The following is a 1153433-nucleotide window of genomic DNA, read 5'->3' on the forward strand; positions in this document are numbered from 1 at the left end:
AAAACCACAGCAGAAAAAAACAATATCTGGACTGATTCCAAGTTAGTTTTTTTGTTTTAAATAATATGAAGTGACTGCTTCTCTTTCAAGCCTCCTTCTTATATTCTTTCTCAATACCTGGCTTATACACCTCGCTCAAACCAGAAGAAAATCACACCACAGACTTCAACAATTCCAACCATGCAATTTCACAATAACACTTTGAGAAGTCAAACCAGATTCTTAAGATTTGATCTCCAGTGGTGGCTGCTATACATTTGGTATACAGCATTGTATCGAAGAAACACTGGACTTTGTCAGGACTCAAATTCCACCTCATATACTTCCTAACTCTGTGATGCTGGAAAGTAAGCTGAATTGTGACATTTGGAACTCATTTAAACAGGTTAGGCTTATAGGACATACAGTAAATTCCAGAAAATGGTTACTTTCTTTTGGGTACTTTGCCTTCAATTCTGATAGTGGCCACCAGGTGGCAGTTATTTCAATTAAGCTAATTAAGATCTAGTCTAAACAATTCAAGAGGGATATTTTAATATAAAATCATATTTTCACATTTGAAAACATTTTAATAAAAATCTAATTTTTTTTTCAAAATGACACTATGGATTACTTAACTAATCCTTATAAAAGAGAGAATACTATGGAAATATTCCTTGAAACTATACTTAAAAGAAATAAAATGGTGTAATATGCTTCTGTTCTTTACCTGTAGCCAATGTTTTTTTAATCGCTAATCAAATCAGACTGAATTTACCCTATTCTGCTCCAAGGAACACTCCAACTTACTCTCAGCCATGGCATTTTTAGCCTGAGCAGTACTGACTTTTTTGAAGATTAAGTAAATACAATTTTAATAGTTCAGGCAGATATGATTTGTGGGAATGTCTCAGAGCATCCTGCTGCTGCCTGTTCCTCTCTTTTGCTAGCCACTTCCAATCTTAGAACTTGGCTTGTTTTGACTACTCAGTCATCCTTTAATGAGTAGCTTATTCTAATTACTCTTGGTCAGTGTCTTATCTCTGTCTAGTTTCCTGGACTGTTTTTACTCTGGTTTAAGCTGCTGGTCTTCCATTTACAATCACAGCAGGAAAACCTCCTTTGAATTTGTCTGCCTCAAAAACTGAGCTAAAACCCAAAGGACAGCATGACATTTAGGTACCAAAGAGTTAGATCTGTGATTATTTCTAGCCAATCAGAAAAAAGACTAGCCAAAGCTGCTGAGAGAGGTTACTAGTTCATCTTTTCTTTACCTTAAAGTTGGACTAAATCTCTCACTCTTCTCTGAACTTTCTATTAAATAGCTAACATTAAGTGGATTTATTGAACTAAATTTTGCATTTTCCAACCCCCTTTCTGTTTCCCGCAAAACTTTTCAGCCTGATCTTCTTAGGCCTTTTCTTAAAGGGGCTATACTTTCTGCATACCGAACATTTTAAGCATACTGAACATAACTTAACAGGAATTTTTTTTTTGAGTGTTTCCTCATCACTCTACTAAAGTTCTTTTGGATAGTTTACCATAGAAGGGGAAAGGTTGCTGACCCTGGGGTGCTGAAGGGGTCAGATGGCCTGATGGGTGCAAGCTCTGAAAGGTCCTATTGAATGGAAAGTCTTCAAGTTAAGTCACCCAGAGGAGCTGACTTATTTGAGCACCAGCCTAGCTAAGGCTGCAGAGACTCAATACTAGGACATTGGGCAGTAAATACGAATATTTTTCTTCTCCTGTTATCCATGAAGACCTTGTAATAAAGTAAAGAAAGGTTCTGCACACACTGGAGGGAATACACCATAATCATTGACTACTAAAAAGTAGGTCACCAGTCTGCTATGGTTTTATTGAGCTAGTTAACCTGTTCTTTTTTCACTGATCAACGCACAGAAAGAAATATTTGTTAAAAATCTACAGTGTCCAAAGCACTGTGCATGGGAAATACTAAATGACCCTATCCTCCAGGAGCTCATCTTGATGGTGCGAGTGCATGCAGTCAAATACAGGAGATCTTCATTTGATACAGCATGTTTGTGTCTGTAGTAGTCTGTGCATGGATTAGGTGGAGATAGATTACTTGCAGAGAACACAAAATTGAAGAGATACATGAAGGACTCAAATTTAAATTACCCCATCAAAGTCTCAGTGTTATAAACACAATCCTCACTGGAAATTACAAATAGAAAAATGTTCACCATGGAAAACACCAACAAGACAGAGAGCTGGGATGGTTAAAACTCCCCACAAGTATTTTCGGTCAAAGAATTAATTTCTAAATTATGCTTCTATTTCAATTTCTAGCCTTAAAGACAACTATTGATTATTTAAGTAAATAAAGTCTTCAGTCAAATGATTATAATAATTCAAAGCATTTACCAGACTTAATTTCCTAGTATAAAATTTAAGATGTGAAAAATCAAGCTGATTTGTGAAATTCAGACAGTTTATTAAAAAAAAAAACAACCCACAACCTAGCCCATGACCAGATTTATGAAAATTCTGTGTTCAGATACTGATCCCACCACTGATTAGCTGCATGGCCTTGAACAGTCACTTCTTTGAACCTCATATATATGGTATAATTATATGTGTGTGTGTATGTATATATAGTACACATATTGGTGTATATGTATAAATGTATATATAAGGGATATGTATAAAGGGTATTTGTATGATATATTTAAAAGGTACTTATGTGATATATAAGGTATATAAACATAAAAGATATATGTAATTTTATGTATAAAATACACATAAATGATATGCATATCATATGTGGTATGCAAATATATAGGACATAAATATATTAAAGTATATAATATATTAAAAGTATAAGTATATAAACATATAAAAGATATATATGGTATGTATGGTATAGAAAAGATATATATGATATATGAAAAGATATATATATGATATATAAGGTATGTTTATGGTGTATATAAAAGATATATGGCATATATGTTATATATAGGCATATAAACACAAAAGGTATATATATGGGGTGTATATAAATGTATAAAAGATATGTATAAATAGTATCTATATGTGGCATATATGGCATATAAATATAGAAACATATATGGTATGTAAATAATGTATATAAATATATAAAAGGTATATGTATAAAAGGTATATAGGGTATCTGATATATAACATATAAATATATAAAAGGTATATATGATTTATATTAAAATATTATAATATATATTAAAGGCATATAAATATGTAAAAGTTATATTTAGCATATAAGTATATATAAGATATATAAAAGGTATGTATATATAAATGGTATATGTAGAATCTATATGTGGTTTATATGGTATACAAATATGGAAAAGTATATATGTGGTATATATACATGTCATATATTTATATATAAATATATATATGTCATATGTAGATAAGGTATATTTTAGAAATGGTATAAAATGTATATATGATTTCTACAAAAGATACATATGTCATATAAAAAGTATATATGGTATATAAATATGTAAAAGGTACATATATATGTGTGTGTGTGTGTATATATATATATTTGTAAAATGGCTTCTCTCCTTAGTGTTAAAGTAAGGATCAAAAGAGAAAAATAAATGTGAAGGCATGTTGTTGGCTGCCATGTAAAGGTAAGTCTTTCTTCCTCTCACTAGCACGTCTTGGGCAGATCCTTTTGCCTTACTGTGAGCCTAGGCAGAGAGCAGGCTGGGGGCCTGAAGAGGCTCATTTTTCCTCCCTTTTCTAGGGAGCTGGGAATGCCTGGTGTAGGGAACTCCTGGAGGAAACTCCCTTCACAGAGAGTCAAAGTGCCTCGCTGGGGATAAAACACGGGATGCGGGTCAGAGGTAGATGGGGGCTCAGACGTTCCAAGCTAAAAAGGGGCCTCCGAGGCCACATAGCCCAAATCCCCAATTCTTCAGGTCAGGGGAGGGAATCAGCTTTTACACTGCACCTACCCCAAGCACTTTTCACCAAAAGTACCTCATTTTGTCTTTACCACAAGCCTGCGGGTTAACTGCTGTGACTCCCCTCCTTTTACAGTTGAGAACACTGAGTTTAAGTGATTTGCCGGGTTACACAACTAGTATGTGTCTGAGATTAGATCTGAGTCGACTCCAAATCCAACACCCTATTTTCTGTATGACCTTCACTGCCTCCAAGGCGAAGGGGACACGGAGGCCCTACAGAGGCTAAGGGACTTGCGCGTCCCCCACAGCTACAAAGTGTGTGAGATAGGATTTGAACCGTGGTCTTAGGAGCTCTGAAGCTGGATTTATTCTATCCCTTGGGTTCCACTGCCTCTCTGTGGAGTTCACGGGACAACACAAAGGCCTCCTCTTCCAGGCTGCGTTTTCTTCTGTGCGGAGCTAAGACCGGACTTTCTCTTTTATCCTTCCTTGGGCCTAATTTCAGATCCGAGGCTCTGGCAGCTCAGGAGATGCGGTAGACGGCTCGGCCTATGTTCCCCTGCCGCATTGCGTCTTAACGCTTTGGAAAATGAATCTTAGTCACTTATAAGGTTTAATAGATTTATGGGTTCTGTAGGTTGTCAAAATAATGGGTGTTTCCCAGCATTTGCAAACAGAACGCTACGTGTGGAGAGAGAGCGGGCCCCTTCTAGAACATTCCGAGCAGGCCAGGCTGGGGTGGGGGGAGGGAGGGCGGGGCGGGGGCGGAGGATCCAGATTTATGAACATCTTTCCTCGCAATGCCCGTAGTTTATCTTTGAAGACTCCCCACCCCCTTTCCCAGAGGGCCCCATTGACTGTCACAAACAATATCTGTTATTTCAGAGCCCTGCGAGGCTTTGCATTAGGACACATAGAAAGACTTGTCAAATACAGATGAAGAGCCTTTTGGCAAAAATAGTGCTCTTAAAATGTTTACCTTCTCATACCTAATGGTTTTAGATCATATCTCATTAGCCTAGGAGGCCATTATAGAAAGCACAATTAAGATCTCCTTGACATTTTCTAGGAGTTCCAATTCAGCTTTGCTAATGGATAAAGCCGAGCTGCATTTTTGAACTATACAATGCTGGAAATACTATTTAAAATAATGCAGGCTACCCAGGGTGAACTTGCAGTAATTACACAGAATGTCAACAGCTTCTTCAGCTGGGTCCTGGGCTGATTATTGCTCTCTCTTAAGCCCTTCTGGGTCTTTTTTTTTGTGGGGGGGAGTACCCTTCTGATAGTGGGTGTCTAACTCAGAGAGCTCCTTTCTCCATACAGAACACTGGGATCCAGAAAGAGCCCTCCCTACCTTGGGTCAGAGAGCTCCTTTCTCCACACAGAACACTGGGATCCAGAAAGAGCCCTCCCTACCTTGGGTCAGAGAGCTCCTTTCTCCATACAGAACACTGGGATCCAGAAAGAGCCCTCCCTACCTTGGGTCAGAGAGCTCCTTTCTCCATACACGACACTGGTATCCAGAAAGAGTCCTCCCTACCTTGGGTCAGAGAGATTCTTTCTCCATACAGAACACAGAGCCCTCCCTTCCTTGGGTCAGAGATTTTCTTTCTCCACACACAACACTGAGATCCAGAAAGAGCCCTCCTTTTCTTGGGTCAGAGAGCTTCTTTCTCTAAACAGAACATGAAACCCTCCCTACCTTGAATCAGAGAACTTCTTTCTCCCTTCTTTGGGTATACCAGCTGGTAGAGTGGGGAGGAAGATCCCATACTCTATTACAGACTATTTTATACATTATTATAGAAAGGAAAATAGCTTGTCCTTGATCCCGAAGCTTTGCCAGGTAAAACTGCGGAGCATAATTTTTCCCATATCTAGATGTTAGATTGTGAGTGCCCCCATTAGAATGTAAACTAGACAAGAACAGAGATTATGGGCTTTTTTTGCATCCTTGGATCTTAAGGCCTAGGACATATTAAAGAGCATGACAAATGCTTATTGACTGATTGGCTATGCTGCTTTCTTATGTCATAGGAACTGCCATTAATATAATACATAAAGGTTCAATAAAATGCTTCTTTCAAAAGATAGGAAGTAGAAGTGCCTTCTTTTCTCCCAGATGAGGAAACTAGTGATCCAGAGATGTTAGCTAATTGACCCATAGTTACACAGCTAGTTAAAGATTATAGCGGATAAAATATAAACTCCCCAAAGGCAGAGTGCCTCATTTTTTCCCCTCAGTAATATGTAAAAAATTTTTAATTCCTATTTTTTAAATTTTGAGGACTAAATACTCTCTTTTCTCCTCTCCTTGAGGAGACAAACAATTGTATGTAGATTATACATTTGCTATCTGGCAAAACATATTTAGATATTAGTTATGTTGCAAAAGAAAATAACACAAAGAAAATAAAAGAAAAATTTAAAAATATATGCTTTGTTCTGTAGTTAGACCCTACCAATTCTTTCTCTGGAGGCAGATATCATTTTTCATCATAAGTGCTTTGGAATTGTTTTAGATTTTTGTATCTTTAGATTTTGTATCATTGTATTGATCAGAATAGCCAACTCATTCACAGTTAAATCACACAATAGTGTTACTGTGTACAATGAACTTCTGGTTCTGTTCATTTTGTTTTGCATCAGTTCATGTAAGTCTTCTCAGGGTTTTTTCTAAAATCATACTGCACAATAGTATTCCATCACAATCATGTGCCACCACTTATTTAGCTACTCCTTAATTGATGGGTATCCCTTCAACGTCCAATTTTTTGCCACTACAAAAAGTTTCTGTGAATATTTTTGTTCATATAGGTCCATTTCCTTTTGCTTTGATCTCCTTAGAGGATAGTTAAAAATTGCTGTACAGAATGGTTGGATCAGTTCACAAACTTCAATGGTACATTAATGTTTCAATTTTTCTATATCCCTTCAAAGTTTTGTCAGAAGATACTTCATTTTTGTATTTTGTATTCCTATCACATATGTGTGATACATAGTAGGAATATTTATTTATATAATTTATGTAATACTTATTATTGGTTGATTGATGAATCTATTCTCATATCCAAATCACGTGTATCTAATCAGCAAGTTTTAGGTCATCTTTCCACCCCTGGGAATTTCAGGGAAGGACCATTGGAGAGTCTTGTAGTTTATTTTTTCCTTCTTTCTTTCCTAATGCCCCCCAATCCCAAACTCCACACCAACTATAATAAAGTTGACCTCTAAATCAATCAATAAAGATTTATTAAGTATCTTGTGCAGCTAGGTGGCACGGTGGATAAAGTACCAAGATGGGAATCCAAAAGACTCATCTTCCTAAGTTCAAATCTGGCCTTAGACATTTCCAAGCTGTGTAACCCTGGGCAAGTCACTTTACCCTGTTTGCCTCAGTTTCCTCATCTATAAAAAAATTTGCTAGAGAAGGAAATGGCAAACCACTCTAGTATCTCTGTCAGGAAAACCCCCAAAGTGGTCACAAAACAGTTGGACACTACTGAAACAATTGAACAACAACAATGAATTTTATTTTTATTTATTTATTTGCTTGTTTGTTACATTAATGCACCCAGTTTACCCCCTCCCCCTCTCCTTTCTGCCCTTTAGAGAAGGCATCATTTGACCAAAAAAAAGTTTATATAAAACTGTGTCTCACTTATTTCTATAATAAACCAGTAAGGTTCTTTCTCTGGAGGTGAACACACAGAAATCATTCTTCAAGCAATATTTCTGTTGCTGTGTATAATGTTCTCTTGGTTCTACTTGTTTCACTCTTTATAATTTAGTGTAGGTCTTTCCAGTTTTTCCAAAAATAACCCCTTCATCATTTCTTATGAAAGCACCTACTCTGTGCCAGGTGCTATATCAGGTGGTAGCAATACAAATACAAAAGTGGGACAGTCCTTGCCTTCAAGGATGTGTCATGCTCTGATTTGCATTAGATGAGTGAGCTGAATCTTAATTATGGATAGGTTTTAAATAGGGAACATTATGATGCTTTCCACTCACTCAACTCAAAGGCATGTGAACAGGATTAATGCAATAATTGGCTTCATCCTTTGAGGGAGAGAAAATAGATTCTTTGTCATTTTTGTCATTGGCGCAAGTTCATTTACTTTGCTTCTGACAGTCCTTTACAATTAGTAGCACAAGTATTAATATCTCTGTTTTACACATTAGAAAACTGAGGCTTAGATGAAGTATCTTTCTAAGGACCACATAGTCCCCTCATGGCATAAAGAGTTAATGTACTGTCTGAAGGGGCAAATTATCTGGATTACTGACTTTGAATGAAGGCAGCTTACAACAGCATTCTGATACTTTAGCACTGTCTGATCCCAGATAGTCAGGAAAAGGAAATTCTTCCTGTGTGTATATTAATTAAGCAATTGAGACAATGAATTAAAAATTGCCAGCTCAAGGGGGCTCCTAATTACATGATAGATGTTGTCTCTTAAGCAGTAGTCTGGTGGTCTCAGAATGACTGTATTTCTCTACTTGGAGAAACATATCCATCTGGACACTGGCTGACTCAGCGTTATCATCTATCATCCTTGTGGAACTGGGGAGGAATGAGCGTGGAAGAGCAAAAATGAGTTGCTGCTCAGGGCCCTGGCCTTCAGGAGGTGCTAAATTAGGCCAAAGGAAGTGCCAAACCATAGATCAAAGAGCTGCCCCCTTGCATGGTGCCCAAGTAACTCAGAGCCATGGGAATAAATCTGTCAATAATACTACTGTCGTTCTTATTTTCAGAAGGGAGGAATAATACCAGAATTACATGGATCAGATATTCTCTTTACAATATCTATCATTTTTCTGACTTACTTGACCGGTTAAAGAACAGGTTTGGTCCTGTCACTAGATTTATTCAAGGTTAACTGTGAAAGGATTTTTAAGCCTCCTTGTTCATCTGAATGTGCTCCACCTACCTGCCCTTCACTGAGATTGAACAAAATTTATCGTATGCCCTTTTTTGGTTGTTTTATTTCTGATTACAAATCCCTTTGGATTTGTGTGAGGTAAGCTCCAGGTTTTTTTTTTTTCTGATTCTCTTTGCCACTGAGTTATATTTTTCTGACATGCTTCATATAAATACTTCACTGTGAGTCATTTGTTATAAAAGGTTCATAAATTTTAATAATTGTGTTGGCTTGAGAAACTATTAATAACTTTCCCCTAATATTTCCAAAGGGGTCATCTTTGTATTGGGAGGAAATGGAATCTGTGATTATTTTATTTTACTTTATTTTGCTTCATTCTTTGGTAGTAAAATCTTTTTCCTCTCCTCTTTAATTTTTACTCATTTCCTGCTGCCACTGGTTTGGCTGAACTCTAGGTCTTTGGACTTTGAGAACCAATTTCTCTTCTATGGCTTTATATCATTTCTCTTAATATAAAGATAATGACAGAGTCAAAAATCAGAGACAGTAAATTGAAAACCTAGTTCTAATATAAACCAGGAAAAAGTAAAGCACTGCCTTTGATCCACACACTTGACCACATAAGATGAATATGATTTCAGGCACTAGGGGAGAATGTGATAAATTATGGCCCTGGTGCCATGAAAGAATCAATTATTTTGGGGGCAGCTGGGTAGCTCAGTGGATTGAGAGCCAGGCCTAGAGACAGGAGGTCCTAGGTCCAAATCTGGCCTCAGACACTTCCCAGCTGTGTGATCCTGGGCAAGTCACTTAACCCCCATTCTAGCCCTTACCACTCTTCTGCCTTAGAGCCAATACACAGTATTGACTCCAAGACGGAAGGTAAGAGTTAAAAAAAAAAAGAACCAATTATTTCAAAGAAGTATGTTCCTCCCTCCAAAAAAGTACTCTCTATCATTTGGACCCTAAAAGAACCATACAAAAGTTAGCCAGGAATAAACAGGTCAACGACTCATGAGAAGATAAGAGGTAAGGCTGGAGAAAACAGAACTAATTTCATTGGACTATAAAGAAGTAGAACTTGGGAGCTGCCAAGACCAATTTTTTGTTGCTTACTATTTTTCCTATCTTTGTAGTCCTCTCCAAAACTTAGAATTCTCTGTCCTGATTAGTAAGAGTAGATGACAGGAAGATATAAGGACTAATGTTTAAATGGATCAAACAAGGACATGTAGAGGGGGCAGAGGAGTACATACATGTAAAAGTGATTTCCTTCTCCTTTAACCACCTGAAAATTTCTCTTATCTTTGTTGCAAGCTCTGAGGGGTGGGGTGGAACCAGATCACATATGCCACTTTTGGCTCTAAATCAGTTATTATTTTTTTGGTACCAGGTCTGTGATTTCATCAATGCAGTGAACCCTTAACTTTCCCTTCCACCAATGAAAATGGACAACAGTTCTACAACTTAGACCCAAAGAAAGTTGGCTGGGGAACTGAGAAATTAAATAACTTGCTCATGATGACATCACAAAGATGTGTCAGATGTCAGAGTTGGGTCTGGGTCTTTCTGACTCTGGGGCTGGCTCTCTATCCATTGGGTCTTTGTTATCTCATTGCTTCTTTATGCATGATCAGCAATATATTCATAATTAGGTCCATCTGCATCCATCATGGATTATATCTCCATTCAAAGGAAAGATAATTCAACAATCTGTTGGGTGGAAAATTTTGATGAAGATTGGGAAAGATTAGATTAAATTAGCCAACCCCTCAAGATGTTGAACCTCCATAACAGAGATTTCCTGAGAGAGTGCCTTGGGAACAGTTTGTTCTAATATAGCTGCACACATCCTTTGTACTCACACTTACTGCTTAGGTGGAGCAACTCATCTGTCTTCATTTAAGCAGGTCCCTTGTTAGAACAAAAGAGATTTGCTATTGTGTTGACAAATAATGAAAAACTAGGGATGATGATAAATCAAAGGTACAATTAAGAGTGTGATCCAGAGAAGGTCTGCCCTCCTGAAGCATACACCAAGTACTAGGCACATCTTTATACCAAAACAATGGTCAACAACTAAGGAACTAGGTGAAGCAAGTATTTTATTTTATTCTTTATAGATGGAACCAATGGTGCCTATTTTCCTGTGTGGAGAAATGCTCTAAGAATGAACTCTTGTGATGACTTTGGAGAGGGAAAAAGAAATAGACACACACTTAGTTGGAATTTTTACAGCTATTATGAAATATGAAGAGGGTGATATGTAGGTCATTGTTTTATGTTTCTTGTTTTTATCTATAGCAGACTGAGTCCAATTTTTAAAGGGTATAATGAGATTATTTGTGTTTGAGTTTTTGTCATTACTGTATTTCTTGGCCTTTTTTGTTCAGTATGGGATCATCCAAATGTACCTTTGTTTGACTTTGCTTTTTTTTTTTTGTCATCAATCAACTGGAAAATATTTATTCAGCTCCTATTGCAGTATTCAGCACTGTTGGGGAATTAAATGAATACGTGATATAGTACTTCTCTACTTCAAACCACAACACAGTCAGAAAGACAAATCTCATAAACATGAAACAATAATTCATATTTATGTAACACTTCAAGGCTTACAAAAAGCTTTACTTATGACAAATCTTTGAGGTTAGTACTACAAGTACTGTCATTCCAGTTTACAAATGAGTAAATAGAGATTTATTGAGGTAAAGTGACTTGTCTAGGGCCACCTAACAAGAAAATGCTGAAGATAAGATCTGGAGTCCAGCACTCTTTGTTCTACATAACAACGAAGGGTTAAATACTCAATTTGTTGAATATATTAAGGCAGTTACCAAATCTTATTGTTTCTTCACAGTTTTATATACTCTTCTCTCTGCTGTTCTGGACTCATTGAAACCAAATTTAGGCTCACTTCTCTCCTGAACTATTGCAAGATAGTCTCCTTACTTCTAGTTTCTCTTCTCTCTAAACTATCTTCTATACAGCTGCCAAGGTGACACATTCCTAAGAAAAATTTGACCATGTTGCTTCTCTTCAGTCAAGTCAAGAAGCATTTATCTTTAAGTACCTACTCTGTAATAAGCACTGTGGATTCAAAGAAAGACCTAAAAAAATAGTTCTCACTCTCAGTGAGCTTACATTCTAAAGACGAAGTCAACAGTTAAGCAATTATGTTCAAACAAGATACATACAAAATAAACTAGAGAGTATTCTTAGATGGAAGGAATTAACATAAAAACAAGATAGGGAGGCGGCAGCTATAGGCTCAGAAGATTGAGAACCAGAATTAGAGATGGAAGGTCTTAGATTCAATTTTGACCTCAGATCCTTTCCAGCGGTGGAACCCTGGATAAGTCACTTAATCCCAATTGTGTAGCCCTGACAGTTCTTTTATCTTGAAACTAATATACAATGTTATTTCTAAGATGGAAGGCAAGGGTTTAAAAAAAGGTGGAAGGGTTGGGGGATAGGGAAAGGATACCTGTGGAAGGTGAGATTTTAGCTAAGGTTTAAAAGAAGCCAGGGAAGAGACAGAAGACAAAGGTGAGGAAAGATAATTTCAGGCATGTGGGACAACCAATTAAAAAAAAAAGTTCAATCAGAAGATGGAGTGTTTTCTTTGAGGAACAACCAAAGCCACTGGATTTTAGAGTATGGAGAGTGGGTTTTAGAGATGGGGAATGGGGGGGGGGGTGTTAGGTGTTAGATGACTAGAAAGGTGGCAGATTTGGATGCCAACAAGTTTTTTTTTTTATTTGATCCTAGAAGCAAGTTGGCAAGAAAGATAACATCAGATCTATGCTTTGAGATTAATTTGACAGCTGAGTGGAGGAGGAACTAGAATGGGGGGGGGGCTAAATTTGACAGAGAAAAATTCCATCTCTAGCCTCAGTGACTTTGCCTATTTGAGCCCTCTGTCTAAAATTCACTTCCTCCTTACCACTTCTCCTAGAATCTCTTGCACTTTTCAAAAGCATTATTTGCATGTCACCTCACCTGAGAGGCTTTTATTGATTTTCAAGTCTTTAGTAATCTTTTTAACATTACTTTGTGTTCTTGTGGCTTAGTCATTTTTCGGTTGTGTCTAACTATTTTGGATTTTCTTGGTAAGGATATTGTAGTGGTTTGCCATTCTTTTCTTTAGCTCATTTTACAGATAAGGAACTGATCCAGACAGGGTTAAGTGGCTTGCCTGCAGGTCACCCAGCTAATAAGTGTCTGAGATGAGATTTGAACTCATAAAGATGAACCTTCCTGATTCCAAGCCCAGTGCTGGATCTACTGTGCCACCTAGCTGCTCTAGTTATTGCATTACATTTTAATTTACTTATCTGTATTATCTATCAATCAATCTATCTATTATCTATCTATCTATCTGTCTGTCTATCTATCTATCTATCTATCTATCTATCTATCTATGTCTGTTTGTCTGTCTGCCTGTCTATGTATATAGTCTCCCTTCATGGTATATATTTTATTATTTCACAGGACCATAGATACAGAGTTTAAAAAGTACCTTAGAGGTCACTGAGTACAACCTATCATATTAAAAATGAGTAAACTGAGTTACAGAGAAATTAAATGCCTTGCCTAGTGTTATGCAATTAAAAAGCTTTAGTAAGAGTATTTAAACCTTTCTTCCTGACGTCAAGTCTAACTTTCTACCCGTGACTCCACACTGCTTCCATATCAGAAAAGCCTTATATTGGAATAGATTTCTCTGTGTATGTCTCTCTAGATACCATCTAGAAAACTAGGTGTTTTCAGTTGTTTTCATCTCTCCCTATCACTGAACACTCTCCCTCATCTCTTAACTTTCCTGTCTTCCTAGATAGCTAAGCTAAAATCCTACCTTCTATAAACATTCCCTGATACCTCTTAATTCTAGTACCTTTCCTTTATTGGTTATCTCTAATTTAGCCTATCTCTCACTATCTATGTATATATACACACACATATGTTTATAAATGTATATGTATATCTGGTTTCCATATAATAGTTTGCATGTTGTTTCCCCAGATTGCACTGTAAGATCCTTGAGAACAGGGAGTATAACTTTTACCTTTCTTTGTAACTCTAGTGCTTGGCAAAAAGTTTGACACAAAGCAAGTGCTTAATAAATGCTTGTTTCCTGACTTTATCCTCTAGCTTTACTTAAAATACCCTACTGTCTTTTTGATCATCTCATTTTCAGAATTCCAAAGAATGAACCTGTCTCTACTCAACCCATTGTTTTGCCAAAGATAGGCTCTTATAGACAAAGTACCCATCTAAAAGGTTCTCTCTTCCATGTTGGATCTGGGGAAATGAGAATGTCTCTACACAGAAAAAGGCCCAAAGACTACCAAGTTTGGCTTCTGTCCCTTGTACCCCACATAATAGCAGAAAAAACTGAAAGGAACATCAAAGCCCATTTGAAGAAGTCATATTCTTTCCTCTATAAAAGGAAAGTCCAAAGCTCCATCTTTGGGCTTCTAAGAACTTTAAGATCCTACATCTTATCTCTAAGCCCTTATACTGGCAGGAAACATCATCCTGCTAAGAGAATTTGCATTTATTAAGCATCTGATTTGTGCCAAGAACTGTGCTAAGTGCTTCACAAGTATTGTCTCATTTATCAATATTATGTCAAAGTCAGACCCCTGCCACCTTATAGCCCTTGCAAACTTGAAGGAACATGCCCCAATTGGACGTGCTCAGAAAACAATTCTTTAGTGTTTTGAGACCAACAACAATTTACCTATATCCAAAATTTCATCTCCATGAAAGTAGTCTCCAATATCTAAGTTTTGCACATGGTTTGTTCTTTGTTTTGTCTCATTTTGGTTGATGGGGCTGTCAACTTACCTCAAAAGACACTCATTTAGCAAGTTTGCTGTTAAGTTGTGGAGAAGACAAATAAGCACCCACAATCCCTGATTCATCCATCTATGATCAACATTACTAATGGACTGCCAAGACTACCTTATATTTATTGCCTGTAAACAGTCACACCCAACTGGGTATAATTATGAGTAGATGACCCTTGGTTAGTGACATATATTTCCTCACACCTGTGTCCCAGCTTTCTCATAGTATTATCTCCATGTGAACACAAGGTTCATGACTAAATCCTGATTCCCTACTCTTTTTACTATAGATATTTCTGCTACACTATGAAAAATTGTGTTCTTCTTGCATACTTTCATTTCATTTTATTCCTTATATTCCCAAGGAATATCTCTGCATATGGCTTTCTGGTAGGTACAATACTTACAATAATAATGCAGGATGGAGGAGTAATGCTAAAAAGAAAAAGTTGAAAAAAAAACAGTATTATGTGCTGTCTCTGTGACCCGAGTGGAGCCCACAAGGACTGCTAGGGATTCTTACTGGTGAAGATGAGGAACAGTTACTTAGAAGGCACCAGGGAAAATCTGTACAGAAGGCCAAAGGCAGGAAAGAGAATGTTGCTTTTGAGAAAATGACAAGTAAACCAGTCTGGCTAGATTTTGGAATGTGTAAAGGAGAATAATTTGAAGGAAGCAACTGCTTCTAACCACTGATGCTTCTTTTTATGATGTTGGAGGTATGCATAGTCACAAAATGTCAAATGGAAATGAGAAATAAGTTAGCTACTACTCAGGAACATCATGGGTAGAATGGAACAATACACAAAATGGACAAAGAAGCTTTTGTTGGTACTTTGTTGTTACAACTATCGCTCAGGCCACACATTTATAATTGCTACTGATTACAAGTCTCTTGTGGGACTCTTATCTAAGGTTGAGTCTACATCATTAATGATGACATCATGGATGCAACACCGGAATTTTTTGCTCAGTATTCATTATGATGAGCTTGTCAAGAAGCCCACGAAGCAAAACAAAAGCTGATGCCCTGAGCAGTCTGCTGACACAGACCCTGCATTGTGTCCTACAAAATCCAAAGGAAGATTTGATATTGAGAGACCATCAGTCTGATCCAATTGAGTGATTAGCTGTAAGCTATCCTAAAGTGACTCATGTCTAGATGGGGATGGGATGGAGGAGAGTTATTAAAGAAACTGCCTGCAGAATTCAAGTCATTTACAAGCTGTCCAATTGAATCCTTCTCCCATGAACACTCTCTTTAATAGGAAAACTGTGTTGTAATTCCATACTGACACAGAATCTCAGAAATAGAAAGAACCTTAGAAACCATCGTATTGAATCTTGACCAAAAAGGGGCATCTCCTCTACAAATCCCTGAGTAGTGCTCATGTATTCTTTACTTGAAGATCTTCTGTGAGAGGGAAACCATTTTACTTTAGATGGGTCTAATTATTAGGAAATGCTAGATTCTAGCCTGCAATGGTCACACATCAACTTCAACTCTTGCTCTTCTACCTGCTGGAGCTAAGGAGAACATGACTGATCCCTTTCCCAGAGGAGACCCTCCTCAAATTGTAGAATACACCCATCATATTTTTTCTCTCCATCCCTTCAATCTCTCTTCTCCTTCATGACTAGTTATTTGCATACTCATCAAATGATTCTCATATAGTAAGGTCTCCAGTTCTTTTACCACCCTTTAGAAGAACTCCAGCTTTTCAGAAACCTTCATAAAATATGAATCCTAGATTTTAATACATGATTCCAGTTATAAACTGATCAAGGGAGAACTCAGGAGCACTATTGACTCCATCATTCTGAGCAATATCCTTTGCAATCCAGTCTAAGATCTCAAGAGTCATTTTGATTCTCATGTCACATTATGGAATCATAGTGAACTATGAGTCTATTAATAGAACCAGATATATTTCATAAAATTTCAGTCTACCCATACATTTCCCAACTTTTAAACTATGAAGTAGATTTTTGATAACATAATCAAATAAAGTTTATGCCTTTAAAATTTCTTCTTACCCTATTCAGCTCATCATTCTGATGTATCAAGAACTTTTTATATCCTGAATCCTTTATTCAATATGTCATTAGTTCTCAACCTACCTCAATATTTTCTTATTTCACCTATATCTTGATCTTGCTTGCAAGCATCTTATGATTAATAAACATTATACAGTTGGGCCCTATATCCACAAGGGAGATTATCCAAGATCTACTGTGGATGGATGAAATCACAGCTATAAGCCACCTTCTGTTAACTGCAGGTAAATGAATCAATGGAAATAGATATGGGGGCACAACAGCACTATCGCACCATTACTCTTATGCTTTGGGTCCATTGCTACAACAAATGTGTGCTTTTTTAAGCAAAATCCTTTGATAATGATACAACAAATGCAGTCAATTGAGAACACTAATGGCAGACCTAAGGAAAGTTTCCTGTGGGAGCTGTTGGAGACAAAGAGAGATGAGTCACTGGGATGATGAACTTCAACCTGTAACTTCTTGATGAGTAGTTTGAAACTTATAAACCATTTTTAAAATTTTCTGGAATTTTCCAAATTTTCCATTTTTTTCCCTTTTTCCCCCTGAGGTTATGGAAACAGAATCAGTAAATATTGAATCAGCAGATAAGACACAACTGTAATATATTCTATGCTACTTCTACCACATTTATCTTATCTACTAGTTCAGTTACTGAGTCAAAAAAAGAAAGAAAATTAGACATGATTTGTTCTTGATGAAGTCACTCTGAATTTTAATGGTAACCACTTTACTTCCTAATGCCCATAAGTGATCTCTTTACTAATATACATGTGGATTTACCCCTAGGATTTGAAGTCAAGATTAGTTACCTAAAGTACAAGAATTCCTTCCATTATGTGAAAATCGGGATATTTGCCATTCTCCTAAGACACCTCTCCCTTTGCCATGAGCATAGTTCATTCACAAGTCATATATCAACTCTTTCATTTTTGGATGTCGTTTATCCAGATGTAAAGACTTGAATCCAATGGGGAGAGCTAATTATTCTTTTATTATTCCTTCTTGCCTTAGTTTTTGAATATTCTCATTTTTGTTTGATGCTGACCAGTTCGAGCATCATTGTGGCAAGATGGAGAAAAAAAGAAAGAGAGGAATAGACCTTACTTTTTCTATTATCTATAATTATCATATTCCCATCCACAATAAAGAGCAATCCTCTACCTTCTTTTTTTTTTTTTAAACCCTTACCTTCCATCTTGGAATCAATACTGTGTATTGGCTCCAAGGCAGAAGATTGGTAAGGACTAGGCAATGGGGGTCAAGTGACTTGCCCAGGGTCACACAGCTGGGAAGTGTCTGAGGTCAGATTTGAACCTAGGACCTCCTGTCTCTAGGCCTGGTTCTCAATCCACTGAGCTATCCACCTGCCCCCCCTCTACCTTCTTTGATGTTTCTTTTGTCTAAAACTCAGCTTTTACAAGCCCTTTTTGTTTTCATTAGTATTTCTTTCCAGTCTCATCCCATTTTAAAATTTTTAAATGGCAATTTATGATTATTGTAGTTACAGAAATATACCATGCTTTTTAACTCACTCTCTCTTACACCCCTTGCTTCTATCTTCTAAACATGTCTTTTAAATATCCAATTAGATTGATGAGTTTCTTAATGAATTTATCATTAATATTCCATTCTTGAGAGAATGGAATCCAATTTTGGCCAATTCTTCTGCAATTTAACTTCACTGTATCTTACCCATAATTTCTCAAGCTTTTTGAAATCTATTCTGCCTAAACCTAATGCATGTGGGAGCCCATGCCCAGTTCTGCTCTCTTCCAACATAAATTCTAAGATGGCGTAGTTCCCATTATTTCTGCTTCACGAAGCAGTTTGTCCCTATTGGTCAGAATCAGGTCCAGAGAAGCAATTTCTCTCATTGCTTCCTCCATCTTTTTAAAGAAAGAAATTATCATTAAAATAAGTAAGAAATTTATCTGCTCTTTCTGCTTTTGGCAGGGAGAGAACTCCAGAATATGTCCAAATAGCTGACATCTTGCATTACTCTGATATCATGCCTCTGTGCCAGATTCATAATCTATTTCCCAAATTTCTTGTTTAATTCTATGCCTTATCAAGGGAATCTCAATGGAGGGTTCTTTTCATGACAATAGTCCTTTGGCTTAACTTTTATTAAATGTTGAACTTTCAAAAACTCCTCACCATGCTACTCACTATAGTTTCTGAATTTCTTTAAATACACCTTCTTAATATATAAATCTACTCCACAGCTTCTTTTAATAATTGTGTTTCTTTCAAATAATGCAAAATCATCATATAATATCCCACCCCATATATTATGCTATATTTTTATCCTGGGTTCTATTCTAACAAATCTCAGTGGTTCCTGATATTGAATTTTCTTTCTCGCATAAAGAACTTTCACCTGATGCGTTACATATGTTTTGTGCATTTGTGTATAGATAACTGAGGTCATAAGTTTAATTCTGGATAACTTCTTTAAATTTTTTTTTGAATTTTTTCCCTAGATTACCTGTTGGTACAGTTTTCAATAATTGTTTTCTGACATTTTGTGACATATGTTCTCTCCCTCCCTCTCTCTCCTCCTCCTTCCATAACATAGCAGTTAATAAGACATAAATTATACATGTGTTATTATATAATACACATTTCTTTGTTCATCAAGTTGTGAATGAAGACATATATCACACTCATAAGAGGAAAAATGCATAAAGCAAATAAAGAGAAGAATGGCATGCTTCAAACTGCATTCAGCCTTCATCACTTTCTGCTATGGTGCTATGGTGGAACTTATCCTGAGTTCTTTGGAATTGTCTTATACTCTTGTGTTGCTAATAATAAAATCATTCACAGTTGATAATAATATGATATTGTTATTACTGTCTCCAAAGTTCTCCTGGTTCTGCTCACTTTGCTTTGCACCATTTCATCTGGTTAACTTCTTGAATATGGTTTCCTTGGCTTGTTTGACCTCTCCACTGATATTCCTTTTGTGGTTTTTGTGGTCTGGGTTTAGAAGATGCATGTGATCAATTTACTCTACATTCCTCTTTTATGAGCAGTTTAAATCTCTTTTGATCACATTTATAAGCCTTCAGGCAACTGTATTTTTATTACATGTACTCCATTCCTGACCAAGATTTCACTACTCCAATGTAGCCAGAAAGTGGTCATCTCACGATTTTGCTAAGCAATATGCTCTACATCTAGGAATTGTTCATCTGAAAGACTAAGAAATTATATCTGGTGATCTAACACTAATTAGTATATAGCCAAGACAATATAAGAATGAGTCAAATGTGACACTATTTGGTAGAAAGTGCTTTGGGCATCAACTTTTCTATGTGGAAAGTCACTAAAAATATCATCAATTGCATTCTTTTCAATATGGAATTTATTAGATTAAATCTAAATGGATTTTTTTGTCATATTAGAAATGCTGGCAATAGCAATGAGAAAAAATGGAAGGAATCAGAATGGGCAAAGAGGTAATAAAACTATCTCTTTTGCAGATGATAAACAGATATGATTCTAAAAATTCAACTAAATTAGTTGGAACTATTAATAATTTTGTCAAAGAAGCAGGATATAAAATAAATCCACATAAATCAGAAGCATTTCTATGTTATCACCAACAATGTTCTGCAAGATGAGATAGTAAGAGACAATCCATTTAAAATAAGTGTTAAATTTTATTGGTTGGACTGGAATATTTAATTTGGTGGTCACCAAGAATTTAATTTCTAAATCCCAAATGAATTACTAAAGTAAAATGGAATTTAAGGTAGTTTATTTTTACAATAGAGGAAGATTTAAGGAATGAGAGAGAGAGAGAGAGAGAGAGAGAGAGAGAGAGAGAGAGAGAGAGAGAGAGAGAGAGAGAATATTCCGGCTTCCTCTGAGCCAGGTAGAAATTCTAAGGCCCTAATCAGGGAAAAGAGTGTTAAGACCATGGGCCCTTCTTGGAGGTTTACACCTCCAGAAAGGCAGGGTCACTAAGTCAGCCTTTCACTAACCAACAGTGACCATCTAAAAGGAAATCAGTCTGAAGTCTCCTGCATGAGCTCCTCCAGGGGTCCAGTTCCACAGCCAAGTCCAACTGTCCTTCTTCTAGTTTCTCCTCCAAGTGACTCTTCTTCACTCTATCCCGAATCCCGAATCTTGAATGTCTTTGAATGATGATTCTGGCCTCTGTGGTCCTCTTTTTTAAGATCTTTTTCTCTGTGTCACCTCCCCTAAATTTCAGGTCTACCAATCACAGCAGACACTCCTCTCCAGGACTGCCCACTCTTTAGTTCACACGTTCTTTGGTTAGATTACCTTTTTTGGTTACATCACACCTTTTTGTAGATTAAAATGGGTAGATCTATTTCAAATACTGAGTTACCACCTTTTGGGGAATTAAAATAAAAAATAGATTGGGGATTACAATTCAATCTTTCCAATAAAGGAAGAGCTAAGTACCTTCATTGTTACAATCAGGGGATACAATTTAAGCTTCAAAATAAAGGAAGAGCTAAGTATTTTCATTGTTACAATCAGGAGATAGCTAAATCCAATCTTCACAATCCCCCCTGATGATCATTTGGAGACTAATCTCCCCATTGATCATTTAACAGAATCATCTTGTAGTCCTAAAACCTTCTAACTACAGATGTATACAATATTTCACTTTCTAAGAGGAAATTACTATAGAGATAAATAGAAAAGAGAGAAAGCAAAACCAATGTTTTGCTAGGCACATTGACAAAAAGCCTAATTAGGGGGCAGTCCCCTTTGGCATAAAAAGTGTACATTTACAATAAATGTTCAATCCCCTTTTGCTCAATCGATTGCACCCAAAAGTTCATTCTTGATCTTCTTGATGCAGTGTAGGTTTCTGCAAGCATCTTTTTTCAAAGAGTTCATTCTTCTGGACTCAAGGATTTAGCAAAATTCTTTTCCTGAAATTCTTCTCAAACAAAATTTTAAATCTTGGATTTAAAAAAAAAACATAAGATGATCCCCCCGAAGAGAGTATTTATCAACACCTGGATCATCTATGGGTATATGAGTCAGTTATCAAAAGAAAAAAATAAAAACCATAAAAGAAAATTAGAGGGAAAAATTTAAGCTTTTAGAGAAATAAAAAGTCAAATCAGAATGAAAATATATATATATACATATATATATATATAAAATTTCTGAATTAAAAAAGAATAAATTCATAACAGGCTCTTGTTATTAGGGTCCAATTGAAGTAAATTTCTGTAGGGGGAAAATTGTAGTAATGCTGTATTTAGCCATAATAAGTGAGGGCTACAAGAAGTTGTTATCTTAAGACAAAAATAAAACAACTAGATTTTTGTGTAAAAAAAAGTGTCATTTCCTCAGTCATTTCTCAGGGATAGGGGAGCCAGACTAGCCAATTTTTAGGTACTTTCATAGAAAGTATTTTACAAGGAGTGTAGTTCAAGGAGTCCTGCATCTTAACATATGTCAAGCGCTGCAACCTCAAGTCTCATATTAGGTTCAATTCCTTTCATATTGGCATAGAAGTTCATCAGCCCCACATGGATTAGTTTACTTTTGACCTGTGTGCTCTTTTGGGACTTTTCAGGTTAAATCTATGCTTCTATGGCACTATGTAGATAAAATCTGTGCTCCTTTTTTGATTCCTAGAATCAGACACAATCATAAATCACAGACCCATAACATTTACCCGTAAGTGGAAGGGTTCCATAGTCTAAAGCTTTTGGGGTATGCATTTTTATGCTAAGAAAATGGATATCTTAGCTTTTTGCAAAATAAAAAATAGTTAAAAGAAAATCTTTGCAATACAATTACATGTGCTCCAAATAAAAAAAAATGAGAGAAAGAAAAAAATATTGTATGGCTCAAATAAAGTGCAACAAAATAGTATGGATCCATCAATAAGGAAGTCTTATCATAATCAATAGTTAAATACTATCAATATAGTCAATTACTCATTATCAACAAAAGGTATAATCAGTCACAGAGGTACTGTATTCACAATTACATTTCTTCTTCTTTTTTACTATTTGGAGGAGAGACAAAACTGAAAAGGGTTAATTAATATCTACAAAAACAATACAATCTAAGTGGCACCGCCTTCTGCCCCATGAGGAGGGGTAGTAGCACCCTAAGTATTTTTTGGACAAGATCCATTTTTTATATATTGTTTGGTATTTTATTGTTTATGTTCTTTTGTGTCCGTTTGAGCACTGTGGTTTTCACAATTTCTAATTCTATAATTTTTATTTCTAAAATTTTGATTCCTATAGTCATTGTGAATACTTATATCACTCCTAAAGTTATGATTTCTATGATCATTATTATAATAATTTCTATAATTATTATTTCTAAAGTTGTTATTATTTCTTTTTTTTTCTGTAGCCAGTTCTTACAGACCATAATTACATGACCTCTTTTTTTTCCAGAGTAAAAGCGTGTTATTGGTTTATCTCTGGATTCCTGCAAAGGGAGTATGGTCTCTCCCTGATTTTTCAGTTTTGTTTTTTTTTTTTTAACATTTCAATTTCTTTCGGTAAGTCTTCTACTGATTTACTGTTTTCCTCAAGTCTTTTTGTATGGCCCTTATAAAGGAAGACTGCAACTCTCCCCAGTTCTTCAAGGTCCATACAGTCCCAGTTTGGTCAGATAGTTTGAAAGTATTCTTTTACCACTGAAAAACAATTCTTATTAAATTGTCTACAGATCTGTTTAATGTCTCTTTTTCTGGATAGATCAAAGTCCATATATATATGTTCCACACATCAATAAGTCTATCCATAAACTGAGATGGAGTCTCATCTATTTCTTGTTTGGTGCTTTTGAATTTAGACCATGAATATGGTCTATCAGAGCACGCTCTCATGGCTGTGAATAATGTTTCTCTGGCCTGGTTTAGTTTTGTATAATCTGGTGTGATAGAGGCTGGTACTAGAGAAAAAATGCCATACTGAAGAGGATATGAAATTGATCACCTTGATGGGGGAGAGGTCCCAGGAAATTATTTTCCAGAGGAGAGAAGACTCTGGCTAGAGAGCAGTGAGGGTCTCTCCATCTTGAGATGTCAAAGAGAGAAGGTGGATAAAGACTTTCTCCTGAGGGTTACCCATTTTTCCTGCTGGTGACTGGAAATCTTTCCCCCCAATACTTCACAATTGAAGGGATTTTCTGAAGAGAAACCTGAGCAGACTTTACCTCAGCTCCTGTTGCCCAGGGGTGAGTTAACCTGATTTTCTCTCAGGGGACTAAGGCTGCCAAGGCCTCAATTTCCCCCCAAACTCAAGGAGGGAGGAAAAGGGTTTAGATAGAGACAGGGACCCCCTTTTCCCAGTTTACTTTTCCCATTCTTTCCTGCCCATTATTCCATTTGTATTATCTGATTGAGTTAACATTAAAAGTTATCTGTTCCCCAAGCTGAGAGTGAGTGAATGGACCAAGTGAGACCTTTTGGTCTCGAGGAGTGGAGGGGGGACAAGAGGGACAAGAGTGAATTGGGGAGAGCAGCTTTAGCTAAGGAGGGAAGGCAGAAGGGAGAAAAATCTTCAAAACCCTCTCCTCTCTCTAAGCCAGCCTGTTACATCTGCTGTCTCCCCTGAAACCCACTTTGTGCAGAAGGGGGTTCTCTCATTTCTTTCCCTCTCTCCATACCTCAGGGTCCAAGCCTCCCCTCTAGACTACATCCCTTCATCCTTTCCCTCTTTTTTTTTAAAACACTGGTTCAACATTGGGGTTCCAATGTGGATTTCCGGTTAGTCAATAATTTCCTCCCTTACCTCGCTTCTGATTAGACAAAAAGATGACTTTATTTTTCTCTCTGTGAGAAATTTTTCTAATAAATTTTCGACATCTGTCCAAGTGGGGTCAAAAGTTTTGAATATATTCTCCAATCTTTTTATAATTAATATTAGATCTTCCTCAAACTAGGGAAGGTCTTCCTTAAATTTATTTAAATCCTCATGACTGAAAGGTGTATGTTGTCTTATAGATACCAAGTTCCCATTTTTATTGAAAGTTGGAATTTCACTTAAAGGGAATAAACTTCTATCTGAATTTTCTCGTGTTTCTATCTCTAGGTTTCTTGCTCCATTTTCAATGGGGTAGGTAAGAGAAGGGGAAGGGGTGGGCAAGCTGAGGGGGAAAGGTTGTGGGTCCATAGTGCTAGAAGGATGAGAGGTAGGAGCGGTATGGGAAATGAATTGGGCAGGGTGGGAAGGAGGGGAAAAGGAACAAGGGGCAGGGACTGGGGGGAGACTGCGGAGGCGGCAGGGCAAGAGGAATGGGCAAAGTGTGAGGTTAGGGTGGAGGGGGTGGAGCAGACAGCATGGGTGGGGGGGGAGTGGATTGGGTAGTAGGGGAAGGAGTAAGTTGGGTATGGAAGGGGATGGTTTTTTAACTAGGAGCTATATTGTCTAGAGCAGGGTGGGACAGAGATTCTGATAATGAAGAAATATGGAGAGATAATTTACTCCTATTCTGTGATGTTATTGAGTCCTTTTTAATGCTTTTCATAAAAGCTATGAGCTCCCCCAAACTTTCCTCTATAAACTCAATTCAAGCTTTTAGTTCCTAATTTTGTTTAGTAGAAGGAATGTTTGGTTGGTTTAATCGGGAAATGAGTTTTTCAAGGGGAGATTGACATAATTCTCCTATCTGATTCTCAACTTATGTGTGGTATTTTCCAGTTTTCTCTTAGAGAAAAATAGGTACAATATTACAGCTCCAACAATTAAAATCTCAATCAGGAGTAGTACAGAGTATAGCCATTTCCATACATTCTCTGGGAATATGAAATAGACAAAGAACAAACTTTGTCCAATTTTGGTCTTTTTTGTTTAGATTCCATGATTATTTTTTAATTTTAATTTTATTTCATCAATTTAGAACATTATTCTTTGGTTAAAAGAATCATATTCTTTCCCTCCCTCCCATCCAACTACCCTTTCCATAGCCAATGCTCAATTCCACTGGGTATCACATGTGACCTTGATCAGAACCTATTTCCATGTTCTTAATGTCTGCACTAGGATGATCATTTAGAGTCTGTATCCTTAATCATATCCCCCTCGATCCATGTAATCAAGCAGTTGTTTTACTTTGGTGTCACTACACAGTATATCAGTCTTTGTGTATAATGTTCTCCTGCTTCTGCTCCTTTTGCTCTGCATCAATTCCTGGAGGTCATTCCAGTTCACATGGAATTCCTCCAGTATATTATTCCTTTGAGCTCAATATTATTTCATCACCAACATATATCACAATTTGTTCAGCCATTCCCCAATTGAAGGTCATCCCCTCATTTTCCAATTTTTTACCATCACAAAGAACACAGCTATGAATATTCTTGTACATGTCTTTTTCCTTATTATCTCTTTGGGGTACAAACGCAGCAGGGCTATGGCTGGATCAAAGGGCAGACAGTCTTTTAGCACCCTTTGAGCATACTTCCAAATTGCCCTCCAGAATGGTTGGATCAATTCACAACTCCACCAGCAATGAATTAATGTCCCTACTTTGCCGCATCCCCTCCAGCATTCATTACTTTCCTTTGCTATCATGTTGGCCAATCTGCTAGGTGTGAGGTGATACCTCAGAGTAGTTTTGACTTGCATCTCTCTGACTATAAGAGATTTAGAACACTTTTTCATGTGCATATTAATAGTTTTGATTTCCTTAACTGAAAATTGCCTTTTCAGGACCCCTGCCCATTTTTCAATTGGAGAATGCCTTGTTTTTTTTTGTACAACTGGTTTAACTCTTTATAGATTTGAGTAATTAGACTTTTGTCAGAGGTTTTTGTTATGAAAATTGTTACCCAAGTTGTTGATTCCCTTCCAATTTTGGATACATTGGTTTTGTTTGTACAAAAACTTTTAAATTTAATGTCATCAAAAATATTTACTTTACATTTTTTAAATTTTTTTCTAACTCTTGCTTGGTCTTAAAATCTTTCCTTTCCCAAATATCTGGCATATGTTCACCTTATTTACTTATAGTTTCCTTCTTTATATTTAAGTCAATCACCAATTCTGAGTTTATCTTGGTGTAGGGTGTGAGATGTTGATCCAACCCCAATCTCCCCCATACTGACTTCCAATTTTCCCAACAGTTTTTATTAAATAGTGAACTTTTGTCCGAAAAGCAGGGATTTTGGGGTTTATAATAGACTGTTGCTGAGGTCACTTACCCAAAGTCTATTCCACTGATTCTCCTTTCTGTCTCTTAGCCAGTTCCATATTGTTTTGATGACCACTGCTTTATAGTATAGTTTGAGATCTGGGACTGCAAGACTACCTTCCTTCACATTTTTTCCATTATTTCCCTGGATATCCTTGATCTTTTGTTCTTCCAAATGAACTTTGTTATGGTTTTTTCTAATTCAGTAAAAAAGTTTTTTGGGAGTTCGATGGGTATGGCACTAAATAAGTAAATAAGTTTGGGTAGGATGGTCATTTTTATTATGTTAACTCATTCTACCCATGAGCAGTTGATGTTTTTCCAATTGTTTAGATCTAGTTTTAATTCTGTGGAGAATGTTTTGTAGTTGTGTTTATATAGTTCCTGTGTTTATGTCAGCAGATAGATTCCTAAGAATTTTCTAGAGTGATTTTAAATGGAATTTCTCTTTCTAATTCTTGCTGCTGAACTGGGTTGGAGATATATAGAAATGCTGATGACTTATGTAGGTTTATTTTGTATCCTGCAACTTTGCTAAAGTTGTTGATTATTTCGACTAGGTTTTTAATTGATTCTCTAGGATTCTTTAAGTAGACCATCATATCATCTGCAAAGAGTGATAGCTTGGTCTCCTCATTATCTATTTTAATACCTTCAATTTTTTTCCTTCTCTAATTGCTATAGCAAGTGCTTCTAGCACAACGTTAAATAATAGAGGTGATAATGGGCATCCTCATTTCACTCCTGATGTTACTGGAAAAGCATCTAGTTTTCCCCTTTGCAGATGATGTTTGCTGATGGTATTAGATATTATACTGTTTATTATTTTTAGGAAAAACACTTCTATTCCTATACTTTCTAGTGTTTTCAGTAGGAATGAGTGCTGTATTTTGTCAAAGGCCTTTTCTGCGTCTATTGAGATAATCATGTGATTTTTGTTGGTTTGCTTGTTGATATGGGTTAATCATGTGAATGGTTTTCCTAATATTGAATTATCCTTGCAATCCTGGTATAAATCCTACCTGATCATAATGAATAACCCTTGTGATCACTTGCTGGAGTCTTTTTGCTAGTATCCTATTTAAGATTTTTGCATCTATGTTCACCAAGGAGATTTGTCTGTAGTTTAGTTTCTCTGTTTTTGATCTACCTGGCTTTGGAATCAATACCATATTTGTGTCACAAAAGGAATTTCTTAGAACTCCTGCTTTGTTAATTATGTGAAACAATTTGTATAATATTGGGATTAGTTGTTCTTTGAATGTTTGATAGAATTCACTTGTGAATACATCAGGCCCTGGTGATTTTTTCTTAGGGAGTTCTTTGATAGCTTATTCAATTTCTTTTTCTGATGTGGGATTATTTGAGAATTATTTTTCTTCTTCTATTAATGTAGACAATTTATATTTTTGTAAATATTCATCCATATCACCTTGATTGGCATATCTATTGCCATATAATTGGGCAAAATAGTTTTTAATGATTGTCTTAATTTCCTCTTTATTAAAGTTGAAGTCTTCCTTTTCATCTATGATACTGTTTGCTTGGCTTTCTTCTTTCCTTTTTTTATTAGATTGACCAGTACTTTGACCATTTTGTTTGTTCGTTTTTTTTCAAAATACCATCTTTTAATCTTATTTATTAATTCAATAGTTCTTTCACTCTCAATTTTATTAATTTCTTGCTTAAATTTTAGGATCTCTAATTTTGTTTTCATCTGGGTTTTTAAAATTTTGTTCACTTTCAAGTTTTTTGACTTGTATGTCCAATTCATTGACCTCTACCCTCCCTAATTTGTTAATATATGAACTCAAGGATACAAATTTCCCCCTGAGTACTGCTTTGGCTGTATCCCATAGGTTTTGAAAGGATGTCTCATCATTGCCATTTTCTTCAATGAAATTATTAATTGTTTCTATGATTTTTTAAACTAACCATTTTTGTAGAATCATATTATTTAATTCCCAATTAATTTTTGAATTGATTCTCCGTGTACCCTTACTGATTATTATTTTTATTGCATTATGATATGAAAAGGTTGCATTTATTATTTCTGCTTTTCTGCATTTGTTTGTCTTTTTTTTTTTGCCCTAATACTTGGTCAGTCTTTGTGAATGTACCATGTGCTGCTGAAAAGAAGGTGTATTACTTCTTGTCCCTATGTATTTTGTCCTTATATCTATTAACTCTGATGTTCCTAAGATTTCATTCAAATCTCTTACCTCTTTCTTATTTATTTTTTTTTATTTGATTTATCTAGATATAATAGTGGTAGGTTTAGGCCTCCCACTAGTATAGTTTTACTATCTATTTCCTCCTTCAACTCCACTAGTTTCTCCTTTAGAAACTTGGATGATATCCCATTTGGTGCATACATGTTTATTACTGATAGTTCCTCATTGTTTATAATGCCTTTTATCAGGATGTAGTTAACTTCCCTATCCCTTTTAATCAGATCGATTTTTACTTTTACTTTGCCAGATATCATGATTGTGAATCCTGCCTTCTTCCTATCAGTTGACGACCAATAGATTTTACTCCAACCTTTAATTCTAACCTTGTGAGTGTCTACCTGCCTCATGTGTGTTTCTTGTAGACAACATATGGCAGGATTTTGATTACTAATCCACTCTGCTATTTGTTTTCATTTTATAGGTGAGTTCATCTAATTCACATTTGAAGTTATGATTTCCACTTGTGTATTCCCCAGCTTTTTGATATTCTCTCCTAGTTCTGTCCTTTCTTCTTTTGCTATATCCTTTTAAACCAATAGTTTGCTTTTAATCAGTCCCCTGAACCACACCCATAATATGCTTCCCTTTCTTCCCCCTCCATTTTTGTTCCCTTCTTATTTTTTTAGGGTCTGTTAAGTTCCCTACCCCTTCTCTTTCCCTCCCTTTTCCTACCCCACCCTTAGTTTTCCCTTCTCAGTGTCCCTGTAGGGTAAGATAGAATTCAATACTCCAATGGATCTAGATGCTCTTCCCTCTCAGAATTGATTTTGCTGAGAGTAAGTTTTAGGTATTACCTATAAGCACTCCCTTCCCCTGCTTCTTATAATAGTATTCTTCCCCTCTCCTTCCCATGTGCCTCTTTGTGTGGTACAGATTATCCTTTTTATCATATTTATTCAAATGTCTCTTGGTGCCATCTTTGATTCCCCCTCTTTTTTATTTCTTTTTTTTTGCATATCATCTTATACAACTTATTATCCCAATCTGTTTCTGAGAATGATTCTTCTAATTACAAGAATAAAGAATATAATTTTTGAGTTACAAATAACATTTTCCCCATATATTGATATATACAATTTAATCTATTCAAAGCCCTTAAAAAAGAAAGTTTGAATAAAAAAAATTTTCCACTTTCTTTTTTATTTACCTTTTCATGTTTCTCTTGATTTTTATGTTTGGATATCAAACTTTCCACTTAGTTCTGGTCTTTTATTTACAAATACTTGGAAATCTATTTTGTTGAATGCCCATACTTTCCCCTGGAAGTATATAGTCAGTTTTGATGGGTAGGTGATCCTTGGTTGAAGACCCAATTCTTGTGCCTTTCTAAATATCATATTCCAAGCCTTGTGGTCCTTTAGTGTGGACGCTGCCAGAATTTGTATAATCCTCATCAGTGCTCCTTGATATCTGAATTGTCCTTTTTGGCTTCTTGTAAAATTTTATCCTTAGCTTGGAAGCTCTGGAATTTGGCAGTTACATTCCTGGGAGTTGCCTTTTGAGGATTTAGTGTAGAGAGTGTTCTATGAACTCTTTCAATGTCTATTTTCCCCCCTTGTTCAAGAACATCAGGACAGTTTTCTTGGATCATTTCTTGTAGTATGATGTCAAAATTTCTGTTTATTTCTGGGTTTTCAGGTAGACCAATGTTTCTGAAATTGTCTCTTCAAGATCTGTTTTCCTGATCCATCATCTTGTCAGTGAGATATTTTATGTTTTCTTCTATTTTGTTGGTCTTTTGACTGCTTTATTAATTCTTACTGTTTTGCAAGATCATTGGTTTCCAGTTTTCTAATTCTGATCCTTAAGGCCTGGTTTTCTGCTATAATCTTTTGGTTTTCTGCTTTAATCTTTTGGTTTTCTGCTATAATTTTTGGATTTTCCTTTTTGGTTTGGTCTATCTTGCTTTTCGTGGCTTCCAACTATTTCTCCAATTGGGAGTTCTTGTCCTTTAAACTGTTATTTTCTTTTTGAACTATTCCCCACTTTTCTTGCCAAAAGGCTTCCATCTTTTTGGTAAGCGCCAATTTAAATTCTTCAAGAGCTTGTGATCAATTTCCATTTTTTGGAAGGTTTTGGTGCATTTACTTGGATTTTCCTCTTCTGCTATTTCCTCTGTATTCTGGATTTTTCCTTCATAAAAATTACCCAGGGTCAGTGCCTTCTTATTTTTCTTGGTGTTGGGAAGTTGTTCCTTGGCACTGTTTACCATGGCTATGGTCATTTCCCCTGCCCTTTCTAGTAAAAAATCTGAGTGAGGAGGGCAGGCTCTCTGTGTATGGAGCTAAGGAGTAAGGATTTTGCCTGAGGCCACCTCTCAAGTCTCTTCAGCTTCTGCTGTTTGCTGCCATTCTCTGTGCTATCTCCCTGCAGTCACCCATGGCCTGCACTCTTCAGTTTGCTGGGGTTTCAGGTTTATCAGCTCCTAGGGGTAGGTCTTTGGTGGTCTTAGTCATATGCCAAGCATCTAGGTTCCCCTCACTTGCTCTGGAGGTGCCCCTGGCTCACTCACTGATTCTAGGGCATGCTGATTATGAGTGGGCTCCATAGGTGGGGTGGGGAAGGTAGATCAGCTCCCATTTTGGTTAAAGTTTTTTCACCCTCTTCTGGTGTGGAAATGCCCCAATACCATGTACCTTCAATGCTGCGCCCTACTGTAGAGTTCCTTTGTTCATATGAATTTGGGTGTTTTGGGCTTTTTGAGGTATTTTTATCAGTAGATGGGAAGGAGAGGAAGAGTCCTACATCTAGACTGCCTCCATGTTTACCCAGAAATCCTCCAATTTTGGTCATTTTATTAAAAATCCAGTTGTTAAGTTGTGTGCTGGCTGTAACAATATTTTTTTAGGTGTTTGGGTGTGGTCCTTTTGAAAGTTTCAATCCAAGGCTAAAACTTTATACAATCACTCTCTCTAGCAGTGCTCCTTTCTCCAGGTTTTTCTCATAGCTAGTTAAGAACACTCTAGTCAGTATTGTCAGTGAGGATCAACTAATTGGGTTGCTTTGTTCCCTAAGGCAAGAGAGATTTAGAAACAGATCCCCGAGCTAGTACCTTAGGGCCCTGTTGCTTAGATTAAAACAGCTGTGTTTTATCTAATTCATGGGGAAAAAAAAGAAAATTTGAACTTACCTCTATAGCTTATCAAAATAAGCTGACTTGAGGATAGTCACACTAAAGAGAAAGTTTAGGAAAGTTAAGAAGATTGAGGGTATTTTTGTCACAACTGACGTGGTCAGCCAAATAATTTGTTAAATTTTATTTCTGGTTGGACTTAATATTTAATTTGGTGGTCACCAGGGATTTAATTTCTAAATCCCAAATGAATTACTTAAGTAAAATGGAATTTAAGGTAGTTTGTTTTTTGAATAGAGGAATATTTAAAGAATAAGAGAGAGAAAAAACTCCAGCTTCCTCTGAGCCAGGTAGAAATTCTAAGGCCCTAATCAGGGAAAAGAGGCTCAAGACAATGGGCCTTTCTCAGAGGTGTACACCTCCAGAAAGGCAGGGTCACTAAGTCAGCCTTTCACTCACCAACAGTGACTGTCTAAAAGGAAAGCAGTGTGAGGTCTTCTGCATGAGCTCCTCCAGGGGTCCAGTTCCACAGTCAAGTCCAAGTGTCCTTCTTCCAGTTTCTCCTCCAAGTGACTCTTCTTCACTCTATCCCGAATCCCGAATCTCGAATGTCTTCAAATGATGATTCTGGCCTCTGTGGTCCTCTTTTTAAAAGATCTTTTTCTCTGTGTTACCTCCCCTAAATTTCATGTCTACCAATCACAACAGACGCTGTAAAGATAATTTTAGCATTGTGATCTAAACTATTTTTAATTATGGGTCACCATGGGATATCCCAAATAATAAAATACCCAAGTCAACTGGAAATTATGGTGATAATTAATATAGAGAGAAGGAATTAAGGAGAAGAGAGAGGGAGAGGAAAGAGTTAATTTAAACTGCTCTGGCTCAGGCTGAGCCAGACAGGAGTTAAAGGTCTTGGCCAAGGGGCGTCCACTGATAGCCAAGGGAAAGGGAAGTCAGTCTCATCACGAGACTGTCTCAAGGAAGCTGTCTGAGGGAGCTCCTCCATGCTGAGTTCCAGGATTGAACTGGCACCCAAGCCTGCTCACAGGAAGTCACCAACCAGATCATCCTCTCCAGGGAAAGAGTGAGAAGAGAGGAAGTGATGTGCCCTTTATAGATGGTTTTACATCACTTTCTTGCTTCTTCTCTGTAACAGTGGTAGCTTAGTTTGACTTAGGACAGCCCAGTTGTCTGTCAGCTATTTCTGCACATGTCTATCAAAGGCCAACCTCCTAGATACTTAATCCTTAAGTATGGGTGCAGACATTCCTGACCTTGTTAGAGTAAGTAGGGTGGAGCAATGTAAAGTTCACATGATATTCCTAATTCTGTTAGACCAAGTATCTCCACTGTTACAATCAGGAGGTAGCTAAATCAAATCTTCACATACCCCTCTGATGATCACTGGGAGACTAGTCTCCCCAGTAATCATTTAACATAACCATCTGTAGTCCTAAAGTCCTTCTAACTACAGATGTATACAATATTCAATTTTTGAGAGGAAATTACAATAGTTAAGGAGGAATAGAGAAGAGAGAAAGCAAAACCAATGTTTTGCTAGGTGAATTGACAAAAAGTCAAATTAGGGGCAGTCCCCTTTGGCATAACAGTGTACATTTGTAATTAATTTTCAATCAAACTTCAGTTTAATCAATGACACTCAAAGTTCATTCTTTTTTTGTTTGTTTTTAAAACATTATTTTATTTGGTTATTTTCATACATTGTTCAATGGAAACAGATCATTTTCTTTTCCTCCTCCCCAACCCCCCCCCCCCCCCCGCCACCCCTTCCCTAGCCGACTGCAAGATTTGTCTGGGTATCACATGTGTCCTTGCTCTGAATCCATTTCCTTGTTGTTGGTATTTGCATTAAGGCACTCATTTAGCATCTCTCCTTGATCATGTCCCCTCAACCTCTGTAGTCAAGCAGTTGCTTTTCCTCAGTGTTTTACTCTCTCATTTTGTCTTCTGCTTGAGGATAGTTTTTTTTTTTTTCTGGTAGATCTCTGCAGGTTGTTCAGGGACATTGTAAAGCCATTACTGGAGAAGTCCATTACATTCTCTTGTACCACAATGTACCAGTCTCTGTGTACAATGTTCTCCTGGTTCTGCTCCTTTCGCTCTGCATCACTTCCTGGAGGTTGTTCCAGTCTCCATGGAATTCCTCCACTTTATTATTCCTTTTACCACAATAGTATTCTATTTGTTCCTTAACTAGCTGGTTTTGGAGAATCATATTGTTTAATTTCCAATTAATTTTTGATTTATCTATCCATATACCCTTGCTAATTATTATTTTTTTGCATTGTGGTCTGAGAAGGTTGCATTTATTATTTCTGCCCTTTTGCACTTGTTTGCAATGATTTTGTGCCCTAGTTCATGGTCAATTTTTGTGAATGTACCATGTACTGCTGAAAAGAAGGTGCATTCCTTTTTGTCCCTATTTGTTTTTCTCCATATGACTACTATCTTTAATTTTTCTAAGATTTCATTTGCTTCTCTTACCTCTTTCTTATTTATTTTTTTGATTTGATTTATCTAGTTCGGATAGGGGAAGGTTCAGATCTCCCACTAGTATAGTTTTTCTATCTATTTCATCCTTGAGCTCCTCTAGTTTCTCCTTTAAAAATTTGGATGCTCTGCCATTTGGTGCATACATATTGAATACCGATATTTCCTCGTTGTCTATACTGCCTTTTATCAGGATATAATTATCTTCCCCATCTCTTTTAACTAGATTTATTTTTACTTTAGCTTTATCCGATATCATAATTGCTACTCCTGCCTTCTTTTTATCATTTGATGCCCAATAGGTTTAGCTCCATCCTCTTACTTTCACCCTTTGTGTATCTACCTTCCTCATGTGTGTTTCTTGTAGACAGCATATGGTAGGGTTTGGGATTCTAATCCACTCTGCTATTCGCTTGTGTTTTATGGGTGAGTTCATTCCATTCACAGAGTTATGATTACTAGCTGTGTATTTCCCAGCATTTTGATTTCTACTCCTGGTCCTACCTTTTCTTCTTTCACTATTTCCTTCTATATCAATGTTTGTTTATAGTCAGTCCCCCCCATCCCCCCATTATTTTACTTCCCTTTCCACCCCCATTCTTATTCCCTCCCTTATTTTCTCCTGTAGTCTTTTTAACCCCACCCCCTCTCTCCCTCCCTTGTACTGCTTCCCTCCCCACCAGTCCATTTTTTACCCTTCTACTCCCCTATAGGGCGCAAATCTATTCTCTTCCCCAATGGATTGGGTTATTCTTCCCTCTTTGGGTCAGTTTCAAAGTACATAAGAGTTGAGTATTTCCTGTCTCCAACCTCTTTACCCTTCCAGTGTATTGATGTTCTCCCCCCTCCTGCCATGAGATTCTTTGACACATATAAATTTACCCCCATTTGTTTCTTTTCCCATTTCTTTTAGTCATAACCTATTTTCTTTTTTATCTCTAGTCATGTATATATATATACGTAAACATGTATATGTATTTATATGCATATATCTATATACCTATTTATGTCTTGTCCTTTCATCCTATACAGTTTGTCACTGTTCCCTCTGAGCGTAATTCTTCTAGCTGCTCAGGTGATAGCAACAGTTTTTATGAGTTACCAATCACCTCTTTTCTTATAGGGATACATATCATTTTAACTTATTGAGTCTCTTTAAAATTTGTTGTTGTTTTGTTTGTTTGTTTGTTTTCCCACTCTTTTTAAATTACATTTTGATGATTCTCCTGAGTTCTGTGGTTGGACATCAAATTTTCTGTTCAGGTCTGGTCTTTTATTTATGAATGCTTGGAACTCTTCCATTGTGTTGAATGACCATACTTTCTCCTGTAAGAATATAGTCAGTTTTGATGGATATTTTATTCTTGGTTGTAGACATAGTTCCGTTGCTTTCTGGAATATCATATTCCATGCCTTTCGGTCCTTCAGGCAGCTTGTAATATCTTTTCTTTCATCTGATTGTTTTTGAATTTGGCTATAACATTTCTTGGTGTTGTCAGTTGGGGATTAAATACAGGGGGTGATCTGTAGATTCTTTCAATCTCCACTTTACCCTCTTGTTCTAGGATCTTGGGACAGTTTTCCTGGATAATTTCCTCTAGTATTATGTCCAGGCTTTTTCTTTTGTCGTGGTCTTCTGGTAGTCCGATTATTCTTAAATTGTCTCTTCTTGAACGATTTTCTAAATCTTCTGTTTTGTGAATGAGATGCTTTACATTTTCCTCAATTTTTTTCATTCTTTTTGTTTTGTTTTATAGTGTCCTGCTGCCTTGTGAGGTCACTTGATTCTAGTTGTTTTATTCTGGTTCTTAAAGATTGGATTTCGTCTTTGGCTTTTTGGTCGTCTTTTTCCTTCTGGTCTGATTTTCTTTGAAGATCATCTTTTATCCTCTTTACCTCATCTTTCATCTCCTTTGCCTCATTTTCCAGCTGGTTGATTTTGGCTTTCAAGACACTATTTTCTCATTTTAGTTCAAGTGCCTCTGTTTCCAGATGACTTATCTTAATTTTTAAGTTCTTTTCCCAATTGTCTTCAGCCTCTCTTAGTTGTGTTTTGAGTTCTTCCATAAGCTGTATCCATTTCGCTGGGGTTTCTGGTTTATCGTTTGCTGATCTTTCCCCCTCTGTTCCATTTGCTGAGTAGTAGCTGTCTATTGTAGTTTCTTTCTTCTTTTTCTGTTGTTTGCTCACATTCACCCCTTCTTTACTCCCTGTATTTGTTTGTGCTCTTGCTCCCCTCATTTTTTTGTTTTTTGGGGACTTCTATCAGTCTCCCCTCTTGGAGCTTTAACAGAAGATCTCTTGGTGTAGTCTCTGGGGGAGGGTTGTTGGGGGTTTGAGCTTCCCTGTCCTCTGGAGGCTTTTGATTGCCTTAAAGTCCAGCAGTCAATAAGGATGGGTGGGGAGCCCGGGCTTCCCTGCATTCTGGAGACTTTTGATGGGATTGGGTTCAGCTTAGTTGGGCTGGGTGTGCTTTGAGTCCTAAACTTCCTGGACGGCTGGAGCAAATATGGAGGATCTCCAAAGCTCTGGCCAGGCTGCCAGGTCTATGCTCCTTCTAGGCTGCCATCCTGACTCAGCCTCTATGTTTCTGTTTTTTCAGAAGACCCTGCTCTCTAAAGGGGGAGGGGTCATGGCCTCCCTGGGCTCTGAGGGCTTCTGATGGGATTAGGTTCAGCCAGTTCTTTCAGAAGGGGGGAGGGGTCATGGCCATCCTGGGCTCTGAGGGCTCCTGATGGGATTAGGTTCAGCTGGTTTGGACCGAATGAGCCCTGAAGCAAAAAACCTCCTCCTCCACAATCTGTGTTGAATGCCCGGAGACAGGCCCAGGTTGCTTTCAAGGTAAGCCCTTCTCTGACCCTGTTTCTGTTATTTCAGAAGCTCTGAGGGCACCTGATGGGATTAGGTTCAGCTCGTGTGGGCTGAATGATCCCCAAACTAAAAAACAACAACAACAACCTCCTCCTCCACAATCTGTGTTGAATGCCCAGAGACTGGCCCAGGTTACTTTCAAGGTAAGCTCTTCTGAGCAACCCCTTTGCAGGCCCTGTGGTTTCTGTCCTTTCAGTAGCTCAAAGGGCTCCTGATGGGATTGGGTTCAGCTGGTGCTCTAAAGCTGGGACCTCCCTTGAGACTCAGATGGAAGGACCCAGCCAGGCAGCTACAGGCTTCCCCCTTCTCTCTATGTTTCCCTACCATCTGTGTTGGGTGCCCTGGAGACTGGCTCAGGTTGCTTTCAAGGTGAGTCCTCCAAAACAGCCAGCCCTGAGGCCCTTTTGCAGGCCCTGAGGTTCCCGCTGCTGCTGTGGGCTCAGCACTCTGGGTTGGGGGGATGGGTCCTGGGACCTTCCTTCTGCCTACCCCTTAGATCCGAGTGATCTAGGGTTCTGGCTTTTGGAGGGCCTTACCTTTTGATCCAGGTCTGGGAGGAGGGTTCCCCTGGTCTGTCCTGTTGTTCAGCTTGAATTTCGGTGTCCTAGGAGCACTCAGTTTATGATCTGTAAGGAGGGGTTTCCAAGGTCTGAACTTTTGCTGCTGCTAAGCCGTCATCTTGACCAGAAGTCTCAAAGTTCATTCTTGATCTTCTTGATGTAGTGTAGGTTTTCTGGCATCTTTCTGCAACAGTTCATTTTCTGGATTTAGGAGTAAGCAAGCTTCTTTCCTTGAAGATCTTTCTCAAATAAAATTTCAAAATCTTGGATTTTTATTAAAATACAATTGCCCCCCACCCCTGAAGTGGGTGTTAAAAACCACCCAGTTCACAGCTATGCAGGTGCTCTGTGCTTCTTTAACACTGTACAGTGGCTCTTTTGTCTATTCCCTCCTTCTGGAATTAGACAGAATCATGAAGCAAAGTCCTACAATTCTTTTAAATAATCTACGGCATCATTTTTATAGTCTAAAGCTGTTGTGTATGCATTAATATTAGAAGAAATATGTTTTAAACTTATATTCCTGAAAAATAAAAAAAATTAAAGAAAATCTCAATACTGTTGACATGTGCTTCAAATACAAAAATGAGCAAAAAATAAAACTCAGACACTATATTGCACATGCAAGGAAAAACAGTAATAAAACAGTTTTAAAAATAAAAAATATGTACCTTACTATCAATAACACACTGTTTCAGATATGTGTGAATACAAATGATTTTCAGAATAAAACAGTAACACAGTAGATAATGCTTATTCAAAGAAGTACCAAAGTTCCTAAAATTCACAATAGCCCAATTAATTATAATAGCAAACAAAGCCACTATTATATTTCACGTAAGTTGCTGTATGACATAAAAATACCTATTAACTGTACTAGCAGGGAATCAGGAACTAAAGTTTTGACAGGTAATTGAGAGACAGGGAACAGATAAAGAAGAATACCACTTCTCTATCCCCCCAGGCAGAGCTGTCTGGAAAATGGAGTTAGATATGACCAGAGTTGAAGGAGAAGAGAAAATCCCCTTCAATCTCTTTCTTTATTAGTTGATTGTATCTATGATCCTCTTTTAGTGTATTTAAAATGTCTGAGTTCTCAGTAAGTTGAAAATATCTATTTATTAGATAAGGGGTTGGGTCTAATAAATTAGGAAAGAGGAAACAGGAAGTCCCTGAACTATTGTTCCTCCTATAGATTTCTTCAGGGTTTTGAGGCTCGTCTAGGGCTGTAATAATAAAAATCATATCTCTAATAATAAAATATTTTATTTTATGAGGTTTATTAAGGATCATTAGAAATCAGTGAATAAAGAAGATACAAAATAAAAACCACATGCCCATGGCTGATTAGCCCATTTAAAATTCCCGCACTTAGCTTACCACTATACTTGCTACATCATTGCAAAGGAAGAGAGTGTAGGAGGTGTTACTGCCAGTTAAATACCAATTGTGATCTCGCCAATGTGGAGACTCAGGAGAGATTATAGGGAATTCTGGGTAATACCAAGGACTTCTGGGGAATGAAGTCTAGTGTTCAAAATCTCCATTTTTATAGGACTAAGTCCCAGACAATCTTAGTATCTTTGTAGGTTCAAGATGATGGTATTTTTTGGCTCAGAGATGTAGCTTTGAAGAATAGGCAATTACCTTCCGTGAAGGGAAACAAGTCTCTATCCAACCTCTGTAATACAGATGAATAGTCTGGATCTTTTTCTGCTCAACAAGTGATTTGTAGCTAAGTAGGCTCAGTGAGGATTTTGCTCCTTCCCTCTTCAATTCAAAAAGGGAAAAACCAACAATTTCTCACTGTTCCACTCCTTTTCTTAGCTGGATGTTCCATTCCCATCCCCCATCGGCAGCCAGAGTTCTATCTCATTTTTTCATGAGATAACCTTGTAAATCTAGTCTTTGCATTTACTTCAGCATTTCTCTCTTCCACAGAACTGATGGATATTTGTCACAATTTTTACACATGTAGCAAATCTTTCAACCTTGGTAAATATATTTTTAAACAAAGTAAAACTTATTTGGATCTAGAAAACCACCAAGAAATCTAAATTGTTCTGATGGAAGTAAATTAAACTGAAGAGTTAAATTATTATGCATGCACAGAAGCTCTTTTTGACTTATTGCTTTATATGAACTTTTTAGCTTTAAGACAACATTCTTTATTATATATATCATCCATCCAGAAATCACTAGTTATCTAAAATTATTTCCAAAGACCCCTTAAAATTACAATTTAAATTCTGAGTTCATTAAATTTTCCAAAGTTTGTATATTGCTTTTGATAAAGTCCATCCATCATCATCTATGTGACAATTCACAAAGGCAACATGTGATTTCTGAATGGATCTAATGATAAGGGTTTGGTTAAGATGTTCATGGTGTGGAAGAGAGAATTTAAGAAAGCATGAAAAAAAGACAGAAGCAGAACTCAGAACCCCTGAGTTGATTTAGTGAAACCAGAAGAAGGAAGGAGGGAGGAGAGGAAAAGGGAGTAAGAGGGAGGAAGGGAGATATAGAGGGAGGAGGGAAAGACCAAAGAAAGAAGATAACTGCCTGATCTGTAAATTATCAATTACCAATCAATATAGTCCATTATTATTATTTATTACAATGGGCTTATACAACATTTTGTTCTTCAGCAAAGGTAAAGGTACAAATTAAAAGATCAATATAGGTAAAATATAGTAGCTTAAAATGATTCAGTATTACAGAAGGTATCGACTAGATTAATACAGATAAACTTAAAAAAAATTTAAACCTTAAAGCAATCAGTAAAAATACAATAACATAAACAAATGAGAAGGTGAAGGCAGGCAGTGCAGTCAAAATCCTTTTTGTACCATTCCCAATAGACTTGTTCTATATTATAGAAAGAGAATAAACTCAAAATACTTAGCAATAAACTTCCACATCTCTTTTAAAGTTTCCTTCCACTCCCCCAGTATTTATCATCCATTTACATCTCTTTTGTCAGAGCTCTGAAGTTGATCATAATGAGGGAGAATTCTGTACTGAATATAGAATCAGGGATCTGGAATTAGAGGTATTGTAGAGATTAGGCAGGCCCAAATGCCAAAAGTGTATAGGAAGATGAATCTCCTCTCTGAATCTCAGGATTATTTAAACTAAATGCAAGGATCCTTGTTCCCAGGAATAGTAGTGAGAAAAAGACACTCCAAAACTTTGAGCTGCTGGAGTAATACACAGCTCTTTCATAGAGTGAGCCATGCTTTATAAAGGAAGGGAGACCCAAACTGAAGGTAGACTTTTTTTAATGTTTTTTTTTTGTTTTTGTTTTTTACTATAGGGTTTTTAAGTGCTATTCTTCTGTGCTCTCTTCACTAATGGCAAAACTTTGAGGGACAACAATAGTGTATTTGCATATGAAGGAATGGAATTTTGGGGCCAGAGAAAGAAAAAACAGGTTTATTTCCCAAAACTGCCTTTAAATCCACTGATTTGGACTCCCTGTCCTCCCTGTGAAAAACCTTGAATAACAACTTTCTAAACTAGGAATCCAGGATCAGCTTTAAAAAAAATCTGCTCATAAATTAGAAGGTGGTTCTTTTCTCCATGCTGAAAAATGGCTATGGTGGCCTAGAAACACACATGTGGAATGTGTAAAGGAATTGGGACAGATTTTTATATGTCACCCTCTGTGGAAAAAAATAGCTGGGATTGGCAGGCTTTTGTGGTGGATCTGGTCTCAGCAAGAGGAAGCTCCAAGCTGGGTGGAGAGTGGTGAGGAATGCTGGCTCAAGCAGATGGACAGGAGAAACAACAGGCAGCAGTAGGTGGCAGGGCTGGGCAAGAGCACAGGCTCACCCCACCACTGGACCCTCATGGTGGGTGGCGAGTGGACAAACTTACTATCTTTACTGTAAGGCTATCTGCTCAAAAATTTTTGAGAATTTGTAGTTCCTTCATGGTTGCCAAAAGCATAAAGATGAAAATTAATATTCAATATTCCAAGTATTATTTTACTGTTATTTACTAAAAATTGACTTAGCGCAAAAAGGGAAACTTAAACACCAGTCACCTAGCTCCATGCTGCTACCACCAGCCAGTGCTTCCACCAAAAAAAGCATGAACCAAGTGAGAAACCATGCTCAAAACAGAAACTGAATACAAAATTAACCCAGGATGCATGACAGGAAAAGGGAAAAGGGCATTGTGGGAAATGCAGTCTCTGGGGTTCAAGATTCTAAATGAATACATTTGATTTCTAGAACCATTTAAAAGGGAAGAATATCCTGATTATGATAGACTCTTCAGAAGGTCTAAAAATGCTCTTAAGGATATTTCAGGTATATTCTGAAGCAATCATAGCAATGATCCAATATTGTTTATAGGACAGGTATATTAATCTCAGGTGAATTTAAGTAATTTGTATAAAAGAACGTTGTCCAAGTCAATAGTTAATATCTCAAGGAAGTGGCCAGACTGGAATGATGATACAAAGGATGCCATGTGTAAACCTTAAAATTTCTTAGACTTATAAATGTTGGAAATTTCACCATTGGGAAATTTCATACTTGAAAAATTTCCTACTGATAGTCTATTGGAATGTGAACCCCCTTGGCATGGGAGGGTCCTTCTCCTCCCTACTTAAGATTACTTTAGGACAGAAACCTTTTGCAGAACAATGGAAAGGGCTTTGACCTATGCTTAAGCATAGAACAGGAAGTTCTTTGAGTCATGATTGATTTTAGAATTGATGCAATAGAGATACTTGGAATGACAGAACCAGGTCTTGGAACTTACAATCTCCACCCTACTCAGTCCTAACAGGATTTAGGAAGGGCTGCAGCATAGATCAAAATTTAATTATTTGAGAATATGACCTTCAACAGACATGTGCAAAGGGGCAGACCTCTGGGTGGTCCTGGGTTAAGCTAGAGGCACCATTGGCACAGGGAAGACATGGACAGTGATTGGTAGATGTGAGAACTGAGGGGAGGGAACTGAGATGGTTTCCTTAAAGATAGAGGGGTCTGAGGACTAAGGGGTGGTTGGAGAGGTTTTGCTCTGAGAGGTTGTGCTCTGAGAAGTTTTGCTCTGAAGGAGGCTGGAGGTGGAGGCCACTGAGACTGTTTCTCCATTTTGGTCAAGTGAGTGATAGGGACTGATCTCTTTTCTTTGCCTCAGCTATCTAAGGGCTTGGGCCTTTTGGCTCAGCCTAAACAGAGGGGGTATTTAAGCCCTATTCCCTTCTCCCCCCCCCCCAATACCTTTCTTCCTCCTGTTTGTAATTAAACTCCATGAAAGGTTGACTGCTGACTTGAGTTTTCATTTAGGAATTACATAGCTGAATTCCTTGGCGACCTTAAATTAATATATATCAGTCTTTTAAAGTGATTTCCTTGTCACACATGAAACATATTTTTTTAAGATATTGGCCAAAAATTTTGGCAGATTTTTCATTACTCAAAGAATCATTTAATAGCTCCTAGAATCAGAAGAGTCTCTACATAGGGCATCAATGCAGGCCATTGTGAAGCAACATAATTCATGAAAAGAGTATTAGATCTTGATATATTGATCTCCTTATTCCAATACTTACTGGCTATTAAATAATAGGCAAATTAATTTGATTTCTTTGAGACCTTATTTTCATAATCTGTAAAATGGCCATAATAATACCCTTCCTACTTTACTGGATTGTTGGGGAAAAGGATTTGAAAATCTTAAAGCACTTTATAAATGTGAGTTATTAGTATTTGAGGCAATTTCTACCCAAATCATACTCATCTACAGCATTTGGTAACTAACTACCTCTTGACCCAATCCATTTGGTTTTTTGAAAGCTCCAATTATTAAGAAGTTTTAAAAAAATAACGTAGTTAAGCTGAAACTTGCCTCTCCAGAACTTCTACTCACTGCTCTGATGCTTGCCTTATAATGAACACATCTAATCTTTTTTTCCACATGACAACACTTCAAATATTTGAATAAAATCTACTATCTTATAGCCTCACAACCACTATGACAGCCTACCAAATCTCTCTTTCTGGTTACTACTTCCAGTATAATGTAAGCTTCTTGAAGACAGAAACTATCTCATTTTTGTATCTGTAGCCTCAGTACTTGTCACAATGTAGATACCTAATAAATGCTTTTGATTAATTAATTGATCAGGCATATAACTTCCTTTATGAGATTCCTTGGAAGAATGAGAAGGTAAAGGGCAGGGATAGAGGTATATGCCTCTGTAAACGAAGCTCTCAAGCCATTGGTATGGGATTCTCTCCTCATGCAAGAGATTGTGTAGTTGGAGGAGTTTGGGAGTAGGCAGAGTTGGTGGGAGAGAGAAACGAAGGCTTCAGTGCCTATAAGAATTTTCAGGCTCTTCAGCACTTGCAGTTTTTAGCTTCAAGATACCAACCCCATCTCAGTTGCTGAAGGAAGACTTTGGGAAGAAGCTGACATAAGGAGGGGCTAGCAGCCTCTTTGAGGGCACTATCCCTAGCTTGTAATACTAGAGACATTGGGGAATTTCCTCTTGGGTGAGATCTAGGAATCTCTCTGTTGAGCTAATTTATCTCACACCCAACAGGGAGAGAGTCTTCCCTCTGTATCATCTGGCATATCTTCTATGCATTATTTCTCTGATTTCTGCTTTGGTATTGAATTAGAAATGTTTCTTGGCTACCTGCTCATTGTGGAACTGGTATTTGGTGGGAAAGAGGTCAAGCCTTTGATAGAAAATGTAGAGTCCCTAATAATGAAATAGCAAACAGAGGTTAGATTGAACCTGAACATTTTATCCCCTGGACTAACAATATTTTAGAGAGCAGATCAACAAAATTCTAGCCTGATACTCCCTTTCTGAGGAGAACGGAGTAGTCAAGCCTCTTGCTCCAACCTCCTGCTTCTCCTCCTGGTAGGAATTCAAGCCACTCTTTGAGAAGTGTAGGAGAGGAATAGGGTAGAAATGTCTATTTGGGTTCCCTTTGAGCTACACAACGTTCCCAGGCATTATATAGGAGATGGCCCAAGCCATACATGTAATTCCTGCTATAGGGGAAGGTAAAGTTGATGGATCCCTTAGCCTTAGGAGTTTTGAACTCTACCAGACCTTAATCTGAACTTGGGTATCAACACTGGTAACAATATAGCGAGTCCTTTGGCAATAAGATGCCATGAAGCTACATAAGGAATGGAAGGGAGAAACCTAAGTTAGTGAGGAAAATCAATATTGAAGTATGTTACTTTTCATGAGACATTTCTTTAACCTTGGGTTTAGAAAGTCAGTAAGCTTCCAAGTTAGTCATTTACTCCCAGATGTCAAGGCTTCTCCCTGGTTTGGCCTTTATTGGAGAAAGGGTGAAGACCTGGTCCTTGTTTATCTTTAAACATGAACTCTCTTGGGCAATGAAGTCAATCAACTCTAACCACCATGTACAAGGCAGTCACCATTTTATATTACAATGGGACTAATGGCATAATGTGTTGATGCTTTCTGGGTCTGTTGGCATCTTTAGGACACTCTCCTTCCTGTGATGAAATAATGAGGAAGTTGTTGAGATCTCTGCGTCTGCTTTCTGCATGTCTAATTTCCAATCAGAGATATCCTAAGGAGGCACTGAGTGATGATACCACAAGGGGAATATATTGACTTACACCACAGGAAGTTGCTCTTTTTTGTCTCTCTCTCCTGGGCTCCACTCTGCTCTCATTCTTTGAGTTCTCTTTAGGCTGTGGAGGGAATCCACTGACTAGTTACATTTTTTTGAGTGATCTTTTAATGAACAAATTTTTTAAATTAAGGGTTTTTACAGCCTCCTGGGAATTTCATTTGTTACCTTGGAAAAGCTTCCTAAGTCATTTATCAGTGAGACCAGACTAGGGAGTGAGTATGGCTTTTGCATTTCCATCCCGAGTGATAAAAGACACTAAGGCTGAATAAAAACCAATGAGAGGAATTGCCTACATGATTTTTAAGTTTCCTTCCAGTCCTAAACTCTTAGGATTCTGAAATTGTACATAGCATTATTTTTTGCTAAATGGCTAGGGGAAATTGCAAGTGACTCCATCTGGGAACCTTCAGAGGGATTAAATGCTGATTATAGAAAATGGAAATGAGAAGGCTCCAACACATAGACCTGCAAATCTTCTCACTTGGACTTTTTTTGGGGGACTTTGTTTACATTAATCATTCACCTCAAGGATTTCTTAAAGAGTATTTATTCCCAAAATAGAGATGTGGAAGTCAGCCTTTTTACCACAGGGGCAAGAATTCCATCCCCCTGAAACTTTCCCAAAGGAGAAAATCTAATCAATGTCACCATTGTTAGAATCACACAAGTGAACCAGCTATACAGTGGAATTTTTCTCTCTGCTTCCCTCCCCCCTCTTCATGTTTTCATTTATTTTGTAACCTAAGGAAAAATTTCCATGAGGAAACAGAGTTTAAGTCGAAGTTACTGAGTGATGTATGGAAGATCTCAACCATAAGAGCCGCTTTTAGAACTTAAAACAGAATAAACCACTGTTATGTCCAAGAGACATCTATGTAAGGAGAATGCTCAATGTTTTTCTTTGCGTAGAAACTTCCAAGGTTGACTGCCCTGAAAGAGCTATCTCACAAGATCCTCAGTGTTCTCCAGTCTGACATCACCCTGGAAATAGCTCCATTTTCATAGTATTGCCAGTCGGGGAATACTCAACCCTCTGAAATGGTACCCTTTCATTACTGTGTGGGGCTAACCTGCTTTGTTGTGCCTGGTAATAGTTAAGATTTTTGATGACTGTTGTTATATATATGTTATAGACATACATGGAATGTACTAGAGAAGAAGGCCACTATCCAGGTCATATTGGAAAAGTCAGGTGATTAAACTAAAAGAAATCATCTAAGACAAAATGCAGCTTTGATTTGAACTTCCTAGATAATTACTTAAAATCTCTACTTATTCATGAGAATGGTTGAGGAGCTGTTGGACCTTATTTCTCCTTTGCCCTACTGAACCTTTACAGAAGGTTGGTTTCTGTGAAAAAATATTTGCTTTTTCCTTTTCCCTTTATATTTTACTTTGGAAATTACAATCATGTAAACGTTTCCACATCACACTGTTTGATATAACAGAATCAGGAAGAATAATATTTTACCTGGCGGCTTTTGACTTTTGACAGATGATGTTTTCTATTTATTTTCTTCCAGAGTGAACTATTTTAAAGCTTACTTGAGAGTAATTGGTGTAAAATCACAGGAATCTTGTTTTGCATATGGATAGCTAGATGCATGTGATATATTAAGTTCAACTTTAAGTTAACATCTATAGCTGATCTGGAGGGCAATTGAAAAGTTTTGTTATTATCTACTCAGCCTATTGACCTCAAAATGGGGCCAACTCCTACTTCCTAAGGTGACTAGCTATATCTTTTACAAAGAAAGGGTTTTTCCTCTTCTCTATTGATATACAAAATTACCCAAGATTCCTTGCTCAGCTTTCAGTCATATTGGAGCATACAACTTCTTTTTCTCTTAACTCAAATATATGTGATCTAAGTATGAGAATTAGAAGTTGGTCCTAATCTCCAAATTTGTAGATTTCCCCTGTATCAAAAACTTAAAACTAAAGGATTTGCTATGTAGCTAAGCTTGCTGTCCTGTCAAGGACTAGATTTTTGTATTTGATTTTTTAGGCTGCACCTGTGATTTCTTAGGTATAGGGAATTCCCACAGGAGGAAACTCTTCCACTTCAGATTGCCATTTGCTATGCTATGTTTATTAAAAATCTTAGAGCAAGGGCTTTTAACTTAGTGTCCATGATCTTTAAAAAATAACTTTTTTTTTTGCTGTATTCTGATATATTGGGTTTCTTTTTTTTTCATAGGACCAGGGTTCAAAACAGGCAACAAAGCTGTCTCTGGTATTGGTTGGTACCTTCCTCTGACTTATTTTCCTAGTTATCCCAGGACATTAAAAAGTACCACTCACATGGAGTTAGGGCCTCTTCTTGTGGATTTTTGAAGACCATGAAGTGATCATATGTTGCCAGGTTAATGGATTTTAATTAGAGATGAGGAACCTGTGTCCAGAGATGCTAAGTACCCTTGGGCCCTTGTTGTATATTCTAGCTATGTTAGGGCAAAATAAACTTCCATTTTTAACTGTTCAATGACTTCCGAGAGTCTCACTTCCTCCCAACATTGAACTTGAACTAATGGGTCACTGTCTTTAAGTTTCTCTTCAATACTTCTATAATACAATGCCTTTTGTTTATCTAAACTCATTAAACTATTTTAAAAACATCTGAGAGGGGAATCTAGAGATGATATAAGACTTGGAGAAGGCTGTGTGACTCACACAGAATAGATGAAGAATAGATTTGCCTGGAGATTTTGAAAGGTTAAGTGATTTGCCTGTGTTAGAGGCTGGATCAGAACTCTCTTCTTCCTGATTCCTCACTATATTGTGGTGCTTTTCCTAAAAGGATGCTAAGACACCAAGTTTGATTTGATTGTGGCATTGTAAAAATGGAGATTTGAACCCCAGACTTCAATCCCCAGAAGTCCTTGGCAGTTCCCAGAATTCCCTATAATCTCACCTGAATCCCCACCTGGGCTGAGAACAAAATTTGTATTTAAACTGGCTGTACAGCTGACTTGGGCTCTCTGCTTCCACTTCTAAGCACATGTGTCTCTCAAGATGTAGAGTAAGTGGCTGTGAATGGGTTATTCATCCCTAGACATGTGCTTTTCTTATTTTGTATTTTCTTATTTCCTTGATTTCTAATAATCTTTAATAAATCTCTAAAAATATAATACTTTTAGTAGAGAAACTAATTTAACTGTTACAGCACTGAGTTAATGATCTCATAGCCTGAGGCATATTTGGGACAATTGTGTCCCTTTAGGCATCTTCTATCTCTTTGAAGAGAACCTTCCTTCAACTGAGGTGTCATAGGAGAATTCATTTTTATATTAGAATTCATTTTGTCTTCAAGGACACACCCAGCTCAGAAACAAATAAGATTCAGTCTCTCCATATTCAAAGATGCACCATCTATCAACTACTCCCTTCACTGTCATTCCATAAAAGTACTATTCTTCTGTAATGCTGTAATTATTAATCATGGAATGCTATGATCTCAGAAGAATCAAAATTGCAGCTCACCCAAAATGAAATCGACCTAACAAAACACATTACCGATATTACTTGTGCAAAGTAGCCTTAATGACATTAGGAGGTTCAAATCTGACCTCAGATACTTCCCAGATGTGTGACCCTGGGCAAAGCACTTGATCCCCATTGCCTAACCCTTACAACTCTTCTGCCTTAGAACCAATACACAGTATTTATTCTAAGATGGAAGGTAAGGGTTTAAAAAATTAAAAAAGACATTAGGAGTTTCTTCTGCTGGAGGAGGGTCTCTAGACTATATGTTTCTATGGGATATATATTGTAAAAATTCTCATCTTTTTTTTAATATCAATTCTAAGACAGAAGAGTAGCAAAGGCTAAACAATTAGGGTTTAAAGATATGGCCAGGGCCACTGAGTTACTTGCCCAGGACCTATTCTTCCCCTGTTGAAGAAAGACCCACATCAGGCATAAAGAATATAACATTTAGCACAGGTAAGTACTTAATAAATATTTATGATTGATTGAATAAATATCAGATTTAAATAAGAATCAAAGGCAGGTCAAAATAAGTAAACTCATATTGGGAACAAGAATTGATTCTTAAAAAGTCCAATTTAAAAAACATCAATTGATATTCAATAAGGAAGATCATGATTATCTGATGAAAGTCACACAGAGCAAGATTCCTCTTTATCTTATTCAATTTTAAAAATTTGCTATTCCTTCTTTTATTCAATTTAAATGGCTGCGCCTTCATTTAAAGGGTTTCTACTAAGTGAGAGTACAAAGAAAAGCAATAGCAACTAGTAAGGATTTGGCATGGGACCAAGAATATGCTAAAATGCTGCCCAGAGGACTTTCATTGTGTATCTCTCTCTTTAACATATTCATCTATCTTGTCTCCTTAGCATGGATGCTCCAGGAAAGCTGAGGATCATAGTTTTTCATATGTTTATAAAGACACCACCCACGTGGTAGGGACCAAAAGAGTATTCACAAATGTTATGCCCCTGGTGGATAAGAACATTATTTTGAAAAAGATGATTTTGTTTAAAGTGAAATTATATTTCCCTGTTGGGTTCTTTTTAGTAGAAAGAACTGTTCCAGATTAAGACTACCAACACTGAAGATGTTTAAGTTAATATGTCAGTTTTGGCTTGAGCTGAAATAAGCAGTAGATATTGTGCAACAATTAAAATTTCTAGCAGACTTTATTCAAAAAGGGGGGAAGAATCAATAACTTTCAAATAGGAAAAATACAAAGAAACATAAGAAGAAAGACTCACAGAAAACATATCAAGATAGATAGGGTGTCTTAACCCTGGAACACTAGCTGAAATAAAGCATGGATTATCTAAAACAGTTGTGTCAAACGAATAGAAATGGAACCACTAAGCCTTATATGAGGTATCTGTGAGCCACATAATTATTCAGTTTAAAAATGTAATTTTGTGCATGTATTTTTATAAATTTTGTTAAATATTTCCCAATTATTTTTAATCTGGAGGGCCAAACATTTGACAACTCTAAAGGCATAATCTCAAACTCATTTCTACAGCTAAATGCCTCCATCTTGCTCCATATATACTTTTAAGTTAAGTTGGCTCCAGTATTACATTTGTAGCTGAATTTTTTTGCACTGAATTTGCACTGAAGGTTCATGCCTGGAATGTTCAACTTTGTTGTAGTCTCAGAAAAAATATATTACCAAATCAAAATAATTTTATATTGATGAGGTAAAATTTTAGTGCTATAACTATGGCAAATGCTTCAATATATTTACTTTTATTATAAAGCAAGAGTGATGCCAACTTTAGCGGATTCTTTGCAATTATTTGTATATGAAATAAAAGAAAGAAAAAAAAAACTATGTGCCAAGCACTGTGCTATCAGGAAGTAAATAGAAAAGGGTAATGTTCTCTACTCTGAAAGCACTCATTCTATTCAGTCGAGAGTCAGATTGAAAGACCTAGAAACCCTAAAAACATTGCAGTGGGATAGATGGCAATGATCCTTATGATGTATCAGCAAATCATATGACAGCTCTCAGTGGTTCACAAGGTATTGCAAAATGGCAGATGTCAACATCGGAGTTCCTCCACTATACCAGAAAGCTTGTTATCAATAATTACTACTTTTCAAAATAGCCTTATTTACTCAGAAAAGCAGGGTACCTGAAAAATCTCTGTCTACCATGATTGAGTGGTAGACAGGAGTGGGCTTGAGGGTGACATGGAAATTCTAAGTTTCCTCCATAGGAGTAGAGATAAGGATGAACTCAGGATATATTCATGAAAGGAGAAGGAGGAAGGAGACATTGGCAGGACAGTTAGATGAGAAGGGCACCTAGTAAAAGTCATTTCATCTGGGCCTCTGATATTCCAAAGGGTAGGAAAAAGAAGAAAGGGAAGGCCCAGTGATTGAGTAACTCAGGCCTGCTGATCTAAGATTATTTAATGTAACCTAACTCCCAACCAAGACGGTTAGGGAAGGGGTAGTCCTGTATTGCAAACTGTCTAAAGAACATGATTTGGAGATAGACAGACTTTAGAAGGCAGATGTTTAGAAAAGTTGATATTTCAATTTGTCCCTTATTCCCTAGAGATTTTGTGGAATTTTCCTTTGGAGAAGATCTCTTTATTGGTTGAATTGAAATCTTTTCTTCCTATCTAAGAATGCATCCAAAACTGTGTATTTTCTGATACGTGCAAAAATATAGAACTTCTTCATTTTCTATCCTCTTGGGTAAATAGGTTTGCTCATTCTTTGTTATTATGATGATTGTGTAACTAGCATTTGGTAGGAAGGAGTCAAGGTTCCTGGTGTACATTTGGGTTACTCTCATTCTCTTTTAAAGGATTGCCACCAACATGGCTAACAGCTGTTTTTCTTTTAAACCTAAAAATAATGCCCCCCCCCCGCCAGTAACATTTCAATATATCATTCTAGACTATTATTCCTCTTTCATAGAAGAGAAAAAATGATCTAATAACTCCTTTTCTGTTCCCTTCAAGGCAGGAATCATTATTTTCCCTTGGAGACAGTGGGGCGAGATTCCAGAGACATCTAGTGAGGCTTCCCCTAGAGCCACTTCTTCATAATAACAACCTAAAACAGTAATCTTTATTCACAGGATCACAGCATCTCAGAGTTGAAAAGTACCTCAGAGGTCATCAGCTTACCATCATTCATAAAACAAACATTTATGGAGCTTTTGCTATACAGGGCAGCATGGGAGGTGCTGAGAGTAGGGGTAATATTACCCTAGATACAATGCAAAAAATTATAGGACATAGAATATATCCTCAAGCAATTTTCATTCAAGTAATTTACAAATTTATATTTTAAAAAGTAAGATCTGCATAATAATCAAAAAATACTAACATAAATTTGAGAATGGGGGTTACAGAAAGGAAGATACAATTATTCCTCTTTTCTTTATGTTTTTCTTTAACTGGGACATGGTAGAAACAATACACTGAGTTTTCATCCCCTAGATGATATTTTTGGCATTGTATGAAATAAGTGATAAAAATGTTTGTAGAATTGAATTGGTATAGTCCTTATTGCTCTTATAAAAATACATCACTGCCAAGTGAATATGAGAAGGTTATTTAGAGACAGAAGATAAAACAACTAGGTCCCAGAATGACCTCATATAACTGTACATGTGAACAAAAGTTTCAGTATTCTGTCTAAGGTCCTCGAAGACTGTCCACTTGCAAAATGCCTCCAAAATTTCACAAGTTCCTCTGGAAAAACTCTATTTGAAATATTTGAAACCATAACTTTGATATTGCACCCAAAGAAATTACAAACACAAAAAATTAAGAATTTTTAGGCACTGTGTGAAGTACTTTGCAAATACTATCTCACTTGATCCTCACAAGAAACTGGAGGAGAGTGCTACTATTGTTGCCCTTTTTACAAATGAGGAAATTGTGTCACGCACATTAAAAGACTTGCCCAGGGCAATTATATGACTGTTTTTAAAGGGCCTAAAAGCTATAATTCTTAATACTTCACTTATCATCAATATTCACTTCAATTTGCTAAGCCTTTGTTCTCAAGTGAGGCATAAAATGATGAGACATTTGCTTGTCAAAGATATTTGCCATTGAGGGGATACTGTCTAGAGTCCAAATGTTAGAGGGAAAGATTTTCCAAATGCCTTTGGGTATGACATTGCTTTGACTGCTTCAGTCCCAGAGCATTGAAGGGGCTCCTCACAGACAGACATCATCACTCAAAAGAGTTTAACATAATTACTGAACCAGTGGTGGCATATGCTTGCAGTGGAGTGCTATTATGTCATAAAAGATGACAAACAAGAGAAACAAAAACCCTGGAAAGGCATATGAAGTGATGCAAAGTGAAGTGAACAAAACCAGGAGAACATTGTACACAGTAACAATATTGTATGACGATCAACTATGAGTTTTATCAACAATGCAAGGATCCAGGACAACTCCAGAGACTCATAACAACAACAACAAAAGCACATCTACAGCCACAGAAAGAATAGGTGGAGTTCAAAAGCAAATTTAAATATATCATTCTTTACTTTATTTCCTCCATGAATTGTTCTCTAGTGAAAGCAGCGTCTTCTTTTCCAACATGATGAACATGGAAATATGTATTATATGAATGGATGTACAACCTATATCATATTACCTGCCTTCTTGGACAGCAAAGAGGGAGGGAAAGAACATGGATTGCAAAATATCAGAAAGTGAATATTGAAAAAGTGTACTAAGGTAATCTGAGAAAAAGTCAAAATTATTATAAAGAAAATGAAAAGAGTTCAATTTACCATTCATATGGGGAAAGCCACATGGATGACTAATGCCTGTAATTCATCCCATGTTATTAAAATAAAATGAGTACTATATAAAATTCATTTCATACATTACTCTTAAAGAGACACTACAAATCAACAAAGAGCTGGTGCCAGAATTGAAAAGGAGGAGGAAAGTGGCCTAGATTGGTTTTTAGAAATTTCCCTGAAACAACAGGCTACTTTTTTTAGTGCTGATATTCTTCCAACAAATCTTCCAAGCAAATCACGGACTCCTACAGTTTAAAGAACTGAAGGTGAGATACCTCAAAGAGTAGTAGTGAAATATTTGGAGAAAATGAGCTGTTGCAACCCATTTGAAATTATGAAATCTACAAGACAAGTAATGTTGTTGTAAGGCCAAAGACAACCAACAGAAAAACCTTGTATTCTGTTAGTGTCTATGTATTGTTAAGAGAACTAGAAAAGAACCCCTCGCATGATAAGATTACCTCTTGTGGGAGATTTATTTATAAAAAAGGACAAGAGACTTTAAGGATAAGAAGGCATAGATAGGAGGCAATCATGGAAGGAAATACTTCTATGGGTCATGTCACAAATCTATTAGAATTAGAAACTACTTTAATTAGAGAAGGCTAAACAAATTGTAGTATATGATGGTTCTAGAATATTATTGTGCTTTAAGAAATGATGAATATGATGATTTCAGAAAGAGCTGGAAAGACCAATATGAATGGATGCAGAGTGAAATAAGCAGAACCAGGAGAACATTGTACACAGTAACAGCAACATTGTGGGATGATCAACTTTGAAAGGCTTAGCTACTCTCAACAATACAAAGATCTGGGACAATTTAGAGGAACTTATGACAAAGAATATTATCCATCTCCAGAAAAAGAAGTTAGAGTCAGAATGCATAAAAAGCATACTTTTTCACTTTAGTTTATCTGTGGTTTTATTTGGAGATTTGATTTTACATGAATTTTCTCTTATAACAATGAATAATATATTTTGCATGTTAAAACACATGTAACCTAGATCAAATTGCTTAGTACTCTGGGAAGGGAGGGGGGAAGAAGACAATTTGGATTTTATAACTTTAGGAAACATATGTGGGAAATTGTTATTATTGCATGTAATTGGTCAAATAACATATCTTTTTTAAAAAAGGGAATGAGACACTACCACCTTATAGTATTCAGAATAAGGCAGATGATACATTAAATTGGATACCTTGAGTAATTTCTAATCATATGAGCATATGAATTAGGAATTAAATCAGTAACAAGACAATGGGAAAAATATAAACAAATGCAAGTGTCCAGATGGTCTTTGTTGTATAAATGTATTATTAATTCCATGCATGGTGAAAATATGCTTTAATGATGCTGAATTCTTTTAACAGAATCAGTCAAGGAAAATGAATGCCCATAGTAAAGCTTATAATATCTTAATTTGAATGCAGCCTTTCATATGTAGTTTGTGGTTATTTCAATCAGTCAATTTTAATTGTTTTAGTGTGAAAGTTATCCTATGGACTACAAATAAGTCTATAAATAAACAATCAGGATCAAGGAGATTTTCCAGAGGGAAAAGTAGATAGCAGGTCTTGTTTCAGTCATAAACAGGGAGAGATAATCAGCTGTTTATTTTACTTTTTTCTCCTAAATGTTTTTGAGCTCAGGATTGAGGTGTTATAGCACAGAATGACTTATAAATGTATCCTAAGAGATGAATTTCCATACTTTGAAAACACTGTATCTTAATTTCAACGTGTTAGTCCATTTTGCTTTAGTAAGTAAAAAAGTGGCACATAATAATATTCATGGTACCTCAAATAGTATAGAAAATAATGAGAATATATATGGAAGAAAAATGGTTAGAAATAATTTCCTTTGAGAAAGATCAGAAGGCTTTAATGCTTTGGAGTCTCCAAGATAAATAAGATAAATAGTATGACAATAGCAGGAGAAAAAGAGATTTATCAACAGGAAGGAAGGGATGAAGGAAAGAAGGGAAGGAAAAAGGAAAAAGAAAAGAATATAGAAAAAAGGAAATGAAAGAGGAAGGAAGGAGAAAGGAAGAATGAAAAAGGAAAGGAGAGAAGGAGGGAGGGAAAGATGAGAAGGAAGGAGGGAAAAACGAATGCCATTCTAGGTTGCAATAAGAGCGGCAAAATATCCAGGTAAGCAAAACATATTATTACAGTTAGGTATTATCTAGAGTACTAGTTAGTTATTGTTGTTGTTGATTTGTCCAATATACTTTAGGAAAGACTCAATCTAAAGTAAATGGTAAAGAATATGGAAAACAGAGTAGTGAGAAGATTAGAGAACCTACCATATAAAGACTCACTGGACCCATTGTTGCTGTCTTCAAGTAAAAGATCACCTTGTGGAAGAAGTGTTTCATTTGTTCTGTTAGGACCCAAAGGTCAGAATGAAAAGTGATGTATGAAAGCTGCAAGGAGACATGATGCAAAGAGGTATGTCCCAACAATTAGCAAGCAAAATTGCCTCAGGAGGTAGTAAGTTAGTGAGTTAGGAGCACTAGACATCTTCAAACAGAGGCCATTCTCTTATAGGATCAGCCTCATGTTACAGTATTTGACTGAATGTCAGAAAGATAGGTTTAAAAAGCCAGCTCACACTTAGAAGCTGTGTGATGATGGGAAAATCACTTAACCTCAGTTGGTTTCTCACACTAAATCAATTGAAATTGACTGATTGAAATGACTATGTACTACATATTGAATTCTGCAGTCAAATTAAGATGTTATAAGCTCTATTATAGCCATTCATCTTTCTTTCTTGATCCTTTTAAAAGAAAACAGCCTCAGTAAGGCATAATTTTGCCATGGGGTCAATAATACATTGATATATCTAGGAGATAAATAGTGGCAACATAACTCACAGGATTGTTATGAAAGTAAAGTGAAACTATATTTTCAAAGAGCTTTGCAAACATGAAAGCCCTTTTAAAATGTCAGCTGTCCTAATTGTTGAATAGTTTCTTCATCAGATATTGGTGGGGCTAGATATCCTTTGAGATTACTCCCCAATTTTTAGACTCAACTAAATTTTGTGATTTCTATGTGGATAGCTGTTATTCAAGGATGGAAGCTTAGTTAAGACTTTGTTAATATTTAGACAGTGCAAATAATAAGTGCACAAAGCTGGAAGGAATTGTGGGATGAAATTAAAAGAATGAAAATCTAGCCTCTTGATAGTGAGGTCTATTTCAACTATGAAGGAGTGTCCCAGAGGAAGCCATGAAAGGTCCTCCTGAGACATTTACTACAGAAGTTTCTGGCATATTCCTAATACAGGATGTGAAAAGGGAATGTATGGGGGCTGACTTAATCTTCATCTCCAAAATTTCATACCAACACAAGTTTTTCATTATTCTGTTTAAATTCAGTCAGATAAATTACAATGTGAAACTGTTTTTCATTAACCAGGAAAGAGCTAGTTCTAAGTGAAGTGTTATTTGAAGACAATAGGTAGATGATCTCGTTATTTTTTAAAATTCAGTTTTGTTAAAAGTAAAATTCAATAAAACATTTTATTTTTGTGTATGGGTCGTGGGAGAGAGGCCTTATGCTGTGCCACATTTTATTGAAATTTTCAAATTCCGTTTGTAGAATCATTGAATTTTAGACTTGTAAGGGAACTCAAGAATCACCCTTTTCTAAATTACAAATCCTATTCAAAACATCTGTGACAAGTGGTCATCCATGGAAAGACCTCCAGTAGAGGAAACTGCTAATCTCCTGAGGCAGTGAATTCTAATACTGGACAGCTCTAATTACTTTAGTTTCTTCTACACAAAGGGTGGCATCCAAAACTTGACACAGAACTCTACGGGTGGCCCAAATAGAGGTGAATGCCCTCGGCTTATCATTTCCTTTATTTTGGACACTAAAATATAGTCTAAAACTATATTAGCTCACTTTACTAACTCATCCAGCTTGGAGTTGTCCATGGTGTAAAGATTAAAATTAATATACAACAACTAGAGCATTATGTTTTATAAAGTGTTATTAATAATAACTAAAGCAAAGAACTGCCTGAATTCAGCCAGGTCACAGGTCAAAGAGAGAGCAGGAGAGGAGTTACAGCCCACTTAAATACCATCACACAAATTTCTAACTGTACATGGCCATGAGGTCTTTTCCATATTATAACATGCTAAACCTTGCTAAATATAATCACATGCTAAACATGAGAAATATTTCTACTATCTTATAAGTTTGCAGTTTATTTTTTAAAAACCCAAGTAAAGGATTTTCTGTTTATCCTTATAAAATATAGCACTATAACCATCATCTCCATTGTTCTAGTCTTGTAAGATTCTTTTAAAAAATCCTTATGCTGATATCTAGTCTATTTAATTTCTAATCATACAGAAATTTGATTAGTGTCCCATCTCTGGTGATTATGCCTTCTAGGACATTGATAAAAATGTTAAATAAAACATAAAGAAGGCTGGAAGCGTTAATTTCTGGCATATCAACAGTTCATTTTAAATTCAGCATTTTATCTTTCTTGTCTCTCATCAATTGTTGCCTATTTATAAACATGCACACACAGTGTTTAAAGAACAAATACATTTAGAATAAGATGAATCCTAATGGTGGTTGATAATGTAAGGGCTCTTTTCTTCCAGGGCACTCTGGGAATAGAATACTATGTATACAGATTCTGTTTAGTTACATTGACTCTATTAGAACTTGAGAAATCACAGAGCATGCCAAGGGAGGGAGGTGAGAAGAATATGTATTATGTTTGGAGTTAGAGAAAAAGCTTTTGATCAGTCAAGCTGTGATTTTTCTCTTCAGGACCACGAACAGATAGAGTATGCCAGATAAACTGCTGACATCTGTGGGGACACTGAATACCAAGACCAAGATTCCAATCATCAAGGAGTGGGTGGGTAAAGAAGAAATAAAAACAAGAAGGACTGAGGCAAGTTTGGCCATGTGGGCAAGCCCTCTCTGCATGTGTGGTTAATAGGCCTCTTTCCTAGGAAAACACACAGTATGTTTGAGAGAAATGAAGTGTAAAGATAAAATGGGAATGGTATGATGAAGGCTAAGCCCAGTTTTAGCTTATACGGATGACATCATGGGCAATAACAGAAGAAAGGGTATAACTGTTTACAATACATAAGAAGTTTGCCAGAGAACCTGCAGAAAGAGTCAACAAAAGAAAGCCATAAAAAAATAGGAGTGGAAAGGAAATATGATAAAATTTTACATGGAGAACAGGCCAGGGAGGATTCTTGATGTACCCTTTGGAGAAGAAATGAGAAATGAAAAATAGGCCTGGGGGATTTAAAAGTTATCATTTACCATGCAGGGTAGGTGGTCCAGGGGATAGAATGTTGGGTCTAGAGTCAGGACAATTCATCTTCCTAAATTCAAATCCGGCCTTAGAAATTTACTAGTTGTATGACCCTGGACAAGTCACTTAACTCTATTTGCCTTTGTTTCCTCATCTATAAAATGAGCTGTAGAAAAAAAAATAGCAAGCCATTCCAGGATCTTTGCCTCAAAAATTCCAAAGGGAGTCACATAGAGTTGGACAGGACTGAAAAAGAATATTAGTTACACAGCATTCGGTTTTATCAGTTTTCCACCATGGAATCTGCTGATGATCTTTTGTTTCTCACTTCTTAATGCTTTGTATTAATATAAGGCATAAAGCAAAAATAATTGTATATGATAGTGATAGTGATATTTCGATTTCAGGACAGTATAAAAAGTTCTTGGTTTATAATAGCCCTTTGGGGTAATTATTGCAAATATTATCTTTATTTTACAAGTGAAGAAATTAAGGGTCAGAATGTGAACTCAAACACTGGTCTTTTGGAATGTATTATGTGCTTAATAAATGCTAGCTGACTAATGGACAGATACTTTTCATTAGGTACATTGCCTCTACTTGTGATTATGTCTTTTTCCATCATGATATCTCTCCCCAATGGAAGCATATCTTAAGTCTATGCATCCTCAAACTTGACCAGTTGTCTTGCAAATGTATGCTGCTTTGTTTTTTTCACAGGGCCACTAGAATGAGTCACTGTTGATCCATCAGAGGTATTGAAAACTAGCTCAAAGAATATATTCTAATGGAAATCTTTCAGTAACATTATCTTTATTATGAAAGCTAAAATGTGAATATTTACATATCCAAAAGTGAGGTTGCCAGAAGCAGATCTAAAATGAGACTCAAAATGTAATTTGCATGTACTGAATAGGTAGGTCAAAGGATAAATTATAGAAACATGAATGATGTTGATAATGATGATAGAACATAAAATTTGAGGACATAGCTAAAGAACTACTCACAGTAAAATCTATATATGTAATAAAATACATTAACCAAATAGAAAAGGAGATGCTTATTAAATTGATTGTTCATTTAAAAATTGAGAAGCACAATTCAAAAACCCAAAATAAGCACAAAAGAGGATAGCTTAAGAATTAGAGACATACATGAATAGGAAACAAAGATTCTAGGCCTGAATAAAGTAAAAGTTTGTTCTTTGAAAAGACTAACAAAATTGATAAATCTTTAGTCAATCCATCTAAAAAAGAACCATAAGTTATGAACAATTTTCTAATCTACTATTAATAACTATTCATAAAAGAACATTCCAAATAATTAATAGTAAGAGAAATGCAAATCAAAGGAAACCTGACATTTCTCTTTACACTCAAATCAGGAAAAGCTAACAAAGGATGGAAATTACCAGTTAGGAGGATTCTAGTAAGATAGGTAAACTAATATGTTATTGTTGAAACTGAAAATTAGTTATGTAATTAGTTAGTAATCTTTATGGTTAGGAATTTGTAACAATAATGCAAATAAAATGAAAAAATGCTTATACCCTTTCACCCAAAGATTCCACACATAGTCCAAAGAAGTCAACAGTTAAAGGTTACATTTACATTGTAATAATTATATTATCGCTTTTTTTGGGTGTGATAGCAAAGCATTAGAATCAAAATAGATACCCATCAATTGGAAAATGGCCAAATAAATTGTAATGCCTGAATATAATGGAATATCATTGTACTATAAGAAATACAAAGGATGAGTGCAAGGAATCATGGAAAGATTTACATGAACTGATACAAAGTAAAACAAACTGCAGACACAAAGTGAAACTGAACCAGTAATACATAAGTACTACAACAATGTACATGGAAAAAATAATAGCAAAACAATTGAAACAATGTTTAAATTATAATAATCAAGGTTGGTCCCAAAAAAGAATATGAGAAGATACCTTCCTTGATGGCTTTGTAGAGGTAGATGTGCATGGATGTGGAAAAATGATTGTAATGCCAGATTGTTTTTTTGTATTGATTGACCTTCTTAACATTTTCCCCTTGTTTTAAAAAATTCTTTGTTACAAAGGATGTACTTTGAAAGAATAGTAGAAAGAGAAACAAGAGGAAATGTAGGTGATTTAAAAATAAAATATATCAACAAAAATTTAATTAAAAAGAATGAAACTGTTGTTACTTAAGGGTGAATGATTCTTTTTTTATTTAGTAATTAGACCATTAAATACTTTTATTTTTTATTTTTTTCCCATTTGAATTAGTTTATTTAGTCAATTTAGAAAATTATTCCTTGCTTACAATAATCACATTATTTCCCTCCCTCCCCTCCACCCACTCTTCCCACAACCAACATGCAATTTCATTGGGTATTACTTGTGTCCTTGATCAGAAAGGGGTGAATGATTCTTAAACATTAAAAATACAAATATTTTCATAATTATACATGATCTGATTTGAAGTATTTGTGTGTAGGATGGTTGTTAAGCAGGATACTATATTCAGCTTTCTTTGTCCTTTTCCTACTTTTAGTAAGTCTAGTCCAATATTATTCTTTTTATCCTGTAAAATGTAATACCCGTGAGGTCAAGAACTGCTTCATTTTTGTCTTTATATCCTCAGTGCCTCCTAAAGTACTTGGTACATAGACTGCACTGATTAAATTAAATTGTTGAATTGATTTAATATTGCTTCAAAGAGTTGTATTTAAAGACACCAAATAAAAGGGGCATTTAAAAAAGAGATATTTTATTTCCTAATAACATGAAATAACAGTTTTCCACGTGTGTTTCTGAAGTTATAAAATCCTTCCCTTCCCTCCCTCTTCCCAGAGCTGGTAAGCATTTTGATCTTGACTATACATCAATTTTCATGTAAAACATTTCCATATTGCTCACTGTTTGGAGAAAATACTCATATAAAGCCAAAACCTCCAAATAAAAACACAAATAAACTAAAGTGAAAAACAGAATGCTTTGGTCTGCATTCTGAGTTTAACAGTTAACAGTTCTTTTTGTCATAAGTCCTTAAGAGTTGTTCTGGATCATTGTTTTGCTGAAAGTAGACAAGTCTTTCATAGTTGATCATCCTACAATAGTGCTATTTTTGTGCATGATGTTGTACTGGTTCTGTTTATTTCATTCTGCATCAATTCATGTAGGTTTTTCCAGCTTTTTCTGAAATCATCCTGTTCATAATTTTTACAACACAATATTCCACGATCACCATATGCCAGAATTTGTTCAACCCCAATTGATGGACATCTGCTCAATTTCCAATTCTTTGGCACCACAAAAACAAAGCTGCTACACATATTTTTGTACAAGTAGGACTTCTTCCTACCCCCCTTTTTGAGATAAAGACATAGTAATGGTACTACTGACCCAAAGGGTATGCACAGTTTTACAGACTTTGGGCTCTATATTACCCTTAAAAAGTACATTTTGCCAATAATAATTGCCAAAGAGCTTTCGGTTATTCTGTCTTGGTTCACCACAAGAAATGAGAAAGAACAATTCAGCACTGCTGCTGTGATAAATTAACCTTTGTTATCCCGAATGGATTTATTTTAATAAAGTTTATATTTCTAAAATGTATAGCTTTATGAAATAATTTTCTGAATTTAAGAAGTAAAATGATACAATAGCTTTTATAGTGCCAATGGCTTACCTATTATTTGTGATTGAACTGCAAGAGTTTGAGAATATTCCTTTGGGGCAAGAAAGATATCTGTCTAAAACTGGTCTCCGACTGGAGTTTTCCTGTCAATTTAATTTATAGTATCATAGATTTACACGTGGAAGAATCCTTAGAGTCTACTTTTTCCAACACTCTCATTTATTTATTTATTTATTTTAAGCCTGGAAAAGTGACTCAACCAGTGTCACACAGATAGGAAGTGACAGAAGCAGGATTTGAATCTAGGTCTTCTGACTCCAAGCCTCTTTTCTCTTGCACATTTATTAAGTATTTATATGCAAAAGATTGTGCCATATGTTTGTGATACAAGTGCAAAAATGAAACAATTTTAACCCTCCAGGAAGTTACATTCTAAAGGAATTTGAGGGAATAATTTGAACAGAGAATTTGTATATCTGGGGAGATAAGGATAGGCTTAACAGATAATGTTTAAGCTATGCTTTGAAGGAAGCTAGAATATATCTTCCATATATCATCAATTGATTTTTTTTTTTTTGCCTGACTGATACAACTCCTCTTTGTGCATTTATTGCCATAATTAAAAATTATGGGAAACCCTAGGAGAAACTGTGGCCACTTTGTTTCAGGAACTAGAGACTCTGAAATAGACTTCACAAGGAGAGGTCAAAGTAACACCAATTAAGAAGCCAATTCATCTGATGGGCAGTCAGTCACCTGGATTAAATTAAGTCCATTTTCTTGGACATTTGGAGCCTGGACTCAGGATAATCAGACTCTTCTGAAATCCCTTGATGAGTCTCCATTTCTGTGAATTACCACAAAAAACTTAGATCTTGAGGCTTTGAGTTCATAAATGCAGTTTTGCATAAGAATGCACATTACTACTAGGGAGGTCTATTTGTTCTGATGATCAGTGAATAAAATAATTCCCTCACCCACAATGCTGCAGGTGTAGAGTGTATGAGCAACCTCTATAACCATCCATGCAACTGATAATAGGTCTCTAGTGAAAGGACATTTTTGAAACTCTCTTTTCTCATGATTTCTTTCTAGTGAAAAAGCTGTTGCCAAAATGAGTCAATTGCTTTGTGGGGTTTTCAGAAACTGCTGACCCATCCCTGGTGCTTTCACTTAACACATACCATCAATGCACCAGAGGGCCGACTTGTTCTCCGAGTTCAAACTCTGTGGCTGCTGGGGGAGGAGGAGCATTGCCCAGAAGACACAGCTCAATTAGGAGAGCCAAGAATCCGGAGGACCCCCCCCCCCGACTTTCTGTGTACCTCTCTGAAGGAAAGAGATACCTCAGTTTCTCAAGGGCAAGGGAACACCTCAGTTTCTCATATCAACAAGACTTCTCTGGGGTTTGTTATATGCCAAGAACTGTGCTGCAAACAGGGGTGATACAAACACAAACCAAATGAAACACTTCCTGCCCTCCCAAGGTTTACATTTAATTTGGGGAAACCATATGTGCATGTGCGCTATTACAATAATACAATGGATACAGAGAGTTCATCTAAAAAAGGTGAAGGTTTTATTTTTTTGTGGGGCTTTTCTGAGTGGAAGGAAGAACAAGCATCTGGAGGGATCACAAGAAGTCTCATGCTTGAGCTGAGTTGTAAAGGTTATTAGGGAATCTACGAGGCAGAGGTATATACATTTGAAATAAAAATATAGCTAATAATATATTTTCATTCATCAGACTGGTAAAGTTGACAAGGATTATGACAAAGGGTGTAGGAAAACAGGTATGAAAGTATGGTGAAAAAGATTTCACTGTCAGTGAAGTGTTTTGAGTTCTTGACAAAAATATGAAATAGTGAAATTCACAAAGGGATGCATTCCTGTATTATGCCTCATAAGCAGAACTAGCCAATGAACTCACCTAATCTGAAATTGACTAAATGGTATCTATGTACCCAAAGACAGCTAGAAGTTTGCTTTAAGACATTAAAAACTTCAAATCAATTCAATAAACACCCACTTTGCACCTGTTGTATATAAACTAGATCCTGTGGAAACAAAGACAAAAATAGGACCAGTCTCTGCCCTCAATGAACTTATTGCTTACTACTTTAATTTTTTTAATGTCAAACTATTAGATTGACAATTGTGGACTTTGCAAATTAAATAAATGAATAATAATAACAATGAAAAACCCATTCTCCAGTTTGCACTAAATAATTGCTTGTTGATTAAATTTTAGAAACAGTATGATAATTTTATTAACAAAAATGATTTATAAATTCTTTGAGGGCTTAGCCTTGGCGTACTCTTTTGTAGTCTTCACAGTGCCTAGCACAGACCTAGATACTCAACAGACAGTATAAACACTTATTGAATTGAATTGAAAGAAACTTTCAATTCAAAAAAAGGGCTTCTGAGCATTTCATTTTTTCAGAAGCTCTGTTCCAAACTTTCCTTTCAAGGTGAGCAGGCACCATCTTAAAATTAATTTTTCCTATATAATCCTAAATTATGGAACTAGAAGGACATTTGCCCTCATTTAATCCAACTCTCTCATTTTACAGATAGGAAATAAAGGTTTCCAAGAGATGAAATTAAACTAAGTAAGTCCTATATCCATGGTGAAAACTATGGAAATCAGAGAATATTCACCAACCCTCATATACATGTGTTCTCTTTATCCACTCCTATCCTTTGGCTTTGGCACTCCACTTCCCCACCACCACCACCACCACAAAAAAAAAAAAAACAAAACAAAAAACTTTCTTTAAGGGAAAGTGCAAGCAGAAGAGGCTGCTGCTGGGGACAGAACACTGCTGCAGGTGGACTAATGGTACTTTCGGATGGATCCCAGCTTTCATGTTGGCCTTGGATAACTGAAATCCAAGAAAGCAAAATCAAAGATAAAGGAGGCTTTACAGTATTTGGCTTGCCCCATAGGAGCCAGGTAGCAGATGGCAAGAGAATTTAGAATCACAGGATCATATAGTCTTTAATGCTGAGGTTCCATTTGAAGGTGCAGAGAAAGGAATGCTAAAGATAAATGGACTCTGGAAAAATGACTATGAAGATTTTTTTCATGGCCTTTATTTCATAAAGAAAGAAAGCATACCTTAGAAGATGGCTAACTTTGCAGTGACTCTAGGAGGACTTGATTAACCCCATCTGATTGTGATACCATTTTTTTCACTATCTCTTCCCCACTCACAGATTGAATGGAGATTACTGTATATTATTCTGAAGTCTGCTGATGTTTGCTTTGCCACTGTTTGCATGAAAGGTAATTTTATGAATGTATGTGTACTTCCCCAGATGAAGTGTGTACTTTATGATCAGCTCTTCCTCGTTCATAATTATGAGGGGATCACAAATATAGCTAATTCTCTTTTTATATATCAGTTGGTTTTGAATAAGAATTCAGATGATCCAAAGAACATTCAGAAAGAAAACAACAGAGGAGGGAATTTCTGAATAACTAAACAGCAGACAATGAAAAATTGAGTACCACTCTCATGCCATTTCCCCCAAAGACTTAGCTATATAATAGTGACAGTAGACAGACTTTTGTTTGTTAGAATATGAGAGACAGATAGAAATTGAGACAGAGAGAAATAATAACTAGACAAATAGATAAAAGAAAGACATAGAGTGAAAGAAAAGTTAGAGATAGGCAGAGAGAAAGAGAGAGAGATATGATAACAACAAAGTCTATGAGAGTGAGAAAGAAAAAGGTGAGGGAGGTACAGAAAAAGAAAGAAAGGCAGGGTAAATAGACAAATTGATAAATAGAAAAAGGAGAGAGACAGAGAGAGAGTGACAGACAGACAGAAACAGAAAGAGGGAGAATATCAAGAACTTACTCTGAACCACCATTATGGAACTCAAGGCTCTAAAAGATACATCTCTCAGTGCTGAATGCTATATTTGTCTGCAACAGAGGCAGAGAATATTTATTTGCCAGCATCTAATAAAGTAAAAAGTCTGAGCTGTGTGAAAAGGCCCTGGGGCAAGGCCAAGAACAGCTAATTCCTGTTAAGGCCTTGTTATAGTCATTGCATGTAACTGGGTGACTTCTTTAATTTATGATATTGACACTGTACTCTTTTGTCTTGATTTCTCCTAGGTTCATATGCATTTCTAATCTAGGAAAGCTGGGGTTTTTTATTCACTGTTAACCTGAATAACCAGGTATATAAAAGTGAAATTCAGGAAACATTTCCAATAAGGAAGACACTGAAGGACCTTTTGTAATAACTAACTGAATTTTTTCCCCTCAAAAACTCAATTTTCCAGAAACAAATTTTTTCCCATTGCAATTAAAGATAACTTTGCTAGAGTAGAAAATTGCTTTGGCTGCTGATGTGTGAAAATAAGATCCCTTTATTAGTGGAATTACTTGCTATGGTTTCTTCAATGAAAAGATTTACTGTGTTCTAGATAGTACTTGAAGAACTCATTCACTAAATAAATGCTAGCACTGCTTGCACTTCAAATTACTTTTATTTTGTACTTCCTTGTCTATTGGTGTTGCTCATTCCTGACCTAAATTGTAGGCCCCCCAAGGCCAGACACTTTTAATTTTTTTTCTTGGTGGGCCCAGTTCTTCTTTTTTTAAAAATAGATTTTAACTTTTTTCCCCCAGGTACATGTGATACAATTTTTAATATTAATTTTTCTTCCATTTTTCAATCCATGTTTTCTCCCTTCCTCCTTCACCTCTCCCCTCCCCAAGAAGACAGGTATTATGATATAGGTGGTACATATATTATAATATGATACATATTTCCATGTTCATATGTTGTGAAATAAGACATATATCACTTACACTAGAGAAAAATTCATGGAGGAAATAAATTGAAAAATGGTCTATTTCAATCCGCATTTTGACTATTTGTTCCTTTGTAGTGGTGGATATCCTTTTTCATCACGAGTCCCTTGGGGTTGTCCTAGATCTTTGCCTTGTTGACAATAGTTAAGTCCTTCACAGTTGATCATATACATTATTGTTGATATTGTGTACAATATTCTACTTGTTCTGCTCTCTTCACTTTGTATCACTACATATAAGTATAGTTTTTGTGTAATCATCTTGTCATTTCTTGTGGCACGTCTCCAGTTGGTGGCAGTTTGAGCTGACTGGGGGGAGGGGACTTTGTCTCTGACTGGAAGTCCGTTTTTTTCCCTGGAGGTTTGAAGCTGGCTGAAAGGACCCTTGGGGGGGGGGGGGGCTGACTTGGTTTTTGAACTCTGTTTCTCTGACTCTGAGCAGTTGAAGTTGACACTGAGAAGAGAAACTTGGCTTTTGGGACTTAGTCTCTGTCTTTCTGGCTCTGAGCAGTGGAAGCTACTTTCTGGCTCTGAGCAGTGGAAGCTAACCAGGGGAGAAGCTTTTGAGTTGGTGGTCTATTTGAGAGTTGAGCTGGCCAGGAGAAGACTTAGAGACTTTGAACTTTGTTTCTTTCTGGGGTTAAGCTGAGAGACCTGGCTGATTTGTGGAGAAGAAAGAAGATTTTGAACTGTTGTTGTCCTCCATCTCCCTAACTGTCTCAGAGTCACAGTTTGTGACTAGAATACTTCCTCAAACCTTGCTAAAATTATCCCCGTAGTCTAGGGAAATCCTCATCCCTCTTACCTCAGTTTCCCATCCTGTTATCCCAATAAACCCCCTGACTGAGAAAGCAACTGGATTGTCTTTATAGTTCACTCAGGAGGGAGGGAAGAAGCAAAGGCTTCAAGAAGATTTGGGAGGTGAGGGAGGCAAAAGGAAGAGGTTGGTTAAAGGAGGGAGGAAGGGAGGGAGGGAGGGAGGAAGGGGGTTAGGAAATAGATTGATCCATCAGCAATCAGTAGGGATCAATAGGCAAACCCCAGAGTAAACGCCAGGGCATTCCTTTATAAGTAGTTCCCCTGTGTACAAGTATCCCTGTGTGGTGGCATCCCTCAGCATTTCTCTATTCTACCTCCATTATCAATAAGCAGCCTCAGGTTCTTGTAGCAGTCCTCTCTAGTCACAGCCAGCCAGAGAACAGCAGTCATTATAAGAGTAATAGTTTCTTTCAGCTTACTTCTTTTATTTCACACAATAGTTTTCTATTATAAGTAACACCATAACGTGTTTATACATTCCCAATTAAAAGACATCTCTTCATTTCCCAGTTTTTTGACAAAAAAAAAAGCTGTTATAAATATTTTTGTACAGGCAGGTTCTTTGTCCCTATTTTTGTTCTCTTTGGAATATAGAGTAGTTGTATTGCTGGATCAGAGGATGTGCTGTTTTATGGCCTTTTAAGTCTGTTTCACGATTGCTCTTCAAAATGGTTGTATCAGTTCACAGCTCCACCAACAGTGTATTAGTTCCCTGATTTTTTTCCATATCTCCTCCAACATTTATCATTTTCTTTTTTCGTCATGTTAGCTAGTGTGGTGGGTTTGAAGTGGGTACCTGATTCTTAGGACGGTATATGATGAACATAATAAATGCTTAAATAGTAGAATTGTTAGACTCAACACATTTGACTCAAATGTTTTATGCCAGAGGCTTCCTTTTATCAACAAACTGAAACTTAGGGAAGTGTGACATTTATTCCCAAATCGCTCATTCAGTTGACCTTGTGGGAAATGTACAATGCTTCTTTGTGATTGATGTTTTCTTTTCTATTGTTGCTTTCCTTATTCACAGTGGGGCTTTATCTTTGATCTGTTGAGTTTCATCTTGGGATCACAGATACATAGTTGGAATGGACTTCACTTTATAGATGAGGAAAATGAGGTGAGGTAACTTTCAGAAGGCTCACACAGTTAAGAAAACATCAGACACTAGATTGGAATGTAAGTCTTTTAACTATGGAGCCAGTGCCCTCTCTGCTATAATTTCACTTTTGTGTGTGTGCTTCTTTCTGTTTTCCTTCACAAACTCACAGGTTATTATGTAACATCTCAAAAACATTGAAACAATGAATAAATAAAGCCTCTTTTATAGGCAATATGGATGGGAATGAAATGAGCAAACACAACATTGGAGGGTCTAGTGTTTATATCATAAAACCATTTGAAAAGTGTGAGTGGGTAACTTGGAGAAAGAATGATTGGAAGGGGGATGGAATATGATAACTTTCTTCAAGTATTTAAAAGAATTAGACAGCATGGTGGATAGAGTACTTGCCTTAGTGTTGGAAAGTCCTAAATTCAAATCATACCTCAGCATAAATTAATTTTATTATTACTCTTGGAAGAAAAAAGCCATTGTTATTCATGAAGAGTTCACAAAACCTATTTCTAAAGAATTTAAAAGTCTTTCAAAGGACAGTACTATTTATTGTATTTCTTTATGCAAGCATAGAACAAACCTTTCTAGGAATCAAAGTAAGAGACACAATCTTGTGAAGTTGAAATGGACAAAAAAAATTATCATCAACATAAACATGTGAGTTGTTTCAAGATGCAACATTCACAAAATCAACATTACTTTCCAGTTGTTGACTTTCATTTTATTTTAATTTCTGCTGAAAATACCAATATTCCTTTAGTGATACTATATATCTATAGGTCTCTGAACAATTAAAGTATCACATCACTCAAAGGGCTGTGAGGAGGCTCATAATGAGCATAACTGGGTTGTATATTACCATCAACAACAAATTGTGCAGAAGTGGCATTTGGTATAGTTTCAAAGAAATGTATGACTGGAAAGGAGAAAGACCAGTTAGTTGGTAAAGTCAAAGGATAACAGATAGATGGCATCTGTGCTCCACTGGGACCTACTTAATGTGAAGAGATCTAGAAAAAGGCTCCCTTCATGTGGGGCTGACCCTCATAAAAGATATATAGGAGATCATGGATAAGAGAAATAGCATGACATAATAGATAAAGGGCCAGTCTTGAAATTTGAAAGGCATGGGTTCAAATTTTGCATCTGAAATGTACTGGTTTTGTGAAAAATAAGTCACTTAAGTTCTCTGTGTTCCAGGCAGCTCTCTAAGACTCTATGCTGCAAATATTCTGCCAAATGAATCAGTGGAGGGAGTCTTCATAATAGGCATATACCATGCTAATAAAAAATCACAGGACTAGCCCCAATCCCCAAAAAGAAGTGGATAAGTAAGAATTTCATGGGATGGACATGCAAGGAAGCATTGTGATCTGTAATTTGGGAGAAAATGTCCACCTTCATAAGATAAAAGATCCAGTGAAGAAAAGATTCCTTTCCTTTATTTCCTCAGCTGTAAAACACATGAAGGGGAATGTCATCAGCAGAAATTTGAACTGTGTGGAAAAGAAAGAAATTACAAGAAAATGCATGCAAAGGACAGAAGCTGGAGATGGGTCATCTGTCAGTCAAATGAAGATTCCATTTGGAATGTAACTGGGAAAAGCAGTTTGGAGCCAAGCCAACTGCTTGACTGTTTTTCTAGGAGTTGGTCTTTGGGCTTTCTGGCTGACTGAAGGAAGAAGCTGGTTTTATCTCTGGGACTTGGAATAATCAAGTTGGAGGTGACCTGGCTGATTTGAAGGCAGAATAAGGACAATAGTCCATATCTCTCTCTGACTTGCTCTGTTTCATGCTAGTGACTGAATTGCCATTTCTCTCAATATCCTCCAACCTAAGACTCATTGTAGATAATAGGGATATCCCACCCCTCTTACCTTATCCTCCACCCTTTTCCTGTCTTCCCCAAATAAACCCCTTCTTTGATAAAGAAGATTAAGAACTATTTCATTGAAACCTCACAGTTCACACTGAGTGACTTGAAGGAGGCTGAAGAAGGCAGGGAGGAGAGGCTGAAAGAGGGAGGTACAAAAGGGAGGAGATTAGGCAAAAAGATGATAAATACCTGATCCATTAGTTATCTAGAATCTACCAAATATACCCTCCAATATCATCTAATACAATTGCTATCAATTAGAATAGCTCTTGTCTTGTAAGCATGCTCTGGTTCATTTATTCACTTGAGTAATAGAATTTGTGGAATATAAGGTTGAATAGTAGTAGTAGTCTCTCAGTAACCAAGGATGACGATTGTCTTTGTGTGCTTTCATCTGTGATGTAGATGAGTGTGCACAAAAACACTTGTGCTTGAAGGAGATTTAAGTGGAAAAGTCGATGCACAGAGACAGTCCCACTCTCTCGGCGTTGGAAGCCTGGGTCCAGTGGCACGAAAAATCGTTACACCTGGAGACTTCCTCAGCTGCATTGGATGGCCATGTTGTCTTTTGTGCTCCAACACGCCCTAAGCACTCCACAGTGCTTTGCTGCGTCGCCCTCTCAGCCAATGAACCTTCTTATTGGTTTCTTCCATCTGTTCAGCTGAAGCAGTCTTCACATGCTGGGTGAGCAAAGCCCTGGTTCACCAGGGGTCTACGACCTAATGGCTACTCTCACAAGGTTTAGCCGGCCTGTCGAAGCTGTTGCCCGGGGTGTGGCCCTGCTGCATGCTAGCAGCTACTGGGAGCCACAAGTGAAAGCTGGGTGTCAGGTGAGGGTTGGAGGTTGGAGAGCTGCCCTAGGAGGGCACGACAAGCCCTCTATACCAGAGATACTACCCCTCCCTGAGCACCCCATACACCCCAGGTTGAATAAGTATGTTTGCATTTAATTCTATTTAGTTGCCAACTTGTGTGATGTAAAGAGTTCTAGTCTAGATAATAGACTTAAGATTTAGAGCTGAGAAAGATATTAAAAGTTATCTAATCTAATCCTTTCATTTTCAGATGAGGAAACTGAGGCTTAGAGAGATCAAGTAACTTGCACATGTTTACAGAACTCTTAAGGGCAAGAGGCAGGATTTGTACCTATGTCTTCTTGACTCTACACTCACACTAATTAGGTATTCTGAGCATCGGAATATCTCAATTTGCATTGTGTCTCTAGTAATTCTAATTTGTCTCTAATAATGTTTCTAATAATAATAATAATCTCTAGTTATGGGACCTGAGGCAAATCACTTCTCTTTTAGTCTGATTTGTCTAATAACACCTGTACCAGAACTTTCTGGAAATTCTTCTGAACCTCCTTTTGAGTCAGGATGATTTCAGTCATATTTGTATCTTAAGTGAGTAGGACATTGCTTTGCAGAGTAATTATTTAATTAATTCGTGTTCACTGATTGACTGTAAGCAAAGTGTTTGTGTTTCTTTAAGAGCCTTTGCTCTTTGGCAGAACTTGCTTAACAGACTTTAGAAACAGGCAAAATTCATCTTCTCTCATCCTTCTCAGTCCATTATCCTCTCTTCTCTTCACTCATCTGGTGGTTTTACTTTTGACACTTCTTGTCTATAACTTCCACTCAATCCTATCAATTCTGCTTCCTTTCGTATTTCTCACATCTGTCCTACTCATTCCAGACGGGTATTTATTGTGGTATCTCATTAGGTCTTCTCACTTCTCACTTAAACTTTCTCTGCCCTGGTCAGACCGCATCAGGAGTACTGAGTTCAGGGAGTCATGGTTTTAAAAGGATGTTGATAACCTGGAGCTAATTCAAAGAATTACAATAATGGTGCAAAGCCATAATGGAGAAAGACCTGGAAATGTGGAGGCTGGAGAAATCTCAGGAGAGGGTTGAAGTGAGAGATGTGATAGTCACTATCCAGAAGAGGAATTTGACTTGGTTTATTTGGCTTCAAATCCCAGTGAGCAGATTCAGGTGAAAGATACAGAGGCAAACATAAACTAGATGTTAGGGAAAAAATTCCTAAGATATAAATAATTGATAGAGAATAATGGTTTTCCCCTCCAGTGCATATTTTCATTTTAATATGACAAAATATTCCATATTGGGGGGTAGGGTTGATTTCAGTCCTTTTACTTTATGACTGCACCATGCTGCCTGCCCTTTGGGCCATCATTCTCATCTCCCCACCTCTACAACCTTTGACCCCATCGCTGTATCTAATGATAGGTGAACTTTGGTCTTATCTTGCCTGGAACCAAGCTCCCAAGTAATCTCTACATCATGTCTTAGCCCGATTAGTGTTACCTTCTCTCCTCTCCTCTTATTTCTAGTTCTCCTTTTGTGCTATCTTTCCCTCTTAAAAAATAACCTCCTTAGGGACAAGAACAATTCTGTTTGTTTTTATTATTTCTAGCATTTAGCACAGTACCTAGCACACAGAAGGTGCTTAATAAGTACTGCATGTACACATGTATGTTTGGTATATTGATCTATCTATCCATCTCTCTCTGTGTGTCTTTCTGTGTCTCTCTCTTTCTCTCCAGAGGAGCCTGAGACCTAGAATCATGCAGTCTTTGTAATCATAAGACCTATGATCTAGGTCTGCTATTTCTTTTCACATCAGTTTAATGGTTTTTTTCATTCTTTATGGCATCTTGTAGAAGTTTTCTTTTCTTTTGCCTGCCACTGCCTTTAGATGTTAAAGGATATTTTTCAATGGATAAAATAAAATTTTCACCCAGTGACAGCAACCTTAAGTCAAAAGAATGAAGTCTCATTGCAGAATTTCAGGAATTACAAGGAAAGAGAAAGACTAGGCAATTTGGTGGGGGACGACAATCTTTTTGTGACCCTGAAATCAATCAACCTATGACTATGTCATTCTTTCTCCTTGCATTTAATCCCTTTTATCCTAACATTTCCAAATAAAGGCACATAAATTCAAATTTTCACCTCCATTTTATAAGAGAATCTAGAAAGGTTATAATTAAAGTTATTGATTAGTCAGTGGAAGAATGTGGAAAAAAATTAAAGATTTAAAAATCTTAATCTTGTCTTCAATGCTAAGCTTCAACTTTGTTTTACTTTAAGGCTTTCCTTTATCCTTGAAATGAAAGTGAGTTTTCCCTCTTCAAAATTTTCCAAAGGCCTTATTTAAATTAATCTTCGTATGACTTGGATGTACTTTTGGGGTACTTGTCCTTTCCCATAAACTTTAGACTTCTAGAATGAAGGATATTGCTTTTTATTTTTTTATTTTTTGTACACTTAAAACTCTCTAGAGTTCCTTACACAGAGAAGATTCTAAATATATGTTTATTGAACTGAGTGCTGTCAAAAATGCTAAACTTTTAGTATTTAAAAAGTAAATTTTGCTGCAAAATCTCTCTTCCCCTCCAGTCCTTTATTATGTGTAACTCTCTTTATATTTCCTTATGATCCATTTTGGTCCAGAAGGCTAAGAACAGATTTCTCTTCTTAGTGGCAAATCTTTTTTCATTATTGGAATGAAAATGCCTTAATGGCATACTTTGTCAACAACCAATGGAGGCTACTTGTCACTCCTATATACATTTAAATAGAACATGCCATATATATGAGTTGTTTCTCCAAGAGACAGATGGGAAAGAGATGGTTTCTCATATTCATGGCAGATGAATCTCTCATTAATGATCCTTTCACAAGACATACTAAGGCGGGGTTATACTGAATGTTCTTCAGTGACTCTCTGTAACTGATAAGAAGCTTTGCCAAAGACAGATTATAAAAGCCTATGGTAAGTCTTATAGAGGTAGTTAACCTTGAAACTCACCTGTATGTAAAGATTACACAGCAATTTATGGTTAACTTAGATTTATAGGGCTTTACAAATACATAGATTCCACTATTTGCATTTGTATCTACTTTGGCGGTTTATGACGGGTTTATGCCCAGTGATATTCTATACCTACACAGAAAGCCAAATGATTAAATACTGGGAAAAGACATCAAAAGTGTTTCCATTGACACTCAACAGTTTTATAGGGAAAAAGAGACCCTCCCATATCTCATTATAGATCCCTTAGCAGGAACTTAGGAGATATACTTCTTTAGGGGAGAAAGAACTTAGAAAAATATATTCTTTTTTATAAGATTATTTTATTTGATTCCCTTTATGGAATTTACTCATAAATATTTTCTCATTCCCTTAGTGACTGTTGCATCAGAGGAGCCTTTTCGAAGATATACAACTTTGATCCTTCTTGCAAAACATAAACATTGATTTACATGTTTAGTTTACTTCTGCTATATGGATATATTCATTTCTATATACTAAAGAATAGACTCGATTATAATACTCAAGAAGCTCCAGTGGCTCCCAATTTCCTTTAGATGAAAATGAAACTTTGATTTGACATTTGAAGCCCCTAATGACCTAGTTCCATTTTACCTATATTACAAACATTTTGCTAGAAAAATACACAAGATAAATGAGACTAAGACAATATGCAATCATCTCCCCAGTATCACAGTGAAGTATAGATAGGTCAGTGATTTTCCTGTTTAGGAAGACATTGACATGTACTTCTAATATAAAAATTTGAGGATGAGAAGAGGTGGGAAATTAAAAAAAATTATCTTTGTAACGTACAAGTTTGACCGTATCATCCTTCCCTTCTTCAGCCAGCTCCCAAACTCAACCTCAATAAACTTTTATCTAATGTCTCCATGTTACTCCAGGGTTAAACGTAAAATCCTGTTTGGTTTCTAAAGCCTTTCATAATCTGTTCCAGCCTTACACATTACTCCCTTCTACATACTCTATGGTCCAGTGATACTGGCCTCCTTATTGTTCCTTGCCCAAGACACTCCCAACTCTGTTCATTTTCACAGATTGTCAGCCATGCTTGGAATGCTCTCCCTCCTTGTCTCTTGCTTTTTCTGGCTTTCTTCAAGTCTCAGATAAAATTGCATTTTCTTTAAGAGGCTTTTCTTAGTCCCTCTTAATGTTAAAGTCTTCCCTCTGAGATGACCTCTAATGACCCAGGATATATTTTATTTGTATACAGTTGCTCACCTTTTACCTCTTGTGTTAGAATGTAAGCTTCTTGAGGGCAGGAAAGAGGTTTTGCCTTTTTCCCCTCCTCAGAAGTTAGCATATTCACTACAGTAGGTACTTAATAATACTTGTTAACTTGATTAGACTTGATCATGTTATCAAATCTGATTTTCATAAATACTTTTGAAGACATATGCTTGTATTGACTTCAGATGCAGGAAAACATTCTTATCAGCCTAGAAGAGGAGGCCATGGAGTAAATATAAAAATGCTTGTTTCTTTTAACCTCCATCTATCTTTTGCGATTCTAATCCCACTGCATTTTACACAAAAGACAGGAAATAAAAATGTGGGAAGAAATGGTAATACTAGTTAGTTGGGAGGGGAAGTCATTAGTTTTTTTCTTCTGTTGGTTTGTTCCAACCTATTCAATTTGAGGGGAAGGACAGTGCAAGGTCTCAAAGCTCTATCCCTTTGGGCAACATTTAGGGGAATTAACTGTTGATACTGTTCTAAGTCACTTCCCTGTTTTGGGGAAAACCCCAACATTTCTAAAAGGAGGATTAAAAACGTTTCTCTTCTAAGGCTCCACCTAGTCAGCAGGAGTCACAAGCCATGATGTAAATTAAGTGACGAGAATATAACTAAACTCAGAACATAGTGATTCTGTATGCAAAGCAATCTTCTGGATGATATATGTTCTACTTCACTAACGAATGGTTTCATGGAAGTAGTTTCTAAAATGGAGAGCTTGTATATGACATCAGTGAACAACTTGAGTCTTTCCAAAAATGACTTTTTAATCTAAAAGATAAGAATTTACAATTATAGAAATTCCAATGGATACTTGCTTTTGTGAGATTAAAATTAGAATTACAGAATCAAAGAATTTTAGACAAAGTATTCCACTGACCATCTCTCCCAACCTATAGATTAAAAAAAATTCCCCTTACTACATTCCTGATGTATAGATCTCTATTCAGAAAGACCCAAGTTCAAATCCACCCTCAGACACTTCCTTGCTATGTGACCCTGGGCAAGACACTTAACTTTGGTCTCACTTTTCTCATTTGTATAATGAGGATAATAATAGTTTCTATCCTATCTGCCAAGGTTGTGAGGATTAAATGAGATAATATTTGTAAAGTGTTTTGTAAACTTTAAAGGTCTATATAAGTACTATTTAATATTATCATTATCATTCCCTTTTGCCTTTGTTTGAAATCTTCCTATTCTCTGTTCCTTCTTGGAGTTGTCATCAGTTCATCTAGACAGACTCTAGGTTGATGATTCCCATGATTGCAAATTTAAAACCTTGTCTCTTTCTTCTTAGACCATGTCACCAAGTGTGTAATGGACACTTCAAAGTGGATGTCCTATTGCTATCTCAAGGACAATGTGTCCAAAGCTGAAGTCATTCGTTTCTCTCTCAACCCAGCCCTCTTTTGAACTTTTCCATTTCTGTTTGTGGCATCATCTTTTGCCACAGGTTCCAGGTTTGTAACATCAATGTTATCCTTGACTCCTCCCTTTCCCTTATACCACATATCAATTTAATGACCACATCTTATTGTTTCTACTTCTACAACATATTTCATATTAACCTCTTTTCCTTTACACAGTCACTGTGTAAAGGCCCTCATCACAGCTCATTTAGTTTATTGCAATAGCTTCTAATTGATCTTCCTGTTTCGAATCTCCCTTCTCCAATTTATCCTTTATACAGATGCTGCATAGATTTTTTCTAAATTGATAACCTGACCATATCACTTCCCTACTTAGTAAACTCAGCTCCCTTTTACCGCTAGGATGAAATGTAAACTTTCAGGTTTGGAATTTTAAGCACTTGCCCATATACTTTCAACCTACCATTCCAGCATGAATACTCACCTCTCTCTTCCACGTACATTTTGTATCAGCCATACTAGTCTTCTTGTTCCTCTTCTTCCACCTCCACATTGTGTCTGTATGCCTTTGTACTAGCTATCCCCCATTCCCAGAATATATTCTCCCCTTACATTTTGTCTTTCAGATTGCTGAGTTTCTGTAAGGCTCAGTGTAAGGACTGTCTTTTATATGAGACCTTTCCTGATCTTCCATGCTGCTAGTGACTTTGCCCCATATTACTTTGCATCGATTTTATATATACTTGTGTATCTACATGTCTACCTTATAACCCAAGCTAGACTAAAAGATACTTGAAGGCAGAGACTGTTTTGGCTTTTTTCCTTTATTTCTTCAGTTATGAGAACAATTTCTGGTAAATAGTAGGCATTCAATAAATGTTTGTTGATTGATCAACTGGTATAATGAAGGGGATTCAGTCCTTCCTAAGGGAGTTTATTACATTGTGAACAACTCTTTGTATTAAGAAGCATTTTCCTTATATAAAGCTGAAATTTGCCCTATTTCAACTTTAGCCTATTATTCCTAGTTTTACTCTTTGGGAGTATGGGGTGTATGGGGTGCTCAGGGAGGGGTAGTATCTCTGGTATGGAGGGCTTGTTGTGCCCTCCTAGGGCAGCTCTCCAGCCTCTGACCCCCACCTGACACCCAGCTCTCACTTGTGGCTCCCAGTAGCTGCTAGCATGCAGCAGTGGCCACACCCCGGGCAACAGCTTCGACAGGCCGGCTAAACCTTGTGAGAGTAGCCATCGGGTCGTCGACCCCTGGTGAACCAGGGCTTTGCTCACCCAGCATGTGAAGACTGCTTCAGCCGAACAGATGGAAGAAACCAATAAGAAGGTTCAACAGCTGAGAGGGCGACGCAGCAAAGCACTGTGGAGTGCTTAGGGCGTGTTGGAGCACAAAAGACAACATGGCCATCCAATGCAGCTGAGGAAGTCTCCAGGTGTAACGATTTTTCGTGCCACTGGACCCAGGCTTCCAACGCCGAGAGAGTGGGACTGTCTCTGTGCATCAACTTTTCCACTTAAATCTCCTTCAAGCACAAGTATCTTTGTGCACACTCATCTATGCACCATGGATGAAAATACACAAAGACAGTTGTCATCCTCGATTACCGAGAGACTACTACTACTCTTTGGGACCAAGAGAAATATGTCTAATCTCTTCACCTGGGAAAATAGCAATCATGTCCTTATTGTGTCTTCTCTTGTCCAGGATAAACAACCCTTGTTCTTTCAACCAAGCCTCATACAACAAGATCTTCAGTCTTTTTATCCTAATTGCCTTCCACTGGGTAGAAGTAGTTTGACCAGGGTAGAGAACAGTGGCATTTCCATTGCCTTCTGCTTGGCTCAATGCTGCATTAGTTTTATTTGGATTTCATATCAGTTAGTTTTGTCATATTGATTTTATAGTCTAATAACCTAACATCTCCTCTGCCCTCCCCCTTCTCCCCATCTCAAAAAATTGCTGTCTAAAAGTATCAGATGACTCTGATTGATTTATAAAAACAATCAGACCAAAGATCTCACTAATAAAAAGATACTTAAATTGATTTTTGTCCTTTCTATTATTTCTATCTCTTCTTACCTTCCTCCTATTTTGAAGGTCTTTCAACAATTCACTTAAAAAGGCCCATTTCTGATCAAAGGTAGATCAAAAAGTAAATTGAAAAAAATTTTACTTAATCCTTTAAAGAATGGGAAATAACAAGTGCAAAAGAGCTGAAATAATAAATGCAATCTTCTCAGACCACAATGCAATGAAAATAATAATTAGTAAGGGTGCATGGAGAGGCAAATAAAAAATTAATTGGAAATTAAACAATATGATTCTCCAAAATTGTTAGTCAAAGAACAAATCATAGAAACGATTAATAATTTCATTGAAGAAAATGACAATGATGAGACATTCTTTCAAAACCTATGAGATGCAGCCAAAGCAGTACTCAAGGGGAAATTCATATCCTTGAGTTCATATATTAACAAATTAGAGAGGGCAGAGGTCAATGAATTGGGCATGCAAATTAAAAAACTAGAAAGTGAGCAAATTAAAAATACTCAGATGAAGACTAAATTAGAGGTTCTAAAAATCAAAGGGAAAATTAATAAAATTGAAAGTCAATGACCTATTAATTTAATAAATAAGACTAGAAGCTGGTAATTTGAAAATACAAATAAAGTAGACAAAGTACTCGTCAATCTAATTAAAGAAAGGAAAGAAGAAAACCACATTGACAGTATCCAAGATGAAAAGGGAGACTACACCTCTACTGAAGAGGAAATTAAGGCAATCATTATAAACTATTATGCCCAATTATACAGCAATAAATTTGGCAATCTAGGTAATATGGATGACTATTTAAACAATATAAATTACCTAGATTAACAGAGGAAGAAATAGAATACCTAAACAATCCCATATCTGAAAAAGAAATTGGACAAGCCATCAAAGAACTCACTAAGAAAAAATCCCCAGGACCAAACATTCAAAGAACAACTAATCCCAATATTATACAAACTATTTGACAGAATAAGCAAAGAAGGAGCTCTACCAAATTCCTTTTATGACATAAATATGGTACTGATTCCAAAACCAGGCAGGTAAAAAACAGAGAAAGAAAACTATAGACCAATCTCCTTATTAAACATAGATGAAAACATCTTAAATAGGATACTAGCAAAAAAGATTCCATCAAGTGATCAGAAAGGTTATTCATTATGACCAGGTAGGATTTATACCAGGAATGCAAGAATGGTTCAATATTAGGAAAACCATCTACATAATTGACCATATTAACAAGCAAACCTGCAAAAATCACATGATTCTGCCAAAATACAACACTCATTACCATTAAAAACACTAGAAAGTATGGGAATAGAAGGGCCTTTCCTAAAAAATAATAAACAGTATATAGCTAAAACCATCAGCAAACATCATCTGCAATGGGGATAAACTAGAAGCCTTCTCAATAAGATCAGGACTGAAACAAGGATGCCCATTATCACCTCTATCATTTAACATTGTACTAGAAACACTAGCTATAGCAATTATAAAAATAAAAGAAATTAAAGGTATTAAAATAGGTAATGAGCAGACCAAGCTGTCACTCTTTGTGGATGAAATGATGGTCTGCATAAAGAATCCTAGAGAATCAACCAAAAAGCTAGTCAAAATAATCAATAACTTTAGCAAAGTTGCAGGATACAAAATAAACCCACATAAGCCATCAGCATTTCTATGTATTTCCAACACATCTCAGCAGCAAGAAAGAGAAAGAGAAATTCCATTTAAATTCACCCTAGACAAGGTAAAATACTTAGAAATCTATCCACTGAGACAAGCACACAAACTATATGAACACAACTACAAAACATTCTCCACACAATTAAAACTAGGTCTAAACAATTGGAAAAACATTGATTGCTCATGTGTAGGTTGAACTAACATAATAAAAATGACAATGCTACCCAAATTAATTTATTTATTTAGTGCCATACCCATTGAACTACCAAAAAACTTTTTTACTGAATTAGAAAAAACCATAACAAAGTTCATTTGGAAAAACAAAAGATCAAGGATATCCAGAGAAATAATAAAAATAAAATGCAAAGGAAGGTGGCTTTGCAGTACCAGATCTCAAACTACACCATAAAGCAGTGGTCATCAAAACAATATGGTACTGGCTGAGACAGAAAGGAGGATCAGTGTAATAGACTTGGGGTAAGTCACCTCAGCAAGACTGTCTATGATAAGCCCAGAGATCCCAGCTTTTGGGACCCAAATCCACTATTTGATAAAAACTGCTGGGAAAATTGGAAGACAATATGTGAGAGATTAGGTTTGGAAAAACATCTCACACCCTACACCAAGATAAACTCAGAATGGGTGAATGACTTGAATATAAAGAAGGAAACTATAAGTAAATTAGGTGAACACAGAATAGTAAACATGTCAGAACTTTGGGAAAGGAAAGATTTTAAAACCAAGCAAGAGCTAGAAAAAATGGCAAAATGTAAAATAAATAATTTTTATTACATCAAGTTAAACAGTTTTTGTACAAACAAAACCAATGCAAACAAAATTAGAAGGGAAACAACAAATTAGGAAACAATCTTCATAACAAAACTTCTGACAAAGGTCTAATTACTCAAATTTATAAAGACCTAAATCAATTGTACAAAAATTCAAGCCATTGTTCAATTGATACGTGGGCAAGGGACATGAATAGGCAATTTTCAGTTAAAGAAATCAAAAATATTAACAAGCACATGAAGAAGTGTTCTAAATCTCTTACAATGAGATGCAAATCAAAACAACTCTGAGGTATCACCTCACACCTAGCAGATTGGCCAACATGATAGCAAAGGAAAGTAATGAATGCTGGAGGGGATGCGGCAAAGTAGGGACATTAATTCATTGCTGGTGGAGTTGTGAATTGATCCAACCATTCTGGAGGGCAATTTGGAACTATGCCCAAAGAGTGCTGAAAGACTGTCTGCCCTTTGATCCAGCCATAGCACTGTTGGGTTTGTACCACAAAAAGATAATAAGGAAAAAGACCTGTATAAAAATATTCATAGTTGTGTTCTTTGTGGTGACAAAAAATTGGAAAATGAGGGGATGCCCTTCAATTGGGGAATGGCTGAACAAATTGTGGTGATGGAATACTATTGTGGTCAACGGAATAATAAAGTGGAGGAATTCCATGGGGACTGGAACAACCTCCAGGAATTGATGCAGAGTGAGAGGACCAGGAGAACATTGTACACAGACACACTGTGGTACAATCAAATGTAATGGACTTCTCCATTAGTGGCAATGCAGTGATCCTGAACAACCCAGAGGGATCTATGAGAAAGAAGACTATCCACAATCAGAGGAAACACTGTGGGAGTAGAAACACTAAAGAAAAACAACTGCTTGACTACATGGGTCGAGGGAATATGATTGGGGATGTAGACTCTAAATGAACATCCCAGTGCAAACATCAACATCATGGAAATAGGTTCTGATCAAGGATACGTGTAATACCCAGTGGAATTGTGCGTTGGCTATGGGAAGGGTAGGGGGAGGGGAGGGAGGGAAAGAATATGATTCTTGTAACCCAGGAATAATGTTCTAAATTGACTAAATTAAAGAAAAAAAAAAGAATGGGGAAGAGTTAAACCTCTAGCTGGCACTTTTCTATTGCCTGAATAGTTTTGTGCATTTATGAGGTTGATGATGTCCAGCTATGCTCTAATTTAACCTTAATATATGAACCTTAATATATATGACCTTAGTATATGAACCTTAATATAACCTTAATATATGAAACTGAAAAAAATATTAATTCAAGTGATTATTTACTTTTCATAATGATTTTTATCTCATAAAAGAATTAATCATAGCAAGAGTACGGGGCTTGGTGTCCTTTTAGTTTCTTTTCAGCTCTATATCCATGATTCTAAGATACTTTTAAGAAGTTAATTTGTTTGGTGTATTTAGAGCATTATTTAACACTCCCCCCCCACACACACCTAATGTAAGTCATACCCATATTGTCATGAGCAATTCATTGTATAAACTGAGGTGTTTCTATATAATTTATTGGCTATATTTTTATTATAATAGACATTTAATGTTGAATCAAAGAGAGATATTTTGGAAAATTTCCTGATTGCTCTTGATGCTTTGAAATCAATTGTTCAGTTTTCTTTTTCATGTCCAACTCTTCATGACCCCATTTGGGGTTTTCTTGGCAAAGATACTAGAGTGGTTTGCCATTTCCTTCCCAAGCTAATTTTATAGATGAGGAACTAAGGCAAGTGGTTAAGTGGATCACCCAGCTAGAATGTCTGAAGCCAAACTTGAACTTAGGCAGTTGGGTCTTCCTGACTCCAGGCCTACCTCTCTCTCCATTGAGCCACTTAATTACTCCTTAAAATCAACACTCAATAACTATTCAAAAGGAGATTTAATCTCACCAATGTGGTTATTTTTTTCTATAGATGATAACTTTTTCATACCTCTCTACTATGTGCAAAATTTGTCTATGTTGTTTCATTGGGGGCCCACCTGACTATGAATTCCAAAATAGTTGTGGAGCTGCATTGATACAGGGAGTTTCTTTAATGGGAGTTCATTTTAGCCAAGAATTCACAGATCCAGACAAAATGTTAGTAACAGAAAACATTAAACATTAAATATTGGGGTCTAAATATCTTTATAGGAATCTGTAATAGAGTACCATAAAATGACACAAACACACAAAGTTCCATTAATCACTAAATCAATAGGCATCTGTTGAGTGCCTACTATGTTCCCGGAACGGTGCTAGGTACCAAGGACAGAAAGACTAAAATGAAACAAGTATCTGTCCTAAAGGAATTTATAGACTATTTGGGAAAATAACTTGCATACATACATATATACATACACACACATATATATATAGATATAGATAGATAGATAGATGGAGAATATTAATAAAATAAATAGAAGGTAATTTGGGTGAGGGGGGTAAGGGACAAGGGAGAAATCAGGAAAAGCACAACCAACAATGTCAAATGAGTGAAGAGAATATAACTGAACTTAGATCAGAGCAACTGCCATATGCAAAGCAATCTTCTTGATCAAATTAGGTTCTGCTCTAACAAAAGGTTCTACACTAACTGATGAATAAAAGCAGGGCACCCCACTTGTTTGTTATAGATGTTCCATTTGAAAATGAATAGGGGTTGCAGCTAGGCAGCTCAAAGGACAGTCAGACCTAGAGACAGGAAATCCTTGGTTCAAATATGAACTCAGACATTTCCTATCTATGTGAGCCAGGGCAACTCACTTGACTCTAAATCCCTAACCCTTACTGCTATTCTGTCTTGTAACCAATACTTAGTATTAATTTATTTTTTTAAACCCTTCAATACTTTGTATTAGTTCCAAGGCAGAAGAGGGGGTAAGGCTAGGCAATGAGGGTCAAGTAACTTGCCCAAGGTCACACAGCTTGGAAGTGTCTGAGGACAGATTCAAACCTAGGATCTTTCCTCTTTAGGACTGGTTCTCAATCCACTGAGCCACCAAGCATCCCCTCTTAGTATTAATTCTAAAACTGATTATGTGAATTGGTGGATTTCTTCAGGTTAGAGTTTTCTGGATATACATCTTAATAGTTTTATGGATTTCAAGGATAACAACAACAACAACAAAAAAAAAACCCAAACCCATGGCTCATTAAGCCTACAGCTAATGTAAAAGGTCTGGTCTGTGAATTAATCTCAGAGTATAATAGAATCGTGAGAAAATAACTGGGAATCTCATGAGTGCTCAAAGTGAACAAGATTGTTTTGAGGAGTCGTTCATTAAGAGCATGGAAATGCCAATTGTCCTATAGTTTCTCCTCAGAATTTAGATCAAGTGTGTGTTAGGTTAGATGTCTTTATATTATTGATATGGCAAGATGAAGAAACAAGTATTGGGCAAATTAGACTTCAGCAAGAAAACAGAAATGGGACATTATCTCCCAAGTCATTCTTTCAGCACTTCAGGTACTTTCCTTCTATTAGTAACCCTTAGAGTTCCTCTCATTTAGTTGATAAAGATATTGGCTGCCCAGGGGTTTATGGAAAATTACTCATCATAAATGGATTTTGTTATTTTTCTAAGGATATATTAATTGATATTAAAATACTGAGCCTTACTAAAGAAAAAAAGGACATAAAAAGTTGCTGATGCAAAGAAAAATTGTTTTCAGAAACAGACATTAGGTCAAGAGTACATGTTGTGTAGGTGTTCATTGGAGGAGAACTTGTTCTAAACAGGAAGTGATGAAAGCTATGCTTATTGCACCACTGGGAGATAAAAATATTAAATCCAGATAGAACCCTGAGAAAGAACAAGTGGTTTATTGTGTTGAAGGGAATGGTAGTATCATTGGTGGGAGAACAATTCACTATATGGTAAGAAAACCACCAATAGCCATTTGGGACAAAAGTCATTTTCTAAGAAGCTTGACTTTTTTCTAACCCTATATCCGACATATTTTTCTGGCTTGATAAAATTCCAGTTTATTCAAATCAAAAGCATGTACTTATTTCTGTAGTTTAACCATTTCAGACTGTCATCTTACAGATCTTACTCAATAGGAAATAATAAGTAGCAATGATTAAATTGATAATAGCTTACATTTATTTAGTGGTTTGATATTTACAAAGCATTTCCTTATAACAACCTTATGAGATATGAATAATAAATATGGCAAGAAACACCTACCACACTCATATACCTACATCCACACACCTATTTATATTGAAGAAACTGAATTTCTGAGAGTTCAAATTATGCTCAGGGCCATGCAGCTAGTAAATGAAAATGTCTAAGACATAATTCAAACTTCAGTTTCTTGATTCTAAGTATCAGTACTCTATGTCGTGCTGCCTCTTGCCGAAGAGCTGGAACTGTATCAAATTCACAAGGTAAAAAAGGATAATCCAAGGAAGCTGGGTAAATATTAATCTCATCTATTACTGAAATATCCAGATCAAAATATCACACTTCTCAGACCTGGAAATGACCTCAGAGATCATGTAGTCCATTCATGCCTGAACAGGAAAACCATTAAACAATCACCCTTTCCTATCCTACCTCCTGTAATGATGAGGAACTCATTGCTCCTAAGGTTGCCCATTCAACTTTTGAAGAGCACTAATTATTGGGAATTCTTCCTACCATATTAAAATATGCAAATAGACTCATGACCTTAGTGATAATTGATGATCCCTCCTATAGTACAAGGCACAACTATTCTTTTCCATCTCTTCCTATATGTTCATCAGAATGGAATCCATTTAGCATTATAGGGCAATTTCTTACTTTTTTCTGGATATTGTGCATAAGCCAGGGAAATATGTAGTTTGTTCACTGGTTATCCTTTGCTCTTATCTCATGACCAATTCATTTTTTTGCTTATACACTCTAATGACATCCTTTATTCAAGGGGAGTTTCCATGCTCAGCAGTTCCCCATTCCAATGAAACCACAGATGCAGTCTCAATCCCTTATCTGTTTTCATAATTCTTTATTTGACAGTTAGTCAATAAACTGATTCTCCCTCATCCTCTTTCATAGTTCCTTATTTTTTTATATGCTATAGATTACTCAGTCACCAAGCATTTATTAAGTGCTAGAAAAAGGTGGGCTTTTATTTTAGGAAGATGTTTCAGGTTATCACAGAAATTTTGCAATTTTCCAAGAGTATTTTAAACTGCTCTTCTCCCTTTGTTTAGTTCTGGGCACAACTTGAAACCATGTGCACACCTATCTAAGATTATATGTATATAATATAGGTATATTTAAGTTGTCTCGGTTGGCTCAGAAGCTAACTATCCTGTGAAGCCTTCCCTGATTGCCCAAGTTATATGTGATATCTTTTTTTAAAAATATATCTAAAGGGGCATGTGCATACTCTGCATAACTGCCTGCTCAATTTTGAGGGGACTGGTTAAATATATTGAACATGGCCTGAGTTGGGACATCCGAAGGCAAGCAGAATAGTTCAGTAGAAAATATGGTCCCTTCAAATTTCAAGCTTTGAGTTCCTCATCTAATTTGGATCCCTCACTTATTCTTACTGAATCATATTACTCGAGAGTCTGAAATGGTTTCAGTGGTTATTTGAAACAGCAGTACTAGAAATTCCTTCTAAAATATTTTTGACAAGCAATCCTCAAGCTTCTACTTTGAAGATCTGCAGTAATGACAACCCATTACATAATGAATTAGAACATTACACCTGCCCTGTGACCTCAGAAAGCCACTTAATCTCTTGGGGATGTAGCTGTCTCACCTACTGAATACTGACCTCAAGTTTCGGATAAGGAACATTCTTTGTAAACTATAAAGTGTAACAGAGATGTGAGAGATTATTCTTGCCTTATTTGCTTTTATGATCTATTTGTCTAGATGACCTGTCTATATGATAGACTGTCCTAACGAACTGGTGAAAGACAGGGACTTTGTAGTCCCAGGAACTCAATGAATGCTTGTTGATTTGAAGAACTCCTTTTCTGAAGATGAATCTCAGTAGGTAAAGCCCATCATTTTTCACCAATATGGTCTAGTCAATGCCACAGCAAAAATGAAAATGAACAGTTAGAGTCCACTCAGTTGAACCAATAATTTTTTGGTTTCCTGTTAAGGGTGATGACTTGACCCTTGCGTTGATGGAAACTTTTCTAATCATTTAAAAGTAGCTTAATTAGAAGACTTCAAAGGAAGAAGAAACTACTACTTTTTCCTCTGCAGTTTTATAGTACTGTTCAATAAGAGTTGACATTTATATAAGCCTTACAAAAATCAAACTTAATAACAATGATCTCTGGTTAAACATGTCAGCTTCTTTGTATGTTATTGTTACAAGAAAACTGTCACCCAGTGGGTGATTGAAACTTTGAGGTTCACTTGCAGAACTCAAAAAAGTTTTTGGATTTCTGACAGCCGAGAAGTAGCCCATTGGCCAGTCTTACCTGATATGTTGACTTTCTTTTGACTGGAAGAATCTTCTCTCAAACTACAGTTGACATAAACCCATCTTTAATTCATCTGAACCATTTTTACAATCTGGGTTCAATAGCAAGTGATTAAAATTAGGTGGCAAAAATCAGCAATTGAGGAGGCCAAGTTCTGGTTTACACTTTCTATTAATTTATACCTGTGTGTCTGGTTTGCTTTGTGTGAAATGGGGATAATATGTGAAAATATACAGCAATAAGAACAATATTAATGTACAACTTTAAGGTTTTCAAAGAGCTCTAAATATGTTACCTCTTTTAGTTCTCACAATAAACCTGTGAAGTATGTGCTATTATTAACCCCCAGAGAGGATGAGGGAGATTAAGTGATTTGCCCAGTGGTATACAACAGTGTGAGAAGCAAGATTTGAATTTAGCTCATCCTCTAGCATTTTATAAGCTATTAACTAGAGTGTCTTCTCAATGGTGCCGAGTAATTCCATTATTCTTATGTAGGAAGCAGCAATGTATTCTGAGAAGCACAAAAGATTTCTGACACATAAAAGCATATATCAACTGAGTCAACTTACTGCCACTGCCACCACTCTTAATCACCACCTCCTCTCATGCCTCAGTGGAGACAGCCTTGGATATTGAGCTAAAGAGCTCTGGGAAGAGCAGTGCCCCATTGAACAATCATCCTGCTCCCAGTCTGACTCCCATTTCCATCATTGCTCAGGAACAACCACTTTGGGGAAAGGATCTGCCATTCTCAGGAACACAAGATCCATCACTAACTATCAGTATCACCACCACCACCAATGTCAATCCCTTTGGCATCAAATGTCATTCATTAGTAAGCCCAAAATTCTTGGGAGTAGCAATGCATCTCAGATTACTGGGGACAAGAGAAAGCATAAATAGGAAAAGTCAAACTATTCCCAATATCTGTCCTAAGACTCAGAAGGAAATAGCCCAAGACACCAAACCCAAGAGTCCAGGTAAGAGTAGCACTACCCAAACAATTGACCTATTTCTTAAAGACGTTTTCATCAAGAATCAACTATTGTAGAGATGAATCTGACAAATACTCCTGTGGGTGCTTTAGATCCTTCATCCTCAGTAGCCAGAGCTACTGAAGGTCCAAAAAAGGAAGTTCCTGCTACCAAAATCCTTTTCACTATTGTTCAACAGCAGAAATAGAATATTATTTTTATTAATGGATATAAAATTAACATAAATAATAAATTATATAAATGTATAAGTTTAATATCACATAAATACATAATAATCAATAAAATTTAATAAAATAGGATATCATTTTATTAAAGAAAATGTGCCACCATCTGCTTTGTTGCTATACCTTAAAAATCACTGGGGACTTCCATCTGACTTTCAGATGAAAATTTCCTGTAGGTGTGTCTCCCCCATAAGAATGTGCACTCCTTGAGAACTGAAATTGCCTTACTTTTGTTTGCTTCCTTGGTGCTTACTGGAGCACTTTTCTCATAGTAAGCACTTAATGCTTTTTCATTCATTCATTCATTATTCTATAATTAAATTCAGATTCAATACATGTAGTATTATTAATAGTATTTCTTCTTCTTCTTCTTCTCTGTCATTGTCTCCTCTAATCTCTCATGTCCCTATTGTTTATGTTATTCTTAAGAACTAGGCAGCTATGTGGCATGGTGGATAGAGCACTGGACTTGGAATTGGGAAGACTTCATGAGTTCAAATCTGGCTTCAGACATTTACTAGCTGTGTGGTCCTAGTTGCTTAATCCTGTTTGGCTCAGTTTCCTCATCTGTAAAATAATCTGGAGATGAAATTGAAAACCACTCCAATATCTTGCTAAGAAGGCTCCAAATGGAGTCACAAAGAGTTGGGCATGATTAAAATAACTGAACATACTCTGTATGATGTTATAATTATTTCTACATGTTAATTATCTTCTCTTCCTAGATGTAAGGAAGCTCCTTGAGGGCAGATATTGTAATTTCTTTCTGTTTACCTTCCCAGAGCTTAGCCTGGTCCCTTATGGAGTAGGCACAATGTATTTTATTCAAATGAAAAAAGTGGAATTGAAAATTTTGAAACTTTCTACAGTAATTAGTATACTATTTAGATAACATAAGTTTTAATGACCATATTTTGCATATCCCTGTAGATTCTCCTTCCTAGGCATATGGAGAGACCAGGTTTGACATTAAAAATCCCATTTATAATCAGTACATTAAAACAGCTTTTGGATCCATTTATAGAACCGTGTGAAGATGGACTTTTTTCATCACTTAGTACTTCTCAACTACTTTTTTTAGTTCCATTATCATGGAAACTTTAAAAGGACATTAGGATCTTCTGGGCATTTTTCATTCTGAAATAAATGTGTAGCTCATTTCCTGGGGCAAATCCTGCATTTGTTTTTGTTTTTTCAATTACTATACACAAATGGTCCAGGGTTTCATACAAAGGTTTAATTAGAATAGTTAATAACTATGCTTTCCAGAGTGTCTGAGTCATCCACAGTAATAATTAGGGAGTTTTGTTCCATACAAAATGCTTTATTTAACCTTCATGCCTTCATTCAGATAATTATACAAATGCATACATTTAAAGGGTTAAATTCTATTTCAGTTCACAGCTCAATTCATAGGAAAGTTGAATACAGAAAAGCAATGCACCAACAGAATATGTCTGAGACACCATTAAAAACGATAACACTTGTTCATTTAAATCTCTGAGAATAGACTGGAATCATCCTCTGACAGAATTTCATTAGGAGGGTCTCCCTTTACATTATCATAGGGCAAAATCACCATTTTACAGTAAAAGGAAAAAAAAAAGCTCTGAGTATATTTACAATACATACACTATACATAAATACAAGAACAACACTTACATAATATTAATAAACTTATAACAGGTGTTGTCTAAACACTACATCGTATATAAATGCAGAGGAAACTATTGGGAAATTAGATCTTTAGATGAGCTTTGAAGAAATAAATTTCTTTGCAATGAAAAACCCTCTGAACAGAAAACAAAAGAAGATTTGAAGAATTAATATATTTGTTTTCTAGTCTCACAGGGGAGTTTTATCTTTTGAAGTAAGGGGCCATCTTTCTATGGGCTTTGAGAAGAAGACTTCTTTCCCCTACATCCCAGCAAAGTGAATCAGGTGCTGTGTATCTAGTCTATTCCTTGTTCAGAGGCTCCAATCCTAGGTTGAAATTTTCCAAACTATGGGGTGGTTTGCTTTCTTTCTTTCTTTTTTTAAAACACAAAAAGATCTTATGACCCAATTACCATATATACTAATGTAATGAGCTAATTGTTAGGGCTTGGGGGAAATGCTTGCTTGATTTGGCCAATGATCATGTTTTTCTTTATTCTCTTGTTTCTTCAAATACCATTGAGAGAATTATTCAAAAAGTATGACTTCTGAATTCATCCCTCCCCCTACCCCACACACACAGAGCAGTGTCTAGACTATTACTAATTATAACTAAGTTGTCTTTAAGTGGCAGGTGGGTATCTTAAAGGTGGTCTTGTCTGATCTCTTCACGACACGGAAAGTTTGGAGTAGGCTTTTGGCTATGGACAAACATGAGTTTGCTGCTGTTGTTTTTTTTCCCCTAAATGGACATGTTATAATACATATAATTGCATGATCCAATGTAGTTAACACAATGTTTTTCAAGTTGGTTTTGTAAATATTTCTCTCACTTCTTTCAGTAAGTTGTTGCTTTGTGATGTAATGTAATGTATTACACACAGATGTTGGAAAAAGAAATACAAAGGATTTCCTTCTAATCACCTTCACTTTAGATGGTGATTTTTTTTTAAGTTTTAAATGTGAAAAACTATAAACAAACAAGTCATAAGAAAGAGCCTTGAATATAGGCACCAGTGCCCCAGTTCAATAGTGCCTATGTAATGCATTACTGTTTAAGAAATTGTATGAACATCATTACAAATAGAAGAGTATACAAATTCTGCTATGGAAACCAGATCATTCAAGGTCAGGATGCAAAAATGTCCTCTATGTTTTAGGAAATCTCTTTTGGAACACACAAAAAGAAGGAATGAAAGATCTTGTATTCTCACATTCATAAAATCCTCCTTCATAGATTAATGGGCATTACTGTTACCTAGATTTAATGTGTGCCTCTTGCCACAAAAACAGTTCTTGAAGAGTCCTAGTCTGGTCATTGGTAAAGGCAACCAATCTGTTCGTGTAGGACATCGCTCATTTTAGAGCCTCACATCAAGTGCAAAGTCTGTTGTTTCATACACATTTAAACAAACATCTGGCGATGAAAACCAAAATGAGAAATTCCTGATACGATTCTTTTTGTAACTCATCATTTTTCAGCTCACTTAGGTTTGTGGTTTTGGTGTTTTAAGAAATTATTGCTTGTGAAACCTAATTAATGGAGAATGATGACCACCTATGGTAGTCTGTACTCAGAATGTTGCCTTTCTACATATTAAGGAGTTGGTTTCTGCAGGTCTTTCTCTGCCTCTGTCTCTGTCTCTTGTCTCTCTTCTACCACCCCCAAGTGTAACAGGGAGAAAGACCATAATTTAGGAAACTCAATTACAGAAAGAGAAAGAGAAATGTTCACCTTAAGATGATTTTAAAGTCCATTAGTACATCAATGAATCAACACTGTCAGAATTTCATAAGTTGGGAGATGGGGTGGGGAAAGAAAAATAGATTTTGTTTGTCTTGATTTCATATACAAAATTCAACTGCATCATGATTGTTAGCATAAAGAATAATTCATGTTCAAAACTATTTAAAAGTGTAAGAGACTTTGTTGTAAAATGGAAATGATGAAAAAAAACGATCGTTTTTGAATTCATGTTCATTATACATATGTGACAGTAATTCTTGGGGAGCTGTGATATTAATCATTGTGAGGTGAACACTTAGAAGAATCAACTCCATCTTTGAAAAAAACAACAATGTAAATTGATATTGGAAGCCATCTGAATGAAAAGTGAAGAAGAGAATTCAAGCAAATTGTTGGATTGTGCAGGACCAAACACCAATAGAAAGAAAAGTAAATATCTTATTTTGGCTTGAATAATTGAACTAATGTCATCAATTTTTTGTCTGTGGAGACACAAGTTAATCAAAACAAAGCCAAATATTCTGATCAAAGAGGTAAATGTTAGTGATGTCCCTGGATTTTATGCCACATATTTAGAGATATATGAATGACTTGCAGTATATGTTGACCAGACATCCAGACAACTGACTATATTTTTCACTTTTCATTCAATATGGCTTCACATTTTATAGAAATAACTATATCCAGATGATTTTTTTAAAAAAAAGATTAAGAATTTTGAGAAGAAAACGCAAGATCCTTTCCCCATCAGGACTTTCTTTTGGTGTCCACTGCTCCAGTTCTTTACCTCCTCAGACTCTGGGAAGAGCTAAATATTTGACCTGGGTTTACTTAAATCTTGATTTGCTGCAAATAAATGGAAAAGTGCTTAACCCCTATTCGCACTTCATCAACTTCTCTTATCAAGTCTCAGAGCTTCTTCAGGTCCAATGGACATAATTTTACCTGGCAACAACATTATTTTGCCAGCACTTTTATTGTGAAGCAGAGGTGCTAACAGGGCTCACATTGTCCAAACCACATCATGTTCTAATTCCAACCATGCTTCTAGCTTTAACAGTGGACTATTTGGGAATGGGAAAATGGGAATAATAATGCAAGTAAATATGGTAATGTTCAGACTGCTCAGCAAACCTTGGCTGAGTGATGGGTTGACATCCTTAAATGTTACAAGGACTCCACTAGTCTTCCTATAGAAAGGATGAAGATTTTCTTTGCTCAGAGATACAGTTGAAATGGGAAAACAACAGGTGAAGTCAGAAAAAGAAACAAGAAACAAAAATGTTTACATTTAATAATGGGTCCTAGCAGCTGAAGTGGCTAGAAAAGCATGTTTATTTCTAGTTGCTATCATGGGTCTTCCTCTCAGAGAATATTGTGTATGATTCACTGGAAATCCTTTATGAGCTCCGGGTCAGAAAACACAAACCAACCGTTATAGCAAGCTGTGATTTGGCATTACCACTGTATATCGTGGGCTTTCTAGATGAAATCTGCATTCTCCCTTTGCATGAATAACACCATTTTACTTAAGGTAAATGACACACAAGAGTTGGGACAGTAAAGGATAAAATAAGAGATTGGGTGGTAGGGGAGTGGAAGGCGTTGGATAGATTTATTGAAATTTATCTTTTTCAATTATTTGGGGGGAAATAAGTGCTAGTCTAATGAAGCAGCATTATTATTGCTGTGTGAAAAGCATAGAACATTCCATCAGTAATCATGTACGTATATGGACAGGCACTTTCAGGTTTTCATTCGTTTTTGAAAATGAGAATTAGCTTATCTCTGACACCAGCAAATGGGGATTCTCACTGATACTACCACCACATAGCTACTGGTCACATGCAGCTCTACCTAACAACAAAAATTCCCTTTGGAATTACCCAAGAGTGACCACCTGTTGGAACTGTGGAATCTTTTGTCCAAGGACCATTTTGGCAGAGGGAGTGAGCTAACTGAGAAAATAAAACAATTGTCTACTTCTTTTTTTCTCTCGAGCACATTTTAAACACTAGAATACTCCCTTGCAGCTGTTTTCCCCTATTCAGACAAAGGCATTTTGAGTTTGGAATCAGTTTCCAGGGACTTCAAATGACTTCATTGTATCCAAAGCTGTCCTAGACAAACCAAAACAAGTGGCCACTCTGGGTTGTACATGCTCAGCATGTTCTGACAAAGTGGAACAATTGAGACCCTATAGTAATATGGCTAGTTGTGTGGAAGATTTACAAGGCATATCTCAACAGTGTGTTTGTGTGTGTGTGTGTGCGTGCGTGCGTGCGTGCATGTGCGTATGTGTTTGTGTGATGAAAACTAGAAGCTTCCCCCTCATTCCCCTACTTCATAAACTATTTACAACCTGTGTAAAACTGTGAGTTTGAAAATACTTTTCCACTATCACATATATTACAGAATATTCAGACTGTTACAAGTACAGTAAAATACCTTCATTCTATTTTTAAAAGATGCAGTATCCTTAGATTTAATTTTCTTACTAAAAATTGAATTTCTATGGAAATTGTTCAGTATTAACATATTTAAAGTACCAATGGGCATGGGCTGCTAAACCTACACATTTGTTCTATAATGAAACTGTGAAAATAGAGCCGTTTTCATTTGTTATGTACATTTTTAAGATATAAAATACAGGCAAAGTCTTCATATTCAGCAATCAAAGCTGATTTCCTAGTAAGGTAAATAATTTCTTTTTCCAGACAGCATGGGATATTACAAAATCTTCCTTTAAAAATCTTTTTTCTTGGTTGACTATCCTGTAAGAATATGTATCCATGAACATATGGATATGCCGCTGGCGGCATGTATAGAAAAGTATATTCATGTGCATTTGTTAGGGGTGCTTACAGAGAGAGGCAGGCATGGCAATACTGATAAGAGAATGAGGAGATGTAGCTCACTGACCTCTTCATACGTCAAAATAAACAAATCATTGGAAGGGGATGTTGGGTTTTTTTTTTTTTTCAAATTGTACTCACTAACCCCCATGAAACCAAGGGAGCTTTTTCAAAAATTTCCACTAATGATTTAGTAAGAAAGTATACTTTACATGCTAAATTTACAAGAACTATTATGGAGGTAAATGCTGAGACTGGACCATGAGAAATGAGCATTAGCTTTTTAACACCCATTAATAATCCATAATTGACTCGGTTTTAGTGCTTTGCCATCAGAATTTAACCCTCCCTACGATATGAATGCTGGTATTCTTAACACTGGTCAACTTTGCCACCTCTTATTTTAACTGGTTGGAAAGCCGCCTTAAACACCAATATTTGTAGCCACATCTCTAAGCAGCTGAAACCATGATTAATAGGAGTACACAATACAATCGAAGGCCTCTACTTACCAGATTTATTCAATTGCACCTTTGGTAAGCATAATAAATAAAGTACAGAATAAGGAGTACTGCATCTTTCTCCCTGTCAAAATTGTCCTTGTAATGAGTTGATTTCAAAGTGCAGAATAGCTTTGATTTATAAAAGAAATGGCAATTCAAAGGTTTTTTTTAATTCTTCTATTCAAAAACAGAACACTAAGTTATTGTGTGAGTGTGTTTTTCTCCCCAAAAGCTATTGACTCTTAGACTTTTTCAACCACTTGAAATGATCTTGCTAATCATCTGGAAGCTGGCACTTGTAAACATTGTGGCATTTCATAAGTTCTTTTGCAGACAATCATCTTCCTATCTACCTCTTACTTAAACTTGAAAGTGAGTAAAAAAGTGCCCTTGTTAAAAAAAATGGTGTGGTTTACCTTATTGTTATTCAACTGCTTTTGAAAACAACATTCTATAATGTTTCCTAAAACTGATGCCAGCCATGGCTGCCTGAGCTTTAGGGTGTATGCCTTTCAAGATTTCCATCTTAACAGCCTTCAGGGAAATTGTAGCAAGTTACAAGGAGGATCCAAGGTTTATGTGGGACTGAAGAGGGATGAAAACAGAACAAGAAAAAACATTTTCCCAAATAAGAGAGTCTATTAAAATGTAAAAGCCTGGACTCTAACCCTGACACTACTCTACTTCCCAGTGAAATTCTGTAGCTCTACAGGCAGGCAAAGGGATGGAGAATCAGATATTCTGCATCGATCTTGGATTTAAAAGCAATTAAAGAAAGAGTGGGGAAGGCCACTTGCATCCATGTACATACACACACAGCTTCAAATTTAAAGTAAAGATGACCATGAAATTCCCTAGGGCTCCACCTTTTCCTCTGTTACTCACTAGGTACTGTGCTTATAACAGAGGTAGGCAATGAATGCTGAGAGAAAACAGAGGCCTTTCCAATTCTGAAAAGCAACCTGTGTTTTTGTTGTTATTTTTTTTGGGAGGGGGGGAATTCTTCTATTCAAAATCACTCTGCTTTTCATTTTTCTGGCAACAAAGTGCCTGTAGTGAATTTAGGAAACTCATTAAGGTTAAATACGTTGCTATGCACCTGGTTTGCCCAAAAGAAATTCCAGTTTCTAGGTTTTCATCTAAATATTTATTATTATTAAAGTGACTCATTTCTACATTTGTGCTTGATTTCATTTTGTTTACACTACTGGATGCATTGATATGTATAAAGGGAGAAGAGTGAACAGTGACGAGCCTTAGTTTTCAGCTCCATGTTGGGTTTGGCTTTCCCTTTTGGGGGTGAGGGCATAGTCTCCCTCATTCCCACTTTCCAATTTTATAAAGAGAATAAAAGTCATTTAGATCTGTGCTAAGTCAATCTAATCTAGCTATATATCTCAAAGGCCTCCTAAATACTGGGCTTATTGCTGGTAGGTATCCTCCACGCAGGACTACCTAGAACACTGAAGAATGCTCCTTGGGGATGATAAACAGATGGACCCTTCTGTGAAGAACAGCCATCAAGAAGTCAGCTGACATTTTGAGCCTTGGGAGTATGGGCCAGTGGCAGCCAGGGAGGTGTGAATGCATGTTTCATTATCCTCTGCTCTCTTGGTTGGTAGCTCGCCATCGAAATTGAGAATCGTTTCCTATTAAGAATAGACACAGACTTGGAGAGGTTGGGCAGGGAAGGGAGCTGCATTCAGCAATGGACAGAAAAACCTTCTAGGAGGGAACACCCAGTGCAAGGCTGCAGCCCTAGTCTGAGGTGGTTTGGAGTTGCTCAATTTTTCTGCTGAAAAATTGGCAGACAATGTAGAGCATAGATTTATACTAAGTTTTTAACCTGAAAACTGTTACACTATTATTTGAATGTTATTTCAAATACTTTTAATACTATCGGAGACAAATCTCACTTGTTTCATTCAATGTCCCTAGTTCCTGCTTCAACAGTCACTTTTCAGAACAAGATTATAGAGATTTAAAGATAATCCTAAACAAGGCTACTTCAGTAACCAAAGTTATTTCAGACTGTTCAAACACTTCAAAATGAGCTAGGAGCATTGTGAGGTTAATTTGTGCCTTTCCCGAATCCAAGTTTTCATAATTAAAGTATATTGCAAAGGTCTTTCTGGAGACCCTTTATAGCTGAGCTATAAAAAACTTGAACAAGTAAAAATAACTCACCAAACTCCTTTTACTCTGTTGAGATGGGGGAGGAAAACCCCAGTTCAGTTCTTAGTGAAAGAGAGGAATTTATTTTTTAAAAGGATGTTTGTTGATGACATATTGCTTTATTTATCATAGACTTGATTCATTACAGATAAGCTCACACTTTTTTTTTTTGGAGGGGTGAGGAGAGGGAAAGGAGAAGTAATAATTTTTTTTCCTTATCCTTGATGCAGGAAGTCTGGATGGAGCATACCTGCAAAAATCCCGCCAGACACCACTGAGCCGAAATATAATTTAAAAACCCAAACCTGTAGAGCAGAGTCCAGGGACTATTCTCTGATTCTCTGCTTCCCAAGAGTAGAAACTAGCACCATTTCAGTCTTTCCTCTGGGAGCATCCTCTTTGCACTCATTTATTTCAAGGAGAGCTGACCTGTTAAGGTAGGGGCTTCTTCTCCTCTGGACCTGCCTTGGCTTTCCAGCCACCAAAGGAATTCTAAAATGTGAAAAAGGGAGCCCAATCTTGAACTGAGCAGGACAGTAAACCACAGAAAGATTACCTCGACATTGTAAAAGAACCAAGACATCGAAAAAAGCTGGGTTTTTTAAAAAACAATTCCTTTAGTAAGTATGAAAATTGGTAATGTGAGTCCTCAGTGAAGTTATTGTAGGAAAGTCCTTTTATTCATTATTGCTTTTCTCCTCAAGAGGCGCATTATTTCCTTCTCCGCTTTGTCTGATTTTTCATGTTCACTGACTTTGCTTGGACAGCCACACCTCTTACCTTGGTGCCAGTGTGTCTAAGAAAGTTTCTTTTCCTGATTCCTTGTAATCAAATACTAGGGCTGCGAGCGATGATGCCTAGGTGACAGAAAACTTCACTTTGGAACGGGCCAGTCGTTTTTTGTTTTTGTTTTGGAAAGAAAGAAAGGCTCTTCCTAGACAACACCCCCAAACCATTTCTATACTAGTCCCTGTCAGAGCAGACCCTTGGACTGGACCTCGAGCGAAACATGGTTTGTCCCCTTTTGTTTGAGCAGACGGACAACACAGAATCAGAATGAAACAAAGAACGAACAACAACAACCAAATGAAAGATTAAATGTCGGTGTCCTTAAGGGCATGGCAAAATGACAGATTGTGTGTGATCTCTAAGTGCCACCATCACTACTGCAAAAGTCTGCTGGAGTGCCCCTTGATTTCCAGGGAATGGAACCTCTCCAATAGATTCTTCTCTATTTTCATGCAGCTTGCCGGTAACCGAAATTGGGCATGGTTCCTACATGACTGAGATGGTAGTCCAAAAAAAGGGGGTGGGGAGGATTGGGAATAATAATAATCCAAGTTAAAAAGGTCTTGCTCTTGCCATCAATTTGTGGTAACTGATTTTTAAAAGATCAATAAGAAAATGTCTGACAGCTGAGAAAATGTATAAGCTACAAACATCTTGAAACAGTAGAGGACACAGCTTGGAAAACAATGCCTGTCTCTTCAAGCATCTGAGTCACTCATCTCCCCGGCGGCCAGCATGAGAACGCTGCCTGTGTAGCCATGATGGGGTTACCTTCAGAGAGAGAGGAGAAAAGTACCATTCGTTTTCCTGCTCTGGTTTCAGACATCGTGGGATGATGATGCCCTTTTGTGTTAACACTGTGATGGGGATTCAGCCCTGCTGAATGGGGTGCAGCTAAGAGACCCAGCTCTTACGCTCCGCTGGACAAGTCGCATTCCTCAGACTAGCATGTGCCTCCGACGGTGCAGTGCCAAGTGATCTGATCGGGAAAAACTACGATCACAGTCTGCGCATTTGAATGGCTTCACTCCCGTGTGTTTGCGGTAATGCCTTGTCAGTTCATCCGAACGAGCAAACTTCCAGGTACAGCCTTCCCAGGTGCATTTGTATGGTTTTTCTCCTGGGGAAAACAAACAAACAACACATATCTTTGGTGCTCAATTATTGTTAAATAATCATTCAACCAGCCATGCAAGAGTGGACAATTTACTGCCATCGGTCATTTCTTCTCCATTTCCTAGGCTAGGGGGCAACATCAACATTTAAACTAGTGGCACACAGCCATATTTTTAAACATTCTGGAAATAGGAAACATACTGTACTGAGTCAAGTGCTAGAACCTGCCCAGATCAGAAGGGTATTTCTATCCAAAATGAGCTTCAACCACTTGTAGAGGAGGTGGCCGGAAAACAAATAAACAAACAAAACAACATGCTTAGGTCCTAAATAGACTTTAAAGGATAAAAAATGAAGTAAAAATAAAATTTCAGAAGGATGAAAAATTAAGCATACCTCAAGTACCTACCATCCTAAATAATAATAATAGCTTGCACTCATTTGCTTGACACGGTAATTTTACAGTTTACAAAACACTGTCTTCAAAGCAAACCTTGGAAGTCTGGTAGGCCAGATTTAGCATTTAAATTTTTTCAGATGATGAAAACTGCTACTCAAAGAGTTTAAGTTTAAGGCCTTGGTCTGTAGAACTGAGTCACACACCTAGGACAAAAACTCAGATCTTTCCAACTCCAATTTCTATATTCTTTACCACTATAGAGGTGTAACCAAGTGGAGCAGTGAATAGAATGCTGTGCCTGGAGTCAGGATGACCCACATTCAAATTTGACCTCAGATACTTATTAGCCATGTGATCCTGGGCAATTCACTTCACCTCTGTTTGCCTCAGTTGTCTCATATGCAAAATGGTGGTAATAATAGCACCTATCTCCCAGGGTTGTTGTAAGGAGCAAATGATGTAATATTTGTACAGTGCTTGATACATTGTAAGAAATATACAAATATCAGCTATTGTTGTTGTTATAATATCAAATTGCTGTCAGAAAAAATAAAATCCTCTTTATTAATGACACCTTCCCTACAAAGATTCTTTGATGCTCCCATGTTAGTAATGACTCCTTCCCTTCCCCAGTGCCCATACACTTGGTTTTGCACTTCTTGGCTGCAAATCTGTAATCTTGTGTATTATAATTTACCCGTTTTGAAGATTTATCCTCCAAACTAGACTGTAGGTTAAATGGGGATGGAGACCAGGTCTTAAAGCCTAGCACAGTGCTTTGGACATAGTGGGCATTTGATAAATATTTACTGAATGAATTAATGAAAGAATGAATGGGAACAGAGTTAGAGATGATGACAAATAGATTATGATCTACCTCTACCCACTGACACAAATGGTAAAAGAGAAGAAGACTCTGAGAATTGCTGAAATGGGCACTCTGCCACCCATGTTGGTCAGGGCTGATGGCCTATTTTATTCAGTGGTTTCATTAGCCACTTGGGCCAGGCCACAACCTTTCTCCCACTGCAGGGGAGAGAGGGGGGAATATGCACTCACCCGGATAACTGGCACCAAGAGTAATCTACATGTCAGATATGATGAGGACATGTACAACAACACGAAATTACATTTAGTCAAGATCATGACTATCTCTTCACTCTTTCATTATCCCACAACCCCTTCTTAAAATATATATACTGTCATATTACCGTATCAGAGAGTTATAGAGGTACTTATCAACATTTAGCAAGCTCTAGGTATGTGATATATTTTCTAGTCAAAATCTCCCAGAGTATAGAACCACTGCCATTTGGACTTATTATTTCTCATTGAAAAAATGGAGAGACAGATAAAAATGAGAGTTGTACCCCTTTCCTTCACACATACACCCCTAAATGGAGCTGGCCATAGGAAATGAGGCACCACCTGAGAATTTCCTGTGGTAATAACAACAAGAATATATGACTTCATTGCTTACAAATTGTTTTTCTCACAATAATTCTTTGAGGTAGATGGTGATAAGTTAGATTTTGGTGCTCTGTTCCTAAGATATACAATGTTTTGATAGTTCAAGAATATTTCAGAACAATAAAAAAGATCAACCTGATCTACAAGGTTATTGCATATCTGAAAAAAAGCAAACAGGTTCAGGAAAAGGTAAATCTCCCTTTTTAGGCATCAGATTAAAAGGCACCTTTTGGGTACTGTGTTTGGCTCCCCCCCCCTCTGCCCTGGAATGCTCACAGTGCAGGAAAAAAAAAAAAACCAATACAACAGTGATCTTAAAACGCAATCCATGAATTAGGACAAGCCTTGAGAAACTTTCTTAATCAGGGTCAAGTCCCTTAAGTCATTGTATGATTTTGAAGAAGTAATTTGACCTCCTACTTCAGTCAACTTGCAAGGACAGTAAAATATGCAAAAGCTTTGTCAGGAAACAGATCTGCTTTCCAGAGTCCAAGTAAGCTCCCAGGGGAATGGGACAAAAGCTGACCCAGGTGTGTTGTTTGCCTGGTTGTCATTCAAAGAGGAAGTACTGTCCCCATCCAACCCCAGGCTTCTTGTTTTGCTCTCCTCCTTTTGACTTCGAGTATCAAGATCTTGAAACATTAATAACAAAATGTCTGACAGCTGACATGCCGTCCAGACCTTGTGCTGCAGAAGTATGAGAATGAAGGGATTATGCTTTTTCCACCCACCCGTGGCTAAATGGCATCCTACTAAACTGGGAAACTTCTAAACATCAGACATCAGAGGCACGCATGCTGTGCCTCCATCAGACCACTGGAGTATATGACAAACCAAACTGTCTTATATCATTTAGTGAGTCTTCCTTATCTAGAGAAGGCTACCAGTTGCTACCAGGGAAGGGTAAAAACTTTTTTAAAATGGAAGTATTAGATCCTAAGTTATGGAATGAATGAATGAATGAATGAATGAAGAGAATTGATGGGCTACTGACAATAATAAAGTTAAATTCTGATATAACTGTGTGATGACTACACACTGAAGGAAGGTTCAGGTTAACTGGATGAAAATATCAGGTTCTAACAGTCACCTTATGTCATCAGTGCTGATGCCAAAAAGGCATGCCACAGGCCAGACATGGGCAAGTTAATGATCATTCAGCAACTGAGTAATTAGTGGACAACCACATAATAGTAACAGAAATTTCTGTAATAGTTCAAGGTTTTCAAAGCACTTTGCATATATTATCTCATTTGGTCCTTACAATAACACTGTGGAGTAGGTACTTTAAGTGTCGTTACCTTAAGTTTATAAATGAGGCAGCTGAGTGATTTGCCCAAGATCAAACAGTTGAAGTCCAAATTTAATACTCTATCTACTGCCCCACCCATGATTCTCAATCATAGTTTTCAATGCCAAGCTCTACACCTCCCTTAGTAGGAGGTGCTATAAGAACCAGAAGTTGGGTCACACCATTTTGTGGGTTATCTTGACCTAGATCCTATCCCCGCTCATCTTTTCTTGTATTTGCCTCCATAGGTTAATTCCCTAGCTCTTATCTCTGGTCCTCCAACTCTCTGTCTATAGACATGCTCAGGTCTCCACTACATCACCTTCCCTTGATTATCACTATCCCCTCAAGCTATTGTCTTATATCTACTCTGCTTTTCAATGCCAAACTTCTAGTCAGAGTTGTTCAAACTCGTTGGCTTTGCTTCCTCCACACCCACTCACTTCTCAAACCCTTGGAATCTGGCTTTCACTCCATCACTCTACTGAAACACTGCTCTCTCCAAGGTTACCAAAGATCTCTTAACTACTTTTAATCCTTTTTTAATTCATCATACTTCTCACTTGGGCTGTTGACAATCAATTTCCATCTCTTGATGATTCTTTCTTCCCTTGGCATCTGGGACATTGTTTTCTCTTGGTTCTCTGTTTATTTGCCTGATTGTTTTTTGTCTCCTGTGCTGGATAAAAATCATCCATCCATTAAGTGTTGCTAGCCCCCCAAGACTGTTTTGAGTTCAATTCTGTTTCCTTTCTATACTTTCAGTGATCTCAATCAACAAGCAAGTTATTTTATGAGGAGATAGAGACACAAAGACAATAATTAAATAGTTTCTGTCTCAAAGAACTTACATTCTACCAGAAGAAGCAGTGTTTCTGCAGACATGTATATACATGGCACTGTAGGGAAGGGCATTAGTAAATAGGGGGATATAGGATGGTTACATATAGAACATGGTGCCTTCAGTCCTAAAGGAAATATGGGATTATCAGAGGTGGATGTGAGGAGGGAGTGCTTTCCAGGAATGGATGATGGTCAATATATAGCAGTCCAGCCCATATGTATAATTAAGAGGCAAGGATTGTGTGTGGGCACATGGCCATTCTGCGCATGGCAATGAACTCTGTTCCCAGCTGGGCTAAGGTTAGGGCGCGAAACCTTGCTTCCCTTTGTCTTACTCACCTGAGGATAAAACCCACCCTTCACCTTGTCTTAATTTGCTATTATCCAATGGCAATACACTATGTAACTCATCAATATGTATTAAGACACTATGTAACTCATCAATATGTACTGAGAACATTTGCGTATAAAAAGGGAGACGCAGCCATCTCGATCCTTCTCTTGGACAATCTCACAGGATTGCTTAACACTGTCTTTCCACCTTTCTCTTTCCTCTCTATCTCTACCTGAAACCTGGCCTTTGGCCAGGTGTCTCTTTCTTTTCCAATGCTAATACCTAGTACTCTCTAATTCCTCCTATTATTCTCTATTCATTCTCCTAGCTGAGCTATATCATCCTCCGACCAGTGAAGTGTTAAATTGGGATCTTTGGACGGGAAATAGCCTTTCAGAGACATCCACTGATCAGGCTTGGCTGCGGCTCTATGATATTAATAAGACCTGATCTCTAACTCATTTCTGACATCTCGAACTCGGCTCCAACATGCCCTTTGCGGTATCCAAAACTTCTATCCTTTTTCTATCTTCCTACCTTGTGGCTTCTTGTGGGTTCGGGAAGCCACACAATACAAAGAACAAAGACAGGAGATGAGAGTTTTACCTTGTGTGGAACAGAAGTAGGGCCAGTTTGGCAAGACTTGATGTATAGGAAAAGGAATAATGTATAATGAAACTAGAAATGTACACTAGGGTCATATGAATAGTTTTAAATGAGAAACAGAGGAGTTTACAATATATTTTGAGGTAGTTAGGTTGCATGGTAAATTGAGTGCCATTCTTGGAGTTAGGGAGACCTGAGTTAAAATCCTGCAATAGTTGTGTGACCCTGAGCAAGTCATTTAATCTTTTTTGGCCTCTATTTCTTCATCTGCAAGATGAAGATAATAATAGTTCATGTAAAGTGCTTGGCAAATCTTGAAACAATATATATGTTTTAGCTATATTTTATCCCATAGACATTTCCCAGTAGTTCAGCTGTTTTTTGCATGTGACTCCTTAAGCTATATATCTATTACTAATCCTTCTTAATGAGCAACGAGGTGTTTTAGTGGATATAGTGTCAGGCCTAGCTCTAGCCTCAGACACTTATTAGCTGCATGACTCTGGACAAATCACTTGACTCTGTTTGCCTCAGTTTCTTCTTCTGTAAAATGAGCAAGAAGAAGGAAATGGCAAAACCACTTCAGGATCTCTGCCAAGAAAATTCCAGTTGGGGTGATGAAGAGTTGGACACAATGGGGAAATGACAAAGCAAATTCTTTTTCAACCCTATACCTTCATAATCAATTGTCTGTTGGATATCTCTAATTTCTTCTCATTGGTGTGTCAAGTTATATATATATCCCCAAGAGAATTCATCTTCCATGCTTACTTTAGTCTATCTTTCAAATTTCTCTATTTCTGCTGGGAGCAGAATGCAAGGTTAGTAACATGAGGTTATAAATTCCTTCTCTTCTGTAAACTTCTATTTTCCTTCTATCAATCGACATAAGCCCCTTTCAGATAATTATTGCTGTTGTCTGTCATCTACTGACTTCCAGGTCATTCTCCCCACTTTTTTTTTCAAAGGTTTAGGTTGAAAAAAGATAATCTAACTTCTATGCACACCACAAACACCATCTCCAACATGCCTATCAACTCTTCATCCAGCCTCCATATCCAACCTTTGAGGATAGAAAAATCTGATTCCTTCAAAGTAGCTCAAACCATTATTAATTAGCTTTTAATTGTTATGAACATTTTCCTTATGTTGGATAAAAATTTCCTGCCCTGTAATTTTCACCCGTTCACCTTAGTCTGGCAATATAGGGCTAAGGAGAAAAAGACTAAACTGTCTTCTACAAGACAGTCCTTCATATATTTGAAGATAGCTTTTCTTCTGGCAACATGTACCTATTTCCTTCACATGGTTGTGAATTAACATCTTTATTCTACTTCTGAGCCTCTGGAAATATTCCAGCTTGTCAATATGCCTTTGAAAATGTGCAACATGACATTGTGAAAAAAGAACTCTTAACTCAGAGCTGGCAATACCTAGGTTCAGGTGCTGCCTCTGATACTTGCTAGCCTATATGGTTAGGGATGAATCATTTAACTTCTTGGTGGTCTGAGACAACTGTCTGACACTAATAAGAAACAGTTAGGTGGCACAGTGAACAGAAAGCTGGGCCTGGAGTCAGGAAGACCTGAGTTCAAATTTGACCTCAGAAAGTTACCAGCAAAATAATAGATCTTTAATAAATGCTTCTTGATATGATTTGGAGTAAAATCTTCTAAAACTATTATTTTTAATACTCATTATCAAACATAAGATTAATAAAAAAGAGATAAAACATGGGATGTTTTCCTTGCAACACATTTTGAGAAACACTGCCCTATAGGTAGCCCAATTAAGAAACATACACTTTTTCAGTCTCAGTGAGCTAGTTCTGTATTATCAATTATAGAAATTTGTAGGATATTTTTCTACAACAATTCCAAAAAATCTGGACCAAAAAATCAATTGTACAAGTATAGGATGGAGGTTAGATGAAAGCTGAAGAAGATACATGGCTAAAAACAATATACAAAAGATCTAGTTCTACTTGGCTGTACATAAATATGAATGACCACTGTGATAAAGCAGGCAAAAAATAAATTCTATCTCATTTTGGTGATTAAAACTTTTTTTTTCAGATTACATATTGGTACAACTTTTAATAATTCTTTTCTGACATTTTGTGACCCACATTTTCTGCCTCCCTCTTACTTCTCCTCCTTCCCCAAGATGGCAAATAACATGATTTGAGTTAAAATATATATAATACATATTTCCACATTTATCATGCTGTGAAAGAAGATATATCACTTTCACTAGAGAAAATTCATGGAGGAAATAAATGAACAGTGGCACGCTTCAGTCAGAATTCGGTCTTCATCAGTTCCTTCTAAATCAGTGAATAGCAATTTTTTCATGAGTCCCTTATTCTGCAATGGTATTATTTCTGCGTAGAGCAAGCTCCAGCAGGACTTTCAAGGATAGTGACAAAGCATCCAATTATTACCTTCCTGATGGACTATTTATGTCCATTGTTGAAGGTCTGGCCTCACTAAGGTCAGATTCTCATCACCACACTGTCTGCACGGTGCACCAACAGTAATTCCTGGGTTTCATCACACTGGACTAATTTTAATACTTCAAGAAAGATATATAATGTCATTGTTGTGCACGCTTGTTCCACCAATTCAAGTCCCAACCCCTACATGACTAGTAACTAGTCTGTAAGAACTATGGCCAAACCCCACCCAAAACCAAACCAAGCCCAAATAAGGCAAAACCCTATTGATCCTAGAAGTAATTGAAATAGATGTAGTCTCTTCATTCCCCTTTATTTACAGAGGTGGGTGCTATGGGTTTGGAATACTGCATATACTCTCTGACTAAGGTAATAAATTGCCTGGTTGTACTTAAATCCTTTCCTTCCTTTCTTCCTTCGTTCCTTCCTTTGTTCCTTCCCCTCCCTCCATTCCTTCCTTTCTCCCTCCCCCTGCCCTTGCTATTATAATGAATTACTCACTGGTACTCAGGGGAGGTGAAAGGGATATATTGGGATGTATTCAGAAATTAAGGTGATTTAAAAACAAAGAATATTAATGAAGTTTAGTAGTAGTAGTAGTAATAACAAGAAATAGGAAAAGTATAACATAATTAGGATTCACTTATATCTTACCTCTTCAGAGAGAGGTGATACTTCCATGAGGAAAAATAAAAAAAAAAACTGGGTACTTGGAAGGACTAGGGATTTAATATAAGTATTGAAGGAAAAGTGGTAAAAGACGTAAGTATGATGTAGCAGGTAAAAAGTTAATTCCATCTCTGGCCACATTATAGGCAGTATAAGTTCCAAGAATCTGGAGGTGATAGTCCTACTGTACTCTGTCCTCATCAGACAGCATTTGGAGTTCTGGGATCAGTTCTGGCACTGTTACAATAAGGATGTTGATAAACTGGAGGGTATCCAGCAGAGGGCTAATAGGACGGTGAGGAGTTTTGAGTACATGACATGAGAATCAGCTGAAGCAACTAGGCACATTTAGTCTAGAGAAAAGAAGACTCAGTGGGGATGTGATCACCGTGTTCAAATATTTTGAAGGTATTCATAAAAAGGAGGGGGCAGATTTATACCACTTACTACCAGAAGGCCAAACCAGACCAAAAGATTGAAGTTGAAAACAGGATTGCCACCAGGAAAAATTTCCTACTGGTGATACAAAAATCAGAAAACTTTCCATAAGAAGGGAATAGTGGCTAGAATGTTAGCCTTGGAATCAAGAAGATCTGGGCTGAAATCTCACTTTAGACCCTTGCAAGTTGTGTGACCATGGGCAAGTTATTTAACCTGCTTGTGCTCCCATTTTCATGTATTAAATGGAAGAGTTGGTCTTGATAATTTCTAGGTTCCTTTCAGTTCAAAATCTATTATTGAACTTTGGAGTACTTCATGCAGAACTCAGAAGATTACTTGTTGGGGATGTTAGAATAGAGATTATTTCTTTAAATGAATTGAACTGTAAGGCCACTGAGGTCCTTTGCAACTCTCAAATTCTTTGATTTTATGATTCCATAAAGTAAACTATAAATGAATGGTGCTTATTGTCCACATTCTCACATACAACTACAGGACCACTCATTTCATCCAGCAGTTCATATACCTTGGGAAAGCATTGCAGATGGACATTAAGTTAAGCCTGGAACTGAATAGGAAGAAGCCATCAAGCTGGGTGACATTAGGGAAATTCTATTCCATAGTACTTTCAATGAAATTAAGCTTATTGGTGCTAGAGAAGGCCGTCTTTTTAATGTCAATATTTTCCCAGACACATCATTAAGTTGAAAATTTTAGAATATCATAATCTCAGGACAATCCAAACCATGTGACACAAAGGAGAATAAAGACACATAGTCATTCAATGCATGTTGCCAACTATGACTTGTATGATGTGAATGTCATACATTAAAATATCAAGGGCACAAAACTGTGGTGGGTTTGACATAATAACAAAAGTTAGGGATAAGATATGGGCAGACCCAATTTCTTACTAATATCCATTAAACATGAAAAGAATCAGGGGAAAACCTCTACTGTGCAGGGAGAAACCTCTAAGGATTTTTTTTTATGGGAAAACATGGCTAAGAATTAAATTGATGACAGGATGTATACTGGTTACTTTCTATACCACTAGAGTTGTGTATTTTCATCAAACGAGTGCTACAGATCTACTGAATTAAGTTAAAGTAAGGTGACTCTCAGTTCTACCTGGAATTGGAGGTAGTATATTTTTCTGATTGGAATTTGATCTAATGATCTAATGAAATCCTGACTGCAGCTCTAAACCAATAGTGGGAAACATATCTTTCTTGGACAAGGTGGATTTTCAAAAAGAAACCTGTGTTTGTTACTATAGCTTTCTTTTATGCTTTTTAATTTTAGGCTAAAATTTGTATTTGTGACCTGAACAACTTAATCATATGGAGTTCAATATCATAAACAACTATGATTAGGGCAATAATTTTAATTTATCTCATGAAGCTAATATGAATAAAAACATGCGTATAAAGTAGTTTATATGAGATAAAGATCCATATCTGAAGGTAATCAGCGAAGAGAGATAATGAAGAACAGCCGGTATTTCAACCAAAAAAGAAAAGTACGTCAGAAAACAGTAACCTAAATTTAATTTAACTGAGTCAGTGGTAGGTGGATTTTCCACGAATTTTTTCCTATGGAAAGAGCTGGCTGGACAGTAAAAGTCATCAGATGTCTCATCAGGGACTGTGCTTCTCATGTCTGCAGCTGTTATGTGTTGGGCTGAACAATGGAGATATTAAACACCATTTCCATTCAGTTTTGAAGGGGGAGTTGTAGACTATCTCCCCAATGCATTTAAAGTAGCTTTTAAAATGATGTATTTTTCTTTAAAGTACAGCTTTTAGGAAATGTGCACATTACAAACAAAAGCCAGAATATTCCTCCTTTCTTTCTCCCTCCCCACCTCGCACAAATGTATATATGAAGCTATAGCTGTACATATTTGTCAAATCTTGGATTACAAGTAATATTTTTAAAAATAAATTAAAACCATACCACTATCAGAAGATTATACCATTTAAAAAAATACTGTAAAGTACGGGGAATGATAAAGTAAGTTTCCTTACCAACATTTCTAGAGATTTAAAGACAAGAAATTTAATTTAGTCACTAGTAAATCTTTTAAGAATAGTCAGCAGATTATTAATTATGTGATTAAAAAAAGTAATTTGGGGTCTGAAGATGGGATTGACATATACATATATTTCATATTTTATCAATATTTGGATTCTTGGGTGTTGTTGCTATTTTTCTTTAGAAGTATAATTTTACTGATTATAGCAAACCCTTAGTTTTGGAGGCTTGCTGTTATTGTTCTGTCATTTCAGGCATGTCTGACTCTTTGTGATCTCATTTTAGGTTTTCCAGGCAAAGATGTAATGGAATGATTTGCCATTTCCTTCTCCATCCCATTTTACAGATGAGGAAACTCTGGCAAATAGGGTTCAGTAACTTGCCAAAGATCATAGAACTAGTATCTGAGGCTGGATTTGAACTCAGGAAGAAGAGCCTTACTCCAGGCCCTGAACTCTATCCACTGTTCCACCTTGCTGCCACCTCCACCAATATAGTTCAATTCAAGACAGCAAGTTTTTACTAAACACTGCCAAAAGTATGCTGAATGTGAAACACAGTGTTGGAGAGTGAGCCAGGGCTCTGACATGTTAAATGACTCCCTTGCCAGTAATTGAATGGTTAGTATGTGAGAGAAACAGGACTTGAACATAGATCATGAGCTCAAGGCCAGTTCCATATCTACTAGATCAGTGATGGTGAACCTATGGCACGGATGCCAAAGATGGCATACATAGAGCTTCTCTGTGGGCACTTGGCCACCCTCTCCCCATCTTTCACCCCCCAGAGTTGGTTACTAGAAAAGCAGAGGGACTTGGGTGGACCTTCTCCCTTCCCCCTCTCCTCCTTGCCTGAGGACATTTTTTCATCCCCCACCCCTCTGCCTAGCAACCCAATGGGAGCACATAGGGGTTAAGGTTGGTGGCTCACAGGTGGCGGAGTTGGAGGGGAGTGGAGTGCTCAGGCCACTCCCCTACCCTTCTTCATCTGAGCTGAGGACATTTCTCACTGGACCTGCCCCTTTGCCCAACAGCTCAATAGGAATGCTTCCTCCCTCCTCTGTGTGGGGTTGGGGTATGGCATGTGGTCTCTGGTGTGAGGCCAGCACAGCACTTGGTCTGGGGAGTGGGGTGGGGATGGGTCCAGGCACTCCATCTCTAAAAGGTTTACCATCACCAGCCTAGATCATGCATCCTCTCTAGGTTTGTAATTTTGAAAATGAGAACCTTCCTGTCTTGTATTAAATGCATACCTAATTTTTAAAAAATGCTGCACAATTTAATAAAACTAGTCACTCCATGACTTCTATTCTGTAGCAAGACTACACTGAAAAAGGACATCTTAACAGGAAAACGAGCTTCTAAATGTAACAGTAAGAACCTTAACATTTCTGAATTTAAGATTCCTTTAAAGGCTTGCAGGAGAAAACATTAAAAAACGAGAATTATTTTTTCAGACGATCCAGACTTTTTTTTGGTCTTGTATTGTAGGGGTCATACTACTTCAATATCTGTGTGTGTATATATACACATGTATCATTTAAATGCAATTCCAACAAACCATGCCCTGGGAAAATGATAACTGAAGTCAGGTTTTTACTTAAAATAGTTAATAAGCAAACAGATTTATCACCAGAGTGACCGTCTTTCAATCTTGGTTAAAGAAAAGGATTAAGAGCCAGTAAATGTACTTCTATGACATTTACCGAGCAGAAGGTATAATAAAGTCTAAAGAAAACATCAGGTATTGAATGGATTTCCAAAATCTAGCAAGCAAAAATAACTTTTTCAGGTGCCTCCTATTTCAGCATCTGAAATGCTGAAAGGCAAATTTGTACAGAGCCTAATGACAGGTGCCCTTTCATATTAAAATAATGTATGGAGCAAGGCACAGAAGAGGAATGTGAAGCTGGAAAAAATCCTTGTGCTAAACAAAACACTCTCTTTCTCACCAGACCTCTTTTTATTGTGCTCTCAAGCAAATGAAAAGGAGCGCCTTTGGCAACAGGAAATGCAGGCATTTTCTGGGTTCAGAAGGACATTTCTGAAATGCACAGTTGTCCCTGTTTAACTTTCATAAAGTTACAGAGCCCTGGACACTGATAAATGAGCTTCATTACTTTTGAGGTTTGAGGTATTTGCTGTGACAATCTATTTTACCTGAGTAATGGTATCTGCATATGAGAAAAAACCTGTGTGGAGATTTTTATCTGATCTCTTACTTTCTGTTATATTAATAACAAGATTTTTTTTCCTGTGCCACAGAAGCATAAAAAGGTAGACAGTTAAGAATGGATTTCCTACTTCTTATAATTATCAGGAGGCCAAAAGGCAATTTTGCCTTGTTAAGGCCATGTCAAGAGAGTTATTGAATTGACCTTTTTGATTCACCTTAACAGTACATTCCCATAAATGATGAGGTAATTTGGTGAAATAAACTATTTGACATTGAGATGTATCCCATTTTTGAGGATAGGCCAACCAAAGAACCAGCGTAATCAAATCAGAGAATGCTCGATTTAAAAGAGGCCTTCCAGATCACCCAGGCCAAGTCCTTATCTTTACAGTTAAGTGTACTGAGGCTCAGAGCTATTAAGTGACCTGTTAAAAGAAGACATTTGAATGGAAATTTTGTATGGAAATTTTTTTAAAGTATGATTTTCAAGGTACAGTATTTAGACTCATTTTTCCCAGTTTTATATTTGAAAGTACTGTGACATTAGGAATGTTTCTGTTGAAAATCAACCAAGAAAGTAACATTTCCATTTTATGATGTGGAAAAAAGACATGCACTTCTGTTCTAACCTTTCTATAACTCTATAATTGTAATAGATTGTTTTCTCTTAACTGTAACCATGGAAGATCTTATTTAAAGTTGGTGCCATTTAAAATTCTCATCTGAAAACAAATATTTCATTTTGGGTTTATTTGCTTTTTTTCAAGTGAATTTTAAAAATGAAATGATTGAACTTTTTTTCCTATTTAAGTGAATATGAATTATCCCATGATCTAAAGAAAACATTTACTTGATAACTCTCCTTTAGTTCTGAGTTATAAAGATTTGTAGCTGACTTTTTTATATTACCTCCTGCTTTAAATTATAAATGGATCTTCATTTTATCTGTATGCACAAGAAAGATTATAATACCTTTGTTCAAACATAGAAAAGCTCTTCACTACCTCTCATGATTTGAGTAGCGCACCCAACAGGTAATACAGTAATATATTCACATTAGTAACTTTGAATTGGTTTTCTAACAGTCTTAGGTCTAAGTAACAATCATACTCAAAGAATAAAAGAACAACCATGTTAAAGAGAATGCTACTTTGTTTCTATCTCCTTTAAAAATGGATTTTTGAGTTAGATAGGAAAAACAAAGCCACAAACAAAGTTATAAGGAAGGACTGTTAATGATTTCGCATGAAAGATTTTTTTTAACCTTTCCACTGTCATAGAAGATTTATGAGCTGACCCAAAAGCTTTACTAAACTAAATTTAGTCATTCATTTATTTGACTCCGGTAATAATTACTCAACTTTTATAAGACTGATCTCTTTTATATAGTGGCTAAATATTTTAAAAATATTATTTTTTTCAAAAATAATTACCCACTCTGATAAGTATTTCTATAAAACTGACTTTCCTGGTACCTCCAAGAAAGAATTAATAATAAAAGATGTTAGAAATGGCCATAAAAAGTGCTTCATTCCATAAGAAGTTGATACCACTGCCGCCACGGTGAGGATGGTCTGTTCTTTGGATTGTTTTACTAGCATAGTAAAATTCAAGTAATTTGAAGTATCTGGAGGAAAAGGACAGACTGACTTTATTGTCTGTATGACAAAATCTTCATAGGTATATACAACCCTACATGTCATACATATCACCTAGTATAATCCAAATGATGCTCATCAAGTGTTAAATGGTAGAAATTCTAAGGAAAACTTTCTTAATGATGAGTATGATATATGATTAACACCGTATTTCCTGAAACGTGAATGGATAATTCTCAGTTGCTTAAAATAGTTTGTTGTCTTAAGCATTTGCATTTTCACTCTGGAATTTTTCTTTTACTACTGGTTTACATTTTCGTTTCCTAAAGAAAGTAAATTTCAGTTCTGGTCTGAACGAGCATAAATTCTAAGGGGACAGATCCTGACTGTGTGGTTTAAAAATCAATGCTGATTGAATATAGTCATGTCATATTTATTCTAAATTATACACACTCTTGCCTAGAGCACCTTGCTATTAATGGTTCACATTTGTGAAATTGTTGGCCCAGGCTTAAGGGTGTAGTCGGTGGTTGTGGGACAGACCTTTTTTCCTTATGCAATGTAAATTAGCTCTCACAGAGATCAAATCCATTACCTTGGCATCACTAGCAGCATGCTCTCTCTACTCAACTGGTCCAGACATGAGTTTTGATACACATACAGAAACTGTCACTTAGTTAACTATGGACATGTGAAATGCTGCTGCTTCTTTTCGGTGGAAGTCAAGCTTTTACCAAGTTTATGCATCTGGAACAGAGTTTCTTGTGGTTCAGTCATTTTTCAATCATGTCTGACTCTTAGTGACTTCATTTGAGGTTTTCTTTCCAGATATACTGGAGTGGTTCACCATTACATTCTCCACCTCATTCTATAGTTGCGGAAACTGAGGCAAATAGAGTTAAGTGACTTGCCTAAGGTCACTCAGATAGGGTTGAGATCAGATTTGAATTCAGAAAGATCCTGACTTCAAGCCCAGTGCTCTATCCACTTTGTCACCTAGGTGCCCTGGAACATAACCAAGAATGCATGAATGAAGAAAAATGGCCTTTGAGTGATGGTATGGGACAGTCATGGAGGTACTCTTAGGATCTCATTTGGAAAATTATATAGAAATAATGTAGTAGAATAAAAATGGTGGAACCCATTGACAATAATGAAGAGTGACAAAAAATGGAATGAAATAGAAGAAATAAAAATAGGCAGAAAAGTTAATAGGGAGCTAGATATTTGAGAAACATAATATGCTCGAAAAACCTAAAACTTACAAATGATAGTGTAATGGGGAAGTTATTATAGACCTTGAGGTCACTACTATATTAAAGCATTTTGCAGGTGTTATGATGATTTTGCTGCAATAAGAATAGTTAAACATGATCATGATGTTTGGTGCCCTCTGTTTAAAAAAGCAGGGTAGAATATAGTACATTTCAAACAATCTATCAACAAGCATTTACTAGTATGCCAGGCATTATGCTAAGTTCTGGGGATACATAGAGAAGACAAAGACAATCTCTCATGTCACAGAGCTTACATTCTAGTTGGGAGAGAAATATAGATACATCAAGAAAAAATGCTTTTACCTGTATCTAAATACATATATAGAATGAAAGGAAAAAAAATTGAGGGTAAAGAAGTAGTAACTAAGGGATTAGGAAAGTTCTCATTTAGGAAGTACTCTTAAGGCTTAGAAAAGGACAGAGATTCTAAGAAATACAGCTGAGAAAGCTGTGCATTCCGTGTATGGGAGACAAGTCAGTATAAAGACATGAAAGCAGGAAATAGAGTGCCATTTATGAAGAACAACTAGAAGGTCAGATGGCTGGAATGCACTTTGTATGAAGGGAAGGAAAATGCGTATTAAGACAAGAAAAGTAATCTGAGACTGGGTCATGATGGGCTTTAAAAGCCAAACTAGAGTTTTCATATTAGATTTTGAGAATAAAACAGAAAGAAAGAAATATTTTTAAAAATGCAACTGGGCTCTGAGTTATCTGATAGTTTCATGGATGACAGTCAGGCAAACTCACATTACTTATAGCACTTTGTGATCATAAAGCTTTTCTTATACTAACTATTTCAAAGTATGCAGTACAAGTATTATTGATTATTATCCCAATTTTATAGATAAAGGATCCAAAGCTCAGAGATATGATGGGATTTATGTGTGTTTAAGCTAGTTTCTGAGCTAGGACTGAAAACTAGATCCTTGAGTTTTATTTCAATACCCCACACTCTACTTTCAAGGTCAGCTCACTCTTTAACAATATCTATTACGTTTGATAATTACCCTTCTACAGTTTTGAAAGGACGAACAGTAAAAAAATTTATTGGTCCAGTTTTCAATTAAGGAAATCTCATGAATATCAGACAGCCCTGGTTAAACTTGCTTAAAGAAGCTCGTGTGAATTTACCATAGTTTCTTGATAAGATCGAGGTGACTATTCATACTATGGGATGATTATATATTTTTTATGTTAATAAAAAATTTCACCATAAGTTTTCTTAAGTTATATGACCTAAATTGTTTCCTTCCCTTCTTCCTCTCCTGCTCCTGGAGCTGATAAGCAATTCAGTTTGGGTTATACATGTATTATCATGCAAAACTAATTTCCATATTTTTGGTAAGCGAATTGATTTAATATCATTAAAGATGTGATATATTCATATTGCCCCAATACTATTTTTGTATTTTACTTCTTGTCATTTATTTACTTATTGTTAAACTGCAATGATGTCTGAGGATTCAAAATGTATCTTGATGTCATATGCTTTCAACCAACCACAAGAGGTCGTTGCTTCACTGTTTTTCTAATCTTATCTTCAGCATTCTGGAATCTCTTGTTCTTGTACACCATCTAGTGGGTTTACCAGCTACTGAAGGCTGAATGTGCTTTCTTCAAAAAGCTATTATTAAAACAAATAATTATGGTAACACACAGTCTTACCAATAGAGCATATTTCTTACCATAAGTACTCCTAAAAGTTTTTTTCTTTAAAATATCAGGCAATTATGTAATCCATAGTTCAATTGTTAAAATGAGGAAAACTGGAAGCATGTACTAAAAAGAGGAAATAGTTTAATGTTCTAAATTACTTTTTCTCTTAAAAAGGGGACACATACACAAATTAGACTAGAAAAATTATTAATGAGCCAGTTTCCCAAAATATACATGGTATTTCCCATGGGAATCATGAATAGGTAATAGAGTAAAAACAATATGGCCAAATTATGGCATTATTAGCTATATTCCAAATCTATAAAACATAATAAGAAATGCAGTCTCTTTCTAATTTTTTTGTTAGTTCAAAATTTTTTAGCAAAAAATCCATTTTTACAAAGCTTCCTTTTCACATTCCTACCAACACATCTGATTCACTGTAAAATTGAAAGACTGCCCAAACAAACAGGAGGCTGATGTGGTTCTGATAATATCCAATGAGATCATGTGTCAAAATGGCAAACTGTTTAAAAAATATGATTTTTTAAAAAGAAAGACTCCTATTAAAACATGCTCACCTTACTTTGCAAGCATGACTTTCATAATTCATTTCAATATAATCTGAAACTAGGCCATTAATTATTCTTATTCAAGCATTAGTAATTTGTTCAAACTGCCTGAAGGTCTAAGAAGATATTTACTAAATGTGATATAAACCAGCACTTATACCAATAAATAGCTAATGATGTCATTGATAACTAGAACATTTGAACTTTGTAGGGATTTAAAAAAATTAATTTCAATCATAAAGAAGTGAAATTGAATGACTGTTATGTTTTGAATCTTTGTATTTAATTCTAGAAGTCCTCATATGTTCCCTAAGGGCAAGTCATATCAAACTAATTTTAGTTTCATTCTTGATAAGGCCACTGGAGTAAGAGGTCAGAGGAATGCACACTATGAGTATGTATTCATTATATTTTTGCTTTTGTTTAGTCATTTTTCAGGCATGTCTGAATCTTCATAACCTCTTTTGGGGTTTTCTTTGGCAAAGATCCTGGAGTAGCTTGTCATTTCCTTCTCCAGCTCTTTTTATAGATGAAGAAACAGAGGCAAACGGAGTTAGATGATTTGACCAGGGTCACCTGGCTAGTTAGTGTTTGAAGCTGGATTTGAACTCATGAAGAGGAGTCTTCCTGCCAAGCCTCATGCTCAATCTCACTGTGCTACTTCTATACTCTCTCTCTCTCTCTTTTGCTAAGGAATTTGGCAAAGCCTCATATCTTTTTACAAAAGAAAGATACATGATAGTGCAAAAAGATATAATTGGGTAAAGTTGTCACCAATTGATAATTCTACCTAATGGATATAGTAGACTACACAAATCAAGGACCTGGGTTCAAGGTCTATCTTTGTCTATACTAATTAGTGAACTTTCTATTTTTATTTCACTTGGTCTCTGCTTTTATTAGTATGAGAAACTCTTGTTGATAAAACTCTAAAAATATACATTAGTAATTGCTTTGCAACTTATTCTGAAAATGTTGTTTGAGTTACTTGAGAGGATAAAGGAGTTCTCTGGGGTCATATTGCCAGTAGGTGTCAGAAATGTAATTTGATTTGAGGTTTCCTAACTCTGGAGACCAAGACTTCTAGTGTTAACTGTATAATGCCTCTAAATCTTTCTATTAAATTTCTTTAATCCTCAGTTTTCTCGTTTGGAATTTAACCTAGCAGAAATTACATTTGCGAGTTGAAGTCTTACAGTTGGAATGGAGCATCTTGACTTGCAATTGTCAGGTCCAGGGACTTGATAGGGGGAAGATATTGAGTGTGTGATTACTAAAGTGGTTAAAATAGTGTCCAAGGCTTTCAGCTCTAGGTGAAAGTAAGTCATTAGAGTCACTGCCATTGCTCTCTGGAAGAAGGGTAGGTTCCATTATTTCCTTATTCATCCTATAATGCATAGACAAATCACTTTGTGGAAGTGAGGTGGAAAGAGGTGATTTGAGAGTAGGTAAGGTCTTGTGGAAGGAATGAGTACCCTCCCCTCCCTTTCTTTTTCACATTTAGGCTAACAGGCACCAAAGCCTGATACAACCAAGACTAAATACAAAGTAAACTGGAGGAAATAATATAATATATAGACACGTAAGCTCCTTGTAGGGATGCATTGTTTCATTTTTGTTCCTGTATCCTCCATGCCTGGCACAGTGCCAGACACATACTAAGTGCTTATTCAATATTGACTTGTAGATTGATTACATTATATTATCTTTTCAGATTGATTTCTATTGGTTCCTTTTAGGTCCTTTATGTCCCAGATAAATTAGCATATTTGTTTTTCTTGCATATGACATTCCAGCTCCCAACTTGTTGTAGTCTGTCCTTTATTCCTAGAATCCCTCTTCATTTATTTTTCACACTATACCTAGCTTCCTTCAAAACCCAGTTCACCTGCCACCTTTCCTGATACTACCAAAGTTCCTTTTTATCTTTGTATCCTCAGTTACTTAGTATTTGTTAAATTAAATTAAATATTCCCTATTTTTCATGGTAGTGAGCATCAAATCAGATAATATGTATAATTGATAAATGTGAGGCATTATTGTTATTAATGTTAATACTTATGAAGGTGCCTTGTAGATTGTTGCTGAGGTTGGCCCTGGACACTGTTTAAAGTAAATTTCTCTCTCTCCTGTCACTCTCAGGATGTCACCTGCAAGCCAAATACCAGCCAGTAGGTTGAGATAAACAGGCCACGAGAAAAAGGGAAGTTAAGAACCAACAAGAGAGGAAGTAGTGAGGTTGAGAATATGAGGAAGCAAAGTGATTCCCCAGGCACTTGCCCCCCTGGGTGGCCCAGGCAAATTGAGAAGCTGTGTTTGGTTCCTGAGATGTGATGTGTGATAGTGGCTGGAGAAAAAAACTTTAAAAGTTGAGGCAAGGAGGAAGTGGGGGTCTTTTGCATGCCTGTGGAGGAGCTGATAGACCCATGGTGGAGTATAGCAAGGAGCCCCACAATGACAGCAACAGATTAGCCAGCTATGTTCCTACTTTGCTGTCTCCTTCCTACTACTAACTGCTTTTGATTTAATAAAGCTATTAAGCTACAATCAGTCTCATAATTTTTAATTCTTACAATATTTTCCTAAATAATATTTTTATTAACAGTTTGGATAAAGATATAAAAAAGTATGATTATCAAATCTGTTGATGATACAAACATGGTAGGGGTAAGTAATATGCTGGATGAAAAAAATATAATTCATGACAATTTTTATAAGTTAGATTCATAGGCCCAAACTACTGAGGACTTCAACAAAATCTTTTCTCATGAATGAGCTTAATTGGTATTAAGTTCTATACTAAGTGTACATATGGAAAAAAAGATAAAATATGGAAATTTTTCTCTGTAGAAAGTATGAATTAATTGAATTGTGTAACTTGTCTTTGCTGGAGCATTCTCTTTGTTACACGTTTCTTATTCTGCATTCCCAGTGACATTTGTTTAAGCTGACATTATCTTTCTTAGATTATAAAAGATTCTAGGGCTGTGGGGGAGAGGGGGAAGCTGTTTGTTTTCTCTGAATATTATATACTTTGTATATATTGGAACTTAATAAATAGCATTTGAGTGTCTTTTCATTCTATTCCAATTCTGGGACAATAACTAAAGAGGCACTGCTATCTTTTGACTTCAAAACCAATAATGTGGATTTAATTAATCAACAACTTCAGAACATAATCTCTTCATTATCATATGCCTAAGTACACCTTCAGTGGATCTTAGGTTTGGAACTAGTTCGAAGTCATTCAGTACAATCCCTATGTTGAAATAGGAAGCAACTGAGACCCTCAAATGCTAACTGATGTGTCCAAGGTGACAGAGGTAGTATAGGTAAAGTTAGGATTCAAATCCAGGTCCTCTAACTCAAATTCAGCACTCTTTTTGTTACATCACATGAATGCTAAATAGAAGGGTTGGGTTGGGGGAGATAGAGGAAGGATAAAGTGAATGAGAGACCTTAGTACTCAGTTTAACAGGGACTAAGTAAACACAGAGATAAAGAAAAAGGATCTAAAACATAAAAAAGCAAGAAAAAAAGAAGAGGGGGTGGAAGAAAAACAATGGCAGTAAAGCAGAGTTCTGGAAAAATATGAAGGAAAATTATAGAAGCCTTTGTGACTGTTGCCAATTCATTATATTCACAAAGTATCATGTTCTTAGGCTATAAAATGAGATTACTTATTCCTGTCCATCTGTTTGGCAGGGCTGTAGTGAAGGTTTCATGTGAAGAAATTTTAAAACCAGTAACAATAATAATTTCATAAATTATTAGTAGTTATATATTTACATATATGTTTACATATTAAATAACATTAATGGTATTTTTTTAAGTTGGGAGAAAAAAGGTGATTCAATGGGGAAGATGCTTAAACATAATTAATTTTCAAAATGTGTTAATTAATGTTGATAATATCATCATAAATATCATAAAGATTACTTGGCCAAAAAAAGAAACTTGTATCATTTCTTGAGTTAGTTCTAAAAGTTTTTAAGAAATGCTTCCCTAATTCCAATTCTGCTTTAAAATTGAAGCATTTTTTTCAACATAGAGGAAGTGATTAAAACAGATTTAACTGCATCATTAGTGTGAGTATGTTTCATCATTGCTCACAAGCTTTAGTCTCAGATTCTTCCAAGCCTGTCCTTGCTTATGCTAACTCCAAAAACAACCTCCTATGTGTGCAAGTCCATTGGGTTCTGACCTGTGTGCGTCCTCCGATGGGCCTTCAAGTGAGAACTCTTTGTATACACTTTGTTGCATCCCTCAAAATCACATCTGTGGATACGCCGTTTCCTGGAGTCCGGAGATTCAGACCGTCTCTGGCGTCTTGTGCTCTCAATACTGAAGGGTGAAATTGAACTGTAACACAGAAGTGAAGAAGTGAAAAATTGTGAAGAATCATCACAAGGTTTTAACGCAAAAAGCTCAAGTTGAGGTCTGTATTCCTTTAATTTTCAAGGTCAATGGATTAGACAATCTTCCATTATTGATTTTAAAGACATGTTATCTGGCTTACTTTTTTTAACCCTTATTTTCCATCTTAAAATCAACATTTTATATTGGTTCCAAGGTAGAATAGCAGTGAGGACTAGGCAATGGAGCTTTAAGTGACTTGCCCAGGGCCATATTGCTAGGAAGTATCTGAAGTCAAATTTGAACCCAACACCTTCTGTCACTAGGCCTGGCTCTGTATCCACTTAAACATCTAGCTGCCCTGAGAACTACTTTTAAAAGAGAAATTCTCCAGAGGGGAAAGTCACATACTAGAAATACTGATTACTTACCAGCAGTAGAGAGTCAGTGTGGTATAGAGAAAAGCACACAGACTACCAGATAATTAGTCCTACATTCAAATTCCATCTTTGATTTTTTTATCTATGTAATCTTGGTCAAATTACATAACCTCAATGGGCCTCAGTTTCCTTAATTGAAAAATTAAGGAGTTGGATTTGATGGCTAGACATATGACCTAATATGTTCTAATATCTGTTCAATCTTTTATAATCAGAGACATGATCAAACCTGTCCCTCAACAAACTAGGTGGAGTCCAATCCAAATTAGAATGTAATTGAGAAATACTTAACAAAATAAATTGAAATACAATAAAACATGGATAAGATCATATTTTAAAACTAAGTCAATAAATGTCCTGCAAGGATCCTTAGGTACAGATTAGTGGTCCCTATTTCTATTTAAGTTTCAAACCACTTTTCTATATTAACTTAATAAAATTAGCAGAGTGAACTGGATATATATTAATTAGGGTGATAAAAAACCTTTGGGGTATTTGATTTACATATTTATATTTTTGATCACTTTAAATGTTTTCAGAAAACTTTCCAGCTTGAGACATGCTAGAAAAGATAACAACATGGCTACATTTAATAGAAAGCATGCAGATGTGAGAGGTCAAGTTAGCAAGCTTTTATTAAGAGTTCTGATGAGAATATAAAGAAAGAGGAGAACAATCCCTGTCCCAAGAAGCTCACTTTTTAGCTGGAAGGTAACATGCTTATAATTTTGTACATAAAAGGACTGTGCAGGGAAAACTGGAGGTAAAGGCAACATAGCAAACAGTTTAAATACAAATTTCAAAGCAAGTTAAATCAGTCCATAGGAAACTATCTTGGTACATTAATATTGTGGTTCATGACAAGCTCTTTTCATATTAAAAGAAACCCAAATACTTGATATTTAACTTTTCAAGTTAGTGATGAGGAGTACAGCACATTTTTTCTAAAGATTAGGTGTACTATCTTTGGGGCAAAAGGAAAAGCTAAAACTATAAAATACAAGCCTGAAATGCTAAAATGAAGGCTTTTTAATTTTAATGCATCAGAAGAAAAACAGGATTAGGTTGTAATGCCAGATAATTGATTAACATGTACTCTTCTAAATCCTTGGCTGATCTTATTGGGAGGTGCCTCTCTCTCTCTCTCTCTCTCTCTCTCTCTCTCTCTCTCTCTCTCTCTCTCTCTCTCTCTCTCTCTCTCAATATGATTGTATCTTAAAAGAGTTGAAAAAAGAACTGACATTCCATAAATTCAGAACTACTAGACTGTTGGGAAAACTGACAGAATAGTTGTTATGGAGAAGAATTATTTGATCTATGATTTAGGAGCAGCTATGTAGTTGTTTTAAAAAGAAGGGCAATGAAAACTCAGCATTTACCTTGAGGATTTGGGAGTTTGGGAGTGGTATTTTATCCTCTGGTCAAATTGTAGTTAGTCAGACTTTGTTCTTAAGGGCCCTCTCAGTAATATCACATTATATATAATCTCTCTCTCTCTCTCTCTCTCTCTCTCTCTCTCTCTCTCTCTCTCTCTCTCTCTCTCTCTCTCACACACACACACACAAAACACACACACACACACATATATATATATACACACAGATATATACACCATTTGATAAGATTTTAATGATTCTATTTTTCTTTGGGAAATGGAAATAAGAAAGAAGAAGCTAATTTTCTGTATTAGAAGGAAGTAAAGGAAAAACAAAGCCATGTATTTAACTTGTCTTTGATCAGTTCATGTCAGGACTTGTAAAATGAAGGGATCGTGGCATGGCCAATGGGTGTCCAACAATTTAAAGTGGGTATTAAGCAACTTAAATTGCTCCACAACAGATTTAGCTGTTGATGGCTATTGTAAGGACTAACTCAATAGTACAATTTACCTGCTCCATCTAGTACTGCTTCAGGCTTCCCTGATGACACTTTCTGGCATTGGAATGTAAGAGAGTCAGTCAATAAATGTTTATTAAGTGCAAATGTGTACCAGGCACTATACAAGTACTTGGGAAGGCAAAATACAATTCCTGCTTTCAAGAAGCTCAGTCTTATGTGGGAAGAAAACATGCAACTAACTATGTACCTGTCTACCTGTGTATAAATACGTATATGTATATACATGCACTCACATGTATATATACACAAACATAGGAGAAGTCACTATAATTGAGTAGACTATACACATAAACCAAATGGAAACACAGGAACAAGCGATTTAGAACTGGAGTGTACATTTTGTTCGAAATATTCATTTTACAGATACAAAAACTGAGTCCCAAAGTAAATATGTGAATTTGTCTGATGACATACAAGAAATAGGAAGAGTCCTATATAATACTCAAGTCTTCTGGCTATGAATCCAGCTCTCTTTCTACTGCACCACAATGTAATATTCAATGTAAACACAAAAACAAAACTGCCCATCTTCAGTTAACTCAACTGAGGCAATACTACATGTATATAAGTAAGTAAATACAAATTGCTATAAAGTAATTTTAAAAGGGAAAGATGACTGTCTGGTAGGGTACAGAAAGTTCTAAGTAGTAATTGGCACCTGAACTGTGCTCTAGAGGAAGAGAGAGTTTAGGAAGTGGAGTACATTCAAGAGTACAGAGTAAAAAAGAGTACATTCAAGACATGAACAAACCGAAATATTCAAGTTTTCCTTGGCATTTCTATAGTGTAGTATAATGTCATTTATTTACTCATTTAACTATCGTGAATTATGCATCAAATATAATAAAAACTAGTGTATTATTTTTGTCCTCAGCTTTGAAGAAAAGTGGCTCATATGCTCTGGTGATAACAGAAATGAAAGTTATTTTGTCTCAGTTTTGCAACCTTAAAAGTGGAGAAAATGATAACATTTTACTTCTTCTTCAATGCTGATTATGTGACTATAGAGATATTTTACATAATGCTTTCAGGTTCTCAGTTGATGAAATCATAATTGAAATGGAAATAACTTGCTCCTTTCAAATAGGTATTTCAATCACACAATTTTAGTTACTGTCTAAAACAAAAGAAAAATTCTAAGAAAAATCATCAAACTCTAGAGTGTTACAGTTTTCCAAAATGTTGGTTAAATTTAGTTAATGCTGAGTTCTAAACTGATGTACAAAACATTTCTATACATTACCACATAGACATTTAAATTGACCTATAATAAAGCATTTGTGTGTGCATGTATACATATTATTAGAATTTAGTACATCTCTACTTGCAGTCCATTTTTGATAGTTATTTTCCCGTGTCTGTGCAAAATGAGAAAAAATTGAAACCAAAAACAGGTAGCAAGAAAATAGTCCCACAAAACTAACAGAATGATTCAGTTTATCAATTATTTAACTATATGGCAAGAATAGAAACAATTCCTTTTAGCAAGAGGATGTCTTGAAGACTATTTCACCAATAGTTTGGCATCTACGTAATGTTAGAGGAAGACGAGGAATGGATGAACTTCATTTTATGTATAAATTATTTCAACTGTTGTTTTTTTTTAATTTGGAAGAACTATATGAATCCATTCAATGCATCTGAGATTGTATATATGTGTATATATGTGTAAACACATGTTCACAAATATAGATGAATATACTCCCTCCAATGATGAGATCACAACCCTTACATACACAACCAATACAATTCCTATAAGTGACATAAAATATTATATTATTATATGTAACAAATATTTATTACATAAAATAGTTTCCAATAAAAAGTTACATACTTCACCTTCAGTTTAAAAAACCTGCACTTACTTAGTGGTAGTACAAGCTCCCCAAATCCCAATTTTAAATGCAAGAAAAATCCTATAAGGTTATTTTTTGAAATTAAATTAAATTAAATTTTAAAATTTAAATGAAAAAGTTCAGCATTTTCAGCAGTGAGAATTGTTCAATTGTTAGCTATGTTGAAGGCTGATGAGAAAAAGAAGACAGTGGAGGCCAGGGGACCAATTAGGAGGCTATTATTGAAGAGTGATAATGAAGGTCTTACTTAAATATGCAAATACTTTCCTGATTCTGTTAATGGCTGAACCAGTGTTTCCATCACTCAGGTTACAATGTAGGAGCTTTTTACTAACCCCTCTCTATACAGTAAGTCACTAAATCCCATTCAATCTATTTTCACAACATTTCTCCCATCTGCCCTCTTTTCTCTACCCACATCACAACCACTCCAATTTGGATGTCATCACCCTCTTGACTGTATTACTGCAATAGCTTCTTAACTGGCCCATTGACCTGCAACTTCTCTCCTTCTAATGTATCCCTCCCCAGAGCTGCTAAACTGATATTCCTAAAGCATTTCATCTAACCACAGCACTCATCTTACCATGAAACTTCTAAGGCTCTTGATTTCTCTTCAAATGATTAAAGCTTCTTTGTGAATATTACAAAAGTCTGTTGCCATCCTAAGTTGAATGCAAATTACTTCCCCCTCACACAGTTTACATTCTGGCCTGGATTAACCTGGTGCTGATCCCTTGAACAAATAATCCCATTTCTAATTTCTTTCCTTTGCACAGATTGTAGCACATGCCTGGAATGCTTTCCTTCTGGACTTTTGAAAACCTTAGCTCCCATCAACTCTCAGCTCAAATACTGTTTCAATAAAATGCCTTTCCTGATTTCCTCAATTGTTGGTGGCCTCTACCCAGATTAGTTTGGGGCAGCTAAGTGCCACAGTGGATAGAGTATGGGGTTTGAAGTTAGGAAAATTCACTTTCCCTGGTTCAAATCTGGCCTTAGACACTTACTAGCTGTGTGACCCTGGGCAAGTCACTTCATCCTGTTTATCTCTGTTTCCTCATCTGTAAAAGGAACTGGAGAAGGAAATGGCAAGGCCCTTTAGTATCTTTGTCAAGAAAACTCCAAATGGAGTCATGAAGAGCCAGATGTGACTGAAACAACGGAATAACAAAAATTGAGCATACATTTCCTATTCGTTCATCGGCATACCTGTGGTATCTTTCTAGGAGAGTGTAAGGTTGTTGAGGACAGGGATCTGTTCATTTTGACCTTTGTATTATCAGCATCTTCACTGGTACCTGGCATTGTTGAATTGAATTGAATGAAAATAAATGACTTTTTCTTTTTGACTTCAGAAGAATTTATGTTGATCTGGAAATAGTGTATGGCAAGTTTTCTTTAAAATACTCTGAAAGGTCACTGAGTTCTGATCTGCATTAGAGTGTCTCTTAAGATTAAGGACTATCTTGCTGTTTGCTAAAGAGAGAGTAAGCATTTAACAAATGCTTTTTCATTCATTCATCCATCTATACATCTGTCCATCCATCTATTCATCTATCTATCCATCTATCCATCCTTTTGTCATTCTTAAAAATTAGCTATGAAATATGAAATAACATCTCATCCTGGAACTCCAGGCATTTGTATATTTCAAAAGTATAATAACCACAGGTCCACTCCCTCATGAAGGAGGTTGTGCCATTTATGAATGAACGCCTGAGGGAGACTCTTAAGCACTGAGTTGTAATAATCAGATTTAGAGAGAACAAATGAGTGAATCATGACTTCAGTTGCACAAAAGTCGCAATTGGACAGAAGAGTTATATTAGAATTAAATCCAGAGAGGCTGGGAAAGTCACATCCAGGAGCTGAGCTGTTTAAGAAGAAATGTACTATGATGCTACCATGAAAGAAATTAGGGTTAACAGTAATCAGCTGCTAACAAAGATCATTTGTCATGTGGAGGAGAGTGACCTCAATGTGACAGGATGCCCTTCACTAAAATTGGAATTTTTATAGGAGGAGAAAAAGTCAAGGCATTATTGTCACACAGGAGAGCAGAAAGAGACATCCCCCAAACTAAGAACAGGAACCAAACAGCAAGAGCAAGAGAATTGCAGGGCCTGACATTTTCTCCATTCTTAGTAACTCACATATGTCTATATACTAAGAAGCACATGCTTTCACAGTGATGATAGGGTTGTGCTTCAGGTCAAGATAATTGGGACTGAAGACAAAGCCATTTAACATGGTTATTTTTCATTCCAGACAAATAATACAACTGACAAAAAATAACTTTAGTCATAACTCTTCTTGTATAAAACAATTAGCTGTACATTAAAATATTTTTAGATGTGACATATAGGAATAAGACAATTTATCTCTTTCCTTACAAAAGTTAAAGGAAAATTTCTTGGGAAGCAATAAGTGCTTAAAACTATGTTCTAGTTCAGGGATGGCAAACCTATGGCATGGGTGCCAAAGATGGCACATAGAGAGCTCTGTGGGCACTCTGCCACTTACCCCTACCAATCCCCCAGTTCTTTACTAGAAAGGCAGGGGGACTTGGCCAGGGCTGTTCCCCTCCACTTTTCCACTATGCCTTAAGACATTTTTTCACATCACCTCCCCTCTGCCCAGCAGCCCAATAGGAATGCACAGGGGTAAGGTAAGTGGCTCACAGGTGGCAGAGCTCAGGCCACTCCCTTCCCCCTCTTTACCTGTGCTGAGGTCATTTCTCACATGACCCACCCCTCTGCCCAGAAGTCCAATCTGGGCACTTTTTTCCTTCCCTTGTGTGGAATAAAGAGGGAGAAGGGAGGGCACAGCACTTGGTCTGGAGGGTGAGGCAGGATGGGGCCTGGCACTCCATCTCTAAAAGGTTCACCATTACTGCTCTAGTTAATGCTTTATTTGAAAACATATTCATGTTCTTGTCTCTCCCATTAAAATAGCAGCTCCTTGAGGCATAAGAATTACTTTATCTATTGTAGTTGTCACTTCAGAACCTAATCCTGTGCATGTCCCATAGGAGGCACTTAATAAAGGCTTATAGATTGACTCGATTAACATTAAATACTGATATCTTATTAGAAAGTTCTTTCTAGAACTGAATAGAATGTTTGGAGTTATGAGCTAGGCTACCAAGTCCTATAATCCATTGTCTCATTGAATAAAAAACAAAATCAAAACCTCCCAAACAGACTAAAGACTTTATTTGGGCTACGGTAAGATAAACAATGGAATTTTCAAAGTTTAAGGAACATGTTTTCCAACCTTTTTCAACCTTATTGAAAAAAAAAACCCAGCTAAACTTTTATCAGATGACAAAACATTACTTTTAAACCCTGAAGACCCAATTCATTTATTGCATATGTAAAAATTGTCAAATGCTTCAAACTTTTAATAATATTTTAGGAATTTCATGGGAGCAATGTAATGTAATAGAAAGAGCACTGAGTTAGGAATGTATAGAAATGTCTTATGGCTCTGGTAACAGCTTTGGGCAGAATCATACTTATTTGAAAAACAAAGGAGTAAGGGGGCAGCTAGGTGGCTCAGTGAATAGGGAGCCAGACCTGGATATGGAAGATCTTGGGTTCAAATGTGATCTCAGACACTTCCTGGCTGTCTGACCTGAGGCAAGTTACTTAACCCTAATTGCATAGCTCTTACCATTCTTCTAAAGAAAAAGTATTGATTCTAACACAGAAGGTAAGGGTTTAAAAAAAAACCCCAAAGGATTTGGACTATATGATTCTAGGGCCACAGGATTTTGGCTCTAGAGATAAAAGGGCATTCATAAGCTATTGAGTCAAACCCCCTCATTTGCTGAATGGGATAACTGAGGCCCACTGAGATCAAGTGACTTTGCTCAAGGTCACACAGGCAGGAAATGTCAGAGGTAGGACTTGACTCCACATCCTTTGAATACAGAACATGTTCCTCTGGACCACATTTCCAGCACTGACATTCCATGAATTCTAAAAATAGCCTCATAGAAATGCAAATCTGAACTAGCTTCCATACTAATAAACCAAGCCTTTACAATGAAATAAAACATACATTAAACAAAATATAAACTTAGTTTAGTTTTAAATGAATGTTCATTTGTGTTGGTACACATGCTTTTTTTTTACACGTTAAATCACTTCTACTGATTGGAATTTTTATGATTTGGCTTGGCTAGCTTTTTACTCAACCACCAGGTGGCTCTCCTGTTTTCTCAGATAAAAAGTAATATCTGTATTAGGTAACTGTCAAAAGCAGGGCAGCCTAGCCATGCATCAAATTCTTCTATCAAACATACTTTTTTCCTTCTCTAGGGAACTTAGCTGAGAGGATGCAGAGAGAATGTAGTTTAGGCATACCAATGCTATAATCCCCAATATCCACATTCCTTGAAAGAGAATGGCTTAATAATAATAAAGTGGGCCATTTTAAAGTGTTTTTTTTTCCTGCACCCAAAAGGAAAACAGATGATTTAATGGACTAGAAGTTTAGAAATTGTAGTTTCCTACTTTTACTTAATGAGTGCCCAAAACCTTACATTGTTTAATTTTCTTATTTGCATTTACATTCATTGAAAATTGTTTCTAAAGGAGCATTAATCATAAAAGACACAAAAAATTGGTCTTTGGTAGTCAGTGCAGGGATATTCCAGAGTAAAAATTTTCTCCATGAATAGATCATGCCCATTGACCTCTCTCTATTTTAATAGATGAGAAACCTTAGAGGGACCTGAGTTAACTGATTTGTTCTGGCTAACAAATGAGTAAATGTAGCAGGCAGGGTTGGAGCCCAGATATATTCCTGACTTTAAGCAGAGAACTATATAAATCTTGCTATTTTGCCTCTAATCATGATCATAAAGATTATACTTAGAGTAATATCAAACAGCACAATTCTAAAATATATTTCAACCCTAATTTTTTCTTTGACTTCTTTCCAAACATCCCCCAAATAAAACAATATATGTAGTTAAGACAATAGACACATTTTGTTTCTTTAAAACAAAGAACTTTAAAAATTGAATGTCAGTTTGCCTTCCCTATTGAGCCATGTGTAGGGTAAATGTTTAACAAATATATAGTGTTCTAGACAGACATGAGATAGCAAGGCTTTATTTAAACTGAATAACTATCACTAAGTACATCACAATATGATTTTTCATTTTCATTTCTTAAAAAACAAACTAAACTTTTTTCAAGTACCAATATTTGTTTGTTTATTTGTTTATGAGACATTCTTTCTGTAAGATCAAACACTGAATTGAGCATTAGAATTAAAGGATTATCAAAGCAGAAAAATCTACATTAGCCATGATTGGGTCTATTAGCAAACTTTTATATTGAATTTAGACTAGGAGTGGAGTGAGAGTATTATTTGCCAACAGCAACGAAGATACCTACCTCTGTGGATCAAATATGATGCATCTATTAAAATTGCACTCCACATATATGAGTGCATTCTTTTTGTTGTTGTTGTGGTTGTAGTTGTTGTTCATCCTTCATTTTTTTGAATTAATTTATTTAGTCAATTTAGAACATTATTCCTTGTTTAAAAGAATCACATTATTTCCCTCCCTCCCCTCCACCCACCCATCCCACAGCCGAGCACAATTTCATTGGGTATTACATGTGATCTTGATCAAAACCTATTTCCATGTTGTTGATGTTCACACTAGGATGCTCATTTAGAGTCTACGTCCCCAATCATATCAACCTCAACCCATGTGATCAAGCAGTTGTTTTTCTTCTGTATTTCTACTCCGACAGTTCTTTCTCTGGATGTGGATAGTGTTCTTTCTCACAAATCCCTCAGAATTGTCCTGGGTCATTGAATTGCTGCTAGTAGAGAAGTCCATTACTTTCGATTGTGCCACAGTGTAACAGTCTTTGTGTACAATGTTCTCCTGGTTCTGCTCCTTTCACTCTGCATCACTTCCTGGAGGTTGTTCCAGTCTCCATGGAATTCCTCCACTTTATTATTCCTTTTACCACAATAGTATTCCATCACCAACATATACCACATTTTGTTCAGCCATTCCTCAATCGAAGGCATCCCCTCATTTTCCAATGTTTTGCCACCACAAAGAGAACAGCTATGAATATTCTTGTACATGTTTTTTTTTTTCTCCTTATTATCTCTTTGTGGTACAAACCCAACAGTGCTATGGCTGAATCAAAGGGCAGACAGTCTTTTATCGCCCTATGGGCATAGTTCCAAATTGCCCTCCAGAATGGTTGGATCAGTTCACAACTCCACCAGCAATAGATTAATGTCCCAACTTTGCCACACCCCCTCCAACATTCATTACTTTCCATTGCTGTCATGTTAGCCAATATGCTATTCTAGTGCATTCTTCAGAGTCTTGTCACCACTGAAGATATTCATAATAGTTAGTGGACAAAAGAACTGATGGATTAGTGATGGCTTTTGACTTTCATATATGCATATTCAATAGAAAATATGCACTTGAATTTCCTGATGGATTATGTTGTACTGCCAGAACAACCCTATATTCATTCATTTGGCTAAGACTGACTGAGTGTCAGGCACTGTGCTTAGCATTGTGGGTAAAATTAGGATAGTCCTATCTTTGAAGAAGTTGGAAATTATGTAAGGCAGCTAAGACATCTACACAAATGTGCATAGTACAAAGTGGAATGTAGGATCATGAGAAGGTAACAAATGAAATATTGTGGGACTCAGAAGAGTTTTTACATTCGTCTGAGGAGAAGGGAGGTCCAAGAAGTCCAAGGCAAAGTGCGTATTTAATACTCAGCTTTGAAAGGCAGGCAGTGTATGCACAGTGGATTTGAGGTTAGGAGTGCTATTGCTGCTAGGCATGATAGAAAGGTGGGAATGCACATGGCATTTTCAGGGAAAGGCAAATGCACAAGTTGCAAGGTTATATAATGTAGGATATAAGATAGGGACAAAGTAAGGTACCTCTGGAGAAATATACTGGAACCAGAATGTGCAGAGGTTTGGGTCCCAGACTGACAATGAAGTTCTTTAATAGGCAAAAGAGGAGTCACTGAAGCTTTTCAGCAGAGAAGTGGCAGGATCTGTTCATAGAATCAGAGATTTCAAGTTGGAAGGGATGCCACTTATTGTAAAGCAGAACTTGGTTCAAGATGGATTCTTCTCAGAAAGTCCAAAGTATCTTATTTCTGAAAAACCCAAAGAATCCAAACGATCAAATCCCCAAATACCAAAAGAATAAGATAACTAGAAGATACATTGTGGCGTTATCCACTAAGAGGGGCAACGTCACAAGTATCCAATTTACTCACTGTTTCAAGTACAAGAAATGTAGAAAATACTCTGAATGCACAAGCCTAATGAAATGCTCCCTCTAAATTCAATTACATAATCAACTTAGAAGTGACAGTCAAAAATATGCCTCCATCTATTCTATGCTGATCATTAGCAAGGACAATTTTACAGTAGAGGTTTATATTATTGAAGCGCCCCGAATGATATCAGTTAGCTTTGTTGTACTTAAGACTAACACAAATTATTGAAACACTTTCATGATTGGTAGAGGGAAATATAAATAACAAGACCAAGTAGAACCTATTGGTAGATCTCTCCTTGACTTTTTGGGGGAGGAGTTTGGGGGTGGGGGTGGATAGGATTGAAATGAAATGTCTATCTTCAATCACCAGCAGACTGATTTTTTTCTCCTGCTGTGAAGAAGCAGATTGTAGGTCACCTTGAGGGACTTTGTATTTAAATTTAGAAAAATTATGCAGCTGAAGATGAAGCATCTGCCTGCCTCTCCTCTTTTATACCAGCACCAGTCCTCAAAGTTTGCTTACTTTGCCTTTGGGGAACATGATGGAAAGTAGCTATAATAAAATCATAAGGCTGTCTCAAACTGTCTCAAGTGAGAAAAATGAGACCCAAAGAGGCTAAGTAATTTGCCTGAAACCTATAGTTCCTAAGGGCAGAAAATAAGATGAGAACTCAAGGGTCTTGACCCTGACCTAGTACTCTTTAAAAACAATACTATATTGCTACTCTTTGTTCTTATGCCATTACGGTTCCCTAATAGTCTGTCTTTTCCTTAGAATACTTCTTTATAACAAAGGAAAATAATAAAGCAAAACTACAGGAAACAGAAATTGTGTTTGACAATATCTGCAGTATTCTTTGTGTGAAGTCTATGACATTTTACTGGGGGGAGAAAAGTGAGGCTCATCAGTGTAAGGCAGTATAATATGGTTGAAAGAAAACTTGTTGGTGAGAGCATCTTGGTTCAAATCCTGGTTCTAACACTTATACTTGGTTCTAACACTTTGAGTCTCAGTTTCCCTCTCTTTAAAATAAGAGGAATGGCCTAGAATTTTTGTTGTTGTTCAATTATTTCAGTCATGTCTGACTCTTTGTGATCCCATATAGGGTTTTCTTGGAAAAGATACTGTAATATTTTGCTATTTCCTATTCCAGATGAGTGAAGGCAAAGAGGGTTAAGTGACTTGCCCAGGATCATTCCAATAGTGTCTGAGGCCAAATTGGAAATTAGGAAGATTAGTCTTCCTGATTCCAGGCATGGCATTCTATCCACTGTGTTACCTAGAAACCTCATGGATTAAAATGGAGAGTTGCATTTACCATTTTGTGAAGCCCCTTGGGGCTCTCAATGATGGTACAAAGAATCCACATGAAAAATTCCTCAATAGTGTATTCAGTAGTAAATAATTATAATATTAATAATATGTTAAGTTCTCCTTTGGGTTCACAACATATTGTTTTTAATTGAAGGATTAAAGGAACAAAAAATGGTGAGAAGCACTGGATTAGATGATTCCTAATGTTTTTTTAAGTGAGTTCTAAATCTATAACATTTTGATCATCTGTCTCCTGAAATAAAATCCAATATACTTTCTTTTTTTTAAAGCCATTATATTTGTTTTAGAATAAAAAAAGTATATCTAAGGCAGAAGAGCAGTAAGAGTTAGGGAATAAGGATTAAGTGACATGGCATCATCACAGAGCTAGGAAGTATTTGAATCCAGATTTGAACCCAGCATTTCCCATCTCTATACCTGGCTCTCAATCCACTGAGCAACCTAGTGGTTCCCATCCAATATGCTCTCTAATATAATACATATTGCTTCTCATTAACAAACAAAAACCAATCTATTTGTTATCTTAAAATGGAGTATTGGATCATGTATACCTGAACTAAAATTTTGAAACTGTGCCATAATATGATGATCTTTGTGATATTTTAAGCTACTATCAATAATTGTCTTAGAGAAGAGATATAATAAATGTAATAACTACATTAGTGTACAATCAGAATCAGGATAACTGGGTCTGATTCCTGGCTCTGACAGCTATTAGTTTTATGATCCTGGGCAAGCAACTTCAATTCCCTGAGCCTCAGTTTTCACATCTGGAAAATGGGGATACTATTATTTGTATCACTTACTTCACTGGGTTGTTGTGAGGAAAGGACTCTTACCCTTATAGAATTATTTAGAGTTAAGTAACTGGTCCTACAATTTCATTAGCGTAGAGGGCTCCTTTTGAGAAACTTATTTTACCAATGCAAATGAGCACTTGGCAACCTAGCTTCTTAGAGAATCAACTGTGGCACTAGAGTGAGCCATTATTAAAATGGCATCATATTCAATCATTTCCTAACTCTTTGTTTCCCCATTTGGTGTTTTCTTGACAAAGTTACTGGAGTGGTTTGTAACTTTCTTTCTCAAGATCATTTTACAGATGAGGAAACTGAGGCAAATGAGCTCAAGTGACTTGCCCAGGGTCACAGAGCTAGTATATGTCTGAGGTTAGACTTGAATTCAGGAAGACGAGTATTCCTAACTCCAAACCTGGCACTCTATTTACAAGTGACTGGCATCTCACATTGGTCCATTACTGGCAGTAATTCTCAACAGAATTCTGCGCCAGTCACTGCTCAATATTAATAACTGGCTAATCATGCTATTCCATGACTCTTTATACTTTACATTGTATCTTGATACATATTACCTCATTTGATCCTCAAATTGATCCTCTGAATAAGCATGTTAGTGTGAGATGTTGGGCACTGGAAGGTAAGTTATTGTTTTCCCTATTTCATAGATGAGGAAATGGGCTCTGGGAGGCTAATTACTAAAAGATATTCAGTGGTGAAGTTGGGGATTGAGTTGGGATCTTCCAGTTCCTAGATGACTGCTCTTTCTAATGAGAACTCCAGGGGACAGTATCCAATTCCTCTGCTCAGTTCATCAATCAGAATAGTATATTGGCACCAATATGATACCTTGCTTTTTTCTGAGAAATTCACCAAGTTTCTAATATTAATAATACTGATAGGGCCAAGTATGTAAGATTTCATGAATGCAGTGGAGGAGTTCAATAAATGTCCGCTGGATTTAACAGAATTTCTATTACACAAAAAATTTAAGTCTTAAAAGGGCTCCCTTCCTTAGTTAGACAAATGAAATTGAACTGAGAGTAAAACAGGTTTATTTTAGGAAAAAATATTTTCACAGATAAGGAGTAAGCAGGTTAGAAAAGAAAGCTCATAAAATAAACAGACCTTAATGGAAATGGAATTTCATTAAATATAGTCCAAGCCATCATTTTAAAGGCCAGGTACCTTGTAGAGAAAATGAAACCCAAAATATTTCTTTTGCTTATGCAGTCAATTAACATTTATTGAGTTCTTTCAGGTCACTCTACAAGGCTTCCTGAGTTAGCAACTTACACTCTTGATGACCCAGCTTATTGCATTCCTGATTAGTTATATGCCCATGACTTAACTTTTCAGGGCATAAAAGAGACTAACTGAATTCTTAATTAGACTGGTACTCGGTAATTGTTTCAAACATCTCTAACTGCAATTTTACTTATATAGAAAGGCTTAACTTTTTTAAAGAGGTTCACAATCTTAATTCTTTTGCTATCCTTGTTTTTCTTAACACGTCAGATGGCCCACACCTTTTCACTCATCCAAGTGACATGGCTTTTTTGGAAATTTCCTTTTATTTCACTGGGTGGACTCTGCAATAATGCAGCCAAAATTAGCTCCTGGAGAAGACTTTTCTAGAACAGTCTTTAACTTTAAGGAGCTTATAATCTATTTCAAAAGACATGCCATTCAAACAAATAATTAGGGAAATAGGTGGTGCAATGGATACTAGATCTGGAATCAGGAGAACCTGGGTTCAAATCTAACCTTATACAATTCCTAGCTATGTGACCCTGAGCAGGTCACATAACTTCTCTGTTCCTCAGTTCTCCTTATCTGTAAAATGGGAATTCTAATAACACCCATCTCTCAGGGTTATAGTGAGAATAAATGAGATAATGTTAGTCAAAAAGCACTTTGTAAAACTTCAAATACTATAACTATTCAAACTACAATTATTATCCCAAAGATAAATAAATGATATAAGGAAGCACATTTTAAACTTGTACATATTTAAATAAAATGAATAACTTAAACTTAAATAAAATTTAAAAATAGTACATCCTCTTAAAAAAAAAAACCTTTACTGCCTGTCTTAGAATCAATACTGTGTATTGGTTCCAAGGTCCTAACAGTTAGGCAATGGGGCTTAAGTGACTTGCCCAGGGTCACACAGTTAGGAAGTGTCTAAGACCAGATTTGAACCTAGGACCTCCCATCTCTAGGCTTGGTTCTCAATCCACTGAGCTACCCAGTTGCCCCCCAAATAGTACATTCTTAAATAAAAATGACAATAGCTGCTAGTTTTTTTCATATTTAGATGTTTCCCTTTGGTTCTGGCTTTTCTTAAAAAATAATTTCTGATTTAATATCAGAATAAACATTTTTTAAAAGCCTAAAATATATTGCTAATATAGATTTGATGCAGTAATAATAGTTATCAGCTCTGTGCCACTGTGACAGAATAATCAAACTGTAGTTGAATATTTCATAAACTCATAAATATTCCATAAATTATAGCTGTAGAATATTTGATAAAAATATAGAAGTTAAAAAGAGAGAGAAAGTCACTCTGGGAGAGGGTGTTCTGGGAAAGGTTGGAAGTGGGACTTTAATTGGGGGCATTGGCATTCCAAGAAACATAAACTGACTAAACGAAGACAAGGATGTGGAAATTAGCTATGGTAATCCAGAGAATAGCGAATACAGCAAACTGTTCAGAGGATTCCAGATAGGGAAGAAGAGGAAACAATGTGATATTACATATCATTATCACAATGGGGAATCTTGAATATAACAATAAAGAAATTGTGACTAATTTTTATACGTTGATCTTACACTTCACACAGACATGGAGTGAGGGGAGTGATCGTCCCACTGTACTCAGACAGGGATAGTGTTCAGTTGTTTTTCAGTTGTATCTGACTCTTCATCAGCACATTTGGAGTTTTCTTGGCAAAGAAAGAGGTAGCTTGTCTTTTCCCTCTCCACCTCATCTGAGAGATGAGGAAACTGAGGCAAACTGGGTTAAGTGACTTGCCCAGGGTCACCTGGATAGCCAGATTTGACCTTAGGTCCTCCTGACACCACACCCAGTGCTCTATCTGTTGTAGTAACTAGTTGCTCTAGGTGACAATCTAGAGTATCATAATCACTTCTGGACACTACATTTTTAGGAAAGTTCATGAAAAACTATTTTGGGTCCAAAGGAGAATCATCAGGAGGGTGGTGGGTTTGAGATCATGCCAAGTTAAATCAAAAAGCATTTATTAAATCCCTCCCCAATCTCAGGTTCTGTGATGCTCTGCTGTTTTTTCTATGTCTCTTTTAGAATGTTTCCCCCAGCATACACATGGCTGTCTTTGGCTATCTGGTAAAGTTAGACTGGTCTAAGCTTCCATTTAAGGTTCTCTTTTCTGCCTTAGGAGATCAATTATAACTTAAGAGATCAATTATAACTTAAATCTTTTTTATGGAAAATGACAAAATAATTTGCAATAGTTTATTTGACCAGCATTATTTATCAAGAATATTGTCCTTACAAAGCCCAGAGTTTGTGTGAATTACCTTTCCCCTTCTTAGAGCAGTTATAATCAATACATTAAATATTTGATTACCCTAGCTGACATTATAAAATAATGGCCAGCTGTCCCACTCTTGGGATCATTTAGAGATTTTTATGCTGGAAATTCAACATTTTATTGTAGTTCAAATGTGTGTATATTTCCCCCCCTAAAATACATATGAGATTATCCATAAGACATCTCAGAATTATTACAGGTCTTCATGTTGTCAAGAGGCTTCTATATACACATGTTTTAAAAGAACAAACACAATTGCATGTCTCAAGTATGTAATTTCATATATGTCATGAACCATTAACACTCAATGGCATACAAATGCTATATATTATAGGTTGTAATGGAAGGAATATTGGATTTTGGAAGAGAGAACTTAGGTCTGAATCATAGCTCTGTCATTTAATATATTTTGGAACGTGGGCAAGTCACTTGACTTCTCTAGACCTCATTTTCTGCATTTGTAATATTTGGAATTTGGGCTAGATGATAACTACGATGCACCCTTCTGGCAGTGAATCTATGATCACAGATATTATCATCATTGAATGAGTGAGCATATGTAAAGTACTTTGTAAACCTTAAAGCACTATCAAAATGCTATCTATTATTAATATTTATAGAGTGTCTATATTTCACTATTTATCCTAGGAGAGAAACGATGTGGCTACTTGTTTGATTTGAGGTTCTTTTTATTCCATGAATGAAAATGAATTATTTCTCTTCAATAAATCACTTATCTCACTGCTATGGTTTTTCTCTGCAGGTAGACACCAGAACTCATCTCCACCTCCTCATGCTGTGTGATTTTTATTCATATCTTTTCATAAATCTTTCAAAGAAGATCTACCCAGTATACTATAGAACTTTCTTTCCTTCTCTTTCTCTTTCTCTATCTTTCTTTCCTTCCTTCTTTCCCTTACCTTCCATCCTAGAATCAATACTGTTTATTTGTTCCAAGACAGAAGAATGGTAAAGGGCTAGGCAATGGGGTTAAGTGACTTGATCACATAGCTAGGAAGTGTCTGAGGCCATATTTGAACCCAGGACCTCCTGACTCTAGGTCAGGCTGTCAATCCACTGAGCCACCTCAGCTGCCCTCTACTAAAGAACTTTCACTGGTTCATTAAAATTTTAAATTCGATACAAACATTTTTTTTAAACCCTCACCTTCCTTCTTAGAATCAATACTGTGTATAGGTTCCAAGGCAGAAGAGTGGTAAGGGCTAGGCAATGGGGGTCAAGTGACTTGCCCAGGGTCACACAGCTGGGAAGTGTCTGAGACCAGCCTTTCTATACAAACTTCTCATAATAAAATACCTGTATCAATAGCCTACTTCAATAACACAATTTGGTGTGGAGGCAAATTTCCAAGGCTATACCAATAGAGTCCTCCTATCTGGCCAATTGAATTCACATAAGCAAAACCTCAGCATCAGAGTAAAACAAACTGGTGCCCAGTAAACAAACAAAAAAAAATGCTATATGATTGATTTCTGAGCTCTCCCTCTTGGCATTTTTTTTTAATCGATGCAGTACCATTTATATTCTTTGTTGCTTATTTTTCTTTGAATAATTTCAAGGCATAATATAAGATCTATGAAGAATACTTTCTGAGGCTATGCTTAAAAAACTTGTCATTGTGAAACTCAAATGCATTTTATTCAGCATGAGGAAGGCAGGCATTCTGTTCTTTTGGGGGCTTTATATGTTGGTCTTTTAAGTCTAGACTAGGTATCCCTGTATCTGTGGGGGAAACGTTCTAGTACCTACTGTGGATGGCTGAAACCATGACTATAAATGAATACCTGCTGTTAACTGCAGGTAACTGAATCAGGCGATGACCAAATCAGAGGATATACAGGCACAACTGCACTACCAGCACCACTACCCTTGCACAAAGGAGCTAATAATACAGTAAATACGGGCTTTCTTAAACAAAGACACTCTGAGAGCATTACACTGAATGGATCAGAGAAAACACTAGAGGCAGACTGGGGAAAAGTTTCCAATGGGAGCATGGATATGGGGACAAAGGGAGATGAGCCACATATGAGGCTGGCAGACTAGGTAGTTTGAAACTTATAAACTGCTTATTTATTTTCTGGGATTTCCACATTTTCCAATTTTTACTCCACCCCCAATCTCCCCTAATCTTTAATTATGGGTAAAGAATCAATGGGTACTGAATAAGCAAATATGGGGGAGAGGGCACAAATGTAATTGTCATTTCTTTTAAGTCCAGCTAGTTGTTGTGGTGGATACAGTGCTGTGCCTAGAATCAGGAAAACTCAACTTCCAGAGTTCAAACCTCGCCTCAGATCCTTACTAGCTGTGTGAACTTGGGCAAGTCACTTATCCCCATTTACCTTAGTTTCCTCATATGCAAAATGAGCTGGAGGAACAAATGGCAAACCATTTCAGAATCACAGCAAAGAGAACCCCAGAAGGAGTCACAAAGAAGTGGACATGACTGAATAAAGACTAAACAATAACAATCTTTCTTCTTTTCCCTCTACTTCTCTGCTTATTGAATTCCTATCTACCCTATAATACCAAGCACCTTCCTGAGGCTTTCCCTAAGCTCCCATAGGGAGGTTTTTTCCTTACATCTCAGTTACCATTATGGTTTAGATCTCTCTGGTATCAGTAATTGTCATTTATATCAAAAGAGTCTGCAAGGTTCAGGCTTTTCATTAGACATCATCTCATTTAATAATAATAGCTAGTAAATATAAATAACATTGGCTTACTTCTTAAGTATAGTGCTTTAAAAGCAACAAGTATTTTTTTACAAATATTTTACAAATATTCCATTTTATTTTCATAACAGCTCTGGGAAATAGATGCTGTTATTGTGTCCATTTTACTGAGGAGAAACTTGAAACATGGAGGGTTTAAGACACTTTCCCAGGGTCACCCATCTAGGAAGTATCTGAGAAATGGATTTGAACTCAGTTCCAGCACTCTATCCACAAAACCATTTAGTTCGCTGCCTCAAAATCATGCCTCTCCATGCCCAGCCCTTAGCATGTAAAATCAGTGCTTAATAAAAGTAGCTGAATATCTGGATGATGCCACAAACTTAGAGGGATTCTATTTAGGTTCCATCCATTATATTCATTTCCTGTTTCACCTGCTTAAAAGAATAGATGTATTAGGACAGCTGAAGAGTATAGTAGCTAAAGGGTGAGGTCTAGAGTTAGGAAGATGGGAGTGCAAATTCAGCTTAAACACTACCCTGTGTGACCCTGGGCAACTCGTTTAATTCAGTTTGCTTCAGTTTCCTCATCTTTAAAATGAGCTGGAGAAGGAAATGGCAAACAATTTCAGTATATTTGCCAAGAAAATGCCAAATGGGGTCCCCAAAAGTCAGATATGACTGAAAAACTGAACAATAGCATCTTTTTATGCATGTTTATACAATTATACATTATAAGACCATGAGGCAAGTTGTTTAAGGTGATACTTGTTAAGATACAGTATTCCTTTAATTCTTCTTGATTCCCAGAGATTTTGATGCAATATTCAATGTATAAAGTGGTATAAACCTGGATTCACAAGACATGGCTCTAATTCTATATGTATCACTAAATAGTTTTGTGAGCACAATTCAATCACAACCTCTCTGCCCCCCGCCCCCCCCCCTCCCCTTTTCCCCTTGTTCCAGAAAAGAAGATGGTTCAGTCAGAAATGATCCCTGAGATCTTTACCAACCTTAAAATACTACGGTTTTTACATCATGGAAACTTAGCTTCTACCTAGTAAAACTACTGCATGAGAACCTCTGGGGATTAAGTAAGTGTCAAAAAGTCAACTACTATGAGCCAGCAGTAAGAGCCATTCCAACTTAGCTTTTCTTTTTCCTCTTATAATTGGGCAATGCAAATTATGTCTATTGATACATCTTGCATTTTGAATCTTTCTTCCTATGCCCATGTGTCTAATAAACATATCAAAACACATGACAGAATGTTATTTTCCCTAAAAACATTGCTTTTCCACTGCAGACTACTCAGGTAAGTCGCTTGTACAATTTTGATGAGTATTAATTATTTTTTCCTTATTGCTTCTCTTAGGTTCTCAGAAGATTATTATATCAGTCCTGCAGATTTTGGGTATTAAGGTGCACAACTGACAACCATTTCCCATGATTCTGATGGAGCTGAAAACTGTCGCAGTTTATCACATTTTCACAATATGAAATATATCTTTATCACTGGAGCAAAAGCAGTTTAAAGCCCATAAAGAAACTGATTCATTAATCATGCATTAATTAAATGCCTACTGAGTGCCTGACATTGCATTAGGGAATGTGGGGATATATGAAAGAAATTGATTTAATTTCTTTCTCTTAGGAGCTTTTAGCGCAGTTAAAGAAACAAGGGATATAAACTTCATGAAAAAAAAATGTAACCCCCCCCCCCCCGATTCTGAAGCTAACTAAAAGCAAACATGTGATAGTATGGGAAATATTGATAAGAAGCAGCATTTTTATATGACCATGGAGTTACAAATGGAATGTATACACAAACACATACATGCCATTTGAGCATCACAGAAACTTCATGATGGAGGGTAGTACAAGTATTATTTCACACGTGAATAAACTAAATTCAGGACTGCAAATAACACAGATAAGTAGTGAACCCTGGAATCAAGTCTCCTGACTCCTTCCCATTACCTGCACTACTTTCCATGTGCATAAAATCAGTGCGATCAAGGAAAATTATAGCAAGGTAAAGATCACCTTAGGAAGGTTTCCTGGAGGAGATGAATATGGAAACAGTACTTTAAATTAGAAGATTTGATTTGGCAAAAAGGAAAGGTAAACTAATTAGCCAGTGGACGTACCAGGAAGGAAATAATGAGAACAAAGAAATCCCCAAACCAGACATTTTTAATTGTAAAATGACAAAGGGCAAAGATGAAGAATATACCCTTAGTAATTTTTCAATGGAATGTTCCTGTCTTTAGGAATTCTGAATTACCTGCATTCTCATGTTTAGAACCTACCTCTAGAGCCACCTGTAGCTCCCCAACCTTTATGAACACTTCAAAATATCTTCAGTTATTTCAAGTTACACCTAAACATTTGCAAAATATTTTCCAAAAAAAATTAATTTTAATTTGCTCAATTTTTTAAAAGTTCATACTCTGAAGAAACAAATGAACAATGCAAGAAACTATGAGGTTAAGCATATTTCTTGCTGGAGATCAGAAATCATCAGGTACATAAATACTCTACTTGAATGCTTTTTATAAAGTTCAATGCATATCTGTAAAGCACATTGCTGGAGACTCTTCTGCACTAATCCCTCATTCTGATGGTCTGAATAGTTCTGGGATTTACATGTGGGTAATATAAAATGAGCCAAGAACTTATTAAATCATCCCATCACTATAGCAAAATTATCTGAAGTTGGCACTTTCTTGGACAAATGAGTTTGGTTATTTTTTTCACATAACACACTATCTAATGTAATTCACAAGTGTAAGGTATGAGCTTTTTACCACAGGCCCAGTGATCTACCTTCTGGGGTGTGTGTAAATGTATTTTTGCTGGCAAATCAAACCTAAGAGTGATATGTATGGGAGGGCAAGTATTGTCAGCTACCTGTTTGCAGATGGACTGGTGATCTGTAAGAGTGCCAAGCTATTATGGGACATAGCCCATATACGTATTATAGACTCCGTGAACATGTTTGCATGTTCTCAATGTGTGAAGAGGTAATATAATTAGTAGGTGTTTATAAGGAGAGATACAGAGGAAGTTTTGAGAGTTTGTGTTGGACTCAATCTTAACACTGCTAAAAATGTTACTTAGAAATAACCATCATATGCTTTCAGCTTCTGATTATATTTTGATTTCTTAAGCATGTTTAATTCTTAAATTGTTTTTCAAAACAATTATTTATATTCTTTCTGCCAAGTGCATTTTTTTATTATTAGGAAGTAATTATTTGGCAGAGAGAGTAGGGTAGGTGGTGGTAAAAGAAGGGAATTGGGACTCAAAAAAAATCCTCGAAGAATCCCGAGAAAAGCTGTCCTCATCATTTAACACATTTTTGCTCTAACATATGGTGAAAGTGCAAAAGTCCCTGAAGCATATTGGTGTGTGGGTGGTCTTTTAGGAAAGTACATAGAGAAAGCAGAACAGTGTGATGTGATAGACACTGAAAATTATGTAGGAAAATTATCAGTAAGGAAGCTAATAAGATTTATACATTCATGAAGGATGCCCGAAAATTCCATGATTGGGGACAAAGTATAGAGTGCAAAATAGGACAGAATCTCAGTGGCATTTTCACTGATCTCATTTTTTATCTTCATCACAACTGATAGTGTCTTCCATTTATGTTTGTCTCTAAGGAGATATATAAGGATTTTTATTTAAAGGTTTGAACTGAAGTTCAACTAGAAAAAATTGCCTTGTGACAGAGAGTATATTCTACTAAGACATAAAGAGAGATGAATACTGTCCTTATATCTGGGAAGAACCAGAATGATGGAAAGCTTCTTGGTGTCAAATGGCTAGGATCAATCCCCCTAGTATCAAAAATATATAGGCAAATTGGTGTGATTACTGCTTACTATTGGCACTTTAGTCTGCCTGAGGCAAGGCTAATAGGATCCACTAGATTTTTAGAAAGACCGAATTGCCATCTGTCAGGAAGTATCAAGGACCAGTTAAGGGTATACATCCATTAGATCCCTTCTTTTCTCTCATTCTACCACCAGAAATTCTTACAGGCCTAACTGTCTTTTTTTCTAAAAATCATTTTATTTATTATCAAGTTAATAATCATAAAAAAATTTCCTTACTCTTAAGATTCTAAACCACAGATGTCTTCACTCTGTACTTCAAAAAGTTCTACAGTAAGCTATTTGAGATGTTTATACAACCCCCAGAACAACATAATAAAAGAGAGTACATTTTCCATGACTGAAGGTTTCTGAAGGGATCTTAACGTTGGAAGAAGGGTCAATTAAATTAAATTAAAATTTTAAGTGAATAACTTAGGAATCATCATCGACTTATTCTTTTCCATCACCATAACTCATTGGTAATCAGTTGCAAAATCCTTGAGATTCCAATGTTACAGCATCTTTTGCACCCAAATTTCTTCCTTCAACTATCCTGGATTAAGCCCTCATCATATCTCAAGTCCTCTACTGGATTAGCATCCTAAGTGATTTCCCTGTTTACAGTTTCTCTGTCTGGTGGGTCTTTCCAACAGCTGCCAAAATAATCTCTTTAGGGCTTAGATCTGACCATGAACAGCTCAAAGACCTTCAGGAGCTCTCTATTCCCTCTAGGATTGAATACAAAACTGCTTAGCTTGACCTTTAATGCTTTCCAAATTTGGCTCCAACCTACTTTTCTAGACCTTTTCTCTCAATATTTCTTTTTTGTCCAAATCAAATTGGATTACTAGCCATTCTCAAAATCTCAAATTTTATCACTTTCTTGTTGTGGTTATTTGTTGTTCAGTTCTTTTAAGTCCTATTCCATGACTTTGTGACTCCATTTGTGGTAATCTTGGTAAAGATACTGGAGTGGTTTGCCATTTCCTTTTCTAGATCATTTTACAGATGAGGAAACTGAGGCAAACAGGGTTTAACAATTTATTCTTGGTCATATAGTCAGTGTTTGAAGGTAGATTTTAACTTAGGAAGATGATTCTCCCTGACTCTAAGCTTGGCACTCTAAAGACTTGCCACCTATATATTTGCAAGTGTCTGGAATTTCTTTCTTCTTCCTCATCAAATTCTTATAGTATTCTCATCTTCTTTCAGACTTTAACTCAAAGATCACCTCTCCCAGGAAGACTTCCTTAATACTAATTCTATTCCTTTTCAAATTACCTTCTGTATCTATACATTCAACAGATTTAGAGCTGGAAGGGAAGGACTTTAGAAGTCATAGAAGTCAACTTGCTTTGCAAATGAAAAAAACAAAAACAAAACTGAGTCCCAGGGAAATTGAGAGATTTACTCAAGGTCAAATAGTTTGTTCCTCAACATTTATCAAGTCATCATGAGAATTCTCTTCACTACACCAGGGATGTCCACTCAAATAGAAACAGGTCACCAATCTATACCTAAGGATCCTTGAGGGCTGCAAATGGACTTCATTATAAAATGTTTTATACAATTTTATTTATTATTATATACACATATTATTATATATACATATATTATTATGTAGACATATTTATTACATTTTCATTTATTTTGTTAAATATTTCCTAATTATATATTAATTTGATTTAGGGCACACCAGGAGTGTTGAGGCTGCATAAGGTCTGCAGGCCACATCTCTTCAGGTCCCTTACAAACTCATATTTTTTATTCATCTGCATCCATGCTTTAGATCTCTAATAGAAGGCAGATGTGATCTCATTTGTTTCTTTATATTAACTATGCCTAGCACTGTGCCTTCCATACAGTATGTGCTTAATTAACATTTACTTAATTCAATCTTTTGTCATGTGTAGTTGAGGCTCATCTCTTCTTTTTTTATTGTCATCGTTGAACAGCAGAACTCAGTAAATTAGTGAAATATAAAATACAAGTAAAAGATAATCAGTAAATATAGGGAAGATCCATTAATGCTAATCATTTTACTATAATTTTTATTGGAATATTACCAAATTTTCATTTGGGAAAGCAAGGTTACACAGGCTAACTTTTAGCCTCTGGAATTGCTTACCTGTCATGGTACAGTTAATAAAACTCTGTATCTTCAGGGAGCAATGCAAGATTTTGGTTTTTAACATGTTATATACTTTTTATGGCAGAACTAGGTGACCAATTTATGAAAGTATTTAGCTTATATTGTCAATTAAAATTGGTGGTTTTTTCTTTTAAAATTTAATGTTACTGAGAATTCAATTAATTTTTTTTTGTTAAGTGTCTATTATGTGCCAGATTCTGGTGTTAAAAAAAACAGAAATGATATAGTCCCCGTCTTCAGAGATCACGTGTGTATGTGTATATATTGGTGTATATATTGCATGTATATATATTCTACTAAATATATACCTGTACATTACTATTAAAGGGAATGTTACTAATTTTATAAACATAAAATATAAACAGGAAAAATGAGCTTATATATATATTTTAAATCGTGAAAGAGAATTGAAACTCCTTTCATTTATTTTAACTTAATCAATAAAGAACTTGGAGTCCCCTGCCTTTCACACTTAGTTGTTAACACTTAGTAAGAACCTTTTACTAGAAAAGGAAGTTCATACCCTAAAGACCACAAGCACTGCCACCTCCCAATCCCCGCAATGCTAGGCAAATTGGGAGACTGTGATTGATTCCTGAGATGGGATGAGGAAAATTGATGGGTGGAGAAAAAAATAAGTGGGAGCCTCTGGGACCCTGTGTGTCCTTTTTTGCATTCTTTTGCCTCATGGGCATGAGCTCTGGTGAGATTCTTGGGAGTCTTTTGGCTCCTCAGAGGATTGAGCTCTTGGACAGCTCAGCATTTTAGGCTTGGTCTTTGGTTGCTGAAACACCTGGCTGGAGACATTCTCATGGGCTGGTGAAATTTGCATTCAGATTCGCATTTGAGGTCAGGAGGCACTTGGACCCGGACATGGGTTATTTTTAGTTAGGCAATATTTTCTACCTCCTTCCTACATTAGCTTCTCTTACTATCACTATTTTGCTATATTAAAGCCACTAAAGCTACTCACAGTCTCATGACTTAATATTTAATTATTATAAACAGTGACCACAACTTAAAAAATTCTTATATTTGTCAAACCCAGTTTAATTATTACAAAATATAGCACAGTAGTTTTTGATCTGTTTTGTGTCATGAACCTCTCCAGCAGTGTGAAGAATATTTTTAAATATTTGAAAGAAATGTTACATTTTTGTAAAGGTTACTGATAATAAAAATTTGATTCCCCCCCATCCCAAGTTCACACACCCTTCCCCCTCCACTTAAATTTATCCACTGATCTCAGATAAAGAATCACTGATCCAGAATATCTGAATTTCAGTCCTTATTTAAGGCACATATAAGCATGTTTCTATATACTTATCTCCCTCACAAATGCTCATATATGCATACATATATCACACACATCCACAAGTTACTGAAAATGTACCAAATAGATAATTTATACTTTGTATGTGTATATATGTATTATATACATGTACATGTCTAAATGCATGTGTTTGTATATAAGTATCTCTATATCTATTCTTCTGTCTGTCTGTCTGTCCATCTATCTATCTATCTATCTATCTATCTATCTATCTATCTATCTATCTATCTATCTATCTATCTGTCCGTCAGTCTGTCTGTCTCTCTCTCTCTCTCTTTCTTTCTTTGTCTGTCCGTCAGTCTGTCCATCTCTCTCTCTATCTGTCTGTCTGTCTATCTATCTATCTATCTATCTATCTATCTGTCTGTCTGTCTGTCTGTCTGTCTGTCAGTCTGTCCGTCTATCTATCTATCTATCTATCTATCTATCTATCTATCTATCTATCTATCTATCTATCTATCTATCTATCTTCCCTTTCATTCCACTAAAGTCATAATGCCACGGGGGTGATACTGGTTGCCTGAAAGCTAAACATTGGCATGTCCCACGAAGGTGTAAAGGCTTAAAATGTGAACCCAGTGATAAATTATACTTTCTTTTTAATTGAGTTACAGCCTAACTAACCCTATCAAACATTTGAACATTTATTATATTATTAATTTTGGGGGGAGGGTCATGAATACTCTTTGCTAATAAATGGAGCAATTTTGTCCTGAATTGGTAGAATTTAGGGCTTTTCCCAACTATTCTATTGCTTCAAAGCTTGGAACATTTAAGTATCCAAATTAGCAAATGAGGAAATTCTAGCCATATCTCTTTCCCTCTGCTACTAAGTCAAATGTTTATCTACCCAGAGTTTTCTCAACTGCTGGGATTGTTAGCTAGTAAATAAGAATCTTCTGTTAACAAGATGAGCTGAGTGAGAAGTCTGAATGGACCAAGTGAGTATTGCTATGGTCTCCAGTAAAACTGTAAAAAACTCAGCCTCATAGGAGCCGGTTGAGTTATTTATTTAGCCACTGATCTCTAGCCTGGATGATGCCCAGTGTTGAATCTCCACCAATTCAAAGTCAATTGTGCCTCCAGAAAAGGCAAAGCTTCAGTCTGGGAGAGCTATGAAGGAATTCTTCAACATCCTGAACTTGGATGTGAAAGCAACTACTCTACACTGCAATGCAAGTAGTATCCTTCCATATAGCGGACTTCTAAGTATACTGTAGTCTATCTTTTTGGTACTTATTTTTTCACAAAACATGTGAATAACCTATTTGGTGCTTTCCTCTGAATACATATACACAGATGTGTGTGTGTACAGATATTGGTACAGATATGTATGTATACACCCAAAGCTAGCACAGCTTAAGATAGCATTAAGAGTTTTGGGACAACCTGTATATTTATCTTCCTAATGAATACATAAGAAATTTGGAAGTGAGTACTTCCTACTTTGAATATCAGAAAGCTAAAAAAGAACTAAAGAAAGAAGGTTGTCTTGCTTCTGATCTAAAGATATACGTATATACAGAGACATACACATGTGACATGATGTAGTGGACTTAAATTTGCTATGTGAGTAGGGGCAAGTCTTTTAACCTCTCTATGTCCCATTTGCTAATCTGAAGTGGAAGCTTCTCACACCTAAGAAATTAAGTTCAGACACTTTGTATCCCCAGAAAGTCTCTATATATGTATCTTTAGCATGCCACACGTTGCCTGGCATGTCTCACTTACTCTTCTGTATAAGAACCCTGGCTAAGCTTTGTAAATAATGAAACAGAAGGAGCATTAGTTAATGTTAATTAACTAATTAAGTTTATTAACTAATTAATTAAATAATTAAGTTATTAACTAATTAAAGTTAGCAGAACTTGATTTTTGGCTTCTGGTTCTGACACTTCTTAGTAGCATATACCTTGGAGAAATTAATTAACCTTTTTTCCCTTCACTTACTTTATCTGTTAAAAGGACATAACATGGGGATAGCTAGGTGGCTCAGTGGACTGGGAGTAAGGACTTGAGATGGGAGGTCTTGGTTTCAAATGTGACCTCAAATACTTCCTGTGTGACCTTGGGCAAGTCACTTACCCTGCACTGACTAGCCTCTACTACTTTTCTGCTTTGGAACCAAAACACAGTATTCATTCTAAGATGGCAGGTAAGGGTGTTTTTTTTTTTTTTAAGGATAATAATAGCTTATGACTTACCTCACTGGGGTATTGAGGAAAGAGATTTGCAAACCCTAAATGTAGCTTATAAATTACTATCATTATCACCATCGTCATCATTATTGTCCTTATCAAAGCTGAATCACCCAGATATTGATAAACAGAGTTAAAAATTGTTTCTAATGTTAAGACAACAGAATTTATTGTATTTCTGAAAGCCTCTCTTTAACTATCTGTATTTATCACAAATTAGTTATCTGGTCCATTGAAACTATTTGAATCCTGCTTTGCTTTCTAATAGACAATTCTTCTGAAATGAGTCATAAGTCATCTAGCCAATATTCTCCTGTGCAAGCCTGGGAGAAGGATAAAGGAGGACTGTTTTTATGATCCTGAAAGATTCTGTAATAGTTAAGTACAGTTTTGCCTCAAGATGCTCTCTACATGAACATCTGAAAGCATACTGAAAGCACTTCGGAATGTTAAAAAAAAAAGGATATGATCTCTAATTCAAGGTGAATCAAAATTCTTTCAAAAGGTATCTCAATGAACCACACACATATGTGTTCCCATTATAAGTGTCTCTCTTCTTTGAGCACTGCCCTTTCTTTCTTTCTTTCTTTCTTTCTTTCTTTCTTTCTTTCTTTCTTTCTTTCTTTCTTTCTTTCTTTCTTTCTTTCTTTCTTTCTTTCTTTCTTTCTTTCTTTCTTTCTTTCTTTCTTTCTTTCTTTCTTTCTTTCTTTCTTTCTTTCTTTCTTTCTTTCTTTCTTTCGAGGGGGGTAGCAGGAACCTTCTCCAAGAAGCAGACTGTCATGTGTTTTGATATCTGCACACTTCAGGAGTGCCGATAATCTTTTTTGTAAGTACACTACATTCAATGTCCTGCTGTGTAACTGAGATAAAACAAGAGTTACAGATTGGCATCCAGGAGAGACACAGAATGCCTAGAAGGGACTGTGAGAGGTCGTGTAGTGTGTTCCAAAATCTCAAGGCAGGATCACACTTCACCTATTCCAGACAGCATAAATATAGTCCAGTGTTTGGAGTATGTTTTTAAAGCTCTTGAAGAGAAGACTCTATATCCACCTTTGCTAATTCTCACTAAGGTCTGACCCTACAAAACTTTCCCTTCATTTTAAGTCAGAACTCAAGTTTGATTATTTCCTTGCCTCATTTTTTTGGTAAAGACATGGGGAATTGAATTGAATTTAGTAAACATTTAATGTTTACTGTGCAGAACTACACGAACTATTTATAGAAAATCCAATGAAATATGCTTGTACTGCTGGTCTGCATAATGGGTACCTGAATAAAGTGTTAGGAACCAAATGTTATTGATGTGGGTTGACAGTGGGCAGTGAGGGGTAGGAATAGGAATGCGCCCCTCATATTCTGAAATCTTGCATTTCTCACTAGTTAGCAGTGGTTAAACATCAACTGCAAAACCTGTAGTTTCAACATTTAGTCAAGCATGAATTTACAGACTGACCAATTACCCACTCTGTGTATTGGATCTGTATTATCCTATACTGACACCTAATCTATTTTAATAACTATTCATATTGTTCTTAGAACTGAAAGACATAATTAATTACATATAGTGGTCCTCCAAGGAACCGCATCCGCCTACCCCATGTTCTCATTCCAGAGGGGCAGTTAGACCTCTCCCACTTTAACAAATGATGATAAGGTAGGCAATGGGAAAAACATGGAAACTGGGCACTGGGGCCTCTGTGATTCCAGAAGAATCCCTCAATCTTGTGCATGATCCTTATTCCCTATCACAACAAACCCCAAAACATATATCCAAATGAGTTTAGAATGGGAGATGTCAAGTTACCAGACCCCAACAAATATGCCAACCCTGATGCACAGGGTGTGGAAGCTGCTAATCTTCAGTGGAAGCTGCAGTGGAGCTATGATTCCATACTCCATCCATCAGCCCCAAAGAGTCTACTCTACTAACCCCTGGGCTTATCCATCATTCCTAAGGCTACCTGATTATCCCCCAGGCGATTCCACAAGCTATTAGGCTATTATACCACAAATATACCATTTCTCCTCCAAATAATTCTTTTTCCTTCTGATTGAACGGAGTTTGAGTCTCCCATTCTTGGGGCAAGACTCTGCTACAAATTTATGCATGTCTCTTCCACATTATTAATATGCATATGAACAGAGCACACAAACACATGTTAGTTAGGCTAGGCAGTATAAAATAATGCATGGAAAACTTGTCTTGGTGTCAAGAAGGACTAGGTCCATCTCTTTTCTTTTACATGTAGCAACTATGTGACTACAGGGAAGTCACTTAAATTCTCAAGAATCTAAGCAACAATTTAAAACAATATATAAATGAGGAGTCACTGTATCAATGGTATTAGTGGAGGAAAGTTTTAGAATTACCCAAAGGAAAAAAGCTCCATCCCTTAAATACCCTTATCAATAATAACCTCTCTGAATAGCTATAATTTTGTGAATGTACATATCAAATATTTCACAATCAACATTAATTCAAGGTGTGTACTTTAGGTAAGAAAAGGGTGCTATTGAAGACTTAGTAGAACATGCAATTGAGATTGTTTTTAACTTTCTGATAGTAGTATTGGGCAAGGGATAACTGATTGAGAACACAAATATCCATTAGACATGAAAAGAAAGCAACGGAGGCCCTCAGGGACCTTAGGCAAAAACTTTGATGCAAAGTTACAGTAAGACCTGGAGAAGAGTCATATAGGATGGGTAGACATGGACAGACTATATCACTGAAGGGAATATCCATAATGTGGAGGTCTTCCAAATAATGGGATGCAAAGTTCTTCCAAAGTAATGGGCTGAATTTAACTCTCTAAAAATCCAGCTAATTACATGTGACCAACTCTGTGTAGCATTTATGAGATAGTTAAGAAAGCATGAGGCTCCACTCAGTGACCATGGGATAGATAAAATCTCTGTGTAGGCTAATGAGCACAAGAAAGGATGAAATTTATGGCATTGGTTTCATTAATGAAATTAACCAGTGAAAGTGTCCCCAACAGGTACTTAATGTATTTCATGTCATATTCTACTATAAACCTATAGCTGTATATTCTACTACAAAAAACAATAATTTCTCTTAAGATACATAAATTTTACTTTATAAAATCAAAATTATAAGAATGAAATGAGCAAGCAGCTAATGTTAGCCATTGCACTGCAAAAAATAAATGTTCTCTAGGACTATAACCTTCCAAATCCAAGCCAGGTGAAAATTAGTAACAGCACAGTTTCCACTTTATATTCTGCCATGAAAAGGTAGTGCCATGATTTATATGCCACTCAGTGCTATTATCCTGATAGTTACTGAATTTAAAAGCCCAGTACAACATGTCAAAGAAAGATCATATCTCATTTAAATCAAAATGGCCTGAAAAAAACATTAGTGGTCATATAATAATTGATGTTATCTTTTACATTTCAAGGATAGTAATATCCCATTAAATAGATAGAATATGGTCTCTACATTAGACAGAAGAATGTTACAGAAGGTCTGATACCTTTAAAATGAGTAGTTGATAAAGAATTAAGCATCCTAATGATATTGCACATGGAGTAGAACTGTTAATGAAGATCTTCAGACATAACTGCAAATGGGAAAACTTTGCGCTCTCACAATTGAGAACATTTCCAGTGTGTAGATGTATATTCAAATCATTAATAATGGTGCTGTATTCAATTATTTTTCAATTTCAATATAAGCAAATTTGTAGTGGAAAAATATTGAAGAGATCAAGGCAACAGAAACAGACACTCTTATTCTAAACCAAAAATTATTGAAGTAAAATAAAAACTGGTGATAACTTATATTTGAGGATTATAATTATATTAATTAATGCCAAAACTTGGCCACCAAATCATAGCATGATGCACCATGTGGTAATGTAGGCAGGCAGGATGCTCAAAGACCCAAAGTAGAAACTAAGAAAGTTAGTAATATCTTTGCAAAAGCTTAGTTGTCTATTAATATCCAGGAATCATAGTAAGGCATAATAGAAAGCTGCCTCCTAGTCAGGAAGATATAGGTTCAAATCATACCTAAGACACATATTTCCTGGGTGACCCTAGTCAAGTTACTTAACCTTAGAAGGTGGTCCAGGAAAAGTTTCCAAGATTGTGAGTTAGAGAAGAATTGCTGATTTGCATTAGGAGAGGGCATTTTGCTGCTGGGAATTCCTGAAATAACAGGTTCAGACTGCCTTCATTGCTCTCCAAATATATTCTTGGTAAAGAATATTTAAAACAGGTCCAATTAAATGTTGTGTGTGTGTATGTGTGTGTGTGTGTTCTGTGAGAGAGAGATAAATGATAGTCTTAGGATCTAAAGACTTGAGTTGTAATCTTAGCCTTAGCTTCTTTTCTATAAAACGGGTTTAACAACATTAATTATTTTTTTAATTAATTTTTAATCATTGGAACTTATTTGCCAGAAGTATAGGCAACTCTAGGTAATCTGTCTATAGATTATTCTTGGGATATGACTCTTATTAGTTGTGTGATTCAAGGAAAATCACTTGATTTCTAAGGCTCAGTTTTCTTACCTTTAAAATGGAGATGGTGGTACCTTTTTAATAGGGTGGCTAGGAAAAAAGTACTTTTCAAAAAACTTAAAATGTTATACAAGTGTGATTTACTAATATTTCTGATAACTGCTCTTAGTATTAATGTCATTATCAATAATTCTTTCTTTTAATTAATATTATTATAATGGTTAAGCATAGTGCTGGATAAAATTAGACTTGTAATTTCATCAGGATAATGAAGTCCCTCTAACTTCTAATTTTAGAGAGATGGAAACCTGAAGCATTACAACATTATAAGGATTATATTAGAAATTAAGTGTTGTTATATCAGTTTAGAGATAAGTGAAGACACTGGCTTGAGAAAGAATTGGAGTTTGAAACAGAGTTGAGACAGAGTGTCAATTTCAAATGTTGACAGTGGGGTGGGGGGTTAATGGTTTTTCTGTTAGTTTCTGGCAGTTACAATCTTGCAATGCTGAGAAGAGGTGACATCTTTTTTCTCTTTCACTGTCTGAGGTAGAAGAAAAGGAGGGAAAAGCCTAAAAGGGATAAGTGATTTTTCTTTTTTCAACTTTGGAAACACTAGTGACTCTCTATTGCTATTACATAAATTGTTTTTACCTCTGAGAAGACCAAAGAAAGACCTGGTCTTTGGTTTGGACTCTGAGTCTGTTAAGGCTCAGAGTCCTAACTTGGTTCTTGCTGAGGCTCAGCCAGCTGGCCTTTGTTATCTTTATAATTTGGAGACAAAGTTAAGAATTATATACTTTGTATAAGGATAATAGTGTTTAGTTTATTGTATTAAGAATGAAAATTTGTGTTATTTATATCAGGAAGGATCTGAGTAACCTGTGGAAATAGGAGAAGTAGTTCCTTACAGAATCAGGGAGTTTTATTTGGGTGGAGTTAGAATTCCTTAGAGTTAGAAATTCTTTCTTTTTTATCCTTATATTCTCAATAAATAGTTTATTTTTACATGACAAGTCTCCTTAGCATCCTTGTACATGGCCCTGAAGAGAAGTTCACTCATCAGTTTCACTTCACTGATAAAAACTGAAGATACTTTGTAAGCACAGCAAGCAGAGTATCAAATCAGTTTGTAATCAATAATCAATTCATTGCTTATTATTTTTACAACATTAAATGACTTAACTAGGGTCAAAGAGTCAGTATGTGTGAGAAGCAGAACTTGAAATTCCCTGAATCCAGTACCAACTGTCCATATACTATGCCATGCTGTTTCTAATTTTTGATTTTTAAAAAAACACTACTACTAGTCCCTACTTGATTCTCCTTGATAACAAATTGCCTTCCTCAATGTTAAATTTGGTGTGTGTTCTAGGAATAAGAAATAAATATCCTGTTACAGAATGACTAAAAAGCTGAACAAAAATGGCTTTCAGACCATTTTTTTTCCTCATGGATCACTTCCCTAATTACAATCAAGAGTTAGCTGGTTATTTCACATTGGTTCAACTTATTCACCACCAGTTTCAAAGACCTCCAAAAGAACAACCAGAGAAGAGAAGAAGAAGAAAAAAAGAAATAACATTAAGACTTAAGAGACTACATCTCCCTCAGTGGCCAATTATGCCTGTAGGTTCTTTTACAGTAAAATATCATTAATTAAATTTGGGGAATCCGAATTTTAATAACATGAACTTACCTAGGTTGAAATTTACCTTTGGCTAGACCTAAAAGAAAATGTTTGGGAAGAAATTAATTGAATGTAGCTATTTAGCCTCTCAGGTTTTCAGAGTGCTTCATTATTGTGCTTCTAAAGGATTTTTCCATTAAAAAAGTCTTGCAAATTTTAAGGATGACAACTTTTTAAAATTATAGGAACAGGTCTTCCTGTTGACTTTTTATATATCACTTCAAAACTAGTACTGAAAAACTGTTAAAATCTTCTTAGACCTACCACCATCTTGAAAATGGTTATGACAAAAGTAAAAACCTGAATACAGAACAAGGTAAGAGTGAGTGTCTTTTAGCTAGTCTAGGTATTATAATGATTAAAGCAACATTAATGCAAAATTATAATCATAATGTTTAGGTGTGAGCATAAATTAAAAGCTAATCAAAACCATCTTCATTTTGCATTCACTTTTTTGGTCATGAAATTTAAACATGAGGTACTAAGAACATTTACTTTCTAAACCAGGGGAATTCTTCTTTAGTTCAATATTTCAAATTTAACTTACAACCTAGAGCTGAATAGGAAAAGAAAGATATTTTTGTTTGTTTTTTATATTTTACACATTGATATAATTTAATAATAATTTTCTGGCATTTTTGTAATCCTTGTTTTCTCCCTCTCCCATCTAAGATGGCAGGTAATATGATATGTGTTACAGATATGTTGTCATATAATACATATTTTCATATTCATCAAATTATGATATGATTTAGTCCATTTCTAATCACAGCTCATTTTTTTTTTCACAGAAAATGTCCTCATTTCCAGTGGGCTGCCCTACAATAAATTTCTTTTCCTCTGAAGATTCCAAATGAATATGATACTTCATGAGTTTGCCATACAATTATAATTTAAAAATAACATCAACTTAAGTTTTAAATTTCCTGAATAATGAAGGAAACATTAAATTTTATATACATCGCTTCATATATAGCATTGGAGTAAAACTATAATGTAAGAAGTAAGTAGTTTGTAAAAGGCAGAGTTCAGGTGAATTGCTCACAGTTATTGAAGAAAATCCAAGGCAGGAGATAGGTGCTCAGGAAAGTATTTTTTTTATAAATGGACAATGTCTAGATCACCTATCCCTTCTTGACCTTGCTGTGGAAGAAGGCCTTGTGTAGCTCTATGAAACTATGAGCTATGCTGTGCAGTGTTTGTTACCCAAGACCAAGAGGTCATAGTAGAGAAATTAGACAAAGAGTGATCCACTGGAGAAGGAAATGGCAAACTACTCCAGTATCTTTGATTATTTCATACTATTTATTGGAAAAATAAATATTGAAAGTGAACTACAGTCACATAAAGAGAAAGCCGGACTCATTAGAAAATACCCTAATGTTGGGAAAGATTGATGAGTTAGGGAGAAAAGGATGGGAAAGGATGAGAAGGACAAAAAGCGCAATGGAAGCAATGAACAAGAGCTTGGATAGGTTTCAGGAGTTAGATAGAAGGGTGTAAGATTTAAATTAGTGTCCAATACTGCCAGTATTATTTTTATAATGTGTATTATCTGACAAAATAGAACCATGTGACTAAGTTTTTCTACCTGCTCAAAAATGCCCACTTCAGACAGGATGGAAAGAGATCAAGAAACCAGGCCACACCCAATTTATATCCTATCTACATCAGCACATTTTGACAGAAAGGGATTAGGGTGCTAGGAATCATAGTTTTGCTGGGGATCATAGTTTTTAGGGTAACAGATTCTAATTACAAAAGGGCCTGGTATGCTCTATTTTTAAAGATAAGGAAATTGAGACCTAGGGATGTTTAATACCTTGCCAAAAATCACACAAGGCAAAATGGGAGATCTATTTTGTTATATCTGTCGACATAATGTCAACTCACCTTTCAAGGCCAGTTCCTATCTCAATAAACCCTTCCTGATCCAGTCTCTTTCTCCTATGAGTAGTCCTTGAATAAGAAACAAAGGATCATTTAATTACATGCTATTCTGTATAAATCTGCCAAGGTTCTCCACAAAGCTGACAAAGTAGATAATCCTTCCCTTTATATTTTCTAATGTGAAGGAGAGTAGAAATAAAACTAATTGGTCCATGGCAAAAACAGATGGAGTTATATTGTCAGAACTCCCAGTTCCTGAGTCACCATCCCTTACTAGATATACAACACTTTTGTTTTGGGTAGGAAATCCCAGGATTTCCTGCTAGCTCCCTCTAGGAATGGTTGAGAAGAAAATAATGAACTCTTGGGTCTGAGTTCATGAATATTCATGGGCTAAAAGGAACACATGCTGGTCATTTGACATATTTGATTTTATGGATTTCTTTTATAAGATTAAGATACTATATAAGGCATATTTCATCTCTAACCTATATAAAAATTTAGCAGAAGTGGGATGAGAAACACAAAGCTACCAGAATGAAAGCTAGAGTTGCATTCTGAGAGCCTTGTTGTCTTCTTGTTCATTTTCATCTTTTTGTCATGATTTTTCCCCTCCCTGGAATATACTCTGCTAACACTATTTTTTTTTCACACTTTATGGTCTATCTCACTAAGAGTGTACTTTTCTATCCTGATGATGGTTCTCTAATTGTTTCAAGTTAGCTGTTTTTTGTCTTCTAATTCCTTGTTATCACAGGATCATGTCTAATGCCCACTTTGGATTCCACAGAGTCCTCAGTCCAGCAGAGCAGTCATGGGGCAACATGATGTAGGAAGAGAACACTCAACTGGGAATGAGAAGGACTTGGCTTTATTTTTAGCTTTTCAGCTAATTTGCTCCAATACCTTCAACACATTGCTTATTTTCTCTGGACCTTGATTTTCTGATCCACAAAGTGAAGGCTTTAGAATAGAAAAACTGAAGTTTCATGCACCTGTAAAGCGATATAGCTCTAACAAAGATTGTCTGATTGATAAAAATAGCCATAGGAATAGTTTGATTGGACTGAAACCCTGATGATTTTAAGAAATGATTAAGAAATAAAACAGAAAACAAAATCCTTTGTCTCTCAGCTTGTCTTTATTAAGTTGTCTTTCTAAATTATCTAATGACAACAGGGTTAATGCATTTATTTCCTGTTTAGGTGAGAGCTTGTGATATGTCTTAATCCTGTCAAACCAGCACCTAAGTCAGTCAGGCTCCAAACCCTACTTCAATCCATCAGTAAGCATTTATAAAGGATCTCCCATGTGTATTGTTTTATTTCCAGAGTGGTGCTGATATCTTTGACAGTGCCTGTGTCAATGAAAAGTCATAAGATCACTGTCAAAGTCATTGATATATGAGAAGCAAAATAGTGATGAGAGGAGCTTGTCCAAAGGGCAATGAGTGTGGGGAGAAAAATTGACCAGCCTAAACTCCCCTCTGGCTAGTCAATCCTTTTTATTGGCATAATTAGCAAGAAATAGGAAAGGATTTATTAATCAAACCCTCTTCATTCAGCCATTATAAGCTATAAGGGGCAGAGAAGGCAAAGGAGAATAGACATTTTGGCTTGATAATTAAATTAAGGATCAAGTGGATCAAAGAGAAGATAGCTCAGAAAAAAAGTCAGATAGAGGGAAGAATTTGAATCCTAATCTTTTATACTGATATCTGGTTTGTGTCAAGGAAAGGAGAAGAACAAAGCTATAAAGTGTTATTTCCAGGATTCATAGTGGACTTTACAGTAGAAGAAAATTGAACAGTGTCATATAATACCGTCTAGGCCTTATATATACACAGTTGCAGTCCTCTGACAACACCAACATTTTCAAATATACTGTGTCATTGATTTTTACACCATTCCTATGGCATGGGAAATGGGAAACTCAGGCACAGGGGGCCTGAATTGATCAATATTGTAGCATTGGCCAGTGAGAGAGTTGTGACTAAAACCCATGTCTTCTGAATTTAGGTTGGTTTGAGTTCTACCATTTTTCTACATTTCCATTCTTAATTAACATTCATAAACCTCAGAAGGTAACAAAAAATATAGCAAAAACAACAGTAAGAACAAACACTGAGGTGAGTGTATACTTTGTACTAGACATTTAGCTACGATTTGGGGATATAAAAAGAAAGGCAAAACCAAGAAATTCAAAGAGCTTACAGTTCCTGTAATTTTCAAATTTTGCCTTCTCTGCCACATAATTGATGTGTTTAAAGGATCCTCCTCATCCTCTAATTGGCAGACAACTTTATCATGCTTTAAAAATCATATAGTTTTATTACTTTTTATAAAAAATTATTAAAATAGAAGTCAGAGCCATTATAACAGATTCTGAAACTATATAGACTAGAAGTATATTTATCTAGGTATTTGGTGCCAATCAAGGATATGTGTGTATGAGAGAGAGAGAGAGAGAGATGGTGATGGGGGATGAGGCGTGGTACAATCATCTGTAGTTTATTTTACTTTTTTAACCCCTTATCTCTTCTGACTTAGAATTTATTTTATTTATTTATTTATTTATTTTAAACCCTTACCTTCCGTCTTAGAGTCAATACTGTGTATTGGCTCCAAGGCAGAAGAGTGGTAAGGGCTAGGCAATGGGGGTCAAGTGACTTGCCCAGGGTCACACAGCTAGGAAGTGGCTGAGGTCAGATTTGAACCTAGGACCTCCCGTCTCTAGGCCTGGTTCTCAATCCACTGAGCTACCCAGTTGCCCCCTTAGAATTTATTAAGTATTGTTTCTAAAGCAGAAGAGAAGTAAGAATTAGGGTTAAGTGACTTGCACAAGGTCTAAAGCTAAGAAGTGTTTGAGCCCAGAGTTGAACCCAGGACCTCCTTTCTGTAGGGCTACCTATTTATCTACTGAGCTAGTTACCTATTTGCCCGTTCACCCTGATTTTAAGATATGCTAAAGATAGTGAAGACAAGTGTAGTTTGAACAACTAGCCTGTAGCTTATCAATATTCTTCTTAAACTACTTAACCCAAAACTGACCATTGAGAACTATACTTTCAATTTGTCCAAAGACTGCTTTTTGGCTGCCATAAAATACTACTGACTCATAATAAACTTGAACCTTTGACTCTTTTTTAAAAAAGAATAACTGTCTAATAATGTCTCTATCGTCTTGTACTGTGAAGTTGATTTTCTCTACCCAAAAGAAAGATGTTAAATTTAACCCTACAAAATTTCATTTTATTAGATTTAGCACAATGACTAAAACTGCCAGGATAACTTGGGAATTATGGTTTTATCTTTGTGTAACCTGAAAGCATTATGAATCATTGACCAAAAATGTTAACCAGCACAGAGCCAAGCAGATTCCTGAGGGATGCCCCATGGAACTTACATGGTGCAATTAATAAGTACCCCCAAATACTATGAAATACTCTTATCAAATATTTTGAGAATACCAAAATCAAGTATACTAATATTCCTCTCATAAGCAGTCTTATCAAGAAAGAAAAGAAAAAGAAGGAAAGGAAGAAAGGAAGTAAGGAAGTAGGGAAGGAAGGAAGGAAAGAAGGAAAGAAGGAAGGCAGGCAGGAAGGAAGGTTCTTTGTAATCACCAATTTCCTTTCTGTATGTTCACCAATCATACCTTTACTGATTTTTCCTAGAATGTTCCCAGGAATTAAAGCCAAACTCACTGGACTATCATTTACAAATTTGGTTTTCTTATCTTTTTGTAAAATTGGGCCATATGTCCTTCTCCAACTTTGTGATGCCTCTGTTTCCCACAATCTTTATATAATATAATACTGATACTGACTCATCAATTGTATATGGCAATTCTTTCAGTACCTAAGGCTATTAATTTCATCTGAGTAAAGAATTCAGCTGAGCATCTCACAATCTCCTATATTTTCTTTGATCCTCTTTTTTCTCTCAATAAAACTTTAAGATATTCCTTTTTTGTCCTAATCTTTTTTTTAACCAGCGTCAGTTCATCCCAAGCTCTAGAACTTCCTAACAATTTTTTATAGGCTCCTGATACTTATATTTATCCAAGTTACACACTCTGTCATTCACCTGTCTTTTGTACCATTGTTTTTTTAAATGTAAAATTTTTGGTGAGTTCCCTGTGCATCCACACACACACACACACACACACACACACACACACACACACACACACACACATATTCAGACAAATCCTATTTTCCCCTTCTCAGTGGAATTGATTCCCATTTTTTCATTCTTATCTCTCAATCTTTCTGGACTAACTTCCCCTAAAGACTTTCAGTTTGTGGGAATTTAGATATATTTCCTCTGAACTTTTAAAATATACTTTCCCTAAATTTTAGGTGCCTATACTTCCTCGACTTTACCATAAGCTCTAAGATGGAATGATTACTTCTACTTAAGGTTCTCATCATTTCTACCTCTGAACAATTCTTCCTTGTTAAAGTCAGAACCAGAACAGAATTTCCTCATTAGTTCCTTACCTTTTTTAAAGATGAAATTATCACTAAGTTGGATCACGAAATTAATAGCTGCTTTACATGAGAGAGAGAGAGAGAGAGAGAGAGAGAGAGAGAGAGAGAGAGAGAGAGAGAGAGAAGAGAGAGTTCCCACAGATGTACAAATAATTAAAGTTTGATGCCATTACTATATCATACCTTAGTACTAAGTTTGTGGTTTGTTCTCTGAATTTCTCATTTGTTTCCCCTTTTTGTTTTATTAGCAGGTATTTTTTGTCAATGACAAAATACAGTGACCTCCATCTAAGTATTCTCTGTCATGCTTCCCTTCTTTGGTTTCTGGATCTCTTCACAAGTTTACTCCTCTATCTGAATCCTCACCTCCAATATTCTTTTCTCTCTTCAGATTTTATGCCTATATGAAGGGAATAATGGCTAATCAAATTTAGTAGTAGCATCATAATGTAACTTCCTACCTACTTCCAGACGGACTCGAGTGCAAATTGACAAGTATTTATTTTTGATATAGCCAATGTGCTTTGCCCAACTATAAATGTTTGTAATAGCATTTGTTTTTCTTGAATGTTTTTTTTTTAGGAGTGAAAGGTGAGAGGAAAAGAATACAGACTTGAATGTAAATTGAAATTGAATAAAAAGACAAAAAATGTAAATAATTAAAATGAAAATAAAAGAAATCCTTGACCCCAAAACAACAACAAATTTGAATCACACAAATTTCCTTAGCATCATGGAACTTGCTGTTTGGGGGAAAATTATTCTGTTTATGCACTACTTAAATGAGCAGGGGAAATCATTGAAATAATAATTCCAAACATGTCAACCCGTACTCCTCATTGCCACATTGTGTTATTTATCCATGGTGTGTTTCCATTGAGAAGATATACTTGTTTCTGATTAGCTGTTTTCCTGGGGCCCCTCTTATTGCCTAGGAAACTTAAAGTATTGCTCTTGGCTAGCAGCATTAGGGAATGTGGCACAATGAAAACGCTCTTGGATTCCTAGAGTTTGGGAAGGAGGACCAATTATGAATATAAAGCTTGTTAGGGAAGTTCCAGCTTAAGGAGCAGGAAAGTGCATATTCATATTATCTGCTTAATTAGCCTCTGGCTGGATAGGTGTCAACAGTTCTAGTAAATATTTCATTAAATGTTCAAGCAATAACAGAGCCTACTGGCCACAGTGAGAGGAGAAAACCCAGACAGGTCAACAAAATGTTACAGAGAATAGAACTATATTACTCGAGGAGGCTGTGAGAAAAGACAGTTACCGCCGCCTTTATGGGTCAGAATGACTATGGTCCTACCTAGAGGCATTGTGCCAAATACCTGGTAATCTAAACTCCGTTTGTCTCTATTCCATGAGTGACTTTGCAGAGTTTTAGCCTACACAGCCAAAATAGTGTTTTCAAGTTTCACCTCAAGGTGGCAGCAACTTTCTTTTAGTCTCAACATGGTTGCCTTCTGGCTTTCAGGTCTTTGTTCCTTTCCCTCTACATAATTCCCTACTTCCTTTTCTCTCCCCCAAATAAATACTTCATTGCCCTGTGCAGTTTGGGGGAGATTACTGTAAGGCACATTCACTCTAAGAAATCAGTCCATTCCTGCAGTTAAGCTACAGGGTTCTTCAAGGAGTACAAAATAATTGAGGTCTAAAGTGAAAAATAATAGAAAGGTATTTTCTTTCCTTCTTCACATTTGTCAACTGAAAGGCTAAGAAAAACAGTATTTCTTTTTATTTTACAGACCTCCAATGGGGGAAAGGGCAAAGAACACAAGAAAACACAGGGATGGAGAAATAAATGGAATTGGAAAGGAGATGCCTATTTTCGAGAGCATTCATTGGAGTGTCTGAAATCAACCCAGAATGAACTAGGTGCATTTATGAAGCTCTTGCAAATATATCACACAACAGGGGAGATTTGATGAGCTGACAAACAGAATATACAGATTTCATTTACCTTGTTTGTTTCACCATAGTTTAAAGGGTTTACATTTGAATATTTCCTTTTTTACCTGGATTCAGTATGCAATCAGTTAAATTTGGTATAATGACCTTTGCACAAACATAGGCTCATAGAATCATAGATTTGAGCCAGAAATGTCAGTTAGTCCTTCATTTTGTAGTTGAGGAAACTGAGGCTCAGATAGGTTAAGTGTCTTGCCCAAGGTAACAAGGCTAGTTAAGTGTCAGAGGTAAAATTTGAAGCTAGGTCTTCCTGATTCCAAACCATGCATTTTGTCCACGATTTCATGATGCACATGATTTTCTAACAGGATCCTAGAACATTTTAACTAAACTCCCATATAATATCAATGTGTAAAATGTTAATTTTTTTACTTAACATTTTAATAACATGTTATTTAATTTAATTTAATAACATTTTAATAAAATGTTAAGTATTTTCTCCCCCAGGTAATAATTGGCTTATAGTTACTGTACTCCTTTCAGTGTGCACATCAGTATCATTCCTATGAAAATAACTGCTGAGAAGGGAGTGAGATATAACAACTTGCTGGATTTTGAATCAGAGAAACTTGGGTTCAAGTCTTGCCTCTATTAATGACGTGTGACCATGAACAAATAATAACCTCTCAATGCCCTACTCAGCTTTCTAGGACTTTAAATTATAGATGAGTTGCTAATATGCACTGGTAGAGAAAATTTGAATGCCAGGAATTTCCCTATACCAATGAAATCATAGATCTGGACCAAAGAAAAGGGAACTAACTACTCATGTCACATTATTTCACCTAAGTTATTCTGAAAAAAAAAATTAGAGACAGTCTTCTTGTCAAGTAATTAAGATTTATTAAGTGTCTGTTATATACTGGGCACTCTACTAATCCTGAGAATTTTTAGAAGGAGTATATAAGTCCCTGCTACTGAGTTCACTGTGTGACTGGAAGAGACAACATGCAAATATGTAGGTTTAGACAGTATCTATCTATCTATCTATCTATCTATCTATCTATCTATCTATCTATCTATCTATCTATCTATCTATCTACTGATCAATCTATCGATTTATCTATCTGTTTATGTCAATGTAAAAGGAGTTTATTTTAGACCCTAGAAAAAGAGGGAGGCACTGGAGTTTATTGACTAGGGATGTTACATGGTCAGAGTATACATGAGGTCTTTGGTCACTATCTGAAGGATTGTTTAGAATAGAGAAACACAGTAAGGAAAGAAGGAAGGCCAATTGAGAGGCTATCTAATAGTCCAGGGTAAAGGTTATAAGCCTGTAGTCTTCTATGATACTAGCAGGCTAAGAAATATCAGCTCTCTTTTTAACACATGATCTCCTTAATCTTTGAACTGGCCCTCAATAAAAGATTAAGTTCATGTAAGTCTATGTTGCATCATCATCTGTCATATTAGATGTAAACTCTTGGAAAGAAATGCTAAGACTTTTGACATGTTTTTCATCCCAAGTGCTAGCTTCTTTGTGCTTCTTGTGAGTTGATATTTTTTATTTTCTGTTTACAGAGGGAGAAAATAAAGCTCAGGAAGCTAAATTATCTTCACCCTTGAACACTACAAAAATAAGTGACTGAGCCATTTCTACAATTCAAGTTTTTCTTCTTTCAAGTTCTGTGTTCTTCATAGAATACATAGTTGTTTCTCTGTATATTAATTCTGTATACTCTGTAAATTCACTGTATATCTGTATATTAAACAATCTTTATAAAAACTGTGCATTTAGCTCCATATTTTTTCTTTCTTGTCTTATGTTCATAGGTATATGGATTTAGAGTAAGAAGGGATCTTAGGATCATCTAGGTCAACTTTACAGATTAAGAAACAGGTTCAGAGAGGCTAAAAGACTTGTTCCAACTCTTACATCTTTAAGATAAGACTCCAAATATTATCTGCCCACTACATGGAAAGCACTCTGTTCAGTGCTACTAACACAAGACAAAAGGGACAGTTCTCATCTTCAAGACTCCTCGGTAAAAGCCAAGGCAGATGAATGTTTTGGTATTCAAAACAAACAAAAATTATCCAAGCCAGGAGTTTTAAAGAAGGTTAGGTCCTGTAGTTATTGAAATTATTTGCAAAGATGTGTCTTTTAAATATCATAACTTAGGATTCAGAGGAATCTATTTACATTAGTTCCTAAAGTCAGAGTATTTAAATCATGTAAATTATCCCCAGAAACTATGGTTAAATAAAAGCCCAGAATCTTGTAGTTCTGGAAATACTGTTGCCTACAGCTTTCAATTCTAATGCACAAAATCAAGGCACTGGCAGAAGGGGGGTATTCTGAAGGCTAAACTATGAATTGAGATATAGGCCATGTCTAAAAATACATAACTCATTTGCATTGTGTCTTGGTTCATTAACTCTAAATTTTTGATATCGAAGGTAACAAGTGTGGTTGGGTGAAGAATTCTTAAGCAAACGAAGGATGGAAGTGATGATAAAACATAAAACAGGCAATTTTCCACATTCCAAGGAGATCAAAGACATAAACGAAGGTCTAGTAGATACTGAAATATTCACAATAGCACTTTTGTAGAGGCAAAAGAACTGAAAAAAATGTATGCCTACTGGTTCGGGAATGCTATCAAATGGGTGGTATATCAATGTAATAAAAGAATAAAGAAATAACAGTAATAGCTGAGAAACATCATGGCATAGTAGAAAGAGTGCTACATTTCTTGTCAGAGGTTTCAAGTTCAAATCAGGTTCTTCTACTTACTACATTTATGTCTTTGGACTAGTCATTTAAGTTCTCTGAGCTCTAGTTCCACATCTAGAAAATGAGGAAATTGGACTAGATGACCTCTATGGTCCCTTCATGCTCTAATTTTATGATCTATGACCGTTTACAGTCATTTCTAGAAATATTCCCTTCCCTGCTCTAAATTGGACTCTCCATTCTGAAAAAGAACATGGTTTAAAATATCCACTATAGTGACCTTATCTAATGACATATGCAGTATTCTGCTGAGGAGGGAGATGTATCTCAATGTATTTTTTGAGAATCACAATTGAATTTTTTTATTCATTTATTATTTAGCATCCAGTTGTGTCTATTTTTGTGTTGAGTTTTCTTTACATTTTGCTTACTTTATTTTTATATTATTTTATACACATATTCTGATGTTGCTCAGCATTCCGATTTATCATAAAACTCTTAAGATTTAAAGCTGGTAGGGGCCTTCCAAGCCATCTAGTATAACCTCATAATTTTATAAATGTGAAAACTGAGTGCCAAAGAATTTATGTGACTAGATGTGGCCACATGGACACTGTATCACAGAGCCAGGTCTTTTGACTCCAAATGTCATATTTTTTCACTACACCACATATCAATTCTATAGATATGGGCAACATTAAGACAAATGCATAGCTTATGCTGTGGAGATAAGATGCTGCTTCTAGAGTGAGTGTTTCCTTCATCCAGACTATGTTTCTTTCTTTGTCCCTTTTGCTTTCTTAGCTAAAAATTCTTGGACAACTTCCTGGGCTTCAGTCTAACTTTCTTTGGAGGTAGAGTCAGCTTCAGATGGTTGAGCAACATATAGGCTGCAAGGCTCCATTCAGCCATTGAAGAACTATATTTGTTATAGCATTCCTAGAGGAAACGTCAACCCTCAACTGGTCTTTCAGACATTGCAGTTTATCCATCTTTTGGCACAATTCAACCTGCGCTTGTAGGATATCTTAATTAGAATAATGCCTATGAGTCAGCTGCCTGTGGTCCTAGCTAATAAATGAGTCAGGAAAGGAAAAATCTGAGTGGAATTCTGCCAATATCCAAGTAGAATATTTGAATGCAACAAGTATCACAGCAATGAAATGTAAGTGATATATTGAATAAATAATCAAATTAAATTTAAATGTGTTATTTTACCTTTATCTAAGCAATAAAGATCTCATATGTTCTGTTGGCTGTAATCTGTCCACATCCCCGTAAAATATAAGGGCAACTGAATTCATTTTTGACTTTGAGTCCTTAGCACTTAGCACAGTACCAGACATATAATTAGTGATTAATAAATATGTGTTGAATTGAATTGAATTATGTGATTATGTTGGATGGTCACATATATAGTGGTCACATTACATAACAGGCAATTAATCAATTTTTGTTGGTAGACTGAATTAACGAAGTGAACTTAACGAAGTGGTCATAAGAATGTAGAGACAGTAATCTTTCCAAGAAGCACAAAATAAAAAAATTTCCCCTAACTGAGCTGTATCAATCAATTGCCAATGGCAGTTATTTGATGAATGATGTGCTTGAAACAAAAATATTGTTGATCATAGGGTGACTTTCATTTAAGTTACTTACAATTTAAAGAATCCTATACATATGAGATACAATTTTTACATGTCTTCATTTCTCTTTTAAGACTGGTTAACAAATATTAGAATTTTTTGAAGTTACAAGAATTTTCTTAGGGAATGCTGTTGATGTATTTGTTAAATGCATTAATTAGACATTTTTCAATTTTGAGGAAATTAATTAGGATCCCTGTAAAAATCTGACAGGCAATAGAAATAAGGTAGTGAAGAGACAGCTTATTTTTTTGCCGGTTAGTTTGCTGCATGTGAACATACACAGTTCTTTTCTATCAGCTAGATGGCTCTACAGACAACATCAATTAAATATAAAAACAAATTATGTGATTATGTGACTAAACAATTTAGTGCAATGATCATTCTGCTAGAAAAACTTTTTAAGTGATGATTCCAGATAGAATTCCTACTCTTCTTGAAGCTATATTAAGATCTTATATATTCCTAATCTTAGTTACATCCTTTTAAAATTGTAAAAACTCTGTAGTACAGAATTCATGTCTCACCAATATTTCTTGGGAGCAAACTCTATCACATCATTTGGAAACTACTATGAAGGCTGATAAAGGAGATGGCATCTAGTGGAGTACATAAAAGAAGATCTTGTCGAAATTAAGATGATACAATGTTAATTATGACATATTATAAAGCTATATTTGCATATTAAAACCTATGTCTTGTATATTATCAAAAAGAACTCACTAGATTTGAAAAAGAGCTTTCTAAATTTCTAACATGGTCTGGTAGTTGTTTGGAAGAATGGAAGTAGACATATTTAACGAGTCCAAAAAATTGTCTTACTTTTCTCAAATCCCATTACAATATCACAATTTTTTTCAGATCTCAAAAAATAGTCAAGTTCACTGGGGGAAAAATGAATTGTTATTGTGTGATTTAAAGTAATATTCCAGGTTGCAGCATGGAGGTTTTCCCAGGATGTGTAATGAATTTCCCAGGGTATATTATGAATTCCCAGGTAAATGATCTCTATCTGCGTTAAAAAAAATGGAAAATAGAAGGGTAGGAGAAAAGCTTTAACTATAAGAAATGCATCAAACCACATAATTCCTCAAAAGATACCATTTTGAATATACAACCAATGCTTTTCTGTAATTCTAAATTTCTATTGCACAATATAGACATTTAATTTCATATTTATAGATCATAGTACTATAGTTTTAATAAAAAAAAGTGATACAGATATCAACCAAAAATAAAGAAAAGGTTGGTATACCTTGCATTTTAACACATGAAACTTGTAAAAAAGAAATAGTTTTTTAAAGCAGTAGCTTAGCAGAAATAAAGTACAATTAATAGAGAAACTTTTCACAGAAGTGTTGACCTTTATGTCTCAGCATGATTTTATCATTGCACATCTGTAACAATTAAGCAATTCATTGCAGAAAATCATTCTATTTGTATCATTAAAAAAATCTGTTATTATGATTAAAGTGATATCACCAAGTAACTGCCTGTCCCTAGTATGAATGGAAACTGCTGACCATCTCTGTTTAGAACAGAGTGATGAAGGGGAAAATAGTATAAGGCAAAATGCAAATACCTCTGAAATAATTTATATCATTAATAATATTTAACTCTAATGATGATTCCTGATGAGAAGGTGGGTGGCACTGTGGCTCCAAGTAAGGGACAGAGAGAGAGAGAGAGAGAGAGAGAGAGAGAGAGAGAGAGAGAGAGAGAGAAACTGTTCACTTAACAAAAAGCTAGATTTAGGATGAAAGCTAGAGTAATTAGGAAGCCAACATCAGATGGTAATTAAAACATAAGAAGATGGTTGAACTTAGGACATAAGAGGATGTAGCTCTAAGAAGCATTCTTTTTATTAGGACTCACTGTGTATATACAATAGAGTCCAATTGGCTTATGGTGACACTCGCTATAGATTCTCTGAGTCGCCAGTTCTCAAGCATTGGAAAAAAACATTTTTACAAACATATCCAAGATGATAAATGATCTCTTGGTATTTCTTTTCATTTGGCAACTGAACACTTCAATGTGAATATGCACATATGGATGTTTCCCACCTGATGGTCCCATTATTTTCTGATGCCTCTTTAGAAAAGCAAGTAATAGAGCAAGGCTTTGCACATTAAAAAAACACTAAGAAATCAGGGGCAACTAGGTGGCTCAGTGGATAGAGTGCCAGGACTAGAGATGGGAGGTCCTGGGTTCAAATCTAACCTCAGACACTTCTTAGTTGGATGATCCTGGGCATATCCCTTAAACTGCTCTGCCTAGCTCTTTTGACTCTTCTGCCTTGGGACCAATACACAGTATTGAGTATAAGATGGAAGGTAAAGATTTTAAAAAATAAAACAAAACTAAGAAATCAATTTATGCAAAGAAACCATAAGTTGTTTATTGTTGGATGAGAGGCAGTATGATTTAGTGAGTAGACTGAGAGCCAGCCTCAGTGTTAATAAGACCCCAGTTCAAATTCTACCTCCAATGTAGAGCATCAAAAATGCAGTGCTCCATGAGCGAAACAGAAATGTAGTAACTAAAAAGAAATGACACATGCAAATTAAGAGATATCTCTATCTTAAAATGTTTTTGGGACTTCTGCTCAATCTTTACTAGTGCCTTCTGGGCTCATATTGATCTGATCAATCACAGCAGGAAACACTGTATATTGACCCTGACATTGTGATATCTGTCACTTTGATTCTCTTCAAAGATGATAACCAGCCAACCAAACAAAGCAAGAGGCTCAGGAAATCAAAAATCTAGGGCTGAAAGGTAACCAAGAGGCCATTTAATTTAGTCTCCTCCCTTCATCCCTCCATCCCTTCACTTGCCAGTTTATAGACTAAGGTCTAGAAAGATTTAGTGACATCACAGATGTAGCAACCAATGGAAATAGAGTCTGAAACCAAGCCCTTGGACTCAATAGCCAGTGCTTTTTATTGGTTGTGTGACCCAGAGTAAGTTACTTAACTTTAGTGTCTTAAGCAATTCTCCAAAGTGTATGTTGTAGAATAGTTGCCCATCTTCATTGAATTCCCTTATTCCCAATGAAATCTCAAGTCCAGACTTCCCAAACCCTCTAACAAATAACCCGACTATTGGAGACTGGTGTGACCATTAAAGTCCTACTTAGCCATAAATAATTCTATTCTCTTTTTACTCTGTGTCTGGTGGAGAAACAATAACAGTAACAGCATTATCAATAGCAGAAGCAGAAGCAACAACAATGTTGCTGCAGAATTTTCCAAATAAAAGTTTTTTTTTTATTTTTAAAAATAAATCACATATTCATGTTGCATTATTATAAACAAAACTATCTGGTTTCAAGCCCCTTCTCTGACATATACTGGCCACATGACCCTTGGAAAGTGCCCTGGATAATTTATAAGCTGCAAAACAAGCACTGATCTGCACTGGAAGTGAAAGTTTTGTCCCACGACTTCTCTAAACAAAGAAATCACAGTTTCAATAATTTTTTTTAAATGGATAGCATGGAGCTTATTATGTTTTTCATCAAAAATTGGAAATGTTTGCATTTTAAAGACCTAGCCTGGGTTTGTCGGTCTTAGTTTTCAGAATAATTTACCATTCCAGCATTGGCTATATTAAAAATAAATATTCTTCAGGCTACACTTGAGTCCATCTGGAGGTGGGTAGGGTGTTTCATTATGATTATAGCCCAGATTTCGATACTGTTTAACTGGCTAGTCATTCTTCCCTTCATGTGGGGATAAAACCTGAAGAGAGAGAATGGGAGGTGAGGATTCAGATAGAGAAGTCAGAAACCAAAGAAGGAAAGCATGGCAGAGAATATGCAGTGGAAGCCATTTTGTCATTGACATATACTACTTACCTTTAATGTTTCTACAGAGGTAGAATTAAGGACTAAGCAGGATTATGCAGAAGGACACTTGTAGCTTTCTAAAACTAACACATTATCTATATATCTGGTTATAAAGACTTCATGAGATGCTACATGGGACTAACTTCTGACATCCACAACCACCAGTACATATTTTAAGTCTCTGTCTGTAGTATTATCCGGAAATATGGAAAGAACCTGTGATTTCATTGGTATGAGAAGCTCCCAAGTAAGAAATCTTTTTTCAACTAATTCAGAGAGGCACGTTTTCTGCAACTTACAGTCATGTACAATTGTTTAGAGTTCTAAGAAATTAAGTGACTTTCTCAGGGTCACATATCAGAGGTGGCACTTGAACCTAGGTCTTCTTGAATTTAAGGCTAGCTCTCTATTATGCCACACTTTCTCTCAAGAGTATTATTTCTTTTAGAAAAGAAAAAATATGAATATATCTTCCCAGAGGATTGTATAGTTTTAAAAAAACATGCCGTGCTTTGCAAAAATGTTCCTTGAAATATATATGTGGCCAATACATAAAATCTAAAAATATTTTCTCAAAAAGTACAAATATACATTCAGCTGTGAAATGCAGAGACAGAACTTGGCAGCCATGGGAAGAGACAATATACTATTTTATTGATGAAGGCCCATATCATCCTCTCCTACATTGTCACAAATAAGTCTGAAAGAGACCTCAGTCATAGACCACATGATGGTAAAGAAACACTTGGAAAGCAGACAGTGATAGTACAGGTATCATTTAATAGCACAGTATTTGTCTTCAGAATCCTCACTTTATTCTTGGGAGATTCTTGATGTCTTTGTTGAATTTTAAAGGATCCCATGGTTTGGGTCTCTGGAAGGCCAGTACAGAATTTCCTTATTCATCCTCTTTCCCCACATATAAACACCTGTGTCCCCAGGCTTCCTGCTTCCTAAAATGTGGCAACTATTGTTGGATGAACTATTGGGCATTATTTGGTAAAAGAACTAGGAAGAGAGCATAAATATAAGTGAGCTAAGGTCTCTAATTCTGTAACATCTTAATCTACAAAAGGATTAAAGCCTATTTTCATTTTCCCCTTTTTCTCGAGACTTTCTTATAATTACATAACTGATCAGAAATCTTCTGTACTTTAGATTCCTTTTTGCCATTTTCTGTTGAATACAATAGGGAATGAATCTGAAAAGCAGAACTTATTGGTCACTAAAAGTGAAAAAAATTAATCAAAGTAATTAATGATTTCTTATATGTGTGGAGGGCAGCTAGGTGGTACAGCAAATAAAGTGGTGGGCCTAAAGTCAGGAATCTAATCTTCCTAAATTCAATCTGGTCTCCAACACTTACTAGCTGTGCAACCTGAGCAAGTCATTTAACTCTGTTTGACTCAGTTTCCTCATCTATAAAATATGATGAAGAAGGAAATGGCAGATCACTGCAGTGTCTTTGCCAAGAAAACCCCAAAAGGGGTCATTAAGAGTCAGACAGAACTGGAAAACACCTGAAAAACAACAGAATACATTTGTAAATAGAGCTTTAAAAAACAGATTTGCTAAGTCATTAATACTCATTGTCTAATGTTTTGTGACTTAGGAAGAGAAAAATTTATAGTGAGCCCCTCTAAATTACATAAGGGGAAACTGAGGCAGAGAGCACTGGAATTGCTGATCTGTGTTATACACTATGCCAGGGGAAGACCCTGTATCTTCTGATTTTACACTATCATTCCTCATTTGTTTTCTCACATAAAGTTTCAATTTGCTACATGTAATGAAGTAAATTTGATGTCATTTACTTATGCGTGTTTCAAAAAGGAGTACAAATATAGTTCAGTCAAAGGATGGTTCCATATTTTGGTGTAGCCATTCTTCTCCCCCTCTCCCCAGTTCTCTAATCACTCTCATCAGAAACCCCACAAAGATCCATGTTTAACAAGGGCAGTGTAATCTTGTAAGTCAGGCAACTGTGACTCGTGTCCCAGCTCTTACACACAGTGGAAGCAAGCTGCTAGCAAACAGTGCTTCATTTTCCCCTCAGTGAAAAAAAATAGAATTGTAATACTTAACTACATTACAGAGCTATTGTGAAGATTAATTAGATTTAAGTGGAAAGGGGAAGGGGCCTGGTGGTGGAGAGAAGCCCCACCTGAATTGATTAGAATCTATTAAAAATCAAAATGTCATTATTTTGTCTTTTTAAAAAAATTTTGACAAAAGTACTAAGTTAATTTGTATTCTTGGAAAATGAAATGAAAAGATTTTATGTTTTCTCATGCCTTCAAAACCCTACAGCTTCTTTATCAAAATAATTCTTAGGTACAATATGGCCATTGGGTGAGTACATGTGTAAATTGTCATCATTTCTCAATCATGGACTATGGATGATTTCTCTAATTCTCTAGTACTTTATTTTGTTTGAAGGTTACTTTTTTTGCCAATGAAGTAGTTAGTTAAAGGCCTTAGGCTAAGCAGTAATTTGCCTTAATATTTCCCATGAAGATTTTTAAGTGGCACACTTTCTATTTAGGGTTATATATGTGAGGACCACAGAATTGATTGTTATTTTTGGCCAAATTCCTTTTAAAGTCTGGTTTCTTGTGACTTGGCACAAATTCCTGTGTTAATAATGGAGCTGCATCACATTCAACAGTATGATGACCCTCAAAACCGTACAATGACCAGTTTTAGAGTTAGCCTCTAGTTTATCACCTACAAGTTGTCTGTCTCTATGCAACCATCCCATGTAGAATAAAGAAACTAAAAAGTAAGCAACAATTAATGAGGACACAGAGTACATAAAGGCAGTAGGACATCCCTGATTGGGTGGGGAAGCATATTATGAGGAAGAGTCCTTCCTACCAGGAAGTGTTACCTGGAAGCACTTGGTATAAAACTGGATTAAAAGAATAACATAAAATAACTTTTTTGATTGTGGCCTCTCACCAGCGAGAAGCCACAAGGTATGAAAGATAGAGAAAGGATAGAAGTTTAGGATTCTGCGAGGGGTGTGGCGGAGCCAAGTTACAGATATGAGATGGCAGAAATGAGTCAGAAACCAGGCCGTATTGATTACAAAGGAGCCACAGCAGAACTCTGATCAGTGGACCTCTCAAAAGGCTAATTCCGTCCACTGATCCAAATTTAATGCCACACAGGTTGGAGACATGATAGTGAAAAGAAAGTGCCTGGCCAAAGGCCAGGTCCCAGGTGAGAGAGATAGAGAAGGAAAGGAATTAAAGAGGGAGCTTGGCCAAGCTCCAGCAAGGACAGACATCCCTGAGAGCTAAGATTCAAGAGAGGGCAGAGACTGCTGTGGCTCTCCTTTTAATCTCTTTGATATGCAAATATACACAATACATAGGGATGATTATCATTGGTTAACGACAAGGTATAGGTGTGGTTTATCTTAGCCAGATGAACACAAAGAAACCTGTTTTCCCGCCTAAACTGGGGGAAGCTGGGATCAAGGGTCAGAGGCTTTCCTAGGCAAGACTAAGCATGCTCTCTTCTAAGCCACTCTGTACATTCTAACTGTTTCCCTTGTCCATAGATAGGGGTGGACTGCTACACTGATCTTCCTGGGTTTTAGTCAAATGTTGGAAACATCTTGAGGGTTTCTGGTGCATCTGATTTGTTCTTATTTTATTTTACTTTATTTTTTTTAGCAGAGAGGAAAGAGTGTTAGAAATAAGAGAAAAAGGATCTAGTTTTGAATCTTGGTTCTGTTACTGCCTGTGTGACCTTACTTAAGGTCTCTTGGCCTCATTTTCCCCAACTGTGAAATGAATATTTAGGAGACCTTGAAGGTCTTTTCCAGCTCTATATCTATGGTGCTATAAACTCTTAGTAAATCATCTAACTATTAAAATCATATCACTTCATGCTTTTTTTTTTCCTGCTAGCATTCATTCTGATTTGGCCTATCTTTTCTAGGATCTATGAGAAGCAGGAAGCTTTTTAGTACATTTAATTTCTCATCCTTTATTGCCAGAGACGAGACCCTCATTTAAAAGGGGGAGAAAAAGTGAAACCAAATTAAAACCACAGGTGTTTTAAAGTGGGCTTTAAATAAGAGAGAATAGATGGCCCACAATTCATTAAAACTCCTACTCCTCCATAATCATTTATTAAAGGTAAATCATTTTATAATAGAAAAATATTTTATCATAACTCTTTACAAGGACCAAATATAGACTCTCCTTTGAAGCCAGGGTGTACCTTTGCACTTGGGGGCAGCTTAGTTTCTTCCAAGATCCCTTATTAACATTCTTTTCCTCACAATACTTCTCAATGACTGCTGCAGCTGAGTTGCTCAGCACAGATTTTCTGCACAGTATGGGGGGAGGGGGTGTTAATTATGCAGAAAGATGGAGACAGGCCAGACAGCCCCTCTGGTGAACTGTCTCATGCAAGTACAGCCCACTTCCTGCTGTTTTGCAGCTACAAGGATCACCTGTTGGTCTTGGCATCCACCCAGACTGGGGCCTAACGGAAATGACAGAATCAGCTAGAAATGAAACCCAACTCACATCCCAGCTCCCCAAATGGGGGAAGGAGAAAAACAGATGATGGCAATGCAATCTAGCTGTCTCACCCAGAAGGGAGGGACAAAAATGGAATGTAAAAACACAACCAGAAACATTTACAAAAGTTGTCCAGAATGTTGGCAGCTTTAATTTGTTTCTCTGCTTTGGGGTCTGTTTTTCCTCAGACTTAACAAAGATGTCCCATAGTTTTTGGCTTGGAGTTTCCATACTAAATGCTGAATACCTTTGGAGAGGTCAGGTTTGCCTTTCCTTTTGTACTCCTTTTCTAAGGTGATAGATTCACTCTGCCTAAGTAAAGAGATTGCAAGAAAAAGCCAAGCCTTCCTGAGAATGATCATACTTCTCTGATAACCCCTTTGTAAGACTACCATGTGATGATCCCCAAACAGGCAAGCCTTTCCATTAACTCAACCTGCAACTTTAAATTTCCCTGTTTTATTGTCTCTTTCCTCTCCAACCCCAAGGGACAAAAGAAACCACATTCCAATTCATTACATTTATCTCTTAGTAAAGCTTAATGATAAGAATGCTCTGAGTAATAATTATCTGACACCAAATATTGTGTATGGGATTGACTACTGGGAGACCCCAGGTTTTTCAAAGGAGATCTCACATTGGTTATCATCTGTGCCAATGGAGGACAACAATATTCATAATGGCATTTGTATATTTTGACAGAATTCCATTGACCTAAAGTTTAAATATTGTGAATGAATGACTTTGCAAATGAATGGTATTTCACAAATGATATTATAAATGAATGGCATAATGTCCTTAAAGAGCCGAGAAGAGGTCCAGTATTTCTAATAGTTTAAAATTAAAAATAAAAGAGAAATGGATAATAATAATTAAGAGGAGACTCTTCCCCTCCCCCAAGCAAGGGCAGAGAGCCTTGGAATATATTTCTTCAGAGAAAACCCTACATGAATAATTGATGTCTATTTCAATCTCCCAATAAGAACTGGTTCCTCAACTGGGTATGTAGATAGGGAAGTGTGTGTGTGTGTGTGTGTGTGTGTGTGTGTGTGTGTGTGTGTGTGTGTGTGTGTGAGAGAGAGAGAGAGAGAGAGAGAGAGAGAGAGAGAGAGAGAGAGAGAGAGAGAGAGAGGAAGGAGGGAGGACTTTAAATTGTGACTCTTTACCATCACCTACTTTTTATTTTTATATGTAGCTAGCTCCCTGTGTTTTGAGCAGTTAGGTAGGTAGCAAAGTATAAAGCCCAGTTGGAGTAACCACCACCTAATCTGCATGCAATGCATTATTCATGATCTCCTGATTCCTGCACCTGCATCAAGGCAGGAAGCTTGCAAGGAATGTTCATCATTCTTTTTGCCTCATGCAGGCTCAGTTACTGCTAAGCCACTTTGTTCTGTAACTAAGGGTTTCAGGTCTTACAGTAACCACTGGATGTGGAAAGGAAAAAAAAATCTCACAGGACTGAGGAAAAGGGCAATCTCTGTTGTTGTTTAATATTTATTGAGAGCCTACAATGTGCTGCTCTGAGACAAACAAATTATGTCAGATGGTAATGCTCATATCTTGCTAATTTACATTACACGGCAGAAAAAGGAAATAGAAGTTAGACCATAAAGACCATGTATATCATCTGTTCTATTTATATTCTTTTACTCATTGGAACCAGACAGCATGTTTATAATTTTGCCCAACATGGAGCTTAATTTAGCTTCCTTGCTAAGCATGTGGGAACTCCAGAAAACCCTATTAAATACACACACATGTGCCCATGTGCACACACACACCCTCATGAACATGGGCATAAGAACAATAAAAATCCAACTGCCTCCAAATTTGAATTATTTTGTGGTAGCAGATGACCACTTTGACTGCTTTAGACCACCTAAAGGCTCCCTGGGGATAGTATAATCTAAGTATGCACTACAAATTGGCACACATTTGTGAACAGCAGAAAGGAGGGATATAGGGACAATGTTCTCCAAACCTTGTAAAGGCACTTCAGAGACCCCTATACTACTATGGAAGTCTTGAGTGAGGAAAGAAAAGCATTGCTAGCTGGTTCTAAAAAAATGTAGGCTAGAGTGATAACCCCTGTTACTGCCAATGCATCCACCAAGGAATAAAAAGGCTCTTTAGGCTCTGTAACCCTTCTAGAAGCAAGTTATTCTGTGATAAATTACCCAAAGGATTCCCAGGTAGAGTAGAGGTAGAAACCTGAGTTCTTAGCCAATCCCATCAAATCCTTAAGATGGGCTGCTACTAAAGCTCCCTCAAATTTCTTGTTTCTAAAATGAAAACTCAAGGACTTGGTGTCTTTATGTTCATAAGGTACCCTAGTTGGGTAAACTAAGGATGTAGTGAGGAGGAACTCCTCTTAGTGATGTAGGCTCCCTCAGTTATCAAAGTTCAAAAAAATGTCACTTTGATGCTAATTGTGTAATATTCACTTATTACTTGTTACTTGAGTATGCTAGAGCCAAGGGAGTAGATGAAGAATCTTAAAAGCTATCTAAACACCAATTAGTAGAATGCAAGAACTGGAAAAGATATAGAAGAGAAGGTACTGGCACTAGAATAAAATAGGACCATAGAGTTGCTTATAAGAAATGCTAGCAAAATGATATACATAGCTCTTTAATTCATCTTCCCTAAATCTCTTCCCTTAATTGGTATTCTTATGCAAAATGGCCAAAATAAAAGTATTTTCTGCTTTAAAAAATCATTTTTTTCATATGTATGCAGCCATGCAAAACAGATTTCCATATTAGCAGTATTGGGAAGCTAAAACAACAACAGAAAAATGAAGTAATATTTATAAAAAAGTATTATTTCGTCTATATTTAGATTCCATCAGTTCTTTATCTGAAGAGAATTACATTTTTCATCACAAATCCTTCAGAATTATCTTGGATCATTGCATTGCTTAGATTAGGAGGTCATTCACAGTTTATTATCATACAATATTACTGTTGCTATATATGATGTTCTAGTTCTGTTCACTTCACTTTGTATCAGTTTACATAAATCTTTACTGATTTTTTCTGAAACCATCCTGCTCTCCATTTCTTAAAGCATAATAGTATTCTATCACAATCAAAAACTACAATTTGTTAAAGCCATTAGCCAATTGATGGGCATCCCCTCATGCCAATTCTTTGCTACTATAAAAGAGCTTTTATGATTATTTTTGGCATAAGTCATTTTCCTTTTAAAAATATCTCTCTGGGATACAGATCTAATAGGGATATTGCTGGATCAAAGAGAATGCAAAGTTATATAGTCCTTTGGACATAATTCCAAATTGTTCTCCAGAATGGTTGGGTGAGTTCACAACACTACCAACAATGCATTGGTGCATTTTTTTTCCCAAAACCCCTCCAAAATTTGTCAGTTTCCTTTTCTGTCATGTTAGCCAATCTGACTGATGGGTGTGAGGTAGTACCTTGGAATTGTTTTAATTTGAATTTCTCTAATCTATAGAGATTTTGAGCCTTTTCCATATTATTATAGATAACTTAGATTTCTTCTTCTGAAAACTGACTGTTCATATCCTTTGAACTTTTATCAACTGAGGAATTATTTCATTCTCATAAATTTGACTCAATTCTCTATATATTTGAGAAATGAAGCCTTTATCAGACACATAATATAAATTTCCCTCATTTCACCCCCCCCCAATTTTCTGCTTCCCTTTAAATTTTGGCAGCATTCGTTTTGTTAGTCCAGAAAATAAAATTTTAATTTAATGTAATCAAAAGTATTCATTTTGCTTCCTACTTTTGTTTTTTAGCCATATCTGACTTTTGTGATCCCACTTGTGGTTTTCTTGGCAGAGATACTTGAATAGTTTGTCATTTCCTTTTCCAAATCATTTTACAGTTAAGAAACAGGAAAACAGGGTCAAGTGACTTGCACAGAGTCACACAGCCTGTCAAGGTCTTGAAGCCAAAACTGAACACAGCATATTAATCATCTTGACTTCAGGACCAGAGCTCTATCCATTGTGCCATCTATTTGTTTAGTGCCATCTAGTGGCCTTACTTCTATAATATCACTTTTTTGGTCATAATTTTTTCCTCTACCTACAGATCTTATTCCATACTCCTCTAATTTGCTTATGATATTTCTCTTTATGTCTAAATCATGTACCCATTTTGATTTTATCTTTGCCTGTGGTGTTAGTTGTTGATCTATACCTAATTAATACAAAACTTTCCAGTTTTCCCTGCAATTTTTGTCAAATAGTGATCTTCTATTCCCCAAACAGAGATCTGTGCACTTTCCAAACACCAGATTACTAAGGTCATTTACTACTGTGTGCCTAATCTATTTACACTTGTCCATCACTCTGTTTCTTGGCCACTACCAGATTTTTTTTTTTTAATGATTACCGTTTTGTAATGAAGTTTGAGATCTGGAAATGCTAAAGTCACCTTCTTCTACATTTTTCCCCACTGATTTCCCTGTTATTCTTGACTGTTCTTCCACGTGAATTTTGTTATTTTTTCTAGTTTTAAAATTGTTATTTTGGAATTATTGTTATGGTGGTGAATATGTAAAGTAATTTAGTTAGGTCTGTCATTTTTATCATATTGCCTAGGTCTATCAAGGTGTAATTACTGTTTCTCTAAATGTTTAGATCTGGATTGATTTTCATGAAAAATGCTTCATAATTGTGTTTATATAGTTCCTGGGTTTGTCTTGGCAGGTAAATTCCCAAGTATTTTAAATGATCTGCATTTATTTTACATGTAATTTTTCTTTCTATCTCTTCCTGCTGGACTTGGTTGGTAAAATACTTTAATACCATATAATTTACCAATAATTTAAATAAGTTTATTCTATAATTTTGCCAATATTATTGTTTCAAGTAGTTTTTCTGTTGATTCTCTACTGTTCTCTAAGTATACTGTCACATTATCTGCAGAGGGACAGTTTTGTTTCTTCACTACCCATTTTTATTCCTTCAATTTCTTTCCTTGTCTTATTGCTAATAGCTAGCATTTCTATTAAAACACTGCATTAATAGTGGTGATAATGCATAACCTTGTTTCACCCTTGATCTTATTTTGAAGGCTTCTAGCTCATCTCCATTACAGATAATACCTGCTGATCATTTTAGATAGATATTATTATCTTTTTAAGGAAAGCTTTATTTATTCCTACAGTTTGGATGTTTTTTTTTTTAAATATACTGTGTTATATTTTTTGAAAAATATTTTCTGTAGCTATTGAGATAACTATCTGATTTTTGTTATTTTTGTTAGTTTTCCTATCTGAAGCAGCTCTATATTCAATGTATAAATCTCACCTATTCATTGTACATAATCCTTTACATATAGCTGCAATCTCCTTCCTAGCGGTTTAAAATTTTTGCAATGATTTTTATTAGGGAAATTGTGCTAATGTTTTAATTCTCTGTTTTTGCTCTTTCTGGTTTAGCTATTAGCACCATATTTGTGTGATAAAACTTTGTTAGAACTCCTTTGCCTATTTTTCCCAAATAGTTTATAAAATATTAGGATAAATAATTTTAAAATATTTGGTTGAATCCACCTCTGAATCTATGTGGATGTTTTTTTTTCTTAGGGAGCTCATTTATGGCTTGTTCAGTTTTTTTTAATACAGTAAATATACTATTTCCTCTTTTGCTAATCTAGGTAATTCATATTTTTCTAAATATTTATCATTTTGATTAAATTGTCAGTTTGACATATAATTGGACAAATATCACTTAATTGTTTTAATTTCATCTTTATTTATTCTGAATTCACACTTTTCATTTTTGATACTAGAAACTTAGGTCTCTTTTTTCTTAATCAATTAACCAGTGGTTTACTGTTTGTTTTTTAAATAAAACCAGGTATTAACTTTTTTATTAGCTCAATGTTAGGGATTTTTCTTTTTAATTTTATTAATATTTCCTTTCATTTTAAGGATTTCCAATTTGGTATTTAATTGGGGATTCAAAATTTGTCTTTTTTTTTAGTTCTTTTAACTTATATACCTAATTTATTCATCTGCTACCTCTATTTTATTGATATAACCATTTATAAATTTAAAATTTTTCCTAAGTATTGTTTCTGCTATATCTCATAAATTTTGGTATCTTGTCTTATTGTTGTCTTTTTTCTTTAATGAAATTGATTGTTCATATGAATTGTTCTTTGACAGATTCATTCTTCAGAATTAGATTATTTAGTTCCCAATTAATTTTTAAACTGTGTTTCCATGGTCCTCTGTTGAATGTTATTTTTATTGTAGGACAGTTGAAAAGAATGCATTTAATATTTCTGCTTTTCTGCATTTAGTTGTGATGTTCTCCTGTCATGATACATTGTCAGTTTCTGTGAAGTTACTGTGTAAATCTGTGGAAAAGGAATACTTCTTTTTATTCTCATTCAATTTTCTCCAGATGTCTATCATATGCAACATTTCTAAAGTTCCATTCACCTCCTTAATTTTTCTTGTTTAATTTTTTGTTAGATTTACCTAGTTCTAAGGAGGAAAAGTTGAAGTCCTCCACTAGTACAGTTTTACTGACTATTTCCTTCAATAATTCATTTAAATTTTCCTTTAAGAATTTGGATGCTATAGCATTTGGTTCATGTATGTTTAGTATTTATATTACTCCATTGTCTATGATACCTTTTAGCAACATGTAGTTTCCATGATTATATATCTTAATTAGGTCTACTTCTGTCTTTAATTTGTCTGAGATTGTGATTACTGGCTTTTTAAGTTCAGATGGAGCATAACAGATTTTGTTCTAGCCTCTGTGTGCGTGTCTGTTTCAAGCATGTTGCTTATAAACAACATATTGTTGGATTCTTGTTTCTTATCCATTCTGCTATCCATTTCCATTTTATGTATGAGTTCATTTCATTCACATTCACAGCTATGATTACTATGTATATCCTTCCATCATTTTTTTCTGTTTATTCTTAACTCTTTTTACCCCTTCCTTCCTCAAAAGTCTGTTTTACTTCTGACTACTGCCCGAACTCTCATATCTCAACTTCTCCAGTATTTGTTATCTTCCTCTCCTCCTTTTCCCCAATATATCAAGACAGATTTCCCCCCTAAGAGTTCATCAATGGCTTCTTTAATTTCTTTTTCTAAGTTAGGATTACTTATTGATCTATTTTCTTATTGCTTTTTCATATTCAGTTTTATATTGACTAATGACTACATATGATAATATGAAAAATATTATCCTTAGATTCTAAATTTTGAGTAGAGCTAGAGCAAGGATGTCAACCAAAAAGAAGATCATTCTGGTGGTTTTTTGACTTGGCTTTTCCCCTTCTGAGAATCTAATCTTTAAAGCATATATTCATAATATTTTCAGCTGATTCTTCAGATTTAAAATATTATCTTTAAAAATGGGTTTTTATAGATGCTAGATAGAACTTGTAATACTGCAGAAAAAAACAGGCATTAATAGCAGGAACTTCATGTATTTTTGTAGGGAGGCAGAATAGAGTAACAGACATCTCTAGAAACTATGGGAACTCTCTACATAGCATCATGTAAATTTTCCTGATGTATTTTCTAGAAGTTATAACCCAGGTTTGGGCAAAAAAGTTAAATGAAATTTCTGTACTTTACACACACTAATGTAGGGTGTGTAATCTTTTAGACAGTCTCTGTTGCAGTGTATTTTTATTCTCTCTAAAAAAAATTTAGACTGAAGCAAACTCTGGACTTGGAATCAGCAGATTTCAGTTAAAATTCCAGCTTTTCAACTTAGCATGTATGGCCATAGAAAAGTCACTTCATATCTCTGAAGCTCAGTCTACCTATGTGTAAAATAGGAACAATCATAGTTATGCTACATATCCTAATAGGATGTTGTCAAGTAAATACTTTATAAGCATCAAAGTGCTATATAAATGTTAGTAGTTGTAGTAGCAAGATTAAAATTAACTTGCTTGCAAAATTATTAAGGGATTTGCTTTAGCTTTTTAAAAAAATGTTCTTTACCATATTAGAATTAAAATTGTGTTTTGGTTCCAAGGCATAAAAGCAGTAAGGGTTAAGTGACTTGTTCAGAGTCACACAATTGAGAAGTGTCTAGAGCCAAATTTGAACCCAGGACCTCCCATCTCTAGGTCTGTTCTCAATCCACTGAGCCACTTGGCTGCACTTGCCTTACCTTTTTAAAGATAACGCTCCTTCCCATATCTTTTATAGAACCACAAAATCTTGGAATACAAGGAACCTTAGAAGACATCTAGTCCAACCTACATAGGAATAAGATTTCCTTTTATTCCATCCTTTACAAAAATGTTCATTTGATAGTAACTCTATTGCATCTAACTTTTTATCCCTGATAACTGGCCTTCTTTTAGGTGTTAAAATCCTTGAGAATGTCAGTCAGTCTATCAAAAAACACTTATTAAGGACCAGGCACCACGCTAAGCACTGGAAATACAAAGGGATATATAAGATAGTCTCAGTTCCCAAGGAACTCACACTCTAATGGGGAAGACAGTATAAAAACAAGAATGTATGAACAAGATTTGTACATGGCAAATTTGAACTAGGCAACAGAGCGTTGGCATTAGAGTTAAGTGGGCTTAGGGAAGAAGGCTTTCCATATAAGTTAGGGTATTAGCTAGAACCAGAAGATAATAAAGAATGAATGTCATGATGTAGAGATGAGGAGGGAGAGCATTCTAGGTATGGGGGACAGTCACTGAAATGACCAGAGCTGGGAGATGGAGTATCTTGTTTGAGGAACAGCAAGGAGGCCAGTATCACTGTATTGGAGTAAGGGTGGGAGGGGTAGGAGCTTTCGGGATGTAAGGTATAAAAAGACTGTAAAGATGGAGCAACTAGGTGTCTTAGATAGAGAGCCAGGCCTAGATTTGGGAGGACTTGGGTTCAAATCTCGCCTTAGACACTTCCTGGGTATGTGACTCTGGCCAAGTCATTTAAGCCCCATTATCTAGCCCTTATTACTCTTCTACTTTGAAAATGATGCTTAGAATTGATTCTAAGACAAGGCAAAATAAAAAAAAATTAAACTTTAAAATGTTAAAAGAAAAAAAACCAGAAAGGTTTTGGGGGATTGGTTATAAATGAACCACAAAAGGAATAGAGTTCATACTTAATTCTGAAGGTGACAGGGAGCCACTGGATTTATTTAGTAGGGGTTTGGGTGCCAGGGTCAGACCTGTGTTTTAAGAGGATCACTTGACATAACAGGTGAGTAAAGAGAAAGCTCTGTACATTTTGTGCCTCCACTTTATCTCTTCTCATTATCTTTGAAACCTTTGGTAAACTGACTTGTGACCTCATCATTTAACTCAAACAGACCTCTCAAAAGTTAGTAAGATCTCAGCAGCCAAATATAAATGACTGGTTTCAATCATCATTCTTCTGAATGTTCTTGGCTTTGACACTGGAGATAACTTTCTTTTCAGTATTCTGCTCTCTGGGTTCCGCTTATATGTTGGGCTGCTCTTCCTCAGTCGCCTTTGCTGGATCTTTATCTGTGTCACACTCACTAACTATGGGTATCTCCAAAAGCTCCATCCTTCATCCTCTTCTTTTTAAAATGCTTCTCTCTTTGTAACAACCGATTCAGAAGGGCAATGGCTAGGCAAACACAGTTAGTGACTTGCAGTCCACATTTGAACCCAGGTCCTCCCAACTTCAAACTTGGTTCTCTATCAACTGTGCTCCCTAACTGCCCCTTTAACCCCTTCTTTTTGCTAGTTTACAGTATCTCCTTTGGCCATTTCACTGGCCCCTATGGGTTGAATTATCAGCTCTCTGCAGATGACTCTTGAATCAAAATACCCCGCCTAGTCTCTCTCCTCAATTATAGTCCCATTTCATCAACCTCCTTTTAGATATTTCAAATTGAATCCCATTGACAATTAAACCTAGCATGTCTAAAACTAAGATCATTATGTTTTCCCCAAAACTTACCCCTCTCTGGAACTTGTTTATTACTACTGAGGTCACTAGCGTCTTCCTAGTTTGTAGTGTTTTTTTGGGGGGGGTTCCCAATTTTAATGTTGCCCTCACTTTCCTACTTGTATTCAGCTCACATATCTAGATTATGGCCAAATCTTATTGTTTTTACCTTCACAATATCTCTAATACCTTTTCCTCACTAACACTTTGCCTCCTAGTTCAGATTCTCATCATCAATTGGCTAGAAAACTGTAATTGCCCATTAACAGGTTTCTTTCCTCTCAGTCTCTCCTCACTCCACTCAGCTTCCAAAGTGATTTCTCTAAAACAATGATGTCAAATCTATAGCATGGGTACCAAAGATGACACACAGAGCACTCTCTGCAGGCATGTCACTGCTCTCCCCTCTACCGATCCCCCCAGGGTTCATTTCTAGAAAGGAAGAAGGACTCAGGCAAAGATGCTCCCCTCTCCTCTACACTATGCCTGATGACATTTTTCTCATTCCCTTCCCCTCTGTGCAGTAGCCCAATGGGAGTGCACAGGGGGTAAGGTGGGCAGCTCACAGGTGGCAGAGTTGGAGGGGAGCAGAGCACTCAGGCCAATCTACTCTTTTTCTCTACACTTGCTGAAGACCTGGCTCCCCGCCCAGCAGCCCAATGGGAGTGCACATTCTCCCTCTCCTGTGTGGGGTAAGTTGTGGGGACACCCCTGGCAACTGGTGGGGGTAGGAGCATGGCACACAGTCTCTGGGGAGGCAAGTACAGCACTCAGTCTGAGGGTGAGGTGGGATGGGACAGGGCCTAGCACTCTGTCCTGTCTCTAAAAGGTTCACCATCACTAATCTAAAGCATAAATCTGATCATGTCAATCTCTTCCCCTTGGATCATATATAAAACTTCTTTGTCATTTTAAGTGCTTTGTGTTGATACAATCATTCTGTAAGGCAATTTGGAATTATGCTCAAAGAGCTTTAAAAATCTGTCTGCCTTTTGATTCAGGCATACCACTGCTGGGTTTATACCTCAAAGAGATCATAAGGAAAAAGACTCGCACAAAAATATTTATAGCCTTGCTCTTTGTGGTGGCAAAACATTGGAAAATGAGGGAGTGTCCTTTGATTGGGGAATGGTTGAACAAACTGTGGGTATCTGTTGGTGCTGGAATATTATTGTGCTAAAAGGAATGATGAACTGGAGGAATTCCATGTGAACTGGAAAGAACTCCAGGAATTGATAAGGAGTGAAAGCAGCAGAACCAGGAGAACATTGTACAAAGAAACTGATACACTGTGGTACAATCTAATGTAATGGACTTCTCTACTGGCAGCAATGAAATGATCCAGGACAATTCTGAGGGACTTATGACAAAGAACACTATCCACATTCAGAGAAAGAACTGTGGGAGTAGAAACACGGAAGAAAAACAGCTGCTTGATCACATGGGTTGATGAGGATACGACTGAAGATGTAGACTCTAAATCATTACTCTAGTACAAATATTAGTAATATGGAAATAGGTCTTGATGAATGACACATGTAAAACCCAGTGGAATTGGGGGTGCGGAGGGCAGGGAAAGAACATAAATCATGTAACCATGGAAAAATATTCTATATTAATTGATTAAATAAACTTAAATAAAGTACTTTGTGACCTAGCCTCTTTTTGCCTTTCTAGCACTTTATTATTCTCTGCTTATTCAACAGTTCAACCATTCTACCCATTTGCCTATTTTGCAAAGATGTTACCCTATCTCTTTTTTCTTCCTATATTTCTTTTTCTTTCTATATTTTTCTCCAAATTCTGTGCTACTGTATTGGCAGACTCTTCTCATCTTCACATCTTCACCACCTCTTCCAAGAATCCTTATAGGATATAAACATCTCTACCATCCTGGTGTTTTCCTTCCAGATCCTTACCATCCTGCCAATCTCCTCTTAGTTTATCTGGATTCCTTTAAAATTCAGCTCAGATACCATCTTTTGCTAAAGGCCTTTCCCAATTTTTTATAGCTACTTAGTTTCCGCCCCTCTGAGACTACCTTCCAACTGCTCTGCATAAATTTTATAGGTAACTAATAATGCATATTGTTTCCCCATTAGACTGTAAATTCATTAAGGATAGGCCTTTTTATTCCTAGAGTTTAGTCTAGTGCTTAGAATACCAAAGAAGTTTAATGAATGTTTACTGACTGATTCTACAGATGGTCATCCAGACTCTGTTGTAAAATCTTATAATGAAGAACTTCCTTGCTTCTGATGCTATCCATTCCCCTTTTGGATAGCTCTAACGGTTAGGAACAGTTTCCTTATACAGAGGCAAAATCTGCCTCTTTGTAAACTGGATGGACTCATTCTTAGTTCTCCTGGAATGAACCAAAATGAACTGAATTCCAAGTACATGATTAAACCAGTCAAATCTACCAGACCATCTCTAGCCTAAATCACATCTTCTCTAAAATAAATATACTAAGTGCTTCCAAGAATTCTGATAGGGTATAATTTCATGTTTCCTCAAAACATCTCTACCAGCCTGGTTTCCCCCTTCGGGATCCTCACCATCCTGCCAATGATGTATCTATTTCCTAGTCTCCAAAACTTAACAAAGTACTCTGTATGTGGTCTGATCAGAACTGAGGCTCTCAGTATAATATTCTTTGTTCTGGGAATAATACTTTAAATAGGATGACATTTAATAATAGGAATCTATATATAAAAGTCTACAATTTGATCAATAAATTAACTTCAAAAGTAAAGAACATGTTAAGTATGGGTACTATAAGATTTAAATTAATGTCCAAAACTTCAAGTGTTATATTTTGTAAAGTTTATTAAGTTTATAATCACTGGAAGTAAAGGAATAAAAAATTAAGTATCTAACAAAATAACGTGACCAAGCTCTCCTTGCCTGTTTAAAAGCCCTGCTCCAGCAGCTTGTGATCCAGGAGAAGAGAGCGAGAGGCAGGGCTACATCAAATGTATATCCTCCTTATGTCAGCACATAATGTAAGCAGGAAAGTGGGGTGCTGGGAATAGTTCAAGGGTATAGAAATTAGTTACACAGTACAAAACAGTTTCTGTGAAAACATCCTGGAGGTCTTATGTGCCTGTAAGCTAAATAAATATCAACAGTATGGATATCACAATCAGAAAAAAATTTTATTTACATTTGCTGATATTAGTATTTTGATAGGATATTCTAATAAAATAAATAGGCATGTGAGTTCAGCATCCAAAATAATAAAGTTAGCTAATCCATTTTCTCAGAAGATTTATTTTATCTGAGCAAAGCTTCTTTAAGAGAAATATAGGGGCAGCTGGGTGTCTCAATTGATTGAGAACCATGCCTAGAGACAGGAAATCTTGAGTTCACATCTGACTTCAGACAGTCTAGCTGTGTGACCCTTGGCAAGTCACTTAACCCCCATTGCCTAGTGTTTAAGGCTTTTGGGAGCAGCTATGTGGTACAGTGGACTAAAAGCCAAAGCTAAAGATGGAGGATCCTGGTTTTAAATCTGGCTTTATACATTTTAAAGACATATGTCTTTGTGCAAATTACTTAACCTTCATTTCCTAGCCCTTACTACTCTTCTTCCTTGGAACCAATATACAGTACCAATTCTAAGACTGAAGGTAAGAGTTAAAAAAAAGAGAGAGGTATAGTGTCTATATTAAAGTTGGTAATGGCTCCTCACTCTTCTGCCTTTGGTAGACAATATCTAGAATGTTGTGTTTATTCAGGTCTTCTCCTCATATTTTGGGAAGAACATAAACAGACTGAAGTTCTTTCCAAGAGAAAGTCCTCAGGATAGTTGAAGAAATGGAGAAAACGCTGTATGAAGATATGTTGAAGACTCTAGAGAACCTTAGAGTGGAGGAGAGCAGCTTCAGATATGGAAGACACCCTGCAATTTAGAGTTTTCATTGCTTTCTTCCCACTTTTTTATATTAACCAGGTTTTATTACTTTTATCTTGAAATTCTGTTCTAGTAGAAGAAACGTATGGGGTAAATATTTAGAATGAAAAATGAACTAATGTATTTCCTCTGATGATTTCTTCCAAATAAGCTCAGTTGGCATTTTTCATCTAATATTAAAATGTCTGATTAGCCCTGTAATTCCATAATCTCATTTCTATTCAACCAAAGTCTTCATTGGTCTTTCCTTAAGTTCTTTTCATCAGGCATGTCACCATATTTCCCCATAATGTTCCAGCATCATTAATCCGTAGCACTGAAATAAATAGATTTAAAACATTTAATTGTGACAAAAACTGCACAGTCATTCATTCACAAAAGTCTTCTCTTTATCATGTATGGTAAAAAAAAAGCACAGGAAGTAAGAGTGGCTTTTTGGCATCAAGTAAATTCTTGATGCTATTCCTTCACAATGCAACAGATTGTTTTTCTTTCTCATGAGATGTGATCATCAAATCAGGGTCACTTGTGAATGACAATTATTCCCCAATTTGATTGGCACTGTAGAAGTAATTTTCCCTTCCTTAGATCACTTTTTTCTATTTCATTTAAAGGCTCGATTATCTGTGGAATTTATCTGGCAACTGCTCAAAAAAAAATCAAGAAATGGATCTTCCTAGCTAACATCTTAGTATATAGTTCAGTGGAGATATGGGAGTCAGATAATGGGAAGTCATTAATGACTTCATGGTTCTTAAAAAAATAACTCATTGCCCTAATAAAGTACTACATGGGACATGATGTTGAAAGAATTCCTTGGCATTACTTTAATATTTTATACTATAGCATAGTCCAAAAAGCCACAATAGCTATGTCTATATCAAGCCAGCAAATTACATGATCTTATTTCCAATTGCAAATGTAGTCATTGGTTCAATGATCACTTGACAAAACATGCATACATTGTCTTATCTGGCTCTGCCCTCAGATAGAAACTAGGTTGGTAGAATAAACTCCATGGTGTTGATGTAATCTACCCCTGCATCGGGATGGTAGAAAAATCACAGCTGATGTAGGAAGGCAGGGCACCAAGACATTCTGATGAGTCGGTGAGGTCAGAGATAAGAGTCAGTGTCAGAGGCAAAGTCAGAGATGCAGAGCAGCAAGAAAAGCAGTTAGTGGGAATGAAGGTCTGAGTTTCTCACAATAAGGTTCAAGTTAAACAGTGAGTCAATTCAGTTTATTGCACTCAAAGATCATCAAGGTGTGTATTTGAGTTTTAAGGATGGCCATGCAAGGCTGGGCAGAAAACTCTAGCTTCACCCTCCAGTAGTCTTTCTGCTAAAATGCATTCCTTAATTTCCATGTAATCTATAGGGGAGATGATGATGCACAAATAAATAGTATAGCCTCTTCCTCATGCCAAAATGTTTCTTTCACTGAGCAAGCTGTGGGACTTATTAGTAAAATTTTACCTTTCCACAGTCATTGTCTGATTGTCTGATGAAGAGAGTTTAGGGTGGATTGTATAGGGAGTTGTTAAAAAAGTGCTGATAATTATATTAACATTTAAATTCTGTCCCAAACTAACAAAAAAGTGAATTTCAGTCATTCAAATAGACCAAGAGGCTAAAAATTATTAATAAAAAGGAGATGTCAAAGTTATCATTTATTACGAAAAGGGATTAAACTGAAGGTATGACTTCGGGAAGACAGGCATGCTAATACCATGCTAGTAGAGTTGTGAATTGGCCTAAATACTAAAACACATTTTGGGAAGTATATGAGGAAAATCACTAGATTGTTCATACCCTCTGCTGCAAAAGTCCTTTTAGTGAGTACGTACCTCAAGGGAGTCAATGACTGGTAGAGAGACGCTATGTATACCAAAATATTCTTAGGGGCACTTTTTGTGGCTAAAGCAAAAGAAAAAATTCCATAGAAAGAGAGTATCTATAAACTGTGGTGCATGAACATAACATTTTATGCAATGAAATGATGAAGATAAGGAATTAGAAGATCCATGTCATTAAGTCTAAGTTTCTGGTAGATATAGAATATATAACAGGAAAAGTTTCCCTTACTACTAATCTCGGTCTTGTTTAATGATTGCTTTACTCTGCTTATTTTTTTCTGGACCTGTGATTTCACTGGCATAAAGATCTTCAGGTGAAGAATTTACACTACTAATGCCAACTGGTGCCTTCTCTGAAATGTACAAGTCTTAGAGAGTTTACAGAGAGCACAGTGGGGATTAGTGACTTGCCCAACCAGAGTCAAACAATGCATGTGTCAAAGGAAAGACTTAACCCCAAGTCTTCAGGATTCAAAGGCTCTGTCCAAAATCCCATGCTACCTCTTTTACTTTTAGTAGCTGGTAATTAGCAAAGAGATTATATCTTTTTCCATATTGTGCCTTTTCTCCTCAGACATGGAGATCTTTTTATATCAGGGACCAACCTTGTTTCTTTCTGGGAGTCCCAAAGAATAGGTACAGAATCACTACTGTCATCATTATAATGATTATCCCTAGCCAAAGACAGAAGTAAAAATGGTCCCTATGTATTGGGTGCATTCTCTCTGGATAAATATAGCAGAACAAAGAACCTGCTAATTAAACAGAATGAGAAGCCCTAAATAGAATATGGCCTGTGCCATCAGAAAAGCCAACTTCATTGAAATCACAGATCCAGTAAAGTTTTGATGCTGAAATATAATAATACTGACATAATCATCACAATAATAACAAGAGATACAGTGTAATAGAGTGCATAAAACACTACTAGTCTTGGAATTGGAAAGAGAGAGATTCAGATCTTGCCTCTGATCTATACTAGTTATTTAAAGAAAGGCAAATAATTCAATCAGCTTCTCAGTACACCTGACATCTCTCTAAGACTAAAAATAACAGATAAATGGCTGAACCCTCATGGACGTGATGGGGGATGTGCGAAGCAAGAGCTCCTTATTCTAATGGTATCACACATGCAGACCACCACCCCTGCCCCTGCCCTTGGTCCTGCCCCAAATCAGAAGCATGTGAAAGAGAACAAGGAGAAATGATGATAAATTCTTGATGATATAAAGAAAAAACTAGGTCACAATGATCTCCTAATGCAGAATAAAATGGAAAAAAATGGGTAATTATGCAGGAAATTTACAGACCTGTAAACAACACAGAAAACATTTTTCCTGAGACATCCAAATAATTGCCTCAATTCTCCACTTGACTTTGTATGTGTGAAATATTTTACAATGCATGTGGTATAGTAAACTATGTATCTTCCACTGACAAAAATAATCTGATTTTATACTGGCTCTGATTAGCCTGAATTGAGGTGAAGGTAGTCTTGTGAATTGGCAAGCATCCTTGATTGGTAGTGCTTCTGTGAGTTCCCCTAGCACTGAGTTTTATTTGCTGAGCTGCACAGAGAGAGAACAGGCATTTGAGGAATTGCTTCAGATGCTTTTGCTGTCTCTGGCAGCATTAATTTTGCATTGCCTCATTTAGGCTAAAAAATGAGACAAAGCAAAAGTATGTAATATGGGCATTTTGTCACCTCAAATTGGATCTATTACAGTTTAGCATCCTCTCAAGAAGGTGTTACTAAGTATCCTTCAGGTCTCTAGCCTGCATCATTTTCCTTTCAGCAGGACACAATTTACCAACGTGGACATGATGAAAATGGTGCAAACTAGTCTTGCATATGGATTAGCCATCTTTAATGTGAGAATGAGGCGCATACTTCATTTATAACGAAATTATAGGTTCCAGATAAACCACAATCTGATAACTATTTGTAACCATTACCTCTAATAGTTTTGGAAAGTATATTTAACCCCAATAAAGGAAGTTAAAAAAAAGCCATGAAAGCTTTTGCATGCCATACAGCTTTAAGCAGATTCAAAACAAGTCAAGGGGGAATACTATCCAGAGGGCTAATTCCATCTTGTAGATTGCCTATCCCTATAAGCATTCTGACCCTAAACAAATCCCAGGACATCATGGTAGCTGCCAATTCTTTCATTAGGCAAGAAGCTGGGAACATACCAAGTCAAGAAGTTAGAAATAAACCTATATAGTTATGCAAAGGAGATATGTTACAGAACTTAGTATTTGAATCTGATAGCTGCTAAGTTTAGCCCATTTCTACAAAGGTGTTCCCTACCCAATGAAGGAACATGGAATCAAGAGAAAGAGGTCATGTGGTTTCACACCAGTTAAGCCATTGGAACATGGCCATTCATTAAGTACCCATGTGTGCTATATAAAAGAGCATTAACACCAGTTTTGCAAACAATTTTCAATGATCAGCTAAGTCCAGCAAATTTAATTTCTTCTACAACATGTGCATGAGTTATACTCATCCATACTTAGCTATGCTCCCAACTCTCCCTTGAAGCCACCTATATCGAATTTTACAGACTATGGATATACGTGAACTTTGAATTATTCAATCTCCAGCAAACACTGAGCTGCTCCGAGTATGCAGTCAACAAGTCCCTGCCCTTATATTCTATCCAGGGAGCCAACATGTATATGAAAAGAAAATTTAAAATGAGGTGAATTTTTGTGGGAGAAGTCAATTGAAACTGGGGCAAACAGAGAAGTATTTATGTAGAGGTCGTTACGTGAGCTGAGCTTTGAAGAAATTTAGGAATTATAAGAACTAGAAGTGAGGAGTTAGTGCATTCTAGGGAATGGAAATGGGCATATGGTCAGTAATGGAGTGTCACAAGAGGAGCTGCAAGAAAGCCAGTTTGGCTACATCTTAGAAAACATGCAGGGCAATATATGCCAAGGTTCAAAAGATAGCTTAGAACAAAGTTGTGAAGGGCTTTAAAAGTCCAACAGGGAAGTTTATTTTTCAAGTTTGAGGTAATAGATTGCCACTGGAATTTATTGAGCAAGAGAACGACAAAGTCGGACATACACTTAAAAGAAAAGAACTTTGGGAGTGGTGTGGAGGATGGATTTGAGAGGAGACACTAGGGGCAGGGAGAAGAATGAAGGGCATATTTCAGTGGTCTAAACAATGAAGAATATTTTAAGCACTTACTCTGCTAAACAAAGAAAAAGTAAAAAACAGAAAGCACTACCTTCACCTAAGGAAATTATATTCTAATTGGGGAGAGAACATATATACAAGATAAATACAAAGTAGATGAATGGTGACCTTAGAAGGGATGTCATAAGCACTTCTGGACAGGGAAAGACTTCCTGAATAAGTTAGTCCATTAAGTCTTAAAGAAGACTCTGGATCTTAAAAGTCATAAACCTAGAAAAGTACTCCATGGATGGGGGATAGTAAGGACAAAAGTGCAGAGATGAATATGCACCAAGTAGGTCATTTGCACCAAGTAAGTCAATAATCCTGAATTGTTAAGTACAAGAAAAAAGTAGTAAGATTGGAAAGGAAGAAAGGGAAAGGGATCCTTCAATACCCTACAAATGAGTTTATATTTGATTCTGGAAGTTTATCAGAGTTTACTGAAGAAATTCTTCTTCTTTTTTTTTTTTAAGCCCATACCTTCTGTCTAAGAATTGTTACGAAGTATGAGTTCTAAGGCAGAAGAATGGTAAGAACCAGGCAACTCAGGTTAAGCGACTTGGCTAGAGTCTCTAAGCTATAGAGTGTCTGAGGTCAAATCACTATTAATTAGAGAAATGGAAAATAAAATAACTCTAAGGTACCATCTCACACCTATCAGATTGGCTAATGTGACAGAAAAGGAAAACAATAAATGGTGGTGGTGATGTGGAAAAATTGGAAAACTAATACACTATTGTTGCAGTTGTGAATTGATACAACTTTTCTGGAAAGCAATCTAGAACTGTGCCCCCAAACCCACAAAACTGTGCATATCTCTTGACCCCTATGTTGGTATCCCAAAGGGATAAGATAAGGAAAAAAAGGACCTTGTAATACAATATTTATAGCAGCTATCTTTTGTGGTAGCAAAGAACTGGGAACTGAGAGCATTTCCATCAATTGGGAAATGGCAGAACAAATTGGCATAAGATTATAGTAGAATACTATTGTGCCATAAGAAATGACAAGCAAGATGACCACACACACAGACACAGACACACGCGCACACGCACATACACACACACACACACACACACACACACACACACACACACACACACACACCAAAAAACTGGGAAGACTTATATGAAGAGATTCAAATGAACTGAGCAGAACCAGAAAAATGTTGTACACAGTAACAGCAATAAAATATGATGATCAATTGTGAATAACTTAACTATTATCAGCAATGCAAGAATCCAGGATAACTCTAAGGGACTCATGACAAAAAAGGCTGTGTAGTTTAAAAGGAACTAATGAAGTCTGAATGCAGATTGAAGTATGCCATTCTTCATTTTATTTCCTTCATGAATTTTTCTCTAACGTAAGTGATATGTCTTCTTTCACAACGTGAGGAACACAGAAATAGGTACTGTATAATAACACATGTACAACCTACATCATATTACTTGCCATCTTGGGAAGGAGAAGGGGTTGGAGGGAGGGAGAGAACATGGATTGCAAAATATCAGAAAAAAGAACTGAAGGTTGTACTGACATATAATATGGAAAGAAAAATTAAATCAGATTACTGAATATATTGTTTCCTTTTAATTAATTGGTCTTATAAAAGTAATTGTTTTTAATGCAGAAAAATCTGTCTCCTCTCATATTCTGGGTCCAGGCCTAAGATGAGGAAATGTTTCTGGTTCTGGCTTGTTGGAAAATTGGCAGGCACCGCTTATTAAATTAATATTCTCAGAAGAGTAAACCTTTCCTGTCTCAATCATTTCAACTTTCACCTGCCACATGCCTCCATGTGCCTACCCTGGGTCCTGTCACTTAGAGTTAAATAAACATGATCCTGGAACTTAAAAATTTTACAATCTAAAGCAGATTTACATAGAAATGCAGTAGGACACATTCTGAATTGTAAATAGATTAATATTTCATATGAGCAATAGGATGTACAACAATTCAGTACAATGATGTATTATCAATTTTAGTTGCCTATAATTTTTCTATAATTCTAAAATATTATTGACCTAAAAAAGGCCCCGTGATAGAAAAAAAATCAAAGTTTTAGAATTGAATGGAATCTTAGAAGTCATGTAGATCAACCCTTTCTTTTTACAGATAAGGCAAGTGGGACCCAGAAAGGTTCAGTAACTTTCCAAGGTCACAAAGGTATCAGAATTGAGATTTGAACTCCAGTCCTCTGTCTCCAAATGAAGCAGTCTTTCTACCTTATCTGTAGTCTATTTGATAGGGATTTTGTGATAATTAAAATGAACTTGTGAAGTGACAAAGCTGAATGCCTATATAATATATAATAATAATATAATAAAATAATATATACACATATGTGCATGTATAAATGTGTATACAATTTGTAACGTTTGAAAAAGATACATTTTTACCTATGTTAATTCAAATAAATTTATTTGGGGATATTATAAGATAGTTTCATTTATGTTCTTTCACAGCCTGCCACAATATGAGTATATGCTGCATAATAGTGTTATCTAGAAGTCACTTTATTAATCTCCACATCTGAAAATTAGGCCATCTTTTTAACATTCAGCAAATTCCTGTTGAGTCTATTCTCCCTCAATCATCACTAACTCGTACTTATATTGCAAATATAAATGGATAGAAGGCTATAAAATAAAATTAACCACATTTTAAATCCACCAATTGAGGAATAACCTTTTAAATAATGGAGGCAAACTGGACTTATGAAATGTGATTAGAGCACTTTGCTTAAATTTGCAACCTCTGATTAAATACAGATGTTATGCAAAATAGGTTGGGCTCTACCACTGCTCAAAGATGATTTAGTGTTATTGTTGGGTTTGAAGCAAGATAGAGGTCTCAAAGATCTCTTGTACAATCCTGAAGAAGGAAAAAGCAACATAACAAAATAAAAAACAATCACATCAACACATATCCAATGAGTTCCTCAATGGGGCCGGGAACTGCACTGGGCATCATGGATTACTCTTTTAAGTAATCAAAGATATGCTATGACCTTAAAAACAGAAATGATCAAATTAACAAAAGCCTAAATTGTATTTTCCCAGCATGCCCTCCATCCTCTTCTTGAAGATCCAGTATTCAAGAGGAATGAGGTACAAGTAGTAAATAAAATATTAAGATTACATTTAATAATGGGGTTGGCCCAGATGATCTCTTGGGTCCATTGTAGCTATATAGTCTATGAATTTTCTCTTCCTTCATTAATTATTCAAGGTTTGAGAGAGGTAAAAGTGCTCTGTAAACTGTAAAGTTCTACCAAAATAATGGCACTGTTGTTATTAACACTTTTGATCACAGTTCCAACAGTTTACAGAGCATAGCTCCATTCCTTGCTCTCCAGTAAGTGAGACTGACAACTAGCAAGAATCACATCTCTTAGCATCAGTGTTGACAGGTTAACTGTTGAGAAATTGTAATAAAGACCTTATTAAAATAGTGAAACCATTAATTTGCACATACCTAGAAATGAGTTATGGGGAAAAATATCTAAAAGCACAATCTGGAAAGAGACAGCCAGAGTGGAAGCTAGTTAAATAGCTGGACAGATTCATGTCTTTACAGCTCTAACTGACTGAGTTCTATAAGAATCCTAAAGCCACAAAGGAGAAGCACTTATGTCTGGAAGCTTAACCAATTATCATGGAAATTAAATGTGGAAAGAAAGACCCAAATTATCTATCCTCCAGGTAGGAAATGTTGGAGAACGGAACTAGATGTCATAATGATTCTGACCTTTTGAATATTTGGGGGTCTTTGTAGATGGTAATAAATACATTTCCAAATTTGGTATTGATTGTAGATTAGAGAAAAGACATGGGCATAGCAGTCAAGTAGGAAGATAGTGTCTAGAATAGACAAGGGAACTAATTTTTCTCAGATATCATCTAGTTTAACTTGTAGCTACAAGCTAGTCAAACTGGTTAAGACTGAAACATTTAGTAGGTCTAATTTACTGTTTCAATGCAGGGACCTGGAAATATCAATCCTGCTGTAGGCACACTGCTTCTAGAATCTGTGGGGGAATTGGAGGAATCCAAAATTCTATAATTCATCTGGATTACACAGAGCTTTAGGAGCAGAATCAAACTGTAGCCATGGGGCAGTGTGGTCTAGTGGAAAGAATGCTAGATAGGGAGTCAAGAAAAACTTGGACACAGACCTCAAATTCCAAGATTCATGAACTATGTGCTGAAAGGTGTGAAAGATAATTTTCATTCCCTCAGTCTATTTTAAGTTAATCAATCAAAAACTTAAAGCATTCCTATTTAATACTTAGTAAGTCACTAACAAAGGAAATTCATGCCCTAAAAGGCTACAAGCACTGCAAACTGAAAGGCTGCAATTGATTCCTGAGATATGAAGAGGAGAGATGATAGGTGGAGAAAACTGCAATAAGTGGGAGCCTGAGAGAGATAGTTTTCATTCTGGCTCATTCATTGCTTGGCAGATTCTTGGGTTTGATCATGCTGAAGGTTCTTGGTGATCTTTTCAATGTCTTTAACTCTTCAGATTTTGACTTCCTGATCCAGACTTTGGATTCTGGTGAGATTCAAATTTGGATTCACATTTGTGGGGTGGAGACACTAGAATTAGGTCTTAGGGTATTTTTAGCTGTCATATTTTCTGCCACCTTCCTATAGTTCCCATTTTAATATCTCTACCTTGCTGTGAATAAAGCCACTAACAGTTTACTGACTCATGGTTTAACTTTAACTTTTCTAAATGGTGACCACAACAATTCTTTTTTAACCATTATTATTTTTGTCAAACCAAATATTTAATAATTACATAGGCAAGCTACTTTTTCTCTGAAACTTAAGTTTTCCTATCTGTAAAGTGGGGATAACACTAGAGACTATCAGAGAGTTGTTTTTAGAATCAAACAAATGGTTTCAAGCTTTTAAAGTGTTCTTATAAATGTCAGCTACAATTTTTTTAAAATAGTAGTGCGGTTTGTAATAGGCGAGGTAAATTGCACACTTTATATAATTTAAGAAAATTAAATATGTGCTGTGTTACTTTCTATGAATTGTTTGCAGAAATGCCAATTGATTTGTCCAGACATCTATAAATACTAGAATGTTATGTTTTAATAATTTCAATTTAAAGGTATTCAATTTTTTCCACAAATATATGATTTTTTTTTGTCCAGCTGTAATCCATGAGCCTGTTTTTTTCATCTTCTAAATCAAAAAAATTACTATTTAGTTTTTCTCTTACTACTTCTTTGTTATCTTTTAAAATTAACAAGGGACTAATTTTCCTTAACTGCAAAGGGCTTGTGCTTCTAAAATGATACATAAAAAGGTGTATCTATTACTGCAGTATAGTTTATTCTCTGGCTAAATTTTTGCTTATGTGTATATGCAAATATAAAACTTGGAGTTCACAATTCCAAGTCACTTCAAGTTTAATTACTTGAATGTGACTGTATTCAGAAGGTGACTCAAATATATATAAATATATAACCTTTGCATCACCTTCTGAATACTTATATCTATATAAAACATCAAGACATTATATTCAGTAGTATTTCTGTCACTCCCTTTTCAACATATCTCTTCCAAAATACTTTGTTTTACCCTAGATACAAAAGATTCATTTGACTGTCATTTCCTTTATCTATTGCCTTTTTTTACTAATTTTTCTAATGTAAAGTTCTGTATCTTTTGTTCTTCATTTCTTATTTCACTGCCTTGTCTTATGAGATGACTTTTGCCTCCACTACTCTACAAAAAATGAAATTAAGATGATCATGGTTAGCTGTCGTGATCTTGGGGATTGCACAATTTGGACAGATGGGTAGGATAGCATGAAGGGAGGAGAGACTCTCACACTGGCAGGATTATTACAATCTAGCTTTATTTCACCATGTTACTCTATTAACAATCTTTAGGCTACTGATTCCACCTAAGCTAGAAGCAGACCCTATTTTATTTCTCCTACTATGGGAACTAAGCTTAACGCATAATTGGAATCAGTCAATAAACATAATTTTGACTAGAGCCTGGCCTCTGGACCAAAGGAGCAGATTTCTCTGTGCCTTCCATATCTTTCTTAAGGTTATGCTGTTATTTTCTCTGCACCTGTGTCCTCTTTGTGAACTAACAGGATAGAGGAGGGAGAGTTTGGGGGGGCTTATCCTTTGATCCCCACAGTCCTCCACAGGTGGCCTTTTAAGTCCATGGTCTTTATTCTATCTTTATCATCAACTCTGCAGATTCGGACCCTGTGGATCACTTCTTGAAATTCTTTTTTCCCCTTCATTTCCACTATAGTACATAATTTTCTTCTTTTCTCTGATGTTGAGTCATCTTCCTTCTCTAGCCTTATTTGTGGTCTTTTTGAGCTTCATTATGTGCCACTTTGACTCACTATTTTTATATATAACATAATATAATAGGCAACAAAATATATTTGATTTGTTATAAATATGTAATCTAATAAACATGTTTATCTAAGAGAAACAAGTTGTTACATTAATCTGAAAATCAAAGTCCCATTATTTTCCCCTTCCCTCTCCACTGTCCCCCCAAGAAAGCAAGGGATATGTATGATATAGGTTATCATATAATGCACATTCATCATGCTGTGAAATGATACATATTGTTAATACTGGATAAAAATTCATGAAGTAAACAAAGTGAAGAGTGGTATGCTTCAATCTGCACTCGGCTGTGGCAATATATAGGCTTTTTCATCATGAGTCCCTCAGATTTGTCCTGGATCCTTGCCTTGTTGGTAGCAGTTGTCATTCACAGTTGATTACTGTATATTATTTTGTTACTGTGTACAATGGAGTCCTAGTTATTCTTACGTCACTTGGCATCACTACCTATAAGTCTTCTAACTTCATTTATGTACATTTTATTTTGTAAGTTGGTCTATTCAGTATCTGCTCACATTGATATCTACAGCATTGGCACCAAGTTCTAGTCTCACACTTCCAGGCACTTTGTAGGCATTTTCATTCATTGGGTCTGCTACCACCTCAAACTCGATATGTCTAAAATTGAACAATCAGTATATATCTACCCTCATCCTCTCAGAACTATCTTTTTTAAACTTCTTACTTTTGATAACAGTATCACTGGTGATCAAAACTTTGGGTTCTTCTCTGATTTGTGTCTCTTTCATATCAAAACACTGTTTTGTTGAGGTTTTGTTTTTTTTTTGTTAGAAAGTTTCACTTATACTTTTTAAGAGATAGCGATTGAAATTGCAATACTTCCCAGTTATTTGGAATGTGAGTTAACGCTTACCTCTTTCCCAATTGTGCCCATATTATCCAGCTCTAGATAGAACAGGAAGTCTTGGAATAGGGGGCAGCAATAGGTCATGTGACTGGAATAAAGGGTATAATTCTGTCAATAAAAGGGTATAATTTAAAATTCTGTAAGTGCCAGGTATTCAGCAAACATCTCTGGATATAGATGGAACATTTTTGCTTCTAATCCTCAGTGGAAGGTAATAAACAGGCAATCATATAAATAAAGAAGAAATTAATTTTTGTTGAATTCTTTCATGTGATGTTACTATCCTGGAAGTAGAGGTACGGCTTTATAGATAAGCCCCATAAAAACTTTTAGCCTTTTTTGTCCCTTGTGTCTAAGCCAAAGTTTATTATTCTTGCTGAAACTGACCCCCTAGGAGACCAGGTAAAATTTTGTTCTTTCAACCTCCAGTTGGACAATATTGTTTTCTGTTCTTTTTGAAGAGGATCATTGAAATCACAGGGTGATATCTTGACTAGTGTGTGAACTTGATTTGAGTAAGGCACAAAGTCATCAGTCTCACTCTCTCTTCCAGTGGCAAGACAAATGTCAGAATAACTAATGATGGCCCAGGATGCAGATCAAGGGATCTTAGATATCTTCTTGGGAAGGAGCACAGATAAATCTCCTAGGACTTAATCTTCATGTTTTTGACCAGATGGGCCAGACTGATGAAAGGAAAGCACTCCATTTCTTCAAATTTTCCTGCCTGATCCCTCAGCTGCAGCCTGGTCTTGCCCATGGTCCCAACTTTGACTTGTTCCCAATTGCAGAAACCATTTGGTTTCTGACTCCCACTTCCCCCTTCCCTAATACTGCAGTACTGGCTTCATGCAAGATTTGGAATATAGGAGTTTTTAGGAAAATTCCGTTAAAGGCTTCACAAAAGTCTATATGCTTTCTAATTCTCAATAAATGCTTCTATTTCTAGATTTCTCTCTTAAGGAAAGGTGCATGCCTTTTATGAGGTGAGTTTCAGACTATTCTACTGGTGAAATACTGCAGTTACCAGTATTTTGCTGTCTGTTAAATGAATTCGTCCCCCCCAAAATACTCATAACACCATTCCTTTTTTCCATTATTATTGCCACCACCTTACTTTAAATCCTTGACACCTTTGTGTCTAGATTATTGGAACATTCGCCTAGCCATTCTGCCAAACTCTAGTCTTGCTGCCACATCTAATCCATCCTGCACATAGGTCTGGCAGGTTAATTTTCTTAAAATAAAGCTTTTAACATATCATGTCCTCCTTTGAAACCTTAAATGGTTTCCCACTGCTTAAAAATAAAGTCTGGCATTCAAGTGGGCATAGGAAGAATGTGGCATCCATATTATTTCTGATGACTGGTGTATAAGAAGTGCCATAAACAATAATATTCAGGAAGCATATGAAAGGAAAAGGAGATGGGCTAGACAAACAGACCAATGTATAACACATATATTACTTTGTTCTATGCTAAAAATGAAAGATGGAAAGGGCAAGGCTTCTTAACCTTGATCTGTTTCAGAGAGACTAAGAAATTGAATGGTAAAGATTTTTTTGTTAACTGTATTTCAATATAATTGATTTTCATTTTAATCCCATGTATTTTATTTTATGTACTTAAAAACATGCTTCTGAAAATGTGTCTGTAGGTTGTACCACAATGCCAAAGATATCCATAACACAAAAAAAGGTTAAGGACACTTGATCTGTGCACAGGTACAACCTAGATCAAATTCACTGTTGTATTGGAAAAGGTGAAGGGAGGGAAGAAGGCAGAAGTTTCAGTATTTAAAATGAATGTAAAAATTGTTTTTTCATGTAACTAGGAAATAATAAAATATAATATTAAAAATGAAAACCATAAGAACATTAAAAAGGAAACACAGTCTAGAGAAAGCATGAAACAACTGTTCTTTGGAGGATTTATAGGAGTATTAATGGAGTAACTACCTGCAAGTATACTGTTAGAGATCCATCAAAGCAATGAAGAATGATAATGGCAAACTATAGAAAAAGAAACCTGTTAAAGTTACCAACAGATAAACTGCTGCCCTTAAAGACATAATAGCAAAGGGAAGTAGCTAGCGCATCTTCTCTAGGATAAATTCTCATCTCCAATGGCAAGGGGCTGAACTGGTCAAAGCACTGGTTTGATAACCTACCTTCTAGAGTCCTACCACTTCATACCCAGATTGCTTAGTTTCCCCCCAGGAACTAGGACAGTGCCTGGTCTAGGTCTTCATGAATTTACCTGTGTAATGTCTCTAGAGTTGTCCTATCCAAGTATGGGCATTAATCAGTTGCTCGTCTATCTAATACAACTCTGTCTATGTCTCCAATCCTGCCCCCTTCATCTCCACATGGAATCTGATTGTTATTATTTTTTGTTTTTGTTTTTGGTTAGTTAAAGCACACCCGATAAACATTTTTCCCTTGTATGACCCTGGTACATATAAATTTCATGGATCCTGACCTATAGATCTACCTTCGCTAATTAGTCCCTGATTGTTTAAACACCTGATTAAATTAACTAAATCTATGATTATTTAAGTAAGAGAGATCTGGGAAAGGAAAAGTTGAGGACCATGGAAAAAGTACTATCAACAAAAATTGAACTTTTTCCCCCCAGGTCTAGCATCCTCATCCAATGAACCCTTCAGTACCTTACTTTCTACTTCTTAGGACTGCTAAAATTCATCATTATGTTCATATCATGGCAAATTCATATATCCAAGGGTGACTGGTAGCTGGGTAAAAATGAATCAGTAATGGTGCTGCACCATGCAAGGGGAAATGATGAAGATACACTGATTTTTAACCTGATGACAGCAACAAGATCATATTCCCCTTTTTCCTCTTATCTGCCTTCTATCTCTTTAATATCATGCTATTTATGTTCGATTCCTCTTGTCTATCTTTGATTTTTGTTGTGGTTGAGAATGTCTCAATTTTCTATCTTAAATTTCAAATTAGTAACTCACTAGAGATGGCATATACATGACAATTTATTACATTTAATTTTCTTATGAAGTATGAAATATCCACCTCTACTTTCTGCTATTTAAAAATCCAATAAACTCATAACAGAGAAAATCAATTCTTTCTTATCCTTTTCATAATAACTAATATGTATACATTTTTCCAAAATGCAAACCACAAGTCCAAAGTGTCACTCTCCCCCCATAATTAACCCCTTTTCCATTTCTAAAAGATTTCCTGAAATTCTAAGTCCAAACCACTAATAATTTTTTTAAAGGATGAATTTTCCTTGTGGAATGATGATTTAAGTGCATCAAAGGCTGTACATGATAGCTTCATCATTTTATCAAAATTATACTTTCATGTCTTCTTTGATATGGAATTTTCAAGGGATATTTTCTTAAAGGAGAGATACTACTCTCCTTGGGGATGGTAGCTCTGTCTCTATCAGAACATATATATGCATATACATACTTTCATATATATGGCATATATTTATAATGTACACATCTTTTTTAAACTTAGTCATTTCATCCTTCTGTTATATTGACAATATAATTTTTTATGGCTTTGAAGCTGATATACTAAGATGTTTTATGCAGAAGCCATATAATTAAACATCTATGCAAAGAAACAAAATTATATTTAGTGAGGCCTGGAAATATTATTAAACTTTCCTTGGACTCAATCCATATTTGTCCCACGATTATAATAAGATATTCAAAAGGACTATAATATTCATCTCCCATTTTGTAAACTCAAAACATTTCAGCTTCATTCATTCATTCATTAATCCACATTCACTTACAACTATGTGTTTAAAATGTTATTAATTGGCTTTGTTTTTTACAGGTAATCCTTGGATTAGGTTTGATATCTTGCAGAATCTTTTTGTTTTCTCATTGTCCTTTTCTTTGGAAGCACTGCTATCTCCCTTTTACAGATAGAGGAATTGAGGTAATATGACTAGTTAATACAGTGAGCCATAGCACAATTAGAATTCAAATATGAGTATACTTGCTTTCTGCATAATGGTTTTTTTTCCTGCTAAGTCATATCCCTCCCCCCGCCCAAGTTCATTCCTGCCTTCACAAGCCATAAAAATGAACACATTATACAAATCAGAATTTTTTCTTTTTTAATGTAAAAAATGCAATCTCAATAAAATGGTTTACGACAAAAATAGCTTAATTCTATTAGAAAATATTTTAACAATTTGACCCTCATCCTTCTCAATCTTTTAAAAATACTTCCCCCTTTAGATTCCTTTAAGTTATTAGAGCATTTGAATAATGACACAAATACAACTCTAGTATATTTTTATGAACTTTAGTGGAAGTCTGTGTTTTTTAAAACCAAAAATCCTGGAATTTTTGAGAAAATGGAGTAAAATTATCTTTGAAATTTTAAGTTATGCAAATGAAAATTTTCATGTGTGTGCAAAAACTGGCATTTATTTTTGCATTGCTACAATCTAATGAGTAAAGCTGAAATGAAAACATTTTCTTTAATTGTCAATAATTAAGTAACCACATTTCAAGATGGTTTTATACAGCTTCATGCTAGCACCCTTTTTATTTTTCTGACATACCAAGATCTTCATCCACTTCAAAACATCTATGGAGATAAAAAGTCTGTAGTCTTACTTTGTCTTTTTGGTAACATTCTTCTTTTGCAAAAAAAAAAGGAAGCACCTCTATGTAACTCAAGAACTTAATTTTTAGAGCTAGAGAATCATGAAGACCAATTAGATCAATCGTTTTCAAATGATGTGAAGAATTTTTTGTCATTTTTGTTTAGTTATTTCAGTCATATCTGACTTTGAGATTCTGGTTGGGGTTTTCCTGGCAAAGAAAATAGACTGGTTTGTGATTTCCTTCTGGATCTCCTTTTACAGATGAAGAAACTGAGGCAAACAGATTTAAGCAACTTGCCTGGGATCACACAGCTAGTAAGTGTCTGAGGCCAGAATCGAACTCAGGAAGATGAACCTTTTTGACCCTGGACCTGCCATTCTATCCACTGTACCATCTGGCTGCATATTTTATAGAAAACCTTTTGCAAGCATAGATTATTCTTAAAACCTATGCTTTTGCATAAAATAGTCTCATCTTTCTTCCTGTGCCTCATTCCCCTTAGCCCCGGCTAGAAAGGTCAGGGAGAAAAGGTAGAGAATTTAGATTTTAGATTTTTTGAAAATTAGTATTATGGTTTGAGATAGGAATTATATATCTACACTATCTTTCTAACTTCTCTATTTTATGTCAAGACAAATAGTTTAAGAACCATAACCACCTTTATTATCCATTTCAAACATCTAATAAACATGGGAGCTTTGAGTGCTTTTTTAGTAGAACATTTTTGATCATCATTTTGGGGGGAGTTATTTTTGACGTTTCAACCTAAAGTTCTTTCTGTGTTTTATAGGATTTCCTCAATAAAACAAGTGTATTGCTAAATCTTATCTAGTATCCTTCAGTTTATAAAGGGAAAATCCAAAAGCGATTATTTGATTAATCAGATTGCAATATCACTAACCACTTAGAGACCATATCACTTACTCTGAATAAGGTGAAAACACAACGCTGGGAGTATTGCACCACACTAGCAATAACAACTAGTCATGTTATAGAATAAGATTTATAAAGTGCTTATTTCACAAAAAAAGAAGAAGTAACTCGTTTTTTCCATAATTTGATTTAAATATCTATTATTATGCAATTGAATTAGTGATTAGGCCACTGTCACAAAACTAATATCAGATTTATGGTTTAGACTTTGGATTTCTGATTTCAAGTCCATATAGTTTTTCCCACTATATTGGGAATTGTAGTTGCACACATGCATGGCACTGAAAAGACTTTATTTATAACAGATACAAGGTAGCTGTTTCTTTGAGATTCTAAACTTTATTTTGAAACATCTGGATCTCTTGATTATGTATGGCATGATAATATAGTTATATATGTGTGCATTTTCATACATGTAACATGTATGTAAACACATACATGTGATTACAACTATGTGTGTGCAATCTTATGATATCAATGACTTGGGAACTCCCAGGAAGTAAATCCTTTTTTAAAATGAAGATCAGCAATTATTTTGCAACCAATAGTCTTAGGTCTGTAGCTAATCAGAGGTTTAATGACTAGCCCAGGACCACACAAACAACTAGAAAATGTTAAGAGGTTAAATTTTAACCTATACCTTCCTGATTCCAGGCAGTCTATCTCCTCCACCACACCCCTCTGTATTGGATATTAGAAAAATATGAATACTCCTCACAAATTGAAATTATAATTTTGTAATTTCATTTTTCCTCTTCAATTTTTTGTAGCCTCTTTCTGTTCAAGCTATGTACTTCAACCATGTAACGTGTTTTTAATATACTGAAAAGTTATTTTTCAATCATCCCTTTTCCTCCTTATTCATACTAAATGGATCTGATGCACTTAAATTTTCCTCAGAAGACTATTTTCAATCATTTAATTGTTCATTTGGACTTCTGGCTCCTTTTCAGTTTCTCATATTCTTCTACGTGATTTAGAGTCACAAACTAAACATTGTGTGTTTATAAAGAAGTGAAAAATTGTGTATGAAATCACGAGGGTAATTTTCTGTGAAGTTTGGAAATATCTGTCACTTTTAAATTAATTTTCACAATGCAGCAGGTTACTTAATTGGTAAGTAATCCATTATCATATAAAGAAATAGATCAAGTCAACAAGCATTAATTACCCACTTATTGGTTCCTAGCACTATGCTAATAATGTGCTATTCCATCCTTTACATGAAGAGAAAGTCTAAAAAGAACAGGTGTGGCCACATGCCTATAACCAGCAACCCACATGCCTAGGTGATAATTCTTCTTTTCCTTTTGCCAGTAAACCCAGGACTTAATTCCTTGCCATTGTATTTTTAAAATAATGTTGATTGCTTTCATGTTGTCTCTATCTGGTCTTGACCACGGGAGAGGATATGTATGTGCTATTTCCTTTTTTCCTTATAAAAGAAAACATATAAACATCCACATACTTTTTAAAGATAAGGGTTGGTTCCCTCCACCCCCATTGTTATGGCTTTTCTATTTGGCACTAAAATCTATACAGAGATATTATAATAATATGTGAAAGAGTAAAACTGAAAAGTTACGGAGATCTTACTAAAGATTGCTTTTTTAGTCAATCCTTGCCTAAATAATCAGTAAGCCTATTCCTATTTGAGCTGGATATGTTCTAGCCCTGTAGCTGGCAGATTTGGTCAGGTAAGGCATATTGCATGGTATAAATACTTGGTATACAGGGAGTACTTCATAGATTCTTTTCATTTATTCCTTCATTGATTCATTTATAGTCTTGTCTCAGGCTTTATGCTATAGCATTTGTTTTTCTAAACAAATGGTGTAGAAATCCTGGGACTGACTCAGGTACATTTTTCCAGCCACGTCCTTCTATATCAACTTGGTTGGAACCATCTCATACCAGCCTCGCTAGCCATGCACACAGAGAAATAGTCTTTTCTTCCTAAGTGAAAGACTCCTTCCTATGCAGTCTTAAAAGCTGTCACACTTTGGATTACAAGCTTTATGTTCCAAAGTCATGTTTTATCTCTCCATCTCAGAGAAAGCTCAGGGTTCAGCCCAAGGGAGCACTATTTCTTCCTTTCTCTTGTCTTTGACACCCCTTACTCACATAAGCAGTCAGTTGTCTCTGCTCTGGTTAGTGAAGGAAATTCTTCTACTTACTTTTTTGGACTAGTAATTGGTTCACCCTCCTTTTCTGGAGCCATAGGACTGCTGAGATCTAACCTTTTCTCTAGACTCATTATACTGTTCCCAACATAACTTATCCTAAAATGGATTTCTGCTCTAGTTTTGATCTTTGTTCCTCAGTGGTAACAAGGCTGAGATAATATCTACCTCCTGGGACCAATACATCCTGATCCAGTTCCTGAACCTCCCCAAACTTTGAAAGCTCATTCTTCATTCATTAGAAGAGTTTTTTTTTCTATAAAACTTTATTTTACTTCAATTTTTTTCAATTAAATTTTGATTTTTCCTCCCCACCTCATAGGTTTTTAATGTGAAACAAATACATCATTAACCACAGAGTACTGACCCCCTCTAAGGTCAAAGCTTGCAAAATGACCAAATTTGAGGTTTTTAATTTTTTTTTCAGTATTAATAAAAGGTTTACATTGAGCTATCTATTTCATTCATTCTCTTTGGTGATCCACTATAGGCAGCTGTGAGATAACTAGTCAGGGATAGGGCAATCTTTGAACATTTTTAGATCCTTGTATAAGTTATCCAATCAGTAAAACGTGAAGATACTATATAAAAACATACAATATAAGAATTTTGAGTATGTTGAAAAAATTCTCTGAAAAAACAGAAAAACAACTATTAGCACACAAAGACAAAAGAATCACTTCTACAACTCTGTATTACCTCTGGTGCCTCCCAAGATGATCAGTGTACATTGTCAATTCTCAATAGAAAAGTAAAATAAATTTAGAAGAAAACTAATATATTCACTCAGTTCTTCTTTATTCAAAGACACTATGAAAGCTCCTTGGCCTGGAGTTATGATTTATTAAAGGAGGGAGTTACTTGGTGAGGAACCTATCCTTACCAATGTGTACCTGTAATTTATATAGTCTTTTTGAAAGTTGTCTTGATACTAAGAGATTAAGTAACTCACCAAGGGTCACTCAAACAATATGTGACAGAGGCAATATTTGGATCTAGGTCTTCCTGGCTCTTGACTTCAAGCCTAGCACTCTACTCCTCTGTGGTGGTGCTTCTAAGCTCCTTCAGGTTATGACTATTTTTCTGTATCTTTGAACTGCCCTTAGTGCCTAGCAAAATATCAGACACATGGTAAGTACTGGATGAATATTTATTCAACTGGAATGTAAAGTAATATAATAGGCATCAAACTGAGGAATACACATTTAAAAAAAAGGCAGTTTCTGCCTTCAAGAAGCTTCAAGTCTAGAGGAGAGGATAAGATATATACATATGAATACCTTTGATGCAAGGTTGAGATTGATAACTGCAAAGGCAAGTCCAGATCAAGTACAGAGTGAAATTTATCCCATACTCTCACTGAAAGTGATTAGACAGGAGACTTTGGATTGCAAAATTGTTGTTGTAATCAGTCCCACTGATTGCTTAATCACTGGCATGTGATTCCCCCATCTCTCTGAGTGTAAAAGTAATGTCTGACTCTTCAGTCTCTAGCATTCCTTTATCTACAATTCCTCACCAATTTCCACACATCCTTCTTTTGAAGGGTCTTTAATCCATCTGTCCCCACTTTATTCACACTACTATCATTTGTAGTCCTGCACACAGACCCTTGATAACTGCAATGTTTTAAGGACTTTCTGTCTGGCAAGCAGACCACTGGTCCTTTAAAATCAGAGAGCAGGGCTGGCAGGGCTGCAAAGGGAATCCCATTCACTTCCATGGATGCCTTGACCTTGTTAACTAAACACTCTTATCCATTTACCTTTTTGGGTTCTGATCCTTGGTCAGTTCCTTTTTGGTGCCAACCAACTCACTCTTGCCCAGTTTTGTGTAGATGGTTACCCTGCTTACCTGCCCTGATCTCTCCTACAGCTTATTCTCTCACTTGTTCCTTTTGCTTATGGTCTCTCTCTGTGTCTCTCTCTGCTTTGGCAAGATTCTCAAGCACAAGTCCTGCATTGGCTGGCTCTCCCCTATCCCCCTGGCCCCCACACCACCTCCTTTGTTCCTCACCTGTCAGTCTGGTGCACCTGGCTCATCCCTGGACCTGTGCAAGGTTGCTGCTGCCCTCTACTGCCATCATTGACACTTTTTGGTTCTTAGCTCCCGTACACAGCTTTTCTGTCTGAGAGCTCTTGCTCATCTAAAATTAGTTCCCTCTTTAATCTCTACATATTAAAGTTAAACTACTTTAAAACTCTATCTGAAAAACATTAAAGCCCACAGTAAAAAAAAAATACTTAGCCTAGTGTTGAACATTCTTTCTGAATTGCCTTGTACCTATTGATCACACTTTTAGTTCTAGTTTTATATGATACTATATCAAAGCAACAATTATTTATGGGTCATCAGCTTGGTACAAGGTTTTAGAAGCTAAAGAAGATCCAAAAAAAGGAAAGGGCAAAGTTCTTAAGTGAGCTTTAAATCTAATTGAATAACCAAAAATAATACAATTATTTACATGTCAGTCCAAAAGAGATATGTAAGTAGGTAGATAGATCAATGATGACAGTCACAGAGTGACAGATAAATGGATGGATGGATGAATAGATACACAGATAGAAACATAGATACACAGATAGCGGCAGATGAATGGACATATGGATGGATAGATAATGATGGGTGGATAGATAGAAAGATAGATATAGACAGAGGGATGAAGATAGATAGATAGATAGATAGATAGATAGATAGATAGATAAACCGATAAAAAAATTATATGTTTGCCTAATGGCAGCCAGTGTGCTAAGCACTGGGGACACATATAAAAGCTAACAAGACAACCCCTGCCTTCAAGGCACTTACATTCCAATGTGAAAGAACAACATATAAAAGGAAGTCCAAAATGGGGAAGGGAGGGAGGAGGGGAAGAGAGCTCAGAGCATGATAGCCTGGTTCTAGACCAAATAAGGCAAAAGGCTCTCTTCTCAAAGCAAGGTGGGAGAATCCAGGAGTAGAGTTCATATTTCCATTGGATTGGAAGGGAATAAACATTTATATGGTCTATGAAGTCAGGAATTGCACTAAATACTTTTTACAAATATTATGTCATTTTATCTTCCATTTCTTCAAATATTATCTTGTTTGAAGTAGAGAAAAAGGCTAAGATAGATGACCTCTGAAGTATCTTTTAACTGAGCTCCTATGATGGATAAAAGGAGTGATTAAAAGGAGTTATTACAGGAATATTGAAGGACATGAAGAAATGGATGGAGGTGAGGAAAATCTATATTGGGGTGAGGTGGAGTGAGTAGTGAAAAGTTTGCTTAGAATGGCAGGAATGTAGAAACAGTCTGCAAATTTATTTGGTACTATACATGGATGTTGGAAAGCTGATTGTACTTACTCCTCAAAATATTAACCATTGGTCCTAACTTTAAATCTTTATTTGGTACCCCCGAAAGCAAACTATCACCTTTTTCCTATACAGTTCCAAATCACCCTTTCCAGGATCATTCTTGTCTCTGACATGAGTCCTTCGTTGACCTCTGAAATCCAGACTGATGGTCACTGAGTTCCCAGATATTTTTTGTGTATCTCTCAGTTCAGCCCTAATCACAAGTTTGTCTTTTTTTTTGCTTCTCACTCATTTTGCATGTACACACATGCTCAGGCTCACACCTGTGTGTTCCTTTGATTGAGTGTTGCCTCTCAATTATATTATGAACCACAGGAGAACATTGTCAATGTCTTCAATTTCTTTTGTTATCCTAACCAATCCTTATAGAAAAGCTTATTAAATGTAAAATAAACATCTACAAATATGTACAAATTTAAGAAGTATAAAACCTTTTTACTCGCAGGCAGTGATAGTACATTGTTCCACCTGGTCTGGTAAATGGTCATAACTCTCCATAATACTAAACTTTCAGCAAAGGCAAATGAAATCTAAAAATAGGTGAAAAATCAATATAAACTAAATTTCATATCATTTAGTGTCTAATCTATAATAATAAAAAATGGAAATTTGATTTATTATAGGCTCACACAACACTGGATAAATAAAATTAATAATACATTTTTGATGACTAGATAGATTTGAATTGTAACATTAATATAAGGGATAAGTTGTATGTAATCTATATTTCCTGTGAGGGTACAACCAATCCCAATTAACCAGGAGGAATGCTACATATATAACCCAGCAGAATGTAGAACCTAGTTGTGTCTTGGAGTTGTAAAGGAAGATAGCTGCTATAAACAATGTGAGAGAAACACTAAATAAAACTCAATATAAAAAGTAGAGAATGGATATCTTTTAACTTTTTCTATAAGTTCATCCTAATTTATAGGAAAACATAAATGACTCATTGCTTACTTTCTGATCTCATAAATTTTAATGCAATCATTTTATTCCACCTTTGTAATCCTGGACTTTTTAAGCTACCACAATACCTTTCAAGTGCTGTTAAATTGGAAATGAAAGACAAAAATGAAAGTAATCCAAATATAAGTACAGTATTTTAGATCATTTTCAGGATATAAAATGATTAGATTTTGAACTTAATAGTTATGGATGCAAAGTATTTGTGACTACAGCTGTTGATTTCAGGCTCTTACATTTTCAAAACTGCTCTTGAATTTTTGTTGAAATGTTCTTCTTTGCTTATTAAATAAACAATACACTAAGTCAGAATGGTAAAGTTCTAAAAATCCAGTGGGATGAAAAATGAATGAATACTTTAAATCCACAATGTAAGTTATCTAATCCAAAACGAAAATGGAAATGTCCTTTAGTAAAAACCCTTAAACTTCTAGTTATTCCTCTACCAAATCATTTTTCTTGATTACTCAGGACTCTCTGAAATTATTCTCTGATATGAGTTCCCTGGGACTCCTCTTAAAGCTTTCACAAAGTCTTTTTGATCTCCCAAAGAATAAATTTGATATATGGCATGTAAATAACCCATTGAACATAAAATACATATGTTATAATGAAAAAAGGTGGTAAAATTGATAATATCATGGTGACCTTTTCCTCTCTCTTTTTCTCTTTCCAAAGAATCTGCCAGAGAATTAAATGTATTTCTTTTATCAAGCATTTATTAAACACCTACTATATGTCACATATTTGGCAGAAGCTTAGGATACAAGGTCAAAGAATTAATTAATCCTTACACACAAGCAGCTTAATTCTAATGGTATCCTGCCTTTTCATATTAATTTATTCTTTAATTAAAATATACTGCAATTCTTTTGTTGGCTTTCTTTTCATAAAGAAAGATTTATGTACCTTATTTACTTCAGACAAAAGAAAATATTTCTTATAGCACTATGATTGTCCATACATGTGCAAAATGAACTGAGAAAATTATATATAATTATAACTGTTATATATAACTTATAATGAAAGACATCACTGGTATTGGAAAAATATATGACATTTTTTTGCCTTAATTATTTGAATAATAGCCTCAAGTTTTACCTTTTTTTTTTTTAAGTCACACTTGATTGTAAGCTCCATGAAAGGCATAGATGATGCCTGAGCTAAACCTGAAGGAAGAATATTTTGCTCACAGTGGGCACTTAAATGTTTGTTCAAACAAAAAATTAATACAGTATGGATTTGACTATGGATAAAAATGGGGAAACGTGTTGTTTCACTTGGTCCTATTGTTTACTAGAAGGCAATCAATGCTAATTTGAGTTTACAAGCTGAACATAACCATGTTTAGCCATATTTGTGTGTTTCTTTGCTTGCTCAGCTGAAATGAATCTTTTTTTTTTCAGCTCCATTTTCCCCTATTCTAGGCAAAAGAAAACAAACATTTGTGAGAGTATAGGCCCTGGAGAGGAGTTTACATAGTGTGACTTAGAAATCAAGAGCTCAATAAATGTGATTACCATACCTCTTACTATTGATTTCTTTTTCATATAACCATTAAACAGTGAGCTAAATGAATTTAGTGAGTCTAGGGAGAAAAGTTCATAAAGCTATCAGAACCTTCTAGAAAACATGTCTACAAAAATGTAAACACATAGATAATATGATAGAACAAACATGAAACAATTAGTTCAATTTAACTAACTCCATAAAAGCAAGAAACTTTTCATCTAAATATAAACCTCTTAATTGTTAAAGTTATAAATTTGAAGTTGGACTTAAATATGCCCAGTCAAGCAAGTATTTTACTTAAATTAAGAAAGAATGCATTTTTTTTCAAAGAAAAGGTTATATTTTGACTAGATATATTAAGTGACTTTTTTTTAGCAACACAAATCAATCAGGAAAGCCATGATAATTTTAACTAGGAATTTTTATTTAAATGTCAATTATTTGTTTAATTTTTGCAAACAAAGAAAACTGTTGTCTGCTATCTAGGCTGATCAGATTTTGAAATAGGGGAAATGAGAGCTATTAATACAATGTTATGCAAATCAAGCTTAAAAAAGTCTGACTGAAGTTTTAGTGAAGTTTAAAGCCATGAAAGCGTAAAACTGGACTAAGACCTTTGGGACAACCTGAAGAGCTCTCTTTAAAGTTTCTAAAATTATGTCATTTGATCTGTAGAAGAACCTACCTAACTATGTCATTGACTCAACATTAAGAGCAAGACGGGTCCTCAGAGGTCACTGACTAACTCACTCATTTTACAGATGAAGAATCTCAGGCAGAGAGATATTAAATGACCCATTTGTGCTCATACAATTAATAAATGTAAGAAGTGTGTCCTGGTGGCTCCAAGTCCACTGGTTTATCCCCCACATACCTGTATACAATACTTATATGTTATCCCCATTTTACACATGAAGACACTAAAACTAAGAGAGTTTAAAAAGATAAACACCATCAAATGTGGCATAAGCAGAATTCAAATCCTGGACCTCTTCTAAATTTAGTAGACTTTCCCATATAAAATAGTAGCTTTCAAATGTCTGTGATTTCATGATGTATGAGCCAAATTACATTTATTTGTATCTACTGTTCAAGTCAAGCATTTATTATGAGATCACTATCTGTAAGACACTATGTAAGAGAAAATTTAAAATCTCAATCTTTAAGCAGCTTATATTGTACTTGGAAAATGCAAGATGTTTGGTATTATAGATAAGTAATAACTGCTAGCATTTTTATAGCATTTAAAAGTTTTCAAAAGCTCTTGGAATGGATTCTCTCATTTCAGCCTCATCACTATCTATGGCAAGTATTCTAGGAACTATTGTTTAGTTGTGTTTCAATCGTATCCAGCTTTCCAGGACCACATTTGGGGTTTTCTTGCCAAAGAGACTGGAGTGATTTAGCATTTCCTTCTCTAGCTCATTTCATAGAGGAGGAAACTGAGGCAAACTGGGTTAAGTGACTTAACAGAATTTGAACTCAGTCTTCCTGACTCCATCCACTGTGCTACTTAGCTGTCCCATCCAAACTATTATCTTCATTTTACAGATGAGGAAGCTAAGGCTTTGCAAGGTTAAATCACTCGTCTCTGGTCACCCAGATAAAAGTTTTCAAATTCAGAATATGAACCCAGATCTTTACTCCAAGTCCAAATGCTCTATCCATTTTAAGGTAATTTACAGAGAGTAAAGAACATTAACTAGGAATGTCAGAAAGCCATGAAATAAAATAAAAGGTATGAGTCATAGTCAAGGATGATGTATATTTCTGGCCAAGGGGAAAAGGTGAATTAGAAGTATGGAGAAAACTGGAAGAAAGTGTGGGAGAGATTAGGTTTGGATCAACACCTCACACCCCACACCAAGATAAACTCAGAATGGGTGAATGACCTGAACATAAAGAAGGAAACTATAAGTAAATTAGGTGAACACAGAATAGTATACATGTCAGACCTTTGGGAAGGGAAAGACTTTAAAAACAAGCAACACTTAGAAAGAGTCACAAAATGTAAAATCAATAATTTTGACTACATCAAATTAAAAAGCTTTTGTACAAACAAAACCAATATAACTAAAATTAGAAGGGAGGCAATATACTGGGAAACAATCTTCATAAAAAACTCTGACAAAGGTCTAATTACTCAAATTTATAGAGTTAAACCAGTTGTACAAAAAAATCAAACTGTTCTCCAATTGAAAAATGGGCAAGGGACATGAATAGGCAGTTTTCAGATAAAGAAATCAAAACTATTAATAAACACATGAAAAAATGTTCTAAATCTCTTATAATCAGAGAGATGCAAATCAAAACAACTCTGAGGTATCACCTCACACCTAGCACATTGGCCAACATGACAGCAAAGGAAAGTAATGAATGCTGGAGGGGATGTGGCAAAGTAGGGACACTAATTCATTGCTGGTGGAGTTGTGAATTGATCCAGCCATTCTGGAGGGCAATTTGGAACTATGCCCAAAGGACGATAAAAGACTGTCTGCCCTTTGATCCAGCCATAGCACTGCTGGGTCTGTACCCCAAAGAGATAATAAGGAAAAAGACTTGTACAAGAATATTCATAGCTGTGCTCTTTGTGGTGGCCAAAAATTGGAAAATGAGGGGATGCCCTTCAATTGGGGAATGGCTGAACAAATTGTGGTATATGTTGGTGATGGAATACTATTGTGCTCAAAGGAATAATAAAATGGAGGAATTCCATGGAGCCTGGAACAACCTCCAGGAAGTGATGCAGAGTGAAAGGAGCAGAACCAGGAGAACATTGAGACTGAGACACTGTGGTTCAATCGAACGTAATGGACTTCTCCATTAGTGGTGGTGTAATGTCCCTGAACAATCTGCAGGGATCTAGGAGAAAAAACACTATCCTCAAGCAGAGGATAAACTGTGGGAGTAAAAACACCAAGGAAAAGCAATTGTTTTACTACAGGGGTGAGGGGATATGACTGAGGAGAAACACTAAATGAGCACCCTAATGCAAATAGGAACAACAAAGAAATGGGTTCAGAGCAAGGACACATGTGATACCCAGTGGAATCGCATGTTGGCTATGGGAGGGGTGGTGGGAGGAGGGGGGAGGAAAAGAAAATGATCTCTGTTTCCAATGAAAATAACCAAATAAAACAATGTTTAAAAAAAGTATGGAGATAGGAGATGAAAAGCTGTATTTTAGCAACAGCTTAGGATTCAGTCTGATGGTTACAATAAACACATGGAGAAGAATTTTGTGAAATAAGGCTAGAAAGTTAGATTAAAGGTAGACTTTGGACAGCCTTAAACACTAGAAAAAGGAATCTCTATTTAATCCATGCAGATAAAGTCTTACATTTTTTATTTTCATTTGATATATGTGGGCACATAGATTTAAATGACATTTAAGTAAGCAGAAAGATAATAAAAACACAGGTAAGTAATGGTACAATGGTGATATCTTATGGTTGATAAGAAGAGTGTCTGTCATTTGACTGATAACAGAAGAGGCCATGTACTAGTGAACTGAGTTAATTTCAATCTCTGATCATGGGTAATCTCACTGATGGCATTAATAAATGAAACCACAATGAACGATGAGGAGAACTTATAGTAAAACATGTTAAGAGGTTTATGTTATCACACATATCTATATTATCCACATATCACAAATGTATGAACTAAATAGCTATTTGGGATATATCTTTTAAGAATGTATGCTGAGAAATATAAATTAGATGAATAGACAAAGCAATGATAACTAAAAGCTGAAACGAGAAAAAAATTAGCAATAATTTTTGAGACATAGTCAATTACAGTCTGTATACTTTAAATCAGAAAACTACCGTTATTCAAAATTTTGCAATCATGTGTTTTAAAATGCATTTGGAATATTTTTATTCCAAATTCCAAAAATAAAAAAGACAATATCTAAAATGTTTTTATATGTCATCTAAAAGTAGCAGAGAATTATACATAGTACTCACCACAAATGTAGTATGCACATTCTCTTCCTGTTATAATTTAGCAATCCTACAACGGTCAATAGCTTCTTTTTTATAAATTTAATGTTTATTTACTTTTGTCCACATAATCATTAGAAAGCAATACATTTGGTTTTGAATTGGGCAGGATGGTTCCAAAATATTAATTTTATACCAAAGAACAAGCCAATTCATTTAAATTAGTTCACAAAATAAAGTTAATTCTTGGTTATATAGCATTAGAGGTAGCTAGGGAGTGCAATGTGCCAGGAGTCAGGAAGGGAAAAGTTCAAATCAGGCGTTAGGCACTTAGCTTTGTGACTCTGGACAAGTCATTTAACTTCTATTTGTTTCTGTTTCCTTCACTATCAAACGGGGACAATAACAGCACCAGTCATGAGGACTGTTCTAAGGAGCAAATGAGTTAATATTTATATAATGCTTAGTGAATGGTGGTTTAGCAAAATGCTTATTTTTTTCCCTTTTCTTTCTTCCTTGTTCCCTGCCTCTCCTTCCAACCTATTAGACTTCCTACAAGAAGGCATCAGAGAAGGTGGTGATTTGCTGTCAAAAACCCATTGCATATGTAGTTTATATATAGTAACTTTTACTCATAGTAAGTGCTTGTTAAATGAGCATGACTGATGTATTTTGGAAATCACTTCATCCGAATCCCTATTACTCTCAAGGAAATGTTTTATCTGCAAATCTCTTTATATTCGCACTTAATTAAATAAATACCTTTGGACATAGTAGATGCTTTGGAAATGTTTACAAATTGAGCTGGACTGAATAGGGCATCCTTCTCTAAAATAGGATTTTTCTTATTTTAAAATGGGGGCAAACACATCATCCACCTCATTTCCCCAAACCTTTTGATGGGAGGACAGGATCTATGTCTTAGAACACTGTAAGTGTGTGTGGGAGCACTTCATCCTTCACCTTGTTGTAAATATTATGAGAGGCTGAGATACTGAAAATGTTCTGCTTTATTCTAAGCTCTGAAATGTTGCTGAGAGGCATTACTGGTGGCTGACAGAGCCAGCTCCAGTTGTTAGACCTCTATCTCCATCTGTCAGTCACTGAGCCAACATCATTTATTGAGCTCTGCCAGCATGAACAGAAACATATCAGGTGTTTGTCTCTCCATAGGCAATATGGTTAATGACATTCATTTAGCAAGAATGCCAATGCCGTACCTGCTGATTATTTTTTAACCCTTACAGTAGCATTAGTCTTGCTTCTAAAGATAAAATCAAGAAACACATCTTCAGACAGCATTCCCATTGATAATCGAATGGGAAGATTTCCCTTTCTCGTGTTAAGGAATAAAACAAAGCATCAGGGAGGTCAAAGCACAAATTCATCCGAAGCTTGACAAAGTCACTGTGCTGGAAGTGAACTGAGATTTTACCACTGTCCCTTCCAACTGCCATCTCAACCCCTTCGAGATAGAAAAAGCTGGAGATTAGAGACCAGAGCAAATCATTTCCAAATTCATTGATTGAAAAGGCTTAATGTTAACATGATATGGCTGTGTTTCAATGTGTCATGCATTTCATATCATCATCATAGTTACTCTCAGAAAACAACACTAAGAAAAATCCATTTCAATTGAGGAAAAACTCAATTATGATTTGAAGTCAGCAACCGCCCGGATAATTTTAAAAGAAAATCAGAAATATATTTTGCCAAACGCAATTTTCCCTGAAAACTTTACAATCATAAGTAGTTAGAAGGCAATCTGGTTTATTTTACTTTTATTTCCTTGTACTAAAATCAACAAAAACTTTTGTTTTAAAATCTGTTAATTGACTCTGAATGCATTATTGTTTTTATACGGTCTAATAAGCAAAAGGAAGTGAAGAAATGTAAGATGAACAGAATCATACAGCAAGAGAAGAGTGACGACAGGGTAAGGTGAAATTCTACAAGAAGAGTGACGACAGGGTAAGGTGAAATTCTACAATCCTAAATTTAACTTACTTGAAGGAGTTGCCTTGACCTAAATGATTAATAAGAGAGGGCTTCCCTGACATGGATGGCACAGCTGCATTTTCCAAGAGACCTAAATTTCAATTCTCTTGGTCAAATAATCTTTAAAAAGAAAAAAATACAACAAAAACAATTTCAGTATTTCTCAGGGTTTTACTGCCATCTCTTCTCTTTTTGTGAATAATGGTTAATTAACTCTTTATGTTGCTTCTTGCTGTAGGGCTTCCCAGTGACAGACTGATATGCACTTTACTAATGGCTTTGTGAAAAGTTTTGTGCATAATGAATATGGCATTTTTTAAGGTCCACATGCACATGCACACACACACACATACAATTTTTTGTTACAATGAAACCATTAATGGATGAATGTCACAATTATGAACATATGTGCAGACAAGCTCATGACTTTCCTTTTTCATTTTGCAGGTATTTACTCAAAAACTAACAGGGTGTCTTAAAAATAATGGCTCACTTTTGGGGATTAACCAATCATGCTCTGCCTTACAATGAGCAGATTATATTTCATTTTCACAAGAAATAGCACTGTTTGAAAGGGAATCAAACACAAAGAATGGGCAGCCAGTTGGTACAGTGGATACAGCACCCAGACTGAAGTCAGGTAGATTTATCTTAAACACTTTCTAGCTAGGTGACCCTGGGTAAGTCACTTAATCCTGTTTGCCTCAGTTTTTTTCATTGGTAAACTGAGTTCAAGAAGGAAACTGCAAACTATTCCAGTATCTTTGCTGAGAAAACATCAAATGGGATCACAAAGTGTCAGACACAACGGAAGCAACTTAATAACAACAACAACGCAACAAATTTTACAAACTGAAAACAAAAGGAGGTGAGGATGAAGGAAATCTTGATATTTATAGTCATAGAAATAAAAATTTATAAGATCCCAGGTTTTAGAGCTGGAGGAATATCTGAATCTTCTAGTATGAGCCTCCTAATTTTGTAGGTGAGAAAACGAGATAGAGGTGATGTGACTTGTCTAAAATTATAAAGGAAGTTAATGGCTGAACCAGATTTAGAACTCAGGACTCCTCATTCTCAGTGCAGGTTTCTTATCTCTGAACCATATTGTGTTTTTTTTTGTGTGTGTATTTTTTTTTAAATCATGGATGTGGTTTCCTTGCTATTGGTATTCCTAGGGAGAAAATGCCATCTACCAATGCATATCAGGGCCTTTTCTGGAATTTATAATTTTAGAGTCACTGGAGCATTGAAAAATTAAGTGACCTGGCCAGTAACAACAATATTGTAGGATGATCAGCTCTAGATATCTTAGCTATTCTAATCAACACAATGATTCAAAACAATTCCAAAGGACTTAAAATGAAAAATGTGATCCACCTTTGGAGAAAGAACTGATGGAGTCTGAATGCAGATTGAAACAATATTATTTGCACTTTTTTTCTTGCTTTTTTTTTTGCAATGTGGCAAATATGGAAATGTATTTTGCATGATTTCAAATGTATAATTAATATCACATTTCCTGCCTTCATCATAGGTAGGAGAAAGGCAGTAGGGAGAGAGATAACTTAGAATTCAAATTTAAAAAAATCTTAAAAATAAACAATAAATTTATTTAAAACAATAAAAATACCTAACTGGTATAAGTAAGGTACATTTTCAATTAATCTTACTATGGTATATATTTTTTTCAGTCTTCTCAGCTTCCTGGTCACCATCCCTTGATTATGCTTCAATTTGCCTATGTCTCTTCTAAAATGTGGCACACAGTATTGGCATGACACTACATATAAAGTCTGGTCATGCAGAGTACAAAAAAAGTGATTACCACACTTGCTCCAGATTGAATTTTTTTCTCAAATCTAGTCTTAACATATGATTAGTTTTTTTTTCTATTCACATGCCATTTGACTATGAAATAGTATGAAAAACCACAGGGTAAGGCAGAGGTAACTAGCAATAGTCATGGTACAAATTTATATATATACAAATTGTATATGCCTGGCTATTTGATTAATCATGTTCTCTAATTAAAAATGCCATCTACTATTCCAGGGAAGACAATTTACAAAACTATTTGATTCAGAAAAAAAATATATATATATATAAATATGCACACTGGTTGTCAGAGGACACAACTCTAGATATATGCAGTCAATATCAGTAAAAGGTCATGAAGACTCAGTGAGCATGAATAGTAACCTAAGCTTATGCAGAGCTTGAAAAAAAGAAAACAAAAGAAATTCACTTTCCTTTACAGCCTTTTACAGCTTTTTAATTTCCAAAGCACTTTCTCATGTAATTTCGTCTTTACAACAATACTAACATCCACCTTGTTATGCTTGAGATAACTCTTAAAACAGACCAGGAAAACATTCAGAAAACTTTGCAAAAAAACCCCAAAAAACAAAAACAGACTCCATCAGAACTGAAGACAAGGGGATGGGAGATTTAGTAAAAGCATATTTGTAGATTGTATTGCTCAGAGAATTCTTTTTGATTTATTTTTTAGCCATCCTGATACATAGCTACCACCACTGAAACAAACAAATTAACTTGTCTTTTCTTTTTCACAGTCTTTTCCTGGAATACAGAGCTACAGAAACATGTGGCACCCCCAAGCCTGGGCAACCTCTTTGTGCACCAGCTGATTGTGGTTTCCATTATCCACTGAACACCTTGACAATTCTTACTTCATCCTGAGAAGTGATACTTACTCTTGTACTGCTCTGGCTATGGAAAGGGCTGTAGATCCAGTTTCATTAACGCTATCTAAGGTCACATTTGGCAGGTCATCATCATCACTGTCACTTTTAATTTGTCTGGGAGATAGGCCTCTGGGGTCCATTTGTGCTAGAAAAAAAGGAGGGGGACATAGAAGGGAATGAAGTTAGTATGCTGAAATGAATTTTTCCTCAGGTCAACATCAAGCACAAACTTCTCTTCCAAGCTGCTGAAAAGAACAATTATCCACGAATCACAGGAACTAGTAAAAGCCAGGAGTGCACACTGTGTCCTGCCTGGGAACATACTTTATACTTTTCTCTCTTACTCCCCCAACTTGATAAAGCTTATATCCATTGCAGGGCATTATTATAGGTTAGAACCATTAAAAACCACTCTACTCCCAAGCCAATTATTTTGTGGTTTATTACTAAGATAGAATTCAACGTTTCTTGCTTCTTCTCTCTGTTGCCAGCTTTTGAGTCATTTCACTGCTTGTTAGCACCTGCCCTGGAACACAGACAGGGGAAGGGAGAGAAGGGAGAAGTTCAAACCTGGCCATTTTGCTACTTGTTTTCTGTTCCAATGATAGGTTTGAAGAGGGACAAAACAGAAACTATTATACTTTTAGATATTCAATATACATAAATTTTTCTATTTTCCCATTGGCACTGAAAATTGAAAGTTGAATAATAAAAACATACAAGAATCAAATATGTAAAACAGGTGTTCATATAAGTTGGAAAAAAGTCCCTCACTGGGTAAACGATTACTTTGGGACTGAGAGTTATCAATCCAGTTTGCTTGATGGCTTTGGACATACATGGTCTTATCAGACCATGCCAACTCCTTGAAAGTTATATGACATGTTGTATAGCAAGCCAAGTAGCCTCAAATGACCTGATTAATCAACTTCATCATTCTTCCAAAGACCTCTTCAAGGCTGTGCAGAATAGCTTTTATTTTATCAGCTCCTCACCATCTCCTCTTCTTCCCCTCCACCACTGCAACCCCTCTCAAGTACGATGCTCAGCTTCTCACTTCTGATACTGCCACCATTGTGGAACAGGTAATTCATTTCCTTATGCCTGGTCGATTGCAAGAGTCTACTAGTTGGTATGCCTACCACAACTCTCTCTCTACTCCAGCCTGTCCTCCACTCAGCTAAAAAAGTGACTCAGCACAGGCTTGACCATGTCTCTCTTTGCCTCTCTCTTTTTCTCCTTCTCCATCTCCTTTCTCCTCCCTTTTTCTCACTCTCCTATGGCCCTCTGCTACTTCCAGGTTCAAATATAAAATCCTTGGTCATTAAAAGCCCTCATAAACTATCTCTCCTACTTTTCTAGTTTTCTTCCACTTTGTATTCCTCCATGCTCACTTCAAACCTGTGACATTGGCATCTTTGCTGTTCCTTGAACAAGACATCCCATCTTTCAGCCCTAGGCATTTTTTCTGGCTGTATCCTATCCCAGAAATATTTTCCCTCTTCATCTCCTTCTAGATTTCCCGAATTCCTTCAAACTCTGGCCAATGTCCCACCATCTACAAGAAACCTTGCCTAATCTCCGTCTTCTAGTGGCTTTTCTTTGATAATTATTTCCTATTTATCTTGTTTGCATATAGTTGCTTATATATTGTCTCTTCCACACAATGGACCTCTTCAAGGGGAAGTACTGTCTTTTGCTTTTCTTTGTATCCCAAGAATTTAGCACATGGAACATAGTAGGTGCTTAGTACATGCTTATTGATTGGTTGACTGGTAAAAACATTGTAGTATAATGAACCAATAAACAGAAAAGCTGGTTTCTTGTCCCGGATTTGTCATCAAGTTTGATGTCACTGAACTTCACCTTTGTGAAAAATGGCTTTCTTATCTATGAAATAAGGGGATTTCAATAATTGTCCTGTGTCTTCTAATTATGAAATTCTAAGATTCTGGGGTAGGTGGGGGATACAAACATCTTGAGGTATATCAATAACCTGTAGATACAAGGACCAAAGGATGTACTAATTACTAAAAATCATGGTGCCCAAAGCAAGCATGTTCTTTTCAGCGAGATGTCTTATCCTGACATTTCTAGAATTTAACTTTCCTACTTTAAAATTAAATTTAATGACTGCCATTTTACCTATCTGATACTTGGAAAAGGTATATGCAATTAAGCATTACTTTTTTATTCAGCCACCTTTAAAACTCTTTAGGAGAGAAGTTTTCTTAACTTGGTATTTTATAGCTATTATAAAACTTCAAAAAAAGCTTTCCTTTGAGTCAATTTCTAAAAAAGAAGCTTGTTTTAAAAAGTACCTTTAGAGAGTAACATTTTTGCATACTTCTAATCATATGGGCATAAGTCATTTATACAAGTATTTCTCAAGCAAAATTGTGTTATTCTCATATGCAATTATATCGAGGGGAAAGGGTCAAGGTAATCTATACCAATCAATGGACAAGTATGGTAAGCTACACTACGGGATACTGGAAATAAACAAGTACCAAGAATGAAACTACTCACACCGAGTTTACATTCTAGTTAGGAAAACAAGTACATATAAAAACATATACAACAAGAAGTTAATAAGTACAAAATAATTACTGCATTTTCTCACACTTAAATAGTTCCTTCAAACTTAAAAAAAATGTTCTGTATGTGTTATCTCCTTTGAAGCTTACAAACAAGTCCATGAGGTAGGTATTATTATTATTATGCCCATTTTACAGATGAAGTGATTAAAGTTGAGAGAGATTAAATGATTAGCCCAGGGTCATATAGCCAGTGTTTGAGACAGGATTCAAGCTTTTGGTCTTCTTGATTCCAGGTCTGACACTCATACTGTTATGGGCATGGAAAGGATACCCTTTGGGGTTCGGGAAGGAGGCCTTTTGCAAGCATGCAATGACTCCAAAACTTAGCTTGAAAACAAAAAGAGATTTATTAATTTAGAAAGTAATGTTGAGAGTGGCCAGGAGGATAGCAAGGTAGAACAGCAAGATGGGGAGCAGTTCCCTGGGAGGACAGCATGAAAGGAAAGGCTATTCCCCCCAATGACATCGGTTCTGGGGATTTTATACCTTCTTCACAACAGTTAGTCACTCAGGCATGAGGTGGGGTGATCATACTGGGGTCTGCCTGGGGACATAAAGATTCCTTAGTTTTAGGGGACAAACAGATGTCCAATAGGATCGAGGTGTGGTCTGACGGTGCATCTTTCTGACCATCTAGAGGATGATCAAAGGAAGATAGTCATCTCAGGACTCTAGGTGGGGGCATTGGGTGTTTTTAGTCTCAGAGTCAGGAAAAAACAACAAGGGAGTTCCCTTGAAAATAGTTCACGTGGGTTTCTGGGGTACAGTGCCCCCGTCAATACAATATGCTTGCTGCTTAAAATTGCTAATAGAAGATAGTTTGGGATGGAGGGTACCAGTAGTTAAAGAGACTAGAGATGCATCTGAAAGGAAAAAAAAAAAGGAACTTCATGTGGCACAGGCAGTGTTGGAGTAGAATCATGGAAATGGAAGGGGTAAGTGTAGAAGTAACCATTTCAAAGACATGAAGGAGATGCAATGTCATGTTAGAAAAAGAAAAAAGGCCAGTTTGATACATATCATCTATGCTGCTTAAAATTACTAAACTCATAAGGCTTCTTAGCCCATAATTTACCAAACCTATCTTGCTAATTCTCTACCCTCCAAACTTCACACAGTAAAAATCCACTGCCAAAATGTCACCTCTAGACTGAGAATACCCTCATGGACTTTCTTTAGTCAGGAAAATGTGAGAGTGGGTGTGGGCGGGCATAGACAATTTGAACCACTGAATCACTCTCCCCAACCACTCCTCACCCATCCCAAAACATAGAGCAGAAATAGTAAATTTCCAACGTAAATATGTATTTATTAGTCTCTGAAGTGTCTTTTTCAAGGATGTGCATCCATACAAGTCTGTAGTTTATTCTGTTCTCTTATTTTAAGGTGTGTGTAATTGAACTTTAAAGCATGAGATTCTAAGAGTTATAGACATATTAAATTGGCTTTGTGTAGGATCAACTTTCATGTGAGAGTTTAAGTAATACTGAATCAAAATCTCTGAATTCTTGAAAAAGTATTATGTGGAGAATTGAGAATGGCTTTATGTTGATAGTGACCTTCACATCACAGGTGCTCAATAAACATTTATTGAATTGGAAATACTGAGTGCCATACTTTTTTTTACCATAAATAAAATATCTGTTTATAAGGCATTAGTGACGTGGCACAAACATAGAATGTTTACATCCAGTCATATCCATATAGCAAGTATTCAAAATTCTGTACATTCTCCAAAGATTCATAGTTTATCTATGTAAATTTTTTCAATTTTGTTCCATATGCTTTTATACAAATACAAAAGTTGAGAATGAAATATTCTGGAGCTGTCCAACAGTCATGCTCTTTGCCCCTTTCATTATGAAAATATATCAGATTAGAACCACGCTTGTCATTGAAGTTCTATTCTGATAGCTGATCATAATTCTGAAATGTCAATGGTTTGATTCTCTAATATAAGGCCACTGGAGCAAGGTCTCTAGCAGGTCCTACCAAATAGGGATGCCATATAGTCTGAATGTTTATCACTTAAGGATCAGTCTAGCTAAGTTTAGGAAGGATCACTATCAGATGAAGTTAGAAAACTGCACAAAACCATCTACTAACCTTTGAATGAGTTGCTAGCTGTGTTGATAAGGGAAATACTCATAAATATGAAATTATATACCCCTGAAGTAGAACGGAACAAAAGGCATTTAGACATTAGAGGAGCCCTGATTCCAGAAAGGGTCTAGCTTACAGTAAAAATCATGGTCACAGATATATTCACAAATGCCAAATATATGATAAGCAAATATAATAAATAATAAAATAATTCAAGGTTACAAATTCTACCTAATAGATATAACTAAGGCAAGATAAACTAGGAATATTAATGGGCTTGTATTGCTAGAAAGCTCTAACATCAGAAAAGGAGTAAGTTATAAACTACCAGGAAGGAGGGGAAGAGATAAGAAATTAGGGAAGTATCACAAAACTCTCAATGAGGTATGTGGTGCTATAATAAAGACTGGCTTTAATAACTTGTACAGCTGCTGGTAATCTTTCTTTTTGTCAAAAACAGCAGTTGCTAGATTGTTTACTTGCTAATGACAATTTAATTTTTTTAAAGTCCAGAAATTTAAAAAAAATTAACCAACATTTATTGACTGTTATTGTCTAATCACTTTGCTAAAGCACTGGAGATTCAAAGATAAAAATGGGGATCTCTGGTCCCAGGGAGAATGCAGCGTTTTGTAGGGAACAACATTTAGGAAATACGTATATTAAGAAATTACAAACCTCTACAAGCTAAAAATCTGTGGAAAGTTAAAATTTAGTTGCACCCCTTTGCACCCACTCTATTTTTTATTTTAAAACTCAATTTGGATTTAGGACTGAAGTTCTAAATCTCCCAGAAACTTGTTGGGCCCTCCTTTTTTCTGTATAGAACTTTTGTCTTTGTTAGAGATAATGTTATTATGGTTGAACCCAAGTGGGCACTTGACTAGAAGCAATGAGGAAAGGCCATGATGGGAAGAGTGCCTGTGTACTAGGTAGACACCTGATGGGGAGGAAGAGGGCATCTTGGTATTTGGAAGCCTCATTCTTTCCTGGGAGGAAGCCTTTTGGGTTCCAATGAGGAACTTCTTAGGATGTCCTGTGGAGAGCCTAGAGGATGATGTCAGAAAGAGCATATATTGGATTGCATGATGGAAGTTGGGTTCTCTGTGCTGTCTGTGCTTCTCACAGTACTTCAAGTTCTATGGAGTCTGTTACTGACCTGGAGGGAGTCCTTGGCTAACTAAATTGTAGTGAATAGCCTTTTAAAAATAAATTAGTATTTTAAAATTTTAAAAGTACAGCCCCCAGATAATTTCTATGGCCACAAATCAGTTTCCAAACTAATGTTTAGCCCCACTGATCAAGCTTTCCAATCTTTCCATTCTATGGCCCACAGTGGAGGAAGGTGGGAAGTCACAACCTAGAAGACCTCTGAGTGCACATTTTCCCATATATTATTTTAGAAAAATATCACAGTCCTTGTAATAGCGAGAGAGGGACTTAAAAGATGGAGGGACCAGAAAGTAGCTGTTTTTGAGGACTGAGTTCTGTGACACCTTCCTCTTCCTCCACTAAGCAGGACAGTTTTAATGGAGTCAGTCAGTCCAGACCAGAGGGTAAGTCTACCACTTACAGCTTTCTTCTTTTGATGAATTGAAAATCCACCTCCTATTACATAGACTCTGAATCAGTACTGTTATAATTCAATTATCTAATTTATTTTGAAAGGAAGGGTAGAGTGTAGAGGGAAAGGAGATCCCTGCTATCTCTTTCCTATGGCAACTTTTGAGGATTTGATCAAAAACTCTCTTCAAGGAATATAACTCTGATTTCCCCTAAGGGAAAATATAGTCCAAGGGTTGTCTTCAGTTGGGCAAGAAACTTTGTTCAATTCAGTTCAGGCAAAAGGGTTTGAGAAGAGTATCTCTCTTATCCAGCTCTCTCAGAGTTTTAGATAAGAAGACTAGAAATCTTTCTCTGACTCAAACAGTTTTTTTGAATCTTCATGGAACTCTCCCATCCCCAGCAACTCCTGAAAGTTCCATTTGCCCCTCCAGAAACATTTTCTTCAAATTTCAGGTTTCCCTTGCCTTTGGCCAATTCCTTGTTCACATCCTTAACCTTCTCATAAGACTTTTTAAAAGAAGGTCCAACATGGAATGTGTAATGCAAAAATTTCTCTCATATTAATAGTCTTAATATCAGAAGAATTATGGGTGACCAAAAGAGCAATGGAAAGAAGCAAGATGGATACATAAGCAGACAGAAGCATGTTACTAGTGATGACTTACCTAAGGGGATAGCTTGTAATGAGAAAAGTTGATTTCTTGAAACTAATTCTAGTCAAGAAGAAACAAAGAACTGGTTGCAAAAATCAGAAGTGAAGAGAATCTTGATAAGAAGTGACTAGTCTACTTAGAATATGTGATAGAGGTGAGAGAAAATTAGGTAAAACCTGACATCCAGCTTAGAATTTTGGGAGAGCAGATTTCAAAGGCTTTGGAGAAATAAAATAAGATTCCAAGGTTTGAATTTCAATACAGGGAGTTGGCCAGGGGTGCATAGAAATACCAAAAGAATATTCTAAAAACACATTAAAAAACAACAATTCCATTGAGAATGGGGAGAGATAGAGCAACAGATGGAGACAGTGACAGAGAGATAGAGTCCATGCACTTTAAGGCAAAATTGTGTGTTTAATAAAGGAGTCTCATTAATCAACCTACTTATATTTTTAAAAGACATGGTCTTCCAATGGAAATAAAGGCAGGTGTATAGAATAAATAAAGGAGTAAAACATTCCTATAAAACTAGTGTCAAGATCACTAGAATCCAGAATAAGGAAAGGTTAGTAATGAATTCTAAGTGCTTTCTTTATTATTTAGATTTAGGGAAAGAGGAATATCACAAAGATAATAGGACCTGCTATCTAAGATGGATGGGATGATATTAATGGAGAAAAAGTGAAACTTTTCAGTTCTTATTTGACTTCTATTTTCTTTGCCATGAAGACTGATCATTGGACAGAAAGGACAGAAAAAATTAATTAATGGGGAGGCAAAACCCAAAGAAATGATGATGAGATGAAGTTTACCTCAATGAGTACAAATCAGGATGCCCAGACGAACTATATATCAGGTACTAAAAATGGAAAGATCTAAATGCTGATTCCAGAATAACTCTTTTTCTCCCTAAAGCTCAATAAGGCTGCTTAAATCTATCCTCTTCTCTCAGCTTATACTGTCACCATCTGAGTTCATAGTACTATTATGATAATCTCCTAATTCTGTTTCTCATCTCTCTCCTCTCCAATCCACCCACCACACAAATTTCCAGTTGATATTCTGAAAGCACAGATCTATGCCACACCACTCTTTAAGAAGATTCAAGGGCTCCCTAGTACCTTTAGGACAGAATATAAAAAAAAAAAAACCAAGTTTGGCACAGTCTGATTCCAATTTACTTTTCCAGATTGATTTCATATTACTCCTTAAATCTTGTGCATTTTAGCCAAACTGACTGATCAGCTGTTCTGTATCCATGACATTCTATTTTCTACTTGTATGTCTTTCCTAGTATGCTGTCCTCATGCCTAGATTGTTCTTCCCCACTTTCCTCTTTCGGAATCCCTTGTTATCAAGGCTTTGCTCAAGTGTTACTTTCCACAGACACTCCTTCCTGATCCCCTAACTGCCTCAATTGTAAACTGATTATTACTTAATCAATGCTTTTTGTATTTTGTATTAAACCCCGCCAGAACCTCACTTCCTCAAAATTTCCTAATTTCTATCAATTGTACCCCTAATATCCTTGCCACCAACCTTACATCTACAATAATTACTGACTCTCTCACCCTCTATATACCCAATCAGTTGCCAAATTTTATCCTTTTTCAAAATCTCCACAACACATCTTAAATCTATTCTCTTCTCTTTATTCCCACAGCTACCACTCTACTTTAGACCCTCATTACCTCCTGCCTAAAAATACTGCAAGAGCATTCTAATGGGCCTGTCTGTTCCAAGTCTTTCTTTTTTTTCTGATCTATTGTCCATAAAGCTTCCAGAGATGCTGCTTATGTATGTAGGACCATAATAGACCATGTCTATCTATACCCTCTTCTATGTTCACCTATGAAGTTTTGTTACCTTTAGAATCAAGTATAAATTCTTCGGTTTGGCAGTAAAAGCTGTTCAAAAAGCTGGCTAGAGTCCAACTTTTCATACCAAGTACCCACTCCTGCCATTCGTGAATTCCACAATCAAGGCAAACTAGCTTTCTTGGTCCTGCTGACACAGGATGATTCGTCTTTTTATTTCTGTACCTTTGCATGTTCTGGCTCTGATTCCTGGAATGCATTCCCTCCCTCCTCACTTCTACATCTATGTACTGCATCAAAGCTCAACTCCAAGTACCACTTCCTACACGAGAGTAGACCTGATCTATCCCTCCTGGGCTGCTACTGTCTAACCCTCAAAACTACCTTATTTTCATTTCATATATATTTTGTTTATCCTTATACTTACTGTATATATTCTATATTCCTTATGGAACATAAGCCCCCAAATAACAAATGTTGGAGGAGATGTAGAAAAATGAGGACACTAATACACCCTTTGTGGAGCTGTGAACTGATCCAACCATTCTGGAGAGCAATCTGGAATCATACCCAGAAAGCTATAGAACTATTTATACCCTTAGACCCAGCAAGTACATTGCTGGATCTGTTTCTGAAGGAGATCAGGCAAAAAGGAAAATAACTCATATGTTCTAAAATATTTATAGCAGTTTTCTTTGTGGTGGCAAAGATTTGGAAACTGAGGGAATGCCCATCAATTGGGGAATGACAGAACAAATTGTGTTATATGATTGTGATGGAATGTGCCATGAGAAGCAATGAGCAGAGTGATTTAAAGCAAACAAACAAACAACTCAGAAAGAAATACAAGAGATAATGAACAGTGAAAGGAGTAGAACCAGGAGAACATTATATAGAGCTAAAGAATTAATATTAGAAAATTAAACTGTAAATGCTACCTTTGGAAAGTGAAACAAAAGGTGAAATATTAAAGACAATTTATATGTGCATGTTGATCTCCTGGATGTTATCGTCTGTGATGCTGGAAGAGTGAGGAGGGGCTGAGAAACTGATGGACAGAATTTATTATGTAGATATCAAGAAAAGCAAAGTAACCATATAAAAGATTTGTGTTTGCATTTATGTACAATCTTTTTCTTTGCATATGGAAATGCTTTTTTTAAAAATTTGGAATAAAAAAGAATGTAAGTACCTTGAGGGTAGGGATTTTTACAATTTTCTTTGTATTCTCAGCACCTAGCAGAGTGCTGGGTCAAGTAGGTGCTCAAAATTTTTTTTCTCATTTTTTTAATCCTTTCCTTCTGTTTTAGAATCAAGTATTGGCTCCAAGGCAGAAGAGTGGTAGGGAGCATTTGGATTAAGTAATTTGTCCAGGGTCACAAAATTAGGAAATGTCTGAGGCCATAATTGAATTCAAGTCCTTCCAACTGCAAGTCTGGCATGCTATCCACTGTGTTATCTAGCTGTTCCTTTACAAATTCTTGATTGACTCACTGACTGATGTCAAGAAAAGGAATCCTGTTTAGGAATATATAGGATGATGTTCTCTGAGATCTTTTCAGAATCTGTGAATTTCTTTTCTCTATACAGTAAATCTCTAAGTAGTTAAACAAAAAGTCATGTATCATCACAGAAGATATCTGGCATCCAATTAATGTGATAGTTGTTATACTGGCAATTTTTAGACCATATATGTTTATTTATTAAAAAAAAACCTTAAAGTATGCTATGTATGTATTTTTAATTAACTTTTTTTGTTACACTGGAATCAAGCTTTTCTAATGCTGCAATAAATACTGTGCATCACATCTATTACCAATATACCACAGATCTCTTCTCATCGAGAAAAATTTGGAACGACTTTTTTAAATGGGCATAATGGACACAAATACATTCCTAGTACTTGCATAATTAACTCTTCCTTTTTTAACTTTAAAAACAGAGCTGAGATAGCACTTCCGGTTCCGGTCAAGATGGCGGCTTAGAAGCTGTGAAAGTTCAGACCTCAGAAACCCTTCCTTACCGATCGCAAACTGAGTACTCCTAGGACACCTAAATTCAAGCTGAACAACAGGACAGACCTGGGGAACCCTCCTCCCGGACCTGGATCAAAAGGTACGGCCCTCCAAAAGCCAAAACCCTAGATCATTCAGATCTAAAGAACAGGCAGAAGGAAGGTCCCAGGACCCATACCCCCCAACCCACAATGCTGAGCCTACGGCAGCAGCGGGAACTTCAGGCTGGCAAAAGGGCCCCAGGGCTGGCTATTTTGAAGGACTCACCTTGAAAGCAACCTGAGCCAGTCTCCAGGATGCCCAACACAGAAGGCAGGGAAACATAGAGAGAAGGGGGAAGCCTGTAGCCCCCGGCTGGGTCCTTCCAACTGAGTCTCAAGGTAGGTCCCAGCTTTAGGGCACCAGCTGAACCTAATCCCATCAGGAGCCCTCAGAGCTACTGAAAGGAGAGAAACCTTAGGGCCAGCAAAGGGATTGCTCCAAAGAGCTTACCTTGAAAGTAACCTGGGCAAGTCTCTGGGCACTCAACACAGATTGTGGAGGAGGAGGTTTTTTGCTTTAGGGCTCATTCAGTCCAAACCAGTTGAACATAATCCCATCAGGAGCCCTCAGAGGCCAGAGAGGCCATGACCCCTCCCCCCTTAGAAAGCAGAGTCTTCTGAAAGAACCAGCTGAACCTAATCCCATCAAGAGCCAGGGAGGCCATGACCCCTCCCCCCTTAGAGAGCAGAGTCTTCTGAAAGAACCAGCTGAATCTAATCCCATCAAAACTCTCCAGAAGGCAGGGAAGCCCAGGCTCCCCACCCATCCTCATTGACTGCTGGACTTTAAGCCAATCAAAAGCCTCCAGAGGACAGGGAAGCTCAAAAACCCAACAACCCTCCCCCAGAGACTACACCAAGAGATCTTCTGTTAAAGCTCCAAGAGGAGAGACTGATAGAAGTCCCCAAAAAACAAAAAAAATGAGGGGAGCAAGAGCACAAACAAATACAGGGAGTAAAGAAGGGGTGAATGTGAGTAAACAACAGAAAAAGAAGAAAGAAACAACAATAGACAGCTACTACTCAGCAAATAGAACAGAGGGGGAGAGATCAACAAATGATAAACCAGAAATCCCAGCGAATTGGATACAGGCTGTGGAAGAACTCAAAATACAACTAAGAGAGGCTGAAGACAATTGGGAAAAGAAATTAAAAATTAAGATAAGTCATCTGGAAACAGAGGCACTTGAACTAAAACAAGAAAATAGTGTCTTCAAAGCCAAAATCAACCAGCCAGAAAATGAGGCAAAGGAGATGAAAGATGAGGCAAAGGAGATGAAAGATGAGGGAAGGAGGATGAAAGACGATCTTCAAAGAAAATCAGACCAGAACGAAAAAGAGGACCAAAAAGCCAGAGATGAAATCCAATCTTTAAGAACCAGAATACAACAACTAGAATCAAGTGACCTCACAAGGCAGCAGGACACTATAAAACAAAACAAAAAGAATGAAAAAACTGAGGAAAATGTAAAGCATCTCATTCACAAAACAGAGGATTTAGAAAATCGTTCAAGAAGAGACAATTTAAGAATAATTGGACTACCAGAAGACCACGACAAAAGAAAAAAGGCTGGACATAATACTAGAGGAAGGAAATTATCCAGGAAAACTGTCCCAAGATCCTAGAACAAGAGGGGAAAGTGGAGATTGAAAGAATCCACAGATCACCCCCTGTATTGAATCCCCAACTGACAACACCAAGAAATGTTATAGCCAAACTCAAAAACAATCAGATGAAAGAAAAGATATTACAAGCTGCCAAGAAGAAGACATTCAGATACCATGGAAACACGGTGAGGTTAACACAGGATCTGACTGCATCCACACTGAAGGACCAAAAGGCATGGAATATGATATTCTGGAAAGCAAGGGAACTAGGTCTACAACCAAGAATAAAATACCCATCAAAACTGACTATATTCTTACAGGGGAAAGTATGGTCATTCAACACAACAGAAGAGTTCCAAGCATTCATAAATAAAAGACCAGACCTGAACAGAAAATTTGATGTCCAACCACAGAACTCAAGAGAATCATCAAAAGTTAATTAAAAAAGAGAGGGGGGGAAACAAACAAACAAAACAACAACAAAAAAATTGTAAGAGACTCAATAAGTTAAAATGCTATGTATCCCTATAAGAAAAGAGGTCATTGGTAACTCTTAAAAACTGTTGCTATCACCTGAGCAGCTAGAAGAATTACACTCAGAGGGAACAGTGACAAACTGTATAGGATGAAAGGACAAGACATAAATAGGTATATAGATATATGCATGCATAAATACATATACATGTGTATGTATATATATATATATACACATGACTAAAGCTAAAAAAGAAAAGAGGTTATGACAAAGAAATGGGAAAAGAAACAAATAGGGGTAAATTTATATTTCACAAAGAAGCTCATGGCGGGAGGGGGGAGAACATCGATACACTGGAAGTGTAAAGAGGTTGGAGATAGGAAATACGTAATGGACTTCTCCAGTAATGGCTTTACAATGTCCCTGAACAACCTGCAGAGATCTATGAGAAAAAAAAAAAACACAACTATCCTCAAGCAGAGGACAAACTGAGGAGTAAAAACACCAAGGAAAAGCAACTGCTTGACTACAGAGGTTGAAGGGACATGACTGAGGAGAGAAGCTAAATGAGCGCCCTAATGAAAATACCAACAACAAGGAAATGGGTTCAGAGCAAGGACACATGTGATACCCAGACAAATCGCGTGTGGGCTAGGGAAGGGGTGGGGTGGGTGTTGGGAGGGAGGAAAAGAAAATTATCTGTTTCCAATGAACAATGTATGAAAATGACAAAATAAAATAATGTTTTAAAAAAAACAGAGCTGAAGGAATTTTCAAGTTTGGACCCAGGAAATCCTATCATTTAAGATACAAAACATTTTGTTTTGTAAAAAAAATTTAAGATGACAAAACAAAAAAAATTTTTGGTGACATGTTTTATGTTAACAATATTCAGTTCTTGACTTCCTTATTGAGGAAAGTATTCATGATACACTCTTGTCAAACCTCAATGATCTCTAAAGTTCTTGGTTCCTCTCTCCCATTTACTAAAGAATGATTGATCCAGAAGCAACCAGGAAAAAAATCATTGGAATCTCCTAAAATGTCTTATTTTCTTTAGCTGGAAGAGACAATTTGTGAGTAAGAGATGATCTGCCATTGACTGAAAGGTGCCTAATTCTTGTATTTTTTTCTTTATATTTCACCTTTGAATTGGGGAGATGTGGGCACTCCATTTCCTGATATCATATATTTACAGGTGTTGGTCAAGACTGCCAGCCTCACACCTACAGAGGCATCAGTTCTCATTAAAAACACCAACACTGGTAGCTGCATCCAAACACTCTTTCCCAGATCTTTCCCTCTCTCCTGGCTCCCTGATTTTGCTTTTGATTCTGAGTAAACTGATGGTGCTTTAGCCAAAAGGGGGTACACTGTCAATATTGACTGTTGATAAAATAGCATAGCTTAAAGGAACATTTTCTGGAGAAACTAAAGGAAAATTAAAATAGAAGCAGCATGCAAAGGAAAAGCTTGGGGAGAACAAGGTTCTAAGTTACAGAGATTCTAATGCTAACTGATGTGAAATTTGTGCTACAGGTATTTCACTAGCAGAGCCCTGAAGCAGCACTGTGGCACATTGCTCCATCTGGAGTGTACATCCTTTCCTTATAAATATCCTGAATTTGGAATCAAGAAACCTGGTTTAAATTCCCAAAGTGACTCTTACTAGTGTGTGACCTTGAGCAAATTCTTTGCCTCCTCTGATTCCCTCACTCCCTCTTCCATACTATGAAGATCACTATTCTAGTACCATCTAACTTAAAGCACTGTTGTTGTTCTACTATGTTCACCTGCTATCCAGATATCAGGTTGGTATTACAATTTAAGGGAATTAATATTCCTCACGTAAATAGCATTCATTCATTCATTCATTCATTCATTCATTCATTCATTCATTCATTCGTTTGTTTGTTTAAACCCTAACCTTTCCTCAAAGAGGAACATAAGGACTAGATAATGGGGATTAAGTGACTTGCCTGTGGTCACATAGCAGTGTCAGATCAGAACTGAACCCAGGACCTCCTGTCTTTAGACCTGGCCCTGAATCCGCTGAGGCTCCTAGCTGCCAATTTAAATAGCATTTAGACCAGATGGTAGGCACTTTATTGGCACTTCCCTCTCTTAATGTGATTTGTCTAGAACTCATCTCTTTTTATTATTATTATTATTATTATTATTATTATCATCATCATCATCATCATTTTGGTGGTGGTGTTCTCTTTAGCACATAAGGTAACACTTTACCTTTTATAGTTTTCAAATTTGAGCTTACTTCAAAGTTTCCACCAACTTCTATTTTTCTATGAGATACTCCTTGCTGGTTTCTGCCTGTTCTTAATTACAAAGAGGATAACTAACAGGTTAGACCTGCATCATTTCCTCCTTAGAGTCAGGTGTTACCTTTAGCTAAGGTTAAGAACTCCAATTACTTCCATTGGCTATTCAAAGTAGGGGGCATTTTCTCAGCCACCCTATTAAATTTTTAACCTTGCCATTTTTCCAAAGTTTAAAAGTAAGCAAATTTGAATTTGGTAAGAAGGCAAATATTTTATAGCACATTCTCAGCCCAGAGAAACAAAATAAAGATGAGAGACAACGGGCAAGGGGAGCAGAATGAGTGCCGACAGGCTCTCCTTGCTCCCCACTTCAGTTGGTGACAAGCTGACTGCCTCTTGCTGATTCTCTAATTGTCTGCTCTGTCAAGGACAAAGCACATTCCACTTTGAGAAGCCTCTTTTGGCAGGATGGCTGCTGTTTCAAGGCAGGGAAAAAAATAGCAGTGGGGGTGGGATAGGATGAAGGAAAGTAAGACAGATTGTGCAGAGGGAGAGAAAAGTCAAGATGTGGCAAAGAAAGTGTTTGGGAGTAGCTCTAGGTGTTGGTAGTTTTAATCAAAAAATAATTCCAGTATAGGTGGAATAATTTGACATATAGGTTGCATATAAGCTGATAGGACCTCAATATACCTGCAACTATGTGGGAAGAGAAAAGTTAAGAGAGTGTGTGTGTCAGAGAGAGAGAGGGAGAGAGGAGAGAGAGAAATATAATATATATATTAAATTTAATTGTTTGAGGAGGGAAAATTTCCATATGTATACAGATATGTAAGTATAAATAACATGTTTTTGTATCTGAATATTTTTAAAAATAAATTTTATAATACTTTTCATTTTAACATTGGCTAAATTTCACCCTGTATCTTTCACCCCCCCACCCCCAGATAAAAAAGGCTTTATTAAAAGCTTCTTGATTGATTCTAAAGTCTCTTCTAGCTCTAATGTGTGATCCTTTGACTCAAAAGCTAGAGTTTTGTCCATCTGCTATCATATTTCTCAGAAATTGCCCTGTAGGCAGTATTAGATCCTGTGTTCCCAAAGAGACAAAGGATCTTTAAGAAGATTACAAAGAGCTAGATTTCAACTAAATATTAGAAAATAACTTTCTTATACTAGAGAAATTTAACAATGGAATTGACTACCTCATGAAATGGTGAGAATCCTGTGACTGGAAGCGTTCACTTAGAGGCTGGATGTTCATTTATGAATGGCACATACCTATCTATATCTATATCTATGTATATATGTATACATGGAATGCTAGGTGGCACAGTGGATAAAAATGTTGAGCCTGGGGCAAGGAAGATCTGAGTTCAAATGCAGTCTCGGACACTTCCTAACTATATGACTGGGCAAGTCACTTAATCCTGTTAGCCCCAGTTCCATATCTGTAAAATGAGCTAGAAAAGGAAATAGCAAACCATTCCAATACCCTTGCCAAGAAAATCCCAAATGGTATGACAAAGAGTTGGGACATTACTGAAAATGTCTGAACAGCAATATATATATACACACACATACACATACACACATATGGAAATTTCCTCAAATAAGTATGTAGCAAAAAAGACAAAATGAAAGAAAATCATAGAATCTTAAGAACTGGAAGGGAAATTAAAGGCTGTTTGGGTCAAATTCTCAATCACTAGAGGAATTTCTTTAGTAATGACCTTTGCAAATGAGCAATAAGGCAGTCAGTTCTATTGTTGAATCACTCTAAATGTAAAGATGTTTTATCTGATATTTACTTGAAATTCACTTCTTTGTCATCTACTCAAAGGTCTTTGGTCTCTTTGGTGACAGAGGAACTAGCCCTGTGCACAGGGCAGTAGTTCCTGAAAAGGAATGTGGCATATGGATAGAATTCTGGTTTGGTGGACAGAAGATCACAGATTAGAGATGTAAAAGGCTCCAGAGTCAAACAAGAAGCATTTAATAAAGAACTTTATTTTAAACCTCTGGGAGAGGGAAGGGAAAAGACCAAGTGTAAAATTTAGGCAAAATGAAAAAATAATATTAATACAGTTTATGTTAAAAATGCTCAAAGACACAGAAACTTCACATTTGAGTTATATGAGATGAATTCTAAGGCTCCTATTAACTCTAGGCAAATGGTGAAATGTTGGATAGAATGCTGGTCAAGAAGGCTGTAGTTTAAATCCAGGCATATATTAACTGACTCTGTGAGTTTGACAAGTTACCTAACCTCCATTTGTCTCAACTATAAAATAGGGGTAATAATAACACCTACATCACAGACTTGTTATAAGATTTCAATGAGATAATAATTGTAAAAACACTTAGGAACTATGTAAATGCTTATTTCCCTTCTATCAAAATGATGATCCTTTAAGGAAAATGTCTATTTCCAAGATTTTTGCAATGAGGAGGTTAGTGACAGACGTAAGTACAGAGAATGAATTCCTTATACTTAAATCTTTATTGTTCTATGAAATCTCAGACAGTGGAACTTTTTATAATGGGAATAAATTAGAACAATATCTTGCCTTTCCTTTGTATATAGATTCACAGGTTTCAAAGGATGTTCATGCACTCTAGCTAAATGACACGCAAAGGATTTTCTTCTTAAGGAGTAACATTTTAAAGATTATAACACACTATCAATTCTCTCATATGCCTTATTGCTTAGAAAGGCAATGAAGTAATTAAGTCTTTAAAAATATAGTTGAAAAATTAATATGTTTGTTGAGATTATAATAATAGCTATTAGCTTTTCATTTCCATAAAGAACCATAAATACAACCACTTTCCTCATTTGTGGGAAAGAAAGTCTGCAAATTTACCATTGTCTGGTATTCACTAAAAGAGAGTCTGTAAGTACAAAGGGCCTTTGTGTTAAAACAAGATCAAAAAATTTTCTATTAATAAATAACTGTGCAAATACATGATGCTGAGATTTTCATCTAGCTTCACTGTCCTCAACAAATCTAATCAAACTCTTCACATTATGCTAGTGGTAGCCCCTGAAATTCAGTGATTTTCCATCTGAACACCACACTATCAAATCATTTTTCCCATTCATTTTCTACTCTTTTTCACTTCATTTTCTAGGAATTCTGAACATACTTTAGCCAAAGAATAAAACCAACCAGCACAGCTCTGTGCAGAGGTGCACTTCTCTCCTGGCAATCTTTTCAGCTCCAATGTATCCCTTGCAGTTCTGTAACCACTTTAAAGCAAAGATGGTTTCTACTGCTTAGGTACAAAGTTGTTTGTATAGGGAGAAGAATGAGATCACCAAATTCATTTTCATTGGGAAAGCAGGACAATGGGGAGAATAGGAGAGTAAAGGCACTACTTTTTTTCATCTGATGGATTCTGACTAGTATTCCTATGCCTCTCCCCTCCTATCACATCTTCCCAACAGCATCACCCCTACCTAGAAAGTGGGCTGAATCATTTTTCCCACTAGATACATTCTGAGTTTTTAAAAGGGCATTTTAAACATTTTAGATGAAAGATGAAACCAGGTTTAGGTAAATGTACTATTCAAAAATGAGAGGAAAAAAATGACACAGTAGCTCCAACTCAGTAACATCCCTTCTTTAAATAGATGTTATATGTGGTTAGCTTACATGTAAATGATCCACTAGAATCTGGTTTTGGTGGTCTGAAAATTAAAATGTAAAATAAGATGTTTTTATTCTGAAATACTGTGACACAGTTGCATATTTCATCACAGAATAACTCTCAGACTGGCATTCTCATCCAGTCTAACTCATACATGGAAAAAAAATCCCCTCTACAACATACCTGACAAGTGGCCATCCAGCCTTTATTTTGGCATCCTATTACTTCCCAAGGCAGCTATTTCCATTCAATATTACTTCTCTTATCACTCTCCCAACCTTATTCTCAAAAGAGCCAAATCATAGGAAATGCATACAATTCTAAATATAAACAATTACCTGATGAATCTTATACCTGGTAGGTAGTTTGTTGCTAGCAAATTGAATTTAATCTATAAATTTTCAAAGCTGCATGAGATGCAGTGCAGGGTGGGGCTACATCTGCACAGAAAGTTGCCTTCCTTGGGTCCATTTCAGCTCTATGCTCAGATTCAAATTCTTCTTCCATGTATGGATGTGTAGGGTTCTGGCATCCTTTCCATGGCAGACTGGGGAAGGAAAGCAGAGCCTAAAGAAAAAAGCAAGCTAGAGCATGCGGTCATAGGACCATAGATTTGGACATAGAAGGAACCTAACAAGTCAAAAATTCTCATGCCACCAAAGAAGTACATAAATATTCATTTATGTCTCCCTTGAGGATTGGGTGGAAGGTCTGTTTTCTGACTTAATCCTAAGAAGGGATTAGTTTACCCAAACTTTCCATCTCAAACTTCAATGATTTCATTGAATTTAAGAATTTCCTCATCATAAGGATTAAATCTATCAACAACATCACATTGTTATTTCCAGAGTGAAATGTATTCAACCGAAGCTTCTCATCCACTTCATTATTGCATTCCATCATTTCACTGTACAATTCTTTTATGTCAAATTCAGTATATACTATATGGCTTATGAGAGTGATGATTCTGTACCTTCCGCAAAATCTCAGAAGTTGGCAGAGACCTAAAAGACAATCCAGCCTAAGCCATATTTGAACAAGGATCTCTTCTACAACAGAGTGGATGGGTGGTCATAATCATAACTGACATTCATATAACATGTTAAAGTTTTCAATTTGTTTCATATCCATAATCACATTTTGAACTTCATAAATGCCATGTGATATAAGTGTTGCAGTTCTTTTTACTACATCCAGTCTACAGATTAAGAAAAAGAAATGTAATTTGCTCATGTTCACATGGCAAGTAAGTGTGGAAGGTAACACTTGAACATGCATCCTCTCGACCCAGGAAGTAGACGAGTGGAATTTTGGATAGCTCAAATTGCTTGGAAATTGTTCTTAATAATCTAAATCTATCTCTAAGCAAATATATCTTTGTGGGGATCAATAGATACATAAATAGAAACAGAATTCTGCCTTCCTACTCCAAGCAGGATAAATTACTCATTTATAATTAACACATACCATTTTTTCCCTGAAAACTTTTATTCTTATGTTTCATTGAAAATACAAGTAGGCACCTCATAGATTATATGTCCTCTTGTGCCAATGCACGAGGTCTAAGTGGTCTAAGATGCCTTTTCTGGTCTCATGGGAAGGATTTTTCCTTTTGTTTTTTGTGTGAATACTGTGCAGGGTTTTGTTTAGTCAGAATCTTCTCTTAGCCAACTGACTCAGACATGTTCGTGTGCTTAGGAAAGGAGCTCATGCAGCAGACAGGTGGGGCTGTCTAGAAATGACTTACAGGAAAGAGGACAGAGAAACCATTTGGGCTGGAATTCAACTGAGTTGCACATTCATACCCAGGTAGCACAAATGCTTAATATCTGTGATAGAAAGAACTTCTATAAATTGAACTTAAAAATGAAGAGGACGGATGTTATTACCTCCTGTGACTACTCATTCTTGACTACCTTCAAACTAAAGATTGTACACATTACATATAAATGTCTGTGTTTACACTAGTTGGACCATTCCTGAGAAAGAAAATAAGAGTCTCTATTCAGGAAAAAGACCAGGGCGTTTCCCAGTCAAATATCTGGTGGTTGTGGAGCTGGAAAGGTCAGATGACCAGCTGGGAGGTTAAATGTGAAAATGGCATGGTGCTTCCCTTTGAGTAACATCCACTAAAAATTTTTAATGAATCCATTCTACTTTTAGTCAATGGCATTTATGTTTGATATCACCATTTTGTTATATTCTGTGCATAACACTATATTATATAGGTTCCTGGGTGATGAAATAAAGAGAGTGCCAGACCTAAAGTCAGGAGCATCTGATTTCAAAGCTCTATGACCTGGGCAAGTCACTTAAACTCTGTTTGCCTCCATTTCCCCATGTGTAAAATGAGGATAAGAAAAGCTCCTGTCTCTTGGGTGGATCAAATGAGATAATAACTGTAAAGTGTTTAGCGTGGTAAGCCTTATGTAAAAGTTAGTGATGAAAATAAGGATGATGGTGATGATGATGACTTGATCATGATCAAGTGGAGACATTTTAGTGCCATGGAAAGGGGATTGAATTTGGAGCTTTAGATATCAAGTTCAATTTCTAGATTTGCTCCTTACTCCTCCTTAGGTCATTTAATGTCTCTGGGTATCAATTTCCTGGTTTTTCAAATAAAGATATTGGACTAAATGGCTTTCCTTCAAGCTATCTATGATCCTACAATTTTATGTTTTTTCACCTTTTGCTTAATAACTACTATATTTTAGCTTTATCTTACTTTATCTAACTCTCTCCAGACCAACCAACAATATGGGATATAAAGATCAATTTAAATATATCCTGGAATTCCTGTTCACAAGAGTAGGAAAGTTTTTCAAGTTTGCCCATTATACCACCGAATGAATACAGGGATGAGTTACAAATAATAGAGTATTATTTATCTCAAACCACATTTATTTCTGATCCATCCTTTTCTACTCAAACCAATTTGTCACTAAGACATGGCAATTGTTTTGTCATAATTCCTCTAACATCATCTTATCTTCCTTTTTGAAGAGTAAAGAATAGAGGTAAGATCTAGTTAACTGCTTTTGACTTGTTTTACTTGCTTTTGACAAACTAGATTTTGAGCTTGGAAAAAAAGCACTTAAATCTCTCCATGTTTCTATTTATTTACCCATAAAACTGAATAAGCATGCCCTTCTTAATTCATGTATTGTTACAAGGCTAAGTTAAAAGTTATAAAAGGCCTTTTCAAAAGTAAAATGAATTATACTTTTATAGATGATTACAGGTCAAATGAATTTGATCTTAATTGTGAGCAGCTGGAAGAAAAGCATATTACAATGATTTATTGTTGGAAAAAAACTCATAAGGATTAAATCTATCAACAACATCATTGTTATTTCCAAAGTGATATGTATTCATCTGAAGCTCCTCATCTACTTCATTACTGCATTCCATCATTTCACTACATAATTCTTTAATGTCAAATTCAGTATATGCTATACGATTTATAAGAGCAATAATTTTGTACCTTTCATACAATCTCAGGGGCTGGCAGGGACCTCAAAGCCCATCTAGTTTAAGCCACATTAGAACAAGAATCTCTTCCTATAACACATCTGTGGAGTGGTCATAATTCTAATTTACATGTATTTTACTGTTGTTCAGTAATGTCCAACTTCTTATAATCCTATTTGGGGTTTTCTTGCCAAAGATACTGGAATGATTTGTCATTTCCTTCTCCAGCTTATTTTACAGATGAGGAAACAGAGTCAAATAGGATTAAGTGACTTGTCCAGGGTCACAAAGATAATGTACATATTTGAGACTAAATTTGAAATCAGGTGTTCTTGACTATAAGCCTAGAACTCTACCCATTGTACCACCTAGCTGTCCACCCTTTATACATATTTGGTCTAAGCAAGGTGTTTTTTTCCATCTTTATTCCCTTCAGTGACACATCTATAGTACCTTTCCTATAAGCAAATACAGGGCTGTGATGCTAGTATTGTTGTGGAGGTGAAGAGGTGCACCCTTGAGGTTCGGGAATAATACCTTTTGCAAGAATGCAAGACTCTGAAACTTAGCTTAAAAATAAAACAAGAAATTTATTAATTTAGAGAGTAATATTGAGAATGGCCAGGCTGGTAGTACAGGTGGAACAGAAAGATGGAAGGCTGCTCCTTGGGAGGACAGCATGGATGGAAAAGCTGTCCCCCAGACGACATCAGTTCTGGGGATTTTATACTTTTTACAGCAGGTCATGGTGTGGACATGACTCTAGAGTGGTAAACCCTCAGGCATTCAGTCAGGGGTTTGATTATCTGACTGAGGTCTGAAGGAGACAGAGGGATTACCCTCATAAAGGATTTTTTAGTTTTAGGGAACAGACAAATGTCTGAGATACAGCCTGATAGAATTGGGGTGTAGCCTGGAGGTGCATCTCTCTGTCTACCTTAAATCTAAAGGATGAGCAAAGGAGGACAATCATGTCAAGGTCCTATAGGGGTCATTAGATGTTTTAGGCTAGGAGTCATGAGGATGTAAGAGAGCAAAGGAATTTCTCTGATAATAGTTTGTCTGAGCTTCTGGGGGTACAATGCCCATGTCAGTATGACATCCTTAATGGAGAAAATTATTACAACAATTGTTGCAAATCTACCATTTTCCTTCTGTTTGTAGTCCTCTCATGCCATTGGAATGATGTTGCTCATTTGGTTATCTTTGACAAGCTTTCTTTAAGTTATTTTACTGTCCACTGCATCATGAGATATTACCTATAATTGACCAGCATTGTTCCAGAAACGATTTTTAAAACTTACAATTTAACCTGGTGTTGACTTTGGTAGGTCCCCTTCCCCTTTAGACAACTAAATCTGAGGTTTGTTGACCAACATGCTTTCTGGATTCTACAGGTCTCCTTGTAGCAGTGATTTTATATTAGTTAAACTTTTAAAAGAAATTATTATAGCTAGAGTTTGTCATTTTATTCTCTATTTCCCATTTTTGATTATCAGTTACTTATTTAAACAATTTAGGGTTCAGCTGTTCCAATTGTACACTTTGTTTTCCTCATTATTGTTTTTTAGAGTTAATAGGTGAAAATCTTAAAAGACTGTAGTGTTCCCCAATTTGGCTAAATAATAACAATGAAAGTACATTAGGTTTAACAGAGAAATGTTTGTTTTAATGAAATTTAAGGCAATTAAAATAATTTTATAATTGCCCAAAGGCAATATAAGGTTCATTCTCCCACTCTTTCTAAATTGTGGACCCAACTCATGGTCCATTTTTAATGTCTATCATATGTGGCATATATATGTATATGTATACATACAAATAAATTAATTTTAATGTTTCTAAGAAGGTAGTAAAATGAGGACTTAATGACTTAATAATACCTGAGTACATTTTGTATTCATTTACCATGATGAGGTTCTTTTGTGTGTATGTAGGAGAAAGGGACAATAAGAAAAGCAACACTGAGTTGAATAAAAAGCTAAGGAATCATCCAACTAAGAAGATTAAATATGCCATCCTGTCACAATAATTTAGAATAAAAACTTCCAACTTTACATTCCACCAAGAATGATCCATCAGTGGATTATGTAAGTGTCAACTAAAGTCATCTACATATGAATTAGGGACACCCACAATGAAGGTATTGATTAGCATTAGCATTAGCAATATGCAGACTTTTGTACTCAATATTCAACAATGGACCAAACAGTTCATAATTAACTGAAAGATGTAGAGAAGATAAGATTACATTGTGCTTATTGTTGGATGATTACTAAAAAGCATTTGTTTCAGTAGAACAAAACTCCATCTTAAAGCTCTTTACAATAGGGTGATTCTTATTCATATGTCAAAATCATCATTCACTATTCCTTGGAAGATCATTAATAACACTATTCAAGGACCCTCAAATACCAAACATCAGTCAGGATGTAACAAAGGACAATGTATGCTGGCCAAAAGTATTTGCCAGAGTGATAGAAAAGATCCAGTACAGAGTTCAAATCTAATGAGGGAATCCCATGATAAAGTGAGGTCCTCTAGATGTTCCTACTTTTGCTAAATCATTTTGGTCATGCCTGACTCTTTGTGATCTTGTTTGGGGTTTCTTGGTAAAGAAAATGGAGTGGTTTGCCATTTCCTTCTCCAGCCCATTTTACAGATGAAGAACTGAGGAAAACAGGGTTAAATGTCTTGTTTGAAATCATACAACTAGAAAACATTTGAGGCTAAACTTGAATTCATGGAAGAAGTCATTGTATTGCAAATCCCACAATAAGGCAGAGTTTCTAATTAAGACCTGAAATTCTTTAAAGAAATTTGGCTTATCTATCAAAATAGCAGCACAAAGCATGTCTATTACTCAGATTACCACAGGCATCTAGATGGATACCCTTATTTACACACACACACACACACATACACACACACACACACACACACACCCCTTGTTTAGTCCTAAGATTCTGCCAATGTTGCTATGTGGAAATTTTACTCTTGGTCAAAGAATCAATAACCATGTATTAAGTGTGAAAATCTCTGTGCTTGGTGCTATTGATAGAATGACAAAAGTGGAAAGGTCTTTGCTTTCAAGGAGCTTACTAGAACCAATTACAAATAAATAAGGAACAAATTATGTATCGACCATTTACTGTTTGATAAACCGATACTAAGATTTCTGGATATTGAACAAACTTTAATAATTTTATAATTATATGCCCATATAAATGAGCAGGTGAGAGGTACAGTGAATAGAGCATCAGACCTGATGTCTATTCAAATATTAGTTATTTGACCCTGTACAACTCACTTTGCCTCTGTTTGTCTCAGTTTCCTCCTCTGAAAAATGGAGGTAATAAAAAGCACCTACTTCCCAGGGTTGTTGTGAGGATCAAATAAGATAATTATAAAGTGTTTAGCATCTTGCTTGGCCCTTACAAAGCTTTGTTTACATGTTAGCAATTATTCACAAGAATATGTAAAAATGAGAAGAAAAATAAGTGGCTTAAAGAAGATGGCCGAGTCAAAAAGGGAATGTCGTAAATGGAAATGAAATCAGTGAACTGAGAGCCAGACTCAGAGATAGAAGTCCTGGGTTCAAATATAGCCTTAGACACTTACTAGCTGTGGGGACTCTGGAAAAGTCACTTAGCTCCCATTTGACTAGCCCTAATTGCTCTTTTTCCTTGGAACCAAAACACATTATTGATTCTAGGAGAGAAGGTAAGGGTTGAAAAAAATCAGTTTATTTTGGTGCCATAGAGTTAGACTCTCATATCAGGAAAATATGGTCATGATTTGGGGCTGAAGGCTGGGGGAAGAATTTTTCTCAATTTACTATAGAAATTTTCTCATCTTACCACTGAGTTAGCCACTGTATTTCTTTTTCCTAAAAACTTCACTGAGTGTAAAGCAGCAAATTATATCAAAGGTAATTTTCTCTTCGGAATTCATTGTATGCTACTGTCATTGTAGACAAAGCCATTATCATGAAAACAGAACATCTTCCATATAACCAAGAGATTTAAAAAATCTTAATGAAATGATAGTATATTTGTATAATTCTCAATATTTATTGAATTAATCTAGAAAAGTTTTAAATAAAAATAGTAATAATAAATGCTATTTTAAAAAGTAATATTTATGTTTTTCATAAAAACTACCCTTACTAGAATAAGAATGAATATATGGCCCAGTTGATCTCTCATGGAATACGGAGTTAGCTTCAGAATCATGACATACACTGATCTCTAACTAACATTATTTGTAAGTTACTTTAAGTTGATCTGTGATTCAATGCGGAGCATCCTTTTTTGACCTTATATTTCATCTTCTTGTATTTCATAGCTAACAATGGCATTCCTGACTAAAGAATTACTTCTATTTGTAAAGCTATAGCAACCATGCTCTGAAATTTCCTAAACAGGCTCAGTTTCCAGAAAAGGTGAAGTTTTAATGAGGTCTTATAAAAGGATGGGTCACATAAGGGCTAGTAAGAAGACATTCTCTGGAGGCAGCTAGTTGGCTAGATTACTGGGACTGGAGTCAGGAAGACATGAGGTCGAATTAGATCTCAGACACTAGCTATGCAATCTGGAGCAAGTCACTTAACCTTGGTTTGTTTTAATCCACTCAACAGGGAGCTAGCAAACCACTCCAGTATCTTTGCCAAGAAAAAACTATGGACAGTATTGGCAATATTGGTCTACAGGGTCACAAAGAATCAGATATGATTAAAGGACCCAAAGACAACAAAAGAATATATTTGCCTGGAGTCTTATAAATCCAAACTAAAAGGCTTCAAACTGAAAAGTACAAGTAAGAAAGAAAACTGTGTGTGTGCTTATACACACATATATCAAGTTAGATACTACAGAGAATAGTCTAAATGTAGGAAGAAGAATAGCAGGGCACACACCTAGAATTTCATAAGGGGGAAAAACAAAGAAAAGATTCAGTAATAAAAGTCATTGTTTCAAAGTCTATTTGTAAATTCACCAAGTTATTGCTGACAAGAAACATAAACTAGATTTTCACATGAGAAAACAAAAACAAAAACTGAGGTTTAACTCATAGATATCAATGAGACTTGGTGAGATGATATTCTTGAATGGAAGATGGTTCTGGAAGTATATCCATCCTTTTCAAAATGGACATAATAGATAAAAGTGCAGAGAAGTGAGAGCTACTGTATATTAGAATAGAATTGTGAGGAAATCCAGGAACCAGAAGGAGGAAGCATAGTATAGAATAACTAAGTGAAGAACAAAAATGGCAGAAATAAAGGAGATATTGTCATCTACATTTACTAAAATATATCTGTACATAAAGATGAAACATATCAGGAATCTGGGAAAGAGAACACAAAGATGGAAGATAGTGCTTAGACAGAAATAATGAAACAACTAATACTTTTGATGAAAGAGTCAGGATCCAAAGAAAATTTGACATACTAGAATACTGGTTTGAAGCTAATAAAATGAAATTTAATAGAGATAAGTACAAAGTATTACATTTGAATTAAAAATAACTTCTCAAGCATAAAGTAGGGGATGCATAGCTAGACAAGTACTGAAAAGGATTTGGAAGTTTTAACAGACTGAGAATACAGACTGAGGATACTATTGCAATGAATAAATTGAATTGAATTTTGAACTTGAAATTGAATTGAACTAATTGAATCTTAGGCTGCATGAAGAAACATAGTTCCTATCCAAGGAATGTTAAGAGTTTTGTTGGATTATTCCCTGCTAAGGTCATATCTAGAGTTCATTTCTAGGCACCACATTTTTAGTAAGGATGGTGACAAGATAGAGAATATGGTCTAAGTAGAATCAAATAAAGAGTGGCTGTCGGAAATGGGATGTTTAAGTTAATTTTAAAAGATGCATTTGTGAGGGCAAATGTGAGAAGAGGAGGGTGATAGTTGCCTTTAAGCATCAGGACTGCTATGCATAGCATGAGGGATTAGACTTGTTCTTTCTGGCCTCAACTGGTAGAATTTAAATGCAATAGGTAGAAGCTGCCAAACAGAAAAACTGGGATTGATAAAAATGAAATGTTTCCAAACAATGAGAGCCAGTCCCAAGGTTGAATGGGCCACTCTTGGATACAGTGGTTTCTCCTTCTTTGGAGGTCTTCAAGAAAAGGCTTGGTATGAAGCCGAGGGAGATTTTTGTTTAGGTATAGATAGATTTGTACTAGATAGCCTGTGGGACCTCTTCCTCCTGAGAAACTCTATGAATATCTTTAGCCATTTTAGTTGATTTTTGGTTGGAAAATGTAGTCTCTCAAAAACAACTAACTTCCAAATTCTTTGAGGGGAAAGGCAGGAATCTCACTTCAATTATAATTACATCTTGATAGAATCAAGAATTTCTGCCTATATAAATATTTGTTGAATGAACTGAAGAGTAAATAAACTTTTTAAGGATCTTATTTTTTCCTCCTTTGAGCTCATTCATATAACACCTTATTCTTCTCTTTTCTCCAAATTATTCAAATAGTCAGCTTAGTTCTATGCTTTGTGTTCACTGGCTGTATATGAGAATTATTTGAAGGAATTGTAGATGTTTAGTGGTAAGAAAATAAGGCTCCAGAAGAAATATGTAACCTATCCTCAAGTTTTTAAGACGCTATCATAAAGTATAGGGATAGAACTTGTTCATCATCAGGGAAAGAGAAGTAGCAACAAAGAAGTTGTAAAGGAATAGGTGTAAGCTTGATTTTAGAAAAACACAAAACAAAACCCCAAATTTTGGAACAATGAATAGTTCTCCAAAAGCAGAACAAACTCCTTGTGGGGGTTTTGGGAGTCTAGATGGCCATTGCTTCAGTATACTATAGAAGGAATTCTTGGTCAGGTATGAGTTGGAACAGATGGCAATTGAGACCCTTTCGAATTCTATGATTCTGATTATAAACACAGCCTTGCTTTCCAGCTTAATGGATTAACTGTCGAGTATTACCATTAGTGAATAAACCAGCTGTACAACAGATCTAGGAATTCAGGGAGCACAGCAGAGACAAATTAAAGATAGAAATCTACATTTCCTTCTTAATTCAGAAGATCTGGAAATGATTCAAACAAGGCTATTTTGGATATGGTATTGCATTCAGCTTTGCTTAATACACCTTTATGATTGGGGAGCTGTGGTGGGAAACCAAATCTTTGTTTTATGGATATAACAAATGGGTCCACTGTGGTAAATATGTCATTTATTCTTTCTCACAAAGAGATATTCATTGCACAGTACAAATAAAGTCAAATTTCCCATCTACTTAAGGTTTGTTAGCTGAAATTTATGCTTTTAAAATGCACCACAAATACCAAAAAACTGATCTGTACCTTTATCAGCTTTTAAATCAAAACAGCTTGCTATCTGGTAAGGACAGCAGAACTGGTCGATTTATTTCATAAAACTTTATGTACAAAGCGACAGTATCCATGAACTTAATGGAGAGAATATAGAGTCTGGAGGGGTAATTTTTATTACAATTTATAGTGGGATTACCCATACTCCACAGTTTTCAAATTTTATTGAGATTTTATGAGAGCATGATGCTGACGCAGTTAACGGCAGTAGGTAGAGCAGGTATAATTCTGGCTCATCATAAATGGGAAATGGAATTGACGTAACTATTATATAACAAATCCAACAGTCTATTAATTGCTAGGGCCCAATCAGAGCCATTATTTATCATAGTTTCACAGGTAAAATATTTCACCTAAGAGTCAAAGAATAAATAAAAGCTGACTGTAATTTTCTTGCAGCGATATCTTTTCATTAAGACGGTTTGAAAGCCATAAAAATATTCCTCGCCCTCAGGAATTCAACTCCTGAAACTATTAAGACCTAAATCATATCAAGCATCCATAATATACTACCAGACATTAGATTTAAATATTAAACACTATGAAATAAAGCAAACTTGGGGCGACAACAGAAGCAGAATATATTCAAGAACACGAAGAAACAACATATGGCTCAAGAACTATAAAACAGAAATAGGTTTTTTGATGGTGCTGTTGCCACTCAAGGAGTCTGGGAATGGATTTTCTCAGGTTATGGTCTCTGATAGATAGTCCTTTTCTTATCCTCCATATCTCTCCTTGGTTGCAGGTCACTGACAGCAATACTCTTCAGTCCAGGGACCTTGAGTGCAAATAAAACCTACTTTATTAGAGGTGTGAGAATTTATAAGGGAATACACTATATAAATTTAAACAGTTACAGATAAATAGAGTAATTACAGACTCCAACTTCATCCAGCTTTGGTGATAGGTGCCCCTTAGAGAAGACTTCATTGTGGAAGACTCTAGCTAGTCACCCAATACCTGCCAATTTCTTCTCACTGTGCCTACCTGAGTTCTCCGTATTCTCTTCCTAACTTCATTCTGCTTCTACAGAGTTTTTCCTATGCCCTTGGCCATCCAAGGGAGGTGAGAAACAGTTGAAGAACAACATCTCAGTTAGGTTTCCTTAAGTTTCCAACTTTAACAAAATTCTCCCTTCCATTTAATTCAATTTAGTAAACATTTAATTATGCATCTACCAAGTACAAACACTTTATTGGAAGATATGAAGCCAACAATGAGGATAAAGTATTTGTCTTCAAATAACTTATATTCTCTAATATTGGCCATTTAAGCTCCCTTATAATCTACCAATAAGCTATTTTTTTTCAATCTCATTACAAATTACAACTCTTCATGGTCTCTAGCTTCTTGCTGACTAACAACTGAACTTCTAAAGATATAATCATCTCACAAGCACAAATAAACAGATTTCAACATATCATTCCAATGAAAGAGATGCCTATGGCAACATATAAAATGGAAGGGAGGTTGGGGTTGGAGAGAGAAAATACCCTTCTCCTCCTCCCCCCATCCCCTCGGGTTCAAGTTTGAAACAGTCCATTATAGACATGGAAGAGCTAAATATAAAATATGATATAATATAGTGAGGATATGTAGAGTAGTATCTAAAAGGCTAGTTTTGAAATCAGGAAGACGTAACTCAAACACATACTAGCTAATCTATATGACCACAGGCATGGGTAAAACTTCACAGTGTCCAATGTTTCCCTCTGAGACTATTAAAGTTTCCAGTCAGTTGTCAGTCTGCATTATTAGTGGAAGTTTCCACAAAGGCAATCCTTTACATGAATGATATACAGGTCCAGAAAATAATAATAATACACTGATTAAGCCCTCTTTTGTCATAGGGCACTCTTGTACCCAGATGATGATTTTAGAGCAGAGATAAGCCATGCTGAAGAAGACCACTCCATTCTTATATTCTCCAGGCTAAACATTCTTTATTTCTTTTTGTTTTATTCAAATAGGGTGGTTTTGATCCCCTTCTCATCCTGCATGCCTCTTCTGGACATACTTGATTTCATCATTGCCCCCCTTCCTTGATTACTATCTAACCAGCACAGAGAAGAACAAGACCATCACCTCCCTTTCATATTCATGACATGGGTGCTAATGCAGTATGACCCTCTGTACAAAAAGAGAAGAGATACTATATCTAAGTTGTAAATCTATACATATACACATATGTATATGTATATATTCATGGGTGTATATAAATGTATAGAAATCTTTATGGATATATGTATAGATGCATGTATAGGTATATGTTTATTTATATAAATATGAACATATTTGTACAGAGAGAGGGTGGGGAGAGAGAGAGAGAGAGAGAGAGAGAGAGAGAGAGAGAGAGAGAGAGAGAGAGAGAGAGAGAGAGAAGGAGAGGGAGAGAGAGAGAGAGAGAAAGAGAGAACCATAAAAATAATCTGATCCAAGCCTCTTATTTAACAGATGAAAAAACCTGAAGGCTTGGGGCTTGCCCAAGGTCACATAGGCATAAACATCACTGATCATATTTGAACTCCAAATGGTCTTTAATACCATATATGAGAACCCAACTATTATGATAACTACAATTAGCAGCTGAGTAATTATTTTTAATGATCTCGCTATTATTTATTAGGAGACAAACTCTAACAACTATTAGTTTGATATTATGTCTGTTCTCCAAAGAGCCCAAAGCAGTTTATATTAGTTAATCAAATAAAATTGAATCAAATTACTCATTAACCCAAGACAATTGGTAGAGAGAGTTGAATAAAATACCTAAGATCAGAAAAATAATTTTGTAGTAGATGGAGGGCATTTTTGAAAAATCCACTTAAAAGAGCCACTCCCAATGAACATTTCAAAATAACAATGACAATGATTCTGAGAGAATAATTATTAAATCACATGTGCTCCCCCCTCTTTTTTTGCCTTTGCCAAATCCTAGAGTAGAAGTAAGCAGTTCAGTCACCAAATGTTTATAAAATTCCTAAAGGTCTTGTGTAATAGTGTACACTTAAATACTATACCAAAGACATAACAGGAATAGACATTTTAACATAAAAACCAATAATTTCTCTGTAGTAACTTATATAGTTATAGTGAAATGAGAAACATTATATTCTTTCAAGGCAACATTCAAACAAAAAGAAAAACAAACTCTGCTGTTTTTAAAAAAGTACTCATTAATGAGAAGAACTTGCCTGTATTTCAAAACCAGGGTTTAAGACTAAATATCTTAAATATTGGTACAAAAACTTTGTGTATGTAGTATAAATACAAATAGGTAAAGATATGTTAGGAAATAATGTTAGTGAATATTACCCGATTTTCACATTATTTAAACATAATAAGTTAAGGCTTTTTACTGAAAGAGTCCTCTGGATCTATAAAAATTAAAAGAGTATTCTGGTCTCTTTACGAAACAATTCCACAGCAGGATGAAAACACAATTACTTTTTTCAAGTCTAGCTTTAGCTAATTGATGGAGTTGTTATTTATTTATGCTTCCCCTACCCACCATTATTTCATCTCACTTTCCTCTTCCCATCCCCTTCTCATTCTCTAGTTTTATTCACAAAATGCCAAAACAACTGGGCGGCTCAGTAGGCAAAAACAATCCATGGAGTTAGAACTTCTACTTTTCATAGGTAAACAATAAGCTGCTTGGAAAGGTTTTTAACTTCAGCTGTGTTTCTCAGCACTGTCTCTCTTTGTGGCTAGTTCCTGCCACAAGTTTTCCTCTTGTTTCCTTCTGAGAGCCAATCTAATTTTTGCCAGAGGAAGCAGAGGGACTGACAGATTGCAGACATTTCAGATAAACAGTAAAGAGGACAGAAGAAACCAATTCTTTGGTGGGGCATGTTCAGCCTTGATGAGTCTTGTGCATTCACAAAAGGAAAAAATAAGAGACTAAGTTTCTAGTGGAAAAATTCTAAGCTGGGATATATTAAGGAAAATAAAAGGACATGGAGATTAAAACAACTGAAAAATATCTTTAATGAACTAAATTTAATTCAATTAATCAAAAATCATGTACTGATTTCCTACCATGTACAAATACAAACTTATTTACTAGAAATTCAAAGATATGAAATGCGTGCCCCAATGGCTCAAGGCACTCTTACTGTCTTCTTTTGGTAAGTTTCATTGGTTTAGTAAATTTTAGGGACTGTGATTTCATTGGTAAAGGGAACTCAAAGATGACCCAACTCTACCAATTCAGGTGTTCAACTTCCCTGAAACTTATAATTTTAGATTTCTGTAACACTGGGAGATTGAAACTTGTCCAGGGTCACATCATTGTGACATACACATGTCAAAGTCAGGACCTGAACACAGATTTTGTGTTTATGAATTGGCTCTTTATCCTCTCTGCCATATAGTCTCTCCACAGAATCCCCAAGTGATAAACTAAAATTTAATGAAACATTCTTGATCTAGCAATTCTTATAATAAAAGATAATGAATGGATAAAAAAAAGAGTATTAAACAATGTGTGTCAAGCACTGAGCCAGGCACAAGATATAAAACAAAGTCAACATGTGGTCTCAAAGAGCTTATATTCTACAAGAATAGAGATAACTCACATAGGAGAGAAAAGACAAGGGAGGGGAGATATTTTAGCTTAGAAAGTTATTTTGGGGGAGGTGTAGACAGGTGGCTCAGAGGATTGAGAAATGAGTCTAGAGAAGGGAGGTCCTAGGTTCATATCTGGCCTCAGACATTTCCCTGCTGTGTGACAATGGGACAGTCACTTAATTTAACCCCCATTTCCTAGCCCTTACCACTCTTCTGCCTTGGAACCAATACACTGTATTGATTTTAAGAGGGAAGGTTAGAATTTAAAAAAAAGTTACTGGGACATCAAATGGGACTCTAGAGTAGGATGGGCATATTCTTTCCAGGAATAATGAAAGAATTGATTTGATTATGGTTTCTGAACTGGAAAGGGGTAGGGGGTGATTAGTGGATGTCAAAGGTTGATTTGGACAGAGAAATTTGAGGAATGAAGTGCTAGGTGCCTGGAGCAGGTTTATATGAACTTGGGAAACTAGGAGAAGGAATCAGGAGAAACAAACAACCCTGTTGTCCCCATACCCCACCCCTCAAATCTCTTAAACTTTAAACCTTCAAATGGCTACTCGACCAAATGGTAATCATTTTCAAGCTGATGAAACAAAAAATTCAAAACTAAAAAGAACTCAAATCTAAATTATTCTGTTCATCAGAATACTGTCATCACTAAATTGCCTTGTTTAGTGCTTGAAAAAATATAATCTGTATTCCATAACAATAATCAGAAAGTTAAATATACCCAAAGCAAAGTTTACTAACTAATTCCACAAGCAGAATAATTGACCTTACACTAGGTCAGCTGGACTGTACTATTCTGGTGGTGTGGACAGATGACACCAGCATTCCAGACTTGTTGCTGGATGGCAAACTAAATGAGGTCACTCCTCTGTAAGATGGGGAGAAGAAACACTTCAAGGACAAGCTAACAATCTGAAGCAGCTACAAAACAATAGTGGTCACGGTGGAAAGAACCTGTTAGGAAGAAGTGATCTAAGATGAGATGTTTCCAGGAGAGCAAAAAGTCATGGTGGTTATAGATTATGCAGCCAGGGCTCCTGAGTCTTGCAGACTCTGTAGTACTCGCTACACTACTGGGCTTGTAGGATGACCATATTTTTGCTCCACAAACATAAATTATACAGATGCTAAAAATACATGTGTGGTTTGTTCTTGTGGGCTGCTGAAAAAAGCAATAGCCTGAAGGAGGGAAATGGGGTGTGCTTATTTCAACCATGCCCAAGGCTACATCTCATTCAATGTAGGAATGGCTGCTATGAAAAATATGGCATATTTCTGAAACCAAATAAGAGGGCAGCGCTGTTTTAGAAAGAGGTGAGTACCAGGGGCATACCCAGCAGCTCCTAGTGCCATGCCCTGCATTTAAGCTTCACAATAGGTTTTAATTATTTTCATTCTAATATTTTAAATTCTCCAAATTTCCACATATGCCATATTCCTGTGCAAGACCAAAAATTCCTTTCAAAACCAAATTTATTATTTGGGATTTCTATATTCTCTTGTGGTCTTTTCTCACAGATTTCATTTACTGATGATAAAGCCCAGAAACTCAGTAAAAATCTTTCCACTTGACAACTCACAAGGCTGCTACCAACACCCTATATTGGCTGTCATGTCTCAAAGGCACATTTTGTTAGAAAAAGAAAAAAAAAACCCACAAACTATTTGCTGGAATAAGGACTTCCAAGAGATAGTCGGCTGAGTATTTCCCAAGTGTCTTAGTCTTTGCCTCATAAGACTACCTATAAGCATCTGACATAGATATTATGAAACTTTGGTAACTTTTGGACATCTTCAAAGTGCATCTTTTCTAAATGGTTGGCTTCTTTTGCTCTCCTGTTATTCTGATCACCAATATTTCTCTCCCATTATTAAAGCACAATATATCAAAACAGTTTCTACTGCATTTAGATCCAAATTAATACAAAAGAAAGGGTTTGGTGTCAGGTAAACAGAGTAACACATATAAGCTTTCTTTAGTTCCCCTTCTTTAGAGCTTCTCTCTTCCAGAATTTTACCATCTTACTTATACCATCACTGAGTTATAGAGAAATGCAGGCATTATCCTAACCTAGAAATTCTTTTAACTATTAGGAGGAAGACTATCCAGCCTTCCAAGAAGTATCTCATTCTAGTTTTATAGATACAGCCAGATCATCAGAACTTATGCTGAATTTATTCTCAGGAAATACGAAGTCAAATTAGGCAAATAAGACAGCATTTGACCTAAGTATCTCTATTACTTAACTTGAAAGCTGCAATCTTGACCATTAATAAACTACAATATTATCTTTATTTGCCTACTATGGAAATGAATTATGATGAAGCAAAGGGGAAGGGTTTTGATAATCAACTGATTTACCTTTGACCAGGTACTATACCATCCAGTGAAAGATGAATAATGAAATCTAGAGAGTTACTAAGATTTTACATTCTGGGAGCAGTTAGGTGCCATAGTATGCTGGGCCAGAAGTTAGGAAGACTCAGTTAAAATCTTGCCAAGACACTAATTAGCTGTGTGAGCCTGGTAGAGTCATTTAACTCTGCTTGCCTCAGTTTCCTCATCTGTAAAATGAGCTGGAAAAGGAAATGGCGAACTATTCTAGTATATCTGCCAGGAAAACCACAAATGAGGTCATGAAGAGCCAGACACAACTGAGATAACTGAATAAATGTGTATTCATTCTTTTGCTCCTTTCAAGTAATCAGTTTCTTTTTGCAACAGCCAATCAAGTGATCAAATGATGAAAACTTCATAAAATTTTGAATTTTGTGCATTAGTAGAAAACATTGGTGGTTAGAAAGTATTTAATTAACTGAAAAATGAATTTTACAACTGTCCTCAGATCTAATAGTTGTATATTACTAAGAAAAAATATTTCTTCATCTTAACCTGCAGCCATAATACATGTTCTATTCTTTGCTTAGAATTTGACAACACCATAATTGCCACTTAGCTAATTAAATTAAGTTAAATTAAATCCAGCAAATATTAAATTACCTACTCTGTGCAGAGAGAGGTACAGGTTGAAGAAAGAGACACAAAGTTTAAGTAAGAAATAGTTTTTGCTCTTATGGAGTTTGGAAGGGAGATTTTTGATGAGAAATAATGCATTTTCATGACAGGGAGGTGCAAAGAAAAATGTTATGTAAGTTTTGAGGGAGAAAAAGCTATTATTTACTGGGCAGATCATGGAAGGCATAATGGAGTAGGTAGCATAGAAGCCAAGCTTTGCATGCTGGTTGGGAATTTAAAAAGTGCATTAGAAAGGAGAATACTTTAAGAATAAGGAACGTTAGTGAAAAATAAAAAGCAAAAAGAGTAGGGAAATGAAAAATAAGTTTTTAAAAGACAAAGAGTAGTTTAATTTGGCTCAAACATATTAATAACAATATAATGCCAGATGGGGGTAGGAAGGGGATTTTATATGAGCCATGGCTAAAAAAAGTGAGACAGAAAACAACAGAGGTCCTTAAATGCTAAGATGAAGCTCAATATAGGAGGCAATAAGTAATCACTGAAGATTTTTGAGCATCATCATCATCATCAAATGACAAGATCTACACCCAAGGAGGCTGATACGGTCCAACAGTGCTATAAGAAGAAATGAACTACAAGAGGGAGAAAGAGGAGACTTATACACCAATGCTCACTATAAAAAATCTGAATATAAATTTAGAACTGAAAGCCACATAGTCTAACACAGAATATTCAAATGGCTCTGGCGATTACCCCCAATAATATAGATTATAATCACCATGTCTATTTATTCCATGAGATATTTGTCCATGTCCTCCTAGAAGTCTGTCACGGGGGTCAATTCAATGTCTAGAGTCACTCAAAGAAGTTGACCTGACTATTCACACAGCAAAGGAAAAGTGGATAAAGAAAATTTATTATTCAGATTAAAATGTGAAACTGGGTGGAGAGCCTCCACGGACTGCTCAATTTGGATGTGCAACTGGGATAGACAATATAGACTGACACTATTTAGTTAGTCCAGCATTGAAGAAAGGAGACTAGCAGGATGGAATTGGGAAATTGGAAAACTTTTAAAATAAATAATATATTATGTAGAACCAATTCCACATCTAGTCAACATTCAGACTTGCTATTCTTACCATCTTATTGCCTGAGTTAGTATGACAGGATTTACGCTCACAAGTTATAGTGTAGCTAATTTCTAAAATTATACTGTAGTTAATTTCTAAAATGGTAGCTAGTGAATCTATAGTGATTTCAGCTAAATATTCTTGCATATGAGGCTATAGTACCAAATTTCAATATCTGAATATACCTATATAATGTTAACTTTAATGTTAGAATGGTGAATATCCACAAACACACATGCTTTGGGAGCCATACAGCTCTCACCTAAGCATGTCAAAATCTACTGTTTTCTGATTTTTCTTGTTGATTTCAATGTGTTGTCAAATTAGCAGATTAAGGCTACCAGATAGAGACTCTACTGTTTCATATAAAAAGAACTTTAAAAGGATTGTATATAACACACAGTAGTTAATTAATGCTAACTGATGGATTGAACTTGAAATTTATAGATTCTTTATATTTATATAAAAAATCTGGATGTATTAGAACAACCAAGTCATTCAATCCATTCAAGAAAGAAACTCATGAAATATCCAATTCCGTCATCGCTACCTCAAGAATGACAAAAGGGATGAAGAAGTAAAGCCAAATTCCAGAGGTACTTATACCAATTAGCCTCCTAGAGTGTCTTCTCCTACAACTCAACTTCATCATTCAAGTTTCACTGACTCTCTTTAAATTATATTACCCCTATACACTCCTCCTTCTCTCTATCCACTTAACCATTCCTGTATAAATATCTTTCATTCCCTTCAGTACCAGTAGGTCATCTAAGAGAAACCCCTGCATATTCAGCTGATCTCTACCACCAATGTTCATAGCTGTAATCATCTGTATGTCCTAATTCTTTTGCATTCTAATTTCTCCATACACCTTTAGCTTTTCTGACCTGAATTTTGCTGCTAAACCTGTTAAAGTAATGCTCTACTCCTTAGAAATCTGACCCAGCTTTCCCATTGGAGATGTTTTGGCTTTTTTTAGTTAAATTCCCCTCTCTCCCTTTTACTCAAGTTTCTTCCTTATTTCCCAATTCTTTTCAGTTTAGGGGATGGAAAGCTTTAAATCCAAAAGAGGTGCTTGACTCTATTCAATAGCTTCATGAATAAAAAGCAAATGCTATCATAGAGACAAAAAAAGAAAATACAGGATGTTGAAGTTACTCATATATGTTCACATACACTGAAAATTTAGAAAACTTTGAGACAAAGACTATAAAAATGACATTTGGCCATTGGTTTTAAACATTATGTAGAAATTTTTTTTCTTAAATGATGGCAGATAAGTGGTGTCAGTGTTCTTCCTTTTCCCTTTAATAGTAAATTATTTTATTTGAAAACTTAATAAAATTGCATAAAAGACCACCACCATCACAAGAATCTTCCTTACTATTCAGCTGTAAGTCACAAAAGTGGCATTTCTATTAAATAACAGTATATAAAATGGCAGTTAATTGTATTTACATGGTTAAGTTATTTATAAAATGCTGTAAAGGCAATCAATAAATACTCATTGACTAATCTACTCCATGCCATGCATTGTACAGACAATGCTAATACAATGAAACAATGTCTAATTGAGCTTACCAACGAGCTTAGAGTCGAATGAGTTAAATAAGTGATAAAGAGTTAGTTACATACAGAATAAAGAGAATAAATGCAAACAAGCTTATGAGTTAGCTTAGAAATGATGGCACTAGAAGTTGGGGAGGTGATTTAAGAAAGGGTTCATGGTAGTGCTACATCTTGAAAAAAGAAAATCTTCAGGTACAAGCTGGATTCTTTTCAGTTATGGGGGATGGCCAGTATGAATATGAAAGGATAAGCAATAGAATATCTTGTTTAAGGACAAGAAAAATGGGCAATTTGCCTTAATTGCAATATGGAGGAAGAGGACTAATGTACAATTAGTTTGGAAAGATAAGTTGAGGCTAGGTCGTAAAAGTATTCAAAAGCTAAACAGATGAGTTTATATTTTATCCTAGAAATAATAGGAAGTCAAAAGAGCCAGGTGGCTCAGTGATTAAAAGCCTAGATGAGAGGTCTTAGGTTTAAATCTGACTTCATACACTTTCTAGCTGTATGACCCTGGGCAAGTCATTTAAACCCATTGCCCAGCCCTTACCACTCTTCTGGCTTGGAACCAATATTTAGAATTGATCATAAGTTGGAAAATGAATTTTCTTTTAATTTTTAAGATACAAGTAGAGATTTTGGCCTCTTTTTTCAAGAGATTGAGGAAAACAAGGAGATGACATCAAGAGGTATGGGTGAGGGGATAACAACTAATGGACTCAATTTTCTCAACAAATTAAAACTTAGGTCCCTAATTGTGAGAGACCTGAGGAGATGAAATGAATTACTTTTCCTTGGTGAGTGAACAAAGGAATCAACTAGGGAGGAATCAAAAGATGATACTTATAATGTTGAAGTCAGTGTTTAAGCAAAGAAATTTTTCTAAAAAATAGAAATAAATCTGTGAATTAGTTTTTAAAAGAATGGACATCTGTCATCACTAGAAATGTATTCGTATATTCAATATTAAAACTGATTTGCACATTGCAATCAGAGGTATAAGCTGTATAAAAATAGCTTGGCTGTAGTGAAATGAATTAAAAAGATAACTTGATCCCTTTTTTTTTTCTCTTTACCTCTATACTACTGACACAACAGTGGTGGTTATTGGCCAATGGCAATAGTAGCACAAGAAGTTAATTCATCAAACTTAGTGGTGAAAGTGGCTTTTGTAGGTTAAAGCCCTCATGGTTTTTTCAATCCAGAGATTTTTCTAGTGAAATTGTAATGGTGAAATTGGGACATTTTCTTATATGTTTATAGATTGTTTCCCCTGATAAAATGGAAACTCCTTGAAGAAAGTATTTTTTTTCCTCTTTCCATTCTCAGTGCCTAGCATAGCACCTGCCACTTAGAAGACAAATAAGTGTTTGTTGAACAATTGATTACTTGGTTTAATATACTAGGAAGGAATTGCCAATATCCTGGCAGTTCAGTATTTGTTATTCAATCATTTACTTTTGTGATCTCTTTGATCCTCTTTGGGGTTTTCTTGGCAAAGATACTAGAGTGGTTCGTCATTTCCTCCCATAACTCATTTTATAGATGAGGAAACTGAGGTAAACAGAATTAAGTGACTTACTCATAGTCACATAGCTCAGAAGTGGCTGAGTCTGGATTTGAACTTAGAGCTTATTGATTACAACCCTAGTATTCTTCCCATTGGGCCATCTGACTGCCATTCAAAGGCATACTAAAGGATTTTATATCTCCATATACTTAGATGTGTTTGGGCAAAGATAAGATAATGAAAATGGTTTTGGTCGATTTTTCCTGAAAGATGGCTTGTATGATTTCACTCACAGATTCCAGTCAAAAAAAAAAAAAGAGAGAGAAGGAAGAAAATCATTAGATCATTATGTATAGCTACCTGGAAGAAAAAAAAATAAAAATAGAAAATTACTGTGGGACTAAGAAAGGATAAAGAGTCAAAGGAAAACTTCAAGAACTGCTGAATAATTACCAAAGTCTTAATTAAGCAACTAGGGCTCATCAGGGTATTACTATGTAGTCAACTGTCTTCCTTACCCCTTATTCCTAAAGGATTCTAAGACTGCATCTTAAAATGTTCCCACACAACTGAGGCATCACCTCATTTACAGAAAAGAGGTGGCGGAAGGAGCGAGCCAAAACTATGTGTTATTTTTACAGCCAAATGTTCAACTGTTGGATGTGTTATTTCACTGACATGTTAACAACCTGCAAGTGACTCAAAGTTGAGCAACTGCTATAACTACCAAAGCCCACACATTACTGGCTGGTGGCAGTTTACCTGTCATTAAAAAAAAAATAAGGCTGAACAACTAGAAGAAATACTGATTTAGAACTAAAAATTTTCATGATGACTAATTTCAATAAAAAGCACTTATATCCATAACCAAACCAACCATAAATTATCCATCCCTTGCTTACAAAGGTAAGCCATCACAGCATATATTAATCATGTCTTATGTCCTATAACGTAAATGTTTAAATGTTAGTAAAAAGTGGCACTTCATTATTTTCAGCTAAATTTGGAATTCATGCATGTTGGGGGGGGGAGGTGGTTGTATTTTACTATCCATCATGGTCCCAAGTAGAACATTTAAGCTTTGGGGACAAAAACCCACTATTTGACAAAAACTGCTGGGAAAACTGGAAAACAGTATGGGAGAGATTAGGTTTAGATCAACATCTAACACCCTACACCAAGATAAATCCAAGTAGAACATTTACTGATCTAGATCCAGTCTTTTCTTATTTAAATTATTTTGGAATAGAACCTTGTATGGAAGCAAAGGGTTAAAGGTCTTGGGTTGACTTTCCTGCAATTAATTTAAAAACTAGCCTTAGATGTAAAATAAAACTTGACCTCATTTCTTTCTCTTACCTTTGACATGGCTTCTCCCATCCTCCAGCAACGGCACTACTATAGTGTTATTCATGTTTCCAGGTGACCTCACAGCTGTATAGACAACAGGCACCGACTGCACCACCACTGGGATGCGGTGAACATGACTCAGTTTGTTAGACTGTAAATTCATGGGGCTCGAAGGTGGTACTGGATGGATAATGTGCAAAAACTGCTGACCACCCACACCAGATGCAGAGGCCACAAGAGGCCCTGGAGTTAATACTGTTGGCGCAGATGATGCTGAAGATACTGACGTGATAACGGTTGGGGATGAGGCTGGACGACTAGAGGACGATGATGAAGAAGTTGAAGTAGAGGAAGGAGAGGAGGCAGAGGCTGTCATGGAAACGGGGGAGGATGAAACTGCTGTAGGGGACGTCCTGGCTTTGTTTATTGACAAGTCCACTGGCTCAGTTTGTGTTTGGAAGTGATCTGTGGATAATGAGTCCTCCGGGGGCTCCGTTTTCATGTTATTTAACAAGAGGGGAACGGCTTCCATATCCGGGTAGTTGTGGACGTTTGGAGACTGTGGGAGGAAAAATGGAATATTAATTTCTCTTTTTTTGCCTGTAACTTTTCATAGGTATGTGATCAGAATATGTAAATATTTACCTTCTTTCATATTTCAATGAGAAATCTAGTATTTTATAAAGCCTGTAAGCAAAGCTCGGAATATTGCATAATCTCCTCAAAAATAACAAGAGGAAGCTATATTTCAATTAAAATTCATATATAAATACTTACCTTATTATAAACAAGGTTTTCTTGGTCCTCTCAACTCACATATCAGCAGATGGACCAAAAACTAGAAACTGAAGATATAGCAGAAAGAACTCACTAAGATGTTTCTATTTTACATTCTGCAAGATACTGCCAGGATATAAGTTACTCCCTGGAAATAAATAAGGCAATTAGGGAAGTGCAATAACTCTTTCAAGCCCCATGAGTACTACTGAATGCTAGGGAAATGTAAATTACTAAATACCCTGAAAGGTGTCTAAATTAATTCTAGATTACACTTACTCACAAAGAAGCATGACAGGGCTAAACTCAGAAATAAAGATTGTCACAAAATATTATTACAAATCGTTAGAAATTAACACAACATTGAAAATATGATTATTTACTGGAGAAAAAAGTATAAGAGCCTCCAATTAAGTCCTACTATGATGGGTAATTGTGATATAAATGTTACCCTGGGTTCTCTTGCATTATACCAGGGTTCTGGCAGTTTTTATTAAACTGAAAAGACTTCTAATACAAACCCAATAAGAGACTGTTAAATCTTTTACTTGAGGACCAAACTGGTTACATTCACAGGTGATCTTTACCAGATATGGTTGCAAGGTAATGAATGTTTTGGCCACAGCAACTCCTAAAGACCATGGAGTAAGTCAAAGAGCTGTGATCTGCATTGGTGAAGAGAGAAACTATGCAAATGGAACCAGGGATTCTGGACATGAAGAGATAAGAGAATATAAGTAATTAGTTTTTCTATTTGTGAGAAATAAGACTGTTGTTCCAATTCTGAAGGGTAGAGGAGGTGAGTTATTCTTAAAGTGTTTGGTAATCCATGAATATGTTCCTATTAGTTTAGCCATAAAAGAAAAGAAAACTATCTTGATTTCTCATTTTTTTAATTGTTGTAGTTTTTCAAGAATGAACGAATTCATTTTCTTTGTAAAACTAAAGCAAGTACTAGTATATGTATATATTGTATATGATTGCTCTACCTCTACAGAATGTAAGCTCTATGAGGGCAAGACTTTGTTTTTGACTATGTATCCCCAATGCCTAGCACAGATCCCTATATGTAATAGCAGTTCATAAATATATTGATTAAATGTTAGTCTCTTAATATATCTCCTAAAGTCCAAGGCCATCCAGCACACATAAATTCAATTTAAATCTACTTTAAAATTTAGCCAGACTGAATTGTCCAGGGCTAAGTAAATGATTTATAAATTGACTGTTTCCAGAACATTACCACATAGGTGGGCCAAATACTTTGTTGTAAAAGACTAGACAAGGTCATACCTTGTGTGTGTGTGTGTATTTGGCTTCTGACATATTCCATTAAATGAAGAACAACACCTTCAGTCTTCATTATGAGAGCAGAGCAACAATGTTCAAAATGAAATTAAGTTGGTTCATTTCATGTTTTGTTTTGAATAAGAAGTACTTTGATTTTGCTATTTCTCCAAAGCTGGGATGCCCTTTTAGTGATGAAATACATTTCCTTAAAATAGTCTATCTATAATTTTAAAAAGGAAAAAGAAAACAATGAAGTTGACAATGATAACAATCACCTAAAATGAAAATTTGTTGGTGGTTTGTTGGGTTTTATTATTTTTATATTTTATATTATTTTATATTATTTTTAATTTTTATTATTTTTCTTCCAAACTGGCATCATCACTTCAGCAATTTTGTATATACGAGGTGAAATCAAAATGTATTATCTAAAATATCGGAAGAAACAGTATAAATAATAAAGTTTCTAGTTTTATTCTTCAAATATAGAAAATTAATTGTTTTATAATTGTTTTTAAGACACAAGAAAAACATCTAAGAAAAACAAATAATACATGAAAGAAGTAACATTTTTTCTTTTACAAATAATTAATCCAGTGTTTGCAATCAAAATAGTATTTCTGTTTTTGCAATTTATTGGGTCCCACTTGATCTCTCTAGTTCCTCTCATCTGCTTCTTTCAAATTTACCCTGCATTTCCTTTTGTAAATATTTTGAATACATTTATTTGTATATGCTTCTTCTACTTCTATTGAAGGTAAGCTCCATGAAGGCAAGAACTGTTTTTGTCTTTATATCTCCAAAGCCTAGTGCAGTTCCTGATATATAATAGCAATTAATAAATATATTAATAGATCTAAAAATTCCTTTTTCACAGGTTATGAATTTCAACTTATCCAAGAAAAATCTTTAGAGAGTTTGATTAAATGTGCTTACCACCTTTTTCAGATTTCTAAATTACATTACTCACTTGAAGATAGTTTGTTTCGACTTTATATCTCTGATTCTCTCTTTTTTAATATTTCCTCAGCAATGGACATAACTTGAAAAAACACAACAAAGGATTTTCCACCAGATTTTTTCTTTGCTTCCCCATATTTACCTCCCTAGCACCCCAAAGCCATATTTTTACATTGTTTTGCAAACAAATGAGGAAAGTTTGCTTCTTCATTAGATCAACAGAGTCACACAGGAGTGTTGGGGAACTGGAAATTGCCTTAATAGACCACAACCATGCAAGGTTGAGAAAAGGTAGCAATTACCAAGTTTGTGTTTATTTAGACAAACTCTGTGTCTGTGTACCAAATTTGATGGAGATATATAAGTGGATTATATACCTTAGGGAACCCCATTCCTGTCCCCATTGAGTAAGATAACCTTTTGGAAATAGCATCAAGAACCTTGCTGATGGACATTTTTTCTTCCTTATACAGTTTTACAGCAAGAAAGTGCATGTGTCCATTTCACAAGCCTTTTTGAAATCTTAGAGAACTAGGTTGCTTTTGTGTGGACTCAGGACCAAAGATAGAAAACAATTATATACATGAGGAAGGATGAATATAACCTTTGGACTAAAAAAAAAAAAAGTGCCTCACTTGGAATCATGAGCAGATTATGCATGGATCTCTAAACACAAACATAAAAAAGACACATGCTGGTTCTTTTTTCAAACAGGGTTGAAATGTGGCCAGAATGTTCAAGAATAACATTTCTACAGAAAACAGGGACAAAGGTCTTATTATATTATCTTTCTTGTTGACACAGAGGATATAGTATTATATCTTGGCAGCCCATACTAATCTCTTACATTGTGATAATATGGCCAGTAAAATCTACTAAATTCTAATTTTGAGCAAAAAATACACATTTATACATCTTATATCATGATATAAAAAGTAACTTAAGAACATTTATAGCAGATCCTTAGTCATTTAAATTAAAAAGTAAAAAAAAAACTAGCTATTTTTATTAAACTCCTCCTTTTACTTCTTTTGAGTGGAAAGCATACCACACATAATAATTTATAGTGTCCTTAATACTTATTCTACTTATGCAGCTATAACAGATAAAGAATGCAAAAGAAAGAAATCAAGGTATAGGACAAATAACACATACATTATAGAATAGTAAGTGATTAGAAGAGCACATTGAAGCCTTATGAATCATACCTATTAGAGACAAAATGAGAGAAGAGTCTAGAGCATCATCAAAAGAACTGAGTCTCTAAAAAGGGAGCTAAAATTTTTAAAGAAATGAAGAAAGTGGAATGGATTAAAGAAAACACAGAACTGCTTGTTTATGAAATTCATGCTCTAAATAAGTCATATTCTCCAAACCTCAGTTATACAACAACTGGGAAAGGAATGAATAGTAAGCAGCTTTCATACAAGGAATAGTTTGATCTCATAATCCAATATATTTTCACAGTCTCATAGATTTAGAACTAGAGTTCATGTGCAATACCACTTACTTTTTTACGATGTCTGCACTGCCCATACTTCAAGTGTTTAAACAGTAGAGTGATGTGTTGGAAGGAACATTAGCTTTGGAGTCAAAAGACTTGAGTTTCACATTTTAGTCTTTTGACACTTAACTACCTGATCTTGGTCGAGTACCTTAACTATTCTGAGCTCCATTTACCTCAACTATAAAATGATATCAATAATATTGTACCACCAACTTTAATAGGTGGTTGTAAGAAACCTCAATGCTGAAATGATCATATATTTTTAAAGGAATACTAGATTATTATTTATTATTACCTACAAATAATAAACTGAATATAGTACTACTTTAGTAGCAATGACAGTGGTAAGAATTGGAGCCAAATGGAATAAGCACAATTAGGCTCACTTTGCAATAAATTACACAGTAAAATAATCTTAAAAGAACCAGTAAAGCTTGAAGATTTTATGAGATAACCATACAAAGGAATTCTATACATGTTAGAAATCTACCTCTTTCCAGGGCTGTGGGGACCCTAAGTGGAAGAGAAGGGGCAAAACAAAGCCTGATAATATATAATACCAAGGAAACCTAAATATAATTTAAAATATAGATATATTTTTACTAGGAATACTTTTTCCATAGCTCTTAAGTTTTGAAAGCAAATTTAAATCAAATTGAAAGAGCTACTTGAAAAAATATTTAACTTATTCTAACCAAAAGGTAAACTTTATAATAATACTGCATCTCAATTGCAACATATATTAAATCTTCTTTTTCGCAGTGATTGATTTTTAATTTAATGTTATTGTATTTCAGGGAAACAGATATAGCCCTTTTCTTACAAAGGGAATTATTTTTGAAGTCATTAAAGAATTCAGTATTAGTGTTTATTGAAGAATTATCATTTGCTTATAATATTATTTTTATTATTTTATATACACATTTACTCTGTTGATTATGAAATGTTTTAACCCATCTATTAACATGATCAATCATTTATCACATCTCCATGAGCAGATGGCATTTTGTTGTCCCTTTCCCCACCAAAAAAAGAAAAAGAAAAAAGAAAAATCATACTTTTGGTGTCTGGTGTCATTTTTTTTGAACTGGTAACTCACATAGACAATACATAAACTTTTTGAAGTCAGGTTCTCTTTCGTTTTTTCTTCTATACAGATGAGCTACCAAAATGACTTGGAAAAGGAGGAGCTTAATAAATGTTTGATAATTGAAGTTAAATTGAATTCTTAACCTTTAGAGAATTGTGACACTTTCATTGTATGCTTTGTAATTTGTTTCTAAAAGTTCTGTACATGAGGAATTTATAACTCAAATGAACTGATATTTCTTTTGTTTTGATAATTTCTCTAGACTTTGACAACAGCCTGGATGTGATCAGAGGCTCTTGCAGAGTACAAAATTAGGCTTGGGAATTAATGTTCCAAATAATTGTCTTCTAAAATGCTTTGGTTTAGAATTGCAAAGACCTGAGTTCTAACTTAAACTTTGCCACTTTCTGAACTTGTAGTTGTTAGTCATGATGAGCACATTTACTTATTTTTTACATATGAGTACTTAAATGAATCTGTGATCTCATCAATCTGGGCACTATTATCAATAATGCAATCCATTAATGCCTATCCTTCTTATACAACAATAATCCATATCTTTTTCTAATCTTGTCACAGGAAATCCATCCAAAAGTGATGAAGGCATCCACCTCTTTCTTTTAAAAAACATGAAGACACCAATGGAATAGCAATTGGTTATTCCAACGGTTATTCCTTATTCTTGACACATAATCAACTCATCATCTTTTCCATTCATACATCCCTTTATGCTACTTTTCTTGAACTGTTCCTTACTTGAAACATGCTAATTCCACTGCCACCTAGGAAGTCCTCATTTTTAATACTCTGAAACTTCAAGAGTTACATGACTAGTACTCAAACACCAAGTATGGAAAGTGGAGCTATTAAAAAGGAGGCCCTTTACTTTGCATAGAAAGTTAGAATCTTTAATGACTCCATGAGGATAAGGACAATTTTTCCCCCTGTGTTTGTATCCTTAGTGTCTGTCCCATAGGTTCTCAATAAATCCTGGTAGGTAATGCTATAAACAAGAGTATTGGACTTGGAATTAGCAAAACTTCCTAAATTAAATCCTCACTCAGACCCTTGCTACCTCAGTTTTCTCACCTATAAAATAAGGCAATTGAACCATATGGCCTCAACTATGTTGTTGCTTTATAGTCTTTTCCAGCTTTAAATTTGGGGTCTTATGATACTGTGATGAACTGAACTTAGCAGTTTTTCAAAGGCAATCTGGCTCTCTTTCTTCCTTAAGTTCAGTTTGCTCTGTGTGTGTGTGTGTGTGTGTGTGTGTGTGTGTGTGTGTGTGTGTATCTTCTGACTATAAAAAGCAGTTGAAAAGAAAACCTATATAGTTTGCATTCATATATCTGCAAATGAGTACTTATATACACTAATCACATACACATATGTTTACATATTTATATATGTAGAAATCCATATACTAAAAGACCAGTTATATATGGGTTTCCCATTCAACTGTATATTACAGTCTAGATAATCATTATATTTCAGTGATTTATACAATATGATATTTTAAGCTCCTCAAAATTTATAAAAAAGTACTTAAATTTAAACTCTGGTTTATATGCATTTCATGATAATGACAAACTACTTGAGTGAACAAATGTCTCAATAATTAATGTCATACCTTGCATTAATGATCACAGGATCACGAAACAAGATTATGTTTGTGGTGATCTAATTCATGGTACATTAATGAATTTTCAAAATAGGTATTTTGTATTTTAAAGATATTTTAAGAGCAAACATATTTTAAGGTGGTCTTACTCTAACCAATCAAATAGTTTTTATAGAGAATGGAAATACATCTTACCTCCTATTCATCATTTAATCATTTGTGAGATGGTAAAGATATAAGCTACTTTGGAATTTCACTTGCAAATGCCTGCCTTATTAATACTCTCGTTGAAGCTGACTACAAGGTGTATTAATATTATTTTCACAAAAATATTAAAGGAGGTATACAAGGCAAAAGTTAAGCAAGGTCTCTCAGCAACATTTCTTGTTACTAGGTCATTAGATTTTGTCCGTGATTGACTATCTTTTCATTCTCCAACTGTTATGAGAATTGGCCTCTCAACTTCTGAAAATTTTGTCACTTCCACCATGAACTTCTTTTATACACATTTGATAGTCTTCTGCTTAAACAGCTCTGTGTGTGTGCATGTATATTTTGTGTGTTTCCAAGTCTCCTAGAACAGGAGATCTTAACCCTAAATATGTTTTATGAACTCCTTTGGCAAGATAGTGAATTTTTTGAACCAATTCTCAGAATAATATTTTTAAATGCAGAGAAAAATAAACATAGGATAATCAAAGAAGCCAAGTAGATTGAAATATAGTTATCTAAACATTTTTTTTTAAAGTTCATGGTCCCTGGTCAAAAACTTTTCCTCTAGGAAGACACCTGGGACTGATGTGAGATTCCAAAAGTGGTGGCTCTATTGTTCATGATGGTCAATGTTTTTGGGTGGGGGCAAAAATTTTAGCAGCCCTTTCCATATTTTGCTTGCTAGACATAAAGTGCCCTCACTATCACTTCCCTCAGTTGTGTGGAGTATTATAGATCATCCTGTTTTGGTATCCAAAGAATTTTACAAACAAGTATATATTTCAAACTGGTGCTTTCTCTCTCCCATATTTCTTTTTGGCAAGTAAGCTGAGTGTCTTGACTTAAAATAGTTTTTAAGTTCTTTAGATCTTGTTCTATCTCCTGTTGTGTACTTGCTGGCCACATTACGGCAGGATGAGAAAGTGCTAGATGTAACTGTATTTTTCTTTGTTTTATGAATTGCTATGACTACATAACTTATTATCAAGACAAAAACAGTGCTTAGGTAAACTAGTCCTTAGAAAGCAAACATAAACTGTTACTAGGACTGTCCTTGAAGTCATTCTAACATGGCAGAACTTTCAAAGTTAATTAGTTCTTGTAGTATAGCTTTGAAGAAATCAAGTCACTTCTATGCCTTGATGGGGCATTGTGGAGGTCATCTGAAAAAGCATGAAGCCTATAATGTTTTCTTAATGAATTATATAGTTTAAATGTTACAGATGTAAAATATTTGTGGTTTTACATTATACATTTTTAAATTGAGAACAGTAGTTCTCATTTTAGTAGTTAGACATATGTTTACCTCTCAGGGTCATTAAGATCAATTAAGTATATGAAAATAGCCTCAATCCTCTAAAGCTTTACATTAATAAAGCTTATTAAAAAGGAAGACATTAATAAAGTCATGTACACATATTTTGACATTCTAAAGCACGGAATCCAAGTCCATTTATTCAACAAGGTTTCCTTAAACTTCTATCATCAAGAATACTTTTAGTAACAAAGAGATACAACAGTAAAAAGATTCCATGCACACAAGGACTTTGTGTGTGTGTAGTTGCAATAAAATTCCATGCAAATTTTTATATTTTCCCCATAGGGATAGCTTTATAAATACTTAAAAGCAGAGTTCACATACATTGTAGCAGAATTGGATGCCTTCAAAGACTTGACTCATTTAAAACTATCTCAGGGGCTAGTTCTTCCACACTCACTGTTGTTAGGTAGACTTGGTGATTTACTATGGATTATGATACTATGCCCGTTTTTCAAGGAATGCTACTCTTTCAAACAACAAGTAAAATCATCTACAAAATTATTCTCAGGTAATAAGTAATTGAAGTTTCCAATTCATGTTTACGAGAGGAAAGAAAGTTGAGTAAGAATTAATCTAAGTGTTTTCATTAAAACTTCTTTACGGGGGCAGCTGGGTAGCTCAGTGGATTGAGAGCTAGCCCTAGAGACGGGAGGTCCTAGGTTCAAATCTGGCCTCAGACACTTCCCAGCTGTGTGACCCTGGGCAAGTCACTTGACCCCCATTGCCTAGCCCTTACCACTCTTCTGCCTTGGAGCCAATACACAGTATTGACTCCAAGACGGAAGGTAAGGGTTTAAAAAAATAAATAAATAAAAATAAAATAAAAAAAACTTCTTTACAAAAATTTATTTAAAAGCCTAAAAAACAATAACAAATTGCTTTTGGATCAATCACTGCTATGACCCACTGTTTATGGTTTTGAAACTAAACAACTCCACTGAGTAATTTCCATATGTGGCTTCTATTTTTTTGGAATGCAAAAAGAAACTATTGAAGGTCACAGTTCAGACTCACCTGTAACTAAACTCTTAAAATTGAAGATTTTGATGTCATATAGATTAAATCATACCATCTACATGTTTTGTCATTGTAAAGCATGTAGAAGATATATTCTGGAAATGACTAATGGAAGAGAGTAGAAGCTATATTTTGGAAAAGTTACAGAAAACCAATTTTAATTTACATCATTCAAAATCATATAATGGATTTTTTGTTAAGAACAAAAAATTCACTGTGTAAACCTAAATGATTTTTGTGACTAATTGTTGTAATATTTCACTAGAATATCAACATCTTCTTTCATTTAGGAAAATACTGAGGACATTGAGGAAAGTATCTTCACTTTTATCAGCAGTATATAGAGTGGTCTCACAGTTTTACAAACATTTCTCCTACTCTCTCTGTAATAAAGGAGATAAATTTGAAGATAATAAAAGTATGACTCATTTTAGAGCTGAGAGTTTGACTGGGACACATCTCACCATAGTTATAACATTTTGAAGCTTGAGTATGACCTTGCCAGTTGGTATGCTGATATACTGTAACTACAATATTCTAGAGGAAGTTTGCCAATGTGCAAACTTGGTAATAAACTTTTATAAAGTATGTGACATTGTATGAGTCATTAATGTGATGCTGTAGTTTTTTTAAAGCATTATACATTAAAATATAAATAGTAGGTTTGTGGCAAGTGGAATAATTTTCCTCTTGACTCATTATTTAGTGTCCCTTTAGAGTATTACCTTCAGCTTGGGGTCCCACAGCTAAAACTTGATATGGATGTTATTTTTAGGTCTTGGAAAGTATAAAAATAGTTTTCAAAAACAGCAAAGAAGAAAAGGAATAGGCTTCTCATTTCTTATAGTATTTTTGTAGCATTTGTTTAGTACAAATGTCACTGTGATCAAGGTAGTTCTCTTTTTATATCATGCTACCTTAGCTCAATAGTTAAATTTCCTAAGAGCAAAAATTCTAGGTATAGTGGGGGGGGGCAGAGTGCCCAATGACATTAAATACTTGTTGATTTGTTTTATATTAGTTTATGTTTCTTAGAAGGAAATTAATAAAAATAACTGCTATTTATGAACCTATTTCACTTCTATAAACATTTATTAAAGTCTTTTGATATGCAAGAAACCATGCTAAGTCCTTGGGATAGAAAGGCTAAAACAAAATGGTTCCTTCTCAAGGCAACTTCCATTGAGTATGTGCAGAAGAAAATCCAACCAAAGTACCACAAAATAATTTAGGAAAGACAGAGTGCTAATAATTGGGAGAATTGTGGGAGTGTGAGGATCTTATAGAGAGAAGTAACTTGCTTGTGCCTTAAAAGAATCTAGGAATTTAACAAGGGGAAAGTGAGTAGGGAGTGTGCTCCAGACATGGAAAGCCAGTTGAGCAATAGCATGGAGGTGGGAAATTGAGTGTCACATACAGGTAATAGCCAGCAGGAGTGTCTGACCAGCACAGAAAATGGAAGCAGGTAATTGATACAAAATAGAATTGGAAAGATTGGTAGAAGGCAGACATTTAAAGCCCTCTGGAGAAGTCTAAAGCTTGTATTTCATTAAAAATTGTTGTGATAGGATGACAGGTAATATAGATCTCATCAGAATCTATGTTTTAGGAATATTAGTTTACAGCTATATAAGGCTAGGTTTTAATAGGGAGAGAATGAAGGCAGAGAGAACAATTTGCAATGTTTGGAAACAGTTCAAGTAAAAATTGTTTTGACAATGTAAAGAACACTGGTTTTAGAATAAGAGGGTCTGGATTCAAATTCTGACTGTATTAGTACCTTGTGACCATGGGCAGGTGACAACCTTTTTGGTCCTTAACTTACTCATCTATAAAATCAAGACTTTATACTATCTGGGATGAAGAAGATGGGAATGAGCATTTAATAGTTATCTCCTTTATGCCAGACACTGTGCCAAGTATCTTATAAATATTATAATCTCATTTGATCATCACAACTATGTGAAATAATTGTGATTACTGGACTTTGTAATTGTGGATGTTAAGGCAAACAGAGATAAACCAACTTGGTCAGGCTCACTGAGCTAGAAAGTCCCTTCTGCCTCAAAATATATGATTCTATTACTTAATTAAAGATCAAAAAGGTGAGTGGAGGGCATAGGAGAAATGAAATGTCAAGTCTAAGAAATGAAATTTGGGGTTTAAGGAGATGGAAGAATCAAGGATAACTCCACAATTATAAACATAGATGAATAGAAGAATGGTGAAATACATAGAAATTGGAAGGTTTAGAGGTGGATGGGATTTTGGGGAAAATATATTGAGCTCTGCTTTGGAGGCATTGAATTGAGATGTTTTAAAGATCTTCAGACATAGACATCCAAGAGATAATGAAGTTTCTTGAGTGAAACTCAAGAGGGAAAAATTAGGTCTAGGTATGTTGAAATAGGAGTTGCAAATAGACCCTTATTATTAAAAAGATGAATCACATGCAGTGGTCATATGTAGTTGAATTTTAAGTCAAAGAAATTATAATCAAATAAAATATAGTCATTGATGTCAGCCTAATGAAAATATGGAGTGTGAGGAGGAACCTGAAAAAGAACTGTCAGATAGGTAGGATGTTCTAGAGAACAAATCAAAGAAATTTGTTATGTTGCAATGAAGGACCAGCAGAGAGTAAATAACAGGAGGCAACAATGAATTGAGGGCCCAGGGACAAGAAGTCCTGGGTTCAAATCTGGGTTCACATACTTCCTAGCTTGTGACCCTTGGCAAGTCAATTAACCCCAGTCCCTGGCCCTTCCTGCTCTTCTGTTTGGGAACGAATACATAGTATTGATTCTAAGATGGAAGGTAAGGGTTTAAAAACAAAAAAAGAAATAAAAAAGAGTAAATATCATCAATTTGTAGTGAAGTGAATTAGCATGGTTGTGTAATGTTCTTGAGGAGCAATTGGTAGTCTCTAGCTTCAGAATTTTTTCACTATTTTAGGGTTAGAGAAATGGTCTCTAGAACTGGTAAAGCAACTGGACCTGGTCACAAACCCACCAAGTTTTGCTTCTGGAATTTGAACCTGAGTCTCTTGATTCCAAGGTCTTATATCTTCCTAATATACCACAAATTTTGAAGACTGATGAGTGTGATTATGTGATTTGATTAAAAATAATTTATTTAAATTGAACAAAACTGTATCTATGCTAACTCCTGGGAGATAACCTTAAATTCAGCCAGTAAGTCAATAATATATAGCTCATTGAAATACTCAAATTGAACTTTCATGTATAGGATTTCATTTGGTCCTTACGATGAATCTCCATAGTAAAGCACACAAGGTGAGTGTTATTACCACTGATTTATAAGTGAGGAGATTAAGATTTGGAGAAATTAAATGATTTGTCCCAAACCTCATAACTAGTAAGAAATGGAGCTGGACCTCAAACCCAGTTCTTCTGAGAACTAGCCCAGAGCATTTTTGATGATAGCATGCTGATGCTTGCCCGAATTGGAATGCTTTTAAAACATTAGAATAAGGAGATTATGGACATTCCAATTTGAAGGAAGGTAGACCAGGCTGCTGAGATTCATGGGCCTGGATAATGTTTTGTGTATAACAAGTGCTCTAAAAATGCTGATTGAATTGCATTGTACTCTCCAAGTTCTTTCTGGCTAGAGATTTCCATATAACCCAGCAAATCATTTTATTGGGTCAGGTTGCTGGGGCTTTTTTTTCCCCTCCAGTGCATAGTCAAGAGCCTTTGTTTAATACAAGATATTTGATTTTCTGGAAATGAATAATTAATCAACCATCTCTCAGAATTCAGTACTTGCAATGAATGAGTTCTCTCAATTTTTGGATTGAATTATCCAGGCTCTCTGTTTTTCCCTTTTGGATAAAAATGTTATTAAAAGATACTAATCCTATGCAGACTATACCTGCTTTGTAGTTACTGAAATGAACATGGGATGAGCTGGTATAGTGAGAACATTAGAATGGAACTCCTTTTTACAACACGAGGAATACAGAAATAAGTACTGTATGATAAAATATGTACAACATATCACATTACCTGCTGTCTTGGGGAGAAGGGAGAGATGGGAAAAATGGGAAGAACATGAGTCAAAAAATTTCAAAAAATGACTATTAAAAATGGTATCAGCATATACTCTGGAAAAATAAAACAATTAAAGTCTTCAAAAAATATAAGTCCTTATATGAGAACACAAGGTCCTTGTGTTATTAGAGGAATTCTGTAGTATCTGAGAAATCATAACAATAACATATCTATAGAACTGCAGGATGTTTAAAGAATTTGTTTCATAATAACCTTAAGAGACAGACCCTAAAATGCTGCAGATGATAAGCCAGAAGCTCAGAGTAGGTAAAAGGATTTTTTTGAATATCACAGAGCTTGAAAATGTCAGAATTAGGACTAGAACTCAGGCTTCCTGACCCCAGGTCCTTTACTCTTTCTACTCTATCTGAAAAGGCCCAACAATGACTAGTGGAAATACAATTTACTCTATAGATGCAGGAGTCATTACTGTGAACAACAACAACACCACCACCAAATAGCACAGCAGACTAATAAGGTAGAATCAAGAACTGAACCAGGATAAGATTAGAGGGCAATGAACAATTCAAGGGAAAAGAAAAAAGAACATTTCAATTAGAGCAGAATACAGTCTGACTGGGTATTATGTGGAGAAAAAAGAAGACAGGAGTACAGAGTTATAGCTATAGAGTTGAAAGGGACCTTAGAAGCCATGTAGTTCAACCATTTCATGTTCCAAATGAGGAAACTGAGGCTCATCAATGATAAATAAATTTTAATGGTCAGTAAGTCTCAAATGCAGAATTTGAAACCAGGTTTTGCAGGTTGCAAGTCCAGTACTATCCAATTTGCTAACTGCCTATAAAGGATTTGTTGTCTTTAAAAAGTTTAGTTTGTTAAAATTCTCTTAAAATGTAGAAATCAGAAGATACAATTATCTACTTGTAGAGTGATCAATGCAGAGTACAATGAAGCCATTACCTTCCCAGTTCAGGACATTTTAAACTTTTAGGGTGATGGCTGTGGGAAGTCCTCTAAATCATGCCATGGACAAGTTTGGAATAAACCTTGGAGACATTTTCCACAGGTTCAATGATTTAATTCTATTTATTAGCTCAATACAATGCAAAAGAGTGCTAGAATTTTTATAGGGACCAGTGACACAAAGATTAAAAAGTGTCTCTGACCTCAAAGATCTTATGATCACTTAATTGTAAATGATGCAAAGAGTATAGACAGCAAAGGCAATGAATTGAATGACTTTATAATTGGAAAGATGGCATATAAATACATGAGAGAATAAATAATGAGTTTTCTGTTAAGTCAAGTGTTCCCAATCCTGAAGTTGAGAAGTAGATTTTTAAAAACTCAATCAACAGAACAAGCAATCCAGAAGTATTTATTAGGTGGCTACTAGATACTTAGGTACTGCGTTGGGGACTGGGGATATAGTGAACAAAATAAATCTCCAGGAACTGAGATTCTAATAGGATGACAGCATGAAATATAGATATGTTTTTTAAAAATGCATAAAATAGATATAAAGTAATATTAGGAGGGGTAGGGTAGAAGATACCAGCACAGTTAACATTTGTTGTGTCATGTTTTTATTGAATTAGCATATATTAAGGAAATGTTTGGCACTCTATTGAAAACTAAAGGGCCCACCCCTCCTCAGAATAGTGTATTTCAAATAATTAAAGGAAATGGTAAATTTTATTAGTTGTTAAAAAATAAAGATTTAAGTTATTTCCATCCAAAATTTGCAACCCTCCCTGAAATCTATCTAGAGTCCTCATTATATGGGGGAGGATTGGGGTGGAGAAGATTCCATGGATCCCAGAATAAGAACTTCTGCACCAGCAGCCTGAGAGAATAGAAAAGACCTTAAGCTTGGTTGAATCTCAAAATCAAGGATTCCAAGAGATAGTAAGGAGAAAGAGCACCCCAGATACATGAGCCAGTCAATATGAAGACATGGAGATGGAAACAGAGTGTCATGTGTCAGGAATAGCAAGAAGGAATATATGGATGGGGAGGGAGATTGGAACCTGGTTCTTTGGAGTTCTGAATACCAAAGAGAAGAACTTACATTTAATACTAAAGGTAAAAGGGCGCCACTGAAGTTTACTGAATTAGAGAGTGCAACACTCAGAACTGTGCTTTTGAATGGAGGATAGAATAGAATGGGGTAGAGACTTCAGGCAAGGAAATTAGGTATGAGTCTATTTTATTACTTCCGGTCTTAAGGGTCTGAATAGCAGTGGTGATAGTGTTAGAGGAGGAAAGGGACAGATGTGAAATACATATAGAAAAATTAGAAGACTTGGCAAGTGATTAATTATGCGGGGCTAGTGTGATGAGTCAAGGATGACAACTAATGTTTTTCTGAATCTAGGTTCCTGGATGGACGGAGTCACTCAGTAGAAAACTAGAAGTTCATAAATGGGTTGGATTTAGGAGGAGAAATTGATTCTCTTTCAAATATGCTGAGTTTAAGATGCTAACTAGATACCTAATACAAAATATCCAATAGGCAGTTTGTGATCTAGGGATATGGGAGGGTTCTCAGGGGAGAGAAATCATCTTCATAGAGTTGATAATTGATCCCATAGGGGCCAATGAAGTTGATAATTGAGAGAGCATAGAGAAAAATATTAGAGGGTCTATGAAAGTTTGTTGAGATATAGCTATAGTTCAGATTTGAAGTGAGCTATAGATGATAAGTCAGGAAAAGAGATTGAAAGGGAGCAGTCAAATAGAGCAAGGAGAACCAAGAGAGAATTCCTGTCCCCAAAACCCAGAGAGGTGACAGTAGTTAATAGTGTTAAAAATGGCAGAGAATGGAGAGATGGGATCTGAAAAAAAATGATGGAATTTATATAATTTATAACTTTGGAAGATATTTTAGCCAAATGATTAGTAGAGAAACTGAATTGCCAATGTTATAGAAGGAAGTGGATGGAGATATGTAAGTGCCAAATGTAGGCTACTTTTACTTCAAGGAGTTTTATTGAGAAAGGGAGGATAGATCTAGGACAACAGGTATGGCTGGAGACAGTGAGAGATTTGAAAGAATGGGAGATACATGGTATGTTTCTTAGCAGCAGAGGCCCCAGTATTCAGAGAGGAGAGTAAAGGTTAGCAAAAGAGAGGCAGAATAAGGGGAGTCTGAGAGGATGTGGCAAAGAAGATGGTCAGGAAAGCAAGAATATTCCCACTTCCCCAGTGGCCCTACTGAGTCATAAAAGAGATGAATATGAGACATGAAACCAGTATCAGAAAGGACAGCTAAGCAAATATGCAATGTCTACATGGTGGAACCAGGTTTCAAGTTCAAAAGTTAATAAGATTGAAGGAGCATATGAAGAAATCTGGGTCTAAAATGAAGAAAATTGTGTTAATTATAGAGCAAGATGTCCAGAAGGCACAATAGAAGGGTTAGTAAAATTGATATAGGGCACGCTAGGGCTGAAATTGAGAGGAATGCGGATGAGTGAACAGGTAGCAGAGTTGAGAAGGGTCATAGATAACTCTTAGACAACTGGGAAGTCACTGGAAGAGTCACTGTCCTGGAGTTGGTTAACTATTGAGCAAAGAACTCAAGTAGTATTAGTTGAGAGAAGCTTTGCTAACAAAGGCAGGTAAGTCATGTTTGAGGTTATATATTCTGCTTCACTGTCACCACAGTCATGATTTTAGTTCCATTTTGGACAATCTCTTTGAGAAGCTGCAGCTTGGTCCATTTCTTGGTGTTCCACCTTATACAGAGTCCTTATGTATCTCTCGATCTCTATTTCTGTCTCAATTCTGCCTGGGTGCAGAAGAGTGGCCTGTCTCACAGACATTTATCCCAATTAAATTTCATCTGGTTTGATTTAGCCTATTGTTCAAACTCTGAAAGTCCTATTCAATTTAGCAATTCAATTTGACAAACATTTATTAAATACCTTATACAAATGCACTTTGATGAGAGCAGAGGGAATACAAAGTTAATGAGACAGAGTTCATGCTCAGAAGGGCTGGTTATGTCATGCAATGTATTAGTTACACCTCCAAGCTTTATTTTTTTTTCTCAAATTAGGTTCAGATGCCATCTATTACTCCTTTAAGTTGTTAGTAAAAATACTGAATAGTGCTGGCTGAGAGCATTCAAGAATTAAATATGGACTAATACCTTGTAATAATTTTTCTATTATTTTTAAACTGTTATTTAAACCTTTTTTATTATTTCATTTTTCACATATTTATGTCCTCTTTTTCCATATAGGTTATAAATTCATTGAAGACAAGGAACAAGGCTTGAAGGCTTCTTTGTTTTATTCATCATGTCTAACCGTATTTGCCACAAAATTAACTCCATAAATATTTGTTTATTTGATTTGATATAATTACATATCATAATATGAGATATAATTTAATTTAACTCATATTTGTTTAAATCACTCATACTGAGAAACTAAAACCAAAATGAAATAGTCTGTAACCTTAAAGATCTTGCAAGGAGAGATGCAACATGTACAGAGATAAGTAAATACAAAGTGTATAAATTAATAAATGCTGCATAAAATAAAGAGAAGGATTTCATTTGGGATTAAAGTAGTTAAGAAAGGCTTTATGGAAGAAATAATATTTGAGTGAGAACTTGAAGAAGAATAGAGATCAGTAAGTAGAGAAAAAGGAAAATAAGAGGATCAGGGGATCTTAGAGGTCACCTAGTTCCAATACCTCAGTTGTAGAGGAAGAAACTGAAGCCCAAAGAATGTGTAAGATTTATCATTTGTAATGATTTGTAAATGGCATTTGTAAGGTATCAAGTGGCAGAAAAGGAAACCGAACTCAAAAGCAATTGACTCAAAGCTCAGCACTATTTTTATTGGACCAAATGGTAAAAGAAGTAGAATTAACAAAAAACATCAAATTGATTATTGGGATATAACAAAATACCCATTCTAACAGGAAAAAAGAGATTTGGGGCAATATATTAAGAGGTATGACTATTAATGGGTTATAAAAATGACTTAAAGAAGATTGTGGAAATCTTTGAATGCCAGACTAAGAAGTTTAACTTTGATCTCACTGGCAGTAGGAATCCAGTATTTTGTTTTTTTAAGCAGGAGAGTAGTGAAGGAAAATAGCATCAAGACAAATTTTAATTTAGTGTATTATTGAATGTATCTATCTTTGTATAGAATAGTAAAGATATATTATTGCATAATCTTTGTGGAATGTGATGAGATACGGCAGTAGGTAGCGATATGAGCCTAACATATACTATGAAGGTTGAGTCTATACCGTGGCGATTTACTAAACATAGGAGATAAAGATGAAATGAAGTCAACAATGCCTCCAAGATTTCTAGCTTGAAAAAATGGGGAAAAATTTGAGGTACCATTGAAAAATTTCAAAGTAGAGAAAGGAAACCAGTTTGAAGAGATTATAGTGGGTTTAGTTGGGGATACATTAGGTTCAAATGAAAAAAGTCTGGTAGGTGACTGAAAATACAAGGCTGGCAAAGGGCATTAGAACTGTGAACACTCTTTGATCCAACAATACCACTGCTAGGTCTTTATATGAAGGAAATAAAAAATAAAAGGCTTAAAGATCTGTTTGTACAAAAATATTTATTGCAGCTCTTTTTTGTGTTGATAGAGGACTGGAAGTTGAAGGGTTGTTCATCAGTTGGGGATCGGTTGAACGAGATATGTTATATGATTTTTATGGAATACTACTGTGCTTTCAGAAATGAGAAATAAGTTGATTTTGGGGGGAAAATGGACTTATGTGAATTGATGCAAAGTGAAGTTAGCAGAACCAGAAAAAAAAAACAAAAAAACATTGTGCACAGTGATAGCAGTGACAGCCATTTTTTATGAACTGTGAATGACCTAATTATTCTCAGTAATACAATGATCCGAGACAATTCCAGAGACTCATAAAGAAAAATGCCATCTGCTCTCTGGGAAATAACTGATAACATCTGAATGCAGAATGAAACATATTATGTTTCACCTTCTTTCTTCTTTTTTTGTTCAAGATCTCTTTCACAAAATGACTAATATGTAAAAATGTTCTACATGACTGCATATGTAAAATCTATATCATCTTGCCATCTCAAAGAGGAGATAGGAGTGGGAGGGAGTAAGTGAGGAAGTGTAGGAAGGAAGGAAAGAATTTGGAACTCAAAATTTTAAAGAAAATGAATGTTGAAAATTGTTTTTACATGTAACTGAGGAAAAATAAAATATAAAAACCTCAAATACAGAGTTAAATCTCAAGAGGGAAATTAATGATAAGAGTATAGTGTTTAAAATAATAAACAGGATTAAAATAAAATTTTAAAAAGTAAACAAGAAAACTATTATTCATTATTAAATGACAGAATCAATTAATTTTTCTCAAAAGGAGCCAATAGTGATGAAGAAGATCATGTCACTGTCATAAGAACTCATTTAATTAATCATTAAAATTCTCTTAAAGAACATGAGAATTTTTTTGAAAAAGTTCTTAAAAGTGTATATGCTTGAACCATGCTCACCAACATGCTTACATCTATTACCTATACTAATTGATGTGATAAAGTCTGCACAAGTTTTCCAAATGTTCCATTAGATAGGAATAATTTTAATCTGATTCCATTATGTTTACATTCTATTACACACTGATATAAGGCTATTTCCAACTTTTCTCATGAATGAAAAGGAGCTTAGCTACTGATACACTGCAAATATAATTATGGATAAGTAGCCTAAGACAGAGGCACAGTACTATCTTCCCTGACAAAGTTTCTTACTCTGAGGAAGTTATTGCACTGATGTTGCTAATTTTTACAAAAATTGTCCGAGGGCTAAAAGCTCTTGAAGTCTTTGTTTGAACTTGAATGGGAATAATCTACAGGCAAGTTAGTAGAAATGGAATATATTTGAAAGTGCCACCTATAAGCAGTGGCCCATCTTTCTGGCCCAATTCCCAACTCAAAGAGTCTGTTAGTATAAGTTATTTGGATGCTGGTCACTATGATGCCTTAATACCTTTCCTTATGGTATTCCCTTTAACTAAAATGAGCTCCACTTCACTCCTTACCTGATTTTACAATCTTGCTCATCATCTAATATTTAGCTCAAAATTCCAACTTTCCTCTAATAGCTTCCATGATTTTGTGAATCAAGTCAAAAGTGCTTCCACCTTCTCTGAACTCTACTCAGTATTACTTCTCCTGCACTTATCATATTTCAGTATCTGAGTACATGTCTTATCTCCTGTACGAGATTATAGATTCCTGTAGGGCAGAGAGACTGTCACCTAAATCTCAGTATCCTCCATTGCACCTTGCACAGGTGATCAATAAATGTTTCTTGAATGAAGGAATGAATCAATCAATAAGTGAATCTGTGCTTGAGCAAGGCAGAAGTCATACACTCCCTGAAGCCCAGTAAATCTTCTGGGAAATACTGCTCTGGCTTCTTTTTCCAAAAGGGGTACATAAATAGATAAACTTAAGAGAAAGCAAAAATGAGTGAAAGAGAATTAAAATAAATAAACAGAAAAAAGACCAGGACTGTACACCAGAGATAAACAAAAGTTTAAAGTTTTAGATTGTTCTTTTTGTAGGAGAAAATTGGTTATAAAGTTAAAATAATTATTAGTATTCCAGAATAGTGATCCTCATTACCACAAAGACTATTATCTCCTAAAACCCTCAAAACCTTCCACATTTGGGAAATAGTGAGATGCCAATGGGGTCACTTAACAAATCAATCAACTAAATTTTACACAGTATCTACTATATGGAAAGTTCATAGGATCATAGACCTATAGTTATAAAGGACCTCGGTGTCTATTTAGTCCAAACACTTCATTTTAAAAATGAAAAATATACCGAGGTTCTTGGAGATTAAGTGACCTGACCAAGATACAGAGTACTAGATACTGTGGGAGATATAAAAAACAACCCAAAGATACTGAAAATAGTTTTATATTGCCCTCAAGGAGTTTATTATCTAACTGAGAATACAAACAAGATACAAATACAGGAGAGATCAAGTCAAGTTGCCAAAGGGCAGCTAGGAGGTTCTGGATAGAGAGCCAGGTCTAGAGACAGGAGGTCCTGGGCCCAAATGTGGCCTCAGACACTTCCCAGCTTTGTCCCTGGACAAGTCACTGAACCTCAACCTCCCAGTCCCCATCACTTTTCTGCCTTGGAACCAATGCCCAGTATTTATTCCAAGATGGGAGATAAGGGTTTTTTGTTTTTTAAGTGCATACAATGTGCCACACTCAGTGCTGAATACTGAATATATGAAAAAAAACCTTGAACATCCACAAACCCTTAGCTGTATACAAGTCATGTAGAGTGATGTAAGGTATTCTGTGTAAGGAAGGCATCAGCAGTTTAGTGGGAATGGAAGGAATGACTGGGAAAGATCTCCTTGAGTAGCTGAGATTTGAGTTGTATTGAAGGAAGTCAGGAAAACTAAGGGCATTCCAGTCAATTGCAGAGGGAAGCCATTAAGATAAAAGAGGACAAGTGAAGGCTTCTTTTGGAAGATGGGATTTTAGCTGAGATTTGAAGGAAGTCAGGAGACAGGGAGGCCAAGGATGAAACCTGAGAAAAAGTCATTTGATTTGGCCATTAAGAGGCCACTGGTGAATTTGATGAGGGAAGCTGAAGGAAGGGGTCAGAAGCCAGATGTAGAAGCTTTGGAAAGACAGTGAGAAAAGATTTAGGAGTACTTAATATAGACAGCTTTCTCAGGCACATTAGCCATGATGGGGAAGAAAAATAGAGGACAGTATTCCACACTACCAGGGAAGGTAGAATGAAGTGCAGGTTAAAAAAATAACCATGTAGACAAGTGTGCCATCTGGGGTTAGTACCACGGGAAAGCCAGTTACTTCTTAGCTAACCCTCACCTTAGAAATATAAGTGGTGCCACTCATTTCTAACTGTTTCTTTTACAACCCTGTGTGCAATTCTCCCAAGCCAGTGACTCCATCATGCCTGTCCCTTGAGACCAAACCAGACTTGTCTGAGGGACATGACTGAGGGGAGAGTCCTGATTTTTACCAAATCTCCCTGTACACATTTCTTTATTCATAGCTCAGGCATTACCTAGTGTTAATGTTCCATATTCACATGGTTTAATTTTTTCTGCTATTCGTAGTCTTCTAAAGTTATTAATTACTAAAAATAAAAATTCCCTCTTATTTGGTTCAGCCTCCTAGGTTCATACCTTGGTCCTTTAAAAAAAAATCTCTGCATCAATCCTTGCCATTCACTGATTCTCCCTTTTGCAAATGAGGAAATACATAGATCAAAAGGTAGTTAGGATTTATCTTATTTTTTATTTAAAGCAAGCTAGCTTTGATGCTCACTTAAAGAGCAAGTAAACAACTTTAAAGAATAGACCACTCTGGACTTAGCCATCTGCTATCTTGGATAGAAAGGGAGTGAGTAAGAGGAGACAGTACCATACAGTCTGATGCCTACTCTTCTAGATGGAAAGACAGAAACCACCAGTAGCATAGACACCCACTGATCAGTCTCTAAATTCCTTGTTTTGGCTACCGAAAGCAAAGGCAGCTTGTAGCACTATGGCCTGGGACAAGAATCCTACAAGCTGCTGTACCTGGGGCTCCAGCACAGTACCAGGGGAGGTAGCAATGGTCTTAATGCTCAACTCAACTCACCAGTCTTTAGACTGACATCACAAAGAGTTATAATTCTCTCTCTCCCTCCCTTTCTTTCTCTCTCCCTCTCTTCCTCCCTCTCTCTCTCCCTCCTTCTTTTCTCCCTCCCTCTCCCACCTTCTCTCTCTTTTTCTCCCCCACTCTACCCCCCCCGCCCCATATAGGTTCACTCCCACCACAGGAAGAAACAATTGGGAACTTTTTCCTTCTCTGCCAGCAGAAGAAAATCAGTGTCTTCCAAACCTTCCTACAAACAACACAGGACTTCGTGCTATGGTGTACCAGGGATTTCATTGGTATAGAAACTTGATTTCTTGGCACAAATCACATCCATCTTACATTTTCTTACATACTTTCTTCTCCTATGCAATTCTTTTTTTGTTTAATGTCCTTACCTTCATACTTAGAATCCATTCCAAGTATTGGTTCCAAGGCAGAAGCAAAGTAAGGGCGAGGAAATTGGGGTTAAGTGACCCATCCAGGGTCACATATTTAGGAAGTATCTAAGGCCACACCTGAACCCAGGACCTTCTGTCTCCAAGCCTGACTCTCTATCCACTGAACCACCTAGCTGCCCCTATCCCATGCAGTTTTGTCCAGGCTAGCTTTATCCATCAATCCTTCATAGAGAACGTTCAAAACATATTGGAAACATTCCTTTGTTCTTTCAGCATCTTGGGGTGGAGGATAAGTATTATTAACAATTGTTGCTAAAAGTAGGGAAGTGTATGAGGATATAGTGTTTTGTCCTGGTCCAAGGAAGCTTCATGAAAGATGTAGGACTCGAGATGGATTTTGAAGGGGAGAGAGGATTTGATTGTGGAGAGAGAAGAGGGTAACCTTTCTTGGTTATCTCAACAGCTCCAAGGATTACATTTTCTTTTTTTTTTTAATTTTATAATATTTTATTTGATCATTTCCATGCATTATTCATTAAAGACAAAGATCATTTTCTTTTCCTCCCCCCCATCCCCCGTATCCAATGCATGATTCCACTGGGTATCACATGTGTTCTTGATTCGAAACCATTGCCATGTTGTTAATATTTGCATTAGGGTGTTCATTTAGAGTCTCTCCTCTGTCATGTCGCCTCAACCGCTGTAGTCAGGCAGTTGCTTTTCCTCGGTATTTCTACTCCCACAGGTTGTCCTCTGCTTATGAAGAGTGTTTTTTCTCCTAGATCCCTGCAGATTTTTCAGGGATATTACACTGCCACTAATGGAGAAGTCCATTACGTTCGATTATATCACAGTGTATTAGTCTCTGTGTACAATGTTCTCCTGGTTCTGCTCCTCTCACTCTGCATCACTTCCTGGAGGTCGTTCCAGTCTCCATGGAATTCCTCCACTTTATTATTCCTTTTTGCACACTGGTATTCCATCACCAACATATACCACAATTTGTTCAGCCATTCCCCAATTGATGGGCATCCCCTTGTTTTCCAATTTTTGGCCAACACAAAGAGCGCAGCTATGAATATTCTTGTACAAGTCTTTTTGTCCATTATCTCTTTGGGGTACAGACCCAGCAGTGCTATGGCTGGATCAAAGGGTAGACATTCTTTTATCGCCCTTTGGGCATAGTTCCAAATTGCCCTCCAGAATGGGTGGATCAGTTAACAACTCCACCAGCAATGAATTAATGTTCCTACTTTGCCACATCCCCTCCAGCACTCATTACTTTCCTTTGCTATCATGTTAGCCAATCTGCTAGGTGTGAGGTGATACCTCAGAGTTGTTTTGATTTGCATCTCTCTGATTATAAGAGATTTAGAACACTCCTTAATGTGCTTATTAATAGTTTTGATTTCTTTATCTGAAAACTGCCTATCCATGTCCCTTGCCCATTTATCAATGGGAGAATGGCTTCATTTTTTGTACAATTGATTTAGTTCTATAAATTTGAGTAATTAAACCTTTGTCAGAGGTTTTTATGAAGATTTTTTCCCAATTTGTTGTTTTCTTTCTGATTTTAGTTACATTGGTTTTATTTGTACAAAAGCTTTTTAATTTGATGTAGTCAAAATTATTTATTTTACATTTTGTGATTCTTTCTATGTCTTGTTTTGTTTTAAAGTCTTTTCCCTCCCAAAGGTCTGACATGTATACTATTCTGTGTTTACCCAATTTATTTATGGTTTCCTTCTGTATGTTTAAGTCATTCACCCATTTTGAATTTATCTTGGTGTAGGGTGTGAGGTGTTGATCAATTCCTAATCTCTCCCACACTGTCTTCCAATTCTCCTAGCAGTTTATATCAAATAGTGGATTTTTGTCCCCAAAGCTGGGATCTTTGGGTTTATCATATATGTCTTGCTGAGGTCTCTTGCCCCCAGTCTATTCCACTGATCCTCCTTTCTGTCTCTTAGCCAGTACCAAATTGTTTTGATGACTGCTGCTTTGTAATATAGTTTGAGGTCTGGGACTGCAAGGCCCCCATCATATGTGTTTTTTTTTTTCATTATTTCCCTAGATATCCTTGATCTTTTGTTATTCCAAATGAATTTTGTTATGTTTTTTTTCTAAATCAGTAAAGAAATTTTTTGGGAGTTCCATGGGTATGGCACTAAATAGATAAATAAGTCTGGGTAGGATGGTTATTTTTATTATATTGGCTCGTCCTATCCATGAGCAGTTAATGTTTTTCCAATTGCTCAAGTCTAGTTTTAGTTGTGTGGAGAGTGTTTTGTAGTGGTGTTCATATAGTTCCTGTGTTTGTCTCGGGAGATAGATTCCTAGGTATTTTATTTTGTCTAAGGTGATTCTGAATCGGATTTCTCTTTCTAGTTTTTGCTGCTTAGCTGTGTTGGAGATATATAGAAAAGCTGATGACTTAGGTGGGTTTATTTTGTATCCTGCAACTTTGCTAAAGTTGTTGATTATTTCGAATACCTTTTTGGTTGAATCTCTAGGATTCTTTAAGTAGACCATCATGTCATCTGCAAAGAGTGATAACTTGGTCTCCTCCTTGCCTATTTTGATGCCTTCAATTTCTTTTTCTTCTCTAATCACTACTGCTAGTGTTTCTAGTACAATGTCAAATAGTAGAGGTGATAATGGGCATCCTTGTTTCACTCCTGATCTTATTGGGAATGCATCTAGTTTACCCCATTGCAGATGATATTAGCTGATGGTTTTAGAAATATACTGTTTATTATTTTTAGGAATGACCCTTCTATTCCTATGCTTTCTAGTGTTTTTAATAGGAATAGGTGTTGTATTTTATCAAAGGCTTTTTCTGCATCTATTGAGATAATCATGTGGTTCTTGTTGGTTTGCTTGTTGATGTGGTCAATTATGTGGATGGTTTTCCTAATATTGAACCAGCCCTGCATCCCTGGTATAAATCCTACTTGATCATGGTGGATGACCCTTCTGATCACTTGCTGGAGTCTTTTTGCTAGTATCCTATTTAAGATTTTTGCATTAGGGAGATTGGTCTATAGTTTTCTTTCTCGGTTTTTGACCTGCCTGGTTTTGGAATCAGTACCATGTTTGTGTCATAAAAGGAGTTTGGTAGAACTCCCTCTTTGCCTATTATGTGAAATAGTTGGTATAGTATTGGGATTAACTGTTCTCTGAATGTTTGATAGAATTCACTGGTGAATCCATCAGGCCCTGGGGATTTTTTCTTAGGAAGTTCTTTGATGGCCTGTTGGATTTTATTTTCTGATATGGTATTATTTAAGAATTCTTTTTCTTCTTCTGTTAGTCTAGGCAGTTTGTATTTTTGTATATATTCATCCATATCACCTAAATTGGTGTATTTATTGCCATATAATTGGGCAAAGTAATTTTTAGTGATTGCCTTAATTTCCTCTTCATCAGAGGTGATGTCCCCCTTTTCATCTTTAATGCTGTTAATTTGCTTTTCTTCCTTCCTTTTTTAATTAGATTGACCAGTACTTTGTCTATTTTGTTTGTTTTTTCAAAGTACAGCTTCTTGTCTTATTTATTAAATCAATAGTTCCATCACTTTCGATTTTATTAATTTCTCCCTTAATTTTTAGGATTTCTAGTTTGGTTTTCTGCTGGGGGGTTTTAATTTGGTCGCTTTCGAGTTTTTTTTTAATTTGCATTGCCAATTGATTGATCTCTGCTCTCCCTAGTTTGTTAATATATGCACTCAAGGATATGAATTTACCTCTGATTACCGCTTTGGCTGCATCCCAAAAGGTTGAAAGGATGTCTCGCCATTGTCATTTTCCTCGATGAAGTTATTAATTGTTTCTATGATTTCTTCTCTAACTAAACGATTTTGGAGTATCATATTGTTTAATTTCCAATTAGTTTTTGATTTGGTTTTCCATGTACCATTACTGATCATTATTTTTATTGTCTTGTGGTCTGAAAAGGCTGCATTTATTATTTCTGCTTTTCTGCATTTATGTGCCATGTTTCTGTGACCTAATGTATGGTCAATCTTTGTGAATGTGCCATGTGGTGCTGAGAAGAAGGTGTATTCCTTTTTATCCCTATTTATTTTTCTCCATATGTCTATTAATTCTAATTTTTCTAAGATTTTGTTCACTTCTTTTACCTCTTTCTTATTTATTTTTTGATTTGATTTATCTAAATTTGATAATGGTTGGTTCAAGTCTCCCACTAATATGGTTTTACTGTCTATTTCTTCCTTCAATTCTCCTAGTTTCTCCATTAGAAATTTGGGTGCTATATTATTTGGTGCATACATGTTGATTAGTGATATTTCCTCATTATCTAAAGTCCCTTTTAACAAAATATAATTACCTTCCCTATCCCTTTTGATCAGGTCTATTTTTGCTTTGGCTTTATCAGATATCATGATTGCCACTCCTGCCTTCTTTCTGTCAGTTGAGGCCCAGAAGGTCTTACTCCATCCTTTAATTCTGACCTTGTGGGTGTCTACCCGCCTCATGTGTGTTTCTTGAAGACAACATATGGTAGGGTTTTGGATTCTAATCCATTCTGCTATTTGTCTACGTTTTATGGGTGAGTTCATCCCATTCACGTTCAAAGTTATGACTGCCACTGGTGGACTCCCTGGCATTTTGATATCCTTCCCTAATTCTAACCTTTCTTCTTCAGCTCTACCTTTTAGTCGAGTGATTTACTTTAAATCAGTCGCCCTTGTACTTCCCTTTCTACCCCCCTCCCTTCTTATTCCCTCCCTTATTTTCCCCTGTAGTCTTTTTAAAAATCGCCCCCCCACCCTCTCCCTGCCTTGTACTGCTTCCCTCCCCACCAGTCTGTTTTTTATCCTTCTACTCCCCTATAGGGCGCAAATCTATTCTCTTCCCCAATGGATTGGATTGTTCTTCCCTCTTTGGGTCAGTTTCAAAGTACATAAGAGTTGAGTATTTCCAATCTCCAACCTCTTTACCCTTCCAGTGTATCGATGTTCTCCCCCTTCCCGCCATGAGCTTCTTTGTGACATATAAATTTACCCCCATTTGTTTCTTTTCCCATTTCTTTTAGTCATAACCTCTTTTCTTTTTTAGCTTTAGTCATGTGTATGTATATATATACATACACATGTATATGTGTTTATGCATGCATATATCTATATACCTATTTATGTCTTGTCCTTTCATCCTATACAGTTTGTCACTGTTCCCTCTGAGTATAGTTCTTCTAGCTGCTCAGGTGATAGCAACAGTTTTTAAGACTTTCCAATGACCTCTTTTCTTATAGGGATACATATCATTTTAACTTATTGAGTCTCTTAAAACTTTGTTGTTGTTGTTGTTGTTGTTGTTGTTGTTGTTGTTGTTTCCCCTCTTTTTTAATTACCTTTTGATGATTCTCTTGAGTTCTGTGGTTGGACTTCAAATTTTCTGTTCAGGTCTGGCCTTTTATTTATGAATGCTTGGAACTCTTCTGTTGTGTTAAATGACCATACTTTCCCCTGTAGGAATATAATCAGTTTTGATGGGTATTTTATTCTTGGCTGTAGACCTAGTTCCCTTGCTTTCCAGAATATCATATCCCATGCCTTTTGGTCCTTCAGTGTGGATGCAGCCAGATCCTGTTAACCTCACCGTGTTTCCATGGTATCTGAATGGCTTCTTCTTGGCAGCTTGTAATATCTTTTCTTTCATCTGATTGTTTTTGAATTTGGCTATAACATTTCTTGGTGTTGTCATTTGGGGATTCAATACAGGGGGTGATCTGTGGATTCTTTCAATCTCCACTTTCCCCTCTTGTTCTAGGATCTCGGGACAGTTTTCCTGGATAATTTCCTCTAGTATTATGTCCAGCCTTTTTCTTTTGTTGTGGTCTTCTGGTAGTCCAATTATTCTTAAATTGTCTCTTCTTGAATGATTTTCTAAATCATCTGTTTTGTGAATGAGATGCTTCACATTTTCCTCAATTTTTTCATTCTTTTTGTTTTGTTTTATAGTGTCCTGCTGCCTTGTGAGGTCACTTGATTCTAGTTGTTTTACTCTGGTTCTTAAAGATTGGATTTCATCTCTAGCTTTTTGGTCGTCTTTTTCCTTCTGGTCTGATTTTCTTTGGAGATTGTCTTTCATATTCTTTACCTCATCTTTCATCTCCTTTGCCTCATCTTTCATCTCCTTTTCCTCATTTTCCAGCTGGATGATTTTGGCTTTCAGGACACTATTTTCTTGTTTTAGTTCAAGTGCCTCTGTTTCCAGATGACTTATCTTAATTTTTAAGTTCTTTTCCTAATTGTCTTCAGCCTCTCTTAGTTGTGTTTTGAGTTCTTCCACAGCCTGTATCCAATTCTCTGGGATTTATGGTTTATCCTTTGCTGATCTTTCCCCCTCTGTTCCCTCTGCTGAGTAGTAGCTGTCTATTGTAATTTCTTTCTTCTGTTTCTGTTGTTTGTATAAATTCACCCCTTCTTTACTCCCCGTATTTGTCTGTGCTCTTGTTCCTCTTGTTTTTTTTTTTTTGTTTTTTGGGGACTTCTATTGGTCTCCCCTCTTGGAGCTTTAACAGAAGATCTCTTGGTGTAATCTCTGGGGGAGGGTTGTTGGGATTTTGAGCTTTCCTGTCCTCTGGTTGGCTTAAAGTCCAGCAGTCAATGAGGATGGATGGGGAGCCTGGGCTTCCCTGAGTTCTGGAGACTTTTGATGGGATTGAGTTCAGCTTGGTTGGGCTGGGTTTACTCTGAGTTTTAAACTTCCTGGACAGCTGGAGCAAATATGGAGGATCTCCAAAGCTCTGTACAGGCTGCCAGGTCTATATTCCTTCTAGGCTGTCATCTTGACTTCACCTCTAGGTTTCTGTTTTTTTCAGAAGACCCTGCTCTCTAAGGGGGGAGGGGTCTTGGCTTGCCTGGGCTCTGAGGGCTCCTGATGGGATTAGGTTCACCTGGTTTGGGCCAAATGAGCCCTGAAGCAAAAAATCTCCTCCTCCACAATCTGTGTTGAATGCCTGGAGACTGGCCCGGGTTGTTTTCAAAGTAAGCCCTTCACCGACCCTGAGGTTTTTTTTTCTTTCAGATGCTCTGAGGGCTCCTGATGGGATTAGGTTCAGGTGGTGTGGGCCAAATGATCCTGGAGCCAAAAAAAGGAAGAAAAAAAAACACAACCTCCTCCTCGACAGTCTATGTTGAATGCCCGGAGACTGGCCCGGGTTACTTTCAAGGTAAGCTCTTTGGAGCAATCCCTTTGCCAGCCCTGAGTTTTTTATCCTTTCAGTAGCTCTGAGGGCTCCTGATGGGATTGGGTTCAGCTGGTGCCCTAAAGCTGGGACCTCCCTTGAGACTCAGATGGAAGGACCCAGCCAGGGGGCTACAGGCTTCCCCCTTCTCTCTATGTTTCCCTGCCTTCTGTGTTGGGTGTCCCGGAGACTGGCTCAGGTTGCTTTCAAGGTGAGTCCCAGAGCCCTGAGGTTCCTGCTGCTGCCCTGGGCTCAGCACTCTGGGTTGGGGGGGATGGGTCCTGGGACCTTCCTTCTGCCTACCCCTTAGATCAGAGTGATCTAGGGTTCTGGCTTTTGGGGTGTGGTATCTTTTGATCCAGGTCCAGGAGGAGGGTTCCCCAGGTCTATCCTGTTGTTCAGCTAATATTTCGGTGTCCTAGGAGCACTCTATTTGCGATCGGTAAGGAAGGGTTTCCGAGGTCTGAACTTTCACTGCTTCTATGCCGCCATCTTGACCGGAAGGCCTCTAAAGTTTTAGTTTAAACAGTTTAAACAGATTATCTTTTTCCTCACCTAAGTATTCTCATAACTGGAGAGTATCTGAAAATGATGTAGGGAAGAGAGCCCTCTCTATCCCCACCTCTGTTCTGACTGCTAGAGTCCTGCTTTGAATTACAAGTTACTAACTTGTCTTAAAGCAGGCTTCACAGAAAGGAATGTAAAATAGACTTTGATGAAAGAATTAAATAAACATGGCCATTTAATAGATTCAAATTCCAAGCTCATTTATGCATTGCTATGCAACAAGTATGACAAACAGTTGGTGTTTTATCTCATATTGTTTACTTATGAATATATTCAAAAGTAAGTTTATTGATTACAATGTTATTATATAAATCATTTTTTCACAAGGAAAAAATGTAAACATTTATGCTCAGCCCTATGCTTCACTTGCATCACTTATTTCCATCTGGTTAATTAAAAAAAAAACTAAATAGCTGAATCTCAATCAATTTGTTGCTTAATATGCATTCAAAAGGACAATTCAAATAGTTCTTCCATAAAACCATATTTGCCCCTACAATAGCTGCAGGGTATGTGTGCTATGTGTTATGTGTGCATGTGTGATCTACATTTGGTATATTTATCAGCATTAACAATAGGTACAACAGAATACCTAGAGGATGAAGATGAGATAATTGCAAACATACTACCAGTATCTAACATTCTATTTGAAAAAGAGGTGAATTAACTTTTTTTATTTCTGTTTTCTATTATCCTGTTTCCCTATTCTCAATCACCAGGTCTTCAATGGCAGCTGCATGCCCTTGTTAGCTTCTTCTGCACCTTCATCCCTATTCTATTAATCCTCTTTCCAAGCACACTCCAACCTAGTTGTAATTCCATTCTATTGTGCCTTATCATGCAAAACTTGCTTCCATGTTGATCATTGTTGTATATAATCCCCAATTCATAAAATAAAACCATAAATATAAACCAACGTGAAAGATAGTATGCTTTGATCTGCATTTGACTCAACAGCTTTCTCTGGAGGTGGAGGGTATCCTTTGTTAGAAGTCCTTCAGAACTGTTACAGATCATTCTATGGCTGAGAGTAGCTAAGTCTTTCATAGATAATCATCATACAATATTACTGTTACTTTGTACAATGCTCTCCTGGTTATGCTTAATTTACCATGCATCAGTTCATGTAGACTTGTCATGCTTATTATTTCTTATACCATTATTGTATCCCATCACCAACATATCCCACAATTTGTTCAACCACTCCCCAAATAATGGATATCATCTAAATTTCCAAGAACTGCTATAAATATTTTTGTACAAGTAACTCCCAACTTTCCCACTCCACTTGACCCAACGTATCAAAATATACCTTAAATTTTAACCTCTCACACCATCATCTCTGTCACAACAATGATAATGGTGATGATGATGAAAATAATAAGCTAGAATTTATATAGTTCCTACTATAAATAAGACACTAGACTAACTGCTTTATAAATATCTAATTTGATCCTCACAATGACTCTGCAAGGTAAGTGCTATTATCACCCCCATTTTATAGTTGAGGAAATTGAGGCACAAAAATCTTACATTATTGGCCCAAGGTCACAGATCTAGTAAGTTTTTCTGGCAGATATTTACTCAGATCTTCCTAACTCCAGGTCTAATGCTCTGTTCACTATGCAATATGTAATATAGCTTCTTCTAAGGCTGATTTAATTCAATGAGAGTTAATTAATTGCCTTTTATGTTTAATGCACTGAACTTTTAATTTAATTCTCCATTCACAATCTCCTATCCCACCACTTCTCTTTTTTTATTGATATTAAACCTTGGTTTCACCTTTTTTGGGGACCATTAGTCCTTCAATACCTTAATTTCTCCCAGTTCATCTCCAAATTCTGTCTTCACTTGACTACACACCTAGCTCTGATCCTACTATCCACCATTTTAATGATTACTATCTTACACTTTATATATATATTTGTATGTATATATATATATATATACACACACATATAAGTTCCTTTATCCACTCTCTATTCAAATTCCCTACTCACTCCTCTACTTGGCCTTCTGGGTATCACTTAAAAATCCACAAAATTGAGCTGATTCCATGGACTATAAATTTATGATGCTCATAAATTTATGCTTCTTAACAGGGACTATTCAGATTCCTGCTACTTTACTAACTCACTTCCCATAACTGGTCTAAAACTTCTCTTCTTTCAAATCCCCTATGACACCATTAACCTATATACTGATAGCATATGACAGCCTCTTACTTCCCTGAGAATCTTTAGGATGTTTTATAAGAATTAGTTCGACCTCTTACACTCCTAAACACTTGCTGGCTCGATCACCTACTAGTCCTTTTATCCATAGGAAGCAGCATCTCCACTTTTTTCCTAAGGATAATCTATTTTTGTGGGTTGATCATATCCTGAATGCTCTCCCAGTTCCTCTGGAGCCTTATATCAGCAATCATCCCTTCTTCATATTCAGGTTTTCTTTTTGTACTGACACCTATTTATTTGCCTACATGTGTAGTTCTACCTAACTCTAAATCATCTTGCCTTGTCCAATTATGGCCCTGTCTTTTCTCTCCCTCTTTTTGAAATTAGTTACCTATACTTAATGACTCCACTTTATCTCCAACTCTTGTCAGGCCTTTAGAACCTGTTTTCCTTTCCAAATACTCTGCTAAATCTGATTTTTTGGTGGTTATCCAAATTGATCATTACATTTAATGAAATTCTCTTCATCCTTTAATTCTCTGTAGCCCTAAGCTCTATTAAATGTGTCGTCTGGAATACTTAATTCAATTCCATATTTTTGAAGGTTTTCGTCCCTTAGTTTCCAAGACAACAAATGAATCTGGTTCTCTAAATTATCATAGCTAGTCCTTTCTCTTTGAAGGTTCCTCATCTACTTCTTGTCCTCTCAGTGGCATGCATTCCAAGATTCTATACTAGGTTTAATCCTCTTTTTTTCTTTAATTTTTTAGCTTGGGAATTTCCATTGCTTCTCATGGCTTTAACTCTCTATTTCAAGCATATGATATTCAAATCTATACCTTCAGTTCCAATTCTTCTTTCAATCTCCAAGGTCACATCTCTAATTTCCTATGACCACAACCTAGAGATACCATTAATACATCCAAAGCAATACTTTCAACATCAAGCACATGATTGCCCCCTAGTGCCCCCCCCCAAAACCCGTTGTATTTCTGATTTTACCATTTCTGTCACGGACAGCATCATTCAATACTTCTAAAATTACTTCTAGTACTTAATTTTAGTACAGTGTACAGAACATTAATTATGGAGTTTGAAGAATAGGTTCAAGTTCTGCTACTAAATCATACTCTGTGTCAACCTTGGTAAATCACCCAATGTCTCAGTGACTCCAGGCAACTCTCTTACATAATTTATTGACAGGCTTTCAGGTAGTGAAGGGATATTTCTGATTTTATGATCATACAGGTATAGCAAGTGGGAGGAAAAAGGGGTGAAGTGAAAATGAAAAGAAAGGGGGGAGAGACAGAGAAGACCCATGCACCCAATCTCTTGTGTCTTGTTTTTCACTCTTTCCCCTAATCTCTCATGTCCACTTAGCTAAGAACAGTTAATTCTACCATCTTTCACAATTGTCATCTCTTTTTTCTACTCTTATTAGCCTAGCATCTGTAGGTTTATTCCAATAGCTTCTTCCTTCATGCCTACACATATGCTATTGAAAGTAGCTGGAGAAAATAACACAAGCATACTGACTGGATCCACTACAAATTTATGCTATGTTACCACAAGTAGACCTGATTGCTGCTAGGCAATCTTACTATATCTCCCTTATCACCTCACTATCCCATTCTCCACAATGACTCTTAAAAACCTTTTCAATCCTCCCCAAACCTTTCATGACTCCTCCTACTGCCATTCTCTCAGCTGAGATCTTTGCCTAATATTTTACAGAAAAAAAATGGAAGGTTATTTACCATGAACTTTCTCTTCTTTCCTCGTCATCTCCTATCATTCATATGTTTTCTGCCACTATCATCTCCTTCAACTCTGTCTTGCATGATGAGGTAGCCTTATGCCTTACCAAAGAAAAGTTTTCTACTTGTTGAAATGATTGCATTCCATCTTTCAATAGAATTCCCCCCCCCCCTTCTTGTAATCCCTACTCTCTCATTTATTTTTAATCTCTCCCTCTCTACTGGCTCAATTTTCTACCCATCCTTAAAAAAAGCTTCGCTTGATCCTTCTATACCTGCTAAATATTGTTCTATTTCCCCTCAGCACTTTGTAGCTAAACTTTTTGAAAAGGTCATCTACAATAGGTCCCTTTACTTTTTCTCCTCTCTCTCTTTTTTTAACCCCTTATAATCTGTTTGACCATATCATTCCATCAAACGTGTTCTCTCTAAATTTACTAATGATATTTATTGCCAAATTGAAATTCAATGGCTGAAAAGGCCAATTCTCATTCTCCTAGACTTCTCTGCAGCCTCTGACATTGTTTATCACTGTTCCTTGCTTGATACTTTTTTCTAAGTCATCACTCTCTCCTGGTTTTCCTCCTACCTATCTGATCACTCCTATATCTTTGTTGGATCCAACAATATATATCCAACACCAACAGAATTCTATTCTGGGTTCTCTTGTTCCTCTATCCCACTACACTGGGCAATCTCATAAGCTCCCAAGTATTGAATTACTATCTCTATGATGATGATTCTTAAATCTACCTCTTCTGCCCCATTCTCTCTGCTGACCTCCAATCTCACCTCTTCAAATGCCTTTCAGGTATCTTTAAAATGACTATCCAGGAGATGTTTTCAACTAAATATGTCCTATATAGAACTCATTTCTTTCCCTCCAGATCTCCCTCCTCTTTTGCCTTTGCTATTACTGTGGAGGGCAGTGCCATCCTTTCAGTTCCTCAAGCTATCAACCTAGGAATCATCCTGGATTCCTTGTTATCTCTGACCCTGCTCCCCATCATATCCAAGCAGTTGCCAAAGTCTGTTGATTTCATTTTGGTAACTTCTCTTGTTTTAAAATGAGTCCTCTAAGATTTAAATCCATAACTCTTTTGATAGCATCACACTAGTGTGTTAGGAGTGGAGGAGGAAAGAGAGCGATGCTCCCCAATCCCTCTTCCCCAGCCAGTCAGGATTTTCAGCAAAACATTACCTCACTACTGTTAACATCTAACTTAGTCTTTTTAAAATTATTTAGTTCTAAGAAAGGACACTGATTAAAAATAAAATATAACAACATTAAAATATTGTAGTATAATTTGGATTCTTTGGTGAACAAAGCAAAGGTGAATATCTCGGAGGTGGTCCCATGCTGAGTAGAGCCTAATTTCTATGGTGATTAGATATTTGGGTTCAGAACATTATGGGTATAAAATTGTCCAATATATCCATATGAGAATAGTAGATAATTTTACTTGCATTAGAAATATTTTATTTCTCTGAAAAGAAATGCCTATTTTTCAAGATTGGCCTTGCCTGTATAGTGGTGGATAAATATATCTTATAAATATATCTTGCTTCCAACCCAGTGAAAATGATGATTTTTATTCTTTACCCTACGTGTTTAAGAGAGAACTCTTAAGAAGAAATGCTATAAAAGTATAAATTTACACAATGGACAAGAAGCCAGAAAAGAAGATAATAAACAATAAATAAGTATTCTTTCAAAAGGAATAGATGACAGAATGAAGGGAAACTATTGGTAATGACCCAAATTGCCCAGACCTGTCTTGGCAAGACTAGGAATTGATTAAATTTGTATTAAAGACATACTATGTGCCAGGCACCGTGTTAAATGTTTAGATATAAAGACAAAAACTATCCTTGCCCTCAAGGAGCTTACATTTTAATAAGGGAGGCAAAACATACAAGCTATATATAATAAAGGTACAAAATAACTTTAGTGGGGAAGCTAGACAGACCAGGAAGAACTGTTGCAGATGGTGGGGCTTAAGCTTAGTTTTGAAGGGATCCTGGGATTCTAAGTCATGGAAAAGGAACCTAAGAAGGGATAACATCCCAAGCATAAGGACAGCCAGTGCAAAAGAATGGAGATGGGAGATGGAATATTTTATGTGAGAAAGTAAGTGAGCCTTAATACCTTCATAGAGCAGATGAAGGGGAATAATGAGCAACAATATCATTAAAATAAGCAGGTGCCAATTGTGAAGAAATGTAAAAAAAAATCTATAAATGCAACACAAAGGTATTAATACTCATACCTCCATTTTCTTAGAAAGTTTCATTTTTATTTCTTCTTTGTTAGACACTCCTCACTGAACAACTTTCCAGAGCTTTAGTCTTTCCATTAGTCCAAATTTATCAGTGATTGTTCTCAGTAATCAGAACAGGTGACTAGAAACATTTTGGGGAAGCAAGAGGAAGAAAGAAAAAAATGGATGTAGTGGCTGTGGGGGAAGAACTCCCTTTTATATGTTGATATCTTTAACTTAAAAGATCATCATGAGAATAGAAGAGACTGAAGTGTACATTTGGATAGCAATTTTAAAATGTCATATTTAAATATGTAAATATTTAGAGCACAAATAATACTTTCCTTTGCCATGTAATATAATCACTGAGAATTCTACCTCTTTCCTGAATAAAAATACTGTATTCAAGCTGCTTTGGGTAAAGGGACCACTTAGAGTCTATTCACATTCCCACACCATATGGATGAGTACAGCCCCCAAAACAATAGCAAACAAAGGAAAGATGGGGGAAAGAACTATGTACTTTATTCTCTATAATTATTTTCAGAGAAAGATTAATTCTCCAATTAAATCTCATAAGGCAGCAAAACATTTTAATAAAAATAAATTGAGTTCAGTATTAATGATGTTGATGAGATCTTGTTATTTTATCTATTGTTCTTCACTAAATTAATGATCTAAGTCTATTATCAAGGCATTTATAGGTGAAATAAACCAGGTAAACATCTCTGTGTTCAACTAATTTCACAAATAGGAAGGATCTAATGATTAGAATTAGAATTTTCTTTTGTTGTTCTTTTGGTATTAAAATTATATGAATAAACTATTCGAACATCATTTCACTTGCGGATCATTTAAAATATATTCATTAACCAAGGCTCAAATGATAGGAGAGTCATGAATATCTCACAAACATTTTGAAATGAAAGACTCATTGATATCTTTTTCTTAGCCCACAATCTTAGGACAGATCATTTATGGTTGCTTTCATACTCTTCCAAGAAATGTTTGATGGCAAGGCAAGTTCTCCTACTGTCTCTTCTTCTTCTTCTCTCTCTCTCTGTCTCTTTGTCTCTCTCTCTCTTTCATTACATTATAGATGTTAAACAAATGCTTGATGGCTGCAACATGTATGACTATACCCCCAAAAGAAGGAATCATCTTTTTTTCTGCTAAAATATCTGAACTGCTAAAGGGACAGTAAAATTAGAAGAAGAAGAAAAATAGTTCTTGAGTGTATAATTTTAGGTCATAAAAGCATAGCTTATTATATATGTGGAAGAGATTTTTGAGATTATTCCATTGCATTTCACAAATTCAACAAAACTTTGGTCAATATCTAGTATCTATAAGGCAGTAAGAAATAGCAGAGCATTGGCCTCCAACTGAGGGAAATGTGGGGTTAAATCCCACCTCTGATAAATCCAGGCAAGTCACTGAAGCTCTCAATGCTCTATGCAGCCCTCTAAAACAAGAAGATGCATAAAGGTAGCTCATCAGCAAGAGGAGAAGGAATTTCTTCCTGCACCAATGAAATTATAGGTCCAATCCTTATTCATTTTTATGAAGCAGTCTTCTAGGCAAGGGGCATGCAAAATTAAAAACAAAACAAAACAAAAGTGTCCACTCTTTTCCAGTAGTGTAGATTGTTTTGAGGAGAGAGGGAAATAAGGGAGGAGGTACCATTCAGTCAATAAGTAAAAAAGCATAGATTTAATGATGACTCTACTACATTCTATATTTAAAGCAAATGTTTATATCTTAGGGCATATCCTTCATAACTGGTGTGCCAAATAATTTTTTGCCTCTCTAATTTATTCATTGCCTCTCCAATTTGGACTGAAGGTAAAAGGGATGATTTTGATGACTATCCTTAGCCAATTTCCCTGTGAAACTATTTCCTTCCTCATCCTTACACTTAACTACTGCCCATCCATAAACACATTTTCCTGAGAAACTGCTTTGGTAGCACAGAGATACCCTGGAGATATATATATACTTCTTGAGTCCAGGGATATGGGGGGGAGGGGGAGGGGATAAAATCCAAAGGATGACAGAAAGAAGGAAGAAGTGGTAGAACTATTTTTGTTGCTAACACAACCTAACTTCTGTTTTGGAAAAAAAAAAAGTCATCCATTACATCATTATAGATACTAAAATCTTAGTGTTCAGTTAACATGTTAGTAAAAATTGGTTGACATTTGAAAGATACCTAAGGAGATGCCTGTCAAAGGATTGGAAAAGGCACGGTAAAAGTGGACTACTTGCCAAGGAATTCAGAAGTCAGGACCACAAAGAGTGACAGATGAAATTCTTTATCAGTATTTAAAAAGGCAAGAATGAGATAATACAAACTTCTAAGAGTGGGAGAGAGAATAAAGGGGGAAGCCTTTATCTGTCACTGGCAATGAGTAGAGAAAATAGTGAAATTATCACTTTTGATGGTGGAAAAATTATTGATACCATCCCATGATATATTTGAAAGAAATCTTTCTGCGTTAGAAATCTGTGTCTGGGAAGAAGACTTATTTTAAAAAGAGAACTGTTTAGCGTATTTTTTTTATTTTTAGTAGCTTCTATACTTCCAAATGCCTGATTTGTTCCTTCATTCACTCACTGAACAAATATTCACTTTTGTTCAGTCAATTGTGTCCTATTCTTCATGACCCCATTTGGGTTTTCCTTGGCAAAGAGACAAGGGTGTTTTGCCATTTCCTTCTCCAGCTCATTTTGCAGATAAGAAGATTGAAACAAATTGGGTTAAGTGACTTGCCCAGGGTCACTCTGCTAGTAAATTTCTGAAGGCAGAATTGAATTCATGAAAAGGAGTCTTCCTGACTGCAGGCCTTCCATACTTGATCCAGTGTCTTACCTAGGTGCCCTAAATATTCCATTACTGCCTATTATATATACAAAGCACTATGCTAGGTGTCATGGAAGGCATGTATAAGACACAATATTTAAAACCAGACATCATGAATAGGGTATGTATGCAAATGGATATGAGAGTCAGGAAGAAGGTGTGTGTATGTGTGTGTGTGTGTATACTTATATGTGAGACACCAGGAAAAGTAAAAAGGGAGTAGGAGAGTGGGAATAGGGGAACTAAAAGGGAAGATGTGAATTTTCCCTTCCCATGGACACTAATCATATATATATATATAGAGAGAGAGAGAGTTGACTTCTCTGTTTGATATTTAGACCACTAGGTCTCAAATACTATTCACTCTAGGATGTATGAATCATTCAGCAGAAGCCAATCTGTGTTTCCTATTATCTTTTCTTGTAATAGCCCTGGATCTTTCCAAGATATCATCTCATATCTCTCTTAGTGTTCATAGCCAAACTTCTTGAAAAGCTTTCACTTACTTCTACACCCATGGCAACAGTCAATTGAAACTGCTCACACAATTGAAAACATTCTCTTTAATGTTCCCAAAGGTCTTTTAAACTGGCAAATCTGAGGGACTTACCTCAATCCTCATACTTCTTGACCTTTCTGAGGCATTTTATACAGTTGACTATCTACCCTTCTTGGGCATTTTCTCTTCTCTGAATTTTTAATGACCCTCATCTGTTGCTTCTCCTCCTGGCAACTATTCCTTCTTAATACTCTGTCCATAGTTCACCTTTAAGCTGTGGGTATACTTTGGGTGTGCTGAAGCCAGCTCTTTAAAGAAAGTTTTTAAATGTTCAAAGCATTTTCACCTTGAAAATCGGTATATTCTGGAATTCAGCTTGTGAGGTTTTAAAAAGAACTTTCAAGGTCTAAATTTTTCATTTTATGGTTGGATAAACCAAGACTCTTAGGCAAAATCATGACAACAATTAAATCAAATTAATAGAGGTTTTTTAATTTTACAATAAACCTATTTTGTACATAGCAAATCAACAAGGTAGTGGGAAGGGAGGGGGACATGACATTGAGAAAATATATTGTCCTTGTTTTCATACAGCTTATAGATCTACTGGGAGAAAAGGAAGATGGTAAAAATGGTAGTAAAATAAATAGTACTCTATTGGTTCACCAGAGAAATGCAAAAAAGTGAGTGCTATGGCAGGTCCATGGGAGGAGACTTACAACATGAGTGCAACAGTGGTGATCAATTGGAGGAATTGGACATTGAATTGGTCTTTAAGGATCAGTAAGTACTTAGGAGGTGAAGCAAAAGAGGGAGCACTTTTAATTCATAGAAAACAGAGTGAACAAAGACACAGAGCTGAAAAGGGGACAGACCAAAATCAGAGGTCAGGCGTACCTGATTTCACTGGAACATGAAGGGCAAAGAAGGCAAAGATATGAATGGAAAATTATATTTCCTATCAGCTTTGAATTGCTGGCCAAGGAATTTGAACTTTCCACAAAATGTAACAGAAATGCAACAAAGGTTTTTGAAGAATACAAGAAAAACACAACAAAATGGACACTGGCTTAGTAATTAAAGGATCTGGATTCATATCCTGCATCTGCTATTGCTGCTGATGTGAACTTGAACCAATCACTTAGCTAATGAAAAAAATCTTAATTTTTTTATTTGGGAAATTAGGGCTTTGGACTAGATGGATTCTTAGGTCCATTCTACTTCTAAGTCTATGAGTAAGAATGATTATTCTAATGAAAAGTCTCTCCCAATTTTACAGAACATAGTATTTAATCTTTTCATTTTAAAGAATTTTTCTGAGTGGTTGCGAACTCACAAGTGACATATTACATTCATAACCTTCTATAAATATCCCCACACATGACCTACAACTTTGCCTTCAGATTTTTTTCTGCATGGTAATAGGGGGTTACAGCCTGGGCTAACTCTTCCTCAAGGCTGCTTGAACAGAACCATGGAACATATCTCATTATTCTTTTGTATTCCCCATGGAGCCTAGAACAGTGCCAGGCACATATCAATATATTTCATAAAGTTTGCCATGATAATGCATGAATGAATCACTCAGGTTACATTCTTTTCCTGCTCATGTTAACAGGAAAACTAAATGAATGATAAAAGAGTAGAACAGAATTCAGAAAAGCATCATAGCATGCAGGGAGAGTTAGTACAGGAAGGCAGAAAGTGGGCCAGCCAGCAGCGAAGTGGGACAGGAGGTGAAAGAATGCTTCAGGGAAGATGAACGTTTGTGAGAGGAAACATGGCTGATAGCCAAGGTTCAGGCCAATCAGGCCGCACTCACAATGGCAGGGGGATGGTCTCGGTTGGATAAACCATCTCAGCTGCCTTAGCAAGAACTAATCCTGGCAGGGACTGTGATTTATAGGCAGTAGGCAGTGTATCCAAAAAAAAAAAAAAAGCTTCAAAAAATTCTAAAATTTTAAGGGTCAGACATTAGACTTATATGATGATATCTGCAAGAAGTAAAGAATGTTAACAGGGTGGCACAAACCTTTGAACTTTTGTATTAAAAATGAGAATAGCTTGCCAGGAGAAGTAAATAATGACAGACTTTCTACAAAAGCACAGTTTGCCAACAGTGACCCTTACTATTATGAACAAAGAGGTAGTGTTAAATGCCAACTGCGATACGGTATTTCCATGGACTTAACATGCTCACTTACAATTTGGGACTAAACAAAGAGACGAGAGCAAGGCATGTCTGATAACCAAAGGTTTCATTGTAAAATTATAATGGAATTACAAGATTCCCATTATGCCAAATAATGGTGTTACCCTGGGCATATACTCAGTCTCAGGTAAAATTACTAGCTGCCAGAGCACAACTAGCTGGGCACACCAGTTTTACTACAGGCAGCTTAGGACAGTGAAAAGAGCACTGATTGTGGATTCAAAGGGCATGAGCTTTAAATAATACCTCTGTCACTTACCTCCTGTGTGACCACAGGGAAGTCATTGAAGTGTGCCAGGTATAGGTTTCCCTATCTATAAAATGGGGAGGTAGGACTTGAATGACCTCTGGGGCCCCTTCTGGTTCTCAATCTATGATCCTATAGCTAGCTGTAGGAGTAAAGGCAACAGAAACAGAATCCAACGATTTCAATAAGTAGTTACTAAGTAAAAAACAAAAAGTTATTGAGCACCTACTCTATGCTAAGTGCCAATGGGCACTTTGTATCTCTCTGATGCATTTATTCCACTTGAACTCATTTATTCATTCTCTCTTCTAGTAAAAATTAAGAGCCTACTATGTGCCTGACACTGTTAAATGCTGGTGATACAAAGTTAAAGAGAGTTCTTGTCTTCCAAGAATTTATAATCTAATGGAGGAGACAATATAGAAATAAATATGTACAAAGCAGCCAATGTGAAGGATAAATAGGTGCTAATTAAAAGGAGAAGAGCATTGGAATTAAGAAGCATTAGGAAAGGCTTCCTATAGCAGGTGGAATTTTAGTAGGGCTTAAAGGATGCCAAGGAAGTCAGTAGTCAAGTAGAGGAAGAACATTGTAGGAATGATTGACAATTGGAAAAAAAAAAAAAAAACCTTGGTGCTGAGAGACAGAGTGCCTTATCCTTTTCAATTGCTTTTAGTCCCTTTGAGGTTAGAAACTATTTTATGCACCATTATTTCATCAGTATGTAGCATTGGGTCTTGTACATAGTGAGCACTTGATAAATGTTTTTTGCACTAAATAACAATAGCTAACATATATGTTAAGATTTCTAAAGTACATCACACATTTTATCCTAATGACAATCTTGTGAGGTACTCTACAGATGAGAAAACTGAGACATGCAGGTTGAGTGACCCTTGCACAGGGTCAAGTAGCTAGTAAGTGTCTGAGGCTGAACTTGAACTCAGGTCTTTCTAGTTGATTCAGGGTACCAACTAAACAATAGTACTTGTTTTCAAGGAATTTGGCTATCCATTGTTTTGCTCCAATCATTTTGTGAGACATTAATAGTATCATGGCAGTGTTTTGAGCATACATAAATATTTAACATGATTCAGTTAAATAAATCTTACAAATATTTTTATATTAGAACCTACCAGTTGCCAGCTCTAAATCCTATGTAAGAAGTACTTTGGATATAAAAAAGGGCAACAAAGAATTTCCATTTTCAAGGATTTTATGATCTGCCTAATAGGATAAAGGGACAAGGGTAGGGATGGCTAATGAGTTATTTGGGTCTTGGAAAGAGGGTGATGGAAAATCACAGGGACTTTTATGGACATCATAGCCCAAATGTACTTTCTGCTTATCACCTATGTGCCCTTAGGCAAGTAAATTTCTCTGCATCTCTGTTTCCTAAGCTGTAAAAGAAGAGGCTGAATTAGAAAATCTCTGAATTCTCTTTCTGCTTTTATTCTATTCCTGAAAAAATGTGGTGCTGTCTTTATAGAGCCTGAAAAGGAAGGTGGGAAGAAACCAATATTTTGTTAGCAGATTTTTTAAGGGGCATGAATTTCTGGTCCTATTCTAGGCTCCCTAATAAACATTCAGAGAAGAAGTAACTTAGTAGGCTTAGGTAGTTTAGAGAATATTCAAAGTAGCTTTAATTAACATGAAGCCAGTCATAGAGTTCTGTCTACCTATTTAGTCTTTTTTTTTCAGATGCTCAAGAGATTTGGAAACAGTAAGTGATAAATTCTGACTGAAGCTTCATAAAAAGAAAAGGTAAAACAAAACTAAACAACCTGAACATCAAAATAAAACACATTTTTAAATACAGTTGAGCTCATTTAGTGATTTTGAATACTTATTGGTATTACTACTTCTTAATTTGCAAACTTCTTCATGGGGCAACTACAGTACACTCTGACAATAACATGAAGATGCAGGCTACTTATACTATTATGCAAGTTCACTCGAAGGCTGGTACCTGACTATTTTTAATATCCTCAAAATTACTCTAAGACTTTTGGTAACTTCAGCAGTGCCAGAAGTGCAAAAGCAGATAGACCTAGGAGAGGAAAACCTCTCCTAGGTCTATCTGATCTACTACTCATTTATAATATCAATCAAATTCCCTAAAATTAATTTATGATTCATTATCATTTTTTCCAATCACCCAGAGGGTAATACATAGCAGACAGATTAAAAGTCCACATTATTGAATGTAAAGATAAATGAATTTCAGTGATTCACTGAAGAAAAGTTAATTTTCAATCCCAAGGTAACAACCTAAAACAAAACAAGTCAAATCACTAATGGTCCTCGTGGCCTGTGGCCACAAACAGAACCTTTGCATTCCTATTCATTACTCTCATCACCCTCTTCTGGATCTCTTTTTTGCCTCAATTTTCTCTTCTCTTTGCCTTTTACATTCTTTGAAATCTCTTCTTTTTCTACCCAGTTCATTAATCCACTATTCTTTCTTGTTTTGTTTTGTTTTGTTTTGTTTTGTTTTGGGGGGGGCACACTCACTATGCCCCTGTCCTTTTCCTGTGATCAAATTCCATGTTCTTTCACTCTGCTATAATTTTTCTTTTCTTTAAATGTATACATTTCCTTCATATTGTAGTTATTGATACCATTCAATGGAATAGATTTTTGATATTTAAGCAATCTGTTTTGGTGTCATTGACTTATCCTTTCTACATTACTGCCTGCCCTGAACTTTCCAATTCTATTTTTCTGCTTTTTTCCCAATATGCTGTTCTTTTCTGATATTTTCTGCTCTCCTTTCCACTATTTCTCCAATATGTTTACCTCTGTCTTATTGGTTAGAGAAGCAATATCACCTGTAGATACTAGATAGTTTGTGTATTTACAGAGTAGAGTGGATAGAGCCCTGGGATTGTAGTCCAAATGACCTGACTTTGGCCACAGACATTAGAAGCTTTATAGCCCTGAGAAAATCACCTAACTTCTGTATTTCTCAGTTTATTCCACTGTAAAATGGCAATAATAATAGCATTTACCTCCCTGTGTTATTGTGAGAATAAGAAAATATTTGCAAAACAAAAAAATATACATATATATCACCTGTAGGAAAAAAGATGGCCTCAGAACCAGAAAAAGTCTATACTGGATTTGCAGCCCAGGAGAAGTCGTTTAATCTCTCAGTGCTTCAGGAACTTCTGTAAACTCTAATGTTAAGAAAATTCCAACATATACCAAAGTCAGTCAAGTACCCAAGCAAATACATCTGCATTGTTAAAATGTCACTATAATTTAGCTTTCATAATTAACATCTGAGTTTCCAAATGTGAACAAAGCTAAAGTTAGCCTAATAGATCTGTGCATTTCTACTCATTTTTATATCACCAATTGAAACGAACTTTTTTCTTACTGTTTAGCAGCTTAATATTAGGTAAAAAGGAACACAGGGACCAGTCATCTTGAATAATAATTATTCTATCTCTTCTGAAAGTTAAAGAAGGAAATTATATCTATGTCTATCTATATCTCTATATTCATATCTGTATCTATATGTAAAGAGGCATTGGAATAAGCAAGCCCAACAATCAGGACTACTCTTATCTTTCATTTGCTCCTTCAGAAATGTGATTTCATTGGTGTGGGAATTAGCAGTTTGAAAACTCCTTTCATCAATATATAATCACAATGTAATTTAGAATCTTAGTTTTAGGGACTGTTTTACCATTGGTCAACTGATGAGTACATGCTAGATGTAGGTTCTTATCCCACATCTTTAGGATTTCAAAGCTGGTCTTCTATCCACTATTCTGTGAATAGTGGTGCTTTATTATACCAACAGAGTTCTTTTCTACTCTTCATTTTCATTAGCATAGTAATGCCTCCCAAGGAGAATAATACTCTAATATCTTTGGCTATTAGTATTAGAATAAAGTGGTGTGGAAGAGGCAAGGGAAAGAATAAACCTTGGTCTTATAACATAAAATACCATTGTGACCAGAGATGTATGTCTTATTCTCATTTGAAAAAAACTCTCTTATCCTTCCTACTTCACGTATGAGGTGAAAAACTGAGTTAACTCTAAAATAAATATGAGAACACATCATTATTTGAATATTTTTCTTTTTATCATCAGTATTTCTATTTTTCCTCAATATAGAGTTAATTTTCAATTAGCTATGCTAATGAAGTGGATTCACAGTTCAGCTAATATCAATCTACAGATAAAATAAAATGTGTTTATAATTGACTTTGAAATGTATTATATGATTTTGGAAGATTTACCATCATAACTGTATTTTTCTTAGCTCATACTGAAATTCACTTCTTTTTCCTAAGACCTAGGTAAAACTTATGGCAAGAAATATATATCCTGGATGATAGATGAAAACTGATATACCACTACAGATAAACCACAAAGTCTATAACTGACATGTAGATAAGCAAGGAGTTGACTGGGTACTTGCATATAATTGTTACTGAAAACCATATGTGGTTAATTCAAAACTTTGACTCACCGGTAATTTTACGGGCTTATGAAGAGAATTAAAAAAAAAACAATAAGAAAGCAGTGACTTTAAAAAAGAACTCGGTCAATGTATATTTTTTTTAGATATTACAAAATTAAAGAATTTGAGAACTGGAATGTACCTAAGAAGCTGTCTGATCCAATCTTCTCCACACAAAAGTAGTTTTGTCATAATATATCTGACAAATGGTCATTTAGCCTCTGCTTAAAGAGCACTAAGGAGAGGAAACTCACCATCTTTTAAGGTAGCCCATTCCATTTTTGGATAGCTCTAAATGTTAGAATTTATTTTTCCTGATATCAAGTCAAAGTTTACCTCTTTGCAACTTCTCTTCATTGTTCCTAATGCCAAGAATATATTCAATATCTGGGGATATTTAAAATTTTTATTGTTGTTCAGTCATTTCAGTTAAATCCAGCTCTTCATGAACTCCTCTGGGACTTTTTGGCAAAGATACTAGAGTGGTTTGCATTTCTTTCTCCACCTCATTTTACAGATGAGAGACTAAGGGAAACAGAGTTAAGTAACTTGTCCAAGGTCACTTAGCTAGTAAGTGTATGAAACTAGATTTTAAACTTAAGAAAATGAGACTTCCCCACTTCAGATCTAGCAGTCTATCCCGTGTGCCACCTAAGCTTGAGATGATTAGCCATTGGGAGAAAAATCCCCTAAATTCACAGACTTGTTAACTCTGATATTGAGTCTGGTCCTTGGTGCTTAAGAACGGGGTTAAGTCATGATCCATATCTTGGTCATTTACCTGGGTCAGTATCAAGCATGAACAGTGGAATAATGAGGAGTATTCCAGTACATATACATAGAGCTGAATTTGTTTCATCATTCTGAATTCTATGAATTGTGGCTTTTCTGATTTTTAAAGTTCCAACTGTGCCTCTTAAATTAATTCTGCTGTTAAATCTTCGAATGAGTGGTTAAGAACTGAATGTAATTTGTCTGTGCCATGGCATATATGTAGAACTAAGTTAAGTAATACATATGATGCTTACTATTACTTGAACTTAGGTAAAATGACAGAGATGGTATGTTACAAAATAATCTATTCCCTACACTGTACAATCATATAAGACCATATATTTCAGTAGACTTCTTGGAAAAGACTGACAGATTGACAATTCAGACATAAATACATCAACCAGAATATAATATTAAAATAATATAACTGGTTCAGATATGTTATGGATGGACAGCTTATGAACTGAAAGTTGGACTATACAACTTGAATATCAATGTGATTGAACTCAAATAAACTCAACATTTATTGGGTACTTATTATGCATCAGGCTTGGGGAAATATAGGTCATTATCCCTGATTTCAAAGACATCAATCTAACTTGAAGTATCCATGATTAGAGTTCATATAAGCTCCACATTTGTTATTGATGGTGAAGAGCACTCTTATGAAACCAACTGAAATTTGGCAAATAGAGTCATTCTCTTGTATTACAATGGAGCACAATGGGAAAAGCTTACATGAACTCAACGTGTAAATAGAAATTTGTTAAATAAATAATGATTTTCTGAATTTTCTTGTGTGGTTTATATTCAATATCTTTAACATTAGAAAGGAGGTCTATGGATACCATAAAGTTTTCTTTTTGTTCTACTATTTAGAGTTTTAACATTTTGCTGAATTTGGAAGTAATTGGTACTTAGCACAATGCTTGGCACACTACAGACACCAAATAAATGTTGACAATGGGATTTCTTTCTATTGTGGGAACAAAGTTGAATTTTCATGGTGTTCAGGAACACAAGTTTTGTTATAAATGTGCTGCTAAGTTCTACCATGATTTCATGGAATACTAAGTGACAGAAAACAAAAACAAAAGTAAAAAAAATGTCATGTGAAATGGTACAAGGCACAAATGAACTACAGCTCATGGTGTGTGGTATCTGCCTGTATCTTTCTTAATTTTCTCAAAGCAGAAAATGAGCACATACACATATACAGACACAGCTATACATATGTTCATATGTATATATGTATCTAAATATTCTACTGTCCTTTGGGTTCTGAACTTTATTGAATAACCACCAATAATATAGCATGATAAGGTATGTATCATTGGCAAATCTTCTGTATGGCTATAGCCCTCAATTCAAAATTTTTGGTTTATTGGAACCTGACAATCATACATTTAGAGTTGGAAGGTAGCTTATCAGTTATTAGGTCCAATGTCTTCATCTTCCAGATAAGTGAAATGAGGCTGAGAAAGGTTATTAAATGAATTTTCTGTCTGTTTAGCTTTCAATTAAGTAACAGCCTAAACATTGCTCTGCCATTAGCATCAAAAGAATTCTGAATAAATTTGATAAATTTCTACTGGGCCACAGATAACCTTGTAGGTTTTTTGGAAAGGGAGTGAAGAAGGCAATGCTGACTGGAAAACAAGCGTTGGTTCACATTCCATCCATTCCAACACCTACATAGGGGATCCCCAAGTATACTTAGGACTGGACATTATAAATCCATATTAAAATAATGGTAAGATAGTGTGATTGAGAGAAATGGGTTAATTTAGTTCCCCCCTCATCTGTCAGTATCACCCTCTAATACATTAGGAAGGAAGGAAGGGAGGGGGGAAAGGGAGGGAGGGAGGGAGGGAGGGAGGGAGGGAGGGAGGAAGGAAGGAAGGAAGGAAGGAAGGAAGGAAGGAAGGAAGGAAGGAAGGAAGGAAGGAAGGAAGGAAGGAAGGAAGGAAGGAAGGAAGGAAGGAAGGAAGGAAGGAAGGAAGGAAGGAAGGAAGGAAGGAAGGAAGGAAGGAAGGAAGGAAGGAAGGAAGGAAGGAAGGAAGGAAGGGAGGGAGGGAGGGAGGGAGGGAGGGAGGGAGGGAGGAAGGAAGGAAGGAAGGAAGGAAGGAAGGAAGGAAGGAAGGAAGGAAGGAAGGAAGGAAGGAAGGAAGGAAGGAAGGGATACAGCAATAGCTACTATATAAAGCAGGGGCAGAAGAGGAGAGGGAGGAGAGTGAGACAAGCAAAAGTTGGAGATGTGTACAATAAAGCATATAAAAATTTAACCTCTTTCTGGGATGCAGCAATTCCATCTAAAAAAACAGTACTTACATTAAATTCATGATTAAAAATGTGAAAATAAATAGTCTAAGACAAAAAGTTGATTTAGGGTTAGGGTTTAGATTTGATTTAGAATTTAGTTTAAGGGAATTAAAAGTATTGATAACAAGGGCTTGGCAATTCCTTGGTCACTGAATAGGCACTAAAATCTAAGAAATACACAGGGTATTTCAGGTCTGCTTGGTCACTTAGGAAAGAGAAAGCAGCTACTTAAAGAGCATCCAGAAATCATTATAAACAGTAGATCAAATAAAAGAAAGATGATCTATCAAACATTTAGTCAGTTAAAAAATTTATTAAGTACTTATTGTGTGCAAGGAAGGCACTATGCTAAAACTTCGAATAGCAAAACTAGTCTCCTGAAACCTAAACATGTCATAGCAGCCTTTTTTCGGTGTTTTAGGAGACACACGTTGTTTGATCTGAAGCATGTCCATATGAATGAGTCATATTATAACGGAGTTTCACTGAATGATATTTATAATTTGAGCAAATTATGTAGCCTTCTAGCATTAAGGATACAAAGAGGTTGTAATTTAAAGCAGACTAACATTACTGAAGGCACAGGTATAAATGTGCTCCTTCATTCATGTGCTGTCCTTTCTACACAAAAATAATGACAATGACCCAATTTAAATTTGCTTTTCTGGAAGGTAATAGTGCTCTACTAAGGTATCTACATATATAAAATATCTTTATGAAATCGTAGGACTGTTTCCAAGTCTCTGTTCATATGATAATACCCATCTCCTTTATTTTTTTAAAATTGGCTTGGAAAAGAACAATAAAAGGGAGGTGGCTAAGGAGGTAGATACTGGAGGATGATGAAGATGATGATTATGATAGAAGAGGAGGAGGAAGGCATTTGTATTTGTACTGTTGCTTAGTATCATTTGTATTATCCCTTTATACTTTATATAACATGCTTTCATAGTCATTATCTCATTTTATATAATAACAGAATGCTTGTGCTTTAAGCCTCCTTTGTAATAATCTAATATGGTCCTTTCACTTTATAATGAGGAAAATTAAGCTATAAGAGAAGTAACTTGCTTAGGATCACAGAGAATAAAAGCAATGAATCTTTGATTTAAGCCCAGGACTTTTGATTCCTATTCCAATGCTCTTAGATCCTCACTATAAGCTAAAGAAGGACATATATTCATACTCCCATTTTACAGGGGTATTACAGATGCTGAAATTTTGTCAAAAGTTGAAGTAATTCTCCCAGGGTAACAAAGATATTAACTTATAGAAACAAGACTCAAATCTTGGTCTTGTAACTAAATACAGTGTTCAAATGGCTCTCATGGCACAAGTTTATCTATCTTTTGCATTCCTTACTCATTTTCATATCACCCACCACTTCTTTATGCTCAAAATTAAATCTGGAATAGCAGTCTCTATCATTATTCCTTCTACCCTGAGAGGGATGAACTTTTCAGCAAGGCAAATCAAGAATGATCAATTGTTCTGCTTTCATGTTCTAACAACAATAATCGAATTATATCACCCCTTAGAGTAATTCTAAATGCTTCATGAGCCCTAAGTCATTGACCTTCATGCAACCCTGTGGAGTCAGTGGCAAGACCTATTTAGTTCACTTTTATTGTAGTCATCTCTCCATTGTTCTTCTATTTGTAGGTAGTGATTGAATCTGTTATAGAAATAGAGATATTCTGGAAGATACTTTAATATAACCACCTGATTAAATTATGTAATCTTCCACAAACATTCCTTAAGCAAATAATTGTGTGCCCTAGATATTAGAGTAATTTACAGACCACCTTCTTAATATTCACATTGCAAGGAAAAGGGTTCCCTTCTGAACACTGAGGAATTCCAACAACTTCACCTATTTAACAAATGCCTAGTGTGTGCAGAGTTCTTTGTTAAATAAATGAGATATAAATAGTGCTCATAAAACTTATGATTAAAAGAGAGTGACCTGTATGCAAAAAAATAATCATCACTGATGCTAAATAAAATTTGTATAGCATTTACTATGTACTGGGGACTCTAATTGTTTTACAAATAACATCTCATTTGAACCTCTCAACTATTCTGGGAGACAGGAGATAATTTGATCCCTATTTTACAGATGCAGAAACTAAGGTAAACAAACAAGACAAGTGACTTGCCCAAAGTCACATAACTAGGAAGTGTCAAATGCCATTTTCAAATTCAGGCCCTCAGATCCTAGAACTAATTCTCTATCCATTGTGCCACCCATGTTCCCTAGATAATCATAAAGCATTAAATATATTAGAGATAAATAACAAATTTAAAAAGCCATTATCATCAGAACGAATCTAGGAAGTTTCATTGAGGATGTTTAATATGAACTAAAAAAAATGCAAAAGAATTTAACAGAGGAAGAGAGGGAAGGAAGATATCTGAACAAATCAGAATAAGGGTTCTTGAACGGTGAAAGGGAATAGAAAAGGAAATCAGCACAAACCAATCTAAAAGACATTATCATAAAAATTCACCTCTGAGTCTTAATATCCTTCATTCCTCCAGAATACAAGTGGATTCCCTTCTTACCTTAATGCCTCTTTTTTTTTTGTCTCCATGACCATAAATGCACAAATCGTATTCAGATGTATTCAAGTGATGATGGAATAAAATCAAGCAGTCTATTAAATTTTCTTCCATTCCTTCACCCCCTTGTGTTTTAAACCAAAAGAATGGTTATGATTTAGCTGAATTACAAGAATTTAAAAAAATCTGAAGATTAACATCAATGTGAAAATGTGAATATCAACATACAAAAAAAGGAGAAGGAAGTCAGCATTACAACTTATAAACTGAATGCTTCATTCAAAAAAATTAAGACTGTTCATTGGTAAGATAATAATTTGTACCATATTTCTTCAATCTTCATCTCTATATTGAGAGATTACAGTAGCTATTTGTAAATCAACAGGACAGCTTTACCTTGGAATAATACCCAAGTACATATTATATTTAATGGATTTCTGAATGAAAAGGATATGTGTAATATGGTCCTCTTCTAACTGATTTCTTCTAAGCTACTTTTCTATTTCCTGTGCCTTTGTTTTTTTCTTTTTCATTATTTTTTTCTGAAGGAACTGACTCAAGGTTCATAACCACATTTGATATAGTAGAAGTTGAGATACCAAGACAGAGTAGGAACATGAAAAGAAGGTGATGGAAAACAATGTTAAAAAAGGGGTTTTATAGGAATAAAGTCACAGATAAATTTAAATTTCCAGAAGTAACAATATATAGTTATGTTACTGAGGGACTATTTCCCATAGCATTGAGAAAGTCTATCTTTAGCCTTGCTGCCCTCTAATATGAAGAGAGTTAGTCCTGCATGTATTATTCATTGTCGGTGACCTAATTTTAGAAGACCTAGTTTTCATCCATGTCTGACCAGACACACTAAGATGTATTTCAAAATTTAATCTACACACATGGGTAACAACACCGCCTACCTTCACCCTGGCTTGCTGATTTAGTGGGAAATGTTTCATGCTTAAATTTTTAAATTCCCTTCAACATGAATCACATACCTAGATCCTTGAATAGGAATCACAGAACCAACATGTCAGTCTCCCTCTGCACCCAGCACAGTAGTCAACTGCTTGTTTTTTCACCTAGTTAATGTCTTTCTAGTCCCTGCACTTCTTTCATTGGCTACCTATTGCCATTGGTTATTTCATTACATTTCCACAAGGAGTATTCTGGGGAAATAAGAGATACATCTGAATTCAGTTTGGTAACTGCTATCAGCATACATTAAAAAATGGTTTTCTGGAATAGGAAAAATCTGTGAATTTCAAATCTATAAATTGGCAAAGCCATCCTGGTCTCTCATGACCCCAAACTGACTAGAACTGGTTTAATTCAGGCAGTAGAAAGAGGTCGGCATGAACAGCATTAAGAAAGGCTCACTGGGGGCAGCTGGGTAGTTCAGTGTATTGAGAGCCAGGTCTAGAGATGGGAGGTCCTAGATTCAAATCTGGCCTCTGACACTTCCCAGCTGTGTGACCCTGGGCAAGTCACTTGACCCCCATTACCTAGCCCTTACCACTCTTCTGCCTTGGAGCCAATACACAGTATTGATTCCAAGACAGAAGGTAAGGGTTTAAAAAAGAAAAAAAGGCTCACTGAATGAGGTGATTCTGTATTTGAGGTAGTGGTATATAGATACCAGTTTCTGAAATATCTACTCATTCATGGAAAAGTGGCAAGGTTCCCATCAGTTAGAAACATGATATGTTAATATATTCATTCTAGTGATCTTTTTTATCTTATTGACATGACTCTTTCTAAAAACAGCTTATTCTCAACTCTTTGTTGTCATCCCAAATATTTTTCATGAATTAACCTGATTAGTACCCTTGTCCTAAGGTACTGCTCAACCACTTGATAAATGATAAATCTTTCTCTAACTCTTGGTAACTAAATCACTATCCCTTTGTTCTTTTGATCACTCTACACCATTTCCAATTCTGATACCTACCTCCTTCTCTCACACTGCCAACAACTATTATTCACTGCCAGAGAAGCTTTTGGCTACCAATCTTCATCTAGTACCCACCCATGATATAACAAATTGTAGCTCTCAACAACTACAAATCTTTGGTGGTGTGTGTGTCAACCTTTTAATTTTGGTTGTTAATGATGAGAATATGCAAATCAAGTAAAAAAATACTGTGAAAGTTAAGAAATAAATTTATTGTTTCCCCAAAACAGTGTGCTCACACCATTACTTATTACCTTCATCATTTTCTTATCTCCTTTCCTCAGTCTGACTCATATTTACTCTATTTGAGGGCCCTCCTCAGGTCTTATTTCCTCCCCTACTTCCCTATCCTACAATGATCTTACTATTCTGTCTTGTTTGTTGATGATCCTCCAGGTAGATAGGTGGTACAGTGGACAGAGAACTGGATCTTTAACTCCAAGAAGACTTTGGATATTTACTGGGAGGCTTTGGGCAAGTTACTTAGTCTCTGTTGGTATTGCTCAGTTTCCTCAGCTATAAAATAAGAATAATAAAAGTCCTTATCTAATAGAGTTAATGTGAGGCTTAAGTGAGTTAATTAATATCTATAAAGTGCTTAGAACAGACCTTGGCACTTTGTACATCCTTCTTTGTTTCCTTCCTTTGTTCCTTCCAATTTGCATCCCCCACAAAGCCTAGATTCTGTGTTAAGATTTTTTGTTGTTTAGGCATATCAGACATGTCCAACTCTTTGGGACCTCATTTGAGGTTTCCTTGGCAAAGATAGTAGAGTGGTTTGCCATTTTCTTCTCCAACTCATTTTACTGCTTGAAGTGATTTGTCCAGCATCAAATAGTGACTGAAGTCTCATTTGAACTCAGAAACATGAATCTTTATGATTTCAAACCTGGCACTCAAACTGCTGTGTCGCATAGCAGCCATGTGTTTGTTTGGTTGCTGTCCTTCACAGCTAAGAGGACTAAAATGTCATCACTATGTTGGGTTCAATGTACAATGAGTCCAACTCTGACTGATTGGACTGAGGCTCTATAACAAATTAGATACAAATAACCTTTATGAACATTTGGTTGAGTGAGCCCCCCATGCAATTGAGTTAGTTACTAATGAACTAGATGACCTTTAAGGTCTCATCCATAAATAATCTATCATTCTATATATAACCTTATTATGTGATACTGAACTAGCCCAAATATCTTAATTCTTCCCACTTCCGATCTCTAAATCCTACCTTTTATCCCATCATGTTTCCTACTTACTAAATAAGATGAAATGTCTCTTCCATTAACTTGCTCTTTAATAACTTCCTTTCAACTTTGAAATCATCACATTTAGACTTTAATCTCTGCCTTTCTTTATCATTTTTCTTCCCCACATAGTCCATCATTTGTACTTTTTTAAATCAAAGACCAATTTAAGCCTATCTTCAAAATATTTTATTTCATAAACCTGGGCATTTGACCATTTTGTGAAACAAATATTATATATTCACTATCTATGTAAAAAAATGAAAATTCACCTTAGCTAATGGCTTTCCTTCATATTTATTCATATTCATATTCATTTAGGGATAATGTAGATTTGTCTTCTGCTTTACTATTCATTACATGTATTTGAAGGAAGGTTACTGAAAGTCACCTTAAGGCAATGCTCCCCCTACTTACCTCTGCTCTCTCACCAAGACTAAGCTGTATGGTTTTGCCAGCCACATTCTATTTTCAGATATCAATATTCTATCATCAGTAATGGTCAAAGACCTATATTTTATTCCTTTCTTAAATCCCCAAACAAGTGAAAAAACACAAGATCATTCTTCAGAGACTTTTCTTTCAGAGTTTAATTTGTACGTTTACATGTTTATTAGGAGGAAGTCTAATTAAGAGGTTTAGGAGTAGAACATATAATCAGGAGTTCTATTCTCAACCACTTTATTACCGCAGCATATGGCCTTAATACTGATATGGCATCTACATGATGCCAAACAAACATTTGAGGGGAGGGAGGGTACAGAGTAAAATAACAACACAGTGGTAAAATAATTTAATGGTAGAACAAGTGAATGGCCAAAGTGATTATGCCTTCTGATTTTAACCTCTGATGAAAATAAGTGATTTTATACTCTGACCACTTGATAATGGCCCATTAGGGCAGCCAAATCAATGTGGCCAGATTTCCTCTTTCCCTTGCTCTCTCGTTAAAGGGATGGCTTTAACAAGGGGTCAGAGCCATCATTTTAGTGGATTTAATAATAAAGGAGAAACAATAGAGAACATAATCAGACATGTAAAAGCAATGATCATCACCTATAATAAAGACTGGGAAATCGCTTCTTGACAAAGAAGCTCCACACAAATAAGACTTGAATTTCCATCATTTTACATTTAAGCTGTTTTTCAAAGGATAATAATTTTCAAAGTCATTTTCTAATTTTATTTTTCAACATAATTTTCTCTCTTAAATATTAACAGCAGAAATTGCCTGTACCTTATACATGATATTCATTTAAATACAATACTTAGAGGTAGGAGGATGCTGATTATTGATTAAGTCTTCAGTATTACTATAATAAAAGCACTTGGTAAACAAAAGTTCTGGTTTTTCAGTTATCTCCAAATTTATCATCATACATTTATTTTACTAATGTAGATCACTGTCTAATACATAGAACACAGAAGCAATCAGTGTAATTGTTTGCTCGAATAACCAATAGATGGATTAACTAGTTTTGTGTTCTTTGTGATGTTTAATATATTCAAAGGTTATAAGCAGAATAAAAATACTAATGGAGAATAAAAGATAGAACTCTCATCAAAGAAGAGAAGTGTACAAAATAATAAAACAATGGTATGTATTGTTAGTGAAAAGTTTGATAAAGAATTTAATATAATTCAACAATGGCTTCAAAAGCTCTAAGATGAAGGGTTTAAATTAGAGATGTTTCAGGAAATTGCCATTGGAATAGTAAGCATATGGCTCAATTCAATAAAAAGGCACTGACGCAAATAATTCATTAAATATGCAAATGAATCCAAGAAAACATTGTTAGGCAAGGAAGGGCAGAGAAGCAAAGGCTACTGTGGCAATATGTAAAGGCAAGGTTGAGAACAATTTATTGCGAAGAATTTTGATGAGGTCAAATGTAGTTGGGGGTTTCTTTTATGCTGTGAACTACTTATTAAAGAAGTAGCAGCAGCATATTTTTATTACAGAGTTTTACTATGATGATTTCAGATAAGGTATTTATGGATTGTCTGCATCTCTGACCTTGGCATTACTTTATGGACACCAGATATATTGTCTTTTATGGGGAAAACAGACAGTTCTATAAAGATAAATCATTTAGATTATCAAAAAAAAGAAAGCTAGAAAAATTCATTCCTGTGCAAAACATTTCAGACCTGTTCAATACACATTTACAATTATGCCCTGCAATGAATTAGAACAGACCCCAAATCAATTAGCCAATCTCCCAATAAACTTCACATCCATAGAAAATAAATGATACCATACTCTTTCTGCCAGGATCCTCTGCATGGCATGTTTAGTGATTTGGAAGAAATTAACGGTTGACACACGAACTTAGTCTGAAAAACAACTTGCCCAATTGGGCCTCTTTATTTATATAGCACAGTGGCTGATACTCAAAGATTAATAAACCCTGAAAGTCACAAGTGACTAGACTGGTGGAAATGACACACCCTATAGTTTAAAAAATACTGATAAATACATTGCTCTTATGTATAAATAAGACCTCAGAGATCTAACATGGCATAAAGGTCAGTGTTGATTCCCTTCAACCTCTTGTCCATTGGCAACAGTTCACCACCATGTACAATATCTTTATGTCTTCCCAAATACCATCTTTAGGAAGCTTTGTGTAGAGAAAATGAAATAAGAATCTGCCAAATTGGGATGGAAAACTGACAACTCAATATTTGGAAATTGTGAATAGCAGGGTGTTTTTGAAAGGACAAATCATTCCCCTTTCTGCCAGCAAAAAAAAAAAAAAGGTGTCTGCTCCATTCCTCAAGAAGGAAGCTGTTTCCAAATTGTGCAAGAACTAACATATTTCCTCTCAACTTTAAGGTGATTTCCATACATAGAGGATGAATTATATCCTAACTATAATTTCAGTGACTACACTATCCTAAGTCTCATCTACATGATCTTCAGAGATACCAATAGCATTAGAATGATGTTGACAAATATGTGTTGAACTATTTAGTCCCATAGCCAGTTTTCCAAAGTCATTATGGCTTAACCTAAGTGAAAAAAAAAAAACAGTGGATTTATTGCATTAAACTTTGAAGTATTCTGTTGCATTGCTCTCCTTAAAAATATTCCTTATTATGAACAAGAAATTCTAATAGTAATAACAGCCATCACTTGAATAAGACTTTAAAGTTTAAAAAGCACATTGCCCTACCCCAAAACAATGCTAAACCCTGAGCCTAACAGTGACTTGTCCACAGTTATAATTTAATATACCTTTAGGGAATTTATTTGAAAAGGGGAATTCTTATATGCAGAAGCCTTCACACCTGGCACAGAGTAAAATAGGACATCATAGAGACCAGGTGGCAAAATGATTTGGTCTGCCTCAAGACACATCCCAATAAATGGATGGAGGAGCCTATGAATAAGCTTGAAGCTGTTTGCTTCAGATAATAAATTGAGTGTTTGGTACATCTTTACCTGGGCTTGGAGTCAATTATCTGGGGAACAGATAATTATTATATGTAGTACAGTATCTACTTTTCATAGTATTTTAGCTGTCACAAATAACATCATCATAAAATACTAATAGTTCCCCTGGCATTTTCTCTTGACCTTCAGATATCAAATGGTGTTAATGGATGTCTCTGATAAAGCTGCAACCAGTTAATGGGTCATAACAGTTCCGCTGACTTTGTACCAGGTCTGTGGAAACCAAGCACTCCATATAAATTCAATTAAAGCACCTGGTATTTTACCTCCTTTCCAAGTGAAAAGGAATGGTGTCTATGTATTGAATATCCACCAAAGGTCAAAAGACTGAAATAAAAAGTTGTTGTTGTTTACTGTCCTTCTCAGTGGATGTAAAGTCAACTTATCTCTCATGCAAGATTCTATTAGACTTTTGTGGAAAAAGTTCTTGTTGTCATATAGGTAAAGGAGAGAGCTGAAGTCATTATACAGATCAGTCAGACCAAAATCTCTATGTTTCATTAGAAAAATCAGTTGTTTGTTTTTTTTTAAACACAAAGTCAGTATCAATTTATAGGGTTCGAGTTAATTAAAACTCACTCCATCTTCCCCTTATTATATTCCATAAAGACAGAAAGAATATTCTAATAGTTAACATTTATATTTGCATCCCTGAGAAATATTCAATAAATGCTCTCCTTTCATTCATATAGTGCCTTAGGATTTACAAAATGGTTTACTGATTGTAATCCTAAGAATATAGAAAAATATTATCACTTTTGAACAGACAAGAAGCAAATGTTGTTATTAAATCTTGATGCTAAAATCAATGTTTCCTGATATAATCTAGAATTGGTAATTAATAAAAATCTTATGATGATGATGGCAATGACACTGTACTTACTAGAAGAAAGTAACTATAGTGCCAGAAAAACACAAAGGTTTTATTTAAAGATGAAAATACTGATATGTGATGCTCCAATGATGCCTACAACATAAACAAGTTAATCGGTCACAAATATATAAAACAAACACAAAGGATGTCATTTTGAATATAGTCAATAAGAACCATCCAACTAACTGCATGTGGATAACCAAGTGACAAGAGGATGGGAGTAGCAACTTCTCAAGTAGAATGGAAGAATCATGGATTTAGAATAGAAAGGAAACTCAAGAGTCCTTTCTTTTTATAAATGAGGAAACTGAGGATCCAAGAGGCTGAATAAATTATACATTGTAACAAAGGAGGTGAGTGACAGAGCAGGAATGTGAACCCAGATCCTCTCACTCCAAATCAAGCATTCTTTCTACCACACCATCCTGGCAATGCTTAAGTTTAAAACAAAAACAAAAACAAAAGAAAAGAAAACAATCCCCAAACACTTTTGGTACTTTTTCTGTATTTGTGACTTATTCTCTTAAGCAAAAAGTTAATATATGGGAAAGGTCACATTACATCCTGTGTTGTTCATTCTTTAATATGCTTTGGATGTTGTGAACTCTAAGCTCTTATTGACTGAGATCATCCTTTATGCCTTCTTGGTATTCCCTTGTAGTGATAATCATGGAGTAGTAAATACTTGTTGATTACAAAATCTTAATATTATTAATAGAAAATGAAAAATAATCTATGGTTATAGATTATATCTGTAATTCAATATACCACTCTCTAATCTCATCTGGGTCAACTTCTGATGACTTTGTGAAATGGAGGTGTCTCTGGTCTCTTAAAGGTTATGCTAAAAAAAACCATAAGCTCCATAAATGACTACTGAAATGAAAAAGCTTCAAGAACAGTTTTAATTGTAGGTTGTATTTCTTTCTCTGAGGATCAGCCAAACTAAGAGTTCAAGAAGATTACAACCAGAAGACCAATGACTAGAATCCCAACTTGGGGGGGGGGGGCTTTGCTATCTAATTAAAACCAATTTCTAAAGTGGGGAAGGAATTTGGCACTGGCATAAAATACCAATATCTATGAGTTTGTTTGATATATGGAAGTGTTTTGAATCATGATGGCCCACAAAGATTACCTGTTTGGGATCAGAATTTCTGAAAATTTTCATTTATAAATGGGTGCAGATACAAGAATTCATTGAATGAGATGGATCTTTCAAAGCTCCATTTTGTTTTTGTCAAGTGTATTTTTAAGATTTTTTTTTTTACTTTTTGGCTAATGATTACAATTTTGTTTAAAGAATCTACTGAAAACCAAACTCAGAGTATGCTACACAGATGAATGATGCAGTTTTCTTTCTTGAACTCACATCCCTCTGAAGATCTCGACTCACATACACTCCAGTTGATGTCTCGCCAGTACCTCCAATTCAACATATCCAAAATAAAATTTGCTACTTTGCCACCAAAATCAACTATATCTAACTTTCCCCTTTATGTCAACAGTATCAGTTTAATCAGTCCTGTTAAAAACTTTGGCAATGCTTTTCACTCTTCCCTCTTCCTCACTTTTGACAAGTTAATAAGACATAATGATTTGAACTCTGACATGTCTAATATGTTCCTTCCTTTCTATTTCTAGTCCCACTTACATTCTCCTGATACAGACAAACTCTCATCTGAAGAGGGCTATACTTTCTGGAAAGGGGAAAGGGAAAAATACATTCCATGTGTCATGCAAAGTTCAAGGTGCATCTTACTAACATTATTTCATTTGATATTCCCAACAATTGCGAGGTAGGAACTACTTTCATTATTACCATTTTAGAGTTGAGGAAACTGCAGGGAACAGAGGTTATGTGATTTGCCCACAGACACAAAGCTAGAAAGTGTCTTGAGGCAGATTTGAACAGAGGTCTTCTTTACTTCAGATTCAATGCTAGTTAATGGTATTCCTACCTCTATTCTTTGTAACATTCAATAGATCTCTTAGATAGCAGTTTAATCTTTTGTGTACTGAGATATAATCAGGTTACTTCTTTACTCAAAACTCTAGACTTGAAGAATTCTTCCTGCCTGCAAAATAATTTCATAAGTACTTAACCTAGAATGATTTAGAATCTTCTTAGTGTACACTCTTATCTCACACTACTCTTTTCTATATGTGTTATTACAGTCTAGTCTAATTGGATCAATTAATTTTCCTTATACATATTCAATATTATTCTAGCTCAGTATCTTTGTTTATACTTTTCCTTCTTTTAATTTTTTCCCTTTTGAAATTCCACATATGCTTTAAGATCAAGCCCAAATGGATGATTCTCTTGATCTTTAGAGAGAAAATGATTTCATTTATGATGTCACTGAATAATATAATTTCCTGACCCCTCAAAGAATTGTATCTGATGATTGTTCTATTCTGCACAATAACCAATATATTTAATATACATATTTTTAACAAAATGCATGTCTCTTACTAGATTTTAAGTTTCGTGTCAAACCACAATGATATGGTTGATTCATTTAAAAAATAACAAAAAAACAAGTTTAAATTTGAGTTGACATAGTGAGCTATAGATTGATGAGCTTCATTTGGATTTGCTTAACACATTGGGAGGGTTATTATTTAGACATAACTATTTTATGGAAGAGGGAATGAGTGAAGAGTAAGAATTGACAATGTCCTAATACTTAAAAAACATATTGACATTGTCACTGGGAAGAATTTTTTTAAAAATAGGTCATGAAGGCCAAAATGATTAATGAAAATAATGGTTACTAGAACAGTCACTTTGATTTAGAGGGAACATGAATAAAATTGCCTTTGATAGCTTAAGTGAAATTTTAATTATTAATTTATGAATAGATTTTTATTAATATGATTAAAATCAGTCTACTGAGAAATTAAAACAATAAGTATAGATGATTCATGTTAAAATATAAGACAAAAAATAATTTGATGAAATGAAATATTTTCCCAAATATTAATCAGTTGTGTTTATTATCAAGGTATTCATGAATTAAAGCTATTAAATATAATTTTCTAAAAAATTCTCTAATGGCCCTGGTCTTTGATTTTTTTTAATGTAGGATCTTTTTCAATTCTGATACAAAGGAAGTAGCTGTTGTGGAATAGCTAACTCTACCTGTATCTCAATTTATTTTTAATCTATTCATATAATGGGATATAATATAGGTCTTCTGATAGAATCTATGGTGATAATGAGCAAGGATGATAATAATAATAATAATAATAGAAGATAAATATGTAACATTATATACTTAGTCTAGTTTTTTAAACATTTTTAAAATGCTGAGGACAATTATAAGGTGTAATCCACTTAAAGAATGCCCCTAAGTGAAAAACCTCAATTTATAAAATTAATTCATCTTCATTTTTCCTTATAAATGATTAGGAGCTTTCAAAATAGTCACTGAATTAAATTAAATGGAGCTTTCAAAATAGTCACTGAATTGAATTAAATAGAATATAATTTTGGATTATTCTTCACTTGGCACTTGTTCTAGAACTTGTCATGAAAGTGAATCAAGCAAGTTTATATTTGTAAATATTTAACTAAACCAAAATAATTTTCATTTTAAAGTCCAGTGCTATATATCCTATACAAATTAGCTGCCTTTAGCTTTGTCAAGCTGTAAAGAAATACCAAATTGATTGATAACTTTGGGATTTATGATTGTATAGAAATACCAGTAAAAATATATTACACAAGTGAAAAATAATTTCAAGTAATTATATAACTAAAGTAATTATAAAAGTATATATATGTGTATATATACATATATAACCAAAATAGCCTTTGAAAGAGTTTTTACTAGACTATTTATTAATCACTCTGTACAAACAACCAGTGCATTTGTTAAAAAATTCTTACCTTCTCTCTTGGAATTGACACTGACAGTTAAAAGGCAAAAGAAGCACAGTAAAAGCTATGCAGTTGAAGTTGAGGGAATTGATTTACCAACGATCATACCACTAGGAAGTATCTGACACCTGACTTTTGATTCACTGAGCCACTTAGATGTTACCAATAGTCAATGAATTTTATGATTTCTAACCTTTTAATGAGTAAAATATATTTTTGTTTGTTGGATAATATTTTACTGTGTCCTTCATTTTGATTATTTTTAAAGCTAAATGATAAGTAATCATTAATGTAAAGAAAGATAAAATACAGAACAAATACTACCAGAATAAAAAAAAATTAAATCCTAGTTTTCCTCAAAAACTGATTCACTGTGGGGAATTCTTAAATTCTAATTGATAATATTAAATTCTGTAAAAGATGTGTTAAAGAATTTGTTTTCTAAAGGAGTGAATAATGTATTACCAAATTAAATGGGGACTGCAATATTCTTTAGCATAACTAATACATAAGAGCTTTGATTTGACGATAGTCTAAATAAGAAATGTTAAGTGCTGTATTTCATTTTGCAAGTAACTGCTTGAATAATGCCTTATTACATACTGACAAAAGATCTTGGAAAATCAATATTCCATTTTCTAGCCACATTTTATTATTAGAAGATGAAGCCTTCATTAAAATGAAAATTACCCTATTGTGAAACATTAACAGTCATTCAGAAGCCCCAACATTAATGCTCTGTATATTGTTTATAGATATATTATTTTAAAACAATTAATAAGTAGCTGAAAATATTTCCTTCAGTTTTATAAATGTGCCAGGGGTGCAGGTCACTATGGGAAGGTTACATCATCATAGTTAATCATTGGTTCTTAAGGATATGAAAGATAAGTATCAGTTTAAAATACAGTAAATACAGACTTGGGAAATGGCCATTTGCTAAAGCAATTGTTTATGGAAGATTCATCCATTTTTCTTTTTTATTAGTTATTTCATTTGTGTTGTCACTCTTAATATGTTAAATTAGTCTGTCATGAAAACAAAAACAATCATCTGTAGCTTGAAAATTTCTCATGTCATTTGTTTTGGAATGACTAACAAATTAAGAATGGTCATTCTCTAATAATCTGCATAACAGGATTCAATACTCACTATCACCCACTTTTTAAGTTAGTCAGATATAATAAAATCATTCATTTTACCTACACAACTTAAATGAAAGTGGAAACAAGATCATCAACAAAATTAATGACTTTGAAAGGAGTATTAAACTTGTTTTAAGTAGGTCCAGATGACAGAATTTAGGATGTAGAAATTAGAAGGAATTCAACATATTCCAACTCAACATAAAGAACTGGTTCCTAACATTTAATAGTAATCAAAACTAGAAAGGGCTTCTGTGGGGAGTTGATGAGTTTTTCTCCATCAGAAGTCTTCAAATAGAGATTAAATAATCACTTTTGAGGAATATTGAGGATGTAATAAGATCATTAGCAAAGAAGTTGGGGAAAGGTTGTACTTGTAAACTCTGTGGATTGGTCCTTCTGAGTCAGCTAATATAAACATAAGTATTTGAATAATCTGACGGATTTTTTAACTGAAAAAATGTATCATTTTTTACACAAAACTTATGAATATGTGGTATTATCTTAAGGAAATGGTATTAAAATTTTAATATAACATTGAAAAACATTTCACTATGTAAAAAGGAAAATATTAAATGAGGACAAGTACAAGTTGCTATATATAGCCAGGGATAAAAATGTAAAATATAGAATGGAAAAAGACTTTAGGGTCATAGTTGACCAAAAGGCAAACATGAGTCAGTGATTTAATCTTACTATGGGAAAAAATCAACATGCAGTTGAATATATGTCAAAAAGAATATGATTTGCAAATGTCAGAAAATAAGTCTTTTGCTACAGTCTTAATTTACTACACACTCCTATTGCAGAAGTCTGTCCAATTTGTTTCACTACACTTTGGAAAGTATATAAACATGCTAGAGAGTTTTTAGGGATGAGAAACAAATATGAAAGAGATGGAAAATAGATCTATGTATAGGCAATTTACAAAAGGGTAGATAAAATAACTGAAAAATGCTCACCTTCAGAATTGTAAAAGACATAACTTAAAACAATTCTGAAGTTGCTCCTCATATCCATTAAGTTAACACAATTTCATAAAAGAATTTAAGCCCAATGCTGGCAAAGACATAGAGAAATAGGAGCACTTATTTGTGGTTATTAGAAAAGTAAAGTGGTAGAATCTTCTTTAAAGAAACCTAACTTTATATGGTTAAATTTATAAATCAAGTCATGTCCTTTGAGCCACTAATTCCATTACTGAGGTAATATTCCAATTCTCTTTAGATTCAACATCCTTACTTGCTTCAAATGATCCTCATATGATTTGAGTTCAATATCTTCTACTAGACATGTTTTTTTAATATCTGGAAAACTTACCATTCACAGCTAATTATGATATAAAAGAGGGTAAAACCAAGTTGTATATATACATCAATCTCTTGGGGAAGAGGGGAAAAGGGGAAATCTTTATAGATGTGCTGACTATTTCTACCTAATAATTACAGAATTAGCAACATAAATAGACCAGAAAATGTGATAAGATAATGCATATCTTATGGAATTTTGTAAACATTAAATTTCATGTAAATAAATTATAAAGTATATATATGAAATATATTTTTCTAGAGATTTGTTGTTTCAGTAGTTCACAATTTTTTACAACCTATACACAGTACTTGAGAAATTCAAGTATACTTATGTGATATACATTATGAAAACATTGTAGATTTATAATCTACAAATAATTGTAGATTTGAGTTAAAGAGAATCATCAAAAGAGCAATAATAAAGGTCTTTAACTGAGGCACAAGGGGGTTGCAATCTGGGGTCAATATAGAGCACAAGGGTATAGGTACTTATAATGGACAAGGAGGGACAGAAGTTTAATACATTTCAGTAAGAAAGGAGTCTAATGGAAGGCAGAGCCTAGAGAAGCTGTTACGTAAGTTGTTTTGATAAAGACTAAAAGTCCATGGAGAAGGTTAGGGAAGATTTGTAGGGTTATGTTGTTTTACTAAAAAGCCATAGTCTGGAGAGGCTTGAGAGTTAAAAGATTTAATTGGAACACCAGGCTCTGGGTACATTTAAAAAATAATAATGATAATCCTAAAGTAATTCTTAGCCATGGAATGGGGCAAGATTAGGCCTTAGTTAGCTACCTTCAACACAGTCTACTATAGTAGTCTTGTTGCTAACACATTTGTTGATTATTTGCTTCATAAAGTTGATACTTTATGTTTTCACTCCTCTCTTGTTAGAAAAGGCTAATTAAAAAGTCTATTTTTTCTACTTTAATCACATGGAGTAAAATGACATGAATTCCAGAACAAGGTACCACCATAAACTGGAAGGCCCTCAAAATTATAGGTATGTAGTTTTTGGAGAACATAACATCCTTTAAAGAACATACATACTAAAAATATCCTATTCCTTTCAGTGTCACAACTGTCCTTTGCTTCCATCTTCTGTACACTCCATCTTTGCAAGCACCATGTGACTTTTAATATTCAACCCATTTCCCATTCCTTCTCTGGAGCCATTATTGACACAGGTAGTCTTTGTGTATAAACTCAAGCAACTTAACTGTACTTCTATGACCCTACTCATATAATTATGGACTCAATTATTTTGATATTTTTCAAATTAACTGACTTCATTCTTTTAAAACCCAAATAAGAAATCCTCTCAGGTTAACCACCTGTCAAAATGCTGATAGGCTGTACAGAAGCATTTAAAACTAAAAGCACATAGTATATAAAACAGAGTACTTAATTAGCAAAACTATTTCCATATCATTTTTTTATTCATAAATTTCTAAGCAATTGAATCTTACCTCTTTGATGAGGATGTCTTTTGACTTCAGGCTAAACTATTTTTTAAAGTGTTCAAATTCACTTTTGATTATTTTATTCAATAATAGCACTCTCCTAGGTTAGCTTGAATTCTTTTTGTTAGGCTAATAATTTAGAAAATTATTAACATTGAAACTTGGCCTTTGCTATTAAATCAAAGCACAACCCTTATCAAACACAATTCTGTAGTTATTAGTTTCATTAAAATCTTGAGAGAAAAAGACTGGATATTTTTCTCTCTCCTGAATTAGTTAAAAAGGGAAGATCTTTTTGTTTTTCTTTTAAAAATATTGTGTTGTAGGTTATTCTGGAAAAAAGAGAAAAAAACAAGTATGCATATTATTGAAATGTAAAGGAGTAAAAGAGATAATGGACAAAAAGACTTGTACAAAAATATTCATAGCTGCGCTCTTTGTGGTGGCCAAAAACTGGAAAACGAGGGGATGCCCATCAATTGGGGAATGGCTGAACAAATTGTGGTATATGTTGGTGATGGAATACTATTGTGCAAAAAGGAATAATAAAGTGGAGGAGTTCCATGGAGACTGGAACAACCTCCAGGAAGTGATGCAGAGTGAGAGGAGCAGAACCAGGAGAACATTGTACACAGAGACAAACACACTGTGGTATAATCGAACGTAATGGACTTCTCCATTAGTGGCGGTGTAATGTCCCTGAACAATCTGCAGGGATCAAGGAGAAAAAAACACTATCTATAAGCAGAGGACAAACTGAGGGAGTAGAAACACCGAGGAAAAGCAACTGCCTGACTACAGCGGTTGAGGGGACATGACAGACGAGAGACTCTAAAGGAACACTCTAATGTAAATATTAACAACCTGGCAATGGGTTCGAATCAAGAACACATGTGATACCCAGTGGAATCACACTTCAGCTACGGGGGGTGGGGGGGGAGGAAAAGAAAATGATCTTTGTCTTTAATGAATAATGCATGGAAATGATCAAATAAAATACTATAAAATTTAAAAAAGAAAAAAGAAAAGAAAAAGAAAAAAACACACACAACTCTGTAAACCTTAAATAAATCATCATATAACAACAACAACAAAAAAAGAAATGTAAAGGAGTGACCAGAAAAAACATATTAAGATCTCTGAATTTGTGTATATTTGTCCTACCAGAACATAACATGAGGCTTAAAGAATATTAAAGCTCATTGGGTTTCATAGATTACAGATGCTACATCCTCACTTTCTTTCTCCTGACATATTCTCAACTCTCTCCTTATCTCCAGCAAACTCAAAAGTCTACTTCTTTCTGGGAAAAGTAGTTTAGAAAAGTATGAGTCTGAATGAAATTCTTTGATGTCTGTTTTCTTTCACTTTAGCTATAGGACATGAACTACATTTTTTTTAAGTTCTCTCTGACTATTGTCTGTCTGTCCCTCTCTGTACTCTTTTCCATGTTCACATCCTCCCCTATGATGCCACTGGTATAGAGAGTTCCCAATAAGTAAATTCCTTCAACCAATACAGATCAGCAACTTTTTTTTGTTTTACAATTTAATGTCTAAAACTTATCCAAGGAACTGTAATGTTGTGACTTATCTAATCATGCATATATAGATATGCTAAAGATGGATCTGGAACTTTGGTTTCTTTTACTTTAAAGCCACTCTAACCATTATGTTAAGATGCACTTTTTGGGGGTCTCTTGGGGAGTAGAAAGTGGTAAAATAGTATATTTTGGATCTACCTTAATTTATTTGGCATTGAAATTTCCTCTGACATATCTGCCTTCTGTGCAAAGTGGTTTCTGATAATATTTTCTTTGTTATAGAGACACTATCTCTTCTAAAATTTCAGAAATGACAGTGACAGGAGCCACTGATGTATTGGCAAAAGGCTATTCTTAGCTTTTATTAATAATTGTACAACTTGATATTTTATTAGAATATTATAACATAAGAAAAGGTGAGCAGGAGGATTTCAGAGAAATCTGGAAAGAAATAAATAGAAGAATGAAGTGAACAGAACCAAAAGAGTATCACATACAGTAACAGCAATAATGCATAATGAACAAACGTGAAGAACTTGGCTACTATCCGCAATATAACAATTGAAGATAATTCCAAATGATGTGGAAAAAAAAAACAACTTATCCACCTCCAGAGAAAGAACTGATGGAGTCTTAATGCAGACTGAAGCAGGCCATTCCTCATTTTATTTTCTTCATTTAAAAAAATAGTATCTTCTTTCAAACATGATGAACATAGAAATGTGTTTTGAATGACAAAATATGTATAATCAATACCAGCTAAGGGAAAGCAGGAAAAAGGAAGGGAGAGAATGGGGAACTCAAAATTTTATAAAAGGAATGCCAAAAATTGTTTTTACATGTAAACAGGGAAAAAATAAAGCATCAATAAAGAAAAAAAAATAATACACTCATAGACAAACAAGCAAAACCTTTTAAAGACTGAAAAACAATAGCAAAATTCATGGTGCCTTAGCCTGGGGAGAGGAACCAGGAGTCATGTACCATCTTGGCATCAGAAATTCATGGCAGTGCATCTTCAAGCTAATATAATGGCCCTTTCTCCCCATTTTATATATAGATGCGATAATTTGATTTTTCAAGTGACATTAAACATTAAATAACATTAAAATTAAGTGACATTATGTTATATACACATATCTGAATCAATTTACTGTGTTTCTAAAGCTAGATATACAGGTCTTATACTAAAACTCCTTATAATTGCAAAAAGAAATATATCCTTTTAAAATATAGTAGACAACTACACAACTTTTCTAATATCACTCGCAGATTTAAAAAAAAATTTCTCTTCTCCTTCTAATTTCCCTAATTAACTATAGGGAGTAAATTAACTCTTCAAACACACTGAGGGGGAAAAAAAAGAAGAAAGAGAGAGGGAAACCCTGTGACTTAATTGCTGGTTTGGCCCATAATTTTAACCTTTTCATGTATAACTTTTTTCAAGCAAATATACATTTCTAGTAATGAAGTACTGTGATAATATAAAATCTGAGTACTCAAATGTTAACAGGAACACAAAATATGTATTAAAGATTAAAGCTGAACCTGTGTATTAACACTATGCATTAAGATTAAAGATGAGCATTTAGTAACAGAAGTAGTAACAGGTAGATAGGCCAGTAGATAGAATGTTGGTCCTGAAGTCAGGAATACCTGAGTTCAAATTTGAAGTGAACCAAGGCATCACTTGACCTTACTTGCCTCAGTTTCCTCACTTTTAAGAGGAGCTGATGATGGAAATGGAAAACCACTCAAGTATTTTTGCAAAGAAAACTCCAAAAGGGGTCATAAAAATCAGAAATGACTGAAAAAAGTGATTAAATGACAATATAGTAATGATAAACATAGGAAGATATTATTATTATCTCCATTTTGCAGAAGAGGAATCTGTGGCTTTCACTGACTTGATCAAGGTCAAAGAGCTAATAACTGTCTGAAGAATGATTTGCAACTTCCATCTTCTTGACTTCAAGTCTAACATTTTAACTACTATGACAATTTTATAGGGAGCAGATTTTTAAAATCTTTGAAAAACTGCCCTTGAATTATAAATCAAAAACTTAAATTTCAAAAAGATAAAAGTGAATTATTTGAAACCTCTGAGAAAAAGATCTGCATTCTATAAAACTACCATCACAATTATAAATTTAACAGAAAAAAAAAATCAGAGTAAACCAAAGGGGTGGGGGGAACAGTTAGGTGGCAAAGTGGATAGAATGCCAGGCATGGAGTCAGGAAGACATCTTCCCAAAAATCAAATCTGGTTTCAAACATTTGCTTACCTATGTGATCCTGTGCAAGTCACTTAATCCTACTTGCTTCAGTTTTCTCATCTGTCTGAACTGGAGCAGAAATTTTCAAACTACCCTAGTATCTTTGCCCAGAAAATCCTATATATAGGTCACAAAGAGTCCATCATGACTGAAACAAATGAACAACAAAAAGAGACTCCCCCTCCCTCAATGGAGAAATTATGTTCAAAGAAAAAAATATTAGAAGATGCCTGATGGATGATGAGACACATTTCCCTGCTCTTCATAAGAACTATGGGAGGGGAAAAGTGTTATAAATTCCTAAAGAGATCATTTTGTAAAACGGTTTTATTAAGCCATTTTCCTTTGTTACAAGAGAGAAGCTTCACCAGTCAATTCTTAGGAAATTACTATAGAACAACTAAAGAACAGAATAAGTGAATAAAGATGATAAAATTTAGAAATACAGTGTTCACAATAAACATTGTAATTCTCACACAGGATAATCAAGAATAATCCAAATTGAACAACATTTAAGTATAATCTCACTATTTAGATTACATGTGCATCTTTATAGTTAAAAAGATTTTTCACACAGACAAATAAGGAAGGTATTAATAAAAAAAAAAAGAACAAGTTCCATAACATTGTTTTCAACCCTCAAGGCATTTACTCTGAGTAGGGCTTTGCATTATTAACAAAAAGAATAAATGGAGATAATTTGATTTAACAGACTCATTTTGATCTTACATGTGTTTGAAGCTTGTTAACACAAAGATGGTGTCTGTACAAAGGTTCTTAGCAGGGTCGCATCTAATTGTATTTTTGCTTACACATCAGATAGTCAGATAAGGCTAAAGTCCTTTTAGACCATTCCCACATATCAAACTTTATTCCTTATCTTTTTCCTCCTACAAAGGTCATGGGGCTACGGCCTTTGTAAGCCTTTCTTTGGATGGTACATCAAAAGAACTGTACAAAAAAGCTCCCTCCTATCAGGCAAAAGAGAAATTATCCTTACACAGTTTCCATGTTATGATTTAATAGAATATATGACTTCTGTCCAGTACTTGCCTTGACTTTCTGCCCAGAAACACCAAGCAATCTTTCCACAGAAACAGCAGGAGGAGATTAAATTTGATATCAGAATTTCCTCACAAAGAAGATTCCCTTTTTTAATCACTCTCCTTCCTCTGTGAATTGAATCATTTTAGTCTGATCTTAGCAACAATCTTGGGTACTAAAAGAAACAATCATTCCCTTGAAAGTGTTTAAGGAAATGAAAAGGATACCCTTCTGTCTTTACACTAAGAATAAAGTTATAGATATTAAATTTTAGTTTTAAAAGTAAGGTTTCAGTAGCATGAACACTTAAGTAGATGACTGACTGCTAGAATTATTCAAAGATCCTGCAAACATATCAGGATGAACATGTTGCCACTTTTAGTTGAAACATCAAATTAAGGAAACATTTTCATAGGTTATTGTTATACTCTGAGGACAGTGAATGTTTCCCAATCATATAAGTAGATGCCAATTGATAATACAAGAAGTATCATAAAGTCATAATAAGTCATCAAAATAAACTTTGTAATTTCTATAATATTGCTCTTTGGAGCAGATTTTTTAAGACTATAAATAATAATCACCTAATATTTTGTGATCAGATTTATAATTAAAGCAGTAAAGAATTTTATTACACAAGTGATCTGTAATGCTGGATTCCTCTTTGTCTAGAATTAAGATAGTATAATTCTGCTTGCAGATAGTTCTTTATATCAGTTGGAAAAATCTATAATAGAATTTGTTTTGTGACAAAATTTTGGGAATTTAATTTTGCTCTCAAGAATGAACTGAGATGAAGAATATAGTTATCGATAAGTCAGTTAACACTTTCCATGTAATGAAACATTCTACATAATTGGATATAAAGAATTTGCCTTGTATGCCTTAACATGTCATAATGTAGAATCAATATCACTGAGATCTACCATGGTCTATACAAATATACCAGGTCTATACAGATCTTTCCCTTTTTAAAATACCATGACTTTCTCATACTTTCCCCTCTCCATTTTCTAGAAGAAATAAGGAATCTATATCATAAGATGCAAATCACATTTTGGACAACCATATGATTTTAGACAACATGAAGATATGATTATCTTCTAAAATATGATGGTTTATCTTAAAACTGTAGTGGAATGAATTTTCTCCCCATATGGAAGAATTAAACTCATTGAAATGAGTTCAGGACAGTGTAGCTCAATCTACTAATATCTTAAGGACTTACTAAAAGAATAGGTATTTTATTATTCTTTAGATATTTTTAGTATAAATATGTTCACCCCTACCCTCACCCTCAGAAACACACACCTGATCCATTTATTTTATGTGGTAAAGACTGTTGAATTCAAAATTTCCTTACTCCTTTTTCTTCCACTGAAAAACAGCAACTGTCCTACAACTTTAGTGTTTAAACTGTATAAGAATACTAAGAAGAAGGGTTCTGTCTAAGGGTTAGTGGGTATACAAAGACAAGAAATGAACCCTTAGAATCTTATGAACTCCAATATACTCTCTTTAGCCTGGCACAATGAAACTCTCAAGACTTCTAAGATCTAAATGGTTCAAACCCTGATCCTGGGAAGTCATTTTCTCTCTTCGGGGTCTTGGTTTGCTCATCTGTAAGATCGTTGGGTTAGATCCAAGGATCTCTAAAGTTTCTTACAGTAATATAATATCATGGTCCCACCTCCAACTGCCTATACAATAGAGTAGGTCCATTTATAGTTTCTATCACTGCTTTTCTTTTCACTACTGTTAGTTTCTGCTGTTCAATATTTTTAACCTCCACTGATACCTATCCTTAGTATCTTTTCTATCATATTTTCCCTTTTTTGTTGTTGTTGCTTCTCTCTTACTTCTTGAACTTTGCTGACAAGTATCTTACTTTTTACAGCTATCATGCACTAATGAGAATGATTTTTTTGTTGTTGTTGTTTCTGGTCTGTGAACCAAACAATCACAAAATGTCAGGAATCAGGTCTTCAACTTTTCATGGATGTTTTTTGTTATTGACTAATGAGAATCTATTATTTCATCTATGGAGATACATTCTTCCTTTCCTGTAACCTGGGAATATTCTGTTGTTCCAGTGTCCAAGATCACCAGAAGGCTGACATCACAAAACCACGATATTACCATGAAGAGGTAATGGACCTCTCACCATGTTGCAAAAGCTCTTCTTTAAGCATAAGGAAAAGTTATCAAGGAAAACATGTTATCTGTATCAGAAAATATAAGTTGTCTTTCTTTGTATGGTAGATGGAAAAGAATACTGACATTCAAATGAATAAATAGATATTCAATGTGACCTGAGTGGTAGGTCAAGTAAAAGTGGATTAAAATATGGGGAAAAGAGTGAGAGATGTATCAAAGAAGAATGAATCTTAGGATATTTAAAGGTTAGCTTAAGTAGAATGGGAGGAATGCAAAAGGAGACATTCAGATGATAAATTGATGGAAGACTTTGCATCCCAATGCCAGGAATTTTATATTGAAGGATAAAGCAAAGGGAAACCAGAGTCTACAAAGGTATTTCCCCCTTACAGTCCAAACTCTTTCAATGGGCAATTTACATTGAATTATAGTCAGGTCTTAGACTACCTTTCCAATTTTAATTCTGTCCTCTCTACCTTCTTGCTTCAAATACAATCTCAGTCATTAACTTCCCCCTGATCCCTCTGATGCTACCACCCATGAGAAAAACATCAACAGTGTATTATAGTGACTAGGGAGCTACTTTAAGAGGATAATGGTCTTTGAATTTCAACTCATATTTTCCAGCTAATGGTCATGACCAAATAACAAGAAAAACTCAGTTTCTTTTTCCTCATCTGAAAAACAGACATAATATTTTAAAACCAAGCTCAGAAGGTTGTAAAGAAAGCAATACATAAATGAGTTATTCTCTAAGAAAAGCAGAAATCATGAAAAAGACATACTGATTGAATATATTTCATATCTGTCTCTTTTTAAAGTAAGAATTCTTAGTGTAGGGTCTATATGACTTAATAGTTTTTGAAACTGTACTTCTATATAATTGTTCTCTTTGTAATTCTATGCACCTAATTTGTTCATTTAAAAACATCATTCTAAAAGACCTCCATATAGCCAGTAACCAAATTGCGAAAGAAGTATTTGTTGTTGCTGCTCTTTGTTTTAATTAATGGGTTTTTAATAAGGCTTGGCATTTATTCTCTTTCTACAAGTTATACTGAAAACCTAGATGGTGTTGTTGGCAGTTAGAAAAAGTAATAAGTCTAGTTTGGTCATGAAAAATTATTTACAAATAAAAAATAGGACAAAAGCTACTTAACATTATAAAAATCTTTATCCCTTGAGATCTCTTCAGCTTCCCTCCAACATCAACCAGCTAGTAAACAAACCTGGAGTTTTATACTGAGCAATACATTTATAAAAACCTAATCAGGTTGGTTTTTCCCCAAAGTCAATGTGGCTCTCAGGATCTAGTTCAAATACTCTGAATGAAACCCAACATTTACTGGTTGTTTGTGAAGATGCCTGGATACTCCAACCTCAGGGACTAAGAAGAGTAACAGCAAACTTAGTGGCTAAGAAAGATATGGGCTCAAGGAACAAGAGTTATGGCTAGTCTGAGCATTTCACTCAAGTAAATTAACAGCAAAACTATAGAGAAGGTGTGATTGTTTGATAGCGGTAGGGCAGTGGGAATGTATAAAATAAAAGACAAAAGTCCTGTTTAAAAGAAAAAAGGAAGATTACCTGAACACATGATTTCTTTATTGTGGGTATTTCTTCTACCACTACACAGAACAATTTGTTCATGCCTTTTCATTCTGCTTAGTTTTTATTCATGATTTCCCATGAACTATCAATAAAATATTCTACTCAGATTGTTTTAGGCTCTTGTCTTAGGTAAAGATTCTGTAATATTGTCATTAGTTACTATCTCATTACAAAACTAATTCTTTTTTCAATCATATATGTCTTAATTTGATATTTCAGGTATAAATCATCAGTGATAACATGTTGCAGCATATATATATTCCTTCCATGTGGCTTTCCATTACCTTCTGAGTTATCCAAAATTTTAATTCTTCTATAGTGATAAAACTCTTACATGGGTGAGTAAATAGAACTTTAAAGCTAGAAATTTCTTTTGGAAGGTGGCACCTAAGTTGAACCTTGGTCAAAGAAAAGGATTCAAAGATGTATAGTTCTTTAGAAAAGAATAGAGTATAACTTACGCATTTCTGGTCTCATTTCATGGGTGTTTTCCACAAATGTCTAAGATATAGATATTGGTGTATTTATTTAATAGATTATGAGTACAATTCCATGCCATAATCTAGGAATATTATATATTTCATTTATATTGTTTCAGTTTGACTTGTTAGAAATTTTTACTCTACATTATTGTGTTTTAAGTGCTATCATCTGTGAAAAAGAGCTGTGAAATTATCATTTTGTGTGAGATAAAAATGATGACAAGTGCCCCACTCAACTGTAAATAAGATCTGGAATCAGAAGGTAAGTGTAAAAAAAAAGGCAGTTGTTTAGTTCCTTCATGAAAAAGAGCAATTCAATGATGAGCTAAGAAGTACCAACTGACTAGGCAGCAAACAGGCAAGCATATTCCCAACACAAAGGCTCCTCCCTTGTCCTCTGTCAGGTTCTTGCACCAGATTCTGACCTACAATCCAAAACACTTGTGACTGGGTTGTAGATTCTTCCACCCCAGTGAGTTAAGGGGAGCAAAGAAGTTGTTCATGGCCCTTTATGTCTTTCATCAGTCTCCCTACAAAACTGGCCCCAGAGTCCTCAATTAACAAAAGATAACAAACTAACCTTTGTAAGCTAAACAGTCATTCTGAGAATAGCACTCTCAATTCTGTTTTACACAATCTCTAGGAAATTTTTATTTTGTTTGGACTTGAAGTAAGACATCTAACATAATGGAGCAAATTTACTGCTTCAAAATTGTATGTAAAATGATCAGTTCAAAGTAAATTCTTTTTCTCCTTCTTTAACATCCATTATAATGTTAAGAATGGGTTCCAATAGAAGAGGAAAAATGCACCAACATATTGAGTGAAAAGTATTGGTGAAAAACCATTTCAGATGATGGTAAATTTCATATCCCACTGGACTTTTATACATTTTCATTGCCCATATAGAGCTGAAAGCAATTGCTGAGTTCCATAAGCAAAGCAGTTCACTTACTTATTAAAATGGGTTAGTAAAATGTGTAGAAAATGCAATAAGATCATCAACATAGTGTTTTAAGACTGGAAGATACACTGTGACTAAAGAGTTGATGTTGTGATTACTCCAACTGCTGTTACAACCCGAAGGATATAGTGATGCTGCTGCTGTGCCAAAGATGAGAGGCAGCATGGCGTAGTAGATAAAAGGCCAGCACTGATATCCATTTAAATTCTCCCTCTGACATATACTTTTAAACTAGTAGTTTAAAGGCAAGTAGTTTAAACTCTCATTGGCCTGATTAATTCTCTAAAATCCTAAATTAGAGATAAGATAGCAATATACAACTGTGTGGGGAGTTTCTAAATTGGACTGATGCAATTACAAGTCAAGATTGATGATGATTAAAATTATAATGCAGATATATTTGTGTAATAATAACAATAACTTCCACTAACATAAACTCTAAAATTTTCAATATATCATTTGATTATTCACATTTTCATTTTACTATTTTTAGCATGGTCCCAGCATTGGAATTTGTTGTCCTCTATCAGGCAGCTATACTCTCTGCATTGTGCCCCTCACTTTCAAATACAGGAAATTTTCTTTTTTCCACTAAACTCTATACATGTAGCTATTAGGACCCTGGGCATTTCTTCGAATATTCACAATTTCTAACGGAGATGGTCTGGTACCTCATTCTAGACTGTCAGAGTGGATAAAGCACTAATTGTAATTAGGAGACCTGGAATTGAATTTCATCTCAGACATTTGCTGTATGATCATAGGCAAATCACTTAGCTCTCAGAGACTCAGTTTCTTCAGCTGTAATATGAGAATAATAACACGTATGTTACATGGATGTTGTAAGGAAAGAACTTTTAAAATAATGGGTCATAGAAGTGTCAACTTATAAAACAACAAAAAGTATACTGTAGCTTGAACATGATTTAAATCTTTGGTTTAATGTGCTCTCAAATTTATCAATTATTTTGTTGAAAATTTACTTGATAACAAAGTGTACCTACATTAGAAATAGTTCCAATTTTATGAGGAGGGGTTAATTAGGAAAAACAGATAAATTCCAAGCATTTTTCATTCATAAGGCCAAGAATTGGAAAGGAAACAAGAACAAGTTATGGACTTTCTGCCACTGTGTTGGAACAAGCATCAGTAGGAATATCCATAGAGAAGAAATTGACATGACTGACAGTTGGTGGGGGAAGGGGCAACTGGGAGTGGCAGTTGGTCTTGGGACTAGGACTTATTTCCTGGTGTGGGAAGTGGGAGGAGCTTTTGGTTTCCAGTCTCTGGATTGAGGTGCTTCTACTTGCTTCAGCTGAAGAGACAGCCCAATCAACTCTGAAAGTCAGAACTGCTCTTGTTTGTAATTTCCCATCTTTCCCAATCAATATTACAAAGGCCAACAAAATGCATTTAATATATGGAGAGAGGAATATTTGATAATTAGACAGATAAATTCTTAATTTTAAAGGTTTTGCTATACATATGATTTATTGGTTATCCTTCCTTTTTTTCCAAATACTTTCTCCAAAAAAAAAATCAATAAAATGGAATTATACTTTTTTTCTGTGACAAGGAAATCACTTTAAAAGACTGATATATATTAATTTAAGGTCGCCAAGGAATTCAGCTATGTAATTCCTAAATGAAAACTCAAGTCAGCAGTCAACCTTTTATGGAGTTTAATTACAAACAGGAGTAAGAAAGGTATTAGAGATAGAGAGAGAGAGGGAGAGAGAAAGGGGAGAGAAGGGAATAGGGCTTAAATACCCCTTCTGTTTAGGCTGGGCCAAAAGGCCCAAGCCCTTAGATAGCTGAGGCAAAGAAAAGAGATCAGTCCCTATCACTCACGTGACCAAAATGGAGAAACAGTCTCAGGGGCCTTCACCTCCAGCTTCCTTCAGAGCAAGCTTCTCAGAGCACAACCTCTCAGAGCAAAACTTCTCCAACCAACCACCCCTAGTCCTCAGACCCCGCTATCTTTAAGGAAACCATCCAAGTTCCCTCCCCTCAGTTCTCACATCTACCAATCACTGTCCATGTCTTCCCTGTGCCAATGGTGGCTCTAGCTTAACCCAGGACCACCCAGAGGTCTGTGGCTTTGCACATGTCTGTTGAAGGTCATATTCTCAAATAATTAAATCTTGATTCTTTGCTGCAGCCCTTCCTAAATCCTGTTACCCTGAGTAGGGTGGAGATTGGAATAATTAAATTTTGATCTATGCTGCAGCCCTTCCTAAATCCTGTTACCCTGAGTAGGGTGGAGATTGGAATAATTAAATTTTGATCTATGCTGCAGCCCTTTCCATAGTTCAGCAAAAGGTTTCTGTCCTAAAGTAATCTTAAGAAGGGAGGAGGAGGAACCTCCCATGCCAATGGGGTTCACATTCCAATAGACTATCAGTAAGAAATTTTTCAAGTATGAAATTTCCCAATGGTGAAATTTCCAACATTTATAAGTCTAAGAAATTTTAAGGTTTACATATCTATTATACCATCATATTGTGAAGAACAATTAATGATCATAAAACACTATGGTAAAATGGAGTATTGAAATAAAAACAAGAGACATGGAATCAAAAGCACTTTTAAGAGTATAGTACTATACCATTGATTTGTCTGTGCAAAAGATTATGGGACTCTGGCTATGAGAAGTCACTGAAAAGCATGATGGTTGCAAGTATACAATCACAACAAATAAATGCATTCTCCTCAAGCCCCCATCCAAAGACACTTTAAATGATACTGACTCTAAAATCCAATCATGGATATTTACTTCTTTTAGGTTTAAACACCACCACCAAGATGCAAAGAGATTTGATGCTGTTAGTTTGATATCTCAAAGAAACTCAGGGACATCTGAAATTAATCTCTGGTTCAAACTTTCTCCTGCTAAATTACCACAGCCTCATTACACAGATGTAGTTGATTATAAGAAATGAAATATCAGTTTCTTAATCTTTTCTGTATTAATTTTATATAAAATTAAAATCAATCCAAAGAAGTCTGATACAATAGAATCAAAACTATTCAGCAATGTTTAGACCTGAAAATCAGCATTAAATTCTACTTTCTAAAGCCCAGTGGTAGATGAATTGTTGGGTGTTGGGTGTTAGGTGTTGGGTAGAAAAATGAAATTAATGATGCTCACTTTGTGGAGGCTGGCAGAGAAAGTACAATATGAACATGGTATCAGGCACTCTTTCAAAACAATAGTCTGTAGACCTGGGAACCAGTCAATAATCATTTTTTAAAGTATACATTATGTGCCACGCACTATGCTAAATACTGGAGTTACAAAGGAAGAAAAAAAAACAGTCCTTACTCTCAAGGAACTCACAATCTAATGAAGAACCCATAAAAACACTATGTACAAATATTTATACACATACACATACATATATGATAAATTGGAGATAACTAATTCAGGGAAGAAGGATTAAGGAGGGTCAGGAAAGGCTCCTCACAGAAGAGATTTTAGGCACTTCTTGAAAGGAGCCAGGGAAACCAAGATGAGTAATTCAGTTAAGGAGTGAAACTACAAATACATGAAATCTTCTATATGGCTCTGAGGCACAAATGTATCACAAGATGATGGACCATGGTAGAACAGTCAGGGCTTGCTGTAAGCTTTTGAACAAGCCTCTTAACCTTCATAGATAAAATGGAGATACTTACTAATGCTTGCCCTGAATAATTCAAAGGGTTATTGTTAGAAATAGATGAAATAATGTAGAAGTGTGCCATCCCACACAAATATAAGGTGTCACTCTTCATTATCATTACTAAACATACATATATACACAAGAGTAATTTGAAGGTCTTCACCCATAATCATTTAAAAGCCCTAGATAGATTAGAGAGCACAATAAATCACTCGAAATTAGTTCCTATGATTTAGCTAGTATGTCAGCACTGAAATGATGCTCAACTAGCATTGTAGGTCAGCTGGGCTGAACATGTCTTAGGAATGGATATAGGAATAGAGGATGTTGAGAATAAATTCAGAGTACTTCCAGGGATACCCTCAAATAAATGCTTTTACTCAAAATAATCAAGCGGTACCTGCCAGCAGGGATAGTACCAGAAACTCTTTCAGTATTTGAGACAGAAAAACTTCAAACAACATGGCAACGCTGTGGGCTACTGAGAGATGACTGCTGCAGAAAAATTGGCATGGCATGCAAAAATCAGGAATAAGTTGGCTCTTTCTAAGCAGACATTTCAGGTATTTTGAAAAATGCTAAAGGCCAAGTCTCTAGCAGTATCAGTCTACTCAAAAGAGTGGCTAAGTATAACTTTCATAGATGTACATTTTGGAAAGAGTCATTGGTCATGTAGTTATATTTTTTCAGGAATAATTACAACATAAACAGCTCAGATCAAAGGGAAATGGTATAATTATGCTGATGAATTAGATATGTTTAAGTAGGATATCAGGTGTTGAGGAAGATGAGGAAGAATAAGCAACATAATTAAGCTACAAAAGATTGAAGATTTAACATAAGCTACATAAATGATGCTCAAAAGTATCTGACATACACATACACAAATATATAAAACTCTGCTACCAACAATATTGTTTTTCCCTTAAATAATTTACATTAAAGAACCAATAAGTATGCTGGCTCATTATTACTATGGGAACAAGTGTCTACAAAACCTGAATAATACATCATAAGCCAACCTTTTACTGGATTTTTTGCAGCAATATTAGTTACCAAGATTTCTAGTGCCCGAGTAAAATTTCATTATGCACTCTATACCTTTGAAAGGGCACATCACACAACTTTCAAATAAGATCTTATATAATTATATTGTTACTCAAGTAAAATCTCATTAAGGAGTACTTTCCTGTAGTTTGCCACATTTTCCCCCAAGTTTTACCAGGTTGCCAAAGTAGATTATCAGCTCTGAAATCATTAAGTTTTTAATTTATAAGGAAAATGAACCATTAATGACATGTGTTTTTTTACATTACAGCTTAAAATTCCAGTTATTGGGGGAGGGGGTAGTGGCAATTCATGAGGGCATGAGGGCATAATTCACTAATGCTGCAAAATACTTTTTAAATTTCTTCTTTCACTAAAGACAAAGTGTTGGCTCATCAAATATACTGCTTTCTAGTATACACATATGTACAGACACATAATCTAAATGGTGTGATTTTTGTTTGCACATCTGTTCTGAATCTGCTGCCAGAGGCCAAGTTCTGAGTTCTAGTTGTAAATAGAGTAAACAGAGAAGATGTAATGCAAAGACTGCACAATAAAAGCTTCCTTTTCCTCCAAAATAAAAAAAAAATTACAACTTCTTTAACAAGTACACATGCAGATGTGCTAAAAAACTGTGGAAAATGGACAATTTTCCCTTATCTTGTTTTTGTTGTTGCTTTGGCTGATATTGTTTATTCACATACTACGATCTTATTCAGCAAACATCCTATAATTAGCTATGGATTCACCTATGGAGATGAGCAGCACAATGATCTCAGCTTCTTAATATTCCTTTGAAATTGCCTTTCAAAGCTGTGCTAAACAAAATCAGTCAGAAAGCATCAGCCAAGCAGTCCACCCACGTTCACAACCTTTCCCTACCTAATGATAATTACAGATTGTAGAACAGGCAGCCTTTAATAAACAGCATCAACTCTAGAAGAGAGACATCTGTAGGGGCCCTTCTGTTGCCATGGAAATATCTTCAGGCCACCCTGTCCTTAGCTCTAAACATTACCTTCACATTAACCTGCTATTAAAGGTTTTTTGGGGAGGGATATTAGTACAAATTATAGGATAACTCATCCCAAGCTGATGATTATAAATGATATATGGTCCCTAGTTCTAAAACATTCCCCAAAATGGGTAACACAAATCTAATGGGTGACAGCGGCCATTGACTAATGGGTCTTCCTTTCCCTGGCTCAGTTGAAAACTTCCTTAAAGCAGCAAAGCAATAAAGATTAGCATGGAGTTCTCCATCTGTCATTCTTCGTTCAAAACTCTAGGGGTAGGAAGCTTCCTGTTGTAAAGGTATCACTTGCTGCTATAAAGCTATAGCCCAAATCTCTACTGTGTCAACCTTAACATTAAAAGGGCTTTAACACTGGGTTGTTAAAATAACAAAAACAACAATTAAAAAATCATTGACTTTTAGAATGAAATTGAGTTTTTTTTTTCATCCCAAGCTATATTTATACTTTTCTATTAAGACTGATGGCCAAATATACCCTTATTTGATACTAAAGTAGATAACTTTGAAGGGAAATCCAGATCAATACAGTCTTAGTCTACTTTATGAAATCAGTGTTATTTTGAGTTGTCTGTAATGAAATAGACAAAATATTCCCTAACTAAATTCGTTTAAAATTTTAATTAATTACATAAAAATTCCCAGGTAATTCTCTCCTTTTCTCCTTCCCTTCCCGGCACTAGGGAACACATCATTTGTTGACAAAATTTAAAAAAAAAAAAAATATATATATATATATATATATATTTCATGTAGATCTTTCTATGGTTTTCTTTCAAATTAAACTTCTCATTATTTCGTATAGCAGAGTAGTGTTCCACTACAATCGTAGGCTACAACTTGTTCCTAGCTAAATCATTCAAGGATATACAACTCTAACTAGGAATAAAAAAGACTGAAAGAAATTAAATTGAAAATTACACTTAGGGACCTATGCTTTAAGGTTTTCAATGTGTTTTTCATACTTTAGCTCATTTAGTCTTTACAACACCAAAGAAACACGGATTGTTTGTTTTTTTTTCAACTGGATCAGTAAATTTGTCACTATGAGGAATTCCCATTATGGAAATGACTTTCATTGCTAGAGATCCACAGTAACTATACCTTAAACTTGTGGCCCTGGGGCTCATAAAGACTCAGTAAGGAACATAGATAGTATAATGGAGCACCAGACATACAGTCAGAAAGACCTGAGTTCAAATCCTACCTTGCCTACTTGTTACCTTAATGATCATAGGCAAGTCAGGTAACCTCTCTGAGCCTCAGATTCCTCATCTGTAAAATGGGGATTATTTTTCACTTACTTTAAAGGGCTATTGTGAAGATCAAATATAAAAGACATACCTTAAGTGAAGATTAAATTTAACTCTCCCCTAATTATGAAAATGAAATTAATTAACTCTCTCCTGATTGTGAAGATTAAATTGTAACCCCTGCCTATTTTTAGATTTAATCATGAAAGGTGTAAACACCCTATTCACATTTGAGTGGAGGAGGTCTGTGACCCACGTGTGCAATAGTGGGTGACATTTCACCCCTTGGTAGTCTTAAAGCAAATCTTCAACTGCTACTGATAGATGTAAAATTAGGCAAAGGCACAGGAAGTGACCGCAAAGAAAGTGTCTTTAAAAGGGAGTTACAACTTCCTGAGTCAGTTCTACTTGGAGTTCTACTTGGAGTGGAGGCTGAAGAAGAATCTACTGACTGGAACTGAGACCCTGTTCTTAAATCTCTTCTCTTTGGCCTAACACGTGGTGAGTGAAAAAGCTGATTCTTTTCCTGGATGTTTTCTGAAGAAACTAGCCTAGAGAGAGAGCTACCTTTGGAGAGAGTTTTCCCCTGGTCCTTGGATTTGTCAAGGCTGGCTAAAACCAACTCTCCCTGGCTAGGTTAAGCCAGGGGCCAGGAAAAAATTAGTGGTTCGGCTAGATATCTTACCCTATCCTCTCTCTGATTTTCTTATTTCACTTTTTATATAAATAAATATCTTTAGAATTAATATAATTCCTGGGGACCATATATCTAAATATAATCCAGTCCAACTTGTTATAAAATTAACTTCTTCCCACATACACACACATATAAACCATAAATGCTATATGGATGGAGTTGTTTAGTTGAATAGTCATGTCTGGTGCTTCATAGCTCCATTCTAAGTTTTTTTTTTTTTGTCAGAGATATTTGAGGAGCTTTACATTGGCTTCTTCAGTACATATTATCAGAAGAAAAACTAAAACATATAAGGCTAAGTGACTTGCTCAGGGTCACACAGCTAATGAGCATCTAAGGCCAGATTTGAACCCAGGAAGATATTTTCCTGAATCCTGACATGACACTCTATCTACTATTTCATCAAGCTGCCTAGTATATAGATGCTATCTATTATTATGTGAGTAGGGTCACAAAACAAGTAAGCGTTTGAGGCAGGATTAGAATCTGAGTTTTGCTGTCTTAAAGGTCAGTCTTCTCTCCACAATAATTTGCTGCAAAATTTCATTTAAATGTGGTTATGCAGTCTTTCCCAAAAGGCATGTCTAGAATCAAAATTAAGGCAATTTTCCCCTTCAACAAATTGCTGAAAGAAAAAAAGAGATCTATTTGAAACAGGTCAGATTAAATGATGCTCAACTTTGATATCAGCACTGAGATATGGTGGCTGGACACCAAGAAAAGAGCTACTCTAGCCATTTTTATTCAGCATGTCCATAATTCTATTTAATAAAATGTTTTTCTGGTAAATATTGGCAACTTTTCGGTAACTTAAAATTCTTAGAGTTGCCTGGGAACATTGAGAGATTAAGTGGCTTATACAAAGCAAACCAATCAATATATGTCAAAAATGGAATTTGAATGCATAGCTTCTGTGAAGCAAGGTCATGCTCAATCAAATGAAAGAATAATATCAAGGTAATAGATTCCCTCAAAAGCTTCTTTTGTGTCTACTTGGTCATGTTTCATATCTATTCTCTTGGGTGTTCTTTACACACTACTTGGAATGTAAGAAAGAGCCAATGTTGATGGAAAAGAGAGTTCTAAAAATATGTACTATCAAATGAAATGACCCCAACTTCTTTACCTTGTTCCTTATAAGTAACCCATGGAAACCATATTTGTAGTCAATGCTAGTTAATCTTAAAAGATTGTCAACACTGCTTACTAAGTTCCTCTGCATGTTAAAGTGATAAATAAGTTTTATGTTTTGACATATAGGGGACAAAATCCCTTTAATTCCCCCGTCTCTAAATCAAGTCTACTTTTTCTTCATCAAGAGGCAAAAAAGATATATATGTTCTATATGTTCTGAATGCAGGGAAAGATGCTAATAAATTGAAACAACAATGCTGAAAGGGTTGATGCACACTTAACATTTAATATCTTGATAGAAGAGTTGTGAATTGGGCTAATCTTTTAAGAAAATAATTTGTAATTATGCCAGGAAAGACTATAAAATGTTCATCCTTTAACATTCAGAGTTTCTACTACGGGACAAAATAAATATTACAAAGAGATTAATATAAAAAATAAAGCTCTCATATATAACAAAATATTGAGGGCTGTGCCCTTTATAATTGGATAAAATTCACTCACTCTCATTGTTACCCTGGCAAGTCACTTCACCCCTTTAGGCTTTGGTTTCATCATCTATAAAGTGGGAGGACTGATATACTTCCTTCCATTATGTGAAATGATGCAAAGTGAAGTGAGCAGAAGCTGTACACAGTAAGAGCAATAACACACAATGATCAACTGTGAGTGACAATTATTATCAGAAATGCAAGAATCCATGACAACTTCAAGGGACTCATGATAAAAAAGGCTATCGACTGCTATAGAAGAAACGGATAGATTCTGGATGAGAACTGAATCATATTCTTCACTTTACTCCCTACATCAGCTTTTCTAGTATAAACAATGTGTATCTTTTTCCACAACAATGAACATGGTATATGTATAGCATGATAGCAAAGGTATAACCTATATCATGTTACCTGCCATTTTGGAAAGAGGTGAGGAATGCAATGGAGGGAAAGAACCTGGATTATAAAAAGTCAGAAAATAATTTTTCAAATTGTATCTATTATTAACAAGGTAAAGATCCAAGACAACTCCAAAAGACTCATGACAAAAAAAGAGGATATCCACCACCAAATAAGAAATAGTTGGAGTCTGAATGTAAATTGAAACATGTCATTATTTCCTACATGAATTTTTCCCTAATGTAAGCTAGTTTCTTTCACAATATGACAGGGATGGAAATATGTATTATAAAATCGTATATGGAACATCAATATAATATTATCTACCTTCTTGGAGAAGGGGATGGGGTGGGGAAAAGAGAGGAAATGTGGATTTCAAAATATCAGAAAATACATATTTTTAAATTGTATTAAAATGTAATCTGGAAAAATTTTTTAAATGATTTTAAAAAATACTTCCAGCTTTGAAGCTCTATGACCCTAGAATCCTTTGGGTACCATTAATTGAAAATTGTGATATTGACAATGAAATAATATTATTATTACAAAATATGACTTTGAAGAATTCAGGGACACTTGGTAAAACCTTTGTGAAGTAATGCAGAGCAAAGGAAGAAGATCCAAAATAGAGAGAGAGAGAGCTATTATGACAGTAGCATAAATGAAAATAATACTGAAGGTCAGGTGAACTTAAATTAATATTAATAAGGAATAATCTAATGAAATACACATGCAAAAAACTGAGGTGAAAACCATTCATTCTTCATCACACCATTCTATTATAAGAGTGTCAAATACTTTTAGTCCATTATTTTTTCTTTGTTACAAGAGTTCAAAAGGGGAGTGAAAGAATATTGATATAGGCATATAATGTTATAAAAACACTACACAAGGCATATTTCTTTAAAATAAAGAGAATTAAAATCTTAATAGAGAAATAAAATCATCCACGGAATTTGACATATCTTTTAAAATACAGAGGAAGAATTAAAAAACAAAACAAAACTCTACCCAGTCCAGCAAGTTCACAAAGTATGATTCACAGGGTCTGTATGATTGCCCAAACAAAGAACAGACGTTCTCAATTATAGGGAAATTCGTTACTTTCCTCAAAGACAACTGATATCTTCTATACAAGGAAACTAGTCTGAGTTTCACCTATTATTTCTGTGAACAGTCTCTAGCTCAGAGAGAATTTTTAGCACTTCCATTTTTCTTCAGTTTTGACTATGATAAAGTAACTAATACTTGTTCATATAAAAGAATGCCTACCAACCCAAATATTTATAATTACAATTATACCTTGGTTAACCAGAAACTGGGAAACCACAACCCTTATGCTTAACCATAGTAAATCATTCATTGGCATAAAGCTGGAACATTTACAAATGTAAGAAGCTGTGTACTCAATCTAAAAATCAGCTTCCAAAAGTTGTATTTCAAAAGATTTCACACAAAAGAAATCTGCAGTCAAAATGAAAGCCTTTATACATATGGACTACCTGGGAGTTAAATTGAATATTTTCACCTCTCATTTCCAAGGAATTTCAAAAGCTTTCTGTTTGCTACCTGTGTGCTCTTAAACAACAGAAATCACCATTTTGCTTTAAGGTAGGGGTTCATAACCTTTTATGTGTGTGACACGCTCTTTTGACATTCTGGGAGTCTTTGAATCCCTCCTACAAATAACACATGTTGCCTACATTCATAATTCAAGGAAATCTCAATTTCATCAGTAAAAAGAAAAATATAATTCCTCCAACAAAAAAGCTCAAAGACCACAAGTTAAGAACTTCTGATCTACAGGAGGAAATGAGTTAGCCTCTAGCTTAACTTTTTATTCTTTTGTGAAGTTTTCTCAAGTTATCACCCCCTAAACTGACTACACTACTCTCTGTTCTGTCTTGACCCTTTAGCACACCAACTCAACTTCATATTATATATCATATATATCTTGACCCAGAAGTCATATATATATATATATATATATATATATATATATATATATATATATATATATATATGGCTCCAAAGTAGAAGGAGAGCTTTCTTCTCCTCTCCACAGATCGACAGAGTGCCTCAAAACAACAAAACCAAAGTCAAATGAGGGAAGGAGTTCCAGGGTAGGGAACAGCATGGAAGGTAGGCAAAGTTAGGGCATTTCCATGCTAAAAGGGGGAAATTTTTCTCCCACCAAGGGGTGAGGCATCACCCCTCCAGTACTTCCCCTACTTTTCCAGAGTCAAAGCTAGGACAGGACAAACTTCTAAGTTCTAGAAGGGAGAATGGCTGAGGTCAACACAGACTTACCCCTAAGAGAAACTAGACTCAGAACACTGGGAGCTGAGGAAATATTGAGATAGGGTACAGAGCTTGGGGTGAGGAGGCGGCTCACTGCAAAAAGATACTAAGAACCAAAAAAAAATCTTCAGACAAAAACCTTACTCTCAGTGAAATCAGTTCCAAGAGGAAGAGCATCTCGTTCCATTGGGGTATTGAATTCTATCTTACCCTATGGGGAAGTTGAGAGGGGAAAATTAAGGGAGGCAGTGTGGTGGGGAGTTAAAAAAAGAGAGGAAAAGAGAGAGGGAAGGGAATTTAATAGACCCTAAAAAATAAAAGGGGATAAAAACAGAGGAAGCAGAAAGGAAGGGTGGGGGAGGGACTCAGTACTAGGGAGGGAGAGTATGTGGGGTACTTTAAAAATACCCCAAAAGAAAAATAAGAGAGTAATAAGAATGGAGGGGGGAGAAAGGAAAGTAAAATAAGCATGGGGAATGGGGGGGGGGGCTGATTAAAAACAGAACACTGGTGTAGAAGGAAATAGGAAAGAGGAAAGGGCAGCACAAGGAGAGAAAATCAAAATGTTGGGGAATACACAGGTAGTAATCATAAGTTTGATTCATAAAGCAGAAGCAATTGCAGAGTGGACTAGAAACCAAAATCCTATCATATGTTGTTTACATGAAACACACATGAGGCAGGTAGACACACATAGGTTAAGGGTCAAAGGTTGGAGCAAAATCTATTGGGCTTCAAATGAGAAAAAGGCAGGAGCTGCCATCATGATATCTGACAAAGCTAAAGTAAGTGACATAAGTAAGACAGTCTGTGATAATCCCGAAGATCCCAGCTTTGGGGACAAAAATACGCTATTTGTCAAAAACGCTAGGAAAATTGTAAAACAGTATGGGAGAGACTAAGTTTGGATCAACATCTCATACCCTATATGAAGATAAATTCAGAATGGGTGAATGACTTGAACATAAAGACTATATGTAAATTAGGTGAACATAGAATAGTATACCAGTCAGATCTTTGGGAAAGGAAAGATTTTAAGACCAAGCAAGAGTCAGAAAAAATTATAAAATGGAAAATAAATAATTTTAATTACATTAAATTAAAAAGGTTTCGTACAAACAAAATAAATGCAACTAAATTTTGAAGGAAAGCAACAAATTGGGAAATAATCTTATAACAAAAACCTCCAACAAAGGTCTAATCACTCAAATTTATAAGAAATTAAATCAATTGTACAAAAAATCAAGCCATTTCCTAATTGATAAATGGGCAAAGGACATGAACAGGCAATTTTCAGAAAAAGAAATCAAAACTATTAATAATCACATGAAAAAGTGTTCTAAATCTCATATAAGCAGAGAAATGAAAATCCAAACAACTCTGAGGGTATACCTAACACCTAGCAGATTGGCTAACATGACAGCAAAGTAAAGAAATAAATATTGGAGGTGATGTGGCAAAATTGGGACATGAATGCATGCTAGTGGAGTTTTGAATTGATCTAACAATTCTGGAAGGCAATTCCGAACTATGCCCAAATGACTCTACAAGACTGTCTGTCCTTTGACCCAGCCATAGCACTGCTGGGTTTGTACTCCAAAGAGATAATAAGGAAAAATTACTTGTACAAGAATATTCATAGCTGTGCTGTTTGTGATGGCAAAAAATTGGAAAATGAGAGGATGCCCCGATTGGGGAATGGCTGAACAAACTGTAGTATATGCTGTTGATGGAATACTATTATGCTCAAAGGAATAATAAACTGGAGGAATAACATATGAACTGGAACAACCTCCAAGATTTGATGCAAAGTGAAAGGAGCAGAACCAAGAGAACAATGTACACAGAGACCGATACACTGTGGTAAAATAGAATATAATGGACTTTTCTACTAGTAGTAATGCAATGAACCAGAAATATTAAGAGGTACTTATGAGAAAGAACACTATCCACATCTAGAGAAAGAACTGTGGGAAAAGAAACACAGAAGAAAAACAACTGCTTGATCTCATGGGTTGATAGGGATATGACTGGGGATGTAGACTCTAAAAGATCACACAATGCAAATATTAATAATATGGAAATAGGTCTTGATCAATGATACATGTTAAACCCAGTGGAATTGTGTGCATCAAATATAGGAGGGGAAGGGAGGGAAAGAACATAAGTCTTATAACCATGGAAAAATATTCTAAATAAAATTTTCATAAAAAATAAAGTATATAAATATATATGACCATATTATAAAACATACATATTATACATATACCCCTACTTGGTAAAACTCCAGTATCTTTCCATATCTTCATGGATCAAAGATAAAATCCTCCATTTGGTTTTTAAACTTCTTAATAATCTGGAGCTTCCCTCCTATTCCAGTCTTCTCAACCTTTACTCATCTAAAAAGTCTATGAATCAGTTTCATTTTCTTACATTTCCTTAAACACCCCCACCTCTGTGCTTTTGTATGGGATATCTCTCATAGCTAAGAATACCCTCTCATTACTTCGTAGTTTCTTTAAGGACTCAGTTCAAAATCCACCTTTTATAAGAGGAGGGTTTCCAGTTATTATGTAGAGAGGCCTCTCACTTCAGATTTCCTTCCATCGATTTTTCAGGAATAAAGTTATTTATATATTATCTCCTCCATTAGAATTTATTCTCCTTGAAGTCAGAGTCTTCTTTCTTTGCCTTTACCTATACCTTCAGTATTTAATATGTTATATATATATATATATGTATATATATATATAGCACTTAATGTATTTTTGATGACTAATAGGCTATATATAAACACAAACTCAAAAATACTTAATAATTGCTTGTTAAGAGACAAAAATAAAAGCTATACATGAACAGAAAAACATGGGGAAGAAGGTAGGACAGTTATTATTATACTGAAGTTCAAAGGAATTGAGGTTCATTCATTGACTCATTCATCAAACATGTGACCCACCTACCATTTTATTTCCATTCTGATTAGTGCTGCTTTTCATTTTACTCAAAAATGACTTGCTTAAGAATGGATTGTTCAATTTTGAAAGGAGTTATTGTCATATTTATCAATCTGTGATTTTTGGAATTCACATTTCTTTCCATTTTGATAAATTTTCTATTTCATTAACTGCTTACTATGCAAAAGGAATAACTGGGCTATATTAATGTTTAATGCCCTTTCTAAGTTCTTTACTTTGAAGGTATGTCTAGTATTTCCTCCAGAATCTATTAAGAGGATCCTTAAAATGATTCAGGTCAATAATTAATTTCCACAAGTAGAATTCCATTAAGCAGGACATGCCTGAAAAGTATTCAAGTTTATAAATAAGCACATTTTCAACTATCTACTCAGAAATCATTTCTATTTCTTTGAAAAAAAATCTTCCTCTTAGATCTCTATCATTCCTCTTATTTTTCCTTTTATGGATATTTTCATTCTCTTCTCATTCACTTTTCCTTCCCTCAACTATATCTTAATCAATATTAAATTTAAGACAGAGAGAAAACCTTCTTCTTTCCTTTTTGTCTCACCTGCTAAAGTATTAACTGTGAGTAAGATTAGCCAATTCATAGTCTTAGCACCTGTCGTCTTCCCTTTTTCTGACTCAGGATGGATACAGTATCATCTTTAGGGTATTCATTCAAATTTGTTATGATTTCAGTCAGTGCTTATAATTATAAGTCACATTTCATTCCATCTAATTAGCTATAATGGATGTTGGGAGTCCCACTGCCATGAGAAGCCTTTTGAAAGTTTAAGCATGGATAGAAATTGGGAATTCATTTCCTTTTCTCTACATGAGTGTCGGGGGGTGGAGGGGAGCTCTGTTCTCACACTGCAAAGTCTCTAGGAGATATCTCATTGCTGTTAAAAACAAGTGAGAAAGTGAGAACTTGGGCTGCATATGTTAACACCCCTAAAATTAAAATTAAATTAAATTAAAAAACAGTAGAAGCAAGTAATCCATAAAAAAATTTATGTTGGCCAAGTGGCCAAAGAAGCATAGCTGTGAACTTAGTCAATATGCTCTTATGGCTTCATGATATCACATAAAATGAAAAAAACTTAGATAGTAGCATATCTATGTATAAATTAACATAATCTTCCATATATTTAGCTCTTAACTTATTAACTGTAATGATCCAGGATAGTAGACTACTATACAGTGATCAAGAAATACATCTCTCACATCTAGACATGGAAATGTAAACTAGTTGCAGCTGCATTTGAAATATGCTATGAATGTTTTACTTGATATGGAAAGAAACAGAGAGGCGGCAAAGTAAAATATTTCTGAAGTGAAAGCCATTATACAAAACATACACAAATAAGGTGGAATTATTTTCCTCTTTTCTGATTACTGCACAAGTCATAAAGCTTTAGTTTTCCAAAAGATTTCTGTTCTTTTATAAACTTCACACAGAGCACAGTCTCACAAATTGGAAGGAAAGAGTGTGTATCTTTTGTTATCTCTTGGGTCTAAAAGGCATTACCCATTGCATTAATAAAGTCCTTAAGTGATAAAATTCATGGGGATCTCCTTAAGAGTGAGAATGGACTATTGTCCCCTCCTACTAAACACACATTTTTATCAATTACAGTGTACTGTCCTGTGTGCCTGGGAGACAAAGTCAAAACCTATTTGGATTTTCAAGATGCTTACATTTTATAAATGAGAGTGTACCATCTGCTGGTGGAGCAGATTCTGCCCTACTGCAGCAACATTTTCTTTGCCCATTTTAAAGCAACACAAGAAAATGCTTTTCTTTCCAGGGGGAGAGGTTGGGAAGGAGTTTTTCTCTGTCCAAATTTGACCTATACCTGGGTTAAAAAGAGGAGTTTCAAAAGCTTAGGAGTTATTCCCCTCTGCTCTGCTAAAAGAAAAATTGTTTCAAGCTACAAAAACTAAAGAAGAAAGCCACTGGAACTGATGATTATTCAGTGAATGTGAGTCTTTCAGTAAGGTGGGGAATAGGAGATAGAGCCCTTGACCCAGAATCGTGGAAGACCTGAATTCAAATCCAGTTTCAGGCACAATAGCTGTGTGACCCTGGGTAATTCACTTAACTTTGATTAGCCTTATTTTCCTTACCTACAGAATGGAAATAACATTAGTACCTACCTTGCAGAGTTGCAATGTGGATAAAATAAGGTAATATTTGTAAAGCACTTGGCATAGGACCTAGCACATAGCAGACATTTAATAAATACTTGTTTTCTTCTTTATTTGTCCTAACCTTTTATTTGATAGGTTTATTTCTACTTTTTTTCCTGAGCCTAAGTTTCAATAGGTATAAACTATTTTTAAAAAATTCCTCAAGTGTCTATAATTTCACTGATAATATTTTCTCTACTAATGTAAGTGGCAAACATTCTCTATTGTTGTTATTGTAGTAGTTGTAGTTGTAGTAGTAGTAGTAGTAGTCGTTATAGTAACTTATATAGTTCTATAAAGCATACAAAGTATATTATATATGTATAGTAAAAAAAATGGAAAAACCCTACTGTGAAGTGGTTGTTATATCCATTTTAAATATGAGAAAACTGAGGCCAGGAAAGATAAAGGAACTTATCCAGAGGCTCATATTGTTCATATTGAGGTTCATATACCAAAGATCAGGGACAAGATCTAACTGAGATTTTACTGATTCTAAGTTCAATACTCATACCAAAGATCCACTAGTTGTACTATGCTATCTTTGGGTGTTGCTTTAGCCAAAACTTAAAACCATCTTTAAGTCAGTCTTCTGGTCAAGGCTTCCTCTGTTCAGTATAGCTAGGCTACCCCACAGATGACCCACTTGAAATCTACCATTGCATCTTTGCAATGAGGTAAGACTTAGTGAACCTAGGACTCTTTTTGATAGTGCACAAGATTTCAGAGATTACTTCTAATACAGTGAAGCACTGAGGATGTATTTTAGTGGAGGATATAAGTAAAGTAATAATGTTTAAATAAGATCTCCAAGAGAAGGTATGATGATGAATTAGCTGAAGTCTCTAAGTTACTCTGCAGATGGAAAGCTTAAGTATTGTCACTTAATTTTTGATGTACAGAGTTGAGAAACCGAAGCTTCAGCCAGGGATTATGATCACATAAATTAAAAATTAATATTCAACCAAGGAATGGAAAATGGAGTCTCAGAATGTCTGAGTTCAGAAATCATCACTCAATACCAAAGAGTAATAGCTACCATATAACATTTTTATACCAAATAATTTTTAATTGTCATTAACCTGATATAGACAGGCTCAAAATATATATGGTAAGTTTAAAGCATTTAAGTGATGTATATCCCAATACATCTTATTGCTACTCTAACTACTCTTAAGATTCAATGATCAAATCTGATGGCTTTCAAGTAAATTCTAATCTCAAGCTAACTACTGACCAGTCTGCAGCAATCATGCCTAAAATGATGGTGCTCAGGAGTCAGCCTGAAATATTTTTGTCAGGACTAATTTTAGCAATTCCTTCTGTACTTTCAGTTTACTTGGCTAGTAAATGGAAAATTAAAAATTATTCTTTAAAATAATGAATAGAGGTTCTCTCTATAAGAGGTAATCTGGTAAATCACATTAGGACTTAATAATTACAACTAGTATGTAATACATTGAAACCAAAAAACATTCAATGATGGTCTGTGTGTGTGTGTGTGTGTGTGTGTGTGTGTGTGTGTGAGAGAGAGAGAGAGAGAGAGAGAGAGAGAGAGAGAGACAGAGAGAGACAGAGAGAGACAGAGACACAGAGACACAGAGAGACAGAGACACAGAGAGACACAGAGAGAGAGAGAAAGGGAGGGGGGGACTGAGGTAAAAACATGATTGTTCCCTCAAGGCACTTACAATCTAATTAAGAAGCTATGAAAAGAAATCTAATGGTACAAGCAGGGAATGCCAAAGAAGTGTTATCTTCACAGGAAATTTCATTCTCTCAATGTAAATTGAGAAGAACATCAAAGTTCAGTCTTCCTCTCTCACTTTCAAGTATATTTTTTCATTTCTGCTTTTCCATTGGTCAATACTTTGTTTCCATAGCAACATATTCTCACCCTGACATTCTATCCTCTTTGCTTTTCTTTTCAGTATCTGAAGATACTGCCACTCCCTTTTTTACATGACCATTGGCAAAATTCACTTTTCAATACCAGAGTACAACTGAATTTTAAATATGCTTAGAAACTACAGGGGCATTATCTTATTGCACTGGTGAGTACCAATGGAACCCACTCTGAAGTTCACATATTTAGTTGTGAATAACATGGGTGTTATAGTTATCAAAAAAAAAAATTCTACAACCTCATTTTTGTTCTAAGTTACAGATTTTCAGTGATGATTCTACCCTTTTTTTGACTCATTTTAGATCAATGCAGAGACTAGCATTTAGAGTTGATTATAATTAAATTAATATTCTCCCAGAGCTCCAATATTTGTTAGCAGAATCTTAATTCATCATTTCCAATATCTTGAAGTTTTGATCCCTCACGTTAAATTTTTACTGAAGGTACTTACTATACCTATCCAGTATTTCTGAAATGAAATAGTTTACTTTTCAGAAATCAAAAATTAGCTACCAGAGAAGACCAAGGTGGCCTTTCTGCCCAGGGATACAGCAGTTGACTGTGAGTGAGACTGTCAGCATAGTAACTGCATGAGGGAAAGAAGTACATCTTACTTAATCTTTATAATATCCCCTAGAGCCTGTCCCAGGGTTCTTCATATAAGGTTAGTGACAGGAACTAGACATGGTTGCATAAGGAAATCTCAAGTAAAGAAACTCTCTCTACCAAAGCAAGTCAGCCCTTTCTCTGAAATGGCATTGCCCACACTACTGACAAGTTAAATAACTGGCCTAAGGTCACATAGCCAGTAGGTGTTAAAGATGGGAGCCATATTTTCCTATCTTCAAGGTCAATGTGCCATCCACTATGCCATACCCCTTCTCTCAGGCAGCTTAATAAGAATATCAAACTTAAAACTCATCAAAGATATGGAAATATGATTGCCAATGGCTATCTCTAGAGGTCCAGGCTGTGAAGGGTCAGTTTGGGAGTTCTCTCAGATGTTCTGATTGGTTCAATGAAGAGGAATGATAGTGAATTAAACTAATTCCTTAAAATCTTTAAGTTAAATTAGATACCTGGTACAGCACTTGAGATCTAACTCTTGATCCCAACTAACTGATCTTCCAAACCTGGGAAATCAATATTGAATTCATGTGAAAACAGGGTCTTTCCTCCAATATCCTCCTCTGTATCTACTGCATTTACACCTTGTCCCACATTCTCCTATCTCTCTTAGTAGTAGTAATGGTTTTTATTTCAAGGGCATAGGAAATACCTGAATTGTGGGTATACCCGACTGACTGTACATATAGCCTTCAGTATTCCAGGGCAAATGAAAAAGGAGCAACACTAAAATTCAAGTTAACTTAATTGTGTTGGGTTTCAAAGAAGCCCTCCCTCAAATTCAAACAACATTGTTAAAAACCTACTATGAATATAACCTTAGTACAGTGCAAAGATTATTTATAGTCCCTTTATAGGATGCACAGTCAACAAAGTCTGGCTTTTTTTTTTTTCCTACCAAATCTGGCCCCAGATGCCTCCTCGTTGTATGACTCTGGACAAGTCACTAAATCTCCATTTGCTTCAGTTTCTTCAACTGTAAAATTGTAAAAAAAAAAAAAAAAAAAGAGGTAGCATCACCTACCTCTAAATATTTGTGAACTGTCTGGCATCTACAGGATGTTTAATAAAAGCTTGTTTCCTTCCTTCCTCTCAATTCCTTTATGAATTCCCCCTTGCCTGCTCCCTGGCCCTTCTTCCCTCATCCCAGTCTTCCCCAAGACTTGCTTTTCCTTAATCTCATTGTTTTGAAGCCAAAAAAATCCAGGTTTAGTGAGCTGGGTGGGTAAAGAAGGGGACAGGAGAAGAAAACTCATCAGAAAGCAGCTAACACCTTGTACTCTTGGTGAAGGAGAGCCCCAGCTTGTCCCCTATCCTCTTGGGAATGATTAAGTGAAATCTTGGCCAGAGAGCTCACATAGCCTGCCAATTCCTGTGTGAAATGTTTGACTACTATAAAACCTGGCCTTAGCCACACCACTGTGACATAGTTTTCCTTGCCTCTCTTGACCTCACAAAAATTATCCTGATCCTTACCAGTCTAATTCTTTCTCTGCCATAGGATCATGGCCCGTGAAAGGGACCTAAAAAGTCATATAGTTTGACCCCCTCATTTTTTTATATTTTTTCTAGATTACATGTAGAAACAATTTTTAATAATCATTTTCTGCCATTTTGCAATCCATGTTCTCTCCCTTCCTCCTTGTCCTCCCTCCTCCTGCAGATGGTAGTTTATTTGATGTAAGTTGTATGTGTGATATATAGTATATTATTTCCCTGCTCATCATGTTGTGAAAGAAGACATATATCACACTTACTTGGAGGAAATAAAGTGAAAAATGGTACATTTCAATCTGCATTCAGACTGTCAGTTCCTTTTAGAGTCCCTTGGAGCTATCCTAGATACTTGCAATGCTGATAACTGTTAACTCATTCCCAGTTGATCATTGTACTTTATTGCAGTAGTGCACAACATTCTCTTGGTTCTTTTCCCTTCACTTTGCATTACGTTCTTCCCACATTGCTTAATAGATAAAGAAACTGAGTCCCAGGGACATAAAGTGATTTACTCAATGTTCCCCAGGCAGTAAATTCTAGATGTGGGATTTGAACTGAGTTCCTCTATCTAGCTCCAGAACCTATTGTAGAAAGGAGATTCCTTTCTTCTCATCCCAAACCCTGAATACTTGAATATAAACCTACCTAAATAATAAACATTAAATTAAAAAAATCCATACATCAGAAACAAACAAAAAAAATTTCCACAATCCTTTACACAAATAACTTGTTGCTGTACTAGTCTGGACTTTCTCATATTTACATTCTAGTACTTTTTATTCATTTCTCCCTCTTTCCCCTATTATTAGGATGACAGTAGTTTAACCTTGTAAACAAACACTTAAAGTTCTTCAAATGAATTTAGGGATGTGGTTGCTGAAATCTTCTGTAAAAAATAACACCCTATGGATTTGCTATGTTTTGGGTTATATGCTCTCTTAAGTGGGGATTGCTCTGCTAAACAGACTGAGATTACATCTGATAATTCCATTAAAATGTGTTATTTCCATGTTCCAATATGAGACTTTTTTCTCAGAATCAATCCAAATAGATGTTCCCCCTTACACCCCACTAATTTGTAGATGTTGCTGAATCATTTTTCTTCTCCACCAAATTCTCCCCCAGTTTTATCAATGCTTTCAACAAATGAAAAATAGTATGGTAAAAAAGTTTAGATGTTTTATTGTAAGCTATATATACTTGCCAGCATTGAGTGGCGCATAAACCCATTACTCTATTTCTCTCATCATTAATTATGTCAGCTCTTCTACCTCCTTCCCCACTCTCTACAAAAATGCTTAGTCCTTCCCTTCTAAAATTATCTCCCAATTTACTTTATAATCTATCCTCTCCTCCATTACTAAACTTTTTAAAAACAAATTAAAAGCAACATTCATTGTTTCTGCTGCCTCACTACCCACACTACTTCTCCTCAACTCCCTGCCCACTCCTCAACAATCTGGCTTCCATCATCATCACTTCACTGAGCATGCTCCTTCTCAGGTCACCAAGAACTTTTTAATTGCCTTTCTTTGATCTTCCTCTTTCTCAAGCTTGATGCAGCATTATATACACTAGTCTAGCAGTCTCCCAGGTGGGTGTCCACAGCCCAGGAAGTACAGGAAATAATCCACTGGGATATAAAAAGAAAATATGAGTGAGAACAGCTTAGCTTTTCAGTGTGCTTACAGTTTCCACCTCCTATGGTTGTTCTCCTTTGCCTGCATGTATACACTGCTCCACCTCATCAGGCAGACAGTCACTCCCAGTCTACTTCAGATAAGAGCCACTCTGCCCATCCTCACTGCCCCAATCTCAGCAGAAGTCCACAAGCAGGAGGGCAATCATTCCTACTCATTCCTTGTCTTGTTTCAGTTTCATCCCATTCTTTCTCTCCTAACTCCTAGCATAACAATAGCATATACCTTGTAAATTCATTAACTAGGGGAAAAGGAGCAAAAAAGGTGTTTTTGATTTTAATAAATACAAACTATTTTAAAATACTAGTTATTTCACCTTTAACTCTTTATTTTCAATTTTACACAGGCTTTATAATGTATATAAAATATTAGTGTAGCACATACTACTAATTAGGTATAGTAGTACATGCATATAACATATTACTAAATACACATACATTGGGGCATGTGATCAAAAAATTTGTACTGATGCTGTTTTGTGATGAAGAAGGTTTAGGTATCAGTGTTCTAGGTCACCCCTTCTTTATCCATACTCCCTCTCTTCCTTTGAATTCCATATTCTCCTAGTGCTTCTCCCACTTGTATGATCACTATTTTAGTGGTTTATTGGCTCTTATATTAGCTTATCTTCTTTCTTCCTCTGTATAAATGTCTTCCAAGACATTATCCTCTGCCTCACCTCTCTCTTTTGACTCTTTCTCTCTTGTCTCCCTCTCTCTATACTCCTACCTAACATTTGTTCAATGAAAGGGTGGATTAAATGATCAAAAAAGAGTCCACGTCATCTGTACTGTTTTGGGATTTCAGATTTGGTTTGCAAACATTAAATTAAATCCAATATTGTCAAATGAATAAAATAAGATATACCTTAAAAAAGGTTATTTTAAATTCTTTGGTGATCACAATTCTTATGATTTCAATTATCATTTCCATGTAAATGACTCTAAGATATGTATGTATGTGTATATATATATACACATACATTTAGCCCTGATCTCTCCCTCTGAGTTGCAGTCCTGCATTTCTAATTGCCTCCTAGAAAGAGACAACTCTCTAACCTCTGACTTAGTTCTGAAAAGAGAATTCATCATCCTCAAAATTTCCCTTATTTCCAATTCATCTATTTTTGTTGATGGCACTAGCAGGAATATTCCATGCTTCATTCTTTTTTCTCTCTTGCAATCCTTGACATGTAATCAGTTGTCAAGTCCTCTCATTCTGCCTCTATATTATCTTTCATATCTGTTCCCTCTTCTCTTTTCAGCCTCCTCTGGGGTTTGTAGACCTCTACTATCTCCCCTCTCCAATCCATCTCCTGCAGAGATGCAAAAGTAGTTTCTCCCGATTCCACATATTAGATAAAACAAAACCTCATTAAGCTAGCATTTAAGGATTTCTATACTGTGACCTACCTTTCTAGTCTTATTTTGTACTATTCTCATTTTATATACATTATATTCAACTAAATAATTCATCAGGTATATTCTTATCTTCTATTTAAAACAAAAAAGTCTCACTTCTGCATAGTCTTGCAAGTTCACCCAGGAGGCTAGAACACAATGGCCACATCTCTAACCACTGAAATATTTTCTTCTGTTAAAGCACAACTCAGGTAACCTTCTTCTGTGAAGCTTTCCCTGATCCATTCCTTTTAATTCCCCCAATTAAAGTGATCTCTTCCATTCTAAAACTTTCTTACAGAACTTTACTTTAGGAGGTCTCTCCTGTGCATTTACAATATTCTACCAGGCATGCTGTTTATTTGTGTGAATGGTCCTATCTCTTCAACTATAGCTTCCTTGAGACCAGCAACTGTTATTCCTCAAAACTTACAGCAGGGTCTTATATGTAATATGAGCTTATTAAATAGGAACTACTTTCTAAGAAGAATTATTGAACCATTTAACACAAAAGCTTGTAACATTTTCCTAAATAAGGATTTTCCTTAATATTAGCATAATTTTAGTTGGTCTTTTTCCAGATATTATATATTTTGTAGAGTTTATATTTGCACTTCCCTTCCCCCCAAATCACAATAAGCTACTCATAATGCTATTTTCTGGGTAACTCAAACAAAACCACATTTTTTTCTCTGCATTATCTGAATAGTTGCCATATTTCTCTGTTTCCTTTGGCTGAACCACACCTTAGGTGTCTGTGTGCTCTTTTTAACAGAAAACATTAATTTGTATTTATGAGACAGGCAATTATATTCATCTTACCAATCACTGATGGTCTTGGCCACTAATCCAGAGTATCAATTGACTTTTATGCTAACAATCAACTTTTATGTAACAATTGTCAACTCTGATTGCAAGGAAATGATGGCTACAGAAAAAAGTGCCCTGGCTTACAGCAATCCGAGGTAGCATGCCAGAGTTTGGAGGAAAACATTGCAATGAGTAGTATGGGGAAAAGTCCCAAACAATTGGAAAGCTGATTTAATTATTTCTGCTGATATTTTGAACCAAGCATCCATTATTTTTACTTCTTTCATGTGGTACTTATTTCTTCCCCCATGGAACAGAAAAATCATCCTCTGAAGATCCATTTATGAATGAGAAAATTATTTGTTACTACTCTCCTAAAGCAGAGAAAAAGAAAGCAAGAAGCATCCTTCTTCTACCTGCTTCCAGTTGATGCCTCCAGACACCTCTCCATATTTCTATCAAATAACTAACTAACTCAGGGCTATGGGGTGGGAGGGACAACATTCTGTTCACATCATCTCTGATTCCAATAGGTAGCAACCAATTAGCAGAATTTTCTTCAATAGCCTGAAGGAACTTAAATTATTTCATTATGTATAAATGAAATGAAATCTACAGATACCCTTTAAGTGCTTTCTGTTTTAAGTTGCTGCCATTTATCATATCACTAGTTTAAACAGCTCAAGTACTTTTTCATTTTCTAAATAGGTCATTCAGCTTCTTTGTAGTGGAAATGAGAAATCAAACTTTAATGGCCTGAAATGTGAATGACTACTCCAACAGTTAGCTCACAATTTTTAGTAATGAGCTTGAAACTTAAAAGCAAAATTTTGTCTATGCTACAAGAAATACATTTGGGCTATTGGGAATCTCTCAGGTTATGGCAGAAAGTGTCCTTCATACTACCAGTAGGTCCCTTGGTGCTACTAGTTTATCCTTCACAATGAATTTGAGCATTTTTTCCTCATGCGTGGTTTCCTCATAATTCCACTGAATTTGACAGGAGTCATATGACTCCATTCAGAACTTACATGGAACTTAATAGCTCATTTCATGTATCGGCAATTCCTATCATGTCTTCCAGGGGAAAAAAAAACAAAAAAAAAACGAAAAAAAAAACATTGGCTCTTGGTTTGGTAAGCTGCATCTCCTGTGGTCATTAATAGCTAGCTCTAGCGACTAGCTCGTAAGCCACCTCTACCCATCCCACCTATCTATTTTAAAGTTAATATAACCATATTTTCACTTAGAAACTATTCTTCAGGACAACTACATTCAAATGACTGCTCTTTTAAAAGGATGGAATCACTTATAGGTCAAACTACCTCCCCCAACATGCAAAAGATATCAGCACACAAAGATCTGAAGTTTTCCTCACCAGTTCCAACCTGGTATTAGAATGTGCCTCCTGACCTTTCCTGGCACATACTCAACATGGCTGGAAGGTCCTAAAGCATTTTCAACCTCTCAGTAGAAATGCTGGCAGCCTCTGCTTTGTATTATAATGTACTATTTCTTTTTTTTTTTTGTAACTGTAATTGTAAATAACTTCCACACATCTGAAAGTTGCTCTCTTCACCCCCCTCTCTTTTCAATATCATTACCTGTTTTCTGAAGAGAAGGAGCTAAAGGAGGTAGCAGTCTTAGTTTATAAAACTAGTCACGGGGTTGCTCTGAGTTCTGATTCTTAAACCAGGACCCAATACCTGCTGTGCAGTCCAAAGCTCTTCCCCTACTTGGACTACTTAGGCAACTCATAGAGCATGATGACAGCTTGAATGTATCCTTCCAATGGACCGCTTGTGGTAGTGCAGTGTCTACAAGCCTATCCTAAAAGCAATGCGAACTGACTGATGGGGCAACCATTGGTTAGCCAACATAGTTATAACACCTTTAATTTAAAAAGAAAGAACAATTTAACATAGCATGTTGTTGGGAATAGCTGAACAAATTAAGCAGAAGTAGATCTGAAAAAAAAGCACTGAAAAATTGGCTATAATATCAGGCATTTCATAAATGCTGGTTGATTAATATTGAGTGAATGAATAAAAACATTTATTAGAACAAATAAAAATGGCAATATACACAATGACAATAATATAATATCAATATGAATAGGCAAACAAACTAGGGTAAAATACAACAGTAAATGTTAGTAGCATAATATCAAATTTAAAGGACTCATTTTCAATAATTGATAATTTTTTATGCTTTACTCTGTAAGGAGGTGTAATGGGAAGTATCCATTGTGTTTGTAACAAAAAGTGTTATTTTTTAAACAGCAAAAACAGAAAAGATTCCTTGGAAGTATAAAAACAAAGGTCCAGAATAATACTATGGATTGTTCTTATCAAATAATAGAATCAGAATAAATGCATTAAAATATAAAGGCATTATGTATTTGAAGTTGTATAATGCATGAAATTCAAGTAGCAAACCACTTAACTATATTAAATCTAATGCTCCTTTTATAGAAATAGATTCCAGAATTGAACACATTTGGAAAATCACTAAAGCAGGTATTTGATTCAATCCAAAAACACTTATTAAACATCCACTATATGCAGTGGATTGAATGTCAGGCATGGAGTCAGAAAGATTCATTTTCCTGAGTTCAAATCTGGACTCAAACTAGCTGTGTGACCCTGGGCAAGTAACTTAATTCTTTTTGCTGTTGTTTCCTCATCTAAAAATGAGCTGGAGAAGGAAATGGCAAACTACTGTAGCATCTCTTCCAAGAAAACCCCAAATGGAGTCTTGAAGAGTGGAATATAACATAAATGACTAAACAGCAATAGTTAAACAATTAACAGGTACTTATCAATTACCTGCTCTCTGCCAAGTAATGTGCTACATGTCGGGGACATAAGTACAAAGAATGAAATGATCCCTACTCCAAATGGACTTACATTCTGAAACAGTGTCCTAGGCATTGGTGAAAAACTAAGGCAGCCCCTGCCCTGCCTTCGAGGAGTCTCTATTTTAGAACGGATGTCACTGGGATATAGCAGAAGCAGCAAGCAGAAGAGACTGCCTGTGAAGTTGCAGAGGGTTTTGGAAGATGATTGTTTTCCAGGAGCAATATAAAGTGACTCACTGGCCAGGCTTCATGCTCGTGTTGGCTACCAACCTGCTATAATGAAAACTGATAATGAACTCTGTGCTACATGCAGCCAATCTGCCTGATGGTTCCGGCTGGTTCAGCCTTGTCTATGTTGCTCGTGATCTTCCTACTGCTAGAATGTTCGCCCTCCTGGAATCCAGACAGCGCTTAGCTTTCAAAGTTTGCTTCAAGTTCTGCCTACTTAAGGAGCCTTCCTTGACAGCAGCCCACAACGATCTTGCCCCTTCCTGAAGGTTTATAGCATTTATAAGTATCAAATGGAATATTATATATGACAGTGTTTTGAAAAGTATAGTATGCTCTGCGCTTGTAAACTGACAGTATTTAATTTAAACAGTAAGAACAGTCAGAGAGATATTTTAAAATATTCCCTCTGCAATGTGCAAACACAGCCATGGTCTAACAGAAATAGCACATATGTTCATAATCAAGGAATGATTATGTTTATTATATTTCCTATTATGAAGTACAACTAGAAGATAATGAGAACAATTGCATATGCCATGCAGAAAATCTGCTTCAGGGTCAAAAATGTTGACTGTACCTAGCATTGTCAGACACACTATGGATAATTTAAAAAAAAATGGATGGATGGAATAACTGGGGAAATGTACAACATACAAAGCACTGTGCTAATCTCTAAGGAAAACAAACAGAAAAGCAAGACAAATTCTGTTCTCAAGGAGTTTTGGTTTCAGTTTTCAAAGAATTTAAGTGCTGCACAGATAAAACATGTATGAAATAATGAGAGAGATGCTATGCTAAGTAGTGAATGTAACTGTACAGGACAAAAGGAAGTCAAACAAAGGAGGTAATATCAGTGGGTTGAAGCAGTCAAAAAAGGCTCCATGGAGGAAATGTGCCTTCAATAGACCTTGAAAGGTGAATATAATCTATATAAACAGGGGAACGAAGGCATTTAGCACTGGGTAACAGAGGCAATGATGGAGCAGAATGATCACAGGAAGAATGATATATATTCTGGAATAGTGAGCAAATTTGCCCAACTGAAGCAGAGATTATGGGCTGAAAAACAATGGGTGATAATGTTAAAGAAATAACACGAGGCCAGATTGTCATAACAGTGATAATATATTAATTTCATTCTAGACTCTAATGAAGATGTCTGTCAGGTCATGCAATCCAACTACCAAAAATCACAAAACCTACATAGGGAAGTCCAACAGCAAGTCAATATGCCAAATTAGACTTTCTCCAACAGTCACTTGGGGACCATAAATTTTTACTGCGGATACCCTTAATAAACACCATGATGAGTCTTAATATTTTTAGATGTAAAGAAAAAATCAGAATGTAAACATGTGTAAATATAAGGTATAGGAGTTCTTTGGTATGTCAATTTTCTTTACAGAAAGTTCTAAATTTTAGAACATTATTGCATTATTTTTTTAACCACCTGAGAAGGAGATGAGAAGCCATTTATATTATTCTACTATAAATAAAATCAAAAGCTATTAATTTGGAGACTGGTCAAATTATATTTCAAGTACTGTTCCTGTCTTTCTTAATTCTCCTTCACATTTGTAAGGATCATTTCCTGTGAGACAATGGTGGTATATTTATATGGCAGAAATATAATTTTATTTTCACAGAAATGGGCATTTTAAATAAAATTTTGAATGTTCACCAGAATACTGAATGTAGTTTTTAAGAATGGGGAAAGGAAAAGTATTCTTTTCTGTATTTAAAAAAATCAGTGCTCATTTACTATCACCTCTCTCTATATATATTTATGAATAACATTTCAAATGCTTTTTTCTAGGAGCAATTGCTTGATATGCTTTATATTTAAAGAAAGATGTCTACACATGATTAGCCATAGTATTTCAACATGAATGTTGGGCAGCAGTCCAAGACTCCAACATGACAATCATCTATTTTCAAATGTCAATTATTGGTACAAGGCAAGAAGGAATAATTCAAAATACCAACACATTCTTACTGTTCATTTGCACATGTATAAGACTGACAATATAGGGCCTTTTTTTCTTCTTCTGGAAATCTAGTCTCTGGAAATGCTAGAAATGGCAGAATGACATTCATATTAAACATTTTATCAATACTTATGTAAAAGGGCCAGACATGGCTTTTAAATCGAAAATGCAACATTTCTGCAGATTTTGTAAAAGAAAGAAACAACATGAAGCCATTTAGTCTGTTGGCATATTTTATGCTTATGGTCCTTCCAAATCTTTTTATCCTTCCTTAAACCTCCCTTGGCTCCCCTCCCCACAGTTTCAGCTAGACTCTTGCCTCATGTATTACAAGAAAAATTGAAGCCATTCTACATGAGTTCCCTCTTCTCCTTTCTTTTTCATCTCATCTCCTTCAGATGCCTTTGCCATTCTCTCTTCCTCCATCCCTCTGTCTCCCTACAAAAGTTAACTCTCTACTTGTTTAAGTAATCCCATGCCATCCCACCCTCCAAGAGATTGGCCATTCTGTCATCTCCATTCTCACTTATTATTAAACTTTTCCTGTCCTTCTCTAATACCTACTAAAGCCTCATTTTCCACAAGAAGCCTTTCTCAACTCATCTTAATTATAATGTCTTTATATATATATATATATATATATATATATATATATATATATATCCTTTTTGTCTCATATAGTTTATTAGTACATAGGTTTGCTTATTGTATTCTCCATTGGATTGCAAACTCCTTGAAGGCAGATACTGCACATAGTAGAAACTTAGTAAATATTTAATGTCTCACTAATATACAGGTTTCATATAGAATGACAGGATTTAGAACTAGAGGGAACCTTGGGAAAATATGGAGTCTAAGTTCCTGAATTTTATAAGTACATTTTACATAAAATAAGACCCAGAGAAACCAATTCAACAGCTCACTGTCATACAGCCAGTTGGTAGCAGAGCAGGATTTCAAACCAAAGTATAGTACTCTGTAGTGTTCTGACTACAGAGGGTTCTCTGCACTATGGAATTACTTTCGTCTTTTTGCAGATACATTTATACATCTAGCCTTGATCTTGCTCATGAATGGTGGTCTCACATCTCCTGTTGTATTACCTAGAGATCCTATTTACAAGATAAACCCACCATGCTATAAATTAACTCATTACCTTTTTCCCCAAAATCTATGCCTTCTCTTCACTTCCCTGTTTTTCCAGGAGCCCCAGAATCATTACTTAAGGATGAGTTTTAATTCTTCACTCTCACTTACCTACTCTCCCTCCCTCTCCACCATATCAGTTGCTCTGTCTTATGACTTCTTCATTATGACTTCCTTTCTCTATACTCATTCCATAATAATTCTAATTCTAGTTGTCATCATTGCAATAACCTCCTGGGGTAGATCAACAATTATCTCCCTGAATTCTGTCATATCCCCTCTTTTATTTATCTTTCATACAGCTACAAAATTGATATTGTAAAGCATATTAAATCCTCTTTATTCAAGAAGTTTCAGTGGTTTCCTCTTGGTTTGAGAACAAAATACAGTCTTTTGTTGGTATTTAAAGCCCTTTACAATCTGGCACCAATTTCTTTCTAGGCTATAATTCCACATTACTTGACATGTTCTATGTTTTAGTCAAAATGACCTAGTGCGCATCTCTCATCCCTGTGCATGCACAGACACTGTCCTCCTTGTCTAGAATGTACTCTCCCTTCACCTCTGACTCCTGGCATCCCAATCCCCTTCAATGTTCATCTCAAGTGCCACTTCTTTCAAAAGGCCTTTCTGGATTCTCAAAGTTGTTATTGATAATTTCTCCCATGCCAAGATTACTTGGTGTGTGTGAATGTGTGCACATGTGTGTGGCATAGTACTCTGTGCAAGCATATTTGTGTATGCATTGTACATGTATGTATGTGAAATGGTATAACCCTGATTAGAATGTAAGTTCCTTGAGGAAAGGAATAGGTTCATTTGTATATTTCTGTTCCCAGAACTTAGGACTGAGGCTGTCATATAGAATTTAATTCAGCATTATTTCCTGGTTGGCTGGTTGACTAATGGGTCAAATTGCCTCATCCATTTGAGCTACAAAGTCTTATTAAGATTTTGGAGTGGGCTTAGTGGGGGATCTCTGCGATAGAACAAAAATGGTCTTAAAATTCTAAAAGAAAAAAAAATTGAAAATAGGTTGAGCAGTTTATCTATCACTTGGGGGATGGATGAACAAACTGCAATGGAATATTACCATGCCATAAAAAATAACAAACAGGACGAGTCCAGAAAAAGCTGGAAAGACATCTGAATTAATGGAAAGTGAAGGGAGCAGAACCAGGAAAACAATGTATATAGTAAAAGAAATATTATACTATAACCAACTGTGAAGGACTGAACCATTATCAACAAAGCAAGTTTCCAAGATAATTGCAAGAGATTCATGATGAAATGGTATTTATAGCCAAAGAAGCAACTATTGCAGTCTGAGGACAGAGAAAAGCATGCCATCTTCCACTTTATTTCCTTCAGAAGATTTTTATTGTATATGTGATAAGTCTTATATTATGATATGAGCAATGTGGAAATATGTATTGTGTGAAACTACTGGTATAATTTATATCAGACTATTTATGACCTTGGGGAAGGTCAGGGACAGAGGGAGAAAAGCCAATTCTAAAATGTCAGAAAGCAACTGTCAAAATTGTTGTTACATGTAACTGAAAATAAATAGATAAATAGGTTGGGCTAAAATAATCACTGAAATCTAAGTCGTTATGGAAATATGTCAGTGTAGCAGAAATAAGGTCACCATGGCAAGTTAATTCTCAGAAGAAGGATGCCTCAACCTTAATTATTACATGTGGAAGAGCATAAGTTGGTTGTATCAAATAAAGAAAAATAAACTCCTTGTTTCCTTTGCAGAAAAAAAGAAGTCTAGCATTTACATGAACTATATCCTATAGCCATTTCTCCAACTAATAGTGCAGTATCTCTTCAACTCAATTCACTACCAGAAATGAGCTCAGTAATTCTTTGACTCTGCCTTTCTCCAACTTTGGTGGCAGCCTTTTGACCAAACCCTGGATTATGGCCAACAGCTTACACCAAGGGATGTTTGATCTCTGGTTCTTTTGATCCCTGGTCCTGTGTAATGACATGGTCCTTCACTCACAGTATCTTTTTGGTACTGGTGACAAGCAGTCACCTCTTCCCCTCACTACCAGGAGCATTCATTCTGCTCATCCACTCTACTTTATCTCTATCATGGAGATCAATCAGGCTCTTTCCTGGTGAACCTCAAGCTCAAGTAAGAAAGGACAGCTGAGAAATATCATGGCACACAAAACAGTAAAGCATGAAGGGAAGAATTTGAAATAAAAGGGGTTGAGTTAGATTTTCTTGTATTTGTTTTGAAGAATTTAGACTTGTTCAGAGGTTCAAGAATGGAAATACGGAAGACTGATGGATCTGAGAAGGGATTCTTGGAATACAAGAGAAGCTAGCACAAAGAAGTGATCAAGATTCTTTTTCATTTCAGGAAATAGGACAGTAATCTCTTGGGCTCAGAACTGACAGGGCTTATTAAACCAGCTTTAAGCATTAGGAATACACTACTGGGGACAATACTGTCAAAATGAGCTAATAAGTCTTTTCCACGTTTAATTTCTATGATTCCATTACAATTCCAAGTTATAAATTCAAAAAGTAACAAGACACTGAGAGCAAAGAACTTGAGAGCAGAAGACTACATAATAGTTTATTTAGTCATTCTAACAGCAGAAAAGAAAGAAGAGCCAAATCCCTTACATTATTTATATAAACTCTCCTCACACAGAAATGCAGGGAGAAATAAAGCCAGTAATGGTTTTAAATGTTTCTTTCTTTTTTGAACTCTCTGTTATGCCTAATGGACAAGCCTCAATTCCCACCAGCTGTCTGGACACTAGTTGACCTCTGGCTGTCCTGACCCAGGGCACTCCCTCTCTGATAGTTCTGACAGGTTCCTGCCTCTCCCATACAGGGCAGCCACACCCCCTCCTCAGCCAACCTTTCTCCACAGAGAGCAGCTAGGCTCATTGCCCCATTGTCCTTCTTCAGGTTAGGCTAAAAATTATAAATGAAAAAGTCACCATGAAATAATGCCATGTGGGATTTATTCAAAAGATGACAAAAGCTAAAAACAAGTCGAAAGATGCCAACCAAAACAACTGTGCTTTAAATTATATAAAACACAATACATAAGCTTCAAAAGAAGTTCCCAATACATTTTGGCTAGTATGGTTTACTTTGTGCACATGATAGGTTTGGGGTTTTGTTTCTGTTGTTGTTTTTTTTTAAACAAACAGATGTATGTTAGAGGCTTATGCTAAGATGCATGTTTATGGTGGCATAATAAATTAGATTAGGGTGGACCTATGCCAAACAACAAAATAAAGTAGGATGTTACTTCTGAGATGAGTTCAGTTAGTGGTGAATAAAACCAGAGACTCTACCTTCTCAAAACTTGTGTTCCTAATCTCTTCAACTCTATTTTTAATTTCAACAAACATTAAACACATTTTCATCTGACCCTTTCTGTTATGTTAACCCTCCTTTCTATGATTCTATAGTCCTGTCCATTATCTCTGAATGGTAATAGAATGCAATATTCTTGTGGGAAAAGGTCAGACGGAAAGCCAGAATGATTAAAGGTCCTTAGTAAGCATATGGAGCTGGTACATCATGGGGATAGCCAGATGTCACCTTTCTAAGGGACTCTCCCAATTTTGGAATCCTTTGATTTATAGTCCAACTACAGCAAGTTTTCCATCTCCTTCCTTCTCTCCAATTTTTCTTTCCCCTTCCTTCACACACAATAGACACAAAGAAGGCATCAGCAAGTGCTAATTTCTAATACTTTTCCACGTTCACTCAATGAAAAAACATCATTAATAAAATCAGGGCTGGGCACTGAGAAGTATGCACAATCTATACCTTATTTTGCTACATCCAGAAGCCATTACTACTCTGCCTCTCCCTTGCAATCAGCATTTATACAATACAACTATATTATTTCACCATGTTTTCTTTTTATTTTGAGAAAAGAATTTTAAATCTGATGGCTCAAAAAAGAAAAAGAAGACCAAGAATTTGTAAAGCATGTTGATTAAATATCATGCTGCAATCCATATTGGTCTGTAATCTCCTTTACATTACAATCTTTTGGGTAATAAAATGGTATTTCTTTTTATGCTCTGTTTAATACTTGACTCAATATCGACATTTCTTATTCATCCAATTTTGAAAATTATACACTTTGGGTGAACTACCTCAGGGCAGGAGTGACCTATATTCTATTTCTGAGGCACTACCCCATTTTTAGAATGTTAGTTGTGATACTCTAAGTTTGGCAATACGCCATCAATTTCCATTTTGCAAACCTGGTCATGCTGACAGCCTGAGCAACATGAGAAGTGTAAGGTGCCTCCACACATTAATCTTAATAAGGAAGGATTCCTGTCATATGAGAGGCAAGGAGATGCAGGACGACTTAGTAGAAAGGGTGCCATAGTGGTTACTCTTCAAGTCTCAGATCTGGGTGTTGGGTGAGTCACTTGGGGAAAACCACTTACCTTTCTGGGGCTCAGTTTTTCTCATCTTTAAGATGGGCATCATGGCTACTAGCACTCACTGCATTCTAAAGTTGTGTGCTAGGAACTTTTCTAAGTCACAACCTACCATATAAATGTGATCTTACCTTATGTTTGATGCAGTCATCCATATTCAGGTTAAACTGCTCCCACTATATTATCTGCAGCCGGGTACACCACACCTGGCTCCATTCTAGGGTCTAGCATCCCTAGGTAGCCTTCCCATAACATTCACCTCACTAGTTTCAGGGTATGAAAAATCACCTTACGAGGGGGATTAATAGAGGAAGAGAAACATGAAGGAGAATTGGGGGGAGGGATGTCAGGGGAGAAGATGTTGAGGTCCTAGACAAGAAGACTTAATAGTCTTTGGGTCTAGATGAGAAAGGTCAGTTCCATCTCAGCTAATAACTTCTGAACTATGATATCCTCATGAGCAGGGGTTGTTTCATTCATTTTATTTGTATCACCAGAGCCTAGGATGGTGCCTGCCTCAGAGTAAGGGCTTAACATATGAATTTTGAAGGACTGAATGCCTGAGATTGACTGAACACAGAGACAGATTCACGGAGGATCTACTGAAAGATTCCTGAACTTGTTGGCTTTTTGCTTCCTACGACTTTGGAAGTTTCAGTTAAAAAATTAACTTGTGAACTACAGATGTGGACAAATGAGTGTTAATAACATCCATGTATAAAAGGTCTATGCTTTCCTTCCAATACAAAGCTTAGATATTTTCAAGACTGTGATGATTCCTGAACCCAAACCACGCACTTAGCTCCCCATTTTTGTAAAATTGAACATACGAGGGCTCCAAAGAAATCCTTGACAAAGTTTTTTGGTTTCTCTAAAATATGACTATCACAGGCAGGCAAAGGACCTGGAATTCCTCAATTGGATCTTTTGAGTTGAGTCCTCCATATCCAGGTTAAAATGCAAACAGCTCTCAGAGTGGTGACACAGTAAGTTATTATCAGTTATTACCTCCATAATGTGAATGAGTTTATTAGTTCCTTCCTGACGTAAGCAAGACCCAGCAGGAATGGAAGCAATTTACAACTAGGATTTCTGAAGGAAGATAGTGAAGCTACAGGTTCAGAAACTAAAAAACAAGCAAACAAAAAAAAATCACCACCACCACCAATGGGAAAAAAAAAACAGCTGGAAAAAGCAAGTTGGTATGGGCAGGGTGTAGCAGCCAGCCTCCCAAAGCATCAGGACACAGCAGGAGGGTAGCAGGAGCCCAGGAAATGGAGAGGAAGCAAAGGATGAAAGGGGAGATAGGAAGGTTAGGATGAAGTCTACTACACAGCTTTGCCTATGCCTGCCCCTTCAGGGAGCATTTGTCTGCTGTTCTATTTCCTTTGGGGACTATCTGAAAATCCTATCACAGCTCATTGCTTTTCAATTCTTTCTGTTAATACATTTATTGGCCATCCTGACATTATTAAAATCAGCCCAGTTCCTATTTTACTTTCATGCAAAGCAATCTCCTTCCCCTTCCCCCATAGCCTGACTTTTACAAGCAGAGATATTGGTCCTGCCACACAATCTTTGGTCTGCCCATACAAGAAAGAACATGGTTTCTCTAAGTGTTTTCTTTGAAGTCAAGGTACCCACACACAAAGATTTCACTACAGATCAAAAGATTTTAAGCACTAGGTCACCAGAGAATATTAAATGATAAGCAAATTCATATTTCTAAGGTAATTCTACCAATTTATTAGTAATGCCAGCTCCTGTTCCACAGCAGGGGAGGTAATAATGAAGCTTTGTTAAAGGGCACCTCGAGTAGCTTTTTCATAATGCCATTTCTTCACTTGTGATAAAGTCATTAAAACTCCACTGCCTTCTTGAAACTCTACACAAGAATTTATCCTAACCCTTTCATGCAGAATTAAATATAAAGGTTCACTGGAAAAAATTATTATCTTTTGGTGTGTTGCTACTGCTATGATTTAATGTAATCATAAACAAGAAAAAGCTTAAAAATTCTTTCCCCAACACATCTCAAGGACTAACTAGATTATTAAAAATTGATCTCTTTCTTTGAATTTTACTGAATGAACAAATTAATGAATGAATAAGGATCTATCAAATGCTAGTGTCAGATGCAGACCCAGGTACTGAGGCGATAGGACAAAAGAGAGAGAATCTTTTTCCCACAGGGAACTCACATTCTATTAGGCAAAGACAAAACTTGGGGGGGGGGGGGTCAGAGGTATGACACTGACTAGAGAATAAAAACAGGTCTAGGAAAGTCACAAGGATGGTGAATGCAATCAAATGCCCATCCACTGCCAAGACTTTAATAAAAGCAGTGATGGTGAAAATTTGGTTACAGTGCCTGGAGTGATCAGTTTAAAGCAAGAACGGGAGGCATTCCCAGTGGCATTGAAGGAAATGGTCAGGATGACATATGCCCTCACCAATCAAGAATGCAGAGGCCAAATGCAAAACAAAAATATTAATAATCATATAAAGGACATTATAAAAAACACAAATATGCCACAGCACCCATTTACCCTATCAATTTTTGCACAGGATTGGCACAATAGTGTCATTCACTATAAGATTCTAAATTTATACATTATCATTAATTAAATTTAGAAGCTTTCTAAGAGTGGATTGGGAGGCAGTTGAGTTATTAAAGGAATGTTGGATCAGGGATTCTTTTTCAGATGTGGGTCACTGTAGATGGACACTAAGACTCCATCCAATTCTGAAAATTTATAATTCTGGAATTCTTCAAAATAGTTTCAGATGAAAAACTATGCATTGTAGTGGGTTAAATGAAAGATACATACATAAAAAGTAACATATCATTAAGGAGTTTATAATCTAGTTGGCTTAAAGTTTGTTTTGTCTGCATCATCTTATACATTCAAGTCAATTTCATTACATAGATTTTTATTAGGTGCATACTAACAGCATGACACTGAAATTGGTAAAAAAAAAAAAAAAGAATTCTAAGCTTCCTATAGAAAACAGGTCAGACTTCTATATTAACTTTGTATAATGCCTAAATCAGTCATCATCCATAATGATTTGTTTCATATCTTTCTGAGCATCTGGAAGTGGATGTCATGTGGACATCTTAAATTCATCATGTTCAAAACATGCCCATGATCTTTCACCACAAAACCTCCGTCCTTTTGAAATTCCCTGTTATAGTTGTGGGTAATATCCTTGCTGTCAACCACACTTTCAGCATTGGTGTTAGCTTGAAGTCCTGACTCTGTTATCCCACATATCTAATTTGTTTCTAAGCCATCCTTTCTACCTTCACAAAATCTCTCAAATATGTCCCCTTCTCTACTCTGATAACATCGCCCTTTTGGTTCAAGCCCTCATTACCTCAAGCATAGATTACTGCAATAGACACTACCTGGTCTCCCTCCCCTCCCTACTCCAGTCCAGCATCTATTGAGTTGTCAAACTGATCTCTCTAGAGTACAGGTCTAACCCTATTCAATACACTTTAGTGGCTCTCTTTGGTATTTAAAGCCCTTCATAATCTGGCTTTAAAAGGTAGGTCCTTTTCAACCTTTCTAATCATTCCTTATCCCCATGAAATCAGCAATCCAATGACACTGGCCTCCTTGGTATTCCTTGAACAAAACCTATCTTCCAATTCTGGACATTTTCACTGGCTATCTTCCATGCCTAAATCACTCTCCTCCCTCATCTACTTCCTGGCTTCCTTCAAGCCTCAAACTAATGTCCTGCTTTCTGCAAAATGTTCTTTTACAGTTCTCCCTTATTTTAGCCTTTTCTTTTTGCTATTATCATCACTTTATTATATAGAAGATTCATCTGTCTATCTGCCTATCTATCTACTTATCTATCTGTCTGTCTATCTATCTATCTATCTATCCATCTATCTATCTATCTATCTATCATCTCTCTATCCCTCTCTCTCTCTCATAATTATTTACATATTGTTCTCCCAATTAGACCATGAACTCCTTGAGAACAAGAATGATACTTCTTCTTTGTAACCCCAGAGTTAAACACACAGTAGGTGCTTAGCACGACTTTTTTTTTTAAATAAAGACTTTTTTTAAAAATCCAAATACAAATGTATACAATGTGTATATACTCCTGGTTCTGTTGGTCTTATTCTGTGTTAATCTTCACAAATATTTCCATTTTTGTATGTTTTATATTTCTCATGTTAATACACTATAAAAATAAATTGTATTAATATACCATGATTGATTCAGTCACTCTCCAAATGCTGAATAGTTTTCCCATTTTTTTCTATTACAAATACAGCAGCTATGAATATTTTTGCACAGATAACATCTTTTTTCCTATAAAGATATCTTAGAATAAAGTCTCAACAACTGAATTATTGAGTACAAAAGTATAAGCAATTGGGTAACTTATTGCATAACGCTCTCCAAAATGTTTTGTTTTGACAAATTTAAAGTCTTACTGATCAATTTGGGTTTTGCTGATTCAAAGTCCTACCAAAATGTATTTATGGTACATGTTTCCTAATATCCAAATTAATAATGGGTTTCTGTCATTTTTAACCATTCTTTTGAGAACAATAACATGATTGTTTAAAATTGCCTTAATTAATATTCTCTTGATGATTAGGACTTTTAGTGTTTTGTCCCTATATGGTTAATGTTAATTTGGATTTTCTTCTAAAACTGACTGCACTGTGAAAATTGTACTGCTGGGGAGTACGTATTAAGCAGGTAGGAAACACAGTGATTGAGTGCCAGGCCTGGAATCAGAAAGACCCGAGTTCAAATTTGGCCTCAAACACTAGCTAGGTGACCCAGGGTAAGTCACTTAACCTTGTTTGCCTCATTTTCTTCACCTATAAGGTCAGCTGAGGAAAGAAAGTTAAACTACTCAAGGACTTTGCCAGGAAAACCTCAAATGGGTTAACAAAGAGTTAAACATGACTGGAGTAACTGAACAATAATAGTTATACTGAATGTCAGATAAAATAATAGTAAATATTTTTAAAGTCCATTCTTTTTGTTAATTTAAAGATACTCCTTTTCTTGTGCACAGTCCTTTAACCTCTCTTTAGTAAAATTTATCAATTTTGCCTCCAATTTCTACTCCTTGATTGATAAATACTCTTTTTTTTAAAACTCACGATGATATTGCTAATGGTGAAAACCCATCCCCTCCTAAAATTATAGTTCAGTGTTATGAATTACCAGAGGTACCTTAGGATTATTCAGGTTTCACTTATAAATAAAAGTAAAAGTGAAATTACTTCTGAAAAAGTAATGTTCTGAAAATGTTAACTGTGACTGTTTAAACTGGTTGTCATTAACAAACTTCCTTTCTTCCTAAATCTTTTCTTTTCTCACTCCATCTTCTAATACTCACTAAAACCTGGTTTCTTCATGATGACACTATCTCCAGTTATACTTTCAAAAAAGTTTATAATTTTGCTCACCTCAAATTACTGGTCATTCCGTAAGGGTTGGGTAGGTAGGACTTGTGGAAGAGTTTGGAATACTCTGTTCCATATTATTTCCAAATTTTCCCTTCATTTAACAACCTCTCCTCCTTTGACATTCATAATATTTGAACTTATCACCCAGTCCATATGCCGGTGGCTATCTCCTGACATCTTTCCTTTCTTTTATCTTATTTTTTTAAACCCTTAACTTCCACCTTAGAATCAAAACTGTGTATTAGTTCCAAGGAAGAAGAGCAGTAAGAGATAAGAAAAGGGGTTTAAGTGACTGTGTCAATGGCCACATTCAAACTCATGATCTCTCTTCCCTAAACCTGGCTCTCAATCTACTGAACCACCTACTTGCCCCTTCTACTGTGCTTTCTTGCTAAATTTAGTGCCCAGCTCATAGTCTTTCCATCTCAATTTCTGCCCTCATACTAAGAAACTTCAACATTCATATTGAAGCTCCTAAAAATAATCTGCCTTCCCAATTCCACCATCCCAATGACCCATTGCTCTACTCAAACTCAGACATACATAGAGATAGACAGCCATCCCCATGATCTTGCTATCACTGACAGCATTCTATATGTTCATGATCTCTACAATTCTTTTATTTAAACACATATTTTATCCTTTAATCTTTCCCTCTGCCTTTCAATCCCCAACCCTGTTTTTCTCCCTCACTTTGATGTTTATTCTGAGGCTTTTGATATTTCTTCAAGCCTTCTACAATACCTCCTTCCTCACACCCAAATTACAAATCTATTTTTCTTTCAGAATTTTTCCTTGACCTCTCTGAAACAACTAACATTGTTGGCCATCTTCTCTTGGTTACTCCTCTCTGCTCGCTAAGCTTTTATTTTTCCATCTCTCGTTGCAACTTCTCCTTCTCAGATGCATATTTCTATTCACGCAAAACCCCAATAGCAATGGGAGTCCCTAGGGTTCTCTCTTAGGTCTTCTCTTTTTTTCTCTCTATTATCTCACTTGATTACCTCATTAGAGACGATGGATTTAATTACCATCTCTCTGCAAATGATATATAGGTAGAGCTATATATCCAGCCTTAGTCTCTCCTGTGAGCTCTAGGCCCACCTCATTAGATACCTGGTTTGCATATAAAATTCAATATACCCCAAAAAGAACTCATTACCTTTCCCCTCAAAACCTAATCTCTCCCAAGTTTTCTATTATTCTTGAAGGAACAAATTCTCCCAGGCACACAGATGTGCAATTATGGTACCATTCTTGACTCCTCATTCTGCCTTACATCACATATTCAATCTAATATTAAATTTTATCATTCCTACCTTTAAATCTAAATAGCTATTCTTCCTCCATAATCATATACCCATCACCCTCGTTCAAATCCTCTTCTCACACTGATGCAATTGAAATATCCTTCAAATTGTTCTTTTCAAATCTCTTCCCACTCTCCACCATCTTTGATCCTCCATTCAGGTGCCAAAAGGATTTTCTGAGACTGTATTTCTAGCAATGCCATTCCTTACTTAATAATCTCCAGTATTTTTTCATACTGTTATCAATTCCAGGATCAGAGATAAAATCTTCTACCCTTTAAATCCCTTCAAAACCTGATTCCTTCCTACTTTTCTAGTCTTTTTACAGTTTCCTTAATCCACATTCTCAAATATCCAGCAATTATGGTCTCCATACTGTTCCTCATAATACACAAAAACTGCTCCAATTTCTAACCATGCATTTTTACTGACTCTGCCCCATGCTTGGAATTCTTTCTCATCTCACCTCCATCTTCTGGCTTCCTTCAAATATTAGCTGAAATTTCACTGGATTCAAGAAGCTTTTTCTTGTTCTCCATAATGGCACAGTCTTCTTTCTGAGATGTTCACTGTTCACTCATTTCAGTCATACACAACTTTTCATGAACCTATTTGGAGTTTTCTTGGCTGAAATCCTAAAGTAGTTTGCCATTTCCTTTTCCAGCTCATTTTACAGATGAGGAACTGAGGCAGACAGGCTTAAGCGACTGGCAAAGGGTCACATAGTTAGTAGAGTGTCTGAGGTCATATTTAAATTCAGGAGGATGAGTCTTCCTGATTCCAGCCCCAGATCTCAATCTACTGAGTTACTTAACTGCCCCTTTTTAAAAATTTCTTTCTGAGATTCCTTCTAACTCTTGCATATATTAAGTATATTATCTTTGTATATACAGTATACATTTGCATGAAGAAGTTTCCATGATGTCTAGGAAGACTCAACTTTTCTTGAGTTCAAATCTGGCCTCAGACACTCACTACGTGTGTGACTATGGGCAAGGCTTTCTCCATTCCTCGGTTTCCTCATTTTTAAAATGAGCTGGAGAAGGACAAGGCAAATCATTCCAATATCTCTGCCAAAAAAAAAAAAAAAACCCAGTTGGAGACACAGAAGAGATGGACATATCTAAAACAATAAAAACTCTCATTGGAATCTAAGTTCTTGAGCTCTAGGAATTTATTATTTTTTGCATTCCTATGTGCCAGCTCTTAGCCTGATGCTTGGCATGTAGCAAGCATTTAATAAATGCTTCTTCAATATGGACGTGTTGACTGCTAAAATGGCTTAAGGAACTACGTGTGATCCAACCTGAAATCCGAATTAATGGAGTAGTTTGCACATAGCAAATGTTTAGGAAACTGTTCATGAATTGTTAGATATGAGACAATATGAGCACTTGACTACATAGTGTGCATAATCAATGCGAGAAGAGAAGCAACTAAATTGTGGCTATTGTGTCCTGAACTACCATGTATCCACTGGCATTAGGAAATACTCATCAATACATAAGTTATTATTATTATTATTATATCTAGCAACCATATAATATCTGTTATGCACTAGGCAGTGTGTTAAGCACTTTACAAATATTACCTGCTCTAATTCATAGGTCATGTTTCAAATAGAGTATATTATATATACATCTATATGTGAATAATGCCATGAGGGAAGCTGGAAGCAACTAAATGGCTCAGTGGACAGCCAGCCAGTACTAGAGATGAGAGGTCTTAGTGCCCCAGGCACTTCCGAGCTAAGTGACCCTGGACAAGTCACTTAATCTCATTTGCCTATTGCTTTTTTGCCTTGGAACTGACAGTATCAATTCTAAGACAGAAAGTAAGGGTTTTTTCTTTAAACAAGTGAAGCTAGACTACAGTATCCAGCAAGAAAGAATAAGTAGCAAATCCATTAAATAGGTTCCTGTTCTATGTTGCTTAATTATTTATTTAATACTCAGTCTTTAATACTCATGCATAAATAACAGAATCTGAATTTCACAAATATATTTTCATTTCACAGAAGAAAGTGTCAACCTTCCTGAAAGAGTTCTGGGCTATAATATAATTGGCAAGAGTATTCCTATCATGTCTATTGTTCCAAATGATGAAACAAAGTAAAACATATGAAGTGAAGGGAAGCTTAATCCAATTCTGAATTAGGATTAAAGATTCAGATATTCAGAGATTGAGAAGATACTTAATCTTTCTGGGCCTCATTTTCCTCATTTTATCTCATTTTTAAAAATTAGGAAAATGAAATAGACAGTAAAGGAAGGATATGAAATCAAGTCCTGTAACTCTGAAGTCAGTAATACTTCCATTGTTTTATTTATAATTTTAAAGAAAAGCACAGGCTGGTGCAGCTAGATGGTTCAATGGTTAGCAAGCCATGCCTAGAGATGGGAGGTCCTGCATTCAAATGTGACCACAGACACTTCCAAGCTATGTGATTCTGGGAAAATTACTTAACCCCAAATGCCTGGTCCTTAATGCTTTTTTGCCTTAGAACTTATGGTTTGTATCTATTCTAATTAATAAGGTGAAGGTTGAAAAAATAATAGCACAGACAAATCATTATTCTTAATTCATAAAATTAATATGATTTTAATTAAACCATAATTTTAATTCAATATTTAAAAATTAATAATTTTAATTTAATAATACTTTTTAATTCATAATTTATAATATATGTTTAGCATATATTAAGCAACTACTGTATGTAGAGTACTATGGAAGGTAAAACCTGAAGACAGCAAATAGTTTAGATAAGATCTGGTTCCTGCTTCCATGGTACCTGTGGTCTGACAGCTGAATAAAACACGTACACAAATAACCCTGATATTAAAGTCAACCGGAGAGAGGGAGGGTATTTGAAACCTAAAAAGTGACTTGAGGCAATGGGAAACCAAAAAGCATTTTAGGGAGTCAGGAATATTCTGCCGTGGTTATGAAATAGGACAAATAAATAGCAGGGAAAATGTTAGATTAACTTGGACAAGTAGGATGGCACCAAGTTGTAGAGATCTGAATGGAGTAGCTTTAATTCTACTCAATGGTATCAAGGGACACCAAGAAGATTTGGGAAAAAAGGAATAAAATGAAGAAATCTATAAGCATAAAGTAATGCACAAAAAGTTAACAAGTAAGTACACAAATTCAAATAAAGTTTTGTTCAATTCTCACTCAAAAATTTAAATGATATATTTCTCTTGCTATTTCAGAGCTACATAAAATAGATTTCAAAAAGAACTGAATAGACATTGAAATATGTATTTAATTTTTCCAAAATCCATACTCAAGATTATAATAAATCATATCAAGGTATAAGGAGAGTAGGAAAGCAAAGTAGCTCAGTAAATAGAGTCAGGCCTGGAGACAGGAGCTCCTGGGTTTAAATCTGACCTCTTCTGAGGTTTGTGACCCTGGAGCAGTAATTTAACTCTCACTGCCTAGCCCTTACCAATATTCTGCTTTAGAATCAATACATAGTATTAATTTTAACTTAATTTTTATTAATTTTTAATTTTAATTTGTGTGGAGCAATACTATCTGCTATTCATCAGTGTTCAAGTTATGTTCTCTAGTTTGCTTTTCATGCTTTTCCCATTACCTTCTTTGTCACACACACACACACACATACACTTACCCCCAATCTCTCTCCATACGCAAATAGATTTACTGTTTTTTGAGTTGAAGGGACTGTTGAGTCATCTTATATTTAAGGTTATGAAATATAAATGGATTTTTCATTTCCTTCTCATTAACAGAGAAAACACCAATCACTCAAAATTAAATATTAGAATAGGCTCACTTATGATCATCAAAACATATGTGCTATAAATATTACTTTCTATATACTTCTATTAAAGGATCCATGCACCAAGGAATAAATCAGCAAAAGAGAACTCAGAGAGGGGAAAAAAGCATCCGGAAAAAAAGTGATGAAGAAGAATTGGCATTATCTGATTAATTCAGATAGGGTCTGGTCAGGTTAGGAAAGCCATTTTATTCAATCAAAAATGCAAAAGCATAGCAGTAAACGAGGTGCTGATGATTCAAATATAAAAGCAAGATAATCTCTGCTCTTCAACAGTTCACATTTTATAGTATTATTTCATCTTGGTTTTTTCATCTGCGTTGTCTAGAGTTACTTGATGATTGTGATATATTTCTTGGTGATGTGCTGATATAAATAGTATGACACTGTCCTAATTATGACAGCCAATTTATAGATATATAGACACTTTGACAAGGATAATCCAGATAAAATCAAGAAAAAACAATAGTGCTCTGTGACAAAGTACTAGAGTGCTGGACCTGGAGTCAGGATAACCTAGGTTCTATCAAGCCTATGATACTTACTTGCGACCCTGGGCAAGTCACTTAACCATCAGTGGCCTCAGTTTCCTCATCTGTAAAATGTTTGGGGGTTTTCTTGAAGAACAAAACGGCAAACCCCTCCAGTATCTTTGCCAAGAGAATCTCAAAAGGAGTTAAGAGTTGAACATGACTGAAAAATGACTAAAAACAACAAAATGGGATTTAATGGTATTACCTATATCCCAGGGTTGCTGTGAAAATCAAATAAGATAATATTTATAATATGCTTTGCAAACCTTAAAATGCTATATTATTTCATTAAATATTTAAATATATTAATACTATTCATTTGAAGGAGATCATTTAAATCAACTCTTACAACTCCTTCATTTTAAATATGAGGAAATTGAAGGCTGAGAAGTTAAATAATTTGCCTAAGGATCACATAAATAGTAAGAGAGTACAGGTATAAAGTCACGTCCCCTGGCCCACTGTCTTCCTAATCAATGGTTTTGTTGCGATGGTGGTTGGATTTTTTCTCCCCCACTACCCTATGCTGCAACCCCAATTGAGAGAGGAAATGTGACCACGAGAGTTCTATTCATTGACTTTTATCAGTGGATGAAATAATTGGAAAATAAGTGAATTCTAAATCTAGATATTAATCCTTGCAAAGAAGTCTCAGAAACAAGGCTAAAGTCCCAGAGTCTCCCTAAAATACTGACAACCATAAAAAAACCCACCTTTATTTACATAATGCTTCAAGGTTTGCAGTGTGCCAAAACTGAGAGGTAGATAATACAAACATAATTATCTCAATTTTTTAGCCCTGAGAGTTTAAGTTATTTGCCTAAGTTTTCATGGCTAGTAAACAACTGAACTGGTGTCCATCAATAAACACTTATTAAGCACCTACTATATGCCAGATATTATATAAGCTAAACTCTTGATCAGTACCCAGACCTTTTGTTTTGCAGTGCTTATTTCTATCTACTATACCACCTTTGGTTCCATGTAGAAGACCATCCTAATAGAAAGCTTATTGCTTTAAAACAAAATTATTTAGAGAAATATCAGTAATAATCCACTTAGAGGGTGTCCAAGGTAAACCCTCCTAATTCTGCTTTACAGAAAATGGTGAGATTTCAGAGCATTATTTTGAAAATTATTGTGATTGTCAAATGGAAGGAGAAAGTAATCTTTTATTCAGATTTTAGAAGAGAGAACCCCATGCAAGTACCAGACTATCTATTTTTTTGTTTTGTTTTGCTTTCTATCTCTAGCTATCCCTGCTCCCTTAAAAACAATTCTTCCATGATTCAGATAGTCAATGTACAGCCTGGCACACAAGCCATCATTTCCTTTCTTTCTCAATGAAAGGCTCACCTTATAGATGATGCAATCCCACTGCCCTTATCATTATTTTAACTAGCAGAGCTATAAATGTTAACAGTTGTGAAATTATCCATGCCCTTTTAAAAAATCCAGCTGCAATCTCAGACTTTAAATTTTTCAGTAGCCATGAATTAATTCAACAATTAGGAGATATGTTTAAAGTAGTATTTCCACTTGCTTTTACAGACACTTCAAATATACTGACCTTCAATTTGATCAAGTATCCCCCCTCTTCTTATGGTGTGAAACAGGATAAATTGAAATGTCAATAGAAAAATTCATCCTGCAAACATTAACTCTGCTATACCCCTACCTGTACTCAGCTGCTTTCCCGTTTTAAAAGCCCCAAACTACATTGAGAGACTAGTCTTACCTTTCTTGATACTTATTCTTTCTTCTTTGTTTTGGATTTTTATTAGGCTTTTCAAAACATTTACCAAGCTACATCTAAGGAGTGACCATATGGTTCCCACGAGGTGAATGAATACACCTTCCTAAAGGCCAGATTGCCTGCACTCACAAATGGGTAATGTTTGAAGGGGTTGGAGGGTGGGTATTATTCAGAATACTGGAGGGTTACATATGTGTCTGCTAAAGAGCTTGCCTAAAGTCTGGAAATGATTATGGCTATCAGGAAAAGGGTTGGGGGAAGGGGAGTGTCTAGAAACCTCAACTTACCCCTTGTTCAGATTCCAACAGCTCTGTTTTGACTCTGACTGCCGGCATCCCATCAAGCATTAACATTCTGTTCTCAAAGGTGCTGATTTTCTGAAAAGAGAAAAAGGAAAAGAAAAGAAATAAACTATAAAAGACAAAAGAATATTTCTGACATCTGCCTTCCATGCTTTATGTCTAGTACTGCTGAATTACTTTTTAAAAGCAATGAGGTATAATTAAATGAGAATATCAGCATAACCAATTATCCCTCCCTAATCTGAAATTTCATTTGAAATGATGACCAGGAAGTTGAATTAATCAGTCTGATTTTCTGACCTCTGGGTTGGAGGTCAGGCTGTAATAAACCAGACTAGGGAAGCCCTCCCTCAATTTATGTAGGGCTGGAACAATTCATCTCACTCCTGCAAGAGTGGTGAAGGGAGGGGTCAGGCAGATTTCTCTATTCCACAGCTTTGGAAAGTGCAGGAATGGGAAAACTGGGTGGTCTAAATCACAATTAAATGATAATCAATTTTCAGAAATGCACAACCTATTTAAAAATGAGTAAATGGAGTACAAAATCCAGGTATAAATAATTTTGATAATTACAACAAATTCTATTCATATTTAAACTTCCTTCAAATGAGTTCTCCAGTATTTTGCTTCTTGACACTTTAAAGCTCCTACCAATGTATCCCATGATACATGATTCAGAAGACTAAGTTAGTAAGAATAAATGATTAAGTAGTGTGAAGGCACGCTTCTAGAAATCATCTACTTTCTGAAAAAGTTTATATTTGGTTTTTACTTTACGAAAATATCCTATGAACAGATCTGGGGTAGCTGCATATGGATTTTTTTTTTCCTGGCCCATACATGTACTATCATAAAACACATTTCTATATTGGTCATTGTTGTAAGGGAACTCTCACATGAAACCAAAACCTCCCATTAAAACCATAAATACACTGATGTGAAAGATAGTACTCTTTGATCCACATCCATCTTACTCCAACAGTTCTTTCTCTGGGGGTGGACAGTATTCCCTTTCATAAGTCTTTCAGGATTGTCCCAAATTATTGCATTGCTGGTAATAGCCATGTTTTCCACAGTTGATCATCATACAATATCGTGACTACTAGGTACAATGTTCACCTTGTTCTGATTATTTCATGTATAGAGGGTTTTTTTCTTAAAGAATTAAATCAATTAAATTCGTTTTCTATAATACTTAGAATCTCTACACTTTTTTAAGGCAGTTAGATACTGAGGGATCATATGGTCATATGGTATCATGTTTCCTTCTTAAAAGAATTACTAAAATCTGGCTCACAAGTTACACATTTTCAGTGTAGCCTTGTATAATTTAATATGCTGGAAAAATGGCTACACTTTAAAGATTCAAAGTATGCTCTCATGATTTCTTTTTTTTTTCCTCACTGGGTAAGGATCTTTGGAAGAAAATATATGTAGATATAGTTGTGGTAGTCTCTGCAGTCTATCAAGATAGCATTTTCTTTGTATCTCTTTAAGACTCTCATGTAGTGTTTGATATTGTGGTTTTTTTGTATATTCAGCTTATCTCTCCAGCTAGATTGCATGCCCTTCAAGGTCAAGGACTAGGTCTTATTTACCTTTGTATTTTCCCTAAAGCCTAGTACAATCCTTTGAATATTATGAAAGTGTGGGGTTTTTTAATTATGGAATTTCAGAACTGGTAGAGACCCATTTAATCTAATCTATACTTGAATAGGAATCCCCTCAACAAAATCTATAGCTAGTAGGAATCCATCCTTTCTCTGAAAAACTCCAATAAAGGAGAACCCACTCCTTTGTGAGGATGCCTTTTTTTTGCATTTCTGGATACTTCTGGCAGTAGCTAGTTGTTTTTTTTTTTCCCTTCCTTATCAAAACAAAACCCACCTTTATCAAGCTTGTACTATACCTTTTCCCCCTGATGTCTGAGGGGAAGAAAATAATCCTTGTTTTATATCAACTATCAAGCTTCTCTTAGGTCTTCTCTCCAAGCTATGCTCCTTCTCCTATCCCTTCCTCTCCTTCCAGATCCTTATATGTAGTCATCATTTTAGCTCTCCTCTGCGTCTCCATTACCAATATCCTCTTTTTATCATATCACCTAGAATTGTACAGAGTATTCCAAATGTGGTCTGCTTAGGAGAGAGTGCCAAGAAGATATCAAACTCCCCCTTTTGGATACTTATGCTTCTTGTAAATGATACATTAGTTTTTCCAGCCATCATTGCATTGCCGAAGACATTTTTTTCACTTATCCTTTTACTTTTAGACAGAGAATGCCTTCCCTTCCCTAATCTCTATCTTTTTAAAAACCTAACTATCAATGCTCAAATCAAATGTCACATTCTTCATGAAGCCTTTCTTCTAGACATTAAACAGTTTCTCCCTCCTCTGAACATTCATATCACATTGTCTTTTCTTTAGACATATGACGTTCCACATTATATTAGAATTAATTTTGAACAGGTCTTTACCTGTCTATTAGAGTGGTAGTATCTTGAGGTCATGGACAAGCTTGGTTTACCTTTTATCTCCTTCAGTTACTAAGGACAGAATTGAGGAACTTAATAAACGCCTAGTAAATATTTATTGAATTAAATGGATTAATTGAATTTTTTATTTCTTGTCATATAAAATCACAGGTTACATAATCTAATAAGTTTGTTTAATCACCAATTAATTATGACTAATAATTAATTCATTACAATGTATAATTAGTTATGCTAATGTGACAAAATTTAGTTCAGCCAAGCTGCTATTTGTAACTTTTCTTTGTAAAAATAACTGTATTTTTCAAGAAACTTTGAGAAATGACATTTGCAAGGGCCTCTTCATTAATGGCCACTTTGGAAAATCAACTTTCTTTGCTACTTAGATGATGTCACACTGCACAGTTAAAAAGCAGAGCTTGTTTATTAACTACCTCCTCCATTTCTTTTTGCCGCTTAGAAATAAACAAAAACTCCTTATGTCTGATCCTACCTACCTACTCCCCCCCCCCTCCCCAGAAATGTACCTGAGGTATATAAACTAGAGTAATAAAAAAGGCAACCAATTTTAAACCTTCACTCTTGGCTTTTCCAGTTTATCCAAATTTCTGCACCTGATGTTTAGCTTAGAGCAAGAGAAATTATAGCCATACAGGCCAGCTAAGTTAATGTGTTCCAAACTTGAAATTTCTCTTTCCCACCAGGCCAGCTTCTTGTTTACATATCAAGAATGGATCTCATGTCCTAGGGCGTCAATGGCTTCTGTGGTTTGGATGCTGGAGGTGGGTGGAGCTGCAACCTCAGCCAGCTTGGCATTCCACCATCTAGGCTCAGGAAAGCCTTTATCCAGCCAGCTAGGAAGTCCCTTGCCTTCGTGATTAATAAGAAGAGCAGTTAGGTTATACAGCAAAATCAGGAATCTACCATAATAAAGCATCCTGTAGGCTGTTTAGTTTGTAGACAAAGAAGGATGAGCTGATATTGCTTCATATCCCCGAGGAGGTCTTACCCAGATGAAAAAAGGGAAGAAGCTTCCTTCCCCCTATGAGGAAGGCACAGGCAGAAGGGGGGAAGAAATAGACAAAGAACGATTCTGGAAAGGCAGGTTTAATGAACTGTTAGAATCTGATTAGAGGCTAATGTCCCTTTTAGTGCTTTGTACCAATTTACAGCTGATATACTTTAACCATTTTCCCACTGGCTGTGATAAACTCATTAGTTTAAAAAATGCAAGCTAACCAGAGTCTTTGAAGTTAAAAACTGATAAATCATGAAAACCTGACTGGTTCATGTACCATTTAGCACATTTAAATCTAACTATATTTTCATGGTGAGATTTTTCTTTTTTTCTTTTGTTGCTTAAATTTGCATATCCTAAAGGCATGTTGTACCTTTCCAGCTGAAACACAGAAGTGAACAAAGTAAAACACTTTATGGCATTGTTTTAGGGTGCCAAGCCATTCTTGATACTCCTCACAAAAGCAGGGTTTCCCAGAATCTCCCTGCCATACCATAATCATTTCCATTAATAACAATGGGCACCATTGGAGGTCTAGACCTTGACAGCTGAACTGTTTCCTGAAGTGCAGTTCCTTTTCGTAAACATTTTAAAAGAGCTGACCTGTCTTTGGGTTGAATATTTGTGGAGGGAGGGAAAAAATTAATCTTCAATTTCATCTTTTTAACCCGGTTTTGCATCAGCTTAAGATCTGAGCTGAGCGGCATGATGGAAACCATTCACAGAAGCATATATAATTACAGAGATTTGAAGAGGTGGCCATTAGAATACAACGTTGACAGACATATCCTGGCAAGCAAAGATCAGCTATACCCAGTCCCAGAAAATGTGAATTTAAATACATAGTGTACTCCAATAAATTGGGAGTGTTGTCAAGCCCATCTTGTCATGTACTTAATCAAAACATGTTTGGAGTTGGATCAATAATCCAATTGATTCTCAAGAGATAAATAGAAATTACGCAGGCCATCAATTTGAGTCTCTCAGTACTGATTCTCTGGTACTTACTTAGATTGTAAAAATCTTTATGAAATACTCCAGTCAGAATACATTCTGGCATTTGAATTCTGACTCTGTCTCTGCCTCTGCCTCTCTGTCTCTGTCTCTGTCTCTGTCTCTGTCTCTCTTTGTCTGTCTGTCTGTCTCTCTCTCTCTCTCTCTCTCCCCCCATGAGTGGGTGTGTGTGTTACTCATTTATAAGCAGTGATGTTGATCACCAAGAGCTCATTTTTCCCAGCAAATCTGAATCCAACAGGACATGATCTGAGCAGCTAAGTGATGACTAATTCCATGTTCACAACTGGGGTGTGGCAGCTCTAGATACTACCATTTGCCAAAGAAGCATTTCTCACAGGCTGTGCAACATATCAGTGCTCTCTACAATATCTCTATGAAATAGAAGCCAACTATATATATATATATATATATACACATGTTCAGCAAAATGTACCAAGAATATACATAGCAACTAAAAAGAAAAATTCCTCTTCGGTGGGAATAATGGAATCGTCTTATACACCTCATGCAAACACAGTTAAATATATAAGAGGCCCTCAGGGGTCATTTGGTTCAACATCCTATCTACTGTGAGATTAAAAATGAATAAATACTCAAACTATTATATAAGATTTAATAGTAATAAGAAAGGGGTTAATTCAGTCAAGTGAGCAGAGGACAGTCAGAGAGACCCACACCTGTCACACTTTATCCAAAAACCCAAGCTCCAAAAAGAGAGCCGCAGCATGGATCTCAGCCAAATTTATCTTCCAAGCCTTCATACATAAAATGAGGAGGTAACTTAAAAGGATTTTGGGTAAATGTAGTTCAGGTATAGCAAATTTCTATTTGTACACTACCTACCTCCAATAAAATTATCTCCTCTATTGAATACATCTAGTGGTAGAGAAGGACTGAGGTCCCTCAGCTAATTTGCATGGAGTTGTTTTTAAGCCTAAAGAAAGTAAAACTCACTAAATGAAAATTAAATAATTCTGTGTAGATAAGCAGATGAATAAATAAGGAATATTGATTTCATCGGTGGGATTTGGCATGTTTTTTTTTTAAAATGTCATAAGTGAGAAGTGAGTCTCTGAATACCAGATGAACCACTGAAATTAACCCATTCCAATAGAAAAATGGTTGAAAGGCCTTTTCTTATAAGTACTCAAGTCTTCTCCATGAATCTCATTCACACAATGGTCCTTTAGATATTTCGAGATGATCGTCACTGCCTTTTCTACCAGTTTTCAGGTTTGGCAATATTTGGTGATATTAATGTCAGTTACTACCCCGTGATGGTGCTACCTTTTCATATAGAACAGTTTGGGGCTAAAGAGATAGAAAAAGGTTTGGGTTGTTTTTTTGTGTGTCATCAGTCAGTCAGTAAACAAGTATTTATTAAGTGTACACTATGTTCTAGGCACTATGATAAAAGCTAAGAATACAAATCAAATAGAGATATTTTTAATAATAATATTAATAATAATAAATCCATTGATAAAGGATATAAGGTATTGTTTCTTTCAGGGATGAAGAGTTTTATGCCCATAGGGTGTAGGAAAAAAACCTCTGGTATGAAGATTGCTAAGATATGTGTGTAAAGAAATACAATTTTCATATGGCTATAAGTGAAGCTTAGTTGCAAAAGGAAGCAGATAAAGAATCATGGCATAAGCATAAGGGCTCAAGTTACCCTGTAAAGGCTATAAGGTGATGTCTCTTTTGAATGTGAACAGATAGATGTTTTAAAAGGAGCAGATAAAGAATGGTTATTTGTTTTTAAAAAAAAATGCTAGAATGTAAGTGTAAAGAAACAGTTGTCAGAGATACAGACTGTTAAATTAGACCTCTTTGAAGTCTGGAATGGTTGAGACTACAGGGAATTGTGGTCCCTCAGCTCATTTCCATGTAACTATTTTTAAGGCTTAAGAAGGTAAAACACAGAAAATAAAAAATCAAATGATTGTTTGTAGACTGGCAGATGATTAAATAAGAACTATTGATTTTATAGGTGAGATTTTAATCTCCTAAATGCAAAATAAGTTTCTGAATACCAGCTGGCTCTGATGTGAATAACTGGATAAAGAAAATAGCAAATGAAGACTAAAGAGGGAAGAAACAGGAGGGGCTGGAAAGGTCAGTTCTGTTAGAGCCCAGTAAAAAGTGGCACCCAGCACAGTCAGTTGACAGAAGCCTTCAGTTATGAAACTATTGATTGTTTAGAAAGAGATTTCATATCAGTGGACAAGAGTTTCACCAACAACTATTGTCTTTTAGTGACACCTAGAATTTAACAGAAGTGAAGCCTCAGAGAAGGAAGGTTTATTGCTGTTAATTATGTTTTGTTAGCTAGCTAGGTGGCACAGTGAAGGAAGTGCCAGGCCTGGATTCAGAAAGATGAGTTCTAATCCAGGCTCAGACACTTACTAGTTGTATGACCCCGAGTAAATCACTTTACTTTGCCTCAATTTCCTCATCTGTAAAATGAGCCAGAGAAGGAAACAATAAACCACTGCAGTATCTTTGCCAAGAAGAGACCACAACTGAACAACAATAACAAAATTTTGTTTTAAGTTGATGAACTGAATCAGTATCCTGGTGAGTCGTCAACAAGTGCATTAGTTGTGTCTGAATTACCCAGTTAAAAAAAAAAAAGAAAGAAAGCTAACCTGATGAGTTTTTCAGTTCTCTGGCTTGAAGGTAACTACTATGCTAATTAAGACTGATTCTCAGTGCCATTTTAAGAGTGACTAAGATGAAGGATCTTGTACATTTAGATGTCCTAGAGTAGAAGAAGAAATGCCCAGTTGATGAATGGTATGGTTCAAAAGAAAAGTAGGAAGAAGAAAAGTAATGCCTTAAGTTCAAAATATTTCTAAATAGATCAATGACACCACCAAAGCCTAAAACGCAGAGCTGTAAACTTCACCAAGTACATGAGAGTCCCTCAATCATGCATGTTTCCCTTACTGGAATCTCTAAGGTCTGCCCACTCTCCACCATAGACTCAGAATAGATTGGTAGGGAAATATGACCCAAATTTATGTGAAGATTGTGATAGATTTATTATTATTACATTTTCTTTAATACACTAATACCTGTGGTATCATTATTATTTTTTGCCTTATTGCTAAGTAAATGGTCATGTTTAGAATCTAATTTGTCAGCAACATGAGAGGCTGGGTGGAATCACAATGGGAGGAGCGCAAAAGCTATAGTGATGAGTAAGGAAAGTATATTCCTTCCAAAACAGGGTTACTCCTACGACCCAGAAAGATGGTGAATGTAACCAGTTAGTAGTTAGCCTTCTCTTAAAATCTAGATCTGTGAGTGTAGGTTGGGATGAGTGAGCCAGACCAACGACTCAGAGGGTGCACAGAACTTCTGTGCTTCAGTGCATGTGGCCTCTGTACGTGCCTGCTTTCATACAGCTCACAGTCGAATGGGGAAGTCAACATGAAAAGAACTATCTCTGAACAATGTTTGTACAGGGTAAATTGGAGACACTCAACTTACAGCCTGCTTTCCTTGAGTAGTGTGTGGAGAAGGGCCAGATGCCCTGAAGTCACTGCTTTCGTCAATATTAAATGCCATTTGGTGGTAAGTAAAAGAGAATTTACCAGCCAGGCATAGAGGTCTAAAATAGGGATGCTGGACACACAGCAGTAGCTATTACAATTAAGAAACTGCTAACTTTCTAGTCATTACTCTGTATTAATGCTTTCTTCAGAACATTTTATAATAATTTAAATAAGCCTTTAGAGTTTCTGAGATGGTTGACTTCTTAAATGGCCAAGTTCTCACTATATTTTCTAGCTTGATGAGATTGTACACCTCTCTTCTGGAATATCTTGTAATTAATTTAACAAGTCATTCTCCAACTGAAACCCATGGTTATTTTATCTGCTCTATAAGCAGATAATGACTGTCATTACCGAGACTGCATAGTACATTGGAGAGAACATTAAGTTAGAATGCCTGAGTTAGAATTCTGGTTTTGCCACCTACAACCTAAGTGACCTTGGGAAACTAATTTCCCTGTTTTTTTTACTGTTTCATTTTTACCTAATTATGTGGTTGAAATACATAATCTATAAGGTCCCTCTTAATTCTATGTTCTTTGATGTATCATACTGGGATGATACACTAACTTCAGATTCAAGGGAATCCAATTTGACAAAAGATTTATTTTACAAATAGGAAAACGAGTATAGCATAATAAATAGTGAATAATCTGGAGTCACAAAGACATGAAGGTTCAAGTTATACCTTTGACATATACTCGCTGTGTAACATGTTCAAGTCACATAGCCTCTAAGTTTAACAGGAAAATTCCTAAGACTTCAACTCCCAGAAAAAAAAAAAAACTGCTGTCCCATTTTGATGAGGAAATCACAGTTATGAAATTCTCTCTAATTCATTTATGTGTACGTGTGTGTATATATATATATATATATGCATAGGAGGCAGCTACATGCTGTAATAGATAGAGCACTAAGCCTGGAGGCCAGAAGAATTGAGACTGAATCCAACATGAGACTAGTATTAACTATGTGACCTTGGACAAGTCATTCTACCTATCTCATTCAATTTACTCATTTGTAAAATAGAAATTATAATCTCATTTACATCTCAGATTGTGAGGATCGAATGAGTTGATATTTATAAAGTCCTTTACAAATCTGATAGTGTTAAATAAATGCTAATTATAAGAGAGAATTAGATGGCAGAATAAGTATACTGTAGGACCTGGAGTCAGGACAAATCAAATTAAATTCTTGCCTCAATCATTTATTAGCTGTATGACCCTGAGCAAGTTTCACCCCTCTTAGCCTCAGTTTCTTCATCTGTAAAAGGCAATAATAATAGCACATTCCACACAAGGTTGTTGTGAGGATCAAATGAGTTAATGTACATAAAGTGCGTTGCAAACCTTAAAATGTTCTACTTTTTTATGTACACCTTTTTTTCCAAAGCAAAATTGCATACCTAATGTCAAGCAGAAATTTTATGTATATAGGTAGCTATCTATCTGTCTCTCTATCATCTATTGATTGATCTATCGCTCTATTTATACATACACATATATTTAAAACTTAACAAATATGGGTTTCACTTCATATTTACTTTAAAGTTGCTTAGACAAAATACAGATACACATTTCCCCCTTACTTTTCTTCTGCTAAAACAGAAATGCCCATTCAAGTACCTCTACTCTAGAGAATACTCTGAAGAATTAGACCCAAATTCTTAAAGGGTTTGTGTCCATCTGGAAAGGTCCGGAGAATGGGCTGTGCAATGAACTGTATCTGTATTGTCCAATAGCCTAATCAAAGTCAGAGAGGTTTATCGTGAGAGAGCTGTCCAGCTGCTGGTGTTCATTACTTTTTTTAGGCATTGACTCCATCAAGACCATGTGGAGAGGGTTGAGTTTTGCATTAGTGGTGGAGTAGTCACTCTTTGAGTCACTAATGCCTAGAGCATCCAAGTCAGTTTATAGCTTCACATTGGTATCCATTTCTTATTGAGGACTGCAAAGGAACTGAGTAATGAATTTTTTTAATGACATACAGAGATTCAAAAGTATCTTTCATTTATCTTATGATCAAGTTGTTCCCAAAGAAGAGCTGAGAAAATCTTCCTCTCACCCTTCTTTAAAGAGGGGATCAAGGATTTCATATACAAAAGATATTGTCAGGAGGCATTAGTGAATTGAGAGCCAGGTCTAGAGAGAGAAGGTCCTGGATTCAAATCTAGCCTCAGACACTTCCTAGATGTGTGACCCTGGACAAATCATTCAGCCCCATTTGCCTAGACCTTACCATTATTTTATCTTGGAACCAATACAGTATTGATTTTAAGATGGAAGGTAAAGGCTAAAAAAAATTATATTGTCAGATGTGGATGGCATTTGATGACTTGTTTTTCTCTTTTTTTAACCTTTGTTATGTGGCTTAACTTGTTGGGTATAAAAGTAGGGGGAACACTATATTAATAGATAATAATAGCTAGAAATTATAGAGTCATTGAAGTTTTACAAAGTGCTTTACACATTTTTCATAAACACAATATTTTACCCTCACAATAATCTTGAGATTTAGGGTTTTTATTATCCTCATTTTATATTTATGTTTATGTGTGATTAGAAAGCTGAAGCAAACATAGGTTCAAGTGAGTTGCGTAAGGTCACACTGCTAATAAGTGTCTAAGACTGAATGTGAATCCAGGTCCAGCACTCTATTCACTGTGATATTCAGAAATGATGGTGATATAAACACAAAAGGCATTCATTTAAAAAATGCTTTCAAATTAAAAAAAATCAAAATTCCTTTTCCCATTCTATCATTTGAATATTTCATCTTGTTCTTGCAGTGGGAAAGGCAATCATTGACTAAGAGAAATAAGTACTAGAAAAGAGATCTATAAAACTCTATTCTTTAAGCCCCTTTTGGTGTTAAAATGTTCCATATAACAGATTCTAAACCACTTTCCAAAAGTCTCCAACCTAGCAGCTTCAAACAGAGAGTCTTCTGTCAAAATGTGTGAGAGTTATAATGCCAACCTTATGTGCTTTACTAGTAAAACCTTATATTTACATTACAGCAATTTACATGTTCTTGCAATTTACACTTCTACTCCAGGACTCATTAATTTCTTGCACTGCAACTCAAAGCTTCACCCAATTTAGAGAAGGGCCCAGATTTTCAGAATTTTTTCACATACAAGTTCTATATTGGTTTTGGACTCCCAGGGTCACTTGCAGTATTGTGATGGTGACCTTGGGTGTTCCAGGCAACAGCAGAGAGGAGTGAAGCTAGGCTATCTTAATAAACTGGAAATCAAACTGAATGCAGACTCAGAGATGGATACCAGCCTAGCCAAGTGGGAAAAGACACATCACCAATTCAATTCCATGAACATGAACCACCTAGACTTTTTTTTTTTTTGGCCATAGGAACTCATAAAGCTGCAGAATCTAGTAAGAGGAAGGGGAGGAAGAGAAGATCATTTATCTTTTCCACAAAAGTATCCATAAGACAACTAGAAGTCCATTCAAATTATAAATGAATGCACATAACACAGAGTTAGTTAATCCAAATGGTAGATGCTGGTATTCAGTAGTATCATTAGCCAAAGGCCCTAATAAATCTAAGGCAATAAGGAATATGTTGTAAAATACCACCTTTCAACCTCTCCTTTTGCCTGTTGGTTAGTTGGATGCCCTCCTGCATCTCTTACCTTCTCAGAGGACTTCCAGTTCTTTCTTAAAAGTCCTAATAATGCTTCAAATATCAACTTTGATACTATTTGCAATAGCAAATTGTTTTTTCTTCACATTTGTTTCAAGGACTGCATGGAAAATTCTTGAGACATCACATGTATCCTAACGTCATGGGCTGGCCATGCATAGCTTAACATTTTCCTTATACCAATTACACACAATTCATACAATTCTTTTTAATACCTTTAGAAGATTTGTAAGCTGAATTTCCAACCAGACTGAAGAGAAGGTTAAGATACCTACCCTTCATTGTGAAAAAGTTCTGTGACTAGCCTGGGAAAAGTCAACAGGCATTCCTTACTTGTTTTCTATGTGCGAAGCACTATGCTAGACTGACGATTCAACAGAATGAAAGGAACATCTTCTTTCAGTTATTGTTTACAATAAATATATTTTAGTGTTTTTGTTTTCTTGGGAGGCAGGAAGCAGGAGATGGGGAGAGAGAGGTTGAGTGTAAAATATATATAATGTATTAAAACATCTGAAATATTATAAAATGTAAGAAGTAATACAGTTCATAAACAGTTCATAGCATTTGTATAAATTATAATGAAAATAATTTTAAAAGAACTCATATATGCAAAATTTAGGAAACCAGAAAGCAAATGTACTGAGACATTGGAGGGAGTGGAAAGCTTATTGGAGGAAAGGAAGAAAAGGACAAGGACAGGCAAGGAACTAAGGAAAATAGAAATTGAAAATAGAGAAAATAAAATTACAGGCAAAAATTACTTTATTCATACCTATGGTTTTAAAGTACATATATTTTACCCTGAGATATTGCAAATTTTACTATTTATCAATCAAAACCAGACAAACTTCATTTCTGAAAATTCCTTCTACTAACCATAATCATAGAATCTAGAAGGAATTTTCAAGTATATTCTGGAAGTTCATCTCCATTAGAAGCCTTATAACCAAGTTATCATTGTTCATATGAAAGTAGAGAGATGAAGGAACAATTTCTTTTCTTTCTGGATCTTTGTTATGTGGTACAGCCTGTTGCCATTAATCTCTCCCTTGAATGTCCTTTGAATGGCATTCATTTTTAATTCCTAGAAAGCTGTAGTATTTTATAATTCAAGCCATACAATACTATTGGTAAATGTGGATTTTAAACTTATGGGAATCTGTTTCAGGAAAATGTTGGAAGTCATAAACGGAACTTTTAATTTGCCCAAAGGCAATCTAAGTTATTCTTCTGTTTATGTTTGGATTCAATTCATTTCCCATTTAACATGTTTGCCTAGGATAGATGAATCCATAAACATTTAAGTGCCTACTATGGGCCAGGCATTGTGCTAAGCTCTGAGAATACAAAGAATGTCAAAAGGACAGTCTCTTGCTCTAAAGAAATTCACAATCTAATGGTAAAAACACCATGCAATCAACTATATACAGATAAGCTTTATAAAAGATAAGTTGAAAATAATTGATAGACAGAAGACATGAGACATGGAGGTCAGGGAATATCTTGTAGAAGGTGAGATTTTAGTTAAGGATTAATTTTAAGGAAGCCAGAGAACACAAGAGGCAGAGATAAGGAAGAAGGGCATTCTAGGTCTGAGCATAATCAGGGAAAATGCCCAGAGTAGAGTTTTTGTTTCTTGTTTGAGAAACAACGAGGGAAGGACCACATATTGTACATGTGGAAGGTAGGGTAAGGTGTGAGAGGACTGAAAAGGAAGCAGAAGAGGTGGCATTATAAAGGGCTTTGAATGCCAAACAGAGGATTTTATATTTAAGCTTGGAGGTTATAGAGAGTCACTAGAGTTTAATGAATGGAGGATGACATAGAGCTATGCCAACCAACCAGCAGGCTACTTCAGTATTCCAGATGTGAAATAATGAAGGCATTCTCAGGATGGCAACACTATTGGCAGAAAGGAAGGACACAAAAGAGCTGTTAAAAAAGTAAAATTGACAGTTTGATAATGGATTGGGTGTGACCAGAGAGTGAAGTGTGAGTAAGGATTTGGGAGTGGGTTGCAAGCCTGGGTGACTTGGGATAAGAGTAGTATTCTCAACAGTAACAGGAAAGTAAAAGAGGAGGATTTGAGAGGAAAGATAATCAGCTCAGTTTTGAACATGTTGAAACTAGGTACAAGCTCCCTAGTTCAAGATTCCAATAGGTACTCAGAAATGTAAGGCATATTCATCAGAGAGCTTAGGGAAAGGCAAGCAGATTTAAGAATCATCAGCATAGAGATAATAACCAAATTCATGGGAATGGATGAGATCATCAAATGAAATAATATATAGGGAGAAAAGGGCCCAGGACAGAGCCTTATTAAGACATTTATTGTTAGTGAATGAAATCACAAGAAAGGGGAGTTTTCTTGAAACAGTCAAATAGGCAACAGAACCAGAAGGAAAAAAGTCACAAAACCAAGTTTACCTTCTCTTCATAAATAAAAGACTGACAAACTTTTATGACCAAAATTGAACAATTATCTTTCACTATAGCCTTTGCCTTTCTAGTTACTTCCATATTTCTTGGCAGTGGCATTATCATTCACCAAATCATTTGTGCTTCAAAAAATGGAATCACCAGTGACTCTGTCATGTTGCTTCTTTTTTTAAAATTTGAAGATATTTTATTTTCCCAATTATATATGACAATAATTTTCAACATGTTTTCCAATATTATGATGTCCAAACCATCTTCCACTTCTCCCCTACTTGGAGATGGTAAGCAATCTCATCTGGGGCATACATTTCCATATTGACCATTGTTGTAAGATCACCCTCTTACAAAACCAAAACCCCCAAATAAAACTATAAATACACTGCTAGGTAAGATAGTATGCTTTGATCCTAATCCATCCAACTCCAATAGTTCTTCCTTTGGATATGAATGCTATTCCCCATTGTATGTCCTTCAGAATTGCCCCCAAATCATCACATTGCTGGGAGTAGTCAAGTTTTCGCAATTGATTCATCATAAAGTATTGCTGTTACTGTGTACAACGTTCTCCTGGTTCTGCTTATTTCGTGCATCATCATTTCCTATAGATCTTTATACTTTTCTATAAAATTGTCTTGTTTATAATTTTTTATAACGCAATAGTATGCCATTATCAAAATGTACCACATTTTGTTTAGGCATTCCCCAACTGATAGATATTCTCTGAATTTCCAATTCTTTGCCAAAACAAAAGGAGGTCCTAAAATATTTTTGTACAAGTAGGTCATATCCCTTTTTCTTATGATCTCTTTGGAAGATGGACCCATTAGGGGCATGTCCCTTTGGATATAATTCAAAAATGCCCTACATAGTGAAAATGGTTGGACCACTTCATAACTCCACGAACATTGCATTAGTGTTCAAATTTTGCCACAATCCCTCCAACACTTACACTTTCCTTTACTGATATTGGCCAATCTGATAGATTTAAGAGTGTACCTCAGGAGAGTTTAAATTTGCACTCCTCTAATCAAGAGTGCTTTAGGCAAAATAGAGTGATTTAGAACATTTTTATCTGATTATTGATAGTTTTTAAATTTTTTATCTGAAAATTGCTTGATCATATCCTTTGACCATCTGTTATTTGGGGAATATATGCTATAACAATTTTAAATTCTACAATATCACTCCTATATCGTTTCTATATCATTCTTATGTCATTACCCCATTTCAGGCTTTTATTATCTTCTAGGTGGGTCATTGCAATAACTTCCTAACTGGTCTTTTCTATCTCCAGCATTTCCATCTTCAAAAGACTTTCATATTAATCTTTCAGGTCTGATTACATCATTTCTCTGTTTGGAACACTTCAATTGCTTATTATTGCCTACCTTATAAATTTCAAGTACCTGAAGTGTGGCATTAAAGACCTTCAATAATCTGACTCTAACTTCCTTCTCTAGAGTTCCCTTCTCTATTATTTTTAACACATACTATTAACTTTTCCTAAAATGCCCTAATCTATCCCCTATCTTTTCTTGTTTCAATGTGAAACAATCTGCAAAAAGCAACTAAGAATACTTCTTCCAGATTGCTTTCCTTGATGTTTTCATTTGAAGAGATCCTTCCCTACTTAGTCCTAACACTTTATTTGTATCTCTTTTATACCTTTATCATCCTCTGCTTTGTACTATTTGTGTTTTGTTTTCTTCCCTGCTATAATGCTTAGGGGTTCCTTATGGATCAGAATATGCATTATTTTTTTATTTTATTTCTCATAAGCACTAAGTCCAGTACTTTATACAGAGTAGACATGAATTCATGACAGTCAAAATTTGTATCTATAAATATATTCTAGCATTTTCAAAAATGCATTCTACTTCTTGACATCAAGTATGAAATAAAAGTTCATTATTGTGATTGTGAACTCCCTGCTCTCATCAATTTTGGTTTGCGCACACTGTAGCAAGCAAGGAGGATCAAGTGACTCTGATCCCTAGCTATCGACACTAAATATGACATCAAATGCCTAACACAGAAAGATGATGACAATAAAAACTGAAATTGCAGGAAAAAAGGTGCTGAGTGTAATTTATCCTGTCATTTAGGGCTATAAGGTTCTGAGTTATGGAGTCTAATTCCTAATTAGAAGTATTTTTTAAAAAATGATTTCTTTTTGTTTTTATATCAACTTCATCTCTTAATATATACCCCCCTTGTATCCAGAAAGTTATTCTTTGTAACAAAGAATTTTTAAAAAGGAAGTGGGAAAATTTAACAATATTATTCAATATCAGAAAATTATTACTAAAAGCATATTTACATGTAATCTGGGAAAAATACAAATAAAAAATCAATAATATTCAATATAGCTGGACAGCATATATGTCAAGTCCTTTATTTTATAGAGAATGAAACTGAAGCCAAGAGACAGGAAGTAATTTGATGTATGCCATCATATCAGTTGCAGAACTAAGATTAAAAACCAAGGTCTTTTAACTACAAATCTAATACCTTTGTTTCCCACTAAAGTATGTTGCATCGTTTTTTTTTTAACTTTTGTGTGCAGTCTTTTAAACAATGTAGCCAATGTTCATATTGGAAATTCTGTTCATCTGAAAATATATGCAAACCATGAAGTAGAAGCTAACTAAATGGCATCTGTACAAAGCTAGAAATAAATGTTTGCTTAAGCTGAGTCAATAGATGATTCAATGAAGGATCACCAACATTAGCTGAATATCACAAAACAGTAAGCTATGTTTTTACTACTTTTTTCTGAGTTTTATCTGCTCCACAGTCAATCATGGTTATCAAAACTTAATAAAAGGAACAAATATTTGGCAAAGTGGAAGTTTGAAAGTACTTTAATATATCCATCTAGTCATCAATCTTTCTGAAAAGTCAGTTGGAGTTCAATGGAAAACATCCATAACATTTTATGGAATATAAAAATGAAATAAATCAACTATAGGCCTTTTGTGGCTTGAAAAGATAAAGACTACTATCAAGTGTTAAGTCATTTTTGGTAAGAAACAAAGGAAATGATGATTGACCTATATTTCTACCTTTCCTTGTCCGCAGTTGTTGTCAAGTGGTTCCTTACCAAATCCTGAATGTCATTTATCATCTTGAAATGGTGGCTGTCTACTTTCTGTCTATTGCAGTGCCTTAAAAAAAGATAGCCATTGTGAGTTGGGAAGTAATTGGAAAAATTTAGAGGCAAAAAATGAAGATACTTAATTGTTTTGTTTTTCTTCTAATGATATTAAGGGCTTTAAAAATGAACAAGAAAAATTCAACACTGCTAAATACTGCTTTATTGTTCTCCAAAAATAAAGGTTTCTTTTTCTGCTTTTATACTGGGCATATCTCAACCATAATATGGTAGCAATAAATCTAGATTAAAATCTGAATGGTCTGAAAAAAGCCAAAGATGGCACCCTTACCATAGCAAGTTTACTGAAGACATAAACTTGAGCACATTAGGTGACACACACAAGGATAAAAAAGATGTTAACAGGTTCACAAGCTGGGCCAAAGCTATTTAAGATGAAAGTTAATAGATTCATCTATACAAAACTCTAAATCTTATCTATCTATATAACTGTGTGTGTACACACACACACACACACACACACACACACACACACACTCTCTCTCTCTCTCTCTCTCTCTCTCTCTCTCTGTTGAACCATATCAGCAGTACTACGGTTAGTTCTGAGTAACGACTCAGGAAATTTTAGGAAGTTGCTGGTAAGGTGGAAAGCATTCACAGAAGAACAATGAAGATCATGTATTTCCTAGAATTCATGTTATACAAGGATCAAATGAAAATAGCAGGGATGTTTAGCCTGGGGAAGAGAAGATTTAAAGGTACCTTGATTGCTACTTCAAGAGAATCTGAAGAACTCTCACATGGAAAGAAGGAAGGAGACTAATATTTATAATATATCTACAATTTGATCCTCACAGCAACGCCATTTTACAGCTTAGGAAGCAGGAAGACAGAGGTTAAGTGGCCTGCCCAGAGTCAAGTAGTTAGTAAATGTGTACGCCCAGATATGAACTCAGATCTTCCTGATTTTGTTCTCAGAGTTCTGTTAATTATCCCATCTAGCTGACTTTGGAAGAGATATGGCAAATGGAAGAGGGATTAATTTTGTTCTACTTGGGCCCTATGGGTAGAACAAAATAGCAAAGTAGCAAAGTGTTGGGGGGCAGCTAGGTAGCAAAGTGTATTAAGAAGCAGGCCTAGAGACAGGTAATTCTGTGCTCAAATCTGGACTCAGACATTTTCTAGCTGTGTGACCCTAGGAAAATCCCCCAGTAACTTGCCCTTACCACTCTTCTTCTGGCATGAAAACAATATACAGTATTAATTCTAAGAAGGAAGGTAAGGGCTATTTTAAGAAGAATTCTTTTAAAGATGCAAAGAAAAAAAAGTTAGGATTGGTATAAGGGGAGGGGGATTCTTAACACCCAGTTCTACGCAAAAATAGAATGACTTGTCTTAGAAGACAGCAGGCCAACCTCACAAGAGTTCTTCAATTAAGGGCTGAACTATCAAACATTCAATATAACTACAATGGAAATTTCTATTCAGGAACTAGCTGAATTAAATGGCTTTGAAGGTACCTTCTATGTCTGAGATACTATGATTTCTTCTCTCCGAGTCTTAAGTTTCCTTATGTATAAAATGAAGGGGTTGAGCTAAATTATAGGAAAGAAGGAAGGAAGGAAGGAAGGAAGGAAGGAAGGAAGGAAGGAAGGAAGGAAGGAAGGAAGGAAGGAAGGAAGGAAGGAAGGAAGGAAGGAAGGAAGGAAGGAAGGAAGGAAGGAAGGAAGGAAGGAAGGAAGGAAGGAAGGAAGGAAGGAAGGAAGGAAGGAAGGAAGGAAGAAGGAAGGAAGGAAGCAAGCAAGCAAGCAAGCAAAGAAGCAAGGAAGCAAGGAAGCAAGGAAACAAGGAACAAAGAAAGGAAGGAAAGAAAGAAAGAAGGAAGCATGGAAGGGAACAAGGAAGGAAGGAAGATTTAAGTCCCTATTACATGTCAGACAATGTGCTAAATGCTTTGCTAATGTTTCACTTACTTCTCAAAACAAACCTGAGAGACAGGTGATATTATCAACCAGATTTTTTCATTTTTTGAAACTGAAACAGTGGTAAAGTGTTGTGCTTGAAATAAGACACCTAATAATTGTCTGAAACCAGATTTAAAGTCAAGTCCTGGCTTGGGGTCCTGCACTCTATCCACTGAGACACCTATCTATTTCTGAACTGACATGTTGGCAAGTAGAAATATGTCAAGTAGATAGAAGGTCATATGAGGGAAGGATTATCTGATTCTCTTTCAGTGAAGCATTTCTAATATATAGATATGTGACGTCCAAATTCTCTTTGACTTCTTTTGATTCCTAAGTTTGATTTCTGTTATCCAATGTAATTTAAGGCATCCATAGATGGGTCCATATTCTCATTGAAGTTGCTGAAAACTACTGTATATGGTAAAATATTTTGGATAGTTAAATTAATTTCTACAATTTCTCTAACTTCATCCTGTATAAGGAGTGTTGGGCCATAAGCTTCACTAATTTTTATGGTATATTTTTATTATAGTCATCATGAGTACTGAAAAATGGAATGACCAACTATTTCATGAAATGCTTCTTTATTGTCTTTAGGCATATGAAAAAACCAACACCTTTGTTTACTTCTCTTAAATAGGGAACTATGAGGAATTCTTCTATTTTGCTTCAACTTCATTTTTTGTTTCCATTTACTTATAGAAGCTCAAAATATACATATTTCTGTTCCTTTAAATGTCAATTCACTGGTGATTGGACAAAGATCTTGTATTTAAGGAACCAAAGGTTAATTTATTGTTTATATGTAATCTAAAATTGACATTCTTGTTAAACTCTACTTTCTCTGTTTTCCATCACTTCACTATGAAAATAGGAAAGGGAGCCTTCTGAGACAAAAGGACTTTTAAAATGTTTTCTTTATTTCTTAAACTTCAAGTAGTCAAGAGTTTATCATCTTACTGGCCAAACTAATGAGTAAGTCATGAGCAATTCCAATTAGGAAGATTGGTACTTGAACAGCAGACACTCTGTTATCTGGATCATATTTGAAGCCTTTTCATCTTGGCAGAACTTACACTATAGCAGTATAGATTTTTAGACCCCCAAGATCCCTTTTACATAGCCATAAGGCAATGGATTTAGAGTACAAAGGTTCATATGCCTTCTTTCTCATCTTTATAAAATCTTTATGAGAATAATCTATAAATATGTCAAGGATATTCTTGATGAAAATATGATAAGGGCTCATACATAAGACTTTATCTTTTAGGCATACATTTGGCAGAATAATAGAAAGAATAAAAGATCTCACTGTGGTTATTTTTTGTTAATTACTCATTCCCCTGCTTCAAAAAAAAAAAGTCTCAATAGAAAAAGGTAGCCTTAAAGACCCTATTCCAAAAGAAGCCTCAAATGCAACCATTAAAATCATACAAGATTCTTTGATAAATGTAACCAATGTCCCTTCTTAGCATCAAGAAAGTCATAAAATAGAGCATTCAAGTTTGCCAAAAATGATTTTTACTACCTTTGAAGACTCCAAATAGAAGAGCATTCCTTATATAAGGGGTAGTCACATAGATGTTGCTGTTTATAGATGACACTCTGCTGCTAAAAGCATCAAATCCCAGCACTTCACAAGACTTCTTCAATTACATCCATAATTTCTCAAAAGAGACTATCCTAACCATTCATATAGAGAAAATCAACTTGATGAATTTCTATTACCTGGACTATAACAACCTGAAAATTGACCTGGTCCATTAGAATCTCTTTTTAGGATATGCATGGTAGACAGAGAGTGAGCTGGATGTCTGGGAACAGAAGAGAAGGAGTGAGCTAGGAGGAATTGAAGAACTTTCACTATGCTTTAAAAATAATGATAGTTTATATTTTTAAAGTTTGCAAAGCACTTTTCATTTAATACCCCATTTGAGCCTTACAAAAGCCTCTTCTATTTTCCTAAATCTTAATCCAATTTTCCAATATAATTTTAGGCATCCAGTCCTGTTCCCATATTCGCATTGAAATCACTATATTAATAGTATTTTCCTTTTATGGCAAGGGAATTGAAGCTCAGAGAATTTGACTTGTCCATAGTCACAGAACTAGTAAATATAAAAGGAAGCATTCAAACCAGGATCCTTCCACCCTGCATCTCAACTAAAAGATCCAAATTGCCCTTTGACACAAAAACCTATATTTTAAACACATATGTTCACCTGGTGATGCTAGATGGCTGAAAAATTGTTAAATGACACAGTTTCAGATAAATCAGTTGTATTTGATCCAAACAGTAACAGAGAGACAAATAGTGGGAATATTGTAGTATGTTTTTTAAATGATAGTTTTATACATAAAATTTCATCTAGAAAATGTATGATAGGGAAAAGAAGTATATGACTGGAAAAGGAAATTGTTAATCATGAGAGAGGGAAAAAAATAGGTTACCATACTATAAACTTCGGCACTATTGTCCATAAAATATAAAAAGACCTAGAGAAAAGTTTAGGACATATAATGCAACTCCTTTATGTAGAAATTAAGTCAGAATTTGGGGAAAATGCATAGTATGAGATTGTATAAATGGATTTCCCTCCTACCAGCATAAGGTGGAAATCGTAATTCCATTGTCATTGAAATATCAGAGAAAAAGTCATTTTGAGTATTGTACATTATAACAATTATCAATAAGGTTAAGATGATCGTATTGTTATGCTTAATCAGAAAGTGATTTTTCTTTGAATGTGTCATTTTACAAGGTAAGCCAAAATTCCTATACATATTTTACTCCATTTGAGGCCAAAATACAATTTAGTGGACTCTTATCTTCAATTTTTTACTAAAAGTAAATAGAATAAAATTTTTAAATGCTTTTGTATCAACTATCAAATAAAAGTGGTAAAACATTTGTTTGGGCATTCTGTTATTTTTTATTATTTTCTTAAATGCAGTCCATTTGAAAAAAACATATTCCTGTCTTAAATGATGAATGAATGAATGAATGAATGAAAAATAAATAAATGAATGAATGAATGGACAGATGAATGAATGAATAAACCCAGACATAAGATAATGCACTGAAATGAGTTCAAGGAGTCAGAAGACCTAAATGCTATTCATAGTTCAGTCACCAACTACCTCTGTAACCATCATTAAGTCCATTCTTCCTTCTGTATTTAATTTCCATCATCTGTAAAGTTAAGAGGTAGACTAAATGATCTCTAAGGTCCTGTCCAACTCCAAAATTTGTTTACTTCCAATATTATTGTGCTTAAGAAGGCCCATAAATTGAAATGATTTTGTGTACCACTTAATATGACCAAAATATCTTACTGGTACAAACTATAAATGCGCAGGGATTCCCATTGATGGTGTATAATTGAAAATCGGTTACCCCAAAAAAAGAACTACATTTCCCAGGAGCACACTGATTTGCTGTTGTTACGTACTTCCTGTAGACAGGGAACATTAGGCAAGGACGTGAAGGATCCTGCCTCTTTTTGGCCCTGTTAGGGAGCATGGAGGTGGTGAGTGGGAATTTTGAAATGGCTAATCAGTCATGAGCATGTTGTCTTTATTTTGTATCCTCTTTATTCTTTGATTTCTAATGATCATTAATAAATCTCCTAAAATATAATATTTTTATATTTGAGATTTAATTTTCACTTTTACATTGATTAACCTATTAATATACAGGTATGTCTCATGATTAGTATGCTTCACTTTGCTTTGTTTTGCATATACTGCATTTTTTAAAAACAAATTGAAGGTTTGTGGTAACACGGATTGGAGAAAATCAGTGCCAGTTTTCAATCAGTATGTGTTCATATTGTGTCTCTTTTTTTATCATTTTGCTCATTCTCATAATATTCCAAACTTATTAACCATTATTTAATCAAAATGATCTCTGATAAATGATCTCTAATGTTGCTTTTGTAACTGTATTGGGGAACTTCAAACTCTGCCCAAAAACGAACAGAAATGAAATCGAAGGTGTATATTCTGATTGCTCCTCTGACCAGCTTCCTTTCTCTCTCCCTCTCCTTGAGCCTCCCTATTCCCTAAAACAAAACAATATTTAAATTAGACCACTTAATAACATTGCAATAGCCTCTCAGTGTTCAAGTGAAAGGAAGAGCCAATTGATGTAGCAATTTCATTGTTCTCTTATTTTAAGAAACAGCCACAGTCATCCCAAATTTAAGCAAGTACCACCCTGATCAGTCAGCAAACATCAACACTGAGGCAAGACCCTCCACCAGTAAAAAGATTATAACACACTGAAGGCTTAGATATTGGAATTTCTTTTAGCAATTAAGTATTTTTAATTAAAGTAAGTATATATATATTTTTAGACATAATACTATTGTATACATAGAAGACCAAATATAGTATATGCATAACATACAGGAAACCAAAAAATTCACATAACTCACTTTATTTCAATATGTCCTATATTGCGGTGGTTTGGAATTGAACTGGCAATATCTCCAAGGTATGCCTGTAAATAAACATTATTTGGGGATAATTCAAATTTGAACTAATTATGGAGAAACCTTTTTATAGTATGTTAGAGCAAACCATGCTATCAAAGAGGAAAACATAAATGTTAAATCATATTGAAAGAAAATTAGGCAAAATTAGGAAAATTAGGCATATACATATATGTGTGTGTGTGTATATATATATATATATGTATATATATATATATATATATATATATAATCAGCCCCATTTAATTTGGAATGAATTTGAATTTTGATCTGTACATGTCCTGCACTTCACAGAATAGCTTTGTTATTTTGCTTGAAGACCATTTAGAGGATCTGGAATTCTGGCCAATTTCACTTTGGCTCAAGACATCTGCCTTCTGAAAATTAGTTTTATCTCCAGTGACTCTGAATATTATAAACTAGGAATTCAGAGCAAAGTAGTGTCCCCAGGTTCTAGTCCAGGATAGTAGAAGTCTACAAGATCTCCAAAGCAAAACACACGAAAATGCATACGCACACGCACACACACATATCTGTTCCAGGTGAGAACTGAGTTGTAATAACTAACATATGACATGGTCGATCATTAAGCTTTAGACTAGAAACTATATTCATTATTGATATACTGAATGAGTTTTTGTATATTGCATTTCCTTCAATTAACAGTCATGAAATGATACCTGTATTAAGGAAGTAGAGTATGTCTCAACATGAATTCATTTAATTTTCCTCTATTTTCATATAATATCCCATTTAACATTTGAATAATTAATAATTAAAATAATTAAAGAATGAAAATATTACAGATTAATTTTCTCATTTTTGTTTAATACTTTTCTGTTCCAATCATAGTACATAATTTAAGAGTTACTATCTCAATTTAAATGAGTAGTTACATGGCACAGTGAATGGAGTACTGGGACTAAAGTCAGGAAGGCTCATCTTTCTGACTTAAAACCTGGACTCAGACAATACTTATTAGTCCTGTGACCCTGAGAAATTTTACCTCAGTTCCTCATCTGTAAAATGAACTGGAGAAGGAAATGCCAAAACACTAATTTCTTCACCAAAAATTTAAAAAATAAACAAATGAAGTCAACAAGAATCAGACACAATTGATCACCACCAAAACTCTGCATTTGTAACAGCCCTGATGAATCAGGCCTACAGTTTGACCCGTAGGGCTCTCGGGGTACTTATGAGAGATTATGAGATATCTTTATAATTCTGTAGTTCTACCCACTGCCATAATAATCGCAGACTACGGGTTCTTCCTAAATTGATTATCAATTAGTTAACCAAGCAAAATGAGCTGTAAGAATTTATTATGGTTGTATAATAAAAATATTTGGTACAAAAGCATCCCTCTGACAAGTTTGAATCACACCCTCATATCAATATATACAGAGTATAAAGGAAAGTAAAATCTAGTTTAGAGAGCACATATGACAAAAAGTAATCTCAAAGCTCCTGGAAGAAAGCTTCTCTATAGTTCTTAAGCTATTTCCCTAAGATATGATATAATTTTTCTCCTAGGCTCTTTGGAGACCCTTAAATCATCAAGTGTCTTTGGCTACAGACACTGATAGGATGCCAATGGAAAAATATAAACCTTCTCAATTTTTCAGAATTTATGATGCCAGTCCAGCCAAGGAGAGAGGACAGAGACTAAAACCAAGGCTGAAGCCTTGGGTTTTGCTTCTTACCCCACAAGAGATTCCTTCTCTAAGAATTAGCTGGAAGACTTTTCTTTTTCCTTCTTCAACTGCCAAAGACATAAATCCTTGAATCCTATTAGATCAAGAGGTTTCCTACAGGTCCCAGAGAGGGTGACCAAGTCTCTCAGTCAATCCAAACAGGCTTCCTGTCAAACTTGGACAACCACTGAAATGTGTTTTCACCATATAGGTAAAGAAGTCCTAAGTGGCTGAGATGTGTTCTCACTGGATAAATGTATCAGAGATTAACATCTTAACACAATTTAAGTGAGGTGTGGTGATTTGGCTGAGTAACTCAGTCAACCCCCTTTCTGACACTAGCAATATTATAATGAAAAGATATGTTTCTGGCTATTAAAAGGTAGAGTGGAAGTCAGTTTCTAGGACACTTCAGAAGCAAAACATTTGAGAAATATTTAAAAAGAAATTAAATATCGATTTCTTTTTTAATTAAAAAGTTTTATTTAATTAGTTTAAAATATTTTTCTATGGTTATATTATTCATGTTTTTTCTCTACCCTCCTTCCACCCCATCCTGTAGCCAAATAGCAATTGCACTGGGTTTTTCATGTGTCATTGATCAAGACCTATTTCCATATTATTAATATTTGCTCTAGGGTGATCATTTAGAATCTACATCCCCAATCATATACTCATCGAACCATATGATCAAGCAGTTGTTTTTCTTCTGTGTTCCTACTCCCACAGGTGTTTCTCTGGATGAGGACAGTGTTCTTTGTCATAGGTCCCTCAGAATTGTCCAGGATCATCTCACTGCTGCTAGTAGAGAAATTAATTACAGTTGATTGTGCAACCATGTATCTGTCTCTGTATATAAAGTTGTCCTTGTTCTCCTCCTTTCACTCTGCATCAGTTCCTGGAGGTCATTCCAGATTACTCCAGTTCATTAATTCTTTCATCAAAATATTATTCCATCACCAACAGATACCACAATTTATTCAATCATCCCCCAATCAAAGGCCATCCCCTCATTTTCCAGCTTTTTGCCACCACAAAGAGCAAGGCTATAAATATTCTAGTACAGATGGTTTTCCTTATTATCTCTTTGGGGTATAAACCCAGCAGTGGTAAGGCTGGATCAAAGGGCAGACAGTCTTTTAAATCTCTTGGGGCATAGTTCCAAATTTTCAATCAGAATGTTTGGATCAATTCACAACTCCACCAGCAGTGGATTAATGTCCCAACTTTGCCACATCCCCTTGAACATATATTACTTTCCGTTGCTGTCATGTTAGCCAATCTGCTAGGTGTGAGGTGATACTTCAGAGTTGTTTTGATTTGAATTTCTCTGATTATAAAAGATTTAGAGCACTTTTTCATGAGCTTATTGATAGTTTTTATTTCTTTATTTGAAAATTCCTATTCATGTCCCTTGCCCATTTATTAACTGGGGAATGGATTGATTTTTTTGTTCAATTGATTTAAATCCTTATAAATCTGAGTAAACAGACATTTGTTGGAGGTTTATTTGTTTTATCAAATTTTCAGCTTCTAGACTTATTTATTAATTTAATGCTTTTCACTTTTAATTTTATTAAATTCTACTGTAATTTTTAGCATTTCTAATTTAGTTTTTATCTGGGGATTTTTAATTTGCTTTGCATGTACAATTCATTGACCTCTAACTCTCTGTAATTTATTAATATATGTACTCAAGGATATAGATTTCCCCTGAGTACTACTTTGGCTGCATCCCATAGACTTTAATATGATGTCTCAGCAATATCATTCTCTTCAATGAAATTATTAATTTCTTCTATGAGTTTTTCTTTAACCAATTTAAAGAATAATATTATTTAATTTCTAATTGATTTTTGGTTTACCTCTCCATTTACCATTGCTAATTATTATTAGTATTATTATTACATTATGATCTGAAAAAGTTGCATTAATTATTTCTGCTTTTTTACATTTGTTTGCCATGGTTTTATGCCCTAGTATGTGGTCAATCTTTGTGAATGTACCATGTGCTGCTGACTCCTTTTTGACCGTATTTATTTTTCTCCATATATCTATTAACTCCAATTGTTCAAAGATTTCATTCACATCTCTTACTTCTTTCTCATTAAGTTTTTGGTTTGATTTATCTAGATCTGATATAGGCAGGTTCAGGTCTCCCACTAGTATAGTTTTTTCTATCTATTTCTTCCTTAACCTCCAATATTTTCACCTTTAAAAAGTTGAATGCTATACCATTTGGTGCATACATGTTGAGTATTGATATTTCCTCATTCTCTATGTTACCTTTTATCAGGATGCAATTACCTTCCCTATCTCTTTTAATCATATCTATTTTTACTTTAGATTTGTCAGATATAATAATTGCAACTCCTGCCTTCTTTTCCTCAGTTGAAGCCCAAAGGATTTTGCCTCAGCCATTTACCTTTACCCTGTGTGTGTCTACTTGCCTCATTTGTGTTTCTTATAGACAACATATGATGGAATTTTGGTATCTAATACACTCTATTTTCTTCTGTTTTGTGGATGAGTTCTTCCCATTCACATTCAGAGATATGATTACTACCTGTGTATTCCCCATCATTTTGGTTTCCTCTCTTAGTCTGGCTTGTTCTTCTTTGACTATTTCCTTCTATGCCAGTGCTTTGATTTTAATCAGTCCCCCTAATCCCCACCCTTGTTTTACTTCCCTTTCCACCTATCCCTTCTTATTCCCCTCTTATTTTTCTTTATGGTCAACTAAATTCCCTCCCTCCTCTCTTTTGCTTCCTTAATGTACTACTTGCCACTCTTTCCTTGTTAGTTTTTCCTTCTCAACTTTCCTGTAGGGTAAGATAGATTTTGATACTGCAATGGATCTAGATGCTCTTCCACCTCAGAATTAATTCCATTGAGAGTGGGGTTTAAATATTACCTATTAACAGTCTCTTCCTCTCCTTATAACACTATTCGTCCCCTCCCCCATTGATGGGCCTCTTTATGTGGCATAGATTATCCTATTTTTCTTATTCCTTCAAGTTTCTCTTGTTGCCCTCTTCTATTCCCCTCTTTTCATTTTTGTACATCATCTTAAACCATTAGTACCCCAACTTCTACCTGTGAATAATGCTTCTAACTACTATAATAGTGAATACAATTTTTGAGAGTTACAAATAACTTTTTTCCATATAGGAATATAAACAATTTGACCTTTTTGAAGCTCTTAAAAATAGAAAAAATATTTTTCTCTCTCTTATTTACCTTCTCATGTTTCTCTTGACTTTTGTATTTGGACATCAAATTTTTCATTTAGTGTTGGTCTTTTCTTTACAAATAATTAGAAATCTTCTATTTTGTTAAATGACTATACTTTCCCTTGGATGTATATAGTCAATTTTGATGGCTAGATAATCCTTGTTTGTAGACCAAAATTCTCTTTCCTTTCTGAATATCATATTCCAAGCCTTGTGGTCCTTTAGTGTGGAGGCTGCAATAATTGCTTGTGTAATCCTGATTGTTGTTCCTTGATATCTGAATTGTCTCTTCCTGGCTTCTTGCAATATTTTCTTCTTAGCTTGAAAGCTCTTGAATTTGATAATAACATTCCTAAGGGTTGTCTTTTGAGAGTTTGATATAGAGGGTGATCTATGGATTCTATCAATATCTATCTTTCTTGTTGAAGAACATCATGACAGTTTTCTTGGATAATTTCTTGTAGAATTATGTCAAGGTTACTGCTTTTTTTCTAGGATTTTCAGGTAGACCTTTGATTCTTTGGTTGTCTTGTAGATCAGTTTTTGAGGTCAATAATCTCCTCAATGAGATATTTCATGTATCTTCTATTTTGTCATTCTTTTGACTTCGATTTATCAATTCTTGCTGTCTTTTGAGATTATTAGCTTCTTCTTGCCCAATTCTGGTCTTTAAAGACTGGTTTTCAGCTATGATCTTTTGATTTTCCTTTTTGGTTTGGTCTATCCTGCTTTTCATGGCTTTCAGCTGTTTAATTCTGGTCTCCAATTTGCTTATCATTTCATTTGATTTCTGGGCTTCCTTTTCCAAGTGGGAGTTTCTGTCTTTTAAACTGTTATTTTCCTTTTGAACTATTTCCCACTTTTCTTGCCAAGTTTCTTCTATCTTTCCAATTTAGTTCATAATCTCAAATCTGAGTTCTGCAAGAGTTTGTAACCAATTTCCATTTCTTTGGGAAGATTTTTATGTGTTTACTTGTTTGTCATGTTTTGCTTTCTCCTCTGTAGTCTGGAGTTTTTGTGCATAAAAATTATGTAGAGTGAAATGTTTTTTTTTTCTTCTTTTCATTTTGGTAGTTGTCGATTGTAGTTCTTAGTTGAGGGTGGCCATTGCTTTGTTTTTTCACAACAGAAGTCTGAGTGAGGAAAGGGGATGATCTTTGTATTGAGCTCCAGTGAGGTTTTTTCACTCAGGTTATTTTTTGAGTCTCTGAGCCAGGGTCTGCTATATGTATCCCTGCCCTATCTCTGTGCCCAAGCTCCACATTCCTTAGCCTCCCAGAGTCCCAAGTTTCACTGCTCTTAGAGTTTAGTCTGTAGTGTCCTCAGCCAGCCCCATTAGAACCAAAATGTTACCCCGTGCTCACTCTGACTTTGCTGTTGTAGGTGGAGTGGGGGAGAGGTGATGAGCTCATGCTTTGGTGGGAGTAATTTTGTCCCCTTTTAGCATGGAATTGCCCAAACTTTGCCTACCTTCAATGCTGCGCCCTACAATGGAGCCCCTTAACTCATCTGACTTTGTTTTTGTCCTTTTGAGGCACTTTATATTAGTCAGTGGAAAGAATATGAAGAGCCTTGCTTCTACTCTGGGGCCATTTTAACCTGGAAGTTCTGAGGTTAAACATCATTGAAGAGAAATCTCTCTAATATATTATATGTTGATTAAGCTACAGGCTATAGCCCAACCTACTAAAGTAGGAACTTAAAGTGTTGAGTTTTGTGTTGTTTTTAAATTGTAAATGTCAATAAAGGAAAAAGAAAGAATACTTGCCCCTAACTGTGGGCACCAAGATTTATGGATCTTGGTATTTGGAAAACAGGCAACAATAATGGAATCTGAAAATAAAAAAAGATCTCAGAGGCCATCTAGCCAGGACCTGAATATTTAACATGAATTCATCATCTTTAAGAAGTCATCTTCTTGCCTTTGTTCCAAGAATTTCAGTGAGTGGGAAGTCATTATTGGAGAAGTAACTTAGCACACATTTGTGGTTCTTATTGTTAGGAAATTTCTCTTTAAATGAAGCTTCCATTTGACTCTCTGTAACTTCAACTACCAAGTCCTATTCTGCCTTCTGGAGCTAAAAGGAGGAATGTTATCACTTTTCCTATAACAAACCTTCAGAAGGACAGAAGGAGGAAGAAGAAGGAGAGTGAAGTATCATTTGCTTTGTAATGTTTTGCAAAATGATTTATGCAGCTTATTTCATTTACTTTTCCTAACAACTCTATAAGATCAATGCTACTATTATCCCATTTTTACAGATTAAGAAACTGAAACAGAGATTTTAAGTGACTTGCCCAAATTTACATAGCTAGTAAATAGCAAGACCAGCATTCTATTGACTACAAACTTCTGCTTTCTGGTTTCTAAATACTGGTTCATTAAGTTTGATAAAAGATATCTTTAATTGTGTTTTATTAAGTCATGATCTCTAAGTCCCTTTCACATTCTTATCGCCCTCTTCTGGAAATTCTAAAGCTCATAAATGTCCATTCTAAAATGAAGTGCTGAGAACTGGACATAATATTCAAGATAAATGAATAGAGCAAAAATACAGCAGGGTTAATAACTTGTCAGTCCTAGACGAAGGAGTCTTAATTTTTGTTTATCAAGGATCCTTTTCTGCATTCTAGTGAACCCTATCTTTCTCAGAGAGATGCTTACAAATGAATAAAATAAACAGCATTACAATGGAAACTAATTTTATTCAAGTATATATAAATAACATAGATAGTTTTAATATAATTATATATATATATATATATATATATAAATAAAACAAGTATGTGGCCCTGAGGTTAAAAACTCCTGCCCTAGTTTCACTGTAGCATTTTGTGTAACCTAAAATTGCATTAACTTTTTTGAGAACCATCATGAGACTCTTCATAAGCTCAATCAACCAAAACTCTAACCTTAAATTTAAAATTATTTCCTATCTAGCCATCATTCTTTTTAAATCAGTTATGGAATTTTCCATATACCTGTCTCAAATTTCATTAATTTGTTAGATTCAACCTAAAAATTTAGCCTATAGTGATATCTTTGGATTTTTACCCTGTAATACAATGTGTGAGCAATTTCTCCCAACTTGGTGTCTTCTGTACACTTAAAAAGATATCAACTATACTTTTCCAAGTTGGTAACAAAAATGTTGACTAGTATAATGTCAAGCACAGAATCCTGGATGTCTTTTTGGTATTTTTCTTTTTCTTCTGCCTCATGGTAAGAAAAAAAAAGAATCACATTTTAATTAATGAGTAATAATTTAGGAGGGTAGTATGAGCATTTTTCCATTGCTTAGTTAGTATAATGAAATGTATCCCTGCCTAAGTACCAGACAGGTTGAGACCATTACTCTTGACTGTTACTTTAATTGGGACATCAAGTGATGTACTGGTTAAAAACAATGCTAGAAAAGTTTGCTTGTTTGTTTTACATTGGGAGAGGCAAGAAGAGAAGCAATTAGCTAAAACTCTCCCAGCATTCCCCTCCAAAAAACATTAAAATTACATCTCAAATTGAATTCTGGAGTGACAAAGCCGTCAAACGGTTGAAGTAATATCTCTTGACCCAGCCATAGTACTGCTGGGTTTTGTAAAAATGGAGATTTGAACCCCAGACTTCAATCCCCAGAAGTCCTTGGCAGTTCCCAGAATTGCCTATAATATCACAAAAATCGCCACCAGGGCTGAGAACAAAATTTGTATTTAAACTGACTGTACCACCTACTTGGGCTCTCTCTATGTTTCCACTTCTAAGGACATGCGTATAGCAGGCAAGATGTAGCAAGTAGGTTGCACATGCTTTCTTATTTTGTATTTCTTTATTTCTTAATTCTAGTAATCTTTAATAAATCTCTAAAATTATAATACTTTAAGTAGAGAAACTAAATTTATTTTTTACAGTTTGTACCCCAAAGAGATAATAAGGAAAAAGACATGTACAAGAATACTCATAGCTGCACTCTTTGTGGTGGCAAAAAACTGGAAAATGAGGGGATGCCCTTCAATTGGGGAATGGCTAAACAAGTTGTGGTACATGTTGGTGATGGAATACTATTGTGCTAAAGGAATAATAAAGTGGAAGAATTCCATGGGGTCTGGAACAACCTCCAGGAATCGATGCAGAGTGAAAGGAGTAGAAGCAGGAGAACATTGTACACAGAGACTGATACACTGTGGTACAACTGAATGTAATGGACTTCACCATTAGTGTCAATGCAATGTCCCTGAACATTCTGCAGGGATCTAGGAGAAAAAAAAAACTATCCACATGCAGTGGAAAAACTGTGGGAGTAAAAACACCGAGGAACGGCAACTGCTTGACTAAAGGGGCCAAAGGGATATGATTGGGGATGTAGACTCTAAATGAACATCCTATTGAAAATACCAATAACATGGAAATGGGTTCTGATCAAGAACACATGTGATACCAAGTGGAATCGCGCACCGGCTTTGGGAGGGGTGGCGGGAGGGGAGGGAGGAAAAGAAAATTATTTTTGTATCCAAGAAATGATGTTTGAAATTGACCAAATAAAAATAATGTTAAAAAATGTTTAGGTAAGATAAATTTTTTCTGCCCAAGACAACTTACAAGGTCATCATTGTGATAGATATGTCAGTCCAGAATTCAGTAAATGTGACATCAATATCAGCAACAAGCCTTAGAGTGATTTACAAAACTGGTAGCAATAGCTTCCAGGGCTCTCAGCATAGAAATAATGATTCGATCAGCCTACTGGTCAGAATAGATTATGAGGGGCCCTTTTTGGGCCTTGCTGAAGGACAATGGTGAATTTTCTATAAACATGGTGAAAAAGAAGACTAGTGCTTATGGCCACAGGAAATCAGGGATCCTAGTCATGGTTCCAAGTCAAAGAAGAGCAACACTGCTAAGGCTTCAAATAACAACAGACTTGGTCACAGTTTCAAGGCCAATAAAAAGTTGGACTTACAACTGAAAGGGAGGAAGAACCCTTCCTAGACCAGAGGCCAGGAGAGCAGTATCCTTACCTTTCTTTCAATCATACTGTTAAAGTGGATTTCTTAGGGGAAAGAACAAGAACAAAACACATAAATAATCAGGTTTATTTTGGGGAACATTGAGAGGAAAAGAGGGTAAAATGGTAAGGAAATTATTATTATTATTAATCCCCAAACCTAATTCCTATAAATCTATTTTAATAACTAACTTATCTATGCTGAATACATTGTTAACCCAAACGAAATCTCACAAATGGAGTCCAGTATACAAATGGAGTCCAGTATATGTGCCAAAGTCTTCAGAAGAAAATGTTCAAAGAAGGTCCAGTAGAGAAGTAGTTCTTTAGTCCTCTCTTCAGCTGCCAGCAGCCAGTCCAAGCAGGATCCCTCTCACTCAAACTGGTAATTCCCAAAGGCCAGAAACCTGGTAGACAGATGGAAAAACCCCCAATCTCCAAAACCATCTTCAGGAGAGAGTTTTTCTTCATTTGGAACCTTGGAATCTTCACCCAGATCATGACCAAGGCTCCCATGTGATTCTCCATCACATGTCCCTGTCAATCACTTGGAAGTTCACAATGCAAAGTCCTTTTGCATTCTTCCTTTTCCTATTACAATACCACCTTAGAAACACTAAAAATGAACAGTACCTCAGAACTAACTCTGAAATTAGCCACACAAAAACCCTAAAGCTTAGGACGGTGCTCCCTCCACCCTGGAATTATATTCTAACTTTAACATGAAGTTAAACACCAAAAAATAGGTCATAAAAATGAGCAAAAGAATAAGCCAAAAAAAAAAGCCAACTAGCCATAAAAATGTACTATGGTGACAGATAATATCAAGACACTAACTCATAGAAGACATTAATCTCTAAAACAGCTACAAAGGCTAAAAGGAAAAATGTAAACTGGGCACAGCCCCAAGAATTCCTAGAAGACTTTAAAATGGATATTCAAAATCAAATAAAAGAGGGAGAAGAAAAGGGGAAAATAAATGAGAGTAAATGCAAGAAAATTATGAAGAGAGTCAGTGTTTTTCCAATAAGATCAAAGATGAAGCAATTGATGCCATTATTAACACTATTATTCAATATTATAAAATGCTAGCTATTGTAATAAGATGAGAAGAAATTGAAAGAATAAAAGCAGGCAATAAAGAAACAAAACTATCATTCTTTGCAGATGATAAGATGGTATATTTAAAACACCCTGCAGATGAAAAGATAGTATATTTAGAGAACTGGAGAGAATCAACTAAAAACTACTTTAAAAAATCAGTATTGGGAGGCAGAGTCAAGATGGAGTTGTAGAAGCAGCAAAACTTCAGACCTCAGAAAACCCTTCCTTTCCAATTATAAGCTAAATTCTCCTAGGGGACTGAAAATCAAACCTAACAACAAGACAGAGCCAAGGAACCCTCCTAATGGACTTTACCTAAAAAGTACACCCCCCAAAAGCTAGAATTTGAGAACACTGGGGTATAAGGGGAAGGAAAAAGGAACATCCCAGGACTCCTCCCCCACCTAGAGCTCTAAGCCTCCAGCAGCAGTTGGAACCTCTGAGCGAGCAAAGGCACTGGTCTGCAGGGAGTACCTTGCAGGCAAAGCTGTGCCAGGCTCAGAGCATCGAACACAGGAGGAGGGGAAGGAATTAGAGAATGAGCACAGAGAAGGCAGCCTAGTTGCAGCAGTGGTGACCCTCCATATTGGTCCCCCCGTTTAGAAGATTTTGACCTCAGGATACATCCAGTCCAACACAGTTGGAATTAATCCCATCAAAAGTCTTCAGAGGGCAAGGAAGCTCAAGCTCCAACACCCCTACACCACAGACTGTATTGAGAGATTTAGTGACAAAACTCAAAGGGTGAAGGCAGAAAGAAAAGCCCAAAACCACAAAAAAAAAAATGAGAGGAGCAAGAGCTCAGGCAACATCAGGGAGTAAAGAAGGGATAAATATGAGCAACCAACAGAAAAAGAAAAAAAGAAATTACAATCAACAGCTTCAATACAGGCAATGAACAAAGAGCAAAAGTAACAGAGAAGGATGAGGGAACTCCAAGCAAAAAAAACGAAAACCCAGCGAATTGTATACAGACTCTGGAAGAATTCAAAATAAAATTCAAAACACAATTTAGAAAAGCTGAAAACAACTTTAAAAGCAAAATAAGTCATCTGGAAACAGAAAACAGTATCTTGAGAGTCAAAATTAATCAGCTTGAAAATGAGGTAAAGGAGATGAAAGAGGAGGCAAAGAAGATGAAAGATGACCTCCATAGAAAATTAAACCAGAAGTAAAAGGATGACCAAAAATCTAGGGATGAAATCCAGTCTTTAAGAACCAGAATACAACAATTAGATGCAAGTGACTTCACAAGGCAGCAGGACACTATAAAACAAAATCAAAAGAATGAAAAAATTGAGGAAAATATGAAGCATCTCATTCACAAAACAGAAGATTTAGAAAATCATTCCAGGAGACAAGAATCATTGGTCTACCAGAAAACCATGAAAAAGAAAAAGCCTGGACATCCTCCTACAGAAAATTATCCAAGAAAACTGCCCCGATATTCTAGAACAAGAGGGAAAAGTGGAGATTGAAAGAATCCACAGATCACCTCCTGTATGTAATCCCCAACTGACAACACTCAGGAATGTTACAGCCAAATTCAAGAACTATCAGACCAAGTAAAAAATATTAAAAGTTGCTAAGAAGTCATTCAGATACCATGGAACCACAGGGAAAATAACACCGCATCTGGCTGCATCTACACTGAAGAACTGAAAGACATGGAATATGGTATTCCAGAAAGCAAGGGAACTAGTACTATAATCAAGAATCAACTACCCAGCAAAACTGACTATATTCTTACAGGGAAAATTATGGTCATTTAAAAAAATAGAAGAATTCAAAGCATTTGTAAAGTAAAGACCAGACCTGAACAGAAAATTTGATGCCCAAGTACAGAACTCAAAAGAATCATCAAAGGGTAATTAAAAAAAGACGGAAAAAAGAAAAACAAAACAAACAAAAAAAACCTTTTTTTAAGAGATCCAAAAAGTTAAAATGTTATTTATTCCTATAAGAAAAGAGGTCATTGGTAACTCTTAAAAATTATTATCACCTGGGCAGCCAGAAGAATTACACTTAGAGGGAACAGTGACAAACTGTATAGGATGAAATGATAAGACATAAATATGCATATAGATATATGTATGCAAAAATACATATATATAATATGTACATATATATACACAACTAGAGCTTAAAAAAGAGATTAATACCTAAAGAAATTTGAAAAGAAACAAAAGGGGTAAATTTATATATCACAAAGAAGCTCATGGTGGGAGGGGGGAGAACATCAATACACTGGAAGAATAAAGAGGTTGGAGATGTGAAATACTTAACTCTCATGTGCACTAAAATTGACCCAAAGAGGGAAGAACAATCCAATCCATTGGGGCAGAGAATTGATTTGCACCCTATAGGGTAGTAGGGTAACAAACGGAGTGGTGAGCAGGAAAGCAGTACAAGAGAGGGAGAGGGTTAGGGGGGTAGTTTAAAAAGACTGTAAAAATCAGTATCTTCAGTAGTTACAGGATATAAAATAAACCCCCATAAATTATCAGCATTTCTATGTATTATCAACAAAGTCCAGCAAGAAGAAACAGAGAGAAATTATATTTGGAAAAATTTTAGACAATACAAAATATTTGGGAATTTATCTACCAAGACAAGTAAATGACAACCATACTGCCAATACTTTTCAGCAAATAAAAAAAGATCAAAACAATTAGAAAATTATCAATTGCTCACAGGTAGGTCAAGCCAATATAATAAAAATGATAATTCTACCTAAATTAATTTTATTTGTTCAGGGTCATACCAATAAAGGTACCAAAACTTATTTTATGGAATTAGAAAAAATATGGAAGAACTAAAAGTTGAGAATATCAAGAGACTAAATAAAAAAAAATTGAAAGAAGGTAGTCCAGCAGTACCAGATCTCAAATTGTATTATAAAGTGGTAATCATGAAAACAATCTGGTACTTGCTAAGAAAGTGACTGGTGGATCAAGGGAATAAATTAAGTAGGCAATATACAGTACAAAATAACCACTGAAATCTAGTGTTTGATAAATACAAAAATCCAAGCTTTAAGGGCAAGGGCTCAGTATCTGAGCTGATTTATGATGAAAAATGCTGTTCACATTCAGAGAAAGAACTGATGGAGAATAAATGCAAATGCTGAAGCATATTTTTTCACTTTATTTTCTTGCTTTTTTGATAACACAATTAATATAGAATGTTTTTCATGATTTAACATATATATTTGATATCATGTTTCTTGCCTTCACATTGGGTGGGGCAAAGGATTGAAGGAGGTTAAGAATATAGAACAGAAAATTTCTTTTTTAATAAAGTTAAAAATAAAGTTTGAATGTTAAAAAGATGTTAAAAAAAGATGTTAAAAAGAATGTTAATAAGTATACTATAGGTAACTATATATTTTATTTTAATCAATATAAAAATATTTTTCAAAAATTTCATAACTTTTTAGAAAATATCCTCTAAAATATCAATATCTAATTAACATTTATCTGCTCTAATAATTCTATATTTTTATAAATTAACTTATTTTATCTGCTATTATAGCCTATAGATTTATACTTTGGTTATCATTCTAGGAATATAGAGCACTTTTGGTGTCAGTGTAATAAAATTCAGGAAAAATTGGAACTCAAATGAAGAAACTAGAAAACTAAAGTGATGAAGCAACAAAAAAAATATGGGTCTTTAAGTATTTTTGAACATGCTTACACCAGATAATGCTTTTTTCTTATTTCATATTATGCCTGCTACCTGGTATATCAAAACAAGGTTTTTGTTTTTCATTTAAAATCAACTTTTCCTATTCATTTAGAATGAAAATTTACAATGATTAACATAAAAAAAATTAAGGGTTTTTTATCTTTTTTTTAATTGTTCAGTCTGTTAATTGTTTCTGACTCTTCATTACCTAAACTGGGAATTTTCTTGGAGAAGATACCAGAGTGTTTGGCCATTTCATTTTACAGATGAAGAACTGAGGCAAACAGTTAAGTGACATGCCCAGGGTTACCCAAGTATTAGGTATCTGAAGCCAAAGTTGAACTCAAAAAGATGAGTTGTCCTGACTCCAAGCCTGGCACTCAATCCACAGTGCCACCTATGTGCTCTGAAATTATTATGACATCTCTAAATTATGAATACTCAATTTTTGCCCTTTTTCGGATCAAACTTCCCTCAGACTCTTAATTATTATGGGCCACAAACTCCTTTTATGCAACAGTATAGGAAAATATTGTTCATGAGAATTCCTAGAAAGTTATACTGAAAGAAAACTGCCTTCCAATAAACAATTCCTTTTTGGCAGAAATTAAAATATTGGCTGTTCCAAGTTCAACCACAAATTCCATTTTCTATTAAAAAATGAAAAATGGATGTTTTGTAGAAAATTACCAAGCCAAAAGAAAGAAAAAAATCTGGACAACTCATGCATGCATTTCTTTGTGATACTGTGGAATCAAAACAATGGCTTGATCTGAAAATGACTACTATCATTTAATATGATTACCAAAAATATATTAAGAAAGAGACAGTTTTATACCCTACTTTGGAATCCAAGAATTCCTACTACTCCCACTTTTATTTTATTTTCCCAAATATAATTTTCACAGATGCTTAAACTGTTACTCTATTATTATAGGATTTTAACTATAATGTCATGATCAAGAAAAGATATGATCAGTATAAAACGGGCAATATATACTTCTGGGTACTTAATCATTCTCTACTGGCAGTAAATAAAATGACCTCCAACTGTTCTCCTTAAGAATATGAGTCTCTCTTCTTTGCAGAAGTGAGGGACCATAAATGCAGAGCATTTTGTGTATAATGTCAAATGTGTTTGACACATTTGTTAGTTTTGCTGAGTTTTTTGCCTTTCTTTTAATTCTTGATTGTACAGGTTAATTCTTTGGTAAATGGAGGAGAAATAAAATGGGGAAGATGGATGGTGCTGAAACAAAAGATATAAATAATGTTCCTTTAAAAAATAAAACAAGTCCTCCACCAGAGAGGAACTAATGAAATTTGAATGCAGATTGAAGTATGCTCTTCTTTACTTTATATCCTCCATGAAGTTTTTTCTAGTGGATGTCAAGGGTGGGCATTTTTTTTTTACTAAAATAGTTTAACAAAAGGCATTTTAAGAATACATATGCTTCTGAGTTTGTGATTTGCATTTCAAAAGAACAATGTCCAATGAAAGAGACTAATACAAGTCTCATACAACCTCACTTAAATCATTTAAACTCTCTGGGCCTCAATTTCCCCATCTATAAAATAAGGAAACTATACTTTCCTTCCAGCTGAGTCCTTCAATTTAATCAAATTAATTGGAGGTTTCTGAGTTATTATTGCTTTCCTAAGCATGAGGTTGTGTTGCATTTCTCACTTTCTTTTTATACTTTTATGTGGAAATTCTTTAATGACTGGAGCAAGTTATTAAATCACAGAATGAGAGGCTTCTATTTATCTTTACTTCTCTGCTAATAGGATAATAAATCAGTTTTTGTAAACACTTCTGGAAATGTGACTGCCATCATTTATTTGTTTTACTAAAAGAAATTTTACAAAATAATTTACTTTTTATGTATGTGAAAGTCAAGATAATTCCATTTTTAAAAGATAAATTGGATCAATATTTAATATGAAGCAAAAATCAGCAATGTGAAGATTATCTACTTTATCTCCTAGATATCATGACACCCAAAAAACAAGTCATCAAATATGAATTGAAATGTTAATAAATTTACCCAAAAAGTCATCATGTGACATGAACTGATGCATTTAAATTTCTTTAATCATTTAATAGATAATTTATATTAAATAATTTTATTAAATAATTAAAAAATTATATTAAATAAATTAAATAAATGATTAAATAATCATTTAATTTTTAATAGAAAAAAATTAGAAGTTCTTAGATACCATAAGGTGGCTCACTCAATAAGAATATGATGTGTGTGCATATATGTACATATAAATATATATAGATAGATATATATATATATTTAGTTCAAAACAACTAGGAGATCATGGCTTTCTACTATATATGAAAGTAGTGACTAAGAACTTTCAGAAGAAAAAAAATAACTTAACATGTAGCAGTTTCAGAGAAGCAACTCCTTGGATCTAGACTTAATTCCTGTCATTTCTTCCTGCTATTATTAAAAGATTTGAATATGAACCTATGATATCTCAAGAGCACATGAAAGATAATTAGCAATAATAGTATATGCTACATTATATACCCAATCAATCACACATACCCTGTTCCGTTGTGGCCAGAGAAGACTAGAGAATGACATTTAGTTTGTAATTCGAGTAGACCTGGAAAATAGTGGTGTCCTCTTCAGAAATAAGAGAGTTAGAAAGAAAGGAGGGTTTCTGTTTTGGTTATGTTGAATTTAAGATGTCTATAGGATACACTATGTGAGAAGTCTAATACAGCAGTTGGTAATGGAAGACTAGAGAGGTCAGGGGAACAGCTAGGTGGTTCAGTGAATAGAGAGCTAAGCCCATAGTCAGTAGGTCCTGGATTCAAATCTAGCTTCAGACACTTCCTAACTGCATGACCCTGGGCAAGTCACTTGATTCCCCTCTTCCTATCCCTTATGGCCCTTCTGTCATGGAATGGATACGTAGTTATCAATTCTAAGACTGACAGTAAGAATTTGAAGTTTTTTGTTATTTAAAAGAGTAAAGATCAGTAAAGCATGTAGAGTTGGATAAAAAGACAAAAAAGAATGACCATGGAATATATGGGTGCTGATAAAATCACTCAGAGGGAAAGTAGAAGAGAAGCAGGTTATAATTCAAATCCTTAAAGGACACAAAGGTTAGTAGGTAAGATGTGGACCAAGATTCAACAAAGGAGTTACTGTTCCCCTCCATAATGTCAAGATTTGAAATTACTCTACCTGACCAAAACCTTCTAGTCTACTATCTCCCTCTGTGCCACAATTTTTCACAAACTATTCTTCCTCCAAGTAGTAAATTCTAGTCACTTCCAGGCAAGGAGACCCTCTGGCCTATGAACATTGCTCTGACTTCAGCCATTGGTTGTTTTTTTTTTCCTCCTTTACCTTGACACTATGGTTAACTGGTTCAGCATAACCCTTTACTCTACCACTGAAAATTTATTAGTTCCCTTATCCTTATCAGCCTTTCTAAATCAAACCTAAATTACCAATACAATGTGCTTTCTTAACTTCTAATGAGTTCTGTTAAATGCAACTGGAGGAATCATACTATAATGATAACTATGCTCACTAAAAATTTACATTTTTGAATCTCAACTCTTAGCCCTGACTGCTACAAGTCAATCATCACTTTTCCATGAATATCTTGTTATTCTAATATGTATAGTGTCTCCCAGATTTTTCTTCTCACTTTTCTATGAATAATTTATTACAATATCCATAGCATCACCAAAATTTTTCTTCTTTCTTCAAGCCAACTGCATCAACTTTTTCCTCTTCCTTATCTGAAAAGGACCTCACTTTGTAAATTGCTGAGAAAATCTTGGCATTATCTTTTACTCGTCAATCTCATTCACCCTACATATCCAGTAAGTTGATAAATTTTGCCATTTTTATTGCAAAAACTCTTAAATCTGATGTTTTCTTCTCTGCTTATTCAGAACTATAAGCTTAGTTGAAGCTGCCATTATCCATCTTGCTGGATGATTGCATCCTCTTCTTTGGTTTCTTTCCCCCAAATCTCTCTTTTCTACAATACATCCTATAATCTAATGTCAAAGTAATTTTCCTTGAATGCAGATCTGAAAATGTCACTCAGCTACTCAATAAACTCCAGTGGCTGCCCATTGCCTTAAGGGTAATTGCTTTAGTTTTTAAAGACATTCGCAATCTGAATCCAATCTCTTTCTAGTCTCCATGGACATTATTCTCCCTACCCCACTCTGAAATCCAAGTAAAATTGGTCTTTTCATCATTCTTCATGTTGGTACTGACCATCCACCATGCTTGAAATACACTCATTTTTCACCTCCACCTCATAGAAGCCTCTCTTCCTTCAAGATATTGTTCAAGTATCATGTTTTAAATGAAACCTTTCCAGATTCCCCAAAATGTAAGTACCCTTTCCCTCAAACTACCCTTTAGTTAACTATTTTATATTTATTTTATTTATGATTCTGGATACATGTACTGTTGTCTTTCCCATATGCCCCAAAGTAATTTCCATGTTAGCAACTGTTTGCTTTTTATCTAACCTGATTTTAGCACAGTATCTGACATACAATGTACAATTCATAAATGTTTGTGGACTGAAAACTGAGGCCACCTTTCATAAGTTCCCTCTTCCTTCCAACTTTATAGCTATGATTCCTTCAATGCCATTTCCCAATGTATCTTATTCCACTTAGTAGAATAAGAGGTGGACATGCCCTTTTCTAAGGCCAATCCTCATGTTTAGGCCCTTAATCTTTTCATCTCTTGTCTCCTCAAAAAGTATTTTCCATCTTCTAATTGGTTTCTAATTTTCATACTCTTTATTCACAGATTCTTTCTTGTTATTCATACACAACCCCAGAACTTGCAATTTAAAAAAAAGGAAAAACAAAAATGTCTTCCTTTGATCCTACCACTCTCTCCTGAAGAGTTAAATTACCAACAGACATATAAAGTAGACACAATGTTTCACTTTATCATAGTGAAGGAAATTAGAAACCCTATCAGTAAAATGAACTTAAGACTGTTTAGGCCCAAAGACTTATTGCAACATTTTTCTTTGATAGTCTATCCAATTGTTGGCTACACTGTACCCATGCAAACCTATACAAATGTGTTTTTCATGGTAAAAGAGAATTGCAAATTCCACACTTCTTCCTTAAACAAAATACACTAAGAAATAGAGATGGTAATCATGTACACTTAATGCTCTACATTGTTGTTATTGTTCAGTGGAGTCTGACTCTTCCTAACCCCATTTCTAGTTTTCTTGGCAAAGATACTGGAGTGTTTTACCATTCGCTACTCTAACTCATTCTAACTGAGGTAAACAGGGTTAAATGACTTGCCTTAGGTCACCCAGCTAAGTGTCTGAAGCCAGATTTAAATTTGGGTAGATGAGTCTTTCTGACTTAAGGTCCAGCACTCTATCCACTGTGCCACCTGGCTTCAGTGTTCTACATACTGATCATTTAAATAAGAAACCAAAAGCAGGGACCATTGACCACACAGCCTACAGGCAGGGTCTATTACGTTATAGCAGCTGTTCTTATGTAAAGGGTCCCAAAAGTCACAGGCAATTTTAAGCTATTAAAGGGTAGACTTTTGAGACACTGCATTAAGAGTTGACAGTTAGTTGGGACTGGCTCTTCTAAATTCATAGCTTCTTAACTGTCTGTGTTCAAAAGGAACAATCCAATATTTGATCGTTCTATGCCAAGCTTATGTTTGTTGGTTGCTATGGTTTCTTTAGAAGTGATAGTTAGATACATTTTTGGAGATGTGATCCAATACTGCCATTAAATAATTTATTCTACTCGACCCTACAGTGATTTCTCCCTTTTCAGAACTCAACAAATGTATTGTTACTGTAAAATGTATTATTGCATGATGATATAATGCTTGATATTTTCCCCTATTTCATATAATAATCCTTATCTCACCAACAAGACTATGAGCTCTTCAATAACAAAGACCATGGCTTAGAGTCACAACAATACTTGTAGACTATTATGAGATGAAATTTAATATAGATAGAAGGCAGCATGGAATAATGGATAAAACATCAGAGGCAGGAAGTCCCGGGTTTAAGTCTTGCCCCTGAACAACTAGTTACAGGACCAGGGCTGTAGTCAGTAAGCAGTGTTCTAGTGTTCCAAGAAACCCTAACCCTCTAAATTACAAGGAATATGATAACCTGCATGGCTAACAGGAGCTTCCTCCCCAGAGAGTCCCCGATCCTAATAAAATCACAGTTCTATTTCCTGTTTTTATTCTTCTGAATAAAAGTAATGTCCCATATGAAATTTCAAATCATATCCAAGAAAAAGAAGTAGAAAATATGGCTAGACACCTAGGCAAGTTCAAGAAACATCAGCAGGACAATATGACAGCCATAGACTAAATGTGATCTTCAACTATAGGGATATAGATATGAGAGATGATAAATCCTTTTATAGGTATTCTGCTCTGATTGGGCATTTTTAGATTAGTGTGTTCAATTCTGTGGTTCTATTTTGAGAAAGAGAGTAACAAACCAAACTACAACTAGGATAACTATAGTAGGGATGCAGAAAAACAATGTCTGAGAGGTAAAATGGTCTGAGTGCAAATCCCTCCTCTGCTGTTTTGTTAGTTATGAGAATCTGGTTATGTATGCTTCAGGTGTCTCATCTTTAAAAGGGCGGGGGTGTTGGACTAAACCTCTACTAGTATCATTTTTTTCATATTGTTAAGTTCAATGCAGTGACCCACCATAATTCTCAAAGGCTAATTATGAAAAAATGTAATACCTCTGAGATAGAGATGATGGGCTAAATATGTATAATAAATGGATATTTTTGGACATGTTCAGTGTGGGAATTTGCTTTGCTTGATTATGTATATTGATCACAAAGGTGTTTTATTTTTCCTTTTCCTTCCCACGGTGAGAGGGTTGGATGGAGAAAATAAATCCATGTTAATTGAAAATTGTTTTAATTAAATTAATTTTTTTTTACAAAATCCTATTATTCTGCCATTTTTTATCTTATTTGGTGTGTAGATTATTAATGGTCCTACTAAGAAATTATTTAAGGGGGAGAGGGGAGCCAGCAGAGTATCTCCTGTTAATTTTATTGTTTTCTAATCCATCTTATTTCCCACTAGATTGTGAAGCTTGAGATCAAATACAGAATCTAAGAATAATATCCTAAATCCTACTGCATACTGTAGATGGTTTATTACTCATGATATAATACTAAGATATTGCCACCAGGCCTTAAAACTGATACCAAATTGGTGTCAAACTATTTGGCAATATCTCAAACATTTTGTGGGTTATCTGAATCTAATCTTCTAAGTAATCAATGTGTCTATGTTTGGACAGTGGGATGCCCATTAACAATTCAGATTCCGTTTTTAGCCCTAGTCTGTCAATCAAGTATTCTCCATGTTTAAAGATGATTTCTTCAATTAGTGTCAAATGGAAAAATGTGGTTCTGGGTGGCCAGAGAGTTTTGTATGCTTGGATCAAAGTGCTGGAAGTAGAGAGGGAAAAGTGAACCTTGCATAATACCTCTGGAATAGTAAGAATCATTCTGAATCAAAACAGGTCCAGGAAATGGAGTTAGCTTCTTCTACTTCCCAGTATGTGCCAATCAGCTCTGTATTGGTGCATTGTAGCACTCTCTAGTCTCCTGCCCCCCTCAAAGAGGCACCAGAATATTGTATAACCTGGCAGCTGGCCTGTGGAAATGTGGAAACATTTTAGAAACATTAGCCAACAGAACACATGCTGGCAGCTGAAGCAAATGTTTAGGCTCTTAGGATGCACCCAAATAAAACGTTTGTGTGTTGAAACAAATGTTTTATTTGGAAACCATTTCCCAGTGCAGATGCTGTCAAAAGCTCCCATTTCCAGAGGGTTAAATTGAGGGCTAGAATCAGCAGAAGGATGAATAATTCGAATTTCCCTATAAGACACAAATTGAACAAACAGCAAAAGATTTATTTAGATACAATTGAGGGCAGGCATTAAGGGAACAGAAAGTCAGAATTAGGAGGACAAAAAGTTGCATTTTAAAAATATTTGTTAAGTGTTAAATTGTTAAGCCTATGAACCAACCCCCCCCACCCCCCATCCCAGTATCTCACTAGGGAAACTGGCAAATGATGCTAATAAAGTATATAGTTAGTGTATCATTAAAAACAGATGCACTAAAGGAAAAAATAGAAATTATAAATTAACCCCACACACTGCCACCAGTGGCCAGGCAGTTTTAATATACGATCCATCAAAAAACTATTTGAGAATTTTTCTATGGAGTTATATAAATTCCAGAGAAGACAGAATGCAATCCAAAATCATGCCTATTTAAACAATATATACTTACTGAAACACCAAATGTCAGCTAGTCTCTAACAAGCTGCCAAATTCTAACATAGCCATTATAATCGACTGTATGAATTGAAAGTCTGTGGTCCTTATTCCAATAGAAAGCACACATTATTTCCCTGGAATACATCACCTTTATTCATTTGTAAAGCAGTATTCATCATAATACTTTTTCTACATATAAATAGCTGACAAGATCACAGATTTCAAGTCTTTTTTGTTGTTCCTTGATTTAAAAATACATCAGACTTTTCTCTAGAGATTTAGGCAGCTGCCCTAATCAAAAGTAGGCAAAAGAATTAAATCATTCATTCTTAAATGGATTTTGTGGATATGCTACTCATGACACTGAGAGTTCCACATACATGCTATCTTGTCTTGCCCCTACACAGAGTTAATAGGATCTACTTGTTCTGGATTAGGTATGTGGTTCAGTCCAACATCTAGTCTTACAGGTTCCTTTCTAACAAAATGGTTCTTTATTAATCAAATCAAAAAGTGGTTTTGGTGTGCCATAAACAGAGACAAAATATGCTTAAGCAAATGATTTGAAAATCATTGTTACAAAGTCAAAAAATCTGTGAATGTAAAGAGCATAAGATTCCTACAGCAAAAACATATACTCATATTTTGCATGTTATATACAGTAATTGAAAAAATGAATATTATCTTATCACATTAGAAATACCTTTATTACTAAAAATATCTGTTCTGGCCCATCAAGCATTGAACCACCAAAGTTCGAGAGAAATGAGATAAACTTTTGATGTAATTCTGACATATTACCATCATAACAGCAGATAGTTATTATCCGAGTACATATGTGTCACATCCATTTTCTTCTTTTCTTAAAGCTCTCAGTTAGTTTACTTAAAATTAACCAAGAATTAGGCTACAAAAGAATATTAGAAAAATCATTTACTGTGATCAAGTTAAACTCATACTATGAATACCAGGCTGGTTCAACAAAAGAAAGATTATAAGTATAGAAATCATGTTAATAATAAAATCAACCAAATGGTGATTACATTAATAGATGCAGATAATATCCAATGCTGATTTTTATTAAAAATTCTAGAAATGTGTTTTTTTAAAACTCTGGGCCTTTCCTTAATACTTATCAAGATTCAAGAGCAAACATTATATGAAATGGAGAGAAGTTAAAGGTCTTTCCAATAAGATCAGGGGTAAATTAAGGATGCCCATTATCATTACTAATGTTAAAATAATTCTAAGAAAGTCAGAGACAGCAATAGGAAAAAAGAAATTGAGGAAATAAACATAAGTAAAAAGGAACCAAAACTATCTTCTTTAAATATGCTGGTTTACTCTAAGAATCCTAAAATAACTGAAATAACTGCAGCATAAGTTAAATTTGTGTAAATCATCAGGATTTCTATATATAGGCAATAACACTGAACAGGAAAATGTTAAAAAGAAATATTCTATTCAAAATAACTACAGAAGCTGCAAATATATTTTTGGGTGTAATTGTTTTTATTCACCAAAAGAACTACATAGCTCTAACTATAAAATATTATTTGCAGAAATAAAGAAAATCTAAATAATTAAAAACATTGTTCATGTGGAGGTTAAATCAAGACAACCCCAGTTACAGTGTTTGCTATTCTGTGCTAAGGGAGGAGCAAGGTAGCACCATGGATAGAGTGATGAGCCTAAAGTCAGGAACACATTAACTCAAAACCAAACTCACAAACTATGTGACCCCAAGCAAGTCACTTAATCTCTGTTTGCTTGTTATCTTGACTGTAAAATGGGGATCAAAATAGGAATACAGTAAAACATTTTTAAGCTATCTAAATTTTTTATTCAATGTTCTACCAAACTCTGAAAATAATATCTTATAGACTAGGGAAATTGCATTAATGAATGCAATTCATGTAGAGGAACAAAAGGTCAATAATCTCAAGTATAATAATAATAAACTGGGAAAGAAAAGAGCATATCAATAATGATCTAAAACTCTACTTACAAAGCAGTAATCTTTAAAATGACTCGGTAGTGGAAAAGAGAGATCAATCACTGCAACAAATTAGGTCTACAATATACAGAAGCAAAGGTGGTACAGGTGAATAGAACACTGGGCCTGAAGTCAGGAAGACCTGAATTCAAATCCTGCCTTAGTCACTTGCTAGCTATGTGACCCTGGGCAAGTCATTTAATCCTATTGGCCAAGAATTAGAAAAAATTGAGGGGATGCTCATCACCTGGGAAATAGTGAAACAAGTTGTGGCTTATGCATGTGATGGATTACTATTGTGCTATGAGAAATGATGAGGATGAGGCAATGTTAGAAAAACATGGCAAGTCTTATATGAATTGATACAAAGTGAGTGAGAGGAACCAGGAGAGCACTGTACATAGTAAGAGTAATGGTGTAATGATGATTAGCTGTGAAACACAAGGCTACTTTGATTAATATAATAATCCAAGGTAATTCCAAAGGATTCATGATGCAAAAACATTATCCAGAGAGAGAGAGAGAGAGCTGATTAACTCAGAGTACAATCTGAAATAAATGTTAACACTTTACTGTGATAACATGGCTTATATGGAAAGATTTTGCTCAAATTCACATGTTACTGATATCATATTGCCTGCCTTCTCAGTGGGTGAGGGAGAGGTATGAGGGAGCGGGAGAAAATCTGGAACTCAGAATTTAAAAATAAAAGAATATGATAAATAAATAAAAATAAAAGAAAGGGAAAAAAGGTATACCGGTATGCTATGGGTGAAGTTGGGAATTTACTCACCCATTCATGAATGTAATTTGTAATTATACTTAGAAAATTAACAAAGTATATAAATGCTTTGACCTAAAAAAGTCACTATAAGGCCAATACTTCAAAGAAATCAAAGAAATAAGAAAATTATCTTCAACATAAAAAAATATTTTATAGCAGCTCTTTTTTTGTGGCAGCCCAAAATTGGAAACTAAGGAGCTTTTTTATTGGGGAAAAATTGTTGTATAGGAATGTAATGGCACAATATTATACCAATAAGAAATGATGAAATGGGGAACTACAGAGGAAACTCAAAAGACTTTTGCAAAATGATGCAAAGTGAAGTGAACAGAAATAGAAAATTTTATATGCTAACAGCATTATGGAGATAAACAACTTTGAAAGTCTTTCGAAGTCCGATAAGGTAATGAAAAACCACACTTCCAAAAGAATGAAGAACATGCCACTCACTCTTGACAGGGCGGTGATGGACTTAAATGCACAAAGAGAGGCATATATTTTCAGACATGGATACTGGGAGAATTTCTTTTGCTGGGCTAAGAACTTGTTAAGAGCTTTACCTTGTTTTTAAACTCGTCTAACATAGAGTAGAAGTACAGAGAGATTAATAAAAATATCTGCTAATTGAAAACATTAAATATGATAAATGAGTCTTAAAAGGAGATAGATTATCAACCTATTTGAGATAATTATTTTTAAAACATCGGTATAAATCCTAATCCACAGGAGAATTTTTTCTTTAAAGACTGTATTACCTTCATTCTGGAGTTTGAATATACAGTGACTACATATTACTGATGTCATTTTAATATATTTATGATTTTGACCACCAAGTCAAGATTCTTGCTTCCATTTAAAGTTGATGAGTTAGGTTTGTGTTTCCCTTCCAGGAAGTCAGCCTCAGATGGTATTAAAGGGCTTACTGCAGCAATCATGTCTATAGTGCAATAGCATCAACCAGACAAGAAACAAATATCTGGCAGATCAATATGAGGTGCCGGCCTTTCAGCAGAAAACTTGCCCTGAGGTGACCCATTCCTGGCCTTATTCACACAGAAGACATAATGAATCATCAGAAGCACATTGAAAATTGTGTATTTTTAGCCTGTGTGTATCTCACTTCTGAAAAAGGATTGTCCTCTTTTTATGAGACACATGGAAAGAAATTACTTTAAGATTCTAAACAGTTTTAAACTTGATTCCTTCATTTAAAAAAGTTCTCTCTTACCATACAATCAGCTTAAAATTAAATATTAAACATGATCTAGGTAGGAGTCTAAGAACAAGATAGAAATCATAAAAGAATAGAAAGTCACTTTTATTCTACAAAACAATATTTTTTTTAAACCCTTACATTCCACCTTGGAATCAATATTACATATTGATTCCATATTGATTCCAAGGTAGAAGAGTGGTAAGAGCTGGGCAATGGAGGTTAAGTCACTTGCCCAGGGTCAAACAGCTAGGAAGTGACTGAAGCCAGATTTAAACCCAGGACCTCCCATCTCTGGGCCTGGCTCTCAATCCACTAAGCCTCGTCCCTGGCCCCCAAAGCTAAATATTCTTTTTTTTTATTTTAAACATTATTTTATTTGGTCATTTCCAAACATTATTCACTGGAAACAAAGATCATTTTCTTTTCCTCCCCGCCCCCTATCCCACAACCACCTTTCCCTCTCCCATAGCCGACACACGATTCCACTGGTTATCACATGTGTTCTTGACTCGAACCCATTTCCCTGTTGTTGGTATTTGCATTAGAGTGTTCATTTAGAGTCTCTCCTCAGTCATATCCCCTCCACCCCTGTAGTGAGGCAATTGCTTTTCCTCGTTGTTTTTACTCCCACAGTTTATCCTCTGCTTGTGGATAGTATTTTTTAGATCCCTGCAGATTGTTCAGGGACATTGCATTGCCACTAATGGAGAAGTCCATCACCTTCGATTGTACCACAATGTATCAGTCTCTGTGTACAATGTTTTCCTGGTTCTGCTCCTTTCGCTCTGCATCACTTCCTAGAGGTTGTTCCAGTCTCCATGGAATTCCTCTACTTTATTATTCCTTTTATCTAAATATTCTTAAAGCAATCTACATCTAAGAGTAAAAGAGAGATTTACCTGGAATCACATAATTCAGACAACCTGTTCATTCCACATAGGTTGAGTCTCTGAGCAAAGAAAATTTCTAAGATCCCTCCACATTCTTTCTTGTAGGTGCAAATACTGATTTTGCTTGGTGGGCAGAATCTCAGAACTGGCATTAGGACACCTAGGTTTGTGGCTCACTTTTGATTTTGCTGCTGTATACTAATTGGTCACCTCGGCAGCAGAGTGGTTAGAGAACTGAGCCTGAAATCAGTATGCCCTATATTCAAATCCAACATCAGATGATTGATTATGAGTTATGTGTCCCTAGGCCAGTGATGGCGAACTTTTAGAGACTGAGTGCCCAAACTGTAACCCTCACACCTCATGGGAATCCCCACAAACACATACACACACCTTTCCCCAGGCAGGGAAGGGAGGAAGTGCTCCCACTGGGCTGCTGGCCAGAGGGGGCAGTGAAATGAGAAATGTCCTCAGGCACATGTGGAGAGGGACAGGGAACAGCCTCTCCAACATGTGTGCCATACATTCACCAACATGGCATATCCCTAGGCAAATCACTTAACCTCTATCTGCCTTTATTTCTCTAGCTATAAAAGGGGGAAAATAATATTGTACCTTCAAAGGTTGATATGAGGATCAAATGATATAATATATGTAAATAACTTAGCATAGTGCTTAGCACATAGTAGGTACTTCATAAATGCTTGTTACTTTCTCCTTCCCCTTCATAAGCAAGTCACTTCATCTCTCAGGATCTTAGTTCCACATCTGAAAAATGGATACAATAATACATTACCTGTCTCGTGTGGTTATTATTGGGAAAATATTCATCAAGCCTTAAAGTATTATGAAAATTTATATTATTAGTATTATATAGAACTTTACTGTACAGGTTACTTGTGCCACAATTAATGAAACAATGGTAACTGGGATTCCACTTAATTAATAAACATTGAAGTGCTATTATGTACATGCAATATACTCTGCTAGCTTCTGCTGATAGTGATAAAAACAAAAGAGTCTCTGCCTGCAAGGAACTTACATTCTCCTAGGAGTAATCAATGTGTTCAAAATAAGGTTTTAAATACAAAGTGTCTACAAGGAAATTTCAAGAAGGAAAGGGTGTTAATAACTAGGGACATAAGGAAAAATTGAATCTAGGAGATGGCACCAGAATCATATTTGAGAGAAGCTAGGAATTCTACAATCAGAAGGGAAGGAAAATTATATTCCATACAGGGGGACTATTTATTCAAAATACAGAGACAAGAAATATTCTTTCATGTATGTAGTATAGTGGGTACAGAATGACTGTGATAGACAGTTCACATTGATGAGTAATTTGAAGTAGTACTGGTAATGGAGAAAAGAATCAGATTGTGGAAGGATTTAAATGCCAAGTAGTAAGGAGTTTGCATTTTATCCTAGAGACTATGAAAAGCCATTAAACTTTTTTCTATGTGGGTAAGAAACACATGGCCTCTTTTCTATGAATATCAGTTTGGCAGCTATGTGGGAATAGATTAGAGGAAGAGATTCTTTCATTTGGGAAACTAATTAAATGAAATATTCCAATTGAAAAGTGGTAAGGGTCTGAATTTGAATAAATTGTATGATTTGAGAGAAAAAGATGAATGCAAGACTGACTGATCCATTGGTGTGTTAGAACCAGCTCATAAAGGTTGGCAAGAGATATTTGTTAAACAGGATTAAACATTATTAAATCAGGTTTTTGAAAGATTCTGTTGACTTCTAGATTTGTAAAAGAGATAAGAGAAAAATTTGAGGATGCAGGTTAAACTTAAAAGAATACCATGAATACATTTCTTCCTCAGAAAGTTAGTTGTTAGCCATTCGCCAGTACACCTCTGCATCACTGGTCCAAATGATATGGAAACGATTTTAGTTCTACAAAATGTTTTCTCACAACAACTATTTGAAATAAGTAGTATTAGTATTACTATACCAACTTCTAGAAAAGGAGACTGAGGCACAGGAGGAATAAAGTAAATTATTTAAGATCATATAGCTAGTAAGAATCAGAATGGAAGGTTTTCTGTCTCTCATATAATACAGATTGGTGCTACTTTATTGCTTTAAGTATAGAACATAGAAACAATCTTGGTCTCATTAAACTATACATGATAGAATCAGGTATTTCTATGAAATGTCATTTTATGTGATAAGATGAATGCTATGAAAATGTTGTTAAGTACATAGAAATATTATCTTAAAATTTTTTGTATCCATTCATCTTAATTAGTCTTAAGTGCAGAATCACAAAATTAGCTTACCCATAATATTGTGGGGAAAGAAATGTTAATTAGCCTAACTCTAAAGAAACTTATCAGTAATTACAGTTATAACATGGCTATACCTGCTAGTATAAGGCAAAACAGAATAAAGTAAGTAAATGTTGGAAATTATTTTGGTACTCAGTAGGGGGACTTCGAAAAGTATCATTTTAATGACCAACTAATTTATCTGGCTTTTAAAAATGAAATAGTAAATTAATTACAGCTATATTGCCATAGGATAGGCAAACTAATACTCAGATTTATAAATATTCTAGGCTAAGATAAAGTGGATAACTTTATGGTTTTACATAATTTTAATTTAGCCCTAATAATTTCATTCTGTGCATGCTTTCTTTCCATTTTTGTAATTGATTCCCCCATATGAAGCATCTTTCTACCCTATTTAAATCAACCTATGTCCTTTGCTTCATTCCAAGTCTGACTCAAAAGCTTTTCCCTTAAGAATATGTTAATGAAGGAATTCTCTTTACTCCACTTTCCTTCAGACTTTTTGTTATAGTTCGGTTACTATAATGTTCTCTTAGCTTACATTTGTTCCTCCACTTACTTTTTAGTTGATTCAAATACATAACTCTGTCTTTGAAACTAGAGTACACTGCATATTGGAGGGCAAGTACTTTGTACATAGATGGAAGGAATTTCCTCATTGGGAGTTCCCTATTTCAATGAAATCAAAGGGTCTGCTCCAAAGTAAGTTAATAGCATCCACATCAGTCTCAGATCTAGAACTCACAACCATGTTCTTTTTATCCCTTAAGACCAGTGCCAGGCCCCCAGCTTCTGGCCTCTGTCTTTGTTCTAAGGGCTTTCATCATTCCTCTGGTGTCCCTATTGGGATCACTCACATCCTGCTAGTTCCTGCTTCCTGGCTGACTCTCCCAAGCCACATCTTCCCCTGCTCTTTACCACTGTAAATTCAGCCTCCTGAGCCTAGCACTATATCAATATTTAACATAAGCCTAAGCATTAAGGGAGGGTCATGAATAGTCTAATCACTTGCTTCCTTCAGTGGACCTCTGCCTGGATTCATTCTTCAGTGGTTTGCATTCTCCCACCCTAACACATTCTTTCCATCCCAGTGATTCTGAGCACCTTGCTATTGTATGAACACCATTCTCCAGCCTTCTTAAACCATCCCACTTACTTGACATCTATCCTTCCTTTTTCTGTACTCTCTGGAATGTCTGCTCATAGGCAACAACATTACTTTCATCTTAAACCTTTCTCTTTTTCACTTCTTTCTTCTTTCAGGTCTTGCACTCATCAAGATGTGGCTCTCTCCTAATAATACTGAATCCCTTATTCCTTCTCAGAACTATTTGTATTTTAACATATACTCCTAAAATGACAGGTTGAGCTAGAGCTCCTCCTTGCTCCTGACTGCCACTTCCACACTGTGCCAACCACCACAAGCCCTGAGCAACCGCTCCTAATGAGGCTCATTCATTCCAAATTTATTACCCCATCTAGATTCTGAGAATGTCTCCTACTGAGCCCCAGGTCTTCCTTCATCAATGAATTCATTGTCTGGTTCACAGTCTTTCTCTTTACTTCAGCTCCTACCAGGTCAGGCAGTAGACAGAATGGTGGGCTTGGAACAAGGAAAACCCAAGTTCAAATCTGGCCACAGTCACTTAATAGTTATGTGACCAGAGTCAAAGTCCCTTAACCTCTGTTTGCTTCAGGTTCCTCAATGGTAAAATGAGGATAACAATAGCACCTACCTCCCAAATCTGTAGTGAGAATGAAATGAGATCATATTTGCAAAGCACTCAGTATGGTGCCTGGCACATAGCAAGTCCTACACGAATGCTAGCCATTATAATAGATTTCAATATACACATTGACACCCCCTCAAAAAATCTAACTTCCCACTTCCTCAATCTATTAATTCGCTATAACCAAATCTTCCATTGCATGTCAGCTCCACACAGAGATGGTTGCCACCAACTATGGGTTCTCTGAAATGTCTATTATCTAATAATAATCCCTTATCATTTTCTATTTCCCCCTTCCTTATGACCCCCAATTCGGTTGTCTTCATTGTAACCTCCAGTTATTCCCCATCATAGTCCTTTTCCCCAGCCATCACTTTTGCCTTCTTCCTTCCCTATCCCTTGGTGAACAAGGTCAGTTGTATAATATCTTCAACATTAGAATCTAATTCTCCTTTATCCTACTGCAAACCATACTTTGCCAAGTCCTAGCCTCCAGTATCCATTGTCTTTGCTCCTATTCATGTGGTACTGAAGTGAGCTAGAGAAAATAATGAAACTATGCACCTACCTCCCAGGGTTTTTGTGAGGATAAAATGATATCATATTTGTAAAACATTTTAGAAAACGTAAAGCAAAAATTCTAGTAATGATGACGATGATTATGATGATGACAGTATGAAACTGTTATGTAATCTCAACTGGACCTTTTATCAGCAATGCAATCATTTTATTCCCCTTTAATTGATTCACTATACCATTCAGCATAGCAGGTGGGGTACGCATGTGGTGAACATTGCAGAAGGGAATTCCTACATAAATTCGATCTTGTATTCAGGGAAGCACTTTAGTATTTAATACAGACAAGGTAAAGTAATGTATGCAGCTTAAATTGTACTCATAACTATCTTCAACATCTTTCCATCCACTCATTTACTCATATATATGTATATACATATAATATACATATACATATATATATATATAATATAATAATTATAGCCAGGAACCTACTAGTGTGGGGCAGCTAGATGGCTCAGTAGATGGAGAACTTGGCCTAGAGTCAAACTATTTGAGTTCAAATCTAGCCTCAGACACATTATCTGAGTGACCCTAGGTAGGTAACTTAAACTCTATCTTAACCTAGTGAAGAAATCACAAAAACCACACCAGTAGCTTTTGCCAAAAAAAACCCACTGGACAGCATTATCCATTAGGTCACAAAAATTAGGATGTAACTGAATGACAACAACCTATTAATGCAAACTATGATCCCCATGAAGTGGTTATATGTATTTGATGATATGTAAAATATGGTCACTGGCTTTAGTCTAATGGAAATATTCAGTGTAAATCTGAATAATTGGGACCACTTCATAAGATTCATTATTTGCACTATTCAGAACTTACTAGCAGTTCATATTTAAATGCCTTAAGAGAGCAAATAAACCCTTATAAAGGAATTCTATTCGGTTTGGTAATGATTTTCATATAAAACGTTCTGAAAAATTTTTTGCTAAAAAAAAATCTAGGTTTTCAGCAGCATTTCAAAGGCTTTTCTGAGCAAATTAAGAAAATAAAATAAAGAATAAGGGAAGACGGGGGAACCACTCCATACTACCAGTTGTTAATTTTAGCTTTAAAGAGAATAAAGGCTAGAAAAGTCAGGAATTTTGAAAGAAGTTTTGCTAATAGCATTACATTAGCTACTTTGTTCTCTTGAAATATTTGAAAGTGTTGGCAAAGAATACTGAGTGGGACTTCTCTCTAAGAAAAAGAAATAATGGCCCAAAATTTGGACATGGGGTCAAAGTTATTGCTATTTTCATATATAATCAAAGACTAGAAATAAGAAGAATTGCTTCTAAAATTCTATGTACTCACAACTGATATGGATCCTTAGTTAACTGGTTTATGATCTCATCTTATTTCAGTTCTCATCTTTCCACTTCATTTATACAATAAAAGAGCATCACATTTCATAAAGTACATCCAACCATACTATTCTCCTCCCCACCTCATCTCAAGGACTGAAAAAGTAGGAATTCCTAACATTTTGTGTAAAGATACTTCAACTCAGGATGGAAAGCTTTTGAGGAATATAGATCAACTTTCAGAAATAGTAGAATTTCTAAGCTTTTGGAAGAGAAGCTCACTATTTGACAGAAATTGCTGGGAAAACTAGAAAACAGCATGGAAGAAACCAGGCACAGGCCATTAGCTCACGCAATAAATAAAAGTAAGGTCAAAATGGATACATAATTTAGAAATAAAGAGTGATACCACAAGCAAATTAGGAAAGCATGGAATCGTTTGTCAGACATATGTATAAGGACTGAAATTATATCCAATCAAGACAGGGATTATTATGATATATAAAATAAATAACTTCTACTACATTAAATTAAAAGACTTTGCAGAAAAAAAAACATTTAGCATATTATTTACTATCTTAGGGAGGGGGAAGATATGGGAGGAAAAAGAGAACATGGATTGCAATATGTCAGAAAACAATTATTAAAAATAAAACAACATGTAAAAAAGTAACAAATAGCAGAATTGCCATATATACATCAAAATATTTATAGCACCATTTTTGCAATAGAAAAGAACTAGAATCAAATTAGCTGTCAATAAACTGAAAGATTTCTAACTAGTGATACATGAATGTAATGAACTATTACTGTGCTGTAATAAACAGTGACTGTTGAATATAGAGAAGCAAAGGTAACCAACCTATGAACTGATGAAAATTAAAGTAGAACAAGGAAAAGAATATAGAAAAGACTGTAGTCTTTATAAATGGAAATAATAACAAAATAACAGAAATAAAATGTCACAAATGGTCAAGGGATATGAATAGGCAGTTCTTAGATGAAGAGATCAAAACTAAATAATCACATGAAAAAGTGTTCTAAATCCCTCCTGATTAAAGAAATGCAAATCAAAACAACTCTGAGGTACTGCCTTATATCTAGCAGATTGGTCAATATGGCAGCAAATGAAAGTGATAAATGTTAGAGAGGATGTGGCAAAACTGGAACACTGATATACTGCTGGTTCTGGAGGGCAATTTGGAATTGTGCCCAATGGGCTTTAAAAGACTGTCTGCCCTTTGACCTACCCATACCACTGCTGGATTTGTACCTCAAAGAGATAATAAGGAAAAAGACTTGTACAAAAATATTTATAGCTACACTCTTTGTGGTGGCAAAAATAAATTGGAAAATAAGACCTTCAATTGGGGAATGGCTAAACAAATTGTGGTATATGTTGGTGCTGGAATACTATTGTGCTCAAAGGAATAATGAACTGGAAGAATTCCATGGGAACTGGAACGACCTTCAGGAATTGATGCAGAGTGAAAGGAGCAGAACCAGGAGAACCTTATAAACAGAGACTCATACACTGTGGCAGAATCGAATGTAATAGACTTTTCTATTAGCAGCAATGCAATGACCCAGGAAAATCCAGAAGAACTTATAAGAAATAATTCTATCCACATCCAGAGAAAGAACTGTGGGAACAGAAACGCAGAAGAAAATCATGTGATCAATCACGTAGTTTGATGGAGATGTGATTGGGGTTTTGATGTTAAAGAACTGCTCTACTGAAAATATGAATAACATGGAAATAGGTTTTGAACAATGATATATGTATAACCCAGTGGAACTGCTTGTCAGCTCCACGAGTGGGGAGGGAAGAGTGTGGGAAAAATCATGATGCATGGAAAAATATTTTAAATAAATAAATAAATTTTAAAAAAATAAATAAAATGTCACAAAATTATAACTAATCATTGCTCCATAGAAGAGACATGCTAAAACATCTCCTCTCCTCCTAAACCCCTAGTTGTTTGTTTTGTTTGTTTTGGTTTTTCTTTTCGTAAGAAATAGATGCCTATGCAATACCAACTGCATGAGTGCTAGGACTATCTTTTGCCTTTCTTTGTATTGACATTGCTTAGCATAGTACCTATCTGTAGGTGCTTAATAAATGCTGACTGACTGCATCAAGAGTAGAGCAGTGTTCTGAGTAGTAGTCAGAGAAAACATAAAAGATAAAAGCTTTTATAGCAAAAAAAAAAAGTCTAGCTTGATGGCAACATTCATGTATTTTCTGACTTTTATTCTAACACAAGTTCTCAAAGAAGGTACTTTTATAATAAAACACTATTGAAAGATGCTGTGACATCTAGGTATCTAGGGCATTGATGTTATTTTATCTTTTGTACTACATTTCCAATGATGCTATTTGTGAATTCCAAATGTTAAGAGATTTTTAAAAAGCTAGAGAAAGTCTTAAAAAGAGAAAGATGTACACAGTAACCACAATAATATATGATGATCAACTATTAATGATTTAACTATCAAAAAAAGTCAAGGATCCAGAACAACTCCCAGAGACTCATGACAAAAAAGGTTATCTGCCAAAATAAGAGTCTGAATGCAGACTGAAATATATAATTCTTCACTTTATTTCCTCCAAGAGATTTTTTCTACCTTAAGCAAAATGAGTCTCGTTTCACAATGTGACAAACATGGAAATATATATTATGTGACAATATATGTTCAACCCATATCATATTATTCACCTTCTTGGGAAAGGGAGGAGAGAGGGGCAGAGGGAGAAGACATGGTTTGAAAAATGTCAAAAAACAAATATTAAAAATCCCATCAACATGTAATCTGGAGAAAAAATTAAAAAGAAAAAAAAAGAAAAGAGTAAGATGCAGGTGCTAAGGGGATGAAGGAGAGAAGGACTTGGTAAGACAACAGCTGCTAGGAGCACCTAGGGAGCTCAGCAGATAGTGTCAGGCCTGGAGTCTGGAGTACCTGGATTCAGATCTAACTTCAAATACTTCTTAGTTGTGTAGCTCTGGTCAAGTCACTTCACCTCAACTGCCCCACCTTAGGGCTCTTCTGCCTTGGAACCAATACAAGATTCTAAGATGGAAGGTAAGAGTGATAAATGAATTAAGAAATTAACAAATGTTGGTGGCCATGAGAAAGTAGCCTTTATGAGCAAGGTATATGGAAGACCTGAAATTTTCTTCTACAGCAAATGATTTGTTCCATCAGATGAGGTTCATATCTCTAGAAGGTTTTCATAACAGATTAACAAATTCTCTCCTGTTCTCCTGGGGAAACAGGGTGGTTAATGGGAGCTGCGCCTAGTAATTCCTTGTATGTTACGTTGTATTTTGTTTTATTAATTACATTCTATTTTGAAGTTTATATTAAACTTTGTTTGGCTTCGTCGGTCTGGAGAAGATTAAATTGGGGGGAAAGGGAACTTGGAACTATGAGTCTAAATAGACGACAGGCTCTTAAGGTCCCTAGAATGGACCTTACATGGCATACAGCCCAAACTCTGCATTTTATAAATGAGGAAATTGAGGGTTGGAGAGGGTAAAAGACTGCCCTAAATACACAAAGGAAACCTAGGTGCTGCAATGAATAGAGTATTGGGCCTGGAGTCAAAAAGAACTGAATTCAAATCCAGCCTTGGGCATTTACTAATTTAATGACCCTAGGCAAGTCATCTACAAATGTTTGCCTCCATTTTCTCATTTGTAAAATGAGTTATAGAAGAAAATAGCAAATCATTACAATATCTCAGCAAAGAAAACACCAAAAGGGTTCATAAAGAGTCCAGAACAAATCAACAATAAGGACCACAAAAGAAAAAGTCTGAGAGGTTCTGGGACTGCAAAATCAGCCTTCTTTTCTATTATATCATTTTTTGTTGGGCTAATGAACTAAAACAAAGAAGTACTGAATAGGTTACTATATTATAATGCTAAAATAAAAGAAGACAAAGGAAAAGAAGAATTTGTTTAAAAAACAAAATGCCTTAGTAACTAGAAATAAAAAAGTTCAAAGCTTCAATACTGAACATTTTTAATGTAGTCACTATCATGCTTATTTTTATAAAATCAGTATAGAAGATATTACTTGGATAATAGTATTTCTAGAAAAAAAATTTGTTTTGTTTTTGTCTACAAAGAAATATTGACATTAACAACTACAAGGAACTTTAGGGAACATCTAATCTTCTCATTTTTTTTAATTACCTGTGGATTTAATTTACCATATCATATAAAAGCTTTAAGTCCCTTTCCCATCCACATACAGAAGTAAAGAGTTTGCTACTTTAAAATATCAGGAAGGAACTTTACTGAGTTCTGATGCTTCTGATATCAATAAAAGAAACTAACATGCACAAAGCCAATGTTCTATGACAAAAAAAAATGAAAAATGACTATAGTGAAAAGCCATGTTCTCAATACATCATCCAATTTTTGAATTTAAAAAATTCTTACAGAAAACATAATTAACTTGCTTTTTCCAAATGCATTCTAGCTGTTTTGACTTTAGTGTTATTTTTTATTCACAATTTTATCCAGATTTTTATATAGTGAGCCTTTTTAAAATGTGGTGGACTGTATGAGATCTGCTATACTCTCACAGAACAGAGTGGCTAAATGGCACAGTAGATAGAGCCAAATAGACTCATCTTGCTGAGTTCAAATCCAGCCTCAGACACTGGTTGGGTGACCCTGGGCAACTCTTAATTAAGTTTGCCTCCATTTCCTCATCAGTCAAATGAACTGGAGAAGGAAATGGCAAACCACTCCAATATCATTGCCAAGAAAACCCTAAATGGGGTCACTGAGTCTCAGAAATGACTAAACAAAAACATCTTCTTTGCACAATTTTTTTCACTAAAATAAGCTTCATGTCTAGAGAAAATTATCAAAGTTCCTTGTTATTTCTCTCCTTTATACATAAACTTTTTTCCCTATCTAACTAGTACTATAACCATCTGCTACATCTTGGAAGAATAACAAGAAAAAATATTCTCTCCACCTGATTTAATAATATATATGTGCACATTTTTCCTCTAGAAAATGTAATCACAGCTGCCATCAGTGACTGGTAGGGCTTTAAGGAAATTAATCAGTTCCACAGGTATGGAAATAATCATCTAAGAGCTTGGCAATTATTTGCTCAAAGTACCTCTATGATATTTTTCATTCTACTTAAGTTCTTCCATTAATAAGCATTAATTTCAAGGTGTCTTGTCCACAGCAGGATCAACAAATGATTAAATAAGCTTTACAAAGCAACAACATTTGTAGGAGGTGGAGATGATGAGTCAACACCGACTGCATTATTCCCACCTAAGCATCTTCCCTCCTTCTGTCCTCCACTGAATTTTAGACACTACTCTTAGACCGCAAGGAGCTTCAGTAAGAATCAAGGAAAGTAATGGCTCCTTTGGGTATCATGTGGTTGGACTCAAACTTTGTAAAGAAAATTGCCTGATTACTAGAATAACTGTTATTTCATCCCCATGCCACATAGGTAGTTGTTTCAATCATAATGCCTAACTAGAAAGAAATTCTACATATAAACACCTGCTTTAAATTAATTTGAAAATCCCTTTTGGTGCTCTTCATTGTCCTTCTCCCCTCCTCCCTTCTACAACTTTCTTTATCCTATTTAGTTTCACCTCTAAAAACAGGGGCTAAAGGACAAAGACTCCACTCACAGTCTTAATCTCAGTCCTTTTATTTTCACTCTATAAGTCACTTTTCAATTATTGTTGGATTTGACTGAGACAAAGGAAGAGAGAAATGTTGGAAGAACTATATTCAAATTAACTTTGCCCCCAACTACAGAATTAACATTGGCTAACTAACTGGAGTTGAGAATTTTTTACAGATGGCAGTAAGAGTTAGATTTTCATATGATTCTCCCCTGTTTATTTTATACAGAATTTATCATAAGAGTGTTGGGGAAAGGGAAGGAAAACTTTAAAGTAAATAGTATATATTTACCATTAATTTTATTAGTTAGAATTTGTCAACTTAGCCTTCAAGCTGTTTATTCATAATTCAATACCTACAATTTGAGTGGTCGACTGGCAAAAATAAGGTCTGTGGTCCAAACTGCAAAGAATGAATTTATCTGAAATCCAGATCAATATCATAAAGTTGGCATTTATCTTTACAGAATCACATCATAACAGAGTTGGAAGAACTTTTGGAAGCACACCCTCAATTGCAATAAAATAGACAACATAAAAAGCAAACTGCAATCATTTGGGGGAGGATTTCTTTTTAAGTGTCTAGGTATAATTTTGCTTCTTTCTCACTAATATTTATCAACCTGATGAAAGTCTCAGTTTATCACCATATTTTGACTAGAACACTCTAATTAAACAAAAATAGGAAGGATTTATATAGTACCTAAAAGTTTTCAAAATATTCTACAAATACTTCATTTCATCCTCACAATAAATCTCAGGCTATTATTTTGTTTCTATAGATGAGAAAATTGAGGCACACAGAAAACGTTAAGTGACTGGTTCAGAGTCACAAAGGTAATAAATATTTGAGACTAAATAAAATTCAAGTTTTTCTGGCTCCAGGTCTAGCATTCAACTTATAGTAATACTTTGAATTTTTCTAGATAGATTGAATTTTTTTGTGAAAGCTAATGCTCCATTGTGTTTTATTGTAAGTTTATCTAATTTTCTTCTAGTTTTTTAATATTTTTAATTTTTTTAGATAGCAATATTTTTGTATTAGGTTAGCATTACAAGATTTTGATAGCAAATCAGTTTTGAAGAGTTTATTGGAATGCTTAACTTTTTAATTTTATTACATTTTGTATTAGTGATAGGTTACATTTACATTTCTAGTTTGTTTTGAGTATACAAATGTTGCATTATGTTTAAACTTCCTAATGATGTGTTGTAACTCCCTGTCCTTTCCCTTTCTTTCCTTTGTTGAACTCCCTAGAATAGGCAATAGCTTGGAAAGAGAAGCAGTTTGTTATTTGGGGGTTAGAATGTAGAGTAAGAATGTAACAAGGAATTAAGGTAGCTTTATTGGTGTGCAGATGATAAAACTAAATTTTTGGAATTTAGTTGTTTCATTGCACAAAGAGGAGAATATAAAGAGGGAAAAGACAGATAGGAGTTTGCAGAAGTCAAATGCAAGGCTTTGCAAACCTAGGTTGGCTCATGCATGGAATGCAAAAGGAAAATGTTCCAAAGAGTTTTAGGAACCTATTTAAGGAGATGACTAGAGTGCTCCAGGGGGGAAGTTGTTCCTGTCTCTTGAGGAGCTGGGAGAGAGCACTTCCTGCCAGGGGAAATAATGGACTTTCAGTTAGAAGCCATTGACCCCTAACCTAAGATTTTCTCCTATCAACTCTCCAGTCTTCAATATAGAGATTTAACAGAGATGCCAGCCAGATTGGCAGACACTGGAGAAGCAATGGGGGAAGGGAGGAGAACGCTGTGAGTTCTAAGGAGCTGCCTGGAACTTTGAAGCCAACAAACAGGAGAAGGCACTTCCAATTTGGGAAGTAAAGAGGGAAGGTGTTTTTCTGGGAGTGGGAGCCAAGAGTCCATCCAACTGAAATCTGTGTTCCTTCTGGAACCCCCAAAATACCTCCGCTGAGACTCTGCTATTTGAACTCTTTTTCACTGGAGCCAACTAGATCCTCCCCATTGGGTCTCTTTTGCCCTTACCTTGTTTCTTTAAACTATATCACAAGTTTTAGTTAGCTTTAAGAATAAGTTTAAGAAGCAGTTGGCAAGAGGAGAGGTCAGGGCACAAAAGCCTCTGGCCTCCAGACTTTGAAAAGCCAATCTGTTAGGTGGGCAACTTCTATGCCCCCCCTTCACCCTCTTTCCTTGTTCTCTCTCATACCTTTGCCATTGCCTACCCCAAATAACCTTAAAAAATCCCTATGAAAATATTTAAACTTTGGGTTTAGGTTTGTCTCAGGGATCAAACAAGGAGATTAGGTTCTCACAAGGAGGGGATTAATTCCAACCTCTGAGACTCAGTCTCTCTGACCAAGGAAGCCATCACTCTTTCCTTGGCAGTTGGTCATATTTAAACAACTTCGGGCTGGCAGTTGATGCCCTCTTTGGGAGGTGGGAATTTATAAGAGGTCATCTTGTCTCACAGAGACAGTTCTGACTTCAGGGGCTATAACTCCTCTGAGGGAGCTATACTGTCTCTCTCTTCATTCATTAAACCCCTCTCCTGTCTCCTGTCCTCCATCTCCCAAAATAACAACCCTGTGGAGTCATCCCCTTTTCAAAGAAACAGAACCTGGCTTAACTCTCCCCATTAGTAACAGAGGAGAAAAACCAATCCCTTCAGCCTTTTTCCCGCTCTCCTCTCCATCCTTCCTCTCATCTCCTACATTATACCTTGTTCTTGCATTCTAGTTGCCTACTTGACATCATATTTATTGAGAAGAAGTCAACCAAAGCCAAGTTATAGGTCTGTCAGCAAAGTGAAACTACAGCCATTTTGGCTGGACCCTTTAGGGTGACTTTGCCATTCATTTTCACCCTATCAACCAACCTAAACTATAACTCATCTACCAACAATACTGAGGGGCCAAAAGTCAGGAAGCCAGATAGCAGTTTGGGGATTCAAAGGCAGTCAGAGTAGAGTGTAAAAGTAAAATGGCAAGTTACATAAAATATAATATTTTGATGGAAAAACAGTTTCAATATGGGTTCAAAACTTTTCAGAACTGTTTAACTCACCAACCAGGTTCAAACTGTTTGGATACTTTTGATAGAAGTAATCATAAGTACCCTCAATGATGAAGTGAAGCTCAAATGTGAACTTCCCTTCAAGACCTGGGACAAGGTGTGAATTTTAGTTTTACTGCACCCTGATTAGTCTTTAGAATTCTAGCAACCAGGAATGTATACACCCCCACTTATGGATTGGGTGTGGGGGAGGAAGGCCTATAACCTGCATGTGCTAGCGGGTGACAAATCAGAAACAACTTACTGACCCCCTGGGCTGTCCTAAGTCAAGCTTAAGCCACAATTGGCACATGTGAGACACAAAAAGTGATGTAAATAACTGCCTTTATGTTTCACATCACTTCCTGTGAGAGAAATCCTTTTGTGGTCTTGGCCCTGGAACTTGAGCCTGGCGCAGCTCAGCATGAGACCTCAAACTGCTTTACTTTTAGACGATCATGGTGATTGTGGTGAGTTATAAGGCTGACTCCCCTTTTCCTTGGTTTTCTGGAGAGTATGGTAGAGGCATGGAGAGAGAGAGGACTTGTAAGCCAAGATGCAAGAAACAAGCTGGGAACCTAACCTGCCTGTCAATCAAAGAGGAAGGTTCCAAACAGAATGTTCCCAGGAATGGCAATTGGGGATTTCTGACCAGAGAGAGAGGAGAAGCAGCAGAAACTTGGTTTTGGACTTTTGTCTCTGGCTCTCTGGCTCTGGGCAATTGAAGCTGACCGGGGGAGAAACTTTGGACTTTGTTTCCCTCTCTGACAGTTGAGGCTGGTTGAGGACCCTTGTAGGGATAACTTGGTTTTTGGTGGGCTCTCTGACCAAGGGAGAAACCTCTGAGATTTGACTGACCAACAGTTGGAGGAAAGCCAGGCTGAAGGAGAGATTTTGAACTTTGTTTCTCTCTGGGGTTAAGCTGGGAGACTTTGCTGACTTTGTGAAGAAGAAGAAAGAATATTTTAAAGAGCTGTTGTCCTCCATCTCCCTAAATGTCTTAGAGTCACAGTTTGTTACTGAATTACTTTCTCAAACCCCCAAATTCTCCCTCATTATAGATTAGGGACATCCTCATCCCTCCTACCTCAGTTTCCTATCCTGTTATCCTAATAAACCACTTGACTTGAAAAAGGAAAAAAAAAAGAGTATCTTTATAGTTTACTCAAGGGGAGAGGGAAGAAGCCAAAGGTTTCAAGAAGAACTGGGAGGTGAGGGAGGCAGAAAGGAGGGGGTTGGAGAAGGGAGGGAGTAGAGGGGAGGAGGTTAGAAAGACATACTGATCCATCAGCCATCAGTAGGGATCTGGGGCAAACCCCAGAGCATTCCCCAGAGCATTTCCCCTGTGTTGCAGCATCTCTCAGCATTTCTCATTTCTACCTCCATTAAAAATACGCAGTTTCAGGTTCCCCTCTAGCAGTTCTCCTGTCACAGCCAGTCAGAGGACAGCAGTCATTGCAACAAGAAACAGTTTACTTATTCTATTTCAAGAGGCCCCTTGGCCTACGCCTCTGAACTCCTGCCTGGCTCAGACTGGGCTGGAGCAATTCAATTCCCTTTTCCTCTCTCCCTCTCTCTCTCTCATTCTTGATTTCTTCCTTCTATTGTAAATAAACCACCATAAAATTCCATTCTAATGAGTATTTCATTGGGATTTAGAATTTTAAATCCCTGGCACCCATTTAAAATATATTCAGTCTCAACCCTAAATTTACCCCTTACAAAAGACGCTAAAGAGACTCTTATTATAAACATAAAATATTTATTGAAACATATAAGGATAAATAAAGGATTTCTAATTCTAAGGGATTCTAAATCCACCCAAATAAACTCCCAGGTTCCACAAGGAACTACTTCTGCTGTGTTTCACAGGCTACACTAATCCTCCCTAATCTGATTACTCTACATTTATACTATCTAAATAAAAACTACTGCTGTTATCCTTATAAATCTTAACTTCTCCTTCAAATTATAAAGTAGTAAAGACTAGCTGGTTGAGTCTCAATAAGAATCAAGTTAGGACTCTGAGTCTGAGTTAGGACTTAACAGACTCAGAGTCCAAACCAAAGACCAGGATTTTCTTTGGTCTTCTCAGAGTTAAACAATTTATAAAACCACAATAGATATTCAATAGTGTTTTCCAAGGTAGGGAAGGAAAACACTGAGCTCCTTCAGATCTTTCCCTCAGACAGAGAAAGAGGAAAAGCCCTGAGAGTCTCTGAGAGTGTGTCTCTGTCAACTGCCAGAGACCAACTGCCAGAGAGAGTAACTAACATAGAAAAACGGTATTAGCTGCCACGTCTGAAATTAACATACTCTGTCAGCTCTGCTTCAAACTCCAGTTCTTTTCTCAAGCCAGCCATTCTACATCTTATCCATAAACTAATAAAATAAGTATTATTTTCTAATATCATCCTTGCAAGAGGTAAGCAGCTAGAAGGTCAGAAGACAGATCCGTGAGGATCTCATAGATTCGTGGGAGGAGAAATAGAGAAATACTGTTAGGGAAACCTATAAACCTTAGTTATATAAAATACAGCAGTCAGATTGCACTCTATCAGTCAAAAAGGTCTGAAGCCTATCAGACCAGACCTACAGCCTGATACAGACACAGTAGTTACTTGATCAAGTTACCATCAAATTCAGGTCAAGTAACCTAACATATTTCAGAGCATCCTGACACAAGTTTTTTTCAGTAGAAAGAGAAATGGATGTAAGAAAGGAATGGGTATATAATTTTTGATTCTGGGGGTGGGGAGAGCATCTATAAATCCTACTTATATTGAAGCAGTAATTAATTGAGTAAGTTTTTCTTTACTTCAAGACTAAATCTGCCTCTTTTTGCAACTCCTACCCACTGCTCTGGTCCTTCTCTCTGAAGCCAAATGGATCATTTCTTTTCCACTATTTGAGAGCAATTCTCTCATGCCCCTGGATCTTTTCTGTAGAGAAAATATGCTTAGTTCTTTAACTGATACCCCTACAAAACAAACTTGGAGTACCTGATCATGCTGCTTACCTTCATCTAGGTATGCTTCAGTTTGCCAATGTTATTTCTCAGCTGTGGCTCTCTATACTGAACACAATATTTCATATAGGATCTGATGAGTGCAGGGTATAGAAGGACTATCATCTTCTTATTCATGAAAGCTTTCTTAATGTACCCCAAAATTATATTAGCTTTTTTGACTGCCTCATCACACTAACTTCCATCGAGCTTGTAGTGTACAACATATATTTTTTGGACAAACTGCCACTTGACCACACTTCCACTGACTTAGACATGTGAAACAGCATTTTAACCCAACTCTAACATGTTATAATTCTCACTGATGATTATCATCTGATTTAGAGTACGCCTCAAAGCTTTCATCTTTAAGATTTTTTTTTTAATCCTGACTCAGAAAACACTGTTTCCTTTTCTCTATTTTCTCTAACCATTTCTTTTAAGGATCCATGCTTGAATTTTCCCCAGAAGAGAAGTCAATTTCATTGGTTTATAGGTTTCTGATTTTATTCTCTTCTTTTGAAAATCAGGATATTAAAATCTCTAATATTGTAGTATAAAGTCCCATTGTTCTTGTTTTTTTTGAATATCACTGAGGAATTCAAGAATTCTATCTACCAATTACACTCAGAATTAACCTGGAGTAGGTAACAATTTCATCAAGGGAAGCTTAAGTGTTCTCTTATTTTCCTTGTCTGAGGAAACAGAAGCAAATACAAATCTAACAGATCTGTCTTTTCTCCCCCATTGGTAGTTATCATCATCTTCTCGAAGCCAAGTCGTGATCCTACCTTCTTTGATCTTCCTTTCCACCCAAATATAGTAATTTTTTAAATCCAAAGAGGAAAACTTGTTTTTCTTAGCTTTCTTAATGAGCCTTTTTTTCATTCTGAATTTAAGCACCTCTAACATTATTTTTATGACCACAGCCTCTTACATACATACTCTTTTCTGTTCCTGTTTCCATTATCTGGATCCAATTCTTAAAATCTTAAGATGATTGGGTGATTTCCCCACACATAGGCATTGATTTCTACCAACAACTTCCATTCTTTGGTTTCAGTAGAATTATCTACCTTTCTGTCTTTAGACTTTCATTCTTGATAGTATCTTAAACTGGAGGAAGAAGAAGGATAAAGCCTGGAACTAGAGGATTAAAAGGAATTACCAGAAACTGATTTGAGGAATACTACTGTAAATCATTTCCATGAAAAAAGGTTGGTATGTCTGAGGCAGAGCATAGATGCTGTAGTTGGTATAATCTGAATTGAATTTGTATAATGAGAATCTCCCTTTTCTGTCCCTCCTGGGGCAGCATCCTGTTCTAGGAGAAGAAATATGTAGAGAAACTAGAGCAAAGAGGGACTTTGAACCTAGTGCATGAGAAGCTTTACCTCAGTGAGATACAAAAGGCATAAAAAGGATCAAGTTGGGGTACATTTTGTAAATCAGAAAATACAATTCAGGACAGACTTAAATGAAAAAATATAAGATCAAAGCAAAGTAAATGTTCTTGGGAAAGGGTACAGAAAATTAGTTATTAAAAACAAATGATGTGTAGGAGAACACGAGAAAGAAGATTCCAAACTACTAATTTACATGAGGAGAAAAGAGAAGGGATAAAAGAGGGAGGGAAGATTCTGAACTACTGATGACAAAAGAAAAGGAATAAAGAGAGGAAGAGAAATGGATAGCTAAATAAAAGAAAGAAACAAATAATTTAAGTAATTGAAAGAATTTAAAATAGCAAGCAAATTAGAGCAGAGAACTTATGGGAACAGAATAATATCAAATTAATATAAGCAAAATTGTCACAAAAAAGATATTCCCTTAAAGGGGGGAAAGAGAGTAAAAAAAGGCACCATAAAAGAAATCAATGAAGAAGAACATATGACTAACAATAATAACTTTAAATGTGAATGGATTAAACAGTTCAATAAAATACAGAGTGCTAAAACAGATAAGAAAACAAAACCCAATTAGCTCTTATAAGCAAAAAACACATCTTAAAGAGTCACATTTACAATGGAAATGAGAGGTTAGGGCAAAATTTACTTTGCATCCATCAGGTGAATCACGAAGGAAAAGAAAAGAAAAGGCAGGGCCATCTTATTATAAAAAACATTCATAATATCAAGAAACAAACTAACTACATTATGATTAATTTGATCATAAGCAATGAACAAATATCAATAATAAGTAGCATTGCATTGCACCTAAATTAAGAAGTAAAAGCTACCTAAAGTGCAACAAGGCTACTTTTTGCAAAGAATTATAAAAATACTTTAATGATCTCTCTGGAAGTTTCTCATTCCTCTTCAGCTAATTGGTAGAAGTTTAGTCCAAGGGGTTCTATGTATCATTTCTCTGAAGTCTGAAAACTACTTTCCTAAAATCTAGAGTGTGTATCAGATTATACCCAGCTTTCCTTCTCTTCTATATCATAAACTCTCAAAGGGGATCTTCTACTTCCTTCCCCAACTCCACTGTTTTCTATTGGCTTTCCAATAACTATTGCTTCCATCCCTACAGGCAATTCCAGGTTACCGTGAATAGAAGTCAAAAGGAAATACCACTCCCCTTTGTTTTGGTCCTCTTGAAAAATGAAATAAAATTAAGAGGGAAGGAAAAGAATCTATACATTCTCAAATATTTATAGCTGCTCTCTTTGTGGTGGTAATTGAGTGATTCTCATCAATTGAGGAATGGCTAAACAAATTGTGGTATATGATTATGATGGAATACTACTGCACTGTAAAAAATGATGAACAAGTTGAAAAAATGTAGACATGAAATTATAAAGAGTGAAGTGAACAGAACAAAGAGAACATTATATACAGCAACAGAAATTTTGTTTGAAGAATGACCTTGTGTATATCTACCCTCAGAGAAAGAAATGATAAAAAGAAATAAATAAGAAATAGTATATGTAGTTGAATAAGAAAGGGAAATAAATTGTGGGATTTCGAGGGGTCAGATCTTATGAAAAAGATCAAAGAATAAATGAGGTGAAGGAGAAATATGGGACATTCTGAGATAAACTGAAGCAGAAAAATGTGAATGGAAACAGTCTAAAGAAAGAAAAGGAGTAAGAATTAAAAAGTAAGAATGCCAAAGGAAGCACTCAGAAAAGGAAACGACAGGTTCCATAATGTATCAAATGCTGGATTTAGAGCCAAGAAGATAGAGATGCCAATTCTCATTGCCATTTAGCATATTTGTGACCTTGGGGCAAGAAAATTTAGAATTTTTGAGCCTCATTTTCCTCAACTATAAAATTAAGATGCTAAATTAGGTGGTTTCTAAGGTCCTTTTTAGTTCTAAATCTATGATCTTATGATCCTAAAGCAGTTGGCCTGCCTTTAAGTAAAGGTAAATTAAACATGAATAAACTATAACAAATGAGTTGAATCAAATATGAAATTAGTTTAAAAAGGAAAAAGAAAGAGAGTTAAGCAAATTAAAGTAAAATAAATGGGTAAACCAAATAAGTTAGTGAGAAAAGGAAAAGGAAATAGAGTATGATTGTAAAATGGTTATTGAGACAAAGAAAAAGAACCGTGATATGACTGTCAAGTTGTTGTGAGGTAATAAAAGGATATAAAAATCTTTACTAAGTATTTAGACAGTGATCAGTAAAAACCCACAGTTTTTTTTTTAAAATAAGACTGAAAATTTGAATCAGTAGAGAGAATAAGATGAACTTTGTAGTGACTTTCATGAAGTGTTTACAATATTTCTTTCATTGTCGAGTAACAACTATTTTTCACATCTTGGCTGGTCTCCCTTTGAGAAGAGAAAATGAAGGGGTTTGAGGAATGCCTCTCCAGGCTTCAAGTTATTGGGGACAATGAGTTATACCTTAAAAATAATGGAAATGTGATTTCGGCAGGAAATGAAAGGTTCCAAAGTGGCATAAGGGAAACTTGATATGCCTCAATGGGTTGTAGAGCAGAAGAATGTCACACACAGAAAAAAGAGGGAAAAGTACTAGATAATTGATGGCTAAAAAAAAAAATCAGGCTCTTCTTGAAGATGAGAAAGCTATATATACTCTGAGGGAAAGGAAGCTTGCCTCCAAAGAATGATATAGGAGAGATATCAAGGTTATCAGACAACAGAGTGAGTGGGTGAGTGGTGTTTGGTGCAGGTTATTCTCTTTCTTCAATGATACCATGGCAGCTGTTTCTCAGACTGATATCAATATAGATATCTGCTGCCTTCCTGGGGCATGAATCTAAAACATAAAAAAATAATCTCTCAGGGGCTGTTAAACTAGATGACTACAACCTACTAATATCTCTGGTGATTCACTTGAGTATAAGTGATACTTTCAAAAAGAAGCTATTGCCAAAAATTACAAAGTCTTTATAGCAAGAAGCTGAAGCCCAAAGGAGTATTACTTTTTCCTTGCTCTTATCCACTGAAAGCATGTGATATGGAAAGAAAAATCAATTTGGAAAATAAGCAACTGACTAAGAAGATAACCGAACTTATTTTTCTGGACCATCATTTAGAAATAAGGATCATATACTCTTGGCCTGGGAAGGAGTTCATCTAACAGATGTTTATAAGAACTTATTGACAAAGTATCTTGCAAATTTGATCAAAAGATCTTCTGACTAACAGGTTGGGAAAGAAGAAAAGTCATGATAGATATATAGATATATAGATATAGATATACACACATAAATATATATATATATATATATATATATATATATATATATATATCCAATACCATGGAGAATAGCTACATAGATAGGAGAAAGACTAGCAAATAAAATGCCCAAAATGTTAGGGTAGATAATACTGAAGAAAAGAGATAGTAGTAAACCTCATGACCTCAAACCTCTATATACAAATGTGAAAAGTTTGGGTCTTTTTAGTTTTGTTTCCTCTCATGCACCTTTCTCGCACAGAAGCACTGAAATTTTATATAATAAAAAAAGGAATAACATTTCTTTACAAATGAAATTTTAAACATTATAACTTCATAGTTATTTAATTGCCTCATTTACTCACTCCCAATTCAAAATAAATTATTTAATTCTTCTTTTGAATTGCCTCTTATTAAACGTATCTATACTTAGTCAAACACATGCTAGGACCAATTTTAGAGGAAATTTAGAAAAGAGGTAAAGGTAAAATTCTCTTAAAATCTCCAACCCTGTATTCAATATTCTTTTTAGTGCCTCCATTGAGTTATAAATATTCTTTAAAATATCACAGAAGAATGACTTAACTTTTGCACAGAAAAACTTTCTTACTGGAGAGATACATTTAGTTGAAACAGTATGGGCATTAAAAATCAACTGACATTTAAATAAGAAATATTTATTATATTTTGAAAGGCTTAGCGATAGTAAAGAAATGTTTAAAAAAAGTGTGAGATTGAGGAATTAGGCACTTAATTGTGTCAATAATTATTCATGTTTTCATTAGCACAAAATCCTCTTTAGAGAGCAGTAGGAAATTATTAGCATTAAAATAATTCGCAGTTAGCAATGGCACCTACCAAAAAAGAAAAAGAGAGAATTTATTTTAACAGGGATTTTACAGTTCTACATTAAATAAAACTTACCAGGGTGCTACTATACCTCACCAAATATACTTAATAATTGATTACTATTTTGTCCCTGTTATAGTTTTCGAATTAAATAAAACTTATTTAATATCATGCTTAATGTATATTTACATTATTTCTATGATCACTTTTGATATCTTCAGCCAATGTAGTATTCATGCTACATCAAACCCATGCCTGAATACTATGAGTAAAAAGCTTAGATGAAGAATAACCATAAACAATTAGTGAAAAAAATATAGCATCTACTCCAAATATAAATCAGTTTAAAGAATTGTTGGACAAAATTCCGATGTGATTGTTCGTGCCTTAATTCTAAAGGGAAATTTTGCTTGGCAGTTTTGTCACTCAGTCATAAAAGCTTTACTCCTCTGCCTTTAAAGATCTAAAGAAAATACAGTGTCTTTTGCTGGTGGTTGGTGTCTCTTGGAATCAAGGGCTGGCAAACTACTACTATAGTGCCCAATATCAACGGGATCTCTAAATGCTCCCACTACTACACCCTACCCCCATCCTTCCCAGCGGAAGAGTGGGGCTGATTTCAAGAGTGTTCCTTCTCCCTTCCCTACTCAAGAGACTATGCAGCACCTCAGTCCCCTTTTCTCATGGTATCAGTGGCTGGGATATAGTCAGGCTTCTTGCTAGTCACCCCTTTATATCTCACCTACCACATCTCATAAAGAAAGCAGGAAATCATAATTCTGGCACATCCCTTTTAAAATCCTGCCAACCCATATTCTGTGGATGAAATTAGCTATCCTTACCACCCACAGTTGGTACAGCCTAAAATACTATACTAAGTGGTGTGCCCCATAAATGTATCGAGGAATAACTTAAAACACCCCCAGATCCCTGTAGAGCAGGTCAAAATGTTCTTATTTCCCAGAGTAGAAAAGTGAGACATTCAAAGGTTAAGAGACTTGACACAAACATAAAGTGATCCAGAATGATATTCCACTAAATAGGTTATGTACATGCTAAGTGACACAAACACTCAGGGCAGAAGAACTACCTCGTCCATACATTTCAGTTACATCAGCCATATCATCCTGAAGGACGACAGCTGATTTGTTCTAGCAAAAGCTATGGCTGGCCCCATGCCTAAATTTCTATGCCATTCTTGGTGTGGAAACAGCATCATAAAGGAGAAGATGCCTAAAGCAAGCAAACTGTCACTATGAAAAAGAACATGATTAAGAGTGCATGCACACACACACACACACACACACACACACACGTGTGTACAACTTTCTTAGAAAGAGTAGCTATTGTTATTTTGGTTTTCAAATCCAAAGGGAAAAATTACCTAACTGCAAATCCACCTGGCTTAGGTTGTAGCTCATCAGTAATAATCATCAAATGAGACTTTCAGTATGGATTTTCATAACTTGTGCTAATGTATATGCATATGTATGTCTTGGATATCTGCCCTAAGCCAGCTGCTGAGGAGCAGGAGCAACTGAGTAAACACACTGAAATAGTTGGAAAGTAAATGGAGTGAAGCCAAGACCTAGACCCATAAACAAGAAACCATTTAGGCAATGAAAGCCATGGCAGGGCTGCTTCTGAAGAGTAGTATAGACCAGGTTTTATGCGGATGGCTGAAGGGAAGCAAACAGGATGGTTGAAATTTTCTTAAAATTTATTTGTTACTTTATAATGGCAGATGGAAAAGGACGAAGGTTAAATGCATTCAAGCTAGATGAAGTATGCAGTTTAATGGAAACATTTTTAAAGCTCCATCGAGGTACAGTGAAGTGATGAATTGGGGGCAGGGGAGAGGCTGCTGAATATGAGGTTTTCTCAGCAGCTATAACTGAAATTTTATAAGTCCCCAGAATGATGCTAAAGCATCAATGCTTGTATAGAAAGGCACAGTAGAGTATTTGCTGAAGGCAGAGCAAGACCTTATGACACTACTGATTAATGAATACTTATATAAAGACCTAAAAGTGTTATCTTCAGCTCCCTTTATTTATGGAAAAAGTAATAATGCCAACTTTCTCTACTGATAATTTCAAGTCTGCTTTTCCTGAACTTTGTAAAAATATGTTAGGTATTCTCCCTATAAACAGGCTTGCAAACTAAATGGATATGGTTTTCCACAAATTAACTACTACACCTGACCTAAATATCAAGAGACATTAGCAAGTTCATGGACTGTAATCTTGATGTAGCCATATAATCATCAATTCCAAACCTAGAAGTGGGAAATTCTGTTATTACAAAATATGAACTTGAATTCTATCTTTTTAATATCTCTGTGTGACACAATGCTCATTTAAGCTCTTAATTACTGAGTTTTGCTGAATTTTGTTGAAATTGTCTAGTATTATTCAGTTTCTAAATATGCTTTCATATTCAGTATCTGAATAATGTAGATGGGGATTTTTACATTATCGGGTAATGAAATTTCTTCAAACTTTTACATTCTAGTCAACAAGCATTTAGTAGATAAGTATATATAAAGCATTTATTATGTGCCAGGCACTTGTACTAAACTAATTATAAGAAAGAACAAAATTTTATGTGAATTCAAAATAAAAATAAACAGCATTAAATAAATATATTCTCTGTACTGATTTTACTGAATTCAGAGAGCGCATGATATGGAAAAAAGAAGAGCAACAAGTAGAGAAATCATGCCATTATAGGATATAAGTATTAAGGAGTGTCTCTAGTTCTCTTTTCTTTAAAAAGAAGAGTTATTAAAATAATTTAAATTCATGAGACAACCTATTAAGAAATCCTTCATTGTAACATATAGAAAAATACCTATAACTATATTCCCACAAAAATAGGAATAACACAAAAATATTTTCTGCCTTTACGTTGTCTTTATTGTGATTATCAAGGAAGTCAGAGGCATATTCCCTATCCAGAAATATATAATTTCAGTAAAAAAACACTGATGCAGATATATATGTAAAAGACCATGATGACAAATGAACATACCCATAAAACAATAAAGAAAGTTTGTATTAAAATTATGCATACAATGAAGAACACATAAAATTTGGATCCAAGGAGAGTTCCCAGTACTCCTATCATTAGTAAAGGAAAGCTTCAGAGACAAAATAGAATTTCTGTATATACTTAAATAAAGAAAAGGTCAGGACATAGTGAGATAGAGGTATTGCAGACACAGAGGGGAAAAAAACTGGAAAAAAAGGCTTTAGGGACAAAGATACTGGATGAAAGGGGCACAGAGTGATCTGCTTGGTAACACCAAAAAGAACAAGACAGGAAACAGGAGCAGAAAAGGCATAACTGAGATGCTTAGATGAGAAGCATCAAAGCAGTGAGATTTAGATCATTACCAATGTAAAAAGCATTTTCTCAAATTACTGGTTACTGAACATGGCACCCTTTGAAAACACATAAAGATAATCAGACCACTGTCTTTATCTTAACACTGTATTAGCTCAGATGAATTAAATAATAATAATTTTTAAAAAACAATGAAGAGAAGCCCAGAACATTGGTTACACTGTTGGAAATTCATGCTTTTTTTGTTTCAGTTACTACTAATACTTGTACAAAAGAAGCATTTCAGAATAATCCCAGATCTCTTAGGAGTACTGACTCCAGGTGTAAGAAGATAGCATTTGACAGCAATCACGTACCATATGGTGCTGATATTGGAACCATGCTAGTACAACTTGCAGTATATTAAACACAGTCTGCCTTTTCTCCCAGTGATCAGTTTCAGCAAGTGTTCCCAATCCCCTACCCCCAAAGATTTGTCCAAGTTCTCATTCTTAGAAACAATGCTACTACAAACAGGCACCAATTGTCAACATCTATACTAGAAACTAACGGCTGACTGATTTTCACAGAAACATTTTTTTTGCCTTTGCCAAGAATTATATTTAAGCAGCTAAAATGAGAATTGTATTTCATGGACTGATTCTTATTGACCTTTGATTCAATATTCAGACAGGCCAAATTCATAAAGAAAAATGAGTTAGTCTTTATTTAAATTGCCAAGCTTTATCTAAAAAGAATTGGCTGATAGTAAGGAATAAAATTCTGATTTGTTCTGAATAATGCAATTTGTTCCAATAAGAATCACAGCATACACTTATTATTGAATATTTTAGTACTTTCGATAGATTTTACAAACTAACCTTTATTGTTTTTCTCTTCATATAGATATTCATTCATCCATTTGTTTCTAGAGTCACATCAATCCTGCCAAAAAAAAAATACAAAGCAAATGATGAGAAAATGGCATTCACAGCAATAAACCCCAATATTTTCTACAAAAATAACCTTTAAAATACTAAAATATTTTTGCTCATTTTCCATATTAGTTGAATCAAGATTCAAGTATTCAGGATAATAATTATATTTGTATAACCTCACAACTCATTATAGGTGACAAAAGTATATGCAAAGAATCAAGAAAGCTCTACGACCTCTCAGTTCATGAGTCTAAATAAAGGTCAGTGAATTTGCTTTAACACAGAATTTCATGTAGGTCTAGGCTAGTCTTGAATTGAATATAATAATCCAAAATGTTCCATGAATGACAGAAAGTTGATTCTATTAAATAAATGAACTAGGATCTAACCTAGATTGTGGGTTGACTGAAAGTCAATATGTCAAAAAGCATATATCTATTTATTTTAAACACTTAGCATCTGTCTTAGAATCAATACTGATTTGCAGTTCCAAGGCAGAAGCACAGTAAGGGCTGGCAATTGGTGTTAAAAGACTTGCCCAGGATCACATAGCTAGGAAATGTCTGAGGTCACATTTGAACTCAGGACCTCCCTTCTCCAAGCCTGGTTCTCTAGCCTCTGAGCCACCTAGCTGCCCTTCAACAAGCATGTATTAAGTGCCTACTATGTGTCAGGTACCATGCTAAGTCCTAGGGATACAAAGAAAGGTTTAAATGTAAAGTCCCTTGCCTTCAAGAAGCAAACAATCTAAGGTAGACTATCCCACCATAAGTAGATGCATAAGAGCCCTCCCGGAGGATAATCATGTTCAGCAATGTGCTATCCCCATAAAAATATTTTGATAAATATTTACTGAATGAATGAATAACTAGCATAGGGTAGTTTCTCAAGAATGATTCAAGAAGAAAAAGAAGTACATGCAAAAGAGGGGTGAGAGAAAGGAATAAATCATGTAGATAGCATGGTTTCATTTCAACTTGAGAATAAGGCTTCTTTCATTCTTTGCATTTGTACTCCCAGTGCCTCTCACAGTGCCTGGCACATTAAAAATGTTTAATAAATTTCTCTTGATTGACTGATGCTTTGGTAATTCTCCCATGTAGAGAAGCAATGTTAAATTCAAATTGGTGAAAGGAAGGAAGAGCAATAAATTGATGAAAAGCCCTGGGAACCAGCCTAAGACTTATGTATACTTGATATAAAAAGGAGTGTTGGCGGGTCACTCAATAGGAGAGTGACATCATGAAAATTTTTTGAGAAAAGGCAAATAAATTCCTCTACCACCATCCCAAGCTAGAGCGTAGGGAGCCAATTAAAAAGGTTACTATAGTAATCCGGCTTTATGGTGGCTAAAATATAATCTTGGTGGTAGCTGAAAAATAGAAAGGAGGGGATACATCCAATGAACAAAGAAGAGGAAAAAATTGACAAGAATAGATGATTGTTGAATGCAGACTATAAAACAGAGGAGTTCGAAACTTCAGCTAGAGAATCAAAAGACTTATAGAACTGTCAAAAAATGAAGAAATTTTTAAATGGTTCCTGCTTTCCAGGGCAAATACTTCTTTTTGACATGAAGGAAGTTGACAAAAATGTACAATTTAGTTCATATTAATACTAATTGCTAGTAACAGACTGACAAATACTTCAATTTTAACAAACTACATCTATAACTCTAATAAAGTCTCTTAACACTGAAATAATTTAAGTTAAAATGAAATTTTATGTGATTCATAAAAAGCTGAAAATCCCCCAGAAACACTGACTTCACTGAGCACAATTAAATATTGCAATATTGGCACATCCTAACTACTATAGACTATTTGCCCCATCTTTGATGCTATCTTTGAGACAGCCTTTTTGTTTAATCTTTCTTGGCATTATTTGAATTGCTTCAGAATTTCCATTTCATGAGGCAAATTTTCTTTGGCATCCAGTTAAGCCAGCATATTAGACACTGTTGATTTTTTTTTCTTTTTGGAATTACACTCAGGAGGGGATACGCCTTCCAGTTCTTAGCAGCACCCATCTTGTGCCAATGTCTATATACTGTAGAATTGGGCCAGGTTTCCTGTGTGTGTAAAAAATATGTGCTTCCATGGCACACATCTAAAATAACTGAGAAAGGGCTCACTCATAAGACCATTAAATAAAATGCAGCAGCATTCAAAAGCTTCATTGGATACCCTGTGAAGGGAGAACGCCTTTGACCTACAACTGTTTTCAGTTCTCAACATTTCAATTTTTTAGTTTAAATATTTTTATTTGTTACACTAAGTTTCTCATTAATTTTCCTCCCTCCCTGCCCATCCCATACTTGAGTAGGTATTGTCTGATAAATGCATATATATACACATATATATTATAAGCACATATAACATATATACATATATAATACACATATGTTTGTGATTCTATTTATTGATTCTATTTGAAGTGGATATCCACAGTTGTTCCCAAGTTGCATTTCACATTATAACATCTAATGACTACTAAATGCTGGAAATCATATTAAAAAAGACATATGCATAATATAAATATATTTATTTCTATGGATATATGTATGTATATATGTGTGATCCTGGTGATCTCTATTATACTTTTCCTGAACTCAGGGTGACAACTATACTATGATAAGAGATTAGAGTTGGAATTGTTTCAAGATTACAATGGTCAAGATATAAGCAGCCTATCAATCATAGTTTGTAAACTAAGTACAGCAGTTCTGTAGAAAACATCAAATGACTAACCTGGACAGACAGGTATTATAGATGTAATATTTCACCATATCTATTTTTTCCTTCCCATTTTTTACAACACATTGAATCCAAATGTGGTTTATGGAGTTAAAAATGATGAAAATTTATAAATCAAAGAAAATAATATATGTGTGTATACATATTTGACTCATAATAGATTTGAATTTTTCTTCTCAATGTAATCTCTTCAATTTCCCCAATAAATTGTAGAAAATTAAAAAAAAAACAGTTCTCCAAAGAACTCCAAACTATTAACAGGCACATAAAAAGCTTCTCTAAATGCATCTATCAACAAGCATTTAACAATGTTCACATATTATGTTAAGTGCAGAGGATACCACAAACATAACCCACAAGAAGCTTATATGAAGGAGATAAATACTTGTGAGTATGTCTAGTAAACACATAAAGCAAATAAATAAAATAAATTTAATTTAGTTAAGTATAAAAGAATTTGGGAAGAATACCATTACGTCTTGGGGAGGGGTGGGAGAGAGTCAAAAGACTTCAAATGGCCTTTTAATTGAATCTTAACAGAGAACATGGACCCTATGATGAGGAATAAGGAGGAAATACCAGAAATGTGTGTAGAATGCCCCATGCAAAGTCATGGATATGGGTACCTGGAGTCGTGAGTAATACAAAGACATGAAAGCAATTTCATCTGGATCACAGATTAGAGAAAAGGGGAGAAGAAGGCTATAATGTCCAATGATGCTAGAAGGATAAGTTGAAGCCGGGTCATAAAAGGAATTAAATTTTATATTTTCTTTCCATTTATAAATAAGTTTATATTTTATCCTAGAAGCACTAGGAAGTCACTAGAACTGAAAGAAGTCAAAACTGTGCTTAAAGAAAATTACTTTGTTTGGTGTGTAAGATGGACTAGAGTAGAAGAGTAGAGAGAATCTGTTACATTAACCTAGGAAAGAGTGGATGAGAACTTTAATTAAAGTGGTAACTATGTGAGAGGAGAAAAAGGTCAGATCACTTAAAAGAAACATGGAAACCAAAACAATTCTGAGGCTTTAACTTGGACATAATTAATATAGATAAGATAGCTAATGCTGGAGGGGCAACAAGGAGTGAGGCATACTGTTAGGGCACTGAATTGGTCCAATCTTCCAAAAAGTCATTTGGAATGTGTTTAAAAAAAAAAAAAAGAAAAGTGACTAAAGTGTATCAAACCTTGACCCACAGACCCCCGCCCCCCAGGCTTTTTCTCAAGGGGGATCACAAAGAGAGAAAGCAAGATCCTATGTCCACCAAAATATTTACGGCAATGCTTTTAGTGGTAACAAAGAATTGAAAACAAAATATGTGACCATCAATCAGAGAGTGATTCAGCTGTGTAACATATTCTAGCTATTCCTCACATCTGATTCCTTTTCTCTGCTCATGCAGCCATCACTTTCATGCAGATCTTAATCACCTCTACATTAGGTTACCCCCAAAGCCTCATCAGTTCCCCTACCTCACAATTTGCCCCCAGTCTAGTTTATTCTCCATAAAGATGCCAAAATGATTTTCCTTAAGCATAAATGTGACTTAAACATAAAATGTCACTACTGTAATTCAGTCAACTCTACTGACTCCCTTTTACCATATAGGATAACATAAATGCCATTGTCTTGCTGTTAAAGTCCTTGATGAATAGCCTCAACCTATATTCCAGCTTCCCAGGACATTACTCTGGCTCCTATAAGAAACAATCCAACCAAAAGAGCCTTCTCTCTGTTCTCCACACAGCAGCACACTTACATCTTTGTGCCCTTGCATTGGACGTGCACCATTCCTGAATTGCAGGGCTCCTCATCATATACCACTATTCCTTCAAGACACAGCTCAAGTACCACTTTTTGTTAAAGTTTTTTCTGATATCTTAAATTGTTAGCACCCTCCTTCCCAAACTACCTTGTATTTAACGACTTTATATTTATTCTTTTTATATTTTTGGAACACATATATTGCCAAGTTGTCGTCTTCTTCCATAGTATGAATTTCTTAAGAGTATGTATTATTTCACTTGTAATTATATGCCACATAACTAGCAGCACAGTGGCTTATGCAAAGCATCTAATAAATGCTTCTTATTTGACTGATGAATTATCATTTTATCGTGCATTAAGATATATATGAAGAATTCAAAGAAGAATGGAAAGGCATATGAAGGACCAAACAATAAAGTGCATAGAAACAAAAGAACCAAATGAACCATAACTCTATTACTGTCTCAATCTAAATGGGTAGAACTAAAATAACTTCCCCCTTCCTTCACTACAGAGGAGGGAGTACAGTGGATGTGAAATATTGCATACACCGTCAGATATGGTCAATAGATTGGGGGTCTTTTGCCAAATTACTTTTCCCTCTCTTTTTTTATTCCTGGTTACAAAGGATAACTTAATATATAGGGGAGGGGATAAGATATTTAGAAATGCATGTGATGAAAAGGGAAAAGGCATCAATAAAAATGAGGGAAAATTATTTCTGATTTGAATTGTTCAATTCATTAATTAAATTTTGTACTATGAATATTTTGAAAACCCAAGATCTGCTAATAAAAATAACTAAAGATATAAAAAACATTTTAGCACTTCATATTACAACAATGAAATAGACACTGCTATAGATATTGACACAAATGATACAGAAATTAGTATCCTGGAGTCATCTTTAAAGGAACAAATCAACAAGTACAATGAGGATACTTTTATACTTCATACTCTTTCTTTAAAATAATCTTGTGTTTTTCTTTATATACACACACACCTTTATAGACACATGAATACACACACACACACACACACACACGCACACACACACACACACACACACACACGAAATAATCTTCCTTCCACAAAGAAGGAAGCAGAAACTTATTGCTTTGATTATTAGAGAACACAAGAAAAGTGTCACTCTTAAACTGGCAGCTACAATACGCAATAGAACAAGAAGATTCCTCTACACTTGGTTTAAAGAGACTAATCATAGGGTACAAAAGATGAGCATTACCTATTTCTATTCAGACTCACAGTAAAACAGGGCCTTTAATTGTACCAACAGACTCTCAGAACCAAAAAACATAGGGCAGAGAAGAGGAACAATACTATTAAAAGGTGATGTCTCCCCACTTACTAATAAGATTACTCCTCCCTACTCCACAGAGAGTCCTTCTGAAATGAACTGGTAAATCCCCCAAAGAATACAAGTTTTAATAGCTATTGTCATCATCCAGAAGCATTTATTAAATAGCTAATCAGCCATGTCAAGCTGTGCCAAGTTGTCTGGTAGAGGGAGATAATGGTTCCCAATCATTTCTAGAAAAGGAAATCAAACCACTGGTCATCTGAATTTCACCAGTTTTTTTAAAAAATCATTATTAAGGAAAAGCATATGTTAGTTTTTAATATTAAAGATTTCCTTAAAATAAAAAATATTACTTCATAGCACTCTCCCTAAACTGGTAGAACTTCATTACATTGTAGAAAAAACCCTTGCCTCTCTCCCTCTGTGGCAATAGTGTGGAGGGGAGTACAGGAGATTTTCCTGAATTCCTTATCTCCTCAGACAGAAAGGTTTCATATCATCATTGATGACGGGTTTCACCACAATGTACAGGAAACCTTCTACTACTAAAGGACCTTATCTCAGAATGGAGATATCATAATATATATTCTACTCCTAGGCTACCCATTCTCAATCAACTCTTAAATTTATTATGAACTCCCAACACCTTAGCCCAGTGAAATACATTTATTACAGGGACCTCTGGGATTCCCATTTAATTTGTTCAAAGAAAAGGCAGAGAAACATTTTGTTTTAAAGGTGAATTAGGCAATTCCTATTATGTAACCATCAAGCCCCACCACTCACAAAATAGCTGTCTAGTCTGATCCAAGTGAACCAATTCCCTATGACAATACATCAATGGAATTCAGAAGGCAACTGTTTAGATTTAGCTTTAGAAACATTTATCAGCATTAATAACAGGTCAAATAGCAAATGCTCATAAATAAATTTATGGCAATTTAGTTATTACTTTTGTATACATATATGTGCATGTGAATTTGGAATAGATACATGAATTTAGTTACCACAAATTTTAAAAACCTGTCAGGAGTACTGAGGGACATAGTGTGTGTGTGTGTGTGTGTGTGTGTGTGTGTGTGTGTGTGTGTGTGTGTGTGTGTGTGTGTGTGTGTGTATTTCTAAGATGCTACATAATAGTTGAGTGTTTGGGTTAGGTTTTCAGACAGAGCTGTGGCACACAAGGCACTTTTCTTTTTAGAAAAGTAATTTTTGCTCCAGTGAGCTATTTGGGGAACTAAAAGTCTGAAGGTGAATCTAAATATTGCTGAAGATATCTGCAGTCCTAAATGCTGTTTTCCTATCTTTTTTGACTTAAAATGAAAAAAAAGCTAAAAGACACAAAGCAAGATGTTTGTTGCTAGGTAACAGGTGACATCTACTGTAAGTGTTCTGAACTTGTGTGGTATGAGACTGATGACATGTACTACACTGAGAGATGACAGGCAGGTTTTCATTGGACATACATTTTCCCTGGGGAAAAGTAATAGTGCTCAGATGTCACTGCCTCTCTAATGCAGGTCCTCTAAAGTCTGAAAGAAATGTGTTACAAGAAAGTTGATTGGAGTAATAAGTCCCCAGAGTAAGCAAACATAGCTCCTTTATTCATATTACAACTTGTACGCTAGTATATATGTTTTCAATTTGAAATATATATTATGTTTTGTTCCATTTCAACATGAGAAATCATGTAGAATTGTGTATCGAGATCCAGGGTTCGAGTCAGGAAGAAGTAGGTTCAAATCTTGCCTCTGACACATATTAGGTATATGACCAACATTAAGTAACTTTATATTATATTAAGTAACTACGTCTCCAGCCAATCTTCTATGACTCAAAATGGCAAATAAGTTTCCAGTCTTTGTCAGAGAAGAGAATTGCTACCCTGGGAATTCCTTATGCCAATAAAATCACAGATTTGAATCATTATGTAATTATATCATACACAAGAATATAGGAATATAAATACCTGTATAATCTCAAAATAAGTCATTTAACTTCTTTGGGGGACAAGTTCTTTCATCTGAACATGTGACTTTGCCTATGAAAAATTCTGGGAGCAAATGTAACCACAGAGATTAGAAAATTTTGTATAACTATAAACTGCTATGAAATATAAACTATTATTTTTAATGGCATATAAGATTTCAATTTATGGGATAGATTCCATTCAAATTTATCAATAATAATGCTATTATTATTATAAACTGTGCATGTATGTTTACAAAGTGTTCTTTCTGTCTTATCTTAAAAAATAGCATCATCTTTGGAAAAGTAAAAATTCTCATCCTGAAAAAAGCAAATATTCTCAATTTATACATAAAGTGAGCTTCATAAGTTAAAAGAGTCAGGGTAGCTATGTGGCTCAATAGAAAGTCAGACCTGGAGACAAGATGTCCTAGGTTCAAATGTGGCCTCTGACATTCCCTAGTTGTGTGACCCTGGGCAAGTCACTTAACTCTAATTGCCTAGCCCTTATTGTTATTCTGCCTAGGAACAGATATATATTATAAATTCAAAAACAGAAAGTTAGGCTTTATAAGAAATGTTTTAAGTTAAATAATTCATCCAAAGTCATATAACTAAGTAAATGTCAGGGATTTGTCTCAAATAAATGTCTTATGGGTTTAAAACAAGTCATTTTGTCCATGATACTTTAGGAAATTAAGGCAGAAATATTCTAACTCGATCTTACAACAAAACTAACAGATAAGGCTATTAGCTATTAAAAATCTAATTACTCCAAACAATCTGTCTGTTTGTCTGTGTCTATCTATCTTGATATGAAAACTTCTCTACTAGGAATTAAACATTCCTGGGAAATTTATCTAAATATACCTGTCCAAGGACTTCTTGAATATTAAAAAAAAAAATAAAGATTAACAAAAATAAAAGTGAAAGGGTTATTCTGAGATGAGTTCATCAAAAAATTAATAGTTGTAAACCAATCTAATATTTAAATTTATTTCCCTTTATGTAGAAATCTATACTTATAAATATTTTAGTTTATTAGTTATTCGAAGTACTTAAAGAATATTTTCATTTTAATCACAATTCTCATCAACATATGAAAAAATAGAGTCCCGAACAGCCTTTGTTTAAAAAAAAAAAAAAAAGACCAGTATCTACATAGACTAGGGACACAGAAAATACAAAATGTTAGCTGTAACTATATATGCAAAAATGGATTTCCATTTTTAAACAGATTTTAACCATTTACTGATGGGCTTAGAAAATCAAACTAATGCAAATATAAAATTTAAGAGACATTCTCTGCCCAAAATAAAGTAGTTAAAAAATGAAAACTATAAATGACCACTATGAAAATATGCTACAAATATAGAGAGAGAAATAAACATGAAAAACAGAATAATGCTGAGATTTCACATATCACCTCATCCAAACTGGCCAATATGGAATAAAGGTGGAAACAGTTCATGTTGGATGGTGCTATGAAAAAACAGGCGCACTGATATGCTGCTAGTGGAACCAAATTATCAGTATCCATTGACCTAGCAAGCACACTGCTAAACACAGAAAAAAAGGTCAAATGTATCTCGGAGTATTCATAGTAGTACTCTTTGTATTGGCAAAGACCTAAAGAAGGTGCCGAAAGATAGGGAAATGGCTAAAGAACACTAAGGTATGTATGTGAAATTATGATGTGATATTACTACATAATAAAAAAGGCAGAATCAAGGTTATTCAGAGAAATGTGGGGGAAAAAACAGCTGTGAACAGGCACAGATCAAAATAAACTGAAAATAAATAATAACTACCTCAGTGAAAATTAAAAGATCACTATAAAAGGAAGTTGAATTCCTCAATGATGGTCCCACAGAGAAGATAATTAAATATTATCTCCTCCTTCACTGGTGATGAAGACAATAGTAAGATAACTCATTATACACAATGTCAGATAGCTTCTCTATATCATATGTTTTTCCTTAATCACTTTTTTTGTTGTCACAAGTGAGTTTTCAATATGGAGAAGATTGTGGGAAATAACAAGGCAAAAAGGCATCAAAATATTTTAAAATGTCAAACTTATAGAGCTGTATTTATAAACAGAGTACTTATATTTGTAAAGTTCCAAATCTATTCTAAGCAAAAAAGATACGATAGATACACAAATCAGCTATTTTCTTAAAATAAGTAAATTGGATACAATGTCAAATAGTTCACTTAACCATTGGTTGTTGTCATATATAAGGGTTCTTAGAAAATCAAAATGGAATTTGTTAAGCCAAGCAAAGTCATAAATTATATTTATTCTTTTGTTCCCAAAGGCATTTATTCGGAGAGTATATTTTGAAGTACATTTTCAAAGAGCTAAGAGCACCTGATAAGAATATTTAATTAAAATTACTAAGCATGGAAAGGAGGGTTAACAATCTAATAATGTGCTGTTAGCTGATTAACTGGTTTAGAGTTACCAATGAGATAATTCCATTGATATAAGCACAGATAGTTTTATACCTACAAATGTATGTATACATACATATATATGAGACTCTAGGTTCATGAAAATGATACTATTGGAGAATAATATCTAACAGTTATTAAAGGAACTAGAAAGTTTCCTATATATTATCCTTGTGATGGACTACAATAGCCTAATAACATAAATCACATTTTTGTTTGTATAGATGAGGATACTTAAGTCCAGAGAGATTCAGTAATCTGTCCAAAGGACCAAGAAGCAAGATTTGAACCCAGATCCCTGACTCCAAATCCCATGCATTTTTTACTGTGCAAATATGAAATAGTAAATATGAAGAATTGAGAAAACTATGGAAAGAATTTTACAAACTGATTCAGAGTAATGCTTACCAGAAAAAAATAGACAAAAAATAGGCAGTAACTATAGTGACTTCAATTGAAAAATTGAAATAACAACAAACACCCTAACCTCTGAGCACTAACTTCCCTGAAGAGTTGATAAAACATTCTCATTCTCTCTCATTCTCTCTCTCTCTCTCTCTCTCTCTCTCTCTCTCTCTCTCTGTCTGAAGGTAAAAGAAATGATCACAATCTGTTGATATGTTGACTGGTTTTTCTCTATGTTTTCTCTTTCTTTTTTATATTCAAAGCTAGAATATATATGGTGGTATGTATTTATATAGAGATATATACATACAGAGGGAGAATATATATGTTTGTGTGTGTATCTCTATAAAAAAAGATACTCAGGATATGGGATGGGGAAGTTAACTATTTGAAAATGAAAAGTGAAGTAAAAATGGTAACAATAAAATATTTTTAAGAGAAAAAAGGGTTTTTTTAAAAGAAGGTACTATTTGGTATATTAATGTAATAGAATGCTAATGTGCTATGAAAAAGATGAATATGGATAATTAAGAAGGAAGATGAGATTTATATGGACTGCTATAAAGTGAAATAAACAGAACCAGGAAAGCAATATTGCAATGCCTATAATAACATAAATGGGAAAAAAACATTTTAAAAAACCAAATGAATACAATATAATTATAATTACCAAGCTTAGACTTGGAGAAGAGTTGAAAAAATGTATGTTCTTTTTTTTTTTTTCGCACATGTGGAAGGGTAGGAGGGTGGAATAGGGAGTGACTACAAATGAAGAAAATTACATAAATTTAATTTTTAAAACATTTTCACTAAACTACTTATTCTTTTTTCTTTTGTTATTCTTTGTTCATAGATAGATCATTGGGGGAAAGGTAGGATTAGAGTTAGAAATATAGGTAGAAATAAAAATAATGCAAAACTAAAAGATAACAATGAATTTTAATTGTTATAATTTCCTAAATGCCATCTAGTTTAATGTCCCCTTCTAAAATAATTTTGACTCCAACTTCTTATTCATATGCTGTTCTCATCTAAGATATCTGTATTACCAGTTTACTCAACTAATAGCTCCTCTATAGTAGTATGTAAATTACTTATAATAAGTAATTATTTTGTTATTGTTTCATTTTGTGACAATAACAATCATGTTTATTATTAGCAAAGACCCATGGGTATGACTGGAAGAAATCAGTTTTTTTGGTTTTCCCTTAGTACACTTTCAACTTAGTCCTGGATTCTACAAAATACAAGTTATAATAATTTTGTTGCTTTAAATTCTGCCATTTAAAAAAATGGATAATTATTCCAATGAAAAACGTAAATGTTGTAGCTCTTAAATAGCACATATCAGTGACTATCAAAGATAATTGTGGGGGTTAATAGAATAAGGAAATAAGAATTTCATATATCACTGAAACCTATAATGATACAACATCACACCAAACTCAAAGGAAAGTGTGGTAGAAAAAAATTTTAATAGCCAAGAAATGGCAAAATATTGTGAAGAAAACCTCAGAATATTCCTCAGAAAACACAAAGATCTTCAGAAGGACTGTCAGTTAGTCCATCAATAAGCATTTCATAAGTGCCTGATATGGACCAAGTATTCTGCTAGAAACTTTACAAATATCTGATCCTTATAACAACTCTAAAAGTTAGGTAGGTGTAATTCTGATCACCATTTTATATCTGAGGAAACTCTGAGGCAGACAACGATAAATGACCTGCCTTAGGTCACATAACATAACTATATCAGGTCAGATCTGAACGCAGGTCTTCCTGATTCCAGGCACATTAGTCTATCAATTATAATATGTGGAAAATGAAAGTTACAAATGAACTACAATGTGAAACTAGCACTGATTACCCAGATTTAATCACACTTCTTCCAATGTTTGGTGTATATGCTATGACTCAAAATTCAATGATGTATTCCAAGTCAAGGGCACTAAGGACTTCAATGATTAATAGCGTCTTCTTATGCACTTGATAGAACATATGACATTTCTTTCACAAAGAAATTTTCAAGAATATATTACTTTTACAGAGACAGAAATGTATGTCTTTTAAGGATGTTTTTTTTCCTCATTGATTTGTTCACTTATCCAAGGGACAGCTTAGCTAAATTTAGAGACACTCATCACCAGACATTTGGTCATGAAGTAATGAGATGTTTTAATCACAGCAATTCACAAAGATGATCAATTAAAGGCATCAAGAGGGCTGCAATCTGCCCTCATAGAAAGAGTACCACTACTAAGTGAAAGATGCACGATGAAATATCATTTTTCAAGGATTCTAGAGGTATCCTTGGAAATAGGACTATAAAATTGAGTCAAATATTTTTCAATCTTTGCCAAGAAATGAGTGGAGCCATTACATATTTGTCTGCAAGTGGGATAAACACACCATACAATAGACTACATATCTGCCAATAATGGAAAATTCTGAATAGAGAGAAAAATCATAGAAATGATTAAATATTCTCTAGGTTAGATAGATCCAGTCATATTTTATTTTTCCTTTTATGTTGTTCAAAATGTTAAAATTACTCTGAAAAAAAGTATAATAGGCACGAAGTGTTAGATAGGCACTCCTGAACAGTAGTTTCAAAACAAAATTTGCCTAATTGCAGACTCAAAAACGATTCTGAAGATAAATAAAATAAAAGTAGCAGCACATAAATCTTAGGAGAAAATTGTTCTTACTTCTGTAAGCAATATATAGGCTATACACTTCCATAATGTTAGAGCAGCTGTCAAAGCTGAAATAAGCTTGTCAAATAAGCTTGGCAGTGGACAAGTTTAAGTGTTCTATTATTTTCACCCTGGAATGAGAAAAGTGCTTTTCCATTTTAAATTAACTAAATAGACTGTAAAATATAAAGGAAAAAAAGAAGACATTTGCTTTTCAAAGACATCTTCTATTCACATTATTTCCAAAGGTGGATGAGGGGCAGCCAACTGGCTGTATATGGTGTATACTAAATACAGCATCAAAGATTTAGGACATAGGAGGTTGCAGATCAAAGAACAGAGGCCAGATTGCCTCCTGCATGGAATCGTGATGTCACCACTCATTGCAGCCTTTCCTTTGCAGTGCAGGGCAGGATCGCAGTGGTGTTATATTTGTAGAACCAGTAAATCAGCTGACAGCAGCCATATGCTTCTGCCAGTTTTCAGTGAAGACTAGCATGGGAAAAGTCAATGAAATCAACACAGAAATTTACTCTTTGCTTTCAATGATACTGCTCTCTCCAAATTTTCTTGCTATATGTCTAAGTCACTCCATGCTACAGTGAATACAAAGCTGGAATGGAATCAAGAAGACTTGTTCTAACCCCGCTTCAAATACTAGGCAGGTGACTCTGGGGAGTGAGTACCCTTAATTTCCTTGTCAGTCTGTAGTTTTTTTCATCTGCAAGTCAGAAATAATAATAAAAATAAAAGCATCAATCCCCAAGAGGTATTATAGAACTGAAATTAAAAAAAATCTATGTAGAGCACTTTGCAAAACTAAAAGTGATATGTAGCTAGGTAGTTGGCATGTCTAACCAATTCTTATAGTCTCCATTGTTAAATAAAACATCTCTTTGCCACCCTCTAACTAACAGTGGCCAAATTTAAGTGTTCTATTATTTTCATCGATGAATGTGAAAAGTACTTTTCCATTCTAAATTCAATATACTTTATGAAGGAAAAAATGGAGACATTTGCTTTTAAAAGGAGTCTCCTATTCACACTATTTGCCTAATTGCAGGCTCAAAAATGATTCTGCAGATAAGTAAAAGTAGCAGCACATAAATCTTAGGAGAAAAATGTTTTAAGTTGGAAAATAAGTGTATTGGCAATATGCTACCACACTGAAATACACTTGGTGGAGGTGAGATTTGGAGGTGAGTGGAGAAACTGGTATAAGAAAAGTAGATTTGAGAATCATCATCATAGAGATGCTTAACAAGATGCAAGATACAGCCTGCCATATGAAGAAAAAAAAACAGCAAACTTTCAAAACCTTTAATTTATACTTCTGATAATTTATTTCAAAATATTCTGGCTCTATAAAAATCCTCGGGGCTTATAACACAACAATCCAGTAACCTAAAAAAATAGAGTGCTCAACCTGGAGTCAGTAATACTGCTTCTCCTAAGTTCAAATATGGCCTCAAACATGAGCTGTGTGACCCTGGTAGAGTCACTTAATCCTGTTCGCCTCCATTCTTCATCTGTAAAATTAGCTAGAGAAGGAAATGGCAAACCACTACTGTACTTTGGCTAAGAAAATCTTTGCTAGGGTCACAAAAGACTGAAAAATGGCTGAACACCAGAAAAAAAATAGGAGGTAAAATGGATAATAAATCAGACCCAATTGAAACAACTAAACCAATACATGGTAAGGGACAATGCATGTGAATTTCTCAAAATTACATTTCAATTTTAAGTATTTTTCATTTGAAAATAGACCCAGTCTCAAACAACATCTCCCTCTCAGAACACTTTAACCAATACATGGGCTAATACTGAAAATAGTAAAGTTCTTTTGTGGAATTAAAATAGAACCCAGGTCAATAAATTTGCTAAGTGCTTTTCTCTACAGTAGATAATTGCCAATACAGTCTCTTTGCATAGCATATATAAAATTAGCACTGGACACATCAGGAATTGACTGGTATCCATAATTATTTATGGAATTGAGTGAGAAAGTGTCAAGAGTACAATGATTTTACTTCACCTTACATAAGGAAGAATTAATTATGGGAGAAGTGAGATTTCAGATTGCTTTTGAAAACAGAGGATGATCATTTGCCAAAAGTAACATTCTAGATAAAGAGCTTGTATTTATGGTAATAAAATGACAATATAACCTAACATAATTAACAATGATGATGATTTTTGAGAGCCAAAATAGCATAGTAAAGAGAAAGCTAGCCTCAGTGAGAAGATTACAAATCCTGCCTCTGACATCTACTAGTTCTGTAAACAGGAGCAAGTTATTTAATTTCTAGTTCTCTAAGAAACCCATAAAGACTATAATTGCAGAGCAGGGACAGATCTGCATTAGAAGAGGAATTTTTCAAATCAAGAGTTCCCTATGCCAATGAATCATTGTTCTGATGCAAAAAGAAATGATAATAATTTGTAATTTGGAGAACTTGACCATGGGGACAATGATTAGGCTAATTTAAGAAGAGCAGAATTAAGAGAACATTGTAAGACAAGATACAGAATTGTATTGTCCTATTATCATTCAGGGACAGCTAAGTGGCCCAGTGAATAGAGTGCTGGGTCTGGAGTCAAGAGTTCGAATTTGACCTCACAACTTACAAGTGACACTAGGCGAGTCACTTAACCCTGTCTACCTCAGTTTCCTCATCTGCAAAATGAAATGGAAAAGGAAATAGCACACAATGCTTGAAGATATAAGCTAGAAGCATTAAAAGATGGAATTTTCTGTATTAATCTGTAAAACCATGAATAAAATTTCAATACCTTTAAATATAAAAGTATTTTCCAATTGCTTACTAATTTATTCCCTTGTCACTAATACATTATACAGATCTAGTTGTTGCCAAGGAGATGGCTACTTCTCTTCAGCTCTAACTTCCTTCAAGGAAATACAACCTCTTGGATGAAACTAAAGCTGTTATCGTCATGAATAGCAATTGAAATTTATGAACAGGCAAGTAATTAATATTATCCCAAAATCTAGAGAAGTTACTAAATTTAACTAATAATCCACTAAAATCATCCAATGATACAACCACATTTGAAAAAATACCATTTCTGATGTTTAAATGTTTAATTACTATTCTGAAAAAGAAATCACTTCTTCTTTATAGAGACTATGAGGCTATTCAGCATTAGCCCCTTGGTAGAACTCTGAATTTGCTTCAGCCTTTCATTTTGCCTCATTTATTTCCTCCTCTCTACCTGCAGGTCTCAGAAAAAGCCTTTTCGAATTTACAAAGTTAATCCCTCCATTCAAGCCTTCTGGACTATTCTATGACTTCAGTTCCACCACTACTCCTTCGAAATCTGACATATTAAACTTTCCCTCTTGATGGGCTGCCTTCCTCCTGAAATCAAATACATTTATGTAGTCCTTATAGTAGAGAGGAAAAAAGTCTTCACTTGACCCTTCTCAGTATGGCACAATTAATCTCCTTCCTTTTTTTGCCAAATTCCTCAAACATGTGACCTCCACCCATTGTCTTCACCTCCTATCTAACCCTTACCATTTTAGCCTACAACCTCAGTTTCCCACTCCAGAATGCAATACTCTCCTGAAACTATTAACCCACAAGTTACAAATGACCACTTTATTAATAAACCCAATGACCTTTCCTCAGTTATGATGGGTTTTTTTTTTCCTTTTGAACCACCTATAGCAGATGTATTGTGTGGAGTGAGTGGGTGAAAATTTCACAGGATGAGCTGGGATGGATCGAATGTAATCTGCATCACCAAAGGAGTACCCACATTAATAAAATCACAAATCTATTTGAGTATTGGAGCACTGAAGTGGTATTTGACACCACAAATCAAGAACTCTGAAATTCATCTCCTTCATTTTGAGAAAACCTTTTTATTGAATCGGTTTATGAATGTTCCTTCTCAATTTCATTTGCTTGAATGTCTTCCTTTTTTTTTTCCTATTCTGTAAATATGAGTACCCCTCTCCCATACCACCTCCACCCAAAGTTCTCTCCTTTATTCAGTCATTCAGTCAATCAATTAACATTTATTAATGGCCTACTATGTTTCAGGCTAAATGTACTAAGTGTTGGGAATATGAAGAAATGTATGGCAGTCCATAACCTTGAGAAGCTCACAATTTAGTAATAAATAATAATAGTACTTCATCTAGCACCTCTGTAAAAATAGCTTTGAAATCTGCATCACTGCCCTTGCATTTTCGCCCACATTATCCCATTTCTACAATAAGATTATCTATTGTTTCCAAAAATTGCATTCATTCCAATTTGAAATCATAGTTTCCTTTAAACTGGTTCCTCCTCCAGTCACCCTAACTTTTTAAGTGGAATTACTATTCTTTCTCTAGCAGCCTTTCCTAGTTGAAATCTTTGCTGTCAAATCTCATCCCTTTCCCTTGTCATCAATATTAAATTTGCAATCATATCCTCTTGTTTCTTCCTTCAAAATGTCTCTCAAATACACTCATTAGTCTCCATACCTATTCCCAATTGAAGTCATCAAAATATATTTCGTCTGTTTTGCAATAGCCTCTTAGCTTGATGGTCTCCCTTTCTGTCTCTAAAATCCTACTTCTTCATTAAAACCATTTTGGAAGCAATTGGATTTATTGGAAGGAACTGTACACTTACTAAAACCTGGGTTCTAGGTCCGACTCTCCCACTACCTTTGGGCAAATGATTAAATTTTCTCTGCATTTGAGTGGCTATGAGAACCAGGGTCATCCACACAGCTATCCCACATGCTTAGAAATGAAGAAATGGCAGCTATACCATTAGCAGGTAGGGTTTGACCTACCTCCGATTTCACTCAGTAGCATTGAATTAATCTCATTAAATAATCAATGGATTTTTTAGATCTCATTCATGATTGAATATGAATCTAACAGTTAATCCATTTCACACTAGAGGTACAGGCTGTGAAAAGGATTTCTTGGAAAACTATCCCAATCCCACATTCTGACCTTTGGACCAGGAAACTCTTGTAAGTCTAAGATATAGTCAGCTGGTCATTTTAAATAAAGAGTCACAAATCAGTCTAAACCAGAGGTTTTTTTAAACATTTTTTGGTGTCACTTTAGTAATCTGACAAAACTTCAAAATATTTTTAAATGCAGAAACTAAAGTACATGGGATTGTAATAGAAACCAATTATATTAAAATATAGTTATCAAATATGTATATTAAGGTTTATACAGTTCAGATTTTAACTCATTGTTCTTATATGTAATATATACACACATATGTGCATTACATATATGTAAGCTGAGTGTGTGCATATATGTGTGGGTATTATATATACAAATATATAGATAACCAAAAGCCATCAAGTAGTCCAAGGAAGTGACCAGATTTCAAATGAAGAAAGGCAATACGTTAACAACCCTATGAAGGACTATTCCAATCACCAATAACTGGAGAAATATAAATCAAAACAACCCTGAGCTTTCACTTCACACTCTGCAAATTGGGAAAGTTGACAAAAGTAAGCAATAGTTAACTTTAGAGGAGTTGTGGGAAGCTGGAAACACTAGTGCATCTTTAGTAGAGCTATGAATTAGTAAACTATTAAGGGAAAACATTTTGGAATTGTGCAATTAAAGCAACTAAAATATCCATATCTTTGATGCAGATTCCATTATGAGGCACATGCCCAAAGAAGGGTACCAGTAAAAGAAAGACTCTCTATAAATCAAAATAATAATAGAATTTTTCTGTGGTAGAAAAAAACTAGAAACAACATAAACCCATAAACCAGAGAAGGGATGAACAAATGGTGGTACATGAATATTACTGTGTAAAAAACAAACAATGAGTACAGAGAAGCAAGGAAAGATGCAGAATGAAGGAAGCAAAGTCAAGAAACAACATACACAATGACTACAAAAATACAAATGGAAATGATAAACATCACAATCAAAATCAAATACTGAAAAATTATAAAGAAAAAGAATTCCTCCACAAATAAAAGAGATGAGAAGATACCTTCTTTCCCAACTCCTTTTTTTAAACAGGAGGTGCACAGGTATGATAAATTGACTATAATCTCAGATTTTTTAATATATTAATCAATTTTGCTTATTTCCCTTTCCCTTTTCCTGTTTGTCTTGAATTTTTAACTAGATTTTATTACATGGGATGGCTTTCTCAGAGAATACGGGAGTGGTCAATATAAAAATAAAAGATATTAATGGAATTTTACTTAAAAAATAAAAGATCCCCTCACAATATAGTCAAATCAATGGAATAGTCAAAATCAATGAAGGGCAAAATCTAATTGCCCAAGGTCCTCCTGTATTTGGGATTGCCCATGTCTATCTAGGATAGTTTCTGATTCCACCACACCAATCTAAGAATCCTAAAATTGTTCTAAAGTGACAGTCATGATGTGTTTGACAGTATGCCAGTCCACTGCCAACTGGGTACCACCATGTCCCCCAGTAAACATTGCTACTCAGCCAATATGCGCACAGTGGGGCTTGGCATCCCTGGTGCAACAAGTTTTTAAATTCTTTTACTATTTTTTCCTGCCCAAAACTATCTTTTTACATTTTCACTGTGTTTTCTGGTTTTATGAATAAAACATTAAGATTGCCATTTGGAATATAAAGCACTATAGTTCTTACAAACGGTAAGGTTAGATTGGCTGCAGTTTGGGATACTAAGGCTGTTATTTATAAAAATAAAATCCATTATCACCACTCAAATATTGAACAAGGATAGTTTGTATTCAAAGATAAAGTTGCCACAGGGGACTATTGATATAGGAAATATGGTTGTAGAGATATGCAATGCATATGAAAATTTATATACTGGGAAGAAAAAATGTATTTAACAGGTAAATTTAATATTACTGTAGTACCTTCTGGAATTGTTAAAGTTATATTTGCTGACATTTCAATTATAAGCCTCTATTTTCAGTGACTTCAATCCTAAAATTTTTTGCAGGCCCAAACTTGATGTACTTTTACAAGGTCCTTCTTCTGCAAGTGAAAATTTATTTCACGTTATTAAAAAGATTGAAACTTCCCAGAAAAAAAATAATTAATGATGAAATGCCCCATATGCTCTTCTCACTGAACCAAGGAATCTTAGAAGAATAGATCTGACAGGCACTCAGGGCCACCCTTCCCATCCCCCTGCCTCAGGACAGAACTGTTCCTAATCAAATCAGATCAATTTGCACATAGATGTGTATGCACAAATAAAAACAAATCAGGGCAAATCTTGTTAACTTGGGCAAGAGCCAAAAGGGAACAGAATGGCCTTGCCTCCTTAATAGCACTCAATTTGGGGTAGGTTTTCACCAGAAATTGCATTTATTATTATATTTGATATTGGCAGACTTTATTTTCTTAGGCTGGAGATAGGATGAGAAGCAAAAAATAAAAAGTCATGACAGAGGAGTGAAAAGAACTGGATGCCCTCTGTAGAATGGACCAAGGCTTCCTGAGAATGATCTTAACCATCCTAGACAGACAACATCAACCACACAGTTAATACCCAATTCACACATGTCCAACCTAGGTATGTCCCTTACACATGAATAGTCACCCTGGCCAACCAAGTGGCCAAATAAAGAGCTACTTTTCCATCTGTGCAGCCACTGATTGAGATTCCTCCCTTCGATTTTCTCCACTGCTCCCCCCTCTCCCACTCCTCCATCCCCTTCAGGATATTCAACACCCCCATTTATGGAGTGCTATTCAAAACAGAGAATTATGTTAGGCTTTGGGGAAAACGCAAAATTTAAATAATGGACAGTCCTGCAAACTGAGGGTTTAGGACATCAATCATTTGACTTTGCAGAGCACTTTAAATTAGGCTTTGCTCACAGTCACCATATGGTATAGATTCTGATGATATTATCATTCACATTTTATAAGTGAGCAAATCTACCTTAGGAAAATTCAAGGATGGAAATCCAACATTCTCCCAGTCACACTACACCTGAGCTTCCCTTCCTTTTGGTAAAACCAGAGACACACTCTTCCTAGTTTTCCCCCTCCATTCTGATGCAGGTTCTCGTCCACCCAGGGGCTATCCTAGGTGAGATGTTATTGGTCCCACAGTACCATGAAAACAATTCCAGATTTGGAATCTGGGCTTGGGTTCAAATCCAAGCTCTGCCCATTCACTCTGTGGACTCAGGTAATTCACCAACTCTAGTAGCCTCCTGGATTTCTTGATCTATAAAGTTTGGTCTGGATCACACGTTTCATCCCTTCCAGCTTGAAAGTCACAGTCAAATTAATTTAATCACTAATATATCTTACCAGCCAATAGCAAAGACTGTAGGCTACTTCACTCATTCATCACTATTATTAACTGTGCCCTACATAGCCCTAGGTCTCTTCCTAAGCTGGCCTCCCATACTATCCATCCAATTACCTTTGTCCACTCAACAGATATCATCACTGCCCACTTCAGAATGCTCCCTCTTACCTTGCCATAAAATATGCAGCTACCTTCTTTTCTCTGAATAAATACTTCAAAATAATACTTCACAAAAAGCTAAAACAGTAATACTATCTAGCATGCATATGGTGCTTTAAGATTTCCAAAGCATTTGTAAATATGGACTTATCTTTACAACTCTGGGAGGTAGATATCATTAATTTCCCTATTTTACATGCAATTGAGGAAGAGGTTAAGTGACTTGCCCAGGAACACAGCTAAATCTAAAGATTTAGAACTCAGGTCTTCATTGTACAGCCTAATCTAGGAAACAAGGAATCCTATCAGTACCTACTTGCAATTGCTTCTAAGGATCTAAATTTTTTTTTAAGTTTATCTAAGAGGTTTGGTCAAGATAAGAGAAACTTTTAAACTCTCAGAATGTTTCTCAGCACCAGAGGAAACTTCAAATGGATGAATTCATACATGGAGTGTAAAATGTGTGTAAAATGCTGTCAACCCCTCCCCTAAAGCTCAATGCAATTAGATAAATCAGTTGACTACCAAGTCTGACTTCTGCAGCCTCCAGGATGCCACATCCCCTACCAGATACCTTCTTTTGTTCCCCTAGTCAAGCTGTGTCCTTCCTCCCAACAGTATTGTTATCCAGGTCTCACCTGGTCTAAGGAAGCAGATCCTGAATTACTTCCCTTGACTCCACTTAGAAGCTCTCCTGCTTTGACAGCTCCCAATATGGTCTTTCTAAATAGAGTGTGGCAAGAATATTCCCCAATTTTTGGTAATTAAGCCTTTGCAAATTGGAAACCATTCACCTCCCAATGACTTCACAAGTACCTACTTCAATTAGTACAATCAGGTTTTGGATGTAGCTGTGGAGATAATTTGAATTTTTTTTTTTTTTAGTAAATCACAGCTGTAAAATTCATAGTAAACACCTTCTAAAAACTACCATGGTTTTGAAATTATGAAGGCTATGTACTGTCATGAGGTTTTATATCAGGAAATTTTCTGTAAATAATAAATCTAGTTTTTTTGGATTCCTGTTATAAATCTAGATTGACACCTTCTATATTTAAACATAATAACCAATACATAGCATTTACTATTTTCCAAGCCATGTACTAAAGATCTTATAATTATTATCTAATTTAAGCCTCACAAAAACTCTATTCTAATATGTATTTCTAACCAGTGTGTTTTCAGGTATTATAAGGAGATAGTCCAATTACAAATATTTAGAAAAAAATCAATAAATCTATCATAAGGGCCTATTATGGGATAGACACTGTGCTAAGCAACGACTGTACAAAAAGAGGTAAAAGACAGTCCCTTCCCTTAACAAGCGTACAACCTGCTGGGTTTTCTAAGTCAGGTTTTTACTTCTTTTTATTCTGACTCCCATATTTGTGCTCAATCAATACTTTTGACTGTTTGACTATTCTTTGATCTCCCCTAAGCTATATCCTGAGATAGAATCATGATTCTTTTTTAGTGATGCAACATAGACAGCTTATACAACAACCTGAGAAATTAGAAAAGTCATCAATCCAATTTCTCAATCTACTACATTGGCCAGACAGTAGAAATGATCATTTCCTTCATTTGAACACCATGCTTTCAGTAATACCACATTCGTTCTTTTGGCTACCATGGCACATTGTTGGCTCACATGGTACTGGCAGTTCAGTCAAGTCTTTTTGCCATGAGTATTATACAGTACAATATACCAATTTGAGGAATGGGAAGAAAGTTCAAAGGGCTAGAAAGATCCAGGTCAATGACGTTCATGAGAATGTCTAGTGGAGACAAATTCTGGCTTTCACATTGCTTTAACGACAAAGTTTGGTGACCAGACCTCCTTTTAGACAGCTATTTACTGTCTTATTACCTCAACTTTTCTTTGTTCTTTTGATTCTCAGACAGATATTTTTGTTCCCTGAATTATAGACTTGAAGCTAGAAGGGAACAAAAGACATCTTGTAGAATCATTACCCCATTTTAAATAAGGACACTACAGTCCAAAAAAATGAAATAATTTGAATTGGAGATAGATTTTTTTTAAACCCTTACTTCCACCTTAGAACCAAACCCTTGTATTGGTTCTAAGGCAGAAGAGTGGTAAGGTCCAGGCAATCGGTTGAAGTGGTCATTTCAACAACTCCCCAGGTCACACACTTAGGAAGTATCTGGGATCATAATTGAACCTAGAACCTTCCATCTGTGGGCTTGACTCTCAATCCACTAACCCAGCTACCTGCTCCCTGGAGCTAGGGTTTGAACTTGTATCCTCTGACTCCAAAGCCACCAATGTAGAGCTATTCTTTCCACTATACCATGCCGATCTCCAAACATTCTTAAGATCATTTTCCATAGTAAAGAAAATATAAGTAAGGGAGGAATTGTTATATTTCTGAATCATCTGTATAGATTATCCTTTCTTTGATCATCCTCTCATACCTCTCATGATTTAGCTCAAAATGTTCTTTTATTGAAATATTTGTCATAGGTGCTAGCCTATTCTGACCTTTAACATTCTTGACACCATTCCTGGACTGACAGAACCACGCTATTTTTCATCCATCCTCAGTTACCTGCCCTTTCTTCTAGCTTCTGTAAGGGTCTTTTTAGAAACTAAATGACTCAGATAAATTACCTATACATTCCCACCACCTTCTGAAAAGCTCCTTTTCTTCCTCATTGGAGTAATTTGAGTTTATATTATGAGAATTGCATCTTTGATGAATATTTACAAAAATTGAAATTGTGCAGATTAACAAAAGAGGAAATGGAATACTTAAATAATCTCACCTCAGAAAAAAGAAATTGAACAATCCATCAATGAACTCCCTAAGAAAAAAATCCTCAGGACCAGATGGATTCACAAGTGAATTCTATCAAACATTTAAACAATTAATTCCAAAACTATATAAAATATTTGGTAAAATAGGCATGGAAGGATTCCTACCACATCTTTTTATGGTACAAATATGGTGCTCATTCCAAAGCCAGAAAGACAAAAACAAAGAAAGAAAATTAGGATCAATTTCCTCAATGAAAATCAATGTAAACAATCCTAAATAAAATGCTAATAAAGAAACTACAGCAATATAGTGCAAGTATCATTTATTATATCCAGTTGGGATTTATACCAGGAATGTAAGGCTGGTTTAATATCAGGAAAACTACCATCATAATTGACCACATCAATAACCAAAATAACAGATATCACACTATTATCTTAAGAGATGCAGGAAAAGCCTTCAACAAAACAATACACATCCTATTAAAAACACAAGAAAGCATAGGAACAAGGGGGCCTTTCCTAAAAATCATAAGTAGTATCTATCTAAAACCATCAGCAAAGATCATCTTCAATGGGAATAAGTTAGAAACCTCGACAATATAAGGGATGAAAAAAGCATGCCTATTATCACTACTATCATTTAATATTATACTAGAAATGCTAGCTTAACAATAAGAAAAGAAAAAGAAATTGAAGTAAAGTAGGCAATGAGGAAACAAAACTATCACTTTTTGCAGATGATATAATGGTATACTTAGAGGACCCTGGAGAATCAACTAAAAAACTAATTGAAATAATTAATAACTTTAGCAAAGTTGCAAGATACAAAATAAAAACACATAAATCATCAATACTTCAATACTTCTATATATTACCAACAAAGTCTAACAGCAAGAGAAAGAAAGAGAAATTCCACTTGAAATAACTCTAGACAATATAAAATATTTAGGAACCTACTTGGCAATACAAACCGAAGAACGACATGAACACAATTACTAAACAGTTTTCACACAAAACACATCAGATCTAAACAACTGGCAAAACATTAATTGCTCAGGGTTAGGCCAAGTTAATATAATCAAAATGACAATTCTATCTATATTAATTTAGTACCATACCTCTCAAACTACCAAAAATTATTTTATAGAAATAGCAAAAATAAAATTCATTTGGAAGAACAAAAGTTCAATAATATAAAAGGAATTAATGAAAAATGTGAAGGACAGTGGCATAGCAGTTCCCAGTCTCAAGCTGTACTATAAGACAATGATCATCAAAACATTCTGGTACTGGCTAAGAAATAGAATGATGTATCAGTGGAATAGATTCTGTGTAAATGACCTTAGCAATCAAGCATTTGATGAGCCTAAAGATGCCAACTTTTGGAATATGAACTCACTATTTGACAAAAATTGCTTGGAAAACTAGAAAACAGCATGGTAGAAACTATATATATAGACCAATGTCTCTCACCCTATGCCAAGATAAGGTCAAAATGGGTATATAATTTAGACATAAGAGTAAATAAGGAGAACATAGAAATAAATTAAGGGAATATGGAAGAGTTTACCTGTCAGATCTATGGAGAAAGGAAGAATTTATGAACAAACAAGAGATAGAAAGCATTATAAGTTTTAACATGAATAATTTTGACTATATTAAATTAAAAAGGTTTTGTACAAACAAAATAAATGTAACAAAGATTAGAAGGGAAAAACAAATGGGAAAAACATTTTATAACAAATTTCTCTGATAAAGTTCTCATTTCTTAAATATAAAGATAACTAAGTCAAATTTATAAAAATATAGGCTATTCCCCAACTGAAAAAAAGTCAAAGGATAGGACCAAGCAATTTTCAGATGAAGAAATCAAAGCTATCAATTATCATAAGAAAAAATATTCTAAATCAGCCTTGATTAGAGAAATGCAGATTAAAACAACTCCAAAGAACCACTTTACATGTATTAGATTGAACAATATGATAGTAAAGGAAAGTTATAAATGCTGGAGATGTGGCAAGTGATTAGGACACGAATGCATTGCTGGTGGAGTTGTGAATTGATCCAACCATTCTGGAGAGCAATTTGGAACTAAACCGAAAGGGCTATAAAAGTATGCATACCTTTTGATCACGTACCACTACTGAGTCAATATACCGAAGAAATAATAAAAAAGAGGAAAAGACCTAATTGTACAAAAATATTTATAGCTGCTCTTTTTGTGGTGGCAAAGAATTAGAAATTGAGGGGATGTACATCAATAGGGGAATGGTTGAACAAATTGTGGCACATGTTGGTGATGGAATACAATTGTGCTGTAAGAAACCATGAACTCCAGGATGATTTCAGAAAAAGCCAGGAAAGACCTACATGAACTGATGCAGAGTGAAATAAGCATAATCAGGAGAATATTGTACTTGGTAAGAGCAATAATGTGGAATGATCAACTGTGAAAGACTTAGCTACTCTCAACAATACAATGACACAGGACAATCCTGACCTACTTATGGCAAAGAATGCTATCCATCTCCAGAAAAGGAACTGTTAGAGATCAAAGCATATGATTTTTCATTTTAGTTTATTTGGGTTGTATCGTGGGGCTTTGGTTTTATATGATTATTCTCTTATAAAAATTAACAAAATGGAAATATGTTTTGCAAGATAATACATACATAACCCAGATCAAATTGCTTACCAGCTCCAGGAAGAGGGGGGAAGGTAAGGAGGAAGAAAACTGGATTATAGAACTTCAGAAAACTTATGTAGAAATTGTTATTTCATGTAATTGGTAAAATAAAACATCCAAACGGAAAAAAATGAATTTCATCCTAGAAAATAATTCATGCTCCTTGATATGGCTTTCCATATACAATTTTAAGACACAAGTTCCAGCTCTCTTTTGCTATAAATACTTTGAAGTTCAGTCTCCCAAAATCTAGAGGTATATAACAGACTTTGCCATTCCTTAACCATCACAAACTTGAATGTGTACAGCTTTTATTTCATGTTATAGCACTCTATGGTGTTTCAAGTTATTATAAAATCAGAAAAAGTGAATTCTGATTTCACCAGTTTCTTCACATCTCTCATTGTGTACAGATTATTACTATCCTGTGCAAAAATGGAACCATATATGTCCAAGTCTGCCAGGTTAGGGTGGAGAAGGAAATGATCTCAAAAAAACAAACAAACAAAAAAAACTAAAGACTTTGAAATACTTAAGTGAAATTATCAAGATAGCCACTTCAATTCTTTTGTTGAGTTGTCATAGTCTTTATCTCCAACACTTAGTCTGACTAACTCTATTCAAACTGAGCAAGGATGGTCCTTCGGTAATAGTTCAACACCTGGCTCAGATACAAAACCTTTCTTGCTTGTTGGAATCTTCTAGAGTTTGCTCTATTATCTTGTAACTTTCAAGAATCCAGGGTCACCTCCATATCATCAAGGGGCACTGAGTAGGACTTTAGTACAGTTACATATTAGATAAACGACTGAAAAGTCTCCTGTAAAGCAAAACATCATATATTAAATTAAACTTTCCAATTGACCTCTATTATAATTTCATAGCTGAATTCCCACAAGAGAAAAAAAAGGGCCCAAAATAGATTCATAACATTTTAGAGCTGGAATGTAATAATTTTTTTAAAGCAAAGAAAAACCTTAACTTTCATTTCAAGGAACACACTGACTTTGCCAGTGTCTTTCTATAGTTAGTTTTCTCCCTAAAGACAGAAAGAGAACAGTTAGGCAAAGAACTGATACATTTCAATTCAGCAATTATTTACTAAATCCCAATATATATAAAAAAAATGTTGAGTATTACAGAAGAAATAAATAACATAGTCCCTGACCTCAAGGAACTTACATTAGAGTTATAATCTGTATACTAATTAGAAGCACACATAATATGCAAGGAAAATTGCCAAGTGATAATAGATCAGTTGAGTTAAAAAAAAAAAAACCTTCAGTTTGTTCTTAACTGAGAAAGCATTTTCTCATAGAAATAGTTATTTCTTTTTAGAAATAATGTTATTAATGGTGAATGGATTCCCAGATTATACTAAAAATCTTATTTAACCCCTAGAAAAAATTAAGCACTAGCCATTGGTCATGTTAAATATACAGCTTAATCCTAATAATTTTATAGTACATGAGAAAAAAATGGCTTAGTCAGAAGACAATAAACAGGTCTAGAGCATTATGAAATTCTTTCATAGGTTTTACTAAGTAATGAATCTAGTTCCTCAGAAGTTTAATTTCAATTAATTATTGTGGTTTTATTTTTCAAAAGAAGATGCAACACAGATGTAAAACCCTCAAGCTTATTATTTATGATTATGCTCCATATATGGTCACACACACACATCTCTAACACATGCTGGTTATGTAGGTCTGGCTATGTCACCATGGGCATATTACTTCAGTGTCCCCCCTGCAACTCTAAGTCTGCAAGTTTCAGAGCAGGTCCTTTTCTACATTAATAAAAAGAATTTTTTCACTGGAAGCTCCTTAGCTCAATTACAGATCTGTCTCAAAAAAAAAAATACAATTCAATAAAACACAATCATGATTTACCATTTACCATTTCTTAAAATCCTTATGCCCTAGTATTACTTAACACAAGAAATACCATTTCTTAAAATCTTTCAGAACACATTCAGTTTTAATTAGATCTCAATTAGTTATCCCTCTGTATGGGTACCAGTGTCTTCAAAGAGGGATCAGTAGCCCTCAGTCTATTAATGAGTATTCCTAAAAGTTTTATTCTGAGTAACTGGACCATGTGCACATCCAAATAATATAAACTAATTCCATCTTCATTTTATTTAAAGTCTAAATATAGTCTAGCCACAGGAAGTTAAGAAACCTAATCTCAGTTGTGGAACTAAGTCTTACTGTGACCTTGGGAAGGTTGTTTTAATCTGGATCTCTCTTTCTTTATACATAAAATAATGGGATTAGATCAAGTAATTTCTAAATTCCCTTTCAAGTCTAAATGTGATTTTCCTAAGAATCTAAACAACTACAACATAGATTTTTTTTAAGTACATTATAATCAGAGTTGGCAGAGACCTGGATGAGATTCCTAGTTCTGATATTTAATACCTCTGTGATCCTGATAAAGTCACTTAACCAAGCAATCAATAATTTATTAAGCACCTACTATGTGTCAGAACTCCCCAAAATTTAGCCTCCTCATCTGTAAAATGAAAACAAAAACACTTAAAAGACCCTACCTCACAGGACTGCTATGATTTTTAAAACCTTAAAGTGCTATAAAAATATGGGCTGTGATTTATATATATTGCATAAATGAGCTTAACTCATCCTCGATGATGAGGAGTGGCGATTATCCAAAATAGGCTTTCACTATTAAGCTATCCAGAAACATTTTTCAGTTCTCTGCTATTTAAATACACAGAGAAGAGAAAGATCTCAAAGAATTAGTGGCTATAATCTAATTTTACTTAATTTAACTTCATTATACATTTTTCTCTCAGGTCTTTAAATAATGAGACTTCTCTTAATAAATCTAAACAATTTATACACATACATAAAAGAAACAGAACAGTTCACATTTGGCTTTTCATGTTAGAAAATCAGATTTTTTTATCACACAGCTCATTCCTCATAATGGTTCCTTTTAATTTACTAATCCCTTATGATCAAAGATTTAACATCAAATACCAAGGCACAAACTAGACACTGGATCAATATCGCTTTGCCATCTCTTGCTGCAATTAGATAAAGGAATAAAAGCTTAATGTTGGAAATTTCTTTTTCATCTGTAGAATTTTCTCACAATCTGAGAACTTAAAAAAAAATAAAATAAAATGCACTAGTTTAGCTACTTCCTCAGCAAGGAAAATATCCCCATCTAAACTACAAATAGCATTTAAACCTTTTGGTCTTTTCATTCAACTAACCCCTGTAACAATAACACAAGCTCAGACTGGTGATGCTTCTTTCCCTCTGCTTTCATGTCTCAGTGGTCACAGCATGCATGTTAAAATGTAAGTGTCAAGCAGTCAGGAAATCTCGACAGTTCCTGAATCTTTAGGGTATCAAATATAAAACGACATTCTCTTGTGTGGGAAATCCCATGGACTGTTGCCATGTCTTAAAGAGGTTTGACATGCTGGGAAAGAAACACCACTGCCACCACCTCCCAGCCCCATCCCCAAAAAAAGCTCTTGCTGAGGAGGCTATTAATCCGGTCTGGCTTTGGTACTAAGCTAATCTATTATAGCCCTCATGTATGAAAGAAACATTACTAGTCACATTCATATTCCCTGAAACAAATACCTTCACACACAGTAGGTGCTTAATATGAAATGGTCAGATTGAATGGAAATATGACAGGAAGTGATTTCAATGGTTAGCTTTAAAGTAAAAGAAAAAAATTAACTTGGTAATAATCTTAGAAAACATAAAATTCTATGCAATTGGGGAAGAGTAGATTCTTAAGAGATGACAGCAACACTGTCAGCATAATATTTATAGTGCAGCAGAAGAACCTTGGTTTTAGGATTCAGGAGACTTACCAGGCTTTGTCCCTAAACAGGCTGTGTGAGAACTTAGCTTCTCATTTGAATTATCTGGGTCTCACTTTCATCTCAAAGATATCTGGGTTTGAAGACTAGAATAGCAGATAGAGAGTAGGCATCAGTTATGAACTAGGCTCAAATTAAGTTTCTGACAGAAACTATTTGGGTGACTCTGTTGAAGTTATTAAACATACCTATGTCCCTGAAACTCTAAAATTATTCATCATAGAGCAGGTGTCTATTTGAAATGCTAGAGGAGGCTCTCACTGGGAGTTCTCTATGTCAATGAAATCACTAGTATGGTCTCCCCCAATCTCCTCACACTGATCATAGATTTCAAGCAGGAATCAACCTTTAAGGTGGCTCTCCATAGAGAAAAATGAAGCACACAGAGATTAATGAATTTGCCCATTGCTTCATAGTTAAGAAGAGATACGATTTATATTATGATTCTCTGGTTCTTACTATGGTGCCATTTCCTGTCATTATACTATCACTAATCTTTAATATCACAGGGTTAAAATTCTATAATTCCATGCTTCCTTTTACTTATGGAGGAGGTCTTCATTGGTTAAAAGAAACTGCAAAATTGAAGTTAAGCAATACTCTTTCCATAATATGGGTAGTCAAGGGAAAAGGGAGCTATACCTAAGCTGACATACCTCATGAGATTTACAAGCCCAAGAAAAGAGATCTGTGAGGATAAAGAGATGAGACATATCCTTAATTTTAAATGACATTTCCACAAAATAAGAAGGGCTTTGAAAATGGCACTAAACTTCAGATACTGGAACAACCTTCTGAATTTTCAGGAATGATAACTGGGGTCTCCAATGGCATTGGATCTCCATCCACATTCAGAAGCCTACTTCACAGGTTTGCTAGTCACCAAATGTTAACACATACTACCCCAATCAAAAGACTGATTCAGACTACCATTCTACATGAAAGAGAGAGGAGAAGCACAAGAATGCCATCAGAAATCTAAACTAAACTCAGATGCCCTATAAATATGAGCTTTGTCAGTACTAAGATGCTCACTAAGATCCTCCGGCTACTCAATGCGGAGTGTCCACTTGTTTCGCCTGAAGATCTCCTGACACATTTTCTGAAGGGAGCCAAGGAAAAAGAAGAATTTCATAATAGGTCCAACTCTACTTAATCTATTCCACTTCATGCTGAAGGGAACACAAACCCTGAAAGCTGGTCCTTGACTGGATGTCCAAGTCTCCATGGGACTGTTTTAAATTCTCTTCATAACCTAGTCCCTGTGAAAGAGAATTCTTTATTCTATTGCCTATCTTGAGTTAACACTAACTTAAGTATCCCTACTTAGTATCTCACTAGACTTAAAACAGGATTAATTCTCCCTCGTCTATTTTTGAATTGAATCAAAAAAAGATTCAACACCCTACTTAGTACTAGGTGAGAGGCTAGCAAGGTACTTAGAGAATTCACACCCTTAGAAATTCAATCAAATCAGGGAATCTGTGAGTCTTTTTGATGAGAACTTAACCTTCAGAAGGTGAGAAGCCTATCCTAAAGACACTGCCCCCAGGCAATGCTAGACAATTTGGAAACTGTGATTGGCCCCTGTGAAGAGAAGACAAGAAGTCACTATAAAAAACAAGCCCAGAACTCCTTCAGGACAGATTGTCTTTGAGAAGATAGTCTAAAGAGATTGTCTTCTGGAGATAGTCTTAGTCTTCAAGGGAGCTTCACTGGAGACTACAGCTTCGATAGTGTTACTCAGAGCTAGGCTTCTACTTAGACGCTGACTCTTGGATTACTTCATTGAGTGAGTAAAAGGCTGGCTTCTTTCCTAGCTTCTGGAGAGACTAGCTTCCATCTTGGAGGAGGTTGTGTGGTTACTCACTACCAGCTTTCCTGGTTGAGAGGAATTGATTGATTGATTAATTAATTAAACTAATTAATCTCTGATTGGATTAAGCAGACCCAAAGCAAAACATTTAGGTTGATTGGATAGATAACTTCTCTGTCCCCATCACATTTCTCTTCTTTATTATTTTCTCTCTATTTGTAAATATTTGTAAATAAATTTCTGACTCAAGATATAATAAATACTGGCAACCACATAATTTCATAATTATCATCCAACCATTAATTTTAACTTTTACATCCCCTTCACTACGTCTCCAATTTTCTTACAAATTATTCTCCCCTCTTTATTACATTCCTACTACACTGGATGACGTGTAAGGCATTCAAATATGAAACTCTATCTCTGGATTATTTTCTTCTAATGGAAACCTACCCACTTGTTTCCATTCTATCTGCCCCATCAGAATATATAAACTGTAAGAGTAGAGAATATATTTTTGTCTTTTTCTGTTGTGTTTGTTGCTGTTGTCATGTCCCTTGTGCTTAGCAAAGTCCCCAGAACACAGTAAACACTTAATAAATGTTTACTGACCATAGATTAACCCAAATAATTAACAAATCTTCTCCCAAAGGGAACAGAATCTATAAGATCCATTTCCAAAATCCAGATACAAATGTACAGGAAAAGTTTACCTAGCATAACTTTGCAGACTATCCAAAAGAAAATGAATTCCATGTACCAGTGGCCATCCAAGAAACACTAAAAGTACTATGTGAATGAAATGGGATAGTCCTTGAAATCTCTCCTAACAAGGAAGCAGAACACAGACTGATCAATAGTGAGGAAGAAATCAAAAAATCTACAAATCTACCAAGAATCTTCCAGTGGAATGTAAGTTTCTTGAAGGCAAATGCCGTTTTGTTTTGTTGTATCTCCAATGCCTGGCAGAGTCATTTGTGCAAAGTAGGTGCTTAAAAAATGCTTCCTGAGTGAATGAATGAAGCTATCCAATTATGGTATCAAACTCTAATCTGAAAGGAAGGTAAGCAAAAGGAGATCATTATCATTCTAAATTGAAGGGGCCCCACTTAAATCTATGGTTAGATTTTAATAATTCTAAAACTTCAAACTAAAAAATTTTAAATTAAAAAAATTTAAACTATATTTTTAAATTCAATGACCACAATTCCCATTCCAATATGCCTGTAAAATTAGGGGGAAAAGTTGTTCTTATGACTATGATATGACTTAGGTAAATCAAAAATGATATTTATTTTACATCTGAAGAAACTGAAGTTCTAAAAATTAAATTGGCTGGTCTATGACAATATGGCAATAAAGTACCTGTGGCAGGCTCTGTCTTATGTTCAATCTATTACTCCATATTACTTATCAGTTAATTATAGATTTTAATTCTATCATCCTTCAGCATAAAATTAGTACTGTTAAGAGTTTTTATTAATTTATCCTTTTTTTACATTTCAGAGGAAAAGGAGCAACAATATTTTTCAGAAAGAGGCCCCCTGCTATGCAGTTTGTCAGTTGGTGGTAATCCCCTGCTGGCAGGTTGGCAGTTGGTGACAGACAGACTTAGCTGAATATGGTTTTGTAAGTTGCAGACCATTGGAAAGGGCTTTTGTCTCTGGGTCTTCTGGGGAGAGGTTGTGCTGCTTGCAATCTCTCTGTTTGGAGCCAGAGAACTGAATTAAGAAATTAATTGTCTTATTGATTATTGATTAACTTGGGTAGATAAGGTAGATAGATAGTGGTTATATTATCAGATAGAGAGAGTAATGAGAGTAGGTGAGGGCTTTGGCCTAGCAGAAGATACTGCCCTATGATGCAGATAGATGTAGGATTTTTCTAGAAAAATTTAGTTAGGATTTTGATCTTGGGTATAGTTGTAATCTATTATAAAATAACTTTCACTTTCCTCCTTCCTATTTCCTATCCATATTCCCAAATCATAAACTAAATGTTTTGCATTTAATAAACTGTGCACTGGGTTTTGATCAAACTCCTGCCCAAAAAAATGTAACCCTTCATAGTACAAAGATTAGAATAAAGAAAATGTAGTATCAGGACTAAAAGACCACCTTAAGAAGAATATAAATAACATGCAAACAACCAAGTGATCAAAAGAAATTTGATAAAAAGATCACAAAGCACAGTTTAACATTGAATTTCTGGAAAATCAAAACAGTCCAATACCCAATAATCAGAAACAACGTATCTCATTTTGCACAAAGATCAGTCATTGAAATTTTACCTTACTGATGGTTGTCAGATGCCTTTTTCTCATCCTAGTTATCATAATGTTTACAAAAGAATGTATATTATTCATTATTAATTTGGTCACTTGTGAAGCAAAGAATCAAAAGTAAAAACACAAGATAAGAACTAACCAAATTATAATATTTACATATAACTAGGATAGGGCTCTATTCTCAATATTTTATGACTCTCTTACATATGAATAAATGTTTTATGAATGAATAGTGCCAAACAAAGCCATCCCGATTTAAGAGTTGGTGACAGATAACTTAATTTCCTTCTATAATTCTAGGGTTTATTTTTCTATCTCTTCCCCGCAATATAATATACTTCATTGCCACTGAGAACCACCTGGAGCTGTTCACTAATCAAAGTTCCTCATTCTCACCTTGTCTCAATGCCAATTTAGGGAGGGATCTTCTGTGTCAAGGCGCAATGGCAAGGAGAACCTGGAAGCTCTCCCTTGTCTGCCAACAGAACATTCAGCCCAGGTCCCACTTTCCATCTCCTTGCACTCCCACTCTCCACCCTGAACAATCCTGTCTGTGCCTCATTCCAAAATTTGAGTAAAAATAATTTTGAAAATAAAAGATATTCTAAAGCTTTGCTGTAAGAGGAAAACCCCCAATTAATTAATAATGCTTTATAATTTAAATTATTTCATTTTCAGGAGACACCAAACATTTGAACATCTATCAAGGATACTTCACTTTTGTTGCCCTCCTGATTTCCACAAAACAATAAGATCTCAATGCTTAACTTGCTTAAATTATAAACATATATAAGGCAAAAAGAAATCCATATCCATACTACAGTGAAGGAAGGAGAAATCCCATCCACTTTGAAAATATGTTTTCTATTACCAGTCTTTTGGGGGAAACAGTTATATTAAATTGATTTTAAGCCAATCCAACTATTCTTTTTTGGATTTAAGATACCTAAAAAAGTCATAAGTGAAAGCAAACAAACAGAAAATAAGAGAAGAATTGTATCTTTATTACCTGACTGTTGTTTATTTTGCTTGACAGTAATGTTTTAAAGTACAGGGAGGAAAATAAATCCATCCATTTGGCTGTGATACTAGGAAAGAAGCTTAAAGCAATTCAATAACAGGAGTAAGATTAAACCATACTTCTAAAAAAAAAAATTAAGGGTGACAAAAGGAAGTGCCTTTATGCAAATTTCACTTCTTCCCTACTAGATCTATTTTCTGACAAGAGAAAACTCAGTTATTTAGTCCACTCAGATGGAGTTCCCAGATTCTTTGGAGCTCCACATTACTGTTTTATTTTAAGGTCATCATAAAAGACCTTGAAATGCTCTACTAATTGATTGTGAATACTTGTGAAATTCATGTGTAATGTAATTTTCTCAGATTTTTCTTTAATCAAAATATTACCAGGTAAGATAGAGTAGTCATTTTATCACTATTCATTATTCTAGATCTCTCCAGCATAATTATAATGATTATTTATAAACATTTATTAAGTACCCAAAATGCCCAATAATTTCAGGTCTATAGAAGCTATTCATCAATAAACAGCAGCATGGTCAATCCAAATACAGTATAATGTAAATTGTTTCAATTGACAATAAGACAAAGGAAAATTCATTAGCTGGATCTCAAGAGATAATCAAATGACTGATGATATTACTTTATGATGAGGCTGGGTACATGTTACATGAATCTAATTTCCTACGGCTTGATTATTATCAGACAATCACACCTCTAGAGCCCCCTTCTCTAGTAGGCCTAAAAACTTTATTTGGAAAAATATGCAAATATTACTTCAGCAAATTATTTAAGCAACTAAGTTTCTGGCAATCTAACAGATGAGTCTTTAGGATCACTAAAACAAAAATTTTACTTTACTGATGACTGTCAGTCATTCTGCCATTCCTCTTCTGACTGTAGTTATCAGACTGTTTACAAAAGAATGCATGGTATTCATTATTAAGAAATAATTACTTGTGAATCATCTATTTTTATTTAATTAAAAGAAGTCCTTTGTATTCCCAGAAATATAGAGGGAAAATACTTCTGAAATAGTTCAACACCCTCCAATTACTAAAATATATTTTTGAAAAGGAAAGAGAAAGGGAATCTATTTTGAGTAGGAAGACAAATGGAGATAGGAAAAAGAAACTCACCCTATTTTAGCTACATGTTCTCTACTGACCAAGAACCAAGAATAGAAAGCAATGGGTTCTCTATTTCACTTCTGAAGCCAATAACTTCAAATCATCATACTTTAAATCAAGATAACAAAAGTTAATAGTGTTTGAAACCAGTAAGGGCACAGATGATATGTTCCTCGTCCACATATAAAGAATGCTTTATTTCTTTTTTTTCATTTTTGGATTATGGTTTATTAATCCACTTAGCATTTTGTAACATTTGGCATTTTGAATGGAAAGAGGTATGATTCAGTTCACAACAGTAGTCACTAGTAGATCAATGCTAACTTAGATTTCTCCTAAAGCAGAGATTCTCTTCCAGGGTAGGAATACCTACCTTCAGATTCACTGACTGGGGTACTTTGCAATTCTAATATTCTATTATTATGAAAATATTACATCTTATATGTTATTAACAGGCAACATATCCAAAGTACGAAAATCTAATGCAACTTTTCAGGTCCTTTCTTGTGTGAATTGCCACCAAAGTAAGCGAGGCCTCCCAGCATATAGCAACAGGAAACTTTGCCCCATAAGTGTGAATTCACACAATGGAGAAGTTTCTAGACAGTAGAAATGGGAAAAAATTCTGGAGACGTTTAGAATGCTTTAATATCTCTCTCTCACACACAGAGTTTACCAAAGAAATGGGGAATGGAAAGGGAAGTTTCATCTACAATACAAACCAAATGGACAGTATTACTGAAGTCATGAGAAAACTAACCCACTTTTACATAAACAGGAAATAATTGGTCATAGGAAGCAGATCAATGAAAACTGAGATTTTCACTTTTCCCCTTCCCCTCTAATTGCTTCCTGCTTTTTTTCTTCTCTGTGTCATTTACATTGTCCTTTTTTCTATCATATATTTTACACCCCAAGGAAATTTCTCTTTTTTTTTTCTGTGTCTACTCATCTGTCATTCTCAGCTTTTGTCTTCAATAGTAGGAAAACAATTGGAAGGCTCATATCATTACTTGGAAATGGAAAACTAAACCTATTCTCTCTGAAGTCAAGAATAATAAAAAGGGAGAACACTGGTCAGAAGTGGATTCAGCAGTCTTCAGATAAAACTCAAAATAAAAGTATCCTAATTCTATTCGTCAATATACAGTGAAAACCAAAACAGTTTCACAAACATTACATTTGTAAACAATGTAAACATTATAACCTTAGTGAGTAAAATTACTAGTATGAATATAAGACTACTACTTTAACTATTAAAGTTTCATCTCAAATCTGGGTTAAATCAATCAGTAAGTAAATCTACAGACCTGGAATACTATTATTATAAAGTCATCTTGTGGTTAAAATTTCTTAATGTGTGTCCAGAATAGAGCTAGGCTTTTTTTTAATGTAAAGATGCAGCTTTGTCAGTTGCCAAGGCCAAAGAATTTATCACTAATCAGCTAATGAGAAGCTTCCAGAGTAGTGATCTGCTTTTCCATACTTATCTAGATTGGTCCTTAAAGGCAGACAAAGTAAGTCACTCACTGGTACTCAATGCATTTCCAAAGAGAATAGAGCTTGTATTCCATTGGCACAGACATAGTAAGGCATCATAGAGGCACTTTTGGAGAGGTGTATACACAGATTCAACAAAATAAAAAGTTGCTGCCTTGTAGTGGCCTTCATGTAGTGAGCAACAGGATAGCTTAATCTTTCTGAGAATTATAAATTCCCATACTTCAACAATCTTTGCAATGTATCTGGGAAGGGGAGAGGAAAAAGTATTTTTATAGCAACTACAATGTTCCAGGCACTGTGATAAGCACTTTTTACAAATATCTCTTTTGGTTCTCATAACTCTTTCTCCCTAGCATCTCACTTCATCATGTAAAATTTCCCCCATTTAGACTTCAAGACGTTCTATTAAATTGACCCACCATCTTTTTTCAATCTTATTTCCTTCTCACATATGCACTCTTGCTTTCTCCACTGCTTGGAATGTCTCTGCTTTCCCTATGCATGTTGTTGAATGCCAAGCTCAGTTTCTACCACATCTATCAAGTCTTATATCAGACCATCTCCATCCCTTTGAACTTGGAACTTTCAGGCCATTAGGCCATTAGAGCATATAAATGGACAGTGGCTTGTCTCATTCTCCAATGGTTTCATGAGTTTAAAACTTGAGCAACTCTCTGATGAAGTTCCTTAAGAACAAAGATTCCACCTTGAATTTCTTCCACTTCTCCCAGACTACTTGAAGTATATATTAGGTAAAAAGAAAAAATACTTGTTTATTGACTGGTGTTAAATTCAAGCTATCTTTAAATAGACTTTGGTTTCTCTTCTCATTTGATAAGAAGAGTTTTACTTAAAAACAATATTATGAATGTAAAAATGCACTTTCTAGTCTTAAAAATACTGATTTTTATCAATAAATGCTCAAGAGATATTATTGCTCAAAGGCTTAATATACAAAAATTTATGGGAATTATTAAAAGTGTCAAGGGGCATCTGGGCGGCTCAGTGGATAGAGAGCCAGACTCAAAGATGATAAGTCTTGGGTTCAAATTTGACCTAAGACACTTACTTCCAATTTGTCTGAACCTGGCAAATCATTTAACCCTCATTGCCTAGCCCTTACTCCTCTTCTGCCTTACAACCAATACACAGTATGGATTCTAAGACGGAAGGTAAGGGTTTTTTAAAAAGTGTCTGCTATCTATGCAAATAATTCACACTTTTTTCATCTGTTCTTTTTTCTAATGAAGCCAAACTTTGCATACATTGTACATGAGCTAAAAATAGCAAAGCCTGACCCTCTGCAACTTACTATTTATATAAATATTATGAACTTAACTCTGAGTAAAAGTAACAGCAAATCAACTTTCTTATGTAGTGAAGCATTAAAAGCATATCTATTTGCAATCCTCCAGCAGTTGTTTGAGCCTCTCTAAAGAAGAAGCATGAATAATACCCAGCCAAACCACTGTGTTAAGGTTGATATAGCATCTAAGCTGCCAGCACTAAGTAATATAAACAGGCAATCAGATATACCTGCCTACGACTGACACTCTACCTGGTACTTACTTAAAGTGAGTGTTTTGTTTTAATGGAAATATAAAGTCATATTTCTGTCAAATAGAAGGTTGCTCCAACATATTTCCTTTGGGGCAACCACTTTTACCCTTGGAAACTTCTACTCTGAAAAAAGTCAATAAAAAATGTAACCATGTTCAAAAAAGCATCCCATTATTTTTCAGAAAGACTGAAAGGCAGAGTGAGCTATTTTATCTTAACATTATCTGCGGATTGATTCATTATTTCCATGCCATTTTAAGTCCTCAGAAATGCTGGTTAAATAAGACAGCTTTAAAACATTTTAAAAATGAAAAAAGTTTCAAAGCATTTTTAAAGTTGAACAAATTGTTAAGTAAATGAAAATAATTATTGGTTTACAAAAATGTTGGTAACATTACAAAACAAAATACAATAATAAATGGACTAGATGAAAAAAGAGCTCTTGTGTTTTCCCCTGTATTCAAAGGATCAAATATTGAAAGCAGGAGGTCATAAAGTCCACTCTTCTTATTTTGCAGATAAGGAAACTGAGTCAGAAAAGTGTAGTAATTTGCAGCAGTTCATAAAGCTAGGAAGTCTATGAGGTAGATTTGAACTCATTTCTCCCTTAATTCAAAGCTAAGTAGTTTATCCACTATATCATCTAGTACCTGTAATCTCTTCCTACAAGTATCTTAGGACAGATTTTTTTTTAATTATTATGTTCTACTAGGTGGGGAAAAAAATCCTAAAACTTAAGTTACTGATAAAATAAGGTATATGAAAGCTTGCAATTGCAATTATTTTTAAATAGTTGCTACATATACTATGTATACCTACTCATATATATGTATTTTCAAATTAATTTAAATTAATAATTTTAAATGAATATTTAAGAAATCCTAATTTGTAAAATTCATATGAATTTTGGTTTGTTCACAAAAAAACAAATATCCCTTATTAAAATTCATGGTACTTTTTCAATAAACAAAAGCAGATTTTTATGTTTCTAATTTCTAATTTTATCATGAAGTTTTAAACAATGATAGCATTGCAGTTAAGCAGAAACTACCATAAACTCTACAACCTATTCCTTTTTTAAAAAAGATGTATTATGAAATTTATGCATACCAAAGCTATTAAGTTTCTCACTATTTCCATTATAGTTAAAATAGAAAAAAAAATCTTGTCAACTGTGCCAAGAAGTTATTGTCTTAATTTAATTTTCAGCAAAAAAAAAGAAAGAAACTGTAAAAAAAAAGTGTAATTTAATGTCACATTTAATGGAATTTTGTTAAACAGAAAAAGTAAAAAAAAGATTTCATCTTAAACATAAGGCAATATAACAACTACATACACAAGATTTTCCAGTACACAAATACCACCAATACCACTATTAAAATAGCATAGTTTAATAATATCTATAGTATATTCTGATGTTGGTCAGAATCCATCTTGAAGTTCTATAGTGTGTTTTGTGGGTTCATGATAAATGGAATTTTTGTGGTTCCTGGAAAGATAACTGGGCTGAAACACACTAATATACAAATAATCCTAATATTAAAAAAAAAAACACCCTTTACCTTCTTTCTTAGAATCAATACTGTATATTGGTTCCATGGCAGAAGAGTTATAAAGGCTATGCAATGAGGATTAAGAGACTTGCGCAGGGTCACAAAGCCAGGAAATATCTAAGGACAGACTTGAACCCAGAACTTTTCAGTGTCTGAGGAAGCATCATAAGAAGGGAGCTCCCTATCAAATTATGCTGAATCTTCATTCTTCAGTAATCTCAGATTTACTTCTTCCTATCCATTTCCACTATTATAGGTTTAGGTCCTTGAAACTGTCTATATTACTACAACTGCTTACTACTTGTGGTTTCTCTACTTCCAGGCTCTCCATTCTAATCTATTTCATGAGAGATGTCACAATAAATGAAACCTCTAATAGAATTTTCACAATATTGCCTTTATTTACGTACCTTCCATGGCTTTCCCTATTATCAAATCAGAAACCATTCAGATCATCACAGACTTTTTAACTGCTATCCTATTTCATCTGTTATCTCCCATCCTTTTTCTCAGAGACTTTAGTTAAGTTTAGTTAATTTTTCCCAATATTTTAAGATAAGATCTAAATTTCTATATTTCTAATTATTATGACTTGGTTTTTCATACCATTACTCTTCCCCTTTCTCCACATGCAAATCACATCTATTCTGCTTCAAGACCTCTCTCCCAAGTCATAGTCTTCTGATAAGATTTCTCATTCACACAACAACCACTTATGAAATACCTACTCTTGTGCAATGCACAGACGGGTGATGGGAAGAATGAAGAATCATGACTCATGTCTTCCGAGAACTTAAAATCAGAGTGAGTTTATCTCCGTAGCTCAATCAGTTCTTTTTCTGATATACTAGGTCTATGACTTTGCCCACACTAAAATATGGTCCATGTTTGCACTTTTTGCTAAATTCCTAACTAGACTGCAAGTATTTCATGGGCAAGGTCTAATCCTTGACCATTCTTCACCCCACCAAATGCTTAGGGAAATACCCAAAAGATATGGTAGAAGCTCAATAAATGATTAAAAAACAGAAGATTCTTCCTTCCTCCTTCCATCACCTCCTCTGCCACCCAAGACAACAAATAAATTAGTCTAAAACTACTTCACATAGAAAATTAACTTATAACATTGATAAATTGCCCATATACATACCTACATATCCAAACATGCAAACATGTTATCTGAAAGAGCCAGCTGAGAACCATGAGTCTTAAAAAGTTTTGTAAATCTTAAACTCCAACCAATGGAAGAATAGGTTTAATCTAAAGGTTATAAAACAGATAGACAGACAGACAGATAGATAGATAGATAGATAGATAGATAGATAGATAGATAGATAGATAGATAGAGAGAGAGAGAGATAGATAGATAGATAGATAGATAGATAGATAGATAGATAGAGATAAAAAACCTTCTTAGATAGAAGATCTAGACACCCTGGAAGGGAAGACTAATCTATTAATAAGTCTCATTGGAAATGGGACCTAAAGGAATCACTGAGCTCCTTGAGTGCAACAAAATTATAACTCTTAAAAAGTGTTGTTTTATCTTCTGCCAGGGATTTCTGGACTCTGTTGTTTACAGGTCATTTCTAGGCCAGAAATACAGTTTTACACGCTATGTAAGATGAACTCTGCTTTTCTGATGGATTGTCATAATTATAGGAAATGAACAAATTAATTATCCCCCCCTTCCAACTTCAAGCCTCTACAACTAGATTGGCTTCTCCTTACTGTTTATTTTTTTGTCCTATTTTCCCTCGACTCTTTTACATATTACATTTTTCCCATCTAATGTTTTTCAACTGCTGATAATCTGATAAATTTTTGTACTTGCTGATAAATTTCCCTGAATAGCAAATTTTCTGTCACAACAAGCTCCCAGGATCACCTTCATATCTCCAGTAAGTTAGCAGTTATTTAAAGCCCACTGTTCAGGGAGGACATTGTGCTAGGTCCCATGGAGACAGAAGAGAAAATAAATTTAACAAATTTATTTTGAAATACCACTGTGTAAAGAGGACTCTGCTGGATACTGGGGGCCATTAAAAGTCTCTTTATACTCTTTAACAAAGTCATCCTACTACTAGGAACATGCAACCCCCCAAAAATATACAATATTTGCAGTAGGATTTTTGGTGATAGCCCACAACAACAAAAGAGGGTTTGGGGATGGGGTTAAACACCTGATTAGATGATAATCAAAACAATTCATATATATGTATATACTGGAATATTTTATAAGAAAAGACAAATGTAAATAATTCAAAGAAATATATAAAGACTTGTATGAATCATTCAGAATAAAATAACAGAACCCAAAGAAATGGGCTTAGGACTATGACATTATCAAAAAAGAACCACACAAAAAGACAACTGAATAAATAGAATTAGTGATATTAAATCAAGCCATCACATGTCTTTATATCTTCAATGTGGCAAACATTCACAAAAAGATGCATTCGCTGCATTAATCAGCTTTGGTTGACTTTTTCTTTCTTAAAAGGCAAGTTGGATTAGGTAGAGCATATAGAAAAATAAGTATAAAAAATAAAGGCATTAATAAAAACTGTTTTTAAATGCTTCCATTTCTTCATCTGTGGAGCTAGCAATCCAGAAAGACATGGATGGCACCTGCACTCAAGGAGATGGCACTTTAATTAGCACATTATTTGCTACCCTGGTTCATAGAGCTCATACCAGAAGAAAGTTTGGAGGAAGCCAAACTTAATGTAACCTGAGGACAGTTCTCAGTGTGATGACTTGGAAAGAGTGCAATAACTAGAATTCTAAGCTTTTCTTTCCAATATCTTTTACCAAGAGCAAAGCTCCTATGATCACATACCACATCACCTAACACAATACTAGGCACGTAAGAGGTGTTCAATAAATGTTTACACTTCAAGGACACACAGTAGCTTGGGTTCATCTTTGAACCAATGAAGATAGCAAGTACTTTGAGACTTAAGTTCTTCACCAACACCTGTCTCCTCTGCTCCTATTTACTAGTTACTGAGCAGTGTTGGAACAAGAGGAGGAATATATACAAACATGATAACTGGTTTGGATTTGTATCATAAATTATGCTTATTAATCTCAATTGAGGTCTCCCTAAAAAAAAAGGAAGCCTTCAATTTTTGTTTTTTTTGTCTTTTTTTTTCTTGGTACACACACACACACACACACACACACACACACACACACACACACACACACACACTACCTAGAATAGCTATTCCAAAACTTCTCTTCTCTGGTGGTGGTGGTGGTGGTGGTGGTGGTGGTGGTGGTGGTGGTGGTGGTGTGTGTGTGTGTGTGTGTGTGTGTGTGAGAGAGAGAGACAGAGAGACAGAGAGAGAGACAGAGACAGAGACAGAGAGACAGAGAGACAGAGAGAAAGAGAGAGAGAGCAGCTCTGTTTCACTCCTAAGTTCCAATCATAAATTGTCTACTGGACATTTTGAAATGGATGTTCTAAAGATCTCTTAATATTTCCAACACAGAACTCAATAATCTCTCCCCAACATACTTAGTCTTTTTTTCTAATTTCCTTATTCCTATCAATAACACCATTTCCTTCCAGTTATCCAGGTTTGCAACCTCAGGAATCATTAACTCACAGCTCTCCATCTTTCTCTATATCCAATTTGCTGCCAAATCTTGTTCAATTCTAGCTTCACTACCTCTTTTATATCTGTCTCCCCTCCACTCACAAAGCTACTATCCTGTCATATGTCTCTAACTTGAAACATTCCAATGGTTTCCTAATTCGCATCTCTGCCTTAAATCTCTCTCTACATCATTCCTATCCCAGAAGTTCATAAAGGAAGAGTTCCAACTATGTCACTCTTTTGGTCAAAAAGCCATGGTGGCTCCTAAGTACCTCTAGGATAAAATACAAATCACTCTATTTCACATTTAAAACGGTGCAAGTTTAACATTTTAGGTTATTTACATATCACTCCTCTTCAATGGTCCATCCAAACAAGTAGACTCACTGTAACTCATACACAACCCTGTGGTCTCTAGGGTTGTGTGATGCCTAGGGTACATTCTTTCCTCACCTCCACCTTGTAGTATTCTTAATTCTCTTCAAACATTCAGTACAAGGAAAAGCAGCTAAGTAGCTCAGGGGATAGAGAGCCAGGTCTGGGGTCCAGAGGTCCTAGGTTCAAATCTCATCCCAGACATTTCCTAGATATGCATCATTTCTTCTAATAAACTCCTTAAGAACAAAGAACACTGTGTATTTGTCTTTGCACTTCTAATCATTATCATGGTGTTGAGTGCATAGTAGACACTTCGTGAATGTTTGCTGAGTTTAGCTAGGATTATTCCTAGATAGGAGATATGATTCCAGCACCAAAGGCACGCTAAAAGAATTTCCAGTTTTGTAAAATCTGACACAGTTTCTCTGAAAAATGAGATGGGAGTGGGGGAACAGCCTTTGAGAAATCAGTACCACTTCCAAGTCACAATGAGGCATTAGGGTATTGCTTTGAAGGCAAGTTTAATAAATACTTAGCTGAAATGAAATCATATCATCCCTGAACCTCTACTAAGGCTGCATAGGAAAGGAAGTAAAGTCATTTAGTGCTATTTGCATGAGGAAAAGCCTGATGCTACTAGAGATTCATGCTGTAACTCTACATTAAAATAAATATGCTTGCCAATTACTGATCCATACATAAAACAAACTCAGTGTTTAAACATGACTCAAAATGTAAAGTAGTCAGATTAGCATGAGATTTAAACTTTTAGTCCTGTAGGGAAGAGAGAAGTTTTAAATTACTTCATTCCTAATATTAGAAAGAGTCCAGAAATGTTTGTCAATTCAATGCACAATTGTTTGTCTTCATAATAGAAAAGTGTGGTATTTAACTTACAAGATCAACTTTTCCTGAAAATAGGATTTCTGGAAATGGTGAAAAAAATTCTATGCCAAATTTCTGTCCTAAAAAAATATTTACAATTCAGTTTAAAATAGCAAACACTGATAGGTTATTAACCAAAAAACAAATCTAAACCACTACAAAATAATACACAAGAGTGTGATAATCAAATCAGCCATGTTCAAGCATCTGCATCACATGAGACTCAAATAAAATTTAACACAAGGCTAGTCTTTGTCTTCAGGGAACTTACACTTTAATTGAATAAATGAAATTTAATATGAAAGCAGCTGGGTGACAGTGGATAGAGTATTGTGCCTGCAGTTAGGAAGATCTGAGTTCAAAATTGCCCTCAGACTATGTGACCTTGGCAAATCATTTAACCCTGTTAGCCTCAGTTTCCTCATGTGCAAAATGAGAGAGGGAAATAGAAAATCACTTCATTACTTTGGCCAAGAAAACCTCAAATGGCATCATGAAGACTCAGACATGATTGAAAAGCAACTAAACAACAACAAATGTGAAAAAAAAACTCATCCCTGACAATTAATGGTGTAAATTAGTACAGATCAAGAGTGTCCTGTTGGTGAATACATGCTGTGCAAATATAGTACAATAAGGGAAGAAGGATGTAGTAAAGCCAGTCTCAAACCAGGAACCAAAAGACTAGATCCAGGTCTACCATTGAAAAGGGATATGACTTTGGGAGAGGTATTTAATCTATTTGTGCCTCAGTTTCCTCATATGTAAAAGGCAGAAGTAATATGTTACAGCAGATGAACAGTAAGACTTGCAGTATGGAAGACCTAAGTTCAAGTCCTACTTCTGCCATATAGTCCCTGTGGAATGCTAAGCAAGTCACTTAACTCCTCAGTGCCCCCAAGCAATTCTCTCTAAGAATATAGGGTATAGGTGAATGGTTTGATCTGTACCAGAGCATGTAGTATCTCTGCCAAACCTTCACTACTCTATAAAAACAACAGAGCCAGACCAAAAACAAACACACAGAGAACAACCTAGTTCTACCTGATAAACCGGCTTGATATGACAAAAAGTGCCTTGTAGACATTAAGGCAATATATAATGTGAGTTATTGTTTTTATTACGGATTAAGGGGACTTGGGAAAATCAAGGTTCCCTGAAAGAAAATGAATCATACAGATCAAATCAGATCAAAATCAGATCAAAAAGAGACCTCCAGTCTTTCCTTCATGATTGCAGCAGCAGGCATCTATTAGGTGCAAGTAACTATTCTAAGTAATGAGGATTTCAAAGAAAAAAAGAATGAAAAGAAAAAGGAAGCAGTCCTTGCTCTCAAAGAGAGATTCGTGGACCTTTGGATCTGCCTGGTAATAGTAACACCACTCCTAAGACATTGCTAGAAGGAGGTTTTCTTTGGTATCTGCCTCAAAACAACTGTGATGTCAAAATTCATCTTGAAATCTAATTTAGATCATTGTCATTTAAAGCAAAGGAGATCTATCCAATTCTGACTGCACATAAACAAAAAATCGCTCCCTCTTGAACATTCTTTCTCTAAGCTAAAAAAAAAAAATCCAATCAAGTCACATATTCAGTTTTGCAAAGAGTAACTAGGTCTACTATGTGGAGAATAATAGGTCAAACACAAACTTCAGAAAATCTCTTATTTCTCAAAGATATTACCTACACAGGTGACTACTATAAAATATTACACGATGAATGTATTAACAAGGTGAAAACAAGATTCTATGTGTAGTCTGAGAGAGAAAAGATTATTACCAACTAAAGCAGCTCTTGAACATTTAACCTATGAACATTTTTTAAAGGATCTTGATGAATATATTTCAATAATGGGATGCATATGCCAATGGCATCCAAGAAATAAAATGTTTTAAGAATTCTTACTCTAGAAGAATCAAGGATGGTTTCATGGAGGATGAAGCATTTCTTTTGGGATTTGAAGCCTGCTTAGGAAATTAAACAAAGAGAGAAAAGGAAGCCATTCTAAGTATGGGAAACATTGAACTTGAAGAAAGGCAAAATGAGAAGACAACATGATAGAGGGTACTATGAAAGGAAGGGTGAAGTCAAAGGTACTGCTCTGAAGGCCAGGAATAGAAATTTGGATAATATTAAGCATGCAATGAATCACCACTGAATTAAAGGACTAACATGACCATTCCTATCCGTAATAAAGATTACTCTGACAGAATTATTTGGAAAGGATCAAAGAGAAAATATGTAGGATGAAAGCAAAGGGCTTTTTTGTAATATACAAGGCAAGTCATAAGGACAGCCTAACTAGAACCTTATCACTGAAAGGGATCTAGTATTCTAGTTCATTTAATACCTAGGCAGAATACTCCTAAAATACCCATTCTTTACTTGGAAACCCCTAGTGAAAGGGAAATCCACTATTTCCTAGAGAAACCCATTTCATTTTGGGGAATACCCCTAATTGCTAGGATGTAATTTCCTTACCTCAAGATTAAATCCCTCTTTCTGCAATTTCTACTCATTCCTAAATCTGCCATTTGGTGACAAGTAGAATAAGTCTTATCCCTCTTCTTCATGACAACCCTTAAAATACTGAAGATAGTTAGAATGTTCCCCTGATATGTTCCTGTTGTAAGAGATTGGCAAATGGCATCCCTGTCTCCAAACTCGCTCCTCTCCAATCCATCTTCTTTGGAATTGCCAAAGTGATTTTCTCATGTCATTCAACAAATGCTCAATTCCTAATTGTTTCAAGGTATTAAATATAAATTCCTCTGTTTATTTTTTTAAATCCTTTACAACCTCCCTGGTTCTAGATACTCTACCTCTCTTAATGTAACCTATCACATACTATCACATTCATTCATATTGAGTTTGAAATACACTTTTTAAAAACCCATCTTTTTCCTAGACAATTATTTAGCTACACAACCTTGAAAATTTTTTAAATCTGAGTATAAATACTTACATTTATCCCTATTAAATCAATTTCATCTTCCTGGACTTGGTCCAATATTCTTATGCCTCTTGACTCCAATGTGTTGGCTACCACTCCCTGCTTGGTGTCATCTTCAAATCAAATTTGTAAATGATTTATAGACACTGTTTCTGACAAGATAATAGATCTCAGAAAGGGAAGCATGAATGAATCATATGACAAACTGAGGAGATAGCTTTTAGTGTTTATAATAGAGCTGGCCTCATCAATTGAAAACAGACCTATCCCTTTAAAAAGGAAGTCAGTACCCTCTATGAAGCTTAAATCAGGCATAAAGTTTGGAAAGCACAAGATGCATTACTTAACTTAGACATCAGCTACAGAGTTGCTAAAAAGAAAGAAAGAGGGCTGGTGATTTGACTAGATCAGAAATAATATCAAGTGTGGCTTGTATTCAAGATTGTTGAAAAAGATATCCTCAATTTATAGGAGTAATTTCTGATAAATTTTTGTCTGTGTGGTGAGAGAAAATTTCCACAAAATCTATGTACTTCTATATCTTCATAAGACCTCATAACCATTCACAATCCCAACCTCAACCCAAATCTTATTTATTATCATGTGGTGATCAGCTATCATAGCATACCATCAGCTACTTCTTTAAAAGATCCTTAGAAATGATCACTAAAGGAAAAAAAACTGAGTCCCCAAATTCTTTCACAAAGCAGTATTTCTCATAACTCATTTTGCTCTATCTTATACCTGCATAGTCAATTTGATGCAACCATTCCTACTGATCTTCACCTTATTTATACTTGAACAACACTCCAACTTTTCACTATCAATCTAAATTTGATATGGCTGTAGCAAATTTAAAAGTACTTCACTCTTTATTTCAACAAATAACTATAATTTCACTCACAAGATACTGCCTTTCCACCTTCCACCTCAACTTGAAAAATTAGGGGAAAACAGGATTTTCAGAATTTCTGTGCTTACAATTTCAAGGAAATATTATAAATATTTTATGTAAAAACTTTGTCAATGTTTACCTTTGTATTATTCATAAGATTTTTTTTAATCCTTAAAAGAGAAGCACTTGAATTGTGGTTCTAAATTTTAAACAGACTTATATGGCTGTGATCCTGAAAATCTGATGGTTTATACATGTGAAAGTCTTCAAAGTAAATTTTGAATAAAGATCAAATTATATTAAGTATAGTTTTTATGTTGAGAACATTTTAATTTAATCTAATTCTCTGAGAATTTAATATATAAGTGAAATAGTGGATTGAATGTCAAGCATGGAGTTAGGAAGCCAAAAGTTCAAATGCAGTTTCAGATAGTTACTAGCTATGTGACCTTGGGCAAGGCACTTAACCCAGTTTGCCTCAGTTTCCTCATATATAAGATGAACTAAAGGAGAAAATGGCAAACCACTCCAGGATCTTTGTTAAGAAAACCCAAAATAGAATCTATGGGAAATCCAAGTGGTGTGGCAGATAAAGAGTTGGGCTAATCTTCCAGAGTTCAAATTCAGCCTCAGACACTTAATACTTGTGTGAACCCAGGTAAGTCACTTAACCTGGTTTAACTCAGTTTCCTAATTCAGAACATGAGCTGGGGAAGGAAAAGAAAAACCACTCCAGTATCTGCCAAGAAATCCTTAAATGGAGTAATGAAGAGCCAGACATAAGCTGACTATATGGTCCTGGACAAGTAAGTCACATAGACTTCTGGTTCTCTAGTTGACTCTCTAAGACTATAAACAGAAAATTCTTTAAGACATATGATAAAGAATACTATCTACTTCCAGAAAAAAACTGTTGGAGCCAGAATGCAGATCAAACTATACTATTTTCCACATTCTTCTATTTATGTTTTTATTTGGAGGTATTGGGCTTTTTATAAGTATTATATTACAACAATGACCAATATGGGAGTATACATTATATGATAATACATGTATAACCCAGATCAAAGTACTTACCATCTCCAAGAGGGGATTGGGAGGGGTGGGAAGGAGGTGATTTTTTATTTTATAATTTTGTAAGAACATGTTGAAAATTGTTAGTACATGTACCTGGGAAAAGAAAATATCTTGAAAATTTTTAAATAAAAAATTATAAAGGAATGATAGATTTTTTAAAAAGTCCATAAATTTAAAGATGGTGCTGAGGGTATATTATTGGAGGGAGTTTTCTCACTTAGATGTTCCTTACACCATAAGATAACAGATCCAGTCTGCATCCCTAATTCATGCAGATAATTATCAGAATCTTTGATTACCATCACAGTCAATTTCCCCTAACCATGAAGTTTTCCATAATCGCGTTTTGCTTGTTTTACTCTGGATCCATGGATATTTCTGCTTTTTTTCTTGACAGCTGAAGATTGGTGGTGAAACATATCCTCCTTCCCTCAGTAAAGAGGTCCACAGATGTAAAATGAGCCATAACTGTCAGGTATGGTCAAGGTGTCAGTTTGCTAAACTTAATTGTACTTCTTATTATAATGAGGGAGGAAGTGACTTGGGAAGTGATTCATGTAAAAAAAATTTCTTTAGGCAATGAAACTATCCTTTGAAATCTATTTAAATCTATTCCATTATTTTTAGCTAGAGACTTGGTAGATGGGCAGGCAGAATCTGTATCTGTGATTTCATTAGAATAGTAAAATAGGTAAATTTACCTAACAACATTTAGTCAGCTGTTCTCTCATTTCTTCAAGATTTGGTGCAAAGGGATAGGTAGGTGGTTCAGAGGATAGAGCACCAGACCTGGAGACACGAAGTCTGGAGTTCAAATGTGGCCTCAGACATGTCCTAGCTGTGTGACCCTGGGAAAGTCAATTGCCCAGTCCTTATCACTTTTCTGCCATGGAACCAATAATTAGTATTGGTTTTAAGATGGAAAGTTAGGGTTGTTTGTTTGTTGTTGTTTTAAAAAAAGACTTGTTTGAATTTAGTTCAAATGGCCCTTCTACATGAAAACTTTTAATATCTAACTCTGCTCCCTAGCTCCAAGTGCTTCTCTCCCAAAATCACCTTGTATGAGTCTATACATATTATAGGTATACATATAAATATGTGTGTTTGTGTATGTGTATTAATGAAAACATCTAGCTGGAAATTCTCTAGCTAGAAAGAAAATAGATTTTAAAAGATAATTCCATTATTTTTTACCTGAGCCACTTAAAAACCACTACCTCCCTTACTGGAACAATGACATTCTTATGCCTAATATGAATATACATACATTATTTAATATATGTGATTTTTATATATAGATTGATAGAGAGATAAAGAAATAAAGATAGATATGTTTCCCTTTTGTTGAAATTTAAGATCCTTAAGGTCACAACCTGGTTCACTTCTGCCTTTATATCACTATGGCTTAGCATAGAATTGGAATTTAATAAACTTTTATTGGTTGAAATACATAATCTTGTCTGGAGCACAAAGAATTCAAGTGAATTTCCCAGGTTTATATCCATCTATGTGCATTAAGTAAGTTGTATATCACAGTTCAAAAATTGTTTTGTGGGAAATAAGCTTAATATTTATGTATTGTTTCTCATTTTTAAAAAATAAGTTCAGTGTTTTGTATCACAATTTTGTGTCATTTAGAAACATTCCTATGTGTTAAAATACTGTGGGAGTCAGAGTGATAGAATTAAAGAAGACCTAAGAGCAAGAGACGGGAACCAAGACTGGATCTAGGTAGGAGAAAAGTCCAAAAATTACACCAACAATAAGGACCCTCCCAGAAAGCCAACTTTCTGTTTCAGACAATCATTTTATTACAAAAAAAGTTCACAAGATTAATTGCTGTCACATAATAATTATTGATGCATTACATTTATATGGGTAAGCTCCTTGAGGGGAGGTATTGTTTTTGCATCCCTGATGATTAGTAACTGCCTAGTAAGTAAGAAGTATTTGTGATGGGAACAATATACTAACATTCCCCACCCCCAAACCCCATGAAAGTAAGATTTATTTTTCTTTAAAAGCTACTGACACGATCCTAGCGAGTTGGTTGGCTCTGGGCACCATAGCCTCAGATGGTGGGCTGTATTTCTTCATCTCTTAACACTTAGTTGCTGAATCACAATAGGTAACTGGCAAGATTTATTTACTATTGAGGTATATACTCAGTGCCTATCCTAGTAGAAGTTCCTTCTTCATTTAAGTGTCTTCTTTGTTAACTGTTGAATGACTTACCAATGTCTCATTTTGTTTCTTTACTGAATATAAACTATTAGAGAACTGGTCTTTGTGGGGCCATCCCAGAACAGAATTTTAACAAATATCTCTGGAATTAAGTTGAATTGAATCAGTAGTACAATATTGATTAGAGATATGTCACAATACCATTAAATGACTTGATTTTCAAATACTATCCTACCTTATGCATGAATACATTTGAAGCATGTATTATGATTTTTTTAAACAAAAGAAATATTTCCCAACAAATCATCTCCTACTTGTTATAGTATATATATATATATATATAAAGAATATATATAATATATATATTCTTTCTCACAATGAATAACAAATTGGTATGTAGTTTTAGGAAGGAATTCAATCACAATGATGCTATATAACGTGGAAAATGAACAAATATCAAGTAAAGAGTCAACTTTACTCAATCATTATTTACAAACGTCTCATGATTTAATGAATTTACTTCTATATAGTAATTGTGTGGAAACTGGTAATCAGTTGTTTTTTTGAGGACTTACAATAAATTGCTCTATAATAAATTAATATTTGACAAATTAACTAATTTCTAAAGAAAACACCTTTTTTAAAGTCACTCTTTGAACAACCTCAGGAATATTTCCTATTAAGATCAACACTCAGTAATGACTGCCTTGAAGCCTGACAGGTCAGAGGAGCACATATTTAGTGCTAGAAAAGACTTTAGAGGCCATCTACTACAGCTTTTTCACTTTACAGTTTAGGAAATTGAAATCTTAAGATAAAGTGACTTATTACTCTGGGCCATAGAGTGTAGTAGGTGCCAAAGACATAATTTGAACCCAGGTCTTGTGATTTCAAATCCAGTGCCCTTGACTCTTCATTACAAATGTAAAAAGGAGTACCTAACTTCAACAAGAATTGACTGGATAGAATAGGCATCATACAAATATGCAGGCTCAAAGATATATCAAAGAGAGCATGGCTGGTTCTTGCCAATACCAAAGACTCTAAGAAGAATTGGAAGATAACTTTATTTTGTTTAGGGGATGGAAAGGTAGAGTTCACACCTGCCTTTATCATCCTTCCAGTCTGTTCTGGGTCTCTTTTTCTTAACCCCCTATTGAGCTCTTCCCTATGTACCACAGCCATCTCTCCATTGTTTTGCTTTTTGCCATTGTTCCTTTTTTTTCCAAAACTGCATCTCTCTTTCCATTCTACCTCTAATAATTCTTAGGCCATAGAAGAGCTGGAAAAGATCACAGAAGTTATCTAATTCAACCCACTCCTTTAAGACAGAAAGAAACTGAAGGACCGAGAAATCGTACAAGTAGTAAAGGACTTGGTTAGAATTTAAACTCAGGTCCACTGAGAACAAAACTAGCATGCTTTCCATTGTACCATGCTTCTTCTCATCTTCCTGAGAATTCTTTAAAGTACATTCCGTGCTTTGCTATCACTTTGGTATTAATAATGACAATAACATTTCAATGGGTTGGAGATCTTGACCCAATCATAGACTGTACTTCTACCACTTAAGTTTCCAAGTGATCTCTTCATTTTGATCCACTGTTGTGAAATAGTTGTCTTCATTTTTTTTTAAACCCTTACCTTCCGTCTTGGAGTCAATACTGTGTATTGGCTCCAAGGCAGAAGAGTGGTAAGGGCTAGGCAATGGGGGTCAAGTGACTTGCCCAGGGTCACACAGCTAGGAAGTGGCTGAGGCCGGATTTGAACCTAGGACCTCCCGTCTCTAGGCCTGGTTCTCAATCCACTGAGCTACCCAGCTGCCCCCGTCTTCATTTTTTAAATAGAATTACCCATAGAGGATCTAGGAAAGAGAGGGTTTTTAACATAAATTCAGCCACAAGATGATTTTTTTAAAAAATCAATAGTGAGCCATCATTTTTTACATGGCTTAGATCTATGATTTCATCAGTATGAGTTCCTCAAAATCCCTGGACCAATGCAGATCACTAACAGTTCTATAACTTACAGTCCTAAAGAGTTGCCAATATCTACTAAAAAGTTAATCAACTTCCCTAGAGTCACAGAGCCAGTATGTGTCATCAGAGAATCAACCTTGAACCAGGGCATTCCTATCGTGGAAGCTGACTCTCTATTTACTACTCCACATTACAACTCACTGAATCATATTAATATTTACTATTAATCATGATGATAGATAAGAAATTCTCTCTCCTTTTCAGATAATATTTATTTGCATTTTTAAATTACATTCACCTCAAAACATTTCTAAAAGATAGAGAGTTTAGACATGATATTCTGTGGCAAGGAATGTGCACTTCTGGTATATTCCTGGTTGTCACAAGCTGCACCTATCTAACTTGACAAAATAGGACTGACTTAATCCACTTTTTTGAGAAGCTTTTGACCATTAAGATATAACAGATTTTTTCTGTTCATAATAAATAATTTTCTATCTCAGAATATTAGAACTTGAAAGGACCTCAAAAATCACCTATTAGCAGAATCACAGAAATTGTAAATCAAAAGGGACCTCAGCCACCATATAGGTCAACCCATACATGAAAGGAATATTTATTATAATAGCTCCACCAACAAGTGGATCATATGGTCCTATTGCAATTACTTCATTTTACAGATGTACCTGCTGCAGCCTAGAAAAGAACAGGAACTGCCCCAAGATAACATATTAAATGACTGACAGTCAGGAATTGAACCCAAGTTTGTTTTTTGTTTTTTTCTTATGTGATATACACTACCACAGGATGCCTACCAATCTTAATGAGAAGCAATGTAGTTAAAGGCATCCAAAGATCTGGGTTCCAGTTCCTGTTCTGGCATTATATACAAGGGAATAACCAGAAGCAATGAAAAAATTGAATTCTGAAGAAATGTCTCAGAAGAAGAGCAGATGGAACCCCAGAGGATATCGGGGGATGGTATGGAATTTTTTCACTGCTTCTGGTCATTCCCTTGTACATAGCATGGACTAGTTAATAACTTATTCTTACTATGTGCTTCATCTCTTATGATCTCTTATGACTCTTCAAATTCAGTCCACAATTCTATACTAATGGCTAAATAAAAACTGTCTTTAAAAAAAACTCAGCACCAGGAGCAGCTAAGTGTCTTAGTGGATAGAGCCAGACCTAGAGATGAAGTTCCTGGGTTCAAATATGCCTTCAGAACCTTCCTAAATGTGTGACACTGGGCAAGTCATTTAACTCTAATTGCCTAGATCTTTCCTCTCTTCTGTCTTGGAAATGATACTAAATATTACTATAAAATAAATATATATAGTTATAAGTATAGATATGACTGGAAGGTATATATGCACATATATAAAACTAAGCACCAAGGAATATTGTTTTCTTTTTTATTTAATGGCTATTTATTTCTATCTAAAATCCTTGCTGGTCCTTTACTTCTCCTTTTCTTTCCATTATCTTTGCTACCTATTTCACTACTCATTAGCACCTCCACAGGAGCAGGAGAAAGGACAGAAAGAGGAAAAGAAGGAGAAAAATTTGTAGACTGCGCTTCCTGTTAACATCTCTGTTAAGAGCAGAAAAAGCAAACCTCAATTCCAAGTTGGGGTAATCAGTAGGTTTCATTTATCCATATTCACTCTCTCCCTATGCACTCCCTTCTACTCCCTGCCTCCAGCAAATTAGGCTTCATAATGAAGAAGTCATTATATTCCCCTAAGTATTGATCGTAAGAGGGCAGATTTTATATTTAATTATCAGTTACAGTCCATTACAGAGGTCATTGTGTATTCTACCTAAATGTTTTAATTGGTGATCACTACATTGTTGTTTTCATTCTAAGGAAAAGAGTAAAAATAAATAGACCACATTCTCAAGTCTAGCAGTGATTCATTGTGTAAACTAGGCAAGTAACTGAATCTTAATATCCCTCACCCAGGATATTTTCTTTTTTAGAAAACCAAATTTAAAAAGAATTTATTTTTCAAGTGCAATAAAATATATGTGTTTAGTCCAAAAATACACACATATATATATATCTATTATAATCTAAAAAGCATATCTACTTATTAATATATACCTATTGTTAGGTAGAGTGCCTTGAACTACTATTAGTACAGAGTACCCCAGAAAATATCATAGAATCACAGAATTTGTGAGTTGGGAGATAACCTTAATGACCAGTTTCTGCTAACCAAATTCCTATCCAATAAGGACCAATAATAATAACCAATTTACATAATAATCAGCAAGTCCTTAGTTAGCCCTTTCAGTTTGAAAGGCTCAGGCATAACAAGCTACATAATAATAATTTACCAAATGATGTATGTGTAAATGTTTATGACATTCATGTTAATAAGAAATATGATAATAATACAAGGAGTTATTGTTTTCACCAGTTTAATTAATTAAAACTTCTAGATTTTTAATGCCTAGTTCAAACTCAAGATTTTAGAAACCTCACGGATTCTTCTCATCTGATGTTCTCTTTTTAGTTTATATCTATATGCCATTTAGTATATCTATTAAACCATTAGGCAATTAGAGGCACATTTTAGCATGATCATATTCAAATGTTGTAAAACTGAAAGGTTGAATCAGGAATCTTTAAAGATTCTTTAAATAAAGGGTGGCCAGAGTAGGTAGGCACCGTAATTTTTATGATGTGTTCTCTTTAAATCCCAGATAAAGGGCTTAAGTTCCAGGGCTTGAAAAGCCTATAAACAAATAAAATTGAAATCTACTTCTCAAATGGCTAGAACAGAGGTCTTTTTTTTCTGGAAAACTGTTTTCTAGCCCAGGTTCTGGAAAAGATTAAGCAGTTATTTATAGATCTCACTTTATCTCCCTGAAACTCAGTTTCTCCATTTGCAAAATCTAGATGAGAAACACCTTATTCACAAGTATGTTATGAAGATTATGAGATAATACATTGGAAAGTCTCATTAGAAGAAGGCTATAAAAACTAATGATATAAAAAGAGAAAAACAATCTATTTACTCAATAACAAAAAATGTCAATGATACATATATTAGAAATTCAACACGTAAACCAAGGGCATCATCCTTTTCACAATCATTTAATGGTGATTTAATCCACTACCTATTCCACTTTATGGTTGGCAGACTCTGATGTAACTAAATTATTTTTTAAATCAGTTTTAACTGATTTAATATGTGCCATACCATTGAACAAAAGTATTCAATTTGTTACATGAGTTTGAGATATAAGAGCCATTTATCCCAGTCATCATGCCCATAGGAGTTGGATGACATCCTTGGTCCCAATGAATGCCTACAATGCTGGCAGAGACACAGGAATCCTAAGTATCTTTCATGGCATCTACCACTCTAAGAAAGTTTCATTCAATAGTTCATATATAAAGAGTTGTAACTAACCTTCTTCACGGCTGAGATGTTTTACAATCAATTAAGCACCTACGAAGTTGCCAGGCACTGTGCTATGGACTAGGGATATAAGTATAAAGAATGAAAGAAACTCTACTTTTCAACAACTTCCATACTAATGAGGGAGGCAACAACACATAAAAGAAGTATATTGTAGGAATATAGAGTTAATAAACATTTTGATACAAAGAATTTGAACACAAGGATATTGTGAAAAACTAGAAGGAATTGTAACAATGGATGAATGTGGTAGCTGTGTGAATGAAGAGAAAGGGTTAAATATAAGAGATAGTATGAAGGTAAAAATCCACAAGATTTGGCAAAGGACTGGATATATGTGTGTTAACTAATGGAGAAAGAGGAGTCCAGGATAATGATTTAAGATTATGAACTGAAACACTAGAAATACGGTGGTACGTCTGATAGAATTAAACAAGACAAAAGTACATGAAATATTAGCTTGAATCGGTTTTTTAAAAGGAATACAGTTGTGGTTAAAGGAGACAAGAGATGCTAAGACATGGCCTTGTGTTGAGGGTAGAGAAAGCTCACCATGAGGGGTAGGAAATGTGAAGGTCATTTGGTAACTTCCTACTTTTAAAATGTTTATCAACTGATGCCTTAGACTAGATATCAGTAATTTTTTGATACAGTGCCCTCTCTTAAAAGTAATTAGGGATCCATTGTTACAATTACCTAGAGTTTGGTAGTGTTCCTCTTATTTCTGTCATTATAGACAGAGCATTGTGTACATCATTACTGTGTAGTTGCTATTATGTAGCTTTCTATTTTAACAATTTAAATTACCTCACTGCTAAATGATAATTCAGTTCTTATAAGTGATATAAGGTGCCTTAGTGCTTCAGGGTTTTAGTAGTAGTCTCTTGGTAATGGATGATGATTGTCTTTGTGCGCTTTCATATGTGATGTAGATGAATGCGCACAAAAACACTTTGCGTGAAGGAGATTTAAGTGGAAAAGTCAATGCACAGAGACAGTCCCACTTTCTCGGCTTTGGAAGCCTGGGTCCAATGGCAAGAAAAATCGTTACACCTGGAGACTCCCTCAGCTGCATTGGAAAACTTTCTAAATAACAGGGTTCTAAGTCAAAGTCCTGCTTGCCCCATCCTAGTTACACCACTGAGTCATTAAGGTCACTGAGTCAAAAAGATCATATCTATTTATCTCCATTCTACAATATAAAGACTTAAGTGATTATGAGTAGGAGATAAATTCTTAGCCAAAGGATAATTACAAAAGAAAAGAAATCATTTTCATTACATGAAATCAAAACAAAATGAATGCATTTAGAATAATCAGGGAGCAGTTGAATGGGGAAAAAATCTTTTGTATCAAAATTTTTAAATAAGGTTTTAATATTCAAAATACATAGTCAACTAAAAATGTGTGTATGCATATGCATGTATGGATGCATGTATATAAAACCAAAAGCCATTCCCCATTAGATAAATGGTCAAAAGATAAGAATGAACAGTTCTCAAAAGAAATGCAAACTATTAATAACTATATAAAATAATGCCATGAAAGAAATGCAAATCAAAACAATTCTGAGGTTTGACAAAGATGATAAAAAATTGAGACTAGTCAATATTGGAGAGGTTGAAGAAAGATAGACCCACTAGAGTGCACTGTTGGTGCAGCTATGAAGTAGTATAAACATTTTGGAAAACAATTTGAAATTATGCAAATAAAGTAACTAAAACATCTATATCCTTTGATTCAAAGGTTCCATATATTCCACAGAGATCATTAATAAGAAGGGTTCAAATACAAATATTTACAGAAATATTTTTGGTAGCAAAGAACCAAAAATAAATGTCCATTAAATGAAGAATGTCTAAATAAATCATGATATATGAATGTAATTTAATGTTAGTATTTTTGAAGAAATAACAAATATTCAATTAAGAGGATTATGGTAAGATTTACATAACCTGCTACATGATTAAGTAAGCAGACCCAAGAAAACCATATAAACAATCATTATGGAACAATGGAAATGGAATAAACAACCACAAAACAATCAAAAGTAAATACTGAAAAATTAGAAAGAACAAGCAAGCATGACCCCAAAGTCAATATGAGAAAATGACGACTCCTACATCTTTGCAGAGCTTCAAGCTTCACATTAACATATTTTACGATTTTTCTTTGACTTAACTGATTTGTTTTGCTCATTATCTTTTATCCTCCTCTTTTTCCTTTTTTTAATATTCTGTCATTGGGATTGTTCCCTGAAAAGGGACACAAAAAAGGATAGAAATTTAGGTGACTTGTGAAAAAACGATGTCATGTTTTTATAATATATAACACTCTTTCCCGATTAAAAACACTGAAAACATAGGTATAAATGAAGTTTTTCTTATAAGGATATGAAACATCTACCTAAAACCATGAGCATGTATTATTTGTAATGGGAGGAAGCCAGAAGCCTTTCCAGTAAGATCAGGATTTAAATAAGGATGCCCATTATCACCAATAGTATTTAACATAGTATTAGAAATGTTAGCAATAGCAATAAAATAAGAAAAAGAAATTGAAGGAATCAGAATGGGCAAAGAGGTAAGAAAAATCTCCTTTTCTGTGGATGACATGACAGTATGTATGGAAAATCCTAGAAATTCAATTTTTAAAATGGCTGAAACTATCAATAATTTTAGTAAAGTAGCAGAATATAAAATAAACCCACACAAATCATAAACATTTTAATATATTAATAACAAAGTCCTGCAAGAAGAGACTAAAAGATACACCATTTAAAATAGCTATGGATAGAATAAAATACCTAGGAGTATACCTGCCACAACAAACTGGGGAACAACATGAACATAATTAAAAAACACTTTTTTAAAGAAATAGATCTAAATAATTCAAGAAATATTCACTGTTTGCGGATGGGAACAGCCACTATAATTAAAATGACAGTCCGATCGAATTTACTTATTCAATGCCATCCCAATAAAATTACCAAAATAAATGATCTTATTGAGTTAGAAAAAATAATAACAAATTCAGTTTGGAAAACCAAAGGGCGAAGAATAGCAAAAGAATTAATGGGTAGAAATGTAAAGGAAGGTCTATCTATAATGGAGTTTAACTTCAACCAGTGTTATAAAGCAGTAAGTATCAGAACTATCTTGTATTGGCTAAAAAATAGAAAGGTAGGTCAGTTGTCTCTCAGATAGAGGTTTATAAATTTCTAGGTGTAATTCCAATGGCTCTCCAAAATGGTGGATGAGTTCACAGTTCTATCAACACTGTAATAGTTTCCAGACTTTTCTACATGCCTTTAAAAATTTCTTATTTTCACCTTTTGACATTTTAGCCAATCTGATGGATTTGAAATTATACCTCAGAATTGTTTTGGTTTGCATTTCCCTAATCTGTCTTAGAATCAATGCTGTGTATTGGTTCCAAGGCACAGGAATGCTAAGGGCTAGGCAATGAGAGTTAAGTGACTTGCCCAAGGACACACAGCTAGAAAGTGTCACAGGTCATATTTGAACCCAAGACTTCCCATCTCTAGGCCTGGTTCTCAATCTACTGAACCACCTAGTTGCCTCCTAGCCAGGTTTAAAAAAATTAATCTGATTATAGTTTCTTATGGCTTAGTAGTTTCATCACAAACATTACAACAATGTTTAGTCATTGCCAAATTGATAGACATTCCCTCCATTTACAATCCTTTGCTATCACAGAGAGTATATATGTATATATGTACATTTTGGAATGTGTAAAGTTTTTTTTTTCCTTTTCTCCTAATTTTTTGGGGAAATAGCACCAGCAATGCCCCTACCATTCCTTTGCCTTGGAATGAAGACACAGCTTGGATTCTAAAACAGAAGGTAAGAATTAAAAAAAGAAAAAAGAAAACTTGGAAAGAACTACATGAGATAATGAAGAGTGGAACTACTAGCACCAAGAGAATATAGCTACAGATTTAATAGTTGAAGAATAATTTGTGAATGTCCATCTCCATAAAATGAACTGAAAAATGGAAATATGAAAGATATCTATCATTAGCTGTTTGTTCAGTGATGATCCTCTATGATATGGGGAGGGAAAGGAGAGACTAAGATACCAGGAAATAAATTCTATTAAAATTACCAAATATAAATTTATTTTAAAGACTTCATTGATAACATCCTGGCTTTAGTAACTTAAGAAATCAATGAAGCATTATGTAGATAGATATTCACAAAAACACATTCTGATTTTCTTTTTTTCTCAGACTATTATCATTGGGCTAAAGGGCAATGAATATAGAATCAAGAGAAAAACCAGGTTCACCTACTGGCTCTGACACATTAATTATATGACCAAACAGCAATTCTCTTAACCTTCAGAGGCCACATTTTATTTCTTTCTAAAATGTTCTTAATGATCACAAGAGGACTTGCCCCACTGAGGTTTTTGTATGAAATGAGAACATGTACCTACAGCACTTTGCAAATTTTTAAGTGTTTTCTCTGAGATACTTTTGGAGAGTCATCGCCAATGCCTATTATCAAATAATAGAAGTCTGTTCTTCAAGAGCTGATGTAGTCAGGACATGCTCATATCAGAATGTCAAAATAACCCTTGGTTAAAAAAAAAAACAAGCAGTAGAAATATAGTTTTAACCCTGAAATGTCATTGAAAAAGCCTGGCTTTACCACAAAAGGAAGTTACTGGCTGAATGTGGTTGAAAAAACAGGAGTGAATAAAAAGCTATGTCTCTATGCAATATACCACAGTGACCATTTCCTTTTTAAAACTCATTAACCCCTCCCCTTAATTGCCAACATGCACAACTGAAGTGAAATGGAACCCCTAAATAAGGCAGGTGAAAATCTGATGGCACAATTCCCCAGGTCTGTGATTTTTAAAAAAACAAAAACAATTACTTCCCTGTAATGTGACTTTCCATAATTCATTTAGATATTTGAATGAAGTTATCCATTGACTAATTCATAATAGGAAAAGTCTCCAGTGAAATTAGCTCAATGAAAAACCACTCCTGAGAAAGTGACTGACCCAGAGACATACCATGCTACCAGGCAGCATGCCATGTTTTCAATTTTAAAAGAACTGGAGAAAGATGGTCGTAATATCAGGAAGCCAGATGGAACCACAGACGATTAAAAAGAAACAAACACAGGCCAACATCTCTATTTTGATTCAGATGTGTTAAATATTGCTAAAGTTTGGGCTAAAAGAAGCCTTCCAGAGCACAGAGTGAGCACTATGAGTGACTGACTTTTTTTTTTTTTATTAGAAATTGTCTAAGCCCTCACATCAATTAAGGAAGGTCTTAACAAATATATCCAATAGAGTAATGAAGCAATTCAGATGGTCCTCATAAATATGTAATATCAAATATTTGTAATTTATCATTCAATCAAACCAACAGCTTCCCCAAATAACAGGAAGCACTCAGAAAGTATGTAAAATGGATAGGGAGAAAATAGGAATTCTTAATACAAATTAAAACTGAGATGGCATACTGTGTGATTATTGAGAGACAAACTATCAAAAGCCTACTGAAGACTCACTAGGATCTCACAGGGTGTAGCAGTTAGTCAAATTATTGACAGGAAGGAATAAATGCAATAATATAATTAGGAAGTAAATTCAAACCAACAACAAATGTTTCTTTACTCAAGGCTGTTGCTGTTTCTTGCTCAAGGCTAAAAAGATGTCAAAAAAAGGGCAGAGGAAGTGAAATTCATGACAGAAGTAAAAGCTGACTAGAGTTGGGAGAAACCACACAGAGAGAAATAACAGTTTAGAAACCTGAAGGAAACTTGGAGAGCATCTAATCCAAAGATATTATTTTACAGATGAAAAAAACTTGACACTATTTGTATGTCAGTAAAGTGTTTACGGTCATGTGACCTTGACTCGCTCTTCAGGATAGGAGAATTGAAGATTTTCTACACTTAAAATCTAGTGCTCTCCCCACTGGAGGGTAGTGAAGTCATAGGATTTTCCCTAAGGCACTAACAATTTGTGTTGTCCTTCAGCAACCTAGAAAAATCAAATTCCCTCCAATACCTACATAGGAAAATAATTAAAAACCATTAAGCTATCAGATAGTGAGCTGTGATGAGTTCCACATCATCTCTATTAAACTGAGATATATTCTATGCTTTTGTTATGACTGGTGGTACTTGCCTGCACAAAGCAAAAAGTTCTAACTATGACTGAGTCCTGATGGACATGACCCCTCTGAACTGTTTTACAGTCCATCTGTAGAGTTGTAGTTTTGAGTAGAAAAGGATCCATCAATAATCCAGAGGATTCAACTTTCCTATTTATCCTGTCAGAATATCCAAAGGAGACATAAATTCAACAGTATAACCTGCTGACAGATTACACTGATTCCAACATTAAATTCTAGTATATTCAAATGCTGATGTCTAGCTTGGAATGAGAACTAGAATAACATACTTCATAGCAATCTTGTTGCTTGTCATCTTGACAATCTTTGGACCTCAGCTTATGCTTTGGAGGATTTAACTCTTTCTATTTTAAGTCTCCTGACCTGGGTGCTCATGGTATGCTGAATGTTTTCCGGCACTTAAATGAACCCAGCCATACTTCACTTTGTACCCTAGCCTTCCTCAACTTCTTCCACTATAAAAAGAAGAGATTAGACTAAATGGTCTCTCAGGTCCCTTCCAGTTCTCAGATCTATAATCTTATCAGGATTCACATGCTTTCCAGTTCTCTTTCTCTCACTGCACCCATATTTTCCCTTTCCAGTTCTAGAACCATAATCAAATTAACATTGGAGATTGTAAATAAATATTCTCCCCTATGGCTCCTCCCACTATGGCTATAAATGTCCTCTCCTTTTATTAGAATTAGAAACTCTGTGAGGGAAGAGAGGGCTTGATTTGGGGGGCCAGGGGGAGGTATCTGCAAGTATTTATTTGTATCCCCAGAGCTTAGCACAATGCTTTTTACCTAGCAAGTATCTAATAAAAAAGTTTTCTTCATTTCTTCATTAATCCTTTCATGCCTCTAAGGCTATATTTCCATTAGCAAAATAGAGTTAATATTTTCATATGTAATTTAGGAAGTAAAAGATTATAACTTCCCCCTGGCCTGCAGAGACACAAAAGTACAATAGGGGACAGTAGTGAAAACTGACCAAAGGCTTTTATTCTTTATGACCAACATCCAATTCAAGATTTTATAGTGTTCTCATATTTTCTTTCATACTTTTAATTTTAAAAATAATTGAGAGGAAACTATGAAACAGCTGATTATTTTGCACTGTAATCTCAATTACCTTTTTTTTTCAATTTCTGATTTTTGAGGAGATTAGGACTATAAGTGATTAATTGTGAGAATTTAGTAAACCACACTGATTCCCTCATGTGACTTAATTCTGGAGCTAGCTGAATTTCTATTCATTGTGAGTCTAGTCCAACTTTTGTCTTCTGAGAAAATTTTAATCAATTGTGGAAATTGCAAGAGGAAACCATATTGCATTACTTGAACCCAGCCCTATGTGGCTAATAAATTGGACCACCTCCACTTGCTGTTTAGAGATCCTTAACTGAAGACCTAGGTTAAGTTGACCAGAAACAGTCAGATCCTGATTGGTGTAAGTCTTCTCATAATTGTACACCTCAAGCAACCCACATATCTTAACTGAAAACTGGCTCTACATTGATCACTATTTTTTTCTATGTTCCTTTGATTGTTTATAGACACCTGGGAAGAATGGCACACGTTCTTTTCTGAATTAAGAGAATTGTACTTGTTCATTTTTCCCTCCACCTTAGAAACTCCCTAATCTTTCATCCAACTAGAAACCAGACTGCCTAAAGTTATATTATTTCTTTTTAATTAAATGGCTTTATTTGATTAACTGTTTATAATTTATAAAAATCTGTCTACCCTGTGTTCAAGGTCCAGCCCCAAGCTGAGGAAGAGGACTGTTCCAGGTTTCTTGGAAAATTGCCATTTACTACTTAATGAAACAATATGCTCTGAATTTGTTTCCTCAAGTCATTTCATCTTTCATTCCACACAAGTTCTCATCCCCTACTCAGTAAAAATGACTCCTGGGGGTGGGGGTGGGGATGAAAAAAAGTAGGGAATGTCAAAATATGCAACAATTCAACAAATATTTATTTAGCACCTGCTTTTTACAAGTTATGAGCAGTTAGGTGGCCTAATGGATAGAGACCTGGGAATGAAGTCAGGAAAATCTGAGTTCGAATTTGGTCTCAGAAACTTACAAGCTGTGTGACCTCGAGCAAGGCACTTAACCTTGTTTGTCTCAGTTTGCTCACTGGCAAAATGGAAAAGGAAATGGCAAACCGCAAACTGGTCCAGTAACTTTGCCAATAATTTTTAAATAGTAAGGAGGAAACTTTGAAATATCTGATAATTTTGCATTGCAACTCTCAGTGAACTTTCTTAATTTCTGGATATTGAGTCGATTAGGAAAGCAAGTGGCTAATTTTGAAAGTTGAGTGAACCACACTGACTCCATCTTGTGACTGAATTCTGGTCCTAGCTTAGTTTCTATTCATTACGAGTCTAGGCCAACTTCTGTCTTCTGAGAAATCTCGATTCAACTCTGGAAATTTGGAGTGGGGGAAACCTTAATGCATTGTTTGAATCTAGTACTATATAATGGAGAAATTGGTCTACCTCTACCTGCAACTCTCAGTGATCTTTCTTAATTTCTGAGTTTTAAAGAGAATAAGATAGTAAATGGTTAACTGAAATAGTTGAGTAAACCACACTGACTCAAAAAAAAAAAAAACCCAAACAGGGTCTCAAAGAGTCGAACATGACAGAAAGACAATCTTGTAAATCACTGTACAAACACAAATATGAAATGGTCTGTGCCTCAAAGAGCTTACTTTCCAATAGGGATATACAAAAGATACAAATTAACATAACACAAAGGAAAACTGGGGCTGGACAGAGTACTAACAACTGGAAACTATGGAGAGGGGAAGATAAGAAAAGGTCTTGTCTAGAAGGTAGCAAGAGGACACCTTAACAAAGCCTTGGAGGGAGCAAGAATCCTGCTATGTAAATTTTGAGGAAGTCATTTCACCAACAGACTTCAGTCAGTCCCTGTAAATGCATGGAGGAAAAGGATCAAGTATAGAGATTGGGAAAGGTTAGTAGTAGATTTGGGTGGAAATAGGGTGGGTGAGGTAGTTGAAAGATGTGGAATGGCTTAAAAGCCTAATTAAAGCATTTCTTTTTTATCCTGAGATAATGGCAAGTCTTAAAGGGTTTGAGCACCTGAAATGATTAAACACATGCCTTAGAAAGATTGTTTTGGCAACTACCTAAAGAATGGATTAGAAAGGGGAAAGGCTGGCAGCAGAGAGACTGATGAGAAGAACACTGCAATAGTCCTGGCAAGAAGTAATAGGGATCTGAGCTAGGATGGCATTTTTGTGACTGAATAGAAAAGGGATGGCTGTTATCAAGTTGTTATCAAGGAACAATTGGCAAGATGGAAACTAGTTGTCTATGGAATAGGGGAATGGTAATAGAGAACAAGAATTAACGATGAATCTATTTAGATTACTACATATAAGTCATTGTGGCATCAACAGTAGGGTAATATAATACAGGAAATGTTATATACTAGAATAGTGCCTAGCACAGAGTAGCCATTTAATAAAAGTTTATTAACCATATTGACTCATTTATTGAAGATGAAATAACTTTTTTTTAAAAGAGAATAATTGTAGAAATGTGGCAAAAGGATCTTTCCCATACTTCAGAGATTAGGCTAAAGCAATTTCTTTTAGGTGGGAGAAACAGATATAGTTAAATCCATTAAACAACTGTAAGATGAATATTTTAAAGTGGGTTGCATTTTTATACTCTATCCCAGTGGGAAATTTTACATCTAACACTGCATTCTAAATATAAATACCTAGGTTTTTAGACAGTAATGGATTATGTTCCATTTCTAGAGCTTTTTGTTAAAACTGTCAATCAATGAATAAACTCTACAGTCACGTTATTAATGAAAACTTGGTTATCCTTTGCATAAATTTAATGACTCATCACCATGCTGGGGGATAGTTTTGACAGAAAAAAGAGTAAAAAATCACCCAGACCCCACAAACCACATGCAATACTTAAAATATTTTTTTCAATACCATAATGGTTGGTTTAAATTTATTTTGTAAAGGAAGTCCTGTACAATGTTACATTTTGGATGGTGGTGTATAAGATTTAAAAGGAAGTTGTGGTTAACTACTTTGCTGGGTGGGGCCAGCAGTGGATTAAAGAATGGCTCAGAGTCAGAACTTGGGCACTAAAAGGGGATAAATCAATCAATCAATATTTATTAAAGGATTCTTACCTGCCATGCACTGTGCTAAGGGGCTAAGGGGGGGGGGGGCAGAGGGAGCAGAGATACAAAAAGAGTCAAAGGAGAGTCCCTGTTCTCAAGGAGCTTGCAATCTAATAGAGAAGCTTAGAGGAGGTTGCTTTCTTTCTTTCCTACTGTGAAGTTGCCCCCTCTTCTTGAGCAAGAGCTATAAAACTGGAGTTCCGGAGAGTTTCTTTAGATGCACTGTGATTACTATAATAAAATACCCTCATTTACCAGGAAAAGAAATTTTATCCACTTAGAAAAAAGACATTATTATAAGGACATTTGTTTCATTTTGTACAAGGCTAAGACCTATTGCTGTACTTACAGATGTTTTTATTTAATAATCTTATTACTGTACTTTAAAAGATAGAGGATACCTTCTGCTTATTTTGCCATACCACCGTACATTTATTTTCTTTTTTGCACCTTTATAGTTCATTCTGTGATAGGTACTTCCCTTTATAAAGAAAAATATAAAGCAAATTTCTGCTATTATTCCTTTAGTGCATTGCCTTTCCCATTTTTGTTGGTTTCCTTGGAGAAGAATAATTACTGAAAACAAATTGTAAAATCAGGAAACTGGCTTATTTATTGGCTCTGCAAATGGCAGCAAAATGAAGCCCTGTTTCAGGTCCCCACAAAGAATTTTACACAGTGGAAACCAGCCACACACACACACAAAAAAAAAAAACCTACTGGAGTAATTCTTATTAAAAAAAAAAAAATATATATATATATATTTTTTTTTTAAGTAAAGAAGAAACTTGAAGTGATGTCACAATAGTGGTTCAAGAGGAGTTTATCACAAATTAGTACAATGTCTTTTGTCAAATATATAGCAATGATCTAAATCTCTGATTTCACTGAGGGTAAAACTGAAACTAAGAGTAAAGCTAGAAAAAAGCTCAGCACATGACCAGAGGTGTAGGAGCAAGACCTCCTTAGAGGAGAACAAGTCTTTCCAATGACCTTCAACTTCAAAATGAACTCCCAATTTAATTCCAAAAAGAAACCAGGGATCATAGCAGAGGCTGAGGAAATGTCCTAAAGGGTGCCATGTCTGTCATTAGGACAAACAACCCATGAGTGTCTAACTGGAAAAGAGCAATTAATCCCAGTCCTACTATTTTCCTACTGCACCCAACTGCTACTCAGAAAAAATGGGTCCAATTACATGGGCCTTAGACTCAGATCTATAAGGCACTAAAAACAACCTGTTTTCCTCCATGGCTGACATTAATTCTGTTGGCTTAATTCATTCATCTTCAACTAGTCATGTCTTGAAAATAGTATTTTTAAACTGTGGGAGTAGAAACACTGAAGAAAAACAACTACTTGATTACATGGGTTGAGGGGATAGGATTGGTCATGTAGACCTGAAATGAACATCCTAATTGCAAACAGCAACAACATGGAAATAGGTTCTGATCAAGAACACATGTAATACACAGTGTAATTGCACATCAGCTACAGGAAGGGATGGGAGCAGCGGAGGGAGGGAAAGAATAGGATTCTTGTAACCACTAATGTTCTAAATTGAATAAATTTTTCAAAAAATAAAATAAAATAATATTTTTATTTAAAATAAGTTCCATATTACTCAGGGAGGGCCCTTAGATTTCTCAATTGGTTTTGAAATTCTTTTCTCCTGCTTTAAAAATCTTTGTTAGAACAGAAGAGAACATTAGCTGGATGGGAAAGGGAAGGAACACATTGAAAAATAAATATAATGTTCTAAAAAGGAATAAATTAAATTTTTTTTGGATCAGGTCTGTGACTTGCTTAGTATAGGGCATGACCCCTCCAGGTGAGGAATTTCTTCTAACAAAGAAAAATACTATGAGGTTCAGTAACCTGACCAGAGTTATAGAGCTAGTAATATGTCAAAGGCAAGATTTGAACTCAAACCTCATTGACCCCTAGACCAGCAATACCATGCTATGTCTCCAATTTTTAAAAACATGTATGTAAACAAAACATATCCAAATCCTGGCAAGGGAAGGGAAATCTTGTAATTAATGGACTTAAAATAATTTACAATTTGGCTGAGTCACCAAATCCTCCATTCAGACTCTGTACCGACCCTCCATCTGGCCCTCTCAAAAAAGAGTTAAATCATTCAGAATTGTTAAAGATTGTAAAATCATTTCCTTGAAGCAAGTCCTATACCAAGTTCCTGTACTTTGTAGGTTTGCATCGCAGGTTTACATTTGGGCACAAAGTTATCTCACATGACATCTGAGTATAACAAAACCACAACAGTTTAGAAGGCAACTTTTGGACCTAAAATGAGAAAGACCTGAATTCAAATCTGCCCTCAGATCAAGTCCTTAACCCCTCTGCTTCAGTTTCCTCATTTGTAAAATAGAGATTATCTCCTACCTCTCTCATGATAGGGTTATTGTGAAGATTAAATAATAGGGGAAGAGCTTTTAAAACCAGTAAGCTCTACAGAAAGGCTAGCAGTTATTCTGTTGGCATCCTTTTCTTCTTGAACAAACATACATAAGACATCTAACCTCTTTGGATTTTTTTTCATTCATTACTATAAGTGATGTGGCATAGTGGGTAGAATTCTGTCATGCTTACTAGTTGGCAATGGGAACATATGATTCATTTAAGTTGTTATATCTGTAAAATGAGAAATAATAACAATAACTTCCCCCCCAGTACTGTTGTGAAGATCAAATGAAATAATACTTATAAAGCACTTTGCAAATCTGAAAGATTAATATAATAATTATGTATTTCTAGCCATTAAAGTTATCCATTACTAAATTACTTTGTGAAAAACGCTAAAGTCAAGCAGGCTCTGTAGAAGAAATAAAGACAATTAAGGCATGGCACCTGCCTGCCCTCATGATGTTTACAGCCTAGCAGGGTAAAAATATGAAGTATATAAAAATGGGTAAGTACAATTATTCATTAAGAATATAATAATAATACAGTAACTATAATTCAGGTTATAATATAATGAAAGCATAAGAAAAGTTCAAAGTACTATAGTCAGGGGAAGGAAGGATCACTTCCAACTTTTCATTCATGATAGTGCTTTCCTTCCTCCCTATTTTAATGCCCTCCACCCATGCCATCTGTCCTAAGCATCAAAAGAGGGTAGATTCTGTTTTAAGATGTATTTATTATAATCTAAAAAAAACCTTCTTGCTGAACTTCCCCTCTCTCCATATCTGAACAAAACTTGCTGGCTCCTCTCCTCAAGATTGTAATGCTCTTTCTCTCACTTTCAAGTCCTAGGTAAATCACAACCTCATAGAACCACAGCATTAAGACTAAGTTGCAGAGTTGGTGCAGATGTGTACTGGTGAAAGGAGTTCCCGCACCAAGAAAGGGAGTTCCCTTTTTCAATGAAATCACATGTGCAGCCAAATAAAGGGAAAAAAATACACAAACATTTCTATGTATATGTGTGTGTGTGTGTATATAAATCCTTAATTTTATTATACTTATGTGTCTATATTGTCCCCACTTAATTTTTATCTTTATATCCTCAGCGTCTCATATGGTACCTAACACAAAGGAAGAACCACTTAATAAATACTAGTTGTAGTGACAGTGTTTTACACATTGAAACTCAATGATTGACTTAAGTTGTCTAAGCCTCTTTGGCTTACTAGCTGACAAATTGTAAAATTTGCAAAAGTAATGTTGGATTCAGTTCAATAAAAAATTTAATATTAGCTATAAGGAAAAAGGAATATTTTACTGTGGCATTGTCTTATAAATGTAATATTGGTTGCAGTAAAGGAAAAAATAGCTCATGTTAACTTTGAGGGCCATCTTGGTATAATGAAATTAATATTTAGTCTCAAAGTTCAAAAGAATCCCATTTACAAGCTGGCTCTTATACTTCTTTATGATCCAAGGAATATCTCTTCTGAGTTTTCTAATCAATAATACTAGAATGTTAATATCTGCATTACTTAATCTCATAGGGTTGCTGAAGAAAGGGCTTTGTAGGCTTTTATAATATAAATGCAGGTTGGAGAAGGAAATCTCATTATGAGGTCATGAAGAGTTGGATAGGACTGAAGGACTGAAAAACAAACAACAAATGCAGATTATTATTTATCATCATGGAAAAAATGAGAAGTTAATCCTGTAGAGTGAACAGTATGGAATAGGGTAATAATATGTACATTTTAAGAAAAGGCATTTGTTTTATTATAAAGAAGTAATTACCAAAATTATCTGGTACTAGCTAAGAAACAGAAAGGTAGATTAGTAAAAAAGAACAGATACAACATTAACAAAAGATTATAGTAACCCTGAATTTGGGAAAAGTATAGATCTACTTTTTGGGGATAAGAACTCACTATTTGGTAAAAACTTTTGGGACAATTGGAAAGTAGCTTGGGAGAGACTAGTTATAAACCACTATATTACACCATTCACTAAGATCAAAATGGATACATGAAGTACCTAAAAGGAGATATCATAAGCAAATTAGAACAGGTAATATACCAAATATCAGATTTGTAGATAGGGGAATTTAAGAGTCAAAAAGAGAGAGAGAGCATTATGAGATGTAAAATTGATAATTTTGATTATATTGAATTAAACAGTTTCATAACAAATAAAGCTAAGGTAGTTGTGAATTGGAAGGAAAGAAAATTGAGGGAAATTTTATAGTTTCTCATGATGACATCTAAAATATAGAGAGAACTTTGTCAAATTTATAAGAATAAGAGCCATCCCCCAAATGATAAATCACCAAAAGAAATGAACAGATAGTTTTTGGATGAAGAAATCAAAGTAATATGTGGGTATAGTTTTAAAAATGCTCTAAATCACTACTGATTAGGGAAGTGCAAATTTCAAAACAGTCCTGAGATATTATCTCATACCTATTAAATTGGCTAAAATGATAAAAGAACAAAATGGAAAATGCTGGCTGTGATATGGAAAATTGGGGACACTAATATACACTGTTGGTAAAACAATTAACTGATCCAACCATTTTAGAAAGCAATTTGGAATTATGCCCAGTGTTATGAAAACTGTGCATACCCTAAGTCCCTGAAATACTCTTGCTAAATCTATTTCCAAAGGAGATCAGGGAAAAAGGAAAAGAACCTATATGCTCCAAAATACTTATAGCAGCCTTTTTTGTGATGCCAAAAAACAGGAAATTGAAGGAATGTCCATCAATTGGGGAATGGCTAGACAAATTGTGGTATATGATTATGATGTAATAGTGTAAGCACTGTAAAAAATGATGATCAGGTTAATTTTTTAAACACCTGGAAGGATCTAGATGAAATAATGAATAATGAAATGAGCAGAACCAAGAGAACATTATATAAAGCTATAGAATTAATATTTGAAGAATAACTTATGAGTGTCCACTACCTGAGAATTAATTAAAAAATAGAAATAGGAAAGATGCAATATATATATATATATATATATATATATATATTTTGTAAAGTGATACCTTCTATGGTATGGGGAAGGAAGAGAAAGATACCTGGGAATAAATTTAATTAAATATTTTTAAAGAAACAGCATTTGCACAGTGATCTCCCAATTGTATTTAATAGAATTCTACATCATTCAATAACTATCTATGCATTTCCTAAAATAAAATAGAATAAGCAAATATGTAAGACTTATTACTTAGAAGGCCTTAAATATCATTTAGTCTACCTATTTCATTCTACAGATAAGGAAAATGAAGCCCAAGGAAGTTAGGTAACTTCCACAAGGTCATAAAGCTAGTAAACAACAGAAACAGGATTAGAACCGAAAACCTCCAAGTCTGGGGCTCTTTACACAATACCATGTACTTTTCATTGGAATCTGATCTAAAATTTTCAAACTCATCCTAATGATCTCTATCAGTATCCTACCCTACTGGACATACAACTGGACATTCTGCTCACTGAAACACTAAAATTCTAAAACAGAAAAATCAAAAAGAAAATTTCTTTTGAAAATTTCTTTTGAAAATTTCATTTGAAAATTGCCAGAGTAGAGTAAGTAGAAACCACTGGAAGAGATTCACAGAACCTGCTAATCCTGTTGTAACCCTGTGTACTTCCATTAAGTCTTTCATCTAAAACTATAAACAGCATCAAACCTCATAAAAATACTTAAATGTAGTCCTGAAAAGGCATGGGGCTTAACAGAGACTAAATCATTCACAAATGGCCAATCTGTTCTATGACCACAGATTTCCATTGAAATACTAGTAAATGCATAACTCCTGAAAGGGGGAAAAAAAAAAGGCTTCTCACATCTCCTTTGCTAGATCACTCCTATCCTACCTCTCAAAATGTAGACACACAAAGGCTCTGTCCTGGGCCCTCTTCTCTCTCTTGACTATACTCTCTCACTTGATGACTTGATCAATTTCCATAGGTTCAGTGAAGAGTTTCCGGCCTGGGTCCTTCAGGCACAAACAAAGGAAGAAGTTTTGTGGAGAATGGATCCTTTATCCCCAATACCAAAAGTGAGGCACAAACCAACTGCCAACAATAGGCCAGGCAAACCAGCAACAAGGGACCTGAGAAAGAGCCCAGAGATAGCATGTGCCAAACTATGATCATATTCTTGCCTGCCACCTCCCTTCATATCCTAGTAGAAACAAGCCAGGGCCCAGGGCCCAGTAGTCTTAGGAATTGATATACCCCAGACAACAAATCCTCCTTGAAACCATCATTGAAGGAAGCAACTAACACCAACCACTGACCAATCACCACCAATGGGTAGCTAAGTCCAGGAGCTCAGGCAATAGTAATACACCCCTAAACATCAAATCACCTTCTAGACCAATTCCAAAAGCCATTGTTCAGGCACAGTGTTGTACTTAACAAATATTTGTTGTTTAATTTGTTTTTATATCTATATGTGTGTATACAACTATATATGTGCTGGTGTGTACGTGTGTGTGTGTGTGTGTGTGTATACACACATATATATATATAACTAGTAAATACTATGCTGTAATTTTAAGATCCACCAATCTGTCAATGGATCTAGAATCTCATCAATGGAGACATTCCCAACAATAATAGAGATTTAGCCTTATAGGCATGCATGTCATGAATGACTCTTTCCCATGTCCTCCTATAAGTCCAACTCATGGTAAATGGGGCTTCCTCTTGCCATTACTAAGAAATCAACTGAGTATGCAAACTGTTGTGTGACCAGCCTTTTTTTTTTTAAGTCAGCCTTTAGTGACTTAAAATTTTATGACATTATTCTATAGCGATATAATTTACAAATAACTATGAATTAAAATAGAGGTATCTCCTCCACATTGTTGGGATTTGGGGCATAGTACCCCAGTCAGTGATCTGGAAAATCTGTATGGTTTTTAGCCCTCCCTTCATACTAGAAAAGAAATCTGATTTTTTTTTTCTTTTATGAGGGGTTTACAGTACCTTATTGGGAAAATTTGGGTTAAGTATGTGGTCATAAGCTATATAGTCTCTCTGTGTCATCTGCTGGCTTTTCCTTGTCTTCTTTGACTTCCGCAAAACATACCATTTAATTTCTTATGCCAACCCATGCTATATCAAAACCACAATTGGGGAAAGTCGTAATGTGGAAAGGTAGTTAAAACTTTATTAACTTCAGGAAATTTACCAAAGATTGAAATGGTATACCATCACCTCATGCTTGTCTTTCCATCCTTGAAAACCTCCAGGATTTGTAGTTTCAACTTTTAAGACCAAAGCATGAGCTCTACACTACTATGTATCGGCATCTTCTACTATTGTAAATCTACATATGCCCTAAAAGATTACAATGCGGTACATGTAACAATGAAAAAAAAAGCAATAGATACTTTATGTCATGTTTACAATTTGTTCATTCATTCATCAAAACATGCCAAAACTGTACACAAGGATATGCCAGGACAAAAAAGAAAATGAAATAATATTTTCCTTCAGGCAACTTAAGCTATAGTAGAAGGAAACTATATGTAGATACCTCAGAGAAAGAGATATTAGATAAAAAGTAATGAAGGGATGAGGAGAGGAGTGGGATTGGAGGGAGGGAGAGTCAGCAAAGTTCTCATTACAAGACACCTTTCTTCCACAAATTGTACCCACATAACAAATGCTTATTAACTGATTGAGTAAATAGAGAACTGATTGATTGAAATAGAGAATAATTATATTACTCTTTTTGAACAAAGAATTTAAGTCAGAGAATTTTTAAAACCACATTTACCTTCTACTTTATGATGTAAAAAAGGGTTTTCCAGTGAGGTAATCATTCCAAATATTATTATCAACATTTTATATATGAGGAAACAGAATTTAAGTAACTTCACTAAGATCACAAAGTCAGAATATATTACAACTGGAACAGAAACTCATGATCAGTGTATTGTCTACTGAATAATTATATTCATTATATTAAATATATTATATGATTTAATAATAACAATTGCCTATGTATGAATAAATATATTCCTAAAGTCTACAAAGAAATCAAATAAAGAATAGGTGTAATCTACCCTCAACACAGTGAGTTGAGTTCTGGGGGTTCTCATTATTAGAAAACACTGCTCTACTCTAATTTTTGAACTTCCATTAAATGCTCCATAATTACTATGCTATATTTATTCATGTATATATGCATATATATGGTAACATAAACTTTATTAAATGAGATAATATTGTAAAGTACTTTGCAAACCTTAGTAGTTATAGTAGTATATATAAGTTGCAGGCAATTAAATCACAGTTAAAAATACAAGAAAGAGAAAACAAAGGAAGAGAATTTTTACAAGCTAGGCTCTACTGCATCATCTAACTTTTTTAACTCTGCTCATGTATACAGGATGGAAAAGCAAGTTAAAAATCTAGCCATCTCTTGCTAAAAATCCAATCCATTCTTTTATAAATACTTAGAAGGGAAGAAATACTTTCTAAATACTTAAAAGGAAAGGAAAAAACCCCTTTGGCTGAAAGCAATTTATTAAAGGGAAAAAATAAAGCCGGTGCTGATGTGCCACAATAACAAATCAATACAAAGCATTTACTTTGTGATCAAAGGTATCTGAGGATACTTGTAAATTGTATTCTCTCAGCTGCTTACAAGAATGCAACAGAATGGGCATCATGGCAGAATAGTTTCCATCCAGGCATCATGTTACATGTGTGATGTTTACACCACAGCCTTGACAGGGAAATCGAATTGCACACTGCAAGCAAAGGCCTAGTGAACATCCTTTCCTGTCTCAGTAAAGAGAATCCCACTACTCTCTTCCTTTCCCCCTACCACCACCATAGCTGGGATATATGGGGTAGAACATTTTCCCAGAAAAACAAGTCTCCATTTGACATAAAAACAGAAGATCTGGAAAAAACAAGTCTTTATAATTCCCAAATTTTTATGAAAGCAGTAACTTAACCCAAGTATTTTACTAAAAAGGACCAAGTTTGACTATGGAGAGCACAGCCCATATGACAACATCAGGGACAAACAGAAGGAGAAACTAAGAAGGCTAACATCTACCTCAGGAATCAGAGGTGTCAAGAGCTAGTCACTGGGTAAAAAGGAGGCAGTAGAAGCTATAACAAGAGATACAGTAACATGAAGCTGGCCAAACCACCAGAGGGTGGGGTACCTAAAATGCTACCACAACTAAATATGGACAGGCTGGACTCCCCATGTAAAAGCAGCTGGGCACCTGACTAGAGTAGGGAAGCTGAGATGGTAGGGTGTCATGCACTTTAACTGTATCAGAAAGGCAGCCAGCCATAGTGGAAAGTATTAGAACTTGGGTTGGCATCCCCAAGGTTCAATTCTAGCACTCATCACTGGTTAGTTTAATGGTTGACTGATAGGACAGCAGACAGGATTGTCATCTTGAAAATGGGTATAATAGTAGTACTTTGAACTCCTTATCTTACAGGGCTGTTGTAAGGAACATGCTCGTAAAGGCAAAATTGTTATAAAAATGTGAGTTGTTATTGTGAGCCAAAAATAATAAGAGTACTGTCTGAAGCCCATGCTAGAAAACTAAGAAAGTACACTAATTGACATGCAAGAAATCTTGAAGTTATTAAATGAAAACACAAGACAGTAGTCAGAATAGATAAACCATTAAATCTATGTGCAAGTTATAGTAATCAAGTCACAACACTTCTTCCATAAGCATGTTAGAGGTTGTTTTTTATTGGGGGGGGGGGGAGAGACAGGCAGACAGACAGAGAGACAGAGACTGAGAGGAGGAGAAAGAGACAGTGAGAGAGGAGGGGGGGGTTGGTAAGGAGGGGAGAGAGAGACAGTGACAGAGAGAGACAGAGAGACAGAGAGAGAGAGAGAGAGAGAGAGAGACAGAGAGAGAGAATGTTTCTCAAGGCCTGCTTTTATTGCTCACTTGTTTTGTTTACTATAAAGATTAATAACATTGCACATGGTGTTTTATGAAAAAAAAAAACTTGCCTTCCATTGCACTAAGTACATAACCACAAGGAACATTCTCTCCCTTAAGGTACACACAGGAATCCTACTTCAGATGAGGAGTTCCATGGACAGATGAAAGAAAGTGAAAGTTTGATTTCACATACTCTAGTTTGCAAAGAGGTTTGGCAAAATATCCTGTGGAAATGAAATATGTTTTCTTATTATATATTGAAACTCTAACAATATATTGTTTCAAATAAGACTAAAAGGACCTTCTATTATTCAGAATCTAAGCAACCAGAATCTGAAATATCAAGAATATTTTTTTATTTGACTTAATTCTCCATTCAGATTTTATGAGAGAAAACTGCTCAGATGAACTTCTGAAAAGCTTCCATAGTATGTTATGAAGTCAAAAGAGATTTGATCCTATTTCTTGCAGTTGAATTAAAGAAGAGTGAGTTGTTTGTTTGTTTGTTTGTTTTTTCAGGTATAATCCCACTGACCCATACCTGGTATGTTGCCCAAAAATTTTTGTTGTTTAGCTATTTTTCAATCAAGTCTAATTCTTCCTGACCCCATTTAGGGTTTTCTTGGCAAAGATACTAGAGTGGTTCTCCATTTCCTTCTCTAGCCCATTTTATGGATGAAGAAACTGAGGCAAGCAGGGTTAAAGGACTTGGATAGTATCACACAGCCAGTAAGTATCTCTGAGATGAGATTTGAACTCGGGAATCTAGCTGTTCCCATTCCCAACAATAGCTATATATAAAAAGCAACTTAATATAGTTTTTGTTTTGTTTTGCTTTGGCTTTTTTTTAAAAAGCTAAATCATTCTGAAATGTAAAAATTATTTTTAAAAAAGCTTCATGAAGAATCAGAGAAAAGGAGTTTGGAAGTGGTAGAGAAAAATATCAGAGAGGATGGATAGAAAAATGGTTAACAGTTAAGGAGAATAGTATAGTAGAAGAGGAAGAAACTGCAAAGGAAAAAAAAGACAAAAGATGCAGGAAAAGAAAACAATAAGACAAACAAATAAAGCAAAGGAGAGAGAAAAATGGGGTAAATTAAAAAAAAAATAGAATGGCAAAAGGAAAACAGGATACAAGTTCAGTAGATTTTTGAATTTACTAAATAAGAGGCCATTTTCTACAAGGGCTAGACTTCAGACTTCAAAATAGTTTTATCTATTTTTTATCTACTACCCTTTGCAATATTAATTAACTGAATTACTATCTCCTTACTTGCTCTAATTACTAAACCTTTTCTCTGAATGAATAGTTCATAGGGAAAAATTAATCTCTAGGGTATAGTAGAAGTAACTAGAGCCATATATTACTCACAAGGGCTTGATAATAACAAGAAGGTCAAATTGGGCCACTGGTCTCCATTCTTCCACCTTTGTTCTATACCTTTCCCCATCTACCATATATAAACAATAAATGATTTTCATAAATATCCTGAAAAGCAAAGGAAAATTCAAAAAATTCCTATAGTTCCAATCCAATGATTTGTGTTCATATAAGACAAAAAAGGGAACAAATTACATTCAATGTTTTCCTTTAAACATTATTTAATTATATGTGATATGTGTATAAAATCTAATACATTGTATATGTTATAATATAATACCTAGTTTTGTTACATAATACAGAATATATAATTGAAACATAATATATTATGTATAATGTTATATAACATATTAGAATCATATAACAATATATTTTAATTCTCTGAAAGCTGCTAATTCATGTCATATACAATACTCTCTATTAACTAGAATAGTCAATTAACCCAAATACTCTGTTCCCTATCATACTTGACTGTTGAGATATGAACAAATAGCATAACTCTACTAAGTCTCAGTTTCCTCATTTGTAAATTGAGAGAACTGATTTTGATCATCTCTAAAGTCCTTTCCAGCTGAAAAATTCCTTTGGTTTTCTAGATAAATAAGAGTTTAATACACAGGAGAATCTTTAGTGATCATTATGTCATTTTCACATTTATCTTACTAAGCTGCCATGAGGAAAGGATTTATGACCTTTTTTTTGATAATTATAAAAGAAGCACCTGCATATGTAAGACTCATGTAATATAGAGACAACAAGGAAGGACTTGGGATGGAATAAGATGGGATGGGCCAGAGGTAGAACTATGATTTCAATAAATATGGAGAACTCATTATGAAAAAAAAATTCCTCTACTAATTCAGATCAGCACTTTCTTCACAATTTATAATCTATGAGGACTGGAGGGGGGTAAGTAATATTCATGGATGGAGGTCCTGAGAGATTAAATAATTTGTCAAGGATAACAAAGCCAACACTAGAAGCTAAATCTTCAGATTCTAAAGCTACCTCGCTATCCAATAAGCCAAAATGCATCTTAAACAAATATACACCCTCTACCCTCCCTCCACATACACGCATCTAAATTTAAAATCTGGTTATTGAAAAAATCAGATCCCTATTCTTTTGTGTCCAAATAGAGTCAATACTTTTAAAAATATGACAAATGTTAAGAACTGCAAAATTTACAAGTCTTCAGACATGCAAAGTTGTCCCTTTCTGACAGCAAACTTTTCAAGAAGGCACCTTGATTCCTTGGGCACTCTCTCATAATAAATAAATTCGTTTTGGTTGTTTTTTTTTTCCTAGCACCCTTGCTTCTTATTCAGAATGAAAGCATCAGTGGAATCTTTCTCACTTGATTGAGACTGTACTGTGGTTTACACTGCTTCTTATAAACAAGGCAACTTCCTGTCTCAGAGTTCCCATTGCTAAATCAGGTTGAATCATGGTAGCTTTGATAGTCATGACCCCTGAGTGCACTCTGGCTAGAAGAGTCTCTAGTTTGATTAACTCCTTATTGCAGAAAACTACTATTTCCCATTTGAGGCCACTTTCTGCCTTTAAGAGAGTATCTAAAGAATTTCCCCTCTTTAAATCATCAAAATGCCACTCCTCAAACTATACCAGGCTAACAGTCATCTCTGATGTCAACACTCAAAGTTAAAAGTTAACTTAAAAAATTAAATGCATTTGGTTGATGCATTATTTTTATGTAGTCAGTCTTTTAAAATAGAGGCTTGGTGTTCATTTTGGGATCATTATAAAAGTATTTAAAACAGCTTCTGGTTCATGATTCATTAATCAGGTTTTCTCTTTACAAAAGACTGACTCTAAAATGAATAACCCCCAAAGTTTCTAACCTGCAAAATTAAAACATCATTTTAGATTACAAAAATATTTAGGGGTGCTGGATCTTTCTTGTAGAAAGTGTGAAACCTGCATCTTTTTCATATTTATTTATATATTTACATATAATATATTTGTCCTCTAGTTGTCCTCATGGATTTATTTATTGCCTAGTATAATATTAAATTTGTTTTTTTCAATTTGCTCATAAATTATATATGATGTGTGTCCTACTTCTCTTACTAATTCTTTTTTCATAATCCTCTATAGGATGGTATCATTAAATGGCAGGCTCTGCTTTTCTGATCATTTTTAGGCAAAAAAGTTCTTGCCTGCTGTATAAACAAATGACTCCATCCACAGCTTTTTACAGTCACCATTTTGCTTACCCAGGGCAACCTATTCTGTTCGATTGACAGTCACCATATCTTGACACTGGGCCATCCATATGTTGCATAAAGACATAGCTTCAGATAACCTGTAACGGCTAGGTCTCCTCTTCAACCTTTTCTGCTTGGGATCATTACACAATTCTCCTTATGATTCCTTGAGATTTCAAAACCCCAGCAGGTTTAAAATGGGGATTCTGTCAGTCATCAGGGAAAATTTCTGCTTCTGAAAAACATCTCTCTCTCTCTCTCTCTCTCTCTCTCTCTCTCTCTCTCTCTGCACCTCCAGCTGCCTTGGTGCACTGTGTCAGTGTATTAAAATAGAATTGGCTTGATGACTTCACTAGTTCTCGCAAACAGGCCAGTTGGCAGAACTCTAATGCAGTCTGCTCCTGAGTAGAAGGTTCCCCCCACCCTTCCCATATGAATATTTAGTTTCATTCTGACTGGGGTGGGGGGGGAGTATTTCTGAGATTAAATTAAGCAGAACTCTACTGGAGGAATATCAAAACACTTAAGGCTTGCACACACACAAAAAATGAGCTAACCTGAAAACATCACTAGTATGTAAAAGCTCTATCTGTACTGGTATAATTTCCTGATGCACTATCCCAAGGTCATCAGAACTGTTAAGTTACCTAAGCTCATGTACTACCTTTGCTTCGTATCAGAATAAGATGTGTTCTCCTCACATTTTAGTGACATCCAAGCCAATTAAAAAAAAAAATCTTGTTTCTTCCTCTCCTTCCAGCAGTAGAAAAGGCAACGTAGGAAATCACACCAAAAATTAATTATCCCTACATCTAATCAGCAAAGGGTGACAGAAGACCTTTAAACACATTTTTGCCATCCCAGCAAACTTCAGTGATTAATGCTCAAATGAATTTATAAAATAAAAACTATTTAATCCACTCTTGTAGTATTTAAATGGCCTTGTCTGCATGCCTAAACAGCTTTCTTTTAATGCCTACATTTTTTTTCTTTCAGAGTTTTTCAGTCTCTAGGAGTTTTTACCATAAGCTTACCAGAGGATATTCTAGCAAAGTTGAACCTCCTGATGTTCCCATATCATAACTCAGTCCTGTGTCTGCAGTGCAGCCTGATTCCATTTGAGAGCATTTAGATTAACTGCTTCAGTGCCCTATGGACACAAGATTTATGTACAGAAAAAAAAGTTCCCATATGGTGCTATGGACATAGAGCTAATGAAATAACTTGGTCCAGTGGTTTAAGTGGGTTCCTCCGAAAATGGTGCTACCCCTTTCCTGGAAATCGGTTCACACTGGTTCTTGAAGACTCCTAAGGGGATTGAATGGGATAAGGGGAATGTTAACTTTCTTTTCCCATCACTGCCCCCTACCCAGTCAATATCTGACAGCAGGTGAAGAATAGCACATAAAACAACCCTGGTTGGCCATCACCCTGACCCTGTGATAATAATGGGAGAGAGAGTAAACACTAGGCAAAGATTTTTAAAATATATTTCTTCTCTCTGAAGGTGGAAGCTTCCTGTATAGTACTTGGTATCTTCATCAGAATTAGAAGTGAGTTACCAAAAAGGACCATTGCTTAACTTTATGTACTGACTGAGAAAATCTGGTTTTGGTAGTATATTCAGAGAATTCTGTTTAAGTATGGAGAGAAAAAAACCATGAGTGTTGTTGCCATAGCTTTCTAAAATAGGATGTATGTTAGTCCTCAGGTTCCTCAGTTATAGAATAGGTGGGGAGGGGGTGACTAGATGATCCCTAAATCTAAATCCTAAGACTACAATTCTATGATTCCGACCCAGGATTTTAATGAATATATATGATCATATCATAACCAATTGCCCATTCAACAAATTCCAGTGGCTTCCTATTGCTTCAAGGATCACATATGAACATTTCTACTTGACATTTAAAATTTTTCATAAGCATGTCCCTTCTCAGCTTTCCATTCTTCTTGCTATCCCTTCCTCAAACCCTGTGGTATACCACAATGGAAAACCCACTGCTCTGTGAACCCAAAGACAAATCTCCCCTCTCAATGCCTTTATTCTGGCTGTTCTCCATGCCTGGAACACACTCCCTTCTCAGATCTACCTTCTGAGATCCTGATTTCTTTCTATTCTCACCACAAGTGCCATCTTCTTCATTAATCCTGTTCTTACCCCATTGCACCCAAATGCTAATGCTTGCCCTCCTCAAAATATTTCACATTCTTTTTTGTACATTCTGAACATACTCATGTGTACATGTAATCTTGCTTACTTAATGAACTAATCTATATTGAGATATAAGTTCCTTGAACATAGAAATTGCTTTTACTTTTTTCTTTTTATTCTCAGCAGTAACACAGTGCCTAGTATATAGTGAGCATTTAATAAATGCTTGCTGGCAGACTGATTAATCCCAAAGCAAAAATTCAAAAGGGCAGAACTAGGTTTCATGTCTTAGTAAAATAAATGGCTCTGAAACCACTGACTAAAACTAAAAGTATTAATGAGATACACATATATGAGAAACATGAATTCCAATATGAATTGTTGACACATGTAAGATTTCATGGTGAAATTGAGGCAAAAATCACCTCATCTACACATTCTTTTACCAAGGAGATTAGTAGAATTGATAAGGAAGAACACCAATGTAAATAAAGCCATGCCATTCCATTGCATGCCTAGTATTCACAAATAGATTTAAAGTAAATGAAGTGGACACAGCTAGGTGGCTAAGTAGATAGAGAACTGGGCCTAGAGGTAGGAGGTTCTGTGTTCAATTCCTAATTCAGATTCCTAGCTGTGTGATCCTAGACAAGACACTTAACCCCAACTGCTAGTCCTCATCACTCTTCTACTTTGGAATTGATACTTAGTAATAATTCTAAGAAAGAAGTTAAGAATTTTTAAAAATAAAATAAATGAAATGACCATTTGAAATGTGGTGACTTTAAGCTATCTGTATAATAGTATAACATCATAATTTTCATTAATAACCAATTGGTTGCTAAAATGCATATGTTAGACAAGTAACTCTTCTATATTGCATCTATATGTTCTTTCCTTTCCCCTCCCTTCTTAGTTAATAGAAATGTGTCTAATGTGTAAAAGAATAGTGATGTCAATGTAATATATACAAACATATATGTCCCACATTTGGATAGAAAATGTGAACATAAGTTTGTATTTATTTTAGAATAGAAATCAGAATAGAAATTCAACCCTTAGCACTAAGTAAACCAAACCTATTAAGGAAGGAAATGCTAAATTGCATGTCACCATCATTTCCTCCTTAAAAGTTGAGGAGCTATAATCACTGGGCAGATCCATTTTTAAATGAGAATTAAGGTTTTTTTAAAAGGGCATTAGTCAGAAAAAAATTAAAAGAAAAAGATTAAAAAACAAATTATCCACACAAAGGCTCAAGACTACTTGAGGACATCCTGTTAATACTCTGGAGTATATGTGGGCTATGGATCAAAACCCCTAAAAAAGAGAAAGAGGAAAAAAGACAAAAAACACATAGTTTCACTGCAAAAACAAACAAAACTAAAAAGGGGTAATGGAAAGGTGGTGGTTGTTGTTTGGCTGTTTTCCAATCATGTCCAACTCTTCATGACCCCATTTGAGATTTTTTTGGCAAGGATACTGGAATGGTTTGTCATTTCCTACTCCAGTTCATTTTACAGATGACAAACTGAGGCAGAGTTAAGTAACTTGCCCACCATCGTTGAATCATACAGTCACACAGCTGGTAAGTGTTTGGGACCAAATGTGAACTTAGGAAGATATCTTCCTGAATTAAAGACCAACACTTTATCCACTATACCACCTAGCCATTCCAAAAATAAGCCAACAAGGATTAAATGACTTGACCTGAATCACATAACTAGTATTGGAGGCTGGATTTTAACTCAGGAAGATGAGTCTTCTGGACTCCAGGTCCAACACTCTATCCATTGAGTCACCTTGCTACCCAGCACCATCTAGCTAAAGAGGTAGCTCTCAAAAAAAGCTGAAAACAACCATTTGGAAGAACCCCTTAAGTGTAGTAGATCAGGTAGGTGCAAGCTCAAAATTAGACTTGCCAATTTTTAAAAATGTTTTTAAGGATTTCAAAGCCATTAATAAGAAGTTCCTTAAATACTTTAAAGGGAGAAAGCCAGTCGAACACTTTGGAGAACCAGTTAATGATCAGCATGAGAAAGGTGTGCTCAGTAATTGATTAAAAGGAAACCACAAAGAGAGCGAATGAGGACTTTCCATCATTCTTTACTGAAGAAATTACTAGGGAAAGTCCCACTCCCCAAGTGGTCTTATGAGGCAGTCAGGGCAGGAATAAGAGATTTAATGTATCAGAAGGAATTAACAAACATTCAGAAATTATATAGGTCTGAAGGATCGGATAGGTAGAGGTAATTAATGATAGAATAAAAATGCAGTTATATAGCAGAATTTGTGGATTTGGAGTAAGAAGATTCTAGCTAGATTCAAATCTTGGATCTGCCACTTACTATCTATGTGACCTTGAATAAGAAATCCCTTGATATCTCTAGTTCCCAGTTCCCTAAAGGATATTAATATTTGAATTTTGTATATCAGAGTGCACTACAGAAATGCAAGCTACCATTATATTATCTCCTTAATAGTAAAGGCAATTCTCAAGGATTATAATTTTAAAATAAGTTATGCTATGAACTTCTAGAGTGAGTTTCCACACTGGAAGTTCCCATACAGAAAGGTAAAGTGGGTTTTACATCATTACTGTTTTTACCAGACTTCTGAGGAAACAGGTAGAACTGGGAAACTGTTGATGAAAAGATGTGATATTACAAACAGTCATTCTTCTGGAGGAACAACAGATTGCTAACATGGTGCCCATCCATAATAGTTTCCAAATTGATCCTGAGAACCTTGGATCAGTGTGGAGTATATAATAAGGAAAAAGCTCTCTGAACACTTAAAAATGACCTTCGAGGGAAAATAACATGGTTCTTGTAACAGAAAATAATGTCTGTCTGACTAATTTTTTAACAGATAAGAGATGAAATATGTTTAGACTTTTTAAAAGCCTATAACAGTTTCACAACAAAGGCTATTTTTTTAATTGAGCTTTTGAATTGGGGAGTTGTTTTGTCATGGATGGGGAACTGGCTTAAAGCCAGGAAACAAAAGGAGGGAATGAATGGATATTTCTATGGCTAGGAAAAATATAAACAATGAGATCTCAGGGATTGTGGTTTCAAATGTATTTCAGTAATCAAATAGGAGCTGAAAATCCCAAAAAGCAAAATTTAAATGATCCCAATGGGAAATGAATGATGCTGAATAAGACAAGTCTTCTTTTCATGGATTATAACTCTTTAATCAAGCCTTAGAGTTTATAAAATGATAAAGGAAATAAGAAATATAGACAAGGACTTCAGCAAATACTTGTAGACTAAGACTAGGGACAGACATAAAATTACAAAATATAAAGTGACTAAGAGCCTCTAGCCTTTAGAAAATAATTTTTCCATGAAAAATTAATGGCAAAACATTGACAAGAATTATATAGGGCATGAAACAATGAGATTTTCTTTAGACAATTATCCTATATGCCTCCTTTTTTCTTCTGATACTCCAAGTACCCTGTTATAGGACCTCATTACCTCACTCCTGAACTATTTCAGTAGTCTGTTGGTCAGCCTCCCTGTTCAAGTCTCTCCCCATACTAGTCCATTCTGTGTCCTTCAATCAATCAAGCTGTCATTTGATTTTCCTAAAATGCAAATCTGACCATATTAAATTCCGCTCCCCATCCCTCACCAGTGACTCCCTGTCACTTTCAAATACAATTCTCTCTCCAGCTTTTCAAATCCTTCATAACTGAGTACTTTCATTGGTCTTTACCTAATGCCTGTGGCTAACTCTCCCTTGTGGCTCCAAGAAGCTGTAGCATATGCAGCAGCAACACTGGTTGCTGGTAAGATGAGATGAGCTAAAACAGGGTGAGGGTGACCAACAGGACTCAAACTGTTGATGACTAAAAGGGCTATCTACCTCAGGCAGGCATGAAAAGACTTTCCTTGGCTGAATGGGCAAATGAGAACAATTTGTTCCAATGGCCATGAAGGCAGCTGCAGCAGGTGCTATGGAGTGCTTAGAGCTTAGTCAATCATTGAAGATGCCAATGCCATCCAATGTATCCCAGGCCATCCCCAGTCATCTTGACTTTTGTCTTGCCACTGGACTTCAATAACTCTAGGTAAGAGAGAAGCCAACAACTGCACAACTCTGCCTTATTTAAATCTGACTCAAACACAACTTTTATAATGTCATCATTCATCTAAAATTTTTTAAAAATCAACAACAAAGCAAAGCCTGGAGTGTTCCCGTCTCATCTCCAACTCCTGGCTTCCTTGGCTTCCTCCAGGTCTCAGCTAAAGTCGAACCTTCTGCAAGAAGTCTTTCCCCGTCCTCCTTAATATTGGTGCCTTCTCTTTGAGACTATTCTCAAAGAATCCTATCAATTTATTTGTATTTAGTTGTTTGCATGTTGTATCCACCATAAAGTATGAGCTCTTTGAGAGCAAGAACTGTCTTTTGCCTTTCTTTATAGGCCCAGTGCTGACCATAGTGCTTGGCACATACCAGTTATTTAATAAATGCCATATAACTGACCAGTAGGCACGCTGTTATTGATGAAATTACAGGTCTTTCTACATATCAAAATGTGGAAAATGAAAAAATAAAAATGCAGTACTTTAGGAAATTCTGCGTCTTACACAATTTGTGTGACCTGTGGCAAGTCACCAAATCTCCCTGGACCTCAATTTCATTTCCTGCAAAAGGATGAGGAGGTGGATTAAATGATATCTGAAGTCCCTTCCAGTCCCAGTTCCCTGATCCTATCATCTTACACAAAAGATAGTAAAATTATTTAGCTCACCCAAATGGTAGAGAATAAAAATATAAATTGTCAATTACTCTCCTTAAAGTAATGAATTTATCATGTCACATCCTTAATTTAAAAAAACCAACCTCAATGATTTCTCAACATTATCTTCAATTAAAGTCAAAATGCTTCAGCCTGATGTTAAAAGTCTTCATGATTATGTTTTGTGTTACATATCTCCTACTTTCAAAGGAACATACTTTCTCTTCCAGTAAAGCAGGCTCCCTAGCTCTCCCCTGATTATTTCTTGACCTTCCCCAACTACAAGATATTACCTCTACCTGTAATACACCCCCCTCCCGCCCCATCCCTTTGCCTCTTCAAATCCAATTCATCCTTCAGGGCCCAAAACAGATCCTTCTTTTTCTCCAACCTAGCCATTCCAACAGATCCTTCTTTTTCTCTAACACTTCTAGCCCATCCACACATTTCATTTTTGTAAGTTTTTCTAGTATTATATATGTGGGTGTGTTTGTAACACTCATTTCACTACTTAATGGAATAACTATTTTATTCCTCTTTTTATGGCTGTTAGCCTTGTGCCCTAAACAAGACTGTGACAATAATTGACTTTGGTATTTCTTACACAAAATGTTTCTCCTAAGCTTATCCCCCAACATGCGTCAGGAACTAGAAAAGAATGAGCAAATCACTGATTATCCCAGGATTTCTAGAAGACTAACAGGATAAAATGACAATTTCTTAGAGTTGTGAATCCACATATATTTTGGGTTTTATTTCTTTAAACAACTTTCTTTAACAAATAGGAGCATATGGTAATAATCAAAATAATAGCTAGTCATTGAAAGAATAAAGCTGCATTTATTTTTAAATTCTTATTTAACATATTCAAAGTTATCAAAGTCATGTAACAGTACTCTAAGGACAACAAATTAGTACACAATAAGAGCTTAATAAAGGTTTGTCCCTGATTGAATGAATTAAATAGAGGACACAAAGTACTCTTCAATGAATATTCTTAAAAAGATTCAATCAGTAATGGAAAGCAATTACAGTGCTCCACATAGTTGAAAGACTTACCATAAGAAGGGTTATGTGCAGAGTTTACATAAATACGAATTGAAAGAATCAATTAAATAACTTCCTTCCAACCACAAATGCTTTCTGATTCAATTTACCATTATTGAAGTAAAAAATTTTAAATGTGGTTTAGAACAATAGCTATTAATGGTTAATACACTGGCCTTTCACTAATGAAGATCTTGTTTCATGTCTAAATTGGGTCATAAATAGCAATTAAATGGGTGTTCTCAGGAAAACTGGCCCCTTATTCTGCCTTCTTATTGGGAATTATTTGGTATGGGCAATGTGGTGCATCCAAAAGAGCACCAGCTCTGTAATCATAGGACCTGAGCTCAAATCCTAACTGCATATTTTGACAATAAAAAGATGGCATCATCATCATAACATTTATATAGTGCCTTCAGATATGCAAAGTGCTTTCGAAACAGTATCATTTTATCCTCGAAACAATCCTGGGCAATAGACACTATTATTATCATTACCATTTTATAGATGAGGAAACTGAGGCAAAAAGAGTTTAAATAACTTGACCATGTTTATACAGCTAGTAGGTGGCTGAGGATGGATTTGAACATACTTCTTCCCTCCAGGTCCAGTGCCATAACCACTCTTTCCCTATGCCCTTTACCCACTAAGCAAAGGCAACTTTTGGTAAAAGAGAGAATAAAATCAACTATTAAATGATAAGAGATTTATGAATCTGCTTTTCTAGCCCAGACCACCTGATGGAGTAGGTTGAAGAAAGTATGAATATATCAGATAGAACTTAATTAATCTCCAACTAAAAATGGAACCATAAGGATTAGAATAAATAGCTAGGATACATGGAAAGGCAGTATATATGTACAGACTATCACAACCCACTTTAAATTTATAATTTAAAAAATATCCTAAGACCACATTTCCTAATTACTTATATAATTTGGGTTTTTAAATCAACTAATATAATTTGGATTGAACTCAAATTTTAAAATTTTTTTCTTCCTGAAACTATAAGAGCTGACACTTAAAGAAATCCGAACACGCATTATCTTGGTTGAATCACATGACAATTCTCTGATTTAAAGGTATTAGCTCTTATTTTACAGATGACAAAACTAAAGTCAAGAGATGAAGTGATTTGCTCAGTGTCACATAGCTGCAAAGTTTGGGAGGACCACATTTGAAAACAAGCTTTCCATATGTTAAGCCCAACATTCTATCAGGCCTCCATGTAATAAAAATAATCAAGAAATCTAGGAATATCTGATTAAAGCTAAATTTTGGAACTTATATTTCAGTCTGAACATTGTAGCTATGAATCTTATAGTTTTATTTTCATAATTTTTACATGCAACCTCAAAGACTATAATCTTTTTTAAGATAGAAATTGGCTTAGATTAACAACAAAATAGCCCTCAAAACAGTGTTCATAATTGTACCTCCATAAAGCTATGGGAATTTTCTTTTAAGGCTAAAGTGCCAACCCATGGCCCACATTGCTTTGTTTGGACTGTTTGGGGATTAAAGAATCCAAATCCGCATTTGTTTCTGTGAATTTGGTTGAATGGGCTATAAGCTTGATGGCATTTAAATTAGAAAGTTTTGTTACAAATGTGGCCACAGAAAAATTCCCCAATACATTTAGGAGTTCACAAACAAAGTCTTGTAAAAGATGTACTAGATAATTAGAGAAAATTACAAAAATTAATGTTTCAACCAGGTGAATATACTTTGCCAGCCAAAGGTACTCTGAGATTAGACGCAAAGAATTTGAGAGGAAGGGAAACTCTCAATGATTAATCTAATAAAACTTTTTTGAGGGAGGGGAATGAGTTAAAGGCAAGTTTGCTATGTATTAAATAACATGCTACATTACTTATGTGTTCACTATAGGTACATGATAAGACAATTCTATATCAAAGTCCTAATCCAATGCCCTATCACTGTGACCCAGAATTCTCTATTAGCCACTGCAGCAACGAGGTGACAGATCAGTTAGTCTTGACTGATTATCAACTATTATCAAGTGCTTATTAGGCTCCAGACACTATGCTAATCACCAAGGATGCAAAGACAGACAAAAACCAGTACCCATTCTCCAGGTGCTACTAAGCTGAAAAGGTTTCTTCCTTTTCTAGGGGCCATGCACGGACGCCATGTCCACTGTGTAAGCAGAACATCACAGAAGGTTTTAATGAGCAAGTGATGATCAGGTCAAATTAACAACCATTCCTTAAATGTCTATTGTGTACCAATAAGCAAAGAATTTCTTTTATCTATAGCAATCACTACGATCATTTTTTTCCATTTTTTTCACATCCCTAGAGTTTAACACAGTGCCTGGCAATATGGCAATAAATGCTTATTGACTAGACTTGACACCAAAAACCAATGAACTTTTTTCCACATAAAATCATAAATAGCAGAATGCAAAAAACAACCCCTTCTCACAACAATCACAGTCTAATGGTGGAGACAACATGCAAACAACTTGAAACAAACAAAATACATACAGAATAAATCGGAAAAAACATCAGCGAGAAAACACTGGTATTGGGGGGGGGGGGGGACCAGGAAAGGCCCTAAGAAGGCAGGATTTTACTTGAGCTTGAAGAAAGACAAGGAAGCCAGAAGTCAAAGTTGAGGAGGGAGAGAACTGCAAGAATAGATGACAACCAATGAAAATGGATGGAGTTGCATAATGGAGCAACAGCATTGAAGACAATGTCACTAGATCATTAATATGTAAAGCATATTTAAAGATTCAAATGGGAGGACAAAGTTGTAAAAAAAAAACTAAGGAAGAAGATTTTACACTTGCTCTTGGAGATAACAATGAGCCAGTGCAACCACTGGAGGCAGAAAGAAAGAGAAGATAATATGCTCAAACCTGATTGGACCTACACTATAAACTGAGCATGAATTACTGTTGATGATTTTTTTTTTTGGTTGGAGGAGATATCTATCTAGGTCAACGGTTCTCGACCTCTCAATTTGTAGCAATGAGAATACATAATGCATATCAGGTATTTACATTCCAAATCATAACTGTAGCAAAATTACAGTTTTGAAGTAGCCACCAAAGTAATTTTTTGGTTTGGGGTCACTGCAACATAAGGAATTGTATTGTGGGGTCATGGCATTAGAAAGGTTGAGAACCACCGATCTAGGTCTATGAACTTAGTACTATGATGAAATATCATTGTAGAAACTTCCCTCTGCTAATGCAGGCTGGTGACTCATCTGGAACTTAAAGAGCTTCCTGGGACCCTGACAGCTTAAGTGACTTATCCAAAGCCACACAGTTAATACTTGTTAGAAGTAGGTATTCATCCTAACTCAACTGCCTTTTGACAATTATAAAAATGTTAATGTAGCTTTGGATGCATTAAGGACATGATGCCCAGGGAGTCCCATTATAAACTGTCCTAATAAGATTACAGGGTGCCAAATTTAAGAAGGATATTAATTACCTAGAAAGCATATAAAGGAAAGTGACTAGAATGATCATGGATCAAAACCATGCTATACATGAATGGATATTTACCCTGGAGAAGACACACTTGAGGGATAAATGTCAAATGGAAATAATAATGTTCTTCAAGTATAAGAAGGGGAGTCATATTTATCTCATTATGATTATGAATAATAATTAGTATGATCACATTCCTATTAAGTTTTGAAAAGTACAGTATATATCATTTCATTTTTTAAGATGTTAAAAAGAGAATGAACTTGTTCTGCTTGACACTTAGTAACCTATGGTGAAATCTAAAACGAAAAAAAAATATCAGATACAAAGGAAAAACAATTCCTATAGAAAAGGGCAATGGGCTGTTTTGAGAGGTGGTGGGCTCCATCTAAATGGAAGTCTTTAAACAAAAATTAAATAACCTCTTGGGAATTATGGGGAAAAGATTCTTCTTCAGGTATCATTTGAAATAGATCTTCACTGAGATCCCTTTCAACTTCGAAATTATCGGTGACTGATTTAGTCACTGACTTCTCTTTTTGTCAAGGAAGTGGTACCTAGTTCCTGAGTCCTTGTTTCTGCCAAGAAGGTAAAGAGAGATTAAAGGAAATTAAATTATAATAATTTATCAAGGTAAAAACCTGTTACTGAATTTTCATCTATATACTATCATGCCATAGCCGAGTCTTCCTCATTACTTAATAAATGTAAACTGACTTTAATTAAACTGGCTTGAATTATATTTTCTAATTTGGGCAGCCTGTGATAATCTTATGAATTTGGAAGGACACATTTTCTCCATTCCCGTACTCAGGACTGCAGTGACTCAGTGATTCAACCACAAGTACACTCAAAGTGCCTAGATCAAACAAAATAAACATGTGTGTATTTAAATAGATATCATTCCTTCCACTTTTATATTCAAAACTGGCAGGGGAATGAGGAAGACTTTTGGCTGATACCACAATGAAGAGATCCTCATTATTTAAAAATCTATCCTAACACATTGATTGAGAAACATAGGTTTAAGATATTTAGCAAAAAAAAGCAATAAGAAAAATGAGCCTTATTTAACACAATTCAACAATATAAGACTTTGTTATTCATTTGGATTTTAAATATTTTACTATTTTCAATTACAATTGTATCATTAGAGCTTAAAGATTCATATGCATAGTTATAATTTTTTCATATTTATGCTCAGGTAATTATAGGAATTAGTCAATATATGAAGTAGGCTTATTCCTCATAAATGATGGCAAATGAAAATATTTACATAGCAAGTTTTTCCCCACTGGCATCTATTATAAAAATCAGAGTTATATAATGTAAAAAAGGACTTTCACTCTTGAGAATTCAGAAAGCTTTTTAAAATTCTATTTTATCAAAAATTTTAATTTTTCTAGAGGTTGATATTTTGTTGTTCTTCTCTTGTGTCCAGTTCTTCATGACCCCATGGCATAGCACACTAGGCTCTTCTGTTCTCCATGATCTCCTGAAGTCTGTTCAAGCTCACATTCGTTGTTTCCATTACACAATTTCTCCAATACATTCTCTTAAGTCACTTTCCCCTTTTGCTTTCAGTTTTTCCCAACATCAAGGGTTTTTCCTCCCAATGAGACTTGTCTTCTCATGTGGCCCAAGTATTTAAGCTTCAGCTTCATTATTTGATATTCCAGTGAGTAAATAATCTGAGTTTTTGTCTTTAAGTATTGATTATTTTGATCTCCTTGATGTCCAAGAGATTCTCAAGTCTTCTTCAGCACCACAATTCAAAGTATAAATTCTGTAGTGTTCAGCTCTCCTTATAGTACAACTCCCATAGACATTTGTTGCTACTGGAAAAACAACAGCTTTAACTATATGGATGTTCTTCATCAAGGTGATATCTGCTTTTAGAAATGCTGTCTAGATTTCCATAGCTTTCTTTCTGTATAATGGAAACTCTGTTACCCTAAAAAAGAACTACATATCCTGGGAGCCCACTGCCTTCCTGTCATTATGTACTTCCTGTAGATGGAGGATAAAGTGAGTGGGCTTTGAGGCTCTGCCTCCTCTTTGGCATGATGCAGCACTCAGCAGTGATGGTGGTAAGGTAGGGATTTTGAAAATGGCTAACCAGTCATGGGCAAATGGTTTTTATTTTGTATCCTCTTTATTCCTTGATTTCTAATGATCATTTAATAAACCTCCTAAAATATACTATTTTCATTATTTGAGATTAAATTTTAATTTTTACATTTCCAAGAAGCAAGTACATTTTAATTTCATGGATGCAATGATCTTTGAGGCCAAAAATATAAAATCTGACATTCCTTCCATTTCTTCTACATTTGTCAGGAAGTGATGGGTCCAGGTGACAAGATTTGGGGGTCAGAGGAGAGTTAGGTTAGGCTTCAAGATAGCTTTTACATTTTCCTCTTTCACCCTCATTGAAAAGCTTCTCAATTCTTCTTCACTTTTTGCCATAAAAAATGGTCTACATATATGAGTTTGTTGATATTTCTCCCATCAACCTTGATTCTGGCTTTTGATTGTCTTGCTCAGTATTTTACATGCTGTGCTACAGATTCTGCATATAAGTTAAATAAATAATACAATATACAGCCTTGTCGTACTCCTTTTCCCATCTTGAACCAATCAGATGTTCCATGTTTAATTCTAACTGTTGCTTCTTGGTCTTTACACAGGTTCCTTAGGAACCAAGTAAGGTAATCTAGTACTCCCATCTCTTTGAGGACTCCCAACATTTTGCTGTGATCCACATAGTCAAAAGCTTTAGGGTAGTCAAGCAGAAGCAGATTATTTTCTGGAATTTCTTTGTTTTCTACATAATCAAGGGAATATTGGCAATTTGGACAATAGTTCCTCTTTGAAAATCAACTCTGGTAATTCTCAATTCACATAGTACTTAAGTCTAGCTTGCAGAATCTTAAGCATCATCTTGCTGGCATGTGAAATGAAAACAATTATTCAATAATTTGATTATTCTTTGGCATTATCTTTCTTTAGGATTGAGATGTAAATGGATCTTTTTCAATCCAATGGCCACTGTTGTTTTCCAAATTTAGTGCCATATTGAACACAGTACTTTAACAGCATCATCTTTTAGAATTTTGAAAAGTTCAGCAGGAATTCTGTCACCTTGAATAGCTTTATTGATAGCAATGCTTCCTAAGGCCCACTTGACTTCATTCTCCAGAATGTCTATATCTATATCTATAACCACACCATTATGGCCTTCAGTGATATTAAGATCTTTCTTGTAGAGTTCTTCTCTAGATTCTTGACACCTCTTCTTAATCTCTTCTATTTCTGTTAAATCCCTATAATACTGCAAAGGAACCTAGAATGCAAGCTCTATGAACTTAGGTAAGTTGGATGTGGTTGTGAAGATAGGATTAACTCTCCCCTGTGATTCTTTGGGAGACTAGCCTCCCCAGTGGGTCATAGAGGAGTTAGCAGGCATGCAAATTACCCACTCCAGATATCAGTTGATGATCACATGTTCCTTGTCCCCCCCTCCCCTTTGGGAGTGATGACTCATTCAAAAGTCTGCCCTATTAACTTTCAATGGTACTTGATGTGCCTACCATGGTGACCATGGGTGATGGGGAACCACGGTGACGGGAATCGGGGTTGTATTCTGGAGAGGGAGCCTGAGAAAGGGCTACCACATCCAAGAAGGTCAAAAGCTCGCTTGATCTTGATCTTCAGTATGAATACAGACCTTGAAAGTGGGGCCTCACGATCCTTCTGATCTTTGGAGTTTTGAGCAGGAGGTGTCAGAAAAGTTACCACAAGGATAACTGGCTTGAGGTGGCCAAGCATTCAGTGAGATGTCGCTTTTTGATCCTTCAATGTCAGCTCTTCCTATCATTGTGAAGCAGAATTCACCAAGCATTGGATTATTCACCCACTAATGCTTCTGGCACCAGGCGCCTGGCCACAAGGCACCAGGCACAACTCTCTCCAGGGACAGTGTCAGTGGGGAATCTGACTGGGGCCATACAACTGTCAAACCCTAATGCAGGTGTCCTAAGGTGAGTTCAGGGAAAGAAACCTCCCAAGTTGCAGAAGAGATCACAAAAGAGCCACTGAACAGTGCCAAGAGGCACAAGGTCAAGGAGACCAACAATCCTTGTGGGATTAATTGAATCTGCGCCAAGACAGAGGACTTGTTTGAGATTCAAGGTAGTGCCTATTTGATAGGCATCAGATGCAGGTCTTCCTGTGCCATGTTCCAACTAATACCTTAGTTTGGCTACTATTTTGACTCCCCTATCCCTGAGAGTGAAGGTAAAATCAGAACAGAAAATGATACTTCCTTTTTAAGTCAAAATCTAGTCCCTTTTTTCTCTTTTTATAGCATGGCAACTTTCTCTAGTCCTGGCTACCAATCACTAAGTGCTATATTACTGCATTTGTCCTACAGACTTGTGAGACAGAAATCACTTTAATTGGACCCTGATTTAAGAACCTGTTATGGACTTATTCTTTCTTACTCATAATTTTTATGTACATAGATTTAGATATTTTGATTTTGATTTTTTCCTACTAAAATTTTTTCTTCTTTATGTTTTTAGTTTTTCTTTTGACACTTGACTCATACACCTCATAATTCAACCATGTATTCTGAGTTGATCCAGGTGTTGGTTAAGACCCGCCTTGGGGAGGATTGTATAATTTTCATAAAATCCAAGATTTAAAAAATTTTGAGAGAAATTTCAGGAAAAGAAACTTGCTAACTCCTCGAATCAAGAAAGTGAATTATTTGGAGAAAGTGCCATGAAGAAAACTACACTGCAGCAGAAGATCCAGAATGAACTCTTGATGTAACTGACTGAACTGAAGGGGAGAGTTAATCCTAGCTTCACATGGTCAAACAGGAAATGGAAAGAATAAAAAGAATGATATCTTGGGTATCAGTGAACTTAATGGACAGGAATAGATGAATTTATATCAGATAATCATTGCATACACTTTTGTGGGCAAGAATCTCTCTGAACAGGGGATGTGGAAAAATTGAGACAATAATTCACTTTTGGGGAATTGTAAATTGATTCAATCATTCCAGAGGGTAATTTGGACCTATGCTCAAAGGGCTATAACTGTACATAATCTTTGATTCAGCAACACCATTGCTAGGTTTGTATCCCAAAGTAATTTTTAAAAAAGAGGAAGAACCTGTTTATACAAAAATATTTAAAGTAGCTCTCTTTGTGGGGGGAAAGAATTGGAAAGTGAGGTGATATTCATCATCTGGGGAACTCCTAAGTAAATTATAGTATTAATTTAAGGACATACTACTGTGCTGTAAGAAATGATGAGCAGAAAGAGATCTGAAAAATGTGGGAAGGCTTGCATAAACTGAAGCAGAGTGAAATTGCACAGTGACACAAATACTGTGCAATGAACAACTGTGACAAGCTTAGCTATTCTCAGCAATATAATGATCCAAAACAACCCTAATGGACTCATGATTAAAAGAAAAATATATATGATTTCCTTCCAGTGAAAGAACTAAGGGAATCTGAATCCAAACCAAAGTAAACTTTTTTTACTTACTTTCTTATTTTTTTTGGTTTGAGTTTCCTTCCACAAAAGGATAAATATGGGAAAATGTTTTATGTGATTTCACATGAAAAATCTATATAAGACTGCTAACCAACTTAGCAGATGAGGGGAGAGAGGGAGAGAATTCATTTTTAAAATGTCGGAAACTGTTTTTACATGTAATAGGGAGAAAGGGAAAATAAAAGAATCCCTCCAAAGAAATGGAGTAGCCCTCATAGTCAATAAGAGGATAAAAAAAAGTATTAGACTATAATATAAAAAACAAAAGAATGATATCTATTCAAATCCAAGGCAAACCAGTCATCCAATCACAGTCTATGCTTCAATTACTGATGCTAAAGAGGCCAAAGATGATCACTTCTAGGAAGATGTAAAATATCTTCTAGAAAAACATCCAAATTTTATAGTGGATATTCTTTATAAGGGATTGGAATGCTAAAGTATGAAATCAAAAGATAATTGGAGGGGGCAGCTAAGAGGCTCAGTGGCTTGAGAGCCAGGCCTGGAGATAGGAGTTTCTAGGTTTAAATATGGCTTCAGACACTTCTTAGCTATGTAACCCATATTACTTAATCCCCATTGCCTGGTCTTTATTGCTTTTTTGCCTAGTAACCTATACACAGTATTGATTCTAGTCCAGAAGGTAAAGGTTTTTTAAAAAAAAGATCATTGGAATAATAGGTAAGTTTGAACTTGGAATATAAAATAAAAAAGAAGAGACATTAAGAGTTTTGACAAGATGGAACATTATTTTTTAACAAACCAAAAGACGATTCTACAAATGAATTATGACCAAAAGATAATATCAAAATCACTGAATATATACTTGCAGCCAAAGGTGGAAAATCTATACAGTCAATTAAAAAAAGACCTGGGGCTTACTGTGGCTTAGATTATGAGCTGCTGATTGCAAAATTCAGGCTTAAATTTAAAAAAGTAGGGAAAAACATCAGTCCACAGATATGACCTAAATATAATCCATTATGAATATGAACTATAAGTAATGAACAGATTTAAGGGATTAGATCTAGTGCTTGAAGAACTTTGGAAAGAGGTTCTCAATATTGTACAGGAGATATTAACAAAAATATTACAAATAAAAAGAAAAGCAAAAAAATGGCTGAGGAAAGAAGAAAAAATGAAAGGGAAAAAAGAAAGAGAAAGATACACCTAAATGAATACAGAATTCCAGAAAGTAGCAAGGAGAGATGAGTTTTTCTTAAATGAACAATGCAAACAGATAGAAGGGGGAAACCCTGATATTTCTTCTAGGAAATTAGAGCTATGCCAAAATGGGCATGATAAAAAAAATTATATGACTTTTAGTCAAATAGAAAAGCAGTAAAGAGCAATAGTGGAAATAGAAATATGATTATTACATGCCTCTTTGATTAGAGACTTGATTGCTACTTGGGGGTGGGGTGGGGTTGTAATAGTGGGATTCCTTTGGTGGATGAGTTAGGCTAGATGACTACTGAGGACCTTTCTAAATCTCTAATTCTGGGATTTAATTAGATATAGAAGAAAAAGAAAACTCAAGAGTATTCTTCATCCCTATGAATAATGACCTCAGTGTAATACTGTGAGAAAAAAATGGATTTATAGTCACAGAACTTCATAGAATAATAGATTTGGAAAGAATCCATATTCATTCTTTTCCACTCACTTCTTAAAAGTTTTGCATTTTCTAAACTTATCATTCAATTCAAACAGTTGAAACAACTGAAACTATCTGAAATTATGAGTAATTTTGTAATTATTAAATCTAGTGATTTCTTCTTATTTCTCATTCTTCTTGACCTCTCTAAAACATTTTGGCACTGTTAACCACCCTCTCCTGGATATTCTCTCCTCTATGAATTTTAATGACACTGATAACTTTTGGTTCTAGTCCTAACATTTAAATCACTTCTTCTCAGTCTCCTTTACTAAATAATCACCTACACACTTCCTCATAAACATGAGAGTACCATAAAAATTCCAACCCTTTTCTCATCTCTGCCTGCATTCTCTGGCTTTGTCAATTCCCATGGATTCAGCAATTTCTTTGGAGATAATTCCTAGCCCTGGATGATTATCTAGCCTTGGTCCTTGCTGAGCTCCAGTACTGTTATCATCAACTGCCTATTATTATATCAACTCATATCCTATAGATAACTCAAACTTAGCATCTCCAAAACCAACTCATTGTCTTTCTTCTTTTGAATCTTTTCTTTTTTTTGTCCCACTATTATCCTTCCAGTTACCCAAGATGACACCTTGATGTCTTTCTCAACTGCTTACATCATCCCATGACAAGATAAGTGGCCAAATCTTCTCAAGATATTTTTTCCAGGATTATCATGCATTATACACCTTTAATCACTGCATGGTCCTGCCAACCAGCTGACCTTCTTGCTGTTCCATACAACATATTCTCTTTCCGCCCTGTGATTTTACATAGGTTGTGCTCCATGCCTAGAATGCATTCTTTCCTCTTAGAATCTGGAGCTTCCGTAAAAGCTCAGCTGGAGTCACTTCCTAAATGAGACTTTTCCTGATCCACCCAATTTCTTAGAATTTCCTCCCCTCAAAATTACTTCATATTTCCTGGATACATATTTTGTGTATGCTTATCATTGTACACATTTACTCGGGAAATACAAAAGCTGCTTGAGGACAAGAGTTGCTTCATTTTTGTATCTCAATCCCCAGTAACTAGCACAGTTTCTGGCATATAGGAGATGTTTCCAAGATAAATAATGAATGATTGATTCTACCAAACTAGAGATCTGAGTTCTAACTTTGGTTCTACCATTTATAAAATCTTGTTAAGTCACTCTTCACTCCACATTGATATAACTTTGTTTTTATTCCACATAGATTTTGTATTTATCTCTCTAGGTACCATTTCCACTAGTAAAATATATTTTCTTAAGGTGAGGGAATTTTTTGTTTGTGTCTTTATATTCTTAGTGCCAGTACAGTGTCTGGCACATAGTATATGTTTAATACCTGTTTGCCTCAGTTTCCACGTCTATAAAAATATACTAGAGAAGGAAATGGCACATGACTAATATCTTTCCAAAGAAAACAACAAATGGGGTCACAAAATGTCAGACATCTGAAACAACTAAACAACAATAAAATGAAGCTATTAATGTATTCTTTTCCTATTCCATATAATTGTGAGAATTAATTATCAAGCATTTATTAAGTCCCTAATGTGTGTCATGTGACAGGTACTAGGGATATAAATACAACAAATACACAGAATGAAAAAAATCACTACTCACAAGGAAACTTGAATAAGATAACATATGTAAAAGAAATTCTATACATGCTAAAAGTCTATACCAATGTATTGTTTATTCAGGCTCCTTTGCCAAATGATGTAGAGAGAGTTTTAATGTCTCAAAGTGCTTTTTAAAAAAAAGCCTGATTTCTCCTCTTTCAATTACCCTCATCGCAACTCTACAGTATCAAGTCTCACATCTTAACCCTTCTTTATTGGCATCCTCTTGCATCTCTAAAATAAAGAAGTAAATGTTTATTTGTCTTTTTAAAAGTTATTATACTAAAATAAGTCGGTCTTTTCACTTTGCAGTGTTAGTATTGAGGCAGCTGAGGAAACAAGCTAGTATCCAGGCTTTCTTCAAATGCTTCATAGCCCTTTGGAGGCATAGCACAAAGATTTTTATTCCTTTTTCTTCCTGAGCCCACTGTCTTGTTTAGTTTCTGACTGTCGGAAGAGAAGTGACTAGAGAGAAGAGCATGGGAGATAGAGGGATATATAATTAGAAGGGGAGAGAGGTGCATAGAAACATAGACCAGGGAGTATCACATGGAAAATGGAAGGGGAAATTCAAAGATCCACAACTGTGAATTTAACCTAACATAGGCCAAATGAATTTCTTCTTTTATGAATTCTATAACAGTGAAATTCTGCACATTGGGTGGCCATAAATCAATACCAGTGTAATTTCCTTAGAAGAATATTATCATAATGACGATGGAAGAGGAAAAAATGTAATGTTTCCTTTCTGGAGATAGAAGGTACAGGTTCCTAGAAAATACTAACATTTCCACAACTTGTTTTATTAATATGTTCCAGCTGTTTTAAGGCTCCATAGAATCAAAGGATTTAGAGCTGGAAAGGACATTAGAAACTATCTGTTACTCATCAATAAGATGAGGGTACTGGACTCAGTGGCCCCTAAGGTCACTTCCGGCTCTAAATCTATGGTCCTGGGATTCTGTTTCACTGCTCTGGTTTTGCAGATGAAGAAGTGGAGTAAATCACCCAGTATTTTCACACTCTTATTCCATTAACACTTTGAAACAGGCAGTGCAATTTATTTTATGTATATGTTGTCAGTGGACCAGGCTAGCTAAGTTCAAAAAGGGCTCATTACCAGGTTTGTGGGAGGATAACAAATGCTTTGGCCACAACAACTTTCAGAGCCCATCTATCTAGTAAATTATAGAGGTCCTGTGATCTGAATTAGTGGAAGGATTACTGACAGAATCATGCAATACTGAAGGAATCCATTAAAACTTCAATTCTTTTTAAGAGAAATGTTTATATGATATCCAAATCATAAGGTAAATATGCATGCAGATATTCATATATATATATATATATATACACACATGGGTATAGAGATTCATTTCAGCTATTATTCAATCATGAACTTTTAGTCTCCATCATTATAAAGTATTCAGAAAAAAATAAATGTGTAATCCAACACTGAAAATCAGCATTGGTAACAACAAATGCCTTCTCTCATCCCTAATCAAATTAAAATATTTATACCCTAGAAATCATTTTGCAGTATCTCCAAAGTATTATTTTTTTTATGATCAGTTACTGTTTAAAAAAACACTTATATTTGTGTTATTGTTCTGCCATGCATTCCATCCAATTAAAATTATGAATTATTTAAGAGACTAATGAGAAATTAAGATTTTAATTTAATCTGAACAAATCTAGTTCAAAGCCTTTTCTCAAAAGAGTTCTAACTAAGCTTTTTATGTACTTTCTTGGTTAAATATTACCACAATTGACTTGACAATACATTGTCAATGAATTGCCACCATTTAGTGTTTGAATGTCTCACACGTTTTTATAATCTCTCTAGGTTATAATCTCCTTGAGATAAAATACTGTGTTTTATGCATTATTGTCCCATTTATCTGGCATCCTAGAAAAAAAGATTTAATTTCTTATGTCAATTACTTTCATATAAGGCAAAATTACACATTTCTGTGCAGCAACAAAATTTAAAATTCTTAGTTTCTTGTCTTTTGCTTGTTTTTTTTTAATTGGATAATTTTTCCCAGGCTGGAAGTAGTAATAATAATCATTCATAGATACAATCCCAATATCAATTGGTAAGGGAGCTTGACCAGCTCTATCTTCAACCCACACTGATTTTCCTTTCTTCAAGCAGCCTGGTGGTACCCCATTTCCAGGGACTCAGCATACTTGTTATCAAATTAGTGTATATATGTGATCCCCTTTGAGTATAATAGTTCAGAGCTCTTGAATCCAAGTGATCTACCAATCTCAAGTAGCACAGATTATAGACATGCACCACCACACTCAACTATAACCTTCTTAAATGTGAATCTTTTAAAATGTCCATATGGAACTCCATAAACTTAAAGGAGAACCTAGGACTAACAACATATGCGTGAGGACAAAGGGAAGAAGAAACAGAAGGAATATTATAAGAAAGAATACACTCCTGGCAAAAAAAAAAAGTAGCAAATTGATGAATTTTTGATCCAGATGAGATTAGTATTATATACTTTTCACTGGAGACCTCAACTATCTGAACATAACCTAAGACTTTTCTGCTAAAACAGTTGATCAATGTTTGATTTACCTTGATAATTTCTTCTTTTAGAAGAATGAGGTAACAATGGCTACTACTGAAGGTTTAATGGGAAGAAATTATTTGGATTAATGGGGATGGTTGAAAGCTTGGGTAGAATTCTTTCGGTCATCTTGAAGCTTATAATGGGGAGAGAGGGGTGAAGAAGAGAATTCTCAGCATATCCTGCCTTTAAAGCAATCATTTTCAAGGAATTGGAAGAAAAGATAGACAGGATCTCTTGCCCTAAAACTTTTAAAAAATAGCTGGCTCAAGAGGATTAGGAGGATCTCAAGAACAAAATTCTAATAAGATAACAACAAATTATCCCATTGAGGAAGAAAATATACAGGGGCTCAATAAAAGCAATGTGTTCACACAAGGAATTTAACATAGTCAGTTTAAAAAACATATACAAAAACCTAGTAGAAGGGCAAGTGATTGAATGTAAATGCAAAGCAGTAGTATAGTCCATAAGAAATGTCAAGAAAGCTAGAGTCCAGAATTATCTGAGGCTCACAATAAATGCTAAAACAATAAAATGAGGTTGTTTTTGCTAGGTTGAGAGCAGGAAGAATAACCCTTTCTTTAAGGGTGGACAGAAGGATAAAAATTGGCCTTGAAAAAGAAAGCAGAACTGCTCAACTGCTATTTATTACTTCAGTTGCCTCAGCTAAGTAAAAACATCTTGAGAATGGGCAGAAAAGAGAACAAAAATTACTACTAGCAGGTGACTACAAATTATGATCACTGAGGAAATGTGAGAGCATATAGTGCCCTCCATGAATTCATATCACTAGCCTTTCTGAATTACATTTCAAAGTACTAAAAGGATATGCTAGACTTCCTTCTATGATGTCTCAGGATTCAAAGAAAGCAAGAGAGGAGTCCTGGAATTAGAGTCAAAAGAAAGACTTGCTATGGAATCACAGCTCAAGTAGATACCACCTACTTTCTGCAGAAAGACTTTCCTGATGCTACTGCTTTTTAGTCCTCTTTTCCCTCTTCAAAATGTCTTTTAATTTTATCTCTTATTCTTATTACATCCTTTATTACATTGAGGGAAGTAGGAAGCCACTAGAGATTTTTTAAGGAATGGTGAATCACCAAACATATGCATAAAGATTAGTCTGACAGTGGTGGAAAGTATAGATTGGAAGGGAAAGAGAATGGAAGCATGATGGAATGTAGTTATTATCAGTCTCTTCTGCTGAGTAAGGGTTCCAGAAGTAAGAGAGCAATAACAACAGCAACAAAAGGTCTCCCATACAGAGTTGACAAGATATCTTATTTCAGCACAAATAGAAATTATACATTTGAAGTTGTAACAATTAAGTATTTGATCAATCAAAATCACTTGATTCAAATATTTGTCAACTTAGTGAACTAATGAATTACAGATGAGTGGTATAATCATTATTTCCTTAAGGCTAAAATAACAATCCTAATACAATCACAAAATCACTACTTGAAATAAAGAAAAATGGTTTTGTTAATCTATATTGTAGGCAAAAGAAACATCAAGGATGGAAAATGAATATCACTCAAAGTGGACAATAATATAACAAACCGGAGGCATAACTACTCAATTTTCTTTTTCTTTTTTTTTCTCTAGAGTATTATAGTAGAAAGAACCCTAAACTTGGGGTCTGGAAGACATAAGAGTTCAATTCTACTTGTAGTCCTTATTAGCTATGTGATCATGTACAAGTCATTTAATCTCTCTGAGCTTCAGTATCTTTAATAATGCCCACAGTATTTATGTCACAAGATTGTTGGACAACATACATAAAATGCTTTTCAAAGCACAAAGCATTATACAATTGTTAACTACTGCCAAGAATTAATTACTTAAGACAGAAAATGCTACAACAAAAAAAGATTAACAAAGAACCAAAGTCCCAAATAAGTGAAAAGATATTAAGAGGACACCCAAATTGAAATTATATAATAGATTATTAATGTCATGGTTGATAAGGCATTAGATAGGGAAATATCAACTGAGAGCCACAATACAAGTCAGTCCATTTCTTTTTATTAAAATAATTTCTAGACTAGACCATATAAATACCATAGACGTAATAATACTGAATTTTATCAAGACATTGGCAGCACTCATCATATCACTGAATATAAGATATATACAAATGTATCCTAGATTGTATACAGTTATACATATTTGGAATTCACTGAATGACTAATCCCAAAGAGTGGTCATTAAGTGATCACTATCAACCTAGAAAAGGATTTCTTATGAAATGGTCCAGGGTTTTCTTCCTGAAACAACTTTTTTTTCAGTATTTTGATTGATGATTTGGATAAAAGCAAAATGGTACATGTGTGTGTAATAGGGCCAGCTAGGTAGCTAAGTGGCTAGAAAGCTAGACCTAATGACAAATAGTCCTGGGTTCAAATATAACAGACTCTCTTCCTAGCCGTGTGACCCTAGGTAAGTCACTTAACACAAAATGCTTAACCCTTACCACTCTTCTGGCTTGGAACCAATACTCAGTATTAAGTCTAAAACAAAAGGTATGAGTTTGGAAAAAAAAAGTATATGTGTGATACTAACTTGAGAGAAATGGCTAAAATGTTAAACAACTGAATTGAGATTTAGAGATTTGCAGAGATCATTACAGCCTAGGTTTGAGGTACAGAGTAGGAGAGAATGAAAGTAAATTTGATAAAATGCAATATAATAGGGATAAATGTAAAGTCAAGGATTTAAGTTCCAATTAATAGCAAAAAGTAGAAGATGGGGGAAGCATGGCTAGATAACAGCCCTATAAAAAAGTTCTCAGAGTTTTAGTGGCTTGTAAGCACAATAATAGTCACTGGTATGAAGTAATAATCCCCCAAATTAATGTGATATTCAGTGAAGTGCCATAAAGACACTTGACATTCAGAGAGAGGTTATGGTCCTACCATACCCTGCTCTAGTCAAAGAGCTTCTGGAATACTATATTCAGGTCTTCTGAATCAATATTTTAGGAAGCTTATTGTTAAAATGGTGTCTCTAGAAAAGTGAACCAGGATGGTGAGGAGCCTAGGAACTATGATATATGCAGATTAGTTGAGGGAAGACAGAATATTTAATGTAAAGGAATTATACTTTTTTATTTAGGCCCAGAAAACAGAAATCTAAGTACAATGAGTGGAGAGACAGGTTTACAAAAATCTTCCTAACAATTAATTATTTCAAAAGAAAGGGAAAGGAATAATCATTTATTAAGCATCTACTATGTACTAGGTGTTGTACTAAGTACCTTTAAAAATACTGTCTCATTGGATACTCCCAACAATCCTGACAGATTGATGCTATTATCATTTTCATTTTATAGTTGAAGAAACCAAGCCAAACAGAGGCTAAGTGTCTTGCAAAGGGTTACACAGCTAGTAAATATCCAAAGTTGGATTTGAATTCAGTTCTTCCTGACTCCTGACATATGGTTGTCCACTGTCCCACTTCAGTGACCCTAAAAGAAATGGATGAAGGGGATTAGAAGGGACTGGTTTTACCCTTAGTGAAAGGCTTAAAGCAGAAATTGTATAAATATTTGTTATGGATGGGTTTCCATTTCAGATACCTGTTGTACTCTATAAAGTTCCATGATTCTCCAACTAACAGCCATATGATGGAACTTGAATTAATGAATCATGCATGTGCTTTGAGGTTTTCCCAAGTTTATATTAAGCCCTTTGACATATATAATACTCTATTTTCTCCATAAAAAATTGAAAGTGTTTTATCAATGAAAAGATGATTTCAATTAATTTTACCATATTACTGGTATCTAAGAAAAAAATTGGTAGAGAACAATAGATTTATAGCTAGTAGTATTGTAGTGCAGATTTCTTCATGTTACAAATAAAAAAGCTGAGACAGTGAGGTTTAGCTATTCATCTAAGGTCACACAAGTTGTCAGAAAGGGATGGAAATGGCATTTAAATCTAAGACCTTTGATGATTGTTTCCAGTCACATAATTTGAACAGTATGAAAAACAGAAATGTTTCCCAATAGAGAATAGAACATATACTTCTCTTCATTATTCCTCTATTAGAAATCATACCCAATCGTTAATCTTGTACAATAAGTGAGCATAGCCCTTCAGTGTTTTCAGCATAAGTGGTTGAATAGCAGGCATTATATTTTTAAATGGAAGAAACAAGCCCAATTTTGAAAGACGAAAAACTATGTTGTTTGCCGAGAAGTGGAAAGGAGTTTACTGGACTGTGTATGCATCTTATATCCTGTTGTGATTTAGCAAGAACCACGTGTTAGCAAGAACTATGGGTAAGAAGTTCAAAGGAAGGAGGGGAAATTATTTTCAAAAGGTTGAAGAAAATAAAGAGATGGCATTTTGTAGAAATGAAAAACAAACTTCTTAAGAAAAATACAACCCAGACCTAGGCTAAGATGCTACAAGTGGGAAATGAATTGGGCAATACATAAAGCAAGAGAAGATAAATGTGGTTTTTGTAGGCATGTATGTATGCATACCGGTATGTATAACTGGATGTACATAAGAGAGAAGAAGTGGAAAATTATAAAAAGTAATAGAAGGTAAGCCTGCATGTATATATATATATAATATATATATATATATGCCTATGCATGTACATACATACATCTGTGGAATTCATTGTGTGCATATACAAACATGTTCCTGTCTTGAGTGCACATATGTACACATGTAGGTGGGCACATGAATCACATAGTTGTTTGTATCCATGCATGACAGTATGTATATGTGTCTATGCATATGTTTCTATGTAGGCATATACCTGTGTGTATATATACACACATAAATCTACTAGTATGTGTTTCTACATGCATACATGCTTTCCTTCTCTTGCTTTTTTATATTGCCTAATTTATATTCTACTGTTCCTCTCAGGTACATCCATGGATGTATACATTTATGTATATTTATATATACACATATGCTTATATAAATACAAAAACACACATCAATCTCAAATGTAGAAATATATAAATTGTAGAAAAAGAGAGGAGTAAGCTTTCATGAAAATTTTATAAAATAAAGTTTTTATTAAATTAAAGTTTAAAATGATACTGAAATAAGTTAAACTTGAGTCACATAAAAATGGTGATTATAAGGAATGAGCAAAATCAGACTATCTTGAAAAAATGGCCCTTTTGGCAGAATATCAATAATGTAGGGATTTTAAAAATCACTGGTATTCTTTTCTAGACACTCAATACACAGTTCAGTTAGCTAGATGAGCTATAAACTGATGATAAAAAATCTATTCTTAATTCAGTTGGATTCCCCTTTACTTGAATAAATATAAAAACTCATTGAGGGCAGGAACTCTAGTTTTTATCTGTGTTCTCAGGGTATAGCAGACACATCAGAAATGTTCCTTCAAATGAATTAAGATATGATTAGGGGACAAGTAACTATGATATAAAATAGAACACTTTTACATGTACGAGAGGCACTTAAATCTGTGTTATCACCACATTCTGCAGTAATTTCAAAAGAATACTTTGCATTGCTTTATCAATGGATCAAACACCACTAGAACCCACCACTTCACTTCTTTTTTTTCCTAGCAGCAGTGTACTCTGCCCGTGACTATCAATTTGCACAAAACAGCCACTGCCACAAATGAAACTCCTCCAATTTCAAAAATCTAACTTGTCTGTGTGTACAGATGCCAAAGTAAAGGGGATAATGGAACATTTAAATACAATCACCCTCTCATTCATTCTCATTCACTTTATCTGTGTACCATCAACCCTCATGACACCTTTTTCACTTGGAAAAAGCTTGACATGAAAACAAATAATTAGGTCCCTGTGATATATTTGCACTCTTGTGTTAGACAGCATCAGCCTTCCTGTTTTTTTAGTTTAGTTTAGTTTTTTTAGATAGAAATCAAGTTGGCAAGGAGAACCTCATACACTGCTGAATTACTCACATTATTCTTGGTCACAATAACTGTTCCATCTAAACTTAGGGCTTATATTTAAATAAATAGTTTAGGAAACAATAAAACCTAAGAATGTATCGTAGGTGTACTCCAAATTTAGAATGAGTAGGAAACAGAAGGGAAATGTTACCTACTTCATCAAACAATAAAGCATCCTTTTTCTGTCAACACAGAAGTTGTAATGCAGGGGGTGGAGAACATTTTCTCTATCAGAGGTCACTCATCAACCCCTCTAAAATCAAATGAACTTCACAGAATTGAAAATTAATTTTGAGTGTTGTAGGGGGTTTTTAAAGAGAAAAATAGAAGGATATCTCATCTACCCAATGAATTCTGAGTGGAGGACACTAAACTGATTAATAAATGGAATTTTTAATGTTCTAATTTCATATTTTGACTAATTAGGAAATAATGAGGAAGAGAGAAAAGGGAAGAAAGAGAGAGTGGAGGCAAGAAGTTGTATGGACAAGTGAGAAGAGTTAGAAACCCTAGTTTCAGCTTCCCCCAAGGAACTTGTGTGGTACCAGACAAGTCACTTCACCTAAAAGCCCCTGTCTTCTCATCTGTAAAATAAGAATAATAATCATTGCTGTACCTCCTTTATAATGTTGTTGTAAGGAAGGCCATTTGCAAATGAAATGTCATATAACTGAATTGTTAGGAGGAGGAGGAGGAAATGAAGTCATGGGAAGAGAGAGATGTACAATGTGAACAAATGCAGAGAAAAAATAAAATCAGATATGCATGTTCTGCATTTGAGAATATAATCACTAAAGATTTTTAGCGCTACTATTGTTGTTGTTGTTTTACAACTACAGGCTTAGAGAATTTTATTTGGTATTTGCTCCATAGAATTAATGCAGTTCAGTTGAAGGTTAGCTCTATCCCAAAAGCTGTTTCCCATCTTACCACACTTGGAAAGGGAGTTAGTAATAGATCTTTCAATAAGAAGAAGAATAGCTAAAAATTATATAGCCCTTACTATGTGCCAGGCACTAAGAAAAGCACTTTTATAATTATCTCATTTGATCCTTACAACCACCCTCTGGGGCAGGGGCTATTTTTACAGATTAAGAAATTTTATAGATGAAAAAACAGGGACAAACAGGTTAAGAGGCTTGCCTATGGTCACGCAACTAGTGACTAGAAGTTGCCTAGAAGTTTTTGAAATGGAATAAATCAAGACTGATAACAAATTGAAATCAAATGCAGATTACACAATGTAATAAAAATGAACTAATTCTGCTTGTTATACAAATACAGGGTCATGTAAAATATCTCTCTGGCCAACAATATTCTGTTATCTTTTAAACTATGAGGATTAGTCACTTTATTATAACAGTATTCTTCACTTTAAAGGCAAAGTTACACTGAATGTATTATAAATAATAGTAACTTCATTGACTTTGTCCATATTACTGTTTCACTATCTTAATGCAAGATCCTTATGTGTGTTCTTAATTTGTGGCCACTGGTCGTCTTACCACTTCTTAATGTGGAGTCAATGGGTGAGGAAGAATAAAGAGTTCCTAGATCTCACTAAGAGAATTATTTTATATTATCAAGTGTCTTATAAGCTCGCATCTCATTCTGAAAGGGATTGCTCACTACTACAGTGATTTTCCAACAACAAATTTCTCAGGGTAGTTTCCTCACACTAAATGTTTCCAAAAGCCCTCTCCCAAAAAATTATCAGTGGGAAGAGGGCAGAGTAGGGTGGGAAGTTTCTTGCCCTCCTAAAGACCCTCACAAACAACTGAAAATAATGCTATAAAAAAAAAAGAAACAGATATGAATTAAGGAGTTAAGTTAAGCCTTAGCAAGCACAGCCTTGACTTGGGGTGGGGGCTGGAATTCACTAGTGGTAGGTAGGCTGTTTGGGGGCTTTGGGGGTCCAGGATTGGAGGGACTGAGGCCCACTGCCTGTGGTTGCTCCCAGTTACCTCAGAGGAAGTAGGACTGGCTTTTTGCTGATTTGAACAGGGATCTGGAGTACTGCAAAAACTAAATAGGACTCAGGAAAAATAAAGTCCTGAAATCTGAGATAATATATATCAACAAAACAGAAATCTTGAGACTCCAGAAAAAGCCAATAATTAAATCTAAAGCTAAATAAATAAATAAATAAATGGAAATGAATAAGCAAAAAAAAAGAAAGAAAGAATCCAATGGTTGATTAGTTATTATAGGAACAGAGAAGATCTCTGAGGACAGTGAAGTAAAAATATCTATTTCTAAAACTGAAAAGAAATACAATAAATGGCCACAAGCTCAAAAAGAGATTTTGAAAAGCTTTAAAAAGACTTTAAAAACCAAGTGAGAGAGGTGGAAGAAAAATGAGGGGGAAAAATGAATAATGCAATAAAGTCAAGCTATTCTCACTTTGCAGATGAGGAAATTGAGACATGGAAATGAGGTTAGGGCCTCCCCAAAGTCACAGAGCTAGCAATTTCTCAAACCAAAACTTGAATTGATCCTTCTGACTCCAAGTTTAGCATAAGTTACAAACTATGCCACAATCCTACTGTAAGTCTAATGTTGCAAAATAAATACCACTGGCCATTTTATCATTTGTATGATGAGAGAAGAATAAATTAAAATATTTAATGTCATCTACTAAAGTCAGACCTCAGAATGTCTACTGAAACGAGTAAATAATTAAACCCAGTAATTTCCTATTCTAATAGTCTATTAGATAAAATTACTTTTCTATGTGCTTTGTCTATTTATTTGTTTTAGAATTTTAGGCAATACCAATTTTATTAAAAGCTTATAAAATTATTTCTTTGGTTTTCTTCTTTAGCAAAAAAAAAAAGTAGCTTAAAAGTTTTGATAGTCATTTATCCACCTTCAGAAATAATTAGTAAAAATGATGAGGCAAGAAGTGTCCTGAAGAAATAACTCCAAATGTCTATCAGAGGATCCTGGGTTCAAATATCATCTCTGCTACATAGCACCTGCATGAGCTTTTAATAAGTTGGATGATTTTTTCGGGTCTCATTTTTTCCATCTATAAAATGATTAGGTTGGATAAGGTGACCTTCGGAAATCCCTTCCAGTCCCAAGACTATGAATCTATGAACCTATGATTATTCTAATTGCCTATGACAAGATACAAAACAAGAACGATTCTCCATTCTCCTATATCTGGATGTTTTCTCTTTTTTTCTTCTTTTTTGATGTCACAAATAAATAACATTTTATTTTTGTGAAGTTGGTAGGAGTTAGAAATGGGGCATTACGTTAGCTAGTGTTTCCATCTTTGATTAGCCACAATAATGCCTATCGCCACAAAAAGTATGTGGCCCAAGGAGTTTGGGAAGTGAACAACTAATCACATTTCAGTATCAATTCTGTTCTATGTACAAGCTAAGCTTCTTGCAGGAATTCTAAGTCCACTACAAAGTGAACATTAATGAAACTCTTCTGGCAGGGCACCTAAGCTAGTGAAAGTAAAGTGAAAAAAAGGACAGTATTGTCTCCCTTCTAAGTGTTGTTAGTTCCTTACTGGAGACAACGCAGAGAAATTGGACTCATTAATATAGAATTCAGTCTTTCAGATAAATGAAACCAATGTGTAATTTATTCTATGTTTCCCAGTGCATATAGCTCTGGAGTACTGAATTTTGTGTTGTTGTAAAGGGATCTAAGCATGCACAGATTCCTAATGTGACTAGTTGGTTCTATCCAAGTGTATTCCTCATAAGAACACAGCATAGAAAGATGACTGAAGAGGGTTTGCCAACTTCTTCAAATTCTTGGAGATATAATCTGAAGTACAGTACTAAAACTAAGTTTATACAAACCAAATTTAATCTATGATAATCCTTCTTTGGCTTAGAATCCATCCAGGGATTTCCCTGGCAGCATAAATTCTAAGTTTAAATCTATGTCTCTAAAGAATTTTTTTTTTTACTGTTTAGCTCCTATGCAAGTATTTGGGCTAACAAAATAAAGAATACAGGACAAATTTTATTTAACCTAATGAAAATGCAAAATACAAATGAATTTGCATCCAGGTGTGTAACAATCAGATTAATTTATCTTCCCTCTCTAGAGAATCCCACCTCTCTCAGGGACACATGCTGTCCTCCAGATGTATGATACTACCCTGTAGTTCAAGCATCTTACCCCAATACAAGGAATCAATTCAATGTAGCTAGGAAGTCATGTAAAACATATATTCAAGGGGTCCCACCTTACCTAGAGACCTAAATGTTCCAGACTTACTGTACTACCCTACTATGAAAAAAAGATGGAAGGACCTAGGGTATCAAAACCTTTCCACTGGATATATAGTATCTATATAACTCATAGTACCAGTGATCCGTGTTTGCTTCTCCATATGTGGGCTTTGTTGTCATTCATTCCTAGCCTTCACTCTTTGTATCAAGGGGGTTTGGTATAAAAATTCCTGCACTGTATATCAATTGCCCTGCTCCTGCCAAATCAAGTCCCTGTAACTCCCAGCTTAGCCCTGGAACTTCCTGATACTCTACTGATAACTTCATCTTCTGCCATTTTTGAGGCTATGAAGTTCCCTCCTTTCTTTGAGTAAAGTAATGGAGATCCCTGATTCACAGAGTTCCCTGGGGAACCTGTCTCTTGAGCAAGTACTTTCATCAGTTTTACAGATGGCACCACAAATGCTAAATTGACTTGCTCAACTGGCAGAGTCAGAACATGAATCTGTCTTAGAACTCTTAAGCTAAGTGTCAGTCCTTCCTGTCATCTCCAATCGATCTTGACATTAAATGCCAAACATTACAAGTTAGTCAGTCTACCAGCATGGTGCTTATCCCTTGCAAAATGTTAAGGCTGATATCAGCACAACTGCCATTTGGTGAGCAAGAGTGAGAAACAATGGAACAAATGATAAAAGAATACAACCAAGCACATCCTCGAGCTATATGGCAGGGTTGTGTGGAATATCATCATTCCTACCTTAATGAAAGGTAACAGTGCCTGGGAAAGTACTTTCAAGAAAAGACAAATAGATAGTATGACACTATTTCCCTTAGTGAGCCGATCTTGTCTCTTAGCCTCAACCATCATTTTTATATTACAATTTTCACATCAATATTTTCAGTATCAACATTTACCCAAACCATATCGCCCTTATTGTTAGACATCCTATTGGAGATTTCCATATCATCCATACCTCAATCACAATTCTAACTCCAGCTGACGGGAGGAAAACTCCATTGGATGCCCCATCTTCAATTCAAATTCATCATGTCTACAATAACTTATTGTTTTCCTCCACAACCCAGCTCTTCCTAGTTTCCTTATTTCACTCAATCATATTACTGCACTCCAGGTTGTCTACACTAAGACATTTGGAATAATTTTTAGGTTTTCCTTCTTTCAGCATCCTATGTCTAATGAATCAACAAAATAAGATTATTAATTCTTACTTCAATATTTCTTGCACTTCCTCCTTTTTCTCCATTCATGTTACTTCTCACCTAGTTTAATCCCTTATTCTTTCATTCTTGAAAAACTAGTATAGTTTTTTTAATAAAACTTATATTCTTCCCTTCCTATCTCTTCATCACTCTAATTCATCACTTTGAAAAATTCTCCAATTCAGAAAGGCCTGCTTCCTACCTTTCCCTAAATACTCTTTAATTCTCACAGCTGTGATTATGTTTATGTCACTTTCTCTGCTGAATCTCCACAAATGCTATCTATTGGAGTGGGAGGGCTGTCAAGTTAAGCTCTTTCCCTGGGACCACTGAAATCCACAAGGAACTTCCACTTCTCTGGATTACAATACAGAACACATGATCCATATCATTTATTTATATTTTACATGAGAAAATATAAACTTCTTGAAATCAGAGACTGTTCCTTTTCTGTCTTAGCATCTTCAGTACCTAACAGAGGACTTGCAACAGTGACTGACTTTTCAGATATTCAAATTGTAATAATAAACCAAAAGATAATATTCATTTTTTACTCAATGTGGAAAGGTTGATGGTCTTACCGTAGCCTCTTCCACAACACAACCACCAAAGTTCAGTATTAACAGTTTTATCATTATCCTTTAACCAAAACCCTTGGTTTTGTTACACACACACACACACACACACACACACACACACACACACACACACACACACACACACAGATATGTATATGCTCTATAAGGTCCTGAAAATAGAGAAATACCTAAAGGCTGTACTGTACTGAAAATAAATGTAGAAAGGGAAAAGATGAAAGTATATGAGAAAGAATCATAATAAAATCAATTCTGACTTGTTTTCCTCAGTTAAAAGGTATATTAATGTACTTGCTCCTTCTTTTCTCCTTATTTCCTATGAGGCAAAGAGGAGACTGAATTTGGAGACACTAAGCTATATCGTCTTGACTATGTGGGGAGAATGGACAATTCAGTACTACATATTAATCTCACTTCCACTGAAGCCTGGGATGCTTTTTCTAAGAAGCAGTCCTACAAGGCTTTTTGTGGTACATGCAAAAGATGTGATTCCTAATCGAGTGAGAGACCTCTCTTAACCTAGGACACTGCACATCTGCAAAGGGGAAAGAGAAATAGTTCAAGGACAACAGATGAGAACAGCAAGTGTGAACTTGAGCTCTAGAAATATGGAAGGCCAAAACCCAACATATCCCTCAACTTTCAGCACCTACAACCCTTGTTGTTATTATTGCTGTTGTTTAGTCATTTCTCAAGTCTTATCAGATTCTTCATGAGCCCAATTGGAGTTTTCCTGGAAAGAGCCTGGGAGTGGTTTATCCTTTCCTTCTCTAGTTCATTTTACAGATAGGGAAACTGAGTAAACTAGGGTTAAGTGACTTGCATTGGGTCACACAACTGTATCTGAGGCCAGATTTGAAATCAAAAAGATAAAGTTTTCCTGGTTCCAAGCCTTGCACTCTATCCAGTGAACCACCTAGTTGCCTATAACCCTAGAGATTGCTAAGAACAGACATCCCCCAGTGTGATCATTCTCTCACCTTAAAAACTAAAATCTTCTCTAGCTCTCATTAAGGAATTCATTTATTCTTCCATATATTTATTCATATATTGTAACCTGTATAACTTCCCTTATTTCTATTAGCTACTTGCTTTGATAAAGTGGCAAACTAGCTTTCTATAATCTTTTTGAAAAACCAGTTTAGGATGTTAAGCTAGCTTGATTAAGCTAAGCATCACCTTCCATTTGAGAACAACTATGGAATTGGCTTTTAGTCTTTTAGTTAATTTATTCTAAATTTTTGTTCTTAATTCCTTTACTGTACCCTGGGACTATAGATATTAGATACTTGTCTCTCCAAATAAATAAATAAATAAATATAGTTAATAACCCTCTCTGAAGTGAGATGATGCAGAAGAGACCACCCAGTTAGTCTTCGTTCCTGCACATCCCTCCCCACTCCTATACTACTGGTACTGTAGACATGGTATTCCAGTTAGTATTCACAAAGACAGAAATTAGTCTCCATTAGAGTCAAATTAAACCAGATCCCAGATCGTATATTTATCTGGTCATACATGGGCCAAGAGCATATAGACTCATATCAGAGTAAAGTGGTATAAACCAAATTTTACATTTTTTTCAAATTAGTCCTATTAATTCAGACAGCAGCAATGGTGCCAAAGGTCATCAATAAAATGTTTGGGGCATGAGGGAAGCTGAATTTGCTATTGCTTTGACTTTAGGATAAAAAATACAAAGTTGACAAAATTTATCTTTGGTCCCTTTTTCCTCTCACCCTTCCTGACCCCTATAACAAGACCCTCAATGTCCTAAAATTGTCCCTTAAATTGTCCAATTCGCCTTGGCCTGTCACCCCCTACAAGTCCCCCTTGATTTAAAACTTCCCTTCCTCTTTCTAATAAAAGCTGCAATTCCCTGGATGCTGACCTCTTCTGGGTATTGATCTGATTTTCTGATTAAACTAAGATATTGCTGGTTTAAGAAAGGAAAAGAGTGATATTTTTGGTTTACAACAAAATCTGGTACAAAATCCTTTTGCTCTTCCAGTTCTATGAATATACAAAGTCCATTACCAAGTCTCATTTTGGATGTCCAAATTCACCTGAGAGCCGTAATCCTAAAATTTTATCTTCATATATTATGACGAGGGGATTCTCAAAGAGAATCCCTCACCAGTAAGTTGCTGAACTCTTGTACTTGTAATGGAATTAGCAGGTCCCTGAAAAACGATTTCCCTTAAAGTCATGTTTTCTGTGCACCAATTAATAATATTTGCCCTCTCAATAATGTACACTGAAAATTATTAAACCTTTTCTTAATAACTCAGAGTGACCTTTATAAACATTACTTATAAACATTACAACAATAAGTAATTGTTGCTTACAGTGAATTCAAGATTGGTTTGCTTTTATCATAACACTAATGCCTTTAAGAGTTTTTGATACCCAGTAGAAAGCTGTTTCCTCTTCTACCCCTCCTTCTCCAATTAATATTATCTCTTAGAGTTAGCCTGTAGGGCAAGGGCAGAAATCAATATAATTTAATTCTGTTGTTTGAATAAGGAAATTCCGGAGTAGTATATGTAAATTCTTCTGGCAATGACATATTATATCACGATGATCACTGACTCAGACCTTAGCAGATCACTGGAAAAGTGAGAATGCATTCTTTGTTTCACCTACTTCACATTCAAACAATACTTGAAAGCTGACTAAATGTACCAATGGATCACAGTCTTACATGAATAGAAATAAGGTAAATGAAAGCATTCTATATTAACTGCTACCTTTTCAGGCATACAAATATTTATTCAGGAATGCAAAGTTAGTGTAAAATTCACATGATTGCCCTTTATATAGGCCATTCCTCATATGCTGAAAATTTGTGAATCCTTATTTATACAAACTCTATAGTACAGAGCCTTCCTGGTTGCAAAAAGGACAGAAGGGCTTTCAGATGAACTACAAGCCTTCAATTTTGTAAACGCCTAGTGAATTATGATCATTGGCATTTTAAAATGCCCTCCCCCACCAAGAAAATCCTTAAGAGAGAAATACTTCATTTCATGAATGGAAATGTATTAATAAAAAACATCTTCAATTCCACTGTGGAACTATCTTCCATTAATTCATCTAGAAATGCTTTATTTGAAGTTATTTATATTTTCAGCTTTTATCACCTCTTGACATAATGAATTACATCATTTTACTGCTGAACTGGAATACTTCCTATTATTTGTCCTAACTTACTGCTTTCTAGGTGTAAAGCATATTCTTCACTCTATCAGACAGCTGAAGCAGGAGTTATGGAGAGCCTGGAGCTTGGTCATTCATTGAAGAAGCCAAGGTTATCCACTTCATCCCTGGCCATCACCAGTTGTCCTGACTTTGTGTTGCCACAGGACTTTGATGACTCTGAAAGAGAAAATGAGGCTGACAACTCTGATCAAGTTTGCCTTGACTATTAATTTGATTCATGGGCAAGTCAAGACAACTCCTTTGTGATGTCATTGGTCCTCTTTGAAATATAGGATGAACAACAGAATGTGCAAAGTACTATAGACTTCTATCACATCTCCATTAGATTTAAGAGGCTTAATTAATTTTTTATATTCAATTCTAACATTTATTTTCTACATCATTTTAAATGCTTAGTTACCTTCCCATAAGTACATGATACAATTTTTTTCAAGGTGCAAGAGCCAGAACTTTTTAGATAATATTTTAGATGTATATACACTATGAGGGATCCTCAGGAATTTAGTCCTCAGGATGGAAGACTGAAAACTAACATTTTTAAGTGCCAAAAGATCTTCTATATTATAGCATCAGCCTCTTACAAACTATGTTGAAAATGATTAAACCTCTTAATGACTACAAGTGGTGTTTATTAACATCAACTGTGTTGCTCAGAGGGAATCCCCTCCCAAGACTAAGGAATACTAAGTTGGCCTGCTTTTATCATGGCACATTAATACTTTCCAGAATTTCTGATACCCAGTGAAGGGCACTATTTTCCTGTTCTGAATTACTTCTAGGTAGGGGGGTAAGTAAAGTCCTTTTCTTTCCAAATCAAGTATTAAGGTTAAGTATGGAAGTCATAAGTGTTGTTCAATCATTTCCATACCTTCCTTACCCCATTTGGGTTTTCTTGGCAAAGATTCTGAATTGACTTGCCATTTCCTTCTCCAATTCATTTTATAGATGAGGAAACGGAGGCAAAAGGGTTAAGTGACTTGTCCAAGGTCATACAGCTAGTAACTGTCTAAAGCTATATTTGAAGTCAGATCTTAGTGATTCCAGACACAGTGCTCTAACCACTGTGAAATCTACCTGCTAATATTGGGGTACAAATGGTTATTTATATATACACCACAGTATAACAAACATCTTTATTTTCTGCCTCTTTTTGCTGGCCTTCATCTAGTCTATGTTCTAGAGTCATAATGGCAAACCTATGGCACACGTACTATAGGGGGCACTCATAATCCTCTCTGTGGGCACACCTGCCATTATCCCAGCACAGAGTTTGCCAGAATTTGTTACTAGAAACCCAGAGGGTCTCAGGGCAGGGCTGCTCCACTCCCCATCTCTACACATGCCTGAGGACATCATCCACCCCTCTAAAAGGTTTGCCATCACTACAGAGTGTTTGCTGACTACCAGTTCCTTCTTGCTCTCATTTCACTGTCCCTAAAACTTTCAAATTTTATTTAGGAACCATGAAATCCATTTGGACCATCCTATCACTCTTCTTGCTATAATCTCTCTACTTCCAGTTCATTTTGCAAAAATTTTCATGACATTGGTAGCTATATCTCATTCCCATCTCCTGCCATGATACTAGGGAGGGCAATTTTCCTTTTGAAAACAACTCTAACAACTTGACCATATACTTTCAACTCCAATAACCTTCTTTATACTACTTCAGCCACAAAGCAACACAGTTACACTTTTGACTTTACAACTCCTTAGAATTGTGCCATTTACTAGATTCAAAAATTGTAAATTATTCTCTAAATATAGCTTCCCATCTTTCTCTTCTGTCTAGAATTCACTCAGTGGCACAACTTCTTCTTATTCTCCCATTCCTATTCTTTTTTACTTATCCATATAACCCAAAGGTATTTCTCTGAACTCCATTCTCTCACACCTCCAATTCATGTGGTATATTACTAAAACAATCTTTTCTTAAGCATAGATCTAATCATCTTAGGCTCCTCTTCTTTAAGATGAAGGGGCTAGACTCAATAGCCTCTGACATTTCTTCTAGCTCCAGATCTTAAGAATCTATCAAAGGTTTTCAGTGGCTCTCTATTGCCTAACAAGTAAAATTCAAACCCCTCTGCTTGGCATTTAAGGCTCTTAACAAGCTGATATCCTCCCAACTTTTTGAACATTGTCTCATATTACTGTTTCACGTATCTACATTTCAGTAAAACTGGACTAATGTCTGTCTTCAGGGCACTTTTGCTCTCACACTACTCCACCTTTGCTTGACTATTCCCTAAGCATATACTGATCTCCCTCTTTTTTGACAATGGACTACTTAAAAAGTCTTTCTGAAGTACTACTGCTTTCACAAGCCTTCTCAGATCCACTCAGGCAGTAGTGAATTTCTGCAAAGACTTCATATTGCACTGTTCCATAATTCTCTAATGTTTGATCATTATTATACATCTAGCTTCTTTCCTCACCTATAAAATGTGTGGTTTGGACTAGACTTTAGGGGCTTTAAAGCCCCTAGATTCCATTTACATTGGTTTCTTATCTTCCTACCAAGTTATAACATCTTGAAGAAAGTGACTCTTACCCAACCTTTGTATCTCTTTGATATCACTAATATAAAAATGCCAATTATCCACTGATTATCTCTTGTTCTCAACACAAGACCAGTCAATCTTCTTCCATCAATAGCTTTCTCTGATGATGTGAAGGCCAAATAAATGCTTAATGAAGTCATATGAATTGAATTTTTATTTCTTTGTACACCTGTGACTTCTCTCAAGCTTTCTGACTAGTCTTTTTGTTGACCCTACTGACCAACTAAACTAGATCTTTCCTTCTTGTAGTAGAATGATACATTACAGAGTAGTTGCTGAAATTTTTTGTATCATTAGTTCTTCAACTTTGTTTGCTTACTACTGGATGATCAGAAGCTATTTCTTTGACACCAAAGATGGTTTACTTTAGCTACTTCTGAATTCAGAGCTATTTGGGAAGCCTCAAGTTTCCAAAAACTGGTTTCCTAATAGTTCAGATTTGATTATATTAAATAAGAAAGTCCTTTTAGGAAAACTAGACTAGAGCATTGGAAGACTCAACCTATTAGGCAATGAATACAGCAAAGACAAAGAGAGAGTGGCAGAAGAACACCTTTAACTGGGCTTTGAGCTGCTCAAGGGCAAAGAAAAGATCTAATCATCTATGTATCTCTTCTGCTTGCCAAAGTACAATTAGTTTTTAATAAATCTTTATTGATTTACTGGTTTGGAGCCTTTCAACTAGAGAGAGAAGCACTGCTATAGAAAAAAAGTCATTTTTTTTCCTCCAACATGTATGAACAGTTCAAGTCATCCAATGTTTAATGAACTTAATCATTCTGCATCCAAACTTGGTTCAATCATTTAACATGTAAACCTACTATTTTTTGTGTGTTTTTACTATAAGTGTCATTTTTTAGCAATGAAAGGAGCTCCCAGGGAGGAATTTCTTCTATCAATGCAGATCAGTTCCTTCTACTCTTAGAGAATTGTCTGAGGGTACTAAGATCTTAAGTTACTTAATAAGTAACAATCAATATATTAGAGACAGAATTTGAACCTATTTCTTCCTTAATCCAAAGCTCTATCCACTATACCACATTGCCTCTCACAAATCTAAAATTACTCTAAATAAAATGCTATTATCCATTGCACCACACTGTCTGTTTCAAACCTAAAGTTACTCTAAATAAAATGCTATGGCCATCAGGTACTTTTGATATAACCAGAACTCTTAACAGTTAAAGCCTGAAACAATAACTTGGGATCTCTCTTAAGCTGCAGCTTTTCAAATCAATATTTGTCAGTCATGTTTCATGTTACCAAGGAAACTAAGTAGCTAATGTCTACTGCAAGAAAACTCCACCAGTGTCATTTTCTTTTTTATCCCTGACTCATGGATGTGGCTATCACTTATTGAAAGGAGAGAAAAGTTGCCATTCAAGTACTAGGAAATTTTTACAATAAAAGAAAGGTGGAGATGATGAGGTACAATGTTTTAGCCTCAGTGGATCAGCCATATACCTAAGTTAAGACACTGTCCGAAAGAGAACCAAGAAACTGTAACTAGGTAGCATGAAGAAATATTATGTAATTCACAGACATGGCTACATCAGCCTACTGCTAAGGCAGAATAAAGTAGGATGGTGATGGGTTACCAACAAAGTCATCATTCACAAGAGAGCTTTCTTTGGTATGCTTTTCTTCTTTTGTATTTTAATTTCATGCTTTTAAAAGTGTTATTCTAAGAAGGGGTCCATAGGCTTCACCAGATGACCAAAGGGATTCTTCACCCTGAAAAGGTTAAGAATTCCAACACTATAGTAACTAATTTCCTCTCTAGCTTAAATGTATTGATTTGTCTTTATGGTATCTTGCATTATTTTTACATCCTAAATTACAAAGCTGATTTAAGGGCCCATTTCCTTTGCTAAATCCAGGAATTTATTGGCTGCATTATCCTTATTAACAGAGAGAAGAATCCTTATTTTGTAGGATCTATACTGTTGCTAATATGCCATGGAGATCACAGAGTTGGCAGTCCACAGTGACTTGCTTAACAGTAAAATACAAAGACCATGTGAAATAGTTTCTGCCTTCAAAGAGCTTAAATTCTAAAAGCTGATAACATGTATAGTAGATGTAGTAGTAGTAGCAGCAGCAGTAGCACAAACTGACCTGGGCAGCACTGCTTATCAAGATGCAGTTGCATGATCCAGAAATTTTCATATAATTACAAAGTTTACTTAAAAATTTTATAGCAAAATATAAAAACATGAATAAATTCAAATGTTTTCAAAGAAACCTTTGGAAAATATTGGTTATTGTAGTTTAAATATATCCTATTTAAAAGTATGTTGCTTCAAAAAACATGATTTTGAAGTCTTTTCCCAACCCACACAATAATTTTTCCTTTCCTTTTTCCTTGAAAAAAAATTGTCTTTTGTCTCACATATGCCTCTGTTGCCACTACCAAGCACGTCTGCTGTTCCCTCACCGTGTAGTTTCTGAGAGAAAAGTGCAAAAGGTAATGCAGTCAATTTACTTTATTCACATAAGCCTGAAGTTCTTCCATAGTACCTACCTATAGTTAACCTCAGCAAGTGTTCTCAACAAGTCCCTTGGTACCATCCTTAATATCCAGGATTCCTGACCCTATTTAAGAAATACTTTTAAGACAACTCTGGCTCCAATTCACCACATGCAGTTACCACTGACCACACCATGTTGTGATGACTGGATTGTATCTTCATGCTAAAAACCACATGTAAGCCATCCCAATTCTTAATTATCAACACATATGATAAATATAGCCATTACTAATTTGTAATTATCATGAAAGATACACAGATAAGACTAGCAAATCATTAATATCTTCAGTGGTGAACTTCCTGATATAGACATGTTTAAACCACAGGAACAATAATTTCTCAAAGTGGCTTCTTTGAAAATAGTTTCTTTCATTCTTGCTTTTATCGTTTGTTATAAGACAGGGGAGATATCTTCTCCAAGAACTCCTTCACCACGATAGATTACAGCTCAAGCTCTGATTTATTTGATAAATCCTAGAGGGTTTGCCTAGACCCATGGAGGCTACATATCCCATCCTACCCATCTCCTTGAGTCTACAATACACATCACCTTTTAGAACTTAAGCTCCTTGAAGGCAGAGACGATTTCACACTTGTCTTTGTATCCCTTGAAGGAGAGAAACAGGCTATTAAATATCTAGTGTGTTCCTAACAGTGTGCTAAGTACTTTGAAGATATCTCATTTGATTCTTACAAGAGAAGCAATAAAGAAGAGAGATCAGGAACAGGTTAATTTTTAAATGCCATGCTTTCAGGTAAATACTCCACAGATGTTTCTGGAAAGAAATTTTCTTTAGGGTGGGTATGGTCCTCAGAATCTAAGTAATGAGTTTAGTTCCCCAGAGCACTACTACACTTGGTTGTCGTCTCCTCTTTCTACCTTCTCTCCCTTAGAAATCTCATTCATTCCCTCAACTTCAACTATCATTGTCACACAAAACAGCTCCCACATGAACCACATGCAACAAGAAACCAAAACTAAATGGAGTCCTGAAATAGAGATGATGATCAACAAGGAAGATTAAACTCTAAGGTTTGGATCTTGACCTGACTAATAGTGAAGCAATTGGCACAGCAGGGAATTGTGGGAATGAAGGCATGACAAAGCACTTAGTCATTATGAAAAGGACCAAAAAATTGGATCTCATAATTACTAGGACTAGAAACAGTAAGACACCAAGGGTGCAGAGGAGTTACTCACACATGTCCTTCCTTAATACTCAGCCAAATAGGTATAGTATAAATTATGAAGAAGGGTAGGATCTAACAAATGGAAGAGTTGCTTGGCACCGTCAAGAAAAGGGAGGAAAAGTTTCTTTATGGTCACTCAACTCAAGATATTAGCCTATCTTGTTTCCTATCTCTCCTTTCTTCCTTCCTCACGATCCACCTTAGGTTAAGTAAAATATATCCAATATTCAGAGTCGGGTTAGCTTGAATTCTTACAGGAAAGAACAATAAAATGAGGCAGAAATGTGTGTTCCCAGCTTTTCCTTGAATGGGGTCATAAGCCAGAGAGATTTTTGGAGAAATTTCCCCAGAAGTAAACATGGGTTCATCATGAAGAGGTCTAACTGGAAGATTAATATGATGATAATAATAATAAGGGGCAGCTGGGTAGCTAAGTGGATTGAGAGCCAGGCCTAAAGACAGGAAGTCCTAGGTTCAAATCTGGCCTCAGACACTTCCTAGCTGTGTGACCCTGGACAAATCACTTAACCCCCCATTGCCTAGCCCTTACCACTCTTCTACCTTGGAACCAATACACAGTATTGATTCTAAGATGGAAGGTAAGTGTTAAAAAAAAAAAAGACCAAATGTATACATAATTGCTGAGTCAAAGGAATCCTAATCGCATCACTATCCTGCTTAAAATTCTTCAATAGTTCCTTATTGTCAATTGAATGTCATTCCAATTTTTTAGCCTAAAATTCAAGACCATCCAAAATCTGATACCACTCTCTTAAGTTAGCTTCATTACATATCGTTCTTTTCCACAAAGAATAATTTGCTCCAACAGCCATGAAGGTGGCTAAAGCAAATTCTGTGTAGTGCTTAGACAATGATCACTCATCTAAATCATCAAGGTAATCCACTGCATCCTGAGTCACTGCCAATCTTCTTGACCTATGTCTTGTCACTGAACTTTGATGATAAAAAAGAGAATGAGGCTGATGACTTTGTGCAATTCTACTTCACTTAAATTCCACTAAAGACATCACCCCACAATGTCATTGGTTCTCCTAAAAAAATGAAGGATAAACAATAACAAATCTATACTTAAAACAAATTGTCATACTTGGCACTCCCCTGAACATGATTGTGCTTTTATCCCTATCTACCTCTCCTCACCCTATTTCTTACACTTAAATTGTTTGATTTCTTGCCCTACTCTCCTCACTTGTTCAATTTAAGCCTACCTTTAAAGCTCAAATTCATGCTACCTCATTCTTTTAGTAGCCTTTCACTGATTTCTTTCTGGTCACACTAAGTACATACTCTGCATCTTTTGTTTGCCCTTACTTTGAAATAATATTTTTGTTGATATATATTCTTACTAGATCATAAGCTTGATGATGTAAGGATAATTTTAGGGTTGTGACCTAATCTAAATTAATTTTGGTCACTAGGGAATATCCCAAATTAAATGCCCACGTCAGTTTTTAAATCTATGGTGGTTTAATTAATATAGAGGCAAGGAATTAAGGAGAAGGGAGAGGGAAAAGGTGTAGGATTTCTCCCGCCTGGCCTGTGCCAGGGGGAGTTCAAAGTCCTCCGCCATGAGGTCTCTGAAGAAGATTAGTGGCTTTCTAAGACAATATTGTTTGGAAGGTAAAGGAGAAAGAATTAGCCTAAACCCTGAGAGAGCTCAGTAAAGATGCCTCACCTGAACTAGGCTACTCAGCTTCCTCCACTATGGTATCAAGGAAAACTCACCACTAAACCCGAACAATAGCAGCCACCACCCAAGATGCCGAAACACTCAGCATGCTCCACCAGCCACCTCTCCGCCACCAAAGAGGCCCGAGAGAGGAAGTGACATGAAATATATAGACGGTTTTTACATCACTTTCCTGTGTCTTACATGTACCAATGGTAACTTAAGCTTGACTTAGGACAGCCCAGGGTTCTGTCAGTTGTTTTCTTATTTGTCATTTGCTAGCACATGTCTGTCATAGGCCATCCTCCTAAATACTTAATCCTTGAGTATGGGTGTAGACATTCCTGTTTTTGTTAGACTAAGTAGGGTGGAGTAAGCTAAAATTCACAATGAAGGCAAGGGACCTTTCCTCTTTTCAGCTTTATTTCTCACACTGGCATCAAGAATAGGGCTCTGAGCACAATAGATCATGAGAAATATTCATTGAAGCTCACTGGATTATGGATATTTAAGAAATATTCTCTGTACTGACTTCATATTGCCATCAGTTTCAGTATTTGACAAGTTTCATGTATTCAGAAATATTTTTCCTATTTCTCATATGATCACCAAAAGATTTTCCATAAGAAACAAATCAAAGAAACACTTTCCTTCAAAAATATTAAACATGAAATTATATATATATATAGTAAAAATATGTATTGTATTTGTCACTTTTTAGCATAAAATAATGCTGCTTCTTTTTAATCACAAATTTTCTTAATACTCTCTCATAATCTCCTAGAGCTATTTCATATCCCCGCACCACGGATTTTTCTTACATATTACACAACCAACTGTGTCCCACGACAAATTAGTTTGGATCATTTTGGCATATGAAATACAAGATGTGGGTCTGTGTATCTTTGTTAGGTATTAGTTGTCCATATTATACTCTGTACCCAAGATCAAAATTTAATGAAACACTTTTGTTTTTGCATTTGTTCTGAATAACTTATATTAAGACTAGTAAATATGTGGTTGGAATACTGTAATACTCAAATATTATTAAACAATTATCCTCACACTTAAAAAACACATATTCAGATAAATAATTAAATAAGCTCATTTTATGTAATGCTTTAAACCTTTTCAATATTCTAATGTTCTCATGTATTTTGCAGCATGTATTTTGTGGCACAAATTAGAGTTACCCTATTATACTGTGTTTGTTTGCTGAAGGTTAGGAAAGAATAATTTTTGTTATCTACTCCTTCACTAATATACTCATATCCCTGTTTAGCTTTCTACTAGAGGTCAAGCAAGAATTCTTTGAAATAACCAAAACCATTACATAAGACTTTCAGTTTCCCTCAAATCATGAAATACTATTTTTCATACAGAGAATTAAACCTAAGTTTGCTGCTCTAACTTGGAAACTTAAACCAATTAATTTATTTTAAACCTTGAGATGTAGTTATTCAGTTAAATGTTTTAAAAAGTATTCTGTGAAGTGCCAAAATTCATCTTTGAAAAGTAAAAACCTTGCTTTTATCTTCATCTTTAGTTATATTACACAGAAAAATGGGAAAAAACATTAGACACCCAATATATTTTTTTTATCAATTGTAACCAGTAAAATGCCCAGTTTTAATTGCAAACTAAATTAGAGGGCAGCTAAATGGCTCAGTGGATAGAGTTCCATGCCTAGAGCAGGGAGAACCTGGGTTCTAATGTGGCCTCAGACACTTCCAATATGCGTGATCCTCCACAAATTACTTAACCCCATTTGCCTAGCTGTTGCCCATCTCTCTTAGAATTGTTACTAAGATGGAAAGCAAGAAGTTTAAAACATGTGTATATGTGTATATATACATATATATATACATACATATTAAAAACTCTTCTAAAAATTTCTGACATTCCTATTTATTTTTCAACTTTTTTCTTCATAAAGTTTTGATGGTGAAGGAGATAAATGAAGTAGAAATAAGATAGAGAAAAAACATCGCTATATCAGCTATTCTATTTGGTCAACAGCTAACACATTTTAATTCCTTGGGTGAATAATACAGGGCTTAGAAAGTTTCTAAGCTGACCAGATCCTAGTATTCAGCTAACTGACCATTATATAGAAAATTGTGGAAACATTATCTATTGAGTTAGCAGAAAACATTGTCATTCTCCAGAAATAACTAACTGGAGAAATTAGAAAATCCAAAGAGACTTATAGAAATCAAGACAAACCTGAAAGCTGGAGAGATTCCCTGAGGGTATGCAATTTTAGAGGGTCAAAGTAGGACACTGGGTTCTTGGAAAGAGAAAAAAGACTAGAGAAGAAAACAGTATGGTCCTTTTCCCCTTTTTTCTTTCTAAGATTCTCCAGTTTCCATAATCATTCCTTCAAGCAGGCTTACATCTGGCTACATGTACAAAAATGAACCATGAATGTCAATTAATTCTTAATCTTCTAATTCAAAAAGGACAGCAAAAGAAGCTGATTTTCACTTTAAAAAAAATGATTTTTAAAGAATTTGTGTTTTGAAAAAAATATTTAAACTACCAAACCAAAATTAAGATTTCTAGACAGAGATAGACAATAGTCAATAAACATTTATTAAGCACTCATTATGTTCCAGGCACTGTGCACAACACTGGGGATACAAAAACACAAATGAGAGACAATTCATTTCAATAAGCAGTAATGAATGCCCTGCCATATTATATGCAAGAGGCTATGTTAGGTGTTGCAAATAAAAAAAAAAGGAAAAAATAACACACTTCTACCAAAAGATTGCCTTTCAGCTAATAAAAAAAACTGTTTTGTGCCTTAGCTGGTCCTTCTTGCCTATATCAAATGGGACTTAATTTCATTAACCTCCCTCCAAACATATAGCTCACAGACCTCACCAGTTTCTAATAAAGTTTCATGAGTTGGTTTGGGGAAAAAAAATCATGAGCTTCTAGTTTTCTAATGAAGACCCTCTTAAAGCATAGCTAGGCTGGTCCGGGAACAACAAACCCAAATTCCTGGTAGGATTTGACAGACTATTCTCCAACGTGCCTGGTACATGCTAGTATTTAATTTAACTTGTTAATTTAACACTACAAACTTGAACAAATTGTAAGATCTCAGAGCCTCCACTGCTTCCTCTCTGATTGCCCCCAAAGAGAATCCCCATCCTTAATACCAAGTAATGTGAGTTACATTCGAGAGACCCCGTGATAGGTGAAAATCTGTGAAGTAGCAGCATTATATTGATTTTATATACAAAGGTTTTATAAACCCTTCCCACTCTCCTATAAACCTTGTCCACACTCTTATTAACCTACAGTCACTGAGCCAATCAGCACCCAGAATACAGAATACAGCACTGTGGTTGATCGCCTTTCATTTCATCCACCAATAGTGTGCCATGTATAATCTCACTTTGGCAAATTTGCTCAATTGGTAGTGTGAGTGCTGCATTTCCATTGTGTACAGCATAGTCCTCATCCACAAGATCCCATGCTATAGCAAAAACTGTGATAGAGAACTAGATTAAAAAAAAAAAACTGATACAGTGAAGCTGTGATATTGGCAGGGACTACCAAAATGATCTTTGCTAAATAAAAATGATAGCTGAGAACCAGGTGGATGGAGAGGCTGATCTCTACCTACTGAATAAAAAGTAAATAAATAAATGCTTGTTGATTCTCTGATTGATTGATTGATTGATTGATTGATAACCTTGAAAAAGTTAGGATCAACTTCACAGCCCAACAAAACACCAAGAGTAGTGTTTTTGAAAATATATTTTAAAAAATACTTGTTATATGTGGTACGTTTCCAGCATAAAACAAACTACGTTTCCTCTACTCAAAAATGTATTTTCTCCATTGGGAAGGGAATAAATTTAAAATGTACACTGTGAAAAGGACTTTTTTTTTTTTACGCTAGAATGTTGTTAAACAAGAATGGTCTGGAAACTTAGAGCTTTACCAAGAGTTTTCCACAGAATAAATTCAGTTTAGATCTCCAACCATGATCCATCAGATCAGCAAATTAACTTAAATTTCAGAAACAGTAATGAGTAAATAAGTAAATCCCAAACCCCAAAAAAGTGCTCCACAGCCCAAGGTTTGCACCAGTAATTGAATGGTATTTGGCCATGGCAGAATTTTGTACTAGACAGGGGTAGCTAGGTGGTGCAGTTCAAATCTGACCCAAACACTTACTATCTGTGTGATCCTGGGCAAATCATTTAACTGTTTGCTCCAGTTCCTCATCTGTAAAATGAGCTAGAGAAGGAAATGGCAAACCACATTAGTATCTTTGCCAAGAAAATACTCAAATGGGGTCAAAAGATTTGGACATGAACGAAACTGAACAATAGACAAGTGAACCGCTGGATATACTTGCTTGAGTTCAAATTCTGAATATGATAGGATCATACAGATACTTTCTATAACCCAGATTATACACAGGCTTAAAAATTTAGAGTTGAAATATGTTCTTACCAGTCATCTAGTTCAGAAGTGTCAAACACAGAACCAACAGAACTGTAACACTCCCAAGTGTAACTGAACCAGATAAATACAACTGAATAATTATTAACAAAATAAAAATGGGAGATATTATGTTTTAAACTAAGTCAATATGCAGTCTACAAAAATTATTATGTATGGAAAAATGGCCCTATTTCTATTCAAGTTTGATATCAGTGATCTAGTCTTCTCTCTCATTTTATGGATGAGCAAACTAAGGACCAGGGAAAGTAAGGGGTATAGAGGTAGAAAGAGTCAAGATCTAAACCAAGGTCTACCAATTCCAAATAAAAGACTCTTTCCACTGTATCATGTAAAATATTATCATATGCAAAACACCTCTAGACTTCAGTTTCATCATCTGCAAAATAGAGATAATTATTTTTAGTACATATTTCATATGGATGTTATGAGGATAAATTAAAGTGTAAAGTACTTTGTGAATCTTACAGAATCATATCAATGTTAGCTAGTATTATTACCTATATAAGCATCTTACTCGCATTTTCTAGAAAAACCAGAAATGAACAATAATTGAAATTAAGAGAACTTTCTCCATTTTTTCCTTGAAAAGATTAATAACTGAGTAACCAATCTCAAAAGCACCAGTGAGAATGGGCTGACAAGACCTTATACTTACCAAAGTTTAAGTCTAAAACTTTCTATTTCACATGTCTATTTGTATCATGAATTGTAGTGACTCCCTATCAAAACACAGGCCCTGTTTGAGTATCTCATAGTGCTTAAATCATGATACAGCAGAAAATGAAAGGATTTTGCCAGAAGGCTATGGGATAACAATAATCAATATTGTAATACATCAGGGAAAGGTCGATTTAATTTTAGAAAGGTGATAAGCATTTTCCCAATGGAGTAATTAGCTTTTCAGTAGAGAAGTATAAAATTTGCTTTATATGTACCTCTTAAAAAAAAAGAAAAATATAGCCTGATTTCCAGAGTCTTACAAAGTGTGTATACACATATATATAAAGTATAAAAATATAAAAATGAGTTTTGTTTTTTACTTTGCCTCTATTGTACTTGAATATATTTTTAGCACACTGCATTAAATTATCTATGTATTTTCTTCCAAAGCAACTGAGAATATTACATCGTTGTTCCTCTTTAACAAGTATGGATGTTTAGTGAGAGAATGAATTTCCTGAAATTCCATTGGCTAGCATTCTGTCAAGCAGACCTACATATATGAATTAGCATTTTTGCCCATTCTCTCACACTAGTTTATGATGAAGACCTATCTCTCTGTTCTTTACCCTCTTCACACCTGAGTCCATGCATTTGTAGCATCTGCCTTGCAGGAGTTTATGCATTCATTCCTTCCTCATCTTCCCTTGCATTCAAGCACCTCCTGGAGAAAGCTTTTCCTGAGCCTTACAACTTCTACAACTCTCTCCTAATCACCTACAAGTTGGTCACTTGGTATTCATTTTATTTTTGTCCATATTTATAGTATATCTACTTCTCTAAGTCTTAGTTGTATCCCCTTATTAAAATGCAAACTCCTCAGTTATGTCAGTTTTGGCTATGACATTTTAGAATAGCTATTGAAAAGGTAAAGAAATGTTCAATGGAAAGCAACCAGCATGATAAAAGACCATCGAGATTATACCATAAAATATTGGCTGAAGAAACTATTAATGTCTAACCTGGAGAAGACAAGATTTAGGGAGAACATAATAGTTGTCTTCAAATGTTTGAAGAATTGTTGTGGGAAATGGATCAAGCTATTTTGCTTGTCTCCACAGCACACCATGAGAAGAAATGGGAAGGTGAAAAAAAAAAGATAAATTTAGGTCTGATATAATTAAAAACTTCCAAACAATCTAAGTTACTCAAAAATCAAAAGGGCTGCTCCAAGACTTAGTGAGTTTCTCCTACTGAAAGACTTGAAGCAAAAACTAGATAACCATTTGAAGGTGCTATGGAAAGTATTCTTCAATTAGGTAGAGGATAGACTAGTGGAGATAAACAAGACTAGAATTAGAGGTCCCTTTCAATTCTGAAATTCTCTAATTCTGTATTTCATTAATTTCTCTCTTATTCTGAAATTCTCTTCTCCTCATTGTTCTCTTCATCATCTTGACACTCCATTATATTATTTAAATTTATCGTGTGTATAAGGCAGTATGGTATAGCAGAAAGGGTGCCAGTCTTGAAATCAGGAAAACCTGAGTTTAAGTCATGCCTCTGAATATAAAAACTGTATAACCTTTGGTAAGTCACTGAACAACTCAGTCTCCTGAACAAATACTTTAAGTTTAAATTGCTTAGCAGGTGGCTTTCTGCATCAAAAAGTATCTTACACAAATAAACTACAGGTCTGTCCAAAATAAAAAATCATATCTGTATTACACTTCTACTAATATCCTATTCCTTGTGATATGGAGGTAACCCTGTTTTCTCAAAAGTCCACATGGACACAAGCTTTGGCAGAAAATACCAAGTAGCAAAGCTTTGAGCTCAAGCCTGGTAATGGAAAGATAATTTTTGAAAATGTCATTCCCTTGTTAGCAAAAGGAAAATAAAGTTTTTGGTCATAGCAGTTCTTGAAGAATATAAACTAAGTCAGAGAGATTATGATTTGCCTTGCTAGAGAAATTGGTAGTCAAAAAAGATTCTTGAAGAATTTAAGGATAGTGTACATCTTCTCTCCTAAGCCAGGTAATAAGTTTCTTGATGGGAAGAACTGAATTTTACATTTCTTCTGTGTTCCCTTTGATATCTAGCTCAGTTCTAGATGCATAATAGGTTCTCAACAAATCTCTATGAAGTGGTCTTGAGAAAGGAATTGCCAAAATATAGTTTAATCTTCCCTTTCTGTAAAAGTAAAACGACTTTATGAGTCAATACTATTTTTGGTTTGTGGCCTTAGCACAGGTATTCATGAATATACACATCTAGACTTTCTTTTCTAGTGACTTGCTGCTTGTCAAATTTGTGCCACAACAATGATAAGTAGTTTGTTGTGGATGAGCATTAAAGTATGAGATTTACATGATTTTTAGGGAAGGGGTTGTGCTTACACTAAAACCTTTAGAAGAAGAATAGCTTGGAAAAAAAATAGAAATGCCTACTTTGAAGGCAAATAAAAGGATCCTAGGATGCATTTATAAATCTCCTGAGTAAAATGAGGATATATTTGTTAACTTCAGGAAGGTCTGTAAAAAGATTAGAAGATTGATTGTGAAGAAATTTCAATCATTCAATTATTTGCTGGTTGAACAATTTAAGCAAATGGTTGTTCCTATAGGTAGTACCATAAATGACTGTTTCTTCAAAATAGATTTTTGATTACTTGAAGCTTAGGGTTCAAAAGGTATTCATTTTTCATTTCTAAAAAGTTTGATTATTGAAGTAGAAGAGAGAAGGAATCTTATCTCTTAACATCACATCATTATGACATTGACCATTCTTGGATAAAAAGGAAGAAGGGGAGGAGAAGAAGGAAGAGAGGAGAAAGAAGATGGAGGAGGAAGAGGTAGAAAAGGAGGAGAAGGAAGAAGAAAGAAGAGGAAGAACATGAACAAGAAGAACAAGAAGGAGGAGGAGGAGGAGAAGGAGGAGGAGAAAAAAGGAGAAGAAAAAAGGAGCATGAAAGAAGAAAAGAATCCAAGGTAGGGAAAGAAAGTTTTTATTGGGTATTTTTAAAATAATATATCTGAAGGACAAATTAACATGAAGGGTAAATTATTTTTTTAGTAAATACAGGATATCAGAGACTAGTTAGATATAGTACCAATTTGGTAGGTAGAGCATAGCAAAGCACATTTTGTTTTCAGAAGTCTTTTGTAGCAAAACCTTTGTATAGAAGATGACTAAGACTTTTGAACAATGAAATATTCAATATTGAAAATAAAAGGATCGCTTTTAGTACTGTCTGAATCTAATACTCTCCCCAAATAAATAAGAAGTGTATTCTTATAAAATTGTTTTTGAGAAAGTGGATCTAAATATAGGTACCAGAAAGAACTTGAGGATCATTATCATTGTTCTGACTTTAAATTGTTCTTGTTCAACAGTTTTGAAAAAGAAGCACAATGAAGGCAAAGGCGGTAGTCAAAAAGAATTAAAAGTACCACCACTCATCCTGTAGATTCTCAGCAGAAAAATATACTAGTTTTAGTTGATGATATACTTAATCAAATCATAAGATCAAAGATCAAGAGCTGAAAGAGATCTCTCAAGTTTCTCTGGTCCAACCCTTTCATTTTACAGATGAAGATACTGAGTGAGTAAAGAGAGATTCAGTGCCTAGCCCAAGTTTATAAACGTAATAAATATCAGAAGCAGAGTTCCTCTGTAAGTGCTCTGACTCCAGAGCCATGGGTCTCCCCTATGTACCATTCTTAAATCTAGAAGAGATCACCAGAGTTACCTAATCCAACCCATATAAGTCATTCTGCAGTGTCTGCTTGAACAACCTATCTCATGAGGTAAACCTTTTCATTTTCAGATTATTATACTTGTTAGGAAGCTCTTCATTTCTTGATCCAAAAGTTCAATAATAAATAATCATTTTTTAAACAATGGTATGGCAAAGTTGAGAAACAAACAAAAAAATAAATAAACATGGTCTGATACAAAATACTTCTTTTCTTTCATTACGCATCATCATCTAATGGTCTTCTTTCCCAGACACATTTAGTCAATCCCAGCTTCAATTCCAGTAAATTCCAATTAGCTTCATAATACTAAGCAAATCACTTAACCTCTTTAAGCCTCAGTTTCCTTCCACATGAAATTTAGATTAAACATTTTTACTATCTACTTCACAGAGTTGTTTTGAAGAAAGCATTTTATAAATCTTAAAAATGCTAAATCAATGAGTTATTAATTCATTCAAGAAAGATGAAAGGACCACAAAATTCAAAGCATTAAAGTGGTATGAGCACCCTATAATTTAGGATTATTTGTAATTTTTTTTAAAGTAAAATGGAAACACAGGATCATTTTCAATCATTTAATTTCTCCCTTCTCCAAAGGTATATTTTATCTTTCAGCCATCAACTTCAGTCACTTAAATGATACTCCATAATTACATTGCTGATATTTGCTTGTTATTTAGGATTTCATCCCAAGATAGTTCACTTAAAACTAGGTAACACCTACATAATATATATGCCAATCTAAAGATGGCATTCCTGTCTGTATTGACATTTTGGTTGGTATCTTTGCCAACATTCTAACTTATTGGCCCTGGTACTAGGCATAAAAAGAACTAGAAATTCTTCTGCAAAATTTTTTTCTAAGTAAAAATTCTATCCCTAAATTCATGAATAAATACAACATATTTAACTACTAGAGAAGGACAATGAAGAGAAGGAGAATTTATGGTACTTTCCAATTTATTTTCTTTTATTTAGAATGATATTTTAAAACATAAACATCAAAAAATGTTTTTGAAGTTAGTAATACCATTTATTTTGGTATATTATAGGGTTTAATCATGGTATTTTTTTCTGACTATGCAATAATGCACTCAAAGATTTTCTTCAGGTATATGAACAGTTATCAGGCCTGCATCTAATCCTCTCTTCCAAAATATAACTACATAAATAAAAAAGCCCAGTAGAAATGGTTAAGCTGAAAGGAGTATATTACTCCTGTCTCCTTGTCCCACCCCACTAGCATTTTAGAATCATGCCACTATATCTACAATTGGTAGAGTTTATTAATAACTTCGATGTAGTTCTCCATTGTCTACAATTTTGTTTTTCTAGATATAATGTGCCCAGGCTGCTATTCAATCAAGACTATGATCTTATTCGTCCAAAAGCACAGCACCAAGGCCCAGTCAAAAGAGTTAGTTCCAGCTCAGAAATGTTTATAGAAAAAAGGATAGAGATTTCTCTGTGGGATACTAGTTGATGGAGGGTTCATTTTCTAAGAAGAAATATCATCTTGGGTTGGGTCACTGGACAAGCAATTCATTGCCAAGCTTTCTGACCAAAAATTCCAATTAGATTCTTACTCAGCTAAAGAAAAAGAATAGTATGAATTTCAAAACAGAATGCTTTTCTCTATGAGGAAACACTGTCAACTCTCCAGTTCATTTTTTTAAATGTATCAATATGTATTACACTCGCTTAAATGCACACACATCACAGAAGTCTCCAACTATATGTATCAATTTAAACAATACAAAACAACTGAGAAAAACAAACCATGAAGGAGATACTATAAATCAGAACAAGCCAACGTGAACAAAAAAATCTGGTACTGTCCACTGAAGGTGGATCCCCTGAAGGCTCTCTCAGGGCAAGGTATAAAAGTACAAAGGTGAGAAATAAAAAAGAAAAATGTGTGGATTCTTGCCTTGAGTTTTCAGCTTCAAGAAATCAAATATAGACATTACAAGTTGAGATAGCTGTGTGTGATTATATTTTCAGTAAGGTTATGGGGGAAATAAGCATTTGCTAAAGTAATTAGTCCCAGGCCATAATGATTAGCCTTTAGGTGACACAATAAGCAATATGCTTTCAGGATATCACTAGGTCAATAAAGTATACTGGTGATGCTTTCCATTTCATGAAAAGAGTGGCTAGATCTTATATACAGTATTACTACAGATTTGCACTTTTTGTATTTAACATTTTCTTCTCCATAAATAGTGATCCAGAGTTCTTTGCTTCTGATAGTTTTATGTAGTATTTATACAAGAGTAGAGCTTCATACTTCCGTTGCACCTGTCATCAAAGGACATTTACAGGTAGAAATCAGTGCAGTTATTCACAAAAAGACAGACACACACACACACACAACACAACACACCCCTAGTTTAAATTTCCTCTCCTCATCACATAAATAGCAGTTTGTTACTATAGCTTTAAGGAAGAATAGAATATTGGAGAGAGACACTTTGACTATGATTTTGAGACATTAGCCATCATTCTAAGAAGGATCTTGTGAGAGACTGAGCCTGGGAAAGTTTAATTTTCATTCTCTGTAAGAGCCTGAGACTGAGGGAGTTAACTGTCATCTTAAGAGAAGTCTTGAGAAGACATCCTGTGGTGAAGACATGCTGAGAAGAAGATATCCTGAGGAGAATTTTTAAGAGACTTAGACTGCCATCCTGAGAGAGTTGAATTGTCTGGCTGTGGCTCTAGTTTCTGTGGAAGAGTCAGCTGTTGCAGGAGACGGTCAGAATTCACTCTGACTTTGGCTTTTCTCAAGGCTGATGCTCTGCTGAAACATTTATCTTTCTTAGCATTGTCTGTTATCATTCATAAATTATTTCACCACTAACAGTGCTGCTTGTCTAAGCCTGTGAAGTTGGATTTGATGCAAAGAGATGAAATTAAGTTTATGGGAAAAGATTCCTTTAATTATTTTTTTTTTAGAAAAAATATATGGGGTCTGAGTGGAGGGGAGACTCTTACATAGAAGTAAGTATATACAGAGTAATTTCAAGAACAGAACTAAACAGCGGGAAAGACAAGGAAGATCCTTAGGTAGGAGATGGCAATGGAGCTGTCCATTGAAGGAGGCTAGGGCTTTTATAAGGTCTAGATGAGCGTGAGACTATTCAATACATCAGAAGAGCCAAAGAGATAGAGGCAAGAAATGGAATGTGATTAACCAACTCAATGTGTATTTCTTAAATGCCTAACATCCAAACTATCAAAAGTCACGTGAATAATATTCTAAATCACTAATAATAACAGAAATATAAGTCAAAGAGTACTGACAGACTTCATTTCACAGCCATCAGATTAGCAGAGTTGACAGATGATACAGATGTGTTCAGAGAAATATAGGAACACATATGAATGGATGCAGGATAAAGTCAACAGAAGGAGGAAAGCAAATTTATACAGTAGTAATAACATTTTAAAGACAAACAATTTTGATGAACTTAAGATGTCTGATAGATTCTCTTACTAGCTATTATCCTAAATGATTGATAGTAATCCATACTAACCTCATAGTGACAGAGACATAAGGGCAATATGGGAATTCATTTTGATTGAAATGATTCCATATATATACACACATATACATATATATTACAATAGTTTTATTTTCCTTAGTTTCCTTTTTATTAGTGGAGAATGGAAGAGAAAAACTTATTAAATTAAAAATAAACTATATTTAAATAAGTGACTACTATGTGTCAGCCACCGTGTTGGGCACTGAGGATACAACTACAGTGAAGGAAATGATCTTTGACTGAAAGGGGTTTGTATTCTATTAGGAGACATGAGGATAGGTAGGTAGATAGATAGATAGATAGATAGATAGATAGATAGATAGATAGATAGATAGATAGATAGATAGATATGGGTGGATGGATAGATTTAGACACACACACAATAACTATAAAGAGATTGAATACAAAATATTTAACCAAAAGGTTAAGGATAGAAGAGAAGGATAAAGGATAAGACAGAGAGAGGATTATTAGCAATTAGTATAATCAGGAAAGGGTCTTTGTAGAAGGTAGTACTGGAGCTACACCATGAAAAAAGGCAAGGATTCTAAGAGGTAGAGAAAAAGAGAGGGACTCTATCCAAGGCAAGGAAGACAGTCCAAAAGAGGGGAGACAAAATCATGATGAGGAACGGAAAGAAAATCAATTTGGCTGGAAAGCAGACTTTGGAGGGGATAGTAAGGAGATAGTAATATGCAGTAATGATAGGAAGATAAGCTTAGGCCAGGTTGTGAAATGCTTTAAAAGTTAGAAAGAGGAGTTTGTACTTGATTTTAGAAGCAATACAGCATGTCAGTAGATTAAAAGGCCCTTTTCCAAATAGGTTAAAGGTATACCTTCCTCAACATCTGAATCCTCATTTTCAGGGTGTCTAAATCTGTATTTGATAACAATGGGTCAATGTCATGCATTCTATTTAGGTATTCTCCTGCAATGAAGTCAGACCACTTGAGAACTGCCCAAGATCTAATTCAACTGGCAAATTACCTACTGTTTTTTATGCTTCTACAATTGAATATACCATGAAAAGGAATAGTTTAATTATAAATAAGTATAGCTTTCATTTACATAGTTTCCCCAAGAAGTTCAATAAAGTTCTTAGCTAAAAACAACTGCTCAGAAATGCATAGTTGGGGTGTAAGAAGACAAGGACAGATGTGAATCATACTGTGACTTACTATTTATAATGGTCACTCAATTACTTAGTGATTTTATCAATAGAGTATTATAGCTCCTAAGTGGATAATGATGAAAGTAATAACATTCTTTTTCTGACCTTTTGGGTTTGGTTTCTTACTTTGAAATTGCTTATGGTATACAGATGTCTCTTTTCTAGTATTATACAGTAGGTGAGAATAGTTTAAAAGCTTTTAATGATTATATTGATGTTTAATTTTAAGAGGATTCACAGAAAATGTATTTGCTTCTACAGACAACTATAATTTAGAACACAATATATAACTCAATTTTTCCCTTGGACTTTTTTTAAAGAAAAAGAAAGGAGGTAAAATCCAAAAACGTTTCCTCTTTATATTGCTTTCTCTCACTCTCTTATGTTAAATTTGTAGCCAGGATCTATACATATTGACTCTCCAAAAGTTTCACGAACCTTGCTCTTTTCTCTCTGGGTGATACTTTTTACCTGGGATACTACTACTCAGTCTAATGGGTTTTTACTGACTAGTTCTACACCAGATTTCTTTCCCCAAATTCATGGCTGGCTAGATTATTTCCGGCTGTATTTTCCTTGCCAGTTCTTCAAATTCAACATGCCAAAAACTGAAATCATTGCCCCCTACTTCCAGTGAAACCACATTCTCACAATTTTCTAAATTCTTTCTACCAGTGCCACAATTCTCTCATTCAGCAACATTCAAAACTTTAAAATCACCTTAACTCATCCTTTTTTTTTCCTCAATATAAAATGAAATGACACTATAGAATATAATTCCCTACATGTTTCTCTAATTATGGCTCTCCTCCTTCCTCCTTTCCAGTACCATTGGCATCAAATTACTTCAGGATCTCAATGAAAGAAATGGCTAGAGTCCTGAACATAGTCAGGAAGCTATGGGTTAGAATTCTGTCTTGGGAACTTACTACCTGTGTGTCCTTGGGAAAGTCACTTAAACTTTTAAAGCCTCAGAGTCCTTATCTGTAAAATGGGGAAAAAAAACATTCCAAAAATTCCTATATCACAGAACTATTTTGAAGAATCAAATGAGATGATATAAGTAAAGCATTTTGCAAACCATAAAGCATTCTATAAATGTCAATTCTTATTACTATCTTTTCTTGCCTAAACTACTATACTACTCAACCAATCAAATGCATCTTTTTTTCCTAAAGCACTTGCCACCATCATTTTTAAAGATCTTCAGTGGCTTCCAAACATCTAATTAAGATGAAATTCCTCACCCAAACACTCTCCACAGTGTGACTTCAGCTTTCTTTCCTGCTATATAAATCATTATTTTCCAACAGAACCAAGCATGCTTTAGCTACAATGGACTGCTCACTGCTTCTCAAATACAGAATCTGAATTGGAAAGGATCTCAAATGTCATCTTCTGATTTTACAGACAAAGAAAGGAAAACCTGAAAAGACCTATCCACAAATTCCTGGCCTACAATAACTAAAAAAGGGCAATGACGAATTTACCAGTCCCAAAGTATTGTCTTTTATATATACCTGTATGTTGTGTATCTGGCAGAGAGACTTTGGTAAAGGGATTAGGAGATTGGAGAGAGAAGAAAAATTCAAGTTTGAGCCAAATGACTGATGACTCCAGAAGTCTTAACAAGTTGTAGAAAAAGAAGCTAGAGAGCAGAGGAACATTGGAAATAGTTCAATAGATGAACTTAAAAGAGAAAGAAGATGAAAGAAGAATAAATTTCCTAATTACAGAATTCAAGAGGGAGCCAGTCAAGGCATAAGGCTGGCAATTGTCAATTATATAATGGAGAATGGAAAGTAGAATGACCTATCAAAAAGAATCATAATCCCAAGAGTAGAAAGCCTAGAAGAGAGAATCTCCACAAAGCATTAAAAGTGCGCTAAACATTGGGCATGTAAATACAAGAAAGTCTCTATCCTCAAGGAGCTTGTATTTTTAAAAAGAAAGACAGTATATAAAAGGGACCTGGAAAATGGGGGAAAGGGTAGTGGAAAGGTGGGTACTAAAGATACAGAAGTCTAGAGAGTGAGTCCAAGCAGACATGGAGAGAAGAGGGTGATGGCTAGATAGAGGTGGGAAAAGGTCTGGCAGACACTACTTAATACTTTAAATTTGTACCAAGCTAACTGACAAGTCTGTGACTATCTTTAACTTGCCTCAGTTGCATATAGTTTATACCTTCTAATTCCCTTGAATTATAATAAACATTAATTGTTCATTTGACTAAAACTGACTAGGTAACAGAAAGGCATCATCAAAAAATGAAAAGTAATTAAAAGTCTATGATTTAATACCTAGTATAAATAGTTTTTTATCAACAGTAGGCATGTAACTGTTAGCTTAGTATGAGTTAGTCCAGTTGAGTTGAATTGAACTGATCAAGGGAATACTATGTCTTTGAAAGAAAATCCAATGACAGCAACAACAACAAATCATTCTGTCTTTGGATAGTGCCAGCAAAAGTTAATATGTAATTTTATGTTCACTAGAATAGGGAACCAATCTGTAGGAGCCTGTTTATGGATTATCCCTCTCTTCAAATAACCTTATTATGAAACTATAGGCTCTTGAAGTTTTATTTTTGTTTTTTTAAGTGGAAGATTTTATTTCAATCACATATGAACAGTTCTTTTACCTCATGCCTTTCTCCCTTTATCATTTTTAAAGGGCCAAATCCAAATAAATTTGAAGTGGAAAAAATATTTTTAATTTAATGACTTATCCAAATTTATATACATATCTAGTTTTAAATTTTATCAAAATAGACTCCATCTTGGAAATACCAAATAAAATTAAATCTCAAAGCAGTTTAGAAAACTGCATTTAATTTATTGTAAATACCTAAAGGAATAGATTGTTTTGAGAAGCAAAACTAATACCCAAGTCTCTTGCCTCAAATAATACTGGTATATCAAATGATACAACTCACTCAAAATAATTCTATTTTAGTTCAGTTTCTTTAAAAATTTCTGTGCGGAACATTCTAGGCAAAGAACAATTTACTTTCAATGAAAAAGAGCCCAATGTAAAAGGGTAGTCCTTTAAAGTGTTCTTAGTATTTAACAAGAATGTCTTTTTTTCTTTCTTTTTTTTTTTTAAATTTATTACTATGGCTGCAACTAGGTGGCTCAGTGGATAGAGAGCCAGACCTAGACATGGGAGACTTGGGTTCAAACCTGACCTGGCCACTTTCTAGTTGTGTGTTCTTGGACAAATTGCCTAGCCCTTACTATTCTTCTGTCTTAGAAACAATACTTAGTAAAAATAGATTAATAAAAATTTAAAAATGTACTATTATCAATGTTTTCTAACAAATGGCAAGCGCTTTAGAACAAACCTGGAAATTTACCAACTACTTTTACATTTAAAAAATAATAATCATTAGCCATGAATTCCAATCCTTTGAACTCTCTAACTTGGATCTTAAGACAGTCTTTGATATCTGCGGTATACTTATAGTTGTTTTATAGCACAAATACACAGATCTCTCTTTAAAAAAAATAACACAATGTTTAAATCTGAATATGTATCAGACATCATATTCCATTCTTCTTAATTATTGTGCGATGCTAGTTGTTTGGCCACTTGCTTTATACTACAATTATGCCGTTGGGATGATTCAGCAAGGAAAAAAAGATTATGAGGTATGAGTAGAGTGATATTTCTTTATTTTCACTGACATAGTTTGCTCAGCTATAGTTCTGGCAACTGACTAAACGTCATAACTTGGACAATTTGGCAGTACTAAATTCACAGTAGCTTCAAGGATATGCTGAAAACTGAGTATTTAGAATTTCTTGAATTTTATCATTATCACTATAGGGTCCCCATCCTGTAGACATGGGGAAATAGCCTCAAACTTCATGTCATCTGTTTCACAATAGTTGCTACTAAACAATGATTCAAGTAAAGTACTGAATTATTTTTCTATAACACTGTATTTTTCCTACAAAAACCTTAATGATAATAATTCAGATAGAGCTTCTTCATAACAACACTGCCAAGTAAATAGTCCAAGCATTATCTCAACTCTACCACTTCACAATTGTGCCATGTTGGACAAATCACTGAACCTTACCAGATCTCAGTCTCTTTACCTAAAAAATAAAACAGATTTGATTAGATGACCTACAAAGTCCTTCCAGCTTTAAATTTATGATCCTATTAGGAGCCTCATTTTCCAAATAAAGTTGTCAGAGAAATTAGAAGACGTTGCACTGGAAGCACAAACAGAGCTAAAGCCACAAGTCCCCAGATTGAAAATTCATTATTCTCATTTCAGCATGCTGCATTTAATCTTAAATATTTTAACTTTAAAATCACTGATCAATATGATTAGTATTATGCCCTACACAGAACTCTACTATCTACCTGTGACACATAGATCATGCTAGATCATGCACCAAGGAGTTCCCATGCCTTTTTTCCCAAAGTGCAAGATCATAAGTACTGTAAAAACTCAATGTGATATACTAGAAAGAGCACTAACCATGATAAAGGAATGTAAGGGAATATTAAGAATAATGAATATGAGGAATTCCAAGAAACATAGGAAGACATATGAACTGATGCAAGAGGAAGTAAGTGAAATCATGAAAATAATATATTCAGTGATTAAAATATTACAAACAAAAGAACAGTAAAATGAAACTAGATTTGGTGTAGCTGAAATAGGCAATCTTGTACCTACAGAAAGATGGATGCTAGAGAATCCCTCCTTTATTTGGTAAGGTGGAAGTTATGGATGCAGAACACTGCATTCATACACATATGTGGTCATCCTGTTGGATCTTGATTATTTTCATTTACTCAAGGCTAAAAAAGAAAAAAGAAGAATATGGCGATAATGTAGATATTATTTTTATTTTCTAAAAGGCATCAGGGAGAGGGTGGTGGTGGAGAGCTGTTAATGGTTTAGTGGACTTAAAGTGAGACCCAGAGACAGGAGGTCCTGAGTTCAAATATGCCATCAGACACTTCCTAGCTATGTGACCCTGGGCAAATGGCCTGATCCTTACCACTCTTCTGCCTTGGAACCAATACACAATACTGATTCTCATAAAGAAGGTAAGGATTTTTTTTAAAGGTATCAATAAACTCTAAAGAAAAAATAATTGAGCTTCAGAAAACATAGGGTCTCATCCTGGTTCTGGTATTAATTACCTCCTTGTTAATAAGACATCCCCTTGGGAAGTCATAATCTCTCTCTGGGTCTCAGATTCCTCACCTTTCAGCTCAAAGATTCAATAGTTTTATTTAAATTTAATAGGAACTATGGCTAGAATTTTAACATGTGGCTTTGAAAAGTTCATGAATTTATCACTGCCATCATTCCCTAGACACTATAATACCTAAACATCTTTACTCCTGAGGAAATGAACGACTATGCTTTTTTCCTTAATATGCCAAGAATATAGTCACGCTACAAGAAGCCTTATTCTTCTTTTAATATATCTAAGGTACCTCTGTCCATGTCTGCCTGCTCTCTCTAAATCTATAAAATGGGGGGTAGGAGGAGGAACAGGACTAAATGACCTCCAACATTTGTTACTGCTCTAAAGTTATCCTCATTTACAGATGAAAAAATCGAAGTTCATTTTCAGTGAACATCTTTGATGTTTTTATGAATAAATATATGAAAATGAATTTATTATGTTCTTAATAAGTGCCAAATGCCATTTTTAGCATAAGATGATATCAGTAATATACTACAACTTGCTTTGGTCCATTACATACCTTTCCATGATTCTTTGGGTTATTAATAAGAATTCCTCAAGGCTTACAGATTCTATGACTCATTGCTATCTAGTATCCCTGGCAAAATATCTAAATTACAAAGACGGGACTTTTGCAGCGAGTAGTAATAGTAGTTGTTGAGTAATATCCGACTCTTCATGACCTCATTTTGGATTTTCATAGCAGAGATACTGAAGAGGTTTACCATTTCCCTCTCTAGATCATTTCACAGATGAGGAAACTGAGGCAAGCATAGTTAAGGGACTTGCTTAGGGTCACACAGAGTAAATGTCTGAGGCCAGATTTGAACTCAGGAAGATGATTCTTTCTGACTCCAGACTTGACAGTCCCTCCACTACACCACCTAGCTGCCCAGCAAGTAGTATGGCATCAATGAAAACATCATTCTTCATTTCCTACCTTGTACTACTTAAGGACTTCCCCAATTGCTTCAACACACTCCCCAGAAAGTCCATCATTGGGAAACCCTCATCATCTTACAAGATCCAACCAGCCTTGGTACCCATACCTCACCCCTTCCCTCCCCTTTGACTGGAGAGTGGAGCCAATGCTGTAAAAAAAAAAAAGAGCTTTTAAAGAAAGAGCTCAACAGAGACACCTCATTTATGTGCTACTTTGGGACTTTTCTGACTTTTCCATCTTGCTTCTAGGTTGGTCACCTTCTTCCCCCACAGATTTATTTTAAATCTTTACCCTGGAATCTCCTTGAGGGCAGAGACTGTCCTTTGCTATATGTATATTTGAATCCCCAAAACTTAGGGCAGTGTCTGGCACATAGTAGGCCCTTAATAAATGCAATTAACTATTAACATCATGATTCCAAAATGCAATATATCCTTCTCTAGCTCAATTTTGGGCACAACTTGTCCATCTGAACTGTTTATTTAGGGCATTAGCTGTGTGACTCTGGGGAAGTCATTTAACCCTGTTTTCCTTACTTCCATCACCTATAAAACGAGCCAGAGAAGAAATGATAACTCCAGTATCTCTGCCAAAAAAAAAAAGAGGGGGGTCATAAAGGGTTAAATATGATTAAAACAACTGAACCATAACAGCATTGATTGACTAAAGGGGCTGACCACAGAGCTATGTTTTATCTTCTGGGAAGTAAGAATTTTTCAGCAATTATGTTTTTCTACTGTGATATGTAAGACCTATTTCTTTTGAATTACTTTGCAGTTTTCAAAGGATTAATGAAATTTGCATAGTCTTCTGCAAACAGGCACACTTGGAAAACAGATACAAGAAGGAAAAATCTAATCCTCTTCTCTAATTGCTCTTCAAATATTTCAAAACAATTATTACTTCCTCAGATAAGAGTCCTCCCTCCTCAATCTAAAGAGCCTCAATTCCTTCATTTGATCTGTATAGGCGATGGACTCCATGACCATCACTTTCCTGGTTCCCCTCCTCTGACTACTTTTCAGTTTATGAATAAATATCCTTCCTAAACCAGGGTAATGAGAACTCAACAAAATATTTCAGAGGTTTTACCCTGGGCATAATACTATGGAACTATCACTTTATTTTTATTTACAGAAACTAAGCCTCACTTAATGAAACCCAAGACTATAGAAGCTTTTCTGGTAGCTGTAGCATGTTGTTGAGCCACACTGAGCTTGTCATCCACTAAATTTCAACAAGTCTTTTCAGAAAAATAATTTCCTCCATCTGTATTTATGGAGTCAATTTGACAAATGCATGTGTGATTTTTTTTTACTTATTCCTGTTAAACATCTTATTATTAATGGATGGGTTATGATCAGAGAGATAGCTGAATAATTATTTTCCACATAAGCTGCCAATGTAAGAACCTCAAGAGAAGAAAATATGTACCACCTCTTCAGTCTCAAAACTAAATATATAAAATGACAGAAAAACAACCCAATGCAGGAGTCTTATGAAATAACATCAAAACAAGATTTACTTAAAACTTCTACTCATTGTCTCTCCCAGCACGCTTGGAGGGCTAGGTAGAGCCAGAATTAGCACTCTCACAAACTTTTGTTTACTAGTCTGATTACAAGCATCCTTACTCCTTACATTGATTCAATCCAACTCTCGCTCACTCATTCTCACACTCTCTCTTTCTCTCCCCAAAAAGAAGATGATATTAATTCAACCCAGTCACATAAAAGCAAAGAAAAAGCAACTTGGATGGTAGTAGAGGAGATTGGAGCTTTTAGAAGAGGAAAAGCCTTCTCCTCCCAAGGAGAAAGGGAGCTAGAGACCAATTTGGTTATCAGTTCATTCTCTATGAATTTACTTTGAGTAAGGAGGCAGCTGGACCATCACACTTCCCAACAAACGGGAATAAACCTGAAGATAACCATCCTCAAAGGTCTGTTTAGGTTAAAGGGTATTAAAAAGTAGAAACAGGAAGAAGTAATAAGATTAACAAGGGAATCTTGAAACAAGTTGCAATACACACCAGAAAAAGGCAGTAAGACAAAAAGTCTACAAGAAAGTCTAGGCAGAAGCTTAGCTATGAAGCAAATAAACAGTGAGATTCATGAAGAAAAAATGAGCAAAAAATGTAAAATAACATATTAAACAAGTATAATACTATGAAGGAAAATGAACACTAAATCCACAGTAATAAAGAAGATTTTGATGACAAAACAAGATGATCACAAAATATTCAGAAAGGCAAAGTGATGCAAAGTGAAGTGAGCAGAACTAGGAAATTTTATACACAGTAATAAGTTTATGATGATCAGCTGTGAATGACTTAATCAACAAGGTAAGGATTCAGGACAAGGATTCCAATGGACTCATGACACAAAAAAGGATATCCACCATCACTGGAGGAATTGATGGGCTCTGAATGCAGAGTAAAACAATTTTAATTTTATTTCCTTCATGAATTTGTCTCTAGTGTAAGCAGCATGTGTTTTGTTTCACAATGTGACGAACATGGGAAAATGTAGTGTATAATAAAATATGTACAGTCTTATATCATGTTACCCGCCTTCTTAAGGAGGAGAAGGGATGGGAGGGAGGAAGAGAACAAGAATTTTGAAATGCCAGCACTTCAATAATTGTATTAAAAATTGTATCGACATGTAATCTGGAAAAATAAACAGAAGAAAAAAGAAAAATAAAGATGATTTTGAAGAAATCATGGAATAAATAGCAAAGAATTCGAAAAGGGTTCAGAAATGAAATAAAACATTCAAAGAAGATATCCAATCAGAAATTAAATAAAAAGTAAGCATTGTCAAAGCAGAATTAATGAAAACAAACAAGAATAGACAACTTGAAAACTACTGCATTCTTTCCAAGCTTTATATCAGTTAACAATTTGGTAAGGAAAGCAGCGAGTCCCTGATAATATTACATAGTAAAAGAGCACAGACAGATTCCTTGGGCACTCCACTGAATACCTTCTCAGATGAAACTGAATTTTTTTTTTAATCCTTACCTTCCATCTTGAAGTCAATACTGTGTGTTGGCTCCAAGGCAGAAGAGTGATAAGGGCTAGGCAATGAGGGTTAAGTGACTTGCCCAGGGTCACACAGCTAGGAAGTATTTGAAGCCAGATTTGAACCTAAGACCTCCCATCTCTAGCCCTGGCTCTCCATCCACTGGGCCACCCAGCTGCCCCCTGAAACTGAAGTTTCACTAATTCTTCTTTGAATCTAGACAATTAAAATCCAATCCATTTAATCATATTATTCCATATCTTATATTAGCCCACATCTCTATATGTCCCCTAAAAAAAGCTATGCTATATACTTTATAAAATTTGGCTAAACATAGGCAAATTATATCTGTAGCATTCTTCAAATATATCAGTTTGGTAACTTTATCCCCCCAAAAAATTTTGGATAGCATATCTATTGACAGACTTTACTGAAAATATTTTTGTCTACTTAAGTCAAAAGTTTCCAAAAAGCAACAAGGATCTTGTATTTACTCTTTTTCTTTTATAAAAGTTCATTTTATTATTTTCCATTCCAGTGCTCTTTTTAACTTGATTTTCTTAGGAGTCTCTGCCATTTATCTATATAATGCCAGCTTCCTACAGAAGTAGAGTGCAAATATGACGATTCCATTATGATTACAAACAGAAACAGACAATTGTTAAAATATCATTAGATCTGTTCCATTTCGTATCTATTTGTTGCCCTCAATCCAGTTTAATCTAGAAATTCTTGCTAAATAGCTTGGCTTGGCTGGAGGTCACACCAACCTATCCTATGATTTATTTCTCTTCAACTGCTTTTTGTTGTTTTGTGAAGTGATACGGACCATAATATTCTTTGCACTTCCTCTGTGTATTTTGCAACAAAGTTTGTCTGGTCTCCCCTGTTTATAGGGGACTGCCTACGACTATGCTACCATGACTACCATGGCCGTGCTAATCTCTTTTTTTTAATAAGGAGATTAATGAGCTTTGCTGGCTAAAGATTCTGAGATATTTTCACTTGCTTTGTGTTGGCAACTCTTGCATTATTTAAACCTCTCTAGGTAGGACTGGATCAGGAAAAGGAAAAAGAAGTGGTCATTAAATTTAGTCTCAACTTTCCTAATTAATCCATTTAAAAGTAGGATCCTATAGGCAGGACAGCAGAGAGGATAGGACACTGCAAGGGCCGAGAATTCTTGGTTCAACTCCTGCCTCTGGCACATACTACTTAGGTGACTAGTGGGTAGGCTCCCTTTGCCCCAGGCTAGTCACAAGACTAATTACATATGAACTCAGTAAAGTAAGTGGCTTAGGGAAGGGAACAGCTATGTTAATAGTTCAACTCTCTGATCCCAGTCCCACTGCCAAGATGAAAACCTCATCAGGTTCGCCATCTAGAATAGCCACGTAAGGCAAATGCCCCAAGGAGGGCTGAAGGAGATCTCAATCATTGCTTAATATGCTTAAAATGAATTTGTTTAATTAAATTACTTTTCAACTAACAACTGAGATCTAGTCAAAAAAAGAAATAATAATTTTGATATAGGAAGGAGAGAGGTAATTCTGAAGCACAGATGATTAATATGTGTAAAATGAATTTATTTAATCAAATTACTTTTCAACTAACAACTATAATAGGAATTTGGATTTAGTATAGAAATGTATATACTAAATCCAAATTCCTATTACACAACTGAGATCCAATCAAAAAAGAAATGGTCATTTCTATATATGACAGGGAATGGGAAAGAGAGAAGTGACTCTGAAGCATAGGCACTGGGTAGAGTATGGGTAGAGAGAAAAGGTAAGCCTTCACTGGACACCACAGTGGGAGAACTTTAAGACCATCACAATGCAGCATGAGGTCACTGTCTTCTCCAGAAATATAGATGAATGACGGAGAAAACAATGGTCCTCAAATAAAGGTTAACCCCTAGTATCCAAGACCTGTTCCATCGCCATCACTCACATCATTCCCTATTCCTAAAAGGCTCTTACCCTAGAATCACCTATTAAAACAGCCTTCAAAGTCAAGTACTCTTACAGCCTTTTCCATTCTGAAGCTTTCTGTGCCTCAGTTTTCTCATGTGCAAAATGCAAGAGATTGGACTAGATGGTTTCTAAAATCCCTTAGAGCTCTAAATGTATGATCCTATGATTTTTCCTTCTTCAAACCTTATATTTTACCTTCTACTTCAAATATATCCTATTATTCATCACAGTTATTATATGCTTGTATATATCAAATCCCCTCGACTAGACCCAAGTTCTGTTAAGACTGTGGTCTGCTTCACTTCCGATCTCCCCCAGTACCTACTACCCTTCTTTCTACAAAGTAGACATGATAAACATACAGGAACTGAATTAGATGGACAACAATGGCATATTGCTTGCTATGTAAATTTACTTCTAAAAACCCCCACAAATTCCTTCCTAAGAAAAAAGTCCTACTCATGTTGGGATGGCAAGGCTGGAGAATGAGGGAAGGGAGGGTCAACTACTTTTCAACTACTGTTCCCAGAAAAAACTGTCATTTGCTCCATTCCACACCCTGTTATATTCTACTCACCTTTAATTCCCTCCCTCTTCTTCTCTACCTACCCAATAGATTTCATCCATCCTTCTTAAACTCTTTCCTATGAATTACTAAAGCATTTACAGACTAAATCCAAATTGTTCATGTAATTAATTTAGTGAGTAATCATTTATTTACCACATGACATTTCTTCATTGTCACCTTTTAAACACTAGTTCTCTCTTCTCATTTAACCTTCCAAATGTCCCAATGATACTGTAAATTCCTTGTGAGCAAAAACTTTCTTCTACTTTATTTGTAGCTCATAGTGGATCTTCTTTGTATAGAACTAAGTGGTAGATGGGTGGCTCAGTGGATTGAGAGAGAAGCCCAGAGATGGGAGGTCATAGGTTCAAATCTGGACTCTGATACTTCTTTGCTGTGTGACCCTGAGCAAGTCACTTACCCCCATTGCCTAGCCCTTACCACTCTTCTGCCTTGGAATCAAAACACAGTATTGATTGTAAGATGAAAGGTAAGGTTTAAAATAATTAAAATTTTAAAATATTATAAATAGTTAATGTTTTCATTTTTGATGTTAATTTGAAACTCCTACCTGCAGTAAATAAAAAATAGACCTCTGCTCCTCAAGCCCCCAAGTCCTCATCTTGATCAGACCAGAGAAGCTTTCCTTCCTTCCTTCCTTCCTTCTTTCCTTTTCTATTCCTCATCTGGACATGGAACTCTATGATAAACTGGACAGAATCCTGGAGATTGAAAAAGATATGTGCAACTAACCAAAGGGATGACAGGGGTAATTGAGGGTGTATGCAATTTATATAGAGTGTTGAAGGTATGTGTCTAATGTAAGAATGAAGAGAGAATAAGGGTGGATCATTCCCTGTTTGCCTTAGTTTCCTCAACAGTCAAATGAGGATAATAAAGAATACCTACCCAACTCGTAGGTGAGGATTCTTGAGAGGATCAAATAAGATATTTTCCTTCATTCGGAATGTTAGCACTGAATTATTTTACATAGAGTCTATTGTAGTTTTTAATGTACTCGACAAGGAATCTTTTCTGCAAGTTTCCTTGAGAAAGATCTCATTTCCAAGATATATACTGAACTGATTCAGATTTATAACAATAAGAATTACCAGATTTAAAAATGGTTAAAGAAATAAATAGACAGTTCTCATAAGAAGTAATCATATTAACTATAAAGAAATTTAAAAATATCCTAAAGCATCAATAATTAGAGAAATACAAATTTTTAAAACTCTGAGGTTCTAATTCACACTAATCAGATTGGTGACACTGAGAAAAAGAGCAAATTATCAAATGATGACTTGACTAGGGTAAATAGAAACATTGATATGCTGCTGGTATAGAGCTATTCTGTAAAGCCATTTGTAACTCTCCTCCAAAATTATTAAATTGTACATGGCTTTTGACCCAGAAATACTGCTACCAGGTATATACCTGAAAGTGATCAAAGAAATAAGAAAAAGTTCTATATGTACAAAATTGTTCTTTTTGTAGTGGCTAAAAACTATAAGCTAAGTGGATCCTGTCAACTGGAGAATTAAAGAACAAAATATGGTATGTGAATATAATGGAATATTTGTTTGCTATAAAAAAAAGGTGAAAGAAAAAGTTTCAGAACTTGGGAAGACATATGAATTGAAGAGGGCCCAACAAACTACTTATATATACTATAGCAAAAATTATGAAAAAGGAAAAATAATTAAAAGATTTAAGAACTCTGAACAATTAAAAATCAACCAAGATTTCACATAACTGATATATATATGTAGGTAGGTAGGTAGGTAGGTAGGTAGGTAGGTATGCTACCCACCTCCTGGCAGAGTTGATGGATTCAATAGGTATACATCTTTTTTAAACCCTCACCTTCCATCTTAGAACCAATACTGTGTATTGGTTCCAAGGCAGAAGAGTGGTAAGGGAATGGGGATTAAGTAGCTTGCCCCAGGTCACTCAGCTAAAAAGTGTCTGAGCCCAGATTTGAACTTAGGTTCTCCCATGTCTGAGCCTGACTCTCAATCCACTGAGCCACCTAACTGCCCCTCTCCCAAGAGGTACACATTTTTGGATATGTCCAGTCTGGGAATTTGTTTTGTTCTACTATATATTTTGTTGCAAATATTCCACTACATCATGTTGGGTATCAGCCTCTAAAATTATATGATCCTATTATTCCAAGAGTAAATGATACTTCACTAGGCACTGTAGGTCTGTATTCTAATTAAATCAACAATTTATATTTTATATTCTCACCTATAGAGTCTTAGATTTAATGCTGGGACATCGGGATAGATTGGTATTCTAAGAAAAATAATTATATGAAGAAAAGCTAAGATTTTAATACAAACCATCTTATTCAAAATCGATTCTTCCATACCCCATATAATCTAGGATAGTTGGATGCAGATAATAGATATTTAAATAAGTTATCAATTATGTTTATGATTTCGTTCTCTGACTTGCTGATATCATTTATAGAATTCATTTTATGTTTTCTTCTACCCATATTATTAGATTTCTTGGAATGCCTTAAAAATCCTAGAAGATATGCCCATGTAAAAAATTTTTTCACTTTCATTTTGTTTCAAGATGTTGATGACATCAGAGTGATGAAAGTTTTTGCTGAGTAAGTGGCAATTCCAAGATAACTTATGGGCTTTTTAATGGGTTTTCACCCTTTTAGAAATCACACATCGGTGAGTATCTCTAAATTAAAACTGAAAATTTTAGAGAGTAAGAAAATAAATGTTTTTGCCTTCTTCCAACCAATATCTTATTTGGGCTGTAATCAGGATTTATAAACTACTTCTGTTCAAGAATAAGAATTTATCTTACTGGTCAGTTCAAAGAGGCTGATCAACACTACTAAAACATTTGTTTGCCATCTAAAACTTGTCATAATTTAGCCACTTTGGATTTTTCCAAATTACATTCTACTCCTTCTCTCCCTTCTGTACTGTCTCCATACACACACAGTGCTATTCTCTCTAAAGTTCTCCATCTATTCTGTTTCTATCTCAGATGTTCAAATTTATATGTGGATATATGTGTCTACACATAGAAAGTATAAACACATATGCACACACATCTATATACACAAGGAGAATCTTAGAGATTAGAATATAAGCCTCTTGTGAGAAAACTATTTTTCCTTTGGGAGATAGGAAGAGGCAGGCCAGGGCCTGGCATTTCAGTGCTTAATAAAAGTTTGTTGATTGACTGAATAGGCAAAATTTATGCCCTCTGCTCTATCTGATAAACAACTAGCCATGATGCTGATTTAATTCTAAGGAAAAGAAAGTAACACAAGATGAAGTTGGCAATATTTCACAACTATTAGGCACATGTTCCCGAGATCATCTTTTTGTAATTGTTATTTTTACAATAATCTCTACAATATGGCTTTCTCATTTTTCTTTAGGGAGTGGAGAAGTGACAATAGCATGGAGGAAAGAGAGGACTTTAGATACTTGTAGATCTCTTTTATTCACTCAATTCTAAATGTACTGATTTTAGAATTAATATAGCTTCAAATTGATTCCAATAGTTTTTATCACTGATTATTAATTTGGAAATTTCTAAAGAGGAAAAATTTTATCCCTGTAACTATCAGAGAATCAACCCATTAAGATTTAATTAGAATAGGCAAGGTACTTTTTTTTGAGATTCTTAAATGATTTTATCTTCAGAGAGGACAGAACCCATCCTACTCAGTGTTTACAGAAATCTCTTTGAATAGAAAGGCATTTTGAACTGTAGACCCATCATAAATGGTTCTCTGACCATGTAGTTTTGTAACTTATCTTGGCTTTAGTTGAGTTAGTGTTTAGGATACTGAACAAAAGCAAGCTGGCTGACAATCAAGATATGGGTGAAATGGATGAAAATATAATGGAAATGCAAAATGGTGTGGAAATTGGAAGGTACAGGTTTGTTTTGTTTTATGAAACAGATGTGTTCCTGGACACTGTCTACAAAGGGAATTTCTATACAGTGAATATTATTTTCCCACTAACTATTGCTCTGAATGGGATGGAGGTGGAGAGGAAGCCATTAGAAATAATAAAACCATAGGTAAGACTACAGCAAATCTTTTTAAAAGTACAGGTTTAAAGGAAAAACAATTTTCTCTTAAAATCAATAGTGCTCAGAATAAGTTGTAAAATTTGAATGGAAAGTGGGTTATTTCTGTTTCACACAATAGCTTAAAGGTCTAAAAGAAAAATTAATAATTAACTGAAGAGAACAAACTGGACTGAAAAGTCACTGAGCCTCTATCAAATCCCATCCTCAGTTTTCTATCAGAGAACACTAGATCCTCTCTGCTTGCACAGTTCTTTCCCCAGGGTTCACTGAGTTCTCCTAGATCTGCAATTATTTCTACTGGCTCAAGCATAAACTACATCTATCAAACCTATTATTTAAAAGAGAGAAAGATATCTCTTCTCTCAAAAACTGCTTCTTCTATCTCTGTCATATTGGACTACTAACTTCAAAGTCAAATTCCTGCATCATGAAGTCTTAGTCACCAATTTGTTCACAGTAAAAGTCAAGTTAATTATTTTATCATCCAAAGGCATGTCTTACTTTGGAAAGAAATTTGAAAACTATAAAGCACTATGTAAATTGTTTCTATAAGACAATGCATATAGGTAAACAATATTTTAGGTCCAAATAATATCATCAGAACACAAAAACCTTTGAAAAATAGTCTTCACTATTTTAAAGAGTTTCTACCCTCTCAATATCCAGAATAAATTGAAAAACTTCTATTTTCCACATTTCAACTTCATAGGAGAGAAAAAAAGTATTTATTAAATGTAATATCCTATCTTTGCATTACTATTAGATGCTCCTGATGCCAGATTAATCTTTCCAAAGGACAGTCCTCTGATTACATTATACCACTCCTCCCCCCAATAAGAAAATCTTCAGTGGCTCCCTATGGACTAATAAATAAATTCCAAACTTTTGGCCTGACATTCAAGGAGTAGTACTCAAGTCCAATCACATCCTGGTTCCAATTTCATTTTCAAGTTCTATCTTACATTACTTTATTTCCCTTGACAAATTTTCTGACTCTTCCACCTTTGTATCTTTCCTTACTTATGTTATTCCCAATGTCTCATTTCTGACAGTAGAAATTCTCCAATTCTTCAACCCATTTTCCTCATCTGTAAAATAAAATAAATCTATTATCTCAGGACCCTAAAACAAAGAGATTCTCCAATCTCTGAGGTCAAAGGGATTCTACATTTCTGTGAATTTTCTAATAATTTTCTTGCTAATGCTTGTTGATTTTCTGACTCGTATTCTATTTATCTGGGCACATGCCTTTTCTCCTTCCTAGATTATAAACTCCTTGAGGATGGAGATCATATTTTATTCATCTTTTGTTACCCTACTCAGTATCTTTAGCACCAAGCTCAGTCTGGTAGAGGCTCAATATGTATTTGAAAAATTGTGCTGTATTGGTCACACAGAATAAAAGCATTGTTCTTAACTGTCCTTCTCAGAAACATGCCTTTTAAAGTTGACATGATAGTAATAATAGATTTGCAATTAATTCTAGTACATTTGGAAACATTATCCTAACTTATAATTTCTTTAACCTAGATAAATACACAACATATACAAGTATATAGACATATACACATATGTATGTATGTATATGGGAGCATATTTCTTAGAATTCATATTTTATAATTAAAGCTTAAATTCCCAACATTAAGAGTTATGAAGTGACAAACATCCATTGCTAATGAGAAAGGATGTCATTAGATGTTCTCCTGCAGATGCTTGCTCTTTCATTGTTATTGTTTTGCTTGTATAATTCAATTCAGCATTCATTGATTAAGCACCTTTTATGTACAAAGCAACATGTGAGGTGAAAAAAATACAAAGATAAGAAATAAAACAGACCCTGTCCTGAACAGACTTATAGTCTACTGCGGGTGGGGAAGATATAATATGTACACAGGTATAAGATAATTTGAGGAAAGGAAATAGTGTTCACCAATGAGCACTTATAAATGTCTAGTATATGCCAAGAAAGACTTCAGTTAGGAACTGAAACTTGAGCTTAGCAGTTATCAGATGCATAGATGTAGATGAGGATAAGGTACACTTTAGGCACAGGAGACAGACAATGAAAAGTATAGAGTTAAGAGATGACTGAGTTAACAGGCTGATGGTTGGAATAATAGGGCATAAAGAGGGTCTAATGTGAGTTAATTCTGAAAAAGTAGGTGGGAGGCAGTTTACAAAGGGCTTTAAATGAGAAGCCAAGGAGTTTGGAATCTAATGGATAGTCAAGTGTGAGTCAATGAAAAACATGTTCAGTTCTGAATATGTGGATTATTTGGTAACTGTGGAGAGTCAGAATTTTAGCAGCATGATTTCACAGAAGCAGGAATTAGGTGACTACTTGTAACAGTGAAGACCAGACGTAATAAGTGTATGAACCAAGGTATTGGCCATACAAACCCAGAGAATAATGCAAGAGATTTTTAAACGTGGAATTAATAATGCTTGGCAACAGACTGAATATAGGTACTAAGAAAGAGAGAAGAATAAAAGATAACAATCTGAGTGACTATAACATTGGTGGTGCCTTCAACAGAAAGGTCAAGAAGGTTTGGAAGACAAATGAGTTCAGGAACAAAGATGATGAGCTTCATTTTGAACATGTTAAGATTGAGAATTACTATGATAAATTATAAAACCAAAAGCTATTTTCTACTATGTTTTCAAGAGGTATGAACAGTTTTCAAAATAAGAACTGTGATGACCATATAAAAGACAGCTCCAAATCACTAGTTGCAAAATAAATACATATCAAAAGAGTCCTGAGGTTTCATCTCACACGGAGAAAATTGACAGGGATGACAAAAATAAGGGCATAGTCAATGTAGATGAGTTTGAAAAGAAAGGCATAATATTACATAGTGGTTGGAATGAATTAGTATAAGAATTTTGAATTTTGAAAATAAAATGGCTAAAATGTTCATATGCTTTGATCTTGGGATTCTATTGCTAAATATATGAACCTGGACATGTCTTTTAAAGTTGACATATGCTAGTAATAATAGATTTGTAATAAATTCTAGTATTTTTTGGAAACCTGATCCTAATTTATAATTCTGTAACCTAGATAAGCACATAGCCTAAAAAAGATAAAAAGAAAAATTAATATACACCAAAATATTTATAACAACACTTTGTGATATCAAAGAATTGTCAACAAAGTAAGCAACTCTCAATTATGGTACATGAATATAATGAAATATTACTGTGTTTAATCAATGATGAACATGATTAATGCAAAGAAACATGAAAAAACTGAGCTGAACTTTCCAAAGTGAAAAAATAGACCATTTCTACTACAATGTAAATAGAGTGAGCAATAATGGCATAAAAATCTAAAATGAATTTTGTGAAATTACAAACAATAAGCTTGACCCCAAAGATGAGATTTAAGAAGAGACATTCTTCACTCTGTTGCTTAGGAGGGTTGGAGAGAGGCAGAGAGGATAGAAAGAAGAAGAAGAAGGAAAGAAGGTAGGGAGGGAAGATACAAGCGTGTAAATGCCTACTATGTACTATGAACAAATATCTCATTTGTTCCTCACAACAACCCTGGGAGTTAGGTGCTATTATTATTCCCATTTAACAGTTAGGGACAGGAAGGCAGACTGAGATTAAGTAATTTGCCCAGGGTGTTACAGCTAGTATCTGGACCTGGATTTGAACTCATGTCTTCCTGATTCCAAGCCCAGCATTCGGAGTCACTTAGATGGAGTAGGTCTATAAGGGTAAAAAGTTACATCTAATCTCAATTTTTTTAATGTACTAATAATTTTGCTGTTCTTTTCTTCCTCTTTAAAAAAAATCTTTGATATAAAGGATAGCTCTCTGGGAGGAAAGAGAGTAATGGAATATAAAGACAAAAAGTACAAATAAAAATCTATTTTTATAAAACAACTGAAATGTAACAAGGATACCCGGTGGAGAAGTCCAACAGGCATTTGATAATGTGAGACCAGAATTTAGGAGAGAATAAGCCTATATAGGAATGTCTCAGTGCACTGCATAGATATGATAACTATACCCAAACTAAAGAGAGAGTGTGTATTTAAAGCAGAGAAAGCCTTGCAGAGTTTGGGGAGGAATATGAGCACTTAGTGAAAGAAGTTGAATAGTGACCCAGAAAATGGCCAGGGTATCAGACCCAAAGTCCCTCTTACAGCTCAGCCCATGGAGGTTTAGTGACTTCATCAAAATCACACAAGCAGTTCCCAAGAAAGGATTTGAATCCCTGTCTTCTAGCTCCATCTCCTTTCCATTGTCTCCCAACATTGTCTCTTCCTTAAGAAGGAGCAATCAAAAGAAGTAGAACAAAAACCAAGAAAAAAGAATGTTGTAAGTCAAGGGAAGAGAAACCATCTAAGTGATTGGGGGGGAAGTGGGTTAATCAATGTCAAAAACCTCAGAGAGGTCATAAAAATAGTTCTCATAAGGTATGACAGTGCATGCTTATAACCCCTACTATTGGGGACGCTGAGACTGAGGAGTCATTTGAACTAAGGAGTGATGAGCTACTGTAGGGCTAAACCAAATAAGGTCTCCACTAAATACCACTAATTATGTCACTAATCTGGCAAGCTTCCAAGGTCAGGAGAACACCAGGTAGTCTGGGACAGGATGAACTGGAAAAGGTCAGAGATGGAGGTCAAGACTACTGTACCAATAAATACTAAAGTTCAGGCTAGTACGTCTTTGCCACTGTGTAGCCACTGCACGTTCAGCCTACATAAGACAAAGACTCCCAGGTTCGATCAAATAATTCAATTAATCAATGATAACAAATATCCCCCCCAGAAAAATTTTTTAAAAGAAGTCTTTATCCAATTAGATGGCTTTAGCAGTTAAGAGAACCTTCATACCCTTAGAGAATGCAATATTGGGTTGGATTGGAAGTTGTTGAAAACTTAGTGGAAGATGAAGATATGGCAGCAATATGCATAGAAGACTCCAGGAGTTTGTGAGACTTCATTCGTGTCTGACTCTTTGTGATCCAGTCAACCATTTCAAGCCAATACCCTTCATGGGATTTTCTTGGCAAAGATACTGGAGTGGTTTGCCATTTCCTTCTCTAGTAAAATCTCAAGGGGATGGTAAAGTGAAAGTTTTTAAAGATAGTACTATAGATGGAAACCCAAGCATGTTTATAGGAAGCAGGAAAAGAGCTTTTAGATTCATTCAATTCAATAAGCACCTATTAGGTACCTACTACGTAATCAATCACTGCCCTTTTTATAACCAATTGGTGAAAAACAAAAAAGTACAAAATATACAAAATGGGAAGTATTAGGAAAGGCATCCAGCAGGACATGAGATGAGTTGAATCTTGAAGACAGAGGTCAAAAAGCCATGTATCCCAGTCATAGGTAATATCCTATATGAAGGCACTAACACATATAGGAGATAGAATGCTACCTGCAAGGAACAGCAATCATGCCATTTGAAATGGAATGTGTAGGGTATGGAAGAGAATAATGTGTAATAAACCTGGAAAAGCCAAACAGAGCCAGTTTACTTAATCTAAAATAGAGAACTTGGTCAAACTTATAAGAATTCGAGCCATTCCCCAATTCATAAATGGTCAAAAGCTGTAAACAGACAGTTTGTGGATGAAGAAATCAAAGGTATATACAACTATATTAAGAATGCTCTAAATCACAATTGATTAGAGAAAAGCAAATCAAAACAATTCTAAGATATCTCATATCTTTCAGATTGGCTAAAATGACAAATCCTGGAGAGGATATGGAAAAAAGAGGGCATTATTACACTATTGATGGAACTGAGGTGATCCAACCATTTTGGAGAGCATATACACAAACTTTATAAAATTATATGTACTTTTTGATTCAGGATTACTATTATTTTGTTTATTTTTATTGGGGCAAAAGGAAAAGAACCTTTATGTTCTAAAATAATTATAACTATATAATTATACTCTTTGTGTTGGCAAAAAACTGGGAATTGAGAAAACACCCATCAACAGAGAAATAGCTAAACAAGTTGTGGTATATGATTGTGATGGAATACTACTGCACAGAAAGAAACAGACCATGAAAAGCTTTAAAAGCTAGTTATAGAGGAGCTTTAAGTTTATCCTAGAAGCAAAAAGTCACTGGATTTTCTTAGACAGGAGTAGTATGGTCAGACCTAAGCTTTAGAAATCTCAATTTGGTTTCTGTGTAGAAGTTAGCCTAAAAAAAAGAGAGCTTAAATGAAGGTTGATATCTTAGGAGCACAATCTAGGCAAGAGATGATTAGGGCCTGAAATAGGATGGTGAGTTTATAATTCAAGGCAATTGTAAGATATACTGTGAAGGCAGAATTAACAAAACTCAACAACTATCTGCATATATACAGTGAGGAAGACAGAAGGGAAAAGGATGACTAAGGCTACAATTCTGGCCAACTAGAAGGATGTTGGTGTACCTAATGGAAATAGGAAAGTTAGGAAGAAAGGAAAGTTTAGAGGAAAAGATAAGAAGTTCTGTTTTGAATATAACGAATTTGAAGTGAATATAGGACACCCAAATGCAAACATCCAATCAATATCGGTAATTTGGGATTCAAATTCAGTGGAGAGACTGACTAAATATACATAGTTAGAGATCTGGGAATTATCTACATGGAGATTATTATTAAATCCCTGGGATTTTATTAAATCATCAAGAAAATCCCTGGGATTTTATTAAATCATCAAGAAAGAGTCTATAAAGAAAGAACAGGAGAGAGTACAGGAGAGAGTTCTGGTGTAAACACACACACACACACACACACACACACACAGAAGATGGTACATAGAGTTCAGAATCAGTCAGACAAGAAGAACTAGGAGAAACAGAGGTACAGAAATGTAGGCAATGGTATCTAGGAGGAGCTGGTCAACAATGTAAAGTACTACAGACTGGTCAAGAAGGATGAGGGCTAAGAAAAGGTCCTGCATTTAACTATAGATGCTGGGAAACCTCAGTATGAGCAATTTCTGTTGAGTGATAAGGTCAGAAGTCAGAATGCAATGGGTTGAAGAATGATTGAGAGCAGAGGAAGTGCAGAGAATATGTGTAGACAGCTTGATATATGATGGTTACTGAAGAGAATGGTAAGATCAAGTGACTATTTAAGGATGAGGGAGATCAGAGGATGGTTTGTAATCACCGGTGAATCACTGAAAAAGGAGAGACTGACAATTAAGTAGAGAGAAGAGACAGACTGACAAAACAAGTTCCCAGGGAGACATAAGATGACATCAGGTAGTTGGATTTGAATTTGCAAGAATCTTTCTTGAGAGAGTAGGAGGTGTGGGTGGGGGAATAAACATAGTAGTAGAATTACTATGAAATTTTTAAAATAAAATTTCTACTAGATATCAGCTTGTCTATGAAGTTTTCCCTGATATCTTCATCCAGAAATTAGTTCCATTAACCACTTCTTAATTTCTACTGCACTTTGTTTGTAACTCTTTTTTTGTCACTTGATTTTTATATTATATCCACAACAAATCTTCTCTACTAGATCATGTTTCCTGAGGGCAGAAATTACAGATGACAGAAATGCTGAATTTAGAAAGAACTTTAGAATCAAGTAGTTCAACTTCTCTGGTACAGATGAAAAAACTGAGTACCCAAAAGATTAACCAATATCCCACAGGAAAGGGGTCAAACCCAGGACTCCTTGATTCTTGATCGGTGCTGCATTTTTTTTTACTACACCATAGTGTCAACCTTGTTATCATCCTGAAAACTCCACAGCATCTTGCATACATATGTCTATTTGTCAAATGACTATATGTATTTATAAATAAACTTATTCTTATGTTAAGATGAAAGAATCATAGCTCTAGAAATAGAAAGGACTTCAGACAGACTCTTAATTCACTGCTCTCATTACACTGATAAGAAAACTAAAGTCCACTGGAATTAATTCAGGGTTTAAAGTGACAGAGGAATAATCTGAACCCAGATCCTGGGACTCCAAAACTAGTATTTATATTACTATTGAATAATCGAGGAGGTAATCTATCAACCAGATGTGCTAGCTTGATCACAGATTATCTGGTAGTAGTGATTTGCTAAAATGATTTTTTTCAAGTTAATACTTGGAATTATGCTCATTTTCCTATCAATCTACAATGGAAAGTTAAAGATTTTTTGTTCTTGTCTATCTAACCCTGGTAGAAAATACTGTCTCAGTTGGTAGAAAGAGAATGGAAAATGACTTGCTAGTGATTGAAAAGGAATGAGAGGAAAGAGTCCTATTTTGTATTATTTTATGTTCATAATTCAGGTTTACAGCTTAAGTATCAACAATTCCAAGAGAAGGATAAGATTTCTTCTTCAGCCCCAGATCAAACAACCATCATTTCTAATACATTTTGAAGATCACTGGAAAGCCCCAGAAGCCCAGTGAACGTACAGTGCATATAGGTATGGAGGAAAGGAACCCAAGTGGGGGAAAACAATAAAAGGCTGAAGCACAAAGCCCTAACTTCATCTCTGCATCATTCCATTCAGTGGCAAGATTGTGGCTAGTCAGTTTAACTTTCTGTCTACCCATAACAAGCGTTTAAGAAAGCCGCTACTGGCAGTGAATTTTCTATTTCAAATGCTGGAAAAAGAGAAGTAGAAGAGGGAATTAGGAAGAAAACTTTTTCCTTGAACTTTTCAAATAAATCTGTGAAGAAAAATACCTAGGAAAAGAATATATACCAAAAAAAATTTTCTGTTCAACAGCTTTTCAAATCATCATTCACAGTCTTTATGTATAACTCAAACCATCCTTTATTTTACTTTTTTTTTTAAGCCCTTACCTTCAGTCTTGGAGCCAATACACAGTATTGTCTTCTGTGGCAGAAGAGGGGTAAAGGTTAGGCAGTGGGAGTTAAGTGACTTGCCCAGGGTCACACAGCTAGGAAGTGTTTGAAGCCAGATTTGAATCTAGGACCTCCCATCTCTAGGCCTGGCTCTCAATTCACTGAGCTACCCAGCTGCCCCCTTATTTTACTTTTTTAATGACTTTTAGTGTGGCTTTCCTTATTCTGAATCAATATAACCAACACAGAAATCTTCTCAAATAACTTACTTTACATCTACCTTAAATTTATACGAAACTTAACCTATATGATATTGGCCAAACATTATTTGCTAATGGATCATTGATATACTGTATATTCCACTGGATTACATTTCACTTTTGTAATTTTGGGTACCAAAATTTTAATGAAACAATTTTTTTTCACAACTATTTTCCTATGATGCAATCAGACTTGCTGCTCTCTCTATAAACTGTTGATGCTTATTAATCCCTTCCAATTTACTTCAAAGGTCTGAATGATCTGTTCTTTTGAATTATTATTACCATTATCATTATCTTCATTATTATTATTCAATTCCTTTTCTCCTAAGTAGTTCAAATACTTTTTTACAAGAATGATTTTGTAAACCTCTTAAGTGCTATATAGAAAATACAGTACAGTGGCTTTTCCAAGGTCATAGAGCAAATAACTGGTGACCCAAGAATGGAATTCATGACCTCTGACATCCAGAAGAGTTTTCCACCCATCCTAGAAAACTTTTTCTTCCTAAGGATTGTGGATAGGTTCAGGAGGAGTGGTTGAGTAGGGCCTTAACTTTTCAAGAGGCCTGATCAACAACTTAGAGGCAATCTAAGGGAGTGTCCTTGAGAGTTACCTAGTGATGAAACTGGCAGAGGTTTTTGGGGTCATGGTTTTAAATATTATTTGTTAAAGATAATTTATCCAGGCTTATTTGTGTTTGTCTTACCTCTAGGTGAATGCCAATTCTGCTAATGCTAATCGTCTAATGTATTCTTTTTGTGACACAATTAAGAAGCTTGCAACTTTTTTTTTTTGCTCTTACAAGTAATTAACAAAAGGTAGCATGGCAAGGTAATTAGAGATCCAGCTTTGAAAGAAGGAAGATCTGGGTTCAATTCTCACCTATGACACCCAGAGGTTTTATTTAACTTCTCAATGTTCTAGGCAATTCTCTAAAACTCTTAGATTTCAGAGAAGGTGAGAACCTAAATTGGCAGCAGGAAGATCTCAATAAGAATAAAATCACACCTTGTCCCCTAAATATCAAGGGATAGCATTGAATGCTGGGGATTAAAAAAATAAAGGATAAACCAATCCCTACTCTCAAGAAATTTACATTCCAAAGGATTGCCAGCATGTCTTGTTCTGATGATCATACTGCCTACTTCTGAGCAAGGAGAAAATGCTGCCCCAGGTCTCTTCCAAATGTTTCATCTTCTTGCTCCTCCAACTGCACTGTATCCTCTAGTAGGAATTTTCATTTCAGTATCTCTATGTAGCAGGAAAACTACAGTTCTTATGTTGCTACTATTAAGCCTCCCTCACTACTTCAAAATCCTCTCTAAGGTTATGAAAAAGTAAAACTTGAGCATTTTTTAAAAAGAAAAAGAAAACTACTCTAAGACAGGTTTAGCCAAGACTTCTGAATGCTTTGGTATGACTTACCCTATAATCTATTGACAGACCAAAACAGATTTTTAAACAGGAACATGATGACTCAAGACGACTACTTTTGTGACAATAGACACCAAACAGTGAAAAATCCTTTTGTAACATAATTACTGAAAATATATGTAGAAAGTAACCATTTAATCACACAGCCTGGGTCCTTTACCACAAGAATTCTGTAGTTGGGATCAGATGCAGTGCAGCTACTCTAAACACAATAAACTGGTGGACTAAAACAAGACCACTCTTTGGAAAGTCTTATAATCTAGAATTCATCCTCCCCCTAGGGCTGACAAAGCCTAAATTTGTTGACCTACAGGGCAGAGTGCAAGGCCCATCTGTTTACTCAGTATTTTGCCTTAGGGAGGGGTAAGCTGTGGTAGATGAGTTAAGGCTGTGGTTATGGGGTGTTGCCAACAATTCCGTCTAAATTATTATATTGCTCTTACAAATACAGAAGAGGGCTTAAAGTTTTATATAATTCTTATGTGGGAAAAAGGAATAAGCTTCAAAAAGAAAAAAATTGAGAAACATTAGGTTTAAGATAAGCTGAAATATGCAAATTATCCATTCAGAATCCAAAAAATTATGAAAAATTAAAAGGCAAAAACACTCTTTCCTCTAACCAGTTTCAAAATGCCAACCTGGTTTTTGAAAAATGTCGGGGAAAAAGCGATTTACTTAGACACAAAAGACTGAGTAGAAAAAACTTTAATGAAACTTTTTTGTGATCTTTATTCTTTAGGCACAAGTACCTAAAGAATAACTTTGAGAAATCTCACCTATACCTCACTGTAAGCCTTTCTGGATTGGAAGATAGTAACCTCTTTTTTGTCACAGGCCCCTGTGGCACTCTGGTGTAGTTCATGGATCCCTTCTCAAAAGCTTAGTTTTAAAATGTATAAAATAAAATACATGCTTTTACAAAAGAAAGGGATTCTAGTGAAATCATTATCAAAATAAAAACAACCACCACCAAGATCACAGACTCCAGGTGAGAACTCTCCTTCTAGATGGAGCTGCCCCAAAGTCTGTTCTAGACTATCAAACCATGTTGAAAAGAAACAATTTTGAAGTAGATATAAAGTCAACTCCTCTGCTGAATATATATTTTTTAAGAATAAGGAATCCTACTAGGTTAGACATCTCTACTTTACTTACTGCCTTTTTCTCATCAACATCAATATAAAACCACAAGCTCTCTATTTTATCCAAAAGAGAAAACAGGATCTTTCTCTAAGTTCAACTATTTAGCAGTATCATCTCCCTGGGTTAGATTACACAGTCCTCTAGACTGACTGACTAACACTGGCCTGGGTTAAAATTTCCTAGGTGCTCTGGCTGTCTTTACTTAGTTAAAATAATCCTCTACTTTGAGGGGAGAGTTCTTTTACAATTGTGATGGCAGACTGCTTCAAGAGGGAACATCTGAAATTCACTTTTGAAACTGTTAAAGAGCATGTATGTTTTTCCCATAAGACCTGAAAGGAACCCTTCAGGAATACATATTTTTAAAATCTGCCAGATAACTATTGATATTATTTCCCTGATGCTTGGAGAAAGTGTCAAGCCTACTGATTTGTTTTTCCCTTAGCCTAGGGAAAGTCAGTGTGTGTACTTGGGTTTGCAGTCCTTCCCCCTTCTGTACACATACACACTGCAGCTGTAGTAAACAACCACTAGCCAAGAGTTGAGAAGGTCAAGGTCTCACATGCTGTACCAATACCAGTTTTCTCTCAAATGATATTTCATTTCTTAGAAAGGAAATTTTGGAAGAGCCATCCAGGAAGCATTAACACAGCCATTTTCATCTTTAAAAAGTAACAGAAACCTTAACCTATACAAAGTTTAGCTGACTTGTCTGCTTTTAAAATCCGCTGACAAATGAATAGCAAAGAATCATAACTGTATTTAATGACATTATTATAATTATTACATTTTCTATTTCAAAGTATCAAGTTGTCTTGGTTCAAGTACATTTTCAAAATAAAACTATTCATTAGAAGCTGCAAAAAATAAATCTTTCACTAAATGTATTACAAATATATGCCAACACTTTTGCACCCAAATAAATCCACCCCCAATTCATATAAAACTCAAGAATGACCATCGAGCAGGAATAGAGAGATAACTTAGGTGGATGAAATGTTTGTCCTTCAACATCCTATTCCTAAGTCTCTGCTTCTTAATTTCAAAGCCTAAAAATATATCCCTCTACTTTAACCAATTTCTGTGTGGTTTGAAAAATGTAAACACCATATGAATGAGGTTTGCAAATGCCACTCACCACGACGTTTTTGTTTGGTTTTGTTTTGTTTTGTCACTGGTATTAAATGCCAATTCTAAGAAGCATTCCTCACTGGAAGGAATACACCCACTCCTTAAAAGTGACCACTCCTATTCACATCACAAGCTCCTGCACCACGCAGCCTGCCAAAAGCCACCAAATTCATATCTTACCATTGACTTATCTAAACAACTCCGTCCTCCAGTAAGAAAAGGGGATGGAACACTCTAGGTGGATTTACAGAATGACGTCTATTTGATTGGCACACGTCTACTGAAGCAACTAGATGCACATGCACATAGATGTAAATAGAGCTGTTCATCTCCCTGGTGTTAGGGTAAGGCTGATCGAATATGAAAGCTGATGTAAAAGAAACTATCTCACCACTTTACAGAGAATTCTATTAGCAGAACTGTTTTAAACCATCTACATAGAAAGCTACCTTAACAATCTGTTACAGTTAAATTAAGGAGAATGACAATACCAACCACACAAATTGTTTATCCAGATTACACATTCCGGTGTACTAATACGTCTAACTCAACACTGTTAGCTTTTATCAACTGAATTAAAGCTAGTATTAATAAACTATGCAGAACTCAAAAACCCAGGGTGAAGGGTAGGGAAGGCTGTAGGGCTTATAACAAAGGAATTGGTACTTTTAAATGCACTGAACCTAAAAATGTAGTGCTGAGTGTACCCCACCCTTCTCCCCAAAGATAAAAGTTTGCAAAGTTCTAACAGCCAGTTCTGCACCGAACAAAGGCAGAATTGATTCTTCTCATAGAATAGTGTTTAACATTCACACAAACTAATGTCACGGAGGTCAATACTCGGTCGTCACTTTACTGCAAGCTTATAAGGCAAGAAGTGGTTCCCAAACTGGTTCTCAGGGCTTTTTCAAGACTGGGTCGAAATGCAAAGTTCTCCCTTGTCAACTCTAGGAAGGTCCACCTTAATTGAAAATAACAGCCATAGGCCAGCCCCCGGCCACTTCCATGAACTATGCACTGTTGCAAGTGACAGTTACACATCATTACTACCAGAGACAATAATGAATGTAGCACTAGGACCACTATTAATGCCAGCAGTGTCATCTCCACCTTAACCCCTTACCCTCCGCCACCTTCTCAAAAACATACACACATAAACTCAATTTTGGTATATACACATTTTAAAAAAAGCTTTTCGAGGGCAAACTTGTTCAACAAGACCCCAGATTCAGAACTGATGTTTTATTTTTTAATCCATGGCAACTGTCAGACAAACGTTGTAACCAAACAATTCCACTCTGGGTAGAAAAAACATTTGCTTAATACACGTTACTTGATAAGTTTTGCGGGAGTGGAAAAAAAAAAACCAAACGTTCTTCTTTCTTCTCCGCGAATCTGACCAAAGCTACTTGCTTTGCAATAGCATCCCCCTCGCCCTCTCCCCCTCCCGTTTCCCAACAACACTTTCCCCTTTTAAGAAGGCAGACCAACCAAAATGATTTAACTTGAGCAGATGACAGAAGGAAAATAAAACATGTTAAGAGAATACGGTCTGATTTGGGATGGCAAAAAAAAAAAGGTTTGTTTATTTTGATAAGAAACAGAATAGTCACAGACCTGAACAGAAGCTGCAGAGCAGGAGAAATTGTTTTCTTTCCCTTACACAGTCCCTCTCTCTCTCTCTCTCTCTCTCTCTCTCTCTCTCTCTCTCTCTCTCTCTCTCTCTCTCTCTCTCTCTCTCTCTCTCTCTCTCTCTCTCTCTCTCTCTCTCTCTCTCCCTCTCTCTCTTCCTCTCTCTCTCCCTCTTTCGCTCCCTTTCTCATACACACATACACAGTGTCACACATACACACTCGCACACACATACACACACGCACACACACATACAGAGTCTCTCTCAGCTGCTCTATGCAGTTCTCAGGAAATGAATGGGGGGCAACACAGAGAACTGTTGTACTTGCAAATGACTTACCCGGATCACATGATGTGCTAAATGTAGGGTGGGCCGGTGGGTGGAGGCTTCCGAAACAAGAGCGGACACAATATAGCGTGGGGAGTCTTACCAGGCCCGCATCAAATTACATTGGGGCCCAGCCGAGGGGGGTTTGCAAGACGGCGCTTCTCCTACCCTTGCTGCACTGAGCTCAGGAAACCGGAGAGGCCAAAGGAGGAGGGGTGGAGGGGGCTGAGAGAACCAAACCCCCAAACAAAAGAGCTCCCGTTCCTCCAACCCAGAAACAAAGCAAAGCCAATGCAGGCGAGTCCTGGGGTGGGGTTTGGGGGCGGGGGAGGTAGGATGGGAGGGGTTCAATCAGCAGGCGCTAAGTCGCTTTATTGCCATAAAATGTGTCCCCCAAACCGCTCCACCGGAGGATTAGGAGGAGGGATCTGTATGTGATGGTTGAAATCCCCTGTGGGAAATGAACCCCTCCCCATCCTCAGAGGTAGAAGGAAACACCCACTGCTCCGCTCTACGTCTTGCTGCTTTCTGAGGGCGAGGTGCTGGGGCTGGGTTGGGTTGGGCTGGGCTGGGCAGGGTTGGGCAGGGCAGGGCCAGGCAAGGCTAGACTAGGGGTCTTGCTGCTGTTTTCCAGCTCTCTCCTTCCTGCCTCCTCTTAGCGCCCCAGTCTCGCCGAAGCATCAGTCCTTTTTCACCTGCAATCCCTCACAGCTGCGAGGAAACCAAAAAATAAGCATATGTATTTCTAAACCGGTGTCGTCAGTTCTAAGGGGTCTCGAGGAGTGGACTCATAGTGTTCCTGGGAGGAAAAAAAGAAAACCAGCAGCCACCTCCATCCTACTCCCCTACTCCCCCGGGCTCCTCGCTACAACTGAAGACTTTCGCTGAGCAAGGAGAAAGTCTCTTCTTTTGTGTCAGATGGCACCAGACCGTTATTACAAGAATTTGGGAAGGGACAAATAAAGCTGCTAGCTGTAGCATTCCGCCTGAGGGTGGTGGCCTGGGAGGGGTGGAGAAGAGTTGGGTGGGGTGGGGTGGGGTGGAGCGGGGTGGAGCTGGCTGGGGGAGGGAGTTAAGCCTACTGTATTCCCCGGGGCTGGCCAGCTAACGAGCAAGCTAACTTGGAAAGGTGTGGGCGGAGCCAGCAGCCCCGGGGTTTGCAGAGAGCCTGCGTGGCGTGGCTCGCTGGCCGCTGACATGCTGGCTTCACTGGGGGATTTGGCCACTGGGCAGTGGGCATCGCCTGCAAATTGCAACAATGGGATTCATGGTGGGGGCATCCCGAGCAAGAAGGAACAGCTGCCTGTGAATTTGTGCAAATGGAGGAGGGGGCGAGCCGAAGAATGTGTGGGGCAAAAAGAAAGGAAATGAGTATTTAGATTCTTAAAATCCAGGTTGCTGATGATGTTGGCGATAATATTAGAGACTGGTCACCTATTTTCCGCCCCTCCTCCCTACCATCAACACATTTAACCTTTGTTACGAGGATTGTTGGTTGGAGAGAAGCGGTAGATATCCCTGACTTGGATAGGAAGGTCTCATAGTGGTGCACTATCTCATAACCATTTGATTTAGGACTGAAGACGCACTTTAAGAGGGAGGGACCCCGAGAGGTATGGTTTCTTGGGTGCCAGAGTGAGAGGACATCAAGGACTTGCAAATCCCTCTGGTGTCCAAGACACTAACCCTGAGGAGTGCGAGATTGCCTAGAGCAGCCGGGAACCGGAGCTAGAGCTGAGTCCTAAAAGAATTTTTTTTCTTTTCCCTCCTCAGCCTCTCCTCCCACCTCCCTTTCCTTTGCGCCCCAGGGAGTTTGTCCGCGGGATTCTGGGGCGAGGGAGGAAGGAGGCTGTAGCCAACGTGGCCCCGCAGCTATTCTTCCTCTCTCGGGGCTGTGGGTCAGCGGAGCAGTGCTGGGCGGGGGCGGGGAGAAGGAGACCGACTAGGAGCGGAAGCGAAATTGGGGGGGAGGGGGCAAAGAAAAGAGGAATAAGTCATTGATTGTTCCAGACTGTATTTGCCATTTTGAGCTCGACCTAGGTGAGCTAACCCTACTGACACTCACTCCATACACCCCTGCCTAGTCTGCAAACCGCCAAAGAGCTCCTCTCTTGGAAGTTACCAAATAGGACAGTTACCGAAGAAGCCGGAGAGAGAGAAATCTGAAGGGAAGCTAAGAAGGGAAAGTTTTATGTGACGAGGGAAAGCTTTCATATTTCAGTAATGTGAAATAAGGCAGGATGGGAAGAAGAAGAAATGAGAGGGAATGCGCGGGCACACACACACAAAGCAGGATATAAAAGCGGAAAGGGGGAGAAGGCTGAATGAAAGAAAGATAGGGAAAGTCGAGTTTGACATTTATATAGCTTTTTGGCATTTTCCAAACACTTTTATAGCCTATAGCCGTGCCACAGATTAATTAAAACAAAGAGCATAGCTGTTAGAATACTGTCAGCCGTTTCTCTTATTCGTTGTGCTTCTGAGGAGAGACTTCACTAGAAGAACACTTGGCTGTGTTGTAGAGTCCAATCTTGGCTAAGGGGGTTTAATTGGTCCAGATTTCTACTGAATTTACTGGTACAGTAGGAAGAGTTTGAAAATAATACTTGGTAACTATTCTGTGAGATGGGAATAATCGCATCTGCCTTACTGGCTATTCTAAAACAAGGGTAGGGATATCACAACTAGGTTGTAATAGAATTTGAAGATAAAGGATGGAGGGCCACTGAAGGGCAAATAATTGAGCTCTAAGAATGCAGCCTGGACGCAAGAAAAAGAGAACAGCAAAACAGATTCTCAGAGGAACTTGAAAATTAAAGGAAAAAGTAGATAGAAGACATTTAAGGAGGACGTGTCACTTTTCTGGGAGGAATACTGGTTAACTGCAGGTTTGGCTCCTAGCATTCTTCATTAGGGTGGGTAGCATGTGTACTATACCTCCCTGAAGAAAGGAGAATTGAAGATGCAACTTTTAATGAAGTAAGAGCCCTGCAGACAGCTGAGAACCAAAACTATATTTAAAATGAATAGCTTTTCATCTTCCAGTGGGTTTGAGGGAACAGACTCCTGCTCCCCCAAAGAGAAAAAGTCAAAGGTAACTGTAGGAGGGCTGCAAAGGAAATTATGCCAAGCAGGCAGTTTTTCTAATAGCAGACTTTCTTAGGGAGACCATAAGGTAAGTGACCTGCTCTAGAAATGTGTCTTAGGTGGAATGCTTCTGCATCGAGAATAACAGGCTGTACTTCATTCCTATACTAGGGGCTACAGTGACATGGGCATGTTAATAAAATGGTGACAGAAAATAAAATATGAAAATCTAATCCAGAGGGTAAAAGAATTACAGGGAGGTCGAAGTTAATATCTGGAGTCTGGATAGCAAGGATGGGAGAAGGAGGAACAACAGGGATTTAAGGTGGGGAAATCTTGGCAGATAAAAAAATAATGGTGCCTTATAAGAAAGAATGGAATTATTGAATTAAGGCAACTCCCCAAATTAAAAAAAAAAAAAACAGGGAAGAAGACTGAGGAAGAAGAATGGTAGAAGTTTGAGATAGTGATACAATATTCCATTTATTTGGTCTGTGATCAGAGAACAGGAAAAAAGGAAAATAAAGGGAGATTTAATACTTGCATATTAGAGGGGAGACTAGAAAGAAGAAATTACCCAAATTTATACCTATTTCCAGCTCATTTTCACATGAACCCAACCATTACTTAGACCATTAAAGCAGACTAAAATATTAAAGGAGAGAAACATAGACTTAGAGCTGGAAGGGGACTTTTAAGGCTATCTACTTCAACCCCCTTGTATTGAAGGTAAGGAATCAGAGGCCCAGAAATGTTACTTGTACAAGATCACACAGTGTATAAGGCTGGATTTGAACCCACATTCAGTGCCTTACCTACTATGCCATAGTTGAAACTCTACATGTTCTTTTTGGGTATCCAGAGTATTCCAGAAGGACTAGCACCAACTCCTGCTAGGGAGTTTGTCAAGCCCTTTTCAGGATTACCTACCTTTGGTGTCCACCTTTCACCCAACTCTCACCTGTGGCTTTAAGAAGCTCCAGCATAAGAAGTGGCCACATCCCCATAAAATGTCCTGGCAGAAGGGCTAAACCAAGATGAGGGTAACTGACAGGCTTCAAACCTCTTGGTGAGCTAAGATGTCTACTCCAGGCATGTGAAGACTTACCTCCCTCAGCACAATGGATTGATGAGAAAAATTTGTTCCAGTGGTCATGAAGGCAACTGAAAGCAGGTACTGTAGAGTGCTCAAAGACTGGTCAGTCATTGAAGATGACAGTCATCTGCTGTATTCCAGGCCATCGCCAATCAGCCTATCTTTTGTCTTGCCACTGGACTCCAATGACTGGAAGAGAGAGAGAGGCTGATGACTGTGAGACTGCCTCACTTAAGTCCAATTCATGTGCAAGTTAGAATGTCACCTTGGGATATCGTAGGGCTTTTTCAACAATATATCTTTTCATAGAATCAGAATTTACTGCAAATGGCAGAATTATTTTATAAAAGTTATGTTATATAATTGAAGGGAACTGAAGAAGGCAACAGGTCATCATTAAAAAAGAACATATATAAATAACTCTCACTTCTCTAATTTATGTTTTAATACATGTTCTTAATTTATATTATCAATGATGAATTCTGAGTAATGAAAAAAAAGTGATGTTGATGAATTTAGAAATAAAGTTGCGTTTTGAGTTGAGAAAAATATGCACTCTATTCAACTTTTCACTCACCCAGACATAACCAAAGAATAACAAACTCTAATATCCCCCTAAAAAATAACCCAAGTTTTCAACCAATTTATTCTAATTATTTAAGTAAAATAAAAACTGCAAATAAAAAATAAACACCTTTGCCCATATTTAAAAAAAAAATATTTGTCTAAAACATGTTGCCTATGAAACCTTTCCTTGTTTAACCAATGAGACTGATTCGTCAGAAGACAGATTTACTCTACCAAGTTGTATCATTTGTAATTCTCAAATTAATTACTCCCTATACCACAACTGAAAATCTTTTCTGCAAAAGATTCAATCTTCTGGGCGAGAGGTAGTGAGGTATGCAAAGATATTTAAGTATAGCTCTTGGGTTCATGTATGCTGCTGCCAAGTCACTTTGCTGTTTTAACAGTATTATAGTCATCATTGAGAAAACTATCCTTTTTGACAAGTAGATTGAAGGACCATAATGAGGATTTACTGTATTAGAATTGAGCAGGAGGTCATAGTTTAAAAGTTGATGCTCATAATTTTAAGTACTCATACTCATGGTCTTGGTTTTTCTAAGACCATGTATGATTATGGATCATTATTCTAGATTTATATTATTCTTATGGAACACCATGTCAAGGCTGGCCCTACCAAACTTGCAATCTCATTTGAGAATTACAGGTTCAGTGCCCAGCAAAGCAACTATAAGGACAGTTCTGTGTGTCTTTGCTACTAATGCTATATAGCTCAGAAACCCCAAGATTGTGCTTCTTTTAAAAATCAGCCGTTAGACACAATTAGCTCTAAGCAAAGGCATTCATTGTGACAGCACACTGAACAGTAGTTACAAAGTATTCGCCACATGAATGAGGAGTAGACTCTCCCACAAATAAACACAGAAACCATGGGGAAAAGTATCAAAATTAGAATCCAATTAAGATGTTTCCTCTGGACACGTGTACTCCCTTGACTTGCTTTGTGATAGGTAGCAGTACTTTCTAGAGTAGAGGGAAGAGAAATTATAGGAAGTTTGATAGGAAGGATGAAAAAGGTAAGAAGAGCTGCTGTGCCAAGGAGGATTGAGTCAGTTATGGGAGTTGTAAAAGGTCTGCCTTGCAGTGAGAACCCTAAATTAAGTTTATGTAACATAAATTTGTTGTATACCTATTTGTCACAGTTTTGTAATTTTGTCCCTCTTTATTTTGCAGCACATGAGTAGGAGCAAAGACAGTAGATAAGAGGAATAATGTGGGACTGTGAATGGGCAGGGCAAGATCAGCCTTTGGATAAAGGACAAGGAATTCAAGAAAAAAGAACTATACAGTTAAACTAGGAAAGATAGGGAAGAGAGGAGAGTGGTAATAGGATGAGAAAAAAAAAACTGGGGTTCAGGATCACAGTGATGAAAAAGGTGAGAGCAATCTCAACAGATTTTGAAGACTTAAGATTTCAGAATTCCTGAACATAGAAGTGGAGCATTTGTGAATGGTGGAGAAATGAATAAGCTGAGGAACTGGGAAGTTAGGGTGTTTGAGAGAATATCAATATGCATGATGCCAACTATGCAGACAAAAACTGAGGAGGAGAGAATGACTTCAAACCATTGTCTGAAATCACTGAAAAAAGAAGAGAGTCCTGGAGTTCAGACAAATACCTAGCAGAATTTTGATGGTGTGGAAAATATGGATTGAGTAAACCTTAAAAGGGGAGAGATACTGAATAATGGTAGTAGAGAGGAGCAAGAAATATTGCATCCCGACCCCACCACACACATGACATACATATATACATATACATGTTGGCCAAGGAATTGGGGGGAGGAGGGTTGAGGGAAGGAGAAATGAGGGAAAGTGCAACCAGGCCTGGAAAGGGTAACCAAAGAAACTGGGATCAAGAAGATACCAGACTTCATGAGAGCCTAAAGATGAAAGGAATAAGAAAGAAAATAATTTTAAAGAAAGCACATTTATAACCTATAGATTAGGCATACCTCAGGAGAGCATTGTGGAAGAAATGGGTGATTTTAAAGTGGGACATAAGAGATGGGGGGAGTTGTGAGAGGAATGGAAAAAAAGAAAACAATCAGTGAGGTACTGAGAAAGGAGTTTAAATAATGGCAGCCAAGAGGCCAAAATCACTGGGATGGATAGAGTGTGAGGGGTGGGTGTCTGTTATTTTGGAGGGAATGAGTTCAGGTAGGTTTAAGTATACCTCTGGGTTTGGCCTCAGGTCACTAGGCAGCTCAGAAGAGGGGACCATTATGGGGTTCCCAATGGAATTACTTTTCTCTCCTAAGGGAAGGCTAAGCCAGGCCAGGAGACCATTATTAAACAGTACTTAACTTCATATTTCAATACCTTAAAGCTCTGTGTTTTCATCATGATGGATATTGCCTCTATAGATGCAGATTATATCTTTTTCAGTTGCTGTGGGGAAAAAAAATCACCATCAAATTAGGCCTAATAATGTAACTATGGTGGGCATCAGCAACACCTGTGCAATCACCAGGTTCATGTTTCTAATTAGTTATGATATTGGCTAAGATATATTTTCTTTACATTGATAGAAGCCTCAGGAACTCAAAGGTTACTCAGCACACCAGGATAAAGTATTATAGTAGGAAATAAGAGCAAAATTAATTCTATTCTCCTCATCAAATGTATTCTAATTTTTAGATAGTATTCCTGACTGACCTAGTTCCCAGATTTAGAGTACTACTGATGAAATGCAAATAGCAGAAATCAGAAATGGGTTGTAATCAATAAAAAAGCAGATAATGAAAAAAAAAAAGATTAAATCGAGGGTAAAATGACTTTCTTGTCTCTTTCTCATCAGTCAGTGAATCAATAACCAGAGTTCATCAAGGACCTACTATGTGCCATACGATATGCTAGATATGCTAGACATAATAGGAATAAGAATATAGTTTGTTTACTTAATCATTAAAGCCCTGACTAGAACATGCAATATTTTTCATTCATCTATTTCATTTTTTTTAAACTCTTATCAATGACTTCCCCAGAATCACACAGTTAAGAAGTGTCTGATACTAGATTTGAACCCAGGTTCTCTAGTCTCTAGGCCTAGCTCTCTTATCCATCTAGCCACCTAGCTGCCTCTTTGTTCACCTCTTTCCTAAATTAACCTACAGAACTATTTATGCAGAATACAAGAATGACTCCACTACAGGGAAAAGATTTTTTAAAATGAATTTTCCTAAAAATAGCATACAAGTTAAACTGTTCCAAACCACAATTCCCCTCCCACTTCATACTATCTATCCTATCACCACATCCCATAAGCTACAACTGTGTCCTTTTTATGTGATTTGTCATTAGCTGTTACAACATAAACCATTCCCATATGGCTTCCCTTGGCTTATAGCAGCTTGTTAGCATCACCAGCTGACGATGTGTCTTAGTTTCTCCACTATTTTACTCAAGACTGAGGCAACAAGGAATCAAGAAGGGCTCTTACAAGATAAGAATGAGACTATAAATAAGGAAAAATGGGATATATGCCTTTTAGCTGCTTTTAAACTGTGTATTATTTGCTAAATAACATACTGACTTAATTTATCACCAAAAGACATTTAACCTATTTTTTTTACCTTAAACGTTGTGTAGTTGCATGTAAATTTAGCAAGGGAGATCAGGGGAGTCCTAGATCAAAACTGTGATAGGGAGAAAGATCAGGGAATTCCTGATCCTTCTTTCTATTACATAAATAATGCCCTTTCCCCCCAGTCACGTGGAGGGAAGAAAGTAACTCTAAAAATATGTGTGCTTCTGAAGACTGTACAGTAGACCACACTTTGAGGTTAGAGGAGTAATGATGAGAACATATTTTTCCTCATTCCATATCTAACACAGCTATGCCTAGGTATTAGGATGATAGGTGCTAAAGAAATTGTAAATATCATCGAGGGAAGCTGCTTAGTTTTTGTTATACTGCTATATTGAAATACTACTTTGTTTACAATATTTCAACTCCAAAAATCCTCATCAATTATTAAATAGTTTCCTCATTGAATTAAGTAGGATGGCAACATTTTATAAATAGAAAAGAACAGATAACAGGTGGAACTCAAGATTTACTCTAAAGATGAAAATGCAGAATACTGCATTCTATAAACAAACTGTTAGAGGACTCTGTTACAAACACTCTCCAGAATGATTTATATCCTATATTAGCAACATAAAGAGAAAGAAAAAGAATTCAAACCCCATTCTTTTCTACCTCTTTGAAGTTTAAAGTTTCTGTTTCTTCTTACAATGGGTGAAACTTTCCTAGTCCTTCACTTTACTGGGTTCTGCCGAAGTGGAGGGTTATTGAAACCTGTCAAATGTATATAGTCAATTTAATAAATTGGAAAACCTTAATTAAGCATATTGGTCTTTAGGGCACTCTGTTTAGCACCAGGGAAGATATAAAGTTTGGAAAAAACATGACCCAGGGGCAGCTAGGTGGCTCAGCAACCAGGCTTAGAGACCAGAAGTCCTAGATTCAAATATTACCTCAAATACTTCCTATTATGTAACCCTGGACAAGTTGCTCAACCCCAGTCCTTACTCCTCTTCTGTCTTGGAACAGATACTTAGTATTAATTCTAAGACAAGAAGGTAAGGGTGTTTTAAAAGACAAAAGAAAAGACACATTCCCTATCTTCTTAAGAAAGAGAGGACAAGTAGACAAATGTATGGGTAAAAGCAATGTATGGTAAGTATATAAAAAATGTGCATAGTACATTGTGATCCCCAACAGGGCTAGGGATAGGCCATTATCAACATAAAGAATTTAGTGAAGGCGTCATAGAAGAGTGAGCAATACAGAGATCTTGATTTTTTAAAATATCATTCCAGATAGATGGAACAATATGGACAAAGGCACCAAAACAGGAAAGTATGAAGGGTATTGGGGGAATGACAAGGAGTTCAGTTTTGTTAGAATACATATGACATGCCAGGTAAGAGTGTGAGATAAGCTTGGAAAAGTAAGATGATTACTCTAATGGAAAGCCCCAAACACCAATCATAGGGGGTTGAACTTTACTAGGTAAACAATTAGAGCATCATTAAAAGCACTGAGCAATGGAGTTATATAATCAAATCTATGCCTAAGGATAATAAATCAAGCATTGGTGCAAAGGATAAGTTTGAAGAGAGAAAGAGAAGGGAGATGGGAAGAACTATTAGCGTGCCATTTGCAATAGTCTAGACAAGCGGTAATGAAGACCTCTAGTTAAGGTACAAATTGAAAGGAAAGCACCAATGTTGTGCTAGACAGTGTGCTAAATATGGCGGGAAATACAAATGTATAAGACATGGTCCCTATTAAGAACTATCCTCATGTTTACCCTCCTCTGTATTGTCATACTTGTACCTGACACTGTCTGCCTCACTTTCCTCTGTAAAAATAAAACTAATAATTTCCTAATGCTGTTGTGAAGATAAAATGAAATAATATTTGTAAAGTGCTTTGCAGCCCTTAAAGAGCTACAAAATGTTTGCTAGCGTTGTTATTATGTAGGTCCAACCTTTGAAGAATCTACCTCTCCTACCTTAACTCCAACCAGAACAGAAATGTTTCTCAAAAGTTAATGTTGTGGATAGAGTGAGCGTCCATTGGTTAAGAGATATAGTCCTCAATTGGAACTGTGGATTGAATCAAGGAAGATTTTTCTTTTTATCAACAGGGTCAGAACCCTAAAATTCATAAATAGTTTCTGCCATGCATAGATTGCTATGGAAGGTTGTATAATCCCAAAGGGTGGAGTTGAGGAATAGCCCTGTGCGACTTCAAGAAACAAATGGAGATTCAACCATGGCTTGGAGTAATTACTTTTGACCTCTGCTTCCTCTGTTCTTTTCTAGTTATGAGTCAGAAGAAATCTGGACTAAGTCTTTTCTTATGACTTTTTCCTGTCAAAATACAGAACAATAAAGAAGCTGAAGAGTCTCTATACCTCTCTGCAGAGGTTTGTAGAAGGCTACTATTTTGGTGAACACTAAAACGTCTTTTCTCCATCTTTCTCTCCTCTGTTGGTTTCAACTGTACCTCTTGCCTCCATCCCTATTGTCTGTTTCTGTCTCTCTGTCTCTGTCTACCTGTCTCTCTATCTCTGTCTACCCCTCTTTCTCCAACTCTGTGTGTGTTTGTCTACCTCCTGTTTTTAAGCCTGTATGATTTTATGTCTCAGAAGACTCTGTTAGGCCAAGGTAGAAATGGTATGTATTATATTTTCAGAATTATTTTTAAAGATTCTATTTTCATTATATGGGCATCATTTATCCTTGATAGTGTATGTCCTTTATATTTTAATGTGAAATTTGCATGCTTGTTACTGTTTTAATACTTTATATTTACTTGATAGGTTTGCAATCGATTTAGGAATTTCTCAATAGCCAGTATACCTTTGGAGAAGATACATATCTCTGAATTTTGAGAACATATCTAACCAGATCATGTTATTCACTTAAGCTCTTTGGAGTGAGCTGATATTTCTAATTAGAATTAACATAGAAACAGACATTTTTGAGTTTAAAGTCCCTATTATGTATATATTCCTTTCTCCATTGCCATCTCTTTGTTTTATTTTATTTTCCTTTAAACTACAAAACTTCAGTGTTCCATTCTGTATAGAGAACTAATACAGAAGAGTTATCCAGTGCTAATTAGCACAGTGCCAAGCACATAGTGGGCTTAATAAATGATTATTGATTGGTAAAAAAATAAAATAGTCATTGTGCTTCATGTTCCTCAGAAAAATACTTTTATTTAGAGCAGAAGTCTGTCTTGGCTTTGTTTTCTTAATCCTGTTTTCTTAAACAAATTTGGGGGTAAATTATATCTCATTCAGTTCTCATTTATTAATCACTTACCACGTTCAATACACTGTGCTAAGTGTTTGGTATATAAATATAAGCAAAAAGAAATACAGTCTTTGCCCTCAATGAGCTTACAAGCTTACATTCCAAAACTAAAAAGTAGGGGAGGAAGGGAAAACTGTGGTACATGAAAGAAATTCAGAAGAGTGAAGCCTGATGGGAAATGAAGACATGACTGGCCTGGGCATCTTCCTTAAATAGAGGAAGGTGGAGATTTTCTCCTTTTCTGCCAGACTTTTTTTCATCCTTGCCTTCAAGGAGATTAGCTAAATGATAGCCTAATAGACACTCTAGAAAATACAGTATTTGTGCTGTATTATAATATATATAATTTCATATATTAAACTTTTATTTATTTGTCAATATAATATTTATTTGAATACATCCCATCTTGATTTGTCAAGAGCAATGTTGGTTAATATTATGTGATGATATCATGTTATTGGTTTGCTTGTTTCATTATGTATTATGTTACCTGTTTATATAGCTTGCTGCTGGCTTCCATGAACTGTTGTCCACATGCCTGAGTTTGTTAGGCAGCCGCCTAGATAAGAAACACATGGCTGGATTTGCTATGGAAATCTAGATGTGCCGCCTATGTAATTTTATTCTTCAGTGTGTGCATGTGTAACGACTTGTGCCTGTTCATGTTTGACTTCTTGTGTTTTTTTAAACCACTTATTAAACATTAGTATCTCTTATAGTCACATGTTAATAAAACTATTTCTGTAATTTGGTCACAGAGCTATTTATACATATCCCTTGCACCTAGTTCCATGGTCATTGAACAGGAACATCTTATATTGCCATTTTATCTGGAAGAATCAAAGTTTAAAGAGATGAGGTGGGATTTACTAAAGCTTTGATGGTAGAAGCTCGAATAGAGCCCAGGGTTCTGCTTCAGAGGCTTTAAACTTGGACCAAGTTCCCTAGAAAGTAGACAGACATGGCCATGAATATATTATACTCTTTGATGTCAAAGTGTAATAAGTTACACTGAGAATCTACAAAAGCTCAGAATACTTTTCCCATAGCTGAATCACCAGAGAATTCTTGAAATCTTAATACAAATGGATGATTTTTAACTTGATGAAGTTTTGAAGATAATTTAGATGATGAAAAGTGTTTTGCTAAGACATGTCATTGGAAAAAAATTTTTTTAAACCCCTTCCTTCCATCTTCCTTCCATCAATACTGTGTATTAGTTACAAGGCAGAAGAATGGTTAGGGCAAGTCAAATGACTTGCTCAAGGTCATAGAGCTAGGAAGTATCAGAAGGTAAATTCAAACCCTGGATTTCCCTTCTCTAGGCTTGCCTCTCAATCCACTGAGCCACCTAGCTGCCCCAACACACACACACTGAAAATTAAAGGGGCAAGGTCTTAAAGTAAATTTATCAAATTAGAAACTCAGATTCCATGCATAATTAAGAAGATTTTTATCTTACTGAATTGGTCATTAAATGGATATTTTCACCAGAAAGTTGTAAATACATTAGAAAAACAGAATTTCCTCCTTTTATATGGACAAGAAGTAGTGGTCAATGCTCTTGACCTTCAATTTTTCACTTAACCCTTTTCTACCTTTATATTCCCATCTGGAGCAATACTGGCTTGTAAAGGAAGTTCCAGCTCATGGATCTGAAACAATATTATTTTATTACTATTACCCCCAACAGAAAAGCCATTCCTTCCAGCAATAATATGACCCTATCTTGATAAACCTTTTCCAGAGAATATGTCTGTCAGATTAATGAAAGATGGAAGTCTCATTGGTTCATGGAACTCTTTAAGTGAATGAGCAGTACTGGAATTACTAAGAATTCTTTTTGGTGGAGAAAGAATTTTCAGTTTTATTTGTTTATTTTCTTTTTACATTACATATAATTTCCATTTTGTAAGAAGTCTCTTATAACAAAGTAAAAGAGTTAAATAAGACTAATAATTAAGTGACCTCATCTGAAAGAACCTGCAGCGTTTCACATCTAAAATACACACACCCTACCTTTTTTCTTTAATTAACAGAAATATATTTTCTCTCCATCCTATTTCCCCTCCTACTCCATTTTTAGGGGAGGGAAAAAAGAAGAGAAAACAAATTTCTTATAACAAATATAAACTTTCAAGAAAAGCAATACCCCCTGTAGTTGTAAACAAAAAAAATATATGTATTATCCTACATCCAAAATTCATCACCTTTCCTTAATGAATGCCATATTTTCATCACTGGCCCTCTGGAATCATGAAAAGTTATTGTATTGATCATAATTCTAACAGCTTTGAAAGTTTGTTGTTTGTTTTTAGTGTTATTTTCATTGTATAAATTGTTCTCTTGACACTATTCATTTCATTCTTCATCAGTTTGTAAAAACCCTCAAAATCATTCATTTTTATAATATTAATGTTATAGAATAAACTATTTTTTTCTGAATCTGGTCACTTCACTCTGCATCAGTTCACATATAAGTCTTTTTATGTCTTTTTGAAAAAATCTATTTTCTTATTTCTTACAGCACAATAGTGATCCTTTGCATGAATAAATCAGAACTTACTCAACCTTTCCTCAGTTGGACATACTCTTGGTTTAAGGTTTTTTTGCCAATAAAAGAGCTACCATGAATTTTTTTTTTAACATTAAAGACCTTTTCCTCTTTTTAAAATCCTTTTAGGGTAAAGGTCTAACAGGGATACCACTTTTAGATGGGTCAAAGGGCACACACTGTTTAGTAACTTTTTGTGTATAATTCCCAATTGCTTTCCAGAATGGTTGTACTAATTCACAAGTCCACCAACAGTCCATCAATTTTCCTCCCCCCCCCAATCCTACAAATATACAAATTATTTTTATGTTTTTTGTCACCTTTGCCACTTTGATGGATGTGAGGTAGAATCTCAGAATTGTTTTAATTTGTATTTCTTGAATTAGTGGTGATTTGAAACATTTTCCCATTTGGCTATAGATATCCTGGGTTTCTTCCCATGAGAAATGGCTATTTATTTCCTGAAACCATTTCTCAGTTGGGAAATGGATCTTTTTCTCATGAATTTAAATAAATTTTTTATATATCTTAAAAATGAGAACTTCATTTGAGAAATTTGCTGCAAAGACTTTTCCTGGGTTAATTGTAATTCAAAGAAAGAAGAGAATGGCTTGAGATTAATCCAAGTCAGTGAAATAGAAAACAAGCTATACTACTTTTTTATTTTTGTTGGCTTTTTTTCTTAATTGACATTCTTGATTTAGATCCTAATTGAGCTCCCTGTTTTCAGTCTCTGACTTTCCAATCTACGATCCTAAAGCACTGCCCAAAACAGAACTTACCATGTCACAGATTGCTTGAAAATCTTCAGTGACTCCCTACTATTTCTAGGATTAAGTACAAAATTCTCAGTTTGGAATTCAAAGCCCTTTACAATTTGTATTCCACCTACTTTTCTAGGAATGTTTCATATTATTTCTCTTCATGTGATCACCTCTGATTCTGGTGATCACAGAGAGAATCTCTGACTTTAGCCTTTCTGGCTAGCTCTATTTTCCTCAGAAGCCTTGTGATTTTTATTGCTTAATTATTACATAGTGGGATGATTTTTTAAGGAATATCTATGTTGAATTATAGCAAAACTGACTATACATAAAAGAGTAATGTAAGGGCACAGATTACATCCATATCATTTTATCATTTTAATAGTAACAATGTGAGGTTGGTAGAATAAGTCTTGCTGGAGCCATTTTTGGAAATTTTAGAGGAAGGGAGGGAAAATTTAGACAAACAATGGGAATAGTCATTTAGTTTTTGAGTATCGAAAGTAAGTTTCTGAATTATGGGCCAATAATATTATCATTTACAGTTAAAGTCTGAATAGTTAAGGAAGATCTTCTCCCCCTTCTTATTCATTGAAACAAGGGCTAGTAAATAGTGACTGATTTTGGTGATTCTTTAATATCTTAGAAAAAAGTTCTCAGTTTTGTTTATTTTTTTACTGATTCATGTATACAATAATAGTTTAGAAATTTGAAATATGTAACTTTTTCCTTTTCAGTCAAATGATAAAAAGCATTTGACCAGGTTAATTGATAAATAGTTTTGCAGTAGTTCTAGTGGGCTTTTCCAAGAGATTCTTCCATTCCAAATCCTGACCTAATTTGAGTGGACTGTGCTGGTTTTAAGGACAGTAGTTGAGATACCCTTTGGGAAAAGGTTTTGTGATTTTACTAATTAAGTGCCAAATAAACTTCAGTTTATTAGCAATCAATAACATTCCAATAAAATGTTGTAGCTTTCTTTCTGGCAATTCATTTTGAGGTCGAATTTTTAAAGTAGGTGATATCTGTCTAGTTTTGAAGGAGAAATGAAGGACTTAGGACTAATTATTTTTCCTTCAAATTTAAGAGTAATATTGACTCAGATTTAACACCTTGCATAGGTAGTACAAACATTAATACTACCATTTCACAAGTGAGGAAACTAAGGTTCTAAGGAGATAATTGGCATGCTCAAGGTCACAAAGCTATGATTCAGTTGAGCTCTTTTGACTTTAACATTCCTTCCACTATACCCCACTGTCCTTCAGAAAAGTGTATAATTTGCTCACATTTGTTATGTCCCATATATATATATTAGATTCTCTATTCAAGGCCTACCAAAAATAACCCATAGATTTTGAAACATGTTTTCCTAATAACATTACTGCATTTCATTAGATAACATTAGAAAATAATCTAATTTATGTTTAACCAACAAAAAACCCTGGTACTTTGAATCATAAACTGCTATAACAACATGTTAAAATAAAAAAGAAAGATGTTGTAACGAATGCTAACATAAAGGTAGTCATTTTCACAGGGTATAAAGGAGAGTTAGATAAACATGTGTTTGTGTGTATCTTTATTAACAACAATCCTGTGCTATAGATTTTACAGGTAGCATTCTCCCCATTTGAAGTAAAGGAAGCAAGAAAGGGCTTAAGTGTCTTCTTGTCCAAGGTCAAGTCAAGTCTACAGGCATTTGTTAAGTATCTGTGACATACCAGGGATACAAAGAAAGGCAAAAAATAAAATAATTCTTGCTCTCATGGAGCTCACAGCCTAATGGGAGAGACAACATGAAAACAACAGTTCCAACAAGCTGCATCCAAAATAAATTGTAGTTTACAGAGAAAGGCTTCATGCAGAATGTGGAATTTTAGCTGAGATTTGAAGGCAACCAAAGAAACAAGGAGGCAGAGATGAAGAGAGAGAGAAAATTCTGGGTACAGGAGGAAGACACCCTTATTGTTAAGAGATGGAATATCTTATTTGAGGAATAGCAAAAACCCCAGTGTCATTGTATCATAAAGTCTATTCGTTAAAGGGGAAAATGCAAAAGACTGGTCTTGGTCTTTACAGAGATGCAGACAAGAACTCTCTAAGATACTTATACATCTCCAGGTCTAGCACTCTTTGCTTTCCATCTCATAATAAAGATGTGTATTCCTGAAATACAGGAGAAAACTTTTTGGGGAATGTGACATAGCATCAGTTTCTAGGAGATGGAGTGATAGGTCAAAGGAAAGAGAAAGAGGCTGATGAAAGAAGATAGAATCTGATAGAAGTATTTGATCTTCGTGCAGTGGACAAGTATGACTCAGCAAAGTACCATATCAACAAAATCATACAGTAACATCCAAAACCTTTTGCGCTGATTGAGCCTTTTCCAGGACCACTACCACGAGTAGTATTGGCCAGCATTGTTACTCAGTCCTTTGTGTCCATTTATTTGTGAACTCATTTGGGATTTTCTAAGCAAAGAGATTGGAGTGGTTGCCATGTTCTTATTTTCAGATAAGAAAACTGAGGCAAATAAGGTTAAAAGACTTGCCCAGCACCATACAGCTAGCACCAGAAGCCAGCATTCTACCTATTATGCCACCTAGCTGACCATTTATCAGCATTATACACTTCTAATCTTAATTTGATTTCTCCTGCAGGTTTTTTTTTTCTTGCTTAAAAGGCTAACTAATGAACAGAATTTGCCAATTCAATTCAACATTATCTTTTTTTCCATTTAAAGTACTGTATTCATTTGGCATTTGGTAGAAATGTTAGAGGTGTGAGCTTGTTTTCTGTTATCACATTTGGTTAAACTGGCCAGTGCTAGCTCCAGGCAAAATTCTGAGTTAGACTAGTTTGTATTTGATGTCTCCAACTTCCCTGTGGGCAGCCTTTCAACCCTTCCCCCACCTCCCAGACACCTATCCAGTGTCTCATTTTCCCAAGGGTTTTGCTCTCAGCTGGCTGTCAACTAAAGTGTTAGCTGATAAAGGTGTTAGTTGATAAGGCTTTCTGTAGTATTTGCATTTTAATAGGGTGGTAGTCCTCAGGAGTCTAGAAAAAAAATTTTAATTGCAAGAAAACTCTTGAAGAGAAAGGAGGAACCTTTAAAGATTATAGATGCAAATGCACTGGCCTAATGGAATTGAGTATTGTGGGAAGTAACAAGCAATAAAGTTGATATTTGAGGACATGTTTCTCTGCCTACTTTTATGGCTGAAAAATTGTCATTAAATATAGGAGACCCAGTATTGGAGCCCTAGGAACTTCCCACTCTGACCCCAAAGGTAGAGTAAGCTTTCAAATGTGATTTAAAATTGATTTGGCCTTACCCTTATATTATAATTTGGTAGCTCCAACTTTATCCTAATCATTTTGTTTATCCTGAGTTCATACAGACTCACCTTACTCTTGCAATCCAAACATTACCAGTTAGTATTATTCTTTCTAGTCAATGGGACTTTGAACAAATTAAAATAAAAATCTTACCTGGAGGTGTGTATTTTTTTTTAAATTAAAAAAAAATTTTGTTAAATTTAAATACTCAGTTAATTTCTTCCCACCCTTATACACCTTCCATTAAAGATGACTTCATTTGACGAAAAGATACATGTATATGTGAAATTATTTCTATTTGTTGTTTTTTTCTCTGGAGGTAGACATGCACAAGTCATTCTTCAAACAATATTTCTTTTGTTCTATGTAATGTTCTATCAGTTCTGCTCATTTCATTCATATTTTCATGTAGGTTTTTCTATGTTTTTCTAAAATTAACCTGCTTGTCATTTCTTATGGCATAGTGGTATTCCTTCATAATCATATGCCACAACTTCTTTAGCTATTCCCTAATTGTTAGGAATCCCTTCAATTTACAGTTCTTTGATACCACAAAGAGAATTGCTGTAAATATTTTAGAACATATAGGTTCTTTTACATTTTCCTTGATCACAGAAATAAGCCTAATGGTGACATTGCTGAGTCAAAAAGTATACACAGATCGTAACTCTTTGAGCATAATTTCAGATTGCTCTCCAAAATGGTTGGGTCAGTTCACATTTGTGCCAATAGTGTCCTCATCTTCCCATTTTCTCTCCATCTCATTTTGCTCCTTAATCATTTTAGCCAAACTGAGAGATATCTGATTTGTTTTGATTTGCATTTCTCTCATCAATAACGATTTAGAGCAATTTTTCATATAATTATATATTTTTAATTTATTCAGCCAAAAACTCTCTGTTTTTATCTTTTGACTATCAGTTGGAGGATGGTTCCTATTATACACATGACAAATTTTTCTATATATTTTAGATATGAGACTTTTATCTGAGAAACTATCTTTAAAAATTTTTTTCCCACCTTACTGATTTACTTCTAACCTTGGGTACATTAATCTTAAGTAGAGAGTATTTTTTAAAATGGTTGTGCCTTAGTTTGCCCTACTATCCTATTTCTTTTGTATTTGATGGTTTTTTTAACCTACTTTTCATGGTAGTCAGATGATGTCATTAAAATTAATCTCAATCCTGGGATGGGATTTATCAATTTTTGTGGAAAAAAATCAAGGTTTTACATTCATTTATTCTTTTTCATGACCCAATTGTGAGTCATTTCTAGCTCCAGAACCTTTTGGAGTTCTGCCATGTAACATAGATGCATTGTCATAATGAGACCAAAGACATCAACTAGTGACGTTACCAAACTGCCAGAAATTACATATTGCCTTCTTACAATTGAGTTCATGAAGTTAGGGAAGAACTTCCAGTAAAAAAATGTTAAGTTTTTGAAGTAGTACAACCACCAGCCCATCGAGGAAGACCTGGACTCTACCTATTGGCAAATAAATGTCTTCTTTCTGTTGGAGAATGGTTGGTTCCTTCTTTCAGCTAGGGATAAAGAAGGTAGCAAACCCATAAAAGCATATATAAAAAGTTGAACAAACGAAAGGATTTAAGGAGTGAGATTCTAATTGCAATGGAGTGGAAGACATCATTTGAGAGGAAGCATCCAAAAGTATATGTGAATTAATGGAAAAGTAATTTTTTTCTTTTTCTTGAAAGAATTTTCTTCAAGATGTTTTTATGGTACTTGAGGTGTCCAACATATTAGTATTAATAATACTAGCTAATAGGGTGCACTGACTATATTCCACTATGTGAAATATTTCACAGTTATCTAATTTAATCCTCATGACAACCCTGAGAAGCAGGTGCTGCTGTTATCTCCTCTTTACAGTTGAGAAAACAGAGGCAAACAGTGACTTGCCCAGGATCACCTAGCTAATAAGTGTCTAAGGCAAGATTTGAACTAACTCCAGGGCTGCAATCTGTCCACTGTATCACTTGGCTGCATTACATTATATCACATCGAATGGTAGACTCAAAACTGAAGGTGGATAAGTAGAGTTGAAAATGTAAGTATTGAAGTCAATTGCTGAGCTGACTACCAGATAGTTCTTAGAACTTTGATCTTCTCCACTACTCAATGTTGATCTGACTTCCTATAATCTTCCCATCAATCCTCCTCTTTAGGTTCCTTCACTAGAAGCTCTAAGCTGACTTATAACCTGTGTCAAAAACAACTGTCAAGGATGTGCCTTTGACTTTCTGGGTCATGATTTATTGACTTTCAGTCTATTCAGAGCCAATAATTATTCAGTCATTCCTTTATCCATTCATCCGACAAATATTTACCAAGCACTTGAGTTACAAAAGTTAGATGACATGGACCTCATCCTCATGGATCTTGCAATCTAATAGGAGAATAAAACTCACAAACAGATTAATGATATTATATTACATATACACATACATATAAATTAATTATAATATAAGAGCATACCAAGACAAAGTACTATTTGAGAGCTAAGGCAGAATGTTATTACTAATTAATATCTTTCTTTATAAAGATATTTTTTTTACCAACTATATGTAATAACAATTTTCCACATAAATTTTCTGAAGTTATAAGATCCAGATTATCTCCCTCACTTTCTTCCCTCCCACTTCCTGAAGGTGATAAGCAATTTGATTTAGGTTATACATGTATTATCATGCAAAACCTATTTTTATCAACCAATATCTTTCTGATTCATAGAACACCTAGTTGTAGTCAATTACCACCACACCCTTTTAGGAAACAGCCTTCTTTTTCATCTGATTGGTCCTTAATTTTCTGTTTGCTTCTATTACATGAATTATTTATATGAATGTAAATGTTTTATTTGTCCTTGACCCAAATAGATTCCTTCTTTTGCCCAAAATAGGGTTTCCCCCTTTTATAGAATGGAAGTATGTTTTGACCTGGAGGCACTTTTGGAGTTAGGGCTGGGGAGGGAAAATGGAGACCACTTTGGAACTTTGGCATCTGATCAGTCATACAAGGTGGGTGATCAAAGGAGGTTAATGTCAGAGCAGAGATCTATGAAGGGCAGATATCTATGAAGGTTGTCAGGGTTAGAGGATGAATCAAGTCATTTCGGTGATTATCAGATATTTAGTCAGATTCATTCCTAGTAAATTTTATAAAGCTTATCAAATATGAGTGACTTTACAAAATAAAACCCACCTACCTGGCAACAAAGATTGACCAGTATTGGTAAATTTTTGCCAACATCTCCTTTATCTTTATCTTTTAATTCTGTTTCTACTCTGCCTTGCCCCTGACCTCTTCAGGTTCCATCCTTTAAAAGGCTCAGATGTTTTTTATTTTTATTGTTTTTTTTTCATTTCTCATATGCTCTCTTTCTTAAGCAATAATTGCTATAACCCCAAGAACCCTGTACACTGTTATGAATCTAGAAGTCTGGAGAGTGAAATAAGCTTGGTCCAGCTCTGGGAGTTCTGAAGTAGCCAGATTTGGCAGTAGCTTTATTTTCCCTTCTCTATCTCTATCCTTTCTTTTCTATCCATTGCAATGTGATATCTTTGATGGCAAGAACTCTTTTTTATCTTCATTACTCAAAGTGTCTGGTACACAGGGTTTAATAAAAGCTTGTTGATTCTTCTCTCCTCTATAATACTGCTTGATTATCTTCAGCTTTTCAAATCTCTACTACTCTCCCTGACAATTCTTTCTTCAAGTCCTGTGCTATCCACTTCTTCCCACTTATTAAAAGAAGAAGGAATTTTGTATGATATTTGTAGTGGGCATTGAATTTGCAGGTTTGTTAGGTGCAGATTCTCTTGCTACCACTACTTTCCTTGTTTTCTAAAAATGAAGGTCATGCCAAAGGAAATAAGAGAACAGAGTGTGTTGAAAAGGTCAGTGTGGAAGGAAAAGACCAAAAAGAAAATATAAAATGAAATCAAACAGAAAAGAAGACAACAGGAAAAAATTGAATACATGTTACACAGTAGATGAATTGAGAGATAAAATTGATATTGTTAGAAATGAAAATAGTTGCGGGGTAGATGGACAGAAAAATGAGCAGATAAGATCAGAATTTAAGTAGATGAAGTACATTAAGCAGAGAAAATAGGGAAAAAATGGAATCAGAATTGAAAGGGACCTCATGGATCATCTAGTTCAACTTGTTTTTTTTGTAGAGAGTAATCTTCTCTATAAAATCACTAGTGAATGGTAATGCTTTATTTTCAGAGAGGTCCTATTCTGTCTTGGGCTAGCTGTAATTGTTAGAAAGTTTTTCCTTAAATCAAGTTTACCTAGATTTGTCTTCTGGGACCATTTTATTTCTTCCACATAACCTTTCAAATGCTTAAGGACCAATATCATCTTCCCTATGAATGTTCTCTTCTACATGATATATATATATATGTATGTATATTTATATTATAATATATAATATAATATTGTATATATGTTATATATATATATATATATATATATAACATATATCTATAGTCCCATTAAATGTTCCTCTTCTAGGATGGTCCATATTCCCCTCACCATTCTGGGCACTCTTCTTTAGATATGTTCCTTTGTTAATGTCCACATTGTAAATATTGTGTTCAAGACAGAGCAAAATAGTCCAAATTGTTTCTTACCATGGTAAAGTAGGATGAGATGATCACTTCTCTTTTCAGGGGGAGGGGAAATTATGTCTCAGAAGAGAAGAAAAAATAGTAGGATAGGGAATATGAGGAAAGGAAGGAGCAGTAGAGACATAAAAATGAAAAAGAAGAAAAAAGAAATTAGGAGAAAAAGTATAGATAAAATGTATGAGAAAAGTAAAAAAGAAAGGACAGAGATAATCTCCAAATGGATGGAAGAGTATAGAGGAATCCTGAAAAGTATTTATGAGACCATTCCCTTATAGTAAATATATTAGAACAACAGAAATTACAGTATCTACCATGGAACTATCAAGCAGAAAACCTAACCTCCTGTCCTAGCTTCTCAACTTAACATGTCATTTAATGCACTCTAGGTCTGAACGTCCTCATATGTAAGGCAATAATAACAAAATCTGCAGTTATGGGCCAAACCTGATTTGGACCATTTCATTGGTGTCTTATGTTGGAACAAAAAAGCAACACTTCATTCAACTGCCTTTTGTTTCAAAGGAGTATTGTGATTGCTATGACTGGTGTGGTCTGACTCTACTCAACTATTCTGGGCTGCAGGTCAGATCAGGTCAACAACTGCCACAATTGTTGGACAATCTTAAAATTTCAGCTACTTCCTTGGTTTTTATTTTCTCTAGCTGGCTATATCTCTAACAATTATGAGACTGAAGATTGTTAACTTGCATTATCATTTTCAAAAAGTGATCCAAACCAAACAATTGTTCCCTATTTACACTAAAATATGACTCTTTTAAAGATAAGAGCTTCATGGTGGCACAGTGGATAGAGTGCCAGACAAGTCAGGAAGATCTGAGTTCAAGCCTAACCTCAAACATTTACTAGTTGTTCAACCTGTAGATGAGTCCCTTAACCTTGTTCCCTCAGTTTTCTCATCTGTAAAATGATCTGGAGAAGGAAATGGCAAACCACTCCAATACCTTTGGCAAGAAAACTCCTAAATGGGATAATGAAGGACGGGACATAACTGAAATGACAACCATAAAAAGATAGGAGAGACCTTTTCTCAGTAGACTTCTCCTGGGGAAATTGGGTGATGATAAACATTAACAATCAATGGTATGTCATCAAGAGACAGCATAACTCACTCTTCTAAAATGTTGTACTTTTCTAAATTTATCTCACCATATTATTTTGAAGATAAACTTCAAATTCTGAATCAAGACCAGTTTAAATGATTTGTCCACATTCATACAGTGAGTGTCACAGTCAATATTCCAACTTGATTTTTTCCTGACCTCAAGGCCAACATATTTTGTCGATCTTACAGTTTCATAAATCTATTTAGAATATAAAATTTTCAGATCACCGTTCCAGTGCTGAAAAAATGTTGGCAAACTGGCTACAGAGCTAATTTTGAAGTTAGGGAGACTTGGGTCTAAGACCTACTTCTAGCACACAACAGCTTATAAGACCATAGGCAAGAAGAGATAGAGGAAGTTTCCACACCAAGAATTCCCCACATTCATGAAAATACAGATGTCCTCTCTTCCTCTACCCTTCCCCTCCTCAGTTTCTTTCCCCTAGTTACAATTCAGGAGCTTGTTAAGTATCACTGTGATTCTTCATAACTTCATTCATTAACGGACCTATATTATCACAGAACTTTATTCTCACTTCGTTTTCTCTGAGTTCTGATATTTCTGGCTTAATTATAGGAAATACTGATGACTAACATGAGATGTTCTAAGGATCTGGGTGGGTGGTTCCCAGACGATGTGCCTGATTTTTTTTTTTTTAAGATGTTAGTTCAGAGTCTTTCATTTAGCCATACTTGGATGGGTTCTTGAACTCACTATAAACATTTGAGCTTTTTTGAGCTCTGATCTTAAAGGTATACAGCAGAGGTACAGAGAAATGGAAAGATTGGGTTTGTTTTAAGCAAATATGCAATACCAGAAATAATGTTGCTTTTTATTATTGTTGTTCAGTTGTTTCAATTGTATCTGACTGTAACCCCATTTGAGGTTTACTTAGCAAAGATGGTTTGAGTGGTTTGTCATTTCTTTCCCCAGCACATTTTGCAGACGAGAAAACTAAGGCAAACAGGGTTAAGTCACTTGTCCACAGTCACACAGCAAGTAAGTGTCTAAGGTCAGATTTGAACCTGGGAAGATGTGTGTTCCTGACTCTAGGCCTGGCACACTATCTGCTGCACCACTCATATGCCTATTGGTGTGTTAAAGAGACAAATACATGTATATGTATGTATGTATATGTATATATGTATACACATAAATCAAAATGGGAGTGCAAATGAATAATAAAAAATATAGCTGATAGGAATTTAAAGTAGAAACGAACCTTTGACCTTATCAAGTACAATTCCCTAATTTTTCAGATGAGAAAACTGAAAATGTAAAAGACATTTAAAGTCAAGCTGCTAGTAAAGTGAAGGTCCAATTGGCAAATCTATCAAAGTGATCTTTCTACCACACCAGGTTGGAAGGAGACATAAAAGGCAATTTTGATATTGAAATTATTCACTCAATGAAAAAGAAAACCAAACACAAAATAACATTTCTACAAAGCTAGGAAGCTTGTGCCCTTTTTCTCTTACTTTTTCCTCTCTTGACACTTTCTTCTTTTTTTCACTTTTCTCCTTTTGTCATTGATTTTTGTTGTCCACATCGCATCAATTTTCCTAGCTTCCCCTTTGCCTTGCCAGCTCTTCTGCCTTTTGTCTTCCTTTATCATTAATTTCTTCTAATACCTTAATTTTGGATCATACATTATATTTTTCTTACATATATCTTTTTCATACATTTATTCTTACAAATGTGAGATATTTAATGGTCAATTCTCATTCCTTATTATGCCTGCCACTTCTTCCAATTGTTGGGATCTATCTCAATGTTTTCCCTAACCTTTCCTATCATTGAATTTTGGACATGTTACTGATTCATAAATCCCAATTTCAACAGTGATTTTTGTTCTTTTATATTTTTGTCATATCCATCTGTCTGTCTCCATTTCCTGAGAATGCAACTATGTGTAGCACAAAAATGTAGGTACCCCAAACTGCACATTGCTTTGCTAGAGAATGTATGGTACTCTTCTTTCTCATCTATAGTCTGTTTCATGGGATGGATTTTTGCCTCTTCCTCTGTTCACACACACTGATCCTATGCTCTATTTATTCTTCTTTATTCTTCATCTCTTTATCTGGTCAGTTTCTGCCTACAGGGGCTCTTGAGAAGGGAACGCAGCAGAGCAGAACCAGATTGGTTCCTCTGCTCACAGCATGCCCTATAGGCAAGTGGCAGTCCCTGAAACATCTGGTGATTCTTCCTCCATTGCTTACAGAATCCAAGAGGGAGCAGACAGAAGGCTAAAGGTTTGGCATTAAGCATCTGGGGGGCTCAGGAAGAAGTCACGTGGAAGACTGTGGCTTTCCTAGAGACTTTATTAGAACCATAGATAGGAACCATAGATAAGAATGGGGGGGGGGGTAATCTGAAAACTAAGTTTTAAAGAGAAAGATGTTAATTTCACTATACCTGTTTCTCCAACTAAGATAAAACACTGGCTAAGGCTAAATCTATTTAGTGCTTAACTGGTGAATTTGGGTCATGTGAAAGGCCATTCTGGAGAGTTCAGTAACAAAAAGTGGATTTTATAGAATCCAGAGCTTAAATAAGCCTTAGAGATCATCTGATACCAAAGCCTTCTTTTTCAGATGAGGACACAAGCCCAGAATCTGATTTGCTGTATTTCACATAGTAAATAAGCAAAATCAGGATTCAAATCCAAGTGTCCAATTCCAAGTTTAGTGCTCTTTCAATCACACTAAGCTGACATCCCTCCAAGGAAGCCAATTAAGCTTGTTTTTACATCACCCATAAAAGCAATTATTGGTCACTTGAAAAGAAGAATGAGATTAATAGTTTACAAATGGAATTTTTTACATGGAATCATACTGAATTCTCAGTGGTCAATAATGAGATAGAAATAGCATGGCTAATTGAAATCCATACTATTACTTTGAAAGATTAGTGATTCACTTTTTCTTATATTGCTTTAGCCAAAATCATGTTCAGATTAACCTTTCAGAAACAAGTCTTTCTGCACTTTCTGGACAGTAACAAACCTACAATCTATCAGAGTATATATTTGGATCCTTTATAGTTTGCTCAAATCTTCCAGAGTTTTCATTCTATTAACATTGCTGGAGAATTATTATTATTTTTTGGTGACTCTAATACTTTATGTGTGGGCATCAGTAATAGTCAATAAACATTTATTATGCACCTACTTTGTGTCAGGCACTGTGCTAAGAGCCATATGTATCATATAAAATAAATATGTATCTATATGTACTCATAGGATTTGTATGTATATGTCTATGCATATGTAAAATAGTTGTTTATGGTTGTGTCTTATCTTTCCCCAACTAATTAGGAACTGTGAGGAAGTCAGAGACTCTTATCTACAATTTCTATCTAATCCAGTGTCTAATAAAGTGCTTTGAATATGATATCTTCAGTTTGATTCATTGGTAAAATGTTCCAATTAATGGCTCCCTCTACCATCTCAGATCTCTATGCCTTAATGATAAATCTTAACGGGCATGCCTTAGACATATACAAGTTAAAAAGGCAGTCACATAGCTAATAAATGTCAAAGGTAGTATTTGAAGTTCTGTCTTCCTGAATACTAGTCTAGCACCTTATCCACTATGCCAGATTGCTTCCATATAGAATCAGTGCTTAATGTATGCTTGAATTAATTAAAGGGTCACCTTCAAGCCACAATTAGGCATAGAAACAGAAACCATTGTTGGAGTGGAAAGATCAATGGAACTGGAGTCAGAGGAACTTGGCTTTGTGTTACTACCTATGGACAAATCACTTAACCTCTCTTGGATCTCAATTTTCTCACTGTAAAATGAGGGGTTTGAACTAAAATGACCTCTGAGGATCATTTCAGCCCTAAATCATTGATCCTAATATCATATAACTTTAGTGGAAGCCCTTATCTTATAGCAAAGCTCATGAAAAGGCTTTTTTTGTTATTTTTAATCAATACTTGACAAATTGAAAGTATTATCAAAATATCATTCAATATGACATAAATAGTAATAAATTTCATGAAAATAGCAAATCAAGAGTAAAATATTTTAGTAGTAATTTCTGAGCATTGTCTATCTTCTGAACAGTTTTACCATACTTATTAAAAAGATTTTATCTTGTTAATTCATGACTACTATTTTTACCTTGGTAAATTCTAGTGAACCAAGTTGCTCTGAGCTTTAATATAAAAGGCTAGTTTTCAAAAAATGGATTAATACTTTGGTCAGTCATAAAATGAATCCTTTATGATTGGAAAATTTCATTGACCTAGAGCTTTCAATCATATCACACATCTTTTCACTTTCAGATTGTAAACTAATGCTCTTATAGACAATAACTTTCTTCTGTTTCTATCATCTTTTTGTACTTTCAGTGAAAGATTATTTTAAAATGATAGCCTTATATGAAGATGGCAAAGCTTCTCTGTTGAAAATAAATTATAGGGCTCATTCCTGGGAGTAGGGTTAAGGTCTGGAAATATTTTTGCTATCTTAGCCCTTCACTTTATGCTGTCTCAGTGGTTCAAGTTATAAACGTGGATGTTTATTCCAAATGTGAAATCTGTCCATCATGTTAGGCAATCTATGGAACAATCAATCTTATTATAGCATTAAATTTATACTTTTGGTATTACTTTTGCCTATAGTTCTATCAAGAGGTAAAAATTAAGGAGAATTCAAAGAAAACTAGACTGATATTATAATTAAAAAACTGTCATTTTCTGGTAATGAGCAAGTTTTTCTAAACTTTAGGGTTAAAGTCCCCTTTCCTATATCTTATCACAAATTATTGAAAGGATGAAGGATAACCTGTATTTATGTCCTATCAATGAGCAATGCAACATGATAGAACCTCCTTTTTGGCTTTTAAAACTCTCTATAATTCTATCTCTGTGTCTCTCTGTTTCCATTTCTGTCTGTCTCTGTCTCTGTCTCTCTTTCTTTTTCTCTCTCCAGTCCATCTCCTGAATGCCATTTTCATTTCCTGTTCTCCATATCTTAATTTCTCTCTTGCCTTGTCTCTGACTGCTAACTTCCCTGGTTTCCTTCAAGTCTCATCTAAAATTCTTCCTTTTGTAGGCAGCCCTTCCTTGTGCCTTCCCTCTGCTGATTTTCTTCAATTTATCCTGTATACATTTTGTTTGTACACAGATATTTATGCAGGAGAAAAAACAGGAAGCAATTATTTTGCAAAATCTTGATGGATCCAACTATTGTTGGATGACTAGTAGAAAATCTTCAACATCTAAGTTAGAACACTATAAATTGAATGATCTAATTCATTGTTGTAACAAAGACTTGGTGTCCTTGGATAAGAGACCCTGTAGTTTTGTCTAAAAGGACTTCTTTTTCAATTATAAAAGTATTGGTCCCTTGCTTTTGTCTTCTGCCCTTGAGTAGGGAATATTTTCTTACACTAATGATAAATTCTACCATTTTCACTCCAAATATGCTCTTTTTCTCCCTTGGCTGGTTCCCTCTTTCCTTATCCTTTCCTCCTCCTTGAAATACTTTACTTTTCTATTCCAAGTTGTCACAAATTGATGCTGATTGGCTGTAAATTGTAAACAACCTTGAAAAGTTATGAAATCAAAACATGTACCCTAGAAATCTGAAGCTGTTTCAGCAAAAGAAGCCTTCCTAAGCATGCAAATAAATTTCTTTGTTTTTAATTTGTCCTCCTCTTTTTGACTCACAATCTTTAGATCCTTGCTGTTGGGTATTCCTATCCAAGATACTAAGACAATTCCTCAGTATTTGCATGTTGTTTCCCCCATTAGACTGTAAACTTCTTGAGAGCTGGGACTTCCTTTTCCTTTTTTTGTGTACCCAGTACTTAGCTTGGTGCCTAGCCTTTTAAGTGCATACTTAATAAATACTTATTAACTGATTGCTTATGATTCATTGTGTTAGTGATGATAGAAACAAAGATAATGTTTTGAATGGTGGTGATATATCAAAGTCATTATAAGTCTTAGAAGAGAAGATTTTTCTGAAAAGCAAGAAAATCTCATAAAATTTCAAGAAAGTTATGTCACATTGCCTAGAATGTGATGTAGGTGCTACATAATCCTTACTCCACCTTTTAAAGATAGAATTACATAGTAAATATCAAATTTACATCAGAGAGTTTTTCAGAATAACATTAAAAAACCAGTGGGTTCTAGTCCTTTTACCTCTGTCTTAAATTCTCTGACTCCAAAGCACATGATGTTGCATGTAGCCACAACTGTGGCACTAACTGGCTGTGTTTGCATAGATTTCACATAGCATTAGTAAGTTTTTTCATCTGTAAAATGAAGGATTAGACTGATCCCCAAGTTCCCTTCCAGTTTTATGATTCTGTGACATACTGATTGTAGATATAATTATAGCATAGCAAAATTACTGAAATTCATAATAATATCTCTGAACTTGGAAGAAGGACAAAATATACAATTTTAGCAGGTAGAAAAATATATACTATAGTTTGATAATAACATTTTTTGGTTATCAATTTGAGGCTTAAAAATACCTTCCATCAAATATGCCTGTGGAGTAATTAATAAAAATATTGCTTTCAGATGAAAAAACTGAAATTAAAGAAGGTTATAAAATCTGAACTCATATCTTTGGACTCAGAGTTGGTTGTTTTCTACATCTCTACATTAGAACATGCTTGTTGGAGGACAGCTAATTGACTAAGTTCATTGGGAGACTGACCAAGAAGTAGGAAGTCCTGGGATCAAAGCAGCCCTCATACATTACCTAGCAATGTCATCCCAGGCAAGTCATTTAACCCCCATTACATAGCCCTTACTGCTTTTCTGCCTTGGGCAAGTATACAGTATTTATTCTAAGATGGAAAGTAAGGGTTTAAAAAGAAAAGAACGTGATATCAGAATGTTAAAGTAATCATCCAAGCCCTTGAAGGGTTAAACCTCAGAAAAATGATCTATCTACTACCAGTCATTACCAGAATATTCTGGACAGGCTTTATAGTAATATGTTTTGAATATATGACATTATATATATATATGCATATATGTATATATATATATATATATATATATATATATATATATATATATATATATATATATATATATATATATAGAGAGAGAGAGAGAGAGAGAGAGAGAGAGAGAGAGAGAGAGAGAGAGAGAGAGAGAGAAGAAGATCTGGTTAGAATTCACTAGGAGAAGGCAGATGGTATAGTTTCCATTCATATAACTTTCAGACTTTTTATCTCTCTTTAATTATCTCTTAACACTATACCCAGATAGAAGTAACAAAGTCTAAGTAGGCAACACCTATATTGCCAAATTTCCTCTTCTGTGTGCTCTATATTGTACAGAAATGAATATCTTTCTTGAAATTATTCTAGTACAATATTCCAAGGAACTTATTAATAGCAAGAAAAGATTCATATATACAAAAATCTTCATCAAAGCATTATTGTGGACAATAAAAAGTGATACCTGAACAGAGTACAATATAGGAATGGCATGGGATAGTGTTAATGCTCTCAGGAATGATGACTGAAAAGAATTCTAGGAAATATAGGAAGACTTATACAGAATGAAGAAAGTAGAACCAAAGAACCTAATGCACAATGACCACAACGATGTAAATTGTCACCACGGAGAGGCAAAACAACATTAACAATAACTCTGGACAATTGCAATGGTCCATGGCAATAACATTGTTAGACTTAAAGGACACATTCCTCCTACTGTTAATAATTGGTGAAGGACCAATGTTTTTCAGGGAGTGTTCTTTGAAAAGGGCCTTGATCAGGTGTTTTGGGACAAATGTCTGATAAATAAAAATAAAATGTATCAATAAATTAAAAATAAATAATCCAAGTAGATCTACAATTTTTTTTTTACCTTGCATAATTGTTTCTCGGGTCCCAATCACAGTGAAAATACTTATGCTACGCAAGGTTAAAAAAATACCTTGTAGAAATCTAGGTCTCCAGTTGTTGCCATTTTTGCCTTTCATACTTATCCTTTAATTTGTAAGGAAGAACAAATAAAAACATTCTCTGTCTCTACAGTTGGCCTAATGAATCACATAGGGTAGGAACTGACTTCATAGTTTGCAACAATACTATATACCAATTGAATCTGCTATTCTGTCAACTCTAGTATGAATGAGCATTCCCTCCTACTTTGTCCCCAAAATAAAGGAAAATGATTGATTCCCCAAAGTCCACAAATTTTTTCCTAGTTCAGGAAGTATAGCAGCTGCCAGCCGGCTGCCTGACTTCTCCCTGCAGCTCAACATGAATTTTTCTCTTTGTTGAATTAATAACAAATTAATGCATTATTTATAACAATTATTTTCATTAATGTGTATTCATAAAAATGGAAGATACAGTATAAAACAATAGAGCTGAAGGAAAATAATCCTTAATACCTTTAAAAAATATCAAAAGAAATGCTTGGGTAAAAAAACAAAAGAAAAAAAGAAAAAATAGAGGAAAACAGATGATTTGAAATTACTACTTTTGTCTTCTAATATCTTCCTATCAATCTTTCATTTTCTTAATCACTTCCATCCTCATATCGAGCACAAGATTTGAAAGAAAGGTCCATCCAATTGTGCTGAGCAATGTCATGTTCCTAGTCAGTGTAGCTGTGGCTAGTTAGTGGACCCATACTAACGGCTAAAGTTATAGGCTCTATCCTTTTATTGGCTAAGTGATCTCACACTGTTTCATGGATATTGACAGAACCTATTTGACCAGTTGTCTTCCACATGCATGCCTTTGGTCACACAGGAGACCATGTGAAGAAATTTGGCTAAATCTATGAAAGTCAATCAACCTGATGGGCAAACAGGTAAAATAATATGGTTTCCTAATTAGGGTCAAAACCACGGAACCTTAGAGTTAGAAGAAACTCAGAATCCCTGAATTAAAATTCTGCACCAAACAACAAAATATATAACGCCAAAAAGTAGTCATTCAGCTTTTGCTGATTTATAGCCCAGGGATATATGGCCTACCACAAAATATTCCTTTTTCTAAACTCATGTATAGCAGGTTCTGTTCTTTAGAAGTTTGACAACAAAGCGAAGGAATCAAGCTTTTCTCATCCTCTCTGGATCAGTGTTTACCATAATCTTTTGTTTTGCAAAGTCCTTTCAATGAAAAAAAATATTTTGAATCCCCAGGGTGATTTAATATGCTATTCATAATTTCTTTTTAGATTTATTTATTAAGTGGTTACAATGATAACTCTTGTCCAAAAAACTCTAAAAATAAATTTCATATTTTGTAAATATAAAATATAATATTTTATTCTGCTTATGAAGATGAAACTTTTAAATTTAACATAAAAATGAATTATAAGATGATTTTGAATATTTTATATAGGATATCCTATAATAAGTAAAAGAAATAATCCAGTAAGACCTTATATTCTTACTACTAATCTCAAGATTTCATAATAAATTTCTTTATTTTACAAATTTTTCTGATTATAAATAACATTATAATGAAATATTATGACTTGGAAGATGATTAGCATAACATAATAATCATATGTAAACCATTTTTATGTTAAATCTTTTTATTTGAACAAAAAATTACAGTATTTGGCTCAACAACCAATAGTCTTAAATGTGGTTCTGTATTGAGTTTCTTTCTTCATTTTTATTTAAAACAAGAATAAAGTGAACATGCTTGCTCACACAAATATGTGATTGAAAAGAATAGGAGAATTGTATAAACCCTTTTGCTGAGAGATGAAAATTCATGTTTTATTTTGAACCATCTAATCAAATGACAAAACAAAGAGTTATAATATAAAGTTCCTTTGAAAATATTGCTTCATTAAAAAAATGTTTATGTATAAGGTAACCTTTGTAAGAAAATAATTTCTTCAGATGTGACTTTCTTTTATTCTAGTGCTAGTACATCATCTATACTCTCCTAGAAATTCTAATGAATGATGGCCCTGTGTTCCTCACCAGTTCATTTGAAAATTTGCCAGATAGAATAATAAGTGAAGGATGTTTAAATTGGGAAACAGTCTCAATAATGTAACAAATGCCAATATAAGTTTTATTTGTTTTACCACAGAACATTTGTGATGGCCCAAATGGCTTATAATTCATGTCCAGCAATTTTGGTTTCTCAAATGCCTGGAGTTTCTACTAGAAGAATACAAGGCAACTTCTAATATCTTAATTATGTTCTTACACTACTTATACAAATAACAGGGTGATGGGAATAAAAGAGCTATTCTGGTACAGAGAACATCATTCAAATGAAGATATGCATGTGCTTTTGACCATCCATTGGGTACCTGTTGGAATTCAAATATTTAACTGTTTTGGTGGTTTGGAAACAATTTGAGAACACCTTGAAAAACTTCAAGAACATGTTGCACTGCATCAGATGTGATCAGATTTTGATGTAATCATTGAAAGAATACCAAAATAGTTGTGTGCATGATTGCAATAATGTTGAATCACTCCATAAACAAGTCTATAATGCATCAAACAGGAACATGCTTTTTGTCATAGCAGAAATTGTAACATAATTGGGTAATTACTGCTTAAGGGACCATTAAATAATTTTTTAGTACAAACTCTTAAGATCATTGTCATAAACTCTCAAGGGATTTACGACCACTAAATTGGAACTGCTACTCTAGGTCATTATGCCTATACCCCATAGCATTGGGTAATATCTCATAAACCTCAAATATAACTCATGGCTAAAGTCTCTCTACAAAGGTTTAAAAGGGAAAAAACCATTTTGGGGAAAGTAATCAACATATACAAGAAAATTATATATAGGATAGCTATCTATTTCTCTACAACAAAAGATGCCAAGTCTGTGAATGTGAAATCCTCTATCTCCTCCCCATGATGACATCCTTAAGTAGATATATATACTCTTCACTTGGGTATTGTAATTCAGTCATTTTGTAGTTTTATTGAGTAAGCATTCAATTATTTCTGCAGAATAATCATCAAGGTTTTTCCTATTAAAATTTTACCTAAAATGATTACATAGCATATATATATATATATATATATATATATATATATATATATAATGAAATTTTTCTTCACTTCTCCACACCGGTAATTTTTTGTATTTCTCCTTTATCCTATAATTTTTTTCTTCTTTTTGTTTTTACATTGAGTAAGATTTAAATATAAATATACATATGAAAATTATTGCATCTCTAGTATAAGTGGTCTTAAACTGACAAGAATCTGACTTTATTCACTAAATAAACCTATTTCTTTTTGGCTCAGACACTTTGTTTTATTTATTGGTGTCTTGGCTAATAAATTTTCAGGATAAGTCTTAATTCTCCATCATTCACAAAAGACTGCTAAGTATGTATAATGAATTTTAAGACATGATACAGTAACATCAATCCTACTAAATTCTTCCAGGAAGTAGATACCTAAACATGAAAACATAAAATACTTTGAGTGACTTTTGCACAAGCATTTTTGTTTTGCCTCAGATCTGTGAAAGAGGAATTGGGAAAGCATGCAAAAGCCAGAGGGAAAGCATGTAGCAAGACAAGAAGCAATGATTGAGTGACCTGATTGTCAATCAAATGAAGATTCTGACTTGGAATGTTATGGGGAAAGACAGTTTGGAGCCAAACCAACTGTTGACTGAATTCTGGGCTTGGCTGATGGTGATTGCTTTTGAATCAAGGACCTGACTGATTTCCTGGTTTCTAAATCAGTCAGGGTGAGTTAATGATGTTTCAAATGAAAATACTCTCTATCTTCTTTTATCTTAAGTAAGGGTGTATTTGGGGAAGACAGGAAAAGATGGAGGATGGAGGTAAAAGGGTTGGGGATTTTCCTAATTCTATAATTAGCCTTAGATTGGAGGACATTGAGAGAAATGGTTGATAGGTCTAATATTTCAGTCACTATCACCAACAGAGCAAGTCAGAGAGATATATGGACTATTGTCCTTCTTCTTCTGCCTTCAAAGTCACCAGGCCACCTCCAGCTTGATTATTCCAAGTCCTAGAGATAAACCCAGCTTCTTCCTTCCCTGATTCAAAGGCAACCAGGAAATCAGTCAGGTCCCTGATATGCTTGATAACCAGAAAGAGACAGCAATAGCAGAAGCTATCTGTCCTTTGAAATCTAACAAGTGGACCTATATTCCTATTCATTAGTCAATATTCTTTGTCACTAGACAAAAGAACCTATCAAAAATCTTTGTTTATGTTAGCCTTTTAGCTAGAAGCAAGGATACATGTATAATTGGAAGTGGCTTAATCATGTGGCCTCCAGAAGAAGCCAGGGCATCTGCTCATCTGCATGTAAATACTCCAGAAAGAACAGACTTACAATCAGAAGTGTCTAGGCTCCATAGGAAGTGCCTTCAGTAAGAACAGATTAGGTTTGGGAGGGGATGGGGAACTTCTCTTTATTATTCTCCTTATACTGGGAAACTTTCATTGAAGGGCACTTAACACCTTCTAAGATCTTTAGTTTTAAGCAATTATAATTGCTGTTTTTTATATCATGCCAAAAGCTGCCTTTCTAAATTTTAACCCAATGTGTAAAGTAAAAAATTCCAACAAATCTAATACTTTCTCCAAATAACATTCTTTCAAACACTAGAAAGCAAAGGACACGCTCACATTATCTACTCTTTTGTAGGTTTAATGCCTCCTGTTCATTCCATTAACTCCTAATTCACGTGTTTTCTAGTCATTCTGCTTTTGTGGACATCTTCCTCTAGAGACACCTATGCTTGTCAATGTTCTAAAATGTGGGCTTCTAGGACTGAATATAATATTTTAAATGTAGTAAGCAAGGGCAGAATATAGTAGTACTGATTCCTCCCTTATTCGGGATAAAGCCATCACCATGAGAACTCTGATTTATGGTTTTACAACTTATATCTATAATTTCTCATTTAATTTAATTATAATCCTGTTGGGGTAGACATGAAAGATATTACTACTTCTGTTTTATAGCTATAAAACTTGAAGCTTAGCACAGTGCCCCACACATAGTAGGTATTAGTTGATTGACTGAGGTGCAGAGATATTAAGCTTTGTATCATACAGCTAGTTAGGTGGCAGAGCTAGAACTTCACCTCTGGTCCTCTGATGAGTAAATTTTTCAGTTTTCTTTCTACCTCACCAGTCCACATTTCCACCATATATTAATATTATAATTTGCATGACATTAACATTAAACCTTTTAAAAAATAAATTGATTATTTGGTATTGTATGGATGAAACAAATGGCCAATTAACTGTATTGTTCAGTTCCTTAAAAATTACCTCCTTTGGGTATAATCAATAGATGACCACTATAAGGCTCAACCTTCTGTTGCCCCAAAGGTCATAGAGAGAAACTTGCATACTAGTGTGCTTTTAGCATTATTTTTCTATTCTCTTCAAGAAGTGAACTTTTTTGTTTTATTTCCTTTTTTTGCTTATTGTCATCCCCCTTCCAGGGAGAATAGATAGACTACTGAACCTCCTGCAGAAGAGTACTTGCTGCCTTTGGTGAACTTTCAAAACTTAGGTTTGCTTGAGATGGTCTCCCTTTCCTAAACAATCCAGTTATTTTCTTTCCAAGAAGATGGAAGTTTGAAAGATTGTTTTTCTCTATTTAATGGATTTATTATGAGTTCTTTTAAGCACATTGCCATATATATACAGGTAGTCAGTACTCATAGTGGGAGATTCACAGAATCACAGGATAGCACCTCATAAACTATTCATTGAAACCTGTACATATAAAGGAATACACTACAACATACTCATGTGGTCGCCCAGATTCTGCTCAAAGACCTCTAGTTATGAGGAATCTCTTATCTCTCAAGGCAGACTCTTCTGTTTTGGAATACTTCTTATTGTTAGGATGTTTTCCTGACATTGAGCCTAAATCTGTTCCTTGGCAAACTCCAACTGTTGCTCTTGGTATATCCTTCTGGGAAAAAATGAAAAAGGATAATCTCTTTTTGTGACCACTCTTCAAATATGTGAAGACAGTTATATTCTTTCCTTCTCCCCACTCCCTCTTCTCTGCTTCAGGGTAAAAATTGCAAGTTTTCATAACCAATTCTCATTTGGCACTGTCTCAAGACTTCATACCATCTTGATTTCCCTCCTCTGGATATTCTCCAATTTATTAGTGTTGTTCCTAAAATAATGGTTCCTGAATAAAAAGCAAAACCACAAATAACTCCAATTCTTCAAGATATAGTTTGACCACAGCAGACAATGGTAGGATTTCCTACTTCTCCACGCTATGTAGCTTTTATTTCAGCCAAAAATCACATTACTTGTTTTGGATTGCCATATCACACTATTGATATGTATGAATTTCTGTACACAAAATCTTTACATTATTTTCATACAAAATAATATCTAGTTGCCCTCTTCATTTTGTAGTTTAGGATTAAACTTTTTTCAACTCCATCCCTATTAATTTTAATTTTTTAATGATCTACCTTGTTAATATTCCCCCCCCACCATGAAACAGTGTTTAAAGATTGCCAACAGAAAGCTATTTGATTAACTCTAGTCTATGATGTCTACAATTTGATAACTTTTCTTAATCCTCATTTTTGTTGATCTCTATGATGCACTTGACACTATTGACCATCCACTGCTCCTCCTGGCATCCACAAGTCTCCCATATGTTTTTTATGGCATTGCTCTTCTTTGGTTAACTTTCTTTCTCTCTGATTGCTCCTTGTTTCCTATGCAATATCATCTATCATATCCAATTCCTTGACCATGGGATCCTCTAAGGCTCTATCCTGTGATAGAGGCTGGCACTAAAGAAAAAATGCCAAACTGAAGAGTATATGAAATTGATCACCTCGACAGGGGAGGGGCCCCAGGAGTGAATTTCTTGTGGGGAGAAGACTCTGGCAGGAGAGTAGTGAAAGTCTCTCCATCTTGAGACATTGAAGAGAGAAGGTAGATGAAAACTTTCTCCTGAGGGTTACCCATTTTTCCTGCTGGTGACTGGAAATCTTTCCTCCCAACACTTCCCAATTTAAGGGACTTTCTGAAGAGAAACCTGAGCAGACTTTACCTCAGCTCCTGTTGACCAAGGGTGAGTCAACCTGACTAACTCTCAGGGGGCTCAGGCTGCCAAGACCTGAGATCCCCCCAAACTTGAGGAGAGAGGGAAAAGGGATTAGATAGAGACAAGGACCCCCTTTTCCCACTTTCCTTTTCCCATTCTTCCCTGCCCATTATTCCTTTTGTATTACCTGATTGAGTTAACATTTAAAGTTATCTGTTCCCCAAGCTGAGTGTGAGTGAATGGATCAAGGAGAGACCTTTTGGTTTTGAGTAGTGGAGGGGGAACAAGAGGGACAAGATCAAATTGGGGAGAGCAGCTTTAGCTAAGGAGGGAAGGTAGAAGGGGGAAAATCTTTAAACCCCCTCTCCTCTCTCTGAGCCAACCCGTTACATCTGCTGTCTCCCTCTGAACCCCGCTTTTTGCAAAAGGGAGTTCTCCTGTCTTCCCTCTCTCTCATATACCAAAAGTCCAAACCTCCCTTTGGGGGTACATCCTTTCTTTCTTTCCTTTTTTTAAAGACAATCCTGGGACTTCTGTTCTTTCTCTATACCTTCTTTTTTTGACAATCTTATCACTTCTCATGTATTCAGTTATAATCATTGTGTAGATGACTTCTAGATCTACATAGGTCTTTCATTGACAACTATTAGACATCAACTGATTGTTCTATGGTCAAGAGAAACTATGTCTAAACAGAGCTTGTTATCTTTCCCTTAAACATATCTTCCTCTATTCTCCAATTCTGTTGAAGATACTTGCATTCTTTTACCTACCTAGGTTTATAACTTCAGAGTTATCCTTAGCTCTTCATTTTCTCTAATTTCCCCATATGTAAGTTGACAGTCTTCTTACTTTTTATCTCTACAACATTTCTCACATACATCTCTCCTTCAATTATATATGGTCACTGACTTTATTCAGATGCTTTCTACTTCTTACCTAGATTATAGGAAGAGTCTCCTAAGTAGTCTCCCTGCCTTCAATAGTTTTCCTCTCAATTCTTCACATAGATGACAAATCAATTTTCCTAAAGCACAGCTTTGGTAGCTCCTCTTTCACTGTAGAATAAAATACAAGCCCCTCTATTTTGCATGTTAAAGTTCTTCCTTGTTTGGTTCCAGACAGTCTTATCAGACTGATTACACTTGATTCTTTCTCTTGTCTATACTATTCTTAGTACCTGTTCACTGTTCCTTTTAGTCTACTTTCAATCTCTATGCCTTTGCATAAGATGGACTATGCATTTCTAGAATGAACTCTTTCCTCACCCTTGTCTCACAGAATACTTAGCTCCCTTCAAAGTTAAGCTCAAGGGCTACCTTTCCTAATTATCTCCAGGTCTTAGTGTCTGTTTATAAAATTACTTTGTATTTTCTTTGTATAAATCTTTTTTAACTTACATGTATTTGTGTGGTTCCACTCCCCAAATAAAATGTAAACTCCCTGAAAGCAGGAAGTATTCCACTTCTGCTTTGTATTCCCAATGCTGAACAAAATGCTTATATATAGCAGGCACTTAATGAATGAATCAATGAATGGCTGGGTAGGTGAAGAAAAGAGGGATGCATCTTTCAGTATATTAACATTAATCATTGTATTTGACCAATGTGTTCTTGCCTTTCAAAGCTGATATTATTTATGTATTATAGTAGTTATGTTTGTGTGAAAATTATTTGCTCAACTTTACTTTTTTTTCTTACTGCATCACTTCATAAAGTCAATCCATCTCCTCTTTAAAATATTTAAATTTGAATGCGATTCTGCCTCCCAGTGCATCAGCTATCCCCCTTGGCTTTTTGTCATCTGAAAAACTGATAAGCATGCCATTTATATCTTTATCCAGGTCATGGATAAAAATGTTAAAACAGCACTGAGCCAAGCATAGATCCTTGGAGCTATCCAAGGACTTCCTTTTCAAATTGTCATCAAACTTTAACTGATTACTCTTTGAGTCTAGCTATTCAACCAAACTTCACATCCTCTTAACACACACACACACACACACACACACACACACACACACTCAATGTGTATATGTATAGATACATATAATATGCATCTATCATAGAGGACTGTCAAATGTTTCATTTAAAATCCAGGGAAATTAGTATATCAATTTCCTGGTCTACGATGCTGCCAAGAAAAATGAACTAAAATTAGTCAGTTATGAGCTCTTTTGGATAAAGCCATGATGGTTCTTCATGATTATGGTTTCCTTTTCTAGATGTTTAGTCATATTTAACAATATATTTTAGAATTTTGCCAGGAATTAGAATTAAATTCAATATCCTATAATCTGTAAAATTTAATCTCTTACCTTTTTAAAAAATTTGGGATATTTGCTCTTTTTCAGTCTTATAACACATCTACCATGCTCTATGATCTTTTAAAACTCACTGACAGGGGCTTATAATAACATTGACTAGTTCTTTCATTACCTTGGAAAAGCACAGTTTCTCTCCTATTGACATATAGTCATGAAAGATGAGCTGAGGACAGGAATGGATTGCTTCACAATAATGAGTTCCCCAATGAGTTCTTTAAACAGAGGCTGGCTGGCTACTTGTTGGTGAAGTTGTAGAGATAATTCATGCCAAGGGTAGAGGTTGGATCAAATGACCTCTAAGAATTCTGTGATTCTGAAATCCATATGTTTACTGATATATTCAAGTTGTATTCCATTCCAGAGAAATGGTAAGTAACCTTCCCTTTTTATTTTGATTATTTATAGTTTTAACTTCGCTTTACAACTGTACATGAAAAGATCAATGATTAAATAACTGAGATTCTTAGAACATAAAGTTGATCTTTAGTTCATGTCATATCAATCTTCAAATATTTATCAAACACCTATCAAATACCCAAGTATTGTACTAGGGTACAAAAAAACAAAAAATGAAACAGGTACTGTTTTCAAGGAGCTTACATACTAATGGATAAGACAACATACAAATTTATTAGTGCTTGTTGAAGAAAACAAAATTATTACTAGGTAGTTTAGAGGAATAATTGCTTACCATAAGAATTCTGTCACTTGGGAACAGGAAGTTTATATTTTATAGTAAATGTGAAAGACAAGGAAAAGGACCTTTAATAGATCATTTGAATGCTTCCTTTGAGAGACCATGGGTGCATAAATTCTGTGGTTGTTATAAGAGTTTTGATTAATGGCATTATTTTTTTCCCACAGCATAAAACTTTCTTCATAGAAAACAATGCCAACCTACAAATAAAAAACAATCTGTTTTTGTTTTATTTTCTTGATTAGAAAAAAAACCATAACAGATTGCATAGTTCATGACAAAGATAGACTGCAACCATTTGTTGAATTTAGAGAAATATTGAGATTGATAGTTATTTTAAATATCTATAATTCAAAGATTGTGTTTCTAATTCCTTGCATAACTTCTTGTTCTACCTTGTCTCATAAACAAAAACACAGAGATTACTATTTTTGTCAAGAAAGTTGCTAGGTTGCCCCTTTTGAAACAGAAAATTTGCCCTAACTTCAAATTCACTGGTGAGGCTGATTTTGATTTTCTATTGTAACTTAGGCCCAAAGTTCTTTGCTTTAGGACTGCATCATTATTGGTGGAGATCAGTGCTTCATCACTCTGCCAAGGGCAGGGCAAACATGTCAAGAGCAGGGGAGCTCCAGTTTATTAAGTGTATTCAATCATCAAGTTTGAGTTGCTTGAGACTCTTTGGCCTCTGTAGTTATTTGGGGGCAATTGTGGCTTCTGGTTCAAGAGAGAAGATGGAATGTGCTGATCCCACTTTTAGATGACTAAAAGAAAGGACTCTGAAAAGCAGACAACATGGGAAGAACTGACAGTCTCCATCATGTCTCTAGCCTCAGCTTACTACATTAAAGACTTTAAAGAACTTCCCTTTGGTTGAGATGAATTGCCTTGTTCCCAATGGGAAAGTTCCTTCTCTGTATTTTCCAGTATATGTATTCTCTTCTATATATGCTTTCTCTAGTTTTGATTTTGTTATGAAATTGGATACATGCATTTTATTGTTATTTGCCATGTGCATTTTCATTGTAGAATTGTATTTGGTGGGAAAGGTATCAAGTCTTGGATATAAAACTTGAGATCCTGTTTTCCCCTTTAAAGAAATAACAATCAGAAGTTAGCTTGACCCTGAGAAAAACCCACAGCCTATAAAAGACAAATAATATTTCAGGGAGCAGTGATGCAACCCTAACTTGATACTTTCTGAGGAGAGTAAAATGGCCAGGCCATTTTGCCCCAACATTCTATTTTTCCTCTTTGTAGGAATTAAAGTCTCCATTGAAGAAGGGTGGGGAGAAAAAAAGCTAGAGAAGTCAGATCCCTTACAGCTACACAATGATGCCTCCCTGTTTCATGTGGGAGACATCCTTACAACATTGAAGTACCAATGAAAACATGATATTTATTTGACTAGAGTACCACAAAGTAAGGGAAATATATACATATTGACCCTGCTCACTAAGCCCTAAATTTTGAATTTGAAATGAACAAAATTAAATTATTACTTTAAAACAACTTCTAACTACATTGAGTTTTTATTAAACTAAATTTAGCTCTGGAGAAGCCAAGTAATATACTACAAAATACATGTCTTGGAATTATAAGATCCAGTCCCAGTTTTACCAATATTTCTGACCTAGCAAGTAAAATTTAATTTCTTTGGACACCAGTTTCTCCACTTGAAAAATTAGTATACTGAACTTTATTATCTCTGTATCTTCCAAGGCTATGGATCTTCTATATCAACTTAAAAACATATATATTTTGTTTTTGTACAATCTACACATCCCAATGTATCCTTCATCTTCTCTCTTGTAATAAAAATTAAAAAAAAGAAGAAAAACCCAGTTAAGTAAAAGTAATTAATACACAGAAAAAGACGACATTATATGTCATGGTTCTTTTACCCTCTCAGCAAAAAAAGGAATGAGGTCTTCTCATATATCTTCTTTGGTCAAAAGTTTGATCATTATATTTACTCATTATTCAACTAAAATACTTTAACATTTAAAATATAGTTCTCAGGTGGAAATTTTGATAGATTATAAGACAGATGAAAAAACTTCAGGTGTCCCATGTCTAAAATTAAACACAAGAAATTCCACTCTCTACTAAAATAAAGTTTTAAAAAAAATACATGTTTGGTCTATGTTCCTTGAGGTCATTATCTGCACATTTTTCTGGATGAAATCTAGAAGAATACATTCTGTCTTCTAGCACAATAAAGAAAGCATTGTAACATCTTTATCAGTTATATGTAATAAGCTTTTTGTATCTAAGTATTTTGCAGTAAATTGTAAAATTGGTCCCACCTGGCTAATTATTCTTTTTTTTTATTAGACATTTCATTTTTATAACAAGAAGTCCGAACAGATGTCTTATTTCTTAATATACATCTGTGTTCTCTTCACAGAAACACAAATTTAAAAAACCTGAAACTTAATTTTTTAAAAATTTTGTGATTATAGATGTTTAGAATACCTTGTTTATAGCTATACATAGAAGCAAGACTTAAAACGAGAAAGCATTATATATCATTTAGCATATGCAGCGAACATATGCTCTCGATGTCAATGGCTCAAGTACTGATGTTATATAGATCCAGCTCATCATATCTTTGCTAAATTTGTAGTTCTAGACCTCACATTGGAGACAGCACATCCATGTGAGCCTTCAACTTAAGTGTTATGGAGGTGGAGCTACCAGTGAAGTGACTGTCCATTAGAAGAGTTCGATGAAGATGATTCCCCCTCAGTAGTGGTCCATAAGTACAATCATTTCAACTCATTGAAGTGATCACACAAACTGGCCATTTCTGGGTGACTTACCTCTTCTTCCCTTGGCTGGATATCTTGTGTCCAGTCCACCATCTTATTCTTTTTTTCTCTAGTTCAAGAAAGAGTATTCTGTCTATGTATCTTGAGAATGGGATCTTATTATAGAGTCCCTCTGGTCTACATATACTGGATCATTGGGGGTCCTTGGGTGGTCCTTGGAGGCATATTTACCTTAGTGGAACCATTCATTGTCACATCATCGACATTTTATGAAGCTAACCCTGCCTCTGGCTCTTATCTGAGGCAGAGATATAAGAATCCATACCTAGAACAGAGGATCCAACTATCCATGATATTTTATGTTATACTGTAATAAGTTTTTAAAAATTCTGAATTTAATTAACACTGCAAAAAGAATATTTTGATAAAATAGATCAGAAAAGATTATATGTGAAGTCAAATCTTTTTCTATACAATTGCTTTTAGAAATACATATACACTAAATTAAAATTTTTGAATATTCCTCAGTTCTCTTCTGTACATTTTTATAAAGTTTCAACCCCCTTTTTTTGACAACACGACTATTACCTTCCCTCTCATCCACTCTCATAATCCTTTTCCTACGTTAAAAAAGAAAAAAACATAATCCTTGTAACAAATTGCCATAGGAAAAAATTCCTTTTAAATGGAGGTTGAATATGATATAAAGATGTAATGTCCTATATATTTTACTTTAACATAATAAAGAATTCTTTCAACTAAAATTATCTCTCAGTACCACTGATTTTGGCTTAATATGAAGAAAAAGTTTCTTAATAATTGCAGCTCAGTAGATGCTTTCAGATGGATGCAAGATGTCCACTTATTCAGGACACTGGCTAAAAAAAAATCCTGTTCAGGAACATATTGGACAATCAAGATCCATTCTAACATAGATTGTCAACTTCTTATATGATGGTAGAAATTCTATTTTATGGGATGAGAATCTAACTCCCCAAAATGTTATGCTTTCAATTTACTTCCATGATTCATTATGTGCATAAATAAATGGATATAATGTATCTAAGGACAAGAGATAGAATATGTACTATCTGTACAGATCTAAAAGATTTGCCTATATCCTAATTAAAAAAAAAAAAACCCGGGAAACTAGCTAAATTTGTCATTTCAAAATGCTTTATTTTAGGAATTATGATGTGTAACTCTGGTGAGTTTATGTTCTCCATTTTGTGCCTCTTTTGATACTATTAATCAAGGATTTTGTGGCTCTTCTCGAGGAATCATGGACAATCTTAATATATTAAGAGAGATTTCTTCTTGAAGGACCTTCTTCATGGATATTGATATTTTTTAGATGCTCTAACTTCATAGTTCTTCAATTTACTCATTTCACATGATCTACTTCTCCACTTTATCTCAGCCACAACGAAGATGGTCATACCTTTGATCTTTCCATAACCCATCAATTCACCATTTCCATACTCATGAACTCTCAAATGCCCTTATTTGATCACAAGTTATTGTGATTCCACCTCTTCCTCTGCCTTGAAACTCTTAATTCTGTACTTCTTCCACAATATTACCTCCAATCTCTCAACAAATCGATTTTCCTCTTAGTTTATCACTTCTGCATTATGTACACTCTCCTGCTTTTCTGATTTTAACCCATTGGTGAACTAGTTCGATCCTACACTGTTCTTCTGTGTCCCTTTCTCCTTATCATATTGTAAACCTTGCCTTACCAAACATCAGCCTTGAATGACTTTCATTATTCATTGCCTCTGCTCTTATAAATAAATTCTGCTGGAAAAAGGTGGAGAAAAATAATAAAATTGTTCTGGTTGGCTCCACTACAAATTTATGTCACAAAATCTCAATTGGGCCCTATTGATGCATGGCAAAACTTTAATCCCTCCCTAATTAAATCACTATCCCATTTACCATAGCAACTCTTTTCATCCCTTCCTAAACCTTCCATGTCTCTTCCTGCTCCTACTCTCAGCTGAGAATCTTGCTTCATATTTTTCTGAAAAAGTTGAGACCCTTTGCTAAGAGCCCCCTCTTCTCCTCTTCTCATCTCAGATCACCTAGATGCCTTCTGCTCCTATCTCCCATCTCACCCATCTCACACATAGAGGCAGCCACTCTCTTTGCCAAGATCAATATTTTTCCAGGTATAAGTGATTCCATTCCATACTCCCCCCCCCCCAATACATTACTCCCTAATCATTGCTACTCTGTCATTTCCTTTCAGAAGTCTTTCCCTGTCCTCTGGCTACTTCCCTACTGCCTGAAAAACATGGTTATGTCTTCTTCATATTAAAAAATACCCTCACTTGTCCATCTAGTTCTAATTATCATCCTATATTTCTCCTACCTTTTGTAGCTTTTTAAAAAAATAATGCCTATAGAGCTCTCAAAGGTATGTATCCCCACAGAAGAAAAGCTCTGCTTAGTTCTGTCAAAATGGAATGGCTTTGAATATGAGATTGAAGATTAAGGAGGAAACAGGAAAACATTGTAAACAGAGACTCACCTTTGAAGGCAGGCGATATAACACTATAAGAGATTTGGTGGATCCCAAGTAGAATTATGATGAGTCAAGGTTAGGTGAGGAAAGAGGGTAAGAAAAGAAGTGTACTTAGGTAATATCCATTAAAAAATACTTGTATTTGGGGTTTTCTTAGGTATTTTCTCTGGCTGTGGGTTCCTTCAGGATCATAAGATCATAGAATTTAGAGCTGGAGGCCAAGTTCGCAGGATAAGAAGTGTCAGAGTTAGGATTTGAAGGCAGAGAGTTCTCAATTCTATGACACTACACTGCCTCCTAACTCCACTCCACTCTTTCCAAGACCTTTGGCCAATACTATCACCTTGCAGAATTAGGAATAGGCAAGAGTGCCTTCAGTGAACTTAAGGGAATAGTTATATAGGGCGCACTACTCTTCTCCAGCTTTTATGGAAAATCACGTCAGTCAGACATTCTTTCTTGGAGGACCTTGTCTGTTTCCGAATTATATACCTCCTGAAGAATATAGGGCCAGATGTTTGAAAACACTATGTGGTGTGATACACTAAGATTCATTTGTGACATACAGCAAGTGTAGTGGTTTGTGAAATTCCCAAAGTGATATCTGAGGAATGATGTATTTGGAATCAGAAGTTCTGGGTTCAAACCTAAGCTCTGCTACTTGCATACATGTGCAAGTTGCTTATTTTTTCTGAAACTCAGTTTTCTTCTCTGTAAAATGAGATAATAAGCTTGATGGCCCTTATGATAGTTCTCAACTTAAAAATGTGATATTCTGAAGTGGGTTAATTTCTCCTGTCATTACATTTTAAGAATATCAAAATAATTATAGTTTTATATCACTCCACTAATCTAGCAAATAAGAGCTGTGTAGGCTATGCTGTTGTTCAGTCATTTTTGTTGTCTGACTCTTTGATGTCAGTGGGGTTTTCTTGGAAAATATAGGGGAGTGGTTTGACTTTTCCCTTTCCAGCTCATTTTATAGATGAGGAGATTGAGGCAAAGAGGGTTATATGACTTGCCTTGGGGCAGATTTGAACTCAAGTCTTCTTGATTCCAGGCTCAGCACTCTTTCCACTATGCCATTTAGCTGCCTCTGTAGGCCATATACCCCCGCAAAGATAATTTTGATGTGCATTCCTTTCCATAAGTATTTTCTCATTTTGAATAATATTTTTATATTTCCAATAATATACTTAGATAAATTAAGAGTTAATTGTACTCTTCTAAGTTATACATACAGGAACATTGTCTTATATGATAGGCTCTAGCTATACTGTGAACAGGCCAAGACCACTTTTCCTTGCCAGCTGATCAATATCAGTCTTACTATGGAGAAAACTCTGTTTTTATTATATTTTATAATTTATTACATTATTATAAATGCTATAATACTTATAAATTGTAATATTAATAATTAGCCTTAATAGTCCTAATTATGTTATTACATATTAAATGTCCACACAAATAAATGCAAGGGTGGGGGCAGGGAGATTTGGAATTCTGAAGATGAGGACTGAAAGAAACTGAGTGGCAGTTGAGGAGCAAAGACTTCTGGGAGGAAAAACGATTCTGAGGATTCTGAGGAACCTCTGGGTCTTCTGTCTCAGGACCTGAAGCTGTGAAGTCCAGTTTTGGCAGGGGGTGGAGGCTGAAAGATTACTGCTTCTTTCTCCAAGCTGATCTCCCACCAAATATACAACTATTACTTCCTTTAACCTGAAGAAAGACATCTTAGACCCCTAACGGGAAGCTGTTTGGACTCTCAAAGGAGGGCACACCTCCCTTGACCCTCCCTGCCCCCCTGAACTATTTTCTGCATATTTCTCTTAGGACAAACTAGTGATTAAGTTATAGAAAGGGGATATTTAGCTGGGAAGGGGCAAAGATGTCTGTTGGGCATTGTTACAGGCCCATCAGATTACGGACCACGTAGGATCTTGGCAGGGTCACCTATTCCCTCTCCCCTCATTCAGTTCACCTAAACCCCAATAATAAACCCCTCTGTAGCAGACAGATATTTGTGTTGGCCTTTAAATAATATAAGGAAGAGTTACCCCAAAACCTAGAGACTGGCCTCACAAAGGGCACTGAGATCATTCCCTCTGTGGTAAAGCCTTGACCAAAGCCTGCCACCAAATCCTCATTGAGGAAGAGGCCTAGAAACCATCCACAAGTGGGGCTGACTGGGGATATTAACATCAAATCCCCTCAGCCCTTTCCTGAAGTGTCATCAAGTGATAACTGACAGCCTGTTATCACTTGAATGAGAGAGAAGGAGCTGCCATTCTTTCTCTAACATAGGCTTTCCCTCTTCCTGTTCCTGCTCCCACAAACCATCCAAAATCTCACTGGTATACCACATCCAATGAACTAAACTCTTTTATTATAACAACAGATAGGCCCATTTAAAAATTTTATTTATTTATTTATTTATTTATTTTAAAACCCTTACCTTCCGTCTTGGAATCAATGCTGTATATTGGCTCCAAGGCAGAAGAGTAGTAAGGGCTAGGCAATGGGGGTCAAGTGACTTGCCCAGGGTCACACAGCTAGAAAGTGTCTGAGGCCAGATTTGAACCTAGGACCTCCTGTCTCTGGGCCTGACTCTCAATCCACCAAGCCACCAACCTGCCCCCATGGCCCATTTTTACATAAGGAAATTTGCTACTGAATTCCAAGGTTGTTACTATTTTACTATGGTGATATGAAGTTAATATTTCACCATCATCATTAGAAAACATTAATTATGTGCCTCTCTGCTCACATAGAGAATGATTTAGACAGTTCTTACTTTATAAAATCTGATTGAGCTCATAATATTTGACTTTGGAGTTTTCATTGGAGTTAGACTGATGTAAGGTTCCGAAAAGAGTCATACACACATTTTCTTTGAATTTTCTCAGAGAAACAAACAAACAAACATTGAGCTATCAATGGAACATAAACAATTTAATGCCTCCCATTTCTCCCCAACAACATGCATTCACAACCACATCCACACCAACACTCATACTAAATAAATTTGAAAAAAAGAAGAAAAACATCTGACCATTTCAGTACATACAGTCCAACCCTTTCTAAATAACAGCCATTAAAAAATTATGGAAATATTAAGAGCAAGATCAGACTGTTTATGTTCATTATTAGAATTGGTTAAAAAGTGAAATATTCAATTAGGCAATCAGTAATCTCTTCTATAATTATTACATTTTGGATCTGAGAAATTACTTTGAACTTTTGTGGAAATTGGGGTCCAAAGGGATAAAAATTAGCACAGCTTGACCTAAAATCTAACTGAATTCTGGTTAGAGAATTTTTCATTTTTCTGTCTCCACTAACAATTGATTTGCTTGATTTTCTCCATGTATGGGTTGATTCTTTGGAGACTGTGAAAACATACCCTTAGTATGATTTGTAGCACAGAGCTTTTTATAATGCATGTAAAGGTATTTAGAGGCTGAGTGACAAACTCAGTGATTTAAATATGAACCTGGGCTTAAAGAATTTTGAATACTTAAGAGTAACCAAAATTACTGACTTTGGCAGTGTTAAGTCCATTAACTTTTCTCTGTTTCACTTTCCTTGCTTGGAATTCAGTATAATAATCATGAGTTGATAATCTTGCTATGTGAAATAATTCAAAGCATTCAATTTTTTGTAAATTCTAGCCATACTCAAAACCTTTAAAAAAATAAAGAAAAACTCTTCATCATCTGGCATTTATTAAGCATGCCTAGAGCAAAAAGGATCGTGCATAATCAACAAGGCTACTTAGTGACTATTTGAATGAAGACATTTCTTTTAAAATGTTGAGGTTAGGATGTACAAAATATTTTAATAGTTCAAGTCCAGAGCAAGATATTCAGGATAATGATAGAGTTAAAAACCACATCCTGGAAAGGAATCGGAAGAAGAAACTAGGTTTTGTTGGGGGTAGATGTTAGCCTAAAAAAGAGAATACACACAGGGAAATTATGGCTATTTTCAGCAATTTGAAGGCTTGTCATGTGGAAGATGGATTAAACTTGTTATACTTGACTCCAGGCAGTAGAATTAGAAATAATCTGTGGAAGGTACAGATAGGCAGATTTCACCCGAATTTAAAGAAAAATCTTCTTACTACGGAGGTTTTTCTTGATCATCAAAGCTCTTAGTGAGTCCTCCTCCACAATGATTTTGTATAAATTTTGCATCTACCTATAGGTGTATGTGTTATTTCTCTTAATAGAATTTAGTTCCTTGAAGGTAGTTGTACTTACTGCTAGTTCCTAACCCAATTGATTAATAATTAGAACTAGCAATAAATGGAAACTGTCATGAGATTGTGAGTTCCCCATAGGGAGACTTTTGTAGAGGAAATAAAACTTCTCAGGTAGAATTTAAATTGATAGCTTCGGAAGTTGTGTCTAATTCTAAGATCCTGTGATTCTCTTCCACATTCTACTTTGAATATGTACCATCTAAGAAAGAGATGTGTTTGGAAAATTAAAATTCGGTAAGATTAATAAATAGCCTTTCTCTTATTGAGGTATTTTCATTTAACTCATTATTATTAACTGTGTTTCATATACAAATGAGTAAAATAATAAGATCACAGAATTTATGAATTAGAAAGGCTCTTAGGGCTTCTTTGCTTCCATATATCACCTGAATTTTATAGATATGGAAACAGAGGCCTAGATATTTAGTGACAGAAACAAGCCTAGTGGTGACAGGGCACACCCAGTTAAAAGTTCATCTTCCATGAAGTTTAGCAAGTTAGTTTATCTGTCTTTTCCAGTATTTTTGATGCCAGGTTCACAATCCCTTCCATTCCTGTGACTTCTCAGTAAGAGTTTGTTCAGTTGTCTTAGAAACTTCCGATGTCATCAATTAGTCTGATGGCAATGCTCATTAATTGGCCAGAAAAAGGAGACAAGGGACTACAGTTTAAATATCAAAATCTCTAGCCATTATGACATAAAAGTAGTTAGTGTGTCTGCTACTAGTTAGTGTGTGAACCACATTTTAAAATATCATGTTGAAATCTTTTGCTTTTATGCCTTCTAAATTTTTTCCTATATTTCCCCCTTGCGCTCCAAGAAAGCCATTGCTTACAAGAAAGAATTAAAAAAAAAGACTGGAAAATTCAGCAAAATTAATTAGCATCTAGAAAAAAATTGACATTATATTCATCATTCCATATTTGTGCCTCCCTTCCTTACTTTGCAAAAACTTGAATGAAGACTTCTTTTTGGAGGGGAGGGGAAAAACTAGAACTAGTTCCTTAGTAACTTCTGTTTTGACTATTTTCTGATTTTTGTTCTTTTCCTTTTATATCGTCGCAGGCATTGTGTACATTTTTCTCATAATTTGGCATATTTCATTTTGCAACAGTTCATATAAGCCTATGTTTTTTCTGTATTCATCATTTTAATATTCCATTACATTCATGTAGCAAAATAAATTCATCCTCATCAATTGACATCTACTTTATTTTCAATTCTTTACTATCACAATGTCCTGCTGTAAATATCTTGATGTGCATGGAACTTTCTTTTTCTCACTGACCTCCTTGGGCTAGATATCTAAAAGTGGAATCTCTTGGTCAAAGAGTATGGATATTTGAGTCACTTTACTTGCAAAAGTTCAAATTTCTTTTCAGTATGGTTGTATCAAATGATAGCTCAACCCCAAATTAAATAATATGCTTGTCTTTCTACAATGCTTTATCATGAACTATTTTGATTTTTTTGTCATTTTTGCCTATTTCCTGTGTATCAGGTGAAAATTCAGAGTGCATTTCTCTTATTTTTAGAGAATTTATAGCATTGTTAAGTTTGCAATTCTTCTGAGAAGTAGCTGTTCTTATCCTTTGCTCATCTACTGGGAAACTGTTTTTGGCTTTTCAATCTTCTAATAGTTTGGTATATATGTTGGATATAAAAAGATTTCTCCCCCAATGTATCATTCCTTTTCTTAACCTATTTTTGTTAATTTTGTTTGGGTAAAATTTCAATTTCATGCATTCAAAATTATCTGTTTGGTCTTTTGGTCCCTTTTAAAAAATTAATTAATTCTTTGCCCACTGTTGAGAAAGATACACATTTTGCTTTCCTCCCATTTTTTTAAAATTGTGAGATCTTAATGTTTGTGCCATGTCCTTTTTGATTTTATTAGGGAATATGGTATAAGATGATGTTCTCGGGGGCAGGTAGATGACCCATTGAATTGAACGCCTGGTCTAGAAAAAGGAAGTCCTGGGTTCAAATATGACCTTAAACACTTAGTTATGTGACTCTGGACAAATAAATCACTTTGCCTGATCCTTACCACTCATGCCTTGGAACCAATACACCATATTAACTCTAAGATTGAAGGTAACTTTTTAAAAAAAGATGTTGGCTTAAGAACAATTTCTTTCAGACAATTTTCAGTTTTCCCAGCAATTCTTATCAAATAGGGAATTCCTTTCTAAGTAGTTTACATTTGTAAAGACCAGCAAAGAGAGCTGTTAGAAGAAGCAATTAAACTCACCTTCTTTCCTTCCCTCAATAATTCTTTTTTTTTTTTTTTAAATATATTTTATTTGATCATTTCCAAGCATTATTCGTTAAAGACATAGATCATTTTCTTTTCCTCCCCCCCACCCCCCATAGCCGACGCGTAAGTCCACTGGGCATTAGATGTTTTCTTGATTTGAACCCATTGCTTTGCTGATAGTATTTGCATTAGAGTGTTCATTTAAAGTCTATCCTCTGTCATGTCCCCTCAACCTCTGTATTCAGGCAGTTGCTTTTTCTCGGTGTTTCCACTCCCATAGTTTATCCTTTGCTTATGAATGGTGTTTTTTTTTTTCTCCTGGATCCCTGAAAGTTGTTCAGGGACATTACACCGCCCCTAATGGAGAAGTCCATTACGTTCGATTATACCACAGTGTATTAGTCTCTGTGTACAATGTTCTCCTGGTTCTGCTCCTCTCGCTCTGCATCACTTCCTGGAGGTTGTTCCAGTCTCCATGGAACTTCTCCACTTTATTATTCCTTTGAGCACAATAGTATTCCATCACCAACATATACCACAGTTTGTTCAGCCATTCCCCAATTGATGGGCATCCCCTCGTTTTCCAGTTTTGGGCCACCACAAAGAGCGCAGCTATGAATATTTTTGTACAAGTCTTTGTGTCCATTATCTCTTTGGGATACAGACCCAGCAGTGCTATGGCTGGGTCAAAGGGTAGATATTCTTTTGTCGCCCTTTGGGCATAGTTCCAAATTGCCCTCCAGAATGGTTGGATCAGTTCACAACTCCACCAGCAATGAATTAATGTCCCTACTTTGCCACATCCCCTCCAGCATTCATTACTTTCCTCTGCTGTTATGTTAGCCAATCTGCTAGGTGTGAGGTGATACCTCAGAGTTGTTTTGATTTGCATCTCTCTGATTATAAGAGATGTGGAACACTTCTTCATGTGCTTGTTAATAGTTTTGATTTCTTTATCTGAGAACTGCCTATCCATTTCCCTTGCCCATTTATCAATTGGAGAATGGCTTGATTTTTTGTACAATTGATTTAGCTCTTTATAAATATGAGTAATTAAACCTTTGTCAGAGGTTTCTATGAAGATTTTTTCCCAATTTGTTGTTTCCCTTCTGATTTTAGTTATATTGGTTTTGTTTGTACAAAAGCTTTTTAGTTTGATGTAGTCAAAATTATTTATTTTACATTTTGTGATTCTTTCTATATCTTGCTTGGTTTTAAAGCCTTTCCCCTCCCAAAGGTCTGACATGTATACTATTCTGTGTTTACCCAATTTACTTATGGTTTCCTTCTTTATGTTTAAGTCACTCACCCATTTTGAATTTATCTTGGTGTAGGGTGTGAGGTGTTGATCTATTCCTAGTCTCTCCCACACTGTCTTCCAATTTTCCCAGCAGTTTTTATCGAATAGTGGATTTTTGTCCCAAAAGCTGGGATCTTTGGGTTTATCGTATACTGTCTTGCTGAGGTCGTTTTCCCCCAGTCTATTCCACTGATCTTCCTTTCTGTTTCTTAGCCAGTACCAAATTGTTTTGATGACTGCTGCTTTGTAATATAGTTTGAGGTCTGGGACTGCAAGGCCCCCATCATATGTGTTTTTTTTCATTATTTCCCTGGATATCCTTGATCTTTTGTTCTTCCAAATGAACTTTGTTATGGTTTTTTCTAAATCAGTGAAGAAGTATTTTGGTAGTTCAATGGGTATGGCACTAAATAGATAAATAAGTTTGGGTAGGATGGTCATTTTTATTATATTGGCTCGTCCTATCCATGAGCAGTTAATGTTTTTCCAATTGTTCAAGTCTAGTTTTAGTTGTGTGGCGAGTGTTTTGTAGTTGTGTTCATATAGTTCCTGTGTTTGTCTTGGGAGATAGATTCCTAGGTATTTTATTTTGTCTAAGGTGATTTTGAATGGGATTTCTCTTTCTAGTTCTTGCTGCTGAGCTGTGTTGGAGATATATAGAAAAGCTGATGATTTATGTGGGTTTATTTTGTATCCTGCAACTTTGCTAAAGTTGTTGATTATTTCAATTAGCTTTTTGGTTGAATCTCTAGGATTCTTTAAGTAGACCATCATGTCATCCGCAAAGAGTGATAACTTGGTCTCCTCCTTGCCTATTCTGATGCCTTCAATTTCTTTATCTTCTCTAATTGCTACTGCTAGTGTTTCTAGTACAATGTCAAATAGTAGAGGTGATAATGGGCATCCTTGTTTCACTCCTGATCTTATTGGGAATGCATCTAGTTTATCCCCATTGCAGATGATATTAGCTGTTGGTTTTAGATATATACTGTTTATTATTTTTAGGAATGACCCTTCTATTCCTATGCTTTCTAGTGTTTTTAATAGGAATGGGTGTTGTATTTTATCAAAGGCTTTTTCTGCATCTATTGAGATAATCATGTGGTTCTTGCTAGTTTGCTTGTTGATGTGGTCAATTATGTGGATGGTTTTCCTAATGTTGAACCAGCCCTGCATCCCTGGTATGAATCCTACTTGATCATGGTGAATGATCCTTCTGATCACTTGCTGGAGTCTTTTTGCTAGTATCCTATTTAAAATTTTTGCATCTATATTCATTAGGGAGATTGGTCTATAGTTTTCTTTCTCTGTTTTTGACCTGCCTGGTTTTGGAATCAGTACCATGTTTGTGTCGTAAAAGGAGTTTGGTAGAACTCCCTCTTTGCTTATTATGTCAAATAGTTTGTATAGTATTGGGGTTAATTGTTCTCTGAATGTTTGATAGAATTCACAGGTGAATCCATCAGGCCCTGGGGATTTTTTCTTAGGAAGTTCTTTGATGGCTTGATGGATTTCAATTTCTGATATGGGATTATTTAAGAATTCTATTTCCTCTTCTGTTAGTCTAGGCAGTTTGTATTTTTGTATATATTCATCCATTTCTCCTAAATTGGTGTATTTATTGCCATATAATTGGGCAAAGTAATTTCTAATGATTGCCTTAATTTCCTCCTCATTGGAGGTGCTGTCCCCCTTTTCATCTTTAATGCTGTGAATTTGCTTTTCTTCCTTCCTTTTTTTAATTAGATTGACCAGTACTTTGTCTATTTTGTTTGTTTTTTCAAAGTACCAGCTTCTTGTCTTATTTATTAAATCAATAGTTCTATCACTTTCGATTTTATTAATTTCTCCCTTAATTTTTAGGATTTCTAATTTGGTTTTCTGCTGGGGGTTTTTAATTTGATCGCTTTCGAGTTTTTTCAATTGCATTTCCAATTGATTGATCTCTGCTCTCCCTTGTTTGTTAATATGAGCTTTCAGGGATATGAATTTGCCTCTGATTACCGCTTTGGCTGCATCCCAAAAGGTTTGAAAGGATGTTTCGCCATTGTCATTTTCCTTGATGAAATTATTAATTGTTTCTATGATTTCTTCTTTAGCTAAACGGTTTTGGAGTATCATATTGTTTAATTTCCAATTGGTTTTAGATTTGGTTTTCCATGTACCATTACTAATCATTATTTTTATTGCCTTGTGATCTGAGAAGGCTGCATTCATTATTTCTGCTTTTTTGCATTTGTGTGCTATGTTTCTGTGACCTAATGTATGGTCAATTTTTGTGAATGTGCCATGTGGTGCTGAGAAGAAGGTGTATTCCTTTTTATCCCTATTTATTTTTCTCCATATGTCTATTAATTCTAATTTTTCTAAGATTTCATTCACTTCTTTTACCTCTTTCTTATTTATTTTTTGATTTGATTTATCTAAATTTGATAATGGTTGGTTTAAGTCTCCCACTAGTATGGTTTTATTGTCTATTTCTTCCTTCAATTCTCCTAGTTTCTCCATTAGAAATTTGGGTGCTATATTATTTGGTGCATACATGTTGATTAATGATATTTCCTCATTGTCTAGAGTCCCTTTTAACAAAATATAATTACCTTCCCTATCCCTTTTGATCAGGTCTATTTTTGCATTGGCTTTATCAGATATCATGATTACCACTCCTGCCTTCTTTCTATCAGTTGAGGCCCAGAAGGTCTTACTCCATCCTTTAATTCTGACCTTGTGGGTGTCAACCCGCCTCATGTGTGTTTCTTGAAGACAACATATGGTAGGGTTTTGGATTCTAATCCATTCAGCTATTAGTCTACGTTTTATGGGTGAGTTCATCCCATTCACGTTCAAAGTTATGATTGTCATTTGTGGACTCCCTGGCATTTTGATTGCCTTCCCTAATTCTAACCTTTTCTTCTTCGGCTCTACCTTTTAGTCCAGTGATTTACTTTGAATCAGTCCCCCTTGTCCCCTCCCTTGATGTTTCCCTTTTTAGTCCCTCCCTTTTTGTTCCCTCCCCCTCCCCCCTCTCTTTCCCTCCCTTTTTGTTCTCCCTCTCCCCCTCCCCCCCTTGGTTTTCCCTTCTCCTTACCCTTGTTGGGTAAGATAGAATTCAAGATCCCAATGGATCTGGATGTTTTTCCCTCTCAGAGTTGATTTCCCTGAGATTGAGGTTTAAGTAACCACCCCCCCCTCTCTTCCTCTCCTTCTTATAGGAGTTTTCTTCCCCTCCCCTTCCCCTGTGAATCTTTGTGTGAGAACCATTATTCTATTTGGTCTTTCTTTACCCCCTATTTATACATTACATTTTCCCCACATATTAGTATACATAGGTTGATATAAATGTAGTCCTTATAGAAGAGAGTTTGAGTAAAAGAAGATAACATTTTTCCCCTTTCCTTAATATTTACCTTTTCAGGTATTCCTTGCTCTTTGATTTTCGGTATCAAACTTTCCACAGAGCTCTGGTCTTTTCTTTGCAAAAAGTTGGAAGTCTTCTATTTTGTTGAATGCCCATACTCTCCCTTGGAAGTATATAGTCAGTTTTGCTGGGTAGCTGATTCTTGGTTGGAGACCCAGCTCTCTTGCCTTTCTGAAGATCATGTTCCATGCCTTACGATCATTCAGCGTAGAACTTGCAAGGTCTTGTGTGATCCTGATTGGCATTCCTTTATATCTAAATTGTCTTTTTCTGGCTTCCTGTAGGATTTTTTCTTTTGTTTGATAGCTTTGGAATTTGGCAATTACATTCCTGGGAGTTGTCTTTTGGGGGTTTAGTGTAGAAGGTGTTCTGTGAGCTCTGTCAGTGGATGTATTGCCCCCTTGTTCTAGAATCTCTGGGCAATTTTCTTTGATTATATCTTGTATCACCATGTCCAGTTTGGTGTTTATTTCTGGCTTTTCTGGGAGTCCAATTATTCTTAAATTTTCTCTTCTCCCCCTGTTTTCCAGATCTATCACCTTGTCGGTGAGATATTTTATGTTCTCTTCTAATTTCTTGGTGTTTTGGCTTTGCTTTATTAGTTCTTGCTTTAAAGCCTGGTTTTCTTTTACAGTTTGGTCAAACTGGTTTTGTAGATGCGTGAATTTCTTTTGCATCATTTCCCACTTTTCCTCCCAGAGGGCTTCCATCTTTTTGGTCCTTTCTGATTCAAATTCTTCATGGGTTTGTGGAGAGTTTCTATTTCCTTTGGAAGATTTTGGAGAATTTTCTTGTATATCTTCTTCTATCTGCTCTGTATTTTGTATTTTGGCTCCATAGAATGTGTCCAGAGTCACCCCTTTCTTCTTATTTTTCTTGGTATTTTGGGGCTTCTGTGCTTCTGTGGAATTTGTCATCTCTGAACGTGGAGGATTGGCTTTTCTTGTCTTTGTCTGGTGATCAGTGGCTTTAGTCCTGGGCAGATGTTGGTTCTATGAGCGTTCCCTGGGTTAAACTGAATATGCCTCACTGGAACTGGAATGGAAGGGTCGGACCACGAGGCCACACTCTCCCCCTGGCTCGATTTCCGGAAGTTGCCTTCAGAATCGCTGGCCGTGAGGCTGTTTCGTCGGCCTGCGGGGGGATGGGCTGCCGCTTCCCCAAGCTCGGAGAGCACAGACTTTCACTGAGACTTGGATAGCAGGATCCAGCCCGTGAGGCTGTCTTGCCCGCCCTGAGGGTTGCTGTAGTTTTGACCAGCTCTCTGCAGCGGAGGCCCCAGGCAGTAACTTTCACCGGGACCAACCAGCTCTTTGCAGCGGAGGCCCCAGGCAGTAACTTTCACCCGGACCTACAGGCTCTCTGCAGCGGAAGCCCCAGGCAGTAACTTTCACCCGGACTGGGTCTTGGGTAGAAGACCCTGAGGGTTGTTGTTCCTCAGACCCTGCTCTCTGAGCCCGGCACGGCTGCCGCTTCCGGGAGCCTTGGACTCTGCGCTCCTACCCCTGAGGTCCGAGGGATCTCGGGTTCTGGCTTTTAAGGGGAGCCGTACCTTTTGAACCGGGTCCAGGTCCAGGAGGAGGGTTCCCAGGGTCTGTGCTGTTGATCGTTTTGAATTTCGGCGCCTTAGGAGCTTCTAGTTTGAGATCGGTCGGGAAGGGTTTTCCGGAGATCTGAACTTCAGCTTTCTCTAAGCCGCCATCTTAACCGGAAGTCTCCCTCAATAATTCTAACAAAGACCTAGATCAAGCCAGAGATCTCAAATTTAATCCACAGTCAAAGGCAGGACCTAGGAAGGAAATGATGAATTGGGATCGGCTATTGGACTCAGATGCCATATTTAAAACAGTGACAAACAAGCAATGTCTGATGTCCCAAAATGGTATACTCAATGCCTGGGCCAAGTAAAAGATTAGGCCAATAGTGGGGGCTTGAACCAAAGGTCATAGAGAAAAGATACCCACAAACGGTTCAGGGAGCCCTGGGGGGCAGAGGGGAGATGTAGCTAGCTTGACACAGAAACAGTAAGAGCCATCATGTACTTGTTACATCTTGATATTCTAGACATTTTGTGCCTCCAAATGAATTTTGTTATTATTTTATCTAGGTCTATAAAGTATCTCTTTGGTAGTTTGATTAGTATAACATTAAAACCATGAGTTAATTTTGATAGTATTAATTATTATTATTGAACTGGCCCAGTAATAAGCACTGAATATTCTTCAAACTATTTAATTTCTTAGAAGAATACTTTGAAATTGAATCTATTCAAGTATTGATCATGCTTTGGTATATTGACTTCCAAATATTTTGCATATTTTGTAATTATTTTAAATGAGATTTCTTTTTATATTATTGTCTCTAAACTTATTATATAGAAATAGGGGTGATTTGTGGATCAATTTTATAGCCTACAATTTTTTTTTAAACCCTTACCTTTCGTCTTGGAGTCAATACTGTGTATTGGTTCCAAGGCAGAAGAATGGTAAGGGCTAGGCAATGGGGGTCAAGTGACTTGCCCAGGGTCACACAGCTGGGAAGTGTCTGAGGCCAGATTTGAATCTAGGACTTCCTGTCTCTAGGCCTGGTTCTCAATCCACTGAGCTACCCAGCTGTCCCCTATAGCCTACAATTTTGATAAACACATTAGTTATCTCAGTTCTTTGAGTTTAATTCCCTGGAACTTTGCAAGGAAGGCATCCTTTTTTGTCTCATTTTTACCAACATTAATGACAATATTTTTGTTCTTATGTTTTACTGTTACTTCTAGCATTTCCAGAATTATAAGAAATAATTACGTGGGAAGGGGGCTTTTTTGCTTTTCTCTAGTACTTATTGCATATAATACTTAATTTTTATTTTAAATAGATATTTTAATCATATTAAAATATTTATTCATGTCTATACTTGGTAGAGTTTTAGTCATCAATACTTGGTAGAGTTTTAGTCATCAATACTTGGTAGAGTTTTAGTCATCAATGAATATAGTACTATATGGAAGACTTTTTCTCCATCCATTCAGATAATCATGTGGTTTGAAAGACTTTTGTTTTAAATTTAATTAATGTTGTTGATAGCTTTTCTAATGTAGAATTATCCTTAAATCCTTGGTATAAATCCCACTTGGTCAAAATGAATAACTTTTTGTGTGATAAATTTCTGTAGTCTTCTTATCAGGATTTTATTTAAATTTTTAATCAATATTCATTAGTGGTGTTATTTCATAATAATGTTCTTTGCCTGATTTCTTGGTTTATTTATTATGATTATAATGGTGGTCACATAAAGACGTTTGTTAGTGTGCTTTCTTTTTCATTTTGTGAGAATAATGTGTGTAGTATGTTATCTTAAAAAAATTAAAAGAATTATCCTGTCCCTCCATCAGGATCAAGAGGCTCACCTCTCTTTGTAGTTTCTTTACAACTACTTCAATTTCCTTTCCAAATATTGAATTATTTAAAATGTCTATATCATTGATGGGGAACCTATGGCATGGGTGCCAAAGATAGCATGCAGAGTACTATCTGTGGGCAGTCAGCTGCTCCCCTCCCCCAGTTTGTTACTAGAAAGGCAGAAGGATTCAGCCAGAGCTGCTACCTTCCCCCTCTCCACTGTGCCTGAAGACATTTTTTCATATCACCTGCCCCTCTGCCCAGCAGCCCATGGAAGTGCACTGGGGGTAAGGGGGGCAGCTCACAAGGCAGCAGAGCTGAAAGTGAGCATAATGCTTGGACCACTCCCCACCCTCTCTATACCTGTGCTGAGGACACTTCTCACATAACCCATCCCTCTGCCCTGAAGCCCAATGGGAGCACTTCCTCCCTCCCCTGTGTGGGGTAAGGGGTGGAAAACAGCTCATGGTTACTGGGTGGGGGGTGGCACAGTACTTGGTCTGTGGGTGGAGGCAGGGCCTGGAACTCCATCTCTAAAAGGTTCACCATCACTGGTCTATATTATATTTTATTATTTGGGATATTTCATATTTTTAAATGTATCTCTATTTTATGTTCTCAGATTTGTTTTTTTTTCTAGTACCTATGCATAATAAGTTTTAATAAGTCTTTTTAATTTTATCTGGTTTTATTGTGATTGCATCTTGTTCATTTTTTAATCATGATTTTATTTTTTTCTGTCTTCTTTTTAATCACTTTAACCTGGGGTGACAGAACTGATACGTCTGAAATAGGATTTGAAATAAAGTCTTTCTGGCACCTAGTTCAACACTTAATTGAGCCACCAATGAATGAAAAAGCTTTTAATAGGTACTTACTATGTTCCAAGAACTGTGCTATGTACATATTGGGTAATATGAATACAAAAGTGAAACAGACTTTACTCTCAAGGAGCTCACATTCTTATTATGAGATGTATGCTCAGTTGTAGGTCAGATGGGGGTGCTAAGTGTTCATAAAAACAGGACAGATGACAAGTCTCAGGGGTCCTCAGGGTAGATTAGGATGAGTAGGAGTGTATAGCGGCAGGATATATATCAAGGTCCAGTGGCCCTTAACATACAGTGTGAGGCAAATGTCAAAAGAATGGTCGTCTTCTATTTTACCAGAATTAATGAAAATTACTAAGTTAATTATCCATCTCTTGGATCTTCTTCACGTATTCTGATGTAGTAGACTGGATATTTAAGTCATTGTTGCAAAAACCATGAAAGCCATCCCTTTTGTAGCATGCCCATATTTGAGTTAATATGGTTGATCTTTGGTAATTGGTTATTCTAGCCACCACTTTAAAAATTGTTCCAATGATTGTAAGAAGATGTTGTTAATGAAATTAGAGAAACTATTTCAAAAGAGGTCAACTGTTAATTAGAATAGATGGAAAACTGAAATAGGTCATAGTGGGGTATGTTCTAGACCTCAGTTCTTGTTTAAAGTTCATCATGATAGAACTCCAATATGATTCAACAGTTGTCTCATCTTTTTTACAAAAAAATCTTACCTTCCATCTTCAAATCAATACTTGCTCCAAGGCAAAAGAGCAGTAAGTGCTAAACAATTGGGGTTAAGCTACTTGCCCAGGATCACACAGCTAGGAAGTGTCTGTGGTCCAGTTTGAATTTAGAATCTGCTGTCTCAAGGTCTGGCTCTCAATCTACTGAGCCACCTAGCTGCCCTCCACCCCAACAATTACCTAATCTTGCACAGTTCTATTAAGCAGTTATTTCCTCTGGTATCAGTAATGTTAAAGATTCAATATTTTAAAGGAAAGGCGAGAACTGAGGTTAATGGATTGGGGTATGTGTCTCTTGGAATAGTTGTCTTTTATTTAGTCAGTGGTATCAACAGCTTATGATTAGGGAGACACTATGTGTAAGAACATATCGCCAGGGGAAATAAGGGAGTATTCTGCAATGGATTGTTGGAATGCCACCAAATGATCAATAAGATTGTCATATCTCACTAATGAGATGGCCCTAGAGTTGACACGTGAACCTTAATTGCAGGCAAACTTCAATGGCTTAAAAACAGGATGGGATCTTGTGGAAACTCTTATGATATACAGAAGTTGCTGTGAGTAGTAACGTTCACATTGGTGCAAGAGTTGTGGAGTTAGTCCTGGAATCATCTACCATCGAGAGTCTTTTCAGTCAATACTTATGGCACCATTACTACTGATGTGGTAGCTGGTATTCAGTTTGAGCAATCAGTGACACAATTGCTATCTTTCTCGTTCCTTGAGAGTGTTGATACAGTTTGACTCTTTGCACTATGAAAAACAAGATGAAGAAAAAGATACTGTGTATAAGTTTGTAAAAGGAAGTTGCTATGCTTTTTCTAAAACTTGGGAAGTAGAAGCAAAACTCAAAATGAACATTGCCAGGGAAGAGGAGAGAAGGGAATAAGTATTTAGATAGCACCCACTCTGTGCCAGGCACTGTGCAAATTACCTTACAAATATTATCTTGTTTGATCTGAAGCCACTAAATTGTATAATCCTGTATTCCGGAACTCTATGGCATTCAGGTTGTAGCTCTTCATGTTTGGCATTCAGCTTTATATTTGATCTTAGCCAAAAGACAAAAAAGGGACTGGCTTGATTTAGATCTTCATCAAATTGTTGGAGTTGAGAAGCAGATATATACACAATCAGCCTCCATAAATAGATCTTGAAAGGAACTTTCTGCTTAGGGTAGCAGTCATGGAATAAACATATGCCCAAGATGGCTTTTCTGTACCACACCCAGCAAGACAGCTTCCTTTGTCTGTGGCCAGCTGCTCCAGCTCTGCCTTCTCTTCTGTTAACTCCACTATAGGACGGACCCAAGGCTATTCTTTAGGGCACATCATCTCACTTGGGAACCTGTAAACATGTCTAACCTTAAGGAACCTCTTTTGGGTCCACTGGGCCTTGGGGATTGTGCCCACTCATATTCATAAGCCCAGGAATGTGGTTTGACTGGAGTTTAGTCCTGGGGAGCCTGGACTCAAATAAAAAAGGACTAGGCTCTCTGTTCTCACATGCTTTGTCTCATTAGCCCCCTGCCTCAGAGCCCCAGTGACAACATTTCTGAAACATCTTCAAAAGGGGAAAAATGTACTCAACATACACTATGAATTAGGTACAGGACAAATAGTTTATTCCAACACACACAAACGAAATCATAAACAGAAAATCTCACAGTGTGCATTTGACAAAAACAAACTTAAAACAGGATTTAGTAATTTGAATTATTACTACTATTACAGTCTTTTGGGAGGCTGACACTTAAGCCTCATCAGAACATAAAACAGTTTGCAAGACTGCTAATTAGGCAATTTACATTTCACTTGGGTTTAGCATCAGTACAAACAACTCCTGATACAGTAAAATGACTTGTCTTGGTCTCATTCACTTTTTGGTGACCATCTTCTTCAAGAGCAGTTGCTGGCTACTCCTCTCCTACTGCCTGCCATTCATCTCTGACTTGATTAGACCTTTAAACCTCTCATATTCAAAATGTTGCCTGCAAGTCTGAACATGCCCATCTTTACTTCACCTAAGATTTGGACAGAACAAACTGGAACCAAGAAGCCCAAGCCTAGGCTTACCCTTTGTGACAGAGGCTGACACTAGAGAAAAAGTGCCAGGCTGAAGACTATGTGAAATTGATCACCTCGACAGGGGAGGGCCCCCAAGAGTTGGGAATCTTAGAGGAGGTGAAGACTGGCGGGTAGAGGAGTTCTTGTCAGGCTTGAGAAGCCAAAGACAGAAGGTGGGAAAAAGACTTTCTCTTGAGGGTTATCCACTTTTCCTGCTGGTGCCTGGAAATCCTTCCCCCCAACACTTCCCAATTGAAGGGACTTTCTGAAGAGACACCCGAGCAGACTTTACCTCAGCTCCTGTTGCCCAGGGGTGAGTCAACCCGACTTTCTCTCAGGGGGCTCAGGCTGCCAAGGCCTGAGTCCCCCCCCACAACTCAAGGAGGGAGGGGAAAGGGTTTAGATAGAGACAGGAACCCCCTTTTCCCACTTTCCTTTTCCCATTCTACCCTGCCCCATATTCCTTTTGTATTACCTGATTGAGTTAACATTAAAAGTTATCTGTTCCCCAAGCTGAGTGTGAGCGAACAGAATCAAGGGGAGACCTTTTTGGTCTCGAGTAGTAGGGGGGGACAAGAGGGTCAAGAGCAAATTGGGGACAACAGCTTTAGTTAAGGAGGGAAGACAGAAAGGGGGAAAATCTTCAAACCCTTTCTCCTCTCTCTGAGTCGACCCTAAACATCAGCTGTTTCTCCTGTACCCTGCTTTGAGAAGGGGAGGTCTCCACTATTTCCCCTCTCCATACTGAAAGTCTTAATTTTTTATAATATACTTTTAAAAGACAGAACACGTACTTTACATGCCCTATTTTCATAGCTGGGTAGAAGCTGGAGTTGAGAGGAGAAGTTTAAGGCAAGCCACTCTTGGAAAACAACTGAAAACAGTCTTGTCAGGGTTTATAGCCAGAAAGGAAGAGAGAGCAGGAGAGGTCAGTCATTCCCTTTATGCATATATGAAGTCATCATTTATTATTCTAGTTCTGAAACTAATAAGGGAGTTTATCTTAACAGGCAATTCCTTTATCCCTGAGTCATGTGGCCAGAAGCAAGCCCCAAAGGTTCCACATGGTTGATCAGAAGCAGGAAGGGGAATTTAAAGTATTCTCCAAAGGATGTTCCCTGTAGATCAACTTAACCTTGTTATGCTTGTCAAAGGAATCATTTGATTTTAGTCAAAAAGCTGAAAAGTTTAATGCATAAGAAAAGATTATTCTGACAGAGGTATTAAGGGCAAGTTGGAGGATACAAGAAAGTAGAGGTAAAAACACCTGTTAGGAGATTATTGCAATGTTATAAGCAGGTGATAAGGATTATCTATTGGTAGCTAGATGATACAGTGAACAGAGCACCAAGCCTGGAGTCAGGAAGACTCATCTTTGTAAGTTAAAATCTGGCCTCAAGACACTTGCTATCTCTGTGACCCTGGACAAGTCTCAACCCTATTTTCCTAGTTTCCTTATGTGGAAAATGAGCTGGAGAAGGACTCAGCAAACCACTCCATCATCTTTACCAAGAAAACTCTAAATGGAGTCCCAGAGAATCAGACATGACTGAATAACCACTTAATAAGAACTATAAAAATGAGTATCCATAGTAAGGTAGTGACAGTGGAAACAGACTATAAATTTAAGAAATGATGCATAGATAGAACCAATAAAATTTGATAATTGATTGGATAAGATATGAGAGATAGAATTGATGTTAGCTTGTTTAAGGATCATTAATATGATTATTACAGGCTCAAGTATGATTGCAGGTAATTTTAAAGAGAGGAAGACTATGAGTTAGATAATTAAAATCAGTGGTAAAGTTAGAATGACCTAGAAAAACAGAAGATGACAGTGGCAAGGATAGGGATAGAGTAGTATATACAAAAAAAGTTACTCTAAAAAAATGAAAGGTCTCTCATTGAATGATGTTCATAAGGGAATGGCCCAGAAATGGACATTTACCAAATATCAAATACCAAATACAAAAAGCCCAAATACCAAACACTTCTTCTGTTCATATGGGTTTAAGGGATTAAGGGGAATGATGTCTGTTAGAGAAATGTATAATGTAAGAATAAATTAGTTATTAAATTATTTAATTAGATTAATTAAGGAAGGGTTCTGCTTGGAGGAGAGGTTTCCAGTTTAGGAAAAGAGTTTACAGTGTACCTTAAGAGAAAGAAGAATATTCAAAGGGGTCCTTTAAAAAGAATTCCCAGAAACCCCTAGGAAAGGACTGTTGATGAATGGATCACTCTCTCTGGAGCTTCCTCCTTGGGAGTAGTGTATAGTGACTTGGCTTTTATCAATCTTGGAAGATTTGGTGGTCCATAGCATTGGAAAACATCTTTATATCTGAGAAGATTGTGAGGGTAATTCAACTGAAGTAGAGTGAGTGGCTGAGACTGTTCCCCGTAACACCAAAGGGGGCAGCAGAAAGCAGCATCTGTGAAACCTGTCTGGTGTGAATCTCTGAGGCTGGGGAGACAGATTTTCCTTCAATCTGTGAATACCTAATATGTATGTGAAGAAGTTTGAGAAAATTTATAAGTAGATTAGTTTAGTAAGATGGATACTATGTTTATTATTTAGAAAGGGAGTCAAGTTAAGCCTGATTTTCATCAGGTAAGAAGAAAGTCCTGTGAGAGACAGAGGGGTTTGGGGTTTTAATTAGAAATCTTAGTTTCAGTGTAATATATCTCCTAATCAATTTATATTTTCTTATCCTTTGCCTGATACTTCTCATAGTTATTAATATTAATCATAGGTTTTGTAGTAATTTGTTTCCAGCCAGTTTTATCTATCACCAGAACCAACTAGGCCCTAACAGCTTTAGCAGAATCTATACCTCCTAATCAATACCAACTGACAATCATCTGGCCATCATCGCTCTAAAGATCAAATATAATCATAACAATAACGAATATAGCTTCCTAAAGGAAGAATCAGATGCCTGATAAAATTTGAAGGCAGAAGGATTATTGAAAAGTCCAAGGCTTTGGGGGAATTTGGAGAGAGTAGAGCATGAGTTCCAGAGAGTAGAATGGAATTAGACATGTAATTTATAATCCAGGGATAAATGGGTAGATATGGGCTCAAGAAAAAGGAAGACTGAGCAGAATAGGAATGTTTGCCTCACTAAAAGAACTATACAATTTCTCAAATGCAATCCAATTATTTTCTTCCTCTTCAAGTTTTGGCCCATCATTATCTATTTTCAAAGTCTGTTCAAGATATAAGTATAGATGAATGAGTTCTATGGATTGTCCACCCATTCGTATACCATAGACTAAACAATAACTTTTCTTTATCCACTTGTTTTTTCTAGTGTGGATAGTTAGACTCAACTCTTTTGTAAATTAAATTTAGAAGGCTGTAATATTCCAGAGGAAGAGCAATGGAAAGTCAATGAACTATATTCCTGTTCTTTTAATATCTACACAATGTCCAGAGCCTAGATGAAAAGCCACAACATGTTTGCCAGATCTCTTATATATTGGATTTAAAAGAACATGGTCAAGAATAGCATAGGCATGAATGCATTGTGATATATCTGATTAAAGAGAGTACCCACAATGATGGGGCAATGATGTGGTGCAGTGCATAGGGTTAAGACCTGAGTTCAAATGTAACTTCAGACAAATACTAGCTGAGTAACTCTGGACAAGTCTATAATCCTGATTGCCTCAGTTTCCTCTACTTTAAAATGAGCTGGAGAAGGAAATTGCAAACCACACTAGTATCTTTGTCAAGAAAAGCCCAAATGGGACCTTGAAGTCAGACATATCTAAGATGACTGATCAATAACAACCCACAATGATATATCAAATTACTGAAGGGGTTGGGAAAAGGTAGCATGAGCAGGCAGATTTCACTCAAGACAGAGATATTCTATGCCTGGAATCAAGGAGTTAGAACAAAAGGAGATATATTGGTATGTCATATTCCATAATAGTGATCACAATTGTATAGCTCTACATAGATATGTATGTATGTGTGTGTCTGTATATACATGCACATCTTTTTTTTAAACCCTTAACTTCCATCTTAGAATCAGTATTATATTGGTTGTAAGGCAGAAGAGCTTTAAGGGCTAGGCAATGGGGCTTATGTGACTTACCCAGGGTCACACAGCTAGCTGCCCCCATATATATCTTAGAGGTCATGTCTGCAAAGCATTTTAACATACAGGAGTCATGTGAGTTAGGTGATAGAAGTATTTTTGTTTGGGTTATTTTGGTCAGACCTGTGGTTTCATTGGGAATGGGAAGCCAGAGTAAAGGAATTTAGTCTAACCCATGATAATCATAGCAAAGTGTTTTACACATATTATGTCATTTGATGCTTATTCTACAATATACAGGTAGGACCTGCCTAGAGAATGGAGAAAGTAAATGATTTACCCCAGGTCACATGGACAGTCTGTATCTCTAGATTATAGAATCACAGATGTAAAGGGACATCAGAAGCAATTGAATTTAACCCCTCACATTACAGATAAAGAAAAACGAGAGCTTGTGACTTATCCAAGGTCGCATAGTATTAAAGACAAGACCCAAACTCAGGACTGCTTGACTCCAAAGCTAACTATTTATCCTCTATGTCTTGTTGCCTTTTTATTCAAGCATTATTACCTCCATATTATAGATAAGGAAAAAGAGACTCTAAAGGGAAGAATGATTTATCCATAAACACATAATTAATTAGTGCTTAAGTCCAGATTTGAGGCATCTCTACATTTCAAATTTAGTGCTCTGTTCACTATGTTGTGCTGCCTTTATTGGCTGCCACCATAGATAGAATTTAACCATTTAAAGCACTCTCAGAGATCATCTGCCTCAGAATTTGAAATAGAGTTCAGAATGTTGATATTTGGACAAAGCCTCTCTAATTTCCCATCTCCAGGTAGGCTCTTACAAATTCCCTGGGATGTCAGTAAGCCCTCAACCTGTCAACATTCAACACTGCATCATTTGTGGCCAATGTACTTACTTCTGTTGCCTAATAATAGGTCACAGAATAATAGCTTCTATTGCATAATGATAACCAATATTTATATAACAATCAAAAAATTTGAAAGAGCTTTCCTCACAATGACCCCATGAAGCAGCAAAAGCAGATATTATAATTATCATTGGACAGATAAATAACCTCCTCCATGTTATACAGCAACTTGGTGGCAAAGTCGGTATTAGAACCCAGGTCATCTGGGTTGTAGTTTGATTCCAAAGTTGGAGCTCCTTTGACAAATCAATCTATAAGATTTCACAGCACAAAAACATTGCTGAAGGAGGAAACTATGAGCCAGAGTAAATTGGGAGCCAGGCCTAGAGACAGGAGGCCCAGGGTTCAAATCTGGTGTCAGATTCTTTCTAGGTGTGTGATCCTCAGCAAGTCACTTATCCCACATTGCCTAGCCCTTGCCACGCTTCTGCCTGAGAACCAATACAGAGTATTGATTCTAAGATGGTGGGTGAGGGTTTTAAAAAAACCTGCCTGCCCATCCTCTGGGAATCTTGCCCAAGTCCTTCCATGAGTTAGCTCCAGGAGATCTAGCTACCATGATGAATGTTGTTCCCTGTTCCCCAATGTTGAGAGGATTCCAAGGAAGCACATGTACACCAGTTATTCCTGACTCTTACCATGTGAATAGCCCACCTTTTTTTAATCTTATGTTTTTCAAATCATTCAACAAAAATTTGTTAAACCTCTACTACATGCCAGGCATGGGTTAGACACTGGAGACACTAAGACAAAAATAAAATGGCCCCTGCCCTTAAGAAATTGCATTCTGTTGGTGAGAGAAATAACACTTATGTAGAAAATTAAGTAAAATTATGTCCAATAAAATGTGAAAGAGGAGGTAAGATTGTTAACCTGGGAGAAGAATCAGAATGTGCTTCCTGTAGGAAATGAGCATTGAGCTGAAATTAAAGGGTCCTAGAGATTCTGTGAGGTGGAGGGGAAAGGTGAGAAGGGAATGTCTTTCAGGGTTGGGGAATGGTTTAAGCAAATGGAGACCTAGAATGGCCAGACCCATTTAGATAAAATGCAGAGTGGCTGAAGAAGCTTGGTGCACCTTCAACTTAGAGAACTTGACTACAATCAGTCTGTCAGTAAGCATTATCACTTACTGTGGGCAAGGCATTGTTGCCAAGTGTGGTAATAGAAAGTCCCTGACCTCAAGGAAGACACAGATAGTAAAAGGCTTTGAAAAGACAAAGATTTTGAAAAGTTTTATCTTAGAAAGAGTTCCTGGAGTTTGTGAGAATGCTGTGGTCAGATTTGCACTCTTGAAGAATCATTTTTTCAACTCTGTGGAGGATGGGTTGAAAAAAGAAGAAAGGATTGATCTGAGAAACTAATGCAATAATACGATAAACTAGGTCAGATACGGTGTAAGTTGAGGAGAGGAAAAACGTGAAATATTTTATTGAGCTAAGATCAACAAGACTTGACAGTCAATTAATTGTGTCCAATCAGGTCCTTCTTTACACTTGTTAATGTACTATTATTGCATTCCATCTTTCTGTTTCCCACTAGGTGCTATTCATTTTTTAATTCTTTGGCAATTGCATTCCATCATTCACAGCCATACAACAATGTTAAAAGAATTATTAAGTATTAATTATTAAGTATACAAGTATTAAGAAGATAGGTTTTTGTTTCAGGGAAAAGTTTGGAGTCATTAAAGAAGCTTTGTCATTTCCCAAAAGCAATTCAGACGACTCTCCTGTTTCTGGCTAATTTTGGATCAGTTTATTTTCTGGTCTCTTTTTCCAAGATCTATGTACTGACAGGTGGGCTCTAGATTTTCTATCTAACTATATGTTGTTATTGAAACAATAACATCTCTTCTTTCTTTTGTTCCCCCCCCCCCCCATATGTATGGTTAGACCAAACTCTTTTGAGTGGTTATGGATCTCATCCAGGAGACATCTGCAATGCTGTAGGGAATGATGCAGCCAAAACAATGTCATCCATGAACAGAAGCCTCTAGAGGAAAGGAATCAATTTTCAACTGGGGCTCTGTGCTAGATTTTTCCATAACTGTAGTAAATATTTGTCACAAGACTGCATCTCTCTGTTTTATGCCTCTTCAGATATTATCAGAAAGTCACCAATAAGGTTATCTTCCAAGTAATCTTTTTATCACGAAGTAGTTATTTTATTTTGTTTTCAGTTCAAATTATTTTCTTTTGATGGAAGGCAAATTATTGACATATTGAAGCAATTGGGTAAGAAATGACAAGATTTTTTAAAAAATCCATGTGACTTTTTCTATTTAGTATTCCAAGTACTATATGAGATATACCTGACAAGTAAAATGAATTCAAGTTTACAAATTCAATGAATTAAATAATACCCATATTTAATGAGGTGACACTGTAAAATGGATGCTAAAATGAGGCAATAATAAGCTACATGAAGAAATATGGCATACAAAGATTAGAAAATAAATATATTTTGGACTCATCATATCAAATCTGAAATATTATCATAAAAAGACACTTCTTAAAGAAGCTACTTGGACTTGTTGCTTCCTAATTGTCCCCTTTCCCCTACCTGCTCAGTTATATGAACTCTGATTTCTAATTCTACTTGACTTAAATTATTTTCTCAAATTAACCAGTTATTGGATGGAGATTATATTGTTATTTTTAATGTAGTGATGTGGTCTAACTATGAGCACTGAGTATTCCCCTATTTAAATCATTATATGCTTAAAGAGTTTCTTCTAGTCTAGTTATATAACTCAGCTATGTGTCCATACATTAACTTTTAGTTACTTGGGGCATTTTGTAATCATTTAAAAAAATTTCTTCCAAGTAATCTTGAAGAAAGTTTACATATGCCTGGGAGACACCTGCTTCATAAAGAACCTTTAGAATAGCATTTTGCTCTATTAAACCATATTTTAAAAAAGTCAACAAATTAGGAAAGTGGAATCTTCTATACCTCTTTCAGTCAATGCATGATACATTTTAAGGTAAAAATTGGTAAGTAAATCTTGATGTGATTCCCTTCATCTACTACTTCTTTGACTGAATCAAACTTGTGCTTCATCCTCAGGTGGTTTTTGCCTTCCCAGGCTCATTTAACACTGTTGAATATTCCCTCCTCTTTTTCTTTGATGCTTTTACTGTATTTAGACTCTATGACAAAGTACTGTTCTAGGTCTTCTTCTTGTCTCCTACCCTTTATTTTTCTGGACCATCTTTTTCTTCCAGACATCTAAATAGAGACATTTCCTAAATTTATTTTTAGTCTTCTCTTAGTTCTCTACACTCTATGCCTTGGTGATTGCATCTATTTTTGACAGTTTCAATTCTCACCTCTATGAAAATGCCTTCCAAATCTTTGTTTCCAGCACTGAACCCTCTTCTAAGTTTCATTATATACTATACTTTCATTAGAACTCATCATCTCTCCCACTCCAAAACCTGGTAAGAGAAGTGGTTAGACATTTCTATCTCAGTTGATCAATTAATCAATCAACAAACACAATTAGGTTTAAGAAATGTGTAAATGTAATTGTCTCCAGCATATGATCCCTGTGCCAGATGCAAACACCTCTTTAATTGAGTCAAGAAGAGAACAGCATGACAGACTAGCAGGAGCAATAGCTTCCCATTCTTCTTAGGACTCTAAATAAAATAGCTGGGAGAAATTTCAGTAGTTGTTTAGTCAAGTGGTAGACTAGTCCAATATAGACCAGGCCACTAATATGAATTTCCCTACCCCCCCCCTTGCAACATCCCTACGAATATCAACTACATTATTAGAGGCCCCAGGTCAGTAGAAGACACCTCACCCAGCTAAGATCATATCTGACCAGAGAGAACAAATATAGATGCAGGAAAAAACGAATACTTTCCTTTTCATTTACTCTATCACCCAGTCACATTTGTTTAACCATTCCCTAATAGCATGTTTTCCTCCCTTCATGTCTTTGTCCATGCCGTTCTTTATGCCTGAAACTCTTTCTTTCTCCCTTCTACCTCTATATCTGTCTATTGAAATCTTAAGCATCTTGTAGGTTCCAGCTAAAATCGTACTTTCTTAGTGAAACCTTCCATGCTTCCCCTAATCATAAATGATCTCTTCTGAGCACTCATAGTACTCCATACCTTCCTTACACACATCTCACATTGTACTTTGCCTTACACTCACTTGTTACATTCATATATAATAATATCCATCATTTCCCTTCTTAAAAGCTCACTGTGGGCAGGAACCATGACTTATGAATATTTATATCACTTTGAGCAGCTAGTTGACTCTTGAATTTAATTGTTTGTGGCGTCCCTGACATCATCTGGTATTTTGCTATTGCTACAAGTCTGACCTCTGTATAAGCAAGGCATTACTGTGCATAGCTTTTCCTCTCAAATAATCTGTTGAGGGAAGGAGCATTTTAATGTGAGCCTAAATTAAGTAAAAAGTCAGGTCAGCAGGAATTTAGGCAATAAAAGTCTCCTTCATTATGCTCTGAACTTTCCCTCTAATTAATTCTTTTTTTTAACCAAAGGATTTTATATAAAACTTGTGACAAGCAGTATATTTAGGTTTTGAATTAGTAGTGAAATTCAAACAGCTTTGCATGTGTGGCATACAGGTGGCTGATTTATCTTTTCCGATCTGGCTAGTAACATCTGGGGTTCCTTTTCACTACATTATCTCAACATAGAATGTTCCTTCATCTTGACCAATGTTTTGTCACAGAATAAGTCACAAGAGCCCTATCTTTTAAAATTTGCTTTCAGAAGCAATCATTTTACCCCACTTTGGGATATTATATTTAACAACACATGACCAAATAAATTCTTATTAAATCTAAGAAACTTTTTTCAATCCACTGAATTTATAGTCTCCTTTCTTTCTTTCTCTCTCTCTCTCTCTCTCTCTCTCTCTCTCTCTCTCTCTCTCTCTCTCTCTCTTTCTTTCATTTCCCAGGACTAACTTTTGCAAGGCTAGCCTTAACCTAGAGCTGAATAGGGACAACTACTTCAGAAGCAAAGTTGTCAATGAACTTTCATTAAGGAAATTACAATTCCTTTGTGATTAAATAGGTAGTATAGAGCAGCAGCTGGGGTGGGACTATGTTTGGTGATGGGCCATGGGAGAACTAAATTATAGAACCAAAGAAAATAAGAATTGGAAGAAACCTGAGATATCAAAAAATTCAATCCTCACATTTTACAGGTGAGAGAAGTAGCAGCCAAGAGTAGTTAAGTTATTTGTCCAAGGTCACACAATTACTGAATTATTGGTATATACAGTTACCGTTTATAATTTAGATAGATTTTCTTTGACCCTGTATCTCCATACTTCTTTTAGTCAGTTATGAGTTTTTATAAGTAGAAAGTTGAGTTTAGATGCTTAAGCCACAATATATTTTTTCCACTTGAAGATATATTTGCCACTCATCATTCTAGCATAGATCTATCACTCATTTAATTGCCATCTCTCCAAAATGTTCTTTCTCTATTCATTTTTGAAAGAAGTTGTGAAGCCATGGGATTTTTGCCTTTCAACTCAAACCTCCTACACTGGATGGGGAGCATGGCCTTTAGACTCATGAGCAATCTTCCAAGTTTGATAGACATATCCAAGCTCATGAAAACTATGCTTCATAAGCAAAAGGCAGAAATCTGATGACTACATGGTGAAATTTGTTCTTCCCGAAAGTATTAAGGTCAAATAAAGAAAAGTATGTAGAATTTTTCACTTTGCTTTTAGTCTTTAAAGAGACAGAAATTTTTTTTCCTTTTAAAAATGTTATTTTCATGTGCACTTTCCCCCTTCTCCTTTCTACTGCCTCCAATCCCAACTGAATGATTTTTTACAAAATGAAAAATAAGACCTATGTAACAAATAAGTAGAATCTAGTAAAACAACTTCCCATAATGGGCCACATTCAAAATATGTCTGGCTGCATTGTAAAATCAATCTCTCTCAGTGGAGATGTTTGATATGTTTCATTTTTAGTTCTTTGGATTTGTGGTTCATCATTGCATTGCTTAGAGTTCAGAAGTCTTTCCAAGTTGTTTTCCTTTATAATGTGGTCATTGCATAAATTATTCATTTAGTTCTTTTCACTTCATTCTGTATCAGTTCATAACTATTTATTTCATTTTTTTCTTGTGGCATACTATTATTCTAATACATTCATATACCATAATTCATATACTATAATTTATCCATTCCACAAAAGGGAAAATAAAAAGACAATCCACTACTATAAATAGAATTTATTTAAAGAATTTTGCACATATAGGTAGATCCATTTCCTCTTTATTTAATCTGTTAGGTTGTAGTCCTAGCAATGGTATATAGCTAGGTCAAATGGTATACTTATTTTAATAACTTTTTGTGATAGTTCCAAATTGCTTTCTAGAATGGCTGAACCAAAGCAATAGCACTGCTGGGTTTGTACCCCAAAGAGATAATAAGGAAAAAGACTTGTACAGGAATATTCATAGCTGCACTTTTTGTGGTGGCAAAAAATTGGAAAATGAGGGGATGCCCTTCAATTGGGGAATGCCTGAACAAATTGTGGTATATGTTGGTGATGGAATACTATTGTGCTAAAAGGAATAATAAAGTGGAGGAATTCTATGGAGACTGGAACAACCTCCAGGAAGTGATGCAGAGTGAGAGGAGCAGAACCAGGAAAACATTGTACACAGAGTCTGACACACTGTGGTACAATTGAACGGAATGGACTTCTCCATGAGTGGCAATGCAGTGATCCTGAACAACTTGGAGGAATCTATGAGAAAAAACATTATCCACATTCAGAGTAAAAACTGTGGGCGTGGAAACAGAAGAAAAACAACTGCTTGAATATATGGGTTGAGGGGATATGGCTGGGGATGTAGACTCTAAATGAACATCCTAATACAAACATCAATAACATGGAAATAGGTTCTGATCAAGGACACATATAATACCCAATGAAATTGCATCAGCTGTGGGAAGCCTGGGGTCAGGGAAGGGAGGGAAATAATGTGATTTTTGTAACCAAAGAATAATGTTCTAAATTGACTAAATAAATAAATAAATTAAAAAAAAAAACCAGAATGGCTGGACCAAGTTACAATTTACATTTAATGTTCCTATTTTCCTTTAGCTCCACCAACATTTGTTGTTTTCCTCTGTCATCATCTCTTTGTTGATTTGATGAGTGTGAGGTAAAATCTTTGAGCTGCTTTAATTTGCATTTTTCCAGTTATTAGTAATTTGGGTCCTTTATATAGGTTTGTTGATGGCCTGAACTTCTTCTTTTGAAGTTTATCTGTTTATATTAAAAAAGAGAATATTTTACTAGAATACAGAAGTGGAACTTGCATAAATACAAAGTAAAAATATTAAATGAAATTGAATTCAATCAAATGAGGTATTATATTAAAACAATAAGTTTCTAAGTTACAAACCAATTAGTGAATCCAACTTGTTATCCACACTACTTTGTGTGTCCTTAAAAGCTGACAGTATATTGAAAAACTGGAAATTTGTTATAAATTCTTAATTTAGCTTTTTATATTTAGTCTTAACATTCATGAGAAAAGTAGTCTACAAATGTTTTCAAAGCTATTTTAAAACATATAATGTAGAATGTCCCAGGGAGAAAATTGCATTTCTGAGAGGATTTTAATCATTAGGGTTGAGTCTTGTGGGGAATTATAGAACTTCAGTATCCATAGAATTCTGGGTGTGATTTTGCCTCAGGAAGGTGATGGGGATAACTAGGAGTAGGAAATAGAATCTGAACTCTATGACAGATATGGTGTGAAGTTTCAAATCAATAAATCACCAAACATTTATAATTGTGTGTCCGGTCTTGTGCTAAGCCCAGAGAATACAAAGGCAAACATGAAGTAGATCAGGCTTCAGGGAGTTCACATTCTATTGAGGGACACAATGTGTACATGAACGCAGAGATGATATCACTTTTATATTTATAGCAACATCACTTAGCTCAATATCTAGCGCAGAGTAAGTGCTTAATAAATGATTGTTGATTGGTTAATCAATAAGTATGTACAAAATAGTTCTAATGAAAATTTGGTTGGACAAGGATGCTAGTAGCTGGAATATAAGTACTCATATAGCTTTTGCCAGAGTCTGAATGCAGATTGAAACATATTCTTCACTTTATTTCCTCCATGAATTTTTCTCTAGTGTGAGCAATATAAATCTTGTTTCTTAATATGATGAACATGGAAATATGCACTATATAATAAAATATGTGCAATCTATATCATATTACCTACTTTCTTGGGGAGGTGAGAAGAATTGGAAGGAGAGAGAGAATGTGGATTGCAAAATGACAGAAAACGAATATTAAAAATTGTATTGACATGTAATCTGGAAAAAAAGACATCAGCCTCCAGAGGCCTGGCTCTGATGTCAGAGAGTTAGGGGAAGAATTGATCATTTCTTGGTGCTTCTCTAATACCAATTTCTTGACTTCAGTGTATATACATAGGAGAAGTAGCAGCCAGGTATTTATCTATTTATAGACACATAGGAAATGAAATATTCTTGATGTTTTAGGTGAAGAGACAGAAGGTTAAACAATGGTATATTGTATTCATTTTCTCCAAAGAGGTAGAAAAGCAATTATTTTTGCTTTTAAATGAAGAAAATAATAAAATTAAAGAAAATTAACCCCGTTTTATTTTTTTTTAATTTTTTTTATTTGAATTAGTTTATTTAGTCAGTTTAGAACATTATTCCTTGGTTACAGTAATCACATTATTTCCCTCCCTCTTCACCTCCCTCTCTTCCCACAGCCAACATGCTATTTCATTGGGTATTACTTGTGTCCCTGATTAGAAACTATTTCCATTTAACCCAGTTTTTAAAAGAATTTTTCAAAGACAAGTTGAAATCAATAAGATCTCTAACACAAATTTAAAGCATGAGGTAAAAAATCAGTGATTAAAAAAAGGAATTTACTGAAATGGTATCAAATGTATCATTTGAAAGAAAACTAGAATTTTCTTAAGGCACAGAAAAATGGATAATACTAGTGAATCAACATATAAATGTTATTAGCAAAAATATCATGAAATGGAAAAAAGAATAGATTCATAGGCAATTTTATGATAAAATAATAATGACACTAAACAGTATAGAAAGAACAATAGACACCATAAACAATACAAATAATTCAATGAAAAATAGAATCATTTTGTGGTAATGGTAGAAATAATGGAAACAAATAGATCTGAAAAAGATGAGATTAAAAAATGTAGAATCAATGCAAACAAATTCAGTGAATTTGTAGGACAGAACAATGAGAAAAAAAATTAAGAATTGTCAAACTTCCCAAAACTGTGAAGAAAAGAATGACTGCTATCTTTCAGGAAATTATATAAGGAAAACTTGGAGGAATATTGTAGAATGACTGACCAGAAGTTGCCCTTCCTTACCAACTACAAACTAAATGCTCCTAGGGGACTGAAAATCAAACTTAACAAGAAGACAGAGCCAAGGAACCCTCCTGCTGGACTCAACTTAAAAGGTATGCTCCCCAAAACCCACAATTTGAGAACACTTGGATTTAAGGGGAAGGAAGATGGAAGGTCCCAGGACCCATTCCCCACCTAGAGCCCTAGGCCTCCAGAGGCACCTAGAACCTCTGGGTGGGCAAAGGCCCTGGTCTGGAGGGAGTACCTTGTGGGCAAAGCTGTGCCAGGCTCAAAGCATCCAACACAGGCAGTGGGGAAGCAGTTAGAGAAAAAATGCAGAGCTCAGAGAGGGCAGCAGTAGCATCAGTGGAGACACTCAATATTGCTCCTCCCCCTTCCTGAAGCTTTGGCCTCAGGGCACATTTAGCAACCCAGCTGGACTTAATCCCATCAAAGCCTCTCCAGGGCAGGGAAGCTTTCAAATTCCAACACTCCTGCCCCACAGACTAAACTGAAAGATTTATGATAAAGCTCCAATGGTGAAGGCAGAAAGAAAAGCCCCAAACCACAAAAAAATGAGAGGAGCAAGAGCTCAGACAATGGCATGGAGTAAAGAATGGGTAAATATGAGCAAACAACAGAAAAAAGAAAAAAGAAATAACAATCGACAGCTTCTATATAGGCAATGAACAAAGAGCAAACAGAATAGAGAAGGATGAGGGAACACCAAGCAAAAAAACAGAAACCCAAGCAAATTGGATATAGGCTCTGGAAGAACTCAAAATACAATTCAAAACACAATTAGGGGAAGCTGAAGACAACTGGGAAAAGAACTTAAAAACTAAGTTAAGTCATCTGGAAACAGAGGCACTTGAACTAAAACAAGAAAATAGTGTTTTGAAAACCAAAATCAACCAGCTTTAAAACAAGGCAAAGGAGATAAAAGATGGGGCAAAGAAAATGAAAGATGAGGTAAAGAAGATAAAAGATGACCTCCAAAGAAAATCAGTCCAGAAGGAGAAGAATGATCAAAAAGCCAGGGATGAAATCCAGTCTTTAAGAACCAGAATACTACAATTAGAAAAAACTGACATTACAAGGCAGCAGGACACTATAAAACAAAATGAAAAGAAAGAAAAAATTGAGGAAAATATGAAGCATTTCATTCACAAAAGAGACGATTTAGAAAATCGTTTGAGAAGAGACATTTTAAGAATATTGGTCTACCAGAAGACCATGACAAAAGAAAAAGCCTGGACATAATACTACAGGAAATTATTCAGGAAAAAGGCCCCAATATTCTAGAACAAGAGGGAAATTTGGAGATTGAAAGAATCCACAGATCACCTCCTATACTTTATCCCCAACTGATAACACCCAGGAATGTTATAGCTAAATTCAAGAATTATCAGACCAAGGAAAAAATATTATAAGCTACAAAGAAGAAGTCATTCAGATACCATGGAAGCACAGTGAGAATAACACAGGATCTAACTGCATCTATACTGAAGGACCAAAAGGCATGGAATATGATATTCTGAAAAGCAAGGGAACTATGTATACAACCAAGAATCAACTACCCAGAAAAACTGACTATATTCTTACAGGGGAAAGTATTGTCATTTAACAAAATAGAAGAATTCAAAGCATTTGTAAAGACCAGACCTGAATAAGAAAATTTGATGCCCAAACACAGAACTCAAAAGAATCATCAAAAGGTAATTAAGAAAGGGAGAAAAACAAAACAACCCCCCCAAAAAACCCCCATACTTTTCTTAAGGGACCCAACAAGTTACAATGATACATATCCCTACAAGAAGAGAGTATATTTGTAACTCTTAAAAACTGTTATTGTCACCTGGGCAGCTAGAAGAATTACACTTAGAGCAAACAGTGACAAATTGTATAGGATGAAATGTCAAGACATAAATATGTATATAGATACATGTATGCATTAATACATATATATGTATATATATACACATATACAACTAGAACTAAAAAAAGAGGTTAATACTAAAAGAAATGAGAAAAGAAACAAAAGTGGGTAAATTTATATGTCACAAAGAAGCTCATGGTGGGAGGGGGGAAACATCAATATACTGGAAGGGTAAAGAGATTGGAGATAGGAAATACTTAATTCTTATATGCATGGAAATTGACACAAAGAGGGAAGAACAATCCAATCCATTGTGTCAGAGAATTGATTTGTGCCTTATAGGGAAGAAGGAGGGTGACAAACAGACTGGTGGGGAGGGGAGCAGTACAAGGAAGGGAGAGAGTGGGGGGAATTTTGAAAAGACTGTAAAGAAAATAAGGGGCAAATAAGAAGGGAGGGGGGTAGAAAGGGAAGTAAAATAAGGGTGGGAATTATGGGGAACTGATTAAAAACAAAACATTGGTGTAGAAGCAAATAGTGAAAGAAGAAAAGGCAGAATTAGGAGTAGAAATAAAAATGCTGGAAAATACACAGCTGGTAATTATAACTCTGAATGTGAATGGAATGTATTCACCCATAAAATGCAAGTGAATAACAGAGTGGATTAGAATCCAAAACCCTACCAAATGGTGTCTAAAAGAAAGACACATGAGGCAGGGAGACACACATGGGGTAAAAGTAAGAGGATGGAGCCAAATCTATTGGGCATTAACTGATAAAAAGAAGGCAGGAGTTGCAATCATGATATCTGACAAAGCCAAAGTAAAAGTAGATCCATTTAAAAGAGATAGGGAAGATAATTACATCCTGATAAAAGATACTATAGACAATGAAGAAATATCAGTATTCAACATGTATGCACCAAATGGCATGCCATCCAAATTTCTCAAGGAGAAACTAGTGGAGCTCAAGGATGAAATAGATAGAAAAGCTATACTCGTGGGAGACTGAAACCTTCCTCTATCAGAACTAGATAAATCAAACAAAAAAAATAAGAAAGAGGTAAGAGAAGTGAATGAAATCTTAGAAAAATTAGAGTTAGTAGATATGTGAAGAAAAATAACGAGGGACAAAAAGGAATACACCTTCTTGTCAGCAGCACATGGAACATTCACAAAGATTGACCATGTATTAGGGCATAAAAACATGGCAAAAAGTGCAAAAGAGCAGAAATAATAAATGCAAACTTCTCAGATCACAATGCAATGAAAATAATAATTATTAAGGGTGCATGGAGAGGCAAAAATTAATTGGAAATTAAACAATACAATTCTCCAAAATTGGTTAAAGAACAAATCATAGAAAAAAATAACTTCATTGAAGAAAATGACAAGAATGAGACATCCTTTCAAAATCTATGGGAAGCTAGCCAAAGCTGTACTCGGGGAAATTCATATCCTTGAGTCCGTATATTAACAAATTAGAGAAGGCAGAGGTCAATGAACTGGGTATGCAAATTAAAAAACTAGAAAGTGAACAAATTAAAAATCCTCAGATGAAGACTAAATTAGAGATCCTAAAAGTCAAAGGAGTAATTAATAAAATTGAAAGTCAAAAAACTATTGATTTAATAAATAAAACTAGAAGTTGTTACTTGGGGAAAAAAATAAAGTACTGGTCAGTCTAATTTAAAAAGGGAAAAAAGGAAACCAAATTGACAGTATCCAAGATGAAAAGGGAGAGCTCACCTCACCTCTAATGAAGAGGAAATTAAGGCATGAGGAAGAGACATGAAGAAAGAAAGGTTTTTTCAGGACAAGCCAAGCATGCAAGAAACAAAGCTGGGGACCTGATCTGCAAAATCAAGGTGAAGATTCCAAATGGAATGTCACTATAACAAGAAATAGTTTCCTCACAAATCATCCATTTTGTTACAGTCAATCATTAAAAATTATTATGCCCAATTATATGGCAATCTAGGTGATATGGATGAATATTTACAAAAATATAAATTGTCTAGACTAACAGAGGAAGAAATAGAATACCTAAACAATCCCATATCAGAAAAAGAAATTGAACAAGCCATCAAAGAACTCCCTCAGAAAATATCCCCAGGACCATATGGATTCACAAATGAATTTCATCAAACAGTTAAAGAACAACTAATCCCAATATTAAAAAAAAAGTATTTGACAGAATAAGCAAAGAAGGAGTTCTACCCAATTCCTTTTATGACACAAATATGGTGCTAATTCCAAAGCCAGCCAGGTCAAAAACAGAGAAAGAAAACTATAGCCCAATCTCCTTAATGAATATAGATGCAAAAACCTTAAATAGGATAGTAGCAAAAAGACTTCAGCAAGTTATCAAGAGGGTTATTCACTATGACCAGGTAGGATTTATACCAGGAATGCAAGGATGCTTCAATATTAGGAAAATCATCCACATAATTGACCATATTAACAAGCAAACTGACAAAAATCACAGGATTATCTCAATAGATGCAGAAAAAGCCTTTGACAAATACAACACTCATTCCTATTGAAAACAGTAAATAGCATAGGAATAAAAGGACTATTCCTAAAAATAATAAACAGTATATATCTAAAATCATCATCAAACATCAACTGCAATGGGGACAAACTAGAAGCCTTCCCAGTAAGATCAAGAGTGAAACAAGGATGCCCATTATCACCTCTATTATTTAACATTGTTCTAAAAACACTAGCAGTAACAATTAGAGAAGAAAAAGAAATTGAAGGTATTTAAATTGGCAATGAGGAAACCAAGCTATCACTCTTTGCAGATGATATGATTGTCTACTTAAAAAACTCCAGAGAATCAACCAAAAAGCAAGTCAAAATAATCCATAACTTGAGCAAAGTTGCAGGACACAAAATAAACCCACTTAAGTCATCAGCATTTCTATATATTTCCAACACATTTCAGCAGCAAGAATTAGAAAGAAAAATTCCATTTAAAATCAACCTAGACAATATAAAATACTTAGGAATCTATCTGCCAAGACAAACACAGGAACTATATGACCACAACTACAAAACACTCTCCACACAATAAAAATTAGATCTAAACTATTGGAAAAACATCGCCTGCTCATGAGTAGGACGAGCTAACATAAAAATCACAAATCTACCCAAATTAATTTACTTATTTAGTGCCATACCCATTGAACTACTAAAAAACTTTTTTACTTAATTAGAAGAAACCATAACAAAGTTCATTTGGAAGAACAAAAGATCAAGGATATCCAGGGAAATCATGAAAAAAAAATGTGAAGAAGGAGGCCTTGCTGTCCCAGATCTCAAACTATACTATAAAGCAGTGGTCATCAAAACAATTTGTTACTGGCTAAGAGACAGAAAGGAGGATCAGTGGAATAGACTTGAGGTAAGTGACTTCAGCAAGACAGTCTATTATAAACCCAAAGATTCCAGCTTTGGGGACCAAAACCCACTATTTGATAAAAAAAATTCTGGGACAATCGGAAGACGGTATGGGAGAGATTAGGTTTGGATAAACATTTTACACCCTACACCAAGATAAACTCAGAATGGGTGACTTACTTGAATATAAATACTGAAAGTATAAGCAAATTAGGTGATTTCAGATCTTTGGGAAAGGAAAGCCTTTAAAGCCAAGCAAAAGCTAGAAAAAATCACAAAATGTAAAATCAATAATTTTGATTACATCAAATTAAAATTTTTTGTACAAACAAAACCAATGCAACCAAAATTAGAAGGGAAGCAACAAATTGGCAAACAATCTTCATAACAAAACCTCTGACTAAGTAAATTAATTCAAAAGAAAAAAGAAAGTCATCAAGACTAACCTCAAAATCTAACTTATTTTAACACATTATTGTCTAATTCTAAGATTATATTGACAGGGATTCTGATAATCTTAGATTATCAGATTCTGATTCTGATAATCTTAGAAAACTAGAAATTGGATTAGATCAACAGTTCGCAAAGTACAGACTAAGGGCCAAATCCACTCACTGATTGTTTTTGGACAAGCATTGATATCTTTAAAAATGAAAAAATATTTCTTGCCTCATGAACTATACCAAAACTAGGGATTGGTTGAATATCGTCTGTAGACCATAGTTTCCTGACCCTTGGAGTAGATGACCTTTAAGATACATTCCAGTTTCTATTCTTTCTTTTTTAGTTTCAGAAAAAGAAGATAATTACAATTTTAGTAAATTATTATAAAAGGACACCAAGACTATTTGAACTTACAAGTAAATTCTATCAGGGAAAGAAAAGATAATATATACATTTTTAAAAATATAGAAATAGTACATTCTCTATAATTCTTTATATAAAGCAAATTTCAGTGTGATTCTAAAACCTAGTCAAGATATGGGAAAAATAAACTATACGCCAATATTTTAAATAAATATTTAAGCAAAAACATACATATACTGTCAAAGTTAATAATAATACATCAGATTTCATAAATGGAAAGGAGCTCAGGAGTCATTTTATACTTTCCAAATCTGAAAAAACCTATCAGAAAAGTAGAAGTAGTTATTCAGGCTTTTTTTTTTAGGACCTTTTATGATGACTCAACACCTACCAGAAAAATCTATTCCACTTCGGAGTACTTCATTATTGGGAAATCTTTCCTGATATTAAGACTAAATTTGTCTCTTTGCAACATTTGATTCTTAATCAACTTTATACTCTGGTTTCAAGCAAAATGTCTTATTCCTCTTCTTTGTGATGACTCCTAAATACTTAAAGACAACCAACATATTTCTTTTAAGTTTTCTTTTCTTTAGGCTAAATATTTAGATCTATCAGCTAATCCTGATGTGACGCAGATTAGAAGTCTTTTACTAACTGAATGTTGTTGAGTTACATCTGATTCTTCATCACTTCATGGACCATAGAATACAAATACTGTCCATAGATTTTTTTTTTTTCTTGGCAAAGATACTGGATTTCTTTCTCCAATGGAGTAAGGTTAAGTGACTTACTCAGTCACACAGTTATTAAGTGTCTGAGGTTGGATTTGAACACAGGTTTTCCTGACTCCAGGTCCAGCACTCTATTCACTGAGCCATCTAGTTGCCTCACCAAACTGCTTACTCTATATGTTCTTCAGGCTTTTAATGGTCTTCTTTAAGTACCCCAAAATTAATATGATATTCCAAATGTAATTTGACTAGACCATAATACAATCAAACTTTCAACTCCCTGAGACTGGATAATTTACCTGTCTTAATGGAGCCAAAGATAGCATTAACTTCATTGATTGCTGCAGTAAATTGTTGACTCACCTTACTCTGGCATGGATTCAAGCAGAGGTGCCAGAAATTGCTAGTCATCCAACTTTGGGTAAACAACCTAAATTATTTGAACTCCACTTGTTTCATCTGCAAAATGGGAATTTGTAACACCTACCCCATAAGGGTGTTGAAAGCATTTTTAAAAATCACATAGTACTGTTTTCATGTAAGATATAATTATCGGTTCATCATTTTACCACTTGGTCTTTATTAAGCCCCCACAAATGAAAGCTATCACAAACACAAAAATATGAGACACTAGATTTGTCCTTTTGGTGCACTCATTCTAGGAGAAGAGGATACTCATAGCATGTTAACTATATTATGCTTTACAAGGTTTTGCACAAATATTTAGTAGTACATTGCAAAACAAACAAAAAAAAACCCTTGTCTTTTGTACATTCCTCCATTTTCTAATATTTCTGGCTTTAAGGCTTCAATAGATTTCTCAGGAAGTTACTTTGCCAGATGAGTTTGGTGTCTCCAACTTTCCCTTTTGCTCCTTTGAGAAAACTATTATTGTAATTGGAGAAACTTTCAAGTAGTTATAACCTATTTAGGATTATTTACATTTCAATCATAATAATGGACATAAGGAAGGAAAATCTACATATATTGCCTAACATCTCTAAATTTTTTGTGCTGGTGACTTTTAATGCTATAAAGAAGTTTCTAGGGTCTTAACATTTTTTCCCTACTATAAGAAATCTTGAAAAGGAAGCCTTCAATTTTCTCCAGGTGAATCAATTTTTATGAGTCAAACAAAGGACAATTAGGATGTAGAGGTAAATTTCTATGAGTGAAAAAAAGGACATTTAATACACATACACACAATATATATATATATATATACACATATATACACACACATATCTTGGAACTGATTTTAAATTGAAAACATTTACTTAATGCTTATATTTATAGCTAGAAAATATAATAATATATAATAAAATATAACTGTTAGACAAAGATTACTATTTATTACTATTTATCAATATTTCAAGATATCTCTGATTTTATCAGTAGAAATACCACTTCCATGAGAATAAATCACAATCTCTATACTTTGGAATAGTATCTTTATGAACTCAAGTTGTCAAAAGAGTTCATCATCTGATGGTCAATCTTCTGAAGATGATCTACTTTGAATTTGGGCTGGTCCTTGTAGGAACAAAATATACATTTTATTGTTGGACCCAAGCTCTCATTGACCTTTTTGGCTTAATAGGACCTGCCAAAAGTCATGCTCCCTTGGCATGAATAACCTTCATACCCTAGTGAGGTCTTGGAGTTAGATTTGAATGGAGGGAACTTGTGGCAGGAAGAGTACTGATATCATTTCTATTGGGAGCATTGTGCTTTAAAGAACGAGCTATTTAAATATATTATGTAAATAGAAATAGTGGACAAAAAGGATTTTACCTTTACCCTAATTGCTATTAGTATCATAACCTCACTGTCCTTATGTGTAACCATTTTCATATAGCAGTGAAAACTATGACAACTTTTCAAAATCCTAACACTTTAGAAATAACAGGGGTCATAGAAGTATTATTTATGTTGTACCAATTGATGTAGTATGACATGTGATAGTAGAAAATTATTCCACCAGTACTGATATGAGAGGCAGGATGAAAGGAGAGAAAGGAATGGAATTAGATGGCAGTAAAGTTCATGAACTGGACTGTGAGGAAGGGAACATTGTTGAAAATGGTTAAGTATCACATAAGTGTCATATATATCCATCATCCCATTGAGAAGCCTAGACATCTTTGAAGACTGGGTTGTTGTAAGGTAATAGAGTCAAGGGTACCCTTGGGGTAAAAATCTTGGAAATCTACCATGTAAGATTTCAAGGTTTGCTCCTCTTCTAGTTATTTGCTATCAGAAAAGGGAGTTTAGGATGATTAATTTCACTTATTAATATCAATAATGGTATGCTATGGGACCATTTATTCATATCAATATAAAGAGCTTAGAAATGGAGTCAAATCCCATCTCAGATGCTTACCACCAATAGGACTTTGGGCAATCGACCAATTAATCCACAAGCATTCAACACTGCTTAAGCTGGTCACTGCATAAAGTATATAAAGTATATGAGTATATAAAGAAAAGTGAAAATAATTATTACCCCTAGGCAACTTAAATTTGAATGGTGGAGACAACATTGATTTAAATGGATACATCTAGAAGAAATGAGTGCTAACTACAGAGGAAAAAGCACTGGACCTGAGGAGGACCAGAAAAGGCCTTCTGTAGAAAGTGAAATTTGAGTTGACTATTGAAGGAAACCAGAGATTTTAAAAAGAAGAGATGGGATATGAGATCATTCCATACATGGGAGAAAGGTTCAGAGATGGTAAGTGGAATGTCTTGTTATCTCCCTTCACCTCAGTTTCCTTGTCTCTAAAAGAGAGTTGAATTATATGGCTTTTGAGATTCCTTTTAGTTCCTGATCCTATGATATTCACTTACCAACCTTTTGATCTTCAACAAACCATCTATCTCTATGTGGCTTTTTCATTATTAGCAAAAGAGGAATAATAACACTTATACTATATACCTTATGGAATTATTATAAAGATAGAACAAGACAAAGTAATGCTTTGTAAAAAGCAACTATAAATGTGATCTTTATAAAAATAGTTTCTTAATATGAGATAATGCCTTATACTGATATGAGAGCCTGTTTTAAATTTTAATTTCTATTTTTCTTCACTATTTAGTTTAGTTTGGTTAAAAACATCTACATATGTTGTTTTTAACCCCTAATTTGACATACCCATCAAAAGCCCAATGTTTGGGGAATATTTATATTTTGAGGCAGAGATTTTGGAAACATGCAATACAATGCTCTAGTGCTTAGACATTTTTCACATTTAAAAAAATTTTGGAAGCCATACTCAGGGTATCTTGTATCAACTTGGATAATTAAAAAACCCAAGTTTCTATTTGGTATCTAGAGAAACCTCTGGAATGAAGGGATGGGTGGATGCTTTCACCACAATCACTGCATACTTGGGATTTTTAGGCAGCTTAGGTCAACATATGATCTTGGCAAAAATGACTTAAATGGATGCTGCCACAGCTACTAATTCCATGTATCATCTCTAGGTGCTTTGAATGTTGGATTCTGTCAGAAACAAAAATCCATCCTGAAAAATCAGAGAAGCTTCACATATTTTGATGGAAAAGTATTAGTCTGTGTGTGTGTGTGTGTGTGTGTGTGTGTGTGTGTGTGAATACATACAAATAAATATATGTAGGGAATGAATGAATACATTTGGACATCATGGTTGGACCATGGTCAAGTCATTTTACTTCTATGTGCCTCAAGTAACTTTCTTGGACTTTATCTACTAAGTTATAGAGAGGTAGTTACATTTGTTGGTAAAGGTATTATTCATACTGGATAGTTCCCATATTGATAAAAATGAGATCTTTTGTGTAATCCTGGAAGGACTGAACCACTGCTGATGTGCAAGCCTTGTATTATATTATTTCGCTCTTGTGGATATCTTATTCAATAAGATTCTTAAAATAATTTCATTTGTGAATGTTGTCCTTCAAAACCAACTAGTAATTTCCCATAGAATTAAAGTACCACAGATCTAGAAAAGACTTAAAAATCATCTTGTTCAACCTGTTCATTTTACAGATAAGGAAATTGAGACTCAGCAATATTAAGTGAATTGCTCTTGGTCACACATCCTTTGGATATTAGACTATCAGTAAAATTCTTATTGGGTGAAGATAAGGGAAAGGCAGCTGTTATCTTTTTATATCATCTAGGAAAGTTGTCACTGCCCCAAAGTGTTCACTGAATGGGTATCTACACAAGGCTTTGAAGAAATTAAAAATTATTTGGATTATCTGGACTAGAAAACTACCAGCTATTTATATGAAAATATGATATGGATCATATAGGAAGCAAGAGAATCCCTGGAATCTACTTGCACTTTAAACAATCATTCAGCAGCAAAGAGATGTTAAGGGCTTACCATGTGCCAGCCACCAGAATACAAATGAAGCATAATTCTCATGTGTATCAAGGCTTATTTCATATAAAAAAGAGATAAGAGTTGCCTTTTACTGAAAATACATAATGAGGACATAGAAGAATTAGGCTTGTCCATTTTTACATGTAAATTTTACTTAGATAACTCTCCTAAGGGAATTAACAATTTGTACACTAAGGAAGGAAGCCAAAGTGAGATTCACTTGGTGACCATAGAAAGTGCTTCCCTTCCCACCCTTAAAATAGCTTTTGTCAAATGGATTTTTTCTTTGATTCTTGTCAGGCTCTTAATCTCTCCCTGTTTATTACTTCTCCCACTTATCACCTTGGGCTGGCTAAAGAACACAATAGTAGAATACCTGAAAGTTTGTGATCTTCCAGTGAAGAAATCATTACTCCGCTCCTTTCCGGTCCTGTGGTTTATTCTCACTTTGAGATATGTCCCATGCTTTTATTCATATTGACCTATTTCTCAACCCCTCTCTCTGGGGCTGACATCAAGCATGAGACAAAGGTTAATGGCTGCCAATTTCTTTATATTACAATGAAATGCAGAATAACCGGGGAAAGGACAGAAAGCATAGTAGGAAAGGGAGTTGGAGCAAAAGGGATGACTGACACAGCTAGTTGGAAGAAAACAACAGCCCTTGCAAAACAGTTCGGGCAACAGCAACAGCAATGGCTTTCCCTTCTCAGTTTTTTTCCCTCCTATGGGAAGAAAGGTCAAGTGATTTTGGAGCAATAATTGGGTTAAAGCATCAGTGCCCTTCTCGACTCTTGGACAAGAAGGGAGGGATGGAGTTCATCTCCCTGAATCATATCAAGCTACAAATGGCTCCCACCACAAATGCCCCACTTGCTACTCTAAGAGGGAGAGCAGCTAATGGAAACTAGAGGAGATGACTTTTGCCTTCTGTCTTACTCTCCTTCTTTCCCCCCAAATTCATGTGAATACTCTAGAAACCTTCTAGTTTCAGGTTAAGCGTGGCTATGATCCTGAGAAAATGTTTCCATGTCCTTGGCAATTCTGACTGGAGGTCAAATTCCAGCACAGGATTATCCAAAGAAAAATGGAAACTAGTTTCAGCCCTCAAGAAACTTGTATTTTAATGAGGGAGAAAACATTTATACACAAAATTTATATCCATGGGGGATGCTTTCCAGGACTTACCATGGATGGCTGAAACTTTGAAAATAAGTGAATACTTGCTGACCCCCCAAAACATGTGATCTTTCTTGCCACTTTTGTCCCTCAGTAAAGTGCTGCACCATCTAGTCTCCACAAAATAAACCCCTAAAAACAAGTGAAAGTGGAAACAAAAAAGACTGCCACTAGTGCCAACGGCTTGCCAAAGGTGGACTTCTAGCACTTTATGGGCAGACCTCCAACACTTCAGCTTGACTGGATAACTGAAACTATGGAGACTGAAACTGCAGATAAGGAGGCCCTACATACATATCTATGTATATACATGGGATATATACATATATATGTGATACATACATAGTTGAACTTAGAGAAAACCTTAATGGGAAAGCTCTTAAGGTTCTAAATTTCTCCATCCACCTTTCACACTCCAGGGAAAGAAGAATGAAGCCAAAGAAAATCCTTCAGAGAATTACCATAAATATTTACAATCTCAAGTCCTGTTTGTATGGGCAAGTGTGAATCAGTATACTATCTTTTGCCAGAAAAGGATGTGGATTAATTTTATTTCATTTTATCTTTTAAATTAAAATTAATTTATGTAATCAATTAAGAACATTATTCCTCAGTTACAAGAATCATATCCTTTCCCTCCCTCCACTCCCCCCACCCTTCCCAACACTCAATTCCACTGGGTATTACACGTGTCTTTGATCAGAACCTTTTTCCATGTTATTGATGCTTGCTTTAGGATGTTCATTTAGAGTCTATATCCCCAATCATATCTCCTTGACCCATGCAATCAAGCAATTGTTTTTCTTTGGTGTTTCTACTCTTACAGTTTTTCTTCTGAATGTGGATAGTGCTCTTTCTCATAGATCCCTCTGGGTTGTTCAGAATCATTGCATTGCCACTAATGGAGAAGTCCATTACATTCGATTGTACCACAGTGTATCCGTCTCCTGGTTCTGCTCCTCTCTTTCTGCATCAATTCCTGGGGGTCATTCCAGTCCATATGGAATCCCCTCCAGATTATTATTCCTTTTAGCACAATAGTATTCCATCACCAACATATACCACAATTTGTTCAGCCATTCTCCAATTGAAGGGCATTCCCTCGTTTTCCAATTTTTGCCAACACAAAGAGTGCAGCTATGAATATTCTTGTACAAGTCTTTTTCCTTATTATCTCTTTGGGGTACAAACCCAGCAGTGCTATGGCTGGATCAAAGGGCAGTCTTTTAGCGCCCTTTGGGCATAGTTCCAAATTGCCCTCCAGAATGGTTGGATCAATCCACAACTCCACCAGCAATGCATTAATGTCCCGACTTTGCCACATCCCCTCCAGCATTCATTACTTTCCGTTGCTGTCATGTTAGCCAATCTGTTAGGTGTGAGGTGATACCTCAGAGTTGTTTTGACTTCTCTCTCTCTGATTATAAGAAATTTAGAACACTTTTTTTGATTTCTTTAACTGAAAATTGCCTATTCATGTCCCTTGCCCATTTATCAATTGCAGAATGGCTTGATTTTTTGTACAATTGATTTAACTCTTTGTAAATTTGAATAATTAGACCTTCGTCAGAGGTTTTTGTTATGAAGATTGTTTCCCAATTTATTGCTTCCATTCTAATGTTTGCATTGGTTTTGTTTGTATGAAAACTTTTTAATTTGATGCAATCAAAATTATTTATTTTACATTTTGTGATTTTTTCCCAACTCTTTACTTGATATTAAAGTCTTTCCTTTCCCAAAGATCTGACATGTATACTATTCTGTGTTTACCTAATTTACTTTTAATTTCCTTGTTCATATTCAAGTCATTCACCCATTCTGAGTTTACCTTGCTGTAGGTGTGAGATATTGATCCAAATCTAATCCCACCCACACTGTCTTCCAATTTTCCCATCAGTTTTTATTAAAAAAGTGGATTGTGGTCCCAAAAAACTGGGATCTTTGGTTTTATCATAGACTGTCCTGCTGAAGTCATTTACCCATAGTCTATTCCACTGATCTTCCTTTCTGTCTCTTAGCCAGTACCAAATTGTTTTTCATAACCATTGCTTTATAGTATAGTTTGAGATCTGGGACTGCAAGTCGTCCTTCCCTTGAATTTTTTTTTTTCATTATTTCCCTGGATATCCTTGATCTTTTGTTCTTCCAAATGAACTTTGTTATTTTTTTTTCTAATTCTGTAAAGAAGTTTTTTGGTGTTCAATGGGTATGGCACTAAATAAGTAAATTAATTTGGGTAGGATTGTCATTTTTATTATGTTAGCTCATCCCACCCATGAGCAATCAATGTTTTTTCAGTTGTTTAGATCTAGTTTTAATTGTGTGGAGAGTGTTTTGTAGTTGTGTTCACATAGTTCCTGTGTTTGTCTCGGCAGATAGATTCCTAAGTATTTTATATTGTCTAGGGTGATTTTAAATGGAATTTCTCTTTCTAATTCTTGCTACTGAGATGGATTGGAGATATATAGAAATGCTGATGACTTATGCAGGTTTATTTTGTATCCTGCAACTTTGCTAAAGTTGTTCATTATTTCGACCAGCTTTTTGGTTGATTCTCTGGAGTTCTTTAAATAGACCATTATATCATCTGCAAAGAGTGATAGCTTGGTTTCCTCATTGCCAATTTTAATACCTTCAATTTCTTTTTCTTCTCTAATTGCTACAGCTAGTGTTTTTAGTATAATGTTAAATAATAGAGGTGATAATTGGCATCCTTGTTTCACTCCTGATCTTATTGAGAATGCGTCTAGTTTATCCCCATTGCAGATGACGTTTGCTGATGGTTATATATATATATATATATATATATATATATATATATATATATATATATAAACTACTGTTTATTATTTTTAGGAAAGGCCCTTCTATTCCTATGCTTTCTAGTGTTTTCAATAGGAATGAGTGTTGTATTTTGTAAAAGGCGTTTTCTGTATCTTTTGAGATAATCCTGTGATTTTTGTCAGTTTGTTTGTTAATATGGTCAATTATGTGCATGGTTTTCCTAATATTGAACCATCCTTGCATTCCTGGTATAAATCGTATCTGGTCATAATGAATAATCCTCATTATCACTTGCTGGAGTATTTTTGCTGGTATCCTATTTAAGATTTTTGCATTTATGTTCATTAAGGAGATTTGTCTGTAGTTTACTTTCTCTGTTTTTGACCTACCTGGCTTTGGAATTAGTACCATATTTGTGTCATGAAAGGAATTTGGTAGAACTCCTTCTTTGCTTATTCTGTCAAATAGATTGTATAATATTGGGATTAGTTGTTCTTTGAATATTTGATAGAATTCATTTGTGAATCCATCTGGTCCTGGGGATATTTTCTTAGGGAGTTCTTTGATGGCTTGTTCAATTTTTTTTTCTGATATGTATTGTTTAGGTATTCTATTTCTTCCTCTGTTAGTCTCGGCAATTTATGTTTTTGTAAATATTCATCCATATCACCTAGATTGCCATACTTATTGCCATGCAATTGGGCATAATAATTTTTAATGATTGCCTTAATTTCCTCTTCATTAGAGGTGGGGCCTCCCTTTTCATTTTGGATACTGTCATTTTGGTTTTCTTCTTTCCTTTTTTAAAATTAGATTGACCAGTATTTTGTTTTATTTTGTTTTTTCAAATTACCAGCTTCTAGTCTTATTTATTAAATCAATAGTTCTTTGACTTTTAATTTTATTAATTTCTCCTTTGATTTTTAGGTTCTCTAATTTAGTCTTCATCTGAGGATTTTTAATTTTTTCACTTTCTAGTTTTTTAATTTGCATGCCCAATTTATTGACCTCTGCCCTCCCTAATTTGTTAATATATGAACTAAAAGATATAAATTTCCCCCTGAGTACTGCTTTGGCTGCATTCCATAGATTTTGAAAGGATGTCTCATCATTGTTATTTTCTTCAACGGAATTATTACTTGTTTCTATGATTTGTTCTTTAACTAACCAATTTTGGAGTATCATATTGTTTAATTTCCAATTAATTTTTAATTTGCTTCTCTATGTACCCTTACTAATTATTATTTTCATTGCATTTTGGTCTGAGAAGATTATACTTATTATTTCTGCTTTTCTGCACTTGTTTGCCATGTTTTTTTGTCCTAGTACATGGTCAATCTTTGTTAATGTACCATGTGCTGCTGAAAAGAAGATGTATTCCTTTTTGTCCCAGTTATTTTTCTCCAAATATCTACTAACTCTAATTGTTCTAAGATTTCATTCACTTCTCTTACCTCTTTCTTATTTATTTTTTGGTTTGATTTATCTAGTTCTGATAGAGGAAGGTTCAGGTCTCCCACTAGTATAGTTTTTTATCTATTTCATCCTTGAGCTCCACTAGTTTCTCCTTTAGAAATTTGGATGCGATGCCATTTTGTGCATACATGTTGAGTACTGATATTTCCTCATTGTCTATACTGTCTTTTATCAGGATGTAATTACCTTCCCTATCTCTTTTAACTAGATTTATTTTTACTTTGGCTTTGTCAGATATCATGATTGCAACTCCTGCCTTCGTTTTATCAGTTGATGCTCAATAGATTTGGCTCCATCCTCTTACTTTCACCCTATATGTCTTCCTTCCTTGTGTGTGTTTCTTTTAGACACCATATGGTAGGGTTTTGGATTCTAATCTACTCTGCTATTCACTTGTATTTTATGAGTGAGTTCATTCCATTCACATTCAGAGTCAGGATTACCAGCTGTGCATTTCCCAGCATTTTGATTTATATTCCTAATCCTGACTTTTATTCTTTCACTATTTCCTTCTACACCAGTGTTTTGTTTTTAATCAGTCCCCCTAATTCCCACCCTTATTTTACTTCCCTTTCTACCCCCTCCCTTCTTATTCCCCTCTTATTTTCTTTACAGTCTTTTTAAACTACCCTAGCCCTCTCCTTCCCTTGTATTGCTTCCCTCCTCACCAGTCTAATTGTTACTATTCTACTTCCCTATAAGGTGGAAATCAATTCTTTGCCCCAATGAATTTGATTGTTCTTCCCTCTTTGAGTCAATTTCAATGCATGTAAGAATTGGTATTTCCTATCTCCAACCTCTTTATCCTTCTAGTATATTGATGTTCTCCCCCCCTCCCGCCATCAGGTTCTTTGTGACATATAAATTTATCCCATTTTGTTTCATTTCCCATTCATCTTAATATTAACCTTTTTTTAAAACTCTAGTTGTGTGTATATACATATATATGTACATATATATATGTGTACATATATACATATATTGATGCATACATATATCTGTATACATATTTATGTCTTGGCATTTCATCCTATATAGTTTGTCATTGTTCCCTCTAAGTATAATTCTTCTAGCTGCCCAGGTGATAATAACAATTTTTAAGAGTTACAAATATTCTATTTTCTTGTAGGGATACATATTTTAATTTACTGGGTCCCTTATGTAAACCTCAAAATTTCTCAGACTTATGAATGTTAGGGGTTTCCCCCATTGGGCAATCTTCTACTTAAAAAAATTCCCTAGCAGATGATGAAAACTACTTGTGTGTGGGGGCTCCTAGCTATGGGAGTGTCCCTGCTCCACCCTACTTAAGACTGCTTTAGGACAGAAAAATGCTTGCTAAACAATGAAAGTACTTTGATCCATGCTTATGGAAGGGACAGGAAGTTCTTTGAGTCATAACTGTTTTAGAATTGATACAATGGGATACTAAGTACCTATAAAGGTGGGGAAACTTGTAAACTACTTAAACCTAAAAGGGTGATAACTTATTCAGAGGTTTTTTCTTAATGAAATTTGTCAACACAGCAGCATTTTTTTCCTGACTTACTAAAGAGATTAAAACTACTCAGCTGTGAATTCAAAATGGGCGGTCCTTTAGAAACATCTACAGTGATTGGTAGATGTAAGGACTTAGGGGAGGTGACAGAGGAGATTTTCCCCTTAAAAATAAGAGCTCAGAGAAGAGCAAGGGATCTCGATTTCTGACTCTCATTCTGGAGGAGAGCTCCTTGAGGAGCTCCTCTGAGGGGCTCTGTCCCTCTGGGGTAGGAGCTCTGGAGGCTCTTGAGAGAGGCCCTTTGAAACAATCTCTGGCTGGAAGACTCTTTGAGGAAGGAAGCTGGCCTGGTGTTACTAGAATTCTTGTTGAGTCAGACCTTGTGGTGAGTGTTAAAAAACTGACTGATTTCTCTTTTAAGACTCAGGTCTAGGCCATATTGGCTCGAGGCCCTTCATACTTATTCCTTTCTTACTCTCTCTCTCTTTCCTTGATTACTGATTGTATTGTTAATTAAAATCTCTATAAAACCCAATTGACTTGGGTATTTGAATAATTGGGAATATTTCCCTGGCGACCACCTTATATTTGATTTTAAAACCCAAGACACTGTAATGAAACATATTTCTACAGTCAAATTTACTCACCCTCTCTTATATCTATCACAATTTATATCTTCCACTATTTTAATCACTACAGTTTAAGACCTCAACCATTTAAAATCTCACAGTTTATGGCTCCCACTCTTTTATCTACAACAATTTAAGCCCCACAGCTAATTTAAATATTACACTTAAGAAAAGTATTTTTTGTGTGTGTTTGTTTCCCCCTCCCCCACTTTCTTAATTACTTTTTGATGATTATCTTGAGTTCTGTTTTTGGGCATCAAATTTTCTGTTCAGGTCTGCTATTTTCTTTACAAATGCTTGGAATTCTTCTATTTTATTAAATGACCATACTTTCTCCTGTAAGAATAGAGTCAGTTTTGCTGGGTAGTTGATTCTTGGTTGTAGACCTAGTTCCCTTGCTTCCCAAAATATCATATGCTATACTTTTCTGTCCTTCAGTGTAGATGCAGTCTGATCCTGTGTTATCCTATCTGTAGTTCCATTGGTACGTGAATGACTTCTTCTTAGAAGCTTGTAATACTTTTTCCTTGGTCTGGTAGTTCTTGAATTTGACTATAACAATCCTGGGTTTTGTCAGTTGGGGATTAAGTATCTGTGTGTATAAGGTGATCTATGGATTCTTTCAATCTCCACTTCTCCCTCTTGTTTTAGAATGTCTGGGTAGTTTTCTTGGATACTTTCATGTAGGATTATGTCCAGGCTTTTTCTTTTGTCATGGTCTTCTGGTAGACCAATGATTCTTAAGTTGTCTCTCCTAGAATGATTTTCTAAATATTCTGTTTTGTGAATGAGATTTTTCATATTTTCCTCAATTTTTCATTCTTTTGGTTTTGTTTTACAGTTTCCTGCTGCCTTGTGAAGTTGCTTGCCTCTAATTGTTGTATTCTGGTTTTTGAAGACTAAATTTCATTCCTGACTTTTTGTTCATCCTTCTCCTTCTGATCTGATTTTCTTTGGAGGTCATCTTTCATCTCTTTTACCTCATTTTCAAGCTGATTAATTTTAAATTTCAAGACAGTATTTTCTCATCTTAGTTCAAGTGACTCTGTTTCCAGATGACTTATCTTGCTTTTTAAATTCTTTTCCCAGTTGTCTTGAGACTCTCTTAATTGTGTTTTGAATTGTATTTTGAGTTCTTCCAAAGCCTGTGTCTAATTGGCTGGAGTTTCTGTGTTTTTGCTTGATGTTCCTTGATCTTCTTCTGTTACCCTTGCTCTTTGTTCATTGCCTGGATAGAAGCTGTCGATTGTAATTTCTTTTTTCTTTTTCTGTTGTTTGATAATATTTGCCCCTTCTTTTCCCCCTGTGGTTTCCTGCACTCGATTCTTTTATTGTGTGTTGGATCTTTGGTTTGGGCTTTTCTGTCAGCCTTCACCTTTGGAGCTTAGCAAGACTCTCAGAGTACTCTGTGGGGGAGGGGTTTTGGAGCTTGAGCTTCCCTGCCCTCTGAAATCTTGATGAGATTAAGCCCAGCTGAGTTGAACTTGCAGTGCTGGATGTGCCCTGAGGCCAAAACCTTGCTATGGGGGGGCAATATGGAATGTCTCTGCTGCTGAGACTAGGGTGCTTCCCCTGTTCTTCTTCTCTAGCTGCCCGTGTTCAATGCCCTGAGCCTGGCACAGCTTTGCCTGCAAGGTACTAGCACCTTTGCACACCCAGAGATTCCAGCCACTGCTAGAGGCTCAGTTCTGTAGGTGGGAGAGGGGTCCTGGGACCTTCCTTTTTCCTTCCCCTTAAACTTGAGTGTTTTCTAATTCAGGCTTTTGGGGGGTATACCTTTATGTTGAATCCAGGAGGAGGGTTCCTTAGCTCTGTCCTGTTGTTAAGTTTAGTTTTCAGTCCCCTAGGAGCATTTCATTTTTAATTGGTGAGGAAGGGTTTTCAGAGGTCTGAACTTTTGCTGCCTCTATGCTGCCATCTTGACTCTGCCTCCTGGACTCATTGTAAGATAAAATAGTAAGATATGAAATTCATTACAAAACATTACAAAAGATGATATACCTCTCTGAAACTAAAGATCAAACCAAAGGCCAAGGCTTAGGGAGCTTAAGGACTAACGAAAAGTTCAATTAAATTCAAAAGGAATTTTTGGCCACTTACCGTGTATGAAGTACTGTACTGGGTGCTGCTGATACAGAGACAAAAATGAGGTGTTCCTTCCTCACTAGAAACTTATTTTCTACTGGACAAGGGAGAAAATGTGTATATAAATAAAGATGTACAAAATCTGTACAGAGTAATTACATAGTAATGATGAGGAATGGAGAGGGTAGCATTAACACCTGGGGAAAAGAATGATGAGGAATGGAGATGGTAGCATGAACACCTGGGAAAAACAGGAAAGATCTCATGTTGTAACTGGGGAATAGCAGGGAATAGGTCAGTTTGGTGTAAGTGCATGAGTGATAGTAATATGTTATCAGCCTGGAAATAAATAACGGTTGGGGCCATATTGGGAAGGACTTTAAATGCCAATTATGGAGCATTATTTTAGAGGTATCAGAGAACTTCTAGAGCTTCTTGAACAGGATAGTGATATGGTCGGTTCTTTCTTTTAGCCATATCAATTTTTACCTATGTGGAGGACAAATTGTAGAGGGGAGAAATTTGAGGCTGGGGGACTTATTAGGAGTCTATTGCAATAATCCAGATGAGCCCAGGTTAGAGAAGCAAGGTCAAGTAGCAAGTTGAATGTAAGTGGAGGGCATGGGTCTGTAAAAGTACGTACCAAAATACAAAAGCTCAGAATGCACTGGGGTTGGTTAAGGGAATTTAGAATAACAAAAAGGAGTTTCATAAGCTTTATTGGGAGAAAGAGAATGATGGGAAAAAAGGAAGGATCTTTGCTTTGGATGAATAGGATGATGATAACTACAAAAAGAGAATAAGCAAAACTATTTAATTATTATTTTGTTTCTGTTTTCTCCTAAAAAGAGAATAAACTTTGCAAAGAAAATCATAAATAAAAGTGACTAACAGGGAATTGATTTCCAAGATAAGTAGGGGAATAGTAAGAGAACACCTCTTTGCCTTTGATGAATTTAAATCACCTTGCCAAATCAATGAGATTCTCAAGTCATGAAAGAAATGGCAAAAATTATTTCTCAGGAACTGTCAGTGCGATTTTTTAAAAAATATATTTTATTTGATCATTTCCAAGCATTATTCGTTAAAGACATAGATCATTTTCTTTTCCTCCCCCCCACCCCCCATAGCTAATGCGTAAATCCACTGGGCATTAGATGTTTTCTTGATTTGAACCCATTGCTTTGTTGATAATATTTGCATTAGAGTGTTCATTTAGAGTCTCTCCTCTGTCATGTCCCCTCAACTGCTATATTCAGGCAGTTGCTTTTCCTCGGTGTTTCCACTCCCATAGTTTATCCTTTGCTTATGAATAGTGTTTTTTTCTCCTGGATCCCTGCAAATTGTTCAGGGACATTACACCGCCATTAATGGAGACGTCCATTACGTTCGATTATACCACAGTGTATTAGTCTCTGTGTACAATGTTCTCCTGGTTCTGCTCCTCTTGCTCTGAATCACTTCCTGGAGGTCGTTCCAGTCTCCATGGAACTCCTCCACTTTATTATTCCTTTTAGCACAATAGTATTCCATCACCAACATATACCACAGTTTGCTCAGCCATTCCCCAATTGATGGGCATCCCCTCGTTTTCCAGTTTTTGGTCACCACAAAGAGCGTAGCTATGAATATTTTTGTACAAGTCTTTTTGTCCATTATCTCTTTGGGGTACAGACCCAGCAGTGCTATGGCTGGATCAAAGGGTAGATATTCTTTTGTCGCCCTTTGGGCATAGTTCCAAATTGCCCTCCAGAATGGTTGGATCAGTTCACAACTCCACCAGCAATGAATTAATGTCCCTACTTTGCCACATCCCCTCCAGCATTCATTACTTTCCTTTGCTGTTATGTTAGCCATTCTGCTAGGTGTGAGGTGATACCTCAGAGTTGTTTTGATTTGCATCTCTCTGATTATAAGAGATTTAGAACACTTCTTCATGTGCTTGTTAATAGTTTTGATTTCTTTATCTGAGAACTGCCTATCCATGTCCCTTGCCCATTTATCAATTGGAGAATGGCTTGATTTTTTGTACAATTGATTTAGCTCTTTATAAATATGAGTAATTAAACCTTTGTCAGAGGTTTCTATGAAGATTTTTTCCCAATTTGTTGTTTCCCTTCTGATTTTAGTTACATTGGTTTTGTTTGTACAAAAGCTTTTTAGTTTGATGTAGTCAAAATTATTTATTTTACATTTTGTGATTCTTTCTATGTCTTGCTTGGTTTTAAAGCCTTTCCCCTCCCAAAGGTCTGACATGTATACTATTCTGTGTTTACCCAATTTACTTATGGCTTCCTTCTTTATGTTTAATTCACTCACCCACTTTGAATTTATCCTGGTGTAGGGTGTGAGGTGTTGATCTATTCCTAGTCTCTCCCACACTGTCTTCCAATTTTCCCAGCAGTTTTTATCGAATAGTGGATTTTTGTCCCAAAAGCTGGGATCTTTGGGTTTATCGTATACTGTCTTGCTGAGGTCGCTTTCCCCCAGTCTATTCCACTGATCTTCCTTTCTGTTTCTTAGCCAGTACCAAATTGTTTTTGATGACTGCTGCTTTGTAATATAGTTTAAGGTCAGGGACTGCAAGGCCCCCATCATATGTGGTTTTTTTCATTATTCCCTGGATATCCTTGATCTTTTGTTCTTCCAAATGAACTTTGTTATGGTTTTTTCTAAATCAGTGAAGAAGTATTTTGGTAGTTCAATGGGTATGGCACTAAATAGATAAATAAGTTTGGGTAGGATGGTCATTTTTATTATATTGGCTATTCCTATCCATGAGCAGTTAATGTTTTTCCATTTGCTCAAGTCTAGTTTTAGTTGTGTGGCAAGTGTTTTGTAGTTGTGTGTCAGTGCGATTTGAAAGAGCATGAAAAGCAGGAGAGGTATCACAAAGTTGGAGGACAAATACAGTCCTGATTTAAAAAAAAAATTGTGCCACCTAGATGGCCACTAAGCTATTAGGTGAAGGAAATACTAGGAATATGTTTTCCTTAGATTTCATAAAGGTTTTTTTAAAATCTCATACTATTTTTGTGGAGAAGATAGCTATAGATTAGTGGATAATATAATCAGATGAACTCAGAACTGTTTAGAAGTTGGACTCAAAGAGTAGTTCTTAATGGTTAATTATCAACATATGGCAAGAAGTCTCCAGGAGTGTACAATAGGGACTGTTCTTGACCCTATATTGACTAGTATTTTTATTAATGACCCTAAAATGCATTTCACCAGATTCACAATTCCTTCAGAGATAGTTAATATAGTGGATGATAAAAGTCAGAATCCAAAAGAATCTTGACAGACTAGCATACTGGATTCAATCTAATAATATGAAATTCAATGAGGATAAATGTAAATGTTTACTTTTGATTCAAAAAAATCAAACTGCACAAGGACAACATGAGGCGGAATGGACAGACAGAAATTGTAAAAAAGATGTAGAGACCCAGGAAGCTGTTAGCAGGTTGCAAGCTCAACTTCAATTTCTAGTAAAACTTTTAAAAGGATGATTTAAAATTTAGGTTTTCAGGATAATGGGGCAGCCAAAAAAGGTTATATATTTAGATGTTGTAATAAGAGGAGTTTCATTTCTAGGATTAGGGAGGTGATAGTGACACTAATCTCTTCTCATCAACCCTCACTTGGAGCATTGCATGCAGTATCACAGGTCAAGGACATTTCAGATTATATCAATGTCTTACCTTGCAGAGGTGTTAGGATAAAAGGAAATAATATTTGTAAAGCACTTAGCATTGCCTAGCACAGAGTAGGCTCTATATAAATGCTCATTTCTTCTTCTCTATAGGAGGGCAATCAGGGTGGAGATGCTTTGAGTCAATGATATACGAGAACTGGTTGAAGAAACTTGACATGGAAAGCCTGAAGAAAAGAAGATCCAGGAGAGACAAAGCTGTCTTCAAGAGTTGTAGTTGAAAGGCTGATGTGAAGGAGAGATTAGACTTGTTCTCTTTGTTTTAGAGGGCAGAAGCAAAAGTAATGGGTGGATTTTGACAAGTGTAACTATACACATGCAGAAATTTGTGCTCTCAACAGGGAGTATTTTCTTCCTTCTTGGACATCAAGCAGAACATAGACAAGTATTTATTGGATACCTTATAGAGGGGATTCCTTTTGTGTGTGAATTCAAAGAGATGGCTACTGACTGAACTCCTTCCCACTCTCAAATTCTGTAATTATGTGAGATTTTAAGGTTATGTTAATGAAAGAGACCTGCCAAATTTGAACTTCTTCAATTGTCATAAATAACTAACAAGCTTCAAAATGTGAGGGTTGGATATTCTAGAATATTTGTAGCTATGATTTGATAGCGGGATTATACAAGATGCCAGCTTGACTGTAATGACCTCTGAAATTAAAAGTAATTCTGGAAAGAATGTCTCTTTTCATTTGGCCTCATTAATATTTACTGAAGTTTCCAGCATAATACCAAGCCAAGTCAAAACCTACAGTCCCTATTATTTAGAAGAAATAGGACTTTTTGACTCTGTCATTCAACCTAATTTGTTTCTTACTTTAAAATATAATATTTGGACAGTAATGATATTTCAGTGGATGTCCCTTCTAGTCATGTCTATTAACTAGGTCTTCTGAGATGCAGAAATAATCAGAAGTGGGGGTGGCCATGGTGGCAGTAAGTATAATATGACTGTTATTGCATTTGTCTCCTTGTAACATTTTTAAAATTAGTTTATCTACTAAAAGTGTTATATTTTTATGAGGTTTATTAAAGATTAAGAAATAGAGAAAATACAAAATAAGAAAGTACATGCAACTTACATCTTGCCTGCCTGGTAGAGAGACGTGTGTGTCTAGAAGCAGAAGCAGAGAGAGGGGCTGAAGTAGGCGGAGAGTCAGTTTAAATACAAATTGTGTTCTCGCACTCAGGTGAGGACTCAGGGTGATATTATAGGGAATTCTGGGAACTACCAAGGACTTCTGGGAATTGAAGTCTAGGGTTCAAATCTCCATTTTACATCCTGTGAAGGCATAGCTTGGTATTTCTCCCCTTTGGGTTTGGAAAAAAAGTTGGGTCCTTGAAAGAAATGTCATGGTGATGGTATCAGAGAGTGATTTGCCTGGTAACAGTGAAAAATTGCAAGTCAAGATGGTGGTTGCTAGGTGTGGAAAAACGCCTTGGTTATTATCATTTTGTAGCTGAGGAAACAGAAGTAGAGAGTGATGATGCTACTAAGTGGCCAGGCTAGAACACCAGTGCTTCTGGGTCTAAATTCAGTGCTTTCCCCACTACTTTCAGGTACAATTGTTAAAGTTGTCCATTGTCCTTTATATTGCTATTTCTAGAAGCTTTTAAAAACATCACCTTAACCAGGAGATTGTAAATACTGTAAATGTTATTGAAATATGATTGAATTAAGCAACCTGGCTCCATCTGTTTCCAAGATATCGCAGGCCTTCATCCCAATTCAATCCAACCACTTTTTGTGTGGTCCATTTGTCTCTAGTCTACTCTCATGCTTGCATTTTCTCTCTTCCCTAGTTTCCCCTCTTCTATGAGGTCCCATTCGTCCACAGGAAATTTGGTAATCTGTACAAATTATCCCTTCTCTACCTCCACTGATTCAAGTGCTCGTGAGCTGCATTGCTAATCTGCTAGCAAGGAAAGCTGCAACGTGGATTAGAAAATGAGAATGAATGACCATGTAGCAAAGTGCTATGGTGGAGGCTACACTTTGTTATCATTATGAAGCAGCTTGTCCTCAGGAGCACGGGATCAGAGGAGGGAAAGAAAAGAAAACACATTTTGGCAATTCATTTAATCCTGGGCATTAGAACAAAACCCAATAATAGTTAAGAATCAAATTCCAGTCTTCAAGAGTTTTGAAACACTTGGCATCTGCCTCCTTGCAAGTAATAATAAAGTCATTAACGTTTTTGTTCTGCCCTTTTCAAACCTTAACCAAGTAAAGGCACAGCACACAATGTGGGACAAGGAAGTACAATGGGCCTCTTTCTGCAGTGAGAAAAGCCAAGGATCCCAGGCCACCCACCCAGGCAGCAAGAAGGAGGGCTGGGATTTCAGCTTTCCTGGAAGTGACAAGCAGGTCTGTTTTTAAACCACTAGGACATGCACTAACTTGGCTCTTCCTGGTGTCAGATCGACAATCTCGTGATTCATTCGAAACCACTTTACCACCTGAGTTTGTGCTGGGGGGAAAACCAGAAAGAAAGCCAATGCAATTTTCTAGCTTTTCTCCTATTTGAAAAGTAATTGAGTGAGCAGTATCTTTCTAGAAAGTACTTTACTGACACGGACTCTTTGTTGAGGTAGGCTGATTTCTTCAGTGTGAATCTTAATAATAGGGCTAGGTCAAAGGAAATATTCAAGCTGTCTCAAACTTAGACTTAAAAATCCCCAAACACTCAAATGGTTAGAATCACACACACACACACACACACACACACACACACACACACACACACACACACTGGCTCTAGTTGCTACCATTTCCACTCACTAAAATTATTTGCTAGAGTTCGAAACGAGAGCTCTGAGTGTGTGTGTATCTTTTTGAACCCTAAATGAATATATGTATAGACATATGAGAAAAACTGAGGTGCCATGACCCACTGTGGCTTTTTCAAGGTTTCAAGGTTGCAACAGAGCTAGAACTCATGGTAGGGGTCTTTGACCCTTCTTGGAAAAGTCTCATTAGCTCATGACATCTCAGGTTCACTGTCCATGAAATGAATGTGTGTCTATGTATATATTGCAGGTATGTATACATACTACTCACAAATATACAAATATGTGTGTATTTATGTGTGTGTGTATATATATATATCAATACATATATATCAATACACACATTTGATTGAGAATGTAAGCTTCTCGAGGACAGATACTGTTTCATTTTTGATGTCCTCTGTGACAGGAAAATAATAATGCTTTTTTAATTGATCAATCTTATTGCTTAAGTAAATAAAGAGTCCCTACTGCCAGGGCACCCCTGGCCAGGGCTAGAAACAATCCCAGTAATATGTTCATTAGTGATGTTATTAATAAACATTTATTAATTGCTTACTTGGGCAAGCATTCCATAAGAGCTAAACCATTGTACTTCTTATTCCAAAAACTACCTAAAAAATTTGCTCATTGTAAGCAAGATTTGACTTTCAGATTCTTCAACACAACTTGTGAGGTTGAGTACTATCAGTTACTCATAACTAACAAAGAAGGAAAAGAAGACAGTGCAGGAAATAGTGTGCTCCATCAATAGCTTATGATCCTCTCCTTTTATCTGTTTATTTCTTTTTCCTTTTTAGTGTTTTACTACAATGTAACCTTAGTATTTGGATCATTAGAAATATCACATCGAATTTAAGAATAATTTTTGCTGAATGGGGAACATCCTAAAGACAATTGAAAGTTTTTCAAATCTCCTGACCAAATAATGTCTATATAGGAAGTATCTAGTGAAAAGCAGCAATTTATGATAAAGGATTTTCTTTCAAGTCAATTTAGTGAATACTTATTTTGGAGAGGGAGCTTGGTGTAGTGAATAAAGCAGTGAATTTTGAAGCCAAAGACCTTAAGCATTCCAGTTCTGTTGCTACCCTGAGACCTTGAACAAGTCACATTAGCTCATGGCACCTCCGTTTCACTATCTGTAAAGTGAGTAGGGATAGATGATCACTATGGCACTTTCCAGCTTCAAAATTGTAAGAACATATGACTAATTAAATTAGAGACTAAGACTTGGACTTTCATTTGGAGCAAAAATGGATGGCGTAGTAGAAAGTGAGGATGCAGAAGACCATTTGTGGATTCTGCCAATCTGGGAGAGAGAACATCATGGTAAAGGAGCCTTTTGTGTTGAGAGGGGCTCAGAGGTTGTTCATTGCAGACTTTCCTCCTTTCCCTTCCCATATCAGTGCCCAAGCTGCCTCCTTATAGCACTAAATAAATGCCTTATAGTCTACCAGGTTCGGTGTGGGTGGGAGGAAGAAATTATGGTAGAAAAGAAGTAAAATCTTAAAGTCGTATGAAAACATGAGATAGATACCCATGACATTTTTACCACAGCATCCAGTGGTCATCAATAAATATTGCAGAGCCCAAGTTACTTTCTGGTAGTAAACAATGCACCATGGGAGGTACTGGTAAATCATTTTTTACAGTCCATAAAGGTTTGTGCCTGCCCAAGAATTATTTTACTTCTAGGTTGGCTATGGACAAGAATAACCAGGATTGTGATGATAATGTTAATAATAAAAAATCTAACATCTATATTCTGTTTATAACGTGCCATATACTGTGCTAATTGCTTTAATAATAGCTAAGTTATATGGAGTTTATAATTGCCAGGCATTTTGCTGGGTTCTTTATAACGATTATCATTTGATCCTCACAACAACCCTTGGAGATAGTTACTGTTATTATCATTCCAGTTTTACAGATTAGGAAATTGAAGTAAAGAGAGGATAAATGCTTCATCCACTAATAAGTGTTTGAGGTTGAGTTTAAACTCAGATCTTCCTGACCAGACACTTTATTCACTGAATCACCAAGTTTCCCAAGAAAATAAGTGTTGGATGAAAGAATTACTACTGAGGTTTAGGCTGGAAAAACAAAGACTTAAGGGAAATACGATTTCTATCTTCTCATATTTAGCAGGGCAACTAGATGGCACAGTGGATAGAATACTGTGCTTGGAGTCAGGAAAATCTGAGTTCAGATCCAGTCTCAGACACTTGTTATGTGACCCTGGACAAGTCACTTAATGCTGTTTGACTTAGTTTCCTTATCTGTAAAAAAATGAACTGGAGAAGGAAATGGAAAATGATTTCCATATCTTTGCCCCCCAAAAAACTCTAAATGGGGTTATGAAGAGTCTGATATGACAGAAATAACAATAATGTGTTACTGGGGGATAGATTTGTTCTACTTGGTTCAAGAGGTTGAAGTTGGAAAAAAGGAATAAAAGTTACGAAGAAAAAATTTAAATATAAAAGACTAATGGTATCTTGAATAATAATAATAAATCATAAAAACAATAAATTAAGAATAATGATAAAAATTTCTAAAATTAAATTCTATCTTTGGAAATATTCATAAAAATGGAAAAGGAGAATAACAAATTGAGAATAAAATTAAAAAATTAGAAATAAAAATAAAAGTCAAGTTATTATCTTAGTTATCTAAAGATTATCTTAAAAATTTCAATATCTTTCAAAATTATGAACAAAATTGCAGCTTGTTCTTTGAAAATATTAGCAAAATCAATAAAGCTTTAATAAATGTGAGAAAAAAGAGAACAAAATCAAATGACCAAAATAAAAATTAATGAGGTGAAATCACAATAGATAAGAATAAAAAATAATCACTAGAAATTACTCTATACACTTACCTGAAAACAGTAAATTTTTAAAAACTGCCATAATTCCTATAAAATACCTAAAAAGAACATGAAATAAAGATCTTAATCAGTTATATGAAATGAAACTATTCAAACCATAAAAGTCCTAACAGAGAATTTGTGAAAAACATATGAGATCATATATGCAAAGTACTTTGTAAACCTTAGGCACAACATAAATGTTAATTACAATTATTACTTCCCAAAACCATACCCCAAATCCAACAACCAAAATCCTGTTCCTGACAGATTTATGTTGAACTCTACCAAATAATTGAACAGTAATTAATGTGACATGTAATAGCCTACTTTGGAATTACCATCTTATACTTTATGATGTCTTTTGGTCATTATAAAGGGAATTTGGGTTTACAATTGAGAAAAGGCTATGCAATATTATTTTTGAAAGATATTTTCATTTATAATTTTCATTATGATAATATCTTAATTATAAATAATATTTGGTAAATGTGTCTAGTACTGTGATTGGAATATAGTAGGTGCTATGTTAAATGTTCATTCTCTTCTCCTTTCTTGTACACATTAGAGAGTAGTTAAGAGTCAGTTTTGTCACACTTTGCTTAGGGCATATGTCACCATTTTCAAAATTGGAAAACAAAATGAAGCAAAATAAGCACTATTATAACCAAGATGTCAGATCCTTAATTTGGTAGGTGGGTCATCTGGATTATCATTGGTTTAGAGTTGTTTTTTAAGTCCTTATCTTCTGTCCCCATCAATTCTAAGACAGAAGACTGGCTAGGCAATTGGAATTAAGTGATTTGCCCAGGATCATATAGTTAGGAAGTATCTGAGGCTAGATTTGAACCCAAGACCTCTGATTTCATTTTTAAATCAAACCATAGCAAAATAGTAATCAATTTACATGCTCTCAAAACATGCCAACTTGAAAGTGAACAAATTTTTCTTACTTGTTATGGCAAAATAGAAGGAAAATTCCCCTAGAAATGCTTAACCCAATAACATTATGTTTTGCTTCTTGACTAGAGAATGTTGCATGAGAATATTGAAACCTGATGTATTTTTGAGTCCATCATAAGAATGTTACACATTACTGCTTGAAGATGGCCATTTCCTCCAAGAGTAATGTTGTAGTATCAAGGTGTCATCAGTGAGTTGAAGCTCATTTGACAGAGGGTAGAAGGAAGGACCTCCACAATATCTTTTGAATCATTCTGACTTTTATTCTTGACACTGGAATTGCCTCTGATGACTAGACTGGTGATTGGATGACACTGAGAAAGAGAATGAGGCAGATCACTCCTTGTGTTCCATATCCAAGCTGGCTGACTTTTTATTTGTCATGTATCACATTCTGTTTCCTCCTACAATTTCTTTTCATATCCTATTGAAAAAATTAAAATTAATAACAATGCTTAAAATATTATATTTCAAGAGATTTATTAATGATCATTAGAAATAAAGGAATAAAAAGGTAACGAAATAAAAACCACATGCCCATAGCTAATCTACCTGTTCAAAAACCACGCTCCACCACAGTCACAACTCAGGAAACAAAGAGAGCAAAACCAGGAACCCCCGCCCATATATCCCCCCTGTCAATAGGAATTACGTAATTATAGGAAGTCAGTGGGCTCCTGGGAAATGTTGTTTTTAGGGTAACAGATTTTCAATGACACATTCCCCCACTGAAATCCGGTGGAAGGCTGGCCTTTCCAATGGATCTTGTAAACATAACCAACTTTTAAATTACAATAATTTGGAGATTAAAGGAAAAGAGAACAAAAGAACCATTATATAGTGCCAAGGAGCACAAGGTCAAAAAGGACCAAACCAATCCATTTAGGATTGATGAACTTCTATGCCAATATGAAAGGACTTGAACTTAATGTAAGACTTGAGGTTGTGGTGCTTGACATAGGTTACGATGCAGGACGCCTTGAACTATATTCTTTGTCAAATATTCCCAGACAAGTACTGAAGTTTGGCTAACATCCTGGCTCCCCCTATCCCTGAGAGTGAAGGTAAAATCAGACCAGGGAATGACACTTCCCTATCACAAAAAATCTAGTCCTTTTTGTTCCCCCCCCCCCCCTCTCTCTTATAGCATGGCAACTTCCTGTAGTCTTGGCTGCCAATGGGTAAGTGAAATACTACTGCATTTTGTCCTATAGACTTGTGGGACAGAAATTACTTTAATCGGACCCTAATACAAAGGCCTGTTATGAATTTATTGAGTTGGACCCCAATAGAAGGGCCTATTATAAAATTATTCTTGTTTACTCAGAAATTTTTATATACATAGATTTTGATATTTTTATTCTGATTTTGAATTTTTTTTCTTTCTCCCAGAAAGTTCAATTTTTCTTCCATTTGTTTTTCTTTTATGTTTTTGGTTTTTCTTTTGATAATTAACTCACATACCTCATAACTCAACCATGTGTCCTGAAATGATCTGGGTGTTGATCAATACCTTCTTCAGGAGGAGATTGTATTTTCATAAAGTCCAATATTTAAAATTTTGTTTGAAAGAAAAAATTTGAGGGAAAGAAACTTGCTAACTCCTTAAAATCCAGAGATTGAACTGTTTGCAGAAAGATACCGGCAAAAACTACATTGCATCAAGAAGATCCAGAATGAACTTTGGGGTGTGGTTGATTGAACTGAAGGGGGTTGAACATTTATTTTGAATGTATACTCTTATGCCAAAGGGGACTGCTCCCTAATTGGTTTTTATCAATGTACCCAGCAAAACATTGGTTTTACTTTCTATCCCTTCTATTTCCCTCTTATCTCTAACTATTGTAGTTTCCTCTTAGAAAATACAATTTTGTCTGTATCTGTAGTTAGAAGATTTTAGAGGTACAAGATGATTAGGTTAAATGATCAACTGGGGAGACTAGTCAACCAAATAAACATGGGGAGAATTGTGAAGATGGGATTAACTCCACCCTACTTATTATTTAGATTTTAGCCACAAAGAATGTATACACCCCTACTGAAGGATTAAGTTGGGGGGGAGGTCTATGGTCTATGACCCACATGTGCTAGTGAGTGACAAATCAGAAACAAGTGACTGCCCCCTGGGCAGTCCAAAGCCAAGTTTAAGCTGCCATTGGTACATGTAAAAGTGGACCAAAGGCACAGGAAGTGATGCAAAGAACTGTCTTTAAATTTGGTGGTAACTTCCTGTGCTGGGGTCTTTGCCTTTGAACTTGGCCTTGGAGGAGCTCAAGCTTGAGACCTCAGACTGTTTCCCTTTGGACTGACATGTGGGTGAGTGAAAAGGGATGACTCTCTTTCCTTGGCTTTCTGAAGGCACTAGCCTCCAGAGAGGTCCTGGCCTTGTGGCTGGAAACCTTGAAACCTTGTTAAATTAATCCTCTGGGCCTCCCCTTGCTGGGGCCTCTTAAACCCTGCCTGGTTCAGGCCAGGCCAGAGTAGCTCTCTCTGTCTCTCTGTCTCTCTGTCTCTCTGTCTCTCTCTGTCTCTCTCTGTCTCTCTCTGTCTCTCTCTGTCTCTCTCTGTCTCTGTCTCTCTGTCTCATTTCCTTACTTTCTTTCTATTTGTTTTTTTTTTAAACTTTCTTTCTATTTGTAAATAAAACTACCATAAAAGTCATTCTGACTTGAGTAATTCATTGGAATTTAGTAATTAAATTCCTGGTAACCATACTCTTAAATATTCAGTCCAACCATAATTTTTGCCCCTTTCACTGTCTCCATGCTAATCTATATCTGTTGCTCTACTTGGTTTCAAATATGCCCCTCCCAGTTTTAGTTCATCACCTCTAATCTCATCATCATGTAATTAACACGTCATCAAGGTACACCATTCCTCAACCTTCTCTCCCCTTTGATTAGAGGATTTAGAGGGTGGAGTACCAAAGTCCTCCCAATGCCTTCCTTTAGAAAGTGCAGAAACTAGACTTTCTGCTTATTCTGAAAAAGAAATTTGACAAGGTATCCTTGTCTCTCCCCAAGATTTTCCTACCTCCTTTTGGGTATTGTCTTCTCCCCCTTTAGTTTGTGAGCACCATAAAGACAAAGATTATGTTCATTTTTATTAATGGTTAGCAAGGAGTCTGGTACATAGTAGGCACTCAGTAAACATTTATTGGATTGGATCAGACTAAAATGCAATTTCTCCACAGCTGTCTTTTTGAAACCCTTGGACTCTTTCAAGTGCTACCTCCAACAAGGAGCTTTTCTTAATTTCCTGAGTCCTAAATGTCCCCTCTCTCTAACTCTACCCTTTGCTGCAAACTACTCTATACTTATTTTGTACATTCTCTGTATTTAATTATCAGTGAATATGCATTTTCTCAGTAGAATGTAAGTTCCTTAAGGGAAGGGAGTCTCATTTTAGTATTTATGTCTCCATCATTTAGAATAGAGCTTGGCACATAATAGATACTTAGTACATGTTGGTTGATAGGAGAACATTGTACATAATAAAAGCAATATTGTGGAAAGATAAACCATGATAGAGTTAGCTACTCTTAGCAATACAATGCGGGGACAATTCTGAGGAACTTATGACTAAGAGTGCTATCCATCTCCAGAGAAAGAACTGTTAGGGTTGGAATGCAGATCAAAGCATGCAATTTTCACTCAAGTTTCTTTGGCTTTTGTTTTGGGGTTTTGGTTTTATATGATTATTCTTTTACAGAAATGAACAATATGGAAATATGTTTTGCATGATAATACATGTATAACCCAGATTGAATTGCTTGCCAGCTCTAGGAGGAGGGAGGGAGGGGAATGAGGGAGAGAATTTGAATCACATAATTTTGGAAAGCTTATGTGGAAATTTGTTATTACATATAACAGGTAAAAATAAAATAAAATAAGAACAATTTTAAAGTGCTGATTGATTGATCATACTTAGGCATGAACACCATCAGCATGTGCCAAAACTCTCAGTGTTGAAAATTGTCTTGGACAACACTAAACTCAAATCCACCTTAACATCCCAGTATCAGATGCTTTTTCCCTCCCAGGCCAGATCTCTTTCTTTGTCTGTCCCTTGAATTTAAAGATGCTTTGATCTTGCCTTGTGCCTTTGGCCATTCCACTTAGTAACCATATCTATTGTAACTGACCCAGCCAATCAACCAACAAGTCTTTATTAAGCAACCACTAACTAATGCCTTAGACATTGAGGGATACAAGTACACAACAACAACAACAACCAGTCCCTGTTGTCAAGGAATTCATGTTTTAAAGAGGGAGACAAGTAAAATAAAAATATGCACATCATAAATATAAAGCAAACAAACACAAATACATACAAAGTTGTGAAATACTCAGTTTGAGAGATAGCACACTAACAGATGTTAGGAAATGCTTCTTTCAGAAGATGATGCTTGAGATGCATCTTAAAGGAAGAGGAATTCTGAGGCAGAGCTAAGGAGAACGTGTATTCTAAGCTTGGGGAATGGCCAGCATAAAGGCATGGAGGCATGAAGAGGGAAGATGGAATATCATGTGTGAGGAACTTGGAGAGAGATGAAGAGAGAGAGAGAACAGAGAGTGCCATGTGTGAGGAACAGAGTGTGGGATGGGGATGATATCCAATTAGGCTGGAAAGAAGGTTGGGGACAGGTTGTGTTAAGACTTTAAAAGCTAAACAGAAGAGCTTGTATTTATCCTAGGAGCTATAGGGAACCTTTGGAATTGGTTGTATGTTGGGGGTTAATCAGCTAGATTTGCACCTAAGGAAAATTGTTCAGACAACAGCACCTATGATGGATTGGAGTAGTGAGAAATTTGAGACAGGGAGACCGATTAGGAGGCTTTTTCAGGAATTCAGGTGAAAGGTGATGAGGGCTAAACTAAAGAGGTCCGTAGGTCATGGAAAATGGGGGTTAGATTCAAGAGATTTTGTGAAGGCAGATATGGAAATTTTTGATAATTCACTGAAGGAAGAAGTGAGGAGGATGATATGATTCTGAGACACTGGAACAATGATTGTGCCTTCAGAAAAGATAAGAAAGTGTAGAAGAGGGAGAATTCTGGGGAAAGAGTTCAGTTTTAGACATACTCCCTTTAATGTCTTGGGGCCAAGGGCAGCTAGGTAGCATAGTGAATAGGGAGCCAGACCTGGATTTGGGGGGATCAGAGTTCAAGTCTGGCCTCAGACACTTCCTATCTGTGTGACCCTGAGCAAATCACTTAACCCCAATTGGCTAACCCTTGTTAGGTTAAGACATCCCTGACTTAGAATCAATACTAAAGCAGATGGTATAGTTTTTAAAAAAATATCTTAGGATAATGAGTTTGAAATGTTTAATAGACAACTAAAGCCCAGGGAAAAGGATTGCTTACATACATCATAGAGGTGAAAATTAAACCCAGAGAAGTTGATGAGAGTATCAAGAAAGAATATATAGAAAGAAGGCAGCCCTGGACAGAACCTTGGGGAACACACTCAGTGAGGGGTTATGATTTGGATATTATTGCTGCTCATTTGTTTCACTGGTATCTGACTCATTGTGACTGTGTTTGGGCTTTTCTTGCTCAAAATAGAGTTTTGGAGTGCTTTGCTATTTTCTTCTCCAGCTCATTTTACATATGGGGAAACTGAGGCAAAGAAAGATAAGTGATTTTACCAGGGTCAAACAGGTAGGAAGTATCTGAGACTGGATTTGAACTCAGAAAAATGAATATTCCTGACTCTAGGGCCAGCACTTTATCCACTGTGCTACCTAGCTTACCAGACAATTTGTATGATTAACTAGCAAAGGAGACTTAGAATGAACAGTCATGGTGGTAGGAGACAAATATGGTCAGAAAAGTAGCATCATGAAAACCCAGGGAAAAGTGTCCAGAGGAGCAAGTGATCACCAGTGTCAAAAGCAGCAATCTATACAAGGCTGACAAGCGGCCCCTATCTTCTTTATGAGAGAACCCTTCTCTACCACAGTCTTTCCACTTTAAAAGCCTTAAAATTGGGCAAGGAACATAGTGAGTGCTGTCCACTGATCTCATACAAACTCTGCTATTCTTATTCAGTTTTGTTCAACTTTTCCTGACTCCATTTAGGGTTTTCTTGGCAAAGACACTAGAGAAGTTTATATTTCTTTCTCCAGCTCATTTTACAAATGAGGAAACTGAGACATACAGGGTAAAATGCTTTGCCCAGAGTCACACAACTGGGAAATGTTTGAGACCAGGTTAAATATCTATTTAACTATTCAACCAATAGTCTCTGCTACTCCAATCTTTTTTGTTTCCATTTCCAAACCCAAGTGACATCTGTGAAACATTCAAGATCTAATATGCTTTTATTTGCCATATTATTTAAGTTCCCTTATCAGTAACTGAAACTTTTCTGCTCACTATTGATGCCTTTTCTTTTCTTTCTTTTTTTTTTTTTCTGAGCTTTTGTTTTCTGAAGTGAGTGCTAGATTGGGAATTGCAAGACCTAATTTTGAGTCCTCAGTCTCCCACTCAATAGAGGGCAGATATAGCCTTCCACAGTCTTGATTCTGTCTCCCCTTTTAGGCTTGTTTAACATTACTTTCCTTCATGCATTTTACATTCCAGTCAAGCTAGCCTGCTAGCAATTCCCTGGACTTGGCATGCCAGCTTTTATCTCTGTGAATTTGCACATGTTCCCAACCATATTGGAATATGTGGTTTGGTCATAGGATGATAGGCTCAGAGATCTAGAGTTGTAAGGGACCTCAGAAGCCACTAAGTCTAATCTTCTCATTTTACAGATGAAAACACCAAGTCTCAAAGAGTAAATAAATGACTTGTTAAGGGTCATTCACCTCTGTGCCTTCTACTCTCATTTCTTGCAAGGCTCAGACTTTTCCCAGAAGAAATCTTTTCTTATCCTTGCCTCTGATGCACCTGGTACCACAAAGTTTCTAATAATCTCTCCCACCTGAAATTATTTTATATTAAAACATTTATGTACATATTCTATCCCCTCAGTAAGATGGAAACTTCATGAGGGCAGGGACTTTTATCTCTGTCTTCATAACCCTGGTGACTAATAGGGTACATTGCATATTGGTGTTCAGTTATTTTTCAGTAGTGTCTGACACTTTGTGACCTCATTTGGAGTTTTCTTGGCAACAATATGGAATGTTTTGCCATTTCCTTCTCCGCTTATTTTACAGATGAGAAAATGAAGGCACACAGGGCTAAGTGACTTGCCTAGGATCACACAGCTAAATATCTGAGGCCAGATTTGAACTCTGGAAGTTCTTCATGACTCCAGAACTGGTGCTCTATCCACTATGTCACCTACCTGCCCCTTGCATCTTGTAGATGTGGAAATACTGTGGAGTAGTAGAAAGAATGCAGGTCCAAATATCTTCTTTTAGTTCCTATTTATTTGATTTGGAGTATGTCACTTTGGGTCTTCCCCTCAGGACAGTTGGAGGGAAAATTCTTTGTATACCCCAACACATATAAATGGAAGTTGTTACAATATTTGATCTAATGAATAGTGTGATAATACTTCTAAACGCTAAAAAATGCAAATCTGTACTAAAATATACAATGCGTCCATTTTCTAATCTGATAATTTGGTTACCAAATAATAATTTTTTTTGTTCACCATTTACTAAGGCATTGTGATCTGTCTGCACAGGTGCAAAGTATACTTATACCAATAAAATTAAAGATCCCCAAAGTATTGAGATATAAAATGTCCTCCACTAAATAAAAGCACCAGGCAACTCATTTATTGCTAGCTGAAAAGGTTCCAAACACAATAAAAGCAAATCTAGAAACAGTTGTAATATCTCGGCATTTCTCATGATATATGAGAGATAAGATAGCTGTTCTCTACAGTCAGGGAATCACAATTTAGAACAGTGACATCACTTGTTTAGAATTTTACATAGTCCATCACCCAGGATCATGTACTGGAATTTGTTACCCCCACTCTCTCTTATAGTCAATATAAACAATCTAATAAGCTGCCTACATTCTTTCCATTATTCTGTTTCTAAACTAATAGTGATATAAGTAGATTGGAATGAAGCTATAGTCTTGAATTGGGGTCATGATGTAGGATGTCCCTGCTGAAGAGAGACAACATTGAGCACAGCTCTTCTTTCTAGAAGTCAAACAAAAGAATCTCAGAGTTGGCAAGGATTTCATTAACTACTTAGTCTATCTCGACCTGAATGAGAACCCCTTGTTCAAAATCTTCAGTCAATACCTTGAAAAGTGTAGAGCAGAGGAACACTGTCTCCCATGCTACCTAATTCTGTTGAATCATTTTGGATTATTCTAATTGTAAAGAAGTTTTTCTTTATATAGAACAGGAATTAGCTTTTTCAACTTTCATTTGTTGCTCCTGTTTTTGCTCTCTGAAGCCAAATAAAACAATTCTAACATATCTTTTACATAACTACTCAACAGATTCTTGGAGACAATGATCATATCTTCTTTAATTCAAGCTAAGCATCTTTGGTTCCTTTAATTGGTGCTAACATGTGTTTCAGTTCTTTGAGGCTAAAGAACAAAACTGTAGGTTGAAAGTTTGAGAGTTGTAGATCCAAATGACACCATCATTCACTTTAAGGAAAAGACCTTTTCTCTGAATTATGGTTTCCCTATTATAAAACATTAGGGTTGGGCTAGAGGGTGGTAATTCCAGTCTATTTCCTGAATTCTTAGTAATTAGGATATAAACTGAGAATTAAACAAGAGGTGTGAAAATATTGAAGAAGGTAAGATGAAAGGAAAAAATGGGTCGCATAAGAAGAAAATATTAAATATTAACACATTTTCTTGATTAAAATATAATTTATTTTGCTTTGCCTTAACCAAAAATAGGAGAAATCATATGATTTGGGGGGAATGGAGGCTATTAAAATAATGTTTTTATTTTACTTTTTCTGAATTACATGTAAAGTTTTAACATTCATTTTAAAATAATATTTGAGTTCCAAATTCCCATTCTCCCTTCCTTCCCTTTCTCTTCCTTGAGAAGGCAAGACTTTGGATACATACCATCCATGTATATTCATATAAAATATTTCCACAATTGCCATGTTACAAAAGACAAAATAGACAAAAAAAGTTAAAAAAAAAACATGCTCTGATCTGCATTCAGATTCCACCAGTTCTTTCTCTGAAGGTGAATGGTATTTTTCATCATGTATCCTTCTGAATTGTCTTGAATAATTATTGTATAGTCAAGCATGGCTAAGTCATTCACAGTTGATCTTTGTATACTATTGCTGTTCTTGTGTATAATGATCAGCTGGATCTGTTTATTTCACTTTGCATCAGTTCATATAAGTCTTTGGTATGGTGGCTTTTTTAATGGAATAAGATACTTGGAGATCCCTCTGATAAGGATTTGCTTACAAAAAAGAAACACCAATACAGTAGATAATCTAGGAAACCTATTGAAGAAAAGAGGTAACTGTATTCGTACTAGTTAATTAGAGGAGACAGGTATTAATTTTCCTTATTTGTAAGGGAGGGTTTGGAAGCAGTGCCCCTAATATTCTTTCTAGCTCCTCTGCTCCTATGATGTTACTTAAATGTCCACATCAATCTCCTCATTTTTAGCAGGAAGATATAATTGTATTATCTTTGTCACAGGTTGTTGAGAAGGTATTTCTTAAATTAGGTACTTTCTTCCTTTATTTACTTGAACTTCTTCCCCAACCCTTTAAAAGATCTTTATCTTTCATTTTCCTGATTTCTTATTTTGCATATTACCCCCCTGTACATGAAGTGGCCTTCTCCCACTGCCTGTAGAATTTCTATCTGGCCTTTAAATTTCAACTCAAGCACTACTCCTGTTGGAAAATTCCCACTGATCCCTCTGGTTGGTGATGCTTTTCCCCCTCTTACTTCATTTTGTTTGGTAACTTTATGATGTGTTTATTGTGAAGCATTTGAATAGCATTATCTACATATGCACATTATCTGCCTTTTGGACAGCTTCTTGAAGGTAAAGGATAAACTAACTTTTACTTAAAGTTTTTCTCCCCTTTGACCTGGGAACAGTCAATGACAGAGTAGATATTTAATGAAAGTTTTCTAAAAGAAAAAAAGTTAAATTTTGAAATTCATGAAGACAAATAACACATATACCACATTCTTTGTATTTTTAAAAGGAAAAAATAGAACATTTTATCCATATTTAGAAACAGAAATGGTTTGACTGTTGTTCAAAGAAAGAATTTGAGAGACAACATGGATTATGTATGTCCTCTTCCCTCTCTACATTTGATCCCTTGATATACTCTTCTAATTCCATGGCTTCAGTTACCACTCAGACAAAGAAGATAGATACCCAGTGCTAAATGGTTATCCCTAATTTCTCCCTCCCCCAACTTGAGTCTGGATCTCACCCAGTCTTAAGGATATTGAATATCTCATTGCCACTGTCAGGGAAACATAGGTAGTGTTGTTAGTAAGTGCCTCCCTGCAAAACATTTCTCCCCAGTCAGTCTCCTAATCTCTATGAGATGTGTCATTTTCTACCTTCCTTCCAGCAAATCTGGGGTGTTATACAATTCTATTTATATGCCTTTCTAGATTTTTGTCTGCATTAATATTGCTCCTAGCAGGCAGCCGCCATATTTATTTTACTTCTTTGCAGGCAGCCAGCACATCTGTGGGTGTTTGTAACACAATATTTACTCACAATCCACCTCTTTTCCCCTCCTCCTCAACATACTTTTGAGAAAATCAATAGAAAAGAAACTTATAATACTTATAATGCCTCTTTTAAAAAATAGCAATAATTGAAAAAGGCAGCCACAATTGTCAACAGAAATTTTCTCTAGCCTTTAAGAACATTAATCAATTTTATTACCCATTCTTCTGGGAAGAAATTCTCATAAAAAAAGAGGCTTTTGTCTATGCAAAGTGTTAAAGTGAATGAGAAGTTGTCATTAACTCGGTTGAGGTAAAGCAAGATAGGTAGATAGATATGAGAGCATTTATGTTGCTTGGTTGCTTTTCAGTCGTGTTGGACTCTTTGTGATCCAATTTGGGGTTTTCTTGGCAAAGACACTGGAATGGTTTGCCATTCCCTTGTCTAGCTCATTTTATGGATGAGAAAGCAAATGGGGTTAGTTGACTTACCTAGGGTCACAAAGCTAGTGTTTGAACTCAGGAAAAGAGTCTTCCTGACTCCAGACCCAGCATTCTATCCACTCTGCCACCTAGGTGACCTAGAGGAAGCATTTAGTAAACATTGATTTTGTGTAAGATACTATGTTCCAATAGTGAAGCTATTAACACAGACTGTCCTCACCTTCATGGATTATACATTCTAATGAGGGAAAACAATATATAAAGGCAAGCTCAACCCCTATCCTGTTGCTGCCTTTTTGTCCCCTTCTTTCTTACAGGTACTTGTTTTGAAGTTCTAATGCAGCTAGTATTGTGGGAAGATAACAATTGTAGTAGCTGTCTAGATCTCTAGACCAAGTGCTTAAGCTTCAAAACTGAAACTTGAAAGGAAAGTTATCAACTGTTTTAGTTACTTTGAAAATAATTTTTCACTCATTGCCTTTCCCTTTACATACTGTTTTTGCCTCTCTTTCAAACATCCTGACAAGGCACATCTTAATACCTTTCTATCTTTTTCATTTTACTGTAATTCCTTGTTTAAATGGTTTTGTAATTTAAGCAGAAGGTGAGGGAAGATTATCAATCAATCTGTAAACATTTAAAAGTACCTACTATGTGCCAGGCACTAGGAATATTAAAAAAAAGAGGTAAAAGGCAATCTTCAAGGAGCTTGCAATTGAATGGATCAACAATTGGATATTTGTCTACTTTTTGCTAAATTCTTCTAGCCTATTTTTTAGGGTGCACAAAAATGGATGAAAAGAATGTAAATCACAAAAAAACTTGTGCTATATGAGGCCAGGGATATTGAGGACAAGCAATGTAGTACAGTGAAAAATGATTCTATTTCAAGTCCTAGGGTGTCAGTTTGAATCCCAGCTCTCTCATTCCATCCTTGTGTCACCATAACCTCTTTGGGTCTAAGTTTCCTCATCTGTAAAATGAAGGTGCTGGACTAAATGAGATCTCAGCATCTTTCCAGCTTTAACTTTTTGCTCCTAAAATCATAATAATTCGCATTTATGATGATTACTTGTGATAACACATTGTTATGTGTAGGAAAGTATTAACTATTGTAAAAATGACATGCTTCTCTGTAAGAAGAACTAATAAGAATATAGCCTGACCAAGTAGAATTTGGTCTGACAACTCAGGGAAGTGGAGATTTTATGTCTACCCAACCTAAAAAATAGTTTCAATTTCTCATGAATTTACTTTCTCCTTTTGTTGAAAAAGGTCTAACCAATTTTCATGGACCTTAGACAGAATCAAAGATCAGTATGGGTTGAAGTTAATCAGTAACTCAAAATGCCTTTTTTATGTGTTTAGAAGAAAGAGAGACAGATTGCTCTGAAAGCAAAAGATGTCATTTCCGCGACAATACTTGTATCTCTACCAATTCTAAATGTCAGTTTTCTTCTTCCCCAGTTTATTTTACCTGTCTGCTTGCATGAGTCAGGACTACCCATGTCTGAAGAACATTATCTCTCTCTCTCTCTTTTATACTTCTTTTCTGTAGAGCATTTTGTCATACTTTTGTGTAAAGGATGTGGAAAAATATAGAACTGTGTAACACTGTGGAAACAATTCAAGACATGCCTGGGGGAAAAAAAAACTTCACAAAAATGGAATGTGATGAAAATAAAGTCTCCCAGAGAGGCAAATCAGTAACAAATTCTTAAGTATTGAATCCATTGGGTTCTAAAATGATGGTTTATGTAATGGTGACATTTAAAATAATATTTATATATTAATTTTCCACAAGATATTGTAAAACCATAGAATTTTAGCACTGTAAGGAATGTTAGATATTATTTGAAATGAATAGAGAGCCCAATTTGGAGTTGGTAGGCAGGTTCAAATCCCACTTCAGATATTTAATGAGCTATATGATGGTGGCAAGTTACCTAACCTCTTGTTATATCAGTTTCCTTATCTGTAAAGTGAAGAGTTTGAACTTGGTTTGTGTAAGGTCTCTTCTAGCTCCAAATCTATGATATTAGAATAGCACAATAATTACTTTTATTCCTATATCAATTTCATCATTTTTTAAGACGAAAATAACAATTACCCATTTTGAAAGTGGTTGTGGGAAAAAGGATGTTGTAAACCTTAAAGCATGACTGTTAACCCTTCATACATGAGGAAATTGAGCCTGAGAGAAACTGAGTCATTTAAACAAGTTTACATAGGTTACAGAATTAGAATTAGATCCAGAGTCTCCTGATTCCTTGTTCAAATTTTCTTTCCAGGAAAACATATGTGTAGTTGAGCAGTCATGCCTTCAATTATTAGTTGTAAAGGTAAAGATCTAGAATATTCAGAACAATGGCCTCAAGTTTCTATCTGAAACAAAAACCCATCTTCTAAAGGTGTTATTTTATGGGTTTGAGTCAGAGAACATGATTTCTCTGAATATCTGAAACTACTTACCTGCAGGAGGGCAATAGAGAAAGAGTAAGACTATGTGAAAGTTGCAACACATTACAATGAAGAGATTTTGAAAGTGAACTATAGTAAAATGAAAGAACAAAATTATTGAGAGAGCCACAGGCAAAACTGAGGGGTAATGAATAAATAGTCCCGATTTTCCTTTGTTATCTTCAACATTACAAAAGAAAGTAAAGAAAGTTTCAGCATGCTAAATCTATGAAGAAATATAGATGAGGATAATAAAAAAATGGGTTGACAGAGGTGGGCTATGATCTATATCCTTAGAAAAATGAAATCAGAGATCTCTTTGAGTAGGGGCATTTGAATAAACATTTCATCAATAAGAAATTATTTGAGAAATAAAAGCTTTCTTTTAAAAATGTCAAAGATTCCCTTGGAGAGTTAAGCTTCATTTACACCTTAATTTGAATTACTTTATCACTATTCTCCTTTCCTTTTTTATTTTGTCTTTTGTATCTTGCAAATTATTAAAAAAATAATGAGATCATCAACAGTTTACCAAATTAATTTAGCTCATTCTCCATTTTTTTCTCCCAATTTTGAGGCTGGTTTTATTGTCTCTCCACAGTGTCTCTCCAAGATATAGGTACTGGTAGACCAGTCCTATGGATTACCCTCTGTATATATGGATAATAGGCATTCTTCATCTATTTGTTTTTGCTGTATTATTAATTAAACTAAATCCTCTCTAGGAGATTATCAATCCCATTCAAGAAATAGGCTTTTCACCATCCCATATCTCCATCCAGTCAACTCAGTATCACCTGAAAATAAGTGCATCTGGATGACCACATTATCAATGGGTTATCTCTCTTCCATTTGGGCTTTGTACTACTTTATGGTTGTGGAAAAACACCTTTGGCAAGATTCCTTGTTATATGCTTCACTTGTTAATAATAACAGTGTGGTAGAGCAAAGTCATTTCTGTTGTTATACCTTTCAATGAATACTTTTGTGATTTAATATATGCATGATGGACACATTGTTGGAAGAGAGCCTCTATTGCTGCTACTAGCAGTCTTTTGCTACTGAATAAAGAGAAATTATTATTAATTAACTATGGCACAGTGGGCTTTTATTCTCCATACCTTTCTTTCAATGTGTGATTATGAATATGTAGTGTGTTGTTGAGAAAATTTTGAAAAATTCTGCCTATTATCTTATGAATACTTTCATCAAAGATGCCTTGATTCCTGTGTGGTATGTGAGTGTGTTATACACACATGTATTGGTATTATTCTTATCAAGATAGATACATATTGTAGAAATAGATAAATAGGAATGTGGAGTTGCTATTTATGGATATTCTTTTGATCACTTTATAAATATAATAACAAAGCCCATGGGATTTTTTCCTTATTTAAATTGGGAAACTGCACATTTCTTAATTGATCCCAAGATTCTTTCTGAAACAAAGGGTCATCTTCTTATTATCAGTACTTTGCCACTGATTTTTTATGACTGGAAGTTTTGAAATACTAGTCGTTGATGACTCCTTTGATTCCTCATCTCTAAATTTGTGGATCACACAATGACCAATCCAAAGGCTCATGGTTGACATAAGTAGTCTGAAACATATTACCAGTCAACCATTACAATAGGAGAAATAACATAAAGGATAGTATCAGAATAATGTATGACCAGAAACAAGTTATTCATTTGGTGTGAGTAAAGAATTGCCAAAAGATGGCTCACTTATTATACATGAAATAGCAAGAAATCTAGAGAAAGACCTGCAATTGGCTGGATCGACCTCTTTGGAGGATGTATTGGAGGATACAGTTGAGTCTTACAGAATGAAAAGCCATAGATTGGTTGCTATTTGTACTAATAATGGAAAAATGGCCCATAAGAGTCCAGTTCCTAGAGTATGAGCAAGCTTCTCTGCCTGGGACTAACCCACGTGGATGCTTGGAAAGACTACTTCTGGAGATACAAGATAGTGAGTAATGGAGGGGCTCTGCACCCAATTTAGAGCATATGTACTTACTGTGTAGTAAGGGTAAGTGTTTGCATTGGCTATTGAGCTGGAGCTGAGTATGAATACAGAAGGCACAAACAAAATAAAAAGTTTCTATTTTCCTGGTGGCTTTCAAATGAGGAAAAAGAAATACTGTTAGCTGTGGAGACAGGTAGTCAATACTTCTGCCAGCTGCTTTATCTCCCTACCCAGTTTGCCATGTAACCATGAGCACACAGATTCTCTGGTTTCTTCTTTCTCTATTATATCTATTCTCATCTGAGTTTAGGCTAATGAATATCATGTCATGAACCTGTTAGCTTTGGAAGGTCATAAGAACAACCAGAGACCTAGCAACTGGAATCACTAGCATAGACTATCAATAGCTGCAGCAGCAAAACCATTTTGATGTTATTCATCTCTTGGCTATGTTATATTTATGTATAAGCGAGCCTTGTGGCAAGAACGTTTAGCAGCAGCCATTTTTAATTTAAGTACACTCTACTCGAGGTCCCAGGTGGTAGGAGGGAGTGGACTCTTAGGGTTTCAGGGATTTTTGTCTGTTGGGGCTTGCTATATTTTTTCAGGGAAATTTCTTTGTATAGACTAATTAATACTAATTGATTAATTGATGTTGAGGAGATATTGATGAGATAACTAATGCTGCAGAAAGCCTACCTGGGGACTGGTATTGTACAGATGATAACTAGAGAGGGATATTAAATAGGGTTTCATGTGTTAAAGTATTTGAGAAAGATACCCCCAATCTCTTAGGTTTACCCCTAGGACTTTGAGGGAAGATTCAAGCTTACTATGGTCACCTTCCTTTCTTATTCAAATTGGGTGAAGAGAGTGAGCTCAGTCTGTATATGGAATGTGTAAGTTAATATGAATAAATATATGGAAAGTTCATGAGATATCACATCATTGAGCATTGAAGGAATCAGACTTTTAAATAGGGTACAGAGAAGAGAAGTAACATGTGAGAAATAGAATATTATTGAAAGGTCTTTTGTTTCAAATCAACAAACATGTACCTATTTTACTATTAATATAGGACATCAATTCTATTTTATGGCTAAAAGCAAACACACACACAAAAAAACCCCTACCAATGTTGGTCATATCTGATCCTGTTAATACTTTTGTCTGGCTCTATCCTCACATATATACATTTTGATTATAATACATTAATTTGAAATTGTAGGAATATTCTTTCGTATAGATTCATTGTCTCTATCAAAGAAAAAGGAAAATGATCTAATATACGAAAGTACTTATAGCAACTGTTTTTGTGGTGGCAAAGACATGGAAATTGAGGGGATGGTCATTATTTGGGGATTAGCTGAACGAGTTGTGGCATATGGTTATGATGGAATGCTATTCTTCTCTAAGAAATCTGATCAGGATACTTTTAGAAAAATCCTGGAAGACTTCTATGAACTGATGCAAAGTGAAGTGAGCAGAACCAGGATAACACTGTACACAATAATAGTAATAATGTATGATGGTCAAGTGTAAATAATTTAGTTTTTCTGATCAATACGATGATTCAAGACAATTCTGAAGGACTTAATGATGAAAAATGCTATCCACCTCTAGAACTCAAGAACTGATGAAAACTGATAACAGATTGAAGCATAATTTTTTCACTTTATTTTTCTTGCCTTTTTATTGCAAACTAGCTAAAATACAAATATTTTGCATGATTTCACATGTATAACTGATGTGATATTTCTTGCCTTCACAGTGGGTGGGGAGGCACATGAAGATAAAATTAAGAACTGAAAAAAATTTAAATTAATGTTAAAATTAATAAATTATATAATAGATTGTTTTCAAAAAGATTTTTTGTCCCTCCAAATGGACTATTCATTTCTTAAGGTAAAGCTTGTTTTTCTCTCATACAAAAGATACTCAATAAATACGAATCACTTATTAACTCTTCATCACCATGAAATATTAACCTTATTGACCAACATTTCTCAAAGTATGGAAATTTCTGGAGCTTTATAACTAATGCCACATAAAATGAAACTCTTAATAAATTGATTCATTTTTTCTAGTGCTTTAAACATGTATTGTAATATTTATTATTTTATTTGTATCATGAAATTATAGATTAAAAAACAATAAAAACTATGATTCTACTTTCCAGGTGAGAATCCAAATGACAAAGTTAATTGGTTTTGTCCAAGGTCTTTGTTAAAGCCATTGAAGATATTTGGAATACTAAGCCTCAGTATCTGCTTTATAAAGTTACAGAATTTAAGTAATATATTCACTTCCCATTTAAATAGATTTAATTAATATCCATAACCACTCTCAGGATGTTACTTTTCCATATGGTACACTACAGCTTGTCCATCAGAGGTCTTGAACTCCTTGCTACTCTGATCAGGCCCATTTTGTCCTTATTTCACTATACCCTCTGAAAAATTTATTGTTTGGCCACTCAGGAGAGTTGTCTTTATTAGAGATACTCCAAGAATTAAATGAAATTGTTTTAAAAAAAAGTGTTTTGGAAATAATAGAGAAAGGTTTTACTGTCAGTTGATATAAAAAACTCTTTTGGGATGGTCAGCTTTGTCATTCATCATTTTTGTAAATGAGTTATTTTCTCTTTTTGATATGAAACAGTATTGTAGGCACATACAGAAAAGGGAATGATAAGCAATAAAGAATCATAGAATTATTCCAAAAACTTGAGAGACTAGTGTGTAAACCTTGCTAGGATATTTATGACATGAATGCTTATTAGCCATTTTACATTCACCTCCTTTGAGGACCATCCAATCAATTTGAAATGTACCCTTTTCATTTTGCTCATTTCTCTCTCTCCTGGAAACTCTTTCCCTGTTGGTTGTCCAAGCATTGTAGCTATTGCAGCTTTATCTACTCTGGTAGGTGATAGTCCACTACTTTGGTGCCCAGGAAAGAGGAAGATACCATTTCCTTTTTGCGATACCACAAGACTCTATACCAAAAGAAAGAAGACACAAATAAAAGGAAACTCCATCCTAGATACAAATTTCTGTAAGAAGGCACAGGAAGGATTCTAAGAGCTTCATACATTGTGTTCCAGCCTGTAGGGGAAGGACATTTCCCTCACTGATTCTGAGCGCTTAAGATATCATTCTTATGCTTTGAGGTCAGCAAGTAGGAGAGTGACTTATTAGTTCTTAAGAGCAAATCCAACTCAAATCTGTGAAGGTCCAATTACTAGTAAATATTATGATTTTAAAATCATGGTACATCTGTATAAATGAACATAGCAGAAGAATGTCACCCAGTTTAAAAAATATACCATCTCTAAAACACACATGCATAATATGGCACAATAAAGGTACTGTTTAGAAAAATGTATTTTGAAGAGGACAGAAGAAGACTTAAATAAATAAATGTAGCATTAAGTCTACTGAATTCTAATCACAGAAAGCTACTATTAACTATTTGTAAAGTTTCAAAATCCAGGTAATGCTAGAATTAAGAAATTAAGAAAAACTTAGGAGAGAGAAGTCTACTCACAAGCTATATTAATCTTGAGTGAATCCTTATTCTTTGGCATTTTCTAGGACTGTAGATTTAGATCTGAAAGGGACCTCAGAGGACATAGAGGACAGTCATCTCACTTTGTACCTGAAGAACCTGAAACCCAGTTTTGTCAGGTATAAAACTCAGGGAAGTTAAGCAATTTGCTCAAGATGACAAACTGATATGTATGCTCAAGATGACAAACTGATAGATAATACATGGCAGGATGAGGATTTGAACTCAGGTTCTTAGAGCCCTTTCCATAAATTTATTCATATTTTAAAAGAAGGAGTTCAATTAAATTCAACAAATGCTTATTTTCTTATGCATGGTTAAATGCTCAGGATAAAAAGATAAAAGTAAAATACTTTTTTTTTTCCATTCTCAAAGAATTTACATTTTCCTGGAACATTAACTTTCTAAGGGGCTTTTGACAAAGAATTCTAGTCATTTCTCTGATTGGCAATAAAATCTCTCTCAAAGTTCATTCAGAATACTGACTTAATTAAAATTTATAAATTAAATCAAATATAGCAATTCAAAGAAATGACAATCAATATCTCTTTTTACAGTATTATTTTCTGCAATTCTGGAAATGTATCAAAGGTCTACTTTGGGATTATGGCTTCATCCCTATCCTTTTCCCCTTTCACAAAAAATGTAGAGCATTTTTAAATTTTTATCCCTTTCAAACTGTTCTTTTAAAAAAAGTGCAACCTGAGCTTTTTGACTTTTATTTCAATTTTTTCTTCTGATATGTAGTGTTTGTGAATTATTGTTCTGCCATTATGGTACATGTTAAAGATTTAAAGGCAAGTATTCAAATGATCTTCTCAACATTATACAACATATAAGCTTTGTTTCCTTTCTAAAATTGTTTTTTTGAAGGATCTGCTTACATAATATACCACCCCTTTAGTAAACTTATACAGCCTCAATCCCTCAAGAATGTGTTTAATGACCTCTTCCTGCCTAGCTTTTCCATGACAGAATTTTTTGGAATGAGTACTGTCTCTAAAAGAACTAAAGCATAGACAGATGCATAGCAGAGCTTATAGTTTTATGTGAGATTCACCCCCACCTATTATTCTAGTTAGTTAAAAACTTTCCCCCTGATATGCAAAATCATATGCTATCAAAAACTAGAATGTAAAAGAAATGGAGGATTACTTACAAAAATATAAAATAAATGAATTAAGAAAACATAAATTGGGGATCTTAACCCAAATTCACAAAATGAAATTGAATAAGCAATAAAAGATCCATTATAGATTTAAAATCCTGGTTCATATGGATTTTCAGGTGTTGAAGAGCACTTAATCTCTATGCTACATATATTATTCATAAAACTTAATAAAAATGGTGACAAATATAATCCCAGTAACCAAACCAGGGAAGGATAAAACAAAGACAGAGTACAGTAGACCAGTATCACTAATGAATATTAATGCAAATGTTTAAAATAAAATTCTAGCAATTAGATTTCAGAAAGATATCTGAACAATTATCCACTATGAACAAAATGGTTTTATAGAGCATTGAGTAAGCTTTTGTTGTTGTTGAGTCATATCCTACACTGCATTATCCCATTTATGGTTTTCTTGGCAAAAATTCTGGAGTGGGTTGCCATTTTCCTCTCCAGTACATTTTATAGATGCAGAACTGAAGCAAACAGGGTAAAGTGGCTTACCCAAGGTCAAATAGCAAATAATAAGTCTATGAGGCCAGATTTGAACTCATAAAGATTAGTCCTCCTGACTCTAGACTCAAGTCTTCTATCCATTAAACCACTTAGCTGTCCCATGGAAGTGAGCTTTCACAAATACCAAGAATATAAATGCAACAAAACAAGAGAATCCCAATCTCAAAGAGCTTGTATTATGATGAGGGGAGACAAAATGTTGAAGGGTGTGGAGGAGAAAGTTAAGAAAAAAAATATCCTATGAGTAGGTGAGGCAGCTAACCAAAGAGTAGAGAAACCTAGTGACTGAGTGAATTGAAGTAGGTACTTGATAATCAAAAGAAAATGTCTTAGGGGAAGGCATTTCTAAAATGTGAAGGCTTCTAAGGCATAGAATATGGACTGGGTGTGTTGGCATGTTTGGTGTGCATTCCCATTGTTCTAGTCTCTATTTACATCTATGCAGGGATGATTCCACATTAGGAAAACAATATATTCAATACTATTAAAAACAAAAACACCCCAAACCACATGATGAAATTGATAAATGCAGGGAAAAGCCTTTTATTTTACTAGTATTCCATTGAAGCATGCTAAAGACCTCAGAAAACAGAGCAATAGATCATCTTTCCTAAAATGGTTCTAAAACCAAAAACAATCTCGACAGATTTGTAAAAGTGAAACAGTAGAAACTTTCCAAATAAATACAGTAGTAAAGTAAAGATGTCTCCTCTTTCTAGTATTATATGACTTAGTTCATAAATAACAGCTCTTTTAATGAGAAAGAAATTAAGGGCAAAAACAATGGCAAAGTGAAAATAAAATTTACCTTATTTGTATAGAGAACCCTAGAAATTAAACAAGGATAATTAATAAATTTAATAAAATAACAGTACAAAATAAGTCCACAAATTTACCTTCATTTCCATATAGCAAAAATAGTATCCAAAAGGAAACAATAAGAGAGATCCCATTAAAAATAATTACAGAATATACAAAGTTTCTGGGAATCAGTATACTAAGACACTTAAGACATAGAAATACAATAAGAATTTATAAATATAGGATAGGGAAAAGAGATTGAACTTATACTATCATTGATAAGACAACTTCTAACTGAGGAAACTCCCTTTACTAATATAGGTTGACATCTTCTCTAATAAAGTTTTAGAAAGTTGCATAGTTTATTAAGAGAGTAAACAATTTGCCCAGAGTCACAGTGACACTATATTCTAGAGCCTAGACATAACATCACACACACAAACATATATATATATAAATAATAAATATATATAACCTATATATTACATAACAAATATATATGTATATATATTTGAGCTGTACTAATATAAAAGCATCATGCTATATAAACTCATTTACAAACAAATTGAGTATTATACCAACCATACACCCCAAAGGGTATTTTACAGAACAGAATAAAATTAATTAAAAAATTTAGATTTTCAGAGAACTAATGAAAAAGTAGGAATAAGGCAGAGAAAATGCACTTCTAGCTCTCTAATATTTTATAAACAAATATACTTTATAATAATTATTTGGTTCTGCTTAAAAATATAAAAATAGATGTTATATAGATTAGATCAAGAACAAAACAGGATGATACAGGCATGATAGTCCATTGAGAATTCTAAAAACAAAAACTAATGGAAAGATTCTCTTTTAAAAGAATTGCTGGAAAAACTGGTCATCAGTTTGGCAGAAATTAGGTTTAGATTAATATCTTATACCATATTCAAAAATAGGCTCTAAATATAAAAATCTATAATTTTATAATGGAGATAGGTTAAAAAAGAAATTTGATTGGAGAAAAATCATTGCATCAATATTTTTGATGAAGTTCTGATATTCTGATTATATAGGAAATTAACATATATATTAGACCAATTGTCATTGTCCAGTAGATAAATAATGAATAAATAATTTAAAAAGAATAATAACCACATAAAAATGGTCCAAATCACTAAAAACAAGTGGAATGAAAATCAAAACAGGTCCTCAATTCATATCTAACAAAATGCCAAAGATTACCTTCCAATATAGTTATTGTTGATGGTATCATGGAAAGATAGGCATTCAATGTGAGCTGAGTTATGAATTGATCCTTCCATTCCAGAAAGCAATTTGGAATTATAGTTAACCCAGAGCCCCTTTTGCTAGACACATATCCCAAGGAAGTTGAAGTACAAAAAGATAAGTCCCATTTACAAAAAACTATTCAGAGCAGCATTTTATTGTAACAAAGAACTAAGAAACAAAGGCAAGTGCCTATATGTTGGGGAATGGCTAAAATGTAGAACATGGATATAATGGAATATTACCTGTGTTGTATGAAATGAGTCATATATAGAACTGAAATAAAAATGGGAAGACACATATACTGCTGGACAATGAAGAAAGTATATAAAACATATACGTATGCATTATAAACAATGACTATCATTATACTAAACAGGAACAAAACTCTCCAATTTAATGTTGTATAATTATAATGACCAAGCTTGTCCTTGGAGAAGGACTAAAAAAATTCACCATTTTTCCTTCATTGAAAATGTCAGAGATTCTGAGTATAGAATATTACACGTACTGTCAATCATAATCAATGTGTTAGTTTTGCTGATCTGCTTTTTGAAAAAAAATCTTTTAAATTTTTTGTTATGGGGATGAAGTCCTGCATGGGGGATGTAGAGGGATGTATTTAGAGTTGATGGGATATAAAATCAAAAGTAGCAATACAAACAAAAGAAAATTAAGAAAAAACTTCTCAAAATTTAACATTTTACCCAAATTCATTTCACAAGGTAAATGTCATTGCTTTTTTGAGGTAGAACTGGTGGCAAAATTAGAAGTATTTCCATGCTTGTTCAGAGAATCAGTTTTCAACATATTTAAGAAGTCTTTAAGAAGTCTTTAAGAAGTCCTTTGACCCAATAATTGCACTATGACTGTAAACTTCTATTTGATTCTACCCTACTCCATAATTTTATGAGAACAAGAGTGATAAGAATATACAACATTCCCTAATAGGAAAAAACCCTGAACTTAGAGTCAGATTTTTTATTTTTTTATTCCAAATTTTACAAAACCAAATAAAATAAAGCAGTTCCATGTACAAAGAGAAGGAAGATTGTCCATAAATGAAATCATAAAGCTTTTATACTTTTCTTCATATCTACATAATAAATTCCATTTACAAGTATTCTGGATTCTCCCTCCCCTCCATGCATCTCATAAGGTATCATCTGAGAGACAGACATGTTCATACACAATGAAGTCTTTCATGTTTTTACCTTTCAGTTCATAGTTTGGATGTAACATTCCAAATTTATTCTTCCAGTATTAATTCTGTAGCTGTGTAGTGTCCTTTTGGTTTTATTCATTTCACTGCTCTTTATCTCATGTAGTTCTTTCCAAGTTAAAAAAAAAATAGCCTGCTCATCCCTTTTTATGGGGCAATAGTATTCTATCACAACCACATACCACAATTTGGTTAGTTATTCCCCAATTGATGGGAATTCCCTCAATTTCTAATTCTTTGCCATCACAAAGAGAGCTGCTATAAATATTTTGGAACACTGGGGTTCTTTTTCCTTTTCCCCAATCTCCTTGGGAAACAGATTCAGCAATGGTATCGATCTACTACTTTGGGCAACATGTTAAGTTATCAACCTTGGTTTTCTCAATTGAAAAATAGGGAAAATAATAATTGAATGATCTGCCTCACAGGATGTTAGACAGGATCAAGTGAGATAATTTACATCCAAGAATTTTGTAATATGCTTTATGAACTTGAGTAATTATTTTCAATAGGAGATGACATTAAAATGAATTTTTACTCATACCCTACTGTAACATATGTTTAGCTAATTCTAGAAATTAGAAACTAGACTCCAGAAAATGATTGGTTTTAGATTTCTAATAGTTTTCTTTTCCCTCTCTAACTACTTCCATCCCTTTATAAAATCTAAGTCTACAATTTTATAAATTTTGGGAACTCTCTATTATGAAATTTCCTTTGCTAAAGCAAGTTGACAGATTTCTACAACTTAAGTCTTAGATAGTTGTTTGGGGACATTGGGAGTTTATATGTAACCAGTATGTGTCAGAGTTAGGATCTGAGCTTAAGTCTTCCTGATAAAACTTCTTAGCATTCTTATCCTTATTGTTGTAATTATTAATCATTTGAGAGAAACTTTTCTTGACTTTGACCATAGCTGAAATACATCCATTTATAGTACTGGCATGAAATTGGTTGTTTCCTTTCTTTAAAGAGTAAGTTTCTTTGAGTATCCATGAATACATATTAAGTTAAATTAAATTTAGTCTAGATTTATTAAAACTGAGCAGAGCACTGTAGTGTAGTATAGAGTCACCAGTCTTGAAGCACTTAAAAATCCAAAAGGTACTTCTGGCCAACATGGCTACCTAAACAGGGGCAGGTGGCCCATCTCCTCCTTTTCTCCTGTCAAATCTGAAAAAAAAAGTATAAGACAAAATAATCATAAGATGATTAAATTTAAAGGTAGAAGAGATAATTAAAAGAATTGAGTTCAACTTCTATTTTACAGACTAGAAAACAAGATTTAGAAGGTAGACTAACAAGCATGGTTTTTGGATATGTTTCTAGTGTGGTGTATATAGAAAGATTGTTGAACACTAATGAAGACTCAGATAAAATAGTTTATAGTGGAAGCAATCCTAACCCCTTCTCTCAGGTGTTTGTCTAGGTTTTCCCAGAAGGAGACAAAACTGTTCCTAGGACTTGATTCTTTCAGTGGGCTTGGAATCAAGATGTACCTACATTGAAGCAGGTTCTTTTAGCCTCTGGTCATATTAGAGTGGGTTCCAGATCACATAAGAGCAATAAAAAAGCCCACTCACATTGAATTGGTGACTTTCAGACTCGGTCAAGGATCCAGACTGCACAAGTTACCACAAGTTGCTTAGTTAGCCATTCGGGTTTCCATATGGAGAGCACCAATTTAAGTTTCAGGGCATTGTTTAATATTCTCTTTATGCTATGGCTTAGTAAGCCTCCTTTACAAATCTTGAGTGACCAATGATGCTTCACTTCATTGCACATTGAACCTGAACTCACAGGATGTCACTCTGAGTCATATCCACTCCTAATATAGGTTTATTATAAATCCGTAGTTGATAAAATCTACCCAATTTTGTGAATTTCCCAAGGGATATTTAATAGCCCAGAAGAGAAGTGAAGCAATCTATTTAGATTAAGAACCAATATATCCATATGTTATTCGTAAAAAACTTCCCCAAAACTTAGTGATGAAACTATATTTTAGGAAATATAATTTTTTTTCAAACAGGAAGGATTTTATGAAGAGTAAATTCAGAGAATAGGATTAAGTGCATAATGACAGGATTTAGTTTTAGTAAGACCTTTCCTGATAAGGATTTTTTTGGTAGGAAGTTATAATAATCCTTACATCTTTTGATATATATTAAATATGATTATCAAGTGATGGATTGAATTCTGTGGAATAATGCAATAATATACCTGAAGAATCAGGCTCATTAACTGATTGCTGTATGTATCTGGGGGACGGATGGACAATTATTAATAGAAAACCTCAAAACTAGCATATCCTTTAAATTCAGGTGCCATTTAAGTCCAAAAGAGTATTTATCAGATGAATTGTGATTAAAATTCCAGTTGTGTCTTCTTTTAAAATTCAAGCTCTATAGTGAGCTCTATATAGTGATATATAGTGCCCTATATATCCAGTGACAGACAGCTCAGCAATTGTCATTATATAACAACACGGCTTTTGAAGATTTCTTTGCTGTAGTTCCATAAGAGCTAAGACTGTTTTACTAATCTGTATCTCATAGCACCTAGCATCATATCTTAAACATAAAAGTGTTCAATAAAAGTTTGTTGAATGAATAAATGAGAAATGAATAAATTAATAAGCAAAAAAGCACTCCTTGAATATATAAAGGACTTTTATGTTTGGATATACTTTGGATAGAATTTTTAAAAATTCAACAATCACAAAAGTGTGGTGAGTAGAGGAAATAAAATATTATTACTAATAATTCACTTACATAGCACTTTAAGATTTTAAAAAATCACCACAAGAAATATAAAACATAAAAGGAAGGTTATATATACATACATATATATATATATATATATATATATAGTCATTTTACATATAAGAAAACTGAGACCAATAGAACCTAAGTGACTTGCCTAGGGCCATGGCATCAGAACCAGAATTCCAAAGCCATGACTTGAGTCTAGGGTCAATTTCTTTCCATTAAAATGTGCTGCCACAGCAAAAACACGAATTATGGGTTTAGTTCAGTTACTGATGCGCAGGCTGAAGATATGAGTAGCATAGTTGCAATTGTTCCTGGGCCTTCAAGAAAACTACAAATCAGTGAAGTCTATGTTGAGAATTCCCAGCTCCCTTTCTTAAACTTCCCTCCTGTCCTTCTCCCCAACTCGCCCATTGCCTTAGAACTGCAAAATTCCCTACTGTTGAATCCTAACCAAGTCAGTTTTCCCCTGGATTCTCAAGTTATTTTTTGTCTATTAAACTCAGAGTCACAGAAGGGGTCAGAAAACTAACCAACCCCCTTTTGAAAGGTCATTGATTCCCTATGCTTTAGACTAATGACAAAAGTGTAGTACAGGGGGAAAAATGTTAGACTGGAATCAAGAGGGAACTGGATTCAAATCATACATTTGGATGCTTGCTATGTGAGCATAGGGAAGTTATTCAACCAACCTTTCTTAGCCTCAGTTTTCTCAAGTGCAAAGCAGTGGTAATAGCACAATCCTGTCACTGGGATGTTGTTAGGTTAGCATCATGCTTAATAGTCCCTGGCATTATTAACATTAATGATAATAATTTTGCTGCTTATTGATAGTCAAATGAAATATTGTTCAGCATATATGGTGCTTTATAAACCTTAGTGTGCTGTATAATTATCAGTTATAATTACTGTTATTCTCTTTAATTGCATCAGAGAATGGGTCCATTTCTTCTACAGTTCTGTCAGTCTGCCCTGGGGCGTCAGAATGAGATATCTCATTCTTGGAATCACCTCAGTATAATTGTACATCATTGTCACTCACAGTGGAAACAAGGAGTCCTCAGGACTCTTCTCCCTTTAAAAGAAGAAAGGGGGAACATTTAAAAGTCTACCTGGGCTGGGCTATTTTTGAGATAGAAGATGTGATGGGCATTGGTCCTCTGGAACCCCTTAGTCTTTGAATGGTGCTTAAGTTTCGGCAAAGCAGCAATAGATTCTTCAAAGAAAGACTAGACTGGGACACAGTATCTGCTTCTGAGAAAACTGAAGGTGGATGCCTGCCAGGGATTTTGATATTTTTTCTTGCTTTGCTAGAAAAAGAAAGTTTTTGGTTTTCTGAAAGACCACTATTAGATAAACCTTTGCTCCCATTCCAACATGTTTCCTTTGGGAATGTCCTGAAATGCCAAACCTAGAAAGATGAAGGAGGCTGGGAAAATAGGGCCAACACTATTGGTGTTTTTATCAGAAATCCAGCTCTGCATGCAGGAAACATCTCAGTGTGGAGGAGGAAGCCTTTACAGAGTTCACACACTTCTACATTTAGAACTGGTGAGCTGCTGGCTATTTGCATCAGTTTATGGAAAGTATGAGGAAGCACATCTACCACTCATTGTTAATGACAGCAGTTGATGGTGTCAAGCAGCCACTGATGTATGAGGGGTCAGAGGAGTTAATTACTCAATTAAAAAAAAAAGAATCCTAAAGCCCAGAAGGCTAAACTAGTGTTCTGGGATTAATAAGAAAAGTAATTGCTCAATTCAAAGGGTTATCGTGACATAGGAATTAACCAGTTTATTACTCTTGTCCTTATGACATCCTGTGCAACTGTTTTCTAATTCTACCAGAAGTGGGTTTGGATGACAGTAAGTATTATTTTGTTGATTAGATTCCACTAAAAAAAACTGAGTGAAAAAAAATCATAGGAGCAGAGCAAAAAGAAATCTGAGAGGTCATCTAACCCAATGCTTTCTTTTTATAGATGGGAAAACTAAGATTCACAGAACTTAAGTTGGCTTGACCAATTTTGTTCTTTATGTTATAATAAAATGAAAGATATAAGTTTGTGATGGAATTCTACTGTCCTGTAAGAAATGATGAACAGGTTAATTTTGGAAAACCATGGGAAGAGCAACATCAAATTATGATGAATAAAAAAAGCAGAACCAAGAGAACATTATATACAACCATAGAAGTATTGTTTGAAGAATGACTTGTGTGTGTCCATCTCCAGAGAAAGAACTGATAATAAGAAATAAGCAAAACATATTTTATATGTATATACACATATATACATACACATCTGGTTTTCAAATGATATCTTCTCTAATGGGGGAAAGAGAAGGAGGGAGGGAGTTAACTAGGCATTTTAATTAAACAAACGAATTAGCTTAAATTTAAACAAGAAAAATATAAATGCCCTCTTCAAGTTTCCATACAGAACTTTGGATGAATCTCCCCTTTGATCTAATCACAGTCTAAATTATAGCTTAAGTATTTGTGGACTTAGTATATCTTACCTTAAGCTGGATCATATGTTTCTTGAGGACAAGGACCATACCATTTTTCAACTTAGTTTTTCTAGGGTCAACCCAATTCATAATAATGAATGCTTGTTGAAAGAATTCATAGTGAACAAGTGGAGCCATTCTTTTTTTTTTAAACCCTTACCTTCTGTCCTGGAGTCAATCCTGTGTATTGGCTCCAAGGCAGAAGAGTGGTAAGGACTAGGCAATGGGGGTCAAGTGACTTGCCCAGGGGCACATTGTTGGGTGTCTGAGGCCAGATTTGATCCTAGGACCTCCCATCTCTAGGCCTGACTCTCAATCCACTGAGCCACCCAGCTGCCCCCTAGAGCCATTCTTAAGGCTCCACTTGCTCCAAAATATCTCCCTCAGCAGCCTGCCACTGACCATGCATGTTTCCTTTCTTCTTATCCTGCAATATGCAGCATGAGAATTTCTTATCTTGATAAATCAACAGAGATGGAGACTTCATGTCAATGAGGCTATTAGTAAAACACAATTATGTTGCCTGAAATTTATTTCATTTCAATTCCATTCCATTCTATTCCATCTAATTCAACCTAATTATTTAAATAAATACTTATACTGAGCCCCTATCATGTACAAGTGAACCACTATTCTTCCAGTTATCCAGCTTTGCTAACTTAGTCATTGTTGATTCCTTAGGTTCCCTCACATCAAATATCCAAAAAAGTAATCACATTTTGTTGATTCGAACTTCACAACTTACTCTTATGTGCTTTCTTTTCTCTCTACTCCTATAGCCACCACCCTAATTCAAGTTATCATCACTTCTTTCTTGGAGGCAAGAGCCTCTGAATTGGTACTCTTCTACTTGACATTTAAAATTCTTCACCACCTATACCCAGTCAACTTTTCATCCACATTATGCATTATTCTCCCTTACACACTCTATGATCTAGCCCCAAGCTAGCCTTCTTTATGTTCTTCAGATAAAAAATTCTCTCTCTCATTGGGGAGCTTTTGCACTCTGCATGGAATGTGCTCCTCTCTCAATTCTGTCTCTTAAATACTCCAGGTATTTAAGCAGTTCAATCATGATCTTCTGCATGAATTCTTCCCACATTTTCCAGACATCTGGAATCCTCTTTGCAATAATTACTTTTAAAATACATTCTGTATATATGTTGCATATACTCCTGTATTCCATGTAAAGCACTGAGAATTTTCATTTTAACTCCCACTCTAGCTGATGAATTAGATCCCTGAGTAAGGCTACATCTCCTTCTATATAGGTTCTAGGATTGCCTTTGAGGATTTGGGAGGTGATTCTTTAATGGTAATGACTTGAAGCCATTTAATACTTTGTTTTCCTCAATATGAACCATCAGTGATCCATGCCCCAGTATCACTTAACTGATTAAAATCTATTAGCTTTAATAAAGGGCTATTAATTGGGGTGATATAGCAAGAACAGAAATACAAACTTCTTAGCCCTTAGGGGAACACAATCTCCTGTATACCACCTTGGTCCCTCAGGAGAATAGACCAGAAAGTAACATGGGTGTTACAAACATTAATCTCACCAATTTCCCTCCAAATGTTTTTGTTGATTCTAACTATATATGGTTGGATAAGTTCAATATAGAATATATGGAGTTGAGGGATGAATATAACATTAATATTTACATTTATATAAATATATAAATGAATGTATATATACATATATATGTATAATAACAGAGGAATATATTGTGAATTTTAGATTTACTCCATCTTGGAATTCTAGCAACCAGGAATGTATACACCCCTACTTAAGGATTAAGTGTGGGGGATGATGATCTGTGAAAGTAGCAAATCAGAAACAACTGACTGACCCCCAGGCTGTCTTAAGTGAAGTTTAAGCCATCATTGGGACATGTGAGACACAGGAAGTGATGTAAAGAACTGCCTTTATATTTTGTGTCACTTCCTGTGAGAGGACCTTTTGCAGACTTTGCTGGTGGAACTTGACTTGTTGATGCATGGGACCTCAGACTGCCTCCTTGAAGGGACCACATAGTGAATGATATGGCTGACTCCCTTTTCCTGTGACCCTTCTGAAGACACCAGCTTCCGAGGAGGTCCCTCATCTTGGAGGAGGCCTTGTGGCTGGAAGTTGAGCTAGATTTAATCTTCTGGGAATGCCCCTTGGCTGAGACCTCTGAACTCCCCCTGGCTCAGGCCAGGCTGGAGCAGAACCTCTCCTTCCTCTTTCTCCCTCATTCTTAATTTCTTCGTTCTATTGTAAATAAACCACCATAAAATTCCATTCTGACTTGAATATTTCATTGGGATTTAGAATTTAAATCCCTGGTGACAACTAAAATTATATTCATTCTCAACTCTAAAATTTACCCTTAACAGTCTCTCTATCACTTCCTCTTACTTGTCTTCAAAATATGCTGGGTTAAACAGGCCCCTCAGGACTTTGTTCCCCATGACTAGTCTCAAAATTTGGCATTGATACTGGCTCTGATGGCTCACCATTATGATGTTTCTGAGCTCCCACTGTCATAGCTATCTCTAATATTTTTTTCTATTTAAAGAAAGAACAAACACAAAAAAGAAAAGAAGAAAGGCCTATATTCATGAGCCACTTGTGAGCCCTAGGTAGGAATATTCAGGGGTCTCTCTTCATTCAGAGACTTTCAGAATTCCACTATCACTTGAAAAGTAGTCAACCACTATGATACAAGAGAATTGGTTTGGCTAGTTCTGGCTCAACAGTTCATTAAAAGTCTCTGTCGTCACAACATAATTTGATGATTGGAACCAGTTTCAGGATGTCTGTGTAGGGATCACAGACTTTCCATTACATATCATCATGCCTTACTAGAAGAACTCTTCAACCTCTATCCTTCAGGCTGTCAATAGGCAGAGCTTGCTACATACAACTTGAAGTTGGAACTTGGGTTGGCCACACTTCCATTATACATATATAAAATATAACATATACTTGGATTTAAGGCACACGTTACTTCATTTTTTTCTTTTTGTGTCTTTGCTTCTTTGCTGTTTTTGTGCCAACTAAGATAGCATCTTGTCATATATTAGGTTTAATAAATGCTTAACATCCCATCCAGTCATTCACAACAGTCATTTTGTTATTCAGTCTGCCTCTGACCTCTAAATTTTTTATTGGCTAAATTTCAATCTAGGAAAGAAAGATTAAGACACTGCATAAAGGAGGAATTGAAAATCTGAAATACAGGCCACTCAATGTTCAAGAAGTTCAACAGGGGAGGACCCCACACAACTTTGAGGCAGCACCAGATTAGGAGTCTGTTGGGAAAGTAACCATCACTACTTCCTACTCTTATGTGATTTTTAGCTCTAATCAATGCAAAGAAATCACCAGGAACTGAAAAATATGTTGAGTGATTCACAATAGAAAAGGCTACTTATTTAATTATTCATTCATTCATTCGTTCCTTTGTTTGGTTATTCCCATGGAAGTGACTCTTGCTCTTCAGGTGATTTTTGTTTCCTAGGAAATAGGTAAAGATACAAAAAAAAATGAAGTAGTTATTTCTTCCTCCAGACATTTCTATCTATTGGGCAGTTGTGTAAGAATAGAGGGATAAGGGAAAAAGCAAGTTTTCTCTAAAAGGGAGAGAGGAGAATTTAGCCATGGACCCTGGAAAAAGATTCTAGAAGGAGAAGGCAATGCAGGAGAGGGTTTGGGGAGTTATCTGAGATTAACTGCCCTTATAACTGTCTTATCTCTGAGCTGGAAAGGAGAACACTTGCTCCATCAGCTCCTGTAACCTGACTAGTTTTGTGGAGAAACTTGGAGGGTTTGGGCTTGGAAAATACCTAGGAGGTTTCCTTGCAGTGCTGTGGACAATTTGACTGTGACAATTTGGTTAAGGTAAACCAAAGGGTTTAAAATCTGGCCCTTTGGGTTTTTTACCCAAGAAATCAACACCAGGCTTGGGAAAGGACTCAATCCATTTGTGAGTCCATTCTCAGTAGCTCCTTTAGAGACAACTAAGGTTAGTTGATTAAATATCTAGAATTCCTAGTATAGATAGTCAGATGGTTTGGGGGTTTAGAAAGATCAGGGAGCTGAGAAGAAGAGGTTAAGAAGATCAGAAGGGCTTCTTCCTGAGAGGAGGGTAGGAAGTGGGTGGAGGTAGAATTCTGTAGATTCAGGGACATATTGAATCTTAACTATCACTTTCCTAACCTTAATAAGCAAAATAAACTTGTGTTTTCATATAGTTTCAAGGGCTTTGGGTTTCACTGGCCCTGGGAAGGTCCCTAAGTGGATTTTTCATCACCAATCCATCTGGATCCTTCCCTATGAACATACCTCCTCTTGGAGATACATTTCTTTTTCAGTTAGTTGTCTATTACTTAGGACTGGAGTTGATCAACATCCCCAATAGCCCAGTGTGGCAGAAGTGATGCAAAGTTTAGATAAGACAAACTTCTCTACCATAATTGAATTCATATTCAAGGAGAAGAAGAATAAAGAAGCTAGAATTCTGAGAGCTAGGTGGCATAGTGAATAGAGTGAAGAAATTAAATTTAAAAAGAGTTGTAATATTGCCTCAGATATTTACTAGCTAGGTGGCTCTAGGCAAGTCATTTAGTTGCTTAGCCTCAGTTTCCTCACCTACAAAATAGGGCTAATAATAGCATTTACTTCACAGGATTATTATGAGAACCAAATAAAATTATATACATATATATGCACATATATTTACATATATGTGCATATATATGTATATACATAGATATCTTGCAAAAAGTCCCATGTTTATGTTAAATATTTATAAGGAATGAAAACAAATAACTAAAATAAAATATTGTATTACATAAATACTTGAGAATTTTGTTTTAAAGTTCACTGTGGCATTTAAGTTGGGATTTAAATCAAGAAAAGAGTATGAATAAGGAATAAGGAGCCCCATAAAAAGACATGGAGGCCATGGCAAAGGTTTAGGATCAGGGAGTTATGCTATTTGACTGGACCAAAGGCTTTAAATTGTTGAGTCATAGGTAACGTGATGTTCCCATTCCAGGTAGAATGGCTCCCAGGCCCTGTAACTAATACTCAATTGCCAGTAGAAAATCATAGAAAAAATGGAATTCCTAACAATTATAAGACCATAGAGCTACTTATAGGAACTTCTAAAGGAAATATGAGAGATGGAAGAGCCTGAGCTATTAAAGATAAGCCAGGGTAAGGCAGGGCTGCCAAGGAAGGAAGCATGAAGACTATTTCCTGGGAACAGAAGCAGAAACTGTAGTTGATTATGACCTGACCCTATATGGACCATGCACTCATCAGGCCTAACAATGCCAGTGACTGATAGATATTCCATTGCATCAAATTTCATAAAAGACCAAGTCTATAATAAGCAAGTCAACTTTGCCCACAGCTAATATGCATTAATCATCACAGAAAAAGAAATCTGTTGAGAAGAGATAAATGGAAACAATGGCAGACCATAAACCCTCATCTTTTCAGCCTACAAAATATAATGAAGAGTAGATGTGGTGTAACATCAAGAATAAACATGTATTAAATAAAGTCCTGAGCTCTGCTTTCAACTAGTCATATGATAAAAGAAAAATAATTAAAGAAATATATTATTTAACTTCTGAGTGTCAGTTTTCTCATCATTAGAGTAAAAAAAAGTTGAATTAGATGATTTCTAATACCCCTTTCCACTCAGAAAATCTTACAGTTCTACAGATGCCAAGAGATATAAGCATTATTGCTCCTAGATATTAGGGTTAGTGACCTTAAATCAGGATGCTGATTATCTGAAATCTTGACCATTCAAAGTCGGATCTCTCTTTTTTTTTAAACCTCTTTTACAGGTGATTTTATTTAAGTTGCTGGTGAGAAAGCAAGTGGACAGAATATAAATATGCCTCCATGACCATGAGCTTTCATTTGTTGAGTTTGAAAAAATATGATGCAAGCTTGAATTGCTGCCTTATACCTAGGTCATTTTAACATAGAAACAGAAATTATCCTGATGATAAAAGTTGTGTTTCTGAGAGCTGTCAAATCCTTTTTTTTTTCAGGGATTGTACCTAATATTTTAAGCCACTCTGGATACCTTTTTCTCTGGATTGACATCTATGATAGTGATTTATGCACATAAGAAGGCACATATCTTTAGGTCCCTGGATTAGCATATATTATTGTTTTCATAGGTGAAGATAACATTAATAGAAATCAATATCTGTATAGTTGGTGTGGCAAGATACCTAAGATATATGATCAGAAATCTGTTCCGCATCCCATATAGGAAAAGGTGAATCTTATTTGTATTATAAAAATAGTTCCACAGTTATTGATAAGCACTAATATACACACAAGGATTTATGTAACAGCTGGTTCCCCTTCACCTAAAACTCCCCTCTCCACCTATCAATATCCCTTCTTCTTTTCTCCCATGATACCTCCTTGACCATTCTAGTCTATAGTGATCTTTCTCCAATCAGTTCGTACTCCATTGGAGCTATGATTTAATAAATGTGCATATTCTCTTTTATAATACAGAAGTCAAACAAATCATATTTGCTTATCCTAGGTGATTCTTATCTGATTTCTCATAAATTCATCACAAGAGATTAATTCAAGTCTTCTTCATATTTTTAGACATGAGAAACATAACAGCAGAGCATAGGAGTTGGCCACTGGTTATTCCCTTATTTTCTTAACACAAGCATCTATCTTCTCTTTTATATGATATTTCTTTGATGTAAAGGAGGAACACTTATTCTCTGTAGCACAGTTTCTGAATTTGGGGTTTATAGATCTACAAAGGGCCTAAGAATAGATTTCAGAGGCTCAGTGATTTTGGATGTGGAAAAAAATATATATCTTTTTTCACTAACTTCTAATAGAAATGATTTTTTCCTTCAATTATTTAAAGACATCATTCTGAGAAGGGTGATGCATCACCAGATTGCTAAAGGGAGTCATGATACAAGAAAGGTTAAGAATCCTTATTTCACATTAATAGATTCAAAATGCATGGATTTTTAAAAGTTTAGTCCACTAAAATATTTGCACTGCTACTATCTAAATCATTATTTCTCTTCAGAAAGACTTATTTGCTTGAAGAAAGGGACAAAGGGCTGCATAATGTGACTTGACTTCCTCTAAAAGAGTCTTTGACCAGGGTCTGAAATTCTTGGTTGATAACATTCATTTGACAACTATATACTTGCTTTGTAATACTATTAAAATTTTATTTAACTTTTCATGTATTAATATATTACCTCCACTATAATCTTCTTCAGGAAGGGACCCTGTTTTATATTCCTTTAAATACCCGACAGTCCCCTTGTATAGATCAGGCCCTCCAAACATACTTGAGTGACTTTGGTACTGAGGAAAATCTGATTCTTCGTTTTCTATATTGCTATTCCCAGGGATCAATGAGGAATCATCTTTAAAATGGTTTTGAAGTATACTGGGTCACTTCAGGTGCATAGGATAGCTTCATTTTGAGTTGCCTGTCAGATGTCATTTAGTCATTTACGGTGCCTCATTTAACAGCATGCTGCTAATCAGAATTTCATTATGGTGGGCAACCACATGATGTAATGAGGTCTAAAATGGATATCATTTTCAGAAGGTGTTTTAAGAAATTATTTTTACTTTAGAAGGCTATCACTAACCAATTGTGGGTGCCTTCTATTATACAGAATGGCTTCTACTTAATTAACACTGCCTCTAGCTGAGAAATTATTTTCTAAGAATGTTTCTTTGCTATGTAATTTTGTTATTCACTTGAACATTCTCTCCATCTATCAAGGACACTGTGACTAGCTGTTGTTGTTTTTTCCATACCTAGGAGAAAAATGTACTTCTGTAAAATCCAAATAAATCCTTCTCAGTTCTACTCCAGTGAAATGATATGCCTCAAATGACATCCAGCCCTCTGAAAAAGTTCAGAAATAAATGGTATTAAGTTTAAGATGCAATTTGATCCTGGGATTGATAAAGGGTCACACCAAAAGCATTGTGGAAAAACAGAAAACCCCTTGAACTCAAATTCAAGAATCCTGGGTTCTAAACCTGGCCATGACATTGCCTTCTTTTCTTTATTTCTTCATCTGTAAAATGAAGACCACAGCAAATTCTTTGTTGACTTTTATCACAAAGACCAGAAGTTAAAGTGTTTTGAGAAGTTAAAAAGTTGGATAAAACATAGTCAAGAGTGTGATGTAGCAGTCAAACAAAGCTAAGGTGAGTTTAGACTCCATTAAAAGAAGCAATGTTCTAGATGAAGGAAGTGAGAATCTCTGGAACCTGGTTGTGATTAGATCACATCTTGAGTAGTTAGGAAGGATAGTTGTATTTTTTTCAAACTCTTACCTTCCATCTTAAAAATCAATGTCAAGTATTGGTTCCAAGGCAGAAGAATGGTCAGGGCTAGGCAACTGGATTTAAGTGACTTTCCCAGAGTCACACAGCTAGGAAGTAAGTGTTTGTAGTGAAATTTGAACCCAGCACCTTCTGTCTGGAGGCCCAGCTCTCTATCCAATGAGTCATCTAGTTGCCCCACAAAATTGTATTTTTTAAAATAAACAAAAAATAAATAAATTTGCTATTTAGCAATGCTGAAACAAACAATAGGAAAGTATTGATCTCTTGCATGAAGGTCTTGGGTCTTACTAAGAACCACCTATAATGCAAGGGTTCTTAACTAAGAATACATTAGTTTGTTTTATGATATTATGATAATTATATTTCAATATAATTGGTTTTCTTGGTAATCCAGTTTTATTTTATGCATTTAAAAATATTATTCTGAGAAAGGGTCCAAAGACTTCCCCAAACTGCCAAAGAGGGTCATCACACAAAAACACATTAAGGACTACTGACCTAGATGACTGTCACCAGGAAGAAGAAACATGTTAATTTCTTTTTCCTCTTTCATCTTCAGAATTTCAAGGACTTGAAGAGCCATGCTTTTAATCTGCTTAGCTTCTATTCCTAATTACTACTACTTATTACTTTTATCAGAAAGGTTTGAGAAAGCTCTTGCTAATTTGTGGATTAATTTACTCATTCATCTATTCATCTAACAGACATTTATTAAACTCTGACAATATGCAAAGTATCATTCTAAGTGCTGAGGATACAATTTTTTAAAATTGCATATTGTATGCCATTAAGGAAATTTTGTTATTTTATTTTTATATTTAAAAGTTTATATTAAAAAAGTTTATTATATACTTAGTAACTCCCACTCCCACCAAAAAACATTTAAATAAAAAGTGCATAAAAAGATTATGTGTAAAACCACAAGCTCCACATTATTTACAGTTTATTTAAAATACATAAATTATAGATGTGTGCTAATATAAAAATCCTCTGCTTTTGAGTTCTTTTTGGATTTGTTTTACTTAGATACTTTTTCCTCTTGATTTTGTGGGTATTTTAAAAAATCATGACATGTATTATTCTACTTTTCTTCTCTTTTCATCTCTTCATCTATTTGCTTCATTCTCTTTATATTTCCAATATTTGCCATTTCAATAACATGAGACAATCATTACATTCAAATATCACTATCTATTCATCCATTTCTTTTATTAATTGCATTCATGTTACTTATAACAAATACTGTTTCTATGAATATTTTCATACAAAGACAGCTTTTTATCCTTTCAATAATGCCCTTAGAGCCTAATCCTAGTAATGGGCTGGGCCAATGAGCATAAACAGCTTTATAACTCTTAATGTATATTTCCATCTTGTTTTCTAAAAAAAAACTTCACAGCTTCTCTAAAATTCAATATTAGGCCTGTTTCTTCATGTTCCTATCGGCACCTAATTTGATCACTTTAGCTTGTCTGGTTCTCAGTTGAAGTATTATCACCAGGACCATATTTTGCCAGATTGATCTTTAGGCAGTGGACTCAATCTGTTACCAGGGCCATACTCTTTCAAAAATACGACTTTCCAAATTGGTCATAGCCAGTGGAACTTTTGTTCTAGTGCCACAACCCCTCAGGGATGCAAGATTGCCTCCATAATATTATATGTATTAAGGTAAGTATTTTTGCAGAATATTTATGCTCTCTAAGCCATTGTTGTAGGAATAGATGATATATGACATAGTAGGGTAAACTTCAAATCTCTCATGACAAATATCTTTGTAACAATCAGGATTCATTCTATTTTATTTTGTAACCTTTTTAAAGGTCTATTATGTTGCAGACAGGCTATTAGAATCCAAGGATAAAGATATAAAAACTATCCCTACCTTCAGGAGCTTACACCCTACTGGATGGGGAAGATGGAAGACAAACATATGCATTTAAATAATTAAATACAAATATCTATATGTACATATACATACACACATACATCTATGTGTATATATATACATATGTATATATATACACACATATATATATATATACAGAATAATTTCTGGGATAGGGGATAACAATAGAAAATGAGCTTCCTGAGGAATAAAATCTTTGAGTTGAATTCTAAAGGAAAATAGGGATCATTAGAATCGAATGTGAGGATCACTCCCCAGGAAGGAATTATAGCCTATGTAAAGACACAGAGATGAGCATTGGGATAAATCTATATTTGTCTAAGAGTAGATAGATCCATATCCATATATATATATATATATATATATATATATGTATGTACATACACACATACCCTTACCTACTCACACAGTTCCAAGTGTATATTGTAATAAATGAAAGTAAAATATTAAATGAAACATTAATTTAAAAAAAGATTGTGGTAGCCATCTAAAAATTAATTCTTAAGTCATAAGTTCTGTTAGTAGATCTTAACAATTAAGTTTTAATTGAAATGGAGGTATAGGGAAAAATGAAATGTAGGAAGGAGACAGAAAAATATCACCTAGCCAAAATACCCTAAGATGAATCAGGAAGCTGAAATACTAAGCCCACCAAGCTGCTTAAGACCTCAAAAGCACCTCCAGCTCACCACAAGCACCAGTGCTCCTGCTCCCAACCATGTTCCACTGAAGTGCCAACCCAGAGAGAGAGAGAAAGCAAGAGCATCTGGCCTCTCACCTTTTATCCTCCATACCTGTACATCCCCAAACTTTCACATACAAAATGGGATGTGGGGCAGGAAAAGCTGGGTCAGATGAGTCTGGGAATGGATTCTATCTACACAATATGAAAACAAGTTTTGCTGTAAAAAGGAGGAACAAAGAGGGGTAGTGTGCATGCAGTGAGATTGGAAAAGCAGGGGAAGGTCCAATTTGAAGAGCTACTGGAATTTCTTCTTTTTTTTAAATTTCTTGATCAGAGGAGTGATATTGTCAGATTTATATTTGAAGAATATTCCTTTGGCTGTGTACTGGAGAATAGATTGGAGAGGGCAGAGGCTGGAATCAATGAGAACAATTAGGAGGTCATTTTAATAATCAAAACTGGCAGTAATACAAGCCTCAACAATAGTGGTAGTTGAATGAGTTGCAAGAAATGGAAAGACAGAGATTTTGTATAGAAAAAATATTCAGAAGTGGTAATATTAGACATGTAGAGTGAGGGCAAGAGAATAGTCAACAATGGCTCGAAGTTGTGAATTTAGATGAGTGGAAGAATGGAAATGTACTCCATAGAAATAGGGAAGTTATAAAAGTTCCATTCAATTGTTGTAGTTGAAGTCCAGAAAATTATTGCCATGTTATTTTATAATCATGAGTTCATGTTTCTAAAGTTAACAAAGTGTTTTCCACATAGAAATACAGTAATATAGGTCATGAAAGTTATCTCTTTTGATAAATAAATATATAATCTCAGTTATATGAAATAATTCACCTAGGATCATACAGCTAATGTCATATAACATCTTCTTCTTGATAGTGATCTTAGATAATCCCATCATGACCATTTAAATTTAAACTTAATTTAAATTTAATGTTTAAATTCATTTTTATCAGTTATTATTAATCATTTAATAATAATATATTGTTATTTATTATCATTTAATCATTAAAATAATTTAAATTCATCAGATTCATATTGTCTCCCTCCCCACTCCTGGTGCTAACAAGCAATTGCACTGGGTTATACACCCACCATGCTATTTTGAACACATGTGGAGTGGACAAATGCTAGCTAGCTTCCCTTGGAAATAAAGTACCAGAAAGTACGCAAGATTTTGCAGCAGTTTCTTTTTTTTTAAAACATTTTTTTATTTGGTCATTTTCATACATTGTTCATTGGAAATAGATCAGTTACTTTCCCCCCCCCTAAACCCCCCCCAACCCCTTCCCTAGCCGACGCATGATTCATCTGGGTATCACATATGTCCTTGCTCTGAACCCATTTCCTTGTTGTTGGATACAGGCTGTGGAAGAACTCAAAACACAACTAAGAGAGGCTGAAGACAATTGGGAAAAGAACTTAAAAATTAAGATAAGTCATCTGGAAACAGAGGCACTTGAACTAAAACAAGAAAATAGTGTCTTGAAAGCCAAAATTAACCAGCTGGAAAATGAGGCAAAGGAGATGAAAGATGAGGCAAAAGAGAGGAAAGATGAGGTAAAGAGGTACTGCTTTACTCCCTGAGTACTGCTTTGGCTGCATCCCATATGTTTTGAAAGGATGTCTCACCATTGTCATTTTCTTCAATGAAGTTATTGTTTCTACGATTTGTTCTTTAACTAGCTGGTTTTGGAGAATCATATTGTTTAATTTCCAATTAATTTTTGATTTATCTATCCATGTACCCTTACTAATTATTATTTTTATTGTACTGTGGTCTGAGAAGGTTGCTTTTATTATTTCTGCCCTTTTGCACTTGTTTGCAATGATTTTGTGCCCTAGTACATGGTCAATTTTTGTGAATGTACCATGTGCTGCTGAAAAGAAGGTGTATTCCTTTTTGTCCCTATTTATTTTTCTCCATATGTCTACTAACTCTAATTTTCCTAAGATTTCATTTGCTTCTCTCACCACTTTCTTATTTTTTTGATTTGATTTGTCTAGTTCGGATAGGGGAAGGTTCAGATCTCCCACTAGTATAGTTTTTCTATCTATTTCATCCTTGAGCTCCTCTAGTTTCTCCTTTAAAAATTTGGATGCTCTGCCATTTGGTGCATACATATTGAGTACAGATATTTCCTCGTTGTCTATACTGCCTTTTATCAGGATGTAATTACCTTCCCTATCTCTTTTAACTAGATTTATTTTTACTTTGGCTTTGTCCGATATCATGATTGCTACTCCTGCCTTCTTTTTATCATTTGATGCCGAATAGGTTTGGCTCCATCCTCTTACTTTCACTCTATGCGTATCTACCTTCCTCATGTGTGTTTCTTGCAGACAGCATATGGTAGGGTTTTGGATTCTAATCCACTCTGCTATTCGTTTGCGTTTTATGGGTGAGTTTATTCCATTCACATTCAGAGTTGTGATTACTAGCTGTGTATTTCCCAGCATTTTGATTTCTACTCCTGGTCCTGCCTTTTCTTCTTTCACTATTTCCTTCTATACTAATGTTTTTTTATAGTCAGCCTCCTCCCCCCCCCCCCCCCGTTCCCTCCCTTATTTTACTTCCCTTTCTACCCCCCTCCCTTCTTATTCCCTCCCTTATTTTCCCCTGTAGTCTTTTTAAAATCCCCCCCCTCCCCCTCCCTTGTAATGCTTCCCTCCCCACCAGTCCATTTTTGACCCTTCTACTCCCCTATAGGGCGCAAATCTATTCTCTTCCCCAATGGATTGGGTTATTCTTCCCTCTTTGGGTCAGTTTCAAAGTACATAAGAGTTGAGTATTTCCTGTCTCCAACCTCTTTACCCTTCCAGTGTATTGATGTTCTCCCCCCTCCCGCCATGAGATTCTTTGACACATATAAATTTACCCCCATTTGTTTCTTTTCCCATTTCCTTTAGTCATAACCTCTTTTCTTTTTTAGCTCTAGTCATGTATATATATATACATACACATGTATATGTATTTATGTATGCATATATCTATATACCTATTTATGTCTTGTCCTTTCATCCTATACAGTTTGTCACTGTTCCCTCTGAGTGTAATTTTTCTAGCTGCTCAGGTGATAGCAACAGTTTTTAAGAGTTACCAATGATCTCTTTTCTTATAGGGATACATATCATTTTAACTTATTGAGTCTCTTATAAAATTTTTTTGTTGTTTTGTTTGTTTTTTCCCCCTCTTTTTTAATTACCTTTTGATGATTCTCTTGAGTTCTGTGGTTGGACATCAAATTTTCTGTTCAGGTCTGGTCTTTTATTTATGAATGCTTGGAACTCTTCTGTTGTGTTGAATGACCATACTTTCCCCTGTAAGAATATAGTCAGTTTTGATGGGTATTTTATTCTTGGCTGTAGACCTAGTTCCCTTGCTTTCCAGAATATTGTATTCCATGCCTTTCAGTCTGTCAGTGTGGATGCAGCCAGACCCTGTGTTAACCTCACCGTGTTTCCATGGTATCTGAATGGCTTCTTCTTGGCAGCTTGTAATATCTTTTCTTTCATCTGATTGTTTTTGAATTTGGCTATAACATTTCTTGGTGTTGTCTGTTGGGGATTAAATACAGGGGGTGATCTGTGGATTCTTTCAATCTCCACTTTCCCCTCTTGTTCTAGGATCTCAGGACAGTTTTCCTGGATAATTTCCTCTAGTATTATGTCCAGCCTTTTTCTTTTGTCGTGGTCTTCTGGTAGTTCAATTATTCTTAAATTGTCTCTTCTTGAACGATTTTCTAAATCGTCTGTTTTGTGAATGAGATGCTTCACATTTTCCTCAATTTTTTTCATTCTTTTTGTTTTGTTTTATAGTGTCCTGCTGCCTTGTGAGGTCACTTGATTCTAGTTGTTGTATTCTTGTTCTTAAAGATTGGATTTCATCTCTGGCTTTTTGGTCGTCTTTTTCCTTCTGGTCTGATTTTCTTTGAAGATTGTCTTTCATCCTCTTTACCTCATCTTTCCTCTCTTTTGCCTCATCTTTCATCTCCTTTGCCTCATTTTCCAGCTGGTTGATTTTGGCTTTCAAGACACTATTTTCTTGTTTTAGTTCAAGTGCCTCTGTTTCCAGATGACTTATCTTAATTTTTAAGTTCTTTTCCCAATTGTCTTCAGCCTCTGTTAGTTGTGTTTTGAGTTCTTCCACAGCCTGTATCCAAATCGCTGGGATTTCTGGTTTATCATTTGCTGATCTCTCCCCCTCTGTTCCATTTGGTGAGTAGTAGCTGTCTATTGTAGTTTCTTTTTTCTTTTTCTGTTGTTTGCTCAAATTCACCCCTTTGTTACTCCCCATATTTGTCTGTGCTCTTGTTCCTCTCATTTTCTTTGTTTTTTGGGGACTTCTATCAGTCTCTCCTCTTGGAGCTTTAACAGAAGATCTCTTGGTGTAGTCTCTGGGGGAGGGTTGTTGGGGGTTTGAGCTTCCCTGTCCTCTGGAGGTTTTTGATTGGCTTAAGGTCCAGCAGTCAATGAGGATGGTTGGGGAGCCTGGGCTTCCCTGCGTTCTGGAGACTTTTGATGGGATTAGGCTCAGCTGGTTCTTTCAGAAGACTCTGCTCTCTAAGGGGGAGGGGTCTTGGCCTCCCTGGGCTCTGAGGGCTCCTGATGGGATTAGGTTCAGCTGGTTTGGACTGAATGAGCCCTAAAGCAAAAAACCTCCTCCTCCATAATCTGTGTTGAATGCCCAGATACTGGCCCAGGTTACTTTCAAGGTAAGCTCTTCGGAGCAACCACTTTGTGGACCCTAAGGTTTCTCTCCTTTCAGTAGCTCTGAGGGCTCCTGATGGGATTGGGTTCAGCTGGTGCCCTAAAGCTGGGACCTCCCTTGAGACTCAGTTGGAAGGACCCAGCCAGGGGGCTACAGGCTTCCCCTTTCTCTCTATGTTTCCCTGCTATCTGTGTTGGGCGTCCTGGAGACTGGCTCAGGTTGCTTTCAAGGTGAGTCCTTCAAAATAGCCAGCCCTGGGGTCCTTTTGCCGACCCTGAATTTACCGCTGTTGCCATGGGCTCAGCACTCTGGGTTGGGGGGTATGGGTCCTGGGACCTTCCTTCTGCCTGCCCCTTAGATCTGAGTGATCTAGCGTTTTGTCTTTTGGGGGGGCATACCTTTTGATCCAGGTCTGGGAGGAGGGTTCCCCAGGTCTGTCCTGTTGTTCAGCTTGAATTTCGATGTCCTAGGAGCTCTCAGTTTGCGATCGGTAAGGAAGGGTTTCTGAGGTCTGAACTTTCGCAGCTTCTAAGCCGCCATCTTGACCGGAAGTCCCTCATTGCTAACTTCTTGAAAGATGATATCTAGATTCTTTTTTGGATCATGGTGTTCAGGTAGTCCAATAATTCTTAAATCATCTCTCCTTGAACTCTTTTCCAGGTTAGTTTTTCTGAGAAAATTTTTCATATTTTATTCTATTTTTTCATTTTTTTGACTTTGTTTTATTGTTTCTCAATGTCTCATGGAGTTATTAGCTTCCTACTACCCAATTCCAATTTTAAGGAATTATTTTTTTCATTTGAGATTTACTACCTTTTTTCCATTTAATTAATTCTTTTTTTAGAAGTTCTCTTCAGTAGATCTTTGAGCTTTTTCTTTTCTCTTTCTTTACCATTTGGCCAATTCTGTTTTTTAAAGTATTATTTACTTTAGCATTTATTGTGCTCCATCTTTTTTTACCCAAACTGTTCATTCTATTTTCATAATTTTCTTACAGCACTCTCATTTATTTTCCCAATTTTCCTCTTTTTCTTTAACTCTTCCAGGATTTCTTCCTGGGTCCAATGGACATATTTATTTGAGCCTTTTAAAAATAGCTGTTTTCATATTGTACCATAGTAGCTTTTTAGGACCAAATCCTTTTTGTTGTTATTTGCTCATTTTTCCAGACTATTTTGTTTTTTACTTTGAACTTTGTTAAAGTTGGACTCTGCTCAACTGGGGCTATGGAAACATTGTCCCCAGCTTTAGGCTTTTACATGCTACTGCTTTCAGACCTAGTTCTGGGGGGTCTGGAAGCAGTAAGTGATTCTAAGATGGTATGATTGTGGGGAAAATATGGCTATTATTCTACTACTGAATGCTTTCTCAGGATCAGACCATTCCTCCTGGCCCAGGAACTGTGATCAGGTTCCTACACTCCTGAAACCATAAATGCTAGTGCTCTTCACTGTCTTTGAATCCTGAGGAGGTTCCCTGCTCCCTTGTGAGTGACCACTAGAATTTCTGTTCACCCAGGAACTGTGACCCAGAACAGCATGTAGGCAATTGAGTTGCCATTCAGTACCAGCTGTATCCAATTCCAGTAAAAGGTACCTGTAATCTCTTTCTGACCATTTGTCTAACCTTTTTACTCTCTCCGGATTGAGTACTCCTGTTGCTGCTGCCTTGTGTGTGGGGTCCTGACAGACTTCTATTGCAGTGCCACAGATTTCTCCTGAAAGCGTCTTAAGTTTTCTTGGGCCAGAAAAATGTCTTACTCTGACCTCTTATTAACTTTACCATTCTAAAATCTGATTTGGGGCATTATTTCAGGTTGTTTGGAGGGAACTGTTGAGAGATTTCCACTGTATGACTGCCCCTGATTTGCCATCTTGCCTCCCCTGAGTCTTTTATTTTTAGGATTTCAAAGGCTTCAGCATTAAGATTCCAATCTACACAGCTATTAACACTAAGCAGAAGTCCTTTTACAGCTACCTGTGTATAAAGCTAACTACGTTTTTAGTAGAATATTTCCTCCACAAGTTATTTCAGTAGAAAATGAACAGAGGTCTAGAAGGGAGTCACAATCTAAGGTACGGTGCTGGCTCTGCCACTAATAATAGACCAGTCACCTAAACTCTTTAAGTCTTAGTTTCCTCATTTATGTAAAAAAGATTTTGTCAAGATCATCTCTAAGGCCCTTACTAATCCCAAAATTCTTTGGTTCTAAAGGATTATATTGCTTTATTACAAAAACAATAACTAAGTGGTGTGTTTGACATAGTGTCAGGTATGGAGTCAGGAAGATTCATCTTACTGAATTCCACTTTGGCTTCAGACACTTACTAGCTTTGTGACCTGGGCAAGCCACTTAATCCTGTTTGCCTCAGTTTCCTCATCTGTAAAGTGAACTAGAGAAGGAAATGCCAAACAACTCCAGTATCTTTGCCCAGAAAATCCCAAATGGATTCACAGAGTTGGATGTAATTGGAAAATATCTGAACAATAAGAATAATAGTAATTAGCCATTTTCAAACCATGCAACCAAATGTTTCCTTTTTCAATAGTGATATAGCTCATATTTTACCTAATGCTAAGTAATCAGGATGTTGGGTGGAGTAGTGGATAGAGAACTGAAATTGAAGTCAAAAAGACTAATCGAATCTTGTCTCAGTCACTTAATAACCGTGAGACCTTTGGCAAGTTACTTAATCTTTCTTGGCCCAAGTTCGTTCATTTCTCAAACAGATAATTATAACACAGCAACAAGATCTTTATGAAGAACAAATGAAGTAATATGGATGAAGTAGTATATCAATATTACCTATTATTACTAAAAACTGTAATGAAGTATAGGAAGAAAGATTTTATTAGCAAAATGAAAGAAAAATTAGCTATTAAAATATGGAGGATGGGGAAGTCAAGTAGTAGAATGATGACTGCTTATAAACAGGGTCTTTTCATTTTCACAGCTTCCATAATATCTTGGATTTGACACTTTCTCTTAATTTCCATAGTCTAGGTCAATGTAATCACACAGTTTCTTGTAATAGTCTCAGAAGTGGTTATTAATTCTCAGAAATTGTTTTTAACATGCTATTTCCCCTCTAGAGAACTTTGAGAGAGAGTGTGGTGTATTGAATAAAATACTAACTTTGGAATCAGTAAGACTTGGATTTGTATTCTTTCCAAAACATTTACTGACTGTGTAATCCTGAAGAAGTCATTTAACTTCTCTTGGCCTTGATTTCTTCATCTATAAAATGAGAATGTTGGACTTAAAGGCCTCTAAGATCTCAGCTAATAATCAGTCTATGATCCTATGATCCTTGCTCTATTTAACTTCTTAGTCCAATATTCAGTTTTCCTCCTCACCTCTTCAATTTTATCATCACTCACCATTATGACAGCTCCATACCAATCCAAGCCATCTGACTAGTTAGCACTCTCCCATGACTAATTCGTCTGGCCTGATTGCTTTTGCTCCCTCTGAAGTGTTGTTTGTATTTCCTTTCCACCATTCCATGCCCTCAATTCTTTTAAGAACCGGATCATAATTTTTCACCTCTTAGAAACTTTCCGTGATTAAATGCTGCCCACTCTAATCACTTCCTCAGCCAGTATCCTCACATCTAGTGTATTTAATTTGAACCATCACTTTGTAACTATTAGAATGCTATATTGATACTTTTTTCTTGTTCCATTTTCACTGTACACATTTCCTGAACAAGCCTTTCAAAAACTAAGCTAATGTCTGTCATGTCTGTTTTATGCCCCCAACAATGCCTAGAACGGTGCTGATTAGACCATGGGTGATTTTAATAAATGTCCATTAACTCATTTGACATAGTGATTTTGTAGTCACACTTCTTTGGACTTCAGTTGAGGGATGACTTAATCTAAAAATAAAATACTGGTCTTTTCAAGGTGAAATACTGAAAAATTCAATTATAGTCTACAGAATGCCAGAGAAGGATCAAGTCATTAAAATCTAGTTGTCACAAGAAAAATGAAGAAAAAAATATTTTGAACAATTAGGCAAAGTAATGAAGATATTGAAAAATAGACACTAATTGAAAGTGGGGAAGGGATGTCTTAAAAAAATAAACTATTGCAACATACAGACCAATTAGTCATTGAAACAGAGATACTATGAAAATAGAGATTGGCTTAAATCATTTAGAGAAGCATTTCTCAGACTGCAATACAAGAAATCTTGAAACACTTCAAATTAAAAAAATATTATGCAATTTATTAATAGGCATTAAAATAGTAATTTTATAATTTACTGAAGTTCTGGTTAAACTAGAAGGTTCTACTGCTCTGGAAAAGTTTGAGAATAAGGGCATACATAACTTGCAATGCCTTTATCTTTTTTATTAAAAATCATAAAGTACTTCTGAGTAAAGCAAAAATAATATTAAAATTAAGAAGTTAAAAAAATCAACATTAGTGTGAAGTCAAAACTCAGGGAAAACTTTATCACATATATTCATAAAAATATATAGAAATGATGTGAATTATATTTAACATAGATTTTCATTGGTTAAATATTACCCAAACTTGAAAAGTTTTGTTGAATTTCCTGGTATAATTTACACATTAACATATAAAGAGAGCCCAATGGAAATTTTTTTTCTTTTAAAATTTTTGCATTGAAATCTGATACTTAGTTTCTAGCCAAACTTTCCTTCTTTGGTTTCTCATACATAGTCCATTCTCCTGAATCCCTGTCTTTGCTCTGACTGCCCCATATGCTTGAAATACATTTCTTTCCCATGTTACTGTCTGTTTTATCACTTTCATTTCTGAACATATCTTTCCCCTCTGCCCTAGCCAGTGGACTGACAAAAATTAAAAAAGGAATTGGAAAAAAAATTCTTCAAAACTAATGAACCAATCAACTGACTTTTTTGAGAATACAATAAATACAGTGTTCCATACCCATAATCCCTTAGATATTTGAAGAAAGGAAAGAGTTACATTTTTTTCAACTCTCTTCCAGGGAAAAGTGTGACCATTGCAATTACATAGCTCAATAGATATTTTAATTCTGTCATTTGTTTATTTTATGGACATGTTTTATATAGTATCTAAGCAGATAGTTTCCAAAAGGAGCCATAAACACAGAACTAGGCACATAGTAGGTACTTAGTAAATGTCAATTGTACTTTGCTCAGAGGTTAAGGATCAAAGAAATAAAGAACAATAGAAAGAACACTGGACTTCAGCCAAGTCAAGAACCTAGGTTAGATTCTAGATTTGACAACTCCTATACCTAGGACTTTAGATGATCTGGGGCTTGTCTATAAAATGAAGATTTCTGACTAGGTTCCTTCTGAGATCCCTTTTGATCTTAAGTCTAAGATTATTTTGGTCTCTGATTCCATTGAAGTTGCTTCTAGATCATATATAAGAAGTGCAATGGGGTGTATTGGATAGAGAGCTAGCCTGGGAGAGAAGAAAAACATGGATTTGCATTCTGCCTAAGTCACTACCACTAACTGTGACAAGGAAATCACTTTAAAAGATTGATATATATTAATTTAAGGTCGCCAAGGAATTCAGCTATGTAATTCCTTAATGAAAACTCAAGTCAGCAGTCAACCTTTTATGGAGTTTAATTACAAACAGGAGGAAGAAAAGTATTAGAGAGAGAGAGAGAGAAAAGGGAATAGGGCTTAAATACCCCCTCTGTTTAGGCTGGGCCAAAAGGCCCAAGCCGTTAGATAGCTGAGGCAAAGGAAAGAGATCAGTACCTATCACTCACATGACCAAAATGGAGAAACAGTCTCAGGGGCCTCCACCTCCAGCTTCCTTCAGAGCAAGCTTCTCAGAGCACAACCTCTCAGAGCAAAAACTCTCCAACCACCCCTAGTCCTCAGACCCTGCTATCTTTAAGGAAACCATCCAACTTCCCTCCCCTCAGTTCTCACATCTACCAATCACTGTCCATGTCTTCCCTGTGCCAATGGTGGCTCTAGCTTAACCCAGGACCACCTAGAGGTCTGTGGCTTTGCACATGTCTGTTGAAGGTCATATGCTCAAATAATTAAATCTTGATCCTTTGCTACAGCCCTTCCTAAATCCTGTTACCCTGAGTAGGGTGGAGGTTGGAATAATTAAATTTTGATCTATGCTGCAGCCCTTTCCATTGTTCAGCAAAAGGTTTCTGTCCTAAAGTAATCTTAAGAAGGGAGGAGAAGGAACCTCCCATGCCAATGGGGTTCACATTCCAATAGACTATCAGTAAGAAATTTTTCAAGTATGAAATTTCCCAATGGTGACATTTCCAACATTTATAAGTCTAAGAAATTTTAAGGTTTACATAACTATAAGGAGTGGGGAATTTTAAGAAGTACTTCCTATAGAAGGTGATTCTTGGGCTTGGTATTAAAGGAAAAGAGGGACTCAGATATAAGTGAGAAGGGAATATATTATAAATATGAGAGAGTCAATACAAAGTCATGAACACTAGATATAGAATGATGTATGTAAAGAAAATGGAATCTTCTGAGTTTTATGAGGGTGAAAAGATAGGTTGGAGAAAAGTTATGAAAAAACTATACAGAAGAATGTATATTTAAGCATAGAGGTAATTGAGAATCACTAGTTTATTGAGTAGAGTAGTGATATTGATATGGTTAGATCTGTGCTTAAGGAAGATACTTGTTTGGGGGCAGAGTCAAGATGGCAGAGAAAAGGCAAGGACCTACTTAAGCTCTCTCAAATTCCCTTAAAACAATTTTAAAATAGTTCTTCAAAACAAAGTCTGGAGCAGCAAAACTCATGAGCAAAACATTATTACATCCTCAAACAATGTAAAAGGTTGACAGGAAAGATCTGTCACAAAAGGGTAAGAGTGGAACATAATCCAGGGAAATCAGTGCCCAGGAGAACTAGCCAGGCCAACAGTAAGACTGAGTGACCAGCACAAGCTAGTAACAGGCCCCACTTACAATTGAATAAACAGCAATGCTTTTAATAAATAGAAGGTAAGAGGGTCAGACCCCAGAGATTCTGGGGGTCCCTTTTCTGACACTGGGTGCCGGACTCTATTGCATTGCCCATACAAAGATCTAGATCCCAGCCCTGGGTGAGGAGGAGCACTAGTATATTAGAACTTGGTCATGGTTCCAGGGTGGAAAGGGACACTTCCATGTCAGACTACAGGCCAGAAAAGTGGTAAACATACTTCTCCTTTGATCTTATCATCTTGGAAGAACTGAAAACCTATAGACCTCCTCAGGGCTATTTCTGAAAATAGTCCCATAAAACAAAACAAAAAGCAACTTGAAGCTTGGAACAGTGATCCTTTTATCCAAGCCCAATTTTAACATGAGATTAAATGTGAAGAAATAGGGTGGAAAAATGAACAAACAATAATAAAGGACCTGATCATAGGCATTACCATGGTGATATGGAATGTAAAAATGCAAACTTAGAAGGATACAATTAAGGCAAAATGGCTATATCCAAAACCTTAAAGAAAAATGTGAATGCATCTCTGGCCCAAAATGAATTCTGAAAGAGCTTAAAAAAGATTCTAAAAAAATCAAAGAGATAAAAGAAAAATTGGGAAAAGAAATGAGTGATGCAAGAAAATCATGAAAAAAGAGTCAACAATTTTGTAAAAGAAGCACAAAAAAACTGGAGAAAACAATATCTTAAAAACAGAATAGATCAAATGGTAAAAGAGGTATGAAAATCCACTGAAGAGAAAAACTTTTTAAAAAGCAGGATAAGTAAAATGGAAAAAAAGATATACAAACATTCGTGGAAGAAAACAATTCCTTACAAAGTAGAATTAGCCAAATGGAAACAGAGGTACAAAGCTCACTGAAGATATTTTATTAAAAATTAGAATTGGGCAAGTTGAAGTCAATGACTTCATGAGATATCTAGAAACATTAAATTTAAATTAAAAAAGAAGAAAAAATAGAAGGAAATGTGAACTATCTTCTCAGAAAAAACAAGTGACCTGGAAAACAGAGTGAGGAGAGATAATTTAAGAATTACTATTCTTCCTGAAAGACATGATCCATAATTTCTTTGAAGAAATTAGCAAGACTTATATGAAGTGACTTAAAATGAAGTAATGTTTCTAGTACAATGTTAAATAATAGAAGTGATAATGGGCATCCTTGTTTCACTCCTGATCTTATTGGGAAGGCTTCTCATTTGTCCCCATTGCAGATGATGTTTGCTGATGGTTTTTGATATATACTGTTTGTTATTTTTAGGAAAGGCCCTTCTATTCCTATGCTTTCTAGTGTTTTCTATAGGAATGAGTGTTGTATTTGTCAAAGGCTTTTTCTGCATCTATTGAGATAATCCTGTGATTTTTATCAGTTTGCTTGTTAATATGGTCAATTATATGGATGGTTTTCCTAATATTGAGCCATCCTTGAATTCCTGGTATAAATCCTACCTGGTCATAATGAATAATCCTTGTGATCACTTGCTGGAGTCTTTTTGCTATTATCCTTTTTAAGATTTTTGCATTTATGTTCATTAAGAAGATTGGTCTGTAGTTTTCTTTCTCTGTTTTTGACCTGCATGGCTTTGGAAGCAGTCCCATATCTGTGTTGGAAAAGGAATTTGGTAGAACCCCTTCTTGGCTTATTCAGTCAAATAGTTTGTATAATATTGGGATTAGTTGTTCTTAGAATGATTGATAGAATTCATTTGTGAATCCATCGGGTCCTGGGGATTTTTTCTTAGGGAGTTCTTTGATGACTTGTTCAATTTCTTTTTCTGATATGGGGTTGTTTAGGTATTTTATTTCTTCCTCTGTTAGTCTCGGCAATTTATATTTTTGTAAGTATTCATCCATATCACCTAGATTGCCATATTTATTGCCATATAAATGGGCATAATAATTTTTAATGATTGCCTTAATTTTCTCTTCATTAGAGGTGAGGTCTCCCTTTTCATCTTGGATACTGTCAATTTGTTTTAATTCTTTCCTTTTTTAAAAATTAGATTGACTAGTACTTTGTCTATTTTATTTGTTTTTTTCAAAGTACCAGCTTCTAGTCTTATTTATTAAATCAATAGTTCTTCGAGTTTCAATTTTATTAATGTCTCCTTTGATTTTTAGGATCTCTAATTTAGTCTTCATCTGAGGATTTTTAATTTGTTCACTTTCTAGTTTTTTAATTTGCATGCCAATTCATTGACCTCTGCCCTCTTTAATTTGTTTATACATGAACTCATGGATATAAATTCCCCCCTGAGTACTGCTTTGGCTGCATCTCATAGGTTTTGAAAGGATGTCTCACCATTGTCATTTTCTTCAATGAAGTTATTAATTTTTTCTACTATTTGTTCTTTAACTAGCTGGTTTTGGAGAATATTTTTTAATTTCCAATTAATTTTTTATTTATCTATCCATGTACCCTTACTAATTATTATTTTTATTGCACTGTGGTCTGAGAAGGTTGCATTTATTATTTCTGCTCCTTTGCACTTGTTTTCCATGTTTTTATGCCCTAGTACATGGTAAATCTTTGTGAATGTACCATGTACTGCTTAAAAGAAGGTGTATTCCTTTTTGTCCCTATTTTTTTTTCTTCACATATCTATTAACTAATTTTTCTAAGATTTCATTCACTTATCTTACCTCTTTCTTAATTATTTTTTTAATTTTGTTTTGTTTTGTTTTATCTAGTTTGTTTGTTTTATCTAGTTCGGATAGAGGAAGGTTCAGGTCTCCCACTAGTATTGTTTTTCTATCTATTTCATCCTTGAGCTCTACTAGTTTATCCTTGAGAAATTTGGATGCTATGTCATTTGGTGTATACATGTTGAGTACTGATATTTCCTCATTGTCTATACTGCTTTTATCAGGATGTAATTACCTTCCCTGTCTCTTTTAACTAGATTTATTTTTACTTTGGCTTTGTCAGATATCATCATTGAGAATCCTGCCTTCTATTTATCAGTTGATGCCTAATAGATTTTTCTCCTTCTCTTACTTTCACCCTATGTGTTTCTACCTTCCTCATGTGTGTTTCTTGTAGACACCACATGGTAGGGTTTTGGTTTCTAATCCACTCTGCTATTTGCCTGTGTTTTATGGGTGAGTTCATTCCATTCACATTCAGAGTTATGATTACCAGTTGTGTATTTCCAGCATTTTGATTTCCACTTCTAGCCCTGTCCTTACTTCTTTTACTATTTCCTTCTATACCAGTGTTTGTTTTTAATCAGTCCCCCTATTTCCCACCCTTATTTTACTTCCCTTTCTACTCCCCCTCCCTTTGTATTTCCCTCTCATTTTCTTTACATAGTTTTTTCATTTTTTCATATTTTCTTTATATAGTTCTTTTTTAACTACCCCCACCCTATCCCTCCCTTTTATTGCTTCCCTCCTCACCAGTCCATTTGTTACCCTTCTACTTCCATATAGGGAGCAAATAAATTCTCTGCCCCAATGTATTTGATTGTTCTTCCCTCTTTGAATCAATTTCAAAGCACGTAAGAGTTGAGTATTTCCTATCTCCAACCTTTTTACCTTTTAAGTGTATTGATGTTCTCCCCCCTCCTGCCATGAGCTTCTTTGTGACATATAAATTTACCCCCTTTTGTTTCTTTTCCCATTTCTTTTAGTATTAACCTCTTTTTTTAGCTCTAGTTGTATATACACATATATACATATATATATATGTATTTATGCATACATATATCTATATACATATTTATGTCTTGGCATTTCATTCTATACAGTTTGTCACTGTTCTCTCTAAGTATAGTTCTTCTAGCTACCCAGGTGATAACAATTTTTAAGATTTATCAATATATTATTTTCTTGTAGGTATACATATCATTTTAACTTATTGGGTCCCTTAAGAAAAGTTTGTTTGTTTGTTTTGTTTTTTCCCCATCCCTTAATTACTTTTTGATGATTCTCTTGAGTTCTGTGTTTGGGCATCAAATTTTCTGTTCAGATCTAGTCTTTTCTTTACAAATGCTTGGAATTCTTCTATTTTATTAAATGACCATACCTTCCCTTTTAAGAAATATAGTCATTTTTGCTGGGTAGTTGATTCTTGGTTTTAGACCTACTTCCCTTGCTTTCCAGAATATCATATTCCATGCCTTTCAGTCCTTCGGTGTAGATGCATCCAGATCCTTCGTTATTCTGACTGTAATTCCATGGTATCTGAATGACTTCTTCTTAGCAGCTTATAATATTTTTTTCCTTGGTCTGGTAGTCCTTGATTTGGGCTATAACATTCCTGGGTGTTGTGTAAACCTCAACATTTCTCAGACTTATGAATGTTAGGGGTTTCCCCCATTGGGGAATCTTGTACTAAAAAAAATTTCCCTAGCAGATGGTGAGAACTCTACTTGAGTGTGGGGGCTCCTAGCTATGGGAGTGTCCCTGCTCCACCCTACTTAAGACTGCTTTAGGACAGAAAAAGGCTTGCTAAACAATGAAAGTACTTTGATCCATGCTTATGGAAGGGACAGGAAGTTCTTTGAGTCATGACTGTTTTAGAATTGATACAATGGGATACTAAGTACCTTTAAAGGTGGGGCAACTTGTAAACTACTTAAACCTAAAAGGGTGATAACTTATTCAGAGGTTTTTTCTTAATGAAATTTGTCGACACAGCAGCATTTTTTCCTGACTTACTAAAGAGATTAAAACTACTCAGCTGTGAATTCAAAATGGGTGGTCCTTTAGAAACATCTACAGTGATTGGTAGATGTAAGGACTTAGGGGAGGTGACAGAGGAAATTTTGCCCTTAAAAATAAGAGCTTGGATCTCATTGAGGGATCTCGATTTCTGGCTCTCATTCTGAAGGAGAGCTCCTTGAGGAGCTCCTCTGAGGGGCTCTGTCCCTCTGGGGTAGGAGCTCTGGAGGCTCTTGAGAGAGGCCCTTTGAAACAATCTCTGGCTGGAAGAGTCTTTGAGGAAGGACGCTGGCCTGGTGTCACTAGTATCCTTGTTTAGTCAGACCTTGTGGTGAGTGCTAAAAAAAACTGACTGATTTCTCTTTTAAGACTCAGGTCTAGGCCATATTGGCTTGAGGCCCTTCATACTTATTCCTCTCTTACTCTCTCTCTCTCTCTCTCTCTCTCTCTTTGATTACTCATTTGTATTGTTAATTAAAATCTCTATAAAACCCAATTGACTTGGGTATTTGAATAATTGGGAATATTTCCCTGGTGACCACCTTATATTTGATTTTAAAACCCAAGACACTGTAGTGAAACATATTTCTGAGGTCAAATTTACTCACCCTCTCTTTTATCTATCACAATTTATATCTTCCACTATTTTAATCACTACAGTTTAAGACCTCAACCATTTTAAATCTCACAGTTTTCAGTTGGGGATTAAGTACAGGAGGTGATCTGTGGATTCTTTCAATCTTCACTTTTCCCTCTTCTTCTAGAATGTCAGGACAATTTTCTTGGATAATTTCCTGTAGGATGATGTCTAGGCTTTTTCTTTTGTCATGGTCTTCCAGTAGACCAATGATTCTTAAGTTGTTTCTCCTGGAACGATTTTCTAAATCTTCTACTTTGTGAATTAGATGTTTCTGACTTTCCTCAATTTTTTTCATTCTTTTGGTTTTGTTTTACAGTTTCCTGCTGCCTTGTGAAGTTGCTTGCTTCTAATTGTTGTATTCTGGTTTTTAAAGATTGAATTTCATCCCTGGCTTTTTGGTCATCCTTCTCCTTCTGATCTGATTTTCTTTGGAGGTCATCTTTCATTTTCTTTGCCTCATCTTTCATCTCCTTTGCCTCATTTTCAAGCTGATTAATTTTTTCTTTCAACACACTTTTTCTCATTTTAGTTCAAGTGCCTCTGTTTCCAGATGAGTTATCTTGCTTTTTAAGTTCTTTCCCCAGTTTTCTTCAGCCTCTCTTAATTGTGTTTTGAATTGTATTTTGAGTTCTTTCAAAGTCTGCAGTCAATTGACTGGAGTTTCTGTGTTTTTGTTTGGTGTTCCTTGATTCTCCTCTGTTACATTTTTTCTTTGTTCATTGCCTGGACAGAAGCTTTCAATTGCAATTTCTTTTTTCTTTTTCTGTTGTTTGCTCATATTTTCCCCCCTTCCCCCCTGTAGTTGCCTGAACTTTTGCTCCTCTCATTGTGTGCTGGATCTGTGGATTTGGGTTTCTCTGTCAGCTTTTACCCTTGGAGTTAAGCAAGGGTCTCAGAGCAGTCTATGGGGGATGGGTGTTGGATCTTGAGCATCCCTGCCCTCTGAAAGCTTGATGAGATTAAGCCCAGCTGAGTTGAACTTGCAGTGCTGGATGTGCCCTGAGGCTAAAACCACGGGAAAATGGGGGGGGGGGTCAATATAGAGTGCCTCTGCTGCTGACACTAGGCTGCCTGCTCTGAGCTTCTTTAGCTGCTTCCCCACCACCTGTGTTCTATGCCCTGAGCTGGCACAGCTTTGCCCACAAGGTACTCCCTCCAGGCTAGCACCCTTGCCTGCCCATAGATTCCAGCCACTGCTGGAGGCTCAGTACTGTGGGTGGGTGCTTCCCCTTAAACTTGAATGTTCTCAAATTCAGGCTTTTTGGGGTGTACCTTTTAAGTTGAGTCCAGCAGGAGGGTTCCTTCACTCTGTCCTGTTGTTAGATTTGGTTTTCAGTCTCCTAAGAGCATTTTGTTTTTAATTGTTGAGGAAGGGTTTTCTTCCCTTCAGAGGTCTGAATTTTCACTACCTCTTAGTGGCTGTCTTGACTTCGCCTGCCCCCCCCCCCTCAAGTTTCCATTTTAGATCTTATTCACTGGCTCTTTCCCTGCTGCTATAAACTTGCCCAGGGTTTCCCTATCCTTAAAAATCTCATCATATTATTCTGCTATCCACTCCATCTGTTATCCTATTTCTCCATTTTATAGCCAAACTCCTAGAAAGTAATCGCCATTCTGTGCTTCCAGTTCCTCACCTTTGATTCACTTCAGAAGCCCTTGCAACCTGTCTACTAATCTCATCACTCAAATAAAACTGCTCCTTCAAAGGTTACCACTGATCTCTTAACTGTTAAATCTAATAGCCTTTTTGTTAGTCTTCATTCTGTTGCAGTTATCTACAGAAACTGTTGAAAAGAAAGAAAGAATGAAAGAGAAGAAAGAAAATATACAGAAAACAAAGGCAAAGTTAGAAGATAAACTTAATGGCTTTTTAAAAACTTTTAAAACAGTTTTTTAACCAAATATATGTAATAACAAGTTTCCAAATAAAGCTGATGGCTTAAATTTTTTTTCTTTTGCCTTTACCACACAGTTTTTTTTTTTAAATTCTTTATTCCTTTACCTTCTGTCTTGGAATCAGTACTGTATATTGACTCCAAGGCAGAAGAGTGGTAAGGGCTAGACAATGGGGGTCAGGTGACTTTCCCAGTTGGGAAGTGTCTTAGGTCATATTTGAACCTAGGACCTCCCATATCTAGGCCTGGTTCCCAATCCACTGAGCTACCCAGCTGCCCCCTCTTTCAGGATTTCTTTTGGCTAGGCATTTTTTTCCTATGACTTTAACATAGTCAAATGATTCTTAAATCTCATCCAATATGTTTTCCCCTCAAGTATTTTTTAACTAAAATAACATAAATTATCTTCTACTTTTTTCATCTTTTGATTTGATTTTAATGTTTTTATTTTTTGAAGGAATCATTAAGTCCTGTTTGGACCATTCTAATTTTCAGGGTTCCTATTACTTTGCATATCTTCTTTCTTCTACTAAACTGTTAATTCTCACTATCTTTCATTCCAAGCTTGCATTTCTTTTCTGATTCTTATCTCAAACATTCTTTTGATTTATAAATCCATTTAAAACTTTTGAAAAAATTGTTGATGTATTTCTTCCAGGAATCCTGTTGACTTCCTTATGTCCAACCTGAATTTTTCTTTATGGATTTGTTTGTAGTTATTCTTATCTAGATTTGTGTCTTGAGCATGCCTAGCTCCATAATAAATTCTTTTAAAAGATATTTTAATTTTTTCCAGAGTATATGTTGATAAATAATTTTTAATAATTGTTTTATGACATTTTACAATCCATGTCCTCTCCCTCCCTTTTAGTCTTCTCTTTTCCCCAAGAAGGCAAGTAATATTATATAGTTTGTGCATATGTTATCATTCAATATGTATTTCCATGTTCATCATGTTGGGAAACCAGACAGTGCTTGCATTAAAGAAAAATTCATTGAAGAAATAAAGTGAACAATGGTATAATTCAATCTGCATTCAGACTTCATTAGTTTCTTTCATGGTGATGGATAGTCTTTTTCATCATGAGACCCTTGGAATAGTCTTGGATACTTGTCTTATTGATAGGAGTTAATTCATTCACAGTTGATCACTGTACACAATTTTTTTGTTTCTGTGTATAAAGTTCTCCTAGTTCTACTTACTTCATTTTACATCACTTCACTGAAGTCTTTCCAGGTTTTTTGTGGTCATTTTGTTTGTCATTTCTTATGGGACAATAATATCTCATTACCATCATATGAGAACAACTTGCTCAGCCATTCCTCAACTGATGGACGTTCTTTAAGTTTCCAATTCTTTGCCACCATTAAAAAAAAAGATCTCTTATAAATATTTTAGGGCATATAATTTATTTTCATTTTTCCTTGATCAACTAAGAAATAAGCCTTGTAGTGGTATTATTGGATCAAAAGGTATATGCAATTTTATAACTTTTTTTTAACTCTTACCTTCTGTTTTAGAATCAATACTGTGTATTGGTTCTAAGGCAGAAGAGTAGTAAGGGATATGCAATGGGGGTTAAGTAACTTGCCCAGTGTCACAGAGCTAGGAGTGTCTGAGGTCAAATTTGAATTCAGGACCACCTGTCTCTGAGCCTGACTCTCAAGCCACCCAGATGCCCGCAAGTGTATAACTCTTTGAGTATAATTCCAAGCTTTTCTCCAAAATGTTATGATTAGTTCACAGTACCAACTAGAATGGATTAATGTCCCTACTCTTCCACTTCCCCTCCAATATTTGTCATTTTGCCTTTTTGTCATTTTAGTCAATCTGATAGGTATGAGGTGATATTTCAGTTGTTTTGATTTGCATTTCTTAAATCAATAATAATTTAGAGCATTTTTTCATGTAATTATATATAGCATTGATTTCTTCATTCAAAAACTGTTCATATGTTTTGATCATTTATTGATTGAAGTATGTGGCTCATATTCTTATATATTTGACAAAGTTCTCAATATATTTTAAATATGAGATCTTTATTCAAGAAACTATCTATAATGTATTACTAAATATTACTTTCCTTCTAATCTTGCCTACATCACTTTTATTTATACAAAAGCTTTTCAATGTAATGTATTCATACCTATTTATTTTATATTTCACAATACTTTCTATAGATTATTTATTCATAAATTCTTCTCTCATCCATAAATCTGATATGTTCCCTGTACTTCTAATTTGTTTATAATATTTTCCTTTATACCTAGGTTATACATTCATTTTGATTTTAAATTTATAAATGAAATTAAATATTGGTCTATATCTGCTTTATGCCTAACTGCTTTCCAGTTTTCCTAACAATTTTTATCAGTTAGTGAATTCTTATTCCAAAAACTTGAAACTTTACCTTTGTCAAATGCAAAGTTACTATAATCTTTTAAAACTGTTTTTTGTATGCGTATTCTGTTTCACCAATATACTTTTCTATTTCTTAGCTAGTACCAGGTAATTTTGATAATTACTGCTTTATAATATATTTTGAAATCTAGTACTGCTAGACCTCTTTCCTTAACTTTTTTCATTATTTCTTTGATATTATTGACCTTTTGTTTTTCCAAATTAATTTTAATATTTTTTAAGTTCAATAAAATTTAAAAAATGGTAATTTAATTGGGATGGTATTGAATAAGTAGATTAGTTAAGGTAGGACTGTCATTTTAATTATATTGGGTCTGCCTACATATGAACAATATTTTTCCCATTATTTAAGTATTACTTTGTATAAAAAGTGTTATATAATTATATTCATATGGCTTTTGGATTTATTTTGGAAGATATACTCCTAGGAATTTTATTTTATCACTTACTATCTCTTCTTGCTGACTATTGTTAAAATACATAGAAATACTAATGATTTATGTGGATTTATTTTATATCCTACTATTTTTATATTATATTATATATATTATTATATAAATATAATAAATAATATTTAAAAAATAAAAAATATAAATATAAATATATATTATATCCTACTAAAATTGATGGCTTTAATTTTTTTTTCCTTGAACATCTAAGATTTTATATTTGTGTTTAATTTTTGTTAGGTAGGTTCAGATGGGACAATATGGATTACTTTTGGGCCTGTAACAGGGATTCCAACTGTAGGTTGAAGGGCCTAACAGTGAGCCCTGACCAGGTCAGAGCCTGGTCTGGGACCAACACACAGATTTACTTAGTCACAGTAAATGGAAGGCATAATTTATTTCCAGAGTAGGGCTGGTTGAAGGGTAAAGTCACTAAATCCACTAACTACAAAACCCAGGTCTAAACCTCCTCGCAGAGGGTCTTCAAAGATTTATTGGTCTACACTTACTACTCTCCTCTCCAATCTATAAGCCCGGTCCCTGTTCTAAATCACCTGCCCTAAACCCCTTTCTTGGTTATTACTAGAGGTGATGGCCTGTGACTGATTTGGCAGGGCCCCAGGGTAGGTCCCAGGTCCAAATGGACCCAGACTTCCATTTACAGACAGTGCAGATAGCTGGTTCAGGATCACAGATTTCTTCTCCTAAGGAAACACAGCAAAGGGAAAAAATCCAGGAATGCAAGCAGAATAGGAAGCAGGAATAGGATCAGCAGCCCCAGGACAGGCAGTCACACTCCTCAGGTTATAACCAGAGAGAGCTAGCCAACTCCCCTTCCTTCTAGCATCACCCTTCCTTCTAGCATTCCAGAATCTTTCTCTGCAGGTCTCATGCATCTTTCCTCTGCTTATCTTTTTCTAAACTTATCTTTTCCTCATAACACACACACACACACACACACACACACACACACACACACACACAATCACATCTTATCACCTGCAAAAAAGAAAATTTTATTACCTCTTTGCCCATTCTGATATCTTTGATTTTTTTTCTTCTCTTATTGTTATTGGTAGTATTTCTCTAATAATATTAAAAAATATTGGTGATCATGGGCATCCTTGTTTTATTCTTGATTTTATATAGAATGCTTCTAACATCGCTATTTAAGATATTTGGGGTTGCTTTTAAATATACATTTCTTATTAATTTAACAAAACCCATTCATTTCTATGCTTTCAAGTGTTCTTAATAGGGATGAATGCTACATTTTGTCAAAAGCTATTCTGTATCTACTGATATAATCATGTGATTTTTGTTACTTTTTTCATATAGTCAATTATGCTAATAGTTTTCCTTATATTAGACCATCGGGGTGTATGGGGTGCTCAGGGAGGGGGAGTATCTCTGGTATGGAGGGCTTGTCATGCCCTCCTAGGGCAGCTCTCCAGCCTCTGACCCCCACCTGACACCCAGCTCTCACTTGTGGCTGCCAGTAGCTGCTAGCATGCGGCAGTGGCCACACCCCGGGCAACGGCTTCGACAGGCCGGTCAAACCTTGTGAGGGTAGCCATTGGGTCGTCATGGACCCCTGGTGAACCAGGGCTTTGCTCACCCAGCATGTGAAGACCGCTTCGGCCGAACAGACGGAAGAAACCAATAAGAAGGTTCAACGGCTGAGAGGGCGATGCAGCAAAGCACTGTGGAGTGCTCAGGGTGTGTTGGAGCACAAAGGACAACACGGCCATCCAATGCAGCTGAGGAAGTCTCCAGGTGTAACGACTTTTCGTGCCACTGGACCCAGGCTTCCAACGCCGAGAGAGTGGGACTGTCTCTGTGCATCGACTTTTCCACTTAAATCTCCTTCACGCACAAGTATCTTTCTGCACACTCATCTATCCTAACCCTGTCCACCCTCTTCAAGACCTGCAGCGATGGGGGAGTGGCGACGCAACAGGTGGAGATGACCACTGGCAGTTGTAGTCACGATCCTGCATGTAGGCGGCCAACAGACCAGTGGTCACTTGGCCCTGTGGGCAGCAGGGACGTTCGGCAGCATCCTGGGCGACTGAGCAGCCCTCTCTAGGACAGCACTGCTCACCCTAATCAAGGGAGGGGACTAGAAAAGGTGTCCCAAACATTGCCTGCCCTACAAACACCCGGTCAGCACACCGCGGCTGGCGGGTCATCCCCGTTAAGCGGTCGAATTAAAAGAAAAAATACAAAGAAACTCCTACTAGGAGCATGGAACATCAGGCCATTACTTGATAGAGAGAATACCCAAGACTTGAGAGAAGAACAGATCTAATCGGTAAAGAACTGGTGCGATATAACATCGACATCGCAGCCTTAAGTGAAACACGCTTACCAGAAGAGGGATCACTCAGCGAACCCACCACTGGATACACCTTCTTCTGGAAAGGTAGAGCCTCAAATGAAGACAGAATTCACGCTGTTGGCCTGACCATCAAGACCAGCTTACTTAAACAGCTGCCAGACTTGCCTGTGGGCATCAGCAAGAGGCTCATGAAGATCCGTTTGCCTCTCAGCAAAGACCGGTATGCCACAATCATCAGCGCATATGCCCCAACACTGACCAGCCCAGAGGAGACCATCGAGCAGTTCTACTCTGACCTTAGTGCCGTCCTGCACTCAGTGCCCACAAATGACAAGCTGATACTACTGGGAAACTTCAACGCCCGTGTTGGCCAGGACCATGAAAGATGGAAAGGAGTGCTCGGCAAACACAGTATGGGCAAAATGAACAACAACGGCCTACTGCTACTCAGCAAATGCTCAGAGTTCGACCTCACCATCACAAACACTGTGTTTAGAATGGCGAACAAATACAAAACACCATGGATGCATCCAGGATCAAAACAGTGGCATCTCAGCCACTGGAGCCAACTGGCGTCCCATGCCCCATGTGCCACAAAATTTGTGCCTCAGCCTCTGGACTCCAAAGCCACATGAGGGTACACCGTAGATGAAACTGCACAAAGACAATAGTCATTCTCAATCACCGAGAGAGACTACTATATATATGTATATATATATATATGACCATCCTTACATACCTTGTGTAAATCTTATTTACATTCATCTAGTCCTGGTTCTTTTTTCTTAGGAAGTTTTTTTTTATGATTTGTTCAATTACTTTTTTCAAAATAGTTTTTTTTTAATATTCTGTTTCCTCTTTTGTTTTTCTAGGCAGCTTTTATTTTTGTAAGTATTTATCAGTTTTACTTAAATTATTAAATTTGTTGGCATCTAATTGGGCAAAAAAGCTCTTAATAATTGTTTTTATTTGATCTTCATTAGTGATAAATTTAAACTTTTCATTTTTCATGCTAGTGGTTTGGTTTTCTTTTCTCATTTTAAAAAATTATATTAACCCATGTCTATTTTGATTTTTGATAAGCAAATCATTATTTATTACATAGTTTTTTCTCACATTTGATTTTTTAATATCAATTTTAATTTACAGAATTTCAAAGTTAGTTTTCAATTGAGATTTAAAAATGTGTCCTTTTTCTAATTTGTAAAAATTGTATACCTGTTCCTTCTCCTTTTTTACTGATAGAAAATTTCCTCTAGTCACCACTTTTGCTCTATTCCTTAAGTTTTGATACATTGTCTCATTATTATCAATTTTTGATGATTAATTCTATGATTTATTCTTTAATCATTTTGGAAGATTCTGTTACTTAGTCTCCATTTCTTATTAAATCTATTTTTAATTTCATTATTATCTGAAAAGGATGTATTTAATATTCCTGCTTTTCTGCTTTTCATTCCAAATTTTTGTGTCTTAATATTTGGTGAATTTTTGTGAAAGTACCACTGCCGCTGATAATGGTATATTCCTTTCTATCCCCACACAGTTCTTTCCAGATAGCTAGCATATCTAGTTTATCTAGGATTTAATTAATTTATCTTCCTAATTTTTATTTCCAGATAGCTATCATATCTAGTTTATCTAGTATTTGTCTTCTTATTAATTTTTATTAGATTTATTCAGTTCTGAGAGGGAGATGTTTAAATCCCCTATTCTATGCTATGTATTCCCACCTATAACTTCTTTCACTTTCCCTTAAAAATTATTGATGCTATATCATTTGGTGCACATGTTTAATAGTAATAAAGTTTCATTATCTATGATACCTTTTAACATAATGTAATATCTCTATCTTTTAATTAGATGTATTTCAGCTTCAACATTGTTTGAAATCATTATTGTGATCTCTGCTTTTTCTTTTTGCCAGCTAAGGTATAATATGTTCTACTCAACCTCTCTATTTTTACTCAGTGTATCTCTCATTTTTAAATGTGTTTGTTGTAAACAACATATTGTTGGGTTTGGGTTTTTAATTCATTCTTCTCTCCTGAGAGAAAATGGCTGGATTCATCTTGTTCACATTTAAAGTTATAATTATTAGTTATATATTTCCCTTCATTCCATTTTCCTTCACTGTTTTTCCTTCTTTGTCTTTCTTTTTAGGTTATCAGAAATCTAATTTTCCTCTAACCATTACCTCCCTAATCAATACCCTTAATTCAGTTCCACTTTTATTTTCCTCAGTGGTCCTTCTTAGTTTCTCTTTTTTCCCCCCTCCCATTGCCCTACTTAATCTATTTGCCCTTCCATGACTCTCTACCTTATCCCTCTTTTAATTTATTTATTGACAACCTCTATAATTCCTTCCCTTGTCTCATCCCCTGTTTTTACTTAATCTTTATATTTCCACTTTCTTAGATCTTTATAAGTTAAGAATAATTTCATCTGTTTATATGTGTTTATTATTCCCTCTTATCCAGATCCAAAAGGATAAAATACTAGCATTACCATCCCTCCATCCCCTTCTTCCCTTCACTGTAACATTTCTTTCATTCATGCCTCTTTTATATGATATGATTATTTCAACTGGTCCCTCCGTATCCAATATTAATGTATTTTAAAACTCATTCTATTATATTCAACTTGTCCTTGAAGCTTCTATCTATAAATACTCTTTCAAACCACCTAATTAATAATATCATTCTTAAGGTTTAAACATTTTCCCATATGAGAAGTAAACATTTAAACTTATTTAATCCTTTATTATTGGTCTAATGTTACCTTCTTATGTTTCTTCTCATTCTTGTATATTGAAATTTCTATTCATTTCCAAGTTATTCTTCAAGAATATTTGAAAGTGTTTTATTTCTATAAATAACAATTTCTTTTCTTGTAAAATGATAATCAACTTTGCTGGGTGGTTATTCTTGGTTGCAAACCCAGCTCCTTTGCTCTTCAAAATGGCATATTTCATGCCCTTCATTATTTTAATGTAGAAACTGCTAATTCTTATGTTATCTTTCTTGTTTCGACACAGTATTTAAACTGTTCCTTTTTAGTTGCTTGCAATATTTTCTCCTTAACATGAGAGTTACAAAACTTAGTTATGATGTTCTTGTGAATTTTTCTATTGGGAGCTCTTGTAGGTGGTAATTGAAGAATTCTTTCAATTTATCTTTTATGTTCCAGTTCCAAAACTTCAGCAATTTTATTTAATAATTTCTTGAAGGATAGTGTTAAAATTTTTTTTGAATCAGAGATTTCAGGTAGTCCAAGGATTCTCTAATTATCTCTTCTCAATCTCTTTTCCAGGTCATTTGCATTGTAATAAGATATTTCCTATCTTCCATTTTTAAAATTTAGTTTTATTATTTCTTATTGTCTTATAAAATTATCATCAGCTTCCTCTTGACCAATTCTAATTTTTAAATGAGTTATTTTCTTCAGTGAGCTTTGGATTTCTTTATCCAATTGGTTGATCTTTCTTTCATAATTTTCTATATTTTCTCACATTGTTTTATTATTTCCCTAATTTTTCCTCAACTCCTTTATTTGGTTTTCAAAGTCTTTTAAAATCTTTTCCAATAACTCTTTTTAGGTTTGTAAACATTTTATATTTCCCACTAAAGTTTTAGAAATGGGTGCTTTACTTTCATTGTCTTCTGATTTTTAACTCTATTCTTTATTTTTAAAGAAACTATTGTTGTTTTTTTCTCTTTTGCTTTACCCATTTTTTTAGTTTTAATTTTTAGTGGCCCATCTTTTGTTTTAAGTTTTTTCAATTTTTTAAACAAGAGATAGTAGAGAGAATGAAGTGAATGTGCACAAGAGAAAATAAAAATTATGGATTTTTAAAAGTTTTTTCCATTTTTTTAAACTAGTGAAAGTAGATACAATAAGGCAAAGGCCTATTTATTGTCATTTTTATACCAGTGTCAGGTTCTTCTCCCTGTGTGTGTGTGATAATGTTTCAGGGTTTAGTTAGTTGTTGTTGTTTTCCCTGAGCTCTCTGGATATCTTTGATCCTTTGGTTTAGTTTCTATATTTCAGGGTCCTCAGCAATATCACTTTCAACACTCTTCTTCCCTGCAGTTTCTATAATGGCTATAATTGCTTTCTTAATCCTGCCCTTAGTCACTGTAAAAGTGATATAAATTTGGAGTGATAAATTTGCAGGTCCATGCTTGGTCCATCCTACTTAACTGTATCTATTTGGCCTTCACTGGTCACTTTCTTGTGGGCTTAATCCTCAGTGTTAGACTGAAAAAATGACCTATTATTGGCTTCTCCTTGGATTTTCTGATGACTTCTCAATTTGGTGCTTTTACTTTGTCTTTATTGAAATAGTTATGGAATAGAGCTGGGATATACAACTTTCTTCCACTCTGACATTTTTTCCAGTATTCAGAAGTGATTATTGGTAAAGGTTGAAATGTTAAAACATGAAGGTATGTGAGGGGGCCATATTTTAAATGATTGTTTGTAAACCTGCTTTATATTCTGGCCTCAAAGGAACTTTATCAATGTAGAATCCAATACAGTTATGCCACATTAAATACTTATCATTAAAACGTCTATCAACTACATTGAAATATTTTCTTGATGTTGCATTGCCTTCAATATGCTTGCAAGTTCCCTAATAAGTCTCAATAATATTGCATTTATGTAATCAAATGAGCCTTCTTAACTACATCTTTTGCCTTACCTACTTCCAATGCACAAGAGAAAGGTTTTACTTTCTCAGTTAATTGATCTCAGACAGATGGGTAATTCTCCTTCTCACCATTATTATCTACAAGTGGAACCATTTTAAACTACTTTTAATGTGATGCCACAAGCATTGTGTTTTGTTTTGTTTTTTAGTAATTTCAACTGTTACAGATAGCACCAGTGTTTCTTATGTCAAATTTATATTTAACAATTCTACAAGCAACCTCATATTATTCCAGTAATTCTTTTGATGCATAGTTATTATTTTAAAGTTTATTTTAATTTGTTAAAAACTTTGATTTTTTCTGTAATATTTATTTATTTTGCCAACTTATTCTCTATGCACATTTTGTTATGAGACTTCAATTCATTAGGTTCCAAGCCATCTGCAGCTAAAATATTTTTATCTGCAAAAAAAATTCATTGGTCTTTGCTCTCTATAAGTCACAGAATTCATTCGTGAATCCCTAGAACAAAAAAAAGGTGAATAATATTTTCTCACTTGGAGATTTTAAATGTGTGTTAACATTTTTATTTGTGTTACGTATTTTTACTGCTTATATTGTCTCTTTCTTTACCAACACCAATTTTAGCTATTCCAGTGGATATCCTAATTAAATGAGTTGTCTAGTTATCCTGCATTTATGTTTTGCCTTTGTATGTCAGTTTCCTAATACAGTACCTTCAGCATGGAGGGTGCTTGATGAGTTCTTATTGAATTGAATTCTGACTCTCCATCTAGTACTCCTCTCATTACAACATGCTTCCTTTATGAAATAAGACTAGTAAAAAAACACATGGAGCTTACATTTATGTAGTATTTTATGTAATCCTTGCCTGTTGTCATCTGTGTGTATATGCCTTTTCACTATATGGTGGGGAAATCTTGTCCCCTGATTTAGAGGGACCAGCCATCTGCAACATATTGTATTAGGTTGTTGTCTGGGTACTGAAAGGTTGAGAGATATGCCTGTCATCGCACATCTACTTTGTGGTCCAGGTAGCTGCTTGCATGCAGATCATCCTGACTCCAAGACAAAATTTGTATCCACTGTTCTTTGTAGCCTTTAGAAAAAATACTTAAAGCAAATTCAGTTAAGGAAGGAGAATTATAGTGGTTTCTATACAAAGGTGGCTGCAGAAGGCATGCATGTTAAATTTTTTCTGCCCTTTAAAATCGATACTCTGGGATACAATGCTGATTGCCTTCCACAGGCTAATAATAAGTGCTAACACTTATTAATTGCGTGGGCCTCATAGAAGAATGGCTTGCTTAGAGCTGAACAGTGAAAACTTTAAAAATTAATCAGAGATGAATAAAAATACATTGATTAAATGCAAACTATATGCAAAGTACTGCCTTAAGTGCTGGAAATATATATTTAATATAGTAATTAAATATAATAATATATGTAAATATATTATGCATTTACATATGTAAATTATACATATAAACAGTTCCTGCTCACTAGGAACTTCTTCTAAGGGGAAGAGAAGTTCCAGCTGTAAGTCAGATGGATAAGCTCTATGGACCTTAGGATACGAGTTGAAAAAGCTAAGGGTTTGGAGAAGAAGAAATTTCTTTTTGCTGAGGTGGAGAAGTGTGGTTCAACACCCACAGAGTGAGTTGCCAAATCCTATTCCCAAGAGGGTTGCTGCCTTAGAAAATGACTCTGAGGCTTGCCTGGAATGAGGGCTGGTGGCCCAAGAGGAGGTGCTGCTTGCTGTTCCTGGGGCTCAGGGGCACAGCCTCCAATGGAATCTGAGGTACGTTAGTTTGAATATCATATATGTGTTTCTTTTCAAGTCTAAACTGTATTATATGACAGGAATCTATGCTCAGTCTTTGATAGCAACTATTAGAATTACATATGCTTATTAAAAAAAGAAAAGAAAGAATAGTGATATCAATAACAGTCTTTCAGGTCTTAGAAGAATAATGTGACTTTTCAAATCATCAAAACTATTTCCTGAGATCTATTATTTTTGTTCATTGTCTCTAATGAAACTCTCGGCCAATTCTGACTCCACTTATGAAATATGACAGGATGCCAGTCTGAGGTAATCTGATTATAGATTTATTAATCAGCTAAATATACTACTTAGCCTATTGTTCTTGAATTAATGTCTCCACCCTCAAAAACCCATTTTATTAAGCAAATAACTTACTATCTCAACCTGAGGCATTTAAATTTTTTTTTTTTGCCAATTAGAAAGCAGGCAACTAATTCAACACATATGATCACATATTCAGACCCTGATCAATAGGGCTGAAATCCCCTGTCACAAAAAGTCAGATAACTTTTAAGAAAGCCCACAATGGTTACTTTTAATTTGGTGTTCAGTTTTAGCATAAAATAAATACATGAGACATATACCACACAAATTAGTATAAAGATATTCATTTTCCAGGAAAAGATCAATCCTGTTTGTAAATGGGAACTACAGCACTATGCAGAAACATCTATAGCTCCCACATCAGTCTGCTAGCTTACCCCCAAAGGCATTGTATGGCTCTCTTCAAATGTTATGTAGGTGGGTACAGCCAAACAATGAATAAAAAAAGAACTAAACAAAAATGTCAGAAATCACTGATGTGTGGTTTGAACTCTCAGGGAGAAGAGAAAGGTAAATAGGCTATAATTGGATTCCATATATTCTTCACTAACCCAACTCTCCTGCTTTTCTCTCCTCCCCTGTTGCTCCTCAATCTGTAGAAACTTCAGGGTTGGGACCAAACTCTTGATTGGTAATTGCCTGCTCAGATCACTACTTCAGAAGGAAGCCCAGGCATGCTTTTCTTCATTTCTGACAGCTTTCTAGCCTTTTTCTCCTCCAGTCTCCTTTGCGTATTCATAGGTGGCTTCCCCACTTTCCCTAACTACCCACCATTTTCTAAAGCTTCTTTGTGTGTTCTTTAAAATATAGACTTGTTGAGGGTAGGGATGATCATATTTGGTTATATTTATATCCCCAGTGCTTGTGATGGTTTTGGCACATACGTAATGCTTAATAAATGTGGAAATTGATAGATAAGGTATCACCTATCCATATTTCCCAATATTGTCTGAAAAAAGCTGTCTCAACCTAAGGTGTTTAATTTTTTTTTTTGCCAATTAAAATCAGGCAACTAATTCAACTCATATTATCACATATTCAGATCCTGGTCCATAGGATTAGAACCCCTATAACAAGAGACAGAATAGCTTGTAAGAGCTAGTAGCCTAGTAGTGAAGGTTAGTAGTAGCTTAGAAGTGAAGGTTCAAAGAGATGACTAAGACAATCTTAGAGAGCTGAGGGGTAACCCCAAAATGAGCTGACTAAGACTGCAGGAACTGGAGATAGGAAGGTAGAGAGGGAATCGTCCTTCTGGAGAAGTATGTTTAAAGCAGAAGCAAATGAGGATGGTTGTAGAAACACAGTCATGAAAGGCTGGAAGTATGCCATATGCCCAGAATGAAAAGAGGCGAGTTGAGGGAATTTCTGTGGGCAGAGTCCAGGGACAACTGCCAAAACTGGGGTCCAGGTGGCTTTGAAGAAGGATGCATCAGTCTGAAGCTAAGGAATCAATCTGAGGCTCACACAGAAATGGACCTCCCTTCTACAGGGATTAAGGCTGCTGAAAAGAGATAGCTCTGTCTGGACCTAGGGGCTAGGAGTAAATGTAATTTCAGGAGTAAGGGTTAGAAAAGGTGCCAGCACCAGCTTGAGGGGAAACCCTAGAAGATTCAGGCAAATACTCTGAGCCAAGTCAAACTGTCTGAGTGATATAAGAGGAGGTGGGGCAGGACCCACCATGACAGACTTCTTTTTGTCCCAGCAGTACTTATTAAGTAGTGCTTAATGAAGAGGGCTTCATGGCTCTGTTTTCCACTTTGCTGATTTAAAGAAGAATTAAAATCTGGAGTTAGGACAGAATTCTTCAGGTGTTGGAGTTTTTTTAAGTATATATCTATAATGAAGCAAGAAAAATAAGGACAAATTTTATTCATTTGGTAGTTGGGTATATATTAAATACAGGTTCAGAGAAGAATGGTTCTTTAAACTGTAAATTGTAGTTATACCAATCTTCTCACGTGAATGATTTGTCTCTCCTCCTCAGACCCCCTTTCCTCACCTAGTTATGTGCCTACTTATACTATACCAACAATGATTTGTCCTCCAATTTTGATACACTTTTTATATCTACATCTACCTCTCTTATTATCTGTATCTACCTCAAAGAATACACATTTATCTACCATAGTATAAAGCCATTTTCTAGACCACAGAATCTGGAATTATTGTAATAATTCCAATGATTATATAATACCTTATTGACTTCAAGCCTTTATTAAATGTTTACTATGTACCAACTATGATGCTTGGTTCAAAAAAATAAAACAGACCCTGCCTTCAAGGAGCCTATATTCTTCTAGAATGATTATTAGAGACATGACAGAAATTAAGCAATCTGGAAAGTACATGGTTTAGTCCCTGTGGTCCCAAAGGGGAATACTGATTATGTTTGATTTTCCAGAAGATTGGTAAATTGAATTCAGATTTGCAGTTCTGGCTCAAGGCAGAATCACTCATAAGGCTTTAAATGGCAGCACCTAACATGTAATGGAAGGCACCTAACTGTAGGAAAGAAATCTTCTAGTGTCACTGAAAAGTACACATGAATATAGAAGTAAAAATTAAGAGTAGTAATAGCTATGGCAATATGGGGCAAGGTGGCAATCATTCCTAATAAACTGCAACGTGCTCAGGCATTGACTGATCCAAAACTAAAATCATGATTAAAATCACAGAGCAGGAAAAATTTGAGCAGATCTGACTTCCTCCTTCAAGTAACACTACACCTTACTCATTCTAAACAGAAATATGGCCTATTTAAAAAAAAAAAGCCTTCAGGAAAGGTGATTATACTTTTCCTCCCCTTTCACCATGCCAACATTTGCAAATCTTATGAATAAATTCTTTCTTGTGTTTAACCTAAATCTCTCACCATGCAACTTAAGCCCTACTATATTCCCTCTTCTATGCCCGATGAAGAAGTAGCAGAAAGGGTTTTGCTAGAGATACTAAAAGAAGACCTAAGGTTCATTCATCTACATTCAGTCCCAAAGTCTCCCAGTAAGGCAAAGCCACTGAGACTCCTGCTCCCCACTTTTACATTTAGCCTCCTACTCCACTCAAAACAACCCTTTGAGGCTCATTTTCCCTTTGGGATGGTTGATTTTGAGCTGGGAGGCAGCTCAAAGGTCATCTGACCCAACTCACTCATTTTACAGAGGAGGAAACTGAGACTTGGAGAAGCTACTTAATTTGACCTTGGATCACAGGATTATTGCTGTAGAGGTGAAAGTGATGAGGGAGGGCAGGTCCCAGTAGGATGCCTAGTACCTGAAGGCACAGGTGAGAGACCAGGGAGAATGCCCACAGCCCAGTTAGCCCTACAGCTGTATATAATATGCCTTCTCCCTTAGGGAGGGGGCATACTCCTCTCCTAGGAAGGGGAGTCCCCTGGATGTGTTGCTCCTCAGACCCACATTAAAGTCCCTTTTCACTGGATATGGAGGTGTGAGACAGAGTTCTTTCAACAATGACACTGACAAACACTTGGCATGCATCATTTGGTGTCCTGGACCCAAGACTGTCATTTTTGGCTCAGACTTTCTCCATTTTGAGGTAAGCCTGCTGTATTCTTCCTTTTCCCTCTTACAACTGACACCTCAAGTCATCTGTTCTGGTTAGTTTTCTCCAAGGCTAGCCTTGATGTTCATTTTAATCTGTTATCAAGAAAAATATTAAGGAAGTGAGAGAGACCCAGAGTTCAGAGTTCTGCTTGCATCATCTTACAGAGTGAAAATACTCTAGTCTCAGAATTTTATCCTTTTCGTAGTATCACCATGTACTGTGTGCCTGCCTGGTCATCTGAGAGGACAGGGGGAAGCTCTGTACATTTTGGGGACCCTTTTATTTATATGCCCTAATTTGCTGTAATTTTCTTCATTCAAGAAAGGATCTTGGCAAAATTATAAAATAGACAAAGTTTGTCTTTGATGTTTTCTTCTTTCCAAGTGCCTGATGTTCTTGTGCTGCCAAGACTTTTCACTGTGGTGTCTCACTCAGGCAATATTCTGTAATCTTTGCCTCCCACTCTCCATCTCCTTCCTTTTTCATGATTTCCTTATCTTTTGTCCCATTGATAGGGCCTTGTCAAGTGTCTGGCTCTGTTATGATGAAATGATTCATGCTAAAGAAATTAATGATTAGTAATGACAATATGGTATCTTTCTTAGAAAGAGCACAGCCCCCAAACAGGGGAACAGTGGAGGACACTGGAGAACATCCAATCCAATGCTCTCATTTTACAGGGAAGGAAACTGAGGCTAAGAATTTAGAAAAAAGTCTGTAGAGCACAGGATTATAGATTTAGAGCTGGAAGGGAGCTTAGGATCCAATGCTACTATCTTATTTAATAGATGAGGAAACTGAGTCACAGAGTGACTGCTCATTTTTTTTTTTGCCAATTAAAAGCCTAGCACCACATAGAGGTGAGTGTCTGAGGCAAAACTAGAACAGAGGACCTCTTGACTCCAAGTCCAGTGTTTTCACTACTTTTGTATTCATAGTTTCCAAACAGGAACTCACAAGCAGGTGCCACCATTGTTTGGTTAAATTTATGTTGCTGCCACCTGTGAGAGACTTCAAAACAACTTCCACTTCTCCTAAATCATTCTTCTTACAGAGGGGCCTCTTCAGAACAGAAAGTTCTGTCCTAAGTCTGCCATAGCATCTCAATGTGTACAAGGCTTCTTCTTATAGTGCAAGGGAATCCCTGAGTATAGACTTTATGCATTATGATTTCACATGTATAACCTATATCAAATTGCTTGCTCAAGGAAGGATGGACATAATTTGCAACTCATAACTTTTAAAAAACAAGTTTTAAAATTATTTTTACATGTAGTTGGAAAACAAAATATTCTTTAAAATAAACTTTATGGATTAAGAATAATAGGTCATTTGTGGAAACACATTTTCACTGACTTGATAAACCAAAGAGTAAGTTATTAAGGCATTGTTCTCCGACTTGAGGCTATCACTGAACCCACTTTTCCTGCTCCGAGAAGCCTACCTCTTCTTATGACCTTGACTCTTTCTCTTTCACAAAATCACCCTAGACCTATGCTCAGCTCTCAACATTGCAAAAATGAAGTCCTTTTCTGAATAAGTCCCAAGTCTGCTCTTCGTATTCAGAGCAAAATTACTATTCTCAAAACCACCTGAACTATCTTAGCAAAATTCCCTGAATTCTTCCCATAAAAATTCCATGAACTAGCCTCTATCCCATCCTGGGAACTTAGCTTTCTTTGTCTTATGATAGTGACCCTCTGAGAGAAAGAACTCTTCTCAAAAGGATCTTGGACTCGGCATTAATGTGGTAAAGGTTATTTTATTTCATCCTTGGGAGAATGGGTACCCAAAAGCCAGTGTTACAGCAACAAGGACAAGGAATAGGAGCACACTGGCTCCCTTTTATCTTAGTTCCTAACATGAATCAACCCCTCCCCTCATTCACCATTGGCCAGTTATTAGAGTAACTAACTAGTCACAAGAGCCAGCTGATTAAAACACGTAATTTACAATTCCTCATTGCCCCAATCATTCACATGGGTTTTAACCAATCAAAGCAAAAGCAACTTCACCTGTTGGCCTCTTAAAGGCTCCTCCTCATGTTCTGCTGACATGGATGTAGAGAAATGGGGCTTAAACTAGGACTCTGTCCCATCTCTTCCCATTTCTACTCCCTTTTCCATCTTTGTGAGAGGATCTTTTTTTTTTTTATTTTATCAGGACCTATTCCTCCGACTCTGATCTGTTATTTTAAATGTATTCTTATTGGTAGGGCAGCCAGGTGGCACAGTAGGTAGAACACCATGCCTGTAGTCATGTTCAAATCTGCCTTCACACAGTTACTAGCTGGAGTAAATCAAGAAGACCCTCTATTCTTCAAATCCAGCCTTAGGAATTTAGTAGCTGTGTGATTCTGGGCAAATTATTTAACTGCAGTCTACCTTGGTTTTCTCAACTGTAAAATGGAGATAATAAGAGCCTACATGCCAGGTTTTTTGAATTAAAAGAATATTTGTAAAGTGCTTAGCACTGTGACAAGCACATAGTGGGTATGTGATAAATATTTATTTTGTTCTCCATCTCCATTTGACTCAAAGCTCTTTCTACTCAATGAACTAGACATCAAGTGTTGACATTTTGAAAGCTTTCACACTCCCCAGACCATTATGGGTGATCAAAATTTTTGTTTTCTCAACCCTCTACATTTTTATTGTACCAAACTCAACCTACCTCAACGGTGATGACTCCTTTGATTAGACAAATTTTGGGTAAAAGGTAGCTTTTGGTTCCCAATGCATTTATAAGTAATGGGTAAAAGCTAATTGGGAAAGAATTAAATCCACCCTTTTTCTATCTTGTAGTTAGTAGACAGATACAAGCCCTAGTATAAGAGGGATCCTAACATTAATACTATTAAGGGCAAAACATTATCAGTAAATAATCAGTAAACATTAATACTATTAAGGGCAAGTTTGACTGAGGCAAAGATCCAGAAAAGAAGTAGGACACCGGCCAGAGAAGGGATATCCTCTTTGAGATTATTCAGCCTCCACAAACAATGGATATTATTTGTAGGAAGGATGCCCAGGAAGAATCTAAAATGGCATTTGGAAACTTGCTTCTTCAGACTTAACCTCCTAACCTCTGACTTATCCCTCCTCCTCACTCATCTAGATATCCTATTTTTTACTCCAGAGTTCAGGATAGCTGGAGTTTTCTTTTCCACTAAAATTTTAACACATTAATTTTGCTCAAGACTTTTGTGCAATAAGAAGCTTCATTAGCAATTTTCCTATAAAATCTATGTTAACTTTTTAAGGGAGCCTTTTAACCCCCACTAGTTGAAATATAGCAAGTTGCTGAATCCTTGAGGCAACAAAAGGAAAAAAAAATAATGGGATGCCTGATTAGGCAGGCTGTTTCCCTGAAGGTCATGTTGCCAGGAAGTCCCATGTCTTATAGATTCTTATGCCTAGCTTTGTTTCAGTGTCTCCTCCTGTTCTTCTTTCTTTCCTCCTGCTAAAGCCTGGTTCTTGAGCCCCACAAGCCATAACCAATGACTCAGAGCTGTGAGAGTCCCCATTCACATTGCCAACTGGGCAGAAGAGAAGGAGAACTCCCTACCCCCTACTACTTGGATAAGAGGAGATGTGCTCCAGATTTCCCAAATTAGAATTCTCAATGTATTTTCCCAGAGGAGCATCTCTATACTTAGCAGCTAGTTTCTATAGTTATGGTGACCATATTTTTCCCAAATAAAAATCAATTCTCTTAAGTTAATAGGGACTGAAAAACCCAACAACAAAGCTTGTTAGAAATGTGTTGAACAGAAGAACTGAGAGATTTTAAATAAAGCGCTGAAGGGCTCGCCTATGAGTAAAGGGCATAATATCAAGTCCAAGATTTTGTTACATTTATTTTGTCCACGTGGAGGATAGGTTTTGAAAAACTGTTGGGTTTTTTTCTTTCCAGGTTCACTGCTATGCTCTGGATGGATGTTTATTCAATAAATGACCTATGGATAATGAAATGTTGCTGCACTTGTCTTTGGCATTTGAAATTCTCTTTGAATTCATAAAGTGTAATGATGTCATGGGTAGCCTGATCACAACTGAAAAAAGCTAAGTAGAAAATTAAGGCAATTATGGAAGTAATTCAGGCAAAACTCGCACTTTGAAGTACTTAGTATTTCCTGACCCCCAAAAACCCCAACAACCACAACAACAGTGGGAATTCTTGTTTCTTTGTATGTTGACTCCTCTGATCGTTTGCTTCTCTTGACCCTAAATATTTTGATGTCAGGATATCTCTCTTAAATGCACACCCAGCTATGAAAATCAGTACTGGTTCACATGCCTACAACTTAACTGGTTGAACCAAAACTAGGCATGCGTGTGTAGCTATCTAAATAAAAGAACATACTTTCTTTCCTATTTCAGTACTTATTGAGCAAAAGTTTTCTTTTTGTTCAATTTTTATGGGAGCCGGTGCTTGTTGGGGAAATAGTACATTTTCTCCCAATTCCTGCATGTACAATTATCACTTAGTGACAAAATCAATAGAAAAAGGCAGTGCTGATCAGAGTCTAAGAAAGTGAGTATATTGGTAAATATGCATAGATTAACATTTTGAAAGTTAATGAGAATCAACTTAATGTGTCTCCTGGAACACCTATCACACATGGAGTCATGAACTGCATACTTTTGCACAGTTTGGGTATTGTATTTGTAGCAATATTGCCATGGCCACAGCAAGAGATCTCTGACTCCTTGTTCCTTTCTTCTCTCCTGGGCAGCTGCTTTAGGTGTTACTGAAAGATTTCATTGGCTTCTTCCTTAGTCCTTGAATACTGGACTCTGCCTCAGGCAAATGTGCTGATCTGACTCTGGTGTTGAGGTAGATAGGTCTAAGTTAGCTGAGCATAGCCTCATTCTTGTTAAAGAGAAGATGTATTTTATGGAGTACCATTGTTTGGTAGTTTTCATCTTGATGATTTCTCAATTATGGGACCCATAACCTTGAGCAAGGAGGTGTTTTGTTAAAGGAATACTTGGAAATTTTCTGTTGGGGTACGGGGTTGTACCCTTTAATACTATCACCCAAATGACTTTTCCATCATTTCTGTGATTCTGGATGATGTGTGGAGTGGGGAGATGCTTTTCATCTCCTTTCCTACACAGACTTGACCAGGTTACTCAAGAAACTTCAATGGCTCTCAATGTCAACTCTTTTTTTTTTAGCTCTATTAGTTACAATCTGGCTTCAACCCTCCTTTTTAAAAATGTTTATAAAAATTAATTTTTCTCAATTACATGTAAAACAATTTTAATCATTTAAAAATTGTGTCAAATTTTTGCCTTTTCCCTTTCCTCCCACTTCTTTGAAAATATAAGAAATTTCATTTGGTTATACATATCTTGGGCATGTAAATGTGCTTACATATTAGTCATATTTTATACACACATAAATATATCATACACATAAAGATGAAATAACACCAAGAAAAATAAAATTTAAAAAGTATACGCTTAGACTCCACCAGTTCTTTCTCTGGAGATGGCTACTTTTTTTTTTTCATCCTAAGTCCTTTGGAATTGTCTTGGGCTACTGTCTTGCTGGGATTAGTTAAAGCATTCATAGATGATCATCATATACAATATTGCTTTACTGTGAAGAATGGTTCTGCTCGCTGTACTTTGAATCAGTTCCTACAAGTCTTCCCAGGTTTCAGCCTCTCTTTCTAGAACAGTTCACATCATACTTTTTGATGCATTCTATGTTCCAGACAAATTGGCTTCTCATATCCCATTCAATCTCTTATTTCCACATATGGCACAAGCAATTTCATACCTAGAATGTTCTCTTTCCTTATCTCATTTTCTTGGCATCCTTTGCTTTCTTCTAGTTTCAGATCAAATGGCACCCTTGACAGGAGGTCTTTCCTAGTTCTATGTTATCACTACTCTCTTTGCCTCACTCATATCAATTTGTATTTATTTGGAACAAATATTGTACTTCCTTATAAACATACCTGTTGTTTTCCTCACAAAACATAAATTTCTTGAAAGCAAGGACTCATGCATTTTTATCTTTGTATTCCCAGCATATAATATAATTCCTAAACTGAATTGAATGATGTGGGCTAATAATTCTTTCAAACCTGTTTTTAAGGTATATTCATATTTGCTGAAAAAAGCTAAAGTGTTTTAAAATGAACCTATTTCCAGAATATTATAATATAAACTCAGTGAAGAACTTTGAAGAAATGTAAGAGCCAAAGGGACAAATGTATTATAGTATGAAAAGGGGAAATGGTCATGTGGTAAAGGTGGAGAATGATAGGTAGAAAGATCTACTGTTATCTTCATGTCCTGAAAAAGCCAAGAGGAAGTGAAGGCTCTCAGCATGTTGGGTGGAGTTTGTTTTTGATCTTAAATGCTATAGGGGTCACTGGAGTTTAGTGACTAGGGTAGTGACAGTCAGATCTCTGTTTTTACAGTCCTGTAGAGGATGGAGTAGAATGGGAAGAAGCAGGCAGAGCAATAAAGAGGATGTTATAACAATCTAGGTAAGAGGTGAGAACAGCCTGAACTAAAGAGGTGGCTATGTGAGAGGGTTGAGTATAGAGATACTGTGGATATAAAAACAGCAATGTTTGACAACTGGTAGACGTGGAGTGAAAGGTAATGGTACATTGAGGAAGATGCTGTGGCCACAAAATAGATTGACAGGATGGCAAAATGCTCAGTAGAAAGAGAGAAGTGAATAAGTAGGCAGGGTTTGGGGAGAAAGATATGTTCCATTTTGGACATGGTAAATTTCCTCCTCCTCCTCCTTCCTTTACCAGTTTCAGTTCATTCTGAAATTTAGTGTTCCTGACACAATTCTTACAGGATCATGTCATGTTTTGAATTTATTCTTTGTCATTGCTCTTGTTTCTATTTTCTGTATATGTCTTTTCAAAATCAAAGCTGGTCAGATAATGCCTTTGTTTGTTGGAATCTTGTGACAACTTCCCCTTTTCTTCTTCATTGGCATTGTTTCCATTTTTGTCTTCTAAATCTGATTGAGGACCTTCCATAACTCCTGGAGTAACTTTAACTGTAGAATATGTCAATGAAAATACACTAGTACTTTTTCTGCACCCTTTGAAGTCCACTCTCCACACATTTAGAAGGATTTGTAAATTATGCCTGGCTTTACTTGCCTTTATCACATGTTCTGAGAAAAGGGTCCTTCAAAAATTCTGATCCTTTCCATTCCAGCAACCAGTTCTTTCCCCTGTTAATGAAAATAGAGTACAGAATACTTGTTTTCCTCATTGCTTATCATTGTGACAAATAAGTAAAAAAAACTATTAACTATTTAATAGGGAGAGAGAGTGCAAAAAAATGTCAAGTCTTACCTAAGGCTGGCACTCTTTTTTTCTAAATCCATCTGTTTATCTGTCCGGTGGTCTGTAATATATTCCAATGGCAATACCACCTTTGTTTTTTCCTTTTATTGATCTTCATTCAATTGCTCTCTACCATGTTTCCTCCCCCAGTTTCCTATATTTCCTCATGTTTCTATATTTTCTTAATATGTAGTATAGACCTTTCCATTACTTTAACTTTTTTTGAGGAAGGGAGTAAAGTTTGCCCTTTCAGAATATAGTCCAGACTTGGCCCTACTTACCACCACCATGTTTAGTAATTGTTATGACTTTAAATTTCCTTCCTTGTGTTGGGACCTTTAGCTCATTTTACTGGCTACTTATACTTTGGACATTTATATGTTACCAAATATGTGACTTTTATTGCTGAATCCTTTCTTTTATATTTTGCGATTTTAGGGGCATCTCTACTGCTATTCTTCCTACAAATATAACTAATTTTTATTTTATCTTGTCTACTTGAAAGACATAGTTTTTTTTCTTTTCTTACTTTATAGTTTAAAACATTTGATTAAATTAGTAATATTACTTGCTAATACATTTTTACTAATTATTATTATCTATATATTGTACCTGGCCAAAAGTTAGTCATTCCTTACCTTTTAAGTCATAAACTGAGTGTCAAAATCTCCTTTTCAGACTCCATCTTCTTTAATCACCTCTCATTAATCTATTTTCTTCCAATGCCTTCCCCTTTGATAAGCAACACTGAGGAAGAGGCCACCTGTACCTTTGTGGTCTTCATTTTCTTGTTCCAAATTTCATATTCCTTAGCAATGCTTTCTAGACTTATCTTGGCGATATTCCTTCTGCCACATGAAACAGTAAAAGTGGATAGTTGTATTATGTTTGACAAGTCTTAAGAGGTTGATTTTTCTTTCATATTTAGTATGCATGTCACAGAAAGATAGAATATCTCTCATTATTGTCAAGTTGACAAGTTGACAAAATCAGGGCTTTTCCAGGTTCTTTTATTTTTTTCTTCTTTCTTTGATTCTTAGTAGATAATGTCTGGAAAACATTTGCTGGCATTCAAGGCTCTCCAAAATTTAGCATCATCCTATATTCCCACTGCTATATTACTCCATTACATACATTCTGGGTTCTAACTAAACTGGACTATTTTCTTGGCCCATCCTATAGGCATTGCACTCTCCTATCTCAGTGCTTTTGACTTCTCAGTACCCAAAATGTCTTCCTTATCCCTCTTGTACTTGTTGAGTTCCTTCATTCTTTAAGACCCAACTCAATTCTTACTTTTTCCTCAGTCTTCTTTGATCCCCCCCCCCAAAAGGTGATGGCCTTGACCCTTAGAATATAAAGAGAACTTTGGTTAGCAATTCAATTCAGATGGAGATTATATTCTACTTGCTAATAAAATATGTCATTCTATTGTATATTATAATTATGAATTTATATTTTATAATTCTACTAGATGGTAAGCTACATGATATCAAGTATTCTCACTTACAAAATTTATATTACTCCAGTGCTTAGTACAATGGTCTACACATGGTTGGCAGTTCATGTATATTTGCAGAAAGAAGAAATAATGAATTATTTTTGGGGAAATCTCACAGCATGACACTATAGTGTCAGACATGTACTTTCTTAGGCAATTTCAGAAGGGTTACTGTTATTCAGTCTCATAGATGCACTGAGGAGAGAACCAGAATTGGTAGATCTTGAAAATGCTAGTGGGAGCAGATTATGAATTAAGGATATCTGTACTCTTGAGTTTACGAAGAGAAAAGAAGCCTCAGGGACCAAAGTCAGGACTCAACAAAGCAGAAGATTGTTTCTGGGATCTGGGGACTACATGCAGTCATTAGCCTGGAATCTACCAGGATTGCTTAACCCAGAAGACAAGGAGCAGCTTACACTAAAAAAAAAATACAGCATTGGTCCACAAAAGGTCTTCCTGCCCTGAAACTTCTAAATCTCCCATAACTAGTTACACTAAGGATAAAAAAGGCAATTAACCCATTAAAATTCATGAATATAGCAAGAAAGGAGTAGAATAGTTTTTTCCATTAATTTTTCATTTTTTTTTTACACAAAACCTTGACTGGGTGGAGTAGACAATGATTACCTGTCACCTGTCTTGGTAGGATTAGAGATCCAGATTTTCTAGTTGTTGTTGTTGTTGTTGTTGTTATTGCTTTATTTGTTTTTACAGAAAACCTTCACTGGGTGGAGTAGACAATGATTACCTGTCACTTGGTAGGTCTAGAAATCCAGATTTCCTAGTTTTTAAATTATTATTCTTTTTAAACATAAAACCTTCTCTGGGTAGAGTAAACAATGATTACCTGTATTGGTAGGATAAGACCTAGGTTTCCTAAGAGAGAACTTAAACTGATATGTTATGACTCAGAACTGTGAATCTAGTACTTAAATTCCTGGTGTAAAGTAACTGAAAAATGGGAGAATATGGAGATATGATTTATTTCCCATCCATAGAGTATATAAATTATAGATGTGGTTATCCAGTTTTACTTTAAGTCCCTACACTTCCCTGAGTCTCAGTTTTCTTATCTATAAAATGAGACCCTGACCCTAGGCAAACTCTAAGGATTCATCTTGTTCTAAATTTCCTTCCTTCCTTCCTTCCTTCCTTCCTTCCTTCCTTCCTTCCTTCCTTCCTTCCTTCCTTCCTTCCTTCCTTCCTTCCTTCCTTCCTTCCTTCCTTCCTTCCTTCCTTCCTTCCTTCCTTCCTTCCTTCCTTCCTTCCTTCCTTCCTTCCTTCCTTCCCTTAGAATATATTTTTAAATAGCATTTCTTGTTGATTTTTAAAAATCCCTTACCTTGTATCATTGAATCAGTACTGAGTAGTCTTTCTAAGGCAAACGAGCAATAAAGGCTAGTCCATGGGGGTTAAGTGATTTGCTCAGGAACTACATATAAGTATCTAAGCTTCTGTTGCTTTGAAAGGAGCCCCTTGAAAAGAACCCACTCGAGTCTAAAACTTTGATCTGTGATATCTTCATTTTGGGCACTCTTTCCACACTCAATGAAGACCACAATTTGCCCTCTGCACCTCTACATGCTCCACTCTTTACTTGATTAAATTTTCATGGATTGCTCAGGCTGGAAAAAAAAGCAGAATCTGCCAGAGTTTGCACTTTGTTGGCCTAGCCTTTGTGGACTCTGGAAAACCCTCATGTTACAATGAGGTGAGAACTTCAATCTTGCCTCATGTGGTAGTAAAAACAGCACAGCACGGGAACTCAAAGGATAATGCATGCTGTTTCGTAGTGAGCATTGTGGTAGAGAAGTTCTGCCCCAAAAGAGGAAGGACTGGAAGAACCAGGTGTGTATGTTCTTTGGGGGGAAATTCTTTGATCTTTTAAGGGGTGGCAGTTAAAATTTACCCCAGGCAGTGATGGGAAAACATCTTGGGAGTGATTTCAGTGTTGGGCCACCTGCTTCATCACAAGAACCAGATCACTATGTGGCAATTATAAATTTTACTCTGGGATTAAACATGGGAAGGGACAATGAAACTTCTCTCCTCTTGGCACCTGGAGGTCCATGCATTCCCCCAACAGATGAGAAATTGGACCTGATATTTCATTTGAATATGCCTTGTCATACAGAAGAGATGTTATAAATGTCAATTTTAAAATCATTTGTCTTACCATATAAAATCTTTTACTTTACGGTTTAAAGGAAGTATTACAGTTATTATCTTTTTCAAAAATACAAGTTACAGAAATCCTATTTAGCCTAGCAAATTCACATTATTTTCTCCTTCAGCTGCCTCCTTCTGAAGTCTCATGTGCCTATCCCTTGCATTTCTGTCTACTAGTCCCCCAATTACCAGGTTAGGAGAATAGTAGCATTTGTCAGTATAGAAAATCCACTCATACTTTCTGCAAAAACACATCCTCATGAAAGTGAGGAAGATAAAAGGAATCAAGAGAGCCCAAGTAGAGTGTATGCACATTTCCTGTACCTTCAAGTTAATAACATTAGCTATCTTTCAGAAATGAGGGCTAGTATTTCTCTCCACCTCCAATTTATAGAAAAGTCAAAATCTACTAACTGAACTTCCTTATTTATGATTCTGGTTTTACCAGATGCAGAATTCCAATAACATCTCTTTTCTTTCTGAGACTCCTTTTGTTTTTTTTTTTTTTGCCTGTTAGCTTCCTTTTCTTTAGAATATATTAAAAAAAATATTTCCTCTGTTGTTAAGGTAGCCTCTTGAGAAGAAAACACTGTTTTTTTTTTGTTTTTGTTTTTTTGCAGAATTAACAATTTCTTTTGGCCGTAACCATTCTTGCCAGGGTTGCTACTTCTCCACTTATGTTGGGGTGCTAAAATGTAGTTATTTTGCAACTGTCATGCTGAGGAAAAGATGAAAGGTTGATCATATCTGGAACTAAATAAGATTCCTGATATTCTCAAATGTGAGAAAAATAAGTTTAAAGTTAAATCCTTTTAAAATTAATTTTAAAGCATATTTGGATGGGTGGATGAAGAATGGTTTTCAAGAAAAGGACATGATGTACAGATAATAAACAAATTTTCTATCATTTAGAGTTCCTGTTGACCTCGATAAAACTAAATGATTGATTCTTCAGTTGATATCCTACTTATAAAAATAATAAACTGAACTTTTGTTTGAAAGATTTGACAGTGGACAAATCAAAAGAATCAGAAGTTAGATTTTTAATACTGGCTTTTCCACATGTGTATTTTGGGCTTTGTTAGTTTTCATACAAGGAGGGATTGCTTGAGTTGGGTGGTATCTAAAATCCCTTGACAATTTTCAATCCTAATTTATGATCTTTTGATCTTCCCTAAGATTTCATGACACCATTTCCCCCTTAATTCTCTTCCTACTTGACTGTTCCTTCTCAGTCTCCTTTTTTGGCTCATTATTCTTCATTATAGTCCTCTCTATGCTCACTATCATTGGTTTTCCCCAAGGTTTTCTATCCTGGAATCTTTTATATCTTTACGTACACTATCTCTTATCAGCTCCCATGGATTTAATTATGATCTCTTTGCATATGACTCACAGATCTTTATATCTATGCCCAGTATTTCCCCTGAGCTTTATTTTTACACCAACAGCTGCTTATTGGATATTTCACACTGAACATCCCAGAAATTGCTTCAAAACCAACATGTCCAAAACTTTATAATCTTTGCCCCGGTAGCCATCTATTTAAAAAAAATCTTCTCTTTCTGTCAAAAGCACCATCATTATTGTCTTTCAGGTTTGTAACTTGTAGGTTCATCCTCATGTTGACAACTCTTTTCATTAGTATCTCCACATCTCTCACTGCTATCTCCTTCACACAACTACCCTTTTTGTGATTCACTTATTACCTGTATTATTGCAACATCCTTTAAATTAATCTCTGCCTTAAGTTTTTCTCCACTTTAATTTAATTTCAAAACAACTGCTAAAGTGAGTTTCCTTAAATTCAGATGTAACCTTGTCACTAAAAAATTCCAGTGACTCTTTGTAGCTTCTAGAATAACACATAAACTCCTTAGTTTAGCTTTAATATTTTTATATAACCTATTCCTAAGTTACCTTTCCAGCCTTAATTTTGTGCTGTTCAGTAGTTTCGGTCATGTATAACTCTGTGTGACCACATTTGAGGTTTTCTTGGCAAAGATATTGGAATGGACTGTTATCTCTTTCAACTCATTTTACAGATGAGAAAACTGAGACAAGCAAGATTTGCCTAGGGTCACACAGCTAGTAAATGTCTGGAGGTCAAATTCAAACTCAGAGTGCTGGCACTGGAGTCAGGAAGTCCTATCTCCTATGCCACCTAGTTGCCCAATACTATAGCATCTAGCCTTAATTGTGTACTTCGCTCCTTTCTCCATACTCTGTTATACATACACATCCTTTCCATTCTTCACATATGACTTTCCATTTCTCATATCTGTGTCTGCACTGGCTGTCTCCCATTTTCATCTTATTATAATAGAATGTCTTTGTTCCTTCAAGATAGATATAGCTTTTTGAGAAAATGCTCTAAGTCATTCTTAGAGAAATGCAAATCAAAACAACTCAGATAAAAAAGACAAAATGTTGGAGGGGAGGTGGAAAAATGGGGGCACTAATACACTGTTGGTAGAACTGTGAAATGATCTGACCATTTTTGAGAACAATCTGGAATTATGTTTAGTTACAAATTTGTATCTATTTTTTTTACCTAACAATTGCCCACTATTAGGTTTGTTTCCTAAGATGATCAAGGAAAAAAAAAAGAAAATATTCAGTGGTTTTCTCTGAGTTGGCAAAGAACTGGAGGTTGGAGATTATCATCAATTGATGATAAACAAGTTATGGCATATAGTTGTGATAAAATATGACTGTGCCATAAGAAGTGATGAGCAGGTTAATTTTGGAAAACCTGGAAAATCCTACATGAAAATTTTAAGAGTGAAATGAGCAGAACCAAGAGAACATTATATACAGCAATAGAAAAATTGTTTGAAGAATGACTTGTGTATATCCACCTGCAAAGAAAGAATCGATAAATAGATATAAGTAAGACAGTTTTATATCTATATCTATATATATATATATCTACATCTATCTTTTGTTCAAATAATGTCTTTTCTACTGTGGGATGGAAGGGAGGAAATGAAGAAGTTTAATGGGTATTTTAATGTAATGAACAAATAAATACATTTTCTTAAAGAAAATAAAAGTTCAAGTATCTTTCTACATAAAACCTTTCCTGATTGCCCCAGCAACCACCAGTATTCTTCCTCCCTATCTACTTTGTTTTTCTTAATATTTATTCTGTATCATATATATATATATATATATATATATATATATATATATATATATATATATATATATATATATATATATTTTTCTCTCATAGAATATAACTTTCTTTGGAAAAGTTTTAGCTTCATTCTTTGTATTTTTATTTCTGGCACCCAGGATAGTACCTGGCACATGGTAGACATTCAATAAATACCATCCAATTAATTGTTTTTCTCTTACATAGTTAATAGATAGGATAAACTTAAAGTGAATATGTACATATCATATGGCTCACATGTCATGGGTGCCTTCACAAAGTCAAGAGTATATCTTTGAGACAGACAAGTCCAGTTTGGCTGGGACATAGAGAATATGAAATGGGGGATAAAAACAAGAATGGAAAAGTTGGGAGGGTGATATCAAATTGTGTCAAGCCTTGAATGTAAGGAAAATTAATATTTCCCTCAACATCTAGCACAGTTATCTGCATATAGCAGATGTCTGACAAATGTTTGCTCAAATAAATCAGCATATAAGTTCAGTGATAAGAAACCTTCCATTTTGGACCATGGCTTTTATTTCTCAGTTTCTGCTCAAAATATTTTCTCACAAAGGATTTCAATAGAGCCTCTCACAGCTTTCAGAACTAAATGGAATCTGTTGTCTTTTTTTTTTTCCTTTAGGCAGATTTAAAAATATTCTTCCTCAACATTCTTAGTTTTTGCAATGAAAGCCTTTCTTGGAAAGTTCTGTTAGCAAGAACTTCCTCCTACAACCCAGCATAATCCCCTTTCCTTGGACACAACTAGAGCGGTACAGCTAAGTCCCAGAAAATGCTGCCCCACCTCAAAGTTCAGCTCAGTCAACCATGTTAAGGTCATTCAATTAAGCAGAAGGAAAGTGGAGGAGGATGGAGGCAGGGACTGCAATGTGACCACAAGCCATAGCAAGCATGACTCAGTTTCTAATGGCAACCAGCTCAAAAGCTCTTCTGCAGCACAGCTCCATAATTAAATGTTAAAATAAAAGTGCTTTTCTATGAAAGAAGCACACCCTCCTTCCCAAATCCTAATTTAATATTCATCTTCAGAGCTCACAGCTTAGTAGGAAACTCAGCCTGCAGATTCTGCACACTTAAGCAGGTAGTAGGTGATTAAGATTCCATCTGGGTCCCAGGACTTTTAAATCCAGTGCTGTCCTGAGCTAGGTATCATGGGGAGTTTATGAATATCTATTACTCAGATCCATTTCATTGCTATACATTAATACATTACTAATAGTGGACCAACAGGATCTTGATTTCCAATATTCTCTTAGATTGACCATATGAATATTAAAATTCATCCCAAAGATAAGTTAGAGGACCTTGGTAAGAATGTAAGTGATCAAAAAATAGTAAAACAAAAGTCAGTATTCTTCCTTTCAACTTCCTTTGATGAGATGCATATTCATGCCCACCCACACATTCAGAGATCTCTGAGTAAGTGTAGACAACAGCTAAAACTAGAAAGAAATATTATGTTTAGTTCATAAAAACCAGTTGGAAAATAAGTCTTCCAACCCAAATCGAGACTATATTGTTTCAACAATTACTTCATGAATATTCTATTGCAAACTAGAAGTTTTCCTTTGATTATTAAAACCACTAGGAAGATGTTATTGGTATAATCCAAAACTTCTATTAAAAATCTCATCACTCTCACCTGCTGAGCCATAATTTGGAAAAGACTAAAACAAGGAAAAATGCAAATAAGTCCAAGAGAAAGAAGGGAAGGTGGTTGATTTAATAAAATGTCAAAAAATTAATTCACTGAGTCAAGATAGAAACTAATATTCCAATTCTATGATCTGGGACAGAAATTGCTCCTCTTCACAGATATTTTGAATGAGGGAGCATATACTTATGAGAAAAGGATTAGAATAGTCAGGAAAACTGGATTCTGGAAATAGAATGAATCTTCTATCATATGATTTGTGTCCCATTGTCTCAATTTCTGTTCCTTTGTTACCCCATCTGCCATATTTGTTTTTGATAGATTGTGGGAAGTAGCAGGAAAACAAAAGAAACATGCAGAAACCATTAAAAAACAAACCAAAAAAAGCCCAAGAAGAGTTGCTAGAGTAGATGAGACAATGATAAAAAATAAAGAGAAGTTAATATGATGTTTAAAATGAAAGAAGTGAAGGTACTATTGTATACCCCTCTAGGCAGAGCCATTTGGGGAATATTTTCTCTAATTCTGTCCTTAGGTTTTAGGGAGAACATTGATCAGCATTAAAATATCCAAATTAGGGAGACCAGGAAGATCTTTGAATTTGAAACCATGCCATATGAAGATTCGTAGAAAGAACTGAGGCTGTTTAGCCTAGAGAAAGGAAGACATTCATTAATTCTGAGAAGCATTTATGAAGTGTTGTAAAAGTGCCAGGCATGACAATAGGTTCTGGAAACACAATGATAAAAACAAAATGAGCTTTGCCCACAGGGAACTTACATTCTATTGGAAGGAAAAATATGAACATTGATAAGTAAATGCAAAATATATACAAAATTTATTTTGGGAGTATAATATTAACTGGGAAAATCAGGATAGACCTTATGAAGAAGTTCTCCTTATGGAAGGTCTTAAAGAATGTTAAGTTTCTATGAAACAGAAAGAAGTAAAGAGAGACTGCCTTCCACAGGTGTGGGACAGCTTGTTCAATAGCACAAAGATAGGTGACAAAATGTTGTAGATGGGAACAGGAAGTAGACCAGTTGGCCAGTTAGTCATCTGGAGCCAAATTGTAAAAGATTTTCAATGCCAAAAAGAAGACTTTGACACTACAGCTTCTTCTTCTTCTTCTTCTTCTTCTTCTTCTTCTTCTTCTTCTTCTTCTTCTTCTTCTTCAACTCTTACTTTCTGTCTTAGAATCCATTTCTAAGATTGGGATTTTAGAATGGGATGTTAAGTGACTTGCCGGAGTCACACATCTAGGGTGTCTGAGGTCAGATTTGAACCTAGAACTTCCTGTCTCTAGGCCTGGCTCTCAAACCATTGAGCTACTTAGCTGCCTCTATGACAGCTTCATAAAGAAGACTTGGTGAGATCTGTGCATTAGAAATATCCCTTTGGCATCTGTGAGGAGAATAAGTTGGAGGAGGGAGTCCAGGAACAATGAGACCAATTAAGATGCAATTTCAAAGGCCTCTGAAAGTATGAATGAGGACCTGAACTAGAGAAAGAAACAAATGAAGGATGCCATAGAGGTAGAATTAAAAGAATTTGGCAACCGATTGGATGCTGGGCTTGAGGTAGAAGAAAAAGTTTAAGGAATTGTAAACTTGGCTAACTGAAAAGATGGCAGTGCCATTAACAGAAATAGGAATTTTAAGAAGAAAGGAAGATTCTAGAGAAGAGATCATAAGTTCTGTTTTGAATTTATTAAATTATAGATGTTTATAGACTGTCCACTTGGGAATTTCTAATAAGTAGTTAGTGATGTGGTACTGGAATTTAGAAAAAAGAGATTTGGGATGATCAGGTAGAGATGATGGTTGAACCTGTGAAGGGTGATGAGATGGCTGAAAGAGATTACTGAATGAGTAGGGAGAAAGGTCCAAGATAGAAACCTGAAGTGAAATGACAAAGTCATGTCAACAGGTTTGTCAGGCTTGGTGCTATGTGTTGACTCTTAAGGCACAATCATGGATGACTGTCCAGCTATAGAGAATGAGAATGAGTGGTCATTTCAGTAGGAGGAAAGACAAGAGAGATAAATATCAGAAAAACACAAGGAAAAAGGACTGAAGAGGTATATACATCAACAATGTTAAGTGTTGCAGAGAATTTGAAGAAGATAAGGACTAAGAAAATGACACTGAATTTAGCACTTAAGAGACCATTGGGTAACTTTGGAGAGTGCTGTTTAAGTTGTACAATGACATTGGTACAGAGCAGGACTTGAAAGTTTTCATCAAATATTTGAAGGATTGGCAGGTAGAATAGGAAGTATATTATGTATACTAGATCTTTGTAGGGGTGGACAGGACTATATTCTGATGTTCCTTTAATTCTGAGATTTTATGACCCTAAATTATGAATTTCTTGGAGAAAGACATTTTTCATATTGTTAATTGTAGTTATTATTATCAAAAGACTGATTCTACCATTTCAGGTGTAAAATAGTCTCAGTTTATGGATGTAAAAAGTCAAATAAGTTCCTATGAAATAAGGCTATTGCTTGAATGCTCAGACCTATAGAACATTCATTAATGCCTCCAGAGGAAGAGCTTTTCTAGTTCAAAACCTCAGGGATCTGTCCTTGGCCCTGTGCCTTTTAAACATTATTATCTCTGTCTTAGATGAAGGCATAAATGGCATTATTATCTCTGTCTTAGATGAAGGCATAAATGGCATGCTTATTGAATTTTAAGATGATAAAAAGGAGAGAGAGCTAATCTATTGAATGATCAGTTCAAGAAATCATAAAGATATTTATAGAATAATGGACTAAATTCATATGATGAAATTTATTAGATTGCATAGAAATTAATGTAAAGTCTTAAATATAAGTTCAAAAATCTAATGTCCTGAATGTAATATGAGAAATGTCTTGAAAAAATAGTTCATGTAAAAAAAATTGGGAAGATTTAGTATATGGCCAACTCTATGCCTCAAGACCCTAAAGTCCTGAGCTCATAAAAAACCAAGTTTATTCTTTGGGGAATCTACATGGTTTCCCCTGTGCCCACAGAATTTTGTTTCTTCACAGAAATAAATGAGTGAAACGGCCCTTTGCAAGTCATTTAACTTCTCTCAACATAATTTTTCACAGAGTAGTTTTTTTATGAGTATCAAATGAGATTACACATGTGAAGTATTTAAAATTTTTTTCTTTGTTTTATCCCATTAGTAAATTTATACATAAGTTTTCCAAGGTTACATGATTCATGTTGTCTCCCTCCCCATTTCCCTCTCCCCTCCCAGAATTGACAAGCGATTCCACTGGGTTATATGTATATTATCACTCAAAACATATTTCCATATTATTCATTTTTGTGTAAAACCAAAAGCCCATATCATCTACCCATATAAACAAGTGATAATACTGGCACCTATTAAAAGGCAACTTAGAAAACTAAATAGAACTTTTGACTACATTTAGATAGACATGGTATCCAGAAGAATATGAGAGGTGCTGGTCTATTGCACACTACTTTAATCAAATCACATCTGGACTATTCTACTCAGTTCTTGAAACCATACTTCAGAGGGTAATCGAATGAACTGAGGACATCCAGAAGAAAGGTATAGTGGCGAAATCATGCCAGATATAGATCATTTGAGGGCGATTACATTTGGCTTGGACATGAGAATTCTTGATGTGACATGAAAACTGTCTTTGAGTGTTTGAATGATGAGGGATTATATTGGTTCTACTCATACCCAGGGAGCAAAACTACAAACAAGTGTAGAAATAATTAAAAGGTTAATTTAATTTACTCTTGCTATAAGCAAAAACACCCTAACACTTAGAGCTCTCCCAGAATGAAATGAACTGACTTGAGAGCTGCTTCTCTATAGAAGTTTTCAAGCAATAGCAGGTGACCTTTGGGGATGCTGTGGAGGAGATTTCCATTCAATTACAGGTTGAACTAAGCCATTTCAGAGATCCCTTACAGTTCCAAGATTCTATTTCCTTTCTTATAGTTATGCTGCCAACCTATAAGGCTTTCATTCATAATTATGTGTAAAGTCTCACAATCAAAATCAGGATGTTTGTAAAGCTTTAGAAGGAACTCTGATCTGGGGGGTGGAGGGAGGTGGGGTTTCTATCTGGTTCCATAGTTAACCTTTAGACATTTTGAAAAGTGGCAATTTTATTGTTAAAGGGGGAAATGACAAAGCTAACTGATACCTTTTGAATATTCTAATACCTAATGTGGAAAAGAGTAAAAGTTTCATCCTTGATCAAAAGAAAGAGATCCCCTGCCTATCCATCATTTCTTCCAAAACAGAGAATGCAAAGACAGAATCAAACAATTTCCTCCACTATGGTTCCTTTCATGTTGCCTATGACCATCGTTTTCTACTACAGAAACAAGGTATCCCTTTTAAGTCCTTATCTTTTTAGAGAATAAAGTAGAGGAAAACCCTACTTATTGCATTAGGACTTCCCCCATCCCATTTCATTCTGCTTGATTTTTTAAAAGTATATAACATATTCCACACTTTTAAAAACTGTCTTGCTTATCTTTACCTCTAAACTTCCTTCTCTTCTATGTATTTTTTAAAAAGAGTTTCACTGGCCTCCTTTTTTTTTAAATCAACATTGTTATCCTTCATTTCCTTTTTCTTTTTTAAACATTATTTTATTTGGTCATTTCTGAGCATTATTCATTGGAGACAAAGATCATTTTCTCCCCCCCCACATATCCCATAGCCCACATGTGATTCCTCATTTCCTTTTTAACCCATGTCCAATTTAAAACCAAGAGAAAGAGAGAAAGAAAGAACCCTTTTAACAAATAAATTTTGTCTAACCAAATGAATCCATAATGTCTGAAAACATCTCTTTCTACACTTGGTATTCATTTCACCCCTCTTTCAGTCGCTGGATAACATGCTTCTCTTAGATCCTCTGGAAACTTGTCTGGTCAATGCATTAATCAATCATTAAAGTTGTTTTTCCTTGCAATGTTGCTATCCTTATACAAATTATTCTCTTGGTTCTGCTTACCTTACTCTGCATCATTTCATATTATCTGGGATTCTCTAATATCATCTCTTTCATCATTATTAATTTTTTTTTGCACAATAGTATTCTATTTCATCCATATACCACAATTTGCTCAGCCACTCCCCAGTTGTGTAAAAGGCCACTTAAAATACCTCTTTGGGTTCTAGTCCTTTGCATTTCCTCTTTACCCTCCCTTTTAATGGATTATTAATTGAATTATTATAGTTGAGTAAGTAAAGGGGAGGAGATGTCACTTCTGGCTAGTGGGAATTCTGAACTTAGCCACTCTCTTCTCAAGAATTTTGGTTCCATTTATGAATATAAGTATATTTTCAGCGACTGAGAATGTGCCCTCCTTAACCAAACTTTAGCTTCCTAATACAACAGATACAAAGTATACTCTGGCTCTGCAGCTCAGTTCAAAGTTTATGAAATATATTCTTTGCCCAACAATTTCCCCTCTGCAGTGCAGATGTGTGACAGTCATATAGGTGATTTGACTAGTCTTCCTGTTGTTTTTTTTTCTAAAGGTAGAGATAAACAGTTTATGGCACCTTATAATATCCTGATCAGCTTGCAAATCTGCAGCCATCCTTTTGTATTACTTATGTACCATAGAGAAGGAGAATCCTTATTAATTGTTCTTGTGGTTTAAATTTTTTTTTCAGTCTTTCCAAAGCTATATTAATAGTAATGGCAGTTAATTATTAATAATGTATAAAAACAATAATACTCATTAAAACAGCAGCAATAAAGTGATTGGATAAATGTTTAGAGTGTTGGTTAGAAAAAATAATAGGACTAGAGATATCCTTCTGACAACTATCTTATTGAAAAAGCACTTAGAAAATCATTTAGTTTTTCTTTCAGTGAAATAGAAAGAATTTTAAGTGGCCAAGGGGGATGTTAATAAGATAATGCAATCATACACATGCCTTCCTTGCCAAACTCACTTCTTTGGTTGCCTATTCTACTGCCATATTAAGGTGTAAGAGATTTGATATCTGCTAGAATTTGAAGAAGACATTTATAAGGATTATTTATGTGGTCCCCCAGTTTAGGGGGTAGAGTTGGTATCTGAATGTAGGAACAAAAAACAGGAAACTTAGAGAAAGGGTCAGTATGAACAATATACCACAGAAAGCATTCTCTCTCTCTCTCTCTCTCTCTCTCTCTCTCTCTCTCTCTCTCTCTCTCTCTCTCTCTCTCTCTCTCTGTCTCTGTCTCTGTCTCTGTCTCTGTCTCTCTCTCTCTCTGTCTCTCTCTCTCTCTCTGTCTCTCTCTCTCTGTCTCTCTCTCTCTCTCTCTCTCTCTCTCTCTCTCTCTCTCTCTCTCTCTCTCTCTCTCTCTGTCTCTGGCAACCTAACCTTCTTAATTCTCAGTTATTCTATGAAGCAGTAGTCCATAACTAAAGAAATAGTCCTAAAGAAAAACTGTTAAGTGGCAAATTATAGCTTCATTGGCTTCTCACCTTTCCTTTCTAGTTTCCACCTATATGGTACTCAGTCTTTCCTTCAGATGATTTGAGTGCTCCTGCTGGCCATCCAGGGTCCCTTGCTGCAGGATCCTAATCAGATAGGAAGCTTCTAGGACATGCTAGTTTCTTTTGGTCTCTTCCTTTGCCCTCCCACAGCTCTATGAGATTTCATTTGACAAGCTTATTCTCAACAAAGTGTTAATAGTCACTAATAGCTTAATGTGTTCTTCCCAGAGGCATTTTAACTGAGGAACTCTACCTTAACTTGAAGGAATAACTTGCTTATGGCAATATAGTATTGGACTTGATGAAAGATTGCTGGGGAGATCTTTTTTGGCAAGAATGCTGAGAGGGATCCACTTGTCACCACAGAATCTCACTTATTTTTATCTAGACTGAGCCTGATCCATAACAATCATTAGAAGTAAAAACAAAAACAAAACAGCATGGAGGAGAAAGATTGAGAGGAGGTAGGGGGACTCTCTTAGAGAACAAAAAATAGAATGTGGTGATGAGGAAAGATAAATGCAAGGCTAGTTCAAGGTGGAGGTGGGTTGGAAGAAGTCATACAAATATGTCCCTTTGTGCTGAATTGATGTCTGCTTTATTTATGTAGATGTGTATTTTTCATTGGGCAAGGACTTACATCTATATAAATGGAGATTGGAACCCCAGACTTCAATCCCCAGAAGTTCTTGGCACTTCCCAGAATGCCCTATAATCTCACCTGAGATCTCCACCTGGGCCAAGAACAAAATTTGTATTTAAATTGACTATACCACCTACTTGGGTTCCGTTTCTAAGCACGCACATCTCTCAAGATGCAGAGTAAGTGAAATTTGAATGGGCTTATCAGCCCTAGAAACATGGCTTATTGATTTGTATCTTTGAATTCTAATAATCTTTAATAAGCCTCTACAAATATAATACCTTTAGTAGAGAAACTAATTTAACTATTATACATCTTTCCCAGTTCGGACATCTTATTTTTTCTTGAATAAATGAATTCTTGTCTCTCTAGGCTTTCAAGGTCACACATCAATGTTACCTCTATTTGTTCTAGCAAACTGTTCAACTTTGGTAGAATTTTGAAGCAGATATGGGGTTAAAAATGTGCCATTGTGAACTTCGTACATGGTTTAATTGGAACAGATAATGTTTTATAAGTAATGTTTCTGGTTCTGAATAATCATTTGTTTTCCCTTTGATTCTTTAGATACCTTTCTTCATTGTTAGCTTTCATGTGCATACTATTATTTTTAATATGCACACAACCATAAATACACTTATGTACAAATATAAATCTCTGTTTTACTTCTAATGATCATTATGGATCAGGCTTAATCCAGTATATATTGTAGTGTCAGGGATGGAAATGGAAAAAAAATGGACATTGTAAGAATTATGGGGAAAGGTCCTATGTTATTTAATTGAGAAACAGGAATCATTTGTAACTTTACAAGGGGATATTTACAAGAAATGGTCATTTTATAGCTACTCAAAATGATCTTAAACTGAGTAGCATGAATAATTCCATGACTCTTTCCTCTTGAATAGTATCCCCTCGGTCCCAAAGGTCTGGGATGCTCTAAATCCCCAGTGACACCTGCTGGGGAGAGCTCAGCTCATTTGCTGCAGGCTTCCCACCACCAGCCTTCGTTGCAATGCAGAGCTACAGGCAATGATGTAAGGGGATGGTTTTCTGCTCCACACCTCCCAAGCCAATCTTCTAATTTCTCATGCAGGTGACCTCTGCCAGTACAATGATGGACTAGAATCTCACCGCTTATCTCAGGGGAACCGATTTCCAACCTGACCAGGGCCCCAGGAAGCAAGCAGGGCTCTATCAAAGTTAGAAAATGACACATTAAATGTTTGTATCTGAACAGCTCTGCTGCCTTTGTCTGAAAACTCTGAGGTGAAAGATGTTACTTGAGCCGTATGTTTTGTTTAAGCACAAACCAAATGATGTTATACTCACTTGGATCTGAACATATTGGTTTATCTTACATGGAGTTTAATTGATGCAAACTTGAACTTCAGAGTGTAAGCTTTTCAGGGAAAATACCATCCCTGTGTTTCAGACTGCTCCATTTCCCTTTGAGCAGAACAAAGAGGAAAAGGACAGTGGGATCCAGACTTCCATTTCTTCCTTCCATATTTGACACACCATTGCGAAAATACATCTTGTACTCTTGAATGCCTTCGGTATTGCCTCTTGTCTCTTTTGCTGTCCAATTGTAGAATTTCTCATGGAGCCAAACATCTGCATCCTTGGACAGAGCAACTTGTGTGTAAAGTCCATGTTAGCTGATCAAGCATGGCTTTGTTTGCTCTTATTCACAGCTCATCCAGCCCTGCAGTAAGTGGTTTTGCATATTAACTAAGTGCACAGTAACCTTCCTTTACCTCCTCAGAGCTCCACCCCCTCCCACCCAGCCTGGGGAATCAACACTGTTACTTGGTATGAGATACGCTGAGGAAGCTGCCAAGTGGTTGCTATGGTAACTGTTCTGCTTTCAACAGCTACTTTTCTGGTTTGAAGTAGGGTGGGAGAGCAAAAAAAAAAAACAGAAAAAGAAAGAAAGAAAAGAAAGAAAGAAAGAAAGAAAGAAAGAAAGAAAGAAAGAAAGAAAGAAAGAAAGAAAGAAAGAAAGAAAGAAAGAAAGAAAGAAAGAAAGAAAGAAAGAAAGAAAGAAAGAAAGAAAGAAAGAAAAAAAAGAAAATATAGACCTGGGGAGGACTAGAAGGCTTGCTGATCAGAGTTCAGATAAAGAGGGTCACAGTAATTTTCTGGCACCAACTAAAATAACCAAACTGATGAGGGAGTTAAAAAGAAACAAATAAACAAATAAAAAAAGGTAAGTGAAGTGGAAGGACAGTAATTAAATTATTTGGTAATGTTCCCAAGCTGAAGCATTTCAAATTTATATCACCTCTTCTCATCTAGAATGCTATTTTATGAATCTTTTCATTTTTGTCCAGAGCCAAACAAAAATGACAACTTTTATGAGATCATAAACTAACAGAGAAAGAAAGACATGAGGGGGGTAAAGAACAGCAGAGTGAGATCCTAACATCTGAAAGTCATTTTCTAAAACTTCATTCAGCTTTGGTACAATGAAGCATTATATGCCTAATTAGTTGAGAGTTTGTGATGAGGCTGAAGCTAAAGGGAAAATTTCTAAGCACCTTTGAACAGTGCAATGGCTGAGTAGTTCACTAAGGTGAGTCTAGAAAGATTCTGATTTGAGACAAGGTCAGAGTCAGGTCTTAGAGAAAGGGGCTAAAAGTCAGGAAAAAGGAGATTTGATGAAAATATGAATGGAAAGCCAGGAAGCCAGAAGTATGAATTTCATAGAGATCAAAAACTGGTTTAGGGCCCTGGTTTGTAGGGTTTTGGCTGTTACCCAAGTGAGGCCATGACCAACTCAGAAGGGATCATAGTGTGGGTGGAACTGGAGAAAATGAAGGGACTAGTAGAAACAGGTTTTTACGACACCAGAGAAGTCCGTTTTTATAATATCCTTTATTGCCCTTTAAAAAATGCCAGCTTTGCACCTAGTAGGCCATCAAATTATCTGTTGAATGAATTAATGTATTTCTATTAAAATCCCCCTCTCCTCTTGGTAGATATACTTAGCAAAATATGTCTCAATTTGACCTCCTAGATTATTTATTCACTTCAAAAAATGGTTGTGATGAAAATGTTATGCCATAAAGTGCTTTACTTAGGATACTATTTAATGAATATTTTCATTTGTCCAAAGTCAAATAAAAATGATGAATTCTATTAAGAAAGACACACAAGGGAATAAGAGAGAGACAGAGTAGGATTCTCTGATTCATATGAGTCATACTGTGATATTGTTATCAATGTTCTTAAATAAAGGCATGTACAAGCATGTATTGAATCTCTTAATGGTTTTTTTTTTTTTTTGAGGTGGCAACACAGCTGTAGCCAGGAGTTGTGGCTCTTGGAGAAGAGCACTCTCCACAGGTAGCAAGTTTAGCAAGTGGAGAATTTTGCTCTTGACCCAAAATACACCCATTTCCTCCTATAAACCCAAAATGTGGTACAGCTAATGTGTTTATTGTCAATTTTCTGTATCTTCTGTAACTCCTTGACACTTGCATTCTTCGACTTTGAAAAGCAGAGTTTTGGGGGAGGGTGGAGCTGGAAAGAGAACAGAATGAAAATGAAATTGGGAACAAAAAAAATCTAGAGTACAAAATGACTAAGCTAAATTTACCCTGGAGTTGGTTTCCAAATTTCAGCTGAATGAAACTAACTATACAACTGAGAAAGCATTTCAAGGTTAACAAAAGCTAGGAGAAATAACCAAATCAGAGATTAAATTATTCTTTTCTTTTCCCCCTGAAATGAGAGCTAGAAAAAAAAAAGCAAAGCCAAATGACCTACAGTGATTTCTATGAAGCAAAGTTGGGTAAAGTAACTGGTACTAGTCTCAAGGTGAACTAGATAGCCCTTTAGATGGTATTCTATACAGTACTGGAAGTTATAAATTAAAGAGAAGCACTGGTACTTACGAACTGAGCCAGGGGGCTCTCTAGTCAACCTATAATAACTTGAGGCCCTTTATTATAGAATATTAACAGGGGACCAAAGACAGGGGAGGTGTGATTAAAATATCCATATCTGTCCAACCTTGATGCTCCTTTAAATTCCTAGGATACCAGAGAGCAATTTGTTACTCTCTCCTGTCAGATGAACCCCCTAAAAGCACGGACTAAATTTTTTAGTACTTGAAGAAATTATTCCCTCAAATGACTGATTGGGAGTATACCATATTTTTCCTTTGCAGCATCTGAGATCAGGAAGGAAGGAGACCAGGAGTCTCCTGGGGTAGAGGTGCGGGGGCAAAAATAGAAGGGGCAAAAACATTCAGAAATATATATATATATATATATATATATATATATTCTTTCTACTTCCTTTTCCACTGACCCAGTCTAATTCAAGCAGCTATTATCCATGTGATACATCGCTGCAGTTGAATTCGTTTGTATTTGCCAGCTCAAAGGCAAAGTAAAGCAGATTTTGGAGCAAATCACCTTCAGGGAAAAGACTGCAGCAGATTACCCACCCACCTACCCCCTCCCTCCAGCATGAAAAGGTTAATTTGTATAAGGCTGCTGCTTCCACAAATAGAACATTATCCAGCACTGAAGATGAACCACCAATGAAAATGTTGTTCAATGATGTCATACTTATACCTGCTGCTGATTATTTGCCGGCTCACAAGGTTGGGGTGGGGTTCTGAAATCTAGCATTTCATTGGCTGACAACACCGTCATTCTAAAGGCTAGCATTTTAGGCATTGCAGTTTCTTCACAAGCCCCAGAACCTTGTCAGCTCCAGCTCTTCCCTAAACTCCTGGAGAATGCTGAGTATTTTAAACACCCTTGCTCTGAAGCCAAATAAAAGCAGTTTGTAAATTCTAAAGATAGCTGATCTACATGACATCAGAGCTTAGGTGTCTATCTTTTCTCTAAAATAAGGTCAAAAGAGGCATCAATAAAAACATGAGATCTCTCTCTCTCTCTTTCTCTCTTCCTCTCTCTCCCTCTCTCCTTCACTCCCCGCCCTGGTCTCTCCGTCCCTCCAGATTATCTTTGTGTTCTTTGTGTTTATAGAAAGAGCATACTTGTCTTAATAACATTGTTACTGGTAGAGTAATGGGGAAAGTGTTTCTCTCTTAATTTTTCCTCACAGTTTAAAAATACCACAATTGTTGCATTTTAAAAGCAAACTACTTCCAAAATATACCAGCTCTACTTCCAAAAAACAGTGTTCTTCATCTAACTTGTTTCCTGAGGGGATTTTAAAAGCTATTTCCTATTAGGATCAGCTATGGTTAAAGTACATATTGTGGCTTTCTCAGACTTTGTGCTCAAAATCCAACATTTCCTAGGGAAATTCTAGAAGAAGGATTAGAAGGCTCTACATGAACCAACTGAGAAAGGCTATATCCTTAACAATTTTAGTTGGCTGATATGTCAATCCCTATTGACCAGAAGGGATGCAAGAAAGAATTCTGGTCAGTAACAATTGTGAGTGTGAGAACAGTTACAAGAGTGGCTGGAGCTCAAAGATTCTACTGAGATAACATGGAGAGTTGGGCCAAGGGCACCAGTATTATTGTTCTAAGTAATGTGCAAAAAAAATTGAGCATCTACTATATACAAAATAGATTGCTTGGTGTAGTTTCCTCTAGAATATCAGGAGCATTTAGTGATCCGGTATCCTATGGAAATTTACTCTCATGTTAGGAAGACAAAAAAAAAAAAGAATACACAATAGCTAGTTAACTAAGTATTTAAAACAGTATGTAATGAATAACCTGGAGAAAATTGAAATGAAGTAGTTCCTTGAAAGAACCTAAGGGTAGCATTCAGAAGACCTGGTTCAGAGCCAAGTCAGTCAGTAACTGTTTCCTTAAGGTTTATGCTTCCAATATTTCCTACTTTATGTTGGGGGGGGGGGTGTTCAAGGAGGATTAGCACCTCTAGTGTGAGGGCTACTTCTTTATTGTCTGTCTTTATCTGTCTCTCAGCTGTGATTGCAACAAGCTGTAGCATACCCAGCATCCACACTGGACTACACTAGTAAAACCATCTTGGCAAATGGCCTATACCAGGTTGAGGATAATCAAGAGACCTTAAATCATTAGTGAGTTAGGGGAGATGTCTACTCCAAGCATGCTGAAGACAGAATGGATAGATGAGAACAATTTCCTTCAAGAGTCATGAAGGTGGCTGAAGTAGGAACTGTGAAGTGCCTAGAGCTTGGTCCTATATTGAAGATGTCAAGCTCATTCACTGCATCCCCAGACATCAACCAGTCACTGTGACTTTTGTCTCACCACTGGACTTTGATGATTGGAAGGAGTGGAGCAGATGACTTTGTGTAGCTCTATTCACTTAAATCCAATTGCTAGCAAGTCAAGACATCACCTGTGGTGGACTCTTAGAAAACAAAGGACAACCAACCAACATGTGTTAGGCAGTGCACTAGGTGTGCAAATCCAAAGACTCCATACTGAAGAGCTTTCTTGCTCTTGGTTCCACCATTTATTAGCTGTGTGACCCTGGGACAAATTTCTTCCTGTCAATTAGATTGTTACCTCATCTGTAAAATAATGGGTACTAATAATACTTTTACTACCTACCTTACAGGGTTGATGTGAGGAAAGTGCTTTGTAAATCTTGAAGCATTATAGAAATGTAAGCTCTTATTGAAGTAGAAGGGGTTTGAACCAAGAACCCTATGAGATGAACTAGATTGGGACTGGCAAAAAGATACAGAAGAGTTTTCCAGTCAGGAGGAATAGTTTGTGCACAATAATGAACAGACAAGCTTAACTTGAGTAGAATGTTCATATTAGGGAGCATGGGGAGATAAAATTGAAAAGTTGGTTATATAAAATAACAGAGCAGAATATACAAGTACTTTGGGAACTAAAACATATTTTGATTTAGTAATGATAGTAAACAATGCAACTGAATAATTTTCACAGTTGTACATACCTAGTTACTGTGCATTGGGTCCAATGGGGGTTAAATATAAACACTATATTTTAACCCTTACCTTCTGTCTTAGAATCAATACTGCATTTTGGTTCTAAGGCAAAAGAGTGGTAAAGGCTAGGCAATGGGGATTAAGTGACTTGTCCCTGGTCATACACCTAGGAAGTGTCTGAGGCCAGGTTTTTTTTATAAGTTTAATTAATTTAGAATATTTTTCCATGATTATATGAGTCATATTCTTTCCCTCCCTTCCTCTCACCCCTCTCCCATAGCCAATGAGTGTCTGAGGCTAGATTTGAACCTAGGACCTCCCATCTCTAGGCCTGGCTCTCAATCCACTGAGCTACCCAGCTGCCCCTAGGTTTTACATGTGTCATTGATCAAGACCTATTTCCATTTTATTGATATTTGCACTAGGGTGATCGTTTAGAGTCTACATCCCCAATCATATCCCCATCAACCCATGTGATCAAGCAGTTGTTTTTCTTCTGTGTTTCTACTCCCACAGTTCTTTCTCTGAATGTGGAGAGTGTTTTTTCTTATAAGTCCCTCAGAATTGTCCTGGATCATTGCATTGCTGCTAGTACAGAAGTCCATTACATTGGATTGTACCACAGTGTATCTGTTTCTGCGTATAACATTCTCTTGGTTCTGTTCCTTTTACCCTGCATCAATTCATGGAGGCTGTTCCAGTTCACATGGAATTCTGGGGCCAGATTTGAAACTAGGACCTTTGATCTCTAGGCCTGGCTCTCAATTCACTGAGCCACTCAGTTGCTCCCTAAACACTATTTTTTGTAATTTAAATAGAATATATATAATAGACTTCCAGGTGGGTTTAGAACAGGAGTTCTTAACTTGGAGTCTATGTGCTTACTTTTAGAAACTTTTGATAATTATATTTCAATAAAAAAGTTTGTTTTTGTAATCTTATGCATTTTATTTTGTTCAGTGAAAAACCTTATTCTAAGAAGAGATCCCTAGATATAAGCAACTTCCCAAAAGAGGGCCATGACATAAAACATTAAGAATCCCTAACAGAACTGAAATCTGGAACTTTAAACTCATTAGAGTATAGGCAATAATGATTATGCCAAATGTGACACCAAAGGAAAAATCTTTGTTTAATGTTATTGGCCACAGTCATTTGAAGTGACTATCGTTCTCCCCAACTCACAATAGGTTATATCCCAAATAAACTTTTTATTTGCACTGTTTATTTTCATAAAAACTGAATATAACTCATAAAGCAGATTAAACTTGACTAGAGGAATGAAAGTTTTAGGTTCTCTTGATGGCATCTCAAGAACATAGGTATACTGGGAAGAAAGTAGGTTAATGTAGAGAATAGACATATACTAAAACATCCACATGCTCTAAGGTGTCAAACTAAGAAGAATATTTATTCAGTTTAAGAAACATTTATTAACAGTCCACTATTAACTATTTTCCCCTAGGGAATCTAGAAAAGTTCTACTATTGAGTCATGCTAATTCTTATCAGTTAATATTAAGGCAATATAACCAATGTAGCAGTATAAATCATGCTGAATCTGAAGTAAGGGACCTGAATTCAAATCCAGGATCTACTACTTACTATGAGCATGACTGTAGGGAAGTCATTTAATTTCTTTAGGCCTTAGTTTTCTTAAATGTAAAATCTGAGTATTGGATTTGATTTTCTGTAAAATCCTTTCCAGTTCAAAATCAATGATCTTCTAAAACTATAGAATTATGCCTAAGTGGCTATAATTCATAATGAAATAAAAAATAAATTCTAGCTTTCAAGATGCACTTAACAGGATTTTTCTTCAAGTACATTTAATGAACTGATTCAAGTATTAGAGAATAGCTTAAAATCTAAGGTTCTCCCAACCCATTCCTTTTACAATGCCTTCTCTGAGTTCACTGTTTTTCTTGGAATGAAGGACAACCATGAGAAAGCTCAGGACATATAAGCATCATTGCTACCGACAATTTAGATGCTACCTCATTCTGATGGTGTGAGGATTGGGCAGAACAAAGATTAAAACTAGGATAACTGTAGCTTATTCTTTCCCCACTTTTCTTTGTAAATGACAAAAATTGAGGCCTGGGGAGATGGGCTATGATGAAACATCTCATTTACATTTTGACCTTATCAGCAGTGTGGCAACTCCTTGTTCAGGAAACTTCTCAAAGATAGCAAAGGGTATGTCTACTATAGAATAAAGTCACTTGCAAAAGATAGCATTTTAAACAGTATTTTGTACTTTGGAAAGAATTTAGATGATTTTTAGAAAAGAGGTGTGTGTGTATGTGGGGCAGCTATGTGGCTTAGTGGATTGAGAGGTAGGACTAGAGATGGGAGGTCCTGGGTTCAAATTTGACCTCAGATGCTTTCTAGAAGTGTTACCCTGGGTATGCCACTTAACCCCCATTAACTAGTCCTTATTGTTTTTCTGCCTTGGAAGCAGTACACAGTATTGACTCTGAGACTGATTTGCCCAGGGTCACACAGCTAGGAAGTATCTGAGGTCATATTTGAATTCATGATCTCCTGTCTCCAGTTCTGGCTCTCTAGCCACCTAGCTGCCTCTTTACCACTGAACCTTGATGACTCTGGAAGAGAGAGTGAAGCTGATGACTTTGTCCAACACTGTCTCATTTAAATCCAATTCACAAGTAAGCCAAGTTATTACCCTGTGATGTAATTTGTCCTCTCTGAAAACATAGGATATCAACAACATCTCTTGTTTTGCTAAAAATCCCCCCTAGATGTTTATCATTTGGGGGGATGACTTAATATTTTGTGGCATATAATTGTGACAGATTATTGTGCCACAAGAAATGATAAAGCTTGTGGTTATAGGAGGGAAAAAAAAGGAAGACCACTATAAACTGATGCAAAGTGTAGTGATGTGAGAAGAATCCAGAGATTATTGTGCACAGTAACTGAAATGTAATGATAATCAACACTGAAAGAGTTGTTTATTCTGATCAATAAAATAATCCAAGATAATTTCAAAGGACTCATGATGAAAAATGCCATCTAAAACTTCAAGTGAAAGAACTGAACTCTTAAGTGCAAATTGAAGTAAAACCCTTTCCTTCCTTCCTTCCTTCCTTCCTTCCTTCCTTCCTTCCTTCCTTCCTTCCTTCCTTCCTTCCTTCCTTCCTTCCTTCCTTCCTTCCTTCCTTCCTTCCTTCCTTCCTTCCTTCCTTCCTTCCTTCCTCCCCCACTCTCTTTCAAATATATTTTGCATGATTTCTCATGCATAATGGCTTTAATTTTGCTTGCCTTCTCATTGAGTAGTGGAAGGGAGGGAGAGAATTTGGAACTCAAAATTTAAAAAGAAAAAAAGTTAATAAATAATATATTTATTTAAAAAATAATTCACCCCTTGTCCATAGCTATAAAGTCAATGGTATATTTTCTACTTTTTAAAATGATATTTAATATTCCAGTAATATATCCATTTATTTTGGTATATTGTATAAGATATTGTTCTAAAGTCAAATTACTACCCGATTCTATCCCTCAGAGTAAAAAATAAGCAATATTGCTAAAACATATTTAATAGGAGGCTAATCAAATACGGTTTAATCCTTACAGTATATGTTATATTTCTACCCTGTTTCAACTGTTATAGAAGATTCATGAACCTATCATGCATCATGCCTAAAAAGTACCATTCCCCTCACATTAGAATATCTGCAGGTGTTCCCTATTTTCAGTTGTCTTACTTTTTGGACTGCAGAGTCAGAAAAGAGTTTTCATACAAAAGATTAAGTTATATGCTGTCTTTCCTATAGCATTTGAATGAGAGGACTACTTGCCAGGGACTCCTGGATGGATTCTGAGCCCCCATGTGTCTGTGATTGTATCCTCTGTTCCTTTCATCTCTTATGTTTATTATTTCCTGATCTTAGATGACTTGAGTAGCCAGAGATGGAATGGACAAAGTTATTATCTTGTGAGTTTTGTTAGGTCAAAAGAGCCAATAGTAATCCAAGAACTAGAATTAGTAGAAGAGTCTGCTGGCACCCACAGCAGCAGGGTTCAGTGAGGAGCCAGCCTTGAGCAATGCCTGGCTTGGCTCAGCCTAGCAGTAAATTAACTCAGCAGCTGAGGCAGTGTGCTGAAAGCAAGGAAGTGACTTTTGGGTAAGCTATGCCACATCCCAAAGTGAAATTGGTAGACTCTATTGAGGAAGAAAAGAACTCCCAGGAAAAGGAGGTATACCTCTTGGCTTTGTGTGTGTTTTAGAACCTTTGTACTTCAAATTTAAGCCTATTCTCCTAAGGGAGACATTAACTGGCTAATTGACACTGGGGAACACATTGGATTGGGGCTCATATACAATAATACTAGAAACCCTACCCCTTCAGGGTTACTGTTAGAAACCTGAGAGGAATAATCAGCTTCCCTCTGGGATGCTGTCTGTCAGTGCAAATTAGGATTAGGCAAGTGAATCCAGAAGAAGCACTGTACATAATAAATTAACAAAAAAGAATAGGTAATTTTATGTTAATGCCTTTTGCTTCTCTTCTGCTATATTTTCCTCAGCTTTAGTTAGTACTTTTGCATTCCAAATCTGTTCATCTCTCTTTTGTTTCTTTGGGGAAAGTCTCCACTGTGGATGTAGATTTATCTAATCTACATTGTTATTTTATTCACATTTATTCTTTTTGTTCATTTTATTTAATTTTATTCATTTCATTCAATAAATATCAGGTATCTAGTAGGTGCCAGGCACTATGCTAAGAACTATGGATACAAAAAGAACCTTCAAGGAGCTTACAATGGGGAAAACATGTCCCCTCCCAAATACAAAACAAGGTAAATACAGGATAAATAGGAAATAATTAAAAGAGGAAAAGCACTGGGATTTAAGAGAGGTTAGGAAAGCCTTCTTGAAGAAGGTAGGAATTTAGTGGCCTCTTAAAGGAAACCAGGGAGGTGAATAGTCTGAGCAGATGAGGGAAAGCATTCTAGACATGGGGAACTGCCTTAGGAAATTCCCAGATCCCACAGATGGAGTGTCTGTTTCTAGAACAGTCAGGAGATCAGTGTCACTGGGTCGAGGAGTATGTATTTGGGAATAGGATTTAAGAATATTGGAAAGACAGGAGGAGGCTAGGTTATAAAGGCTTTAAATACCAGGTGGAGTATTTTGTATTTACTCCTAGAGGCAATAGGAAGCCACAGGAGTTTATTGATGGGGGGGGGGGGGCTTATTGGACCTATGTTTTAGGAAAATCACTTTAGTGGTCTAATAGAGAATGAATTGGAATGAGGAGAGACTTGAAGTGCAGTTGTCAGAATCACTAGCAGGCTACTGAAATAATCCAAGTGTGAGATGAAGAAGGCTTGTACCAGGGAGGTTACAGTGTCAGAGGAAAGAAGGGGGTATATTTGATAGATGCTGCAAAGGTGAAATGGACAAACCTTGGCAGCAGCTTGGATGTAGGAGGTAAGATATAGTGAGGAAACCAGAATGACTCTATTGAGGGAATTCCAGTCTGAAGGTTTCAAGTATAAAGAAAGGATTGGGAGGCTGGTATTGCCCTCAACAGTAATAGGGAAGGGGGTAGGGCTTAATGAGAAAGAAAACAAATTATTCTTTGGTCTTAGTTTAAGATGTCTTCTTAGATATCCAGTTCTAGGGTTTCTGAAAGGTAGTTGGAAATCTGAGATTTGAGGTCAGCAGAGAGATTTTGGTTGGAAAGGTACATTAGAGAATCATCAGCATAGAGACGATGATGAAATCCATGGGAGCTAATGAGATTCCCAGGTGAAGTAGTAGGGAAAGGTAAGAGAAGAGAATCCAGGACAGCTCTGTGAGGGACATCTTCAGTTAGAGGATACGATCTGGAGGAGGATCCATCAAAGGAGACAGAAAAGGAGCAAGATAAGTAGGAAGAAAACGAGGAAAGAATGGAATCCAAAAAACCTAGAGAGAAGAGGGTGTAAAGGAAAGAGTAATCAACAGTCAAAGGCTGCAAAGAGGACAGGGAGAATGAAGTTTGAAAGCACAATGGATGGAGCAATTAAGAGATCATTGGTAACTTTGGAAAGAACAGTTTTGGTGGTTGGAAGCCAGATTGTTTGGGGGTAAGAAAAGAGTGAGTGAGAAGAGAGAAAAAGGAGGCCCCTAATGTAGATGTCCACTTTGCCTCCCACCCCGCCCCAAGTTTAGTTACAAAGGGCAAAAAATATATATAGCATGAGTGTTGGCAGGGATGGAAAGATCAAGAGAAGGTTTCTTTAGGATAGGGGAGACATAGGCAAATTTGTAGACAGGAAGAAATGAACCAAGAGAGGGAAAGGTTGAAAATAAGTGAAAGAGTGGGCATGACAGAAGGGGGCAATCTGTTGGAGGAAACAAGATAGAATAAGACCAGATGAACAAGTAGAGAGGTTTAACTTGGTAAAAGGTAGGGCCATTTCATCATATGAAATAGGGATGAAGAAATGGCAGAAAGTACCTGAATGATAGATGAGTGAGAAGGGAGAAGAGCAAGTCCTCAGCAAATGGCCCAAAGTTTTTCTGTAAAATATGAGGCAAGTTCTCAGCTGAGGCAGTAGGGGGAGGGGGAGCCATGAGTGGTTTGAGGAAGGCTGAAAAAGTTTGCAAGATCCACTGTGTAGAGTGGGATTATAAATTCTTAAATTAATTGAGGGTTTAAAAAATTCTATATTGATATCCATAATTCCTTATATAATTATCATAAATTTCTTCTGTAATCTGGGTAGTGACTGAGTCCTCAAACTTTAGAATATGTACAGTATTATTTACCTACTATCAATCCACATGGAAGTTCTGTGAGCTTTTTTTGTTTAAAGGAAGTTTTTCCCATTCCTGATTCAGGGAATATTTATATATAAGAATGTATACTCATGTATGCTCGTGTATACCCAAATGTTACTTGCATCCTAATAAAAGCCTTTTAATTGACTGCTGGGTTAGGAGTGAGTCTGAATACAAAAAGTCAGAATTGATGAATGCTTTTCTCTCCTCCTTGGTGAGCACTGAAGCAATTTAATCTTCTGTAGACCTTTGGGTAGCAAAAAGAGCTTCGATGTGCTCTCTTTTTCTCTCTCTTTGTCTTATCTACTGTTGGCTAAAAATTTATGGCACTGTTGTGTCTTGCTTCTATTGTGCTTATTCTTTCCCAATCTTAGGCAAAGAAGAATTCATAATGGAACAGGCCAGATATGACCTTGTGAACTTGGAAAAGTTGGAAGAACCAGTAAAGATCTGGAAGTTGGAGTCAGTGGCAGAGTCTATTAGTAGCCACAGCAGCAGAGTTTGATGATAAGCCATCCTTAAGGCTGACCTGTTTAACCCTGTTTAAGTCCATCCATCAACAGATTGACCTGGCTGCTGAGATATCATGTCCTATAAGTAAGGAAGTGACTACATGTTCATTAGCTATGCCTTATCAAGAAGTAAGTTTGGGGGGTTAGTCACCAAATTGAATTTACTCCTCTCCAGAAATCAAGTAGGTATGTAGATGAGCGAATGTGCATCAGTTTAGGGAGGATGTTATTGTATTTTTGTCCTTGATATGTTTTCTTGGGAAATATTCCTTTGCAAAAACCAATGGATGTTAACTGGTTAATTGACATTGGAGGGACATTAATGGTCAAACTACTATTGGGAGATGAGAACTGTTCAAATGATATTGAAAGGTACACTAACTGGGGTTTCATGAGCAATAGTCCCATACCCCAAACTTTCAGCATTACTTCTAGAACCATGATAGGAGAATTAAGAAAAGAATTCTGGGGACCTGATCTAATAATATAACTGGGAATGGTAGAATGAGCTTAGAACCCATGTGCTCCATTTCTCTTATAGATTTAATTTCTCTTTGGAATCATATTAGGATTTCTTGTTCTGTTTTCTTTTTATTTCACAGAATTCTGTTTCATTGGGCATCATTTTACTTTCCTTTGTCATGTGATATCTGTTGAGAACTTTGGATCCTCTTTGAAGTTATAATATTCATCTTTCATTCTAGTTTTAGGGTCATTTTTTATATATATCATCTGCTTGTGCCCTGAGTTTTATTACCTTTTCTCTTAAAATCTTTTGTGTAAGTTCCCCCCCCCCTTATATTCCCTTGTTATTCACTTTCCATTTCAGCCTGAAGCCAATGAAGATTGCATTTGTGATTCAGAATGATAGTGTGACCAGTAAGAATTTTGTATTTACATGGCTTAAAGAAAAGGGTAGCTATAATGGAACAAGACATAGAACAGAATTATAAAACTTGTAAGCCTGGATATGGCATCAATTCTTTCTGTGCCTCATTTGTTTTTAAGATCCCACCATCAGAGTTGGTTCTCAGGTAAAATATACTCTACAAGTGTTCTTTTGACTGTTCCCAGATGCCTTTTTTCATTTTGTATAGTTCAGTAATCATAGACTTTATTTACTTGTATGTAGATCTTTATAAGAGCTCTATCCTTAAGTCACCCATGTCAGTTAACATATGCCCAGAGCTTAAAAGAAATGAATTGAAACAAAAGTAAATCATGTAGAAGTCCCAATAGAAATTTACTATTCTGCCCTTTCTTCTTAGAGCATTAGCTTGTCCTTGGAATTGCCATTTGTAAAAAAGTCCACATGTTATTGCAGAAGGGAGAAACTTGTTTATTACCAATCAAGCCTATGGAATATAACACATTTAGAAGAATGATGAACATTTGCAAATGCAAATTTTTGAAATGATCTTTTTTGGGAAAAATGTTTGGATAAGTTTGAGGTAGTGAATATGATAAAGAATACATTGCTACAATAGTTTTACAATGAATGGTCTCTATTGACAGCTATAGACTAGAAAATGTTAAAAAGCAACTCTCCTATGCAGTCAGTCATTTAGGAATTTTGGGCTTAAAGTATCCAGCTTATATCTACAGTCTCAGAGAACTTCAGTTCCTGTGGGTACATAGGCACTCTAGCTTTTTTGGATCCTAGTTAGAATTGTCCCAAGGGGAAATTTCATGAAGATTTTGATCTGAGTTCTGGAAATTTCTCAAAGTAAACCAAATCAGTCAACATTCCTTAGTTCCATGTGTTTTCTGGAGCTCAAGAGGCGATCTAGGCCCAGACTATTTTCCTTTATGGACAACTTATACCTCTAGCATGGCAACACAGATGGTTAAATTATTGTTATTACTGGTGGATCCTTGTGTTTCATATGATTAGCTCCAGAGTATCCAGGAGTAATTAATTGCTTTTGCAAAGAGAAAGTTGTGGCCTTTTTACTAATGGTGGACATTCAAAACATTTCCTATGGGTCTATAAAGCTGATATCCAGGAAATCTTTTATGAACAGAGTTTTATACATGTGGCAAAATGTATAAAGTTATAGGTCTTTAGTCAAGAAGACAAGTCTAGATCCCACTTCTGACACATAATCAATGTAGCCTAGGGCAGGTCATTTAATCTATCCAAGTCATATTCTTTTTATTTTTAATCAGGAGGTAGATCATCTTTGAGGTTCCTCCTAACTCATACATCTATTATCCTATGATCATCATTTATTATAAAAGCAGGCAATTAAATTAGTCAACAAGTATTTATTAAGTGCCAACTGTGTACCAAGTACCATACCAAAATTTATGTTGAAGCCAAAACAAATAAGCAAGCAATAAAACCTTTATGTAGAAGCAAATCTTCTCCAGTAATGATTGCCTTACATTCAGATGTACAACAATTCTGAATCCAAGCTTGTTTTATTTGTTCTGTATAGTATCATAGAGAATATTGTCAGATCTTAATTTACCTCTAATTATCAGATATAAAAATACTGAGTTTACAAAAAAGACACTAGAATTTAATTTAAAGCAAGTTCAGGATATTAGTGATAGTTCCAGAGTTATTTGACATTATCTGGCACTTTATGACAAATGTCATATGTAGGTGAAAGTTTGGGAAAAGGAAGGTTGATAAGAAAAGGTGGACCTAAGTTATATCAGTATCTGGTAGAATTGAATAATACTCCAGAGGAATGTAAAAATTCATTTTATTGATTTTAAAGTTAGAGGTTGATTTTTTTAAAAAGGGCGACTTTACCAAAAGGTATCTTCTGAGGTAAATAAGCTTAGGAGTGAAAAGCATAAAGAGATATAGAAGATAATCAGTATGCAAGACAATTGGATAAAAGTTTAGTCTTTTTTTCTGTGTTCCACTTATTTCTGGTTCTTAGTTTTATTACTATTAATGAATAAAACAGCTCTGAATTTTTTGAAGCCCTTCCACATAACTCTAAGTATCTGTACTCATATGGGATCAGCACTCCCATGAGATAGATCACATGAAAATGCTTTGGTTCATTTTATTTCATCTACCAACTACAATTATGGAATAGTCTTAGGTAAAAGTAGTGCTCTTGAATAGTAGAGAAAAAATGATTTGTAGGTTAGAATAGTAGCATTTGTTGTGCAGTTGTTTCAGTCATGTCTGACTCTTCATGCTCCCATTTGGAGTTATTTCTTTCTCCAGCTCATTTTTTATTGATAAAGAACCGAGGCAAACAGGGTTAAGTGATTTTCCTAGGGTCATATAACTAGTAAATATCAGAGGCCATATTCAACTCACGAAGTTGAATCTTCTGGACTTTAGGTCTGGAACTCTTATCTACTATGCCACCTGGCTGCCCCAATGAGGAAAAGAGAAAGTTTTTTGAAAGGTCATTCATGTAATAAACAGCTGCAGTGACATGAACATTAATAAATGGGAGACATTAAGTATGAAATGGAGAATATACTTAGTAGCCTCTTCACTAAAGTTATATAGAGTTTAGTAAATTTTTGAATATACAAACTATTTTCTAGAATGACTAAATTCATAGTTTTGCTAAGGTATGTTAATATGCTTGTTTTCCCAGGCTTCATCCCACCCCCACCATGTCATTTTCCCTTCCCTCCCCCAATTTACTAGTAAGTCTGAGTTGGAAAGGAAAAATTACTTTAATTGCATTATCTCAAATTATTAGTGGAATATTCTTAATATGGCTCTTCTTAGCTTGATAACCATCTTTTTATATCTTTCTAACCTTTATAAATTGGGGAATGGCTCTTATTCTATAAATTTAAACCAGTTACTTATATATCTTGGGAAAAATGTATTTCTCTGAGAAGTTTGCTGCAAATATTTTGTCCCAATTAAATGTTTTCCCTGTAATGTTAGCTTAAAGTAGTTTTGTTTGCTATATGACTATAGAGCTATTATGGGTTTGGACAGAATAAGAACAGTCAATCTCTAGGTAGTTTAACTTTTATAATGGAACAAAATGAAATACTTGTACATCTTTTGACAGTTAACAAAAAGAGATTACTTTCTCATAGCAGAAGGATAACAATAAGAATAGACAATGAGGAAACCTCAAAGTGTTTTAGCTGAACAAAATTTTCTTGTTTGAGTTAACCATTATGATCCACCAGCCAAATACGGAAGAGCAATCCCATAGCTCCTTGTGGCAATTTTGTCTTCAGGCAATAAGAAAATGGTCAACAGTCAACAGCCATTAGTTCTCTGAGGCAATCAAGTTTTGAACATGGTCTCTGTAGCTTTAGAGTAAAAAAAAAAACTAGCCTGCTTTTCTCCTCTTACCAGTATAATAAGCAACAATGATTTCTGAGGATCATTGATAAAGAATGCTTTCCACTTCCTGACAAGGAGATAATGGATCAAATATACAGAATGAGACATATTTTTGGACATGGCTATTATGGAAATTTGTTTTGCTTGACTATACATATTTGTTACAAGTGTTTTTTCCCCATTGAGTTTGAAAAAGGAAGGTAGAGAAAAAGTGCTGATAATTGAAAAAGAACTTAAAAAAGAACGATGTTAACTACATGGAATAGAATTTTCTGGTCAGGAACAAAACTAAAACCTGGATTAAAATCAATCAAAGCAATTATGGGAGAGGTCAATGAAAACAGACTGAACTCTGCTTTTCTTAAGTACTTCCTAAGAAAAGAAGAGATTATAAAGGCATAAGAAAAAAAAAAGAATTTTATAGCTACAAAAGGAGGATTTCTTTTGATAGCATGTCAGTCATATCAATATGAAACATCTAAAATGTAAAAGAACTATATTGACTTATATTTCACAGCCAAAATCTTAAATAGTATTTCCATTAAATTGTGAAGATGTGGGAGAAGAGAGATTAAATGTAGTTTTCTCTGCTGATATAATGTAAAGAGGTATTAAAAATATGCAGTTGCTTCACAGGAAATTTAAAAGTCACGAAGGAGGAAATGGCGATTTTCCACCTTCCCACTCCATATGTAATTCCCACAGTGTCTTCATTTACAGCTCACTAAATGTGTATATGAAGGTAGTAATGGGTAGGGAGCACACAAAGGAGTATAAAAGAGCTTTGCAAGTATTTGTACCACATCCTTGCCAACCTTAATCTTCGAGAGTCTCATCCCATTTACTAGAGAGCAGTAAAGAGTCCAAAGTTACATAGCAATTGGTGACAAAGTTAATTGGAATCTGTTTCCTAACACTTTCCCTTCAGCAATTTTTTACACACCAGAAAAGTTTGCCTTAGACTGAAAAAATGTTTTAAGATCATGCATACGAAAGTGTCAGTCTGCGTATGCTAGAATGTTTGTGAACGACAAAGAAAGCAGTAGTTATGGAAGGGTTCATTTTAGTTCCAGGTTTGAGGATGAAACACATTCAGTCAAGGGAAAGGACAAAACAGGCCCTCTAGCTCCAATTCATACCTCCTGATGGTGCTGACAGTGCAGGGGAGATAGAAAGGAGATGAAAATAAGAAATTAGGAAAATAGAAAGAGGCATTTGGTAGGTGGAGAAGAGCTGGAAGGTGGCAAACTTGTTATCTCCTCCCTTTTACTCTATTCTGTTCCATGTCCTTGGATTTATCCCTTTGCCAGTCCTATAAAGGACAAAATATCACACTGAAAAAGTTGTTTCTGTTGGAAAACTGAAATGTAGTAAAGAGAAAAAACATGTCTGGCTCTAAGTGCAGCTGTAATTTCGATTTGTAAAAAAAAAAGGAAAATATCGAAGGAAAGAGGCAGAATTTTTTCCCATTCAAAATGGAATGGAGAGTTACACTGAGGAAAGAGGGACATGAACGAAATGTGACCCTATAGAATAAATTCAGGTATTTTAGGAGGTGTGGGAGGATCCCAGAGCTGCGGTTTTGTCAGTGTGGGGAACTCTTGGTTTGATATCTCTTCCACTAATGCACATCAGCAACTAGCCTGTAATTTATAAGTCCTAGAAAATTGCCTTAGGTACTAATAGGTTGTGATTTACCCATGGCCACACAGTCAGTATATATTAGAGGCAAGAACTCCTCTTGCTGGCTCCAAGTTTAGTCTCTCTGTCCACAATGCCTCTCGCTTAATAAAACCATGTTCATTTAATCAACTACTCAAACATTTTCCCTTTGAGCTTGCATTTATAACAAGGGTAATGGACCCATTACACACTTATTTCATAGACTTTTCTTTCCTATTCATCACTTACTTGATTCACTTTTATGCTCACTAATGTTCAGCCTAATGACCAGCTTATTTTGTATGCATGGTAACCATTATCCATCTCCTACTATCCTGAGTTTCCAAGATGACACCTGAGGTTCCCCTGCTTGAAGTGGCCAACTGTATGGCATAGGCTCAATAATGTAGAACCAAGGAGGAACCTTAACTTTCAAGAAAGAAACCAACCAGATGAATTACATTTCTTTATTTCTGCTTTTGTACTTTCCCCAGAGCGGTGGCTACTAGATAGTACAGCAGATTGTTCTGTCATTTCAGTTGTGTCTGACTCTTCATCATTTGGGGTTTTCTTGGCAAAGATATTAGAGTGGTTTACCACTTCCTCTCCAGCTCATTCTACAGATGAGGAAACTGAGGCAAACTGGATTGAGCAATTTGCCCAAGATCACACAGCTAGTAAATGTCTGAGACTAGATGTGAATTTAGGAAGATGAGTCTTCTTGAATCCAAGTCCAGCATATCTACTCTGACCCCTAGCTATTCTCTACTGTGATGAATTGACTTGAGTTTAGACAATTAGCTATTTGAACTTGGACAAATATCTTTTCTCAGCCTCAATTTCCGTATATGAAAAATGATGATAATTTATAATAGCACTTACCTCACAGGCATATTATGATGTTCAAATGAGATAACTACAAAAATGTATAAATTTTATTATTATTATTATTACTATTAGGATTGCTTTAATTTAGGGAGAAAAGCAAAAACCAATTAATAGGTGCTATCACTTGTCTGTGACATGGTTTCTAAAGAACTAATACAAAATATAATTTACTAATATCTTACTCAATTGTCTTTTCCTATTCCCTTATTGGTTATTGTTTGCTATTTGAAGATGTTCTAGGCTTTAAAAGTCCAAGAAGATGTGAGATTAATTTTTGAGATAAACTATGAGTTTTACCAAGCACTTACTATGTGCACAGTATTACGGGAAAACAGAAATGAATAGCACACAGTCCTCAGGGCTGTGTATAGCTCTTGTTTTAAAAATATTTTGAGGCTTATGATGAAAAACAGCTATCTGCTTCCAGAAAGAGAACTGATGAACTGAGTGCAAATTGAAATATGATTTTCTTGTTTACTTTAGGGTTGTTTTTGCAATAAGACCAATTTGGAAATATGTTTTGCATGATTTCACGTGTATAATTGATATCATATTGTTTGCCTTCTCAGTGGGTGGGGCCGGAGTGGGAGAATACAATTCAGAGAATCTGGAACTCAACCTTTAAAGAAAAGAATGTTTGAAATATATAAATAATAAATTTGGGGGAAATTTTTGATAAATGTATTTCAATGCAATAGTTTTCCTTTGTAATCCTTTGTATTTTATTTTATGCATTTAAAACATGTACTAAGAAGAGAACCAGCCCATTATTCTACCAAAAAAAAAAGGTGGAGAACTCCTATTTTAGAACAAGATCAGAAAACTGATTCCAGGAAGAGAAACAGGCAGGCCCAATGGTTTCTAATAATGAAAATGGCTTCTAGTGTTGAAGGAAATCAGATGGACTTCCCGTTTCCCATTCTTCCCAATCAGACATCACTCCTATTGGTTGCTGGGGTGTCTAACTTTAATAACTCAGAGAGTTGGGTGATCAAGCAAATGAATGCTTTGATGTGAAACTTACATCAATTCCTCATCCTAATTGAAGTTTCACTATTGCATTTCTCGGTGTCTTTAGCAATTTAAAACATCTTTTTGGAACAGATGGGCAACGAAGTCAGGTAACCCAATGCTGGTTTTTCCTAAATACATAAAATGTTCTGTTTCTCCAATTGCAACAGCATATCCAGCTTTTAATGCTCACAAAGAAAAAACTCCTACATTCTGGGAGCCATGTATATCCTAGACAATATATAAATATAGCCCCTAACAGTTTAACTAAAGTGTAACAAATCACCGATTACTTTTCCAGCCAGCAATGCTAACCCTGGGGTGGGGGTGGGGGTGGGGGAAGGAGTAGAATGGAAATCAGAGCTCTCCCAATCATCAGCAATTTACAGTAAAGAGCAAGTCTATTACAAAGCAACCCAGGGCATGTGCCCTGAGTGCCATCATCCCAACAATGACACTCTCCATTGTTTTGCCAACGTTTGCTTCAATCTGTGGTATTCTTCCCACCACCTGTCAAGTCCTCAGGTATCCTACCAGCCTCAGAGTGTTTAATTTTTAATTTTAAATGAACAGGTACATACCACTATCTTTTCTTCTTGACTTAGTACTTTTAGAAGAAAGTCACGAAGAAAGTCTTAGCCAGTTAAATGTGCAGCATGAGAACATGAAGCCTTGCAGTCAGACACACAGAGAGCAAAGGGGAAAATGTTCCAGTGGGGCTGCAGCGTTTCAGCATATGCAGGAATGATGTCATTTGTTTTCACAGAACCCACTTGAAAATTGTTCCTGCCTTTCAAAAACTGCAGTAGGGTGCATCTTGTGGAGACTTCCTGCATACCATATTTCAGAGAACATTAGAGTTTACACTGCATCAAAATCTAGCCAATCACATTGTTTAATCCAGCCTCTCCCCCATTTCCATTCGTCCTCCCTACCTGAAGTTAATGTATTAGATCATCATTCAGTATCCTCTGCCTGGATTGGAACTATAAGAGCATCCCTGGATGACTCAGCTTTAAAATCAAAACAACCTCAACACACAGTGTTGCTTTTTACCAATTACTACCTGTCTTTTTGTTTCTTTTTAATAAGCATCCTGCCTTTGGGCAGCTTATCGTGCTAAATAAGCACCATCATCATTTGGTCTTTTTGTAGAACTTTGTCTTAACTTGGTACTTTGTAATCACATATTAATCACTTCTTTTCTGTAAAACTTTGAGAAGAATCGTCATTAATGGCCACATTAGTTCCTCAATATAGAAAACGGTCATAGAAAAGAACTTGGTTATTTGGTCTCAGAATAAAAACAACGGCAGAATGAGGACCCCCATCCAAGGCTTATCTTATTAAACAATGACAGTACTTAAATAAGGTTTGTGAGGCACAATACAAATAAGTAACCCAGTCCTTATTACACTTTTTAGTGTATAAACAGGTCTGTGAATTAGCTTCAACACTTAGCCATGCAGTTCATAAAAATTCAAAAGTTTCTACTACATTTCAATTGAGTAAGAAGACTGAAAGGACATAGAGGTAAATAGACTTTACCTCTATCTTTATCTTTATCTTTAAATCTATACTTTATCACCACATTTTTCTTTCCCCTCTTCTTTTCTATATTTATATGTAATGGTTGCTCTTCCTGTCTTAAAAACATATATATTAACATACATTACATTTCTTACTTTTATGCCCTCTGATTATAGGATCTTTTAATGTATTATCTAAAATGCTTCTAGTTCTTTTAATAAATTTCTTCTTGGATACTATCCAGAGCGGTTTTGACCTCAGAAGATCCATTGAACCCACTCATTAAAATTCCTAGCAACTCTCTCGTACCTAAGTCCAAAGATGCCTCTCTACAACTGGATCAACTACTGTTTCTATCTCCTAGTACTTTGTATCCTAAGAACTCTTTCCATTCTAGATTCTGCATCTGTTTTTTCTCTTGATTTTATGCCCATTTCTATGTGTACTGAACTTTGTTGACTATTGTACCCACTTGTATCACCAAAGAACTCTGACCTTGGTTTGGTTGTCTCATTCTTCTTTTCTTTTCCATATTGTTTGCCTATGATATTTAATTTACTCTGACACCAGTTTAGCATATGTTCATAGGTTTTTTTTTATTTTTTTGCCTGTTTTTAACACCATCTATAATTTCAATGGATTAGTGAATTCCAAGGGAGGCAATTCCTCTACTAATGAAGATCAACAACTTATCTTCAATCCATTGTCTTGGAAAAATAGGGCCACTGATAAGTGACCTGCCTATGGGCAATGTCTGCATGCCAGATGTAGGATCTCTACCCACTATGCCAGGTTCCTTCCTACATCTACAGATAAAATCCATAATAGGCTATGTTTTACCTATAGCATTTTAATGTGGCATTTCTCATCTCCTAACCTTGATCACAATTTCAATACAATTAGAATTAAAATTGACATCAAATAGTTTTTGAAACTCAAATTTGCTACAACAGAATAGACACCATCTATCCCCACAGTCTCCTCCTGACTGCTGAGTAGCACAGGGGATGGAGAACTGCTGGGCTTAGAGTCAATAAGATCTGAGTTCAAATCTAACCTCAGATATTTACTTAGCTGTATGAAATTGGGCAAGTCATTTAATTGCTGTTTGCTTCAATTTCCTCAACTATAAAATAGGGGTAATGATAATAGCAGCTACTTTCCAGAGTTGTTGTAAGGATCAAATAGTACCTGGCATATAGTAGGTACCATGTAAATTCTAGTCATTATTATTGTTAATGTCATAACCAAATTTTTTATTTTTCTCTTATCCATTTTCAAACTGTTATCATCCTTTTCACAGTTTCTTTAGGATACATGACCTTTCATCCCACACATGATTAAACTGTTAGGTGCATGAAAGAAGAAAGAAAAACACTTATAAGAAGAGAAGTGAAAGAAATAATGTTTTCTTTGTGAAATACAAATTTTTGAAAAAAAATTCTTTAAAAACATTGAATTTAATTGCAAACATTTATTGAGTGTATATTGTATTGCTGTATTATGCCCAATGGCATGTCTGTGGTAGGCTTTTAACTTAATAGCCTATTTCTCTAGCTCTTTGGAATCATTTAGCTAGAAAAGCCTATCGTAATCTGTTAGGTTCCTAGGATTTTCGAAACAATGGAAATCCCCCCTTTCAACCTTTAACTTCATGATAAGTTCAATTCTCTCTAGATTTTTCTTCTTGAACCAGTTCTTGCCTCAGGATGGATCACAACAGCAATCCTTCCTTAGGCTAATACCTTTTAATGTCTGAAGAATCTTCATAAAGGCCTCTCTTTCAGAAGCATCTGTTTTTTTGAGTCAGAATAAATATATGTATATATGTATATTTTAAAATCCAGTGCTTTTTCCATGCCATAGTTTTATCTCATAGCTAGGATCCAAGGTCTTTCCCAGGTCAAGAAGGACCCTAAGCACATTTCTCTTGAATTTCTCTGAAGGAACATTTTAAATTGCTCATCTTGACAGACTAATAAGTTATGTTTTGCCCCACTCTGATGGCCTTTTTGCATCCAGCTGGGCTCCATGATAATTGGGAGCCCAGTTCTAATGAGGCACAGCTGGCTGTTTAGCTAGGCCTATATTTTGAGTACAAACCCCCTTAAAGAGACAGTTTCCACCCAGGAATAATACCTAAAATCAAATAAATCTTTATTGAAGTTCAGGCTCTCTCTCCCTCTCCCTCTCCCCCCTCCCCACTCTCCCAACCCCATGTATACTGTTACCCTTACATGGAAATTGTCTTTCCTTCCACAAGTTAGTATAAAATGTTACTGATATGTTAACATTTTTTACATATCTTTTAATTATGTCACTTTCTTCTTCAAAAAATATAGGAAGCTAAAGCTGATTTTAAGCAAGAGTTTGCCCGTTGAGTCCCAATTATGATAGAAATAAAATATGGAAAAATTTGGATGCAAGATTATAACATTTTATTGCACTTTGTGTTTATTGTGCCATTTGAACCTTATTGTGAGAGATTTTCAGAATTGCTATTCTTATTTTGCAGATGAAAAAACTGAGGCTCAGAGAAATTAAATGTTTTGTCTTAGCCACATAGCTAATATATATGCTTCCTTGTTCTTGTGTGGGGTGTTGTCTATTGTACTGACAGTCTGCAAAATGGACATGAAGTTAATAGCTGGTCACTTGGGGTCGCAATATAGCGTGTGTGTGTGTGTGTGTGTGTGTGTGTGTGTGTGTGTGTGTGTGTGTGGGTGTGGGTGTGTGTGGGTGTGTGTGTGGGTGTGTGTGTGCGCGCGTAATCATTTCCTGGTATAAAAGAAACCTTTGTGGGAGTAAGAGTTTCCCCATGTGATAACATATTGAAAGAAAAAAAAAGGCCAGCTATGGAACAAAAAAGAAGATATTTGTAGGTAAAGGATGAACCATGGAATAATGGGATAGGTGATGTGGTAGGAAAGAAGTATTTATTTAGTATGCAAAATAGATGATAAACAGTGGGAAAATAAATAGTAGATAAAAATCAGTATTGAAAAAAAGCACCCAAGGTAAGAAAACTTGAGGTTTTGATAATAGATAACATATTCAATCACATATTTGACAAAAAACCCTAAACTCCGTCATCTTTTCTCTTTAGAATGTCTACAGTACAATGGTGAATATTTTCTGTGTATATTCTCATTATTGAGGATACTTCATTTACACATTTAAGTTCTAGTCTCTGAGGTAGTGTCTATAAAGACAGAGCAAAGAGAAGAACTGAGTAACTGGATGCTTTATTGGTGTAGGTAGATATAGATTCAGGCAAAAAAAAAATCTTTTTTTAATAGCTGAAATTTTTAAGGAACTTGAATTACTTGGATAATTATTTTACTTCCCCAAGTCATGTGGCTTGAATATTTAATGTCAATAATGTCAATAATGGATTTTTCAAACCTGCAGTTTCAAATCCACAGTGAGTTTCTCTTAAGTAAATCAAGGAACTGAGTTTTCCATTGGTCTTTTTTTGGATTACTAAATCCAAAATTTTGAAAAAAAATTATAATGGTCATTGGTTCATAAAACCCTCTATATGTCCATATGGCTATGTGTAATTTTCTGTATTTTTTTCACTAATTACATGGCCTAGAAGGAGGAAAAATTGGGTATGAGAGGACCCTGCTTGTTCTATATTTGGGGTCCTTAATGTTATCCTTTTAATTATCAGTCATAACTAGTTTTTGCCAATGTATATTGTTTTTCTTATTAGACTTTAATATCAATCATAAACTATTTCAGACATCTGACAGGTCTCCTATCCATATCATCTGACCCTTTTATATTCCCCTTGTTGTAGCATAAAGATGATTCTGAGCTCAGGCTATGCCAGCAGAACTCAGGCTCTGGCAGGGTCTACAAAATTAGAAACATTTTCAGCATTGATACAGTGAATGGACTAATGGATTGCCATTTGCTGCAGGATCAGCCTAGCTACATTTGGAGAGGCTTGTGATTATTGGGTTAATTTCAGTCTGATTTTATGTGTGTGGGGGGGCGGGGTAGAGGGGCACATCACATATCAGAGATATCATCCTAGTCTAGTTTTTGGAGGGGTTGAAATCAGCTCACACTGACAAAATGACAGATCCTTGATATATTGAAGTGAGTTATTTCACTCAAATTATCTTTCCATTTAAACTTGTTTTCCTATATGACTAGAAATCCCATAACATATTAAGCACATAAAATTGTTTCCCTTTATTTTTTACCCTTAGCTGTACAAGATACTTCTGAAGAGCAAATGCCTTTGGACTAATACAGAGAGAAATCATTGTCCCTTTCCTTTTCAGAGTTTGCCAGTTATCTTTGTAATTCAATAATGTAATCAATGTTATCCCACATTTTTGAGTTTGGGGAAATAATAAAATTGTCTAGAAGCAAATCACCTTTCTGCTGAGATTAATTTAAACACAAGAGCAGGATAGAAAGAGAGATGTGATCGAGACACTTACCTCTCTCTCCAGTATGATACCAGGTGACCGCACTCCCAGGGCTGAAGCACAACTCAGTAGCATTACATCACCAGAAGCTACTGTCATTGGCTGCAAAAAACTTCAGGCCAAGACAGGCTTTCCAGTTGCTGTGTGCAAACTCTTGTGGACTCTTTGCTGGAGACAGACTTTCTAAATCAATTCAGCTACATGTATTCTTATTAAACAGTATTAACCTTTATGATTAATATTTAACTTCATTTCATCCAGAAGTTTAACATTGAAATGTAATGTATCAGAGAGTTGTACGTGTGATGTGTGTGTGTGTGTGTGTGTGTGTGTGTGTGTGTGTGTGGTGGGTGGGTATATTTGTATGTGATCTTTTACTCTTGTGCTCCCCAGCTTGTTTGTTTTTTCTTTTTGCTTGTTTTAAGCTAGCGACCCATATATTCATGGTTTTATTGTCCTTGTATAACTTGTCTCTCTCTTCTGGTTCCCTTCCTGCTTGAGTCAATCAATTTTTCCCCACCCCTAACCCTCTATCATTACCTGTTCTGTTCTTCTTCTCTGCAGGCAAAGAGCACCAACACAATTGGTTTTAAAAGAGTACAAGGATTTTTATTCTGAGGAATTTCATTTGATTTAGTTCCTGGATCTCTTTTTTTCTTTGGTGGATTTTTTTCTATTGCATTCTATGTTATTTATGTGCTGCTTATTACCATGGTGACTTCCAAACTAAAACCATGTGTGTAATCTGAGAGGCCAAAGGGGGTTTACTAGTGGGTGTCATGGTGAAAGTGATAGGGGTTGTAGTTATAGTTTCCACCCAACTGATGGTCCATATTCCTGTTGCCCATGCAAGCAATAGATTTTAGCTTAATTCGGCAGGAGATCAGGTCGAGGTTGGGGATGTATCTACAAAAAAACAAATCTAGCATATTTTTTGTAGCTGATGCAGAAATATCTCCTTTTTGTATGCAAAGATTGTTTTTCCTTCTTTTCTGTACATGGGACATAGACCCTAAAATATGATCTTGGTTTTGTAGCCTAAGGACTCGAGTTGAAATCTTGGCTCTGTTACCTATGAGCTATTTAGTATATGTGCTTTTGGAATAGTCACATATCCCCTTTGGACCTCAGTTTCCTCATCTGTCAAATTATAGTGTTTGACAAGTGACTTTTGACATTACTTCCAGGTCTAATTTCCCGATCCTATGATTCTATCTATGGCTTAGGTTGTTGAGGGTGAATAACAGGAATTGTCTTTTAGTTGCCAGTGAGCAGACTCACTGATATACAATCTATGACCCACAGGTACCTACCCTCCCAATTGTTTGACTACAGAAAACCTAGATATTGCCCAAACTCAGGATATAGAGAAAGCCATACCTCTATCATAGGCTTTGCCCTCTCAGATGCACTGCTGGGAAGCCAGAATAGTTAACCCTACTAAGGCTAAATATGCGTGTGACTGCAAAGAAATGATTGCATTTCTTCATTGTGGTGGATGTAGCAATTAGAAATATGAATCCTTCAATTATCTCACATTAACACAGAATGATAGTGGGGTTCAGAGGTCTCTGAGCAACATTTACATACTAGAATATTCACATATAATCTTCTGCACGAATGGAATGGGTATTCGGCATGACAGTGACTTTTAAACTATCTCTGATTTCCTCTCACTACAAAGACTGTAGAAATGGGTGATTAAAGGGCTGGTACCCAGCAAGGTCCACAGACTCATTTCAGACCTGAGCATGACGCCAGATAAATGAATTTAGTCATCAGTGACTCCCTCTGCCAATTAGGAATTAACAACAAAGAAGTGGATGTTATAAAACTACAAGACATGCAGCATACACTCTGATCTGCTCAAATAAAAACTGCTCACACTTTTTATGTTTGCTCCCACCTAGAGCTCAAGATGAATACACGATTCTCTCTCTCCATTTCTTTCCCTGGAAAATTTAGTTTAAGAATAAATGGAAAAAAAGATGGAAATTCACATGGGATATTTTGACTCTTAGGTCAATAACTCAGGATGTGTAGTTTTTTTAAAATTAGCTACATATGTTTAGTTATGCCATTACTTATTCATATAGCACTTATCCCCATGGCCTGTAAATGGCATATAATAAAACAGGTGTTATTATTACCATTTCTCAGTAGAGGAAACTGAGGTTCTGAGATAATCAATCAACAAGCATTCATTAAGTGTCTATTCTATATACCAAGCACTGCTAGACATTAGGAATAGAAAGGAAAAAATGAAGCAGTAACTATCCAAAAGGAAACAATACATGCATAGACACATGTAAAGTGAATACAATAAACGATTAGCCCAAAGCTGGCAAAGCATTTCTAGAAGAGAAATTTGCTTCTGATATAATAGTCTTTAAAGTTTCAAAGCTATGTTCCTATATCAGATTATTAAAAAGGCAGTCAACCCCCCTTCCTTTTGTATATTATCTTCCTCCATTTGATTGTAAGCTCCTTGAGGATGGGGACTCCCCCCCTTCTTTGTATTATGACATCATTTAGCACAGAATTTGGTACATAGTAGGTGCTAAGTAAATTTTTATTAACCAACTGGCTGAATGCCTCCTTGCATCAAAAGTTCACAACTAATGAATTATTATAGGCAAAACCAATCATCTCTTGGTGGCCAAACTTCTGGTGATGAGTCTGAGTGTTAACTTAATTAGTTTGGTTCTTGGGAAGCAGACACACAGTGTGTTGCTGGATTAGTATTTGAAACTTGGTAGGACTTGGTCATAGTTTATTTTTCTACTGGCTTACTTTTGAGAACTCAAAGTCATCTACATGACAATTTGGCAGCAGAGTAGTATTTTTATGGAGTATATTAACCAACAGACATTTAATACAAGCCTTTTTGGAAGAAAGGACAGAAAGGAATGAACTTTTGTTAAATGCCTACTATGTGCCAGGTGTTGTGATAAGTGATTTATAGATTTTATCTGGTTTGATTTTTACCATAACCCTGCAAATAGGTATTATAATGCCCTCTTTACAGTTGAGAAAAATGAGACAAGCAGACATTAAGTGATTTGCTCAGGGTCACCTAGCTAGTGTATGAGGCTAGATTTGAACTCAGGTCTTCATAACTGCAGTTCCAGCACACTATCCCTTGAATTATCTAGTTACTTAGCTGCCTAGGAACCAGGCAATGTACTAGACTGGGGACAAAAAGACAAAAATGAATTAGTGCCTGCCTTCAAGGAGCTGACATTTTAGCTGGGAAGATAAAATATCTCCCTCTCTCTCTCTCTCTCTCTCTCTCTCTCTCTCTCTCTCTGTCTCTCTCTCTCTCTGTCTCTCTCTCTCTCTCTGTCTCTCTCTCTCTCTCTCTGTCTCTCTCTCTCTCTGTCTCTCTCTGTCTCTCTCTCTCTCTCTCTCTGTCTCTCTCTCTCTCTGTCTCTCTCTCTCTCTTTCTCTCTTTCTCTCTCTCTCCATATATATAGCCTCCCTTACTTATCTAAATTTGGAAACTGATCAATTCAGCAGGGCTGGGAATGGTGACTTCTTTGGTTTTCACATTCATCAAACTGCATGGACACCAAAGAGAGATGGAACTTTTCATGCCCTTAGGTGACTAAGGAGATGCCATTAAGGAAGGTCTCACTGCCAGTTTTCCTGCCTTTTAGAGAAAACTAATCTCTCTTGTGGAGACACTGGGGAATCTGGTCCTATCATACATGGGTTTAGGGGAAAAGATATAATTTCTCTTTTGGATGTGTGGAATTTTAGAAGAGTAGAAGATATTCAGTTTGAAATATCTAACAGGCAGATGTTGATATACTACTACAGCTAAGGAGAGATATCAGATTTAGACATATAGGTCTAGGAGTCATCTGCATAGAGATGGTAATTAAATCCCTGGGAGTTTATGAGATAATTGAGAGAGAGTGTAGAGCTAGAAGAGGAGAGAGTTCAGGATATAACTTTGGAGTATATCCATAGCTAATGGGTGGAATATGTAGGATGATCCAACAAAACAGTCAGACAAGAAGGAAGAGGACTGAGAAAGTAATGTCATGAAAATCTATCCATCCATCCATCCATCCATCAGCCAACAAATATTTATGAATTCCTCCTATATATGAGAAACTAGGAAACTAGGTAGAAATTAAGGATTTACAGATAAAAATAAAAGTCCTTGATTACCATGATCTGACATTCAGTTTGGCAGACAATGTAAGCATTCATGAAAGACAGAAAATAATTTTAGATTGGAAGTCAGTAGCTACTGTAGAAGTGAGGAGGTAACCAGAAAAGACTACCCATGCTTGAGGTGAATCTCAGAGGAATCCAGGTACTTTAAGAGATAGAAGTTGGATATATGATTTAGATAAAGTAATACTATAACTAGATTAGAGGAACATAGACTAGTTTACCTGACAGATCTTTGGAGAAGGGAAGAATTTGTGATCAAATAACAGAGAGCATTATAAAGTATATAATGAATAATTATTAAATTTAAAAGCTTTTGTACAAACAGAATCAATGTAACCAAGATTAGAAGGGAAACAACAAATCAGGGAAAAATTAAAAAAATTTTCTCTGATAAAGGTCTACTGTGTCAAATTTATAGAGAACTAAGTGAAATTTATACAAATACAAGCCATTTCCCAATTGACAAATGGTCAAAGAATTTCCAGATGAAGAAATCAAAGCTATTAATAACCATATGAAAAATAATCCAAATTAGAATGATTAGAGAAGTTCAAATAAAAACAACTCTGAAGTCCCATCTCATACCTATTATATTAGCCAATATGAAAGTAAAGGAAAGTTATAAATATTGGAGGGGATGTGGCAAAATGGGGACATTAATGCATTGTTGATAGAATTGTGAACTGATCCATCCATTCTGGAGAGCAATTAGGAACTATGCCCAAAAGGCTATAAAACTTTGCATGTCCTTTGATCTTGTAATACCACTATTAGGTCTGTTTACCAAAGAGATCATAAAATGGAAAGGACTTGTACAAAAATATTTATAGCAGGCCTTTTTATGGTGGTAAAGAATTAGAAATTGAGGGGAATGTCTTAACAAATTGTGTTATATATTGGTGATAGAATACTATTGTTCTATAAGAAATGATAAGTGTGTTGATTTCAGACAAAGATGGAAAGATCTACATAAACTGATGCAGAGTCAAATGAGCAGAACTGGAAGAAGACTGCATATTGTGGAATGATCAACTGTGAAAGACTTGGTTATTCTCAGCAAGACGATTATCTGGGACAGTTCTGAAGGACTTGATACAAAGAATGATACCTACCTCTTGAGAAAGCACTGTTTGGATTCATTCAGATCAAAGCATATTATCTTTCACATTAATCTATTTATGGTTTTATTTTGGGGTTTGGGTTCTTTCTGAGTATTCTCTAACAACAAAGACTAATAAGGAAGTGTATTTTGCATGATAATACATGTAATCTAGATTAGATTGTTTACCATTTCTGAGAGGGGGAAGGAAGGAAGGGAGAAAGATAATTTAGATCTCATAATTTTAGAAAATGTATGTTGAAATTTATTATTAAATGAAATTGAGAAAATAAAATATCTTTGAATAAAAAAGAGAAGTGAAGATTGATTTTTGTCCTTCATTTTAGAAGAGGACAAGTGAAACTATGGGGTGATGACTTTAAGGGTGAGTTGGTTTTAAGTGAGGTAGAGTTGCTCAAAGTCATCAGCCTCACTCACTCTTTCAGAGTCATCAAAGTCTAGCAGCATGACAAAAGTCAGGATGACTGGCAACAGCTCAGGAATACAGTGGATGATGACCTTGGCACCTTCAATATCTTACCACGTTTTAAGTGCTTTACAGAATTTGCTTTAGCTGCCTTCATAACTGTTGGAAAAATTGTTTTTGTACATCCATTCCTTCAGGAGGTCTTCATCCTTGGGTAGGTCATCTCCCTCACTTATCAGTAAGCTTGAAATCTGTTGGCTACCCTCAACCGGATTTATAACCTGTCTGCTGAGCCTATTTACCAGGATGTGGCCACTGCAAATTCTACAGCTTCTTGGAGCCACAGGTGAGAGATAGGTGAAAGGTGAACATCCAAGTTGGGTGAGCAAATCCCCCAAAGGCTAAGCAAGCCCTCATACCAGAGGTACAGTCCTCTCTGAACACCCCACACACCTCAGGATAACAAACCAAGGAATAATCAAATGGAGACAAGAGAACAGTGTGTGAAGAATAGCAAACAGGCTAACATGGCTAGACAGTAAAGCACATAGAAAGAAATTAGTTTTAAGACTGGAGAGGTAGTAAGTGGCAAGGTTGTGAAGACTTTTAAATATTAAATTGGGGCATTTTTATTTGATTCTAGAGCTAATAGGAAAGCACAGGAATTTTTTGTTTAGGGTGACATGGATAAATCTGTCCTTTAAGAAAACTACTTTGGTGATTGTGTAGTAGATGAATGGTATAGGAGAGAGGCTTAAGGTAGGGAATTAACTAGGACATAGTATAGGCAACAGGTGGTGAGGTTCTGAACTAGGCTGGTGGCTATAGCAATGTATGAAAGTTATGGCAATAGAAATGACAAGATTTGGCAGCTAATTGGATATAAGGGGTGAATGAGAGTGAGGAGTGCCAAGATGACACCAAGGTTTTGAACTTGGATGGCTAGAAGGAGGGTATAATCTTTGGCAGAAGACAGGGAGAGTGAGCTCTATTTTAAATATGATGGTTTTGAGATTTCCATGGAATAGTTTGAAAGCCAACAGGTTGCTGGTGAAGTAGAAATGGTGCTCCACTGGATTTATCTATATCTATATCTATATATCTATCTGCTAATTATGCCTAGAGATGGTAATTGAAATAACGATGTGAGATCAAGTGAGAATCTAAATAGTAACAAAACAGTAATAGCCAGTAAAGCTCAACTGAGATAATGCTCTACCATTATTATTTCAGTTGATCTTTACAACAGCTCTGGGAAGTAGGTGATATTATTATCTTCATTTGTGGATGAGGAAACTCAGACAAACAGTGATTTACCCAAGGTCACATAGCTATTAAGTGTCTGAGGCTCAGTTATAACTCAGGTTTTCCTGACTGCTAATTAGCTGGTGGTTCAGTGGACAGAGTGCTGGGCCTGCAGCCAGGAAGACCTGGGTTCAAAACCAGTTTCAGACACTTCCTAGCTATGACCCTGGGCAAGTCATTTAACCTCTGGTTATCTGAAAAAATGATCCACTGTATTCACTGGAGAAAAGAGTGGCAAATCAATCTAGTATCTTTTCCAAGAAAACCCCATTGACAGATGGTCCAGGGGGTCACAAAGAACGGACATGACTGAACAACAGATTTATGACTACCGGCTTAGAGCCCTGTTCATTGAGCCATCAGACCCTTCTGGCAGTCTGGAGAAGTCTATGGAGTCCTTTTATGAATAATGCTTTTGAATGCATAAAATAAAATATATAGGATTATGAAGGAAATCAATTGTGTTAAAACATAGTTATGGGGGGGGGGGGCAGCTGGATAGCTCAGTGGATTGAGAGCCAGTCCCAGAGACTGGAGGTCCAGGGTTCAAATGTGGCCTCAGATACTTTCCAGCTGTGTGACCCTGGGCAAGTCACTTGACCCCCATTGCCTAGCCCTTACCATTCTTCTGCCCTAGAACCAATACCCAGTATTGATTCCAAGATGGAAGGTAAGGGTTTAAAAAACAAAAACAAAAAAACCAATATCGTTATCAGGATACTGAAACAAAATAAAACAAGTCTACTGACTCCAGGTTGGGATTCCCTGTTTTCTAGGGAATCCCTCTTCAGTTTTGATTTTCTGCCAGCCATTCTCCATGACAATGGTAAACACAATTAGCAAACATGCTTCTCTGCTTTATTTCTCATTTGTGGTTGTTAAAGTTTTCTTTTTTGTGTTTGTCAAGGAGTCTTTTATAGTTTTCATGTGTGCAGGAAACATTTTGGGAGGAAAGTTTTTAAGCCTACATTTTGCAAATTAAATCATTCTTATTTTTCTAATCAACAAATTATGCATCATTATTTTTTGTACCTTTTAGCCAATTGTATGATTGCAAATATATGATCTGTTATACGATATAATTTGCAAAAGCACGTCTGCCTTATTTTTAGATATACTCAACAAGGAAGCCTTTGATATACATATAGAATATTCTTATATATATATATTCTTATATATATATATATATGTATTTGATAAGTTTGGGAAAACTGGGTTTGTAATTGATATACTTTTGATCACCATTTTTGGTAGCCATAATGTTCATTATTTTTCTAATTGATCAATATCTCCCCTTTATCAGAGATCTTAAAAAATGGTGCCTCAAAAACCTCTAAATTATGTCAACTACATGCCAGGTATTCTATATGTATTATTTGTCTGGTGCAACTCCTTTCTCCATCTTTGTTTGCGTTAGTGCCATTTCCTCTTTATCATATAGTTTGTCAGAGTGTTTTAGGTTAAGTGTGATGGTGACACTTTTATTGATCATTGAAAATACTGTGCTATAGAAATCTTGATAGTTTCCATTTTTATCTGTTTATTTTCTTTCTTTTAAATTCATTCAGCTTAGTTGAGCCTCATACTCTGTAAGCTTATTTTCCCTCCATTACTTCTTGCTGTCCCATAAGGTGATTCTGTTCATAACCTTCCACCATTTTCCTCTGTATGATTTCATAAACGAGATTATATTATGAAATAGTATTGCCCTTGGCTGACTCATCTATCTGCTTGGAAAGGAGATCAAGTTTTTGTTAGCCAATGTACTTTTAGAATGTTTTTGCTCACTCATTTTGTTAATTTCTTCACATCATTTAAATTTTCTTAGGAAATGGTCACAATTTATATTGAATTCTTTCCCCTTATTCATTTCCTATTTTCTGCCTCAATAGCTTATTTAAATAGGTCATGTTGGAACTGTTGTGATTGTACTCCCATTTTTATTATTTCTTTGAATTTGGTATTGATTTTTATTTTTGTTCTATCCTACTGATGGCTTATCTATATAAACTGCCACCTAATTTCAGAAATGAGTCCCATATTGGTAACCAATTGTTTACTTTCTGCTAAGATGTATTTTGATACTTTAATACTTTGGGTAGCAAAGCTATTAGAGTGTGATTCTTTTAACTTCAAGCAAGATCTAGCAAATTTCATTTTTTTTAAGTGAAATCATAAGATATTTACCATTTCCAGGATCTCTGAAATCTCCTTTTGAACAAAGTATTCATGATACATTGACATGAAATTTCTACGTAATTTACAAACCTTGTGTTCTTTGTTCTAGAGCCATATTCTCCAACGTATTTGTCACCATTTTCCTGTATGCCTACCTTTCCCTTGCTATATTAAATGTAAATATACAGCTCTGAAAGAAAAAACAAAACTAAATTCTTAGGCAATATAAATATGAAAACCCCAAAACATTCATAAGACATTAATATCAAGTGTTTCTTGGCTTCAGCTGTAAATGACATAAAGGGATTCTAAGAAAATTTCTGTGGCACCGCTGAGTATGACAATTTCAAAGTATAAACATTTTCACTAGGCTTCGGATTTACATGATTTGTAAGGCCTAAAAATCAGTGGCTGAGAAAATGAATAGATTGGTAAAGCTATATGAGTTTAGGCCATCTTCTACAGGACTGCATTCTGTTTAAGGCCAAAGCAAATGAAGTTTGGTGCAGTAGCAGAGATTTAGGAGGAAGACAACATTTCAGCCAGATTCCTGAGGAAGGTGAATCCAATAAAAAGGCAGCATTAATTAATAAACCTTCATTTCAACTCTTGCTTTCAAAAGATGTAGGACTGACAACTACCATGAGATATAAGAGTTTAACAAACACTTATCCTATCTTGAGATAGTTCACTTTAAGGGAGTCTTTAATTAAAAAAAAAGCTATAATATTCCATCTGGGTGAGTTATTTGGAGTGGATAATGATTGTTTCCACTATCTAAAGTGTTCTCATATTCTGAATTTGGTTAGATCAAAAATAGATAGGGACAAAGCTGCTTCCCAATCCAAGGTCACCCTATGAGAGGATCTACTTTCTTTTTTTTTCTGTTTCAACTCAGGCAAGCTGTTTTTTTTTTTAATTTTTTTGTTTTTTGAAAATGTTATTTAATTAGTTAATTTAGAATATTTTTCCTTGGTTACAAGAATCATGTTCTTTCCCAGCCCTCCCCCGACCCCCTCCTGTAGACAATGAGTAATTCCACTGGGTTTTGCATGTCTCATTGATCAAAACATATTTCCATATTTTTGCTATTTGCACTAGGGTGATCATTTAGAGTCTACATCCCCAATCTTATCCCCATCGACCCATGTGATCAAGCAGCTGTTTTTCTTCCGTGTTTCTACTCCCACAGTTCTTTCTCTGGATGTGGATATTGTTCTTTCTCATAAATTCCTCAGAATTGTCCTGGGTCATTGCATTGCTGCTAGTAGAGAAGTCCATTACATTTGATGTGCCACAGTGTATCAGAGACAATCTAATCTAAGGCTTTTCTTAGATTATCAACAATCTCTAATGCTTTCTGTAAGTAAGTGGTATCTAAGTCATTAGCAAGTAAATACTCATTGTTTATACATGCATATATAAATTGACATGTATATACCTCTCTCTCTCCTTTTCCCTTTCCCTCTCTCCCTCCCTCTTTTCCTGCTCCCCTCTGTCTCTTTATCTCTCCCTCCTTCTCTCCCTCCCTCCCCATCTCTTTGTCTCTCTCTCCCTCTCTCTCTCCCTCCATCTTTCTCCCTCCCTCTGTCTTTCTCCCTCCCTCTTTCCCTGCTCCCCTCTGTCTCTTTATCTCTTTCTCCCCCATCTTTTTGTCTCTCTCTCCCTCTCTCTCCCTCCCTCTCTCTTTTCCCTCCCTCTATCTCTTCCTCCTTCTCTCCCTCCCTCTACCCTCTCTCTCCCTCCCCTCTCTGTCTCCTCCCTTTCCCCCTTTTTCTTTCTCTCTCCCTCCATCCCTCTCTCCATCAGTCTGTCTGTCTGTCTGTCTGTCTCTATTTGTTTATCAGATCCAAAACTTTATCAGTACAAGGAAAGTCCAGGTAAAGAAATTGGCTCTATTGATGCAAATAAAAAAAAAAACAACCTTAGGATATTGAAAGGTTCTAAGCCCTTTATAATCTACCTAGCCTCATACTTTTTGTGCCAATGGCCACAAAGGCAGATGAAGCAGGTGCAATGGAGCACTTATTGCTTGGTCAGACATCAAAGATGACAAAGTCACCCACTGTGTCCCAGGCCATCAATCACCCTGACTTTTATCTTGCCATTTTAATCACTATTAATTCCCCGTGATGTAATTGGTTCTTTTTAGAAAAAGGACACACAATAGATTTCTCCTACCTGACTAGTCTTCCTATGCCTGCCTTGAATTCTTTTTAAAATTTTTTTTTATTTAGAATATTTCTCCATGGTTACCTGATTCATAATCCCCCCTTCCCTCCTTCTTCCTCCCCATCCCAAACCCAACAAGCAGTTCCACTGGGTTATACATATATATCATTGTTCAAAACCTTTTTCTATGTTATTTGTATTTGCAGTAGAGTGATCTTTTAACATCAAAACCCTAATCATACCTATCAAACTATGTGATCGATCACATATTTTTCTAATGCGTTTCTGGTTCCACAGTTATTTCTCTGGATGTGGATAGGGTTCTTTCTCCTAAGTCCCTCAGAATTGTACTGGATCATTGCATTGCTGCTAGTAGAAAATTCTATTACATTCAATTGTGCCACAGTGTATCTGTCTCTGTGTACAATGTTTATCATGGTTCTGCTCCTTCACTCTGTATCAATTCCTGGAGGTTGTTCCAGTTCACATGGAATTCCTCCAGTTTATTATTCCTTTCAGCACAATAATATTCCATCACCAATAATTACCACAATTGGTTCAGCCATTCCCCAATTGAAGGGCATCCCCTCATTTTCCAATTTTTGACCACCACAAAGAGCACAGCTATGAATATTCTTGTACAAGTCTTTTTCCTTATTATCTCTTTGGTGTACAAACCCAGCAGTGGTATGGCTAGGTCAAAGGGCAGACAGTCTTTTAAAACCCTTTGAATATAATTCCAAATTGCTCTCCAGAATGGTTGGACCAATTCACAACTCCACCAGCAGTGTATTAGTGTCCCAATTTTGCCACATATCCTCCAATATTTATCACTTTCCTTTGCTGCCATATTGGCTAGTCTACTAGATGTGAAGTGCTACCTCAGAATTGTTTTAATCTGCATTTCTCTAATCAGGAGGGATTTAGAACATTTTTCCTCTGCTTATTGATCGTTTTGATTTCATCATGTGAAAACTGCCTATTCATGTTCCTCCACCATTTGTCTTGAATTCCTTAATCCAGTGACACTGACCTTATGGCTATTCAAAAAGAAAGAAAGAAAGAGAAACCATTTCTTCATTCAGAGCTTGTTACCTGGCTATTCACCATGACTGTAATGCTCTCCCTCTTCATTTCTGCCTCTTGGCTTTCCTGGCCTTCTTCAGTTCCCAACTAAAATCTCATCTTCTATAGGAAACATTTCCCAATGCTTCTTAATTATAATGCCTTCTTTCTGTTAATTATTTCCTCTTATTTGTCCTTTGCATATCTTGTAAACACATATCTGTGTTTACATGTCACCTTCTCCATTAGATCAATATCTCCTTGAGAGCAGCAACTGTTTTTTCACTTCTTTTTGTATCTGCAGTGTTTAGCATTCCCTGGCACATAGTAGGTGCTTAACAAATGTTAATCAACTGATAGATTTTAATAAATGTTGACTGATTGATTAAACAATTTCTTTAAACTCATATAGATTATATATGTCAGATCTGGGACCTGAACCGAGGTCTACCTGGGCCTTGTACTAAGCTTTCTAACTCTTACATTTTTCTGCCTCTTAAATCATTTTTTGACCTAACTTGTGATTTCATCACTGTAAGGAGCTCTTGCTGAAGTACTTCTGTTACTATTGACTGACAACTATCTACAACTATAAGTTGAGGAAATTTGTATTGGTAGGGGAACTAATTAAATGAACCAATTAAGCAAAGAGTTTATATGCTTTGATGTCTATATTTCCTCTAGCATATAGCACAGTTTTCAGAATAGAATACCTGACCAAAAACAAACAAAAAACAACTATCATGCTTGATTTCCACCTTCTTTGCTTTCTTCCTTTGCCCATTGTTCAAACACAGATCAACAAATGTATGAATTAATAATTTGGTTAAATCATCATTAATTGAATGTTTATAATGTTCAAGAAATTAGGGATGTAAAGATTTGTAAAAAAAAAAAAAAGATATGGTCCAGGGGTAGCTAGGTGACTCATAGATTGAGAGCCAGGCCTAGAAATGGGAGGTCCTGGGTTCAAATGTGACCCCAGTCACTTCTTGGCTGCCTGATTCTGGGAAAGTCATTGAACTCCAATTGCCTAGCCCTTACTACTCATCTACCTTGGATCCAATGCTCAAATAGAATGTAAGGATTTAAAAAAGAAGATATGGTCCCACCCGAGTTTAAATCTAACCTCATGTACTTATTAGCTGTGTAAACCTGAGCAAGTTATTTAATCTCTGTTTACCTCAGTTTCCTCAACTAGAAGATGAGGATAATAACAGTACCAACTTTGCAGGATTGTTGTGAAGATCAAATGGGAAATATTATTAAAGTGGTTAGAACAGTACCTTTCTTTTTGGTCAATGAGCATACACTCTAATGGGCATTAGGGGTTATTATTTGATATGTAAAGAGAAGTAAAATCACAGGAGCTTATAACTATTTTTTCTCTGTAGGAATGCTTTAATGTCTCCTATTGATGACTTAATTTTCACTGATGATTATATTCAAGATTGTAGGGTATGACACTTTGGAGTGCATCCTAAGATCTTTTGCATTGTGCAATTTATTTCCTTTTGTGGTTTCTGGTTGGGTACAGAATAGTCCTATGTCATTCTGATTTCTTTTCTTTGAAAAGAAAATTTGTTGAAAAAATTTTCCTTGGAAAAAAAAGTGTTATTTGTCATTGGAATTGTTCATTTTGTTTATAGCACAGGGCTTTTTTCTGGAGGCAATCTGTGAATTCTTATGATTGTTGCTTGTTCTCTTTATTCAGAAGTTCTGGGCAGTTTTCTGACATTGTTAAGAAATAATATGGTTTTTTGTTTTTTTGATTTGTCATTTTATTTTGAGAAGCCGATGATCCTTCATTTGTCTGGAATGTTGTGGATATTAACATGTTTTGTTGGAAGAGATCAGGTGTTCTTTAATAGTACTGGTGTTTTTTCTTTTTCCTTCTTTTCTTATAGATTGTGTCCTTCACTTCAGCATATTTGTATTCCAAATATGAGAGAGACAGACAGACAGACAGACACACAACACAGAGTTGTGCTATCTCTTGCATTTTTGGAGAGACAACATTGTGGACTCAAAAATGTCTATTTTCTTAATTGTTCATTCTGTATGGGCTATAAATTCTGCCATTTGTTTCCTTCTAACTTCTCTTAAGATTCTGCTGTGTCATTTGAAACATGTAAGAGTATAACAGAACCCTAATATCTCTAGTTTTAAACATTTTGCCTACCTTAATAAGGCCTAAGATTCCAGTGTTTTTGTTTTGTTTTGTTTTTGTTTTTGCCTCCATATCTGCATTAGCCAAACTGTTGACTCACATTGAGTATATAAGCACACATAACACCTCAAATCATTTTTTCTGACAAGCTTTTCTCTAGTTAAATCTCCCCAAACTCATATTCATGAAGGCAATATTTTGAATCTAATTGTAGCACTTTACATTTATTCTAAATGAATTTCATCTGATTTGGTCCAGAGCTCTAGGCTTTCAAAGTCTTTTTTATTTTGATTTTGTCATTAACATGTTAGCTATGCTTTGTTTCATCTGCAAATTTTATAAGCATTTTATCTATAACTATACTCAAGTCATTGATTAAAATAAACTTGAGCATAGGGTCAAGGTCTGATCCCTGGGATATTCCAGTAGAGATTTCCTACGTCGATATCAAATCATTAATGGCTGCAGCCCTTCATTTAATTCTATATCCATTTAACTTACCTAATCTTTAAATTATATTTCCCCCCCCACACCCCTCAAAAATAGCAGGGCAGACTTTGGTAAAATCCAGGCAAATTATATGGAAAGCCTTTCTTCATTTTGTATAATAACTTTAAAATTGAGATTAGTATGGCAGGACAATTTCTTAATGATATCATTTTAATTCTTTGTAATATCCATCTTCTTTTTCAAATATTCTAGTCATTTATCCTATGATATTTACTATAGTTTTACAGGAAGTCAAAGTAGAGTTCACTGCCTTTTAGTTCTCATTTTCCCTCTGTTCCTACTTTTTAAAAATTGGAAAAATTATTTTTTTTCAATCTTGGGGTACTTGTCATTCTCAAAGATCTTTCAAAAATTATTGGCAGGGGTTCACCAATCAACTAACTTATTAATTGCCCTTGTTTTCACTTTGGGTATGTCTTTCTAAAAAAAAAATCTAAATTGTTTTGTTTTGAGCTTGTCAGTCTTTTCAGATAATTTTTCTTTTTCTTCCTCACTGGATTTGTTTCCCTTTGTGTCTTCAGAATTTCATTCTAGAGAGTTTCTCAGCTCTCCTGGGCTTCCTCCACTTAAAGAATTTAAGGCCATGGGATCATATCTATTTTTTCCTCTGAAATGTTGATATTTTCTTTCTTCAAACCCAGAATTCATGTCAAAGTATGATTCAGCTTTCTACTCCTCTGTTACAAGGAATTCACTTTCCTCAAAGATTTCCATAATTTTTACCGTAGTGAAAATGTAGGAAAACATGCAATTGGTTACCAGAAATTTCTTTTTATTGGTAATTTATTTATATTAATGTATTAATTAGCTTAATCAAATTTAATTTTGTATTTTTTATTTCTAATTATCTAGACAGCTACATAATTGAACTCCCTAATTTCTATTATGTTGTGTCTTTGAGCCATGCTTTTTAATCTCAAACTGCTCATTTATTTCCTCTTCCTATCCAGGTAGTCATATTCAGAAGATAATATAATTTGTTTCTATTTCCATTGTTCATCCAAATATTTTCCACCATGCTTCCCAACTATGGCCCTTAAATTTCCTCACATAATTTATGAATCTTCATATAATGCTGCTCTTGCCCCTATTCTAGTGCTATCTATCCAGTCTCAGTGATACCTATGAGTTCACATTAACTTGGTTTTCTAGTTTCTTTGCTCATTACCTATAAGCTGATTATGCCTATATGTGGCCACAGGTTTTATGGCTGATCTCTTCTTGGATTTTGTCTCTTGTGAATTTCTGGTCTCCTGTATTACTTTCCTTTTTCTTGCATCTTACATATGTAATAGATAATAATAATAGACTATATTTGATTGTTAATTGATAACTAACAAATCAGGCAGTAAATTGTCTATGAACTTTTCAATGTAACACACCAGCTCTACTTGATATCTTGGTAACATTTTTGAGTGGAAAAATTTTCTCAGGTTCACTAGTTGTCTTAGTGTCCTTGTCACTGTCCTTTCCCTGTGCATTAGATTTTGCTTTCTTGGCCTTTCTGTCTTTCTCTTTGGGTGCAGTATCTGCCTGACCATTTCCCTTATCCTTAATCTGGTCTAGCCCCTTTGCCTTGAGGAATTCTTCAAACATGTTCTTTACTACTGTCTCTAGGTTTGTATCCACTACCATTATTTGTGCTGTCTTTCTAGGAATCACAAATTTATAGATGCTCTTAAGGTAGGTCAATGTCTGTATTGCAGCCATGGAAATGATATAGATCTGTGTCAAAATTTGCCAGAGAATAGTTTCTTTTTGAAATGGCAACTGGAGTATGAACATAGTGGTATTACTTATGCATTCCACTGAAGCTACTATGATATTGGTTATTTTGCTGTATAAAATGTTATACATCCAATAGCCCATAACGGCTGCCAGCACATCTACCCCACAGATCACTTGTTTGAACATTTTTGCTGTTTTAGTGACTGTAAAGTTCAGTCAGTCTGGGTGCCAAATTGTAATAGATGATAATAAGGGACTATATTTGATTGTTAATGATGACTAACAGATCAGGCAGTTATCTTCTTTCTTTTCTGCCTACCCTCTCTTCTTCCTGTTTCTTCCCTCTCTCCCAGCCTCCCTCTTCTTCAGCCTCTTCAGCTTCTCCTTCCCCCTTTCTTCTTCTTTCTAAATCACTCAGGGTGAGCTATGATGTTTCAAATGAAATAGTCTTTCTCTTCTTTATCTGAAGTAAGGGGTTTATTTGGTGTAGACAGGAAAGGAGAGAGAATGGAAGTTAAGAGGATTGGAGATTACCCTTTACTACAGGTTGGAGGATGTTGAGAGAAATGCCTGATAGGTCTGGAAATTCAGTCACTATCATCAACAGAGCAAGTCATAGAGATATCTGGACTATTGTCCTTCTTCTTCTGCCTTCAAAGTCACCAGGCCACCTCCAGCTTGATTCTCCAAAGTCCAAGAGAGAAATCAGCTTCTTCCTTCCCTGATACAAGGCAACCAGGAATAACCAGAGTTCAGCCAGCAGTTGACTTTTGCCTCCAACTGTTTTCCTGGTAACATTCCAAATCAGAACCTTCATTTGACTGACAGGTCATTACTCAGCCTCCACTGCTGTCTTTTGCATGCTTCCCAATTTCTCTCTTCCACACCTGTTTTCTATTGGTTATCATGAATGGGGATGTAATATAGGCAGTTTTCTTCCCAATCCTTCTTTAATTTAAATCTTTTGATTATTTTTGCAAGACTATAAACAAATAAATTCTTATTAAGCCTAGATGGGTGCATTCCATTCTTGCTCAGGAATATGTTCCAATATTTTAAGCCAGGACCTAGAAATCCAAATCTCTAGATTTGATACTATCTTCTTAATGTCACTTAATTTCCAAATATTTCACTTTCTTCATAAGCAGGTAATAATAATCATTTATTAAGTCCATACTATATGCCAAGTATTATGCTTAGTGCTTGGGATTCAAATACAAGCAAAAAAGAAAGACCAGTCTTGCTTTGGAGGACCTTATACTCTAACGGGAGAAGAGATGGAAAAGCAGGAATTGGAGGCATATGGAAGGTTTCTGTGTGGGAGCATGATATCGAAATCTAGAAAGTTAGAAGCAGAACAAAGAGGAGAATTAAGCTTGGCCAACTTTGGTCCCTTCACAAAATGGAGGCCCTTGGAGTAACTGCCAATTAGGGGAAGAGTTGGCATGGTGAAGATATTCTTGGGTAGGAATCATTTTGTTATTTTCATTATTTTTTATTTTCTTTTTAAAAATAATTTTGAATTACAAAATCTCTCCTTCCCTTTCATTCTCCTCCCTTCCCTCCTTCCCACCAGTTCTCCCTGAGAAGGTAAGCAATCTAATACAGATTTTACATATTTAATTATATAAAACATTTTTCCACATTGGTCATTTTGTAGAAAAGATATAACCCCCCCCAAAAAAAGAAAGTGAAATATAGTGTTTTGGTCTGCATTCAGAGTATATCAGTTCTTTCTCTAGAGATAGATACATTTTTTTCATCATGATTCTCTGAGACTGTCTTGGATCACTGTATTGTTGAAAATACATAGGTTATTCAAAGTTGTTAATCCAAAAGTATTGTTGTTACTGTGTACATACAATGTTCTCTGCTTCTGCTCACTTCACTTTGCTTCAGTTCATCTAAGTCTTTCTAGGTTTTTCTGAAATCATTCAGTTCATCATTTCTTTTAGCATAATAGTATTCCATTACAATTATATGCCATGAATTGTTCAGCCATTCCCCAACTGATTCCTCATTTTCCAATTCTTTGCTATCACAAAAAGAGCTGCTTCAAATATTTATTTTTATTGAAAGGTCCTTTTTTCTCTCTTTTTCTCTTTTTGAGATATAGACCTAGCACTGGAATTACTGTTTGAAACAGTATGCACAATTTTAGAGCCCTTTGGTATAGTTCCAATTTGTCCTTCAGAATGGTAGAATCTGATCACAACTCAACCAATAGTGTATTGGGGTTTTAGCTTTTCCACATACCCTCCAACATGTACCATTTTCCTTTACTATCATATTGGCCAATCTGATAAATGTGAGGTGGTACCCTAGACTTATTTTTAATTCACATTTCTTCTATCACGAGTGATTTAAAGAATTTTTTATATGACTACTAAATGGTATTTAATTTCTTCATCTTAAAACTGCCTTTTCATCTCTTTTGACCATCTATCAATTGGAAAATGATGTGTTTTTATGAGTTTGATTCAATTCTCTCTATATATTTGAGAAATGAGACCTTTATTAGAGATACTTACTGTAAAAAAATTTCCCTTAGCTTTCCATTTAATCTTGGTTGCATTGGTTTTGTTTGTACAAAATCTTTTAAACTTAATATAATAAAAATTATCCATTTTACATCTAAAATCATTTCCATTCTTGTTTGATCATAAATTCTTCCCTTATTCATAGATCTGACAAGTAAACTATTTCACACTCTCCTGATTTGCTTGTGGTATCACCCTTTAAATATAAATCATGTATCTACATTCTTAGTATGTGGTATGAGATGTTGACCTATTCCAAATATTTTCCATAGTGTTTTCCAGTTTTCTGAACAGTTTTTGTCAGAGTGAATTTTTGTCCCCAAAGCTTGTCTCTTTGGATTTGTCAAACACTAAATTACTGTGGCCATTTTTAACTAGGCATCGTGTTTCTAATCTATTCCACTCATCTACCACTCTATTTCTTAGCCTATACCAGATTGTTCTGATGAATTCTGGTCCTGCTAGGATCTCTAAATTCACTTTTTTCCATTTATTCCCTTGATATTCTTGAGCTTTTGTTCTTCCAGATGAATTTTGTTATAATTTTTATAGCTCTCTGAAACAGTTTTGGGAAATTTTTATTGGTATGCCACTGAATAAATATTTTAATTCAGGTGGAATTGTCATTTTTTAAATATTACTTTAGCTGACCCAGTAGCAATTAAATTTTTTTTCTAATTTTTTAGACCTAACTTTATTTGTTTGAAAAGTGTTTTGTAATTATGATCATATAGTTCCAGGCTTTGTCTTGCCAGGTAGATTCCCAAGTATTTTATGTTATCTACAATTAATTTAAATAGCATATCTTTTTCTATTTCTTGCAACTGGAATTTGTTGGTAATATATAGAAATGCTGATGATTAATGTGAGTTTATTTTATGTCCTGCAACTTTGCTAAAGTTGTTAATTATTTCAATTAATTTTAGTTGATTTTCTAGGATTTTATAAGTATACTATCACATCATCTACAAAGAGTAATAGTTTTGTTTTTTATTGTCTGCTCTAATATTCCTCCAAGTTTTTTCTTCTCTTATAGTTACACAGTATTTCTAGTACAATATTGAATACTAGTGATGAAAATAGCTTCCTTGTTTCACACCTGATCTTATTCAGATGGTGTCTAGATCATTCCCATTAGAAATGATGCTTGCTGATGGTTTTAGGAAAACTCCATTTATTCCTATGCTCTCCAGTGTTTTAGTAGAAATAGATGTTGCATTTTGTCCAAAGATTTTTCTGCATCTATTGAGATAATCATATAATTTTTGTTGGTTTTATTATATATATATATATATATATATATATATATATATATATATATATATATATATATATATGGTCAAATATTCAGATAGTTTTACTTCTTCTTGGGCTAGGAATCTAATGCAGTCACACCCAGAATCTACTGTCATATCTGATTGATATGATAAAATGATATGATATGATAAAATATGATAGCTAAAGTGATAGCTAATCCTTTTATTGCTATTCTATTGCTTTCTTTTTATCACAGAATATTTTAATATATAAAAACTACAGATCCTATAGCTACTAATGTTTTTTATACTATTTCTTTATACTCATTGACTTATTGGTCTCCTAGTTTCTGCTCTAGTTTTGCATCACAAGGGTTTTTCATTTTTCATCACTGGCTCCTTCCAAGCTGCCTATAAACATCTCCAGATCTCCCCCATCCTTAACATTGTTCACCACTCTAGCATTCTCTTAAGTTATTATTCTTTGTATCTCTTCCCTTTCACAGTCAGATGCCTAGAAAAATCTGTCCACATACATTGCTTCCATTTTCTCACCTCTCACTCACTTCTTCAGCCTTTCCAGTCTGGTTTTTCTTCCTACTATTTGGCTAAAACTGTTCCCTCTAAGATCACCAATGGCTCTTCATGGCTAAATTTAATGGTCTTTTCTTCCTCTTTATCTTTCTTGACCTCTCGGCTTCATTTTGATGCAGTTGAGCACCCCGTCCTTTGCAATGCCCTGTCTTCCTTAGGTTTGGCAGGCGTTTCCTGGTCATACCATGGTATCATGCTCTTCCTATGTATCTTATGGTTTCCTCTTAATATTCTCTATCTGTCTCTTGCTCAATGTGTGTAGATGTGCCCCAGGGTTCTGCACTGCCCCTGCTCTTCTTCTGTTTCTCCAAGATTCTCTAAGGCACCTCATCAATTCTGGTAGATTAGTAATCATCACTTTCCTGTGCTTTCTTCCCACATCCCCAGTGATTTGCTTTACATCTCCTTTGGGATGATCCATAAGTCATCCCAAATTCAATGTGACTCAAACAAAAGTTTATCTTTCCACCTAAATCCCCTTACCCTTCTAGCATGTTTCTATGGACTTGGCCATTCCCTTCCTTATTTGGCCTAAATTCTCAGTCTAAGAGTTATCTTTATCTATGACTGAATCCCTCTCCCCCCCCCCCCATCTCCTATCCAAATTGGCTGTCATATCTTATTAATTTATTCTCTTCAAGATATCTTGTATCTGTTTCTTTTCTACTCATATCACCACCACCCTGGTTTGTCCCCTTATCATTTCTTACCTGTTTTGTTTCCCGGAATTCAATTTCTCTCCATTCCATCCTCCACACATCTGTTAAACTCTTCTGAAAGCACTAGTCTGATCATATTTCTAAAGAAGCTTCAGTGACTCCACAATTACCCTTAAGAAAAAAAAATGCATACATCTCTCTTTCTCTTTTATAGTCCTTTACAATCTGGTTCCAGTCTCTTTTCCCAGGCTGCCTATCCATTGCTTTCTTCAATACACTCACAAGTCCAGACGATGTCACTTATTTGTTCTTCCTTAAGCAAAACAATCCACCTCTCACTTTCAGTCTGCCTATGTCCTATGCCTGGAATGCTTTCCTTCTTCATCTCTGCTTTTTGGATTCCTCACTCTTTTTAAGTTTCAGCTCAATTCCCTCCTTATTCAAGAAGCCTTTCAGATTCATCCAATTGTTAGTGTATCCTGACAGCAATCTGTACTTATTTTGCATATATTCTTTATGTATTTACCTTTCACTTGTATCCCTCTCATAGAATATGCCTTTATGAAAGAATGGACTTTTATATTTGTTTTCCCAGGAGGTAGCACAGTGCCTAGCACACAATAAGCACTTAATAATTTCTTGTTGATTGATTGATCACACAGGACAACTCCACTTCTAATATCAACATCATACTTTTTGTACTGAATCACTACCTGCTTCTTTGTCTACTTTATTCATACAAGTTTTAATTTATCTTTGAAATTCTCCAGATTATTCTGCTATTCTAACACATTATTAGCCACCTTCATCATCACACTTTTCCTTGAAACCAACACTAGAATTCATCATAGGCTACTTATCCCAAACTCAGAACAATGTTCTCCCCACCTATCAGATAAGACCTATTTCATCTCAACCTGAATAATTTATCAAATAAGATAGATGTCTATCTGCAGAATAGCATACACATAGCATCAGAGTTGAAAAAGAACTGAAAAGCTTTCCAGTGCAAGAGTTCATAGCTTTTTATTGTGTCGTGGACCCTTTTGGTATTTTGGTGAGACTTATGGACTTCTTAGAATATTGTTGTCAGATGCATAAAATAAAATATATAAGGTTACAAAAAACCAAAAGTTAGTAAAAATATATATTTTCCCATCCACATTCTTTGGCTGCTTAAAATCTATCTATGGACATCGATTAGGGTCCCCTGATCAAGTTTAACTTTTTACCAGCAGTGTAATACTCTCTTCAATAGCTCCAACAATTTTTTGGGCTTTGCTTGAAGAAGGTTGCTGAGGATCAGTCTGCTGCCTCCAGAGAAGCCCATTCCACCATTTGGATAACTAACTAGAATTTCTTTCCTTAAATTAACCCCAAATCCACTTTCTTGCAATTTTTACTCATTATTTTTCACTCTGCCCTATGGGGGAAAACAATAACTTTAAATTCTTTTATAGGACTGCCCTTAAGCTACTCAAATACCTTATCCTTCCTACATCGTCTCTTCTCAAAGCTAAATGTCCTTCTCTGAGCTTAATATTCTCTAATTCCTATTAATTCTCATATTGATGGATCCTAAGTTCTCATCATTCTGACCACTCAGAACTGAGCATAATGCTCAAAATAGAATCTGACAAGGGAATAGTATAGTGAGATTATCCCTTCAATTTCTCCCATTTTATGTTTCCCTTAATGTCACCACCTCAGATTATATTTTGTAGGAGCCATGTTACTAATGCAATGCTAATGGCATTACATTACACTATTGACTAATAATGAGTTTTCAGTATACCTAAATTTCAGATTTTTTTCTAGATGAAAAAGTTATTTAGCAGTGTTTTTCCCATGTCCTTTTTGGGAGGTTGATTTCTTATACCAAGGTTAGGTCTTTATTTTTATCCCTATTGGATTTCATATCTTATATTACCTTTTGTTCTAGCACACATGATAGTAATACCTCCTAGCATAATTTCACTCTCAAATTTGAAAAACATACCTCTGCATGATTATCCAAGTCACTGAAAATATGTTCAGGAGCAACCAGCAGAATGGAGAGGCACTCCATTAGAGGTCTTCTTAGTTGATATCAAGACATTATTGGTGTAGTCATTCAATTAATCCTGAATATTCCTAATTGTCTTCTAGTTATATCTTTTAATCTTATCCACAAGGAGAGCATGAGAGACAATGATTAACATTTTACTGAAATCTAAGTATATTATGTCAACAGCATTTGTCAGATATGGACAATCTAGTTTAAAAAAAAAAAAGGGCATCTGCTACAATCTGTTGTTGATAAAGTGAAGTTGCTTTCAATGATCACTACTTCCTTCTCTAAATATTCACAAACTATCCCTTTGATAGAATGTCTTAGAATTGTCAGGAACTGAGTCAAATTAACTGGCCACGTTTATTTCAGTTTCTGCAATCTGATTATCTTTCCTGCATTACCCCTTATTAGCTATTTCTACCCAGTTTTTGTTTGATTGTTTTTTCTTTTATAAGCTTCCATTCTCTATAGAATCAGTCATACATTTGGTGCATTTAGTGTTGAATACAGAGTCATTGTTCAGAAACTACTCTTTGAGTGATTAAATCTATGTAAACTTGTAAAGAAATGTTGACTAATTTGCAGCATTATGACATTCGGAAAGTTTATAGAATTCTATGTGTGCAGTAAGAAATTGGACACATTTTAAAAATATAGAATACTTTATGAAATAAATTTGTATATTTATAAAAATAAAAAATATGAAAACATAAACATATATTTTGAAAATATAAATTTAAATCTGAGTAAGACAGATCTTAAGATCCAACTTCCTTAACTGAAAAAAGGAGCTTTTAAAAAATTTTCAATATTTTTCTGCAGTCATTCTTCTGCTTCTCAATTTGTGGTAGAAATTTTGAACCTTGGTATCATCACTTTTTATAATTTTCATTTCCTATTGGCATAGTATTATGCAAAGTAACCCAAGATTATCAGACTTGCCAGGTCTCTAAAGAAGGTATTGTATTTTGAATTTTCTTTATGAGATTCCCACTTTGTAGATGGCCATCAGAGTAATGCTTCCCATACCTTTAGGGCAAAATACCAGACCTTCACTGAATCTAATTTTTGAAATAAAGCAATAAATGCCCTTTAAATGTGACTAACACAAATATACAACTGCAGGCACAACCTGAATAAGAAAGGCAGGTATCCCTTGAGAACCTGATCCTCAGCAACAATGAAAGCACATATAAAATTGAAATTTGTTCATGTCTAGGGATTCTTTCTTTTCTAGTGACTAATAGTCCCTTTGTGATGTATAGAAATCAAGGTGTTACTGGAAAGATATAGTCTATTTATTGACTATACCAGTGTTCTTGGATGCCATCTCTAATGCTCACTTTTATTGGAAAAGAATTCCTGTCATTTACTTGAGGCAGCAGCACTCTCTTCACTCTATGTCAGACAAACACCACAACCCCATCCCCCCATCACAGCATCCATCAAACAGCAGTCAGTCAACAGGGGAAAGAGAACATACACTCACACACACACAGAAAACCTCACATACAAAAATATAAAATGAAAGTCTGTTTAGCCAAAGCTCATGCTATTTTAGACATTTGTTTTAGAAAAGACTTCTGGCAAACAGTTGGGAGAGAGCTGGTTGCATCCCCTTGGTTTCTCTATTAACAGGTAATAATGATCAAATATTTTTAAAATTCATGTTTTTGGAATATTTAGTTGAGCTTTCTTATTAAATATGACTGGGGCTCTTGCAGTATATATTATGACTATTAAGATCCTGGTCCTGGAAGTGAGCATATTATTTTCCTATCTGGAGATGAACTCACTGGGAGGTTTGTCAGCACATTGTTCTAAAGACTCTTCTATTTTTTGCTAAAATACTAATAAAAAATAAAGTAGTTCCCAATTTATTGCTAGAGCTAGGCAATATATTTCTACAGTTCATTAAACAAAGATCTACATAGTGTGGGAGAATGCAATATATTGTGATTGTTTAATATTTACCAAGTAACCACCATGTGCTGGCCACTGACTTTTGTACTATGAAGAACAAAGCACCAAAGTGGAAAATGAAGTTTTGACCAAGGTGTTTCCTTTGTTTTTTTGTTATGCTGATTGTAGCTCCAAGTATTCTGCAATGTCCAGTTTGGTCCACTGGATTAGAACACAGAGACACGTCTCTGTCCTTCCTCTCCCAACACACAAACATTTATGTGTTAGTGGAAGCTTATAGTGTTTTAATTTGAGAAGTCAATTGCTTTGTGCTTATTTTTAACCCATATTATGCAGCTGTGGGGTTTTTAGTTCCAACTCTCTGCACATCTATTAGTATTTGTATGCTTCTATAATACTTATTTTCCTTCCAAATTAGTTATTTTGAAGTAGGTGGAGCTATGATGCTGTATATAAGTCTATGACCAGTTGTCACCATATGAGAAAATGTTCAGTTTGGGATTCTAAAAAAGATAAAGATGTGAAAGTGTTTATATACCAAATTATTAAGGAAAATTTAACCCCCATCTTATGTTGAGAGGCAGTAGGACATCATCTACTGACAGCTGGTCTTGGGCTTTGGGAAGACCTGAATTAGTCCTTCCACTCATACGTTCTGTGTGCATAATCCTCGATAAATCATTTAACCTTTCAGTACCTTGGGCAGAGCAGGTATCTATCTGTATTGATAGAGTTTCCTCAACAGGAATTTCCTATACTAAGGAAAGCATACATCTCTCTCCCACCCCCAAACACATGCAATGACTTTTCTTTAACAGGAACAGGAGAAGCTTAAAGGAGAATAGAACAGAACATCATTGCTACTTTGGCTTTATTCTGACCACTATGCAATGCCTTAACATGCTGAATTACTTTAATATGCTGGGGGAAAAGGCAGTATGGTTTAATGGATAAGAGCTGGCCTTGAAGCTAGAAAGAGCTGTATTTAAGGCTCACCTTTGACACATCCTGTCTGTGATGCTGGCTAAGTCACTTGACAGTCTCAATACTGTTGGCAACCTGCTAAGAATATAAGTTGCAGAGAAGTTGCTAACCTTTATGGATAAAAGGAAGTTGCATTACCTGGGCATTCTTTATAACAATGAAATCATAGATTCAGCCCATTATTCCTATTCTTATCCACTGAGATAATTGCTAAAAATCTATTGAAGGCTATGGTAATGACTGCTGAGCATTGTAGCTGTCAGTGATTCTTTAATTATCAGTCTAAAGGAAACCCTTGAATCAGGAGGTTAGATTGCTAAAAAACATATTTGCCAGGGTGATAGAGGGTCTGTTCTACAAAGACCAAAAATAGTCTGCCACGTCATGATCCAGAATATAAGAGCACCTCAGAGTCATGACTGAATACTCAAAACAGATAGCTTCATCATTCACAAAATAGATTACAAACTTGGGTTGTCCATAAGCAGTTAGATAGGCAATCCACTAAATTGGGGGCTATCAGTATATATTAAAAGGATAGGTATTGTAATCAAATATTGAATTGGGCCAGGATACTGAAAGAGAAGATGAAAGTGTGTCTTACTGTGTTAGGAAAATTGCATAGACTGCTGCGTATTACCAAAGACTAAAGAGATGCTGTAAAAGACATCATCGAAGAGATGAGATGATCAGAAAAAGGGTGGGTGAGCTGGTCACATAGAAAAGATGAATGATGACATAAGAATTGCCTGAGATCTGCCCTTGTGCTTGCAGAATGTTAAAGGACCCAGAAGAAAACCTACAGCATCTTGGGTAGATGCCTTATGAAAAATCGCTGGGAGAAAATGGACAAGATTATCAAAGATATGAGAAGATAGGAATAGGTTGTCATATATGGGTGGAGTAAGAACCTACATGAATGACATGCCATTGATTAAGGGATCAAAATATCAAAAATGTATTTTCAGTAACGACGAGATACTTCTTAGTGATTTAGTGAATATCACATATGACCTACAGGATGCATATAACAGAAAACTAATTGATCTGTATACATCTTCCTGTGAGGTGCTTTAAGAAGGTGGTAAAAGTTATAGCAATGGTAAAGAAATATCAAGTTTGCTGTACCCAATCTTATGGCATCTGTGGCTTGCATCTATCATATATTGCGATGGACTACTCTTAATAAGCAGAGGGTTATAAGAGTTCTTCCCTGGTCTCAACCACTCGACTTCTGCTCCAAAACCTTTATTGACCAACTTCTGATAGACCATCTCTTTTCTCTACATTTTTAAAGATAATCTTTATTTTTATTCTGAACTTAACAAGTATCAAATAGCATGAATATCTACATATAAATATGTACAGAGAAAGTTTAGTACATGAAACTGTAAGTCTCTATTATGTACAGCTTGCTTTTCTTCTTATGTATATAATAAGATAAACCCATATCTGTCAAAGTTTTCCTGATCTCTGGTTTACTTTATGGCCTTCTTTCAGTTTTGTCTCCAACAGTTTCTCTAAGGTTCACTAACAATATGTTTACTTCCCACAATCCCCACATATTCCACTTAGTTTCTTCATTAAATAAAGTTAAATGCTATTTATTTTTTGTCTGTATAATTTCATATTTAGTAGCTATAAATATCATGAAGTTAAATTCCTTTTTTCATCCTGGAAAAGTGCCCTTTTTTCTTTTACCTAATTTTGAGACTAAACATGTAGTTAAAATTTTTCTGTCATATCAGAGTTGATCTTAGAGATGTTGTGGGAATATGCAAAGACTAGTATGTTGTTGTTGGAACTGTGAATTAGCAAAGCAATTCTGGAAAACAATTTGGAATTATGTAAAGTGGCTTAAATATCCTGATTCTCACTCCTGGATTCCACGGACAGGCATATATCCCAAGAAGGTCATAGATTAAAAAGAAAGATTCCATATATACCCAAATATTTATAACTATACTTCTAGTAGGAACAAAGAATAGGAAACAAATTAGATGCATATGAATTGGAGAATGGCTGAACATATTGTGGTATCTGAAGGTAGTGGAACAGTACTGTGCTATAATAAATGACAAGTATTATGAATACAGAAGAGCATGGAAACATTTACAAGAACTAAAGCAAAATGAAGTAAGTAGAACCAAGAAAACAAATTGCACAGGTATCAAAACAATGTAAATCAAAGGAATAAACACAGAAGATGAATGTTTCAAAATCACAAAGATCAGATTAGGGTCAACAAAGAAAGAGGAGAAAACCTCTCCCCCCTCTCCTTTCCAGAGGTGTGAGTGTGCACAGGAGAAGTGAGGTATCCACTGATGTGCAACATTTAATATTTTATAATATTTTTCATTGTGTTCATTGATTTGGATGACTTTTTTCTTTTCTTCCTATTATTCTTCCTTAGAGAAAAAAATGGCAAACCACTTTAATATTTTTGCTAAGAAAGTCCCAAAATGGGTTTGTGAAGGGTCAAACAAAACTGAAACAACTCAACAACAATAATGTTCTTCCTCAACAATTCTTACTATAAGTAAGTACCTCTCTGAAGGTAAAAGAAGAAATTTTGATGATATTAGAACAAAAGCTTTCAATAAAACTATTTTTTAAGAAAAGCACAAAATGAAATCTATCCCTTAAATTTGAAATATAATATAAACAAAAAATTAATAAATACTATATATTTTGGTATTAAGTGGAGGCAAATATGATTAAAACACAGAAACACAATGTTATTTACCTATTTGACTATATCTGCTTTAAGTATTAATCCAGAAGTATTTCATATCTAATTATCTGTATCTACTTACATCTGTTTAAAAGATTTATCAATTAAATGTATATATTAGGGAAAAAAGGATTGTTTTCACCTCTATCCTTTTGACACTGTACACATTTGTTCATCTAGCTCTAATAAAAAATATTCAGATATTTCCTAATAAAATCAAAAATTTAAAATAAGAAATTTCCATTTAAAATAAAAAATCAGTAGCATTTGAGAACCTCCAACATTTGGCTCACTTGTACTTTTACAACCTTATCTCTGCTTCTCTCTTCCTCAAGCCATCTGCTCTTGCTAGAGTGGCCTAATTGTTTACAGAACACTTCTTAGCCATTCTTGTGCCAAGGACATTACTCTTCCCTCCTTTCCCACCTTACTGACCACCCCTTCCCCTTTTTGATCTATCTGAATTTCACCCCTCTTTTAACTCTGTTTTTACTTCCTCTCCTCTTCTGACAACCCATCAAGGTCCCTCTGTTGGCAGAAGAATAACAAGATGGTGGAGGGGGACAGTGTTTGAGCATAAAAATGCTTTCAAGTGACTAAACAATTGGTGTGCAAATTAAAACAACAGTATTGCTAGAGTCAGCATCCTAAACTCAGTCTGAGTTATTCCCCTGTGTTTTGGATTTCTTGGCTTTTGTTCCCATTGTCACCGTCTGTTCTTCCCTCTTTGGGAACCCTAACAGAGACCACAGATTCCCACTGTGACTACCTCCTGTGAGCTGCCCTGCAGGTCTGCAACGATGCCACACTAATATGGCTCTACTCTTCCCCTCAAGTTCCATAGCATGAATTATCTATGTTACTCTGCTATGCAAGTCCTAGATTTCAAGGTACAGAAAGAGAACTTCACCCTCAATTGACCTAACAATAGGTATTATTGGAAGAATATAAATTGGTTTAATAGACAAAGGATGCTGAGGAGTCATATATCTAATTATCTGGTTGCCATAAAAGGCCAAATTTAAATTCAGCATCCATCCACTGTGCTTACCATATAGATGCTTTAAATAACAAACAAAATCCAGACTGCTGAAGAAGTTTTAACTCCTTCCCACCTGGGGCCCCAAGAGTCAAGACAACAACAACAATAATGAGAATTGTAAAAATGCTTTAAGGCTTGCCAGGCATTTTCTATAGGTTGTCTATTGGAGCCTCACAGCACTCTTTTGAGGTAGGTTCTAGAGGAATTATTTCCATTTTATGGAAAGGGAAACTCGAGCTAAGAGATTTTGCTTTTTTCTAATGCTCACAAAACTAGAATGTGTCAGAAGTAGGCTGAGCACTGGGTCTGGAGTTAGAACTTCTGGGTTCACATCCTAATGCTGACTCTAGATTGTGATCTTTATCAATTCTCAATCTGATTATCTTTTTCAGGTTTCTCATCTATGGAATGAGAGGATTGGATGAGGTAGCCTCTGAGGGCTGTTCTCAGGCCATTTTAGATGAGAAGAAGTTTTACATGTCTATCCTATCCAGAGTCAACTATGTTAGTTGTTACAGAAACAAAATGCAGTTTATGATGAAATAGTGTTGTTGTTCAGTTGCATTCAACTCTTCTTGACCCAATTTTGGGTTTACTTCACCAAGACAATGGCATGGCTTGCCATTTCCTTTCCCAGCTCATTTTACAGATGAGGAAACCAAGGCAAATAGGGTTAAATGACTTACCCAGGGTCACATAGCTATTAAGTGTCTGAAGCTAGATTTGAACCCAGGAAGAGGAGTCTTCCTGACTCCAGGTATGTTGTTCTATCTACTGCTCTACTTAGCTGCCCATGGTAAAATAGAACTCCATTAAAACACTGATGTTCAAAGACAGGATAGTAACTATATTTAGACTTTCCATGTTAAAGAAAGAAAAGCATATTTCTTTCAACCATCACTTATACATACCAATATGCTAGATGCTAAGGGTAAAATCAAGTACGGCACATGAAATATGCTCATATATATATATATATATATATGTATATATAGATCCTTACATATACCCATTTATGGAGGGGTGCACTTAGATGGATAAATAACAAAACAAAGAAGCATATGACTTTAATCAGAGGAGCTGAGAAACCATAAGAATCCATATCTACAAATAAGCCTAGTGGAGAGCTAGTAGATGGCATGTGTGGAGTAGGTCAATCTGTTGTATATAAGGTAAGAAATGAGAGTCTATTGAAGGTCTTGGAGGAATAAAGGCACTGAAATTTGTCTATATACCCACAGGTAAGTCCAAAGCCAAAGGAGATAAAGCAGATAGACAGACAGGAGAGAGACAGGGATAAACAGACACAAAGAGGCAGATAGAGACACAGAGAGAGGCAGAGATAAAGACAGAGAGAGGCAGAAAGGGACAGAGAAAGAACATGAGATGGAATGAGAGATAGAGAGAGATGGAGATGGAAATAAGGGGAAAGGGGAGGAGAGGAAAATGGAGAGAACTAGAGGGAAGTTGGGGGAGAGACAAAAGACATCTTTGCTGATAGACCATAAGAGAGTCAGCTGCAAGAGAGCAAATCAGGCTGACAAAGGCTTAAGCTGAATTCTAGTCCAGGTGTTAAGTCACAGATTATTAACAAGAAGATATTTAGAATAGGATCAAAGAGCAGGGGTTATTGGGCGCAGTCTTTCCACTTTGCTTTTTGCCTTCGCTTCAGTCTGAAAGGAGTGCTAGGCTCAGCCCTAGCCAGACCCTCTCTTCCCTTTACCCCATCCTCAGCCCCATCAACCTCTTGGCCTGAGGAGCTGAAGCACTGATGGAGGCAGGCTGGACAGGCATCAGCCCTCTTTTACTCTTAGAATATATTTCATCATTGTCCAGCTTGTGCTGAGTGCACCATTTTACAACAGTGACATATTTGCTTAAGCTGAGACTGCCCGAAGTGAACATAAACACTGGATGGGGGCAGAGCCAGGGCTGATCCGTTTGGAGTAACTAAAGAGTCTTAGAAGAAGATGGCCTTAGACTGGTATGGGTAGTCACCAGGGCAACTAGTCTGACTGGGTGCTGGCATCCTAAAAGCATCAGGGGAGAGGTATATCAATTAGGGACCTGAGGAGAGCCTTGGCCAAACAGGCTGGCTGGGAAAACTTTGGAAGGTGTGTTTGTAGCATGAGAAGTTCTCTGGTTGAGAGGCTGCCTTCAGGAAAGAGTCCTGTAAAAAACAATCTAATCCTGATGAGGTCAGAACTCCCGAGTTGTTCCCTTGGCAGAACCAAGTATGCATGGAGGGCAGAGGGCGCGATTAGCCCTACCTGATCACTATCTCCGTGCTTATAACAAAATTTGACCGTTACCATGGGTAACGATGTAGTAGTGAACATAATTCAGAGATTGAAGTCATATCACTTCCTATGTGAGAGAAATGAAAATAATTCCTCTCTATGGGATCTCCGGTGTTAAAGGTAGAATATGAAAAAGCAAATCGGAGAGGGAATTTGAAAGAAAAAAAGGCAGGGAGCAGCTTTGGAATGATTTGTCCGATGGGCAGAGGGAAGTTTTTCCAGGAATATGAGGTTGAATACAAGTTCAGTTTTCATTGTGCTTTCATTGGAACTCAGTCAAATAGAGACGTAAGAGCACATGTCAAATAAAAAAGCTGTGGCATCACTCATTTTTATAAGGTGACTACTGTGTGAGTTCTTCTGCTGAATACATGATTTACAAATCTTTCAATCACAACCACAGAGCCACTATGTAATGGAGCCAAGAATGTTTCCTCATCATGGCGCCTTGCCAAAGCACACTAGACTTCTACACTCAGCTTGCTGTCCTTATTGCTGCCCAAAGGGGCCACGTGGACTCCAAGGTCTTTTCATAGTGCCAATAACAATGTTCTGTCAACTAAGCACAAGGTGCTGTTAGCAAAGGAGATTCTAAGGTGGATATTGTTATGTGCTGGAAGTTCCCATTGGAGGGTAAAGTGAGGTAGAAAACTATAGCATTAAATTGCTTGTAACAGATTTTGTGTGGGAATGATGTAAAAAACTGAAGTCTGGGAACAGGTTTGTGAGTGACTGCTATTCTTGCTTATCAGCGTTTATGATGAAAGACTGAAAAAAGCAATAGCTTCCAAACCAGCCATGAAATGATAAAACCAGATCCAGTCAGGATTAGAAGTACACTGAAAATAAAATAAAAGAGGGCTATATTCTATCTGTTTAGAATGGAAAGACTGTTGATGTGTGCTGAAATTGTGTGGATAACAGGATTTTGGATCCTGTTCATTTCATTGAGAAATAAGCCATCTACAATATTCTTAGTCATTCAAATTCTTCTCTTTTGTCCATGACCTTCACTGTGGCTGTATCTATGTAACAGTTCTAAAAACTGTTGATCAGGATTCTTATTCAATGGCAATTAGGAAAAATTTACATTGTACTATGAAGTCAAATTTAATATACACAAAATGTTTTTTTAATGAATTTAACAAACCCTCCTCAATTCAGTGACTTTTCACAGATATGGCCAATCATTGCCCTCAAGACAAAACAGTAGAAGAGTCAACCAGATAATCTCAGAAAGTCTAGAAAAGAGAACAGTGATGGATTTAGCCTATGAAATTCTGTGATTGCTTCTACTTAATTGGTAGTAAATTGAGGCCAAGAAGTTTTCAATTAGTCAGTGAAAGTTAAATTTCAAATGTGATTGTGATCAATTTCATTTATATTCATTGGAATATTGTATGTATAGAACATGTTATTTGAGAAGTTAATACTTTGAATATTATTTTTATAACATTACTTGCAGAAGGTAATTATAGCCATAAGCTCATTTTTAGGTGATTTATCTAGATGGTTTTGATGAAAATTTATTTGGATTTTCCAGACTTTTTCTAGATGCAAACTGCAGATTTTTAATCCTCACTAAGAGTAAAAATGTAGTGAATGTGTATTAAGAATGAATCACTACATGTCATATCTATAAATCCATTTGTATGGGTAAACAGCATATCATGAAATATCTTATCATCATAAAATTTTAACTTCCGACATTTATGATTATACTACCTAGTATAATCAAACAATTTATGATTATCCAAACTGGTATAGCCAAGTAATTTACAGAGAGATGTAATTACTTCACTAATTTTTAAATCTATGGATTCTGTACTTAGGGAAAAGGTTAAATCAACACAGTATGGTTTGGAAGTATTATAATATCTAAAGAAGAGTTAAGTTATTATTACTCTTATTAGACTAAACCTGTGATTGAATCAGTGCAAGGAATTTCTGGAAAGGAAACTCCTTCTATCCAAGTAGAGCCATATCTGCTCAACTACACAGAGCCTTAGAAAAAACCCTGGAGAGGTTAAATGAATTGTAAACATGATAGAACCAATATGCTGCAGAAAAGAGACTTGAACTCTGACTTGCTGGCCAGCTCTAGCCACTACATAAAGCTGACCCCTTGTTAAAGTATTATACAGGAGTGTACAGAATATTCAAGGAGAATTAGCACCTCTAGAGTGAGGGTTTTCTGAACCCTTTTCAGGGCTGCTTATCCACTTTCGGTGTCCACCTTTTAACCAATTCTCATCTGTGACTCCAAGAAGCTGTAGTATGTCCATCAACCACACATTGGTAAAACCATCTTGGCAGGCCAGCTAAATCAGGTTGAGAGTAATTGATAGACTTCCAACCTGTCATTGAGTTAGGGGGATGTTATCCCCAAGCATGTGAAGACCTATCCCAGTCAAACAGACAGATGAGAACAATTTGTTCTAAAGGGTATGAAGGCAGCTAAAGCAGCCACCATGGAGTGCTTAGAACTTGGTTAGACATCCCAGATGCCAAGGTCATTCATTGCATCCCAGCCCATCATCAGTCGTCCTGGTTTTTGTCTTGCCACTGGACCTCCATGACTCTGGAAGAGAGAGTGAGGATGATGATTTTGTACAACTTTGCCTTCTTTAAGTCTAATTCAGTACAAGTCAAAACATCATCCTGTTATGCCATTGGTCCTCTTTGAAAATGAATGATAAATAACAACAATATATAGGTATACTGAATTATAGAGATTGCTGCCTAAAGCTAGCCTTGGAGTCAGGATTCAAATCCAATTTCTGACAACATACTAGTTGTATGTCTGAAGTAAGTAATTTAATCTCTCAGTGCCCTTAGTCAACTCTCTATGGCAATTATTACATCATTATCATCATTGCTAAGATTTGTATCTATATACAAGTCTCTGTGCTAAGTGCTTTACAAATGTTGTCTCATTCATCTTCCCAACAAACCTTCAAGGTTGGTGCTATTATTATCATCTCCATTTTACAGATGAGGAAAATGAGTCAAATGAGTGACTTGCCTAGGATCACATAGTCAGATGTGTCTGAGGCTAGATTTGAACTCAGGTCTTCCTGATCCTATACCTGGTATTCTATCCAAGTACCACCTGCTCATCATGACAATTTTCCCTTCTATATAAATGAAAGGAATTTCTATACAAGGAATATTATAGATGGATGTTATTATATACTTCCCCCACCCAACCATATAGTATGATTACTGGTAATAAAAATCATGAATCTTTATGATTATCAGTTGTAGAGCAGGTTTGATCCATATTAGTAATGGAAATTTCCTCATCAGAGGTTCTCTACACAAATGAAATCATAGCTCTCGTCCAAAAAGTTAAAAGATCTGTCCTCTATTAAAGTTTAACTCTAGTGCCTCATATTTTCTAATGAGTCAGGGAGATGCGCTGAGGTCTACACTGGTGAATTGCATAAACACAAGAAAGAGATTATGGATTCTTAAAATATTAAATATAGAATATAAATGATATATGTTTGGGTAAAAATGACAAATATGTATGTATATATATGTATTGTATATATATGTATATATAATTGCCTTCCTTCCTAAAGAGCCAAATACTTTGTGCATGTATAGTATAGGCAGTTACCATGTTAATGACCTTAATTTTGCCACTTCACTATTAATTGATTTTTATGAACTCAGGCTTCACTTGTCTTCTTTATTCACTCTTTTGATGATTTCTGTTGACACTTGAACAACTAAGTGCTGCCATATAAAAATCATCAAAACGTTACTCCATAGTGACCGGCTTTAAGATGTGGACTCCAGGAATATTTGGGGCTAGGGGGCAGCTAGATGACTTAGTAGATTGAGAGCCAGGTCCTGGGTTTGAATCTGGCCTCAGCCACTTCCTAGCAATGTGACCCTGGGCAATTCACTTAATCCCCATTGCCTAACCCTCCCCACTCTTCCACTTTGGAACCAATACACAATACTGTTTCTAAGACAGAAGGTAAGAGTTAAAAAATTTTAAGGAATATATTAGGTCTAAAAGCAGGATCCAAATAGACCAAACTTATTTCTCTGCTGCATAGTCAAGAATTCTTATAGGGTTATTTATTCTTCTGATTGCCACAATTGTGAAGAAAGAAATACTGGGAGCCTGAGAACTACTCTTTGAACAACCACAGAAGAACAAAAATGCCTCAAGATAAATCCTGGAGTAGGAGAACCCACAGAAGAGGTAAGATGTGCTCCAACCCAAAACAATGTGGAAAGATAGCAAGGGGGATTCATCTCACTGGGATACATGGAAAGAGTACTGAACAAGCCTCAGGGAAACTCAGACATGATACAGCACAAGAGCATAGTCTGCTTGGAGCAGCCTCAGAAGTGTAGAAACCAATGAAATATAGAACGAATAGTAGTGGGAGGAAAGCAGCCCCTCATAGTCCATCTAGAGCAGAGGCTGGTTATGACCCAGTACAGGAAACCATGGGAGGAACTGAGCCCAACAAGATCCAGGCTTGGTGTGATTGGGCAGAACCCAGTCCAAACCAGCTGAACTGAACAGCCGCAAATCTCCATACAGTAGACTAACCAGGTCTCCACAAAAAGCTGAGCTACCCCCAGACACAGTACAAGATGGGACAATACTTCTCTCACCCCAGGAATAGAACTAGGCTTTAGCATATAGACAAAATCAAGGGAGAAAACAACTACATGAGAAAAACACAGAGAAAAAGCCTATTAGGAAAATATTTCAACAAGAGAGATAATAAAAATGTGAAGTGAGAAGATCGCAAAACAAAAATGAAAATGTGTGAAGCCTCGAAGGAAAATGTGAAAGGATATCAAGCCCAAAATGAACTCCTGGAAGAGCTCCAAGAAAGGATAGAAAAACAAATAATAAGATACATAGGAGAAAATTAGAAAACAAAATGATGGGGGGTGGTGGAATCAACAGCTTAGAACAAAAACTTACTGAAGAAAAGAATCCCCCCAAAGGGAAATATCTCAAGGAAGAAAATAACTTCCTAAGGAAGGATGTACAAAGCCACAAAGAAGAAAACTGGTTCTTAAAAATTAGAATTGGAAAAAATAAAAGCAAATGACTTAATAAGACAGTAGGAAATGAAAAAAAAAACAAATTCAAAAGAATGAAAAAATAGAAGAAACTTGAAATCTCTCATTAAAAAAAGCAACTGGTCTGGAAAATAGATCCAGAAGAGAGCATCTAAGAATCATTGGGTTGTATGAAAATTAGGATAAAAAAAAGAGCATAGTTACCATATTTCCAGAAATTATCAGGGAAAACTGCTTTGATATTGAATAAGAGGGGAAAATAAAAATGGAAAAAATCTACCCATCGTGTCCTGAAAGAAATCCCGAATTAATCCCAAAACTATTATAGCTAAATTCCAGAACTGTAAAGCCAAAGAGAAAATACTAGAAGAAGCCAGACATTGTAGAACCACAGTCAGGATTACACAGGACCTCATAACTTCTACATCAAAGAATAATAAGGCATTGAATATGATATTCTGCTAGAGAAAAGATCTAGATAAAAACCCCAAATCACCTACCTAGCAAAACCAAACATAATAATCTAAGGGAAGAAATAAATACTTAATGAAATAGAGGAATTCCAGGCATTCCTGGCAAAAATCACTAAAGCTAAAAATAAAATTTCAAGGATCAAAATTGACATAAGTGAAATATTAAAAAAGTAGATAAAAAAATTCAAGGGAATCAGTGGGGTTAAACATTCCTGATAAGGAAAGCAATAACTAGGATAGGTAAGATTTGTATGGTACAAAAAATACCTTATATAGTTAATAGAGTTAAGGTAATAATCAAGGGGAAAATGGAATAAAACTGATTACATTCCTTCCATGGGAAAGTGTTACCTGGGATACTTCAGATACTTATGGTACAAAAGATATTGAAGATAATTAAGCTACGTTAGGGTTATCAAGTGTGGATGAGAGAGTTATAGACTTCAAGTTGTAGATAAGAGAGTTACAGACTGTATTGCAAGGACTTGGTTTGCAGGAAAACATCATGCAGGAAGACAATGGAATTTTGTTGTCAATGAGGGATGGGACTAGAACCTCTAGCCAAGAAAAGGAGATGAGGAGTTGGAGAGGGATTCTTCTCTCTTTTGAACTTGAAGAGAGAGGAGCATCTTGCTGAGCTCAACCTTCTTGGTACGGGCAATGCTTGAACCTTACCCTAATGGGAATTGGCACAAAGTGGGAATCACATCTACATTCTATTAGATATAGAAAGCTATCATATCCAATAAAGAAATAAGAAGGTAAGGGGGAACAGAATATAGACAAAAGGAGGACAAATATGGTGATGTTTTAAAACTACTTTAGTTATATGAAAAAATACTCTAAATCATGATTAATTAGAGATATGTAAATAAAAACAACTCTGAGGGACCACCTCACAACTACCCAAATGATTAATATAAAAAAAAAAAGGTAAAATGATAAATATTGGAAAGGATGTGGAAAAATTGGTGACCGAGAATGACTATTGTCTTTGTGCAGTTTCATCTACAGTGTACCCTCATGTGGCTTTGGAGTCCAAAGGCTGAGGCGCACAGTTTGTGGCACATGGGGCATGGGACGCCAGTTGTTACGGGAGGTGCGGTTGTGGCTGGTGTCGGCGTTCACACGCAGCGGCAAGATGTCGACGTTGCTCATCTTCAAAGGTGGTGGCGGCATGGTGAATGTGGGTTCGCCAGTTGCTTCTGTCAGAGGCAGCGAGTTCTAGTTGCTTTGGTGTCATGCCAGCCCACTTCAAGTTGGACTTTAGCTGATCCTTGAATCTTTTCTTTGGTCGGCCTTGTTTCCTGAGTCCAGCTGACAGTTCACCACAGAATGCCTGTCTTGGTATTCGCTGTGGGTCCATGCGGATGACGTGTCCAGACCATCGTAGCTGCGTTTGGAGGACCAGGACTTCGATGCTGGTGGAGTTGGCTCTGTCGAGGACTTCCTGGTTGGTGATTCGGTCCTGCCATCGGATCCTCATGATTGACTGGAGGGAGCGTTGGTGGAATTGCTCCAGCTGTTTGATGTGCTTCTGGTACAGTGTCCATGTCTCGCAACCATACAGGAGTGAGCTGAAGACCACTGTGTAAGCACTTTGAGCTTCGTCGCAGTGCTTATACCTCTGTGTTAGAGGACTTTGGAGCGCAGCCGCCCGAGTGCCTGGCTGGCCTTTTGGATCCTGGCATCAATCTCGTGGTCTAGGGACCCGTCGTTGGCGATGGTGCTGCCCAGGTACTTGAAAGTGTTGACGTTAGAAAGCTGTGTGCCCTCGATTGTAATGCACGGCTGGTTTGTTGGCCTCCCTGGTGCAGGTTGGAACAGCACCTCTGTTTTGTTGAGGCTGATAGTCAAGCCAAACAGTTTTGTTGTGGTAGAGAACCTGTCCACAATGGTTTGAAGATGATTTTCTTGGTGGGCCATGAGAGCACAGTCATCTGCAAAGAGAGCTTCCAGGATGAGTCTCTCTGTTGTCTTTGTTTTTGCAGTCAGGCGGCGAAGGTCGAATAGTGAGCCATCCAGTCAGTATTTGATGTAGACACCCAGGTCTAGATCCATCACAGCATGTCGTAATACTTGGGTGAAGTATAGGTTGAATAGTACCAGAGCAAGGACACAGCCTTGTTTCATGCCATTGGAGATGTTGAAGTGATCGGAAATCTCTCCACCAGATAGGACTTCCCCTGTCATGTCGACATGAAAGAGCTGGATCAGTTTGACAAATTTTGCTGGGCAACCTAGCTTGCTGAGGATCACCCACAATGCATCCCTGTTCACTGTGTCGAACGCCTTGTCAGGCCTATGAAGACAATGTAGAGACTCAGGTTCTGCTCAAGGCATTTTTCCTGCATTTGCCTCACCGTGAAGACCATGTCGATGGTGCTGCGATCTGGTCGGAAGCCACATTGTGATTCAGGCAGGTTCTGCTCTGAAACAGATGACAGGAGTCTGTTGAGTATAACATGGGCGAGGATCTTTCCAGCAGTGGAGAATAGTGAGATGCCTCTGTAGTTGTCACAGGCTGCTCGTGAGCCTTTGTTCTTGTAACGGGCTATGATGGAGGCATCTCTGAGGCATCCTTGCTTAAAGGGATGACCCACCAGCCGCGGTGTGCTGACCGGGTGTTTGTAGGGCAGGCAATGTTTGGAACACCTTTTCTAGTCCCCTCCCTTGATTAGGGTGAGCAGTGCTGTCCTAGAGAGGGCTGCTCAGTCGCCCAGGATGCTGCCGAATGTCCCTGCTGCCCACAGGGCCGAGCGACCACTGGTCCGTGGGCCGCCTACATGCAGGATCGTGACTACAACTGCCAGTGGTCACCTCCACCTGTTGCGTCGTCACTCCCCCATCACTGCAGGTCTTGAAGAGGGTGGGCGGGGTTAGGATAGATGAGTGTGCACAAAGATACTTGTGCGTGAGGGAGATTTAAGTGGAAAAGTCGATGCACAGAGACAGTCCCACTCTCTCGGCTTTGGAAGCCTGGGTCCAGTGGCATGAAGTCGTTACGTCTGGAGACTTCCTCAGCTGCATTGGATGGCCGTGTTGTCCTTTGTGCTCCAACACGCCCTGAGCACTCCACAGTGCTTTGCTGCGTCGCCATCTCAGCCGTTGAACCTTCTTGTTGGTTTCTTCCTTCTGTTTGGCCGAAGCAGTCTTCACATGCTGGGTGAGCAAAGCCCTGGTTCACCAGGGGTTGACGTAGACCCGATGGCTACCCTCACAAAGTTTAGCTGGCCTGTCGAAGCCGTTGCCCGGGGTGTGGCTGCTGCCGCATGCTAGCAGCTACTGGGAGCCACAAGTGAGAGCTGGGTTTCAGGTGGGGGGTCAGAGGCTGGAGAGCTGCCCTAGGAGGGCACAACAAGCCCTCCATACCAGAGATACTACCCCTCCCTGAGCACCCCATACACCCCGGTACACTAATACACTGTTGGTAGAGCTGTGAACTAATACCACCATTCTGGAGAGTAATCTGGAACCTCGCAGAAAGTGCCATCAAACTGGGAATAATCTTTGACCCAGAAATACCACTACTAGGTTTTTGTATCCCAAAGAGATGAAAGAGAAAAGACCTGCCTAAATAAAAATATTTATAGCAACTATTTGTTGTGATAAAGAACTGGAAAGTGAAAGGATGTCCATCAATTGGGGAATGACTAAAAGAGCTGTGGCATGTGCTAGTAATGGGATGCTATTTTGTCATACAAAATGGCAAACAAAATAATCACAAACAAAACCTTGAAAGACTTACATGAAATGATGCCAAGTGAAGTGAGCAATACCAGGAGAACTATGTACTTAGTCACAATGATAAGATGAGCAACTGAATGACTTTACTACAATCAACAAGGTAAAAAACTGCACAAGTCCAAAAGACTCATGATGAAAAATGTTATCCACTATCATGGAAGTAATAGACAAGTCTGAATGCATTTTTCACTTTATCTTCTCCATGAATTCTTTTTTAGTATGTCTCATTTCACAATATAATGGACAAAGAAATAGGTATTAGATGATAATATATGTGCAACCTATATAATATTATCTGCCTTCTTGGGGAGTAACTGGAGTCAAAAATGAATTAACAATTTTTATCAACATGTAATCTGAAAGAAAAATTTTAAGAGTTCTTGTGGGTCACAAGAACCAAGGAGAATGTGTATGTGCTTCTTTAAGATGTACTTTTTATAAATAAAATGTCAAAATCAGTTTACAATGTTGTCAATTGCATCTTTATTTTATACTTTAAAATTTTATTTTAGATATTTTATAATTATATGTTAATAAACATATTATGTATAATTTATCAAATATATATGAAATACATGCTAAAAGATTCTTATTGATGAGTGCAGGATTAAAATTTTGAAGACGATTTTAGATTATTGTGGGCCTGATTATTATTGGCAAATTGAAGCTTGACTTTTGATTCATAGGGCTATGGGGAGAGTGGGAGGTTTTTGGGACATCTTTAGGAATCTACTTAAATGGAATTTAAGTATTTCCTAAATGAATCCCAAACCCTAAGTCTGTGCCAGAATCAACTCTAGATAGCCCCTAATTAGAACAACTCTGAATATGGGCTGACCCAGAATGTCTTGGACTGAACCTTGTGAAAAAAATTTGTATCCTAGAATTATGAGTTAGAGGTGAGTTTTGTTGGCTCCTTAGCCTCAAGGAAGAATGTGACAGATATATGCCAAAAATTGAGTATGACTACAGGGCCAAGGAAAGACCCTCCTAGGGAGAGAGAACATGATTTGAATAGTGATCTGAAAGAATAAATGGAATTTCATTTTTGGATCAAGTCAAAGATACTGAAAATACCAAATCTAAGGGACCAAGGATAGAGGTAGGAAGCAGGAATCTTCAATAGTGGTTCTAAAACCAAAGAAGTTAATGTAGAGTAAATCACCTTAAAATAAACATAAGCTATATATGTGTTGTTGAGTTTTTGATTTGTTCTTTCATAGCTTTCCTATTTATGGTATATAAAAACCCATAATTCCTCTCCCCTGGTTGCACTGCAATGGTTTTCTAGTGGGCTACAATTATCTTCTCCACCTCCTCAAAATACCTTTCCAATGGAACTCAACACCACCCCTTCACCTAGAATATCTTCCCAGTTCTATCATTTAATAGGAAAGTATCAGTGGAAGGACTTTATCAACCCAAAGATACATATGTTGCTCATGGTTTTCCATTTCTTCTTATGAGGCTCATAAAACCCACCAGATAATAGTATCTAAATGAGTCTGTAATTTCACAAAATCAAGGAACTATAAAATGTGAGAGGTGGAAAGGACTTCATTAGCCTTTCAGTCAAACTCATAGACTCTGGGAATCCCCAATATAACAAAATATCTGTGATTTCATGATATAGAGACTTCCCATTAGAGAAAACTACCAGTGCAGGGTCAACATCTCTGAAACTTATAGACTTAGAGAGCTCCCTAAAACTCTAGGATCTGAAGTGCTTTTCCCAGGGTCACATAGCCAAATGTATGTCAAGGTAGGACTTGAACCCACGTCTTCTGGGCTCTAAAGCTGACTATATTTTGTATCAGGATGTATGGAATATTCAGGGAGGACAAGTACTTCTGATATGAGGGCTTCCTAAGTCTTTTTAGGGCTGCTCATCCACCTTTAGTGTTTTCCTGTCACTCTCTACAACTCACATGTGACTCCAAGAAGCTGCAATGTGTGCAGCAGTCCCACTCTAATAAAACAAACTCAGTGTAGACTAGCTTGAGGGTAACTGAAAGAACTCAAAGCCATTGGTGAGTTAGGGGGATTTTTATCCTAAGCATATGAAGATATCCCCTGGCAGAATGGGCAAATGAAAACAATTTTTCCCTAACCACGAAGACAGCTAAGGTGGGTACTGTGGAGCATTCGAAGACTAGTCAGACATTGAAGATGCCAAAGTCATCCATTGCATTTGGGACTACCTCCACTTGTGCCAACTTTTGCCTTGCTACTAGACTTTGATGACTCTGGAAGAGGGCATGAAGCTGATGACTTTGTGCCATTGTGCCTCACTTAAAGCAAACTCACAAGGCAAGATATCACCCTGTGATGCCATTGGTTCTTTTCAAAAATGAATGATGAACAACAAAAATCTTTCATACCATGTTACCTTTCACTTTAATATAACCAACAATCAAAATTTCCTAGATCTAGTGTTTCTGTTTTCAATCTATAATTTAAAAGGGTTTGGTAAAGGCAGTCTATGATAAGCTCAAAGATCTCAGCTTTTGGGACCAAAATCCACTATTTGATAAAAAATTGCTCAGAAAATTGGAAGACAGTATGGGAAAGATTAGGTTTGGATCAACACCTCACACCCTACACCAAGATAAACTCAGAATGGGTGAATGACTTGAATATAAAGAAGGAAACTATAAGCAAATTAGGTGAACACAGAATAGTATATATGCCAGATCTTTAGGAAAGGAATGATTTTAAAACCAAGCAAGAGCTAGAAAAAAAATCACAAAATGTAAAATCAATAATTTTGATTACATTAAATTAAAAAAAAATTTGTACAAACAAAACCAATGCAAGCAAAATTAGAAGGGAAGTGACAAATTGGGAAACAATCTTTGTAATGAAAACCTCTGATAAAGGCCTAATTACTCAAATTTATAAAGAGCTCAATCAATTGCACAAAAAATCAAGCCATTCTTCAATTGATAAATGGGCAAGGGACATGAATAGGCAGTTTTCAGTTAAAGAAATCAAAACTATTAATAAGCACATGAAGAAGTGCTCCACATCTCTTATAATCAGAGAGATGCAAATCAAAACAACTCTGAGGTATTACTTCACACCTAGCACATTGGCTAACATGACAGCAAAGGAAAGTAATGAATGCTGGAGTGGATGTGGCAAAGTTGGGACATTAATGCATTGCTGGTGGAGTTGTGAATTGATCCAACCATTCTGGAGGGCAGTTTGGAACTATGCCCAAAGGGTGATAAAAGACTGTCTGCCCTTTGATCCAGCCATAGCACTGCTGGGTTTGTACCCCAAAGAGATAATAAGGAAAAAAGACTTGTACAAGAATATTCATAGCTGCACTCTTTGTGGTAGCCAAAAATTGGAAAATGAGGGGATGCCCTTCAATTGGGAAATGGCTGAACAAATTGTGGTATCTGTTGGTGATGGAATACTATTGTGCTCAAACGAATAATAAAGTGGAGGAGTTCCATGTGAACTACAATGACCTCCAGGAAGTGATGCAGTGAGAGGAGCAGAACCAAGAGAACAATGTACACAGAGATTGATACACTGTGGTACAGTCAAATGTAATGGACTTTTCCACTAGTGGCAATGCAGTGATCCTGAACAACTTGGAGGGATCTACGAGAAAAAATACTATCCACATTCAGAGGAAAAATCGTGGGAGTAAAACACTGAAGAAAAACAGCTCCTTGATTATATGTATTGAGGGGATATGATTGGAGATGTAGACTCTAAATGAACATCCTCGTGCAAACACCAACAACATGGAAATAGGTTTTGATCAAGGACACAAGTAATACCCAGTGGAATTACGTGTCAGCAACAGGAAGGGTGGGGGAAGAGGATGAAGGTAAATAATATGATTCTTGTAACCAAAGAATAATGTTCTAAATTGGCTAAATAAATTATTTAAAAAAGGAGGGGTTGGTAAAGATTTAGTGAGTATAATTCAGGGTTGAGGTGAATTTGTTGTAAGAAGAATCTGGATAAATGTGTAAGTATTTAGTGAGAAGAGTATTTCAGAATGTTAAAGAAACACTTTAACTTTAACGATAGTCTAAAATTGCACTAAAGACTTGATTCCTTGTATCTTTAACTTCCCAGGGGTATAAAGGCATTATACCCTTGTTCACCTTGTACACTGCTTTGACTTTAAGTTATATTGCAAATACATAATTAGAAATGGCCAATGTTGGTCAATTTGAGAGACCAAATGGATTTAGTGGCTAGCATGTTGGACTGGGTGGGCATCAGGAATATGTAGTTTGAGTCCTGTGACAATGGACAAGCTGTGCGACTATGGACAAGTATGTCAACAAACTTCTCTAGATTTCATCTTCCTCATCTATAAAATGAGGAGGTTGGACTCTAGGAGCTTTAAGATTCCTTCTTACTGAACTTCTGTGATTTTATAGTCCTGGTAAGACAGAGAGAGCATTAAATATGGAGCAAGAAGACCAGGATTTGAATACTTCTCATTTTATTTTGGTCATCTTATTTGACTACTCTGGACCTCAGTTGTCTCCTCTGTAAAATGTAGATGTAGTAAATGATTTAAGGTCCTTTTAGCTCTAAATCTCATGATCCTTTCCCTTAGGTAGAGACAGATAGTATTACCCCAAATTTGCCAGTGGTTATTTCAGAAACCGGATATCAGAATCAGTAATGAAGTTAGGTCTAATACTTAACTTTCTAAGTTTTGGTATATCTTTTCAAAAAGAGGCTTAGTAGTAATTCTTATAGGCCAAGCCATCCAAACTGCAATTTAACCTCCCTTCTCTCCTCCACCCCCTAAAGCTATTAAACAGTCTTCCTTTGCTTAATAAGGATGTTTGGATTCTTCTATTTCTGTTACCTGGAATCCCAGTACAGCAAGGCTTTATCAGTTTATGCATGAGATTAGAGTGGGTCTTAAAAATATGTCTCTTGGATGTTTTTCTCTTCTTTAAAGTTTCTCTCCTATTATCTTTTTCCCTTTCCCAGCTGATCTTTAACTTTGAGAATTTAGAACCCATTCACTTCATCTTCAGCTGTATATACACAGGTAATATAAGAAGTACTCTTTGGTTTAAAAAAAAACTCTGGAAGAATCAGTTCTTTTTCTCACAGGTATGGAGGACATTTATAAATTGAAGGTCATTTGTGAGAAGTACTCTTTGGTTTAAAAAAATTTAGAAGAATCAGTTCTTTTTCTTGCAGGTATGGAGGACTTTTATAAATGAAAGGTCCATTTAAAAAGATCCAGTTATAAAAAGTTTTTTTTTTTTTTTAATGTGTAAGTGTTGGTATAGTCTCCAGAGTTTTTGTAAAGAACATTGCCAATAAAGGAGCAACATTTATTTCTAGGACACATAAGATACTTGTCTATGGTTGTCAGGAGATAGCTCTTCCCAACCCCCTCCAGAGTGTGGCATTGAATCTTAAATAGTCACATCACATCATTTTATTCTTGTGTTTAGAATGGCTTTTTTCCTACCACAGAATAAGTTATTTGCCCTTTCAGGACAATATTTTTAAATCTAATCTAGCTCTTTATTATGAGCAGCAGTAAGATCATTAAAATTGTGGGAAAATGTAATTAATTTCCTACGCAGGTTTTCGTAATTTTCCAGCTAAACTCCACCCAATAGACAACTGCATTTTGAGAAATATTTAGAGTCTAACATTTACAGCATGATTAACAGAAGTAGATCTCCTTAAATTAGATATTTAGCAAGCTTTTTAGAAGCTTGATTTGTATCATAGAGTGGTTTCTTATTTTCTTATGAGAGCCTCTTTTTAATACAAAAAAAAAATCATTGGACTCCCACATGATGGTTATACAATTTGTATCTGTTAATTGGGAAAAACAGATGTCAGAAAACTACTATGAATTCATTAACACGTTAAATGATTTGTATTTATTAATAACAACTGTACATGCAGTCTTGAAAAAAGTAATCTGGATAGTGAGACATCATTTATTCACCCTACAGAAGGTTTATTTGCTTATACTGAGTCATGATTTGGGTTTTGTTATAGCATAACCAATGGTATTTATTGCCACCTGAGGCATGGCCCCACCCCTCCAACAACAATAGTTTTTTCCACCTTAGGAAGAGCAATAAACTATACAAAAATCATTTTATTCTCTGGTTGATTCCATTTTACTTTCTACACTGACTAATAAAACTATCTCTTCCCTCTCAAGACTGCTTTACCCCCTGTCCTCCCTCACCATTTCAGCAGTTTTCACCTCCTTTTGTGAGGCAAGAACGATGAAAATAGAAGCTATCTACTCATGACTTTCTCTTATACCTGAAAATCTCTTTACATAGTCTCATTTTTTCCTCTTTTGCTCACATCTTTGAGAAAGAGGTGGTATTTTGCTTGGCCAAATCCAAATATTCTCACTTCTTTTCCTGGGTCATAACCCATGTTTTACTTCCTAACTGTGTTTATGCTCCCCAAACCATGTCCTGCACTCTTTTGGCGATCTCATTATCTTTCATGAGTTTACTTTTCATTTCTCTGTATATGACTTCTAGATGTATAAATCTTGCCCTAATCTTTTATCTCTGCTCTGGTCCATCATGAATATCCCAAAATTTCTGTATTTTTGTTCTATTTACCAAGGTTTGCAATTTTGAGGTTATTCTTCACAAGTTCTGTCTCTATCATTACCTCCCACCCTACCCCATTGACTTAGCTGCCAAATGTCAATTCTATGCTTCACAGTAAATCTCACTTCTTTTCCCTCTTCATCATTCATATGACCCCCACTCTATCTTAGATCTTCATCCCCTCTCACCTGGTCTATTGCATTTATTCTTTTCTTTCTCTAATCTATTTTTCATATATCTGTCAAATTATTATATCAAAAGCACTGATCAGATCAGATCACTTTCCTATTTAGAGAGCTCCAATGATAATTTTTGTCTTTAGGATAAAGTATCACTTCCTATATTTGGCACTTAAATATTCACGATATGGTACTCATCTTTTTAGAGTTATTTCATTGTACTCCCAATATGCATTCTTCTCAGCCAAACTGATGTATTTGGTATTCTCCAAGTTTAGAATTATCATATTCACCACCTCATTCCTTGAACACATTGCTTTCTTACATCCACATCTCAGAATCTCAAGCTTCATTTCTAACATCTTTTAGGGGAAACACCACCTAATCTCCCAGTTATTAGTATTCTTTCTCTCCTCATATTGTTTATGTATTTTCCCCCATGTTTCATCCCTTCATGAGAATGAAATCTTCAGGGCAGTTTTTTGATTTGTTTTTGTGCTCTCAACATGTAGTCTAATGCTTCTCACATAGTAGATATTAGTAAAACTCTTTCTTTGCTTATTTTGTCAAATAGTTTGAATAGTACTGGGCTTAGTTGCTCTTTAAATGTTTGATAGAATTCACTTGTGAATCCCACTAGCCCTGGGGATTTTTTCTTAGGGAGTTTGTTCAATTTCTTTTTCTGAGATGCTATGCAATGCAATCAGTAATTGTTTCTTTGATTTGTTATTTAACCAACCAGTTTTGAAGAATTGTATTATTTAGTTTTCAATTAATTTTAAATTTACCTTTCCATAAGCCCTTATTATGATTTTTATTGCATTATGGTCTGAAAAAATTGCATTTGTTATTTCTGTTTTCCTACTTTTGCTTGCAATGTTTTTATGACCTAGTACATGGTCAATCTGTATATGTGCCACATGCTACTGAAAAGAAGATATATTCCTTTTTATCCCCATTTATTTTTCTCCAAATATCTATTAGCTGTAATTTTTCTAACATTTCATTCACTTCCCATATTTCTTTTTTGGTTCAATTTATCAAGTTCTGATAGAAGAAGGTTAAGGTCCCCCACTAGTATGGTTTTACTATATATTTCCTCCTTTAGTTTCTCCTTTAGAAATATGACTGCTGTACCATTTGATGCATATATGTTGAGTATTGATATTTCTTTATTAATTATTCTGCTTTTCATCAAGATGTAATTGCCTTCTGTGAATGAAAACATTTGGGCAAAGAAAAATGGATCTGTAAAGCAAGGGGAACTCGAAACATTTGGAACACAAAAATCAGTGGAGGAGCAGAGAGACTGTTCCTATGTAAGTTTGAGGGAGAGGCAGTTAGGGGCTCCAGCTGCCTGGGAATTCACTTGGCTTTTTCTGCCTGAAAGTGGAAGACAGACCTGCTTCATCTCCTCTCTGGCCATTGCCTTCTACTTATACTGTGAGCTGAAGAGATATTTTTTTTTTTTTGCCCAGAAGAGACTTGTTAGCAGTGCTGTTATTATCTACCCTTGAGGGGAGATATTTTTTTTTTTTGGTTTTCTGAAGAGACTTTTATTTCAAAAGCTTGCAATCAACAGGATAATTTAGAATTTAGGGTAACCCTAATTTCCCTCTTTCTCAATCTCATCTTACCCCATACATCCCAAAGAATAAAAGATCCTTTAGTTAAAGTACTAGTTTGTAGGATTGGTTATTAGTGGGAAAATTTACAACTTACCATCTGTGAGAAAATCTCCATCAAGACAGTTGGGAAAGAAAAATCAGGAAGTAGTATAGGGGAGGGGCTCAAGATTCAGTCTCTTTCTTTTGTCTACTTTTGGATACAATATCTCTAAATTCCAGCCCCCACTATAATTCACCAATTTTTCATCTCTAGTTCACTTCCTTATCTCTTTTAATGAGATCTATTTTTGCTTTAAGCTTTGTCTGAGATCATACTTGCTACTCCAGCCTTATTTGTCTCAGTTGCAGCCCAGTAAATTCTGCTCCACCCTCTTACCTCTACCCTGTGTATATCTACCTGTCTAAAGTATGTTTCTTGTAGAAAACATATGGTAGGATTCTGGTTTTTAATCTTTTCTGCTAATTTTAATCCTAAACCAGGGATTGTGGGTTTGAGTCCCATTTGGGGTGCCAATTGTAATAAAGAGATAATATGTAGAACTATTTCATGTTGGAGTAAATGGATACTCTGGTAGTGACTAGAGAGATACTAGGGAAACCTGAGGGTGCCTAGTTGTAACAGAGATAGAAATACTTCTGAAGTGACTAGAGAGATACTAGAGGACACCTGAGGGTGCTTAATTGTTATGGAGATAGAAGCATGTCTTCAGAGAGATAGATCCTGCTAGAGGGGTTACTCTGGGGTTGCCTATTGATCACTATTGATGGCTAATAGATCAAGATATTTTCTACCTTTCACCCCCCTTTATCTCCCAGTTTCCACACATGCTCTTCTGCTTCCCTTTCCCTTCTCCTGGTCTTAGTCAGCCACCTTCTAAGTAATTCAGGGGAACTATGAGATTTCAGAGAAATATTCTTTACTCTTCTTTTCTCAAGTAAAGGAGTTTATTTGGAACAACAGGATGGAGATTGAGGTGAGAGGAATAGGGGTGTCCCTAATCTATAAGGTAGATTGGGAGGATTTTGGTAAATGTAATTCCTGTCACAACTGTGACAGGTTAGAGAGTTAGAGAGATAGAGAACAACTGTTAAATCTTCTTTCTTCTTCCAATTGCACAAAGCCACCAACAAAAATAAATTTCTTTTCAGGTTAATTCCAGAAGCCCTCCCTACCCCCAAAAGGTCCTTTAGCCTGGGACAAAAGCTAACAGGGATCAGTTCTCAGCTTCTTCCCCCTTCGGCCAGAAGCTGAGGAAGTCTCTATCCAAAACCAAGAGAAATAGTTCAAAGCTAGAAATCACAGCTTCTTCTCCACCACTCTGTCAGAGCCACCAAGGTCACTCCCTTGGTTAGAAAAACCCCAGAGAAGAAGTGTCAGTTCATCTCCTCTGGCCAGGCTCCAACTGCCTTTCCTGGGAACATTCTGTTTTGGGATCTTCACCTTGATTGGCAGATCAGGTCCCCAGCTTTGTTTTGCAAGCATGAAGTTCTTTCTTTCTTCATGCTTCTTCCACAGTAATCGATTCTTGGTTGTAGGCCCAGGTTCCTTGCTTTCCAGAATACCATATTCCATGCCTTCTGGTCCTTCATAGTGGATGCAGCCAGGTCCTGTGTTATCCTAACTGTGGTTCCATGATATCTGAATGGTTTCTTCTTTGCAGTTTGTAGTATTTTTCCCTTGGTCTGGTAGTCCTTGAATTTGGCTATAACATTCTTGGGTGTTGTCAATTGGGAATTAAATGCAGGAGATGATCTGTGGATTCTTTCAATCTTTACTTTTCCCTCTTGTTCAAGAATGTTGGGGCAGTTTTCTTGGATAATTTCCTATAGAATGATGACCAGGCTTTTTTTTTTATCATGATCTTTCGGTAGTCCGATAATTCTTAAATTGTCTCTCCTAGATCTATTTTTCTGGGTCTGTAGTTTTATCAATGAGGTGTTTAATATTTTCCTCAAATTTTTTGTTCTTTTGATTTCTTTTTATAGAATCTTGCTGCCTTGTGAAGTCATTTGCTTCTAGTTGTTGGATTCTAATTTTTAAAGACTAAATTTTATCCCTGGCTTTTTGGTCATCCTTTTCCTTCTGGTCTGTTATAATGGGAATGTGGTAGGGGAATGAACAAGAGGGAAACATAAAAATTAGATTTATTGTTGGGAAAGGGAGGAAGGGAAAAGGTTTAGAAGAATGATTACAAATAATCTTAAACTCTAATTTCTATAAATCTATCTTATCTTATCTTATTCTAAGCTAAAAAGTAAGTTTCCCCAATAGTCAAATCTCACATGTGGAGTCCAATCAAATGGGCCAGGATCTTCAGGTGATAACTATCCAAACAGGTCCAGTGGAAAAGTGTGTCCTCAACCTTCTGTTCAAGCTGCCAGCAGCCAGTTCAAAAGATTCTTCTCTTCATCTGGTATCACCAAAGCCAGAAACCTGTTTTTCAAACCTCCAACTTCAGGTCCTTCAGGAGAGAAGCTACAAAACAGTTGGGACCTCAGAATCTTTGCCCAGATCCTGGCTCTTAGTCTCCCATGTGACTGTTGGTCACATGCTCCTGTCAACCACTCTAATGTTTGCATTACACAGTTTGTTGCAAATCATCTTTTCCCTATCACAGGTCTGATTTCCTTTGTAGGTCATCTTATATCTTCTTTGCCTCATTTTCAAGCTGGTCAATTCTGGCTTTCAAAACACTATTTTCTTGTTGTAGTTCATGTGCCTCTGTTTCCATATGACTTATTTTGCTTTTTAAGCTCTTCTCCCAATTTTCTTCAGTCTCACTTAAGTGTTTTTTGAATTGTGTTTTGAATTCTTCCAAAGTCTGTGTCCAATTCTCTGGAATTTCTGTGTTTTTGCCTGTTGTTCCTTTATCCTCCTTTGTTCCATTTGCTCTTTGTTCATTACATGGATAGAAGCTGTCAATTGTAATTTCTTTTTTTCTCTTTCTGTTGTTTACTTATATTTTTACCTCCTTCATTGGCTCTAATCTTGCTCCTCTGATTATTTGCTAGATATGTGGGTTTGGGCTATTCTGTCCAGAAGGGGCTTCTTTTCTGCTTTGCTGATTGGCTAGATTAGGCTGATGGAGTATTAATAAGCCCTGAGGTCATATCTACTCCAGCTGGCTGTAGATGCTGAAGGTGCAGGTGAAGGTATGGAGGGTGAAAGGAGCTGTGCTTCCTGCCCTTTTATCAAGATACTCTGTAGTAGTTGCAGACTTCTCCCTGAGAGCTTAGTCAGCAAGACTTTCAGCATGGTCAGTGGGGGAGGAGTATTAGAGATTGTGCTTCCCTACCCTCTGACAGCTTCTTATCTGCCCTATTGATAAGATTAAGCCAGCACAGAGTTTATCTGTAGAGTTTGTTGTACCCTGAGGCCAAAACCTCCAGGGGTGTGTGTGGGGCAAGATGGAGACATTTGACTGTCACTAGGCTGCCCTCTCCTTGCTTTTCCTCCAGCTGCTTCCCTGACAACTGTGGTCAGCATCCTGAGCCTGGCACAGCTGTGGCAGCAAGGCACTCGCTCTGGGCTGATGTCCTTGCCCTGAGATTCCAGCTATTGTCTGAGACTCAGCTCAGTAGGTTGGGTAGGGATCCTGCACTTTCCAACTTCCTTTTCCTTAAGCCTGAGAATACAGGCTTTTTTGGGCATGCCTTTTAAGTTGAATCCAGCAGGAGGGTCCTCCAGCTCTATCCTGGACTTAGATTTGGTTTTCTGTCCCCTCAAGTGGCTTTGTTTTTGACTGGTATGGAGCGGTTTTCACAGAGGTCTGGACTTTTGCTTTGTCCAAGTGGCCATCTTGACTCCATTCTCCCAGAGTGGATATTGGAAAGACTTAATAGCATCAATTCTGCTGTTTAAACCATACAATCCCTTGTCTCCAAAAGAGAAAGCAGAGAGTGGATGATTATCCAATTGATCTAGAAAATTTCCTATCCCAAAGTGAGTACAGCAGCAATGCCTTAGGGGTATACTGGTAGCACTGAAAGAATTCTAGTGAGACTGTGGTAGTGACTGATTATGAAACATTCTTAATTGTCATCAAAAACCTCTTCCCTCTTACCCTAAAAAAAATTGGGGATGAGGCAACCTGAAGTAAATGTTCTACTTAAGTCAAGTTGTATATTTATAGTTAGAAGTCTTGCATTGTTGCTAGACCTCCATGTGTTTTCTAATCTTCCTTCTAGCATTTTATAGGATATACCAACTACATAGGAAAATAATATTATTCAGCCATAATCATTATGAGAAACATGTAGAGATGACTTAGGAAGGTTAAATATTCAGAATGAAAAAAATAATAATTTGCAGTGTCAGGGGAAAAGTACTCTTGCTTTGTCCTTTCAGAAACTAGTGTTATGATGAGGACAATTTGTTCAACACACATTTTGCATGTAGAGAAAGAATTTTGATTGTAAAGCCTATAATAAGCCAAATGAGACTTGTAAAAACAAAAATATAGTTCTTCAGTAAATCACAATTAGGTACAATTTGGGGAATTTAGAATTTTAAAATTAAAAGTCATGAATATGCAAAAATATAATTCCTTGTGGCTTTATAAGAAAATGAGGATTATTCGCATTTTTCTTTTCTTTACTAAGAAAAAAATATACTTCTCAAAAGAAAAATTGCCATATATACTATTTGTATTGCTCTGAATTTAGACTGTACTCCCCTCAATCAATTTGACATTATAAAAAATATGAATGAGACCTAAAATTGGAATTGTTTTTCAGTGTATATGTCTTTTTTCCCTTTTAAATGCATGCCATATTGGGGGTGTCCTGTATTAAGAAGGATAGTCTATATTCAGATCAATATGGTATATTGAACCCTTTTACACAGAGATCAGCCCCAGATAAGAGACTGCCATCCCCTTTCCAACCCTCAATAATACTTTATTTAGGGGGCAGCTGGGTAGCTCAGTGGATTGAGAGCCAAGCCTAGAGAAGGGAGGTCCTAGGTTCAAATCTGGCCTCAGACACTTCCCAGCTGTGTGACCCTGGGCAAGTCACTTGACCCCCATTGCCTAGCCCTTACCACTCTTCTGCCTTGGAGCCAATACACAGTATTGACTCCAAAACGGAATGTAAGGGTTTAAAAAAAATAATAATCCTTTATTAAAAGCAAAACATTCTATTTATTCATCACAACAAGTGTATAAGGAAAATTTATGGGAATACTCCCCCTATAATGGATGAGGAAATAAAGGTCTTACAGAGATTTTGGTAGTGAATTAAATATTATTGAAATTTCCCTCCATTATTATGCATTAGTTGTTTATTGACTATTCAAAATATTTTCAAAAGATTTATCCTATTGATCAATTTAAGATCATTTTGGTGATTGTACAAGCTCTATCAGAGGTATTATTCGACAATCTGGTCCATTATTTGGCGATTAACCTTCAGCAGTCCATCTTTAGAATGCAACATACACAAGGTGATAAGTAAGTGAAATTATTTCTACATGACACTAACATGAGCAATTGAAAAGTGAAAAATTCAAGGAATAAGCTCCCCCCAACTCCCTTTCTATGATACACACTAGACAATCTAAACTGAATTGACCCATTGTTTTTGAGCCACACAGATATGTGTCCTCACTAGCCCCTTTCAGGTTACAGCTTCAGGATACAACACAATAAAACCATTCATTAAAATGATTAAATTATATAGCAACAAGAACAACAAAATAAAAGCAAGAATAATAAAACTGCCTATTTCATTTGCCTCTCCATATGGCTAGACCTCTTAAAAAAAAGATGAGTTTCCCCACTCTACTGCTTTTTAAAAATAATCATTGGTATAATTATATAATTAGTTGACCCATTTTGTTTGTTTCTTTATTAGCCATTGATTCAGGAAATTATAATAATGAGAAGGGAGAAAAAGGAAACATTTGTCTGACACAAATAGATTCCAACCATTTTCAGTAATGAATTTTTCTTTCCTCCCCCTACTCCCCGCAGCCATAGAAAGTATAGGGGGGAAAAGGAGATTTTTCTAAGAAATTTAGACATAAAAATGTTTTCATTATGGACTAGATGCTTAGAAAATTCTACACTTTTTAATCAGTGACCTGTAATTTTATAGCAAAATATTTTGTGGTTTGAGCTTTGGAACTCTTGGAATATTACTAATCAATATTTCCTTTAAGAAACTAGGAAATTTCATTGCTCCCCAAGGATATGTCTATATAAACCATTTTCAAAAAACAAATGACTAATGGACACAGTCATGAGTAGTATTATCTTAACAGTGAAATTCTTTAGGTCTGTTGAAATGTATGCTTAAGCATGCTGTGTAAAATACCATGTTAAGTCACAACTGATTTTAAATTATGATATGAGTTATGGTCAGCGACATGGCACAGCTATTTCTTACAGAAATACCTGCCTTTAGTTTATCAATATAAAAATGCTCTGCATAAGGCATCTCTAGTTCATAGAAAAATGTAATTCTCTGCAGGGTAGGAGAAAAGGGTGGTGTGGAGAGTGGTATGTGGGGGTGTCTATGTATGTGGCAGAAATTAACACAGAACTGGAAAAGTATAAGAGCTGAGAAAGTAAGTGAACATGTAAAGACTAAGGTAGAAGAAAGAATACTAGAGTGGTATTTTCTATGTATCCTGATTTATCTTGGAGATTAGGTCATTTATGCTTCACTGACTGGCAGCACATTATAAATGCCATTGATAAATGCCAGTCATACTTCTCATTTTTGTCCCTATCCCTTCTTTCTTTTCCCTCTCATCAAAGATATAGAATTGCATAGAACAACTCATCATCTGGCCATGTATTGCTCATAAAGACAGGGCATAGTCAATCAGACAAATAATATTTTCTATATCAGATAGTATTTTAAGTGGTGGGAATATAAAGAAAGACAAAAACATGGTCTCTGTCTTCATTAGACTCACATTCCATTGGGGGGACAACAAATGGAATATGAAAAGGGACCTTCAGATGGAAGTCACCAGTAATGGGATGCATGGGAGGATCTATCTGTGTGCAGAAAAAACTTCTTGAAGGAAGTGAAAGATTAGATCTGACTACCTAAATCTGGAAGTCACTGGGAGTTAATAGAGAGGGAGAAGATAAGAAAACCTAGGATAGAGTCTTTTGGGCCACTTATGGAGAACATATCCTAGAGGAAGATCTATCAAAGAACACTCAGAGTTGTGAAATAATGAAAGTCTAGAAAGGGAAGGATGTGTCAGTAAAAAAAATTTCCAGGAACATTTTTAAGTGAGGGCAAGTAAGATCGTCAGGCATGGTATCTGGAAATACTAGAATTTGAATTGTCCTATAAGGTTTGGTGCCTCTTTTATGCAGGGGAAGATTTTGGGGGGGAAGGCAAAGACTAGAAGTTTGTCATGTATAGAATCAGGCATAGTTTGTGTCCTAGAAGGTCAGAGATGTCCAAGTATTTGACTGAAGTTGAGGGACCCTCTATCTTTTGGGGATTAGTCTTAGTTTCAAGGGCAATACTGGGATTAAGGGCTTCCACAATGATATATTGACCTGGACCACTTCACATGATAGCCTTGATACAATCATGAATTTCTACTTCCAGAAAGGAAGGTACTTCTTGAAGGCTTCAATGAACTAGGTTGGAATAGTATTAGAGGAAATTCAGATAACCCTGCAGCAAGACTTTGAAGGTACTTTATAACTTTCCCTGAAAAATGCAAACTTGTTCTTTGCCTATTGTGGTCACTGGTGTGGATGAAAAAATGTTAGCCCATTCAGTGGCCTCTAACTTCATCAAGTCTGGTCAATAGTTGAGGGTGAACAACTTAGTTCATAGCAATTCTCAGTGATTGTAAGTAATCTTCCATCTGTTTCTGAACTAGCCAGATGGACTCGTTGAAAGGATTAGGCCTTAGAACTGTCAGTCTCTATAGTGTCATTAAAGGACATGATTTCCTTAACTTTTTCTGGAATGTTCCTATTAATTACCCAAGTGGTTTCCATTCCATTTGACCAATCACTGTGGGGAACAAAAAGACCCCTATTACCCATACAGGCATCGCATTCTTCCCTCCCAAATATTTGCCCCTCTAATACATTCTGAATATTGTACCAGTACTACAACTTCTTACTTGAACCTAGGATTTAATTATTTTCCCCAAATTTGCTTTCCCTCCAAACCCATTGTCAGAGATATTCCAATGAAGGGAGATAGTTTGTGTCTCTTAGATTAGTTGCCAATTGACATCTCATATATAGCAAAACTGAGAAAGTCTGATATTCCCTTCCCTCTAGAACACAATGGCTGGGAGCAAATGACCTTTAATCCCTAATTTTGAATGACAGATTGAACAGAGAAATTTACCAGCTCCCTACTTGAGGGATCTATCAGCATCAAGAACAATTAAAAATGGGGGACAGGGAAGGTTCAGTACTAGGAGAATGATCTCTTTCAAAGAAGCCATAGGTAAAACTGATATCCTTGGATTTTTAGTTCAAAAAACTCTGCAGATCAACATGCTAAAGAGTTTGCTATAAATATCATTTTTTTTTCATAATCCCTCTTTCTAGGAGCCAATGAAAAACTATATGAAAATAAGGTGTCAGTTCCACTGGTGTAAGTGACTGGTTAGTGACCCTTCATTTGACCCATCTTCTTCCAAATGATAAGACAAGCTAGTAGTTAGGGGAGTTCAGTGTTGTATCAACCCAGGCTGAAAGCAAAAAAACCTGTTCTCCCAAACTGGGAGGTGAGTTTCCTCCTGTAAACTCATTTTGAATACTCCTCCCTTCATCTTGGGGAGTTTTACCAATAAGTTTGTTGAATGTGAATAATGCCATTCCTGGGAGCTCATAGATGGAATCATTGAATGCCCTAAGCTGTAAACTGACTCCCAAATGGCCAGTTTTATGCAAAGGACCCTTCTTTTTTCATTTATTTATTTAATTAACTAATTTGGAATAGTTTTCCATGGTTGCATGATTCATGTTCTTTCCCACCTCTTCTCCCGCCCCCTTCCTGTAGTCAATGAGCAATTCTACTGGGTTTTACAGGTGTCATTGACCAAGACCTATTTCCATATTATTAATATTCGCACTAGGGTGATTGTTTAGGGTCTACATCCCCAATCATGTCCCCATTGAACCATGTAATCAAGCAGTTGTTTTTCTTCTGAGTTTCTATTGCCACTTTTCTTTCTTGGATGTGGATAATGTTCTTTCTCATAAGTCCCTTAGAATTGTCCTGTATCATTGCATTTCTTTAAAGGACCCTTCTTGACCAAGTGCCTTGTGTATTGGAAAGGGAGATCTCATGATAGTGCCCATGGGCCACCCACTTTATTGCATGAGGAACAGAAGGTGAATTTCCTTGTTCTCCAAAAGAAGGCAATCAAGTTCAGATTGGAGGTAGAGGTACATAAATAAATATCCTAGCTTATGATACTGTCACTTAAGACAATGGCAAAAACTAGGAACAACAACCAGATTGTAATATTTATTGGGAAAGGAAATGAGTTTGGAAAAATAGGGGATAAAGGGAGGTTTGTATGGGGTATGGAGGAGTTAAGGGGAGAGAGGGAATAATGGCAGAAGCTGGGAACAACAACCAGATCTAACATTACTGTACTTTTATCTTCTATATGTCAATTTCTCCTATTTTTTTGGTCTATCTTTTATGAGGTATAAAAATAAAATCTCTAATAAAATATTATATTTTAAGAGATTTATTAATGATCATTAGAAATCAAGGAATAAAGAAGATACAAAATAAAGACCACATGCCCATGGCTGATTAGCCAGTTCAAAAACCCGCTTTACCACCACCAACCTCGGGACAGGAAGTAAAAAAGTCTAGGATCCTCCATGTCCTGGCCTAATATCCCCTGTCTATAGGAAGGACATAATGACAGGAAGTCAGTGGGCTCCTGGGAAATGTAGTTCTTTTTTTAAGGTAACAATTTTCAATTATACATTCCCCCTGAGATCTGTGGAAGACTAATCTCTCCAATGGATCTTGTAAACATAGCCAACTTTGAAAATACAATAATTTGGGGATAAGAGGAAATGAGAACAAAACCAATGATTGCTATATGCATTGACAAAAAGCCAGTTAGGGGGCAGTCCCTTTCAGCATAAGAGTATACATACAAAACAAATGCATACAACCTCACACACTTCAACTCACCACATCCCAAAGTTAACTCTGGATCTTCTGGTGCAGCTTGTGGTCTGTGGAGGCATCTTCATGGTGCCTTCTCCAAACAGTTCACTTTCTGGATTCAGAGAGGTAGCATGTTTCTTAACCTAAAATTACTCTAAAAAAGAATTTAAACTTTGCAATTTAGAATAATTATACATTCTCTCCTCAAGAGGGTGTTGAAAAACACAGGGATAAATTAGGAATGCATATCTGAGTTATGAGGTGTATGTATGACAAGAGAAATCCAAAACATCAAAAAAATCCAAATAAAAAAGATAATTTCTGGATGAAATATAGACTATCAAAGTCTTATGTGTTAAAATTCTAAGTAAAGGAAAAATAAATCTATAACAGGTCCTTGAATCAGGGCCCAATTAAAATGATTTAAGCAATTATCCATTTACCCAGTCAGTAGCCAGGACTATAGAAAGTTTATCAAACCATGAAAGACAGAAAAGGGACTAGATTATAGGAGCCAGGCATGAGCCAAATTTGAGATACTTGGTAGAATGTGGGACAAGGAACACCTGCCTTTAAACAGACTCAACCTCAAACCCCAAACAAGTTCAAGTCCTTTTGTCTTGGCTCAAAATGTAATCAATCCCTTCAGAATTGGTTGGTCTCTTTGACCTTGTGTTTGATTGGCACTATGCAGTTTAGCTTTGTGCTTCTTTCACACTGTGCAATGGCTCATTTTGTATTTTCTTGTAGTGGAATCAGACAGAATCATTAAGCAAAGTTCCATAATTTTTTTTAAACAATCAATGGCATCATTTTTTATGGTCTAAAGCTTTTTGGGTATGCATTGATATTATAACAAATATATTTTAAACTAACTGCAAAATTTAAAAAAAAGTTAAAGAAAAATATTCTCACCAAAACAATAATATACATTTCCTTTTTAACTTAACCACTGTGTGAGTAAAAATGGTTTTCAGAATAAAACAGTAATACAGTAGATAATGCACATTCAAAGGAGTACTAAAGTCCCCCAAATTCACAATAACCCAATTAATTATAATAGCAAACAAACTCACTATCATATTTCATATAAGTAGCTATATGACACCCCCCCCCTATGAACTGATGGATATTTGTCACAATTTTTACAGACATAGCAAATCTTTCAACCTTGGAAAATATATATTTTTAAACAAAGTAAAACTTATTGGGGTCTAGAACATTACCAAGAAATCTAGATTGTGCTGGTGGAAATAAATTAAACTGAAGAATTTTGCAGGAGCTCTTTTTGACTTCCTGCTTCATAGAAACACCTTGGTAGGAACATTTCTTTGTTTCTCTACTTTTAATACAACATTCTTTATAATATAAATATTTTTAAAAATCATCCATTCAGAAACCACTAGTTAATTAAAATTATTTCTGAAGACCCCTTATAATTACCATTTAAATTATTAGCTCATTAAATTCACCAAAAGTTGTTAGCCAGATTGAGTTCATACATCAATTATGTGACATTTAACAAATGCAAAATGGAAGAAAAAGCTGTTCATGGACTTTACAATATTTTGTTCAGTATAGTTATAGAGGAAAGGTAACAGTATATCTAATAGTTAAAACACAGTAGATTAAACTGATTCAGTGCAACAGAATAGTATTGAATACATTAATATAGGAACTTAAACAACAAAATTAAATCCTAAACAAAACAATAAGCAAAATACAATAAGATACAGAGACTTTCATTAAAAAATTGAGTCTGAAAAGGCTTAAAATTTTACCTCAAGACCCTTTAAAGTTCCTTTTTCTAAAATTCAGATCCCTATTGTCAGCCCTGTGGGATCTTCCATAATGAGGGAGAACATGGGTTTTAGGAATCTCAAACTGGACAGGCCCAAATGGCAAAGAGTTGCAGGAAGATGAATTTCTCCCCTGAATCTCAGGTAAGATAAGTAAAAGGATCAGTGCACTCATGAATAGTAGAAGCTGTTTGAAATAGGCAATGCACTGCTCTTTCATAGAATACGCCATGCTTGTAATTAACTTCCTGTTTGGAAGAGTCTCTTCCTTCTCCTTATCCCCCCCGCCCAGGTACATTGCCACATTCCGGCAAATTGTTGCTTAAGGAATTAACACCCCAGTTTTTACCATCTGCCCACTCCTAGCTTCTTGGTGGCAGGAATCAGCAACAGCAGTAGGGTTTGGAGGCCGATTTTTGGGGCAGAGTTGCTGGGGCCCGGGCTTGGACCAGGTGAGCCACCTGGGTCAAGAAGGTCAGGAGGAAGCAGTATCAGCAATGCCAGAGTCAGCAGTGAGGAAGGAGGAATGAAGGACTCAAGCAGTTGGGCGAGAGAAGTGGTTTATCTCTTCCTTGCCAAGAGTCCCTCAGCTAAAAATAGCCTGGCTAGTAGGGAGAGCAAGCAACTGCTCAAAAAGTAGGAAAAGAAAAACACAGCAGCTCCAAAGAGAGTTGGACTTTGTGAGGGTGGGTGGGATGGGCAAAAAGCCTTGGCAAGAGAAAAGTGGCTTAAAAAATTATCTAGGCTATCGTAAAAAAATTGAGAGGGTTTCTCATCTCTTTTGGTCACCAACTATAAAAATAAAATCTCTATTAAAATATTATATTTTAAGAGATTTATTAATGATCATTAGAAATCAAGGAATAAAGAAGATACAAAATAAAGACCACATGACCATGGCTGATCAGCCAGTTCAGACACAAGCCTTACCACCACCAACCTTGGGACAGGAAGTAAAAAAGTCTGGGACCCTTCATGTCCTGGCCTAATATCCCCTGTCTACAGGGAGTACATAAGGACAGGAAGTCAGTGGGTTCCTGGGAAATGTAGTTCTTTTTTTTAGGGTAACAGATTTTCAATTATACACAGGTAAACTACCATCCTCTTTAAATACTTACTCTAAAACTTTCTGTGTTTTTCATGGGAGCAGGAGTAAGGGTAGGGGTGCCTATAATGTGTAGAACTTGGTATTTGAGGTGTCTAGCTCCAGTTCAGTAGAATTTGGATGACCTCTTACTTTGTACTCAGAAACTAATAGAATATTCCCCCTAACTTTACCAGGTTTCACTAGCAAGGAGGAAGGGGAATAGTTGGGGGTAGGGGATTCCTTTTAAGTGTATGATAAAGAAACAATGAGGTGAGCTTCCCACTTTAGAGCATGAGCATGTAAGGATTCTAGGCAATTCATTTCTACTTTAAGTATAGCAGTCTTTTTCTATTAGAGTTTTTACTTTTGGTTGGAGACTCAATGGATTTCTCGGTAAGAGTAAGGAGAAACTAGGGAATGGTAACTGAAACCCTTCATGGGAAACTCCTTTGTAATTTATCCTTTGACTGTAAGTAGGCATAATTATAATCCCATTGAACTCTTTTCTGTTTGAGGGAATAGAGGGCCACTATAATCATATTTCAGGAGTTGTTGGCAGGCCGCTGTTTCAGAAGTCGCTGACCTGACTTTCTAGGGCCAAATTGTCATTTTCTACAAATCTTACTATGCATAATTAATGTTCTGAGTAAGGCATAATTTATACCAGAAGTTTCAAATCCCAACTACAAGTAAAATTCTTAAGTGCTGCCTAAACCAGAAAGAAATTTATTTGGGAAATATTTGACAAAGTAAATAAAAATATAATATAATTTAGGTAACATTAATTTGAGGTTTTCTAGGTCAATATACAGCCACAGGGATTTGTTTCTGTTTGAATTGGTCACTGATTTAGAAGAATCTAGGGGTTCATTAATAACCAGAACTGCCATTAGACTTAGAGATCCTATCTCGGAATTCACAAAAGTTGAAGATGGTAAATCAAGAATATCAAGTCTAAGAAAAGTTTGTTTAATCATTTGGAAGGGTTAAGAACCAGTTTCAGGATACAGGACTTAAGGGAGAGCATTTGAGTCAGATTCAGCTTTGATTGCTCCCCAATTTGAATCACATTGGCACTTGCCTCTCATCCCATCCACACGCAGTCAGTTACTAACTTTGGTTGAGTCTTTTTCTATAATATTTCTTTTAGTTTTACTGTCCATGTCCACTGCTGCCATCCTAATTTAAGCTGTCATTATCTCTTACCTAGCCTACGTAATAGCATCCAAACTGGTCCCCTTGCCTCTAATCACTCCTCTTGCCAATCCAACCAGCCTATGACTGTCAAAACAGTCTGATAATGGAATACTAGAGGTGGAAGGGATTGTAGAGTTCACCTAACCCAATCCCTTCCTCTCTCTAACATCCCTGACAAGCCTCTGCTTCAAAATTTCCCATGATGGGACAGGTTCTTAGTCACTATTGAGTCAGTCGTATTTATTTTTGCAAAACTCTAATAGTTTAATAGTTCTTCCTTACATTTAAATGAAGTTAATTTATTTGTAGTTTTTAGCCATTGGTTCTACTTCTTTCCATGAAGTAGAATAAATCTAAGCCTTTTCCTTCATAGCAAGCAATAGCATAGCAATATATTTGGTGACAATAATCTTCTGTTTGTTCCTTCCTAGACTTCCCTAGACCTTTGCTAGACCTAGCTCCAATTTCTTAAAGTTCCTTATATAAAGTAGTTTATGTATTCATGACATTGGGGTGACTGATGTGGGCATTGTTGTAACTACTTTACTAATGAGGAGAATAAGGTGCTGAGCCATTAAGTGACTCAGTTGTCAAATGTGGCACTGCTGGCAGAGGCAGTTAAATTATTCATGAGCCTTTTGTTAATTCCAGTCAATGACTCACTGATTTTCTGAGCTGCCAGAAGAAATTTTCTATACCAAACAGGTGGGGCTGGTTGCTTATCTATAAAGGAGAATACCATTAGGGTAGTCCAGGCATTCCATACCCATGAAATTTATGCAGTTTACGTGACCCTATGAATCCATGCTTCCCAATATTGGGAAATTTAGGAAACTTCTTGTGCCAAGGAAAAATATTTATGAATGTTAAATGCCAACTTGCTTCTCCAATCTGATGGTCTATAAGCTGTCTGCTAACAGGTCGGTGCCAGGCTGGCAAAATCATGAGTAAAGAAGACATGGTGGAAGGCACTTTTGAAGGGACTACAGGGAAAGTTAGATTCTTCAATGATGCATATTCTTCCTTTAAAAAGGAAAGAGGAAAAGGGAGAAACATGTTCTAAGACACTGCAATAATTTTGGCAGTCAGTTTGCTCATAGCTCATTTTAACTGCTGGTAACAGTTTCAAGTTGCTTCTTTTTGTCTAAAATAAATGACCCGACTGAAGTTCTTGGATAAATGATATCAGAGAGTGGAAAATACTTTAAGAAAAACAAATGAATGAGACTTAAACAAACACAGAATCTCCACTTCCTCCCCACAAGAAATGGTGTAATCTCCTCATTTTAGAGATGAAAAGTGGATAGAGCTCACTTAAATCTGCCTCTCCAACAAATATGACACTAAAAGATGCACAATAGTGATCAGAAGAGTCGGTAGCAAGCTAGGGACAAATCTTACAACTCAAGGGACTAGAAGGAAATTCTTTTAATCTGCCAAAGAAATGAAAAGAAATTACCTTGAGCTCATGTCACTTAAGAATTAAAAAACAAAGCAACAACAACAAAAACAAAATACACAGACACAAACTAACTACTTAGTATTCAGGCATTTAGCATTAAGTTTTTAGGCATTTTTTGCTACCTCTCTTTCTTACAAATCCTGAATAAGAAGTAAGCATGCTGAAGAAACATTTGCTCTATTGGGTCAGAACCAAGAAAATTATCTCAACTAGATATCAAATTTGGTTTTATTAAATCTTTTTTTTTAGTTTAGGTTGCTTTTAAAAAGGAATGCATCATTTTCTGCTCCTCCCAACATTTTTCAAAATATTAAATAGGTTATATTATTAACATGACCCTTAGTTTTCTCTGAAGAATGAAACTTTTGCATTATCTGGAGCCAGAGGATGCAGTTATAGCCCCATGCACAAATACACAAATAGGCAACGAGATGTGAGAGAGAGAGAGATGGGGGGGGGGGAATATGGGGGAGAATGGGGAAGGGGAGAGGGAGAATCAGAGAAAGTCAGAGAGAGAGATAAAGAGACAGAAATAGACAGACTGATAGACATGAAAATGAGCAATGATGTCCTTTGGACTCTGCACTATAGGTAAATGGAGCCTTGAGGATTTTATCCTCAGTCATAACCATTGCATTTGATTTTTTTTCTTAACTAACCTAACAACAAAGTGCTTCATTCCTATTGTCTTTATTGTGCAGCACAATTGAGAATCAGCCATTCATCCTATTTGAAGTGTCTGCTCATTTTATGTCCACATAAATGGAAATAACCAGTTTTCAGGTTTAGTGGTTTCTTCTATGTAAGAGTTTTGACAGTTTGTGTATTGCTTAGATGGATAAAACCATACCAAAAAATTCACTTGATTATTTACAAAAGAAATTGAAATACACTTAATAGTTGAGCTCAACCAATGAAAAATTCTGCGGCTACCCATACCATCACATTATGATAGATGTTCTGTTCGCTCAGATCACTGTTACATAGTAGTAGTAGTAGAGTTAGGCACAATCTTTACATTGTCACTGCAATTTACCTTTCATCTTTTAATGTGGTACGATATACAACAAACCTGGTTCCAGAGTCTATGATCAAAGCAAAATAGATATATTTGAAGAAGGAGGGAACAAGATTAGCTGCCATTTCCATTTAAATACTGTCTGAGGCAGAAAAGCTTTGTCAAACATATCACCATTTTATTGTTACCTCCTGGCCCCCTTCAGAGTGTGTCTTCCCTGACACTGTCCTCACTTCTTGCTTTGGAACGTTATGGTGAGCTCTTCGCTTCGCATTTGTTTAGCTTATTGGATTTGGTTATCTTGTGAACTCTGGCTTGCTTTGGCCCAGCATCTTGTTTATTCTCTGGATTATAAATCAGACCATGCCCTCCATCTCTAAGAAGATTCTTTACCTCCAGGCATTTTAAACTGTCTAATGTAATCCACCATGCGATTAAGGGATGGAGATCCAAGACTGATGCTTGTCTGACCATATACAGGAGGAATATATATCAGGTTCAGTGCTACTACTTATGAACATAACCTTTATCATTAGTCCAAGAAATGGTAGCCTTAAGAGAAAAGATATTTTTATGGCTCCATGAGTAAAAATGAGATCCAGTAAGCTATAGGTAACATTAAATATGGCAGATCTTGATAGGATGGTTTTGTGAATATTGAACAGATTCATACATGTGTTTGTTAACTTTAACTATATTACAAGCTCTTTCTGATAAGACCCATGTCTGATGTTTTTTTTTAACTTTTTTTTTACTCACTGTTTTGCTTTCTTTCTCCTTCAGATCACTCTGCACAGAAATTCAATGCATGATGAGTTCCTGTGCTTTACGATGGATAATAAGCACAAGGAGAGAGCAATGTGGTGCAATGGAGAGAGTCTGGCTTGGAGTCAGGAAGACTTATCTTCCTGTGTTAAAATATGACCTTAAACACTCACTAGCTGTGTGACCCTGGGCAAGTCACTTAACCCAGTGTGCCTCAGTTTTCTTATCTGTAAAATGATCTGGAGAAGGAAATGGAAACTGTTTCAGTATCTTTGCCAAGAAAACTCCAAATAGGGTTGGACACCACTGAAAACAACTGAACAGCAGCAACAAAAATAATAGAACTTATCTCTCAGGATTATTGTGACTTGTCCAGGGTCACAGAATCACACAACGAGTAGTTTTGAGGCTGGATTTGAATTCATGAAGATCCCTCTTCCTGATTCTAAGTAAGTGCTCTATCCAATTGTAGACCTGCCTGCCCTTAGGATGGTAGAATAGGACTGGAAAGGTACAGAGAGGATAGGGAATGCCACTAATTTAAAATATCTGATTTATGGAGGAATAAAATAATACTTTTAGCATAACAGAGAAATTATTTTTAGCCTTTATTTGGGAGTCTTTAACTTGTACCAAGAGATTATTATAGTCAGCATCTTGAGAAATGATTCCTTTTTTGAGTGCAAGAGATGGCACTTAAGATATATGACAGAAGCAGTTTCAGAGGCAGATATAGTAAGGAATGGATAGGAATAATTATATTTTAATGTTTTGTATGGAGTAGAAACTTAATAAATATGTATTGACTAACTGGCCACATGACAGATCTTACTAAATTTTATTTTATTTTTCTAGTGTTTTGAAGATAAGCACATTAAAGAAAAATCCAGGGATATCACTGAGAAGTAGTTTGGTACAGTGGATTTAGAGCAAGAGTAAAAACCAGGAAGATCTGGGTTCAGGTCTTACCTCTAATACAAACTAGTTCTGTAATCCTGAGCAAATCACTCCCCTACTCAATCACTTCCTCCCCGCCTATCACTTAGTGCAACCAAACTAGATATGTAATTGGGAAATATTTAAAAAAATAAAATAAAACAAAGATATTGTTAATATGTTGTTTTCTCAGTCAACATGTGGCCAAAGTATTCCTTGGGTATGGTTTTGTGCCTTTGTTTCTTTTTGTGTTTGACACCTTTGTATAAGACAACTCTCTCTAGGATTACAAGTATCAAAGAAAGTATTAAATCATATTGGCATGTTGTGTTTCCTTCTTTGGAGTTTCCTATATCAATGAAATCAACTTTGCCCTCTAACCTAATATTAAAAAATCAAGAAATCTAGTAAAGCAGGTGAATAAAATTAATGATATTTGTATATAAATACCCTGGAGTTATTTGTATATCCTTTATGTTGTTAGTTATTTGGAATTTCTATTATACATAAATACATATACATATATGTATACATACGTTTGGCTTTGTTGATGACAATGATGCAAATTTCATTGAAACTTTGATTTTTGAATAATATTAGATTGATAATTCTTCCTAGATTCATAATATCTCAAATAGATTCTTCCCTCAAACCTACTGAGATAAAATTGAAATATTCATGGAGCAGGGTTGGGGTAGTGGTTAGTCTTTAGCAGTTGAGTAATTATTAAATCCAGTCTAACTGAATTTGTAAGAAAAAAGGCAGGGGGGGAAGCTAGCTCAGTAGATTGAGAGCCAGGCCTAGAGATGGGAGGTCCTAGGTTCAAATCTGGCCTCAGACACTTCCTAGTTGTGTGACCCTGGGCAAGTCACTTAACCCCCATTGCCTAGCCCTTACCACTCTTCTGCCTTGGAGCCAATACACAGCATTGACTCCAAGACAGAAGGTAAAGGTTTAAAAAAATAAGGTATAAGTCAAAACTTCTAATGATAAGACTAGAAAATTACAATCTGGCTAATCAGAAGTCCTTTAAAAAATATTCTACTGTCTTTAGATTATAGGTTTTTACTGTCTTATGCTTGCAAAGATCTCCTCTTGATTGATCATTCCTAGATGGTTAAAATGATTACATTTGTGATATTCAATAAGTGAAATCTTGTTTTTAAAAGAATTCACTGAAAAACATATTGTACAAAATTTAAAAAAATCTAGAGGTGATGGGGTGAGAGCTATCAGGTAATTTTGCCAAGTCTCCCCGATTTGTCTGACCAACTGGTCACAAACTTGGGCAGTCATGAAAGGGATGAAAGTGACAAGAACTGTATTGTGTTAGCACAAGCTCAGAAATAGAATCTGAGAATCAAAACTTACAAAAGAACTACAATGGTATTCTATTCTCTTGCCCTGATATCAGATCCCAAACTAGCTAATTTTGCATAAGAATATGCAACTTGATCTCTTAATTGCATGGTGTATTGGGAATTATTAATAAGCGCAGGTTATATATATATTCTATATCAGGATCTCACTTCCTGGCCCTGTTACTTCTCTATCTTGCACCCATTCTCCACTTCAACCTTGTCAATACAAGAGAATAAATTTACTGCAGGAAAATACGAGCTATTTCACATCCAGCCCCACACTGGGGACCTATGGAGATAAATATATCTGTATGTCAGAAAAATTACAAATTACTCAGGCCAATAATCAGATTTCTCTGTCAGGTTGCTCTCAGTATGAATGAAGTACCTCTGAGCAATAAAGAATTATTCTTAATTTGCCCTTCTCTTCTAGAGGACTATATTTGATGTTAGATCTTTGGTAATCTTGTTTTGTGGGAAGGGATCTTTCATCTTTCATATCACCTATGGAAGAGAATTAAATAAGAAGGAGCAAGTTAAAGGAAACTGAATGTGAATGGACCCTTTTTTAGTAATGTTAAGTAGAAAATGACAGCATACAGATGCTAGTATTTTTCCTACTGTGTTTTGACTTTTCAAACAAAATCGCCAATAGAGACAAATACTTACTGCATACATAAAATGTATTTTATATAAAATGTATGAAACCATTTATTTCCAGGAAATATTGTGACAAAATTGGGGGAAAAATGAGCTTTTATACTTACTCTGAAGGTTTCATCAGCCTTCCCTGGAACCATACAGTAACCTCTATGTACTGTTTTACCTGGCATAATTCTTATCAGTGTCTTTCCATGAATACTCCACAAAAGATATACTCAATACCTTGATGACTTTTATCATTCTTTTTGCATTTTGGTGTACTAATGTGCCACCTTATTTTTCCATTTATTGTTTCTCATTATCACTGAACGACCAGTCCACCTTTATGATGGCCTCAACGCAATTTCTTGAATCCAAAAATCATTCTTAATAACATGTTGCAATCTCCTTGAGGACATGATACATCATTCCTTTGCTCCTTGTATTGTTAATTTAAATTATTCTGAGATGACTTTTCATGTTTTATAGTCATATACCATTATTGTATGCTGTTAAACAGATATTTTTTTTTCAGTGGTAAGCATTTTGTGATCACCAAAAGTACTATTTATTTATTTACAATCCTTTTTCCATGGTTACTTGATTCATGATTTTTCCCACACCTCTTCCCTCTTCTATCACAGAACTGACAAGCCATTCCGTTGGGTTATACATGTATCATTGTTCAAAACCTATTTCCATATTATTCATATTTGTTGTAGAGCCATCATTTAACATCAAAACCCTAATCAGATCCCTGTCGAACTATATGATCAATTATATCTTTTTCTTCTATATTTCTGCTCCCAAGGTTCTTTCTCTGGATGTGGATAGCATTCTTTCTCCTGAATTATTGTGGATTGTCCTGGCTCATTGCATTGCTGCAAGTAGAAGAGTCTATTATTACATTTGATTGTACCACAGTGTATTAGTCTCTGTGTACAATGTTCTCCTGGTTCTGCTCCTCTCGCTCTGTATCAATTCCTGGAGGTCATTCCAGTTCGTACAGAATTCCTCCAGTTCATTTTACAGCACAATAGTATTCCATCACCATCATATATCACAATTTGTTCAGCCATTCCCCAATTGATGGACACCCCTCATTTTCCAATTTTTGCCACTACAAAGAGCACAGCTATGAATATTTTTGTACCTGTATTTTTTCCTTATTATCTCTTTGGGGTACAAACCCAGCAGTGCTATGGCTAAATCAAAGGGCAAGGATTCTTTTAAAGCCCTTTGGGCATAATTACAAATTGTCCTCCAGAATGGTTGGACCAATCCACAACTCCACCAGCAGTGTATTAGTGTCCTAATTTTGCCAAATCCCATCCAACATTTATTACTTTCCTTTGCTGCCATATTGGCCAGTCTGATAGGTATAAGGTGGTACCTCAGAATTGTTTTAAATTGCATTTCTCAAATCATGATGGGTTTTGAGCACTTTTTCATATGCTTATTGATAGTTTTGATTTCTTAATGTGAAAACTGCCTATTCATTATATATATTTTTAAAGAGCAACTCACCCCAATCTCTTCTTGCAACTTAAGTCCTAGCACTTCTACAAGAAACATATATTCATGAACTAATTTGAAAACCTGATTATTGTGTCTAGCTACATATTTATTTTCTTAGAATTCTTATGAATTTTTTATCCATGTTGTTTTCAGGGAATGGATGATTAGACTGAACTCTTTCTCATCATTGTAGACTTCACTGAGGAAACATTACAGTGTTCTGAGACTTGTGATTATTATAATTCATCTCTTAATAAGATCATTTGGAAAATGTCTTTATGGATAATAAATCATTTTGTTTTGGTGTTATCTTAAACAATATTTGTGGTCACTTTGGTAAATAATCCATGAAGGTGATTATCTTTTTTTTAAAAATTGTTACATTAAAATTCCCAAGTATCTTCCACTCTTCCTCTCTTCCTTACATTAGAGAAGGCATTATTTAACAAAAAAGATATATGTATATAAATAAAACTGTATTGCTTGTTTCTATTTGTCATTTCAAGCTTTGACAGATTTTACCATATTGAATAGGCTTTAAATATGTTTTTAGCAACAGACTATGAGTACTTTTTGAGAACCAATTTAATTAAGTATGGAGAGGTTCATCATCAATACATTGACCACTATGTGATAAATTCTTTGGCAAAAGCAACCCCCCAAAAACAACAAAAAATGAAAACTGATCTTTTTAGTCCCATGTGGTTCACTTTCTATTTCTGAAAAGGGGGCATGAGGTGCAAAGAATCAGTCTTTAGATCACCTGTAAACATGAATTTAACTATTAAATGTAAGATCCTTCTTCAATGAAAATGAGGCAACATACTGGCAGATATGATTAATAACAATCTTGATATTCAAGATTTATGAACATCAATTTAAATTTTATGAAGAAAATTAGAAGAACAAAAGGAAGTTGTTGCATAGAGAGTTGGATAATGTATACTACTTAGCTTTGGAGAGACAAAATTCAGTAGAGTTGTAGGGTGTGGTGTGTGTGTGTGTGTGTCTGTGACTAGAGGAAAAGATAAATAGTATTACATGGATTCTTGGTCCTCTTGTAGTGTTCATGATAGCATTTTAAAGAAGATTTCAGTGAGGATAATTCTACCTTGGGTGCTAGTGTCTCTTGCAGAAGGTTAAGGAGACAAATTTTACAATGAATTTAGTAAGATTCTTAAAGAACTCAGCAATATCCTCCAAATTAAACCAAGATATATTTCAATAATTGGTATTTACAAAGGTTGGTGTAGGGAAGGATATCCCATAGTGTGAGAAATATTGGTTTGGTAACAAGAAATACAAGATTTGAAAACTATACAGAAGTCATATCTATAGATCGTAAATATTTTTCAAGAAGTGATAAAATAGTATTAGACAGATTTCACAATAAATGAAATTGCAAGAAAAGTGAGATTGGCTTTATTTAAGAGATAGGAAATCACTGGTTATCAAAGAGTAAGTCATTTTGGATTTCCTATATGTGTCTAATCAGATCACTGTCTTGTTAGAGCAAAGATCAAAAACAATAGAAAATTATGATAAATGACAAACATGAGAAGATATGACACTTAATTGAGGCATACCTAAGTGGACAGGCTGTTGATGGGATAAAAGGGAACTGGATAAAAGAATTGGCTCTGACATATAATAGTATCATTTTCTAAGGGAATTTAAACAATGTAAATGATCACTATAATGAGATCGAGAAGTTGAGAAACAAACTGAGCCAAAAAATACTTGATGTTCTTGCCAAATAGAGAGATATGGTAGTAAAGAGCAATCTGTTTGAGGATATAAATTCATTTGTAAAGTATTTTGTAGGAAGATGGTGGAAGTTTATGAACATTATGACATCATGAAATAAGGGGAAAAAAGAGGAAAAAGACAAAAAAAATTGGTGAGAATATCAGTTAAGCCAAATAATTTTGATTGCATCTGAGGATAAAAGTGAAAAGAATGCAATGAACAATAGATAAAAAATGGAAAAAGATCTGTGAAATTTCTATTTTGACATATTTTCTCCATCAGTGACAGTAGTTTGGGTGATAAAATTAAGAGTTCCAGATGAAATTCCATTCAATTCTATTTAATTCAGTGTGATTCAATTTAAAAAGCATTTATTATATGGCATTAAATGTTTCTGTAGCACTTTATCATATATAGCTCATGGGAGCTCAATAAGCACAAGAAGTTTAATATTAATTATTTGATCTTCCTTTCACAGATGAAGAAACTGAGATAGGGGGCTGTTAATTGGCTTACCAATGATTATATTGCTAGTAAGTGCCAAAAAAAAAGGATTTAAACTCAGGTCTTTTGGAATCCAGATGTAACAGGGCATATACTACCACCATATTTCTCCCACAATGCTATATTTAGAAGTAGAAAGAACATGAAAGAAAACAAAAATGAGAAAAACAAATGAAAAAGACTAAGTATATACAGCAAATTTCCATGTTGAAGACAAAAGAATAATACTGAGGAAATGATTCTCAAAATATTTGAAAGAGGGAAGGATACCATATTTTGAGGGGAGAAAAATCTTATTTGTGAAAAAAAAAAGGTGGGAGAAAATTATAGTAGCTGTTCATGAATATCAACTCACATGCCTAATCTTCCATACTTATAATATTTATGGGAATAATCTATATATGTATCAAGGGCATCTTTAAGCAAAGCATGAGAAGGGTTTTACAATCATTGCATAGCATCTTACTAATAGCATGAGATCATAGATCCACAAAAAGTTCTGAAATATTGATTGTAGATCCAAATAGTCTTGTATGTTACTGAATTTTGTTTAACTTTTCAGAGATGAGGAACATTTTGTTTAAGGAATGCCTTTAAGGCTGTACTTTGGTTTTTAAAAGATAACATTATAAACAATAAACAAAGGAGGATTTTATATTTGCATTATCTCTATCAGCTGTGTGACTTTAGTCATGTAGTCTGTTATAGAAAAATCACTTGTAAAGCTACAAAGCCTGTCCCACAGAAATGTACTGATTTACTAATGCAATGCTTTGTCTAACCAGAAATATGTCATATTCTGTTAAGTATTCATTTTTACCTCTTTATTTTTCTTGGATGCCCTATTAGATTCATCTCTTATAAGTCATCGCAGACCTCATTTAATTGAATTTTTAATTTGATAGAAAGGGGAAAATATCATCTTTAGCAGGAATATCTGGAGGATATTACTATATATGGGGAATCTCTCTTTCATTTAGACATATTGTACTTGAAGTCCTCTATGGCAGAGATGAACATCTTTGATGATCATGTAGGTCTTTGTTTTATGCTTTTATTTGCATTAATATTTAGTGTATTATTACAATGATCTCAGATTGCATAATTAATAGTATCTTATATAACTGATATATACAAGAAAAACCCCTAGTTAGAAGGGCCTTTAAAACCACTTTTTGCCATACTGAGTAAAGTGCTTTATTCTAACCAATAAAAACAGTGGATTCTTGTATTTGTTCTCTTTTTTCAGACAATTGTGGGACTGTAAATATGAATATATGTTCTGTAGCTGAGAATCACTTGCAAAAACCCACCCATCCCCTTACATCATCATGAAGGTATTCCTAATGCAAATGTAGGCCATTCCCATCAAGATTTTATAAAGGTGAAAAGTAAACATGTACATTCATGCTTATTAATGTTATCAATCATTTTTGGAGTTGATGTGATCTGAGCTTTGCTTCATTCTTTTTGCACAAAATTCCTTCCCACATAGAATTTATAAAATCCAGCGCTTTCAAGAATGTATGTCCCAAAGAGTAAGGGAAGGTACATGGTGAATATGAGCAAACTATAACATATCACAAATGAGGAATTTGTGAGAGAGAAGTAGCACCAAAGATGTCACCAGAGAAATATGTGACTTCAGGGGGAAGAAAGATAAATAGTCTGCATGCTTCAAAGGAACTAAAGGAAAGCCCAAGTGATGATCAGAACCCCTGTGGTAGACTTATGGGAAGAGATGGATAAGAGCTATCTAGATGGGCAAGGATGGATAGAGTGAAATGTATATCTTTGAAGCATCTGTTTAAGACCAGAAATTCACTGATGTGTTCAAATATCAAAGTACTTGCTCTGGTCTGTTCTTTCCAATTTCATCTTCGTAGATGCCATTTCACATTGGGGACTGATATGTCAGGGTTGAAATGTGGTGTCTGTCTCTGATGATTAAAATAGTTGTTGCAGAAACATTTACAAATTTGTTCATTTTCCAGCTATTTGTTTTCCTGCCAGTTTCATCTATAAGTACTCTTGGGATGATGTGGGTCAGTGCATCTCTTGCCAAGCTTTCTGTAGACTTGTTTTTGCTTTTTCTGTATTTTTCTTTTCTTTTTTCCTTAATAAAAAAAGTAATCTGTCATCCTCCTCCATAGTGTTACAAAATGACTTTGGATTCTAAACTGGTGTTGTCTTTGGCCAGATCTCTTTTTTGGCAAAGAGATCCAAATTTTACTGGCTCATAATCTTTTGGTCTCTGTGTTGTGATGACATTTCAATGGTTCAGCTTTTGCAGGAAATGATAATAGTCAAAAAATTTTTTCATTTCCCATTTTTGCATCATTATTTAAATGTGTCAGGTTTAAGCTCATCTTTGTTCTTTTTTTAAAATTTGATGATGATTCTGACCTTTTGTTTAACTAGTTAATGATCTGACTGCACACATACCCACACACCCACACACAACTGATTCTGATAATAACTAACATTTATATGGTGCTTTCAGATGGCAAAAGTATTTTACATATGTTATCTCACAGGACTCCCATTTCAGTAACCAGTCATTTTTAAATCTTATAGCTAATATTAGCAAAAACCTTTTTAGTAGTAAATGTTATAGTGACAAGGGAATAGACCTAGGAATTACTGTTATTTTTAGCTTTGGGGTCCTTTTTGTGTAAAATAATGATTCCATTAATTTCTGAAGGTATAATTTGGAGGAAGTTTTGTCGTTTTTAAAGCATTTGAAGTCTTTCCATGTATCTGGAGCAGGCTTGTGACGCTCAAACAATTTGTATAGTGGATAAGACTTCACAAGAGTTAGGTTTGATACTAACCACATGTAGTAATCCCATGGATAAGACCCCACAGGGAGCAGGCTGGTGTGGGTGAAATATGATGCCATATATCTTGGTGTAAGCTTGCCTTTCAGGTGTTTGGATATAACAAAAAATCCTCACTCCTAAACCTGCCAACTATCCAACTCATATCTTTTTCCCACAATGGAAGTTAACTATGGAAATCTCCCCAGGAAAGAAATCATGTTTCTCTTCCCTAGAGGTCTGACACAGATTTCTTATGTCATTACAGTTAACTCTCCATCCTAAAAATGGTTTTCCTTCTCCAAAGGAAAAATCATAATGTCCAAAGGCTTTGGGAGGGAAGTTTTTTAAGCAGGGATTTCAAAGCATACAACATGATATGCAAATCTTGGCAAACTCTTAACAGGTAAAGAATATAAAGACATAATAATTAGGTTAGAATTATATCTGATTCCAATTTTTTTCACATAGTGTTCTGGTTCATTGTTATGATGGGATAATCCCCAAAAGCAATACCAAAACTGTCAAAAACTACCTTCAGCACAAAGGGAGACAATGCAGTAGAATTAAGAAACATGTGGCAATTGTAGTTGATGAAGTTTCTTGGTCCATTTACCTCTAGGAAAGCTGTCTTGCAGTTCATATGACTGACAGAAACAATATAGTTTTAATTGCTGTTTGTGGACCTGGACCTTGTGACATTCATTCATTCATTCTCTATTTCTGAAGTATGAGGAATTATCTGAGGAAGAAAGTCTAATTCTAGAATTCTAATTCTAGAGCCAATGTGTTCTCACTCTGGGAACAGTGACAAAGAGGGCATTCTGACTAGGAAACACACAATTTACCCAAATTCCTAAACTTTGCAAGAGAAATCTTGGAAAACTGGTCTTTCTGTGACTCCCCTTCTGGGGACCTTAGGAATTCCTGAGGGAACTGTTCATCAATAGCATCACATAATCCACTGTCCTTACTCATAATGGTGATTGGAAGGAAAATGACCTATAAGATTCAGCTATTTGTGGGGTATTGGACTTTAAATCAGAAGGCTAAGATGGGGCAGTATGCTCTTCCTTCCTTCCTTCCTTCCTTCCTTCCTTCCTTCCTTCCTTCCTTCCTTCCTTCCTTCCTTCCTTCCTTCCTTCCTTCCTTCCTTCCCTCCCTCCCTCCTTCAGTCTTTCTCTTTCTTTCTTTCTTTCTTTCTTTCTTTCTTTCTTTCTTTCTTTCTTTCTTTCTTTCTTTCTTTCTTTCTTTCTTTCTTTCTTTCTTTCTTTCTTTCTTTCTTTCTTTCTTTCTTTCTTTCTTTCTTTCTTTCTTTCTTTCTTTCTTTCTTTCTTTCTTTCTTTCTTTCCTCCTTTCCTCCTTTCCTCCTCCCCTCCTTTCCTCCTTTCCTCCTCCCCTCCTTCCCTCCTTCCCTCCCTCCCTCTTTCCTTCCTTCCTTCCTTCTTTCCTCCCTCCCTCCCTTCCTTCATTCCTTTTCCTTTCCTTCCTTTCCTTCCTTCCTTCCTTCCTTCCTTCCTTCCTTCCTTCCTTCCTTCCTTCCTTCCTTCCTTCCTTCCTTCATGAGACAGCTCTTTTAACAATCTTCCTCCATCCTCCTCTATAACATTTTATAAATGAGTGTGTATTCTAAACTTATATAGACCTTGGCAGCTGTATCTCTTCCCTTGGCAAAGAGGTCATTGTTTTTGTTGAATAAGGCTGTTTTTCACTTGCATGGTCTTCTTGTTTTAGATACCATGACTCTTTGAATGCAATCTAAGGCATTTTGGGGTTCCATGTTTTTCTATTAACACATTGAACTTATGGCACACTTAAATTCTCATATTGTCTTTTCATTTTTAAAATATATTTTGTTTCTGTATCACTTAAATTTCTCTTTATATTCCTCCTTTTCCTAGAGAACAATACCTTTAATATGGGCTCATTACCTAAGATCCACATAAGTGTTTGAAAAAATATTTTAGGGGTTCATGAAGTTGTGTGAAAAAATATCTTGCACTGTTAAATCAAGATAGTTAATCTTCTTTGAAATCATATATATTTTATCTTATAAATTGAAAAAAGGAATTCTGAGGAGTTAGGAAATTTCATCAGACTACCAAAGATTCTTGATATAGAAAGGTTTAAAGATATCTATTCCACAACAAAGAAGTTTTTAGGGTGCAGCTGGCTGGCTCAGTGGATTGAGAGTTTGGTCTAGAGACAGGAGGTCCTGGTTTCAAATCTGGACTTAGACACTTCCCAGCTGTGTGACCCTGGGCAAGTCACTTGACCCCCATTGCCTAGCCCTTACCACCCTTCTGCCTTAGAACCAATACATGGTATTGGTTCCAAGACAGAAAGTAAGGATTCAAAAATATTTTTTTTAATTAGTTGAAAAAATGAAAAAGAATCAGTAAACTGATCAATACACTAAAAGAAAGGAATAAATTGAAATATTTCTTCTATCTTTTTAGGGGCCAAAATTGTTTATTTTAATTTTGAGATATTCATCTTCAACTCTGTCATAATTATTTTTCTTTCTATTCATATTGATGTAGTCATTATATAAGTTGCTTTCACTCTGCATTAGTTCATGTAAATTTGCCCATGCTTCTCTGCATTCATCAAGAGAAGTAGTTCATATAATTCACAAACCCACAATTTGTTTGTTGGACATCGACTTTCTTTTCTAGTTCTTTGCTACCACACAAAGTGCGACCATAAATATCTTCATATCTATGAAGCCTTTATTTTTGTCAGTAATTTCCTTAGGATTTATGCCTAGGAGTGAAGTCATTAGGTCAAAGGGTATGGATATTTTAGTCATGTTATGTGTATAATTCCAAATTGCTTTCCAGAATATTTGATTCATAATTCCTGTAACAATCAATTAATATTATCTTTACATAACTCCTTCAACATCTCTGATTCCCATTTTTTTGGTTATTTTTGCCAATTTGCTATGTGTGAGGTGAAACCTTATGTTTGTTTTGATTTGGATTTCTCTTAGTATTACTAATTTGGAACATTCTTTTGTAGGAGTGTTAATAGTTTTTAATTCTTCTGAGAATTGTGGTTCATACCATTTGCTGCTTGAACAATGAATTTTGGTTTTGTATATTTCTATTCTCTATATACTTTGGACACCTAATCTTTAATAGATGTCTGATACAAATGTATTTTCTCCAGGCAGCTACTTCTTTTCTCATCCCAAATGCATTCATTTTGTTTGTTCAAAGGCTTTTTAATTTTATGAAATGAAAATTATCTCCTTTTTTGTAATTGCCTCTCTTCCATGTTTGGATAAGAATTCATCTCCTAATAATAATGGAGACAATTAATAGCTTCAGCAAAGTTACAGACTATAAAAATAAATACTCAACCATTTTAATATAATAATAATAAAACATGAGAAGTAATAACAGAAAGAGAAATCCTATTCCAAATAACTACAAAATACATAAAATATCTGGGGATTGACCTACTAAAACATTTGTATAGATTCAATTACAAAGGGTACCTTAAAAAAATAAAGAATAACTTAAATAGCTGGAATAATATTCAGTGCTCATTGCTCTATAATAAAGACCATACAAATATAATAAGAAAGACAATACTACCAAAATTAAATTATACTTTTTCTTTGCTAATCAAATTACGATGAGAATAATTCATAGAATTTGATTAAGTAATGACAAAAATCATTTGAAAAAAAGAAAATTGAGAACGCCATCAGAAATGATAAAAAAATGTAGGGAATAAGGGAAGAATAGCACTTTTTGTTATAAATCAGAAGTTATCAAAACCATATGGTATTGGTTAAAAGATAGATAGATCAATGATGAATTGAACAAAATAGATACATGGAAGGGAGAAATGGGGTTAATTTTAGAAGGATTGACTTGTTTATTTAAGAGTGTGGTCACCAGGAATTTAATTAATTCCAAAGATATTTGATTTACAATTTATTTACAAAATATAGAAAGAGTGAAGTAAGAAATCAGAGAGAGGATAAGGTAAGATATAGTCTAATGTATACACAAGATATAGCCTAGCCTAAACACTAAGTAATTTACTCCCCGCCACTGGGCAGGGAGAGTTAGTTCTTAACTGAAGAGGCCTCAGCCCTTGTAGCCTGGGGTTGCAGGTAATCTCTCTCAAGAGTATAAGTCTCTCATGAGGTTAGTCTCTTATGAATATCCAGCAGATAAGAGTCAGCTTTTCACTCACCATGTGTCAGTCTAATGAACAGGGTCTCAGGTCCAGTCAGCATATCCTTCTGCCTCTCTTCACTAGCCTCAACTTGAAAGCATGAAGAATTGAACTCCTTTCAGGAAGTTGTCACTCCCTTTTAAAGACATTTTCTCTTGCATCTCTTCCTGTGCCTTCCCCTAATTCTACATCTACCAATCATAGTTGATGCTCTGCTCTAAGACTGACCAGAAGGCAGTCAATTGATTCCAAATCATCATCACCCACTATCGCACATGTGGGTCACAGACCTCCCCCACTCAAGTGTGAATGGGGTGTTTGTACCTTTGGTGATTGGGCAGATCTTTATACTCAACTTTTAAGTAGGGTGTTTATACTTTTGGCAATTAAAATCTAAAAATAGGTTTGAGTTACAATTTAAATCTTCACAATCAGGGGAGAGTTAATTAATTTCATTTTCATAATCAGGGAAGTTAAATTTAATATTCATATATGGAATAATCAGAAACAACAGAACTCAAGAATACAGTGTTTGATAAAGTAGAAAACACTAAGTACCTGGGAAAACTCAATATTGGATTTTTATAAAAATCTACTGGGAAAATTGGAAAGAAGTCTTATAGAAATCAGGTATAGGCCTAAACTTTCTACCATATTCTACAATATATTCTGAAGAGATACATAATAGCAATATTAAAGGTCATATTGTAAATAATTAGAAGAAAAAAAGATCACACACATCTCCTAGTGATGGATAGGAGATAAGTTCTTAACCACACAAAAAACAGCAGCAATTACAAAAGATAAAATAGATAATTTTGATTATTTAAAACTGAAAAGCTTCTATAAAGATAGAATTAATGTATCCAGGATAAGAAAAGAAGTGCTCTAATGGAAAAAAAAAGATCTTTGTATCAAATTTCTCTGATAAGGGTTTTATATTCAAGATATACACACACACATGTATATCTATATATTAGATATATACATACAGAAACACATATGTGTATGTATATATAAATATATGCTGTAATGAAGGGATTAGCGAAGGGATAGTGATGATGGGGAGAAAGAGGGAATGGGGTTGAGATAGTGAAGAAATTGTTCTTCTCCTCTCTTCCTTCTGGGGTGAGATAAGGCAAGTCCTGTCTCCTTGAAAGGGGAGTATGTCTCCCCAGAGAATGTTTTCTGGGAGATGGAGGACAGGAGACTAGAGAGGGAATGCCTCAGTGAGATGACAAGATGCCTGCCTCAGAGAAACCCAGGGCTCCTGAGGTCCAATCTATCCTTGAGAGGCAAGATGATTTCTTATGTCTGCTTCCCCCAAGGGACATTAATTGTCAGTCCGTTTCAGGGTCTTAGGACTACTCAACTGCCAAAGAAAAATGCAAACTCCTTAAGTTATACAATCTTAAATCACTGGGATCTAGAAGTCAACCCCCTTTTGGGGAGAGGTGAGACCCTCCCCAAATCTTCAATCCCCTTAACTATGTTGTTTAGTGTGGAATGGAAAACTGAATCAAGCTTTGGGCCTTTCTGCCACTCAGTGGAACAGACAGCAATTGGAATGTTGGAGTGAAGATATTGACAAAGATGACAGTTGGTGGGGGGGAGAGGCAACTCTCCCTGTCTCTGGAAAGAAGTAACTCTATTCCTGAATTTTCCCAATGTGTTCTGTACCTGGATTCCTGTGATTCTGTCATTGAACAAAAGGATTGAAGGGGAGCAGTTTGAACTGTGAGGCTGGTTTTTAGGGCATTAACCTGAAGAGAGAAGCCCAGTGAGCTCTGGTCAGAATCTTTTTTTCCTCTTGCTGTCTATTGCTAAGATTTTGAATTTAATAAAGCTTGCATAGATTAGCAAAGACAGGAATAAAAGAAACCCTACACAAGCCTGTGAGGCCTGGTCTCAGCTCCAAAGCTGAGAGAGACTCAAACCCAACCTGTGAAAAGTATAGGGCAATTCCTATCCCTCTACTCTGATACCTTCCCAATCCAAATTTGTTATTAAATTCATCTTGAGTTAAATAACCTGCAATCAGATAAGATATCATTTCAGGGAGACATAGAGGGGCAGAATCTCAGGACAGTCATTGAGCCATAAAAGGGCCTTATCATATCCCTGCTGGGCAACCTTGGTCTGGGGGAAGGCTTGTCCCTCAGAAAGGTTCATGCCTACCTGCCCTGGGGCATCTTCCACATCAATCAATAGAGAAGACGTCCCCTCAGGCTATTATAGTTGGCCCATTTCTCCTGAACCCCATGTTTTAAAGATAGTCTCTAAGCAGGGGGTATCTTTCTCCTTTTACCCCACCAGCATCCATATTCCCTCTATCCCTTCAACTCCTCCATTCCCTGTTACAAAACCTTCCTTATCCCCTGTACCTCTTCAATCCTCTACAATTCCTTTAGTAATCACATTAGAGACTGGCACAGACCTAAATCGTAAGTAGTGATTTATTGGTTTTTAACAGGAAAGAGGTGGCAAGGATATCAGGTAGGAAAGTGGGTAAACAGTGAAGCCCTGCAAATTGTCTCCTCTAGCAAGTTGGCCCTCCAAAGTCTGGGGGTTCAAGGCTTCTCAGCCTTGACCCCTCCTTTTTGCCAACTGCCTTTTAGTCCCTACTATCAGGCTAACTAAATCTTGAATATAGGAGTCCAGGAACAGGTAAGGGCAAAGGGAGACAGAGAGAGAGAAATCCTTGGAAGGGCTCTGTGGATGGCTCCCTTCAAAAGTCCCAATCTACAATCCCACTGAGGACTTTAGACCGATGTCACTGACGGTTTGAGTGGAGGTATTCAGAAGTTCAGAAGGCACACTAGATCTCCAAAGAAATAGGCTTCTTCTCAGCCTAGGGAATCCACATCTCTCCTCAGGCTCCTAGCTGGAAGTGAGGTTGCCAGTTGGATCTTCAAGGTTCTGATTCTCCTCTAGAATTCTTAGTTTTTTCTTCTTGCACCTCCCCTACTCTCTTTTCAGCTAATCTCTCTCAGAGACTGTTCTCTCCTCTCTGTAGGATGTCTCTTCTCTTATCTTACAGTACACAGATACATTTAAACATATACTTTAGAAATTACTTTTTGGGGAATGATTTGTTTATAACTTTTGATGACATCTTTTGGGGAATGGCTATTAGCCTCATGTAGCATTCCCTAAACGATAAATGGTATTATATGTATGAAATATAAATAAATAAATGTTATACATAAAGGATTTTGTGATTTATCATTATATAGATAATGTAATTTATAAGTAATGTAATTTGTGGATAATAAATTTATCATTATATAGATAATATAAATAATTATAAAAGATAACTACATGTACATAGTTGTATATATGCATACCTATGCAGATATGTTTACACATATGTATCTATAGATAAATACATATGTATGTATACCATTTTCCAGAAGATAAGTCAACAAGGGATATGAATAGTTCTCAAAAGAATTGCAAAGTATTCATAACCACATGGAAGAATGCTCAAGTCATTTCTAATATGATAAATGCAAATTAAAACAATGCTGAAGTTTTACTTCAACATGTCATAAACTGGAAAAAAATGAGCCCCTCCCCCCCCCCAACCAGATGGCAGTGGTCAATATTGAAGAGTTGTAGAATAGGAAAAATGATGGAACTATGAATTGATACAACTACTTTGGAAAGCAATCTAGGATTATTCAAAAAAAAAAATGTAGTCATCCCATAACATGAACTAGAGACTCCATTATCCCAAAGAAACCATCATTAAGAACAAAGTCCTCAAATATTCAAATATGTTTATAGCAGCAATTTTTATGAAACTAAGAATTAGAAGCAAAGCAGAGTACCATCAATTTGAAAACAGCTAAAAAAATCACTGTACACAAATGTAATAGAATAGTATTATGCTGTAAGAAATCATGTTTGTGCTATGCCCAAAGGGCGATAAAAGAATGTCCACCCTTTGATCCAGCCATAGCACTGCTGGGTCTGTACCCCAAAGAGATAATGGAGAAAAAGACTTGTACAAGAATATTCATAGCTGCGCTCTTTGTGGTGGCCAAAAACTGGAAAACGAGGGGATGCCCATCAATTGGGGAATGGCTGAACAAATTGTGGTACATGTTGGTGATGGAATGCTATTGTGCTAAAAGGAATAATAAAGTGGAGGAATTCCATGGAGACTGGAACGACCTCCAGGAAGTGATGCAGAGCGAGAGGAGCAGAACCAGGAGAACACTGTACACAGAGACTGATACACTGTGGTACAATCGAAGGTAATGGACTTCTCCATTAGTGGCGGTGTAATGTCCCTGAACAACTTGCAGGGATCCAGGAGAAAAAAACTCCATTCATAAGCAAAGGATAAACTATGGGAGTGGAAACACTGAGAAAAAACAACTGCCTGAATACAGAGGTTGAGGGGACATGACAGAGGATAGACTCTAAATGAACACTCTAATGCAAATACTATCAACAAAGCAATGGGTTCAAATCAAGAAAACATCTAATGCCCAGTGGAATCACACTTCGGCTATGGGGGGTGGGGGGGAGGAAAAGAAAATGATCTTTGTCTTTAATGAATAATGCTTGGAAATGATCAAATAAAATATTAGAATAAAGTAAAGAAGGCAAAAAAATAATATACACACTGATTAAAACAATGTAAGTAGAAAGAATGGCTATACACCAAAAAATCAAAAGTAAACGTGACAAAATTATAAGGGTCAGGCAGTACTCTAAAGAAGATACTCTCAATCTACCCCTCATGGAAGCAAGAGTTCGGTATGTATTACACATTGAACACGTTTTGGGATTTTTCCAATATATTGGTCAGTTGTGCTGATTTTTTTTCCTCTTTAAAAATCACTGTCATATGGGGGAGAGGGATGGATACTTGGGATAACTATGATGATGTAAGTAAGAAACAGACATTATCAACAAAGACATTTTTGAAAAGGCATATTTTACCTATATCTTGGAAAGGTATATGATATGCTTTGATCCTATTTTTTTGAAGGTGGTATGGTCTTTAAATTTTAGATCATGTTTCCATTTCCAATTTATTGCACAATATATTGGCATCTGGTCTAAGACTAATTTCTGCCAGATATCTTTCCAGGTTTGTCTTTATCTGGCAGTTCTTACTCAATAAGGAGTCCTTTCCTAAGTAGCTTGTATTTTTCAACTTATTGAACACTGATAAAAAGTTCTATTTTAGTTTTACAACATCCCTCATTCAAACTCAGGTCTTTTGACTCCAGTTTTAGTGCTACTCCATCCTACTATTTATATTGTGTAAATTATGTACCTTTCAATGAACTCTCATCTGAGGTTCCAAAAAGCTACAACATTTAGAGTGGCCACACTCCAGTAAAACAATCTCAGCAGATGGATTAAACTAGTTTGAGGATAACCAACAGGTCTCCAATTCATCAGTGAATTAAGGGATGTCTACTTCAAGCACGTGAAGACTTCCTGAAGCTGGGAGAATGAGTGAATGAGAACAATTTCTTCCATTGGGCATGAAAGCAACTGAAGCATATACTGTGCTTGGATAGACATCTAAGATTCCAAGGTCATCCACTGCATCTCCATTGCCAGTCATCTTAACTTTTGTCTTGCCAAAGAGTCTGGAAAAGAAAGTGAGACTGACTACTTTGTGCAACTCTATGTCACATTAATCCAATTCACAAACAAGTGAAGACATCACCCTCTGATGTCTTTGGACCTCTTTGAAAGTGAAGGAAGAAAAATGACAATAATATCTACTATCACCAGAACCTATGTCCTTTGTGCTGTTATCTGGTCAGTGAAAAACCTTGCTGTCTCCCTGCATATTAAAAGGCAACTTTTAACAAAGAGTGTGGAGGGAAGAAGGATAATATAATAGCTAAAGGGTTGTGGCATTCCCTGGACATGAATAGTATAAAGGTTAGGACTACATTGATAGGACTACAATGAAAGAGGAAAGATAAACTACACTAAACAAAAACTGAGGAATGTAGAGACAAAATACCTACTTCCTCATTTTACTGTGGGACAGCCCTATTGCAACCAGTGTATGTCAGATCTGAATCTATTTTAAAAACGAAACAAGAAGTTATATAGAAGGGGTAGGTGGGAAGGGAAAAGTGCCTCTTTGAACTTTGTTTTTATCAGAACTGAGCTGATTTATTAGAATCCACCTTGTAGTGTACATTTAAAACTTATTTCATTTCTTTTGAATAGTAGAATTCAGTAATAAGTGCATTTTAAAAGCAGCTGTGAACTGCTCTCCCTGTTTTTTCTTTTGGAGAACTGTATGAAACTAATATGTTCCAAATTCAGCAATTTTTTTGCCTTCATGACAACCAAGTCTGATTTCAGCAGTTGCCCTTGAATATGATCCATTTTCTGCTCTTGCTGTTGAGACAGGGTTATAAGAGGAAGCCTTAAAGCCCAAGTGGCTTTTGCATGTTCCTAGAATCCCAAGATAAAGATATTGCCTAATAGCTTTCCTGGACACATCAGCTCCACATGGAAAATGATCCTTGTTGTTCAATTCTTAGCCTGCTGAAAAGTAAACCCAACTTGTGACAGACACTGATTGTTCCTGTTTGGGGAGATCTTAATCTTCCAGGGGTATCTAATCTGTTCTTGTGGGCTCATCTGCTACTTTCACGTAATTCTTCACTTATACACTTTATAGTGTAAGTCATTGTGATCTCCAACAGCATACTCTCTCCATCTCCAATGAAAAATTAAATCTGGTTCACTGTAAAGGCTGGCTCCTTCCTTCTTGCAGTACAGTGTAGTTACTCAAATTCTTTTGAACAATGGACTCTTAATGTGATATCATCTATAAAATATGTGGGAAATGGGAGTGCCTTTTTCTTTGGAATCAAACTTAATTTGTCTTCATTTAACTCAGTGAATAGAAGGCACTGCCCCTATTCTCTTTGGCATCACCATTTCTCTACTCTCCAGTAGCTTAAATGGATGCTTCAAAGTTTAGATGTTTTTGTTTTTTTTATGACAACAAAAAAGTAGAAGCAACAGAAGTGGTCATTGATTGGTTAAGAGCTGAACAAATTATCAATATAATGGAATATTATTATACCATGAGAAATGAAGGGGGGGAGGGAGGTGGCTTAGTGGATAGAGAGCCAAATCTTGAGATGGGAGGTCCTGGGTTCAAATCTAGCCTCAGATAATTCCTAACTGTATGTCTCTGGAAAAGTCACTTAATCCTCTTTGCCTGCTCTTTCCTGTTCTTCTTCCTTAGAGCCAATGCATTGTATTGATTCTAAGAAGGAAGATAAGGGCTAAAAAAACAAAGATATGAGACAGCACAATGTCCTAATAAATGGAGACTTAATTTTGGAAAAAAATGTTCAGTTCCAGTCCCACCTCTTACACATTAGGGTGGTATGATTGTGGTCAATTCATTCAATCTCAATACTCTAGGCAGTTTTTTAAGTCTAAAACAGTAGATTAAAAGAATTGTTGACTTCTGGTGGACTATAGATTTAAAGTAAAATGCATGTTTATTAAATATGAACAATGTGTTTGTCTTACTTCCCTTTACTCTATTTTTTGTTATAAAGGATGAATCTATGGAAATTTTAAAGAATATTATTGTGAAGTGATAAGGGCTTTTAAAAATATATCGATACAATTTTTAAAAGTTATCTGCTTTATTTTTTCCAGTGCTGGGAGGATTTGAGGTATAATTGCAAATAATAGAAGAAAATCACAAGTGACTTTCTCTCCTTTAGCATTTTGTGTTATTTTAAGCACGTTAGGAATTTACCACCTAGTTTCAAAGTTTAAGTGAATAGAAAGTGTCATTTATTTCAAGATTTGTTGTGGGATAGGCTTTAAAGGAAGTCCCTATGTCTAAAATATTTTAATCTAGTTAGTCTGTGTTGGTCCTATTTTAGAAATATCAAAAGAACATGAGGTAAAAGGGACCCACAGTCTCTGGTTTTGCGTCTCAAAAATTAAGTTTTACGACAGTTTCTGTTGACATTGGGATATTTTATTAAATAAGCTTATTTTTGTTTGAATATTTTTTACTGTTTACTTTTCCCCCAGGGTAAACTTAATTATACTGAATCCATTCAAATGTAAAAGTTTAAGATACAAAAATATAGTTGTACATTATTTGACAATTTATTTGTTTTATAAAAATACACACCCATTTTTAAGAATTGGATCCAGTTGATTCTTAGTACAGTGTCTAGCCTTCTCATTAATGACTGTTGAATGAATGAATGCATAAGTCTTGCCCTTTCACATAGAGCATCTTGTTCTTTTAGGTTTGTCTTAGCAGTTCACTTACTGGAGCTATCTGTATGCACAGAAACAATTACTAAAATAGTTACTGTATGTAACTCAGAGTTATTTTGAATGTGACCTGCTTTTATATAATAGAGTGATAAGGAGAGCAGGACAATTGTATATGAGTCAAATGCATTTTTGAAAGTCTTAATTTTATTAATCAACAGTGACCAGGACTCCATTCTATTGATGACTTCATTCCCTGAAATGTCTACACTCCTCTTGAACTCAAACAATTTTATAGAACAATACAGAGATATGTTGGTAAATGTTTAACAACCAGGTCCTCCCCATTGAAAAAAGTTTTACATATACTTCTAAGATTAATCTGCATTATTAAATACATTTTTAAGTCTAGACAATAAAAAAGTCACAAGTCAAGCTTGGACATGTGGCAACTGTTTATTAATAATATATAAATATCCACACTGAAAATGCAAGGCAGTTGAGAGCTCACTCAGTTTCATTTTCATGCCAAAGAACTTTGAGAGATGTCTCCTGCAGCCCCAGTATTGAAGGCATAGTAACTCTTGTTCTACTTTTTTTCTTGTTTAACTTTCTAAAATGGGTTGGGGGAGCACAGGATTCTTAGTGAGGGCTTCTAGAGAATTTCAAGAAATGTTCTCACCCCAAGTCAGATAGATTTTTGGGCCAAAGGATTTTGAATCACCATCAGACACAGGAAGTTAAAAAAAAAAAGGACAATATTAGCTTGAGGTACCTTAACTGATTTTTTTGTCTGATGTGTTCTTAGGGAAGTGTAGTGAGTCATAATCTTGTTCATAATACGTTCACTAAAAGAGATGTTTAAAAGCTGCTGAGGAAAGGAAAGCTCTGTCCCTTAGCAGTGAAGCAAGAGGACCAACAGATAGCCTCAAAGAGAAGTTGTTAGCAGAAAGAAACAATGACTACAATCAAACTCCAACAAAGACAATTTGTCCGAAAGCAAGCAGAGATGTGATTTCCAGAAAAGATCCGGAGGTGATGTACAGATTTAGTGAAGAACAGAAATGTGTGGATCACTAGAAATAATATTTCCAGCAGAGAGCAGAGACATGACGTGTGGTAAAAAACAGCAGAAGGTAGCATGATACCAGAAAATGTCAGCAGCTCTGTCGTGCCACTAATCTAAATATATGGGGGCCCTGGTCACAGGTGCTCTCTCTATGTGTATCCTCCCTTACTTGTGGAATAGTAATCTGTGGGAGAGTGCACCCCTTGGCTATAAGGGACGACCGTGTCACTTTATATAAGGTGCCATTTGGTTACATGTCTTCTATTTTGAACTAATGTGTACATTTGGTAGTAAAAAGAAAAGTCACTGGTGAAAATTAAAAAACTATAATTTTTAGTGGGTATTAGTGCCTAGGGTTCCTTTAAACCAAGGATGGCTTTTACATGTGTTAGAGGAGATGTTCTAGCTATGTTAAATAACGATTTATTAGAGATGTGTTAAATAACTATTTCTTCCTTCCAAGTCCCAGGATATGAACGAATTTGACAAACAAGTCCATGCTCATGTCAATAAATAAAAGCTGAGGATAGCTCAAAATTTTTTAAAAAATTGGCGTCCCCCAGAAACATTACCCTTACTTTGGTTGCCTAACATTTAACTGACACAAATGGTGGACAGATCAGGGTAGGGAAGCAAGACTTTTGGGGCGAGTGAGCTTTCTGCCAGTGCTCAAATCGTATTTCTTATTTAGTTGCATATTCTGCCTGGGAATAGGGCCAGACTTGGTAGATATTTAGAATGTATATATAGTGGGAAGAGAGAGAGTTGAAACAACCCAAGTTAGCCTTTCACTTATTGTTAGCACGAAAAGAAGAAAACCTTTCTCAGAAAATTAGCATGCTAGAAGGTAGTTTAAAGAGAATGTATTTCATATTTGTTGGTGACTTTAGCTCTCCTATGTTCAGAATGATGCTTGAAAAAAATGACAGACAGGCTGAGGTACAATACCTAATTCTCATTTGCTGCATTAAAACCCTCACTGAATACTGATCCAGAAATATGTTTAAATGTGGCATTCCCCAGAGATTAGTAGTTCTCATGGACAGACTAAGAAATATCTCATGCCCTCCAGGCCTTCACAGGGTTCACTTGAAGGGCTCCTTTCACTGGGAGCTGTGAGAGGATTTGGCAGCAGGGATGGACTCCCAAATCTATGCCTATTCCAATTTCACTGTTTGTCTTCCGGAGTCTTCGTGACTAATAGCTCTCTCATTTTCCCCTTTTTCTATATCATTTTTCTCACCTTGATAGAGTGAACTTTCAGGCTCTCTGCTGAGATATGGTGCAGAACACCCACCCTTAAGCAAAATGAGTGCACCTCCTTCTAGGCAATGTCTTACTACACTGAATTAAGGATTCATGGAAAAGTTCTGTAGGACCATCTGAAAAAAATCAAAGGAAAACATTATTTTTGTTTTTAGTTTAATTGGCTTCCTTTTAGACTCAACAAAGTGAGAGCCATCTGGTGTCAACCATAAGTTCTAGAGGTCATGATTTTCTAAGCTATAACTGGAACTGAACCCAGAAGAAAAGACAAGTAGGCTGCCAGAGGCTATTAATAAGATATTTCGAAGTGTACGATGAAGGAATCTCATTTTCCTCCCAAATTAAAATATTCATGGTAGAAAGAATGGTGCAATACTGTCTCTTACAATGAGGAAAGTGGTGGTATATGGACAAAATAGCTGCATGACTGACTGAATTTTACACTTTTCATCTGAATATTTTACTGTCATATAGACACAGAAATGACTTGTTCATCTTTCTCACAGTAATGCAATTTGCAAAGAGCACTGTTGAGAGATTGTGATCTCCAGAGGAAGAGAAATTAAACAAAAATCCAATATAATCAAATATAGTTGTTAAAAAACAAGGGGTGGTAAAAATTGTAGCTTGGTAACCTTTCAACCGTTTCTGCCGTGGAGTACTACATACTAATTCATAAAAAGATATCCTGAAAAAGTCAAATGTGATGCTATAGCTGAGGTGTTGGTAATTACCATGATGTTAAAGTCCACCGGGTCACAAAGAGTCAGCCCAAACTGAACAACAACAGCAGCAAATTTTTACACACAAATTTCTAAGAATTGTGTCAGTGTAGCCTATAAGCTAGTGATTTTCAAAGTACAGTTAAGTGACTAGTGATGCTGTGTGTGTGTGCGTGTGTATTTTTGTGCTGGTGCTGTTAGATCATGTTCATGAGTTGGTCTCTCATCATATTGACATTAACAACAAAACTGCCCATGCTTTTGCTGCTGGCATCAGTGAATAATTTAGGTATGATAGCTTTCATTGGCATCTCATAAAAGGCAAGAACTACCTTCTCATGCATTCTAAGGAGAGTTTTTTTTTCAAGCAATGGCCAGGGAAAGCAGGTGGTCAAGAGGGTCTTCTAAACAAACTAGGACTTGCAGAAGCTTGAGAACAAATGCTAGCAGGCATTTCATAATACCTCAGTGTCCTAAAGAATAACTGAATGGCTTTCATTTCCTCTGAAGTTAAAATTTGATTCAAAAAAGGTTGCATTTGTATCCCTCTTTAACTGAACTGTTCACATTCTCTTTCCTAGAAGGCCCTTGGGCTCTTATTTTCTGAAATAAATCAGTCTCCTCCCTTCTAAAGCAAAACGAAAGGGGCAATTATACCCTTGGTGATTCTTAATTGTCCCAATTAACTAAGTCAGTTTCTGGAGTCTGAGCTGAAAATGAAGCTTAGGGTGTCTTCAATAAATGGAATGTGTAAAGTCAAGTTGAGTCATTTTTCAGAGAAAGACAGCTGAGTACTGAACTGCAGTGAGTCTATTGATGGCTCCAATTTAGGTAGGAAAAGTTATGTGCTCTATTTCTACATGGTTGATTTTTTTTTCAAATGCAACTGTGATAGTGCCTATCATTTACACAGCTTTTATTTTAAGCAGCATTATTTCATTTGACTCATACTCTATCCTTCTGTCATCTTTACTTTTCTGTAAAGAGGTAGTATATTATAATAGAAAGAACCTGGAGTCAGAAGCAGAAGATTGAGGTTTTGATCATGGTTCTGCTTTATGACCAGGCATGAAACACTCTAAAACTCAATTTTCTCTTTTCTAAAATGGAGATCACAATACTTATAGTGTCTACCTCATAGGATTGTTGTGATTAAAGGTACAATGTGTTAATATGTGGAAACCATTCTGGAGAGTGTAATACAAATCTCATCTATATTTGAAGTATCTTGAATCCTTTATATATGACATGAATGGCAATTTTATTTCAATTGTATATTAATTGATTATATACTATTTTTCAATTATTTTCTACTAGACAATTTCTGGATCATCGTTTAAAATATAAAGCTGGCAGGCCCCTGGCCAGGGATGGAGTTCACTTAACAAAAGTGTTAAGAATGTATTTGTCTTAGTCTTACAAGGAAGCATTTTATATTTTGAAGATATACTCATTGAAGCAATTCCAAGAGAAGGGAAAAAATGTGGTAAAGAACATTCAGTATAGTTCAGTGAAAGCAAAATAGAAGTTATTTTTTTTTTTGTCATTGGCAAAACCAGCAGACAATATGACCAAAAAAATGAAGTAGATAAATTCAGGAAAGAGAATACAAGCCTAGCAGAAAAGTATATTACAGTAAGAATGGAAATCTTTGACTATCTGATTAGCTTTTAGAATCTCTCTCCTTCCTTCCTTCCTTCCTTCCTTCCTTCCTTCCTTCCTTCCTTCCTTCCTTCCTTCAATCCTTCAATCCTTCCTTCCTTCCTTCCATTCCATCTCTGCCTCTTTTCTTCTGTCTCTGTATGTCTACCTGTCTCTCTGCCAAAAGAATAGTAACTAATAATTGCTGGCATTACTTTGGGGACTATTTCATATTTGAAGAGACAAAGGAACCAGTAAGGAGAAATTCTATTTTAGATTGGATTATCATGAACAGGAATGAGCTATTTCTAGGGATAGAAATTATGGGTAGAATAGAAGAAATGACTTTTAAGAATTTATAATAGATCAAAGGAAGGCAGGCAAAATCTGACATATATCCTCGTTTTGAAAAAAGAATATTTTAAAGTTTCAGAGAAGAGTAAATAGGGTCCCACAAACTAAAATTATACAAGAGAAGTCAGCCCAATCAAGTTGTTTGGAAGTTCTAATCCAAAAACAAAAGAGAAACAATACTAATTCAGAAAAAAGAGATTGTTTAAAGAGACCATAGTAGATGAATAGCCAACCAACTAAGATTTTAAAGAAGATATTTATTTCCTTGATTAATTTATCTACAGTGTATGCTATATATGTCTTGTTCCACAACACAATTAACAAGAAAATATGTATTATATGATAATATATGTACAACCTATATCATACTATCTGACTTCTTGGGGAGAAGGTAAGAGGAGAGAAAAATAAGATAGATTTTTGAACATAGCTAATGTGAGAATCTGTTTCTCTTGGATAAGCATATTTATTATAATATATGACATTTATAACTAATCACATGTATTGCATTTTATGTTAAATATATTTAAAAATAAAATTAAATAGTAACAATAAAAACAAAGGGAGTCTTATGTAAGAAATAAAACTGCTCAAAATGTTATCTTAAAAAAGTTAAGTATAGATAGAAGATGGAAGCAAGGGAAGTAACAGAAGATAAATTTAAAATGTAGCACAATACTATAAATTTACCTATTCTGATCATTATTTCTGCTTTATAAACCATACATTCTACTTTGGATATTAAATACCTTCTAAACTCCTTCAGTCTCCTTTTCTCATTCATGGGAAAACTCATTGAAATAGCATTAACCTCCTCTAAAAGTTTTCTTTTACTAAAGACTAGATCTGCATTTTCCAGATAACTCTTCACTTTTTATTGTTGGACTCCATGGAACATGATTCCATCCTCCTAGGTACTATAAGGATATTAGAAATTAAGTCTTGTTTTATTACTTTAAAGATAAAAAGTAGAGAAGCTGGCTTGAAAAAAATTGGAGTTTGAATCAGAAGAGACAGTGTCAATGTTGACTGTGTGTGAGAGGTAACAGTTTTTCTGTGGCAGTTGGTCTTTGAGAGTTTCTCTATCTCTCTCTCAGAGTGCTGGGAGCAGGTGCACATCTTTTCTTTCTCTTCTCAATGTCTGAGGTAGAAGGAAAGGGGGGAAAAACCTGAAAGAGCTAAGCGACTTTCCTTTTCCAACTTGGGAAACACTGGTGACTGTCTAATGCTATTACATAAATTGTTTTTATATGTGAGAAGACCAATGAAAGACCTAGTCTTTGGTTAGATCTCTGAGTCTGTTAAGGCTCAGAGTTCTTGCTGAGGCTCAGCCAGCTAGCCTTTGTTATTTTTATAACTTGGAGACATAGTTAAGAATTATAATGATAATAGTGTTTAGTTTATTGTAGAATAGTGAAAATTTGGATTCGTCAGATCAGGTAGGATCAGTATAACCTTTGGAAACAGAAAAAAAAAAACTGTTCCTTGAGGAACCAGAGAGGTTTATTTGGGTGGAGTTAGAATCTCTTAGCCTTTTTTATCTTTATATTCTCAATAAATAGTTTATTTTTATATAACAATTGTCTCCTTAGCATCCTTGTGCCTGGCCCTGAAGTGTTCACTTATGAACTTCACTTCATTGATATAAACTGAAGATACTTTGTAAGCACAACAAGCTGAGCATAAAATCAGTTTATAAATCAATAATCAATTCGTTGCATATTATTTTTACAGTTTCCTCTGTTGTGCCCACACTTCCCTCACCATATCCTTCTAGGTTCCTTTTGTGTGTTGTCTTCCCCTATTATATTGTAAGCTCCTTGAGGACAAAGACTCTCTTTTTTCCTTCTATTTGTATGTCAGGAGCATAAGATAGTACTTGGCATATAGTAGATGCTTAATAAATATTTATTAAATTGAATTGAATTGCTTCCACAATTGTTATTCCTTTATAAACTATTCAGGAATATCCTATTGTATTACACGTTCTCTTGAGAATATCTGTCTCATCAGATTCATTTTCCTTTTTCTTATAATACTGATATAAAAATGCCTGAAATATTTTTACTTGGTTTGGAACTAATTTCTTTCTGCTATTAATATCTTCCAGAGCAGAGTGTGATTGTGTGTGTGTGTGTGTGTGTGTGTGTGTGTGTTTGTGTGTTTTGGGGTGGAATTTGTTTATGCTCAAAGTCTTTAGTTGAGTTCTCTTCCCCTTGAGAACTTGGGTAATTTCAGTCATTTTCCTTTTTTTTTTAACATTATTTTATTTGGTCATTTCCAAACATTATTCATTGGAGACAAAGATAATTTTCTTTTCTCCCCCCACCCCACCTCTGCCCTAGCTGACGCACGATTCCACTGGGTATCACATGTGTTCTTGATTCAAGCTCATTTCCATGTTGTTGGTATTTGCATTAGAGTGTTCGTTTAGAGTCTCTCCTTAGACATGTCCCCTCAAACCCTGTAGTCAAGCAGTTCCTTTTCATTGGTGTTTTTACTCCCACAGTTTGTCCTCTGCTTGTGGATAGTGTTTTTTCTCCTAGATCCCTGCAGATTGTTCAGGGACATTGCATTGACACTAATGGAGAAGTCCATTATGTTTGATTGTACCACAGTGTATCAGTCTCTGTGTACAATGTTTTCCTGGTTCTGCTCCTTTCGCTCTGCATCACTTCCTGGAGGTTGTTCCAGTCTCCATGGAATTCCTACACTTTATTATTCTTTTTAGCACAATAGTATTCCATCACCAACATATACCACAATTTGTTCAGCCATTCTCCAATTGAAGGGCATCCCCTCATTTTCCAATTTTTGGTCACCACAAAGAGCGCAGCTAAGAATATTCTTGTACAAGTCTTTTTCCTTATTATCTCCTTGGGGTACAAATAGAGCAGTGCTATGGCTGGATCAAAGGGCAGACAGTCTTTTATCACCCTTTGGGCATAGTTCCAGATTGCCCTTCAGAATGGTTGGATTAATTCACAACTCCACCAGCAATGCATAAATGTCCCAGCTTTATCACATTCCCTCCAGCATTCATTACTTTCCTTTGCTGTCATGTTAGCCAATCTGCTAGGTGTGAGGTGATACCTCAGAGTTCTTTTGATTTGCATCTCTCTGATTATAAGAGATTTAAAACACTTTTTCATGTGCTTATTAATAGTTTTGATTTCTTCATCTGAAAACTGCCTATTCATTTCCCTTGCCCATTTATCAGTTGGAGAATGGCTTGATTTTTTGTACAATTGATTTAGCTCTTTGTAAATTTATGTAATTAAACGTTTATCAGAGGTTTTTATGAAGATTGTTTCCCAATTTGTTGCTTCCCTTCTGATTTTAGTTACATTGGTTTTGTTTGTACAAAAGCTTTTTAATTTTGCATTTTGTGACGCTTTCTAAGTCTTGCTTGGTTTTAAAGTCTTTCCCTTCCCAAAGGTCTGACATGTACTATTCTGTGTTCACCTAATTTACTTATAGTTTCCTTCTTTATATTCAAGTCATTCATCCATTTTGAATTTATCTTGGTGTAGGGTGTGAGGTGTTGATCCAAACCTAATCTCTCCTACACTGTCCTCCAATTTTCCCAGCAGTTTTTATGAAATAGTGGATTTTTGTCCCAAAAGCTGGGATCTTTGGGTTTGTCATATACTGTCTTGCTGAGGTTGCTTGCCCCCAGTCTATTCCACTGATCCTCCTTTCTGTCTCTTAGCCAGTACCAAATTGTTTTGATGACCGCTGCTTTGTAATATAGTCTGAGATCTGGGACTGCAAGACCCCCTTCCTTTGTATTTTTTTTTCATTATTTCCCTGGATATCCTTGATCTTTTGTTCTTCCAAATGAACTTTGTTATGGTTTTTTCTAAATCAGTAAAAAAATTTTTGGAAGTTCCATGGGTATGGCACTAAATAGATAGATGAGTTTGGGTAGGATGGTCATTTTTATTATATTGGCTAGTCCTACCCATGAGCAGTTAATGTTCTTCCAATTGTTCAAGTCTAGTTTTAGTTGTGTGGAAAGTGTTTTGTAGTTGTGTTCATATAGATCCTGTGTTTGTCTCGGGAGATAGATTCCTAAGTATTTTATTTTGTCTTGGGTAATTTTGAATGGGATTTCTCTTTCTAGTTCTTGCTGCTGAGCTGTGTTGGAATTATATAGAAATGCTGATGACTTATGTGGGTTTATTTTGTATCCTGCAACTTTGCTAAAGTTGTTGATTATTTCGATTAGCTTTTTGGTTGAGTCTCTAGGATTCTTTAAGTAGACCATCATGTCATCTGCAAAGAGCGATAATTTGGTCTCCTCCTTGCCTATTTTGATGCCTTCAATTTCTTTTTCTTCTCTAATTGCTACTGCTAGTGTTTCTAATACAATGTCAAATAATAGAGGTGATAATGGGCATCCTTGTTTCACTCCTGATCTTAATGGGAATGGATTTAGTTTATCCCCATTGCAGATGATATTAGCTGATGGTTTTAGATATATTCTGTTTATTATTTTTAGGAATGACCCTTCTATTCCTATGCTTTCTAGTGTTTTTAGTAGGAATGGGTGTTGTATTTTATCAAATGCTTTTTCTGCATCTATTGAGATAATCATGTGGTTCTTGTTGGTTTGCTTGTTGATGTGGTCAATTATGTGGATAGTTTTCCTAATGTTGAACCAGCCCTGAATCCCTGGTATAAATCCTACTTGATCATGGTGGATGACCCTTCTAATCACTTGCTGGAGTATTTTTGCTAGTATCCTATTTAAGATTTTTGCATCTATATTCATTAGGGAGATTGGTCTATAATTTTCTTTCTCTGTTTTTGGCCTGCCTGGTTTTAGAATCAGTACCATGCTTGTGTCATAAAAGGAGTTTGGTAGAACTCCCTCTTTGCTTATTATGTCAAAAAGTTTGTATAGTATTGGGATTAACTGTTCTCTGAATGTTTGATAGAATTCGCTGGTGAATCCATCAGGCCCTGGGGATTTTTTCTTAGGAAGTTCTGTGATGGCCTGTTGGATTTCTTTTTCTGATATGGGATTATTTAAGAAAACTATTTCTTCTTCTGTTAGTCTAGGCAATTTATATTTTTGTAAATATTCATCCATATCACCTAGGTTGGTATATTTATTGCCATATAGTTGGGCAAAGTAGTTTTTAATGATTGCCTTAATTTCCTCTTCATTGGAGGTGAGATCCCCCTTTTCATCCTTGATGCTATTAATTTGCCTTTCTTCTTTCCTTTTTTTAATTAAATTAACCAGTACTTTGTCTATTTTGTCTGTTTTTTCAAAGTACCAGCTTCTAGTCTTGTTTATTAGCTCAATAGTTCTGTCACTTTCTATTTTATTAATTTCTCCCTTAATTTTTAGGATCTCTAGTATGGTTTTCTGCTGGGGGGTTTTAATTTGTTCGTTCTCAAGTTTTTTGATTTGCATTTCCAATTCCTTGGTCTCTGTCCTCCCTAATTTGTTAATATATGCACTCAGGGATATGAATTTTCCTCTAAGTACTGCCTTGGCTGCATCCCATAAGGTTTGAAAGGATGTTTCGCCGTTGTCATTTTCTTCAACGAAATTGTTAATTGTTTCTATGATTTCTTCTCTAACTATCCGATTTTGGAGTATCATGTTATTTAATTTCCAATTAATTTTTGATTTGGGTCTCCATGTACCCTTGCCGATCAATATTTTAATTGCCTTGTGATCTGAAAAGGCTGCAGCTAATATTTCTGCTTTTCTGCATTTGAGTGCCATGTTTCTATGACCTAGTGTTTGATCTATTTTTGTGAATGTGCCATGTGGTGCTGAAAAGAAGGTGTATTCTTTTTTGTCCCTATTTATTTTTCTCCATATGTCTATTAATTCTAATTTTTCTAAGATTTCATTCACCTCTTTTACCTCTTTCTTATTTATTTTTTGGTTTGATTTATCTAAATTTGATAGTGGTTGGTTCAAGTCTCCCACTAATATGGTTTTACTGTCTATTTCCTCCTTCAATTCTCCTAGTTTCTCTATTAAAAATTTGGATGCTATACCATTTGGTGCATACATGTTGATTAGTGATATTTCCTCATTGTCTATACTTCCTTTTAGCAGAATATATTTACCTTCCCTATCCCTTTTGATCAGGTATATTTGTACTTTGGCTTTGTCAGATATCATGATTGCAACTCCTGCCTTCTTTCTATCGGTTGAGGCCCAAAAGGTCTTACTCCAACCTTTAATTCTAACCTTGTGAGTGTCAACCCGTCTCATATGTGTTTCTTGAAGACCACATATGGTAGGGTTTTGGGTTCTAATCCAATCTGCTATTTGTCTGCGTTTTATGGGTGAGTTCATCCCATTCACGTTCAAAGTTATGATTGTTATTTGTGGATTCGCTGGCATTTTGATATCTTCCCCTAGTTCTGACCTTTCTTCTTTAGCTTTCTTCTTTTGAACCAGTGAGAAAGTGTCAGTCCCCCTAGTCCCCTCCCTTGAGATGCTTCCCTTTCTAGCCCCTCCCTTTTTATGCTCCCTTCCCCTCCCCCCCCTCTCCTTCCCTCCCTTTTTGTACTCCCTACCCCCTCCCCCTCCTTGATTTTCCTTTCTTTCTTGCCCTAATGGATAAGATAGAATTCGGGATCCCACTGGATCTAGATGTTCTTCCCTCTCAGATTTGATTTCACTGAGAGTAAGGTTTAAGTAATTCCACTTCACGCTCTCTTCCTCTCCTTCTCATATGAGAGTTCTTCCCCTCCACTTCCCATATGTATCTTTATATGGGAAAGATTATTCTATTGATTCCCCCCCTATTTCTTGAAGTTAATCTTAGTATTATTGCGGTTCCCCCCTCCCTTTTCCTTTCTTTGCCCCAAATCTTCTTAATGCCCCAATCTTTCCCTATGCATGTTTCTTCTAACTACTCTTATGATGATACAATTTATGAGAGTTACACAAAACATTTTCCCCACATATTAATATATATAATTTGATGTAAATGTAGTCCTTATAGAAGAGAGTTTGACTTAAAGAAAAAGATAAGATTTATCTCCTTTTCCCTTTCTTTCATATTTACCTTTTCATGTTTCTCTTGCTTTCTGTGCTTGGATATCGAACTTTCCACAGAGCTCTGGTCTTTTCTTAGCAAATGCTTGGAAATCTTCTATTTTGTTGAATGCCCATACTTTCCCCTGGAAGTATATAGTCAGTTTTGCTGGGTAGTTGATTCTTGGTTGGAGACCCAGCTCTCTTGCCTTTCTAAATATCGTGTTCCATGCTTTGTGGTCTCTTAGTGTGTTAGCCGCTAAGTCGTGTGTGATCCTTATGGGAGCCCCCTTATATCTGAAGCTCTTCTTCTTGGCTTCTTGTAGGATTTTCTCCTTTACTTGGAAGCTCTTGAATTTGGCAATTACATTCCTAGGCATTGTCTTTTGGGGATTTAGTATAGAAGGTGTTCTATGAATCCTTTCTATTTCTATTTTGCCCCCTTGCTCCAGAACGTGGGGGCAATTTTCTTTTATAATCTCCTGTAGAATAATATCCAGTTTGTTGTTTACCTCTGGTTTTTCTGGGAGACCGATAATACGGAGATTTTCTCGTCTTCCTCTGTTCTCCAGGTCTGTGACCTTCTCAGTGAGATATTTTATGTTTTCTTCTAATTCATTAATTATTTGGGTTTGCTTTATTGATTCTTGCTGTTTTATCATCTTGCTTTCTTCGAGGTGCTTGATTCTGGTCGTTAGGGACTGGTTTTGCTTTTCAGCCTTGTCTGCCCTTCTATTGGATGCTTCGAGTTCTTTTTCCAATTGAGCATTCTTATCTGTCAGACAGCTGATCTCTTTCTCCCATTTTTCTTTCCAGGTTTCCATCTTTGGGATAAGTTCCAGTTTGACATCTTCCAGAGCTTGTTGATAGTTTCCATTTTGGGAGGCGTGTTCTGAATTTTTTTGGATTTCCTCCTCATTCTCCTCTTTTCCTTGGGTACTTCCACCATAAAAGTTTTCAATAGTCACTTTTTTCCCTTTCTTCCTGGAGGCTTGATTTTGGGCCATGTGAGCCATCCCTTTGGTGGTTTTATTCCCCTTTCCTTTTTGGTCTGGGGTCTGGGTTATATGAGCGGTTTTTCTGTGAATTTAGGTTGCTTCAGACTAGTTCTTCCCAGCCTCCGAGGTTTCTTAGAGCGCTGGGTCCCTGATCACAGCCACACTGCCCAGGTGTTCAGCTCCGCCCAGATAATCAGCGTGTGGTCCACCCCGGTGTTCAGTGCAGCCCGCCCCAAGTACAGCTCCTCTGGATTCTCCACTGAAACCACACTGAGACGCCTTATCCTGGCAGTCCACAGATCCCAAGGACCCTGGAGTGCCCCCCCAGACAGAGACGCTCCCCACTCACTCGCTGTCCCGGTGAGCGCTCAGGTAGCTCACTCTGGTTTAGTGGGGGAGGTGGGGTGGGGGAGGGGTGGCTCAGTTCACTTTTCTGTGCAAGCTTTTCCTTCTTATTTTAGTGTGGAAATGTTCAAGCCCCACGAACCTTTGCCTCTGTGGGGTACTGGGGAGTCCTTCTGTTCCTCCAAAGGTGATTTTATGCTCCTTTGATGTAGTCTATTTCGTTCGGTGCCGGGGAGAGGAAGCGTGTGGCGTCTAGATTGCAGCCATGATTACCCGGAAGTCTGTTATGGTTTTTTCTAAATCAGTAAAGAAATTTTTTGGAAGTTCAATGGGTATGGCACTAAATAGATAAATAAGTTTGGGTAGGATGGTCATTTTTATTATATTGACTCATCCTACCCATGAGCAGTTAATGTTTTTCCAATTGTTCAAGTCTAGTTTTAGTTGTGTGGAGAGTATTTTGTAGTTGTGTTCATATAGTTCCGATGTTTGTCTCAGGAGATAGATTCCTAGGTATTTTATTTTGTCTAAGGTGATTTTGAATGGGATTTCTCTTTCTAGTTCTTGCTGCTGAGCTGTGTTGGAAATATATAGAAATACTGATGACTTATGCGGGCTTATTTTGTATCCTGCAACTTTGCTAAAGTTGTTGATTATTTTGATTAGCTTTTTGGTTGAATCTCTAGGATTCTTTAAGTAGATCATCATATCATCCGCAAAAAGTGACAGCTTGGTCTCCTCATTGCCTATTTTAATGCCTTCAATTTCTTTTTCTTCTCTAATTGCTACTGCTAGTGTTTCTAGTAAATTTTAAATAATAGAGATGATCATGGGCATCCTTGTTTTACTCCTGATCTTTGGAATTTGGCAATTATATTCCTGGGAGATGTCTTTTGGGGATTTAGTGTAGAGGGTGTTCTGTGAACTCTTTGAATGCATATTTTGCCCCCTTTTTCTAGAATCTCTGGGCAGTTTTCTTTGATGATATCATGTATTATGATATCAAGATTACTGTTTATCTCTGGTTTCTTGGGCAGACCAATGATTCTCAAGTTGTCTCTCCTTCCTCTGTTTTCCAGGTCTATCACCTTGTCAGTCTTCTAATTCTTTAGTCTTTTGACTTTGCTTTATTAATTCTTGCTTGTTTGCAAGATTATTGTCTTCCAGTTGCCTGATTCTGACTTTTAAAGACTGGTTTTCCTTTTCAATTTGGTCTGACCTGTTTTTTGAGGTTTCAAGCTGTTTCTGCATTTGCATATTTTGGTCTCTCATATTGCTGAGTTCCTTTTGCATTGTTTCCCATTTTTCCTGCCAGAAGGCTTCCATCTTTTTGATAATTTCTGATTTAAATTCTTCAAGAGTTTGTGGAGAATTTCCATTTCCTTTGGATGGTTTTGGAGCATTTGTTTGTGTTTCCTGTTCTATATCCTCTGTATTTTGTATTTTTGCTCCATAAAATGTGTCCAAAGTCACCCCCTTCTTCTTGCTTTTCTTGTTGTTTGGAGGCTTTTGCACTTATATACTGCTTTCCATCTCTATCAGGGTGAGGAGGACTGCCTCTTAGTGTATCTAAGATACACTAATAGTCCGAGGCTTTAGCCCCAGGCAAATTGTCCATTCTCCGCAGCTGCACTGTCTTCCCGGGGAAGTCTAGGGTCTGCCCTCCCCTGCCTGATGGCTTTTTAGGTGTTACTGCTCTCAGTTCCCTCTAGTTGCTTCTCTGATGCCTTCCTTCCATGCTCTGAGCCTGGCACAGCACTGTCCGCAAGGTACCTCAGAGCCTTTGCAGGCCCTGATGTTTCTGTCCTTTCAGAAGACCCTGCACTCTAAGGGGGGGGGAGGGATCCTGGCCTCCCTGAGCTCTGAGGGCTCCTGATGGGATTAGGTTCAGCTGGGTTGGTCTGGATGTGCCCCAAAGCAAAACCCTCCACTGCCATCTGTGTTGGATGCCCCGAGACTGGCCCAGGTTACTTTTAAGGTATGCTCTTTGGAGTAACCCCTTTGCAGGCCCTGAAGTTTATGTCCTTTCAGAAGACCCTGCACTCTAATAGGGGAGGAGTCCTGGCCTCCCTGAGCTCTGAGGGTTCCTGATGGAATTATGTTCAGCTGGGTTGTTCTGGATGTGCCCCGAAGCAAAAACCTCTGGTGAGTCTCAGATGGAGCCCCCCCGTCTCTCTCTGTTTCCCTGCCGTCTGTGTGGGATGCCCCCGAAACTGGCTCAGGTTGCTTTCAAGGTGCACCCTTTAGAACAGCCGGCTCTGAGGCCCTTTTGCTGGCCCTGAAGTTCCCGCTGCTGCTGTGGGCTCAGTGCTCTAGGTTGGGGGGGAGGGGTCCTGGGATCTTCCTTCTGCCTTACCCTTAGACTCGAGTGTTCTTGGAATCCGGCTTTTGGGGGGCGTACCTTTTGATCCAAGTCCAGGAGGAGGGTTCCCTGGCTCTGTCTTGTTGTTCAGTTTGAATTTTGGTCCCCTAGGAGCATTCAGTTTGTGATTGGTAAGGAAGGGTTTTCAGAGGTCAGAACTTTTGTTGCCTCTAAGCCGCCATCTTGACTGGAATTCCTCTTTTTCCTTTTTTATTCTCTACTATTGCTCACTTTGGACAATTTATCCTCAGTCTCTTCTCTGAGTGATTTTGGGGAAGGTATTGAGATGGAAGTGGGGGTGAGTGGGACCAAAATTGGCCTCCCCTGAATAATGGGCTCATTTCATGAGATTTAGTGGAGTGTAACACAATACCTTCCCAAACACATGTATCTTAGATCATTTCTATCTGTTTTGTTCTCTGACTGGGATCCTTGTTATCATCAGCCTCTTCTCTACTATCATACCCTGAGCAAATATTTGCCCTTTGAATCTCTGTAGCACTGGAAGAAAGTCAGCAGGATTGGGATATATAATTTAATTCTCTTGCATGTTCTTGGGTCCACTTGTACAACCCTGTTGCTGGGTGTGTGGTGGCCAGAGAGGGAGGAGGTGCTGAATGAATACATAAGAAGCTAGGGATTAGCCTTCTTAGTTGTTAGTTCATTGGGCTTTTACCTTGTCTTAGACTGGAGAAAGCCAAAATGCACATACAATTCCTGGATAGGTTTAGGTGATCGTGAGGATCACAGAAAATCTAGAAGTCTAGACTTCCATCTTGGTCATGTGACCTGGACGTCCTATAGGAATACTTCCAGTAGTAGCAGGAATAATAAAGTTCCTATCCTTCTAAGATAACATTAAAGAAGAAATTTAAGAACAACAAAGAAGGGGCTTTTAACTATATATTGAGGAAAAGAAGAGGATCAAAGAAGGTCTTTCATTTTCTGATAATAACTGATGACAGAGAGAACACTTTTGGATTGGGAAAGACAGATCACCTGGTCTTCTTATTTTCAAGTACTGATTAGATAGTCTATACTTTCAGTTACTTTTAGCTGATTCTGGGAAATCAAGAAGTATTTTTTAAGCACCTACCTGTTTAGCACAATGCTTAGCATATCTACAAGAAAGCTAAAAGGCATTGTATTTTGTCATAAAATCCTTGTACTTCATCCACCTGTAATTTTTCAAAAATGATCCTTGACCTATAAAGACTTATAAGTTATTAAGGGCAAAGACATTTATGTATTAAAATAAATAAAAGGAGTATACAACATAGAATTTTTTAAATATAGGATTTAGTGTTATAAAGAGAACAAAAGGTCTATAGAAGTTCATCAGAGGACAATGCAGAGAAGAACCATGAGGTTCAAATACCTAGATGAATCTTAAACTAAGAGTAGAAGTTGGATTAGTAAGAGGACAGTGAAGTGGATAGAGTATTGCACCTGGAGTTAGTAAGACTGATCTTCCTGAGTCCAAATGTGGCTACAGACACTTACTAGGTATGTGTCCCTGGGCAAGTCACTGAATCCTATTTATCTCAGTTTTCTCATTTGTAAAATGAGCTGGAGAAGGAAATGGCAAACCTTTCCAGGTATCTTTGCCATTAAAAACTCACATGAGGTTACAAAGTGTCAGATGAATCTGAAATAACTGGAGATCAACAACAAGATGAATACAACATTTTAGGTGAGCTGTAAATAGCAATATTTTCACCCTGGGCAAGTAACAGGCAATGTGCCCTCCACTGAGTGGAAGGACAGGTGGTAGAAGGATAATAGTGGCAATAACTCAGATGTCCTAAACTGCTTTTGCCAAGGTGAGAGAGTAAAAATTCTCCTATAGTGTGCTCATGATGTGCTAGGAGGAAGGTGGAGGGGAGAAAGCTGACTGTCTTGAACCATCCCATTTTAACTAATTGTTTTTACTAACGAGGTATGAAGTTGACTTGTTTCCAATGTTCTGAGGGATTACAATCAATAACATTTTTAAGTGATACTATGTCCTAGACATTGTGCTAAACATTGGGTATAAAAAAAAGAAGGAAAAAATAGCCCCTTCCCTCAAAGAGCTTTCAATCTAATGGGAGAAATAATAAGTGCCACTGTACATTCTAAATTTCATGACTCTGGCAAAACCCCAGTTATCTACACTGTAAGTCACTCCTACCCTAGTCAATGTTTTGTATTTCAGGCAGAAGAAAAAAGCATAAGCAAAGATACAAAAGTAACTGTGGACATTGTGAATTTTAAAACTACTCCACCCTACTCAGACCATACTTTAGAAGATTGGATTTAGCTATTTCCTGATTAATAACAATGGAGATACTTGGTTTAACAGAATCAAGTCTTGGAAACTATACATTTCTCCACCCAACTTAGTTTAACAAAGTCAGGATGCCTGCTCCCGACTCAAAGATTTAATTATCTGAGGAAATGGCCTTCAACAGACATGTGCAGAAAAAACAGAAAGACCCCTGGGCTGTCCTAAGTCTAGCTAAACTATCATTGGTACAGATGAGAAGCAGGAAAGAGATATGAAACCATCTATATAAGGCACGTCATTTGCTCTCCCTCCCTCTTTCCTCACAGAAGTGACTCTGGCTGGCAGCATGCTAAGCGTTGACATCTTGATGTGGTGGCAGTCTGGGTTTGGCGGTGAGTTTGCCCTTAAGCTGATTCAGGTTCAGGCATCTTGGCTGAGTCCTTTGGAGTTCAGATTGATTCCTTCCTCCTTACTTTTCAAAAATCTTATTTTCCTAGAGCCTCTGGTCTTCCTCCTGGCACTAAACAGGCAGGAGGAATCCTAAACCCTTTTCCTTCTTCCTTCTTCTTAATTTCTTTCCACTATATCGATTAAATTACTGTAAATTTCCAGCTGACTTGGTTATATTTTTAAAATATATTTGGGATATCCATGGCGACCAAATAATTAACATAGTTTAGGTCACAACACTAAATTATCCTTTACAACATGGAATGGGAGAGAGGTAAGCTTTTTAGAGATTCTTTGAGACTTCTGGGTTAACATGGCTACAGTGCAGACATAGGACTCTTCTTCTCCTCATCACATACTGATATAGAAAACCTCAAAAGGCCCCCAATCCCAAATTCATATGAATGAAGCGACTCCACAGTAAGGCTCAGCATTGAAAGTATGTGGGATTTGGGCATTCTCACACTATAAGGGGGGTGAAATAGCTTCCACCAAAATGTGAGCTAATCAACCCTCCCTGACACCACCTACAGAGCCAGAGTCAGAACCAGTGTGTGCTAGAAGCAGCAAGTGAGCAAGAAGCACCTCTAAGTCCTTGGCAGCTGACTAAGACCACCAAGGGCCTACCTATGAGAGCAGCTAGACTTGAGACCCCAGCAGGCTGAAGAGTGCAGATCTTGGGTGTGGAGATAGCACAGAGAATGGCAGCAAATAGTAGGAGCTTGGGAGACTGGAGAGGGACCTCAGGCAAAAACTGAGCTCCTTAGCTCCAAACACAGAGAGCCTGCCCTCCTCACTTGGACTTCTGACTGGAAAGGGAAAGAAAATGTAGCATAGTGATGGCAAACAATGCTTGGGAAAAACAATATCCAAACATCAAGAAGAACAAGAAGAAGGTATTGACCCAGGATAATTTTTATGGAGAAAAAAAAGTCTAGATGACAGAGGAAACAACAGAAGACAAAAAAGCAAATGCATCCAAATGTTCTCCCCAAATTGTAATTAGACAAAAGCTTTTGAAGAATTTAAATCAGAGCTCATGAGAAAGATGAGAGTTTTGGCAAGAAACATGGGAAATTAAAAAAGAAAATAACATTTTAAAAGACAGGAACTCCCAATTGGAGACGAAAATTGAACAGCTAGAAGCCATGAAGAGCAGGATAGACCAATCCGAAAAGGAAAATCAAAAGATTATAGTGAAAAACTAGTCTTTAAAGACTAGAATTGGGCGAATGGAAGTCAATGATCTTGCAAAACAGCAAGAATTAATGAAGCAAAGTCAAAAGACTGACAAAATAGCAGGAAATATGAAATCTCATTGAGAAAATAAATTATTTGGAAAACAGATCTAGAAGAGACAATTTTGAAAATCATTGGCCTATCTGAAAACCAAGAAATGAACAGAAATCATGACATCATACTACAAGAAATTACCCAAGAAAATTGCCCTGATCTTCTTGAACAAGAAGACAAAATAGACATTGAAAGAGTTCATAGAACACCCTCTATACTAAATCATCAGAAGACAACACCCAGGAATGTAATAGCAAAATTCAAGAGCTTCCAAACTAAGAAGAAAATTTCACAAAAAAAACAAAAAGAGATGATTCAGATATCAAGGATAACCAATAAGGATTACACAAGATCTGAAAGCTCCCACACTAAAGGACCACAGGATTTGGAATATGATATTCAGAAAGGGAAGAGGAATGGGTCTTCAACCAAGGATCATCTACTCATCAAAACTGACTATATACTTCCAGGGTGAAGTAGGGGCATTCAATGAAATAGAAGATTTCCAAGTATTTGTAAAGAAAAGACCAGAACTAAGAGGGAAGTTTGATATCCAAACACAAAAATCAAGAGAAACATTAAAAGGACTTCAATAGTATAAAATTGCATTAACATATGGAAAAATGTTATTTGTAACTCTCAAAAATTACATTCAATATTATAGTAATTAAAAGAATCATTGATAGGTAGAGATTGGGGTAATACATGGTCCAAGATAAAATGGAAAAAAAAAAGAAAAAGAGGAGAGGAATAGAAGTTGGCACCCAGAGAAACGTAAGGAATAAGAAAAATAGGATAATCTATATCACACAAATAGGCACTTGGGAAGGGGAGGGGAAGAATACTATTATAAGAAGGAGAGGAAGAGAGTGCTAATAAGTAATACTTAAACCTTATTCTCAGGGGAATCCATTCTGAGAGGGAAGAGCATCTAGATCCATTGGGGTATTAAAATCTACTTTACCCAACAGGGAAAATGAGCAGGGAAAAACTGAGGGGTAGGGGGAGTGGGGTGAAGAGTACAAAAATGGAGGGAAAGAGATGGAAGAAGGATCTTAAGAGACCCTAAAAAATAATAAGAAGGGAACTAAATGGGAAGGGGTGGAAAGGGAAATATAATAAGGGTGGGGATTAAGGGGATTGATGAAAAGCAAGCCACTGGTTTAAAAATATATAATGAAAGAAGAAAGGAAAGAACAGAGGATATCAAAATATTGGGGAATACACAAGTGGAAATCATAACTATTAATGTAAATGGAATGAACTTACCCATAAAATGAAAGTAAATAGCAAAGTGGATTAGAAACCAAAATTCTACCATATGTTTTCTACAAGAAACACACATGAGGCAGTCAGACACACACAGGGTAAGGGTCAAGGGCTGGAAAAAAATCTATTGGGCCTCAACTGAGAAAAAGAAGGCAGAAGTTGCCATCATGATATCTGACAAAGCCAAAGCAAAAATAGATCTGATTAAAAGACATAGGGAAGATAATGATATCCTGATAAAATGCAGTATAGACAATGAGGAAATATCAGTAATCAAAATATATGCACCAAATAGTATAGCATCCAAATTTATAAAGGAGAAACTAGTGGAGTTGAAGGAGGAAAGAGTTAGTAAAACTATACTAGTTAGACCTGAACCTTCCTCCATCAGAGCTGGATAAATCAAACCAAAAAATAAATATGAAAGTGGTAGGAGATGTGAATTAAATCTTAGAAAAATTTGAGTTAATAGATATGTGGAAAAAATAATGGGACAAAAAGGAATATAACTTCTTTTCAGCAGCACATGGTACATTCACAAAGATTGACCACGTACTAGGGTAAAAAAAACATAGCAAACAAGTGCAAAAGGGCAAAAATAATAAATACAACCTTTTCAGTTCATAATGCAATGAAAATAATAATTAGTAAGGGTACATGGAGAGGAAAATCAAAAATTTATTGGAAATTAAATTATATGATTCTCCAAAATTGGTTAAAGAACAAATCATAGAAACAATTAATAATTTTCTTGAAGAAAATGACAATGATGAGACACCCTTTCAAAATCTATGGAATGCAGTGAAAGCAATACTCAGGGGGAAGTTTATATATTAACAAATTAGGGAGGGCACAGGTCAATGAATTGGGCATGCAAATTAAAAAAAAAAACTTGAAGTGAACAAATTAAGAATCTCCAGATGAAAACTACATTAGATATCCTAAAAGTTAAAGGAGAAGTTAATAAAATCAAAAGTAAAAGAACTATTAAATAAATTAACAAGGCTAGAACCTGGTATTTTGAAAAAAAACAAACAAAATAGACAAAGTACAGGTAAATCTAATAAAAAAAGGAAGAAAGAAAACTAAATTAATAGTATCAAAGATGAAAAGGGAGATGTCACCTCTAATGAAGAGGAAATTAAAGCAATCATTAAAAACTATTTTGTCCAATGATATGGGAATAAATATGTCAATCTAGGTGATATGAATGAATATTTATAAAAATGTAAATTGCCTAGATTAACAGAAGAAGAAATAGAATACTTAAATAATCCCATATCAGAAAGAGAAATTGAACAAGCCATCAAAGAACTCCCTAAGAAAAATTCCCCAGGACCAGATGGATTCATAAGTGAATTCTATCAAATATTCAAAGAAGAGCTAATTCCAATACAATACAAACTATTTGACATAACATGCAAAGAAGGAGCTCTACTAAATCCTTTTATGACACAAATATGGTACTGATTCCAAAGCCAGGCAGGTCAAAAACAGAGAAAGAAAACTATAGATCAATCTCCCTAATGAACATATATGCAAAAATCTTAAATAGAGTACTAGCAAAAAGATGCCAGCAAGTGATTATGAGGGTTATTCATTATGATCAGATAGGATTTATACCAGGGATGCAAGGATGGTTCAATAAGAGGAAAACCAACCACATAACTTACCATATCAACAAGAAAACCAGCAAAAATCAAATGATTATCTCAGTAGATGCAGAAAAAGCCTTTGACAAAATACAACACTCATTCCTATTGAAAACACCAGAAAGCATAGGGGTAGAAGGGTCTTTCCCCAAAATCATAAACAATATATATCTAAAACCATCAGCAAATATCATCTGCAATGGAGATAAATTAGAAGCATTTCTGATAAGATCAGGAGTAAAACAAGGATGCCCATTATCACTTTTATTATTAAACATTGTACTAGAAACACTAGCAGTCGCAATTAGAGCAGAAAAAGAAATGGAAGGTATTAAAAATGACAATGAGGAGAACAAGCTATCGCTCTTTGCAGATGATATGATGGTCTATTTAAAGAATCCTAGAAAATCAACTAAAAAGCTAGTGGAAATAATAACTCTAACAAAGAAGCAAGTTATAAAATAAACCCTCATAAATCATGAGCATTTCTATATATTTCCAACACATCTCAACAGGAAGAGTTAGAAAGAGAAATTCCATTTAAAATCACCCTAGACAATATAAAATACATAGGAATCTATCTGCCAAGACAAACACAGGAACTATTTGGACACAACTACAAAACCCTTTCCACACAATTAAAACTAGATCTAAATAATTAGAAAAAACATTAATTGCTCATGGGTAGTGAAACAGTTAAATTAGTTTCTCTACTAAAAGTAATATATTTTTAGAGGTATATTAAATATTATTAGAAATCAAGGATACAAAATAATAAACCACGTGCCCATGGCTGAAAGCCAAATTCAGAATCCCCACGCTTAGTCTACTTACTACATCCTTGCAATCTCTAAGTTCAGGAAGAGAGCAGAATAGGCGTTACAGTCAGTTTAAATACAAATTGTGATCTCAGCCCAGGTGGGGATTCATGTGTTATTATAGGGAATTCTGGGAACTGCCAAGGACTTCTGGGGATTGAAGTCTGGAGTTCAAATCTCCATTTTTACATTAGGAAGAGCTTACTTAATAAAAATGACAATTCTACCCAAACTAATTTACACATTTAGTGTCATACCCATCAAACTACCAAAAAAACTTTTTTACTGAATTAGAAAAAACTATAACAAAGTTCATTTGGAAGAATAAAAGATCAATAATATCCAGGGAAATAATGAAAAAAAATGTGAAGAAAGGTGTTTTGCAGTACCAGATCTCAAACTATACTATAAAGCAGTGGTCATCAAAACAATATGATATTGGCCAAGAGACAGAAGGGATTATCAATGAAATAGATTTGGGATAAGTGATCTCAGCAAGACAGTCCATGATAAACCCAAAGTTTCTAGCTTTGGGGACAAAAATCTACTATTTGACAAAAACTGCTGGAAAAAATTGGAAAACAGTATGGGAGAGATTAGGTTTAAATCAACATCTTAGACCCTACACCAAGATAAAGTCAGAATGGGTGAATAACTTGAATATAAAGAATGAAACTTTAAAGTAAATTAGGTGAACACAGAATAGTATACTTGCCAGATCTTTGGGAAAGGAAAGATTTTATGACTACGTAAGAGTTAGAAACAATTACAAAATGGAAAATAAATAATTTTGATTACATCAAATCAAAAAGTTTTTGTATAAACAAAACCATTGCAATCAAAATTAGAAGGGAAACAACAAATTGGGAAAATATCTTCATAACAAAAAACTCTGATGAAAGTCTAATTACTCAAATATATGAGGAGCTATATCAATTGTACCGAAAATTAAGCCAAACCCCAATTGATAAATGGGCAAGGGATATGAATAGGCAATTTTCAGATAAAGAAATCAAAACTAATAATAAATACATGAAAAAGTGTTCTAAATCTCTTACAATCAAATGCGAATCAAAACAACTCTGAGGTACCACCTCACACATAGCAGACTGGCTAACATGACAACAAACAAAAGTAATAAATGTTGGAGGGGATGTGGCAACATTGAGACATTAATGCATTGCCGGTGGAGTTGTGAATTGATCCAGCAATTCTGGATGGCAATTTGGGACTATGTTCAAAGGGCACTAAAAGACTGCCTACTCTTTGATCCAGCCATAGCACTAGTGGGTTTGTACCCTAAAGAGATCATAAGGAAAAAGACTTGTACCAGAATATTCATAGATGTGTTCTTTGTGGTGGCAAAATTTTTTTTTGAAAATAAGAGAATGCCCTTCAATTGGGGAATGGCTGAACAAATTATGGTATCTATTGGTGATAGAATACTATTATGCTCAAAGGAATAATGAACTGGATGAATTCCATGTGAACTGGAATGACTTCCAGTAATTGATACAGAGTAAAAGGAGCAGAACCAGGAGAACAATGTACACAGGGACTGATACACTGTGGTACAATTGAATGTAATGGACACCTCTACTAGCAGCAATGTAATGATCAAGGACAATGCTGAGGGATTTATGAGAAAGAATGCTATCTACATTCAGGGGAAGAACTATGGGAATAGAAAATCAGAAGAAAAATAACTGCTTGATCACAAGGGGTGATGGAGATATGACTGGGGATATAGACTCTAAATGATCACCCATACCATCAATGGGATGGAAATGGGTCTTGATCCTATTGATCTATTTAAGATTTTTAACACATGTTAAACCCAGAGGAATTGTGTGTCGGCTATGGGAGGGGGCCTGAGGAGGGCTGGGAAAGAACATGAATCTTGTAACCATGGAAAAATATTCTAAATTAATTAATTATATAAAAATTAAAAAAAAGAAATTCTTTGAGTCTGCAAACACTAAAAAATGTTCTAGAGCTTGCTTAGGAAAGATCTTGGGGGCTAAGTAATTTTATCAATCAGAACAACATCACTTTTCTATTGAACAACCTGAAAATATTATATGATCCCTGGGAATTTTTTGAAAGTGTTAACAAGCATTTTTAAAGCAACTATTATGTGTAAGTCACTCTGTTAGGTCCTGAAAATTCAAAGATAGAGACAAAACTGGTCTCTGACTAAAGATTCATATTCTATTGCACTGGGGTAAAACAACACATATGCAAACAAGTCAATGCAAAAGATTAAAAATAAATTAAAACAAATCCATGTATATATAGGGAGAGAACTTATCAGGAGGGGACTCAAGAAAGGACTTCTGTAGGAGATATTAGGAAACTAGGGCTTTCAAGTGACAGAAATAAGTAAGGAAAGCATCTTAGGCACTGGGAATGTCAGTACAATTCTAGGAGGTTGGGCATATACTGCCCTTTATGAAGATCAGTGAATCGGCTATTTGATTGAAACATAGAGTAAGTGAAAGAGAGTGAGGTGTTCAGGGTTGACTAGTACCTCTGATCTGAGGGCTTTCCAAGCCTTTTTCATTGCTCCTCTTCTTCTCTGGTGTCCACCTGCAACTTATCTCTTACCTGTGGTTCCATAAAGCTGTAGCATATGCTGTGGCCACTTCCCAGTAAATTGTCTTGGCAGATAGGCTAAACCAGGTAAGGGTAACTGACAGTCCTCTAACCCACTGGTGAGTTAAAGGGTGTCTGCCCCAGGTATGTGAAGACTTCTCCTGGCTGAAGGGATGGATAAGAACAATTTGTTCCATAGGTCATGATGGTGGCTGAAGCAGGTGCTGTAGGACTCTTAGAACTTGGTTAGACATTGATGAAGCCAAGGTCTTCCACTGCATCCCAAGCCATCACCAGCCATCCTGCCTTTTGTCTAGTCACTCAGCTTGGAAAATTCTGGAAGAGAGAGTGAAGCTGATGACTTTGTGCAACTCTGTTTCACTTAAATCCTATTGATGTTCAAGTGAAAAGGCAGCATAATGTCATTTAGTCCTCAGAGTAGGAAGGACAACAATCTACCAACTAGCCAATCAAAGGGTAGTAATGTGAATGAAGTCACTCTGCAAAGATAGGCTGAAGTTAAACTGTGAAAAGTTGTAAATGCTATTTAGAGCAGTTTGCGTTTTATACTATAGATATTGAGGAGCTTACATTCTGTTAGAAGGAAATGATGTGTGCACAGCTGGGTAAATACAAACTATATGCAGAGGAAATGAAATTTCTTGATCAAGGGAGTAACAGTCTTAGCTGTGTTTCAGGAATATAAATTTAAATACCATTATTTTATGGCATGAAAAAAAATCTTAAATTAGTAACTTCAAGATTATTTTACTGTTTGGTTGTTTGTGAATTGCAATCAATAGAATTGGAGACCAGCCAATTTGAAATAGTGTAGGTGTAGTCTTCTTTAGTAATCAGGTGATAAATGAGCCGACCTGTGGTTGGCCCTTATAATCATTGCACAGCATAAAATTGGTCCATAAATCACACATTCTGTTTATCAGAAAAGCATTTTCTTTTAAAAATCTTTGTGAAACTTCCTGAAATGATACTTCCAGCCTGTATTTGATCTCAACCTTTGGTGAGAGCCTACTGGTTCTATAATCAGAGATATTGAGTTCAAATGTTACTTCTTTTTTTTTTAATTGAATTTATTCCCAAATGTCTCAGTCACTCCTTCCCCTTCTTGCACTATAGAAGGCATCTTTTGATGAAAAGATATGTATATATAAATTCTGTCTTTAATGTTTCTATTCATCAGTTCTTTCCCTGGAGGTGGACATTCACAAATTATTCTACAAATATTAATTCTGTACATTGTATATAATGTTCTTTTGGTTCTACTCATTTCACTCTTATTTCATTTAAGTATTTCCAAGATTTCCCCTCCTTTAATTAACATGCTCATTATTTCTCATGGCACAGTACTATTCCATCACAATCATATACCACAACTTACTCAACCATTACCCAATTAATGGTCATCACATGGATTTCAAGTTCTTTGCCACCATGAAGAAAGCTGCTCTAAATATTTTAGAACATATAGGTTCTTTTCCTTTTTTCATGATCTCTTTGGGAAACAGACCCAGCAATGATAATTCTTGGGCTAAAGGTATAAGCCATTTTATAACTCTCTGGGGATTATTCCAAATTGCTTTCCAAAATGGTTGAATCACTTTGTAGTTCCACCAGCAGTGTATTAGTATCCCATTTTCCTACACCCCCTACATTTGTTCTAGTCAATCTGATAGTTGTGAGATGATTATTTCAGAATTGTTTTGGTTTTCATTTCCCTAATCAGTAATTATTTAGAGCTTTTTTGTATATGGATATGAATTTTTCATCCAAAATTGTCACTTCTGTCACTTTGACCATTTATCAACTGGAGGATGGTTCTTATTCTTATAAATATGACAAAGTTCTTTGTATATTATAGATATGAAAACTCTGAGAAGCTGTCTATAATTTTTTTCTGCTTTCTTTCTAACCCTGGCTATACTTTTTTTTTGTACACAGCCTTTTAGATTTAATGTTATCACCCCACAATGCTCTTCATCCCATTTATTCACAAACTCCTCTCCTATTCATAATTCTGTTGGGTAATATAGGTCATGTAGTTCTAATTTGCTTATGACATCTTCTTTTATGCCAAGGTCATGTATCCATTTTGATCTGCAAATGCTACTTCTGATGTTGAATTTGGAAATGCCCTTGGAAAAGTGAGTTAATCTCTTTAGGTCTCAGTTTCCTCAACTGTAAAATGAGTTATAAATAGAATGCGTCTGAGGTTCTTTCTCTATCTATATCTATATGCCTAGATTCTATGTAATAAGTTTGAGTGTATAATCAACCCTGTGTGTGGCTGAGGTACAGCCATGGGTGTGAGGTGATTGATGATCTGGGGAGCAAGGATATTTGAGGGGATATCAAACATGTAAATTTAAATTTCCAAGTATTGTATAAGGGTAACAGTTAGGCTAAATAGGAAGACTGGTTGGTTCATCTAATTGACTACTAGATGATCAGTAAGCAAGGATGAATGTGAAAGAAAGGTTTAGGTATAGAGATGGAAGTGAGAATGGACAAGGCAGGTTAATTGTCTTAATATGAATGAACCTTCAAAATTTTGTGGCAGTGGGGAGATAAGAAGGGTGGATTTACTTGATTTAATTAAGATTGTAATACATTTTGGTAATTATCTCACTGTACTTTAAACGCACATATGAGAGGAAGAAAGAGGGAGGGAGGAGGAGAAAACAGAAAGAACATTGATGGAAAATTGTTTTTACAGTTGCTGGAACTGTTACTAATTTGAGTAAAAGGTCTCCAAAATCCCCTCTCAGATTTCTTTTCCCCAAGCACAAGTATAGTTATAAATATTATAACTGTGTTTATTACATTAATATAATATTCTAATAATCTCTTCTATGTTCTATACTAAATAGAGGATTGTATTTGGAAGTCATGAAAATCTAATTTTAAATCCTCCCTCAAACACTATGTGATCCTTAGCAAGTCACTTATGTGTTCTTCAATTTCTTCTTCTGTAGAAGGAAGGAGTTAGACTCATTGGATTCAAAGATTTCTTCCAGCTACATGATCTGATGATTGTATCTCTACATAGGTGGAGACTGGATCTGTAATTTCGTTGGTATGAGAAATTTCTTGGTGAGATGGAAATTCCTTTTACCAATGCAGGTGGGGACAGGCATTTGTAGGTGGTGAAATGTTTAGCATTTTAGACCCAGAGGTGGGAAGATCTGAGTTCCAATACATTACTATACGTACCTGTAATATACTACATACGTATACATACTACCATATAGCTATGAAATCTTAGGTAAATCACCTATTACTGTCTGCCTCAGTTTTTCCTTCTGTAAAATAAGGAAAACAATAGTACCACTTTTGGGAGGAGCAAATGAGATAGAGTTAGAAAACCACATATTAACATCCATGGTCTTTTGTATTTTTATTTATTTTGTTAAATATTTCTCAATTATATTTTAATCTAGTTTGGGGCTATTATCTGGGGCCTTTCTTACCAAGTGGATATGTTTGACACCTCTGACCTGGAACACTGAAAAGTTAAATGACTTGTTCTAGGATCACAAATCCAGTATTTTCAGAGGTAGGGTTTGAATCCAGTTCTTTTGTTCTCATGTAACAGGCAGATGGTCAAGCTCTGGCTTGTTCTAGAAAGTCTTCATTTTTAGTAGGACATTCCAGAGCTTGAACTCCACTGATGTAATTTTTAAAAACCCAGATCATCTCCATGGCCAGATAAGGCATTGGAGATAGGATATGGTAAAGTCCATCTTTATTTCTATTACACAATGTTTATAGCTACCTCTCTGTATGATTTGTTATTTCCATTATTCCTTTCCAATAATTTCAATGTAAAAAGGAGAAGGAGAAAAAAGCGAAGTGAAGGAAATGGAAGAGCAAGAAGAAGTGGAAAAAGAAAGGAAGAAAACTGACAACTTTTTTTTTGGCTTGAATAGGTGATTAGTAACTTGGTTTCAAAAACTTGAATTTGGGTTATATCAAGGAAGCGACACAAAATTGTTCATTAACAATTAATTAATACCCCTGGGAACTAAACTTTTCCTCACTGACTCTCACTAGGTTTATATAAATAATGAAGAAAGTGAGGAAATAAATACAGGTCCTGGATAGACGGCTAAGGGTTGAAACAGTAAAGTTAACACCTGACCTAATGTTTCACATCCTGGTTTTACACTTTTCCTCTGAAAAGCTAGAAGCAAGCAATATTAAGAATGGATAAGCACCATAGTGAAAGTGAGAGAAAAACAAACAAACGAATAAACCTTTGGGCAAAGCAAAACCTGTAAAGAAATCTTCATTCTGTGTTGATGTGATCAGTGAGGTAAATCAGTGGAAGTACAAGTGTGACAAAAGCTTTTTTGGGGTTAGATAGTCCAGAAAACTTTTCTGTATATTAAAAGAGAAGGACAAAAGCTATGATTTTTATACTCGAGGAAATTTGCTTTTCTTGGTTCTATTTTATAGTCCTTCTTCTTAAGGGATTTTAGCAACCATCTAGTGCAACGCTGGCAAAGATATGGCACATGTGCAGAGCTGGCACTGGGGAGCTGATCAGTTCCCCCTCTTCCTAGTGCCCAAGGATATTTTTTGCATGCCCTGCTCCTCTGTTAAGCCCCACAAAAATAAGCACTTTCTCACTCAGCTCTCTCTGGTAACTGGGGTCTGTGGGGGACACAAGATAGCTTGAATTTGTCCTATTTACCCTCTGGGCACTTGAGCTTGGAAAAGGTTGGCCTAAGATGATCCAAACCACTCATTTCACAGAACAAGAAATTGAAAGCAAAAGGGGGTGGTATCTGATTAGTGATAGAACCACAACTCGAATCCAGAGCTCTTGATTTCTAAGTCTAACACTTTTTATCCTACTAGAGAAGATTCCTGTTGAACCAAAGTTATATGATCCTTGGAGCATTGGACCAAACGATTTTAGATTGTGAATTGAAAGGCAACAGAATTAATCTAGTTCAACCTCTCATTTTACAAAGGAGAAAACTGAGACCCAGAGTCTAAATAACTTGCTAAGCACATATATAACATATTTTTTTTATGTTTGATTCATTGTTTTTTGACTTCCCAAGAGAGTATTCAGTGATGGAGGTCAAAGGGAAGACTGAAATGACTGTGATAAAAAGATAAAGGATATAAACAAACCATAATTTCAAAAGATAAAATTTGACCTAAGCAGGCATATACATCTCAAGAAATCTGTGTGTACAAAAAGATGTTTTAATAAAAAGAACATGATTGTACTTTCTAATTGTTGGGTATGAATGGAAGAATGGGAGGTTCTGAAATAGGGGGATTTAGGGGAAGGGAAGGTTTTAAGGAAGGAATCACACAGTAGTATAAAATAGTTTTATTAACAAAAAGGGCAAAGAAATGACAAGGGATGAGAAACCAACTTACTTTTACCCCCCCAAATATTAATTTGCTAAGATTTCTTATCTAACAATCTAACTTAAATCTAATTTGCTATGGCAAACCTGAGTGTGGTATCTTGAGTATGTAAGTCCAATTTCCATCACCCTCAAACAATTCATTCTTTGGTAATAGATTATTTATCAATTTCTTTCTGGCTGAATCATTAAATTGAGGGTGATAATATAAACTTCTGGATTTGTAGTTGGAGTCTTGCTTTCAAATCCCAGTACTTTCACCTCACTAGTTATATAACCTTAATGAGTCATTATCTGGATCTCAGTTTTCTCCTTTGTAAAATGAATAGGTTGAGCTAGATGAATTCTAAGTTTCCTTCCAATTCAAAAACTAAAATCCTTTGTCCTTTGCTCCAAAGATCATATGAACTTGGCTCAGAGAATGTTCATGACCTCCATCTAGCTGAGACATGTTAACATCTGCCCTGTCCCTGCTCTCTTCTCTAGATGTGAGTCAACACCTTCCAGAGAAGCCCCCCAGACACCATATCTCTCTCCCTGTCAGAAGAAATCTATTTAGATCTGGAATTCCATCTGGGGGGTGAGCTACCTTCATGACTGAATAAATGAGAATTCACTTAACTCACTACATCTTGCTGCTCCAAACCATGCTTCACATCAGCCCACCCCAGCTGATATCTTACCATCTATCTGATGTATTCTACCCCTGACAACTCTTTCTTTTTTATATATCTTGTTTGGAATTAGTAATTACATCATTACAACCTTTATTTCTGGAAAAGCTGTAATAAAATCAACTAATATATGACATTTCATACCAATCTGATCACTCCCCAGACCAAAGATTTCTTCCTTGATCATTATATTTCTATTTATATTATCTCCTCCATTAGAATATAAGCTCCTTGAAAACAGAAACTATCACACTTTGGTTTTTCCACTCACAACACCTAGGATATAATGGATTTTCATTTAATGCTTTCCCATTTATTCAATATCTGTCCAAATAGTCTCCCTCTTCTCTGCCATGAAGGAGAAAGCAAGCTTCAGTTATCTCTCCTCTGCAACTTTTACTGCTTTTTTTATTTATTCAGAATTTAATTTTCACTTAGAAGTTTATAATGTAAATTCCTTTACACCATTTTGGTAATTGTGCATATTACTCTTTCACATATTTATTTTCAAAGCTATATTTAAGAAAATTCTGTGGTTGCCATTTTCTAAAATAGCAATAATCAGAAAGAAAAATCATGAAAAGAGATAGTAATACATCATGTTTCTGGAAAAAATGAACATTTATATTGAATTTGGTTTATGGGTACTTAAATTAGTCATCTTTTCATTCAAATGCATTATCCTACAAAATCGATGTCCTTTCTATTGCTCCTTCCAATAAGGTGAACTTTCTAAATATTGCTGTTATTATTTGGAAGTTGATGGCTTATTAACTTTGGGCTATTTGAAGCTGCCTTCAAAAAGGCTCAATGATCCTTTTAGTCTGAGGAATATGTTTTGAGGTTTTACTTATTGGCTATTTTTATGATAGACAAATATATTCATATTTGCCATGTTGTTTATCCTAAAGGCTTTTACAGGGAACAGAGAGCTGACTTTCCTAGGCATGATTACTATGTCATAACTGAAATCTACACTGAAAAGAGTTTGAGGAAAAAGAATACCAAACCTGATCAATTTGTTGACAAAGTTAGCAAATGCCAATAAATAGAACACAAGGCTCTTCAGAAACTGAGGGTGCCTTTGGAGTTTTGCTGAATTCTTTGTATTCAATAAAGAGGAACCCCAAAGTTACAAAATCTTGAGTAATATGTTTGAATCGATTTCTGTTTGGTTGAAATATGATACAGTAATTTGTGGCTATGCTATTCTGGAAATAGGAAAGCTTGGGGAATTTGTAACAATGAGCTACTGGGTATTTTAAGGGATGCAATAAATAAGAAGTAATAATCACATTGTCTGCTTGGCTAGGTATTACAAAAATTAATGATTAGCAGAGTATTTAAAAATCATCATTTTAACAGAACCCTCTGCAAACAGTTTGCACAGAATGGAATCTTTTGACATCATAGAATGGGGAAGTATTATAGAGTCTAAAAGAGACTTAGAAAATCATGGGCCTGGGGCAGGTGGGTAGCTCAGTGGATCGAGAGCCAGGCCTAGAGACAGGAGGTCTTAGGTTCAAATCTGGCCTCAGACACGTCCTAGTTGTGTGACCCTGGGCAAATCACTTAACCCTCATTGCTTAGCCCTTACCACTCTTCTGCCTTGGAACCGATACACAGTATTGATTCCAAGATGGAAGGTAAGGGTTAAAAAAAAAAAAGAAAATCATGGGCCCTTTGTGATTACCAAAAATAGGGAACTAAAACTTTTACAGCCTTTGTCAGAATAATCTAGTTTGACAGAGCCTAAAGATTTATAAAAAGCTAAAATCTGAGTTGTTTTTATTATTGATTAAAAATAAAACAAAATTGGTGAACCTCTTAGAGACTTAGTGCTGGAACTTTAACCCTCGTGCTGCATGTGAACCACCTCCTTACCCAACACAGGGGAGGGAGGAAGTACCCCATTGGGCTGCTGGGCAGAAGGGCAGGTCATGTAAGAAATGATCTCAGGCACAGTGGAGACAAGGAGGGGAGCAGACTCTTCTGGCACATGTGCCATAGGTTTAACAAAACAGCGCTATAGAATCCTACTTTTTGATTCCTCCCTTTGATCCTTAAAAGATTTATTATTCATAGAACACTTATTAATACATCAAATTCACTCCATTGTTATAAGATTTGTACAAATAGCAGTGCTAGGGAATTTGTATTTTTCTGTTTTAGAATTCTTAATGTCATTTTGCCAAGAGATTCTACACTGGATTTTTTAGGTTGCTTACACCACTAGTTTCCCAAATTTTGAGGGCCATATTTCTCTACTATTCCTATAGAGAAATTAAACATCAATACTTGTGGGAGTAAATAAATTTCACAAGTTCCAAAAGCCTGAAGGGAAAGAGGAAAAAGCTTCTTATACAGAAATGAAAAATTGGCTCAGAATCACCAGTCTCTATGGCATTTCCATGATCCTTTGATACCTTTCAGAGCCTTTTTCATTATTATAAGTAAGAATGACAAAGGTATACTTCTGAGGTGGGCCATTAGTGTCATTGGGAACTTGAGTCTTAACACAAATGAAAAAATTCTGCTTGATTTATGTCTGGGATTGTGAAAGTATAATTATACCTTACTGAGTTCCCTAGAAATATATACATATCACTGGTCTTTAAGTATTTTTTACCACATTTTATTTTTTATAAAGATATTTTATTTTACCAATTACATGTAACAACTAATTTCCATTTAAGTTTTCTGAAATTATACGACTCAAATTGTCTCCCTTTTTCCATTTCCTCTCCTTTCCCCAAGTAGGTGAGCAATTCAATGTGGGTAGGCAGCCAGCACAATGTCTGGTGCCACTCATCCCCACTGTGACTATGGAAGTTAAGCTACCTTTCCCCCCAGAGTTCCTATCACCAGTTATACCTTTTTTGTTTGTGAGGCAGAGGTGGAGATTTTGGTACACAGAGGATTATAGATAAAATACAGTGGGGATGAGTGGCCCAGCTTTTCCCAGAAGAGAAAGACACCAGTATCAAGTCCATCTTTTTTTGGACTAGTTAGGAGGAGGAAGAGGAGGATAAAGAAAAAAGGTCTCTTTTGAGGTGGTGGGCATAGCCTATTGGACAATTTGGTCTGACAGAATCAGTGATTCATTTGACCTGGGTCAGACACTTTAGTAGCTGTTTATAATTTTTAACACATAATAATCAAAAGTGACATATCAATGGCAATAGTTTATTGACAATTATAGTCAATAGTATTATTGACAATCAATAGTTTATTGTCCAAACATCTCATAGTTCTAAATAAAATTTCACATAATTTGATGGCATTTTTCTTGGTCATACCTAGTTAGATTGAGACTTTCTCCCATGGTCTTAATAATTTTCTCAGAGGAGTTTCAATAGGGACCTTGTTAGTTATTTCCCCTATGTTTACTCTTTACTTATTGCAAGAGTTGGGCATGACTGAAAAATGACTAAATAACCAAGAACTAACTTTTCAGCACAGAGATTTTCCTGCTTGTTGTGAATCAAAATCAGAGATGATATGTCTACCCTTTAAAGAATCAAAGAACAAATTCAAAGCCTGATTGTCAAGTTCCATCAAAGTACTTCAAGGATTCTCATACTGATAGGAGAGATTGCTCTGTCTGCAGAAGGAACTTCTTCACTTAAAGGAGAACTATGTCTTCTTCCTCTATCTACAAGAGAAGTTGCGCTGCACTTAGTAAAGGTTCTCCTATCTATGGAAGGGATTTCTCTATCTAATCAATTAATCATGTTACATTTTGTCATTCAGAATAAACTACAAAAGATACATAAACATAAACAAATAAGAACACTGAACATATACTGATAATCAGTCTCTGTTAATGGGAAAAATTCCAATTTCTGTTTTCCAGGTCTCTCTGATGAAACATACACTCAGACATGAAAAAACAAAACCCAAAACAGAACACTGAGCAAACTGGTTCAGACCATTAAGACATTAAAAAAAATCCTCATGTCTCTTTAGGAACACTAGAGATTAGGATTTTACCTAGTCTCACAAATGATGTTTCTACCTTTAACAAAGGTTACTGTGCCTGTAGGAGAAATGCTTCATTCTGCAACTGGGGATCTTCCATATGTAGAACTTTTGCTGTCTGTTATAGGGAATACTCTATATCCAGAAGACATTCTCATATTTGGGACAGGGAGCCTCTAGCTTGTCATTTGGATTCTTCCATTCAAAATGCCACTCTAATTTTGAAAACATCCCAATTTACACTGTTTTAAACCTGATCATGAAATACAATGACAAATACAAATGACAAGCTACCATGTAAGAGCACGTCTATATTATCTTCTTTAGACAATGCATATTTGTTGTCTAGAAAAGCAGAAATAACTACTTTTGTGTACAGCTGAGAAAGAAGAACTTACTGGCCTGCAGGCAGAACTCACTGTGTGAAAGAGATTTAAGCAGTCAAGGGTCTGATCAGAATCCTAAACTAGTTTGCTATCCCCAAAACACAAGAACACAGAGAAGCAAAATGCTCTCTAGCAAAGTCTTCCTTCCTATTTCCACCAAAGTTTTGAGGAAGTTAAATCCTTGCTAGATGGGTGAGCTGTTTTAAGGCTCTCCCACTAAAGGCTCTTTGACAAAATGTGCCCTAAGAACAAGATATTGGGTACTGCCAATAGATTGAAAGAAAGGTACTTTTCATCTAAAAGATTTTCCCTTATTTCTTGGCTCCAGGGCTCCAGGCTCCTTGTCTTTAAAGGAAAAAGGAATTTTATATTGCCAAAACAAAGTGACAGCTTACCTTGGATCATAAGGAACTTATTTGCAGGGCCAGGAGTGTCTGACCTTCTAGGGCAGTCCTCCTCAGGAAAATTCTTCAGTTTAAAATCCTAATCAGAGAATTCTTTGGGAATTTTTTCAGTAGAGGACCAGAATGGAGAGTGAAAGTCCTATCCCTTGATCATGGTAGAGTTGCCAGTTGTCATGATTGTAGTCTATGATAAAAAGAGACTGAGGCAAGAGAGTACCAAGCTCAATCAATTTATTGAAAAAGCTAGCATCTGCCAATAAATAGCATCCGAGGCTCCTCAGAAACCAAGAATGCCGTTAGGATTTTACAGAACTCTTTTGTAGTCAATAAAGAGGAAGACAAAAGTTACAAAATTTTGAGTTACATGTTTTGATTGATTTCTGTTTGGCTGAAACATGATACAATAATTTGCAGCTATGATATTCTGAGAATTGGAGAGCTTAGGGGATTTATAACAATGAACTAATGGGGTTTATTAGGAGTGTAAGTAATAATTACTCTTTCTTTCTGATTGACTAAATATTACAAAAGTTAATGATTAACAGAGTACTGAAAAATCAACATCTTGACTTAGCATATTCTGCAACAAGCTTGTACAGAATGGAATCTTTTAACATTACAGAATGAAGAGGTATTATAGAATCAGAGAGATTCTTACAAAGTCAAGAGCCCTTTGAGGTGACCAAAAATAGGGAACTAAAACTTTTACAGCCTTTGTCATAATAAGCTAGGTTGAAAGAGTCTAATGTCTTATAAAAAGCTAAAATCAGTGCTAAGGATTTTGTAGTATTGATTGAAATAAAATAAAACACTTAATACAAATTAGACTTTTTAACTGAAAAGAGGGTATTAGTTACATTGCATGTTGCCCTGGGAAGAAATTATTATATAGCTCTCTTCAAGTTTCTGAAAGGGTGCCATATAGAAGAAAATATTATTATGATTTTCTTGATCATAGAAAGAAGAACCAAGAGCAGTGGATGAGAGGTGGAAAGAAGACCTAGTCTTAATTTTTAAAAATCTTTTTAAAATTAAAATTGTATAAAAGTAAAATGGAATCCCTCATGATGTACTAGGTTCCACCTAAGTGGAAGTATGCAAGTGGAAATTGAAGGGCTACTTTTAAAGTAGTTTTAGGTGAGGATTTCTGCATATAGATAAATAGAATTAGAAACTCTACTCAAATCAGGGAATCTATGGTTTTGTGATATATGTGGTGCTATTGAAATTACTAAGAAGTTCTAAACATTTTTTTGAACAGTTGAATAAAAGAATAGCCCCTGGATAAATGGTATAGCCTCTATAGGTAATCCTTTGGCTATGTAAATTCTAATATGTTTGCTCAATGTTTTTGCTACTTTTGTTACTTTATTATGGCACACACAACCTAATTCTTGGTCCAAGTAAAGGAATCAGCAAATGTGCTGCTTGGAAAATTAAGTGGTGTCTTCCTGCTAGGTCCCCTATTCCATAAGTACTATTTGCTGCATTCTCTACACTAACAAGTCATTGCTAATGTAGAAACTATTCCTCAATCAGTTGTCTCTGTAAAGTCAAACTATCAACATAATAATGAAAAGAAAGAAACTAATACAGAGCTAGAATAGAAATAATAAAAAATATATAGTGACAATTTTAATGCGACTTATTAAAAGAAGTTATTTTTGCAAAAATAGCAGTAAATGAATGGAAGAAAAGCTATTAGCATTAATTATAGCAATTTTGGAATCTTAATGTAAGTAAATTAATGATCATAATGAGAAGACCAAGAGAGTTTAAAGATGAACTTAACCAGGGAATTCTTTACTTGAAAAATGGCAAGAAAGAGGAGCCACAGGCAATACTATTTAATAATACAAATTCATTTGTAAAATCTTATGAAGAAAGATGTTGGAAGATTATGAAAAATTTTCCCTCATAATATGGCAATAATCATTTGAAGTGAAAATAATTTAAAGAAATCTTGGCAGGGGATCAACTAAGAAAAATTATCTAAAGGACTTTATGGATTAAAGTGGAAGAAGGAAACAAATCAATAAAAGACTGAAAAGATCAGCAAAAATTTTTATTTCAAATTCTTTCACTGTCAAGGACAATGGAACTCTTACTTTTGGAATATAGTATCAAAGTCCTAGATTTGCTTATAGAGATAGAGCAAGTAATAATACAATTGAATAAAACAAAGAACCATATACATAAAAAGAGTTATGTACTATAAGTGATATAATTTTAAGAGCATTGAGGGATCAGTTTTCAAAGTATGTGATGTGAAGATTGGATTTGGCTCTCCCCTGATTATAACAATGAAGGTACTTAGCTCGTCCTTGATTGTGAAGTTTAAATTGTAATCCCTTGTCTATTTTTAGATTTTAATCCTCCAAAATGTAAGCACAGTACTTAAAGTTGAGTATGGAGATCTACAAAAAGGTATGAACACCCATTTCATACATTGAATGGGAGATCTGTGACCCATGTGTGAAAGAGTGGGCAGTCCTGGAGTGGAGCGTCGGCTGTGATTGGTAAACATAAAAATTTAGGGGAAGTGAGACAAGCGAAAAAGGTCTTTAAAAATGGAAACAGAGTGACTTGGAGTTGAATCACTTGGAGTGAAGAGAGACACTTAGAGTGAAGAGAGTCACTTAGAGTGAAGAGGGACCCTTGGAGTTTGAAAGAGATAGACTTGGAGTGGAGCCTGCTGGAGTTGAGGCTGATAAAGAATCTGCTCATTGAACTGACACGTGGTGAATGTAAAGACTGACTTCTTTACTTGGCCTTCTGGAGGTGTCAGCCTCTGGTAAAAGGCCCATCTTCTTGAGGCACTTTTCACCTGGCTGGGGCCTTAGAATATCTATCTGGCTAAGAGGAAGCCAGAGCACGCGCTCGCTCTCTCTCTCTCTCTCTCTCTCTCTCTCTCTCTCTCTCTCTCTCTCTCTCTCTCTCTCCCCCCCAATATCTTCCCTCTATTGCAAATAAACTACCATAAATTCCATTTGACTTTACTAATTTATTTTTGAAATTTAGAAATTAAATCCCTGGTGACCAATTAATTACTCTGTTCAACCATAAAACTAACAGTGAAAATGAGTAAGATAACAATGGTGTGGGAAAAAACAGAGACTTTATTATTACCTCAAATATGAGATCAAAAGAACATCAATAATACTGACCTATATGCCTCCTTTTTTATTTTCATGAATTTTTAATAGAGTAATTAATCTATATAATCTACAAGGATGAGAGTAAATCCTTGAGAAGTATATTAGATGACAACATGCAAGCATTCACACGCAATTTTATAGATCTTTGTGTTTACATAAAGTCTCATTATGCTTATTAGCTATTAATTTTAAAAAATATAATTTGTTAGAGCAAAAGACTCTTCTCAAACAAGGTTTCTCTTGAATCTGTGAAAATTATCTATGATGTAAAAGATAGAACAATAAAGACAAATTTGTTCTATAATCTTATGGGCATTAATATTCAATGAGGTATGAAATAGGGAGATACATTCTCACCAGATAGATTAATCATGGCATGGAGAAAATCCATCAGAAAATGCAAGGTAAGGAGAGATTAACTGGATTAGTGATGTTCTTTAAATGCTACTATTTATATTTTACATTGTGTTGATTATAATAAGCCAAGAGGCATTGCTGAGACTCCTGAATGAAATGCATAAATATATAAGAATATGATCTATTTAAAAAGGAAAAACAAAGTGTATAATAAATGCTTATTGTAAAGACTGTAATATATGGTTGAGTGGGAAATATATAGAAAACAGACATTGTAAATGGGAATGAATTGGCTTCAGAGTTGAATAGGAAGAAAAGGAATTGATTTCCTTTTAAAAATGGTAAAATTTATTTTGTGACCCTTCTCATTGATTTTCCTAATATTAAAACATCCTTGCATTCCCAGCATTCCACCTGGTCATAGTGAATTATCCTTGTGATAACTTGCTATAGTCTTTTTTGCTAGTGTTTTATTTAAGTTTTTGCATCTTTGTTCATTAAGGAGATTAGTCTGTAGTTTTCTTTTCCTGGTTTTGGTCTGCCTGTCTTTGGAATCAGTACCATATTTGTGTCATTAAAAGAATTTGGTAAGACTCCTTTGCTTGTTTTTTCCAATAATTTGTATTGATTTGGGATAGGTTGTTCTTTAAAAATTTGATAGAATTCACTTAGGAATCCATCTAGCTTTGGGGATTTTTTCTTGGGAAGTTACTGGATGGCTTGTTCAATTTCTTTTTTTTCTGAGATGGGATTATTTTACTATTCTATTTCCTCTTTTGTTAATCTAGGCAATTTATATATATATATATATATATATATATATATATAACCATTTCACCTAGATTGTCATATTTATTGCCATATAATTGGACAAAATGTTCTTAATAATTGCCTTAATTTACTCTTCATTAGAAGTGAGATCACTCTTTTCATTTTTGATACTATTATTTTGATTCTCATTTTTCTTTTTTAATTAGATGAACCAGTACTTTACTTTTTTATTTGTTTTTTCAAAGTAACAGCTCCTAGTATTATTTATTAGTTCAAAAGTTATTTTACTTTCAATTTTATTAATTTCTCCCTTAATTTTTAGGATTTCCAATTTAGTTTTTACCTGGGAATTTTCAATTTGTTCTTTTTCTAATTTTTTAAGTTGCAGGACAAATTCATTGATCTCCTCCCTCTCTATTTTGTTGATATAGGTACTCAGAGATATACATTTTCCCCTATGTACTGGTTTGGTATAGATTTTTGATATGTTGTTTTCTCATTTTCATTCTCTTTAAATAATTCTGTAATTGATTCTATGATTTGTTTTTTTGCCCACCAGTTTGGAAGAATTAGATGATTTAGTTTCCAATTAATCTCAAATTTTCCTTTCCCTGGACTCTTGTTAATTTGAATTTTTACCACATTATGATCTGAAAAAAGTTTCATTTATTATTTCTGTTTTTCTGCATTTGTTTGTAATATTTCTATGTCCTAGTATATGATTGATCATTGTATATGTACCATGTACTGCTGAGAAGGTAGAATCCTTTTTATCCCTGTTTAGTTTTCTCCAGATATATTTAATTTACTTCCCTTACTTCTTTCTTATTTATTTTGGGTTCAATTTATCTAGTTCTGAAAGGGGAAGGTTGATATCCCTGACTAGTATGGTCTCAACTATCCATTTCCACATTAAGCTCCTTTAATTTCTCCTTCAGAATTTTAGATGCTATACCATTTGGTACATAAATGTTTAGTAGTGATATCACTTCATTGTTTATGGTACCTTTTAGCAAAATGTAATTTCCTTCCTTATCTCTTTGAGTCAGATCAATTTCTACTTTAACTTTGTTTGGTATCATGATTGCTACTCCTGCTCTTCTTTTTTACTTTAGATGAGGAATAATAAATTCTTCTCCAGTCTTTTACCTTGAATCTGTGTGTCACCCTGCCTCAGATATGTTTCTTGTAAACAACATATAGTAGGATTCTGGTTTTTAAGCCACTCTGCTATCTACTTCCATTTTTGGTGACTTCATCCCACTCATAATTCAGCATTATGATTACTAACTGTGTATTGCTTTCCATCATATTATTCTCTTTATATCCTGCTCCATTCCCTTTCTCTCTGTTCCTCCTCATCAGTATTTTGCTTTTTGTCACTGCCCCCTTCCCTCTCCCTTCAATTACACTCCTCTTCCTTTGTCTTATTCCCCTTTCCCTTCTCTGTAGGGTAAGATAGAATTCTATATTCCACTGAGCATACTTGTTTTACCCTCTATGAGCCCTTTATGATGAGAGTAAAGTTTAAGCATTGCCTGTCACCACCCTTATCCTCCCCTCTCTATAATAATTTTTCATACCTCTTTATGTTATATAATTTACCACATTCCATCTTTCTCTTCCCTTTTCTTTCAGTGCAATCCTCTCTTTTAGCTCTTGATTGATTTTTTACATGCCATTCATATATTTACATTTCGTGGCTTCTCTTGTGTCTCATTTTTAGACTTCAAATTTTTTGTATAGGTTTGGCTTATTCCTCAGGAAAGCTTGGAAATTTTCTATCTTATTGAATGTCCATTTCCCTCCCTGAAAGAATATACTCATTTTTGCTGGATAGAGCACTCTGGGTGGTAAACTCAAATCTTTTGCCTTCCTGAATATCATATTCTATGCCTTTTTATCTTTTAATATAGAAGCTGCTAGGTCCAATGTGATCCTGCTTGTAGCTCCAATGTATTTGAATGGTTTCTTTCTGGCTATTTGTAGTATTTTATCCTTGACTTGGTGGTTCTTGATTTTAACTATTACATTCCTGGAAGTTGTCATTTGGGAATTTCTTTCTAGAGATGCTCTATGAATTCTTTCTATTTCAATTTATTTTCTTGTTCCAGGATCTCTGGCCAGTTGTCTTTGATAATTTCTTGTAATATGATATCCTAGGTTTTTTCTTGACCATGATTTTCAAGTAGTCCAATAATTCTCAAATTGTTTCTCCTAGATCTATTTCTAGGTCAATTATTTTTTTCAATAAGATATTTCAGGTTTTCTTCTGTTTTTTTTTCTTCTTCATTTCTTTGATTCTGCTTTATTGTTTCTTGATTTATCAATTAGTTTTTAGATAGTCAATTCTGATTTTTAAGGCCTTATTTTCCTCTGTCAGTTTTTGGTTCTCCTTTTTCAATTGGTGCATTTCTTCTTGCATCACTTTTATTTCTCCTTGTATCACTTTCTTCTTCCATAACTTTCATTTATCCTTGTATCTCTTTCATTTCTCTTCCCCACTTTTCCTTTGCCTCTCTTAATTGGTCATTGAAGTCTTTTTTAAGCTCTTCCAGAATCTGTTCAATCCATCTTTTTCTTTTAGACTATGAATGTGTTTCCTTTGATTTCATTGTCCCCCTCAGACAGTTCTTTTCCTTGTTCTTTGTCTCCATTAAAATTCTTTATTGTTAGATGCTCTTTTTTTGTTTGCTCATTTTTCCTATTTATTAAATAGGGAGGCTCTGTTTTCCGGAAAGTTAGGGACTGCTCTTAAACTTCAGTTCTTCCTTTATGTTATTCTCAGCTTATTTTTTGCATTTTTACCAGTTTTAGTTCTGGGAGGTTGGTGTGATGGTCTGAGGGCTGAGAACTCTTAGATATTCCCTCCCCCATTCAATTGACTCTTGAGATGCTAATGGATTAAGGACTTACCTCAGGCTTGAGCATAAGCTTTTGTCCTCACTCTGAACTTGATCAGGTCAGGGACTGACCAAATTCTAGGCTCAGGCTTAGGCTCATTTTTTTTTTGTCTCACTGTGTACTTGATCCAATCAGGCACATGCTTGATTGCCCTGCCCTGGAGCTTCACCCTTAGTTTTGGGCAAAAAGATGGTGGGGGAGGATAGGGATGTGAATTGTGTCCTTACACCAAAGTGTGAACTATGTCCTCATCACAAGCCCACACTGGGATTTCTGGCTTTTTTCTGGGCCCACATGGATCAACTCATTTCATCCCACATTGCCCTAGAATAAGACTCTGAATTTCTCAACAGGTTTGAAATTTCAAGGGGTATGGATTGGCTTGAATCACTATTTGCTAAGAAAGGATCTCAGGGTCTGAATGTTGCGTTGGGCTTAACTTCATAACCTGTGACAATAGATGCGGGAATGGGATGTGTGGCTTGCTCTTCCATTCTTGCTACAGTCTCTTGCTGGCTCTGCTCTCCTCTCATCTCAGTACCCCAGATGCTCTCTGCCTACTATTTGGGTTTTTCTTTTCTTGAAAGTTATTTCACTCTGTCTTCTTGTTGATTCTTTCACTCCTGTATTCATTTTGTGATGATATTTTAATCTTGGTTGGAGAGGATGCTTGTGGTAACACAGAGCTCTTCTGGTTTATGCCTACATCTTGGCTCCACCCCCAGAAGACTGACCCTTCTCATTGAAACAAAGGTCCTTTTTATATCACCTCTTGTCTTCTGGTAATGCTAACTGTAATTCATACAATCAATCTGTAAACATTTACTGATTAACTACTATATACTAGTCAATGTTAAGCACTGGGGATACAAAAAGAGCCAAAAATAGGCCCTGCCTCAAAAAGCTCAGTCTAATGGGAGAAACGAATATATACAAATAAGCTATTTAGATGACAAATGGGAAATATTGAAAAAAAGTGAAGGCATTAAAATTAAGAAACATTTGTAAACGCTTTTTGTAGAATATGGGACTTTATTTGGGACTTAAAGGAAATCAGGAAATCTAGTAAGTAGATATGAGGAGAAAGAGCATACCAGGCACTGGAGACAGCTAGAGAAAATACTCAGAGTTATGAGAGAGTGTGTCTTATTTGTAGAATAGTGAGAAGTGCACGGTCACTGTATCAAAGAGTACATGGCAGGAAATAAGGTATAAGAGGACTGGAAATATAGGAACATGTTACGTTCTAATGATTTTGAATACCAAGCAGATAATTTTCTATTGATCTTGGAGGCAATATAAAACCACTGAAGTTTATTGAATAAAGGAATGGGAGAGGTGACAAAGTTATATCTACATTTTAGAAAAATTACTATTGTGTCTATATGGAGGATGGATTGGTGTGGGGAGGGACTTGTGAAAGGTAGACCCAACCACATGCTCTCATAATTTTCTATGAGTGAAATGATGAGGGCTTGCAATCAGAGGAGAAAAGGGCTCATATTTGAAAAATATTACAAAGATGAAATTAACTGACCTTTGCAAGAAATTGGATGTGGGGGGTTAGAGGAGATTGTAAAGAGTTCAGCACGATAATCTCTGAAGGACTGAAATTGAAGATCACCTACTGCACACTGGAGAAAGATATAATGGACTTTTGCAGGCTATAACACATTACAATAAATTAACTATGAGAGACACTATGTAAGATATATAAAAAGATATGTATGAATGGAAATGAAGATGGGCAACTCAAATGACCAAAAAGGGTTTAAAATGTTTCATTTGTATCTCTACAATGTCAAGATCAAGCAAAGAAGACCCCCAGCAAGTTCAGTAGATATTCCATGGAGAACATATGGAACTATATGGATTATATGGTGGCTGCTCAAGTAGGGTGGTTTCTGGACTCAGCTTTGGAGCCATTCTCTATTTATCTCAACTCTGTACCTTCAATTATATTTCTGTTCCTTTTACACCAAATGTGTTGGAGGCGATTCCTCTTCTTCTTCCACAGGAAGCATCTGGATATTTAGCTCTTATCCATGTTATCAAAGAAGAAGTCTCAATTAGTAGTGTACCATTTGTTTTTCCTTCCCGTCTTGGTCAAAAAAGGTTTATTTGAACTTCCCCTGTCCTATGACTTCCTCCATCATATCCTGGCCAAGAACACTCTTAATATCACTCATTCCTGAAGCTTTTTGGGCAAGGAATAGGAATTAGATTCCTAAGGAGCATGCTAAATCCTTGTGTGCAACCAGTAAATCTAACTAGCCTGGTCAGTTCCAAAACTTTTTGGATTCGTCTTATTTCAAAGCTAGATATCTTTTTTAACTCCCATAGGGTTTGGTCTGCAACTGGATGGTAGATATTAACTATATTCTAATTAAAAGACTATAGTTCAAGCCTTGATATGCATTCTTTTCCTTCTCCAAACATCCATAATATGTCCTATTGCATTTCAGATCTTCCCCCATCCTTTCTACATACACATTCCTCCAGTGCTCTGGGTTAACTTTTTTGGTATGTTATGTAATCCTTTGACCATACCTATAGCCATGCAGGAGTGTTCTGGCCCTTTTCCCACATATAACCAGTTAATTTCTCTCCCTGTGTTCTATGTAACAGTGAACTGGCACAAGAGCAGTGTATTGTTGATTTAATTACTCATATGTAAGAGACTTGGGATCATTTAATTATCTCTTACTTCAAGAAAGGTAGAAGAGATAAAAGAGGCAGAAAATATTTTACCAAAATTTCACTTTTCTTACTTTGTACCACAAAAAATTTACCAGAAATTTTAGTTTTTCATATCTTCCTGAGCACAAAATGAAATGATTGGTTCAATGAAGAGGGCACTTTATATACTCCGTTTCTTCTGAGAAAAGACTCCACATCCACTTGCACTATTTCTCTTCAGAATTAAGTGGAACATTAGATATACCAATGACTTTTTATTCATCTCACATTGGTTTTAATACTACACTGAAAAGCAACTTTGAGGATGGTGGAGTACAAGCAGCAACCCAGCAGAACTCTGCCAATATTCCCCACTAAACAACTTTAAAAAATAATTCCTTAAATCAAATTTTAGAGTGGTGGAACCAACAAAATATCAAAATCAGACATTTTTTGCAGACTAAGAAAATTTAGGAGGTTAGCAGGAGAAATCTGTGACATCAGAATGGGAGCTTTCCTGGAGTACAACAGAAGCAGCAGCCATGGTGGTTCTTGGAGGCAGTTGCAACAGTAGAAGTAGAAACAGCTTTAGGAGCTCTCAACACAGAGATGATACAGGCATTGGACAATTACTCAGCAAGAGATTACAGGTAATTTTTCCTGGCATTGGGTGAGACTGGCAGTGACTGGCAACTCTATTCGCTATCAGCAGTAGTGAGTTTCAGTTCCAGGGCAGAAAGGAATGTTTATGTTTGGTTACAAAGGAAGCAGAAGCTTGGCAAAGAGGATACAAAGGAAGCAGAAGCCTTGGCAAGGAGGACTGCTAGTGCTTGTGGCTGCAGGAGAGCAGGGGCCATGGTTGCAATTCTAGAATCAAGTAGAATGATTACTTTTGTGGCTCTGGGGAATAGGCCTTTCTGGGTAAAGACTAGAACAGAGACCTGGAGAGCAGTGACCACAGCTTTTCTAGGATGATATCACCTTGGAAGTACCAAAAATGTGAAGACTCCTAGAACTAGTTCTGAAAACAGAAGCACAAAAATGTTTGAAGCTTGGCACAGTATCTCTGTAATTTTGTATAGGGAAAATGGGTAGGATTGAAGAATAGGGGATACAGAAGGTATTGTAGCAGGGAATGGAGGAATTGAAGGGAGAGAGGGAATATGGCTGTTGGTGAGGTAGAAGGAGAGAGATGCCTCCTGCCAAGAGGCTATTTTTGAAAAATGGGGTTCCCGAGAAATGGGCCACTTATGATAGCCTGAGGGGACATCTTCTCTATGAATTTGATGTGGAAGATACCCCAGAGCAGGAAAGCACGGACTCTTCTGAGGGACAAACCTCCCCCCCCACCTAGGTAGCCCAGCAGGGGTTCAATTAAGGACCGTTTATGGTTGAATGGTTGCCCTGAGGTTCAGCTCCCTCTATGTCCCCTGAAATGATAGTCCTCTTATCTGACTGTGATATTCAAATAAAGATAAATTTTAATGAGAAGTTTGAATTGGGGAGTTATCAGGGAAGAGGGAAGAGGGATTTTCCTAGATGAAGTTTGAATCTCTCTCAGCTTTTGAGCTGAGACCAAGTCTCACAGGCTGGTGGAGGGTTTCTGTTATTCTTGTCTATGCTAATCTGTGCTAGTTTTCTTAAGATCAATATCTTAGTAGTAGACATCAAGAGAAAGAAAGTTCTTACTTTCAGAGCTGGTTGGGCCTGTCTCTTTGGGCTGATGCCCCTAAAGACTGGCCTTACAGTCCAATCTGCTTCCCTTAAGTGCTTTTGTCTGATGAACATGATCACAGGGATCCAGGTAGAGCACACAGTTGGGAAATTCTGGAATAGAGGCACTTCTATCCAGAGACAGAGAGAGAGACTCTTTCTAGTACTAGGACCAGGAAGGAAGTACTAGTCACAAAACCAATTGCCACTCCCAGTTGCCCCCCCCCCAACTGTCGGTCTTGTCAATATCTTCTCCCTAATATTCCCCCTGCTGTTTGTTTCAACTCAATGGCAGAAAGTCCAGAACTTGCTTTAGTTTCCCTTTCCACACCTCCAAACACCGCATGTGAGCATACCCCAACTTTAATATAAAGTTCAAAGTGAGGACATAGGCTAGAAAATGAGAAAAGAACAAAAAAGAACTGTACCATAAAACATTACTATGGTAACAGTGAAAACTAAGACATAAACTGAGAAAAAAAATGAAATGGCAAGATGATTCATGTAACTCTTAAACACTTTATCATTATTAGGGCAGTTAAAAGGAGTAAAAAGAGTACAGGAGTGTGAATCTATTATGTTGGAATGATCTTAAGGGGTGAGAAAGAGGCACACACTGGGAGAAAGGGAAAGGAAGGGATAGAATAGAGGAAAATTTGTCACATAAAAGAAGCTTCAAGGAAGAGCTCTTACAAAGGAAAGGAAAATAAGGGAAGGGGTGGGGGAACAGACCATAATTGATCCTTAATCTCATTAGAATAGAATAAGAAATATTAGAGGGAATGATAAAAATGAGCATGGATAAAGGGAGACAATGGTCAGAAGAAAAACAAAATTTTGTGGAAGGACAGGATTTTAAAAAGAGAGAAGGATAAACAAAATAAAATCTCAGATGGAGGAAAATATACAATAGTCATACCTGTTATTGTAAATGGGATGAGCTCACACATAAAATAAACAGAAACCTACACACAGAATTAAAATAAAGTGTTGAAGCAGAATTTATATTTTAGCTCAAGTAAAAAAGGCAGGGATAGCAATCATGATCATAGACAAAGCAAAAGCAAAAATAGTAGACCTACATAAAAGACATAATCAAGGAAATGGAATTTTGTTATAAGTTACTATAGACAATGAAGTAATATCAAAACATTTAACAGCAAATTTCTTTGAAAAAGGTCTTATTTCTCAAATATATACTAAAGAATTAGTCCAATTTATAATTTGAAAGTCATTCCCTAACTGATAAATGGTAAAAGGATATTGAATGGGCAGTTTTCAGAAGAAGAAATAAAAAAAAAATATTTATAATCATATGAAAAAATACTCTAAATAATTTTGGATTAGAGAAATGTAAATCAAAATAACTGAGGTACTATGTCTCACACCTATCAGGAATGAAAAATGCTGGAAATGGATGAGGAAAATTACAATAAAACTGTTGGTGGAGTTGTGAACTGATCTAGCCATCCTGGAGATCACTTTAAAACTATGCCCAAAGGGCTATAAAATTGCATACTCTTTTATTGATTAATACCACTTCTAGGTCTGCACCCTAAATATGTCAAATAAAAAGTAAAAGGATCTATAGGTAAAACATATTTATAGAAACTTTTTATTGTGGTGACAAAGGATTGGAAATTGAAGTGATGCTCATCAATTAGGGAATGGCTGAACAAGTAATGCCATGTGGTTGTCATGGAGAATTATTGTGCTATTAGTAATGATGAGCAAGTGGCTTAAGAAAAAAAAGCAACATTTATATGAACTGATGCAAAGAAAGGTGAGAAGAATCAGGAGATCATTGTACATAATGAAAGCAACATTGTAATGATGATTAGCTATGAAAGATCTGGCTACTCTTTATCAGGACAATTATCCAAGATGGTTGCAAAAGACTCATGCTGAAAAATGCTATGAGTACAAATTGAAGTATGCTTTGCTTGCTTTCTTTGTTTTATTTTTTTTGCTATTTGCCTTATTTAAAATATGTTTTATATGATTTCACATGTAAAATTATTACAATTTTGATTGCTTTCTTAGTGGGAAGGGAAAGGTTTAGTAAGAGAGAGAAAAATTGAAACTCAAAATTTTAAAAGAAAATGTTAAAAATAAATAATTTTAAAAATCCTTGACTTAAAAAATTACTTTCATGGAGCAAACAGACTTTTTCAAAAAGTCTTAGATTTAATTATATACATCACCCAATTAAGAAAAAAATAAATGAACAAAAATCATACTCCTGAGAACTTGGACAGCAAATTATTACTAAATGAGGATTGAAATAGGCTAAGAACAAAACTTGATTGTCATTATTTTCCTTCAATTAATTATATATTTATAATAAAGATATGTTACTACAAATAATTAAAGATCAATTTTCTATGACTAGCTAACATTTCTGATTTTTAGATTTTAGTTTTCCACTCAAAGGTTTAAAATGCATAACATTCTTTAAACTGTGCCCCTTAGCCCACTTGAAGGTTGCTTCAAAGAAAAAAAACTAGCATGATGAAAATTTTATGGTGTCGAGATAATTTTTTGTTTCTAATTAACACACTGGTGGGATTTTTGTGGGATTTTATTTAGGTAAATGATTACTCACCAAGTCTCCCAAATTAAATTTCTTTCAGACTACCTGAAAGCTTAAAAAAAAACAATCCTGCCAGCTCTTGATTTTCTTCAAAATATTCTCTGTATAATTAGCTCTATAATTGACTAATTATGCAATCTAAACAAATTATATAATCTAAACAAAGATATAAAATTGTGCTTCTTAAAGCTCTAGTTTACTTGAAATAGCATATGCATATTTTTGGTTCTGTAGCTTTGTATGCCCAAGACTAAGGACCCCTTTGCTTGCCTTGCCTTTGCCTCAGCTTGCATTGAAAAGGCAAATTTAAGGGAAGCGAAACATTCAGGCCATCTGTTTCCCCAGAGGCTATCCTGCACACAGGAAGGAATTGCACATTCTGTATATAGAACTCTGTGACACAACTACCGAGATTACTTCCTTTGTATAGTAGGATCTGATGCAGAAAGAGAAAATGGCCACTAAGAATAATGGTGATTGTTATTTACATATCACAGTGAAAACATTTATATATTACATTTTTATATTTACATTTTATGTTACATTTATGTGTTACATTTTTACATATATTTATGTATTTTAAAAATGGAAAAACAAGAATGACAAGAAAGAGGAGGTTTTATTTTATAACTGTCTTTGGAAAATTGAAATTTCAGATGTTCTGGGAATTTTCTCAATTCTGGGCATTGTTGACGAGTGCTAATAATAATTCTGTTGTATGAGTTAGTTAACAGAATTCATTCAGTTCTATTGAAACTGTTACCAATGAAGATTATACGACCTTTAATGTCTCCAAATCCATGTAATGAGAGGATCTTAAATAGCATTATTCTTTACTTTATTGCTTCCAAAATACAGATAATTTCCATGATTCTTTATGGATTCAATAGCATCTATCAATAGCTTCAGTGAGGATGTATCTCCCTTGTTTAAGTGAGACAGTTTGGCATATTCTATTGGACATTGCTGAACTTTGGATCAGGAAGACCTGAATTCAAATCCCTCTTCAGATGCTTACAAGCTTTGTGAGCCTTGACACTAATAATATAGGTCACTAATATTCTCTAAGCATAAATTTTTTTTAAATTTATGAAATGGGGACAATAATACACATTTCTCTTAAGATTGTTGGGAGGATTGAATGAGATTTTATATATATATATGTGTGTGTGTGTATATATATATATATGTGCACTTAGTATACATATACATATATTTTACAACCATACATATATGTAAACAACTTAAATTACTGTGTAAATGTCAGCTGTCATTATTATGTCAGTACTCATATTTTTTGAGTTAAGCTACATCTGAAATAATATCTTGCATGAAATCTTGTATTTCATGTATATAAGAGATTCCTTTTTTAAAGAGAGCTTTCAATGCTATATTTTATTCTAAATTAAGTGTTTTCTTAAAAAAAATAAAAAAATTGACCTTAGCAAGATATATTCTCTATAGCTTTCAGTGAACCATGTGACCCTGGAGATGATACTGGGGTCTTAGTGGAGTTGGAACTGACCGGGAATCAGTATAATATGGCATCCCACAAGCCTAATGTAATGCAGGCTATTTTGAATGGCAAAAACTAGAAAAAATAAAAAGATTGCCAATTTTTCTTAATCCCAAGCTTCTTGACCTCTACAGCTTTTGAAACAGTTAATTTACTGTCATCTTCTGAATACTTTAGAGGCAACTAAATGGTATAGTGGAGAGAGTGGTTGGTTTTGAAATCAGGAAGATGTGTTTTGAGATCTGATCTCAGATATGTATTAGCTGTGTGATCTTGGGCTAGTCCATTAAGTTCTGTCTACATAAGCTTCTTCAACTGGAAAATGGGAATTGCAAAAATCAAGTGAGATCATATTTGAAAAGCCTCTAACACAGTATCTGGCAAAGGGTAGACGCGATATAAATGTAACTTATAACTACTCTCCTCTCTAGATTTTGGTGACATTGCTTTCTCCAGGCTCTCTTTCTTTCTGTTTGACTTTTCCCTCTTAAGAATCTCTTTTCCTGGTTCAGCATTGTTATTCATACTTAAAACCTTGTCCTGGGACCTCTATTCTTATCAGTCTATGTTACATCTCTTAGTGGTCTTATTAGGTCCTGTGATATCAATTATTATCTCTATAATAATAGTATAGTCTCTGTGATTATTCCTAGATCCAGCCCTAATCTGTACTGGACTTCAGTCCATTATCATCATGTGCTTTTTGGATAGCCTTGAATTGGATGTTGTATATGCATCTCAAATTCAGCAAGTCAAAAACAGAACTTATTTTCTTTTTTACCCCTTCCCGGAGACTTGCTTAAAGTATCTATTACTGTTGAAAATACTGACATTCTCCCAGTCACCTACCCCAGCATCATCCTCAATGCCTTACTCTAACTCACCAAGTATATTTCATATATTGCAAATCTTACCTTTTATTTCTACCTCAGCAATATCTCTGTACTACTCTCATAAATATAATGCGTGGTCTTTTCTTTATATTCACAAATTTATCGCAATCCTTGTTTGAACCCTCATCATTTCTAGCCTAAACTATTACAATAGCCTTTTCATTGATCTCCCTGGCTCAAGTTTCTCCCTATTCTACTCCATCTTCCATTTAGCTGCTATGGTCATTTTTCTTGCTCATTGGGCTCCAGTAGCTCCCTATTACCTGAGGGATGAAATATAAAGTTCCTTGACATTCACAGTTCTTTATAACTTGTTCCCTCTTAACTTTCTAGTCTTCCAATATTTTAATCTTTTTATATAATATAAAATATTTTAAGAATATTTCTTTTTCCCTCATTACATGTAAGATAATTTTACTATTCACTTAAAATTATCAGTTTCAAAATCTTTCTTTCCTTTCTGTTTCTTTAATCCTTTCCACCCTGCTTTCCTCCCCAAGACAGCAAGAAATCTGATATAGATCTTATGTGTGAAATCATGTAAAATATTTTTTCATATTATTCATTTTGTATAAGGAATCTCAGAAGAGGGAAAAGGAAGAGAAGGGGAAGGAAGAGAAGAAAGGAAAGAAAGAAGGAAAGAAGGAAAGAAAGAAGGAAAGAAAGAAAGAAAGAAAGAAAGAAAGAAAGAAAGAAAGAAAGAAAGAAAGAAAGAAAGAAAGAAAGAAAGAAAGAAAGAAAGGAAAAGAAAGAGAGAAAGAAAGAAAGAAAGAGAGAAAGAAAAAGAGAGAGAAAAAGAGAAAGAAAGAAAGAAAGAAAGGAAGAAAGAAAGAAAGAAAGGAAAATAAAGAGAGAAAGAAACAAAGAAAGAGAGAAAGAAAAAGAGAAAAAGAGAAAGAGAGAAAGAAAGAAAAGAAGGAAGAAAGAGAGAAAAGGAAAAGTTTTGTTCTGCATTCAGAATCCATCAGTTCTTTCTCAGGAAGTAGATGGCATTTTTCATCATGTGTCTCTGGGATTGGCTTGGATCACTGTACTGCCCAAATCCTCCTACGTGTCATTTCTTATAACACAATCATTTTTTATTACAATCATATAGCATAATCTCTAACACTTTACTCTACCCTGTTTTGGCAACACTGACCTATTTCTAATTCTTTGAAAATGAGACTCCATCTCTGTCTGTATCTTTTCACTAGCTAACTCCCATACCTGGAATGCCCTACTCTCTCAGCTCCACTTCCCTGTGTTCCTTCAAAATTCAGCTCATTGAAACATATCATTCTTCACTTTATTTCCTCCATGAATTTTTCTCTAGTATAAGCAATATGTGTCTTGTTTCATATCATGAAGAACAAGGAAATATATATGATATGATGAAATATGTATAGCCTATATCATATTGTCTGCCTTCTTGGGAGAGGGGAAAGGGGAAAGAAGAAAGAAAAGGAAATGAGACAGATTTTTGGACATAGCAAATGTGAGAATTTGTTTCTCTTGGATGAGCATATTTATTATAATTTATTAAATGTTTATAACAAATCATATGTATTATTGCTATGTTACATAATATATTATGTTATATATAAAAATAAATGGTGATTTGGAAAAATCTCAGCTCAAATCTCACTTAATCTAGGAGACCTTCTGGTACCATCAGATGCTAATATCTTCTCACAGAATAGCTTTCACCTACTTAGTTTTTATCCTGTGTCTATGTAGTTGTTTCCATATTATCTTCACTAGAATATACACTCCCTGAGAACAGAGGCTATAATTTTGCATTTCTTTGTATCTACTGTGCTTAGAACAATAATGATTGCTTAATAAATATGTGTTAAATGGCTGATAGACTATCTTAGAGACATATGCAGACAGTTTATATATATATGTATACACACATGCATATTTAAACATGTGTATTTTTCTGTAGTACCTGTGATTTTCCCAGGTTGTGATCTTCTGCATTCCTTTGAAATCTTCCCCTATCTGAGACATATTAAGTCTATCCCTGAGTGTTTTCAAAAATTGCCACTTTCATCATCATATTTCATCTATTCTTAGTCATGTCCAGTCTTTTTTTGCCTGACTGTAAGTTCTTTAAAAGTCCCTTTTGCCCAATGTCACAGATCTGGGGGAAATGTAGGTAAGTTTTAAACAAAGTAAGATTTCCCGATCTTGGTAAGTATAATTCTCCAAATAATCCCATTAGCAAATGATACTATATCCATGGATGAAGCTCTAAAATGCTAATGAAGCCTACTTAGAGAAGTTCATCATATCATGCAAGAAATTGTTTTAACAAGTTATGTTTGAAAAAATGCTTCAGTATTTCAGGGGAATTGCCATCCTGTTGATAATGGCATTCTGTTTATTGGTACATGTTGCTGATCAGACCTGTTTTCTGCTGTATGATTTTTTCCATGTTCTTTTTAGAAATTCTATACTGAAGAGCCACTCAACTAATTGGAGAACTTCTAGGTCTTTTTATACTTAGATAATGTCAATGAACTTGGGCTATTTATGTGTTATTGCATACTAATGCTTCATGAAGAGCCAACTTTTTGTTCTGATCATGCATATTTGTTAATGATATCCCTCACCCCATTTTTTCAGGGTAGATCACAATTAAGCATATACTTCAGGATTTTTGTACCTTCCATGCCTCTCTATTACCTACAATGTTAATTTCTCAGAAGCCAGTATTCCAAGATTCATGATAGAGCATCAGTGGAAGAATATTTGTAGTGCAAAGATATCTTTTCACTAGAGATCAATGTTAAAAAATACTGCAAAGATTCACAGATACATGGTGTCAGGCACTTTTAAAAATCCTATTTTGTATTCAACATGCTGTCCATCTGTAGAGACTGTTACATAAAAAGACATGTTATTCTCTCAGCAATAGTGTTATAATAATTTAAGAAAGGGGGAAGGATTTATACAAAGGGCAAATCACATATAAATAACTGTTTGTTAACAGAGAAGGGAAAGATAAGGAAGGATAAGGGGAAGGTTTGCATCTGACTATTTACCCCAGCCCACTCTAGTTAATTTCTAGGATTAATCCTTCTCTAAGCTAAACTAAACTAAAGATTACTAAGTGTTACTAAAGTTCATTCCTAACAGGGAGCCCAGATTCTCATTTAGAGTCCTTTGGTGGGTCAGGGAGCAGGAATCCAAGTTATGCTGTCCTTAGATGATCCAGACAAAGTAGAGATTCTGTTCCCCAGTTAATCTGTCCACCAGAATGACTGGAGATTTCCTCTCCACCTCTTCTAGTTGATCCTCACAGGCAAGCTGCTTGATAGATGGTTTGTCTAGGGAAGTCTCAGATCCACAGCATCCAGGCTTCACATCCAGCTCCAGACTGACTGTTGGAAACCTTCTCCTTCAACAGATTAGAACTTTGACCCAGCCAGCTCTTGGAGAATTCTAGGCTGTCACTCAAACTCTTGCTACAATAGGAATCATTTATCCATTTGAAAAGTAGCATAGGGTAACAGGACCATAGACTTAAAGCTGGAATTGACCTTGGAGATAGTGAAGTTAGACTCTTTCTGCCCCCACCCAACCAAATTTACTATTAATGTTCTCAGAATGACCTGCATGAAATAGATTTCTTACCAACTTATTTTTCCTCTATTGTTCTTCAAGATTTTTTATGAGGTGATGGTACTCATAATATTTTACAAACAAATTTATATTCTGCTGTATCTCCATGACAAGACAGCAAAGTGTTGATTCATCAGATTATTTCTACGATGTTTTAGCTTCATTGTTATGATAATTTATTTCTCTGGATTAAATTTCTCAGGAAATGGCCATAGTTTGTGGTAGGTTTCTGTTCCTTAAAGATTTTCTGTTTTTTTTTTTTTTTTTTGTTAAGGATCAATCATTTGTTAAAAAGATCAGGTTGTAGCTTTTAATCACACACTTTAACTTTATATATATTATTTCTCCTAATTTAGTGTTGATTTTAATCCCAAGTCCTGTTGTGCACAGATACTGATTCAGAAAAGACACATATCAGTAATCGCTTATTTCCAGTCTGTCAAAATAACGTTTGATATTTTGTGATGTTATTTTGTGCTTGTCATGTCCTGTACCTCCCAAATCTTTTCCTGATGAAAAGGTGCCTGGTATGTAGGCATTATATAGAGGCATCTATGTAATCTATAAACCTTTATCATTTTTTGTTTCATATCTTTGAGCCATGTGTTTTAACACTTCTAACAAGCAAAAATGAGGAACAGATGTTCCTTTAACAGACCTATGCCCACCTCTGAATTGAAATTATTTTGTATTAATGTAGATATTTATTTAATTTAGTTGATTTTATTGACCTCGTAGAATTCTCTTTCTTCTCATATTTTGCCATGGAAGCTGGTGCCCAGGTAGTAATTCTCTTTATGGTGATCTTTTCACAAATGCTCATGATGAGCCCTGCAATATAAAATGATCAACTATCTTATGAAATGACATTTCATTTTGATTTTAGACACATAAGAAAGTCACCCCTACTTTTTGGCAGCTCTGTTTCAAAAAAAACTGAGCCATTCTAACATTTACTCCTATTTTTCTCAGATTTTCTATTATCTTTTATAAAGAGAATGTCCAGATTTTATAGATCCTCCAAAAGTATGCTATCTTTTTTATCATCAAACAAAGATCTCACATTAAGAATACAAATAGTTAAATCAGTGTTTATAGATATTAAAAATCAGTGAGCTTCTTAGTAATGTTTGCCCTCTTTTCCGCCACTCTGCCCCCATAGCTACAGGAGACTACACAGGACTTGAGGTTATTTTATATTTTTCTTTGTTTCATGGGTTACTCTGGCCAAATAATTCATTGAAAAGAGGCTGGACTACTATTGATAAACCTTTATAAACTTAGGCTGGTTCTCAAATAAAAGATACTGGCTATTTATTAGGATCATTTTAAAAGTTTTTCTAACATCATGGCAATTGTGTAAGTTTGATCTTCATGAATCAAAGATCAGTTCCCAAACTTTAATGATAAAGTAGAGCATCATTTTGTGGAAGTTGAAAATCAGAATATCCATATTAGAACATGGTACTACATGGGTATCTTTCCATCAATATACTCTTACAACCATGGTCTACCAAAATTAAAAATTTTCAGGACAATCAGTTTTCACCATAATCATAAAAAATTAGTGAAAATCTCATGACATTCATCAGAATTGGGACTTTTAATTTCTTTACAAAACCTCAAGAATAACCCTGGACTAGAAACTACAAAGCAGATAATTAATGGCCACAGTGACTAAGCAAGGAGAGAAGGAACATTTGTGGTGGGAGCAATGTGAGTTTTTAAAACCATCAGATCAGATCTTCCACTTTCCTTTCTGTAATAGAATTGCAATCAGTGACTCTGACTAATCATCCCCACCTGAACTGAATAAAGGTACTCTATCTTCTGGGATTTCTCATTTCCTTTTCGTTTTCCAGTGATGAAAGAAGGGGGGAAAGAATGAACCAGGTGAAGAAGGGGAATTTCATTTAATTTTCTTCTGCATAAAGACTGTAAGAGGGCATCTATTCTATAAAATCAAATACGGTTGGGTTAATTTGAAGACTAGAAGTCAGCACCAAATTGCAAGTCATAGATTCTTTTGTACAAGATTAAGGTTTTCCTTAAGTATTTTAGAAACTGCTGAGTTTCTAAATTTCTTCCAGGTTGATTCAGAGTTTGGTTAACTTTGGTAAAAGTACAAACCAACCATCTTGATAAAGATGACTCTGTTCTAATTGTGTCCTGATGCAACTGTTCACCTATTATGGTTTTAGAAGAATATAATTTTCAAAGGAAACAAGCCAGCATACATCTTGCATGACACAGAGAGAGAGAGAGAGGAAGAGATGATTCTGAGAGAATAATAAAAAAGAAAATTAAACTATGAATAAATAATTGAAAGTGCATGATCTAATCTTATTGCTTCTATTCCACAAAGGAACACAATATACATGCTGATAATTATGTTTTAATATCTTTTAAAATTAGGGAGACATTTTGCCATTTAAAAAATTCTACATATTTCACCTACGTATTTAACTTAGTGTTTTTAGTTTTTTATAACTCACACACACATCAAATGTACTTTAAAATTTTAATGATAGTAACTTCCCAAAAATGAACTTTAAAATTAATATTGATGATAATAATCATATTCTGTACACTTATGTGAGGCATTTTTAAAGTACTGCCTGATTTTCCTAGGTATTCACAAAATCTATTTTTCCTTTGGGATAAACTTTTAGAAAAAACATGAAAATTCTTTGTATTCTCAGTATTCCATTACCCTTCATATACATAAATACAAACAGGATAATTGTCGTCTCAGGATATATTACGTTTTGCATTGAATTGTATTTTTTGAATGAAAAGGAACATGCCAAAGTGGATACAGTGCTAGCTTCAAAATCAGGAAGATGTAAGTTAAAGACCTCCTTCTAATACATGACCATGGACATATTACTTAACCTATCAGCGATCAATATCTCTCTTTGAAATATGTAATTGATCTTAGGACAGTGCCTGCTACATTGTCAGAGCTTAATAAATATGAGTTAACTAGACTCTACATTAATGGAGAGAATTCCTATGCCAGTAATTCCTTACATATTGAAATCACAGGTTTGATTATAACCATAGCCATAGATATAGTTATAAATATGGATAGATAATCTATAGAGACATATGACAGATGTGTATATACACAGATGCATGTGTGTGCCTGCATTTGTATATGCACATATTTACAAATATTTGTTCATTTAAAAACCCTGGATATGTAGTTCCTAATACTGCCCTCCAATTATAGTTGTACATAGAGTTAGAAGTCTTGTGTCCTCTGCCATTTTCTGTCTTTGTGACCTTGGATAAGTCACTTTGTACTTTGAGGGTCTGTTTATTTGCATATAAAAGAACAAAGGTGGACCAAGGGCTAAGGTCTCTTCCAGCTCTAAATCTGATCCTATGACATAGCTATATATTTTGTTATTGTTTGGTCACTTTTCAATTGGGTCCAACTCTTTGTGACCCCTTTTTGGGGTTTTCTGAGCAAAGATTTCTGGAGTTCTTTGCCATTTTCTTCTCTAGCTCATTTAAGGGATGAGAAACTGAGGCAAACAGGGGTAACTGTCTTGCCCAGGGTTATAGAATTTGAACGCTTCAAGATGAGTCTCCTTGATTCCAAGCTCTAAGATGTTATCCACTGCATGATCTGACTGCCCCATAGCTGTATAATAACATTTTCATTTGTAAAGTGGGCCATTGTGACGGAATAGACTTAGATCAAGAATTTCTTTAATTAATATACTATGTTATAATATATAGTATAGCAGTACATTTGTGAAAAAATCATCAAATTGGTTTGCATTTATAGACATAATCTTAATAAATGCACTATAAGTGACTGGGAGAATTAGGAAGCCAGAAGAGTTAGTATAGAATATATTAATTCTAAAATATCTGAATTTTCTATTTAGTGTTTAACTGTAATTTTCCTGATATTGAAGAGACCCCTAAAAGGAAGATCTAAGGTATGCCTGAGCTTCTTGTCATCTCCCTCCAGTCATATAATGAAGATAGCTGTCTTTGCTTTATGCCCTGCTTTCTACATCCTATTTAGGTGGAAAGCAGAAATGTGTATATGGACAGTTTTATCTGTTTCTGAGTGTAGTAAATGGGATGCGAAATTCCATAGCAGTTAAAGGTTCAAGGTGCTTTTCAAGGGTAGACTCTGGTAGAACCCATTACTCTAATCTAATCTGGGGGTGAGAAGGTCATGGATAACTGTCAAAGTCCACTGCAGAGAGAGTTACACTGTTCATTTTAAATTGAGGTGTTATTTTTTTCCTTAAGAGATGATGAATTTAGAACAGTAAGCTTTGGAACTATTATGCTGGCTAGTTAGAACTTAAATTCAGGCCAGGAGAGGTATCTGATCAAATCTCATGTCCAATAACAGTTTTGTGGGTAAGAGATAAAAGCCTACAAATTATTTACATTAAGCTGGGATGGCTGAGGCAAATTTGCTGCCTTTTTCTTTATTAAAGCCTTATAAATAACCTTAGGAAATGATATGCTTTAAAGTGATATATGTTATTTTGTAAGGTAGATGGCATGGAATAGTGGATAGAAGCTGGCCTCAAAACTAGGCAAAGGGTTCAAATCCTAACCTTGACAAATACTGATTGTGTGACCCTGGAAGGAGATGAATATGAGTGATGCTATGGAGACAGGAGTAACAAAATTTGACAACTGAGTGGCAGAGAATGAGGAGTAAGGGGTGATGTTAAAGTTGCAAAATTTTGTTGATTTGGACAGTGATACTCTCAGTAGGAAAAGAGTTTGGAAGAGAAGTGGATTTTGAGGGGAAGGATATTAATTCCTGTTGGGGGCATATTGAGTTTGAGGTGCAAATAAAAAATCTAGGTTGAAATTCCTAATAGACTTTTGGAGAAGTATACCTGGGACTCGGGGTTGAGATTGGGCATGGATATATAGGTCTGAGAATCATCAAGACAGAGATAATCAATTATTCAGTGAAAGCTGAAACTAAGTCACCTAATGACAGAGTACAGAAAAAAAAACAACAACTGGAAAATCAAGACACTGGTAATTGTGAAACAGTAATTGATTCGATGCAAGTGGATGAGTATGTACCAAATGAGAGAATAAAGGCAAGAGGATCATGGACAAAATTTTGAGGTATGCTGATAGTTGGGGGAAGAGCTCTAGTAAGGGAGACTGAGAAGGAACAATCTGGCATGTAGGTGGAGAAAGGAGAAAGCTATACAAAAATGGGAATCTTAAAAAAACCAAAAAGAGGAAACAACCTCTGGGAGATAGGGTGTGAAATATAGACAAGTTAATGCCATTGAAAGGTTGAAAAGGATGAGATTTGAGAAGCAATCATTATATTTGCCATTGAAAGGATCATTAGTAACTTTGGAGAGAGCAATTTGATTGAATGATCATATTAGACATCCACCATTTGATAAATGGGCAAGGGACATGAACACACAATTTTCAGTCAAAGAAATCAAAACCATTAATTAGCACATGAAAAGGTGTTCTAACTCTCTTATAATCAGAGAAATGCAAATCAAAACAACTCTGAGGTATCACCTCACACCTAGCAGATTGGCCAACATGACAGCTATGGAAAGTAATGAATGCTGGAGGGGATGTGACAAAGTTGGGACATTAATGCATTGCTGGTGGAGTTGTGAACTGATCCAACCATTCTGGAGGGCAATTTGAAACTATGCCCAAAGGGTGCTAAAAGGCTGTCTGCCCTTTGATCCAGCCATAGCATAGCTGCACTCTTTGTGGTGGCAAAATTGGAAAATGAGGGGATGCCCTTCAATTGGGGAATGGCTGAACAAATTGTGATACATGCTGGTGATGGAATACTATTGTGCTCAAAGGAATAATAAAGTGGAGGAATTCCATGGAGACTGGAACAACCTCCAGGAAGTGATGCAGAGTGAAAGGAGCAGAACCAGGAGAACATTGAACACAGAGACTGATACACTGTGGTACAATTGAATGTAATGGACTTCTCCATTAGTGGCAATGCAGTGACCCTGAACAACTTGCAGGAATCTACGAGAAAAACCACTATACACATTCAGAGGAAACACTGTGGGAGTAAAAACACAGAAGAAAAACAACTGCTTGATCACATGGATCACATTGGGGATGTATACTCTAAATGGTCATCCTATTGCAAACATCAGCAGAAATAGGTTCTGATGAAGGAAACATGTAAAACACAGTGGAATTGGGCGTAGGTTACAGAAAAGGGTGGGGGGAGGAGGGGAAAAGAATATGATTCTTGTAACCAAGGAATAATGTTCTAAATTGACTAATTAAATGAAATTTCCCCCAAATTATAAAGTAAATGCTCTTTGCATCATTATTTAGACTTTTGGAAGGTTAGTGCTTAGAGATTATTTTGCCTAATCCCCTCATTGTATAAATGAGGAAGTGGCAAAATAGAGAATGGAAGTGACTTTCCCAAGGCTACATATCCATTTATACTTTCATTACTAGGACCTTGGGTATCCTGTTGATGATTTCAATGCTCCTTTAAGACATTATGAAGTACTGATAAAATTATAGTAATGGTATATCTTGGTGGGAAAATAAATATTGACTGAATAGATTCACATAATATTCAATTATGTTCTAGAAATGGCAAGTTTACTTGACTCCTCAGACCACTGAAGAATCAGCAATGAACTGTAGAAGGGAATCCTCCATTCTTGTCCATATTGTGATAAAGACAATCAGATGAGAAAATTTCAGCATAGAGAATTTGGACTTAGTTCATATCTGGGCATATAGCAGAGAGATTTAATAAATATTTCCTGAATGACACAAATAACATAAATCCATAGAACTTATTTTATAGGGATCATTTTATAATCTTTGCTCTGGTGCTTCATTGTGACACAGAGATAGATGTCCCTGCATTCTTAAAGGCTATGTAATATGGTCAAGTTACTTATGTGGTTTCTAACATTAAGAAACCTGCTGTGATCATTGCACCAATGTAAATACAAAGAAAATCACCAGAAAACAATTAAAAAGTGTTTCCAATTTACAAAGAATAAGCTTCATTTCAGAGAAAAAATGTGAGAAGACATCTCCCACTCTTTTGCAGAGGTGAAGGATCATAAGGGTATCAAACATTAATGCATATAACATATTTTTGATATATTGATTGATTTTATGGGAATAATATTCCTCTTTTTTCTTTTCAAAATGTTTTTGTTAAAAGGATGTCTCTCTTTGAGGAGGGATTGAGGGATATATTTAGGTAATGTCAAAGCAAAATACATTAATAAAATTTATTTAACAAAAAGGGGAAAAGCTTGATCCTTGACCCAAGGGGCTGGGGCACTGTGCATACTCTCTTCTATCCAAAGGAAAAGAGGGTATCTTGACCCATGCAGATGATTCAGACTAGGGTTGGGGGAAGCTTGGCCTCTAATAGGAAGGGAGTTAGGAATTAGGAAGTTAGGAGTTAGGAGTTAGGAAGGGGACTTCTTCCACTTTATCTGCCATATGAGACCAATTGACATGCCACTGGATTGGGGAAAGGCTAATCCAAGGTCCACCTCTCATTAGAAGTCTCAGAGTTACTTATTTCTCCTTCAGGGTAAAAAGAAGACAGAGCCAGTTGAAAATTTTAATTGTAATTTTAATTGATTAAGCTGCTATTCCTGTGCTCCCTTTATAGAGTCCTCAAGGAGCCACTTGGGATTTTTTGGTACCACTAAAATAATTCTTTCAGCATGGGGCCACCAGATACCTAGAAATAGCCATGAAGTTCATCATGGTCAAAGAGTGGAGTCATAATATCCTTGGGATTCCCAGAAGTTTCCAAAGGAACTCTAGGTGCACAATTCCTGAGATGAATCTTCTGGCCAATTTATCCTCTACCTGGTAATGGATTGTATGTCTACCATATAAGAATAAGCCTGGGTAAATAACCGAGATTCATCACCAGGGAATTGGCTGCCAGGTAATGGATTTCTTTTTGATTAGAATAATTTATGAGGCAATATATGAAGGCACAGAGGGGGTGCTGATCTGCATTTGTAGGAGGACTTTCCCACTACCAAAAAAATCACATGTTCTAGAAATACTGAAGGAATTCTTTTAAATAGAAGTAGCTTTATTGGGTCATGATAAACAAAGTAAACAGGAAAAGTTCTACTTCTTCCCTAAGGACTGTTTCCTGATTAAACAAAAATTGCTCATCTAGAGATCCTTAAGTACATTCTCCTATTAAGGAACTTGCTCACTCATCACAAAACTGACAATGAGAGCCAGGCATATTGTATAAGTGTTACCTAAGAATATTCGAAATGCTTTTGGGCATTCATTTTCAAACCAGATCATCTAAACTATGATAAGTATCAGCCAGACCATTTTGCACTTAATTCCATCAATATTTCGTAGTTATTGCATTACAAACAAGGCTGCCGTGTGGTTTGTAAGGATGCTATTGGTCTAAGCAAGATTGGATGAAATAAATGGATAACAGAAACTTCATTCTATTTTCAGGTAACATTTTCAGGCCTGATATAGTATTTCTACTTGAGTATAGTCTAGCTTTTCACTATTCATCAGTGTCATAAGTTAATATACACTCTGATCTTTAAAATAGAATGAAAGTGGCCAGCTGCAGAGGAATCTGTTCAAATTGCCCCTTATTTAAGCCACTTATTCAAAGACAAATCCATTCAAGCATTACAGTAATTTCTAAAAGAGACTTTTTCCAGTTAAGGTAAAATGCATAGATAACCTTCCACTACAGTATCAGTCAAAACATTTGTAAAAACAAGACCTCTTTTGAAAAATTAATGAACTGATGATAAATATTCAGGTTATGTCTTGCTTAATGAGGCAGCGTACATCCTATTCATAGGCAACTTATATGTGGTAACTTGTTGGATGACCTTGAGCAGGGTTTCTTGGGCTTAATTTCTTCATCTATAAAATGAGGGGTTTGGGTGATGAGGAGTCATCTAAGGCACCTTCTACATAGAAACAAAAAGATCTATTATTCAAACTCATTTTAATTAATGAATTTAAAACCCAGATCTGAGCTGTTAAATTTGGGGGCTTCTCTTTTCCAGTTTGTAACTGAACATTGGCTGAGAGATGATGGTTTGGGGCAGAAGCCAGGAACCACTTGGTGACTTTTAATTCATTCATTCAAATGAATAGTGTTCAGACCTTACAGTGTTCTGATTTCAAAAGCTTGCAAACGGAAAACCAGGGCTACCCAGACAGGGACAAATTAAGAGGTGAGTTCTCTGAAACAGTCACATTCTATACCTCTTTTCTGATAGCCGAAAACAAGCAGTATCTTTTTCTTTCCAAATATGTAAGTAACTCACAAATCCAGGATCGTGATTAGGTTCCCCAAGTGAAGTAGAAGCCAATGATGTCTTAGGTGAATTAATGGAGACTCAAAAGAAGTCTGCTCAATGTATCTATCATTTTAATGGGGGGCATTTCATATCTTCCTCATTAAAAAAATTCATGATTAATGAACAAAGCCTGCCTATGAAATATCTTTGAAATAAATATCATGTTGTGGGATTTTCATAGAAACCGGGACTTGTCATGCTGTTGACAATTTTGGACAGCCATTTAAAATTCAGACCTTGGATTTAGCTTGTGGCTTGTGAAATGGAAGCTCTGTATGAAATGGAAAACAATTAAAGGAATTCTTGCTTAATGGGTAGGGCTTGAGTTAGTCCAATAAGTGGAATTTCTCTTTTGGCCGAGTGGCTCAATATCCATGGGAAATATATATATTGATCCTGCTTCCTAGCCTCAGCAGTGACCTCTACCATAATTAATTCCTTTTATGTATTCTGTGGTCTAACAGACAAGTCTCAAATGGACTCCCAGAGCTCTGGGCTCTTGCCTTTTGTCTATGAAACTATTGAGTGACTATTAACCATGGGACTGAGAGAGGGAAAATGTAAAGACCAATTTATTAACATGTCTATATATCTTTTGTTATTATTTTCAAGTCTCAATGCTAACCAAGCTCTATAAGTTTTATGGGATGTAATTTGATACATGTAAATAAAATGAAGAGTTCTTGAGCAAAATCATAAAAGTGGCATGCTGCAATCAAATAACAGATGCTTTCCAGTGCCAAACTGAATATTTATAGTTTTGCTTTAAGTCAATCACTGGTGCTGGAAACACACACACACACACACACACACACACACACACACACACACACACACACACACACCCCAATAAGTATTTGAACATCAGAAGGGAAATTTAATTAATTTTAAAGGATTTTAATATAATTTTTGAAATTTCTGATTTTATTTGAGAGCAAGAAGACCATTATCAGAATGAAATAGATAAGTATTGTCAGCATATTAACATAGTCTAATTGACACTATAGACCAATAGTGTTGTTCAGTTGTTTTTCAATTGTGTCTGACTTTTTGAGATCCAATTTGAGGTTTTCTTGGCAAAGATGCTTAATTCGTTTGCCATTTCCTTCTCCAGCTCATTTTATAGAGGAGGAACTGAGACAAACAGGATTAAATGACCCCTAAGTTCACACAGCTAGTCAATGTCTGAGGCCAGATTTGAACTCAGGAAGGTAAGTCTTCATGACTCCAGACCTAGCACTATTTCCACTGTGCTACTGAGCTGCCCTGAATCAATAAAATATATTTATAATAATAATAATAAGTATCTAAAATTTCTACTTATTTGAATTTTGAATATTACTGAAGAGGAATACAATTACTTGCAAATTTGGATGACAGAATCAGGATTCTAAAAGATCATGGCAGGCTGTTATAAACTGCTATATTAGAGGCAAGTGGTGCAGTGCATAGAGTTAAACTTAGAATCAGGAAGATCTGAATTCAAATCCAAATGATGAATGAATGATAAAAATTGTAGAACAATCCTTTAAGAATAATGTGGGACATCCAGAGAAAGAACCATGGGAGTAGAAACACAGAAGAAAAACAACTGCTTGATCACATAGTTCAATGGGGATATGATTGGGGATATATATGCTAAATGATCACTGCATTGCAAATATTAATAATATGGAAATAGGACTTGATCAATGACACATGTAAAACCCAGTGGAATTGCTCATTGGCTATGGGAGTGGGGTGAGAAAAGGGGAGGGAAAGAACATGAATCATGTAACCATGGAAAAAATATTCTAAATTAATTAAATAAACAAACTTAAAAAAAGAATAATGTGGGAGCGATGAATCTAAGAATAAACGAAGACTTGTGAGAAAAGGTAAGAAAAACAAAGTTTTTTTTTTTTTTTGTATATTGTATAATATACAATGCAAATTCCTTAAGTTCAAGGACAATACTTGCTTTTTGTAGGTATTCTCAGCTCTTAGTGCAGTGCTTATCCCATAGTAATAGTGCTTAATAAATATTTGATTAGGAAAAAAGAGAAACATCCAAGAAAGGGTAAGATTGCTGGGTGGGGTATACGGGAAAATAATAAGTGAAAAAAAAGAGAGAAAAGTTCAAATCTCATTTGTCTTGTTTTCTCTATAAAGGAGAATTTGAAACAAAGAAAAATGGCTAATAGCATTTTTACAATACTTATAGGTTTGCAAAGTGCTTTTTTCAAATATTAACTCATTTTATCCTCACAGTAATCCTGAGACATAATTGTTACTATTATACCCATTTTATAGATGAGGAAACTGAGGAGAGCCAGATGTGACTTGCCCAGGTTTATATAGCTACTAAGTACCATAGGCTGTATTTAAACTTAGGTCTTTCTGATTCCAGAGCCAGCACTCTATCCACTGGTCCTCCTAGATGTCAGTATATCCCGGAGTCAACATATTTTAGAGAGCCCAGGATTTGGAGAGGGCTTGGCTTTGAATGTTAATCCTGATACTAACTTGTCTGGCTGAGTAACTACTTAAATTTACTGGGTTTCAGTTTCCTCACCTGTAAAATGAGGGAAGTGGACTTGATGACCTCCAAGGCACTTCCCACTCTAAATGTACAATATGATACAAGGGGGATAACAAAAGGGCATTTCAAATGACCATGTTCAGACCAGGAAGACCCCAGCTTACCGAAAGAACTTCCATTTTGACCACCATCTCTCTTCAGAACACAGTGGGTACCACAATAGACCCTGAACCCAGAAGTCTTGGAGATCCCAGTATCCCCAAGCCAGTGGACCAGCTTCCAAAGCCATCAGTGCCCTGAAGAATCATAGTGGGAAAGGGACTCACCTTCCTCCTCGCCATCACTAACAACTGCTGACCAAGAGCCACCAATGGGCATATGGGCACAAGGAGTGGCAGAACCCTCCAGAATACCAGTCCTGCTCCCAAGCCTGGATTTAAAGCATAATTCTAGAAAGTATTTCTGTGAAGAAGTTATAGACCAACTCCATCAGCTGCCAACCAATTGTTACATGTGGACGCTAACCAAAGTAGTAAGGCACCTTGAGGAAGACATAAGAGGCAGCCTGTGCCAGGCACACACACACTACTTTGACCACTGTCTTCAGACCCCAATAGATACAGCCCAGGACTCAGAATTCAACAATCTCAAAAATAACATTACTTCCAGCCCAGTACCTGCACTGTTGTTGGGGAAGCAATCTTTGTAGGGATGAAATATACAACCTCTGCTACTTAAGACTCAAAAAAGAAAATTCTTTCCACCAAAATCCTTGGCATTGTCAAATGTTTGAACATCAGAATCTAATATGATTTTTAAAAACTCTACCTTCTGTCTTACATCAATACTGTATATTAGTACTGAGGTGGAAGATTGGTAAAGGCTAGGCTATGGGGGTTAAGTGACTTGCTCACAGTCCATAGCTAGGAAGGATCCAAGGTCATGTTTGAATCCAGGACCGCCTCTTAATCCCCCAAGCCACCTAACTGCCCTGTCTAATATGGTTTTATCAGTGGAGATGACATTAAAGAGTAAACATTACCATCTGCTTTGCTGCTGTATCCTAAAGATCTTTCCTTTAGATATATAGTAGAAACATTTCATAGATATTGCCTCCCCTATTGGAATGGGAACTCCTTGAGAGCAAGAACTGAATTATGTTTAAATAAATATTCCCATGCTGAGCACAGTGCTTTGCACATAGTAAGCAAAAAAAATCAATGTTAATTTTTTCATTCATTAACTCACTCACTTATTTTTCTTATGGATTTTACTCTGAGCAGCACTTAGCCAGACTACTACATTCCCCAGCCTTAGAAGGGTAAGTTTCCCTGGTCTTAGGAGTATGTGAAGCAGTAGAGAAAAGAGAGATCAAAGAGGGATGAGGGGATCCAGGAGGAATACAAGAGAAAAGTTAAAAGACAAGAATCAATCCATGAGGGAAAATGCATGTAGCAGCCTAGCTCCAAAGCAGGCAAAGAGATTCAAAAAAAGTCAAACACAGAAATTGTAATTAAAAGGAAGGTCATAGACACATTAAACAAGATTACTCTGTGAAGAAAAATTAACCCAAACTGGCCACTGAAAAAGAGAATTCCAAATATGCCACAGAGAGCATAGGAAATTATCGAGAAAATCCAGAATGGTTTAAATGAGGAATAAAACTTTAAAAAATATATATGTGAGAATGAAAATTAGATAAAAATAACCAGAGCTCTCAAATTAAATTGAATAAATACAAACAATTGGGTAGAGACATTAGAATATCTGGTTTTGAATCTAGAAATAGGGGCTCTGAAAAGGAGAATAACAGTTTCAGAACTCAAAAATAAAAAGTGGAAAAATAAAACACTGAAATAAAAATTTTGAAAGAATATAGGACTTTTAGAAAAGCCAAAAGTTACAAATATGAAGACAAGTTTTGCTCTAATAACTTAATCTCCCAAAAGGTGTGATTAAATAAAAATTAAATTAAGAATGAATACTGTAAGAAGCAATATAAGAAAAATGCCTGGATTTTTAAAGAATTGATTGATAGAATACACAGATTGCTACAGAAAAATACTACATTAGATACATGAAATCATGTTGTGACTAAATTTTAAAATCAAGCAATAAATGTTGCAGGTAACCAAGAGAAAGGCCTTCAGCTAAGCAATACCAATTCAAATAATTTAGAATTATTCCATATTCATGGGAAATTGAGAAAAGCAAAAAAGCCCTGAAGTAACATATTATAAAAAGGATCAAAATCATCAATGACAAAAGATAGAACTCTAGCAAAAGAGAAGTATTTGAAACATTGCTGTAACACACACACACACACATACACACACACACACTCAGAAATGATCAGAATATTAAACATGGTAAAGACTTGAACAAAAGAAACACAAAAAGATAAATATAATTATCAAGAAAAAACTTAGTAATTATATATTTTCTCTCATACTTATTAACATTAAAAAAAGAAATTGGTAAAAGAAAGAAGTATCATCTAAAATAAGGCAATTCTGACTCATTAAGCAACCAATAAATTTTAGTAAGAACCTACTATGTTTAAGAAACTCTTCTATAAGTTGAAAATATTAAAAAACAAAACAAAACATGGAACAGTCTCTGACCTCAAGGAGCTCACATTAAATCACAAGGACATATAAAAATATTCTGATGGTTAAAGCAGTTGTTAGGAAAATATTATAAACCTAAAAACATATGTTACTGAAATAGAAAAGGAAAGTATCAGGACATTGAATATGCATTTTAAATATTTAAAAACCCAACAAAATTTAAAAATAGGCATGAAAGGGGAGCTATTGAAAATCAGAGGAGAAAAGGATAAATTGGAAATGAAAAAGACTATAAGAATAAGTGACTAAATTTACTTTTTGAAAAGATTAAAAAATTAATAAAATATTTAGAAACTTAATTGAAAAGAAGGCAGAAAACTGAATTAAGAAAATAGCAAAACAAAATGAAGTCACTACAAAACCAAACTCTCAGAACTGAATATGCATATTAAATTGAGAACACAAAACAACTAGTAGATTACTTTCAAAAATTAAAAATAACTAACAAAACTAAATAGAAATTTTAAATAATCTAATTTCAGAAATGTAAAAAGAATTAATAACAAAGCACCTAACAAAGAATCAAACTCCTGATTCTGGTGAATTTTCAGGACAATTCTATCAAACTTTGAAGAAGAATAACAATACTACAATAATTATTTATCAAAATTGAGAAAGAAAGCACTCTATCTGACTCATTTTATGAAATAAACATAGTCCTAATCAAAATATAGGCAATGATAAAGAACATTAAGGAATATCAATTTGAAAATATGAAGTGAAATCCTATCAAACAGACTATAGACATTTATTCAAGAAATTATTTATTATTGCCAGGATGGATCTTTTAAATTAACCACTGTGTGAGTTCAAATGATTTTCAGAATAAAACAGTAATATAGTAGATAATGCACATTCAAAGATGTAACAAAGCCTCCAAAATTCACAATAGCCCAGTAAATTACAGTAGCAAATAAACCCACTATCATATTTCACATAAGTTGCTGTAAGACAAAACAAAACAAAACAAAACAAAAAACAACCTATGATCTGATGAATATTTGTCACAATTATTACTGAAGAAGCAAATCCTCCAACCTTGGCAAATATATTTTTAAACAAAGTAAAACTTATTTGGGTCTAGAATATCACCAAGAAATCTAGATTGTCCTGGTGGAAGTAAATTAAACTGAGGAGTTTTGCAGGAGCTCTTTTTGGCTTCCTGCTTCACACCTTGGTAGGAACATTTCTTTGTTTCTCTACCTTTAATACAACATTGTTTATAATATAAATTTTTTAAAAATCATCCATTGAGAAGCCATTAGTTAATTAAAACTATTTCTGGAGACTTCCAGGTAAACATGGCTGCAATCTAGATGTGACTTGCTTCCCCTCCCTGGCACCAAACGAAATAGACTACCTCAAAAGAGCATAAAAATCACCTTTGGAAGAATGAAGGGACTCCCCAGTAACCCACAGAAATGAAGGTACGTGGGGTTTGAACTTTTCCACACTATAAGGAGGAGGAAAAGCTCGCACAAAAACATGAACTGAGCCTCCCTTCCCCCCTCCCCCCCAACCAAACCAGAGTAAGCTATCAGAGCACTCACTGGGACAGCAAGTGAGTGAGGAACATCTCTGTCTGGGGGGGGGGGGGGGAAGCACACCAGGGACCTTGGGATCTAAAGACTGCAAAGAAATGACCTCTTAGGGTGGTTTCATGGGAAAACCCTGCGCTGAGCAAAGGGGTGCTGAGAGGCTGCGCTGAGCAAAGGGGCGACTACTCTGAGAGGCTGCACTGAGGAAAAGGGCGCTGAGAAGCTGAGCAGAGCAAAGGGGCGCTGAGAGGCTTCACTGAGAAAAGGGACGCTGAGAGGCTGCACTGAGCAAAGGGGAGATGGCGCTGAGAGGTTGCGCTGAGCAAAGGGGCGCTGAGAGGCTTCACTGAGAAAAGGGACGCTGAGAGGCTGCACTGAGCAAAGGGGCAACCGAGCTGAGAGGTGGCGCTGAGCAAAGGGGCTGCCGCGCTGAGTACAGGGACCCGCGCTCTAAGAAACCTCAGAGGCTGGGAAGAACTAGTCTGAGGCAATCTAAATTCACAGATAACCCGCCCACATCACCCAGACACCAGATCAAAAAAGAAAGTGGAATAAAACCACCAAAGGGATGGCCCACACGTCCCAAAATCAAGCCTCCAGGAAGAAAGGGAAAAAGGTGACTATTGAAAACTTTTATGGAGGGAGTACCCAACGAAAAGAAGAGAATGAGGATGAAATCCAAACAAAATCAGAACATGCCTCCCAAAATGGAAACTATCCACAAGCTCTGGAAGATCTCAGACTGGAGCTTACCCAAAAGATGGAAACCTTTTGGGAAAAAAAAATGGGAGAAAGAGATCATCAGTCTGATAGACAAGACTTCACAATTGGAGAAGGAGCTGGAAGAATCTAATAGAAGGGCAGACAAAGCTGAAAAGCAAAACCAGTGCCTAATGACTAGAATTAAGCAACTAGAAGACAGTGAGCATGCCCAAAAGATGGAAACCTTTTGGAAAGAAAAATGGGAGAAAGAGATCAGCAGTCTGATAGACAAGACTTCACAATTGGAGAAAGAGCTGAAGCATCTAATAGAAGGGCAGACAAAGCTGAAAAGCAAAACCAGTCCCTAACGACCAGAATTAAGCAAATGGAAGACAACGAGATTACAAAACAGCAAAAATCAATAAAGCAAAGCCAAAAAATTAATGAATTAGAAGAAAACATGAAATATCTCACTGAAAAGGTCACAGACTTGGAAAACAGAGGAAGAAGAGACAACCTCAGAATTATTGGTCTCCCCGAAAAACCAAAGATAAACAAAAACCTCGAGGCTATTCTACAGGAGATTATAGAAGAAAATTGCCCACATGTTCTGGAGCAAGTGGGCAAAATAGAAATAGAAAGGGTTCATAGAACACCCTCTATACTAAATCCCCAAAAGACAACCCCCAGGAATGTAATCGCCAAATTCAAGAGCTTTCAAGAAAAGGAGAAAATCCTACAAGAAGCCAAGAAGAGGAGCTTCAGATATAGGGGGATTCCCATAAGGATCACACAGGACTTAGAGGCTAACACACTAAGAGACCACAAAGCATGGAACACGATATTTAGAAAGGCAAAAGAGCTGGGTCTCCAACCAAGAATCAACTATCCAGCAAAACTGACTATATACTTCCAGGGGAAAGTATGGGTATTCAACAAAATAGAAGATTTCCAAGCATTTGATAAGAAAAGACCAGAACTTAATGGAAAATTTGACATCCAAGCACAGAAAGCAAGAGAAACATGAAAAGGTAAATATGAAAAATAAAAGGAAAAGGAGATAACTCTTATCTTTTTCTTTAAGTCAAACTCTCTTCTATAAGGACTACATTTATATCAAATTATATATATATATATTAATATGTGGGGAAAATGTATTGTTTAACTCTCAAAAATTGTATGCATCATAAGAGTAGTTAGAAGAAACATGCATAGGGAAAGATTGGGGCATCAAGAAGATTTGGTGAAAGTGGGGGCAAAGAAAGGAAAAGGGAGAGGGGGAACCATCGATAATACTAAGATTTACTTCAAGAAATAGGGGGGCACTAAATAGAATTATCTTTCCCATACAAAGATACACATGGGAAGGGGAGGGGAAGAATTCTCATATGAGAAGGAGAGGAAGAGAGCGTGAAGTGGTATTATTTAAACCTTACTCTCAGTGAAATCAAATCTGAGAGGTAAGAACATCTAGATCCAGTGGGATCCTGAATTCTATCTTATCCAACAGGGTAAGAAAGAAAGGAAAATCAAGGAGGGGCATGGGGAGGGAGTATATAAAGGGAGGAAAGGAGAGGGGGGAGGGGAAGGGAGCATAAAAAGGGAAGCATATCAAGGGAGGGGACTTGAATCACTGGTTCAAAAGGATATAGCTAAAGAAGAAAGGTCAGAACTAGGGGAAGTTATCAAAATGCCAGGGAATCCACAAGTAACAATCATAACGTTGAACGTGAATGGGATGAACTCACACATAAAATGTAGACAAATAGCAGATTGGATTAGAACCCAAAACCCTACCATTTGTTGTCTTCAAGAAGCACACATGAGGCGGGTTGATACTCACAGGGTTAGAATTAAAGGATGGAGTAAGACCTTTTGGGCCTCAACTGATACAAAGAAGATAGGAGTTGCAATCATGATATCTGACAAAGCTAAAGCAAAAATAGACTTGATCAAAAGGGATAGGGAAGGTAAACATATTCTGTTAAAAGGGAATATAGACAATGAAGAAATATCACTAATCAACATGTATGCACCAAATGGTATAGCATCCAAATTCTTAATGGAGAAACTAGGAGAATTGAAGGAGGAAATAGACAGTAAAACCATATTAGTGGGAGACTTGAACCAACCACTATCAAATTTAGATAAATCAAACCAAATAATAAATAAAAAGAGGTAAAAGAGGTGAATAAAATCTTAGAAAAATTAGAGTTAATAGACATATGGAGAAAAATAAATAGGGACAAAAAGGAATACACCTTCTTCTCAGCACCACATGGCACATTCACAAAAATAGATCATACACTAGGTCACAGAAACATTGAATACAAATGCAGAAAAGCAGAAATAATAAATGCAATCTTTTCAGATCATAAACCAATAAAAATATTGATCAGAAAGGGTACATGGAGAGCCAAATCAAAAATTAACTGGAAATTAAATAATATGATACTCCAAAATCGGTTAGTTAGAGAAGAAATCATAGAAACAATTAATAATTTCATTGAGGAAAATGACAACGATGAAACATCCTTTCAAACCTTATGGGATGCAGCCAAAGTACTTAGTACTTAGAGGTACTTAGTACTTAGAGGTACTTAGAGGAAAATTCATATCCATGAGTGCATATATTAACAAATTAGGGAGGGCAGAGATCAATGAATTGGAAATGCAAATCAAAAAACTTGAGAACAAACAAATTAAACCCCCCCCAGAAGAAAACTAACCTAGAGATCCTAAAAATTAAGGAAGAAATTAATAAAATTGAAAGTGATAGAACTATTGAGCTAATAAACAAGACTAGAAGCTGGTACTTTGAAAAAACAGACAAAATAGACAAAGTACTGGTCAATCTAATTAAAAAAAGGAAAGAAGAAAGGCAAATTAACAGCATCAAGGATGAAAAGGGGGACCTCACCTCCAACGAAGAGGAAATTAAGGCAATCATTAAAAACTACTTTGCCCAACTATATGGCAATAAATATACCAACCTAGGTGATATGGATGAATATTTACAAAAATATAAATTGTCTAGACTAACAGAAGAAGAAATAGATTTCTTAAATAAACTGATATCAGAAACAGAAATCCAACAGGCCATCAAAGAACTTCCTAAGAAAAAATCCCCAGGGCCTGATGGATTCACCAGTGAATTCTATCAAACATTCAAAGAACAACTAACCCCAATAATACACAAACTATTTGACATAATAAGCAAAGAGGGAGTTCTACCAAATTCCTTTTATGACACAAACATGGTACTAATTCCAAAACTGGGCAGGCCAAAAACAGAGAAAGAAAATTATAGACCAATCTCCCTAATGAATATAGATGCAAAAATCTTAAATAGGATACTAGCAAAAAGACTCCAGCAAGTGATCAGAAGAATCATTCACCATTATCAAATAGGATTTATACCAGGGATGCAGGGCTGGTTCAATATTAGGAAAACCATCCACATAATTGACCACATCAACAAGCAAGCCAACAAAAATCACATTATTATTTCAATAGACGCAGAAAAAGCCTTTGATAAAATGCAACACCCATTCTATTAAAACACTAGAAAGCATAGGAATAGAAGGGTCATTCCTAAAAATAATAAACAGTATATATCTAAAACCATCAACTAATATCATCTGCAATGGGGATAAACTAAATCCATTCCCATTAAGATCAGGTGTGAAACAAGGATGCCCATTATCACCCCTATTATTTGACATTGTACTAGAAACACTAGCAGTAGCAATTAGAGAAGAAAAAGAAATTGAAGGCATCAAAATAGGCAAGGAGGAGACCAAGTTATCACTCTTTGCAGATGAAATGATGGTCTACTTAAAGAATCCTAGAGATTCAACCAAAAAGATAATCAAAATAATCAACAACTTTAGCAAAGTTTCAGGATACAAAATAAACCCACATAAGTCATCAGCTTTTCTATATATCTCCAACACAACTCAGCAGCAAAAACTAGAAAGAGAAATCCTATTCAAAACCACCTTAGACAAAATAAAATACCTAGGAATCTATCTTCTGAGACAAACACAGGAACTATATGAACACAACTACAAAACACTCTCCACACAACTAAAACTAGACTTGAACAAGTGGAAAAACATTAACTGCTCATGAGTAGGATGAGCCAATATAATAAAAATGACCGTCCTACCCAAATTCATCTATCTATTTAGTGCCATACCCATGGAACTTCCAAAAAAATTTTTTACTGATCTAGAAAAAACCATAACAAAGTTCATTTGGAAGAACAAAGGATCAAGGATATCCAGGGAAATAATGAAAAAAAAAAGGAAGGGGGTCTTGCAGTCCCAGATCTCAGGCTATATTATAAAGCAACGGTCATCAAAACAATTTGGTACTGGCTAAGAGACAGAAAGGAGGATCAGTGTAATAGACTCGGGGTAAGTGACCTCAGCAAGACAGTATATGACAAACCCAAAGATCCCAGCTTTTGGGACAAAAATCCACTATTTCATAAAAACTGCTGGGAAAATTGGAGGACAGTGTGGGAAAGATTAGGTTTAGATCAACACCTCACACCCTACACCAAGATAAATTCAAAATGGGTGAATGACTTGAACATAAAGAAGGAAACTATAAGAAAATTAGGCAAACACAGAATAGCATACATGTCAGACCTTTGGGAAGGGAGAGGCTTTAAAACCAAGCAAGACTTAGAAAGAGTCACAAAATGCAAAATAAATAATCTGGAATACATCAAATTAAAAAGTTTTTGTACAAACAAAACCAATGTAACTAAAATCAGAAGGGAAGCAACAAATTGGGAAATAATCTTCATAAAAACCTCTGACAAAGGTTTAATTACTCAAATTTACAAAGAGCTACATCAATTGTACAAAAAATCAAGCCATTCTCCAATTGATAAATGGGCAAGGGACATGAACAGGCAGTTTTCAGATAATGAAATCAAAACTATTAATAAGCACATGAAAAAGTTTTCTACATCTCTTATAATCAGAGAGATCCAAATTAAAACAACTCTGAAGTATCACCTCACGCCTAGCAGATTGGCTAACATGACAGCAAAGGAAAGTAATGAATGCTGGAGGGGATGTGGCAAAGTAGGGACATTAATTCATTGCTGGTGGAGTTGTGAATTGATCCAACCATTCTGGAAAGCAATTTGGATCTATACCCAAAGGGTGATAAAAGGCTGTCTGCCCTTTGATCCAGCTATAGCACTGCTGGGTTTGTACCCCAAAGAGACAATAAGTAAAAAGACTTGTACAAGAATATTCATAGCTGTGCTCTTTGTGGTAGCCAAAAATTTGAAAATGAGGGGATGCCCATCAGTTGGGGAATGGCTGAACAAACTGTGGTATATGTTGGTGATGGAATACTAATGTGCTAAAAGGAATAATAAAGGAGAGTAATTCCATGGAGACTGGAACAACCTCTAGGAAGTGATGCAGAGTGAAAGGAGAAGAACCAGGAGAACATTATACACAGAGTCTGATATACTGTGGTACAATTGAAGGTAATGGACTTCTCCACTAGTGTCAATACAATGCCCCCGAACAATCTGCAGGGAAATAAAAAACACTATCCACAAGCAGAGGATAAACTATGGGAGTAAAAACACTGAGGAAAAGCAACTGCTTGACTACAGGGGGGGAAGGGGATACGACTGAGGAGAGACTCTAAATGAACGCTCTAATGCAAATACCAACAATATGGAAATGGGTTCAAACCAAGAACACGTGATACCCAGTGGAATCGTGCGTCAGCTATGGGAGAGGTGGTGGGAAGGGGTTGGGGCGGAGGAAAAGAACATGATCTTTGTATCCAATGATTAACGTTTGGAAATGATCAAATAAAATAATGTTTATAGTGAAAAAAAAAAAACAAACCTATTTCTGAAACCCCTTAGAATTACCATTTAAATTCTTAGCTTATTAAATTTTTCAAAGGTTGTTAGCCAGGTTGATTCCATTCATCATCTCTGTGACAATTAAGAAATGAAAAATGGGAAAAAAAGCTGTTTATAGGCTTTTACAATATTTTACAATATTTTTTTCAGTAGTCATAGGGGAAAGGTAACAGAATATATATATATATATATATATATATATATATATATATATAATAGTTAAAACACTAGATTAAATGGATTCAATGTAACAAAATAGTATTGAATACATTAATATATGAACTTAAAACAGAATTAAATCTTAAAGCATAAAATCAGAAAAATACAATAAAATACAGAGATTTTCATAAAACAATGGAGTCTGACAAAAGAACTTATAATTTTTACCTCCAGGCTCTTTACATTTCCTTTCTCTATTTTTTCAGATTCCTTTTGTCAGAACTGTGGTATTTCCATAGCGAGGGAGAACATGGGTTTGAGGAATCTCAAACTGAATGAAATCTTAGAGACTGGATAGGCCCAAGTGGTAAAGGATTGTAGGGAGATGAATTTCTCTCCTGAATCTCAGCCAAGGTAAATGAAAAGATCAGTGCACTCAAAAATGATAGAAGCTTTTGAAATAGGCAATGTACTGCTCTTCAAAGAGTACACCATGCTTGTAATTTACTTCCCATTTGGAAGAGTAACTTCTTTCTTCCCTTACCCCCTGAGGTAAAACACTATTTTCCTCAACCAGGTGGAGAGGGAGTTACAATGCTAATTGTTGCCTTAGGAAAATACACCCCAGTTCTTACCAATTGCCCAAACATCAGCTCCAAGAACTCCTAGCTTTTTGAGGACAGCAATCAGCAGCCCAGCAGCATCAGCAATACTGGTCAAGGTCATGGTTGGGGTAGAGACCAATTCAGGAACAGGAGTAGGAGGGGGTCAGAGATCAGGAGGAGGATTTCCAGAGGCAGCAGTGAGGAACAGAAGAACATGAGCTTATGCAGAGTCCCCAGCTAAAAATATTCCAGAGAGCAACCAGGAAAAAAGTAGTGAAAGAAAAAGGCAGCAGTACCAAGGAGAGTTGAGAGTTCTCTCTGATTTTACAAGGGTGGATGAGTGAGTGCACTGGGTGAAAAGCCTTTGTGGGAGAAATGTGGTCTAAAAAATTTATCTAGGCTTTATTTAAAAATTGAGAGTTTTTCCTCCAGCTTCTGGTTGCCATCAATGTAAAAATTAAAATGAGATCTCAATACTTAAAATATTATATTTTAGGAGATTTATTAATGATCATTAGAAATCAACAAACAAGGAGGATACAAAGTAAAGACCACATGCCCATGACTGATTAGCCATTTCAAAACCCTCACCTTACTGCCACCACAATGCTTGCTGTAAACTAAAAAAAAAGAGGTGGGATCCTCTACCTCCGTGCCTCATATTCCCTGTCTATAGGAAGTATGTAATGACAGGAAGTCAGTGGGCTGTTTAGGGTTACAGATTTTCAATTATACACATACAAGGGGTGAAAGAATGATACAATTGACCTAATTACATTATAGTCAAAGCATCCCAAACCACATGATTAGCTTCATCAATGCATGAAAAACACTATACCAAATATAATACTCATTTATGCTTTAAAAAAATGAAAAAAATGATGAAATGTAATCATAGTGAGATGACTTTAATATCATAGAAAAGTATCTATAGAAAATCAAGAAAAAGCACCATAAGCAATGAAAATATAATAGAAACTTTCCCTTCAAATAGAGAAATAAAGCAAGGATGTTCATTCTCCCTTCTAAGAAATGGCAGTTCTATGAGTGATAGCAAGAGCAATAAGAGATGTAAAAGAAATTAAAGGTGCAAAAACAGGCAAATAAGAAGTAAAATTATTAATATTTGTTCATGGCATTGTAGTTGACATATATCCTAGAGAAATAGCAAAGATACTAATTTAGAAATAATAGTTTCAGCAAAGTTGGAGGTTACAAAAAAAATTCACCCAAATCAACAGCATTTCTATATTAAAACAAAATCTGAGAAGTAATACTAGAAAAAGAAATCCAACTAAGATAACTACAAAATGTACAAATATATCAGGAACAATCTCCCAAAGTACATAAAATTCTTATTAAAGAAATAAAGAGCAATTTAAATAACTTTAGGAATATTTAGTGCTCATGACTGGTCTATGCCAATATAATTTAAAATGACAATATCACTAAAGTTAATTCATAGTTGTAAAGGTTTACCAAACAAATTATCAGTGATGCTTTATATAATTTGATATTATAATAAAAAATTCATTTGGAGAAACAAAAAAAAATCCAAAACATAAAGAGAAATCATGAAAAAGGTAGGAATAAAAGGGAGGTTTAATTTCTAATTCCTGAAGTATATTATAAAGCATTTGTCTTAAAATCATATAAGATCAATTAAAAATAAAGATATAGGTCAATGAAATAGACTAGACCAAAGAAAAGTATACACAATGAACTTCAATAATTCATTGTTTGATAAAGGAGAAAATATGTCACGTAGGGGAAAAAAAAAACACTTTTCTATAAAAGCTGCTAGGAACATTTGAAAGCACTATAGCACAAATTAGACTTAAATCAATATCTTATGCCCAATTCCATAAGAAATTTAAAATTGATACATGTCCATAAAATTAAAAATTATACCATATAAAAGATTAAGAGAGAATCAGCTTATATGCTTTTCATAGTTTTGAGTAGAGATGTGTTCTTAACTAACTGAGAGGATCAATTACAAAAAATGGAATAGGTAGTTTTGATTGCATGAAATTAAAAGACTTCTGCACAAATGAAAGTAATGTGTCTAGGAAGATAAGGGAAGCAGTCAAATTACCAAAAGCCATTCCTCAATTGTTAACTGGGCAAAGGATATGAACAAATAGTTTTCAAAACAAAAATTAGCAAGTATTAGTAAATAAATGAAAAAAAAATACTCCAAATTGCTAACAATAAGAAAAGCAAAAATCAAAAGAATTCTGTTTCACTTCACATTAAACAAATGAAGAGTGAAAATAGATAGTAATAGATAGATTGTGTGAAGGTTGAAACCATAGTACATTCTTAGTGAAGACAGGATTCAACACAACCATTTTGGAAAACAATTTGTAATTATGCAAATAATGTGATAAAAATATTCATACTCAAATATTCCACTACTATACTAGACTTATATATACCCTAAAGAGGCAGTTGATAATAAGAAAGGCTTCATATATAGATAAATATTAGAGTACCACATTTTGCCATAGCAAATAATTGGAAACAAAGTAGATGTCCTTCAACTGGGGAATTGCTAAAGAAATTGTGGTAGGCAAATGTAATGGAATATTTCAGTGCTATAAGAAATCATGAATAAGATAAATACCGAGAAGTATGGAATGACATATGAATTGATGTGGAGTAAACAGAGCTAAGAAAACAATAATATAAAAAGACAGGACAAGTCCACCATATAATTGAAAGTAAATGTTGCAAAATTGGCCAAAAGAAGAGATGAGAAAAACCTTTCCTCTTTCCTTTGTAGAACATTTTTTTACTTTTTAGATAATGATCAAATTTAATATATTGATAAAAATGTTGGTTGAATTGACTATTTTTGAAATCAATAATAATTATTTTCCCTCTTTTTAAAAATATTATTTGTTTTAATGGGATGTATCTCTGGGAGGAGGAGGAAAGGAACACAGAGAGGAATTTAGGTAAGAAAATAAGAAAATATATTAATAAAATATATTTTTAAATATAAAGAAAAAAGGAAGAGATATGATTGAATTATATTTTGTAGGAGAGTAATAACAAGATAGTAAATTGCTTAAGCCAGAAAAGGAGATACAAGAATTACAAAATCTGAATGGGCATTAGTAGCCAACTAGTCTAATTCACACATGCAAGAAATCTCCAGCAGAACACACTCTATACATATTTATCTAATCTCTGCTTGAAGATTTCCAAGGAAGGAGAACCCATTAGAGAAAGAAGGAATGGAGAAGTATGTTCCCCTCTGAGTCATAGGCAAAGAGATAGTGTAAGCTGTAAAAATTATGGTTAGACTGAATATTTGTGTGTTGGTCGCCAGGGATTAATTACTAAATCAAGTCAGAATGGCTTTTATCATAGTTAGCAAATGAGAGAGAGAGAGACAAACAGACAGAGAGAGAGAGAGACAGAGAGAGAGAGACAGAGAGAGAGACAGACAGACAGAGAGAGAAAAGAGAGAGAGAGAGAAGAGAGAGAGAGACAGAGAGAGAGAGAGAGAGAGAGAGAGAGAGAGAGAGAGAGAGAGAGAGAGAGAGAGAGAGAGAGAGAGAGAGAGAGAGAACTGTTATAGCCTGGTCTGAATCAGGCAGGAATTCAGAGGCCACACCAAGGGGGTGGGCCCAAAGGATTAAATTTAACACAGTTTCCAGCCATGAGGCCTCCTCCAAGATGAGGGGCTTCTCCAGAGGCTATTGTCTCCAGAAAAGCCAAGGAAAGGGAGTCAGCCTCTTAACTTACTACGTGACAGTCCAAAGGGAAGCAGTCTGAGATCTCCAGCCCAAGTTCCTCCACAGTCAAGTTCCAAGGCAAAGACATCCTCACAAGAAGTGATCACAAAATTTAAAGGCAGTTCTTTGTGTCACTTCCTGTGACTTATATGTACTGATGGTGGCTTAAACTTGGCTTTGGATTGCCAAGAGGATAGTCAGTTGTTTCTGATTTGTCACTTGCTAGCACAAGTAGATCATAGACCTTCCTCCACCCCAACTAAATCCTTAAGTGGGGATGCATAAATTCCTGGTGGCTATGAATCTAAAGAATAAGTATGGTGGAGTTAATCTCAATTTCACAATCCCCCCAGATGATGATTGGGAGACCAGTCTCACCAACTGATCATTTAATGTAATCATCTTGTACCTCTAAAATCTTCTAACTACAGGTGCATACAAAATTGCACCTTCTAAGAGGAAACTACAACAGTTAGAGATAAGAGGGAAAGAGAAGAGAGAGAAAGCAAAACCAATGTTTTTCTGGGCCCATTGACAAAAACCAATTAGGGGGCAGTCCCCTTTGGCATAAGAGTGTACATTCAAAATGAATGTTTGACCCCCTTCAGTTCAATCAACTGCATCTCAAAGTTCATTCTGGATCTTCTTGATGCAGTGTAGGTTTTGCAGGCATATTTCTGCAAACAGTTCATTCTCTGGATATTAGAAGTTAGCAAGCTTCTTTCCTTGAAAATTTTTTTCTTGAATAAAATTTAAAATTTTGTTTTTTGTTAAAATACAATCCCCCTGAAGAGAGTGTTGAGAAACACCCAGTTTGGCTCAGGATGCATGGTTGAGTTATGGGGTGTATGAGACAATTATCAAAAGAAAAAAAAACCCAAAACATAAAAGAAGAACAAATAAAAAAAATTAAACTTTGGGGAGAAAGAAAAAATCAAAATCAGAATCAAAAATATCAAATATCTATGTACATAAAATTTTGAGTAAATAAGAATAAATTCATAATAGGCCCTTGTATTTTGGGTTCAATTTAATAAATTTCTAACAGACCCTTATATTAGAGTCCAATTAAAATAATTCCTATTCCACAAGTCTGTAGGAGAAAATGCAGTAATATTTCACTTATTCATTTGTAGTCAAGGCTACAGGAAGTTGACATACTATAGAGAGGAAAAAGGACTAGATTTCTGTGTGATAAGGAAATGTCACTCCCTGGTCTGATCTTATCTTTGTTCTCAGGGATTGGGGGAGCAGGATGATAGCCAAACTTTGGTACTTGTCTGTGAATATTCACAAAGAGTATGGATACAAGGTGTCCTGCATTTTAACATATGTCAAGCACTGCAACCTTGAGTCTCACACTAGGTAAAAGTCCTTTCGTATTGATTCAGAAGTTCATCAATCCTACCTGGATTGGTTTGGCCCTTTTTTGACCTTGTGCTCCTTGCCATTGTGCAGATTTTTGTCAATCCCATTGGGACTGATTGGTCTCCATAATCTTGTGATTCTTGGCACTGTTTACTAGCTCTTTTGTTCCCTTCTCCCGGATTCAGACACAATCATTAATCATAGTTCTTTGCGTCACTTCCTGAGCCTTATGTGTATCAATGGTGGCTTAAACTTGGTTTTGGCCTACTCAGGGGGCAGTCAGTTGTTTTTGATTTGTCACTTACTAGCACATGTGGGTCATAGACCTCCCCCCCCCCCCCACGCACTAAATTCTTGAGTGGGGGCATATACATTCCTGGTGGCTAAAATTCTAAAGAATAAGTAGGGTGGAGTTCATCTCAATTTCACAATAGGATGGTGAGATTAGATCTACAAATGCAAAATGATAGAACTAGGTTTGAGGAGAAAACATAAATTTAATACTCCAAAAATCTACCTCCTTGAGGGATACAGAGAGAACAAATAAGGAACACATTAGAATATGGATAATGAATAGACTAGAATTCATATTAGGGCAGAAAAGGAGAAATAAAGTCAGTATAAAAAATGTCTTTTTGGAAAAGATTGCCACAAAACATAACCTAAATTGATTTACTGATTTGGGTCCATATCAAAACAACGTATCTAGAGTAGCAATTTTTAAACTTTGCAGTTTCAGTATCTCTTTATACTTTTAAAAATTATTGAGCATCCCTAAAGAGATTACATATATGTGGGATGTAGCTAATAATATTTAACATATTAAGGGGGCAGCTGGGTAGCTCAGTGGATGGAGAGCCAGACCTAGAAACAGGAGGTCCTAGGTTCAAATCTGGACTCAGACACTTCCCAGCTGTGTGACCCTGGGCATCACTTGACCCCCATTGCCTAGCCCTTACCACTCTTCTGCCTTGGAGCCAATACACAGTATTGACTCCAAGATGGAAGGTAAGGGTTAAAAAAAAATATTTAACATATTAAAAATTAAAATAACTTAGCATTATCATGAAAAAGTTTTGAGTTGCAGTTACCTGAAAAGATCTTGGGGATCCTTAAGGGTCTTAGACCATACTTTAAGAACCAATGATTTAGAAGAAAAATCAAGAATCTCAAGGGACATAATGAAAAAAGTACAAATTACCATGGCTTAATGGTGTTAGAAAATTATACTATAATATGGTAATTACTTACAATTTAAAAATTGGTATCAGTTGAGAAAGAAGGAAATGATTGATAGGATGGATTAGGTAAACAGGAACTGGAAGTAATAATATTTAATAGAACTGGAAGCAATAATATTTAGTAGAAGCAGTTGGTAGATCAGTGGATAAAGCACTGGTTATAGAGACAGGAAGATCTGAGTTCAAATCCAGTCTCAGACATTTATTTATTCGGTGACCCTTTGCAAGTCACTTAACTTCTTACCTCTATAAAATGAGGATAATAATGGCATCTACCTTGCAGGATTGTTGTGATGAACAAAGAAAATATTTGTTTAGAAAGAAGTACTTAGAATAGTGGCTAGCATATAGAGCTATATAAATACTTGTTCTTGCCTTTCTCTCCCTCCTTTGATAACATAGCATTTGATAAATATAGGGCCACAAACGAACTACTGGGCAAGAATTCACTATTTGATTAAAAAGTTCTGGAAAAAACTTGAACGCAATCTGTTAGAAATTTGATATAGATGAATAATTTATTCAATATATCACAACAAACTCCAAATAGATATACAACAAATTCATATTTAAAAGGTCTTAAAAATTTTGGAGGAAAAATGGAAATCTTTTACATAGTTATGACAAAGGCATCAGAGATAGAGAGGAATGTAAAAGATAAAGCAAACAATTTGGATTATATCAAATTAAAGCATTTCTTCACAAGCAGAACAAATGCAGTTAGAATCAAAAGGGAAACAATTATTTGGGGAAAATTTTTCACAGCAAATTTTTCAGATAAAGATGTAATATTGGAGATATCTAAAGAGTACATTAAACTTTTAATAAGACCAGTTTTTGGAGGACTGGTGACCCACTGTTCCTTATTAGGAAACGGGCTAATGAAGTAGGTCACATACCAAGATTCTTTTGTTTGGGTATCTTCTGTGGTCTAAGTAGATCACAAAAAATATAAATCCTTAAAATATTGTAATAATTATCCCACCAGATAGATTGAGAAATAGTTGGTATTAGCCAAAATAATATAGAGAAATAAATAAAGAAAGAATAGATTTGAGTTTGTGGTCTCTCATGAGTGCAAATGTTCTTTATTCAGATTTTGAAATTCTATCATTCACAAGAGAATTTGATGCTGCCAGTCATGTTTTCCCTTTTGTCCAGATATTAGTCACACCTTCTACCCTATTAAGGGCAAGCTAAATTGGGCTCCTCCTCTTGGAAACTGATCTACATATCAATTTTGCCTTCGCAGAAACATAGAACTTTGGAGCTGGGAGGGGGACTTTAAAATTCCTGTAATCATAATCCCTGATTTTATAGCTGAGGAACCAGAGACCTAGAGAGGAGAGCTGACTAGACTAAGTTCACACAGACAGTTAGAGCAGTGGCTAGTCTCATTCCTTCCTTATGCATTTGGCATTCTGTCTGATCAAGAAAACTGAAAAAGAAAGGAAAGTTAAAAAAAAAGAAAACCAACCCAAAAGAACTTTGTGACTTAGTGGTTATGAAGGCACATAGAATGTTTTTCACTTCAAACAAAAGATGCAGCTTTGTTCAAATAGATGAATGGGTTTTTACTCATTTCCTTCTTGTTCTAGGATCCTGAGCTTGTTCTATGCTTAGGTTCAATTACTGATTGACAAGGGTGGTGATACAGATGCAAATGGTGGATATTCACACCAGGGCACCACTTTATAATGGGAATTGATGGCTATATAAATACAAAACCAACACTAAGTGCTTATTCATGTTGAAGACTCCACCCATTAAAAAAAAAGTTTATCCCTGCCCCCCCCCCCCAGCCTGCACATGCAACAAAACCCATTTTTGATAAAACTCTGAGGCTGTGGTTCCATCCTTGTAGATGCAGCCACTAGAGAACAAATGACGGTCACCTGAAGGTAATAAGTGCTTCAGAATGCAGCAAATAATCTCATGCACCAGCAGACCAATTACTTTTTGAACTGAACTCTCCAACCATTAATGATGGCATGCTAGCCATGTTTTCCTAATTGGCTCATGAATATGTTAAGTAGGCTACAGTCATGAGCCCTCTGCCAATTATTAATTCTATGGTTTCCTTCCTATCTCAAAAGACTAACTTTTAAAAAATATATATAAATATCAATTGAATAAGATTTTGTAAAAAAATCATAATAAACATGTTTTCACACTACAAATTTTTCTTAATTGTTTACAAAATTACTAAAGATTTCTTCCCATTTTTATCTCAAAATGGAACATCAGTATACTAAAGTACAATTTCAAATTTTTCCTTTTTAAACTATAGTACCCTAATATAAGAAAATATCAAGGTGTTTCTTAATCCTTGAGAAATAGATCCAGATGTTCAACAGCTGCTACAGTCTGAATTATTATTTGTCTTATCATCATTATCATCATCATCATTGTCCTTGCAGTCAAGACCATCACTGTTAATGAAAAAGAATCTTATATTTCTATATAAGGTATCGCCTTACATATACATTTTCAATGGCTTAGTACCAAATATATTATCCATTGGCAAATGGATGCCACTTGTATTTTAGCATACTTTTCTATATTTCACATCACTATTGGCTGTTTCCTCAGTTTTTACCAAGGTAAAGATAGAACATTAACTTTTCTTCTTTTGTATATAAGTGGAATCACACATATGGAGTAACATAGAAGACTTGGGCAAGAATGGATGTAAAGTAGTAATGTACTGGTAAAAGTTTAACAAACCAGTTCTCTGGGGGAAAAGTAGGAAGCAAACACTTAAATTTAATCGGCACTATTGATATTTTTCCATCACTTTCTTAAGTCTAGAAAATCAATGGAACAATAAATCAAACCCTCATTAGTGGCATTTGCTCATTTTTGAAGGTATAAATTCTCCTACTAAAAATTCGTGGTTCTCTCTAGGAGATACCTAGTTCTAGTACAACATTGAGATTGTGAGAAATGAGGGGAAAACCTATAAAGATCATGTTCAGTAAGACCCCCAGAATTTACTTGCAGCAGAGCAATTAAGAATAACTTCTAAAATTCTTTTCTCATGGGTTTTCCTTGTTACTAAGAATTCTCTGTCTTAACTCCATCAATAATTTTCTTTTCACTCCTATATAACTCAAAAAATGGGACCTATTATTTATTTCTCTATATTTCAGAAATTCTTTTGTTACTTCCAAAGTTCCTTCATTCCTCTACCCTAGAAGACATTTTCCCACCTGGCATGGAGGTGAAGAAGTGACATTTAGGGGTAAAGAATATTATGAAGAGCTTCTCAGTTCTGTTTTAACCTTGGATACATAGACACTGAGGAATTCAACAAATATATGTTATAGAGAAGTAGTAAGGAACCAGAGTTGAAACCATTTCTCTGGGATCGGTACTGAAGGATTTTTCAGCTTGGTTGGAACTGCTAAAACTTGAATTATATTGGTTTATTCTTCAGGAATTCAGGGTCCCCTGTACCTTATCACCTGATCTTTTGAAGGAGAATCTGGGTGGATGTGATGAAGCTCTGAAAAATAATGGGATTTGATATGAAGGGAGGATATGGTCTATATGCAGGCACATTTGATATGAGTGAGAGTAACATGTCATAGTGAATAGAGGGCTGGCATCGGAGTAAGAAAGACCCAGTTTCAAATCCTGCCTATGACATTTACTAGATGTGTGAGCCTGTGTAAGTCAGTAAATCTCAGGCAGTTCTCTAAGATGGGAAGCTAAAGATGAATTGCTGATCTGCATCAGTAGAGTTTACCTATCAGGAATCTTCTAGGTAGTTGAAATTGCAGTTCTGCACCCATCTTCATAGTCTGTCTTTCTGTCTGTTTATCTATATCTGTAGAATATGGATGTAGAATGAAGAATATAAAGTGTCACTTGGGTGTTCTTAGGAATAACCTATAAGTTATGAAGTTGTGAATGACTAATAAGTTATGAAAATTACAAAAACTCTATCCTAAGCTGAGCCACCACTCAAGAATAAGACCAGAGAAATCTCATCTCTATGGTTAGCTTCTCTTCTCCCAGCTTTTGACCATGGGTGAACTTGCTTGATTAGAAATCTCTATTATTGACCACAAAATGTATTAGCAGAACCAAGTAAAATAAATATAAATAAACATATAAGCAAAGTATAGAGGTCAGAAGGAAGCTGCTCATCTTTGCTTTCACCATTTGCTGGCACATACCACCAATTCTTGGTTTGACCTTTTCTTAGTTCCAGTCTGCTCTTTTGTCATTCATCTACCTTCTCTCCTCTTACTTTCTAGTCTTTATGATTATTTGCTCCCATCTGATCCTTGCCTCTCCACTTCTCCCCATATTGCCTCCAAACTTGGGGAAAATGCCTTTCCTTAAGACTGAACCTTTGAAAGAAAGTGTCCTCTCCTGAAAGTCTACAATCTATCCTAATGATTCTCTAATCTGAGAAAAGCCCCTCGAATTTTGAGTGTACGTATTATTAGGTACTGTGTCAATTCCCAAAATATATATATTTCTGAGTCTTACCCATCGGTGGAGAGATATGTGTATGAGCACAGTTCACAGGTATAGGGAATTCCCAGGTAGAAAAATGTCTCTACCTATGAAATTGAGATGAACTCAACCCTACTTATTCTTTAGATTATTAGCCATCAGGAGTGTATATGCTCCCACTTAAGGATTAAGTGTGGGGGAAGAAGGTCTTTGACCCACATGTGCTAGCAAGTGATAAAGCAGAAACAGCTGATTGCCCATGGGCAGTCCAAAGGCAAGTTTAAGTCACCATTGGTACACACAAAGGTGGAAAGAAGACACAGGAAATGACGCAAAGAACTGCCTTTAAATTTGGTGACCACTTCCTGTGAGGGTTTCTTTACTTTGGAACTTGACTGTGGAGGAGCTCTGGTTGAGATCTCAGACTGTTCCCTTTGAACTGACACATGGTGAGTGAAAAGGCTCATTCCCTTTCCTTGGCTTTTCTGGAGCAATTCAGCCTTCCTGGGAAGGGACGTTTTGTAAGGGGTAAAAATTATGGTTGGACTGAATATTTGAGAGTTTGGTCTCCAGGAATTTAATTATTAAATTCCAATGAATTACTCAAGTCAGATTGGCTTTTATGGTTGTTTATTTACAGAGAGAGAGAGAGAGAGACAGACAGACAGACAGACAGACAGACAGACAGACAGACAGACAGACAGACAGAGACAGAGAGAGACAGAGACAGAGAGAGAGAGAATGAGAGAGAGATATGCTCCACCTGGTCTGAACCAGGCAGGAATTTAGAGACCCCACCAAGGGGGGAGTGCCCAATCAGGAAGCCTCCTCCAAGATAAGGGGTCTCTCCAGAGGCTAGTGTCTCCAGAAGGAATGGTTGAGTTTTGGGGTGTATGCGTCAATTATCAAAAGAAAAAAAAACATAAAAAAACAAATGGAAGAAAAATTAAACTTTTTGGAGAAAGAAAAAATTCAAAATTAGAATAAAAATATCAAAAATCTATGTACATAAAATTTTGAGTAAACAAGAATATAAATTCATACTAGGTCCTTGTATTTTGGGTTCAATTAAAGTAATTTTTATCCCACAAGTCTATAGGACAAAATTCATTAATATTTCACTTACCCATTTGCAGCCAAGACTACAGAAAGTTGCCATACTATAAGAGAGAAAAAGGACTAGATTTTTGTGTGATATGGAATTGTCATTCCTGGTCTGATTTTACCTTCACTCTCAGGGATAGAGGGAGCCAGGATGATAGCCAAACTTTGGTACTTGTCTGTGAGTATTTCACAAAGAGTGTGGATATAAGGTGTTCTATGTCTTAACATATATCAAGCACCACAACCTCCAGTCTCAAATAGGTTCAAGTCCTTCCTTATTGGCTTAGAAGTTCATCAATCCTACTTGGATTGGTTTGGTCCTTTTTAACCTTGTGCTCTTAGGCACTGTGCAGATTCTCATCAACCCCATTGGGACTGGTTGGTCTCCTTGACCTTTTGATTCTTGGCACTATATACTAGCTCTTTTGTTCCCTTCTCTTGGAATCAGATACAATCACTAATCATAGTCCCATAGCATTTATCAATAAATGGCAGGTTTCCATAGTCTAAAGATTTGGGTACGCATTAATATTATAGCAAATATATATTTAGCTTATATTACTATAGAATAAAAATTGATATTAATTATATGTACTTTAAGTATAAAAATGAGAAAAGGGAAAAAATCAAATATTCTAATCAAAATAAAATAAAAGCAATAATAAAATAAAAATTCAGGAATTCAATGTGTTCCCCCAAACAGTATCTACTTTTCTAAGGTTTATTATCTCCAATGAATGTGACAGGATATAGTCAATCAGTTTCAATAGAAGATGCTTTCTTTATATATGAGCAATGAATCCAAGAGTCCTTCTCTCCAATTTTTATAGTTGCTCTCTTTCCTTCCTGTCCCGAGCATGGTGGTGCTAAGCGCAGGGATTTTAACAGGCTAATCAGCCATGAGCACGTGGTTTCATTTTGTATCTCTTTATTCCTCATGATCTTTAATAAATCTCTTAAAAGATAATATTTTATTATTTGAGATTAATTTTACATACCACTGCAGATTGATAACTTCACCATGATTTATGGCCTTAAAGAGATGCCTAGGATGCTGAGATATTAAGCATCTTGCCCAGGATCATACAGCCAGGATGTAACAGAGGTAAAACTGGAATCGCAATCTTCCCAATTTTGAGGCCAGTCCTATTCATTTTATTATTTTTGCCTCTCAAATATATGTATGCATAAACACACAACACACATATACACACAATATTATTTTTAAAAAGCATGCAGATATATCTTCCTAGTCTTCTAGTCTCAAAACCGCAGTGTCAATCTTGATTCTTTACTCTTACTCATCTCAAGCATCTATTCCCTTGTCCTCTTGTTTTTGCCTTTGCATCTCTTGTTTAAGTATCCTCTCCACTCACACAGCCACCAGTCTTTGTATAGACCACATCACTTCTCACCTTGATTATTATGATGCTCTTCTGATTGGACCCCCTGCCTCAATCCTTTGCCCCTTCCAATCCAGCCTCCACTTAGTCATCAAGGAGATTTTCCTAAAGCATAGGCTTGACTGCAACCACTGCTTCCCACCACCCTTCCTGCCCCAAATAAACTTTAGTGACTCCTTATTACTTCTAGAACCAAAATGGAATTTCTCAGTTTAGTCTTCAAAGGCTTTCGTCTGCTGGCACCTAGTTGCCTTTCAAGTCTTCTTAGATCTGGCCACTCTGGTCTACTTGCTGTTTCTTAGAAATGACATTCCATCTTTACACGGCATCTTTGCACTGACTCTCTCCTATACCTCTGACCCCTGACTCCCAGTTTTTAATTTCCCTGAATTCCTTCCAGCTTCAAATTCCACCTTTTGAAGAGTCTTTTCTTGGTCCTCCCCACTCCCAAGTTAGTGCATCTTCCTCTGAGATTATCTTCAATCTAATTTGTATGTATGTTACTAGTTGTTTGTGCTAGTTATTTGCATGTTGTGAATAGAATTAGAATGTGATTTCTTTGAAGGGAGGGATGGTGATTTTGCCTATATTTGCATCTCCAGCATGTAGCACAGGGTTTGTCACATAGTCAACATTTAATTTTTTTTAAATTTATTTTAAGAAAACCTCTTACTTTCCATTTTAGAATCAATACTATGTATTGGTTCTAAAAGTAAACATTTAATAAATTCTTGTTGATATAATAAATATTACAAATCTACCCAGATATCTGTAGGTATATATCTTATCTCCTTAGATGCCCATATGTGGCCTAACATTGTTCTACATGGACAACATTTGGCTGAAATAGTATTTATTAAAAATGTTGATTTTAATAGAAGAATATTATAAATGTAATACAAATATTATTATATTATAAGAAAATATTATAAACTGAACAAGGATCAATTACAAATTATAGCAGGCTTTCGTTACTTGATGCTCTATTAATAAAGTCATGAAACAACATTAAATAAAAATTGTTGTACAGATTATGTGTATATTCACTCATCTGTTTTGTGTGTATCATGTGCTGTTCACAGTGTCCCTTTCTACAGCCATGAAAATAGTGAAAATGTTATTTTCAATTTAGCATATCTTTACCTTGGCAGAATGGTCTGGGGCAGACCAAAGGAGCATTAGTTATTGCTGCTGTTTTGTAGTTCAAGCTGATTTGCCCATAAAAGAAGACAAGAACACAGTGATCTCCTGGAACTGTAGCATGAGAATGACAGGAATACTTAATCTTTTCTAAGCTGTGCCACTGTCCTAGGGGGCATCTAAATTCAACAAATAAAATGACTTGATGAATAATCTCATTGCTTTCTTTCTTTACTATCTGGAAATGGTGTGGCCAACACTAGTCTCTTTGACAGTTTATTGGGAGATCACCCCCTTTCCCCTTAAAGGGCCATCTTCATTCAAAACACAATATTTTTTGACATGGCATTTCTTTTCTATTTCCAAGAGTATTATCATTCTCCAAATAAATGAAAACGTTTATAACTATTTTAGTTGCTCAGAGAATTATTGATTCGGTATATCTTTTCAGGCTTCCTATACCTTATACCACTTGCCTCCTCTTACCTATCCCTTCACCTACTCAGTGATCCAGCCACACTGGCCTCCTTGTAGCAACTCAAACAAAACATTCCATCTTTTGACTGAGAATTTTTGCTGGCTCTTCCCAAGTCTAGAAAGTTCTCCCTTCTCATCTCCACTTTAAGCTGACTTCCTAGGAAGTTCCAGCTAAATCTCACCTTCTACAGGAAGCCTTTCCTGATCCCCCTTGCTTCTAGTGCTTTCCCTCTGTTGCTTCCCTACACTTTATCCTTTGTCTAGCCTGTTTGCACATAGTTTTTGCATGCATTCTTCCCTTTTCACTGTGAGCTTCTTCGGAACAGGGACTGTCTTTTGCCTTTCCTTGCATCTCCACCACTTTTGCAATGTACCCTGCATAAAGTATATGCTTAATAAATTCTTATCGACTCTTTCTAAATACAAATAAACAAGTCAGAGGTGGAGTCAAAATGGTGGAGAGGGTACATGGTCCAGTCTGATTTCTATTGAATTAGCCTCTAAAAAACCATGTTATAAGCTTCAGTATGAATAATGGAGCAGCATAACCCACAAAAAAGACGAGGTTTAGTAACTTTTCAGCCAAAACAACTTGGAATGTTGGCAGGAAGGATCTAGTACACCAGAGTGGAGGTGGAGGGGAACACACCAGGGCGCAGCAAGAGCCATGGGCAGAGCAGCAAAGACTTCCAGTGCTTTCAGCCACAGATGCTCAGAAAGGTAGTATAGAGGTCCCTTTGCTGGTTCTGAGGACAAGACTGACTGTATTGCCCAAATGCAGATCCAGGAAGCAGGCTGTAAGGGGGAGGAGGAGCACCAGCACACACCAGTGCTTGTGACCACAGGAGATCAGTACACCAGACCTAGACAAAGAGCATCCTGGGTTCAACTCACATACTTCCTAGCCCTATGATCCTAGACAAGTCACTTAAATCCAATTGCCTAGCCCTTACCCCTCTTATCCCTTGGAACCAAAACTTAGTATTAATTCTAAGGTGGAAAGGAAGGTCTTAAAAGAGAAAGAAAATCTACTGCACAGCAGAACATTCAGAGCTTCTTCTAGATCCAGGCTACTTCCAAGTTAGAACACTGGCAAACTACAAACCCCAGAAGTTGCAGAAAAGACAGAGACTAGCCTGGAGTCCCACCAGTGCCGGACCTTCTCTGAGCAGGCAGATATGCTCCCAACTGATGTTTGACTCATGGATTCTAGTATAGCTATTAGATGAAGAACTAAGAAAATATGCATGTAGGCTTGTTAGCTCATTCTCATGGCATGGGGAAATGAACTTTAGCTCAGATAAAATCCCCAGGGTTAATAGTTTTTAATAAGAATTCCCTTCCAGTGTCCTATTCCTAGAAGAGACTCCTTGTTACTCCTCACAGACAAGCTCATTGCTCGTGAAGGAGGGGGAGTGGGCACAATGTTCCAGTTCTTGTTCCTATCTATTCATGTTAGAATTTGTTTAATTATTCTCCACTTGCTCTCTTTGATCTTGACATTTTTCATTCCTCTTTTTGGTATCCTAGAATAATATATATACTGTCAGTATCATTGTGTTTGTTGGAGTTGGCTAAATGTTTTCCTTTTCATGAAAAAGGTTAGGTGGATGGGGGTATGGCAGGGTGGAGATTAAGGGGAAATGATTGTGTAAAATGGGAGACAACTATAAAACTTCAAAAACGTGTTATCCATTTTTTTTAAGTACTAACATGCAGTATTTAAGTATCATTAGGACTAAAAGCAAGAGGACATGATGATGATGACCCAAGTGTTAGTACAGATGTGTCTATATGGAGCTTTTTGAAATATTTCTTACTGAAGTAAAATATAGTAGCTTACTTGTTACATGTTTATATTACTTAATATATATAATATAATATATAATATATATATATTATATATAATATAATAAATACATAATATATATATTATGTTGCATGTATATATTACATGTTAATATTACTCATTTTCTTGGTATAAAGGAATTCCATTGTTAATTTGTTAGAGTGACTTAATGAATAAAGAACAATGATGTGAAGCTGTTGGGGCCTACTAAAAACAAAAATATCTCTAGATCCCTAGAGAAAATCTTTGAAAAGAATCTATTGCTATGTATTTGCCCTTTGGAGTAGAGTAAAAGGAAGAGAGCAGATACTATTATTTGCTGAATAAGATTTAGGCTCTGAAAATAAATATTAATATTGGAACCCTATAGAATACTTTAAATTTTGCAGATGCCTTTATATACATCTTCTCATTTAAGCCCCCAACAACCCTAAAAGACAGGTAGTGATGGTATTTTAAGCTCCTTGTACAAATGAGAAAACTGAGGCATCTCAGAAAATTGACTTATCCATAGTCATGTTGCTAATAAACATCAGCGTCAAGCTTTAAAACAAAGCCTTTCTGATTCTAGGACCAATACCTTATCCTTTATGCCCCACTGCCTCCTATAATTCAATGATTAAATAACTGGATGAAAATCACCTGGGATTGAGAAGACCCTTGCTTATGTTTGGGTACATTTTTAGGCATAAATATTACTCAAGGAGAGACTACATTCCATGCTTGAGTTAGTTTAGCTAACCAGAAAGAGTTTTATATTCTAAGGTTCAACAGGGAAATGACAATTTATGTCTTTATTATCCAAGAAACAAGTGGCTTTAGGGAAAGGATTAAATATGATAGCATTAAAAATCTTTTGGCATAACAAATAAAATTGTCAAAATTGATAACTAAGATTGTACACATGAGAGCTCTCTGAAGCATAGGAAGTGAAAACACATACACACAAACCAATTTTTGAACAAACTAGAATTTGTGATTTTGGCTTACTATTCATTTTCAAACAAATTTAATTGGTTGTTTTTCCCACTGGTCTAGGTCCTATACTCCAGGAAGACTCTTGGACTTTACCTAGATCTTCACCATCTATTAACCTCCCAAAGTAAGAATATAGGGTAGCTTGTCCACTGACTTATGAAATCAGGCAGGAAGAAAAGTCACAGTATGTGTTAATTCCTGGTAACTGGCATGATGGTGAGAGGAGAAATGCACCAAAATCAGATGAATTCAAGGGGTGACCCAAACCTGGGTTAGACAACTTTTTAAAGGAGATGAGCATCTCTGTCATTGCATTGGTGTTCACAATCAAAACAGAAGTCTCTATTATAATCTCAAAGTCACAACTCCTCAGCATAGCCTAATATTAAAAACAATAATAACAAATTATATTAACATAATACTTCAAAGTTCACAAATTGTTTTATAATAGATTAACTCACTGAAGCTTTGTAATGATCTCGTAAGAAAGGTGGGATAGATATTAATATCCCCATTTTATAAATTAATCAGTCAATAGGAAGTTATTAAGCACCTACTTACTGTGTGTTGGGTGGAGAGTATTGGGTTTGGAATCAAAAAGACTCGTTTTTTTTTTAGTTCAAATCTGACCTCAGGCACTTAGTCTGCGATCCTGGGCAAGTTCCTGTACTCTGTTTGCTTCAGTCCATCATCTGTATAAAAAAAATACATTAAATGAGCTAGAGAAGGAAATGGCAAACACTCTAGTATCTTTGTCAAGAAAACTGCCAAGTGGGATCATGAAGAGTTGAGATGACTGAAAGGATTGAACAAAAACAAACAAAAAAGTGTTTCAGGTATTTTGCTCTGTTTGGGGGAATATAAATACAAATATTATTTGCCATTTTATCATTTTAATAGAACTGAATTATACAGATTATACACAATACACAATACAATTATACACAATTATATAGATATACAAACAATTATACACTATACAATACAATATACAATATGACAATATACCACAATTATACAGATATACAAACAATATACAGAAATATTGTTTGAAGAATGAGTTATGTATGTCCATGTCCAGTGAAAGAAGTAAAAAAATAGAAATAAGGAAGACCTTGTCTTATATATATGCATATATTTTTTGTCAGATGTCTTGTCTAATTAGGGTAGGGGAGGAAGGAAGGGAGTTACCTGGGTATTGTAATAGAACAAATAAAATTTTAAAAAGTGAGATAATCCTTGCTCTCAAGGAACTTTAATTCAACTTTGGTTTAACAAGGTCAAATAAAAGTAAATACAGGACATATACAAATTAAATAGTGATTCCAGTGTGATGTCTTAACAATTAAGTAAATTAGGAAGGGACACTGGACTAAGGTTTCCAAAAGGTGGAAATGAGGAGGATGAGCATTCTAACTATAAAAGAGAAATGAAGAGGGTCACTACTAGGGTGGAGTATAGTGGGTAGACAGAAGAGAATAGATGCAAAAGATATTGAGGAATCAGAGTTGACTAGACATTGTAATCAATTGGATATGGGTCACAGTTGAAGGAAGGGAAAGAAAATTCAAAGGGTCAAAGATGACTCTTGGGTTGGAAAGCTAGTTATCTAGAAGAATGGTGGTGCTCTTTAAAGAAATGGGGAAACTAGGAGGAAAGATAGATTTAAAAGATAAGGTGTTTATTCTTTGAATATGTTGATGTTCAGGTGCCTATTGGACATCCAGGTCCTTATGTCTAGCAGTGAATTGGACATGTGGGTCTAGAACTCAGAGAAAAAAGTGAGAACTATGCTGTAGATATGAGAGCCATTTACATAGACATGATAGTTAAATGCATTGTAGCTCATAAGGTCCCCAAGAAAGAGGATACAAGCAGGGGATCTTGACCCTTTTTTGTATGATGGCCCCCTTTTATCCTCTGGTGAAGGCTATAAATGCTTGTTGTCTGAAAAATCATATTTCTTTTTCTGGGGACAATCTAAGCCTGGAAGCAGAAAGAAGTTGGGTAAAATTCTGTTGAGCTTTGTAATTGGATTAGAGATGGTAAAAGCTGAGGGAGGCAAGACAGTGGCCCCATCTCATGTATAGATCTCTTTTGATTGAGGTTCACCTGAGGTGGAGGGAGGAGCAGTTGCACTCCTGAGGATAACAAAGTTTAGAAGTGCCATGAACTCTGAACGTGCCACCTGAACGTGCCACCTGAGGCAGAGAGCATGGAGGCACTTTTAGGCACTAAGTGAAAAAGCAAAGGTAGTCTGTGTCTCCTTGGTACCTCTCCCCTCTGTAAAATGCAAAAGGTAAGTAGTTTCTGCAGTCCTGCACGGGTTCTACTTTCTGTAATATTGCAGTCAGTCCTTCCAGTTGGAAAACTGCACATCCCATCAACTTTGTTGTTAAGGGGCTACATTACTACTATCATCACAACTACAATCATTTACAGTGATATAGGTCACGATGCCAGCAAAGTACCTTCATTTATGTAATGTTATAGAATTTTCATAATAATGCTCTGAGCCAGGGAGTACAGGTATTTTTAACCTTATTTTATGGTTGAAAAAAAATTGACGTCTGGTGAAGTTAAGTGATTTGTCTGTGATCGGTACATCTTTCTCCAGATCCATTATGTTTTCGACTACACCATCCTGACTCTCTCAATCTAAATACTCAACCTCACTAGAGAAGAGTGAATTAACCAGCATAGTTTCATTATTCACAACCTGAGCTCTTGCTTCTTTTCACTGTGGATGACTGCATTTTATCAGGTTTTATACTCCCTCAATTTTCCCTACTTCATACAATAGGCTTGGGAAATAAAACTCAGTGAAACTCAAACTACTCACATCTGCTATGTGTTAGCAGTGGTGCTAAATGACTGGATAAGACCAAAACAAGTTCCTAAAATGAAGAGTTCACCCTGTTTGTAGTTCTGAATTAATCATTGATCTTTGTGTGTCATTACTGTGAGTAACAGAGAGTTCAGATCATGGCACAGAATTAGATCAGGAGTTCTCAACCCGGAGTCTGTGAACTTTAGACAGATGGATAGATAAACTGTATTTCAATATAATTGATTTCCTAGGTAACAATTTTTTCTGATTTTTATGTATTTAAAAACTACTATGGAAAGAGATACATAGACTTTGCAAAATGATAGAAGTCTATTTAAAAAAAAAGAATAAGAATTCCTCTGTGAATGCCTTTGTTCTTCAGTAAAGAGATAGGGATGGGGATTGGACATGGGATAAGGAGTTCTTGATGAGGGACTTCTTCTACCAGTGCAGGTTGAAATTTTCTACTAGTTTTGGTCTTTAAGAATGATGGCGATTAAAACAATAAAATGCTTATGTCGCTAATACAAGTTGGAGGTAGGGCTTTATTAACCCCTTTGTCCACTTGATTAAGTTGCCACTCTCTTCATCAGTGAAATCTAAATAAGTGCTTATGTCTATTTCTATATCTATACCTATCTGTGTCTATATACTTATATCTGATACATATCTATACATCTCTGCATGCCTATAGGACAATATCTATATTTGCATATATATCTATGTTTAATTCTGTATAACCTATATCTTATGGTCATCTGGATCTCTAGATAGAGATCTATAGATCTGGTTCAAAAAATATAGAATACAAATACATATATATACAAACATATGCATGTATGCACACACACAAAGATATATATATATATATATATATATATATATATATATATATATATATATATATATATATATATACACACACACACACACACACATAAATGTGTATCTATGCCTACAATTTAGAGGGATGTCTGCTCCAAGCATGTGAAAACTTCCCCCAAGAGAATGGGCAGATGAAACAATTTGTTTCAACAGCCAAGAAGGCAGTGAGATCTAATCTCTATGCACTATGCTACGCTAACTCTTACATGAAAAAGAATCACACTAAAATATAGCAAAGAAATTAATTCTTGATAAAAGAAAATAACTTGGTCACATGGTGAAAGCAAGGAAAAACAAAGAGGCATTTTGTGTGCTCTACAGGTACCCTTAAGATGTATAGAAGATGAGGGAAGACCTCTAGGATGATGGTTATAGCCCTCTCGCTTCTTCCCTTTTGATAAGAGGAAATGAACAAGAAGCACCAAGAATGGAGAGGCATCATTGCAGGGAGCATTGACATTGCTGAGATCATCGTCTATTTGAGTATTTTGAATTTAGCAAAGAAGTTATACTTTGAGAACCAGGTGAAGAGAATTGGCTCATTCACCATGACTTCTCTGACTGGTTTGCTCCTTGGGAACAGAATTTAAAGTTTTGTCTTAAACTAGAAATACTAGTAAAGAAATGTTATTTAGAACACCAAAGTCTTGAATTCCTGTAACATGCACATGATTTGAAAACATGAAGAATATGTGGGAAATGTCCTTCGCCGCCACATATGACAGACCTTTTGTAGTTTATCAGATAAGTGCTAAAGGGTTACCTTAAAGAGACATCAAGTGATTTGCACAAGGTTTAAAAGATAAAAATTATACGAGGTAAGTTTTTAATTTCTTGTTGCCAAGTCTGGAACACTAGCAGTTTTACTATCTCTGCGTCTATACTTTCTATTATTCAGATATTATGTAACAATATCCTGAAGGACTGGTGATATTTGGATATACCATTATCAAACTGGTGAATAGTCTTAATGAAAGATGATCTGGTAAGATGAGTTAAAGAGCAGAATTATAAACACAGTACAATTAGCAAGCTAAAATTGAGGTGATCAGAATCCTTCTTTGGGAAGTTACATTTTATGAAAACAAATGATTTTATCTTGTCTTATACACTGGTTCACTAGTATGGGAGGTAATTTACTTAAAACAGCTTTGCCACTGTTCAGAAACAGAGAAAAAGTAAATAATAAATCAAGATTATTATCCCAACTTGCAAAAAAAAAATGAGAACAAGACAGGAATTCTGCTAGTACTCAATTATGAAGTAATAAAGAGTACATAATTGGTGATGAAGAGATAATTCTATTCGAGGAGTGAATTCTAGTAATAAATTGTGAGTGGATGTAATCCCAATATAGATGAATAAGAAAATACAAAAAGCAATCAAGGTTTTTTAAAAGAATCGTCTAATAGACCTGGAAACATTGGATGACAAAGTTAAGGGAAGGAAGAGGTAAGAAGCTGAGAAAGTTAAATATGGTTAATAGTAGACAAGAGACTATTGTCTCTCCTCCTATTCACTTCCCACTCACACCCTACTTTTATTTCCGGTCAGTGAAGGAAGCAATAATACCATTAAAAGATAGTACAGAATATTTTACTGTACAAAGTCTAGAAGTTACTAAAAAATAGATTTAGTGATTATATTAATTCTTTGTTACAGGAACCAAATGTATAATAATAAAGACTGATGCTAGTTATAGGAATAGGTAAGATTTTTTAAAAAAGTAATAATTTTGAAAGAAATCAAAGGATATCAAAGTATGTCTTAGGAATTAGAATGCATATTTTTTTAAAATGTCAATATAATTTTGAAATAATCATTTTCTGATCATTTTTGCAATCCATGTTCTCACTCTTCTCTCTCCTACCTCTCCCTCTTCCCCAAGGAGGCAGGTATTTTGATATAGGTTGTACATATATTATCATATAATACATATTTCCATGTTGTATTGTGAAAGACATAATTTATGGAGGAAATAATGTAAAGAATGGCATATTTCAAACTGCATTTAGATTCCCTCTGTTCTTCCCATGGCAGTAGATATCCTTTTTTGTCTTTACTCCTTTAGAGTTGTCCTAGATCCTTACCTTGTTGATAATAGTTAAGTCATTCACATTGATCATCATACATTATTGTTGTGTGTACAAAGGTTTTTTTTTTTTGTCTCTGCTAATTTCACTTTCCTTTAGTTCAAATAGGTGTTTTTGTTTTTTTTTGTGATCATCTTATTTGTCAATTTCTTATGGCACTATAGTATTCCATTAAAAGCATATACCACAGTGGGCAGCTGGGTGGCTCAGTGGATTGATAGCCAAGTCCAGAGATGGGAGGTCCTGGGTTCAAAACTGACCTTAGATACTTCCTAGCTGTGTGACCCTGGGCAAGTTACTTAACCCCCATTGCCTAGCCCTTACCACTATTCTTCCTTGGAACCAATACCCAGTATTGATTCCAAGACAGAAGGTAAGGGTTTGAAAAAAAAATAAAAGCATGTACCACAATCTGTTCAGTCATTCCCCAACTAATGGATATCCCATTGGTTTCTAGTTCTTTGGCACAGCTAAAAGAGCTGCTATAAATATTTTTATACAAGTAGACTCTTTTCCTCTATCTTTAATCTCTTTGGAATACAAATCTAGTTGTGGTTTTACTGGGTTAAAGGGTATGAACAGTTTGATGACCTTTGGCCATGGTTCCAAATTACTCTCCAGAATGGGTGTATTAGTTCATAGTTTCATCAGCAGTGTATTAGTGTCTTGATTTTTCCAAATCTCTTCAAACTTCTAGTATTTTCCTTTTTTCTTTCTTTTTTTTTGTCATGTTAGCCAGTCTGGTGAGTATGAGGTGGTACCACAGAGCTGTTTTAATCCACAATCTAATAGTGATTTGGAGCATTTTTTATATGAATTAAAGGTAGTTTTAATTTCCTCATCTGAGAATTGTTTGTTCATAACCTTTGACCATTTTTTATTTGGGGAATAGTTTGTTTTCTTATAAATTTGACTCCGCTCTCTATATATTTGAGAAATTAAGCTTTTATTAGAGAGAAATGCAGTAAAGATTTTTTTTTCTATTTGTTGTCTTTTAATCTTGACTCCATTGCCTTTGATTGAACAGAAACTCTATAATAGAGTCAAAGTTATCTATTTTAAACTTATAATATCCTCTATGTCTTGTTTTTACTTAAATTCTTCCCTTACCCATAAGTCTGACAGGTAAACTATTCTGTGCTCCCCTAACTTGTTTATGGTATTACACTTTATTTCCAAGTCACATATCCCTTTTAACCTCATCTTTGTATATGGTGTGAGTGTTGGTCTATGCCTAATTTCTGCCATATTGTTTTCTAGTTATCCCAGCAGATTTTGTCAAATAGTAAGATTTTCTTTCTTTTTTATCAGTTGGGTTATTATGACACTTGTGGAATGGGTTGGGTTGTTGTACATGTATAGATCCTTTTTATATAATTTAAATTTACAACTACTGACATTTATAGTAGGAAAAAATGGGTCCTCTGGAAAAGTCATGCATGGGGCCATACTGTAGAACCCTAATGTGGAAGGGGACCCCAAAGGTAATCAATCTATCAGCAGAGTATTACTACCGTATGGTGTTGTGTATTCAGGAACCAAAAACTGACTGTTGGATCTAAAGGAACTGGGAACTGGTAGCACCTACAAGGCAGTCAGTAACCTGTGAAGAGCTGAATTAACTTGAGAACAAGCGCTTAATGACTTTGGTACAAGACATGTCATACCCAGAATCACTATGCAAACAACAGGTTTCGCAAACAGGGATTAACAGAGAGGAGTCACTGTACTATTTCCTATCTCTAACTTTAGGAGGAGACTAGAGTAAATTCATAGGTTTTATATTTCTGCTTTCTATTGGTGTTGATTCATTAATCAGAGGCCATCATAAATAATCCCTTATCACTATCATGTTCTCTAGACAGTAAAGTGGAAGCATATTAGATGGCGTTAAAACTGTAGCTCTTTCTGGATCCCTCAAAGAGTGTCTGCACTCTGCTTTAAATGGTCGGGGTAACCTTCACCACATCTGAAATGCCATTCTGCACCAACATACATAGAACACTAAGGAAGACATTTTCATGAATGCCATACAGACCCTTTATCATGGTGGAAATTGGATTCACTCTCCTAAGACTCTTCATGATGCTTTCTGCCAGTTCTGCCACAGACAAGCCAATGGCCCAGGAAGTGTAGCCCATCAACTTGATCACCTCCTGAGCACTTTCAACTGCTTGTTTATGAACATATTTCCAAAGCTCTGAATCACCATCAGTTCCTAGAGCAGGATGAAGAGTCATCAGAGAGACACCAGCAACATTGACACCACTCTATACAGGAACATGTCTCCATGTTCCCCAAGGATCCATTCATGACAACTTGAAGAGTGGATACTGAGTTTCTCCCCTATCAGGTAACAGAAATGGGCAGAGTCCAGATTGTAGCCACTTTCAACAACATGGTTTTTAAGAAAGTCACTTAGCTTTGACGTATGTCAAAATATCCACTGGATTGGAGACAACAGACAACTTGCAATCAGGGCTGTATTTAACAATATTGGGAATGATGAATGTAAAGATATTCACATTACACTGGACCAAATTAAGACAGCTTTCTCCTTCCTGCTGATGTGCCCCAGTAGTAATCACAACCGGCTTTGAGTTTGTAGTCACACAATAGTCTTTGCCAGAGATGATCTTTGATGTTCTGAGAAAAAGGCTGCCATGTTGGAGATCCATCTTCTCTCCCTTTAGTTTGTCTTCTATAGCACCAACTAGGGAAAGTTCATCAGCCAAATCCTTCATTAAGATACTGATGGCACATGCCATGCCAATATTAAAGGCAACCTTAGCATAACCTCATAAGTGCCATATTTTTGAGGGTTGAATGTGAATTTGAGAGTTCTTTTTGTAGCTCTATACCCCTCTAGTCTTGAAAGTTTTCTTTAGCTTTGTGTGATTCATGGCAAATGAATGAATGAATGTATGAATGACAATGAAAAATATTATTAAAATAATAGTTATATATTATTATTAAAATTATGTGAAACAAATTGAGCTAAGGGCTTTGTATACAAATAGAAAAGCAAGGTAGATCTTGCTCTCAAGGACTCAGATTCTAATAGTGGGGGACCTCAATATCAAATATAGAAGGTTTATGTTGAAGCACATAGAAAGTCATGTTGGTCCTTGGTGAGGACCAGGAAAGTTCATGGAAATATATCTTCTTTAGCATCATTTCTATTGATTAGACCACATCCATTTCCTATGGATGATGAACCAACTGAAGACTTCACAAACTCTGAATAAGGAGGGCAACAGGGGATAAGGAGTATGATGTGGTCTATAGAAAGCTGAACCTATAGCCAGCATGGCCTGGGTTCAAGGCTGGTATCTGAAATGGACTAGCTAGGTGACAATAACTTTCAGTACAATAACTTAACTTTCAGTACTCCTACCAACCTCTCTGAAACTATAAGTAGCAGAGCTGGTACAGATCTGTATTCCAAGAAGAGTGATCTTTCTAGCATGTTTATGCCATTTTATCAAATGACACCTTCTCTAATGGAGGGAAAGGAAGGGAAGGAGAGAGTTACTTGGATATTTTAATGCAACAAGTCAACAAATAAATATATATTTTAAAACAATTCAAAGGATAGACTATGTGCATCTTGTCTCTTTTGGTTTGACTAGCACAAAACAAATAAAAAACACCACCACCACCCAAACCTGATTTCCCTTATTGGCAATCTTGTGGTCTTAATTTCCATAATCTGATAGTTGATATATTTCTACCACTACTCCAATTTGGGGTATCAGGGGCAGATTGGTTGACCTTCTTGCCTATATCAAAGTCTTATTTTTCTATTTTCTTCTACAAGTTCTTGGAATGTTCCTTTAACTATTGTTATGTAATTATTTTCCTATGTAGCATTCTTTCTCTCTTCATAAACTCTGAAAATTCAATTTTCATTTCAGGCATTAGAAAAGAAAGAGGCAGAGGTAAAATGTATTTTCCTGAGCAAGACATCATAAAAATAGCTTGTAGGAACCAGAAGGGCAGAGTTGTATAGTAAAGGAAAACTGGATTTAGATCCAGAAAACCTGGGTTCAAATTTACCCTTAGTAAATATCAGACAACTTCGTGGCACAGTATTTAGAGCACAGAGCCTAGAGTGAGGAAGATTCATCTTACTGAGTTCAAATCTGGCTTCCACCACTTACTAGTTATATGACCCTAGACAAGTCACTTAACTCTGGTTTGCCTCAATTTGTCATATCTAAAATAAGATGGAAAAGGAAATGGTAAACCATTCCAGTTTCTTTGCCAAGAAAACTCCAAATGGGATCACCACTGAACAGCAACAAATACCTGATAGATTTTGGGGACTGGACTTGTGAATTTGTGTGCATCAGAAACTCCATGCGAAGAACTCCTTCTATGTGTGCAGTTCTCCACTTGCTTAGTGGCTTATTATCTTAATTACTTGTGACTGAGAATTCTTGTGATTTATAGAATCAGAAGGAAGAGTTTGATCGCAAGTTTTCCTGTCTTCGTGACTAGCCCTATATCCACTCTGCTGCATACATAGTGGGTGCAGAATAAATGCTAGAATCTCACTTAGCATGTAGTAGATGCTAAATAAATCCTTTAAACTTATTTTGCCTTTCTTTGTATTTCCAATCCTTAGCACAATGCTTGGCTCATAGTAGGTACTCAATAAATATTAACTCACCTCTGAAAGTTTCAACTGCAAAATGATAAGGACAGAATAGATGGTTTTTAGGGTCCCTTTTAGTTCTAGATTCTCTGGTCCTACAAAAACATGAATTGAGACCTAGGATCTCCCCCCAAATTAGGCCTGGCATCGTACTTCATGTTAAGAATGAAGAAGTAGAAGGAGCTATGGTCTAAGCAATTTGAAACAGGCGTGTGACTCTTTAGTCAAGGTTAGCTTATATTTTTAAAAATAAGATGGAAATTCCTAAAATGAGGAAACGTTACTTGACTGTTCTTTGAAAGACAATGGCAGGACTCCCTTGCCTATTTTGAGCCTGCCTTCCCTGAAATCGCTCAGCCCTGGACATTCTCTTCCCCTTTCTAAGCTTCAGAATAAGTGATACTACGAGGACCAGGAGGCAAGGGGAGAGGTCCCTTCTCCTCCCTTGTTTACTCTGTTTTTGCTTAATATCTCCGAGGGCCCAGGTACAATGGAAAAGTACGCCGTAGAAATCGTCAGCTAATTACATTCGGCTCTTCTCCTCTCATTTCAAATTATAAACCAGAAACTACTCCCAGATAGAGACATTTTCATAAACACTTTAACTTCTATGTTCCAATTGATGCTGATGAGAGAGCATATGCATGCCTGGCTGTATTCACAAACATTTACAACCTCCAGCAACCATAAAGTCTCATCTGTTCCATAAAGAAAGGCAATGTTCCCAGGGCCATTTGCCATTGGACACCAATCACTAGACAATTGTATTTAAAGGCAGGCAGAGGCCTGCCTCTGAATCCTTGCCCTAAAACACCTGTTCCCTGTCAGACAATGCAGCTGACACGCTTCTGTCCCGAGACACCTGCATTGCGTGAGAGCCATGGCTCGTCCTGCGAGCCATTCCTGGAGAGAACAGTTGCTGGACCGGCTGAGTGCTTGTTGAGCTCTCTCTTGAAGAGGGGGGTCTTGCAAGGCTCTTGACATCCAAGGAGAATTGACAGGAGGCTTCAAGACTGCTAATATAGTCAACGTTCTTGGCTTCTAGTCTTGCCCAGGTAATCCAAGCGCCTACCAGATTTAGATCCATTTTATTTTGACATTGGCTCCTCGATTCAGGGTTTAAATTTTCACGAATAAAAACGTTCTTATATTTTATTTATTTGTTCCATTAAAATTCCCTCCCTCTAATCCCTGAACTGGAGAAGGCATCATTTAATAACAAAATCTATGAATATATAAAATGTCCCGCTTATTTCTGTTTTATCAGTCCTTTCTCTGGAAGTGGACAGATGTAAGTTATTCGTCAAGCAATATTTCTGTTGCCGTCTACAATGTTCTCTTGGTTCTGATTGCTTCACTCTTTATAATTTCATGTAGATCTTTCCATGTTTGTTTTTTAATTATCCTGCATGTCATTTCTTTTGGAAACAGGGTATTTTTAGCAGGAAAAGTCCAAGTTAAAATGGTTCATTAAAATCTAATATTGGGGCTTTCATTCATAAAATAAACACAATTGAACACTGGCCTTTTTTTGTTCCCCTGGCTGAGACTCCCTTTGAACTCCGCATTCAGAGGTCAGGATAAATGGCTGCCCTGCACCCAGCAAAGGCTCAATCAATAGGGTATTCATTCACTGGGGATGCTGAGCAGAATCACAATAACATGTATAAAGAAAGCTACCAGTGACACACGATATTGAGCTGTATCCCAGGCAGAGTAACAAGGAAGAGAGCCCAAGCCCCTCTAAGTCAGTACACACATCCACTGGGTGTACAATGAAGAGGTTCAGAGTTTGAATCTTGGCATTGCTACCAGCTGTGTGCCTTTAGTTAAGTCATGTCTACAGCTGAGCCTCAGTTTTCTCTTCTGTAAAATGAAGGAGTTTAACCAGATTTGAACTGCAAACACACACCCAGGCTCCCCAGTGTAGTGGGAACCAGATTAAAATGTATTTGGAAATAGTTAACAAAATAAAAACACAACAAATATAGATAAGGTGCGATTTTCTGAGTCAATATTCAGCTTGGAAGGATCCTTTCACAGGCCCATGTGATATTACTGAACTAGATGACCTCTGGGGCCTTATCTAGCTCTCAATCTAGGATTACTCTTCTTAAGGATTTTTAACCTATAATTAGTAGTGACTGTTTAAAAAAAAATCAAAGGCATGATAGAAAACCTAGATGTGTATTTCCTATAATCCGTGATTTGTATCTGTTTATGGGATAGATGGCCTATAAAGGAAAACAAAGGCACCCCATGGAAATGGAGGGATTCTATTTAATTAAAAAAATAATTATGAAGACACATGTAAAACCCAGTGGAATTGCTCGTTGCCTATGGGAGGGGGGTAAGAGGAGGGGAGAGAAAGAATATAATTCATAACTATGGAAAAATATTATAAACTAAATAATTAAATAAATTAAAAAATAATTATGAAGCCCTTCTGATGTGCTAAAGAGTGTTCTTGCTGAGTTTGGGGGGAACACCAAGAAGGAAAAACAAAATGGCTCCTGCCTTCAAGGAATTCACACTGTACTGCATCATCATTGGGGTGTCCAGTGAAATCATCCTTCTATGACTGGATCAAGTAACTAGCTGCACTCTTTGTAGGCGCAGTGCCTGTCTACATTCTTTTATCTAATTAAAATTTACCAAATCTTCCCAAAGCATGGCACCTTGAGTAAGAATAAAGGCACATGTTCATGGTATCAACCAAAATTCACTCCATTCCGTAGCAGGTAAAAATTAGTTTTCTCTGCTAGAAGTATTATATTTTTATGAGGTTTATTAAGATTAAAATTAAAGAAAATGCTCTAAGAAAGCACGTGCCTAGGAGGGCTGAAACGCCCATTCAATTTCACTTACATCATGAGAGATGTGTCTGCTTGGAAGCAGAAGTAGGAAGAGAGCCCAGTAGGCTTTTACAGCCAGTTAAATAGAAATTTTGATCTCTCCCAGGTGGAAATCTCAGTGAGATTACAAAGCATTCTGGGAAGTGGCCAAGGACTTGGGGATTGAAGTCCAGGGTTCAAATCTCCATTCCTACATTTCTCCTTATGATCCTCGTTGGGAAAAAAATTTTCCCCAAAAGGATCATGAAAATACTTCCATACAAGCAAGCACCAAAGGTTGGCTATCATCCTGGCTCCCTCTATCCCTGAGAATGAAGGTAAAATCAGACCAGGAAATGACACTTCCCTATTAAAATAAAAATCGGGTCCTTTTTTTCTCTCCTATAGTATGGCAACTTCCTGTAGCCGTGGCTGCAAATGGGAAAGTGAAAATTACTGCATTCTGTCCTATAGACTTGTGGGATTAGAAATTACTTAACTGGACCCTAATACAGAGGCCTGTGAGAAATTTATTCTTGCTTTCTCAAAAATTTTTTCACATAGATTTTGATATTTTGATATTTTGATACTGATTTTGAATTCTTCTTTAAAATAAATATATATACATACATATATATGTAAAGGGTTTAAATTTTTTCCCTTAATTTTTCCCTTTTTCTTTTGTTTTTTGTTTATTTTGTTTTCCTTTTTGTTTTTGTCTTTCTTTTGAATTAACTCACACACCCCCATAACTAAACCTTGCATCCTCAGCTGGACTGGGTGTTTTTTCAACACTTTCTTCAGGGGGGATTGTATTTTCATAAAAATTTAAATTTTATTCGAGATAGATCTTCAGAGAAGAAGCTTTCTAATTAACTGAATCCAGAGAATGAACTGTTTACAGAAAGATACCTACACCCTTACACTATAGGAAGATCCAGAATGAATGTTGGGGTGTGGCTGATTGAACATTTATTTTGAATGTACACTCATGCCAAAGGGGACTGCCCCCAATTGGCTTTTGTCAATGCGCCAAGCAAAACATTGGTTTGCTGTCTCTCTCTCTCTCCTCTATTTCCCCTTATCTACAACTATTGTATCTTGTATATGTTTCTGTGCTTGTTGCTCTCAATAAAATATAAACTCCTTGAGATGAGGGCCTGCTTAAATTTCGTGTTTGTATCCCCAATAACAAACACAGTGCCTGGATAGTAAACACTTTTGTTGTTGTTGTTTTGTCATTTTCAGTCATGTCTGACTCTTTATGATTCCTTTTGGGATTATCTTTGGCAAAGATACAGGAGAGACTTGCCATTTCTTTCTCCAGATTATTTCACTTTAAACAGAAGCAAAAAAAGGTTAAGTGACTTGCACAGAGTCATCTAGCTAGTAAATGTCTGAAGTCAAATTTGAACTCGGGTCTTTCTATCCAGTGTGTCACCTTATTGCCCTACAGACCCTTAGAGAATGCTTATTAATTAATAATCAAATTTTCCCCATATCTTTGGATGACATTTAAATAGTTAATTTCATCTTTGTCATTTTCTAGTGAAATTGTATTTTTTTCAAGGATTGATGGGGAGCTAGGTGACTCAGTGGATAGAGAGCCAGACCTGGAAGTAGGAGTTCTTGGGTTCAAATGTGACCTCAAACCTGTCCTAGCTTTGTGACCCTGGGCAGGCCACAGTCCCAGTTGCCTAACCCATTCCAATCTTTTGACTTGAGAACTGATTCTAAACCCAGGTAAGGGTTTACAGGGGCAAAAAATGAATAGACTCTTATTTATTAGCACTTTTCTAGAAATTCCATCTGGACTCAGCAATGAGGAAATTGGTACAAAAGAATGCAGAACGGGAGGTCAGAGGCTAAATTCCTCCCACAGTAAGAGTTTTAGTGGACTTATTTTTACCCAATCAGCATGGTTAGGTTTCCCATGGAAAAAAGAAAAAAAGTAGAAAAGAAAGTAGAGGTTTAAGCCAACATTCTGGGATAACAGCTTTGAAGAATTGTGCTAAAGGATTCACAGAGCAGTGGAGAAATTGGCTAAACCACCCTATAATTTTTATTTAGTGGTTTTGTTCTGTGCTGGGGAAAAAAAAGCAGATTCCAGAAGTTCTTTCTTTGTGAAGCGAAGAGGAGGGTGTGGTCCAGTGGAAGGCAGTGACAGAGGAAGAACACTTACTGTTTATGGTTTTCTTCTCGTTGGGGAGAGGTCCTTCATAGGGAGACGCAAAGGGGAAATAGTGAAAAGAGAGGGGGGAGCGGGGGATCATCATCTCATAAAAAGGAAAGCAGAAAAAGAGAAGGAAACAACTGGCAATCAAGCCCCCAGTGCCTATACATTTCCTCTAATTCTCGTCTAATCAAAGAGCAGGGACGGAGTAGGAAAGATTGCAGGAGCAAGTGAGATTAGGCAGAGAATGACTTCAATCAAGGAAAGGCTGGCCCAGCTCCCATCCTCCTAGCCAGCCAGAGAGAGGATCTTTGTGAAAAATACGTCGTCTTTAGCTTTTAGGTTTCATCCGGATGACTGATCATTTAAAGAGAACACAGGTAGAGTCTAAGAACTCCATGGGGGAAAGGAACCCCTCTCAGGTGGCTGTGGGCAGGGGCGGACAGAGGCTGCTGGATTTTGTTTATTTGTGTTATTTTTGCTGACTGTGCCTTCCCAAATGCCGACCACCGTTTGGCATAAATCAGGACGAGGCAACAGAGAGGGGAAGCTGGTGGCGCTGATAATGGCAGTCCCTCCCTTTAAAATGAAGATATGGGGTTAACATGTACCCTGAGCCTCCCAGGATGATCCATTTAATACTGGCTGGGAGCTTAGAGTGCCTCTAGTCCTGAGCCTCGCAGGATGACACATTTATGCTTGAAGGGAACTTAGAGCTCATTTAGTCCAAACCACGTGTTTTAGAGATAAGGAAACTGGGATGGAGGGGAGGGCCGGAGCAGGAGGAGGGGAGCTGGAGACACCGAGTGATTTGCCCAAAGTTATGAAGGGAGAAAGCAGCAGAGTTGAGAGTTGAACCTCATTCTTTTTGTGCCAAAGCCAAAGCCCTTTTCTCTTGACCACCCTTCCTCTCAACAAAAGACCTTTCATGCTCAATTCAGATATTTCATCAAACAATCAAGTAGATATTCTTAAAGAAAGCAGCTGCTTTATTTGCAGGGAAGGATCACTAGCCCCACAGGTGTTGTAAGTTGAGATATCATGAAAAGGAAGGGAGAGGAATACGTATTTCTATAACATCTATTCTGCATCAGGCATTGTGCTAAAAACTTTATAAATCTTGTCTCATTTGAATGTCACAAAAACTCTGTGAAGGAGGTAATGTGATTAACCCAATGACCTTCCACAAGCCCTCAGAACAGATAGGATAAAAGCCCTTGGTCAGGTTGGCATGGGCTGTAGACCTCTGTTCTGCTCCTGTCATTTCTGGGCAGTATGACCCAAATACCCAAAGCTAGAGACATCTCCATCCCAAATGTTCAAGCAGATGCTTTGTGCCTGACCTGTGGTGGAGCTTCTATTGAACTTATCTACCCTGTACCCTAATCGGGGCACACACGCTGTATGCTGACCCCAGCATCTCAATGTCCTTGATCCTCTTTGAGGACAAAGGATGATAAATTATTGTCCCCATTTTACACGGAGGGAAATTGAAGTTGTAACTTGCTCAGGACCACACAGGCAGGAAGTATATTTAAATGTGTATTTAATGTGTACTTAAACTCTGGTCTTTTTATATCCCAGTCCATTGCTCTGTCCACTGTACAGCAGAGCTGCCTCACAATGAAACACAGCACAAGAAGAATTGGATTAAGCATTTATTATATGCTAAGTACTAGGCTTAGAAAGAGTACTAGGGATATAAAGAAAGTGAAAAACAATCCCTTTCTTTTAAAAAAAAATTGTGTTCCAAGATCAATACATTATACTATATACTGAGGTAAAGTCAAAAGGGATACATGACTTAGAAATAAAAGGTGATACCATAAGCAAGTTAGAGGAGCATAAAATAGTTTATCTAATGGACCTGTGGATAAGGAAAGAATATAAGTCAAAACAAGACAGAGAACATTATGAATTGTAAGATAGGTAACTTTGACTATATTAAAGTAAAAAGTTTCTGCACTAACAAAAACAATGCAATCAAGATTAAAGGCAAACAACCTGGGGAAGGGAGGAAACTATTGCAATTCTCTCTGACCAAGGCTTTCTTTCTCAAATATACAGAGAACTGAGTCAAATTTATAAGAATACAAAGCATTTCCCAATTGAAAAATGGTTAAAGGATACGAAAAAGTAATTGTCATACAAAGAAATTTAAACTACCTTTAAGTCATATGAAAAAATGTTCCAAATCACTATTGATTAGAGAAATGGAGAATAAAACAACTCTAAGGTAATGAATACCTCATACACACCAGACTGACTAACAGGTCACAAAAGGGAATTGATAAATGTTGGAGGGTATATGAAAGAATCAGGACATTAATACCCTGATGGTGGAGCTAAGAACTGAGAGAACCCTGTCCAAAGGACCATCAAATTCTGTTTACCCTTTGATCTAGCAAAACCACTGCTAAGTCTGTATCTCAAAGAGATTAAAGACAGGAGGAAAGAATCTACATGTACAAAAATATTTATAGCAGTTCTTTTGATTGTACCAAAGAACTGGAAATTAAAGGGATGTTCATTAATTTGGGAATGGATGAACGAGTTGTAAAATGGAGATTTGAACCCTAGACTTCAATCCCCAGAAGTCCTTGGTATTTCCCAGAATTCTCTATAATCTCACCTGAGTCTCCGCCTGGGCGAGATCACAATGAGTAACTGGCTCTCTGCCTCAGATGCTCTCTCTTCCATTGAAGTGATGTAGAGGGTAAGCTAAGCGTGGGGGTTTTGAATGGGCTAATCAGCCCTAGGCACATGGTTTTTCTTATTTTGTATTTATTTATTCCTTGATTTCTAATAATCCTTAATAAACCTCATAATATATAATATTTCTATTACTAGAGACTAAATTTAATTTTTACAGAGTTGTGCTTATAATGGAATACTGTTTTACCATAAGAAATGTCACTAAGAAACCCTAAAAAGACATATGAAGATACAAAGGGAATTGAGAAAAACAAGGAGAAAACTGTACACAAAAACAACAATAATGTATGATGATCAACAATGAATGACAACTATTAACAACAAAGCAAAAATCCAGGACAAGTCCAAGAGACTCATAATAAAAAGTAAAAGATATCCACTGCCACGAAAGGAACAAACAGAGTCTGAATGCAAATTGTAACACACCTTTCTTTATTTTATTTCCTCCAATAATTTTTCTCTAGTGTGAGCAATATATATCTTTTTTTCACAACATTATGAACATGGAAATATATATTATATGATAATATAGTTACAACCTCTATCATATTGCTTGCCTTATTGGGAAACAGGGAGGGATAGGAAGGAGAGAGAGAACATGGACTGCAAAACATCAGAAAATAAAGATTTAAAAATTGTATTGACATATATGTAGAAAAAAATAAATTTATTTTAATAAAAAAGAAAAAAATGCATTCGAGTGAGGGAGACATATAAAGAACTAGTTCTATGTACGATGCATACAGAATAGATAATAAGAAATTTAGAAGGCAAACACTTGCAGGGTTTTGTTTTGTTTTTTGAGGGAGTGGCAACGAAAGACCTCTTGAAAAAAGATGGCATTTGAGGTAAGTACTGATGGAAGCCAAGAATTCAAAGGAGAAGAAGGAGAGCATTCTAGACAAGTGGGAAAGCATAGAGAAGAGAGAATCACATATGCAGCAAGTAGAGTGATAGAGCTGGACCATGGAATATGTAACGGAAAGCCATCTATAAAAAGACTGGAAAGGTAGGAAGGGGCCAAGTTATAGAGAACTTTAAGTGTCACATAAAGGAGTTTTTATCTGATCCCCAAAGCAAAATGTAGTCACTGGAGTTACTGAGCAGGAGCATGACACAAACAGCTCTATTCTTCAGGAGAATCACTTTGGCAGCTGTTTAGTGGATGGATTAGGGAAGAGGGAAATTTGAGGCACAGAGACCAATTAGATGACTGTTGCAATAGCTGATAAAAGAGTTGAGGAGTGCCTGACCTAGGATGGGGACTGTGTGAGTGGCATGACCAGAGAGAAGGGGATATAGGCAAGAGATTTTTGTGAATACTGGAATTACAAGATTCCTTAAGTGTTTGAAACAGCAACACCTATCACACTGCCCTGAACCAAAGAGCAAGCTATACTGTTTTGGAGAAATGAACAATTGCAAATGCTTGCGGAAATGGAATTTATCTTCTAATGTATGCTGTTTGATCCCTCCATCTATTACCTTGAATTTGTGTTTTGGAAATGAGTCTTAGGGGTACATGCTTACTGCATCCCAGGCATGGACACCCCTAGAAGAACAGCATCTTTTTGGTTTTGCTTTTGAAAAGAATACAAGTGCGCTACCTCACCAATGGCAGTTAGATTTAGAAATGCTTGCATCTGGACAAATGGATGAGCAAATGTCACCTTGCTGCCCCATTTAAACCAAGAAATCTCCATTTTCATTATTCCACATTTTTAGAAATGCAGGTTCCAAATGCATAACAAAAGTACCCCGTTAGCCAAGCATCAAGGAAATTAGTGTCTCATGTTCATTAGATGTATGGAAGTCTGTTCCTTACCCTCTCTACTGGATTAGATTTTAGTTCTGAAATAGCATTATCTTCCAAAAGCTGAGACTTGAAATTAAATTATAAACTGATATTATCAACCAACAGAAATGTTATCTTTTGCCTAGGAGGCCCAGCAGGCTGATTGATTCTGATTCATCACAGATGCGCTTTGCTAGTATTGGTTAAGTTTGTGTATGAGCATGGATTTATGTATTACAACATCTGGACTACTTAGCAGAGCTGGTTAGAACACAGTGTTAATGAGGCCAGAAGCCCAGATCTGATCCCTGGGTATTCCAGTGAGCTGTACTTTGTTCCCTGGCTGCAGAATGCAACCCAAATCCTGGATTAGTGATCTCTTACTCTATTTATAATATAGAGGCTTGAATGAAATAATAATGAGGATACAGAGAATGGACTTGTGATTTCACTAATTCAGGTCAGCAATTCATCTTGGATATTTGCCTCGAGAACTGAGAGTTTATGTGACTTTCCTAGAATCACACAGCAAGCACATGTCAGGCAAGGAATGAACTTTCTTATTTTTAAATTAAAATTTATTGGTTTATTTGTTACATTAAAATACTCAGGTCATTCCCTCCTTTCCATCCTTCTCTCCATTAGAGAAGGCACCATTTGACAAAAAGATACATAAACATAAATATAAAATTATTTCTTGCTTATTTCTAATTATCAATTCTTTTTCTAAAAGCGAACATACCCAAGTCATTCTTCAGACAATATTTCTGTTGCTGTATATATTGTTCTCTTGGTTCTGCCCATTTCATTCTTCATAATGTCATGTAGGTCATTACATGTTTTCCCCCAAAATTGATCTGCTTTTTAATTTAATTACAATCATATGCTATAACTTGTTAGCCATTCCCCAACTGATGGACATCATTTCAATTTCTATTTCTTTGCCACCATGAAGTGAACCACTATAATTATTTTAGAACACAGATTCTTTTCCTTTTTCTTTGATCACCTCAGGAAATAAACCTAATAGTGATATTTCTGGGTCAAAAGGTAAACACAATTTTATAAATCTTTGGGCATAATTCTAGATTGCCCTCCAAAATGGCTGGATCAGTTCAACAGTTCTACCGAGAGTGTATCAGTTTATCCATACATTTGTCATTTTGCCCTTTTATCATTTTAACCAATTTGATAGGTGTGAGATATTGTCTCAGAGTAGTTTTGATTTACATTTATCTCATTAATAATGACAGAGCAATTTTTTACTGTTATATATTGCTTTGATTTATTCATTCTAAAACTGTGCCTATCTTTTAACCATTTATAAATTGGGGAATGACTCATATATATTTTTTAAAATTTGACACAATTCTCTCTCTATTTTTAGATAGGAAACCTCTGTCTGTGAAAATTGTCTATGGAAGTTTCCCCAATTTACTGTTTTCCTTTTAATCTGTAATTGTATTTAATTGTATTTATAAAAAAACCTTTTTATTTAATATATTCAAAATTATACATCTTACTTCTTACAATGCTTTCTATCTTTTGCTCATTCATAAATTCTTCTCCTATCCATGAATCAGATGGATAATAAGTTGCTTGTTCTAATTTAGTTATCCCTTTATGGTCATACATCCCTTTTAATCTTATTTTTATAAATGGTATAATTATTGGTCTTTATCTAGTTTCTGACAGACTGCTTTTCAATTTCCCAGTTATTTTTACCAAATGATGAATTTTCATCCCCAAAATTGGATCTTTACTTTTGTTGAACAAAGGTTACTATAATCTTTTACAATTACTTGTTGTATGTCTGTTTAATAATTAACTGTTTTATACTACAGTTTAAAATCTGGTCTTGCTAGATGTCCTTCCTCAGCTGTGTGTGTTTTTTAAATCATTTCCTTTGATATTCCTGAGCTTTTGTTTTTCTAAATGAATTGTTTTTATTTTTTTCTAGTTTAATAAGAATTTAGGTCTTCCTGCCTTCAGGGCTGCTCCTCAATAATGATACTTAATATTTTTATGACTTTTTTCTGTTTTACCTAGCACAGGGTAGACAGTGAGTGCTTCCTTGAATGAATTAAATAACAATTAGCAATTTTCAAAGCACCTGTCTCACACCCTTGGGAGACAAATAGAATTCCTAATGTACAGATGAGGAAGCTGGGGCTGCCAGAATTTGAGGGTCTTGCCCATGGTCACTTCTCTAGTAAAAGGTAGAGACTCAAATCTAGGTCTTCTGACTCTTAAGTCAGCTCTCCTCTCCATGCATCATGGTGCCCTTTGAACACACATTCTGGTGTTGTGTAGATAGTAACCTCAGCTACATGTGTGACAGGATGATACATATATTTAACTAATTTATTTTCTAGTTGCTCTAAAAATTTAACCAAACCTTATCTGAAATAATATTTAAAATCTTTTAAATAGTTTCTAAAAAGTCAGTCACACCAGAATTTTTACCAGTTACTGCTGCCTCCATATGGTAGAAATAGACTTAATGAAAAACAACAATTCACAAAGAGAAATACAGCTAATCCTCAATTTCAAAATATAGTTTATTCTAAAGATTTGTCTTAAAACTCAGAACACACTTCTCCCCCCCCCAAGAAACTATTATAATGCTGATTATGGTCTCAGACATCCACAAAAGCCAATGGAAACTTCAATAGCAGTGATAAAGCTATAAAATTCCTATTTAAAATAAAAATTAGCATCGTAATGTCCCTTCCTTGCCATGAAATATCATAAAATATATTTAAATATATCAATACTTTGGAAACAGATAAACACACTAGTGTTTGTCAAGACTCAGCATAGATACATGAAGTCAGACCAGTTGTTCACTTTGGATCATCTAGCTACTATTACCTAATTCCCAATACATGCCAGTGTACTGGAAAGGAAGAGAGATGAGGGATCAGCCCCAGGAAGGAGAGGGCCACTATAATTGGGAAGGTGGCCAGGAGTCATGAACCACAGAAAGAAACACCTGTCACTGTTCCTTTGATTCTCAGGAGAGCCAGAGTACTATTCTTCTCTTTCAGGACAATGAGGATAATAAAGGAGAGCACCAGTGATTAGGCATGTACTTGGCCAGAGAAACAGACAGTTAAATGCCAAATAGAGTAGCACTGACCAGCAAGGGATCTAGATTCTCTCTAGCAGTAGTGCCAGATGGGAGAAGAGGTCAAGGGGTTGAGAGATGGGACTGGAATCCAAGGATGTCACAATAGACATAAGGATGGGGAAGAGAAACGAGTAATGGAAATTCGTTGTGGTTCAGTTGTTTCAATTGTGTCAGACTCTTTTTGGGTGACTTCATTTGGGGTTTTCTTGGCAAAGATACAGGAATGGTTTACCATTTCCTTCTCCAGCTCATTTTACTGATGAAGAAACTGAGGTACACAGGCCTAAGTGACTTGCCCAGGGTCACATACCTAGTAAGTGTCTGGAGGTCAGATTTGAACTCACGAAGATGAGTCTTTCAGATTTCATGTCCAACACTCTACCCACTGCCCTATCTAGTTGAAACCAGGTCCTGTCTGGTCTTCTTCAGGGATAAGAATCTTCCATACTGCTGGCTGAAGTCTTCCAGACATGATGCTAGTGGATGACAAGCTTTATGGCTCTACTCGATGTAATCAATCCTCCAATATAGTTACAAAATTGATATTCATAAAATGCGGGTTTGACAATGTTACACCCAATTCATGATGTTTTACCAAATCCCTGTTGTCGCTAGGATAAAATAGATGATCTTCCATCTGGCATTTGGAACCCTACATAATCTGACTCCAGCCCACCTATTTCTAGGCTAATTATATATTTCTCTTATTCATACATTCTATATTCCAGGTCAGCTCTCCTGCTTACTATTGTCTATAAACAATATTCTGTCTCCCAACTTATGAGTCCAAGGCTGGGGATTACAGATCCAGCCTCTTTCCACATTCAGAATACACTTATCTGTGTAACAATTATTGTTCCTCCCCCCAAACTAATGTATGCTCCTAGTGGACAAGGACTACTATGGGTTTTTTTTGTCTTTGCATCCCCATACTTTGCATATAACTTGCATGCACTAAATGATTGTAAATGAACAAAATTGAATTGCATGGACCAAATGGGTCAGATCCCACAGCATGGAAGATGTAATGCAAATCAAATGGAGCTCTAAGCAGGAGTTTGTCCAGGTACTTGAATAATAGGTCAACAATGTGGAGTCAAGTAGGCAAAGGGGGCAAGCAGGAATCACATTCCAAGATCAAGCATGAGTTCAAAGAAATCTGATGCCCCAAAATGTCTCAGTTCATCCACAATTTGTCATGTTCAATGGAGCGATTGTGCCTCGCTCGGTACCTCTAAACACAAGTGTGAAATACTAACTTGGCCTTCCTTATTGTTCCAAACAGATTTCATCTGTGGATTTCTCTGGACCAACATCAGTGTTTCCCCTCTGAGAAACATATGTGTCTTAGTGGCAATAGACATGGGAAGAAGATCAATATGATTGTCAAAGTCTGCATAAAGGTGATTCCTGGATGGAAGCCATCATTCTCCTGAGATCCCTATATACATGGTTAGAAACTATGAGTATATTAAAAGTACTAATGACAGCATGAATACAAGTTTTTGTTCTGAGCAATATATATTCTTATTCCTTGAATAACTTCACAGGTATATTTAAGGTTTCCAAAGTACTTTACCTATGATGATCTTGTCAAATGTACAAGGCAAAGATTGTTTATCCTTATTATATAGATGAATAACTGAGTCATGAGGAAATTAAATGACATCCTTGGACAAATAACCAGTAAGTGTCACTAAGGCTTTAAAACTCAGTTTCTATATTTTATGTCTAGCACTCTTTCCATTATTCCACATGACTTCTCTATGGTCATCACTTCTTCTTGTCTTTAGAATATTATAGGGCCAATATCATTTTGATGATCCATCCTGAGTAGATGAACAAAAATAGTCTAAAAAGAGAAAATGTTTTAAATTATTCCAGAACCCTATCTGGAAGACTGTTGAATACCATTATTTTTTTATTTTTAAATTTTTTAAAAATCCTATTGTATTTGAATACCACTTTTTAGAAGGTCAATGATTAGATGTAAGCTTCAAGAGATGGGCAACCACAATGATAAGAGATATCAAACACAAGAGAGTTGATTGAACAACTGGAGAAAAGTACACTCAGGATCAAAGGATCATAATTTAAAGGCTCAAAAATAAATGTAAGAAAGTAAGAGATCTCAGAGACCATCTAGTTCATCCCTATCATTTTACATCAATGTGAAGACAGAATCATCTCTCTATTTTAATGAAATCAATCAACTACCTTTAACTCAATCAATCAAGAACTCAAAGCACCCCTACTCAACACTTAAGTAAGAGTTCACAAGTCAAAAACTCTCATTTCCAAAGGTGACTGCCCAGCCCTGGGTAGGACTAAGGAAATTGAAAGACTGCAATTGGTTTCTGTAAAGAAGGGGGAGAAATAAGAAATGACATGGAAAAGGAGCATAAAAGAAGAGACGAGCATGTCTTTCAATCATTCCTTTCCTGGCATTTGGGAAGACTGTTTCTGGAGATTCCTGCCTTGCCTTTAGAGGAGCATCTTTCTCTGGATTCTGCATAGGTGAGTGGAGCCACTTTCTTTTTCTTAGAGTCATTCTGTGTGGGTGGAACTCTGGATGAAGACACCACTGGGACTTCTGGTTGAGGATTACCAGGAAATCCACTTGGGGAAGCCCTAGCTGGGGGTTGACTCAGACTTCAACAGAGAAGGGTTGGTAGGCTTGTTAAGACTCTGTCTCTTTTCTACATGTCCCACTTTCACTTTTTCTACCTAGTTGTAAATAAAAGCTGCTAATAGTCATTTGGACTTAGGGGCTAATATTTTATAAATGGCAACCACTTTTATAACTAATATTGTTTCAAAACCCCAATTTTAATCCTTACATCAATGAAACTGAGACCAAAGTCTCCCCTCATACAGATAGTAAGTCAGAATTTTGAGTGAAATAGAATTTGAACCTAGGTCCTCTGACCCCAGAATCTTTCTATTATAATATGCTTTCATGATAACTATCATCAGGTATATTTCAAGTCCTTCCTAGGACATCATGTTGTCAAATATCTTTTTTTTCCTACCCTTACCTTCTATCTTAGGAACAATACTATGTATTGGCTGTAAGGCAGGAAAGCAGTAAGGTCTGGGTAATTGGGGTTATTACTTGTCCAAGGTTACATAGCTAGGAAGTATCTGGAGCTAGATTTGAACCCAAAACCTCTTTTCTCCAGACCTGACTCTCTATCCACTGAGCCATCTAGCTTGCCGTTATCATCAGATATTTAAAGGACCATCATTTGGAACTAAGATTAGATTTATTTTGCTTGGCACCAAAAGGCGAAAGTAAGAGCCATGGATAGAAATTAAAGAGAGGGAGATTTCAACTTAATTGAAGGATGAAAAGCTCCTTCCTAACAATTAAAGCTATAATGTAGGCTGGGTGTGTACTCATTGGTTGTCTTTTAGCTAAGGCTAGGTGACCATTAGTAAGAAACATTGCAGAAGGGATTCTTGTTTGGCTATGGGTTAAGATAAGTGTCCTTTAAGGTCTCTTCCATATTTGAGCCACTGATAGTTAAAGTGGGTTGAGGATAGGGAAGATGGCTGCCTACCTTACCCCTGACCATTTATCTTCAGATGGGAAAATGGCAGGAAAATGGAAACACCTATTTTTATAATACATGTTGCTATAGGAATAGCATAGGAGAATATGGGCAAGGAAGCAAGCCTAACCTTTCAAATGCTTGACTTAAGGTCATCAGGGAAGAGGCTAGTCTATTCTTCTAGTTCTACAGAAGTCAGTAGTGGGCACTGCATAGGACTATTAGTGTAAGGATTAGAGAAGGAACTTCACAGTTGGATCATCACTGAAACAAGTTGGTGGTTGACTTGGTCTAGTGATTTGTGGCCTCTTTTGAGGAGATAAGCCACTATGCCGATTGTCGTATTAAGGAATACATGTTTCTATTTATGAGTCAAACTACTTGTCATGACAAAATTTATGTTCTCTAAGAATGTCTTCAATATTTGCTATGGAATTCAATAGGAAAATGAGGATCCCTTCCCCTCCACATAGATATTTATATTCACAATAATGACTTCAAAGCCACTGTAAGATCTGAAATGCCTTCTGAATCATCCTAAAAAAGGTTAAATTGTGTTTGTTGTATTTTTAATATTGAGAATATTTATTGAAACCTTGTCCTTTGAGAATTGGGACAATAATATATGGTAACTCTATTAAGCTATGCTGATTTACTAAACCTGAACAAAAGTATTCTTCTGATGGACTCCGTGTGGAGATGACTATGAATTTTCAGAGACTAATGCAGGAGACATAACCACTGATATATTTGTTAAATAGGCTAAAAACAACAACAACAACAAAAGTAAATGAACAACTGTTGACTCTGTCTACTCTTCGAAGGAATGTCTTAGCTAAATAAATAAAGAGAGCTACATCTCAGAAGCATGACACTAATTCATTAATTTTTTTAATGTAGTGACTTTTAAAAAAGATACAAATTTAAAACATTCCTCAATCCTGTGCAGTCCCAATTTAATAATGATAAGGGGTAGCAGTTTTCACTTTTTTGTTACCATTTATTTTTATTTTTAATATATAACATAATATATATATAATATAGCAATAATATAACACATATGTTTTCCATTTGTGTAATAAACTATAATAAATATGCTTATGAAAGAGAAACAAATTCTCATGTTAGCTATATCCAAAAATCTATGTCTCATTCTTCCCCCCACCCACTTACCCTTCTCTGCTCCCCAAGAATACAAGTTGTACATGAATTATAATATAATACATATTTCATTGTTAGGTCATGTTTTGAAGATTTACAAAGCATTTTTATTTTTTCATTTGGTATTTACAATGACAATGTAAAGTAAGTTCTATTATTATCACCATTTTATAGATCCAGAGACCGAGATAGGCTAAGTGACTTGCCCAGGGTCACACAGTGAATGAGGCAATATTTGAACTTGACTATTTACAATTTCTTAAATATGTTTATCTTTCTAGGTTTTTCTTGACACTCTTGTTTCCATTTCATAGCGTCTAATTCACTTTTATCTTTCGATGAGGAATGTTTAACGGTCTTCTATTCTTTTGGTGGTACACTTTCCCCAGTAGGATTATACTCAGTTTTTCAGAGTAAATTATTCTTTGTTGTAAGTCTATCTTTTGCCTCTTGGAATATTACATTCTGAAATTTCCTCTTCTTTGGAGTATTCACTGCTAACTCTTACATAATTTTGACTGCAGTTCCCCGATTCTGTCTTTCTAGCTCCTTGTAATATTTTTTTCCTTCAACCTAGATGCTCTAGATTTTGGCTGTGATATTGCCAAAAGTTTTCATTTTGTTCAGGTTATGACAGATGGATTCTATTTTCATGTTGTGCTCTGTTTCTACTAAATTCAAAAAGGTTTTATTCATGATTTCTTGAAATATCATATCTAAGCTTTTATTAGTCAAATATTTCTTGTGGTTTCAGAATCTTTCAGTTCCATTTGGTGCAATAATTTACCCCATTCTATTTTTTCCTTTCCCCTTTCTCCCAATGTGTTCCTCTTTCTCATGCCTTAATTTAATTTAAAATTTTTAGTCAAATTCCATCATATTTAGGTTACACCCTTGCCCTTTGTATATTTTTGCTTCTTCTATTTGCCCTAATCACAATAAAGTTCTTAGGAGTTATAAAATAATCTTCCCATGTAGGCATGTACACAGTTTAGCATTATTGAATGTTTTTTTTATCTCTTTTTACCTATTTATTCTTTCCTTGGCTCTTGTATTTGAGAGTCCAATTTTCTATTCAGCTTTGGTCTTTTCATCAGGAATGTTTGAAAGTCCTCTGTTTCATTGAATATCCATCCCCCCCTCCAAAGGTTATGCTCAGTTTTGCTGAGTAAGTGGTTCTTGGTGGAAGTCCTACTTCCTTTGCTCTCTGGAACATTATATTCCAAGCCCTCTGATCCCTGTAACTTGTGTTGACTCTCCTAATGATACTACTGCTTCAGGGCTCAAATCCTCTTTTTTCCCTCAGAGTTCCTTAATAAATAAAGGAGCTTATTAATGTTTCTGCCTGGATCCATTGGTCATTTCTCAATATGGACATCTTTTAAAAATCATTGCTGGAATACCTCTGGAAGAGATGGGTTTTCTTTGTTCTTTCACATTACTGTTTTAATGGGGATTCCATTCACCTCCATTGTTACTAGATTTTTTTGGGGAAGCTTTTTGAAACTTTAAGATAATTTATATAGCTTGGGTAGTAGATGCTGGACCATTATAAGCATTGGAAGACTAAATTCTGTATTTATCTCCAGCCTTAGAAAAAATCAGTTGGAACTGATGGGTCATGTGGAGCCTCTTTGAGAACACTAGTAAACTTTGTGGAAAGAACATGGAGAGGAAGGGTCTTGGCCAACCACTGAAGGTCCATTTTGAATGCTGAAGTGGATATGGCTATGACTAACAAAAATGTTGAAAATCATTGAGTAGCTCTCAGGTATGTTGACTAGGGAAGAATTTACCAATAAAGTGAAAACATTTCTCTTGTAAGAATGAAGAAATCACAAGAAGTTGCAGTTCCAACAGATGGCTTTACTAGGTTGACAAAGATATAGTGAGTGGTAAAGTTCAAAGGTTCAGTGAATAGTAGCTTTGGAAATCAAATAGATCATCAGTGCTTGGCCACTCCTGAGGCAGCACAGAATGGTAGCAATAAGAGGAACTCCAGGGCAAAATAAGAATAGAAAAGCGAGGGAATTTCAACTGAGAAACAATGAGGTATAGTTAATAGCTGGGAGATGGAACCGTGAAAGCACCCCAGTTAAAATGAAGCTCCTTTTTATCTAGGAATGTGAGTTTTCCAAGGAAATGTTACTGTCTCCGGTAGCATTCTTACCTTTGTAATATTTGATTTATAAATTACTTGATTAAAATCATGGTTGATATATTTATCAATTCTGAAAATGATATAACGATATAAATGTTGAGCAAGAGAATCTGAATCCGAGATTTGAACAGAGTGGAATAATTGTCTCTCTATGTTAAGATGATACTTAATATGAATAAATATCAAGTCTTATTAAAGTATAGTTTGGGAGAAGTTCTTTTAGACAACAGATACAATGAAAAATCTAATTCACTGTGACATGCCTTTCCCAAAACTATCACTGCCTCAGGCTTCATTAAGAGACGCATGCTATCCTAGAAAAGAGGTCATTATTTTATTTTACCATGACTTGTTTTGACCACATCTGAAGTCTAAAATACTATGTTTATGTCTGGGTGCCACATTTAAGACAGGACATAAACCAATTGGATCACATCCATAAAAAGGTGATTGGGCTGGTTGGAGGTATTTATACAATGCCACATGAGAAACTGTTTAAAATAGGGCTACTTAGTCTTGAGAAAATATTGAGAGGGAATGAAAGTTGCCTTCAAGTATTTGAAAGATTGTCATGTGGGAAGGGGATTAGACTCATCCTTCTTGACTCAGAGTGTGAACTATGAGTTATGCATAGAAGTTGTAGAGAGACAAATTTACCCTTGATTTAAATAAAAACTTTGTAATCATTATTTGTCCAAAAATGGAATAGACCTGTCTGGGAGTTAGTGGGTTCTTCTTCAACAAAAATCCTTAAGCAAAGCTGCCTGATCACTTGTTAGTAATGTGATTTGGGTCAGCTATGGGTCAGCCTACATGACCTCTTTGTCCTCATATAACTTGGGTTTTAGGACTCTGGTGGTAGAGTCGTAGGAAAAATAAAAAGCAGAAGATGCTAAGATTCATATCATTTTTTGACTAAGTATGAAGTTAACTACTGGTATTCTTAATAAGTTTTTGAACAATGACCAGCCACCTAACACACACTTTTTAAGTAATTAAAATACACTCATTATGACAGTCTCATTATACATGAAAGCAAAATGTATAAAGAAGGGGCAATAGCCAAATGACTTTTAGATGCTCCTTAGTGAGTTAAATAAAGAAATTGTTTGTGATGGTTTCATTATTCACCTAAAGGAAATAAGAACTATAATTGCATGGAACACTTTGTCATCATACATTGAAATGTTTTCAATGAGTGTAATCAGATCACCATATAAAAATATAATCAAAATTCTTTTTATTCCAAATGTTTATAAATACAAACAAAATACATATTTCAATATATAAAGAAAAAGAAGATATTACACTAATGAAATTACAGATCTTCTATATGTTTAACTTGCTTTTCTTCATATCTATATAGGGTCTCAAACTATCTCCAACTTCCCTGCATCACATAGGATAGCGTCATGGAGACCAACATATTCCTAAAAATTAAATCTTTCCTGTTTAATCTTTCTGTTCATTCTCTGGAGGTAACTTCTTTGACCATGAATTAGGCTACAAAATATAAATTTAACCAAATAAAAAATTGAACATATATTAGGCAAAAAAAATGTTAAAGTTAAATGCAGAAAAGCTGAAATATTAAATACAACCTTCTCAGACCATAATGGAATGAAAATTATATATAAGAAGTGACCCTGGAAACAAAAATAAAAACTAAATGGGGACTAAATGATTTAACTTTAAGAAATGAGTCATTAAAAGAAAAAAATAACTGAAATGATAAATAATTTCATTAAAGAGGATGATAATAATGAGATGACATACCAAAATCTATGGGATATGTGGAAAGCAGTAATTAGAGGAAAAATTATATCTCAACCGACTTATATTAATGAAATAGAGGAAGACAGGATGAATGAATTGGGAATGCAACTTAAAAACCCAGAAGAACAAATTAAAAATCCCCAACTAAAATCTTCTATTACAAAACATGAAGAGACAGAGAAATTCAGTAAAAATTATGACAAAACCCTCAAAATTAATTCAAAATATCCTTTGACACTCGATGACTTCAATATAAAGGTAAGCATAGGGAAAACATAGACATCACTATTGGAAAATATAGTTAGGACCAACGAATGAAGGATTCAAAAGCTTGTAGTATACTCATGATCCTTATGACTCCACATCATGAATATTTTCCTAAAAAGATGGTCAGAAGGTACTGGATATGATGAATATAATATCACAAAAACTGAAATTGATAGGAAACTATGGGCTATAATAATGATTGCTATTGTTTGCATTTTTAAAATATATACTTTACTAGAGAGCAATTTGGAACCTTGCCCAAAGAGCTATCAGACTATGCATACTTGTTGACTCAGAAATACTACTAGGTCTGTCAAAGAAATCAAAGATAGAGGAAAAGAACCTACTTGTACAAAAATATGTATAGTAGTTCTTTTTGTGATGGCAAAGAATTGGAAACTGAAGGGATGCATGTCAATTAGGGAATGGATGAACAAATTGTGGTATATGAATGTAATGGAATAATACTGTGCAATTAAAAACAATAGATACAAGATTATCGCAAAAAAAACCTTGGAGAGACTTATACGAATTGATATAAAGTGAGGTGAGCAGAATCAGATCATTCTGCACAGAAATGGTAATAAAGTAAGAGGATCAACTGTGAATGATTTAACTATTATCAATAAGGCACGGATCCAGGCCAATCCAAAGGGACTGATGACTAAAAAGGCTATCCACCCCCACAGAAGGAACTGACAGAATCTGAATGCAGATTGAAGCATTCCCTTCACTTTATTTTCTCTATGAATTTTCCTCTAGCTTAAGTCTTTCACAATAGGATGAACATGAAAATTTGTATTTGTAGTAATTAAAATGGGCTTGACAAATATAAGAGTTTTAAAACACTATTGTGGTTGCTGTTTTATAAAAATTACAAATTAAACTATGATAAGTTAGTAGCTTTATTACATCAGGGTAGAGACAGTAAAGAAGGAAACGTAGGAAGGAGGTAGAAAATATTGCCTAGCTAAATATCCTATAATTGTTGATCCGAAAAAATGCAGCTCAGTTTCAAAAAAGGCTGCTGCAGGTCCCCATCTCCGACCAGGAGTCACCATGGTCAATTCAGCGAGAGTCTTACCAGTGCAGAATCAATCTCCATTGCAGAAGCCCAAGGCAGAAGAATCCCTCCAATGCAGAAGTAGTCTAGCAAGAGCTACTGATGCAGCAGAAATCCAAGGCAGAGACAGCAACACAGAAGTCCTCCCTCAGCAAGAGCCACCAAGGCAGCAGAATGAATCAGAAGACTCTTGGCTGGCTTTTATAAGCCATTTTCTCCATGCCACTTCCTGTCTCTCAGGTTTCTACTTCCTTTCACTTTGGGCTGATCTATCACATCTCAGGAACCAATCATAGTCTCCCAATTTGCCTAGTACTGCCCAGGGCGGGACAGTACTTGTGGTCTTTTAGGATTAACTAAGTGTTATTGACTAAGTAAGTGTGAAAGGTTAGGAACTCCAAGTTCTGGACTGATTAAGTTAAAATAAACAAAAAGTTTAAATTCTCTTTCACATATTGTATGATAACATGTGTACAACCTATATCCTTTTACCTGCCTTCTTGAGGAAGACGAAGGGGTGGTAGGGAGGAATATTTAACATGGATCACAAAAAAAAGAAAACAATTATTAACAATTGAATTGTTCAGAAAAAGCTGGAAAGATCTGTAGGAACTGATGCATAGTGAAATAAATAAACAAAACTAGGCGAATATTGTACACAATAACAGCAATATTGGATCATGATTTTCTAGGAAAACTTGACTACTTTCAGCAATGCAATGAAATGGGAAATCCTGAAAGACTCATGCTGGGGAATGCTATCCATCTCCAGAGAAAGAACTGTTGGAGTTGTCTTTCACATTAGTGTATTTATGGTTAGAAGGACAACAAATAGGTATGGAAAGGAAAAATTTGCCAGTGTTTCCATGGTGACATTGGAATCACCACATTTGGACTTTACTACCTTGCCCCAGTTGGAAATGACCTGTTCTCCAGAAAGTTTATCTTATGCCTCCAAGATATAGCCACCACCTTCAGACCCTTCAAGGCATGGTATCTGGGTAAGTTGTGGTGAATATAATTTCCTCCTTACCCCAGGGGCCACATCCTGGAGCCTGGGCAGGAGAATTTCACTACAGACATAATTTTGAAAAGTATGAAAATTTGCAACTTTTGCCATATTAGCTACTGAGTTGAAGAGGGGAGAAGTGGTGGGAAAGGAGAGAACACATTGCAAAATATGAGAAAATTATGATTAAAAATTATACCAACATGTAAAAAATTAAAGAAAAATTTAAAAAAGATAAATATGAGAATGATTTAAAAAGCATTTAAGTCCCTATGTGTCATGCACCATGGATACAAATAGAAAAACTAAGACAGTCCCTACCTTTTGAGAGCTCACGTTCCATTTGGCGGAAAGGGTAGATGAAAAGATGGATTGTTGAAGGATTGCTGGAAAAAGGAACAAGCCGATCTAACTTTTTAGACTGGGCAAAGTCTTAGTGACCTCACTCTAATAAGGGTCACTAAACTGGGATAACATTTGACTATTTCCATTATATGACATCTCTTGTATAGTCCATGACATTTTAAACATCTGTCAGTAGCTCAGTAATAATATTTTCAAGTTCTTTAAGTAGCCTATGATGTAAATGCAAATGCATAAATTTTAACTAGTGAAGACAGGTAGGTAACTTTTTTTTTAAATCACCTCTTCATTGATCTGAGGGGCCAATCCCTTGTTAGCTATTTTTGTTCTATATCTCCCAGTTTCAAAATTGTTCTCAGTGGGGAAAGAAGGAAAATAATAGTTGAATAATAACAATAGCTCACATTTATTATAACATATTGAAGTTTAGAAAGCATTTTTCTCTATCATGCATTATCCTCATCCTCTGCACCTCAAATAACCATCTTTCCCTTAACTGATCTTGATCCTGTTCCCAGTGCAGCTAAAAAGGTGGTTTTGAAATGTCCTTCAAATTCATCATCTCTGAGTTTCTCTGTATCATCCTAGGCTATGAATATTAGCTATCATTTTCTTGTACTAGTTGATCTTTTGTTTCCAATTATCTAGGTTGTACATTAGACTATACTCTTAATTTCCCCCTTTGCCCATCACAAACTCTTAACAAAGCACACTCATTTCCTACCAAAGTTTCTGAAGTTCAGCTTTGTCAATCATTTCTTCCTTATTCATTAGAATCCAGCAAAGCAGTTCCTCTCATAGCTTCAAGTCAACTTCTGAAAAATTATATAAGTGGTAAATCAAATCCAGAAATGATTATTTACTCAGCATTTAGTAGAGTTTATTTATATTTATATGGGGTGTATAAATGTCCAAGAGGACTAGCACCTCTGGTGTTATATCTTATTGAGCCCTTTTCAGGACTGCTCATCCTCCTTGGATCCACTTGTCTGTCAACTCTCATCTCTGGCTCCAAGAAGCTTCAGCATGTGCAGCAGTCATACCCCCATGGACCAATTTGACAAATGAGCTAAACCAGGTTATGGGTAACTGACAGACATCAAGCCTCTCAGTGAATTAGGGGGTGTCTATCCCCAGCATGTGAAGACTTCTCTCCCTCAACAGAATGGATTGAGGAGAATAATTTGTTCCAATGACCATGAAGAGGGAGAAGCAGGAGCTGTGAAATACTTAGATCTTGGTCAAACATCAAAGATGCCAAGGTCATCCACTGCATCCTGGACCATTGCCAGCCATCCCAATTTCAACTTGCCACTGGATCTGGATCATTCTGGAAGAGAGAGTGAGGCTGACACCTTTGTGCAACTCCGCCTCACTTAAATCCAATTCACAGGCAAGTTAAGACATCACCCTATGATGCCATTGGTCCTCTTTGGAAACAAAGGAAAAACAACATATATATGTATATGTATATGTATATATATATATATATATATATGTGTGTGTGTGTGTGTGTGTGTGTGTGTGTGTGTGTGTGTATAATTACTTAAGATAGTGTTATATAGTAGATAGATAGACAGCTTAAAACCAGGAAGACTGCGTTTCAAGTCCTATCTCTTATAATACTGTCTATGTATTTTAATCTCTAAGCTGCTTTAGGCAACTCTCAGACTGGGGTGTCAAATTCAAATATAAAAGAGTCACTAAACCATATGTAAGGATCCCTAAAGAAGCCACATATTGACTTAGAAAATCTCATGCTAAGATGAGTTATGATCTATTGTATTTTTATTTTTTGTTAAACATTTCCCAATTATATTTTAATCTGGTTCCCACTATAGGAGCATTGGCCTGAGGCTGCATGTTTGACACCTCTGAAAATCTTTGAGGGAAAGAATTTGCTTACAGGAGAATACCCTGTGCCAATGAAATCCCATGCCCAATCCCTAATTGCTACTTTACTGTCCCTTTTATCGAACCTCTGTTTTATTTAACTCTGATCCATGAGTGAAGTCCAACCATGAAGAAATAAATGTCACTGTTTCAGTGATTGCTATGAGATCTAATTTCCATTCTTCTATTAAAATCTCTAATTTTCTTTATTATCCAATACCCTGTCCATTGTAACATTGCCTTCTAAGGTCTCTCTTCCAGGTAACTATCTCTAATATTTCAGAAGTGCTTATAAGATGAAAAAAAATGAAAATCACAAGTCCAAGTCGTAGGATCATAGATTTAGAGACAGAAGAGTCCTTGGCTACCACAGAGTTCAGCCTCTAGATGTTACATGTGAGAAAGGAGGGGTAAAATGCCTGGAGGTCACGTAACATAAACATAAGTATTTAAGATAAGATTCAAATTCAGTTCTGACTTAAAGTTCTTCCATATAGAGTGAGTACTACCATAGTGATTCCTACTGTTCCTGCTCCTCACTCTCCCTCTCATCCTCCTTTTCTCTCTCTTCCTTTTCTTCCTTTTCTGTATCCTTCTTCTAGCTTCCTCTTTCTTGCCCAGAGACTTGGATTGAAATATTCTCCATGAATGAAAGAAGGAATAAATGAAGTATTTATTAAGCACTCATTAGATGTCCATCTTTCTATTACCCTGGAGTAGTTTGAATTTGATCCTCGAAGCAATTGGGAACAATTGGAATTATTGGACTGGGGGGGGGGGGGCGGGGATTGACAGGGGAAGACATACCCTGAAGGAATATCATCTTTGACAGCTGTATGGAGGATGAATTGCAGTAGGGAGAGACTCCAGAAAAACATGGAAATTGAGATGCTATTGCAAAAGTCCAAACAAGAGGTAATGAGTGTGACAATTAAAAATTTTGAGAGACTGGTTTCTGAGTAAAAATATCAATTTATTGATTTGACTAGCACTAACCAATAAATTAGTTGTCTATGATTCTCTTGATCATCAAAGTAAGTTCCTTCACACAGATCTATAAATACAATTTGGGAACTCTTTTTTTCAGACCCTTCCTTGGACATTCTAAGTTATCTCTGATTGGTGAATAGTCAATGAGGAGGTTGTCCATCAAGAATCTCATTCTCTCCATATTCCCTCAGGAATGTTGAGTCAAGGAGCCTAGCAGGAAGAATTGTGTTATCTGCTAATGAGGTTCTAAGGGGGGAAAACATTCTTTGGAGTTGCTAAGAAAAAAGGAATGAGTACAAAGGTTGAAGAACTGACTGGAACATCTAATTTAGAATTCAGAAATAACTCATGATATATTAAAATAAATTCCCTCATAAGGATCTAAATAGAGGTGGTTGACTATATTAGTAAAAAGAAGGAGATAGATGAGAGAAATGGGATAGATTGAAATAGAAAAGGAAACTTTCAAATGCTTGGATAAGAGAGGAGAGTGAAAAGATGAGGATGATGCCTTTTATACAATATGCAGTTCTTTCTCTTTTAACTTATTTTCTTATAAGTATTCTTAGTAAAATGCAAAAAAAAATTCTAATGATTTCTATGGGTTGCTTTGCATCTCTATACTAACTGTTTTGATTCATTCTTTCCTTGAAACTCTGAATTTGTTCTAGTAAGTTTTTTTTTAACCTTTTATTTCACTGGGTATAGGAAACTCCTGGGGAGGAAATTCATTCTATCAGTTTAAATTGGCACCTTCCCTGTAATTTATAGTCTTGGATAGTATGCTAGGGGCCTGGTATGATTAACTGACTTGCCCAGAATCACATAGCCAGTATGCATCACAGGTACCTGTGGGAGGAATGGCTGAACAAATTGTGGTATCTGATGGTGATGGAATACTACTGTGCTGAAAGGAATGATGAACTGGAGGAATTCCATGTGAACTGGAAAGACATCCAGGAATTGATGCAGAGTGAAATGAGCAGCACCAGGAGAACATTGTACACAGAAATCGATACATTATGGCACAATTGAATGTAATAGATTTTTCTACTGGCAGCAATGAAATAATTCAGGATAATCCTGAGGAATTTATGAGAAAGAACGCTATCCACATTCAGAGAAAGAACTGTTAGAGCAGAAACTCAAAAGAAAAATATATGATCAATTACGTAGTTTAATGGGGATATGATTCGGGTTTTGATGTTAAAAAAATCACTCTATTGCAAATATGAATAACATGGCAATAGGTTTTGAACGATGATACACACATAACCCAGTGGAATTGTTTGTCAGGTCTGGGAGGGGGGAGCAAAGAGGAGTGGAAAAATCATAAATCATGTAACCATGGAAAAATATTCTAAATGAATAAATTATTTTTTAAAAAGTTATCACTAACTAAATCAAGCTTATTAACTCATACTTCACACAGTAAAATTATTGAAGATGCATCATATGAATACTCTGGGCACTTCAGTGTCAAAATTTTTTTCAGTTTAACCCAAAAGTCCTGTTTTCAAAGTGTCAATGGTTAAGGCTAAAAAACAAGGTTTGTTCCTATAATGTCTACACATTTCCCAATAGAGAAAAGTGAAGAAGACAAATGTAATTGGTTAAAAGTTGAGGTCCTGAGGTCCCTTCCAAATCTGAAAGCCTGTGATTCTGTGATCATGGTTGATGGGGAAAGAAAAAAAAGGGGTAAATTATAGGATGAACTAAAGGCAAAAATAATTTTGAAATACAAACATATTTAGGAATGAATTTCTCTTATATCTCATATTTTTTATTGTAAAATCAAATGGCAGAAGAAGATAATCCATTTCCATACCCATTGCATATAACTATTTCAAAAAATTCACCTGGGATGAATCTGTAATTTTTTTCTCTGCTTAGAGAAAAATTCCTGTGAATATTTATGCAGATGAAGTGTTGTGTTTTTGAATCAAGTGAGCTTGAATGAAGTCCCATGGTTTAGGGGTTACCCCGAAACAGCTGTTCAGGTAGCTCTTACCTTTCCTGCTGCCTTTTCTTTCTACATAGTCCTAGGGTTTTGCAAAACACCTCCTGTAGAACAACATGATATCGGTGCTGGCTGCCAACAAGAAAGAAAGAGTTAGATGATTAGACGGAGCAAAAGATGCCTTTCTTCCTTCTTTGCTAAAGCTGTTAAATCAATACCTGTTGAGGGATAATAAATACAAGAAAATGTTCAGTAGGTGATACAGTAAAACAGTGAGTTCCACATTTAAAAAAAAAACCACTAAAACACAATTTTAAAATAAAATCTGTTGAAATAATTATCCAGAGGGCCCAAGGATGCTAGGTAATACTGATAGCAAAAGACAGCCCTCAAGGCTGTGGTCTAGACCCCCTACCTCTTATATCTACTTTTTAATTTCAGCTTCTGATTTATATTTTTAAAAATGCCTTCCTAATCTACCTGTTCACCTTTATGACAATATCTTTCTTTCTTACATAGCCACACATACAGCTATAAATAGGATTATTTTACCTGACCAAAATCCAAATGAGGAGAAAAGTAAGAGAGAATTAGCTGAAAGGAGGTAGGTCTAGGGAGAGTGGTGCCATGGCAATGGAACTAAATGCTACAAGTTGGGCAAAAGACTACATATAAGCCTAAAAAAAAAGAAAGCATGAACCTATCTTATAGGATGGATCTGTGCCCCTTCCCCTGCTGGCAAACTCTGGTAGCCCAAACTGCTATATATTCCTACTGAGATCACCTGTATTTCAAATTAAATAAGACCCAAATAAGGGAAGGTCTCATCTTTTTCTCTGTTCTACATAGACATTCTCTACTCTCACAATGAAACTTAATTCTGTTCATTCCATATCTGGATTCACTTCCTTTCAAGAGCTTCCCAGAAATCACACGTTGCTAAAGTGCATTCTAACTGCATAGTCAAAGTGGAATCATTCTGTTTTGGGGAACTAAATCACTAAACCTTTAAAACCTTTGAATAGTCCTAGGACAGTTCATCACAAATGAGTAATGTCAAGAGCAATATAGGAGCCTGTGCTCTAGTAGGTCTAGTGTTAATCCATTAACTAATTAACAGGAATTTATTAAGCATCTATAATAAATTGACAAACATTTATTAATCACTGACTATGTACCAAGCTCTATTTTAGCACTGGTACTTCGGATATAAAGAATGATTGTCCATACTCACAAGGAACTTACATTCTAATAGAAGAACAACAAAAACACACGAAAATTTCATATATACTGTATCACAAAAGTCTTGTTGTAATTTTAAGCTTTAGTAAAAACTGCACTGAGATTGTTTGATACCTATAAAAGGAAGGTAGGTGGAGCTTGCAATTAGGTGGCTTAGTGGACAGCCATTGAACCTAGAGTCAGGAAGATCTGAGAGCAAATCCAGTCTCAGACCCTTACTAGCTCTGTGACCTGGGCAAGTCATCTAACTTCTACTTGTCTTAATCCACTGGAAAAGAAAATGGCAAACCACCCCAATATTCTAGTCAAGAAAACCCAATGGATGGTATTGGCATAATATAGTCTAATGGGTCTTGAAGAGTCAAACATGACTAAATGACTGGACAACCATGACAATATAAGTTTATACAAAATATATTCTCTTTAGACAAATAAATGCAAGGCAGTTTGGGAGGGAAGGTAGCAGCAGTTGGGAGAATCAGGAAATGCTTCCCGTAGAAGCATATGCTTCAGCTATGTTTTTAAGGAAGAGAATCTGTCCAAGAGGCAACATTAGAGAGCTGCATATCCTAGGCATGGTGGACAATGACTGAAAAGGCACAAAGAGGGAAGCAAGGCTATCCTTTGTGAGGAATGAAAAGAAGAGCAGTTTGGCTATATCAGAAATATAGGAGGGGAAGTAATTTACAATGAGGCTGGAAAGATAAGTTGGGGCTTAGTTGTAAAGGATATTAAAAGCTAAATGCAAGAGTTTGCCCCCCCCACCTTTTTTTAAGTCCACAGGGAGCTATTATAATGTGTTGAATAGGGAAATGCCATGATCAGATCTGTGCTTGAGGAAATGTCCCCAGGGTTCTAGCTAAATATTATTTCTTCTCCTTAATGGTTTGGCCTTCTCCAAATTCCTTCAATCACTCCTACACTGTTCCCTCTTGGTCTTGCTGCTGGGATGTATCGCAGGATGTGATTGAATTTCTTTCCCTTTGGAGAATTAGGTTGGGGAAAGTGGAGAAACATGCAGTTGGGGATTCCTGCATTAATTGAGGGCAGAATCTTCCAGGAAATCAAACCAAAGGTTACTAGTGAGAAATGTGGGTCAAGTGAATAAGCAATTACTAAATACTTTCCTATGTGGCACACAGAAAAGTTTTCATGTTACATTCTCATGTGTTGGGCACTATGCTTGGCACTGGGGAAGCAAAAAAGGGTCCCTTCCCTTGACTTGGCATATGGATCATGGAACTGTAGAAGGAGATTTGGTAAAGTGCTGTCTGAAATAAAACTGGGAGTTAAACAAATCATAGGATCAGTATTATGTCTGGGGAGGAGAGCTTGAGGCAAGTTCTCAGACCAAGCCCCCCACTCCCCCCCCAGATCAGAATTGGTTCTAGATATTGAGCTCAATTCCAATTTACTCCCTTGAGTTGTTCTTCAGGCAGGGGTATATTTTCATATTTGAATGTCCTCCAGTTCTCTCTGAATGTCCTTCACCTAGATAGTTCCCTTCAAGACCTCCTAGACAGACCTGAAAGGGAAGAGTGGAGTATAAGCAGTATTTATGATCATTCTTTTCCACCAGTTGTCTCTTTGGCACTAGGTTGGGTGTCATATGGTTGATTGATGGAATCCAGTGTGAAGGGGATAACCTGGTTACCAGATCCCTTCCTATAGGCAGTAAACTGCCCTCTCCATGAATTATTGGAGTCAGTGCCATGCTGCTGGGTGTCAAGAATGTCTTTTCCAAGAGATTCTTCTGGACTTTCCACCAGCCCTGATAATGTGAATAAGTATTGGTCTTTGTATAAACCTCTACGTGTGTGTGTGTGTGAGTGTGTGTGTGTGTGTGTGTGTGTGTGTGTGTGTGAGTATGTGAGTGTGTGAGTGTGTGTGTGGAAAAGTACACACCAGCAAAATCAGGTGTGAATGTGCTTTGAAGTTAGAGTTACAGTCAATAGGTTGTAGAACTAACTATCAGGGTAAAAGGAAAATTGTGACTACTACTGAAGATACTGTCTTCTTGGGCACGGTCCCTTAGAAGTAAGGATTCCTCGGGGTTGCTATAGTCACTAAATGCTTACCTTTCACATACCTTATTTGATTGCTTAATTTTTATGTGGACTCTTCCAGATTCTCTAAGTATGCTAGGGAGGCATTTTAGAATAGCTACTGTATTAGATTGCAGTCTGATGAGCTGTATCTGATTAGCTTTATCACTACATATATTAGAAAAAAATGACTACCATTCCTTTCTCATCCACATTGCCATCCCTACCAGTCAGGTAGGTGGCAGATGTAGCCACAGCACAGGAGATGCCTGTTAGAGGTTAATGCAAATAAAATACACTCTCCGTGTGCCCCTTCCCCATCTACCTTCATAAGAAGGTAATTCTCCAGGGGACCGACAATATAATTACGTTCTTCCTGAATTCTGAAGTTTCAGACCAAGAATCTCATCCTTCCTCAATAAAGGGCCTTTTCTACTCACAGGTGACAGGGTTGTGACCAATAGCCCAGCTTTTGTCCCTCCAATCTCTGGCAAGGCAATTACTAGCTATGTAGTTGACCTGTTGCCAAAGCTGCTGTTTCTCCCATGTGCTTATGCTAATATTTTTCAGTGTGTTTGTAGGATGGCTTTGAGCAATCCCAGCTCCCTTTGGTAGCAATCTGGTGATGCTAGAATGATGCATTCATTAGGTGCAAGAAAAAAGTGATGGTGAGAGTCATAGTTTGTGCGAAGCCATTATGTTCAAGGTGGAGAAAGAGATACTGATGCTGTAGGAGGACTTTGAGGGGCATGGTAAGGCAGACCATTCATTGTGGTGGTACACAGGCTCAAGTTATCAGATTGGTGAAAAATTTTGAAATTTTGAAAAAAGTAGGAAACTAACAGATAAGTGATGGTGTTTCCCTCATCAGTGATGAGGTGGAGAAGTGGTAAGCAGAGTGGATACATTTACTAGGTCCCTCGGCACAATGAGCAGGCATAGCCTGGCCAACATCAAGTTCTCTCCAGACAGATAACTCCCTCAAGGGATCTGTGAGCCAGATGAGGCTCCAACTGGTCATGATTATATTCAATTCAGGGTAGCCTCACACTTCACTTATAATCAACTCACTGCTGGCCCATGTCCACCCTGGGCTCTCTGCCTCTCTACTGGGATCTGAAGTTCCCAGATTTCCCCCAACTCTGCAAAGCTCCTGTATCACACACTCCTAGAGTCACTCCGTCCAGCTGGGAAATATTACACTTCCCATCATTTCCACTGCTGATAGGGGTTGCAAATATATATCCTTAGTAAGAGATGGCAAAACCTTTATGACACTCTTCTTCCTCCTGTTTAGATAATTCAACTAGGCATGGGTATGTGGATTATTTTTTCTTTTGCCTATTGTTAAGAAAGCTCAATGTAACAAAAAAAGGGTTAAGAGGCTGTGAAAATCTTAGCCTTATGCTTGTACAAATGACTAGAGGGTGGGTAGGGAATACTCCAGTTTCAAAAAGAAGATGACTGCTTCTTGACTGTAGCCAGCTTGGAACATACATAATGGAATAGTTGAATAAGCTGGAAGATGGGAGACAGGGAGGAAAGTGCCCATCTTATCTGTTGCTAGTTTAATTTTCTAGAGTGCTGGAGATATTCCAGACCATTATGGTCTAACTGGACCAAAGAGGGGTACTGAGCTTTCTCCAAGTGATGATGCCAAGTCTCAAATGGCACTTTAACTGCTAGCAGCTCTTTCCCTTAGATTGAATGATTCTTTTTGAGGAATGCTACTTTTAGTGAGAGAAATGAATAGGGCCAAAGTGACTGGGGCAGGGGTGGTGGTCTCAGAGGCAAGGGTGATGCTGGCTTAGGATAGAATATACCTACTGCCAAGTCAAAGGTACAAACCACATTTGAGGGTATGGATATACCAACAACAGGGCAGTGGTGAATTTTTACTTCTAGTCCCTGAGTGAACCTTTTATAGCAGGGATGTACCTTGGTAGCAATTAAGCTATTGTAGAATTGAAGGTATTGAAGTAGTAATGTGATATATTCAGAGACAACCAGCTGACATATTGTTCCCACATCATTCCATTGGAGATAAGCAGAGTGGAACCAAATCATCTCATTGGTCAAAAAAAAAAGTCAGGGGGGGCAAGTTAGTCCCCCACTTCTCAGTACTAATGAAAAGAGATCAGATTTAGTTAGTCTAAAGACTGTATATATTGGTGACCCTTTCCCATCCTTAGCTGAAGTTAGTTTGGGCCAGGCTCTTATGAGATTTATGGGGGTTTTTGGATAAAGTTACAGTGTTAAGAAAATTAGAGGATGAGGTAGATGGTGTCCATGAATAATCTGTCTTTAAGAAACCAGAAGACCTGGGTACAAATCCTAGCTCTGACCTTTATTATCTGTATGACCTTGAGTGAGTGTTTTTAGTCCTCATTTTCCTTATCTTCAAAATGAAGAGGTTGGACTGGATGGCTTCCAGTGTTCCTTCCAATTCTCTAGCCAAATCTGTAGTCCTAACAACCCAGCTATTCCTTGAGTTGTGAATGAATTTATATTCACTGTTTGATGAGATACAGCAAAATTGTCTACCCTATACTTATTTGTTCACCATGGATCAGAAATGGTTATCTCTCTAAATAACTGACTGACTCCATGAGAACTTCTGGATCAACATGTGGAAGGTGGTAGATTATTTCACAATGAAGTCTGTCCTCAATGAAGCAGGAAAGATCATTTGTTGGCAGAATTGGAGCAAAGAAGGTCATCAAATACTTCATAGAGTTTATCATTTATTTCAGGAAACTCTCAGAGTTTATTTGGCATGGAGATTGCCCATTGAGGTAGGCCAATGACCTGTCAGTCTGGAGATGAGAGTTATCATGACTTCCCTCTTTGGAGCATGGCAAAATGATAGTCTAAAAACTGATGCATTTAGTCAATGAAGTCAGAAAGATTTGTGGCCAAGTCAAAAAAAATGTCTTGAAAGCACTACCTGAGGTCATAGGCCACCCAAATAGGTGTCTAGTTAGGCTCAAAGCATGGTATTCCCTTCAGAGAGGGAAGAATCCTGCCCATGATTTTATGTTCTCAGTATTTGCTGAGCTCAGTTCCTGTTGCAATGTGACTTTATGGGTGACATACTGATGTTGGAGGCCATCCACCATGACTGCTGGTTCTCTTAGAGCCTGAGTGTCACTCCTCTTAAGCCCTTCTCTAGGAAGGGTCTGGGTTAGGACCTATAACAAGTTTTATTCAAGGGATTCCTTTCCCAATTAGTACTTTCCTAGGCAACTAGATGGTGCATTGACTAGAGAGCTGGACCTGACATCAGGAAGACCTGAGTTCAAATATGTCCTCAGTCACTTATTAGCCATGTGATCCTGGGTGAATCATTTAACCTCTGTTCTCAATTTCCTCAGCTATAAAATAAGGACAACAATAGCACCTACCTTACATTCTTTGCTGTGATGATCAAGTGAGATAATATTTTTAAAGCATTTATCATATGCCTGGCACATGCCAAGCACTTTATAAATGCTTATTCCCTTCTCTTTTTCACCTTCTAAATTTGGGAACTGGGAGATTGGTGTTGAGATTGGGAGGTCACAATAGGAAGAAAGGAAATTTCTCTATAGAGAGCACAGAAACAGCCAATGAATCAAGCCCAAAACAATAATCAACATTTATATATTGGGAAAAGGCAAGAGATTAAAGTTTGAGGAGAAGAAGCCATTTGGATGTAAACAACAAGGTATGATGCTTAATGAATTTTTTCAGTTTACTTCACTCCTTTCTTCTACATAGGCTGATGTGTTTTTAGGCTTCTCCCTCCCTGCATAGGGTGGAGGGTGATTTAGTGGTGCAGGTGCATTTGAATACAGGTCAGCTGGAGCGGTCTTGTCACAGCCATCCTTACTTATCATCAAGGCAAGGCTATGCAACAGGAAAGGCAGACAGATAAGTGCAATCAATACCTTGCTGACTTTAAAAATTAGCATTGTCACAGGAAATTTATTTTTATGCAAATACCAAGGGTCCGAAATATTTTAGTACAAAGTATGTTACCTATAAAGTTATCTGCATACTTTCAGAATTCATCCTCTGGCCAAGAATGTCATAATACAGAAAAAAACCCACAGCTTAAAACTTCCATTCATTCATCCAGTAAATATTTCCTGAGCACTTAGTTATGTCAAAGTATGACAATTTCTCTTTCTAAACTACCTTTATCCAAAGCCAGTCTATCTTGCCAACATTGCAGCTGCTTAGGTCTACTTATGTATTTTCTCAGAACAGGTTTTCAAAATGACATACAAGTCACATTTGCCAGGAACAATGCAAACCCATCAGTCAAATGACATATACCAAACTAAGCTTTGGTCATAGATGGGAGAAACTTCAGCTTTCTTTGTCATCTCAGAGTGAAACTGGTTTCTTGCTTGACCAGCTAACACTATGTGCAAATGATAGTGTTGTTATCTGCTGAAGAGCTGGCTCATTGCCCTGCTCCATGGACTAATTAGTGTCCACTAATTAATGACCAGTAGTCCTGTGGCTCTGAGGTAAAAAGGAGTTCTAAAACCTTGGGAACCGTTTCTCAGAAGTTAAAGGCATTCTATTTATATTTTTACTTTAAATAGAAAAGTATATACAGAATGCCCTGCTTTCAAATACTCCTGAACATTTGTAACACTGGGAGAGATACTAATGAAAACTAGGTTTGGTGCAGTTTTTTCCCCCTCTTACTATAGAGACTTGCTAGAAGAAGGCTTCTTAGCCTTTTTGTGTGTTGTGGATCCCTCAGGCATCTGGTGAAGCCAATGGATCCCTTCTTAGAATATTTCTAAATAATCGAAGGAACTGATAAATTTTAGTTTGAGGTAATGAAAAATAAAGATGCAACAGTTTCCCACATCCAAGTTCACAGGACTCCTGAAATCAGAGCCCAGCTTAGGAATCCCTGCATCTATACACAGCTCTGTCACAGGACCAAAAAAATTGTCAAAAGTGTCCTTTTCAAGAGCAACAACATATCCTGTCTGTGTGCTATGATTCAAATGGGATCTTGATCTTAACTGTACATTTTTCTTTCTTTTGTTAAATAGACATTTTTTGTGAAGAACATTTCATCTTACATAATCCTCTATATACAGTCCTCCCAGCTAGGTATGTTTGTGGAGAAGTTGCATCTCTCCTGAATAGAGAGATAGATAGATAGGTAGATGGATGGATGGATGGATGGATAGATAGATAGATAGATAGATGGATGGATGGATAGATAGATAGATAGATAGATAGATAGATAGATAGATAGATAGATAGATGGATGGATGGATGGATAGATATATAGACAGATAGATCAATGGATAGATGGATGATAGATGATAGCTAGATGGATAGATTGATGGATAGATGGATCAATAGATAGATGGGTGGATAGAAAGAGTATTTCTAAAAAAGTTGCTGTGTGGCAGATAATAATGCCAAAGTCTAGGGCTACAAACTGAAATAAACATGACAGATTCTACAGTCAACGGGCTTACATTCTAATGGGGAAAGATTACACATAGAAGGGAACTATAAAAAGGGTATTTGGGTGAGGTCTTGCTGGAAAGACTACAAGAAATGGCGAGGTGGCCTGATTCTGGAAAAGTAAGACCAGAAACCCATAACAACTCCAGTGCAGCAAGGAATAGAGGCCAAATTTTCTCTATGGTGGGAGTGTGGGCTAAGAGATTAGGGCCAAGGTGAGACAACTGCACTTATACCTGCTATTCCTTTCTTGCACTTTCTTCCTCCATGCATCTGTAAACTCTGCTAATCTATTCTTCCATTCAGCTTCTACAGCCCCAATAGTTCCTCAAACCTGTACCTTACTTTTCTCCCTCTAGACTTTGTCCCTATTTTCTACCCTACTTAAAAACTCTTCTCTAGCTAGATGGGGCTGAGAATCAGAGGAAATGGGGGGGGGGAAGAGAAATGAAAAGGGAAGGAAAACCACATCATTCTGCTGCTTCTAGGTCTTTCACTATCATTTCTCACTTATTCACCAAAACTGGAACACCCTCTACCCACAACCCATCCAGGTCCTGTGACCACTCCACATACCAATCCACAGATCTTGAATTTAGCTAACAAGCTGAGACAACAGCATTTGTTAAACTACTATTTTGTGCCTAGCATTGTACTATGTGCTAAGGATACCAATACAAGCAAAAGGAAAGATGGTCCTTATCTTGAAGGAGTCTATGTTCTCATGGAAAATGGCAGTCTGAAGGAAGGAGATTAAAAAACTGGGAGAAGAAATGGTAGTGATTTCAAAATCAATGAATCAATGAAGCTGATTTGAATTTTTGCTTTGTTCCTTACTTCCTGTGTAACTTGGGTAAATTTATTTTAATTCTCTACATTTCAATTAGTCTATTCCGGATTTCATAGAACCCCCTCCCTGCCAGAGACCAAGTCCTAGGTCCTAGGTGCCATGGACAGTGGCTTGGACATGGTGGAAGAGGATAACAGACCCTTCTCAGACACCTGAGAAGATGGGAGTGTGTGAGAATAGAGGATCCCCACTTGTATTTCAAGGACTAATGTGTGGAATATTGGAAAAGGAATTTCTGATATCGTTTTCATTCTCATCTTCGTCCTCCTCCTCCTCTTCCTTCAACATTCTGATGAATTTGTGATTTTATTACTTTGAGCATTTCTACCACTACAGATCACAACTCCTTGACCAGTGCAATTCCTATTAAAACAATCATTAACTTACTAGCCATTAGACAAATCAATCAACCAACAAAGAAATGGTTATTAAGCACCTACTACTATATTTCAGGCACTATTAGATACTGGAGATACAAAAAATAGACTGAATAGTACCTTCCCTCAAAAAGCTTGCATTCTATAAGTGTGATAATGTATACAGAAATAAGTACATAGAAAAGAAATACAATATAAATTGTTTTGGATGAAGGCACTAGGTATAGAGAGGATCAGGACAAGCTTCAATAATTGCTTGAGCAATTGTTTCAAAAGAAAATAGGAAAAGAGTGCCAACAGTAAATTCGTGATTGTAGATCATCTATAAGATTGAATTAACTGAAGAAGCATTTCCCAATTCCTTTTTGGACCATCCATCTATAAAGGACCAAGAGTGTTTTGTGGACAGTCATGATCAAAATCTTCACGATCAGCATTTTAAGAGCAAGTTGCTCTTTACTTAGCTTTGCAGATTTTTGTGGACCAGTTCATGACTGGGGCTCTAGCTGAAATCCTTTTTTTTTTTCCACCAAAGGGTAGAGATGGGACAAGCTTATGCTTTACCAGCAGAGGTTTAAGGAGCCCAAGGTTGTTGTCGTTCAACATTGTCCAACTCTTCATGACCCTGCAGACCATATCATACCAATTTATTCCATGAAGTTTTCTTGTCAAAGTTTATGGAGTGGTTTGCCATTTCCTTCGCTACTTGATTAAGGAAAAAAAGCTTAAGTGACTTGTTCAGTGTCACAAAACTAGTATGTATCTGAGGTCAGATTTGAATTCACATCTTCCTGATTCCAGACCCAGTGCTCTATCCACTGAGATACCTAACTGTATCAGCCTAAGGTTACTGCCATGGTATTATGAGGCAGTGAAATAGGAACTGAGTGGAATAATAATTTGGTTGCCTCATAACTTAAAGAGAATTTTGTGAATTGCTCTGCCACCATTTATGGTATTATTTTTTCTATGAGAAAAATGTGTTCCAAGTTCCTAACCACCATCTTGAAGATTAATTTTTTGGGATACATTTGGCTCTCCATTTTAAGACTACCAAGATACATGTTGCTTTAAAAAGAAAATAACCAATTTTATTTTTGGAAATTAGACCTGCTAAAAGTTATTAGGGGTGTGCATCAGGGTCTGGAAATTCATGGCCTACAGTTCTTTTCATATTATGTAAAAGATTGTCCCACTTTGAAGATTCTAATATGTTGCCAAATCTAGTGGATTATACCTCTGGTTTTTTATTATATCTGGCACCTTCATTGCAAGAGATTCTGCTTTCTTTGCTTCCTGTCTACCACATTGTTCTGTCTGCTTGTGTGTTTTCTTACCAGGCTACAGCTGAGCCACATTTCTAAAAATACTATATCATTTACTATGTTTTTAAAGTGTTTGTTTTACTCAATTTACTTTTAATTACCCTATTTAAGATCTAGAAACTCTTGGGAATATCGACTTCATGTTTTCAATTCCTATTTATAGGAATAACAGGTTTAGATCTGTGAGAGACCTTTGAAATAGTCCAGGGACCAGATCAAGTCACCGTTTTCCATAATTTCAGGCCAATTAGGAGCCCAGAAAGGAATGTGACTTCCCCAAGTTCATACAGATATTAAGTAGTAAGGACCAATTTTCAAATTCAAGGTTCTATCATTTCAAAACAAGTGTTATTTCTATTTTAATTAGAAATCAGATATTCCAATGTCTTCATTTTACATACTAGCAAACTAAGGTCCAAGAGGAAAGGTGGTTAATGAGATTGGGATTAGAACCCAGGTTTACTGATTTTCAGTCTAGAGTTACTTCCCCTATATTATTCTCCAGATAGGTTAGTGCCAAAGCATGGAGGCAGGATTATATGTCTCCTTCCATCTATTCTGTATGCATTTTATTATCTATATATTTGCCAGTTGTCTTTCTCCATTAGAATGTAAGGTCCTTGAAAACAGGGACTATTTTGGCTTTTCCATAATACTTACCAGAATCTGGAATATATTAAGTGCTAAATAAATACTTTCTACTGAAGACTAGATAGATTTTTTTTCTCAGTTTCCTCTCTGTGAGCTGTAACTATCTTGCTATTCTAGGAACCAAATAAGGTAACATGTAAAGAGCTTTGTAAACCTCAAAATTTTATATTAAATACAGTGTTATCTTAGTAATCATCATTAAGTCATTTCATTGCAGAATGCAGGTCAAGTATCAGAAGGATTTTTCCTGTAAGGAATAATAGAAATTGAATGAAACCATTCTGGTCACCCAGAAAACCTAGATTTTATGAAGCATCATATACATGGAGCTTTATTTTACTAAATAAAAATTAATAATACGTAGGCATAAATAAAAACAATAATGAGATTAAATAAAATAATTTTAACTTTATCTATATTGAGAAAATGTTACTCTGGAAAAGAAGTCCCCTTTCACAATATCTGAGGGTAACTGCCCTTCTGGAGTTCTTTCTCTTTCCTTTTTTTCCTGTCCCTTATCACTACTGAATCCTGCTTGAGATTCAGCAGTTATAAACTTCACAAGAAACCTATCCAATGATGTTTTTTTTTTTGTCTGCATTTCAAAATTCTTCTAAAGTGGGAAATGATCTGGTCACTTAACAAATATATAATTCTGCTTGTTAAAGCTCTATCAGGGGTAATATTTTTTCAACAGTTTTGCACTTACACCCATTTTGCACACATTTCCTTGATTAATGAAGTGGAGACATCTTCCTTTGCCTCCTCCCCACCTAACGAAAACTCACTCCCCACTAGCTGTGGCTGCTCCCTTTGAAGATTCTGCAGCTCCTCAGTGTTGAGCTTTTCTTTATGCTCCTGAACTAACGCGATCCTTTGTTTTGGCTCAAGTGGGCAAAGAATTTCTGAGACTGGCACCTACAAGTTCTAACAAGTGAGTCAAGTACCAAGCAAATATCGAATATCACGACAATTTTTTTCTTGTCAAAATGCGTCAAATACCAGATTTGAGGAGTTCCAAAACCATTGGAGTACCAAGGTCAGACAATAGCTATTATTGTTATGACTATTAAGGGACTTGGCTGGATGGATGTCCTACCTGAGACAGGATCTGTGCCCTCTCAGATCCTGGTCAGAGAAGAAAATCAGGTCAGACTGAAGACAGTCTCACTAGCATGGACTATGTTCCAGGTACTGACATCTAGGGCCAGAGTCTGCTGAAATTCTTACTCTCTCTCCCCTTCCCTCCAAGTTCTTCTTTCTTAACCTTCTCTTCCCTCTGTGAGAGCAAATAGCAGCATTCAAAAACATTCAGAGAGAGAGATCCAGTGTTGCTGTATATCAGAGAATCCATACTAGGGAGAAACTTTATGAATGCAAGCAATGCAGAAAGACATTCAAAGAAAGGTCCAAACTTGCTGAGCATCAGAGAATCTACACTAGGGAGACCTTATGAAGGTAAGCAATGTTGAAAGACTTTGTAAAAATTTAAATTACATCTCAATAAATAAAATATATTTTAGGAGATTTATTAATGATCATTAGAAAGCAAGGAATGAAGAGGGTACAAAATAAAGACCACGTACTCATGGCTGATTAGCTAGTTCAGACACCCACCTTACCACCATGCTTGCTGTCATCAAGCCAAAGAGGGAAGGACCCTCCTCGTCTCAGCTTAATATCCCCTGTCTACAGGAAGTATGTATCAATAGGAAGTCAGTGAGATCCTAGGAAATGTAGCTCTTTTTTAGGGTGACAGATTTTCAACTATATATTACCCCCTGAGATCCATGGAAAACTAGTCTCTCCAATGGATCTTGTAAACATAACCAACTTTGAAATTACAATAATTTGAGGATAAGAGGAAATGAGAACAAAACCAATGATTGCTAGGCACATTGACAAAAAGTCAGTTAGGGGGCAGTCCCCTTTGGCATAAAAGCATACATACAAAAACAAATGCATTCAACCCCACACAGTTCAAATTACCACATCCAAAAGTTCACTCTGGATCTTCTAGTGTAGTGTGTGATCTGTGGAGGCATCTTCATGGTGCCTTCTCCAAACAGTTTACTTTCTGGATTTGGAGAGGTAGAATGTTTCTTATCCTAAAATTACTCTCAAAAAGAATTTAAACTTTGCATTTCAGAATAATAATACATTCCCCCCCTGAAGAGAGTAGTTGAGAAACACAGGGATGCATGGCTGAGTTATGAGGTATATGAATCAATTGAAAAGAGAAATTAAAAAAATGTTTAAATCCAAGTAAAAGAGAAAAGATAAATTCTGGATGAAATATAGACTATCAAAGTCTTATGTGTAAAAATTCTAAGTAAAAGAAAAGTAAATTTATAACAGACCCTTTTATCAGTGTCCAATTAAAGTGATTTATGTAATTATGCACTTACCCAATCAGTAGCGAGGACTACAGAAAGTTGTCATATTATGAAAGACAGAAAAGGGACTAGATTATAGGAGCAAATGGGAAACAGGATGGAGCCAGAATAAATCAATGTCATGTACTTCATATAGAGTATGTATTACAAGGAAGTCATGCATTTAACATATGTTAAACACATGATCAAGTCCTTGCGCTCTTTGCACAGAATGTCATTAATCCATGTAGGATTGGTTTGGTCTCTTTGATCTTGTGCTTGATTGGCACTATGCAAGTAACTTTGTGCTTCTTTGGCACTGTGCAATGACTCTTTTTGTATTCCCTTCTCCTGGAGTCAGATAGAATCATTAAGCAAAGTCCCATAATTTGTTTTAACAATCAATGGCATCATTTTTATAGTCTAAAGCTTTTTGGGTATGCATTAACATCAGGGCAAATGTATTTTAAACTTATGTTACTATAAAATCAAAACAGTTAAAGAAAATCTTCTTAATACTGGTGACATGTGCTTTAAATACAAAAAGAAGGGAAAAATAAAGCTGAAATAGTATATTGCACATGCAAGCAAAAACAATAATAAAAATGTTTTAAAAATAAAAAATATATGGTTTACAATCATTGACACAATGTATCAGTTAAGAAAAGGTAGAATACAAAGGATTTGCACTCAAAAAATGAGATCCATTTCCTTTTCAAACGTGGTCATGATTCACTGTTTACAAAGTAACAGTTTTTATAAAGAACAATAGTACAACATGTAATACACATTCAAGAAGTATCAGAATCCCCAAAGTTATAAGAGTCCATTTAATGTCAATAGCAAACAAACCCACTATCATTAGGATTCACATGAGTCTGCTATATGGCATTTAAAAAACCAATGAACTGGTAGATATTTGTTATTTGTTATAATTTTTACAGCTGTATCAAGTCTTTCAACCTTTGCTGAGATATTCTTTTTAAAAAATCTATTACTTCCATCATTACAAAAATGTGGCAGAGGACTCTGGAAAAAACCAAGCCTCTCTACTGTTGATGTTGAGTCCAAAAATGTCACCAAAAATCTAGATCATTCTGGTGGAAGGGTAGAGTCAACTGAAGAGTTACAAATGAGAAATTTCCCCTCTTGGGAGTCATCCAGGGAGAGCATGCCCTGGGATCAACTTCCCAGCTCCTTTGATATGAGACTGTTATGTTTCATCCATTCACATTTTTGCAAAGGCAGGGATAATAATAGTGCTTCACTTCAACTATTAAATGGATCATTTACCTCTTGTTACAAATAACCCAGAAGTGGGCAAAATGATCAGTCAAAGTTATTGAAAGAAAAAAATCTAAAAATCATGTCTAAAGGCCCCTTAAAATCAATTTAAGATATTTAGCTTATTAAATTTTCCAAAAGTCGTTATATAATTGTAACCAGTTTTGATGAAGTCCATCCATCCTCTATATGACAATTTACAAAGCCAAAATGGAAGAAAAAGCTGGGTTTTTTGGGGGGAAGGGGGGCGGAGGGGGCTTATTCAATAGTATTTGTTCAGTATAGTTATAGGGGAAAGGTAACAGAATATAACTAATAGTTAAAACACAGTAGATTAAACTGATTCAGTGTAACAGAATAGTATTGAATGCATTAATATATGAACTTAAAACAACAAAATTAAATCTTAAAGCAGACAATCAGCAAAATACAATAAAATTCAGAGACTTTCATAAAACAATGTAGTCTAAAGAGACTTAAAATTGTCACCTCCAGTCTCTTTAAAGTTCCTTTCTCTATCCATTCGGATTCCTCTTGTCAGAACTGTGGAATTTCCCATATAAAGGGAGGACATGGGTTTGAGGAATCTCAAACTGTATGAATCTTAGAGACTGGGCAGGCCCAAGGGGCAAAGGGTTGTAGGGAGATGAATTTCTTCCATGAATCCCAAGCAAGATAAGTGAAAAGATCAATGCACTCATGAATGGTAGCTGTTTGAAATAGGCAAGGTACTGCTCTTTCAAAGAGTATGCCATGCTTGTAATTTACTTCCTGTTTGGAAGAGTAACTTCCTTCTTCCCTTACCCATCCCCCCTGAGGTAAAATGCTAGGGAACAGTTTATTTCCACAGCCATATGGAGAGGGAATTAGGAGGTTAATCTTTGCTTAAGGAAAATACACCCTGGTTTTTACCAACTGCTGCACAGAGAGTGGTTCCAAGTTTGTGAGTTCTAACAATACAGCGGCAGCTACCAGTAGCCCAGCAGGACAAACAACAACAGTCAGGGTTGGGGGCCATAGACCTGGGGCTAGAGCCGGAGAAGGAGGATAAGTTATCAGGATCAAGAATATTAGAAGCAGATGGCTGGGACAACCAAGGAGGCTGGATTGGCAGGAGTATCAGCAACACCAGAGGCAGCAGCAAAGAACTGAAGAACATGGGCTCAAGCAGCTGGGCAAGAGAAGTGACTGATCTCCTCTTTGCCAAGAGTCTCTTGGCTAAAAATAGCCTGGCCCATAGGGAGAGCAACCAGGCAAAAAGTAGGGAAAGAAAAAGGCAGCAGCTCCAAAGAGAGGTCGGAGTTCTCTCAGAGTTTAAGAGGGTGGGTGGGTGGGTCAGGTGGGAGAAAAGCCTTGGCAGGAGAAACATGGCTTAAAATTTTATCTAGACTATCTTTAAATAATTGAGAAGTTCTTCTCCAACTAGTGGTTGACATCAATGTAAAATTTAAAATTAATCTCAAATAATGAAAATATTATATTTTCAGGGATTTATTAATGATCATTAGAAATCAAGGAATAAAGAGGATATAAAATAAAGATCACATGCCCATGGCTGATCAGCTAGTTCAGACACCTGCCTTACCACCATGCTCACTGTCATCAAGCTAAAGAGGGCAGGACCCTCCACATCCCTGCATAATATCCCTTGTCTACAGGAGGTACATGATGACAGGAAGTCTGTGGGCTCTGGAGAAATGTAGTTCTTTTTTAGGGTAATAGACTTTCAGTTATACAGCTTTTAGGATGTAATAATTTAAAGTGGTGTTGTTCAAATTGTAAGAGTTAAAAAATGTTCTGGTCACCATTTGTAATAATACTAATTTGTGAAAGAAAAAAAAAAGCAGCAGCATCTGTCAGTTCTTATACCCTTATCCCATCTGATTAGTTCATGCTATGATGCAAAGGATGCCCAATGTTAGAGCTGACCTCCTTTTCTACCATCTCCCTGATCATATCCCCACCACTACCAATGAACACTAAGACTATATCTTAGTCCTCTCCCATGGCTCCCTAGGATGCACTGAGTCCTATATCACCCTATAAACACATATATTTAAATAGATATATATACATATATTTAAAAATTGGACCTGTGATTTCATCAATGTTGGGGACTCTGAGGGTAGAGAATCACTTCACTGATATAGACTGGCAATTGTTTCAGTCTTAGAGAGTTGCCTGGGATTGGTGAGAGATTAAGTGATTTGCTGATGGCCACTCAACCCATATGGGTCAGAAGCAGAATATGAACCCAGGTCTCTCTCTACCCAAAGTGAACCTTTTCTCACCTTCTCCAAATTGTCTCTCATTTAGGAGAAACCAGTGTTTTATTCATTCTCAATGTAATTGATTTAAATATTTTATAGCTTTTTACCTCCTTCATCCCCACATCTATTTAATTCTTTGACTTGGTCTTTTAAAATTTGCCTCACCCCACTGCCTCATCCACATTCTTATCCAAGAGCTATTGCCTGCACTTTCATGGCAAGGCATAGATCAGAATGGAATCAGGACATTAGCCTTCTCCCTAGTCTACAAACTGGAAGGCATGGAATATTTTGCTTTTATTACTTAAAGCAGTGAAACCATATGATCATCATTTTAGCATTCTAATAGCAAGGCAATGAATATGGAAGAGAACAGCTGAAAATTTACAATCCAGGAAATCCAGTTAAATTCACCAAAAGGATATCTTATTAGCACTCACTTTTCTATTTTAAAGCTAAATTTCTTTAAAAGAAATTTTCTTCCTTATTATGAAATTAATCATCAATGAATGTGACATTTCAATAATCAAAGAATAACAAGAAAGAGACTTAAATGAGACACTGTGAACCATTATGCATGTTTTTTAAAAGTCTATACCAAATGTATGAAGGCAGAGAGGAAATGTGCTCTACTTGTTTGGATTATTTTTATTTTCTTCTATGTGTTTTTAAATGCTTTATTGATGCTCTCTCTCTCTCTTTTTTTTTACATTTTGATCTCTACTCACTAGTTCACATACCCCTCCAATAGAAGGCCTCCCTGAGAATAAATAGGTATAGTGAGGGAAAGAAAACAATACATTTCCATGGCTGAAATTGTCCATTTCCACCTATACTTCTAGTCTAAGTGCTTCATTAATAGCCGTGCATGCCATGATTTCTCATGACTCAGATAAGTATTCTGAAGTCTTTCAAAAGTTTAAAAGAAATTATTGTTATGTTAATTCCATAAGATCAGTTCCTCCCAACTCTTCCCATGCTTTTCTGAATCTGTCATACTTGTCATTTTTTATAGAGTATATGATACAATTTGTTAAAATATTTCCTGGCAACTGCTCATGGGTAGGATGAGCCAATATAATAAAAATGAACATCCTACCCAAACTTATCTATCTATTTAGTGCCATACCCATTGAACTTCCAAAATTTTTTTACTGAATTAGAAAAAAACATTACAAAGTTCATTTGGAAGGACAAAGGATCAAGGATATCCAGGGAAATAATGGAAAAAAAATACAAAGGAAGGTGGCCTTGCAGTCCCAGATCTCAAACTATACTATAAAGCAGTAGTCATCAAAACAATTTGATACTGGCTAATAGATTTGGGGTAAGTGACCTCAGCAAGACAGTCTATGACAAACCCAAAGACCCCAGCTTTTGGTACAAAAATCCACTATTTGACAAAAACTGCTGGGAAAACTGGAAGAAGCATGGGAGAGATTAGGTTTGGATCAACACCTCACACCCTACACCAAGATAAACTCAGAATGGGTGAATGACCTGAACATAAAAAAGGAAACTATAAGTAAATTAGGTGAACACAGAATAGTATACATGTCAGACCTTTGGGAAGGGAAAGACTTTAAAACCAAGCTAGACATAGAAAGAGTCACAAAATATAAAATAAATAATTTTGATTACATCAAATTAAAAAAATTTTTGTACAAACAAAACCAATGTAACCAAAATTAGAAGGGAAGCAACAAATTGGGAAACAATATTCATAACAAAATCCTCTGACAAAGGTCTAATTACTCAAATTTATAAAGAGCTAAAGCAATTGTACAAAAAAATCAAGCCATTCTCCAATTGATAAATGGGCAAGGGACATGAATAGGCAATTTTCAGCCAAAGAAATAAAAACTATTAATAAGCACATGAAAAAGTGTTCTAAATCTCTGCTAATCAGAGAGATGCAAATCAAAACAACTCTGAGGTACCACCTCACATCTATCAGATTGGCTAACATGACAGCTATGGAAAGTAATGAATGCTGGAGGGGATGTGGCAAAGTGGGGACATAATTCATTGCTGGTGGAGTTGTGAATTGATCCAACCATTCTGGAGGGCAATGTGGACTATTCCCAAAGGGCAATAAAAGACTATCTGCCTTTTGATCAAGCCATAGCACTGCTGGATTTGTACCCCCAAAGAGATAATAAGGAAAAAGACTTGTACAAGAATATTCATAGCTGCACTCTTTGTAGTGGTAAAAAACTGGAAAATGAGGGGATGCCCTTCAGTTGGGGAATGGCTGAACAAATTGTGATACATGTTGGTGATGGAATACTATTGTGCTAAAAGGAATAATAAAGTGGAGGAATTCCATGGAGACTGGAAGGACCTCCAGGAAGTGATGCAGAGTGAAAGCAGCAGAACCAGGAAAACATTGTACACAGAGACTGATACACTGTGGTATAATCGAATGTAATGGAATTCTCCATTAATCTCAATGCAATGTCCCTGAACAACCTGCAGGGATCAAGGAGAAAAAAAAAACACTACCCACAAGCAGAGGACAAATGGTGGGAGTAAAAACACCAAGGAAGGACAATAGCTTGACTACAGGGATGGAGGGGATAGGATCGAAGAGAGACTCTGAATGAACACCCTACTATGGAAACCAATAGCATGTAAATGGGCTCGGGTTGAGGACGCATGTGAGATCCAGAGGAATCACACATCGCCAATGGGAGGGGGGGCATGGGGGAGGAAAAAAAAAAGGTGATCTTTGTTCCTAATGAATAACATTTGAAAATGACCAAATAAAATAATGTTTAAAAATTAAAAAAAAATATTTCCTGACTGAACTTTTAATTTTATTTCTCCAAGGAAGGAAAAACATTACATAAAAGGTCATTTAAATTTAGTCATTTAATATTTGCCTCACACCATTGCCTCATCTACTTTCTTAAATTCATATTGAATCTGAAATATGAGGTTTGTTTTAAAAAAAGTTTAGAGTTATACAGAGTATAAGATATGTATGGCAGTAAATCTTTAACAGAAAAATTGTACATTTTATTCAACCTTGAAAAATTTGAAAATGGTTAAAGCATCCAGTGGGGCAAGACCAATTTTACCTTTTGACTGACACACCTAGAAGAGAAGTCCATCCCAAACATAGATAACTATATTACAGGGAAATAGAGTGGCTCATTCAACCATGGCTATCATATAATTGCCATGATACTCAAATAAGAAAGGATTTTAGATAAATACTCACTTATCACTAAGCTTGAAGACCAAGTGACACTTAGAGGGCGTGCTCAGTTTGGAATTAGGTATAAATACCCATATTCATTTGACATTCACTAGCCCTTTTCAGTCTTTTGATTTTCCATAGATCCATCTCGACACTTTTGAGAATCAAAAACCTTCATATATTTTTCTTACTTTTTCTTCATCTATCTTCTTCCTTATTTAAACTCATAAGGAGTTTGAATAAGGTACCTGAACAAAATAAAATGCAACCAGAAATTATTGTCTAGTTATTATAATTTTGGGAAACTAGAGAATATGTAGACATAAATCTGACAGAATCATATGGGAGTAACAACAAAAGGAATAAATATTCATAACTGCATTAAATTTGGTTTCAAATAATCCAAAGGACAGGAAAAAAACTCATACTGTCCATCCCTCTGCTATTTTTTTGGTTAACATAAATGTATTAATCTCCTATTATGTGTAGAACTATACTGGGTATTCTGGGGAAGATAAGACTTAATCAGTTAAAGGACGTGTACCAATCCCTTTCTATGGGACAAGAATTATGTGAAATACTAAGGATAGAAAAAAGGCAAAACAGGGAGGATTTTTTCCTAGGTGAGGAAAGGAAATATTTGTTTTGCTCTATTTGTTCCTAATGAATTTGAGATGATTAAGGAGCTCATATTATAAAAACACAGACAATATATGGATAGCAAGATATGTACAAGATACATACAGAGTAGATGGAAGGTAATCTTAGATAAAATGGCAACTGAGCTGCTGGGGGATGGAGAGAGACACTAGGAAAGGCCACCTATATGAGGTGGGAATTAGGGAACTAAGAGGCAAAGGTGAGGAGGGAAAGCATTCCAGGAATGGGAGACAGCCAATAAAAAGTGTGTGTGGAGATGGCAGTTCTAAGAGCTGTATGTATAGAATAGCAAGCAAACCATAGGGTGCAAGAAAAGCAGTAAAGTATGAAAAGGCTGGAAAGGTAGGAAGGGACCAGATTGTCAAAGGGGTTTAAATGGCAAACAGAGAATGCCATATTTCATATTTCATCCTGGGGACAGTAAGGAACTACTGAGGCATATTGAGTAGAGATGAATTATGACATGGACAGAACTAAGCTTTAGAAAAATCACCTAATCAATTGAATGGAGAATGAACTGGAACAGAGAGAAACTGATGATAATATCTATACTTTGGGAAATTACTTTGTTAGATGAATGCAAATTGTATAGGAATTTGACAAGACGAAGGTTGGGAGACCAAATAGAGGACTATTTCAATAGTTTGGGTAAGATTTGAAGAGGATCTAAATGAGGGTTGTGGTTGTATGAGTAGAAAAATGGTGCATATACTAGAGATGCTATGAAAGTAGAAACCACAAGCTTCTGAAACAGATTAGATAGTCAATATGGAATTGAGAATCATACCATAGTTATGAACCTACAGATCTGAGAGATGGTGGTACTCTGGGTAGTTAGAAAGGGGAGGATTTTTTTCCTAGTGAGGAGAGGAAAAGAATCATTTTGGTTTATGTTACTCCTACTGCATTTGAGATGCCTAAGGGATAATCAGTTTGGGAAACCCAAAAAGTAATGTAGGGTTGTAGCTAAGTAGAATAATTATAGCTGGCTATTTGAATCTTGGAATAATCTGCTTAGAGATAACACTTGAAACTATGAGAGCTGATGAGACCTTTAAGTGAAGCAGTGCTCAGAGAAAAGAGAAGTACCATAGGATAGAGCTTTAGGAGCCAAACATGGACTCTGGCATAAAGAACCATTAAAAAAGTATAATAATTTTTTTAGCAGAATCTCAAAAAACTAGGGAGGAGAAGATGATATGCAGTGCCCAATGATGCTGAAAGGTCAAGAAGAATGAGAACTGAGGAGCAGCCAGGTGACTCAGTGGATTGAGAGACAGATCTGGAGATAGGAAGTCCTGGGTTCTAATCTGTCCTCAGACATTTCTATGACCCTCTGCAAATCACTTAACCCCAATTTCCTAGTGCTTTTTTGACCTTAGAGCCAATATACAGTATTGATTGTAAAACTGAAGGTAAGGGTTTTTAAAAGTATAAGAATTGAAATGTAGTCTTCTTTAGATCTGGCAATTAAAAGAGAGAAAAGAGAAAGTGAAGGTGTCCAGTTTCAGTGACTTTTGGGGGGAGTTCAGGTTAGAAGAGGAGGAGACATATCAATGATAGAGGAATCAAGCAAAATCTTCTTGTTTGTTTTAGTAGAAAGAGTTGGGTATGTTTTTAATTAACAGAAAGAAGATAGATTGGGAGATACTGAAGCAAAGAGCTGTCACTGAAGATGGTGGGAGTCATCTGTTGAAGATGCCTCAATGAGATGAAATCAAGGCTGTGTATGTAGAAGGTTTTGGACTTGCAAAAGATCTGGCTACCTCTTCATTGGAGTCTGGATTGAAGGAGATTGTCGGGGAAGATGTTTGAGTGATGTGCGATAGGAGAGAGAAAAGAGAACTTTCAAACAATGGCCTCAGTTTTTTCATGCTCTAGGAGATATAAAATTTGAACATAAAATAATATATCTGATTTTCAAAACTATCTCAGTAATGGTACATCCAAATTAGAGATATTACCTTCAGAATAACCACCTTCGGGGCCTAAAAATTTATTGCATTTGGATGACAAATTGCTACTGAACAATTTTGGAACTCCCCTTAGGAGATTACTTTCTGAGTCTGTGAAATTTCTTAAAAATAGTGGTTACTTTTTAATTTTTCAGATAGATATAATTTTTTGAGAGAGCCAGAAATCCTTTGGAGAGATAGATGGTCAAATATGGTCAGTTTTCAGTCTGAGAAACAACCCTTTGGGTCAAAAACAATGGCATCTGTTTTCTTGTGGACCAAAGTCTTACACCTTTACCTCTTCATGGTGTGCAGGTAACCTTGGATTTCTTAAGGGTATGCCATTGCATCAAGGTAGGCCTATAAAGCTGGAAAGGCATCATGTAATACACTTCTTGCTTCAATACATGTCTGGAATCCAATTCATTCATACCTCTTAGAATCTTTATCTTTTTTTTTAATGTGCCACTCAGGTGTGAACCCTGAAGGCTTTCCTACTCCCTTCCCATTTCCATGTGCCCTTAGTTTCCAGTGATTTCTTCCCTCAGAATTTCCTAGAGTCCTTTGATTCCTTAAATTCTTGCCTATTTATCTGTGATGACATTCTATCTCCCCAGTAGAATGTGAATAAGTTTCTTGAAGGTAATGCCTAGCATATAGGAGGTACTTAATAACTGTGTATTAGTTACTATTTATTCATTTAGTAAATAAATTAGTTATTTATTGATTGATTCTTTTTAAACACAGGGGGTAGCATGAGACCTTGAACATATGAGGCACTTATTAGGCATTGGCTGAGTTGAATTAAATTGAAGTAAAATTAGGTAATGGACTCTCCTATGATATAGTATCAATCTTAGCTATAGAGATACTCATCACTAGATTGGCCATTAAGTGACAATTTTTTTGGTTGTGGTAATTTACTAAATAGATAAAAATACAAAACAGCCATCATTTGGGTCCTGCCTTCCTTTCACTTCTGTAGTAATGGGAGCGGGGTAGCAGAATGATGAGGATGGGGCAGGTGAGAAGAAGGTGATAAAGCTACAATTTTTAGATCATCTATTACCTTTAATTTAAATATTTGTATTCACCCAATGAATAAAATGCTGACATCATCTTGGAGAGACTGAGTTGTATATATTTTAGTCTTGAAATAAATTAAATTATAAAAAAAACAAATACAAAACTAATTGGAAGAATGTATCAAAGTATCTTCTCAGAAATATGAGGAAATAAATGAGATGGGAGAGTTGGTTTCATCAAGTATCCAAATAAAATTTCATGGGATGCTTGGCTGGTCACTGCCTAGAGAGATGTAAATGATGCAAAAATAATCACCACTACCGCCATGTTGAAAAAAAGTCCAGAAATAGCCTTAAACTGCAAATTCTTAATCTCTTTACTAAATGAGGAGACATGGTAATCTAAGGTGACACCAGTTTAGAGTACAAGTTCATTTGCAAAATATTATAAAAAAAGATAATTCAAGATTGCTTGTAGCATTAAATCAAATAGTGAAAAGCAGTTGAGGAGAAAAGAGCCTGAAGAGAACTTGGCATACTACTCAGCTAATTCATTTTTTCCCAAGAGTGTTTGTAGATGAAATAAGAAGAAGGAGGTGATATAGATGAGAAATAGTATAAATATGTCAGAGTTTTCACAGCGATATCTTGTAACAGACAACACTAATGAAACTACCACATTTAGATTTTACCCCCTCTGTTCCTTGTGTATAACATGGAGAGATGGTCATACTACTGAAGAAGATGAAGATGAAGGGGTAAAGAACAACTGATCATGACCAGCCCATATTCATAAAAAATCTGACCTGCAGATAAAATAATTTTGAAAACATCTATGTTTCAATTCTAAATATCTTAAAAGGAAATATTCCAGAAGAAGAATAAAAAAGAATGCAAAGATGTCTTCTCATTTCTTCTCCCCTCTACTCTGCAGACACAAAAGATCAACCAAGAAAACAATTTCTTGCCCATATTGTCTGCTTTCTCATATCTATAGAATCTCCATGGCAATCATTTAGCACACACTGATAGTATCTTAGATGAAAACATGGAAAAGACAGCCAAGATTTCACAGTCTATTTTCCTACAGTAGTTTATATCTTTAAAGTCATATAAAGTCACAGTTATGATGGATTTATATGATAACCTTATATTCATTTATTTTTCATTTTAAGAAAGCATTTTGTTTGGTAGTGGTTGAAGGTCCTCTTTAAATAAGATGTCTTTCTCTCCTGGTTCTAAAGAAGAAACCAATAACCAGAAGAAAAATGTTACTACAGAGATTACTTTGTTCAATAGTTCACTAAGAAGAATTTTGAAGATTTTTACAAATAAAGAATGAAATGAGCATAACCAGAGCAAGCTATAAAACAACATAGAAAAGACAATCCACTTTGAAAGTTGTAAGAACTGTGATCAATACAGTGACTATCTATGATTTCAGAAGACTGATGATGAAGCTTCTATTCCCCTACTGACAGAGATGATGGATTTAGAGTGCAGAATGAGGCACATATACAGAGCCAATAAAGGAACTAGTTTGGTTTAACTATTCATATTCTATAAGGATATTTTCTTTTCTCTTTCTTCTAATGGGGAAGGGTGAAAAAGGAATAGATTTCTGTTCATTTTAAAATACAATTTAAAAAATAGAGATGTGAAGGAATGTTATAAATGGGGAATATTGCTAGTATTTTTATATGAGGTCACTGTGTTGTTAATTTTACTTAATAGTTTTACTTTGTCATAAGAGATCTCTCACCAAGTGAGGGCCATTTCTAAAAATTTGTAATGTATAAATAAGTCAATAAAATATTTTTAAATGGTCTCCTAGGTATTGATATCAAATGAGGTTTTAAAAAATGGAAATCTATATTTGCTAATGGCATTACCAATGCCATGGAGGATGAGTTCAAATAAATGAAACATTTCCTATTGATGATACTCTCCAAAACCTCTTTGCTGTCATTACTCTCCTAATTATATCACATCCAAATATTTGAGACTTCCTCAGCATATAGTAATACAAAAACAATTTGATCTAATCATTCATTCATGTTGTAAAACCAGAGATGATGGAGAACACACTTTCTGCAAACTATGACATGCAGCAAAGACAGGAATCCTCTTGAATTAGACTACCAAATCTATATATCTTGGAAAGCCCTGTTGACAGATGAGCCACCCTCAAATTTACAAGAAGAGATTAAGCTACAAGTGGTCCTTATGTCTTTTGGACACTCCAATTGACAGGTTAATAGGGACCTCAAAACTCATAATTCTTATCTCCAAACTCTAACCAATTCCCTTATTACTGTCTAGTCTGGAGCATCACCACCTTCCCAGTCATACAAGCCTGCAATCTCAATGTTGTCCTGGATTCATTACTCTTACAACACCCGAACTCTTAATAAATGTTGTAATTTCTAACTTCACGAAATTTCTTGAACATTTTCCTTTCAAGTTATCACAGGCCCCACCCTGGTTCAGGTCTTTATTGCTTATTGCCTAGACTATCAAAGTAGGATTCTAAGTAGTCTCTTTGCCTCAAATCTCTCCTCAATCCAATTCATCTTTTATTCAACTTCCAAGTTGTTTTTTCCTCATTTTAAAATAGGCTACGATTGATACCTTTTGTTTTTATCACTTCATCATTTTCCTTGTAGCCTTCTATTTTCTACTCCTAGAGAGGTATCCCACATAACAAGTAATATTTTAGAAGACAAAAAAGAGAAAGAAAAATTAACACTGATATATCAAAAAAGTCTAAAAAGTTTGTGCACATACCACACTTATGAATATCCTTCCTCTACAAAGGGGGAAGGTGGGGAAATCTGATCATGTTTCTTCTTTGGAGTCATGATTTTGTAGTATTTCTATTTTTGCAACATTCACTTTTATTTTTTTAATTGTTTATCTTTCCATTCATACTGTCGTAGTGACTATATGAATTGATTTCTTGGATCTGTTTATATAACATTCTACATTAATTCATGTTGATGTTACAATGTTATTCAATGCATCATATCTACTATTTCTTTCTTATGGAATAATCACATTCTATTACATTTATGCACCACAATTTTCTATGGCATTTCTCAGTTGATTTATATCTACTTTGCCTCTAAGTATTTTTTTTTTTGCTATTATACTTTGTTAGTATTTTTAAAAAGTGACACTACAAATATTTTGCTGTATATTGAGAGTTTGGGGTATTTAGGGGGAGTTTTTTATATGCTATTTGTATCAATAGAATATAAACTCCTAGAGGTCAAGGACTGTCTTTTGGCTTTCCTTCTTATCTCTAGAGGTTAGGACAATGACTGACACATAGTAGGTATTTAATAAGTATTTGTAGTAGTTTCAGCGATCCCAATTTAGTCATTGTTGGAGAAGATGATAGCCCCCAAATGGTGTTCTCTAGGTAATGTCATATGACATGAATTATAGAGCACAATGATCTTAGAAGAATCAAGAACACAAATAATCAAAAGGTAATAGAAAGACTCATGATGGATATCTACAAACTACTGCATGATTCTCATACTAATTTGTTTAAGAGAAGTGACATAAAGGATATTTATATCATCAGGAAAGAAAGTGAGGTCATTTGCTATAGTCATGACTGTGTGAGTTGAGAGAAGAAGAAGTAAAAGGGAGATGTATGGTGAAGATATGAATACCAGCATTTGATTGAGGTCCCCAAGTTTGGTTCTCAGGGAAGGTTTTGTATAAAGCAAGTTTAAGTCAACAAATTGAACAAATATTTCAATAGTGTCCCTTTTGTGCAGAACATTGAGTTAGGTTCTAGAAAAGATATCAGAATTTGTCAAGAATTGGTTCTTATCCTCATAGAGCTTTACCATCTAATGGGGGAGGAGGGCTTTCCTGATCCCCTCAGGTGTTAATGTTCTTCTCTTTCTCAAAACACCCTCTTATTTATTTATCTATCTGTGTGTATGCTTTATTATCCTCCACTGAATGTGCAGTACTTGGAGGTATGACCTCCATCATTTCTCATCTTTGTACACTCAGTGACTTCTACAGTTCTTGTCCATAGTAGGTGCTTTACAAATGTTTGCTGTGGTTGTCTAAAAATAATTAAAGGCTTCCATACAAACTGTATGGTCACATCTCTACAAAATTCATTAGAAGCTACAATTTCTATCCTTATAGCCCCAATGATTTATAGAGGGAAGACATAATATGCTCATACATAATATGACTACTGGCTTATTATAAGAAAAATAGGTTGCAACTAGGGAGAGCAGATATCAATCAATTGGAAATGCAAATAAAAAAACTCGAAAGCGATCAAATTAAAACCCCCCAGCAGAAAACCAAACTAGAAATCCTAAAAATTAAGGGAGAAATTAATAAAATAGAAAGTGATAGAACTATTGATTTAATAAATAAGACTAGAAACTGGTACTTTGAAAAAACAAACAAAATAGACAAAGTACTGGTCAATCTAATTTAAAAAAGGAAAGAAGAAAAGCAAATTAACAGCATCAAAGATGAAAAGGGGGACATCACCTCCAATGAAGAGGAAATCAAGACAATCATGAAAAACTATTTTTTTATTTTTTTATTTTATATTTTATTTATTTTATTTTTTTATTTTATATTTTTTATTTTATTTTATTTACTTTATAATTGCCCAATTATATGGCAATAAATACAGCAATCTAGGCGATATGGATGAATATATACAAAAATACAAACTGCCTAGACTAACAGAAGAAGAAATAGAATTCTTAAATAATCCCATATCAGAAAATGAAATCCAACAGGCCATCAAAGAGCTCCCTAAGAAAAAATCCCCAGGGCCCGATGGATTCACAAGTGAATTCTATCAAACATTCAGAGAACAGTTAATGCCAATACTATACAAACTATTTGACATAATAAGCAAAGAGGGAGTTCTACCAAACTCCTTTTATGACACAAACATGGTACTGATTTCAAAACCAGACAGATTAAAAACAGAAAGAAAATTATAGACCAATCTCCCTAATGAATATAGATGCAAAAATCTTAAATAGGTTACTAGCAGAAAGACTCCAGCAAGTGATCAGAAGTGTCATCCACCATGATCAAGTAGGATTTATATCAGGGATGCAGGGCTGGTTCAATTTTAGGAAAACTATCCACATAATCGACCATATCAACAAGCAAACCAACAAAAATCACATGATTATTTCAATAGACACAGAAAAAGCATTTGATAAAATACAACATCCATTCCTATTAAAAACACTCGAAAGCATAGGAATAGGAGGGTCGTTCCTAAAAATAACAAAAAGTATATATCTAAAACCATCAGCCAATATCATCTGCAATGGGGATAAATGAAATGCATTCCCAATAAGATCAGGAGTGAAACAAGGATGCCCATTATCACCTCTACTATTTGACATTGTACTAGAAACACTAGCAGTAGCAATTAGAGAAGAAAAAGAAATTGAAGGCATCAAAATAGGCAAGGAGGAGACTAAGTTATCACTCTTTGCAGATGACATGATGGTCTACTTGGTGAAAGAATCCTAGAGATTCAACCAAAAAGCTAATTGAAATAATCAACAACTTTAGCAAAGTTGCAGGATACAAAATAAACCCGCATAAGTCATCAGCATTTCTATATATCTCCAACATAGTTCAGCAGCAAAAACTAGAAAGAGAAATCCCATTCAAAATCACCTTACACAAAATAAAATACCTAGGAATCTATCTTCTGAGACAAACATAGGACCTATATGAACACTACTACAAAACACTCTCCACACAACTAAAACTAGACTTGAGCAATTGGAAAAACATTAACTGCTCATGGGTAGGATGAGCCAATATAATAAAAATGACCATCCTACCCAATCTTATCTATCTATTTAGTGCCATACCCATAGAACTTCCAAAAATTTTCTTTACTGATTTAGAAAAAACCATAACAAAGTTCATTTGGAATAACAAAGGATCAAGGATATCCAGGGAAATAATGAAAAAAAAAATACAAAGGAAGGGGGCCTTGCAGTTCCAGATCTCAAACTATATTACAAAGCAGCAGTCATCAAACCAATTTGGTACTGGCTAAGAGACAGAAAGGAGGATCAGTGGAATAGACTTGGGGCAAGTGACCTCAGCAAGACAATATATGATAAACCCAAAGATCCCAGCTTTTGGGTCAAAAATCCACTATTCAATAAAAACTGCTGGGAAAACTGGAAGACAGTGTGGGAGAGATTAGGATTAGATCAACACCTCACACCCTACTCCAAGATAAATTCAAAATGGGTGACTGACATGAACATAAAGAAGGAAACTATAAGTAAATTAGGTAAACACAGAATAGTATACATGTCAGACCTTTGGGAAGGGAAAGACTTTAAAACCAAGCAAGACACAAAATGTAAAATAAATAATTTCGACTACATCAAATTAAAAAGCTTTTGTACAAAGAAAACGAATATAACTAAAATCAGAAGGAAAGCAACAAATTGGGAAGCAATCTTCATAAAAACCTCTGACAGAGGTTTAATTACTCAAATTTACAAAGGGCTAAATCAATTGTACAAAAAATCAAGCCATTCTCCAATTGATAAATGGGCAAGAGACATGAACAGGCAGTTCTCAGCCAAAGAAATCAAAACTATTAACAAGCACATGAAGAAGTGTTCTAAATCTCTTATAATCAGAGAGATGCAAATCAAAATAACTCTGAGGTATCACCTCACACCTAGCAGATTGGCTAACATGACAGCTATGGAAAGTAATGAATGCTGGAGGGGATGTGGCAAAGTAGGGACACTAATTCATTGCTGGTGGAGTTGTGAACTGATCCAACCATTCTGGAGGGCAATTTGGAACTATGCCCAAAAGGCGATAAAAGACTGTCTGCCCTTTGATCCAGCCATAGCATTGCTAGGTTTGTACCCCAAAGAGATAATTAGGAAAAAAGACTTGCACAAGGATATTCGTAGCTGCGCTTTTTGTGGTGGAGAAAAATTGGAAAATGAGGGGATGCCCATCAATTGGGGAATGGCTGAACAAATTGTGGTATATGTTGGTGATGGAATACTATTGTGCTAAAAGGAATAATAAAGTGGAGGAATTCCACGGAGACTGGAAGGACCTCCAGGAAGTGATGCAGAGCGAAAGGAGCAGAACCAGGAAAACATTGTACACAGAGACTGATACACTGTGATAAAATCAAAGGTAATGGACTCCTCCATTAGGGACAATGTAATGTCTGAACAATCTGAGGGGATCTAGAAAACACTGTCCACAAGCAGAGGATAAACTGTGGGAGTAAAAACATCGATGAAAAGCAACTGCTTGACTACAGGGGTGGAGGGGATATGACTGAGGAGAGACTCTAAATGAACACTCTAATGCAAATACCAACAACATGGAAATGGGTTGGAACCAAGAACACATGTGAAACCCAGTGGAATTGTGCGCTGGCTATGGGAGAAGTGGTGGGAGGGTGTTGGGGGGAGGAAAAGATAATGATCATTGTTTCCAATGAATAATGTTTGTAAATAACCAAATAAAATAATGTTTAAAAAGTCAAAAAAAAAAAAGAAAGAAAAATAGGTTGCTCTGAACTGTAGACAAAGGGCTTAGAAAGGGGGAATGATCAGGGGAGTGCTAATCTAGATATTTTGGAATGGTAGGAATCAAGCTGTCACAATTCCATAGCAGTTTTGAGTCAATCATATAAAAGTAAGGTCTTTGGCAGGGTTGGGAGGCTCGGCTCAGAGAGGAGGTCAGGGCAGAGAGGGGGCAAGTCGGAATTCGATAAATAAGATCGAGGGAGCATAAGCAGAAAGCAGAACTAACAACTCAGACACAGAGGAGCCAAGTAGTGAGGATATCTGATAAAGGGGATTGACATGCCTAATGTGCCCCCTACTTTCCTTATTTGTAAAGGGATGGGGGAGGTTCCAGTTATAGAACACTGTATAGGATATTGGACTCTTTATATTTTGGATTTCTCTTTCTAGCCTCATTTTGTCTTCCACTTTTCTATCCTTTATGAAAGGGGTGACTCTTTTGGAGAGTAGAGGAAGGTAGCTGAAGCGAAAAGTAGATGTTATAAAACTAAAGTTTATTTTTAAAGTGAGAAGGAATAGAACCCTGAATAAAGAAATCAAGATGAGGGAGTGATCACAGCTGAATTCAGGATGCCAAGTCTAATCATGCTGCTGGTTTATTTCCTTAAACTTTTAAAATTAATTAATTAGTCTGTTACATTAAAGTTCCCAGGTATCTCTCTTCCTCTATCTCTTCCCCATAATGGGTTATTTCCTATGCTCACATCTATTGACCATCCTTATGATCAAATATCCTACTCATTTCTACCAGTCCTCCACACCTGTGTTAATTGTGTTGCCCAGACACAGAGAAGGTTCCTGAGAGGATAAATCCTCTTTAATTTTCCTTGGGATAAACCAAACAAAATAAAGATCCCAAATTTCCATTTGTTTGGTACATTATGAATTTAGGACTTGACTATATACATTCCATTATCTGTGGCTCCTGTTATTTTTAGGATCCTTAGAAACTTGTTAATTTTTAAATTCTAGGAGTGAATAAAGTTGAAAAAAATCAATTGCTTTGTTGGTGCATCCTTTCACAAATTCAGGAAGTTTGTACTTGCATACATGTTCCAGATTATAGTCAGGCCATCTGATCATATGTTGGTTTTGGCACTTGCATTACAGGCAGCAATTTAAGGGCACATCTGGCCTGCTATGGAACTAATTGGGATGCCTACATTATACACACCAAGGTCTCAAAAAGTTTCACCAACAAAATGACACTAAAGGTTATAAGGCATCAGATTTTGATGGGCTCGAGTAAGTAGAATGAACTGGACTAAACCTCAAAAATTATGGAGGCTTCTTGGAAGGGAGAATGTCAGTCAGTCCAGAAAAGTAATCTTTTTTTTTTTATATTATATCCTCAAATTTTATTTTTGTATCTACTAGGGCAAATTGTTTTCATATTATACCTTAGATGTGTATACATTACTATTTAAAGATAAAAATTTAAAATTTTAAATATGATTTTTAAATCATGGATATTTTCTTTTTAAAATATCATTTCTAACACAGTGTTATGTATGATTTATTTGTTTTAAAATTTAATCCCCCCCAATTGCATGTAAAAACTTTCCAATATTTTCAGAGAATATTAGGCCTCAAATTCTCTTTTCCCCTCTTCACTCTCCAACTCCCTTCCTTGAGATGGTAAGCAATCTCATATAGATTTTGCATGTTCAATCATGTAAAACATTTTTATATTAATCCTTTTGTGGAAGGAAACTCAAAATAAGACAGAAAATTTCAAAAGTTTGCTTCTTTTCTCTGGAAGCAGATGGCTATATTTTTTTCATTGTGAATCCTTGGAGATAGTTTTGGATCATTGTATTGCTGAGAATAGCCATTATTCACGGTTGTTCATTGTATAGCATTCTTGTCACTATGTACAATAGTGTTCTGATTTTGTTCATTTTATTCTGCTTCAGTTCATGTAAGTCTTTCGAAGTTTTTCTGAGCTCTTCTTGCTTGTCATTTCTTTTTTTTTTAAATATATTTTATTTGATCATTTCCAAGCATTATTCGTTAAAGACATAGATCATTTTCTTTTCCTCCCCTCCACCCCCCATAACCGAGGCATAAGTCCACTGGGCATTAGATGTCTTCTTGATTTGAACCCATTGCTTTGTTGATAGTATTTGCATTAGAGTGTTCATTTAGAGTCTGTCCTCTGTCATGTCCCCTCAACCTCTGTATTCAGGCAGTTGCTTTTTCTCGGTGTTTCCACTCTCATAGTTTATCCTTTGCTTATGAATGGTGTTTTTTTCTCCTGGATCCCTGCAAGTTGTTCAGGGACATTACACCGCCACTAATGGAGAAGTCCATTACGTTCGATTATACCACAGTGTATTAGTCTCTGTGTACAATGTTCTCCTGGTTCTGCTCCTCTCGCTCTGCATCACTTCCTGGAGGTTGTTCCAGTCTCCATGGAATTCCTCCACTTTATTATTCCAGAAAAGTAATCTTGATGGGCATTTGGTGGTGGTGGTGGTGGTCGTGGGGAGTCTGGAGAAATGAATGAAGTTTAGGAAGTCAACTGGGGTTGGTCTATTCAGATTGCTGGCTAGCGTCAGAGAGTCAAAAGTGGGGAAGAGATGGGAGACATTCCTGAAGGTAGAACATATAAGGAGAATATGTGAAAATCTATAAGAAGAGATGCTTCTATATCAAAAAAGTCAAGCAGTCAATAATAGAATAACCTATGGTGCTAGATCAGAAATGTTATTTCTGGAAGACCTAGCAAGAACAAGGTACAGCCCAAATACCTTAAAAAAACACACACACACACAAAACAAAACTATATTATAGTGCAAGATTTCAGCAGGGTAGAGGTTTGGCCACAGGGACAAATGAAAATGACCAAAATATTAGAACTGTGGTATAATTTGGGAGATGAAGTTTTTTCTTAACAGAGAAGGTTTTCTAGAACTGAGGCATAAGGTCAGAGCAGAACTAGTAGCAAATTTGAATTGATGCTGATTTGTCTAAACTGTAAATCCAAAGTCTCTTAAATCTTTCCTTCCAAGGTACCAAAATCATCCCAGGGTCTGGAATAAGGTTAAGCCTTCAGGTGTAAGTTAAATGAACTCAGCTGGAAGGATTCTAGAGTCAAAGATAGAAAACAGAATGAGTTTTCTTTTCCCCAAAACTTTCCCCTTTGCCTACCTTCCCCATTTCTGTTGGGGGCACTATCACCCTTCCAATTCATCCCAGGTCTGCAAACTCAGAGTCATTTCCTACTCATCTTTCTGCCCCCTTTCTCCCAATATATAAACAATTGCCACATTTATCTTTTACTTCTATAGGATTTCTTTCCTCTATCTCCTCTTCACTCCTTAAATCCAGCTTACTTTAAGCATCAGCTGAAGAGCTAACTCCTTAAGAAAACCACGTCTGACCTGCACTTGCAAGGCTAGTAGCTTCCTTTGCCAAATTTTCTTGTATTTTGTATTCACTGATCTATGCACATTTGTTTTCCTCCAATGAGATGTAAGCACTTTAAAGGTAGCGACTGTTTCTTTTTTGC

At 35.6% G+C, this 1153433-nt stretch overlaps 1 protein-coding gene, 2 long non-coding RNA genes and 2 pseudogenes across 20 annotated transcripts; 2 read left to right on the forward strand and 3 right to left on the reverse strand.

Annotated features, from left to right (window-relative positions):
* Positions 1-91657: 91657 nt before the first annotated feature.
* On the reverse strand, positions 91658-656160 carry KLF12 (KLF transcription factor 12). 18 transcript variants are annotated; one of them, XM_056807730.1, is made up of 10 exons: positions 652315-652661; positions 600486-600650; positions 478606-478669; positions 423258-423322; positions 416840-416903; positions 399524-399613; positions 271330-271879; positions 228538-228673; positions 123227-123384; positions 91658-101199 (listed from the first exon to the last, which is right to left on the reverse strand). In XM_056807730.1, exons 3-10 carry the CDS (start codon positions 478636-478638, stop codon positions 101018-101020), a joined length of 1278 nt encoding a protein of 425 aa, XP_056663708.1. In that variant the 5' UTR covers positions 478639-478669; positions 600486-600650; positions 652315-652661; the 3' UTR covers positions 91658-101017. The 18 variants fall into 18 exon arrangements, with proteins under 18 accessions (XP_056663708.1, XP_056663709.1, XP_056663704.1 ...); XM_056807731.1 differs by lacking the exon at positions 600486-600650 and adding an exon at positions 626795-626919; XM_056807726.1 differs by lacking the exons at positions 600486-600650; positions 652315-652661 and adding an exon at positions 652670-656160.
* On the reverse strand, positions 560491-653856 carry LOC130455959 (uncharacterized; annotated as a pseudogene).
* LOC107649848 (uncharacterized) lies at positions 656160-666710 on the forward strand. Its single transcript, XR_001624219.2, has 2 exons — positions 656160-663370; positions 664768-666710. It is a non-coding gene; the product is annotated as an uncharacterized LOC107649848 (long non-coding RNA).
* A 416509-nt stretch (positions 666711-1083219) lies between these two features.
* LOC103105473 (uncharacterized) lies at positions 1083220-1102859 on the forward strand. The gene is made up of 2 exons (XR_008913895.1): positions 1083220-1083407; positions 1102644-1102859. It is a non-coding gene; the product is annotated as an uncharacterized LOC103105473 (long non-coding RNA).
* Positions 1085812-1087060, reverse strand: LOC100011743 (L-lactate dehydrogenase A chain-like; annotated as a pseudogene).
* Positions 1102860-1153433: the final 50574 nt, after the last annotated feature.

Source organism: Monodelphis domestica, chromosome 8 (genome assembly GCF_027887165.1).
Source record: "Monodelphis domestica isolate mMonDom1 chromosome 8, mMonDom1.pri, whole genome shotgun sequence".
NCBI classification, from domain to species: domain Eukaryota; kingdom Metazoa; phylum Chordata; class Mammalia; order Didelphimorphia; family Didelphidae; genus Monodelphis; species Monodelphis domestica.

Bases quoted from the DNA above. Each gene is read 5' to 3' on its own strand.
- KLF12 (XM_056807726.1), bottom strand. From the start codon at position 478,638: ATGAATATCTATATGAAGAGAAAAACAATAAAG. The intron at 423,323-478,605 runs GTTAGTTTGTAA...GTTTATTTACAG, and splicing joins TGAAGAGAAAAACAATAAAG to GCATACCTTGGAGATATTGC. The intron at 416,904-423,257 runs GTGAGTTATGTG...TCTTTTTTTAAG, and splicing joins ATAGGACATATTGAAATAAA to GCACTGCAATAGACAGAAAG.